The 946,867-nt window shown below is 41.1% G+C and overlaps 1 protein-coding gene across 4 annotated transcripts; it reads left to right on the forward strand.

Annotated features, from left to right (window-relative positions):
• The first annotated feature begins 276,938 nt into the window (after nt 1-276,938).
• TENM4 (teneurin transmembrane protein 4) lies at nt 276,939-878,524 on the forward strand. Of its 4 annotated transcripts, XM_074918363.1 has the most exons (34): nt 276,939-277,215; nt 365,437-365,579; nt 468,244-468,341; nt 522,102-522,390; nt 526,726-526,995; nt 609,383-609,592; nt 659,672-659,924; nt 665,196-665,294; nt 667,367-667,602; nt 692,247-692,417; nt 697,394-697,608; nt 703,161-703,371; nt 721,189-721,290; nt 725,793-725,987; nt 730,264-730,464; nt 749,170-749,355; nt 755,624-755,650; nt 763,317-763,463; nt 778,833-779,049; nt 792,748-792,867; nt 799,635-799,896; nt 805,483-805,750; nt 807,859-808,002; nt 809,023-809,272; nt 811,922-811,942; nt 819,124-819,356; nt 829,331-829,485; nt 833,240-834,117; nt 844,987-845,159; nt 848,936-849,171; nt 855,408-855,704; nt 856,916-858,530; nt 864,834-864,976; nt 874,600-878,524. In XM_074918363.1, the coding sequence occupies exons 4-34, from the start codon at nt 522,168-522,170 to the stop codon at nt 875,356-875,358; spliced, it is 8,517 nt and encodes a 2,838-aa protein (XP_074774464.1). In that variant the 5' UTR covers nt 276,939-277,215; nt 365,437-365,579; nt 468,244-468,341; nt 522,102-522,167; the 3' UTR covers nt 875,359-878,524. The 4 variants fall into 4 exon arrangements, with proteins under 4 accessions (XP_074774464.1, XP_074774473.1, XP_074774482.1 ...); XM_074918372.1 differs by lacking the exon at nt 755,624-755,650; XM_074918381.1 differs by lacking the exons at nt 755,624-755,650; nt 811,922-811,942.
• The last annotated feature ends 68,343 nt before the right edge of the window (nt 878,525-946,867 follow it).

Here is a 946,867-nt window from a genome sequence, read left to right on the forward strand (position 1 = left end):
TGTCATGCTGACTATCATTGTAGTATTTGATCTCATTACACAATAACACAAACCAGTGTCCCAGTGGAATGTTAGGAAGAACAACGTGACAGAACAAAGTCTTAAAATTTATCACTTACGACAACTCCATCAAGGCTGATAGAAATGTGAAAATTTTCCCCAGCGTTCAGGATTGCCACTCTCCCAAAATAAAATTCCACATCTGCCACTCTACTATAAACTCTTCAGAGAGTTCATACACCTTCTCGATGTATGTGCTATGCTAAAAAATTTATGTATTTAATAATACATACAAATTATTTCAAAATCTTCTAGTGAGGCAGAAGTACTTAATTAAAAAGCAGGAAAAAAATATAATAGCAACAAAAAAACCATCAGTGGTTAAGGTCAAAGAATTTCTTGCCTCCATAACAGCACTTACACACTTGTGTTAAAGGGAGTTTTTATCAATGGACAGTGGATTAGTCTCAAAGCAACTGGCAAGGTTGTCTTTGAAATATCACCATTCATGGATTCTAATAAGAAAATTAACAAAGGGCAAATAAAATAAACAGAGATAGTTTTAGTGGAAAGCTTTCTGTGAGCTGCTTCTGTCTTTCTTAATCAACTAAGAATAGGCTGTGATTACAGTAATCATTATGCAATTAATCACTATAATTACTTTTTATTGAAATAATAGTTTAAAAAGCAACTAACATATTTTCTGTTCTTGCTTGACTGGAAGACATTAAGTGCTTGTCAAGAAGTTGCTAAAATTATGTCTTTGTAATTTATTTTTCTTTTTGTCATCTTATTATGTTGTTGGCTTGTTTTTGTTTTTGTTTTTTTACTGCAAAAGTAACAGTGCAAGTTTATGCATGTCTTATACACAGACAATATTCACACAAAGCAGGGGATGTGCAGTTCTCCAGTGGTAATAGGATGCTATTTTTGTGTAGTTGGCATGCCACATGTTTTTATATGGCGTGTACTTACATGTACGTATCTATAGCATGGTGACGATTATAGGTGGTTTTCTATCAATGCAAAAAACAAAACAAAACAAAAACCAAACAGTTAAAAAACACTTCTCATTGTGAAATGTGTTTTACCCTTCCTGGAATTCTTTTTTTCTTTTTTTGTGACTTCAGGCTGATAGTAGCTCTTTGCATCTGAAGGCTGGCCTATGTGTTTATAGCTTCTCCTAAGCTCGATGAGGCTACTCAGCCCTTGCAATTACTTCTTACATTAAGGTTTAATGTGATAAAGACAAGTAAAGATAAGAGCTTGCTTCAGATAGGACTACAGTTTGGAACACTGTATACATATATCCCTGTTTCCATAGCTGTGGTGAGAGGTGTGGAGGCTGGGTTGGACTGGGATTTGGTGTTCATCCTTCACTCCACCTCTTCTCTCTCTGGAAGAGACTCCTCACAGCCCTGAAGGCACAGTTTCCCACTCTTTCTGCCACACTGGCCTCCAATCTGCAGAAATCTCCAAGAAGAGTCATCCAGGAACGCTCTATCTAATCCAGTCCATCAGCCTTCCTGCTTTACACCATCTTAGATCACAGCCCAGGATGCTTGTACTAAAAGGTGTTTAATAAGATCTTTCTTATAGAGTCTCTGCATGGCTGTGAAAAGGTACAATCTTTTTCTCTCTAGTTACACTGCTGTTTTACACCACATTTACTGTTAACATGAAAAAAAGAATGATATATGGTCCCAGACAACTATGTGCACACTGTGGGGACTTCACAGAACTCTACAAAATACATCCAGAACAATATGGAACATACATGGAGATGTATAATTAAGGAAGAAAAGTTTTTCAAGTAGGCAACCAGCAAGCAGTGAATGTCTGAATCCACTGATAATTTAAAACTAGACCTGCCTAGGCAATATCAAGGCTTCCAAAATGCTGAGGCATTCCCATAAATAAGTCATTTTATTTTTCTTACAATGATTCCTAGAGCCCCAACTCCTGGACCATGTCCTGCCTTACCAGGACAGGCCAGCAAGCTGCCGGTGAAAGGACTTAAACACTCTGCGTGATCACAACCGATGCATGATGAAAAACCACAAATCTATGCCTAATCCTGGCTTTTTAGCATGCATTGAGCTGTGTAGGCAGCAGTTAATATGCTAGACTTAACTGACCCCTCCACATCTACAGCTGTGTCTCCCAGTATACATCTGTACAGCTATACATACCTGTATATCTCATAAGTTCCAAACACTGATTCTACCTAATGATTTTAAAATACAGAAGAGGTTAAAAATATAGAAAGTATTTTATACCAACACTTTCTTATAAAAATGTAAGTCTGAAGTATTGATGAAAAGCACAGATTTAGTTGCTGTGAAATTACCCTATTTAAAAGCACTTTCACCCCACATACCTTTTAGAGATGGCTCAGCATTGGCTATTTCTGTTTTCCCAGTCAGGGAGTAAAAAGGCTTCTAAAGAGCACCCTCTGACTCCCCTCTGATGTTGGACTCTCCCAACAAGCGAACACAGAGAAATGGCTGTTAAATAGCAGTTCCTCCCCGTGCTCCCACCTTTCCAAGCATGTCTCCAATTGGCAGCCCAGGAGAAGTGCTCTCAAATATTTATCATTTCCTGCCAGTGTGGGATCCTGCTGGTACAGTTCAAACAAGGAGTGAACCAATGTAACTCCAGTTTACCCTGGAATAGATTTTTACAGGTGATTACTGGAGCACTCAGGCAGTTAGGGGAATTAAACTCGGAGTGAATCTACTCGTGCAGACATAGGCACATTCTTACAGAACATTTTTATTTGGACAGATTAACATTTTCTGACCTCTAGAAAAATTCTGATTCTCCTAAGGGGAATATAATTGCTTTGTCTACATTCAAGTTTTAATAGACAAAAGTTAACATGTCTTAATAGCAGAACTTTTCTCTGTGGATGTCCATGACACAGTTGGTCAAACAAGACCGTTGCATAAAGACATGTCAGTAACTTCTTTTTCCATTTATTTTTTTTTCCAATTTGTTAAAAAATTGTTTTAGGGAATCTTGTTACAGTGTTCACCTCTGAGGTTTGGATAGGGATTGTTTGTTTTGATGAATGAAGAAAACCTCAGGAATTTCATATCTGATTGACCATATGCATGGTGGGTTTTGAGGATATTTTGAACGCTTTTTAAAAGTTTCTATTCTTTCATTTAAAATAAATATAACTTGTCTCTTTTTTATAACTCCAATATAAAATAAATGTTTCTGAGATGGCTACCTTTTTATCAACTATATCAATTCATAAAGTATCTCATGAATTCACAAATAATTTGAACAGTTCTAAACCTAATTTTTTCAATAATAATTTTGGCAAAACACGTGGGTCAGTTTTAGCCAAGTATGATGACTAATTTCCTGCTCTAAGCTTGAAGCTGTTTCCTAAGGAGTTGCAAGGAACACACAGTTCCAGGAATGTTTGATACATAAAAAGAAAATGTGTCTCCATTTTGTTTTCTGCCAGTTACACTGCTGGCTTTCAAATTTAGTTGTCTCTGTAGAGGGGTGTTTTTGATAGTCCTTGATAACAGTTTTATTAACTTGTCATATATAATTTATCCTAATTAAATAAAAAAAAGAAAAAAAAAGATAACAGAACATTTTAGGAAGTTTAGGTCAGCTTAGATTGTCACTAAACTCGGTCAGGTTTCATATACCATTATTATCTGAGTTTTACAAGTTGTGGCAGGAAGCTTTACATTTCCACATTATCTTTACTGTATTTTGGTGAATGGAGCAAAATAGCATATTTAGGTTTTACTGGAGCCAACTGAAGCCAACTGAAGATCTTCCTCTTGGCTACACTACTGAGATTTTTAGCACAAAGTTTTTTGAATCTGTCAGCGCTGTAACACCTCTCTTATTCATGCTGTACAACCCAGATTTGCCCAATTCGGTGGATTATTTCTCCCTGTCCCTACAGCATTGCCCCCTCACTCGTCATTGCTGGCCACCCATATCCCTGCAAAAGCTCACATGGAAAATAAATGTGCTTGTTCTGCAGTGGTGGGAGCAGAGCCCTATTTTCAGAGCAAGGCATGGGACAGTTGTTCCCATTTCACCCCCTTGGAGAAACCCTTTGTCACCCACCACCCAGGTTGGAAGCGATTGCTGGAGTGAATTAAGAGTCAAAGATCACATTTTCCATTGACAAACACAGTCGATACACCTAGTCAACAGGAAAGTGCCAGTTCTGTTTCTGTCTCTGTTTTGTGTTTCTCAAGAGCAAAGATCTGACATTTACCACTTTGGTGCTGTAAAATTTTGGAATTTATCTTCATCGTGACAAAGCAAGAATGCATTTTGCCTTCGAGCCATGTAGGCGAACACCTGTTAACTTTGGGTTTTGGCTTTGAACCAGTGATGAACCTCATAATAAATACCCTCAATCAAAAAGCATCCAGCTCCACCTGGTTTGGACATAAAACCCAGAAGCTTGTCTCAGGTTAAACCAAAACAGATTTAATTGAAATATTTGCAGAGCTTTTGTTTCCCTGCTGCTGAGTTTGGGTTGATTTATAACAGAACCCAAACCCAGGAAGTTTGTATGGCTTCTGGCTGCCTTGAGGGAATTTTTCAAAGATGAAGTAATAATACTTTTCTGGTCTCCAGTAAGTATTTTTAAAATATATTTTAACTGTTGTTTCTCTATCTATTTTTTTCCTTTTTTTTTTTTTTTTTTAAATGTATGGCAACTTAAATAGGCCTTGTAGAGTACCAAAGTAAACCAAGTCCTTTAAAAATTCTTTAGGGTATGGTTCAGTCATTATGAGCTGTTATTTAGGAACACGATTAACATGTCTGGGAATTACAGACACAAGTCCCTGCACGTCAACAAGATAAGAGGAAATATGTCATATTGTCTTTGCAACTTCTTGCACAAATATGCACCCTGGATTTTTGACAGTTTTCTGCAGTATTTTCTTTCGGCTCAATTGGCACCTGCTGATGAAAGGGATCCCTGAGTGACGTTCTCGGATTTCTTTAGATCAGAACAAAACTGACAGTCTTTCAGACTAGGGCAGGGAAAATAGTTTTTCTGCAAAGCTGAGCCACACAAAAGGATGACTTCGACAAAAAGAAATAGGGAAAAATAGAGGAAAATTACGAAGGGCTGAGCATGGCCTGTTTGCAGTGCTATAAAGTCACTAAAACCTTGAAGGTACCTAAAATATTTGATATTCATGCCACTATATCAAAAGGTTCAGACCTCCATTAGGTATTAAAATTTGTCATTTTAAATTGCTTTTTTGCCAGCACTAGCAATATAGATATTGAAATTTCCTCAGAAAGTGCTTATCTCATCAAGAGTAAAATTATAGTATATGAAATACTAATTACAGTATTATGAAGAAAGGTGAACTTTCCAGTGACATTTTATCTATTAGTAGAATACTAATGTTCTTCTTTCTTAAAGCAGAAGAAGCCACACATCATGGTTTCTGTTATTTTCTCTTCAGAATCTCTTTTATATATATGCATTAAAAAGATTATTTTTTGTAAACCTTCTTAAGAATCCATGATTCCACAGAAGCAGCTGAGTTTTGATCACACCTGGATCAAAGTTCATCAGTGGACACTGAGTAATTCTTCATAATGTCTATCCAGTAGGATAATACAAGAAACTTTTCCTAGTGCAATATAGTTTCATATTAAAAAAAAAAAAAAAAAAAATCAGCTATTTCATTTTAAAATTCACATTAGGAAGTTCTGTTAAAATAGAGTAAGAAATTCTTTCTATTAGTTTTATCGTAGTTTATTATCAAGGAATGAACTGATTTAGATGATATGCAAACTTCCAGTTTTTCTAAGGTCAGGTACCTTCCTCCCTTGAAACATTATTAGCTTTGGTAGGCATCTTCATTTAAATATTTGTCTTCTTTTCTATGCGTTCAAACAAAATCAATTAATAGGGAAGCTACACTATTTTTATTTCCAGAACATTTTTTCTGGTTTCATTTAGCATTTTTTGTTTGCTCTGTGTTTGTTCTTGCAGGATGCTCGATACTGTCAAGGGCAGTCAGTCTGGTCTTGTTGAAATGTCATAGTGGGACTATAAAATATTAAATAAGTTTGTATAAGTTTTAGATATCTAATGAAAACCATTTCATTATGTCTCAGCTATACACAGTTCAGTTATGATCTTTGGTCAGGCTGAAAATAACATTTTTAAAAAAGTCTTAATAAATGTTTTATCTGACAAATTTATCTTCTCTTTCCATTCATGTAATAGTATCCTCCAATAGATGAGTTTAGTCACATAATTTTTTCACATATAGCTGTTTGGGTTTTTTCCCGTTTATACACAAAGGCAAGCCTCAAATATCCTGTGTTCGCTGTGTTAAACTCCAGCTAGATGCCTAGCAGAGATTTATTAAATCAGTTACAGGGTTTTGCTTTCGTGGTTGACAGCAAAAAGGCTCAATCTATTCAACCTCAAATACATTTGCATGAGTGCTTATCACTATGGTTCCACGTACAACTTTAGCATTCATTTTTGGTAAATATTTGACCGCTTAGTCTACATGCAGTGCAAACAGAAATGTGCAGACAGAAAAAAAAAAAAAAAAAAAATCAGAATTGATGCACTGTAAAGCCACATTTTTTCACACCCAAAATCTCTTCTTCTCTTGCACAAATTATTCTGACATTTTCTGACCGCTTTTAGTCTCTGTTTTTTGATATACCCCACTCTCCAAAATTTTAGTCTGTGTTCAGTCATTCCTGGAGTTGAGTAGACAAATATCTTGGGCACAGATCTCTCACTTGTGAAATTTATTTGATTGCATATCCCATGAGTTCTAGAGTTCAGTTGCTTCTGATCACGATAGAGCTGCTCAGTGTGGCTTTTAGCTGGGCTAATGATCTACTGCCAAGGGATACAGTGACACAGAGAATTGGAATAATAATCCCTTAATTGATTAGAGTTTTTGTCAGTGAGTAAGCATAGTTAAACAATTTACTTGATGGCTGTAAGGGGGGGATGTTTGCTTTTATCTGTCCGTTTATTTATTTTAAAACTGTGACCCATTGTGTAAGAGGAGAACACAATCAAGTAAGAAACACTCATAAAAACCAATTTATCGGTCTTGTTCTTGTTAACCTGATATGTTATGTTCATACCGATTTCAGTGGGTGGGCTGTGCCTGTCACAGCTGCAAGCCTCAACCCGTGGATAAATCAGACACCATAAATTCCTTTTCTAAGCAGGAAGAATAGGAATTGTGTGCTGTGTGAATGAGCTGCAAGCCTCTAATCATCATTCCGCTGTAGTTCACCTCCACTTTTAGCACCTATTATGCAAAACGGAAATATACTTCACTAAAATATGAGTTTAATTGACAGGATTGTGACCATGAAAGAGTGGAGATCATGAACCCATCATCTTCCCAGGGTTTGACCACACCACCATCCTCCAAGTCACTACACCAGTATTACGATCGTTATTAGCTCCCTCTGATAGATGTCAGGCAGGTGAAACAGGTGCTTGTGCTGCAGGAGAGTCTCCTGCTAAATACAGAACCACTTCTAATAGCTCTGTAAATCAAATGCACTAAGATAATAGTTTTTATCTACAGATCTGAAGGTTGTTTATGGGAGGTGAAGTACTCAAAAGCATATATCATCTTATTTCTCAGAGTAACCCATAGCCAGCAGTTAAATCCTAAGGAGGCATTTTCCCAGAATCCACTTCCTGCAAAGAAACGGCTATCTTGAACAATAAATACTGACTGAATTCTTCACCAGCTAAGCAGTATTTCCAGAGAAGATATGTGGTAAAGGAATAATGCATACTCTCTGTTGTAATGAATGATCATTTTGTATATATGTAAGTAAAAAAGCAATATTATTGACACCTACATTTAGGCCTTTCTGCTGAAATTTGAATCTGGAGACAACACACCAGGTGATGTTTTCATATATGAGATAGGCATTTATCCAGATATCGAACATATTGTTATTACGCAATTTGTCTTACTGTGACTTTGAATTATGTCCATCTGCACATATTTAAAATGAAACGTGGTCAATTGATTAAGTGAAGCAGAGATTGATTTTTAGACTAAAGTGTGATGACAATAAGTGATCTGACTTTCAAAAATTTCAACCTTAAATATGCTAGACGTCTCCAACTTCCACAGAGCTTCAAGAAATCCGTACACGTTTTAAGGTTCAACCATTTGAGGACTATCAGTCATAAAGATGAGGTTTTCTCCAGACACTATTGTTTCCTCTGTTTATCCTGTTTCTCTGCCTGTCTGGATGTCTTTCAGTTGTGGGATCTCAGTGTAGAGTTTGAAGGAATTGGTGACTATTATTCCAAACTAGATTGTCCTTCTAAAATCTGCCTTAACAGTAGTTCCCTACTGAGCAAAGAGTGGTCTCTTTTCTGTTTGGTTTCCATCCCTACTCAACACATGAAAAACGCTGTTTTCTTTATTTTGTTAACAGTCTTTGGGAAAGAATTCAAAAGAAAATGTAAAACTACTAAAATATTATTTCTTATAAAAGATTATCTGCAGAAATAAACCAAGATGCTTTCAGACATGAATATTTTACTTGATAATCCTCTCTCCTTATCTGCTAACATTACCTCCAAGCTGTCTTCTTTTTTCCAATGAATTTATTTTTAATAGATTGAGACATCATAAAATTATTTCTTTTTTTTTTTTTTTTCCTTATAGATCTTGAATCTTTTGCTTTTATTAAAGATTTTTTTAACAGACAGGTACATTAAGAAACATAATTTTGTGAATATTATAGTAAGAATTCTTTCAGCATAGCAGTCTAGAAGCACATGTGAAAAGCTGTAAAAAAATAAAGAGCATGGGCAGCTGTAATTGTTTCCAGTTTCTGTTAAGAAGACCCACGTGTTATGATAGTATATGGAAGAAAGAGCTCCTGATTAAAAGTCAGCTCCTAGTATCTGTCCTGTATAAAACCACAATAAAAGAGAATTCCCTACTCCAAAAGTATTAAGAGAATAGAAGAGAAAAAAAAAAAAAAAAAGAGGGGTTAGACAAATAGTCTTTGAAATGTTCAGTTTACATTTTGGTTTTTAATCTGTGAATAAATGCCCAGGTTTTTTTAGAAATCTTTCGGTGTTATGAGGGTGTACAAGAAGGTGTGTAAGATCTTTGATCCTCAGAGAACAAATACTAAGGGTAATAGGAGAGCTCTTTCTCTCTGGGTCTCTGAACAGAGTCAGGTTTCCTGAAGGGTAAGTCTCTGGGGAATTAGAAAGCAGTTTGGGGTCAGGTTTCCTGAAATGAGGATTGTATTGTCTGACTGCATTTTTTAAGGCCTCAGGTGTGTTTGTGTGCATAACACTTAAGTTATACACAGACAGCATTGCTGACCTCACTGTTCTTAAAACCATCATCCAAAGCATCTACTGGTTGGAAAAAAATATGAAAAGTAGAGAAAAGAACCATTTTGATAGATTACACTTCACTGTGAAAAAAAAAAAAAAAAAAAAAAACAAAAAACAAAAACCACAAAACCAAACCACTGCAATGGGCGTTGCACCTTGAGGATAACACCTGTAACAACAGCTAATGCTGGGCTCCTGCAGCTGGGTGCCAGTCTGTGCTCTCCAGGAATGATTCTTCACTCTGAGCTGCGTTGGAAAAAACGCTTGCAAACAGGCAAATTTTTGAAACCTCAGCAAAGAAAGAGAGAAGAAAGAGAACCTACCAGGATGACTGTTCAATGGAGTATTTACAAAAAAAACTGCCACTAAATCACAAAACACGACAAAGTCCTGGGGTAACGTTAGACTGTGCAGGAATCAGGAAGCCAAGTATATGATTTTTTTTTTTTTTTTTTTTTTTTTAGCTCTGAATGAGCAATTTGAGTGTGAACCTAACTCTAAGTGTGCAGTCCCATTTGCCTCAGTGGGAGTATTCATATGCTTAAATTTAAGCATATGCTAAATATCTTGTACAATTGGGACCCATTTACATCTTTAAGTAGGAGAAGCAGCGTGGGTGATGGAGTAAGTCATTTCTGGAGCTCAGGCAGGGATATACATAAAATTAAAAATATGAAGAACAAATGAGTAAGTGGTGTATTAGAGTAGTAAGTGTCTGCCTGTAAATTGTTAGCAAACTCAAGCCATTAAAAAGAAGTCACGTGTTTCCAAAAAGGCAGTGTGGAGAGTTACTGTTAATGCATGTCATAAACATCTCTAATTATCAACAGACATAAATGCCCTCAATGTTAAAAAAATAAAAACAACAAAATGAGTACGTGGCTATGCATAGATAATTTTCTCATGTCTCACTGTTAGCAGAGATTTTCTTCCTTTGATCCTTGCACAGGAGGCTTGTGTGTGGGTGTCAGAGTTCAGGGACGGTGGGAGGGAGTCAAAAACGAGATAAGGAAACTTCTTACAGCTTTGTGTTGCTGCCCATGTCCCCATGACCAGCTCCCTTTATGGTCACATCCCCTGACAATGATGATACTTCTGTAGCACCTTCATCTGCCAAACCCTCTGAGGGACAACGGGTAGAGACAGAACAGTCTCTGAGGGTAAGGTATCAGGGGAAGAGCGAGGAGGGTCATAGAGTTAGCCCAAGTCATAGCAGAGCACCTACTCAATTGGTTTATAGTTTCTTCCATGTGCCTCTGATCTTACCCATCCCACATTTCAAACTCTGCTGAAAGACCTGTGACAGCACAAGAAAGTATACTTTAGCCCGTTTTTCTGAGATGGACAAATATTTTCAAGTAGCTTGTGATTTTTATGCTCTTTAAGGACCAAAAGTACTTACTTCATCCAGATGTGTTTTCAAAAATTAGTTATCTCTGCAGCCTGTATGGGCAGCTAAAAAGGGGGAGTCAAGTGGCCATTTCCACTAGCCAAACTCTTCCCAGTCCTCTGACTCCAAATAAATCTGAGTTGCAAGGGTCTGAATTCACACACCCCACACCCCCCCAGGCTGAAGTATCGAATGATTACTCTGTGATAAGCTCAGACAGAGGCTCAACGCAGCAGCTCTCAGCCAGGACTAAATCTATCAGCATGGTCACATTCCTCCTGCGGTAAATTTGACCCAGATTCAATTATTTATGAGCAAACAGGCTCACGCCTACAGTTAATAGGAGAAACTGAGCATAAGTGAGGTTTTGTGGACACATATGCAGTTCATTGTCTGTGCATAGATTTTCAGCTGTAATTTAATAATTCAAATTAATATTTGGCCTATCGGCTCTGAAAACTAATTTTTGATTTAGGTTTTCATTGTTCAGATATAATTCTGCTTTTTCTTCTTTCCACTGCTTCACAGAAAATCCACTGATAAAATTTATATTCACAAGTTCTATGTCTTAAAAAACTGGAAGGAAAATTAAGTGCATGCTGGGACACTTACCTATACATAATCACTGAGGGTACATTACTTCCAATTCTTCTGCTTTTCTTGAATTCTCACAGCACAGTCATTTCTCTGTGTACAAGCACACAGTTGGACACAGCAACCAGGAATGTTAAAACCAAACGTATAGTTTTTGTGTGCACATTTTTTATCTCTGCATGCCACAAGTGTTCTGTGATGAAACCACTCATGAATGCACATACATAATTTTATTTATTTCTTTTTGAAATCTATGACATTTTGTATCTGGAGAGCTAGTTCTATTCCATGCTTAGTTACAAGCAAAAAAACATGCAGAAAGAAAAAAAAAAAAAAAAAAAAGAAGATATCAGATATATCAGATAAATAACAGATCCTTTTTTTTCTTTAATTTAAAAGCTGCTCATTGACCAAACACAGAGCACAGAAGGACATGTAAAAAATAAAAAAGCTACAACAAAAGGCATTGTGAATCTATCACTTTTAAGTTGCGCTCATCAGCATGGTATGGGAGTGCCAAGTCTGCACGCAGTCTCAGTGAAGGCACAGATAGGTAGTGTAAGCGATATCCTGTAAGAAAACGATTCTTCTCAAACTACCGCCTGAGCGACTATAAAAAATATGCCCTTGTGTTTCTGGGTAGTAATAGAAGTGCCAGAATCAATTATGTCTGAGAGTTCTCGGACAGTAGGAACAGACCTGTCTGACAGACCAAGGTGCGCTTGCCATGCAGTTAATTGGGTCTAAGATACGTAGCGCAGACAACAGCTCCCTCTGTTATTGCAGGATCCACTTCTCCTCTGGTCCTTCAAGGGGCAACCCCATTACTAGAGATGAAGAATTAGGAGTTACATGCTCAGATTGGATATGCCATATCTACAGGAGCCTCTTGGGTCATTTTTATTTTCAAACATCACACGTAGACATGCACTTGGGATACGCGATGAGGGAGAAACAGGGGGATGTGGGGTACAGGTGCTGCTGCTGAGGAATAGTGGAGCTCCGTGTGGTGAGGTCATTTTGAGGGCTGACTGTATATATCCACACCGAGTGTGCTAAACAACACATCTGCTTATTGAAGCATTTATAAGCTGGCCGTTAACATCGTCTGCAGAGTGTAGGGTGTAATCAACTCCTGCTAGTTTTCCTGAGCAGAGATCTCCACCAGTAGCCCCTCAACGAGGCAGCGAGATATGGTGCTCAAGACCCCTAAGAGTTTGTAGCTTAACTCATACAATCCAGAGAATAGCTTATGGAGAAGAAAAAGAAAGGGAAGGAAGGAAGGAAGGAAGGAAGGAAGGAAGGAAGGAAGGAAGGAAGGAAGGAAGGAAGGAAGGAAGGAAGGAAGGAAGGAAGGAAGGAAGGAAGGAAGGAAGGAAGGAAGGAAGGAAGGAAGGAAGGAAGGAAGGAAGGAAGGAAGGAAAAAAAGAAAAGAAAAGAAAAGAAAAGAAAAGAAAAGAAAAGAAAAGAAAAGAAAAGAAAAGAAAAGAAAAGAAAAGAAAAGAAAAGAAAAGAAAAGAAAAGAAAAGAAAAGAAAAGAAAAGAAAAGAAAAGAAAAGAAAAGAAAAGAAAAGAAGAAAAGAAAACTTTTCCACAACAGGAGTTGTTGTTTGGTGTTTTCTTTTAATACAAACTCCCTTATTAAGGAAGCCTCATAATATCAGAAAGAAATTTAAACAATAGAAGGAGAAAAATGTCTATTTACCATTATGCAAAGAGACTAATGAGGTATTTTATCAAGCTTAAATCTCTTTTCCCTCCTTGTTTTGTTAATTAGTGCCCGAATAAAATGAATTTGCCTTATGACTCAGAAGAATACTCAGATCTGACAAAGTAACAGTTAAATTGTTTTGGTGCAGTATTTCAGTGATTATCAAGAGGACCCTTAGTCATTGATCAACTTGCTTAAGAAAGATGACAAACCCTCTTGTCAATCATTTTGCCAACAATTGAAGCAACAAGGAAAACAATCCTGCTTTGGGCACCTCAGCACAGCTTTGAGGGTGGAGTGGGTGATTTTGTTTTGCTGTAGTACCTGATCCACCTCAGACCTGATGCAGAAATGTGCGTAAGCACCCACGTCAGTAGAACCAATCTTGGGCTGGAATTTTATCATCTGTGTGTTTTGCAAAACTAGGGCTTCCAACAGGGTAGGAAAACCTTTTAATTTCTGTTGGAACCCTATGGAAATCAACACGCCACCAAAATGGGGGCTGAGGACACATTTACACACATTAAAAAGAATAAAAGAAATTATTTAAAAAAAAAAAAAAAAAAAAAAAAAAAGATGCAAAACTCTGTAAGCAACCACTATATGACACACAGGCACAGCACAGCCCACTCCTATGTCAATCACCTTTTGTCTTACGCTGTAGACTTGCAATTCAGAGTTGAGGCAGAGAGGCGGCACCAGAACTTACTGAAGTGGTTAAACAAAATGGAAACAGTATTAAGTCCAGAACAAGGAAGAGTTGCAAGGAAGAGTTGCTTTTATTCAGAAATATTAGGGATTTTTTTTTTTTTTTTTTGTGCAAAGATCTAGAGGGGAAAATGGTCATCCAGAAGGTTGGTGACTTGCATTTGTTACTTTTCTGAGATGGAAGGAATTCATGCCAAAAGCATGTTGTGGGCATGTGAGGTTGGGTGGGATGTCTGCTTCATTCCTGCTCAAGCTGGACTTTAGCCAATCATGAATACAAAGCCCTAGAGCCAGAATCCCAATCTGGCTGCGAAGGAGTTAAGGAGCCACAATTTCATCGTGCTGGTGTGCTTTGTCAGTGCCATTGTACATGAGGGTAAAGAAACTGCTCAGGACTAGCAGGTATTGAAAAGATCTCCACTGAATGCCTAATATTATTAACACTCTCTCGGTTACAGAGGTGGTAGCCAGAATAAATAAAGCTCATGACATGCTTAAATTTCCACAATGAGACAAGTTTAAGTTCATAATATCAAGTTATGCAGTAGCTAAACAAAGTTTCAAACAGAAGCTCTTTTTCAGAGGTTCTCTATTTTTATATAACAAAAAAAAAATGTTTTATCTATGTTATAGGACAGATTTGAAAAAATAAATAAATATGGGAATGATTAACTGCTGAATTTGACAGCCAGAGATCTTACGCATCTGAAGTGACCTTCCAAGAGACTCATACTTAAATTAACCTTAAAATTACATTAAAAATCGGAGAAACACAGTGTTTTGATAACTACTGCAGTATTCTCCTATTACTCTTATTGTTTATTTAATGGCAAATTACAGAACTTAACCAAGATTATGGCTCTACAGTGCCAGATGCTTTCTGTGTATAAGATTGTCGGCATTGCTCTATCATCCAACATAAAATTGGAAACTGCAATTTGGCTAAACATTAAAAGTTTTTAGTTTGGTAGGAAGAAGATCTACAGGCTCAGTGCTTAAAGAAACCTAAATCTGACTGTGTAACCCCATCCTAGCGTGTCAGCAATAGCTAAAAACCTTGTATGAATAGGCTTGTATCTAAAATGTTTTCCATTTCTGTGAATCATCTATAACCCCTTTCTGTATTCTTAATGTCTTCTCTGACTTTCCATCAATTTTGTCAGAAGATCTGATTGGCAATTATTCTTTGCTGCTGGCTATTGTTTGCTGCAGAAATCTCTTAAGGGAAATGGTGACATTATGTCATGTGTATAGTGGCCTAGCTGGTCCTGAAAATATTGTATTCACTAGACAGACATTGAAGAGTCACTCTCTAAAATGCACAATTCAACATGGCTTAAAGTGCATGGTAAGGGTGAATAGTCCTAGACTCACTAAATTCATATCCTTTTGGAAACCAGAAATGTAAGCAGATATGCAGGATCCTTTAATGCTTTTCTTTCTGAGTCTGAGAGACAGAAAGAGTAATATATGTCAGAGGTTTTTTTAATATTAGCCAGATGTGTTAGGCCTTTTTTTAAAAAAAAAAAAAAATTCTACTGATGATTCAAATCTAAAGCTACAAGTTAACTGAAGTTTTATTTTTAAAAAGTAGCTTGTGCCTCTTATTTTCTTTAGAAGTTAAGCACATGCTTAAGTGTTTCAAGAATCATCTTGATCTTGATTGTCAACTCAGAATTGAGATTTAAATTCTCTGGACATAAGATTATCTTCAGCATTTAAGCCATAGAAGGGAACTGACACATTTAGGAAATTTTGGTGTATGTATCAGAAATACTGGCCCCGGGATGGACACATAAAGACTTTATTAAGAGCACCATCCTCTAAAAATTTTAAAAAAAAAACCCACCCAGCAATAAAAAACCCCCAGATGTGTTATCCAGCTTGTCAATGGAATTTAAAATGTCAGATGACTTTGAAAATCTCAATGTATTTACAGTTACTCTTTTCATAAGTGGCTTTTCCATCTAGTTTGATCAGATTCCACTGATGAGTCTTTGCCGGAAAACTCTTTCCTAAGATAAAAACCCATGGAGTTATTGAACATGAAAGGCTATCTTAGGGCCAGTATTATTTAGAAACTTTCTCTCACAGCATAAGATTCAGCATTTTATGTGTAAGTCTGTGTGCATGTAATATATTTATTTATATTTATCTAAAACTAACATCTTTTGCAATATGTAGCCTAAATCTCCCTTTGCTTATGAACTTCTCAGTACTCCTACTTGGGCTACATGTGCTTAGACAAAATATTTCTATTTTTCTAAAATTACTGTGATCATATTAAGAAACCAACCAGCTAATAAAGACAATAAAGATACCCAAATAAATTCTGGTTGGGCTCCTTCTATCTGTATCTGATGTGTCCCATCACATATAATGATGTGCACATGATATGATGTGACAGCTCTTAAGATCAAATGAAACGACACAATGTAATATGACAACAATGTGAAAAAAATACACTACTTTCGGACTGGGTTTTTGCCCTTCATTTTCAATAGGCTGTATGCAACCTAAAATAACCCAAAGTGATGAGATGACCATATACAGCAACTGTTCTAAACACCTACGAAATAATACCGTCTACCATTTTATCAATGCAATTTTCAGGCAGCTCAGATTGAATATTACTTTTGTAAGTAAGAGCTAATTATTGCATTAAGTTGCATGTAACTCCTGTGCAGCTTGAGTGCATTGAGCTCATTATGGTCTTTAACTTGGAGGGATTTTCTTGAGTTTGAGCAGAGGGGCAAAGGTTACAGGACTTGGGCCACTTCCTTGATTCAGAGCCTCTTGACTGAGAGCCACCATCACTACTAAGCATGTTACTGTCAAGTAGTAAGTCATTTGTACTTCCTACTTCCATCACAAACCTCTCTTTTGTTATTTTGTCATTCAAAGGGGTTATGCAAGAGGATTGGTCTCTGTCCCAGAGATAATAAGCAGTACACTCTCACATGACCCTCTGGGACCTCTTTTTTATTTAAAAAAAATTAAAATTTATCTAAAAAAATTTAAAACCAGCTAACACAAAGACTGAAGTTACCCTGTGCCTGAATGAGGACTGCACGTGCATGACATCACCATATTAGAGGTTTTAGAAACATCCAAGATGCATCCAGACATACCTATAGTCTAAATAACAGCACTCAAACATGACTGCATGGCTTTTTTTTTTTTTTTTTTTTTTTACATATATATACATTTCTGTGTTCATTCCACCTGTTCTCTAAGGTGGTTTGACAGACCAGGTTGCTTTCTCCATGGAATAAAATAGACCTGTACACCTCCCTGAGAGCCAAAGCACCTTTAAATCTGAGTTTATTAAATTATCATCGTGTAAAGACATAGCCTTGCAATAAAGCATGGGTTTGAATAACAAGTGGTTTGGAAACAAAAACTGTATGATCTTAATTCACATAAAGATATAACAGGTTATCTACCACACATTACAACTCTTTGTCATGAGCTGGGAATGATATCTAGCTCTCCCCAGGACTAATGCATGCACTGGAACAAACCTCTCTTTTTTTTTTTTTTTTTTCACATTATAAAATCTTTGTTTCCTCTTGGAAGCACAAGAGTTTGACCTCTCCGGTAAATAGGATTAAAGTTCTTAGAACCTTGCAGGCATTTGTTAGTTATTACTCACAGCATCCTACTAGGAAGATAAGAAATTGCTGTTGTTCCATTTTATCTGTTGGGAAAAAATAGAAACACAGAAAAGCTGAAGTATTTACCAAGCCTTTTGTCTGTGTCTCACCTAACACCAGGGGCTCTGGAAAGCAGGTGCTGAAGTTATGTGATTACATCGTACTTGAAGTAAATACTGAAAAACATTATCTTTAAAAAAAAAAAAAAAAAAAAAAGGTAAAGCACTCTTTCATCTTAAATGAGAATTTTATTAATATTCTTAATATTCATTCCACTGTATTATTTCTGAGAATAAATAGGTGCATATTTTATGAACTCTTAGGAAAATCTAAAGTTTAACCTTGGAGAATAAACCTCACAAATGGGTGCAGTCTTTAAATGCTTTGAGCAATGTTTAAGCCCTTAAATATCAGCAACAGTGTTAATATTTCTCTGCCATTGCACACCAGCTGAAAGTTTATCTTGTAATTTTCTATTAGAAGTTTTTCAGATTATTCTTTCTCCCCGAGAGGTTACTTGGCTTTCTGCAGTCATTCATAAAACCCACTCTTCCACTTTGATATAGAGCAAACACACCCCTCACTGCTGCCTGCTAACACTGGTTCTGTGTTCAGATCAGATTCCCTTCACCAATGAGATTCTTTCTTCTTGCCATTTTCTAGTACCTGAATACAGCATCAAACATCCAATGAGAAACATGATATTCTGAAGATGGGATATGAAAACATACAAAGGGAAATAATGCAGAAACTTCCTTTCTCTTGTGATATGGAACATCTTTTTCTCCCTGTCAGATGCCTCACATCTGTCATAGACTATTTGATACGCATGCATTCATCACATACCGTGTCTTAGATCAAATGCCAGGCAGTTCACATCGTCCCAATTCATCACAAAGCCAAAAATGTGTCTCTGCACTGGGGCCAGGAAATACAGGCTAACACACCCAACAAAATATAGCGAAGTCTTTGACACCGCTGTCTGTTTGTGATCCAGAAGCAGGCAGGGGCTTCACAAGTTTCTTGGCATGGAAATCATTCAAAGGAAAATTAACCCAACTACTTAAAGAACAGAAAAATCCTGGTACCTGCGGTCACCTAAGAATTCTTTCACCTTTTCATTCACTTGTTCTTTCTTATAGTTTGTTCACAGCTCAGTTAGCTCTGGGAGAAACACTAACTTTCCTCCTAAATTCTGCTGGAATTCCACATTGGTGGGATTCCCTGGAGTCTCTGTATCTGCATTTCAGACAGGCGTTTCCAGGTACTCACACTATGAACATTTTTTTAACCATTATACAGGTATTTTATATTGCTATTCTCTTTCTTTGAATTAGATAGTCATTGGCAGCAGAAGATAAAAAATCAACCTATGTTTTCTTCAAAAATCTAACAAACTCTCAACAAATTCTGAACTATGTCTATTACCAGGTGAGATTAGGGCAAAAATATTCCAAAGGTCAATGATATTAATTTAAAGGGATTTTACTGGATGTCTTTTTCCCTTAGTGCTCTACGAGCTGGGAAGGGTCAGACTTTGGGAACCAGCTGGGGAGTAGCAAGTGCTCCATGAACTTCACCTGAGATGGGCTTCCCAGCATCTGCCCCACAAAGAGAAGGGAGCCCTGATGGACCTCTGGCCTTGAGGGGATTGTGTGGAGTTTATTGGAGGTTATTACATGTCACAAAGCCAGATACCATTTGATAATAAGCAAGGGAGGAGAGGGCTCAATGAGCGGGGAGGAGACTTGTATTAAACCATTTTTTATCCACCTTTTTTATGCACTGTCTGAATTTCTCTGTTTCTAAACCTCATTGTTCTACTAGGTTTTTCAAATTAAAAAAACAAAAAAACAAAAAAACAAAAACAAAAAAACCCAAACCAACTTAGAGTACTAATGTCTTTGTGGTGCTTTCTGAATGTTCATTTTAAGGAAAACATGTAGCAGATCCTTCTGAGAGCTCTACCTGACTCAAGGTCTTGCTGTCCTGCGCTTTAACACTCCTTTGTCTCAGATAAAATTTATGAAATTCTGCACATATATGGGTAACGCTGGACTGCAGATGTAGCTGTTGAATTCAGTCTGTTACTTCTAGTGAGCTTTAAATCAGCCTCCACATTAAAAAAACAAAACAAAACAAAACAAAAACAACCAACAAAAAGAAAAAAAGCCAAAGCCAAACAAAAAACTCAACAACTGTTAGGTGTTTTCAAGTGGTCTGAAAAATGTGAAGTATGTAAATACCACTGTTATTACTAATGTCTCATGTTTATATTTCAGCACTTGTATAACAAAATGTTCATAGGCTTTAAAAATTGCCTGTACTGGGAGCCATTCATGTGCAAGGTCATTCTATCATCACATCATCTAATTTTATCCATACAAAAGTTAGTCATCAAAGGTAATTATCTACAGCCAACGCAGAGAATGTAGCACCTCCATGGGCAATCCATCCTCCATATCACAGACATCTACCCTCAAAAGGAGTGAATTGCTTGGTATTGATGCCTGTATCTCTTCATTGCATTCACTGGGAATTTAAGCAATTTGGCGATATTAGCTGCCAAAACTTTTTATGAACAAAGTTAAGCAGAATATATAGAAGTTGAAGCAGATGTACTTTCAAGGAGAGACTGGGATTCCACCTCACCTATGTGAGACCTAGTGATTATCAGAAGACCTTAGCATCCACTGAGGGATTTGCCTCATAAAAATGCCCTGTTTGGATTGTTGAAGGCTATAAGCTTCAGAGGGAGCCTTGGTGAAAATAGCCTTCAGAATCTACAAGGAGGGAGGGATGGATTCATGCATGAATACATGGATGCTAAAAGCTGTTATAAAATGGAACAGCTAATTGAGCCTGAAGGCTTTGAGTGTTTAATGGTAATAAACAACACCCAGAAATAGTGCAGTAATTTGAACATGCCAAATTTTGGAGGTTTCTTTGATGTGTGATAGAAAGTAATTTGAATCAGCATGATAGTCTGAATCAAGCAGTGTAAGCCCTACCATAACCCGCTGCGGCTGGCATTCTTCTGGCTTGATGAAAGGCTTCTCAAGGCATTAAGTGAAGTCCATGGGGGGTGGAAACATAAACACAAACAGAAGATACTAAAACGTAAACTCCAGTTTTCCCTTCCCTCTCAGCTCTCTTCTTTCTCCCCAGGACCACTTTGTCATGAGGTGCTTAGCATCATAATATATGGTAAAAAAGAAAACAAAACAAAACAAAACAAAACAAAACAAAACAAAACAAAAAAAGAAAAAACCCACCCAAAAAAAAAAAAAAAAAAAAAACAAAACAACCCAACAACCAAAACAAACAAACCACAAAACATCTTGGAAAGAAAGTTTCTATGATGGAGCACTTGTTAAGTTAATACTCCACTCACTTGTACGAAGCTGGGACAAAAATATTTTAAAATGGGACCAATCTCCTATTTGAACACCATGGGCTTGCCCACATCAATGTAAGTCAGGTTCAGCAGTCTCTGATGAAACAAAGGCTGCGGCTCATCTCTGGAAAGCTGAAGTTGAGGTGGAGGGAAGTCCATCCATCCCTCTGCACACACCTGGTGAGTTTGGCCAGATCAATGCATGACATTGCCCAAAGGCACCTTTCGGGGTGGTTCTTCTTTCCAGAAGTGCAGCTTTTGTCACATGAAATGTTGAGTAGCATCAGATACAGCTGACACTCTACACACAAAGATGATAGCTCAAGTGGAAAGCTTTAGTTGCTGAATGCAGTGTCAGAACAGCTTCATTTTAAAGCCTTCAGATTACACAGAGCCACTGTCTTTAGGGCCTTTAGGGGAAGAATACCAGACAAGTTAGATCACTCTGAAAAATGATCACTAGGGAGTACAATACATAATAATGTATATAAATAAGTGTCACACAAAACTGCCGTAGAAAAATAAGAAACAAAGCTTGCAACATTCTTCCACATAATGGCTTTATAGAAACATTACAACATTACACAGAGCTTGGAGTACAATATGAACCCCTGCAGACTCTGAAATGTGGTAAGCTGTAGGGTACAGGAACCCACAGAGCAGCAAAAGCAAAGGTTTAATAGTATTTTAAATGTTATTACTATACAGAAGGAGAAATCTGCAATATAATCCTTTTCAGAATTCTTTGTGCACAGCAGAATAGGCAGGAGCTCTGATGCTGTCCTCTAAATCCGGCTGTGACCAACCAAAGAACAAATGCTAGAAAGAGCAACAGTTAAGGGAAACCGTTCACAAAGGCAGAGCTTAGGATATCATTGAGGCCTGCACAACTTTCGTTCTCAGCCCTCCTCTTATTGTGGTGTAACGCTGATGCACTCATACGTTTCCATTCTGAGAGCCCCTTCCCTTTTGCAATGAATATATTTTGCTTCAAAAGGGAGAAAGTTGCATGTCTGAATTTCACTCCCATCAGAGGTTCCTGGAAATCCAAAGGAAAGGGCTTGGGTTTCTAAAGTTGTGTGCTGCTAGGTTTAAAAAAAAAAAAAAAAAAAAAAAAAAAGAAAAAAAAAAGTCACTGCAAGACTTAAAATTATTGTAAAATTGCTCAAGTTTCTGTGGAGTTTCATCAGCTGCAATTCAGACAGCGCTAATGCAAGGAAAACACTTTAATGATAGATATTTTCTTCTCTTCTGCCAGACAGATCTGCCTGCTTGGCCCTGTAACCCCCAGGCTTTCTTTGGTATGAGTCAGATGGGAAAAGGGGAGAGAGCTCATCACATGAGAGTGACATGAAAATGCATTTAATGTGCTAACATCCCCTTTCAACATAGTTGTCCTTTTACAACTGACAGATGACCAAAAATGTTCTTTTTTTTTTTTTTAATTTATGCGGCCTTCCAATTTTTTTTCATATTTAAGATTCTTTTCAAATTTCTTTTTGATCACACAAATCTCAAGCTTGAAGAGGGAAAATTCAGATTAATGCAAGGTATTTAACAAGCAAGAAAAGAAAAACAAGACAAAACAGAAATTAAAACACATCTTTGAGAAGACATTTATTTTATTGTCTTGAAACAAATCTTTATCTGTCATAAATCCTGTTATTAGCCAGCTGTTTAGTTAACTGAAATATTGATCAAGCCTGTCACACTTTCTACGTCTGTCCGGAACAAAAGAAGGCGCTGACCCTTTGCAAGAAACTGTAATGACAGCTCTGTAATTTGATAAAAGAAAGATTTAATTTTGTTCCCTGATGTAAACTCTGGGTACTTGGTTTCCCTTTATTTCATATCTTTTTTTTTAATAATGTCAGTCTTCGCCTCCCAAAAGCTTCAAAGTTAGATAAAGAAACACAATATGATTATCACTTTTGCAGAGTATACTTTCTAGATTTTGTTTCTGGTTAGTTGTGGTGAATATGCTCATCGTTGAGAGGCTATTTACTTTTTGTCTCCAATTTCTTATCTTATGAGAAGATGGCCTACAGAAAAATCCCATTGAATTGCTTCTTTCAGACTGGAGCTATAACTTGGCAGCCACTTCCTAGGTCCTTTCTTTCTGTTGGATATCGAAGGGTCCTCCCACCACCACAGGCTGGGTGTTTTTATAATTAAGCATTTCCCAACTTGTAGGGGTTGGGAAGCTCAAAAAGTACCTCCCACAGCTTTTTTTAGCTAGTCACGAGGCCCTGATTCCGGAAAACTTTCCTGTTCTTCAAGTACTTCAGGAGAACCAAATCTCCAGTTTGTTCAACTTCACTTGTAGAGCTTGAATATCCATGGGAGCAGGACTGTGCACCGTGTAGAATAGAAAAGCTCCTCTCTCAAAATTGTGAATAATCAAATAACTAACTTAGGCAATCCTCCTGTAATTATTTTGTTCCATTAAATGTTCTATCCATCAGAAATTAATTGTTGTAATTAACAATAGAAGTATTCTCTCTCTTCTTTCTGTGTCACTGAAATTATCTTCTGTATGCCATTACTTGGCATTGTTAACTGAAATGAAGACTCTGTGTCTTCGCTTGATGAACAAGGCTGTCACCTTCCCTGGATTTATCTGTATTTTTAGTCTGATCAAAAGTAGTCAAATATTTTTCCTCACAACTGAACTACAGCAGTCGTGCTCAGAGGTTACACACTCCTGAAAGTGAACCAATACTTCTACAACAAACTTTAGTTGCCTCTTGAGATAATCTACATTTATGGCTGAAAACATTTTTTGTCCTGAAGCATATTATTAATATATTATTAATATAGCCCAATATTGAAAGGGATATTAGTTTGCCGGTCCACTGTTTGGTATCTGATTGTGATGAATTTTTTGAGGATGTCTCTGAGTTCACTTTAAGGAAAATTTTCAAAATAGCTTAACATTTCACCCAAATCCTGTCACATCTTGGGGAGGGGAGGTTCAGTTTTTTAGAATCTTGAAGTGCTGTTACTTTTCACTTACGCAGGTTGTTTAAGACTGGAGCACCCAGCTGGTCACTAATGAGTGGTTTCTGTCCTCAAATGGATTATCTGAGACCCAAGGAAGTCCCTTTTGTTGTATTTTAGCCTTTCGAGCTTAAGTACCTACAATGCTAATTAATTCCCTCTTAAAATAAGGTGAAATATGAAATCCATTTCACTGAAATTTAGGCTGTAAAAAATTAGGTATGTAGGCTTAACCTCGTGTTCCTTCTGTACTCATTAGAGAGAGATGCTACTTTGAAAACCATCCTAATCTGAGCATTCATGATAATGAATGTGACCATACACTCTGAGGATGCCTCCGTTTTCCTACTGACCATAGGCAGGACCTGAATAACGCCTAACTTTAGAGAGCTAAACCTTGATGAGGTAAATCCCAGCCTTACCGACAAATATTTCCTTATCCAATTCAAGAGACATCAATATAACATTTTTCACATCTAGGAAGTATCTGTGATTCCATGGCAACCTCCTCTGCCAGAATCTGTGGATTGACATCTCATCTGTCTGACGTAGACCCCATTGGAAGAGTTTGCTATTGCCTCTGTAGTATCCTGAGAAGCAGTTTAAAACTCCTTTCATTCACACTGAAGCAAAGCAGGTGTAATTCAGTGAACCAAGAAATAATTCTTTGTGCAAGAGCAGAATTGGGTCTTTTTTAAAGCAAACAACTACTACAACAGGTATATCTGGCATGTCATGTATACATCTTCAAGACATGAACGAAAAGGTTCAGGAGAAAAGGAAAAAGAAGATCTGGCACGTAAAAAAGTGTTGGCCAAGATTATTATCCGCATGTTTCAGTAACTGTTTTTTTAATCTCATTTTTTAGTTAGGTAAATGAATGTTTTGGTCTTACCATTTCTGAGCTTATAACATATTAATAGCCTTTCTTCTAAAAAGTTATTGGTCTCACTGAAATCTCCAAAAATATAGAGGATCTCTGCTTATAACTAGAGGTTGCAAGGCTTGCTGAAGATGATCTTTTTTAAGGTGATGCAGTAAAAGGGTATCTCAACTGCTAATCATCTGTTACAGCTACCAGACTGCTCATACTAGCATTGTGTTCACTCCTTCCCTGTGCCAGTGAAATATTTTTCCCCTCCTTTTCTTTAAATAAACTGAGCTTGGTTACACTTCTTGTGAAGTTCTATCTCACCTTCCTGGAACGTGTCCCCAACCACATAAGCAAATAATTTTCTAGCACAAGTTTTACACATGGGATTATCCTTCCCCCATTACTGCTGTTTCAGCTCTTCTTTGATATATTTTTAAATAAAAGCCCATTTTCTGCTGAGCACAGCCCATCGCTTCAAATGCTGTGGTTCTGAGGAGTTTTAGCAACCATAGATGGTGCTGTGCTGTAATTCTTTGATTATTTTTTTAAGGTAGCTAAAAGATGCATAGAGACCAGCAGGAAAGAATCAGTGGTTATAGTTTTCAGTCCAGAATAATAATAATAATAATAATAATAATAAAAAAAAAAAAAAGAAAAAAAAAAAAAGATTGGATTAGTTCAAAACAAACTCAGTGGGTGTTCAGGTGTACTTCTGAATTCCTAGCTTCTTTTACTCTCTTTCTCTCACTCTCCAATATACATATTTTTATACTTCTGCTTATTTCTTTCCCACAGCTTTTCTCTGACAGCACCACCAACTCTGGCTGTCCTCCTGGTACTTACCGGGTAGTCCATTCTGTGGGTATCTCACAGCTTGCCACCTTCATTTACTTTGTTTATGTGCAGAAAAGGATCTTCACAGAAGCTTTTGTTCATATTTAAGCTTATCAGTGTCTATCTACTTGTTATCTCTACTAATTACACTTTGTGCAATATATGCTTTTGAAGTTCAACTGGAGATAAACTTAAAATCATTAAATGGAGTGTTGATCCAGAACCTGGCCCGAATTTCTCCAGCTAGGAGGCCAGGGTGATTTACCAAATAGGAAGAGCAGAAGCTTACCTGCGCCCTTTGAAATTCAGAGTTGTCTCTATGATATTGAGATGGAAATATCCTGGGAAAGCCACTTCTGAGAGGTCTGGTTTAGTTCAGCTGGAAAGGTCTGGAAGCATCCTGTCACACGGTATTACTTTAAAAAAGAGTGTAATGACTATAAATCATATTTTTTTAAAAAGTTTTCTATTTTTACAAATACCCTCCCGGAAGTTCCCTTTAGATTTGATTTTTGGCCCAAGAGTGGCTCATTACTGTGCCTTAAAACAGTACCTCCATTCCTAGGTGTTGCAAGGAAAAAAAACCCCAACCTGCTCAATACATGTGATTTAAATCAAATCAGTATCAAGGAGGTATGTCGATTCATTAATGACACATCATTATCTTGCAATCAGTGAGCTATACAGTCAGGATCGATTTAGCAATAAAACAAATAAACCACAACACTAGACACTTGTAAAATGCTAACCAATGCCTGTAAATTTTGAGACATCTTCCAGTAATTAATCCCCCAAAGTTGTAATCGTGCCCACATGCACCCATGCACACAACTTCCCCCTGGGCGTAGGGGTTACGAGCAGACAACCCTCTTCTCAGAGTTGTTTCCCCCATTTCCACAGCCCTCCTGTTGGAGATGCGATGGCCGTACCCCTGTGGGTACCCACACCCGTACCTACAGCCCCCCAATCCCCACCCGTGTGCATTGACATCTGCACACACCGCATGTGGTCCTCTCCTTGTTGCCCCTGCACTGCGAGGTAGGAAGGGAACTGTATTCCTTTATCTTTCAATTCTTTTGTTAGGTTGTAGGCAGCATGATCCACTGTTACCAACCCATTCTCGCAAACCTACATGCTCACCCGTAGACTCTTCCACCGCTGTACGTTGCAGCACAATGTCCTTGGGAATCCTCCTAAGTCCTCAGCTGGGCTGCTTTGTGGCAGTGATCTCCACGTGATCATTACCGATTGGTTATTTACTTTTTCATCTTCTGTTAAGTATAATCAAAGAAAGGTACACAGCACTTCCTTAAAAACTCCCTGAAATTCACTCCAAATATCACCCTGTGAGACTTCAGTTTACAAAAAATTTCTTGGTTTAACAAAAAGGGAAAAAAATATCTCAAAACCATTATTTTTTTAATACCAGAATTTCTGAATTGCTTTTCGCTTCCTGCTTGGCTATGTATCTTCATTCTTTTTTCATCTTATAAGCACAAGAAAAGGGCCAAGTAATTTTTTTGAAGGAAGAGCTTAATAAACACCAACTGTACTCCAGAGCAGCTTTATTTTGATTTTAATAAATACCCATTTTGGACATCCCGGAAAATGTCATGGACTATAATAATACTCACATTCTCTTTGCTTGTGAAAGAAAATGTACTGATATGAAAGGCAGAAATACTGTGACTACTATTTTAGTGAATAAAGTCTATATTACACTTCTGTGGTCTTTGTTTTGGCTGCCATCATTAGAATATCTGAGTATTTGTCAGATAGACGGGCAAAGTTCTGTTCCAGGTAAGATAATATTTTAAGGCAACGGTTCTCACAAATTCAATTCTATTTATTATGGAAAGTTTTGATCAAACAGGGAAATCTTTTGATGTGGTCAACAAGTTGTTTGATCCAGTGATGATGTTTCCTGGAAGCTTAGTCAACCTGTCCATCTCCAATGATTTTTTTCTTTGTTTGTCTGCCTGCTATATGACTTATGCTTAAATAGTTAAAAATTATTCCAGCAGTTGCTGAGGCACCTAGAAGGAGAATCTCTAAGGTATTTGCAGCCTTATTTATGAATTGCTTTGATGAGCAGAGTTCAGCGACAGCCAAGGGAGCAACAGATATGTTTATGGCTCATCTTGATACATGGGGGAGGTCAGTAACCAGCTGAGACTGTACATTATTTTCTTCCATTCAGCAATATATGCAATGAAAAACAGCAGTGCAGTGTAGAGGTGAAAAATGCACATGTCACCATAACTACATTCTTCTGTGGGAGAGTGAGGAAAAGATTCTCAGGTGCTGGAAGTGCAAGAAGAAGAAGATAGGATGAATAATATGACACTTAAAAAAAAAAAAAAAAAAAAAAAAAGCTATGTTTTGCAATAGTAAGAAAGTGTTTGTGATACAGAAAAATTCGTTAAAAGACCTTACCTGCAGTTATGAACTTGAGCAGGAGCCTGTGCATAGTCTGGTGCACAAGAGGTCTACTTTGAAATTCTAGAAAATGATTTTTTAGTAAGGCAAGTGATAACTTTTTGATTTCTTTTTATAAATACCCTGGATGGTAAAGTATCAGAAAAGAAGAAAAAGTAGAGTCACAAGGTCCAATGGGTCATAAACTGGTCACGGATGTGTTTTAATTAGGAACTGTGAAGAAAAGCTAAAGACTAGAGCAAAACTAGAGCCAGAACTGCAGGGGAGAAATAACCTCTGAGTTATTTTCAAGATGTAGCTTATATTGACAAAAGGGATCCTGTGCAATAGTGTGCAGAGGACTGGATGCACTGACCAAAGAGATTCCTCCCCACTATATATTCCTACATTTTTCTTCCAAATTTGCACTGCAGGAAAGCCTACCATTTCAGCTGATCTCTTACTAGCAACTTTCTCTGCTGGAAGACTGTGTGGAGGACAGGTTGCATCTCTTATGTGTGTGACAGATTTCAGAGAAAAGCATTTGACTTCTTTGTATTCTTTGGGATCTGCTGCCGTCGAAAATGTATAAATTATCACTGCCCCACAGCTTAGACGCTGTCTCTCTTGCTGTCAATATCTTGCATTTCCAGGCACTAGATACAAAGCAAGGCATGGAAATATAAGCGGTGGAGTGGAGGAAAATACAAGGGAGGACTTAAAGATCTTAAGGCCATCTTTCACCCCAGTTTTTTGACAATTTTCTGGATTACTAATATGTACAGATGTTTAGAAACTCACAATCCCAAGTCTTCCACTGTTTTCCATATATATTTTTGTATTTCACTCTTTTCTATTGAGCTGGGGGTTATTCCCCCTATTTCAAATGCCTCCTGCAGAGCTCTAATTTTTAGCACTCAACTCAAGCTACTCATTCTTTTCTCTCCGTCCTGATTCTAAGTTTAAATGCTGAAATCTGTATGCAATTACTACCCAATTACCTTTACTTGTTAGAAACCTTCTTCCCCCCACCCACTTCCCTTCATTTCTTGTTTTGATTCTTGTTTCTCTACTTTGAGCCAGAGATCATCTCTTTCTCATCATTTCTGAAGAGAATCTCACAAACATGGGACACTATCTATACAGCTATTAGTGAGGATGAAGAGATGAAGCAAAATTTTCCAAAATAATTGTACATTTTATTAGAGCATGCTGTGATCAGCTCAGCTTTTTCAGTCATCTAGAAAAACTTGTCCCCTATGGACCTTTCTGGAGAAACAGAAGAGAAATGGGCATTAGGTCTGCTCCTTTCAAATGCCAACTTCCAGATTCTGCTTATTGCTTTGTTTACTTCATTACTTACTTGGCCACCTCATAGCATATGTATTTGCCTAGGTAGTTATTTGTCTAATAGAAAATCACAGCAGCTCTAGGAAATTTCCCCCCACATTTATATGATAAACATTTACATATGTATTACAAATGAAATCTCTAAATCATGCAAAACAGAAATAATTTTTGGTCTGTTTACACAGTTGGCCATGATACTGCAAACACAATCAGGCTGAAGATCAACTCTAAACCTCCCCAAAATTCAGCTTATGGGAGGGAAAGTATATTAATAAATTCTTTTTATTCCCACATTCATTCAATATAGGACAAAGAAATACATAATTAATATAATTTCTTTTTGAGGGGTTGGAGGATTCTTCTACATGTCCAGGAAATTTACCATAGGGAACCAACTTACATGGAGATGAGACTTTAATAGGGAAATCTTTCTTCTTTTCACATTTTAGGATTTCAGTGGTTATTTGAATTTTTATCACTGAGGAAGAATTTTATTTAACTTTTGTTTTGGTTTGGTGAGTTACATCTACTTGTACCAACATTTCTTAAAAGTTCAGCTAAAAGCTGTTTTCAGCCATGAACCATGAACCATTATAGTGATACCACTATATGATTTGCATAATAGTTGATAGGTATTATCTGATAATCCTATACTTTATTGGTACTCTTTCAGTTTAAGACTATTTAATGCTTGTTTTCCTCTCTATATACAGGATTTCTGAAAAAAAAGATCTGAAATTGCTCAGCATTTCAAATTTTGGAAGCCCTTATTAAGAAAGATATTTTAAACTTATTTTGGGGTCTTCCTCCAAACACTTCTGCCACTGCTAGATCAGTTCACAGAGGTTATGGAAACAAGGCCTAATCTATTCTATGATGAGCTACTCTACAATGAGTTACGAGCAGAATCAGACATAGAATTAAAAGAAATCTTGTTCTTAGTTTCCCCATTTCACCTGTTAAATATTTAATGTAATGTATTGAGAGAAACACTATTCTCATGTTTATCAATAATAGCAGCTAGTTTTGGACAGTTATTAAAATGTAAACTTTTCCCCAAACACTTCATCTGCCACTCTTTAAAGATAAGCCAGCCTCTTTGCTGACATCTTTTGAGATGCACAAATAAGTTCAATGAATGCATCATGCATTTATTATTCCTACATTTATAGCAAGTTCAAGGAAAAAAACATGCTATTAGTTTTACTTCAAAGGGGGCCACTCACCCAAAGAGGCTGAAAACCTTTTTTTTTTTTTTTTTTTTAACAAATCAGAGAGAAAAACACAGGGAGAATGGGCACAGAACAAAACTATAGTGCTCTTAAATTTACTTAAAATTCTCTGACAGAAAACCTCTGATGTTTTTCAGATATTCTTAAAGCACAATACATATCAAATCACTCATACACAATACCGCAGGACGCCCATCACTCCACAGCTGCAGAATTGCCGAACTGCCACACGTTCACAGCAAACCAAGTCAGCACTTCAAACCCTCGAAGCTCACTTGTGTCTCCTTAGACCAATATTTGTGAAATTTTCGATTAATAACTGTGACCAATCATGTGCCATTATGGCATCTTATACTCCAGGAAAATGCAAACCACCTAAGTCCCACACAAGGAAGAAAGGAGTTTGAAAAGTAGGGCTACTGAGAAATGTAACATAATTGAATACCCTTTAAAAGACAAAACTCCTTATAACATTACTTAGGCAGTAATTTTGATTCAAATAATGTCAGTAACATTATTTAAAATCCTTTTAGATAAGAACACCCACCCCCGCACTCATCTCTTCATCAACTGACACCTGTCAAGAAGAAACTGTGGGGGGAAGGACTGCTCTTTAAAAAGAATTTAAATAATGTTAATACATTGCTCAATAATATTTGGCAGACACATTTCTTTTCTTCCTAGCAGCCTTCTTCTTTGACCCCCACATGCTTATGCAATACCCTTGCAGAAGAATCAGGAAAATATAACAATAAATCTGTGTGAATTAATAATCTCATTTTGTTTATTTTGAGGGAGAGAGCACAAGTAGTAAAATAATGTTAAATTATTTAACTTTTCCTGTAAAAACTACAACTGTATGAATAATACAATATATTAGCTATTGTAAAAATGTTGCATTTATCAACATCAAAGTCAGCAACAGTACATACTAGATAGAGCAGAGGTGTCAAACAAGCTTCTCAAAAAGTGTGTCAGTATTTTAACTAATCTATTCATTAATGATGATGAACAGGGATTAAATTCACAGAAAGTTGTACAAAGATTTAAAAAAATAAAAAAACAAAACAGAAAGAAAAAAAAAAAAGACCAACAGGGGTTAGAAGCATAGGCAGAAAACAGCAAACAATGCGATTCACATTCTGGGAGAAGTGATTTACATACAGGAAATAGTCCAGTGAAAGAAAGGAGTAAGAGGAAATATTAAAGTACAGAGAAATTATCTGTTTTCAGTCTCATGGTATTCTACAATACAGCCTTTGCCAAAGGGAAAAAAAAAAAAACAACACTTTTCTTGAAAATATTAGTAAAAAATGTGGCCTTGAATATTCATTTTTTCACATAGAGTAAGAGCAAATCAAGAACAGCGAAGAACAGATAAAGAAATGTGAGGGCCAGGGAAGCCGTTTATGGGGAAAAATTACCGGGGTTACATTCTCATTTAAACTGAGGGACAGATACTCCTGAACACTGATACCTCTCAGAGGTTACTACAGTTTAATTACCTTTGATAATCCAAGCCAGTCCTTAGCTAGCCCTCTATCTTCTTTCAATGATCTGTGCAAGAAGCCAGGGGCGTTCGTGCTTGCCCAGAGCGGGCAGAACGAACTGCTGTGGTGGTATTTCATTATTAGGAAGGGATTACCTCTGGAATTAATACCAGTAATCATGCAGAGGGAAGTACTACCTTCAGCAAAGAACCCAGATGACAAGGTTTGATGACTTTTGGTTGGATAAAATCAGGTGCAATTAATTTCCATCACAAAAGTCACCACCAGTTTTGCTGCACTGCAATCTGTGGTGCATGCTACACTAACGGTGAATTTAGGACCGTCGTAGCAAAATGAATATTTTACGGAGACCTGTTTTGCAGTGGTGGACAGGTGACATGGAGGACCAAACATTCAGAAGGCCTTCTTCCATTAGTGACTTCTAGATACCAACTGATTCACTTAGGATCCTTGACATCTGGCTCTGTTCTAGCTGCCTGAGCCTCTTGACTCCTTTGGGAACATGATTCGGTGAGTTACTGATGGATCAGTAGTATTGACAGCGCTTGCTGGCCAAGGGCTGAGCCCCACACCTAAGAGGATTGCAGGTATGAGGGAATAGTCAAGCAGGTGGTGGAAAGAGAGGCCAAAAGTAGCAGTCAGCATGTGTCTCTCTCCCACCTCTCAATGCCTTTAGATGTGAGTCTCTCACTGTCATCTTATGTAGGCAGCAATACTAAGGCCATAATCAGAATAGAAATGGTTAATTTAATAAACAGAGATAATAAAAAAAAAGAACAGCTATGAGATCTTGGATGTTTCCCATCCCTGGAAACATCCAAGGCCAGGTTGGATGGAGCTCTGAGCAACCTGATCTTGTTGAAGATGTCCCTGCCCACGGCAGCAGGGTTGGACTAGATGACCTTTAAATGTCCCTTCCAACCCAAACCAGTCTGTGATTCTATGATTCCATGATCTTGTGATCAAAATACTGTAGGTTCTTCAGAACTCCCCTTGTGTATTTTATATCCTTTTTTGGACTACTCATTAGGAAATATTAGGAAACTCAGGAGAAGACTACTTAGGTGAATTTTCTTCTCAATGAATAAAAGGATCTTTCTGTGACTTGGGTTGAGGAAGTGAGGTAAACAGATTACCTAGCTCAGGCCTAGAAATGCAACAAAGCTCAGGTAGAACAGTTTATTTTTTGATCTACTTTGTTTTGTGTGTGTATGTAAAGTAAGTAGAAAAAAAAAAAATCCACCTACTTGCAAAGAGAATTCTTCTGTACTTGAAAGAACCTTAAGATTTTCAGATTCATGGTCCAGCAAGCTTTGTACACTATTTTGCCATCACAATTAAATATTCACTTTTGAGGTGTTTACACTTTTCCTTTTTTAAGTCTTAAAAATAGAAAAATTTAAAAATATACACTTTGAGTATATGTTGGTGTTTCAGATTAACCAAAATTTACAGGCAGATGGTACGTGACCTTCCAGACACTGTCCTGGCATGCTGCCTGGGCTGTGTAAGTGACAATATACCTCTGTCCTGTTCAGCATGTTTGGCAAGAGCCATACCACATTCAACTCCTGGCTCTCTCCAGAGCAGGAGCTGCCAACTGAGCAGAAATGTGCCAGGTGTATGGGTATGTGATGTAGAGAAGAATAGTTTACATTTGTACTGCTTTCCTTTCTCATTATCCTCTTTTATGACAATGAATTTATGAGTGGCTATTTCCTATTCCATCAGTCTTTGCCAGGACACTGAAGTATCAAAATTGTAATGACTCATGCAGTCTGGGAAAGATAATGTGAACATACACTACTTTAACTTTATCACTGCTCTGTAATTCAATTGCTTATGTTTTTTTTTTCATTCTCTTTGGTTTTGACCTTCCTGATCTCATAGGAATATAAGCTTACATTGTCCAAATGCAAGTGTCTGAAGTTCTTTCAGTCAGAAAAGATAAGGAAGCTGTTTTTCAGTACTCCTGAGTGACCAGAACTGTTTAGCTTTATGTTCCAATGATTACAGTCCCTTGTGGTGAATAAAGACCCCTGTGCTGGCATCTGTATAAGCACTTAGAGTAAAGTTGCCCCTGTCTCTTGATAGAGAAGATATACAACACAGAAGGGAAATGTGTGCCAAATATTTAGTTTGGGGCTTGACATGGAGAAACCTTGGCATACAAAGAAACTGCCACCACACAAGAGCTAACAGGGATCATGGCTCATCTCCTCAACTCTTTTACCCTAGGTTTCCCATACAAAGAAGAGAGAAAAAGTGGTTTGTCTAGAGGTAAACTAACTTCATGTTGCACCCTATTCCTAATGTTGTTTAAGGGAGCAGTCCTGTTTCTCTACAGTGATTGAAGTGTATTCTAAAGAAGTGACCTTCTCTACAGGAATCTAAAGTTAGGTGAGATAAGCTTCTCCCATGGACTTCAACAGCTTGCTGGTAGCTCTCTGAGGATATGCACTTGCACCTTAGTAAATGTATACAATTCGAGATTAATCATACTACAAATGAATCCATGACATTGTACTCTGAAGTGGAGGTAGATATGTGCATGAACATTGCAGCCTAAAACACTGCAAATCCTTCCATGGTGTTTGGTTATGAAAGAGGGAAAAATATTTAAGCCAAGCATAGATATGCGGAACAGTACAAAAATTTGAACTGCTTGTATCACTTCTCTTAAAGAGATAAAATTGATATTGTCATCATTAATAGAAGCAAAACTCAGGGAAAAAGATTGGAAACCATTGAAGTAGGGCAACCTTTTTACAGTGGAATCAATTAAATACATGCTGCTCTCTTAAAATGCACCACTTCATTTTAAGGAGCTTAAGGTATGAATAACAAGGCCATAAAATGTTAATAACTATAATAACTGTAGCTTCTACGATATTTTTTAACTGTGCAGAACTGTAATGTGACAAGTAACAATAAAAAGAACTTGCAGAAATTACTTAGGTTAGGGAAGGTTGAGAGATTTTACTGAGAGAGCTCTGCTCTTTCACCTCTTTGACCTTGAATGAACAAAGGTCCAGACAAGTTAAGCGATCAGGTAGTATTTTTTCAAGCCACACCTTAGAAATAGCCCTTGGTGTTTTTTCTTTTTTTTTTTTTTTTTTTTTTACTGCTGTTTATATTACTTTAGTGCTTAGAGGCCTTGTCGTGAACTATTGTGCTAAGTATTGAAAAACACAGATTAAAATGACAGCCTCTGTCTCTGAGAGCTTCTATGTAAAGTATAAGGCAAGAGAAAACAACCTCATGCAAAGAGACAGGACAACACAAGGAAGCAATTTCTTTATTGGTCAGTCTGATAAACAATGGCCAATTTCTTCAGGGTTTGTTGTTGTGGTTTTTTGGGTTTTTTGGGTTTTTTTCTCAGCAGCCTCAATGGTAAAGACCTTCATAAGGGATTTGCAAGAAAGTAAAGCTTTGTGGAAGATTTTTGAGGGCTCCTATCAGCCAGACAGGCTTTGTGTTAAGGGTTTCAAAAATGTCTTTTGCATGTCTGGAAGGAGACTAATGAAGACTGGTCACTAAGCAGTAGATCTGAGCTGATCCAGAATGAGGAAAGTCCTTTGGAGGATGTATGGAAAGAACAGAACAGAGGGAACTGGGAATCATCAAAGCCAATGAAGGGTACAAAAATCTTCAGAGGTGCTGCAAATAACTAGCAGGCTAAGGACAACAGCCCAAGCTAGTTTCAGAAATTGAAAAATGTTTAGCATCGCCTCTCTGCTCTGCTGCCTTCAAGGGCATGACTGTAAGGAGGGAGAAACATCTAAGGAAACCATCCCTGCTTCAGTCAAAGTCGTAGGAAATACAGTAGACTCTTTCTGCCTTTGAGAAGTGTCTGTCCATCACAAGGGGAATCACCTGAAAAGTACACGCTGGATGGCCTGTTTCACCCAACTTTATGCACATACTGTCAGTCGTTGCTGAAATCGATAGCCCGATAAAGGGGAGGTGGCTGCAGTTGCCAGCAGGCAGATGCCTGGCTGTATGAAACAACACAGTGGGGCAGACTCTGCATGCACAGGAACACAACCAGCACCAACAGCCTTATTCTGTTCTCTAGCAGGAGGAAAGTCCATTCATTGGAAAAAAAAAATCTTTATGTATATATATGTGCAATGTGGATCTGTTCAGAATGTGGACTCAGTCTGCCTGGTAGCTGCCACTGGATCACCAGCCTCCCACTTGCCCCCTTTACACACACAAACACATACACATATGTGTGTGCGCACACACACACACATTGTTTTCTCCTTTAGCTCCCAAACCCTACAGTCCCTACAGTCTCTCCCGCAGTTGGCCTGGACCCCCAGTCCCTCCAGTAGCCAAGCCCTCCAGCTGTCTCTCTCCCAGTTACACACATACCCCACTAGTTTCTGACCACTTCACCTACTCACCAGCTAGTCTGGCTTGATATGTGCTGGTGATGACACACCACCATGTGCACTTGTGCTTGCTCCAGTTGTTGGTAGTGTAGACACCAGGACCTCCAAAATCAAGAGATGTTCCTGATGATGCTATACCTTGTTCTGCTCTGGGATGCTCCAAATCAATACTTATATACATTTTTTCAGAGGGATACCTAGAAAAGCAATCCATCCATGATTTAATTCTTACTGGCAGTAAGGAAAGTATATAATCTATTATGAAAAAAAAAAAAGGTATATTGCACATTTCACCTGAGAAACGACACGAGAGAAAGAAACTGTTTCTTGCCCCAGAAATGCCAAGACTGCCTCTCCCTTCAGAAAGGAGAACAAGTGCTACACAGAAGGCAGTTTACTGATGCAATCATCCTCCATTCAGAGAATACAGATGAGTAGTTAAAATCCTGCTTGCACCACTCTCCATGAAATGCTGAGTTGCTCTCACAGCGTGCAAGGCACGGCTGTCCAGAAGAACTGGGCAATGGTGCCCTGCCTTCTGCAGGCAGATGTCTCTTCTGGGAAGCAAAAAGAAATGCAAGATATTATTATACTTTCCAGATGCAACAGGAAGCAGTGCTTCTTCTAGTGCCACCTCCAGTATTTATTTATTCTTAGGCAAATGAGTGGTCATAGGAAAAAAGGTACGTCAGCAGAGCCAGGTGTTTTCCACTGCTTATATTCAGTTCTTCCCTTTTAAAAGAGGTTGAGTGAAATTTTTCCTTAGAACAGGAGGGAGGGAGGGAGGGAGGGAGGGAGGAAGGAAGGAAGGAAGGAAGGAAGGAAGGAAGGAAGGAAGGAAGGAAGGAAGGAAGGAAGGAAGGAAGGAAGGGTTTTATTTGGAAAAAAATGCCTTTCCTTTGACTTCTTTGAGCGTTAACTTTCCTATCAAATGTGCTAGCCCAAAGCATTGTTCAAACTTGTCTTTCCCTGCTTCAAAAGTCCAGTGTGTTTGCACAGATTTCCATCGTCTCTCACTTCAGCTCTTGCATTTCCCACTTCACTGGCCTTCTGCCTTCACTTGTGCCATGCCTACGACTGTCATTCACACCAGTTCATGTTCCTTGTCCTCCTTTCAAGTCTCTGAGCAACTCTGCTTTGCCTGTGACCTGTTGGCTATTTGCCATTTAGCTGCAGTTCTTTGCTTAAATCCCTCACTTGTGTGTGTTTTACAGCACACCGAGTGCAGAGGCAGACACGCATTGCACTTATTGACAGGCAGACCAAAACCTGCATGGCCAGGTGGATATGACTCCAAATTTCAATTAATATAGTGCATCTGTTGCTAAGTTCAGACAGGAATAAACTGCCCCCATCTACTGTCTATGGCAAAGTGAGCAGTTTCAAGGCTAGAATCTGTTTTGACCTTACTAAGAGTAGTAAAAAATCGGAGCAAAACCACTGTAGGACAGACCCTGGACCAGTTCTTCTAAATGACCTTTACATGCTTTGCAGCTTAGAGCATGGGCAGAGGTGACCCATGACCATGCTACTCTCTGTAGGACTTAGCAAGTACTTATTGTACTGTGACAAGCGCTGGGATATCACTTTCATGCAGAACACAGGTATATAAAACTCTTACCTTCACCACTTTTGTCCATGTATCTTTTTAAAGTTTTTACTCTGTCATGAATGAGTGCAGGCTAAATATCTAGACAGATAGATTAGATACATGCCAACCCAAAGAGGAGCAATCATCTCTTTCTGTAAGAATTTGTTTGCACAGGAGATCGCAGGAAATTAATTCCAAATTAATTTTTAATGGTTTAACGAAGCAATGTAAATACATATTATTAGGAAATCAATGTGGATATAATTTAGCTTACTTTAAATCACTTTACATCCATATAGTTATGTAATTTGGGTAAGTTTTCCTGTTGTTTTTTTTTGTTTTGTTTTGCTTTTTTTTTTTTTTTTTTTTCTGTAGAGATGAGCCCTGAGCCTTCCAGAATTGTCAGTTCTCTTTGGTACCATGAAAAGCCATGCCCCAAAATCTCAAGAATCCATGTAGTCAGAGATGTTTCCATTGAAAATTCTAGTCAGTGTGTGAAGAGCAAAATCCCCACAAGCTATTTTGGGATGAAAAATGTAAACAGAAAATTTCCAGTTTTCAATAAAAAATTCTGATTTGAGAATGTTTAGGAACTTATTTTTGCTGTACAACCCCTTAAAAGAAAGTGTCTTTTGTCTTTTTTTTTTTTTTTTCTGATTTTTACTTGGCAAAATTGTATATAACAAGAGAAATTTTGTTTAAAATAAATATGTGAAATTTTAAGCCACATACTTTATAAATCAAAATAAAATTAATTAAAAGAAAAAATTCTACCGTCACTATAATTCTTGGGACAACTTATGTCAATGGGTCTGGCCATTTAGAAGGGATTTGAGTATCCATTCTAAGATCTGTATGTAGACAAATTGCAGTATTCAAGTAGCACTGCCTCCAGGCTTCTGGTTTTTAATTTTGTTTCTCATGTGATTATTGCAGAATCAAGTGAAATGGGCACATCTCCTTCCATTGTGATGAAATACCCATTAGTCAAAAGATATCCTGAAGATACGAATCCACATTTCCTGTCTCTGAGTCCAGAGCTTTATTGTTAGGAAAGTGAAATTTCAGAAAATCTAGGGATTAATTTACTAAATGTATTTTTTAAATCTTCAGCTAAAATTTTATTGTTAGGTGACAACAACAGGCAGGACAGCCCCTGCCTCTTATGACACCAAAGGGGGCAAACTGAGAGCACAAATCTGCCATGAAATGATCAGGAAGAGGAAATAGGAGAAGAGCTGGTCCTCTTTATCACCAGTCAAATCCAGCTGTTATGGTAGTCTCTGGTCAGCTGGGAGCCTAGAGACCCCATAACGGATTTAGGAACAGGGCCACCAGCAAATTAAGTTATTACAGAGGGAGGAATTCACGTGACTAATGCAGACACTCAGAGTGTGGGTGTCTGCACCTGCGCTGGTCACGTTAGGCTCGTTTCGTAACATATAGAGATTCCAAGTGTTCATCTCATCACAGACATCCAAAAAAAAGGTCAGAAGAATCACAGCATAGAAATAGGTCTCCCCAGTGTCAAAAAAAGAAAGGAGCTTCAGTGACCAGCTAAGGTGCAGAGACACCCCAGTTAGATACAGACAGAGGACCACAGTCCCAGCCTTCCACCTTCGATCACTCAAACTGAACTGTTCAGTATGTCTGAAGTCTAATTTTATATATATATATATTTTATTTTTTTTTTACAGTTCTTTCTGTCTTCCTTTTAGAAACAAACACCCTGCAACTGTGGTCTGTAAAACATCTCATTAAGCTCCAAGGATAGTGATTTCTTATTCCGAAGTAATTAAGTGAGTTTATACTGTGGAAAAGTTACAGATGGACATTTACTATTTCTTCAATGAGAATAAAAATATGAGCAAGGAAATGTTTCAGATCAGGATGGACTTTAAGAAAGACAAAAACAGTCTCATGCTGAAGGGTCATCTGTTCAAACTTTGCTTAGCACAGGTGAACCATTACTAAGTACTGATTAAAATGAAATCATTTAACATTATTATTCAGTTCTTAATGGCTCTCTCTAAAAACTAACACCACACTGCTGATGACATTACTTGCTAACCTTAACATGCTGCTGTTCTCTTCTGCCCATAAATTAAAAGATCATGCAACAGCTTTGTGGTTGCACCTTGCTTTATGCCATGTGGGCTACAGAAGAGAAATCTCTAAGAAACAGTACATGTTAAATCTGTACACTCCTACAAAGGATCATATTTTCCAACTGGGAAAATCCCATCACTGCCATAGCAGGATAACAATGCTGTGCATATACAGGTCAACTGCACAGTATGTATGCAGTAACTCTGCTGTAGCATTGATACTTTGGCTATTCTGTGAAAAACAAAACAAAACAAAAAAACTGATAAATTGGTGCATAATTACCTTTTCATGGAGTGGCCAGACTGGAGTTATTCAGAAAAAGGACTGTTAGGGAAAGCTGAACAAATTGCCTTGTAGTCTCATATACAGGCAACAACAGATTCTTGTTGTAAAGTTGATTCAAACTATGTAAGAAGTTATTTGGTCTTCCTTAGTTGCTAAAAAACATTAAATGAAAAAAAAGAAAACCAACAAAAAAACCCCCAGCAACTAAAACCTGAGTAACAGTTCCAAATATATGCCAGTTCTGAGAAGCTTTTGTATGCACTATATGATACTTCATTACCAGACATTTAGTAGTTTCTTTTAAGCTCATATCTTTGTTAATTCACCACTGGGAAAAAGAATTCGAAAGGGGAAGAAAAATAAGCTGAACTTCCTGCCCTGTCAGTACCTTTGGTTGGTAGTCAAAGACAAGTAGAGAGGAGAAGGGTAAAAAGATGCTTTTCTGATTGTGTTAGTTCTTTACCAAAATGTAATTAATTGAGTTGTGAATTCAAGATGCGTTTTCTGTCTGAAACATATAATTTTACTTGGATTTATATATACACAGAGCACAATTTTAGAAAGACTCTCTAACAACATCAACAAAATCTTTAATACAAGTACCAACAATCCATCAATTAATGACTTGTTGTGCCTAAGTGGGAACATTGCACTCATGTGGTGTACGTGTCTTACCATTTACCAGGCAAACTGCATAGTTACCACCAATTTCAGAAAAGTTCTAATTAGCCATGTAATCAATTTTCATGGTTTTGCTTTTTAATATCAGCGAACCACTCCTGTCCCCCTGTTTATTCTCTATTGTGTTTCAGAAAATAATATCTGCTTGATAGACATGGGAATTACTGATGCATTCCTGGGGCACATTTAAAGAACAGAGGGAAGAGGGAGTGCCCAAAATTAATTCCTTCAATGGAAAGAAAAGAAAGACGGCAACTTTGTCTGAAACGCACAAAAGCAACAATGAATGAGGTGCTCCGGTTCTGCACTAATATTATCCTCTTTATTTCAAAGTGTCCTCATTCTGAGAAGTGTGTTTTAGCCTGATAAATTCAATCCTATATTTTTTTTTAGTGAACTTTGGTGAAACATTAAGTTTTTAATTCACACAAATTCACTGTTGGCATTGCCTGCTGCATTTCATTTGGTAATATTGTCACCCTTGACTCCCTTCAGAGGACAAATTAAATCTTAAAGGTACTGACTCACCTCCTGCAGGAGAGCGTCTCCTTCCACAAAGAATATATTTCAAACTCCATTTTCCAGAAATGATTTTTGACAATAAAGAAAAAAAAAAATCTCTTTTCAGTATGAAATATCCTCCAAAAAATATGTTGTTACTGCTTGTGCTAAAGAGAGTTTTGCAGCTAGCCAAAGCTGGTGCAGCATCTGAGGCATGTCTGATAAAGCATTCTGCACATTTCTCACCCATGTCCCGCAGGTTGGGATTCAGTTGCTTAAACTTAGTTGTCTAGTATAACTGAAAATTCTCTGGCATAGCCCATTCACTCAGATTGCTGTTCCAGAAGCTGCCCAGTCATATCTAACAGCTCCATGGGATGTTTTGGATACCCTGGCATGTCTAAAATGCCCCTTCAGTATTTAGGCAATTGAATCCTTTCCCCTCTTTCCAATCCAGCACTGTAACAACATCTTTATCAAAATGACAAATTATTAACTGAATGATGAGAAGCACTTATTTACAGAGGATGGGAAGAAGAAACTCTAAAATATGTTAATCTCAATATTTATACACAAGCCCTAAATCCTGGACTGCTGCAGTCCCTCTGTTCACCTCCAAGCTGTTTCCGAGCTTGGAGCACACCCCATGAATATGAAATGAACTAATGTCTTGCTAATTGTTTTTAGCAAGAGAGGCTTGAAATTAGAAAAAAATGTTTGATAAGGATTTTATACCACCATACAGGCAACTTGCAGTCATGCTTTTACCTGTCATATAAAGTTCAAAGAATCAACTATGTTGGAAAGGACCTTGAAGATCATCCAGTCCAACTGTTCACCTCACACTGACAGTTCCCAACTCCACCAGATCCCTCAGCGCTATGTCGACCCGACTCTTCAACCCCTCCAGGGATGGGGACTCCACCACCTCCCTGGGCAGCCCATTCCAACACCCAACAGCCCCTTCTGCAAAGAAATGCTTCCTGACATCTTGTCTAAACTTTCCCTGGTGCAACTTGAGGCCATTCCCTCTTGTCCTATCACTTACTACTTGGTTCAAGAGGCTCATCCCCAGCTCTCTGCACCCTCCTGTCAGGGAGCTGTAGAGGGCGATGAGGTCTCCCCTCAGCCTCCTCTTCTCCAGACTAAACTCCCCCAGTTCCCCCAGCCGCTCCCCAGCAGACCTGTGCTCCAGACCCTGCCCCAGCTCCGTTGCCCTTCTCTGGCCACGCTCGAGTCATTCAATGGCCTTTTTGGGGTGAGGGGCCCAAAAAGTTCACTCTCTTTTTTGTCCCTATCTTATGGTTGTTTGAGTACAAAGTTTCTGAGAAGCGTTTGAGGTTTTATGTGTGCAGATAAATGTAGGCTCTCCGAGTGTCCCCAGTGATTGCCTTTCTTTAAGACTGGGGGTTAAACCAGGAAATTCTGACCTTATAAATTGTATAATACTTGCAGTATTGCAAGAGTATTATATTATCCCATGCTTTGGACCTCAGCTAGAGATCAGGAAGATAAAATTGTCCTTCTGTCCCCATATGCAATGGATTGTATTTGGAACATATTTGCCCTAACCAATATATTGATTACTTGATGACTGAGCATAACCTCAATTTAAAGGTATATTAGCTAACTTTTCACAGCCTGTGATAGAAAGGAAGTCTAGCCTAGCGACAATGAATCTAGAAATTCCTTATGACTGAGGTATATTCAAAGCAGCGAATGGTTTGAATATGTCCATGGATGCTTTTTTCCATGGATGGAAAGGGAAGAAAATCTTTTATGATTATCTTAATTTGTATCCAAATTTGGACAACCAACCAACTATCTTTCATGATACAGTGCTGACAAACTTTGCTTCTGTGGTAAGAGACTTCTTGGTGAAAATTCAGCACTGCCAAATATCTTATGCCAGAAAGTGAAAATGTCAATTTTTTCCTTTTGTTCCACTGCATGAGATTATGCAGAACATGATAAGAAAGATTTGCGATCCTTATTTTATTTTATGTGCATGTGCTCTTTTAAATTATTTGCATGTAATATTTCCATAGCACTTTTATTTTTAACGAATGTCTCCAAAAATAAGCCATTGGGGTTTATATATACAGTTTATTATCTACAAATCACTGGATGAAGGTAGAGTATACAGCTAGAGGAGTCCTTTCTACCTTGCAAAATGTTAAATTAAAATACATAGAGATGGTTACACCTCTGGGAATGTTCTGCAACAGCAGTTTCTCAAAATGCATTAACACTGCAGGAAAACGTACGCAAAGGACCAAGAAAAAAAATCTACAGGCCGAAACACTTTTTATCCAACTGTAATCAACTGGGTAGAGCAAATGCAGGTAAAGAAAATGCTGTATTCATATTACCTAATCACAGAGAGAAGGGCTGGATTTATTTACCTGGACACAGGTGTCTGGTGATACTTTAGCTGTGCAGTTATCCCAGCTGAACTCCTGCCCCTTCTCTATAGGTTTTCCTGTGCCCTTTCTTCCATGTAACTATACAGGGAGGCATCCTCTGCTGGGAATCCCTGTAGCCCAGGCAGTTGATGCAGAGTATGCGGAGGTCAGTGTCTAATGTCTCTTATGTCCTTTCACTGAATGTGGCTGAGAGGCAGGACAGGAGGATGCTGCATTCCAGACCAGGGCGAGGATGTTTTTTTCTGTGGGGGCAACATAGCGGGATGAGGCAAATGGGGTGAGATAGGCAATCACTGGAAGCCAGTGGGGCAAACACACAAGCAGGGGTCAGAGTGATGGAAAGAAGGAGAAGTCTCTTGACCCCGAGCCTGGAGAGGGAAGGTGGGAAGAAAGGAGCCTCTTCTAAGAGAGAGACTGGTTAAGGAGAGGATTTGTTCCAAAACCTTTTACTTTTTTCCTAAGCAAGTTCCGTGACTTCTCTGTTTTACAAAGTTTGAGGATCTCCTTCATATCCTTATAAAACTTATCTCTAGATTTGTCAATCCCTTTTGGTGTTTTCTGGGGCCCTCTTTTTAAGGAGGAGGTGCAGACAGATCAAGGTCCAAGCCCTGGCTGATGCTGGGACTCATCAAAGACACTTTCCAGACCCACAGAGGAAATTGCCCCCTGAAGCAGGAGGTCATAGAGCCACTATAAATATCTCCATTTGCCACTCCACCGTTTCTGCTCCCTGACTCCCCTTCCTTTGCCTGTCAGTTCTGATCTTCTGTGCCTTCCCGTGGCTGCTTGTCCTGTATCCCAAGAAGTCAGGACGGCCTGGAAATGAAGACAAGCAATGAAATTTCTATCACATTTATTCTACAGCCTAACTCATAGTCTTACAACACTCTGAGATGCATTGAATGATTACGTAGAAAGAGGGGTTGTTTCAAGTGAGTCTCTCGGGAGCCACAGATACTCCTGAACCAATCTGGGGTGGTTGCCATAGAGAATCACTAACCTGTCGTTATAGCATAAATAACATTAGAGTCAGGAGAAGGTCATACCAATCCTCTCTCTTTTTGCAAACTATCTTTAAAGTGCCTGGCCAATGTCATGTTTCACCTGCTCACCTAAAAAGCCATTTGCATTTCTCCTCTATCTGCTTATGATGTGGTGTAGTAAATCTGCAAGGTGATGCCATCTCTGTCACACAGCTGGAGTATTGCCCTGTATCCTCACTGTCTCCCCAGACAACCATTCTGTGTAAGTCTTCATTAGTTCTACTCTGAAGCAGTTTACATTTAGCGAATTATGTTACCTTTACTATTTAAATTCTTTATTGGCTCCCTTTTAATACAAACACACAGGCACTGGCTACTGAGCTATGACAATTTCAATAGGATATTTAACCAAAGAAAATATGTATCTACAATAAAGAAGTATTTTTCTTCCATTCTTGATCACTGCAATATCCTTTCAGATTTTCCAATCTATTTTTCTGGTTTTGTTCTAGCATTATATAACTAATATCACTGTCAATGTTGTAAAGTGTTTGCATCTAGAATTATCTCTGCTGGCAGATGCACTTGAAACAGATGCAAACTGTTCCTCAAAAGAACTAAATAACCTCGTCTTTACCCTTTATTTACAAAGGGGAATTGACTTCCTCCAGCCTTTTCTGGCAAAAAGGTTATTTCATCCTTTATTTTCACAGGTCGTATTTGTACAAAACTAAAGTAGTCCCTTAGGACAAAGAGAAGAAGCAGTTCCTGCCTGTCTAAAGCTGGTCATTGAGCAGAAATAGCAGTCAATGAAGCTGATGTCGTTTAGAAACCTGATCTGTTTTAACAACAAAAGGCTGGATTTAATTACAACTAGACCAGGTTTAGCAGTTGGGCTAGGGAGTAAAATTTCATTGCTATTTATAAAAAACCCTACAGCATGATGCGCAAGGCATCGTGCATCCACTTGATGTCAAATGATCTGCACTCTCCAACAGTTGTGGAGGTTTTCATCTTTGTTCCCCTGCAGATAATTGTAGATGAACAGGTGGTACAAAGGGTGGGTTTTTGAGGTTAAAGAGAGACCAGGGAGTGGAGAGAGATAATTTGCAAGGGGCTGAGACTATATTCACAAGATTCACAGTCTGAGGAAATAACCACAGTCAAAAACAGGGAAAGGAAAACCTGTAAAAGCTCCGAAGACTGATGTTCACTGCAGGTCTTTTAATTCTTTGTTTTGCAATTAGAATTCTGTTTCATAAATTAATGATTTCAAAATAGTGATGGTATTTGAAATGGAGGAACAATATTAAACCAGTATAATTTTCAGTTAAATGAAAAGTTTTTCATTTGTCTGAACGTTATTTTCAAAGGAAAAGAATATTACTTGAAAAGAAAGGGTGCATTTTGGTTTGACCTAAAAAGAACGTACAGTAGTTTATATATATATATATATACGCACACATTTATATACATATATATATATAAGAATTATAATATTAATTTATTTTTATGTGGGTATCAAGACAAACAACATCTAATTTCTAAGCTGTGACAAAATGCAAATGTCATGAGCTCACAAGATGGGGGAAGGGACTTGGGAATCCAGTTTGATTGTGTCAGTTTTGGGAAGGCATGAGCTACACTCATAACAATACCCAGTTCTAACCTCTGTATGCCCAGAAATCTACAGGGCCAACTTGTTGAATCCATCGCAACAATACTTCTATTTATCCCTTTGATGGCAAATTGTTGCTGAAATATATGCTTTGACTAAATAGTTATGTACAGCTGGTAACTAATGCATGGTTGTCTGTGGAAGCCTGAACAACGTTTAATGGAGCTTTATTGCTTTTCACAGAGCTCTATTCTTTCCAGCTCTATTGTCCTATATTATCTACTAAGAATATTTTAAATACTTTTGACACTTTTGTTCAAGGAAAGACACATCTGCTGGTCTTTGAGACCTGAGGATTCCTCCTCTCCTGAACTGCTGGATGTGAGGCTGCTGCTCTTCCCCATTTTGGGGTCTAGCCGTGAGCAGGGTTGAATGTGTAACGCCAGTGCTCACAGCTGGTTGTTCAAACCAGCACAAACCGAACCCCACCTTTACCAATATCTGCAGAAATAGGAGCAGCAAAACGTCACATGGCTTTCAATAGCATCGATGGCCCCATCCCATGCTTTCCTCTCTAGCTGATCAGGCTTCAAGTTTCATACCCCATCGTTACTCCATTTCTCCATGCTGGTTCGTCTTCATCCACCTTTTCTTTGCCTTGATCTCTTCATAAATAAACAATCCGCACCTAATTGTTTCTCCCCTTTGGTCCCAGTTTTGCTAAATCTGGAGCCAAATATGGTATTTCTGGTATGGCTACTTACGTAATCTTGGCCCTATCTGCTCTTACTGCTGCTGCTATGTTGGTGCTATGTGTAGCACTCGCAAGACTCTTCTCCTCAAAAGATCCTCAATACCCTTGTCCATGTATTTGTGGGGTGTGGCTGCCTGTCGCCTAACTCCTCTTTAACCATCTATGAAATTCGTCCATTCCCGAAAGCTTTGGCCAACTTCTCACACTGTAGTTTTTTATATCCTGTGGTTTCTTGTGGCATGCCCAGTGACTTTTCTTGATCAGCCTTCAGGCAGAGCCTACTTACCTGGCTTGCATACCTTAACAATTTCTTGCCCCTAAGTTTTTATCACCCACCTTTAAGGCTTAATTAAAAATTTAGCAACCTCCATAGCTACCTTATGTGAGCCTTGGATCAAATCTTTAATGCTACGCCTAACTTTGAAAGATAAATGGGAACCTTTAATATTAAAAGAGCAGAGTGTGCAATTTTTTTGCCACCATCTGGGGACAAATAGTTTTCCCTGCTCAGTAGAAGTAACCTTCCACCTGAAGCAACTCTAGTAATTGGGAATCAGACACCAAGTCCATCTGCTTAATATGTTGATTCTTTGGTTTGACCATCTGGCACTCAGGTAGAGGTGGATTAAAAACATGATCTTTACAATAAAACTGATTCCCCTTGGGTTGAATTCCCCAGGTATCTATAGTATCATTATTTTTACAGCACTTGTGTTTGACTTTCAGGCTAGAAATCCTGATTTAAAGCTGTATAAGCTATCTATGTGTTAGAATACAATGGAAAATGTTTATTTGTGACATTCCATGGCTCTCAAAATAATTGCAACAATTCCATTGTTTTCTGAAGGAACAGGGACAATAACAATATATCAGGAGCTCTTCAGAAATCAGAGGTAATGGAATTAACACTGTGTATTGTCAAGGATGATTCCTTTTTAGTTGACATTACTGTATCTGTATGGGTTCTACTTAATTAACCCATTAATTCAGACATAAGGATACTACTTAATTAAGTACACAGAGTAGTCCCAGAAAGTATTTAGAAAAAATGTTTGCATTCAAAAGTTACACGTTATAAACTCTTATTCTTTCAAAATCAGTTAAATTATTTTTTTTGTGGGTATATATAGTGTTTCCTGGATCAGGATTCAGCAGAGATCAGAATCTATTTCTGGTGTCCACAGAAAAATTGAAAAAGACAACACATTGGGTGAACACTGACATATTGATTTTACTTCTTAATCTCTCGGTGCTGATGACATTACACAGCCCTACACTTTCTAAGTGCAGTCCCCTTTCCCCTTTTGCCCTCCAAAATTGTTAATGTAGTCTTTAATATATTAACAAGGAAGAGGAGCACTACATCATTAAAAGCAAAGTTATTCTTTCTCTTTGGCAAAATATTGTGCTCTGACATTTCTGACAACTGTCCCTTTAAATAAAGTTTTGAAATGCTTTTCTTTGCTTGTATATGTATCAAGTTCCACACATTTGTAATGATTGGATTCTTGCCATAAAAAATAAAAGCCTATAAAATAATTAGGAAGTACACAAGCTAATAATAAACATTAGATTTTTAAATGGGCTTTAATTAAATTATTGTAATCTGATTATATATGTTCAAAGTAACTTTTTAAGAGTCAGCTTTTCCCTAGATGCGGCTGTCCATGGGAAAAAAAAAAAAAAAAAAAAAAAAAAAGCACCATCCTTTGTTTATTATCAGGGACTAAGTACTGCAGAGGAAGAATTTTCTCTTCCTGAAAAAAACATTAACAAAATGCACAAAAAGAAAAAGCCTCTGGAGAGAAGTCTTTCCCAGACTGTTGGTGAAACACAAGTTTAATCAAACAGTGAAAAAGGTGTGGTAGGTTCTGGAGTCCTGCTATTCAGTACTGAAACACAGGTATCTTGATTACAGAGGGAGGGTTATAATGAGTCCAAGAAAATACAGGCAGGAAGAGATCAAATTTGAGATTGAGAGCTGTACAGCTTGTCCAGACTGGGATAAATCAATCTCAGTTGGCTTGTGTTTCTAAGTCTAGACAAAGCCTCTGTGGAAGACAGTAGGGAGTGAATGAAATGCTCAGCTAGATGACCTCAAGCAAGGATGTTAGCTTTTGTACAAACTGTACCAATGGGGACCAGTTTGCTCATACATGAGACAGTCAGAAAAGAAAAAGTGAAGAAGAAAGAGCTGATAAATAAACAGAAAGTGGTGTGAAGGAAGCCTGATTATTAATTAATACTTCAGTGTAAATATTGGACATTTGCAGTGACCTAAATAAGCTCAAATTCAACCAGGAGAAGAAAAAGGGTTGATTTTCTCCTACTATATGTCATATACAGGGGTACCAGCTTTACCAGTGAATTATAGTAGTAAGTGTAAATAAAGAGAAGTCCAGCTGAACTCTACAGACAAGCTGGAATTTGAATTTTTATTGAAAAGTGTTTAAGAAACAAACTCAGCCTAGGTTTTACCGGCTCAAACACAGCCTACATAGAGCTTTTCCTGGGTGGGCACTGAATAGCTGTCCGGATGAACAGTTGATCACTAGACATGGGTACTCACAAGCCTAGCACACTCCAGCAGAATTAGGACACTTGTTGGTTTTGGTACCCTTACATGCTGTACTTCAAAGAGCGTAATCCCAGTTGTCTGTGTCCCTTAAGACTTCTACAGAGCTCAGTGAAATCCCATTAGTTTAAAATGTTTTTTATAGAAGGCAAGTGTGTGACTTCACAATGAAGCCCTAAGATATGTTCACCTGATAGTAAATAACTCTCCCTCCAGCCTTCATAAACCTTTCTGAGCCGAAAAAAATAAAATCCGTGATTAGATGACATAATAAGAACATATATGTTCATATCTCTGCCTCAGTTTCTTTACTCTCTTGAGTGCTCCTGGGTAATAGGTCTGAGAATGGCCAGTATGACCAGGATGGCCCAGTAGGCTGGTATGCCAATGCAATTATATCCATCTTCTCCTCCAAGCTGTGAGTTCTTCCTGCTTTGCTCATACCTCAGTCTCCCTTCTCCATAGCCACTCCTTTCCTGGATTTCCCCCTTAGATAAACCAAACTGTCCAGACTTTGACATTTCCTGCTGCCTTCTTCCTTCTCACCTTATAGTCTTGCATCTTCTGGTTCCCCCCGCTCCCCAAACACACACATACTTTCAGTCTTCGTATTTGCCAAGAATTGTACCAGTGTTGCAGTTTGTTCTGCCATTACTGGAATTTTAGTGTTCAGACTCAGACTCCTTCTCCTGCGGCCCTCACCCATCTCACTGCTCAGTTTACTCCCACCCAGATGAGACTCATTCGAGTTCACCAACACTCTTCCTGACCCTGGAGACACATGGCACTCTAGCAGCTTTCCCACACAGCAAAGTCTTTATCTCCAAACACACAAGCAGAATTCCTAAGTTATTTAGAAACGAGTTATCCAACTCATTGGACTCTTAAACACTCAAAAAAAAAAAAAAAATCTATAAAATGAATGAGGCTTGCAGTATACATGATGGGGCAATGAACTGTCAAGATTTATCAGTGCGTCTTTACAGAGAATCATGTAACTCGCAGCTTTACTATTCCCAAGTATGCTGTTGTCCTGAATCCATGCCACTGAAAACCTTATGCTGTACAACACCATGCTTTCATATAACTCCCTCTATCAGTAGGTATAATGGCTTACTTCCGCAGGTCCTGTAAATCTGCACTGGCTCATTTAATTCAGTGGAGCATCTGAACTGCCTGAAACCGACACTTAAAACATGAGCATACATTTTTAAATGCATACAAAACCACCCTGCAAATTAATTCAGTTCCCTAAGGGATCCCTTCTAGACCAATGTTCCTAAACAGAATTCATTATTTGCAAAATATTTCACAGATCTACACAGACTAACTGTTCTGGTTCACAGTTTAAGATTAATGATTATGACTGTTGTTTTAACTTTTAACTGAGTATGTGTGTACTACAGAACTTGCACACCTTCTCATTTCAATAAAGGAAAAGGAGGAAAGTGCTAGGCATGAAAATTAAGATTTTTCTTTAAAATCACCCTTCTTTCCCTTTCAATAAGATAACTTTGGATTTTTTAAGGAAAGGGAAAGATTATCACTTTAATGTAACTCTTAAACTACTTTTTCTTAAAAAAAACCAAACCAAACCAAACAAACTACAACACACTCTTTTTAATACTCCTAATAAACCTATTCATGTTCTCAGATGAAATAATAAAGGCTGCTAATTTTTTTCACAATGTTCATTTTGTAATCAAAATTCTGCTCTGAAGAATTATCTCAGAGATGCTGCCATGTTTGTGAAATGTAAGCCTCATTGTATTAAGATAAAGGAGGTTCCTATTCATGCCACAGATTGCTCGTCTTTTGAGATATATTTTGTAGTCCATTTAGTCCATTTCCATAGCATGAAAAGAACAGAGGATTGTAATTAAGTGCAGTAGCGTATACAACACTATAATCATAATTGCTAGAATTATATTCACAATTTTCCTCACATGTTTTGCAGATGCATTCTCTTTTATCCACATGCCACGTAGTTCATGTTCCTATTTTGTAGAAGTTGCCATCAATTTGTTGCCACATGTTTTATGTGTCACCGTGTTGGTTTTTTTTTCCTCCTCCTTTGTGGAGGAGAACAAGGGTCTGATTCACTAGAAATGTCCTGCGGATTCCATTGTTTCTCCACTTCTCCAAGCCCTGAGGGGTACCTTTCATTCTGCATCTGGTTTGTCATTTGCTCAGCCATGTACTGGATTATCCACTTGAAAAGAAACTGCACCAATTGTGCGCTCAGCCCATCAGCCTGAAAGTTCAAAAAGTGCGAAGTACTTCTCCCCAGGAACAAACTGCAAAATGTATTTGAGATTGGAGTTTTTATTAATTACAAGTGGCATTTGTAAGCCTCCTGCTGAAGCCTGCCGTAGCGCTGTAAGTGGCATCATTTGTGCCAATTTATAATGTAAAATGCAAGGTCTCCATCCAGCTTTAGTATTAGTTACCGAGTCCTAGGTGGGACTTTGTTATTCAAAATTCGTAATATATCAGGATCAGGGTTTTTTTCTCCTCTTGCTAAAACAAGTCCATGGCAAGTTAGAAATGATGCTATACTCTGGAATATAGGCTTGGTTGTTGCTACTGACTTTCTTGAGGAGGACAAGTAGCAGACCTCAACATCTGTGAAATGATGGAGGGAAGACATGCAATAGACCGAGTGAATCATCAGGTGGCATGCATACCTCACACTGGCATTAGGCCTGGACTAAAAGTCTGCCTCTATCATGCCTCCAAAGAACTGGAAGTTTTCCACCAGATGCCCAGGAGCTTTTGTTAGGTCACAGGGTCAAAGAGACCAGGCTACAGAGACCTTTCTGCACCGTTTCTCTGTTCCCTTCCTCCTACCCAGTATATAAACTGCTCTGGATATTTTATGCAGCTTTCGTTTTCCTCAATTTTGTATTTTTTTTTCTATTTGCAGAATCTCTCTGCCAAGAAATGTGACACTGCCAGGATATCCTCTTGCATCCAGAATAAAATCTTCAAATATATCAGTGGTTACTATTTTGAGGCTTTTCTAATGCATCAGGTTTACTAGATTCAGAGCAGTTGAAGCATCTTGCACAAAAAATGAGACAAGCGTTTCCAGCGACTGACTTCTCCCCAGTCCCTGTATGGCTGATGTAATCCCATTTTCCTAATGTCTTATTCCTATCCTCTCATAGTCCTCTGCAAAAAGAAATCAAAGGTTACATGTGCATCTTTTAATGGACACATACCAGTCTTGCTTTCGCTTCCCCAAGGTATCTTTTGTACGAAGTTAGTTAGAGTTTTGAAGCTTTGTGTGTTCCCTTGCTCTGTTTTTCACTTAAACTTTTGACTGGCAGGCATTTCCTTAGGTACACCTTTTATTCTCTTAAGAAGTAGTTTGTCAAATTCAAAGCAAAATTGGGGTTTCATAGTGCTATTTTATCCTTCAGGAATGCATTCGTGTACCATGTTTATATTCTTTATTTATCATAGCGAAATGCATAAAATATTAAGACTGAAGTAGGATCCTTGAGGGACAGTGAATTGAAAGAGTAGTTTGGGATAGAGAGAGGGAAAGCATCCAAAACCCAGAAATTTCATTTACTTCGTTATTATTACAGCTGAAACACAGCAAACATTTTAACACGGAGCAACAGTGTTTTTGTGTTGAAGTCAGCAGAGCCCCTAATAGAAGATTAGCAGAACTGGTGCTCACCAGAACTGTGTACTTCGAGCGTGCCAGAAACCGACCACATTCCTGGATTCACTGGAAAAAATCCTGGTGGAATCCTGAGGTCTGTGAGTTGCTTCTCCCTGTCATTGGGAGTCCAGCCATGAAATGTGCCTTCAAATCTCAGCATCTCTTAAGATCTCATCATGCGAAGTGCAGCCTGTGTTGAGATACCTACTTTGAAATGATCAAAGGTAATTTGCAAACATATAAAGAGTGGAATAGAATACTCGAGGGACGATAGTGATATTTCTTGTTTCCATATCTTCAGTCTCTTTCAGTCTTAACCCTCATACCTGTCCTCTAAAGCAGAAAAACATTTTCATGCTGAAAACATTTTCATGGCAGAAAATGAGATCTGTTTCCTGCCTATAGCCTCAAGGAAATCAGTACAAAAGATGGCTTACAATTCCTTACTCCCAGACTTATACACAGGTCGCCTCACACCCCTCCTTAACAGAGAACAAACAACACAGTGCTTCTGCACTGTCAGTCCCATCCCCATGCTCTATTCTTAGTGTTTTCTATAATGGAAACCACAATAAAATATCCATTATAGCAGCTTGGAAGTAACCCCATTTAAAATACATTTGCTTCTGTGTCTGCACTGGCTATAGAGATGAAATAGGAATTTATGTGTGGCAATTTTCTGCATCACAATGCTGCTCCTTTAGAGGTTGAAGGTAAACTTTTCTGAAATTACCCAGGTATTTTGTGCTGCCACTGCAAACTTGTGTCTAATTTGCTCTTTACAGTCACCTGTTGACTGGAAGACTGGAAATGTGTTTCAAATGGAAGGGAGGAAGGAAGGAAGGAAGGGAGGAAGGAAGGAAGGAAGGAAGGAAGGAAGGAAGGAAGGAAGGAAGGAAGGAAGGAAGGAAGGAAGGAAGGAAGGAAGGAAGGAAGGAAGGAAGGAAGGAAGGAAGGAAGGAAGGAAGGAAGGAAGGAATTTGGAAAACTCAGTATACTAAATGAGTACACTAAGTCCTCAGAGAAGAAATGTTGTTTACCAGAGGAAAATAGCAAAGCTTATAGTGTCTTTTATTTTTATGTCCTAGACTTTCTTTCCCTGAAAACCAGGAGTTATCCACACAGAAAGATCTGTCTGGCATGAAGCCTCTTTTCTAGGAAAATACTTGTTTCTCTGCAGGTTTTTGGGTGGGTGTTCTTTTTATCCCAGAATGTGAGGTCAGCCAGTCATTAGACTACATTAAATAAAAAGGTGCTTCTGTTGCATTTTGCACTCAGTCAAAGCAAAGAAGAAAGAGGCTGCATTTTCTTTGTGAAAATTCACTAAGTTATTTTTTATTCCACAGTGCAGGATTGTAACCAAGATAGTTTCATAGTATCCATTTCATTTATGAATGTTGAGAAATTTCAAATCTAAAACCATAAAGTTTTGGGTTACTTCATTGAAGTGACCTGTATTTTGACATCACATCAAGCAAAAAAATCCACTTTTACTGGCAGTGTGTGGAGAGGCTGCTTAATGGAAAGAGGTCTGACCTGGGCTTCAGAAGATCTGTATTCATTTTCCCCTTCAGCTACAGACTTGGTGTGATTTCATCTAACAAATACACCAAGATATCACAAAGGTGGAAATATACAGAGAGTTCATAAAATCAAACCCGAATTTGCAAGCGATATATAGATGGTTCCCAATAGACTGCCATAATACATATTTAAATAAAAAATAGAATCTCCAAGGGTGTTTAAGGCTTACAGCCACCCCTTGTTTCCAATAGAAATTTTTTAATTTCATTTTCACTCTGAGATTCCATCTGGGATGAGGAAAAAAAAATACATGCTGTTTTACTTGAAGCTGGGATTCACACAACTGTCAGGAATTTCACTTTCTCTTGAGATGTCTGCAGACTTGGGAGGTTTGGAAGTGCTCCACAGAAGATGCTCAGCTCTTGGAAGACTATCTGAATATCGCTTATTATTTGCTACGTAGTAAGCAAGAGAGACCTTCACGAGATATCTAATAATTCTTACTCACTCCAAGTCTTTGGGCACCCTTTCTTTCTTTGTGGCATCAGTATGCACGTACATATGTGATCTAAACACATGCTTGAAAGTTACATGTAACTTAAAAAAAGTAAATTAAAAGTTATGTGGTTCTTTGAAGAGCCAAGCACCTTCCCCGGATGTCTCACAATTCACATTCACATTAGCCAACAGAATTGTGAGACATCCGAGGAATTGGCTAATGTGATGTAGTGCATCCTCCACTGAGTGATGAGCAAAAATCTAAACACGATAATTAAGTGATGTGTTGGGGAAAACCTAAGCAAGTTCTGAGTTAGGTGGGGAATGCTGGAATAAGTAGTTATATAGAGACAATGTAGGAGGTCAAGGTGCTAACCCTCCATATCAGCACCTTGTGGATGCTATCATGCTGCTTTCAGTTCTAGAATCAGTCTGAGGAGTTCTTCATCGTGCTCATAACACAGAACAAGCATACTCTGAATTTCCACAGCCCTGGAGCTGTAAACTAGATTAGCCCTTTAAGGACATCCATCTTTTCTTAGCCTGGTATGATCCAGGCTCTACAGCCATGTGGAAAAACTTCTTTTTCTCTCTCTCTACTGATAGCCAAACTGGAAGGAAGAGGTATCTATCTGATTCAAAAAACAAATTGGAAAGAGGACAGCTTAGGTAATTAAGAACAAATTAAAAGCAGTAGCCCTGGAAATGAGAGACTGAGAGCATAGACTGTGAGTGGGTACAGGGAGGTAAGGGATCCTGGCATTCTGTGTGAGTCACAGAGGTGTGGGACCCAGGAGAAGGTACAACAACACTGTGAGACCAGGGGTTGGGGAGAAAACTGAGGTCAGATAATAAGGAAGAGGAAATAAGATGGACTGGGAGAAGAAAACTGGTTGGATGACATTAGGACTAATGAGAAGTGTGTGAAAGAAAATCTGGAGTTATTGAGGGGAAAAAAGGATTCAAGAGGAGATACTGAAACTGAATAGAAAAGAAAGAAAGTGGAAGGCTGAGAAATAGGAGGGAGGAAAGAGAATCTCTGGGCTAGAAGTCTAGGAGGAGCACTTGGAAAGTTGGGAACAAGATCCTGGCATTGGCAGAGTCATAATAGATAGGGAGGAATGAACGAAAATTCTGATACTTTCGATCATTCAACCAACCCACTCATCCTAGCAGTGTTGTCTGAACGGGGAATCAGTCAGTGCTTGGTGCTATAAGCCCACGCTGATGGTCTGCACACCCATCAGCAGTTGGTTTACTAGCGAGTTGCTCTTTCCTTTTCACATCCTGCAGACTCCACCAGTGGGAACTCCGCAAGCCACATTCACAGCATAGAGCCTCATGGGGCTTGCACAATGTGTGCCAACCACCCCTCAAAAGATCATCTGCTATTGTGGTTATCCTTTATTTTAGTGACGGGGGTCTGTGAAATGTAACTAAAGCTTCCAATCCTACCAGTGAATCATGTAGGTTTTAATATTATGTCAAGGAATGAGATTTTGGGTTTTATTAATTTCATTCTCGAAAATCTAGTAACTACATGTGAGAATCCTCCCTAAAAACTTAATTATAATAAGATTACAAAAATCAGGCATGCAATAGTTAAATGCACTAGAAACCTTAAATCATCTTATTCTTTTCTCACACTCCACCCTGCACTGGAATACAGCTGGAGTTCATTAATATTTTTTAAGCGCTTAGAATGACAGAAAATCCCATATGGAAATGAACAGAAAAGTTTGGCTAGATAATGTTCAGAAACAAACAAACAAACCAAACCAAAACAAGACTAAAAAAAAAAAAAAGGTGCCACAGACTGCATAAGAGGAAAGAACATACTGTATCATAGCAATTCTGGACCAAGTGAGACCAGGTCATTGAGAAAAATGCTATATGATCACATCATTAAAGACCTGTGTATATATATTTATTTAATGGGACACAAACAACTAAAATTATCTAGAGAGCCTGACATTCTCTTTGTGAATTTTACCCTTTCAGTGGAGCTTGGATGTGAAGGAGGGATAGCTATCTCTGCATGTGATCGTGTGTATATATATATTACAAGTAGCTACTAAATTCAGCATTAATAGTGCTTAAAACTCTGGAGCTTTTTTCCAGTGTTATTTAGGATATATAATCTACTTCAACAACAGCAAATGGTTCCTGTGGCAGTCCTTTCCATCAGCTTTGGTATGGGGAGATGGATACAACAGCACGTAAAGGCACCAAATAGTGAAGAAATTCGTTCTCTTTGTACAGTGCAATCATCTAGGGATACAGCTAAAGGATATTTATCTACAAAACAAGAATTTCCAAAACCCACACTGTATAAATTTTTGTCAGCGTTGCCTTTGCTATAGATTTATATGAATGAACATATTTTAAAAGCACAAATAATACCTTCATATGCAGTACCTCTACCAAGGAATTGTTCCACTTTCTAGTATTTCTTCCCATGAGGTCAAAACGAGAAAATAGAGCATCCATGACAGGTGTTTCTTGTAACGCTTAATTTTACAGCATGAAAGCACTCAGCCTCTAGAGTGTAAGGCCCTCTACAGAATAGATCTGCCACCTGAACAGATGAAATACAGGGTTGGTCTTTTTTCAAAAGATATTTCTGATTAATGTTGACAGATCACTGTGGTGCTGATGATCAATTAGTTAATGTTTGTACAGTACTTTGTAGATGTAAAACTCTTTAAGTACTGAGCATTGCTATTATTACGAGTACACTTCAAGATCCTTAGGTAACTGTTGGGAGTACAGTAGACATGATCTTAATCTATTAATAGCCCTTTATAAGTGCAGTTGTTCACAGGCTGCCAAAACATCGCTACAGTAGTATAATTCTTTTTTCTTTTTTTTCCCTTTTTTTTCCCTTTTTTTTTTTTTTCCCAGATAGCATGGGTGTCATAAATGTTAATAGCAAGGAAGCAAAATTGTTCCTGTCATCTTCTTCCCATTTTTGTACATACAGTATATGAAAGAGTCTGTCTCCTTAAAATGACAGGAGAGAATCACATCCCCCTAAGACTCCAATCATCTGCATAAGGTCTTTAATTTGGGATTTGAGTGCCAGATAATTAGTAGTTGAGGTAGAATCACACTGCTTTGTGAGTCCCATGGCCCAATTAGTAAATCAGATTGTAAAAGGTTACTAGAATGGGCCTTTAATCTTACCAGCATTTTACTGTTACTGCATGTGGTAGGCAGAGCATCCTGTATCAGGGACAGGAAGAAGGAGAAATTCAGTGTCGTAGCAAATAATCTGCTGATGTAAATTGGTACAGCTCCTTATTTACATCTGCCCAGAACTTGGCTCCTGGCCTTATAGACACTCTACATAGTGTCTGCAAATTAGACTCAAGTAGCCGGTAAGGGTAAGTGAAAAACTACCCAGTGAGGACATGTGTGTCTACCAATGAAAGGCAAAATATAATACTCCAAAATCACAGAAGCAACAAGGTTTCCAAGCAGAAGAAGTCAGTGCAAACTCAATTAAGGTCAGGGAAGAAAGAGCAAGAAAACAATTAAAGCAATAAAAATGTATTTTGAGCCATTCTATCTCTTCACATGCAGACATACACGATCACATTCCTACACCCTCAAGCGTGTGCCAGTGTTGGCAGCTTCTGAGACGGGGTTTGTCAAAGGGCTGCATTCGGAGACAAGATGGAGCTGCAGGTAAAGGTCATCACATGCCTGGTTTAAAGCTCCCACTGACCTGAGATGGGGCCAGCAGGAGCTGGAGGGACTTGCTGCTGGTCTTCCCTGGTGGGAGGGGAAGTGACTGTCAGAGGTATCCAGGCTGTCACCCAGGATGGAGAGAGCGGGAGCAGTGTGGGTCAGGAGAGGGGCGCCTCACTGATGCTGCCTACATTGGCACTTCCAGATGTGCAAGAGGTCTCAGAGGGGAAGACAGGCTGGCAGAGGTGGCCCAGCAGCCTTTATTACCCAGAGCATCGCTGCGTGGTCTTGGGCAACCACTTCACCTCTGTTCCCTGCTTGGTCCTTCTGCAAAACAGAGGTGACAGCTCTGCAAAATGCTGCGTGAATAGGAAGTAGTAACAATACTAATTCTGTTTACAGGAATATTTGTTCCTCTTAGTGTTACAGAAGCCTGTTATTAGTCTCCAGCTCTCATTTATTTTGGCTCAATGCTGTCCACACAATCACCAATTCTCATTATGAAAATAATTGCTGCCTGTATCACTGTGTTTTTGTTTGATAATATATTTCATGTTCAGGAGGGCCTATTAAAATTATCTAGTCTGACCTCCCACACAGTGCAAGCATTATATTCTCACCGAGCCATTCTTACAACAAATCTCACAGTGGAGCTATTAAAAATATCAGCATATGTTCATGGGCCAGGATGCCACTGTACCAGACATATAACAAGGGATCGTCCTTTTCCTGAAGAATTTATAATTTAACTGGATCCTGCAGTAGAGTGAAAGGGAAGAAATGTGGCTGTCCTTAAGATTATTAAGGGAACCTGTGGAAAGCCCAGGGAATAAATCTAGCTCCCAGTGTATTGTTTTACCCCCACAGCCATCCTTTGTGTAATGAATAAAAGAAAAATATCTTTTGTTATGGTAATTCTCTGTCACCTCTTTTTTTTTTTTTTAATCAGTGTACTTTTTAAAGATAATATCCAATTTATTTCCCAAGAAAGTAGTCAGACGTCAAGTCCTCTTCCCAACAGCTGAAGTGCTTAAGAACCTCTGCTTTGGTGTCACAGGATTTCTGTCTGTGACATGGTCTGATCTTTCCCAAAATTGCACACCACCCATCACTGTCATTGCCAGCAAAGCAGTCTTATGAAAATGAAAAGTCTCCCATGTTAATTTTCAGAGCCGTGCTCTCAACAGCTTGGTTTCAGCTGGGATAGAGTTAATTTTCTTCCTAGTAGCTGATACAGTGTTGTGGTTTAGGTTTAGGATGAGAATAATATTGATGACACACTGATGTAGCTGTTGCTGAGTAGTGCTTACACTAAGTCAAGGACCTTTCAGCTTCTCGTGCTGCTCTTCCAGAAAGGAGTTTGGGGGTGCACAAGAAGCTGGGAGGGGACACAGCCAGAACAGCTGACCCCAGCTGACCACAGGGTCAGACTATAGGGTGTCATGCTCAGTATATAAACTGGGGGGAAAGCTGGCCAGGGGCTGCTGCTCAGGAACTGGCTGGGCATCGGTTGGTGAGTGGTGAGCAGTTCCATTATGCATCGCTTATTTTGTATATTCTAATTCTAATATTATTAATATTACTATCTTCATCATCACTGTTAACTTTATAATTATTTCCCTTCTTTTTCTGTCCTATCAAACTGTCTTTAAATCAACCCACAAATTTCGCTTTTCTTCCTGATTTTCTCCCCATCCCACCGAGGGAGGAGAAGTGAGCAAACGGCTGTGGTGGTGTTTAGCTGCCTGCCGGGTTAAACCATGACGACCTGCTACACAGGGCATTAGCCTCACAACTCCCACTAGCCCCCACTGCGTTGAGTCAAGAATCAAGTGCATAAAGGATGTCAGGCATTGTACGCTCGCAGTAATCAGATTTGCTGGTCACTTAGCCCCAGCTGCACTTAAAAATGTGTGTTTAGAATAAAAATGTTGGCTAGTGGCAAAGCTGAAATACTTGACAGCAGGTTGTGGGGTTTTTTTAGGCCACATAAAATATACTTTAGATGTCAACGTACAAGGAGAATCGTCCCAAATTGATAACGCGGTGTTGGAATTTAAGTAGGCTTTTACCAGAGCAGATGTTGGTACTGTCACAGCAATTAAACTTTCCAGCTAGGCTTTCCTGTGTATGCGGAGTTATTTATATATTGTTTGCACTGTCCTGAGGCCACAGTCTCTATCAAGCCTCCATTGAGCTGAGTGCCAGATGAGTACAAATAAAGAGACAGTCCCTGCCTTGTTGAGCTTCCAGTCTGCAAAATAATGTCATTACTTCTCGGCTCAGTGTCACAGTTCAAGGAGAAGCACCCTGGCTGGAGGAGAAATAGCTGAAACTGCAGGAGTTGGTCCATCTTCCCCCTTTCACAGAGGAACATAACACATAATAACAGCCGGCTCTTTTCTCTTCACCCTGTGCTCCCTGCTGTCAAACTCTGCTCGCTGCTGTGGCATCTGACAAGCAAACCTTTCCTTCAGCCTCACCTTGTATTTTTTTTACAGGAGCACATTATTAGCAACATAAATTATGGTCTGAGGTCAGTGTTACCGAGCACATGGGACTAAAATGGCGTGCTTTAAAATAAAAAAGTCTGGCAGGTGCACGCGGCTGGCTCTGGGGAATATTTTTGACAAATAAAAGATTTCTTTGCATATAGAAGTTTGGAAGGGAGAAGTATTTACAAATTTCATTCAAGTTTGATGAAGTAGTTTTTAGGAGTAAGAAGTTTTTTAGGAATGTATTTTCTAGATATTCCCACATTTCTTTAAAAAAAATCTATGCTGAAGAAAGAATGATACAGGAAAATGTTAATCAATGTTACAGCAATAAAATAGAGCATTCCACCTGAATTAAAAATAAATATATAAAATTTAACCAAAACAAAGCAAAATATTTGGAGGAAAAATATACATGGAAAATAATATTCTTTAAGCAGCTTTTCGATTTCTTTCAATGACCAAGCCTCAGAAATGCAGCAGTCATGCAGCTCTGTTTATTACTTGAGTTTTAGGGTCATTCTTATTAAAATGACTGGGAAAGAAGTTTCAGGGGAAGGTCATTTGTATTTGGCATTGTGCAGACAAAAATTCCCAATTCCAAAATAATATTGCAGAAGGGGTTAAGGTCTGAGGCTGGGTTTGGCTTGCTCTTCAGATGCAATTCAAACCCCATGGACTTGTGCAGTATATTTAGATTCACAAATACAACAGACAGAGAGCAGCTATATAGATTACTTCAGGCTGATAGTGGGGCTGAAATGAATATTTCTCATCTAGGTTTGAAAGGACTGCACATGTTATAATTAGAGCTGTAAAAAAAAAAAAAAAAAAAAAAAAAAGTAGAGGTCTTCATCTCCTCTAAGTGACATGGCAGCTCTGCTTGTTAGTCGTTTATTAGCTGTGAAGTTACCATTAAAAATTTGCATTGCCTGAGACCATATGGAAACTTCAAAGTTCAAATGACAGTACAGACCTTTTGTTTAGCCCTGGTACACTGACTAGCAAAAGGAGATTTTTTTTTTTTTTTTTTTTTTTTTTAACTAGCCTTTTGCGTAGTTCTATTCAGACATCATGGACTGGGGACTTCGGTACATCAGCAGAGCAGCACAAAGTGGTCATAGGGCAGCAGGGACATTCCTGAATCCTTTTTTTTTTAGGGGTGACAGCACTGATGGTCGTAGGTCATTCTGCTTTCTAACTTCCTCACTTCCCCTGGGCCTTAGATAGCCAAGCAAAAATTACAAACTAGACTGAGCCCCTCAAAATTGTTGTAGGAAAGTTTAATTCTAGCGTTTCCTCTCATTTCTTGTGTTTTCTTGGTAATCCAGAAAAGAATAGCAAGTGTGACCGTGTGGTGAGGTGCTGATCCCAAGCAGTAGGGGTAGAAATTTCTTTTTTATTGATATTTTTACTCTAATTTTCACGTGTAAAGACTGGAGTACAGCACAAAAAGGCAGTAATCTGCTTTCCGGACTCACCCAAGGGCTCTGGCAGCTCTGCAGGGTGTCACCTCCTGGATACTCTCAGTGACTCTTATTAGATTATTTCGGCTAAATACTTTGCAGCATTTAGCTCTCAGTAAGAGCCTTGAACTACTTGTCTCTTAGCTTGCACCTGAGAATCCAGATCTGAAGCACATTATTTTTTCCCAAAACCTATTGTTTGATGCTGGCACAAACAGGTGAGTTAGAAAGGCAGGAGATCAGAATGACACAAAATTACAGGCACCTATTCACTGTGATTTGAATGTTGAGCAGGAAGCTATCTGCAGCTCTGTTAATCTTCTGATATTTTCTTCAAAAAAATTAAGGAATATAAATTTTTACTGAACATCAGGTCTATTTTCTGTATCAGAAATATATGGCACACCAATAGTAAAGTAGAATACCAGACCTCTTGGTTACAGTTAGAGTTCTTTAGCTTGCCATCATGAAAAAGGCATACTTGGTAAAGAGACAGGGTCCCTCAAGGCTGTGCAAAAGCAATCATAAACATTAGCCACAGATGAGAACAGCAGAGATATTCCAGACAAACATTCTGGCTATGATCAGACCACACATGTATTTTCTGATAGTGCAAGAGACTATTTCTGAGAAGCTGTGATTGCAAGATTGCAGCTGGATTTTGCTGACAACATCTTTAGCTTTTTCTCCTTCCTTCTACAATCATTGCTAAATATGAAAAAAAAAAAAAAAAATTACTCCACTGTCCAGAATTTGAGGCATATGAAATGGGAGTATAACGCACTAAGTGAAAAACAACTCTGCAGGAGTTGGAGTCTCTGTTCCGGTAGCATGCTGCTCATTTTCTCCATATATAACAACCCTCCTCCTCTGTCTCTGAAGTATTCATCTATTTTCCTCATGTTTCTCAACATTTATACCAAAAAATTCCAACTGACCTATCAACATCCCAGGGCCCTAAGTCATTGGTAGTCCGTGCTAGTAGGACTTCTACAGGCATGTCAGCGAGAGCTGAGGACTGACAACTGCGTGACAGTTCCTCCTGTGGTCCAAGCCAGCCCAGGAACCGCTCAAACACATTGACTTAGGTCTGTGACTCACTAATGAGTCCCACTGTGGTCTCACTGTTGTTTTTAATGCTTTCAGAGGACTCACCCGTCAAAGCACATTCTGTAATTACACACCTAAGCCAAACCCAGACTTCTGCTGGCTCACATAACACCATCAGAGAGTGCCGTGCTAACGTGATTGAGCCCACTGGGGTAGGAAGAGATTTCCTTCACAGACATATAACTGGGACCAGCTTTCATTCCTCAGTCATTAGTTTTGCAACTGAAAGCAATGCAAAAATCAAGAAATGGTCATTGCTTCATCTTACAGGGCTGCAAGAGCACTTAGCGTGCACCACCTCGCTTGTCTGCAGCCCCTGGCAGAGCACACAACCATCTATTATGTCAGTTAATGGCTGAAATGAGGGCTTGGCTTGATGGGTGTGGGCTAGCTGTGCAAGGCTTTGCCTTCTGATAAGCCCCGTGAGTGTAACTTCAGTGAGGCAGAACAGGATCCACAATAGGAATGGATTTAGTACGTTGGATACGTTGTCAGTCTAATTAGTCCTTACTGTGCCGTGACTTCAGTTTTCATATCAAGGAGCATAAGAGGTATGCACACGTTCCGTGGTTGTCAGAGCCAAAACACAGCTATTTTCCATTCCTCTGCTGCCCTGGTGATCATTTATATTCCCACATTGCTGGGGTATCCCGCAGCAGTCACTGTAAAGAAGTAGGGAGGTTTGCAAACCATAGTTGTCTATTCCCAGGTAGTGGAGTGACTGGAGATACACAACTGGAGACACCAGTTAAAATCCCCATCAGCCGGTACAAACCAGCCTGTTCCAGAATTTTGGAGGGTTTTTGTATTCTTTCTTCTTGATACAGACTCACATGGATGTGTCATAATTTTTAATAGTTTCTGGGCAGTGCTAAACAAAAGAGAATTCTCATATGTAATTATCTTCACTGAAAAAAATATTCAAGAGTTTAAATGCTCTCTTTTGTAAGATCTTTAGAAAATTTACCTTTGCGGATAGGTAATAAAATAGGTAGGCAATATCTTTGAGAAAGATGAGTTTGCCTTTAGGGAAGAAATAGACAATCTGAAAATTCCTCTCTGAAATGTCTCTTTTGTTGAGCAATTGAAGCTGCCATAATTAAGCAGTGTTTTGTTCTCGCACAGGTTTGTTTACATTTGAGAAAATGCAATGGAACAATTAAAATTTAATAATATGGTAAATAAGATCTGAATAATTTATTCAGAGCAAATAAAATGAATGTTGATGATGCCATTTTTTGAGACTAGAAGAAAAAAATTACTTCGAGGACTGTATAGAAATTTTGTTCTTTTGTTTGGAACAAACATGTTTATATTGGATTCATCATCAAAGAAGAAAATACAAGTATTTCTATTTAGGGACAGAAGTACATATAAAGCATGAACTCGTTTGAAATTAGATAAACTTAAATAATATAGAAATTATGAAATGGCAAATACTGATTTTGAAATATCATATGCCAACTTTTTCCTAAAAGTAATTTTATATATGTGTACTCTGTTGTGTAGTTATGCATTTCTTTATACTTTTGCAGTGGAAATAGTAGAGAGCCTGATTTTTTGCTATTAACAGTAATGGGATCTGTACCATTAGCTTCAATAGTGCATGACCAAGACTATTATTATCATTATTTGTTACAAAGGCATCCAGAAGCTCTAAATAAATAAATAAATCAGAATCACATTGTACCTATGTATAAAGGCTTAAAAGTTAACAGCATGCTTTGTTATACAGACTCTACTACCGATTAAAGTCTTTTTTCCACCAGTATCTCTTTAGCTTTTTCTCTGAAATAGGCTTAAATAAGTCAAATGATGCATCTCCCATTCACTTTATAAAATATTTTCTATCTCATAATTACTTACCTACAGAGTCAGTAAAGAAAATTGTGTTTATTTTCCTACAAATTTACTGTTTTTAAATGCAGAAGAATATGCTAAATACAGAGGAATAGTTTTGTGTGATTTGCAGCTCAAATTAGTACACTCAGAAAATATCTTCATAAATGGCTGCTTAACTCTGTAAGTCCTAGATTCTGATGGTTCATGGGTCAAAAACATGAAAGAAAAATTGTTTGACCATTTTTAATACTAAAGAATAACATCAGAGTGCCTTGGTGAAAAGCAACAGGAACAACCCTTCAGAACTTTGCCTAAACCTACCTTCAACATCCAACAGCCCAGTGCTCTAAATTTAAAGCACAGCCATGGGTTGAGAGGATGTCTAGTCCAACAGAGTTATTGCTGCAACTCTAGGGGATCCAACAGCAACAACTACTGAACCCATAAAATGCAGAGTCGAAGACTTACGTGGACCATCTAAGGTTTAACATTTCCTGCAACCTATGGAGGATGCAATGCAGTGTATAACCAGGTCCTGTGTGGTGGCTGGACTGAACTGAAAAGCCGCTTTCAAACAGCACAACAGAACTCTTAAAAACTTTAAAAATTGCTGAGTGGCTGAGTGCATGCAGTGTTTTTTGACGTGAAGGGCTCAGTTTGTCTTCCATGCAACCTGAAGGTTGCATCACTTATTTTAGTAGATTCATATATAATAAGAAAGAAGAAAAACTGAGGCCAGTAGCGTTATTTCAAGCGACCAATAAAAACACTGAGTCTCTCAGACATCTGCTCAAATCTCAGGATTGTTTTTTGTCCTTGCAATAGGCTGCAATATATATTATGTGACAGCCATGGCAACTGACAGACTTATTCATGTAAATAATGAAAGAGAAAATAAAAGAACCAGTCTGATGATACAAAATGATGAAAATGAATAATCGAGACAAATACCCAGGATCAAGATCCAAATGAAAAAGGAGCAAGGAAAAGGAGAAGGGTCTGGAGCACAGGTCTGCTGGGGAGCGGCTGAGGGAACTGGGGGGGTTTAGTCTGGAGAAGAGGAGGCTGAGGGGAGACCTCATCGCCCTCTACAGCTCCCTGACAGGAGGGTGCAGAGAGCTGGGGATGAGCCTCTTGAACCAAGTAACAAGAGGGAATGGTCTCAAATTTCACCAGGGAAGGTTTAGACTAGATATTAGGAAGCATTTCTTTCCAGCAGGGGTTGTTGGGCGTTGGAATGGGCTGCCCAGGGAGGTGGTGGAGTCCCCATCCCTGGAGGGGTTGAAGAGTCGGGTCGACATAGCGCTGAGGGATCTGGTGGAGTTGGGAACTGTCAATGTTGGGTTAATGGTTGGACTGGATGATCTTCAAAATCTTTTCCAACCTAGATGATTCTGTGAGATTCTGATCAGATTTTACACCACCAGCAAGTATTGTTTGGTGTCATCTTCAGCCCCCTGAAGAAATGTCCATTTTAAAGTGACTGCCTTTTTTTGCAAAAGTAACATATTTTGCTGAATGGCATACATGTGTGATTTTGTCTTGCAGTCACTCAACTAAGTGATTCCAGTGGTGTGTTATCGATTCATAATCATGTTAACATGGAGAAACCAGAACTGCTATTGAAAAAAGCAGTCTTGTTCTTTCCATGCCCTGCATCTTCTCCCTTTTTGTCCTAGCACAGTTTTTTAACCCGGCATTAATCTGGAGACAAAATATAAAACAATAAAAATTAACCTGCTTCATGGTTCATCGGATTGCCCAGATGCACAAAAGTTAACGCTGAATATTTTGGTGCAAATTTTCTCTTTGAAATGCCGGGGTTTCAACCCCAAGCCCCAAATTAAGGCTGACATACGGGGGATTCCCACAGCCCTTCACAAAGGGGGGGTGAGTTTCCCTCTAAGCTTCCCTCCAGGGTGCTGCGGCCTGGCAGACAGAGCCATTGGGTAAAGGAGCCCCAGGTCCAGCACTGAGTAACCCAAGGTCAGGTGTCCCACTGAGGGATAAAAGCTGGGACCCCTTGCAGGCAGGGGCAGTGTCTGTGTGTGAGGGGGATGCCCTGTGCAGAGTTCCCTGTTGGGGAAGGACCTCCCGCCTCCCTGGGACTGGGCTCCAGTCAGGTCTGGCTTTTGTAAACACGGGCTGTGTAGAGATTTATAATGTGGCTTCCTTGGTCTTATGTGTTTGGCTTGTTGACTCGGTTGTCTCCCGTCCCTTCTACGAGAGACTGCATTTCACTGTTTATTCCACCCATTGTTGGTTGTTTGGTGGTGTTGTTGGGGTCATTGGGATTGATGACGATTATGTATAATCTGACTGACTTGTTTGTACCCCCAGTGCTCACCCATGTACTGACCTTTTTGTGTCAGAAACAATCTGGTTATTGGTTTATCTTTATGTTGGCTGTGTCCTTTATGCTAGGCCTGATAATTGGCAAAACACTCTTTTAGTCTGACAAATGAGAGACTAGAGCTTGGGTCTTTCCTGAATCTGTTACTGGACTGATACCTGGAAAAGGTGCAAAGGACAAAGACCTTCAGGATAGATCTCAGAACTTGAAGGAAACGCCAATCTGATGAAAAATCTGAACTCCTCTGGTTGGTGTTGAACCAGATCTCCATCATGGTTGTAGAAAGTGAAGAGATCCTTTGATCATGTATTTTCTATTTATGGCAAATTATATTGTCATAATGTAGTGTCTAGATAAAAGCAAATACAGCCTCTTTTTGGCTTGGAGAAGACAGGTTAAAGACTGTTTCTCCACTGGTGAGCCTTAGGTAATTAGGAAAAGAGATAGGAAAGGGAGCAAGCAATAGGGTCTCCATTCCACAGTTCCTCTGGGTGTGGTGTGAAGTAGCTGCTTCTGAACAGGAAAACAAGTGCCATGAACCTGTACTCACTCCTGGCAGAGGTGTGAGGGTTGACATGCCCACTTCTACCATGCCGGAATTAGTGTTTGTTGTGGTTACCCAAAACTATAACTCTGAAACTTGGAAACATGTAATTGTTCTTCAGGCTTCATAAACTGGATGAGAAATGAGCCTTTTTGAAGTACCCAAAATCTTAGAGCCCCCATAACAGCTGAAGTGACCTCACTGTAGTAACTCAGGCCACTTCTATGCTTCACCACAAAACTTAAGGCTTAACCTATAGTACCAAATTCTACAGTGTTGGGCATGTAGTGTGTTAAGTGTCTGTAGCTACTAAAGCTTATTAACTAACTGATGGTTTAATACTGGCTGTAAAGTCCACAGATAATAAGCTCTCCACTAAGTAGACCACATAAAACATTTGTACCTGTAGAACATATCCATTGTAAAGCAAGAAGTCATGTGTACCAACAATAAACAGCAAAACCCCAAGAAAATCTTGCTAAGAAATTAGTTCTCTCTGTAGGTTTCATTTTTCCTCATCCTTCACCACTAAGTCTTGTGCTTTATTCTACAAAAGTTTCCCTTTTTTAGCTCTTTCCTATCAGTGAGCAAAAATGCTTCCTATAGATGAGGAGATATCTTTTTTTTCTCCGTCTGTTGAGGCATTTTCTTTACTGTGCTCTGGAAATTTGCCAAAAGGGAAGGAGATAACACTTCCGAACGCAGGGTGGATGGCAGAAGTAAATCCGACGGAGATGGACTATGGCAGCTGACTGATGATGCAGAGATTTCACAAAAGCTGTTTTGTTTGTTCTTGCTGAATCTGAGATTTTCTTCTTTCATTTGTGTCAAGGAGAACAAGGATAGTTCAAATCACTCGCTGAAGGAAGTGCAGGGTTTTTAAATTACATTAATTTTGTCCTTTTTGTTTTAGCACTCCAGTTTAATGAGGCCAGGGCCCAGCATTACAGGTGGGAATTCACTGGGGAGGTAAGAGTGCTGCACAAGGTATCTGCCTATACTTGCTAGCCAGTTGCGTCTTACAGCTGTGTTTAAATTGCACAGTTAAAGAATGAGGTATTGAGAGAGATGGTCTTTAAAAGCTGCAGTGTTTACTGGTTTTGGCAGCCTTTGAAATGAGCTCACAGGTTCCTTTTTTTCAGGGTAACGAAGATAATCAGGGAGCTGGAGCACCTCTCCTATGAAGACAGGTTGAGGGAGTTGGGGTTGTTGAGTGTAGAGAGGAGAAAGTTCTGGGGAGACCTTAAAGAGGCCTTCCAGTACTTACAGGTGCTACAGAAAAGCTGGGGAGGGACTCGTTATCAGGGAGTGTTGTGGTAAAATGAGAGGCAATGGATTTTAACTGAAAGCAGGCAGATTTAGGTTAGATATAAGGAAGAAAAGTTTTACTGTGAGTTTGAGACACTGGCACAGTTTGCCCAGAGCAGCTGTGGCTGCCCCCTCCCTGGAAGGGTTCAAGGCCAGGTTGGATGGGGCTTTGGGCAACCTGGGCTGGTGGAAGGTGTCCCTGCCCAGGGCAGGGGGGTTGGAACTGGATGATCTTTAAGGTCCCTTCCAAACTAAACCCTTCTAAGTTTCTATGAACTTGCAGGGTTGAAATCTGGAGTCATGAATCACCTTGCTCATATCATACAGGAATAGTGAAAAAGAGATTAATGATTTCAACCTACGTAGTATTTTCTCATGGAAGGCTTGGATTATGCCTTCCAAATCAAACCGGTTGCATGACACTAAACCCAGACTGGTGGTTGCCTCTTTCACATAAAATATTAATTCCAGAGCAATCAGGTTTTGGCCCAAGAGAGGGTTTGATGAATGCCTCAGTGTTTAGTGGGGGATTTCTTAATAATGATGCACTTGCTTTAAAGAACAAATATAGATACTAGCCTGATGCTATGGGATTTATTGTGTGGTGGCTGCTATGATGAGATGATGCTCTTGGTTTCACTGACCTGGGGACCAGATCCACCTCACAATGTCTAGTGGGAGTCAATGGAAAGACCCCCACTCTATCAGAAGTTTCTCGATTAGGCTCCTCCTGCAAAATTACAAGTAGTTTCTCAGAAAAAAGAAAGCAAGCTCTAAAACCAGTTAAGAATGCTCTTAATTCTTTTTTTTTTCTGAAGGCATGCTTTAGGCATTGTGTTGAACAAGTATGTAAAAACAGGCTCTTGTGAATTACAATTGTTATATATTTCCTTTTAAATAAAGACTTGGCTCTTTGCCCTAAATAGCACAAAGGAGGGGGTTTTTTATGACTTTCCATTAAATTACTAGCAGAATGTTAAGTTTAAATATTGGCTTTCTTCCCTAGGGAGAAGACTGATATATTCAACTCTTGGGTGGTGTATCTCAGCTGGTCTTTTTTTTTTTTCCCCCCATTTATGCTATGTTTAATCAAGCTCATTTTTTTTTTTTAGTGCTTAGCTTGGACAAATAGCTATCTCTAACTCTTACTTAGCAATTTATAGGAAGAGGCCCTGCTTTTACTGTCCACTTGCAAATGTTCAGTGAGGTTACTTTTCATCTTGCAGTTATCTTTGCCCTCCATGGTCCTGTTTATATATACCATTGAAATGTCTTCCTAGTTTGCATGTGTTATTTCAACAGAGATCATGTAATTAAATAGTAGAATGATAACTTGAATATATGTTAGTCTAACTAGGTCAGTAACAATGATGGTTTACCAGCACAAGCTGTAAACCTTAATCCTCTGCTAATAGGTACATCATGGAGTTGTGTTAATGGCCCTTTTTACAATTTGGTTATGACAAGCATGCAAATGTAGGCTTGCAAACTGAAGAAGTCAGCCCCTGCTTTCTAGCAGTTCCCACTTTATTACCATAGCTGCAATGACTGCAGTGATTTGACAAACACCAAACTGGCCGCTAAGAAAGAAGGACGAGTATCTGGATAAGAGATGCCATGCTCTTCTCCCAGATCTGCTGTGAAGTTCCTATCCTGTGCAACCCTTTGTCTCCCAGCATCATTCTTGATTGCATCAGGTCTTGTCCTGCTGAAGTCTGTATCCAGCTGAACCCCAAAGAGCATTTCCACAGACCCAAGTCCTTGCTTGATTTAGGTGCTAGTTGCTTTTATCTTATAATTGCGTGATCTTCAATGTGTTTTATATTCTCACTATAAGGCTTGCAGCACTTTCAAATATTTATTCCATATATCTTAACAGGTCTGTGGGAACGGCTCTGAATGATCTGCCAAATCCAGGTGGTGATGAAATAAGAGCAGTGATGGGAATTATAGGATTGGAACCCAAACTTTAGAAATCTACTGCTTGCTGGAAAAGTAAGCAACAAGGGGAAAAAGCAGGCATGATTTTTTTTTATTATTGTAGAGCATGTGATAGAAATGTGGGAATCAGCTCAAAAATGTCAGTGTGGTATAACCTTAACAGGACAAGGAACAGGTAGATTAGTGGCAAAAAAAAGATAGTGTTTATATACCTTTTGCACAATAGGTACATGAAATTTGTGGTAGGCTTTGAAGGTACATGTGCCCTGGTATGTCAAGCCTCTGCCTTGCTTGTAACTCATGAACTGCTGCCTGATCTTTTGCTTTACCTGACTCCAGATAGAAGACTTAGATAAATATTCTCTTTGAAAGTGTGGAAAAAAAAAAACCTATACAAAGCAAATATGTGTCTAGTTTCTATTTTTTCTTATTTTTTTTTACAGAAGTGAAGTTCTTAATAGGTCATTTCTGGAAAAAAAAAAGAAAAAAGAACCAAAAAAAAACCCAACAAAAATGTATAGTAGTAAAAGAAACAACAAGAGTTATTAAACATTAACGTCCCAATTTGAGATTTTACTATCCTGCCTATAACAGAAACATGTTTTAAGGAATGTACATGAATTAATGAACTGCAGCTACAAGAATTGTCCTGTGAGCCCGTTCAGTTTTCACTGTGGAATGAATCTGACTTCCCCGTTGTGGCAGAAAGTGGCCTACTCACCTCTCTGAGCTTTACTTTTACTAATTACACACTGATTTTTACTCTAGCAATATCAGGGACCCCACTGAATTTGGGACCTCTGTTCACTGGGAAGCTTAGAAGAAGATAGCCCTGCTGTGCCATGGAGCTGACAGTAGAAATTGTTAAGTGAAAATATGTGTGGATGAGAAGGAAGCTTAACTTAATCTTATTTGAGGTGATATTTTTATTAACTTGTATGTTGTTTAGAGTAAATAAATTATTTCCTAGAAATGTTAAGGAGAAGTCTACTTTATTAACAGGTGATTCTTTAAGAATACTGCTGCAAATAAAGTACTTCTATGAAACTCTAAATTATCAGAGGCACACAGCTGGATTGAGAAATCTCTCCTGAACTGGATGATCCTAAACCAAGCTGAAATCAGGAAGAATTGGCTCTGAGAAGCATCTTTTGGCAGTCTTCTAACACAACAGAAAGGCTCAGTGTTATCATTTGGGGTTCAAAACCAACCCTTTCAAAAAAATTGTATTATAATACACCAAACTAGTCACAGAATTAGTCTGTGACTGAGATTAATTTAAGTCTTAAATATGCATGAAAGCATATACAAGTGTTAACTTAAGCTCTTTAATTGTAGACTTTTTTCTTCCTCAGACATGCTTTCACAAAAGATGATATGAATCTACCCTTTTATAGTGGGGTTCATCCTCTGGAAAAAAAAAAAAAAAGCATCTGGCAAAAACATCCATGAAAGCTCTTCATAATTGCTTTTTCACCTTGATCAGCTGCTACTAGGGATCACTGCATTCCTTATAGTTTCTAAAGGAAATCACTAAGCTAGTTTCAGATACGCTGATGCAATAGTGAATTTGCCAGTGTTTTTATTCTAATTTTAAACACTTCTTGTTCCAATCAATGCATGATCCACTCCTGATTTTGCTAGGTATGACAGTAGAACGACCCCAGCAACTGAGAATGAGTAAATTTAGTGAGGAAGCTCTCTGGATCGTTGGGTGGGACTTTTTTTCTGACTTCCACCCCCCCTGCCCAAATTTATGTGAGTCTGTTTGGCCAAGGAAGGTGGAGGAAGAACCAGTGGCAATGTAATGTAATAGTAGTATCAATGGACATTTACATCTTGCTTAAAGAACAAGAGAGATATAATGACAGGGATAAAATGGTGTTTACATTTCCCCAGGTGACGGAGCCAGCTACCTCTGGGGAGCATTAGGTTTCATGTTGTGAAGCTAATACACTTTGTTGCAAAGCAGAGCATGTACGATAGTCCCAGCTCACCAGGGTTTCCCCCACTTCACAAAAACAATCAAGATGCTTTGTTCCAAACTTCACTTGAGAAGCTTATTTATTTTGCCACTAGGGAAAATGAGATATGCATCTCATTTAGGAGAACATCCTAGAGACAGCAGCTTGGTCAAATTGATCTTGGGCAGAGCTGGGGGTAATAATAACGCCATAAGTAAGCCTCGCTATGTAAAATGGAGGCAGTCTTCGTTACTGGAGCAGTGTCTACTTATTTAAGCAAATAAAGAATTGGCGAGGTGTGTGTAAGTTTATTTCAGTGAGAAATTTCTAAAGACTAGTGTATAGCTATGTCCTCAATGTCATAGCATCATTCTGAACTGGGATGCTATGGCTGAAGGTAGGTTAGATAACTGAGGTAGGAGAATGGATTATGATATGTCACCATTCAGCCTAACTACTGAATTATTAAAGGTGTTTTGTACTGAGGATTTAAAGATGTGTTGCTTTTCAAGTCACTTTCTGCCCCGGAACTCCTGTGGTCACTCCATTTTTCAGGGTTTGGCATTCTCCTCTGTTAAGTTGCTTCCCCAAAAGCCAGACTTACCCTGCCTTCTTCTCTACAAGCTGTAATCAGCACCAGGTCAAAGCAATTAATTCACTTCAAAGAGCTGTAGCTGCACAGACCCATATGGCTGCTTCCCATGTGACTCTGTAAGCTAATTAGACTTGACTTTATTTTGCCCTCTTTCGTTTTCCTCTACCTGAGGACTCAGTTCTCTGGTGCCACAAACTCTACACCCGTGTGCAACCCCTCTGAAGTCAGCTTCTTGCCACTAGGTAGCTTTCCTGTGTATTCAACCTAATTCTTTCCTATATTTAATTAAATTACATTGTTTTAATTGTTCCTTTTTACATCTCCTTAAACAGCAGGTTTTGGCACAGGTACAAGAAGTTTATAGCTGAGTAAATTTAAAGGAATTACTGTGACCATCTTTGAGGAATGGCCTGTATTTATTAATGCCATTGTCACCAAAATCGGAAATAAACCAGTGTAGCATTAAGTAGGCATTTCTTTATTCATTATGGGGGATCATTCCTCCTAACATGCATGCCCTCGAACAAAGGTTCATCCTTTATATCCCTTAAAGACATAAATATTCATACATTTTTCTAAGAAGTCTCCACCTTTCCACCTATGTAATACATTTACATAATGGGTTGCAAACCTACACTATGCATGCGTAGGGGCCTCGGGTGGCTGTTGATGGTTGTTTGGGGAGTTATCCCCCTACTGCTTTTTCCCTTTTATGGTCACGAGTCTTTTGAAGACAATTTCTTCTCCTTGGATGTTCTCAACTTTGTGGTCTGACCAAGCTGTTCTTGCTTATCCACCTTGTTTGAGCAATTCTGCCAGGATGTATTTATTCTCCAGTTTAGGATATCTTCTCTGTACACTCAGGCCTTGTTAAATTCAAAGTATTTTGTCTGATAAAAGAATTTCTCAATTTTTTCCACCCTTTAAGACTTCCAAAGTAAGATCTTTTTGGGAGTCTCACCTAGATTACATAATTTTGATAATATTGTCAACTTCCAGGCATACACAATTGGGTACAGCATGACCATATAAGCTATAATGGCATGTTTTTCCTATCATTAATTGTTACAGGCCTCAACTTGCAGGTACCAACTGCTTGCAGACATCACCATGTTGTGAAACGGGGTTTAGTGCGGCGAAACCAGGGCAATTCTCCAGAATCCCAAGTGCTCAGGGTCAGTAGGCCAAGTTAGACGGCAATGGGAATTATCCAACATAGAAACAGCTTCTGCTTGGGGCAACCGTGCGTCTAATGCAGTTATTTCTGCATTTCAAGTCTGTTGTGAGCTGCAGATTTCTATCAGCATCGTTGTGTCCGACAAGGATGTAGAGGTGTTCAATCCCCGACTGACACAGCTGCACCTCCAGAAGCACCACTAACAGCCACAGGATTTGCTGGCAAAAATATCCTCCCCCTGGTGTGCTTTGTTTTATCCAGAGGAAGACAATTTTTTTTTATCATCACAGAGTACAACACTGTTGATTAAACATAGCTGGAATGCTTTAATGGTCAATATAACAATTTTACTGACTTGGCAAAGCATTCCTATGGTTGACATATATCAATAAGACAAAGTAATACTTCAGCTGAGCAAATGACATCGACACAGTTAACAGCAAAAAAAGGTGCATTTCATAGCATTTCTACATTTGATTGGAAGAACTGTGTCAGGAAGGTGCTGATTTGTTTTACGAAGGTTGACTTTAGGGTCACTAGCTTAGAGACAGATATTTTAGACATCATGAATTCTAGAATCTGTATTTAATGCCATGACAAAATTAAGATGCCAGTCTTATTATTATTGTATTTCTGGATGGTGCTCAATTTTATGGCGATAGAAACAACTACAAAAATAAGATGTAAATGACTGATTTGACTTGTGTATTGTATACTGTGGTTTAGAAAGCAAAGCTAGAAAATTCTTTTATTTCATCCTCATGACCTCCTACTGCAGGATTGATTCCTAGATTATATTTTTCCAGTCCTTTGTACATTTTAGTTTTAAATGCCATGGTGAAAGGTCACAGTCTGAGAGATTTCTCAGAATATGAAGTTTTCCCTTAGGTCAGTTGAAAAAAACCCGTTTTTTTCTTTGTGTCTGACCTCCTCCCCAAACACTTTTTCTCACTCTTTCTGTCCTCCAGTGGGACACTGAATGCTGCCAAATCCCACTGAAGTCAATGGGCTATCACATGCCTTTTGTAACTTGCCAAAATCAGCCCTTTGCTATTTAAAGACTATGCATTTTGTAGAGTAGATCTGGGTATAAAAAATGCTGACTTGTTTCACTGCTGATTCAAACGACTTGAGGAAAAAAGCCATTTTCAGGCAGAAAAAAATATTTTTGTTTTGACCTGCCACAACACCTTTCACTTCAAGCTCTCTTAACCCTTTTTTAAACTCCTAAAATTATGAACTGAAGTTTGTCAAGGAGCAACTTTTGGAACTGGAAAGTCAAAACATTGTTTTAATGTTGGAGAAGAGTGTGCAAATAAGATTTTTATTATTTTTTTAGAAATTTTTAGCTTGGATGAGGTTAGATGTTAGAAGAAATGTGTAAGAAAGTTTGGAAATATTCTCTGACTTACCTGAATCTGTACATTTCAGACAAAAATATTGCTGGCCACTTTTATAGGTAGCTTTAAGGCTCTAATCCCTTAACAGCATTATAATCTTGGAGGAGTTGGTATTAAATTTTGAATATAAACCAGTCCTGTAGCACTATCGATCTTATATTCAAAAATAAAAGCTGCAGGAGACAGATCCAACAGGACCAATGTTTTCGGTTGTACATTTTCTATCTATTCATTCAAAGTTCCAGGATCAATGGTTTTGGTTTTACCTTTTCTCACTCTTCAGAGCTCTTCTCCCCCCAAAAAACCCTATTGTTTTCTGTAATAGAGGCAGTGGAAACGAAGTGATATAATCTTTGCATTAGGTATGAAATAGTTAACATTCTGAAGCCAGGATCGTCATTTGAATCCCAATATACCTCCCATTTAATCCATCTGCTGAAGAGGGATGTAATATCATCAGTCATCAGGCAGGAGGATTTTAGCTATGCCCATAAAAATACTTGCACGAGTTCCCTTAGCTAAATGTTAATTAAAACACAGGCTTTGCAAGAAGTGGCCTGGGAACTCCAGTGGTTTCTCTAGCTTTGTTATGTCAGGAAAACAACTCTCCCTAAAATAAATACTTAGAAAAGATTGCTGTGTCTCCAAGCCACAGGATAGGTGGTCAGTTGGCCTGATTGTCTTCTTGCTTGTGCCATGAAGAACTCATCTGATTTATTTTCCTTCTGGTTTGGGGACCCTCAGACAAAAAACTTCTCTGATAGTACCTGCCTGCACACCCAAGAGCACTCACCGTGAGGTTTAATTAAGAGACGTGTGTAAAGTCGTCTTGAAATCCTTGGGCAAACAATAGATAAAAATATAAAAATTGAGTTTATACGCATCAAAAATATCATTTTAGACAACTCCTTCTCGGGGATGCTCCTCAGCAATAATGTTTCCTAATTGTTTTCCTTCAGCTGACATAAACTGAATCCAACAAAACTATTATGTACACCCTCTATAAACCAGAAAACAAGAAATTGCACTTGAGTGTTTGATGCCAGAAAGCATGTAACAATCAAAATAGGGGGTTTTTTTGTTCTCAAAAACCTTTTAAATCTGAAACATCTATCTGGAAACTTTCAGGAAATATGGTTGGGTTTTTTCATGGTTGTTCATGAATTTTTATTTCTTCTGTTTATTATTGAAAGAATCCAGAAAGAAGCAAATCTTCTTAGAAGTTTCTATAATAGGTTTAATTTGTTTTCATTTAGTGAGTTAACAAGGTGATTTTGAACAGAATGTTTTCAGGGTCTGTGTGTAATAGCTGGCATAGTTTTCCTCTTTTATACTCTCACATATAGACAGTGTTATAGAAGCCATAATGTATACAGTACAATAATAACACAATGCAAACAGCCTATAAGTCCCAGAACTTAGGGCATTTCCTTGCCCCGCCATTATTTAAAAACAAACGACCTTCTAAATCTTCTAGTGACTCAAAGTCTGATTTTAGAAAAGGGTATGCTACCTTATTAAATATGTACACAGTTAATTATCCCATGCAGAATTTACATAACAGAATAGTGTCACTGCAGCAGATCAAGCCAAATTAGTGAAAAGGAACAGTACCAAACATTCTGCCTTAATGAGTTTTACTCACGACAAGAACAAGTGCTAAGACTTCCCCCCACTCTCGCCCCCATGTATATAATTGACCATAACATTGCATGGTTAATTATTCGAACATTTAATCTCAACATGAAGAAATTCAGAATATATTACCACTTTATTCTGTGATCAGCTTTTATAATTAATATTGAAGGATTAAAATAAGTGATTATAGCTTACATTGCCATAGAGTTTTTGATAGAAACTGTTAAATTATTAGTTTGAGTCACTCAAGTCCCTTCATATGTGACTCCTTTTTATGATTCTTAGAATGTTCTGGTAGTTCATATGTCTTTTTACATGGAAAAAAAATTTCCCTCTCCTGTTCTTTTGCTAATTTAACACTTGCAGTACTTAGTCTCAGATTGCCATAGAATGTAAGCAGAATGTGTATCCTGGGAGATAAACTGTCTGCCTTAGGTTTAGGAGGCCGTGAGTTGAAACGTTAAAGGATTTTCTTTATTAAACATTCTGTGTGTCTGTTTCCCTCTCACTGTAATATGGATGGCTACATTTGCACCACGTAATTATCTTTATTGCCTATAAACAGGCTGTATCTGACTTGAACATTTCAGCTTGGGTTTGTATTATTTTTTTTTTTTTGTCTGGCAAAGAAACAAAACCTATATTAAATTAAGTCCGATTTCCATGAAGTTCTGTGTACATTTAAAGCTTGGTATGTGTTTTGTTTGAACTCTGTGATCCCTGAATAAAATGCTTAATTAACCTCTTTCGCAACATCCGTAATATGTTACCATTAAATTCATGAGGCTGTGTGGGCACCAACTGCTGGCTAATTTACAAGGAAATGTTTGTTTCCACATCCCGAAATGCTCTGTGTAACCTAGTGGATGATCCTAGATGCAGATGTCATTGCTAGTCCTGTTATTGGCATTCACATTTAAAAAAAAAAAAAAAAAATCCCTTTTTTCCTATTTTTTTTCTTTGCATGGATTCAGCACAGGGAGATAAAACGTCTCTTTCACTGTTTTGGGGGGTGGTGGTGGTGGGTGCAACACAGTGATTAACAATGTAAGGCACTTCTACTGTTACCAGACTGGAGATTTCTTCTGCATTAAACCCCTCAATGGATATCCTTGCTGTGCCTTGATGGTTAGCACATAGCCAAAAGCACTTGGAAGAGTTTTCTTATGTGTTACCTCCCCTGAGACGTGCTCAAACGACCTTTTTCAGTGTGCTCCCCCAAACCCTGGCTCTTGCGCTTTCCCAAGGGTGAGAGACATCATGTGTGGCTGTGTAAGGAGCCAAGAGAAAAATGCCCTCTCGTTTTTTCTCTGTTAAGAGAGGAAGGATTTACCATGGAGGTATTTACATAGGAAAATACATGTTTGTTTAGAAATAACGGGCAATCAGGAAAGGCAGAGTTTAAACATATACAGAGGGGAACAGATGCTGTGAAGAAGCTCCGTATGCAGGTCAAGCTGTGTTAACTGGGTACAGGGAAAGTAGGAAAAGGAGTGATTGACGTGGGATGTCTAAGGAGATGTTTCATAAAGCGGTAACCAGTTTCCAACTAAAAACCAAGACTAGCCATGTTTGGGCATTTTTGTGGAATTTATTGCTGCATGGCTTCCCTTCCGCCAGGAAGTGATAAACTCATAAAACTGTAAATCTTAGTGATTAACTCGTTGAATGGGAGGAGAGATGTGTGCAATGGAAAAGAACATAAAATCGGTGCACAAACTTGTTAAAAACGGTTAGGAGGCAGATAGAAATGGTAAGAAACTGAAATCCAAGTGATATCAAAAATCTGAAATCTCAGCTTTTGCAGATTTCCCCTCATTCCTGGATCTCTGACCCATACTACTCTATTCTAGGAAGATCTTCCCTTATCTTTTGGATAAGATTTAAAACTGAGAGCCCAAGCTTTTGACACATCACTGCAAGAAAAGGTCTTTGTGTTATGAACAACTTCCAAACTATTTAACGTTTCCACTGTCATTTTTATTGGTTCCAGGATTGCTCTCTGGCCAGCATTCACAGGGGAAGATGAAGACGCAACAGTTGTGTGCATCCTTTGACCTCTCCGTGACAGAGAGGATGTGTTGCAAAGGGTTAAGGCTACATGTAACAGGGTGCAAAGGCACCATCTGGTTTCTGGCAAATTGGCAGGGATGCCCAGTATAGGTTTCTCATGTCCTTACAGGACAAAGTTTTAAATGCCTGCATGTGAAAGTAAATCAAGGCAGTACTTACCTCAGGGAAGGTGTGAGCAGTGGAGAACCTTTTCTGAATTACCCGAACTTTAATGTCTACTTTTAGAGATATGATTACAAAGAGCCTGTTACTCCAGAGATACTGTTTATTATCTCTCTCACATGTATCAACCCCTGTGGAATAGGGATTACCTATTTTATTGATAATATACTACTAAAACATCATAAAACCAGGCACAAATACTCTTGTGGTACAAAATTGCAGCGTGGCAGCCACAGGTGAAGCAGTTGACCACTGCTTAGTTGTCATCAGTGTAACAACATGCCAGTATTTCTTACAAGTTATTTCAACAGGTGAAAGGAAGATGAAAAAAAAAAAAAAAAAGGGCTTGTTATGCCAGTGTCTTCTGTAGACATTTCACTAAGACCGGTGTTGGATGCACTGTGGGCATCTTCTTAGATCACAGAAGGCTCCAGCTTCACTTTATATGTCTTGCTCCCACCACAGTGCTTAGAGCACAGTCTTTCTTGGATTTTCTCCCATTATCAGGGAGTTATTTCACCCTAAATTTCCCCAGATTGCTACACATCTGTCAACATAGCTTTTTTTTTAATCTATTTGATACCTTGTGACCACATGAAACTTCCCTGACTCCTCCTGCCACCATCTAGCAGCGACAGGGAGCACTGCTGCAGCACTGGCACTGGGTTTGGACCTGAGATGCTGCGTTACACAGCATTTACAAAGCTACATGTTCTCCCTTCCACATGTCTGCAAGCTGCCAGAAGAAATATCCTGATAATACTTGAGAAAGGCTTAGTTTGGGACCAGCTGCAGATTGTCATTTGTTGGTTCTGAGTACAAGGCAAAACAAGAGAGGATTATGCAGCTGAATGAGCAGCAGCGATAAGGGAAATTCAGGATGAAAAATGCCTTATTCCTGGAAAACTGGGCAACATCTGAGGCTGCAGACAGACCATTGTATGAGAATGTCACTGAACAGAGAGAAACAAGTGACAATAACTATCTGGAAGCTGTCTGCTGCCCCTAACTGCTAATACACTCTTCAATTTGGCACAGAAAAATGTTTAGCTACAGTGCTCTGCATGAAGATGTACTGGTATGAAAAAGACACAGGCTTGGGTGTCTTTGCCTGCAGTCTGAACAGGAACAAACAGAGCCCATTTGTGTAGCACAGTGAAGGCTAGTCCAAGAAGCAGTGTGGTGTAAGGACTCTCTGCAACTTGATCTTGCTTTGCTTTTTGAAGAAGAATGGACATGCCGTCACAGGAGAAAGATGAGGTGAGCTTTCCACCGATGATACCCCTCACCCTGCCTACTGCTCGTTCATAAAGCCTCAGCCGAGCACTCTGGCCGCGGAATGAGCTCTTCAACCATCTGCTGAGCATCTGCAGGATGGCGTTTGAGTGTGCATTTCAGCACCTCGGGGCCCGTAGCATATACTTAATATTTGGCGAGAGAGAGAGAGAGTGCTGGTACCTTTCCTGTATTGAGGTTGACAGCTGCATCTATAAAAGTGCCTGGGCAACTGAAGCAGCGATGTGATTTAATCATCTAGGGACGCAATCAGCAACAAGCAGGGACAATTCATGCAGAGGCCTTGACCAACCCTTTAGAAAAACATACCAACCCCAGGGCCTCAAGGAAACTGCCTGATCCTGTCCACCTTGGAAAACCCTTGAGAGATTTCTTAGCTCTCTTTCCTTTTCTTGTGAGCTTTGGCCAGCAATTCTGTTTGGATAGTGTGGCCCAAAGTGGCTTCTGAATAAATAAGGGAATTTTTACTTTCTCTCTACCTTTTACTTGGAGATAACTCATCATTATTTGTTCAAGGTTCTGTTATATTGCAAAGAATTGAGGTGGTTTTTGATGTCCCTGGCTTGCAGATAATGGCTAAAACATGGGAAAACTCATCAAATGAATATCACGTAAAATGAAAAAAAAAAGCTGGCAGAAAATCTATAGAAGTGAAGTACCAAACCATACAGATTCAGGCAGGAATTTAGAACTTAGTCATAAGAAAAGTGAAATGCAGGAGGGACATTAAAATTCAGTAAAAGAGAAATTGGAATGAGTGTCACATGAAACGCTGGCTACTATTATTTTTATGTGAAAGAATATCTGATCCAGAGAGCACACTGGTGTTATTCTTAGGTCTTAATTGTGTTGTATCTCATCTAAAGCATGTGTTACTAGTATTATAACTGCCCAGTCTCAATGGGTGATAGGCTAGCTGGCAGCAGACAGAACTGATATTTCTGGTCTAAAAGGCAGTTGTATTCGCTTTTGTATGTCCAAACTCTTGGTAGTTAGCGTACACACCCTGGCTCTGAGGCACTTGATGATACTTTCATTGTTACAATCCTTAAGCTACACTGTAGTTATTCAGAAAGCAATCACTGTGTTCTGATAAGGCTTAATAATTTAGAATGTATTTTACCTTTGTCTCTCCTCAAAATGCAAGCAGTTGAGACCCTCCTTGGAGCTTGGTTTTATATCATTGGTGAGCACCAACAGTTTTGATCATGAAGATGATAGTTTGAGTCAGGGAGGATCCCAGACACCACCACTCCAAAGCTTTGTCAGAGAACATGGAGGGTGACAACCAACATCCCCAGCGGGGAGCTCAGAAAGGAGGGAGGGATCCTGCTCTGACAGGCTACAAACCAGTGCCAAAAGGCTTTGGAGGGTCCCAGTTGCCCAAAGCAGTAACCTTAGGAGTCATAAGCAAAACTGAAAGCACAGTATTCGAAAGCAAGTCAGCATTAGCCTATATTACCCCCAAAGAGGATTTCCTTGTAGACCGTTTTTGCAAGATTTTTGAAATGGAATCAATTTGCTTCTTATAATACAAACCATATCTTTGTCCAAGCTTTCAGTTGCTGACTCACATGCAGGTTGTGTGTGATAAAACAGAGAGTTGAAGCAGAAAGCCTGCTTTATCTTGTCCAGCTTCCTTCTATACATGTTATTCCTTTATTTCTTTATTTTAAAAGACCCCGTTGAATAAGAAGGTATGGATTTGGGTTTTCTGCTGAATCCTTCTTTCTGCTTTCCTTGCAAGACTTACTTTGGAGCCTGCATTTACTTTTCCCGGTGTGGTACTCCGCAGTGCTGCCCACATCTTGCCCGTACGCAAGGTTCTGCTTGTGCAGTCTGGGGTTGACCACGCAAGGTTTTTCCATGCACAATGGTGGTTTTGTAAGACGACCTCTGTTTTTCTATATTTTATATTCCTCGTCCGTTGACTTCTGCTCACAAGTCTTCTGGCTTCAAGGCTGCCAATAGCAGAGTACTTTCAGCTTTTGGTTGCTATCTCTTCCCATTCTCTAGTTCAAGTAGAAGTAGTTTTGGAAAGATTTCTTAAACACAGTTTATCTTTTTTACTCAAATACCAATACTAGATAATCCACCAAATGTCAGACATAGATTGTGTGACTGACTCCCACAAACTCCCATTTCTCTATGGCCTTTTTCTTTGACAAGAAGCACAGCCACTCTTCATTATTATGTTTAATTATTTTCAATAAGTGATTTCTTATTATTTCTTTTGCTGCCTGGAAGCTTTCCCCCAGCTTTCACCTGGCTCGTGCTTTAAAAGCACAGTATAAGCAAATTTTAACTTTTTGACATGACTGTGAAAACCGTAAGACTCATGAAATGACAAGGCTTGGTAGGATATGTTTTCAGAGATGCACAATATAGGCTGCAAGCATAAAACAGTGAATGGCACAGGGAAGGTAAAACACATTTCAGAGCATCTTATCACATAAAAAAGAAATAAGGAAGCAAACGATGAAATGAAAAGAAGGCAGAGAGCGTGTGGTATAAGGAGCCTATGTAGCCTGTGAAACATACTGCCGGAAAAAAACCACCTCTGGGACTGGATATGAAGCCTGGCTCCCAGGCTGGGTGCATGCTTCAGCCACCTTCTGAGTGTGTACCGACACAAGACTGAGCTGTGAGCACACCTCCCTTCTTTTTGGATACAAAATTTCTGCTTTGGGGCATAATCTTATGCATTAGCTGCTAGAATAAAGGAGTCACACTGTCAGAGACTGCTTACATTTTCCTCAAAACCGGTGTGTGTCTGCTATTGCCAGAGACTGCATTCTGGATATAATGAGTCACTGGTCTGACCCAGAGCAGAAACTCCTTTGTACTGAAAGCGATGTATTTATGTATGATTTCATAATTATTCCTCTTGCTTCCCCTGCAGATCCTGCCTTTGTTTTGACTGTGTCTGTTAAGGTATGCATACAGCCAGGCTTATCCTGACTTGTGGCTCCTCTCACAAGATAACAACATGAGGAGTTTCAGGAATGCACAGATAACAAAAGAACAGTAATATATATGCAGATGTATAGCCAGTTCAAGACTCCTCTCAGACTAATCTCCAATCTTTATTTGTGTCTTTTGCAATCTAAGTTAGGCTTCTGTCTGTCACAAAAAGTAGATGGCACCTGACAAGTCCTCTACTGCCTGCTTTAAACTTTTCAGGACCACAGGCTCAAATCTCTGGGGAGGCTTGTCAAGTCTCAGCAGACTGCCTATGTTTTGGCTTAAAAGTTTATTCTGTGCTGCTCACTCACTGCAAAGAAGAGGAAGAGTCTTCTGTCAACATTTCTTTTCATTATTTTATTTAGTAATTAGCTCTAAAGTATTACACTCACACCCAAATGTTGACATTCTTGCGTTTTAAGCAACAGTTTGCTGTAAAATTCTTTTGAATCTTTTTGTGGAGATTATGGTATATAAATAGACAATGCTATGCCAACACTGAATTGTTTCTTGGGTCATTAAGAGGCAAATGCTCATGTGTTTGGTTAACCCTCTTTAAATTTTTTCTTCGTTAGCTTATATGTCCTTCTGGAAAGTGCTATTATGTCAGAGCATTCAGTGTATAATTGTGTTGAAGGTGTGTGCAGGGCAAATGTTTTACCAAGGACTCAAAAGTAAACTGTGGTCAGAGCTCGAGTGCTTCTTGCAGGTGAAGGAATGAAATGAGGAAAACGAAGGATGATAGAAAAAAGATATAACCATGATAAAGACACAGATAGGTAATGAAAGATAATTCAATACACCATTTTAAAAATAGTTTTTAAAAAGACTACTGCAGTTTCAATGAATAATACAATGAATAATACAGTTTATTCAGGGGATTTGATATTTTAATGATAATTAAACTGGTAGAAGCAGATTTGGATTTGTTGCTGGATTTTTGAGTTTAACTCTTAGTTGAATGTTGAATGGCATTTGGTCAAAGCCATTGTCTATTCCTAATGTTATAGGTGTGTACAGAATTAAAAAAATCAAATAGGAAAAGAGAAGGCCCATGCCCTGAATAGTTTATGGTCTCTGGGTCTGCAGAGTACAGAGAACACATCACAGAACTAGACAGCTGTCAACATCCCCAGCACTATTATCTAGCACACCATGGTCTTATCTTTAAATAGATTTTTCTTTTCATAAGATAAGGCCTGAATTAGAGAACCGACACAGACACTGTTGTGGTTTTATTTTAAAAGAAAAAAACAACAAACCCCAAACCACAAAAGCTGCAGAATTACCAGCTACAGCTGCCAAAATCCACTGGCAAAATAAGGTTAATCCCTGAGTTCAGAGTGGCAGGTTGAATTTCAGGAAAAACAAGCCCTCCTGTGTTCTTTGGCAAAAAAAAACAAAACAAAACAAAACAAAAAAAAAACCAACAACAAAAAAAACCTGCAATGATGTTCAGAATAAACATTCCCAGCAATGTGAAGTGCACGTTCCCTGCCCATGCTAAGTCGGTGAAGCTGCCGGGCAGGCATGTACGGATTCAGCTGAGCATGGAGAATGGACACTGTCATGGTGATGGCTTGGTGTCTGAAAAAAGAACTTTTTCCATTTAAAAGTTAGCCTTTTCATATTGATTTCAGCAGATCTGAGGAATAAATCAGATGAGTTTAGTGGAGGGGAATGAATGACTTTTGAATATATTCTGTTGCTAAGTCTCAGCCAAGACACCTTGTTGCCGTATGCTGGCGCTGACATCCATGTGGCAAGTGCACAGGGAGTGTAAAACGCTCACAGAGAGTAACAACAGCTTTTTACACTTGTTTTGCACCTTTTTAAAATATCTTTACAAAGCCAAGGTAACAAAGAACAAAGTTCAAACTCCACAGGCTGGTTTCATGGTAACTCGTGTTCGAAAAAACAGCCAGGGCACTTCCAGAGTGTAATAGATGATGTTTCTGCATATGCACACACCTTGGTTTAATTGCAGGAAGAGAGAAATTACTGCGTGGCAATTAATGCATCTGAAGAAAGACGAGTTTGCGGCTCATACACACATGCACCAGAAGTGTGTGGAGCCCAAGATACGATTTTATTTCATAGTGCTCTAAAGCATAATGGTACAAAGACAGTGGCTTTCATATCTGGAAGTTCAGCTCAGGTTCTCTCACAGTTTCTGCAGAATTCAGTCTGCTCATGTGTGCAGTAATGCTCAGATACTTGACAGAGCGATAGGTATGCTGGAAGCTTTGATGATACTGAAGTTTGTCAGTGGCACTGGATCAGAGGAACTGCCTGGACCCTGTTGCCTGATGTGCCCAGAGACCATCGGGCGCAGAAGGTGCAGGAAACAGGGTGGCTCAGGGAGTCGGCTCACTGATTTTCAAGCTGTCTTTGGCATGCATTAAAGCAGCCTGGGGACTGTTTTAAACAACTCCAGTTGGGAATAAGCCAAACGCAGTAGTATTCTGGCCAAGTACCGGCACTCTCCTTTCTCCAGGGCCAGACAGGATTGATGGTATATTAGCAGGGTTCATTGACTGCGTGCCAGCAAGGGATGTTATAATGCCAAGAGAAATCTCAGCTGGTGAGATCTGAAGAGCTTCCAGGCTTTGGGCGCTGCTATATGAAGTTTATCTGAAAAACGAGTCCTGAAAGTGTGAGGTTCTGGGTATCATGTTAAAAATGAGAAAAAGACAGCAGAAGCAAAAGAGAGCAAAGGGGAAGCACTTGGAAAGTTCAGTAATAATATACATTGACACTTGAAAAAAAATATTTCCTGAATGAACTAGGAGCTTGTGAAGAACTATGAAGTCACTTTGGAATGACACTGGCTTGGAAAGAAGACCAGTAAGGTCATCCAACAGCCACCCAAGGGACAGAAGAAAACATGATAGCGGAGCTAAGACTACCCAGGTACCGCAGGTCTCCGATAGTCTATTTGCTGCTTTCTGGTTTAATATTTAAAACTAGATCCTCTCTCTGCTCTAGCTCAACCTCAAACTAGAACATGTCAAGCCAGAAAAGCCAGTTCCTCAGAGATCTCAGGATTTTACAATATTCTGGCAGAAAGCAGAAATGTTCTGTCAGAGTGGTCAAGTTTCATCCTTGGATTTTGCAGTATGCTCACTCCTAGAGATCTTAGTTCTTGATAGTCCTTGTTCCTTTCCTAAGTCTTTTTATTGGACGGCTATTATGTCACCTTGCTCCCAAACCAATAAATACCTGACTAGTATCCACTCCAAAGATGCTGATGACAAATTTCTTTGTGTTAGGATTTTATTTTCTTGGATAATTATAAAGGGCGAGAAGGGCAATTGATATTTTGTATATGTAGCAATCATATCTCGTATCAACCCTCATCTTTTAAGTAGACAAACTGTTTTAGTCCCTTCTTATAAAATAGGTTTTCTGTTCTTTGGCTGTCTTACTTTTCTTTACACCTGCATCTATCTTTAGGGAAAGATAAGATTTCAGCAACTAAACCTGCTATTATCTACCTCTGCAGGTACCAATAGGTTACTATTATCTGAGCACTTGTAGCCATGTTGTTGTTATGTAATGTTCCTGGGTTTAATTTTAAATAATAAATTTGCAGAAGTCAAGGGCTCAGAAACACAAATATAGCCTGCAATCAGTCAGGTGTCAACGGACAAGTCCTCTTGTCTCACTGAGACAAATTTCAAACAAGAAAGCATATCCCATTTTTTTTACAAGCGTGGAGGCTTTGCAGCTGTCTGGCAATCCATGAAGTTCTGGCTTAGCTGACAGACAGCTAAAAGTTTATCTTCTCTGACTGTGTAGAGATCAACCATACAGTTTGTGTGCACACAGCAAGTGTGGTGCTTCCTGGAGGCATCCCACTTACTGTGCTGGTTTTAGCAAAGTTAGTTTGCCACATCCAAGAAGCGTAGGAGAAATTTTTGCCTGTATGCACAGTTCAGTAGTGCAAATACTGTAAGTCTGACTCATCCTTAAAGCATAAAATTCACCAAACATTACCATCACTTCTCTGAACACAAATACAGCATCTCTAGACACCTGCAAGCAGCGTGCCCACACGGATACACAAACTTTCTGCTGAAGCCAGAGTTGTCTGAATGAAGAAATGGTTCGAGTAGCCATTCCTGAAGCTTAAATTTGGCAAAATCATTTTCTTCATTTATTTTTCTCTGGCAAATTTCATTACTTGAATCTTTTTCTGTAGTTTGTAAATCTCTCATCACCACCATCATCATCACTACTGTGCTTATTATTATTATTTCAAAAGGCTGTTGCTTACTTCTTACCAACCTTTGATTAATTGCTACAGAGAGCCTGCACCTACGTGAGCTGATGCTCCAACTCTTTCTGGCAATGCCAGCACTGAACAGAGGGCGGATGTTTTAAAAATCTGCAGCATGAAAAAGTAAGGGCTTTGAATCACATTGGCATGTTACATCATCTAAAGGGCCTCTTCAAGGAACAGATTTTTAAGGACTGTGCTAATTAACATTGGCAATCGGCATTAGAAGTAAATAATTCCATTTAATTCTGGATGAGAGCTGTCCTTTAAGAGTACCTTCTGGTGAAGACCATTATTACCGCTGTTATTTCATATATTTTTTTGGCCATTAACACACCTCTTTTCCTAAAACCAGGCAACATTTCAAACAGATGTCCATTGCTTTCCCACATTCTCTTTTAATTATCACTTTCTTTCTCCCTGTACCCAATGGGAGTTAAACTGGGGCCTGGTTCAGCCCCGGAGGATTTAGTAGCTTTATGATATTTTACTGAGTTGTTTCTGGAAGCTTGGTGAAAATTGAAACCTGTGCCTCTGGGGAAAGAGATCTCTGAGAGGCCATCGTTCTCCTTGTGTAATGCAGGAAGCCAAACCTCAGGTTTATGTTAGAGGATTGTTCTCACATTTTGAGGTTTCATTTTCAAGCTCCGTGCTCCACTTTTTCACTTTCTTTGTGTATTGTTTGTCACTGAGTGGGAATGATTTTTAAGCTAGCAGCCAGATCTTGGATTGGGCTGCATGGCTAACCACGTACATTTTATTAGACATGTCCCTAATAGTTTTGCAAACACATAATCCCTGAAGGAATCATCATACCCTGTAAAATGTCCTCCTGTATGTACCTCCTGTCCATTTTCCCTTGTAAATATGTCACTAACAGAGTGTTTCATTAGTATCTTCCAGAAAGATGTTCAATCATGTTTTAAAACTCCCAGACATAAAGAAACAACTTCTTCATTGCTTGCTCTTATGATTCCTCAATCTCCCAAACTTCCACTTTGAGTCAATGCAGATCTAAATTCTCTGTACTGATGTTTTGCAGTTCTCCGGTATTTTGAACTTGTGCAGGAACACGTATGGTCTTCTCTTTACGTTCTATCAGTAGATGGTGCTCCTAACAGAACTGGTCAGGAATTTTTAGTAATTAAGTGGGTACCATTGTCCTTAAAACTGCATGCACTTTCTCTGTTGACTTGACCCATACCTGACAGGCAATTCAATAGTAATGTTACTGCAGGACTTTGTGGCACAACAGTGACGTACCCTTCCAACCCATGACTGCTATGTGACAAACTGATGTTTCAGAATCTTTTGATAAATACCATTCCTATGGTTTTCATAACTTTTAGCCCTTAATCAGAACTATTCTTACACGTAGATGTCAGCTTTCTCTGGCTCCCTGGAAAAGAACCACTGGCAGCAAAATAACTACTGCTCTGTCTTCCTAGAAATAATGATTGAATGAGAACTCTGGAGGTCGTTGGTTGAATTTCCCACCCAGACTGGGACTATCAACAACACCAGATTAAGTCAGCCATGACTTTAGGCAAGTCTAGAAATATCTCCAAGGGTTGGTATTCCATATTCACCCTGGGTAACTACTTTTTTCCCCCCATCCCTTTCAAAAACCTGTAGGCTGTTATTGAATCTCTCTTTTGTCTCATCTCTGTCAGACTAATGAAGCCCAGTTCTCTCAAAATCTCATCATGAGTCACTTTCCCTGGCTAGTAATAATCTTGGCAGATCTCTGCAGCATCCCCTCCAATTTCTCCCCTTTAATTAGGGAGGTCCAAAACTGGACTTATTATTCCAGGTGTGGTTTCACTGGGGATAAGTAAAGGAAGATATTAATTTCTTTTAATTTGGTGCCTTAATGGAGACCATTATGAAGTTTTGCTGTATTTCTGATGCAAATACACTGACTCATGCTCAGCCTAGTGTCCACAACAACTCCTAGGCCTTTTTCAGCATCTTCTATTCATATCTGTTGAATTCTGCCTCCTGTGGTCATGTCACAGCTCAATTATTTAATAGGCACAGTTTTGGTCTTGTGAAGTACAATCTGATAGTTTTTGGTTTTATTAAGGATGTTGCTTCCCTCAACCTTTTCCTGATTTTTTTTCCTGATAGTCTCAGTTCCCTTATAGACAGACCTTCATTTGCTCTTGCATAGCATTAAACAAAAAGACATCAGTCTTCAGATTCAAGGATCTTCATGACCTATCACCTACACGCCGTCTCTTTTTTACCTGGTAGAATTGTCCACTCTCAGCTGTTAAGTGCTATACTTTCAAAAAGACACCTTTGTGCTTTTCACGTGGTGTTTTTCACGAGTGGAAACAGTTTCTTGCAGAGTTTCTGTAAATTCTGTAATACATATTTCTAAGTGCATATACACCCGTCATAAAGATATAAATGTATTTAATATAATAGGAATTTCACGTTGATTACACAAATAGCTCATAAAATTTCTGTGATGCCTGTTGAGGATCTTGGATTGAAAACATTGTGCAGTTCTGGATCTCACTCCTCCTTAGCTCATCAGTCTGTCCATATCTCAGCTTGGTTTCTTGTTTCATCCTGATATGATAAGCACTCTAGTCAGAAGCTGATTACTTTTCTGTGTATCTTTAGACACTGACTAATACAATTTAACCTGCTGCTTGAGCAGGTGTCCAGTCATTATCATCATAATAATGATAATAACAATAAACCTAAACAAGGCTAATTTTAGCAGACACCTGAGCTCAGCTTTCTAAAAATTAGTCATTCACAATTCTAAACATCTAGCTTACAGTCTGCCTGGTTTTCCTTTGTCATATGTAAAACAGGGATAAAGTACTTATCTACTTCCCTGGAGAGTAAATATATTAAATAATGCTCTTATATACCACAATGACAAGTCCTTATAACTAAGAATGCAAATGAGAGAGCCCCTTTCACTTCAAGATATGTAGCCTAGTCCTTTTTTCTTTTGCATTAAGAGAGAAACCTGAACTGCTTCCAACTTTTCCTGCAGCTGGGGTGAAGATGTAGAAATTTACACCTTGCTTAGGGAAGTTAACAAAAACTAACAAATATCATTCCAGGCAGAAAACTGCAGATTTCTATTTTGTGCGAACAAGACAAGTGCAGCACATGTTGCATTTGGATAGAGCAGCATTTTCCTGCTCTATCAAGTTGCATTCCCCGCAGACATATCCTTTGAGAGCAGCGCGTTTCTCCGCTCTGCAGCGATGACGAGCTCCTCCTGATGTGGCCAGGCAGACACAAAGCCCTAATAGCATCTTGCAGCAGGGAGGCACAGCCCCAGACATGCTGAAAGCCTCAAGTCGTCTTCCTACCTCAACTGCCTTTTTCTCCAGAAAAGCCAGATTCCCAGCCGCAATATATATAACACTTTTGAAGCCAGCATGCAGCCTAAAGGGGATAGAGACATGCTAGAAATAGGTTCCGTGAGCAGTCAGGAAAGCTAGAAGGGTGGACATGGGCAACTGATATTTAGTGGAGGTTGTAATAAAATAAGAGCCAAAGATATCTTAATTTTTTTAGACCTATGTTGAGGCTCTGAAGACCTCTGTAAAGTAAATAAGCACTAGAGATGGAAATAAAATTAAAAATTTTGCCTTTAAGAAAATTTTGATATTTCGGTATTTGTTCTCATCTCAAAATCTGAGCTGAAACAAACAAAAAAAAAAAACCTCAACAGAAAGTTTAAAAAACAAATTACAATTTGTAAATGTGTGATTTCCTGCTACATTTTCTTGCCTGTTTTCCGAAGAAAAGTCTTGTGAAGTGAGAAGATCTCTCTGCTCCACGATCCACCTTTCATTCCTCCTCCCCAAAGCAGTTTTGAATCATTTGGCTAACACAGACAAAGGTTTCAGAGACTTTAACTTCCTATAGATTTAATTCAGATTTACAGAAAGAATTTAAATAAACGTCATATTGAGAACATGAACTCAGCAGTCATCTGTTTCTTTGGCATCCCCTTGTTAACTGGACACTGGTCCTCACTATCCAGGCAACAAGTGACTGTTTTAAAATACATTTTACAACGTAGACATAATTAATAATCATGGGTGAAAGCTGAGAGTGTGTATATGTGAGGAAAATATGGAGTAAGGAAGGTATTAAGGTTTTTTTTAGGGTGTTAATTTAAGAAAGGAATATCTAGAAAGTGGTGCTTTTTTGTTCTGTGTCCCATAAGCAGTTTGTTTTCTACTGTCTTTTGCAATCTGCAGATTTGCTTGGCATTACTGAATTAAAACAGTACATCTCACTTTAACTGATCCAAAATGTTTCGTTTTACCTGCATTTGCATTTTAATTTGGGTTGCCCATTGGCTTTGTCTTCCACGCAAGATTAACATAACATCTACCCAACGTACTGCGGTGCTACTTGTCCTCAGTGCGATGGAGGACAGTGCCCCATGGCCAGACACCATCTAGCTCTGCCTTTGAGGTGTAACCCATCCAACCTGCCAGGCCCACAATACTGCAGGTGGACCCAAATTAAGTTGGCCAGACATGGTATGCAGTTCGAAGACCCTCGGACTCAAAATGGTTCATTTTGTCAGTACAAGAGATGAACACGTTCCTCTTTAAGTCAAGTCCTTTCAAATAACAGCAATGTTATGTCTCCTACTGGTTTTTTAATTACAAAAAGCTGTATTTTTATAAAAAGAAAATCAGAAATCCAGCTGTAAACTCTCCCCTAGCCCTAATCAATAGACTGAATCTATTTGGTAGGTGAGTTAACTGAGACTGTAATCATATCCCAATTTCACTTTCATTGACGTAAAGTGAGAGTGACTCCATTAGAATCAATTGAGTTACTTCAGCGTAAAGCACCTTTAAAAGATGTTGGAATTGGGCCCAAAAAGAGCTTACATGCTGCTAACCTAGAAGCTGTTGATAGATCAGTGTTGCAATCGAGGAACCCAGTTTCACAAGCTATTACTTTAACCACTGATCCACAACAGAACTCTCCGGGTCTATTTCCTCTATTATAGTTATGAAGTACATGTATCTAAGCATCTAGCTCCTGTGTAAATAAGATAATTCCTTCTCAATCACACTGTTTAAAGTCCTCTTCTACTTTCTTATTGTAGAAACCTGTTTCACAGATTTTTTTTTTCTTAATCCACCAACCGAAGGACACAAATTTTCTTTTGTGTTATTCGGCAAGTGACATTTGGGAAAGCAGAAGCACAGTGACAATGTCTTGTATGTGCCTGGGAAGTAAGAAGTGATATTACAAAGTAAGTTTTGGAAAGCTAAAAATAACAGCGTAAAGCATGAGGAGGCAGCTGTTTAACATCAATGACCATATTGTAGGTTTTACTATCATCATAGATCAGCAGTGATATTTAAAGGTTTCAAAGGGGAAAATTCTTATTTGGAAATAAGTTGATAATTGTTTATGTTTCAAAACTTCCCACTGAGACAATGGCCATCCACAGTAGGAGTTGAGGGCAACAGGCTTGGTGGCTGCTGGGGTGCCAGAGCACACAGGGATCCACTCAGGGATGGTGAACCAGCGTATCACCAGCCAGGACTCATCCTATCACACCCAGCCAGGCTCAAATGCAACGCAGTGATGACCAGGCAAGTCTCCTAAGCCCTGAAAATAAGCTGTTGATACCTAAACTGCCCATCAGGATCAGTCCTGGGACTGTACTTCACCATAAGCAATGCCTAGCTGTTGCCCAGGAAGATTGCATGAAGACTATGATGAGGACAGAAGAGATTGTTGCATGTCAGGGTTCAGGCCTGGGTGAGGTGGAACAACTGTACACATGCAGCTACAGGGTTTGCTGTCAGTGAGGGATGGGCTTAGGGTTAAGCTTGACCAGGGGACCTTTACCAACTGCACAGGTGATAATAGCTCATACCCAGGCTCAGCTCTGGGCCATTCCAATTCACCCTCTTCAGGGTAAGTCCTCTGCATGCTGTGGGCAGACGGTCTTGAGGCAACATCCGTGGTGTAAATACAACCCTGGCTTTGGTTGTACCTGTGCGCTCAACATGTGTATTGCTCTACCCCAGAAGTTAGGGAACCCTTAAAAAAGGGAAGATCTCCACTCTGATCTCTTCTCCCAAAAGTTGCATTGCCACCAGCAATAATTGTGCAATGCATAGCGTGAGAGCAGCCCAGGGTGTATCTAGCCATGTGCTTGCTCTTTTGAAAAATGCAAGTAATGCCAACTACAACTTGAAAGCAATATCGACATGCTTAATGTTGCTTTATATAAAGATTATTTATCAAACTGATATGAGTATGAACTTTTTTTTCTTACGGAACTGATGTTATAATTTGTCTAGCACAGAACAGGTCCAGAAATAAACCTTCGAAACTCATTTTTATGAACAACTAAAAAACTTGACGTCTACTAGGAATAAATTCGCAGTTTCTGGCAGTCATTGTCACCTCTGGATAAAGCAGCACCTGTGTTATACATGTTTCAGACAGATGAGGAATTACACACGGTATCCAGAATTGTAAACCGGTATTCTGCTTCATTAAAAACTAAACAGTGTGCTCTTCTATGCAGTGTACTCCTGTGGTGGTATACTTGTGGTTAAGCAGGTTGTTTGGGATCTATTAATAAAATAGTTTCAGTTAGAAAGGACCATAAATATCATCCAGTTCTACCTCCCCCGCCGTGGGCAGGGCCACCTTCCACTAGCCCAGGTTGCCCAAAGTCCCATCCAACCTGGCCTTGAACCCTTCCAGGGAGGGGGCAACCTGTGCCAGGGCCTCACCACCCTCACAGACAAGCATTTCTTTCTTATATCTAACTTAAATCTCCCCTCTTTCAGTTTAAAACCATTACCTCTCGTCCTATCCCTACACCCCCTGATGACAAGTCCCTCCCCCCGTTCCCGCAGCCCCTTTCAGCCCTGGGGGGCCTCTCTAAGGTCTCCCCGGAGCCTTCTCTTCTCCAGCTGAACCCCCCCAACTCTCCCAGCCTGTCCTCACAGGGGGGCTCCAGCCCCCCCAGCATCTCCGTGGCCTCCTCTGGCCCCACTGGAGCAGGTCCGTGTCCTTCTGCTGTTGGTGCCCCTGAGCTGGACCCAGCCCTGCAGGGGGGTCTCACAGGAGCAGGGTAGAGGGGGAGAATCCCCTCCCTCGACCTGCTGGGCATAATTCTCTTGATGCAGCCCAGGGTACAGTTGGCTTTCTGAGCTGCCAGGTCACGTCAGGCACCCTTAACTCCCTGCTGCAGAAAACTACATTAACTTCTTTAGGACTGCACGAGAAAGCACTAGGAGCAGATCCCGAAGTGCAGCATTTTCCTCTCTGAAGGCAGGGTCCAAAGTCTGCTGACTGAAGCAACTACTCCGTACTTCATAGTAACCCCTTCAGCTGGCTCCCGATGGTCACAGGTAGATGTTCTGTCATGCAGCCCTCTTCATACTTCCTAAACTGGCAATAGCCATCCATAAAAAATCATTTGGAGTTTTGGGGAGCTTTAAAATACTATATTCCACACTGAGTCTGTTATTATTTCTTCTCATCTGGCTTCAAGGTTTATATGCAGTTAAAACAACCTTTGTCCTTTGCAGGCAACCTATTTTTGCCAGTAATTCACTCTGCTACTCTGACCTTATTTGCTGATGGCATAATTTGTCTTGCAACCCTACATAAATACACTACATCAATAACATTTTCTCAAGGCTATTTTCCCCTGAACCACACAAGAGTAAATTGGTTATTTTTCTTTTCAGCAGAGCAACAGACAACATTATAACTTTCCTTGTAAGCTTCTAATGTAAAGCAGGCATGCAGACAAGGTTTGTTTTGTTTTTATTGCTATTTTTAAGATGAAGACAAGGTGGTAAACTAGAGTTAAAGTTCGGTGGTTTTTTTAAAATCTACAATTGAACATGACCTTTTCCATTCTTGTTCAGTTTGCACAGAGGAATAATTTCCAAAGTAGTGTGGGAAGGAGCAATTAAAGTTAAATGTTAATTTTTAAAAATAAGACCTAGTTTGCCTTCTAGTTTCTGAATTGCCCCTGGAATACAATTCAGGCTCAGCCTCCTGGGAAAAGGCTTTGGAAACAAACCACTGGTGTGGCAAGCAAGAAGTGGAATAATCTCTCATGAAATCAGACTGGTCTTTCTAAATGGCCATGGCTTAAGGTAGCTGCGTTCTCCCTCACAGCTGCATTTGCTATCATTTTCTTTATTGTGTACTGTGGACTCCTACAAAGGGGCCAGATTCTGCACCCCAGTTGGCAAGAGCAGAAGACATTCGAGTTTGTCCTAGTTCAAAGTACTGGTACTTACTACCTCTGTAGAGTAAGGGAACCAGGTGACAGTTTTCTAAGTCACCAACCTCAGTGTCTTCCTAGACTGTTGAGATCTATGTCCAAAACTCCCCATCGGCTATACCACACAGCAGTTTCCACACTAACATTCTCGTTTAAAAAAGTCCTAGGCCTGGGGAGATTTTTCTCCCAGTGTGGTCATACGGCATCAGGACCAGAGCTGCTCACATTTTGCCCCTTCCAAGCTGAGAACATGTGCAGATCTACCATGCTCTCAGTTTGATGTCTGCTTCCACGTGTGCAGCATCTGTAAAATCAAGTCATGCCTGGGATCTACTGCCTGCAGCTGAGAGACCTTGACCTCCAGGTACTCATAATATCTTAAGTTAAGCACATATAAGCTGTAAACTGGAGTATTTAATAAAAGTTCAAAGGATTTTTTTGTTCACAATGAGAGGCAGTCTTCCAAATTAAATCTGGAAGTGCCAGCTAATTTTCTCTGTATCAATAAACACCGTTCATACATTTTGGTGGGCTTAAGGGAACACTCTGATTTTATGACAAGTTCAAACCATAGGAGAAGAGAAGCATGCACTAAATCAGGCCTAAAGTGCAATAGCCAGAGTTGAAGTAAAGTGCATTGTGTCTTATGAAAAAAATCCAGTCCTGGCTTTACAGTTTCTGATGATGGAAACTTCACCACAAAAGTTAGAAAGTGATTCCACGGATTAATCCTCTTCATTATTTTTTCCTTTCTTTCCTGATGAATTTATCTAGGCTCTTCACTATTGGTTTTGATTTGCCTTAGTATTCTCAATTGAAAAGACTTCTATTGAATTCCTGTGGTCCACTGGTCCACGTGGATACTTAGATACACAATCAAGAGACCCTGTAGTTTTCTCCTGGAAAAGATGGAGTACCTCCTGTCCCCCAGGACACCACACTGCTATCCATCCAGGTTTTAGTCATTCCTCCTGCTCCCCTCTCAATCCTTTCCAGGTTTTTAGCATCTCCCTTAATGCACTGAAACCAGAAATGGACAAATTATTCCAGGAATGGTTTCATTATTGTCAAAGGCAGATGTATTATAATCTCATAACTCCTACTCACTATTCCATATTTCTATCCATTATTCCTTTTGACTGCAGTGTCACCTGGGATCTCATTATTAGTTGATTATCCACCATGTCCCTAAGTACTTTTTAGAATCGCTTTTTCCCGGGTTAGCAGACCCATACCATTATCGTAGCTTAACTTCTCTATTCCTAGATACATGGCCCTTGGCCATATTGAAATAGATATTTTTTGACTGAAACCAAACTCTCTGTATTGTTTCTCATTAACCACTTTCCCTCCCCTCTGTCACCAACAGTTTTTTCTCAGTGATAATATAATTTTCCCAGTCATTCTTAAAATTTCCAAATAACATAGAGCTACACAGTCCTCTGATGAACCCAGGGGAAATACAGGTACTCAGGTACAATCCCATATTAGTAATGGTGTTTTCAGTCTTACTTTTTCAGCAATTTTTAATATAATTTGCATATTATAGGTGAGGGGGAGTGTTATTGTTTTCAGAGTTTGTCATTTGAATTTATGAAATAGGATCTCTCATGATACCAGGTTAAATGTCTTGTACAAGCCCAATATATTACATTAAAAATATTCCTCTATCAATCAAACTCATCAAAACCAACATCTAAGTATAATACCAAAATCAATTTTTTACAACATATGCCAATTAGTTGTTTGTTTGGGGTTGTGGGGTTTTTTAATAATTTATTTATTAGTTCAATTCTGTATCCATCATTCAATTACTTTGTATAGGTTCACTGCACTACAATTATTTTTCTGATCTGGATTTACATCTTTCCCTATTATAAAGACCTGTAATTAGAAGATCTGTTCCATTCCAAGAGATATTTTGTTCCTATTTTACTTGACTTCTAAGCTAATGTTTTGATTATATAAAATTGCTACTGTTTTAAAATAAATCTTAAAATAACTCTAAATATACCTAACCAGGGTACTCTACTGGTCCTGTAAGAAAAAGTATTTTCTTTTGTTTGTTCATCGTTTTGTCTTGGAAAAAACACTTTAAAAACTAGTTGCATAAATTAACTCTGAAAAATTACTCTTAAGATTAAAATGAAATAATGAAAGAACTAAAAAACAAAACAAAATATAAATTCTGTAAGATTTTCATATGAGATATTTGTATCTAGGAAAATGTTTGTACCTATGAGAACAGAATTTCTCAAGAAAATAGTGATTAGAACAAATTACTTCCAGAATCCTAAATACCTATATGAATCCATATTCATACCCCATTAACTGAATCTAATTATTGCTAATTCTAAGGAATCCCAAATAAAGAAAAAAATACTTATTACTGAGTTGATCACATTCTGTGATCCGATAATTCTATATTTAACCTAGAAAAAGCTTTTTTTAGAACATCTTGACACTTTATGTCATTACGAATTCCCTGTCCAAACACTGTAATGCCCTATTCCTTCCAACAAGATCTGTTGAGAAACCAGGAGTTTCATTAGTTTCCTCAAGTAGCTGGGACTCTTCATTAAAAATCCCTATTCTCCACACGAAAAAATACATTCAGGATTTGGTTTGGTTCTGGGTTTGTTTTTTTTTTTTTCTAAGCCAATCTTTCTCTTCAAATGTAGTACAGTGAGGGTGGAATTAATTTGACATGACTGTATACATCCCCTCTACAGATGTCTCCATCTGAGATTATTGCCCTGGCTTCCATTTATAGTCAGTGGAGGTACTTCTAGGGCACAATTCATCGGGTTGAGTTCAGATGTCTGTTTTAGGAGGATGAATTACACTTCAGCAGGGTCTGGTTTTATCACTGATAGGAAAGGCAGTCTGGGATTACTGGCTCAAATGGAGCTATACCCACTGCAGATATCTCACATTGGGTGAGGTGTTTTGCAGAATGGTTTATACCAAGACCTGTGGCTACATGTAGTGCTATTTCTCTGGATCTGCTTATCTTGGGAATGTCTTTCTGGCATATAGGAGAAGGAAGGGTAAGCTTACCTACTGAAATCCACTATTAGTTTAATTAACATGGGAAAAAAAAAAAAAAAAGAAAAAAAAAAAAGTTTTCTTGTTAATTTTCTCTAAGTGTACCTAGATAATAAACATATTATTTGGATGGGCAAGACCATAAGGGTACTCATTATTCTTAAAATACCTTTGTGTTGCCCATTTGTTGAAAGGGAGATTGTCATGGTTTAACCCCAGCCAGAAACTTCACCTAGCCGCTCGCTTACTCCTCCCCAGTGAGACGGGGGAACAGGAAGAGTAAAACTCATGGGTTGAGATAAAGAGAGCTTAACAGGTAAAGCAAAACAAGGAATCCATTCAGCACTTCCCATGGGCAGGCAGGTGCTCGGCCATCCCCAGGAAAGCAGGGCTCCATCACGCGTAACGGTGACTTGGGATGACAAACGCCGTCACTCTGAATGTCCCCCCATTCCTCCTTCCCCCAGCTTTATGTGCTGAGCATGATGCCGTCTGGTCTGGGCTATCCCTGGGGTCAGTTGGGGTCAGCTGTCCCAGCTGTGTCCCCTCCCAGCTCCTTGTGCCCCCCCAGCCCACTCGCCGGTGGGGTGGGGTGAGGAGCAGCAAAGGCACAGCTCAGCAGTGACAAAAACATCCCCATGTTATCTACACTGCTTCCAGCACAAATCCAAAACACAGCCCCATACCAGCTACTGTGAAGAAAATTAACTCTACCACAGCAAAATCAGCACAGACATATATTGTAATTAAGAATGAGCCTTAAGGTGGAAAAGAAGATGATTTACACCAAGCCATCTCCCTTTAGCAAGTATATGCTAGAGAATATTAAAAGATAGTGAATGTAGCGTAAGACTGGAAGGTTTCTCACAGCAGAAAAGTCTTACAGGTGGATCGAGTGCCTGGAATTTGAGTTTCAATTTACATTAGAAACAACTAAAATATATTTAACATGGAATTGAATCTATAAATCTAACAATGCTATGACTAAATTGGATTTAAAGTTTATACTCCAGTATAATGAGAAGTGACTGAATGAAGATATTACTAGATTGATTTCTGTGGTGTGTTTATGCTGATTATTTTGGGTGACCATACAATGGTCTCTTATGCAAAGTCCTATTCTTACATGGACAAAACAACTATGGTGTTCGTTAGGAGCAGACCTGCAGGGTTAGTCTCTATTATGCTGTACCTAAACATCTCTTAGTATCTGATTTCTCAGTCTGTGATTTTTTTCCAGGGTGTATATAGTTTATAGATGGAATTATTTTATATTTTTGAGCTAATTTTATATGCTGATACCTGGAAAGTGTACTAGAATGTGAATATGTAGAAATTGCTAATATCACAGAAACTCAGTGGAAGGGAAAAATAGGAACTACTGAGCAGTTCCTATTTACACTGCTATTTACACTTTATACACTGCTTATCGCATCCAGTAAACTTACAGCATTATATAAAATGGAACAGACTGCATATAATCTAAGCAAATTAAAATTCACCCTTTAATTTTCTGGCCATTTACTGGATGTACCAGTTGCTGAAATGCACACTTCTGGAATAACCTAAGACCTATGTTCATCGTTGAAAAACAGTATAGATTTCTGTGTTTTTTTGAATATCCATCATTTTAGATGAAGAGGGAATTAGGACACATTAGCATACAGCATAGCATGTGTTTGTTTCTGCCTGTCATGTTGATTGGTATTTGTCTTCAAGCCCACATGGAGATGGCTTCTCTTTTTGAGCAGAACACAAATGTTTTCTGTTATATTAAATATCATCAGGTGTCCAGGGCTAAACTGAATAGTCAGTTTTATAACTGTCTGTGAGGAACAGGTTTTGGAAGAAAAACAAAGGAATTTCTACTTTCTTTATTTGAGGGTGGGGTGGTTTTTTTTAAAAAAAAAAAAAAAAAAAGTTTTTGTCTTCTTTTTCTTTCTTTTTTATTTTTTTCTCCAATACATATATATTTGAAATTCTACCATAAGGGAAATGTCAGGATTTTCTGAATCGAGATAGAATAACAATAAGCTCCATCCGTTTCTACCGAAGGCAGCTGGTTTATTTCCGTGTAGGCATGGAAAGTGGATCCTCTATTAGCGCAGCATTCATAATACCATTTGAACAGACTTTTGCTAAGTTGATCGTTATACCATATATTGCAAGCCTTCCTTACGGGGAAAGGGGGAAGGGGGGATAAAAAAACCCACAACAGTTTTCTTTTTCGTTCAGTGTAGTATTCGTAATGCCATTTGAACAGACTTTCTCCAAATTGTGCATTGCTTACGTATGTTGCAAGCTTTCCCACTGATGAAAAGAAAAACAGATTATTTTTTACCTTGGTTTTCAAAGTAGTGGGGGCTGTCCTTGAAGCATAAGCCCAACTCCTCTTTTTCTTCATTTATGGATTATTATTCCACATGGGAGAAATTTAAACAAGTCCTGACTGGACTGTAATGCAGGAAAAATTAAACTATGACTCCTATGCTGACTTGTGTAGCATAAGGAAGAAAAGAACACCTGAACACAAAATAGCCAACCTGTTATTCAATAGATTGAATTTTTAACAGATTAATTGCTTTTTGTTCTGACATGGGAGAAGCCATGCAGAAAAGCTATTGTATTTGCACTCTGGGAGAACAGACATAGGGTTCTCTGGTAGGTGATAACTGATGGGTAATATCAGCAGAGAGACTGAAGGGGGATTATAAAATAAATAAAAACCATAAATCAACGAAAAAAAAAAAAAGTTGCATAAACCCCCAATATTTTTCATGTGTCATTCCCCCTCTTGTCACAGCATCACAGGATCATAGGAGGGACAATTGGAAGGGACCTGTGGAAGCCATCTCCAAGCTCAGAGAGGACCATGGCCAGCACTAGACTGGGCCAGCCAGGGCTTTGCTTAACCATTTTAGTTCAGCCCAGATTCAGACATGGGAAAATATTTTGGGGTTCAGGATGGCCACATGGCCTTTTTTCCTCAGGCTGATTAAACATCAATTATAAAAAATATAAAATGTAAAAGCCCTTATGAGAGACATTTACCAGGTTGTGCTGAGTACGAATACACTTTTTTTTTAAGTAGAGGGGAAAAAAAAAGAAAAAAAAAAAAAAAAAGGAGAAACTACTGAATTTCTAGGTAAGAGAAAGGATTGTAGTGGCTGCTTCAGCTGGTATGTGATTAACCTGGTTTATTAATCTCTGCATTATGCTGGCGACTGAGAAGTATTTAGCTCTTATTCAGCACTCCATCAGTAATGATTATATTTTTTTCTGCATAATGGTTTATAAACTTTGTTGCTATGCAGGTATTTTAAGTCAGTGTCATCTAACCAGCTGTAAAATGATGAGGTGTACTGCACAGAATCTATTCCAATTTTGTGCTAATTACTGTGTAATAAGAAACTGAAAAATTACTTTTTAAAGTATTTAGAGTGTTCTCTACAATAGCCGACAGTATTTCCATTCACATTCCACTTATTACTGTGCTTTTCTTAAAATCCAAGATATAAAGTTAAGCTCTTCTGAAATATATCCTTGATTCGATATAGCTAATTATGGGAGATCTTGGAAGTGGTTGAAACTGTAATGGAGTGGTAAGGAGCATAAAGCAAAACACAGAATATTTCAGAGTTCATTTCAAGAGGAGCTCCTCATAAAACCTTATATATATATATATATATGGAAAACTGCCTGTATACCTTTGCCTTTTCTCTCCAATCATAAATCTGAGGCTGTGTAAATTTTAAACCAGTTTTATAATTTAAAAAATATTTTAACAAGGAATAGCAGGGGTAAATGAATTTGCAATGAAAGTAGGTTTTGCATGGATGCAAAAGTGGCATGTTATTACTGATGAAAATGCCAGTTTATTACTGATTGGTGGTCTGTGGGAATAATTTATTGGTTTTCTTTTGAAACTCCTTGTATGCCTGGTGCAGGGCGGGCCTTGTAGATGTTTTACCAGCAGTTCCCATTTTCTTGGTGCATGACTCAGGGAGAAATACTAGCTGTGTGGTACAAGTCAACTGTAGAAAAATAGAGTCTAAGAACATTTTAAGAACCCCAGCTGAGGCAAAAGTGGCTATCATGGGGCCTGTGAAAGGCACTATGGTTATGTTTACTGACACAATTAACACCTTACTTCTAACACAATTCAGTGAGCCACAGATACAACTTGTGCAAAAAAACCCTGCTCCTTCAGTAATTTGCAAATCCCACAAGAATATCATTCTGTCAGCCGCGGCTGCCCTGTTAAACAACCTTCCAAGTAATCAGCTGCAGGAAACCTGAAAGATATATTATGATGCTATGTATTAATTTACCAGGTTCCTTAATAAGCTTTAAATTAACAAAGTTATCAAGCTAGTTAGCATTCAGGGGAAAATTATGTTCTTTGAATCTCTGAAGTTCTGAGACTGGTTAAAATTCTCTCAGATAAAGTAAAATAAGCACAAACGATAGTGAATATTGTACTAGGAGGTACAGTCCAAAAATCTAGAAAGCAGAAACCCGGAGTTAATTGCTTGACCTGAGATTTCTGCAACAGTCTTTAAAAGAGCCAAAAAGGGCTCAATGTTTCTAAAGTTATTAGGAAATTAGACCTACAGAGAGAGCCTTGGTGGGCATTTTCTAAGCAGCTCTGGTGGGCATTTTCTAAGCAGCTCTGGTCTCTGAAATTTATGGTCATTACTGATTTAAACCAGTGCAGCGGTTTCTGAAAATTTCTTCACGGTCAGAGATGCATAGTCTGCTGTTCAGATGCCCTGAAAACATCAGCCTCCGCTTGCTCTTCTACATCCTTTCAGGTGTGGATGCACAGAATTGCAGCTGAGATGTAGACATCTATGTCAGAGGATCTTGGGCTTCTGATCCTCTTTTGATAGCTAAATATAATAGAACTGTTGTTTTTTTCTCCAGTCTTACCTAGGTAAGCCTTTCAAAGGGTTATGAGACCCTGAAGTATTATAGAAATTATGTAAATACCTCGAATAGACAAAAAATACGAGTGTAAAAAGTAAATTTGCTTATAAAGTACACTGTAATCTCTAAATACTCTACATAAACTTTTGTTTGAGAAATGCAAAATAATTTATTACACTTATATATTACTTGTCACTTTGTGTAGCTGCACAGAAACAGAGTTCCACTAAACTTAAAAAAAAAAAAAAAAGAGACGATAATTTTCTGCATTAGTATATAAATATTAAAAACGGGAAAAAAAAAAAAATTGTTTCTTGTTTTATACAGTTAGTAGCTGTGCCTGCTGAGAAAGTGGGTAGTGGGCATGGGGAGAAACCAGCACAGAAGGAGGGAGAGTGAAGGGAAGCTAGAGCTCCTTAGGAGAGCTACTCTCACTTAAGAGCTAACAGTTATGGAATTGCTTTCTTGCATTGAGTAGCAGTGTAATGATATTAAGAAACTGTAAATGTGGAGTAATCTTTCTTGGATTTCTCATATGGGATATTTGCTCTCTTAGTGTCATCTGTGGGCAGACAGCACTACCTCAGTGTTGTTCATCCTGTGCTCTTAGGGGTCTCCTGGGATCTCTGCACTCCTATTAAAGCCCCTGTGAAAGGAAATTAAAAAGCAAGCCTATCGGCACTAGACTTAACTTTACGACGAGGCAACCCATATTCCTGCTGGAAAAATGAGCAAGGTGCTGAAAACTGAAAGATGCTGAAGATCACTTCTCTGGAGAGAAGGGAGTCATCAATAACCTCATTTATTTGCTGCCTTAAACACTCTCTTGTCTCTAGGCACCCTTTAGTTGCATTATGACATGGATCATATTCCTGCTACGCTCTTATTTATTTGTATTAATGATGGCTTAGGATGCTCTGCTTGGTCAGGTTTTCAAAACAGTCTTACAAAGAGAGCTTAAGTTTGATCCTAACCCTGCACCGACAGGCAGCTCCCCTACTAATCCATGTTTTTGTGTGTATTTTATGTCCCCCTGAACAGTCTGTAATGGGCAGTCATTCTCATAACTAATGGGATTCCCAGTTTTGTTTTGGAGGTGCCCTGTTCAATCCCTGGTTGTAACGTGTTTGCTGATTGTTGCACTGGTTCATCTGCCCTTCCCTTCCCTTTTCATCCCATCCCTTTTCCTCTTGTATGCAAATGGCATAGTAATAAAGGATGCTCACGTACTGAAATCCCTAGAGAACATATTTCAGGAAAAGGGGCTGCATTAACACAGCTGCATCATAGATTAAATATAATTGACATTATAAGAGAAAAAAAAATTAAATTGTGTATTTTTAATACTTCACAAATCATTAAACAGATTCTTGTGCATATAACTTCCCCAAAGTGATGAGACTCCTTCTCATGTTATCTTGCTCCCTAAATCAAGCGATACTCAGTAAATAGGACTAGGACTGCTCTTTCTTTCCACCTTCCTGACACAACTCTTTGAACATATTTCTGCTGTTGCCTGAAGTCAACTAAATTCTGTTTCTTCCTGATTCCTAAAGGAACTCAAATCTGGTGGAACAACTCACATTATAACACCATTTCTGTGAAATAACCCAGGGGAGACATTCCTCGAGGTGTCTGAACGACACTGTCCGAGGCGCTCAACATGCTCCACACTGACAATGTGCCCTCAGATCTTGCACCTTGTCAAGCACCAATGAGAATAAGCCTGTCATAACCTGCGTGTGCTATTGAAAAGACTCCCTGACTCTATCAGCCTGCAAGCAGGTGTAAAAGGAGGGGTGAAAGCACGTAAATGACTTATATGTTCGCAAAGAGTTCAAGAACTTTTTTTCGTGCAACAATAACTCCCCAAAATGATATGTAAAGGCCTAGATTCTGCTTTGCGTTTAAATTTGTTGTCCTTCAGAGTAATTTGTATCACCTAAGATACAGCAATAACTGCAAAACTAGCCGTCTTCCATTTAACATTTCTGCCATCTCCATTTAGCAGTGGAGATTCACAGCCATGAAATGAACATCAATCATGCAGCAGTTAGAGTTTAGATTAAAAAAACAATTGTAAAAAAAAAAAAAATCTGCTTTAATAAACCTGGACATCAAAGAGAGGGCCACAGCTATGGTCACAGATACGTGTGGTGAAAGCTGGTTTCTGAGCAGGCTGCCATAAGGATCACGTGCCACGACTTCTGTTGAGCTGGGTCCACGATTTAGGCTGCTACTTTTGGGATTGCATCCCACCAGAAAAGCTGTATCACGGAATTTAAAAACAGAGGCTTTTACACAGACTATTTGTAAAGCAGTAATAGCAGATCAATCTAGGACTTGATTTCAGCATTTCAAAAACATACACACTGGCAGTGTCTAAATGGCACACCACAATGCAGAGCTGGTAATAGACCAGATGCTGCTACTTCTTACCCTTCAGCTATGCTTCTTTAAATTTTATTAGAACATAATAAGCTCAGCTAAAAATATGCTTTAATATGTCTGCATTAGTTAACAGCCTGGTAGGAATTCTAATTATTATTGAGTTTATCATGGAGTACTACAATATGCCCTTTCTTTAAATTTCTAGAGACCACTTAAGCTGCAGATTGTTAGCTGTATAAATATTTGTTGATATTTAAGATGCATAATTCATTTGTTTCCCCCAAAAAAACCTGTGTAGCCTTTTTTGAAATAGTGTTCAAATGCTGCTATTTTAGTGAAAGCTATGCCACTTAGCCGGTTAGGGCTGCCGCAATTCTGGTGGGTAGGTGAAGAGTTGGGAATTTGGAGTTTGAAAGGTAGCTCTGGTAAAGTTTTTTAAAATTATTCTGGGATATGCACTTACGTATTGTTACTTTATCTCTTTTTTAAAAACAAACAAACAAACAAACAACAAACAAACAAACCAAACAACTTGCTGTAAAACATAAGCCATGGGATTTATAAATGACTAAACAATGTAAAACTATCAGTTGCAATGATGGCTCATTGAGGGTTTTTTTCCTCATAAGACACAGCGGTACTCCTGATATTTTCACTTTTTTCCTGTGCAGATGTTGTAGGAATTCACTGAGCCATTATTGACCAGGATTAGATCAGGAACAGAGATACCATCTGAATTTGCATCTGGCTGACAAGGCAGGAATTCTTTTTGTTTTGTGTAGTTCAACGCATTCCACAGAAAAAAAAATGTGGCCGTTAGCGACTATTGCCTTATAATATTTCAATTAAAAATAATAAACATTAACATAACTGCGAATCACTCAGTGTCTTTTGTAATGCTTCTAGAGTTTCTACTTCAGCCTGGATTTATCATTCTGTACTCAGTTTATAAAGATTATTTCAAAATACTGTATATAAGTTGATTTTAAATTTATTCAAGCCCTACCACTCCTTTGACTACTGCTATTACCTTATTCTCCTAACCTTTACATTAGCTGCTGAGTTCCAGTCTTCAGTGTGATCAGTCACTGTGCCCATGTCAGCATCAGCTGGCTTTCTCATGGGGTCCTCTGTGGGTTACCTTTCTTTCTTATACCTGGAAATGTGTAAGATAAAGCCTGTAGAGAGAAGAGATTAAAAAAAAAAACCAAACCAAAAAAACCCTAAAACTCCCCAGGATTTCATCATGCACAGCGGGCTGTATTGCATTTCAATATAGTGTTTTGATATAAATGTTGCTTGCCAGAAATCTGAGTCTTTAATGTAGAAATAATTGTAGTCTAGCTCTGACTTCTTAGCTTATTTGCTATATTATCATATGTTCACTCTCTGATCACTGACCCCAGTGGCCCTTTCCAGCTCAAAAATTATATTTTCACTTCTTTTACATTTTGTCTGTATAAATATCAAACAATGACCTTTTTTTAAAAAAAAAAAATAAATGTTTTAGTGTCTATGTCTTCTGCAAAGAGAAACCTTTGAAAAAAAAAAAAAAAAAAAAGAATAAAAAACCCAAAACTAAAACAAAAGCCCCAAAACTGAGTAGAATTCTTGCTTATTAGCCCTTGAACATGCTAGGTTTCTAATCCTAGCTGTTTACCCTCTCGTGGGCTTTCTCATTTTTTGAGTGAAACTCTTCGTTAACTCCTTCATTAACACTTTCTTGCTGTTTCTCACAGTATTAGCGTAGTTATCTTTCTCCAATTCTACCCTATCAACTTTCTTCTGATAGCAAGATCTGATATCTTGCTCCTTCTATGATAAATAGGAAAATACACAAAAGACAAAAATGAAAAAATTACATGAGTGGGGCTGAATTACCAAAGGGAATGAGAGAAGAAAACATACCACCAAATATTCCTCTAATGAACCTTGTCATTTCCTAATGAAATGAGTTGAAGGAATTTCTCATTAAAAACTGTTTCCTCTATGAATGCACATATGGACGACTATTTAGGGGCAAAAGCTTCTCCTCTGAATCCCACTTTTTATACTCAGTGTTTAACTGCAATGTGTTCAGCTTCCTTACCATGATCCTTGGGTCACAATAACCCCACGCAACACTACTGGCTTGGGGAAGAGTGACTGGAAAGCTGCCTGACGGATAAGGACCTGGAGGTGTTTGTCGACAGCCAGCTGAATATGAGCCGGCAGTGTGCCCAGGGGGCCAAGAAGGCCAATGGCATCCTGGCTTGTGTTGGAAATAGCGTGGCCAGCAGGGACAGGGAAGGGATCTGAGCCCTGTACTCGGCACTGGTGAGGCCGCACCTCAAATACTGGGTTCAGTTTTGGGCCCCTCACTCCAATAAAGACATTGAGGTGCTGGAGCGTTTCCAGAGAAGGGCAACAAGGCTGCTGAAGGGTCTGGAGCACAAGTTTTAGGAGAAACAGCTGGGGGAGCGATTTTGTTTAGCCCAGAGAAAAGGAGGCTGAGGAAACACCCTACCCCTCTCTACAACTACCTGAAAGGAGGTTGCAGAGAGGTGTTGGTCTCTTCTCCCAAGTAACAAGCTGAAGGACTAGAGGAAATGGTCTCAAGTTGTGCCAGGGGAGGTTTAGATTGGATATTAGGAAAAATTTCTTCCCTGAAAGGGTTGTCAAGCATTGGGTGCCCTGAAAAGTTGTTCAGTGTCTCATTCCACGCAGTGGGTTACAAGGGGGGTGAACCTTTTGAATTCTCTGAGACCCTGCGTGCTGGCAGAAGAGCTGGTCTCTGCTCAGCAGAGCCACAGGGAGGGCCAAGTCACCACAGTGACTCAGAGGAACAATTGTACTGGTGACTTCATTAACTGACCACTTTAGTGAACGAATTGAGACAATTTTTCAACAATTAACTGATAACCATCCAGGGAACAAATAAAGGCACTTTGGCAATGAGACTATTTTCCTAATAACCCGTCAGTGACCATCCGATCACAATTCAACTCTCACAAAACTTATGAATATATGTGAGAAAGAGAGAGCAGAAAGAGGAAAGAGAGAAGAGAGGAGGAGGGGATAGGATAAGGGGAAATCACCACTCTTGGATTCCGCATGTTGCAGAGTAACCAGCTTGGTCCGTAGGTGGTGGGTCAACGAAGACACACATGCCTTTATATAGTCTTTCTTATGCATGCATAGTAAGTTGTTCCAGAAGGTTCTCATTTTCTCTGGCTTGTACCTGCACAGTTAGGCAAGTTCCATCTCTGGGGAACCACAAGGAGGGGGAGAGAAATGGCCCACCGTCCCATCTCTGCAGAGCTCGCTCCACTTTTCCCCCATAGGGCATCCCACGCAAGTTGTTTGAGACATCCTCTTTATGAACAGTTTTTTATTTATGAACAGTTTGTGACAGTTCAGTCACCATCCTTGGAGGTATTTTAAAGAGGTGTAGACATGTTACAACATGGTTTAGTGGTGGACTTGGCAGTTCTTGGTTAACAGTTGGAATCAAAGATCTTAAAGGTCTTTTCCAACCTAAATGATTCTATGATTCACCATCACTTACTCGTTTCTTTTGATGTTCAGTTTTAATTCCCCCCACACTGAAGTATTCATTCACTTGATTGGTCATTAGCTACTATTTTCACCACATGGCTGGGCCCTTTCTTTATTCTTCACAACTTTTTTTTTTTTTTTTTTTTTTTTCCTTCTAGTAATCTGTAAGGCTTTATTTTTCATCTCTCATTTTCTTCTACATTTTCTTCTGGGAAATATCATTAAATATAAATTTGCCTCCCACTGTGCTGAGAAATGACAGACTCAAACTTATGCCTGTTTGTCCAGATAAAATCCCACCCTGTCTCTCCAGCTTTTCCTGTGGTTGTGTCTGTAATGGCCACTATTACATGACTAATGTAGTACTACACGTCTCATGGCCAAGATCAACATGGCTAGAGCAGGGTTCTCCATGTTTTCTTGAAGGCTGTTTTGATACCTCCTTTCTTGATTGCTGGAGAATATATTTAAAGTAAATTTGTGTAGTTTTTATCCTCAAACTACATGATGTATGGTCATTAACAGCGCCCCACCCAAAGGGACTACACTTCTCAGAATATGCAAACTCCATAATTTAGCACACCAGAATATTTGCAGTAGACTTCTGAAACAAATAAAGATGTTGGTCTGGAGTAAAAAACCACCGTTTGGCCCAAATGATAAAATAATATTACAGAGAAGAAGAGGTGGAAGGGCAAACGACAGTTTTGGTTGTTTTTTGTTTTGTGGTTTGGGGTTTTTTTTGGGTTTTTTTTGTAGCTTTGAATGTTTTAATTGATGTAAGTTTCAATGAAAGAAGGCAATATTTTCTTCCTTACATAATTTCAGGTGTGTTTACGTTAAAATACGGTGTGCTAATTTATTACTATGTGGACATGAACACCTAATTGTAAAGCCAAGTGGAAGTTTACAACTTGGGAATCAAGTCTTCCTTAGATAGTTTTAAATGAATAGAAAATCTACAAATATATTTATGGTAAAATTTTGCACTGAGTGCTTAATTCCCTTTCCTTCTATGAGGGGCTGGATACAAAATCAACAGAGATGTTATGTCACACATTCTTGCCTGTTGGCATTTTCCAGGAAAAGCAATGTAAAGTTTGAGTTGACCTTGCTTTAATACATTGCAAAAGTATGTGCTTGTCAAAGAAATATGACATCGTACTAATAGTCTCTTTCTGTTAAATTGCAGCCTACGAAATGTTGTGCCCTCATGCAAAACAATTGTGTACTATTCTGTGTCATATGTAGAAAAAAATGAATTTAAGAAACATAAATTTATATTTTACATGTGTACATACACATACAAATGTATAAAATTCACAGTAACACCCTCCAATCTGCCTTCAGAAAAGATCCGCTGAACAATTTTAGCCTTATTTTTCTAACCTATCAACTGTTTCAGAGGGGAGCAAGATAACAGGGCTTCATGCCTTCTGTTCTAAATAGATTTTTTTTTTTTTTTTCTCTCTGATATAGCAGTGGGTTGAGTATGATAATCCCACTTTCAAAACCCAGGCTAAGCCTTCTTCACATTGCATCATGCCACTTGGGTACAGCTATCCAGGTGGCTCTAGTTTCTGGATATCTTCACTGTATTCCTTAATTTGGTGAGCCTCACATGTTGTGGAGCTCACAGAGGTAGTCCAGCAAGAATACTGGATCTCTGGGTATTAACTCAGCAAAGGTAGTTGTAGTCACCAAACCCATGGTCAAGGAAATGTGATTATTTTACTTGACAGTCTCCCAAAAACTCTTTCATATAAATCTAGGAACTGCAGAGCTCAAACCACTAAGACAAATGCAATTTGATTGAATTAATGGAGTTGTTGGGGTGTCAAAGTCTATGCGATATCGCATAACAACCATGTTCTAGCTTAGGACCCACCCTAGGGAGCTCATAAAAAGAAAATGCATTTTAGCTGATGTTGATCAGGACTTAAATTCTCTTGGAAATCCAAAGCAATGTGTAAGATACTAAGACTTATACCTTTCTTCGTGAAATGGATTCCTAATAGAATTAATAGAAAGATAAGGATTGTGGTCTACAAGATATTAACATACTGGAGGAAAGAATGGAATAGCCACAGAGTGACACTTCCCATCCGGACTGGAAACAGCATCACCACTAAAGCCCAAGCAGTCAAAGTCAGATTTATATTCATATATCTTCATACTAAGCAGAATGAACCTTCAGTTAGCAGAGACTATGTTGTGGTTTTGCACACTCTTTCTCAGCCAGGAATTATTTCCACAGGAAAGTGACGTTATTTTTTCTGTAGTTAACAGATGGACAATTGAGATTATTTTTTTTGCTTTTTCTCTTATTGCCTGTTATCACTAATGAAAGCCTCTACTCTTAGAAATCCAGCCTTGATATATTTAATTTATGTATAGCATATTTACATATAGCACCTTTTGCTTATGATGCAGCTCCTGGTAGGAAAGGAATGGACAACAGCATGGCATAGATTATGCTATTCTACCAGTGCTGTTCCATCTTAAATGTAGAGTAGACCACTAGTCTTACACTGAATATTGCAGAAGCAGAGATTTAGAAGAGTTAAGCAACGTGGAAAAACTCAAATAGAGAAGTAGAATTTCTGCCATAGGAATAAATAACACTGAGCAGTGAAATCAAACAAACAAACAAAAAAAAAGACATTTGATTTTTTAATTTGTCATCAGATTAATCAGGCTTAATCCAAGTGAAAAGTTGTTCTTGACAGAAGAAGAATTCTGTTATCAAATGACTGGAGACAAGAAAAGTTGAGCTGCATTTATTGCCAACAAGAATACACAGAAATGATATCTAAAGCAGAAGAATTGTTAAGAAAACCAAATGACAGCATTTTTTTAGGCTTTAAATCACTTAAGCATGATGTCATATAGTAATTAAACTGGAAGGGATCTCTGGAGACCATTTTGTCCAGTGGGCACCACAAAGCAGGGCTATCAAATCAAATTTCTTGAAGTCTTTTCCAGTTGGAAACGGATGGAGATTGCACAACCTCTTCATGCCATCCTCTCTTACGTTTTATTACTTTTCTTATGAATGTTTCTCATAACATATAATCAGAATTCCTGATGCTGTATCTTGTCCTTTGCCATTTGTTGTTCTGCTCTGTATTTCTAAGAGGTGTCTGGTTTCATCCACTTTATACTCTCTGATTAGATAGTTATAAAGAACAGTAAGATCTCCCTGCTAGCTTTCTGTTCTCCAGATTGAGAAAATCCAGTTCTCTCAGCTTCTTCTCATATACCATGTGGGCCAGGCCCCTTGCCATCCTGATTGCTCTTCATTGGCCTAGATACTGTAAATGTCTTTCTTGAATGGGAAAGCCCCAGACTGGACAAGGTTCTCCAGATGTGGTCCCACATGTGCTCAGTAAAGCAGAAGATTCACTTCCCCTGGCCTTCTGTCTGCACTCTTGTTAATACAGTCTGGTATGTGTTTGGCCTTCTTCAACACAAGAGTACAATGCAATTGTGCAAAAAAAACCCAAAATTAAAACATTCACATTTTTGTCCACCAGAATTCCTAGGTCATTTTCTGCAAAGTTTTTTCATGCATAACCGGATCTCCTCCTGCGTTATTGCATGGGATTATTCCATCTCAGCTCCAGGACTGAGCATTTACTTTTTGGTGAACATCATGAAATGCCTTCAAATCCATATCTCCATCCCTTTGAGTTCCCTGTGAATGGCAGTGCTGACCTCGAGCTTATTTAGTCCATCCCCCATCAAACTGTTATCATCCAAAACACTGCTGAGGTGCACTGAGGTGCAGATCATTAACACTGACTAAGCAGATTCAGGACTGATCCCTGAGGAATGACACTAGCAAACAGAAGCTTGTTGCATTTCATCCTGTTGATTACAACTCTTTGACCCTGCAATATCCATTATTATGAGGTTTACATATTCTTCTGTTGCATCTGGTGCTGTCCAGTTCTACAGAAGTTGCTGAACACAAGAGCATTAACCAATGATCCAGTATGATCTTCTAGGAAATTCTTCTCTGTGTGTCATATGATTTAGCGGACTATTCAGTAGACTTTGACCACTGGAACTACATGTTTTCTAATCAAAAGAACATGCAGAACTATTATAAAAACCACAGTAAAATGTTAGAGCAAAGCGCACTCAGGTCTCGTTTGTTTTCTCAAGCTACAGTTAGTGTTTAGATTTGGTTTCTTCTCGCAGAAGTCTGTGAAACTTATTTTCACCATGAAGTTTCAATTTGTGAGTCTTCTTTTTCAAAATACTACAACTAGTCTCTGTCACAATTGAATTAGTGTGATTTGCTGCTCTGCCCCTGCTTGTTATTGCACTGCTGTGCAGCTAGTTCTTGACAAATCAAAGATCCGAGTATGAGTATTGCAAATCAGATTTGGAAAGTGTTTACTTCAGGGAAATTTGTACAGTTAGTATAGTATATTGCACTCCAAGTAATGATTCATTCACTATTCTTAATGATAAAAAATAAAGCTAAGGGTGATATTTTGATATGCTACAATAAAAATGCAAGCATTCTAAAGAAATATTCATGAGCTTTATTGTTTTGTGTAGGAAATGGAAAGACTGCTTTGCTGGGTCATTTTGTCTTTCTCTGGTGCTATAACAGCAGGAAGAAGGATGTCAACTCAAGTATTGTAGTGTCATGATGGAGTGGGTATTTCTTCCCATAGTATCTGCTGCAGAACCATGTGAGGTGGGATTTTTGGTGTTTGGAGTTTGGGGTTTATTTTGGGGTTTGGTTTTTTTTTTTTTTATCCCATGAAAGCAGATTGTTAGCGTTCGAAATGAATTCAAATTTGTTCAGCATCATTGGCATGAATTATTTTCCTGCCATAAAATTTTCACTTCAATTTCATTTAGTAATATTTGTTGTTATTTTTTTATTAGCATGTTTAGGATAGTGGGAGTAGAGAGTATAAGAAGTCTTAGCTAGAGTGTCAGATAAGGGAGATTCTACATTGAGAACAGCTTTTCCAAGATACAGGCCAGATGGTAGCTCTAAGACTTAGAAGCTGAGAGAATTAGCTGGAGCTGTGTCAAGAGAAATAGTTAAAAAAAAAAAAAAAAAAGATACTAGAAAGGAAGCAAGAGAAATTGTCAAATCAAATCAGCACAAGTAACTATTTGTGTTACCTTTCTCATGTCTGCATGAATAGATATATTACTCACATAATAACATAGCAAACAAATCTAAAGCAGAGATGAAGAACAAGGTGAACACACTGAATGTTTGGATACCCCTTTACAAATATAATTCATTCCCTTTATCTGTGAGATGTTGTCAGCCTGTGACATCATAACACAACCCTAAAATTTCCATCAAGTTTGAAGAAGGAATTGAAGCTGTTACTTATCCAAACCTATGGGGTAGGAACCACATATATATCAAAATGCTCAGACAGCACAATGCATTGAAAGGCAAGTTATTTGCTACTCGTGGATCTAGAAACTTCATACCTTGATATGACTGCAGCAGTCTGAAGATTAAACTGTGCCACCTCCATTCTGGAACCAAGGTAGGGGCTGGTGCTATTCCCTTTTCATGTTGCAGTCATCTTAGAATATATTGAAGGATAATAGTGTTAAAATGAAAATACCTTCCAGATTTTTAAACTTTTACTTTTCTTCAGACTTGACATTCTCAACCCCACCCATAGAAGTTAACCAGTATTACCCACAATTAAGTTTCTTGCCCAGATGTACAACGTTAACCACAGAGTTATAGGTTTATAATCTTCAGCAATAGCTAACAGCAGTCAAACCATGACTGTTGTAAGTTAGCTGTCATTGTACTATACAACCACAAAGGAGAAAGATATATTGATCCCCTCATTTCTTACAAAAGTAGTACAAAATACGGCTATAGATATATATAAAAGAATGTTACAGTCCAAGCCAGATCGATCCAAATCAGGTGTATAGCAAACCCTTCTAGTAGCAGGCGTTGGAAACAAGGGGTAGCCTTAGCTGAACACCATTCAAAGCTGGAATATGTCGTTGCTGCCATGATTTGATCTCAAAACTAGTGGCAACTATTTTTCATTCTTAATGCATGTTCTTGCTGGAGGAGACATTCCAGAATAACAAGTTTTACAACAATTTATGGATTGAGAGAGAGCTGAAGGAACCTGTAGGGCTTGTTGAAGCTAACTGTAGCTCTTAGCTAATTGTTTAACGCTGAGGTTCTGCCTAAATTCGCAAGCAAAAAGAACAACAGAGGTTTATATATCTGACTTGTTTTGAATAATGGGAGGACAACAATTTGCAGAGTGGGGGAGTTGGATTCTTTTCATATATAGATGTGTCAAACCTGTAATATTTAGATGATATGTTTCCTATCTATAAAACTAGAAGGGGAAATTCCCTTATTAACAGAAGATTGAGCATTACTAACTGGAAGGGAGCCACAGAATGAATTTTCTGAGCACGATTTTACAAACTCTTCAAGAGAGCCTAACTACTTGCATTCTCAGAAGATAAGAACTGGTGTGTTTTGGAAAACAAACCGTTAGGCTCAGGAGGCAGGAAGAGAGGAAGAATTTTACAGCTGGAGAATGTAAAACCATGCCTCTCTTTTCTGAAAGGTACTGCAGGCTGAGAAAATCCCTCTATACACTGACAAGGTGTGTGAGGAAGTATTTCAGTGAACATTTCTGTTTTCGCTCTGTGTTATCGTGTGTTTCAAGAAAGAACTACCATTCATGAATATTGGGTTTATGATTCACTAGAGAGGTTATGAAAGTCTTTAGAGAACATACCCGTATATTTGCTACTTAATAACTTCAACAAGCAGTTAACGTGTTTTGAGTAGATATAGTAAAAATTCTCAATCAATTTATTTTATAATGAAGTTTAAGAGGTGATTTCATCATGGTCTACAAGCACTTAAGTGAGGAAAGCCATCAGATAGTAATGGTTTTTTAATTTACTGGGAAGTCATAATAAGTTTCAGTGGGTAGAAGCTGATGTTAGATAAACACAGATTAGAAACAAGGTACATCTACTAAATAAAATTAATTAGGCATTGGAAAATCTTTCCTAGGTGTATGATGGATTCCTCACCGCCTGAACTCTAAAAACAGAGACTGGGTACCCTTCAATTAAGTTTGTGATTGTTCAAACAGAAGCCATAAATTTGATATAGGAATTAGTGAGTGAAGTTCTTTGTCTTGTGCTTGCCCAGAGATCAGACAGGTATTTTAATGGTCTGTTCCAACTTTAAATCTAAGAAGACTAGACAAGCGTTGAATGCATTTCTTTACATTATTCAGAAACTCTGTAGATTTTTGCACATAATGAGATTGCAGCAATAGTTTTATGTAAGTTCACCAGTGTAAGACAAAGTGTACCAGACAAAAGGGGTGACATATTTCTACCCTCCTGAGCTTGCTTTCCAGCACAGGTTTCAAGACAGTTATGTGGAAAACTAGAATTAAGTCTGGGTTTTTTTAATGACTCTCCAGAGTGTAAGAGAGATGTATGAGTCTTCACAACACAGAGGATGAATGGAGGAAACCATCAACATCCATTTCCCACTGCCACTTCATTAGTTGCTGGATCTGGACACTGTTGCTGTATCTTAGACTGTAATCCCTGCCATGTTTTCCTTTCACCAATTGAGGGGGAAAAATGTTGTGATTGGAAACTGTAGATTTGACACGGAAAGTAATGATTGAAGTTTTTATTATAAGGCCAGGATCAGTAAGTCTGTATTTTTTCTTCTTCCTTTATTTTCTTATTTTTATCTAATATTTTTTTTAAAAAAATTAAAAGATTCATGAGGTTAGTGATGGAAATGCTGGATGAATACAGACTGAAGACTGAATCAATAGAATTAGAAATCAGAAGCTTTCCTCATTTTTACACTGTCTGGGTGAAAAAGTCTTGTCTTCCTACAAGAATATCCATCAGAATTCATCCTAACCTTTTGGTTTAAGAAAACAGTACATTTTTTAGTATAGCTCAGTTGACACACAAACATTCTGCCCACTTAATTTACTCGCTCCTGATTTGTCTCAAAAAGGATGGAGAGTTTCAGTACTCACCAATCTTCTTTACGTCCATTTTGTAGATACAGGAATTGATGCATCTTTAGAGATGCTATATAAAAAGTTCAAGGACTTAGCCTTTCTCAATAACTGAAAGGCTAATTAAGGTTATTGATTCCAATGAGTCACAAACATTTTAAAAAAGCTCACACATGAACTGGGTTATGTAAAAATGTATAGAACTTCCAACAATTTTATTTCATTGATGCTTAAGTATGCACCTGAAAAACATCTGATGCAATGTTAGAGAGCAATTGAATAACACCAAAGTTTTGCAACTATGGAAATGAATTGAGTTAGAGCTGACAAGAGTGTTCTGTGTCATTTGGTCACCATTTCACATAGTACATCCTCAGCAGTTCAATTTATGTTAAGAAGGGCTGAGATGGAGAACCTGGTGCCATCAACCACAGTGCCCCTTCTGCAAGCAGACTGCGGGAGAAAGGATGAACTGACATCGATATTTGATGTTTCCGCCTAATACTTTCCCATTTTCTAACCATCTTCAGCTGATGGGATGTCCTGAATCTGTTTAGTTTAGTTACTGTATAGTAAATCATAAAAGATACTTTTTCCAAATGCTTCTTCAATGAGCATTTTTCTCATTTCTTGAAGGTATGTGCAGAAGACATGATCTTTTCTGTTTTATGTAAGTTTGGATGTAAGATGGCATTTCTTAAATATAATTGCTAGCAGTCTAGATGGGGAATAACAGTAAGCAAAAGGGGTAATAAGAAGACACATTTTAAGAACTCACATGTGTTCAAAAGGGTTGAACCACCAAGGTCATGTAAAACAGGGAGGGGGAAAATCTTCCCACAGTGACTTATCGATGTGAAGGTAGTTACTGGGGAATAAACACTAGATGTCTTGACATACATGTCCTACTTAACAGCAGTTACTTTTCTGGTCTGTTATGTGAGCTCCCCAGAAAACTGTAACAGAACAAGTCCCCTAAGTGTCTTATTTATCAGAACCATTAGTAAATATGACAAGAAAAATGAATTTAATTGATTTAGCTAAATATTACAATTAAGCCCTCAGTTGCATTGAACTCAACCTCCTTGTTTATCTTAAAAATTGTGAGACAGTTCAATTCCAGTGGTACATTTCTGTGTGCTCAGCGTGGCAGCTGACACTGAAGAGTGTAACCCATGTGCACATGTACACCGTGCCCACTCTGGAAGGGTCTGGATGTAGCAGAGGTAGGATTTTCATATATGATTTTAAGCATCTACTATCTGGGCTAGTTAACCAGACTCCAGTTATAATCAAAGAGGAGAAGCAGTGGATTTTTAGGGTGAAAAACATGTCATCTTAAAGAAGAGGTCTAAAAGAGACAGATGTCTCATACTGTAACAGTGCTATTCACTCTTGTTGACTGGAAAGGGAGCCTAGGGTGACTAGCTCAGATGAAGATGTCTAACCTAGGTGTGATGAATCTCTCTCTAGGGTCTCTGCTGTCCCTCCTTATTAATTGTAGAAGTAAGCCTTCTTCAGACTGAAAACTTTTGGAAATACGCCAATATCTTTATGGCCTTAAACCATTATAAAACTTCGGCCATTTCAAGCATTTGTGAACAGTGACTAAAAAACTTTTGAACTGGAAACCGCACTGCTGTAGCCTCGTCTACTGTTGCCCTACTCAGGAATCCTAAACTGTTTTTCATGAGTTGGATATAATCTCATTTTATAATAACACTCTTTTGTTCTTTTCCTACTTTCAGTGGTTGGGATGCTAAAAAATACAAAGATGCTCAGAGACAGATGTAAAATTGCTGAGATTTTCTAAAATCACAAAAAGCTTCATTTCACTTTCCACAGTATTCATGGCCATCTTTCTTCTAATAATAATATTTGCAAATACTTAAGGTATTTATATGGCTGTTTCTTCCAAGTTAAAAACTTGGCCTCTCTGACTAATTTTGTTGAAAACATAAACCGCAGAGCTTTAGTCTATTTATGGGAATATAATACAGAAAACAGCAACAAAAAATATGGTTATGAATTTAAAAATGTAGGACTTTGAATTTCATTTTGTAAATATGTAGCACATAAGAGAAGAAGCTTGGTTTCTTTCTCCATGCAGCACCAGACAGGTTTCTAACTATTGTAAACCAGAAACTAACTCCCAGTAAATACTTATAATGAATGGATTGGTGTTAACTGACACTAGCAGTGCTAGTTAGTAATACATAACTGAATCGTTACAGTGACCAGGTTCATCACCACACGCAGTTTGTCAGTCCCTCTCTTCTCACACAATCTATACTGCATTCACGAGAAGTTCTGAGCTGCTGACAAGGAGCTCAAGACTTTCTGTTAAAAGCACAGATGAACCCTGGGAATTAATACATGATTTTTCATGTTACTGCATAATAGGCTTTGAACCTTCTTAGCAGAGGTGACTTTATGAGTGTTTTACCATGTTATATGAAACTCCAGGCAGAAAACTTATTTTTCACATAAAGAAACAGCAAGAGCAGAGTGAAGGAGTTTCACAGAGTAGAGGTGCATTCTTCACCCTCCCAAGGACCACATTTCTTTGGATCTCCATGTGGATGTGTGAGTGCAAGTAAGTGCTTATGTTTTAGAGTTCTCCAGTCCCCATTTTCTATAGCATTTTAAAAATCTTCTCTTCCATATAATGTTAGCTCAAGAAGCATCATCCTTAACCTGGCCTTTGATCAGACATAGATATCTCTAAATGTGGGTCACCTAGACAAGTATGCGAGGCATGGTTTGACGTTTCAATGTAGCGATGCTGAAAAAATTGATGCAGTGATGATTCAAGTGCTGAGTGCTGCTTAATACAGCAGCCCTGCTGTTAAAGTGGTATTTTGCAATATAATTGTAATAACTTGAAAGGAATGGATGCTACTGTGAAAGAGCACTGAGAATGCCAGCAAGAGACCAATTTTATGCGGTCCATGTGTTTGAGGTAGGTGTTTGTTTGCAAGAGGATTGACTGAGGATGTCAATTAGTCATAAAATGATACTCTTTGGGGGACAGTTAGAAAAGCTAACAAAAGTTAGTCTCCTAATTCAAATTACTCTCTGGAGGATCCCTTCCCTGAACTGACTGTAATGGAAGCCTGGGGAAATTAGTTGTCCAAGTCTTAAGTTAGCCTTTGTGAATATCCCTCTGTGAGATATATCAACATAATATGTGTAAATACCTATTGTTAGGACCTTTAAACAGTAGCTGCTCCTTGATATTACACTTAATGTAATACATAGGCAAAAATGGATGTAAATATAAATTCATTTTGTAGTACATAGAGTACTGATATTTTGTTTGTGAGTTAAAAAAATTGAAGAGGAATCAAAGTGCAGGTGACCTGAGTCCCTAGAGCAACCTGAATGACAATAGATAGTTCTGTGGAACAAGGGAATTCAAGGCCAGATTTAATTTCATTATATCTACATTAAAGCTCTAATGTGTTTCATGCTGTGTTACTAGTCTATATTTGTTTTCTCCCTCTTCCGTGTCTGTGATTTAATAACAAAATGGATAGGAGAAATTAGGTACCTAAGTGAGAAGGTGCAGGAGAATGATCTATATATATATATGCATGTTGATTTGCCAGGTAATTATTTCAACAGCCTTTCAGTTTCATTAGAGATTCTGGTACAAGCCAGAATGTCACTTATTTTTATGTAAAGGTTATAGGAAGGAAAATGAGAACAGACATCTTTTGCAAGCAGGCCTGATTTATCAAGTATCAGCTGTATCTCCATTGTTGCTCAAAGCTACATTTAAAAGTGTTATACATTGCAGCAACACCTGTAAATCCTGGGTCATCTTGATGCTTGAGATTTTTAACGCCATCCTAGATAAAAAACTATAAAGGTCTGATATGTCTTTAAAACTTATGATAATAATTAAAACTAATAGAACTACAGTGCAGGTGTCAAAGACAGGACAGGCAGTAAATCCAGCACACTCCTCCAAATTAAAACTCTCTGGGAAAGCCTTTCACCAAGTGGCAAACTCAGCATAATGAGGAGTTTTACCATACACTGAGGCAATAGATTTTTGATCAGCGTCATCTTATTTCTTTGAAATGCAGCATTTTCAACACTCTACCCAGTTTCTTCCAGCAAGTAAGTTGTTTGGATTTTTGTGTTTCTTTCTTGGTTCAGGAAGAAGAAACACAGTCTGTACATCATCATGAAAGGCAGGCCAATCTCTGTTCAACAAATGCTTAAAATCTGGAAGGAAAAAAAAAAAAAAAAAAGAAAGTACTTTTTTAGCAAGCATCATCACCGATTCCTTGTGGGAAAGTAAATATGTTGCTTTGCTTTGCATTTTCAGCTCAGCTTTTTTTTTTTTTTTTTTTTTTTCAATAAAGACTTTTCAAAGTGTGAAAATCATTTCTTTTGGTTTAAGATATATCTTTGATGTAGATGTGAAAGTTTGATGTAGTTGTCTAAGGATGTCCTGACTGTATGAGATGCCTTGGCGCTCAGCTGCCTTGCCAAAAGGATGTTTTTCTAGAGGTCCCATGTTGTATGTGCCATATTTGTAGGTTTACTGGATCCTCTTAAATGTCTCGGTTGATTCTAGGTTTTTTTATTAGGGCAAACTTGAGTCAAGCTCTCCAAATGAGATACCTATATATCAGGTGCATGTGCCCACTTGTGAGTGTCTGCTTGTGAGCTATAAAACTAAGCTCCCAACAGAGAGGATATCAGTGGTTTGTTTCAGTTGCCTAAATCCAGTTTTCTCGTACCACTTAACTCACTTAACTGTATCCAGGACATTCTCAGAAGACCTACAGTTTTCCTGAACGGCATCTGGTAGGCAAGCAGAATATGATTGGATATCTCACATCTATCTGTGGCTGGGCATCTGGATCCTGCCTCTAATCAATGCAGTCATGTGATTTTAAAAAACTATTCAGCTCGCCTTAAAATAGATATTTAGGGCATGATATTGAGGCCTGAGCAAGGGAGTGTACTGCCATTTTAGAGGTACCGCAGGCATATCCAGACCATTTACATGATGTTGGGAGATATGATGCAGGATCTCTGAGAAACATGCTCCTTAGGAAGAGCAGCTGAAGGACCTATTATGTTTTTAGTGGCAGAGGACCAGTATGCTAAGGCAAATGGGCTGAGTCTTGACCAGTCATTTGAACTGCCTCTTAGACCCTCTGAAGTCACATGTTGTTGACTTTTTAATTTAAGAAAAGTCTCCATAGAATTTACGTAACCTAACTCTAAACTGAGTTCTAGCTGAAATCACATTTCCAAGCAGCCACTTCTCATGAAAAAATGTTTCTTTTAGCAGTGATATCATGATGCAGACTTATCTATCCATCTTCCCAACCCTGCTTTACCTTGTATTCTTATTGACATGGCAAAACAAGACATCTCCAGTAGACCACTGTCTGTAAGTCCTGAGAATTCAGGACAACATAATAAATAAACATATTCCATACAACAAATCTTAAGGTTTCTTCTGGTTCTGTTGCTTTGACTATTAAAATTCATGAAAAAAGTTATGATTTCATTGCTTAGTTATAACTCAAAACTCACTTTCACACCTTCTTGGACTCCAGTTGGCTACACTGGTTTTTACTTTAAGCTGTTAGTACAAATCTCCACTTTCTCTGAAGGTCAGAGGCACTATTTTAGGAGGTTGGCTTTCTATTCTTTCGTGAATGATTGTCATAGATAATGGAAAATGGCAGCTGGTTTTGTTCTCAGTGGGATGTATCTGTAAGTAATTATTAAGGAAGACTAGAACTTGGTATGGTTGATTGTCTCTTCTTTTAAACCTATAAATAAAAACTGAGAGCAATTAGGGCTAAAGGGCAATCTGGATGTAATTTGTGTGCAATGTCTAACACAGCAGGACTCTAATTCAAATGGTGTTATATGCAATGATATGATATTTCCACAGTTCTGCAATTCCCAGATTTGAGCAAGACTGAAAAATCTCAAATGCTATAAAAAGTTATTGCTAACCAAAATGGATATCTGGGAACGCTTGAACTGCATGGATCTATTCTTTTGTGATATGTGGCACAGGTTCCCACATACAAAGCTGTCCCAAAGCTCTGGCAAACATATTTTTGACACGTCTTTACCCCAAGTAAAAACCCCTCTACTTTAAGACTGCCCCAACTCTAAAATACAGTCGCCTGTGCAAGGTGTAAGGGACAAAAATAGTGTATTCAGAAGTTAATTCTCTTGAGTAAAGCTGTTAGACTGGCAAGAAAAGTAGAACGCAAAGAGATAAGAAACCCTTCAGCAACAGTAGAAACTCTAACAAGAATTATTTATCATAAATAAAAGACATTCAAGATGACATGTCAAAGTACAATAACCACTAGTTGTGCAGGGACTGGGTTACACAATTATGCAATTCAGGTTGAAAACAAATGGTATCTTAAAATGCTCATGGCATGTTAGATACTTAATTCTGAACTACAAAATGCATGACTTTCTAAATTTGAAATGCAGCTGTGTCAATTAGATGCAGCATATAGTAATTACACCTTTTAGTAGTACAACTCCAACTGCAAGAAAAAGATTGTATGAAAATGTAAAGCAGTTGATAAAAAACTTGTGTACATTTGTGGTCTGCAATTTGTCTTCAATTTAAAAGGTAGAATAAAATAAATTTAAAAAAAAAAAAAAAAAAAACCACACCAAAAAAAACCTTACAAGCATACTTGCATGCTTATCTTCTCTGCAATGGCAGAGATTACTCTCTTGTTTCACTCAGCGTTCAGGTGACTTAATACTCTTAACAGTTTGTGTAGCTCATTTTTAAACATATAAAGAAACCCCTAACATTTGGAGGTTGGTAGATGTGGATATGTTATTTTGGTCCAGTAATGAAACTGTACACTTAGATCCTTGTTCAAACTCTCACTTTCTCACCAGAAAGACAAAAGACTTCCAGTAAGTAATTTCGGGTTGCTGAAACCTGTGCTTGTGACTAATTTCTGGAAATGCAGAGGCAGGTCAGTTAGCTCAGCTGCCTCAGCAAAGCTTCAGATGTTCGAATATACAGGATGAGGTATATCCTTAATGTCCTATTTTATTCTATAAGGCCTGTCATAGATTGCCTGATAAAAGCACATCCAAAAAAAGGCTTTAGTGTGTCTTATTCCTTTGGGTTTGTGCTTGATGCGCGCCTTACCCTACAGTCTCAGGGAGGAGAGAGGAATGAGCTATCCTCATTCATTTGAAATCTGTCTTATTTTGTTTTCGTTTTATCTTCCTTTCTTCTTCTCCATCTAAAGATGACTGCCACTACTCCTTGCCTTATGAAGTCCTTTTTGGCTTGAGCATAGTCAACAATTCAGCCTGCAGCACTGCAGTGAGTCTGCTCCACCATTCACAACTGTAACTCCTTCCTTCCTTTCTTTTTTTATCTTCCACATTCCCATCTGTGTGTATGCTTCATCAAGCTCTCACGGCCAAAGTAAGCATCACCTGTTTTATGCAAGGACTGTGAGATTTTTTGCACTTTCTAGTCAGCATAGAAGGGAACTTTATTTTCATCTGAACGAAATACCTCAAATTTCTTAGTACTCATAATTTATTCTATATAATATCTCAAGTTTTCTTAGATAAGGGAATAAAGGTCATGTCTAAGGTGTAATTGAGGCAGTATCTCAGGGAAGACAGAACTGAACTCTTTACTCAGTTCAGGAAGCTGGATCAATATGTATTTTGAAAGATGACATCCATCTAGACATTCATATGAATTCAGTCTTGGGCAAGGACTGAATACTACCCTACTCCTTGGTTCAAAGGTCCTGAACTAGTTTTCTTGGATGTGACTTCAAATGCTAGATTGCTCTGCTTGTTCCAGGTTCCTCCAAGCAGGTCCTCTCATTTTGGTGAGATAATTCTGTGAAGGATTTATTGGGATTGGGTGTCATTTTAGTGTTTGAGCCTTTTATTCCCGTTGTACAAGAAATTTTGCCCTTCTCCAGTTATTTATCCAACTCCTGTGCCCCAGTGTCACCAGGTGTGCATTCCATGATGGTGTTAAAGTCTAGGATTACTGTCCATTGATGATAACACCATGAAGGAGCTGGAGCCATCACCATAAAAAACCAACCAGCCAAACAAACAAACAAAAAAACCCACAAAAAAAACCCAAACCAAGATTAAAAATTACTATCATTGGGACTCATTTTGATGAGTATCACAGATGTCATGTTAGACATCAATGCAAATGCTGAAAGCTAGGTTGCCAGTCTTCCTGGCACAGGGTGTTCAGAGATGAACAACTACAAGGTATAAGTATCCTGATCCTGTTGTGGCAATAAGGTGTTGTGTAGCAGATGCTCCTGCTGTGCACCTGTTTCTGTTTTCCCGCAGCCATTGTACCAATTATTTCCTAGAAACTGTTTAAGCTGTTCTGCTTACCTTTATCAAACCTAAGAATCACAGAGTCATCTAGGTTGAAAAAGACCTTGAAGATCATCCAGTCCAACCGTTAACCCAGCACTGACAGTTCCCAACTCCACCAGATCCCTCAGCGCTGGGTCAGCCCGACTCTTCAACCCCCCCAGGGCAGCCACCACCTCCCTGGGCAGCCCATTCCAACGCCCAACAACCCCTTCTGGAAAGAAATGCTTCCTAATATCCAGTCTAAACCTTCCCTGGTGCAACTTGAGGCCATTCCCTCTTGTCCTGTCGCTTATTACTTGGTTCAAGAGGCTCATCCCCAGCTCTCTGCACCCTCCTTTCAGGTAGAGGGAGATGAGGTCTCCCCTCAGCCTCCTCTTTTCCAGACTAAACCCCCCCCAGTTCCCTCAGCCGCTCCTCACAAGAAACCTGTCAGCTTTAGATCTCTTAGGGCCAGGTGATGGCTGGATCTTTTCAGCAATGTATATGGGGAAAACATATGTGTAACGCCTCCATACCAAGCAACCATAATTATTGCAGGGAATGAAAGCCCTTTCCTTCACTGGAAGTTTGAAGAGTTTGTAGTGTTTGCAATATCAAGAAATCAAAATAGTACCTATAAGTTTTTTGGACTTTATGTATCCCTGGCTAGATTTCTGCTTTCTTTGGCTCTGCAAACTGATACTCTGGCAGCTCCAATGCCTCTTCAATTTTGTTCCGGAAAGGGATGGCGGAAAAATATATCTATACTTCTCTTTCTAACTACTGACTGGCTGATGCTGCTGCTTAGATCTGCCAATGGTGATGATCTGAGGCAGGGCTGGTATGCTGTCTCTAATTTATTTTGGCCATCTGCTTTTCCTACTTCTAATTGGTGCATGTTAAGAGGGAGAATATTCTTAAAGAGCATTCAGACTGAGGATGCTCCTGGACTCACTGAAAGCAGATTGAAATGTAATATTTGTTCTTTGTTGGGCAGATCAGACTGTATCTCAGCAACTATCTCATATTTGGCACGATTTTTTCTTTTACATGTGCTAAAGTTGTTATTGGTATGAAAGATGCATTAGTAAATGTACGAGAAGATATTTTTAAGCAAGTTCTGCAGACTTGTAAAATATTTATGTTGTAACCTCCATGTACTGAATTTCTTTGTAAACATTGAGCTTTATGTGTCCTACTAATGCTTAAGATATGAAAAGTTATTCAAATAGGGGTCTTGAATAGGGGTTTGTGCACTCTTATCCTTCACTCTGAAACATCAGTCTTAAGGTTGGTCTTTTACTTCTTGCGTCATCTCAGTGGAGACCTTGAGAAAGGTGTCTGAAGTCTAATATGCAGTACTTTCCTGATCCTAAAGCCGTGGTTTTGTTCAGGGATAGTAAATTGTATTAAAGCCTGAACTCTCATCTGAGAGCAGAACTTCACAACCATGCAGAATCCTATCTCCTGAATCACCGCCACATCACTGATTGCAGGGATGGGAGACAGCTAAGCATAGCTGAAATAAAAATGGTCGATTTAATTTGTATTTGTTTGTTCTTCTTTCCCCTACACTTTCTGGGTGGGATTCATGTTGTCTGAGTTAACTAGCTGGCAGTGCAGTGTGAACTGACCATCTAAACAACCTGTGTGAAGAGAGGTATCCCCACAGGTGACCTGATTTGGTTTCAGGTGCTTTTCTTTCTCTACCAGCTTCAGAGAAGAGTCTAACAACTAGCTTAAACTAAGTTTTAAGGAGGTAAAGCAGAGCAATACAGATTATATAATTTTTTTTTTCAAATCTTTTTGAGTTATCTAGTGAGATTGCCTTTGGATTTTCAAGCAACACCAGAAAAATCTCTGCATTCAAGTAGATGGACAGAGTGTAGCTTTTATCCATTTTTTTATAATGAATTTTTTTTTATAATATAGATAAAGCACCCTTTTTTGATGAATCAAAATCTACCCACCTCTCAGTAATTTGCTGTGTTATTTTCAAATGTTTTTTCCCCCAATACATATCTTAGTTAAAATGCCTTGTAATAATACCTACAATCTTCTAGTAGATATGAAATTTTGGTAACATACAGTATTTCTTACTAATACTGTACTTGCATTTCTTACTTACAATACTCAAAGAATTACAATTTGGTTTTTTTATATCATTTTACAGGGCCCTGGTAATAGTATATGGATTGTGTTGGAGATAGAGTATCACACAAGTATTGGATGAAATATCTACCTAGCAAACAGCCTTGCTGGTAAGCCGTTTGTATTTTCTTTCTTCTGTTTTGCAATGTTTCATGTCGAGCTATGCAAAGGAATTTTATATCATGTTCAATTAGATGTTTACTGAAAACCAAGGGTATTTTAAATATTTACAGTTCCCTTTCCCATTACCAAATAACTTCAGTATTACTAGATTATGTTTCCACCCTCCCTTGAGAGAAACATTTTCATTTTATATTTTGTGCCATTGTGTATCATGAGGCTTTGTAGCTGTTTTATCTACAGGTGCTCCCTCCTAAGAAATGTCTAAAGTTCAGTTTCATAGGCTTGTGCAAGAGTCAGAAAACCTGATTATTTTTCACCCTTTTTTCTGTTGGGGTTGTGGTGGTTTGGTTTTTTATTTGAGTGGTCTGGTTGTATTCACTGTAAGTGTTGTGGTTTGGGTTTGTTGTTGATGCTAAAGAGTGTTTGTGGGGTTCTAAACATCAGTGTTGTTTTTATTCATAGATGATTAATGTATGTCAGATATTAAAATTATTTAAATAGAGATTATCAAGAAAATCACATATCATTTAGAGGATTAGTTATAAGGTCACTATCCAGGAACACCTGAGCTCTAGTCCTATTATTACCTCTGGTTTATTGTATGACCTTGAGTGAGTCATTTCTGAAGAAGGGGAACTGTGTTTCTGTAAGGGGATACAGTAATGTATGAATTGAATTATTCTTCTGTATATAATTGGAGAGCTCATTAGGTAGCTGTTAAGAATGACTAAAATCCATTAAGCCTCATAAGACTTATTTCTTCCAAAAACCTTAACAAAAATGAAATTATATAAAATACAACTTTAGTTGCTGTTGGAGTTGCTTTAACACTTGCATTTCCAATACTGGCCTCACTGCTAACTGCTACTTCCATCAATTGGGTGTAAAACTTGTACTTGAAACGTTAGGGACTTTGTATCTGACGATGAGGCTAAGCTTTATGGATTTAAAGAAAATAAATCCAAGGTGAAATCACCAGATTTGAATTGCCAGATTGTTGTATAAGCAGGTACAAGTTCTAGTGACTGGTGAAACACAAAGGACATTTTATCTGATGTTAGCCACATTGGCTGAAATACTTGCCACTTTGAAATGTCACTAGTTGAAAGAGAGAAAATGTCTGGGAAATGTATTTGCTCTATATTTTCACATATGACCTGGATATGTACCAGGAGGAAGGGATCAAAAGCTTTACTTGGCAGAAGGGCATTTATTTTCACAGATAGAGTTCAAAACTCAACAGGACAAGTCTCACAGCAACCTCATCTGGTTAGGGTTGTTTCTGAGCTAGGTCCTTTCCAACTTAACTTATTCTAAGGGTCTGTGAGTCTGTGTAGTTGGGTGATATGTATGATGATCAGAAAACTCTTACATGATGTACACACACCAAGGTACTTTACTTAATCTTAAAGAGAAATTACATGATTCAATATCCAATGGATGAGGCCAACTGAACTCTAAAGATGCTGAGGGAAGATGGGGAGCCAGAAAAAAGGAAGAGGGATTTCTTTAGTAAGGTTAGGATCCAACTGTGGGAGATAATTAGGTACCTAATACCATAGGTGTACGTATAATTTGTCCTGTGGTTTTCAGATTGTCTTTTAAATGCTTTTGTTTTACGAGTATGACTTGCTCTCAGAAGTCTGTGTGATCACTGACTGCTTTGATCACTGGAGTGCAGGGATTTTTACATGCTGGGCAAAACTTAAGCTCGCTTGGGGAATCATGACTGATTTTACAGAGGGAACTTTGTGTCCAGTCTCCCTAGCAGGAGGTTATAAAACACCATGGGTGAATATGAGTGAGAAATAATATGTTTCTGTAAAAAAGACAAATGTCATTTTACAGTGTGGATAAAAGTACAGCCTGAAAAATGTGAAATAATCCTGCTCTACTCTGATTTGTATCGGTACAACCTCAGGGAATGTCCATCCTGGGACATTTTAGGAAAGCTATGGACCAGATGGACATAGACCTCAGAGGAGAAACAAGGATGAGCTATGAGAGGTTCATGACTGAGACCTAAGAGAAAGGTGGAAGTGCTTGAGATGCTTTATGGTGAAAAAGGCTTGATGTGCCTTCAAAATACTCGATAAGCTGTTAGAAAAAGAAATACTTCCCTCTCTCCACTGTATTCATACCTGAGAGAGTAAAAGGTAAGGAATTTAAACTGAAATTAATTCAAGGAGGGCAGCAGCAGAAAGCTTAGACATGTTGGGAAAACATAGTGCTGGAATAAACTGCTTGGATGTGTTGTGGAGATGGTTGCTGCAGGGCTTTCAGAATAGGATGAAGAAAGTTCTGTCTGATATAACTCACCCTTGTTGTGATAAAGTTGGGGATTAAGTCATCTCCTGGGGTCTGTCCCACTGTTTTGCCTCTAATTGGCTGCCTCTGGATCTGCAGCACAAATTATCAGATGTAAAATTGCTGTTCTTAAAGGAAAGAATTGTGTGGAAAATGGGGTGGGGGAAAGGGACACTGTGGATAAACTTTGCCTCTATAATGTACATTATAGTGGGCCATCAGTGCAATTTGCACCAGGTAGAATCTGTATTGTCTAAATTAGGAGTAAACTGTGTCAATTTATGTTCAGTGGAAGGTGATTCCCTGACATTTACAATCCTAAATATTTGTCAAACTGCACTATCAGTGTGTTGAAAATATAAAGACAACATCTGATTACCCTATTTACATTCAAATGGTGTGGCTTAGATACCCCATCTGAAATCAACAGCCCCTATATTCCATCCTTTATCGGATTCAACAAATCTACTGATTTAGGTTATAAATTGGTGCTTTTAGTAGCAAATCACTGCCGTATTGGGGATCTGAAGGCTGCTGAACATTCCACAAAATAACTGTAATCAACATACGCAGCAACTGAACTACGTGTGTGGGCATAATATTGTTTGAGATATACAAGAAATTAGTACTGTTGCTGGAAACAAAATTATGATGAACTCGATAAATCAATTACAAGAAGCAGCAGCTCCGTTTCCAAACACTAGGAATCATAACCTCTATAGCAAATAACCGTGTTGTTTATATGCCTTACTGTTAGGTGTATGAATTGACCGATGACACACTTCTCTGTATATCTTAATTGTATAGATATATAGGTAGTTATAGTAGTCCTTTTCTGTGTAACTAGTAGAATCTGAAACCTCTTTGAAAAGGGTTCTTTAGAACCAAGCTCCAGCTTTTCATTATTGTGTTCTTTATCTGTACTTCACCAGCTTGAATAATGCCAATTAGAACTGGTACTGTACAGTCACCTTTTAATTTTCTGTTTCTCATGCCTTAACATGCTCACAAATTTGGGCGTTGACTATTCTGTTGGATTGTTTGAATAATAATAATAATAATAAAAAAAATCAATTTAAGATAAAAATAAATGTTCTTTTTGTCTGCAAAATTTCTGGCCTTAGTACCCTTGATGCTCATCCAGCACAGGTGCTCTACTATGTAATTACTAGAAACAGCTTGAAATAAAACACTGAAATAGGACTAGTAACCTTGAAAATATTAGCATTACCTTAGGTAACAGCAGTTGCAAGATTGCATATGTATCTTGTTCTGGTCTTTCACTGATGACTGAAATGGCAGCAGTAGTACAGACAAAGAAAACAGAAATTCAAATAATCTTTCAGAAAACATTTTCTTGAGTTGCAGATGATTGGAGAGTGGAGTTAAAAGTCAAGATTCACTCTGCAGAAAACACAGCCACATGTTGAAAGCCTTTCAGGACTGCATCCATTGATCAAAAATGCTTTTAGCATTCCCATTTCCTTATGGGTTAAACAATAATAAATATTGAACAGAGAGACTCCAGCTGCAGCTGGAGAATTTTCAATAAATGAAGAGTTAAATACAACCAGGGCAGGGGCTGGGAGCTCTCACCAATACTGGAATACTACAAGCTGGTTGCTATTTTATAGCAGACCTCAGGTCAAGGAGAAGTGATTAATCCTGCTTTTGCTGGAGCAAAAGGTATCGTTTACCCTTGGTAATGTTTAAAAATGCAGTTTTACTTTAGAAAAGTTGCATTCATCATCACTGCTGTTTTTCTGACATGACTGTGTGGACATTTGCTCCCTGGTGATGAACGGCCTCTTTCTCCAGTCCAGAATCACTTGCAGCACTCCATTGTAAATTAAAATTTGCTTGAAATTTGACTTCTTGCAGCTCTGTTGAAGTAACATTGCAGTTGTTTAGATCAATCTGGGAAGCTCTTTCTGGCTTTGGTATTGCATATCCTCGTATTTCCAACTGGTGAAGTGTTCTGCTTGCTGTACACCTACACTAAATTCAAGTGGTGTGTCTTTAGTTGGAATGAGGGAGGAAGATAACAGATACCAGTTAAAGCGACACTGCAAGACCCTGTGAAATATTTCAGTGCAAAGGTGAATATAAATTTTGTTCAGGTAGACAAAGATGGCTGACAGTATCAATGCTGGATTCAAAACTGAGCAGCAATATGGTTTCACTTATTTTTTCAAAGAAATGTTTCTTGTACCTTCTGCCTTTTACCAGCTTCATGTTTAATCACACAAATCCAGCTCATCAAAGGGTTTTAATTCAACTCAAAGAAAACTGGACTTTTGTATATTTCTGTGAAAATTTTTTGCCAAGTGATGGTGAAGTTAACTGTTCTTGGAAATGTGTTATGCATTAAAAAAAAAAAAAAAAAAAAAAAACAAAAAAACCCCAAAACCAAAACCACAACAAAACAACAACAAACCAGCCTGTTGTCAGTTTAAGATGATGAGTGTATGGTACAAATCCAGAATGCTCTTTTTTTTTTCAAAGGTGTGTTTGGATTTGTTTGGGTCGTCTTAAAAAGCAATAGTTCATTCATTTCAAAGCAATAGAGTGGTTAACCAAATACCTTCCAACAGTCTGGGAAGTTATAGGTAAGGTGATAGTCTGTGGATTTCCTGGGTCTTTTAAAAATAAAATAGGTCAGGTTTGCCAGAGTTGCAAGAAATTGAAGTGTTTCTTTAAGGAGAAGTAGCCCAGATTTTGGATCATCGTCTGTTGAGTGTTTTGCCCATTGCAACCCTGTAGGAAGAAAAGTTAACCAAAGGAGAAGTGATTGTGTTACACAGTGGTTCACATCCATGCACATGTTCAGAAGAAACTGACTGCTCAGGATTAATGCAACACTGTGCTGATGCAAGTACCACAGAGCATATTCCACAATTTGGTAACCCGAGAAGTAGAAGATTTTACGCAATTCACACTCCATCTCCTCCTGAAGATTCTCTAAACAGAATGAGGGAGAAAAAACAAAACAAAATAAAAACTGAGTTCTAATACACCTGGGAAAAGCACATGTTCTGAGGTGGTGGACTTAATATAGAAAGCCAGAAGAATGTGCAGAATATTATGAAATAAAGTGAGTTGCCAGTATGTTGTTTTCCTGTGTTGTTTCAAAAATCTGAAGGTATTAGCGAAGATTTTAAGTTAGTTCACAAGCAAGGATGGCTCAACCTCACAAGACATCTGTTTCTGAAACTAAAAAGCCAACAACTGCGGGATTGCACAGTTAGCAATCTTCGCTTAATAGAGATCCATGATTCAAAGAGATATGTGACTTAAAATCTACTAGGGAGTACGAAGCAATTAATAGTTGGAACTTTTTATAGCATCTTTTATCCAAGGATTTCAAAACACTTTACTGGTTTTAATTAGTCCTCACTCCATGCAATATCCACCTGGAATAGAGAAATGTTATTTTTTTCCTTCTGTATATAGAGGAACTTGAGACATGGAGGTTAAACGACTTGACAATGATCATGTAAAAGCAAATAGTAACAATAGGAATAAATCCCAAACCTCCTGCCTTCCAGTCGCATGTTCTACCCACCAGCCAAGTTTCTTTCACATACATTAAACCAAAGACATTTTCTTATCTGTCCTGTAACACGTGTGATTTTGATTACAGGATCAAAACCCAGGCAATTAGAAAGACTTTCATCCTTTCCAGAAAGAAAAGAAAAACAAACAAACAAACAAACAAAAAAACCAAAACAAAAACAAACAAAAAATCAGTAAAAGACCACTTTCAGCTCTCAGAGGTAGAGGAGAAACTGTTCGTATTTACAGCAGGGGGACCTGTGAACGACATAGAAAAAAAGACTCCAGAGGTAAACATGCTGACTTTGGAGATAATGTATAAGGGTTTGTGTTTCTGCCTATCAGGAAGAAAAGTTTTGGGGCATATTTTTGCAGATAGGATAAAATGCAAGGAATGATGCCTGCAGCGTGTTCAGGAATTCAGTCTCAAAAAAAAAATCTTAAGTCTACGAAGGAGAGAGAGTCTCCTGGGAAAAGATAATAGAGAATCCTCTCACCCAGAGTATAGCCCCTGAAGCTGGGAAGTGTTGTACAAGAGACACAGGCATCTGTCTACTCATGCAGACTCTTAAATTCTAGAGTCCTTGGCAAGAAACAGGGAGAAAAGAGGTCAATATGATTAAATTAGCAGATAATGGAGATAATTCTGTTGTTGTGTCTATAATAGCAACTTGACTGAGGATATTGGATCAGATAATATGATTTCTGTCTTGTAGTTTAAGGTACATTTTGAAAATGGTAGGAAGAGAAATAAGCAAAAGAACTAGGTTAACACTAGTAGTCTGGATAAAAGCTGTATTGCTTCCATCTCAGTAACATAATTTCGAAGAATCTGAAGTTTTTATTTCTAGAATTGGTTGCTTGTCAGATGCTGATAATGATTATTGACAAGAGAGAACTCAGTTCAGACCTTACACAGAGAAAACCAGGTGGTTCATGAAAACTTGATTCACTGTTCTTGCTAGACACGTCTCTATGCCTAGCTTTACGTCAAAGCCTGGAAGTGTCAATCCATTGTTTTTCTCCCTGTAACTAACTCTCACTAATTTCACCATAATAACCCACACTGAACGCTAGAGCTGGCCAATAAGTGCAAATATTTTTTACAATTTTTCAGCACCAGAAGAACCTAAGAAGTTTTTTGTTGAGGTACCATGATAATGTTCATTGAAATAGTGCGCTTAGAAAAAATATTGAAACACTTGCATTGATAGAAGTATTCACCATCCAAGTGATCCTGAGCATTTTTATACAGTCAGGGTGTAACGTTACCCAGGCAAAACAAGACAGAACATTCTCATTTCAGAGGTGATGCTGTGAATTAATTCACGAGGGTTTGTTACCAGAATTTATTTGCCAAATGTTCTTTGGAAATAAGCTAAAATACCAAAGGTACACGTTAGGAAATTAGAAACTGCTTGCATTACACTTAGCCACAGAAAGAGATGGCACTGAAGTGATTTCACTGTTCACACTTCACAAAATCTGCTGAACGTAGACTTGACTTTTAAATAAATAACCAGTCTTTGCAGTTCTCATCATGGATTCTAAAAAGGCAGATGCAGCCATTGCAAATGATTTTGCTCGGTGTTACATTTGTCAAAAGCTGTCAGAATATAGTAAAAAGGTGTTTATACAGAGTAATATGCTGCTTGAACTCCTGTATGTCTCCTGACTGGAGATTTTAGGTTGCTGATTTGTAAGAGCAAAAGAGTTCCAAATGGGCTTGTTACTTTCTGGCTTTACTAATTTGTATATGATGCAATTCTACACATTTACATGTCCGCAAATTACAGCCAACACTCAAGGCCTGAAAACGGAATCTAATCAGATAGGAAAAGACCAATCTGGTTCACATTGAACTGCAGTTGTGTAGTTAGATGGTAGGAATTGTGTACAAAATAATCATTATTTTACCCATAATTTTGCAGGCCTTTAAGCATGACTAAAAGAACTTTGCTCAGAAATTATGTTTATGTCAGGACAATCAGGATGGGACAGGGAGGGGAGGATTTTGGTATATGCTAAAACAACAAAGTTTACAAGAGGCTTTCAGAAATTGTGCCTACTATCTTCTACATTGTGTCTCTGATCCACTCGTCAGACTTACCTGACCTTCAGAAAAAAAACAAAACCAGATCAAAGCTGTTGAGTTGTACATAATAGGCCAATTTAAAGTGAATGTTTCAGAAAATATATTACAATTTTTTCATATGCAGTGGGAAATATTGTATTAATCTGGAAAACAGATAAGAAATGTACATCCTACTGGTGAAGCTATTTGCCCTGGTTGCTGCCTAAATGAATACTATAACCAACATAGTAATACAAGTTTTTACACAGTCAAAATTTCTGTGAATATTATTAGCTGAAAATTATTTAAGAAATCTGTAAGCTACTGGCATGCAAACATAGAAAGAAGAAAGAAATTGTCAGGAAGAGTGTACTTACTATTATATTTGGTCAGCTGGTCTATCTACATTCATAAACATTCTAAATAAGGAATGAATTGTGAGAGAAAATGGTACCTTCAAGACCATATGAAAACCAGTCTTCTTTAGTGTGAGAAGTACTGAAGATGTACCAATGCTTGGAAACTAGTCTTTGTTATGTTTTATGGGGTGAATTATAAAAATGAAGATTTAAAAAAATTATTGAAAGATGAACCTCCTAACACAAGTTTTTCTCTTTCAAAATTTGGAGCACAGGGAGAAAATTACATTTGTCTTTTGATAACCTCTATAGACACTGCCTAATTGTCTTAATTTTTCTGAGAAATCCTTGGCCATGTTGCAGGGGCAGAAAGGTTTCAGAAGTGCCTGAAATGCAAATTGCCAGAGATTAGGAGTTTACTGGGGGATGAGTTCAAATATCATGATGGATATGCTCTATCTATTTTTATACCTACACTATAAGTATGGTATGATGGGCACTTATTCTCCATTGTAGAAATTAAGGCTGTCTTTCTTTTGAAACATTCAGCATTTTCTTAATTTCTTGTTGCATTAGAACAACTTGGCAAAGATTACATTCTCTGAGGTTTTCTATTTATAAATAAATTTCAGAGGGAGAATTATTTTCTACTATAAGCACAGGTCAGAATTCCATAACTATGCTTGATCTTAATTTAGTGCTTTGAAATTCAAACCACTGTTAGATATGAAAAATGTAGTGTATCTTCCCAAAATTACAAACTTTATTTCATTGTGCTGGTTTTGACTGGAGTAGAGTTAATTTTCTTCAGAGTATCTAGTATGGGGCTGTGTTCTGGTTTTGTACAGGAAACCGTGTTGATAATTCAGGGATGTTTTTGTTATAACTGAGCAGTGTTTACACAGAGTCAAGGCCTTTTCTGCTCCTCACTCCACGCCAACGGCGAGGAGGCTGGGGCGGCACAAAAATTTGGGAGGAGACACTGGTGAGACAGGTGACCCCAACTGCCCAAAGGAATATCCCAGACCATAAAGCAGGGGGAAGGTTGGCCAGAGGCTACTGCTTGGGAACAGGCTGGGCATCAGTCAGTTGGTGGTGAGCAATTGTTTTGATTTGGATCACCTGTGTTTCTTGGATATTATTTCTCTCTTTGTTATTTTCCTTTTCATTACAAATTATTATTAGCATTATTATTATTGTATTTCAGTTATTAAACTCTTCTTATTCTCAACCCATGAGTTTTCTCACTTTTACACTTCCAGTTCTCACAGGGCAAGGCAGGAGCAAGTAGATGTGTGGTGCTTTAGTTTCTAGTTGGTGTTCATCCACAAGATTTATATACACAATAAACCTTCTGAAGATCTGCAAGCTAATCTTTACAAAGCATAGACATGTTTCATGCTTTGTCTTCTCTCATTGTAATAACATGTGCCTTTTCAATTTCCCATATAGCTAAAATACACTACTTTGTGCAGTGATTGCATTTGAATAAATTGTTTTAAGGTTGATAGTATTTTTTTGCCATTACTCTAGGTCCTTTGACAGAGGATGATGAATGACATTCTTAAAGAGAATTTCATGATGAACAACCTCTTCAGAATTTCTGTTATTGTTTCTTATCTTTAATGGCTGCATCACTGTTCATAGCCTAACTCCCTGTAGGGATGGGATCTGGATATACAAACTTCTTTCCATATTCCTACCTTCCTTTGAAAGAAAATGTGAGTGTACAGCTAGGGAACAAATTTTAAAATTATCTGTTATAATGCAGAGGGCATGGGGACCAAGACTGAAAATTATGTTGTAGACAAAGCCAATGTAACTGAACACAAGAGCCCACCTTCAAGATGACCATTGCCCAATTAAAATGTTTTTTTTAGAATGCAAATGCCCTAAGATTCAGTGCAATCTTCCAATTTGGACTGCTCTTATTTCACTTATTTCATCAAAGCTAATTTTGACAAGTTCTAATCTCTTGCAAAGTCTTGCTGAATGTTCAGTTAAATCTGTCACTGGGGAATCATTAACACCTTAATTGCTAATGATTGCTGTATTGTTGTGAAGCATCACTTCTAGTATCAGTTTAAGTATTCACACACACATACCCTAAAGAAGGAGCAAGCAGTCATTTAGATGATTTATATGTACATTTCCATGTTTTAAAACCAATTGTATTTAACTCTGCTTTAATTTTGGATGCCAAAATGCAGAACTTTTATTAACCAAACTCGCAAAGATATTTATGTTCCCAGTTCCAACAGAAGGCCTTGAAATCCTAGTTCCAGAGAGGGTTCTGTAGTTCCTTCAATGCAAGGAAGAAAAAAAAAAAAAAAAAAAAAAGTAGGTAGTAGATCATACACAAGTGACAGAACTGGTGGCCCGAAAGCAAATCCATTGTAGGAAAATAGAGTTAATGAGGTTCAAGGCTCCTCCATGTGCTATAGAAGTTGGGCCAGACACTTAGGGAACAACTAATACACGTGCACCTGATGTACCTCTGCTTCATATTTCTACAATCACTAGCAAAGAAACAGAAATATGATGGGATGGTAAATTCCTGAGGCCTTCAGCTAAATGACCCTAATGCTTGGAGACATTCAGATTTTTTTACCAAACCTATGACATCCACACACTACTCTCCTGGACTGTAGTATGTTCCCATCAGTCTTAGTCATAATTTATTCATTTCTTGTTTCCTTGAGCATGATAGAAAGATCCCCTGATGTCTGAAGACTGCTGTTGTCCAAAGGAAAACATACCACCCAGTTATGGCAAGAACATGGTCAAATATATCAGCTGGGCAAATAATTACAGCAGATACTCAGCACAGAAACCCATAAGTAATAAACTGAACATAAAATGTCACTTATGATATAGGCTGTTTCTGGGAGGACCAGCTACAAAAGACAAGGCAGCCTTTTCTAGTGGTGTGACTGTATGATACAGCATGGTCCTTCACGTGTTCACTAAACATATCAGCCCATTTATCTCTGCACAGTGTCTGTTTATTCCCTCTTTTGAAGCTTCAGTAGCACATTCAGCTCTAACATGTTTGAAATGTGATGGAAGTATAAGGCATTCTTGATAGAAATAAAAGCATGATTAAAGAGGTGGTGTAGTAACTGTCAGTCACATTTTGTGAAGTCATTATCCTGTTGCAGACCTCTGTTTAAGAAACCTATCTCCTTACCAAAATATACATACACAGTTCTTATTATTGAAAAAAAAAAAAAAAAAAAAAAGTGGGTGTGTGTGTTTTCTCTTCTGATTCTAATTGTGTGTGTGAGCACGTGCACACGCCTGAACACCCATCTTTCTGTCTCACTGGACATGAAACAAATTCTACCAAAAACTTGCCACTGAGTCAGAATTATATTGCGACTGGTTACACATTCTGGTTATTCCAGATGATGGATACAATAAGAAAAAAAAAATTTAAAAACCCTCAACAACTTCAGAAAATATTTCTTAAATAATAGTCATAATTTTAAAAAGGATGTAGAAAGACTATTCAGTCTAGGTATTTCCTTGAACTGATGAAAAGGATATGAAAATAAGCCCATGTGACTAAAATTAAATCAACTGTGTTGAATTCTCTACAATAACAACCTTTAACTGTGGGCACAGTACCAATTCCAAGTCAGCCCCTGTGTTAGCATCTCCACAGTCCTGCCACCCTTTGATAGGATGTTATGTCTATGGATGCTGCCTTAGGAAGGGGTAAGGGCCAAACCTTATCTCCAGGTCAGCGTCTGCAAAAGCTGCACAGAAAATCGTATTTATTTCAACAAAGGCTGTTAACAAGAAATCTGTATTTTACTACCTTTGTTGTTTTTCCAACTTAGATTCTACCAACAATATTATCCAAAAGTAGGACAGAAAGGCAGAAAGGCTGTTTCACTCTTTCCATAGAAGAAAACGTGTCTAGAATACTGAGTTTATCCATCTGCATTTCTCCGAGAGAGAGGACTGCAGAGGGAAATCATATTTTACATATCAATCTCATACAAATTTCAAACCTCCACAAATAGTTGCTCAAAATGACAACACTCTATAAATGTCTGATAGCTAGTAAGTTAAAGCCACTTGTAGCACAAAGTGAAAGGGAGAACTTCACAGTTCCCCTGGTGAATAACACTCTGCCAGGAAGATTCCTTTCTCAACAACTCAAATGTGAATTATTTGAACCACAAAATCACAAATCACAGAATTGCTGAGGTTGGGAGGAATCTCTGGAGATGATATACTCAAAACAGAGACGGATAGAGCAGGTTGCTCAGGGGCTGTGTCCAGTCCAGGTTTGAATATTTCTGAAGCTGGACACTCCACAACTTCTCTGTGCAACCCGTTCCAGTGTTCAACCACTGTCACAATAAAAATAGCATTTTCTTGAGTTTCAATGGGATTGTATATATTTCAGTTTTTGCCTCTCCTCCTGTCACTGGGAGCTAATGAGAAGAGCCTGGCTCCATCTTCTGTACTCCCCTCCTCACCCCAGTCAGGTATTTATACACATTGCTAAGATTCCCCTGAGCCATCTCTTCTACAGGCTGAACAGCCCCAGCTCTTCCAGCCTCTCCTTGCACATCAGATTGTCCAATACCTTAAATACCTTCACTGTCCTTTGCTGGACTCACTCCAGTATATCCTTGTCTCTCTTGTACTGGGAGGCCCAGGCCAGGATGGGCACTCAATATGTGGCTTTACCAGTGCTGAGCAGAGGGGAAGGATCACCTCTCTCAACCTGCTGGTGACACTTCTAATGTAGTCAGGAGTCTGGAAGGGCACACTGCTAGCTCATGGTCAGCTTAGTGTCCGCTGTGACGACCCAGGTTCTTTTCTGGAGACCTGTTTTACAGATGGTTGGCCCAAGACTGTCCTGGTGCGTAGGGTTAGTCACCTTCAGGGGCATGATTAGACGTTTCCTTCCGATGAACTTCATGAGGTTCCTGTCGGCCCAATTCTCCAGCTTGTCTGTGTCCTTCTGGATGGCAAAACAACACTCTGATATATCAGCAACTCTTTCTAGTTTTATACCACCTGGAATCTTGCTAAGGGCACACACTGCCTCATCCAGGTAGTTAATGAAGATGTCGTACAGTGTTGGTCCCAGTATCTACCCCTGGGATACACCACTGGCGTCCAACTAGACTTTGTGCCACTGACCACAACCCTCTGAGTCTGGCCATTTATTCAGTTTTTGATGCATCTCAATGTTCACTTATCTGGGCTATACTTCATTAGTTTTTCCGTGAGGTTTTTACAGGATATAGTGCCAAAAACCTTACTTAAGTCAAAAGAAGCAACAACTACTGCTCTCCCCTCATCCACTGACCCAATTATGTCCTTGTGAATGACTATTAATCTGGTTAAGCAGGATTTCCCTTTCATAAATTGGTGTAGACTACCCCTGATCTCCTTCTTATCCTGGAAATGGAAGTCAATCATCTCAGATATTGCTCCCTACTAACCCATACAGAAGTGATGTGTTATGTAAGGGCAGTGCCACATCACTGGAAGCCATCAGTTTAAATTCTATGACCTAAGCTATCTATACAGGTTTTGGTGTTCAAAATCCTGAAAGCCGTTACACATGCTTAAACACAAGTGTCTTGCTTTGAGGGCAGTGTATTCAGCATCCAAGAGAACGCAGGATCTATAAAAAGAATTTTAAAAAATGGCAATTAGCATGATCACAGACAAGTGGAGATAACTAAACAAGTTATGTTTCCCAGTTTGGAGCTGAGATAACTTCAGTTGGGGTACATCAAATGAATGATTCAGAATGTAAATCAAAGGATTCTTACTTTCCCTTCTAAAAATAAATAAATAAATAAATAAATAAATTATAGGTACTTAGCTAATTTGGATCGAGTTTAAAAAACTTAGTCATCATGGGAGGATCTAATTTATTGGGATTTTTGTGAAGGATTGAATGTAATACCACATAGTAAGTCAGTGAAAATGAGGTTAGTGTCAGTACTAATGTGGGTAAGAAACTGACTGCTGGGATAGTTATAAAAGGTGTGTTGGAAGAGGGATTGTAGACCTAGAGATAACCTAATCTTGGAGTAGGTAGCTAGGGGATTGTTTTAATGAACAAAATGATCACAAGACCAGTCAGGCAATGGACAGAATACTGTGCAGGGCAAATTGGACTATTTTGAAGATGGGAAAAAGGGAAGTGACAGGACATATAATAGTAAAAATTGAGATTCAGGTCTTTAGGAATTTAGAACATAAAGTCCCAATTTAAACTGGATGCTTTTATCTGGAAGTGATAAGAAGAGTTTTGTTTCTGCCAGTCAGTCACAAGACACCCTTCAGTAAGATGTGTAATATGACTATGAAAAATACCAAATGTGACTTTATGATCACACGAAGGAAAGTATTTACACTACTACCATTCAAAAACGTGAACATATTTGCAACAGGTATTCCTGTCCTAGAATATTGTGCATAGTTCCCAGTTAGGATATTCACATTTAATAATTTCCAATGCAAATTGGAATTGATGGAGAAACAGCTATGCAAACAATATGAGGAACAGAGAAAACATTATATTCATTTGGTCTGCCAAAATGAAAGCTGAGAGAGGGCATGGTTTCTATCTACAAATATGTCAAAAGTACCAGGGGAAGATAAGAGAAGATAAATATATTCTGCTTATGAAATAACTTTGACTAAACTTTAAGAAAAAAATAGCTCTTAGAAGAGCTTCCAGACAGAGTAGCAAAACCAAAATACTTAACTCAGTCTTCACTGGTAAACCTCTCTTCCCACACCTCTTGAGTGGATGGACTGTAAGACAGGAGGAGCAAAGTCCCTCCCAATATAAAAGAAGTTTAAGTCTGTGACCACCTGAGGAACCTGAACACACATAAGTCTGTGGGACCTGACAAGATGAAAATTTTTCACAGTAAGGGTGGTGAAACACTGACACATGTTGCCCAGAGAGGTGGTGGATGCCCAGTCCTTGGAAATCCTCAAAGTCAGATTGGGCAGGGCTCTGAGCAATCTGATCTAGCTGAAAATGTCCCTGCTCAGTGCAGGGGGCTGGACTAGAGGACCTTTAACGGTCCCTTCCAACCCATACGATGATTCTATGATTCTATGGACTGTTTTATCTGAGAAGTTGGAGTGGACTGCTAAAGGAATTGTCCATCAGCCTGATAGAGCAGAAATAAATTAATTTGATGATCCAGCCTCATTTCTTATACTTTTGAGGGAAATACTTGACTGAAGATACTATTACTCTTAACAGTTTACTGAAGAGTTTGGCATCCTTTTTGTAAGATGTCCTCTCAGTTGATGTAAGGAATATAGCATGAATGGACTATTCGCTAAACTCATAGGGTAATTCTTGTGAGATAAATATATTCAGAAAGATTTCAGTATTAGTCATCAGTGCTGCTTTACCATCTGCAGGGTCTCTTATAGTCCTGAGCTCTGGGTATGATTTTGAGATCCAGCAGAGGGATAGTTGATGCTGTTGACTCCCCAGGGTTGTGGGCTCCTTTTTCTACTCCTGATGCATTACAGTGCAGCTCATCACACAACAGACACTGATGTGGTAGGGAAAAGGGAGGGGTTGGAGAAGGGAACTGGGGGAAGGTTAGAATATTATTCATAAAAATGACAGGTCTATACTTCTGATCAGAGCTAAGAAAAGTCCTAACTCTCCTATATTTGCACTGGAAGAGATCTTTATATAAGAGTTTATTGGCATATATCAGTGGACAGTCACTCAGGCAGCAAAGCTCTATTAGATCACTTCGTTAATCTCTTTGATAATGCAATATTGTTCCCTGATGTACATTTATTCACCTTTTGTTCAGTCTACTTTTAAATGTCAAGAAATGGGGCTTATATTATTCCCCTTTGGAGATTACTCTAAAGATTAATAGGTCTCACTCTCTTTCTTCGTCTCCTTTTCCCACTTCTCCTCTCAACACTCAGCCATTATTTTCCATTTCTCAAATTTATCCCATAACTCATAGCCATACCCATTATTACACTAAATTAATTCTTACCTTTTTTTTTTTTTTTTTTTAAACTAAAATCTTTCAAATAGCTGTAGGCAGTTATCTTTTTCCTCTCCACATCTCTAGGCATGTTGCTATTCTTAAAAAACAGTGAATAGGCCAGGAATGGAAAGCAGTTATTTGGTGACTATAGATACTGGATATTAGATTATTTTTTTAAGTTACCACATGTAAACTAGCATTGCAAACAAGCGATCACTTACGCAAAATGTGAGAACAGAGATAATTAATTGCTTACAAAGGGGATTTATATGGAAACAATATGAAAAATTGCATTTTGCACATCTTGTGCATGAAAATTGCACATCCGATACAAAACGACTGTCTCTCAGGAATTGTGTCCTGACTTAATCGGCACACATTGCCTCAAATGAAGACTTCCTGAACTTTTACCCCTCCTCTTACTACCTGGTAATTATAGTATTTAAATTGCTTTGCTTCAAAAACTACTGCTGTCACAAATTTCTTATTCCCCTGGAAAGAAATGAAAATCGTTCAGTCTTAGTGAGTAAAATTCAAAAGTGAGCAAGTAGAGAAAATAAACTGCTACAATTTTCCCTAACATGTAGGCAATTTCTAAATATTCTGCAGACACATCGCATTAGCTTCTAATGTTCTTTTCTTTCAAAAACAGAATGGGATGTATCAATGGGTGAAATCAATGAGAGAGTATTTCTTTTGGTTGTTTGTTGAGAGTGAATTTATAATATAGTATCTGATAAGCAGACAACACCTACTGCTGCTTTTTACAGCTACCCTCTTATAAAATTCTGTAGAGTTTCTTTTCTTCTACAGAAATCCCTGCTAACATTCAGGGCCTCAGGTGCTATAAACCATAAATAAGGATGCAATATTCCAGTCTTTTTTTAGGGAGTGAAGGGTTCTTGACTTGTCTTAACTGTCTTCTGTAGAAAGATGATCAGAAGAGCCAAAAGAGCAGAACCAGACTGCTTGTCTATATATACATTTATACATAAATATAGCTGTGTATGTGCTTGTGCATGCATATATATACATATATATAATGTAATATAATATGCATTTTTAAAGTCTGATTCTGTTGATTGTATAGGCCAAATCAGCCTCCTCATTAAATCAATTTCAAAGGGAAATGAATATATTTAAAGAGTGAGACATGTCTAGCATTTCTCATGATGAGCTAAATCCATTCTAACTATACTAAAGTCATCAGAGTTACTGTGGGATGCAGTCATCTCAGTGTTTGCCAGGATTATGAATGTACGGGGCATTTGTGAAGTATTGTTCCTACTAATTACGCTCACTACTTTTCACTTGCAAATACTGGGATACTAAGCTGTTCTCCAGCTCTCAGAGATAACGCTACCACTGGCTTGGATGGGGTTTCTGTGGACGTGTGTGCAGAAATGGTGAAGCTATGTAAGAAAATGAATGTTTAGGAACTGAAACAAGCTTTGAACACTAAGTTTTGAGGAGCATATATATCAGGAGCAAGATTATCTTCCCCTAAAATCTTTTCTTCAAGTTAGTAGGGAAGCAAGAGTCTTTTGTCCTTTACATGCCTTTATTTCCCTTTACCTACCCAGTCAGAAAAAGGTGAAGGGATTACATTGTACAGGGGCCATATTATCATGTTTGCAGTTTGGTGGAGAATGAGTGAAGGCTTTAGTTTGTCAGTTGTTACAGTCTAAGCAGCTTATTGAAATAGGCGTGAGATCTACCAACATTTGCGCTTGGATAAACGTTTCTGGAGAAATCTGGTTTGGTCTTAGTATCTGTTTCTTGTAAAATCTCATTCACCCTGAGAAAACTGCATAGTCTCCTGAAACAGGGATAACACAATGACCGTGACTGAGACATCCTTTGCAGGAATTCTGATACTGTTTAGGAGCAATGTGGCCTAACATTTGAAGGGAGGATTCAGCGTTCAGCATAGCTAGTACTTTGTCTAGTATTGCAGAAAATCAGAAACAGTGTCTGCCTGTCTCCCATGAAGAGCTTACAGATTCAAGGTCAGGGATATGATAGAGAGAGCAAGCAAAGCATAACACAAACAAACAGTTTTTGTCGAGTTGAATGGATATGACTCCTATGTTTAAGTAGAAGTTTAAATGGTTTGTATTAAAAAAAAAAAAACAAAAACAAAAAAACAAAGCAAAACAAATCCAAAATAGAGACAAGTTAGTCAATTGTTGATTTTATTTTTCTAGGGGAGATGCAGCATAAAACCATTTTAGTGTGATTACTTAGAGGAATAAGTTTTATTGTACCTATCTCCTCACTTGTGTCTCCCATAGCCCCCAATCTCCCCAGGCTAATTCCAAACACAGTGATCAATCTAAAGAGGATCTACAGAGAGGGAGAAATAGATACCAAGTCCTAAGCTTCAGTGAAAATTAGTGACTGGATATAGAAAGGAAACTTGAAGAAGATCCTTACCAAAGAAAAGCTCTGGGATTACTTCAGTGATTGTCTGTTACGTGTCCAGTGTGGAGACCCATCCACAAACACGTACCTGAACTAGGCACAACACCTCCTTCCTGCCCCATCAGCATGGAAAGGGAAGGGACTTCTGGTCATGGTGAGAACACACCAAGGACTCTGTGGGGAACCGAAAATCCATCTCCTGCAGTACTCTGAAAGTATAGGGAAGGCAGCTGAGGGGTTGGAGTACTGAGAGTTGCTGGGGACACATTTGTGGGAATACAAGCTTCATTAGTCCCATTGTTCACTGATGAATGTGTAAATCATCACACAGGAGTTAGCGCATAAGAAAAGCCCAAGAAATCTAGTGGCTAGGATCTGATTCTCAGTAAAAATAGATACAAATCTATCTCGGTAATCTTTGAAGTATTAAACTGGGGAATAAAGTTAACAGTCTTTTGAGAAAGAATAACAAAAATATGTCAGCTATTGAGGTCTGTAGGAAGTGACGTAAGGGAACTATCTCATTCTGGACTCGGTTTTATTTTAGGTATGCAAATTAAAAGCTTTCTCTACTGTTGTTTTCCACTGCATTTTCATTTGGAAGCTAAGGAAATATAGGGTAGCTGAACAGACTGTAAGGTGGAAAAAAAAAATTGGTTGGATCACCAGACTCAAAGAGTGGTCATCAGTGGCTCACCATCCAGCCGGCTGACAGTAATGAGTAGATTATCACACATTTCAGTGATGCGACCCATACTCTTCAACATCTTCATCAAAGACCTAGACAGCTATCGAGCACACTTCCAACAAATTTTCAGGTGACTAAATTTGGAGAGTGGCTTGCAACAAATGGCAGAGCTTCCATCCAGAGTGGCCTAGGCAAACTCGAGGAATGATATAACAAAAACATTATGAGATTTGTCAAGGAAAAGTGGAAAGTTCTACACCTATGGCAGAATAATCCTAAGCATCAGCACAGGATGGGAAGAATCTAGCAGAGTAATAGCCCTACTGGAAAGGGTTTGGTGGTTACAGTGGCCTCCAAGGTGGAATATGAGCCACTGAATGCCCTCTGACCAGGAGCAGGGTAGATTGCTTATTGGGCTACTGAAAAGCAAATTGAAGCTATCTTTCTCTTCCCAGCACTGATGAGATTCCACATTGATTAGTACTCAGTCCGACTCAAAAGCAATGTGGAGAGTGGCTACGAAGTTCAACAGAAACCAATGGCACATGGTCGGTCCACAGGTAGCAATATCTGTGTTGGTTTAATCTAGAAAGTAGAGGCAAACAGGTGAACAGATAGCAGCAAGGAGCTACATGAATGGGAGTTTCAGACAAGATCAAGCCAAACTCTTCTTGGAGGTGAAATATGGCAAAACAAGGAGCAATGGTCACATGCTGTGGCTTAAGAGGTTCAGATCAGACATTAGTTTAAAAAAATAATAAAATCGCTGGGAAAGTAGTTGAGCACTGGAGCGGGTTACCCACAGAAGCTGTGGAATCTCCATCCTTGGAGAGCTTCAAGACTCTCCTAGATGAAGTCCCAGGGTGGGCCACACCTAGTGATGGGGACGCTGGTACTTCTTCAAGCAGGAATGTGAAACAGAGAACTCCAGAAGCATCCTTCAGACACCATTTCTATTGAATTCATGTTACTCCAGTGAATACAGTGAATCTCAGTAGAAAAATTAGCCAAGCCAATAATTCCTTTCTAGCTGGAGTTTTCCTTCTGTGAAATTAGATCCTTTCCAGTGTTAATGCATATAAATTACATTATATCTTTGGGTGAAGAAATGAAAGCAAACCACAAAGCTTGTTTTAAAAATTTGGAAATCCTACCTGTGAATATATTAGAACATAAACTACCTCAGCTAAGGTACAAATTGGAAATAAAAAGGACAAGGAAGTGGTAGAGTCTTAATTAAGGACAGTAGTACAGTACTTGGAGAAAAGGGTCATAAGTTCTTCAAAGAAAAATAGTGCACCTCTGACCTGTTCAGATTCCTTGAAAAAGTTAATAAAAGAGTACAGAAAGGTAACCCAATGGACATAACTTACTTTGATATTTCTTTATAAGGAACTCTCAGAGAGAATAAATCTCCACAAGGTAAGGAGCATAGTCTTGCAGTGGATTAAAAATCACTTAAGTGAAGTAAAACATAATGAATGGTTGTGAGGAGAAGGATTCTTGTGTTTCAGTCACCCTGGACCACTTTCATAGGTTCAGGTGATGTGAGGGATGGAACAAGACTCAGAGCAAAATATTAGCCTATGACACTAGGCTGTCCTGATTAGTATAAAGTATCCATGGGTGAAGAGGATCATACGGTGCCCTTAAAAAATATAAATGCATTAACACTCATTGTCTATACTGCAGTAGTCTCTAGTAGCCTTCACTGTTGTTACCTTGCTGAGTAAGACCCTATGAAACGCAACGTAATGTAAACACAGTGGGTTTTGCAAGTAGTTGTCTCCCAAGAGAGGAGTGGCTTCAAGGCAGTAGGTGAAACTCAGCACTAGCAAACTCATCATTTGTTCAGGTTACTCCTGGGCTTTAAGCTGTTCAGGTTTCCACAAAGAAAAGGGATGTGGTGCTTCATTGCTTGGACTGCATGTTGTTTAGTGGCTGGAAACAATACAAAACGGGGTTGACTTGCTACAACTATGATTGGACTGTATTTCACTGCACTTCGGATTGTCTGTGTAAAACCAGGGCAGGAAGAGCACAGTCACAGAAACATCAGTATTATGGGTTGTGCAGTGTTGTTGGTCTTTGTGCTCAGTAGTTACAAGACAAAAATGCTTGTTCATAATACGCATGTCTTAAGAATAATACCTTCCTGAGTAACATTGTTTGGAGAGTGTTCAGGCAGGATTCACTTTGCCTGTTTTCACACAACACAAATAAGTTCTCTGTCTACCTTTTCTATATTTCCACGGGTATATAAACAAAGACAGTTCAAGTCAATCTACTCAAGGTCAGAGGACATCATTCTGCTGACTCTAACAAGTGTCCAGTTCAGTACACAGCATGCAAAAACACATCAGTCATATCAGCCAAAGACACAAAGTTGGACTTCCATAAGACCCAGATGTGAAAAATGTTGCTCATCACTGAAAGACAGATAATGTATTTTCCAGCAAATGTATATCCAAAGTTTTACCAATTCAGAGCAATTTCATTTCTCCAAATAGAGCTCATAAACAGACTAAGAAGAAAATTCAAGTCTGTTTCTACTTCACTCTATTGTTATGTCTCTGAATTGTATTTGAAAATGCTCCCAGTTTCAGACATTTGTTTGACTGGTGGTGGAGAGTGGGAGGTTGGCCATAGTGGATGCATACTGGCAGAGGTTTTTCTTGAAGGACATCATGCAAGAGGTAGCATGGTTGTTAGGTTTTTTCAAAATTACAAGATCCATTTTGTGTCCCCCGTCTGAGCTGACAGAATTGTCTCTGTGATTGATAGATGGCACAGGAATTAGTGTAGGCAGTTCTCATCCAAGATACTGTAGAGAGGAGAAAAGGGAGAGTAGATTAAAAAATTTACTTTTGAATGAATATATTTATTGTACAACTTCAGATTTAGCCAAGGGTAGGGTTTCATAAAAGCCTTGGTTACATTTTAAAAAGTCAAAAACACTTTCCTTGACCTTACTGCCTAATAAGTGACTGAGATGAAAATGGAATGCCAAGGCAGTTCTAATAACATTAACTTGGATCTTGTCTTCAATTCTGCATTCTCCTCTGTTTTCATGTCTTCTGTTCTTCATCCCTTATGTTTTCTCATTCTTTAGGAGGTCAACATCTGCAGATTTCCCCTCTTAAGTTTTCCGGGTGCAGGTAGTCCCGTTGACTTCGATGTGTGAGTCCATGTGTCTGTTTTGTTGTTATTCATCATTCCTGAAGTTCAAGCACTTCTTTCTTCTGTGATCTTTTACTTCTTGATTTCTGTCATCCCATACACAAAGATCTAAGTCACACTGAGCTTTGCTTTGACTTCAGCTGAACATTTTTAGACACAGCTTAATAAACCTGTTTCTACAGCTATTGGCTTCCTGGATAAGTAGAGCAGCCATCTGCCAAGCAATCTTAAATTTTATTTACTGCTCTTTCCTGTTTAAGGTAGTTGCAAGACACATTCTCTATATTCCTGCTTCTCGCATCTCTCCTCTTTTCCTTTATAATGTAAAGAGTCAGAGGTTCAGCTTAACTTTAGATAACTCTTATGCAAATGAAGAAGCAACCCAGTCTTCCTGCAGAGGTTAACTACTTTGCAAAGTCAATGGAAAATAATACATACCTCTGAAATCTTCCATTTGCACTAGGCATCTTCCTCCTTTCATTTTTGGAGAGTTTTCCATTTTTGTACTCGAGGTATACTGCTGTGAAAATCTTGCTGTAAATTTGTACCTGCACAGGCATGATAAAGACAAGGGGGAATCTGTCTGTGTTTATCTGAAGCTTCTGATTTTTCCAGTGACACAGCTCTTTCTATGGGGAAACTCTCCATTCAGAAAGAACAAAGATGAAAACTTACACTCCCAAGACCTCGGCTTGCATCCATGTCAGAGAAAAGCCCATGCTGAACTATCAGGTTCTTTCCTCCACATATAATTAACATGGAAAAATAACACTAAATTATCCCAGCTTTTGAAGAAACTTATTGTGACTGAACACAAGGAAGCGGGGCATTTTTCTGCTGTCAGTGACTGAGAGGTCCCGTTGAACAGAATTTGAGTTATTGATCTACAGATCTTGCCATTCACTAAACATTTTCAGGTATGCAGTTTCCTATTTCCATTTCCCTAAAACTTCTCAGTCTATTGAAACAAAACAAAACAAAACAAAACAAATAAATGTGGTACGTAACTGAAAAATTTAAAACATTTTCTAAGTAAAAGGAATAATTTAGGCCATTTCCAAGGAATAATTTAGGTAATTTCCTAAGTAAGGCTGAGTAAAGATGCAAACAGACAGTGTCAGATTCACCAATAAATGCTTCATGGAACTTGTACCAGGATTAATTTCTTTAAGCGTTCCTGCTTTCCTTTCAAATATTCTGATAAGTATCTTAAACATCAATAAGAATTATAATTTAAATTATAGGGACAGTTTAGGCTAAGTGAACTCAGCTGACATGGGTCACAAATTTTACTTTTCATGGTTAGACTGATTACTCATATAGACATTTATCCCTTTGTGCTGATAGAAAATAATTCTGCTTAGCTGATAGATATTTATTTATAATGTTAGCCAGGATGAGGCAGTACTAGGTAACATTGTAAATGAGCTGTGGATTTTATTTTTTTTTTAAATATAGTTTCTCTTTTTTTTTTTTTTCCCCCTCAGTATTAAAATACAAAGGAAACATAGATGGCATATATCTCAGCTGAGGAACATTCGAGGCTGGATAACTTCACTTCATAACGTGAATAATCTCACAAATATTTCAATATTCACTGGCTGAAGATGAAAATTTTTATTTTAGTTGTAGTACAGTTGCAACAAATCAGGAGGTTAAAAAAGGTTCTTTGTTTGTTCACAATCAAGGAAACTTGATGAAAAAATGAACAACCCTTTATAGCAAGGTACTGCTGCATGACACCTCTTTTCAGTGTAGGATGCTAAAGCTGTTTCACAAGAGGCTTCCTGACTGACGTTTGAGTGGGTGCAACATAAAAAAAGCCTTGCTTTTAACTTATGGGTTGCAGTGTTGTGACAGACTTTGGATGTCTTCACCTCAGAAAGTATCTGGGGAAAAGAGGTATCTTGCTATGTCTCTGGCCTGAAACTCGAGCCAAGATTCAATTCTAGTCTTTAGCTCTGCATTCCCACCACTTCCAACTCAGATCTTCTATGGGATTTAGTGCATAATTTTCATTTGGATTCATAGGTCTTAGTGGAAACAGATTTTTTGACAATTCCTAGGTCTGACATATTTTTTTTTAATGCCTACAAACTTAGCTACTGGCTTTGGCAAGTTGATTTGGAGTGCCCATGATGTCATCTGAAGTGAAATTCTTGAATTTAATGAAGCTTAGTAGCCACCTAGAGTTACTCTATAAGGAGTCCTATGTCTACCGATTTTCTAAATACCTGAAGTTTAGGCAGTACAATGGCTTTCTTCAGCCACTGCAAATCGAAAGCACCAAGTTTTCTACTAATTTAGACACACAAACAAGAAACTTTTAGTAATAGTAGTTATTGGTGATATTGGTGTTGGTAGTAGTAGTACAGTGAGATGAAGAAGAGGAGGTGTTTCTTGTATTTTTCATCATGGCTTAGCTAGTTCTTTTCCAAAATAAACCTCATATCCTTTCAGTCCAGAAGTGAACATCAATTTTAAGTTAGAGATAAAACTGAGATGGGAAAAGAGAAACGTCTTCTATATATCTCTGCTGTTTAATCTGTACGACAGTGCAATCAGGGATGCAATAGGTCAAATAAGAGAAGACAAGATGAAGCATATCTTGGCATCCCAAAGATAGGAAATACTTGCTTGAGAAATGCCAGTCTTGAGTTTTGGTATCTGCCCTCAGAATAGCTTCTGTGTTTTACCTTCAGGAGTCACTGAATGAAATGCAGAATTTGTATATTTAGCGTGTTTCTAAAAATGTCCTTACCACAATCCAGAAACTAAAAATGCCCTTGCCTCAAGCTGTATCTCTCTCATATCTGCATGGCTCACAATCAGCTATAAAATCTTTTTTTAGACATAATGGAACATAGTAAGTAGAGCCTGAAATCTCTAAGCCTCTCATCTGCCTGAAGGCCTGAAGTCAACTTTTCAAGATGGAGCGTGACCTTGATTCTCAATAGACCTTCATCTTTACATAGCATCTTTACATAGCAGTGGCATTTGTTCACCATGATAGTCACTGTGGAGCAAACACAGAAGAGAATATACAGCGTACATTGGAAAGGACCTTCACTCGCATTGCCATCCTGCCCATTTTACGGACTAGAGCACAAGCAGGGTGAACAACAGTGCTAAAATCAACAAGGACATAACTCCTACAGTTGTCACAATTTAAACAGCCACAGGACAACCTGTTTTAAATTAGCACATGACAGATCTTAGAGTAAGTCCAAAATGCAGTGATTGACTCAAAGAAACATACCCAAGCCAGCTTTAAGACAATCCAGGCTTCAGGATAGCAATGGCACCATGAAGCCTACTGTGAGTAACCATGAGTCCCTAGACCTTGGGCAGATTTACCAGCCTGTGCTGTCCTGGGGTCCCACTGCTCTGGTCTGGAACATAAACTCAGCTAGTTCGTTGGGTATATCTAGCCTTTCTGGGCTCCACTGCACATTAAAAACCTGGGAATTCTCCCAGAAATCCTCACTTTAATGAACTCACCCAGGAAAAAAGTGCAGCTAAGAAACCTTTCCACCAGGTGGCAGGAAGTATCAAACACTGGGATGACTTCAGCAGCGGGCATTCTTTTTAACTCTCCCGTTTTCAACTTGTGCAAGACTCCTGTTGTGGTTTTAAACTGTGATCTATACATTTGAACTGAAGATGGCTTTTAGAAGGAGGTAGGGACCCAAACTGGTTAGGACATGTTGATCTCCAAGACAATTGTCTTGTGGATAAAGTTGAAACTTATAGTTATGGAACCTGAAGTCTGAAAGTCCACTACTTTATATTTGATCAAAAAATTCCTTTAATTTCCTGTTTAACACTTGTGTCTGGTTCCTGCGTTCCAGTCAGTGGACAGTCTGGTTATTATATGACAGCAAGAGTGTGGCTATAATATCATGGGGATAGCATTGACGGCGCTTATGGATTGGAAGTGGATGTTCTTTGACAGTAGCTTGGCATCACGCTGTAAAATGCATGTACGAGAAATTAAGAGAGATTATAAATGATTGAATTGCAATTGGCATATGAGTAAGGGTTTTGGCAACAGCAGGAGGGTGATGGGATAAAGATAACTTCTGGCAGTACTCCAGAGAAAGTTCTATGCATAGAAACAGGCTGAAAAGCTGTGAGAGGAAAAAATAACCTCAGAGTCAAGGGCAAATCTTGGAATTTCCATCCCTGAAAGTAAAAAGAAGAATGACAATCACAGATCTAGAGACACTGGACAGCAATAACTCTATCCATATTATGCCTTCAGGCTTTGAAGGATTCAGCAGGAAAAAGTTATGGTGTAGCCAAGAGATGACACAGACAAGACAGGCAGATAAATGGGAAACTGAAGGATAGAAGAATAAGTCAAGGAAGATATAGAAATGGGTGTCATCTGAGGAAAAGTGATGGCCTATATAAGCCTTCTGGGGCCAGAAGCCTATAAGATACTTTAATGGAACTTTGAGGATATATAATCTGGAGCCTTTTCAATAGTTCAATCACATACCAAACCTACATCTTATTATTTCACATTTTTATGAAGGCTTTGTATACCAATAAACTGTAAAGGAGAAACATTCCTGGGCACTGGACTTCAACTGTCCTATTATGGAACAGTTAGATTGGGATCTAAGCACACTCTTGTTCCCTGAAACTGTTTCTGGCCATGGTTCAGGATTTATTATTCATCTGGGACCAGACGCAGTTTGCATACGGCTATTCTCTTTTGGGGGCTGAGAAAACCTAATAACACAAACATGGGCACTTATGATCCAACTGCCTCTGAACCAAGGATCACTCAGACAGATCTAGATGAGTCTTGAGGTCTAACTGGCAATACGTGTATCTCCATAGCTTTTTTGGGGGGACAATAACAACTAGGCTTTAGTCAGCACAAGGAGAATAATAATGGAACTTTAATCTCTTCTTTAAAGTATATAGTTTCATCAGGAGTTACTGTTGTGTATTTATGCATCCCTATGCTTTCCCTAAATAAGTCTTCATGTTTCCCTTAGATCTCAACCTAGAACAGCCACCTATTTTCCCCATCTTGTTCTCCAGAGATTCTTCACCCATCTCTGTCATTAGAAACACAATAAGAGGCAACTCCCCCGAGACCACCATTCAGGATCCTCTGGCTCTAACAAACTCAGGAACATACCCAATTGTTTGTATTTCTCCAACTGTATTTTGCTGATCATTGTTTTCTTCCCATATAACAAGAAACATGTTTATTGCACTAGTACTCAAAATACTCTTTTTTTTTTTTTTTTTTTGTGGCTATGAAATGGCCCACCTTCACTTCACCATGCAATCCATGACAAAATAAGACATTGTTGTCTTGCATATTCCTTTAAGACATTGCTAAAACATAGGATACAACCTGCAGAATTACCACCACCACCATCAAAAAAAAAAAAAAAGAGAAAGGAACAAAACACTTAGAGCTGCCAGAGGCTCCTAAATAAGTCTCACAATTCCAGCTGATCTACTCCTTCTTTCACCCAGCCTCGTCACCCCTGGTAGACTTGGTTTCTCCTTTGTCACCTGGAGCAGCCACTCTGCTTTCTACTCTTTCACAGATTCAGCAGCAAGCTTCAAATCTCTGCTCATGCCTCAGTTCTCTCTCTCCTGCTCCTCCTCACTTATTTATGATTGAAGCGTGTGATTGTATTATTTACAGTAAGTCTGTAAAACGCTTGTGGAAACATTTTCCTGGACAGAATATCGGAACCAAATAATTGCATTTTAAGTACCTCTCAGATTCCTTGTGGGAGATGGAAATCAGCATAAATGTGCAATTTACCTCATCTTCTTATTTCCTTACCTTTGTAATCTGAGACAAGAAAAAAAAAAAAAAAAAAAAAAAAAAAAGAAGTCAAGCTTTTTCTGACTGCAAAACCAGAGGTCACACACCTCTGAATATTAACTGTGTTCTTGCAGGGATCATTTCTGTGGCATTCAACAAGATGCTCAAACTTCATGCCCAAAGTTCATCATTCAATGGTGCTATGATATTTTTCTGCCTCAGAGGACTGAGCCTAAAGCACTGAGATGAGTGGCAATATCTCTGAGTTAAACTTTATTAGTAATAGAAACTATCTGGAGTACCCAATAAGGATAAGCCTCCTGCAAAATGCAGACAAATAGTGAGAACAATAGGAAGGGGAGAAATGATGTGTTGTGGTTGTCAACAGTGAGGCAGGCTATGAAGGCACACTTGAAGACAGCAGTGAAACTTCTCATTCACACCATTTTAGACTCAAAATGTAAAGACAGTGATATTTTCAAAGGGACATTAACTCCAGTGGAAAGTACCTACAGAGAAGAAAAAAAAAAAAGGGAATGGAAAATTTCAGAAGGAAAATGGCAAGGAAATTATGAGTATGGGTCATTCAATGAGGAGGAAGAACCGAAAGCTTGCTCCAAGATGTTATGGGTAGCATAGTCTGTGAAAATATCTCTGTGGGTATAATGATTCCTTGTGAGATGCAGGGCAACAAATCGTAATAATCTTGCTGGCTGATGCAATACCCTGTTAGGGAGAGAATCCAGCATAAGTTGTCCATCAAGTTTACTGTATGTGTGTGAGATTAAATTCTGCAGGCAAATGAAGGGGAATGCTAGGAGTGGGTGGTTGAAAATGTATCTCTGAGCATGAAAAAGGCAGGTTCAATATCTGTGAACATTATTTTGTTAATCTGTTAAAGCAACTCTGGCACGTCAGCACATTAAAACAGGGGCAAAGAAAGCACAATTTTCTTCTTCTATTAAAAAATTCAGTGGCCCTGGCACTGTCATTGCCTCCTGAAAATAAAAGCCCTCCCCAACTCATTTACTGTTACTTGTGCAGTGCATGTGGCAGAGGGAGTAGCTGGCCTTGGCAAATTATAAAACCAAGCTTGCCAAAAATCCCTGTTGAGCTGGTGGACAAAGTCTGATTCTGCTGTTTTCATAAAACTGTCAAGTGCATCTGAGCCATTTCCTCTATAAAAATGAGTTATCTAGCAAAAGACCTCCCTTTTGTCATAATTCCCATATATAAAGTTAGATTTGTTTATAAATGAGTTTGTATGATGTATATTCTACCACAACTGTCTGTACTATTTCTAGGTGCAGTTATTAATGCAGAGCATAAAAAAGCAAGGGTTTATTTTTATATCACAGAGAGTTTCTTCAGGAAAAACATAATCCTGTTCTTTCAAATTAAGCCATTTCTTATAAAGAAGCCACCTTTCTAATATATTTGTTATCATTACTGAAATAAAAAAGATTTAAGTATTATTTATAATTTCCAGAGGTTGGTTTTCATTTGAAATATGAATATTCAGTGTCTTCTACTTGGTTAATAATAAAAATGGCATAATTATAACTAAATTCGCTCTTCATCGTGGCCAGGAAACACAATAAACAAGGAAAAATAATAGAAGTCTAATATTCCTGAAAGTGACTGCTGATTTGAACTGCTGATTTGAATGTGACTTGTTATTAATGCACAAGAAAAATCTTTAAAAATCCTGAAATAATACCTTTTTTATCTAAAAAAAAAAAAAATCAGATAATGCCAGTCTTTTGTAAAGAAAGTGTCCTCTGATTTTTTTTAAAACTGATTTAAAAAAAAGAAAAAAAATCCCATCAAATCTCCAGCTATACCTGTGTGTAAAACCAGTAGCTTTGGAGCTAAGCATCACACGTGTAAAACTAAGTACAACCATCTCCCAGCCTCAAACAACAGTGAAAAAATTTTAAAACAGTGACAATATATATCACTGGTTACTGCATACAGTAGCATAATCTATGCATAATTAATTACTGTGGTCTCTCCATATGCACCAACCACATAGTAGATTTTGAGACAGCTGAAGGTGACTTTAATCTTATTCCTTCTTGAAGTCACAGCCCTGTTGCTATCCAAAGACCCTTCTAGGAATGAAGAAAAGTACAAAATAGAGTGCTGATGGTAGATAGTCCACTTTTTTTCCCATGTTATTAGTCAAAAGGGTAGAAAAAAAGGGAATTTGAGTGCTTTCATGACTCCTCTAAAATGAAGATTATGCTAGTAACTTTTTTATTAACATGATATAAGCCGGGCAGTCAGATTTTTGAGCGCACTTTTCTTCATCTTTTTTTCACTCATCATGTAGCATTTCTTTTATAGAGATGTTTTATGCTACATCAATGTCCAGTTATCGTCACTGTGTACCAAGTCCTTCTGTCCCGAAAGAAGATCTAAATAAGTCATTCTGTATGATTTTCATCTGAGTGATTTGCCTATTTTTCACTGCAGAACTGAGCCCTAAAGTAACAAGTAGAAATGAGTGAATGGAATACAAGCTGAAAGGACCATTAAAAAATAGTATGTGATGTTTGCTGTAATTACAGATACGTGAAAATAGTTACACACCTGTTAGTCATTTTCTGCAAGCATCATCATGGAAAGATCTTAAATTTCTACAAACACCTGAATGAATAAATCGTCGTACATCAAATGGTTGGATACTTTGATCTTATCATCAGTGTTGGTGAAGAATCCCAGGTTCCAGAAAGTGAAGGAACCTGACAAATAACGAGTTGGAGTACTAGTCCTAATTCATCAGCCCAAAATCTTACCTCAAAGCACAAGATCAAATAACCTAATAGCACACAGTACCCTCTGATAGCTTTCCACAACTGTCAACACTTCCCAAGTTTGCAGACTGGGCTTTTAGCTCCAGTCAGTCTTGATTGTGTTTGCCATGAGGGCATCTGTCATATTGAAGTCCCACTGATGCCTCAGTAGTGACAAGATATTAGATTGGTGTTAATCATGAGGCAAAGGCAGCAACCGAAGGAGAAGAGGAAGCAACATTAATCATATGCACAGATAGTCTGCTGAATACAAATGGATGCAAAACCACTCTTAACTTCTTTCCCATATGCTGTCTGCAGTAAAAAAAAATCCCCGCCCAGCTACCTGTAACCATCAGACCTCTCTGGCAGAGTGCATTCAATGCCTTCTGTAAGTCTTTCCACATAGTAGGATGGAATCATGTCATGCTTCAGTGTTGTGTTATGCTGCACAAATATTTCAATAAAATAAAAGCTAACTGTAATAGAAATTCTGGTAGTCGCTGACAAGCACCTGCAACACATCAGAATGAGATAAAACATGAAATCAGCGTGCACCTCAAATGCTTAGGAAGATATGCAAATGGCAGAGAAGGTACAATCAGAGCCATTGCAAAATCACAAGCAGCAGGATGAAAGGACTGGGTTTGTAATCTAGTCATCATGCAATGATTTTCTTCCTGCTGCATAGCTTGTTAATTACAAATCTATCAATTATGATGCTTGAAAAACCCGACCTCCCTAGTACTCAATGAACATTTTCCGAGGCCAAATGTCACTCTTATTTCCTAGCAGAATAAAGAAAATCGTTGTTGCAGGTTGGAAGTTTAATACCTCTCACCAGCACCTTTTTTGGTGTCCTGATAGGAAGAAGGAGTCTTCTCAACACAAGAATTTGACCCGTGTCTACTATTTGCCCTGACAGATCTCTATATAGATTTAATCTAGTTTCATAATCTCTCTGGGAGAAATCCTGAGCCTGTGGAGATTAATGGCAATCTCACTGCCTTAGTTGCCAGCCTGAGATATGGCGATGGCACACAAGGGTATTGTAAAAAGAAATTTGGGCTACACATGTACCTTAATTAACAGAGGCAGAGCTCCGCTGCAGAGACTGCTGCTTTTAGTCATAAGTGAAACTGCTCCTGTATATGTTGCACAGCTCATAAAGTGCTTTGGGGTTTGTAAAGTAAAAGTTTGCATAAATCAATGTATTTTTATTGTGTGGTACAGCCAGAACTACATACTTGCACTCAAAGTCTGGAGTCAAGGAAAATTTGTGTAGGGTCATTTCTTAATTTTCTTATTAAGGCAATGCTCACTTGCTTGTAGCATGATATTTATGGGATGCTTTGACAAAGCAGATCACTATTTTCTTTCCCTATGTCAAGAATCCCATCATTGCTTAGGCATCCTCATATTCAGCAAACAGATGTGCACTTCCCATGAGCTGAGCTCTGAGGTTTGACAGACTGTAGTAAACATCCACTCAGTATGTGCATGGGAATCTTTTTGATAGATGGATGAAGAAAATGGGTAATGCGTATTCAAAAGGGACAGGAAATAGCAATTCTGCAAAGCACTGTAGAGACTTTTTGAGTGTTCCTCCAGCAAACATAGAGTTTACAGCAGATTTTACTAATGATTCTGTGTCTAATTACTGTCTGCTGTAAAATAATTTGGTTTATTCCTAACACTGAGGTCAGGAAGAATTCTCTATGTGTGCAGTGCTTCCGAGTGAAAATTGTATTAAAGAGAAAAAGAAAATACTTTAAAAGCCCTGTGCACACAACTCAGTATCAACCAGTTGGCATTCAGGGGTTTACTGCCTAACAGTTTTTCCCTGGACTTGATTTCACCTGTGTTCTAGAATGCACCTACCAAAGGGGTTATTGACTATGTCATGAATTTTTTTTTTTTTTTTTTTTCATTTTAAATTATTTCAAACTGGCCAATCGGCGTTAGTTAGATTTTGCTGAGATACTCATATCAAACATAAGTTCTCCCACTTCCTCTGTGATGCCCTCCCAAGTCTGTGCTTGTGCATGTGTGTTTTTGTGTGTGTAAGTAATATAGAGAAAAAAGCCAAAACTGTAGTTTCTCCTTCACATACACAACACCCTTCTCCTCAGCTGTCCTCTGCTTTTGACATATTGCTGGGACAGTTCCAAGGAGGCTTGTTTTCTTGTTTTACATTTAAGTAGGATTTTCAGTGAAAGATTTCATGACACTTTACGCATAAGGTGTGTAAGAGTATGGTGCTTCGTTTCTTAAATAAACCGAGGTGAAACAAACTCAAGTACTTTTGCAAGAAAATGTAGTAAATCAGAGACAGAAGCTGGGAATAAAAGAGTGTGTTTCCTCTCCTAACTGTAATTAGGAATAGAAGAAATGTCATTTCTAACACGGGAAGATTCAAATCCTTTGTTTTTTGTCATTGCAGACATGGGAGGGAGGAGGCTAATTATCTAAGGTAATGTGCTGCAACTATATGTTAGTTTAATAACTTCTGGACTCAATGACAGCTCTTCCATGGACTTTAGCCAATGTTAGATCAGACATTTGTTATCAAAGAGAGGATTTACAATTAATGTCTAATAAAGCAGAACATCCACATCCACAATCAGTCCTTCTCATTACAAGTCATTTCTTGTTTTCATCTTTTGATTCAAGGGTGCTGAAGAAAGCAGACTGGTCCTCAAAAATCCTTCCTAACTTTAAATTTCATGATCCACTTCTAAGAGTGGGAAGGAATCGCCTGAAACCACATGAAATCATTTAAAAGAACAATAAATATAACCCTTTCTCTCATTCTTTATTTTGTTTTTGCCTAAGCCAGGGAAAGTAATTTTTGGTTTGATTTGGGGCTTTTTTCTGTAAACTGATCTTTGCAAAAAAAAAAAAAAAAAAAAAGGCTGAACACTGAAAACCCTATACCTTGGTATATAACAGACCAAAGCATACAACATCCAGGGTTATACCACACATCCATTGATGAAGAAAAGTCTCTTTAGTGGCGATACAGAACTGCACAATAGGATAGCAAACACAGCTCCCTACCAGAGTTGCTAGCCAGCATAAACTTAATGGCTAAACCAGAATTTAAATCAACCCCGAACAAGTTTCCTGATAAGAAACAGCATTGCTAAGCCACTTTAAATCTTGTTAATGGACCCTTACTATTTTAAGTTGACTGGATACAGAATTTGCAACCTACTCATCAGGTAAAAGCTGAAAAGAAAAATAGTTCTTTTTGCATGACCAAAGTAAAATCTCATTTGGTTTCTCTTAATCATAATAATTTGGACAACAGCCATGCTCAAGAATTTCTCTTCCCTCTGGGGTAAATTGGTCTCCAGTCAGCAAATGAAGAATTGAACTGCTTTGTTCTTTTTATATGCAAATTTGTACTTGGAAAATCATCAACTAATTTTAGTCTGTTTGGGTTGACATGGTCTCTGTGCCAAAAGTTACATTTGCATTCTAGTTTGGCTTCCTTTTGTCTATCATAAAACTGATAGATATAATATATATGTGTGTTTGTGTGTGCTTGTACTATAAATATATATGTGTGTATTTAACTCTATGCGAACTAATTTTCTTTGGGGTATAGAGATTCCCACCACAGAGAATTCATGCACAAAGTGCTCTAGAATGGGGATTTCACTAACAGCTCTCTAATCTCACCACATCAGCATTAAAACACTTCATTGTTTACAGCTGTGCTCTGCTTTGGGAAAAATCCTTAGTGTCCATGTAAGGAGCAATCCCATTAAACCTCGCTTCCTGTTAAATATGACTAATGAACTTCTCTAACTGTGGAAATTCTGGGTTATATCAATTCTAGGTGGACCTGGATTTGACACAAAGACACTTAAACCCTGGAAAAATTGTTGCAGGCAAGTGAACAGCCCTTTGCTCTTTGGTAGCACACAATAAATACAAACCTTCTCCTTACTGCCTCAAAACTTTGTGGTCTCACTTCAGAACTTCAGAAGTATTCTAACCACCATCCACTCTCTGTACCTCACTGATAACTTAAATATTTCTATGAAACCCTGCTTTTATCATTTAATGATTTATTTATACCAAAATCATCAGGGATTTCTCTCTCTAGCTTCCCTGAAGAGCTTAAAAAAAAAAAAAAAAAACCAAAAAAAAAACACCAAACAAACAAAAACAAAACACAAAAATAGAAGAAAACAAAACAAAGCACCTAAAGGATTTTGGAACTGAACTTGATTCATTATCAGTATTGTTGTCCTTTGGAAAAAAAGAAATCTCCTCTCTGAGGGTTCAGAGCAAGTGACCAGTGTTTCCTTGCTGTCTACCCAGTCGAAAATTACTCTTTATCCTAACAACCAACAACCAAGCACTGGGAAGGCATGCCTGGCTTGATTTTTCTTTAACTCTTATTCTCAGTTGCATTTTTCATCCTAATAGCCTTTTCCAGTGATTTGAATGACGATGGTGAAGAACTGAGTGCTGCCGAGGTGACTGGTGTCATTGCAGAAAGCTGTTGAATATTTTGAGTCATGGCAAAAGCAGCACTGAGAAAAGACTTTGATTAGGCGAGGTAGTTGTGTTGGACTTTTCATTTAACTTGTTTCGGTTTGCTTTTTAATCCCAAACAGGCCATTTGCAGCATTCTTTGGCAAAACATATTGTTTTAAAGGCACAATGCTGAGAACGTGTTTTCAATGAAACGTGAGCTCAGCTGACTGCCACGTTTCAGATGTAATTACAAACTGATATCTCAGCTGCACATCTTCTGAAAGCTGACAAACCTTTCTAATTTCATGAAACCAACATCATCTTATGAAAATATGTGCTGAATGAAGAATTCTACATGGGTTTGACATGAAGTCAGGCAAAACAAAGGTTTTTAAAAGCTTGCTTATTTTCAGTTCCAAAAGTCTAAGAAAACAGAGGGAAAGGATCACGGACCCATGCAGATTAAAACACTGCAAAATATTCACGTGTACTCCTGAAACTAGAAATTTCTGAGCTGTCTAAAACCAACCCCCTGGAGATGATTGATTCAATGTAATGAAACCAAATATTGAGATAATACTATCAACCCTGAGAACATCTCTTCTATTCACTTAAGACAGCATGTTCTAACTTTAATGTGTTTGATCAGGTACCATACCGTGTCCTCTTTACCGCAAGCAGAGAACAGCACAATTTCTGCAGAAGAATCTCATTGGTAGAGATAGTCAGCACCTGCAGGATTCAGATTTCTTCCCTTTGGTGTCCCAATTATATAAAAATTTAGTGTAGACTCACAGAGCATCAGCCTATCACAGGATACTCCGGGAAGATGTTAGCACAGACCACAGAATGATTAAGGTTGAAAGGGACCACTACAGGTTGTTTTGTCCAGTCTCCATGATTCTTTCAGGAATATAGAAGAATATTTCTGTTGCATTCCATACACAGACTGGATAATGTTTAAATACCCCCATTTGGGATTATTAGCTTTTGTAGCTTCCCACCTTTAGCTTGTAACCCACAGTGTCTGTCACAAAGAATTACAATATTTATACATGCTGCATGGCACTCTGTCCTGTCAATCTAAAGTAGGGTTACTGATTCCTTTTGTAATAAAAGAAAGGATCACACACTGAAATCTGGTCTGGATCCAGGCAGATAATTGACTCCGTTTTTCCCTTTTGTGGGGCAGTCATAGGAGGACATCAATGGAGAGGATGCAGGAAGAGGAAAGATAATGATATGTTTAAATGGATGTTTGCTTCAGCATTTTAGTGCTCTCTGTACTTTTTTTAAATGTTGGTTTGTGTATATATACTGTAAACAGAGGTGGCTGGCCCATGGATAGCAACAGTATATTGCATTTTTTGTATTCCAGATATGTGCGAAAGGGAGAGAAATTCATTGATTGAATCTCTGTATTTTAAGTGTTACTATATTTACTAGATAACAAATTAGAGATTTGTTAGACAGCAGGCTAAGTAGCTGTCTGTGAATCATGTATTTATTATGCATGACTCTTTCAGAGTCGTTAGAAGTTGAAAAGAAAGACTCACTAGGATGTGAAAGGGAATTCAGCTTGGAGCTGCTTGGGGACCACAGTGATGTGTCTAAGTAACAGTCACCATTAATAATAGTCCCCAGGTTACAATCCTGGGGCTTGAATATGAAGTTTTCAGAGATATTTGCAAACAGTAGTGTTATTATACAAATGGATAGACCGGGGCACAGAGAGTCTTAACAAAGTTTCCATCTTCAACATCAATGCTATTCGAAATAGGAGAGAACACACTAAATCTGATTTCCATTCCTTTTACTCACCTGCTAGATAGTACAATATATTCACTGTGTGAAACTTCTTGAATGTAATATAATGGTGTCTGGATGCAAAACTCTAGAGCATTTAATTTCCTTCCCTTTCCATTTTGATCTAACAGGTAGTCTCATTTCCTGACTTGAATAATTTTGGGATCCGGCTCACATTGGTGGTTCTCAGCTCCAGAAGTGGCAGCTAGGTACAGGCATTCAACAATTCTGCCATAAAAGTTAGTGAGAAGTAGGAAAGGACATTGTGAGTCCAAGAATATATAGTTTTAGCTAAATGATAATTACTGCCACTGGAACAGAATACTGAAGAAAATTCCAAGAAAGAGCACAGGTTAATCTCCTTTGTCAAAGCAGAAACAATTCAAGCAAAACAATAGCTCATGGTGAATAGGAGAATACGGTAGTCATGCTTCACATCTAGTTTATTTTTCCTAACTAGAAGCCATCAAGTATCTAATTAGTGGATCACTTGGAAGCCAAATAATTTGGTATGATTATTGACTAAAAGTCCTTGTCCTTCTCATGATCCAAGTTACTGTATTTAGGAGACAGATCTAATACTAGGATTTTACAGTGTCAGTATCTTATGAGGAATAATAAATATAAACAAAATGAGAAAACTGTGATGGTTCCCTTCATTGCTGTCTGACCCACAGTAACCCTGAAGCTAAGATCAACTATAGTAAATCTCAGTAATTTACTCTGACCATGGATATATTTCAGCCTAGACCTTTTTCTGTTCAAATTCCATCAAAGTAGCCCATGAAAGCCAAGATACAGCAGTTGACTGTAACAAGACATTTGACCTTTGGCGATAAAGTTCCAGCATGTCTGATGACACTGTTATAGAAGCGGAGAAGGTAGAGTGCTCCATGTACAAACAGTTGCAATAGCACAGGTGCTTATGCTTATTAGGAGTTGAGCTTAAGTGCCCAGTCAACTGACTGTCAGATTTCTTCTACGATCGTTACTAAAAAAGAATGCACAAAGCATGGTAGAGCTTAAAATGTAACCCAGTTTGAATATCAATCAAAAATTGCTTAATGGATAGTTAGCTGAGATATGGGTCTTCAGTGGCTGATAGAAAAAATGTGCTTGTAAGGACAGGATTTGGAGCAAAAGATCTAGATGCACACAATTATATCTTTTAAATACTCTTTATTACCTAAGATGATGCTTTGATAGGTGAGAGGTCAGTGACACTATCAAAAAGTACACAAATTGGTTAATTTGAATTGGTGAATTTACTCAGATTTCTGTAAAGGACGAAGTACTTCCATGCTGAACAATGCAACACATAAAATTGAATTTAAATCTAGTTAATTAATGGATTTGAAATATTTTATTTTAATATGATGGTAGCCTTCGGTGGAATATTTCAGAAAGATAAGGGTTTCCTAGGGGTCAGTTCTTGGCTTAGTGAAGGACGGTCACTGATAAAAATTAAAATGGTAAAAATCATGGTAGCTGCACTTATCGAGAGGCATAAAGTGGGGGACAAGCACCATTCTCAAATCATTCTCAGTTGCCTAATATGTTGAGCTCATAGAAACAGTGTTAATATTCTAGTCTTTGTCTTTATTTTGTCAGAGACAAAGGAAATCATTAGGCCATGGGCTGTGAATATTCCATCTCAAATGACCTGTTGTATTCTGCAGTTTGAGGTGCAATTGTAGGGGGATGGGGGTCACAGTGGATAGTTTGATTATGTTGAGAAGAGTGCTGTCAAAGAAATACTCAGGTGGCGTGGTCTCGCTAAATGCACCATGTGTTCGGCTTTCAGACAAGATTTTGAATACACTAAAAGCAGACACTATTCTAAAAAACGCACTGGGAGTGGAGCAGGGTCTCGGGATAGTATCCAATGCCAGAGTGTGTGAAGTTAGACTAGGTGGTTTTAACTGATCTTATTCAAAGAAAAATATATAGCTAAGAGACCATCAAACACCAAGAACAGAGAAGTATTTCTTTCATTTTTCCTTTTCATCTCTGTACTAAGAGAAAATTGCTTTAAGAGGAGTTTAAATTGAGATATGTGAGTTAGGTTTTTGGTTTGTTTTCAGGCTATTTTCTCTTTTTTGTACAACTGCTGTAATTAAGACTGCTGTCCTGTAGATTACTTCACTCTGATGTCCCCAGTTGTAAGCTTGGAGAGGGCAAGCTGAAGAGCGTGCTGAGATGAAAAGTTAGAGCCACACTCTCTAATTTGATAATACTCTGTCAATGTGGAGTGGGGGTGGTCTATATGCAGAAAGAGGCAAGTTAGGGAAAGGACAGTAGAAAAACAGCAGTGGGCAAGTTCTGGCAATGGTATAAAGATCTGTGAAAGGAGGTACCTATAGATTGTCATAGCTCACATTTCAGAAAACGAGAAATTGAGAGCGACAAATCAAAGTTAACAAAAGGAAGGAGGGTGATACGTTTTATCCATAAACATTTTAAAAAAATATATGCTCAATGCATGCCAAAATAAAAATGCTTGTGTCAGGTTAGAATGAAGGTCCCTCTATCCCAGCAACCTGGCTCTGAGAGTGGCCAGGAGCAGGTATAGGAACAGAGCAAGCTGATACTCTTTCTTGGACACTGACAGGCTCCAGCTCTTCCTGGGAGATTTTATTTCTCTCTGAATGACTTTGTCAGATCTGGAAGCTAAAATTGTCAATTCAAGTGTAAAATGGGGATTTTAAAGTTAAAGGCAAATCTAGCTGTGGAATCTCTATAGAAGCCTCTCCAATACTGCTGCTCCAGTAAAAGCAATCAAATATGCTCTCACAATTTCTATTGAAATCAATTTGATTTATGCACGAGTGTCTGAGGGCAAAATATGCCCCTGTGAAGTTTCTCATCAATATATAAAGCAGGTGCTTTCCCAGAAAAACAACTTTATTTATATCTCTGGGATCCTAGCATAGCCATTTTTGGTTTAATCTTTTCCGAACACTGTTATATTAAAACCTTTTCAGTGGCATCTATGGGATTAATAATATCTGTCATCTGCAAAGACCTTTAGTTTCATTACAGGTGATAAAATATATAGTATTTTCTTGTATGCATATATTTCATTTAATTCAAGGTACCTAAACCATTTTTAAAATAAAACTTAAATGAAAGAATTGCTTCACCCATCAATGAAATGAGCTTTTAGGGGTGAAACACAACAGCTGTTTAACATCACAAAGCAATATCATTGAATAATTTAGTTCACAAATTTGAGAAGAAAGGGTTACTTATTCAGGGGAAACTCCAGATGGAATTTAGGAAGGCAGATTGTCATTCCAAGCCTGTGTTACAATTTTAACCAAAAAAACCCCAGTAATTCCTGCAATACTTTTAGTATTTCGTAATGTTCTGTAAGATGCTAGATAACAACAATATTTTGTCCCTTACAAAATACATCACTACAAGTCTACCATCATAAGACTGGGCAATCCTGTCCCTTTTTAATGCAACTCAGAAGAGTGACACAATTTGCAGCATTTAGAGATATAAGGTTAAATACATTGATCAGATCATAAAATCTATTTAACTCAGATTTTTTTTTTTTTTTCTGCAACAATGGCTAGTATCAGCTGTTTTCATAGCTAATACTTGACATTAAACATATCAACAATGTATAATCTGCAGTCATGGAATAAACTATTAAATAACTTTAATCTTAATTTCCACAAGTTAGCTGTTGACTTACATTTAGTGTATATCCCTTTTCTGTGTTAAATCTCTCTAATGTAACTGTGAATATTTTCATAAACAGTATAATATCACTACAATATGAATGTTTGTGGCTATTGAGCATATTCCATATAATTTTTGTTTATATTACTGATGATCCTGTAGATATGTGCAACATGGGCTGATGAGAACTTCAGTAAGCAATTTCCTTGCATGTAGAATTTGATCCTAGTAGGTCATGGTTCAGCTTGATAAGCCTAAAATGAACTTTAACTGTCTCTGAAATTCAAATGGAAACATACTCCGGAAAATCTGATGTCATCAATTAGTGTGACCAGTTTTAGAGCGCTAAAAGCTTCAGCTAGTTGTACCCAACCTTGCTGCTCTGACAGGGAAGTGCATCTCTTTAATTCCAGAGCTTCCAGTAACCACCTCCATCACCAGAAAGTTACTTAAATAAGAGTCTTAAAAGCCTTGAGGCATAGAAAGTTATTGTGCATTATGGATTCTTACAAGAGATGAGGTTAGCAATGGAGCTTTAAATCAGAGAGAGAAAAAGACGATTTTAGAAAAATGACATGAGAAGTTTCTGAAGTAGGGATCCAAAATAATGCCCAGAAAACTTTAAAGAACTTTAAGTATGTGTGAGCAAGGGAAAAGGAAAGGAGAGGGAAAGAAGTTCATAGTCCTCAAAGGATAAAAGGAAAATGGAAATGTAAACTGACTATTTAGAAAGGTGCATTCAAGGGTGTATTATAGAAATTCTTGTGGTGTTTTGAAATCCCGACTTTTGACACCAGTCTACACATGAATGCACTTGAGATTTTTGTGTGTTATGCAGTGTTGCACCTCATTAGAAAGAATTGGTTTGGGATTTTCTGAATTCCTTGGGCTCCTCACTTCTTTAAACTTGTTGGGAGCTGTGTTGGACTCTTGGACGATTCCACTTCACCCTGTTACAGTTGCGGTCTGGAACTTCTGGGCATCTCCGTAAGATCAGGGTCTGACTCTCTGCAAGATCTACCATGATTTTAAAACATGCTTTCAGGAGAAACTTCCTTCAGTAAATAAAAAAGCTAAATTTAGATTTTAAGGACAACTAACATGCAACGTTAGGTGTTAATATGATCACTTATCTTCTGCTACATAAACAGAGAGAGTAACTTGTAACACAGATTGGTTCCACGCTATACAGAATACCTGAAAGGTACTTCATGCCCCAAAGAGCTTACAGTCCAAGGGAAGCAGCTAGCAGTGAATACAACAGCTGGGGAAGCAGAAGGTAGTCGCAAAATTATAATCAGAGAGATAAACTGATGAGTCATAGCTCATCAGCTCATAATCCAAAACATAAAATGCTATCTAACACTGTCAGTACCAGGCAATTCATCATGTATGCTCTGCATTGTGCTTAAACCCTTGCAAATATGGACAATTGTGGGCTGTGTGAATTTTCATCTACTCCTATTGTTGAGTGAAATTTTAGTCATCAAAGGAAAAGCAAAAAAGGTCTTAAATGTTCTCCCAAGACACAGTGGGGATAGGAAGAACCTGTGCTTGTTGGAACCCAGACCTTTTTATGTTTAAAGGACTGTAACTATCACTTGGTTTTGTCATCAGAACAGAGCATAGAACACTGTTACTAAGTAATTTCAGGAGGATATCCAATGTATTCTGCACTCCTTTGAAGTTTCTGAGAGTTACCCCTAGACAGATCATATCATGTCATTTGCTTCTGGTCTACTGCTAACAAGTTATACAATGGGAAAAATATTCATATCCCAGTAGAGGTGTTGTGGTTTCCTGGATATCACTAAATAAGAAAAAACAAAATAAACTCCTTTCTATAAGAGAACCTAATATAGCTGCCGAGTAGGTGTCTGCTGTACCACAATCTTTTAAACTGGCAAATACATGTAGATTTAGGTATGGAAATGACCCGGTAGAGAAATCCATGAAAGAGGGCCCAGAGGTACTAACAAGAAGTGTGCTGAACTGTCAGAGGTGATGAGATGTCACAGGGAATGGTCAAACTGCCACAGCACTCCCCATGTTCTCAGTCTTGTGGGTGGGAGGTGAACTCTGCTTGAGACACTTTGCTACCAGGTAAAAGGGCTGTTGGTAAAAGGTGAGCAGAGCAGACAGCAGAATCAAGGGGAACAAAAAAAGAATAACAGATTGTTTGTAAAGACCTTGGAGAGGCAGAAACCAAATCCCATATTTCTTGGAAAGAGGGACAGTTAGAGGCCAGGTTGAAATGAGAGGAGGATTGAGACTGATGGGTTGAAGGATGGACATTTGCACATTGTAGTAGTGGACAGAAGGCTTTTTCTCTGCCCGCAAATGTGCACTTACGGAAGTGCCTGTAACAAGTGAGAAGGAGCAAATTCCCTCGGGGGAGGCATCTGGGCCAGCAGACACTGATCCACTTGTTGGCATTCAGAGGAAAGAGTGGATGGTCATTGCTACAGACTTCTGCAGAAGACCGAGACACTCATCTGGCAACCAGACTTGTCTCAGGATGTTCATCTCTTGTTGAGGCTTGAATCTGGGATGTTGCACAGACTGCTGAAATCCACCCAGGCTTAAGATGATTGTCCATTGCTTCTCATACGCTTGGGCTGATACTGGTGACCCTGAATGTATAGAATGACTACGTGCCTCTAGGAGAGAGCATGGGGTCCCAGGACTGTTCTCTTTAGTCATGTAAGTACAAAGGATGAGTTAAGTAGGAGTCACTGTTATCTTTCAGAACAACGCTTGGTTGTACTGCTAGTGTTTCAGGCAGGACCTTAGCTCTGATTACCATAGAATTCTCCCAGAGGAAAAAGGGACTTCTGGGGAGAGATGGAATCCATCAGACAAAGTCAATCAAAAGAATCTTTTCAAGCCAGCTTGCTGACCCCATGAGGAGAGCTTCAAGAGAAATGTATCAGGGGATGATGAGCGCAGACTGATGAGAACTAGAGGTATAGGGAAGTTCAAAGGGACAGCCTGATGACGAGAGTCATCTTTCTCACATTTCACTTTAAAAAAATCGATGATGGATTTGTCTCAAATGGCTGTACAGGGCTATGATCTCACAAATATGGGTGGATAGGTCTTGTGGCTGGAGAACTGAAATGGATGGGTAATGTCTTCCTAAACAGGAGGAAAGGCAAGAAAAAAGTGAAAAGCAGCTTGAATGCATGGAGTACTGCCTTAGAATTTATGACAAGATGATTAGGAGTTTATGAGTAAGGATCAGAGGAGAGACCAACAAGGTTAATATTGTGGAGGACATCCACTCCAGACCACCTGATCAAAAAAGATAGTGGTTAAAGCTTTCTTTAGACAGATAGAAGAAGCACCACTGGTCCTAGTCAACCACTCTGACTTTGCCTAACAGGGTAACCTGAGGTCATTTACAATGTCGGAAGTTTTAGGATAACATCAAGGACATTTTTTTGAGATGAGAGATCAGGGACCTAACTAAGGGAGGCACTCTGCTAGCTATGCATTTCACCAGAAAGAAATAATTCATGCAGGACATGAAGGTTGACATCAGCTTTGGCTGAAAGAACCATATCAAGATAAGTGAACAAGACCAATGTCGGAATCAAAGCTCTGGGCTTGAGAAGAGCAGGTCTGGGTTTGTCTGAGCAACTAGATATCAAGATCCCATGAGACTGCCCTGAATTTCAGAGGGGACCAGGACAACAGCACACACTGCGGGCTGACTGGATAGAAAGCAATTTTGCAGAAACGGACCTGGGGATCCTGGTGGACAACACATTGAGTGTGAGTCAATGGTGTGTTCTTGTAGTGAAAAAAAAATCAATAGCATATTGAGCTGTATTGACAATAATGTTGTCATCAGGTTGGGCGACATTCCCTCTATTCAACACTCACAAGATTCCTTCTGGAGTTGTGTGTCTGGTTTGGGGATCTGCAGCACAAGAAAGACATGGACGTGCTGGAGTGATTCCAGTGGAGGCCACATAGATGTTTAGAGGGTTGGAGGACATGAGATACAAGAAGATCTTGAGAAATGTGTTTGCTCATCTTTAAAAAAAGAAGGTAAACAGGACAACTTAGGAAGGTATATAGGAGACAGAGAGAGACAGAGACTTGCAGATGCACAGCAATCGGACCAGAGCCTATGGAAGCAAGTTGCAACATGGGAAATTATAATTAGATTAGAAAATTTTTTGAACCATGAAGATAGATAGTGAAATATTGGGAAAAGTCTCAGAACCGTTATAGAATCACCAACCTCTGAGATATCTAAAGCTCAGTAAGATCTGAGCAACTTGACCTAACGTCAGAATCTTCTATAATTGCACAAACCTGAACTGAATCTGTCTAGAAATATGGAAACTGACAGAAATACATGAAATTTTCAGTCTGCAAACATTGGCTGCAAGCAATCTCTGGCTGAAGTAAAAGCAATTCAAAAGGTTTTGTTTTTCCACATTGAGTTTGCTGGCATCTTTCTGGTTCAACTATTAACTATGAAAATGTGCTTCAGAAGCGAAAAGGATGCATCGTGCTCTATGTAAACATGAAATATTTTCAAAGCATTTAAAAAGGAATGTGAGCTTACTTAAATAAACCTGTTAAAGATGAAGCTGAAGAGCCTGTATTGCAGTTTCTTGATAGGTCTCTGACAAGAGATTGGATTATGGATGCAACAAAAACACTTAGAAACTGCTACAAGAGACTGAGTTAATTTTCCAAGAAAAAGAAGTGACTCAGTTCAGCAGAAAGCATATGGAGGTTATTGATGATAGCAGCGTAAATGTGGATGAGAATCCGTATTGCTGAGAGCTGAAAGTTCTTGGGAAATGGAGAGACGAGAACAGCACATGGAGCAAATGCTGAGAACCAGCACAAGCTAAGACAGTGTCAGGTGTTTTGAGAAAATGGAGTAAGCTGCAATAGATTCTGCCATGTTTCAAAAGTTTCAAGTGCCATCATTATGTTTGGCTGTGGATAGCACAATGTTAAGCTGTGTCTACCTCCCTGTAAGGGAGGTAGATAGAGCTGTGACACAAGTTGAATCAACTGCGAGAAATCAAATGGGACATTTAAAACTTTTAAGATGGATGGTAATGTAGAAGCCATTCTGTTGATAGGAGCATTCAGCAAACGTTAATGGAAGAGCTACAGATATTAGAAGGGCAAACAAGTTCAATGTGAGTGAAAGCTTATATTCCTTAAAGGCATATGTGTCTTAGCTGTACGTGTAAATAAAAATAGAAAAGATGCAATCTGTAATAGTACCAGTGTAGAGGAAAAACATTTTGGGTTGAAAGTGCATCTTACTGATGTTCTCAATAAAACTATCTTTGTTGAAGATGAGAATTGAGAAGAGTTTTAAAAGGTGTATTCCTGGGAATAGATAAGCTGTTAGCATGATAAATGTAGCTAAAAGAGCCTAATCTTCATGCTCTGTGGAAAGCTGTCCTTATATAAAAAGTGAGAGTTGAAAGAGGAGACACATAGGCTTGTTTGTACTAAGAATGGCAGGGCAAAACTGAAAAGGAAAGGTGCACCTGTTACTGTAGTGGGAGGAAAACCTGTGCCTCACTAAAAGAATTAAATCAATATTAAAAATATTACTCCCGTGTTTGACATGTTATGTTTAGGAGGAGTGTTGGCAGGTGCTCTTAATAAAAAAGACTTAATGTCTGTGTAAATTTAACACTCTCTATGGGACACATGCTTTCCCCAAAATGCCTTTTGGGTTTTCTGAGGTACTCAAGGCATTTTTCTTTAGAAATTTGATCTTCTGAAAGATTGTACTTTATCACCAAGGGCTCCAAGGTGCTTTGGCATGAGTCAGACACATGAACAGCAAGCATAAGGAATATATTAAGGTACATTTATGGCCACCACTTCTATGTCAGCCCTATAGATAGAGGGAACACACCTATTCCTTGAAACAGTGAACATTATAATAGACATTCACAGCTAATCTGAAAACTTTGGGTCAACAGACTGATGTGTATGTGATTCATTGCATCTTAGATTTTGACAAAAGCCCAAAATTAAAGATACACCAGCCATGAAGTAATGACGTAATACCAGACTAAGCTGCCTATTAATACTTCGAAAGATAATCTTCTCAAGAGGCAGTCATTAGCATGTTTTCTTCAATACAGAGTCAAAAAACCCCGTGTGTCAATACCAACAATAAAAAAAGAGTCTTTGGCCTTGATTTATGGAAGTAAAGATGCTCTCAAGGCTTGCTGAATAGGCTGGAAATACAGACTGTGTTATGGGAAACAGATAAGTCGGAGGAGAGAGAATGATGAAACTACACTTTATTGCTTTCTAACTAAAACACCAAAAGAATTAGGCCAACTCCAAAAGAATTAAGCCAACTGAGGCTCTCAGAGCTTGACTAGGAGTGGTTTCTGAACACAGGTCCCACTTTCTCTGTCTCATAAAGTCAGCTTTCTGCTGGAGGGGAGCAGCTGGATGGGCAAGTTGTGGCCAAGAACAAAGTACCACCTGCTGGCAGCTCGACTGTCTGTGAGAAAGCATGGTGGACTCTCACATTCTCTTCACACATGGGCTTTGAACTCTAGGGCAGACAACCCAGGGAAACCCATGACCTGATGCCTCCCATTTCTCATGTGATGTTAAAGACAGCTATTAGTGCAGTAACTACCCAAACAGATGATGATGCGATTCTAACACGAGTAGGGAAGAAAAATGGATCAGGGAATAGGGCAGGAAAATCTGCCTGTGGTGGTCACCTCTTGTACCACTTATTCATTGTCTCTTTAACTACATTTTAAGGCATCTCATCCATTAAGGCAGTTCTGAGACACAGCTATTAGCAAGAGTGATTCCCACACAGCGGATCTTCCAACATTGCATCATGGTGGGCACAGTCAGATACAGTACAACTCATGGCCACACATAGCTTGCAGTGCACAAAACGAGGTCATCTTTTCTTCCTAGGTCATAGAGTTTGTCTTTCCATAATTCCCTGATTCATTTTCCAGCCTAATATCTTGGCTTTTAGTCATCTTGGTCGCACATGTTCCATCTCTGTTTTCATTAGCTCTATTCCAGATGAGACATATTTTAGACCCAAAGGAAAACTAAGCTTATTCACCTACCACATTTATCTTAGGAGTGAACTAGCCATCTAGCTTTTTAAGGATTGTGTGACTAGGAAAAAATACTGTTTGAACAAGTAAGGTATAAAAAAGCCTATAGACCACAGTTGTCAAGACAGTAAATCAAACCCACAGACCACAAGCAATCTGATATATCCCCTTGATCCAAAAGAGTAATTTGAAGATTGATGCTTCCCTATTGCCCCTGGAGCAACTATTTTCCTGGGATTTTGCTGAAAAGATTACAGAGATAGTAGGGAAATTATAAACTACATTTCTCAATGCCACCATATGTAATCCTTCAAGTGCCAAGTGCTCATGTTAGGAGTTTGTTCATCCATTACAAGTCCTCCTCACCCATGTAGGAAAAGGAAGAATCACATACTAATTGTATAAATAAAAAAGAAAGAAAGAAAGAAAAAAAAAAGAAAAGAAAACAAACTCCAACTTTTGCTGTCAGAAATATAGATATCTCCCACCGTGACTGAATCAGTTCCTGTCCCCATTTTCACATGTGCAACAAGAGGTCTGTGGTTAGGGAGGGTAATTGGGTCAGTTCCCCCGAAACATAATTCAAAGAAAACAAGCAGATTATTAACTCTTACACAACCAGAAGGAAGATTATTACTACTGGATTCTTTGTATATAACCCATTCTCTTCTTTCTCCTACCACGGCTCAGCCCCAACTTCTGTATGAGCCCTTCATTTTGCCCTGAAACTAGACTCAGCTTTAGCAAGGCCGTGTCTAGTGTGGTTTTGCTTTATCAATTGAAATGCACTTGAATATATGAAATGTTCAGACATTATCCAAATGTTCTAGACTTCACATAGCATTATAACTACCATGAAATGCAAAAAGAATCTGACAAATCACATCTGACATTCAGCCTGCGGTATCTTAAAGAGTGTCCATCTTTCAAAAAATGATAGAGCATCCACCCATCCTCTCAATTTTGGATCCTTGTAAGTATGTCAAGTTGGACACTCAAAATAGATTTTTTTTTTTTTTCAATGTCTTGGCTAGTGTTTTATATTCTGTATCCAGTTTACTGCAGCTGCAGTAAAAGAGGTCTAATATGCTGGCTTGTCTGAATAGGGCTTGGTTATATAAAGCCATAGATATTGTGCTAGCAAAGGGTTTCTTGATTTCATGAAGAACAGAGTGGCCAAAGAACAGAATGTTTAAATAATGGGTACCAAGAAATGACTGAAGTGCAATGATGAATATACTAGAGCTTTTATGTGTGAGGAGGGAGAAAGGTTGAGCCTGTTCTGTTTTAAGAGCTGTGATATCATGGCTAAAGTATTTAGACCAGAATGAGAAATATTTTGAGAAAGCTTCATAATAGATTTATGTTGCTGAACCAGACAGAAATGAGAGGAGATATCTTTAGATTGTGTTAATTCCACTTTTAAAATCTGCAGAAATTTTGTCATTGATCTAAATGGAATAGAATATGACTGTGTGAAAGAAAATGGCTGAGAACTGCTTTTAAGGAGGTATTGTTTTACAGAAGCAGTGAACAAACAAGACATCCATTACAAGGATTTTAAGTCAGTTTTTATTGTCTAGGAATAGCCAAGAATCTTAGTGCATAAGAAGGAGCTCTTCACTGACTGAGCTTTCCTCCTTCCTGTTCAACTGCTTAACTCCGTACAAGAACCAGAGCAACACCCAAGCAATATTAAGTCACATTTGAAATCCCCGACTCAAAGCTTTTAGTGGGATGAGATAGTAGTGCAAAGGTCTTTTTCTGGCTTTGTGCTCAGGAAATAGCTTTCATTCTTCTCACAGAGGAAGGATTTTGATTTGCTTCTTACACCAAAAAAAATATAGAGTCACAAGTTTACCTAACTTAGACAACTTCTGAGACAAATTTACTATCACAAATGAAATAGATTGTATCTGTACTTCTGTACTTTGAGTATGACCTAGTTTTCAGCCTGGAAATTTACATTGATGAAGTCTACTGGCACGTTGTCCTTGTGTTTCAAAGTTAGGACCTAGGCAAGTTTCAGTGTGTTCTCGTATTTCATACATAAATACTTCCCTTGCAGACATCTAGGGTGTGACGCGGCTCCAGCTTAAAACAAATATACTTGCGTTGCTTCTTGTAAGTATTTATGTATACGTTAGACTTCATTCAGCTCCCATGTAATGATCTTACACTGTCTGTGATATCCTTAAGAGTCTCGCTGGGCTTCCAGCTACTCTTCCAGCAGACGTGACTCTTCCACAAGGTCTCTGTCATGTTCACCAATCCTCACTGTACACTTTGGATGCCCTAGGACATGTCAAATGGCACAAGAAAGCTTGAGCAATCTAATTCAGCTCTATAACTTCACTGAATAGACTGAGTTTAAACACCCAGTATAGCAACAGAAACTCACAAGTCAAGTGTCCTACTCTGCTACTGAATTTTAGTCCTAAAGTTGGATGAGATGAATTCCCTGCTTTGTCTCCAAATTTCCTCTTGTAGGTCAGGTCTGAATTCAGAGCGCATACAAGCCAAAACATTTATAGCTCTGACTAAGGGACATTATCAGGATACCATTACAGAATAACTGAAAGTTCCCAGATGCTACTTTACTGTTTCCTCTTCAGTTAACTGTGGGGATCACAGGCTGATGCCTGAATGTAAAAAGCCAGTCACTATGGCGTCAGAAAGTGGAGGGACAGGGCAGTAATCAAGTAAATCTTATCTAACTTTCTTAGTAATCAGAAGCATATTATTTTTCATTATCTGTCACAGAGATAGACACAACTCCTACTCAATTAAAACAGAAATTCTTGGGCTTCTTCCACGAACTGGAAATCTTCTAGCAACTTGTAAAAGAGATGGTGAATGTGGTTTTGGTTACAGAAATAAACGGGGTTGTTCAAGGGTAAATTTACATGGCAGGAGTCATGGTTTCACCTTGCAAAGGGTTTTGTCTCAGTATGACTTTAAAATATTCGCCATGTACTCAGGGAGGCATGTCACACTTTAACTGTGCTAAAACCACCGTAGGGCTGCTCTTTTCCCTTTTTTTTTTTTTTTTTTTTTTTTTTTTTGGGAGGGGGGGGCGGGGAGGGAAGGACAGGCCCATCAAAAATTCTTTTGATTGGTTTGTTTTTGAAAAGCTGGATCACTTATCCATCCCAATTACCATCACAGCTGATGAGGTATGGGAGAGAAGTGCTTTACCATGGTACAGAAACACAAAAGTATGGCAGAGCTTGGATTGGAGCAAGGCTATAAATTTTGGCCATGAGGCATTTTATATGATAAAGCTATGACTTAATGTTGAAGGCACGTGAAATATTGTCATCAGGACCACAAACAGGTTAAGACATTTCTATACCCTCACACCCTCAGAGCTTCCTCCTCTTCCTTTCATCACTGCTTCCCCACTCCCCACCCTGCTGCATCTGCTGATACAGCTGCATCAGGGGAGCAGTATAAACCACATCCTCTCATGACCCAGGTTAAAAGTAAGCCTCCTTTACTCGAATGGTTTACTGAATACATTTCCAGCCAAGTTATGTCATTATAGGAATGACCATATGGGATCAAACCACCTGTCCCTTTAGCTCTGTATCCTGTCTCTGGCAAGAGACAGTAGGCAACAGCTTAGGAACCTCCTGCTCAAGCAAAATAGTGTTCATTCCCTCTAACATTCCTTTAAGCACAACTGTGGGAATGATAAAACACGGTTTATAGGTGGAAATAGGAACATGCAGAAAGAGGGGAGCAAAAACATCAATCTCTGTATCACAGCTTTAACTATTTGGCAATTTTGGACATACCCAATTCAAAGAAAACAGTTGTGTAAATTGTCTATCCTTGCTGCTATTTATTCCAGATTATTTTCTTATTTGTAAAAATATTTTGTTTATAAATATTAGGGATTATGAAAATTAAGGGCATCCACATGACTTTCTATTCAGATGGACTACAGCCTAGACACTAAATCATACCTATTCTGCAGAAACTCTAGCCAAAATTCCTTCAATTTTTTATGCAAATGTGCTTCACTCCTTGAGAGAGTGTTAAAAACCTTTATGGGAGGGAATTGTATCATTCTTTGAGACATCATAGCCACTTTGAAAATCTTTAACATTTTTCATCAGCCTTGATTTTGAACACCTTCTATTTCTGCATGTTAGAGCAGAAGTTGCAGAAGAACAGAGATGGGAAGAGTTAGGAATACAGTTTTGAAGGTCACTTATTCTCAAGGTTAAGGGTCAAAGAAGAAGCCAGAGCAACGTGAATATTATTAAATCTTCTGCACTGCAAGCAGTCTTCTAAATATGTATATATACGTGCACAGGCCGGCTGCAACCCCAGTGTATTTATCATTCATTACCCACCCATTGGGGACCATTGGGATAGTCTCAGAGAAAAGAAGAACAAGAATTGTAATAAGGCTTCACGACTATGATGCCAGAAGAACAGTACAAGCCTTGCTGAAAGTGCAAATAACAATTAGCTCTTCAATCTCCAGGGAGCCAGGGGGTAAAACCGATAGAATGTCTGAGAAATTCTTCCTGAAGGGATGAAATCCTTCAAAAACCTCCAGGAAATTTCAAGAATGAGACATTTATGTTGTTGATTCCATTTTTAGAGACTGAGAGAAAAGGTTACATTCAGATCCCGGAATGAACATTTTATTAATTTTAGCTGGTAGCATTGCTTTCTTCAAGGTGACACTACTCAAGGTCAAAGTTTTGACTCCTTGGTTGTGTCTGTGAATCTTTCCACAGTAAGTCCTTTATAAGACAACAAGAAAGGGGAAGAAAAAAAAAAGATAAATAAGGAAATACTACTTCAGCTTTGAAAAGGGAAGTCTATTTTGGATTTCCTGTCATTGAAAAGTCAGCAAGTCCATGAAAAGTAAATAATTTCAAATGTGACTCATCAAAAACATATAATACTTTCATTCAACTCTAGCAATTACCATCTTCTGAAAAAGGTAACTTGTAAATGCTGTTCTGAGAATTAATACCTGGGTTGTGTTTCCTTTTCTGACATTGCATGAAGCTGTATGCAAAAATTAATACTTTTTTTTTTTTTTTTTTTTTTTTTCTGGAACAATAGGAATATGTTCCACATACTGCAAGGAGTAGTCCAGATGGAAAGGGGTCTTGCTGTCTCTCCAAAGCAAGAGTTCAAAGCGTGATATCTTGAAGTCATTTTCTAGTGAAGTGAATAAATTCACTTCATGGCACTGGAAATTACTGCCATGGAAAAATTAAAAAGGAATGCACTTAAACTCAAAAAAAAAATTACGAAAGTAAATAGTAGAAATCACTGAAAAATACATTGTTAGAAACAAGCATGAATATAGATAAGCAGACATCACTGACTGTCACTTCAAAATCATGTAGAAAATGTTATCTTTTTTCTTCTGGTGGTTGATACTGAACACGAGAGTAACAAGGCTCTCTTGCTTTGCCTTGCCATGAATAATGCAACTAATATATTTCCTAAGCATACAGAAATATGAATTTGTTCAATAAATAACATAAGTACCAGTGAGAGAGAAATTAAGAGTTAAGCCTCTGAAATGTAAAGCAGCACAGGGACAGCACCTGTTACTAAACTAGCTAACATTTTCTTTCATAGCTCTTCATTATCACGTGTTTGAAACATTGCTGTTTTCACTTGCTTTTCCCTATGCTTGGCATTTGCCTTAAGTGCTTATAGATGTAGATTTGAACAGATTGGTAGCAACAAGAGGATGATACGGTCTGCACTTGGTGTTTTCTTCCAGGCTAAGGCTTTTTTATCAGCAGACACGAATTCTGAAATTTAACTTTGTGAGCCTAACTTCAGTTTCATTTTGCCAGCTCACTAATCAGCACTTTATATAACGTGTTTTCTTATTAGATTTGAAAAATTAAAGCCATGATAAAGGAGGAGACGGGTAGAAGGGAAAGGACAGAAGAATGAAGAATGATCTAGATTAATTCATTTACCTGCATCCAGGAAAAAAGGAAAAAAAGGAAAAAAAAAATATTTAGTTATCATATAAATGAAAAATGGCTTATAAAAACTATTTGATTTACTTGCTGCTTTCCTCTATTAAAAATCACAATAGGATAGCTGAGTTAATGCAGGAAATGCTGTAAATAGAAAGAAATACTCCATTATTCTAATCTTGCTGTGTTGGCCGGTGTTGACTCTTTAAACGCTGAGTGCAATTTGCCTGTTATTTGATAGAAACTAATATCCTTAAGTACTTAGCCGTGTTAGTCAAGATTCACCCTAGAATTGATTTCCTTACAGTTATGTTATAAAATCCTACAAATAAGTTTTTTCTGGAAGAAATGTTGACAGGTCCTTAACTAGGTAGCGTTATTGAATGCCAGTATAATTAGCTGGGCAAATCACACAAAGTGTGCAGACTGTCATTCATTTCTGGCACTACTCATATTATCAGGCCTTATTAATTTTGCACCTGTCTCTTCTGTCTTCTCAGCTGGAGACTAATATTGTAGATATTTTGACTTACACAGCTGATAAATCCAATTGCCATGAGTTGGTATGAAGTGCATTCAAAAAAAAAAAAAAAAAAAGCCACATTGCATCAGGAACTGCTACTTTTCCTAGTATTTCTTTTTCTTATCAACGTTTTCAAAATCCTACTATTTTTGGTAGGAATTAGAACCACAGTCTGTAGATTATTGGTATCAACTTGTTTTGTTTTTTCTATTTTTTTCTTCTTATGGGTGACTTTAGTATAACAATAAGCAGTACTTCTACCGTGAAACAAATTTCCTTCCAGATTCAGAAAATTTCAAGCAGAAGACATTTAATACGTGTTAATTGTGGGTTATTCCACTTGTAGAAAATAGATGAACCTGAAAATAACGAATGTGATATCAACTGAAACAGAGAAGTTACTCATATTACACCAAGGGAAGTAAAGATACTAGATACAGTGTGAGAGATTTGATACCTCTTCAGTTGCTTTGATTTCCTAATTCAATAATTCTACACTCTAAGTATGAATGGAACAAAACAGAAAATAAGAACAGTTTCCCTAAGAATATTTTTTTGTTATCATATAAGTGTTGGGTTTTTTACCACATCCTTCCTGAAGTTAGGCAAAAAGTTTAGGAAGCCAACACACATGACGCAAAAAAAAAAAAAAAAAAAAAAAAAAAATTAAAAAATTACCAAATAGACAGCAAATGGGCTCCAGGAGAGATGCAGGGGAGTTGATTTATCCTGCTTAATGAAATAGGTGACTGCAGCAATATTCATCCCATTAAAGCTTTCAACCTTCCCTGTCTAATTCCCTCACCAGTCAAACCTTTGACTTTGTCCTGTTTACTGTAGCTATCTACGTTTGTCTGGTAGGGTGTTAAAGGCATAGAATGCAATTTTGGCTTCACTCCCTGTGTTCTGTAAACGCTGTATATGCAAGGCTTTGCTTAAACATTGTGTATGTGAGCTACATCTAATCACTTTGTAAAGCCAGACAATTACATCTGCAGTTATTTTAACAATCGTGTTCTGTCAACCCCTCTGGAAACACAGTATAGACTGTAACAAGAGAATGTTAACTTTCTTACAGAAAGTTAAGCTTCCTTACAGAAATCTTTTTTGAAGTGTGTAATCTTTATTAAATTCTTTTGACCAACTTAAAACTGCACAGAAATAATCTCAGTCATTAAGTATTGCGTGTAAAGGGGATTATTCCATCTTTTTGTCTTAAAGTCTTCTGTCTTAATTTTGTCTGAATCTCTTCTAGAGATTTCTATTCCTTGTAGCCCTATTAAATTATATAGGACTCTTTTTTTCATGGCAGAATGAGCTGTATAGACAGTCAGTTGTTCATTGTGCAAATATCCTTCTCCTGAAATGTTTCTCAGTAGGATACCACTTTCCGGATTTTATCTGGGTTTTGTTTTTTTTTTTTTTAATTTCACATTGCTCCCCAAAAAGCCCCACATTAGTAAGGTTCACCAAACACTTCCCATTCTTCTCCTCTCTGCATGGTTGATCACATCCAAATTTGCATCATCAGTCAGCTACAGTGTCTTTCTCTTATCTGTCACAGGAATGTGGCACAGAACTGCAGGATTAATGAATCCTGATTAACTTTGTCTTCATTGATTTGGAAATGTCTAGCAATGGGGTTTCTTTCTTTCTTTCTTTTTTTTTTTTTTTTTCTCTATATGTGGTTATTATGATTGGGTAGAAGAGAGTTACCTTGTCCTTTGATCAGCATTTGTAGATGGTAAATTCTAAATTAAAAAAAAAAAGGGGGGGGATGAGCATCTTACGTTTATTATGTTTTACAGTGAAATATTTTTGCAGTGTCCTCAGTAAGTTCTTGCACACATCTGTATTCCTTTTTTTTTTTTTTTTTAATAAAACACTGTATATTTTAAATCTTTTGACTATTTCTGGTCTATATATATTAGGCGCACCTCTTTTTAGCCAGTAAAGCATCACTTAAATCATCAACAGTGGTTACAAAATAAACTGCTACAAAATAAACTGCTCTTTTTTTTAAAAAAAAAAAAAAAGGTGTCTGAAAGGAGGGGGAAAGGTGTGGGGAAAGATTAACTCTAAGAATGATTCATCTGAGTAAATCTAAACTATTCCCATGTTGAAACTAAATCTCTTGACAGTCCACCTAGACAATAACTATCCATCCATGAAGATTTTAGCTGTCTTCAACACTCTGAATCCAGTATAGGTGCTTTGAGTGATTAAAAAAATGAATGGGGAAGGGACAGAATTAGGGTCTTTTAGTGTGAAGAGTATATTCACCTCCTTCCTGTCCCAAGGTGACCTTCCATTCAGAAAAATGGAAAAAAAAAATAGTGTTAAATATCATCCTACACTATATAGAGTCCTTTGGCTATAGAAAGTGTGGCTTTAATCTACAAAAAGTTTAGGTAGAAGCAAGACTATGTATTCTAAGTAATATATATATTTATTTAGCTAAGAGCTTGTGAAGATCAGAAAACTTACTTCAGTTTAACTAAATCAATTTGAAACTGAGCTAGCCTGATAGTGCAGACAAGATGCATTTAGGTACATTTTAACCCTTCCTCGAATTGCTTTGGCAAAGGTAAGCAAAAAACCTCAACTCAGCAAAACAGATGCTAATCTTGAAGTGCATCTCCATTAGGAGCATTTAAAAACTGACTCCTGTTGGAAAAAAAAAAAAAAAAAAAAGAAAAAAAAAAAAAAAACACCAAACCAAACCAAAACCCAGCGACCAAGTCAATCATTCATAAAAAGTAAAAATAAAAGGGTAGAGCTGTGACACTGGCAAATCATTGCTGTTCACCCTGTTCTATTATCCCTTTCCCTTTACGTTGTCTGTTCAGAGACTTGATTCATGGGCTTTGCTGCTGGAAGGAACTGTTAGATCAGAGGCTATGCACTCGCAGCTCTTCAGCTGCATTACCACAGTTTAACAAATTATCCCCAACTGTAAGACACAGGAACGGTTGTGGGGCATGCTCTTGGCCCACCCTAAAAGTGATGTAATGCATTGAAGCTTAAACTTTAAGTCACATTACCTTGCAGTTGGGACAGATTAGGAACATGCACATGGGCAGTTACCATCCAAAAACACATCTCATCTAAGACAGTGACCTATTAGACTCCCGTAACTCCCTCATGTGCTGAAGCCATAAGCCTTGCTTCCTTTATGATATCAGCCATAAAATTTCAACTAGTTGCTCTTTACTGGGCCCCCAGTAATCTCTCTGAGGCAGGAAGGACAGTCTCAGCTGCAGCTCTGAGCTCAGTGTCACTGCATCCCACACACTAATGAGCTAATTCAGAGCACTGTGGTGTAAACCAGTGTCGGCAAGTTAGGAGAGAGCATGTCAGCTCCTCCTTCCTTCAGTCTGCTTTCTAGTAGCTTCTGAACAGACCGGCTTAACTGAGACAAGTTTGACAGAGAGATAAAGGATAAGCCTTATTTTTAAAAAAAAAAGATTAATGCAAATAAACAGATGTAATGGAGTGATGACCTAAAAATCCCCCTGCTGAGAGGAAGGCTGTGCTTTTAGGTCAACCCCGTGTTAGAAACTAGAAAATCCACTTGGGAGAATATGTTACAAATGATCTGATAAGGAAAGACTCAGCAGAATTTGCATCTTACTACTTCTTAGTGAATATACGGAATCTTATCTCACGCTTGAGATAGAACAAAAATATGAGCGAAACTTCAGTAGTAGTCAGACCTTTACAGTATCTTGCTCCCATTTAGATTTTTTAATAACTAACATGGTGGCAGGTATCACGTTGTGGCTTAATGGCTTGCTGGCTCTCCCTGACCTGACTTAGACGTCACAGTAGCATCCACAGCAGGGAGTGTGCAAGCAACACACTGACCATATTGTGCATGGCTACGTAAAAAGTTCAAAATGCCCGCATCAGTAGGAGCATAGTCTTGATGCATGAGGTCGAACAGAATTTCCAAGTTTTCTGGAAAAATTTTTATTACCATGAGTGCTGTCTAACCTGAGCTACAGGCCCGCCACATCATAGTCATGCCTGTGCCTGGCTGCTAAAGCTTGGATGAGTTGTTCCCCAGAGTGCTCTGTTTTTCTCTGACTTTGCAAGGCTCCACTTCCCGGGTGCTGCCTGGTGATGAATTTGTCATTCATCGCAGATGCTGGAGGCATCCCCCAATAAAACAACCAGCCTCCACAATTACAGGGTACTCCATGAAACATGAGTAGGCATTACAGATTTTGGCTGGACTGTAGCCTAAAAAAAAAAAAAAAAAAAAAAAAAAATATTTAAAAAATCTGCATATGTAATGTTCTTAGAGGAACTTTAATTTTTCTCTCAATGAAATACATGTATATTTTTTTTTCCCAATGAATTTATTAATTTCAAAAGATTGATACCTTGAAATTCTGTACCCCATCTTTTATTTTGGATGATTAGAACATTCTTATTTGTATTGTTTAATATTTTAGTTAGCCTTCCACCCAGCATGAACCAGAACTACAAACGTCACTCACTGCATGTGACTTTTGAGATGGGTATGATGACCCTACTAAAGAACTGAGGCGTTTCTTGGTCCTTACCTTTTTGTTTGCATTATTTTCAGGTGCAGGGTTAAAATATGGCTATTTGGAAAGGAAAAGCATGACTTTGAGAAGAACTGAACATGCTGATAGGAGCATAAGGTCAGGTGGAAACCGCTGCTAGGAGCCTTCAAAATTCAAGTTACTTTAAGTAGGTGATTCTTACTGTATGTGTTAACCTCAGGGGGCAATTGTTGTGGAATACAACTGAAATCAGTAGCATATAATAGGAAAAATATGTTTAGCAAACAGTATGTATCTGAGAAATCAGAGGGTCTATGCATGACCTTCAGACTTCCTCCTTGTGAGTGGGTAGAAGATAAAACATCCTAGTGCACACATAGATGTATTAGCACAGATTTAGTTCAAGGTTGTAGATCAAGGGAAAAAACAGCTTCCATGCATTACTTGCTTGTGTCTCCAAAATTAATCAAGTGTCCGATCTATTAAAGGAAGGGAAGGAAACCACCGTGCGTAATTGGTTATTTTGAAATGTTGCCATTTAATGTGTCTTCGGGCACCTTTTCAAATGCTGAGGAAGAATCCACCAGGCATTGGCAGAATGCACAAACCCCTGTACATTTGATGATGTTGTGTTTTGCATGTCACGTCTGCTTCTAGGCCTCTGGTAGTGATTTTTAGATTGATTTAGAGAGGTCCCTCTTGTAATAAATTGTTTCATTCTGTATTCACAATGGGGGGCGGCTGCTGCTGGCTTTCACAGCACGACGGACAAAACCGTGTATTTAGATGGTGATGTTAGCGGATGTGAGGTTTCTAGATTTCTTGAGATTTGTTGCCAGTCTGGGTCTTGCCTTTCAGAAGGTCTTTTCCTCCTCCTGTCCTAATAGTTATAGTGTGGCACGGTACATAAAATGTCATCAAACAGACTGAGCAAATGGGCTTATACCGAATTTTGAGGGAACCAGGCTCAGTTTTGAAGATGGTATGACTCTGCAGATCACTGCCTCAGTGCCCATTTACATCTGCATCTTTCCTTGATAAGCTTTATAGCCAGTTCAGCAATGCAAGTAGCAAGAATTCTATTAAGAAACACTGCTTCAACAAAGTGGAATTTGAAGATAACCAGAGGCACATTTCTGCAAGGGTTCAGGGATATTTGAATCTCAGAGAGCACAGAATTTTTGTCCCAAACACTGTAACAGCAAGAAAACTTTGAAGTTACCTTGGCCTGGTCAGAAGATAATTTCACCAGAAGACAACATAACTGCAAAACCCATCAAATTTTTTACATCAAAAAACAAGCCTTGAGGATGCCTGGTGACCTAGGGGAGTACACCTTACAGCTCCAGTTCCTGAAGGCTTGAGATTTTCCACTACTTTCCACTCAGCAGCATGAGCTACTGTCCACACAGGGACTTCCCACTTCATCCTCAGGTGCCAAAATTCACTTCAGATGCATTTTCCACTAAAAGCAGATTCACGAGACTTTCACTCTCTTTCTACGAGAGATCAGGTTTGGTGCATAAGCTGTCATACCTCTATCCATGCTAAAAGAAGTACACGCTGAGAAGATGATGAAGGCTGCTCTTTACAGCATTGCAACTAACAGCTGTGCTGGGGTAGGCATCGAAAGTGTAGGGATCTTGAAAATGGCTCTTTGCATCTTGCGGAATTAAACCTTCATCTAGAACTAGCCAGATTCTGACTGCTACATGCTGCAAAGAACTAGATGGGTAAGGAAGGTATTTAAGGCAGAAAAAATAGGCAGCCTGTGGGTTTAAGGCAGGTCAGGGCAGTTAAAAACATATTTCCATTCAGTCTGCAGTTTCCCCGTGTTTCACGCAGATCATACCCATAATAGCAAGGGCTATGAGCTGGTTTTGCAGAGTAAACTTTTTCTGAACCTTGCAAGGAAGAAGCAGTGGGCATGCAGCAACGGGGAGGAACAGAGCTCTGGACTGAGTCACTGTCACGTCCTCAGGAAACTCCTCTAAGAGCTCCTCCATAACCTGGCACTTTAATGAAGCTCTTAGATATGAAGTGAAGGGCTTTTAATATATTTTATAGCTGCACATGCTGATTTCCAACAAAAATAATCTTTGTAAGACTTTTTCCCAAAGATCACAGCATACAGAGATGACTCGTGGCTCAGCTGTGTGTATTTACCTATTCCCCTGCCCTTCTAATTGCAGAACAAGCCTGTGCAGGCACTGAGGGGAAAGAATGATCTTCATATTCTTCATTACTCACTTGTAGCTTCACCTCCCATGAGTTATGACTCATTTTCTCACTCCTGGGACATCTCTCATATAAACCGATCATACAATAATTCACCAGAGGGGTGAAAAATTAACTTGTCTTCTTAATACAGAAGTTAAGAAAATAGGCTAATATTTCATTTTCCTAGAAGAAACCAATGTAATAGGAGCAGGCAGGTCATACTCCGGAGTGCAGCCCAAGTGAAAACATACCTCAACTAAACCGAGAGACTGGTGATAGAAAACTAGGCTGTTTGCTGCATATTCCCAAGTTACCTCCACATTTCTTTTTTATCCTATGTTACTTCTTCCTCCCTTCTTTCCTCATACTTTTAGAAGTTATTTGGCTGTGGCAGCACTGTAAAATGAAGCCTCTTTCCAAGTATGTGTGTATGGAAAATGTAGTCGTTTGGCACTGAAAATATCCCACAAGAGACATCGTTTCTGCAGTGGAGACAGGTGCTCCATATTCCTTTTATTTTTTCTTTCTCTAATGTCTTGCATCATTCACCATGGGAGGGAGATATTCGATTGACCTGCTGTTGCTTTAGGATGACAAATTAATTTCATGTCAGCCTCCAAACAGCCCGTTAACAGTAATCACCTGGGACCACCTCAACTAGCAGAGAAGAGACATTTAACTCTTGACAGAAAAGTAAAAATTTTTGAATCATGTTGCTGAGCCATCCAAGGCCCTGTGGCTCCGTGCTCCACAGTGCCAGGAAGTATGCCTGGCATTTGAACTCATCCCTACCAAAAGTTTGGGTTAGCTTCTGAGCTGATATTTTCCACAAAGGGGAAGTTAAATAATGAGACTTTATTGTAAACTCATACAGCCTTGTCTCTTCCTATTTATTGTACACTCTCCCTGGCGCGATTACATACAGAGAGAAAAGTCTTGCTGCTTCACACCAAGGATTGCTGTGAGAGAGAAAAACACCACTCACCAGTAGAAGCCCATTAAGTTTTCATTAGACCCCCTTGCCCTCTTTTCCATCTTTCTTGTCTCCTGCTTTTCCCATTCTCTTTTACATTCTCACTTATTCCCACCTGGTAATGCTTCATTGCTCTCAAGCCACTGCAAGAACCTTGCTTCACTTCTGTCTTGGCAATCAGTTTGTTGCCCATTTCAAACCACTTTCACGGGCAATGACCACTGGAGGTTATGGTCTGTCATGTCGAACCCTAACTGCTGGACTGGCTTGAGAGGTAGCAGAGTGTAACAGTAAGTTGATGCTGGAAGATGTTTGTGCCTTTGTTTACCTGTGTAGAAAATACAGGTGAAATTAGTGTTTTTACAAACAAAATTGTTGCCCTGCATTCTTTTTAAGGTACGTGCAGGAACTCTTATAGAAAACAAATCCTAGCAAACAATACAGGGTCTTTCTACTGTCATTTTAAATGTAACAGTAATAGGATTGCCCACACAATGCAGGACCCAGAGACCCTTACATGGATTGTGGCCACATCGTGCTGTACAGATGTAACAAAAGACATTGTGGCTGAGAAAGGTGCAGTCACACGTTCAACCCCCATTGTTCTGGGGTTTATTGTACAGCTATCACAGGTATTGTACGGAATATGTGGTGCACATACATCTCCTGGGTAGAGCATAACATCTGTTTGTCAACACAGAGCAATAATGAAATGTCACAGAGACACAAACAGAAGAAAAGCCTCATTCAGCTCAAACTGCAAGGGAAATGTAGGTCAGTGGAATATCATTACTGAAATTGGAATTTATCTGGGACACCAGAGCTAATAAAACTCTTCTTGGACAAGTGCTGTGGCATCACTAATGACCACGAGTTGTCATGACAGTCTCTCCTGCCTCTGTACTCCGAAGATGCCTTTCACCACTGGAAGGGCCCAGTTCAATACAGGGACACATTGACTGGTTCGTTTCCAATTTATTTACTAAATTACAGCTTTGTTTAACCCTCTGGCTGTCTTCCATGCATATGCTGCCCGGACCCGAGCCTTCTTATCTGTATGTTATCTAACAGGATCACAACCGTGCTAGGAATGACCTATATTTGGCTTGTTCTCCAGCATTTAATTTTGAGCAGTAAAAGCTAATTTTCCTTTGTGCTGAAAGAACATATGGGTTCATTGTGAGGGAAAAGAATTGTTTGAGGGCTCTATTGAAGTTGGATATTTTTAAGTGCGTGTAAGATCAAAGCTCTGATATCTCTTGGTGCAGTAATACATGTACCAATATGTAACAGCAAAAGAATCTTTTTCCAAGTCTCCATTCAGAGCATTTTCATTACATTTTAAAGCTGCCTTTGACATTTTTGTGCCATATACAGCTCTTCAATGCAGCATTAGCTGGTGTGAAGTGTGCCAAGCCCATTTAAGCACAGAATGTGTAGATACGGAATGAAACAAGTTTTATCAAGAGACAGCAAACTTCAAAGTTTCCAGAGGCTGAGCTTAGATAAACCTTATTAAAACATGATAACTGTTGAAATAGGGTTCAGACTTTCTCAAGCAGTTTTTGGTAAAACTTGTTTCTCAGAATTCTGAAATACTGGTTAGGGGTATTTCACACATTAATTTGTTCTGTCTGCTTCAAGTCCTGGCTTCAAGTCAATAGAAATGCATCCAAGCTGTCAAGTTTACATCTAGGCTTTGCCAGAGTGTGAAGTTGTTTATATCTAGAGTTCTGGAGCCAGCTGACATCTATACACTTAGGAAAATTAATTCAAATTAATTGGAGGTGTGAACTTAGAGCATCACAGTTCAAGTATCTTAAAACCCCATGTGGAAACTCTTATTCAGATGTAAAGTGTCCTCAGTTCTGAATATAATCTTCCTCCAAGATGAGCTATATCTAAATTCACAACTAAGATCTAATATCATCTTTTAAAGCAGAAACTGTTGACAAGGAAATTTCACAGGTGCACCAAATAAATGATAAACAAACTACTTCAGATTTAGGACTGGTTTGGTTGTCATAAAGTAGTAAAAAACATCTCAAGTCTTTATCCAATCAAGGAGTTTTCAGCTACTCCAAGGGTGATAAAATAAAGGTCATGTTTTATGACTCATTAACGGTCATACTTTTAATCTGAAATGTTTTGAAATAGCAGAGCTGTGTTTTGTGTCTAGTAAATCTGAAATCAATTGATTTTCAGTAGCAAGTTTGGAGTTTTTCTATCTAAATTACTAAAAGATCTAAAACTATAATGAGCAAATAATAATCCCACCATTCCTTCAGTGAAACTGCTATTTCTTTCATATCACAGTCTAGCAGGCCAACTAGTTTATCACCAATTTGGGTTTTTCCTCATGTCATAAACACCTGAGGTGGATCTTTTCTTGTACTTAGTTTTGAATGCTCTCTAGATCACACATTTGGTGGTAACCATAAACTTTTAGCCTGTAGTCTTAGGGTTGTCCCTGGGTTGCAGTCCCAGGGATGCTTTCTATAATGCAGATTTCCTGTCTAGTGCAGCAACTCTCAATGATTGTCTGGGAAAAGGGAGGGAAACAGAAGCTTTTTACCCTTACTCCACCTTTTTTTTTTTTTTTTTCCCCTATTGCATATCTCTCTGTCCAACAGAGTGATCCTCCTGTCACCCACATAAATAAACAAATGCATACATTGAATCAATGAGGAAAAGGGAGGCATCTTAACCCAGTAGCTCTTCCTGGAGTAGCAGATCTCTTGAGTGCACTCCTGGGGCTGTCTGGCTGGGGAGAGAATGCAGTTTAACACCACGTTTTGTGTGATGTCCCTTACATCTTGAATTATTAAATATTATAGGTATTCATACCTTCTCCATGTCACTCCGTATTTCACAGAATTCGATACCAATCTTTCATCTCAATGGCCACTCTTCTAGCAGCCTTCTTCCACCAGCCTTCTTCCAGTTGATGAGCAAAGCACACCACCTCTTTTTACAAGTAACTACCGTGAGAACTGACTGCGGAGTTGAAAACATAGCACCCATTTATACAAACAGGTCTAGAGGAGATCCTGGAAACTACAGGCTGATAAGTCTGACTGCTGTCCCTAATTTGTAATAAAGAATAACAGCAGTGAGCATACAGATAAGTATCACCTCTTGAGAAAGAATTAGTATGGCTTTTGTAAAGGGAAATTCTATCTTAATACATGCTGGAGTTTTACCATGAATTTGTAAACATCTCAATAAAAAGGATACGGTGGTCATAATGTATTCAGATTTTGGAAAAAAAAAAACAAACAAACAAACAAAAAAAAAACCCACCACCTTCGGTAAGTCTTTATGCAAAATGTTATTAAAGAAAGTAAGTTGCTATGGGAATGGAGGAAAGAATTTCTAAAAGCCAAGTAAAGGATAAGAAGCAAAGAGTTATTAGTGACTTTCAGGATGCAGAAGAGTCAGCACTGGGATGTCCCCAGGACTGGTGTAAACATCAGTTTTATTTGACATTGTCATCAATGCCCTTGAGAAAACAAAGAACAGTGACATTTTTATGCTTACAAACGATATTAAGCTCTGTCAGGTAGTCAAATACTGCAGCTTTAGAACCTAACAAAACTGAGCAAAGAGGCTGAAACTTGACAGATGAGCTCCTATGTAAAAAAAAAAAAAAAAAGAAAAGCCACAAAACAACACAACAAAAAACCAAGGTATTGAATGAATCTAGAGAAAATAGTCTGAAACAAAGAAACATGATGCTGAACTCGGAAAAGACAGTTGCAAGAAGGAGATCTTGGAGTCACTATTGATGTTTCCCTGAAATAGTCATTTCAATATGTAGTGACACCCAAAAAAGTCAATAAAATTTTCTGTGTCATCAGGAAGGGGACCAAAGAGAAGACAGTGGGAATTATTTTGTTGCTTTATAAAGACAGTTTGTGTCCACATTGTGAATACTATGTGCAAGTCTTATTTCCCCAGGTCAAGAAGGGTAGTGAATGTGGACTAGAAACAGAAAAGGACAACTAAAATTATCATAGGCATCAAGTGACTGAAGTATGAAGACAGTGGGTAAAAAGTGAATTTAGAAGTGCTGCAATCTATCAATACAGGAGCCAAGGGACACTTAACCAGGGCATGTAGAAGATGGGTTTAGAACAGATAAAAGCCCTTTTTGAGCCCCTGGGCAGCAAATTACTGCAACTTTCTTCATGGGTGGTTGCGGAGGCAGACAGCAGCAGCAGGCTCAAAAAGGGACTGGACAAATTGACAGGAAGTCCATGAACAGATATTTAGGGGAATAAGCGTAGATAAACCATCCAACTTCCCTAGTAGAGCTATTGCAGGTGCCTGGTAAGCACAGGAGAAATGAAATGCCATGAGGGGCCAAGTTTGTGTGCTCTCTCTATTCAGCATCACCTGTCACTCATCACGTTTCTTCATCAAAGACATTTTAAAAAATTAAGTCATCAGAGCATTAAAAGCGGTAAGTATAATTATATGCGTATAGAGTACATACTTGTACAAGAGAGGATGGGTGAGAGGGTCCTCACCTGTACCAGCACATAACCTGTGTAGACACCTCATGAAGTTCACTACCTTTGCACCTCTCCAGCAGCTGAACCACACAGGTACCTACAGGAGTTGGGCAATAACAAAACCTCAATCTGTCACTGTCTGCCTCTTTCTACCCTGTTTGGTTTGTTGTTTTGTTTTGTTTTGTTTTTTCCACATTGGCATCTCATTCTTGTAATGCACACTCTGTTTTGGGCAAAAGATTACTCAGCATAATTAATACTTTAGCAATTTCATCCTTGAGTTCTTCTGGAACTCTTGGGTGAATACCATCTGGTTCTGGTGATGCAATACTGTTAATTTTATTGATTCACTCTTAAAACTTTTCTACTGATCCTCTAATTTGAAACAGATCTTTGAATTTCCCTCTTTTTAAGGAAAATTTCCGGTGTGAGAATCTCCATAAATCAACACTGATCATGGAGAAGATTTCTTTTTTTTTTTTTTTTTTCCTATAGTCCTATCCCCTCTATATGATCTTTCTAATTCTTGATCATCTCTCAATCTTACAAACTCTCTGTCAGATTTCTGTATTCTGCTGCTGGAGAACAAAGTTTTCATTTTTATGTTTTTAGCAATATGTTCTTCAAAAAAAAATTTTTTTTTTCCCTTTTGTCCTGCTGTATTAAGCTTTCATATTTAACTAGTTCTCTTCTGGTTCCCTTTTTTGGAAGGTTTCATTCAGCTTTCTGACGGATATCTTTTCAGTTCAAATAGGGCTTTTTACCTTGCTTCTTTAACCATATAATCTTTGGGGTTTTGGTCTTTTTTTTTTTTTTTTTTCATTTTTTAATCTTTCTAGTCTTTTTGATGGGTTAGCCCTTTCACAACAGTCTCTACAATTCACTCCCAACCACGATGTGAAAGGACAAAAAAAAATCCCACATCCCAAAATAGTGTCTGCAGTTTGACACAGATACATATAAAAAGCTCCCAATTTCAAACAGAACTCATAGGCTGTACAGAAATTCCCTGCTGAGCTTTTAAAATGATTCTCACACTTGCCTTACTATGGAAATCATCTTCTTCCAAGGACCAAAATTAAACAGTAATAGGTTCCCTTTTTAGTTATTTAGATATTTGATGGAGGTGCTGTTTCTATAAATACACACCGCAATTGCTTAAAATTGATTCCATTGCTTATTTAACAACTTTAATTTTCACTGAGTGCAGGGCTTAAAACGCTAGCACATGTCGTGTTCGCCTAGGTCAATTTTAAGAATAACTTGATCTGCTGTATTTGCTTCCTTTTCAGTTTAGCTTTCCTGGTGTAGGTTGAAACCTGCCCTTGAAAGTGTATATGGCTCCCATTAATATCGATGGGAGCCATGTGTGTGCACTGAAGGTCTAAATACTAAATTTACCCCCCTAAGCACTTCCCCCATAATGACTGAGTGTCCTATTACAAAGTCATTCTTTAATTACCATTTTTAGCACAAACTTTTTCCTTTTAATATATTCTAACTGATGATACAATTAATTCTCTGAAGTAAGTGTCATTGCATAGTAATTGGAAATACCATCAGTATTTTCATGCACTTTCAAACTGCTTTACAAATATTTACTTATTTTTTCTCTCATAGCATTTTCTGGACTGCAATGGTGTAGCTAGGTGAATGTTTCCCAATTTTATATTTTAATACTTGCCTACAGCTAGTGCTCCAGAAGTATGGCAGAATACGTAATTTCACATTGCCTGTAACTTTTTCCTGATTGAACTTGGTTTTGCCTCTTTGTGTTTTACAGAGCTACACCGCAGCCACATCTGTGTTTTCATTTTGAATTGGATTCCTTCACAATCATAGACACTGCTTGCAATTAAATGCATAGAACCTGCTGCTTTAATTGAGTTCAGTCCAATTTGTCACTTCAAACTTCAGAAAATTATGTGTAAGGAAAGATTTACTTGCCAGTTTGATTCAGCTAAAGTTGATGGAAAACCTTTTGATCACTCAGCCATTAAACACATTTCGGAGTTGTGCCAAGCTAATTGCTTGAGCTTGCTTGAGTTTATTTGTATTTAAAACAATCTAAGTTGATATTTTCCAGAGCTGTGCAAACCATTATCTTTGCATGCACTTGTGTTTCCTTACTTAAGAGTTTTGGGGGTCTGATTCTGCTCTTACACACCCACTGGTGTAGAACAAGCAAAACTCCATCCTCTTTAGGAAAACAAGGGGGGAAATGGTGCAGTAGCGGGTGCCAACCCAAATTTGTATGTCCATCTGTTAACTGGTTCAACCAGAAAGCGACAGAGCCACAGCAATGTTTATTCATTGCAGAGCACCTGCTTCTGGTTATGACAATAAATCTAAGGGTCCCTCAGCAGCCGAAGTGTAGACATGCCCTTTGGGAACTGGCTGGGCCAGGGTGGAAGCATCCACTGGGAGCACAGCTGTAGATTAATAATAACAAGGCCTCCAGCTTTAGGGGGTCATGATCAGCATTGTTGCTGCTTTGCGTCTAAGAAATACGGTGGGTGTTTTTTTAATCCCTTGATTCCTGGATAAAACCAGAAATAGGAACTGTAAATTGGCTTTGCTTTGGTCTCTTTAAGTGACGGAAAAGCCTATGTTAAATTCAAAGTGCAGGGTACAGAGTCTTCATCTTTAAGACATCATTATAGGTCATGTAATGCCAACTCAGGGATATTTTGTTAAACGGTATAAAATGTTATCTGGCCACAAGTTACGACTCACAAAACTTAATTAATAAAATATTAATTAATTAACAAAAATACTTAAATTGTGTAGATCTTACAAGCAGGATGGTAGTCTGGGCATTAGAGAAATACATATGATAATCTTCCAGTTTGAGACAAAAAGGTGTAAAATGCACATGTGAGAGAAAGAGGTGGAGGGGACAGACATTACTGATCCACATATTTCCATTAGATACATTTCCGAAAATAAGGACTAGAAACTACCATCACTTACCTAAATTTCAAGGGTGGATCTGTTTCTTATCTGGTAGTGGACTACAAGTCTAACAGGAATTAGAATAATTAAACTCTCTCTAGATTCCCTTAAAATACCTAATTTGCACATGCAAAGATTGAGAAAATCATCAGTCTAGTGACACAAGAAATACGGGTCCAGTTCTACTCTTCCTACTAATATTTGTGTGGTTTTTAGCTGATCACGGAATTTCTGTGTCATATAGCCCTCTTATTTGCGGAAGGGAAATAACACTTCTTCCTTACCTTGGAGGTTAGTTCACAGGTTATCAACAGCTCATGGAATATCAAGTGTCTTGATATCTCAAGTATCTTGATAATGCGCAAGGTGATTCAGACTGGTCATGTAAGCACTTTTCACCTCAAAATTCACTTCCCCTGTAAAACTGACAGCAGCAACACAGATTAGGGCTCTGAAGTTCAAGAGGAGATATTGTCTCAACCTGTTTCACTTGTGAAGTTGTTTGCTCTCTAGTAGAAGATAGGCCATCTCATTGTCTTGTTCGTCCGCAGCTGATATGAATGCACATTGATAGACACCTCAGATCTCAGTAATTCAGCAACTGAACTGGCAGTCCTCCCCCTGACCCTTAAAAATTCATCATAAAGATATCATATAAAGAGAAAGATAATTCTTGACAGTGACATTTCTGTGGTTCCCTTCTCCCTTGATGAAGTATGAAGACATTTCATTAGAATTGCAAGTAGTCACCCTTTGGCATAAATATTCTCCAGAGCAATGCTTTCTGTTCAGGGATTGTTGTAGTGGAACAGGCTGATAGAAGCAGCACAGAAACACCCATTTTAGTCAGAGTTCCTTAAATCTGTTAGAAAATTAGCAATATTTTTTAGATCGGACCTTCATACCCAATGGTCTGTGCAGACATCTATTTTCATTTGTTTTTATGGATGTAAAAGCAGATATAACACAAGAATGAATTTTGTATGTTGTTTCAGACTGGCATTTACACTGGGTTCTCATTAAGGTTCTCTTCATATTATTTTACATTACAGTATTTACATTTACAGTCTTGATTTCCTGGGCATGATTTCTTAGGATACACTTGACCTAGAGCATATCACTTAGAAGTGAAGTTTCAAGCATTTAACTGCTATCACCTAAGTTGTCTGAATTATCATAAGCAGAATAAAAAGCCCAAATGCAAGCTCCAAAGGCAATTGTGTTTTGAACCCAGGGAAGCATATGGTAAAATGTTCTTAACAATATTTGCATTTTAACTAAATAAGCAAGTGTTTACTAGGCACAAGAGAAGGAAAATAAAATTCTGGCTGCATCCCAGATTAGCAGTCAGCTCAAATTGGTGAAGAAAAAAAAAAAAAAAAAAAATCTTGGTCTGGAAGACTTGCAAAAGGTAGCCTCTCACAGTATTTTTGCATTCCTCTGAATATTTCCCAATCTCAAAACTGTCCTTGTCAGCATTTCTCAATGTCCTGCTTTGTTTTTTTTTTTTTCCGTTTGTCTTTGTCTTCTGTTATCCCTTATATAAAATCCACAGCAACAAACTAGGAAATTTCTTTTGCTACACAAGTGCATTTACATGCACCTACATGCCTGGACTAGCATAATTTTCCTTTAGACTTTCTTTGGTGCAGCTCTGTCCTTAACCACTGTGGTAAGCCTCTTTTGGTGGGAGAGTTGGGATCTCATCTACTCAGAGTAGATCTAGATAGTCCAAGACTTAAAATGTTGATTTGTCTGCACAATAATCCTACTTTTACAACTGTCATTTTATTTAGGAAGGTTACAACAGGAAGCTTGAATAAAATGGTAGTTTGGAAAAGATCAATTGAGCTCTGTGGAGTCTAAGTGCTTAGTCAGATGAGTTTACTGGCACATCAGCCAATGCACATATCCTGGAGGGCTCCGTGTCTATAAGCAGAAGGACCTTCTCATGGCAGGTCGCATGCTAGAAGAGCAGGGACTGACTTTGGAATGTGGCTTGTTCATCTTCTCCAGCTGTAAATGTAGCTGAAAACTAAATAAGATGGGTCTGTAACTACACAGCCCCTACATGATGATGCAGGAATCTGTCACTGACTGCCCACGGCTGGTGGGAATGTCCTCCAACTCTTTCATTACTTCCTTAAAATCTATATTTTAATTTATGAGGTACTATAGGTTTATTTGTGTGTGTGTACTAGGAGGTATTATATATTGAAGTGGAAGGAAGAGTTCTTCATTTTGTATTACTGTGTTTTTAATCATGTAATGGGCCTCTATAGCAGAGTGCTACCTTCTACAAGAACAATAAAAACTTTTTGATAAAAAGAAAAAGAAAATGCAGGATGAGAGAGCCAGACTAGAGATCTGATATAAAAGATTAGCTCACTTTTCTGGAAAATTTAGCAGGTGTATGTGCATGTGCATAATTGCACAGAGGAGTGTCCATGGATCCTTTCGAGTAAGTATCCTAGAATGTGTTCTGCTCTGCTTTCATGTTTAAGAAGAAGCAAAAATTAAAAATCGTCATTGTCTCCAGGCACTTGGTTCCATTGGCATACTGCCTGAATAACAAACTGGGGATGTGTTGTTCTGTAATCACCCACTTCTGAGTTCTCCAGTGGGACTGGAATCCCATCGGCTATCCAGGAAGTTTTATCTCTTTCCTGTTATCTTGGAATGGGCTGTAGCAATAACTGAGCCTACGCTGGTGCAGATTCCAGTTTCCTCACTCATGGCCTCCTTAGAGAACAAAGACAGCTTTCACAGGAGCTTTCCTACCAGTGGGAGAAGCTTCACGATCACATCGGTCAAAGCTCATATTAATAAATGTTTTTTGTGGAGTCTGTACCTCATACAGACTTCAGTGCATCCCATATACTCCTGGGTGGAAAGCAAGGACCTTAATGCAAGCTCTGAATATTTTTGTTCTTTGAGCTCTAAATAAAACTTCCTTCTTTCTGCTTGAAAAAACATTTTTAACGACTTCTAGATAAGTTTTTCCTGGAGATTCTATTACACAGATAACAACTGCGACACTATAACAGGATGCCAAGATAACAGCCTTTCAAAATAAAACATGTTATTAATCCTAAGGATAGTTGTATGGACAAGGAAAATCCTGACTTCCTCACACTACTCCCTTAGCATCACTAATCCACAATAGAACAGGTAATCCATGCTCTCCAAAATCCATACAGTCTTGTCTGCTGAAAATTCACCATATACTGAAATTATCCTGTGGATGGAAGTTCTAACAGCATAGGACATATAAGGAAAGAAAAGGGAAGAACTCAGCAGTAAGTTTATGTGTTTTGTCTTCTTGGGATCATGTTGGTTAGTGTCATTCACATTTTCAAAGTTCTACTGATTTTTATGTATACATATATCAATTTATGTAAATAATTTATTGCGTATATATATATATAAGAAGGAGGCATGAAAGACCTAATTCCAAGCCGCAAAGGTATTTCATGACCCATCAAGAATGACAGGAATAGAGTTAACTACACTAAGTTGCATCTGTGACTCCTGTAGCTACTCTGTTAATTCACACTTTAAGATTTCTGTATGGAAGTGCTTCCAAAACAGCATCATTTAGGTTTTTCATTTAGCCTCCTCAGAGGGGAGGTTGATGGCATATGTCTGCTTCCCAGATTACTTTTATTCATAAGAAAGCCATGAGCAGGCAGAGTATATAATGGGAGTTGTGTAATGGGAGTTGTGAGGGCTATAAAGTACAACTAAATAAATAAGAATTATTTAAAAAACAGAGGGAAAAAAAAAAAAAGAAACAAAAAATATTAGCCTCATTAATTTCATAACATTCCTGAAATAACTGACAGGAGCAAAGGGACCAGCACTGATGAAGTATTGCCCTGATAAGGAGCCTAAAATGCATGTTGCAGAGAGACCTGGAAACTGAATTTATCACTTTCTTCTTTGCAGTAGGAAGTGTGAAGCTGCTCTCTTTGCACCTGTGCTTAATTACTATAGCCCTAAATGAGGTTACAAGGAATAGGAAAAATATGCCCAAGAGGAGAGTCTGGACTGCAGAAAAGATTAGATGGATAGATTAGAGAGAGAGAGACTGACCTCCTGGATGTGAAATCCAGGGGAAGACACGGATGGAAATCCTGGCCCTTATGAAATCTATGATGTTTAAATGTCAAGGTTTTGATAGCAGTGGGGGCTGCAGTGGGTGTTTTCTGTAGGAAAACACCAGGAGCTGCCACCCTGTTGTCCGGAGACAACTGGCTGCAGGACAGAATCATCACACTCCAAACCTGAACAAATGAGCAATGGTGGTGATGCCTCTGTGATAGCCTACGGAAGAAAGGGTAAAAAATGCTATCCAGTAGCTGTGAGAGAGGGGAGTGAGAAAAACGTGAGAGAAACAACTCTGAAGACACTAAGGTCACTGAAGAAGGTAAGGGGGAGGAGGTACTTCAGGTGCCGGAGAAGTTTCCTTTGTATCCCATGGAGAATATCATGGTGAAGCAGGTTGTCCACCCTGCAGCCTGTGGAGAGCTCAGACTGGAGGAGGTTTCTGGCAGAAACTGTGGCTCATGGAGAAGAGCCCAGCTGGAGCAGGTTTTCTGGCAGGATCTGTGGCCCGTGAGGTACCAACCCATGCAGGAACAGTCTGTTCCTGAAGGGCTGCACCCCGTGGAAGAGACCCACGCTGGAACAGCCCTTGAAGAACTGCAGCCCATGGGAACGACCCATGTTGGAGAAGTTCATGAAGGACTGTATCCCATGGGAGGGACCCCACGCTGGAGCAGGGGAGCAGCATGAGGGAGAAGGAGCAGCAGAGATGAAGTGCTATGGGCTGACTGCAACTCCCATCCCCTGCACTTCTCAAGGGGGAGAAGGTGAAAAAGTCAAGAGGGAAATTGAGCCTGGGAAGAAGGGAACAGTGGGTGGAAAGTAGTTTTAGATCTCTTTTTATTTCTCACTATCCTACTCTGTTATTAATTAACAATACATTAGTTTCCCCAAGTCAAGTCTGTCTTACTGTGAAGGTACATGGTGAGTCATCTCGCTGTCTCTCAACCCATGAGCTTTTCATTGTATTTTCTCCCCCTGTCTTGCTGAGGAGGAGGAGGAGTGAGACAGCAGCTTGATGGGTAGCAAACCAGGGTCAATTCACCACATGAAGTCAGTAAATATCTTGTCGTTTTGTTCCCAGAGGCATGATTTGGTGGCCAGAGAAGGAACAATCTGAAGGACAAATTGTCAATTTGAGTTAGCCCATTGGAAAAACCAGGCAGGTAGGATGTCCCAACCTTCCTGCCCCTCTGAAGAAAGCCTTCATAAAAATAGGGCTGTCCACTCATTGAGACCCTGCCTCCCACATACACCAAGTGATCACAGAGAATGTCTGCACAGATACACATCAAGACTAAGTCCTAAGAGCAGACTTGCAACCCTCCCTTTTGCTCTTGGAAGGGTTATTTCTTCCTGCCTTACCTGGATTTCTGTGGTTCCTCAAAGAGGAAGAATTTGGGTATATTTGAAGGCTTTATTTGCAGTTCCTGTCCTGCAGCAGGTGTCATGGCAAGGCTGAGAGTGCTCCAGAAGGGTTGCACAATTTGGTGAAACTTGAATTTCACTGAAAGACCATTTGGCCTATAACCAGCGGTAGATGCTGGGTGCTGAGGGAAAAGCAAAAGGATAAGGCAAGCATAGAGCTGTCTTTCCTCCAGCTACAAATGATCTGCAGCTCAGGAAATACCTGAGCCAGAGGCAGTTTTTGTACATCTAGCAATCTTCAAGGTTCCCTTTATAGTCAACAGAAATAATGACTCTTTTCTAAGGCCTAATTATCTCACCATAAGGTAGCTATTTGCATTCAGTCAAATGAATCATTCCCTAGGAGGACTTACTTGTTTTCTGCAACTTTAAGGAGGAGAAGGTGAAAACTAGCTCACCTGCAGATGTCTACCCTGCAGATGAGTGAAGTGAGGTAAGATGACTCCGACAGCTGTAGGTGTGCAGTCAGCAGAGTGGAGGTAAAACTTCCTGGGACCTAAAATGTTTACATCTCTGAAGAGATTACAGGATAGCAATCGTTGATGGCCTCTCTGCACAGATGCAGAAAATCAAGGTATATATTATAGCCTTCCTTGACCTAAGGACGTTGGAGGAAAACTGGTAAAAATAGGTATGTATTGTGTAAGGAAAATATATAAAATATTCCTTTCTGTGAAGTAGGTGGAGAATAAGTAGGGGATTGGTAGAGTACCCCCATGAAGAGGACACAACTGTGCTATTCCTTGAACTTTCAGGGAGGCATGATAGGGCTGTGTGTTTTATAATTCATCTGAGAGTTTGTCTGCAGTCAAGGCAGAGGAGAGATCAGACATCTTCAAACTCTTCTGTTCCATTAGTAGTTCCTCTGATCAGCACTAGTGCCCTGCACTCCCCCCCTCCTTCTCTCTCTATACTTTATATGATTTAAAGAGTGAAATTCCTACTTCCTTAGCTCTCAGCTGCGGGGGGGCTTGCTTTCCCAGCCAAAGGATGCACAGTATGGGGGTATGCTTTGCCGATCTTTCCCTTTTGAATGGGTTTTGAGAACCGATGATGTGATTTGAGCAGATTTTCGCTATATGACCCTTCAGGGTCTGTTGTCTGGTGAGTTTTGTATTTGGGTGTTTTGAAAACAAATATTCAGAGCCAGGTGGCTTGTTGCAGAAAAAGATGTTGATATAAAGGAGGAAAAAGAGCAATTATTTTAAAGTTTGCTTTCTCTCCTGTGGCTAATTCACCCAATTATAAGCTGATGACTGTTTGCTTGGTTCAGGAAATGAGTCAATGAAAGGTTTCCTACAGGCAGAAAGCAAAACTTGCACTTACTTTAGATAAAGAAAAACAAGCAAAAATAAAGTCTTTACAGACTGTTCCACCAGCAAAGTCTCAACAGAGAGAAGTCCAGAAAGATCAGCATCGCTATCCTCCACAGATCTCACTTGTAAATAAGCTCTTCAAGTTTGAAAGTATCTTTTTATTGTGTTTGAGAAATGCCTAGGATTCTGGATCCCCAACCCACATATGAACTTTAAGGTAGTTGCTATACAGGAAAAATATGATAACAAATCAAGTATTTGCATTCTTGTTGGACAGCATAAGTGGGATTCAGTTAAATGAAGTGGGACTTTTGTTTGCCTTCAGCTTCTATTGGCAAAGCAAGACTAAATCAGTCAATTAGTCCAGAGGCAAATGCCACACTGGGGTGTGTGAATAGGATGAGTGGCTTTGAGTTGAATGCTTGTTCATATTTTCTTGGCTTCATTCAAACCTTAAAATTCAAAGCCATAAGAAACAGCAAAAATTGAAAAGAATATTTCTCTGGCACAAATTTAAAAGCTGGCCTGTTTTAAAATGAATGCAAGAAAACAATAATTGAAGCCAATACCGAGCTGAGTGGAGAAGGGACCAAATGTGAAGAGGCTGAGAAACAATGTGCTCCCTCATCATGATTTCAGCCACCACCTTTGCTCTCCCCTGCACCATCTCTCACTCTGGAGACTCACAGGTCATCTTAAGTTTGTCTTCGGTCTGTTCACCCCTAGAAGTCATGTGTACAGAATTAAACTCTCATAGTTCATTAAAATACAGCAAGGTGAAGGTAACTGTAATTGTACATAATTGACTTTTTTTTTCTTGTTCCTTAATAGTTGAGATTATGGATATTGTTTCCATAGTTTGCAGTAATGAGGCCTGAACTCTCACTTTTTTTTTTTTTTTTTTTTTAAATAGGGTATAATAAGGCAGCTGCTAGCTGGTTTGTAAAAAAAATACCTTCTAGATGTCTGTGTCTCTACAGAAAATTCCACCTTGCAGCGGAAGTGGGAGGGTTTCTTCTCTTCTAGGCACTCTGCAGCCTAGACCCAAGTTGATCACACTGAAGCATCATAGAAATGATAGTTTAAGCAGGTGAATTTAGTTAAAATTACTTAAAATCTACTGCAAACACCTCAATGTGTCAAGAAGTCATAAGGAAATCCCTATCCTTCCCATAAAGGAAATCCTTTATCCCAGTAAGAAAAGGAACCATAGAAGGTGTTAGCCAGTTGTTGCATCATTATTTCAGGGTCCACCTAGACTAGGCCTGTTGGATAGCTCAAAACACAGATATTTTTGTCGCCTCTAAGTGTAGGCACACCTACATCAGTGTGCCAGTATCTTTTCATTCATCCACCATTGCTATCACAGGGTCCCTGCTCCAGAGCAACATAAGCTGTGGGAGATGTTCCTCTGAGCTCGGTCACTGGCTAATTTAGACAGCTTGGCTTCTTCCTGATGCTTCTCAAGGTCTTTTAAGTGTAAACAAGATCGTTAAACACTTAATTTGACATTTATTACCTTTAAATATTCATAAGAAATTGAATATTAAGGACACACCTACTGCAGAATTCAATCCTGATTGAACGTCTCATTGTGTGCATGTGAAAGCCAAGGCATGAGCACCGGGCAGAGCTGTCGTATGTCTTGTGCAAATCCTTTTCGTTACTAATAGAAATGGATTACTTCTCTTCTGGAAGAGCCGAAGGAGCAGCTGGAGTTCTGTCCTTCTTTAGTGCGATTGTTTTGTGATATCCAGCTAACGCACCTCTCTGACCTAAGGAGTTTGTTTAAATACTACTGAAACCGTAACGTACTTTGTTACGTTGTTGGATTTCCAACACACAGGGGTCTTTTGGCCACCACAGATCCTAAACCACAACATAGTCTGGAATCTGGGCATAGGGAGATGAGTATAAACTGGAGTAGCCCTAAGGCCGCTCTAATTTATGCTGTCAACCAAACTGCTGGAGTACAGATGTGGCATAAAGCCTCATTTGCCTTCAGCCCATCCCCGGGCAAGCTATGCCAAATGCTGTGATGAAATCAGGATGGAATCAAGGTCTCTGTTGAAAGTATCTCTCTGGCTTTACTGCAATATTTTCCATGAGATAGTATTTATCTACTATGTTTTCTTATTATTACTCTTTTAGTGCTCTCATATTATCTATCTGCTTAAGAACTATTCTGCCTTCGTCATAAAACCAGCACTCACATGCCAAATAGATTTTTCATTAAAAATAAAAAATAAAGCTAATGCAAAAGGCTTGTTTCCCTTGGATAGTTGGAAAAAATACATGAAATAATATTACCTAACTTTTTTTTTTTTTTTTTTCCCTGTTGAGCAGGAGATTGTTTAAATGAGTGAGATTATATTCTATAGATTAAGAAACGTAAATTCTTAACAATGGAAAAGAGGTTGGATAAATACTAGAGTGGGCATGTAAACGGAAAATGATTAATCCTGAAAGCTGAATCCCTCAACAACAGAAATCCAGAAATATTCCACTTAAGAGTTGTTTGCTGTAACCAGATTACAGGATTCTCTATAAAATTTCAAAACCTTTTCAAAGAAGCACTTCTGCAAATGAAGCTCTATAGAATCCTTGTAGGGAGGATCTTACAGGCAGCTATTTTGTTTTAGCACATAATTATATGTAATTTTCTAAATATTTTGTTAATTGTTGCAATTCTTAACATATTGCAGTGTGTGCATTCCTTTTCAGTGCTTTCCCATTCACCTTTTAAATAAGACAGAAAAAGTCATGTCTGGGTTCCTCTTTTCAGTAGACTTCTTTTGTACATGATAACTTGCTTCCCTTGCCTTAAAACACCTCAAATTACAAAGCATGTGCATTCTTCGGGAAACACATACACCCCCACATGCAGAGTATATCAGACAAAATTGCTTTAAAATAATCCTATAATTTTTCCTGAGCAATGACAGATATATTTTTTTAAAAAGAAAAACTGTTCCCAGGAGACATTTTGATAAGAGCTTTAAGTTGATTACTTTTTATATCCTGTGTCCTGTTTGGCTGATAAGCTCCCAATCTCCATCCTTTCACATTGTTTTTATCTTCCTGTGCTGAACCCATCTACTCAATGTCATCTCTCAGTTGCTGGCGTGAAGGTGGCGGTGGAGGGAGGGGAGAGAGGAAACATGAGAGTGGCACGGTCCAGCACCAAGTCAGAGATTAGTGGTCAGTCTGCCCACACAGATAACTGCTACACTCTCAGGAATTAAATTTGTTAATCTCCGGAATGCTGTTCATCTTTCATTACTCATATAAGCTATAACAGAGCCTTTGATCTAAATGCAGCGTAGCCAGAAACCTCCTGCATCTTTTGGCTCTGATCTGTGAAATCTGAGTTTTTGGGAGGAATGCCCTCCCCGCTTCCTTTAAACCTGTCTCCTAACACTCTCCTACTCAATTAACAGAGAAATGGGATGGTTTCGTGGTTAAATCATTCTGCTGGAGTTTCAGTGGATTGGATTTGGTGCAAGACCCTTGGCAAATGCTGTCTGCCACTATCAGCAAAAAGGTGATTCTATTGATTGACAGGTGTCTATTCACTACTGATCTCTGCTGGACAGTATCTGAACTGCTTTGTTTGGTAGGGTCACCTCCATCAACTTGGCACTGCCAAAAGCATGGTCTTCCCAAAAGAGGATGGGAGTCCTGTCCTGGGTTACATTCATACCGATATGCTTTGATACAGTGACTTACTTCACTGGTGTTAGAGGACACTGAGATGTTTAGAAGGACCATGTTGCATGAGTACCTTATTAATTTCACCAAGCTTGTTCTTTTTCTGAGCAGAAAAAAAAAAAAAAAAAAAAAAGGAACAAAAAAAAATGGTGATTGACTATGAGATTTTGCTATTTAATCTTTTGTGGATTAGTACACCATCTAGCAAGGTTTCCTTGGAGCACAATTAAAATTTTTTGCTGGTCTGTATTTTGTAAATGTGTGATATGAAAACACTGTGAAATTAAAACACAGGATCTCAAACACCTCTGTCACTCTGAAATACAGTAGTTATGCCGTTATAAATTAGGAGTAGATTATTGACAGAACCAAAATACAGTTCAATTGTGTAGCTAGTAGGAAAGAAAAAAAGAAAAAAAAAACAACAAAAAACTAACCAGTCTCATCATATGTGCACCTATGCCACGAAATCCCTGCAGGTAGAGCTTCACTGACTTCTGAGTGACTCAGAATTTCTTTCAGGGGTTCATGCACCTGATTTTAGCCCCCCCATGGCTGGTTCTGCTTGTTTGAAATGTGCAGTTCACAATACATATGGCAGGATGATGGGGTCAAGGATATGGAGTGATAGGGAGGGGAGAAAATGGAGCACAGAAACTTGAAGGAGTGGAAAAGTAGCAACAGAAAATCTGTGACAGCACCAAACGGACTGAGCTGGTGCCTTTCAACATCGATGCTGAGATAGTCTGAGACTGACCCAGCTCATCAGCTTCTGACACCCACAGGACCCTTCACTCCTGCTTGTGCACTGTCTGTCATCTTTCTGAAGGCCAGCTTTGTCCCCTCTTCCACCAGAGGCAACACCCCCAGTGTGAGAAGGGGCAGGCTACATGACTATGCCTTCAGTACAAATTTATTGAGTAAATTATCACTGCATCCCTCTGAAGTAAAGATGTACTGTGAGACATTAGTCGCATCTGGCTAACTGAAAAGCAGAGGGATTCTGGAATTTGCCCAGACTCACACAATTAGCAAAGAATTAAATCCTCTATGCCATGTTACAAACTGTCCCCTTAATTGTGAGCTACTCTTACCAAAGATTTTCTCTCCACTCTTTGCTGTATAGATAGAATTGCCATTCCTCTAGGAAGAATGAATCTTGATATTTAATTTCATACTTTGAACTATTTACTTTAAAGATCCACTTCTTTGATCATATTCAGCAGCTATAATAAATGGAGGTCCTTGCTAGAACACTGATTCATGGAAAATATATATATGTGCAGTTCCTTACATTTTCCAGTAATATAATCGATATTAATTGTTGTACTATAAAGTAAGATTCATTCTTCACTGTGAACGGGATAGAATATGAGTTTCATTAAATCTTCTCTATTTCAGTGCAATACAACAAAAGCCAAATTAAACTGCAGCTTTGAGAATTTCTGCAGATGGTACAAATGGAATATATAAGAACTTAGTGAAAAAAAAGTCGTTTTAAAAGTGTCAAAACATAATTCAACATGTTTAGATGTCCTTGTAGAATGACAGAGAGAGAAAAAAATATAATCAATTGATTCATGATAGAGACAGAGTTGAGACCATCAGGTTTACACTTGGCTCTGCCACTGTTTTCTCCGAGTGACTTCTGGCCAAGCCATTTAGTTTCACCATGACTCAGTTTCCCAGTTGTAAAACAAGGAGTAGTTGTGTGCCTACAGCACCCAGCTGTTCTGAAGATCATTTCTGCAAAATGCTTGGATAAACGCAGATGCATAAAAGTCCTCTAAGGTTGGCAGTGAGCTTTTTGCAGTTTGCCTGAATCGAGGAGAGACAAGATGATATGAAGAACAGAGGTGTTAAACATCCTTCCTGAGGGCTGATTCCGTTCTGCTTCGTATGTTTATGGCACATTCACATTTGGCAGAATCTAAGGGATGGGGAGGGGGCGTAAATATCTGAAGTATATTCTTTACTTGGGAAGAAAAAAGTTCCCCAATATACAGAACCACTGACTCAGTGTTATGTTACTGAATCAACAGGCTCAAACCATGTATTTAGGATATGCATATTTCTCACCTGTGTTTTTTGGGGGATGCTGTGCTACATCCTAAGACTTTCCCATGTAATAATTCACTAGGAAATTATTGATCTTTTATGAGATAAAGGTAAAGCCCCAGATGGGAAACTAGGGGTTGCTATAACAAAGAAAAGTGCAAGAAAAAAAAAAAAAAAAAAAGCAAGAGAGGTGAATAAAGAAAAGGAGAAGAAAGGCACAAAAATAAAGATGAAGAATATAAAAGCTGTGTTTGTGAAGGTGAAAATGCTTTCAAAATTGGGGTAATTGATAAGATAGGTTTGTTATTTATTTGGGTAATGCTTTATTCTTGGTCTTTACATAAGCCTTTCGTTGGCAACAGCGGATGACTGACGCTCAGTGTCAGCATGGTTAGTGTTAATGTTATGTCACCCTGGTTCACGGAATCCCAGTACAGAAGTATTATTCAGCCTTCCCTAGTAATCAGCTTAAAATTGCTTACAAAGAATAATAAGTTCCATGAGACAAGGAAATGTGTTGAATTCCACCACTGTTTCTAGGCTAGAAGGATTGAGTCAAGCATTCCTGATTGAAATAATATTTTGAATGCTATGACTGGGAAAAAAATCTCAGCTGTGAACATCTTGGAATGATAAAAAAGCCATCAGCCTAGGTTGAGATCCAAAGTACCCACAAATGAGGGCAATGCATCTTAATAGATTAATCTATTCCTTACATTTACAATATCTTGCTAATCTTTTCTCCATATTTACATATGCAATATGTACAAATCAAATAATTTGTATTTGGTAGCATAATTGTCATGCTTCTATTATCAGTTTTGTTTTGAAACAGAAATCAGCTTTTTTTTTTTTTTTCTTTCTGAATTTTCCATTTGCCCTTTTTACATGCCATCCAGGTGGCTACCATGTTGTTTTCCACTTCATGAAGGGGTAGAGCTCAGTAGTCTATTTATGGAAATGACAAACAGTAACGAATAAATCTCTTCCTCCAGCAGCCTCCTTGTTAGACACTGGGAAATTCACTCAATCTCTCTTTCAGTATGTTATAATACATTGGATGATCAGAGGTGAAGCCTAGAGGATTACATCCAGAAAAGATTCAGGCATCTAATACGTACCTTACACTGCATTTTAATGCTGACAACCCTTTGAGCCATCCAGAAATCAAATCAAATGACAAGCTGTCTACGCTGCACAAAGGATAGTGGCACAGGGAAACCTGACTTGGGAAACGGCACCAAACCTGAGCTCTCTCTAGCTGTTTCAGCACCATGCCACGCTCACAGTAATAAGTCTATTTTACACGTATAATGCAGCCAAAAATGCATCGATGTGACTCATAAAACCAGCAAAGAAACTGGAACTGAGGGCTCCTCTCTCCCCCAAGGTGTTCATGTCACTGAGTGACATGCTTTGCCTCTGGCAATCCAAAACTTGCTTTCTTCCTACCTGTTGGTCTGCCTTCAGCAAGGTGATGTAGTACACCTTCAACAGCTTGTCTGTACTCAGGTCTATGAACTGTGTTTCCCACAGGCTGAGAAGGTCATTTAACTCAACTCTCCCACCTGCTGAACCAGGCTGAAGTTAGACATCACCCTTGCTCACCTCCTTGTCTAGAGCCAAAGAAATAACTGAGGTGTTCAAGTGTTGGAGACAATTTTGACACCAAATCTCAAGTCTCATATTTTCTCAGGCCATCAGTGACATGCTCAAGATCCAGGATTAGAAATCTTCCATTAGGCTTTCTTTTTGGCTTATGCAACCCTCTTCTGGTTCAAAGCTATGAATTGTATTATTATGGACTGAACTCCGCCTGGCATTTGTGATTTCTTTTCTGTAAGACTTTTAAGATGGATAGAAGCTTTGAAAGTGAATAGCTAAAAAATAGCACAGTTAGTAGTTCATTCTTCTTAGAAAACTTACATTATTAGTGGTACTTGGGTTTTAATGCTGCTTCTTATGCTAATTATTTTTTTTTTACTTCAGTCCTGGTAGTCACTGAGCTGAAGTACTGAGTGAAACACAAAACGAGAGGAATCCTGATGGAAGAAAGAATATATTCAACTGGGGGAAAAAAAAGGGAGTCAGAAGTTGATCCTTCCATGTGTTGGATGCACTCCAGAATTATCACTGGAAGGAGAATGGGTCACTTCCATTACACACACAGACAATGGAGCTAGAGAAGTGCCTGACTACATACAGTTATGTGGCAAGCTGTGTTGTAGGGAGACTGAGCAAACATTAAACCAAAGCAAAGCTCTGGGAGGTCCTCTTAGAAAAATCCAGTGATAAGAAAATTATTACCAGGAATGAAATACTGACTTTACATTGCTCTTGAAAGCTGGACCAGAAAAGAAGATAGGAGATGTGTTCCTCATATATCAAAAGTTTTAAAAGGGATTACCATTGTGACCTGTAGCTGAATACAGTCTTGTTCTCTAACAGAAAGGTGCAGACTCCTGGAAGGTAACTGAAACAGCAGTAGGCTTGTTATTATTTGAATGAGTAAAGAGTCTTCACAATACTGCCCTTAAAAGAGCATAGTATATAAAGGAACACGTTAAAGATCTGCTCTGAGCCAGATTGGAGTGTGAGGCACTAATCTGTTGTGTTACAACAGCTGAGTTAGGGACAGTCACTGATCAACTCTGTGGAGTCCCAACCTGACCTCAGCTGGTTAATAGACACATTAAAACTGGAGTGGGGACCAACCCCGGTTGGTTCATCGTAAAATGCTTTTCATTGCTTACCTGTAGCAAGACAAATGCAGCTTCCTTCGCTTGGTTTATGAGGGATTTATGATGATAAAAGAAGTATCTGAGGCTGACAAAACTAATAGATCAAAGGTCTAAATTCTTTCTTGCATGAAGATCCAGCTGGCAGAAGGTGAAAGCAAGCTGAGAAGGAAGTTCTAGGGCAGTAGGGAATATTTTGAAACCCTCTTCAAAATTAATGTAATGATTAATCCTTCTTATGACAGCTAGTGATGGCCTCTCAGAAATATTTTTGGGAGCGTGGTCCTATTTTACCCCATTTGCCTTCACACATTCACGTGGACTTCTTATGCTGATTTTATGATAACTGAAAATATTTCCCTCTCCTGCCTGTTCTGAGAATATTTTTATAGAAGTTAAACACACTTAGAAAGAAGTGTGTCTTTAATTAAGTCAGGCTACAGCCACGAGTCTGAAAATTGAATGGTTTTTAAATATTGACATGCAGCAGATCTAACTGAAGTGTTAATATGCTTACATGGGGCTGTGGGTTTAAATGTTGTTCCAGGTATCTATAAGTACTACTGATGCTAGGGACTACATTTCCAAAACAACTAGTTATTTTGAGTGCTCAGATCAAAATACTTCATAAATGCCACTAAGTTTTATCAGGGCCAAGTAGGAGTTCTGAAAAACAGACTCTTCAGGTATCCGAGCCTGACTCCTGAAAACTGAGCCATCCTAGTTCATCAGAGTTTTGAAACTGTAACCTCAAGTAATGCAAATCCTAGTTCTAAAGTCCCACTTTTTATAACTCAGTGAGATGGATCCTTTGTAAGAAAGGCAGGGTGTAGCAAGGATATAGCTAAACTGTTCCACAGTCCTCGAAATATTGTGAGACAGAATTAAACTGAAATCAGCTGTTGGTTCACGGAACCATAGGAAGACATTCAGCCTTGGGGGATTTTTTTTTTTTTTCCCTGTCTGTAGTCACATTAATTTAAGTATCTTATCTAGTCAGAGGAGATAGAGAGAGAAATGTAACTCCATAGGATGGTATCTCAGGTTGGACTGAGTGGTTGTCTGTAAGTAGCTATATCTCTCCATTGGCCAGTTTGGATTAGATCATTTTTCTAATAAATATTTCCAAAGACTTTGGGTCTGTTGCCTTGAGATGCTGCTGGGGAAGTATCATGAGGTACCATGCATAAGTTTTCCCTCCCCTAACTTTAGATATCTACAGTGTAGATGACTGTAAGTAGTTTGACTGGACTCCCTCCAGAGTAAGTCAAGAAAAACAAGGTAAGATTCACCTATCTTATTTCAGAAGTCTGCTTTAAGATTAAGTGACTGCTTCTGGAGGTGTATTTGCTCTGCATGAAGTCAGGGAAGTACAAAGAAAGCCCAGGTTGGCTAACTCAGATGAAGACATCTACACACCAAAGAGGTCTGTGTTTGGGCAAATACTCCTCCTCTGTAAGCATATCTATATTCTTTAGATAACCGACTGCAATAGCTTCCCTACCTTTAAATACAAAAGTTAAATAACTTGTAAACTGTGTTTGTTTTGGTACATCAATAAAGCTGTTATCCCTTGTGTAAATGCTTTATCATGTAATTTTTAAATTCATGCCATTTGTTCAGTAGACTGTAACACATTCTTGTAGTGTCATTACAACCTGTGCCTATACTGAAGTATATGTAAGTACACAATACCCAACACACAGGCCCAGCTCTGGTTTAACATACAGAGTTCTGCATGTCACAGTTTTGTAAAACATGATTTAATCAATGCATTTTTTTTTTGTCCTGATGAGAAATATTCCAAACAAACACCTGTAGATATTTCTTCATTGCTTCCATACCGATTTGAATAAAGCAGTAGAGTTACGTATTTCTTGTACACAGCACCAAGTATAGAACAAGAAAACCGTTGACAGCATCTTCATTCAAAATTGTTTTTCTGAATTTTTCCTACTGCTGTCTCAAGCTCCAGAGGTAAATCAAATATCCATAACATTGATATAAAACCATCTCTAGATGTTCTGCTTGACAAAGTGTCCATGTAAAGCAGGGCATTCACTACCACCACTATTCACCACTATGGTGGAAAACCATAAGAATGCTTTTTAGATGAGCTGTCTTCAGTGTAGTCTATAGAAAATTACTTTGGGGTGAAGTTCTGGCTTCACAAAAATGATCTAACTGTTACTGAGGTCAACGGGATGAAGACTTCATCTTCTCCATCTCTTTCCCTATCTCTGCAAGTGGGGGACCATTAATGACTGTGTTAATTAATGTTTGCTTAGGGCTTTGGACAGGTAGTGTAACACCAAAGTGCTCATTAACAGTGGCAAACATCAGAGCTTGTGTCTCCACTCCTTGCCACCAGAACCACAGCTGCTCTCACTTTTTGTCCATCAACTAATCTCTGCACCATCCTCCAGGTCGTCTGAGTTGTCCAGCAGCAGCATTCCATCTAATAAAATTAATTCTCCTGTGGTAGATATTAATCAAAATCCTCCTGCCACTCTCATTTCAAACTTCAAATACAATTTAATCTGGTTTTGCTTCTTATGCTGTAGGGGAAGAGAGGGATAAGATTAAAGAAAAAAAAATACAACAGAAAAGGGGCATGAGCAAATCAAGTTCTGTGACAGACAGTAATAATTATGGTAGTAAAACGTATTTCTAGATGAACTTCAAGTTCAAACATTAGGCTTTGGCATGAGTATACGCCTCTGCAGCCACGTTCCTGAACTCCTGAGAACAAAGGTGTTTGAAGGAGATGCTCAGGAAGCCCTTCGCCAGACCAACGCTAGCAGGAGCTAGACAACATGCCAGCATTTCCCCCGGTACCTCCATCTCTTTTGATACCACATGAGGTATTTGAGTGGAAAGTGCTGGGGTGGAGATGACACAGTAAAACAGAAATAGGGAGAGCGAGAGCGTGCTAAACTCTAGGGAGTATATAAATATATTATAAAGCTCTGGAACACTCAATAATTAATCCTGAGCAAAAAGTCTCTCTCACTTTCTCTCTTCTTTTTCTTTTTTTCTTTTTCACTGTGGAAAGAACAACACAACAAAGGCTTAGGCATTCCTTCCCCGCACTAAACTCAGTCAATAAAGTAAAAAAGAGTTGAGTTTAACCCTTGCTATACATAAAGTTACCTTATCTGCTATTTGCTCATGTAATTTTTCCCTCTGTTCCCAAACTATCTCCTTGCCTTTGCAGCTTTTTTTAACCCATGACAGGAGACTGACTTGCCTCCTTCTTTCTGGTTTCCCTCACAGTGTGTTGTGCAGGTTTTAATCAGAATTTCTGGAGCAATCCCAAACGCCACTTGTCCTTGTTTCCTCATGCAGTTTAACCTTCTGCAGCAGCTCTCGCTTTCAGCAACGCGTGCCGCAGGTGATGTCTGCATCAGCCTTTTTTGCTGCTGAACAGTCTGGGTTGTCTCATTTTCTGTTCTCCGTCTTGGGCTTTGTTCTCTTCGTTTAACTGTGAGGCGGTAAGGCTGCAGGATGTGTCTTAATGTAACTGCTCCCAAGGCAGATCCAGAGGAGCCGATGCAGTTATGTGACACCGGGAGGTTTGTCAGCCGCGATGGAGCAGCGAGATAACGGCGTGCAGTGTCCCTGGGCTGGCGCTGGCTCGTCTTCTGCTGGTCCATACCGGCTGACAGGAGATGCAGACTTTGGCAATTTGGTTGGGTTTTTAGAGATTTGTCTCTTGGGATGAAATATAGTCACCCCTTCCCAGGAACCGCTGCTTAGGCCTCCTAATTTTCCTCCTGTGTTGTTTCTCAGGTAGCATGTTTGCACACACACGTGTCTGCAGAAAGAGTTGCTGAGAGTTTAATCAAAAGTACAGATAATGGAGCAGGTCTGTTAACTGTCAGCACTTCCTCCTGAAAATAAGCTCCTCTTAATATCAGCAGTGTTTATCATTTCCTTTATATTAGAAAAATGCCCTGAATTGGGTCCCTCTTACGTTAGGCAAAAAGAATAAAACACAACCCTTGACCTTAAAAAAAAAAAGATATTTGCAGGCTGAATAAATAAAAGGAAAAAGAGACAGGAGGAACTGCAGAAATGAGCAGAAAAAGGAATGTTTTCAAATGGCATGTTAGATTTACAGTGCTGGTACCTCTCACTTCTGCTCAGTCTTTGTTGAATGTGACTTTCTTTTGTTTGTTTGTGGGTATATTCTATCGTGTTCTCAGATGATTCAGGATTGAATTTCAGAGATTTCAGAGATTTCAGAGATTCAGGATGAAATTCAGAGTTATTTTAAGACACAATTTTATGATGGTTAATGGAATAGGAGAACTGGACTTCAGTTATTATTCAGTTTTGGCTTCAAGATGGCTATGTCAGTGTTACATTTCCTAAACAAGAGCCTATGCATCTGAAGTGGTTTAAATATAATAACAATTAAAATTAAAATAATTAAAAAATAACAAAACAAAGCAAAAACCCCAAACCAGATTAAAATAAAGAAAATAACAAATAAAATAAAATAAAATAAAATAAAATAAAATAAAATAAAATAAAATAAAATAAAATAAAATAAAATAAAATAAAAATCCCAAGCAGCCTATTATTGCTACTCAACACTTGGAGCAGGAGTTACCACCCTTCTCTTTCATCTCAAATTAGCCTGTCCCATCAGTGATACTGAAATGAATGCCTTTTTATTTTACCCACACAACATGTATTTATACATAAAGCCTAAACATAAATTTATACATAAAGCTTAAAATAACTAAAGATTTTCTTCCATTTAGTGATGTTAATACTGAATATTATCATTACCTTCATTGTCAGGCAATAGAAAAGTAAGTTGAGAATAAGCTGATGCATTAGTTTATTCAAAATTAACCATAGCATAATGGTATTTATTATTACCTGAGATATTTCCATAGATAGTTTTTCTGAAAGAGGATGTAGTGTAATGATCCTTGGTTTTACTTGGTTCACACCCTTTGCCTCAGCTTCCCCATCCATAAAAAATCTCTAATGACTCTTACTTTTTTTTTTTTGCGAAGTGCTTGGAGATTTAGTGACAAGAAGCACTGATAAAAAAGGCGTAATAGGAACAGAGCATAGGACTTAAATTGAAAGAAATTCAGAGAACAAAAAATATTGCCGTTAATTGCCTTACAACAAATCCTTCAGGAAGTAAATGCAGTGTGAAAAAAAAAAAAAAATTAAATCCCTGAGTTGAAAATTCAATCTTAGCAAAAATGGTTATGTCTGACTGAGAGTATTGGGTTTTTTTTCTCAAAATGATAGAATGGTCAGCCCTGTAAAATGTGCAGCATTGGTCAAAAAGTCTTTGCTAAGTCATATAATGATGCAATTAATGTTGCGAGTGGCACCTTGACTCCACTAATCATTCAGGACATGGCAAGAGACAGAAAAACACGGAATTATCATAAGTCAGAAGGAGAGCTGGAGCAATGTGTAATCCTTGGTTTTACCAACATAAGCTCTTTAGGGATTAGGTATTGTTGTTATATTTGTGTCTTGTTAAACTGAGTACCTTGACTGTGCTGAACAAATAATAAAATAAATAAGAACAGCAAGCATCTAAAACACGAAGGGGATCAGAAAGAGTGTGAAAAGTGAAGGTGAGATTGTTTTGTTATTCGGTTACATTTATAGTCTTATGGGAATTCTGAGCTTTTAGGGTTTTCATATATGCAAACTAAAGTGCAGATGTTTGATCTGGGCCACCAAGGATGATTTCCCTAGTCCTGTGTATTCAGCTGAGCAAATGAATGAAATCAATAAGTGTGAATATTTGTCAAATTACATTTGGACCTAATGAGAGAGAAAGATGATCATCATGCTCGAGAGGGAGCAAAGGATGTAGACTCCAAAACATTATGGAAAAAGAAAGAATTCTGTTCTGCTCTGCTTCATACCCAGCCTTTATCACTGCACGATCTGAGTGCTTTCCAGTAGCGCATTAAGCAGTATGACTAACATCTGTCACATCAAGATCTGTTCTCCCTGTCACTTTTTCCATCACCACCACTCTCCTTGAAAAGTGGGAGCATTTGATGTGCAGCAGACAGTTTCATTTTGGTGGATTTTGGGAGGGGAGTTTTGTGTGCCTTCTTTGGGTTTGGTTTTGTTTTGTTTTTTTAATGTGCTGACAGCTGTTTAGGTTGGAGAGTGCAGTGGAGACACATGTGAAACAGAGACGATAAGGTCTTCAGTACTCCTGAAGAGGTTTCTTAACCTCTCACATACTCACGAGTTCCTAAAGGTAGAAGGTTTCTCTGTGGACTTTTAGAGAAAATGGCAGATTTTGAGTCAGATCCAGGACTCTATGGGAGGCTGTTATCCACAGATTGAATCACAGATGTGTTACAAACCTGAAAATCCCATCAGTCGGGCTGTGCAAGGACTCTGGGGAGACTCCAAGGATGGGTCAAACCTAGAGGTTCCAACTCAGCACTCAAGTCCCATACAATCCAGGAAGAGTTTTACTGCAGAAGGAACAGACTGAGGAATTCACAATTTGGCCTTGCTAATGATAACACTGATAAAACTCCAAGGTTTGTAGATATTGATTCTGTTATACTCTGTTCTCCAAAGATGACAGTGCCGATGCTGATTTGAACTGCATTGGCATTCATGAAGTTATTTCTCATTTTAACACTCAGATAACTGGGAGCAGGACCAGGACATCTGGGTTTCAGATTTTCCCTGAAATGTGGTTGCTGGGATTTCTGTTGTTGGTGTTTAAAAAGAACAAAATATATTCAGCCAGACTGTAAAAGAGAAAATAATCAATTCCAGTGACTTTTAAAATTTTTATTTAAAAATCATTAATATCTTCAGTTGGAGATACTCCTCTCTAAGAGATATCACCTATTTGCATTTCACTTGCATTCTCTTAATTTTCTTTTGCAAATCTGTTAGAACTTGTCTGCAGATCCCATTGTAGTCTGTGGACTGGTGCTGAAAATCATTGATCTGTTTAAATTAAGACCTGTATAAAGATTTCACAGGCAAGAGATTCATTGTCACTGTCGTGATTCTGTTGAAAATTTTGCTTTATTTGATCTTCTTATTTTGTCATTTGAACCTTCAGAAATTATTACTTCATGTGAAGACCTGAGCTTTTAGTTATGTATGAAAGGGAAATTTGAAAATTTGACCCCAGTACAGCCTTTTAATAACTCCTTCATATTTTCAGGAGAGTAATTAATGATTTTAAAATATTCAGGGTTAACCATACTGCAGGTATTCAGAGCAGTTACTAGGAGAACGATACAGTTTCCCCTCTCTCCTCCCAGGACTAACAGGAAGGTTTGGGCTGAGTAAGGCAGAAAGAGTAGGTGATGGTATTGGCACAGAAAAAGAGACGTGAACTGGGGGCATCCAGGAGCCCAGGGTATATCCCATAGTTCTGGTCCCCCAGATCCTTCCAGGGCATGTGACTTAACTCATCATTATTACTGGTATCAGGCTTGAAACTGAGAATGTGTTAAGGTGAAGAATGGAAAATTAATTGACATAGTGAATGATGAAGACGCAAACTGAAATGGTGGGAGGAAGAGAGATATATAGTGAGCTGCTACAGTATCAGTGGGCTGGCAGATAGGAGGTTAGAGAAGCACATAATTATTTCTCATTGGGCATTCTGGTTGGAGGGGGAAAGGTGGCTACACCATCTGGCAGCTTTTTGTGATTTAGTCCCAGCTGGTTCTTCTAGTGAGGGCTCCCAACGAGACTAGAAAGCTGGCCTTGTTCACTAGAAACTGTTGTGAGTTGGCTCGTATGCTCAAAGTCAGAAGAGGCTGTTCAAAAAGCAAAATTTTGGAGGCTCTCACAGGAAATTTTATTAACTTTCAGGCCAAATCTCATGACTTTGGCAGTTCAGTTCATCAGTTCTGGAGTTCCTGGAATTGTTAGTCTTCCTGCCCTGGAAAGGCTTAAACACATGTTTGCTGCTATGCATCGAATAAAACCCTACAGACAATATGCCATGTGTAGACTTAAACATGTCTGTGCATCTTTGCAGAGTTGATGTCTTGCACTATAAAGTTTTTAACAGAGGTGCCAAAAGTTCAAATGAGTTCATGTATTTATATGTTTATATGGACAGAATACTGAAAAAAAAATGTATTGTAAAATATATTATTCCATTATTTCAGTTATACTTTTCTAATGTAGTATTTTCCTATCCATGGTTGTGTCTCATTCTTATCACATCAATGTGTTTGAATAAGGGCTCATCCTTTCAAAAAGCAGTAACCAGGTTTCAGTGTGTGGTTAACACTTAACTGTCACCTTTCCAGTTCAGCTCCTGTAACTTCCACTTCAGTTTTAGCCCCCTTTAACTCTGTCCAAGCTGCTGTAAATAAATAAATAAATAAATAAAAATCATCATTGCTTTCTGATATAGACTATCCTCTTTCTTCTCTTTTCATTCTTAAAATCATCTACAGGATCTGGTTGCTTTGCACCAATTTGAAGCACATTGTTCAGGAGCCCACATAGCCCTCCCTGGCAGCATCTCATTTCAGCTCATCTTATTTCATGCGTGCTGCCTCTTGCACCTAGTTTCACTCTCATCTCAGAGCAAGCTTTAAGCATTGCATCTCCCTCTCCTCTTTCATTTGCCTGCTTTCAGGCTCTCTGCTCCTGAGAAGTGATCACCCTCCCTCTTAGCAATCCTCCCTCAGTCACTGTTGATGTGGTAGTAATTCACTAGTGCAAAAGCTGAATATATAAATTGAGGATTAAAAAAATATTAAGAATGGCAGCATAATTAAATCAAACCTGTGACCTCTTGTTTCTGTTACCTTTTCCTCTCCCATTTCTCCAGGACCCACTCAGCCCCTACTCTTGCGTTGCAAGGCAGAATTCAGTATGAGTGCAATAAACGTGTGTGTGTGTATGTGTGTGTGTTGCAGGGGGGCAATCAGGAACACAACAACAAACCCTAAGACCTAGAACCTGGAAAATGATATATAAAGACACTCCTTTTTACAACCTAAGAAATTTATGACAGTGCCTTCTCACTTAGAGCGCCCAAATTCCTGTTGAATAAGAGTCACTGCTTGTCCATCTGTTTGCTTTTTTTTAATTAGTTAGACTGACAAGAAGCTGCCTGCCACATTTTTTTTTGTTGTTGTTGAATTCATTCTATTTAGCATGGATTGGCTGCAAAGCAACTCCCTGCTTCAGTCAGATGGAGAGACCTGGCAGATGGGACATCTTTCAAGGTCATTTTTGCATGTGTCTGTGGGTATATGTGGCCAGAATAACCTTCACTGTGTCACTTTCATTTAAACACTTTTTTTTTTTTTTCCCGCCTTTGGCTGTAATATGTTGAAAAATACTACAATTTAAAAATATTCTGCAAATACAAAGTAATTTTCATAGCCTTGACATCTTTTAAATATGTCATCAAAGTTTATTATGCTAGTAATGAAACCATAAAATGTGATAATTTATGGAAGCAGTGGTGTCAGTGTATGAAATTAAGGAACAAGTGGTGAATGGAATCGACAAGAGAACCAAGTAGTACCAAAGACCCCAAATTTTATCATTTGCAATCCCATCAGGCTCCGCCCTCCAGCTCTGACACAGCAGCAGAAGTTACTCAGTGAAGCTGAGATATCAGCTGGCCTGAGATTGGCCAGTCTGCCCAGAGGATTTCATCTTAGAGTCCTGTCTGTTGATACAATTCTTTCTTTATGCATATTGTTTGTTAAGAGTGTAGTTTTCCGCTTGACTCTACCAAGTTTTTTGTCCTTGGTGAGGAACACTGGGTAGTTTACAACCTTGGATCCTTCCCCATCCTCCTTCAGTGAATGTCCAAACTTCCTTGAACTTCACAGGAACCTCTCAGGGAGTGGCAGAAGAATCCTTTGTATGCCTACAAAATACATGGATGTGATGGTATACATATGTACATGTCTACTCACAGTCCCGTAACGTGTCTGTACATACGTGCTCTACAAGAAAAAAAAAAAGAAAAGATAGTAATTACTTGAAAAATCCATAGCAGGTATAGAAACAGATCACCTTTTCCATCCAGAGCCAACCGTGAAAGAATGCAAATCCCATTCAGTTTATGCGACTGGGCAGAAAGCTGATAGAGTACAATTTATTTTTTTTTTTTTTGAAGTGCGGATGTAGGTAAAAGTTATAAAGATAAAGACTATCATCTTGACTCTTTGAGAGGGAGTCCAGTTCCAGCTGACCTGGAAATCCTGGGGTGATTCTGTATGTCGCCTAGAAGGTCAAAATCTTTTGTGCTATTTTCATCTTGTAAAATAATACCGTGTTTCCTTTTAATGTGGTGGGTTATGTCTGAAACAAATAGCGTTAACATATTTGTTCATTCTTAAAAGTGTTTCCAATGGGTCTACTCAAAGCCTGTTTGCAGTATTTGGAACTACTATAGATTATATACATACAATGTCAGTTCTTTTTTGCTATTCTGTTTTTAAAACATACCCATCACGGTTGAATCTGGTTTTAACAAATCTAAACAAGGAAAGCCAAATCTAATCAAATGAATTACCAAGGATTAACTAAAGTGGATAAGGACTTTTTGCGGGCTCATAATCACTTCTAGTTGCATAATACACCTATTATGCCACACCAAAATAATTTATTCATACTTAGAGAGTTGTATAAGCTTTTGTTTGAGCGTTTTTCTTCTATCCAACAAGAAAAAAGGATCACACATTACTATTCAGTAAAACTTGTTTTTGTCACAATGGATGAATGAATAGAGCAATGGATTATTTTAACATTACTCATAGTCAGTTACAGACCTGAAAAAAGATCTGTGTAGGAGAGAGATAATTTTAGGACATATAAGTAAAAAATTAAATTATATATATATACACATATATCCATACACATGTGCACACACACATATACGCACATAAAATAAATCTTTATTTGTCTTTTTGTCTTCCAAACAAATAGTGAAGAAAAAAAAAAATGTTTACCCAGGAAATATTTCTGATAATACTGAAAACTCCTTACCTACAAACATCCAAAATTGTTGAAAGTAGTTATGTTCGTCAAAGAAAATTTTATCTACAACTGGACTTGTTTTGGATACCTCAGCCTGAAATAACAATGGTGATGTAAAATCTGACAATCTCTGGGCTTTTCTAAAGTTCATTCTAAAAATGCAGCTTGAGATGGCCTTTCTTTTAGACTACACAAACAAGCTGAGTGTAGCAGATAATTAACATATTTCTAATCACCACTGTTTACAGACTAAAGGTGAAAATTATATTATTTGAAAATGTGTTATCTGCTATGGTTAAACAATACATTTTCAAGATGTACTAATCCCTGTCAATGCTAAATGGATGATGATGAAAAAAAAAGTGAGCATCAACACATCAGGTAGTTTTCTGAATAGATGTGTTTTTCTAGTCTGGGCTGAATCATTAAGTATAAACCACTTCGTATCGCAGTAAAAGAAAAAGGAGTAGAATTGTAATTTTTAAAGATGCAAAATAGTTGTGAATGAGAATCAGTACGATCATCTGCTCTGACTTTCCAACAATGGAATATGAAGACAAGGGTCAGTCATCCATCACGTGGTGATCTCCTGAGCACCTCCTCCCTAAGCCTGTGTGACAAGGGAGGACCCCAGCAAGGCACCGGGACGGGCAACGGCCACTGCACACACTCAGGGAGCATCAAAGGTGGAGATGGAAAGAGGCACAAGTCCCTTGGCCTTTGCACAGTGCAGGAGGCTTTCACCTCCTGCAGGGACCCACATGTCGGGGCAGCTATTTTCTTGAATGATTATCTATGTCTGGAGCTCTGGGTCAAGGACTTGGAGGGAATTTTGTCTGGTGTTGGGGAATGGATGGGCTGCCAGAGCTTCAGCAGCAATAAGGACACTCTCAGTTCCTCCCTGCTACATCCTTTAGTGATACAGTTGTCCACAGGGGACCTGACTCCCTGGTAGATCTCCTCCAGTTTTGTGCTATCCCTTAGCATAGCACTTAGCAGTTTCTGTGTCAATTCCTGCGTGCCTTTTGTTTTTCTAATGGATATGCTGTAGCTCAGTCTTAAGTTAAACAGTTTAAGTGATGAAGAACTAACATGAAATCTAGATATACTCTTTGAGGACCCAATCACACTAATGGTTTAGCCTGAATTTGTCTAGTTTCATCTTCCAGACACTGGCTGGTACACTTTGTTTGTTTTTACTTCTTCTAAATTAAAGATCGGTTTACAGTCAGAAAGCTCTTCCTTGTCTTAAGTGCATATAACCCATGACTAGGTCAACTCTCGGTCATCTACAAGTATACTAAATAGATTGGGAAAATGATTTCCCCTTAAAGGCATGTTTCCCTATCTTAGATTATCCTTTTAAGATAATTTTCAAAATCTTTCTTAATTAATATTTTTTTTTCGGAAGTGTGATTGCTGCAAACAGTCCAGAAAAAAAGCTCAGAAGTACTATTGGTAATAGCATTTCTATACTCTAATTTGATGCTTAAGCTCCCAGATATGTTATTTGCATTCTTTGTTACAGCCTCATATGTTTTTTACACTTTTTTTTTTTTTTAGTTGGTTTTCCTGGAAGAAGCCTTAGATCTTGTTTCAGCATAGCATATCCCTGCCTTTTAAGTATGGTCTGTATCCCCGATTCCTAGATGGAGGACCATTTGCCTGAATTGAAATGCACTTTTTATTGAGTCACTCTTAACAAAATACTCATAAGGGTCAGGGTATCTAAGACCCTTCCTCTCTCCCAGTCTGCTGATTTTTATCCATAATGAAACTGAATGAGCGGGAGATGAGTTCTAATGTGGTTTTTTGCAACTTCTTAAATTCATTTCACTATGTTTAAACAAGCGCTAAACTTCATTTCCTCTCCCTAAAATGATGTAATCAGACTGTCAAGTCTATGACTTGTTTTGATGGTAGATAGTTCTTGATTATTATTAGTACAAACGGTTTAATATCCCCCCGAGCCACAGCCAACCTGCATGAAAAGAAATGTTCCCCCGGCTGTGATGTCAGGAAAGCAAACTGAGCTGGCCTCCTCATTGTTAATTTGGAAAAGAAAACAAAAAGACTTGCAGCTGGCCACTAATTTCTCATTTGTACCCCAAGCAATGTTTGAATGTTGCGTTTCTTTTCTCTTTATAAAAGTCTGTGATCTGTTAGAACTCCACTCAAACTTACTTTGAAACATATTTGTCTTTTGAGGAAGGCTTTTTTTCATAATAAAAATATTATCCAGAGGAAGCAGAGTTACATGCATTCGACAAATTTACAAGGTGATACTGTTAACATAGTTTTTACTACCAGAGGTCTTGCCAAGAGCTATACCTTTTCTCCCTGATTATATGATTTCCTCTTTGTTCAGCAGTCTCCAGTCAATTCTTCCTTCTGGCTACTCCACAACCCATTTCCCATGCTGTTGGTCTGCTGCTTGAGCTCCCATTTCAGGCAGTATAAAGCTATGTGCTCAGTACTTTCCCACTCTATGAAGTGACCTACCATGCTGGAACCTGAGTCTAGAGGAATGTAACTCTTTTTCCTCTTCAGTGCATCCTGTTTCTGCACAGCTAGTCTTTTCAGAAAAAAAATCCCATCCTTTGATCACTCTGCAGTCAGTCTTTGCCATAAGGCACAGAGGAAAGCGCTTAGGATGATGCAGCAGTTTCCAGAAGACCAGGATAGACACCATGACTGGTTGGTTATCGCTTAGAGAGTTTTCCCTTCCTTACTGTGTGGCAGAACGTTTCACCAGCACATTCAGGTTTTTCTCTGAGGGGTGCTTGAAGAGAGCGTAGATGCTTGATGGATCTTGTAGGACACAGCAGAAGTATACAGAGGGGTTACGGGCTTGCTGGTTTTAGAGCATCACACATGGAGAAGATCACCACAAGTCTGGAGTAGTGAGGCTTGTGTGTCACTGGTGGAAACATGTCAACAAGTCTGTACTGTCTGGCTGACATGAAACAGAGAGAGGTCTACAGCAGCTCTACTAACTTGGCATGGGGGCTGTTACCTTACCAGACTTCAATTGCTTAATCATTACTCCTTGCTTAGAGGCTGCTTCCATGCAACCCAAACAGCTGGAATGCTTTGATATTAGTGTGGAGATGACTACGTTTTTTTCTCCTATAAAATATTTGTAGAAGACTCTTGCAATTTATTTTTCAGTTCTCACTACTTTTCCATGACTCACCATTTTTTCTCTTTCCTTCCTCATGCATTTTGCTTCATGTCTTTCTTTGGAAAGTACTGTTTTAATACATTACATGCATTATCCAGCACCTTCACGAAGAACAAAAGGAAGGCTAAGTGCTTAAAGAAGGAGAATGCGTACAAAAGGAGCTCAACATATTTCTATCTTCAAATTAAAGCTATTAAAATGTTTCTGTATCCAACACCAACATTCTGTGTTATTTGCAGCAGCTGCACGTCAGAAGAACACTTGAGGGTTTACTTACGGGCTTCCAGAGAACAGCAGATTCTCAAGATCATAAATGCCTTATTTCCATCAACATGGTTTCTCCTGCTCTCAGGGTTTTTCTGAATTGTATAAATAAGTATCAATGTTGAGAAAGGTGTTGTGCATCTTCAGTAGTCATTGACTCTTGTTGAACTAAGAGCCCTTGAGTCCTTGCAGGATCTAGTTACTCACTGATCATTAAGCTGATAACAACTGCCTCTTCTTAGAGTCGGTCATTTTTCTTGTAGTGCTGACCCTCCAGACAAAAAGAAACAAAACAAACCCAACAACAACAACAAAAAATCCAACCCCAAAAAAATAGTCAAAAAACCCCCAAACCCAAACCCGAGAGAAAATAAGGATGATTCATCTCAATGGAAAAAAATATTGTACTAGATTTCCTTCCTGTGACACCTCATTATTCATAATTTAAATATTTGGAGTGCTTTGGATAGGAGTACATAAACAATGGATAATAAGGAGGCAAAAGATGAGAACTGGCATGGCACTTTTTCACTGAGCAGGTCAGAAGTTCAGGTACTGTGCAGCTCACTGTTCATCAGATGCTGAATTCATCTCAATACATAGAAGACAGATGTTCCCATAATGGGCACTAAGACACAAGCCTCTAAAACCTGATCTACAACTATATATACACACATAAATTATATATATATATATATATATATATATATATATATATATATATATATTCAGGGATCTTATCAAAAAGTCATCCCCTTTTCTGCTGAATCCAGTAGCGGAATTTATTCTGCGGCAGGACCAAGTTACATGTTTTTGAGGTGAAAGCATTTCCACCTGTCTGTATTTGTTCTGAAGCTTTGATAGGGAAAGAGGACCTTGTAGTTTTGAAGATCTTTTGCTTTGGAAATACTCAGTCAGAGGGCTTTTACTTGCAATGGAGATAATAAACAAGAATCTGGAGTTGGACTCCCACAATCAACCGAAAATTTCTCAGAGTCCTGTCCAGGCTCATCTCCCAGGAATAGCAAATGTCAGTTTCCAGGCTATTTCATGTCAACTCCCAACTCCTAATTCTTTTTCCATGATTGAAATTAGCTTAAAATGCTCAAAACAGTATATTCTATTCCAAGGGATTGTTCCACTCATTTTCTCTTCATCATTTACCTGTTAGAAATTCTGACATTTTAGGAAAGTTCACTTCTATTTTTTCCCTTCTAATTCCACTTCATTTCTACTCTGTGCAGTGGCTAAATATTCCCTTTCCTCCTCTTTTTCACACATTTTGAACATTTGCCACTGATTAGCATATCTTTGTCCCTCATCAAGATCCTATTGAAACCTCTGCAAAACCTCCCATAAAAGTCACAATGAGCCAACACAGTGCCTTAGTCATCACTTTCCCAAGTTATTCAGAGGTTGTTTCCTCCCGGATCAGCCCTCCTACCTCTTTAATTGTTTGAGTCGATGTCTCTGAAGTGCCTCCAGCTCTTTCTGATAATGAGGTGTTTCAGCTGAACACCTTTCCAGATGTTGTGTCACTGGCACTAGGCACAAAGGAGAAGTTATTACCACCTTATGCAGAAGCATGGTGGTGATTCTGTTCATGCACTCTAGAATAAAGTTTAAATAGGGTTTTTTTGGGGTTGGGTTTTGTTTGGGTTTCTTTTTTCCTGTTATGTATCAATTGCAAATTTATGTCTAATTTACAGGTTAGTAATGAGCAAATTACTTGAGAATATTTTCAGCAGCTGCTACCTGCCATCTGAGGTGGTGATATTTCATTCTAGTGTTGGTTGTTTCCCTTCAAATTGTCACTTGAGCTGCTGTTTTAGAACTGCAGGTTGCCCTCAGCTTTCTGGTCATCGTTTTGAGGATCTGGCTGAAGTACTTAACAGGGTGAAGATTGTCGTTTTCTGCCCCACGGTGATGCTTGTATCTGCTTGTCTGGTTTTTCACAAAGACTTGACCTATTATTTGACCTAGGTGACTAGTACAGATCAACTCTGAAATAAATACTTCATAAATTTTAAGGCCAGAAGGGAACATTATGCTCATCTAATCTGACATTCTACAAGCAAAAGGCCATGGAGTTTGACAGGTATCTCCCATCTTCTGGTTTAGCTGAAATATGTATTCTAGACAGTCTTGTCTCAGAGATTTGCAATGATAGGCAGTCTGCCTTATCTCCAAATGACTAATTGCCCTAACTGTACCAAAAAAAAAAAAAAAAAAAAAAAAAAGAAAAAATTATGCAGCATATCCAGAGTCAATTAATCCAGCTTTAGAGTCCAGTCATTAGATCTTGTTGTTTCTTGATCTTTTAGATTGCTATAATAAATCTTTTACCCATGTAAGCAACTGCACTTGCAAAGAAAATTACAAACTCAGGGGCTTAGATATATTGTCTACAGATGTGTGTTAAGCAATAAAAAGAAGATTTAAACTGAGGAAAAAATAAATATTAAATTGTTGATCTGTTTGTGGAAAATGCATTTTCCCCATAAGAGTATTAAAAAGAGTGGATAAATTGCTCATCATAAATAATTGGAGAAGGCTGACTAATGGCCAAAATTTCCTTTGGCGTCTCTGTTTTCCCCCTCCTCTTGGAAGATATTACTTCAAAACTTGGGAGGGCTGTTGTTCGGTAGGTTTTTTTTTTATTTTGCCCAAGATATAATCTGATTCAGTGATGACTTCCCAATGAAATTGGTTTTGTTCTGAAAAGAAACTGCAAAAGAGGAAAAGAAATCGAATGTTAATTTCTGTTCACATAAGCTAATGGCATCAATGAGAAGTGAATTTGAATAGAAAGTAAATCATAAGTACAGCAGGGGTCTGGTTTTCTGTCACTGTGGAATGTAATTAAAATGGAGCTTTCATCGATATAAATTTGGAGTAATCAGAATTTTCCATCTGTTACTGCATCCATTTCTGAGTGGTTCCAGAGCTGGGGGATCTAGCTTATTCCAAGACAACTGTTTCTTGACTAAAACAAGCTGCCCAAACAGTGGTCATTTCAGTTCAAGTCAAGCAAAAAATATTGCCCTTTGCCTTGAGATGGATTGTCAAAGTAGGTCTTTTCTGCAATAAATGGGGTGAGTGTAGGCTCAGTGCGTTTCCTCATGGTATACAGTTTCATGGTTTGTTCTGGCTCTAGAGACCCCCTTGTATTTTGGCAAACAGCAGAACTGTCAGCCTTCAACCTCCATGCCAGTATCCTGTGCACAGCCTGCCAAAAGGCAAATGATGGCTTGAAGACCAGCAAAGTGATGCAGAGCTGATCCAACTTCGCGATTCCTTTGGGCAGGAGGGAAAATTGCTTTGGGTTCTCATTTGCAATGGCTGAAACACGTGCCCTAAAGCCCCGGGTGGCAGCATAAATACATGCTCCACTGATGAGAATGGTTAATTAGTTAAAAGCCTCCTTCTGTTTTGCGCTGGACAAAGACTCTCTCTTTAAGAGCCCAGAACAGAAATTAAAATATGAACAAGGAGCAGAAGACAAACCCATCAGGAACTCAATGAGAGGCTGAGGATTGCTGGAGAGGCTGGCCATACAAAAGGCATCTAGATCATTCACAGAGCACAAAGATCCAGCTCTAGTACTGTAATTAGATTAGGTGTCTGTGGTTTAGCCACACCTGCTGTGAGCCATTAACAATCCTTAGATAAAGCAACATTAATTCGATCCCATCACGTTTGCCACCTTTCACCAGACTGTGCGATTAGCCTGGGACAAAGCACCTGGAAAGAGGCTTTGATGAAAGCCTGTTATGAAAATTCTTAATGGGTGGGATTTAAACCCAATGGATTATAAGCCTTTATTAACAGCTCACCTGTAAATCCTGATAACTTTCCTTTCTGTGAGTTTCCATTGTAATATTTGCACACCCTGATTATAAATTTTGAAGAAATAGCTTATAACTGTGGTTAAAATGCAGCATTAAAGCAGTTAAACATCCTCCTTATTAGCATTAGAACTATAGTCAAAACACATTATACTTGGCTAATAAATTTATTTTTTATGTAATGGAAATGCCATCAAAGCATAGTTAATCTGAATTGAATTAGATTATAATTGGAGCTCTTGTGCACAAGGAATGAAAATGATTCTTTATTGTTGCAGACTGACAATGCAGCATTTGTTACTCCCTCCTCACTACCCTTCTAAGTGGCAGCTGTAATATTAGTGTGCGCATCTCGTAAGCTGTGCATATAATATTGCTATGTCTCTGAGCATGGAGCTCGGCAGTAGGACAGAGGGAAACGTATTGCTCTGGTTGTAATTCATCACACTTTCACCCCGTTCATTTAGAGGTGCATGTACTTGAGAAACAGTCTTGTGCATAAGCATCGTCGCTTTCTGCCCGCGCTTCTGGCTACACGTGTTAGTGTGGGTGGTGGGAATGTGAGTTCCCAGGACTCAGGGGAAAATGTCAAATCTTCTTTTACAGCATTAAAGAAAAAAGTCGTGGCAGTCAGGTGAAGTCCCCAATCACTGAAAAAAGGGAAATATTGCACCCATTTTTGAAAAGGATAGAAAGGAGGGCCCTGGGAACTTTCATAGAAGCTATGCTAGTGCACACAGAGGACAGGGAGGCGATTCGACACAACCAACATGGCTTCACCAAGGACAAGTCCTGCCTGACCTTCTGTGATGGAGTGACTACATCAGTGGACGAGGGAAGAGCTACTGATATCACCCATCTGGACTTCTGTAAGGCGTTTGACAGGGTCTCCCACAACATCCTTCTCTAAATTAGTGAGATGTGGATTTGATGGGTGGACTATTTGGTGGATAAGGAATTGGTTGAATGGTCACATCCAGAGAGCAGTGGTCAATGGCTCAATGTCCAGATGGAGATCAGTGACAACTGGTGTCCCTCAGGGGTCCATATTGGGACCAGTACAGTTTAATAGCTTCATCAGTGACATAACCAGTGGGATCAAGTGCACCCTCAGCAAGTTTGAAGATGACATCAAGTTGAGTGGGGCAGTTGATGTGCCTGAGGGACAAGATGCCATCCAGAGGGACCTGGACAAGCTCGAGAAGTAGGCTCACGTGAACCTCATGAGGTTCAACAAGGCCAGGTGCAAGGTCTTGCACATGGGTCAGGGCAACCCCCAGTGTCAATACAGGCCAGGGGATGAAGGGATTGAGAGCAGCCCTGCAGAGAAGGATCTGGGGTATTAGTGGATGAAAATCTGGATGTGAACTGGCAATGTGCACTTACAGTCCAGAAAGCCAACTCTGTTCTGCACTGCATCAAAAGAAGCATGGCCAGCAGGTTGAGGGAAGTGATTCTGCCCCTCTACTCTGCTCTCATGAGACCCCACCTGTAGTGCTACATCCAGCTCTGGAGTCCTCAGCACAGGAAAGACCTGTTGGAGCAGGTGCTGAGGTCACAAAAATGATAAGAGGGATGGAACGCCTCTCCTATGAAAAAAGGCTGAAAGAGTTGGGGTTGTTCAGCCTGGAGAAGAGCTTGTAGTGGCCTTTCAGTACTTAAAGGGGTGTTATAGGAAAGACAGGGACAGACTTTTTAGTAGGGCCTGTAGTTATAGGACAAGGGGTAATGGTTTTAAACTAAAAGAGCGTAGATTTAAACTAGATATAAGGAAGAAATTTTTCACAACGAGGAAGGTAAAACACTGTCAGAAGCTACCCCAAGAGGTAGGTGCCCCATCCCTGGAAATATTCAAGGTCAGGTTGGGCAGGGCTCTGAGCAGACTGATCTAGTTGAAGATGTCCCTGCTCATTGCAGGGTGTTGGTCTAGATGGGTTCCTTCCAACCCAAACTATTCTATGATTCTATGATTCTAAAGGCTGAGTGGTAAATGTGCACCGCAGGACTTAACCATACACATCAGACCTACTGATTGCTCACCCTAATAGTTGGAGTAATTTCCCCAAGACTTTATACACACAAATTACCTCTCTAGTGGACAGGACATGATAAAAGGATGCTCATTTCATGGAGGTTTTTGTGTCTTTTCATCATCTGCAGGGCACCAGGGAAGGACCCACACACTATTGTAGTGAGCACAGCTTCACTCTTACGATGCCTAACTGGTAGACTCATGGCAAAGGAGTCATGGAGCAAGGGCAGGATGTGCAGTGGCCTGCTAAGGGGGAATTTTTCACCTAAGAGCATGCGTGTATGGTGAGGACAGATATGTGTCTGTGCTACCAGCCACATGGCCTGTAGTCCTGTGTGGACCCTGGTCTATGACTCCTCTATAGGAGAACTGGTGGCCGCAGCAGGAGGAAATCCGAAGCAAAAAGCGAAGGGTAGGTGTCCCCATTCAGGACACTACCACACTCATCACCATGGTACCTAAGCACGTCGTCAAGGAAACAATGTTAGGACCTTTCTAGCAACAGCTATGTTTAGTGACACTTACACTGTCACTAATATAACTCTTCCCCTGGTGCAGGTATGAGGTCTGGGAAGGAAGGAGTGCAAAACGGCAAGGAGTGATTCTCTTTTTCTCTTTTTTCCTACTTTTTTGGGTTTTTTGGGTTTTTTTTTGGTTTTTTTTTGTTTCCCTAGGCTAAAATAAAACAAACTAGCAAATACACTTTACACACTCATAAAACCAATTGGCACTGTAAACAAAGAGAAAGCGGGATATTAATAAAGTATAACTCAGCTGAGAGCGAAGGGAACATCCCCTGTAAGTCTGTCTTGATTTCTGTCATCTATCCCAAATTTACAATGCGGCAATTTCTAGTTGCTTATAAACCATTAAAATTTGCAGCACAGTAAGCAGCTAATGTAATTTTGCCTGCAAGTGGTATCATATCTTGGATCCGCAGGGAGATGAGCATGCTCGTGTCTTATCATTGCCTTCTGTGGTAGGTAAAAGTGCCCAGTGCTATTGGGCTTAGGCCCAGTGTGAGTTAGTTGAAGTTCATTACTGACAACCTGGGGCTCAGTTCCACTTATCTGCAAATTCTCATTTAGCTTGAATCATCACAGTATCAGAGCATCTTCCAAAAAACACGCTAAGCAATCAGATTAGTACCCAGCACATCTGGTTTTATCTCTCTTCTCTTTTTCTCCCCAAGAGTAGCACAGGGCAAAGAGGCACTTTACTCAGAAAGATGACATTGCTACCAAAAACCAGACTACATCCCAAGCCAGCCTAGCAGAATGTTATTAATGCTTCGAAGTCGAGCACTGAAAAGCATAGAAAATCCAAAATGAAGGTTTCCTGTGAGATGTTTATTGTCTCTTTTACTTAGTATTCGTTAAATACAGAGGTTCTGTTGGTAGGGGAATTTATTTTTTTGACTCCTTATTTCATTTAGTACCATAGGTTGAGGGTGCTTAGATGTTTTTATCTTTATGAATTTATCTTTTATATGTATAAATAACTATAATAAACATTTACACATATCTGTGATTTTCACCTTTTTGTGGCTTATTGACTAGAAGCAAAGAAATTAATTTGCCTATGTTCCTTTCTGAGGTGTTCAGCAGTTTTGTCCCCTTGTCCTTGAGGAAAGTTAATTAACTGATATTTATATCTTTCTGTAAGGCAAGGGAGAGGTGTTAGCTCCCATTTTCCCTTCCAGTGCCTGATGTCTCAAAGCATAATGCCATATAATATGGCCCCGGTTCTACCTTTTCCAGTCCCTGTTTGCTTTTCCCAACACCGATCACAGCCCCGTCAGATCCCTTTCACAGTTTTCTGCTTTATTTCTTTCTAGTTTGGCTTTTTCCCATTCTACATCTTCACTGGTGGCATGGGGTAAAGATCCACATAGTTCCTGACCCCTACCTGGAACAACCGAGAATAATTGTTACAACAGGAACCCTGTAGACCTGTTTTGAAATACTTAGCCAGTTTTCCCAAATGTTGTGTTGCAAATCCAGTCAGTGGTAGGAACTGTGAAAGAAAAGGGCCCGTTTGGCAGAGATTTTTTTTTTTTGAGCAGGACATACTTTGTTATAAACTGGAGCAATCTGCAGAGACCAGTAGCACTGGAGCTGAACATCTGCTCGAAGGTGCTGAATGCCTTTGGTTACTGCTCTTGACTTCAGTTAACGCAGGATTAAACTCTGTCTTCAGCTCCCATGGACATGCTTGAGAAGTGAATTTGCTCAACATCTCACAGGATCTCATCGCAGAGAATCCATTTCCAAATGCTGTGTATTATTTTTTAGAAATGATTTTGCAATGTGTTTAAACACCTCTATTAAATTATTTTCTTCACAAGAAAGTAGTTACTGCTCACTCAGTGGCTGGAATTGATTGTCAAACCAGTTTTGTTTTATTTCATTTTGTTTTCTTAGTAGCCTAACCTACAGAGGAATAAAAAATGGGCAATGATAGAAAAATTAAGATTAAAACAAGGGCCAAATCTTCCTTTTCCAGTTAAGGGCAAAAAAAAAGTTACATGGATTTTAACTGACGTAGAATTGATCTATGGAAAGGTGTGCCACACAAATCCTACCTTGAGCTTGTTCATATATCCACAAGCTGCTCAAAGCAAGAAGAAAGCTCAAAAACTCATGAAAGCCAGTGATCCACATTCTGCCCTCCCGTTCCCAGCAGTTGTCCTGTGTCTGCACCTCTTGCTGTGGGGCTGCAAACTACTGAGCTAGAAAGTTGGTGCTGACAGAGATAGCTTAAATATACTCAAAACCCTTTAAAGTTCAATCAGATGTCTCAAATACATTTCAAGTCCTTCCCCCTGTTAGAAAGATTTGGAGTGAAAGAGTCTTAAGAAAACCTGCATGGTCGCCATGGAGAGTGTGAGAAAGAAAGGTGGACCAGCTCTAGCACTGGCAAGGAAACATGTAGAACTTCGTATTGTACTTTTTCTTTGCTCCTCAGAGCTAAATTTACCCTTGCCTGGTTTCTGGTCCTGTTGAACACTAACAGCAAAGAAACGAAGCCACACACTGTTAGTGGGGATTGCTGAATCATTTTTTGCTCTTGGCCACCACATGAACTATGTCTGTGCCCGGGAGCAGCTTTGGCAGGGAGCTCCATCTCAGCCATGCTCCTGCCCCTGGGGCCTCCTGCAGAGCAGAGCCTATCCAACGCTTGCTTCTGCTCAAATATATTTAACCTCCAGTTGGATATGGGGTCAGACAGAGCTGATCAAGTGATAGCAGCCCTGCACTTGCAGCCATGTGGGGTTGCAGCAAGAGCGATGCTGAGATGGAGTCGTTCAGTGAGTATCAGCAAAACAAGTCTCATACATCACTTTGATAAGTTAGTGGGGGTGGGAAGGTCTGGGAAACCTCAAATCTCTTTGTGGCCTTCACTTTTCAGTGTCTCCATTTAACCGCCCCCACACACTACTACTGTCTGTCTTGTCTAATTTAGAGTGTAAATTCTTCAGGGCAGGGACTGTCTCTCACTGTGTGTTTGCGTGGTGAGGCCCTGATCCTGATTGGCAGCTCTGAGTACACTACAAATCTATTTTAATATAACCCCAAATTGAAAATTCTGTATCTCTGAGCCTGAGGGGATGTGGGACTGTATTCAGGAAAGCAGAAGCTCTGAAAAAATACTGAAAGGTCATTGCAGACAATGTACTGAATATGAACTGTGAACGTGGAGCTAATGGCTAAGACACAAGGCTAATTTTGCTCTTGGTCAAATGCGGGCAAGTTGAACAGGACAATGGAGGCATCAATAACCATGTATAAGGATACTGAGGGAAGTTGAGGCTGACATGTGTCTCCATTTCTTAAGTCTACTCTTCCAAAAAGTTGTTGAGAAAATAGAAAAGATGTCAGAAAGAGATAAAAGATGATTTAAAGGCTGGAAATCTCACCAAACTTTAGTCACTTAAATGAAGCATCCAAGTGAAGGTCATAGTTGCTGTAGCACACTTAAATAGTTACCAGAGAGAGACAGACACCTTCAGGGGATGTTCACATCTGAGGTTAGTTAAACTGCCTTCTGGAGGAGCCTCCACTGATTACAGAGGGATGCTCAGGCAAGTAGGTACAGGTGATTGCCTGAATTTGGTACCATCTCTCCTCCCACCTCAAGCAATAATTTTGATACTGGATGTATTTAGCGTGTTGGAAAGAAGGTTAAGAGGAGATTTGCTGACACTGTGTAAGTACCTCCACAGGAAGACAGTTTTCAATAGGACAGGGCTCTTTCATCTCTCAGACAAAGGTATAACAAGATCCAGTGACTGGAAGTCGAAGACAGACAGATTCAAACTAAAGATAAGGTGCAAATTTTAGCAGCAAGAGTAATGAACCTTGGGAACAATTTACAATGGAAGTGTTAGATTTTCCATGACTTAAAGGCTGTGAATCAAGATGTGATGTCTTTCTAAAAGATATGCTGTAACTTAGCCATTAGTTATGAAGCTACAGAAATTGCTAGGTGGTATGTAGGAGGTTACATTAGACGGTCATAAAAGCACCGCCTAGTGATAAAATGCACTAATCTAAATAATTATATTAAATATTCCACCATAACAAATTGATTTTGCATATACAGCTCAGTGTTACTCAGTGCCTGCACTTTTAGGGCCTGATGCAAGTGGACAAAATACACAGCTTCCTCAGCACCCCAGTAACAGGGATATTTTCATCCCTCCCTATAGGTGGTTCACAGCCTAATCCATCATCTCCCAAACACACCATTTCTCAGTGTAAAGGCTCTGATACTGCTCATTCTTATATATATATATATATATATATATACATACACACACATACACACTTCAGGGGTGCCTTATGGAGTTTAAGAACCACATTTAGGGTCCTGAGAATGGTTTTCAGTACTGAGGTCTCTGGTCTGGAGGAATTGCTTGTTTCCTGGAGATGCTGTAATTCTCCTGGACTGCACTCTCCACTCTTGAGGGAGCGTATGAGGGCAAACACCTTAGAGAGCTGGAGTTAGTGAAACGCTAAAGGTGAGGAACATGATTTCCTGAGCTTTTTTAGTTATAGCTAAAGAAGAAGCATAATCATATTAATTACTTGCAATATTTCCCACTCCTCCACTGCCACAAGACCACTAGCTATAGATGGTTTTCATTGCCCAGGTGGCTGCAGATGAACCTGAAATATCCACTGGAGCTGAGACAAGTTGGTGTTTACTCTAGAGGGTACCTATTCTGGGTACCCTCTCAGTGCTCAGCACTGAAGCTGTCAAAGTATATTTGTCTGTGTTATGGGGGATTAAACTTCATTTTGCAAAGCATGCAGGACAGCTGTCAATCATACATGCCTGAAAGGTGTGCAGGGTATTCAGATCGGAGAAAGCCACAGCCAGCTACAAAATGAGAACAGGATTTCAAGTGCCAGGATATTCTGAATATTCATTACTGCGGTTTGGAGTTTGGTTTTGTTTTTTAAGAAAGTGATGAATTTGAGGAAAATTGAGCAAATAATTGCTGTCTGTGACAGCTGCAATTAATGTGCTAATAAGGTAAGGTTTCTGAAGCCCTTCTTTTCCAGTAACGAAGAAATTTCAGATACTTACCCCATTGCTGCAAGTTGTCAGAGATCATTCTGCAGGAAAAACAGTTATTTGGGGAGCGTGAATACTCTGGAAATGAAAGCTTAACCACAAAGTTTCCTTGCAATTTCTATTATTAATCCAGAAGGATATTATGGCAGGCAGACAGGAAGTTCTTGTGGCTAATTCACTAACCTGGAGACCGGGAGATGTGGGCTTTATCACAGTTTCTTAAACGTATCCTTCTGACCTTGGTGAGTCAACTCAACCTCTTATTGCCCTCAGTTCCTGTGAATAGCACTTGTTTTCCACTACCCTGTTTTGACATCTCTGTATTGTAAGCTCTGTTGTGCTGCCTATCATTGCTAAGAGGCTGTGTAGTACCGAGCCCCAGAGAGTCTCAATCTCAGATGTTGCACATCATATTTATGAAAAATTATAGGAAAGGGTGCTACCATCAATGCAAATGAGAACTTAAACTCTACAACTAGCAGAAAATGTGCTTGGGTTTACAGTCCTAAAAGGAAAGGAGCTTCTCTCCGTGGAGAGAGTGAAAACAGCTAGCAGTCACCATAATTTTCATCCTTATATCACAAAAGTACTTTACAAAGGCTGATAAGTACCATTAACCCCATTTTACTGATGGGTGGGAAACAGCATCATGGAGCAGCAAAGTGAGTTGCTCAAGGCCATACAGTATCTCAGCAGAAGCTATGCAAATAGAAACCAGGTCTCCTGATGCCAAGCCTTATTCCTTGGCCCACACAGCTTCTACACAGGAGACCTGACCTAATTCCAACATCTGTGAAAGCGACATCCTCCTTTGCAACAAGCCTAAGCAGGTATATGGAATGAATGAATGAGCCTGCTTCTCCAGGGCTCACCATTCTTGTGCAATAATTGCTCTGCAGACGTTTTTGTGAGCTTGATAAATGTTTTATTTACATGGAAATGTCTCGGCTAACACCCACAGTAAACACGAGGCGGTAGTCAAAACGTTACTACATCTATTATCACAGAGAGTGGGCTGAAAGATATGCCTGCGTCTGCTGTGAGCAGGCCTTATTTTATTGGTACTGTGGTACTTCACTATTTGCATGAGAGGGGAACCATCCACTTTCACATGATGGTGTCCATGATTTAAGGGCTCCCATCCCCTGAGGCTGCTTATTTATCTATTGTATATTTGAAACCATTTTTAAATGCCGTTTGCAATTAAGCCTCTAAGGAGGATGCTTATCGGTAGGGATGGTTCGCAGTTAATCGGGTGTCCGGGTTTGGCAGCGGTTTGGGAGGTGTTGCAAGTACCTGGCACGACGTCCCTCTTGCAGGCTTTGCTCTGCAGGAAGCACATTTAATCATTACAACAGTGGGCAGTTTGCTGAGAGGCTGTTTCTAGTCCTGGCTTTGCTATCATGTCTAGGTGAGTCATGTAAGGCTGGATCCACCCTGCTCAACTTCAGGTGTTTCACTGAGTAGTTAGTCTGTTCCTTACAACTAACTGATTTCATGCAATTTCAGCCTTCAACGCTTTATTCTTTGACTGCAAGGTGTAAGATTACCAGGTCTCTTTCATTAAATGTAAGGATCATCAGCCTCAAAGTTTCACAAACTGAATATTCACAAACTGAGGTCACTGGGACTTTATTTCTTTGGGATTTCTTCTGTGTTTTGCTTATGCGAAATGGGTATAATGACATTCTATCTAATTCAGTGGAGACCTACAGCACAGAGGAACTGAAGCCTGCATTACTGATCTATTTTTTCTAACTCAGATTTTATAGCCCGATTCATATTAACAACATTTCTGTAGGGCCCAGTAATATCTTATTTAATAATGACTGATACCACATGCTCCAGGAGACCAAAGGACACTTCAGGTGATTAGGACTAAAGGCATAGTGATTTCCTGCATTGGAGACTCCCAGCAAGAAAAAACATTGATGCACAGAAAGCTACTGCCAAAATACAAGTCCATGATGGATGGAAAGTGCTACGGAAATGCTAAGTAAAATATTATCTTTTGATATTACAGCTGCAGTGTAATGTGACTATTTTTTTCTGTAGCTGAAAATGTCATCTTTTTTCTCCTTTTGTCTCATTGCAACTTTCAGGAGGCTATAGGTGATCTGTTGGCTGTGTATCTGTGTGCCTGATATGTACATGTGTAGTACAGGTACTGATTTGCATCAAAGAAAGCAACGGAAGTCTTTTATATTTAATGTAGGAAATATAGAAAGAGACTGCTTTGTCATCAGTCTGAACTCCTTTGGAATTTGGCTTTTCAGGACAATTTATAAACATATTCTCTGAGACTCCCCCCAAAAAAACCCTATTATCAAATACTTAGTGTTGTGATAGCTTGGGGTGGGGACAAGGTGTGGGGATGGTCTAACATGATTTGGAAAAATTCTCTATTAATGAGAAATCATCTAAATGACTCATTCCTAGTCTGTCTCATTTTAGTTGTGGATTTTTTTTTTTCCACTGACTAATACCTATCCATCTCACTCATTCTTGTCTTAGCATTATTAACACACCCAGTAGCTCTGCGGCTGTTTCGCAGAAAATATCTTTGAAAAATTCAAGTGCTTAAGAATGTTTTAATATTTTAATAGTGCAATATTTGAGTACTATTATCTACCTCAATACCAATATGTATGACCCCAGTACTTTGCTTACTAGTTATAAATGTGAGTGATATGGATGAACTTAAATTTGTCAGAAACAGGAGAGTATAAACATAAAGGGACAAAGGGGAGATGAAAAGAAAACATTTGGGTCAATCTTCTCAACATTTTAAGTGGTTGTACACTAATGTAAGATGTGTGGGGAATAAGCCAGAGGAACTAGGAATCTTAATACATAATTAGAATTATGTCTTAATTGGCTTAGCAGAGGTTTGCTAGGCTAATTCACATGACTGGAATATTGATGTAAGAAGGTATGGCTTGTTCAGAGAGGGCAGCAGAAAAGAAAGAAGATGTAGTTTATAGATCAGGGACGTACCGTTGGCTCTGAGAGCGAGAATTCAGTGTGAGATGGACTTGCTGAAGCTGTCTTGCTGAAATAAGAAGGAAGCCATCTGAGTGCTGGGATGGGCTGCTGGTGACCATCAAAGCAGGCAAGTGAGACAAACGTCTTGAACAGATGCTGGACTATTTCAGATGCCAGGGGCTGTTGTCAGTGGGGGATGTTGACACCAAACATCAACCAGGACAGAAGCACAACAGGAAGAGCAAATTCCTGGGTTGCTCTGGAACCTGTCTTTTATCCCCCAAAAATGGGATGGTTGATATGAGAAAAAGCTCTTGTAGGTTCTCTTCTGACCAACAGATAGGAATTGGTTCAGAAAACAAAATAGGAAGACACTGAGGAGAGTGTGAATACCCTGACTCCTGGGTAGACTAGAGAGAACCAGAAAATAAAAAGCAAAGAGGCTTTAAGAAAGGAGAAGTCAATAAATTCAGCTAATTGGTAGAGAAGATCTCATGGGAAGCAGATCTAAGGGGAAAGAATTCCAAAAATCTGACTGAGACAACTCTGGGGCTTGAATTATCATGTGGAAGGTGTAGAAAGCTTAATAAGAGCTTGTCTGATACATTATCATCCCCATTCTATGAAACTTAGGAAAAAATGACCGACAAAGTGGAAGGTAGGTCAAATGAATGGGAAAAAAAATATAAGCACAAGCACACAGGGACAAAGAGAGGACAAAATGTTATGCAAAGTATTTACAGCAATATAAAAGCACATTGGGTAGGTGCATTAGTAATAATAAGAAGAGGAAGGAAAGAGCATGAAGAAATAACCCAGCAAAACATGTTTATTTTTAACTTGAATCAGTTGATTTTTTTCACCATGCGGTCCTGCAAACTGTTGTTCTGGCACAAATGAGCGGTAATGCAAGGGAAAGCAGGATGGCAAAGGGAAAGGAGGAGGAGGAGGGGCTGGGAGCTGCCTAAAGCAGTTCTGTCACTAAATGAAATGTAAGTGTACGACCATTACTCAGTGAACAAAGAAAGAAAATAACTGATGATGGGGCTGAAACATTTAATGCCTTTTTGCTTTAGTCTTCCCTAGAAAGATTAACTGTGATTGGATGACTAACAAAATTAATACCAGGGTTGAAAGAGTGAGAACCAACAATGAAATAAGGAAGGTACGGTAAAAACTTTTTTGCACCAGTTAGAAGTTTTCAAATCAGCAGAGTTTGATATAGCTCCTCGTAGAATATTTAAGAAATCAACAGAAATGATTTGTTAATAGTTATCTTTGATAATTCTGGGACTATGATAAATTCCCAGTGTAAACCCTCTTTGTTGTCTTCAGTAAGGTTTCTGAAAGATTATGAGACATCAACCTTTTAACAAAGCTAGTCTTAGATGAAAGTACAATAGAAATAGATGTGCTAGAAGATGGGGGGTTCTTCTCAGTTAAAAGAAGTTCCACGTGGGGATCATCAGTGGCCATATCTTGGTCTCATTCTGTTCAATATTTCACCGATGACCGGGAGGATGGAATAAACCCCATTTCCTAGTACTGCAGACCACACCAAGCAAGAAGAACTTGCAAACATGTAGAAAAAGTGATAGATTTGTAGAATTCAAACTGATCTTCTTAGATACTCTGAAGTAAGAAAGGCAAATGTGAAGAGCCCACTGGGGAGAAATCAGTTGCACGATTACAGGGGACAGTTCTGCCTGTCTATGTCTGAAGATCATAGCAAATTTGGGCCTAAGCTTGCAACAGTATATTACAGCGAAAAAATATCATATTAGTATGTGTAACCAGACAGATGTACGTCAGGTGCATGAATTACACCTGAATAATACCTTAGCAGAGATAACATGGCCAGTTTGGCACACCATACGTTTCTATAAGAAGCAAAAAAGTCCAGTGAAAGGAAATGAGAATTATAAGATATCACAGAAATGTGTCCACAGAAGGAAGGATAAAGAAGGGAGATTTGTTCAGCCAAGAGAAATGAGAGCCGAGACACAATCTTAAAATTTATTTATGAAAATATTGCTGCAAAGAGGATGTGAATATGTACCATACATGGTCACCACAGACAACACAAAAAACAAAATATCCAGATGAAAAGATCTAGATTAATAAAACTGTCTAAAACTAAGTTTAGATAAACAATGGGAAATGTTCCTAAAGAGGTAAAATATGCTTCTAAGAATAGGCTAAGAAAGCATCTGTGTGGAATGGCATAGGCATGGTTCAGACAGGGGTGGATTAGATAACATCTGATGTCCTCTTACACCTCAATGGTCTATCACACCGTAATTTGTATTGTCTGAGTTTAGAACAAGTCTTCAACCCAATATCTGGATTTCAGAAGAATGATGAAAGGTCACATCCCACCAGACAGTGTGATCTAGTTCACCCTCAGCAAGTCTGCAGACAACACCAAGCTGAGTGGGGCAGTTGACATGCCTGAGGGACAGGATGCCATCCAGAGCGACATGGATAAACTCGACAAGTGGGCCCACATGAACCTCATGAGGTTCAACAAGGCCAAGTACAAGGTCCTGTACATAGTTTGGGGCAATTCCCATTATTAATACAGGCTGGCGGATGAAAGGAATGAGAATAGCCTTATGGAGAAGGACTTTGGGGTGCTGGTGGATGAAAAGCTGGACATGAACTGGCAATGTGCACTCATAGCCCAGCAAGTCAACTGTATCCTGGGCTACATCAAAAGAAGCATGGCCAACAGGTCGAGGGAGGTGATTCTGCCCCTCATGACACCTCACCTGGAGTGCTGTGTCCAGCTCTGTGGTCTTCATCACAGGAAAGGCGTGAAACTGTTGGAGCAGTCCACAGGAGGTCACAAAAATGATCAGAAGGATGGAACACCTTCCCTACAAAGAGAGAGTTGAGGTTGATTAGCCTGGAAAAGCGAAAGCTCTGGAAAGACCTTATTGTGGCCTTTCAATACTTGCAGGATTATAAGAAAATTTGGGATGGACTTTTCAGTAGGGCCTGTTGCCATAGGACAAGGGGAAACGGTTTTAAAGTAAAAGAGGGTAGATTTAGAGTAGATATAAGGAAAAAAAAAAATCATAATGAGGGTGGTGAAACACTGTCAGAGGTTACCCCAAGAGGTGGTAGATGTTCCATCCTTGGAAACAAATATTCTATATTACAGTGTATTTTTCACTTGTTCATCTCTAAGCCCTTTACAAAAGAGACAAGTATTTGGTACAGGCAAAACAGAGAAGCAGTACCCTCTCAAACAAGTAAAACTGGATTAAAGGCTGGACCAAAATGCAAGTCCCTTAAATCCTCGGGTACTTGAAGCTACCACTGCTTCTGCCAGGATAAAGTATATCTCAGAATAATTGCTTGTTGGATTTATCTCAGAGAGGAAACGCTCGTCTAATACATCCTGAGTCTGCAAAACTGACTAGGATGTGGAATGTGTTTTTTGGTACATGCTGCATTCAGGAGGATCCCTGAATAATGTCCAAACCATCCTTCATGAAACACTTGGCAGTCATGGTCCTAAACCTGACAGGAAGCCAAAAAATCTCATAAATTAAGATTTTTTTTTTCCCTATTTTTTTCAATTTAACAACATGGTGTACTCTGCTGATTTGAGCCAAACCACTTGATCTGTTTTTTGATGATAAAGTTTGCCTATCTTTCTAAGTGCAGGACAGGATGGGTGTTTTTTGAGAAGGAGAAGGAGGAATTGTAAAAGTGAATACCTAGGCATTGCACAACAACAAAGCTGGGTTGAAATCCAGAATCATTTGAGCTGGGCAGTAAGAGAGTCTTCTGGCAAATGCATTATGGAATCCTTTTTGTTAGAAAGCACATATGCAACCATTCACAGTGTGTTAACAGGCAGGCATCCACCTATTACATGAGCAACGGTGTGAATTCCACCTACCTCGAGCCAACCTGGCTTGACACCATCTATGAAAACGGAATTGCTGAAAGGACTTTTCCTCCCTGGGTCCATACACGATCCACCTGTCCAGTCTGAAAAAGCCAAGACTTTTTCAAAGACAATATTTATACCTACAAGGGTAACCTCTTGCTATGGTCAGTGGAAAAGGGTGAACTGTTGAAAGTCAGGAGATGCTCAAAGGCAATTACAGCTGGGATGGTCTCAATATTTCCTTATGTGTATACCTGCCATATCTTTGTATATTTGTGATAGCTCTCATCATGAGGAAAGGAAGAGAAGCAAGTGGGTGATGTTATGAAGATACCTATCTTCAGCAAAAGACTGGGGACAGAAAGACCCATCAAACTGCAAAACAATCCATCCTCAGGGAACTTTTAGCCCTTCTTTACCAAAAGGCTTCCACAAAGAAAAAAAAATCTTGAGTCTGAGACAAATATGACCCTCTAAACCATAACGGAATTGGTCTTGTTTAAAGCTCTGTTTTCGACATAGCTGTTGCAGAAGCAGAGTAACACACTGGTCCTGTGGGACTGCTGCAAAACCCAGAAGTTGGCAGCTCTCACAGCACACTGTAAGACTTCTGTTTTTGTTTTTTTTTTTTTTCTGAAGTTTTGGCCTATGATTAATTGGTTTAATTTTGCTTAGCAAAGTTCAATTTATGCTTTACAGGCACCATTAGTGTTTGAGTGTCTGCTTCTGTGGTGATGGATGCCATGTAGAGTTGGGTGGGTTTGGAAATGGTTTTTCTGTCTCCACAAAACTCTTCAGGATTTAAAAAAAAAAATCATACTGAAGTCAAGCCAAGCTCTCTTACGAAGAAGGGGAAAAGAGCATGTACATGTTGTGCCATTAACAATGATTTGATTTTCAGAAAAGTGACTTTGTACATCAAGATCCTCTGGGCCTCCCTGAGGCGAGTCTCTCCCTCACCCTCTGGTGCCCAATCTCTTTATGTGAATAAATATATGTTTATTGCGGCAAGGACTTCAGTGTGCAGATTTCTCATGTCCCAAATTAGTTTTTAACGACAGGACTAAAGAGCTTGTCTTTTTTCTGGCTGAATGAATATTTCATTATTTATACAGTTGCAAGAGGACCTCGGTACTCATCAAGCAGTCGGGTCTTTTGGGGTGACTGACTTTCTGCTTCACAGCCACATAGCTGCAGCCAGAAAGCTTTTTTTTTTTTTTTTTTTAATAAAAGTTTAGGCTGAAGCTGGTGTGGTTTTGTGACTGGAGCCAGTTTCGACAAATTAACATTTTCACATGAAGGACAGAAAAGGAGATTTCATCACAAGGTGCAGGCCAGCAGTTGTGTTGAGCAGCAGGTTCCATGCAAATCCATGCTGAGGATGCTTTTGGTTGTCAAGGTGTTATAATATGGATTATCTGGAAGTACAGTGAACATACACAAAGTTCCTGATAGCTAAATCTAGCTGCCCTGAGGCCCTTGGGAACTGCTGGTCTAGAAAAACCTGAAGTGAATTGGATGTGGCGTGCTACTGATTCAGTCTCAGCCAGCTCTGTAAGCTAAATCCTCTTTACAGAGGAGCAGAGCACTTGGTCTTTAATTGAGAAAAGTAGTTAAGAGATTATCACATCTCATAAATGGCTAGAATCCTCAAGTGGCAAGATGGTCGGGTGAAAATACATTTTGTTTTTAGTACATTGTTGCTGTGCTCCAGGAATAAAATGCAAAGCGCAGGAAGGCACTAATTTCAAGGGGAGCTTTTAGAAAGGATAACCCAGAGCTGCTATTCACACCATTGTTAAATTCTTGTTTCTGTCCAAAACAACATGATCTGAAATGCAGTGGGGTCGGTCATTATTTATCTATTTATTTACTTGTTATGGGATTCTGAAAGCTTGTATTTTTGCACAGAATGATTGACTTAGCACAGTTGACTGCAAAGTTTAGATTGCAGAGTCTTTGCATTGCATTAGCACCTAGAGATGTCAGTTGAGATCAGGACCGTATGTGCATACATGGCTATAGTGACAGGCAAGGCTTGTCTGATGAGCTAATGATTTATTTCAGCCAAAAATGCAAGAGCATGTTGTGATATGACTTTTTAAGATGAGAAAACAGCTAGCCCAAGGTTACACAGAAAGTAACCATGACAAAGAGAAACTGAATCCAGTTTCCTGTAGCTAATTTACGAGATTATTTTTTTCATCTCTGATTAATCGATGAACAGCAAAGCAGTTGGATAGAAAAGCAGAGATTAAATAACTTCCTTTCCTTTCCTTTCCTTTCCTTTCCTTTCCTTTCCTTTCCTTTCCTTTCCTTTCCTTTCCTTTCCTTTCCTTTCCTTTCCTTTCCTTTCCTTTCCTTTCCTTTCCTTTCCTTTCCTTTCCTTTCCTTTCCTTTCCTTTCCTTTCCTTTCCTTTCCTTTCCTTTCCTTTCCTTTCCTTTCCTTTCCTTTCCTTTCCTTTCCTTTCCTTTCCTCTCCTCTCCTCTCCTCTCCTCTCCTCTCCTCTCCTCTCCTCTCCTCTCCTCTCCTCTCCTCGCCTCGCCTCGCCTCGCCTCGCCTCGCCTCGCCTCGCCTCGCCTCGCCTCGCCTCGCCTCGCCTCGCCTCGCCTCGCCTCGCCTTGCCTTTCCCTGCTTTGCCTTGCCTTGCCTTCCCTTGCCTTCCCTTGCCTTCCCTTGCCTTCCCTTGCCTTGCCTTGCCTTGCCTTGCCTTGCCTTGCCTTGCCTTCCCTTCCCTTCCCTTCCCTTCCCTTCCCTTCCCTTCCCTTTGTCAGATTTTTTAGCCCTTTTATTTTTTTTTTGTCCACTAGGCAAACCTGCAGCTGAGAAATGAAGGAAAGGCATATTCAAAATATTTGTGGCTTATTAAAATAATCTGAGATTGTCCCAAGGATATCTTTTCTCAGGACATGATAATAGCAGCCACTTAATTTGATTAAAAATAATTAGAGTCATAAGTGTAAACATGTTTCATATCGTGAGGTGTAGAAAGATCTAAGTACTGTGGTTTAAAATACCAATAGCTGTGCAAATCACGGAGTCTTTCATGGGGTTCATTGAGTCCTTAATCATACAAACTTCCAGGGATTAGAGAGCCATTCAGTCTGGGAAAACAAAGCTGACTCTGAAGGACGGAGATTTCCCTGGTAAACATCTCTAACCTCTCTTTATGAGGTGTGTGAGGAGGTCACTAAACCAAATCAGGAGATACAGACCCGGAGATAGGGTCATACCCAAGGAGTTTAAAGAATTTTAAGATATCTGTTGTGAAGAAAATATACAATAAATCCACGGAAACTCAGCTGAGACCTAAGCCTTTCAGAACAAGTGGTGCAACTCCAGGCAACGAGCATCATGGGATTATGGAAAGAGCCAAGGAATAAAATTGTTGCTGTTGACTTCACTGAGAGGTAGAATTTCATGTTAGAGCTCCCGAGGTTTATTCCCTTTGCAAACAAGTCTCATATCCCTTGGGGTGTCCTGCAGCAGGGAGCTGTCATGTGTTTCAAGGAGAGGAAAGGGCTAACAAAGAAGGATTGTTTGAGAGGATCTGAACTTGAAAGGAGTTGGTGCAAAAGCAGTCTCAGTAGCAAATCTAGGAGTAGAAGAAAGTTGGGCACAGCCAGTATCAGTGCGGGAGGAGCCCCGAGGAAAGAAAGAGACTGAGCCATAGGTCTGTGTCAGGATCTGAGAACACACAAGACAAATGTGAGGAGCCAAGAGCTCACAAGACGGGTGTCAGAGGTAGAAAATTTAACCTGCAGAAATCTAGTGAGTCTGTAAGTGTCATCTGTGTCCCTTATCCCTCTCTGCCCCCCTCCCCATGCATAGACTGTGGCTCAGGTGACAGTATCTACTGCCTATAAAAGGGATAGGTCAAAGATCCAATGAGTCAGGACATGCCAGCTATCCCAAAAAGTTCTCCATGGTTTGCACCTTTATTCCTAGTCCTACTTCATGGCAAAGCCACACCTTTACTAAAGACCCAACTAAGTAGAGCGGCTTTGAGGTTACGGTACAGACCAGTCAAAATACATCCCTGGCCCTGCCATAGGCTTGGTCTAGGACCTTGAGAAGTCTCCTAACCTCTTCAATGCCTCTGTTGACCCATTTATAAATTAAGGACAATAATATTTATCTCTCTGGTGAGGTGATCTCACAAAGTAGAATTCATGAATAGATATCAAGTCTCCTGAGCTCCTTAGAGTACGAGCTTTGTGACAGTCTAATTTCCACTCTGGGTTTTCTGAAGCTTTATGCAGTTGTTCTGTCTGTCCACCTGTTTATCACTCCCCTTACTAAAAAACGAAATCATTGTTGAATTAATCATGTTGGACAAGGGCTAGAAGTCTCCAAGAAAATATAATGAGCTACTGATAAGTTTCGTGAAAATTAATGGGAGAGTAGGAGGAAAAGACTGAAATTAATACCCTGCAAATCTGGGAGCAACCCTCAGCTTAGAAAGGCTGCGACAGGACTTTTTTTCTGCTTGGTCTGACGCTGCACAATCAGCCTGTGTGTAGTGACCAACCAGTTATCACACATATATTTTGGAAACAGCCACAGCATGTGGTGCCTTTAGCCAGCTGGTAATTGCTAGACTTAGAAGAGAGCCTGGAGGCATGGAGGGTACCGAGGGGAAATTATTATCTACAGGATATCTGCAGGCTCTGGAAGTGAGACCTGAGATCATAGGGAAATCAGGAAGGAAGGAAAAAAAAATGGGGCTGTTGTGGTGGTGGAGGGGGGGCCATAGATAGAGCAGAACAGAAACCCGTAGGTTTGCAGGCTTTGTTATAGTTCCCCTACTTGCAGAAATACTTGTTAATTATTATTAGAACATCTATTTTGAATGGCTGATTTCAGAATAGTTTAAAAAATGACAGGAAATGAAACAGAAATGCGAAACAATTTTTTTTTTTTTTTGTGACACCCAACATTTATTTCTGAAAACACTCATTAGGAAGGAAAGCCTCAGAGAGACATTTCAAAAATGTATATTTAGCTTGAAAGCTCAAAATATATGAATAAAATCAGCTTCATCTTTGATACTGACATTCAACAGACAACCCTGAAACCCTGTTATAGCATAAATCTGAAAAACACAATAGCTGCTAGCAGTTTTTAAAGGAATTAAGCCATTGTAGCCATGGAATCAGGTACCGTTCCTGCTTTGGCAAGGAAAGATTCGGGATGTCAAATATTCTGCATGCTGCAACACATCACATGTTCAAGAGATGTTCAGTCAGGAAGGAAAGGTAATTGCCGGCTGCTTTACGACTTTGTACCTCCCTTGGCATGGTGCCAAAAAAGGCCAGCATTGATGTTAGCTTCAAATAAGTCTACATGTCCACCGCTTTATGATAGGAGTGTTTGGCATTAAACCTGAACAGCAGAAGAGATGAAGTTAGATGGTGGTGGTGGTTGGATGGTAAGGTTTAGTTTTCATAAAGATAAATGACTTTTTATGTCCGAGATCACAAATGGAGAAGGATTTTTTTTTGTGTGAGTGGTCTCATTATTTTTTTTTTTCAATTACTATTGCAAGAATGTGTAACTGATTTCTTAACGTGTACAATAGTCACATACCCAAATTGGCAGACAGATGATGACAAGTCAGATCTGTCAAACCAACTGAGCTACGAGGAAGTTTGCTATGAGGGTCAGATATCACAGATTAAATTTAATCTGAATAATCTTGTCTATTAAAAACTGTGTCTCCTATGCTTTGTTCAAACACATCTCTATTCCATGTTCAGATGCAGGTGTAACTCCAAGATAACTTTATGTTTTGTACATCTCTAAGTAAAGAGAAAGGGGAGGGAGAAAGACAGTAGCACAATCACTATCTGTCCATCCTTGGTTTCACTTTGCAGTAAGGAAACTGTCCTTCAGAATACACACTTCATGCTTGTTTAGCCCAGTGTCGTGTCATTGACTGCTACTCGTGCAGTGCATAAATGTTCATTTCTGGGTCAAAAGCCACTCGTAATATTAAGAATTGAGGTTTGGCCAAAACATTTTTTTTTTTTTTTATTTTTTTATTTTTTCTTCATGAAATAAATCAACCAACTTACTACCCGTTTGAAGAGGCAGGTGTAGATGTAACTTATTTTACACTGTTAAATGGACAGACTAGCAGCTTCCTAAAAGATGGCAACTCACTTGTTTTTTACGAAGCAAGGTACTTTATCCATGTCATTTCCAATGACAAGAGTCAACTATATAGGAGAGAAGTGACAGAGAAACAATGACTCTACTACTTATGCATGGGGAAAAAGGAAAGGTTTATGATTCAAATTCAACAGGAATAGGTGCAATATTTTTATGTCTTGAATGTTCCAATACATTGGAGACTTGGGCAACTTGCAAAGTTTCAGTATAATGAAAATGAAGGGAAACTGGAATTTAGCCTGGAAGAGAAGTACCGTGTTCTCTTTTGAGAAGAGTTGCTACTGCCCAGTTCGTCTCCTAAATCTTTTGTAGAATCATAGAATAGTTTGAGTGGAAGGAGCTTTAAAAGTTCATCTAGTTTCAACCCCCCTGCCATGGGCAGGGACACCTTCCACTAGATCATGTTGCTCAGAGCCCCGTCCAACCTGGCCTTGAACCCTTCCAGGGAGGGGGCAGCCACAGCTTCTCTGGGCAACATGTGCCAGGGCCTCACCACCCTCACTGTAAAACATTTCTTCTTAATGTCTAATCTAAATAGTTTAAAACTGTTATCCCTTATCCTATCACCACAGACACTGGTAAAAAGTCTCTCTTCGATCTTCTTATAAGCACTCTACGTGTTGAAAGGCCACTATAAGGTCTCCCTGGAGCCTTCTCTTCTTCAGTCTGAACAACCCCAACTGTCTTAGATCTTCTTCATAAGAGAGGTATTCCAATCCTCTGGCCATTTCCATGGCCCTCCTCTGGACCTGCTCTAACAGGTCCATGTCTGTCTTGTAGTGGGGACCCCAGAGCTGGACACAGTACTCCAGCTGGGGTCTCATGAGGTACAAAGCATTGTCCCCTTTATCCTTCACTAAACCTTTTTTTTTTTTTTTTTTTTTTTTAATTTTGGAAGCCTAACAAAGACTCTGTGAATCCATAAGATACACCTTGGTTCTAGTGCTCCAGATTCCTCTTCCTATAAAGTTCACAGATCTTCCCATCTCTTTAACGTTCTTCATCCTTAAGTTTGCCTGATACTTAGACTATTTATTTCTACTATTTCTCTGCTTCCTTTACCTTTTCAGTCAAATTTTCCCAGGTTCTCCCTCCCAAGGAAATTTATCTGAGAATGCTATGAAAAGAACAGAGACTTTCAGAGAGGTTCTCTTTCAAGAATCTCTCTTCAAAATTTCCACATCCTTCACACATTCAGGAAAATATTAACTTCTAAAATACCCTATATTTTGGTCAAGAACAGGCTCTGCCTTCCAGATCTTCACACAGTGAAGATCTACACAAGGCCTCTATTTGCATGACTAAGTGCAAGGGCAGCTTTTTGCAGCTTTTTTCATTCAGCCCTGCCAAGCAATTCAGCATTGCCATGACCCAGAGGGATCTACATAGGAATTTTTTGACATTGAGTCTCACATCTATAAGCATTTCCGTGCAGAAGAAGGCTGAGGTACACTGTTGGAGTAGTCTGGAAGAGTTTCCCCGTGCTTATTTACTATTTCTTTTGAAGATATATCTTCCAGGACTATCACCCTAAGAAGTTTTCAACATCTACTTTTATTTTAAATTTTAATTAAAAGGAAAGTTGGGGAAACAGGTAAATCAAATAGAAATATAATCCAAGGAGGCAAACTGGAAAATTATACTTTATTGTTTAGGACTGTCTAAAATAGGCCAATGAGTTTATCTTGAAATCTTGTGTGCATAGAATACGTGTGTGTGTTTGTGTACATATGCATGCATATATGTGTACAAATACATAGAAGTCCTTAGGATTTTTACAATTATCTTTTAACAGTATTTTTATGTTATCTTTCAAGGCTGCTTTTCCCTTCCTATATTTAAGCTGAGTTTCTTAAGTTCATGAATCCAAGGCATCCTCAGAAGTGTCTCCATATGAACTTGAGCCAAGTCCTAAGGGAGACTTGCATGGCATTTGCACAACCTGTTGACATTTAGAACAAAAGTCAAGCCCTGAAAACATAACAAAGTTATGGGCTAGCTCTCTTTTCAGTGCCTGCATAAATTAGCAATATTGTCATCCTTGTCATTTAACACTATGACTGCAGCAGCATAGAAATCCATATTAACAGCACTGACCCACTGGTCACTGAACCTTAAGAACGGGGAATAGACTTCACAGTGGGCCGCAGTGACTTTGCTGTAGAAATCTTAGCAGAGCTGCAGCAGCTACCGTGCATTATGGACTTTTCAATCAGAAATCAGTGGCAATGGACAGAAAGAAAAATTACTAGACTGTTTTTCAGTGTAGGAACACATATTTATTCTAAATTTTATTTGTGGTCCAAAATCCTTGTTGAAGTTCTAGATCTCTGCTAGAAGAATGCAGTCTTCTAACAATCTTAACTTTGATATAATACTAATATTGATCATGCTGATTATAGTGGCCAAAGAGATCTTGGCCAAGGCCATCTGCCTTCTTGACAGTGCTCCCTTCCTTCTTGAATTGTCTCACTGAATTCAAAGCAGATGATCTGGCAACCATTCTACTTTAGATAAGGAGCCTGAGATTTTCAGCATCTTTAGTTTAAAAACGTTCTTCTGAAAGAGCTTGGCTCCAGCCCCTTTAGCTGCCCAAATTATATTTATAGTCACACTTGGCATCTACCTGACACAGATCTCAAGGCAGTTTTACAAATTGCTGCTCTTCTCAGTTTACAAGGAAGTTAAGAAGACTTGAGTGCACAGTTGCTCAGTAGCAGTTGTCCAGACTCCTGGTCTGAAGAGTTATGCTCTGAAACTGCAATCTCCCTGCAATGTTGGAAACTGTAGTCTGGAACAAACCTAAACAGCTACCTTGACTCAGTCTGAACAATGCTGTAGCAGGTCTAAGGAAAGAAAGAAAGGTATAAATATAAATGTAAGCTACTGATCCTATGGTTAGAACGTCAGTAAGGATATTTTAATACTGTATATATATGAAGTGTATATATAGTATTAAGGAGATGAGTGTGTTTTATCTTCTGACAATGCATAAAGCTGTCTCAGTGTAATAATAATTCTCAGCTGGGCCTCCCTCTGCATAGATTGCTTACAAATCATTGCAAACATTTGTACAGAGCAAAGCACAAGGCACAGATGAATAGAAAAAAGCTGCAGGAAAAGCTCAGTCCCGAGCAGGGACATCTTTGTAGAGTCCCTTACACATTATGTAAATCCAAAATCCACAAGAACGGTGAAGTCACATTTAGGTTCATAATACTTGTTGCAGCTTGCAGGTCTGATAGAGCTTTACAAAGCTGATGGGCAAATGCAGCATCTCTTCCAAAAACACTTTTCTCCTGTGGATGGGAAAGCATTTGGTATTAAATATTTTAGGTTTCTGTCTAGCAGAGAATATCAAAGAACTGTGAAAGGTTCAGAAAGCATGTATTATTTAACTTTTCTGGATAAGGGAAACTGAAGCTCCGAAGTGCTTTGTCTAAGGACTGAAACTTCACCATGACATCCTCTGTTCAGACTCCTGTGAACACTCCTACTCGTTATAAGGGAGAAAGAGGCCATGGAGGCTACAGTCCTGCTCTGACGGATCATTAACATATACAGACCAGAATAGTTTCCACTTTTTGGTAAACATACGCTATATTATTTTGTATTTCACTTCTACAGAAAACATCGTGTTTTGTTTTTTTGGTGTATTTTTAGGTTTTTAAAATTTTATTTTCTGATCAGCTTAAGGAAGGAATAGCATGTTTGGAAACAAAATTAAGGCTAATGTTTCCTCCCTAATCAGCCTCATGGCCTTGTTCTTTCTCCAGCAGGATGATGGACTGGCTGTAGCCCTGCCAAACCTCTCTGCCCTCAGCCAAATGTGAAAAACCCTGGGAAGCTCCTGGTCCAGTTCTTGCTTTGCCTCAGGTCTCTCCCTCCATCACTGTCCCTGCTCAGGCTCACCCTGTTGCAGGCAGTCACTCTAATGAGATGAATAATAATTAATTTTTCATTCCCTCTGCAAGGGAAGTTGTCATTGAACTGTATTCCCTTTCTGATGTTATTTACATGCCTGTTATTTTTCGTGGTCGAGGCAGAGTAGTAATGACAGGGAATGATTGGAAAATAGGATAGAAACCATTTTAAAAGTTAGAGAGATTTAAATGTAAGTATCATTTCCAGTACCATAGCCTAACTGCAGCGGCATTCATTCCCAGATTAATGCATACAGTGGGAAATAATCACGGATATCAGACATGGACCAAATGTTATTGCAAGTAAAACATTTGTACTGTGATCACTATGCTCTATCATTTAGTTACCTTTCCTTCCTTGAAGTAAGAAAATCAGAATTTCTTTATCAGGAAGAAGAAAGAAAGAAAGAAAGAAAGAAAATCTGTTGTTTCCTATTCATTCAGAGAGCAATCCTTTTAATATACACCTTAAAACATTCTGGCCACATTTTTATCTTTTTATTCCTTTTCATTCCTTTTCATTCCTTTTCATTTTCATTTTCATTTTCCTTACTTTTCTTCTTCTTTTAGTTTTTTGCCTTCATCTTTATTACTTTTTTAATATGAATAAAGAAATACCTATGGAGCTTGTTATCAATTTGATACAACAAGTGGAAGCCTCATTTTCCACATTTCCAAAGGGATTTAAATCTACCCCAAATGCATGAATGGTCACTGCAGACTAACTACATTTCCGTCTTTTGTTTGTCTTCAGTGCAGTTGTACATGGTATAAATTTAGTCATTATTTTTAAATGTGAGCTTATAACCCATATTTTCTGTTTTGCACACTGCCATTGTGCAATTCCTTGAAATTCAGGTGCAAAGCATTTAAGTGGAGGGACAGTGCTTAGATAGATCATCTTCTTCTTTCCCTAATTTTTCCACTTCCACTCAATAGCTTTTCTATGACAACTCCTGTCTGTGTCAGAGATCATCAGGAGGAACTCTGCTTTAATATCTAGGAATATCGTTGTATATTTTGGGTTTAGTCTCTTCAGCTTTCTTCTTCCATCATCAAAACAAGATCTATCCTACTAGTTTAGTTCTCTAATCTTTGTAGAAATGCTGGTGCAGACATAGCCCAGGATGCCTTGGGCTGACCTCAGCTGGGTCACCTTGCATATGTCTCAAGCTGTCATTCTGGTTTATATCACATGGCTTTCTTGATACTTGTACTTGGGTGAAGAAAAGCACTTTGACTTGTTTTTCTGAGCTACGGCAACATAGTAGAGCGTAGCAGGAGCAGATGCATATACTGAAGGAGTTTACTGAATATGAGCCAGCAGTGTGTGCTCGCAGCCCAGAAGGCCAGCTGTGTCCTGGGCTGCGTCATGTGTGGCCAGCGGGCTGAGGGAGGGGATTCTCGCCCTTAACTTTGCTCTTGTGAGACCCCCCCCTGCAGCTCGGGGGCCACCAACATCAGAAGGACACGGACCTGCTCGAGTGGGGCCAGAGGAGGCCACGAAGATGATCAGGGGCTGGAGCACCCCCTGTGAGGACAGGCTGAGAGAGTTGGGATTCTTCAACCTGCAGAAGAGAAGGCTCTTGAGGACACCTTAGAGTGGCCTCCCAGTACTTAAAGGGGCTGCAGGAAAGGGGGGGAGGGACTCTTTATCACAGAGTGTAGTGGTAGGATGAAGGGTAGCAGTTTTAAACTGAAAGAGGGTAGATTTAGATGAGATATAAAGAAAAAATTCTTTCCTGTGAGGGGGGTGAGGCCCTGTCACAGTTGCCCAGAGCAGCTGTGGCTGCCCCCTCCCTAGAAGGGTTCAAGGCCAGGTTGGACGGGGCTTTGGGAAACCTGGGCTAGTGGAAGGTGGCCCTGCCCATGGCAGGGGGGTTGGAACTGGATGAGCTTTAAGGTCCCTTCCAACCTAAACCATTCTGTGATTCTCTAATTCTGAAGACCTGACATCCTCATTATATCTTCATTACACTGCTTTGGGCTACCTCTACTCTAGTCCCATAGAGTAAATGCTTGTTAGTGGCTGGGACATGTTAAGTGGACTTCTGAATCCCATCTTGCCTTTCACTTCTACCTGAAAAGGATCCAGCCTGCTCCAAGGCAACTCTGAGATGCAAACCAAGTAACAGTGAGTGGGGACCATCAACAGACTTGCCTCAGTGACACTGTCCTGATGCAAAGTAAAATGTAGGTCCATACAAGTGCGGCACAGAAAAGTTGTTTCCATTTCATTTCCAGCTTTACTGTGTTATTTGGCAAAGAATCTGGCCAGCTTTGTTCCTCCCATTTGCAACAAGTATCTCTGCTCCTTCAGATCAGTGCCATAATTCAGTTTGTGAGGCAAATGCCACCACTCTCCTCTTAAGAATAAATAAGTAGTGACGTGATGGAATCTCTCCATATTTCCTCTCTCTCCATTTTTCATACAAAAGGTGTATTCGGTGATGTTTTACTGTAGCTGGACTTACAGTTGAAGCACAGAACAAACCTTGCTTCACAGCAGTGTGGGAAATTATGGCAGAGAAGGCAGCATGGTCGGCTAGTCTGCAGCCACTGAGACTGCAGGAAAGCTAGGGAGAATTCATATCCTTTACAAAATCAGGTTATTTGAAGAAACAGGTAGGTAAACAGGAAAGGTTTGTGCATAAAACATAATCGTGGCTCTTTTTTTCTTTTTTTTTTCTTTTTTTTTCTTTTTTTTTTCATTTTCTAATGGATAATAACTTTGTAATAAATGTAGAGCTTTCCTCCCCAGTTGTGCATCCTCTTGTGAAACATGCTTGTGTCTCTTGCAGTGGCTCTGAAAAAAAAACTTTATAGGGTTTAGTACATTGATGGTGAAGTGCTATTAGTTTACAACTCCTCTTATAGGAACACTCATGAGGAGGTGATGACAAGGATGGTATCAGCAAAATGGCAGAGTATCAGGAGGCCACCCATGGGCTTCCTGATAGAAAGTCTCTCGCAAAGACTTTCCCACTACTTGTACTCTTAAAACCTGTGGCAGTCAGTGGGCTTGCAAGGGTGGTGGTCTATTTGGGGCTAGTCCCACAGGGCTAGTGGAGAAAGTAATGAGTATTTATCTAAGGGGAAATATAACACCTTAAACATTAGGAAATGTTCTGCATACTTGAGGGGGATAAAAAAAATGACAGCTGGGGTACACATTTCTACAGACGGTAGCTGGCTTTAGTCATAAACCCACTGACGTTTACAATCTATTAGTAAGGGATAGGTGGGGAAAGCTATCAGTGGTACAGTGCCACACTGGGTATTTTAATGCCTGAAGATGATGCAAGAGGAAAGCAGAGAAGATGTCTTGCAGACAGATTCTTCTCTCCACTAATTCACTCAGTCCCCCACATTCCCTTGACCTATGATCCTGCACAAGCCCCAAAACAAGCCTGATCAGTGCATGGTTATACAGACATCAGAATATTTATTAAACCCCCGCAAAGCACTCCCCAACTGGTGCTGCAGAGTGTAGCTGGGGGGGGGGGGGGGGGGGGGGGGGGCGGGTATGTGCACGTCTGTGCAAAGCTGTGAGCAATCAGGCAGTTCATTCTTCTTTTAAGAAGTGTTACATGTCCAGGCTGTGGCATTCTGGCTCCTTTCAAAACGTGTCAGCTTAAACAATCTCAGTAGCACACATCCCTTTCCTCTAGTCCTATTATTTCGCGTGCTGCAGGAGCTGTTCTGCTCCACCCCACGGTCAGCACTGAGATTTTGATATAAATGAAAGTTACTGAAATGATCTGCGACCACTTCATTATTGCTGCTGTGCTTGGCAATAGGGGTTGGAGCATTTTTGGTACCTATAGAAATATCCTCGGATGGAGGGAGGAAGGTAACAGTCTGGGCTGCCTCCAGCAGAGGGAAGTGGAACACACGCACTTCCCAGCGAGCTCCGTCCTGCTGCTGTGCAGAGCAGCCGGGAAAAATGTGTCTTGTGTTTGCAGAGCTGAAATTCCCTCCTGCCAACACAAACGCCTGACTTAATCCCCTTTGGTTCCTCGCCGCAATGGTCTTACTCTCCATGTTCCCCAGACCAAGAAATGAGGTGTCTCCAAGCTAACTCCCATGGACACAAACACCCACCCCCCCCCGCAACAGGACTTGGGTAGACATTGGATTTTAAGTCCCAAAGTGCTGGGAAACACAGGTGAAGCCAGGGCTCCAAACCTAGTCTTGGTTTTAAGCATAAAGTTTTAATATTATATTCCAGAGACTACTTTAAACGGGGATTGCCTTTCCTCTGAAACTTGTCATCAGGATGACAGAGGGACACCCTTGAAAGCCCAACTTGGGCTTGTACAGGTTGTCCCGGTGCTCCTACATGTGAATCCACGTGCGGATGCACACTCATATTCCTGCACACCAACACACAGCTTGAAGGCTGCCCCAACACATAGTTGTGGGTTTTTTTTCCCCTCTCTTTTTGCTTGTCACGCTCACATCTTTCTGTCACAGGGTTCCTTGTGGGTGTACACAAACACATACACACACACATTCCGACACAACCTGAACAAAAACGCACTCACATCTCACATGGAAAGAAATCATTTGACCACTTCTCCTTGACAGTTATTCACTTTTAAAAGATATTTGACTCTTTCCTTTTAGCTTCTCTGACTTTAGAAAGAGTATAAGCCTGCTGGAGATTAATTTATGGGGAAGGTAATGTCTTTAACCTACACTTCCCTGAACTGCCTTAATACTGTTTTGCAAAGCAACCAGATGACTTTGTCTCTCCCTCACCCCATCTAGAGCCTCAGGGAGGCAAGTTTTGCCTCAAGCTTTCAACCTTTTGATGCACGGATTTTCCACGCTGAGCTACAGTAGGTGGGTAACAAGAAGATCCTATTAAAGTGAAATCAAGTAGCAAAAGGATTGTCAGCTCAGCAAATCAGAAACATATAGTACCTATGCTTCCTTTGCTACATTCCACATTCCTTCCTGCTCATTGCAAGAAAGAAAGAAAGAAAGAAAAAAAAAAAAAAAACACGATGGTGAAGGAAGAGAAAAGAACAACAGAGAGCAATAACAGCACTGGCAACGTCTTGATTTTATATGTAGGAAATTAATCGTTGCTGCTAAAGACACAGCCTCTTTAACGAAGAGGCTGCTGCAATATCATCGCAACAACTAGCAACCCACATGTTTGATTACAACAGGTTGAGCCAGTGCACACTCCCCTGTGCCACACTCAGAGAAAATAAATCAAATGTCTCTACCTGAGGCTCCTTCATTTCCTACGCAGAGATCTACTTTAATGCAGGCTTTCCACTGCGCCTTTCCTTGCCAAGAAGGGGCTGGTGATGGCTTATTTACCTACTTACCTGTCCTTGAGCTATGTGGTTTTTATTTGAATAAATTAAACCGGCTGTTTCAAGTGATGCTTTTAGCCTCTTGAGTCTGGATCTAATTCTCAAAAGAGTTTTTGCTTAAAACCTGTTTTTCAAGTTTTCAACCAAGTATCGACAGCCTGCAGGATGCAGTTCTCTAAAAGGACCTTGGTGCCTATGGGTAAGAAAAAAATACCATCCTATCTGGCTACCTTGCCTGCTTTTGGGTTTCCTATATATTTATCATAGACTGAAAGTGGAATGAGGGCTTACTAAAACAAGGAGACTTGTCTTTTTCTATTAAGTTGCTTTGCTTGTTTCCTGTGTCTGAATACGGCAGCAGATTTTTCAGCTGCTGGGAGTTACTTTAAATCCACTGCTAGCAGATATGTCTATTTTTTAATGCTGTAATATTACTTCTAATATTCTTAAGTGGATACACATGCTTGCTTTGCTTTGTGTGACCAATTCTGTCTTCCTGGATATTGGTGGTAAATACTTGAAAAACTCTCACAGTTATGAAGTTTGATTTTAGTATCGAAAGCAGAGAAAAAAAAAATCCCAATTTCTGGTTTTGGCAAGGGTGGGTGTTTGTCATTCATTTTTCAGGATCTCAACAGCAACAAAATTTTAGGGGCTAAATATGCTCATTTGTGTAATCTGATTTATCTCTGAGACAAGGAATTCTGTGGTTCATTAGAAGAGCTGGCTGTTGTTATGGACATGGGGTGATTTTTTTTTTTTTCCCCCTTGGGTGACTAGGAGGAGAAATTTCAAAACCCGGTGTGAAATAGAAAAACATGCCCTAAAAATATGTGCAAGAATATACGTTTTCTTTTTAATACACTTTAGAAAGTTTTAAAGATATTGACCCGGGCACACTAAAACAATGTGGATTAAATCTGGCAAGCCTCTATAGTGAACAGTTTTTTCTCTGTATTTCAGTGTTGTTTTCTTCTCCATGCTATGCATTATCACTGCATTCAAGCATACTGAGTTTTTACACACGCACGTACATTTGGAGGGGGGAGAGAGGAAAGCATGAGGATCGGAGAGAGCAAAAATACAGAGGTCCCTTTCACTGCTGGAGTTGTCATGCATTCATCAGGGCCAGAGTGCGATAGATGCCATCAGAGCTCCCAGCGATGCTCAGGACAGAAGTACGGAGAAATATCCAAATTGAGGCCCTGCTTCAGAAATGCTGGCTCACTATTTACTGTTGTGAGTAGCTAGAGGTCTTCATACACCATGCTGGGCTCTTCAGCGACTGCAAAATGGTCCCTGACTAGAGATCTTCATGCTTCATCACGAATAAATTCGAGATAGTTCTGTTGCAGGCAAGGACTTTACTCTAGATCTGCTCTGATGCACCTGAAGTCAGAATTTGGACGTAAATAGAAAAGTTATTATTAATATTATTATTACCATCACTGCTATTATCTCTGTGTAAACAAAATACCACATACCATGACGAAACTGCTGCTTTTATCTCTCTTTGTAATGCCCCAAATCCTGTAATCTAATTGTTACACATCCTTGCTCAAAAGAAAGGCTCAAATATTAGCTTAAGGTTGTAATAGCAATTAGCACTGTAGAAGCTTAAGCTATCTGTGTAGATCACAGGGCTTGCTTACCACATATTTTATCAGTAGGTTAGCTTGGGTGCCTTATCATCTGACAATGGAAATCCTGAATTCAGCTGATTTTTTAGGTGTCTGCCTGTCCTGAATGTCTTTGATTTCAGTTTTGGGTGATTTATATGATGGGTTATGTTACGCATTAAACACAGAAGGGGATGTAAGGGGTAAGGGATGGGAAGGAATCGGGAAAAACAAGTGTTCTGGGAGTGGAGTGCTACTAAATAATGCTGAAATGTATTTGGAAGAGGAGTGGCAGTGGCATCTGCTTAACTGATGGTAGGACCGAGCCAGAAGTAGGTTTTTATTCTCCACCGTTGGACCACGGGTTGTAATTCATTCCCGACCATCGCGCCTGCCAGCTGACCGCAGAGGTGAGCAGAGCAGCTCCGCTGCCACTTACACCAGGGAAATGCCCACACTAGAGATTTGGAGACTGGATGCTCTGACTTTGACACTGTGGTAAATTTACTGCATGCCTTTACAAAGAGCATTTTAAATTGAACTTTTGAAATGTAATCCAGTTTGTCTTCTGGCGCCTCTGTTTATCAGCTGTGAGAGGCAATAATAAGGCTTCTTCTGTAGGTTGTTCTCTGCTCATGTCCTGGTTTTCCGCTCTTTCCTTAACCTCTCCCTATTGACAGCCATCTGAAACAAGGTATAGGATTATGGGGACCTTTACTTTTAACCAGAGTGGTTGTTCTTAGGCTCTGAAGATAAAAGAGAAGGCAAGTCCTCACTGGAGAAGCTAAATCCAACCCTGTCCTCCTGCACAGGAGGAACAACAAAGTTGCTCCATTAGCAATTTAAATCACAGATCCCTCCCTCCCAAAATCATACCCTCCGTCCTTCCTTTGCTTCTCCACTTCAGTAAAACTATTTTCTCTTTGACCTCAGCCCTCAGCATGTCTTCATTTCCATTTTTTGTTTATTCTCATACACACACATTCTCTCTACAAAGGTCTCCTCCTCCACTGCCCAGCCAGACGCATGAAGCAAAGATCCAAGAAGTCACTAACAGGTAGCTGAGTTGGCCAGTTTGCACATGCCGACTGTCCAGCTGGCAGCCCGAGCCAAGCAATTAGCTAACGAGCTTATACTGCCGCCTTTCACTGAAATGAGCTGTGCTTTGTCGTTATTTCCCACACCACTGACTTTCATAAAACGTGGGATATTTATATCTTTTAAGCTTTCGTCCCTCTAGAGAACGGGGTGAAATTAGCCACCAGGTTCAGAATATATTGCTGGGTGCAAGATTGACAGATGGGGAGCCAGATGGACAGACAGCACTCCTATAAAAGCCTGATTTCCTTAGGAAAAGAGGCCGTTGGGTCTAAGCACTACCAGTATGGGGTTATAGGATGGGGGAATTATGACCCTCATTAACAGATGTCATGTGTCATGCACTTCTGCAGAGAGATGAGGAGGAAAATCAAGCGAAGTACCTTATTTTGTTTTGAAGATATGAGTTTAAGTACTGTTCTGTCTTTGGTAGATTCATAGCAAACTGGGGTAGCTACTCATTCAAAAGGGAAAGGGAAAGGAAGGCAGATTTGTCACTAGCTCCATTACTCCTTTGTGTATTGTCATTTAAAGGCATTCATGTGGCTTTTCTTAATCCGGCCCAATAGGCTCATGAAACCTTTTCTGATGGTTTTCTTTACCCAGCCCAACAGAATAAATTAAATAGTATATTAAGACTGTAGTGTCTCATTCTGCAAATGACCGAACCCATCCTCTGACCCAGTTGTGCTTTGAAAATGGCTGGATCGGGCATGATCAAGCCTAGCAGGCAACATAGTTTATATCTGGGGATTTCAAACAAGGAAAAAAAGATTGCTTTTAAACCTACTGCCTACTGAATCTCAAACCCACTATTTAAACATCACTTTCTAAAGCTGTAGTCACTAAATATGAAAATGCCACAGCAAAAATTCAACCTCTGCAACCCTCCTCCGGGGTTTAGTAATAGTGTGCAGTAGTAGTTCAGTTTCTGGACTGTTTGGTCCCTGTTAGACTCATGATTGAGTAACAGTCTATAGGATCAACCACTTATTTTATTTAGGCTCTTAGATACAGATGGTAATTTTTGTATCATCCCTCCTTTGTAGCATCCTCTGGCCTCTTGTGAGCTGGCATGTGAGGTGGGGAGTGTAAAGGAAGAGAAAGTTGAAATGCTGCACTCGGGAGGATTATCTTGTGCAATCAATACGAGAGCAAAATCTGTCTCCAGTGGTTTTCAGATTCCCCCCAGGAAAGTGGGGGGGAACCCTTGTTTGAGCCCAAATTCCTGCATGAGGAACTGTTGATCAGCAAGGATACTCTGAGTTGTCCTCATCGCTGTGTTTATCTGAAGTCTGGATGCGTGTTTGCAGATGCTGACTACAGTGCGGGGCAGTCCTGAAATGGCGAAAGTAAAAAGTTTCAGAAAGTAATGTCACTCGCTGAATTTTTTTAAAGAAATAGTGTTACTCACAATTTTATTTAAGTTTGTAGGTTAGCTACGAAAACATTTCATGCTCTTGATGCTATGCATGAAGTCATCACAGCTAAGGGTATTCGGTACAATAAAATAAGCACAGATGCTGCTGGAGCATTTCAGAACAACTTTCACTCCACATTTTCCAGTAATCCGATCTGCCTTGAGTATCAAAAGCTTTGTAATCATCCCTCTTTCTTTTCTTTTCTTTCACTGCAAAAGTTCCTCTTAAAAAAACATCAGGTCCAATCTTCAAAAATACTCACTGACTTCTGAGGGATGTTCTCATGTCTCTAACTTCGAAGTTACTGTAGAAAATTTACTTATATAGGATGGCAATCCAAGTAATCTTATTTTATCTGAAAGTATATAAAGGTCATATCAAAATTTCATTGGAGCTCCAACCTAGGAAAAAGAAGTTGCTTGCTTATGAAATTCTGTTATAAATGAATTTTGCATCTGGTCCTGCAAATGTACACGATTGTTTCTTTGTGACCCCTTGCAATGAATAAAGGCAGGAGATACGAGTTAAGATGTGCAGGATTAGATCCGTTGCTTTTTACATCTTTTTTTTTTTTTTTTTTTTTTTTCCTATGGCATTTTAATGATAAAAGACCAATTTCTGCCCTTGCTTAACCTCCAGCAACCCCACTGATTTCCTTGTTCATTCCAAATTATAATGAATGACTTTACACACTGGAGCCCTTTTATTCTTTCTCTTCCAGATTGAGTGTCTCAGCCCAGACAATGGGCTCCTGCCTACATGAGTGTACGACTGGGATAAAACCCCTGACTTTAGCAGACGTGCTTCACTGTGACTGAGAGCCAAAGCTGGTCTGTGATATACAAACTTTAATGGAGTGTAAGCCAGGGAAGAGCATGCAAGTAAGCACCTTTTTAACTCCTTAGCATAGTTTGTGTTTGTATCAGCCCTGACTCATGGTTTATATACGTAGGGTGTGTATTAAATATCACTGTACTTGCACTACATGTATCTATTTGAGATAATTATGGGTATTGTAGTACTGGTGGGACTTACAGGCTTTAATGCATTTATCCTTACAACATCTGATAAAGTGAGGAAGTGTCTGTATATTATATAGCGGAAACTGAAGCCTAGATCATTTTTTGCTATAGCAGGGAACTGAACCTGGATTTTCCGAGTTGAAAGCTTGCACTCGGGCTGTTGGTCTGTCTTGATATAAACAGTACAAATAGGCACAGAGAATAGTGCTTCTTGTAAATTGGGGATACTGAACTACATGGTCGTGATACAGCAGACATGATAAATTGCTTACTGTTAAATAAAGTGTTTGGGAATTGTCACGTAGCTACGGAGAGGCCACGCTATTATTAATGATGCACAAGGCATATATTTCAGCTTATTCTTCCATATCCATATTGACTCTGAAGTGTAAACAATAATGCAAACTAGATTTTGCCAGTAAACTAACACAATTTATCTGGAGGACAGAGCAGAAAGCAGGAGCAGAGCCCAATTGCTCCTTGTTCGTGTGTGGTGGCATGTCTGCTGATGGAGGCAGTCCAGGCAGAGCACAGAGGAAATGTCGATGCTGTTTACTTGTCTGGTGAGGATTCATTGAGACAGCCTCTTGATTGAGCTCTAAGAGATTAACAAGTGATGGAAATGTGTATCAGAGCCAGTAACTGTACTCAGATCTGCTGTGCCATTACCCCAAGCTCACCTTTTCCCTCTGTAACGATACAATCTCATGCTTACTTTGCCACCTCAGAGGTCAACTATTGGTTCAACACATGGAAAGGAGATGCCTGAAGTGAAGGTATTGGGGAAGTGGGGGCTTTATTCTGCTCTCTCAGAGGTCTTTCTTTAAAGGAGAAAGGTGATGTCTCCAGTACAGACCTGTTCTTTTAGTAAGACCAGACCTGTCTATGAGTGAAATAACTGGCTTTTCATTTCCCAAGAGCATCTAGCATGTAAATAGGATTATTCATATGAATTTTGCTATTGCACAAGCATAAATCTAGAGTGAGCCATCTAAAGTTAGTCGAGATAGGTGGCCTTATTGGAGAATAAGGAAATATTACACAGTTGTCCAAGAGAGAAGATTTCATCAGAAAAATTCTCCTTCACAATGAGATTATGGCTTGAATATAAGTGCAGATTGGCCTTCCAAGTTTTATTTGATTTCAAATATTGTTTGATATGCTACAGTATTTCACTGCAATTTAACAGCAATTCCCATTCACACAGCTATTCTAAATAGGTTCTTATATGTACCTATTACCTTGGTAGCCAGGTTTCTATATCAAATCCTGAACATTTCATTATTATTAAAAATATAAAAGTCATCTATTCCATCCATTTTGTACGGTGAGGTGAGCAAAATTGGATGTGAAGTCACAGTGCAGTAATAGGGTAATTATTGTTTGGAGGTTCTTCTAATATACTTATGGCCAGTTGTATCAAAGATGTATTATATTACAGTTTTTCGTGGCCATTTTATCATGCACTGTGGATTAAGAATTATTCTATCCTATCCCATGGATTAAAAAAAAATACTCTACATTTTTAGAGAGAAAAATGTCTACGAAAAGGCGTAATTTGATCTTCTGGGCAATTTATACTCTTGACATGATCTGTGCCTTCTTGATGAAGATCCTCTTCTTCCTTCATAAGACATCAGTGGAATTTCCAGAGACAAAAGCATCCTCGTTCTACTTCATTAGAATGAATAACTAGTATCTCATTTGAAGTTGGCCACATATGGTACATGAAGCATGTTTACACACTACCAGGGCACTTACTTGAAGAACAAGTGTCTTCCATGAAAGGGGCCTCCTGAAATGCTTTCCTTAGTTTAAAAAAAAAAAAAAAAAAAAAAAAAAAAAAGGACACATTTATGGAGTTAAAATATAAATAATTCATAGGGAAAAGAAAATAATAGGCTTAGGAAAAGGAGAATAGAGAGCTATACACTTACAGGACCTTCCACCTAATTGCCTATAAATAATTGTCTTGTACATATCACCCACAACAGAACATGGTCTCTGACAGCGTTATAAGCCTGGATGTCAGCTGCAGAGCTCAGCTGCTGTTTGTAAATGGTCTTAACTGTGCTCTTGATTTTTCTGTGCTTACTGTATATAGTTTTGTTTTACTGGCACTGTACTGTAAGCATATTCTGCACTATGCAAATATAAGAGCTGAGAAGCATATGGGCCGAATCCTGCAACACTCACTCAGGCAAATGTCCAATTCACTTGATGGGAACTTTTCCTGAGTAAGCACTAGGAGCAGAATCTCAACAACATCGCGATTTCTCAGGTATGACAACAGACACTGGTACTTTGCAAACAAGGAAAAGGGGGGTATAAGACCCAGTACTGTGGGTAGATGCTCAGTTCTGTCCTCCTTAAGCCCTGAGATCCGCTGAGATGCTACAAGAGGCACAGCCAAGATAGAATGAGCCCCTCCAGACTTTAGCATCCTGTTATAAGTCAGCTAATAAAAGGAAAGACCCTTATAAGTGATAACACTTCTCCATCCCCGATCTGGAGTCCACCTCATGATACTGACAGTGGAGACATCTCTCTGAGTCAATGCAGACTGAGCTAAGCTGTAAACATCCTTGGAGTGAGGAGGAAGAGGAGGGAAATCCTGCTTTTTATTAAGAGCCCCTGTGATTTCTGCTCCACCACCCTGCTCAAGATCTTTGGCAGACAGACATAACTCAGGGTGAGAACTTCAGCTCTGCATCTAGCTCTGGTTCAACCCTGCCCTCCATAATACAGAGATGAGGTTTCAACCCTCAGCTGTGCAGCTGGCTAAAAGATCTGTCCCGTATCCTGAACTCTGTGTCCGTTCTGCGCTGACAAGACACATGTCCTTCAGCTCTGAGTCCTACAAAAGCTCACACATATGCTTAACTTCTTATTTAACTCCAGTTTTGTCTACACTGCCCATGACAGTCTGATATGTATCAGAGAAACTGTATTTCTTCAATCTAGCTACCATGGGAACCAGTGCAGCAATGATGCTGTAGTGCAGACTTCAGCACGAGCCCAACGGGGACCCTGGCTACACCCTTGGGGCTGCTAAAGTGAACTGAAGACTGGGATGTGTGTTTTCAGTGCTAATGTCATCCCTAATAGCTTGACTAACATTAACAGTGCTACACATATCTTCCTCTGTCCTGAAGCTTTTCAGCAGTGCCTGACTGGAAACTTGAGCTACAGCCCTTACTCATGTGCCTCATCCTCATCCTCATGTGCCTTAAAACCAAAATGTCTAATTAAAATTGAGGCTTAAAGGTCAAACCCTCCAAACCTGGTTTTTGCAAATCCTTTTTGTACATGGCTTTTCCCCTTGTCTAAAAAAAAAAAAAAAAAAAAAAAGCTATTCTCATCAGGAAATGTTGGCAAAAAGGGTTTAATTACAGAAATCGTTTTGCTCCCTATGGAGAATGCATGAAGAATGGCATATTTCCACATTTGAATTGCACATTCATCAAGAAAAGAGTGATTTCCCCTTAAGAATGTTCTGGAGGAGTAGAAAAGAGCATTGAACCCTGGGGTGTGTATTATTTTATAGTCTCTGAAAGGCAAATGGTTTCACTTCCATTGATTAAAATATATGAGTTTTTCCCTCTGGATTACTCTCTTGGAAGCAGAAAAAAAAAAAAAAAATCTTTAGCAGTGGCTGTCAACTAGTGCAGCACCTCTTGGCAAAGTGCTCACCTAACCGACCAAAGACACTTCTGCTGCTGAACTTCTTCAGCAAGAAACCTTTGACCACAGCAGATGCTGCTACTTTTCTTCCTTGATGAATGGGGACTTTAAGATAGGTGTTTTCATTGTTTTGTTGGAGCAAATGTCAACATGGAAACACAACCTGACATCAGGACTATTAAGTGCTAATTTGAGCGGCAGCTCCAGGACTTGCTCTCCTTGCTCTCCGAGCGCACAAGGTCTAATAGGCTCATGCATTAGTCTTTTCAATCACCTTCTTCTTCCACAGATGTAGCTTCTTTACAAATTCTGCAAAAACACTATTTGGAAGAGAGTTGGACTTAGTTTCCGTTCACAAGGAGCGTTTCTGTTGTGCAAACTGCAGTGGTGCAGGACACTGGCACAGTATGGCAGGCTGGTGAACCTTTATATTTATCTTCATAAAACAGGGTCCAAATTGGTATGCAGCACACTTCTGCGACCACAGTAATTCACCATGAGTTGAAGCAGGGGGATTTTCCTAAGCAAAGTAATTTTTTCCCATTAAATTACTACTGTTCTTTTTTTTTTTTTTTTTTTTTCTTCTTTATTCTAAGAGCATCATTGTCTAGTTCAGTTAACAGAGAAAGGCCAATTACCCAAATGGTGGTAATCTGTTAGGCTTGGATTTACCAACCAGAATTCAAACAAACAGCATTCTACTCCACACTTGGGTTTACTAGTTTTCTTTTAATAATGTTGCTGGAGTTTAAAAAATTAATAAATAAATGTCTGGAGAGAACAGGCGGCTCAAATGTAAGAATTTCAAACCTGCAGGAAAGTACTGCAAACAAGTAAGGAGCACTAAGAACAAGAAAAAGCAAAAGTTATATGCAATTGGAAGTGAAGATGTTCCATTTCCTTTCTAAAATCAAATGCAAACTGCTCATGTGACTGATTTAGTATTGAACAAGAGAGGGAAAATTGCTTCTTGGCATTTAAATGGAAATGTTTCTTGTTCAGAAATTTTGGAAGCTTGCATACTGTATGATTTTTGAAAGGCTTATACAATTACCATTGAATTTGGATGAGGTCTATTCCTAACAATATATATATTTCTCAATTAAACTTTGCCCTTCCAGGGACCTAAATTACCTTTGTCTAGAATCTAGATTCCTGATGTGGAATATATTCCAGAGGCAATAGGGCCAATGCAAATTTATTTCATTTTTAATATATATGACTGAAAAATACAGTGAACAGCAGCAGCTATTTTGCAAAGCAGACCTTTATATCAAGAACTCTGCTGTTTAAGATTATGTTCTGATTTGCTGTGTGTCTTTTTACTCTGATCTCTGGGTTTAGAATAAAACACAATCTTACCTCTTGCTTTCCACAAAGGCTGGAAATTTTAGGACGAGAAAAAAAATAAGGCAGAGCATAGCAGGCTTGCACCTGGCTGATTTAAAGGTATGCCATGAAGAGGACAATTCCCACGTAGCTCAAAGCACTGCATGAAGTACTGCAGTCCATTATGTTCAGCACTCTTCTTACAATGCAGTTTTAGGGCCTAATCCTGTATCACTCCAAGATTTGTGATGCCAACATAAGCCATGTAGAGACTGTTGCTGAAAAGTTTTGTAAGAGGAAATTTTGAGGAGGGACTTGAAAAATGAAAAGTGTGATTGTCTGGTGAATGACCAAATGATAGGCTGAGTGTAAATGGCAACAGTGGATGAATCCTGGCAGGGCTAAGCTATCGAGGACTTACTCGCCCAAGGTCAGACAGCGAAGCAGTAGCAGAGCCTGACACTTAGCAACACCACAACCCTTTTTCCCTTTAGACCGTGTTGAATAGCAGCATTAAATAGCCTTAATTTCCTGTTACTACAGTTTAAAAACAAAACAAAATCTCCACAAACATTTAAAAGGCAGAAACTGGTAGCATTGATCTTCCTCCCAAAGAAGAAGTAGCCTTAAATGATGCAACTGCAGTCTTGCAGGTCTTCTTCCTGAGAATTTGATTTTAATTATCAAACGCCACAATTATGTAAATAATAATAATAATAATAATAATAATAATAATAATAATGATGATGAAATCTCCTGACACCACTGTGGATGACACTCCCTGACCCCAAAAGCAAGACATTATGCAACTAGGGGCAAGGGAGGAACAGAGGTTTCCCCTTCCTCCTCACACATGCTGAAGCTGGAGCCCACCTGACCCCAAAAGGAGAGAGGCTCACCAGGTCCAGGAGATGAAGGCACCATCTGAGGCAGCTCTCCATCCCATCCTTGTCCCCATCCCGATCCGCTCCTCACTCACATGCTGAAGCCAATGCCCATCCCATCTCATCCCCCTGCCTGTTCCATGCCTATGCTTGACCCATGCCCAAGCCCAGCCCATGTCTATCACATTCCAAAGCACATCCTCTCCCCTGCCCATATACCTTCTAATGCTTATGTCCACACCCAGCCCATCTCATCATCATGCCCATCCCTATGTACATGCCCATGTCATGCCCACGACCTTTCCATGCCCCTGACCACCCCCTCTATGTGCCAAGCCCATCCCCTTCCTACACTGCGTCCACATCGACCCTCTCCCCATGCCATGCCTATGTCCATCCCCTCCCCATGCCTACACCATGCCCATCCCTTCCTTATGCCCATGTTATACCCATGCCTTCCTTATGACCATCCGTCCCTTCCACACGTCCATGTTCAACTCCTCCCCATGCCCATGCCGTGCCATGCCCATGCCTATGTCCACCCCTGCCCCATGACTATGCCGTTCCATGTCGTGACCATGCCAATGCCTGTGTCCTCCTCTGTCTCATGCCTATGTGATGCCCATGCCCATGCCCAGTTCCTATGTCCATGACATGCCCATGTCTATCTCCACCCGTGCCGCATGACTACACCATGCCCATGTCATGCTCATGCCCACATCCCCTCTGCCCCATGCTTATGCCATGCCCATGCCTTGCTCCTCCCCATGCCCATACCATGCCCATGTCTACGTCCACCCCTGCCCCATGCCTATGGCATGCCCATGCCACCACCTTCCCAGCTCGCCCCATGCCCATACCATGCCATGCCCGTGCCTATGTCCCCCCATGCCCATGCCATGCCGATGCCCATGTCCAATTCCTCCCCATGCCCACGGCCATACCATGCCCATGCTTATGTCCCCTCCCACCCTATGCCATGCCTATGGCATGCCCACACCCATGTGTCCCATCCTCCCTACCCCATGCCTGTGCCATGACGGTGCCGTGCCCACATCCATGCCCATCTCCTCCCCGTGCCCATCTCCTCCCCATACCCATTCCACCCCATGCCCATTCCCACATCCATGCCATGCCCATCCCCTCCGCACGCCATCCCCACGCCCGGAGCCTAGCCGAGCCGAGCCGAGCCGAGCCGAGCCTAGCCGAGCCGAGCCTAGCCGAGCCGAGCCGCCGGCGGTGCGCAGCAGCCGGCCCATGTGTGTCTGTCATTCCCAGCCCGGGAGCGCCGGCTCCTGCCTCCCATTCATGTAACCTGTGTGTGTCTCTCTTTCTCTCTGTGTGTAACAGAGAGAGGGAGAGAGAGAGCGAGGCAAGGAGAGGAGGAGGAGGAGGGGGGAAGCTTTAAATAAAGCCTTTGGATTGCAGCTGCTTATTTTGGGCAGTCCTACCAGGGACGATTCCTGCCAGGAAAGAAGCTGGACCGGTCCTTCTATTTTTTTGTTTGTTTGTTTGCTTTTAAATTTATTTTGATTTTTATTTTTGGGGGTGGCGGTGGTGTATTGCCGAGCTGCCTGCTGAGATGAGCTCCGGTGCCTGGCTGTAGTTGCCCACTTTGGGATCGCTGGACACATAAGTGGCATTTCGGTGGGGGGACGCCTGCAGACATGGTAAGCTCGGCTTTTTGCTCTGAAAAGTGCATTTGTGCGATCGCCTCCCTCCAGTTTTCCCTTCCCCCTTTCCTCTTCCCACCAAGCAGACAGGCACACGGGCTGGGGCTGGGGAGAAGCTCCCTGAATCCCTGTTTTTTCCTCCCCAACATCCCTCCCTCTGCCCAGCTTGCTTTTCTTCCCCTCGCATCCCAGCCCTGCTGCTCCCTCCGCGCACAGTTTGCAGCAAATTCAGCAGGAGGCAAAGATGCTGCTGGAAGCTCTTGGCTGGGGCGGTGGGGACCAGGCACCCTCAGCCTGGCAAGACCTTGCTCCAGGGTATGTTTGGGGTGGCTTTTCCCATCCAACACCCCCCCCCCCCCCCGAAACCCTTCCCTCTGCACCCCGAGCGGTGCGGCTGTGCTGGGGGGGGGAGGCATCAGTGCAGATTTGGAGGCACTGGAGCAAGGATGCAGCTTTAAGATCAATCGGTGTTATTTATGTAATAGTAAAAGCGGGGGGGGGGGGGGGTGTGTGGAGAAGAAGGGAAAAAAAAAAAAAAAAAGTGCCTCGGTATTTCTCAGCTGCACAAAGCTCCTTTTGCTCTGTCTGAACCCTCCGCCCCGTTCCCATGTCCTGCTGCAGGGTGGGAGTGTGTGTGTGTGTGTGTGGGGGGGGTCTGTTTACATTCGGATCTGTGAGAGACTCAGGGATGGGGAAGGGGTCTCCCATTTTCCACGGGAGGGTGGGTTTGCCTCCAACAAAAATAAGAAAAATGCGCTTGACTGCAACTTGAGGGACAATTCTGTTTCTTAGGCATTAAATGTTAAAGCCCTGCTTCCAGCCGTGCCCTGCCAGTCTTAAAAGCTCTCCCAAATAGTGTGGCGTTTCAGAAAAGATGCTGGAGTGCCTGGGAGAAATGCAGTGGTTCAGACTCGTGCTCACATTCAAAGCAATTTGCTTTCTGAAATACAAATTTTGGCTGCTGAACATAAAATTGGCTGCTGCCAAAGGACATTTATTTCTTGGTAGATGTTTTGATTAATTTTTATATTTTTTTTGTCTTTGTCTAAGTTATCTGGGATATTTTACTTTGAAATAAGTGGTAGTTAAGGCATGTCAAATCTTTAAAAAATAATTAAAAATAAAAGCTTAAAGTATTAATGAAGCAGTATATATTTACTTGTTCTTACCATGACCATGCTTAGAAATTCAGTGTTTACAACCATCTAAGCACATGATTTAAAAAAAACAAAAAACAAAAAACCAAACCCCTCAAAAAAACCCACCAAACATATTTATGCCTTGACTTATGGGATATAGAGTCTGAAATACGTTTTTCATACAGCCAAAACAGAGCTAGCTAAATAGTTATTGACTAGATAGGCAAGACCTTTCTGCGTCTTGAATGCATTTGCTCATGGCTCTTCCAGGAAAGTTCAATTCTTTATGATAAAAAAAAAACCAAACAAACAGCAAAACCCTGAATCAAACCATAAAATCATCTCTCCACCCCATCTTCCTTCTTAACTTTTTGCAGTGCAGTCTGATTTACAGCTGCTTTTTGCTTTTTTTTTTTTTTTTTTTTTTTTTTTTTTTTTCCCCTGAGAAAAGTCCCGTGTGAAGGAAGGGACAGAAAATGAGAAAATGAGAGCAAAGCTCTGAAGTTGCAAGTTGTCTGTGCGCTTTTTATAGGTAAACTTCTGCTGCAGCCTGGCAAGTTGTTAGTGTGCTGCTCCTTGCTCTGGGGCTCAGGAGCTTGGGCAGGGGAACTTGGCAGATCCCAGTCTATCCCAACCCAATTTCTTTCTGCTTCACTGACCCTAATAAAATTGCTTACTAGTAGGGTGGCCCCTCCCCTCCTATGGAAAGTGTTCTGCTCCCAACATGTGCGCCATATGTGCCTGCAAAACCCAAGATTTACCCTGTACGCCCATACTATGCCATCAGCCCGTGTATGCCAGCTGCACGCTGGGGCTGGCAAGGGCAGGGTATCGGCCACCAGCCACCCCAGCATCTCCCTGGTTTGCTGGGGGAGGCTGGGGCTGAGCCAGTGATTTGTATTTAATTTATTTCATTGGCCCCTTCAGAGCCAGGCGCCTCCCACTTAGTGTCTCAGCCTGTAGCACTTTTATAGGCTTGGGTGGAAAAAGCAAGGAGTGTGTGTGTGTGTGTGTGTATATATTTATTTATTTATTTATTTTTTAGTATGGTGTGCGTGTGTGTGTAGGCATAAAGGTAGGAAGACGCGTCTCCGTTGCACTGTTTTGCAGCGAGACAAGCCTTCAAAGCAGCTCGCTTGGCTTTGCCTGTGTGACAAGGCTGTAGGAATTCGCTGGTTTGTGGCCACTGCGAGCTGCCCTTCCCTGCTCAATTCCCAGCTCCCAGCCTGTGCCACGCTGATGGATCAGTCCTTGCTGGTGCGGGCTGTTTTGTGGCCATGAGGATTCCCCGCTGCCATGATCCCTTAAGGATGTGACTCCCAAGCCAGCACATGGGCAAGGAAAATGAGGGTCTGTGGTGGTTTCCAGCAGGTTTGGGGACGGGGAGGGGAGCGTGAGGTCGCGGTGTGTGGCCAGGCGTTTCCCAGGCACGTGGAAATGTTACCTGGGTTGTGCTTCCCCCAGACAGTGAGACCGTTGCTCTGCACTGGACCACTCTGGGAAGGGGGTCTGCACTTTTGCAGAAAATCTGTTTCAGTTTTTCCCCCTTTTACCACTGAAAAATCACCAGAATTGGGAATTGCTGCACTGAGATGTACTGTATCTCTGCAGGGACTCCTGCCTCTGTGCCTCACCCTCCCTTCCCGTACATACGTGCGTGCATGTGTGCACATCCTTACAAGGGGAGATTTTCAGTTTATCTTGTCATTTGTTTGTGTGATTTGGAGAAAAAATGTCATGTTTTGGTGGAGAAAGAGGATCTTCAGTGTGGAAAGAGGTTCTCAGGCTGGTCTTTGGCAGGGGAAGGGGGAAAAGGCGAAGAAAGGTGCACAAGTTAACTTCATAGTTTCCTTTTTTATTCCCAAGAGGTCCTGGTTTAGAAAGGCTTTTCTGGGGAGAATTTATCTTCTCTGATTTTAAAGGATAGGGAAGAATCATTGAGGGAAGAGACTAAAACTACTCGTCTGGTTTTGGTTGGGGAGGGAGGGGAGATATCCCCTCGATGATTTATTTACTACATGGTTGGAAAAAGGGAGACATTGCTCTGGGTTCAGTGGATCTGGGGGAAGGAGTGAGATTTACGCTGAGAAGACTGGGGTTTTGAAGTCCTTGTTGCTTAATTATTTTCCTTGACTCATTTAAATTAGATGCTTTCCTTTTGTTTTGGTGAGGGGATAGTACACTGGCAAGAGAAAGTGTTGTTCTCTTTTGTTTTGCAAAGTGAGGAATTTTTTTTGCTTTTATTTGATTGGTTTCCTGGAGTGCGTAATAACTAAAATGTTATTTCATTCCCTCTACAACATGTGCACTATTCTAATTAAGAGCCCGCTCTGATTATTTTTAACCTGGTCGTTCACCATTTCTCTGCTCAGGAGAATAAAACATTGAGTTCTTGTACTTGAAAATAGTTGGGATGCTTAAGAAAAACTGCCTTTTCCCTGGGAAGGTCATTTCCAGTTCTGTTCGAGCTCCCGCTTCACTGGTTCACTTTCTGACAGAATCACATCCTTGCAAGGAGCAGAACTGTGATCTTACGTAACTTGATGTTTCCAGATCAAAAGTTACAAATATTGCAGTAATACCACAATGAGAGAGATTTGGCAGGAGGAGTGTTGCATGACATATGTGATTTCTTACTAGGGTTTGAAATCAAGGTGGTTTTAAAAATTTATGGGGGGAAAATGAAGAATTAAAAAAGATGAATAAACAGAAACTTGCTCGTTTGATATATTTAACATCACTTTCTCTTTTTATCTTATCTCTGTAGGCACTTGAGTCTTTTATTTTTTCTTTTTTAAAAGCAAACTCTTCTGTGTTTAAGAAATCTGTAATTGTAATATCAAAAAGTGAAGCAGTTTGAAACTCTCTCTCTCTCTGAGATTTGATTCAAAGAAATGGAACTATGTAAATCAATGTCAATTCAGATTTAAAGACTCGCTCTTACCTGCCCTGTTACAACGTCTATCAACGCAGTTTATTGTAACTAAACGCTAAAATATTCTGTTTCTGCTTTGAACCGACAGATTGGCATTGCTGGGCACTTTGACAGAGTAACGTGCACCACTTGCCAGTGAATTGGGTATTCATGGATCCTTGACAAATATGTTTCAGAGAAAATGTCTTGTAATGAAATATTTTTAAAAATATAAATATACATGTATATCCTCTTTGCTGGAGATTAAAAGGAAGAAGAATCATGGAGAAATTTTATATCTTAACTCTATCAGCATAGCTTGAAGAGTGGTGCTGTAGTGTGGCTGTAGGACTTCTATTTTTACTCAGGAATAAACATATGATTTGCATTCCTCTGTGCCATTTCACCATCGCTGCACTGATAGTCCAATACTTTTCCTAGAAATACACTTTTTTTTTTTTTTTTTTTTTGCCAGCTGTCCTGAATCACTCTTCCTGGAACCTCTTTAAAGGCAGAGTTGAAATCTGAATAGGAGGGCACGTTTCCTTGGCTTTGGGGAGTTTCTTACAGAAAGTTCAAATTTCTTGGGAAGTTTGAGGCTTGCTCACTGAAACCCTTATGCTTTTATACCAAATTGCTGTGAATGAAGCTCTTTGTGCTGTAGGGGGATTCAAACTTCATTGCACATTGTCCTGTTGGGTATCAGTAGAAGTGATCTTTTTTTTTTTAAAATGTAAAGATGTCCGTGAAGGCAGCAGACATGAAAATCTATGTTCTTCCAGTGTGTTGGCAGCTGGAAAGAGGAAGATGCACTATGAAACGGAATAGGGCTGATAATTAAATTTCCTATTCCAAGCACAACTTGCTTTCTAGGATGTCCTCCTTAAAAAAGCGAGGTGAAGAGGGAAAAAGAAGAGAGGAGTTGCTGATGGTCAGTTTAGGTGGAGGAGCTTGCTGAACTGCATTTATCAGCCCATTTAAATGGGGATGATTCAAATAGATCTCACCGATATCTCCTCCAGCTTCAGTGAAGTAGGAAAACCACTGCAGTCCAGAATCCTGCTTCGCCTCAGTAACAACCACTAAGGCATTAGTAGCAGATATGGTACCCAGGCAGAAGAACAAACGTGAAAGCAGGACATGTCTCGCTGCCCATTGACTTAGGTTTTAGGTGATTATTCAGTACTGTTTTCTCTTTAAACACTGAGTAGAAGCTGTATCACTTGCCTGCTCATTTGTTTGCACACACCGAGTCTTCAAAGTATTCCGGAGGTTGATCAAACAAGGAAAAGTTAGAAAACAGAAGGATTAAATCTGATTTTACTATTTCAGCCCTGTGTTATGTATGCAATAAGGGCTCGCAGGCTTTGTCTTTTCTTCCACAAACTCCAGTAAGTGCCCCGAAAACCTTAAAATTGCTTAAAACTTTCAGTCTAGGGCTGTGCCTTGTGGGGAATATTGGGTCTGTGTTCTATGCCATGCTGTATGGAGGGAAAGAGAAGCCAAAGTTTGTTTCCTGAGCAGGAGTGTCTTCAAGTACAGTCTGTCCTCATGAAAGCAAAGTCCTGGAGGCCAACAAGTTGTAAACAATCTTGTCCACTTAGATCCCCAGGACTTAAATCACCCAATCTTGTAATTTAATCGAACTCTTAAATTTGATAATGGAAATGTTTCCGTATTCTGCCAGTTCCTTTTGAACTGCCTCTTCGTCCTTGCCTATGTAATGTAATGAAGATTAGGAAAGGAGAGTTTGGTTAGTCAAAACGCCTTCAGAAGTAACTGCCAGAAGTGTTTGGAAAAACTGATGGAGCGTGAGAGGTGCTGGAATTTGCTCCCCGCTTGTTGATACACACGGCATTGGGTGGTTGGGCTTGGTGCAGCCTAGATCCTGTCAGCCGGGAACAAGCAAACGCTGCTATTTCTAGAAGATTGCCCTCTGTGGGACTGGGTTTAAGGTGTGATCAGCTTTTTGGCATTGGCACAGATTTTTTGTGCTAGAAAGCAGAGAACAAACTCAAGAACTGATCTCAGGATGCGTTACTGCAAACCGAGCTGTGATCGGGGGTTACTCACGGGGCTAACGCAAAGTTCACACGGCCTTTAATTGCTGTTGTGGGCGTTTGACACGTAACCAGATCAGACTCTGAGCTATCGAGATGATGATACAGAGGTTGCAACACACTTAACTTCGACACAGTTAGGAAATGTTGGGTTGAAGTGACTTGCCCAACATTGCCCACAGTCTTGAGCATCGTTCGGCTGCCTTAATCTGAAACACATTTGTCCTCATTCCTTGGTGCTCTGCTTAGTCAATACAAACCTTCCAGCTCTGCAGTGGGTGAGACAGGGATGAGAAACCTCATCTTCTACTCCTCATTCTCACTGCTTCGTCTCCACGCTGGCTTGGATAAAACTCTTTTATGTTGTGAATAATGACTGCTTCGTAGTGATGATGTTTGATTAAGGCAACTTTCATTGTGTTTTCTTCTTCACTTCTGGGTCTCCAGTACATACTTTTTAATCTTATTATTGGTCTCTTTGTCTTGTCTTTGTTTTTTGGGGTTTTTTTAAAGTCTTGCAAAAGCTAGTAGTTTTGTCACATTACATCATTTCAGTATTTGTATGTGTCAATGGCTTAAATTAACAGATCATCATTGCTTGGTTTAACAGAGTACTCTGCTCCCCTAAACAGGTCCCTCCCCATCCATCCCTCCCTCCCAGTCTAATCTTCTGATCTCCTACCTCTTCCAGCACTATTCTGTAATCCCATTTTCACCCCTCTAATCCCTGCTCCTGCAGGTCTCTCACCCCACCATCATTCAGCTCCATCCAGCTGGGGACCATGCCGAGCATCCGAGAGCATCTCTGATTTCAATTCTGATACTTGGATGCAGACCTGACACATCCCACAGCAAAAAGCATCTTGTTTTGTCCCACACAGGTGGAAATTCAAGTGATGGAAGCTGACAAATGTGTACAAATGCACCCAGTAGCATGTGGCAACAGTGTTGTTATCAAAAATGTCTAAACTTGGCCAAATTCACACAGATTTACACAAAATTCATTAAAAGAAAACCAGTTCTCTCCGAGGCAAATTTCAAGTCCTCCTCTAAAGTCCTAGAGATCCCAGAGGAGGTTTTAGAGAGAAGGCTGAAGGCATTTTTTTAACATGGGTAAAACAACATATTTTTCCCTAGCCTTGTTCTCAGAATTTGCTGAACTGTTTTGACTGAAATTTTCCAAAAAACTTCAGCCTGAGGCAGACAGCTGGCATGGAAATTTTCAGCCCAAACAATTTGCTTAGTATAGTTATGAGAAACCACGAATGCTGTTTTATTATTAAAGCTGCCTCGCTCTTCCCATAATTGACAGCACTACCAGCTTTGCCTTTCCCTAATAAACAGGTAACTTGAGATTTTGTTACAAACTAATTTTGTGTTTGTGTGTTTTATAGATATCTTTATATATTGGAATTTTATTATAAAACCGACACATGCATTTCAGCATATGTTAGCAGATGATGAAATCTCAAGCTTCCTGGAAACAAAAGTGAATACAATTAATGAGAATCCCACAAAGCTGCATCAAAGCAATACAACATTGCAGGATTTGTAGAATGGGATTAAAACCGAAGAAATCTCAGGAGATTTTGCATTGACAGAGCAATCACACAAATTCCCCTGTATCCCACCTTCGGGTTCATGGTTCTTCTGACAGAAGAATTCTGATTTAATACAACAACATTCTCTTGTAACAGCAACTGTTATTGCAAATCACAGTCAAAAAGCAAGGGGTGGGGAGGGATAACAAAACCCCACCAAACCAAACCAAAAGCGAAAGAGCAGATAATTTTAATTTTTGTGTGATCAGATTTTTCCTTTTATCACCATTGCAGGTGACTGAGGCTGTAGTTTCACATCAGAGCCAACCTCTGGAGCCATTGCCATGGAAGGGCAGGGCTCCTGCTCTCTCCCTCTCCTTCCCTCTCAGATCTTTCCCCACATCCTCTCCTTCCAAAGCATATCTGATCTTCTGATTTAATTAATCAATCCAGGAGAAAACTAGCTATTTTTCCATTTAAAAAAAAAAAAAAATTATTTTTCTGCTCAGTTAGTGACTTCCATTCAGTCAATGTGGTGGCAGCACATGTGAGGGGAAAAGAGAAGGAAGGGGTCCAAACAGATTTTTGGAAGTCGTGAATATTTAGGCTAGTCTCCTGACCCAGGAGATTTTTCCTGGGTAACCAGCTGCTTTCAGCAGTTGTATCATGCTGATATGAAGCCTAATTTTATTAATATTAAAATACAGAGTGCATTTTGTCATTACACTCGTCTATCTTCAGGACAGTCTTTTGGACTGTCCTGCCCAGTAGGCACTTGAAGCAGTTGTCCTCTGTCAATTTGCTGGATTCTTTTTAAACCCAGTGAATAGTTGTGATGGCCACAATATCCTGAAAAAAAAAAAAAAAAAAAGTTTCAAAATTTGGAATCGTGGAGTGAGTGAAAAAGTCTTCCTTTTGTTCTGCTTTATATTGCAATTTGGTAATTTCATTAGGTGACTCGTACTTGGTGGGTTATAGGCATCATGATTCAGTAGAAGTCTGTTCTTCCCAATTTTTGTTCTTTTCCAAGCTGAAAATCCCTTCCCCATCTCTCCTGAAAAAGTTTTTCTATATTCCCAGGAATCTTTGCAGTCCCTTTCTCTGTCTTCGTTAATTCTTCTATATATTTTAGAGGTGGGTCGACCAAAAACGCATGTGGCATTAAGATAGGAAGGCATCATTAGCTTATACAGCACCATCCCAATATATTATTCTCCTTTTGTTGTTTATTTTCCCCCTAACGTATCCCAAGATTTTCCCTGGACATTTGACGGGCACAAGCAAAGAGCCAGTATTTGTAGAGGACATCCCATGGTGATTCCCCAGCCACCTTCCTATGTGGTAACAGCTAATTTAGAGCTCACATTGTGTATGCATTGTTAGAATCAGTTTTCCCTTTATGCATTACTTTGCTTTTATTGACACTGAATTTCATCTGATGTTTTTATCACCCAGCTAGTTATTCAGTATTGTGAGAGTAGGTTGTGGTGTAATGATTGGAGGCTTTGGGAGAGAATCAGGAAGTCGAGCAATGAAAAAGGCTCTCATTTTGACTTTTATTCTTGTCCTGGGGATAATCTGAACAAAAATATAACCAACAAAATGCACTTAATATCAAGTAAGAACAACCAGCCTGCCTGTCTTGTGACATCTGACTGTGAAGTTGTCTGTGGCTCTAATGTTTTTGCTTCTCATCGACAGCATCTGAGTATTTTTTCTCAAGCTTCTTTCTAGAGAGCATTTGCTCTTCCCTCAAACAGCAAATTATGCCACTCACTTCATCCACGCTGGAGCATCTGAGTCCTGAACCAAGGGACAACTTAATGACCATCTTCTCACAGCCTGACATGTTTCTCCTGCATCTCCATCTCCTAAATTTCACTCCTTCCTATCCTAAAATCCATGTTGTGTTCATGATGCCCTGCAAAGACGCCTAGGATTCGGAAACTTTAAATACTCTCCTGTTGTTGCTTTTATCTTGCAAGAAAGTGTGAGCAGACAAAGCCACCTGTCTGTCACTTAAAGCCCTGTTTGTTGATGGGCATTTGGGTCTACCTGAACAGTGCTTGCTTTAGAGCTTGGGTTTTATAGCTTATTATTGCTGGTGCTGTTCGCAATATTACTCGGGATTGGAAGGATGCACAAATGACTCATATAGAAGCTACAAACCATTGCTTACATCTCTGCATACCCCCCATACGCTTTAAAATGTCATCTGTTTGTGGCTCTTTGTGCCAAACACTGCTGATCAGGGGCTCTGGGGAGGAATGTTATTGTACACCTGCATCACTTAGTTTTGTATTATTTTATACCTTCTGCATAATTAATGTTTTGTTGAATTTTATGTATTTATTTATTTTGGCTTTATATGCCTTCTCCTGAGATTATGAGACAGCAAGTGTCTAGTAGAGAAGATGGTAACAGGAAAAAAGGGAGTATCAGAAGCTGATACTAGGGAAGAAAAGTGGGTCTTTTGGGGAGGCAGCACTGGGGGTGAGAAAATGGGAGAGCACCAGGAATAGAGGGACCTGTGCCAGCTCTTTCAGTGCTTGAGCTAGATTGCTGCAGCCAGTGCTCTGTGCAGTGAAGATGGTTTGACTGGTTTTTTTTCCCCTTTTTTTTTTTGCCCCCCCTTTGAGAGCATGGAAGGCTAAAAATTCTGTAACATCTCTGCTGTGCATGAAATAAATAAAAAAAAATTAAAATAATCAGGCTACTTTTTACTTGTCAGTTACTATTTCATTTCCCCACACCCAGCCCCAGCAAAACTGCTGATCAAATGTGTGTGTGTGCGTGCGGGCACATATTCTTTATCTGTGAATGCTCCTGTTTGTTTCTCTCTTCTTCCCGCTGTTCAAATGAAAATACCTTGAGCTAACTTTACACAGACTATATGGTAGCTCACCTTGCATCACATTCCCTTGAATATTTCATGAGGGCCTTTTTTTAAAAAGTGCACTGCTCTCGCAGACTGAGTGTTTGGAAGTGGACATTCTCAGTGACAAAGATTTTTGGAGATAACAAAAGCCGGTCACATCCAATCTTGCTTGAATCCCCAAAGCACTGCAGCACTTTAACCTAAACCAGGGCCAGATCCAAGGATCATTACTGTTAATTCAAAGGCTCCCGTTGGTTTTAATGGGCTCTGGATCAGACTTCTTCACTCCTGCTGTGGAACTGTACTGGCTCCCCCAGTGCAGAAACACGAAATGGCCATGAAAATTGAAGGCTGGTTTGGAAATGGATGTCATTTCAACTGCCGGACTAATTGAGCGTACGAGGCTGGGAGGGTGATAGATTTGGGGTTTTCTTGATCTTTCCAAGTAAGTCAAAGTTCCCATAATGAAAACATGTAGAGTGATGTTTTGTAACTATTTTTATACCTACATCAGACTTGATGTTAGTGGCTTTGAATTATTTAACATTTTTCTTCTTCAGCTGTCCTCTCCAGTGAGTTTCCACTGCAGCCCTGCAAGAGTTGTTGTGTAAGGAACAATGCAGGCTGCCTGGCATTGTCTGCTGAGGGGGGGGGGGATATGTTGCCTGTTTTTGTTTTGTTTTATTTCTTTAATCCTATTTTATCCTTTCTCTTGCTGTTGAGAGGGACATCAGGCCAAAGTATTAAATCATACTGACCAGCGTGGGCTGAAAATGAAGTACATGCCAGCTAAAGACACAAATGGGGAGTTTTCTACTTAAACCACTGAGCGCTAATGTCTGTCACATAGGAGGAGCCAACTATTTAACATTCAGTCCATTCAAAAAACATTATTATGTCCCAACGGTAATTTAAAACCACATCTGTTAGAACCATATGTGGGGGAAGTATACGGGTTTTTTTTTCCCCCTTTTTTTTTTTTTTTTTTTTAAGTCCCAAGTTATTCTGTTTATAGGGTTATCTTCAATGTGGGCCTCTTTCAGAATTTCAGACTGACGGCCATGAAATGTGTGGAACAAAAGAAGTAAATGAATTGAACCCTTATCTTTTTCCCTTTGTAATTAATGTGTGGGCTTTTAATGGATATCTGCAAGTAGACATCCAGCTTTGAAAGGAAACCTTCTATAGATTGGGATCATGCCTCTGTTGTCTATAACCTGGTATTTGTTTTTTTCTGTCTGAGGTACTGGATATTTCATTTTTCTCCTTGCTGTTATTCCAGATTTCCATTAACAATGTATGTAACCTTTGAAAGTAGTTCTTTTGGGCAGTCACAGCATCTAATTCTTACTCGGTGGATTTGCCATTGGATTATTCTGTCCTTAAAAATGGAAGATAAAGTTTGTTTTCAAAGCATTCCATCGTTATTATCTGACCAGTACTAACTGGCATAATGTTGAGATCCTTAAACCTAAATAGCATACCTGACATGGCTAGTGGAAGTTGGCTACACAAAACCCTTAGGTCAAAATACCTGCTATAGGGTATTACAGGGTTTCACCATCCACATTACAGGGTGGTGAAAGTGCTCTGTGTCACCTCTACACAGAGTCCAACGTGCTTTGCCATGTTTTTGCATATCCAAGTCCTGCTTCATCCCAGCTAAAGGTAAAGACCTGAGTAATTGCTTTGAAAGAGGGTGACTGGTGGCAAATAGTTGTACTTCCAGGCTTCAAGCACAGAAGTTAAAGTAGCTCCTTATTCCTTCACTCATGTCACCTGCTCCCTCTGTCTGAGAAGTCTTCAATAAAATCTGGACAAAGCTGAATTGCTGAGGGGATGGCAAGCACTGAATTTCTCTCTGTGCTTGCTGAAACTACCCACTGCTTACTGGTAGGGATCGTTTGCATTACGTTGCCCCTCTTCCGAAAAGTCCAGTTTTGGATGGTGATGGCAGGGAGAGTTGTGCTTCAGTTATGATGGTCAGGCTGTAACACCAAATAGTAGCGTTCAAGCTGTGATCCCCTGTTGTTAACTAACATTGTACATGTTATGTGATGAATTTAGAGCACTCCTGGACCTCAAGCTAATACTCCAAATATCCCCCCATAATAAACAGCAAATAACTGCTCTGCTGAGCCTTTTTGTAAGTGCCAAACGCTTAGCCTTGTGTAGTCTCATAGAAATCTTGGCCCTTGCTTGAAGTAATGGATTTCCCCGTTAAGTGCATCCACATCTGTTTGCAGCATCAGGCTTTCTACTGTTTGTCCTTCACAAATAGGCTGAGTATCTCAAAGAGAAATAATCAGAAAGTAAATAGATAAGCGTGCGAGTTGTATTCATGAAACCACCGTTCATGAGCTACGCATCTTTTCAGTGGCATTTACAGCATGGCATATTGTGCATCTCCCTCCAGCTGTGTTTTAAGCACTGAGAGATGAATTTCCTAGCTAAATAGGGTGTTTGTGATCCTGATGTACAGAGCACCTGACGACCGAAGAGTTAAATATGCAGCTATAAATAGCACGCTTACTTTGATGGGATGCATTGTATTTTAATTTTAGCTCTAATTAAAGTTTGGTTGTAGGCATGAAATATCTCAGTCTTTCAGGAACATGTGTAAATCTCTGAAATTAAGCTGTTTTTTGTTGTCTGAATGTTTTGGCACAGTTGTGCCATTGCATATGAAGTTTTATGAGTAGCAATATAATAAAGATGGTTTTGCATGTCAATGAGCAGCATTTTTTGATTCATTTTGGGTTAATCAAGTGCTGAAGATAAATCGGAATGCATTAATTTGTTCTTGGTTTAAAATGAAACTCCACTGTGTCCTGAAAAACTTGTGCCTTCGTGTAGTGAGTTTGACGTTGAAAAGGTTTTGTGGGGTTGATTGCTTCCAGATAAGTGGGGAAGTAGCTATGCTGAAAAAAAACCCCTTTTAATTTGAATGATGCATGGAAAACGTAGGGAAAAATGAAGAAAGCTACAAGAGATACAATGCGTTTTATGTTTTTGGCATAGTATATTCATATCCCTACTCCTTGTCCCTGTGTGATCCCTGCGCATTTGATGGATGAGAAAGATAATTGTTGATCATTTCACAAAGCTCTGCCAGTAACACATACCAAATATAATTAAAACTCCAACTTTATGCTCTTAAATAACTTTTTCACCAAATATGGCAATTAACCACTTTTCTGTCAGAGCAGGAGGAGGCAAAACTTTTTGTGTCCTATTTTCTAGCCACACATAGTGTGACATGCGGAATTTTTCATTTTCAAAACAGTTCCCCATTTCTGTTAGATCTGTTAGATCATTTCACCTTTGAGGTTTCATGGGAGTCATCCTGGAACTTCAGGAAAAGTGCCACAAATGATTCTTTTTGCTTGTTAGACTTCTTTGCATGGTGGAGTTGGACCAGCTCCAGTAATTCCTGTCTCACTAGGTAACTCACTGCAAGATTCTTGCAGCTGGGACACAAACAAGGGAAGTTTAATGTCATCCATCTCCCATTTTAACTCTATGCCTCTGGTGTAGAATTTAGGCTAATTTCTTGGAGGAAGGTTTTTTAAAACACCTTTTGTCAAGCTGATTCATTCCACCTAAAGTTACCGTTCTTCTGTCTACAATACAGGCAAAAAATCTGATCACGAACACCTTTGATGCAGCTGTGGTCTTACTCAAAAGGAGAGCGGGCATTATCCTTTCCTTTAGTAAGTGAGAATACCCAAGAAAGTATCATTTTGGAAGGGCAACATCCAACCACAGGGATCACCTTTAAGGGAAAACAAGGGGAATGACAGATTGATGTTGGGAGTTAACACCTGACGGACAGTCTCAGCACGGCCTGTCCGTGGCGGTCGCTCCTGGACTGTCCAGAGCCCCATTCCACAGGGACACGCAGCACAATGCACTTTGCTCTCTCCTTGAGCACGAGGGCACGCTCCATTAGCTGACACTTGTTTTTACAGCATATGTGCTAGACAGCTTGGGCAGGAGCTGAACAACCCCCAGCCTGCAGATTGTGTCCCACAGGACAATTTAGCTGATCCTTTTTCTGTCGCTGTTTCCTGGTCATGCAGAGACATCTCTTCCCTGCTGCTTCGTTAAAGGACACGTTCCCAAGCCCTCCTTTACCAGTTCCGTCTGCGTTAGCGCTGGGTGGACTTTGAATTTGAAACGTAAATATAACACATGCCTGAATGTCCTGATTAGACCACCGCGTGTGGTTACACTAACTAGTCATAAAGGAGACAGTTTACCTTAATAAGTGTGTTAAAGAAGGGGACATGGGGACTTCTGATCTCTTTGCAGCTGTTCTGTGATCCAAGAGAAACCACTTGCATTTTTGTCTCGTAACTTATGCATCCGTAGAAAAAGTTTTCTAATAACTTCCGAGTTATTTCCTCTTTGCCAAATCATTTTGGTGTCCTGGCCTCTCTGTCTCCCATTCTCCCTTCCTTTAATGTATCACCACAGTGTTCTGGCAGCACTTGTTTTAGGCTACAGAAATTCAGTCTGTCATTCTTCATACAAAATTATTGAATGGGAATCACATTTGCAGACAAGCTGGGAAGCAGAAAGCTAGCTGACCTGTCTTTTGGGGCATATGGTTTTATTAGGTTCCTACATGTGTTTACTTTGATCTTTTCAGTCCTATCCTAGAAGACGATCCCAGGCCAGATTGTAAAATTGTCAGTTTCTTCAAACACATGCACAAAATCCCTTCTAAATTTGTCAGATCTTCTCAATTACAAATCCATTATTCTGTATGAGACAGCGAATTGTTACTTCAACTTGGAAAAGATTAGCCATTTAGCTGTCAGGAGCTCGCAGGATCCAGCGCTGTCTGTAATGCGCTGTGTTCAGCATAGATGCATTCCCAAATCTACATTGTCCCAAATGTCAGAATTAGAAACAAACTGAATTCTGTATTATACCAAATGAGCTGAATCCTGGGACATTCTGACAATACATGCGTATTCCCTTTCTGCAGATCCCATTTTCATCAGGGATTGGTGGTTTCAGAGCATGCACTTGACCTGTGCTCCAGTATATTGTGGGTTGCCCTTTTTTTGCCTGTGTCATGTCCTTACCTCTCCTGCAGTGCTGTGTCCAGCTCGGGGGCCCCCAGCATAAGAAGGACATGGACCTGCTCAAGTGGGTCCAGAGGAGGCCACGAAGATGATCAGGGGATGGGAGCACCTCCCTTATGAGGACAGGCTGAGCAAGGGGGACAGACTTTTTAGTGGGGTCTGTAGCAACAGGACAAGGGGTAATGGTTTTAAACTAAATGAGGAGAGATTTAGACTAGATGTGAGGAAATAATTCTTTACTGTGAGGGTGGTGAGACACTGGCACAGGTTGCCCAGAGATGTGGTAGATGACCCATCCCTGGAAGCATTCAAGGTCAAGTTGGATGGGGCTCTGAGCATCCTGGTCTAATTGAAGATGTCCCTGCTTATTGTGAGGGGAAAGGACTAGATGGCCTTTAAAGGTCCCTTCCAACACAAACTATTATATGATTTTATCATTCTGTCTTCTAGGAAAGGGAAAAAGACATTAAGAGGGAAAAAAAAAGCAAAACAGACTCCGGTATAAAAACTACCTTATGTTACAGCCCCTGACTATGGAATTTTCCACGTTCTCATCCCAAGTACCGTCTTAAAAGAGAAATAATATTTCAAAATTATGTCAGATCCAACATTGGCAGAGTGTTAGCTATCTACCCAATTAAATCAGTTTAGATGTAGTCTCCTTGTATATGATGTTGATAGGTGGTAAAAATATAGTTAACTTTCCAGCATGTTTTATCAGCAATGACTCAGTGTTTTCTAAACATGAAAACTGGGGTGGAGACAGAAAATGCCAAATGAAGCAGACTAGTTGGAGTGCAAATAGAGAAAAGATCTGCGGTTCTAGATGAAAGCAAGTCCCTTTGTTGCCTTCATTTATCCTCATTGGTTGTATAAAAGGACCATGTGAAGGAAAAAATCAAAACCTAGTTACCTTAACTGTTTGTTCAAGTACCACTCAAGCCCAGGCCCCTTTCTGCTTTTCTGAATGAAGTTGCTGGGAGAAGTATGGGACTGGGAGGTGGAGAAGGACTCTCCAAGTCTAAAAGTTTTCTTTAACTTCAGATTGGTTGGAGCAACCGCTGTACTAAAGCCACAGAAATTGGATAATGTATAAAAGGGCCATGCAGGATGACTCAGATTCATACATATGAAAAGAAGATCAGCTCTTCAAACCAAACCAGAGGGAAGCATAGGGAAGAGAGGATCCTGAAATAAAGTGATAAAGCCTAAATATTTTCAAACCTTGCTCATAACAATTACCATTAGTTTAGACATCCTTTGGGGGAGTCATCCAGAGAAGAGGAAAAGAGTAGGAAACTCTTTTTAGAAAAGGAAAGAAAAGAAACCTCCATCTTTTCTTACAAGTTGCACTGGGAGATACAAAGACGGATGACAAAAACCCCCTGAGGCAAACGTGCCAAATTTTTTTTCAGTATCTGTCCAGTTAAAGCATCTATTTAGTGAGTCTATCCAGAGCAGATGCCACTTTTCCCTTTGATAAAGGGACAGTGCAGGAGCTCTCGATGGGGACTATTACCTTGTGATCGCCAGACAGCTGCTTACTAATAGAAATGAAAGTAACCACTGCAGCCCGACGGGTATCAATTCCCTTTTCTCCTCTTCCTATTTAACTTAGGGTGAATGTAGTGAGGGAAGGTTCGTTGTCAAAACTCATTGTGCCAAGAGTCAGAAAATCCTGTGGGTTAGGTTCCTTTCTCCTTCAGATCTCCGTGACAGGAAGCTTGTGTTGGCCAAGGCCCAGAGATTTCTAGCTAATAAATTATTATGTTGGAGAAACTGCTCACCCTGTAGCCATGCTAATTAGGTTCTTACCAGCAATTCAGGTCAGTTTATATTCTTGACGTTAATGTAGGACAGGCAGGTGGGACCATGTGTTGTAGTTTTTTCTTATTTGCAAAATAAGGCAGTCACAGTTTGTAAGGAAACTCAGGTTAAATTCTAGGTTTGCAAAGTCTCTTTGGGGCAAAACTGGAATACCAGTAGCTCCCTGTTTTTTCTTGTTATTGGCTTTGTATCTTGATGGTCCTAATTAGAAATACTTTATGACTGATAAGATAGCTAGCATCTAGGTAGGAAGGTACCAGAACGACATAGATGTTCTTGGTATATATTTTTCACACCCCAACTACGCTTTGAAAAAGTTCCGTATGATTATTAAAAACTCCAAGGCATATTATTTCCCACTTGAGGAACAGTGACTGAAAGTCAGAGATAAAGGCAGAGGCACTGCCAAATAATATTTTGCAGGAGGACATTGAGTATATTTCAACTCGGAAATAAAAGTCCACAAAAATGTTTTACAGTTAAGGGTGTAGTTTTTAGAGTTGCCACAGTATCCAGTACTGCCAAGGACTTATGATGACAGGAAAACTGCTTTAGTAATCAAACTGTGTAAGAAGAAAACAAGGAGGTTAAAGACCCCTCTGTGAGATGAGTAAGTGTATAATGATTTCAGTATTCCTGTTCCTTGTCTTTAGCTATCTGCAGGTGTCAGCTGACCCCAACACATTAATTGAGAATGGTTTTTATCCTTCATAAATGATACTGGATACAGCCAGATGGATTAGCTAATCCCTATCTGTATCCCTATCTATATTTCTGGTTAAAGTTTTATTCAGAAAGGGAATTGTTTTGGTACAGTGTGTAAGTCTCTCTCTGTAAGTTATTACTGATATATATATATATGTATATACACACTTTCTTACATGTCTTTCCAACTAACTTTTTACAAGATTATGAGACACCATTGCCTAGATTTACATTGCTGCCCATGTTTATCAGTGACCTGGGATAAAAAATATGGCTATTGCCAATATTTTGCAGGTGATCTACAAGCTGGGGGAGTTAGTAATGAAAGAGTAGGAGATACTGACAAAGATCTAGGTATCTTGGTAAGCTAGGTACAGACAAGCAATCTCTAATGTAGTGAAACATAAACTCATGTATCAAAGAAAAGAAAAAGCAAGGCGTAACTGTCGTGGGGGATACTCTATCCAGGCACTCCAAGACTGCAAAACACTTCTATGGCATGATGGAAAATTAGGTAAAAAAGGAGCTTTCAGGCTGATGTGAACCTTTACTCTTGTAGGTGAACTGGGAAGTCTCATGTAGGCATGGTGAAATCACCTCAGTGTTTGTCATGGGTTACTGCTGTTGAAATACTTCTTTAGTCTGGTCTCAGTGATAGAGAAAGGATGCTGTTAAACTAGAGAAAATTTAGAAAACAGATAGAAGAATGATTACATGCTTGGTAACAGATCACACAATGAACAACATGAAAAACTCCAACTGTTTATCTCCTCAAAGTGCAAGTTAAGGACCAATGAAATCGTTTTGACTGCTTACAGAGGCAACAGAAATTCACTGGCAGAGGGCTCTTCTGAATATATGTGACAAAGATGCATCAGGAAGAAATGTCAGGAAGCTGAAGCTAGGCAAAGAGACCTGAAGCAAGCTATGTATTATTTACTATGAAGGGAACGACTTGAGGAGGAATATAATGATTCTCTAGACATGGAATATATTTTGCTTTGTTGTGTTTTTAGTACATACTTTTGTTCAAGCTGGAATTAACTCAGCGACACCCTCCACTCTGTGATACACGAAGGGTCTGACTCGTGATTCCTCTTATCTGTATAACTTCTGAATACACAATATACATTTATTTTGATATTCAGCACCTCATTCTCACAATCTCCCATGTGGATAGCGGTGGTCTTCTTTGCCCTGTTTTAGAAATAGTGACAACTTCATTCCCTGAGCAGAGCTTTGATTTCCAAACCCATTCAGGGTTTGTTTTTTGGTTTTTGTTTTTTTCGTTTTTGCTTATCAAGAGCTTGATCAGAGGTTCCCCACGTCCTATATCTGAATACAATAAAACTGAACATGTAAGAAAGCAGGTTTTCTTATAATCATCTGGATTGTTCGCCATTCTTCACATTTTGTACTAATCTGCATCTGTACAAAATGAATACAAATGGCTTATAATTTGATGCAGTTTACATCCCTATACACCCCGTATTTGACAAGAGAGAGAGAGAATGCAAAGCAACAGAGATTCAAGTGTCTGCTACTGCATCTAGATGGAACTGGATTTTATTAATAGATACAAAAGTGCAACAAATCTTCTAAAAATGGTCAACTCTGGAAATAAAAAAAACCGGTTCTTTTCTGGGTTTGAGTGGAGAGAGTGGAGTGGAGTGGAGAGAGCACAGGTATGAACACATAGCATTATGTTACTGGTTGCTAATGCAAAGAAATCTCAGTACAAGCGATTGGGTCCCATTATCCACCAGATTTCTTTTTTGCAGCCTCAAGTGCCCCTTTAGTTTTCTGGCTTGGCCCAGCCTGTAACACTGCCTTCACGTTATACAGAGATGTGTTTTGCTTTAAGAACAAGATAACAGATCCATTCATTTTGTTACCAAGCAAAGGAAGAAGGAAGAAGGAAAACTCTTCTTTCTTTAATATTACTGTAATGGAAGCTAAGCCTCTGATCTGCTCCTAGCATCACTCCATATTACCTATATGTCTCTTTATGTAAGTCTTTATGATTACATCGAAGTTAAAACAAGGATCACTGAGACATAAGCACTTGGGAATGGTTGTGAGCAACCATGTGGACAGGTCTGGAGGCAGACATGGGTGATGGCTTCTTAAAAGTACTGTGCCTTGATTGGAGTTGCTCATTTATTCATTCCCTCAAACTGCAACCAAACTAAGACAACATCAAACTGAAATTGTTTCGCCCATTAAAGGGTTTCACTAACGGAGATTGTTTAAAACAGATGCAAACCTGATTAATGTGGCCTCTGGATGGAGGAGATCCCTGTTCTTCATTGGTCTTGCGATTTGCAGCCAGTTACACCAGAATAAATCTTAAGAGACAATGCTTGGTCAAAGCCACTTCATAAGGCTCTGGACCCTCTTTTTGTACATCATGTTTAATAGCTTTATGAAGAGCAAGCCAAATGAGAAGATAGTTTTTGGATTGTGGCATCCTTTCGCCACTTGATGATTTTGGCCCATGGTCAAACAAGAAGAGCAAACCTGAATAGGCTGGAGCACAGAGAAAGAAATGAAAGAAATATTCCTGCCCATTTTGTATTTCCAGCTGTTCTCATCTCAGTCCTCCCAATTAGGGCAGAGATCAACGTTTTGTCTTCTGTCTGAAGCTGGGAGAGAGTGGGAGAAGGGCTTTGGCTTTATGGGAATGAGTGGGCTATTTGGGAACTGAGGTGGCGGGGCAAACTCAGTGTCATGAGACCATGTTATTTCACTTCTAGAAAATTGTTGGGCTCTGCAAAATTTAGCAGAGCATTGGTTCATGAGCAGGACTCCAGGTAATGGTAACGTACAAGTGCAGCAGTGTTCAAGGCCTTATTCCTTTTTCTTTTTTTAGTGTTTGGTTTGGCAAGCGATAGCTTTCATTGCAGCTTGAAACCCCTGACAATTGATTATTGAACCAATGATTGTGGCATCGTAAAATACCTACTCCTTGCACAAAGCTTTCCTTATCACACTCCAGGCTTTGCTGACACAGGGCCAACTTTATGTACTTACGCACATTCTTTTAGTTTTTCTTCACTGCATTCCTGCTTTAACAGATAATTCCCAAAGCACTTAAGGAAGTGGAGAATTAATGAAGAATAACACAAAAGTTTCCTCCTTTTCTAAGGGACTCTCACAAATTGGGACCCAAAATGTCTAATATATTGATTTTAGAAACACCCTATTTTTTATAACAGAGTGCCACTGGCAATTTAAAATGAGGATGGTTAATCTGAAAAGCAATTGTTTCTCTCTGATACTTTCAGCCATATTTGTCATTGCTTTTATCTTTGTCATTTTCCTTTGTCCCAAGAATTGATTCTTCCACATGAAATTTAGCCTCTCCTCCCTGTGTAAAATTTCCCATGAGTAAAACTAATAGTAAAGGCTATTACCCAACATATTACCCAAGGCTGAGGTAGTTATTCTGACTGTCTATTTTTATTTAATACCATATATCTTTTTATCTTTACCCATGGGATGGGTTTTCATTCCCATTAGCCCAGTTATGGGCTAGCGTTACTCCACTGACATCACTGGAATTATATGCTCACTTTCAGTGATATTATCAAGTGGCGAATTCCTATACCCTGGAAATTTAGTTTTGATCCATACAGACCCATCCATGTTAAACAATGCAATATAGTCTCTCATGCAGTTACTTATGAGTCTGCTACAGCAAATGAGAAACAGCCTCAGATTCACAGGTGCTCTTTTCATCTCTCAAAGATGATTGAAAAGCGAGTTTCACTGAGCACGTTATCAAGTCACTGACCATCACTGTTCTCTGCAGTCTCTGTCCCCTGTTGGTGGGCAGATTTGTGAGAGATAGAAATATGTCACAATTTCTTTGCAGAGTGACTCTGCCTCGTGAAGACAGAAGACCATCTGGTGGACCCAGTATTGACATTTGGTGAAAGGGAGTCCTTAGATTATAGCTCGATGTTTGTGCTATAATGACCATAAGGGTTAAGGTTAACAAGAAAGGCTTTGTAATATGTGGTAGGTCTGTAGGACCTTCTTACACAGGAAAAATAATTTTATCTATGAAGCTGTTATGAGTTAACCCCAGTAGGCGGCTAACCCCTACTCACTCACTCTCCCCCACTGCCGGGTGGGATGGGGGAGGGAGTCAGAAAAGTGCAAATATTTGTCAGTTGTGATAAGGACATTTTAATAAGTAAAGCAAAAGCCATGCATGCAAGCAAAGCAAAACAAGGAATTCATTCAGCACTTCCCATGGGCAGGCAGGTGCTCGGCCATCCCCAGGAAAGCAGGGCTCCATCACACGTAACAGTGACTTGGGAAGACAAATGCCGTCACTCTGAGTGTCCCCCCATTCCTCCTTCTTCCCCCAGCTTTTATTGGTAAGCACAACATCATATGGTCTGGGATATCCCTGGGGTCAGTTGGGGTCAGCTGTCCCAGCTGTGTCCCCACCAGCCTCCTCACTGGTGGGGTGGGGTGAGGAGCAGCAAAGGCCTTGACTTTGTGTTAACACTGCTCAGCAGTAATGAAAACATCCCTGTGCTATCAGGCAACACTGTTTTGATCACAAATCCAAAACATAGCACCATGCAAGCTACTATGAAGAAAATTAACTCTGTTCCAGCCAAAACCAGTACACACACCCAGAGATTAAATGCGAGAAGGGAATGGAGGCAGGCGTGGGGGCCATACAAAAACCTGACTCTCAAGTTTTTTGGACCATGACCTCGTACAAATATTCATTGTCTTCAGAAGAGCTGTCTGATTTACGTCCAGCTAAAATTTGGCCAAAAATGAATACTGTTGTTACCTTGAATAGTGGAGTTGTTGGGATATCTGTGAACTTCCATTATATGGTATTCTGAGGAACAGAGCAGCACAGTCCTGCTGCACATGATGTTGTAAATTTACCAGACCACTTTATTATCTTAGAAAGTGGGAACTGAATTCTGCTATCATGGTGTCTTAAGCCCCGAGGTGACACTGAAGCTAACACTATTTCACTAAATTTGTGCTGAGCAGAATATATCCCAAAATGTCATATTCAAATCACTCCCAAAATCTCTCAAATACAATGTCGGAACAGCAAAGTAAAGTGCTGGGGCTCATATCCTTAGTAAGGTGTGTCACACATCAGAGAGATGTAAGCAACAGCCGTTGATCCAGAAGCTTGTGCAATATATGTGTGTTTGTGTCACATCAACAGTAAAAGGTCACATTTAATTTTCTCCCAGAAGAGCACCCTCTGAGCCGACACACAGAGATAAAGATACTACTCATTATAGCGGTTGCGATTTTTTTTTTTTACCCAAATAGGTTGTGTGGGAAGGAGATCAGACTCCAGTCCCTTGAGTGTGGAACAATCTATACAGCAGCCCCTCAGCTTGCTGAGCCAGCAGAGCAGCTCCCGTTTGCTTCCTAATTTCAGATAAGAGTTAAACATAAATAATAATAATACCAAAAAGTCAGATTATCTCGCAAGACAGTTTAAGTGCTGTATATAATCTTTGGAAAAAAAAAAAAAAAAAAAAAAAGATAAAACTCCAAACTGAGTGTTTAATTCCCTGGTACTAAATATCCAGAATTGAGTCCTTTTTGCATCTAAATCAAACATGTTAAATGCAAACCAGGGCTTTTTGAAAATATGTGGGATGATGTTGACTTTTTCGGTTTTATTCACCATTTCTATCTCAGGGACAGATCCTGGAGTGGCAGATCCTTGACTAGACCATCTTCTGAAAGAAATTATAATTTCTTATACAAGCTGAGGATCTTGTTGTCTCGTTAGAAAGCATTTCCTGTGATTTTCCTAAATGAGTTGTGCACTTGTCCAATGGTTGGCCATCAGGACTTCCCCAATGTCTGCTCATTCATGCCACTTCCACTTGGCAATACATAATTACGTATCAGATTCCCAGCGTGAATTCTGGAAGGGTTTTGAAAGCGAGATATAAGTGGGAAGAAGAGGAGAGGGGGTAATTAATACAGGATCACTGGCAAAAAAAAAGAGAGCAGATATATAGGAAAGTAGGCAACAGGACCAAAGGAAAGAGAGATGATGCTTTAACAAGCAGGGAACAAATTAGGAGATCTCCAGGATGGGAAGAATATTTCCTTAATTAACAGCGGAAGCTGAGGAAGAAGAGGTAAGAAGATGACGAGTGAAAGAGGAGTCAGAAGAGGGTTCCTGGAAGCTGTGAGGAAAATGTTCAGAATATAGGGGATGACAAACACCTGAGAGGAATGATAGGGATCCAAAACCAGTGGGGTGGGACTGAAGATTGCACTCTAAGAAAGCTGGGGAGCAGGGGAGCCTCAGAGTTTTCCTTCTCCATCACGCAAGTGCTAGGATGTGGTGCTAGTTCCAGCTTTTATTGAGAGCCTTTACATGGTGTGTCACAAGGCACAGCGTTAGACCTGAAGGCCAGGTGACTAACTGCTTGAAAAAATGCAATACTTCCCTGAAATGAGCTGCCTGGGGAATCTCATTGCTTCTGTAAAACAGAATTTGTACATAAAAGACAAGGAAGAATCGTCAGACCCTACATGCGCAGGCCAGAGGTGCTGAGGTGCACAGGCAATGAGAAATGGACCGGTAGGTCTGAGCCACCATCTGTGTCTGTAATGACAGGAAAATAAGATCTTCATGGGGGGTGGTTTTTGTGCTTCTTGTCTGTATAGAGGAAAAAAAAAAACAAACAACAGAGTGTTTTGGGAGACACTGAAGTTTTGCTTCCTCTTGGTCTGCTCCTTGGTCCCCCTTTGGCAAACTTCCATGTGCTCCTCAGGTCTGGAGACCTGAACAAGAATGAAGAAACGCCAGGGCTCATCTTGGAGGTGATGTTCTACCGGGAAGGAGCCAAAAATCTTTGGCCTTTCTTTCCCTAGAAGGCAAAGCAGTTTTTCAGTGGGAATGATGCCAAGTTGGGTGCCAGCGGTGTGGCAGAGCTGTGGCTGTGGCCCTGTGACAGCCTCCTCCTCCACTCCCAGCCTGGAGCACCAGGAGCCCTGCCCAACCCTTGCTGCAGTTTTCTTAGTTAAGTCCTTAAATACAGAATTGTTTATGGACCCAGCACTGCGCTCTCACGCACGTGCATGTGGAAAGCAGAACGGTGGGGTTGTTTTTTTACATATTGCCTCTCTTTTTCACAGCTCTGGGGAACAGGCTTAGGAAAGAGAATGAGCAAGTGAGGAGAATTTTTTCTCTTTCATTGCTGTACGTGGGGGTGATTCCATAAAGCATCATAAAGTATTTTGGATTCAGAGCAGTATGAGAGCAGGTTTCAGTTGCAATATCTTTGTTCCTTTATGTTTGCTTCTGTTCCCTTTCAAATTGAAATGCACTTTTTTTTTTTTTTTATTTTTAAATGTTTTTTTTAAGACGCAGTTTTATTTGAGTTATATATATGCTACGCTTATGGTAACAATCATCTGGTTTGCATTTGCACTTTTAGTATGGATAGATCTGTATGTACTTTCTCTTTCTATTTGCACATATGAAAAATAGTGTTTAAAATTGTAAATTCAATAGATTTGCACTTAGGAGACTTCAGGAAATGAAAACACTATCATGTAGAAAAATTCTGCTTTGAGCTGTTCTCTGTAGTCTGACATCCCATAGTCTGGAATTGACAATCATGTTCACTGTATGAGTGATTAAAGAATAAGCAGTGAAGCCTGGAGAACGAAAAGAAAAACAAAGAAGAAAGATTTTTTTCTTTTTTTTTTGTCCGTGAATGTCCACAGCAATAGAAGGGGATTTTTTTTCAAACCAAAATTTTTGTCAGACTTTTTCCATGAAATGGCAGCTCTTTAAAGCAGGAGGACTGGGGAGGAAAATGTTAGTTCAAGCAATGAGAAGCCGGGAAACTCAGAAGGACCAAATGAAAAGCACCTTCAGTTTATTTCTGGGGATCATGGAGATCACTGCAAAGGAACAATCGAAAGGTATTGTTTCCGTTTTAATAGTTTCTGATAGCAATGCCTCAACTCTCTGAATATAAAACATTTAGGCAGAAGAACAAGTACAGCAAATATAAGTAGGGGGACAACGTGCTCTTTCATTGTGATTAATATCGTGCTGTTGCTTACATGAGCAAAGGTAGTCCATCTTGAAATCAGTATGCAAACGTAGCCTTAATTAGATGTTTTGAAGGTCCAGTTTGCCTGTCCAGGCACCTCTTTTTTTCTGATTGAACTTTCCTAGAAAGTCAAGGGATAATACTAGCAGTTTCATATATTTATGCTCCACAGTGATATCCTAGAAGTGCTAGGTGGTTTTTAACCAGAAAGTAAACAGGGGAACCCAAAGCAAAAATGATGGGTCTGTCAGTTGGCTTACTCATTAACAGTTATAATGTTTTACTTCTGTGAAATGAAGGAAGGAAGGTAATCCTTATTGGTGCATGCTGCCCACGGAATATCTGAAGTCCCTGTCTGTTGCTTCTGATTAGCTCTCTTCACAGATTTCCCATGGGGAATGGTGCTGAAAGCCAAGGGGGAGGTATTGGGGCAGGGGGGCAATACTGGGCAGGGTCACCAAGCCTACTTTAAAATGTATCATCTGGGTGTCTGTAGGGGACAGATGGGATTGAACTGTGATTGCTTTGTGTGCACTTCGTGTTTATCATTAAGTCCTAATGCTTCCTTTCATCACTGAGCTCTGCTAAACCAAGATGTACTAACCTTTCCCTCAACTGCTTACCTGTGTTTAAGGGTATCACTGTAGCTCTTTTTCTCACCTTCCTTTCCAAGCTCTGTAGCCACACTTTTGTGGGGAGAACACCATAAACTTATTTCTCTTCTTTCACTCTTTTTGTATATTCAAAATGAGGGCTGAGGAAAGAACTTGAAGAGGAAAATTAATATATTCCTTCCGTTGAAGCCATGGTGGAAATCAAATCACGCATACAATGTTTAAATTCATTCATATATAAATTTCTTCTGTCTGGTACCTTCAGTTGTCTCATTTATAGGAAGATGCTCTATTCCCTATAGTCCCCAATACTGTACAAACAACGGCGCTAAGACGATAAGTACTGCTTTCCCTTGGTCTGCTAGCCTATCTTCTGTAAGGCTTTTTGTCTGATTTTGGTAAAACAAAAAACCAACCCAGAATTCTCTCTTTTAGGGATGAGGATGATTTTTTCAGTTGTTTTACCATGCACTTATTTTGTGTTTCTGCACAACACAGGATAGAAATAAAATGCACAGAGTTATGCCCTCCACTTTAAAAAAAAAAAAAAAAAAAAAAAGTTACTGGCTCAATTATTGACTTCAGACTTTGAGCAACCCACTAGCCTGACTCTGTGCCTTCTGCAGTGTCTTCTCTGCAGTACGGTGCTGTAAAATACACTGTTTGCTTAAAGAATTTGAGATCACTAGAGAAAAAGCACCACGTGAATGCATCATGTTGTGAGGCAGGGGAATATTTCTGAATGGATAAAATTAGTTGGGAAAAAGAATACCTTAGCAGCTAGACCAGTAAGAAACTAGCAGATCTCTTGCACCACTGACTTGCCTCTTTCATATTGAGTGATGGAAGTTGATAAAGACACAATGAAACAAAAAACACTCGCCCCATGGCTTCTTTTGTTTGGGGAACAATGACTTTCAGATGCAATTAAAGGCAGAGGGCTGGAAATTGTGTGCTTGTACTGTGTTTTCATGGGCATGGAGTTTTGTGTCTCTAGTATACCTCCCTCCACTTAATGAAGTATTCTTTAAAAATATTGTAAAAATGCCTTTTTCATTTTTGTTTTAAAGTAGTCACTAAAAAATGGACTCTCTGGCACATTATTGCTATTATTAATTCACTTCTAATCACATGTATTACAAGGCAAAGCCTGAGAGGAGATTGAAACATGATATAAAAGGTGCTAATTTGATAATGAACAGCAATCCACAGTATGCCTTCTGTGCATTTTTCTCATATAATTCCTCTTGATCCCTTGGAATATCACGTGCCAAATGAAGCAGCTGAGTTAATGTTCATTCCCTGTGTCCTTTCCTTGTGAGATTTTTCTTTTGGTGTTCTCAGAAATTTTAACTGTGGCTGGTTTTGATTCTGTAACACCAAATGTCTCCTGATGTAAGGTGTGGATGGGAATGGCAGTTGTGGCTACGTGCACTGTCCAGCCCATCAGGAGAAAGTTTGGGCCCTGGAGCTTTCTGCAGTATTTGAGAAAATCATGTAGACTATGTATCCTAGGAGGCAACATTTCCACTTTATTTAACTTCACAAGTTAAAGATGAAGGTGGCTGTCAGATGGGGTACTGAAATTCAGTGTCTCCAGCAAATCACCCCTTCATGTTTCAGAAGCACAGAATACTCTGTCCTGCTTTTTCTGTCACTATCTGGCTTCTGGCAAACTGTCAGCACCATCCACATGTGGGTAAAATTTGGAGTCTATAGAATAACTAACAGTCTATAATAACCAACTACTACAAAGTTTAAGTGGAGGCAACCCCAGGAAAAGGTTTTCTCCACTGCATTGAAAGTTCTGTGTTCGTTTCCAGGTTACTTGCACCCCTAGAAATGACTGACATGGGAGAGTCTCCAAAAATGCAAAAATGCACCCTACCCTGTGGATAGGTCTTGAATTAAAAGGTATCAGAAATATGTGTCTTATTGTGGCAAGTTCTTCTTAGGGCACCTCCTGTCTTTAAGTAGCAAGAGAGCTACTTAATTTTTTTACAAATATTTCCTGGTATCTTCAGTCTCTGCTCAGTCATCCATGAGTGGCAACTACTTCTACCATCACTTGGGAGTATGGAGGTAAATTTGGTGGGAAGGCACATCGCTTAGACTAGACTCTTCATCTCACCATCCTGCAAAGCAAATTGGATGAAGCCTTACAGACCAATGGTAGGGATGTGGATGCCCCTCCATAGTTCCCTGTGGTCCCGTTTGCTCATCATTTAATGCGTTATTGGGAGCTTGTCAGGGACTGTGTGGGAATTATTTTGGCATGTATAGGAGGGGCCCTTATTTTTTTGGAAAGAATATTTGAGCTCATGTAAGACTACACAAAATTTAGAAGTATTGGGGAAGGTGATCAAGTTCTTTATCATTAGAATTACAGTTTGTCATTGTGTGTTAGGCTGAGAAGTATGACACTGTGATTTTTCAATGTCTCAAAATCATTGTCAGGGCACTGTGGAGCTTGGAAGGATCAAATCAACTGCATAGAACTCGGACATCCAAACTTACGGATGTTTTATTCAAGCCAGTCAATGGATCCCCTTAAAGGTTCAAAAGCTCTCTGTGTGAGCACCATCCTTTTAATACGTTCATTGTAACAAATCAATGGCAAATGAAAAGGGGCTAAGATGAAGCAGGATGGATGGGGTAGTCTGAGGAGGTGGCAGCAAATTGTGGGAAGTACCATCTTTTGTTCCTGATGGCACTACTTAGTTGTGTAGCAAAGCAAGTGTAAGGAAAAGTCTTGCAAAACAGCCTTGGCATCAAGTTTAATGGCTGAGTTTCCTTTCTAAGGAATGAAACTCCAGGACATCACTAACCCACTGAACATACGCAGTAGGCAATGTAAAACAAAGTATCATAGCAATTTTACTTTGCAGAGCTGCTATCATTTAGTGATATGTGTGAGCCATACTTCCTCCCTAAATGTTGAACATACTACCATTTGTTAAAATCCTGGCCTCAGAGGAGAGTCAGGTCAGAGCTCCCTTTGCCCTCAGGAATGAAAAACATCCCGTCTGTGTAAGTGTCTCCCATTAAATCTATGTGCAAAGTATGCTAACTTGTTTCAAAACCAAATATAAACCCAAATTATTTATGTAGGGTAGAAGTGGAAGCCCAGAAAAATCACTGAATTACATTCTGGAGCATCTATCCCTCCATGGTTATTCAAAAGGTGGAATCAAAGGGAAAACGTGGGCATGACCGTGCTCACTTTTCATCTAACACTTTAGTCTTTCCTTTAGAAAGAATAGATTCACAAATTATAATTCTGACTAGTCTGACATCCTTCTCCATCCTTCAGAGTCTTCTAAAATTTGGGAAAATTTTCTTTTCCAAAAATCCATTTTAACTGCTGAAATATTTTAGCCTGTACTCAGATTGTCCTATATTTCAATAACTACTGCTTTTCTCTCTGCCTTTTAGCCCTTCCATCTCCCAAACTACTCTATGGAAAAGGTCTCTGCTGAAAGTTACCATAGAATCCGAGGGTCATTCAGGTTGGAAGAGATCTCAGGAGATCTCTAGCCGAACCTCCTGCCCACAGCTGGGTCAGCGCTGAATTCAGACTAGATTGCTCGGGGCTTCCTCCAGTTGGGCCTTCTAAATCTCAAAGGATGGACATCCCACAATTTATCCAGGCTTGAATATCTCATATTGGATATTTTTTTTCCTTTCCTCCAGATGGATCCTTCCCTGTCACACACCTCAGCTTGGCTCCATCTTCTTAATAACTTGCTCAGAGGTGCTGTAAGGTTGCTATGAAGTCCCTGCTGAGTATCGGAGCAGAACAAACCCAGCTCTCTCAGCCTTTCCCTGTACATCATGTGCTCCAACCTCCTGACCACCTTGGTGGCCTGTGTTGGACTCCCTGAAGTTTGTCAACAGCCTTCTTTTGTTGGGGGCCCAGCTGGATGCAGTATGCCAGATGTGTGCCGAGTAATGGGAAAAAAGTACTTATCCTGAAATACTCATTTTCCCTTATTCCCTTATTTTTTTTTTTCTGGTTTTAAATCTTTTTATTTTTAGAAAAAAATATAACAATCTTGTAGGCATTTCTCCTACTCTGCGTGTCTGCTGTTATTTGCCTTATTCACATATTACATTCATTTTCTCTGATTTCTCTTGCCATTATTTTTCTTCCTGTTTGGATTTTCACTTTTCTTCCACTGTTTGTCAGATATTTGCCTCTGGTTTTGTTTGTTTTTCGTTTGTTTGTTTGGGGGGTTTTTTAATGTTTCCAAGGCCTTTCTGTACCAACCTCTGTACCCCTGAAACAGCCAGCTTCAGAGTAGTTACAGGAACTGTTAAAGCATGAACCATCCTCTGCCTTCTAACAATCTTACCTTCTAAGTTTAAATATTCTCAGCATCCTTCAACAACCAGCATCCAATTCTCAACATTCTCAATATGTCGAGAATATAAATACTCATTTGTATTTTCCTCTTCAAATCCCTGGGTCTCCCTGGTATCTTGTGGAAGGAGTTCCATGTGGAGCTGGCTATGGAAAATGTCAAGTTTCTTGATGAAAGCAGGAAGCTGTCCAGTTGAGAAGAGAGAATTCCAGCTTTCTACTCAGCAGAAGGCTTGGGGATTGCAGTTCCTAAGCAGACATGGGGGTTTGAAGTACTATGATTTCTCTCCCCCAAAACACTGCCGAAGCAGTCAGGAAAGTAATTAGGCCTAGCATGCTTTAATTACTTTTTCCATTTTTTAATTTTTCTGAACTTCAGGGGTGCTGGCAACCGGCGTAATAAAAGAAAGTAACTTGTTCAGCAACAGATCTTCTTCCATGTGTCCCCTCATGGTATACAGATGAGGAGGTAACCAAATACTTGCTGGGATAGTGCTCATTATTTTGTTCTTAGCTAAATTAAACACATAATATATTTCCAATGTTTAGATTAGCATGATGGTGATAATGGCCTCAGGGTCAGAAGACTATCTCAGTAAACAAGGAGATCCTTGTATTTGTTATCATCTTTACAGATACATTTTTAGAATTGCAGCATCTTAGTGAAAGAAACATCTGCAGATAAGAGATGTGTTTTGATGGTAAAACTGAGTTTTGACCTGTCTTTTCCATGATTTGTTTGATCTCCGGAAGCTTAGCTCAACAGGAGTCAGTGGAAACACACCGGGCAGCAAAATGGCAAAACTCAATGCTGAGTTTTGATTTATGTTTTTGAAGTGAACTTTCCCGTTGTGCATCTGTTCAGCTCTGACAAAAGTAGGCTGAACACACTATTAGTGGCTATCTTCTGGTTCTCTGAAATCATGTCTTATATCTATTATTATCATATTGAACCTATTATTGTTAATTGCTTTTGGGTTCAGTGAAGGACACAGCCTGGAAGGAATCTGTTTACCAGTTTATTATTCTATCACCATATGTTTTCAAATTCCCTGACTCTTTGCTTTCCCGTTGGAAAACAACGATAAAGGAGCTTGCCAAAACTTGAGATCTGCAGCTGAAGATCTCTGAATATTGGTTTGATTTTGCCTATCCTGTTCCTGCTGCCAAGGCAATGATCTAAGTAGGGAGGCAGCACCTTTGCATATGCTCTAAGCATGCTTTTCTTGGAAAGATTCCCAATTACTGGTAGCTTATCCTTCTGCCATTTTGTCTCATCTTCCACCATTTTATCTCACAAAAGACAGAAATGGGAAAGAGAGCACTAAAGGCAAATGTAGGCAGGGAAAGCAAAAAAGGTTAATTAGGGAGTTGGAGAAGTGCATGGGTATTTTTGTTCCTTTTTCTCTTTCAAAGTAGGACACTTGTTGAGCTGTGAAGCTTAACAAGGAGCAAGTGGGGAAAAAAAAGCACCTCTGTTCTTTCGTACCAGTTCTTTCAGTATTCTGCTCGAAGTTTGAGTGGCTGCTGCACTTTACTCTGTTCTTCCTTATTTCTTTGTGCCCCCATTTGTCATCACTAGGGAAAGGGAGGATAAAGACTGAAAGAAAGGATGAAAAGCAGTTGGTGATCACAGGGACAAAACTTCCAGACTGCACCTGCAAGACCAGATTGTAAACACTGGTTTCATCTTCCTCTCCACTTTGGGATAACAAAACACATACACAGAGATGGAGTAAGGTTATGTGCCTGAAAACCCTTTGATTAAGTTTGTAGCATTTCCTAGCCTAAAAACTGGTTCTTCCCTTTCCCTCCTGCTGTTTCAGCACCTTTGGTTCTCGGTGACCAGAACTGCTGCCAACATGCCTGTGATTCTTTTTTTCTTTTTTAAAAAATTTCCTATGAGTAACTTCCCTGTTGTATCCTTACGAGAGGAACTTGGCAGAGATTACAAAAAATGAAGAGTGAGAGTGAAAAAATTTGGTGAAGACATGTTCTGGAAAAATGTTTTGAAAAGCTTTTTTGGTGATAGTAAGGGCAGTAAACTAACCTGAGGCTCAGGCACATGTGGGAACAGGGTCCCTGCTCATTTCTTCCAGGCCCTTTACCTCTCCCCCTGTTCAGCCTCCCACATACACATACTCAATATTCCCCTATTGCTGCAGGAGGATAAGCGAGAGCTGAATTTCCAGCATCTGAATACAGTGCTTGTTTCTTACAGCAGCAATAGAAATTCTTTTCTACCTCCATTATATCTTGTTAGGGAAAGAGACTCAGTCATTACAGATATTAATGCCACACAAAAGCATCTAGGAACCTGTGAAACTAAGAAATACAAGATCCCTCCAAAAGGCAGCTCAATGTCATCACAAACTGTTGCTTTTGCAAAGGCTTCGGGGAGGAAGAGGGATCCTCACGACAAGCAAACTGTATTAATTTCATCCCCCCTCTGTAATCTCACTCCTTTCTATAGTCTGTCCCAAACCTTTTGAACAGATTAGATAGTAGCTCAGATGGTTAAAAAATTGTCTGTTTTCTTTTGAGCTGTTTTTCCAGAGTTTTAGCACTACTGAGTTATTGCCAAAAAAATCAATCCCAGCTCAAATTCTTCTGTATACTTGGACAGTATGTGTAGTAAATTATTGGTCACACTTCTCTGTTTTCAAGCTGTCCTGGTCATGAAGCAGCTGATGATCCTTTGGTCTCTGTTTAATAAATGCATATTGGGAAGAGCATGCTATGTGCTGCATTTATTAGTATTTAGCTCTTCTCCATGAAAAAAATCCAGTTTAGTCTCATTCTGTGTAAATACTCTGCGTCAGAGTCCTGTTGGAATGCAGTCTGTAGCAGAGAGGGGCTGTGTGCTGAAGGCCCCTGGACTGAGCATATTAAAGACAGAGCTGTGGAATTCAAGGGCTCTCTTGTACTTTCCCCATCAGTTTTACATCACTTACATTTCACTGGTTTCAGTGCAACTGTTCATGATTTATGTTACTTAACTGAGAGAAGGATGAGGCCAGTAATTTCTAGTTCTGTACAAAGGAAGAGGCTCCAGTGAAGTGTCCTGAATAGTAAAATAACTTATAGATGGGTACTTGTGAGTAGATAATTTATAAGCAGACACCGTTATGCCTTCCTTATAACTAATCGAAATCTAATACTACTGGTAAAATATGCAAATATCCATTTCCCTCTGAGAAAAACTTAGTTAAGAGTAATGACCATCTTAGCTCATTGGCCAGATCATCTGGTGGCCCCTGAAGTTCATGTAGTGAGGACATGATTCCGCAAGACATACCAGCATGTGCTTTTCAGCAGTAATCTCAGCTGAATTGCTAAGTAGCTCAACTGCTTTGCAGGCTCGAGCAAGATAAATCAAACCATCAGGTGAGGGATTCTGCTAAATCTAAATGTTCAGGATTGCATAAGACATTGAGGAGATAAAAAAAAAAAAGATACTGCAGCAACCTCTGTCTCTGCAGCTCAGTTTGAAACTGGCTGTAGCCTTGCTTTCACTGGAGTTAATTTCTAGTTTTCTTTAGTGTTAACAAGAGGACAGAAAATCCTGCTGACTGTGTCCCATGTAGCCCAGTCTTAAACCACAGACATAAGTGGCAGCCAAGATACCAATAAAAGATGCTTAGTGGGATGGTGTGAGCAAAGGAACTATAATCGTCTCAAGCTTGCTGATATCTCTATACGGCCTAGATAGTATGTTGTACTGAATCCAGAAATATCAGAGTACTACTCAAGCCTTGACAAAGGCTTAAAACTTCCGTGTGATTAAGGTACAATTTCTACTTTACAGATGTTGCATATAAACTAATTGATTTGTCCAGCGGGGAGGAAGACAACCCCAGTGACCACCTCCATATTCCTGACCTATAATTATAAGGACACCACATGCGTTGCAATTAGAGTAGATGATATGCAAAATAGGCCTCTTTACAATGTTCTCCATCTATGTTAGCTTCTTATTGCTGCACTGCCAATACTGCAGGGATTGGTTATTCACAGTCACCAAAACATCTCCCCCCACCTCGCCGCCCCTCCCAAGAAAGCTGCGCTGACACAGTTTAAATATTCAAAATAAATCATGAGTTTCTGTCATGTGGAAACAAAAAACTAATGATACAGTGAAGGGCTACATTTCCATAACTCTGACTCGCATCTACATATTTTCCATTTGAAAGTCAATGGGAACCGTGTGGCTAAGTGCTATGTGACTCTGAAAGACACAAAGGCAGCCTGCCTCCTCCTTGGCAGCCACAGCTCTGTCCTCCTGCAGAGGAATCACCTATGTGATTTGCATCTGATTTCCTTGCTAACCTGCAAGAGAACTGGAGCCAAACAGTAGGAGATACACCAATGGGATCTGAATATTTAGCAGCAGAGGAACGAGGTGTAATTGATTCCCGTCTTGGGCACGTTGATGTAGCTCCTCTTTGCATAGTCAGGAGGGAAATGGAGTTGAGTTGAGGTAATATATTCATCAGCTGTTAGCTTCTCCCCAGAAGGAGACTTCTGGCCCCATAATGTCATCTAAGGAGCTCCAGGTCAACCCTTCACACATGGAAATCCATTTTTCCATCTGTAACAGCTTGGCCAAAAGCACACCTGGACAGTGGCACAATGTTCTCTAAAAACATATGGTTAAATAATAACATGACTGGATGGATTTCCAGTTAATATAGTTGGTTCTGTCCCACTGGAGTTCCTTCACCTCTGTAAGACGTGAACAAGAAGATGATCAAATGGTCCATGTGTAGATAAGCAAACCAAAGCTAGAATTTGGTTCTACTCTCTGTAATATTGTTTTAGGTAATGTCAAGCTGGTTTCTTGAAGGTGCACTCTCAACTTGTTTATATTTTTATTCATTAAAGAAAAATCAATTTCAGACTGTGCATACTTTTGTCCTGATTTCTTTAGTACCATTTGATTAAAAAAAAAAAAAAGTATTTAAAGGGGTTTTTTTAGTTCTTTTCAAAGCTCTTATCAGGAAGGGAGAAATCCATTAAATACTTGCTGCTGTAGCAAAGTCTCACCAGCTACAGACCTTCCCGATCACAAGAGACCATTGGCAAGGGCCACAGTAGTTTTGCAGACTATCTGGTTGCACCAGGAGAAAATAGAAAAAAACCCAAAAAACCCCTGAAACAATGCCAGGATTTCTGAAATGCACAAATAGACAGCAAAAATTATATTTTTAGCTTATTTATTTTAAGAAATGAAGTTTATGTGAGCCCACTGCTTTCTCCAACCGGTTGTGTTTCTCTTTTTCTTTGTGTCCCTGCTACCACTTCTCAGTCCAGAACAGTCCCAAAGGGTGCTCGGGTCCTGCAGTGAAGGTGACCCTCTGGACAACCTAAGCTGGGGGGGTGGGAGGGTGTTTTAGGAAGAGTCACCACTTGCAAGGCAACAGAGTGTAATCTCGAGAGAGAACTGAAACTGTGACTGCAGCTGGAGTCTGCACCTTTCTAGACACATTGGTAATTAATTGCAGGACTCAGCTCCATAGAAAAATGGGTTTCTATCAGTTTCTATTGAAATCAGCTTTTCTGGCCTCAGTCCTGCCTGGTGCTGCAGTGGACCTGGTGGCAGGGTGCAAGCCATCAGGTTTGTGTTAATGCTGTGGCTTTAACTTCTGCAAAACACAAACGTCTGATTACTTCCCAGGGTGTTCTGAGTGATGATGAATTAATTTTTGTTTAAATGTTTTGCGATCCCAGGAGCTACACAGATGGGAAACCTTTTCATTCATAATGTAGGGTCCCTGACTCAGAAAACCATTCTGCCCCATCCATTTACTAATTCAGCATCGTTACAATTTCAAAATCAACATGCATTTATAAAATAACCTGAGTGACAGTCAGCAATCAAGACTTTCAGGTTAGCAATTAGGGAATTATTAGCAATGTGGATTTAGTCATTTAAGTTGTTTGTGGTTATTGTTGGGTTTTTTCTTTTCTTCTTTTTTTTTTTTTTTTTTTTCCCCTATAGTTAATTCAGCAGATGCAGAAACAAGTGTTTAGCCATCAAAAAGGGAATCTGAGGTTCCTGCTTGAAAATCTGCGTAGTGGCTTCAGCTCTTACTGACTGATTAAGCTTTGCTGCTGGAGGACTGCTGGATTAGCATGTCACAGGGCCTCCTCTTCTAAGGCCCCTTATAGGGCCACAAAAGATTAAAAGAAAGCTGACGAGAGGGCAATTTCACTGCATTTAAACCAGTCCACTTTATTCATTATTCAAGTGGCTGTGTTGACCGTGAAATTTTCAAGTAGTGATTTCCTGGGGGGGGAAAAAAAAAAAAAAAAAAAAAAAAATCCTTTTAGCCTTAATACCTTATTTTAACCTTCTATCCTTGTTTCTCTTGATTTTAGAGCATAAATACATGCTTCCTTGCTTCTCTGGGAGTGAAGTGCACCTTACCCTGAAACACTCCTTTAGTGCATTTAGAGATGATCAGAGTACCGTTAATGCTTCCATTATTAATTTTATTTTAGCACTGAAGCCCTTTGCTGGTGAACAAGGGATGTTAAGCAAGCAAGGAAGCTTGCCTTGAGGGGCAGGGGATCTGTATTCTAAGCCGAGGAGGGAGTCCCCAGAGCAGCAAGAACAATATTAATTGGAGACTTGGGATCTGGGTGGGCATAGGTTGGTGGCCTTTGTGGCAAGTCCTTCATTATTAATTAAACCTGCAGCTGGTAGTATTGTCCATGAAGGTGCTCTGCTGCACTCGGGTCCCGCCGTGGGACAGATTACCCAGCACTAGTAAGAAAGATCTGGTGGGGGTTGGTTCCCTTGTGCACAGATGAGATTTTGTAAGCTCTGTCATTGCATGAATGCGGCTTATGTACATTTTTGGCAGTAAAGGGAAGGTTTTACCTTTCGGCAGTGTGTTCAGAGCACCAGAGTTCATCTTTTTGATTAGTGCCGCATATTGCACCATCAAAATGCCCTCCTGAGGCTCAAGGGAGGATGTGCACAGGGAACTATGGGCATGGAGTTGTGCGTCTCTTCTCTTGCACTCCCTTTGAGCTCTGCCAGCTCGTTTCACTTCTTGCTGGGCTGGCAGCAAGCAGTGGGAAGAGTCTGACTTCCGACGTCACCTTTTCCTTTGATAAATTTCTTTCAACCTTTAGAGACATCACCTTCAGGTGAAATGGCCAGTAAAAGCTTGGAAAGATATTTCCATGCTCAGCCCTCATTAGCGTCCAGCAGCTCACCTGTGAATTTAATTAAATTGAATTTCAACTTACAATTGATGAACAATAAAATAGTTGAAGGAAAACACATCTCCTGGGCCGCATCAAGAGAATTGTGGCCAGCAGGTCGAGGGAGGGGATTCTCTCCCTCAGCTCCACTCTTGTGAGATCCCCCTGCAGGGCTGTGTCCAGCTCTGGGGCACCAACAGCAGAAGGACACGGACCTGCTCCAGCGGGGCCAGAGGAGGCCACGGAGATGCTGGGGGGCTGGAGCCCCCCCTGTGAGGGCAGGCTGAGAGAGATGGGGGGTTCAGCTGGAGAAGAGAAGGCTCCGGGGAGACCTTAGAGCGGCCACCCAGGGCTGAAAGGGGCTGCAGGAACGGGGGGAGGGACTCGTCATCAGGGGGTGTAGGGATAGGACGAGGGTAACAGGTTTAAACTGAAAGAGAGTAGATTTATGTTAGATATAAGGCAGAAATTGTTCCCTGTGAGGGGGGTGAGGCCCTGGCACAGGTTGCCCAGAGAAGCTGTGGCTGCCCCCTCCCTGGACGGGTTCAAGGCCAGGTTGGACGGGGCTTTGGGCAACCTGGGCTGGTGGAAGGTGGCCCTGCCCATGGCAGAGGGGCTGGAATTGGATGGTCTTTAAGGTCCCTTCCAACCCAAACCATTCTGTGATTCTATGATATAAAAAGCTACAGGAGCACCATTGATTCAGAAATCCTTGTCATTGTATAGTTCTCATATAAAGACAAAGCAAAGGTGATTATCTGCTGCATGCATTTGAGGTCCATGCAGGTGGAGATGCCCGTGGAGGGCTTCAGAGGGGTGGCTACCCATGACCCCCAGTGCCTGCACATCCTCTGTATAGAGGGATAACTGGGAGAGCGGAAAGCCCCAGCTCCCAACTCCTCCGTGCACCATGAACTCATGGGGCTTCCAAAGTAGGTGATCTCTCATCCTGCTCTAATTCGGCAGTAACACACACATCGCTGCCTGAATCTCAAGGAAACGTGGTGAGGACAGAATGAAATGGGAAAGCACATCCTGAGGTCTGTGAGAATTGAAAGCTTACTGAAATACTCAATTGGGCTGTTGGGCCCACTTCAGAAAGGATGCGTAAGCACACGATTAACTTTAAATGTGTGCTAAAATCCCACGGATATCTTTAAGGCCTTAAAGATGCCCTAACATCCAGAGATTTCCTTTGAAATCGGTATGACTTCCTGAATCAGGACTCAGATGCTTTCTTTATGCAGGCCTAAAGCTGCAAGGTCAAATGCAGCTATTTGCACTTTCCTATTAGAAGCCAAACATTTAAGGGAGAATATTTACTAATAAAACCCAAAATATTAAGAAGACTGTGTGGTTTGGGTCCCTTCTGCATTTTCTGGTTCTGTAGACGTCAGGCTGCAGATCTAATGAAGGTGATTTTATTTTTTTCTCCCACTTTTCTTTATGTATAAAACCTGCCATGGTAGAAAATATAACTTGGGATATGGTAACTGCCTTATTTAACATTTGAATATGGGGAGAGGTTTCTTCCATTTAGAATATTTCCATCTTTCTGCCACCAGCTACAGGTTGCTATCACCGATCTCCAGGAACCGCGTATCTAAGGAGTGCAATATTTATTTCAAAATAAATGTCTACCTTAAACCCATGAGCGCCACAGAGGTGCTCACAAGCTGATGAGATAGCTTCTAGCCTATGAAACAATGGCAAAAAAAGTATTCCAGTTAGTTTGCAGAGGGTTACTTTCTGAACATGAATGCAGATAGACCATTATTCCAGCTGCTTTTGAAGCAGCACAGCCAACTAAAATTATATTTGTAAGCAAGTATTTTGCTTAACTTTATCTAAATGTAACCATGATGGCTATTAAAACTTAAATATGCCACTTTGTGTGTTTACTTTCTTTGATTTTGACTGAACTTGGAAAAGAAAGATGTAATAAATAAACAAAAGCAACCAAAGAACCTTTTCTTTGTGCTCTGTAATCAACTTATTTTTTAGAGTTGAGAAATCTGGCTTTCTAATATTACAGGGAAAGACTGCTTAAATAACTTCTGTGGATATTTTAATGGGAATTTTTGTTCTTTTTATACTTGAAAAAAGTTATTAAAATAATTTAAAAAATGTCAGTGGAGGTTTATTGAAACTGAAAGTTTCCATTTAGCAGACCCGCACAGCAGTGTACAACTATACAGTAGCGACTGTGTCTAACAGTGTCTCCTCTTTTCTCTTTCCCCTTTCACAGGGTGCCCTGTTACAGGAAATTGAAATGAAATTTTGTTATGTATAGTTTTTTTCAGTGTAGGCATGTTGTAAGATGCAAGCAGAGATATGTTCTTTGCTATCTTATTCTCCAGATCTTGTTTACAAGATGGAAACAAAATAATTAGGTGATGAGTCTATCTGTAATCTTCAAAGGGAGAAAATAGGAAAGGTATAAAACCTCTCAGCAATTCTGTGGTTTGGGGAAAAAAAAAAAAAAAATCACACACAAACAAGGGTAAAGCTAAATTCCTTTTAAATCTTTAAAGACATCCTGAGTAGCGTTTCAGACTGCAGCCAGAAATGCTGCAGACCAAAGCTTCATTGGGCTCGTCTTCATAAAACTCAAGATTGAATATAATTCCCTGGGAAGCTCAGGAGACAAGGGCAAAGTAATTCAACAGCGGCACATACATTTTTAGAAGCTTTTTACAGCCCTGGCTATTCTGACCTCTGCAGTGGTCTTGCTGTTTAGGATAGAGGAGGTTTCTTTTTTTTCCCTTTCAGAAAGTTGTTTATGCGACATGCTGTTTTCCTCTGCTCTGGATCATCTTGTTCAAAAGCATTTCCTCTGCCCTGCAGAAACCGTGGGGTTGTGAAGGAAACAAGCTTGCCAAAATCAAGGCCAGCCACTTTCACAGGTCAGTTAAGTGAGTACCATCAGATCACAGAGCGCAGATGTGTCCACACACTCCTTCCGAGGACACAGAAATACTTTGCTGCCGTTATTTCTCATAGACTTATTCCAGTTCAGATTCCAGACAATGCCAGAGCCTCCAAGATGAGTTGCTTTACTCATGGGTAATGGGAGCAGTTTGCTGTCCCCAACATTTTGTGAGCTAAGAAGCAGAAATGGCACAGATATTAAGTGACATGACAGAGGCTCTACTGGACATCACTGAGAGACCATGAAATAAATCCTGCCTCTCAAAGCACGAGCTGCTCAGCACCCTTCCTGCTATACCTGGTGATGGTCACTGCAAGGATGATGGAACTAGTGATGATGGACTAGCCCAGCTCTTCCGAAAGCATTGCAGCCACACCTGGCCTGAGACTTGCTTTAACCCCTCTGCCTGGCTTGACTTATCTTTGCCACACTTCGGGATATGCATGAAGAAGAGGTGCAAGCGCCTGGAGGCAGGGAACCTGTTGTTTTGTGTGGTTAGACTGTAAAGTAGCCTGCATACTTTGGGATACTGTAGCTGAGGCTTTGAAAGATGCCTGTGGCAATTAGTTGTCCAGATGCCATTGAAAGTCAATGAGAACTGGGTGAAATCCTGAGAACGGGTGAGAAGCCAAAAGCTACCATATGCTCATAAGCTTTTATTCCGTCTAGCACAGTGATCAGCACAAAATGGCAGCCAGAGTAAGGCTTAAGATTGTGAATAGCAATTGAGATAAGCATAATAAATACAAAAGCAAGTGCCTTTCTCTAATTCATGTGTAGCAGGCTAATGGCATGATTTTCGGTTCAGAAAGTTATGTGTTAACTCTACACTGAAGCACAGGAATTACCAGCATTACTTTTTTTCCATTGCTTGCTTTGGTGGCAGTAAAGGGAAAAATAATTAAAAAAACCAAACAAGGTGACCATATAAGAACTTGGTTTGTGTTTCATCTTCTCCCTCCTTGGGATCAAGAACCAAATCAAAGTAGAACAGAAGCAGACAATTAATTTCTCTCACTGTCTCTCATGTCCTCCTCAGGTGCAGAATTTGGCTTCCATTTAGATGATCCTAGCATTTATTTCATTATACACCCAGAAGCGTGGAAAATTAAAACATACGCACGTTTAAAAAAAAAAAAAACCAAAACAAAAAAACAGGTAAATCCTGCATTTTCCATGCCTATAAAGCATAGTCCTTCCTATCCTGTTTATTTAGGGAGCACTTTGGAAAAACCCAGATGAGTTTAAGATGAAGAGGGACTACAAGAGATCTTTTTCTCTCCCTTCTCCTTGCACATATGTCCCACAGCAGGGGAGGGATGCTTCAGTGCTCCGTAAACACCTTGCTTTTGTCTTGCATTGTTCCTGTGAGGGGTTGCATCATGCCTTGTAAAAGTGACACCGCTGGAATTGTGCTGTGCAAGTACAAGGGAAAACAAAAACACAACCCCGAGCTTTAACTGCAGCTCTGACAGCAGCTTATTAAACTCGGAGCAGTCATCAGAAAAGTGAGAGCAAGCAGGTGGATGAAAAAAAAAAAAAAAAAAAAAAAAAAAGCTTGTTTCTCACAGCGTGAAGGAAAAGTGTTTTCTACTAAGTGAAAGAAAACAATTCTTGGGTCGGGGGAGGTCCTTTTTTATGGAACTCAAGTTTGGGATGTCACTTGTTAATATGGTCTCTACAATTTAATCTCCATCAAGCTTATCAGCCCAAATATTTGCACATGCTAATTTGTTCAGCTGAGGTCCCTTGATCTGTCATATTCCTGTGAATCATGTTTTCTGTTGGCTCGTTCTTTGGGACAGCTTGCCTCCTTTTGGATTTGTTATTAAAAGATAATATTGACTTAGTTTGCTTTACACCAAGCAACAGCCTTGTCTCCTAAAAGCCTGCCTTGGCTTGTGTGTGAGTGCATGCATGTATGTGTGTGTGTGTGTGAGACAAGATGCTCTCCAAGACATTTCCTGCTGCTCTTAATGACAAGACTAATTAACATCATCTTCCCAGGACTACTTGGTGTCCTGCATCCCACCGGCCCGTCATTTCTGCCAGGATTTCAGCCTAGATTCAAGCATCTGCATGACCTTTGGGACCTCAAGGAGGAGTTTGCTTGCACTTACTCCTCCCTGATATCAGCTTCTGCTGGATAGCACCCAGGGTAACAGGACCCGCAGTGCTGAGCCTCACTGCATCACTGACCCTCAGCAGGGTGACCCACTAGCCAGCAACCTTCTTCTGCAAGGGTCTGCCTCCATATCCATCTCCTCCTGCTCCCAGAAACCACATGCGTTGTGAGTTCTGGGAATGCGTCAGCTGCCTCTTCGTGAGTGCATTCAGCTCTCCTGTCCTGAAAATCCCTCACAGACCACCAGAATTGCTGCTCACTGCCCTATCCAGCTCCAGGACTGGGTGCTCCTGCTCTGACTTCTTTGAACACAGGTGTGCACAAGGCCAGCACCCCAATAAATGAGTAGCAGGAGCTTTCCCTGCCCTTCTCCCCATCATCCGCCTGCCCAGGGCCGAGTGGCCAGGGAAGGTCATGCCTTAGCCGAGGAGCAGCAGTGTCTGCTACTGCCTGCGCTCAGCTCCCGCCCTCACTGCAGACCTTGAAGGCTGTAAATCATAAGGACTGATGAGTAATGATTTTTTTTCTTTCCATTTCTAGGCTTGTGCCGGTGCACTTAACACTTGTTCTCTCTCTCTCTGACATTTCTTTACATTGTGGTGGAAAGCATCAGAGAGGAAAGATTTAAGATTGCCTCTCCCTCTGGAGCTGTGATGATGGACAGTGAGCCCTCCCTCTGTGTAAAATACGTGCATGCACGGCATCCTCCTCTCTACTATTCCCCACTGTTGCTGCCACGTGCTCGGTAATGGGACCAGCTGAACGCAGATGGGGTGCAGATAGAGATGTTGGGAATCTGAAGGATTATAAAAAGATTCTTATTTACCTTTATTTTAAATCTCTCCACTTGCTTTACCAATGACTTTAGATAACACAAGATAAGTTTGGAATTTCTGTGATCTGTTATCGTGTTGGGTTTTTTTTCATTTCATTTCATCCAGTTCTGACCATAGCTTTGAACCCAGTTAATTCCAGCTCTATTTCTTATTGCCTCCTGCTTATATCTGGGAAAATGAAGTGAAATTGTAATCTAGACAAGAGTACGTGGAACTAATTTTTATAAATAACATAGGTCTGGAGAGGGGTTTTATTGGCTGCTTTGTTTTTTATTTTATGTTGACTTTTTTTGGGACACTGAGGAAAGCACTTAGTTCATATGGAGACTTGTGTCACCATCCTCATAACCACATAGAGGAGGACTTCAGTTGTCTCACGGGCTCACTCCCCCTCACGCCCTCCCTTCTTCACCTGGGGAAACTAGTAGTATCCATTGACTTAGAAGACAGTTCAAAGGAATTGCACGACTTTATTCACTTATCAAGAGATGTGATGAAGTTCACACTCCCTTCTCCTCTAAAGCACAGATTCTGAAATTGAGTTGCTCAGGCTGTGTAGGAGTGAATTTCATTAAGCAAGACAGCACAGAAATTCCTCAATAACAGTGAGACCTATCCACTTCCTTCAGCTAAAAAACCACTGATTCAGACAGAGAGCTCACAGAGGTCATATTTACATCTCGCCTAGCAGCTTGCTTTTCCTGGGATACTGCAATATGCTCCCCACTTTGTAGAAATCATCTTCATTCTTCAGCCTCTTTTCCCTTACTCCCAGACTCCGACAGAAAACGAGTCCACAGAACACGAGCACAATTGCTGTGCTTCACTGGATGCAGAAAACAAATAACTTGTCTCCTGCCCCCATTACTTATCCTTGTGTGTTTTTAGCCTACCTCCTATAAAAAGAAGAAGCTAATTTATAATCATGTTTGTCGGGAGTGTTTGTTCACATCTGTCTGTCGGCAAGTTTTATAAATCAATTAGCCCCAGACAGACACACTCTGTAGCTTTCTCTGTTCCCACAGATGTCACTTACTCATCAGCAGAAAAAACACTAGCCTTTGCTGTCTCCTAATTTGGGTGCACGTGAAAAAACAATTAAGTATGTCTTCTGCACATGTGTATCAAAAGTGTTCCAGTTACCTGGCAACCAACTGAAAAACTATGCTGGAAAGCCAAACACCTGAGTACAATACTGTACCCATTTGCATATATGTGCATATCTATGCCTGAAGAGATATATGTGGAGTTATTTTAGTATTAAAGAATAAGGACTTGGGGAATTTCTTAAAATAACTGGGTTAGTTTATTACCATTTCTGCAAATGTGAACTTGGTAAGGTGAGGGAAAATAAATCTGTGTGTGAGATGGGGAGGGATTTTGGGAAGCCACGGGGTGTGCGTAGCAGCCGCAGTGGTGTACTGCAGTCAAAGGGATTTACGGGGAGTGTTGAAGTGACAGGTGAAGTTTATAAGCGTTGTGCAGGAGATAATTGCACTCAGCTGGTGCTTTACAGTCCTACTAACTTCTCTAGTTTGCTTGAAGACTTGTAGCAATATATTCAGTTATTGCTCGGTGCATATGGTCTCGGATTGATCTCTCTGTGGTTGCGAAGCACTTGCTGTATGAAAAGCTTAGGCTGGTCAGTCCTTCAGCTCCATTTGCTCCTGGAAACAAGAGAACAGGAGTGGGCAAGATATGGACAAAAATCTCCATCCATTGTAAGCGGAGAAGAGAAGAAAGAGGATTAGATTAAAACACTGTGTTTCTTGAATGTGGATAAGTGTGTGGTTTGAGATCATGGCAGAGTGGGATGTGTGAGGGAGAGGAGGATAGAGAGAGCAGGTGAGATATGACTGAGAGCAGTTATAGAGAGGTGTGGGTGGAGGAGGAGGAAGAGGGACACGGGGATATGAAGAAAAAGGGGAAGTTGCCCGCTGGTAGGTGTGCATCTTCAGCTTCTGCAAGTCTTGCCCACTGACAGGATTAAAACAGAGTGTGGGATGAGCCCAGGTGAACATCCCCAGACCAAGCAATACAACCAGACTGTGAACGCTGGGCAGTTACAGCACATTGCAGTTGATGGAAAGAAAGAGGTGTAGTGGTCATTCCTCTGTGCTCTTTTATCCAGTTTTCTAAGCCTATTTCCTCACCTTGACTTTACTACTTTATTTCCTGTAGACCAGTGGAGGGGTTAATCTTTAATACCTTGCAGTAATAAAACTGTTTTAATTAGCATTAGCTTGGAATGACAAGACTACAAGTAATTAAGTTACACTGGGATCTAGTTGGAATGAAATTGATACCAGGGGATAGCATAAACATAAATCAGCATTTAAATAAACTGAAATCAGATTGCTGTAATTAAAAGGAAAATCCATTGGCATTAAGACATAAAAATAACAGATACAGATTTAATAAACATGGCAAAGGAGGGGGAGAGAGCCTGGAAAAATGTAAATTGTTCCTCCCCACATACCCACTGTCAAAAAAAGAAAAGAAGTTAAGAGATCACTGTTTGGTTAGTATCAAGGAAATACAATTACGTTGGGATAGGAGAGGAATTAGAAAACAGAGAGAAGATTATGAGTGTCTTTACAGAACACCATTAACATTAACCTGATGCATTGCAAGTGAGTTCTAGTTATAAAAGTAATTACTGGCTACTGAACCCATCTAGAATCTGCAATCAAAGGACAAAGAGAAAAGAATGAGTCGAGGAGAAAGTGATTCCTTCTCCGAAGTTAAGAAAGTCATGTTCGGTCAGGAGCCAGCAGTAGGCTGATGTGTATTTTTTTGTGCTATGGAAAGAGCAAGCCAGCATAGGTCTACCAACTCCTACTGCGTTCTTTAGGTTGCTTACTGCTACAGGACCTGGCATTTTTGTATGGTTAAAAATGATTCAATAGCTTTTTGGATTAAGGGAATCATGTATCTTCTTTAAATGTTGGTAATTAAGATATACTAGATGGAGTGCCCTATTTTTTTTTTTTTATTATTATTTTTTTTTTTTTTCAAGACAATAATCTCCTTTTGGAGAAGATAAAGGATTTGGAGGAATTGATGTAGGAAGGAAGATTAAGAGAACTCTCCATGAAGTGATTCCAGTTCTGTTGTGACCTCTCAGGTAAGAAAGCCCTACCTGAGCTGTGAATAACTCACTGGAAGTGCCCAGGTAGGTTACGATGACAGTCACAACACAGTAAACATTGCTTTATGCTCTGGGTCCTTAGCTCTTCTGCAGACAGGTATTACCTTCGACTGCAGGGTCATCCAAGATGAAGTTGTAAAGGCCAGTGTGGATCAATGCGGACAGGGAATAGAAGTACAGCATTATTTATACACTATGCAGCAGAAAGTGTCAGGCAGGCTTTACAGACAGAGCAAAGATGTGGCTGTGTTTAGAGCTGTGCTGGTTAATGCAAAACTTAGCTCAAGGCTAAGCTTCCTCTCTGGGGTATTTTTAGTGTGCACAGATGGCCTGCACACAATGTGGAAACTCAACCCATCCTGCCCATTTCATACTTATTGGTCATACCTGGGGGATATGGGAAGTCCATGCATCATAGGACTGAAGTATTTAGGAACCTTGAGATCGACCACATCTGGGCTGTACTGCTGATGTGTAGATACGTCCGGCAAGCCTGATGCCTACTGTACGCATTAGCCTTACTGCTAACACATGAGTGGGTCATCCAAGGTACATAGGGAGTGATAGGTGCATCCCAACTAGAGTTACATTACTTGTGCATCCACCAAAGAGTTGAACTGCACTTGTGCAGAAGACATTCTGTTGGGTTTTCCAGATATTATATAGTCATAGAATGGATTGAGTTGGAAGGGACCTATGGAGGTGATTTTATCCAACCATTTTTTTCTAGATCAACCTATTTTTCCAGTCACAATAGTGGGTATTTTGAACCTCAAATAAGCACATCTTTGGATTATATCTGTTTAAAAAAAAAAAAAAAAAAAAAAAAAAGTTGGTTAGAAAAAGAAGGTATGCACCTCTAAATCTTTGAGGTTAAGATAAACAGATTTATTTAAGCTGATGTAAAAGAATATGCACATGCTGCTCTTCTGGGTTGGTGTTAACAGTATAAAGTTAAAGAAGCAGGAGCAATTTCTGACTCAGTGTAAGAACCTGAAGCAGGATTTGTGTCACATAAGTAATGTGGCGTACGCATGTTGTGGGCATCACTGGCTCGGTGATGGTAAGATGGGGTGGAAAAGACAAGAGATCTGTTTTTTAAAATCGAGGCCAGAGAAGGCAGGAATTGTGGAAGAGGGGAAATAAACTCTTTGGCAGTGGCACAACCTCATTTCCTTTTGCTTACTCAAATGTAAAAAATGGTGAAATTAGCAGATTTTTATAAAAGTGAACAATATTCATCCCGTTCTAGTTACTGGGAGTTTTGCCATTAACTTAATGGGACTGAAGTTCCAGTTCCTGTATTTAATCATCAGAAAAATAATTTTTTTGAGTATTAACAGAGCAATTTTGCACCACATATTAGATGTCACTTGCATATCAAAGCTGCTTCTTCCATGATGATCACATTACTTCACCTAGAATAATTGGCATTAATAATAACGTTGTCATTTGCAGGGAAAGTCAGAGAAATTAACAGAATAACTTTTTGGCATAAATCAAGTAGTCATTATTCAACCTTAGTTGACCACAAATTCACCTCCTCAGACTAAATGACTGCTTGTAATACAGACCTGCTAGTTTAGCATCAGAGCATCAGGCCTAAATTGCTCTCTGCAGGTCACTGGATTTTTCTAGCCGTGTTTGTGCCTTTTGATAGAAGGGAACAGAGGAATGGTCTGATGAGGGTCCTTCACTTGTTTTTAAAATGACAACCCATGGAGCCATCAGCTGGCAAATGCTAAGTGGGATGGGGAACTGAATGATTGTACCCTGGTTATGATGACTGTGATCTTGCATCTGCACAACCCCGCCTGGAACCTGTCATGTTTTACAGACGTCGCCAGCTATGAATGTATAATGTGCCATGCTCTGTAGTACAGTCACCTTATGGGTGAAACTCAGCAACTGACTTGACAGCATCCTGCCTCATTACATGAGAAATTTGGACACAGAATGAGAAATTCTCCTGCCAAGTGACAGGCAGTGGGAGAACTCACCTAGGTCAGTTGTAATCACCGAATGTAACATGGGACTGGGACAACTAAATAAATAAATATCATTACACACAGTGAGAGAATGAAGGAGCCGACTCTTTAGTTTCCCACTCTTTTTTCTTTCAAATGGAGCTTGTTTACAGTATGAAATCATCAGAAGGAACCAGAAACGACAGAGGACAGTTCTTCTCTTTCCAATTCACCTTCTGTTCCTTGCTCACCCATTGTGAACCAAGGGATTGACTATCCCCTGCAGTATCCCTGTTCTTCTTCTTCTTTAACAAATGCTTTGTTAAACCAACCATTGTTTTCTTGGAGAATTTCACAGAATCATGGCTTGCAATGATAAAGTTGCAGAATGGATGGAGTTATCTTTTGCTGTGTTTTTCTAGCAGGGAAAATCAGATGAAAGCTTTCTGCTAGGCTACTCCTGGGCACCTGCATCAGAGAGTCATTCACGGCAGCACTGCCATGTTGTCTGGACAGAGCTGCTATCTTTCTCCTTGTGTCAGGAGGTAGTAGCACAAGCTTATCAGTAGCTAGGTGAAAAAATTAAAGGAAAGAGGCAAGAAGCCAGATTTCATAGCAAAACATACAGAGTCCCTAGAAAGCTGGGGACCCAGTTCCTTCCGGATCCTGCTCTTTTTGCAGTATCAACTCCCCGTTTGCCAAATGTCTCTTGCTGTTCATTTTTTAAAAAATTGTTTCTTGAGTCTATCCAAAAATATAGAACAAAGCCACCTACTGAAATCAGTTACATTGACAAAGTGTCAACAATCCTGAAATAGTGTTTTCATCCCCTACCGTGCCAAACAACAGAGTATGTCTAAATACACTGGCAGATCCTGAAGTACACCCTGATGGATAATAAGGACTTGTTGCATGGAAAAGAGAATTTTTTGCTATAGTTGAGACTTGCTCATCTGAGAGTGCTCTGCCTTATAATACATAAATCTAGAAGCTATCAGCAGATCATAACTTTTGAGCAATAATAAAAGTAGGCAAGTGATCCCGTCTGTCACCAGAGCACAAACCATAATTCTAAGCAGCATGAAAAAAATGCATCGAAACCTGTCTATGAAGAAGTGGTTTATTCTGATAGTTACATAAAATATCGCTGAAGGAGGGTGATCATTATACTTCAAGTTCAGGTGAAGTTTCTGGTCAAACTTCGGTTAAGACCTAAATGGAGTGCAATGCAAGAATCTAGTCTGAAGGTCAGATAGGACAAAAATCTTCACAGAAGGAATAACCAACACCCATGTAGTAGAGTCGGTTGGCAGTCTGATAAAACTGGAGATCAGTGGATGGGCTTTGCTATAATAAATAAAATCAACATGTCTTTGCTTTTTCAGCCCTTCCAGTTTGCTTCTTAGTTGTGTTGAGCTTCTTCAGCTAGGTGGGCATCTCTTCCCCTCTCCCCATTTTCCATTCTCAGCCTGAGAGGAGTGATTGCCCTGTCCAGGTCTAGTGAAATAAGCAATGGTATCTCGTTGCATCACATCCCATATCTTTATATAACTCTCTGTGCATGCTGGGAAGAGCAAGAGGACCTCAAAGTATTCTATGTCTCTCACAGGTATGTTGTGAACAACAGCATTGCAAAAATATCTGGTTGTTGATGTCAACCGGCGACGTGATGGTTGCTGGGTGGGAGGTTTTTCTTCAAGGTGTTGGCCATTCGCAGGTTTGCCATCACTTCATGACATTGGTGAACTCGTTTCACTTCAGCACGCGTCAGCTGGTCAATGTATAATATGGGGATAACCATGCTTAAAAGCCTTTTTTAAGTTTCCTGATATTCATGAGGACAAGTGCAATAGGCAAGCTGGATATTACTCAGCTATGGTCTTCTGGTTGCTTATCTCGGGACACTGGATGGATGAAGCATGCTATAGATCCTGTTTGCCTCCTTCCCTGTTGTAAACGAGAATAGCACTGTGGTTTGGCCACTGGCATCTTCCTGGGGATGGCAGAGTTGTCTCTGTTGTCACAGGGTTTTGCTGGAGGGTTACTGAAGCTTTTGGAGAAATCTGTGACAAGGACGCATCTTTTTCTCTCCTTCCTGCTGTCTTGCCCACTGCATGAGTTTAACCACAGGGCACAATGTTTTCTTCCTTGCATCTTGCTGATGTGTGAGAAGTCAGTGCCTTGTTAGAAAACGGCTGAGCAGGCATCAACAGCCTGCACACAGGAAAACAGGCTCAGTGTCATCGCTGCTGTAGAGCGCACACATGCCAGGGAGAGAGAGAAAAAGAGACTCCACACCTTTTGGGAAATCAAATTAAGATTGCGTTGAAATGTGCAAGCTGTTCATTGACACAGTCTGGTTTGGAGGGGTGGGAGAAGAGATTATGGGAGGGACGGAGGGTAGGAAGCAAGAATTAAGAAATGACATGTCAGAAAAGCCAATCCAGTTAAACCACCAAATTCTGTGCCAGGACGGAAAAATTTGAAACCTGCCCTTGCTCAGCTCTTGTAAATCTCTGGCTGTGGAGGCCATGATGGAGGATGAAGTGTTGTGCGGTGCCGGTTCAGAGTTGAATCATTTTCTCCACTTGGACTTTTATGTCCCACTATGTGAAATTAAAAGATTATTTCTTTCTGATTTCAGTTTTCTGGCCTCTTCTCATGGAGAGTCCTTAGCAAGTCCCACCACCAGGTGGATCTGGCTCTAGTCCCAACTCTCAAGAAGTAAATCTCCCCAGCCAGGCCTGCTGACTAGCTCTTGGTTTCTTTTCTGCACGTTGTTTGCTTCTTGATCCGTGCCGTGGGATGGAGCACAATTAAATGAAGAAAAATGAAAACGTGGTGCTATGCCAGACAGTTTTGCTGCTGTCTTGCTGATTATGAAAGATGAGTGTGATTCTGGGCAAACAGACAAGAATGGATAATCATGTGTCCTTGATGTACTCCACCTCAGGCAGCTTCTTCAAAGCTCTGGTCCTTCCTCAGGACCCATCAGAAGAGTGGCAGCAGATGTAAGCAGGAGCTGCCCTTGCCCCTGGGCTTCTTACAGAGTTTGTAACAACTTAAAGTGCATGATGGTTTGTTATTCTTAAATAGGTATTATTTTGATATATATCTTTGTAAAGGATGTAAATCCAACCTGTGCTGAAAGAGCCTGCTGTTACTTTACACAAGGATTTTCCTGTCATAAACCAGTCCTTCTTCTACTGAGCCTAAAGTTTCTCGCTTCCTCAGCAAAACCACAAGCTCTCACATAAGATCTTAGTACTATTATTATCCATTACTATTTGCACATTGGCTTAAAATTTATTCCCACGGCTTTCCTTCTTCAAGGCTTCTGTTTTCTTCCTCTATCCTCACTCCTATTCTACCCCTACATCTATCTCTTGTTTTCCCACCATGTCAGTTCAGAAGGATCTACCACCACTTTTTATCCCCCAAATGCGTCTATTAGTCCATCCCCTGAGATCACTTCATTCAGCAGCTTTCTTCCTCTGACAGTTTTCTCTTCCGGGTCTCTATCTTCCACAACCACATTACATCCTTAATTCTCCATGCTGAGCCCATCACCCAGGCACCCATAAAGCATTGCACCCATGTCCTGACCTCCTGTTTGCCTGGGTTTCTGATCCCTGGTGCCCTGCAACCAGTATCACTTACCTCTCATACTGTCTCTGACACCCATCTTCTTCTGGATGGCTCTTTAGGGAAGATAACAATAAGATAATAAATTTTTTGTGGAGTTATCCCTGACTGACTCATTACAGTGTCTTCTAACATCATTCAAGGTAGAATTATCCTCCAGCTCTGCAGAATTAAGGCTCATCACCTTAATTTTTAAAGTGGAGGCTTTATACAGACCAGATGGAGGACTGTTTGGCCACTACACTGTCTCATGGGGGCTGGATGGGGCCTCTGGGCTGCCCATTGAGATACAGTATCAGACAACACCCATGTGGACTGGGTGCAGTGTGTAAAGATCTTGGGCCTAGAGTACTGTCAGATTTGGAACTAGGTCTGTGGATACTGCCATAGTATCTCCAGTTTATTATCTGGGAGATCAAGAACTTTCCAGCCTTGAAATCTATGAATTCCTTTGCTACAGCAGTTCAAAAACATACAGCGTCTGAACAGGATTATTGCTTCTACTGCTCCTTCAATGCCCACGCTGTTTTATTAATTTTAAAATAACACTTGGAAGCTGAGCCTTCCTTCTAGAAATTTAAATTATTTAATCCAGAGAATTATTTAAGCCCCAACTCATTTCCTGAAAGGTAGGCAACAACCCCTTCAGAGATGGAGAACTGGGGATGCTCAAATGATAGCAAAGGGAGCAGGTATTAAGCTGGTAGTAAATTGAGAATAGGATCTTGAATACTTGTCTGAGAATACTGTCTCAATCTAAAGACTGTCTTTCCTGTCCTTGCAACCCAGAAAAGCCCAGCTCCAGCAGCAAACTACAGCCTGCATGTAATTGTCAGACCAAGTAGTGATTCCAGCCAGATTTCTCTCATAGTTTTGTTGATGATCCCTGTGCTGGTTTGGGGTCTGACCAGAATAAAAGCACATCCTTTTCCTCTTCCCTGAATCTTCACCTGCATGGAAGCAGAATATTTACTGAAACTCAGAACAGGCCAGTCATTTTTCTGCTTTCTCCAGATTGTAATTTTTCATTAATTTTGCCTCTACGTTTTGGTGTTTCATTGTGCCCTATGTCATGGAAGGCTTTTTAACTAGAAATCTGTATAGAAATGACTGCATCCTAAAATACGTTAGAGAGGAACTTAGAAATTCTGTTTCTAGCTAGGGTTTTAGTCTGAAATGAAGAAAACACTGGTGAAGGACCACGTATGGACCAGCTTTCTCATGCGGGGTGACAGCAAGGCTTGCAAGATGCATCGGGCCATCAGTGGGATGCTGCACAGATCCAGCACCTGCCAAGCCTAAATCTTCTGAAAATACAACCACAGCACTCAGTTTTCCTTTCTTCACGAGAGGGGAGAGAGATGGATTTCCTCAGCTATTGGGGCATTAAATGCCCAGTTGGGTTGACTCGATAACGTGGAGCGAACAGGGTCAAAAAAACCTCTTCAGCTTTCAAGTGATGGATTTGTCTGCATCGACGTGAACAAATTCTCCATTGTATTCACCACAAACAGTCTTTTCTTCCCATATCAGCCTGCAAGGGCTTTTTGTTCCAAGGGTTTTTTTCTTCCACCGTAGAACAAACATATTTATTGTCAACAGTGCAGAAAACCCCTGCTTTCCTTATGTCTGAGTTCCCATGTGTCTCTCTTACACTATCCCAGGGCATTGATAGACTGTAGGATCTTGTTCCAGGGCCTTATCTGGTTTTCATTTCAGTAGTCCTTTTTGAGTCTACTCCTATACAGCAACTTACTCGTGTATCTGTCTGACCTTCTGCACCAAAAGCCACTCCGTCCTTTAAGCACCGAAATAGATTTCCCTTCTTTCATCAGCCTGACATGCGAAGCCCCAGAATTTGCCCCTAACCCCAGCCCTGTGGAGTTTGTATTAACATTGCCAGCAAAGGATGTCGAGGCAATGGCTTTCCAGGCCTCAGCAGTGATATTATCAGACCATTAACCTGAGTAAGCTGTATCTCTATACCTGCGTTATTTTGACACCTCTGAGTTACTTTGCACTCTCTCTTGCAGCAGCCAGTTTCCTCTTCGCAGCTTAGTAGCCACTCCACGCACTGATTCCACGTTTGCCTTTTAGGATGTGTAAAGCTTATCTGCTTCTGCTGTGCATGTATTTTTTTTTATTTTCCTGTTTTTGTTTTTTTTTTTTTTTTTTTTTCTGAAAAGCCAGATCTTCAGTTGGTCTAAATGCAGTCGGTGGAACTGCAGTGATTTACAGGAGCTAGCTCCTCAGCCCCCGTTTGGAGAGCTGTTAACCATTTGCTATTCTTCAGAAACAATTAAGTATTCTAGGAAAAATGCAATAGCATAACACTTAGAGCAAACCATGCATTTAACAGAGCGCGTTCCTAGTAATGGGTGAATTTTAATAGGATTGAGAAAAAACATTTCTTCACGTGTCTGGGCATCTTAATTACTGTTTGTAGGTAGGTGGGAAGATTGTCCCTGTGTCTGAGACACTGCTTTGCAACTGATTTCCTGTGTGTCTCTAGGTTAACCACTTGAGTCTATTATATATTTGAATCTAATATAGATTGAGTCTAATATATATTTCCAAATGGGCTCAATTTTTAGAGTTAAAGGTGTCCATATGAAACAACTCCTAACAGAGCTATGCGGTTAGTTTGTTGGTTTTTGGTGTTTTTTTTTTTTTTTATAGCTTAAACAAGAATATGCTAATTATTGCTCACAAGTCAGGAAGCCATTTTAAATCATCTAAATCTCACTCATTTGTGAGATCAGTCAGGTTAATACCCATGTTTAATTTGTGTGTCACGGTTTCTTCTTTCAGTGGATCGGATGGGTTAGGATCCGGATGCCTTGAGTCCTTGATCCTTGATCACCTGAATTGCCTGCTGCTGAGGCATCTTAGCAGTTGCAATATGGAAGAGAGGGATTTAGAGTAGTTGCATATGGATTTGGCCTTCATTTTACACATCGAAAAGGACATGAAACTTCCTTTCTCTCTGCTGGATGATGTAAGCTCATCAACGTACAGCTTGTGTCTTGGTGGGCACTTGTGGACTGTGGAGTAGGACTGGGTTTGCCATGGGCTGTATCGCAGGCATTTTGGTACACAGTGTGAAGGTGTCTTCTCTCACCTCCTGCTGGATGGATTTATATCCCTCTTCACTAGAGACACAAGTCATTCTTGTCATACCAGGAGTGATCTTGGATACATGATGTTAGATCTGAAAGGTGACTCTGTTGTTTGATCTCAGCAGATACATGGTTGATCTGAAAGTCATGGTGTCCCTGCTTAGGCAGGCAGCACTCATCATTTGATGATCAAAAGCAGGAGAGCTGCTCAATCACCAAGTGAAGCTGCAGAGAGATACAGAATTATTACGGAAAGAACTCTCGCTGCAATCCAGCATCTTTCTTTACTGATGCAACATCGTGATGAAAGCACTGCAGCACATACCAGGATACCAGTTAGGATCATTTTGTGGTTCCAGCATCCTTTATGTTAGAGGTCATATCTCTTCCCTCCATCTGCCAGCATGCAGGGAAGGATCATGCCCATCACCACTAGCTGATGAACACACATAAGCCAGCTGCTGATCAGTTCGCCTTAGCTGCTCTTCTTCTTCCTTGCCTATGCTGAAACTTCATGGGGTTGCAAGGCTTCATCTATCCTAAAGCCAGTCACTTTCTTTTTAGTGTCACTAAATGTTTCAACACATGTTGACTGAATTTACAAAGGTTGTGTTTGACAACCGTGGAACAAGAGTATTCTTCTAAATCTGTTATATTTCTGGGATGTGCCTTTTGGCACACAAATATTTTCTCCTGGATCCAGTTGCAAGTACAGGTTAGACAGCCTGTGATCTTCTTTAACATATGTCTACTCATCGTGACTTTCAGATCTGCCAGGTGAAGACAGCATTTTCCAGCCACCCCCCACTCTGAATTTATGAGCTGGCTCAACCAAGGCTGCTGATGAACACCTGAGGGGGTGCGCTCACATCTTTCTGTAGTATTTTAATGTGCCCCAAGTGCAGCAGAGAATATCTGAACCTGAATCCAAACCCTTGGATACTGAGAAAGTGTGAGGGTCTCTCTGTACTGATCTCCAGTATGAGGTGTGGTCTAGATGGCTTTTGGAAGTGTTTTGAATATCGTTGATGTGATGTTAATGGCAGAACTCCCTAAAAGGGTGTCTATTATAGCCACTTCAGAGCACCCTTAACATTTCTGGTACAGTTATATTAGACTGATAAAAAAGCAACTCTATGTAAAAAGCACATTTGGCCAGTCCCTGGGGAAAATTTTCAAGATAAATTTTCCTTCTTACTGAATGTTGCAGCAGTCCAGATGTTTTTTTTCTCAGACAGATGTTGCTTTGCCCAACACCAGGCATCGTCGCTCCTGAGCTGCTATTTTGTGTGTACACAACGTCTGTTCCTGGAGCTGCAAAACCTGCAAGTCAGTGATTTTTTTTTTTCCTTTCACTTTTTGTCATTTATACTTCCTGAACAATTCAAATAACCAAATGGTTTCCTATTTAGGAAGCACGGTAGTTAAATGTTGAATTTTGTTTAAAAACTTCTGGAGGACTGAAGTCTTAGATAATAAATGCTCTTTATTTCATTTTAATGGACTCCTGAGTTCCATGTCATAACTACAGGCTATGCAGCATCGCTATGTGCACACAAATACCCTCCCTTTGGGTTTCAACCTGCCACCTGGCTTCATTTGCTGTTTGCTAACTCTAGTATTGAAAGGGACCATGAAAGCATCCAGAAAGTGTCTCAAATCATCGTCTCTCTCAGTTGTTTCTGGCAAGCTGAAAAACCTCAGGATAATTAGTTTTTCCTAATGTGCAACCTTACCTATGCCTTTCATCATCGGCATTTCCCTTAGAATTTCTGGTTCTCACATCTTTTTGGCATAGAATGTTCTGCTGTTTGTCAATTTGCATTTTATATGTAAGTACTGGACACAGGGTGACTTTATCCAATGACATAATAATACTTTTTGGTCTGTATTTATTTTTAAATTTCTCTGTTGTTCCTTTGGTTTTGCCATGTGAGTAGGCACAGGGTCATAGAAGTAGTCGTTAAAACTCCCAGGCACTTTTTACAAGGTTGAGGCCATCTTTGTGGATACGAAGAGGAATTCTTCACAGGACAGCTCATATCCTGGCCCAATTTGCCCTCTTGAGGGGTTATTTCTTTCCATAGACTCTAGTCCACAAAGCATCAAAGATGGGACATTTCATCAAGTGCCTTGTCTTAGATAGGATGAATCCAGATCTACAGAGTTTAGCTAAACTGAATTTTTGAAATGAATATGGTGTAATGCTTAAATTCTTAAATTAAATGGTGTAATTCTTGTGACATGCATGCAGTCAGACAAAATGAACTATCAACTTCTTCTGACTTTAATTTATGTTTATATGGGATTACCACAGTAATATTTAGACTGTGTTTTCAGACCCTGCTTCTGAAAGGGTAGGCAGATATCTAAACCAGCTAGCGTCAGTGAAAAGAAGACCAGTGCCTGAGTAAGTGCCAGTCAAAACATTTACTGAACAGCCACTCTTGGATGACAAATACCGTTTCTCAGAAGATGAAACTAAAGGGACTGAAAATACTATCAAGAAGCTGACAGCTTCCCCTGCCAGGTCAATACATGACTTCTGGGTGTCCTTGAAGGGATATAAAATCTTAATTCAAGAAAGTTACAGAAATGGTTTACAAATCTACTGCTCCAGCTGCTAGGAGGAAATAAATTAAAAATAGAGGAAGCTTATCAACATAAAAGTCCGTGCCAAGAAATAGTCTCCACACCTGTCTCATACTTCCCAGATTAAAGATGCAGAGCTATGTTGAGTTGTTGTCATGAAGAGGATCAAACCTCAAGAGCAGAAAACTTCCCCTCTGAGAAGTAGTAGAAGGAACGTAATTTTCCTGCTAAATTAACATTGTTACTCAGTAGAAACAGCAGTACTATTTGGAAAAATACGAGAAATGTAAATACTTCATTTTTTTTCTTATCAGATGTATGCATATGTACAGCTTTAATGGTTACATCTAGTTAACAAAGAACATTTTTCTGTAGCTTTTCGGTAAAAAACAAATTCTTGAGGAACATTTATATACCAGTGTCATGTGTTTCTTCAGTTTCTACTTCAGTTATTCACCAATTTTCCAATCTTTAGGGCGACAAGTTCTTTATTATTAGGGTGCCTTTAGTCCCCTTTTTAAAAGTGGATTAGAAACATTCTCTCCATTATTTATGTACATAAATAATTGTGAAAGTTATATTCTGTAGAAAAAGTATCTGTTGATATACAGAAGCCATAAGAACAGAATGGTAAGAGTCTTTTCTATTCCGTTCCAAGCTTTCTGAGTACTCTTTGATAATATTCTTGATTTTATCTGACTTCAAATACTTGAGTTCATGAATGGTTGCTTTCTTCGGATCATGTATGATGTGCAGGTATGTTTCCAAGCAGCAGAAATCTAAGTGAAGGGTTAACGGTCATACAAAAAGAAAATAAAAAAAATTTGCTCTTTCATGGAATATATCCAGCACTGTTTTGAAATTAAAGTTTATCAGCTTGATAAAAAAATTTAAATATATTAGGAGAATGCAAATGGTTGTTACGTAGTGATACTTTAGACAAGCACTTGAAATGGCTGGTTCTGTATATCACTGATCAAAACAGAAAATGAAAGCTAAACCTCAAACATATATATAATGCCTTGAAAAGTGAAAGGAAAAAAAAAAATCAATTGCATAATTTTTTCAAAGAACCCTAAACTTCCAGAAATTACAGAAGAATAAAAGTACATCATGAAGTAATAATATCCGCTTAAGCTCCAGGAAATCTTCTAATAGCGAATTTTCAGGACTAGGCAGCTTGAGCATTGACTTGTATAAATCTTCCTAGTAGCCTCTGGTGCCTCAAATATTTCAAATCTTCTAACACTCCATTGAGCAGGGAAGACTGCCCGATTCCCTCTTGGAAGCCAATAGATTATGATTCTCTTAACCATTATCATTAATTAATCCAGGCAATAAAACACTGCAAACATCTTAGCAGACCAGCTATCTCTTGGCATGCAACTACTAATTTACACTGAACCAGTATGGCTTTATTCCAAGTTTGAGCCACAAATTCTTGCCTTTTGCAATCATTAATTATCATTTATCATATTAAGTGAAGCAGCCTTTTCGTACTGTTTATTGATATCTATACATGTAAGTGTACATATATGTGTGTGTGTACATAAACACATACATAAGCAGATAAATTCAAAGTGGTTTTTGGAATTCTGGTTTGATGATGCACAATTTGGACTGAGATCTCCAAAAAAATGTTTAAGAGTTTTTTACGTGTATTTCTTTGAGCAGCTTCTGATCAAATATTTTCTCATTACGGACTGATACAAAACATTTTTTGTCACCTCTCTCACTTTTTTTCAGTCCTGTTACAGATCCACAGCACCTCATACCTTTTCTAGAACTGGAGCTCTAAGATCAAGGTTAACAGACAAAAATATGATCTTGCATCAGCTGTAGGCATAATACAGAAATGGTATTCATTTAAGAAAGACATGGGCCTGTTGGAGTGGGTCCAGGGGAATGCCACAGAAACAATCAGAGAGATCTTACACGTCCCCTGTGAGGACAGGGTGAGAGAGTTGGGGGGTTCAGCTGGGGAAGAGAAGGCTCCGGGGAGACCTTAGAGCGGCCCCCCAGGGCTGAAAGGGGCTGCAGGAACGGGGGGAGGGACTCGTCATCAGGGGGTGTAGGGATAGGATATGGGGTAGCAGTTTTAAACTGAAAGAGGGGAGATTTAGATGAGATCTGAGGCAGAAATTGTTCCCTGTGAGGGTGGTGAGGCCCTGGCACAGGCTGCCCAGAGAAGCTGTGGCTGCCCCCTCCCTGGAAGCGTTCAAGGCCAGGCTGGACGGGGCTTTGGGCAACCTGGGGTAGTGGAAGGTCCCTTCCAACCCAAACTGTTCTATGATTCTGTGATTATGGGACCTCTGTCACAATTGTGCACAGTGTTTACAGTAGCCCTTGCCATGGCACAGGAATGAATTGTTTTCATGTGAGGACAGAAGCAGAGTGTCTTTCCCTTCTTGCTACCAGGCTTCTAATAAGCAATGAGATGCTGCTGACATGCACGTGTTGTCCAACCAGGGTGGGCTGAATAGCCTTAGATGACCTTTTTGCAGTTCTGCCAGGAAGATCTTTTACTCTGAAGTCCGACAGACCTCAGTCCCTGGGACTTTTTGTTTATTTGTCCACATGAACTGCTTGCTGCAAGTGAAGAGGCGGTAAAGGCTGATGACAAACATTGGCTCTGTTCTCCGTACAAGTAAAAGTTCAGATGGGTTTCCTTTCCTCTAATGTTTGGCATTTAAAAGTTTAACTTTGCAAGTTATTGTTGATTATGTCATCTACTCTTGTTCTGTCCTTGTCCTACAGTTTACGAAGTTGGCCACATTCCAGAGAATGTCCCTTTCTTTATCCTTCAGGCATTAATAATGACCAAGGCACTGCACTTCCTCTTGGAGTCTGATATTTTTATTTTTCTGTCGTGTTGATTAATTTAGAAGATCTGCTCAAAAGTATTACTTCAGATAGTTTGTAGTATTTAGGAATTTATTTCTAAACTCTCTTCTCCTTCAGACAGAGTTGAACATTTGCACACGCCCTCTTAGGAATGCTCTCTTGCCCATATAGCCCTGAAATATTTCCCAAAATGACTTGTAAGTGTGGATCAAAAACTGCCAGGGCCCATATCAATAATTTTACAGTGGGGACAATCACAGGTTAATGCTCATACTTTTGGCACACTTTAATTCATCCAGAGTAGCTGTAGCTTCCGATGACCAAATCTGTGAAGGTACTATCTGAATAGAGTTTTGCTGACTTGATAAAATCTTCTGGCTTTAGTGAGTACACTTTGTGCCAGAATTGTGTTCTGTGACTGCATGCCAATATGTATGCCACCTTTGACCTTTTAAGTCAGATATAGATCTTCATCTTGCAACGGCTCTTAACAATAAACCGATGGGTCTTCTAGCTCAGTTACATCACCCAACAGTCAGGCTTTCAGCCTTGTTTGAAAATCCTTTGCCAGAAAGCATTTCTGATTCTTCTTGGAATATTGCATCACTTCTCAAGTGGTCCCTTATAAAAATGTTCAACATTAAAGGTCAGAGCCTAGACCTTGCTCTGCCTTACTCTGTTGCTTTTGTGCTCATTTATTTGTTTCTTCAATGGTAGATATTCCCAGAAATACACATAGGTAGTATGGAATTGGCCAGGGGAGAATATGCCACCATCCCTTTAATAGTGGCTCTCTTAGACTAGTAAAAGGATGTGGCCAGCACATGCACTTTCAGGGTAGAAAATTTCCTAAGGAACAATTGAAAGCTCTTTTTTTTTTTTTTTTTTTTTTTAAGAAAAGTATGATCACATCTGTTTTTACAGAGAATGAGACATGAAAAACTAGGTTAATGGATACCAAAGATATCCTGAACCCTGGACTATCTTTGCCATGTGGCTTCATCCTTAGTAGTTCATTAGTATGGGGAAGAGCTCCTCACTCACAGCCACAGCTCGTGCTGATCTGCGGTGGCTGAAACTCTTGCTCTGATGTTTATGTGTTGGTCACACAGCGAGACAGCACTACAGATGGTTTGTGGGTTTGGTAACCTGTGTAGTGGGGATAGTCCTGTTTAACAGCCATTTGTGATGACATAAGAAAAATGAAATTGAATGATACAATTCTCTCAGCTAATCCTCATTTTTTAATTTGCCATTCTGTTCCTGGTGTTTTGCTACTTCAGCATTTAAAAGTCCATGGTGCAGCCTGCTTTTTCTTTTTTTTTTTTCTCTCCCCCAGTTTGAGCGGTAAAGCTCTGTGAGGGAAACCTGCTATGTAGACACCATGTTCTGTAGGTGATTAAACAACTTTAATGTGCTCAGTGCCTTTCCCACTCCTCTTTTTACTTGTCACAAGTTGTGAATTTACCACTATTACCTGGGACTAAGGAGAGTCATCAAAGGCAAACAAATTACAAGTTGTTTTCTGCACCAGACGTGTTTCAAGTTTCCTGAGGGCTCTGAGTGTTTGTTTATTTCCCAGAAAGAATTAGATAGTTAATTCCCCAGCATTTCTTGCTGGTCTTTTACACCAGCTTCTTTGATAAATCATTTGGGACATCACATAATCAAGTGTTGCCATAAAACTTTTATACAGATCTATAAACTAGATTACATTGTGCGGGAAATCATTAACCTCCTCTAGTTGAATTGTGCTGTTTGTACTAAAAAGGTGCAGATAAGCATGGGTGCAGGACAGTAGCGCTCACATTTATCCTCTGGCTCAAGAGTTAAATCTACTCGACAGCATCGTCAGAGACAACATCTGGAAAGAAACACGTGGTGATTCTAAATTCTCTGTTGGTTTTGTTGATGGTGGTGGTGTGGTGGGTTTTTAATCTCAGTTTTCTCTGCCAAGCCCTTGTCTTTTATCTGTGACAATGGCAGAGTTGTTATGAATAATTAAAAAATGGTGCATTACTGGTTGGCAACTACTTTAATTTAATATTCCCAGGCTGTCCTGCACTGGCATAGTCAGGGCATGTATTGAATAATATTTTGCTCTACAGTGGATGTTAAAGCCTTCTCACTGATGGGAACATTAAGACTATCTCCAGCAAGTAAATTAAACAGTGTCTGGGAACAGTCCCGGGCACTAGAATACAATCATCTCTTCTGCTGCACTGTTAGAAGCATCTGTGGCGTGGCGTTTGCCTGCGTCAAATAGTGCTCTCCCAAATTATTCCCAAGTCTGGAACTAGAAAAAAGAGAGATCATTCCCACCAGGCTCTTTTTATGCATCTGTGTTGTTTTGAAAGCTAAGAGAGATTACTGGTTTAGACATTTACTGCTCCATGCCAGTTGGCCTCAGTGCTCGTGAACAGCTTATGTGCATTTAAATTACCTCTGTAGGTGTAGCCCAATTTATCACAGCCCCTGTGAGAACAGCATCCTTAGGGCCAGTCCTCGCAACGGACAACAACAAAGCAGAGTTCAGATGTCACCTTTTCCATCAGCATAGACAGGACAAAACCTTGGGCATGTCTTCCCAACCTCATTGCAGAGATTAGTACTGAGCAAGTGGACAAAGAGGGGTTGGAGGGGTCTGGAGCACATGTCGTATGAGGAGCGGCTGAGGGAACTGGGGGGGTTTAGTCTGGAGAAGAGGAGGCTGAGGGGAGACCTCATCGCCCTCTACAGCTCCCTGACAGGAGGGTGCAGAGAGCTGGGGATGAGCCTCTTTAGCCTAGTAGTAAGCGACAGGACAAGAAGGAATGGCCTCAAGTTGCACCAGGGAAGGTTTAGACTGGATATTAGGAAGCATTTCTTTGCAGAAGGGGCTGTTGGGCGTTGGAATGGGCTGCCCAGGGAGGTGGTGGAGTCCCCATCCCTGGAGGGGTTGAAGAGTCGGGCTGACCCAGCGCTGAGGGATCTGGTGTAGCTGGGAACTGTCAGTGTGAGGTGAACATTTGGACTAGATGATCTCCAAGGTCCTTTTCAACCTAGATGATTGTGTGATTCTGTGATTCTGTGGATTCTGCACTATTTTACACCTGGTTTACAGCATTGTTTCTCATTGAATTCTTTGTAATCCATCCCATCTAATTTATCTGATAAATTCTGTCTCCGTCTTTGGGTTTTGCACTGCTATTGATAACTGTAAGAATTTCCCCATCATTTCAATGCAAAGTCTTGACTGATGGAAAACTACAGTTACATCGGTGTTATAAATGTCGAGCGCTCACTCTCGGAAAAAAGTCCTTCCAACATAACATGAAGTTTGTTCAGAAAATGGACATGCCCTCTACCCCTCACAACTGTGACTTCAGTAAATCAAATAACAGTGAAATAAAATCAGTTACACAGTAAAATCAATCAACCATCAAACCACAAATCAAAGAAAGAGCAAAAATGGAAAATTCTTCCTTCTAAAACCTAAGAATTATTGCTAAAGACAGAAGCCATAGCAGCACTTGGAAGTCACAGAACTTTTCTATCAGTCTTGCTTGCTCATGAAATATTACGTGGGACTTTTTTTTTTTTTCAGATGTTGTGATGATGGAGAATAGTATAATGTCTTAAAGAAAGACAGATTATTGCTATGTTGAATCAAGCCGTTAATATTTATGTTCTTCATGAATAATTTCATGTACTCTTTTGAAAACTTTACAAACATTCACCACCCTGTGGAAAGAACAGTTGTTTTCCTCATTTAATATCAGGGAAATGAGGAGAAAGAATATATACCCTGTTCTTTGTCTCAAGATTAGAGTGGAACGGGCTGTCTCCCGGTTCTGCATGCTGAAAGACACTGGTTGAACTTCTTGATAGACGATATAATAACAGTGCAGCACAGTACCCCTTTTGATGTCAGATCTACATAGAAATACTGGCCCATATAAAGTGAAACATTGTTTTGTTTGTATAATAAAATATTTCACAGGTATGACATATTGGTAAGTGCAGAGCAAGGCTGGCAATTTATATCCACATGTGGAATATAAAGATAGGATTGTACATTCATAACTGCAAACAACTGCTGCTGGAATTGTGTTTCCAAGCAGATTGGTTGTTTATCCCCATTCCTGTGCAACTTGTATGGGGAAAGCATCATTCTTTTTTCCTGTGGGTTCTCCTGTAGACCATCCTTATGCAGCACCTAACACAAAAAACTCTTAAATTGCTAAATCTCATTTTTCATATTTATTTTACTAGAAATCTGAACTTTAAATAAAAAAAACCCCTGTCGACTCTTCATTTGATTTATCATTTCTTAATAAAAAAAGAAACAGAGAAAAGTCAATTGTCCCCTTTCCAAATATTTCTTGGGCCCCTGTTGAGAAAGTTTCATTGGCACTGTTATCTGCTCCCCTAGATCATATGGCTTTTGCTGAACTGGGAAATGATTAATCTGAACCCTCAGTTCAATTTTACTCCTAAGAATTTTCATTTTTTAAAAAGGAGGATATTTTGTGTCTGTTTGTCTGATTTCATGATTATGACATGAGGTTGACCACGTGAGGATACTAAACATTTATGGGAGAAGGTTTCAGAAGCACAGTGGTTGATATCTTAGAGGAAATCCTGTCCCTCAAGGGGAAGAGTTGGGATTCATTCTGTCTAATTTTTGGCTTCTAACTGTGGCAATTATGTTAAAAGTTCAGTTGTTCTACACTGCCTTTTTACTCAGTGGACAGAAGCACCCTCATTTGGCAATGGGTCATTTTCATTCTCTGAAAGGATTATGCTTTTAATTTAGCAGCTCAGTTAAGTGTTTAAGGTCAGGGTGAGAGAAATCTGTCCCCCCAAATCCTCAAATGCCAAGCTTTAGCTAGATGCTGAACTATTCATTTTGGTAAATCATGTGGAACCACCTGGAAAGGTCTTCCAATGTGCAGAAGGCCTCTGGAGAATGTTAACCTTATCCCTGGGCTGGAAGAGCTCCACAGCTTTTGAGTTTATGATGATTTTCCTGCTTAGCTGGTGTAGACTGGAGCATTTTCAGGGGATGGAAGAGGATGCTTGTGTACCAGCATATATGTGAATCTTCCTTTCTCTAGTGGATATTAAAACACTATGGGGACTATTTCCACCTGGAAGCTACTCTGTTGTTTCCACCAGGATGCTGTCCCCACTCTGTTCCTGGGATTTTTCAATGCAAATTTGATCCCCTCATAGTTGAGTAGAATAGACTCTTCCTCATTCTGCCAGAAGTACCAGTTTTCCCAGTAGTGGTGCTTCCACTGTTACATCCCTTTTACACACAGGCATTTGCTATTCGGGGACTATGGGGAGGAGTGGATGAAAACTCATAATGCCGCCATCCATCCAGTCTTTCAAAGGTGATTATATTCTCCACAAGGCATAATGCTCTTGCCTTTTTCAATTTTTCTCTAGTGTGCTGAATTGTCAGCAGGGTAAATATTCACCTTTCTTCGTAAATAAGTAGTGGCTTTGTATCAGACCTAGGTCCAGCCACAGACGGGTAAAGCTTTGAATAGCACTGGAACAAACCAGCTGCACAAATGTGAGAAGCTCATGCAATTTCTGCTGGTTAGGATTCACTTTGAGGTTGTTTACCCACCTTAAACGCAAACAGGGAAGGTCTATTATTTGATCAGACCTGACTCTCAAACAGAGATCTCATTTTAGTGGCTTTCAACAACACAGTTGTGTTTTCAAGCTTCGAGAGGGGCAGCAGCTCTTCATTATTACCAAAATGGAAAAAAAAAAAAAAAAAAAAAAAAAAAGGATGCTCATTTCTTTAATGACTGTTGAGAGACAAATTTCCCTTTCTTTGTCATGCCTGGTCAAAGACTGATCCAAAAAGATTCCTCGTATCCCACCATGCTCTGGGAGATCAGTGGGGTGATTTCTGATACTCTGTCTGAACCACATTTTTCTTGAAACTAAGTACCAGAATTCTTATCACAATTAATGAAGAGGAAGGGCACCACTAGCTAGCACAGAGAAGACTAGAGTCACAAACACTAATGCTTCCCTGGTACTACCTTAATTTTGTAATTAATTGTATATAAATCCTCTCCCACCCCAGACCTTTCTTTACACCCTTTCTTTTTCCTCCATTACTAATTCACCTTTGCAGATGAGATCGTGGTCTTTGGGAATAAAATCTCATTTGAATTCAGAAACCAACTTTTAACAGTAACTCAGTACAAGTAGTGAGACAACATCTGATCTGTCCAATCTCTAATCGATTTAATAGGGGCAAGGGCATAGGCAGGCAGGATTTAGGATTTTTTCTTCTTATTTCCACAGAGTCCTTCTGGGTATTTCACAAAGCTGCTAAAGTTCACGTTCTAGGACAAGGTAAAATGTCTTTGAGGCATCGAGTAGCACACATTTAATGAAGATAGAAAGCCAATCACTTAACATCAGATGAGGAACAGCAATTTCCTTCAGTCTGGCACTTTGTGTATTGAACAAAATTGCATGAGAGCTTTGAGCACTAGGAGAGCTGTCAAGCGGCCGTTTGTCTGGGAGCTGGAGCAGTCCCCTTGGAAACAGCTTAAACCTTTTAAATGAAAGCATTACAAAATGTACATCTGTGTGTAATATATTGTCCATAGCCTCAACTGTCAAGGGCCAGGCAACACAGTGTTTATATATATTTTTTCCTGATAGTAATTTTCATGCTTTCACATGTAAACAGAACCTCCTTTAAGACTGCAGAGTACTTGGCTACTCAATAAGCAAATGTCATACAAAACATTTGCCCTTAAAACTGGTTCAGCTGGGTTATCTGACCTTATAACATTTACCTCAGTTTGTGATACTCCCTGGGCCTCTCTATTGCAAATAGAGATTTCTTGTTAGATAAGGCAAAATGAGAAATTTGACAGAGACCCTCTGTACATTATGATGAGAATTAGTGTTTGACGAGGGGAACCTGTTAATAGACACACTTGTTGCCATATGTCATCACCTATATATAATGTTGCTCCACATTTAGAAGCCTGTATTACACCATCATAAGCGATCTGTGAATGCGAACTCTGGGCAAATGTGGGGGGGGTGTTTAATCTTTTTTATAAAGTAATGTGTTTACTTATTGTATTTTTTTTTTTTTGTCAACTATGAAAACAGCAACAGAAAAGCCAGGAAAAAAAAAAAAAAGTATACAAGGATGGTACATATTATAAAATATATTCCCCTGGAACACACTTGGTCTCATGGTCCTATGCTACTGTAAACGAGGGGCAGCTCTTCTGAAATCAGCTGAGTTTTAACAAGTAAAACTGCTTTAAGTGAGAGGAAAATCAAGGCTGTTTTTTTCTAGTCCTCTCTCTCTCTCTTTCTGAGATTTCCTTGATCCTCTCTCCGCTCATCTTCTCCTCCAAAGCCTGCTTGTAACTTGTACTCCCAGCAGCCACTTTCTTTAATGAAAAGTAATGCTGAGCACTGAGCAGATTCCACTTCAGCTTTGACGCTAGGAAGTGGATTTAAAGTATCTGACAGAGCTGCAAACTACAGCTGATTGGGCATTTTGGCAGTTTAAAACTACTGCTTTTCTTTGTTTTTCTTGCCTTTGGCATCTCACTTTTTTTACCCTCACTACTCCTATCTATTGTTTTTAGTCCCCACCAGTATGCCTTATCCTTGACCCTGTCACCATCTTCCCCCAGAAGTATTTGGTAAGAGATATTCTTGGTCTTCAGCGCTAAGACCCTTGCCATACCCTGCTCAGAATTCCTCCCATCAAGCAGGTATTTTGGCCAAAGGGATCATAAATCTATGCAACAAGATCACAAGGCCAACATCAACTGGTGTTTCATCGGAAAGTCTTCTAGAGGGCTTTTGTGCGAGGGCTGCAGGACCCCAGAGCATGACATTGACTATCGCCTTGTACATATTTAAAAATGAGAAAACTGATAGCTGATCAAGCATCTTGATGAAGAGTCTACGGTGGAGATCTCATCTCCTGTTACAAGCACAAGGACATATTTTCTACTGATCTATATTGAATTTGATGTGGAATAGTAAAGGGAAAAGAAAGTTTCTTAAAGAAAAACCCATTCCATCGATCTCCACCAGAATAACTGTAGGAAGTATATGGGGCAGTTACAAAGTTGTGATCTTCATCATGAAATTTCAATTGCTTTAATTGGCCCTAAAAATCCATCCTGCTCTCATTTTCCAGCCAGGCTTTCCTATGGTTTTTCTATGATCACAGGGAAGATGATGCTGGATTTGGGAGAAAATACAATGAGAACTGGTCCAGTAGTTCACAGAAGAACAGGAGAACTGTACTGCTGTTTTCCAAGAGTTTTTGTGATGATAGATGGGATTGTGGTTGCTGTTTTGAAGATATTATTCATGCCATGACAGTGATCCATTGGGATAAAAATAAATCCACAGCAGCAAAATAAACAAGCATAAACCAGGCCTATTGTAAGCAGGTGTGGGAGAAAATAGTAGTTATATGACAACTGGGTAGATTTTAGAAGGTGAAAACATCCTTTGAAAGCTACTAATCACAGCATCTCTCCCTCTGACTGAAGAGGTCCATGAGTCACAATTTATTGGGGTCTGGAAGAATATTCATCAGAGTTAACTCTCGGTGTGCTTTCCTGTTCTTGTACTGTTTTTCTAGAAGTCCATGATGGTCACTTGCCTTGATGAGTCGCTGGTCCAACCCAGTACTGTCATTCATAGGGGAATCACTTGGGCCTCCTGTATCATTAATAGAGAGAAAGAATGTAATCTTCTGGAGGTGGTTCTCATTGCTCAATTATAGAAGAAGCCCAGTGATGAACAGAGCAGGAACACATATCTCTAAGAAAGTTAATGTCTATTACTGGCCTTGTGTCTTGAAAAAGAACTGTTAAGTGGTGGAGCTCTTCAGATGTTGGATGTTGGTAGCTGATGGAGGGCTAGGGCAAAAGAAATGAGGGATGAGCTTCTGAGAGTTGTGATTCTTTCGCTTGTAGATTGTAGATTTTCATGGGTGTAAAACTCTGGTAAGTGATTGTATTCTTTTAGATCCTGCCACAATTCAATGTGGGGAAAAAAAAAAAAAAAGTAAACGAAGGTGGTACAAGATGATGAGTATGATCATTGCTAGAAAATACACCATGTATTTAGTAATTGCATTGAAGCAGCAATGGCAAGCCCTAGCTAGAATCAAACATCACTTTGAGAGACTTAATACTCTGCAAGACACTAAGAGGAAGGGAGATTGCTGACGTGAGCTAGCCAAGGTTACAAGGGACGTCAGTGGCAGAACCAGCAAAATGTCTTCTGACTCCCAGGCCACTGCTCATGGCAGGACACCATTGTGCTACCAAATCAACAAAGACTGTGATTTATTCTTTCTGTGCAGGAATATTTATAATTGAACAGCTGTTGTCAGTCCGCCCAGTCTATTTGAAAATATCTGAAGGAAGGAAAGATCTAGTTCTTCCCTGGGCAATGGTTTACAGTTTTCTGGTTATGACTGGATTAACTGTCTATACTTCTTCCTTTTCTAATTTCACCCCATCACATTTAATTTTCCACCCTTGAGCAACCCTAAATAATTCCTGCATGAACTACTGTTCAGTAATCTAGTAAGACAGTAAAGTGTGCCTTGACATCCTAACCACGATAATAAATATTTAATATAATGCACTCTATGAGGAGCAAAATAAAATTAAATGAAAAGTCAGATAAAATGAGCTTAAATGCAATAAATACCAGTTGCTATTCAGTGCCGAGAAGTTGCGTGTGTATTTGTTTCCTCTCAGTTAGCAGTATTGGCAGACTACTTTTTTGTGGTTTTGAAATGGCAACAGACACCCACTTGCAAGTCTGCTTCATCATGTCTGTTAAAATAATTACTGACATTATTGGCTTTATTGTTTGGCATCACAATTTTTTTTTTATTTTTTTTTTCAGTTAGCTGCAGGAGGTCCAGAAATCTGTGTTGTTTGGTTATTTCTTTTTTTTTTTTCTTTTTTTTTTTTTTTTTCCCCCCTTTCTTTCCTTTCTGGTTTGCCTGAATAAAAATTATCCCGTTTTGCAAAATCTATTTGGAAAACAGAAAGCAGATTTAATCCAATTCTATTTTTAATCTGCAAGGTGGAAACATTGAAATACAAGCAAAAACTATTCTGATGCTTTCATTCTCACTTTCAATTGGGTATAGTATTCTTTATTTATTGTCCCATACCATTATATACTCCTCAGCAGGTGCAGTGCTCCACCCAGAACCACCCATGATTTGCCACTTTGACATTTTCTTTGGGGAAAAGAAATAACTTTTGTCAACTCATCATGTAAAAGGTGAGAAACCATTTCTTGGAAGAGGAAGTTTCTCGTTAGTACATAATGAAACAATGCTAGCTAAAATCCAAATTAATCCAAATTAAGAACTGTACAGTCATGTCTTCAGAGCTTCCTAGAACAATTAATATAGATTACTGAAGGTATCTATACCTTCAGTATAGATAGTCTTCAGTATTCAAGTGTTTTCTCTAATCTTGAATATTCAAGATCAACTGTATTTAGATTTTGTACCTGAGAGAAAAATATTTTCTACAGATATATGCTTTTTTACCAGAATAAATAATGAGCATATCCTGCTTTCCTGTAAAAAAAAATGCAAGTACATTAGTTGGTTTAAATATTCTAAAAGTAAAAGCACTGAAACAACCCTGAGTTTTATGCTTTCTTCTGAAACACTTGCTTGGAAACCGTTGGCTTCTTGTATCAGAAATTTAAACCAAATTGCCTTTTTCTGTGGGATGATATCTCAAGTTTCATGTTGGGTGTCCCAGTTGCACAAAGGTAGGATATAAATGTGCCCCCCTACATGTATCCTTTCCATGGGTCCCACATCTGTCTTAGTCCTGGGGGATGTCACAGCCTTTCTTCTGGTGTCCAGTGATGTTCACTCCTTGAGAAAAAAACAAAGTCTGGAAAAACTTGTCCTTTTAATAAAATTCTCACAGGGCTGACTGACTGCCCACACCACCCGAAATACACTATTAATAGAGAGGTTCTGGAATTTGCTCTCACACAGAAAATTTTGACCTGTTAGTTTCCTGCAGAGTGGTCACTTCTAGTAATAAAATCATTGTTTCTAAGATACCGTCAGTAATTCTACTGTTAATTATTCAAGATGTTCTGACATGCCTTTGGATGCCTTGCACTGTCCTTAATATTGCTTTAAATACACAAAATGAACATCACTGCTTTCACTTGGTTCTATACCTTTCATTTTGAAGGTCAGTCTAGTACAGACTCATATACTGGTCTATATCAGGAATTTTTTTCAAACATGACAGGGTGTCTCACAGTCAAACAGGATTCTTCCAGGCTTTCTGAATGAGAGATGCTTTAATAAAAGGACAATTTTCCCCTGATTATTTCCTTTTGAAATGATGTACTCATTGATAGATGTTCAACCCCATGCGCTGCAGACTGGTTTATATCAGTACAATTATTTGGAGCATAATTAACAGTTATTTTGAAGAGACATGCACAGGAATGGAGTCTCGCTTGCATCCATGTTGGAGCAGCAAAGGCAGTACAGATTATCAATGAAATCAATAGGAACACAGTGGAAGAGGAGGGAACAAACCTGCTGAATAAGGCATTGCTTCTGCCTAGTCATTGTTCATTTTAGCATCACGTAGCAAGTTATTTATCGCTATCACTGCAACTTCTACAAAAACATTTCAGAGGTTAAAAAAAAATATGCAGCTTACCTTGTAAACACAAATTTTTGAGACTAGTGAGGAAACAGGATCCTACTGGCTTATAGAGCTACTTAATACATTGGATCTGATTCCTTCTAAAAAAGTATGGTTGGAAAATGGCAATGGGTAACGGAAGAGCCACATCTAGAAACAGAAAAAAAGCGTTTAAAATGCCATTCCAATGAATTCCATGGAGGATTAGGTACAGAAGTGTAATTAAGGTTTCTGATCTTTATGGAATGTTCCATGTTGTTAAACAAACAATAAAATTCGTAGTTATTCCTCTAATAAAACTTAAAGAGATTTCTCTTGTTGAAATAAACTTAATGTACGGTATCATATGGTGGGCAAGTATCATCATATTTGGCAGGTTTAATGGGATTCAGAGATTATGCCATGGCAGCGTTCAAGCCAGGTTGTAATCAGAATTTCACCTTCAACTCTTAAGTTTGTAATCGATTAATGAAGTTGAAAATTTGTGGAACTGTTGACTGCTGCAGTTATAGTTGTGGTAACCTGTTTGAACGTTTAGTGAAGTAATGCATGGAACACTTGGACACCATTGTGTATACCACAATGAGAGAAATATGTCCTACATAACAAGAGTTTTTATGGCAGTAAATATATGAGAGGGATGGTTTATTTATTTGTGTGGCTTCTATTTTTTTTCATTACCACTATTCGCTGAAATCATGAATAGTTTTATATGTTTGCAATGCCACAGAGATACAATTTGATAATGAATAGCAGAATAGTGAACTACTTTGGATTAAATTGCGAAGGATAAAAGACATCAGTAGGCAGGCCTTGAAATGAAAGAAAATATAAATTCCTTAGACCAGTTATTCAAAAGGTGGATACAGGATATAGTATTCATATAGTACTTTAACTGCCTAGACATCTGCTGGGTAAAACCCACTGTTAAACATGGATCATCAAAAATGCTCCTAAATTACACAGAGGAAAAGCGATAATGTGGAAAAAAAGAGAGCTGAATCTAAAGAAGCTGTTACGCTTTTACATTTTAGTAGTTAGAAAAATTTGAAAGTGTAAACCATGAAGCCAGTCAAAGAGGATTTTTACAATGGTCTACAGTTATCTACAGCTGTTTACATAACTACAGCTAGGTCTGCTGGGGTCTCTCCATTGGCTGTTGAAAAGAAACAAACACTTCCAGGGTGTAGTTTGTTGAACTGGTTTTGATGCTTATTTCAGGGTGGTACTAGTTGTAACCTGAACATGACAATTTTTTAATTCCATTAACTATAGGGTTGCTTAGACTGGATTGTCTACACTACAGATACCAAAAGTTACGTAGGATGGTTGCATTTTTCTTTCCGACCACCATGCAAGGGTAATAAGAGAGTTCCAGGACTGCCTTTTGGCACCTGTACAGTCAGTCACACTGATGGTAAAAAAGATGAGTTTCTTACCAGTGAACAAGAGTGTAGCACTCAGTAGGATCAGAACAAGTCATAAAGGGATAAAAGGACTGAACTTCTCTGATCAATCCCTATCCAAATCTTAGTAAGGGCCTTCCAACTTCTGCCTCAAAATAATAAGCTATGTTTAATTACCAGGAAATAGCGCAAGGAGAATGGGAGTTGTCAGAATTATGTGCTTCAAGTAACAAAATGAAATTTGACCTAGAAAAATGTGGGCTAATAAATCTGAGAGGGAAATAATCTAAAGCACAGTTATTAAGTCAGACAAAGATACCTGGAAAGCAGAAATGTCAACGGAGACCTTGGGGTTTCGGCAGACAGCAAATAATGTATATGCATGCTGGAATGCTGGAGGATGACAAAAAGGGATGGTGTGATTTGCGTCTGTGCGTGCAGAGTGTTCATTCCTTTGTCCACAGGGAGGTGATTTTCTTGCTCTATGGCAGTGATGAGATTGCACCTTGAATCTAGTGATGGATGTTGACAAATTGAAGGGAATTCCGAGAACAGCAGCAAAAATCATTAAGGGGCTGAACAACCTGACATGGTAGGAAAAAGAAAGTCATGCACTCGGAGGATAAAGTGAAAAGATTGTTTCTGTTATCCCAAGGTGACAAAGACAGGCATGATGGGATTATGTTAAACAAACAAAAAAAAAAAAAAAAAAAAAAAAGCGCTATAAAGCAGGAAGAAATTCCTGCTGCATTGTGACTTAAAGAATTTTCTGAAGTATATGGTGGAAGACATTTTCCTAATTAAAAGGGGTTGTCATCATGAAAAAGTTAATCGGAATTTAATTTGTTCTGGCATTTGTTACAAGTAACTTTTTAATTAAAATGAAATTAAATGAAATTTGGCAACCTATATTTTCAGATTGTGCATTTTGTGCATTTGATGACATGGGGTATCCTGCAAGTTTATTGCTAGTTGTGTTACACATCTCATGATGACCTTGCATGAAGTTATTTTTCTGAACCACTGTGGGGAATAAAAATTAACTCCTTGTGATTTTCTGCAAGTAAAGGGTCAACTACTAGACAAGTAGTGGGTCAACACAGAGATTTATGAATTGACTGCAGCCTTTTAGCTGATGCACTACACGTACACACTTTTCTATTCAGAAGAACAGGTTAATATTTATCCTGCCACTGCATAGACTTTTTCGCTGGTGCCCACACTGTTGGAAGCCCAGCATCCTTGTTATTTTGTTGATGATGTAGTGGTGATACAGTCTTCCAAAAAAAGCTTTGGATGTGCAAAACACTTTGTGAATACCAGAAGTCATCATGTATTTCTTGCGACCTCAAGATCAGGGTAGAAATGACTGATTTAGACTACTTTCCCATACGGGTCTATCAGATCCTGAAATTCTATAAATAGTCAATGAGAAAAGTATTCAAGATGCCTAAGTTAGATATCTAAAGAAGGTAGTTTGAGCAAACTCCTCAATATTTACTCATCAAAACAGCATCATTATAAAAAATGAGAAGGAAACAGTGAGCTGTTTGCATTGAAAATAAAGGATAAACCCTGTCACCTGCAATTAGCTCAGATGCTTTTCTAATACATATTTCTAATTGTGTATGGCCATATAGTGTATAGCAGTTAAAGACTACTTGCTGAGGGGTTTCACTAAAAAAAATTAATTTAGTCAATTAACAGTTAAAAATCCTAAATCACTGAGTCACTTTTAAACCTTGTTTGAGTGGCATACTTCATCGGATTCTCTATAGTACAGAAGAATTTGCAGTGGCAAGGGTATGGATTAGTAAGCCTTTTCCAGACATAATTTCAGTTTTCTTGTGATGAGACTTTTTCATCACATTCTGTTCACATTGGACTCCCTTCACAGCTAGAGTGTATGACCAATAATACAGGAATCTCATTTCTTCCGCTGTTTAGCTATGAAAAATTAATGGCAATTAACTTATAACAAGTTGACAGGAAATAGAACCTTAATGATGTTAGAACCTTAAACTATGGAAGCTCCATTTGCTTTTTTATCTCATAATCTGTTAATCTGCTTTAATATTTATGGGTAATGATATTTATATTAATTTCTCATTATTTGCACTGCCTCCCTCTTTCCTCCTCCTTCCCCTTGTTAACTGAATCTGTTTCTTAAAGAATAAACACACTCATTTCTGTTGGCATTTCCCAAATACATGTTCAGCAGAATTGTCAGGGGAATGTCTGCCACACCCCAAATTTTAGGTGTGAGCATCTCAGGAATTTCTTTACCCCACTGTCATATGCAGGGCTGGGATCAGATGTGATGAGGGTGGGAAGGAGGCAAAGGATGAGGATCTGCTTCATGATTGATTTGCAGTCACACTGCAATAACTTGAGCTGCACTGGGCAACGCTCTCAAATGCTTGCCAACTTCCTACACCTCATAGCAAATCTGCTCCTTTACAAAGAGATCTCACAGTAAAAGGACTTTGAGTCAAGCTCATCAAGTTATATCAGTTTTCATGTAAATCTAGTCTACAGTTTCCAGTGTATTGTCCTTATTACCAGGAGGATTTGCTGTAAAAGAGCGTCTCTCACATTCAATAGCTTATATTTTAACTACAAATTTTTTACTTATCCTAAGAGAGGGAACAAGAGGCTGTGCATAGAATGTGCAAAGTAGCTCTGCAGCCAAGCTGAGTAGGACAAATGTAGTGGACCTCTTTCATTAGTTGCGAAGGTCATATCCCATTGACTTCTGTGGCACTGCACCAACATAATTCAAAGCACAATTTGTTCCAGTAAAGTTGGACTTGATCTCCTGTTGCAGTTGTTCTGGCTTTTAAACCTTTTAGTAGTGTGAAGTGAGTGTAAAAGTTTTGCTGGGGTGATTGGTTGTGATTTAAGATTCTTTGTGCATTTACTTTCTGGTTCATAAATTACTATTCAAGGAACGCAACAGAAGAAAGTCTCTTTAATTTCATTCATTTGATCATCGCTTGATTCCCCGCTATGTTAATTTCTAAAGGAATGTTCTCACATGTTCTACATGTCTGAAAATATTTAACTTTTAAAAATTTCTCACATTTTACAGTTTGAAAGGTATTTGAATCTACATCTTGGATCGCTAGGTGCCCTCTGGAAACTAGTTCAGTTTAGCCCTGAAGTTGCATTTCGCATGTAAGACAAATTCACATTCAGGAATAATACAAGAGCAACGTGGCTTTTCATAAGTTTGGCGCAGTTTATCTAATTTTAGATAACTATATCTAAACCGATCTCCCATAGTTTGTTCTACAATAAGTGGGAGGATAGTTCTTTAACCTCCAAAAGGCCAGTTTATGCTGATGAGATTAATTAATCTAACAAGAAGAAGGGCAGTTTGGTGCTCTGGACTCCTGTCTCCCAGGACATATCTCTGCCCCATGTCTCTTTACTGTAGAAGTATAGGAATGCCAGCGCTTTGTCTACTTACATTCAAATGCCATATGGGATTTCTTAACATTAGTTGAAGAGCTAATTAATAGATCTTTTTATGAGACACTAATTCATCCGAATTGTCTTTGCTAGTCACTGCTGAAGAACTATGAGGCTTTGAAGCACACTAAGTAGTCTAAAAAAATCTAGTAACGGTGAGCTCAAACCACTTCGTTGATATCCAGTGCCAGAAAAGCAGCACTGCCTGTTGCTTTCAGATACAGAACGATTGGATTCTTGTAGCTGAACAAGTCCCGTGTGGTTCAGCCCCCATGTTTAAGAGGTAGACCAGCTCCTTTTTGTTGTTGTTGTTGTTGCCACATTAACCTCTAGGAGGTTTTGTTTGGTTCCCAGCCTATTCCCCAGATGACTGTTTTCAAGTAGAAGGGGAGGTAAATCTGACGAGAAAGCAGTAATTCATAGAGCAAATGACAGCTATAAGGAAGTGCTGCAGTGGTGGAAAGATTTCCCCATCAGAAATGTGCAGCCCAGCTCACCTGCTGGAAGTTCGTTGACTTCAATGTGTCTCCTGTAGACCTGACTTTGGCCAAAAGGATTTTCTTAAGCATAAGGCCAGTTGTTATTTCAGTGCTCTCACTCACCAGTAAAGTTGACCCAAATCTTAACAATTGTTACATGAATGAAATCATAATAATTTATTACCCAAGTGCTGTTGTGTGAATGTGCTGCCCGCTGAATGGCATTGTGTACAGCCAGAGGCAGTGGACTTCAAATATAAACAATGCACGTGAATTGCTTGTTTGCATGAGATGATCTTTGGGCAAAGTTACAGAGAAAGGAGAGGAGCACCTCCTTAACAAGGACCAAGGACTTAAAAAACCTTGCCTTTCCCTGTCAGGCCATTCGTTCTAAGGAAAGAAGTAGAGGGCCATAATTCTTCCATGAAACCCAGTAACAGCCTTTTAATAAGCGTCATTAAGTCTTTAGATTGAAATAAGAGGCTATCTACCCTTTTATCCCATATTATATTGCCCAAATTCCTCTTTGCCATCCTCGCTGTGGTTAGGTGAAAGCCCCCTGTTTTCATATTGATCACTAAAAGCACTTTCTCCTTGTACCAGTTCACTGCCTCACTTCTAAATGCAGTTCATCTGATCTCCCTGGCTGCCGCTCATTCAGGGCTACAAAAACTGTAGTTTCAGGCAGGTCTTGGAACCTAATGATCATGTTTCTTACCTCATTCCAGGGGATAACATTAGGATCTTTGTGTAGGTGGGATTCAGAGTAAAAATAAAGCTCACTTTGCTTTCCCATGCATGCCCACACACGTGCACACCGATATATATACACCCCTCTGTCTTCACAAGAGTTATTTGAAGCCAGAACAGTAGACATCTGTGTGTGTTTGTGCCTCTTTCTTTTCAGTAACACACTTTCCAAATGCTAGATGCCGGGGAAGTGTAACTGCGCTGAAATGTTACCCTAGGTACAACCTAAACTCTTCAGAGCTGTGGACTGAGTGGTTCTCAGAGTTATTCTTTTTCACTGGCAAAGAGAAAGTTGCTCTTTGACAAGGAAATTAAGTGTTACAGGTTATTGGTTTAGGGTTTATCAAGAATTTATTTGAAAATGGGCCTTAGCTTGAGTTGCACTGTTTCCCTACAGTTGCTTGCATGTGGCTGTAGATCTTATTTCCACTTGCAATTTTTGTGTTCATGGAATTTGACCAGTGTGAGGCCTAATGGAGTGCCTCAACATCTGTTTTCCCTTCTCTTTTATCCCTGCCAGACCAGCACAAAAAAAAAAAAAAATCCATATTCTAGCTTGAAGGAAAACCATCCACAATGATAAGAACCAACATCTCATGCCAGATAGATTGGAAACTCAGTCCAGCATTTTAGGGGACTGTTCCTGGACTAAAGTGAAGTGACAAGCATAGACCCACATAGAAGTCTGGACTCTGCAAACGCAGGTCCGCAGAGTATCTGCTGTGTTCAAAGCGGTCTGCAACTAAACAAAACAAAACAAAACAAACCAAAACAGACAGAAAACTTGGTTTATTAAATAATTCAACCTTTCCTTAGTCCAGTTCTTACCAGTCTTCAGCAGTGCATGTCCCCATCTTTTTTACATTAATGTTCCCCACTTTAATGTTCCCCAGATTAGTTTTATGACAACACAGGCAGCACTTTCTCTCTTGCGTTCCTTGTGGGCAAGCAAATTTCTATATGTGTTTGATACGATACCTTGGATTAGGTTGTCTGTAAATGAGAACGCTAACTCCTGACCAGGTTTCACCCTCCCTTCTCTTCCCACAGGATTTAATTGATCGGTTTCATCATATGCAGCTTAACCTTATGCAAGAACATGAAATGGCATATGGTTTCCATCCCAGAAAGATAATTGAGTCCCAGGTGATTTCAGTCAAATGGAAAGAAAAAAAATATAGCGGGGTTGTTTTTAGAAGGGACAAGAGAAGTAGGAAGGACGGGAATGATTTTGCCTCTGGTAGCTTTTTGAACTTTGAGCCCTGAAATTTCAGGTTTGATGAATGCATTCAATCCACTTATTATGGGAAAGCTGAAGCAGGTCTCGGGGTTTCCTGATCATGAAATCGATGCCCTAGGTCATCAGTGTGCACAATGCTTCCTACACCAGCAAGCCCAGTCTCTTACTCAGGAAAGAGCTCTCTTGTTCTTTCTGGCCTGATCACAGAAGCACTGTGACTCTCAAACAATGTTTGCATTTAGAGAGATAATATTGTACCTGGCTTCCCTTGACTCCTCTAGGGAGACTAACTCCACAGTACTCCATTGGCCTTTCAGTATGAATTGTTTTACTTGGGGTGCTCTTCCCCATTGTCAAGTTATACTCTACTTTTTTATGTTTGTTCCATCTACTTTATGATTTCCTTTCTGTGACATTGCATCTGGGCTGTATTGGATGATGTATGATAGGAGAAGAGCTGTTACATTTGTACATCAAATCCCATATCCGTAGTCTGCCCTACACAGTCAGAACGTATTTGTAGGCTTTACATCTGATAAAGGTCATCTTCTGAAATGCAGAGGTGCAGAAGAATCTTCCTGAGTCTGAAGACAGATTAGATGCAATGATATTTCCTACAGTTCATTTCTTTTTTAAAAGGAGGAGGCTCAACCTATTCTGCACGGGTTCACCATTGCTTAACCAAAACTGTGAATCACATCAATATGTTGCAGTTGCAGCATGGGAAATTTGGAGAAGGAGCAGGGACAGGTACTGGAAAAGTTCACAGGGAAGAGGATTTAAGAAAATAAATTACAGCATGTTGCAAAACCCCTATATCTTTCCTCTTTTGTCTTTCACCAACTCGAAGAAGGAAGGATGCAGAAAATATTTTTCTTTATCAAGTTTAGATGGGAGACAGAACTCCCAAGTATGTCACTTGCCTACTAGAGGAAGATGACATGAAATATGAAGCTGTCAAGCAGGGAGCAGGACTGATCCAGATCTGACAAGTCTAACATACTGAGCTCAACAGTCTTCACTGCCTCCTCCCGAACCCCATCAGCAAGGGTTACATCTCATGTGTTTATGCAGCACTGAACCATAAATAGCCTCATTTCTCCTATACATTGGTCCCTGACACCAAATGCTGTTGGGTGGTGGATGCTGTGGTCCTGGAGACCCAAGATCAAAGGAGACCTGCTGGATAGCACATCTCCTTCTCTTTGAGCTACACTTCATTTGATGTTTTGCATTCTTATTGCTCTCCCTTGTTCTCACAGGCTGTCCTGCTTTGGGTCCTGGGAAGGAGAATTTTGGAGAGGTCTGTCCTCTTGCTATCAAACGTCACAGGGCCAAGGATGTAGATGCTGTTCTACACCAGGCAGTTGCCCTTAGATCTCTTTGTAAGAGGATCCCTCACCCATTTGCTGGATTTATTTCTGGCTTGGAGACTAAACCCTTTTGAGTCAGGGAATCCTGGCAAATGTTTCAAGCACCTGCCTTGCTTCTGGCGGAATGCTGAGCAGTGCTATGGTTGGGCTTTTGCACAGTGTCTTCCAGGCTCTGAAATCTTGGATCTGTTGAGACGGTTCTCCTGCAGCTCCATGGGATGCTCCTTTTGTCACCAACCATCTGCCAGTTCCTTTGGCTGCGCAGGTATAAAGCATACGTGCCAGCCTGACATCGTGTCAGCATGGAAAATTCCCCAGTAGTGTGTGTTGTGTGCAAACAAAATGCTTCATTCCAAGTATGGAGGAAATTTTCTAACATACTGAGAAAAAAGTACCCAAGCCCCATGGAGAGAGAGAAAAAAACAAGCATTCTGTTTTTTCCCGATATCAAAAGATCGGGTGATAAAGGGAGGGGAAAAATGTAATTTGTGATAGGATCCACACATTAGTCAACAGGCTGTATAAAGGTGGGTTGATAACATCAAAGTCTATGTGTATCAAGCGCAGCCACAGTAGAAACTTGTGGCCAGCAAGTAGAAATTGTGCCAGAGCAAAACTTAATTGACAGTGGCAAAATGGACTGGACCCAGCTGGTCCTTTCAGAGTCCCCAGGAAATATGATCTTCCTCCAGTGAAATGGGTCACAATCATTTCTTGCCAACTGAAGTAAAAGTAGGTGAAAGCCACACTTGAAAGAAACATTTTGTTTCCCCTACTTGCAGTGTGTGATCAACACGCCAATAAAATTATCAGTGTTTTACTTCCTCCATCCTGATGCAGATCTATTGGATTGTATCACTGTGTCTGGACTAACCAAGGTGACAAAGATGACACACAAAGCCATTTCTCTGGTGTGCCTGTAATAATACATGATGTTTGCATAGCAGCTGTGCCCTGTAGGGTCAAGTGCATCCCATTTTGCAGACAAGATCACTTAACTGCAGGGAATTCTGCAGGGACAATAGTAAGCAATGGCCACTGGTTTGTTTTTCACATGCTCAGTTGGTGACTACGCAAGAAAAATGGTATCAGTTGGTATCAGTCTCTCAAGATGAGATTCTTCTTGCCTTTGTGAAGCAGCTGGCAACCATGGCCCATGATGAATATTTTGGCTTTTGTGTGAGTACATGGAAGAGTTGGGGACAGAAACCTGGAAACCCACTTACATGACTTCATCTTCACAGAATTGTCTAGGTTGGAAAAGACCTTGAAGATCATCCAGTCCAACCATTGACCTCATACTGACAGTTCCCAACTCCACCAGATCCCTCAGCGCTATGTCGACCCGACTCTTCAACCCCTCCAGGGATGGGGACTCCCCCCCTGCCCTGGGCAGCCCATTCCAACGCCCAGCAACCCCTGCTGGAAAGAAATGCTTCCTAATATCCAGTCTAAACCTTCCCTGGTGCAATTTGAGGCCATTCCCTCTTGTCCTATCCCTTGTTACTTGGTTCAGGAGATCTTAGGGACATAGAAACCACACAATATCACAGAGGCTGGAAGGGACCTTAGAGATCATCTAGTCCAACCCACACTGCTCAAAGCAAGGTCAGCTACAACAGCTCGGGGTTGTGTCCAGTCAGGTTTTGTATATTGCCAAAGATGGAGACTCCACAGCCTCTCTCGGCAGCTTGTTCCAGTGTTCAAACACCCTCCCCCAGCCCAGAAGCTTTAAAGGCCTCAAATGTTCTCATTTCTCTGCTGTTGATTCACTGATACAAGAGATGCATATGTGTAGAATAATGACCCAAAATCTCCCTTTACAAGGCTTGGTAACCTGTTGGTGCCTTAGTGAGTGAAGTATCCATAAATAATTGAGCTTTCTCCGCTGAAGCAGGGTGACCCTTGGCCTCAGTATTATTAATCTTATTTAATAAAGGATGTTCTGGTGGTACATTCAGGATCAAGAAGAGTTTCGTTAATGCTGGAGGACGGTACTGGTATCATAGCCAATTAATGTGCCTGCTCCTACTAATGTTAAATGGGAATGTCAGCTGCTCATCTGGCATTGTTCCTTCAGCCTTGCATAATCATTTGCGGATATACGCAAGGGTTTCAATAGTTAACATTTCAGCTTTTACAAATCATCAGATTTCTTCAAGAACAATGGATTTGGTAAATCGTAGTCTGCAGCAGAAAACTGGAGGTGGAAAGGAAACAGTATTTAGGTGATGATAAGCAGTGTAGAATGGGCCAAAACCTGTCTGAACCTTTTTGGTTCTATTTCGACCAAAGTTCAGGGACAGGAGAAATGGAAAATGCATCTAAGGAATACTGGTGGATCCAGGCTAGTTTAGGCTTCATGGATTAATAGCTCATATGAAACTGTTTTCAGTGAAATTGCAGGAAGTGGTCTGAGGCCAAAAGGGAATAATGACTCAAGGAGACATAATTTCTAGGGAGGAACTGAGGTCCTGCAGTTCTGCTTTGGAGGCAGCACAAGCCACAGAATGAAATTCCCTGCAGTTTCAAGGTTAGCAGAGAAGCTGGTGGCTGCAGGAGAGAAATCTGAGGAGGGAAAGAGAAAATATGAAACGATCTCCATGTGTATGTGTGTGTGCAGTGTTGTGCCACATAGCCAACACATTTTGTCCTTTAGACAGGGATCTGAGCTGGAAACCCCTTTCGCAAGGTCCTTGCAAGAAAACATAGCAGCTTTCCCATTCAAAGTACTTCATGTTAACCAACAATCTCATGTTAATTCGATGTGAAAAGATTGGGATCTGGGCTTTGAAATGTTTTAATGGTTGCTGTCCTCAGATAATGGACAGGCAGAAGAGGGATGTAGGGAGAGGTTCTGCTCATCTTGACATTCTACCAGATGAGAAGACAGTGATGGCCGTGCACAGCTTGCAGCACTCCCATTGCCACTTCTGATGGTTTTCCATCAATACACTCACATGTGAGAATTATGAACCAGCTGTTCACAAAGTCCAAAGCACACCATTACAAATCAAGCCCACCAAATCAGCAGAGGCACAAAAGTTAGCTCTAGCCTAAGTTTAATCAGCAAATCTCTTTGGAGTCAGTGGAGAGAAGTACCTCCGGAGGGCAATTCAGAGCAGGAATCTGACCGCAAGAGCAGCATTAACCTTTATGACAATTCTCCCTTTGCCAGGAGTCAATGGGATCAATTCGTAGCTGAGCAGAGAAGACTTATGCTGGCTAAGAAGCAGTCCCAGTATCAATAAAACTACTACAGTGTGTTCTCTGTATCACAGAACTACCATATGTCTCCACTTACAGGGATTGAACATGGGGGCTGTGGAGGGAATTGCTTTCCTGGGCAGGTTAATGTAACAAAAAGTGAGCGGCTCTGCCGCCCTTAATCTCCCAAAAGCTCATAGTCTCAGCCCCTCTATGCTTTACTCTGTGCTATGCTTCATTATGGAGTCTTTAAACACCTAAGTTAAAGATAGAGAAAGTAATTTAAAAAGAAAACACAACTTTGGCTCCTTAGTTGGAATTTCAGAGAAGTAAGGTTCCTCTTGAGTTAAACTTATTAGATTTTTGTAAGGGTTGTTTATATAGTATTACAAAGTCCAAGCGCTGTGGAGTAGACACCCAAAATTAATACCCAGTTCTAGAATATTTAATAACGCAAGATAAATTAAGGTATTTAGAATTGTGAGTTTTAAACATTAGGGCATTTTTTCCTTTTTATTTTTCTTCCAAATACAGAACTCCTATTTCTAATTTAGTAACAAAATCTGACAGTTCTGTTCTTATTTTTATAATAATCTTACTCACAGTACTCCAGGAACTGCAGCTTCAAGAAGAAAACATAAATGAATGGTTGGACTATATAAAATTACTTTCATTTAATACCTTGGGTTTGGGAGTTGTTTTGTTTTGTTTTTATCGTCAAGAGGTATCCAATACCAATTTTCTAAGGTATCCAATGCCAATTTTCTTCATTTTAATTATGTCTGGAATATACTGTTCGTTGTAAACAAAACACAGGTATTTAACAGGCAGATTTTAGCTCAGGGATTTGAAACAGTCTAGTGGGCTAAGACACACACTCTATATTTCCATTCATTTACTCACAGAAGTTTGTCAGGACTTGCCAGATACCTTTGAATAATCTGGACTTTTCTTTGTGTTATAATTTTTCTTTTCCTTGTTGAATTAATATTATAAACACATTAATGGAGCAGTTGGCGAAGAGAAGATAAGCTGTTTCTGACAGATGCTTTGCTGCCGTAAATCAGCATAGTGCCACTTACATCAGCGAAGCTACTATTTACCCCAGCTGAACATCTCCTCCTTCAGTTCTAATATTAACTCAGTTAAAAATAGGAGATTTATATTTAAACCTCTGCTTCCTGAAGTGACAGTAGGTGGGCCAACTTGTAACATGATCAACATTTATAACATTATCTCTACTGGAATCCATTTATGTCAGCTCCTAACAATCAAAACATAATGGCTTTTTGGAATTACCATTATTTAATTTTTACACAAAAGCAAGAATAATAATTTAAAAATAAAAAAATTAAAAAGAGCCCTGATATAACATGCATGCATGTGCATAGGCAGCATACAAGGTGAAAATGTTGGCATCCAGGTATGCAACCCATCCCCTGAAGCAGTGCTTTTGGGTGGTGGTGCTGGCGTTACATATGGGAAGTAGCAATGGTGAGAGGGGGATCTCAGAGCCCTGTTGTCAATGCATGACTTGTGATTTAGCTTTATAATAAACTCAGAGACATTTGAGGTGCCCAGAGACTGGCAGAGAAGATGCGGGATATGTAGGAAACCCATTTCTGACTGGATTGCAGCTGAAGGACAGTCAGGATAACTACGGCATCCGTAGTGGGTCTGGACAGTTTTATGAGGACGGCTGAGTTGGGCTGTGTCTTACATCTGCAGTCACAGTTTTTCCGTGTTTTTGATAACACTGATGGGCGTGCTAATTGTGACCTATCAGAAGCTATAGGCCTTTAGCAAGATCGTATACTGGCTCCTTTTCACTGCTGTGCCACGTGTTAACACCTATCAGTGTTGTCACTGAGTGACATTCCCCAAACATGCTTCACAGTAAACTTAAGTGTCTACAAAATTGAGAGTTGTGTTCAAGTCCCCATTAATTAATGAGCTGCTAAAACATTGTTCAAGATATTACCAAACTACACTGAAAATTGTCTGAACAATACGGGTCATGGGACTGAGGCAGTCATTTTTTGATGTATGTTGAAGTAATTGGATTTATCCAGGTGTCAGACACAGGGGTCTCTCTCCTCCAATTTCTTAAAAAAAACCCCTGTAAACCTACAGTATTTTAGTGATCTCTTAAAATAAACAAATATGCTTTATTACCATCATTAAGTGTGAAATCTAGAAAAAAAAATAATAAAAACAGTCGTTGTTAGAAGGTCTGTCACATAGAAAGCATATTTTCTTTTTCTCCAGATTTAAATATGTGTGCATACTAACTTAGGTCCAATTTCATTCCACACAGCTTGAAGCACCTCACATTTAGTGTACAGTTGCCCCTCATCCAGCTTTTGCGATCACATCTAAACTGTGAAGCCAATCATGGATGGTGGCGTGCCCCATATATCTTGGGTAGGAACAAACCTGGACCATGCCATAACTGTGTGCTGGTTGCCCAGGTTCCTGAGGAAATCAAAGCATGGGCATGGTTGTCCTGTAGATATGAAGGAAGATATCCCGTTCTCCATATCATTGCAGACACAGAGACATATATCAGCTGCTGTCTAATGAGATGGTAGCCTGGGGAGAACATGCTTGTGATGTAGGTACTTTCAAGGTCAAGTTGGATGGGGCTCTGAGCAACCTGATCTAGTTGAAGATATTCCTGCCTATGGCAGGGGAGTTGGACTAGATGTCCTCTAAAGGTCCCTTCCAACCCAAAGTATTTTCTGTTTCTACTTTAGTTAAGTGCTCACAGTTAGGGGGAATCTGGGTCGTTGAACTTATGAAGGATCCTACATGGACAATCCTGACAGCTGCCATGCAAACAACCTTTACAAATCCCTGCCGGTCTTTTCTGACACCCAACACCTGGCTCCTTTTCTGTAGTGAGGATGGCTGGACCATTGCAGTGGCGCACTGATTTTTGTGGATGGTGAACACAAAAAGGGGATTGAGAAGAGACCACCCGAGTTATTCTGACACATGACTTGAGTGCTTTCTATTCTTAGACAGATGAGGATCTGAAATATGTAAGTACACTATCATTGTTTTTTTTTAGATTTATTTGTAAAAATGAGAGAAAGAAATAAAACTCTTAATCTATCATGGTGTGGGATTTATAGATTTATCATTTTCTTTTGATGTGTGTTTATATTTAAGTGGAGTTGATAAATCAAGCTATTCCTCATGATATTTTAAAGCATCATTATTTGTCTCTTGATTCCATCCTTGTTTTTCTTTAAAGAAATGAAAAGAGAAAAAAACATTAAATTATATTTGCAGTGTCATTTTAAATTTATTGTCTAATAAATAGTGATCACTTGGAAAATCCATTTTTTTCTCTACTGTTAACAAGAGATTTAACCAAAGTGATTGAATCAAGAGGAGAAATCATCCCATGCTCCTGAAGCTTGAATGAATGACATTGTCAATGTTAATGTGCTGTTCTGGAAGTTCATTTGAAGTATAAGAAATAACCTAAATATAATTTCATGGCAGCTCGTATACTACTTAGCATAATTTATTCTTTACTGCAGAGCCTCCATTCTCAGTGTTTCACCAGCATTTCCAGCTCACCAAATGCCTACCAACACTCACCATTTTACTCTTCCATGCTCCCAGTACAAGCAAAGATAACACTTTTTTTCCCCAACAAATACAAACTGTATGTTGACTTCCAAATTGACAACTATATCTTGACTTCCACCAACGCTTTTGATGAATGAGCGTAACCACCACTGATTTTACAATATCACGTGGGTCTACTACTTCTGACTCATTTAATGATGCTGCATAAGATGCCTTTTTGAACTGTATTATCCCCCATAAAACATTATTTGTCCTTAACAAAAAATAAATAGAACTCGACAGCCACAGAATACTGTACCTCAGTTTTACAAACGAGTGCACATACCAAAGTATTTCAGAGAGAACAAAAGAAAATCAATAGAAATTTGAAATGTTTGTAAAGTGTTACATATACCAAGGCTTTAACTAGCCATAGATAAAGGTTTAGAAACACAATTAACTTTATTTCTACAACTTCAGGTCAGGAGCTCTGTACTTCAAAGTACAGAAGCAATCAACAAGAGCTGTAATGGCCTGACTTGTAACGACAAGGCTAAGAGTCCCATGACATTTCTAGTATTGAAATCCAGCACAGGAGAATGTCTTTACTCAGAGAGCACTCAAAAGTATAGTTTTATGTTTCAAGGATGTACTAATTCTCATTTTGTTTTAAACAATAAGCATATGCTTCTATTCTTCCCTCGGTCCAGGTTATAATTACGGATTTCAGATTGTTGTGTTTATATTGTGATGAGGCTAGCCTAAATTTTCTGACTGTGTTGACTGATTTGGTAGAGATTGGTGTAGCAATACTGTAATTATATCAATCCTCTTTTAATTTTCTTTTGGGGATTCCTAGAGATATTTCAATAAAATAAACTATAGCCTAGGCATCTCCACTATGTTAGAGGGAGAAAACAAGGTTTTTCAGGTCAAATTAAAAGTGTGGTGAGGTAATAGTAGAGTACTCAGAATTCTTTTCAGAAAAAAAAAAAAAAAAAAAAAAAAAATTAAAAGCCTCTGCTTGGTAAAGTGGAAGAGTTGGATGTTTTCTCAGACATGCAGGTATGCAAAGGATGTTGATGATGCCATGAAATATCTGCATATCTCCAGATAGGAGCTTTTGTATCATAATTCATCCAAGCTCCATTAAAATATCGCATTCCTGGAAGAAAAAGCCTGCATATGTATCAGAACTTTCTTAAAAAGAGGAATAAAAACTCGATTGCCACAAATTGTACTTTTTAAGAGACCTGTCAACCTAACCTAGACTTTTTGATAGTTATGGAAACAAGCCAAAATTATATTAAAAATAGATGTGCTGAGGGTAACCCCTGCCAGGTGTATTGCATATACCCTACTGTGTACATGGATATTTATGGATATGTCTATAAAACATATCCAGTCAAGGAAAAAAAAAAAATAATTATGAGAAGGTGTGTCTAATATCTGGTTGTCCATGGCTAGAACACACAGCATTAATACATTGTCCTAACAGATGAAGGTGAAGGATGTAAATAAAGGGTTATTCCTGTCGTGATTTAGTAGTTCAAAGACATTAATCAGTGCTACATATCTGCTGGAAAAGAGTGAATGGGGGATCCATTCATCTTGGTTCCCCCTGGTTACTGTCTGATCGTAAATTGCATCCACGGCTAGCTGTGTGGGCAACCCGGACAACTGGGGGGAATTTGAGTTATCTGAACCATGAGTGTCCTCCCATGTCACCAGGATGGGGATTTACATGTGCAATAGGAATCGGTTTATAACCGTGCAGAAATGCAGAAGAGTAATAAATGGATCTTATCAGTATGTCTGGCCAGTTTTGAGTTCCTGTAGAAACATTGCCACGTAAGGATCTGCTCTGAGGTGCTCAGATATCAGTGTGCTTAGCCTGGTAGACAGAACTCTGTATTGGGAAAGCAAGGTCAGTGCTCCTGGGACAATAGGAGGCATAAAGATTCAATAATAATATAATATTATTCTATCAAATGATGTCTGCAGAACACTTTAAAATCATTATGTGAAGGACAAAGGATGCTATATATGTAGAGGGTAAAGGCTGACATTTCTACAGTGCATTTAATTAACAGAATTCCACGCAAGCCTGGTCTTTGGAAGAAAAATAATCTTTGGTTGCACACCGGGTGCATTGAGCTTCCATAATAAACACCTGTAAAGCATCTGCTGAATCAAGACTATTGTTTTCCTGGTGCCACATGCTCAAAGACCCCAAGGTTGAAAGACCTTCTATGAAAGTGAAATCTGTTTTGCTTAGTATGAGTAGGGGGTTGGTGGAGACAAGAAACAGGAGCAGTAATTGATCATTTTTATTAGCAGTGCTTCTCAAGCTTTTTGAGCTCTTGACATAGCTGTATTTCAGTGAGACAATACGTCTAGGTGGGAATATTTTCCCTGAGCCAGTACAAGCACTGTTCATGGGCAGTGTTGTGGTTCCTTTTGTTAAGGAGTGGTCAAATGAGCACTAATTAGCACATTTTTTATTGGTTCCTACTAAAAAAAATGGACATTTTCTGCGGGCAGTGCTTCAAAGTATGCAGACTGCAAAAATAACACAGCACAAAATAAAGCCACTTGTTTCTCTGTGTCAGGGTTCATCCCTATTGTTACTTTGTGGTTCAAGGAAGGGAGACCATCAAAGAAGAAAGTTCAAAGAAAAACCTGGAAAGAGCATCTTTGTCGTTATCCAAAGGCATCTCTATAGCTGCAGATGTCTTATTGGGACACAGAGTTTTTCTGTTTATATACATCTCAGAGGGAAGAACAAGTCCACCTTCTCTGACAGCTCTTGGAAACAGTGTGAGGAGAGGTCGCCTGAATTTGCTAAAACCCACATTAACTTCAGCTAAACGTTAGCTGAAGTTTCCTTTCTCCACGTCATCACTTTTACAGTGGGGATTTAGCACTCCCTATTCTGCACTAGATACTCTCACGCAGACAAGTGGGATGAGGTTCCTGGCTGGAGGCTTTTCTATCCTTGTAAGTTCCCTTCACGTGTAATGCCGTTGCCGTCGCTGTACGTGAGCAGTGAAGTGAACTGTTATCAGCCACTTCAGAATATCCCTGCTAAGGAGAAGGTTAATCCTTCTGGGTCCCCGACTCAGGTTTCTCCTATCAGCAGTGTGATGGACACCATAGCCAAATCCAAACTGCCTGAGAGGTCAAGGTATGGGCCACGTGGCTTCTCCCATTCTTGAATTTTCCTACTCAAAGTGCACTGTGATTTCCTTCAACCCGAAGCCAGAGGCCATATGGAGAACACCGACATACTCATTGGGATTCTCCTGCCATCTGCTCCCACCTTTCTCATTTCTACTGTCCCATTCCTTTATCCTTGCTTGATTTTCCTACCTGTGGCACGAGTGGGGAAAGTGAATTTTTCTGCTTTTCTCCTTGTTTCTGTACTACAAGAAGGCAGGATTTTAAGTAAGAAATCAACAGTGTGTGTATCACAGCTGAGGTTTGAGAATAAGGGTCCATAATATCCATTATATCTACCCTCTTCTCACAAGTAACTCTGCACTGAGCCAAAATAGCAATTTCAGGCTCTTTAACTCTCACAACAATATGTTTCCTATGTTGTATTTTCTCCTCAGGTTTTACTGAAGTTGGATCTAGGTAGACAGACTGGTCTTCTCTTGGCCACTGCTCTGAAGAGAACTTCACACTGTGTTGTCCTCTCTGTATCTAGATCTGTGCCATTTTTGGTGGCCTCAACTACTATGGCTGCGTGAGATGCTCCTTGAAAAATGTTCATCTGCCCCTTCAAATCCATGCCTGCCTCCCAGGGCACCCTGTTTTAGTAAAATGTTCGCAAACCTGGGGTGAAGGATGTTTGTGTCAAAGGACTGCCCGAGATACAATCTTCCGCTGTGTCAACTTCCATTGCACTTTGGTGGCCTTCGGCTGATAGGAGTGGTTTGAAGTTCCATGCCATTAGAAATAGTTAGGGAAGTTTCTACAGTAAGAAGGCTCGCTGTGGAGCTTGCAAAATATATTTTTTTAAGCGGTTTTCTGAGCACTCTTTTTCCCCACCTGTGTGGCCTAGATAGCACAATCCTCAGTGTATCAGCAGATAAAGCAATTATGTATCTTAAGCTGGTCCTCAAAAATGCACCCAGCCTTGTACAAATACCTTTACCCTTTGCATATAATAAAGATGCAAGACCTTTCCACCTGCCTCTTATCTTCCTGTTGCAGATAGGGCAAAAGGGAAAGAGGCCTGCTGCCATGAGAAGATGAACTCTGAATTTGGTTTGTGATCTGCAGGACAGAAACAGTTAATTCCTCTGAATGAATTCTTTTCAATAGAGATGGCTTTTGAAAACAGAATTTAATGAAATCCAGCATCCTTTTCATAAAATATTTGAAGGAAGTCTTGTTCGATAGCACTTGTCAATCAATCCTTTGCTATTGTTACTTTTTTTTTCCCTTTTTTTCCCCCTGTTTTTTAATTGGCGTCTGTCTGGAAGGACACAAACAAATCCCAAGCTGGTATTTTAACTAGGATGTTGTGGAACTGTTCTCTTTCAATCCTTGAATTTCTCTGCTGATAAAGATAAATAATTTGCAACGTCTGTATTAATTGGTGCAAGGGGCAAAAGCATGAGAAAAGCTTCAAAAAGCATACGCAAACAAAAAATCCTTGAGTATATTGAGAGGATGCTTTTTGAAATCATATTTACCCTATCACTAATAAGTTGTCAAAATGCATGCAAGATTCTGTAAACTCTAAAATCATCAGACAATTTGTTTTCTCTAGAATGAATCAAACTCCAAATAAGCAGATATTTAACCTTTGGACATTTGATGTTCCCTTTCTGTTAAATTGTTATGGTATTACTAGTAGTTTCCAAAGATTTAGTAGAAATGTTCTAGTTATATGCTTATTACTTTTCAGAAATCGGACTTAGAATAGGTATAAATGTCTGTAGCAGTATTTCCTACCGACTTTGCCATTCATTTCCATTTCACTGTACTGTGAAATACTATGCTATTTTACATTTGCTGGTGTTCTTCTAAATCAGTATACTGCATTTATGGTTTAATTATCTGGGACTTCTTATACTTCATCATACTCAGTTAACCTCCTGCCACTACATACCTGGCTTTAGCTGTTGTTTAAAACAATCAGTACACAACTTAAACAGGACTTCATAAAGATTCAGCTTAAGAACATCAAGCAGGCTGTTGTAACAATAGGTGAAAATATGTGTACGTCCAAAGGATTGCTGAGCATCTTCTCTAGCAGCGTAATTATTATGCACAAGAAAACAATTTTCTTACCATCCTGTGCAACACTGTCTTTTATGATGGCTTTTTCTATCAATAGTCATGTGAGATAGAAGGATTAATTTTAAATTCAAGCATTACAGCCTGCTAGATTAATAAACCATATTTATGAAATAATAATAACGCCCTGAATGTGGTTTTTAACTCAGGGGATTGAACACAGATATTGAACAGGTGTCTTTCTTCAGGACCCGAGTAGTGATATATGGCACGCTGCTTGCTGTGCTATTGATGTACAAGGAGACATACTGAAGGATGGGGTCGACGCACAGAAAGCCTCCGTGTTTCTCCTACAATGTTAAGTTGCCTGTCAGAGCACAGAGAGATATTTTGCTGGTAGAATCTTAAGTTCTGAGCTCCACGTTTTCTCTATTTTCCTGGTAGATTCTTAAGTTCTGAGCTCCACGTTTTCTCATCTCCTTTTTCGTGCGTGGAGATGTGAATGAATGTGAAGTCTTCAGAAGGTCTTTAAAAAACACACACAAATGCACGCAAAGGCACAGAAATCAGGAACACAGAAAAGCTTAAAATTTCACCAGGTTTAAGCATGAGCAGGGATGGTTAACTAGGCATCATCAGTCTCTGTTTTGCTTAAGAGGATGAAGAATGTAGAAAATTCTGTGGGAAAAAAATCTGGCTTGAGCCAAAGTTTATGTCAAAATATTAAAAAAAAATAAATAAAATTTTTGGCGTCAGAGTGAAAACTAGAACACCTTTTTTTCTAGCAGTTGCTCACATGTTCAACTATTCGATACCAAGCTGGAATTGAGACTAGCGTGTTCACAGTGGCCCTAACAAATTTCTGCTGATTTTTAGCTTTTTTTATAAAATAAATGGACTATTCCTTTGTGGTTTGAGCAGGAAAACATCTAGGTGAGACCAAGGTTAGTGCATCTTGACTGAGGGTTTCTCTGCATTTCAAAGGTGTGGTGCTTCCATTGTACCAGTGTAGGTGAAGACACGTATCTCTTCCTAGGGGAAATAATTGGCTACCAGAATAAATATGGCTTATGCTGCTGCTGTTATTCCCCTGTTGTAAAGGGAATAAGGTGCAGAGAGTTGTAACACTTTTAAATGGGTTTAATTGAAACCTGGGTTCTGTGTCAGTATAGCCATACAGGTAAACTATCTGCTCTCAAAATTGACCAAAGTATGTAGGTAAAGAAGTGAGGTCTTGGATTGTAAAAAGCCTGAAACAATGGTTCTGCACGATGCAGGAAAGCAATGATGGAATACACAGCCCTGTCATCTCACCAGGGAGCTTCAGCTCCACATCCATTTTATAATAATTTAAAACCACAGCTGTTTAATTGTTTTAGGAAAAATAAAAAAATAATTTAAAAAAAGTGCTAAGTCTTTCAGGAGGCAGGATGAATATTTGGGCTGCAGTGGAACACCACTGTCTCTGGAGGTCTCCTAGCAGACCCCTTGAGAGACTAAGATGCTTTTAGCAAGACAACATATCTTTCATCATGGAAATAAATACAGCTACGTGCCTTTTCTGCTGTTGTTAAGCAGAGTACTACACAGCTATGTCTAAAGGACAAAATGACCTTGGGATTTGATTGGTTGCAAACCATCACAAATCTGAATCTGAATTAACATTTAATTGCATCAAACCACTGGCTGGTCAGGTCTATCAGCAGGTTTGGTTTTATTTCATCAAGCTTCAGACATTAGTACTGCTGGCAGGCAGGGAACAAAGTGAAAGGCACCAGATCCCCAGCACTGCTGGCCACCAGAAAATGAAGAAGACAAACCTGAGACAGTTGAATTTTTAGAATAAAAGATTAAAAAAATGCATTTGATCACCAGGAGCAGCATAAAAAAGAAGAAAAAAATAGAAAAAAGGGGGAAAAAAAAAAAAAAAAGAGAAGGAAACAACAAGGAGAGCAAGACCACTGCTGAAGTGAGAGAGGTTGTAAGGAGATGGTAGTACTGTGAGAGCCTGGTTGTGGGGGCCAAAGGAAAACAGCAGCTGAATTTCTTCCCACATTCTGCAGCTGCTTTTTGATTAATAAATACACAGATGATGCCAAAATAAAGCAATGGAACACCTACTTTCACCGTCTGTGTAACAGGATCTCGTTGGTTAAACCTGTGTTAAGCCTGGCAGTTCACATTCTTGAACTTTTCTCCTAGCCACTGTCTAATCACTGCTCTTTGGAGCCAGCATCTTGCTCCTTCGGTTGCCCACAACCGTCCTTTAGAAGCACCCGTGATTGATCCCTGAGGAAGTGTTATTAATGCTGTGGGAGGGATGTTCAGGCAGAGGCATGTGAGTGCAACCTGGGTGCTCTTAGTTTATATTACTGCCTCTTCATTCTCAAGTAAGAGCAATTTTGTTGGTCTAACTTCCTGTTTTACATGTGTACTAAAATGAAGAAAAGGCCAGTAAAAGAAGAGAATATTGACAAATCAGATACTGCTCCGTCACAGACCAGAAGCAAGTGGACTATTTTGGATCTCATTATTCCAATCACACCTTCCTTTCGCACTGACAAATCAATTCTCAGAGGTGAACTGGCCTGGCCAATCATGAAAATTAGGGTGATTTGGTTGACTTAAAGGGTTGTTTGATGGGACAGACTAAAACCCTGTAACTGAGCCACCTTGAACTCAAGATCTAAATCTTCATTTCATAGATTGGTCTTATTTTATTTCTGTAGAAAAGCTTATGTACAACCAGATTTGCCCTAAAGGTTCAGTAGATCATCGATGAATATAATCTCATGTGGAGTCTGACCAAGATTCCTTAAAAAAGTTGCTTTAGTTAAGTTTTTCCTTTGTTGTTATGAAGCATCTGTCCTAGAACCTGAAATGTTAAAGAATTTTGAATTATTGCATTCACTTGAAGAGGCTACAAGGCATATCTCTGCAAGAGTGCTCCACTTTTCCTGCATCTGCAAAACCCTTGGTGGGTAAACAATCATCAAGAATTGTGCTGGGTGGATTGCAGAGAAGGAATTTAGCTTTAAAAAAGAGCAAGTAAAATTAAACTTACAACTCTGGGAAGAATGCCAATCTTTAGTATTAATAATAATTCCATTGTTTTTAATTCACTTATAATTGCATAAGTTGATTTTTCTTTATTGCTGATAATGAACAAGTATTTAATTGATTTAGCAATTCATTAATATTCTTGATGACAAAACATTTAAAAGAAGATGCAGTGTAGAGAAGGGCTTTAAGGGATTTTGAAGAGGGTTTTTTTTTTACATTGTAGTTGCTGAATGCCAACCAGAACTTACCATCTACAAACCCCCCTTGTTTTTAGAGAAGTTACGCCTTGAAAAATAACTAAAGGTTAATTATTGTGTCTATCCCAACTATAGTAAGTCATAAGCAATATATTAAATTAAAAAGCTTCTATAAAAAAACCCCACAACTCCAAATGACCCAGACAATTAGATCAGCAACCTAATCTAATGGTTTCATAATTTCAAAGATTTTTGAGGTCAGAGAAACCATTAGCTCTTCCACCTTGACCTCCCATTTAATGGGGGTGATGGAATTTCATTCATTCCCGGTTGGAGCCTAGCAACTTCTGCACGGACAACTCTTATCTTCCAGAGACGCCCTGAGCACATTCAGAGATAGAGATCCCACCATGCCTATTGCAACTGGGCTTAAGTGGTTAAGTGCCTTCACTGTTAAGCATCTCTACCTTTTGTGACTTTGTTTAGCTTTACCTTTCGATCCTTGGTTTGTGCCTTTCAATACGGAATAGAGCGTGATCTGCTGTCTGTCTCCTCCTCTTGGATTCATTTGTGCACCCAAATAAATTGTTGTCTTGTCTTTCACAGCTCTTTACTTTTCATTTACCTGGGACAGGGGAAGTTAATTGAACAGTTCCTCTATTGGTTTCAGTCTGCTTCTTATTTTCTAGCACAAATTCTGAGGACTTCATTTTTTTTAGCATTTTTCTTTTTTCTAACATGGGAAAAACTTTTCCCTTTCTCCCAGCATCACTTTCTTCTTTACTAACAGCTGCTATTTAATTTGGAACTCCTGGACAATATTTCTATAAAGTTACAATGAGACCCATCATCGTGACACAGTCACAAACAAAAGCCTGTCATTTAAAAAAAAAAAAAAAATTATATCTGCGGGTCACCTGCTTTGCTCCTACAACTGCTGATAACAAGCAGATGGGAAGGAGCTTACTTTGGCCAACTTTTACCTTCAGCCCAAGTGTTTTTCATTATTGTCTAGCTACTGATCCTATGTGAAAAGAATTCTTTTCTGGTATTTCTGTGTTAGAACCACGAAACCCATGATTTAATAGACATGCTTATAGCACATTATAGGTTACGGGCATCTTCTCAAAGATTTCAAAGCCACATCTTGACAGTTTCATTTTTTTAAAAAGATGCCTTTAATAACTATTTCTTGCTGACTTAAGAAATAAGGGAGGAAAGTGTAACTTCAGAGTGTTGGCAAAATAATATGAATTATCCAAACGTACTTGTAAAGTTGTTTCCAGTTACAGTAGTAGTAACTCGAGACTATTAGCTGATTTCCCCTTTCCCAACTGTTTCTAATTTAAGCAGGTATCTTTTGGAGTTGTTCCACACTGTGTTGTTACTCTAGAGCAAACCAGTTAATTCAACTGTATTTTCTAAAAAAAATTGGAAGAAAAACAAGAAACGATACACAAACCCCATTTATTACTGTAGTAAGTAGGTATGATTCTTCCAGCTCTTTTAGCTAAAGAGCTGAAAGATATAATTAACACAAGTGGAATTAAACAGATTTATAAAAATTTGAATTGGAACATCAAGACCTATGTGTCTTCCAAAACAGAGTTGAAAATCCAGCAGTAACATTTATATATAAGCTATTCTAGGCAGAGATGATCCTTTTTCCTTCTATGCAATATGGCAAAATAAGAGAAAGTAATAAAAGGTATTAATATTTAAATAGATAATAATACATTATTAATAGCATTATAAGTGGCATTAATTAAGACCCTTACATACCTTTTCCCATCCTCTCTCTGTGTTGCTGTCCAGACTAATCATGTAACCTTACTATACCATTCACCTTTGACCAGATGCGTAATTATTATTAATTATTATTCTTACTGCTGACACTGGGAGCATTAAACTTTCCCTTTCGGTGCTGCTTTCAGAGTTGCAAAGATTTTGAAATATTGCAGATCAACCTACGGACCATTGTAAGTTTTTTTCTTTTATTCCCCTCTTTCTCCCTTGAATATTAAATTTCCCCCCCCCCCCTCGTACATTTTCCTGATGTTGATCTTTCCTGATTCTTGTCTTACAACAGCAAGGGTGGATTTATAACCCTGGGAAGGAAAGGTTTCTAGTGACGAGGACACTAAAGACCAGGCACAGATTATCTGCGATGGTTGTGGAGTTTCCATCATTGTGAGAGCAAGTTAAACAAACATCTGTCAGGCATGACCTCCCTGTAGTTAAGCCTGTCTCGGGGCAAGGGGATGGACTAGATGACCTCTGAGTTTTATGGCCCTAAGGTTCTATGAGGGAAGTAAAGTGGGCTGGGTGCACCCCCATGCATGGTTATGACCCGGTCTGTCCTGTCCACATGCTCATGTGCCTTGGACTGCTGTGGAAGTCCAGGGAGCATCCTGATCCTGCCTAAAATACAACATATATCTGACTGGGTCATGGAAGTATATTTGTCTTGACAAAAAGAGGACCAAACAATGATTTTAAGTGATCTTCTGAGACGTTTTGACAGGTTTATTTTTCCTCTTGGTCATCATCGGTTGAATTTATAAAGAGAAATGTTTTGCTGGCATTCAAACTGGTGGCCCGCAAATAGAAACACACCAATCTCCTCCCAGTGTTGTAAATACTCTAAAAGATGCATTCCTTGTCATGGTGAAAGGTGTTCACAATCCTATGCACAGAGAAGGGTGCTATAATGAGGCCCATTTGTTAGTGCCTTTGGGCTAGCAAATATTTTGTGTATTGAAACCATTCCCCTTCTTTTCTCCAAAAGCAACACCTGATCCTGTTGCATGACACGAGTATTTGTGTCTTCCCCATCTTTACACATTCTGTGAGAAGTCATAGCCCTAATAACTAATGAAAATCACTATTCTCTATTGCAAGGTGACTTTTCCCTTATTCTCCCCTTTTGCTGCTTCCATTCTCTGCCCTACAAGAAAGCTTAATGAAGAGACTCTGCCTAAAGAGGTAAAGTTCAACTCCCCATCCCTGGGCTCTCACAACAGAGGCAGGTGTTGCATTATGCAGGCACAGTGTGTTCCTCAGTAATATTATCCTGGGAATTATCTTAGAGAGATTGACCTGTGAATAATAGCCAAGCCTCAGGGTTAGCCTAGCAGTAATTAGCTGCTAGACGTTTTCACTAGCCATATCCTTTCAGGTCAAGAGGCAAACATGAGGACTCACATCCATGCGTCATGGCAAATTACCATTCATTTACGGTGACTTTTGAGCCCCGCCAAATGTAAATTGAATTGTCCTTTCTTTATGATTTTTATTTATATGAAAAATTCCAGGGAATTTAAAATGCAAGATACATAAGCAGTCCAAACTGGATATAGAGTTTGGGACTGTAAAGAAATACTTCAGAAGTTTTCCATCCAGGCAGTTTTGGAGGAATCTGTGATTCACAGATATAGGCTCTGTCTTTATGGCAACTTGAGTTATTCAGTGTTAGCTGTTCTTCAGCAAGCCAACGCATGAGAAAGCTGTCACCCCATCTTCTTGCTCAGAGAGGATATATTAGGAGCACAAGACACTCCTGTTGCAGCAACTCAAGCCGTAATAGCTTGTCTCTCCTAAGATGCACTCCTAGGCTGGGTTCATCCCAGTTGGAGTGATCTAGTAGTAGTAGTTTCTTTCAATCAACAATAAAAGAAGGTGAGGGTAGCTGGCTCATGTGAAGATGTCCTCAGCATTCAAAGTTTAATGAGCTATGAATCCTACCCCACGGGTTGGGTAGTTCATAGTGTCTCCTTTTATATCCCTGGCCTGCCCTCAGTTTCTGTCAAATCTTGCTGGGTTAAACCCTAATTGTGAGTTAACTCTTTGAGTCAGAGCCCTGATGTGATGGGCACCACAGCTCAGTAAACTGGAAATGTCTATAAGAAGCTCAGGAAAAAGAGGTTAAGTGTCAGAGTAAGAATGACGTAGCTCTTTTTGTGTGAGAGAAAACATTTTACCATTATGATGCACAGGCAGTAGAGAACTGTACCTGGTTAACAGCTTTTGAGTAATATAACTTCTTTTTTTTTCTGTCGAGGTCATCAGCATGAAAACGTATTGAAATGAATCCTTAAATGGACATAATCAACTTCAAATCATAACTTGCAAGTATCTTTCTTAATCTGACACTGCAGGAATGCCTTAGACCATGGAGAGGGAATTCATTTGAAAATGCACTTGACTTGTTGTTAGTTATTGATATTCTGTGTTTGATTTTGATTTTGCATGTGGCTTAGCCTGCATGGGGAAAGATCAATACAGTCTGTTTCAGTTTTGTTTATAGTCTGTTTCTCCCTCTGGCTGCCCAAATAGCAGTGGTTAGATTTCAGGGTCTATTCTGGGACATGAATGTCTAAAACCAGGAGGTTTTCATTTGATATTTTTTTTTTTCATCCTGGATTTTATAGAAGGTTTTTTTTCTGAGACGGTATGAAGGGGGTTTCTTAATGAGATGCAAGTTTTGTTTGGAAAAGAAGATGGTAAAGAACACAGAAAACCAGCCTGGATTAGGTGCATCTTATCAAATGTAAATATTCACAGCTGAGACAACCACCACAGACTGTTCTTTTTAGTCAGTGAAGAGAAACAAGCACATCCAGGGTGCAATCTTTTAATTTTAAAAGACACACCTAAAATAAAAACACATAATATATGTCCTAAAAATGTCCGCTTTACTCTGGGGTTAAAAAAAGGAGCTCGGGGTGACAAGTTTGGATGGACACTGGGGATGACTAAAGTTACATGAGTTTCCTTCCTATCTGCATGGGATATCTCTCGATCACTCATGCTGGGATTGTTCCACTGTGCACAAAAGACACCATTCCTGGAGGGAGAAATTAGGGCTGCAGATGAGTCTTCTAGCTACTAGGCTACGACACAAAGTGATGATCCCATTCATGTAGGTATCTTGGCTGACTGCCTGCAAAGGTAAAAAACTTCAGCAAGGAGGAAAAAGACTTCTACACAGCCTGTAAACTGGTTCTGAGATCACTCAGTAGGGAAGAGGTTAGGTCTTGTGTTAACAGAAACCCTTTCTTGCCTCTGCTTGCAGAAGCAAGTTTTGAACCTAGGTCTTCTATTTCTTTTGTGAAAATTCAAGTCAATTTGTTACTGCATAAAAGAGTAGGGAACAGGGTGATGCACCATTGTCCATGTCTTGGGAGAAGAGAGAGAGGGTTACTGAAAGGTTATAGATACTCAGGATGAGGAGGGCTGGCCAACCTGTGAACCTCAAGTTGAGATGAACCAAATAATTTCAGTTCTTAAGCCAGGAATGTGGGCAGAGCCTAAGTGACATACTCTAGTGACATCCTCCACTCTCTTTCTGGAGACAACTGTGACTGTAAATTCTGTGCGTGAACTCGAGGTAACAAAGAAGAAATATAAATATATTTCTAGTGGACTTTTAGACATGACACAGAGGTCCTTGCTGCAGTGGAAAATCCATAGGAGGTTGGAAGAGCAAAGGTTGAAAACGGCTGTTGCAGAGGAAGTGTAAGATGACCGTTTTACTGTAAATTCATCCTTTCTCTGCCAAAAGATAGGATGAATTTGTACTGAGGCTGTGTGAGTCTTAATTTCTTGTTGCTGCTGATGGTATGTCCTGATCTTATGGTTAAATGGCCATATAAATAGAATTGAGTATAACTGAGTAGTTTGTTTGCTGTATAGTGTGGTGTGACATCCACATATTTTAGCAGCTCTCTCCCCCAGAGAGGAAAAAAATGAAAACAGGAAAAACATTGACATGAAAGATCTCAGTGGCTTGGTAGAAACTGTTGGTTTAAGCCTGTTGGCCTAAGGAAATAAAAATGTAAAAGAAAGAAGGAAAACTCCAACCTCCACAAAGGAAAACATGATATTTCGGTCCAAGTAAAATGTTTCAGTTGATTCCACCTCCCTTTTTTTTTTTTTTTTTTTTTTTTTTTTCCCCCTGTTCCATTTTGAGGCTGCTTTGTTAGTGGAAAGAAAAGCAGTAAGAAAGCTCATTCAAGTCAGCCCAAGATATAGTTGCTCCTTTTTGATTTTTTGGGATTCAGCTTTTGAATCAAAAGGGGAAACAAAGCCAGAGTCTTGCAAAACGCCTTTAGTAGCATAAACCAAGGTCTATAACATGCGTTACTGAAGTAAGATCAAGTACTACTGATAGTGTTTGGTATTTGTTTCAATTTTGCAGTCACATACGTTACTTCTTTATTTTAAACTTGAGCCAAAGTGCATCCTCGTGGACAAACTTACGCTGGTTGAAGTGACTGCATAAGTGAGGTTCTCTGTATGGGAATGCTGCCCTGAAAATATTTAGGGAAAACTGGGAAATCAAAAGACAGTGAAGAATGCAATGACAAAAAGCCAGCAGAACAGAAGTGAATAAGGTGTCCACTGTGGAATAAAGTTTGATTATTAAATTCAACTAAATGGTGTAAGACTATATCTTATTGCACATGGATATGGAGAATGCTTGCTGCAGGAGAGCTGTAGTAATAATAATAATTCCCATCAGGAATTTTGTATTCTTGTATGGCATAAGTATTTCCTCCTAATAATAATAATAATAATAATTTAAAATGCAGCCATCAGACACATATCCTGGCTAGATTTTTGTGAAATGAGGTGATTTAATCAAATTCCCATTGAAGCATTGTGTAATTGAGCTTTTGAATCAACTTTTACAATTATGATTTAAAAGACAATTTTAAAAATGTTTTGGCTTTCCAGGGAAAGGAAAGTAGAACTATTTATAATATTTAGCCTTCAGGTAACTTGATTGTTTCTCTGAGTTTCTCTATCTTAATTAGTAAAAAGAAAAAAAATCAATTTTGACCATTTCAGTGAGGAAAAAGGTAAATGAAAGGTTAAACCTTACAAACAGATGTGTGAAAGCTAAGAAGGGAGGAAGAAGGTATGATAGCCTGGAGGTTAAAAAAAGCCTCATTGTAAGCTTCAGTGGTTAAAAAAATTGAATTTTTGTAATTCTTCGGCTATGTTATCAGACAAGGATTATAGTAATCCTCCCAGAAGGTAGATGATCTATAGGTATTTAATGTATTCATGGAAGTTGTGCAGGGTATTGGCAGAATTCAGAGCCTGGAGTGGGGAGTTCCCAAGAGAGCATGGTTGAGACAGAGCGCCTGTTGACTTACAAATCCAGTGTGCAGAAACGTGTTCCAAGCAGCATCTGTGCTAGGCAACTGCGCTGTGTGTATCAACACATGTCAGAAACAGGCCTCTCATTAGTTCCCACCTCAGGCTGTGTTGGATATGAATGGAAATCCATGTCCAAAAGTTGGACACAACTCTCAAGGAAACAGGTGAACAACCCTGATCCTCTCACTGCCAAGCCTGGCAGGAACTTTACTCTGTATGACATTTCTTGTGGCTGGACTCAAACTCCTTTTGCCCTCTGCAGCAGAGCAAAGGCAACTCTTCCACCCTACCACACCATTACAGCCAACCTTGCACCAGTGGAGGAAAAGGTTGCCTACGTTTGTCAGCTCATGGGATAGCGTCTCTTTCTGTTTCTCTGCCATCTCAAGCGTTTTGCCTTTTGGCCCTTTCTGTACATACAATGGGTGGGACTCTGCATCCCGTGGGTAGGAGCCTGGGCTGAGCGTTAGGAGATGGAGGAACTGCTTTTCTTGATCGTAATACAGGTCTTTCCAATCCTGTGGCCTGTTTGACACCCAGCAGTCCCTGATTACTCAAAAGCTCTGAGAACTTAAATATTTAATCTTACCCTGATTTCTAAATTACTATTTAATTGCTTTATTTGTAAGCCAAGAAGCTGAATTCCTCTTCCATATTCTCAATGAGTAACTAATTAAAGAAGCTGTGAGGTTTTCTAGCCAGAAGTTTATCAAGATGACTACACTGAGATTCGTAACTGGGATACAAGTAAACGGTCCTTCTACCATTGATACCGAGAGTGGTGAAGCTGATTCAAACCAGCTGGACCTGGTCTTACAGTTTATTTAACAGTAAACTATCTAAAAATATTGATTTGCACTGTCTGTGCTTCTGCTCTCTGCCTCTGACCCATGGCCTTGTCTTGTGTAAACACACATTCTTTGGTTGGCGAGAGACATAATGATGGTCTGGTTCCATAAGCTGAAATCAGTTTTGTTTAAAAAGCCTCTCCAAGGACAGTTCACCCTCTGATGGTCCTTATAAATCTGACGCTAACAACAACATTGTGACCTGCCCGGCAATGTGGTAATGATGACCAAGAAAGTAAAGGCTCAAACAACACGAAGATAGTTTTAACACAATACCACTTACACACCAAGGGATTTTAAAGTTGAGATTGCAGTATAGACTAACTTCTTCCATGCAATGGACCTGCAGTGGAAGGGGCTGGCTCAGGATGGAGGAACTTAGCTTGACCGTGTTGTGTCTTCTGCAGCCTCACTGGTGTGCCAAAGATAAAAGGATGTTTGTGGAATTTTGAGAGGCCCGTTCCTCTTCAGTTTAAAAAAAAAAAATCCATCTGTGTGAGCCTTGTGAAAGACAATTCTTTTCTCTGAAGAGCATAGAAGGAAAAGAGTCTGATATTTCTAATCATCCCTAAGAATAGAAGTTGCTGTTTTCCAAGGCTGGAAAAAAAATGGTAGGGGATTGCAAATGATCACCAGCAGCTCTCTCAGGAATGGGGAGAGAAAGGAGCATACCATCATGACTTTTTCAAGTGAGTTCAGTTCCCTTTTCCTTCCATAAACAGGTGGCACTTGCTTTTATTGGACAGGGCCAGAAGGGAATTACAGGATGGGTGAGGACTAGACCACAGCCTGATTGTCTCTTGCCCTTCATCCTGGTATCTCTGTAGAAGGGGTGTAAAATGCTCCAGGCCACCTTGTTTGCATTTCAGGCCCGGCTTTCAGTGCTTGCAGAAATAATCTGTCCCTCCAGTTTCTATTAACGAAGGACAGTCTATCAGCTCCCTGCGGGACCTGGTTAACAGACTGCATGTCCCTTTCTACCTGTGAGCCAGAATCTGCTGTTTCTTGATGGAGGGTACCCTGTGATTTGTTTGGGCACACAGAACCTAACAGGTTGGGTAGGAGTCACTGAACAAACCCAGGCACTTCAAAGAGATACACCTTAAAACGGGTCGGATCAGTTGCCTTTTGGAGGTGCCTATTTCCACTGGTTGCAAAGAAAAGCCAAGGGAAACCAGTTTATACTCAGATGTCTAATGTGGAATGATCAGCAGCCTGTTCAAAAACCGAACATGAATATAGGTTGTATTCAGGTTTTTTTTTAAAGGCATGGGTTCAGGGTTTAATGCCTGAAACCATTGCACCTTTCTAAAAAGATCAGCTGGATTAGAAGATAAATTAAAATAATATGTAAAATTCCTGGAAGTGAAGCAAATTTAAGGGGAGTGGCCACTGAGATGAATTCTTGGGTATTAGAAAAGCGGTGAAATTCTGCAACTTTGAGTGGAAATACAGGTGGTTTCATATATGAATTTTAAACCAACCAGTGAAAAGCAGAGCTAACATCCTTGTAGCCTGGTACAGAGACACTGAGATCCTTGTCACTTATTAAAGTTTTATTTTGTTCCCCCACGAACAAGGCAATTAATTATTTAGAATACCAATCAATCAGGGGTTAGATGTACTAATCAAACACATTCCAGCTGCTAAGTATTGCTCACTTAAGACATTGATCAGCTGTAGGATGCTCTGTAGACCATTTAGATGAGTGTTTTCTGGCAATGTGCTTTAAACCCCCTTGAGGTCAAATCTTTGACACCGTCTGCTGGACCATGTGGAAGGTTGAATGCCAGACTGTCTGACAGACTGTAATTATTTTCTGTCCTGATGCCCTTTCTGCAGTCATTAGGGGATCAAATTTCTGAGAAAGCCAGAAAAGTTCCTTGTACTGCAAGCAGCTAATGGCCTGAAAATGAGTCTCTTTTGTTATGTTGATAATTTGCCACTGGATGTTGTTTGAAGCCCAGGATCGATTATTTAGGGCTAGCTCCACTGGTATCTATTGTTGGTCTTGTGTGGCTCTATGCTTTCTTGCCATGAGGAAAGATGTATGGTTGGTACTGCAATGCATTTGGTCTGCTAGTGGTATCTTCAGTTGCTCTGGTAAGGATAGATGTCAATGGGGGGGAGCCCCAGCTGGGTGCTGATCCAGGATTCTCCAGATAGATGCTGAATGAGCATGAGGAAGTCTGGGTTTTCTGTCTTTCAGGACAATGCCCTGACTGTTCGACAAAAAAAAAAAAAAAAAAAAAAAAAAAAAAGAAATTAAGACAACATTTCCCAATAAATAATTAAAGAATGAGACACATTGTTTGCAGTCCTAACATGACTGCAAATTTGGGCTATTGCCTAGCAAGTTACTATACGAATTCCCCTTACGTTGACCCTTGTGGTAATTGGAATTTCAATTATTCATTTTCAATTACAAGCATGGCATGATGATCACAAATGTCATTAAGTATTAAATTACATCTAATGATGGATGGATGGAAGGATAGATAGATAGATGCCTCTCCAGATCTTTTCTTTATTTAATGCCAGTAAATCAAGCCCATGTTTTTTATGGAAGAACTTTTTAAAATACGAAAAAAGATGGTAAAAAGCCGTTTATTTGCAGCAGGTAAAACCTCTTTAATGCACATTACGTGAGTGCAGTGTTAGTTTTCATCATCTGTGTCATTAAGACAAGTGGTGTCCAGTGTGTGTGTACACAAAGGTGGGTACTTTGCAGCGAGTGGCAAGGTAAAGGGGGGGCATTTGCTTCCCACCTTAGAAGTTATCCTGGTGCTCATCATTGGGACCTTTGTTTAACAGCCTGCTCAGTGCTTCCCCATCGTGCATTTGTGTGTAGAGTGAGCTCAATCACACACCGTATTTTAGGAGTTTGGAAGTCTGGGTCGGGAAATTACCGGGGAGAGGATGATGCCATAAATATGCTTGACCTGTGTTAGATGACCTGCATTCACCTGTGTTAGTCCTCGTGGGGACTTTTTTCTCCCATGAGCAAGAAGGTGGTTGAGGACAGAGGTTTTGGGCCAGGTTTGTCCCTGAACCAGCTCTAGAGCTGTAGGGGGTGGTGGGACGCAGAAAACCACAGGAGTGTTCTTGCTTTGAAGCTCATGCAAAGGGGTCACTTACCTCCTGCCTTAGCTACATTTTTTTTATTCTGCCTGTGGTATTCAGTCCACCCCAGCAGGAAAGATCTGCAAAAAGACTCCGAGCAGATGAAAGAGCCCAGAAGTGCTCACAGGAGGTCCAGGATGCTGGTTGCAGCTGGGTTCATGCTGTCTGTCTTGGAAATGTGGACGTGAAGTGCTGGCTTTTGGGGTCACTGAGGCCAGCGAGCTTTGGGACTACTGGAGAGAGGCTTGCAGCTGAAATCCAAGCTGGTTTAGCTTCTGCAGGAGGCGGTGGGTATTGACAGTGCTAAGAAAGATGCAGTGTCAGACTAGGATCACTTGCTTTAGAACTACAGAAATTCCTATTTTACATCCTTGGCATTTTTTTAAAGTAGAGCAGGAATCCCACTTTAGGGAAATCCTGTTTCCATGATATTGCAATGAACTGCTGAGCCATCAGGCACCCAAGTCTAAATAAGGAGCCTCGAACTATTGATTTTAGCATGTGCATGGATGCCAAATTTCTGATCATCTTTTTCTTGTACCTTACTTTCCCCTTTTCGAAAACCAACAATACAATTTATTCACAACGCTGTGGTGATGCTTAATTATCCCGTAACTGTAAGGTACTTTCAAAATGATACTGTGTGGACATAAGTAATGTCTAGAAACTGCTTTGTGTGCCTGACACCGTTACCTTTTATGCAAAACAGAAATGAGACTCGTGATATTGAAATAGGTTGCCCACAGCTTGCATATTGGCAGAGGTATTGTTAGAATAAAGAGGGAACTTAGATCTTTTGCTGAAGTATCCCTTCCCTACCAGCCCTTAGTTTCACTGTCTGATGGGAATGAGACTATTCTTGCTAAATATAGGTATCCAGAATTTACATTTACCACTTTTACTCTTTACCCATGACCTCTGTGCAGTGGTATCTTTTTTTCACAAACGCCACTCTTTTCTGCTGTCCTGGTATTTATTTCTTCTTTTTTTTTTTTTTTTTTTTTTTTCTTCCCCCATTTGCACTGCCATCTTAATCTTTTCCCTCTTCCGACCCACCCCCCTTCCTCTTTTGTACATAGGTGTCTATTCATGTCATGACGTGGAAGCATTCTTTTGCCAGTTACAACCTGTAACCCCACTCGGTTATCAGTCCCTCAGCCTGTCTTCCTTAGGTTTTGTTTACATATTTATCCACTGTCTCCTTTTTCATCCCTCCTCAGAACCTGTTTCCTGCCTTTCCAAAACCCTTCTTGCAGTGCCTGTAGCAGAAGTTGAGGAATCATCCATCACTGTGATCGCGGCTTTGCTCCTGCAAGGCACAGCTTTTGCAGCACTGCCCACAGCATCATGAAGCTGATTAGAGTTGCAGGGCCCCAGTCAGGTTTGTGTTGCTGCCAGCGCTTCCCGGGAATTGCTGCTGTGCAGATTTTGCAGATACAATCTCACCTGAGCTGATGAATAACACTTTAGGAATTTTTTTTTTTTTTTGCTTTTGCTTTTTTTTTTCCCCCCATTGCTCAGGTGAGTGACAATAATACTAGAATGGGCACCCCTTCTTATGCAAAAACCTGGCTTCTTCCCACCTTACAGAATCACAGAATCACAGACGGGTTTGGGTTGGAAGGGACCTTCTAGTCCAACCCCCCTGCCATGGGCAGGGACATCTTCAACCAGATCAGGTTGCTCAGAGCCCCGTCCAACCTGACCTTGAATGTTTCCAGGGATGGGGCATCTACCACCTCTCAGGGGCAGTGTGTTCCAGTGTTTCACCACCCTCATCGTAAAACATTTTTTCCTCTTATCTAGTCTAATCTACTCTCTTTTAGTTCAAAACCATTACCCCTTGTCCTATCACAACAGGCCCTACTACTCCAGGTGGGTCTGACCAGAGCAGAGGGGCAGGACATATCAATATTCATGCTGGGATGTATAATTTCTGCAGCTCTGGTGCCACTGGGTTTTATAATTTTAGTTGCAGCCAAAGCTAAAATTCAAACCTCTTAAACAACTTGAATCTGAGAGAGCTGATTGCAGTTTTTTTCTGAATTTTCCTGATATATTACCTTATTGCTGAGTGTCTGCTAACCTCCACCCCACTTAAAAAAAAAAAAAAAAAAAAAAAGTGGATTCTGATTGCACAAAGTTGAGTGATAATTTCTATACATAATAGATTAATGGCAGTCAAAAAGGCAGGCAAAATATTACAATGTATATTTCCCAGCTATAAAAATACTATTTAAAATATTGTGAAATAATGGTATAATTTTGCATGTGTCCAGTATTAACTTCAGACAGATGCAACAGAAGTAGCAGAGAAATTATTGAATTGGCTATAGCTGAAGAGAGACTTTCTACACAAGAGGAAGAAGGTTGAAACAGTAATTCGGAAAGAAAAGGTGTATGATTAGTTAAACTCCTATAGAAAAAAGTTTTGCACTGAGAAAACGAATGAGGTTTTTCCGTTTAACCTGTCAGGAACCATATTAGCAAAGCAAGACAAATAAGTTATCCAGTGAAATTGTGTGGCAGTAAATTTAAGCCTGATAAATAGATTTTTTTTTTAAACCATACAATATAACAATTAACCTCTGGATCTCGTGTTGGTGGTGATGAATCTAAGTACTGTTAAAGTCTGAGAAAGAGGCAGTGAAAAATCAGAGATTTACATGGAGAACATATTATTTACCCTAAAACAGACAGAATTGTGTGATTCTACTAGAGAAGGGCAGGCCCTGATGAGGCTTGGATGGAGACAGAGGAGACTTGTTGAGACAGCAAGTGAAACCCAGTGGCCAAGCTTAGTTCCCATTCTGTGTGTTGAAGATCAAACGCTACCAGAGGCAGATGTGTCACCACGTCTGTCCCAAGCCCAGGGTGCTCTGCAGTCACCCTGTCCTGTCTCTCCTCCATCAAGTTGGAAAGCAGTGGAGGAGAGCTTCAGAGAACTGAGAGGAAGCTCAAAAATAAGATCCAGGGAGACAGCCTATGCGATGTGGAGGTTAAGGAGTTCACCATCTGCTGTTTATCAAAGGGCAGATTGACAGGGACTTGACTTCAGTATGCAGGCACCAATGCCTAGATAAACTTTTAGACAGGGAGGTCTTCTTAGTCTTGCAAACAAAGGCACAACAAGATTCATTGGCTGGAAGATGAAGTTAAACAAATTCAACCTTGAAGGAATGTGCAGTTTTCTAGCAGTGAGGGTAATTAAGCATTGCAACACCTTACCGGGAGAGGTGGCATACTCATCATTCTGGTTCTTTAAACCAAGATTAGCTATCTTTCAAAAAGGCTTAATCCACCTCCTGGGAATAGTTTTTTTTTCTGTGTGTTAAGGGCTGGTGAGAGATCCCTCTGGCCTTAGAGCCTGTGCATCTTGGAATCATTTTGCAGATGATGAGCTGAGGTACTGAGGGTGAAATTCCACCCCCCTGAAGAGTGATACAGCTCTATTCACGTGCTGCTTAAATCCCTTTCTGTCCTCAAACTAGAAGTGATATTGCACTCCCAGGATGTAGACACCCTGGTTAGTTCTTATCCCAGGAGGTGTTGTTCCAGTCCCAGCTGTCTGCCCTGTCCCTGGAGACTGCCTCCAAGGCAGGTCCCAAGTGGTTATAGGCTATGCCTTAGTATGTGAAAATTGGTAGAAGGTTGTTCAATAAGCTGAGCAACAAACAGAAGCAATTCGACCAGTGGTTTACGCGGGTTTTTGTCATCCCTGCACATGAAGCTGTGACAGTGAGGAAGAGGTCATAGTCTGGGACAGTTTGGATATCAGACTTAGTGCATCCTTTCACCCACCTTGCTGGGTGGACCACATCTTACGTGGCCTTCATTCTCAAAAGCTGGGATTCATCTTGCTTAGGGTTAGATGTCTCCACCTAAGCTGGGCAGCTTGAGCTCTCTTTATTCTTGGTGCTAAGGAAGAGGCACTATAAAAGGAGTGATTGGTCACAGCTGTTGCAGATGTTGCCTTTAAGATGCGGTGAATCATGCCCTAGCAGCACCTCTGTTTCACCAAAGCTTAAAGAGGGAATCTAAGGTAGAAGCTTGGTGGTCTTAATTTGGCCATGTGAACCTTTCGATAATATCTCAACACCTCTGGAAATATAACCTTTACTTTCTGTTTGGTTAGCTAGTTATTATAGATTAACGATAATAATCAACTGTGACCCACATTATTTATTCATTCTCTTGCTATGCTGCCTGCGACTAATTCCTGCCTGGAGAATGAAGCGTTTGGATGCTTAAGATTCTCTGCAAATACTTTGTTTTGGCTTTTGAGAAGGGTCTTAGTGAGGTACAGCTGTGCCAAAACTAGGTCTTCATCTTGGCTGTCTCTACATTATTGCATCATTGTGTGGCACATCCAGTTATCTCCTGAACTTTAAAGGGAATCTGTCATTCATTGTTACCAATTAGATGTCTTTACAATATGACCTGGAAACTGTTTTCCTGACAACTTGGTGTTATTAATAACATGCACTACAGCTGGGGCGTGCCAGTAGTTCAGGAGTCACAGAGCAGCATGACAGTTTAATTTGGTACCTTGATGAGATTTCTGCCTGCAAAGTTGCACAGAATATAAAAGACTCTGCCAGTACGACATTGGTGGGAGCACTTTAAGAGATTTCCAGACTGTCTTTACTTATTTGAAAGCATTCACATGCAGTTATTGTAAAAAAGCATGCATTGCAGATTAGAAAACTGTAAGGGATGATTCTCATTACCCAAATAATTAATAATATTATTTAAGTTTTTTTGATTACTTCACAGACATTTGTTGACTAGTCAAAACAGTTCCATCATGGCAAGTAAGAAGCATTATTTCTTGTGGTTAAATGCCATACATCCCAGCAGTAATGGAGTCCTCTTCATGAAGCTGCAGATTTACAGGCATGTCTTCAGTTTATCAAGTCTAGCATGCAGGGCTGGAGAGCTGTCAGTATACCAAAGCACTGGCTAAAGTGCATGACTGGGGGAAAAGATGTTTCAAATACTACTGTAAGTCACTGTATACAACATATCCCGTATTCAGCAGATAAATCACAGGTTTGTTCTTGCCACTCCAGACTGTTGCTGTGGTGCCAATCCACATTAATCTCAGTGTTTTTGGTGTGGGGAGCCCTGTGGCTGGGTTCTTTACTGTGGTTGTAGTCTGGGACTGCAGACCCACTGTGACGAACACCGGACAAAGCAGAAAGCCAATCTCTGCTTCTTCTAAGTCATTGGGAACTTTCTAAAAGCTAAAAAAAAAAACCACCAAAAAAACAAAAAACAACCAACCAAAAAAAACAACCCACCAAACAACAAAACATTATACAAAACTCCTAACACTGCCTTTTGCATAATGAGATATAATTTCAATCCAGTTAACGACAAAATGAAAGAATGTCTGGCCTGAGCCATTTATGAAGAAGCTGGGAAAAGCTGGACCGTTGCCAGATTCTTCTTTTAACTGTTCAGTATAGAATGTGTCTTAACAGCAAGTCTGTCAGTGTCTGCCCGAGTCTGCAAGAAACTCTGACAGACTCTGCACTGCTCTCCCTTTACTGCCATATATACCAAATTTGAAAACTAATTCAACACAGGGCTTTTTCAGAAGCTCGAGGAGACACAGGTGAACAACTCCATACATCAGTGTTATTAACTGTATCACTACTAGGTGGAGTAGCAGAAATACAGTCATGTATTTCATCTCTGGGTATTATCTAGACATTTCCTATAGCATCGCAAGATAGCCTAGCACCCTAAGAGCTTCCAAAAGTGTCAAAGGAAAGTACTGATGGTAAAGGAGAGTGTCATCATGTATCAGCTTAGAAAGTTTTCTGAAAGTTTGCAGCTTGCGGTATGTCCCAGTAAGCACAGGAGATGAGTGAACAAATGAATGAATGGGCAGATGAGTTCTTTTTTCCTCTCTTTTCTGAATGAAAGCAACTACTGTACTTATTTTCCAGCTGAGAAGTGAAATTAAATTGTCTGGGTACTTGATGGCCCACTGTTTTTAGAAAGCTATTAGGATGCTGCTATCAAGTAGAGGACAGCTTTCTTGACCCTCTTTAGCTGGCTTATCTAGTGGCCCCCTGATGACTTCATCACTGTGCAGAAGGTGGATCACCAGAGGTGACCATGTTTAACAGTGATTTCCTCTTAAGTGGCAATTTAGTGAGTAGGGGAACACACTGGAATGGCTCCTCAATCCGGTGGGGGAGACCTGGGGGAGGAAGGGAACTTTTTCTTGTCTCTAAGGAGTACAGTGATACAATATCTTTTCAGCTACTCCAGCTCATGCTTTGGCCAAGACTGTGAATTAAAATTAAAAATGCTGATGCTAAGAAGTCTACCTGGGATTGGAATATCAAGCAGAAAGGTCCAACTCTTGGAGAGGTTCTGTAGCGAAAATATGGTTTACATTATATTGGCTCTTCATGAAACGTATAGCTCCTAGACCATCATTCTTAGCTCATACCTGCTATGTTGATAGTGGACAAAACTTCACTTTACTAGTGAAGTCAGTCTGTTGGACACGTTAAGGCCAAGTCCTGCCCACTTTTCTCATTAGCCTTCACTCAAGGGAAACCTAATTGATTTTTTTTTTTTTTTTTTTTTACTGAGAGAAGACCTTAGGTATAGATAGCAAAGGAGGTTTAATGCTCAAAGGAGGTTTAATGCTCAAAGCTCATCTTTGGCAACACCACTTTGACCTCAGCTCATTTCAAGATCCCTGTGGTCTGAGCCCCCCACATCCACGCTACCTTCTGCCAGGGGTAGAGTTTCTGATCAAGATGCTTGAGCAAGGGAGAGTAGCCAGGTGGGCACAGGGTTACATACAGCAGCTGACTTTTTGGGTCAGCAACCAGGATACTTGGATGTGGCGTGAGGTGTCTGTTCACACAAAGACCTGGTGTCTGGAGATAGCTGCTTCTCAGGTCATGAATGCATGCCTTGCCAAGGCAGCAACTACTCCGGCACCTTCCTCTGCATGTGAGTCAGGCAGAGGTGAACTGTGATGCTTCAGGGCTGTTTAAGGACATGGTCTTGTGTTTTCAATAGCTGAGCAATGAATGAGACTCAGGTTTGCTCTCCTGGACATCCAACACTTCCTGCCAGAGGTGTTTTCACTCTACTTTCCTTTATTTTACTTTCTGGTCTTTAGTCAATGCTGTTTAAAGGGCATAAAGGTTCACCTTGTGGGGAATGGTGGCAGATAGCAATCATTCATCAGAAAGAATCCCTTTCAGAGACAGAGGGAAGCAGAAACGACAAATGGCAACAAGACCCTCTAGGCAAATTTTTTTGTTAAATACTTCTGGGGGCCCAAGTTCAGATAGGGAGCAAGCAGCCCTTCTCGCATCCTGGCTTTCAGTGTAGTTTGCTCACAAGCCACACATTAGCCTGAATTTTGTGATCGCGGAATGGATGAGTGATTGTCTTCTACGTCCAGCTCTGAACCTTTCACTCAGGATTTCTGAACCGTTATTTGCAAAGAGCAAAGCTGCCCATCAGACAATGTCAGCAAATGAACCAAAAGGAGAACTGGTTTCACTCTGAAGTGAACCTATTGTGTGGGCACTTTAGAGCGTGGTGACAGCGGCTTAAGATGCTCCTTTATTTTTCCTTCTGTAGATTGTTCTTTTTAGAAAGCTAACCCTGCATCCGATTATTTTTTATGATCTGAGAAAAGGCTATGGGAACTGTTTATCTTTTTGTGTTTATATAAGTTCTCTAATCTAAATCTAACCACTCATCCATTCAAAAGCAAAGGAGACTTTTATGGTACTCTGAGAAAGATCCTCTGCTTGTAAATCAGCATATCACCATTGAATTTCAATTAATTTCACCCTTGGCTAAGTAGACTGCAAGGGATCTAGGTAGCTGAGTGATCTGGCCTTTTGGTTTAGTAGATTGTAATATACAAACTTGTACAAAATAAAGGAATGGATATAATTACAGGGCATTACTCTGAGATAACGTATCTGTATATTTTATTTGAGCTCTCCAAGTATCTTGCTCCACAGTACAAATTCTTCTTTCTTCCTCTCTTTTTTTTTTTTTTTTTTTTTTTTTGGTAAAAGTCATTACAGATCCAATTTAAGGAAGGTAATAAAAGCGAAGAAGAAGATTCTTTCCTTATAATTTTATAGGAATGCAGCCTCTGGAGCAGCAGTATTCTTCAAACTCAGATGACTAGCTTGCATTGACACGAGTTGCTTTCACAGTGGAAATATTCTTCAAATGCTTGGCTGCAAAAGAAAATATTCATCAACTTGTTGAAACTATGCCTCCTTGTTGCTGCACAAAATCTAACCATGACTAGCTTTAATTACCCAGAAGTAAAGGGAGGAGCCTTCTTAATACAGGCACTCAAATGCAATTTCCAGTTCTGCTTGGGTTTCCATTCATGAATTGGTTATAGGATCAGGCTTGACAAGAAGTCTGTGAGCTGTGCAGCTGAGTATAAACAGAAATAATAATAAGAGGGGAAAGAAACCTAAGATGATAAAAAAGTCTTGGTCTTATTTGCCACTGGCACACAGCTCTCACAGATGTGTGCAAGGGAACAGTGTGTGCAGGATGATGACTTTAGATGGTTGACATTAAATTTGGAGGCACTTTTTTTCTGCAGGCCAGAGCCCTTTGGCCTCTGTCATGGTTGTTATACCTGCTGCTCTAGTTACCCAGTCCAAGAATATGTGTGAGAGATCATGGTTGTTCACTGAGGTTTCCATTGAGGGGAAGGGCCCTGGGGACTCTGATGTGATGTGGCACTTAACCCTGCCCAAAGCCCATCTCAGAATCCTCTCCTGGCTGGAAATGACAACTTTTCTCTCCTTTTCCCTTTGCAGAAATTAAATCGAGGGGGAAAAGGTCACATTATAACTGAAGTCAAGGGGAAAATTGGTCTTTCTATTCTGTATGACATACACACACACAGGTGCATTAGTCAGTCTACTTCTAAAAATAATAACAACAACAATAATAATGTGCAGGTGAGTTGATCACATTCAGTTGAAATCTGGGTATTTCAATGGCAGTTAATGGTGTGTAGTGGGGCTCATCATGAAAACAGTCTCAAATTTAACATAGGAAGAGGAAGAACCAGAAAAATAAAGAAGACTTTGAGAGTGCATGCTGAGAGGATCTCGGAAGTGGTCCTTCTGCATCAACCCTGACCACAAAAGCAGAAGTCCAGATGTAGTGGTCAATACCAGCATCATTTTGCAGTAAATTCAGAATAAGTGTCAGTAGTTTGAAGTATCTCCCATCACACAGACCCATCTCACTGGGAACAATCTACAGCCCAACATCCCAACTTCACGGAAGTCAAGCAGAGTTTTTTCTGTGACTTAAGAGAAACTAAGATTTTTCTCTGGTCTTCTGACTCCAGCCCTGGGTATATCCAGGAGCCTGGGCTCTGCTGGCCACCAGTGTGCCACATTCAGGACGAGCTTGCTGAGGTCAGGATGACTATGAGCAGCTCCTTTTCCTGTGTACATCCACCTTGCTATCTTCTTGAAAAGGAGAATAGCAAGCCCTTTAATCAGATATAAACCTCTTTTTTTAACTCCACATCCACTCTCCTTTTCCCACTGTTTCCTAAACTTTTCATTGCTAACTCTTCTCCGTTAGTGTACTTACAGCCAGGCCCAGAGTTTCTAACTTTCCCCTTTTCACTATTGTTTTTTGATCAGATGTCCAAGGACCTCCTCACTGGTTTTGCTGCCTGGCAAGAGCTGTCAGAGCCGAGAGAAAGAAAGTCACAAGCAAGAAGGTTAGAGCAGGAACTTGGGATCTGGGAACTTTAGTTCAATTCCCCTCTCCATACTTTTCCGCTGGAACTTTAAACACATCCTTTTCTTTCTCAGCACCTTTTTTTTTATTCCTGATTCGAAGCAAGGAGTACCAGTGATTCCTCTATACACTGGAGCTGAGAGGCAGATAGCTTGTCTAGTAGCAGGGAAGGGAGAAAACGAGAGATGTTTACATGCTATCACATTTGATAAGGTAAATCATACTTTTCTGCTGCTACTGAAGGATGAAAAGAAATGCATTCATGTCTTGTAATGAATAATCAAAGACAGTTCAGTACGTGTTTCTTTCCAACTAACTCTTGAAGCAATGGCGTGGTGGATTTTTAATGACCCAGAGAGGAGGACAATGACCACAAATGCGGGTTGGGACCACAGCCTTATTTATTTATTTATTTTTTTAATTATTCTTATTTCAGCCTCCTTAAACTCCCCCTTTTTTTAAAAAGCTGTTGTTCTCTGCCTTTCAACAGATAGTTCTGTTGTACAGTTATAAATAGCTTTACAGGCTGTTTTTACTTACACACACACACTACGTTCTGCAAAGTGAATGGCAACACTGAAATCAAGAACCATGCTTCTCCAACTCCAAACAAAGGCGCTGCTACTTCTTGGCAGCACCAGAATTTGACCTGGGGGTCCTCTGGAGCAGAGACTACAAAAGATTAACATTTCAGTCTGCTGAGCCCACCAGTGCGGTCTTGCCTTATCTCATAAGCTCTGCTGAAGGAATGAATTACCCTAGTTCATTAAGACTCGTTTTGAATTGTGGTGAGAGGTCACCACATAAGTCACCTCCAGTCTATTTTGCGAATAATATGGATTATGATAAAAGCTGGCTGGGAGGTTGAAGCCCAAGGATTTTGTTTTCTTTATTCTTCAAGGTGGGTAGAATACAGGGTGGGGAAACCCTGATCTGGACATTTCCTAACACCACATAGTAGACTATAGAAAAGTCCTTTTTGTTCTTTTTTTTTTTTAACCCATGAATGGGTGACCTCTTGATCTCTCTGACCCCTTTATTTTTGCCATGAAAGAACTAAAACTAGCTGTGCCCATACAAAATCTTCTTTCGCTTCAGTTTTCTCATGATTAAATTCCCTGCTGTGTTTTTGTTTAAGTGCTCTGATGCTGCCCTTTGGAATTGGGCAGATGTTTGACTCTTTGAAATGGCTTTCTTTTTTTTTTCTTTCTTTTTTTTTTTTTTTTTTAATTTAGCAGTGGCCTACAGTTAAGGCGTGTTCATCCACATCAGGAATAAATGAGAACTGTTTCTGTAGTGACATTCATGTCTCAGCATCTAAAAGTACACTGCAAGTGATACACTGGGATACAGTAATTGATAATTTGCATCAAAACATGCTTTGATGCACAGAACGCTGTACATAATAAAACAAAGACTGTCTCCATATTGGGTAAATTACTGGAAATACATTAATTACAGTTGTAGACCTCTTCAAACCTAACCATGTCAAATGTAGGTAATGGAGGGTAAGGTTGAAGGCAGATGGCATATGATCTACTTTAATAACTTACGTAAAAATGAGTGGAAGCTGTTCATTGGGGAAAATACGTGGAAATAATGTTGAAAAGAATGGATGTGCTTCAAATATTATCAGTTAGCTCTGTACATGCGTAATCCCACTGGCTTTGTGGGAGCTGTGTTAATTCATTACTGTTGAAAGTATGGTCTTTAGGAGAGGAAAGGTAAACTCAGATAATGTTTAGACCTGGTATTGGAAACACGGTTTTATCAGGATTGAACTAAATCCAGATTCCCTTTTATCTGACCCTTTGTCAGGCCTCTGTAGACTATGGTTATTAAAGATGAGCATTCATATAACATTAGCAACTAATTGAGATCAAGACATCATTTTGCTACTTGCTATACAAATAAACTGAATTTTGTCCCAAAGGAAAGATAGGCTTAAGATTTACCAGAAGTCAGTAATACACCAGCTGAGCTAAGTGATCAATGCTCAGGTTTTGCAATGCTGGACTTAGATTTGCTCTGAAATGATGTATGAATCCCACTAGAGCTGGGCATAACTTCCTACATTCTTCACAGAGGAGAACCAAGCCCTGTGGCTGCCTTTCAGAATTGCTCTGCATCACACTACTGAAAGTAATGTCCTGGTGCAGCCCCTGGCTGGATTTGGGGTCCAGGACTGTATACTCCTCTGCCCCATCATTCTCACCCACGTGAGCAAGCCAAGTCCGTATAACTTTAGGTAATGCCTATTACCCAATTTGCTTTCAATTCCATGCACTCAAACACAAGCCAAATAAACCTGAAAGAAATAACATACAATCTATTAAACAGACGTGTAATGGCAACTAAGTTGCACTAAAGGCCACCCCCCTTGGGGACAGTCTGGTTTAATTATCCGCTTGAAAATGTGTCTAAGGTTTCTAGCACAATTTTTTCAACCTTTACTTGAAAAACAAATTTCACCGAAGGACTGATCTTGTTCTGATCCCACAGGACGGTGCTTAGGATAGGTTTCAAAATGTAAATATAGTCCAAATATTTTAACCAAGAAAAAGGAGATTTCGTATAAAAAACCCTCTCATACTCCTGTCTTGGAATGGCTTGCATTCAGGCTGGTTTTCCCATGGGACACCATTACTGACGATATTGAGTGTAGGCAAAGTGAAGCACAAGGAGGGTTCAGATCTTGGCGAACAAGGCATGGACAGCTCCTGTTCACCTTATACCTAGGAAATGATGCCAGCGAGATGTGGCTGTGGGTGAGTGAAACAGAGCTGTAATCTCCTTATTCCTCCCCATACTCTTCAAGAAGAAAGATCATTATCTTTTCCACAGCCCTGGCTTACAGAAGGATGGATTTGAGAGAGGGAGAGGGAGAGGGAGAGGGAGAGGGAGAGGGAGAGGGAGAGAGGCTTAAAAAGTGTCAGCTTTATCCTGGGAATGGCTGCACTGAAGTAAATTATTGCCTAGCAGTGAATTATCATTTTTGTGAGATCTTAAAAACCAACAGCTGTGAAATTGACTTCTAACTGATTTTAATTGAGATGGGCTAAAACTTAAAATATCAGAAATAAAACGTCTGGATGCTGTATTGGGTCTGTCTGAGGTGGAGTTAATTTTCCCCATAGCAGCCCTCATCGTGCTGTGTATTGGTACCTAGAAGGCTGTTGGTACCACACCAGTGTTTGGGCTGCTGCTGAGCAGTGCTCGCACAGCATCAGGGCTGCCTCTCCAGCATCCCCCCTCATCAGTGGGCTGGGGGTGAGCAAGATCTGGGGAGGGGACACAGCCAGGACAGCTGACCCGAACTGACCAAAGGGATATTCCAGACCATGTGATGTCTGCTCAGCAATAACAGCTAAGAGGGAGAAGGAGGAGGGAGGGCATTTGTTCTGATGATGTTTGTATCTGGAGCAACTGCTACGTGCATTGGAGCCCCACTTCCCGGGAAGTGACTGGACTCCTCCTGCTGATGGGAAGTAGACAATAAATCTTGTTTTCCTTTGCTTAAAGCCACAAGTTTTTTTCCATCTTACTTTCTCCATGCCCCGTCCTGCTGAGGCAGTGATAGAGCGGCTTGGTGGGCACCTGCATTGTTCAGGAGTTAGTAAATTGAACCAAAATTTGGATCACATCCTCCATGGAGCTGTAGGTTTCCATGCAAGTACTTTGGTTTGTCATTGCGTTCAAACTGAGTTGGCCATTCTTCCTACCAAAACAGCTCCCCTAGGGATCCAGATGGCTACTGCCACTCTCCGTGAGACACTTTCTGGTTTGGTTTCATAACCAGAACAAATGACGAGAGTGTAATAGAACACAGATGGCAATTCAGAAAATACAAGCAATCTATTAATCTTTGGGGGCTAATATCACAAAGTAAGGAGTGTAACACTACTCCCATTTTAATTGAAAACTCTCTACATAAAGGACAATTAATGAGAAATGAACAATTTGGTGTTTCAGGAGAGATGAAATGATGGAACCTCAGGGTATAGCAAAGATACAAGCATTGGATTTGACTCTCTCCTGTGACAGGTGGGGAATTAGTCATACAGATGTGTGCGGTATCTTATACTCTGTGGTGCTGTTCTGCAAAACAGGCCTAACTTCACCCAACTGTGCTTATTTTTTCCTCCCCCAGCATGCAGTGATGTCAGTGGAAAAACAACAAGGTTGTTAAAACCATTGGAACTGATGCCATGAAGAAAACTGAGTTTTGCAAGTCGATTGCTAGAGCTAGAGCTAACAATGTCATTGCTGTTGTTTTACAACTCACCAGATTTAATAAGCTCCATCTCATACCAAAAGGGGTATAAGTTGACCTCTTTTATGAAAATACCTTGGAAGAAATAGGACACAAAAATGATCGGCTCAGGAACGCTTCTTTTTTAAGTGGTTTGAATGAAGGTTTGGATGCAGGCGCTCCTGAGATTTCATCTCTCTCTCTCAGTTACTATATTTGTTACCAGTCTTTGTAACAATAGGATGGGGCTCATAAGAGCTACTTGTACCAGAACAGTGTGTTGTGGGGATTCATTATTTAGTTTTGATAGATGGAAGAGTTCGGCACACTTCATGTTTTTAAACATCAATAGAATGAACAGTTTTGCCCCAAGTTTTGGCCCTTTTTGTTTTCAGTAAAAATACTGCCTTTGATTCCAAGTAATCAGTACAAAATGCATTGGCCTGGAAACTTTACAGAAATAAACAGTTTTATTGCACTTAATGATTCCTTGCTAGCACTTTGTTCAAGGAGAGCATAAGCTTTTATGAAAACTAAAGACAATTTCCATTAATTTCCTTCTGGTCTACTGTTCTAGAGGAGGTCAAGCAATCTGTTTGGACATCATATGCTCTCAGTTGAGATTTTTCTTTTTCAAGGTGAGGAAAGATGAAAAGCTGTGAGTGCAGGTTATTTTGAATAACGTTTGTTTGGCAGTAGCTGCTGGGTTTTGTTCTTTACAAAGAGATTTCTCTGGGGGAAAAAAAAAAAAAAAAGGCAACCAAATAAAATAACCCTTAATGTACAATAAAAAGTGTTTAGATTGTTGTAAGGTGGGTTTTATTGATTGTGTTACATGTTTGCTACAAGTTTTGGAGAGGTACTTGCATTTCAGTACTGCACTTTCATTGCACTGGCCTTGGTTTGCTATCTCAGATCTATACATTTGTAAGTATGCATGGGAGGAATCTCATTAAAGTGTGATAAGCTGGAAGATGGGTTTGAAGGAGAGCGCAGGCATTATCAAAATGAGGGGAATGTAGGAATGGGGGAAACGCTTTTCAGTTTGGGAAAAGTGCATTGCTTATTATCTTCCTGAAAACCTGCAGCTGCACGGCAATCAAGGCAGTGTGCGGTTTTTGACCGTCCTGTAATATCGACGGAGGCACCTGTAATCAAACAGGGAGAACGCTGCTTTAGGTTAATGTCTCAGGTATGATGTGCCTGGCCTGGCTCATTCCTTCACCTTAATACACAGATGCATGCAGACGACCTAGGAATTGCCACATCAAAATAAATAAAGATATAAAAAAAATAAGCATGGGGCAGGATTCATCTGCATGTTCTACCACGTGAATTTTAGCATCTTGTGAATCAAATCGTGAGCTAGATGGCAAAGCTCCCTTTAAACTCGATCTGTTCAGTGTAGGCAATGGAGTTTAGAGAGCTATTTATTTGACCCTGAGGTAGACACCTGAATTTGTCCAGCCAAATGGCTTTCTCGACTCCACTGGCTGTGCTGATTAGGTCTATTCTGACTGTAATTGGAGTGTAGACAGACACCTGCCTCTTGTGTACAGGTCTCATTTCAGGTGTCTGAATCTGGACCTGAACCCGCCTTTGCTCTACCAGAGCTGAAACAACAAAAGCTACACACTTCAGAAGAAAAAGAAATTATTTATACTTCATGATGGTCCCAGTAGTTTTTCCTGACTCCACCTGGTGGTCAGTGTAGCACCCAAATCATGACGATCAGTAATTTTTAGGACCATTCTAGTTGCTGGTTTATCTGAAAATTAGCTTTTGATGCTGATAACATTTCCTTAGTGCCTTTTCTCACGTTCAGATTACCTGAGATGTATCAGGCTTCCCCACAACATTGGCAGATTTGGCAACAGGATGAGCTGGGACCAGCTGGGTCTGTCCTGGCAATTAGCAGCTAAAATATATGAGCACACTTTGATTGTTGATGGTGATTGCCATTGTTAGCTCTTTCAGTGGCAGTTTTACAATAGACTCAACTATTTTGCTTTGTTTTTTCAATGTTTGTGTGTGTGCATTTGTGCACATACATATGTGTCTTCATCATTATCCACGTTTTCACATGGTGAGGAGAATAGATTGTGAATCATACTTAGAATCATTAGGCTGTTTCTTAAAACCTTATCTCTTTCTCCTGTTCTTTTTATTTGAGGTCTTAAACCCTACCTACAACTTATGTTAAGCAAAAAATGTTACTGTCTGTTGTTTCTGCAGTGCATCTGTTCATTACATCATTAATGCTAGATTTGCACAGGAAGACAATTGACATTTTTCTTATGGTAGGATAGAGTTACTAAAAGACAAGAAACATGGAAAATGTACAGACAACAGAATTTTAGAAAGTTGTTACTTTTAAACTAGTGTAGAGTTGTTATTTGCATTTCTTACTTGACAGCTGCAGTCAGGAACTTTCTAAAACGTGGCTGCTAATACAGACTGCATATTGTTTTACAAAGAAAAAAACCTTATTTGTTCTGTACCCTTCTACAAGTCTCTGCACGGATCAGATGATTTCTTATGCTACGGTGGGAAGGATATGCCAGTCAACAAAAAAATATCTACTGGCCTGACCTGGGCTCATTCCAATAACATCCAGATCAAGGCCCACATTCACTTCACTTGTCTTGAACCACCTTAAAACATGATGAAGCTTTTCAGATGGGTATTTTGACTAGTTGATAAAAAGCTTATTGCCATATTGGATTCATGATTTATGTATCCACAGGTCCCTGTACCACAGCATGGTTAAAAATCAGGTCATCTGATTAAATAAAACTTGGAAGGTTTTGACTAGTGCCTCTCTGTCACCCTAGTACAATGCAGCAAATGTAGGGGAATGACACAGAAGACTTTTAATAACAGATATTGAGCTCCCTTTGCTCTGGCAAGCAAGCAGATGGATGTTCATGTAGCCAGCCTCCGAATACTTCCAAATGCAAAATGGGAGCTTGCATCCCAGAAGCCAGAAAAAGGCTTTATCTTCTTAACATGATTGCTTGTTTTCAGCTAACTGAACAGTTAGATGGAGACAGGAAATTTATAAGAGCTAGCTTGGAAAGAGAAGTGAGGAGTCTATTTTAAGAGCTATTCCATAGAGTAGGCCCCCTTCCCCAAGTAAATACAGCTTTTTCTGAGTTTTATATATAGTAGATAGTCATCTATTGGATATTAATATCAACAAATGTGACTTATCTCCTCAAAAAGGGGATGGAAATGCTCATACGAGCTGCAGGATGCTGTGGGTTGAGGTTTGCTGTAGTCTGTGGATGTCTGTGTTGGGTGCTATTGAGTTGTCAGCATAGCTTGCAGCAGGATCCAGGTTATTTACATGCACTACTTAACGAAGTTGAGCCTGTTAGCTCCAAGTGAGGTCTCATTACCTCAAATGGATTCTTAGTCATCAAGAACCTTTCTCTTCTAGGAATCAAAACATATAAAAGTTAACCAAATGCTCATGGCTGATGCACTCTTGGCTGTGAATACTGGTGTATAAAGCTTTTAGCTGTAACCTGATTCACATCTGCTCTTAGCACTTAAGCTGATGAAAAGTGACAAGCCTGAACCACTGCCACTGACCCAGCCTCTTTTTGTTAAGTAAATGGCAAAATATCATACTAATTTTTGATAACAATCTGTAATTTTCCAACTCTTTGCAGCAATATGCAGACCATTTTCTATGTGTTTCTAAGCGCAAAGGACTGGCTCCAAGGGTCACACTCCAGTTAGTCAAGAAAAAGCACCGGGACTTGTTATGGGGATGTACGCCAGTTCAGAGAAAGTCGTATTTGTTCTCTCCTGGCAGCCAAAAAAAAGCCAAAAATGACCCCTAACCTTTTCCTCTGGCTTGAAATGGTTATCTGTATGATTTACTATCTGATGTTTGAAAAAGTTTGGGTTACTTGAAATATGAACAGGAACAGCCTTCCAACTGCAAGGATAAAAATCTTGCAATGAAATCTGTGCATTCTGCAGCCAACATATGTGCTCAGTGTTCAGAGACGTTCCAGTTGGACATGCTGCAGGGTAGCAGGTCGTTTAAACCCCACAGGGAGGGGATAAACACAGACATATTCACCTGGACTGTGAGTCTGCAAGATCCTCTTTTCTTTTGCTCTTACCTTAATGTTTTTTCTTGGGTATCTCTTGATTTTGGAAACAATTCTTATTTTCATTTCCAAAGGGATGAGTACCCATCACTGTGTGTTATTGTGTGCCTCCTGATGTTCTCTGTTTGTCGCAGAGATGACTCTCCTTTACTGCCATTTGGGAAGCATAAAGCTTCTATATACTCTGGTGCCAGTTCCACTAACAGGTGGAGAAGGCTGTAATTCCCTCCGCATTATGGCATGTTGAGGGTTGATGTGTGCTCTTGGGGTCTGCATTTCCAAGCCAAGCAGAAGCTGTGTCACCATGTAGTGTGCAGCCAAACCCATACTAATAGGCTCGGTGTTAATGGGCTATCTTAGCTCAGAGTTGTAACCTTGCCAACACAGTCACAGTTTCTGACCTGGAGCTGAGCTGAGTCCTGTAGACACAGGAGTGTCATATCCGCTCACAAGATACTGCCCAGACTGATAAACATTGTAAAAGTTAGTGACTGAAAGGTGAAAAAGGATCCCCTTTTACCTGCATCCTCTTTTCCCAATATATACATATGTGCAAAAATTGAAAAAACCCCAAACCAAAACAAACAAAAAAACAAACAAAAAAACAAACAAACAAACAAAAAAACAAACCAAAAACCAGCCATGCTACAGAAGAATATCAAGGAGCAATTTCCAAAGTTAATTATTTTAACTATCTCTCCTGACTTTAAAATTGAAAAGCCCAGGATGCTTCAAGGGAAGCACAGCTACAAATTCATTGTCACTATCAGTTCTAATAGAGACAGATTATGCTACTGGGCCATGAAAACATGGCCTGAGTTCAGATGAAATGATTAAAAATCTAGATTGACAACAAATATTTTTAAGCCACTCATGATATTTGAGGACCTAGTTCATTCTTTTTATATTCTTGGATTTAGGAAGATGGTAGTGGTTTTGTTGGCAATTGGTTGCATGTGGAGTCTGCAAAACTTGCCAAGTTTCAAAATACTCTGCTTGAAATCCTCTGGATTCCTGCAGCAGTGAGTTCCACCAGGGATTCAAGGATCTGGGTTCAAATGACATTTGAGATGAGTACTGGAAATTAGTCTGATGTTCTTTGCTTGGCTGCTAGGTCATACCTCTCTAAAAATCCCTACTGACCATTAAAGCTAACAGGATGGGAAGAGTACAAATGTTGGTTTTGGAGTCTGTGACGTATATTTAGCACTAGCAAGGGAGTTTTTAACTACTGCCATGTGAGTGTGCATCCAACTCTGCGCTGCTGCTGCAAGCACAGACAGCAAATAGAAACAAAGGGGGGGGGGGGGGGGAAGAAAAGGACATATTTGTAAAGCCACTTGGATGCCATAGCTAAATGACACCCTCTGTGATTTAAAGACAGAAAGGCAGGCTTCTTTAACAAAGACGGCAACTTTCTATTCTCTGTCACTGTACCCTGAGCAGTTGAACCTACTGACAAGGCACCTATTTGGATAACGTATTTTATTATCATGTTTTGATTACTTCCTCCCCTAATAACCGTAATATTTCAGTTTCTTAAATACATCCCGATTCTCCAACTGTTTTGCACCATTTTAAATAGCTCCCTCATCTCAAAGATGCTGACATCTCCCAAAGTCTGTGTGCTCTTTAGAAGCCTTCTTTGTCATCATATAACCATATTCTGTATATTTACCTTCGGAAGTCATTCCTCATTAGTGAATCCTTATACATTCCTGTGAGTAAAGTGCTACAACGGTGACCACAGTTAATGAACCCCTGCTGTTTTGACATATCTTAGGCTTCATGAGACTTGTGGTTATGAGTGCAGCAACAGTCCCAGAAAGCTGTGCTCCTCATGATCTTCTGTGGATCATCAGAGCAGGACTGAAAACAGACAATGAAACTTTGACAAATATAGTCTTGGGAGAAGAGACTCCCTTCTTGCAGGAAATCTTTGGAGTTTTTCATCTCTTAACGCATTCACATGTCAAGGATGAATGGATTCCTGCCATAGCTTGAACCAATTATTCACTGATCCAGAAGATAAAGATGCGCAATCAGTAAACTATCATACTCATAGCATGTAAAATGATTGCACTTTAATCTTAGACAAGGAGCACTTTCAGGGTAATCCCAACATGTTTATCATTCCAATTAAAAAATAATGGCAATTTTCATCATGATTAGGGTTTTCCAAATAATCCTTTTTTTTTTATTATTATTGTTATTTTTCCTAAAGCTTTTTTGTTAGCGCCCTAATAGGCAAAGTTTTCCGTTGTGATCTGCCCTGCATCCTGCAGTTCTCAGATCTCAGTGTCACGCAGTCATCTGTTTGCTTGGCCAGCACCAGAAAAGCTGTGAGTGAAACAGAATATTTGCAACAGCAAGGCACGCTGCATAAAAGGGCGGGGAGAGGTGTGCGATGAAAACGCATTTCACATGAAATAATATTACATCAAACCTAAAAATAATATAAAGAGCTTTATTTACCTACTGCTGTGATTCAATTGTTAATGCTGCTACATACATCTCTTACACGAGGACTGTATCTAAGTAAGTGGTCTCAAAGTGCTTTATATAGACATAAGGAATAGCAGTCCATTTAGTATGAGGGGAAGGAGGTGACAGTAAAGTAAAAATAACTAGAAAAGTAGGTGAGTGTCAGAGAATGCACAACTGAGCTCAGCATGCAACCTTGTCCTCCAATACTTGAAAAGTATTTTTGGACCATCTAAAAGTGTTTTGGGAGGAGAAATAAAGCACTGTCCCTTTTCATAGAAAATCTGGGGTGGGGTGCATTTATGGTACACAAAAGCTTGACTTTGTAATGGTGAATATTCTCATGAGTTTGTGTGATATCTGAGATAGTATAATTTTCTCTTAGTGGCTACACCAGCCAGGATAAGGGAAGTCTTCATTTTCCTCATAAAGGGAGGACAGAATCTATCCGACTCTTTACTCTCTTTAAAATAAAAGCCCTAAAAAATGTGAGTTTCATTATGGCTTGTCCATAGGGCCTTAAAGTCAGAGATAAATTGATAAATGTATAAGGCAAGAAAGGATGTGTTCTGGTTGTTTTTATCTGCCTTTTGATAAGTCTTTGGATCAGTCATTCTGGATTGTTAGACATTTCTTTCTCTGAACAACCATGCGGATTACTTCCAAGCACTGCCTGTTAATTGCTTCCTTTTGCTTATTATCTCTGTAAATTCTTGACACCCTCTGGCTGAATGAGGTCCATGACTATATGGCAAATGTCATTCTCCTGTAAGTGCAGAATAACTTCAGAATTATTTGGCTTTATGGCATTAGTTCCAGACTTACACCACTGAAGCAAAGAAGAACTGAGTCCATGGTAAGCCCCATGACAAGATATTGATAAGAGCAGCAACGTCTTTCAGTGCAAACCAGCTCTTAGATCCAAGTCAGTAATAGCTATCTTTCTCTTCAAGCACAATTGCATGGGGCTACATCCTCATATGCATTTATAATTTAAGCATCCTTATATTGACCTTGATTCATTCTAATGATAAAAGCAAATGAAGACCCATGAGGGAGAAAATCAAGGTGTTCGAAGTGTATAGCACAATGCTGGAGATCTCAACGGAGACATCTCCATATGCGATTCCAGGCAGCACTAGAAAACAGCTCTTCGGGTAACCCATCTATGGATAAAAATTAGAACCAAATCTCTCTAATGTTATTTTTTTTTTTCCATAGGCCTTTACACAGTAAGTGTGATATAAGAGACTAATTAAGAAGTAGGAGCATTTTGAAGGTGGAAATATGACATCATGCCATCATGCTCTTTTCAGAGGAATGGTTTCACTGTTGAAAATGCTAGCAATCTTATTGCAAGTCCAAACATATTTGGGATTCTTCGAATCTTGGAGTCAGATAATTAAACAAAGATCTCACCCTTTGTTTAAAAAGGCAGAGTGTCTCAAATTTTGTAGTCATAGAGAACTAGCTTGAAAACATGCCCTAATTCTGGAACAAATTGTTAAGTCCAGGGAAAAAAACTTTAACACTTTTTATTCAAGGTTTTGGGGGGTTTTTTTGTTTTTTTTTTCTTTTCCTTTTTAATGAAACTCCTAATGACACATGAAAATGTATGGACTTGGGAAGACTGTGTTGTGTAAGAAAAGATGGCATTTGTTTGGTCCATAATTGCGATTATAGAACGTGTCAACCCTATTGGATGGCAACACCACCACAAATGGTCTCTTCACCTCCTCCTTAGGTTTTCTCACCCTGTCTTCTCTGCTATCCTGTCAAAATTACAGCAAGTCATCCTTAATGGATAACAACGAAGAAGTTTTGCTTGCTGGATTTCAAACTGACATGGCAGCCTAGCTTCTTTGCTGGATATTTAGCAAGTTATTTGCCTCTCTCTGATTCAGTTTCTTCATCTGTAAAATGGCCTCCTTTCTAAAATGCTTTTGAGTTCTACTGATTGCTGAAAAAGCTGAATATGAAGAGTGGAGCTGACACGTTAGAGAAGGAGGGCAGCCGCTTTGCCAAATAAAAAAGGGAGGGAGTTCTTAAACGTGGCATTAGAAAAATTGAGTGAGCAACAAGCTAGGGAAGGAAAGAAGTTGAAAGCCAAGAAAATGGATGAATGTGAGAGAATTAAATGTGGGGACATTTAGAGGGTGGTAGCTAAGTAACAGGAATCTGTATTGATCAGCTCTGAGGCTACAGAGGGTACATCCACACTGGCAGTTAATAATAAAGGAATCATAGGATCATAACTCTGGAAGGGCCTCAAAAGACCCCCAAGGCAGGATCAGCTGTATCTCTGTCATTTCTGGCACATGTTTCCGTAATTTGTTTTGAAGACTTTGTTTGATGGAAACTCCACAGTCGCCCTAGACTATCTACCTCAGTGTTTTTCTTACCCTCAGAAAGTTCCTGTTAATGTCACATCTGAATCTTCCTTGCTTTATTTTAAAGTAGTTACTTATTCTTCTGGCCTCAGTGGATGTGAAGGAGAAATTACTCTTTTCCCCTCTGTGGCAGCTCAGGATGCATTTCACCACAGTTACAATGCATTCAATTCTGGCAGTTTTCGGGGTCTTTCCTCAAAATGCTGTCTTCTGGAATCTTTCCAGGTGATCCAAACCTTCTTTGAAGTAGAGGGCTCAAAAGCAGATCAAGGTTTTTTTTTCCAAGCCTTCTCCCATGTTGAGATTTGTCAACCATCCAGTTTACTTATATAACAGAAGATACTCAAATGGTATTTTAGGGTCAACTCTTTAGGCAGACATCTTGAATATATTAACATCTTCATTAGCAGGACACAGGTTCCCATACCTCCTGTTGTTTAGGTAGATACAAGATCCACAGAGGTCAATCCACCATCGAGGTCCCAGGATGATCTCCTGTGCAAGCATCGGTTACTCACAGTGCAATGTATGATGTATATCTAGGCTACTGGAACTAGCCATGTAGGCAGAAAATGAATGTCACTTAGGACTGAAGGAATTTAAATCTCCTGGTGTCCTGAATACTGACTATGATAGGTCGGGGAGCAGAGTCAACATATATAATCCTTAAAGATGGACTTTTAGTTAAAAAAACCCCAACCTTTCTTTCTTGCTTGCTTGCTTGCTTGCTTGCTTTTCTTTCTCACTCTTTCTCTCTCTCTTTCTCCCTCTCTTTCTCTTTCTCTCTCTTTCTCTCTTTCTGGACTTCGTGAGCACTTTACTAAAGAAACAGTGCAGGAAGCTGTTGTGGTACTTTCTGCTTTTATGATGCTTATGCAGGACTGCACAGAGCCCTCAAGAACAGGCATGTCCAGAGGAGACCTATTCATACATCCTTCTCATCCATCCCTTTGTTTTTCGAGCCACTGAATTGTGATGTTTAAAGTCATCAATACAACCCAAGTGCCACCCACACCAGCATCTAATACAGAGCAAGCTCACCTGCATTCACTGTGGCTTTAAAGTACTGCATGCTTCATGCTAGCAGGCTGTAACCACAAAGGACCAGTAAAAAAGCTCTTTCTGTCCAACATGAATTAGGACGCTCAGTTAAAAATTCATAGGAAGATTACATAAAACCATATGCTGCCTTTATTTTTCCCCTTTTGCATTAAAAATGTACAGCTGCTCTGCATTAGACATTCCATTAGCCTGCAAGTCTCACAATCTGGACTTTGTAGTTAACGATGGGGGGAGGACTAACTGAGAGGGGAGAAGGGGGACCATGAAAGTGTTTTAGGCACAATATTCAAGGCTTCTTTAAAAAAAGAAGCCTATAAGGTGGATGGACCTTTTAAGTGTGAGAGCAGAAGGTCTGGTGAAGAGGAGCTGTATATTAGAAGAGACCTGTTTTCGAAGTTATTGGCTTGCCCTCAGAACCTCTGAGCAGCATCAGCAATAATTAAAATGATATAACCTGTTTCCTGTGGTCATTTGGGAAGAAAATAAAAAATCTATATTCCAAATGGACTCAGGAAATGTTTAGACTCCTCTAACAGTGTTAAGTCGCAGAGAGTTTTATGGCCACTCCGTTTCTTCTGCAGGAGACCCTTTAATTTAGTTGGAAGTCTTGAAGGGTCCAGTTTTATTATTAGATAATTGACTGTGTTGGGCAGTTAATTGCCTGGGATTGAATATGTGGCCACTTAATGTACTGACAAAGTGAATCATTTCACAATCATCTTTCTATACATTATAATGAGATGCATTCCAAAGAGTCTTCTTGATGATATTGTGTCAATAAGTGTCCTAGAAGGCTGTATAGGAAAGCTTGTGAAGATGCTGCTAGTGTAGCTGTGCACAGTGTGATGACAAGCTCAACACCAGGTAAGCTACCTATAGAGTAGCTAATAATCCACATACTTATCCACACACACCAGGCCTGAGTCTGTCTTTGTTCATGGGAAAAAAGAGGAAAATGGGGAGCCTCTGGATCTGTCAGAAGTCATGGGTCTTATTTACATTGTGAACTCAGCTACGTGTATTCAGGCATTCCAAGTGTCATGTGCCATCCCCGTATGAAAAAAAAAAACCCTCACCAAACACAGCAGATGATCCAAACAGTATTTAAAATATCCTCAGCAGACAAAGGAAATAAGTATTATGTTCATTTATGAATTATGATGGTGATGTTTCATTTCTAACCTGGGCATACTTACTTTTCTTTTTTTTTTTTTTTTTTAAATATTACATTAAATACAAAAATTAGATACAGCACCAGAGTCTGTTCTCTCCCTACATGCTTGATCCCCAAAGGGCTGTCTTGTATTTTCTGCATATGCTTATTTCTTCTTGGTTTTATCCAGTATTAAAAATCACACACATTACACCTTCTTGGACTGATTATAGTTCTTCACACTTACACGAGATAAGAAAACTGAACAAATAAATTTTTTTGCTTTGAGTCACAAATAAAATTTTAATACAAGACATTGTGAAATGTGTGAGGCAGTCACCATCGCTAAGCTGCATGTTTAATTAACCACTGCCTAAGTGCAGGTACTAGGCAACAAGAACACAGGAGCACATTAAAGTGTCTTAATTAAATTATATGCACTATGGCCATACTTAATTGTACACAGGACATGCTTTCTCCTTGTTTTTATTCCTACATGTCTTTGTTTTCTACATCACCAAGTAGATGTAGTACTTTTGAGGTACATTTTATTCACAAGAAAATAGGTTTTTCCCACATTTTTTGGGGGGATGGATAAAATTTAATATGGTGCTTTGTTTTTTCTCTAAGCCTGCTGCAGAATGAGCCTACCGATATAAGGTGTGCTGCTCATCACAGTGAGCAGCAGGTATGAATCCTCCCTTCAGACCATACTCTCTTGAAATTTAAACTGCATATCATGCACCAACACAGCTCTCTGCATTGTCATCTTGGTCTAGGAAATAATTTTATACATGGAGATACGGAATACCTATGAATTTGTGGCTGATGACCAGTTCTTTTGTAGCTTTATACAGTCAGATAGGTTTCTAATAGTTTAACATGTATTTTTTTCAATTAGAGGTGCTGGAATAGACCACTGAAAGAAACACTGTGGATTAAACATATATTAGTAAGGCAGACATTTCACAGTTTGTTCTAATTATAGAGCAGAATAAAAAAGAACTAATATTGAAGGCTGAGACCTTGGTTACAGCCCAGAGCAGATGTCATGGCCAGACATAATCTCTGCTCTCCTAGGGAGCACAGCTGATGTGCTGCAAAACCTCCAGCTACAAGAGCTGTGAAAAAGGACCCTGTTTCTGCAGATTTTAAGGAAGCATCTTGACCTTTGTGTCTTGGGAACACAGCTTTATGTGACTGAATCACTCTGAGTGAGCTGCTGTGTGCCAGAGAGATGCAGCGCAGCCACCCTCCTTCAGGTCAGTGCACTGAACGGGAGAAATGCTGATGGGAAATTTGGGTAAACACTTTGGGTGTTGCAGTAGTGCCTGTTTCTGTCAAGCTTGAACTTGGCCACAGTCTTAGAATTGAGCCTGATAGAGCTGGAATTGATAACACGGGTTTTGGTCAGGTTTTCTCTTCATACTACAGGGAAACCTTTCCTTTGCTGCCAAGGCTCGTTCCTCCCAGTGGGGATCCAGTAGTCTACACCTCAGCTTTGTGTTTGTAGCAGCGGCTTAGACCCTTTGGAGTGACAGAAAAGATAAACAAAAAACTCCATTCTCCGCTGCAAATACAACTTTTAATGCTTCTCAGAGGGCTTCTTAGAAGCCCTTCCAGCAGAGTGGTTTAGGAAATATGATGAATTAACCCTTCTCTGTGCTATCTCATCCCTGGCTTCTCTCCAAGTAACCTCTTGTGCTGGAGTCTGGCTTTGACCAGTTATGGCTTGACTGGCCTCCTTCAGAGACAAGACATCGCCAGCAGTGCAGGGTTGGAAGCGTCTCCACTGGTGACTTCACATGCAATAGCTCGTGGCTCATGGCCCAGACAGAAACGTGTGGGGCCAGGGAGTGTGACAGAGGAGAGCACCGTAAGCCATGGATGCCTGTAGCAAAGGTGTTGGGACATACAGTGATGGAAGGATGTGAGATGGTATCAGATCACCATCATTCTCAGTGCATGAGATTTTACACTCTCCTGTGCTTCTCCTCATACAGACTTTCTTACACTGGTGTTCCGGAGAGTAATGCTGACCTTTTAATCTTTGCAAGTATGGAAGATCTGAAGTAATAATTATTGTAATGGGATCTTCACCCATAGAGTCATCAGTTTCTGTCACGGCCTCGAGATGTCAGAATGGGCAGGGATGATGTGAAAACTCCCCTGAAACCCTCCATCCTTAACAAAGCTTAAAGAAAACTAACATTGTACCAATGTTTTAAAAGGGTAAACGGAACAACCCAGGTAATTATAGTCTTGTCAGATTGACATTGATCCCAGGCAAAATAATGGAATGGCTGATGCGGCTCTCAAATAGTAAAGACATACAGGAGGGTAATGTAATTAATGCCAATCAATGTAGTTTTCTGAAAAAACTATATATCTTGTCAAATCATCCTGATGTCTTTTTTATGAGATTACAAGTTTGGTAGAGAAAGGTAATAGTTTTGATGTAATAGACTTAGACTTCCATAAGGCTTGACTTTGTGCTGCATGACATGTTGATTAAGAAACCAGAATGATACAAGTTCAAAGCAGAACTTATTAAAAGGATAAAACCTGCCTGAGTATGAGGTCTTAAAATGTGTTTGTGAATGGGATCATCAAGCAGGGCTGTTTCCAGTGGGCCAAGCACATACGATTTGCTGAGCCTCTGCTGTTTGATATTTCTAGGAACAACATGGAAGAAGATATGCTCATTACTGATAAAGTTTTCAGATTTCACAGTTTGAGGGAGTGATAAATTATGAATAGGACTGATCACTGATACAGAACAATCTGGACTGCTTGATAGCAGGGTATGAGACAAAAGTAAAGTCAAATGTGTAGGAACAAAGGCCACAGATTGATTCTATTTTCAGAGGCAGTGATTCAGAGATATGTTTGAGGGGTCCTGGTTTATCACTCACTGAAAATTAGTGCCAAAAATAAGTAATGTAGCTTTTGAGGATCTTGAGTAAATATAACTGTATCACCTTTGTGTTTTGTGCTGATGAGACTACTAGGAGAATATTGCATGTGGTATCGACAGGGATGTTAGAAAACTGGGGACAGGTCAGGCAAAATTCCCAAGAGAATTAAGCAATTAAGAAACATGCATATAATGGAAGATTTCAGAATACCATAAATACAGCTTGAGTTAAAGAAGAAAAAAGACTTGATTAGGTCCTTAGATACTTTTGCAGAAAATAAACATTGCAAATGGCTCTTCAATCTGTTGAAAAGTGCTGAGAAATCATCTTGATGCAGCCTCAACCTAGACAGCCTTATCCTTGAAATTAGGCACCGATTTTTCAAGGGTTGCATTGAATCCTGCAAATAACTGGGAATTTAAAAATCAAGATAGGATATCTTCTTAAAAGATAATATCTGGTTCAGAGGTGTTCTGCAGGAATGTAGAATGGTGATTGTGAAGGTCCTTTAAAATCCACGAATCCCTGAGTATCAGCGTATAGCAATTCTGTGTGTTCTTGTCAGAGTCTGTGGCAAAATTCAGATTACCTTCACTGATGAAAGATCCACTCCCTCCTCTATATGTCATTATTTCAGCTCATCCCACCTCTTACAATGAGATCTCTACCATGGCCACCTAATGCGGTAACACATCACTATCACCTTTGCTACTGGAGGAAAAATTGACCCGTTCTAGAAGGTACACCTTTGAAATAGCTCATTTTCCAGAAAGACTGGGAAATCTAACACACTACTATTAAAGCACTGTTGGTTGCTTTTTGCCTTTGAATGCTGGAGCTTCATTTTGGCCTCTGGTAGTTCTCCCTTTGGACCCTCCCTTATTCCCTCCTTTATGGCCCAGCTTCCATTGGGCTGGGCGCTGAACTCCCAGTCTTTGGACTGTACTGTATAGAAAAGCAAGAGAATAAGAATTGATCAGAACTGATGTCTACTGCCTGTATTTAAGAGTGTTTTTTCAGCTGTCTACCAAAGACTGCTCTTCAGAGGATACAGAGAAGACCCTAACTCAGCGTAGGGATGCCTACACCTAATGAACCAGTTAACTATACATATACTCCTACTAATACTGAGAGCTGCTTTGCAGAAGTTTGTGGCTCATAACATATCCTTAAACCCTGATACATTCCTGGGCTTTAGCAGAAAGGCTTTTAACCTTGTACGTAGAGGAAAATAATCACATGGCTGTTGGGAAGGAGCTTCTGAACGAGTTACATCAAGTATTTTTCTATAAGAGCGTTCTTTGCTTCCCACCCTTGATGATTCTCTTTCGGGGAACCTCTGCCCTTATGTATGACTCTGAGTTCAGTAATAATATTTAGCTCTCATGACATCAAGAGTTGCACACTTAATCTCCAAAGCACTTTCTGAGCATTAATTAATTAAGTCTCTCCTTCCTGACATGTGATAAGGATTTGCGATAGTCATCTTCTCACTTAGCAGACACAGAAAGGTTGTGATTTGCCAAAGGTCTCCTTTCTGTCAGAACCAGTGTCAGAACTGTAATTAATATTGTGGGTTCCAGTTCACTGTTCTTTGCTGCAATCCTTCAATGTCTCAGTAGTGTTATTTAGAAAATGAGGTTTGCAAGGAACAAGTATCAAGGTGTTTAGCTGAGGATGAGAAAGTGAAGTCAAGCTCTCCATAGGTCTGATACACATTTTGTCATCTCCTCACGTTATCACTGGCTTTATTTGCCTGGTTCACATATTCCTCAACATATGTCTGGGCTTTGTCTGGGAGATTGCTTGTTAATATGGACCAAACCCAAACCAGAGAGAGCGCTGAAATTAAACAATGTAGGCAAGTTGTAGCTTTTGTGTCTGACTTCACCATTTATTAACTTGAGGAATATTTTAGGCCCCATGTGATTTATTAGCATGAGAAAATAAGGATCGTGATACTAAATAAGCTGGATGGTAGATATAAGAAAGAATGTGCTTTGCTTTTTTTTTTTTTTTTTGTCTGCATGTGCTCTTAAGAACCACGTTGTCCCTCCTTGGTGCCATACTGCTTGCCCCTGTTATGACTTTGAGGCTGGATAGCAGCAGTATGCATGATAGTATCAAAACCCAGGGACAGGTCTGGTAATTTGAGACTCGTTTTCCTTCGTCTGCGAACAGGAGCAGGCTATTATCAGCTTGATCCAGGGCTGCTGTGCGCGCCATGCTGCCCGTCGGCGGCAGGAAGGGATTCCATGTGGATATTTCTCTTCATTTCTGTTTTAACTATCACAAGCGCTCGTTTTGGGTGCTGGTCACCCTTGAAAAAAGCAAAGCTGCCTCTATCAGCTGATCCCAGGGGTCTTTCACTAAGCTGGAAGGTCATGACTCAAATTTCCTCTTTAGCCTGTCTTTCTGTAGACGGGGAAGTCTGGGGAAGGAACATTTGTAATTCTGGTCCTTGTGTCTCTTTCCTGTTGCTAGAGATGATATAGCAGATTCATTGACCTTTTTCATGAAAGAGAAGCTGAGGCTGATATCAGGCGATGTGGGCTGAGGGAGCCTGCTTGCTTGTTTCCTGCAATGGTGGATGTAAAGAGCTGTCCTGCTGCCTCTGCCACATCTCTTTATCTTTACCAACACTCCACAAAACGAGGCAGTTCAATACCTTAGCGCTGAGGTCTTGCCTGCTATCATCACTGCTTTTATCCCCAGGGTTCAAGCTCCTGTCCCTCCCACATTGCTGTTAAATTGCCTTGGAAGCAGAGCCTGGTGTGTAGGGGCAAGGGAGAAGAGGCAGTGTTACACAGCCAGTGAAAAAAAGCTCATTGTGTGTCCATGCAGTTTCACAAGCTCTTTTTGGCCTTTCAGTTGAGTTGTTGTTCTTAAATCTGTTTGTATCCAGGAGCTTGGAGATGGGGTAAGAGTGAAAGAAGCAGTCGATAAAGGTCTCTTCCATTGTCTGGGAGGCCAAAAGGCTATTATCTAGACTGAAGGCTTGACTTTTGACCTCAAAGATACAGGATGTTGTTTTTTTCTGGACAAGCAAGTGATCTTTATGCTTTCTCTACCTACTACCTATGTGAGGGACATATGATAGATATATCTAACCACTTGGACTTGGACTGAGACCATCAATCCATATTGTAGACAACAAAGAGTGGGAAGTAACTAATAAAAAATTCTGGTTACAGTGATCCTGGGATGGATTTGACCTCTGCATCACCTTATAAACCCCAGACTATCATGGTTCCATCCTGCAGTTATTCTAATGAGCTGAAAAAATGGTTTTGGACATACTTTCAGAGTGTTGTTGAGTCATAAATACACTCTAAGTGAGGACTACATAATGTTTTCCTGTTTGTGCATAAAAAATAATGGAGCTGTAAGCCAGTGACCCAGAGGTGAAAGCCTGTGCATTCCATATTGACAATTTATTACACATGCAAAATTTAAGTATATAACTTAATTCCAGCGCAGTTATAGAGCTTCGGTGTGATTCCTCTAATCTCTTTATCAGTTATTTGGATTCTAAGCACTCCCCTTTCAGCTCAGTGGTCTGCGATAGAGCAGCCATCCATGTTTCTTACTACTGCTGGGAGATTCTTGCACCATAATCACCAATGAATGGTCATTCCCACCTGTGTGTCCTAGCAGAGATGGTGCGGTCAGTCTGCCCTGGTGGTTGGACACTCCAGAGATGTCCCTGCAGATCTGGATCACACATACCCTGACTGAGGCCAGACTCCCAGAATTTGCAGTGCTTGAGTCCCTGAGCTATTCCTACGGACATCAGTCATCAGCTTTAAGGGCCAGGTGGAAAACAGTCAATGGCTTAGTTTTATTTGGGTCAGGGGGTAAAGGAAAGCAGAAATTAAGCTGCGGTGTTTCTTCCTGCCACTGTCCGAGCATAAATGTCTGTGCGTAGCTGTAAAGCACACATGCGATAAGCCTAACACTTACAGAACATGTTAGAGTTGCAGTGCTCATGCTGGACTCCTTCCCCCGTGAGTCCTGCACGTGTCTGGTGTTTTCCCCAAGAATTGCTTGTACTGTTTCTCTGGCCTTAGACTATGGAGCATGTGTAAGTCTGGTATTTCCAGGGGGATATGTTTCTTTTCCATGCCTGCGTCACAGAGCTGATTTGTTCAAGCCACATGGAAACGCCTGCCATTTCCAGACCTGAGGCGGGTGAGCGGGGCTGACACACATCAGAAATCTGGGAGAAATGTAAAAATCCTTCACCTTTTTTTTTTTTTTTTTTTTTTCCAGAAGAAAAAACCAAATTACTCCAGCCGTAGCAGAGACAATAGCTAGGAGGCTCTGGCCATTATTCTCTCCCAATCAGCAACACGTTTTTGCTGTGACACTGGGAATAGGAGGGCTTAGAGCTTTCTCTAAGCCACTGGTGCTTGCTATTCTCCTCTGTTCCCTGACAAATTTGTCACACTGCAGGCTGGGAAACATATCCTTGGTGGTACAGTAAGTAAAATTATGCCGCAGGCTTTGGATTGAGGCAACTTTGCCTTCAAGGTTTAGGAAGGAGCATCACAGATGGACTTGGGAGTGGGTTCACTGGACTAACTGAGAACTGGGTCACCTTGCAGTGGAGGCAAGATATCAGATTTAACACACCAGTGGTCTGTTTCTGCATGACAAATAGCGTCTGTTCTTGAACTACAGTAGTAGAACCAAATTAATAACTCTCCAAAAGAGAACCACCTCAAGAGAAAATAAAAATATCCCCAACAACCTATGGTTTGGTAAATAGTTCAAACCATGCCATGTCTCCAAGATAAATATTGCGTTTATTTATCCAAATTCCATTGCATTTCCAACCTTCTGGAACCCTTTCTTCCTTGAAAGAGGGAAGGATAACAAATGAGGAAAGAAACCAGATCTCTCATGAATTAAATACTTACTAGTTTTCTTCTGTGTGGGTTGCAGGTGGTAGACTCTGTAATCATAGACTCCGTTGGGTAACTTCTCGTTGTGGTTGATACAGCATAAGTGTGTGTACCTCAGTGAAAACGATGGCTCCTAGATATTCAGATTTCAGTTTTATATGGTCCAAACACCATTGCTGTAAACAATATTACTTTAGTTGTTGTTAATAAAACACTCTAATGTAATCATTATTTACCTGTCCTGTGTCCTCCCAGCAGCAGCTCTGGGTAGACATGTCTATGCAATTAGAATTAACGCAAACCACTTAAAACTTGAATGCCTAGTTTATTTTCAAATGGGAAGGTCAGCATCATTATCCTTGGTGGATTCAATTACCAAATCCTGCATAATCACAGACTGTGCTTCCTGTCTGCTAATCATGACTTGCTCTGCATACATTATGTGCAAATATAACCAAAACAAGAGATGGCATTTCCATATGTTTTGTGCCTGTAATTACTTCTTACAGGTTGCGTTTAACTTTCTTACTATAATGTAAATTCCTTTTATTGGCTTTGTGTTTTTTTAAAAAAAAACACAAAAGAATAATAAAAACTGGTGGCAAGCAAAAATAGGAAAGCATCTGTATGCAATTAATCCTCCTGCTTCATTTATACCCCACAGAATCTGTGAACGTAAGTCATAACAGTAGAAAAGTTGTTAGAGACGTTGCATTTGGAAACACCTCTCACAAAGAACAGCATGAGTAATTAATGGGTTTGGAATTACTTTGTTGGTTTTGGGTTAGTTTTACTCAAGGAAGAGAATTCTAATAAACTTGTATTCAACATTTTTTTTTTTATTATTGAAGTGTTCACCACTACTGTAAACAAAAACCCTAATGATAAGAACAGGGAGAATTAACACAGAATAAAAAATACAGTCACCTAATTAAATGTAAACATCCTCTAATGACAGAAACTGCATTCTTGTATGGAGAGCTTGATCTATAACCAGTGTGAAATCAACAGGTGTCTTTCCCAGAGCTCTGTCAGTTTTGAGTCAGAGTTGTTTAATATGTGGCTTCTCTGTGCTATATTTAGTGCTCTGGAGAGTTAGAAGCTGGTAATGTTTAATATTCTTGAAAATATAATTTCCCCCACCCACCCTCTTTGGGTATTCGTGTGTATGTACACGCACACACGTGCACAGGCACACTTCGCTGAGCTTGGGACTCTGAAATGTAGAAGTTTGCTTCATTTTCTGCCTTAGATTCTTGTTCCCCCGACATCCTCAGGGCATGTGAACATCCTCCCTTTTGTAACACTGTGGTAATATGCCATCAGGATGGAAAGGATCGTACGTTAATATTAGGGCACAGCAGAACTCAAGTTTTTACCTTGCTATGACAGCTATTGTGAAGCTGCTATCACACCTGGGTTTATTCTTCATTGATGTGTGGAAGACTTATCAACCCACAAACAGCAGGTAAAGCAGCTCCCATGTTGGACCATCACGGAGACGTGCTACTTCAACCACACTCCAGTGGCCGCCTCTCCCCAAAAGGTCCCTGTTCTTTGAGGATTGCTCCGAAGCCACCCAAGAGGACAGGCTGTCTGCCCGTGGGAGATGCAGCACCACAGGCGTGGGCCCAGCCCTGCCGCTGGGTTCCCACCGCAGCAGTCCGGATGCCGTGTCCTCACGTACGACCCGACCTGTGGGGGCAGCTGGTCTTTGAGCTTCCCACCAGAAGACCACTCGTAGAAACAGGCAGTGCTCAGGGTTGCTCTGCTGATTGCCCATCGTAGACAAAGAAATTCTGATCTAAGGACTGAAATGCAGAACCAGAAAGCTTGGGAATGCTCTTCTGACTTGCAGCATGGACGATCGAGGAAATGGTGATGACGCTGTTGTGGATTACAAACTGCAGGCAATGCAGCTGTTAAGTTTAAAAAAACAACTAGTAATATTATTCTGAGAAATTGCTTTTAAGAATTCTTATAAACAGGTTTAGATAATTTTACCTTTTGAAATGCTTAATAGACTTAGGCCAAAAAGTTCAACTCCACTAAAAGGACTAAAACCCCTCAAACAAGGAAGACAAAGAATTTTTATTAAAAGTATTTTAATTTTTTAAACATTTGAATTCACTTTAGGTTTTATTAAATTCTTTCTCTGCATTTATCGCAACAATTTTATTTATCTTTTCCTGAGATGAGGTTGTGAGCCCAAACTAACAACGACTGAATCTCCTCTGGCAAGAGAATTTCACTAGAAGGGAACTACATATGTTTTAAATGTACAAATGAGGGGCAGAGGGTACCAAGTCACAATTAGCAGAATTAAATGAACATCAAAGATGACATTTTATAGGACTTTGCTCCTGCATGTCATCAATATTTGAGCCCTTTTGAGAGCTGAACAGAGGAAAAACTTAGAAATCAATGTGGAATGAAATAGTCCTGATTCTGGGTTTGCTTTCTCTCAGGTTTAGACCAGTACAATTGTACAGACTTCTGTGGTACCACTTCTCATTGCATTAGGGTGATTTAGATGAGGATCAGACTCGTTAGCTATGGGATTTTGCATATTGCAGACAGAAACCATGTTTAGCAACAAGCAACAGATCATGTTCCTTTTCCTTTTAAACTGGAATCATGTGAAACGCGCACCAGGTACTATCACTACAGTGCGTGAAGACTTTAATCGAAACTGAGTTTCCAATATGTCAATAACTTTTCAAGCCCGCAGTAGGAGACCCCCTAAAGCTTTGCAGTCTAAATAATTCCTTGCCTCAAAGAGTTACAGTGAAGAGATTTGGCAGCGCTTGAGAGAGATTAATTCTAGGGTGGGATTTGCCGCCTCCACTTTCAGATTGTTTCAGTGTAGTTTTCTGCATGTGAGCTCCTCAACTACACTCCTGCAGTCAGTGGAGGGGCAAAATAGACAATTTTTAGGTATGATTTCTCTGACCTGTTTTAGATGTCTAGCTTGGGATGTGATGAATCATGCCCCAGAAGCACCTTCCTTTGCTCCAAAGTGAATATCAAAGCACCAGCTCAGATGTGGAGACGTACTTTGTAGATGTCTAAAGATAGGAGAGATGAATCTTGTCAAAACCCACAAAACTTGTAGTCTTCTGAACATTACAGCTGAACTGAGATGGATAATGTCCTTTAAAACCTTTGCTTTAAAATGGTCAGAAACCCTCTCTAAGGAGGGTAGTGTGAGTTCCTGTAGCAAATGAAAGCAAAACAGAGCTTTGCTGCTGGATGACACTCACCTGCACTGTGATTTTACAAGGTGGAGGGGCATGTTAGCAGGTAGCATGTTCGTCATTGTGGGTTTTTTTTCCCCCTAAACTTCTGAACTTCCCAGGAGGGCTCTTTTCAGGGTCTCTGATTCCATTTCTGTGACCCTTGTCTGAAGACAGCTCCCACTTTGTTCAAGATCATTTGTCTTGTCAATGGTTGGGGACATTTCTTACCCTCCCTGCCCTCCTCCTCCTCACCTTGAAGTGCCAGCTTTTGGCTGCTTTCACACTGACTCCTGATGGGATCATCTAATTCAGTCATGACCACAAAGCAGCTGTATTAATATCAGTGAAAAACAGATGTTGGTGCAGTGCCTTGAGAAGGTGAAAAGAATCCCTACAGTTACTTCATGGTGAGATCAGCAAAGCTCTCTTTCTTCTGGTGTCATCCTGCTCCGTCCAGCCCTTGGTGCTCAATGTGGTGTTGAGTGTCTCTCTGGCCTCACTCCTCTCTCTTTCACGGTGGGGTCAGCCCATTCCTTCTCAGCAGGGGGTTACTCTTGATCCGACACTGTTGTGAAAGGAGAGCAGGATGGGGCTAGCTTACAGCATATGTTTTTCTACCGGTGAGCAAGCATCTAAAGAAAATGAGATCACTGTGGGAAGGTTGGATCACGCAACTTCCTTGATGGGGTAAAAAAGGAGGAATTCAGATGCTTTTACAGAGCAGCTTATGAATTAATGAGAGTTCACACCGTGGAATGTAACTAATGCTGCATATAGTTTTATTATGTATAAATCCAAGAGTCATGTCCCCTCTGCAGTTTCTAGGTACCTACCTGCTACCCTTGCCTGCTCAAGGGCACTTCTAGTTAGTCACTCAGTTTCACCCCCAGGGTTTTCTGATTGTGAAAAGATTAATGGCACATGTCCCTTCACCACAGAAATCCTTTGAGCTGCTAAGCCTCAGTTTCCATATATATATCTTTACAAGCTGCCTTATATCTGTGCTTCTTCTCTTTTAATAAAGGCTTTGCACATGATTTTCTTTTAATACACACAATTTGGTGAAATGCTGAATGTTGATAAGCAGCAACAACAAAAGCTGTTGACCAGATCATGCTGAAATTTCGAACTTAATTTCTCACCCTATGCCTACTTTGCATCCTAGCAATGTCATGTATTTAAATATATTCAACCAGACTAATGTACTAGAGGAAGATGTTGATTCACCCTTGCTACCCAACTTAGGGAGGTTGTTACTGCATATATTTATTGATCTGCAGGCTTTACCTGTTTCTCTGACTTCAAGTTCTGGGGCACTTATGATGCGTTTTAAGCTGCACAGATCACAGAGTAATAATTCTACCAAAATCCACTGGCAACATAGGATCTGCTCCATCCACTCATAAACTCTTTGATCACAGGCAGGAGCTGATGACCTTACTGCTGGTCCCGTACATGGTCAGAAATATTTAAGAGATTGGTTTTTGAAGTCTTCTGAGAGATGTGCCTTCATCAGCACAGTGGCAACAAACACAGGGCTTGGGCATTTGCTTCTGCTTCACTAGGGAGGAAAGATGCTACTGGTTGGATAAACCTGCTAGCAAAAACCTGGGGACAGACTTTTTAGCAGTGTCTGTAACAATAGGACAAGGGGTAATGGTTTCAAACTAAAAGAGTGCAGATTCAGGCTAAATATAAGGAAAAAACTTCTTACGATGAGTGTGGTTAAGCAGAGGTTGCCCAGAAAAGCTGCAGATGCCCCATCCCTGGAAACACTCAAGGCCAGGTTACACGGTGCTCTGAGCAACCTGATCTAGTTGAAGATGTTCCTGCTCATTGCAGTGGGGTTGGACTAGATGACTTTAAAAGGTTCCTTCCAACCCAAACCATTCTGTGAGTCTATGAATCTATGAAAATGCAGCAGGTTTCCTCAAGGCTTTGCTTTTGCCATTTATTGGGCTACTTTGAGTGGTTTTATGCCTCTTTTCCCCGGTGATAGATTCCAGATTTTGAGCTCTTCTCTTGACATACATTCCTGGGGTGGGTGGATGAGCAGAACAGAAGCATGGGTTAGTCTTGCTTCATTTGGTTTTCGGCTTGTATACAACTTTCTTATTTTTGTAATTGAGCTATCTTTACCGGTTCTGCTGCTTTCACGACACTACAGGGAAGCTGTTGAATTCCCTTAACATTAATTTGCTTGTGCAAGGAAAAAAAAAAGCAAAAAGATTTCCTGTTTTTTTATGCAAACTGTGCTGTCTTTCTGGTCTGCACCAATTGGAAAGCATTTGCAAATGCTCCTGTCTCAGTTGCTGAAAACTGCCTCCCCATATGTTTTCCTGATTAAGAAATTCAGTCCACCAAATGGCAGAGTTTGCTCAGCTGGAGTTGACTGTTTGGTTGGGATTAATAAGCAGTGTTCCTCTTCCCATACATCTTCCTGTTTAGCATAAAAGAAAACAAATTACTTTGGGGCTTTTTCTGCTTATTTGTTCTTACACACAAAAAAAAAAAAAAAAAAAAAAAAAAAAAAAGTATATTCTGGGAGCTTTTACAGTGCGTCTGCCTCCTAGAAATGCAACATGAAAGCAACTTGCAGGCTGTCTCTGTCGGCCGTCAGTGCCTAACAAGGTCCGTGCCTGGGCAGCACGAGAGCCAGCTGGTTAAGCTGTGAATGCTGAAGGAGAGAGAAATAACTGACTGATCTGGGTTACACAAACTCTTATGGGGATATATTGGTAGATTTTCTTTAACAAAGAGAAGAAGCGGCAAATTTAGTGCTTGGATTGATTGCTCAGGAAGCTGAAAATCCTTCGAGGAGAGGACAAGCACTGCCCAGGCCAAGCAAAGCCATCATTTCTCATGCTGTCTTATATGTGTGCCTATTTCTTTTTTGACTTGTCCCATATGACAGCTTCTTTATGGGCTCCAAAAGTCTGTTGTTCTGACTGTTCAACTTCAGAAATGTCACCGAGTTTGACAAAAGGGTAACACAAGTTTCTAAAAGAGCAATAAATGCCTAGAGCATTTAGGCACTTACACCTGCAGTTGGACATTAAAGGAGCTTATAGCTCTTGAGTGTTCCAAATCCAGCCTAAACTCGACAGGGTTGGGGTGCCTAACCTTAATAGGCCTCCTGTCAGGTTATGAACTTCCCAAAACTCTGTATTTTGGGACAGCTGGCTGGACCAGGTCTACCAACTGTGATTAGTACACGATGAAAGTTTAAAAAAATGATGGTTAGATGATGGATTGATAAATATTTCTGTTTTTTCCCCCCTACTACTTTATCTTAAAGTTCATCCTTTTCAAGTTTTTGTGTAGATCTTTTTATTTTCTGAATACCTTTGGCACATTATTACATGCATGTGTGTATGTGCATGTGTAAATATATAAGCCACATTTTTGTGTCAGGGTCCACTGCTACATTTCAGATTACAGATGATTCATCTTTATAATTCTCTACTTTCTCCTGTTGATAAGGTTCCTGAAGAGATCATTGTATCAAATGAAACTTTCTGAGGTTGGCTTCTGCTCAAAGGCAAATTTTTTCACTCCCAGGTTGAAGAGTAAATTCTTTTCAGGCTTTTTCTCACATGGAATAGCAAGGAAAGAAAATAGTGTTCTGTTGTCTAAATAAGCTACATCTGCTTTATTTTCTGAACAGACTACAGGTACTTGGCTAAATGCTTGGTTAAGTGTGGAGTTTGCAATGAGAACTGAGCCCAGAATCCTTACAGGAAGAAAGATGGGTGACTTCTAAGTAGAGGCTGACCTGAAAGAGCTTTCTCTTCCTGACATCCAGATACCTTTGCACTTTAAAAGACTTTATTTTAGGCTCTGTATTTTTCAGTGGAATCGGCCTCTGGCTGTATAACCATGTTCGATGGGGATTTATTATGGTACAAGAGACAACAGCCTGTAAGCCCTTGCAAAGGGTAGATTTCACCGAATGTGGAGGTGTCTTTCTCTGAAAGCCACTTTAACGGGCCCAAATCATTCACGAAAGCATCTTTGTGAAGCGTCGTGTTTCCAAATGGGCCTAGTGAATGCAATATTACAAAGTGCTGATCTCACACCAGAGCCTACAAAGAGCTGTAGTGGGTAAGGGCAGGAGTTGCCGGCGCGGTCCCGGATCTCAGTCACACGGAGATGCGGGTGCAGGACAGACACGTGGTGCAGCTCCCCTGGACCACCTCCCAGCAATCTGCCATTCTGGGGCTGCTTCAGCCAGAGGTGGTATCTTTGTGTTTAATAGCCCTTGATGGATTTTTCTGCAGCTGTCTGCTCCTATTTCTGGCATGGATTTATGCAAAAGAACAGCAACAGAGAGCAGCCGTACTGTCTCATTATACACTGGCCAGGAGAAACAGAAAATATCTCTCAACCTCCAAAGTTAGAAGGTTTCCAGACTTTTCCATTTCCAGTTCCCATTATAATTCTAGCGTTTAACCAGCCACTTTAGAGCACTCATATTCCTTGCCAAGCAGCCGTGCAAAGCTGCCAGGTTTCATTCTTTTGACTTGAGAAACTTGTGTTTTGTTATGCCTCTTTATTGAAGGTAGTGTTACATGGGTGTTTCCTGATATCAGCTGTGTTCAGGAATCTCTGTTGTACAATCAAAGGGTAATTTCCCCTTAAGAGTTACACTGGTCTTTTGAAGGGCTATAATATTTCCCATTTCATCTGTCTGTAGCCTGTGGCATTCTACAGGGGGAGAAAAAGCAGCAGCAGCAGCAGCAGCAGAGCCAGGTAAATTCTGATATATGGGCTGTTTGGCAGACAGTGTGGGTTTCATGCTGTTGCCCATATGTAGAAAGTGCACAGCGGAGCCCCGCTGAGGCGCTGGTGAATGACCTGGAACTATCTCGCGAAGGATATTTCAATTCAGGACACAGGTGAACAGTATGAATGTTTTCAATGAAGTGCAATACAATCCTCAAACTAGTGCCTTGTTTAACTAAATGAATTTCTGTTTCTCTTCTATCGAGGCAAATCATCTTTCTTTTTGGCCAGCAGCTCCCTCTGCTCCAAAGGCACTAACAATCTTTTTTCTCTTGAATTTTCTACTTGAGTAACACAGATTAATTAAACTTAAGTGTGTAATAACCCAGCATGTTGCCTTTGGCACTAAAGCCACTTAAGAAATTCTTACTCTCATCTTGTTGTTTCTTCCGCAGAGCCTGCCGCCCCGTTTTGTTCTATTGTGTATAGGCCGTGTTGTGTATGCAGTCACTCAAATAATTCAAGTAAAAAGGAAACAACACTTTTAAGTCAACATCATTTAATACACTTCTTTAAATCACAGTCATGCAGATGGTGGTGTTGGCCCAACTCAGCAGAGAGTAGTGGGAATCCAGCAGGACTGAGTGCCTGGGAGTACAAAGCCTTACACCAACTTTTCTGCCAAAGACAAAACGTTGTAGAATGACAACTTTGGAGCAATTATTCTCGGTTTTGATTTAGCTTGAATTTTCCTGCTTCTGCTTCAAGCCTGAGCATGTGCCTAAAAGCTCATTCGTTTTCTCCAAATTTATCTGTTGGACTAATAAAAGATAAAATCTCTCCCCACAAATGTTGCTTCTTTCAAAGCATATTTTTACTTTACTAGAGTGTTTGTTGTTTTTCTCATAATAACTAGAAAAACCTGAAGGCAACATGACTGTGAACTATTCATGTGTGGAATTTTAAGAGCCAGTACTGAGCACCATTAGCACTAGATGAAGATTAATTTCTGGAAGTCTAAACTGAGGATAGTTTAGAAGTGTAAGAAAGATCTTTGGTTCCTGGTGTTGTAAGTGACTAACTTGAGGCAGGCTCGAATCCTGTTTTATGGCAATGAATGCTTCACATTATCAACCCCCTTTGGAAGCATCTCAGCTGGAGCAGCTAAACCCTGAGGCCCTATAAACAACTAAACACTTTTGCAAATCTTGGCTTTCCTTTAGATCCTTCTTCATGACAGCTTTTCCTTTCTGCTGTATTCTGTACCACAGATGCATCTTCTCCCTGCTTCTATTTGCCTTCAGGGAAAAGACTGTCTTTTATCAGGGTTTGTATGGTAGGCACCAATAATGCTGTTTAGAGTCTTTAAACACCACCAGAATGTACATAAATAAAATCAGGAGGAATCGGAACTACGGATTTACAAAACAAAGTCATTTCAGGAATAAGACAAGTTGTAGAAGGAAGACAGCTACCTAATCCAGATGGAGTTGGTGTTTTGGTTTTTTTTTTTTTAAATCATCTGTTATAGCATAAATAAGTGCATTTCCAATGTCTTCTTCAACACCATTTACTTTTGTAGTTAAGACACTTCACTGTTGTTTCTTTACATGACTATTTTTTCTCCCAGAAGAGTTACAGACATAAAAGTTAAAAGACCTGCATAAAAAAACCCTCCAAGATTGACAATATGTTCTGCCTAATTTGTGAATGTCCTCATAGCAGTACAGGCACCTCCATGCTTTCTTCCACTGCTGACAGTTGTGCTTAGGGGAGACTTGACCCCTTAACAGAAGTACAGAAGCATCACAGTCCCACCAGGGATATCTTCTGAAGCCGTCCTTCACTGGATGCTAGAGAAGTCCCAACTATCAACCAGCTGTGGGCCAGCTGTGATAGCAGCACTGTGCTAGAGTTTCATCGTTTTCTTGTTCTCACCCTTCTACCTGCCTGTGTTCATCTCTTAGCTCTTGATTAATAATTTTGTCAGTGGTAGGGTTCTTCACTGGAAGGGTCCTCTTCTTTTTGCAGATGTACTAGGTGGGATTCAGGTGCATAAACATGGGTACCCCCTACCTTTGTAGAAATCCAGCAGTATCTGAGCTTTCCACCTGGAATGACAGCTATGATATAGACATCCACTACCCTCTGGGGTGGCAGATAGAAGCCACACAGGTGATTAGAATCTACCTGGATGGTCTTAACTGGGGACCCCAAGAACATTAGTGGTATAAGTAATAGTTAATAATCATATAATGGAAATATTGTTAAGGGCCTATTTATAATTAGCATTTGTTGTATTTCTACACAGCTTTTTGGCAGTTCCACCATACATAAAATAACACTTGTTTCCTTCCCCACAGGAAGTTGTACAATCTGGAGCAGTCTTTTTTGTTTATGGTAGTGATTGTAGTCTGATAGGCTATTCCAGACATTTAAACTTGCCCACAGGGCATGAGATCTCAAAGGAAGGGTCCTTGTCCTTGTCTTCTTTGTTTGAATAAACGGCTATGATTTTTTACCAAATGGCTTGCTCTGTGTGGGGTCTGACAAGAGAATGGAGCACTGTTTGATGCTCTGTAAGGAGAGATGACCCGAGTGAGAATCCCAGAGGCAAATCTCTCTGATCCTTGGGAGGAATTCCAGGTGGGATCTGCATTTTGTACGGGGTCATGCTAGTTTCCCCAGCAATTCGTACTTGGACAAAGCACCGCCAGTGTTAAGGCCCTCAGGCTGACAAATGGAGGGTTTGTGGAGGAAAAAAAAAAAACACAAGGTCAATTTTTTTGTTGTTTTTATGTGCGGGTTTTCTAAAAGAGGCTTGAGAATGGACAGGGAAGATGAAGGCACCACAAAGGAATGCAAAGTGGATCCTACCATCAGAGCGGCTACATAGCAGAAGATACAGTTTTCAGCTCTGCTCGTAGCTCAGCAGCCGCTGGGTGCACTGATTCAATTTGCAGTGGAAAATGATGCAATTGTTTTACTAGTTCCACAAAGATAGATGTCTGTATTTCATCAGAACAAACATATAAATGAGCAGCAGCTCTATAATCTAACCTTCTTGATGGCACTGGAACTGAACGCATTTGGCTCTGAAGTTATCAGCTTAGCTAAACTGGCAAGGCTCATTTGAACAGAAACGTTGTTAAAAAGGAGAGTTTAATAAGCCAATGGAAAGTTTCTCATTCTTCTTCCTACTCTCCCGTCATAGTAAATCAAATACATATTTTTGACTCCATTTTGCTTTCTGGAGCACATTGCATTTCTTTAGGTTCAGGATGAGCATTGTAAGCCTCCTTGGAGCCAAACACATCTGCATGAGTTGGCCTGAAGACGGTCCCTTGCCGTAACACAGTTCCAGATGTTGCCATTCCCCCTGCTCACAGCGTGGTGTGCACGCTCCATGTAAGATGTGGCTTTGCAGCCTCTTTTTTCTTAACACTTTTTGTTAACCACAGGCCAGCAGGCTGAGAGCCAGCCATCCAGAGAGTTTTAGGAAGCTGAGGTTGGTTTATAAAGCTGATGTATCTAAATATGTGACGTAAAGGGAGGTGGACATAACTTTAATATTTTTTGTGCATCGATACTCAGCGAGAGTTTGTTCTCAAATAAGAACAATCAGTGTCTTTGCACAATGAGAAAACTTTCAACCAGATAAGTACCAGACTTATTTATATGCCCCAACAATCCCCACCAAGGTGAGGTTGTGCCAAACAGCTCCAAAGAAATCAGAGTTCTCATGGAAAATTTTGAGTAAGCATTTCCCTCCAGAAATGGGTATCTTAGAAGACAGTTTATCAAATCAGAGTTACATGATTAGAGAGCACCAGAGGAAAGAGAGGGGCAGGACACATCTTCCCTTATAAAGAGAGAACCGGGCAATGCCGTTGGAGGTCTGCAGCCTATCGCTCCCCAGATAAGTCTACCCACTCCGCATGCTTAGCATGTCTTCTTTGTAACTTGTACCCTTACTGAATGACAACAGATTCTATCAAACAAGGTTTGCATGAGAAACGGGGGCTGTATTTTACTTCTCTCTTATTGCTGCCACTTTTATTAAAGTCTTCAGACAATCACACTGTCTCTGGCTGCGTAGGCAGCTGTCTTACTTCTCTGACATGCCGTGTCTTTTGCAGAAGAGGACTAGTATTAAAATAGGAGCAAACCTCACCATTAGGTATGTGCACATAGCAATTAGGGGACCATAAAGGGGTTCACCGTGCTTTGAGACAGAGGTCATCCAACACTGCTGCACGAGTTACTGATACTATGTGAAATGGGTGGTAAACTGCTTATTTACAACTGCTGTAGTATGTTTAAAGACAGATAATAATCCACGGCAGTAGAATTTTTCCATTAAACAACAAGATTTGCCCGGGAATAAGTTTGGTTATGACAGCTGAGGCAGGGAGAGCAAGGAGGGATTACTCATAAAGCAAGTTTCCTTATGAAGGTGTGCAAGGGCAAGCTCTGAGAAGACAACGTCTCCGGGCACAGCCATCAGGTCTGCACAAACACGAGTTCACGTAACACAGAAACCCATGCACATGCCAGATGTCTGCTTTGTCACTAGTCTTAGCAGAAAAGCCAAGGACTTTGTGAAAAATGACTCTTCCCTGGAGCTATATTTTGAAGTGTTCAGCTCCCCTTGGTTTCCGAATCAATCCCACGTCAGTGCCTAAATAGAAACACACTGACCATAATGTTCAAAGTCACTGATTTCCAATGTGAAGATCATAGCAAGATTTTCAAAGGAGTTAAAGAGCGGTGGGAATTTTTGGCCTGCATTTGTTGGTATATAGTAGCATGTAGTTTCAAGCTTCACAGAAATCAAGTTTGTTTTAAAATTCAGTCCCAAGTGGATGTACTGCTTTAGGATGGAATTTTCAAATATTATAAAAGAAAATTTTTAAAAGGGGGAAAAAAAAAAAGTAAGAACTGATATTCTGAATTGTGTAAGCACCTTCAGAAATGTCTCCAGTGCGGGAGATTTAAATGCAGGAAATGCTGGGAAAGCGCCTCCATCCTCATCAGCAGAGCCTGCAGACAGTGTGGCAGCGTGGGTGCCAACCACTCAAACCACTCTGGGATAAAAGATCAACTGAAATGGGGAGAGTAGGGAGGATGATGTGAAGGGTAAATCTCCGTACAAGAGTTAAGGTTAATTATTGGGGTCATCCTGGCAGATCTCTGTGCCCTGAGAGCCACTTATTAAATAAATACAGAATATTTTCTTCTTTTAAAAGATGGGATGGAGCCCTTTTCACTCAGGAGATCTGGAGGAAGCGTGTCTTGACCTTAACTGACAGCATCTGCTTCTGTTTTGACTGTATTGATGAATAAGGCAACAGCAACGTGGTGGTGTGTAGAGCCCTGGGGAATATTTATAAGGCACATTAGTATGGCAATGCAAACTAAAACAGCTATTGACAAGCATGAAGTTCAGAAGCTGTGATTTTGCCCGTAGCCATGACTGCTCCCCACGCCTTGAAAAAACCCTTGTCAAGACCGATCATTACAACATAAGGAGGCAAGAACAAGGAGCCATTTCCATGAAACAAACCCAGCGGTGTGGGGAAGGACAGAAAAGGGCTTTGGTAACCTTAATGTTAATTCACTGGGAACATACGTAATGGGGAAGAGATGTTTCATGTCTGGATCCCTTCTCATGGGAGAGTTAAGGAAAGAGGTCTTCTGGATTTTTGGCAATCACACATAGGAATTTTCAGATATATTTAAGGATGTAATAGGATGGTACTTACTTTCTGTGCTTTTACTTTTGTAGTTTTTAATAAATGATTTTCTGGAGTATATAGAGAATCATAACTCTTGTATGGAATCTTATACGATGCTTTAAAAATTCCTATAGTAAGGATTTCTTCATTAAAATAGTGGTTAGCATAATTTAGAAACCAGATTACACTTCAGTAGCTTTTAATACAGTAACATTAGGCTTTTAATCAAGACAAAAGTATATCACTGGTCCTTTTATTTAGGAGTCTTTTGTCAGACATACTACAGTCACACATCCTACTTAAAAATGGTCTGGAGCACAAAACAAGGAAAAGAGTGGAGTGTAATTTCTAGATTTGAATATCGCCATTTTTTTCTGAAATAGGGGTTAACGTGTAGTTTTTCTATTCCTCAGTTTCCCCACCTGTAAAATGAAGATAACACTTAACCACACCGCAAGGATGTATTCTCAGTCACGTTTAATTACTTCTGCAGTGATTCATATGAAATTTTCTTCTGCTGAAGCAAAAACCTGTGAGAAATACCACAGCACATTGGAGTGAACCTTTGTGTCTTACAAATTTTGCGAGTTAGCAAGTGAGCAGATATGCCTAAAAGAGTCCCTCTGCTATGCAAAATGTAGAGTGTCAATTGTTTTGGCAAGCATGACTGACTTTTAATTGTTTAGGGTAATTTCCCACTGGCTGTTTGTATATTTTCTCTGGTATTTTTAAAGAAAGAAGATGTCATAATATAAAGAACAAGCTTGAGGGTAAGGCCCTTGGATTCTACTTTCACCACCAGGTTCCTTGTGTGATCCTGGCTAAACCACTTAATCTTTGCATTTTCTTCCTATATTAAAAAAAAAAAAAAAAAAAAAAAAAAAGATTGTAGTCTTTAGGCACCCTGATACAATTTACATTTTACAAAAATATTAACTCTAAAGCAAAAAAAAACCAGGCCTGTCCTTGACCTTACACTTAGATTTTCACTCAGACTTCTGGCTTTTCAGATTTAAGGTACCAGCTGCACTCTTGAATGAAGCAGTGTGATAACTATCAGAGCACAGAGATTTTTGTGATTGTTAATAACATCTTTTCACATTAATGCACAGAAAAGTAAATTGAAATTCATTGTGCCAGATAATTTTCTCATTTTGTGATCTCACTCCCTCATTTTCACTCGTCTTCTTCCTGTGTTTATTTAATCTCTTCTCTGATCCAGACAGTACATACTGTTTGAAGAATTTTTTTTAAAAAATATTTGTCTGTCCAGCATACAGAATAGGAAAATCTTGATTCCACACTGCTCTTCCTGGTAGCGCCTAGCAGATGAAGAATAAAATATAACAATAAATAAATCTTAGAATTTGAAAAAAAAAAAAAAAAAAGTGAGAGGATGACTTTTAAAATTTCTTTATCAGAAAATATTTGCTAACAGCCCAGGGAGAAAGTCAGGTTAGAAAAGGAAATTAAACTTACTAAATTATGAGTTGTCACAGAACTCCTGTTGCTCTCTAACAAAAGATATGGTGTATTCAAGGGCCAGCTTTATCGTTCTTATAACAAAGAATATGAATCTTTTACTATACTGGCACATCTCATGGTACCAGCTATACCAACGCGATAGTATAAGACAATTTTTTAAAGAATGTATCCACCTACTCCAGAAGAGCACTGTTCCATACAACAGTTTATTTTGAAGCACACACCCACTATGCACAATTGTTTCATTAATCCTCTAGAAGATAAATAGCAACCCGGTCTGTCCATTTTCTCTGAAATTCTGTTTGGCAGAAATCAGATCTATTTTTACTCCATATTCAAACAGTGACTGTGCATCATGGCCATAAATTCATGTCCTTTTTTGAGTCAAATTCCCATTGGCTTCAGTAGGAACTGATCAGGACACAAGTGAGGAAGGATTAACAAAGGATTTGTCAGAGATTAGTAATAGATCAGTCCATGTTGGCTAGTAGTTTTGAAAGGTTTAAGTTAGCAAGACTGAGGGAGGGTGGTGGAGAGTGACACTGATAACATGGGCAGCATGCTGTCTGAGCCTATCAACTGTAGCAGATAGTATAATCTTATTCGCTGCAGTAACTAACATAGGGAAAGTTGCTGAGAGATACCACTAAGAAGAGGAACAGAAAAAAAAAATAAATAAAAAAAAAAGCAGCATTACAAATGCATTCCACTGAAATTACAGCAATGCTTAGATATGCCACGCCACACAGGAGCACATCTGTGAGGCGTAGACACATATACAGACACAGAAGAGTCCTCAGCCTAAGACAGGTTACGAGATGGAAGGGAGCAGACACATGAAGGTTGTCTCAAGGTCTGGCAAATAGTGAGTGCGAACTGGAGCCCTCTGTCTCGTAGGCTTGCTCAAGCTAAAGAACTCAGAGTCAAGAAAGCCAGAAGAGCACACCACTGACATCTGTTTTGTCACAAGGACTACAGAATTTCCCTGAGCAGCTTCCTTTCTGAACTACAACATCTTACTTATTTGTAAGATTACTTATTGTGTAATAACTCATTGTGTGGTGAGGAATTTCTCATCCAATGCCAAAACCTGGCATTATTGGTTACTCCATTGGAACTTTTGGCAAGTTCTTAACTGTTCTTACCATTCTATGAGTTTAAATAATTTTAGTCTGAATTTATCTAGCTTCTGCTTTCAGACAGTAAATTTTGTTGTTTCTTCAACAGACACGTGTTTCATTCCACACCATGTATATTTCTTTGTGATACAAGTTAACCCTGTAATGAAGGAACAGACCGTTGAAGTTGTCATGGAAATAGGAATTGCTTATCAAGGACTCTTCCAGTGTTCAGCTCTTTTCTTTGATACTGGAAGGAATTTGTTGATTTAAGTGTGTCTGAGAAATATGAGAAAGTTGAAGGTCTTCTTTAGCTTGTTGTGTGCTGTTTCTTCAGTAAATCAGATTGCCATACCTGCTGCTTCCCGAGAGAGTCAACAATTTCGTAGGTCTAGATTCTTGCAAACTAACTCGTAATTAAATTTCCGTGTCTGGTGTTCATTTTGGCTAGGTCTTCCAGAGCATGTAGCTAATAAGTGTACATTATGTTTGATGCCAGTTTGGGTCCAAGTTGTTCACATGTTAAGTCAGAGATGTAATTCTCTAAATGTGATTATGGAGTTATGTGAAGATGGAGTTTCTTCAGCAGTGGTCAAAACCTTAATCCTATTTTTTCCTTCCCTGCTCAAGTTCTTTCAGCTGACTTGATTTTTATTAAAGTACCTTCAGTTTAGTAAACTACCTTGGGAACTTTCAATATGGATATGCCAAACACAGTCAGTACGGTCCCTCATCTCGTGGTTCTGTAGATGATGAAAACTTGTGGACTCTACTAAAATTAAAATAGACTGATTTAGTGCATTTGGACACCTAGAAGGAGTCGCCTTTCCTGGAGGTGATTTACATTTGCATTTCTTTTTCCTCTCAGAACTATGGAACACGTTTGACGGACTTTATATGAACCCCCTAAGAAACTCTTTGCTTTGGCTGTTATGATGCTTAATCCTTCCCACATTGGGAGTCTATGAATTCTTTACTAGAGGGTACGTGTTGAAGTTTTTTGTATTCTGTCAGGATAATGCAAGCTGACAAGTACACAGGGAGATGATAAATCTAGACTTGAGGTCTTTTTCATGGTAGGTGAAGAATGAGCTAGAGCTGTTTTTGTGGAGAGAAGTAAATCTCAGTGGTAATTTTTTCAAGCATCAGGCAGTGTTGCAGTCATGTGGTTGCCATGAAAAACAGTATAAAAGACTCACGTGTCTTAATAACTCCTTCTCTATAGCTCTCCAAAAATGTACCTGTGGTTCAGTGGTTTAAAGATACGGGTTTATATTAACTGAAAAGTGTTAGGGCCTGCATTTCCTACACGTGTGCCTAATCCCAGGGTTTAAGAGGAATTCAGAGCATCCAGAAACATGCAGGTGAGGTTTTAAGGTAAAATCCTGACAAAAGGGCATTATCAAAGTTTCATTCAACCATATGCTCAGAATTAGCTTCTTGTGGCGTTGACACTTTTAAGAAAGTTGTCATGAAACTTAAGTATCTCCTCTCTTGATTACAGTAACCTCTTCCCTGCCATATCATATACCTCTGTTTTCTGTCCACTCTAGAAATTTCTCCTTACTGTTGTTTGGCTGTAAAACATCTCTCTCCCATTCTCCTTCATCCACCTTTTATCTCTTTTGACAGCTCCCTTTCACACCACCTGATGTTCAAACCTCTTGTGGTGTTCAAAGCCTCTGCCTGCCTCCCCCAATACCTTAAATATTTGTCCTTCTCCAACCTCTCCCTGAAGATCTACTTCTATCGCTGTGCCCATAAGAAATGGATTGAGATCAGCCACAGAGATGGCGAACAGGACCTGCTGATATTTCTGAAGTTGAAGTGACTGACATGCAAAGATTTAGCTTAGATAAACCCCTGCTTTTATGGCTGTGACCTTCTCCACAAAGCTCCCTTGTATTATCTGCTTGAAAAAGTTATGCTTCTGTTTTTCCTATGCAAAAAGTCTCTCAAACTGAGCCACAGGTTTCTTTATCTTTTTCTACCCTGGGAGAAAAACCTCTTTTCACCCCACCAGAATGTGTCCCTGTGAATATCCAAAGCTGAAGCGTTTCAGCTTTGAGCCTTAGCTTCTCCTTGTGGTTGTGACACCAAATGAACAACTTTGCTATGTATGAAAAACATATATATTTGTATCAACCTCAAAAGCCATTGATTTTTCCTTTCACATTTCCTCTCTGTGTCCCATATCCCTAAGACCACATTGTGCTTGCGGAGCCACGCTCGGGAGACTCCACCAGCTATTGTGCTTTCACATCCCGAGTGGAGCTCCCATTGATCTTGTTGGGAGTTTGGTGTGGGATTCCAGCACAGGATGCACAGGAGGAGAGATAAGAGGGCGCCTGATAAGAGTTCACACGTCTGATAAGAATTCTGCAGCTAGACAGGAGAGCAGCATTTTCACCTTAATTATCAGTCACCTTCTTTTGTGGTTCAATGAAGGATGCTCCATTTTAATAGAACATCAACCCAGGCACATAGGAACTGCCTGAAGTCCCACAGAAAATGGGACTGATACCATCTTTAAAATATGCATCTCCCTTCCACTGTGAATTTTAAATAAAACACTGTGCATCCTGAGCAGCACTCAGCAAGCAAGAGAATATTGAAAAACCCAATGTTCAAACACTGTCCTTGGTGATATCTCAGGCAAACTAGTTCAGAGCTGAGCAACAAACCAAGGAGAGTCTTTGGAAGGGATTTACTTTTTCAGTATGCGCCTTAAAAATAAATTCCAATATTTCAGTTTGTATGACAGAAACGTGGAGGTTTTTTCAAAAGGCAGTGGTGATAACAATAGGCTTATTAATACTAAAAACCGAGCTATATAATTATAATAAAACCGTCGAGTCTCATTTCTTTTATATAGATGGCAGTATGCAAATAGGGAGCCATCCGCCTTGATAACTGCAGAAGCTATGAAATCCTTATTTGAAGAATTTCAATCTGGTTTTCCTATAGCATTCAGTACTCAAAGTTAGAAAAGAAGCTTCCCCTTCCCCCCCTTTTCTTTCTCAATATAACAATGCATTTTAAACTGCTCCAAAATTGCAAAGCTATTTCACAGTTTCATAGAGAGGAAATGGCTTGAGGGAACCATTTGCTTTTTTATGCCTGGAACATCAAAATAAAATACCAAATGGGAAAATGAATTCTGTTGTATAAAGGATGGGAGGAAGACAGAAAGGGCTTTGTGGTAGAGTTGGCTGGGGAGCCCGAGTGGGATTGAAGAACCTAGCGAGGGACCTCAGAGGTTTGCTTAGAAATGTTGAGGCTGCCTAAGCATGGCAGGAGGCCTTTGGGGAACCCAGAGCTCCTTGTTCCCTGTTCATCTGGGGACCTGCCCTGCATGGTCCTCATCACAAGAGGAAGGCAGGCTATGTGGGTTACTAGAGATCTCAGTGACGTAAAAATCAGTATATTTATGTGGTCTCTCTGTCTCTACTGTTGGAATATAGGAGATGATAGACAAATCCATTCACTTCCTTATTGTTTTGATACCCCTTTGTGTTTTTCATGAGCGACGAGCTCTGCTTAAAGCAACAAACCATCAGGAAATGCTAAACTTTGTTGAGAATTTTTAAGAGATTCATTGCTCCAGTTAAAAAGTAGCCGATAAACTTTTCTCTTAGTGGCTTCATTGGAAATAAGGATATGTTTAGATGTCTCAAGAATGGGGATGTTCTCAGGAAAGAGAAGATGAAGTCAAAGTGGAAATTAATTTCAGGTTTAATGAAAAGTTTGATGAAGCATTCACTAGTAACCTGTTAATCATGTATTAATCGGTGGGGAAGGCTCAGAGCTTGGCTGTATCTTTGAAATCAACTGCTGCACTTTGGCCAAGTTGAGATTTTAACTGGAAAACAGGCTGTTCTTGTGTTCTCTTGCTTAGACGGAGGCTTCAGTGGAATTTGAATGGTGTTCTTCTCCAGGGTACAGCACATGTAGTTTAACACTCTAATTTTGAGTCTCAACCTGTAGAGTGACCTTGGGCAAAGTAGTTTGTCTTTCTACTCTTGCTTGCTCTTCTGTGCAGATTGCAGAACTCTCCTGCCTCTTAGTACCAAGAATTGTAGTCAAGGGCAATACATGATGTTGAGTACCATGAAGAACATGTTAAGTGCCCTCTCCTGGGCTAGCTGGAGAGAGTTGCTCAAAAGTTTACAGAATTCTTCTCGTGAACATCACCTCTTTATAGCCAAAGCCATCCTGGTCAAGAGAAAGAAGTGTTTCCCCTAAGGTCTAGTACTTCTTACCTGCAGATTTCCAGAGTCCTTGGGTTTATCATTTATCCTAAGGGATAAGATTGATTTACTTTATCACAAGCTCATGGTGCTTTGGGAATGCAGGATAGAATTCTAGAGCTGAAATCTGAATGGCCACTAAAGTGAGAGGGAATTCGGTACATATAACCTCTTAAGTAGCTCTGAAAAGTCATGACTCAGTTTTTTTCCATGTGGCTCCTCATCCAGTAGGGAAAGAAAATACACTTGTACATAACACAGATCTGGAGACATCCATGGAACTTATTTTTGCTTTGAGGGTATAAGCATGGTCCTCATAAGGGTATCTTTGAGGGTATAAGCATGGTCTACAGATTTGCTAGTGACGCTGTACCTACAAACCTGTTTTATGAAGATATACGTGTATACTGGCAAGTGATTTTGACCATTCAGTTTAGGACTAGCTCCCTGAATGCTTTTTTTAATGCTAGTGACAAAAGTGATTTGAGCTGTTGTAAGTACCTCATGGCAACAACTCTTGGTGGTATAGATTAATAACATCAAATCATGCCCTATTTATATATATATATATATAGATACATATTCCTGTTTGTGCATATTTCTGTTCATAGACAACTGCTGCACATATAAAAGCTTATATATATATATATATAATTCTACACATGTGAATACATATTTATATAAATCTATGTCAACATGAATGACATACCCTGTGTTCAGTGCCTTCCCTTGCCATTGGAACGTCCTGCTCAATATCCATGTTTTATAAAAAAGTCCAGTTAGAAAGAAAGTGACTTTTTCACTCATGCACCCAGAAATGTCCTTCAGATGTGCTTGAATTTAGGCCACCAGATCTTCAAAAGCACCAGGCAGTAGCACTATGTACCAGAACAAAATGATTGTCACAGTTTGGTTCCCCTAAACAAAGACCTTCTCACACCATGTAGCTCTAGAAGACAAAGGAAAACAGACAAGTTGTAACTGTTTCCCTGCAACAAACGACACCCTGTCTAAAGAAATATTTTTTTCCTAAGTAAATGAAAAAATCATTACAAAAAAAACCCCAAGTAATACATTTAAATTAAATAGATATTGTTGTAAAGAATTGCATAGATGTAATATGTTACGTAAGATTTCCTGCAAAATTCTTTTGGACTGTAAGTGCACAGGACAAAAAAAAATCTAGAAGTCCATGAAATTTCTCGTAAGGCAGCCCAAATTAAGTATTGTGACTCCTCTTCTTAATGAGTTCTTGAGGAACCTCTATTCAGAAACCCTGACTTAGTTTACCATTTGTCAATACTAAAGCACATCAATGGCTGAGAAGATCAAGACAGGTATATACAGTAGCTAATACAAATATGGCTCCGCTCTGGATTCTTCAGGTAAAAGTATATTTTCCTAATTTTGGACTGCAGCATTGAGAAATAATCTTTCCCACCAGTGGATTGAACCTGAATTCCAAAATCATGAATAGCTGTGGCAGAAATGTTACTAAGGGTCGTGTTTTGAGTGGGCAATTTCTGAGTTTAAAAGTGAAAGAACTGGGAAGAGAAACAGATAAAAGAAGACAGTACATTTTCAAGGAGGAGGAGATCATAGGAGAAAGTGGTTGAGTTTCAGGACTGTGATATCTGAGTTGATTGGAAAAAAAGGAATTGCCAACATACAGCTCATACATATTTTGCTCCAGAAAAATGTGGAAAAATGGAAATAGAAGACTTGCACTGCAGCATGTATCCTGTCTCCACGTTACCAGTGGGAGACTGACCTTGAAATCTGCTCCCACACGGTAAAGGGGATCAATATTGGTTGTTGCATTCAAGGTCAAATGATGTTTTTTGGTTTGGTATCATGATTTCACATAGCTGCAGTTCTTCACAAATATTTAGGGGTACATAATTCCAAGAAGACAGATGTGATGGAGTTAAATAAAGGATCATAACCCACTTCTATAATAGATACTTTTCAGGTTTTTGTCTCCTTCACATCCAGTCCTTCTAAACTACATTCAGATGCTCAAGTTTAGCCGTGTCCCAGACGTGAGCTATTTTACAGGCATATTTTCACTGGCTTATAGAAGACATGACAATTATTTATAATTTCATGGTCTAGTTCAGAAGTGAAACTGGCTGGAGACATTTTTCTACATCCACCAGCTTGCTTTGGTGAAACTCGTTTATCAATAGCAAATTAGAATAACAAAACTTATTGCTCTGGGATTCATCACATATTCAACATCCCGAATGAGTTACCAGATAAAATCAGTGTTAGTGCATTATTCCGTTAAAAAAAAAAAAAAACAACAAACAACAAAAAAAACCCAAACAAGAATGTAAAAAAAAAACGGGTCCATATATCTAGTGAATATTAGCATTTTTTTAATGTAGATTTTGCTAATCTTCCCATCCCTTTTCTCTGCTCCTTCCCTCTCTTTCTCCAAAAGTAAACACATCTAGTTGCCTTAGGAAGAGATGTTGTATCAAATTTACAAAATAAACCAGAGCCAAATTACCTGCTAGGTATGGCTGGGGAAACTATGGAAAACCAGATACCATCACAACTTTCAAGTCTGTATCCAAAATATACGCACTAAGGCAGGTGAGGATTACAGTGCAAACTAGGAATCACAGGTGAGAGAGACACCCTTCATCAAGGCAGCCAAGGAGAATAAAGCCAAGTCTTTATCTAATCTTGCATTTCTGAAACTGAGTAATGCCACTGGCTCATGTTCCTACACCAGTTATACCTTCTTCCAGGCTAGCAGGGAGCAGTACAGAAATACCCAGCTGTATTTTATCTTCTCAGCCCACTCTGGTTGTTCTCCTTCCCTGCTTAAATCTGTATCTGTAGAGGAGCAGTCTGCAGTCTGTGCGGATTTCAGCAGCGCTGCTTTAAAGGTTGTCTCATCACACGGAGGTGAGCATCAAACTCCGCAAGTGGGACGTAAGTGGAATACATCTGTGACCGTATCCCTGCTTGCTCTGAGCGGGTACATGTGGATGAGTTCGTTATCCGTGTTAACCAGGCTGGCTCTTGCAGCTAGTCCTGCCACTCTGCAGTGTCAAATGTGTAGAAGCAGCAATGCAAGCAGCTCAGGAAATGTCTTGTGTCAGTGCTCCTGCCGCAGTCTGGAAATCCCTTCTTAAAGGAAGCAGAGGCAAGTCTTATTAAGCTGACTGCAGAGCCCAGGGAGGAGGAGGAGGAGGAGGAGGAGACCTGGCTGGATGCACTGCAGCAGTTCCCAGGCTGGGCTCCAGGTTGCAGCCCCTGGGTCCTTTGCCCTCTTTGGCTGTTTGACCTGGCTCTGGTCAAACCACTTGAGTCCTTCTCAGTGCATGGTTTTTGTCTGGCTGCTCTTAATGCTCAGGCCAGGCAAAGCAAAGGTCCATCTAGCTTCGTATCTACCTCTGGCAGTACCACTAGTCAGCCCTTGGGGAGGCGTTTGAAAGCAGGGCACAAATGTCATGGTATTTCCAGCCCTTTGCCTGGTCAGATAAAGAATTTTTCAGGGCAGAGACACTATCTTACACTATGCTTCTACAACAGGATCACAGTCAGTTTTGAGGCCAGGTAGCGCTCATGTCATATAAAAGAATTCTAATTAGTGGCTGGTGACTGGCATCAGGAACTGGGCTCACAGCCACGTGTTTGTTCCTGCTGCCTTCAGACAGGACGGGACAGTCATTTCCATGCTGTGGACTGCTTGCTTCTCTGTCCCTATCCCAGGAATTAACGCACACACTGCCAGCAAGGACCCACTGAGGGTCTAAAAGTGTTACAGATGATAAGTGTGTAACAGGAAAGTCAATTATCAGCTAGTAGATCCCGGTGTTACCTTCCAAGGCACAGAATTATAGCCTGCCACTTGCCTTTTGCAGGTCATCTTTCACAGTGTTACAGACCCACATTAAAATGACTTGTGACTAACGACAGAGCGGGGCTTAGTGCCTCTTTATCACCCTGCAGTGAAGGGAAGGTCTTCTCTTTAATATTGCAGAAAACGCCTTGCGATTGAGACTTCAGACGGGCTACAGAAGATTTGCATGGCTGAAAAGAATTGCCTGGTTTATGTTTTGACACAATTCAGCTCACTGTTTGCATTATTCATGGGCCTGACAAAATCTATGTGTTTTTTTTATTTTTTTTTCATTTTACACACACTATAGTAAATGTTTGCTTTGGTCCGTTACCTGCTTGGGCTAACCTTTGCAGCATAAATTCTGTATTAAAACATTCAGAGAACCAGGGGTTTCTATGATGCATTTTTAAAAATAGGTCAGTGGTGCAGCTGCTGTAGGATATGCATTTTAAAAAGCCAAAGAAAAAAATAAATATGATCACAAAAAAGGAAGACACTGTGAAATGCATGCTCGGGGAAACCTCCCCTGGAAGATGGCTTGTCTGTGATGTCTACAACAGTTGCTATGGTGTTTAAAAAAAAAAAAAAAAAAAAAGTACTAGGGACTTATTAGTAGCCTAAAGGACAAGTGTCAAGGGGGTCACATCCTCATTGCTACCCCCTCTGGAGCTGATTTGTTTAGCTGAGATCCAGCAGGAATGGTCCAAAACACAGCTATGGAGCACCAGCATCCAAAGAGTGCCAGGACTGGGGAGCCAGTGCTGGAGCTCAGGCCCTGACCCCTCTCAGTGTAAGAGTGTAGGTATGCCCTGTGATACCTGGGACGAGACTTGCATTCATCTGGGAGATCAGGGTTAGAGCCTGGGCCACATCAGTCTTGGTGCAAGTCAGCATCACCCTATCGACTCAGTGACTCCGTGGCTTTGCACTGGCATCCTCTAAGTGTGAAAGCATCGTCCTATTTAGTGTAGAGCCCTCAGCGAGGGCTCCACATCATAAGTCAGTTACAGCAGTCCTGAAGAAGCCAAGTACTACAAAGTGTTCAACTCTGAGTCACACTTTCTGAGTCACAACTTCCTTCACGCCTGTTTTTTTGTTTTTTTTTTTTTTCTACAGCTAAAGAAATAAATAATCAACATTTCTTGTGCCACCTGTACGTACCAAGAAGTGTTGAAGGCTCTGTTCAGGCATGCTCTCCCCAGCCTGAAGCAAGAAGGAATAAAGCACTGCAGCTGTGTAATGTTTGGGATTCACCTAAAGTTCCAAAAATAGAGGGCAGAAATATTGTGTCAAGCAGACTTAAAGCAGACATATAAAAGACTGCTTAGGGAAAAAAACACAAATGCATATATTTGAGGTTAATTAAAACACCTCCGTTATTTTAGAGATATTAAACATTTTGAAAATTATGTTTTAGAGCAAATTTATAACCTAAGACTTTATTTGCAAGGAAAGCTTGAAAACTTTTTGTTTACGAATTAGAATAACCAACTCATAGAGCAGGTGACCATATAGCACCAGCTTTGGTTGCTGTTTTTTAATTTGATTGTCAGTTATAAGATTATGAATCACAGCTGAAACTGGACTTCTGAAGAAAAATGACCAGATCTTCAAGATTTGGCAAATCTACAAGAATTTATGAAGAACAATCTTTTTTTGGTCTGATGAAGAACTGAAAATTGCTTGATTGGACAAACTGAATATTTCATCCATCATGTACATGAAAAATATTGAATTAATTTTGAGATAGCGGGTACATTTCATTCACCTTACAGTGCACATTAACAAGGCCTTTTTCACAGAATTCATTATCTTGCTGCTAAGTGTTCGTACAGAGTTGCCAAAGTTAGTCAGATTGCTGTATGACACTTCTCCACAAATTTCAATTTGTAAAGATCTTCAGGATCTTCTGAAATGAAAAGCACTCCAGCTATGTAAACTGTTACTAACATTGCTTTCACAAAACTAAAATTGTGTTCTTAAACTGCTTAACAGTGTTCTCTTAATCCCTCGGAGGTATTACTCTTGTTTCTCGACTGAGTACCAAAATAAGAATGATCTTGTCTTCTTTTTTTTTTTTTTTTTCCTGAAATGAAATCATTGTTTTGTATCATCTGGGAAGAATTGAGAGAAAAGAAAAAAAAAAAAAAAAAAAACAAACTGTGCAAAGCCAAATCAATTGCATAGTACAGCATTTACAGGATGGTCTTAATTCAGATCAGTATTGGCAATATGTTATTTAGGAAGTACTTTCTGGACTCACTGGCCTGGGGGATTAAATTTTAAAATCCTATCAATGGGCCATGTAACAGGAATCATGAAGAAAGTGTAGCCATAACAGAACTGAATGCGTGCATGTAATCTGTCTACAATCTGGAGGTATTTTATTTATGTGCCTGCTCTTAAATGTCCAATTAGTGAGTCCCTAGTGATCGAGATTACTGTAATACATGCCCAGCACGTAGTTTATACTGCAATCCCATCCTGCTTGTTAGAGTTCCCAGCCATGAAGGTATCTTCCCCTTCCCTCAGCTTGGTATTCAAAATGTGTGCTCATCTACTTTGATCTGGGAAATGTTGCTCTCCTCATTATAACGCTCTGTTGGCATGAACTGCCTTTTGATGCGGAAAAAAAGTCGTCATTATCAATTAAACATATTAACAATGGATTGATAACGGGTTTTAGCAAGCTGATGGCCTTCCCTTCCCTTCCTTCCATTTTGCTGAACTAAATGCCAGCATGCAATAGACCATCTGGTTACAAGTAAGAGGTGGATGGAGACCATCCCTTCCTTAGCCCTGGAAGACACATCCAGCTCTGAACCAACCCTGCAGTGAATTAGAATATTTTTTGACTGAATGAGGAAGCCTCTTTAAAATGAGCCCAAAGCCAGTTGCTTTTCATCTCAATTTTTCTCTTCATCTCATATCAGAAAAGTATCTCTCTTGACTTGAAGGGGGAACAGAAGGGTCTATCCAACTGCATCTTTATTTTCTCAGAGCAGCATGTTTGCAACCATTTATTTCCAAGCCCAGTGAGATTTGATGACAAGTGTCTCTTAGGCTGATGCTTCCCTCCTAAGTAGGACAAGAGAAGAAGGAAACTTCTTACCTGAGCAATGTCAGGGAGAAGTGGAGGAGGAGTCAAGGCCACACGCAGCCATGAGCAGCCACTGAGATCTGCATGTGCTCACAAGGGTTCAAAAGCAAACAGTTATTTCTATTTCTGTATCCCTCATGCACAAAAGAGGGAGGAAGACCATCTGCCCCAGCCTGATGAAGGAAGAGGAGTGAGGTTTCAACTTGGGAACGATAGAAAGGTGCAGAGGGCTTTCAGGCACTTCAGGAATAGGGGTTAATCCAGTCACCTAGTGCAGTGACTTAAAACATCTAAGGAAGCAAAGAGGGCAGAGAACTTTATTCTGGTATAAGCAAAGTCTGCCATGGGCTCAACCCTGTTGCGACGTGGAGATGGCACCTGAAAATAGGAACTGAGGTTGTACTGTAACCTGCTTGCGAGCAGGTGGGCCACATCTAGGAAAATCCCATGGAAAGATCTAGATCAGGGTTAGACTGAATCCTTTGCCATTTTGGTGGATGCTTTCTGTCATTTCATACTTCTGCAGCACAGCTCAAGAGCGACATCCGTCACACCTCTCCTTCTGCACCAAGAGTTGGCCAAAGGCAGGAAAACAGTGTCGAGTAACCCTCCAATGTTAATCCAGACCTATTATAGTCATCCTTTTGTGTGTTGTGCAAAATAAACTGACTAAATTACTATTTACCATCTTTACCTTGGTCATATGTCAGCTTCCTTCTCCCTAGAAAGCATTCTTTGGTAAGTAGTAAGCTCTCATAATGATTTAAAAAAAAAAAAAAAAAAAAAAAGTACATTTTTTCATATGCATCGCGACTTCCATTGTGAAAGAACAGGAGACTCAATTTGCCTTCAGTCATTTAATAGCATAACTCATTGCAGCACTGAAGTGGGTCAGATAATGTTATCGCTGAACATTGTGATGGGGAGGAAAGTTAGTGCTCTCTTTGTGTCCCACAGCTTTTTAGGAGACAAAAGCAAATCAGCTGAAGAAATAAAATAATATGCTGATGAAAATGTTTTGGTTTGTTTGTTTTTTTTTTTTAGCTGAGGGTCACTACATCTGGCAGATGTTGTAAGGGCTTTTCTTTCTCGAGCAGAGCAGTGAATTTTGTTTGGAGAAAGCCAACTGAATCCAGGTCAATCTGATTAGAACAAATAAAATAGGCTTTGGGTATGCTGGAAAAGAAATTTGCCCCAGCCCTTAGTTGCAAAGGGCACCAAAAAAAAAAAAAAGTCTCAAGCTTGTGCAGGTTAAAGCCTGAAGAACAAGTCTGCAGCCACTTCCAAGTTACTTAAATAACCCAATGTGTTTAAAGTTATTTTGATCTCTGTTTGCGTGGTAAAAGTCTGAAGCCTTCACTGGAGTCACTCAATATTCACAGCAGCGTAACAGGGATCTATAACCTGTCGTGTCTGCAGCATGACAGGATGTAAAACACTATTGCCTGTCCAGCTAAAACAAGGTCAGATTATTAAAATACAAATCAATCTGTTATTTTTTAATGTGTTGCTCACTGTGACTAGCATACATTGGTTACCAAGGGAAGCACATCGTATAAAAGCAAGTGTTGTGTATAAGTCATTTTAGGTAAAGACAGACCATCAGGGATGAGACGGTTAAGAGGTCTGCACTTTTGGGGGGGATGGCAGAAAAATAAAATTTGATTAACCTTTCTAGGAAGAACTGAAGTCAAAATATAATGAGGTAATGAGCTATTTATTAAAAATACTCCTTCGCACTTTCGCAACTTGGTTTATATGACAAATAATAGCCAGCTGATCCTCCTATGCACTTTGCAAAGTGATTATGTAAGTACTGTCCCTGTTTTGTAGGTGGGGAAACAAAGGCAGGAAAAAACAAAAACAAAAGCAACCAAAAAACCCCACATTTTCATGGCAACAGAGGTAATGGGTGCAAGAACTGGAGTCTGTCTGCAGGAATTTCACTTCTCCCTTTGTGTTAGCCGTACATGTACGGGACGTTCTCTTAGTGGTGATTTCTGAGCTCTGGTTTTGTTGCATTCTTTCTTCTCCCTGTCTGAAGTGACCTGATTTTATCTTTCTTAACGTGAAGAGAGAGGCGCAGCAGCCTCTCTCTTGTTTGTGTGCATATGGAGGCTTAGAGAAGCTCTCCAAATGTGGGACATCTGTGGTTGTAACCCTTCCCTGCCCATGAGGCCTTCTTCCAGAAAATACCCAGCTCCATCTGCCTGGCAAATCCATCTAAGGGGTCTGTCAGAAGGGGAAAAAACAAGGAAGGGCAAACTGATGGTGTATAAACTCATCCTACACCAGGGATTTCCCTAGAGGCTCGGAGTTTTGTAAATGCTCAGAAATTAACTCCGTAAGTTCAAGAAAAATCATAGTATCTTTTTCTATCACATCTACAGTCAACCTGTTTTCTCTCTCTCCCTTCATGTGATTATTTCACCCTGAAGAAGGGTTTTCATGATCAAAACCCTGCTGCTTGCTGCTCTTTGTAGCAAGGTGTAAACACCGTGCTGGCAGCTTTAAAGGGTTTGGGAGTCTTTATTCTACAAGTGTGAGGAGTGAGGAAAAGCAAAGGAGGCTGTTATACACTCTTGTCCTGGTGCAAATGAGGAATTTTCACCCAGCCCACATGCATTTAGTTCTTCATAACACCTTTCAGAGAGGGGTTGCACTTCGTGCAGGGATTCACTTACCTATTTGCATGTGCTTTTACCACCTTTTTTGATTACTCTTCATATAGGGAATCATCCAGCTTGATGAAGTGTAAGCTCAAAGGAGTTTCTGGGCATAATGAGCATTATCAACCAGGCCACTTTTGCCAGATATGTTCCCAAATGCCCTTTTGTTCTACCAAGTGTCCTATCAAAAACTGCGGTTTAGTTTAGGAGTCTGCTTGGAGAGAGGCAGCACGGAAGGGAAGGGTGTCAGATACACGTTCCCTGCCAAAGTGCTTTTCAACTTATCTGTGTTGTGGAGCTAATGGGGTAGAGCTCTGGGTTGCTTCAGTTTTAAAGATAGTGCTGGATCTCTTTTCTTAGAACAAGAGCATGAGTGCTTGGGAAGTTGCCATGAGTCCAACCAAGTCTGGGAGTCAAGTGACTCCCAGGTGGCTTTGCTTGGAGCTCCATGTGAAGAAATCCCTAAACAAAACCTGCCAGCCCAGCCCTCATGCAAAGCACAGAAGCCTCAGGTTTTTTCCCCCGTGTTAGTTTGCTGTTGAAAGAGAAACATTAAATGGGTAGCTTGGGGTTTCCCTGAGTTAATCAAGGATTTGGATGGACCTTCAAAAGTCCTGAGTCTTGAAACTGCCTCTCTGCAGCTAAATTTAATGCTTGCAATTAAATTAATGTAGAGTCGGTGCCCCAGTGGTGCAAATGTGGAAGATAACACTGTCATGCAGGTGTAGAACTGGTATTAGAGCAGAACTCAATGTCCTTTATACGAGGCATTAGGCAAATCCTTATTTAAGAGGTTACAGGTTTGAATCTTCAGCCTACAAATAACAAAAATCTTAAAGACTTGGTGTCCAGACCTAAGTTTTTTCCTTCTGATCCTTGCCGTGGGTTGAAATGCATGATCTGCTCCCCATGCTGCAAGCCAGAGAGGGTAACTACGGTGGTCACGCATTTTCATCCTGCCTGTGCAGTGTTTTGTTCTCCGAGGACTGACTGTTCCGGTGATCCAAACAAGAAAAGGAGGTTTTCTGCAGACTCCACTATCTCATCACAAACTAGCCTTAGGGTAAAATTGTAGCCAGGTATAGACTGAAGAGCAATTCAGGTACCTAGACATAGTCATTCACCGCTATATGAGATGCCACAAGGTATTCTGAATGATGTGTGTGAGACGGGCAAGAAGCTGTGGGATACCCCAGGAGACCTCAGACTGGATTAGATACTCCTACTTAGGCAAGTGACTGACTCTCTTGGACACTCACTGTTGAACTTATCAAAGCTAAGTTTTTTTTTTTTTTCTCCACATGTTAATCCCATAGTAGATATATGGCATAAAACCTGACTTTCAGATAGAAGCAGAACTATTTGAGACTTTTAATAGTTTTGGAATAATTTCCTCATTATCTTCAGCCACTGTGGGAAAGATAGGGTGGAGTGCGTGCAGTGATGGTTTTGTGAAGCTGATGGAGGGTGTTGAGTTAACACCCCCCAGCCTTCCCAGACCGCTGTCTGGCACCTCATTCATATTAAGACCTCGGAGCCTGTAAGGTCTGTGATAAACAAAGGGGGTCTTTATTGTGCCTCTGGGTTTCCAGTGGCTTATTAAAGATTGGATTGTTTAAATTTTTCCTTTAAGGGAGAGATATTTCTGTGGATAGGGAGACTCCTGTGTCACTGGACAAGAAAGAACAAGGCTTTCATGTTATTTGTTTAAACCATTAAGTGCTGATGTTTTGCTGTTTGACATGCCATTGTTTCCTGCTCTTTCTAACCAGTCCTGTTTCTCCATTCCTTGTGGTTAATTATTGCTCTCATTCTCTTTCCGTCATGTCTTCTCCCGCTCTGTTACTGGATCCATAGGGGGAAAGTGACTGAGGCAACTAAGCACAGGACCAAGAGGCAGAGGATTAACTGTCCCCGTGGGAAGCTTGAGTTACTAGCTGCCACATATGCACATTTTCATTGCTAACAGTGAAGAAAAAGTTAACAAAGAGCTTGTCACCTAGAGGAGAATACAGGGGAGTAGGCAGAATTTCTGCAAGTAATTCATATTGCCTACCCATGACAGCACAGTGCATGCAGTTCATGTCTAATTATTACTTTTTATTATTCATTATTTGCATTATGGTAACATCCACAGGTACCAGTCAGGACTGCAGCAGCATTGTGAGAGATTCTGCTCCACCACAGACTGGGTCAGCCCTGGAAGTTTTTAACAGTGTAACTATGGCAGCTAAGAATATAAATGTCCTACTAAAATAGCTACTATACGGTTACAAGCCGTTGTATTGCTTCACAGCAGACCCGCCTTCTACTTTTGCATCTTATTCCCCTTCCCACACAGGAAAGATATGATGCAGGTGTAAACATTTTTTTCTGTCGTTTTGAGTATTTATATTCAAATGCAGCTGCAGCAGTTTAATGCTTCTGCAGTTTCAGGCAACATCAGTCCACAAGTAAACGCATGTGAGACAGACCCTGCCCCAGAAGGCATCACATCTCAGTAGGCAACGAGTGGGAAAGGACTCAGAGGCATAAATGGATCATAAATCTGTTGAATGGTAGCCGTGGACAAGGTGCATGTCTCATCCCTGGATCTAGCCCAGCATTTGCCTGCTACAGGAGGAGACAAACTAGTCTTCACTCTTAATTCCACATCAGTATCAATGCAGCTCTACTGAAGTTAATGAAAAGCAGGGGTAATTCTAATTAGGCCCCACCTGTCTAAAGGTCTGGTTTGTTATCTTCAGTTCTCATGAGTTAATGTGACAAGAGCTTCTCAAAAAGTAGCTGGCTGGCACCTTAATTTTGCAACCTGAAAGAGCACTTATAGCCTGATCTTCCTTGAAGAGTGTCTTGGGCATCTTCTTCCCAATCACTAACTAAAACAGAAATAAGAAGGAATTCAGCTCCTGTTAGTTTGATAGAGTTTCTGCCACATTCCTCCAGCAGGCAAGTTGGCTTCAACTTGTGATAAGAGGTTCTTGAGAAGGTGTGAGAATAAACACTCCTGCAGAATTTGCTGCAACTGGGCTGGCAACTTTTTCGTAGAACAGCTTACTTACTCAACACTGGTAGCCTGATCTGTGCAGCATGTGGGCTTTCTTAGTGCTTCATATATCCACAATGCTTTGTGCTTGAGATAAATTCTGCTACTGTCAACCCGGTTCTCAGAATACTTTTAGTTTGGCACCGATGGCATAGCACTTGTTTGCAATAGGTGTAGAAGCATAGGGAAAGACTGAACAAAGCAAACAATCCTATCAATTCCCAGCAAAAATGCTAGGTTGGAACAGTGACCTCTAAGTTTTGCTGAATTTCTGGAATGTTTTTTTTTCAAATACAGTTATGAAAGCAGCAAATGTTGACTTAAAAATTTTTGGTGGCTTTGTGAAATATTTTAATGGATCAGTATGTTTTAAACAACCTGTCTGTAAATTTTGATGTATCGAAGCATATGGATTAGCTTGTTGTATCACTTCCTGATTGATTATGATCTCTATAGTCCTAATCAATAAACTCTGTAGATTTAGGAAGCTATCTGATCCAGATTGTAGTCTAAAGCAGAGATACACACGTCAGAGCTAAAGTGGTATGTTGACTTGGTAGCTGGCAGTGGGTGACAATATAAGTGAGGAAATCTCTGCTGTGGATTTAAAACTGGGAAAGAAATGGGTTGAACTATCACAGAATTACAGAATCACAGAATTGTCTAGGTTGGAAAAGACTTTGAAGATCATCCAGTCCAACCATTAACTCAACATTGACAGTTCCCAACCACACCAGATCCCTCTGTGCTATGTCGACCTGACTCTTCAACCCCTCCAAGGATGGGGACTCCACCACCTCCCTGGGCAGCCCATTCCAACGCCCAACAACCCCTTCTGCAAAGAAATGCTTCCTAATATCCAGTCTAAACATCTAGTCTGTCAGTGCATGGTATGGCTTAGCATTGTGCTAAACTGCTCATGTGGTGAGATGCTTGCATGTGGTGTTTCAAAATACGTCAGGTATGCAAGATAAATACATGCTGCTGAAGTATAAGCAGCTGCAGGACCAAAGAAAGGCAAATAATCGGTGGGAGAATGATTGTCAAAATGTCATAAAAATAAACAAATGTCTGCAAAAGGAACTGGGATCATAATCTTCAGGCTGAAGTGCCAGAGTACTAGAAACCTTTGGAGATGCCAGTATGCCGGTGCTGCTCAGTATTGTAGCTCAGGAAAGCAAAACTTACTTAGAAACCTCAGAGCATAGGATTCATCATAAAAGTGTCCCTGGTCATGGGAAAAAGAGAGAAGTGCTGGAACTGCTTCTGACTAGTAGATGGGCAACAGCATCCTGTATTAGTGGAACTGGAGTGCTGGCTAAGTAGGACTGGAAAACTGTGGGCTAAAGTCCCTGGAAAGATTAATATACGGAGGACATTCACTATAGATAGGAAACAAATCCTTGTATCCTGCTTCCCAGTTAGTGCCCTGTCGCCAGGCAAGACTGACTCTTCTCTCCTCCTTGTTGATTTTGTTAGCAAAGTGGACAATTACTGGTGCATTCACGCCATCTGATTTTAAATGTTAGTTAAATGTTGGTTTTAAATGTTAGTTTATCTTTAAAAGTCTGCATTAACTAAGCAGAGGGTTTAGGTTCCCCTCTTCAGGTGTTTTGTGTTGCATGTAATTAGGTGTCTAAAATATTATGCAGTGTATTACATGAAATCTCGCTTACTCTGTCTGTCAGGGTCACCTTCGACATATGGCCATTTAGCCAGGAAAAAGTGGGGTGAAATCTCCAGTTACTACACATTAAATTGCCCCTTTATGATGTGAGTAACTTCTAGTCTGCTTGTAAAGGTCCTTGGTTGGTGTTTTCTCACTGATGTTCTGGTAACCATTTCTGTGGACGCTGACACTTTCAGGTCTATGACTACAGAAACTGGCACAGCTGACAAGAAAGGAAATACTGTGTGAATACCATTATTTGGGTCTGGAAAACACCCAAATAGCTAGACCTTTGCAGAGACCTGCCTGCTGTTGTGAAGATTACTTTAAAAAAAAAAAAAAAAAAAAAAAAATTGGCTTTCTTCTGACTTCACATTTACTGCCCTAACCATGGGCACAATGGGATGTGGTCCAGTGGGACCACAAGCAGTTGCTCATCTTTCTTTTCGAGAATACATGATGACAATGTCAGCAGAACATCACAAAACTTGTTACACAGATCTAGATCCTTTCAGTGGTGGCCTCCTATAAAAATGGAAGAGGAAGACTGAGATGAGCCATTGCTGTGTTAAAGAGAAGACAGTAACTGATAACTTTACAAAATTTCACCTGTGTTTGATGTCATCTATTGAGTCTGCACTTTGCACAATTGAGTTTTGAACTGATGTCTACTGACTGGTCTGTCTAGAATCACTAGAGTGTGTAAGAGCCCAAATTAAATACCAGGGTGCTAGTAGATCAAAGAACTTCTTATATCAAATTTATTTCTAATATTAGCAGTAATTATGCTTGCTTTCTCTTCCTCGGAGAGTCCGTGTTGTACCACAGGTCAGAGCTGATTTTCATCTCATGCTGATTTAACTCAGAAGTTTTTCTGCTGGATTAGGTGAGGTACAGTACATGTAGGGGGAGAGGTCCGGTATCTCTGAGGGCTACTGTTAAGAAATATTTCTGGATTCCAGACTCATTTGGGGACCTTTATTTTCAAAATAAGCTTCTGAGATCGGCCGTACATAATCTGCATACTCTACAGGCAGACAGGGATCAGCTATTCACTACGGAGCCTGAAATGCCTGAGGCTCTTGTCTCTGCTTATATCCATTAGAGGTAAACCAGGGCTGATTATAGGGAACACCGTACTTCTGATCATGCCAACGAGCATAGCTAGCAAGTGTTCTGGGGGCAGATTCTCATCTCATTTGCATTGGTGCAAATCAAGGGTAACTGAGTTATTCCAGATTGAGAGCGGACGAACTGCCCTAATAGGATTTTCTGTCTCAATAAAGATAATATTGAATTCAGCCAGCGATTCTGTTTTTTTTTTTTTTTTTCACTGTTTTCCTTTGATTTTATGCTGATATACAGTGTTTAGTTTTGGTTCAGAGTGAAGCCCACAGTGTGTGCGAAGAGAAGGTCACTTGGGAAGGAAATACAGTTCAGTCCCAGTTCTGGGAGCACTTGTTTGCGAATAGGGTTTGCAGCAGTTGCTCCTAAAACAGATTGTTTCCAGCAAGTCACGTACCTGCCTGCTGGCCCTAATCAAACGTGAGCTCAGGGGAAGCCAGTAGACCTCATGCGCCATGATCACTCATCACAGAAATGGGTGGAGAGAAAAGCAACCCATGCAGCAGAATGACATTAAGCCGAGAGATAAAAGGCACTCTTTTAAAAAAAAAAAAAAAAACAAGGACCAGCTTGAAAGATGATCTAAAACCAGAAAATTCTTCACATGACCCTTTAAGACAACATAAACCCCTTTTTGTTTCCTGCCTATTTCAGCCTGTTCCTGGTCAAGAACGCCACAGCTAATAATTGTGTCAGAAAACCTTCCTGTCTGAAAATGATCTCTTCCTAATGGATAGATGATTCCATATGGTTTCATATGTCATAGATGGAGAGACAACATATTGGACGACTGGCCACAGCTGGCAGTTCATGTTAGTGCCATATGGATAAATGTGTGAGCTCTACTGCATTGTGTATTTCAAGTAAACCATTTATCTAAACAGGTGCTGACCCACTGGGAATGCTTTTTTTGTGGGCAAACTTGCAGCTTGCAGTGATATAACCCCTCTGCTTTCTCGTCTTTTTTTTTTTTTTTTTTCCTGCAGTTCTGCACTGCACTGTGTAACTCCATTGAGGTGTGTAAAAGCACACCTGGGCAGACCCTTTGTCAGTGAGACCAGAATCTGGCTCTCTGAACTGTATGGATTTTAGAAGACCAGTCTCCGAAAAAACCTCTTTGGGAACCATTCTGTGATATTCACTTCCAATAGATATTACTATATGATATTCAGGGGATTAAAATCACCCCATTTATGAGTCTATATAAACACAGAATCAGACTTTCCACCTCCTTGAGCTACTGTGCTCCGTCCCTGGTTCCAGCTGAAATTTTTGCACTCCCTTTCTCTCCATGCCATAATTGCCTCTTTGTCTAAACATGCTTCATTTTGGAATTCCTCTTGCTTGCATTCCTAATATGTGCGGTTCAAGGTACTTGCTGACTGATTTACGCCGGACTTGTGTGGCTCCCTTGGAAATGGAGCAGAGCACATTCCATCCACCTGCGTAATAAAACCAGACGGTGCAGGGTGGGAGCACTCAAACCGCAGCAGAAATAATCTTCACTTCAGTTTTGACTCAGTTATCTGTCTCTCCATCAACTCTTCTGATTGTCTGTGGTATTAAAATTATGCCTAGGGAGCAAATCTTTAGGAAAAAAAAAAAAAGTCTCTAATTATACTGTTTATGCTGGAGTTCTGTGTCACTGCCAGCACCAAATACTGGCGTGAGGGAAAGTGCCTCCTCTGCATTTCTGGGCAAGTATTTTGATAAGAGCACAGCCCTGTTAATTTGGTTCTAAGTTGTAATATCAGTTGTAATATCAGTTAAACTCTCTGGGCTCCTTATAGAATCACAGAATCACAGACTGGTTTGGGTTGGAAGGGGCCTTTAAAGGTCATCTAGTCCAACCCCCCTGCCATGGGCAGGGACATCTTCCACCAGACCAGGTTGCTCAGAGCCCCGTCCAGCCTGACCTTGAATGTTTCCAGGGATGGGGGATCTACCACCTCTCTGAGCAACCTGTGCCAGTATTTCACCACCCTCATGAAAAATTTCTTCCCTATATCTAGTCTAAATCTACTCTCTTTTAGTTTAATATCATTGCCCCTTGTCCTATCACTACAGGCCCTACTAAAAAGCCTGTCCCCATCTTTCTTATAATCTCCCTTTAAGTACTGAAAGGCCTCAATCAGGTTTCTCCTTCATCTCCTCCCATCTGCTTTATGAGCAGTGAAACTCTCTTGCCTTTATCACAGGAGATAGCATTTTACACAAGTGAGTAAATTAGGTCAGTTTGGGTTTAAACCAATCTACAGCCCAAAGCTCAGATGAGTAATTTCATTAATAAGATATGAGTTGGATTCCCCACTCACAACTGTACCAACCCCATGGTGTGCAAAGGGGCAGAGAGTTAGTTTGGGTAGGAAAATCAGGAATTTTGCAGTGGTTGGAAGAATAAGCTGACAGTCACCCCGTGCTTTTTTCCTGCTCAGCGGTTTCACATCACTAATAGTTCACTCGTGGCTCCTTGAGAAGTGAGAAAACCTAGTAAGCCCCAAGCCTTCAGAAAGAGGATGGTGACACTAATTCTTATCTCCTATCATCTACCTAACTGTACCCCCATCCGAGGTGCGTGTTCCCTCGCTTCAGTTTGTTTGTGCTCGTATATTCAAAACATTAGTTAAGCTTTCATAGCGTAACAGTAATAAGGCAGTTTAAATAGCAAGTTCTCAGCTGTGTTTGGTGCACACTGTGCTGTGAGAGATTAAAAAAGAAAATCAGAAAGTGCGTGACGGAGATTAAGATGATTCTGAATTGCTGTGTATAAGACTGAGTCCCCTTTGTGCCTCTTATCTGCTGTTTGAAGTACCGTTACTTAAGCTCAGTGTTAGGGGGTGGGGGGGAAAGAAAGTCTTTCTGAGAGGATGTGAGAAACCATTTCAAAAGATGACGCCTCTCCAGTAAATAAAGCATAAAAGTTTCAGGTCAGCACTGAAATGGTGGATGAGATGGAGTTGCACCCGAAAGAAAAGTTGTTCATCCAGGAGGCTTTCAAATCTTGTCACTGAGATAAAGAAGATCAAAGTGTTTAAACACGTTGATCCACTACTGAGGAAAATTTAGTGCTGGCAACAGAGAGCAGCTGCAGTATAGCTGGCCTGTCTAGACTCACAGCAGGGGACTAATTGCTCCTATGGATATAGGTTTGCTTTATAAAAACAGGTCCGAAGGAACGTCATTCTCATTCACAGAATGATGGAGATCTATTGATAAGCAGAATGTCGATCTACAGGATGTCTGTGCAGCATTGTCAGGAGGAACGGAGCCACTGGGAGCAGAGCTGCAGCGTGGGCAAGGGGGATGCATGAGGATCCTCGGCTTTTATTCAGCGTCTATTGTACAGAGAAAGATCCCATCAGTTTGCTCAAGATGATAGCATTAGCTTCAAGCCCTCCTTGAGATGTATTAAAAAATTAAATGAGGAAGAGTAGCTCAAAGTCAAAACTTAGTGCTATTTGTACAACATATTGTCCTGGGGGGTAGTGTGGAGAGTGGGACTCGTGCCATCAAAGAATTCCAAATTTTCTATAAAAAACAAATGTTATTTTTATATAAATTATTAACTGGGCAGGGGGTGGAGCATAGTGAGGCTGGTTATAAAGAATAATCCAGTGAACTCTTCCTGGTACCATCACAGCTGTAAAGATACTTAATGACATGTCTGGTGGGGAGGCTGATACGGCTTCTCATTAAACAGGTTCCTTCTTGCACTCCCAGCACTCAACAGAGGGTGAAGGTCTGAAGCAAGGGTTGGTGATGGGGTTTTTCCCATGGCACAGAAGTTGTTTCTGGAAGAGGTGGGTGTGGGATTTTTGCATCTGGATGAGAATATTGGAGGTTTTGAGTTATTCTGTGTAGCTAATACCTGAATGCCCATTTTTTTCTTATTCTGAGGGAAAATGAGAAAACTGCTGCAATTCTGATCCCCAGCATCTTCCTCATAAAAGTACAGCCCTTAGTATCATCGTACGTACTCAGTAAAAAGCAAAGGCAGTGGCTCAGCCACCCCAGTCTTTCCAGTTGAGAAGGAGAGACATTTTGCCTCTGAGAGGAAATTAAATACTCCTGTGCTGAGTCATTACAATACAGTACAATATGCCAATCTAACTCCAGCTGTTCAGCCCTCATTTGGTATTTATAGTTCTTTTGATAACAGCAAATTTCTCTAAGTATGTATGTATGTATGAATGTATATATATGTAGCTACATTTGTGTGTGTTTGTCCAGCTACATAACTAAAGTGTATGCTTTGACCTTTTTTCGTACAACTTCATTCTTGAGACTTTCCAGAAGTATCTAAATTATTCACTCTGGGCTTCCAGAATAGGCAGTGGAGGGAGAGAAGGTCATTCAGAGGCCACAGACCTCTCCTGTCACCACAAATAAAAACCTTTTCATAGCTCTATCCTTGATTGCTCCCTTGCAGTGGGGACCCTCATTAAAGCCATTCAAATGTCAATATGCCACCTAAATGCAGGAGGTGAATTCTTCCATGGTTTCCAGAGAGGGCATCACAGCATGCCTACATTTGCCTCAGCATGATGGTCAGCAGGACAGGCTACTAAGCATGCAGCAATGGGGTAGGTGTAGAGAAAGAACACAGTTATTAATGTATTCTCTGATGCATTAAAGGTTTGTTTTATTAGGAATGTCCTAGGACATCCAACCTGGCCTCTTTTTGCTGGTTTCACAGAATCATCTAGGTTGGAAAGGATCTTGGAGATCATCCAGTCCAACAGTTAACCCAGCACTGACAGTTCCCAACTCCATCAGATCCCTCAGCGCTGGGTCAGCCCGACTCTTCAACCCCTCCAGGGATGGGGACTCCACCACCTCCCTGGGCAGCCCATTCCAACGCCCAACAGCCCCTTCTGCAAAGAAATGCTTCCTAATATCCAGTCTAAACCTTCCCTGGTGCAACTTGAGGCCATTCCCTCTTGTCCTATCACTTACTACTTGGTTCAAGAGGCTCATCCCCAGCTCTCTGCACCCTCCTGTCAGGGAGCTGTAGAGGGCGATGAGGTCTCCCCTCAGCCTCCTCTTCTCCAGACTAAACCCCCCCAGTTCCCCCAGCCGCTCCCCAGCAGACCTGTGCTCCAGACCCTGCCCCAGCTCCGTTGCCCTTCTCTGGCCACGCTCGAGTCATTCAATGGCCTTTTTGGGGTGAGGGGCCCAAAACTGAACCCAGGAACGGAGGGGCGGCCTCACCAGTGCTGAGTACAGGGGTCAGATCCCTTCCCTGTCCCTGCTGGCCACGCCAGTGCTGATTGGTTTGGAAAGGTGCAGGTCTTTCTTAAGTATTGTGTCAGACCTGCCAGCCCAGAAGATGCCTCAGATAGGTGGTGGCGTCTCTCAAGGTCAGAAGCACCCTTGATTAGTCCAGGGAGAATCACTGCCCATTCCTCTTTGGACCCGTCATGTGTTGGGGTGTGATCATACTGAGCTGGAGGTGAAAGCTGTGGCAGAGGCACAGGGACTGGTATGTGAAGTAGTCCCTATGGGGTCCACCTTCAGTGCACCCCTTTCTTGACACCCTTCCCAGCAGTGTTACACCCCCAGGAGGCAAGAAGACAATGGTGAGGAGCACATCCAAGGACAGAACAGTGTCCTTGCCCTCTGTTCGCTTGGTACTGGACTCACTAAGGTAACAACCAGTTGATGTACACCAGTAAATCAATTACAATTTAAGGAATGGGTTCAGCAGCACATTTCAGGCACGATGTGCCCCCAAGCAGTACAGAACTAACACAATCTACCTATTGGTCCACTCCATCAGCTACATAATGTTTTAATTTCTGAGAAAACAGCTTTTTAAAATATGTTAAAAGATTATTTAATATCCATTTCATGTACCATTAATTTGTTACAACAGTTACATTGGGAGCTTTTGCTTTGTACATCTTGTTAATCATTGGTGTCTGGCATTTTTTTATGCTTATTCTACTCTTAAGAAATTTGCAAACACAACTGTTTCAGTGGAGGTTTTTTTTGTGGAGAGTGTGTTATCTGTGGTAAATGGGATAAAAACGTTGCATGGAAGTTGCAATTTTTCTCAATATTTTCAAGGCAGAGTATGTCAAAATTCAGATGTACAAATACCCTACAAAATGGCCAGATAGCATGTATAAGGTGATATCACAGATATGCAGGAGTATTTATAGTCTACTGAGAAACATGAGCTCTACATACCTTAGTCCACAATTGCCAGCCTTTATTAGGGTCAAGTTTTCCATCCTTGAGCTCAGTATCTGTGCTCCTGTAAACTTCTCAATGTCAGCTTACCTACCCACTGGCAAAAAAATAGAGGCAGCAATTACCCTTAGTTGCAAAATGTTTGAAGGGTTTGGGATTATAGATCAGCACTGGATAAAGGGAAAGATTATTGCTTCCATTTAACAGATTTAATGAAAAGTGTATTGATGGTGAGATTATGTTTTATTGTTGGTCAAGTCTGTGCTGAAAGACCTGAAGCCCTTACAGGGCAAAAATTGAGCAACAATTATAGAAACATCTGTTGTGAACTGGGAAACATACTGTGATACTTTTCTAGGCGATACAGAAATTCTTCCTTCTACAAGGTCATTTTTAATATACAGTTCAAATAGGCCAGGAGAAATGTTTTTATTTATTAAATGAAGTCAACAGAAAAAATGTTTTTTCCCACATAAAAAGGAGTAGCTGAAAAAATTATCCGGAAGCCAATGATGACTTTTTTTTTTTTTTCACAGTAGACCAAGAAAATATTTATTTTTGAGATGCTATTGCACAAAAGACATATTTTATTGCTTTGAATTTAGTGATATGGATTATAAGCATTTCAAAGCAAATTTTGTGGTGGGATCCAAAGGAGGGCTTTACGTATGCAGGAGAGCTGGCTTTCTAAAGTGCTTTGCAAGCCTTGATCAGATGGGTATGTTAATTTTAAACTCTGCAAGTATAGGACCAGCTTCACTGTGAGAGAGAAACTATTGCCTTTTGGTGCAATTGCATAGCCCAGCTGAAATCTAAGCTCAATTAATCAAATTCCCACCGCAGAAGCAACTCAATTAAGGTTACTACACTTCAGGCTGATGAAAATGCCCAGTTTCTTTGTTCCAGTTGGTCAAAAGTGGATATTCTGCCCTTGAGTTCTCCTGCCTTAATAAACGAAGTTATTTACTGGGTTTATTATGATGGTCAACTGTTATGTTTTGAACAATGTCATCACTAAAATGCTATTTAGCCTTTGTCAAGGCAACATTACAATTATTGGCTGGAGGGGTAGGTACTCATTTGCACTGAGAAAACATAGCTTGGGGTGAGACTCATTGACTGTTAATTTACGCAATTAAAAACTAGACATCTAAGAGAGTCAAGTTGATAGCTCTTTCAAAACTACTATGTAGGTGTCTAAAGTTAGCTGAGATAAATCAGTGATGACCAAAGCATATACAAGTAAATGAGACTTAGATATGGCACAATTGAAAGTAGGACATGAAAGCAAATTTTTTGCACTAAGTATATCTGGTGATCTTGCAACAAATGAGGAAGAAGAGCTTGGTACACAAAGGGGACAGGACAGTAATGCTTTGATGAACATTAAAATGCAATTCTGCTGAAGCTCAACAGGACACATTCCACATCCTTTACTTGTGCTACCACTTCCCAGAAATCCAATTTTTCATTTGAAATTATTACACACTGAGAAAATTATCTTAATTCTGAAAAGCTTCCACTGTGTAGCCTTTTCCAGCCTGCTCTATAAACTACTTAAAAAACCGCCTCACCCTTCTGAAAAAAAAAAAACAAACAAAAACCCACAACCAAAACAGCAGAGATAAAATACTGCAAAATGACCCCTACGACACAACTGGAACAGATTTGGATGTGCAAAACACTCACTCTACTGGGAGCCATCCTGGCTGATGAGGTTCAAAATTGGCTTGATGTGTGGGCTAAAAAGAAGAGGTGCTTAGGGAAAGAGCAGCTCTCCAGGCTTAACTGTTTCTGTAGATCCTCCCCCAGAGTGGCTCAGCCTGCGCTCACCATCTTGTCCTCCCTTGTTTCCTTTTTATCAAAAAAAGAAGGATGGATATCAAGCCTTAACTCTTTCCCAGCTGAATCAGTGTCAGGATGATGGTCCCTCCAGGAAAATCTCATCGCCAGTTATGGGTTGGTCATGAAGGACATCCTCCTAGATTTCCAAGATCTGCCTTCCCCATGTATTTCCTGCCAAGGGCTGATTGGGTGGATGATGATTATGATAATGATAATAATTTTTTTTTTGATGACAAGCTGTCAGCAGGTATGACAATGAAACATTAGGCCGAAGCCAATAAATGTTTCTACATGGGGTGTCGATTTGGTGTGAAAAGAGAGGATGTGCAGGTCTGCTAAACCTCTGCTAAAAGCATTATTTGGGGATGGAGTGGAATACCCAACACGTCTAACTGCTTTAAAAAATCATTAGATCAGGCCCAGAGGTGGGGAGTAAAGTACTCCTGGCCCGAAATGCACAGTTGGTCTGAACGTCCTTGGTGAGGGCACGTCCATGATCTACCTCCTTCCTTCAGCCTCCCAGCAGCAACCAGGACATCTACGACTGTTCGTGTGCTGTTGAGGATGGCACTAATTACTGCCATCTCAGGGGGGGTGTTTTTTTGCAAAGTGGACACTGTCATTAGGAATTCAGTTGGTGCCACAGTAATTCAGGGGCATCTCACCTACTGTGAGTTAATCGAGGCTGGACCAAAGCAGCACGCTCGCCAGGAAAAGCTCTGCTCTATCAGGGCTCAACACTGCTTAGACCCCTCAGTTGCTTTTTGAATATATGATACATTTGAAAGAAGATACCCGAAAAGCCCCTAAGCAAGCAAACCCCAAAACAATCCAACCATCAAAAGTCTGGATTAAAGAGCACAGGTGGCAAGATATTGTTCTCTCCTTGTGTGTGGTCCCTGATGCAGATGCCTTGTTTTCACAACACTGATAATGAAAGCGTTTTTATTTTTTGGATGCTCTTTAGGGTACGGTGTAATACATCAGAATAAATCATTGCATCGTATGCCTGTTACAAATGAAAGCTGATTCACCAAATGTCAAGGCTGCTCGCTTTGATTAATCAATGAATATTGCCAGTTTTGCCTACAGTTTTGAGGAAAGAAATGGTAGTGAAGGGGGAAATGTTGACTTGATTAAAAAGATATAGAGATAAAGATTCAATAAATTTGTATAAATTTAGAGATTATCTTGTTTCAAATAATGCAAAATGTCCCTTGGATCTGTGCTTTAGTAGAGAAGTTGTATCCCATTCCACACACACCCCCCCACCCCCCCCCGTTTTCACTTACTAAATTAATTCAATAATAATCATATTTGAAAAGTATTAATTTCAACTGTTGTGGAGAAAACTTCTGATCAAATCAAGAGTGTTAGCTTCAAGGCCACCCTTCTTCCTATGAGACAGGAAGTATCTGTGTGATAAATTAACTATGGGTGAATGCTAAGTCTTTAATGAGAAAAACCATGCTCTGTTGAATTCAGCCTTTCATGTGAAAGCTGTTTGGGACCTTACTGAAAAGAATGTGTTAATCAAGAGAAAAGCATAATTACTGTCTTGTCAACAGACACAAATGGGAAAGCCTGGTGAAAATGAGGTTGAAATTAACTCCAAAAAACACACAAAAAAATAGTTTTTTCTGTAAGGTTTTTGGAGAGCTTGCTTTACGCTACACAGTGATTTATGACAATTGGAATCTCACTATTTCTGCAATTAATATTACTGGATGCTTCCTATTCAGAGAAATGTTAATCATAATAATGCAAATGGAAGTATTATTGCAGTTATGCCTCAGAGTTCGTATTTCATATTGAGCCAAAGGTTCAATATTCAGCATCCTTCTCAATGGAGCATTCACACTGTATGGATAGATAAATGTGCACTAAAGGTAAAATAACTGAATTAATATAAACCAGAATAATATGTCTGGCACATAGCTTCCCATTTTCCCATTTTGTTATAAGGTCCTGATTGTTCAGGCTTTTTAAACCAATAATAAATTATTGCAATGCACTGCTAATTACACCTCTCTGACGTTGTGTATAGTATAAATTGCACTAGCGATGGACTTAGATTAAGTTTCTTATGCTTATTTTTAGCAAGTGAAAGGCAGTTCATTTCCAACTAGGCCATGTTTAAAAGTTTAGAGTGAAAAAACTGTGTAATTACTTCCTACTGTAAGGAGAATATTGGGAACAAACATTATGTCCTACATGTCTTTTTGCACTAAATATTTTAATGAGAAAGGCAGAAACAAGACCACATATTAATTTTGATATGTGTTTAAAAAATCATGAGTCTTTAGAAATTTTGCTCCTGAAAATATTTTCTAAATTGTCTTCTTCATGTTTTTACCTCCCTCTTCACTCCCTTTGATCGCTTCTTAGCTCACAATTAGTTCCTTTATGAGTGCTGATGCTCTTGGAAATATTTCTCCCTTCTTTTTCTTTACTTCTTTTTTGTTGTTTTTGGGGGGTTTTTGTTTTGTTTTGGTTTTTTGTTTTCATGCATTTCAATTGGTGAGAGCGGTGGGAGGGGGGAGCCGTAATTGTAATTTTTTAAAAATCCTACTGGCTTTTATTAAAAAACATATAAACTTGAAGACTCTGGGATTTCAGAGCTGATTCAGAAATATGATTAGTATTTCAGAAAATAACCCACGTAAAGTAAGTCTGTATTACAAATGCCTCTCCTAATCCTTTCCTCTGTAGCAAAAAGGTGTTTTGTTTTGTTTTTTTATTATTATTTTCATCCAAAAGAAATGTAACTACAGCATGAAAACTCTTCATGAGGAGGTGGCAGTGGAGGAAGTTGTGCATGTGGTCAGGGTGAGACCCTACTTCTTGGAGAGTTCGGTCGTAGAGCAGTGAATGAAGCTTAAATGTCCATCACATGACATTATTATCCTCTTGATAGGAAAGAAATCCTTAGGCAGGGAACACATTTTAAACTTTGCAGATCTGGGTTCAAATCCAGTACAAGCTTCCTGTATAACATCAATGAAAGCAACTTGGTCCAGGTCTTCAGAAATATCTCAACACCCAGCTAAGTGAGAAGGAGGTGCCCAAATAACTTTCAGGACCAGATGAAACAGATAACACTATATGTCTGAGTCTATATGCTGTGGTTTGGATTAAGCAGTTACATGCTCGGGATACCTGTCCCTCACTTTTTCTGGCATCACTTTACATCTAGTTGGGCTTGGTCTTTCAAAATAGTTTTTAGATCGTGATATAGATATGCACATACAGACATATAAACATAAATTTCTTCTTTTTTTTTTTTTTTTTTTTTAAAAAAAAAAAAAAAAAAAAAAAAAAAAAAAAGAAGGGATGAAATTACTTTCATGGGTCATCCCAGAGATACACGCAGGCAGGCATGGCACTATAACTTCCAGAAGAGATGTGTAAATGCAAAAACAACCGTAACCTCTCAATTTGTAACCATGACTGCTAAAGGAGCAGAGATGACAACCTCCCAGTTCTCTCTGTGCTGAAACTTATTCACAAAAGTGGGAATAATAGCACTCCCCTACCTTGACAGGTAGTTTAAAAATACATATATTAAGAATTAGGAGAAGTATAGATATTATGGTAGTGGGGAACCATAAATGTACCAGAGTGCTGAGAGAAGAGAATGAACAATTCATTTTCACCTCCTTCTCATTTCCAGATCTCCCAGAAAAGCATTCTGGTGAGTGATGGCCTCTTCTGCTTTTGTTTTCCCTCTCATTGAAGTGAACACCAGCAAGAGATGAGACTCACAAAATTAATTCAGATTGGCTTATATAAGGACCCTGTGATGCTGATTAAAAACCATCCACAGGGCCATTAGCAAAGTGAGATAATAAATGAAAATGCGTTGAATAGCATGAGTTTTCTAGTGGGGGAACATCAGGGAGCAGTCTTGAGTCCAGTCTTCTTTAAACATCTTCATTCATTAGCCAGAAGACAGGAAAAGAGTACATGTTAATTAAAATCACAGATGATCCAAATTGGGAGGCACTGCATAAATCAGTGAAGATAAAGAGGTTAGAAACCTTAGGCAGGAAATGACAAAATGAGATGCAGCTTCGAAAAATGCATGTTGGGGAGAAATAATCTGTATGAGGACAGAAAGGAGGGTTGTTCAGGAAGCAGAATTAATGGGAGGAAGCCAACGCATGTGGACCATGGAGTAAAGGGCAATGTAGCAGAGCAGCTATTTAAAAGTGACCTTTGTACCTTTACAGTGGACAGCTTGGATTCAAAATTAATTTACAATTGGAAGATTAAAAGGTCAATATAGTTTTGGACCGTATAGACAGAAACAGGTTGCCAGGTGGAAGCCCACCTCTAAAATAGCACACTACCGCATCATTCAGACTTCTTAATTCTAATTTTTTTTTCCAATTCTGCAAGACCTGGTGCACCACAGTGCCTGTAACATAGATGCATATCAAGCAAAATAGCCTGGGAAAACTGCTGGCCCTGGTAAATGTCTTTTTCAATGAAGCTAAAGACACCCAGTTGCTGCAGCCTCTTCTCCACTCCCCCAGTCCCTATGGACTTTGTCTCCCTGAGACAAGGAGAGGAGCTGAAAGAGGGGGCTTGAGGCTAATCAGCTAATGAGAGGCGTAAAAGAGGAGCCCCAGTGCTGTGATACACTGGCTTTGAACCTCCTGCTTGTAGCATAACAGGCTTGTCACACATGCGTAACAGTTTTAAACTGGGACTCTTCGATATCACAAGCAACTCTGATAAGACAAAATTTATTTACGTGAGTGGAAACAACAAGAAGCATCAGTGTAAGATCTTAGTCATTCCACTTAGACAAGGGTAAAAGATCTGAGGAAGGAAATATTCGGGATAGCCACATAAATAAAAAAATTCTTTCGCTTTCTGAGGCCTGTAAAAATCACACAATAAGAAAGGAAGAACTACCATGTTAATTGAAAACCCTTGAAACTACAATAGAGGAATTGGCAAATTACTCTCTTGGCAAAGGGATGGATGTTTGCACAGTTAGCCAAGGACAGGCATTTAATTCTAAGTGCTGTACAGAAAGCCTTAGTTTGTATTTAACAAATACATTTATTTCCGTGGGATGACTAAGCATATGCTAGCACAGTGCTGATGTGGTATCACACTAGAAACCACTTACGTACAGATGACTGTTTTATGTGCCCTGTCTAACTGTTAGCAGTTGGTTTTAATTCATTTAGGATAACAAATAAGTAAAAAATCACTAAAAATCACAAAACAAAAATCACTAAAACAAAAATATAAAAATCACTAAACAAAACACTAATTTTTTTTTTTTTTTTTTCTGTGTCTTTTTACAGGTAGACTGAGAATAACACATGTCCAGGTTAAAACTGTATCCTGTAAGAAGTATTTGATGGATTATTCCTAGATATTTCTAAGAAGGTAAATACAAAAAGTGAGTATGAATTTCAGCACCTGGGATGTTTTATTTATGTTTTGTTGCTTAAAATGAAATTCTGATATTTGCAATGTTTCTTGTGCAGTAGAGTCATGAGGAATTTCACTAATTTGTTTCGAACATGTCTAATATTGATCTGTGTTTATTTTTATTATCTGATAATAATAATTTACATTACGGTCCTAGTGAATGACTCATTTTTACTGTGCCAGGCACTCTAGAAACATAGACATTCTCTGCATGAAATGACTTGCATCTAAGTACAAATCAAGAAGCCATGGATAGTGACAGACAGATGGAGACCCACGGATGTAATAAGAAAGTGCTGGTCAGTATGACAGGCAATGCTCACAGAGCATCTGCAGCCTAACCCTTGCCAGGGGTTTCTAGATATTACTGCAGAGAGAGGAAGAGAATAACAAGGTTATTTTATAGGTATTTATGGGGAGCAGCATGGAAGAAAATACAAAAGCGTTCATTTGAAAATCCAGCACATGGACTGTGGAAAATGGTTGTGTGTGTTGATTGGATGCTGACAGCCTAGTTTTTGATATAAATGAGGAAGGGGAATCAGTGCTATGTCTGGAAAAATGGCCTTTGCATCCAGGGAATATCATCAGGGCAAATTTACATCTGTGAAAAACAAGAGAAAGGGATTCTGCAGTAATTAAGATGTTCAATGCTAAAGACAGAGAGATTTACCTAGATGGGTAGATAGAGGGGAAAGGCATTATCTTAAGTGTGTTACACAGAACAAATCTGCAAGACTTCAGTGGAGCTAGGAAGTGGCATCTGGGAGAGGAGTATGAGTCGAAGCTGATGTCAAGGTTATGGGCATGTGACAGGATGGTGGCATTGCCCACAGTGATAGAGCACGTTGCTTAGATATTGTGGCTGGGACTCCTCAAATGGTAAGAAAGCAAAGTTGAGACTGTTGAGCACACAGCAAAAGACAAGGAAAGGGTGGAGAAGTAGAACCATAAGTCAAAGAATCACAGAATATTTGAGGTTGGCAGCGACAACTGGAGATGGTCTAGTCCAACCACCTGCTCAAAACAGGCTTTGCTAGAGAAGGTTGCTCAGGGCTTTGTTTTTATTAACTACGTGAGTGTGGACTCCGCAGCCTCTCTGGGGAACTTGTTCCAGTGTTTGACCACCCGCAGTGCAAATAATGTTTTACTAATCTTGAAGTGGAATTTCCCACTAAATTGGTTTGTGTCCATTGCCTCTTGTCCTGTCACTATGAACCACTGAGAAACATCTGGCTCCATCTTTTTTACCTTACCCATCAGGTCTTATGCACATTAATAAAACTCCCGGCTCTCTTCTCCATCCATAGAGATGCACCAGTCCCTTAAGCATCATCATAGCCGTTCATGCAGCTTGTTCCAGTATGTCCATGTCACTCTTGTACTAGGGGACCCAGCACCTGGATGTGTCCCACCAGGGCTGAGCAGAGGGCAAGAAGCCTGTCCCTCAAGCTGCTGGAAATGCTTTTCCTAGTGTAGACCAAGAGGCTGTTGACCTTCTTTGCCTCAAGAGCACATTGCTTCTCATGGTCAACTAGGTGTCTACCAGGACCCCTACCAGGTCCTTTCCTGCCAAGCTGCTTTCCAGAAAGTTGTCCCCAGGCTGTAGTGCAGCCTGGGGTTATTCCTTCACAGGGGCAGGATTTGGCATCTTCCTTTGTTGAACTTCAGGAGGTTTCTGTGGGCTTGTTTCTCCAGCCTGTCCAGGTCCTACTGAACAGCAGTGCAACCCTCTGGTGTAACAGCCACTCCTTCCAGTTTTGTATAACCTAAAACTCGCTGAAGGTGCACTCTGCCTCATCCAAGTCATGAATGAGAGAATTAATGGTACTGGACCCAGTATCAACCCCTGTCTGGACCTTGTGCTGCTGATACTTTGAGCCTGGCAGTTCAGGCAGTTTTCAGTCCACGTCACTGTGCATTTTAGGCCATGCTGCATCAGTTTATCAATAAGGATGTAATGGGAGACTGTCAATGCATTACTAAAGTCAAGATATGCAAATCCACTGCTCCCCCCTGAAATGCCGGGGTTTCAACCCAAGCCCCAAATTAAGGCTGACATATGGGTGATTCCCACAGCCCTTCAAAAAGGGGGGGTGAGTTTCCCTTCAGGCTTCCCTCCAGGGTGCTGCGGCCTGGCAGACAGAGCCATTGGGTAAAGGAGCCCCAGGGGTCCCGCAGTGAGTAACCCAAGGTCAGGTGTCCCACTGAGGGATAAAAGCTGGGACCCCTGGCAGGAGGGGCAGTGTCTGTGTGTGAGGGGGATGCCCTGTGCAGAGTTCCCTGTTGGGGAAGGACCTCCCGCCTCCCTGGGACTGGGCTCCACTCAGGTCTGGCTTTTGTAAACGCGGGCTCTGTAGGGATTCGGTATGTGGCTTCCTTGGTCTTATGTGTTTGGCTGGTTGACCTGGTTGTCTCCCGTCCCTTCTATGGGAGACTGCATTTCACTGTTTATTCCACCTGTTCTTGACTGTGCGGTGTCAGTGTTGGGATCATTGGGATTGATGTTGATTATGTATAACCTGATTGACTTGTTTGTACCCCCAGTGCTCACCTGTGTACTGACCCTTTTGTGTCAAATACAATCTGGTTCTTGGTTTATCTTATGCTGGCTGTGTCCTTTATGCTAGGCCTGATAACTGGCAAAACATCCCCTTATCTGCTGAGCTACTCATCTCCCTGCAGATGATGATGGTTAAGCATGATTTATCCTTCCTAAATCCATACTGACTACTCCAAATAACTTTTTTGTCCTTCATATGCTTAGAAATTATTTCCAGGGTTATTTGTTCTATCATCTTCCCAGGGATCAAGGATGACCAGCCTATAGTTCCCTTGAATCCTTATTTTTGCACTGCCTGAAGACAGGAGTGACACTTGTGTTTTTCCAGTCCTCAGGAAAATTCCTCAGTTGCTGCCAGCTTTCAAAGATAACTGAGAGTGGCCTCACAAGAACATTAAACAAGTATCTCAGCACTTGTGGGTATGTCCTATCAGGTTCCATGGACTCATGCATATGCAATTCGTTCCCTAAACTGGACCCTCTCCACCAAGGATATATCTTCCTTGCTCCAGACTTTTCCACCAGTCTCAGACACCTGGGACTTCTAAGGCTAAGTCTTACCAGTAAAGACCAAGGTGAACAAGACACTGACTACCTTTTCCATGTCCTTTGTCATCATGTCCCCTGCCCCATTCAGCAGAGGGACAGCATTATCCCTAAGTTCATCATCTGCCTAATGTTAAGATTGAAATTATTTTTGTGGGTTAGATTACAGATATTGAGAGTAGTGAGAGAAGAGAAAGGAACCAAAGCATTCTAGTTGGAAGGAGGAATAGTGCAGATTTATCAAAGGAGAAAAAGACAAAGAAATTGAGGTAGCCAAAGGAGGGCAGAACATCAAAAATGAGAGATTGAATACTTGGCTTTTTCAGGCAGCTGATAAAATAGGGGGGAAATGTATGAAAAGCAAGTTCTTAAAATCTGGCAAAGGAGATTGAGGAGGATGAGGAGAGGTGTTGACACAGGTGGCTTCAGTGACATGCAAGAGAAAGTAGAGAAGTCTGTCTCTTGTTCTCTCTTTCCTTGTAGACTAGGGCAACTAGATCCCTGAATTATGCATGGCCATTGTCCAAAGCTAGATGTATGACCGCAGTAATTAATGTCCTTAAGCCCTTAGTTCTCATCTGTGACATGGGATCAAAGTTCCCCTTTTATATTTATCTTCTCTATTCAGCTTTTAAGAGCTTTTCACCTGGAAGGTGTGCATACAGTATCTAGCACTCCAGATGAGGGCTGGGACACCTACAGGCTCCTGATGTATAAAGAAGCAGGACGTGTTCATCTCAGCCTGGGAAGTCTTGACATGAGCAATGGAGGGACAGAATTAAATGCCTGTTAATGATAAAGCTACAACTATGGTAGGGCGAGTTCTAAAATTTATAGCACTGAATATTACGTGATATTTAAATGAAATTGACGTAGAATTATGTTGACTTGCAAGATAGCATGGAGGTGGTTGTTGAACACCAGTGCTTTAATCACCAGTGCTGTACAGACGGACATAAATAATAAGAGGCTGTTCCCAAAGCATGGTAACTCTGCCCGCGGGTTATGTCCACGAGTTTGGTCTTTGGGGAGAAACTACTTGCTGCTATAAGGAATTAATTTGCTTCTTTCCATGATAGCAGTGATCACTATGAATTCGTTGGGAACTCAGAGCCTGTCTTTTATATACATATGATATATATATGCATATCTAACCTAGTAAAATAAAATAGTTTGTTGGGGTTTGGGTTGCTTGGAAGTATTAAGGCTGGTGTGAGCTGAGATGTTGTGTCTGTGGCCAGGATTCAAAGAGTTGAGCCCTGAGAAAGATCTAACTGCAAGATAAAGACTACATCAAAGAAAAAGAAAAGAGAAAAAAAGAGAAAGGTGAAATTGCCAGAAAAATAAGTGTTTTCAAAGTCAGGGTTTCATAGTAAGTGGTAACAGCATAATGAGGTGACAGCCTACAGCAAACTGAGTGGAGTGAGGAAAAGGAGAGAAAAATCTCTAAAATAAAACTCCCCGAATTGCTGGGAGGCACTGAACATGACAAGCTCTCTTTACTAAGAGATGGGGAAGTTCACAGGACTTATGTAGATGCCTTTTTACTGAAGGTGAATTCTTACTTGTCAACATAATCTGTTTTTTTAAAAAAAAAAAAAAAAATTGCTACGCAGTTTCTTAATGTTGATGCATTTAATAACTTTTCTACTGCCAGCTGATCTGATTATCAGTGACAAAAGGTCAGAGGGTCAATAATAGACCCCGAATTAATTATTTTTTGTGGAATCATGGAATTTTTCCCCGGTAATGTCCAACTGGGCAGTGGAATCAGCCATGCCAGCAATCCCAGCTCCATCTCCAGGGGCTGGTCCGTAGCTGCCTCCCAGGTTTGCCATGCTGGCTGGTCCGGTGCTGTCTGCTGGATGGAGCTGACAAAAGGCAATGCACACAGACAATGAGTATGAACAGTACAAATAACAGGGGCTGTTATTTTACTGTCTTGTTAAAAGGAATTGTGATGGTTTGACTCTGGCTAAATGCCAGGTATCCACCAAGTTGCTCTATCACTTCCCCCCCCTTCCCTTTGTTTTCTCAACAGGGTAAAGAGGGGAAAGAAGATAAATGAACCCTTGTGGGTGAAACAAAAGCAGTTTTAATATAAGCAAAGCAAAGCAAAAGTCCGCGCGCGGAAGCAAAAGCAAACAGATTTATTCTCTACTTCCCATGAAGAGGCGATGTCGGGCCTTCTCAGGAAGCAGGGCTCCAATACGCGTAGTAGTTGCCTCGGAGGACCAAGGGTGACCCCACCCCCTTCCTCCTTTCTCCCAGCTTTATACTGAGCAGACGTCATATGGTATGGAATATCCCTTTGGTCGGTTTGGGTCAGCTGTCCTGGCTGTGTCCCCTCCCAAGATCTTGCCCACCCCATCCCACTGGGGAAAATATCAGAAAGAGCCTTGGTGCTGTGTGAGCACCACTCAGCAGCAGCCACAACACCAGGGTGCTATCAACACCCTGCAGCTCCCAGCATAAACCACAGCACCGTGAGGGCTGCTATAGGGGAAAACCGATTCCAGTTCAGCCAGACCCAATACAGGAATAAAATGCCTCGGGGTAGGGTGCATATTTCTCAGGGTGCTTTTCAGCCAACGCCTTTGCTTTGGAGCAGCCAACATTGATCTGGAAACAGTCTGGTTTTTCAGAGTTGCTGCTCACTTGTGGTTCATTGCGGATCAGACTATTTCTACTCAGGTGAGGAAAGATGCCGTTAGCTGGCTGGCGTGAGGTTGCTGGCTGTTGTTGGTTTTCATGCCATTCTGCTGCAACCTGTGCACTCTTTTCCCGTCTAGTTTCCTGTTAAACCCCATAAGGCAAGTCTTACATATTCTGGGATGTTTACAAACACTTTATATGAATAAGTTTTTGGGAAGAAGCTTTTGCAAAAAAAATCCCATTTATCCAGCTAATTAAAAACTGCTAGATAAAGTGTGTATCTTTTCAAAGGACTTAAGCCCCCTGTTTTCTTAGCTTTGATTGACCTGTCACAGCATCTACACGGCATATCTCCTTGTTTACACTACAAATCCAAGATAAGCATCTTTACCAACTATATATTTACAGCATCTAACAGGTTGGGCTAGTGATGCACTTAAAGCCTCCAGGTGCTACAGCTGTAGACAGGGTATATAATAATAGGGAGCTGCTCATTCTCCCACAGGGCATCTTGTTTCAACCCACAGTATAGAAAGACATTAATTTAAAAGGTTCTATTTATTCAAATCAATCTGTCATGCAATGTTAATTAAGCATTAATTGATACTTATTTCTCTGAGGCAGCAGACCATCATTTTTCTGGAATAACCCTTGAAGTTTGGCTCAAGATACTGGAGGAAGGATGAAACAGGCTTGTGACTACTAGAGGCGTTATTTATTTATTTATGTATCCATTTGCTTATTTATTTTTGCTGTCAAGCGCATCAGTCTCCATAATCCTCTTGCTTCCCATTATTTGCCAGAGGAGGAACTGGCAAAACAATAGGAAGGATGTAATTAGCAACTTGGCTGTGGGGTGTGTGGCAGGGTGGGTGTAGAAGCCAGTATGAAATCAGGAGTTTAATATGAGAACTGTTTGTATGTTGTCAGTCAATCGTTTTCTCCCTGTTTAGATTTGTGAGTGAATTGCAGGCGTATTTCTTTGGACACATCAGATTTTGGTTTTCTTTTGCTTTGCTGCAGAAAGCTATTTTCAGCCGAGGTTTTGCTCCTCCTGTTGTGACATGCAGGAGATGTGTATCAGTTCTTTGGAGGGTGTGAGATCACAACAGCAACACCATAACAAAGATGAGAGTGTTTGGAAAAAGAGGTAACTTCATAGCAGTGGAACAGCGTTTAGCTGTGGATGTGGAGTCTCTGGAGGAATCTTTCCCTGCAGATGCTTATTGCTCATCTCCTTGTAGCTTAATAATACACCAAAATATCATCGCATCTTCCTTCTGAAAACCACGTGCTCTTTGGAGACCATTAATGACATTATTTGGAGAGCAGTAATGACACAGGCTTTACCCACAGCCTGCACGGTGCAACACCATTTACACGTACCACCCACCTCCACGAACAGGCTGTTTTGTCCAGATGCTCTAGCATGGTTTTGCTGCTTTCAGGATTTTATGAAGCATCTTTCAGGGTTTCCTTATGTATCTCTGCATGATCTCGCAATGTATATTAGACAGATCTAACAGTGCCACGCATGAGGCCGGTACATCAGTGGTGCTGCAGTCACAGCCTGTGACACTGGTAACTTTTCCCCCCTTGCAGCAGATGTGTAGCTCCAATTAGCACTGTAGCGTTGTCCCAGAGCAAGGCTGAACCCTGCTGTAACGTGGCCAGAGCTCCTCGACACCCCCTAGTTTGCAGCTCCGATGGAGCAGGATGGCCCGTGGTGCCATGTGCCACCCGTGGAGACTCTGCAAGTCCTGGTTTGTCTCCCGCAGCCATGGTACCGAGAGCTGACTTCACTCTGAGCTCCAGTGCAGACTATGCATCCAGAGATTTTCATCCCAGCTTGCTTTTTCTCGTTCGTGTTGGGTGAAGTAAACTCATTTTATTCATGGTAAAGCTTTCAAACACTCCGGCTGTCCCAGGCTAGACTTGATTTAATTTGCAGATCCTAATTAGACATTGACTGATAGGGTGGGGAGGACAGTGGGAAGAGGGAGCAAAATTCGCTTTGGAGCGCATAAGCATCAGTTTCCATTCTTCAGGAGAGCGCAAAATGTTACTGTATGAAAAAGCAGAGCTTTTTCATCTCATTTTAATGCTAATTTTTCCACTGTGTATGACTCTATCCTCAACTCTGCTGCTGGGGAAGTTTGATTTTTTGTGTGTGTGTGTGTGCTTTCTCATTGTGAATAAGAAGCCACTGCGCATCATAAGGCAAAACAAACAGGAAGGCAAGTAGGAGCATTCATCTCTCATGCAACAGGATATCCCAAAACACAGAAGTATGGAAAAATAAATGAAAGTGAGTTATAGGATCTGTCTTCACCTGGTATGAGAAAGCACCCCTGAGTACTGCTGCTGCAAAACTGTTCAGCATGTGTTTAGCTCCTGTGAGGAGTCCTATTAAGCCCAAACCTGAAGGACAGGCTTAAATAAGGAAGATAATTTAAAATACACTTCAACAGGTGAGATCCTTCCCCTAATTCCACTTTGTAATAACATCATAGTATTACCAGTGATAATAATGGACAATCATAAATTTGGTAAGGTTTATATGCCTTTGAAGTGGAGCAGTCACCTTTTTCACTGGATTGCTAAATTAAATCTAGCTTATTTTTTTGCACTGGGTGCCAAGCAGACATGACCCTTATCTGGTCTAGGCGAAGAAGCAAGTTCTTTATTTTATCACTTTTAACCTGTTAGCAGGAATGGACAGTCTGACTCAGCTGAAAATACTGTCCTGAACACTTACTATTAGCAGTATATTAACCTAATGTGGCCTTGCTAAGAAAGATAAGTACATTAGATTTTGATACGGAGATCAGTACCTCTGAATTACAGCTCAGCTCAGAAAAGACAAGTAAGAGTGTGTGGCAGCTTTCACAAAGATCTTCCAAATCTTGATGAAACGGGACTTACAAGTGCCTGTGAGAACAGCAGTCCAAGTATAGAGAATCCACAGGCTGGAGAAATGTTTTTCTGAGCTGGACATTTGACTCGAGGAGATTTGCTCATTCCTGCATGATGGAAAAGATTTGTTTTCTCCAAGGATTGCTAAATAGAAGGTGCTTGTCAGGAGGGGAAAGCGGGTGCCTGCCTAAGGCATGCGCTCAGATCTACAGAACATTCGGTTCTTTTGGGAAAATAAAAATTAGCATGGCCAGCCTCATGCAGAGTTGCTGCCCTGTTGGAGGCAAACACACAATTCACATGCTATCCTCACTTTTCCTCTATTTTTTGCCAGGGCAGTGGCACTTTTACATGTAATTACTGGGCACTAAGGAGTCATTCTTCCAGAAGTCCCATCAAGGACAGAACAGGAGAGCCTCCCTAAGAAGCTTTTTCAACAGGCAAATGAAGAATATTATGCTTATTTTACAGGATCTTAATTCACCATGTGTACAAAGCTGCAGCTGTGCTGGGGCAGTGCTCAGCTGCAGAATTTGCTCCAAGTGATGTTCCCAGTTAGTCAGCCACACTGAGAAGGATGCTGGTGAAATGTCCTTACTCTCTGTAAAATGTGTGCTCTGCAGTCATAGGTGGTGGCCTTGATGAGGCGAAGGGACTTTTTAGCACTTCTCCTACACACTTGCTTACGAAGGAGGCCATCCACGACCCTGAGAGTCTGAGGACTGAGTTTCAAGCTGTCATTTGTCTGGATGATGTTTCTGAGTTTGCTTTATTTCCTATTGAGTTTTGTTTTTTTTTTTTTTTTTTGCATTTTAATGGTGTGACATTTGCCAGGGAAAACATTTGCAGCGATAAATCTCATCAAAAACTCAACCAAAATCTCATCTATTGCTTGACATTAATTTTGATGCTTTCTACTGCAGCTGTCTCCCTGCAGGTTTCATCTTTGTGCTGGGAGACAGGGATTTGCTCATCCTACTCCATTGCTCTCAGAGCAGCCTCTGGGTGTTACGTGATGGGAGGGCACAGAGAAGATTCTGTATTTTTGTAGTTAAATGCAGTGGCATAATTTTCACATTGTTCCCCCTTTTTTGAACCTCTTCTGATCTCTTTAACCAATTCCTTATCATTTCCTTGGTGATCTGTTAGTACACTTGCCCTGCTACCAGAAGCTCAAAAAAATAATGGAATAAATTAATTGACAGGTTTAACAGTGGGACTGTTTTCCCTGTTGGCAATTTCCCTGCTTATTTAGAGAGTCTGCGGCTGCCACCCCTGTTCCAAGTGGCTATTGGAGAGAGGATGTTGTCTTTCTCCTTCCCATTGCACTGGCCAACCATGGCAAAAGCAAAAAGCATGTGTGCAATGACAAAACCAAAAAGCCCATATGCAGTGGCATTGTTTTCTGTTTGGGCAGGAGAATTGTGTAGCTGCAGCATTGAGCTCTCCAGGGAAGAAAGCAAGCCAGGAGATCTGCTGTGGGAGGTCAAAGAGCTGATGGCATCCTAAAAACCATCCTATCAGGCATTATTCTGTTAACTTGGTTTGAAAATTAACTCAGTTAACAAGCCCATGCAATGAGTGTAAAACTGAACATCTTAAAAATGTTAATCTTAAAAATTGAGATTTGCTGACAGTACCTTGGGGCAGCAGACAGGCACCTCTGGGGCAACTTCAAGAGGAATATTCTGCTTTCCACGTTGGCACACTGGGTTCTTCTTCACCAAAATGTGTTAGCTGGACCTGCCGCATGTTGAAAATGAAGCAGTGGAATATTCCAAAGGAGAAAAAGAAAGGCAGCTTGTTTGTTTGTGTCCTTGCTCAGTTTTTTAAAGCCTGTAGTTACATCCAGGGGGAAAACTGAGGGATACAACTGGGACACGTATTGCTTCATGATGGCATGACTTGCTGAAGTGATAAAATGCGTGACGTTTCCTGACACATGCGTATTCTTAGTAGCTGCTGATGAGACAGGATGAGTGGTAGTGCAAATGTTTGCTAACTTGGGGATGACTTCTGATATGGAAGGTATGCAGAGCTGTCTTTGAAGCCTGTAATAGCCAGGCACATATGAAACAGGGGTCAGCAGTGGGTGTTCATTCTCAAGGACCCCTCAAAGACTGCATCTAAAAAAACCAGGAGTACAACCTTAAGGGGATATCGTTGGAACGCTCTCCAAGTCATGGCTGTCTTGGAGTGCCGGAGGTCCATGTGTCTGGGGTTGCAGGAACTCATGTGTTGGCTGTAGCTTTGCAATATTCAGCAGCAGGATATGGATTTGGGAGTTGACTCTGGGCTCCAATATGAAAAAGGGTCTTTTTGTTTCCCCTGAGGTGTTTTTCCATAGTCGTGCCAGAGGAACCATAGTGGAATTGTCAAGTTCATGGCTTTCTGAGACAGCTTGGGCTTCCTGGGAAAACACCCGTGGCTTCTTTTCCTCTTCTTCTTTGTCCATCTCCTTTATTTTCACAGGCTTGCGTCCAAACTCCACGAGTGCATTTTGCATCTTATGTCAGTTACTCCCTGGTGAAAAGAAATGTATTTAGAAAATCATCCAGAGGCTCAGATCAAATACTTCTAAAAATCACTGCACCTCAGCTCACCAAAGCCTGGACCACTTGTGCCTCTGTTATTTTCTTTATGATCTTTACAAGAATTTTCATAAGAAAAGGTAGCTGCTCTTGGGCTAATTACACTTCTCCTCTCTATGTCCGTCTGTTAGATGAGGATGCCAACAGTGAAAGAGAGATAATTGTTCTTTAATTGGGTTCTGCTTCTTCAATGAAGGAGTGGGCAAGGGATGCCTTTTGGTTCCCATGGCCTTCTAGATAAGTTTCCACATAATGCCAATTAAGAGCAAAATAGAGAGTATGCAAAACAGATGACAAGTGCTGCTCACCAGGAATCATTCTTTTGTGACTAAAACAATGGGGCCTTCAACCAAGGGTGCGCTTTTTGCTGCTGTAGTTTCCCTTGATTATTTATTGCATTTTGCATAAGATTTGCTGCCGAATGGATTGACCCTAGAAAAGTTTAAGGTGAATGTGACAGTGGGAGCCTTCCAGTTGTATATGTGTGTGCATATACACTTTTCAAAAGCAGAAAGAAAAGTCAAATTAAGTTATTTTTTAACCCTACAAGTTATTTTGATTTTGTTTTTATTTCAAAGAGAGCTATTGTGTATGGGGAGGGTCAAGGGGGTTTTTTTCTTCTCTTTTTCTGATTTTTTTTTTTTTTCTTTCTCCTTGTTTGTTAGTTTTAAGGGTAATTATTCACCAGGGCCTTTTCAACTGTCAAATGCAACAAAAGGTAATCCGGCCTCTTCTCTTCCCTGCCCCCAAACCCGCTTTTTCCTCCAACAAAAGCAGCCTTTGTTGGGGAGGGTCATCATTTCACAAGGATCCTTCTTCGTCCCACAAGTTAGAAATGTTCTACTTTATATCAAGGCGACCTCTCATGAATGCTGGGAGACTCAGGATGTTGCAGCTGATGCTCTGCCTTGGGTAATGTTACCCATGGACAATTGCCAGCTTGACAAATTAAGCTCTGATAGATACTCTGAATGCTTTATTTTCCTTCAAGCAGGATTTCTAAATTACTACATGAGCTGGTTATCAATTTATCTACAGTACATACCCTGGCATTAATTGCTCTCCATCTAAAGGGTGGTCCTTAACCACTGGCTTGTGTTCACAGCTCCATTTGGTTGGGATGAGGCCTCTGACTTCTCAAATCGTGTTTTATTTTTTTCTTCATGGCTTGCAGCTCCTTGCTGTTGAGGAAGTGCATAGTGGAAAGAGCACTGTTCAATGCTAGGGCATTTTGCAGACAGAATTATGTTCCTTATAAATGGATCAATATATGCCAATCTCCAGCTTCATATAAATATTTGCTTAGATACTAAATTGATCTTGTCCTAGATTTGCCATAATTTAAGTCTATGAAGCTATAATCAAGACTCCTTGATAATAAAAAGAACCCATCAGCAATTATACTCATTCACTTCCCCATATTCAGGGCTATTTCAACATTGCACTGATAAACTCCTGTTTTCAATCAAGTTTGCAGTGTGAAAATCAACACTGCACACCAGTTAATGATGTTGGAGTACTTCGTGTGTGGCATTTTGAAGTTTGTATTAGCATGGAAACACGAGTGATTTCTGAGAGGCTTTTATCTGATATGGAGACTAGACTTTACTAAAAGTACACCTAAAACCTCTCAAAACTCAAACTGAGTATGGTCCTTGTGGATTTGAATGTACTTTTAAGTTTCTGAAGGTTTCCAGTAGCCAAAGTTCTTGGAAACATCTTGCCATCTACTTCTCATCACCATGATAATTTAGCATTTTCAGTATGGAATTATCTGGTAGGTTATATCAGAGATGATTTGCACTAAATGCTGGACTTCCCATCTCCAAATACTTCTGCTGTATATAGAGAAAATGGACAGAAAAGTCTGTCAAGAAAAAGTTATTTTTATTTTGCAAGTCGGGAATGTGGCCTGAGGGAGATTTGTACCCTCACAGTGTCATAGAGGAAACCTTCTAAGGAAACAAATTGAAGCATCCCAAGGTTCATTCTGGTCCACGTTGCAACAGGGAAATTTTATTTAGAGGTTGGGAAAATAATTTTCACAATGAGTTTAGTCAAACACAGGAGGAAACTCCATCCTTGGAGATTTTAAAAACTGGTTTGGGTGAGGCCCTGAGCCACTTATCTAATTCTCCAGTTAGATCCAATTCAACTTCAAATTTGGCCCCGCTGTGAGCAGCAGGTGACTAGACGGCCTCCACAGGTTCCCTCCAACCTAAATTACAATACTCTGAACTTTGGAAATTCACCTTCCTCTCAGCATATTTGTATGTTCATATACATATAGTAAGAACCCAAAGGAAGGCATATTTTAGTAAGTAATAACGAGGACAGGTTTGTAGGTAGATGCTGGTAAGGACATCAGATGACAAGTATCGTGGGTTATGCTAAGTGGAGGAAAGGGCTAAAATCCCTTCACTTCCCCAGTGACTATATGCTTGACCATAAGACAAAGTTTTGTGTCTTCATGGTTTTTCAAGATCTAAATTATTGATATCTTGAAGCACGGTATTTTTGAGGTTAACCCATTGTTGTGGTTTAGCCCTGGTAGGCAGCAAACATTTAAACAACTGCTTGCTCACTCCCCCCAGGTGGGAGGGAGGAGACAACTGGAAGGATAAAGATGCAAAAGCTCATGGCTTGAGGTAAAGACGGTTTAACAGGTAAAGCAAAATGAGAAATTACTTCACTACTTCCTGTCAGCATGCAGATGTTTAGCTGTCCCCACATAAAAGTTACGTTCAAAGACAAGCATTGCACCATACCAACTACTTATGAAAAGGCTTAACCCTATCCCAGCCAAAACCAGTACACCCATCACTGTTTGTTGGTGTTTTGTTGTTTGTTTGTTTTTTTTTTCCCGAGCTAGACTTGGCTTCACTGAGCATATCCTAGTATCTGAAACTACTATCCTCGTTCATGACCATTTAACCGACATGAGAGTGCTTTACACATAGACATGTCAGGTGATCCTCTGAGTCCATCCCAATATCTCAACTTTTGTGGTTGCACCCATTATTAAAATAAACCTGTGCTGGGAGGGCTGTACAACACACACTGAAGAAAGTCACCCTGTTAAGTGCAGAACCACATGTACAAATGCAAGTTTTAGGTAGGTCAGGATATTACAAAAATAATGAACACATTTATATTTAAGTCAAGAGAAAGCCGCTACACTTTAATTTCCATTAAAAATTCCTTGGGGTTTTTATAACCAAACCAAATAAAGTTTGGTTTGATGCCTCATTTGAAATTCTTTCAAACTCTGCTATACCCTTATAGTCTTTTCTAATTCAGAAAAGTATCTGCTCAGGATTTGCTTTTCCTCTCTAAACTGGCATTAGCATCCTCTATGGGTTGGATGAATATGTACTGGAGGGTTCACCTGTCCTCCCAGCCCTTCCATCACTGCTTGAGTATTTCATAGTTCCTAAGGAGCCTGAAGCACCCAAACCCATTAGTAAGCCAAACGCATCATGCTTCCCTGGAGGAAGGCAAATAGAATTAGACCTATTTTACAGATAGGAAAACTGAGGTAATTTTCCAGCTGATGTCTGAAGTTAAGCACCTATCTCTCAGCTTTCAACTCTAAAACGGTCTAACCACTGATGGCCCCACGGTACTTGGCTCTTTACCTTCACTTTTGATATTCAAACATTGAGCTCTTGCCATCCCTCGCTCAGTCCTCAGTTGTGGCTGTCACAATATTTCAGGCTTAATTGTCAGGAGAGCAGAGGCCCCTGGTACATCAAAACACGGCGGATGTGCGGCACCTTCTGAGTCCATTTAATACCTGGCTTTGCATGTAAGCTGAAGGTGACTTTTCTCAGGCTTGTCACCCAAATGCGCTGCAGATAAATGAGCTCTGGCCAGCAAAAAAATAACTCGAGTGGTCTGGAAGCATTTGCTTGCTTGGTCTCCAAAAGGCCTTGCAAACTGTTTTGCTGATAATGTGAACAAATTGCTATTTAGGGTATGGACTCTAAATCAGAGAAAACACATGGAAAAGCACCTAATAAGCAGCACTCATTATCAGATTATCACTGGCTCCAGAGCCTGTGGGCAGAGTCATATTCTGTTTCCTTTATCAGCCCCACCAGTAGCTGGAGCCAACAGTGACATGTGGAGTTATCCCTCAGGATTAATTGCCACCTTTTTATGGCTGATCATTAAAAATAATAATAATTAAAAAAAAAAAATCCCTGATCATATATTTCCATAGAAAAATCAGATGGAATAGCTTTGACTCCAGTTTCTATACCAGCATGCTAAACACAGTCCAGAGATGTTGCCCGTGGGTGAAGTAGCGAATTTTGTACAGCAATTAACAACTGGGGGTATCTCTAGTGGTGCTGCAGAAGCATGGGTGGGTGTCACATCACATCAGCATAGCCATCCTGCCCCGTGCATGCCTGACCTTGCTTTCTCTTGCTTGAGGGTCGGCTCCCAGCAGTCACGCTGGCTCCAGAGATTAGAAACTCAGCTGCACAATAGCAGGTGGAGGGCTTTATTCTTTACTGATGTTAAAAAAAAAAAAAAAAAATCAGTTCCTTTCTGAGTGTTGCTCCCTTCGTGGTCAGCAGTTGTCAGGGTGGGAAGGTGGAAGTGATAAGGGATTGTCATCCCTTGCACGGAGGGTGGTGTGTTCTTTCTCAGAGCAGCTGCGTAGCCCTTGGGAACTGAGCAAGAGGGGATGGATGTGTTCAGGAGCAGGGATGTAATGCCTAGGAGAGCAATGCCAGAGCAGTCCCTTCCAGCAAAACTAGAATTTTTATAACCATTTTTTTCACCAGAATTTAATAACCCTTTTCTGATTAGAAGAAACAATGACTTTCCATTTTCAAAATACAATAAAATAATGAATAGAAGAATTACTGCCTGGAATCACCATGCTTAATCCTATTTGAGGCAGTATTCATCTCACCTAAAAAACCCAAAGTGTATCTTATAAACTTCAGAAAGAAAAAGGCATTTTGAATGGCCAGGTCCTCTCACCATCAGTGAACATATAAAACAGGGCAGCAAAATTGAGCACAAAAGTGTAACTTTCTGTCTGTTTTCTATACATAAGGGGAGTCTAGAGAACTAGCAAGGGGCAGCTGTCTCATGAGATATGGTGGATCTGTTGTAGTTGGGAACTGTCAGTGTGAGGTTAATGGTTGGACTGGATGATCTTCAAGGTCTTTTCCAACCTAGACGATTCTGAGATTAATCCCATTTTCTAAGTCCCCTGGGCTTCCTCCAGATACAGACACCTCCAGAGGACATTCAGGGGTCTTAATGAAGAAACCACTCTCAGGAGCTTCCATTCTGTCTGCACCAGTTAATGGAAGAAAATCCAGGTCAAACTCTCTTCTTACCTAGACACAGCAGCTACGTTGGGTGGGATGAAGCTGAACCCGGAGGTGTTGCCCAGAGATAATGCAGGTGTGAACAGTGCCTTGGCATCTTTATAGAATCATTTAGGTTGGAAAAGATCTTTAAGATCATCAAGTCCAACCATTCTTTGCCTTCCCCAAGACAAAGTCCAACACCTTACACTGTGCAGTCACACAGCCAGCCCTGTAGTAATGTTGTCTCTTGGTTACCATATGGAAAAATAATTTAAAATTAACCTCATGGCTTCTTGATGAGTGTTGCACATTGATTGATTGAAAAAACTATAAGTAAGCGTTTGCTAATGGGTGTATTAATCATAGCAGGACACACAACTTGAGAACATTGAGATAAAGGCCCTATTTCAAATACAGAGAAGGTGAGATCAAAGCTGACTTGTTGTCCTTTCATGCCAAATGGCTTTAAGGGGATGTCATCCAAAGAATGGAGAATCGGTGCAACTCAGCATACATTATCTTAAAAATGAGTCTAAAGCAAACAAAAAGCAGTAAAAATACCAGAATGTGAGAATATGAAAACCTGTCTTTTTCTCACTGTGCTCTTTAAAAGCACAGAGGGATTAAACTTGGTTTTGAAGTCTTGTAGTTTGTACATGTCTGTGTTCATTCCAGGGAAACACATGATCTGGAGGTGTTAAACTGAATATGCTTTTTTCAGTTTAATCAAATAATAAAACACTGGTGTGTTGGTCTTTCCAGACTTTGAGTAACTCCCATGGGCTTGTTGACTGCTTACAAGACCCACCAAAGTTTTGAGACCTGAGAAATTCAGCAGATTTCTAAAAGCACTTGGCGATTCATAGAGACAGAATTTGCCTTGCCTTAGGTTTTAGCTCTTTGTAAAGTGCAGACATTCATATTTTGGCTGGTCACCTTGGACTTCACCTACAGCCAGTGATGGGAAAGAGACTTTCGTGGAGCTCTTTAGCTGATGTATTTTATAGGTGTACATTAAGATAAGATGAATTGGCCCTGTAAAACCCATGTAGATAGCTATACTGCAGACCTTTTAATGCATGTGGAAAATCTGCACCCCTTTCATTATCTGAACTGAGGTCTGATGTTATCATTGTGTCACACAGATTTGCGGGCTCTGTAGTCTACCTTTCTTATGTTGATTACGTATCTTCTAACCAAAATAAATAGCAGTGTCCATATTTAATGTCCAATTACATTGAAGAGTAAAGCTTGTGCCTTTGTTCTTTATCTCAGCATTGCTCTTTAACCTCGCAGGAGGCTCAGTACTAACAACCAGCCCTGTTCCAAATAACTTTAAGCCATAATTGACTCCTGTTTAAGTTTGTGGGAGTTCTTTGTTTCCCGTGGATGGGCTTTGGGGAAGGAGAAAGCTTGAGATGTTGAGGAGTTTGAGGGACTCACATTTTGATGGTTTGAATAAGAAGAGCTGAGAATATTATGGCAAACAATCTATTTCCTGAGGAGGTGGGAGAAAATTTTCCTGAAGAGCTGCCACTTACAAACTATTTTCCTCTCCACAAGATTTAAAAAGAGGCATTTTTAAATAACATAGCACACCTCCTCTTCAGTTGGGAAGCTGAGACGCAGTGTGGGTAAGTGGTTTTGAGAAAGCATTTTCCTGAATCGCTGTTGAAGCTGCAGATAGTACTGAAAGAAAGTCTTAACTCCCAGTAAGAAAATCGCTCTTTTTCTGTTGATCCCTGTGACCAATCACAAAACCAATGCACATTAAGATTTCCAAAACCGCATGTTAAAAAAAAAAAAAAAAAAAAAGCAGCTAGCTGAGCTCTTTTGTAATTCCTTGTAGGTAGTGAAGATTGGATATGAATTTAAATAGCCATTTTGGGGAGTTAGAAAGATAGATGACAGAGTGGATGTGATGATCTGAACTGTGTAATGTTGCGGGTTCACGTTTAAGGGATGGGCTGAACGTTCCATGCTGGGGGCTGAATCCCAGCTTGCGGACGCCTCTCCCCAACAAGTTCAGTATGAATATGATGGCTGCTCCTCCACACCTTGCTAGGAAGTGCTTTAGCAAGAAGATTCCTCCATGGGCTTTACTACTGGACACCGTATGTCTCCTCTGTGGCCACAGCAGAAAATGTGACAGAAGAGGCATAATCCCATGGGTCACATTCAAGTGCTGGGCTAGCTTGGTGTAATATCCTACATGCAGGTCAAGTCATAGCTTTGTTAAACATTTACATATACATGTATCTATATGGAGTAGAGTCTTAAAAATACACACACACACACACCAAAAAACACAAACCTTTTTGGCATTTATACAGATAAGGACATTTTTATTGGCAAATATTTTGCTTGGCACTGATTCAGTGTGTACTAATAGTTTAATAATTTTGGCAGACATGCGAATGAAAAATGTTACTGAACCAGACCCAATTATGCATATAAAATGTAAACAGTTGTGTCTGCTGGGGATAACTGCAGTATGTTGTCAAGCCACGGCTGTAAATTACATATGGTAGATTGCTCTAAATTTGTTTTTGACAAACGACCGTCTGATGAGGTTGTTTCAGGGCCACACAACTGATGGAAGGACATTATCAGCAGAGCGTAATATCGGCATGGCTTTTGTTTCAGCTCTCAGTCCAGCTTTCCAAAGTTTGGCAGCTCTGACATAAGTTTGGGGCTAGTTTTCTGCTGTTCACTTTCAGTAGAGCCTCCACAATATCCTCATGCTGAAGTTATAATGAGTTGATTCCTGATTATAATTATTTCTGGTTCTTCGTGTTAGCCATCAGTGGAATAGCTATTTAGCCTATTTCTCCCTCTGGAAAAATTCCTGTGGCACTGGCAGAAGCTGAAGTTTTATAGCAAAACTTTGAAAGCACAACAAAGCCCTGTCTTACCTCCTTTATGCACCCTTTTTCCTAAGCTGGGTATACATATGCAGTTGAAGCTATTGTTCAGCTCTCGTAACTGAAAAAGCAACTCTGGAACTGGCTAAAAATGCTTTCAGGAAGAATTTGAGTTAAGCCTGGGCTGTGATTAAAGAATCGCCATGCCAAAGGCAGGTGGGGTGGGCACTGGAAAAAGGGGGAAAAAATAATGAAGCTTTTCAGAACATGGCAATGAGGAGACCCCTCCAGCCCAGCACCTGGTGAAACCATCGAGTTTGCCCTCCCACCAGCTTAAATTAGAGTAACAGTGCCACGCAGCAGGGTCCTGTTAAAAGCAGGCAGGGAGGGAAAAGTCAAAGAGCCTTTTCTGATGCATTCAGGTAGAAGAGTATAAAGTAAATAATGAAGCCGAAGGGCAGCGCAGAAGAGCGTGACTTTGCATTCCTTTCGCGCCCGCTGCCACGTCGCTGAAGGATAGCACAGAAAATGAACTGCTGAAGGATGCAGAGAGCTCTGCTCCAGCTTCCCTGAAAGCCAACATCAATGGGGAAAAGAAGTTTGAGCAGCAGCCGTCTGGATCGTAACCCACCACCAATCACTGCCCTTATCAGACTTTTCCAGAGAGCCTATAAACAATGCACACTTCAGTAAATGGCATGTTATAAATATGAGTGAGTAACGGCATTGCGGTGGAAAAGAAAACAGGCTGTTATTTATCACCACCTTTCTACGATCATTGTATTCTCGTAGAAGTAGGTAGTTATTAGGAAAGGTTATTGACAGGGCTTTGTCAAGCTTCGTATATATGAGTAAGCTTAATTTTTAAAGAACAATGGCTTATTTATTCAATAGTTCCTAAAATCACATTTTCACCAAAAATTCCCCAGCTTTGGAAGTGAGTTTACTTCTTTAGTTCCACCGCAACATTTTATTAATTGTTTTTTTCTGATTTATGTAGAGAAAGCAGAGAAGAATGATTGGTATGGTTAACTGGCAAATACATTTTTGGTATTGATCCAATTGGATTTTTATTTGTATTTAATTACGCACATTGTAAAATACATCTGTAATAAGAAATGAAAATTGAATGTGGAATAATAATTATATGGCTCGGAAAATATGGAATTGGCTCACTTGTGTTGAGTTCAATGTTTTCTGAGCCAGATGAGATAAGACAAAAAAAGTTATAGGTTTGAACAAACATGGTCTAACTCTGTGAGTGTTATTGATACAGAATGAGTAATTGTGATAGGCCATGATTAAACTTCAGACAGAGATTCATTAGAGAAGATAGGACCAAGAGGAAAATTCCTCGAACATAAGAAGTTGTTTGGTTAGTGAGGTTGACTTTGGTGCAATCTTCCTCCTCCTCTGTGAAATGACATATAATGACTTCCAGTCTTTCTTGCCTTATGCACTTTCACTTCTGAACTAGGCTAATGAAAAATGAAAAGTAATCATACTATGGGACTTTTCTGAGGTCACGCTCTCTGTTTGCTCTTGTGTTCTGAATCTTTACTACATTGCCAAGAAATCAACCTCAAATGATAATCATACAGGTCAGGGCTGTTGAATCTGATTTCCTGTCAGTTTGGGAACCGATGGGAACTCTCTCTTCATCTTCAGTGCTCAGCCAGGGCATGGAGCAGGAAACTGGCAGTTATTGCAGCTGAAGAATAGGTCTCACAGGACTTCATCCAAAGATGGATGCAGAACTGCCTTGAATATTGCACAGTCCACATGAAGAGTTGGCATCACAAGCGGGTGTCTTGGGGAATCCCACTCTCAGTGGAATTGCGATAAGGAAGAAAGACCAAGTCCATATGCAGTTGCCTACATGTAATTTAAAGAACTTTGAAATTTGCAGTGTGGTAGTTTATTTGTGACTACTTTTTTTTTGGATAAGAGAAAGAATTTCTTAAAGCTGAGTAGTAACTTTTGATGTAGCTTCTTTGCATGCTCATCAATCATGGTTAGCACTGTCCTGGGACCTGCATTGTTTATTCTACCCCAGAGGTGCAAAGATGCTATTCCCACTCACAGCAGAGTGCTTCACAAATGAGCAGGAGTTAGAAAATTCCACACAGCACCAAATCTCATTGGTTATAGTATGAATTGCACTGGCTGGACTAGTGCTATGTATAACTGTCGGCAGGGTGGGAGACAGGTAAGGGCAGAAACCAGTATCACCATAATCACTGTCAACTGCCACTTCATCATTCAGTAATAGATTTTACTTAGATAATCCTTGGACTCTTGACTAGGTTCAGTCCTGGATTTCTTTGTCACTCCTGTGACAAAGAGTTTTCTCAACTCTTCTGCCTTTGCAGAATGGGTTTCACATAAATACTAGTTGGGTTTTTCTAATTGCTTCTCATCAGTAGATAGAGAAGTCCTTCTTGTGATTTAAATTCAGCCCTGTTGTTCTCACCTGCAAAGCTCTGCGTAACTTTGCAGCTTCCTTGTCCTTCAAAATTAATTCCTTTCATTTCTCTTTCCCTGAACAGTTCCTGTCTTTCTTCCTATTGCCTAACCTTCATTTCCAGTGCTGACTTACTCTAAATTTAGATCTCCGTTTCCATTGGGCAGACACCTTTTCTTCCCTGGTACTTACAAGTGTTTATATGGAGCTGTAGGTTCATGAGGGGACATTAATAGTAGATCTCTAAGAGCACGAAAACCTTCGATATTCTTAAACTGGAGAACGAGATTATCATACATTTCCCAGGTAACAACAATGCTAGAGCTTAGAAATCCTGAGAGAGCTGCTTTAACACCAGAATATAAATCAGATATATTTCAATTTAACACATGCAAGGAGTTTATATTCTGTTTTAAATTGTTGAGTAGGACTAGCTGGAGGCTACTGGCTAGTTGTTTTAATATAAAAAATAATGTTTATCTATCTATAGGTAGGTACAAAATTTACAGATTAAAAGGAGGGAAATCCAGTAGAGAAACATATTGAAAGTAATAAGCATTACTCCTTACTTGACAGACAACCTAATTCATTTCTCTGGTCCTCATACATGATGCAGAGATCATTACAGTACTTGTTATCTTCTGGCCTATGGTGGGAGAAAACCTACTATACTAGCTTAGAAATTGCACTGCTTTCCATCTCTGCCATCACAGCAAATTTTGGTAGTTATAACCTGCTAGACTGAGCCGTTTGAATGGGGAACAGTGGCAAAGTCCATCAGGGATTTGCAAATACACGAGGAGTGTCTGATTGCACAGTGACCTGATAGCACAAGGCAAACATCAATAGACTGATCATCAGCAAGAATGATTTACAATAAGGCTGAATCCTGTCCCTTTGAAGAAGATGATATTGTTGTCTAGACTAACTGTCATAAGGACTGTTATACGGTATTTATTATACTGAGTTTTATTTAAAAAGGTCCCTAGAGGTTTTCCATATGAGCAGCTCAGATGTTGTGGACAATGCCATTGTTAGGGGGTGAGCAGGTTTACAAGTAAAAAAGAAATTATAGAGACAGGAATTTTTACCAGACATAGGAACAAATATTTCTTTCACAGAAGAATGCTTATGATTCTTTAAAGTTTACAAAAAATGGACAAATTTAATGACCCTTTAATCCTCATCTGGAAAAGAACAAAAACACACATCCGAGGAGCTGCATAAAACTGAGTTTGTATCAGAAAGATGAAGAGCTGACTCAGGAAACAGAGATCTACCAGTATCTTCATCCATTATACCCAGAAGTTCAGCTCCTCTAATTATAAACATTTAAAATCTCTCTAAGTCTGACTTTAGCTGCCTATTTAATGACAGAGTTATTCATCTGCTGAAAGTTCCTGTTCTGCTCTAAATAGAGTCTCAAGTCTGACCATACCTCAAATATAAACACACAACTTCTTGATGTGTAAATTGGGGGAATGTGAGTCCCACACAACTATCCTGGAGATGAGGTAGACTCAGAAATTTTACGTAATTTTCTGACTTATCCATGATGGGAATTACACTTTAGAAATATTCTTATGTCAGTGTCTGGTGACGTGCTGTAGGATCTGAGGTATTCCCCGACCTCCTTTCTTCCCTCAGATTTTAGTGGGAGCTAGGCAGTCTTAAGAAGCAATTGTGCTGCAGACTTCCATGCTGAAGTCAGTGGGAATTTTTACTGAAAACCTAGCAGACATGCTTTACAGTTGCACCAAAGCCTGGTCATGCTCACCACTGCACAAACCTACAGCATGATACATATCTGACCTTGAAAAATATATAAGATAAATAGGCAAAGGTTTGGATTCAGACATGAAGGCTGTGCATGACTGTAGACAGTAGCACCCCAATGAGAAAAGCAAGTCCTCTGGGCTCTCTGGTAAAATCCTAACCTTAAGTTTGTTCATTAACTTCATTAACTGACCGACTGGAGATTGCATCTTTGGCAGAGCAGGCCCATGTGCCAGGGACACAGAGAGTCTCCCAGATTCAGGGTTGGAAAAGAATTTTCTCCGGGTGATATTGGCAGGGATGACAAAGCTTTCCTTAAAAAGATGGTGGGTGGTCTGCTGAGACATTTTTCACAAGATACTTCCTGCCCTTACAGGGAATTTACAACACTGGCCATGCCCTTAGTCTGCCTCGTTTTTTATCTGTGGCCCAGTGTAGATTTTACCTCTTGTGGTTATAGGTACTGAAGGTCTTAGCATTGTTGTCCTGTCTAGAGGAGTGATTTACGGCTTGTGCTTGGTGTGGGCAAGTGCCTGCGGTGTGGGCAAGGGCTTGGCTTTGTTGCTGAGTAACTCCGTGTTTACATTAGGAGCCTTCCTGCCAAATCAGGCATCTTCAGGGTGGGGTTGCAGCCTCTGATGTGGGCTACGCTGCTCCCCAGGGGAAAGACGGATACATCAACAGAGTGCCTTAATTTAGGTGGGTCTTAGCATTTGATATAATTGCCTGTGACGGTCGGAGCCTAGACATGAAGGCAGTCCTTTCTGGTACTCAGGGTGATAATGATGACCTATGAATGGTGGTGTAGCTTGCTTTTTTTTTTTTTTTTTTTTAATACCCTTTTTTTTTTTCCTGCCTTTGCTAAAGAATAAAACAATAGAGTGTGGAGTATCAGCTCTCTCGTGAGTTTAACCAATTACTGTTTTCCTTCAAGCTATATAAATTGTGTGCATTTAATATTTAGCTATGTCCAGACTGTTTACACTAATTTTCATTTATAAAATGCATCTAGTAACAGAGGTAGAGTGCATTTCTTTTTCTATTTCTCTTTTGAATGAAAGCCTTGAGGGAAGCCCACAGTTTTTGATCATACTCTGCTTTGATGTAAGCAAATGTTTAAGTTATGCTCTGGCAGAAGAATGTCTGAGACTCATGTTCATGAATGATGCAGGATTTGTTCTCCTTCCTTGGTGGCTCTATTTATAGCCATGACTGTTTTTATTTTCTATGCAGTCTTGAAAGAGAAGGTGAGAAGGAAGCAACCCCAAGTCCTTTGTCTAAGCACAGCTAAGTTTTTTCTTGTGCTTTTCTGTGTTTTATATTCTTCCATGCTGTGTTTCATCCATCTATCTATAGACCAGATAAAGGCCCTTTGCCAGACCTGGGCTCCGGGGACCCGAATCTCTACTGCTCTGTATGCCACAGGATCACGTACTCTGCAGCGATGTGGCTGCAAAGTGCTGCCAGAGGAAAACAATGGATATACTTCTGTGTTCCCTTATAGCACGTTCACTTCCCTGACCTATGTGTTGCTGCTGGTTTTGCCAGTGTGTAAATCCAAATCAGCCTACAACTATACACAGAAGGGACCAAATCATAAATTCTGTTTTTTTCCAGCATTTTTAAATTTTTTTTCCCCCCTTTCAGAGCTGCTCTTTGTCCTGTTAGACAGCAACCCAAAGCTGTGTTTGGACCAGAATGGTCAGCAGTGTTAAGGGCTGGGATGTTGTGATAAGATTGCACAGGGTGCTGGCAATGGACAGTCATACTTCAGGGGAGGATGTGCAGCTCTGAGCTGCTGCAGGATAATAGGAAAGGAGGCAGGATTGCTCCAAAGTGAACATCTTTGGTAGGTTCAGTACATTGTTTTTCCAGCATTTGATGGTAAAGCTTCCACTTAGCTCCCAAGGGGAATGAAAACTGCCTATCCCTGGCAGAAACCATGAAATATAGTAGTGTACTAGTAGGGAACTAGCTTCAGTGCACCTGGCTCTTTTGTCAAATAAAACCTCTGCTTTTCCATATCTTTCTGTGATTCAAGATCGCTATAAATGTCCGCACTGATGGTATATTGGACCCTAGGAGGCTGGGATCTGGCCAAGAGATACCTTTAGAAAGGGTGATATATAATGACAAAAGGAGACAAAGTGGGTTGTGCTCAGTTCACACGCAACAGTCAGATCCCCTAATCAAGGCAGAAAGATGTGGAGCTGGATACATCCACAACACGGCTTTTTCTTCAGGATAAGAACAGTAGGAAGTAAACTCTGAACGTAGATGGTGCTTTCAGGGGCACAATAGCGAGATCCAACAAAATGTGGCAATTAGAGGCTTAATTAAAAACAAGTGACTCAGAAATGCAAGTTAGAGAAGAACACAACAATTAAGTTGTATTTAACAGAACAAAAGCTTTGCAAACCCTGCAGTTTGTTTTGCCAGGATGCCATCCTTTTTCTCCAAAGGTGCCAGGCCTGATTCTGTGAGCGATCAGATCTGTGCCTGGGGTTTGTGAGTGAATTTGGTTTTCAACTCCTTTGTGTTTCACCAGTTCCCCTGCTTTTTGCTTTGAGAATCTAGCTTCCAGTGAGGCCAGTCCTCAGATCACGTTCTGTGGCCAGGGAAACATATCTCAGGTGGATGAGAACTGGAGAGAGTCTCAGTGTCTCACAAAGCTTGATGCCTGATGGCCGATTTTAGAGAATTCTCAGTGGAGATCCAGCTGCTAAGAAGGTATTTTGCAGTCTCACAGCCCGGGAGTTTGCTACACAAAAAAAGAAAAAAAAAAAAAAGCCCACGTTTCCTAAGCACAGTGTGTTGTAGCTCTTCACTTTGTTGGCTGTGTTTTAGTACTCTGCATGGTATTTGACGTTTGAAGTCTTCAGTTATCATATTTCCAAATAAAAACTTATGGCCTGACTTACCATTTCCCAAACTTTTGGAGGGTATCCTTCTTGAAAATGGAACCATTTAACCTATGTTGCCACTTTCTGAGATAAATTCCTGACCCCAACCTCTCTGGAGTGTTTCCTTCCCTCCTTCCTTCCTTCCTTCCTTCCTTCCTTCCTTCCTTCCTTCCTTCCTTCCTTCCTTCCTTCCTTCCTTCTTCCTTCCTTCCTTCCCTCCCTCCCTTTCTTCCCTCCCCTCTCTCCCTTCCTCCCTCCCTCCCTTCCTTTCTTTCTTTTCCCATTTCTTTCTTTTACCCTTTCTTTTTGTGCTATTCTTCAAACTTGGGAAAGTTCTTGTCCACTTCATTATTGCTGCTTGGCTATAGTTTAAGGAGGCTATTCCCATGTCAGTGAGCAGCAGTTAGAGTGACATTTATATACCATATACTATTAAATATTGGCAAATACAGCTTTTTAACGGTACCTATTTGCTATTGATTTGCCCAAGGTCAAACTTTAGGGCTGTGGTAGAGTGCGATAGGTCACTTACCTGGGTGACCCTGTCTTTGGAACCCTTACTCAAAGCTCTGGCTGACAAGCTAAGTCAGGTAAAAAAAGAATATATAAAAGCATATAGTGAGCATAGGGTCAGGGAAAGGATTTAAATAGGGCTGTAGGGAAAGAATAGAGACAGGCCTTAAGAAGGACCAAGAAGCCAATCTTGGGTTTCAGAAGAGGGTTTTTACTTTATAAAAGACTGGTATTGGTAGTGAATTGTTTCTTTACTTAAAAAATTAGCACAAAGAAATTATTGCATTTCCACTACTATGGGACTTGCTATTTAAGATGCCATACTGTGAGCCAGCCCCATGGACAACAAGAAGATCGAACCCTTGTTTCTCCTTCCTTCTTCTTTTCTTTTCTCAAAGGCAATACTGATGACTGTTCATCAAGAAATAATAGAGAGCAGAAACCAAAACACAGGCTTCGCAGTAAGCCTTTGAGCCTTGACCACCTCCGAGATTTGTCTTGCCACGTTGCAACTCTATGAGAGTCAACTGCTGTGCTTCCCCTACCCTCTCCCTTGTAATCAGATAAAATACAGTAAGAAAAATGAGTGAATAGAAGAAACCATGTGGGGAGAGAAAGAGAGAGAACATTACATGGGCACTAGAGACATCAAGGCTGTGTACGTCTGTGAAACAGAGTTCTCTAAGCCTCACGATTGTAGCTGCTGCACCATGAGTGTACTCAACAGGGTTCTACTTGAGTTTCAGTTAATGTAATTTTAGAAGCACTTTAAAGTGCTGAAACACATTGGAAATAAATCTAAAGTAACCCAGCGGACTGATTTTTCTTCCACCAGCTTCCATTTAAAAAAATAATATACACAAACATCGTATAACAAGGGACTAGATTCTGTTTCCATTTACATTGGTGGAATGAATGCCATATGATTCTATCAGTAAATAGCATTAGAATTTTCAAGAGTGCCACTCGTAGAACTAGATAGCAAAGAAGTGTATTGGTTTTATTTTTTTTCGTAAATGTTTGGATTTTTTAACACTGTTTCTTTGCAGTTAAATGCAATGATGAAAGCAGCGTGAATACCAAATTAAATTATTTATGTTCACAACCTTCCTAAAGCTGCAAAATTTAATTGCATAAATATAGGACTAATACAAAGGGGAATGAGAGTGCTTGATGTACTTTGTTTTCGGAACATATTCCTGTAGAGATCACCAATCCTCTAATCCTTCCATTCATTTCCATGTCTTGGCGGAAATACCTGGTGGTAGTTCAATACAGAAGTGTGATGGTACTTTGTTAGTGTTTTGAAGAAGGCACACAGAGTTAGGGATTATTATATCAATTTTTGCAAGACCCATGTAACGTGTCTGCTTATCTTTCATTTACTTCACATTAGCTGAAGAAATTACCACTCACTACAGTTTAATCAACTGCTATGGATCGCACTATCAAGCTAAAAATAAATGAAGCTGGATTAATAAAATAGTCAAGGAATATGTCCAAACGCTCAGCTGGTGATTTCTTTTTTCAGTGTTTTTCTTTCTATATTGTTGAAAAAGCAGTGCTGTACTATTGAACTTCTACTGTAAAATACTATCGACCCTTTTTTACCAGTTCCCTCTCCTGTGCTCGTTTATTCTTGTGAAATTATATAAAAATCTATCAGATGGCAATGGTAGGCAACGGCTTTCCATTTCCATTTTCTCTCACCAGCCACATGACTTTGCTCTCCCCCCTGCTCTCTGTTTCCAACAGCTCCCTCCCAGCCCTTCCTGATGACTGGAGACATCTCAAATATGTAATGAAGCTAGCTGGATCATCAGACTGACCTTTGTTGCCCTCTCTTTTTAGCAGTTTAGACGGCAATCTCTCATATCCGTCTTTTCTTCAAATGCTCTCCAGGTCTTCTCAGTAGCACACTAGCAAGCTTGTCGAGGGTGTCTTTAATTGCTCCCACAAATCTGCTCATGCAAGATTTCCACACCACATTTAGATTTTGTTTATGCAACATGCTTCCCACATGCAAACTGCATCCATAGCCAAGTGTGGAGGATGTGGTTGCCATCACTACCTAACTGGAAGTGATTGTGAATCTCTTCAGTGCCTGGCTTGCATCTGAGAAATTGTGTCTTCAGTTCACGTGGCAGAGGCCGATACATCTGATACTGAACTGGGTTTGTCTGTGACCATCTCCAGTCTGCTGTGAGAGCTTTCAAGCAGTTGCAGAACCACTCTGAATATTGGGTTTTGCATTGCTCTCCACGAGACACAACATACAGTCATGATAACTTGATATCTCATCATACAGCAAATAGTTACCAGACATGAACAATTGCTTGGATCCCATTTTGGCATGGCATATGTAAAAAAAGCAAAATCAGAGTATGAGAACATGCGATTTTCAACTCTGTCTCCATCTCACAGCAATCAGTGGAAAGATTTTTAATGCAGATGCAGTCCAGTGATACCTAGAGATGAAACACTTCAAAAGATAGATGGTGAACAAGATAAATTTTCCTTTTACTACAAATAGTTCAGCAGATTACACTGAAATCCACGGGAAGATGGAGTCTACAGAGTACCAGCTGAAGGATAAAACTGCCTCCTCTTTTCCTGGCCAAAGATTATTTTAAAAAATTAACAACCAAGAGTAAATGTCTTCTATTGCTAGGCTGGGAATAGAGTTACAACACATTCACGCTTCCGTAAATGAGATCAAATTTGGCCCTTCTTAATTAATCCTGGGTCATAGTGAGACTTCACAGTTCTTTACTCTGGAAATCGTGAAATAACTTCAAAGAACATATTTTAATTGACAAGTGTATTCATTGCCAGAGAGGGGTATAACATGAAAAGGGGATTAACACCCAGCTGTGCTCTAGAGGAAATTTAAGACACAGACATATAAAGTCTGCATTAATGTTCACAAATGTGAAATTTCATTGTCTTCACTGATGCTAAGCAGTGCACATCTGCCAATTAGAAGTCTCTCCATTCTGGTGTCCTCTCTGTAGTGGTAGGTCTGTTCGCCCAGACTCACTGTTACTATTGAATTACTGCAGTTAGAGCTGCACATCTTCATAGTCAGCAGAGTATTTGCTTCCTCCCTGAGGGTACTACAAAGCTGGAACAAACTGACGGTTTCCAGATCTCCCATGAATATGTCTCACAAAAGCAAGAACGCTGGGATATTCTGAAGCTTAGTGATGTTACTTGGTGTCTCCGATTCTGCTTCCCGTCAAAGCTGCTATGAGAAGCATCTCCTGCCTTCAATCAAGCTATCATCTCGACCGCCCTCCCGGGCCGCCTTCCAACAGCTGTTGCGATAAGTTAAGGATTATTTAGGACCCATTACAAACTTCTGGGGATTGCCATTGAGTAAGGAATCTAGCCCACGCTCCATACAAATAACAGGCAGATGTTTGAGGGGGGAGGAGGCTTGGATAGCAGCTCTGCAGCTCCAGAAGATTTTCCTTACAGAGAATCGATCTTCTAATGCCAAGACTATGAATTCAGACTTTTGTTGTGTTAGTGAATTGCATCCTGGTTGTATGGAGGGTACCCCAGCTTTGTCATATGGGTATGGATCTCCATTAAATGGAAACAGCTTGCTTTTTTTTTTTTTTTTTTTTCCCTTTACAATACCGGGAGGTGGCAAAGTGGACAGGAGCTTGGTCCACATCTGCCTGGTTTGGGGTACTGAGAAACTGAGGCAGACTTCTCCAATCATTGGTACAGATTTGTCTACCTCCACTGTGAATTACCCAGTATAGTAAACCTAAGAAGTGAAAGAGAATCTACCAGGCTATTCCATTCCCAATCCAACAGAAGGCTTCTCATTTATATACAACACTGTGTTTCTATAGTGCTTTGGAAAGCCCAGTTTCAGATATCTGTTTTTTTAAAAAATATTATTTATTTTATTCTACTTCCCCAAGGGATCTGATCATTAGGAAAATATCTCATTACCAGAAATGTCCTTCTTAATCAAATCTTCTTCTGAATTAAATAGTAACACTGATATCCCTTCCTTTTTTGTCTTGATGCTTGAATCCTTCAGATTTCTGTGGATTTTTATAAACGCATTGTCTCCACGGCTTGCCAATCTGCATGCATTCGTTGCAGGTGATGTTTAATAAATCAGCTCTTCTTACCTATTCCTTTTAAGCTTTCTTCCACACACACTCTCTTCAGCATATTGATACACTTCTGGTGATGACCTGGGGATATATGACACACTCTAAGCCTGCTTGTAGCAGAGTCATGTAGAGAGAGACACACCTCGCTGCTGTAGGAGGGACTAGTGAAACTGTAGAGTTAGTGATGTAGCTTGGCTGTGATGTAGGACTGTAATGAAAGGAATAAACTCCATCAGAGTTTATTTTTAAAATGCTGGGAAGTAGCAGAGCAGCTGGAACATCTGCTGAGAACCAAGAGACCTAGGTATACTTTCCCCTTCAGCCTGAAGGTCACATTTCTCATAACAGAAATCATACCCATCAACAAGCAATAGTGCAGGAAGTGTGGAGGTGTGATTGGGAGAGAGAAAGAGAGGAAACAATTCATGGAGAAAAAGAATAACCATGGCCTGGGCTCTGCGCTATGGAGCACATACACAGGCATGAGCAGTCCTTGGTTCCCATCTGCTTTTAAGATTACCTTCTGTTTTACAGGTATGGAAGGTGAAAGCAGAATTTCAGGCAGCCCTTTACAGGTATTGAGCTATGGAGACATAATGAAACCATTTTAATCGTATTAGTAACAGGGTCTGGATTTACATACCCTGCACTGGGACACAACTGAGCTTGACTAGGTCAATGTTTACTGATCTGGGACAGGGCAACAGACCTTCCTGGATGGATATGTCCAACCTCCACTTACCTCAGAGCTTCTAATATGCCATGGTAAGCTCAGAGAGTCTCCTTCACTTGTTTTTCTATTCCCAAAGCAAATCCTAGAATATGTGCACCCTACTCCCCACCTTACGCTAACGGATAAAAAACAGATTTTGTTGCTGCTGTTGTTGTTTTAAGGCAATAAGAAAGCATCTGTAATATTTCTGCTATAATTAAGAAGATATGATCATTAAATTAGCACCCTGCTATCACTCTTTGACATACATTTCGGTGGCTCGGGTCATAACGTAAGGGAATTTTGAAGAACATCACATTGCAGCAGGCATAGATGGATTATCTGCACAGCCTTTTCCAGGCTTTTCTTCAAGGTCCTATTTCTTATCTCCAGCTATGACTCACAGAGCAGTGACACAAACAGCATGGGCTACATGGACCTTCTACTCCACACAAATCCCCCTCTCTGTTTCATGGCCAGCATCCCCAGCCAAGCGTGACAGAACGCATCTGACCCATTTATCAGCCAGCTCGCAAGTGGTTATCACAGCTTGCCAGCCTCAAGCTGCTTGAGTCTTAAAGAAACAAATGCTCCTGGTACACGTCTCACAATTCTGATGTGTATTTCTTCCACCACGCCAGTCTCCTCCTTCATTTCAGCCACCTTTACTCCCTCTTACGGCTCCAACAACAATTTTTCCTCCTGTTTACATTTCAGATCCTGGACCACACCCAAATTTTTAAGCTCCTATGCACCTTCAAGTCCTGTTTGCTTCTTTCATTGTTCTGGAGACTGATTTTCTTAATTTGGGAAGGTAAACTCCATAGTCGCTGTACAAAGTTCACACCCATTGAAGGTTTCTCCTTAGCTCCCCTTGGTGATATGTGTCTCACTATCACTCTGTGCCTCCCAAATGGGAAGTCTCCTTCAGCTTCTGTCTAAACACTCCCCTTAAATGACGTGAAAATAATATTTCCAGCAGGTTTTAGACCCTGCAGGCAGGACCTTCAGACACTGTCCTGGGATAACAATGTTTGATCTTCTCCCCAGGAGAACTGTAGCACATGACCACACCTGGAGGACCTCCACAACCAAGTCACCGTGTGCAGGTGCCTCCCACAGAAGAGGCTTGTCTTTGGTTGGTCTTAAGAGCCAATCTGATCCGAAATATTATTTCACTCTGTGGATCAGGCTGCTTCCAACTTAGAATGTTGCCCAGTCCTCTGCTGTCAAACTGGTGTCTTTGTAGAGAGGTAAAACATGTGTCTGACAATTGTTGTCTAGAGTCTACATATTAAATGAGGCCTTGAAAGCAACACATATAAAAAGAAACGTCCAACAATCCAGCTCTGTTTTATCTAAAAGACAGTTAAAGAAAGAAAATTAGTCAAATTTAGAAGGACCATGTGAAGTCACCACTGAAATATCCCCTTGAGTTCATTGAATCATCTGCATATTTGAATACACAACTAGAAGAAAAGAAGCCAAGACGTGGCAAAGGGAGGGAGGAAGGGATTTTAGCTGTTAAGCCAACAAGCTTGGGATGAATATGTGCTCTCCAGTAGATAATGCTTCCCCTGCAGTGACAGAAAAGCATTAACATCTCAAAGTTGAGACTAGCATAACTGCAAGACTTAGACTAGATCTGGATCAGGAAACAGAGGATCCCAGTTCAGTTCCTGGTTCTGCTGCCAGCTGAGGCATGGAGTGATGCACCGCATGTGTTTGTCACTCAATTTTCTTCCTCTTTACCTCTGCTTCCCCAGCTGTAACTGGAGCTCTGCTTTCCCACACACCATCTGTGGTCATTTCCTAGACTTCTTCACTGAGAAGACATATTTATTTTTAATACCGACAGCTTGAAAAGGCAACTTCTATTACTAATGAGTGCACAGTCCTTTAATTATTCTACCTTTCTGTTTACCTTGGTGTGATATCCATATCCAAGAATGACAAAATTGATAAAAACAAACAGAACCTCCTAAGTAGAAAGGACTTAACCAGATAACAAGCTAGTCCTTTTTGTGTTGATGGATAAGCAGGAGCATGGGTCATTGCTAGGAGGAGCACTGCTTAGCTGCCTGCTCTTTGGCCAAGGCGACAGCACTTGACCTGTCTTGCCCACATCTTCTATTACCTTGTGATTCATGATGAATTCACTTGATGGATGGCACTTCCCAGATGTCAAGAAAAGTCACAGCCCTGGCCTTCAGGAAGAGCCCACCTCTGTGTCAAGCATCCGGAAGATAAACAGCAGCATAAATACTGCTGAGGTAGAGAGCCTTGATCCTGTTAGGTCTCTGCTAAACGGTTTTTCATAGAAAAATGCACAAAGAACCCAGGCTTTCATTTCTTCATTTGTATGCCCCTCTAATATTTGCTTATTCAGCTTTCATACAAAAAAGAGTTATGGGCAATGTATAGATAATTTAAGATAACGTTGGGTATTTGGCTTGGAGACAGGCATTCCAAATCAGGCTACTGAGCTGCTCTGAACAATCATGGCTCTGCATTTCCATCCTATGGCTCGCAGGGAAAGTTTTTGGTGGTTTTTGTTGTCGTTGTTGGGGTTTTTTGGTTTGGTTATGGTTTGTTTTTTGGTTTTTGGTGGTGGTGGTTTGGTTTTTTTGTTTGGGTTTTGGTTGGGTTTTTTGGTTTTTGTTTTTTTTTTTTTGCTTTCCTCTGAGAAGTTTCTTATACTCACGGCTGGCCAGTGTTGGCAAAAAGGCCAATTCTGCAAAGATGGAAGGATTAAAGTGGTCTGTCTCCTGGTGGATTCCACATGCTCCTGGGCTTCAAAATCAATTGTTCATAATGCACCTTATTAAAGTGAAAATTTGAAGTTGAAAGTAGAGAGGGAAGAAGGGGGAGAGAGAGAGAAAACATCTGTTTCAGTGCGTAATGAAATCATAGCTGCAGGCAGGCATGGGTGAGATCAAGGGATGCTTTTAAAATATTAACAAAATTGCAAAACAATCCCTAGAGGTGCTTTAAGAATATTTGATTTGACAACAGCATGATTCCAATTCGCTCTTTGCGAAGAGCTGGGAGAGATAACATTCATGTCCAGTAATCCCCCCAAAATGGCACCTTTCTTTCTTAAACACACCTTCATTATTCTGCGCATTGTTTGTTTATTTGTAGGGCTTCATGTAATAGCTTGAAATCAGAGATTAGGGTCCAGAGGGCAACCCGGCAACATTTCCTCTGTGGCTTGTGTTGCCTTCACTCCTGGACAACCTGTTCTAGATGATATCTGCTCCATCGATGGACTTCTAATGAAAGAAGTTCCACTTCAGTTGCTCTTTTTGCTCTTAAAAAAAAAAAAAAAAAAAGAGGAAGAAAGAAAAATAAATTGAATGCTGAGAAAAACTGCACTGCTCAACAACCTTGGGAGGAAAGGGAAGGAGCAGGGATTTCCTTCAAAAACAAATCCAAGGTCCCAATTATTGTTGCATTCAATCTTGCCAGCTGTGAGACTACCAGCACCTAGCTCCTCCAAGGTCTCTGCAATGCACATAAGACAATGCTAGCGAGGGGTAAAGAGCAGGATATCACACTGATTTCATGGCCTGTGTAATTAACTTGCAATCAAAACAAGAAGCACATTTTTTTTTTTACAAAGGAATTCTGAAAACTACTGTAAATGTGGAGGAACGTATTTCCTTACAGTTTGGCCAGCTGCAGTTTTGTCTCTGTTTATGCTGATAAATGAAATAATACCAGGCAGTTATTGTTTATATTTTTTGAATAACAGCTAAACAACAATTAATAGAGGTTCCTGGCAGTGTTTTGACCTGGGCCAAACAATTTCTGAACACAGCTCAAGCATCAGCATAGGCTAGGGACCAGTCCCAAAATGCAGAAGACTACAGCCACCCTGTTTTGGATACTGGGAGAGTTTATTATATAGATGGAGGCTTCTTCATGCCAGTTGGCCTCAGTACCAAGGAACAGTCCCAGACTGTTATTTACTGTAATAAAATATTTAATTTACTAGTTTAGATATCTCCTTTGTGTCTCCAATTTCAGTTGAGCTGTTCCCAGATTAGACTGGTGAAAATTCTGTTTGAGGACTAATACATTATTAGTATTCCTGTTCAGCAATAAATGTAACCATCAAAGCCATTTAAGGCTGCTGTTGCTGTTTGCTTGTTTCAAAAAAAGAAAAAAAAAAAAAAGGAAAAAGTTTAAATACATTTGTTTCCAAACTTACAAATTACTGAGGCCATTTCTTATATCTTAGGGAAATGCTTTCATTTCAGCCTTAGCCTATATAAAACCCTGGGCCAATTGGAAAGCTTCTATAGTTCTCATACCAGTTAATAAAATGCAGACACAGGCCAGAAAAGGGGTGGGTGGTGTCGGCTAAGGAAGACAAGACAGGCCAGCTACTAATAGTGACATAATTAATATACTGCTTAAACTCTCTCCTGAGGTGTTTCTCCCTCTGCAGTCCTATAGGAGAAAGCATTGGCCTGACCCTGAGCCAAACACTGGGATCCCAACGATTGCCGCTTGCCCTTCCTCATCTCATTTACCTTCCTTCCAAAATCCTGGAGTCAGATGTGTGGTCTACCTGCTTTCCTCCTTCCCCCGTGAAACAGCTTCCCACTCCGATACAGATCAGCTAATTTGAGCTGAAAAGCATGAAGCAAGAGAGCCACAGGCATGTTCGCCTTAAGCCAGGATCTCGATGGTGTCTGCCTGCGATCCTCACGCCCCTTGCCCGTACATTTCTGCAGAGCCCTCCCATTGAGAACAGCTTTGCACCGTAGCATAAAATCAGGGGCTTAAAGCAGTACCGAGCCCAGCTCTCTGCCTGCTTTCCTGCCATTGCTGCAGCAGAGAGGGTGGAAGGGAAGGTGTGGAAGAAGCCTCATGGTTGTCATCTTTGTGCCAACCCAGTTTATGCAGGGTTAATAAATTGAATTATAATGCTGGGATTAACACTAGTGAGGCTCCAGGGCAGGCACATCTATTTATTGCTGCTGACCTTACAGGACCATTAACTTCTAGAAGAAAGGGTGATGTGAAAAACCAGACTGGAAGGGGAATGCTCAATGTCACCACAAGTCCAGCCAGGTCACCTCTGTCACACCCTGGTCTCTGATTTTGGCATCGATGTCACCGTGTGCTTTCAGAGCTGCAGCTGGCAGGCCCTCAGTGGGGCAAGATAACCCCTTGCTGCAACTTCTTGCTCTTTATTTACCAGCCAAGGACATGCCAAAGCAGCCACTGACTGCTGTTAGAGGGGGCTGGGGAGCAGAGCAGAGTCCCTAGACCGTGTTCTACCACCACGACTGGTGCCTTTCCTACATCACTTCATCCCCTTGGCTTCTGAATGTTCTTCCCCCCTCTTCCTTAGAGGCAACTACTTAAGAAACAATCCTCTCCAAATCTAGGCCATGGAGACCTCTGCTTGTTTCCATTAAGCATATAATTACACAGAGAATGTTGTTTGACTCATTGGCTTCGGTCCAAGCCAATGGACTGAACAATGCCAGGGTAGGAGTTAAAACACATGTGAATAAGATTTCCATTTACAGCTCCTTGCTTTGCTGCTTTACTCGTCCCTCCCTACACACATCCTTCCCTGAATTACAATTTGTAGCCTAACAGAAGATCAACTCAGCTGAGAAAGCTCAGCTATGGGCTTCTCCTCCACATTCCTGGATGAGCTGAGGTGTGAGGGAGGCAAAAAGACGCTTAAGATCCCCCCAGTCTGGCTAAAATCTTCACACCCCCTTCATCCAGATGTTGCAACATCTGGGGATGCAGAGCAGGAGTTTTGGTGCGATCCTGACCAGTTCAGCAGGATGACAGGGACATGGGACCTGCTTTTACCCTCAGCACAGCATTGTGTTCTCTCAGAAATCCTCCCTCAGCCCATAGCTTTGGCCAGCAGCAGATCCTGGCTGCCCTATCCCCCGTCCCACCATGGAGCAGTGAACCAGGTTGGACGCCTGGTCAGCAAAAGTGCATTCAATTTATTTTCATTTCTGCAATCATTTGATACCAGATGAGAGTCACAAGATGTTTGTATTATCTCAAGGAAGGAGACATGCATAGGGAAAAATGACCAGCCAAGGTGAGATAGGGAAGGCTCTTTGCTTTAAGCTTTCATCTATGCAAAAGTTTCTCTGCCTCAAAAGACTAGGAGGTGCACAAACTCTGTGATGCCCAGTACCACCCAAAAGCAGTCACAGGAAAAGCCAGTAAAATTCAGTTTCCCATCCCAGGGAAAAGCGGAGAAACAGATTTGAGAGAGGAAGATCATAGAACTGGGGAAAAAAAATAAATCCTTTACTTAATCAGATTCATCCCCAGACTAGAGTCCAATCGACTGACCTACAGATTTGGCTTGTTATAAGATTGCTGTCACCAGGATATCTAAGCGTCTCAATATTATCCCTTCACAGAGCAAATAATTGAATGCTCTTCAGTTTATGTCACGGCACCACATCCCCAGTATCTCTGGGACTGAGCAGCTGAAGATACTGAACCCGCTCTCAGATGAGAGAAGAAGCCAAGGACCATGGATCAGCCCCTGAGAGCAAACCAGATTTTAAAAAGAATTACATATTCCACCTCCTTTCACTTTTAATTACTGTTCGTGGAGTGCATCTGCCAGCAGCAGGACTTTGTGTGCAAGCCCACATAGAGGGGCAAGGGTCGTGTTTATACATCCGCATGTTTCAAGAAAGCTGCGAAGACATCCCAGCCCTTGGCGTCGGCAGGACTGAAATATTTTCATCTGCTTTGGGGATGCAGTAATTGCCATTGCACGAGCTGCGAAGCGTCTGGTGTGTGTCCCCCACCTTTAGCACCATTGTGGGTGTTTGCCTCCAGCCTGATGTGCCTATCAAGGATGGGGAGAGTCGTCTTCTCTTTCATTTCCATTCCCATTAACACAGTTGTATTTTGTGAGGTGTTTGTTTACATGAGTCTTCTCCGTTCATTCCTCTCAGGGGAGCCATTAATTTATCTGCTTTGCTTTCCGTCAACGGGAGTTGACAGAGGGAGTTATGGGTTAACTGCTCTGTTTGGAGCGAGTGGCAGGTGCTGGTATCGCTCAAGCTAAATGAAAATATAAATATCTCTTTACCTACCCAAGAAATCAGCTTAAATGCACAGGCCCCTGTGTTTAGGTTCAACCTGTTTATAAGCCTAATGACCCAACGTGACACTGAACGTGCTTAGTGACAGCTTGAATGGCAGCCTGCCCCAGACCCCAGCTTCATATAATTATGGAACGAAAATTTCAAAAAAGCCTTAATTATAGTAGGCACTGTGCTTATAATGCCAGAAAGGAGCCTAATTTTGGAGAAATACCTGCTCCATCAAACCCAGGCCCCCTGGAAGGTCCTTGGGGGGATCCTTGCAAATCAGAGGCTTCCAAGGTTACAGGCTACATCTGAAAAAAATTGCCAATGTGCTTTCTTATATGTTTCTTCATCGGTTCATTTTGGCTCACTCTGGGAAGGAGATTTCCAAAAGACTCCAATTTCTTAATTTTATTCCTTTTCATCCTCACTGACACTTTTGAAGGCTGAAATATGATGCAGTGCAGCCCATACCATAAATGTGAACGTTAAAAGGTTTTGTACCGGGAGCTGAGCTTATAAAGCCCCATTTTACTCCCCAAGTGAAATGAATGGAAAATACTTCCATGTAATTTAATGGGCTTTGGATCGCATGCACAGTTCACAGAAGCCATTGCTGGTGTAAAACCCAATGCCAGTCACGAGATGACACAACAAATTCACTTCTCACCAGTTAGAAATACAGGGAGAAAAAAGTGTTTTGTGGAATATCTTAAAATAGAGCTTACACACAGCATGATTTACAAAACAAAAAGCTCCAAGGCAATAGGAAAGATCTAATTATTTTTTTTTTACATTCATTTCTCCTATATGGGATACCAGTAATTGCTACTGAAATAAAAGGGAAGAAAAAGAGGAAGAAAATGCTGACTCTATTTGACTGGTTTGCTTTCAACAGTTTTCAACTTTTTTTTTTTTTTTTTTTTTTTTTAAACGGTGTGGTAAAGACATTGCAGAGAGAATAAAGTATTAACAGAAATTCCAATTAAAGACAGAGAAACTTCAGTCTGTAAGCAAGGAGAAATGGATGAGCTGTGGACATGAAGCAGAAGGGTTTCAGCAATGCAGCTTCCACGAAGCAGCAGCAGCAGCTCTCTTGGCTGAAATGAAGTGATATTATCTCTCAGTGTTACAAAATGTACGTCTGACCATGGGTGGTAGGGGATAGAGCAGGAAAAGATGTATTAGAAGGGATATGGGAAACCCCCTGTTCTACTGCTTGAAAAGTGGTTAGAAATACAGATTTAATTTTTTTAGATCAGGCGAGATATTGCATGCCATGACCTAAAATGGATATAGTTCCATCTTACAGTTTAGATGGTAGAAATGCGTTTTCCAATCTGTTTTCCTTCCCACCCCAGCGTATTTCCTTCTTGCCTGAACCAGTGCAATGACTTGTGAAACCCCACTATAAAACCAGATTGATTATAATCGAGCCCAATTAAAGCTGGGGTAGGTTAAAAAATTAAAAAGCTAAGGATTTGGCAGATAAGGGATCTTTTTCTTTCTACTTCCAGACCATTTCCCTGATTTGCTTATGGTGTGGTTTTACAAACAGCTGCATCAGTATCCCCGGGGAGGCAGCACGCAGCAGGGTGGCTGAGCCCTAGCAGGAGGGAACATCTGAAGCCGGGTTTGTCATCAGACACGTTGAAACCTGGAACCATTCCTCCACCAAAGTCGACATTTTCAAACCCAGGAGCCAGAACTTTGGTAAAAACAAACTTATGTTTAAAGGCTTCTTGGCATCCAACAGATGTAAGCGTTGATCCAGCTTCACTTGGGCAATGATATGTACAATGAGACATTTGGCTTCAGGAGCTTATGACCGAGGATGTTGCTGTCTCCTCTGCCTCCATCTGTACCACTTCCTTCTTTACAGATATAATAGTTAGCTAATAAATTAACATTTGTATACTGCTTTAAAAATCACGAGCACTAAATATAGGTTTTTATTAGCTCATATCCTGGCAAAGTATTTCTTTCATATAAATGACTGGTTTAATTGCAATTTTTAAAACGTACAAAATGATTGGAGCTCTGCTATTTATCATTCTTCTCTGCAAAAGTTTGCCAAGGTAGGAAGGAAATTGGGTCAAGAATTTATTGCAAAAAAGCAGATAAGCATTTTACTTTAGGGTTCTTTTATGTCCATGATTCCAGGCCTAATAATCTTTGCAAATCATTAGCATGTCATGGACCAGAATCCATCCTGAAACTGTATGATCTCACCTAATAAGTTTTGTGTGAAACTCCTAGACTCTCTTGGTCATCTTCTTGATAGTGATGTATGTCTCACAGATTATTTATTGAAATGACATGCTTAAAAGCATCAAACAAGACCCTTTACTTGGCTGTGAAACAGCAAAGGATGGCTATATCTGGTTTTCATAAAATGAACCCAAAAGGTTAAATGCCTTGTCCAGGATCACACAATAAATTAACGGTACAGCAAGGCATAAGAGAAACTAGCACTGTTTCCCAGACTCTTGCTTCTCAGCAGTAGACAGAGCTATCTCTTCATCTCTGGAAGGATTGCATGGCCCAAAATGAAGATGGTTTACTCGCTGCTTAAACCCATGGCCTCGATCTCTTAAATTCTCCTGTCTTTTGACCTTGTGCAAGGTCAGAAATGCACACAGTACACTGCAGAGATAGCGGCCTCGTGATAAGCATCTAGCCTTGGTTGTTTGGGTGGGGTTATTTTTTTCATTTTCCAGAAGACAGACTTTCCAGAGATAGAAATTCACCTTACGACTTCAAATGAAACGCTCACGATTCAGAGGTAGCCACTGAATAAGACACTGTGTGTTTTCTCGAATGTGCTCTGCTATGTCTCAGCTAAATGGTGGAGCCTCTTACTGAATTTTGCTTTTTTGTCTTTTACTATTAAATAGTGGAGCCTGTTACTGAGTTTTAGTTTTTTGCCTTTTACATCGTAAGACTTATAAAAGATTGTGTTTGTTGCATCTATTTGAAACAAATAGCAATAATTAACATTTATATAGCACTTTCTGCTTTCTAAGCACTGCGCAAACACTAACTAATTACTCTTGGTTTAGTGTAAATTAATGTAATCCTACTCTGCTTTACAATCTATTTGCATCTTTTGTTGACTGAGAGCTAGTTCAATTACTTCTGATCTTTGGTCTAACTACTCATTAAAGGTATGGCTAAGAAGAGCCATTTATATCTTCGATTGCCTTCTCCCCTCCCCAACTCCTTCATTTGCTTTTCCCTTTTCTTCCCACAATGTCTTTTTGCTGAATATTCCTCAGACTGAATTCCTGAGCATGGCAGCAAAGCTTTCCTTCAGGAGACTAGCGAGCATTTCCACTCATTTTGTTAAATGATACAAAACCGTTCTCTTCATTATAAGAATGACTGAATAAGTCATTCTGTTTTGCCACAGAAAATCACACACAAGATGTTTTTCTATGGCAAATCAAACAATTTATGACTTAGTCACCAAATTAGTGATCTTAGTACCAATAATCCAGAATTTAGTTTCTAGTTTGGGTTTGTATAAACCACCTAATCTCTTACCTAGCACTTTATCTACTGAAAAATGTGAAAAGTATTTGGCTTTCATGAATACTAGCACAGAACTCAAGAACTCCAGCAAACAGGCTTCTGAAGTGCAAAGAGGAGCTGGGGTTTGTGCAGTCTCTGCCACTGACTTTTTTGCATCACCTTGATCAGGTCACGTCCCTTCTGCCTGTCTGTTCTGCCTGTTACATGGGAGAGATGCCAATGGACCTCCTTGAACAGCTAAATCGTTCAGAAATTAAAATCATGCAACAATGTGAATGAAGATCTTTACAGTGTGGTTAATCCAAGTGAATTTAGACTTCTACTCTTCAATGAGTCAATCTAAGGTCCTGCTGGAGTCAATAAAGACAGTAATTTCTAGGTAATAATGTATCTGTGTCTGTAATAGAGGTCTAAAAAAATTTTTTTAATGAATCTTGTCCTAGAAATGACTTTTTTTCTTCACTGATTGCAGAAGGAATCAAGTGTGACTAGTTTGGCTGCAGGTGTTTGCAGGATTGATATTAAAACTTAGGCGAGACAACTTCTACTAACATGGGCAGCCTGTTCACCCCACCACGTAGATTTACAAATGAAGCATAAAATCAGAATCTAAATTTTACCTTCGGAGATTTTACCATGGTGGTAATAAAAACCCCAAAAGTAAATAAAAATAAACCCTGCTGTTATTTTTTTATCCTTGGGCACGTAGAGAAGCAGAGTTTTGCAAGGATAATATAAATGCAATGTTTTATCTTTTCACCTGAGCTACAGCATCACTTATCATTATCTCATGAAGCCCCCTCCTTAACACATCTTGCAGTCCTGCAGCATTTGTACATCCAGAAGAGCGCCTCCACGTCTGTTTTGGAGGTTCATCCCCTCTACGTCAGCACTTAGCTGCCACCCAACAATCAGGTGTAAATTCTCTTCCCAGAGTGTAGTCTGTGTCAAGCAGTGATTTGTGGGTACGTCAGATGGAGTTCTCTTTGTAAGAGGGATAGCATCTGCTTAAAATCTCTTTATTGTTATTCCAAGGAGGTAACCCTTTGTTTAAAAAAAAAAAAAAAAAACACCAAAAACCAAACAAACCAACCTCTAATTATTTTCTATTTCTAATTTACTATTCTTATCTATTTTTCCCTCATAGGCATTTTACCTAAGAAAAATATACTGCCTACTGCATAAGCTTGGTGTGTAATTGAAAGTTAAGCTTTGGACACAGTAGGGGTTATACTGATTAATCAATCCCTAGCATCTTTCAATGCACTCTGATTATCTCACAGAGAAGTCCTAAAATAAGTCCATAGAAAAGCAGAAATCAATTCATGGGCCTTTGCAGTCTTTTTACAGATAATTCATATTTTAATAAATTTAGTTCGAAGTCAGACTCTTTGGGGGATTTTATCAACACAAGAAAACAGACTTGTTTCTTTCACCACTGAAGGAAAGCAAGGACGGATTACCCGGTACCTCAGCATCTGAGACAAGAGCAGGGACAATTTTGCACATGACGCCGTAGTAAGCCAAGGACAGGTTGGGTGTTAATTACTGGAATTAACCTGGACAAGATAGTGCCTTTGCCTGCAGCAGAGGGAAGGAGATACTTTTCCCTGTGCTGTTTGTCCTGCCTGATTAGGTGAGAGCTTCCCTCTGCTGCAGGAAGTTTTCCATCATATTGTTCTGCAGAGCGTCCACATAAATAGTGTTAATAAACAGGCGGGTACAGAAAGCATCAGTTCCTAGAAATGCTTTTTGAGCACATCTTTAAATACTCCAAATTCAGTTGAAACTATGGTATCCCCTGGCCACCCGCTTGCAGTAGCGAATCCCAGTGCAGGCGTAAGCTATTATTCTATCATTTTCACAGCCAAGCCCCCCCAAAAAACCCCAACCTTCAGTTATTGCAAGTTTTACATTACACTTCTCCTTCAATTCAAGCTGCCACCCTGTAGCAGCTCAGATACTGGGCTACATCCAAAGGGTGTAAAACAGTTGTGCTCTGAACTGTGTTTCACATAGGAGGTGTACACCGACATGATACTTTTACGGAGCGATACAGATACATGGCAAGGTTTATGCTTTAAACTTTATCTACCAAGAATTTTCTCTTTCTTAGTTTTCTTGCAGCAAACACAGCCACTCCTGATAGTGTCAATGTTTTTAGAGGCAGGATTAGAGCCTGCTGTGGTGACGGCAGGGAGGAAAGGCAGACATGCCTTCTTTCATAGATGAGTCCCAGCCTTCATTCAGTTCTCTTCTGTGAGAGCAGAAATAATGCATACAAGTGATAAACAAGGGACACCTGAGAGTAGGTATGAGTTCAAAGCCTCGTTCTTATGGGAAGGGCTGTGAGCTCATCAATATCCTCATGGAAGAGCCAAGACCTCTGCACACCAGGCAGCGAGTTTAGAAAAGACAAGTGCTTTTTTCACACAACACATAATCATGTTGTGGGGTCTACCCACAAGATGTTGCAAAGGGCGAAAGCATTTAAATGGGTTTAAACAAACTTTCAAAGGACACGTCCATGAAGGACTGACAAACCCAATGGTCCAGCTAAAAAATTTGCTGAACCCCATTCTTCTGAAAATGTATCAAGGGTAAGGACCAACCTTACTCCTTAAATCCCTGTTCCCAACCACTTTTCCCTTCTGCTCTTCCAAAACACCCACTGCTGGGAGACAGGATACAGGGCTTGATGGTCATTTGGCCTGACCCAGTACAATCATTCTCCTGTGCGTGATTTCAGGAGCTCTTCACAGGATGGTCAACTGGTCAACCCTTAAGACACAACTACATGGTACACAACAGGCATGAAGTTGAGTATAGACAGCTATTTGAGAAGTTAATGTACAATCTTGTAAAAAGTTCTCCTGTGTAAAAGAGAGTTCATCTGGCCTCTGATGCCTCACCAAGTTATGCTTTGTATATTTATATGCAGATATGAGACTTTTTTTCTTCCTGTTTTTCCCAGAAGCTCAAAAAAAGATGCAAACATTGCCTATGACTGCATTGAGTCCACACAGAGGTAATAAGGATATAGAGTTTCCTTGTTCAGTTTACTTGGCAGAGAAGTGGAGATGCAGAGGGAGTGCATCTGTGTGGGTATTCCCTTACCAAATGGTAGGATAAAGAGGTTGAATGACACAAGGTGTGCATGGGAGCTGTCTTGTGAATCTTGCTACATTTTAATATGGGCCACCGTTTTATACTAAAAGTTGCCTGTAGGCCACAGCAGACCACTAAGAATTAGATACAGAGCTTACCCAAGAGTGGGTGCAAACCTTACCGCCCTGAGTGAGTGTATTGGGTCTGTCTGAGGTGGAGTTAATTTTCCCCATAGCAGCCCTCATCGTGCTGTGTATTGGTACCTAGAAGGCTGTTGGTACCACACCAGTGTTTGGGCTGCTGCTGAGCAGTGCTCGCACAGCATCAGGGCTGCCTCTCCAGCATCCCCCCTCATCAGTGGGCTGGGGGTGGGCAAGATCTGGGGAGGGGACACAGCCAGGACAGCTGACCCGAACTGACCAAAGGGATATTCCAGACCATGTGATGTCTGCTCAGCAATAACAGCTAAGAGGGAGAAGGAGGAGGGAGGGCATTTGTTCTGATGATGTTTGTATCTGGAGCAACTGCTACGTGCATTGGAGCCCCACTTCCCGGGAAGTGACTGGACTTCTCCTGCTGATGGGACGTGGACAATAAATCTTTTGTTTTCCTTTGATTCCACGTGCAGCCTTTGCTTTTGCTGTATTAAATTGCCTTCATCTTGATCCACAAGTTTCTCCCATCTTATTTTCTGCCCCTGTCCTGCTGAGGAGGGGAGTGATAGAGCAGCTCAGTGGACACCGGGTGTCCAGCCAAGGTCAGCTCACCACAGTCAGCCTTGTACCAGTGTTTTCTTATTGTCTAGAAAACTAGAGATTTATGAAATAAGTTTTACTGCTTTTCAGAAGACAGAACAGATTCTGATTTTCTTTTCTGGAGAAGCACATTGAGGAAGCCTCTGCCTAGGACTTCCACCTAGGATGTTTGAGACACATTCAAGACTTTGATGCAGATTAACATCTTAAATCTTGGTCTTCTGTATCCCAGGTAAAAGCCCAAATTGGCAGATGGTGGGTGATGGAGGAAAAAACAGATGGTGGATGATGGGGGAAAAGTGGGAGCTCTTTGGTGGCATTCATTCAGTGACTACATGGAATGGAGATGACAGTTCTGCATTTGATGCCACCACTGGGACTCACTCTCACACTCTGGGATTCACTGATACACAGGCTGGTTTCACTGGCACATCACACCCCCAAAACTTGAGTCTTACATAGTGAGCCAGGGAAAATACACAGACTGGACCTAAATTAGTCCATGTTGTCAAGCTGACTCTTCTAGCATTTATTATTTAAATACCTTTATGCATTATCTATTAAATTGAGGTTCTGAAGAAAGCCTACTTTTTCCAAGAATAGCTAAATAGACTAATAAAGAGTGTTTGAATATAAAAATGTTTCCAAAGTGATTTCCATTTTAGGAGAAGCCAGAGTAGGGTTCTGATGACTGCAGCTGCAAACTGCTTATATTATATTATGTTATAAAAAAACCTATTTGAAAGCTTTTTTAACTTTTGGCCCTAAAACCTTCCCCTAGCACAGGCTAAGAGCTGCAACCCATGAGGAAAAACTTAAGGGTTTGCAAACCAGAAATAATTGAGATAATTGCATTCCAGCCCCCTTCATGCTTTCCCACCATACTTCAAATCTCAACTACTGTTTCAAGCTTTTCTGGGCCTCCAACTCATTGCAGTTTTATTTTTATTCACGAGAAGGTCACAAACCACATCTTTTAGACAGGACATTACCAATTGCCTAGCAAGTCTCTTACCAGTAGAAGAAAAGCTTAGTGGTTGAGACCACAAAAGGGAGTTTTTGTTACTTTCTTTGAGTACTGGGTTGAAGCCAAGTAGTATTAACTTGACTCTTCATTCTTCTGTCTTGTGCCTGCTTCTTTCCAAAGCCTTTGCCAAAAATGTGAGACGATGTTATACCTACAGCTTAATTTATTTCCTACAAATACCTCCTGGGATTGGAACCTCTGTTATAAATCTGAAGCTTAAAGTTTAATAAAAAACACAGGAGTCTTTTATGTTATAGAAGAATCTCCCAGAGATCTGGTAAATAGCATCACACTGTTTAAGCCACGGTTGTGTATTTGCTAAGATCAGATCATTGCAGCCTCTGATCACCTGGCAATATAAATTCGATTTGAACCACTTCTAAGTACATGCCTAAATATCTGCTGAATACATCAGAACATTCAACACTACGTTTCTGCTGGCTTTGTGCTTTAGACCAGGTGTGGAATGGCAGGCAATATCACAGACTTTTCTGGACAAACAGAAATGACCAAATAAGATTTTCCAGGTTCAACATTTTGTGCCGTGAGACCCGAATACAGAGCCCCAAACCAGGTATTTGCATCCTCATGGAAGTGTGGTGGGACTGTCACAGTGGATTGAGTTGTATCAGATAAGATGTTAAATGTCAGGTGATGACTTAACTTGGTGTAGGATATTAATAACCACAGCCACAAAGTAATTCAAGCATCTGGACTCACAACATCTTCGGTTGCAGCTTAAGATCCTGAGTTGGAGATAACTTCCTAAGTAACATTGCTGGTTTGACCCTAATATCTGTTGTTTTGGAGAAGATTAATGTATTACATGGTGAAAAACTCTCTCCTCAGACTCTGTGGGTTTTTTTCATCATCCACCATGGGATTTCACTAGTCAGACACAACTGCAATTGTACATGCTCCACAGTCTTTCTGACTGAAAGGCACTACCCAAACATGAAAAAGTATCTTGTTAATAATACCTGAAGTTCATACCACTCTTCTCACACAAAGATTTCAGACATGCATTGGCCAAGATATTTTAAATTAAGTATTCCGCTGTGCTTATGTGACTTGATTCTCAAAAAAAATCCATGGCTCAGTATAAGACTCTGCCTGGGAGATCAAGAGTCTGCTCTTAGTCCTGTTGCTTTCTTCTTGTACCACCTTAAGCAAGTCACTTTGACTTCCCATGCCTCCTCTCTTCCTCTATAAAGTGAAGAAAAGGATACTTGCTCACTACTTACCAGCATTAGGTCTTAGTTAATGATTCGATTTGTGGTGCCCAAAGGACTGAAAATAAAATCCAGCTTGCTATTCAGTATTCTGTGGCTGTGCTCATTCTACAAAGGGCAGCAGCAATAAAAAAATAGGGAAAAAAATTGCCCTAAGCAGTGGAACGAGATCTACTTTAAGAAGATAAAAAGCAGGCCCTGGCCAAGTAAGAACATGTCGTTTTTTGCACAGGCAGTTTTGCAGAGGAAACCCAATGATTATGGGAAGTTGCTTTGCTTCCCCCAGCACAAAGGTGGGCTGAATCAACCCACCGGGACTCGTGCTCACGTTTTCATGGAGACGAGATATTTTACTCTTCTAGCTTTCTCATCACCTGTTTGCCATAACTATATAGGAAACACATAAAGCTATCTCTACCATTTAAACCCTCACATTTTGACAGAAAATTGGATGATATGACATGCTGCCTTCCAGAACAGGCGCTGTCTATCACCTTGCTGCTAATCTCTGTGATTAGTGACCTGCAATGTAAGTCAGCTATCAAAGACCACCTGTCCCTTTTGCTGTAAGCGCCTCCTAGCATATCGCTTTGTGGTGTCACACTCTCTTGTCTGGTTTTTGATTGATGGAAGTTTGTCTTTTGAGCGGTGACTCAGGAAATAAATCATTCCCCTTGCCATTCATTGAGTGCGATTCTGCAGCACAAAGCCGGTGTGGTTAATCAAAGCTCCAAAGAGCAACAAAAAGTAACAGAACTGAGAATGAGGAGGATAGATATAAAGGATAAAACATAATAAAAAGGATTATTGGGGAGCCAACCAAAGCAAAAGCAAAATAAAAAGAGCTGCAAATAAGCATTGTGTTTACTGCACTACTGCACCAGAACCAGAAAACTGATTTTTTTTTGTTCTGCTTCTTGACATATATGCAAGGATGCAAGAAGAGTTCCCACACCTCTGAAATATGTAACTATGTCAAGGAGTCAGATTTTATAGGCTTTAGCATGTGAGTAACCCTTTCTGGGGTCAGGGGGATTTTTCTGAGTTATTTGAATAAGTAAAGCCTGAAGGACACTTCTGTTTCTGAATTGTACTCCAGATCAGCTTGTGGTCCAGCTGGGACTGTACACTCAGAGAGACCTGACAAAAATAAGAATGGCTATTTCCATTAATTGGACTGGAGGAAAAAAAAAAAAAAAAAAAAAGATGAAATTTGATGTGTTATGCAGACAACGGTGAGATGAAAGAATCAAACTGAGCGAGAAACACCACATTATAGGACATGAAAGTCCTTTCCAAAGAGAGATGGTTCAGACCAGAAAGCTTTTATGGAGGGAGAAGGAGTGAAGGGATGGAAAGGACAATATGAGAAGCCTTGGGTTTTTATATCAGGTCCAGCAAGCTTATGGAAGCTTTTAAAATTATGAGGAGCAATCATGAGCGAAAGGTGGAAAGAAACTGGTGGTTGAGTATGTAATTGAGACGAGTGTAATTCTTTGTATTCACCACGTGCCAGAGAAGTCAGGAAAAAGGTGAGGTGTTGATGGCACGGGTGAAATTGTAGAAGTGAAATCAAGACACAAGGAGTAGCAGATAAAAAATAATAATCTATCACAGAAACGCTGTGAGGCAAATTCCCTGACAACACAGCTCCATTGAAGGGAAGGTATCTAAGCCATCTGGTTATTGGGCCATAAAAATGAGATGACAAGAACTGCATGTCCATGGAGAGGTCCTGGAAACTTACTTAAGTCAGTTAAATGCAACAGTTCCTTCTTTCAAAAAAGTAAAAATAAAAATTAAAAAAAATCTTCATTATGTGTTTTGGGGGTGACCTTTCTAGTTAAAGAGTGTCTCCTTACAAGCAGCGAGAGAGAGAGAAAGAAAGGGCTGAGGAGAGTTAAATTTATAGACATGAATGAATTGGGAATTGAAGCAGTGTTCTAGAGGAATGTGTATGTGAATGGTGCAAATTTACAGGGCTATTTTTGATGAACTGTAGGAGGAATTTCAGTTTTTCAGCACCTTTCTTTAAAGAAAAGAAAAACCTTCATCTGGTGGGAATTCAGTCAATTTCCTGATGGGTTTTTTTGACCATTTCCAAAGTTGCAAGGTTACTAATGGTAATTACAGACCCTGTTTGTACCTTGTGGCTCTAACTGTGCAGAAAGGTTTTCTTGGCACGTGTGTCTCTCCCTCTAGAGGGTTTTTTTAATGACTGGCCCTTGGTAGGAATTGCTGCAATACTCATGAGCAGAGAGAAGCCACCTTTCCTTATTTCATTCTTCAGAGTAGAGCAACGGCTTCTTGCTCACATTTTTCTATCTCTGTCCCCCATGAAAATAAACCAGTTTAAGTGTTCATTATTAAAAGGTCTTACTACAGCACCGTTGTGAAAGAGCCTGGTTTAAGGTGCTTTTTTTTAAAAGGCGTAACAAACCTGCACCTTTTGAGGATTTCACATGGAGATGGTATAAAGGAGAAAAACCAATTCAATAACAATTGGAAAAAAAAAAAACAACAAAAAAAAACAGTCACAATTTTTCAAGCCAAGAAAATCTTTGGGTTTTTTAAGGGAGGAAGACAGTACACTGAAAAGCAATCAGATGCTCTGTTCCCTTTACCTCTCTCGAGTGTGAAAGTGCCAATTTATTTGATTCAATACAGCAAAATATCTACCAATATGCTGTAGATCTCTTACATGCTATTACTATGTTAAACTGGCCCTTAGCAGAACACCATTTCCTTCACTATTGCTTCTATATTCAGGCCTTAGCTTTTGCACCTCTCAGGCCCTTACTCTGCAAAATATTTAATGTGTGTAAATTTTGGCTGGTGTGTAATCCCATTTGCATTCACTATATTGAATTTACGCAGTTCATGAATGAATTGAAGTCAGTGAGTTTGGTGGATTTAAACACATGTTTAAAATCAAAGTGGTGCTCAAATCTCTGTGGATGACTTAAGTAAAGCCCAATTATAAGACGCTCTCTCCTTCCCCCTCATCCTCCCATTTGTGTTCGATAGTTTCTATGTGTTTTGCTGACAAATAGAAAGTGTGAACTTGGTCTGCTGCCATCACTGGAATAGATTGAGAGAGAATTAAGTGGATTTTTTTTTTTTTTTTTTTTAAAGTAGTGTCTTAATTTCCGGGAAGAGTGCCACAGAAATCGTACAAGCCATCAGAATTGCGTTCTGTCATTGCACAGCTCATTTTGGAGGTTAAAGGGACAAAACCCAGTGAGCAGTCTTAGCAAAGACAGAATTGCAGAAATAGGAGTGGGACCCTCTTTTTCTTTGCCCAGCTGCAGGTATCTCACAGCCATCCTACAGCTCTTGCTCCCTCCTGCAGTGTCTCTTCAACTCGAGAATTTCCTTAATTACACTTGTGACAGAACGATTGACAAGTGAAGAATTCATAATAAAATGTTGTCTTTAAGATTCTTCATTACTATTATGATTTGTAGGTTATCAGAACCTGTGCTGAGTCTTCCATCCTGCTCAGGCTCATCGCTTTGGGAGCCACAAAGGCTACATTACACCACATCCCTTTAAACCGAGCTCACAGGGCATCCGTCCTCAGCTATTGCACCAGAGCTGTGTTGTGCTGCAACACAGATCCAGGGCACAGCATCTGAAGTAAGGATGGGGTCTAAGACTTAGGGAGGAGTAAGATTTATTAGTATGTTCCAGATTTAACCTTTCAAGAGAGAAATACCAGTAGAATGTGATTCAGTCCCTGCCAGTGCATTTCCATACGTGTTGGATATTGATATGGTATATATGGTGGAGTTGGGAACTGTCAGTGTGAGGTTAATGGTTGGACTGGATGATCTTCAAGGTCTTTTTCAACCTAGACGATTCTGTGATTCTGTATTTGCTATGAAAAAGACTGAGAACTGATAAGTGTTCTTTGATCCTCTCCCTTTCTAAGTACTGCTAGTAAAAAACAATATCCTGGTGTGGCATTTAGAGACTCAGCTTCTGTTCTTTAGCGGTCAGGAGGACTCAGTTCCTGAGAAACTCAGCCTATAATTACAGATTTCAATGTTTGGTTTGTGGGTTTTATCAGTATTTTTCCTCATAAACCAGTTTAGGTATTCAAAAACATATTTTAATGTCTTGCTACAAGTCATTGACTTTTTTTTTTTTTTTTTTTCCTGTGGCTTATGTTGCATTTAATAAACTTAAAGTGAAAAGACAATTTATGAATTATTTTGACAAAATACTTCTATTACATGTTTTATTTCTGGTATCAATTTCCTCTGTGTGCAGATATGTATGCTTGCATACTCATGCATATATACATTGGTTTTCTCACAGCCATAAATCCCAGGCCATGCTGGTTACACGAAGCAGAGCACTACCATTTATTTACACTTTCTCAATTCTGCTTGAGTTCATATATATTTCTTTGAATAGGAAGACACTTTCATCTGATTTCCATCCACATCTCACCCCTTCATTCTTCTTTTCTCCCCCTCCCTTCCCACTTGCATTCTTACACTGTCTCATTCTTTTGTTCGTTCCTTCTAACCTCACGATCTATCAAAACACTTTTAAAACTATAGGACAGCATTTTTCCAAAGTCCTCTGGCTACCCAAATAGAGACTTTTCAGCATGGCCTGATTTCCCAGAGATTAAGTGACGGATGTACTGAATACGTGCCTCCTGGAGGTGTCTGAATCACTTCCCCTAGAAAGAAGACACAGAAAATCACAATGAGTTTCAAATCCCCTAGTACGTGCCCGGTTCAGACAGATGCAGGTTGCTGCGTGTATGCATCCCGCTAGCTGTGGCAATTATTAAATGAGTCACACATAATTGACACTTTCTTTCCATTGGTAATTGTTCTAAGAGGGTTTTCCTGCAGTCCATTAAATAACCTGTCTTTTGTTCAGTGCAAGAATGTACAAAGAAGGCAAATTAGCCTTCAGGTGCCCAAAGGCATGAACCTAGATCCTATTTCTTTTATTCTCTCTTTCAGGTTATTCCAATCTGACCACCAGACGAACGTCATTATTTTAATGTTGAATACTCAGACAAGGGTGCCATGGATGTAAAAGAAAGGAAACCGTATCGATCTCTGACTCGGCGCCGCGACACTGAGCGCCGCTACACCAGCTCTTCCGCCGAGAGTGAGGACAGCAAGGCACCCCAGAAGTCCTACAGCTCCAGCGAGACGCTGAAGGCTTATGATCAAGACTCCAGACTGACCTACAGCAATCGGGTCAAAGACATGGTGCACCAGGAGGCCGATGAATTCTGCCGAGCAGGTGAGTACCTTTCAGCAGATGCTGCCGCAAGCAGTGGGAGTTGATCAGCGGAGAGCTGGGGCTGGGTGGGAGGATGCCTTTGAAGGACTCTGAGTCCAAAAGGAAGATACAAGGGGGGAGAGCATCAAGGAACATCTTCATTGCATTGCACAGATGTGGGATGCGTGCAAACCGAGGTCCCTACGTGGGATATGATGAGTCTGTGTTTATTACTGTCTGCTAAGGCACATTTTCTGTGTCTTAGCCTTTCTGCCTCCAACAGCCCTTTGCCACTTCCCACCATGAGACCAGAGCCCCTGTGCACACACTGCACAGTACTGACATGGTGTGAGTAGTCCCTGTCTGCTCAAGAGCACCTTTCACTGTGTCATGTACCTGCTCTGTCACGGACAAAGTCAACAAGGATGCTGAAGCAGAAGACGATGAGGGGAGAGGGACACTGTCCACAGTGTCCATCTGGGCGACAGCAAAACCCAAGAAGCCTGGAAGAAGGCAGGCAACTGAGCTGCAGATGGGATGAGCTGCCCATGGCATTGTATGTGGCCTGCAGGCTATAGATTTGAGATGGACACATGCTCCGATATTAGAGGGATGGTAAAGAACCACTTTTAAGACTTACAGGAGTCCATTTAGTGAATGTGTAGCTGTGAAGATGTAGAGGTTCAAGGGTCAGCATGGGCTCCACAGTTCTAACAGAGATTCCAGACATCCTCCCTGAAACTGTCTGCCTGAAAGTCAGCGCAGTTACATTTTCACTATTGCTGTTTCCTACATGAGGTAGATTTCTGGCCCCTGCTATAGTCTCATCTTCATTTTTCCATAGAGACAAGAGTGGTTCAGAAACCAAGCAGGGTTTCACATAAATTATTTTTAGAAGTCCATCAAGAAAAGCATAAAATGGCAAAGTGAGTCAAATAGAGTAGGCAGCATTCCAGACAATGAACAGAAAATAGCTGACCCAGGCTGCTCTGAGCGCACCCTCTGCAGTTTGTAGAAGCTGATTCCCCAAAGGGAATGCATATAATTGCACTTGTTTAGCTTGGGGGCTGCTTAATTTCACTCTTCAAAAACCAAACGCTTGTGGTTTTGGTGCAAGACTCATCTTTAAGGCATGCACAAGGAAAATGACTTGCAGCAGTATCTTTGTGCACATGGCTTTGGTGTTTGTATTTGAGGATAACTGCAGCAGCCAATAATTAACAAAAGGGCCAATGGGTGTTGTAAGCAATACTTTGCAATCATAAAAGGAGTTTCCCTCTTAGCAACTCTGAAGTACTTCATCCTCTCTAAGGAATCTACGAAATTATAAAGAAAAGGAAACCTTTTAGGTCATTGAGTTTGCTCACTTCATACAATATATTCACCATGCAGGATAGATGTGAATTAGTACAGGTCAGTGGTTTTCAGCCCGAGGGTCTGTAAGGCCATGAAGGTCCACGGACTTCTCCTAAGAAGCCCACAAAAGATAAATAAGAAAAGCGAGTCTATTGGCAGGGAATATAAATTTGCTGTACACAAGTTCATACTTCCCTAGAAAAATTTTGTAGAGTACTGAGAAATAGTAAAAAAACACTGGTCTAAATGGCTGAAATTAATCGAGAAGTTACAATTAACCATGTCAGGACACCAGTTCTACTTCTGGTACCTCACCTACAGATTTTTCAATTTATAATTCTCTCCCAGTTTATCCTGAGAGTCCCAAAACTGGCCTGAAGAGTGTTAACAATAGCCCCAGACTTCTGTGCCACATTTTTCACTGGCAGAAAGCCATGAATGGACCTCACTTTGTGGTGCTGCTTGGCCTGATGCCAGCTGAAACCAAGCCTTATTAGCCTGCATGACATCAACAAGGCAAAGTGAATTTCTCTCCTGCATTGGTTTGGAAGGCAGAGGAGGGAAACATTTCAAATTGACCAAATAAATTCAGTAAATAAACAAGTCAGCATTTAAATGGTTTTAGCTAGAGTGAGAGTGCCAGCAAACATGCAAGTCAGCACAGGAAAAAATAGACCAGATCTGAATTAAAAAGTCTGAGATATTTATTATCTTCCTTTTATTGACTTGAGTTCTTCCAGCTTAAAAGGCAACAGTGAGCATAGAATATGAAAATCGATGCATCTCCTGCTGTTTATTGCAAATAAATTTGATTTTCAGTTAATTGTAGCAGTCATTTTTCATAATTTATGAGCTGCTGTTACTGGAGAGCATCAGTCATGCTGCACATTGATGTGTCTGATGATGCTGAGTGTGACTTGTTTTAGGGGAACGTGGCGCTCACCATCAGTGACTCAAAAGCACAAGGAAAACCAAAAGATGACGTTTGCCAGTACTCCACGGAGGAGGGTTTAAAAACTATCCTGGCTTTGCATGAAAGTCAAAACTGGAGGAGAAGAGCAAGGTCTCTGGGAAAACACTGCTTCTTTGTGTTTATAACTGAGGTCAAGTTCATTTGCTGCCTCATGCCGTGGAGTGGTAGAGGATGCTCTCTCAGACTGCTTTGCAGTCAGGTTAAATGGATTAATTTGCCACAAGCTTGCATTGTGCTTCCTAAGCAAGGCCCAAGGGTCTGACGGAGGTGTGAACCCCAACTAACCTTATCTGTCCACTCTGCCTGAAAGCTTTACTCTTGTTCGGTCAATTAAAAAGGTGTGAAGTTCCTGAATGCTTTATACAGTTTGAGTGCTATCAGCTGTCGAACTGTAACAAGCTGAACCATTAATTATTTCCTCCTGACGTCAAACAGCTCCTTCTCCAAACTTTACATGGAAGTGTTGTCCAGTGCCATTATTCATCTTGCATTCAAACATCTTCTCACTGTTCACTATGAGCTGCAAAGTCAACCGACTGAAGTGTACTAAAATAGCATCTCCTTGGGGCCAGCTGATCATTCAATGCCTGTGTGCTATGATCCACGACCTTCCCCATACAGCAGGGCTCGGGGGCAAGCCAGGGTGTTTCCACATGTGTGAAATCAGACTCTGGAAAAGCAGAAAACTGATTTTTTCTACCGCATACACATTTTCCACAATGCGATATTTAACATCAATAAATGGAAATGTGAGGAGAGCCATGTGCTTGTGTGGTTTTGAGCAGAGAATCATACACTCAGTTTTGGATACAGCTTTGAGGTCCAGATCTGATGGACAGATTTCAATAGTGGGTAGATACGAACTTCACTGTTCAAAGGTAGGTTTGGGCCTGAACTTTCCTGGTGATCATGCATTCAGATTTATCTTCTTGAAACACGTCTGAGCTGCAGACACCGCTCTAAAACTGAGTCTGTGGACTGTGCATAGATTTGGCAGGTTCTACCTCTCTTTATTGCCGGGGATTTATGTACTGAAATAATGGGAAGAAGCCAGCTAGACTGACTGATCACCGGTGTTGGTATTTAGGGTCTGATGCCTCCTACAGTTATAGATAAAGTTCCTTAATCCATCCGATCAAGGCATAGTGTAGCAGGAGTGAGGGTGTGTTGTGCTGTATAAACACGCAGTGCAGCTAACGGCATTCGCAGGTGGCCAAAATCTTTTAAAGACATTCAGGGTTGAAAAATAAAAGCATGCATTAATAAATGAATGTGAGTTAAAATGGAGCCACTAATTGCCCTCCCCAGCCTCCTAGTGCAACTTTCCAAACAAAGTGTGTTAATATTTGAAGCCTCGTTCACATTGATTCAGTCTGATTTTGAAGCTCTGCAGGTAACTAGGCATGAACTCAAGAGTTATTTTTCAGGTTGCATTTTTCATCAGCTAAACAACTGCATCTGTTTGCAGCCAAATAACCTCTGCTGTGACTGTATCAGAACGAATAGCTAAATTGAGTCAAGGTGTGAGTGGTCAGCAAGGGTAAAGCGAGATCAACAAAGGAAATCTAAACCCCCAGTATGTAATTTCAGGGATTTCAGTGAGCAGAACTCACTCAAATTTCCTATTGAAGTAGAGTTACTGGGTGTATGGTACGACTTTTGATCATTGCATGCCTCATTTTGCTTTTCTCCCAAGAAGATTTGCCTCTCTTTTTGCCTCTCCAAGACTTTCACCATTTCTTCATCCATCGTTGCTTTCAAATTTCATGATTTCAATGAACACATCCGGAGATTTTGTCAGGTTCCAGAAGCAGGAATCCAGCTGCTTTTTGATCTTGATGTGGTCATTTCATCTGACACTAAGCAAGGCCACAAAACAGGGGGAATCTTTGGTGTGATGTTAGGACTCGGGAGCTGCTGTATCCCACTTGAAGAAAGAGGATGAATGGTTCTTCCATTGACTTTTTCTAGATGAAACCATCCCCTATTAAAGAGTAACCAGTAAGAGTTGCTGTGTTTTGTCCCAGGAGCCAACTTCTCTTTGCGAGAGCTGGGTCTTGAAGACGTGACCCCCACCCACGGGACTTTGTACCGGACTGATATCGGGCTGCCTCACTGCGGCTACTCCATCAGCGCCGGCTCGGATGCTGACACAGAGGCAGACGTGGTCATGTCACCCGAGCACCCCGTGAGGCTCTGGGGACGCAACACCAAGTCGGGACGCAGCTCCTGCTTGTCAAGCCGGGCCAACTCTAACCTCACCCTCACCGACACGGAGCATGAGAATACTGAAACCGGTAAGTGATGACAGCACGTGCGATGTCAGCCTTGAGCTATACCTCTTCTTACCACTCCACCTTAATCTTCCTTAGGTTTTGTGTTGGTTTGTTGGTTTTTTTTATCAGACTCAGTGAAAACACTCTTCTAATAGCCCCATGTCGTGGCCTTTTGTACTGTCCTACAGAGTGTTTGTTAATAAACTGCTGGAGAAGGTCCTACTTATTTATCACAGCGACAGAGATCATTAAGTGGCTGTAATACTCTCTCTGCTTTTTGTAGCGACCTTTCAGAGAAAAAGCATTTAAATCTCCCCTCCCCTGGCCGATGCCGCTCTTATCTTTGCTACAGATTTTCGGGGCAGATAATTTCCTTCTTTTCCTCGCTGGTTCCTTGACAGGAGCCGTTTCATTTATGTAAATCAGCTGACTGCTCTCTGAAGGAAAACGATGGTGAAATATTTTTAGAAGCCTTTTTCTTCATGCGAAATAAAAGCTGAAGGTCACAGATTTTTTATCTCTGTAACTTTGTGTTCCCAGCTGTGGGGACTCCTGCATGTGTTTTGTAAGTCTGCGAACCTTTTGGTCAGCAGTTCTGCCAAGCAGTGTAGGAAGGAGAGAGGATTTTGATTCAATTGCAGCTTGACCCAGGAGTTCACACAGCCCTATATGCCTTTGCACCTTTAATTCAATTATGGCACAGCCTGCTTCTTAATATAGCTACTGCGCACAAGTCATCGGGAGCTTGAGCTCAGCGCAGAAAGCTGATGTGAAATGACTGTATCGCTTGTTCTCTTTATGCTTTTTGCCACAGTATTATAGTGACAAATGATGATAACTTTTCCTTGGGAAGCCATGACATGGTGAGACATACACCACCCACATGATTTTATGTTTAACTCCAACAAAATTACAGCAGAAGCTTATTAAGTTTCTGCTCAAAGATAATGATATATTAGGCAAAGTTCAAAGATAAACGGCCTTCTGTTTAAAGGATGTACAGAAGAATATTTTAAAATTACCTTTAAAATATTTTTTTAAGTTTCTTAGTGTAATATCTTAGAAGGTTGCACCCGTTAGGGACAGGCAGACACGCAGTGCCAGCTTATATGGTTTTCCTTCTAAGCCTTGTGTTTTGATGAAAGCCTAGAGAGATCATCAGGGTCCATTAGAGTTTTACACACTCCCGAGAAATCACTAGTAAACAACCAAAACCAAACACCTTGCACTTCCATCCCATTCTCCTGTACCTAGAGCTCTCTCTGGTACTTTCCATGGTGGTGTATGAGCAACTATGATCCTATCCCATACATTTTTCTTTCCACGCCTACTAAGAAAAACAAAGTACAGAATTTGCCTTTTTTGTTGTTTGTTTGTTTCTGTGTCTTAAAAAAGAAGAATTACATTAAGTGCTGGAGGTTTTTTTCACTGGTTTCCATAATGCTATCTCTGCATGTGCAAATGAAACTTTGTACCTACAGATCACTTACAAATGCAATTATATTAGCAACAACACATTAGCAACAGCACATCATAAGATCACAGAATGGTTTGGGTTGGAAGGGACATTAAAGATCATCCAGTTCCAACCCCCCTTCCAGGGAGGCGGCAGCCACAGCTTCTCTGGGCAACCTGTGCCAGGGCCTCACCACTCTCGCAGTAAAAAATTTCTTCCTCATATCTAATCTAAATCTCCCCTCTTTCAGTTTAAAGCCATTACCTCTCGTCCTATCCCTACAACCCCTGATGACGAGTCCCCCCCCCCCGTTCCTGCAGCCCCTTTCAGCCCTGGGGGGCCGCTCTAAGATCTCCCCGGAGCCTTCTCTTCTCCAGCTGAACCCCCCAACTCTCCCAGCCTGTCCTCACAGGGGAGGTGCTCCAGCTCTCTGATCATCCTGCCTTGAAAGGCTTTACTGAAAGTAATGAGGCAGTAGTACTCATGTCAGCATTACCGTAAAAGCCAGCAGAGGAACTCTCTAAGTCTGGTTTTGGAGTTTTAGAAAGACAAAAAGCAAGACAGAGATGGAAAAAAAAAAATGTTAGCAAGACGTTTTGGCTTATATCAGGACAGAGACAACTTCCAATTCCTATTCCCTTAAATTTAATGACACACTAACCATTTGTTTAAGCGTCATTTCATAGCAATTAAAAAGGGAAGACAGAAAAGTGAAGAACATACCTGCAGGTTTTTAAGTGCTTTACAGATGTAGGAGTTTCTTTGGGCCCTAGGCATTCACAGTCCTAGATGTTGAGTGTTTTGAATGAGAAAGGCTGTATCATAATATGCACAAAGTCTGTGTAGCATAAATAAAATCTAGAGCGGTGGTGTCCAGTATGTGATTGTATTATTAATATGGACAAAAAAAAGAGGTGGTGGAACCTGAGAGAAAATATTACGCTCCAAACTCTGCTGTTGGGGAGCTGCAGCTGATGCTTAGAGTTCCCTGGGAAGCGACAGCAGCTAGGTTCGGGTCACAAAAAGTGGTCCAGAGCTGAGAGAAAGACATATCACTTCAACATAGGCAGTATAAACATATCCAAACAAAAGCTGCAAGAAGGACTGAGGAAGAGCCTTAAATGTACCCCAAACTTGGACATTTCCATTTTGTAATTGCTTGGCACAGATAAAGGTGTGAAACACTTTTGCACACAAACCCCTCACAGCCTGAAACCTTCTGTTGGAGCAAATGAAGCCTGAGATCTTCTCAGAAGCTTTGTCTAGCAAAACCAAAGGTTACTCTGTGTTTCCTCCCTCTGCACATAAGATAAGTGTTACGCTGGGCCCTCTGCTGCTAGCTACCACACAGGCTATTTTGAGAAATCCCAGATTTATGGGAGAAATGTTTTCAAGAAGACCTGAAATTTTGCTAATGGCAGCATAAAGTAACATAATGCTATGACTCGGTTTACAGGATACCTTTAGTAGTCAATATTAATTGTTGACAGTATTGATAGAAGTTATAGCCTTTAGCTGAAGTCAATATGGAGCTTTATGAACCTGCCATCAATAGAAGATTTTATGGGGCCCATTAAACCAACTTTTCCAATGAAGGTTAACGTCAGCGATTTTTATGCTGTTCATTATTTATCCAAAATAAATAATCAGAATTTACTTCTGATGTTTGTAAATCCAAAGCTGTCAAAGCATGTTTCTACCAGGACGTTTATTGTGTTCGTCGAAAATGAGAGGTCTGGCTCCCTCAAAAAAGCAGGTTTGCTTTTATTTGAGGAGTGGTGATGCCTTGCAGGGACAGAGACGCTGCTCAGTAGGTGCAGCCACAATCCACCCTTCTGTCTTTAAGGAAACCAATGAAGTGGTCTGGTTCCATAGCATATTACAGTCCATAAATCACTTGCACAGGCAGCTGGCATGGAAAGCCATACATTGCTTTATCTGAACTGTTCCCAGGCTTTCTAGGAGGCTGAATACTTTAACTAGGTTAAGAGGGTTTTTTTTCACTGAAGAATTATTGAGTTATAACCCTGGCATTGCCCTGAGCTTCAGATCCTGCACACCCAAACAGTCCCAGTGGCTTCCCCTCCACTGGGCAGTGCTTTTCACTCCACCTGGACTGTCACTTTGCAGAGTAAGGGGACAGAGGCGACAGCTGAAGTTACTGCACCTTGTCTGGGGATAATGCAATCACTCTGCTGCTCATGCAGCAGGCACTTCATAGAGCTCAAGGGTTATTCTGCAGCATGTCCATCTAAACTGAAATTGTGAATGCCCATGAGCAGTTCAGACCCGTGCACAGGGAGTTTTGGTTCCTGGAAATCCAGCAATGAAATTAGAAGAACCTCTTTCCTACACTAGTTCTCACTGTTTCTCAGCAAGACTGACTCAAGAAAAAGAAGTTCCTGAAGTAGTCATTTGGATCTGAGCCTGGAGTTAACTGGCATTACCTTAGGGAACCCTGAGCAGGTTTTGTACTGAGCCAGCAATTGTTTAATATAGAGAAAAGCACAATGAAGGAGAACAAGGTAATAGTCTTCCAGAAATTGACTTATTTTGCAGCAATTCCGTCACATACTAAAAGCAAAACACTTCTAATCATAAAGATGTCATCATAAAAATACAGTACCACAGAATAATTTATGTCGGGAGGCATCGCTGAAAGTCTCTGGTCCAGGCTCCTGCTTAAAGCGGGGCTAATGTTGAGGTCAGATCAGGTTGCTCAGGGCCATGTTCAGTTACACTCTGAGTATCTCCCAGGATGGAGAGGCCACAACCTCTATGTCCTGCTTCTGGTGCCGACCACTCTTGTTTTGAACAACGCTTCTCCTAAGAGTAGACAGAATGTCCACTGCTACAACTCATGTCCATTGCCTGTCATCCGCTCACTGAGCATCTCCAAGAACAATCTGACTCCATCTTCTGTATATCCCACATAGCTAAAATAGTTAAAAGATTAGATCTCCCTTTAGCCGTCTCTTCTACTAACTCAACAAAGCCACCTAGACCCTCCTCTCCTTGTGAACGGTTTGTAGGCAGTTAGGTGCTGGAGGAGACAGTCAGAGGAATCTAAGGAACTCCAGTGCTAAAAGTTTTTAACTGTAAACTAGACAAATAGCTGCTGAGGATGGTCTAGATTGGATTGCTGCCTCAGTCAGAGTGGCTGTACACACCAGCCTATTGAGCGTCCCTCTTTCTCCAGTTTTAGTAGTTCGTAGCATTGCTGTGCCTTCTTTGACTTCAGGGCCACGCAGGACTGTTCAGGCTGGGCTTAGAGCACCTCAAGCTTTTGTACTGCCTCGGGCACTCTTAACAGACCTAGAGATGGACAGTGTTTGAGTGTAAGCACAAGAAACAGGCTCTGAATATTTCCTTTGGGTCTGTAGGGGAGATTTTACCCAGATGCACTCAAACCATGATGAATCATGCTGGTAGTCCCCGGATAGATCCAAACAGGACAGATGGGTAGAAAACGTGGATATTCCCGTACTTAAACCCTTCTCACACACACACAAAAAAACCCAAAACAAAACCAAACAAACAAACAAAAAAAACCAAAACCAAAACAAACAAACAAAAAAACCACAAAAAAAACCCAAACCCCACAACAACCAAAAAACCCAAAACCAACCAAAAAAAAAACCAAACAACAAAAAAAAAAAACCACACCAAACACAAACAAACCACTTCTTTCTCTACCTTCACTGTGATAATGAGTTTACTGGTTTATTCAGCACAGTTGCTGCAGTATTACTTTAGACAGGGGCCAACTGCATTTTTAAAATTTATCTTTTTGAAAGTGGAGTTGCAGCCCTTTTCTAAAAATAAAAAACCCAAACACAAACAAAACAAGTACAGCTTAACTTTCAGCTATTCCAAAGAAGCTGTGACAACCTAAGGATTCACTTCAGTTTTAATCTGGGTTTAGTGTTAATATCCATCAAGGCATGTAGTTGCTTAAATATGACAAGGAGCAGGAGAGAGGGGGAGTAATTTCCTTCATTAGCAGGACAAGTCAGCAGTGATTAATGCTGTGTACATGTGCGGAGTGGAGCTGATGTTTCTCTCTGTCATCATCTCCTCTTGGGAAGAATGTGGGCAGTATCAAGTGGCCAGAAGGATCTCACAGGCAGGATGAGTCACATCAGATGGCTCAAGACAGTTCAGCTGAGTTGGAGATGCTCAGTTGTGATATATTTGCGTAAAGAAATTCTTGCAGTAGAAGTGTTGCTGAAGTATGGCATTTTCTTATCTAGCAGACTGAGAGATTAGTAGACATGAACTAAAATTCCAGATCTAACCACCCTGGAAGCCATACTGCAGGACCGTTGCTGTCAAATTATGCTGTGCTGCTTCTTTCCATCTTCACAATTCAAAGATATGTAGGAAACATCATCCTGCAAACAATTCTGCGGGCATTTTATGTGTGCAAAAAGGGTGAAAATGTCATTGCCGGGCTCAAATTTCCCATTTAACAATGAACTAGATGCAGGTATGATCAGCCCCAACACTTCCACCACACATCTGTTGGTCACCTTTGTTTAGGAAGAATCTCCAGGTTGCTCTCCAGGTCTGTTTGTCTTTGGCTTCACCTCTGAAATCACCAGTCAGTGCCAAAAGTGGTGTGGTGACTATAGCAGTACAGACACTTACTGGTGACAAGATTAAAAGCACCAATTCATTTTACTTTGCTGGACCCGCATCCTACAGGGAGGAATAATTTTTCTTTTAGTCACTACTGTTCTGGGATGCATTTAAGTGAGCTTTAGAACTGTCACGCCAACAACCAGCCCAATATCCAAACCTGCTCTCCAAGCCTTACCAACCTGACCAGAAAGGCAGTGGATATGTTTACAGTTAACTTTCCCGTGAAATAAATTGCCTTTCTGGAAAATTCTCATAGGCTTTTGTAAAACTGAAGCGTCCTGGCAATCAGGAGCTGGAAAGCTCACATGATAGCTCTGCCTACTCTACCATCACAGACCCAACTCTTAGCTATTTTAATTGACATAATACATGATTTAAAGAGCATTTCTTGCGGTAACCGCCACACTTTCTGCTTCCACACTGCTTAAGCCATTACTGCTGCTGGAAAGAGTGCTTAGGAAACTGCATAGGAAATTAGGACTCAGTAGAATTGAATACTTATAGAAGATATTTAGAAGAACCGGGGATACATTACAGCAGGAAATATTTAAAGACAAGTCTTTCAAACAAGGAACACCAAAGAAATGATATAATTTTGTTTCTCCTGGGTAGTTAAGAAATCAAACTAATGCTTTCACTTATTCAGTGGTGTCTGATACAGACCTGACTGAAGCCTTTGAATATTCCCCCTGCCATTAGCAGTGTTAGATCAGGTCCTAGGTGCATGGTGGCAACTACCTGTTTTTGCTACAGAGTCAGCATGCCAGAGTGGTGTAACTCCCAGTACTCCTGGTTAAATACACCGCAACATAGAATCATGGACTGGTTTGGGTTGGAAAGGACCTTAAAGCTCATCCAGTTCCAACCCCTCTGCCATGGGCAGGGCCACCTTCCACCAGCCCAGGTTGCCCAAAGCCCCGTCCAACCTGGCCTTGAACCCTTCCAGGGAGGGGGCAGCCACAGCTTCTCTGGGCAGCCTGTGCCAGGGCCTCACCCCCCTCACAGGGAACAATTTCTGCCTTAGATCTCATCTAAATCTCCCCTCTTTCAGTTTAAAACCATTACCCCTTGTCCTATCCCTACACCCCTGATAAAGAGTCCCTCCCCATCTTTCCTGTAGCCCCCCTGAAGTACTGGAGGGCCGCTGTCGGTCACATGCTGTTCACCACTAGTTTTCCGGTATACATTTTGGCTTCTTATTAAATCAGAATGCTGTCCGATGATCAAGCCACATGCTTCAGATTTCATCAGCTTTTTCCACATATTTTCTCTTCAGAGCTGGTTTACAAAAGCTAGGGGAGATCTAGTAAAATGGTGATAATTTTTGTATGTTTTTCTTCTTCCCGTTGGCTGTCCAGAGTTCAACTAATGTTGTCTATACTTGCTACCAGAGGCCTTGCCAGGTTCTCCTAAATATCTCTGAACTTCTGCAGAGGAAGGATTGTTACCCAGTCTTCTTTACATTCAACTTCTTGTTTCCCAAATCATGTTGACCCAAATCACTGGCCCAAAACACAATTCAGTATATCAGTACAATTAGTAGTGCCAGAATTACTGAGCAATCTTAGCATTACAAATTATTTGTTAATACCCCAGTTGATAATCCATGGTGACTTTTCTTTTTATTACCATGTTTTGCTGAGTAATTTCCTTTCAGGCTTCATACACTCTATTGTTAATATTGTTACCGTGGTTGCAGCAACATCATCCTTTTCTTTTTCTCCTTTGAATTAAATAATGCATTATAAAATATTTCCAGTAAATGAGTGTGTGCTTCAGACAGGCTTCTTCTGAAAACCGTGTAGGCAAAAATGTGATACTCAGACTGTGGAGAATTCAGAAAGGAGATTTTTTAAAAGAAAAAAAAAAATTCTTCATAATAAATAAATACATAAATAAATAAATAAAGTGCTATGAGCTATACTTTATTAAGCTTCCTTTATGCCTTTTGAGTAGGGGAAGACAAGAATAAATTAGAATTACCTAGTCAAGATCAGGCATCTGCTGGCTGTCATCTTTCACTTGTCTCCTATCAGTTGTAACCTTAATATTAACAAGATGTTTCAGCTTGAAATAAAAATTAGCCAGAACCCTTACCACTAAAGATCCATCATCAGTTGCAGAAGTTAGTGAAGAACTACAGAAACAAGTAGCAGATCCAGAAGGGAATTTTCACTAATCCCCTTCCCTGTTTCAGCTCCTCCAAACTCTTACACTTCTCCTTTCCAGGTAGGATTTGCAATTCCCCATTTTAACAGCACATGGGGGTTGCTTGAATATTGCAACGGACTGAAGCCATCTTACAGAGATACTCAGAGACTTGGTGATCACTTGAAATGTGAAGGTCAGGGGAAGGAATGTGCCTTCAGGCTCTCCAACCATAAAGATACTAATATTCCTATGAAGAATATTAGTCCTAAAAATGAGACTTTAGCCACATGACTATCCCAAATGCTACATTCTCCACTGAAAAATGGCTCCCTTGACGGCTGTTAACATCTTCCTAACTTGTGATCCAACTTTCTACCCAGTGACATTCTTGATGATGGATTCTTCATATTTTCTGTCCTCTTATCTTTTTTGTCCTCTTTCGATACTAGCCCCGAGACACTTCTTGACAGGCACCACCTCACTTCTTCACAAGAGTCTCAGAGAAAGTTTTACCTTGATGAGACAGTAAATTGATGGGGTTTAGGGCAACAGACCCTTAATCTCCCTCCACATTCAACCAACCCCCTGTCCACTGGGTGTAAAACAGCCTTACAAATGAGGATGCCACTGTCTCTCTGGGAAGATTCAACCCACTCGAGAGCTGATTGTCCCCTTGGTAGCACCTTGTTCACCCCAGGGACCACAAAGGGAGCCAGCAGCATGTGTGCTCCCACTGTAGGTACACAGGATTAATCTGAGCTTAATACTTCAATTGCTGCATTAGCGATCAGTATCTTGATTTTGTTCCACAGTGAAGGAATTCCCACTGATTTCTAGGGCTAATCCATCTCATCACTTGGCCTCTTTGCCTCTAAAGGAAAAGAAGTCTTTCCATTTTCTTTTTTTTATTATTTTTATTCCCATATGGTCTATCCTACAGAGAATGTATTTTCTGTATTACGGTAATCTATGTCTGAAAGGATGCTGACATTAAAACCCTTCACAATGTTATTCTGCTGTAATGAACTGCAGTTCAATATAGGTTAGTGTGTAGGTTTCATGTTATTATTATTGTAATGATGGTGAAGCCATTAAGCAGGAAAAAAAGGCCCAAACTCTAGAAACTCATTAATAGCCTTGATATTGGGGGAAACGGCATGTGGGAAAAACATTAACAGGTAAGAATTGACTGTTCTTTTCAATTACGCTGTTAATTTTCGTCCTTTCCTTTGCCACTTTAAACTGCCGTGTCATGGAGATTTTTATTTTTTTTTTAAAGGAAAATAATTGCATTTATTAATATTGCTGGCGAGCTGCCAAGTCTTCGGGAAGTAAATCTGCACATTTTTTACACTGTTTCCGAGTGCCGTAAATAATTTACTTTGGTGTGAAACACCCTAGGGGGAATCAAGCTAGGTTCAGCAGCGTAAGACCTATTGCTCTTTTGACAGCAATACTTCACTTCCAGCCTGGTTTTGGGGTGGGATTTATATGCAATGCCAATGGGGAATGGTTAATGCCATGGGGTGAGGGTTATGGTCAGGACACTGAGGGCCATCAGGGCTGGTGTAGACATCAGTGCTTGGGTCAGGATGGACCTGCAGCTCGGTGGTCACTTGGAGGCAGATTTTGCTTTTAGGGCCAGACACGAGCTCTGTCCTAAGCAAACGATTGAGCCTTCCTGGAACAGATGAAAGAGGAGTAGCATGGAGAAAACCAAAGGATTAGAGAGGACAATAAATCCAAACAAGGAGTGATGGTTGAGGGCTCAAAATGGTCTGATATCTATCTCTGTGGTCAAAGGACCCCTGCCCTGCAGAGTTAAGCCTGCTGATTAAGCGCAGACCAGGAAGCCAAAGCTTATTTTCCCTTTGCCTCTTCCCCTTTTTCTGCTTCATCCTGGATCTGTAGGGGTCACACCAAGCTGCAATGGGTAGGACATGTCAATATGCCAGCCCAGCTTTTGAAAGAGGTACAGCACTGTTTCCTGCACAGAGGAAAGGTGTACCAGGCTTCTTCCCCAATCTGGCTTTTCCAGATGCTCATGTCTGTATTTCTGAATTCCCATTTGGACCACTGCATCTACTTCTAGGTCCAGCACACAGAGAGTTAGTCCAAATCTGGACCAGCCTCCTCCAATGCCCCTGGCTTTGCTTTTTTTTCCGTGAAGATGTATCTCCACCCATAAGCAGAACAAACTGAGAGAAAAGAGCATGTTATTTTTGTTTTACCCATGCCCAGAGGTGCACACTTTCCAAATAAAGGAAAGCACAGCTTCTGCCATGAGAATTTGTTCATTAAAATCTCATTGCTTTATTTCTCAGAGGCCTTTGATTAACTTTTAGCAAAAATGCCATTTTATACAATCCAGGGCAATGATTGAAAATGCAGCACTGCCCTAATTTTGCAGAGGTCTCAGTGTTTCTTTGAACTGTCCCTAAAAAATAATTATACACTCTAAGGCAGGTTGCTGTTTTGTATTGTCCATCCCAGCATGGATCATTTTGAAATATGTATATAAAGAGAAAATAATAATTCGTATATGGTGTTCATGTAGATTAAACACTTTACAAACTTAACTTTGTTATGGCCTGATCAAAAATAAGTCTTTTCCACATGTGACTAAATTATACAGACATTCGGGGAGCAAGACTCAGAGAAGGGCTGCTTTTGGTGGGCACTGGACTTCAGTTCAAGAAATTTAATCCATGGCTCTGCTACAGACAGTGCTTAACCTTGGCTGTATCACTTAATTTCTCTTAAATTATTTATCTCGGTTCCCTCACAGAAAATTAGGATGTTCTTTCTCTTTTCTTTTCTCTACCCCATTTTTAAGTTGTGAATCCAAATATTTTCTATTCAAACATATGGATAGCAGCAAATAAAGCAACTGTACTCTGGTTCTACCTGGTAATGTGTTAAGTGAATTCTCAGTGCTGAAGTGTTTAAAATATTACACAGCACCTCAAATATGCACTGAATATCTTGGGGGCTGAAAAAAAAAGAGCTGCTTTTTGTTGTTGCTGCATCTATTTCCAAGCCGTGGAATAGGGCTGAGCAACTGTGAGAAGGAGAGCATCAAACAAACCGTGAGGCACAAACCATTATACCAAAAGCTCTCCTGGAGATCTGACAAGAGCTTCCTGAGTCCTCTAATGGTCACAGGCACTCAGGGCACTCACTGAAATCAGTGTGAAAGGCTCCGAAATGTGCCCAGGTGGTGGCTTTTTTCTCCCCTTGAGACTCTCTCCGTAGGAGAGACCTTTTCATGCCAAGCAGTGTGAACTGGCAGCCAGCTCAGCCCTCTTCTCATTGATGTATTTAATGACACCCCCCCAAGTGCTACAGGGCTTCCACAACCATCTTCAGTGGTGGCAAACTCTGAAACAAACTACATCAAAATGACAGATTTCTTCTGCACTCAGAAACATGTGTTTTGATTTCTGCCCTGGTTTGGTCGCTTTGTAGTGGAGGAGATAGAAACTTTTTTTCTGAAAAAACCTTGATTTAAGTTAAATACACACTTCTTCTTTTAATAGATAAACTGTATAAACAAAATGGGAACTTATGGCAGGCTCAGCTAAGGTTTAAATTCAGAATAATATGTTAAAGATTTGTGAATCACTCTTAGATAATTTCCAAGCAACTGTGTCTTAACTGCCAAAGTCTTAAGGAAAGTCAGAGTAGTGAACTGGATACAGTTTCTGGGCAAGCACCTAGAGCCGGTCTGCGGAGGTGCCAGATCAGTTCCTGAGAGCAGCTGCTTGTTCTGCAGGTGGAAAGAGATTTTTTTTTTACATCAAGTCATTCAAGTAGTTCAGCTCAATGAGTGTGTACAGAAGTCAGAAATCCACCAGCAGCTGAAAAGGAGGAAAGAGGAAAATCTACATGAATGAAAACAGAGACAAGATGTATTACAGTGACTTCAGGATGCAACTGGTTTAAGAGGTTGGGCACCCTGGTTACCCATTTCCCTACTCTTACAAGGGTTCTCCATCCCCCCACTCATGACCGTGCAACTGCTCATGAAGTCCAGCTCTGCTTTACCCTCCAAAAGTGTGTGATGTAAAGCCTTTCCTGAAGGACAGGGTGTCAGGGCACTGAGCTGTGATTTCACACCGCCCCTGGGATCGCTGCCCTTCCACATAGATCAGTTCGATCCAGGGTAGGGCAGCAGAAATCCCACCCAACAGAAAATCTTCCTGATTTGGGTCAAATAAGGGCCAGTGGCTGAGGGTAGGGTAACAAAACCACCCGGGAGCTATTTAAGACAGCATTTTCAGTGAGGAAGAAGCCTTGCAGAGCTCTCTAAGCACCCCTGTTTCGGTTCCCCAGCGACAGCTAGCGCTGTCTTTGTCAATGCCAACTCGTTTTCTGTGCAAGACTTATTTTCTTCTCATATCTCCAGCAGGTTCAAGTACTTTTATTACACTTGGTTTGGGAGGAGGGGGGTGAAATTATGACTGAATTCCAGTTTCCATTTAAATGCAGCTTGACGTGAATTCCAAATAAATGAAAAACAAAACAAAAAAAAAAATATCCAGCAATCATCTACTGAATAAGAAATCTGTTGTTCACCATTTTGTCTTCCTAAAAAATGTAAAAAGTAGGAATATGAATAAATGCATGCTAAACTATATAATTGCTGAAATAAATATGTATAGATATAGGATATTCTTTGATTTAGCATAAAGAAGCAGCAAATTATACCAATCAGTGAGAATCAACCAGTTTTAAAAGAAAATAACTGAAAAGCACACATGCAAAACAAGATTAAAACTGATTATTTAAATCAAGATTCTCTGTTTGCTGGTTTAAACCATGATTACAATTTAAATCAAGCCACCCTGCCACGAATAGTTTAGGGACAATGATTTGTCCCTCTTATATAACGTGCGGATTTTATAGCCAACAGAGCCTTGTGCTGCTTGTAAGGAACATAGAGGTACTGAGCCTCCTTCTCCAGCCATGTTTTTCATTCGGTTCTAGTTAGGTTTAGGTGTTTGAAATAGGCAAATGACAATCCTCAGTTGAAAGAGTGGGAATCTGGAAACCCACAAAAAAGATCTCCAAGATGTTTTTTCTGTTGGGAACCTTATTAAATGGGCAATTAAATTGAGATTCAATTGCAACCCCAGGCTGAGATGCTGATTCCTCAGTAAGATGGGGGCTGGAAAACCAGCTGTAGTCCCATATTAGAGTATTAAGGGAAATGTCTCACTCTCTCCTAGGTACCACTGCTTTGGATAATTATATTCCACTTAACAAAATTCCCTTTGCACCTGCAGTTGGACGGGGTGTTTCTCCTCCATTAAAATGCTCTGTTCTGCTGCTGTGCTCTACTGAGCAGCTGTTAATGTTCCACCCCAGAGGTGTCTGCAGTTCAGTGATGGGTGAAATGATTAAGGCTAGCAAGGCACTTGATCATTTGAAATGAAAGGTGCTACATAAACATACCCCATTCGTTTTATTAAGGCTCAACAAAGCAAACTTTTCCTGTAGCTGGTTCTATTCCTCCTCGGCTTTTAATACGACAGGTTCCCTCTGGGAGACATGGCAGCTAGATGCAGCACACGTGCGGTTTGCTGGATGTATTCTGCAGCTTTCCCTAAAGAAGCCCATTTCCCAGACTGGTTTGACCCATCGTACGTTGGGGGCAGCTGCTATAAAAGGGGGCTGTGTTTGTAGAAGTCTGAAGGAGTGTTACTCTCGGGCCACTTCTCAGGAGTATGAAGGTGGTGACCTTGGGCATTACAGACACTTGCCCTGGCATCAGGAGAGGAGAAAACTTGGCATGGGATCAGTTAACAAAGAAGAATATGGAAAGGGCTTAGAGGAATGCCACCCGATGGAACTCTAGAGAAAACAAGTCTTTTTGTGCAAATCTGGCTTCAGTCTTTAAGCGTGTTAGGAGTTTGCTTGATAAAGAGAGGGTTACTTACATGTTTGCAAAATGCTGAGTTCTGCACGGCATTGGTTCAAGTGTCTAGATAAAGGCTGACATAGACATTTATGCAAACAGAATATAGATGTATATACTTGTAAATTATATGCCTAAACCAGACTTGTGATACACTTTGTCCCCTCTGAAGTCGCAGTGCCCCTCAGCCCCACCTGAATATTTTTGGCTGTTGACTGTCCAACAGGCGTGGTTCCCCCTGAGGAGAGTCCTTGACATTCCGTCTCCACAGGACCCTCTCCACTGGTATGCTGTCTGCTCTCAAATCGTGACAAATTTGCTTTCTTTGGTCATTTTCTTCCTGTTGGAGCTGTGAATGGAGAAAGCAGAAAGCAGAGATCAGCTCACAAAAACTCCATGGCTCCTGTTAAAGCCGCATGGAATATTTTCATAACTCCCTTGCATGGGGGTCGTGCGCATTTGTGGAGGGGTATCTTCTTTCATATGAGCTGGTAGTAAATACGCTGGTTCCTGTATGAATTTTGGATTAATAACCCTCTTTATACTCCTGTTAGACCCTGGGAATTGTGTGAATTGAAGCAGAGCCCTGGTGAAGCATAGAATCACAGAATGGTTTGGGTTGGAAGGGACCTTAAAGCTCATCCAGTTCCAAGCCCCTGCCACGGGCAGGGCCACCTTCCACTAGCCCAGGTTGCCCAAAGCCCCGTCCAACCTGGCCTTGAACCCTTCCAGGGAGGGGGCAGCCACAGCTTCTCTGGGCAGCCTGTGCCAGGGCCTCACCCCCCTCACAGGGAAGAATTTCTGCCTTAGATCTCATCTAAATCTCCCCTCTTTCAGTTTAAAACCATTACCCCTCATCCTATCACTACATGCCCTTGAGAAAAGCTCCTCTCCAATAGTCCTACCCCTTTAGTGTAAACAGATGAACCAAGTCCTTATTTGGTGAAAAACTAGCAGCATTTTAACAACACCAAAAAAAAAAAAAAAAAAAAAAAAAAAAAAGCAAACATATTTCTACATTAATTGTTGGAAAGACAGTTTCTGGGGTGAAAGGGTAGCTATTGGGGCCATAGGTATTGGACCTCATTATGATACTTTTCAACATTTTAGTGGTTATCTAGTGGAAAACTTAAATTCATGGCTGGTAATGTGTGTGGACATTAAAACTAGATAGAGCAGTAAAACAATACAAATAAAAAGCTGTAAGGACAGGACCTAAACAGGCACAGCACAATGCAGGCAAATGCAATGATCTACAGCTATACAGGAGTGGAAAGCTATTGAATGCAGCAGGGTGACAGCCTGCAGGTCTTGGCTCTGTAAAGAGTCGTGGGGTCAGGGTAAGCAGCCTCCCAGCAGCATCTCTGTGTGATGCTCTTGATGTCTTTCAACTCAGGCCTGGATGTTTTGCTGGAAGGCAAACAAAATGAACAGGATAACTGGGTGAAAGCAGCTGTAATACAGAAGAGTTCAAACTAACTTCTCTCTGTGAACTGCATGATTGTGTAAAAGTTCAGTTTCCAAAGGTATATTCGAGAGGGGATTAGTGCTTTTTCCTCGGGAGGTATTTTACCATCTCAGAACAGAAGCTTGTTTTGGAAACCTTTAGGAAGAGCCGTGGTCTGGACTCTGAAGCAGATGCAGGCCCCGTTCGTTTTTATCTCAGTCGGTGGCACCAGGGGTTTGCATTCCCAGCATCAGATTATGGTTGGTCCCACATGAACACAAAAGGTAAGAGAAGATATTCAGGAAATGTTCCCAAAGACACCCTAGACCCTTGCATCTATTATTGCCCCCGAGCAGTACCCCCAATAGATTCATGTCCCCATAGACAGTGATGAACGGAGTCCTTAACCTTCTTTTAGTTCTTTTCTGCTGAGTGTCTCACTGTAAGTAATGTTTTCCAAACCTTTAACGCTCTCATGAGCCATGCCCTGTTTATCACTGTCCTCCCTGAATTGGACTTGGTTAATTCATTCTTGGCTTTGTCTAAAGTTCTTACAAATACATTTGCGTCCTTCGAGAGAAGAATGTCCACACCATGGTAGAGATGGGGAGAGGTCAATACTTCTCTTCCCCAGCAGACACAGAGAGCAGATAGATTCTGCAGAGGAATTGCTCGGATGCTTTCCTGGAGAAACTACTAAAAAAATCTCTCCCAGAGCTGCTTCACAGATTGATGTCTTATCAATGGTGGCATGTGGGGGTTGAGAGGATGGGAGGGACAGATGGTCCATAAGGTTCCTTTGAGCTACAGCCAGACTCAAAGAAGAAAAAGGAAGATTGGTGAATTTCTGGAAGAGCTTATTTCCTCCTTGGACTTGAACAGGGTGTTGAAATTCATCCAACAGACTCTGTAAAGCCTTTTGGATTCTAAGAAGAAGACATAGATCTCAGTCTCATTACTGCTTATTCGGCTGTAAAACAAGGGCTGTAAGGAAGGAGGGAGACAATAGGGTTTGCTTCCTTCCTGTGTATATGAGCTCCTCTCCAATTGGAAATTTACTGATATGGCTGTTATGAAATAATTATTTCAGCATCATTTCTTTTGGCATAAGTATCTGTCTGATCATTCTGATTCCATGCAGAGAGTTACTTTGAAATTAGTATTTCCGATTAGTTTTCCAGGAATAATTGTATTGGTACCTTTCCAAATCTAGATAAGCCTATGAACAGGATTCCAGAATAGGATGAGGGAAAAAAAAAAAAAAATAACAGATTCTTTATTTGCATGTTTTTTGAAGTACGCAGACATACCTTCAACTTGCAAAAATACTGTCTGAAAACTGGTTAGTGGCTGTTTTCTAGTATTTCTAAGTAAGAGTGTTAGGAATTACAGGGAATTCAGAAGGTCACTAGCAGGGAGTATTTTGAAAATATCCCTGTATTAGGAAAGCTGGTATGGGAAGACCGGGAGTTAGGATTTGTCGAGGTCCTATGCAGCCCTGCAGAGAGTTAGGAAGCGGTCAGTAATTCTCTTCATCATGACATGCCGTAAAAACTCTGAGATGCCAGTTGAAACCATGAGATCCCGGCTCACTTGGGCAAGAGAGAAGAACAGAAGAGCTACTGAAGGGTAGTTGTTAGTGGATGGATACCTGTTGCCCCCATGAAAATGGCATTACATATTCTTCCACACTAGCAAAACCAGGCAGGACCTTGCCCCAGGGTCATTTTTTCTATAACAATTGCATGAAAGGTTTCTGAGGTGGATTAGTGCTGTGCCTGTTTTACACAGCTTCAGGGGGGGAAAAAAAAAAAATAAAAAAAAAAATAATTAAAAAAAAAATCTGTTGCATGACTCAGATTCATCCAGCTTCTTCTCAGCATTTATTGTTTCTTCCCCTCAGATTTTACATTCAGTATCCTTACTCAAATAAGTCTATTTCCTCCCTCCCTTTTTTCACCTTTATTTCTTCCTGATGAGCAATTCAGACAGCAAACTGTTCCTCTCCTTCATTCCTATCAGTGACTCCATTCAAAGTCCTGCCCATGTTCTTATTTTCTTGGCAGAGCTATATTCAGTGAACGCATTTGTTTCTCTAGCTAAAGAACAAAAATATCTGCAAGGAAACTCATTTCCCTTCTGAACTGCTTAGGAGAGTAGTGCTGGGAAGGGAAAGTGCTTTGTCAAGTGTTAGAGGAACAAGAGAGACATCTTCTCCCCCCTGACATCCCCCCTTTATTATTATTGGGAAGACTGTGTTAGTCTCTCACTTCCCCAGGGACTAGAAACATCTTGAAAAGATCTTTCATGCAGGCAGATAACAAACTCACTGCAGAGCTGCATCAGAAAGGGAAAAATTACTTGCTAGTAATGATGTTTATCACAATCCTTCCTCCTTTCCCAGTCCTACAAAGGAAGATATCTCTCATATAAAGGCCAAGTTTGTGCTTTTTTTTTTTTTTTTTGCTTTTTTTTTTTCTCCTGGCAAACTACCTATTGCACAAATTCAGTGCATGTAAGCTTAGCTGATGGAAGTTTTACCCAAAAAGTGGGTTGGAGGAGACAACAGCATGATTTGAGATAGACTCTATCTCAGACACAAAAAAAAAGGGCCAGGGCAGTTCTGCTCAATAAATTGGTATGAGGGCTGTTCCCACAGCAGAGCAGAATCGGTGAAGCCTCGGGCAGGTGCTGGGGGGACTCACATTTCCACTGGACTGAACTCGTCAGAGGAGTATGCTCAGCTTTTCATCCCACCAGGACAGGAAAACACAGTTACGTGGCACTGTCAGTGGCTGCTTTGAAAGAGACTTTTTATTTCATCTGCTCTGCATGGATGTTAAAAATCTCACAGTGCTTTAATGGGAAGGCTGACCCGGGTGTTTTGTGCTAAGGTGTCTTTCTCATCAGCAATGTATAGTTAGCACTAAAGCAACTGGCTACCATCCTCAGTGTTACCAGCATCCACATCCTAGAGTAGTAATTACCTGTTGCTAAAAGTTGAGAGAAGTAAATCTCATGAAAGTGCTGCAAAGTGGCAATGTGCAAGTCTGCAAAGTGATGATGTGCAAGCCTCCAAAGTGTGTGTATGCATGGGCAGCTGCAAGCTGAGGGGGTCTTCTGGGATGCATTTCCAGCCCTGTTAATTATATCTGCCTGATGTTGCATTATCTGTCATTGGCAAGACTGGGACTAGAGCCCAGGGATCTGACGCCCAGCCCCCTGATTCTACCCAAAATACTACTGAGATCTTCAGTGAATAGGAATTGATCCAGCGCTACTGACTCCAGCCCTGTGAAACACTCAAGAAATAATGGCATACACCTCTAACACGGTTAGTCTGCTGAATTTATGAACCTGGGAAAAAAAAAAAAGGTTTCTGGTTTTGATGGTGGATCTAATTTATTAAATTCAGGGGAAAAGTATCCATATACAAGCTGTCTTTTTCACAGATGCAAAAAGAAAAAGTACTCCAAAGTAGCTGCTAATGAAAATAAAAGCACCGTGTTAGTTGCTTAAGGCCCAAGTGACAACCTTAAAGAAGGTATCCGACTAGTAATATTTCACCTAATGTCTCATTATATGATGATCAAAATACCGAGGTCAGTTAAATTTAAGATGATGAAGACCTTGTCAACATGGTGAGAATGAAATGCAGGTTTCCTGGAGATGTTCTCATAAACCAATAAATTGATTTAGGTATATACATGCAAAAAAAAAAAAAAAAAAATCTAACCAGCTGCAGAGAGCAAATTTCTGGAGAATCACAATTCAGTGTTCAGTATCCTCCTGTCTGGATTTCTTAATAAACATCAGAGTGCAATGGCTGGGAAAAAAAAAAAAAAAAAAGGAGCAGGTATACAACATACAAATCCCAAAAGGTCAACTCCTCTGTTTTTCACAGAGAGTTTCCTTTTTCAAGAGGAAGATGTTTCTGCTAGAAATGTACATAAATATATGACTTTTTAATAAGGGCATGTAGCTCATTACCCTCTGCAAATTAACCATATCTAATCATATATTTCCTAAAAAATAAAATAGCACATTGCATCTGTTAGTCTTCATTCAAATACAAACCAAATATGCATGAGTACTGTAGTATAAACTGTTCCATCTGTTTCCATGAATGTATAGTCACGCTGGTCGCCCCCCCACACACAACAGAAGGGTCTTTCGCTCTTAGCATCTGTCTTCACTGAAGAACTGTATTTCAACTGGGAGTAGTCAAGCTGGAGTAAGAGCAGCAGTACTGTAAATTAGCTCTTGAATCCTGGTGTCCGTCTTGCCGTGGTCATCATATGTGTGTGGCGTTAGGAATACTGGGGGGCAAATCTTTTGGGGTTTAGCACTGCTGTAAAACTAAGCTTCACCTTAAATTCTTAAAGAAATGGTAAAAGAAATTGTCTGTGGTTTCTGGGGATACAGAGGGAGTTGTGGGAAGGTGTTGGAGGACAAGCACACTTAGACAATGGTCAGCGTTAGCGGCTGGTGTGTAACACTGCTCTGAGATTCATCCTGTAAATAATTCTGAGCAGGACACTTCAAATTTAATGCATTGCCATGTTTGAATCAAGTGGTTCTTCGTGTGACCCAGAGGAGATTTACAAGTAAATCTGAAGCTGCAGCACAGGTTAGTGTTGTGGGGAAGGCAAGATACTATTTTTAGAAAACACGAATTTGCCGTTCAGCGTGTGACAAGGTCACCACTGTTCTTACTTTCTCTTGCTCTTTCCCTCTGGCCTGCCCATCTCAGCCCCTCACACCTGCATTACTGCGAAATTGTAACCAGCAATGGCTCTCCAAAAATCAGTTCCTACTAACGGATCACAAACCAGTCAAATACAGCCTGTTCTTGTACAGGAAGGGGAAATCAGAGACCATGGAGACTGCACCTATACCAGGGGCTGTGCTGGTACGACTTCACGGAAAAAAGCCAACCTTGTTCCTAGCGTCGTTAGTCACAGTTTCACCTGAATTCCCCTTCTTCCTCATTAGGCTTCAGGATTTGTCTCCGAGCATAACAACTTTGTTTTCGATTTGAGAAAACCAAAGATCCGCTTGAGTTAGTGAGAGCTGTGGCACCCAGTGCCCATGAGATGGCTCTGATGTGACCAGAGTAACTGTCACAACTATTGCTCAGACCAGTTAGTTTTGCTTTGTAGATGTCATATAACATCCTGGGAGGACACTGTGCTCTGCGGTGTATATGTGTGTTGGTCCATTACTCAGAGGTGTGCCAACGTCAGCTGTGCTAAGCAAAGTAGATACATTCAGAGAGTCTCTAGATGCTTCCCTTGGATAACTTTCTACCCTCCAAAACCACAGCTCTTTCTCAGATAAATGGGATCACCCCTGTTTGCTCTAGTTACCATCTTCTTCTACATTTCCAGTAACGTGGCTATCACAGTTGTTACATTTATGACTTATTTCTTGGGCAAACGGGATCATTCTCATGGCTTGGTCTTGGTTCACTGACAGTACATCAAAGCAGACAGAGAAATGGCACCTTCATAAAACATAGCCCGATTCCAAAGTTGTGTCTAGACAGATGCCCTCAGTCATCACACAACTACAAAAATCACGTCCTGAAACAGCAGCGATGGTGGGTGCACCTCAGGGTCTGGTGACCAGCTGGGGGTGGGGGGGTGATGAAGAAAGATGCCGTGGAGAGAGATCTGTCCCAGCTGGTCACTGGTGCCAGCGCTGTCATTTTAATTAGCTGTGTGTGTATATACACATATATAATACACGCTGTACCTCTTTATCACCAGGATGGGTTCACTAAATATATGTCAACTGAAATTACTTTAGAAAGAGCCTCAGCACTAGGCTTCCCACCTGCTTCTCTACAACAGCTGCCCAGGCTCTGTAAAACACATCAGATGAAAGGCACCGCAGAGCTACAGCACGATACTGTGATTACATCTAACAGATGAGCAATCAGATCTGAACTGACCGGGGACTGAGCATCTGAGGCAAGAGGAGAATCCTTTGGGGAGACCGTTACCATGAAAGTAATACAATTCAGTATTTGTACCAGCGACTCTGAAATTCAACAGCAGTCAACCTAGTACTAGCATCCTTTTAAATATCGTCTTTCATTTCTTAGCAAACAGCAATATCCTGTAACAACATTAGGACAGGAAAAGGAGGGGAGCTGCACAGCAACCAAACACACTCACAGGAGGCAGTATGGGCATGTAGGAGCACAAAATGCAAACTCTGGGTGAATTCTGGGTATTCTGCAAAACAAGGACAGTGATATACCGGGCTGAGGTGAATCTTAAGCAAAGGGCAAGTAACAGAAACTATCAGCGAGGTGGCTGGGGGAAGCAGCATTCAGCCAGAGGTCACAACCCTGCTGATACCAGGAGTCCACAATGCTGTTTCCATACTTGGGACCCAGTGAGCTGGAAGACAGTCTAGCAATATGCATGAAAAAAATCCAAGTGGGAGAGCTATCTGAATATCTGTGTGGCGGGCATTTGTTCCATATTCAGGAGAAATGAAAAAAAATAAAATAAAAAAAAAAAAAAAAAAAAAAGAGGAAAGAACAAAACCTGCTTTGACCATTAAAGACAGCTTTAGGGAAAAGGCAGGGTAGAAATAAATGAAAACAGCTGCCCAAGAGTTTGTAAAGCTTTGACTCGGTAGTGGAAAGACATTTAAGCTTTCCTTTAAAAATTTATTTTACTCTATAAGGTTATCTTTTTAATATGCAAAAAGAGCAGCAGGCTATCGATTAGCCTTACGTTGCACTGCACTGATTTCCTGGACAAGCTCAATATCAATAACTCAAAATCTGGGAATAAACCAATAAACATGGACTGCGGCTGCCCTTAACTGTAACCTTCACACTACCTCAGTGGCAAAAGGGAAAAGCAAGCATTGAAGATGATAATGAAAGCTCTTGTTTTAGCGCATATTAATATGCACAGCCATCAAACACTTCCTGCTAGATTTTCATTTCATGAGCAAATTGGATGAGACTTAGGAGATCACAGGGTGAAATGCTGTTTTTGCGATCCGAGTGTCTCACACCTTAATAACCCTTTGCTATGATGGAGGTATGCCACGAATAAAGGTGTTTAAAGGTAGTGGGCTGTGTGTCAGGGGTCTCAAATTCTCCTCTTGCTTAAGCCACTTCTTGTGCCAGCTTGCGCAAATCTCCTTCTCTCTGGACTTTCATTTCCTTCATGGCAATATTGACTCTAACCCTTTTTTTCTAACACCAGCCTCCCCCCTCCCCATATTCTGATGAATATGTTCAAGAAAGAAGAATTTAAACCGAAACGATTGCTAAAATGGCAATTTGGATGGCTATGGCACAAGGGAGCCCAGGGTTCCTGCAAAGTCTATCTGGGTTTCCTCTATCGTAGCGAGGCGGAAGGCAGGGAAAGGATCTGATTGCAGACTCTAAATATATCAGCCAGGTAAACACCGGGGAGGGAGCAGAGGTCTTTAAGCTAAAGGATGATGTTGGCACAAGAACAGATGACTACGAATAGGCCAAAAATAAATTTAGACAGGAAACCAGAAATTTTCAAGCTGTTTAGAGAATGAGTTCTGGAATTCCTTCCCGGTCAGATTAGGCAAGAAATTAACTAGTTTTAAGACAGTTGTAAGCAGGCTTGTATGGGGTGATACCTCTTATATTTGAGGGATAGACTTGGTGACCTTGAACATCCCTCTTAATCCCACATTCCTCTTTCATTTCTGTGTCATCCATCACCTTCAGTGTCCTGTGTAACGTGCCAGGGAGAGCGGTGTCAGACAGGTCACTTGGTCACACTGGCAGCCCCTGTTTTAACACACTGCCAGTTCACAGGGCTGAGAGGCACAGCGGTGGGAACGGATCAAAGAGGAGCCACATTTGAAGTCTTTCTTCCCGTGCGGGAGAGCAGAGGGCTTTTTTAATTGCAAACTACCCCAGACAGAAAGAATGTCTCTGCATTCAGCCTGGGAATACAGGAACAAGTGAATTCAGAAGTAGCTTGAAATTCATCTACCCAAGTACTGTTATCCTTTCAGTTTATGTGTTTTTTGCCTCGCTGCAAATTCGAGCCTTTCAATGAAAAGTCAGAGCCCTGCTGGGCAAAGCGCTGCTCATTTCACATTAAGGAGCAATCCTCATCCTAAAGGAACTGCAAAGCTTGCTGGAGAGAGAGGTTATTGTCCCCACCTCACACATGGGGAACTGCAACAGGGGCTTCGTTAGGGCTTTATATTGCTAAAAATGGCCCCAGCTTGGGTCCTTACAGACTCGATCTTACTTTCAGTTTCTCTGAAAATAAGAGCAATTAAGTATGAAGCCTGACACCAAAATGGTAATGTTTTTTTCAGCAAACATGTTGCTATCCTGCTTCTTACACCTTTTGACTCCTGGACCCAACCTACCACCATGTTTCTCCTTGTGTTTGGTGACTGTTAAAGCCACTTTCAGCCTACTCCAGGACTAAGCAAAGTGAAGGATTTTAATGTGCCTCCGTTAGGCAGAGCTGCCTGGCCATGCACTATGTAGTTTAAGAACTGAGGCAAAAATGTGTTTCTCAGTTTTCCTATCTAATGGGACTTTAATCTGAACACTTACTATTTCTTATTTTTTTCTCTACTATTTCAAGCTATCCAGTCTGTATGTTTTTATCTTACTCCCTTCATCACTGATGCTCTCTGGTTAACAGAATTATTGTCACCTCCGACGACCATTTTGTTCAGCATTGATAGCTTAGTATTTATACCTAGCATTTGCCCTCAAAACTTTTGACATGGGATAAGAGAGCAAAACAATTAAAACATAATATTCTGCTACATGATGATAATTTTCCCTCATTGGTGAACATTAGGAAATGGCATTATTGTAAAGACCCAATTACCTTTTTTATGAGCATTGTATATTTGGAAAGTAATAAAACAGAGTTATAAAAGTCAGATGATTAGGAATCTCAGAGATGCTCTGCATTTTAAGAGGGGGGGGTGGGGGGGTGGAATATTCTTTTAATTGCATCTGAGCACAGCCCAACCAACGATTAGTTACTTTCAAAGCAATAAACATTACCTGGGAAGCAATAAAAGGAAATGCAGGAAAGTTCTTTGATGGATGATTCCCAGAAGACATAAGGCAAAAGAAGGGAATGTGGTTTAGTGGTTAGAATAACAGCCTCATAGTCAGGACTCCTGCCGTCTCATCCAAGCTGTGAAGCTGACTTCCTAGATGTTCTGGAGTTCAACATTTCATTTTATTCGGTGTTAAATTGGGTCTAATAATACCCAAAGAATTGAGGTGAAACTGAATATGCAAGTGTTTGTCAAGGCTTCGAAAGTAAGGATGAAAGAAGTCATTATAAATACAAAGTACGAGTGGCTGAAAAACATGGAAGTTATTTTGCTGAAGTCTGACTATGTAAAATGCCAGCACAAGGGATAGTGGACTAGGCAAGTTCCTGTCATCTACCAGCCAGAGATCAGCTGCTTATTTTTATCAGGGAAAGCACAAACATCTTTAGTTTCAGTTCTTAGAGGATTTAGTGAAGCCTCATCTCATTTCCAGTGATTTCCGTAATGCCATCTTTGGCCCTACAACCTGAACCTATTCAATGCAATCACACGCCCTCCACGCCCTACAAATACCAAGTTCTTTGCTAACATGATCTATCAGGGTGCAGACAGAACAAGAGAGCAGAAAGCACAAAAGAGGGATGTGTACAAGCTCCTAAGACACAGCATCCTTGCAAAGCATCCTAGAAAGCCAAAACCAGAGCAAAAACCACCCATGATTCATGATGGCCCAGGAACTGCACCACAATGATTTTCAAGTTCCAGTTAGAACAATCAGAACGAAAACCTCAAGTAAAAAAAAAAAAAATAAATATATATATATAAATATATATATATATTTTTACATTCCTTTGAAAATTATTGTTACCTTATCCTTCAAGGCTAAAGAGAGGATGCGACACAGTGGTTGTTACTCCATTAGTCATCTCCATTCCTAGAATTGTTTTGGAAGGGGCTGATGAGCACAAATAAGGAAATGAGGATTTAAACACATTAATTGAGTGATGAAGATAAATCTATTGAGAAATATGAAAGAGAGTAAGAGGTGGAAGCAGCCAGAGACAACTCCACCCCTTATGTTGGGTTCTCATGTTCTTGTAAAACCTCAAGTCTGCTTTTTCCAACACAACTAGAAAAATGTGGCCTCTGGCTGCCCTTTCTGAGCACATGGAGGACATTTAAAAGTGCAGAACTGAGTTGCTGGGTCCCCCCAAGAATACACATCCAAAAAGAGGTATGTCTCATCGTTCGCTGGATGCAAAATAAAGGCCTTTAGGGGACCAGTTACTTTCTCATCCATACAAGTCCCTATGCAAACCTGGAAACAAAACTATTTTTAGAGTCTTTGGAACTGACTGTCCTCATTTCCTCTGCTGTAGCCAGATTTTGGGTGGATATCAGACTTTATAAGTATTATTTTTACTTTACATAACTCATTTCACAGATACCAGAACTCACTTAGCATATGAAAAACTTGAGCTGCTTCAGATGGACTTTTTTCCCCCCAAGTCCAGGCTGTGATCTTCAGGGACAAACACTGTCCATAAACTAATTCGATCATTTCCTTCCACAGATATGAACAACCTGCAAGAAAATTAGATTGCATGCCTGCTTGGTTTTCTAGTTTTTCTACTTCTGTGCCAAAACATTCCTTTTCCTTAATTATAAAGAATTTTGACCACATTTATGCCAGAATTAGACCATCTCTTTGTATGTAGCTACCTGATGTTGCAGTGCTTTATTCTGTAGTGCTGCTGCAGCTTTCTGAGTACTTGACATAACGGTGGCTGTACACGAATTGGGATCCAATGCTTGCAGAACCGTAGAGGGAGGAAAGTTCTGTTCAACGCCCCTGAGATGTTGTTTGAGATCATCTGGGTTTGTCCTTTCAGTGTCATCATTTTTCATAAGTACTCACACCACATAAAGCACTTCAACAGTTTTAATGCAAAAACATCCTGGAGCTGTCTGTCCTCCAGTGAAGCCGAGGACCACTGCTCCTCTCCTTTCTGCTTCAGCTAAGTGCCTGTAGTTAGATGGCGTGAATCTGGAGCAAAACCCTGTCGATCTCATTGGGATATAAGCAAGAGCTTAATATTAGGCATAGCTGAAGTCCTCTGCAAGATCAGGACCTCAGAGCATAATGCTACAAGATGCCAAAAACCTTTATGGTTCATTTAATCATCAAGAGCGTAGGATATTCAGCATTTTGCCAAGCTGGCCTCTCCAGCTGTGTTATATTGGTTTTGATTGCTCTTAGTTCACTCATGTTCATGCCCCGTTTCAATTTGATTTGAACAAAAACCAAGCCTCCAAAGGCGCTCTGCTGAGAGCTCCACAATCTACCCGGTTCTGCCTGGAAATGTGGAAAAATATTTTAGCTGCAGTTTTAAAGCACAGAATCGCAATGGTTCCTATTCAACCACAGGTTTTGCGTGTGGGGCATTGATGTCAGAAAACTTGAAGGGAAAGGAAGTACAGAAAATCGGGGAATAGTCGTTTGAGGATAGATCATGGGAAACTTAGAAGCAGAGTGGAGGGGAGAGAAGAATGCACATAGTTTGATGATTTGCTCGTTACAACGACAAAAATCCTATTGACTTTAATAGCACATGATCAGGCTTCCCATGTGTGAAGTTAATATTGGATAGAAAGCAGCCTAGCTTCTGAAGGATTCTTCTGATGCTACCAGCTGGAACCTAAAAAACCCATATAGGAGCAGACTTTTCATTGCCTTGTACTTTAACTAGCTGTATATTAGTAAAAATCAGGTTCAGAGTGGGTATAAAAAGTTCAGTTTGATATAGGAGCATTTTAGTACAATTTTAACTCACGTTGCACCAATATAAATGATTTCTCAGGTTGCAAAGAATCAGAGAACCAAGTCTGCACCTCTTTTATTATTAAGTCAATGGCTCCTGGGATGCCTTGTGCTCTGCCAAATTAGCTGAGGATCTGGCTTGAGGAGTGCAGATTTCAGGGGAGAAAAGGAAGAATTCATAAATTCAGACTTGTTTTGCAGACCCAGGGTGGTGAGGAAGGAAAAAGCATGTAGCAGATTTGCAGTCATTCAGCTTCCATGAGGTTAAGCTACCTTTTGTGGAAACAACACCACGTTTGAATTATTTGCCTCCATAGTCACAGATACTGTGACTTAGTCCAGATTCAGTCTGCATTCTTAAACCTTTGAGCAATTGTTGGCAAGCCCCATCTGAGTGCTGGGATCGCAACTAAACGTTTTTACAAACATCTGCTAGGGCTTTCTGATAATCACTTTTTTTTTTTTTTTTTTTTTTGGTGTGTGTGAGGTTTTTAGAGTCAGAAATCTATTTTTAAAGCTTCAGAAAAATAGCATTCAAATCATGGCATCATCTATAGGAGTTGGTACCTCTCATTGCTTAATTGCAAGAGGCGTTTGAGTCTTGGACATCATCCTGGTTCATACTGTTATTAGGTTGATAGGGGAGCTGTAAACTAGGCTTATTATAACCACATTCTGTGATCCTCTGCATCTGACATTCCTGGATACAACTCAGGAGCAAAAATGCTGGATATTTCTCATGTTCTCCAGTAAAGTCCAGATGACAATAGACAAAATAAGTGAGACCGTAGATGACATTTCCTTATATTGTTTCAGTGTTTTCTTCATTTCTTTCCCACTGAGCATATATTGTTCTTGACTTTTTATCCTAATCTTGAGTACTGTTTATTCTAGACACCGTGTCCAACTCCAGAAGCAGCTGCATTTTAATAGATAACGATTTGTCTCTTTGACACTCTGATGTCACCTTAAAGAGGTTCTTTCAGAGCATTCAGTCATATGTGAAGGGATTTAATGACCCTGTCTTCAACCTGCTCAGGCTCCATATGAGTCAGGATATGACAAGGAATGAAAAATTTTACTTCTGCAAAAGATGTAAAAGACTGTTGGATCCATTCAGTTAATGTAAATAATTTTCCTGTGTCTGCCTGAATGTGATTCCAGTGTACAACCATAAACAGAAGAGAGATTATTGCCCATATGTGGCGTAGAGTCTGTATACTCCCAAGATTATCAAGTAATAATGGTTATTATGAACAAGGTTATGAATTTTTATACACACACACATACTCACAGGCAAATACTCAAAATCCTTTAAAAAGCTTGAATATCTCTAACTCATCAGAGGCTCTTCCCTCATCATTTAGCATTTTCTGGACTGTTAATTTTAATTTTCTCATTCATTTTGTTTAAATTGTTCATTATCTCATCCCTGCCAGAGTAAGTTGAGCCTTGTTGAAAGCATTCACTATGAAGTTGTCTAACATCCGAGGCTCTGAAAAGTTGAAGTGACTTCCAAAACTATGAAGAATTACATTTTCTAAGTTATTTGACATGGCCAAGAGAACCCCACATCCAAACGTCACTGTGAGGATGATGAAGAAATACAGAGAGAAAATTAGCTCCAGGTCTGTACTGGTTTTCAGGTTAGTAAATGCTGTGCTTCAAATGTCTGGACATTTGCATAACTGTATGCAACATGACAGATAAGAATAGTGAAGTAGAGTTTATTTATGGCCTTTTTTCATTATAACAGGGAAAGTGATTTTACTATGTTGTCGAAATTTTTTTTTTTTTTTTTTGGTATTACAAAACTCGCCTCATCTAGAGCATATTGAGAATTCATCATATTATCATATGTAAACTGATAAGTTTGCAAGGCATTTTTCAGTTGTGCTGGAGTTAGGTCCAGGCAAAAAATGAAGTTGGTTTCACACCCAAGACAAAAAAAAAAAAAAAAAAAAAAAATCATTAAATTCAGTCAAAAAATCTCGCAGTTATGGCAAGATCAATGTTTTCTGCTGAGCAGATTTAGGCTGTGTCTGAAGGAGAGAAGAGAAACACGCCGTTCCCAGCCCTCTGCTGATGCTGCAGCACTGAGTCACCTCTGAAAACCCATTCTCACACACATACGATCCTCCCTCACTGCTACAAGACTCATTTTGCTTCACCTCCAGCTTCCAGGTTTCCCAGCCTACACTAAACCTTTCTGTGCTTCAGGTAGGGAAATCCTACACTGCTGTCCCAGCTCCAGCACCCTTTCCCTCTCCTTACTGCATACAGAAGTCTGCACCATGTTTCTAGTTTTAGTCCCCTTATTCCTCATTAGCCCATCATTCAACAACCCTGTCTTGTTGTGCAATATCTTTCCTTCTCCCTAGGTATAAAGAGGAATTTGGCTCCCCTTTTGCCCTTTCCCAGGCAGTGAGGGGATTTATTTCGAGCTAGGTCATGAAAGACGAATCAGGAATTCTTGGTTATTTCCTTGCTTTGCCCCTGAGTCACAGCATGACCCTGGAAAAATCATTTGCATTCATATTTAAATGCACTAAAGCTGCATACAGTGTGGATGAGGGGCTGCAGAGCTGCTCCTACCTGACATGACCCATGTGGCAATAGGAAAAGGAGAGAAGCAGAGTAAAAGCAACTCTTAAATTTCTTCTTCGGCAGCCAGTCTCTCCATGTGCATCTCTCCAGGGTTGGTGCAAGATGCCATGTACGAACAACAGCAAAGTGCTTTGAAATATGCTCAGCCATGCAAATTGATGTGGTCGTTAGCAGCCCCTGCATAGGAATATTCCTCTGCTCTGGCTCCTTTGATCAATAACTTTCGGAGGAAAAAAAAGGACGAAAGGCCAAAAAGCAATTCAGAGGAGGGAAGATAAATAAACCGCTTTTCCTTGTGCCCACACAAGGTGAGGCAGGCAGTGGGGTGCTGGGTGTGTGAGGCAGGTCCTCTTAGCAAACCATGGTGGAGGGTTCACCAGGGGACAACCGAGTGACTGAACAAGGGCTTTGGCATTTTGTCTGCCTCTGACAACACAGCCCAAGGCACAGTGGCTTTTACCATGCCTTAGTGACGAACTCGTGGTTCTCCTGGCAACTGCACAAGGGCTCCTTTTTCCCATCATTTCGCTTTCCCATTTCATCCTATTAAGAGTTCATCTGTAGACAGTCAGGTTTTCTCCCCGGTCCACTGAGAGCAGATTGGGTTGAAATTTCAGTTGCCACTCTTCTCTTCCAAACTCACAGGGTTCCTCCTCTCTCCCCCATCCCCAGCTATATTTTTTGTTGGTTTGTTGCAAACCACTAGTTGAGGTTTGTCAGCAGGGCTGGTTTGGTTAGGCCAGGAGAAGTTAACTTGGGCAGAGAAAGGCTCTCCAGGTCAGCTCAAAGACACAGCAGATGGGAGCATCATGTGAGACTCCGCTTGCATACCAGCAGCAAACCAGCTTCATTTGGGATGATAATACTCAAAAGCTTTTGAGGTAATTTGGTCGCTTCCAGCCCCTGGTTGGCAAGAGGGGGAATGCCGATTGCTCTTGACTGGGGAGTTGACTAAAAGGCAAGGAAACATTAGAAAAATCAATGCACTGTGTTATTCTCATAAAACTAATTTTTTAACGTGTGGCAAATACGAAATATTGCGTCTAGACCTGCTTACACACACACAGTTCTCATAAAAGCACTGTGGACAAACCGTTGTCTTCTGCAGGCTTGCTTTATATTTCCACTCATTTATTCATGACAGACTTTTCCAGACTTAAATCTGTGCCTACGCAATATCCATGCCCTCTCTTCAGTTTTCCTAAATGGGATTTATGGTGGGGAGGTGGAGTGGGTGAAGGGAGAAAGTCGGTATTGGTAGGGATAGATAAGCAGATACACGAGTAAGCAGACATCATGCAAACTTCTGGGATTTTTTTGCTGATAATGAAGTGTGCTGGTCTATCAAACAGGGCACCCCACTTTCTGCAGATGCACAGGGAAGCTCTGGTCCCTCTTACAGCACCGTCCAGAGGGCAGCACCCCGCATCCCTTCAAATTAGGCTGCGTTTTCGGGGACTTCAATCATATCGATGGGAGGCAACCCTAGAAAGATGCTTCCCAGAGCTCCCACTGGACCTCAGCAAAGGTTTGTGCCTTACAGCATGATGGATCAGCCCATAATTTCCTCTAGGAATGACGTTGGTGGGTCCAACATATTCTGTGTCAGAACAAGGACCTCTGGAAGAAGGGGAGCTGTGAAAGTAGAGGTTCTACCCTGGCTGCGTGAAGACCTCTCCTCTTTCCCCTCTCAGCTTGGTGGGTCTGGCACGCTGCGGGCACCATCAGAAACATATAAACAAGGATCAGTCAGGTCAGAAATACCTACGATTGTATTTCTGACAGTGATAACATGGCCAGATGGCAAGCTGGTGGGAAATACTTGGTAGAACAGCTTTCTTGTGCCAACATTTTCATGGAAGTCTGGCAAAGCAGCCATTTGATTCATGCACCCCTTCCCATCTCCGGGTAAATGCAAGGTAGTTTATTCTTGTTTCACGACTGGCTACATAAGGTTTCTGATGATATCCCAGTTTTAAAATGGGCTGCATATATTTCAGAGGATCCCTGGGGAGCAGCTGACACATAGTAACTCCTCACCTAGGACTAACTTTTATGTGCTTCAAAGCCTTTCTCAGCTGCTCCAGACAGGGATTATTATTAGTGCATATTTGGAACTTTATATTAAGCATCCAAGCCCGTCATGCCAGTTATCCCATAAGGTATCTAAGTGCTGAATCAGATACCTTAATACAAAGCCCCATCCTTAACAAGATATTCTGGTTTGAAGCTGGATTCATCTCTGCAGGGACTATTTAACCCCTTCCATAACCTTGTTTACATTTCCAGTTCTCGCTGCAGTGATTCAGGCCTTGAACCTGAGGCAGTGGAGCATCTTTCCCGCTACTCTTCTCTCCTCCTCCTTATTCAGTGGCAATTTAAGTGCCGGTGCTGCTTAGATGGGCAAAACCTGCTGCTTGAATTCTGGATCCTGCCTCTTTACCAGAAATCCAGCTGCGATTTCCTGCCCTGTGACTGGACGGGGATGGCAATGAACAAAATATGGATAGAGAAAGCGACACGGGTCACTTCTCATGTCCTTTAGGCAGATTGGGGCCGGGAGGGCTCCAGTATGGAAGCAGGATGGGGAACATCAACAGACTTCTAAAATCTTGGGGGGGGGGGGTGTGGAAAAAAAAGGCAAAACACAGAAAAACAACACATTTCGATTTTTTTTTTTTTCTTTTTCTTTTTTACACAGACATCAACTAGTTAGTGCTTGTTAATTAAGAAATGATCTCAGCGAAAGCTGCTGCCGCCACTCTAATAAATAATTCATTAACAGGCCATTTCAGTGGGGTGGTTGTTTCCAAGCACTGTGTTTAGCTGTTTGAAGCAACCTTCATATACATAAGGGGGGCAAGCAGTTACGCCTTGGTTATTACCTGACGGTTAATGATGCAGGGGTCTATGAGCTAAGCTGGGAAGCCATGGTTGTGCCCTTTGGGGTTTTTTTTTTGCAGAACTGGATGGTTTCAAGGGAGCGTTAGGGGATTTGTGGGGTTACTATGGTGATTGGTGCCCGATAAAACCACAGATGGATGATGGACGTGTGTTGCAAACACAGACATATAACCTTGCTTCTCTCTACACTTCTAATACTCAAAAGATTGCAATATCACTAGACTATCAATTAGGGTGAAAATACCACTTGTGCTGCTCCCCCAGATTAACAGCCCTTGAAATGTAAACAGCTGAATGCTTTCCACTGCACAATTACCCTGAACCACAATTACTTTTTTTTTTTTTTTTTCCTGCACTACATTTTGTTTGTTAGGGTTTTAAAAATGGCAACACACCGCTTTGATTATAAATTTGTTGGTCTTTCCTTCAGTTCCCGCCTTTGCTCCTTTGCTTGAAGTTTTGTCTTCTTGCTCAGAAGTCAGAGGCTGGACACAGAGATGCTGGATCAAGGCTTTCAGCCCGTGGGATAGAGGGATTCTCTTTGCTCTCATTGAAGGGAGAGGGTGTATCGTTTCCTGCCTTAACAGTGCCGATGTGACCCTAAATGCCAGTCCCTAATTTCCTTGAGTGTTAATTCTATTTCAAATTTAAAACCCCATTTTGGCCCACGTGGGAACCTATTCCATGGATGCAGTGTTTCCACTTCTGGAAATCTACCTTTAAGAATTTCATACCAAGCAGATTATAAGTGTATAGAGGGATGCATATGGATAGCCCACCTGTAGTCTGTAAATAATTCAAATGTTAATTGTTGTGCTTGGCACTTCAGTGATGGCTTTTACTTCAGTAGCACCTCAAGCCCTCAAGCAATTATCAGGATCCCGCTGTGCAGAGTGTGATACACTTGGTTAGAAAGGGCAATCCATAACCCAGAGAGTATGTTCTCTAGTTGCAGAATCCAGCCTTCAGAGAAAGTATCATCAAACAAACAAAAAAAATAGCGAGATTCTTTTATTCCCGTTCATCAAGTCAGTTAGCCGTGATCTAAGTTTTAATAAAAGAGTTGCATTCTGCACATTGCTGGCCTGACGGAGACGTGCTCAATGTCTTGTGCCACAGAAGAAAATTTCCAAAAATGCCCGTATCATTAAATATGTTGTGGCAAGTAAGGACGCTGCCCTTTTCTGATGCTGCAGCTCACAGCACTTCTGGGAGCAGGGAAGATATCTGGGCCATACAGTGTTGACAATCCACGAGGCTCACCTTAGCCTCACTGTTGGTTCTGGAATGGGTTTGGGTTTTTTTGGTCTTTAGCTATTGATGTGACTAAGTGCCTTGTAAAAATGCAGCATCTACCTTTGTCCGTGAAAGAGGAAAGAAAATAAAGTCTTGTGATGAAAACCCGGGACAAGTGAGATTTGTTCCTGGTTCTGCCATTAACTTCAGAGTTGTCCCTCGACGAGGCCTTTGGTGGCACTGTGCCTTGGTTTCCTATCTGGTTTGCACTTGCCTGCTGCAGGAGATGCTGCACAGGCACAGCCAGCCAGACAAAACCTATCAGATGCTGTGGGGATGAGCTCTTAGAGATCCTTCTGCGTTAGGGCTTTTTCTTCTCTTACAGTCAAGTCTAACATGAAAGTGAAAGAGTCACCGCTGGCCTTCACCATATTTTCTTTGTCTACTCATCAGCCTTTCAAGGTCCTCGTTATACCTTTAAAATATGCCGCTGGAATGTGTTCCCCTTTGTCTCGTGTGTGGCTCAGGAGCTCTTCTCATCTAACATGTCTTTATTCCAAGAGGCCAGATTTCCTGGGCTGTATTCTGGGATTTCTAAAGAAAACATGCGGGTCTCTGTAGAGCCTTTTACAGTCCTTTCTAGCCTCATGAAACACACACAGAGGCACTCCCTCTTGTTAGCACCACTGTTACTATCGAATAAAACCTTCCTGCCCACATTTATAAAGGCTATCACTTAATTCTCTAATCAACTTTTACCCTGTAACGCTGCAGCCTTTCTCTGCAGCAGGGAATTATTTATATCTTGTTGTGGGGTGTGTGGTGTTGTTTGGTTTTTGTTTTTGTTTTTTTTCATGCTGGACTGTGCCGTGGTGTTTTCTTAACTCATGAGTGGTTTGCCACTCAAAATAAGACTTAAAAGCATAGCACTGTTACAAAGAGAGGATCAAAGTCTTATCCCAGCATCCTGGTTGGTTTGCCCCTTTCAAAACACTTGAAAACAGAGACAATATGCTGTCGGTGATTTGATCCTACCTACTCTGGGGCTTTGTGGACTTTTCTTGTTCACATATCATATTTCAATGATGCCAGCCCAGCATTTTATTTATAAAGCTATTCAACCACCTTTCTTTAAAGTGTGGGTTTTAATAGGTGCCAGCATCAGATGAGCTGAGCCCAGGCATCCTAGTGATGCCACCGAGTGCAGACACAAATAAAATATAGGTCTTGGTTTAAATATATGTTAAACTATATAATATTTGAGTTCTGTATGAACATTAAGAGAAGTTTTGTCACTGACCTCAGAGGACCAGTGTAGGGTCTTTGGGTCACTACATCTTCTTCCCTATTTCTACATGTAAGTTGTGTGGGAGGTTTGGCGCAGTGAACTTACTTTTCTTAACGGTGTGCAGTGTTTTTCAAACCATATGTTACTAACTTTTCTGAGTCAGAAGAATTAATTTATATTCCGCATAAGAATATTTATTGCACTTCCTAAATTACCTCAGAATCTGTAGATCAATGCTAAGAGAGATATATATGTATACATATATATTTATATATATACACACACTGTTGAGAATATCTCACTGTTAAAAGGTTGCAGCAAGTTGGAGAGGGGAGAAAACACACACACAGTGTGGCATAAAATACATCCACCCCCTCTTTAGACCAGAAAAATCATAACAAGGACATCTTCCCACCAATTTCCATTCTGTCCTGGGATTTTGAGCCTACTTCTTGTGGAGGGTTTCTCATTGCTTCTTCTCTCCTCCTCCCTCCCATCCTAGTTGGCTTTGCATCCTCACCAGCCAAAATTCAGAATTCATCATTACCTGCCTCTAGCTGTGCACTTAACAAGGAATCAAGCACTCAGGAGCACACAGATGAGTTGTCAGCCCATGGCTTTTTCTTTGTTTCTACAGGTTTCAGATCAGGAGGATGTTTCCATTCTGGTTTGCTTTGAAATGAAAATCTGCTCTGTCAGCATCAAGATCAGGCTTTAAATGGATGTTTGTGGTTCAGTGTTGATTGTTGCAACGCCACAAGAGGAAAATGGGTGAACAGCCAGAAATCACCACTTTTAGTCACTGGGTATTTGATAGCTTTGTCCTGACCCACCAAACCTTCTGCATTTGAACCTCCTGTTAGAGGTGGCACTTCCCAAATCTCATGAGCAATTACTCTGAGCAGTCACTATGTAGCAGTGAACTTCAACTCAAGATAAAGAAATTGTGGTGAAATTCACATTTAAGGATGGAAAGGGGAGAAAGGCGAGACCTAACCAATATCAAGGCTAGTAGGACAAGTGGCCACGTCCTCATCTGATGCTGGTCCCTGTGGCTACACTTGTAGTGAGATGAGTTTGTGCCAGGGGAAGAGCATGTCTTTGCAAAACAATTTGGCCACTGTAAGGAAAAGGCACACTGCATCATTTCTGATCAGTGTTTTGTTTCCAAGAGTCATTGCCAGCTGACCAGAGGTAGGTGAGGAGAACTACTGGGGTCATTTTTCTCCCTCCACCCCAGACAGCTTGTATGGCACCTTGGGAAGTGCAGCCCTTGGCTTTAGGGAAGACAAATTGCAGCCTCTCATTCCACAGAAGAAAACTTCTTGAAGCATTGCAGAAAAATAAATAAAAACAGTGTCATGAACCCTGTGGGGGAAAAATAAAATACTTCTCTCAGCCTTCACTATTTGATATAACTGCCATCCTACATTGCACTTTCCTGGCATGCCAGATTACATCGTATAGGAGATGGAGCTTTATGTTAAATTATGCGCTGCAAGGGAAGAGGATCAGAGCAGTGAAGACAGTGGTAGGCGTTATTGGATTTACTTTATTGCCTATTGTATAGATTGGAAGTAACTTAGAAGCTCATAACTCCTCAAACAGAAGAAATTTTGCCACCCACAGGTTGAAAATTCTGGTGGGAAATTTGTTTTTATTTCACAAACAAGTGGTTAAAATGACTGTTGTCTTCGTTGCCAAAGACCAGCACTCAAAGACCTCAAATTTCCTTTAAAAAATCATGGAAGTCACTTTATAATCATGAGACTTTAACATAATGAGAATACAGATTGCCTCTTTCTATTTACCTTGTGATTTTTGAGCTTGCCAAGCATGCATTTTCTGGCTTTCTCCTGTAAACCAACAAAAAAAACCCCTTACAAAGTCAGGCAACTGAGGGAAGTGCCAAAGTTCTAAGAAATCATTGCCTAGACCAAGATTTTCAGCACAGCTGTGAAGTTTACAGCACTGTCTTATCTCGTGCATAAGGAACTGTCCTGGAGCATGAGGACAGTGACAGGGGCACGTAGCAGAGAGGAATCAGCTCCCAGAAATGACTCTTCTGTGTTACAGCTGGCAAATACCAACACGGTGCTAGTTATAAGGTGCCCAGCAAAAGTGGAGAAATGAATCCTTTTAATAGTTGACCATTAGGAAACTGATGGGAGAGGAAGGGAGAAAGTTTGTCTGCCTACCCTAAAACCATGAGCTAAAGCCAATGTTGGATATAGAATACCAAATAAGATTAAAAGGCTCAAATTCCCTTAGTAGGAAAAAACCATGCGTATGTGTGTTTGTGTGTATACATGCAAGCACGCACTTTTTATTTTAAGTGTCTGATTGTATATATTGATTTACATCAAGTGGAGGTTTGGCTCAGTGACTAAGGTTACACATGCCCATCTCTCCTCCGGGTCAGACCCCCTGAATGCCAATTGCTCTTTTCAGTGGTATTTCATATATTAGGAATTACCAGTTTCTCAGCATTAGTGAAGCCAGACTGGCCAGTCTCGTTATCTTGTTCTTACATAGCAGGGCCCAATCCTGCTTCCTATGAGATGAAACCCACCGATGCCAGGAGGCTCAGAGCAGGACCCTGCACGAAGCTGCTGTGCTTCTGTGCAGCTCAAGCTGCCAGGGTATCACACTGTATTTACATTTACAGCTAAAGGTGGATATGAAATTGTACCTTGACATACACATGAAAACCTTTCTGTTTCTGTTAGTTCTGAAGCTCATTGTTTGCATCATGTTTTATTACTGCAAAAAGTTAAGTCTTGTAGACAAGGTGTTTATTCAGTCCTTGACAGTTTGCATTAACAGTTCAGGCAACGCAGGTAGCTCGTATACTGAAGGGATTGCGAAGCCTTGAAGAGAAGACAACCCAACTGCCAAGCACAGAGCCAAGCTGCTGATGTTTTGTGTCTCCTGATCAGATAACTCACGGCTATATTTGATTCTGACTTTCTGTGGATTTTGCGAACAATGAAGAGAAGCAAATTGCAAGCGTGGGCTAGATGGTTTGGTAAACTCCCAGCTTCATCGTTGCAGTCCCATCAGTTTGCTGCGTGACATTTTACTCCTTGGCCAATCTCAAACCAAGGTGCTGAGAGAGGATAATTCAGCTTCATTCTTACAGTATTCAGGAACTTTTCTCTCCGTCACTTGTTTGTTTTGCCTAGGAAAAGACACTGCTTTTCTCATGCTTTCAACGTGAAATATATCGATCATATCCACGTGATCCTGACCCAGACAGCAATGCACAGGCTCAACCCAAGTGTCTGGTAACGGTGAGCTGTGCATTAAACCAGAACATAAAAACAAAACAACAAAAACCCCCACCAGAAACTCCGCTCTACGACAGAGACTCTTAGAGGCTCATGCTGCTTTTGCCATTTAATTTGCTGCAGGATAATGAGAGCCTCCTACGAGGATTTTCACTTTGCAGAGAGGGAGATGCAGACCCTTCAGCACACTCTCCCTTAGTGCATGAGGGGTTTCTCTCCCGTAGCTGTTTCCTTGCCAGCATGGGGTGCAGAGGCTGGCAATTGACCACAGCAAATTGAGACACCACTTTTACCCACGGGTATAGCAGTGTTTATGCCTTTTTTAACTTTTTTTCATGTGAGATAAGCTTATTAGTTTTGTTAGTATGCTAGAAAAATACATTAAAGAGATTTTAAGCGGTTGGAGAAGGGAAAAAGAGGAGTTTGTATTGTTTGTGGCCCTATAAGATTTCATACCCTTTGCAGCCAAGTTTCATTTTCTTCCATGGACGTCTGTAGATCTTGAATTTAGCCCTTTTTATTTTTCTGTGGGCTCGTGACATCTCTCTGGAATGAAAATGAGTGTATTTTCCTACATTGTGACATGTTACAAAGATTGTTCTTTTTCCCTTGGGATTTTGGGTCTTTACTCTGGTGAGTGGCAGGTTTAATTTAAAAAAAAAAAAAAAATCATATTTCTGAGTTACAGTGAAGGACATACATACACATGATCACCTAGACACGGATATAGACGCGGATCAAAGCAATGCCACCAGCTTCTATGCCTCTGCATGTAGAAATAACTCTTTGCAATAAGGGTTAATTCTGGTTAATCTACTTTGTGTTGGACACAAGCAAGAGATCACTAAACAGAAATCTGTGCATGCAGTATACTGAACTATTCTTGCTCTTAGTTTATGCTGAAATTAATCCATTTGATGAGATTTTTTTTCACCAATCATATTTAATATATTACCTCAAATATTCCGTTCCCTTCTGTTTACTTAATGAACTGGTTAACATTATTATTGTTAAAGTCCTTACATTGCATGAGTCATGCAGCTCTCTTCTCTGGTGCTGTTATACGCTTTATACTGAACTTGATTTGCCCGTATGTATCCCCATCTTACGCTAGCACTTTACCAAATATAAATTACATAATCCAACCTCACAGCCACTGTACATCTTGCCTTGCGTGTCACGATAAACTAATCCCTCCCGGTGACTCTAAATCTCTCTATGGATGCAACGAAAACTAGTTCCTAAAGTAGCAACACTAATTTTCTGAAGAAATTCCTTTTAAATCCCAAAAGATGCATGGAAATGCTGATCGCATTTTTATGGTAGATAAACCTCTGCATTTTTCTGTAGCTTCCAATCTCAAATATACTGCACTTACAAAGTGGCATAATCTATGTGCGTGTGCTGGAGGTACAGCAATATAGAAAGTGTTACACTGTTTTTAAATCTATGCCAGTAAAGGATTAAACCCAGGTTTTATACTAAAATCTGAGAAATAGATTTCTCCATAAAACTTGGCACAGACATCTTATGATTTCTCAAAGCCACGTTTTAGCCTAGTCACGGCATTTCCAAATTCTGGCTCTGGTCGGATGTGGATAAAAGATTCTGGGACCCCAGGCTCCTTGCAGACAAACTCGGTGAAGAAATCTGCACTATATTATATACTGAGAAGGGAGCTTTTATTTCAAGTATTTCTTTGAAAGCAACTTTCTGCATGCTGGAGAGAGAAACTCTTCCAGGCTGCTTAATGTAAAAGGGGCAGCCTGTGGTTTTGATGTGAATCTGGGAGCCAGGAGAGCCGAACACTCATTGTCTCTGAAAATGGCTCATGGGGTGGGTCTATGGTGTTGGTCTGAGGTCTGATTCACCGCAGGCTCTGCACCGACTGCACACAGGAGACCATTTGGAGTAAAGCTTCCAACGACTTGCAGTGGCTAGACTGTTTCAAGGATGGCTGCAGTGGGAATATGGATGAGACTTTTAGTCTGGAGAAGAGGAGGCTGAGGGGAGACCTCATCGCCCTCTACAGCTCCCTGACAGGAGGGTGCAGAGAGCTGGGGATGAGCCTCTTTAACCTAGTAATAAGCGACAGGACAAGAGGGAATGGCCTCAAGTTGCACCAGGGAAGGTTTAGACTGGATATTAGGAAGCATTTCTTTGCAGAAGGGGCTGTTGGGCGTTGGAATGGGCTGCCCAGGGAGGTGGTGGAGTCCCCATCCCTGGAGGGGTTGAAGAGTCGGGCTGACCCAGCGCTGAGGGATCTGGTGGAGTTGGGAACTGTCAGTGCTGGGTTAACGGTTGGGCTGGATGATCTTCAAGGTCTTTTCCAACCTAGATGGTTCTGTGATTCTGTGAGACAGTCCATCATCACTGATATGCTGGATATGGGGCAGCCCTCTTGGGCATGCTCTAAGGAGATACAAATTCTTTAAGAACTTGATAAAATCTGTTTAACTGTCCAAGGCCCAAGGAAAGACCACAAGGAGCTAAGAGGAAGTGTGGACCCTTGTAGCAGTGTACCTGGAGCTATCCCAGATGTATGGAGAGAGGAGGAATTCACACTCCTGGCCACCTACATGCAGGATTCAAACACAATCCCTAGCAGTGCTGCCCATACTTTTTAAGATGTTAAGAGCAGTAAGAATGAGATAAAATAATGACGAGACTTGGCTGGCAATGTGGCAAGTGTGGCAAGGAGGTGCAAAGGCGTGGGTATGCTCATGGTGAGCCATGCAGGTCTTCTCTGGAGTGGCCAAGCTGGCTGTCCCAGATGATCACGACAAGCCAAGATACAGGCCAATCCACATCAGTAGGCACCAGGATACAGGCATCCCTCCCCAGAGTGTAACAGAAAGACAGGCCAGTTGCAATCTGGTGTCAACTGAAATAGATATAATTTTGCTCAGGAGTCCAGACATCAGAAACGCTGCATGCTTCCCCTGTCCCCTAAAGTAGGAGCTGCAAGCTGTCCACATCTCTGACAAGCTTGTGTAACATGGGCACCCACCCAACCATCCAAATACTAGCATTTAACAGCTCGCTCTGTCTCACCTGCTTTGCCTGTGCATCATGTTTTATTTTTATAACTAGAATTTACAGTTTCACCCTGCAGCACCCACAAAAGTGCACAACCATATAAGAAGGAATCACATTTACTGCAGCAGTACTAACTTCAGTAAATGGAGACGACAACTGCCTTTCCTCCCCCTGGCTGTCCATCTCCTTACAACGAAAGGAAAGACATCCCCGCTAAAAGAGAAAGTCACACGAACCAACACAAATAGCAGCATCTCACACAAAGAACAGACTCAATCAGCTGGGCAGGGGACTTGGTGGGAGTGACATACCCACCGTGCTGTGCCAATTACAACTCAACCTAACTGCATTGTGATGGAAAATAAACTTTTTTTTTTTTTTTCTTCTTCCTTAGAGCTACTTTGGTAATAGACAATTTCTCTTAATAACAGGGTGAAAGAAAATACTCTAGTGGAAGTGGTGTATAGCAATTGCCTGTGTCCCCATCACTCTGTCTCAGCTGCTGATAAGGTTAGCAAGAGGATTTGATTGCTGTAAGTATCATTTAAAACAGCAGTGTCGCATTCATTTGAGGAGACAGGAGCATGATGCAGCCCCAACAAGAGAAGTAGGCAGAAAGCAATGCGGAAAATAAAGTTTTGCTGGGGTCACCATGACTCTTGTGCACCATACAGTATTTCCTTAAAGAAAAAGGGAGTGCACTTTTTTAATCTTCCTTTACATTTGCTGTCCCCAGGCCCTAATGCTACTACTGCCTTGGCACCTAATGTGGAAATGCATGTGGCTGAATCTCACCCACGGTTTTTGCACCTCCATTTGCAGCACCATTGCAGCATCTCCAAATCCAGTAGCACTCAGTAGGCTACTGCTGTCTGCCTTGATCTGCTACTCTTCTGGTGATTTCTCCATGCTGTTTAGCTCTGTGATGGGATCCTCAGGAATACTCTGGCCTTAGAGAGTATTTTCACTATTTGACCTGCCTAATCAGAACCAGTCTTCAAACTTCATTTTTATTAACTTGAAAAAAAGGAAAAGTTTCAGACAAAGCTGATGGTAAACAGATGCTATTCAGCTAATAGTACTTGGTTCTCTAGGTACTCAAACACAGGGATGGGTCTGAAAAGAACAAAACCTTCCCGGTACTTGTTTTAATGAGTAGGCTTTCTTGCATTTGATCATCTGTTTTCTCAGTGGAAAATGTTAAGAAGGCTTGTGATTAGCCAGAGGCAATTCAATGCCCAATATAATACAGACGTGGGGGAATGAACTGCTGATGCTCCATGGCAAACAGTCTCATTCCCCCTCCCTCCCCATCCTCAACTACTGTTGCAGCTGCAGCCAGCCACTGGATGTACAACCTGGAATCATAAGATCAAAAAAACTGAGAAACAATAACTTCTGTAGCTAAGCAAACCAAGGCAGCTTGCAGAGACTGTCAATCTCCACACTTACAAGCCCCAATCTATTTTCACCACTGTAGGCTGCCAGGTTAATTAAATGGGACTCCTCGTGGTGTCAGGAAGCAAGTCAAGTAGCAAGTGTTTGTAGAAACAAGCTTTAAAGTGAACAGCATATGAGAAAAGGAAGAAATTTCCTGTGCACACATGTTTTTTGTACATTTCTTGGGAGATGTGTTACGCCTGGGCTGCTGCAGAGGTACAGTGGTGTCCTAGTTAGCCCTAGTGCAGGAATGCCTCTGTTCCTCATATCTGGGGATGCTGGGATGAATCTTCATCTCAAAGCGTTTTGTCATCACCGCTACTCCCTGACAAAAATCCTGATCCAGAGAGCTGCTGAACACTTACAGCTTCCATGTTATTCAGGATAAGCCCTAAAAGTCTTCCCATCTTTTTCTTTTTTTTCTTTCTTTTTTTTTTTTTTTTTTTTTTTTTTTTTTATGACTGGCGAACTAACGTTACCATGTTTCCTCCTCTTTTACGACTCATAAAACTCACTCTTCCTTTAATGTAGAAGCAGCAGCATCCTTCTTCTTTGTGCCTGGGAAAAATGCATGATTACCACAATTAAGACAGCAGTGTGACATCTGACCTCTTTATTTTTCACATTATGGTGAGAATGCTGCAGGGTTTTCCTAGACTCGATATCAGGAAAAGAAAAATGACCATTTTCAGCAGTTCCCATTTCCCTCCCCAGTATCTCCTCACCTTGGCTCTTCTAGGAACTCAGAGCACTAAAGATCCCAAGTCACACAAGTAATAGTTGTCTATTGTTACTATTATTAATCACATCAATTTTCTGAACTGCTTGGTTCAATCCAACTGCTAACACTTACCCAGCTTGTGTCATCCACTGATGATATTCCCCCCAAACTAAGGCACATCCATCTTGCCTTGAGTCTTTTTCACACCAGGCTCCTGTGGTTAGAAAAGGGGAAATTAGGTTAAGACATCTTACAAGTCACATCACCCGTTTTGTATATTTAACATGCAAAGCTATGCAAACAGTGGATTAACTGTTGCGTCACTAACAATGCCCAGTAAATTCAGAATGGTGATGGGGAGAAGGCACAGCTATGTTTTCAGACTCCGGGTTAAGCTGCGGGAGTGTCTGTTGCGGGGGGAGGCAAATCTGCTGGCTCAGCTGAGCAGATGAGGTGTGAATGAATCCAATCCACCTCTGTTCATCTTTACTACAGAGTAATTCTGGTGGAACTGCTGTTACCTGAACAGACACTTCTGCACTGCAGAGCTGAACCTGACTTAATAAATCACGATCCCTACAATATCCTTTAACGGTCACTTGTTCATAAAGTAAACAAGTTCTGAGGACACATAGTAAAGGGTCATCTTGATTCTTACCATGTTTAAAGTGAATCCCCTCTACCCCCCCCCCCCCCCCCAACCTCCATTTACGACTTCCCTAGGATAACCTCTTTTCTATATTCCTAATATTTAGACTATTTGTCTGGATATGAATATCCACTCTTCTCATTTACTGCACAGAACCACTTTCTGCTACTAAGCAAAAAGTAAGCAAAATCCATCCTTTCATCTCATATGGAAAAATAAGAATTTAATGGAAAATGATGGCTTTTCTATAGGTTTATGAGAAGTCTTACTCAATTTAGAACAAAAAGAAATCTAATTCTCTGTTGTGTTTTATGTGAGTTCAGAGCTATTCCTGTGAAACCCTTTGGCATAATTCCTGTTCACCCATTTTACGCTTTCCATAAGAGCTGTAATACTGTATATGTGCAAGAAAAAAAAAAAAAAAAAAAAACAACAAAAAAAACACCTCCCCCCAAAAAAAACCCTGGCTGTTTTTAATGCTTCATTCCTTTCAAAATAAGTACAGAGGCTCAGCAAAAATGGCTATCAGACCCCAAGTATCAATGACCATTCTTTATGCTAATCTTTCCATTTCCTGCTATTACCAGTTCCAGGGTCAGCAGTTAAAAAAAAAATAAATATCCTGAACTATTGTAAAATCATCTGTCATTTTATTTTCTCCCCCAAGTCTCTTAAAGAGTGTCTGCAATGAATTACCTCCGTGTCTGAAATGAATTACTACTCCATCCCACACAAACACACCATCATTACCTGCCCCAAGCAAGGTCTGGAACTATATTGCTCTTGTATGTTAAACAATAGTCAAGCAATGGTGAGATGCAATTGATTATGTGAAACGTTAGAAAGCTTTAGTAAATCAGCTTCTCTGAAGTCATCTGGGCTTTAGGTGTAGCTGGTTTTGGTTTAAAAGGTTATTACACTTTTTCTTTCTTTATTTCTTTTCTTGCTCTTTCACTCTTACTTTTTCTTTCATTTTCTAATTTCTTTTTCTTTTCTTGCTCTCTCCCTCTTTCTTTTCCCCTTTGTTTCTTTCACTTTCTTTTAACTTTTTTCTTTATTTTCTTCTTTCTTGCCCCTTTTCCTTTTCCTTTTCCTTTTCCTTTTCCTTTTCCTTTTCCTTTTCCTTTTCCTTTTCCTTTTCCTTTTCCTTTTCCTTTTCCTTTTCCTTTTCCTTTTCTCTTTCTTTCTTTCTTTCTTTCTTTCTTTCTTTCTTTCTTTCTTTCTCTTTCTCCTTCTCCTTCCTTCCTTCCTTCCTTCCTTCCTTCCTTCCTTCCTTCCTTCCTTCCTTCCTTCCTTCCTTCCTTCCTTCCTTCCCTCTCTCTTTCTCTTTCTTTCCTCCTCTCCTTCTTCCCTCTTTAAATTTTTCCTGTTTGAAAATTATCTTGATGATAACACTACAGAAAGGAAATTGGCCAAATGTTTGAGAACCATGCCCTGTCATTCCTGAGACCCAAAGATACCTACTGGCTCACCAAGTCCAGACTCACACTGTAGACAGGAATAAACTCTTTGTCTTGAAGCCAAATCGGTGCCTCACTCCCATCACTTTTACTGGAAACAGTTGCTTCATTCTTCAGATGCTTAGAAACGTTCTTCTCATTTTCAGCCTCAAATTATTCATACCATTTCATACTAATTTACTCCAGTGCCAAAAATCTCTTCTAGCTTGTCTGTTTTTCTCTCTTGCCAGTGTTTACCTGCTTGAAATATTTCATATTCCCTGTCTGCCTTCGTTTGCCTATATTAGGCAAAGATAGTTAGCTTAACAGGTAGTTCTATTCCTTGGGTTTTTGTTTGCTTGTTTTGTTCGATTAGGAGTGCTTTATCGTCATTTACTTTTCTTTGTTTAGGAGCAAATTTACCTAAATCGGAATAAGCAGCCCATCATGGCTTGTCATTCAAGTAACACCACACTGATGAAACTGTATTCTAGAGGTAGTACTCGCCACTACATTGCAATTAAAATACAATTAAAATGCCCCTAACATATTAATTGCAATTAAAATACCCCTTTCCTATAAAACAGACATCCTATTAAGTGTTAAAACAAAGAGCTTGGGAGGAAGACAGACCAGCACGTCTCTTCAAGTTTTAGCACATAGGTGACTAAAGAAGGTTAGGTTCACGTTTACGTCCCATTTAAAACCAACCTTCAATCCAACCAGATTCCCAGCACCACTATACAAGCCATAAACAACATCCATACACTTCCCTTTTTTTTTATCAAAAACCATGTATACTGATGTCAGTGCAATGAGATCCCACAGACGGAGTGTCTGGTACCCTGTACAGAGATCACAGTGGAAATGGGCTTAGTGTGGGATTTTCTGTTAATGCCATGGTGCCCAGGAACTTTGTTTCCCACTGCTTCAACTCTCATTTCATTTCTCTGCTCAGATGTTGCTTCTATTTAGAGGTATCGAGCTAGTTTAGTTTGAGGACAAAATATGCTGGAGCATAGTATAAATAAGAATAATCTCTCCTAGAACTGCTGTATGAGGCACATAAATCATGCCAAGAAGAGGTGAAGGCTGAACTGTGCCGGGGTTATTTCCACTCCAGTATCAGGCAAGGAATGCATGGAAATGAAAGAGGAATGTATAGCAGGGCTGCGTTTCATACTGCAGCACCTTTCTGGACAACACAAATAAGAAAGTCGGTGGGGCTGCTGCATTGTATCAGTATAATGGAGGTCAGGATCCAGAGCAGCAGCACCGTATCTATTATTGGGAAATAACAGATACACACAAAGACATAATCAGGCAGTGCTTTGCCCTGCAGATCTCTTAGTGGTTTCAGCACGTATTCGGATCAAAGGGCAAAACCTGCTTTTCAGATGGTGCCCAGGTAAATGTGTGGGGTGAGAGATTTGAGTCTGATGTGCAGGGAGATGTCTAAGGCAGATTTCAAAAGGCTGTATGATGAACACTGCAGGCGTGGGGGGAAAAAAAAAAAAAAAAAAAAGATTTACAGTGTGGCCCTCTTCTCTATTCTGTGATGTTTCCACGTTCTAGTTGCAGATCTAGTGCAGCTCAAAAAAGAGCTTGCAGAGCTGTTGTCTGTGTCACCTGTTATTTGAACATCTTAAAAGCAAATAGGTGGAGATCGTGGTTCAAAGGCAGAACCAGAATGCTTTACAATTTTTTGTGGGCTTTATCCTCAGCTCCCATGTGCAAGGAAAGGAAGTCATCACCATCTCTGTACCCAAAGCATCCTGTACAGTGAGGTGAGGAGGCTTGACAAGGTTTTGAACAGAAAATTCACTGCTTTGGGGCACTGCTTGAACAACAAATAGAAAGGACTCCCGAAACATCCCAAGACAGCCACCTATCCAGCATCCAGCCATTGATCTGTTTTATGAAAAGAAGGTCATGGCACCAGCAGTGGTGAAAATACAGAATCCTCCCACTAAACCAAAGAAGCTCTTTGCTGAGTTTAGTTGCTTTGCTGTGTGTATTAAAGGAGCAGAGTTGGTGGAGGACAGGATGAGGCTGGCCGTGCATGGTATGAATGTACAGATCTTTTTGCTCACTAGATAGAAACAATAATTATGCCTTAAAACCACAAGCCTGAAACAAAGACTGAACGGTGCAGGCGCTGTGCAGGGTTATCATATTAAGTATCTTCACTGGTGTATTTCTAAGCCAGGGGAAAGCCTTTTATACAGCTGTGGCTGAGCCCTCACTTTATAACTGAACTTTAGATTTCATCAGTGATTTATCAGTGATAAATCGAGTGTCTCCCGAAGAGTTCTGTTAAACCACTAAGCACTAGGAATTGCATCAGATCAGCAAACACGAACAAGAAGCAGAGTCTGTCCACAGAGCGGTGAATTACTTGGCAAGGGCTCAATCGCTTGGGGTGATTCCAGTGTTTTTAACAGCAGAAGAGCAGCAATGCTCTCTGCTTCCAGTCTGCGTGCCCCGTGCGATGCTTAGCACCTTACTCTTTCTGATCGGCCCCCAACACCGCTTCAGTGCCCTTCACCCTGCTACAAAACCTGCCTTCGTTATTTACTGTTTGCAAGAGAAAACCAGCTCTCTGTAAAATAGCCATTGGGGAGTGGGAATTTTTATGGCTGGCTGCAGATTTCTTTTTTATGCTCTTTATCATCCCTATTTATTGTCACCTCTTCACACCGCTCCAGAGTCTCTCTGTTTTTCTCTCTGTTTACTTTAGGTATATTAATCTTGCACTTGAATAAATGTGCATTCACCAAGGGGGTAGTTGCAAACCGGTTTCCTTGGCTGGAGTTTACAGTGATCTGGCCCCTATCCAAAACGTCCGTCCTGGCCCGTTTACAGCATTGTGTGGCCGGCGTTCAGACGCGCTGCAGGGCCCTTAATGCTGTTGGCCATGGCTCTCAGCAGCTCTCATCTCAATAATGCAGCAGAGCGGCGAGTCAAGAGGCCGCCGACACGGCCTGTGAAGATCCTGAGGTTTTTTGGAGGACATGGGCACACAGTCAAACCTCACTGAATCGCTACAGTTTGACAAGTTACCACCGTGCAGCTGAGGCACCGTTATATTAGCTCACTCCCTGTAAAGTAGAGGAATTTAGCATAAGGAAAGAATTGCAAAGCAACATTTTCCATCTCACAGTTAGGAGCTTGCCTCTAGACAGGAGAGGATTTACCAGAGCTAGGCAGATATCACGAATGCATTTTCTGCCCCTCTCAGCATCAGCCAGTGTGCAGTGCACTTTGCATCATACGACACTGTCCCCTCCAGACACACGGGACCTGCACCCACCCTTCTGAGCTACAACGCCTCAGCTGATGGCAGGCTATTAGGCCTCCATAACTCAGCTGCATTTGACTGTGTGTCCTTTCCTAGAGACAGTCCTACAGTCACTGTGGTTTCATTCCCCAAAGCAGTCATTTTTTCTTTATGAATGGCATAAGTCATTAGGGCTGCTGTCCCTCAAGGGGACTCTTGTCCTCATTCCCCTGTGCAAACTTCTGAAGGATGCTCAGAAGGGGAACAGGATGGTTAAGGAAGTCTTTGAGAAGGACAAAGGAGGGTTTGCACTCAAGAAAAAAGCAAAATTTGGAAGAAATGAAGGAGCATCTCAGAGAAGGTGATGGGGAAGCTTCTTTCAAGCTCAGCAAATCACTTTCCCACTGAAGCAAAAGGCTGTGGTTACTCTGATGGCAGCTCTGCGGATATTGAGTTTGGGGCATCCTCACTAAATCTACTTAGAGTACAGTATGGCGATGGTACTTCCAATTGTTTCGTACAACAGCAGTATCCTCAGAATTGTCTGCTGTTTCTACCTTAATCAATAAAGGCCATTAGAAGCTCACTTTTCTGCTAATACTACTCTGAATACATCTTGTTGGGAGGTATTTTTTATGACATTAAAAGACACAGTGCATTGATTTCTCCTGAGACTTACAGCTTAGGGTTTTTTCTCATCCCATCACATAACACATTTTCCTTGCTATGTTTCTAACTACTGGGTCTTAATATTCACAGTCAATGAAACACCTTCCTAAGTTTTTTTATTATTTTTTTTTTTTACAAAGAAATGAAAGCAAATGCCTTTAAAGTATTCATACAGGCATATACACAGCTGATGTGGTGATGTATAGCCATCATAGAGAAAGACACACACACATCTATATAGAAAACACCATTATTCAATTACCGTTCTTTAAAAAAAATGTGTCCTAAATGTTCTGAAAAGCATCCAGCAGAGACTCCTGGAGGGAAGTTCTCTGACTGACTATGTAACGTGTAAAGTAGAGCATGGTACTTTTAAAACCTTTGCCCTCCCATAGCAAGCTGGACAGCATTTTTTGGAGGATGAGTACAGACCTCAGGACTTGAAAAACCTTTGCTGACAAGGCTCTGAGATCTGGAGTTAAGCTGACAGGTTCTTAACTCATTTCTTTCTACTGTGGGATTGACAGACTAGTCCACAAAACAATTTAATATGCTCAGGCAATCTCAGACATAATTTAATTCAAAATCACAGAATCGCAGCATGGATGAGGTTGGAAGAGACCTCTGCAGATCATCTGGTCCAAGGACCCTGCTCAAGCAGGGACACCTAGAGCCAGTTGCCCAGGATCACGTCCAGATGGATTTTGAGTATCTCAAGGATGGAGACTCCATAAACTCTCTGGACAACCTGTTCCAGCACTTGGTCAGTCTCCCAGTAAAAAAAGTGTTGCCTTTCTTAACAGCTTCCATAGCCTATTGTCAGTCTTCTGAGCCCCGGAGTTCTTCACACATGTAAAAATAGCATCAGAGTTGAATTTGAATTCCAGAGAAGACCATAAAAAAGGCATTACGTTAATGATTCTTAAGTCCCTTAGAGTAGGATCTATCTCAGGCAGCTTGACTTAGGCAGAACTGAGACATTAGATCCAAGCTGATCCTCTAGGCAGTTCTGGTATTCAGCAGAAAGAGATCAGTATTTCTAGAGGGTGATTGATGCCACCAAAACAAGTGCCTCGGGGAACAACTCACACTCCAAAGGTGCTACAGGATTTCTGTTCTTATTATTACAGACAGTGCCTTGCTGCCGAGACTAGACAGCTAAAGTCAAGTGCACTGGATGTCTCTCATAACAGAGAGGTGCTCATTCTCTGACTGCTGTTGGAAATGGAGCTGATGTTGGTCACAGAAAGGGAAGATACTCGGGCTTAGGGGACTGCAGAGCTGAACATCTTCTGCTTGCTTCTTTAACAAAGAAACTGGGATCTCTGAATGATGGACCAACAAACCTAATTCTGTTTGCTAGAATGGGAAATAGTGCTATAATAGTGTTATAAAAGGTTATAAATAAGCCATATGTATATGATGGAACAGGTGTAAACATGCTTTTCGAGTCTGCTAGCCTTTTCAGACTATTCAGGAAAAGGAGTATGAATGGACTCTACTTAATATGCCCTTTACTGACTTGGAAAAGCAGTGAAGAGAGAAGGAGCAACACTGGCAGATGGCACAAAAGCAGTGACAGGACTAGAGCAGGCTAAGGAGGAAATCCAGATCCATCTCCCAACGCAAGGGAGTAACCGAACCACTGCTGGGGGAAATGCAGATGGGAAAATCAGAAGTGAAAATACACAGGCTGGAGGGTCAAGCACCTTGCTAGATTCTGGAGGATTTTAGGGGAGAATTGGTTGGTCCCTGTGAACAACAGTTCAGGGAAATCCTGCACTCAGTGCAGAACTACATTTATGAAGATAAATACATTGCCAGAATATTAAAACTGGACTTCAAGAATAATACCACAAATAGCCTGATAGCACACCTGGCCATGGTGGCAGGTAGAAATCAGATTTCAGTGCCGGTCATTATAGGTTTTGAATAAAATAGAGCAGAATAAACCAGTTCTAAATAAATAACTCATTTTATATTTGAAGAAATAAAAGGATTTCAGGGTGGAAGAAGTCTCCTACAGCACAGAAAATGTTAGGAAGAATGCAAAGGCAAGAGAGAGACAGAAAAGAGCAAGGAACAGTTAGTTTAAAGAAAAGGTGAATTAAAAAAGGTATTTCAGGGAAGTATATTACATCCTGAGTACTACAGAGAAGGTAAATTGGCAGCCTTATTTACTCCCACTCATAAAATCAAAACAAGAACCAGCCAGTGCAACTGAAGGGCAGTAAGATTAGAAGTGATAAAAGACATACTTCTAAAGACAATTTAACCTGTAAAATTCACCGCAACATGATATTGTTAAGCTAAATCTTAATCAGATTTGAAAAAGGAACAGATATTTATATGAATAGTGAACATAACCCAGGTCAGGTTAGACAGGAGCTAATAGAAATCCTTCAGACTTTAAGCAAAAAGGCTCAATTTTCTGCCAGAGGTTAGGATGAGCCTTCTTCTATGGGAAGGCTGTTCCATAATTGGTCATGAAAGGTTTCTTACATTTTCCTGTGATGTACCAAAACATATAATATTAGTCACTGTCAGAGAAAGAATACTGGATTATATGGACCATTGATCTGACCCAGCGTGGCAATTTTTATGGTCCTGTGAGCAAAATCCAACGGATTTGCAAGGAGACCTTGCTGAATAACAACTTCAGTTTGAATTTTTTCTTGCCACTACAGAGGCCGTAGAAAGAGCGACTAAATTTCTGGCAGTGACATATCTCTGCAGGCAGGCGTAGTAGCAGTGCAAGTATCTAATGCTTTTATGCCATTTGCTAAGGATTATACGGCAGTAATCTTTCCCATTAACACTTTGTCTCGTTCTGTGTTGAAGATTCCATAATCTTCTCCTTCCCTCCACCCTCTCCAAATGTAGCAAAACAAAAAATAAATACTGGGTGCATGGACCAAAACTTAATAACTGAGATTAATTATCAAAGTAGAAACCTATTCCCTATTAATCTCACATAACTTTTCAAATCAGGCTACCCTCCCAGAAGTTGAATGACATCAGCTGTGGGTTTCTTTCCTTTTCTTTCTTTTTCTTTCTCTCTTTCTTTGCTGCTTTTTTTCCTACCTGTTATTGATTCTCTGCTCCAAGGAAATGCATGTCGCTGTCACTTCCAAGTCCCCCTCTTGCACTGCTGCTCAGTGACCATCTGCAGTGTTAGTGGGGTGTGAGATGAGATACTTATCAATCCATTTTCCTTCCATTTCATGGAGACACCTGTTTGACAGAACAGTGTTTCTGAATGCATCCTCACAAAAAGGCAATAGCCAGCAGGTTTTAATTTTTCCTCCGATTCTAAACTAAGCAAAACTTAGTACTGTACTCTGTTCCCCGCTCAAGAGCAATCAAGCAGTTGTTTGGTGAAAATTGCTTTAGGGATGGTGCGTGCTTGCCTTTTGTTAACAAGGCAGCGCTACCAACTTTCAGAAAAATGTTGCCTATCAGCAGGTATTTTTTCAGTGAGATGGTTCAGAACCAACAAATATTTTTACTTCGTTGTAAACAAACGGACACAGTCTGGGCATCAAGAAGTAAGTAAGAAAACTTCTCCTGGAAAGCTGCATGGATGAAGGAGGATGGATTTGGCCCCGGACACAGCCCTGGGAGCTGGGCTGACTCAGTGGGGTCAAACCACAACCACTGTGAGCCCAAGCCACAGCGACATTAAGCAGGAAATTAATGTGAACTGGAGCTTACACCCTCTTTTACTTTCCACGTGAGCACAGCCACAATGTGTTTATACTGCAACTTGGTAGAGATTCCTTGAAATTATAAGTATTGGAAGTGAACTTAATCCAGCCAATATATTGCTTGCAGCATTTCATTTTTTTTCTAAGTACCAGCTTTGCTTTTACAGGATCTCATAAAAACAAAACAATATGTTGCTCTCTTATAGATAACCTAAGAGCAGCAGTTGGTGAAGTAGCCTCCGTGTCCAGAGCTACATTATATCTTTGATGTCTGGTTCTGCAGCAAAAAATATTTCAGCAGAGCAAGACATAATGAAAGTTTAAGAGCTTGTTAAGGAACTGACTATTACAAAGAGCCACGCTCATTTTGACTCTATTAGAAACACAAGAAAAATAATTTGTCGCTTTCCCGTGAATAGAAGGATCTCAGGGGGAATCTCAGATAAGACATCAACATTGTTGGTGATTACTCAGCCTTTTTTCATTACAGTTTATAAAGCCCTGAGTAAGAAACCAGTTTATACTGGTGTTCCAATCCTGCAAATGTGTCTTTATAAGACCCAGCTGTGGGAAGGACATTTATTTCCACTTTATAGATGAGGCAAGTGAATCATAGGTGACTGGTGACTTCCACAAGTTCACGCTGTAAGGGTTTTGGCACACCGTGGATGATACTATAACAATACCAATAATAATTCTCGTAAACAGAAATCCTGGGTTGCCCTCCTGGGTCACAGCATGGAGATTTTTCCTATTCTTTCTTATCTGCTTCTATTTGGTTTCAGGTTTTTTTTTTCCCTAAACTGAGCATAATGTAGGTGAAAAAAGTCTTCTTTCTTTGGGATCTAAAAACTTTTCAGAAATATACAGCTACTGGATGATGCTCCTATCTGACTGATATTTAATACACTTGTTCTGCTGTAATTGAGAACATAGTCACGCTGGAGGATAAATTCCAGCGATAATATTGCAACAGTTTGAGTGTTTTCTCCATTATGCGTCTTTACAACAGAGATAACCTTTTGCTTATTGAAATATAATTGCATAGGGAGATAGGTGTTTTAAAACAGAATTAACAATACTAGCTGAACGTTTTGTAGGAACTTTCCATAATAACCTGTTTTTATGTCAGCTTCTCTAGAGCACAGTATCACTTGTACTATAAAATTAATTGAAAATCGAAAACTGAACAACAGGAGATCTTTACTTTTCTTATAGCACATTCCTGGAATTATCTGCAGTGTAGAAACTCCATTTAAATGTCAGTGATTTCTTTGTCGGCATTTACCCCACAGCAATATTAGAAAGGGATTCTCTCACACTTTCCTCACCCCATCTCTTGATACAGGAAGATATTGATCTAGCTGTGTGGAACTGTGTATCGATACATGTGTGGATTGATAGATTTTCAGAATGATCATAATAGAGGCAGGATGTGCTGCTGCAGTTATTTATTTGCAGATCTTCAACCAATCCTTTCCCCATCATATTATTAAATTAATTAAAGTATTCATATATTGTTATTACATTTAAACATTGGTGTAAACTTGTTTTACCTTAGTACATTGGAGAGCAGAATGTGACTCTCCATATTCCTCTTCCTCAGGTATGTTTGCACTCTGCTACTGCTAAGTTTCTACAAAAATATATTCAGAGCTGGACATGAAATACCTCTAACCCCTGAGGCTGCCCTCGAGAGTAAACCTGCACGCTGTACTGACAGCAGACCTGCAAGCGCAGCCGCAGGCCTGGCACAAGGCTCCCCTTTGGGTTCGCAGGATGCTGGCATGCTCTCTGCCCTTCACTCGCCAGCGCTTAATTGCAATATAGACACACACATTTGTGTTCAGTACCCGTGAGGAACCTCCCCATAGAGTGTTATCACAGCTCAGAGCAGCACGAGCCAAGGGAACGGAGTGGCTATGTGGTGGAGAGGACTCCGCTCTCTGCCCCCACTTGCCTTCTGGATTTTAGCTGTGACTGTCAGCCAGTGTACCGTGGCATGACTGAGTTGTAACAGCACCCACAAGGTCCACTTCTGAGTTCCCAAAAAAGGTCAGGTCCTGGTGTTTGACATCCTGAAGACCTTTCCTTTCACGGGGAGACCCTTTTTTTTTTAGCATGAGCTCTCTATCATCATTTATCTCAGGCTTTTCTCCAGCCATCCCTTCAGTCAAGGTTCCAGCCACTTTCCTCTCGGTGAGCTGCTCTCCTTGCACTTTGTCCTGCCCTCTCTGCTCACGGTGGTGTTGCCAGCCCCTGCCTCCCAGGCTGCAGTAATTCCTCCTCTTCCTTTAGCAGACATCTTCTCTCTGCTGAGGGCAGCAATTCTGCTGCTGTTTCCTTTGGTAGAGAAGATCCTAAGGGACAGGATAATAGTTAAATGATTATTTTTTTGCCTGATTTTGAGCTGACCCATTTCAGTACTGCATGGATCAGCACCGTCCCACAGAGAGAATCCTTGCTGCAGCCAACAGAGACTGAACCATGATGCAGAAACAGGACCCAGGGAGAGCTCGGCCATGTCTTGGCACAGGGTCTGCTGCTGCTATGAAACCATAAGGTGTAGCTTCACCTTCAGGCTGCTCGTGTGAGCCATCACTCACCACGTGAGTAAGAGGTTTCTCACAGGGTCACTGCTCATTCTGGTCACCGAGGCTATTCGACGAGGATAGGTCCCAATCCTTTGCAGTGGTGGTTTCCTCTCCAGCATTATTCAGGATCAGGAGTTAGCTGTCAGTAGGCTGTTGTGGCAGTTTATTTTCCTTTGAGTCAGGCATCACTAATCAGACCTAGCACTTCCTCCCAGGCTTTATTAAACAGAAATCTCTAATCCAGAAAACATTTCCAATATTAAGACTAATTGAGTGTCATAATGTCAGCCAATGTAAATAAAGCACAAAAGGAAAGAAATAAGCTCTGGGAGTGGAACGTGCTTTATTGAACACACATCTGCTACTCAGACCCACGGCTGTCACTCAGGGAGACATCATCCGGTAAACCTGATCAAACAAATCCCCGCTGAACTGATAAAGCAGAGCAACTCTTCAGGTGGCTTAGCTGTCGCTTGAAAACCAGCTTGCAAGCCTGTGGGCTGACACTTGTGCTGGAAGGCAGCGAGGGTTTGAAGCTCACAGATACAGTCTCCTCTGGATTTCAGAAGGAGCAAGGTCAGATCCTGAGAGCTCTCCTGCTCCCTTGCTTTCCCTTGCAAAGGAAAAGTAGTCTCTTCAGGTTTATTTCTTCACTTCTTAAAAGGGTTGCGTAAAATTCAGGCAAAGTGAGTGATTTCCATCCCTGTGTCAATTCAGTCACTGCAGAGCTGGAGTTTTAAAACTCTGCTAATACGAGTGTTGACTTGTAGTGTGTAAAATATCCTGGGTTTTTTAATTTCCTTTTGGCTACTTGTTTAGCATGAAAAAGAAAAGAGAAAAAAATCTCTCAAGAAGTAAAATTGCTTGAGAAATGTTATTTAGACATTCTTAGTTAAAGAAGCTAGAGCTATATGTATCTTCAATCTGGCTTTTTCTGCCTTTCCTTATCTTAAAAATATCTTATGCGGTACTATAAATAATGAGCAGAAGGGAAAGCGATGCTTCATGCAGGAGGGGGTAAACAGCAGTGGTTGTCCTTAATCATGTTCAAACACAAATCTGGAGAATGAATGAATGTCCCTTCATGCATTTCCAGGCTGAACAGGATAGACTGAGTCCACGGGGATTTGCGTTTCAGACCTTGGTGTCAGTGTGCATTACTGTGGGCTTTGAAAGATGCTCTTAAAATGTTTCTAAATAACCAAACAGAGCAACTCTCTCCAGCGTGATAATCTGTGCTCTTACTACCGCAAGCTTTGGGGGCAGGGGAAGAGGTAAGGGAGCAGAACTCTCTTCCAGCTGTGCCCCAGAAATCCTTTGCAACAGCAAGCAATTAACATCAGGTTTGATCTTTCGCAGTATGGGGAAGGTAGATCACGGTGTAACATCTGCACCTGGTTTGGATGTGCAGTGCCTTGCACATTTTGCATCCAAACAAGACGGACAACAGCTTTTGAAGTCAGTGGCCAAAACAAATGGCGTTAAGGTATTTTGCAGGATTTCTCTGTGTGTGGATGCCGCGGTGCAAAGGCTCGCTGACACAGCTCAGTAGCTAAAGAATGAGGTCAGGCTTTGTTTAAGCAGCCTAGGAAGACCGGTGTCTTTTTTTCCTGTAATGATCAAGAAGCATTAGGCATGTGGCACTAGACTCTGCTGCTGTTGTGCAAACGACACAACTCTTGGGAGAAAAAAAATATCACAAAGATGCAGCACGAGGTATGCTGTAAACTTTAATAAACTCTTCAGAAATCTCCATTTTGCTTGTCTGCCTTTCAGTGATTGCATTTAAACTAATGTTCTAGGGCCCTTTTATGCAAAAGAGCCTTATTCCTAGGATGGCTCTTGCAAAATTCATGGCTGGTACTATTCCATGCCCTTATGACATGACAGTAACATCCATTTGTATCAGTTTGGCACTGTGCAAGTAGGTCACACGATTATGATGAAGTTAAAATGAATTTTGCCTTCCTTTAAACGGTAGTGGAACAGTTACCAACTGATTAAGGAAAACATTAGCAAGTACATTTTAATTGATTTGAATGCATGTGTGTTTTGTATTGGTTTAGTTTGAGGGCATTTTTAAACAAATAGCACTGTCATTGTGAGCCTTAATTAGATAATAAATTAATAGATAAATGGATTAGAAAGTTCAGTATGGCTTTCACAATCACTGCTAGCAGCATAAAAATGAGGTGCTTGGTATTAGCAATGCTAATAAATGGCATAAGGAATGCACTTGGGGAGAATGATGATGTGGCAGCTGAGTGACTGGTGAGGACCATGGTCTTTCCTCTGCCCACACGTATTTTGGAAAACAAAGGTGCTCCTGTGCTTCCTTAGGAAAGATAACGGTGGTGCTGATCTGGAAGGGTAAATATGTCAGCTCCCCAGCGCACCTCAAAGCCTGCAGATTTAATGTGGGATTCATGAAAAATTCAGTAAGCACACAGGACATATTCTAGGGGTTAGGCTGCACGGGGATCAGCTCAGAGATCTGCTAAGGAAAAAGGCTCAGTACGTGCAGAATATATTCGGTAATGGGAAAGCTGTTTAACAGGGAGGGAAGTCTGGATCAGTTAGACTGGATACGAAGTCCATGAGAGTCATTAAGATCTTTCTGAAAAAGCGTGATTTTGTGGATGTTGTGCAGCTTATTTAATTTCATCAAGCAGTAAATCCAGCCATATGGGTCTCAGTGCTGTTCACAGAGGTAGTGACAGTAACTCAGATAACAGACACTGAGTGCTGCAGGTTGGAAAGTGATGCAAATAATCACTGGCATGAGTTCAGGTTGAGTGTCAAACACCTGAAATTAGAAAGTTGGAAGAGCACTTTCAGTGGTATGGATTGAATATTATGCAGCTTGCCTGAAGACGCAGGGTAACCTGGATTTGGGTTTTTTTGGGTTGATTCCCCCTCAGATATAACTGCCTGCTTTATGGATGGCAGTAGCCTGCAGCACTTGCTCACCAGAATTAGAGCAAGTTCTCAGAAAAGTTTTGAAGCCTGAATTATGTTAAAGTCTTTTTTATGATTCTCATCACAGTATCAAAGAACATCAGCTTTCTGCAAAAATCTCTACTGGATGGCCAGTATGTCTGCAGTGTGAATACTGCTGAAATATCTTTAGCACACAGAAGAAAATACTTGGACAGAACTCATTCCTATTTTTTAATACTTCCGATGCAATCTCTTCTGCTGTTCCCCTGAAGCCTGACTTTTTATGCAAGTGATTTTCAAGGCGAGGTGAACTTCTTCAGCAATCAGTCCAGCCTTTGTTAGAAATTAACCATGGTGACAGCAACATCTTTTGGTATACATTTCAGGAGCATTTGGATAGATGTCTTCTTTTATGGTACTATTTAAGTACCTTGTGTACAGCATTCTGTTGCTTTTGTTAATGAGAATTACAGTTCCATCCAACTAAAGGCCAGCCTGATAAAAAGTGAGTGGCGTTCCACCCCCTCAGCCCTCATCACCCTTCCACCCCCTCATCGCTAATAGTCTTATTGTCAGTCTATCTAGAATATAAATGCTCATTCAAAAAATACTGCAATTACTGTACAGCATCTTGCATGGTGTATAGACCTTATCACTTGAGTAATTTAAAGCCTATTAGAGTAAAGTACGTGAAAATAGATGAGGATAGAATCACAGCGGATCTTAGGTATGAAGAGGTAAACAAGATGCAAATAGTCTTTTTCACCTCCAGTTTCAGCGCTGGAGATATTTGTCATCTGTAGGTTGTTTAGTAAGTTTCTAATTAGTATCTTTTCCAAGTCTCTCTCCCGCTCAAAGGGCTCCCATCCAAAGAAAATCTAAACAGGTTGCGAGATAGTAAATACATTCCACTGGGTGTTGCATAAACTCATGCAACCCCTGGTCTTTGCCAGCCCCACGCACGTCTATTGTAAACCTTAAAGTCATGCAGCCATGTACTACAGTGCTGAGGGGAGCCAGTTAAACCACAGTAAAAGAGAAGTCCATTATTAAACTGCTTCTGACAGGTTTGGTGCATGGGCACACCAAGTACAGGTCTTACTGTAAAGACTATGTCAATATATTTATTGACATATTTAGCCTGAGACTCCGAGAACATGAAAAGTCCTGAGCCTTAGGATCCACTGGCAAAATCAGCCTCTTTAGGAAGCAATGCGGGTTTAAGCCAGGCTAAGAAGGAAGGAGAACACAGCTGGCAGGAAGAACGCTGCTACCATAACACAGTCAGGATCTTAAGAAAAGTGGAAATCACAGAATAATAGAATAGTTTGCATTGGAAGGGAACTTTAAAGGTCATCTAGTCCAACCCCCCTGCCATGGGCAGGGACATCTTCAACCAGATCAGGTTGCTCAGAGCCCCGTCCAGCCTGACCTTGAATGTTTCCATGGATGGAGCATCTACCACCTCTCTGGGCAACCTGTGTCAGTGTCTCACCACCCTCATCGTAAAAACTTTCTGTGTTCTGTTTACTGGATTTTATTTCATTTCTTTCTGCTTCAAGTTTGCAGCTAGGATGGTTCTTCATTTAGGCTGACTCTCCAGCATTGTACTGATGCTCCTGTCTTGCACCTTCACTTCCGAGACTGTTGAACTGCTGCCAGTCAAGGAAACTGCAGCTTTCCTTCTTCCTGCTGTCTGCAAACTTTTACATGAAGTAATAGAGTTGGAAGAAAGGTTGAAAGCCAGCATGCAGACATTGGGCTCTTGTCAAAAAGGAGCAAAGCTGAGGGAAACTTTGATCAGAGGTCAGTCTCCAGAATCAAAATGACAGAGGATTAATGGGATTTCTGAAAGGCAACAGAAACAACACTGGACCTCGGGACTAAATTGCTAGCACTGGTTCATGTATAGCCATGACTTATCTTGAAATTTTTCTCTAATTGTGCAAATTGGTTTTTTTGAAATGCCATAAAGAAAATGTTGGGATGGGCATTGTTCTCCTGCCCTTTTCATATATAAGTTCTCCTGCAGGTTGTGTAAATCGGCACGTATAATGTAGCCACATGTTGAGTTTATGAGTGCCACACGTGGCCACAACCTGAAATTTCTCTGAAATTTTCTTCACATGCTCCTGCACTTCCTTCCTCCTGTCCATCCCTGATTTCATAAGGATGACTTGGAGCAATTTCCTGTTCTTGTAAGATCTCACCTTTTTTCTACATACCTTGCTATTTCTACCACTAAAAATCATGTCCTGGGGGAAAGGATCTGCCCTCTGCATTCAGCTGGTGAAACAGCTAGTTTTGTTTAGCAGATTTTTGTTTGCTGTGAATCGCTGCATTGTACCTACTTGTTCCAAACACTGTGGAAAGAAAATGTTTCCCTTCTGAAAAAGAATATTTGTTTGGCCTGGCAGATAGTTTAACGCAAGCTGGTGTTTCAAACTTATTAAAAAGAAAAAAAAAAATAAAAGAGAGAAGGGGAAACAAGCAAACAAAAAAACAAACCAAATACCTCTTCTTGATATTTAAATCTCTGTTCATGCTTTGCAGTTCAATATCCCCTCTACAAGAGATTGACTCAGGACCCTAAATCAAACTCATTATACAAGGCACATATCAAAATCTACATTTGGGTCAGAGAAGTCTGTGTCCAGTTTGAAACACAGAGCACTGAAGCAGAATAAACATGGTTCACCCTGTAGGTCTTTTCCATTCCTAATGTCTCCGATTCTGTGAACCATCAACTAAGTATTCATGTTTGGGCCGTTCATATAATTGTTGCTCTTTCGAATCTTTCCTCTTTGCTCCAGGGATCAACAACATTGTCCAGCTCACTGATCTTAAAGCAGTTTTTGTGCTTCAGGACTTGGCTTACACTGAAGTTCACATATTCCCCACCATGCCAATAGAGCGGTTTCTCTGACGCATGCTTTTTAACCATTTCTCTAGACGTCTCCACTCCTTCAACGGGCCACCACTATTTTGATAGGTTTGGCTGAAGACTAAAAATTCACGTTCTGTGACATAATCGAATTGCAAAACCTTGAGTGTTGGGAATAAATTGGTTTGAGATATTTGAATTAGTCCTTGCATATTTGGAGACTTGAACTAAGCTTGGGATGGATTAGGTGTATCTATTCACACCTGTGAGCTGTTTGCTTTTGTTGCTTCGTCATGACTGAAAAAAAACCCCAAAAGTCTGTATGAGAAAATTCAGAAGTGACCATTCTCTTCAAGCAAGTGGGAAACTTGCTTCACTCCATATTTATACTCAGAAAGCCAAACAATCGCTTAAGAAAGCAATCATTAAAGGGGGTTAAAGTTGTACCTAAACCTGGCCAGGCAGTTAACTTTCCAGCACCCTTTATCCATCTCTGTTACAGTCCTTAGTAGGAATCTGCACTCATTGAACCGTAACTATTTAAACATTCTCCTGCAAACATCCCATTCCCTCGTTTAACCCTAACAGCAGCCCTCACCTGTTCTGCAAATAAACACGGGGCTCAGTTCTCCAAGGGAACCTTCACACTTAATATAATCATTTACCGCGTGGACGTTTGACTCAGGTTTGAATATGCTGGGTGTTGGGAGAGAAGCAGGAAGGGCTTTTCTGTGCAGTTATGCAGTCCTGGCAACTGGTGCTGAGCTGACAATTCTGAAAACTGATGATTTGCATTAATTCACCAAACAGGACAGAGTATGATGAGATAGTGATAGTCTTTTGAGTCCTCATAGAGAGGTGATCATTTCTGCTCATCCTCCCTAGGCACTGGCTTTCAGAAGGAGATCTGGGGGAGATTCAGTCCTACCAGGCTGTAACCTCTTCCATCATGTTGCGTTAACATCCCGTTGTCCCAAACCACCCAACCAAACCCTCCTAGGCACCTCAGGGACATAGTATGGGCACCCAGCCCCCCACTCTCAAAAAGAGCCCTGGGATGTGGGTGTCCTGCCCTGCATATCTCACATTATGTTTTCCCAGAAGGATTAGCTGCCATGTTATTTAGATAAATGAGGCAACACAGGATGATGGCATGGGCTTTTTCGAGTTGAGATGTGGCTAGAAAGGAGAAAGATAAATTTGTAGCTCTTATAAATTAACTTCTAGTTTCTAAGAATAACATAGATAAGGGAGTCTCAATTAGACAGAGCTTAAAATCCCATATAACGAATCTGAGACAGAAGAGATTGCTGTATCTGAAAGAAAAGTCACCACTGTTCTTTAGATAAGCTCCCAGATCTTCAGATGAGAAAAAAATAAATATTGCAAAAAAGTTTTCCCTACTTAACCTTCCCAGACAGACTCACGAGACCCCCGATCTTCGCCATGTTTATTTACCCAAATTGCCTACCACTAAAAAAAAATAAAATGAGGGAGCTCAAACACAGAGATGGTTTCACCAGGAATCATTCTGCTTATTCTTCTAATGTCTTTTTTTTACAAACTAAATTAACAGGTTGCCCTTCTCCACACATTTGGGACAGTTTCAGAAAGGTGTTTCGTCTCGTTTTTTAACAAAAGGGTCCAAGCCAAAAATGTGCGAGTAAGACAATCGCGCCAACAGGCAGAGATGTCTCACCCGAAACAGTCTGCACAATGTCTGCACAAAAACAATGTCTGTTTCTTATCTGTCATGGTAGTCATTTATTTTTATGAATGCTAGCATTCACTCACAAAAATAAAGCAGGGCAGCATTTCATCATGACTCTGTTTCCTCAGAGGTATTTCCTACAAGGTGTTGGATTCACTTTCTATATGATCAACAGTTATAGCTGTGTAATTACCAGCGAGCAGGTACCAGTTCTGAAGGTCACACTGACAGCATACATGTCCCTAGCACAGCTGCTTCTGTTTAACGTTCCTAATAAAGGGAGGGAGACATTTGATTTTGATCAAGGTTTTAAGAAACACCATATCTACAGAGGCCGGACATTTTCCTTCTCACTTCATCAGGAAACTTTTCAAGATGGAAATGCAGGACTGAGCAGTTTATCACTGAGATGACCTGGCTTTGGCAAGCCTTAGATAGGTCACAGGCTTCCCACTGCCACTACAGGGAAGTTTTTTATCCTCAAATATAGCAGACGTTGGTTGGTATCCATCTTCTGGGTTATATTTTGAGTCTGCTGTAGGTTTTTTTGAGTCTTTTTGCAGTTCTTACTGCAAGTTTAAGACAAAAGCATATTTGTTTGTGGAGGAATGGTTTATTTCTTTCCCTTTTTTTTTTTTTTTTAATTTAAACTGCTTCTTTATAAAGGTCACTCAAGTCCAGAGCAAAAGATGATTAATTACTAGCAGCCATAATTTAGAGACAAATTACCCTCCTGACATTTTGGCCATCTAGGATACACCATGTAAAAGCCATCTATCTGAGAGAATGACATGGGTGATTGTAACCTGCAGTCGTGTTGAGCACTGGTGTGCTTCATCTCTCCTGAAGAATGATGTGAGGTTTAATATATTCATAAGAAAGGGTATAAAAATAATGCCTCTTCTCATCCAAAGATGCCAGGGTTTTTTTCCTCTTAATCAGACTGGGCAAAAAGTTATTCTACAGGGATGCACACTGATTTTAGTGGGGTTGTTCACTGAATAAATGTACCTCTGCATGAACACAGCCAACAGGATCAGGGATGCAGTGATTTCCAACTCCTTCTTTCCCCGGGTCTCATTAAATAGTGCCTTATGCTATTAGTAATCCAATTAAAATCAGTAAAATTGGTCCGTGAAGAAAATGACCCTACGTAGTCAGCTCTGCCGAGACACGGTCCACATTTTGCACATGGCAGGCAAAGCTCAGATGTTCACATTTGTCAGAATTTCAGAAATCCACCTCCCTCCTGAGCCCTTTCCCAGCAAAGAACATTGGCACACTTGGAAGGATCTGAATCTCAGCCTGGTCTGTACTTCTCTAGAGACGTGAAAAGCCTCAGGGCTTGTATGCGTCATGCGACGTGCATCAGGGTTTTGTGATGGCAGCACTGGTGCGTCTCTTTAGCCCTTGGCAATCCTAAAGAGCCAAGAATTGCTTTTTAGCTCAGGGACATGCCATGGGAAGGTGGCTACAAGGCAGCATCTCGTTAGTATCCCATATCATTTCCAGAGCTGACCTGTCTGAAGCCAGTTGTGTGTGTCTCCATCTCCTTCTGAGTGTCTCACGGACCATTTCTAAACCTACTCCATCAGTCTTACACTGTAGCTACACGTTTGTGTTGCACTACTTATAGAGATACGTATTTCTTATAGCGAGCTTTTCTACATACAAGTCTTTTCAAAGGCCAGAATTTTTTTTACCACTGTTACAAGAGAGTATCTTTTTTCGAAGGTCAATTATAAAGGTACTCATTCTACTTTATTATTCATAATGGCTTTTGCTCGATTTCTGGCAAGTTCAGATGCTGGGACAATCTTAGAGGCTCGCTATGCTACTGCCAGGTTGTGGTCTAAGAAAGGACAAAAATGGCTGTTGAGAGAGTTCACAGGAGCCTTATATATTAAGGCAAAATAATGGGAAAAAGTTGTCAGACAGGAAGAGTCTGGATATACAAAACGCCTGGCTTAGACATTAATCAATGTGGTATCTTCTTTAACACTTTCCATGCTCTTTCACTGGGGACTAATGTACGATTCTGCTCGACGTTGTGACAGTTAATTAGCATCTGTAGACTTATAAATAGGATTTTACAGAATGGCTGATAAAACTGGTATTATTAATGTTCATTTCACTCTAGTTGTAGTTTCTTTTGAGATGAAGGCAGGTTTTCTTAGAACAGACCTTTCACAAACCACACCTATTCATTACAGATTCCCATTAAACACCAAGGTGTGAGGGGTAGATTGGTTTCATTTGCTTTCTTTTCAGTCTCGATGCCACTCTTTCTAATAACACTAAAGTTTCTTAAGCAAATGGGATGATCAGGTGCCCTGTGGTGGGAATCGAGGGATGTGTTGTGCTCTTATCTGATCCACTGAAGCATTCTGGCCTGGTAGCTTTACTGCCCATCCGTTTTGTCCTTTATGAAGCAAACTTGCTTCTGCCAAACAGTTTGTCAGATAAAACGTGATGTGTAAAACATGAAGCATTGTTCTGCTGGGATAGCTTTGAGGTTGGAATTTTAGTTTCTTCCAATGCCTCCTAAGGCCTTGGTGAACAGGTGGCAGAAGAAGATGCTGTTATTCAGAAAATGTTCTCATCGGTTCTAGGGATTTGCATAATGCAACAGGGATTTGTAAAAAAAACTCATGCTCAAGGGCATGTGCTTATCAAAAGGGAGTAATTCCTGCCGGAAAAGCAGTGTGAGATTTGCGAGATGGATCATTTCTGTATGGATTTTAGTTCTGGCTGCGGTGAAAGAGACTACTGAATTAATGAACAAATGAGATTGGGAAAATGTAATGGTTTGAGAAGTACTGCTCCAAGAACTATCATTCCAGTTCCATCAGTGATGGGTACAGAAATCACTCTTGCAGTCCAGTTTTCCACTACATGGTTTAACAGCCACTTCGTATCACTGAGAAGGATAAAATGGGAAGTGTAGAGAAGATATTCTTTGATCCACCTCTTGGCTGATTCCATAGCATTACAGCAACAGCAAGTAAGAAATAAGAATGGAATACATCGTAAAACCTTCCCTGTTTCTCCAACTGGCCTTTGCCCACAGCAAAAGCAGACCCTGAATTATTTTTATTTTTCAAAAATCAGCAATAATTTTTACAATGGCTGGCCATGCCGGTTTGAAATTATTTTAAATATACCTATTTCTTGAGGAACCGCAGAAGTTAATGACTTAAAGAGTTGTTGTCACAGTTAGGGAAAATCCCTGCCTGTTTGAGCTTTAAACTAGTATTACTGTATAATCAGACACAACTGCTTTCTCTAAATAAAATGTTGCCCCTTCCATTTTCCAACTAGCATTAACAAAAGCAGCAGATATGCCTGTTGCTGTGGAGATTTTGAGTCACGGGCCAATCTCTATTCTTCTACCTGACTTATCCTCACAAGTTACAGCAGCTGAAGGTTTTTTTTCCCCGTGATACATTTTCTGAACATACATATGTTTTACTGAGTAGACCAGATGGAAAATCATTTGCACGTGCTATACTTTCCCATCCTGTGAGTCCAACGGCCAAGTTCATGATCATTATTTCATCAATCCCTTTTCTGTTCATCATATTTTGCTGTGCCGTAGAAAACTCTCCCATCTTTTTGTCTCTTCCCCATATCTTGTAGGCTTTCCCAGCAGCTCCTGGTGGTCTTCCCCTCTCTGTTCACAGCAGATTGAACTTCTAGTGCCGCTGTGCTCTTTGTGTTTTCAGCCTTCAGTTCCCCATTTGTTTGAAGTAGTCCAAATGGCCTCTGCTTCTGTTGCCTGTTTACACGCTCACATGGACAGCACCAGTGATACAGTACAACAAAGGTCGAAAATTAAATCTGTGTACAAGGTATAGGTTGTTCCATGGACACGTTCAGGTTGCTGACCTTCTCTTTTTTTAATCTGTGCTGTTTAACATCTGTGGTAGATTTTCTTACATTTTAAATAATAGGGTTATTTCATGTCATTCACATCAGGTTTTCACATCTTCTTATTCCTGGACGTGAGTGTTCCCCCCACCAGGACAGGGAGGATGTAGAGAAATCTGTTTGCTGCTTTGCTACCTGAAGAGCTTTAAATGATTATAACGGTTACCAATACAGTTATAAAACCTGTATTGTAGTAGAAAACTATTTCTCAAAATGAGCCAGCAAGCATCTGTATGCCATTTGAGAACTTGAAATATCAGCCTACTGGCATATTTTTGTAGGTGTGATAATCTGAGGAGTTAGTCAAGAAAACACTTATAGGCACAGGTAGTATCTTTTATTAGAAGTGATATACTTGGAAAAAGTAGACAAGCTTTCTTCAGATCTGAAATAGAAGCAGCAGACTTCACAGCTAAGTGCAAGTTTAGAAAAATTGCTTAGAGTTTATAACACAGCTTGTACGAGTGTATATATTTTTGCAGGGTAAATGGCATGGAATAATGGCTACCAGAACCCTCTTTTGTGTGTGTGTCAGGACTTTTAATGTTCACACCAGAATGACCACTTTGATTATGAAGTAGCTCTATTGCTCCCAGACTCCAGAGCCTCTGCTTTCATTGACTGGAAGGCCAGAATACTCAAATAGTGCCAGGTGCTGGTTTAGCTACCTCAGGGACATGCATAATAAAAATCACAAGCATGTAACAAAAAGGAAATGTCATGCCTTTTCACATCTATCTTTGCATCAGCTTCAGCATAAAAGAAAACGAAAAGAAAAAGGAAAAAAGGAAAACAAAACAAAACAAACAAACACAAAAAAAACCAGAGGACAGCAGAGTTATTGTGGAACAGCAGACAGATCCAACCAGAACTGCCTTTGAAAAAGCCTTAGATAAGGAAGCCTCCAGGAACCTTCAGACACAAACCAGTTTGTCAACAGCGCCTTTACCTGTCCATTGACATAATCCCAAACAGAAATGAGTTTTACTGCAGCATCTCCAAATGTGTGGTGTTCTCCCATGGGCATGTGGTGGGTCAGTTTATGCCCAAAGGCACAGGGATAGACAGCAGCTTTTTTTCAGCAATAACACTAAAAATACAACTCATTCTTTCTGTACAAAGTCTGTGAGCAGACAACTCCTGACCATTTAAGATATATTTGGAAATAACCCATGTTTACAATTATGAGTTAGCAATTTCAAGCATTGGCTCTTAAGCATAACTGTGTGTGTTTGTTTGATTGATTATATAAACAGACACATACCAAAATCCGCTTGCTCTCTTCACCATGAGCTCTGGGTTCTCTGCATCTATGAGAAAATGAAACTCCGACATAACCAAAGAGTCCTGATCTGCTTGCTGTCTGGGCCTCAACAGCTGATGACTTCAGCATTTCAGTTTAAGTAAAGAAAGGTGAATTTTGGTTCTTTGCCCAAAGGATTGAAGTCTGCTAATTGTGACTTTTACCTATACTCCATCACACATAATTTAGGAGTCTAAGAAACCTGGTGAGATTTGGGATATTTGGTCCCAAACAGATTGGGGACCAATCCAGTCTATACTGAAAAAGACATCTAAATACTGCTTCTCATACTTCCACGAAAGATAAGATTATCTTTTTCCCTGAAGATAAGCAGAGGAAGTTCTAGTCAACCTCTCACAGAATCCCTTCCCACCTTGACAGCACAGGAAGCTTGGGTGTCTCCTATGTTATTTTCCTACATGAGTCTTCCAGTGAAACTAATAGGAAGCCTTTGGGGGCCAGTCTTTCCAGCCAACTTCTGAGGATGGGTGTGTGATGACAACACCCACCCCTTCTGAAATAATAAAGGAATTGGAGCCTTTCCCGGAGGAGTGGGAAGCCTTGATTCTCGGCCCCACTCAGTTTGGGTGGGAGTAGCTACTTGTAGGCCTTTTGAGGATTTAAGAAGGCTTTTCATCTCTGTGTATGTTCCAGCAAGGCTGGACAAGAGACAGGTATCTCTCTCTGATAATACTTTTTGTTAATGATAAAAAAATCAGAGAACCAGCAGGTGAAGTAGGAAGACACTTAATGAGCACAGAAATCTACACCCCTGGGTAGCCCCCTAGAAGTGATGAAGCTTGCTGACCACCCAGGAATTCAGGGATCTCCGCAGCATCGTATACATTCATTTTGCTGTCTCCTGTGATTTTTAATACTTTATGAGCAAAAGACAACTGTTCGTATATAGAACCAAGAAGTCATACATTTTGAAAAGCTTTTGCCGCATCTACACTTTTCAGGTTCATTTTAGTTATTCTTTTGTACCTTGTTCTAATACCATTTTACTTGACACATCAAGGTCAGTTCTTAGAGGATATTGAGCAATTAAATGGCTTAATTACAGTGTCTAAATAAATATACTAAGTGAGGAAACTGAAGGTCTGGGTAATTATCCTAACACAAAAATCCTTGCTTATTTTATCTTTCTTCTCGCTGATAAGCAGTAGCTGTTATGCTTGTTTAAATTTTTAGGGCTTCCTTCCAGTCAGGCTTTGAATTTTTCTAGGTAATTCAGCAAAATGTTTCAGAACTGGTTGGTAAGTGAATTTTCTAAGCATTTTCATAAGGTTGTGATAAAGGGACACTCAAGTAGGAGCAAAGTTTGTACTATTATCTTCACTAATAGGATCACTATACAGGATGTGACATCAGGAGGGAACTACACCGTAAACTGAAGAAACAGCCCAGAGAAATAACATGGCTACTGTATTTTTCTGTACATAGGACAAGAAAACACTGTAATACTGCTGGGAAGTTTCATATGTACAAGATTGTTTGCATGTAATTCTCCTGAGAATTGTAATACAGCTTTGTGGAAAACTGGATTTTAGATTAACCTGGTTTTTGGTTGGTTTTGTTTTTTTTTTTTTTCTTAAATGAAAAGCATCACTTGAAAAATTGTCCAGGAGAGAAAAAGAGCCTCCTCTGTGCATGCAGGTGCTGCGCCATCAAAATTTAAAAGAGTATGGGGAAAACACAGCTCATACGAATGCATGCAGATAGCCAAAAGGTAAAATTAGGGAAAAACTGAAGCCAGAGTTGCTCATTAAAGCGTGGTGGAACTGCTGTAATGTCTGCAGAAGTGCCTTGAGGGCTGTTTAGCAAGAGCTTCTCCACTCTATAGTCATTTGGCGGACACACATGTGGACTGTGTAGCAACCTGATGAAAGGCAGCTGGGTCTGCATGGTGCTTGCAGTTCGAAAAGAATTGTAAGAAAGAGGATAGCTGTATAAAATATTGACTAGTGTACAGAAGGTCAAGCCTGTGAAAGAGGTCAGGCAGGTAATCATCAAAATTAGAGATAAAAGAGACTGCTATGTTACTTAGTCTGTTCACCAGCCGAGTGAGGAGTGTTCAGCGCAGCATAGCATAAACACATCTGAGAGTGGGCGTTGTTAGACCTCTCAGACTGGAACAGGCTGCCCAGCCTAACTGATCAGGAATTTAAAATTAGACTTGTTACCGAAGGGACTCCTATGCCATAGTGAATAACTACCTCAGAGATAGACAAGATAACCAACAAGGGCTGTTTGTAACTCAAAACATAAGGATTCTCTGCTCCTGTTAGCATTTTATCACGATCAAAACTATTACATTTAAAAAAAGGAAAGAAGGGAATATTTAATGGCGAGTACGTGAAACGATGTGTCAGGTGTTAATTTTGGGGCAAACACCTTAGACTGAGAAAAATAAGTACCTATCAGTTGCTCATACTCTTTCAACAGGAAAAAAAATAAAGGGTATTAGTCATCTTGCTTTATTGCATAACTTTGATTACCAGGTAGTATCAGAAAGGGATTTCTCCCTATACCCTAGGGATTATTAACTGCTTTATGGGAGCGCCGCACTGATGGAATTAGCCAGTGATGGGGAAAGGACAGTAAATCAGGTGGACCAGTAGTTTGTTCTGTTCTGGCAAAACCTGCAGCACGTTTTCACACTGGTTCAGGTGCTGTATTTCTAAGCGCTGAATTCTCTTCTAATACTGCTGTCATCTTTCTAAAATTGCTTTTTCTTGAAGATAACCAATTCCTTTAACTATCCTTCAGAAAAACAGACAGAGGCTGGGGGAATGAGAGACAGAGAGACTGTTAAGTGAACGAGACCATGTGTACGTTTTCCCATATTTAGCTCTATAGCTTACAGCCCACACTGCTCTGAATCTTTATCCAAACTATGAGGATATTATTATTTTTTACAAATAATGCTCATGCGCCTTTTATATGTTTTGAATTATCGCTACATTCCCTCTTTCCAGAAAACCTCTTATTTGGGACCTTTCTTTGTATAGTGCCTTGAAGAATTTCAGGTTTTTCATTGAGCAGGGTACTGAACAAAAGTAAAGGTAAAGATTTTTTTTCTTATAGGTAGAATTCAGTAAAGCAATGTTTAAGGTATTCAAATTGCAGCTTTAAAGATCTTAATCAAGGCTTTGGAGAAAAAAAAAAAACCAAACAACACAATAACATCAATGGTGTCTGAAATTTTCTGAAGTCTTGCTATCGCATTTGCAAGTTGGTTTGTTATCTGCTGAAAGACATACAGTCATTTTGGAGGACAAATAATTGTTTCCATTGCAGGACTGGAAATGCCATTCAGTAACCTGAAACTGTCTCCACTGATTTCCTTTCATCCTGTGGGTGACTGTTGCTCTTTACTTGCTAATGTTATTCTAGGTGTGAAATAAATGTAAAGCAAATCAGAATATTTGGTCCGACACCACTTCTTTTTCTGGCAAAATATTGTCATATTCCTGCATTACTTTCTTGGGCAATACCATTCACTGGCAATCTTTCCCAGGAGAGCAAAGCATCACCTACAGAAGCATAGCTGTATTTTGGCTCTTTGCCTTAGCAAGAATTCTGGAAGTTTTCTGGGAAAACGAAACTGAAGTGCAGGGTTATAAGAGGAAACTTTGGATTAGAGCAAAGAGGGCTGCACATCTTTGCAGCTTTTTCACTAAGTATGAGGTTTTCATTTTGACCTCCCTGGAAATGCAGCACTTGTCCTGCCTTTAGACTGTAGCAAAGGGACACTCTCAGCCTCTCACTGCCTGCAGAACATTGTGAACAGCTCTCCTCCACAATAATTACAGCTACTCGAGCACAAACAACTTCCTACTCTTACAGCTTGCACTGCAAGAACACCTAATGGCCAAACAGAAGCTCAAGGTCCTGCTGTTTTGCTATAGCTTCACATGCACACGAGGAGAAGCAGCCCGTGTCTCGAAAAGCCTGCGGAATAAATAGACAAAGAAGATCGAAATTACTAGAATACACGGGACAGGTCAGATTTTTTAATGAGGTGCGCCAGGCCCAGGGTGTGTGCAAGATTCGGATGCATTCCTGGGGCAGCACGAGGTGACTACCAAACGGGAATCCAGTGCAGAAGGATCAGACCAGACAGGTCTGAAGAGTTCTTCCCTAGGTCACACAGCAGGTCTCGCCCAGAGTCCAAGGGAAAGGAATTGCACCCACCATCAACCCGGCCACAGAGACAGCCTCGGGGGCTGTGGGGGCTGGCAGAGTCACAGCACAGTGCTGTGCAGAGGTGCTAGAGTGGGGGGCACCCCTTTAGCACAGCATCATGCCCTGCTGCTTGTGTCCACAGCACCTTAACTGGGGCTCACCATCGCCCTGGTGCAGCCGTCCTGCTTCCCCTTCTGCAGGACCCTCACACCTTCTACTGTTTTCAAGTCCAGGGCCAGCTCACAGAAAGGACTTGCTATGGAAAACAGCCTTTCTTCTTAATCAGATCCCTTTAGAAGCCCATTTAGGAAGAGTCTTGTAGCACTAGATTGTCTTGATCTCTTAGCTGAAGAAAGAGAATGATCTGCTGAACCATGACTCTTAGATGCTGAAGGGAGGCTGTTTGCTTTGTTTGAAATTGTGCACCAGAAAAAAAAAAGGTCTTTCCAAAATTAAAGGAGATTGCCTAGAATGTAAGAAATAACAGTCACTGGCAAATGACTTCTATGCAATTTTAGGGATGCAAGCATCCAACCCTAATGGGGATAAAGAAGGGGATCAGGAGGAAATTGTCCAAGTAAGTGTAAGAAGCTAAACAAGTAAGTTCATTAGCTTTATGCAGTGCAGAAATCCAAAGCTAACAGTAATTTTAATGAAAATAGGAACAGATATAATCTCTTTACACAGGCAACATTCCTCTCACCCCAAATTCCCTCCCCAGAGAGCTTACAGATAGACGGGCTGGATTCTCACTGCAGTATAACTTTGATACCCCTCTGTCACACTCCAGAGGTCTGCAGCCGTATGTTTTCCTTGGACTGTACTTACTCAGGCAGACCATGTTTCTTCCCAAGAGAAGCATAAAATATCATTGCTTCAAAGTTCTCCTTCACTGCAACTTTTATCTCCAGCTGCCTGTATGTTTAATCTCCACTTCCACTGTTACTATACAGCACCTCTGTCTATGAGCGTGAAAGGGAAGTTTTAAGTCTGCACATAGGATGGGGCCTTAGGTATTACGGAGCCAGCTGAAATGCCACTGCCAAAAACGGCTTGGTGGGATTGCTGGGTCTTCAGGGAGGTTCTAGACATTAAGCCCAGGGTTTGTGCCACTTTCACGTGCACACCTGAGATAGGATCACCCAAGGCTCCCTGTATAATCCATGAAGAGAAATTAGACACTCCAACTCAAATTGGGGACAGGATAAGTGTCTTCTGAAAGATAAGGCTGCGCTTCCCCAGGCTGCAGGGAGACTCGATAGGGATGATGCTGCACAACGTCACACTGTCCTTCCATTGCCCCAAACAACTCATGGATTTCTCTTGACAACTGCAACCTTCATTCCTCTCAAGAGATGCTCAGCTGTGATTGCCTAGTTAACAGGGGGAATACACATTTTACACCATAGTTTGCCTCACCATGTTTTATGTACAATGCAAAAGCCATCCTCACCAGCCAGGAAGGTCCCAAAGCGCATTGCTGACCATGAGCTGCACTTACAGATTTTTTTGAGCTTTGGCTATAGGATGAATTAGTTTTGCTCCCTGGTAGATGGGCTCTAATGTCAGGCAATTTTGCTTGGTTTCCAGTGTTCCGCAGTTTTGACTCCTCTGGCATTACTTCAGAAGTTAATTTTAGAAAATTAGTGCCAATCACCCTGCAAGATATTTGTGTAAATGCTATTTGGTGGAGCAGGTGAAAATGTCTTGCAATGGCCCACATATAGTAACTCTTCACTGCTAGGGTAACAGGAATCTGAAAGGGTGCTTTGCCCTGACTGAGCATATCAGGAAAAGTTTTGCAAGGCTAGTGTAAACCTTTTTGTTAGCATTAAGCTTAGAGGAAGCAATTTCTACAAAGCCTACCGTTTGGTGTTCAAATAAAGGAAAATGGACCTTTTGGGAGATTTGCATGTAATCATTTGCAGAGAACTTCATCCTTTATATTGGGTGTTCTGGATCAGATAGAGCATTAGTGTCAGATTGAGAGAGGCCATTTCACGGGCAGCTCATCAGCCTTCCTACTGATTACATTATTCTTTTACAAGTTGGGTTCGAGTAAAGCTGCACAAGCTTTTGTAATGCTGATCCATAATTAGGATTGTTTATACTGTCACTATCAGAAGACATTCTTTCTTTCTTGATCCTTATTTCTTTGATTTTGAAAGAGATACAAGCAATCTCCCATATATTTGGAAATTACATTACCTGTTTGTGCTTTTGAATAACAGCACAATCTCAGCCTTGGAGACTGATGTTTCAGAAAATCGTGTAGCTAACTTACACAATCTGTTTCTACTGTTGTGCCTACAAATGAGCAAGCTGAGTATCCGGCTCAGGCAATTGCCCGTGTAATTTTCAAAAATCTGCCGTATTATTTTCTTGTGTTGGCAAAAAAATTGTAAGTGTGGCTGTGCTGCTCCAGAGTACCCCAAGCCCTGGAGGAACTGCATTTCAGAAGGGAACAATTTCCTCCCTGCTCCTCTCCATCTTGCTCAATGGATAATTGTTTTCTGCTGTTTTGGGTCAGGTTAGTAACCTCAGGAGCGGGGGGAAAGGAGATCTGAGGTCTGGGTAATTTCTTGTCCCTTTCTGCCTTCTGCTTCATTTGAGGAATAATTGGATAGGGCCCAAAGGCTCAGTCTATGACCTGTGCTGGGACAGCGGCAGATAACAGGCATACAGTTGTGCTTTTATATATATCCCAGCATCACATCGTCCCTCACAGAGCTGCCACCATTCTAAACATTTTCCACCCAAAGGAAGGCTGGCCTGTGGTCTGACCTGTATGAACAAGAATGTTCCTGAGTTCCTGCTGACAATGACTTTGTGACTTCCTTGATAGAGAATACACCAGCCTGGCAAATGGAGAAAGAAAAACGTTGCCTGTCTTCACAGCACAGGGGAGCAAAAAACCCACAATTTGGAAGAGTAACTCAAATCACAAAAATCACCCACAAAGCAGGTGAAGTCCATGTAACATGTGTTCTTCATACTCCACTTAAGTCCAAGTGAATTTATTCATTCCTCCTTAACCTCGCATGGCCCTTTTTTCCAATATGCCAGTCTTCATACAGGGCATCTGATTATTTCTCATTTTCGAGGCCCAACTACTCATTTTTTAATTTTGGTGACATGGCAGCTGCCCAGGTTTTTCTTGTTAAGATGATATTCATTTGTCCCCTTTATTTCATTTATTTTCCCCTCTGGCTCCATAGTTATAAATCAAATACACCAAATTAAATTAAATAAAATCAACATAAGTGCAGGTGATATAAGTTCAGGAAATATAAATAACTGAGCAGTTTTTCCAAGGCTGCTTTTTTAATCAATTCTAAACACAAGATATATATACCCTGTTGAACTAAGAATGTTGTGACCACCTATTGTTAAAGAACAGCAATAAATCTGCGCAACAATTCCTGACTCCTATGATTCACTGACATGTTTTGCCAGACAGCTAGTTCAGCTCACTCTTTTTCCAGAGGTGTTTAATGCTGTCCACGGGAAAGGCATGATACGCTGCCATGACAAAAGCGTGGATGCTCTTTGTCCCTTAGGAAAATCCCTTTTTCTCCATCTCTGAGGGAGCGAGGCTCCTGGATACTAAAACAGTCTTTTCCCATGTGACAATCAGGGCTCGTCTTCAAATAATATGTTTCCCTTCACCTTGAAAAGCAAAACGTCAGATATTCTCCCACTCCCCTCCTCAACGCAGCAGGATCTCTGGTGCCCTGAAATACCAGTCAAGCGAATCGCTGCCTTCTATCTATATTCTGCCACCAGGCAGGCAGAGCACTGCCCTCCCCTCCTTGTCCCTGTCAGCCATCCATCCCAGAAGTGCTGCCTGGGATGTGCTGGTGCCCACTGCCTGGCACCTTTCAAATGTGGCTCTTCCTCACAAGAAGATCTCAGCCCTGCAGCACTGCTTCATGCTTGTGGAGTTTTAATCAGTCAGATATGGTGTGGGATGAAATTTCCTGAGTTTGGGATTTATTTATTAATTAATTTTATCAGGCAGAGGTACCCGAGTGTTTCTGTTGTGTATGCAGGTCGTGGTTTTCTCCAGCACAAGACTAGCTACAGTTTTAATACAGATCAGTCAGATTTAGTTTCGATGTCAATAAAAGTCACGCAAAACCACTGTGCAAAGTGAGAGGAAGACAAAAAAAGAGAAGAGCATCTGCTTACGCTCTCTTTCTTTTGACAGGACAATACAGCCAGCCAGCACACTACAGAAAACACTGCTGGCATTTACACAGCCCTCCTGCAAATACACGGCACATACCAGTGCTTTACAGTTTAAAGGCCAGAGCTGTGTTGTGATGTCTTGTTTGTAATGGTGCTACTGCTACTGGTGCACCAGTACCATTGCTAGAAACTTTCATCTTTTACAGGTGTATAAAGGCGAAGCATTTTCAGCAGTATAACTTAATGCAAAAGTTCTTACGTGAGAACTACTGTAGTTGCTGTACTGAGGTAGTCATGAGGACAGAACTTCTGTCCCTCCTTCCCCTGTCCTTCCTGCATGGTGGGAATTCTGCGAATTTAAAATAGTTTGAGTGTGACAAACAGCCTTTGAGAATATTTCAGTGGCTAGAGATACAGTATCCAGATACAGGAAACAATGGCATTTTGACCCAAATTACTTCAGTTCTCCATGTCTCAGTTTCCTTCTCTGTCAGAAGTGTAAGTGTGCTCCCCAGACAATCTGATTTTAGCTGCCAATCTGATAACAGATCCCAACAGATCAGATAACGGTATTTCAAAGCTTACATGCTCAGCGCTTGTAAAGTTCTGGAAGATTCTTCGTTGAAGCTTCATAGAAGAAGGTACCATGGGAAAAAAAAAGGTGATATTAATGGTTTGTTGATTGCAGATAATACCATTCTCAGTAGACTGAACGCTATTAAATCCCGTTGCCTTGTGGTATCAGTTCTGTGAAAAGTCAGCATTTGTACATCCACGCTTTTTCACCTCTTTTGGGACAAATTGTAAACATATGGGTATAATCCACGGAATGTAGTCTATGAAACAATTTACTGTCCTTCATTTAAAAGTATCTCCTTGAGTGCTGTGTATTCCTGGCAGCCCTCTATTCACACTACCATGAATACACCCGCTTTAAATCAGCTCTTGATCTCTGAAGGCCAAATCCTGTGAGACAGAGTAATTCTAGAGACACACAGTATTCTGAAATATTACAGCCAAATGTGTAGCATAAACTGAAGGCATGTTTATTGTTTGTCTTACTTTCCCCTAACTGTTTAGAGTCTGCTCCTGTTGTCTCTTCCCTAAATTTAAAGCGGTTGCCTGAATTTTGCAGAGTTCTTTAGTTAAGTTGGGAAACAGATTCTTTGCGTTAACCTATTTCCAAAGTTTGTGTTTCTTAAGTACTTTCATAAATCTACCACAGACTTGTAACATATCTTCCCAGGTTTTTTTTAATCTCAATCTGAAAAGCTGGCACATAGTTAAAATAGAAGTTTATGTTCTGTTTGCCTCTGAATATGTGCAAGGAACATATCATTCATATAGAGACATTCAACTTCTATTATTCCTGCCCCAAGTCCAAAGAACATAATTTTGACTGTTCACTGCAAGCGGATATATAAGACTGTTACAAATTGATGCCAAGGGGCCCATACTTGGAATCCGTTTTGTTTTTCTTTGAGTTAGCTTCCAAATTGCAAGAGTGCGCATAATGAATGTGTTATCTAGTCCTTCTGTTTTGTATTTTTGAAGGAGAAACAGCACATACCGCAAAGTGACTTGGCCTACTTGCTCAGGTTCCATAGCAACCCAGTATTGCTGCGAATTCATTTTGTACTAATCAATTAGAAATTTTGCTCTGGCAGCTGGAATGAAAGTTTATGGGCCGAATCCTGCTTGTTTTACTTGGACCCGCAGTCGCAGTAAATTCAGCGAGATACTTGTCTGAGAAGGATAAGAACTTGTATCTTTCATCTCGCAGTTTATTTTTTGTGAAAAGGTCAGATTTGATTTTTGGCTTTCTGTCCAAGCAGAGAAAAGGAGGCAATTCTCTTAAAGGACCCACAACTTAACACACCCTTGCCTTAGAAACAGAGTTGCGGACAGGTTAAAAAGGAAGGTCCCGCTCTGCTCCCCGTGCATTTTAACTGCCTGTTGTCAGCAGAGCTGAGCAGCACGCACCTTCCAGCCAGCAGCCTGGAAAATCTCTTGTGGTGTCCACCCCAATATTGCATGCCCAAAAGGGAATTTTCCAGGGAACAGGGTGGTATGTGCTAGCGACCTCAGAGCAGCGCAGCCCGCAGCGCCGTGGTTAGCACGCACAGACCCGAGGGACCCTTCCCCTGTAAAGGTCAGCTCACGCGCTGCTGGAGGTGCCTGTAACGACTGTGAAAGCCCACGGGAACTTCTCATGGGCACTCTGAAAGAGTGCAGTTGATGAAAAATCCAAAGTTTTAATGAAAGAGGTTTTACTCTTGGTTTTGGGTTTGGTTTGGGGTTTTTTTTTCATAATTCTTATTTTATCCTTGCCTAAAACTGCAATACTGAGAGATGGGGAAAGCCCGTACCAAAAAAACCCAACCCGCAACCATGTGGAAATGGCAGAAGGTTTCTGATGTGGGCTGACTAAAGCACTGACATTTTGCTTTTAGGGTTACGATTCCAAATTCAGCTCATTCTATTCCTGCTCTTTATGTCCAGACTACAGAGTTCACGTGCCAGTAAGCCAAGCGTGCTGTCTGACCAAAACACAGGGAGAGCACTGGGGGTCTACTGTCATCTACCACACACATTTTTTTGCCAGGGGTAGCCACACCATTAGCCTACTTTTTATGTGCTTTTACTGGTCTTTGGGCAAATGAGTCAGAGGCTTGAAATAATTTTTTTCATCTAGCTTGTCTCTCTCAATGGCTGGAAAAATGTGTCCTCCGTTTACAAGGTACACTGAAAAACTGTATGGGTCGATAGGAAGACATAGGTTTAACACTTGCTTTCCATTTCATATCACACTAGAATTCAGGCTCCGACTACACAGTATCAAAAATACGCATCATCCTATTTTGTAACAAATGCACAGCAAATCAAAATCATGATTTAAACTTTAATACATGTCAGGGCTCATCAAATCTCCATTGCAACGCAGAGGATGACGCAGAGTAGACTTTGCTCCTTCACGAGCACATCAGAGTTAGAGCTGAACCACCGTTTGCGTGTCAGGGGCTGTGACTGGGAAAGCAATGCTTATCCACTTGCACATGCTCCCTTTTTAGCTGTCTCTCTCCAGCTCCTACCAGTAGTTAACACAATTTATAAGCAATTTATAAGACCTGCATATGCCAGGGAGGTGAAATCCAAGGGCTTACTGTGAGAAAAACTGATGACCAAGGTGGAAAGAAACTCAGCAGAACCAGCTTTGGGGGATTTAAATGTTAAACCCGCTTCACTGTTTTGGGTTTGTGTCCTTTTCTAAAGTGTTCATGTTGTGTTTAGGAAGAACCTATGTTGTGTGCTCTGTTATGTTCAAAATGTGGTGGTTTTTTTTAGAAACAGATCATTCTTTAAGTTTGTTGGTTTTCTTGTGCGGACTGTTATTCTTTTATTTTGATGGATTTTGCATGATAATGTTTCAGTATTTGGGAAAATGTGGGAGATTAATCATTATGACTTTCAGATCAAATGTACCAAAGGGAAAAGCTCATGTTTAAATGCATTGTCCTGTATTTTAACCTATTATATGTCTGTGTTCATATTCCCCATGTTTTTATTGATGTACTGCACATATCTGACCTCCACGTTTGCCTGATAGTTTTTTCACCAGTTTGAGGGTTCTGATTTCCCAGTTGTTTAAAAATTTGATTGGACTAAGACCCTGATAACCATTAATTATTTACCGTATGCTTTTCAAATCGGATCTACTTAACCTCCATATACCTGATCCAATCTCCTTGCAGTCAGGTGAAGCTCGTCCTTCATCAGGCGCAGCTTTATGTAAAATATTATCCAAGAATCTAATTTGCTGCATTTCTCATGATTTAATCAATGAAATGACACTGTACTGAGCTTTGCTTGTGCCCTTATCAGTGTGTGGGTTTGCTGACATAGCAATGCCTGGCTCTGCCCTCCACCTTCTGCCCCTTGTGAGGGAGATTTCATCCTATTTGCCTTATGAACTCGATGAGGGAATGGTTAAACCCAATCCTCAAAAGGATTTTATTCTTTTAACATGAAATCTGAAATAATTTACCTCACAATACGTTGGTCAAAACTCGTACAACGCAGCCTGGTGTTGTCAACACTTGGCCTTGCTGGCAGCACTTCGCAGCACGAAGCGTATCACAGAATCACAGAACCATCTAGGTTGGAAAGGACCTTGAAGGTCATCCAGTCCAACTGTTAACCCACCACTGACCGTTCCCAACTCCACCAGATCCCTCAGCGCTGGCTCAGCCCGACTCTTCAACCCCTCCAGGGATGGGGACTCCACCACCTCCCTGGGCAGCACATTCCAACGCCCAACAGCCCCTTCTGCAAAGAAATGCTTCCTAATATCCAGTCTAAACCTTCCCTGGTGCAACTTGAGGCCATTCCCTCTTGTCCTGTCGCTTATTACTTGGTTCAAGAGGCTCATCCCCAGCTCTCTGCACCCTCCTGTCAGGGAGCTGTAGAGGGCGATGAGGTCTCCCCTCAGCCTCCTCTTCTCCAGACTAAACCCCCCCAGCTCCCTCAGCCGCTCCTCGTATCTCGCCGCAGCGGCTCCCTCCAATGCCAAAATCTTAAAAAAAAAAAAAAACAAACGACGGATCCGAGTTTTACGGGACGGTTACCACCCCAGGGTCAGCGGCGGTGCCCTCAGAGCCGGCGGGCAGATATGTGCAGTCGGCCGCCCCTCAGGGTCCGCAGCCCCGCTGGGGCAGGCGTCAGGGGAGGGAGGCGGGGTGGGGGTGGTATGGAGGGGCGGCCTTCCCTTGTGCCCCAGCTCAACTTTTTTTGTCTCTCTGTCTGTGTTTTGTCTTTTTTTTTTTTTTTTTTTTTTTTTGCGTTCGTTTCGTTTTTCCTCCCCCCTTCTCTCTGTGTGTGTGTGTGTGTGTTTGTGGCCCGCAGGTCCTCCCCTGCGTTGTTCGTCCGCCTCCTCCACCCCCCCCGAGCAGTCCCCCTCCCCTGCCCCCTCGCCGCCGGCCAATGAGGGCCCGGGGCGGTTGCTGGGCAACGGCGCGGCCCAGCCGGCCGCGGACTCTGACTCTGAGGAAGAGTTTGTCCCTAATTCATTCTTAGTTAAAAGTGGCTCTGGAAACCTCTGTGTCGCCGCCAACGGTGAGTGACTCTCTCTACCTACTTCTTCTCGCTCGCCTGACAGCCGTGCGCGGGGATGGAGGTTGGCTGGGGCGCGCGGCTGTGCCCTTCGGGTTGGTTTTGGGAAGGAGGGGTGGTGGTGGTGGTGGTATTGGTGGTGGGGGGGGTGTTTTAAAAATGAAATAAATAAATGAGTTGAGGAGTGGGATCAAAGTGTTGTTGGTGGTGGTGGGGCAATCACCTCCTAAAGGTTGAAGCATGCGGCACTGGAAAAGGTTCGTGCTGGGCTGCTGGGTGTGTTGCTGGGGGGCTGTGGTGAGGGGTGAGCTACCCACTGTGGTACCTGGGCAGAGCTCAGAAACTTCATGTGAGTTGGAGGTTGGAGCCCTCTTCTTTTTTTTTTTTTTTTTTTTTTTGAGGGAATTTTGGGTTTGTTTGGCCTTCTTTTTTTTTTTTTTTTTAACGCCTGGTTGAAAAACTCCCCAAATGAACCCTCATCTCTGTGAGGGCAGCAAGGTGCAGCCTTGGGGGCTGGCAGGGCTGAGAGGAGGGTGCCCAGGTGGGTCCTGAGCAGCTGAGAGTGGCCCCGAGGCTCCTGTCGCTGTCAGAAACTGTCACCAAAAGGCTTCATGGATGGAAAAGGGAATGCCAAAAACTCAGTTTCCTCGTGAGTTGTGACAGTGGCATCTGCACTCTGTGCTCAGCCTCAGAGGCCAGAGGAGGGTGTCTGCGTCCACATCTCCCTCAGAGGCGCTGGGAGATGCTCTCAGGGTAAGTACTTGAGGCAGCAGCAGCACAGCCCCCTGATTCTGGGATGCTCGGAGACTCCCGATGGGAGCTGAGGGTGCTCAGCACTGCCGGAGGGACCGTGCTGCTTAAACAAACTTCAAGAAGAGGAATGAGATTCACAGCGCTCTGCTGCAAAGACAATGAGTCATAAACGGAGAGGTAAAGCTCATTGGCAAAGAAATGTGAAATTTCATCAAGGGTAGTGTAACCTGACGAAGTGCAGATTACAGCAGCGGAATAGCAGTGGCCACTCAGGCCGCTGCCATCCGGCTTGAGTGATAATTGCTTACAGGTCTGATTTATGATGAAGGAGAAGGCATTCAAAGATATCTTGAAAGAGAGAAAGAAAGGTGAGAGAGAGGTTTACTGCAGCTGGCAAGAGCTTAACTCCATTTATGTTAAGCTTCTAGGAAGGTTTCCTAGTATGCTGTTATCTCCAAGTAAGGAGAGAAAGTTTGACATTTAATTTGTGTGTGCCTTCCCCCGCCCCTCTTCCCCAGCTTTCCTCTTCTTTTCTTTTGTTGCATTTGTTATGGTAAAAACAAACTTTCTTTTCAGGGTTTTTCAAAGGAGAAGGTTATCTCGTCTGAATTGTCATCCTAAGGAGAGTAGGGGGAAATACAGTGTCGTATTCATTCAGGAAACTGCTTAAAATTCATATCTTCTGTTCAGCTTCCCCCCTCCCCTCCCACCCTGTAACACACACACACACACATCTGACTCCTTGCAGTTGCAGTACACTGAAATCTGAAATCACGTAGATGACCCTCTTGTTGGAAATAAAGCCAAACTCGCACTTCATCTCATGTTTTCAACATCATTATGTATGTACTTTCTCTTTGTTCATTGACGGAATATATTATGTACACGTACACACACACCCTCCAGGTAAAAAAAAAAAAAAAAAAAAGGAAGAAAGAGAAAGCGAGATTAAAGACCTTAATCTCTTCTTTTACTAATTAGCTGAACAACAGAAAAAGCATTGTTCAAGGTCCATGGTGGGTTGACGACATTATTGTATTATTGATGTGCTGGTGAGTTAGTCAGACTTTAGGCTTTTCAGCTTCCTGCTTATTTATCCTTTTTTTTTTTTTTTTTTTTTTTTTTCTCAGTGCTTTTTGCATCGGCTTGTAGACATACTACATTCCCTGAGGCCTTCTTTGTGTGTAGGATTCAGCAGGTTGGTAATAAATATATCTCACACAAAGACAGGGCGTCTGGGGTCTCATTTGCGTGCTTATTGTAGTTGTTCAGTAATCACAAGTGCAGGTAGTGCCAGCACACTGGTGACCTGTTAGGATCAGCTCAGCGTCACTCTGCTACCAGGAGAAAAACAAAGGAGACTTATTATGCCACCTATCAACCCATAATCTGAGAGTTCACATGAATAAGAAGCGCAGACCATACAAGCCCATCATGTCTAAAACCCAGAGACTCTTCTGACCTCTGTAAATGGATTTAATTGCTTTAGTTCCTTAACGTTCTGTTTCTATGAGGCTTAGTCAGCTTAAACTTTGAATGACAAAGGCAGGTCTTTATGTTCCTTAAATGGTGAAAATTAGCAAAAGCTTATTTTGCTTAGGACTAAGTTTAATACAGTTAGAGCACTCATTCTTGGAGAATAGTAGCTGTCTCAACAGCAGGACAGCCTGAGAATGCTGTCCAAAGGATTTGTGTTGCACTTTTTAATTGATTGTGGCTAGGTTTTCTTTCCACAGCTGTGTAAACTCAGCCCAGAGAAGTCCATCCAAAGTAAGTAACACCCAGGGAACAGCACTGCTGTTACAAATCCCCATGTAAATTGCAAATATAATGCACATGGAACTTAAGAAACATGCTACTTTTTGAAGATACAGTAGGCTATTCTTTATCTAAGTTCCTTTCATTCCAGAAAGGTAATAATGCCCATAATATTATTTCTACACTTCCAGGAAACTGTCCAGCTAAACTTTCAGATGAAGGCTGGAACAAACTAAGTATATAAACATGCAGGGATCTTACAGGGGTTTTAATTTTGTAGTGGATGTATTAAGAGCCATTGTTTGAGGGTTTTTTACTTGTAAGGTAAACTTTAGAACATTAAAAATCCCCAGGTTTTATTGTACTTATACTATCAGCAGGTACTTAATTTTAAGGAAAAAAGATTTTTCAGACTTGGACATTTTCACGTTTGTTTTTATGTATGTCAACTCCAGAAGACTTTTTCTTTTACCTAAAATTACCCAAAATAACTAGGATGTGAATATCTGCATTTCATAGAATCACAGAATGGTTTGGGTTGGAAGGGACCTTTAAAGACTATGCAGTCCCAACCCCCTGCCTCGGGCAGGGCCACCTTCCACCAGCCCAGGTTGCCCAAAGCCCCGTCCAACCTGGCCTTGAACCCTTCCAGGGAGGGGGCAGCCACAGCTGCTCTGGGCAACCTGTGCCAGGGCCTCACCACTCTCGCAGTAAATAATTTCTTCCTTATACCAAATCTAAATTGATCCTCTTTTTTTTTAGTTTAAAACCGATAGTTTAAAACTGTTACCCCTTATCCTGTCACTACAGGACCTGGTAAAAAGTCCCTCCATTTCCTTATAAGCCTCCTTTAAGTATTGAACGGCCATACAGAGCCTTCCTTTGCCAGGCTAAACAACTCCGACTCTCTCAAACATTTCAGGATGTTTTCTTTCAGAAACCTTAAAAATTTCCTGATTTGAGGATTTCCGCACTATTTTAAAAAGCAGGCTGCCTTGGGGTATCTTAGTGGACATTCAGAAACACTAATTAGTTCTTCAGGTTTCTCATCAGTCAGCATATGTATTATACTGGCGTGTAGGTATAGATGTATATGACTGATGAGAAGCCAGAACTGTCTGAAGACATCCAATCTTTAATTCGATTGTTTTAAGAAACTAACAGATGCTGTGTCGGATCAGGACATCGGTCCCTGTAGTCTGTTGACAGTGGTGTGGGAGGAGAAGCACGAGCCAGTGGGGTTGTAGGGATGATGCTGACTGACTGGGAAAGGTTGAGCATCAGCCAAGGAGAGGGATGTAGATGTTCGTGTTTGGCTCAGCAGCAGCAGCTCTCTTCCATTTTAACCAGTAAATAACATGGAAAATAAATATTTTTTAAAAATCGAGTGTCTTTAGGGAATGGTGTTTAGGAAGAGCACATCAGCCTGACCATTGCTGTGCAATTCCCTCAGCATCCACAGCCGTGGCACTTGGGGATGTTAGCAGGTACATCTCTGCTTAGGACAGCTGTGAGGTAGGGAAATGGCTGTCATCCCCATGGGGAGCTGATGTGCAGAGTGGCAAAGAACAGATTTTGAAAAATATATGAAATCTGTGGAAAGCTGGCCTCTAAATTCCTTTGAGCATAATGACCATGTTGCCTTGTAGTCAAAGGCGAAGTGCATGACTTTCTCCAGCTCTTTCATCAGTGAGCAAGCATTCAGTGTGAAGTGTGCTTCTGTCATTTTGTGGGGTCTGGTTGTTTAAGTTGCTCCTATCAGGCAAACAGGAAGGCTGGATGTAGACATTTGAAACGACCTTTGCAGACGGGAGCCACAAAATCCAAAATCACCTCTTGTTTTGGGCATTTTAATATTCTCAAACACAATTTCAGAGACCAGGGCATGGATTTTATTTAATTCTAGCAGAAGTAAGGTGATACCAGGAAGTTGTACTGACTCTCCAGTTCTAGGAATTACAGTGGAACATCTACAAAAATCTCTGTAGGAAGGAATTAATACAGTTTGGAGTCTTATCACCCACTTCTGAATGTATGTACCCCAATTTCTTTGGCTTCTCCCTCAAGTACATCCCCATTCCAACAACTCCTGTTGCTCCCCACTGATTAATCAGTCCTGTTCCTTCTCTGCCACTCAGGGTTTTTACTCACAAAAAAATCAGCAGTGGAGGGTCACGCTGCCAGTCACTCAAAGTGACATGGCTTCTAGAGAGAGAGACAGGAGGTAGGTATGATTCACAGTGTTATTAGACTTTGAATTGCAAGAGGAGTGTTCAGCGTTGTGTGAAGCATGGACAATGCAGCCCTCACCTCAGGCACAGATTGCCTTGTCAGTGGTCGGGAGGAGGGAAAAACGTGTTGAGTACCTACATAAATATTCCGGGGTTAGATCCTAGGACATGAGTGCAGCTTCCACAGGATCTCTGATTTCAGTGAAAAAAAGGCCAAATCAGGATCAGTTTGACCCCAGAAGCTGAAAAAAACTACATGTTGCTTCTACTTAGTGGGATCTGCGTGAACAAGCCACTTGGCCAACAAAATCCATGGTTGGAGTTAATGCAGTTTTGTGTACTGCCTTTGCCTTTTTTTTTTTTTTTTTTTTTTTTTTAGAGTGCTGGACAGTTGGAAGCAGTAAATTCCCCTAAGATCTTCCTTCTCATTTCTAACTAAATTGGACCAGTCTAGACCTCCTGATTTGTAACCTAAAGGATGTGTCCTATTTTCTGTTTAGGATTTTTTTTTATCTTTAATGATCAGCCTTGAGCTGTTGAAGACAATCACCATTTGTAATTTGCCTCCCCTTCCTATCCTTCAGAAAGAGCTTTCTACTTTTTTATTAAATTATTTGGCCCATCTTTATAAAAATAAATCCTTCACAAAAAGGCTGATGAGGACTACTACAGCCTTAGCTGTGTTTTGTCAAATAGTTTAACTCGATATAAATTGTACATTTCTGGCATTGTAGAGTAACTGGCCAGATCATCTGCCTCTACTGCTGCTGTGGCTGGATTTCTTCAGGATCTGAAAGGAAATTATCTTCCAGAAATACAGGGCACTTTCTGCTGAAAGTTTTCAGTCTATCTATGTATGTGTTCAGTGTTTATTTCTTTAGTATTCCTGATGTGTTTGGGGCTGCGTAGTCTGCCACACAGAGACTGCTGTTTCCAGACTCATTCTGCAGCCCAGTGTGACCAGCTGAAAGTCTGAACTGAGCATCAGCCTGCTTTGCGTCAGGCATCACTCCTCTGATCTTCAGGTCCGACTTCAGACACATGAAGTTGTCTGTCCTGTAGGAGTCCTGCTCAAGCACAGGGTTAGGTGTTTACAACACTGGCATGGAAGAGACAGTCAGAGAAATCAAACTGCAGCAGGGAGCCCAAAAGACAGAATATTAAAGCATTTCAAAGAAAGAATCATGTAAGGCTTCTTAGAAGTGGAGAATTTTCAGGGATCTGACAGAGGAGAGCAAAAGAAACTTTGATAATGTAATCTTAATAATTGATATTTTTCTCATCTAATAATTAATAATAAATCCCAATTAAATTCAATTTTCTTTCATGTTAGGCTATTTTTTTTTCCCTTTCAAAAAGGCTTGTGTACGGAGGGTCTATTCTCTTGCTGTATTTTGTCTTTGCTTCTTCACTACTCAAGTAAGCGTGTTAAGTAAGAATAATAATTAATCTCTGCATCCTTTATCAGAGATTTGTGCAGTCCATTAGCAGTCAGCGTTACTTATAATGATAATTTATAATTACAGAAAGGAAACTGAGGAATAGGAAGATACAGCCAATTGTTTTCCAAGTGTATTTTAAAAAAACTTTAAAATAGTCTTTGAATTATTGTGTTCCCTATGAAAACTTTTTAAATACCACCACACTCCCCCACAACATTTCAGAAGTTTATGAAAAAACATCTTAAGGAGAGGAAAGGTTTAAAAAGAAGTTTAGTTTAGCAATAGTTTTAGAAAGATCTTTAATAAAAGAACATTTTTTTAGAACAGGGGTGATGATTAAAAAAAAAAAAAAAAAAGTGGTAGGAGAGGTGCTTGGAAAAAAGTCTTTTGAAAACCAGTTTTACATAATTTTTCGCCAAATTTATACTCTAATTTGGGAACATGTTCAGAGTTCAGCCTGAGAAACCGTGACCTAAATTCCTCCCTTTTCATTTTAGTCAGAAAACTAAACAAGAGACATATTAATCATAAGCTTTCAATTTAGTTAGAGGCATTATAGGCCATCAGGGTCTGAATCATCATGAGGAGTTTCCTCTTTTTCCTCTCATTGTGGAAAGAGCTGTGTCTGACTGTGCATCCATAGGAGCCTGAGAAGTTTGTTTGGAGCCTCAGTCTGGTCATTTTGGCTTGATTTTCACAGTTGTCATCTACTTGAAGTCACTGAAACCATCCAAAAATTCACTGACATATTTGAAAATTCGTCCTTAAATCATTCCTCCAAATTGATCTCTGTTGTAAAGATGACAACAAGGTTCAGGTTTTGAATTCCGAAGCATCAGCCATTGCCTCTTAAAGCCTGGGACATCCGGTTAAAATGTTGTAAACGGGCTCATGTGAGGAGGATCGGGTCATGAATTATTCCTGCTCCTGTTCACTGAGTGGTGGAGCCATCCTGTTGAGTTTTTGTTCCTCCCGTTTCACTTTTCCTACCAGGAGGAAAGAAAGATCGGAAAGATTTCGATGTGCAAGCAGCAGATCTTTCGGAGGACGTGAAGCTCTACATGTGCCCACTTACCTTGTTGTCACTTAAGTTCTTGTCCCGTGGATTCACTTTGCATCCTGAGAGTATTTGTTTAACCTGGCAGTTGTTTGGCTTCGGGATGAGCCAAAGGTGAGAAGCAAATCATTTGCCGTAGGACTAGATTCTTATCGCTGATATCAGCGGGAGGCATTTGGATTAGATTCCTAGCATAACGAGGGTCAAATCTTGACCCAACTGAAATCCTTTTGGCTCAAACGGGGGGAGGTTTGGTCAGGAGTGGATAATATGAATACGCAAAGACTCAGGGGTTTTTTTGGTTTTTTTTGCAAAGAATAAATATCCCAAAGAGAACAAAGCGAAGTTATGATTGTCACGTTCAGTGAAGGGCAGCAATGAAATGAGTCACCTTTCCAGGCCAGCAGGGAACACACTGAATCACTTAAAGCAGATTTATAGCTTTTTAGCTGTGATAAAACCGTATCAGTGTGTATATGAATTTACATAGGAGTAGGTTGTTTTTTTTTTTTTCTTTCTTTTAATGCAAGCCACATTGGAAAGTGTGCACAAAGGAGCCTCACTCTCAGGAAAGACAACTGGAACAAATTATATGCATTCAGACTTGTTAAACTGAATTGGCAGCAGAAATATTCCTGGTAACCTGAGCATTACAGCAGCATTGGTATAGTTAAGGTTATGTCAGCATTTCCATTAGAAACCCCTACTTTCAGAGGTTTATATTTGCAGTAAAAATTCACTGTGGGTTGAAACTTGACAAGCTGTACACGGTCTTCTCATCTGAGATGGATTTTTTTTTTTTTTACCTTTTTCTTTACAAAATTGGGGAGAAAAAATCTGTTTGAAGAGTCAAGCTGCAAGAGCACAAACAAAAATAGCAGCATTCTGGCTTTGATACTTTTCGATGTTAAACCCCCCCGTTTCTTTCTTTATAGTGCAACTATCAAATGTGCAACAAAATCTTGCTCTGAAGAAGGAACTCATCATTACACTATTAAAGGAAATGAAACATTAATTTATGGCCCATTAGATGCTTTTTCACTGCAGGACTGCCAGTGTTTTGGTCTACCTCAGGTTATACTGAAAGATTTGTGACTAGCATGAAACAAAGCCCCCAGAGGAGCAGATTCTGTGTGGAAAAAAATGCTTCTGGGCAGATTTAGAACGAAACGCTGAAGGCAGAGTTGTCCAGAGACTGGAGCAAGTGCTCGGAATTCAGCCTTCTGGTTTCTGCCACAGGCTTTTCAGCTGAAAAACTTAACCTCGGTTTCCTCCATTGTAAACGGAGGATATAGCAAGCCGTTGGCTTCAGTGTCATTCCCAACTATTTCCTCATCTGTATGATATTACTGGAGCCATGGTTTACACTACGGGTATAACAAGTAGACAAGAAGGGATCCATGGCTCCATACTTGCAGACATCAGGTTTCAGAGAGTAGGGTAATCATTGTTCTAAATCTTTTCAGATGTCTGGGTGCACAGCATTGAACCTGTAATTTCTGAGTACGTATCATCTATGAGCTGATGTCCGTATGGCTGAGGATCTGTGTGTGCTCTCAATTCCTGCAGGGTTGTGTGTCCTCTACTCTTTGAAAACTCATAGCTGATGTTCATCAGAACTTTTTCCATTCGCCAGATAAAAGCTGGCGTGGAAGTGCAAAGTATTATAAAATATAGGAAGGAAGTCTGATGCTTATGTACTCATGGCCGTGTTGTGTTATTAGTGTGAAATGGATCTCTCAGTTGGGAACGAGCTCAAACTTTGGGAAGGCTTGTTCTATTAGCTGTTTTCAAATCATATGTCTCCATTTCAAAACGAGGACCTGGGGGCTTTGAACTTTATTTATAAGCTGAAATTTGCTGGCCACTGTGAACCAGTGATTAACTTGTAAGTGAGAAGATGCCAGAAGTCTCGGTCTGACCTATGTGTTCTTTCAAACTAAACATCCAGTAACTGCACAGCCTCAGAAGATGTCTCCCCCCACTTCCTCCTCCATCGTTTCTGTACTTTGCATTATTCACTGTGTTTATTGTAACACGCTATTAATCTCAGCCACAGCTTTCAAACCATCATGTGACCCCAACAAATTCTTCAACTAAACCAGTGATAGCTTTAGGTATTCTGGGTGGAAGCTTTGAGGCTCTGAGTAGAAAGGAAAGGATCGAGTTAAAATATCCGAGGCAGTAACTCAGGAGAAAATGCCTTCTGTGGATACAGCGCAAGTTTTCTGAAAAATTATATTTGGAACACGACATGAGGGGATAGTGCAGCTTCTTGCTGTGTGTCTACGAACCACGGTGTATCCTTTGAAGTTACTTCCCATGTGTACCTGGGTGCAAAGCAGTAGGGTTGTTTTGTTCAAGAGAAGGCAATCCTTAACCATGTGTCTAACAGCAGGACCAAGCCCTTAGTGCCCATGCTTGGTAGTAAAGCTGATGTGATAGACAGTTATGGCACAGAAGAAGCCTTTGATCTTGGAAGGATTTATATGAAAGACTGTCACAGTTCCTTAAGAGTCAATTGGGTTAAGCCTTTGAGGACTACAAGCCCCAGTATACGCATCCCACATAAGAATTAATTTTGCTGGCAGTTTGTAAAACACCAGAATTTGAAGGGTTAAAAGTTTTGTTGATTTTTAATTCCTACCATGTGAGTTGAGACAAAAACCCCAAATACAGATGGGATAGCTTGTATAGTGTTTTAAAGGCATGATTTGCATTAGCTCAAAGTCTGCAACTACCAGGTCGGTATTTAGTAGTAATGCCTGGGGAAACGGGAATCAGAAGACTGGTGACTGGTGACAGTTTGTGACTTTGGCCAAGTGACCTGAATGCTGGTGCCTGACTCTTCCGTAAATAAAATGGAGGATAAGGATCATTGTTCAATTCTTGCAAGCTTTGGAGATTTTGAGATTCTTGAGTGAAATGAGAAAATCTGTTGTTGTGCTCCCACTCCATTCTGCTGATAACTCCACAGCATCACGGGGCTTTACTGCTGGCTTTTAACGTGTGCTCACACCTCCCTAGGTAAGGGATGGTGATGCCGCAAAGTTTAGGCACTCTTTTTCTAATACGTCTTTAAAGTCTGCCCAGACTTTTAGCACAGAAGATTTACTAGATCTTTTTTCTCTTTCCGTGTAATAATTAGGCCAATAAATGGAAGCCTACTCAATGAAAGCCTTTGCCATATAAAAGCAGATAAAGTGTAGTAAAAAGACAAAATGGTTCAAATCATAAGATTGTATGATGGAAGCTGATAAAAATTCAGACATACAATCTATCACATTTCTGCTTCCAAGAGGTCAGCTGACGTTGACATGTCAAAGTAGCATGAAAATATACAGCCCTTCACTAAAGGCAGCAATAGTGGGGCAGAAGACCAGTGACTCTGTGTTACCTGAGCTACTGAAGCCCGAATCTGCCCCCTTTACTCACCAACTGTCTCAAACAGCAAGTAGTCTTATTGGTAAGAGTGGTCAAAATAAGAAGGCTGGACTGGCGCTCTTTAATTGCCTCCTAATCTTTCAGTTCGTAGGACATGGGTATTCCTCGGGAATTAACCCCACAAAATACAGCTGGGGTGTTTGGGATGCCTTTCAAAGTAGCCTAAAAATGACTGTTGTCACTTCTTGTCTTTCTTAGCTGTCCTAACTCAAGATGCCCCGGCAGGGCAATAAATTACTGGACATTTTTACCTGTTGTCTTAAAATATATTGCTCCTTTCTGGATGATCGGAGCTTTTTTCTGTTATCTTAAATTTCAGTAAGTTTTCAGGGTATTTCCATATGTCCTGCCAATTTAGGCTCTTAATCTTGATGCGTTTCGTTCTCTTTCTGTCTAAATAAGACCTGTATTGTAGAGACAAAAAATCTGCGTTTCAGAATTACTGAGGTTAAGCAGGTTATAATTTCAGAATTTTGGACACCTCAGGGTATTAGGCGTTCGATAAATACAACATGCTGCAAATAGGGAAAAGCATTCTGAAACCGTAAGTGGCCATATTTCTTTCCAGCGTTTGGGGGGAAGTGGTGTTGTGGTAGCCAGGCCAGTAAGATGAGAGTCTGTGTCATCATATGCACTATTCAGAATCAGCCAGCCATGACAGCTCAGGAATTGGAGTCCACGTTCTCCCACATGAAGGGAGAATTGAGCTTTGTGACCTGCTTTGGAAAAATTAAAGTAGCGACACATGCCTCATTAGCATAACAGCTATGGGAGTGGGCTTGGGATATCATAAAGCACTGCAAGACCTTGTGCTTCAGTAGGAAAGCTCGCAAGTGTAAAATCGATGCTTTTGATACATTAGGTGGTAATGGAAGAAGCACAGCACAGAAGTGGTATGATCGGATGATTTAGTTATAGCTATAAATCTAGCGGCAGTATCGTGGCAACGTGATAGGACACAGCATTTCATAAGGAGCGCGGCATAAAGATTCATGCATTAGTCAAGTCTTGTGTGGAAGGACGTGTGGGTGGGGATTGCATTACTGATATAAATGACAGAGTGCTTCATCCTGGCAAACACACTGAGTAAAACAAGAATACTTTGTAGTAAATGAGCACTTTAGACAGATGTGCCGATATTTGGATTCCGTATAGGTATTTCTGGGATAAAATCATCCTGGTGAAATGAAAATCAGCATGGATTACTCCAAGTTAAAACTTACACTCACACACTGACCTCTTCCTTGCCTTACCCTGCCTGGCCAAATGTGGAGATTTAGTAAAAATTGTCCAGAGTCCCATTTCAGCAGTAAAACTACTACTACTTGATGGTTGCTCGTGCTACGTTTTAATGTAAATCAACTCTTTTCCTTGCTACTCAGTTTACCTAAATCCTGCCCAAATCACCTTAAACAACTTCTGTCCCTAAAACTGAATGCCTGCAAGAAACTATCACATGGATCTCCGTTCTACCTCAAGCCATATAGTTTCTCATTCAGGCATCTTGCTTTGAAATTCATTCTTCCTCTTCAGTTGCCATCATTTTTGTTGCCCTTCTTTGTACTGCAGTCAGTTTTTCTACACCTCTCTAATCGTGTGGACCAGCTGAGGCTGGTACAGCTTCACGTATGCAATTAGTACCCAGAGAAAGACAGGTCAGGTGAAAACAGAAGGGAGTGACATTACTTCTGGCCATGAACATATGCTTGATTAAGAAAAATATCATTAGTACTAGTACAGAGGAGTAGCAAGTCAGAAGAGATAAAGCAGATTTTAGTGGTTTTGTAGAATGAGTTACAGAAATCCTTACTGTTGCTGCCTGTAACTTTTCTGATACACCAATGAAACTTGAAACAAGAGGTCATCTCAAAGGGTAATAGCTTCCAGCCAAAATGTGCTTCAGTCTACCAGACCACCCATCCTTTCTTTATCAATGAGGTCAAAATAATAGCAGTACTTGACACTTTTACACAGATGGGTAAAATCTATTGTGTCACCACTAGATATTTCCAGAAACCTAACCCATGTAACTGTTTTTAATAGCAGAAGTAGTTATATTGTGTCTTTCCTGTGTATATCTCTAAGCAATTAGGAAACAGTAGGTCTCCTGATACCTCCTCGAATCAGATAAGTGTGATTATCTCCATTTTACTGAGGTCACAAGTGACTAGCCCAAGGTCACCCAGGCATTCTGCGATACCATCACAGCAGGATTCATCTCCCCTTATTCTCCCGTTTCTGTAACAACCACTACACTATGTTCTCTCCCAAAAGCTACACAGAGACACTTAACACAATTGAGCGCTTCGGTGCAATTGATTTCTAACAGTCTGCAACTCACTTCCTAGACCTGATATCACCTGCTGAAAATGGCTTAGTACGGTCAGGAATTTTCCCCAGTTTACAGGCAACCACAATGTTCATGCATGGAATTCATATAAAATACACAAATATGGGCAGACTACATTTGTCTAGATCTGCATAAAATATCCTGTTTGCTAATGGAATGAGAAATAAATTATTTTCAAATATTGATGTGAAATTTGCAAAGGCACCTTCACTCCCTGTTTGAAAACTGAGTCACGTGAATTTCTGAACAGGGAATTTAGTCTTGTGCTGAATACGGTGGTAGCTTCTATTTAAAACAGTTTGCGTTGTCTTCGATTTCTTCTCCATCAAAGCTCTTGAGCGGTTTCTATCAGTGTCAGTCCATGCCAGAAGTTTCTCCAATCCATCTTGGGATAAAACACAAACAGTTCTCCTCTGACTGACCTGTGGGTTGGTTGCTGTCATGTGGAAAGCTGACTAAGCCCTTTAATTTATGGAATGCTACGGAGTCCTCAAAAGATCACCTAAATATTTTACTGCATGTCACTTTTTGTTGGAAACCAGAGCCCGTATTTGCTGTGCCGTCCATTAAGTAGAACCTCTTCAAATTACTTCTGCTTCTAAATGGGAGTTTGCATGTGCCAACTTTTATCTGACAACTTCAAACACGTCTCAGGGCTCTTGCATCTTTTTTACTATTTGTCTCCATCTTGGCTTAGTGTAATATTTATGTGCAGGATTTAGAGGTGGTCTTAAAGCTTTCATTTTTCCTTTTTTTTTTTTTTTTTTTTTTTTTTTTTGGTTTGTTTTTGTTTTTCAAAATTGTTCTTTGCAGGGTGCTGGAAGGGGCTAATATTTAAGGTCCCTTCAAAGAACGTGGATAACTTTCATCTGCTTAGATGCTAAGAGAGTAGGATGTTTGCATGCTACAATGATTGATAAATTATTGTGTACAAGAGGTAATGATAACGTTTGAAGTTTTACAGAATTAATTTCCCTGGAAGTTTTTCAGCACAGCAGCCACGGAAAGCTTGTTTCAGACAGACAGAGGTACTGAAGGAAAGAGAAAGGGTCTTTAGAGGCTGACATAAGTGACTTGCATGGCAGAAAGATAATCCCTGAACACACCTGTGCACTAGAAACACAACATGTGGATTACTTTTGTACTTCATCTGTCACTCTGGCATTCCCTCCATGAACCGCCTGAGTGGTTTCTGCTGGCCCAGCTCAAGTGTCACTGCAGCTTCAGTAGCAGCCGCGTGAGTGCCAGTGGATTTTGGTACTGAACAATGCATGTTTGTTTGTTCATTTTGAGTCTGGGGTCTGAGGTGGAATTTTAATGGTGTGAAAAATGAGGGGAGGAAGGCGAAAATAATAACCTGAGCACTGCAGCACAGCACTCAATGCAATTTCTCAAACTTTGCACTCACATCTGCTGTCCTTTTCACAAGCATCTCCTCGCCCCGTCCCTTATCCCAGTAAAGTGGAATTCTGCTGTTAGTGTTATTCTGCCAGAACGTGGAGCATAAGTGAAGTCTTAAGTGCCTAGTCCTGCAGTTTTAATCCTTCCAGCTAGCCTTTGCACTTACTGAACCGTAGTTTCTCTTGTATTACAAGTTTCCTTGTGTTTTCCATTTTGCACTGTGAGAGTCCAAGGTCTTGCGCTGGGTGACTGCATGTCTATAAGAACATGAGTTTTGTAATTTCAAGAAAATTCTTCTTGACTCTCGGAGTGCTCCATACAAAAGGTGGGAAGTGAGAAAAAGAGGAAAGATTATAAGGATCTGTCTGTGATTTCTGCCACTGCTGTGCATTTTGGAGGAAATGGCTCGCTTGGATGAAGTACTTGTTGCAAAAGCCAAACTTCTGGCAGAAAAAAAGAGCATTACATTGCAACCTGCAAACATTAAAGAGAGGAGGAAGAAGAGTATAGAAAAAGACCTAAGAGCATGGAAGAAAGCTTTGTTTCAAATATATTTGAGTTTCATATTGGCCTGGTGTACTTCCCGTGGCGTTGGAGTGCTGTAAATTGGGAGCGCTCAGGTTGGAAACAGGTCTGAAGCACTGATTTCTGAGCCCAAACAGAGTTGCACTTACTGCCAGAATGGTTTATTCAGAGTGCTGGATGGGAGCCAAAGGAACTGACCGCCCTGTGAGCTGAAACCAGTGCCAGCCAGCTGAAGAATAACATTGCTTTGACTGAAATGGCAACTGTTTGTTTGTTCTTCCAGTGAAAGGGGGGAAAAAAAGCAGCTTTTAGTGCTGGTGGTGACAGAGAACGTTAAAAATTGAAGAGAAAAAATTAAGGTTATTATGTAAGAGGATGAAAGATTAGGGGCAAATTTTTCTCCTTGGTTACACTTCTCTGGTCACTTGGTCTTCGTTGGTTTGTAATTAATAAAAGACAAGCTTGTTCTTCATTAGTTTCAAGAGGCTTTTTTTCCTTCTTCTGCTAAAATAATAAATTATCCTTATTGATAATGATTATAGTATACCAAACCTGCGAGGCAGTGTAGGCGCTGTCACAGCAGCATGGGATAGTTGTGGAGGGTACAAGTCACAGTTTTTCATGTGCTAACAGGAGAATACCTCCCTGAGTAAATCAGCAATTGCATGTGACGTAGGGCTTGATCTCAATGACTTTAGCAGGAGTTTAAGGTGAGCAAAATGTGCAAGCTCAGGTGTTTTCAGGTCCTTTTTTAAGTGACTCATGGAAAGGCTGGCTTTCCCCCCGATGATTTTGTGGGCTGTCACATTGCGAGTTTGGGATGGATGACTTCTTGCTCTGACTCTGTAGCACGCAGCAGCTCCTTACATGCTGCACCGCGGAACCCTTTGAGAGCCAGAACTGCCTCGGCTGGAGAACTTCTTGCTTCACGCTGCCATTTCACACGTGCTGTTTGACTTGGTCTTCTTGCTTATTTATTCTGAGAACTTCTATACCGTTTGGATGCTAATAGCTGGCCCGATCCCATGCAAGAGGCACTGGCAGAGAGCTGGCAGAGTCGTGCTGCAGGAATCGCTGCCTGCTGGATTGTAGCTGCTCCAAGGTCAGGTTGGCACCACCCAGCAACCTCAGCTGGAGCCAAGTTACTGTCTGCCCCCTGTTTGTGCCACACTCATCCTCAGGGAATGTCCACCTTGCCTTTTTCTGGTTGCTATGCAACTGTCAAAACTGCTTTTTTTTTTCCCAAACCTTGTTAGTGTTTCTGGTAAGACAAATAGTTCCAGTTCGGTGATATTATGGTGATACAAGCAGCATTTTTTCCTTGCATGTGTCAGGGCAAGCCCTGCATTTGATTTTGGTATCTCTAGAGATGTTTGGTGCTTTTTTTTGGTATGCCATCGCCTAGAATTTTCTAATTATCCAGTAACTTCAGTCCAACTAAAAGAAGAGTAAAATAAAGTTGCTAGTGGTCTTTATTTTAACAGGTTTAAACATGGGACAGCTACAGACATTCAGACTGAAAAGGAATAAAATACAAAATATTATATTAAAATACGTTTTAATAATGAAAAATATTGAAAGGCTAAGAAATCTAATTACAGATTTAAACTTATTTAAATAGTAATTTTTAAGAAGTCATGTCAATCACATGTTTTGGAGGGGGCCCACCTCTTTCTGGAGGAGGTTTACCCAACTCTTTTGGGTTGGGTAGACAAGGTAAGGGACAACAGCTGGTGAGGGCAAGTCAATTAGCCTCATTATTTGAATGAAACACAGAAAGAGGAACATGTAAGATGGCATTTTTCATTTCCGTCTTCCACAAACTGTTGGAGAGGACGAGCTCCTTATGCAGATATTCTAAAACTTAGTGGTGATTTCAGAAATGGGAGATGGAGTAGGGAAGCAAGAAAGGAGAATAAGTCATCTGGTTCCTTTTTGTCCTTAAATGCCTTGGAAGATTTTAATCTTCACTCTGTATTCCAGGTGTATCACCTGGGTGCTGTCTAACTTATTTGGTCCTTCCAGCCTTCCCATGCTGTCAGCTTCCCTTCTGCCTCCAAGGGGGACTTTGGGCCAACTGCCAGCATACATGACACTCCAGGGTTAAATCCGAGGCACAGGTTGCCTATCAGGAGGTGGTGTGGTTCGTCAGCTGCACAGTCTTCCTCCCTTGGAAATCACGAACTTGCTCCTGCAACACCAGGAGCACCACTTCACACTCCATTAAGGGTTAAATCATATTTCTGTGCAGTGCTGAACCCCATCATGCTATGAAGTGTAGCTTAGCTCTACTCCAGGGGAGTGGAAGGACAAAGATTTGGCCCATTGAATTTATACTGCTTCTTTTTTAGCGATGTGCCAGAAGGAGAGATTCCTCCTTGCGCCAGATGTGCTCTGCTTCAGAATTGCCATTCTGGGTATTTAGAGGGGAGGCAAAATGACAGCCTAAGCACTAGCATTGCTAATACCTCAAACAAATGTTTTTCCGATTAATTAAAATAAATTGGCATAACAAGAAACACAGTGTGCGTCCTCAAAAGTGCAAAGTTGTTTTCTAATGCAGCTTCCTGTTAGAGCAAGTACTTTAATTATCTCTGTTTGTGCTCGAAAGCAAATCTGGATTTTTTTTTTTTTCTTAGAAATCAGCATTGCTTGATTCCCATTGCTGCTTAAAAGGCAGCAGCAGTGTGAAAGGCAGTTTTCCTTAACCATGAAGTGAGTTTTCCCCTATGCACACGGGCTGTTCCCTTCAGCCTCCCTTAGGAGTGACCTAAGCATGGCTCTAGGTAAAGAACTTTAATCTGTGTTTGTACAGAATCACTCTCTTGGTTTGCGTTATTTTATTATTTAAACATAATAAGCTTCAGTAGTTCATGAACAGCACACCGAAAGAGAGAAAGTTGTGATGGTGGAAAAAGCAGCAGGTTTTCCTCATTCAATATAGAGCCTAAAAAAAGAATGAGAAGACTCATTGCAATTGTCAGGCATAAAGTAGTCCCATCACTATCAGTAGGAATGGGGAAAGTCATATTGTTATAGAAGGATTTACTGGCCAATTCCTTACACAAAACAAAACAAGACAAAAATATATTTCTTATTATTAACAGATTCCATATACGGATAAAAATTAATTTACTAATTGCTTTTTTGTGTAGAGCGTTCAGCAAATTGCATGCTACCTCCTTCACCATAAGCAGCACTGTTGCTATATTTTTGAGTTACACCAGGTTGTCCTAATAAACTAGTTGTGGATTATCTTCTTTGATACTGTCACCTGTTGGACTGGATCCATCCTTGAATGGGAAATCTCACAAGAATGCTTGTTGATCTTGCTTGAATTGTCCCTGGTACTTCCTGAACTATCAGTTTTCATTACCAGTCAGTGCTGAGCCAATACTCCAGGACAATATTGGGAGTTCTCTTTAACTGAGACACGAAACCTAAATCTTGACCACTTCTCTGTGGTTCCTTAAAGATCTCTTGTCATCTTTGTAATACTTGAGTATTGACTCCTCTGTCTTAGTTACATTTTAATTTCAGTAATTCTATTCCACCCCTCCAGATTTTCCCTGTCTTTGCAATTGGCTGAAGTAGTTTGTTGATTTTTTTTTTCCCCCCATTTTATTCAAAACTTTTGGTTTACTGTTCAGTGGAGTGAAACATAGTGGACTGGGTTACCCAGGAGATGAGGCTAGAAATTCAGGCGGTCCTTTTTTATCTTAAAACCTACAAATCCATGCAGTGCAGTTTCATGGTCTTAAGCAGCTGCGATGTGTTTCACTGCAGAGGCACTCCAGTGCCAGTGACGTGTCTCCAGTGTCTCTTCACCTGCTGCAGAACAGGGTGGGGAGAGACAGTGAAATAAATTGTCACAGAACAGTCTAAGATCATCATCTCTAACCAAACGCAAAGCAGTGTCATCTTAATGGTTGAAAAGCACCTGGTCACTCTATGCCCGTCACTGCTTTTCACCTAGCCTCCAAAACCTTTCTCTTACCGCAGCTAGGCTGCCTTTAAAATCCTTGCAGATTGTCAGTAGAAGTTAGTGGTTGTACTGTATATTGAGAGAGCAAATGCCTGAATAGGAAAGTTTCTGTTGCATAAAATAAAATCTTTCTAATGCTCTTGATTATGCATCCCAGCTGTCCTTGTTTTGCAAGTCCAATGATTTGAGTTTTTGTAGAAATGTTTGTTTATTGGTTGTTTTTTTTTCCTCTCCGTGCCTCATACACACACCAGGAATTCTTTTTGTATCATAGCTCAGCTTTTATTTCCAGCAAAATAAAAGAAAACAAACCCCAACTAATTGGCTCTTTGTTCTCAATTTTTTGACAAGTGACAAACACTGAGATCAGATTGTAGTGCATATCCTGCAGCGGTCATATGGAGCCTGAGCTGGTGAATCGCAAATTCTCCATAATAGGCTCCCACTTATCTTCCCACTGCCTGTCTTTGGGGTATTTGTGTTTATATGTGCTATGCCCCAAATGCTTCCTCTCCCAGTTAAAGGTGTAACCTATAGCCTACCAACATTATGTGGAAAATAGCATTCGGCATTTAGACTTAGCTTCTATTCTGTGATATTTTTTTTTCCTTTATTTCATAGCTTTTGAGTCATGAAGGGTTTGAACCTTGTTGCTAGGAAATTGGGAGGATTTGGGTAGTACTCCTAAGGCTGAGCTCAGCCCAGAACACCCACCCATGAGACCTGCTGTTGTCTGAGACCTGTATATGACTAAATCAAAATCTGTCCAGTGCTTGCTGTTGTGGAGGGTCATGTTTAGGCCAAAAGCAAAATTCCTATTGTCTTCATTAAGAATGGACAAGGCCCAGAGTTTGGGTAATCAGAGAAAGAAGACATTTCCCTCAGTGAGTTAGGGCAGATTTATTGCTATAATTTTGTCTCTGTCCAGCCATTACTTGTAAAAGTCAATGGACATTTTGCTGCTGGGGAGAACATTGCGTCTGATAGACCATGTAATTAAGAAGTTACTCATTACATTCTGTTTTCATACTCCTTTATGCAGGATAATATGCCCCAGCTATGTTGTTAAAACACTGGAAACTCCGATGCAACCAGAAATGAAATTCCACAAGGGTTTAGTTGAAGTCCTGCCCCATCATGTTATCGACTTTATTATTTATTTATCTTTACCATAAATAGTCTTTATCAGCAAAACACGTTTGTACTAAGATGGCATGATTTTCCCCTTTTTATTTACAAATGCCCTTCTTTCTGCCAGTGGGCAGTTTATATAACCATGTGAATAAACAACAGTGCATCATGTGAATTTAATCTAGAGATCCTTCCCCCTCCACCCCCAGAACCGGAGCCAGCACCAGCTATTCCATAAAAAACCCATGAAGATTATTTTCAGTAAACCTCTGATGACTGAATGGCGGTTCCTGGGCACAGCCAACCCTGGCTTTGCCCGGCACATTGACTTGCATTATCTGTTTGTTTAAGTGAATACCAGGGAAACGGAGAGGAGGCTGGGACTTCGCTTGTCAGTTTTGAGCAAACATCATGCTGAAATTTTAGGCTGCAACTCATCTCAGGAGTTTTCTCGACCTCCACAGTTGCTGCTTGAAGCCACATATTTAGGTGTCAGGTAACCCAGAAAAAAGACCCTCGGAGCCAACTAGGCCTTAGCTGGGTATTTTTTCTGTTAAAGGAGAACTGATGGGGCATGTGTGAGATTTTTCCCCCCTCCTTTATCTACTCCATCTTCTCTAGACTATGCAGAGACTGTAAACCATCACTTGCTGAAGAAATAGCAAGCATGGCCTGCTGATATGTAATTGGCAAGTGTCAAGCAAAGAATATTCCTGGGTTGTTAACTTTTCGTTTTCAGTGTTCAGAACTTTATTCCTTTCTGTTTAGTAAGATTTAGTGTAGAGGCAACAGTCCTGTGTTCTGAAAACTGCCATCAGTCACAGATTTAAGGGGGGAGAGAGTTTCTGACCAGTTCATTGTGGCTGTAGAGGAACGGGAATCTCAGGAATAATGAATGACACAGGTTGGGTGGTTTTTTTTTTTTTTGTGGTGGGGATGCCAGTACCAGAGAAATTATGTCCTCATGGTGCCTTTACTTCTCCAGCTCAGTGACCAGAAAAATACATCTTAAGACCTTCTCGGGCACCAAGAGCAACAGTTAGTGCTTACAGCTTTATTCACTGATGCATTCATTGAACATCAAGAGGAATATGGTCGTTGCAATGGCGAGAGCCATCCGGCTGGCCAGGTGTGTCTCTGTTAGCAGAGCTCTTCTTATCTTTGCAGATCATCTTCTAGATGTCCGTGCCTGTGCTTTAACACCTGTAGGTCAAATTGGGCTGTTGGGGCTGGTAGGCTGTTTGAGCTGGCATTGCTCCAGCCACAGCAGCAGGTCCCTGTCAGTAATTGCTGGGAGATTTGATTATCAGCAATTTATCGATACTCACGCAGTGGCCTTGTGTGAGTTGTCTTGTTGCTGTTAAAGGACACTAGAGGACAAGGTGAGATTTCTTTACACACATAAAAATGCAGAAGGATTCCCAGGTGATATGTAAACAGTACCTAGCAGGCCAGCAGCCTCACTTGAAGAGAGACACCTCACTGGTACAGACACTTTTATACATTTTACTAAAGGTGCTTTTCAGAAGTGCCCAAGTGATGGACGAGCCTAAGGCATGGTAACTTTGGGGAACACTTAGTCTCTAAAATGCATGGACCACTTTTGAAAATGAAGCCTAGCTTGGGCCTAAGGCTTTCTGGAAAATACATCTCCAACGCTTTCAAAAGTATTGACCTCATCATTTATCTCTTGCACTTTCACACACCTCAATATCTCTCTAAACTCAGCCCTGCACCCCATTAAACCTTATAATTTACCACTGTGACAATAACTAGCTTCAGCGCTTTGTACACGCAAACTACAAAGCGCTGCTTGAAAGCAAATGAAAAAGAATGAAGAGCTGTGTCCCGACAAGTATACCTTGTGTCACAAATCACAGCCATAGGGGAGCTGATAATTTACAGGGAGCTGTTTCTGTCAGTTCTGTAACACTGACTATGCCATTGAAAGGGAAGGTTGGCACACAGGAGAGGCTTGCTTGAAGCTATCGCAATGATGAAGTGAAATTTAAAATTACATTAGATGTTTGCTTAAGAAACAGCAGATGAGGCCCTGCGGATTCTCAAATCCTCCTTGCTACACTGTAAAATGAAACCATAACCATTTGTTATTCTTCCACTGGCGTCTAGGAAGCCAAGGCAGAAAGAGATGACCTTTTAATGATGCTTTCCGGCTTTTTAAGGATTTGAATGCGTTGCTATTTTTGGTCCCATACAACGTTCTGGTCATACTACTGTATGAAACTGCCTTTTTTTCACTCGAAAGTTTGAATTATTTTTGTTATTTCATCAATAAGATTTTAAAGGCATTTCAGCACTCCTTCACAGATTCTGCATGAATATATCAAGTCGTTTGAGGTAAGACAGTAAGAGCTTAATATAAAGTCACTCATAGTGGCAAGGGAATTAGTAAATGAATTTGGAAACAGGACCTCTGATCACTCTGAAACTCTTAGCTGATGTGCTGAGCAAGTCGGCCTTCCTTCTTTGAAGGAATATCACTGTTGACATAGCTTATATTGTAAAGTCTAAATTAGGACTCTAAAGGATTTAAATGGTTTAAATACAGGTTTGCAGTTCCCCCAATGATTGCAGTATAGTTTTTCCCATTGCCAGGCTGATTTTAATTAGACTTGGAAATGGAGAGTTCTCAGTAAAATAAGATCCCATGAAGGGCCTTTGTTTTCTGAGTGTTGTGACTAAAAATGGCACATTTTACTCTAAGGTGATGTATAGCCAGCCAGCGTTTTCTAGGTTGTGAACTTTTGACACCAATGAGAATAATTCCTGCCAAACAGAAATCTATTGCTGTTCAGATTCCTTGCATGACTGTATTCATGCAAATGTTCCTCATAGTCCAACATGAAATAGTGTATTATAAACCATTATAACACAGTCATCCTTTTCTCTGAGTTTCAGATCATTAGCATAGGTCCAACAGTACAGAGGACCGATTTCCATGATAAAGAAAGTCCTCTCCCATTTAATCACTTACCACCAAATGAACCATTTAATGCCACATTCAGACGTATTGTTTGAGGATTTCCCAAGGCTCCCGGTGATCCACTTACACTCCCTTATCTGCTTTTTGTCTCTTGTTAACCTGTTTGCTTTTTATAAAGGGGGAGGGGTGCGGGTGGGGGGGTGTTGGGGGGTGGGAAGGAAAAATCAAATCAATTGCAAGAGGCCTGCAGCTGTTTAATTAAACTTTTTCCCCCTTTCAAAAGTTGCTTGAGATTTCTTGGGGCTTCTTCTTAGCGGCGTCTAATCACTATAATTTAACGGATTCTGTAATTACCTTCCTCATATGGAAATGGCTTGATTGCTGCTTCTTTGTCCAATCTATTTCAACTTTAAATGACGGCTGAATTTATTCTAGATGAATGGCTTGTTCAGTGGGAGCCTTGTCGGGGTGGTCTAGATTTATTTGCAGCCTTAAAAGCTTCTAAAACAAGAGCAAAACATAGTTTGAAGTTCACAGAAGAGTGGAGGTGTGAGGCTTCTGTATTTACATACTGAGGACCAGCTCCTCTAACCTTTGCTTTGAGTAGAGCGTATGTGGTACTCATTTGGGAGTATATGGGCAAGCAAATTCTATTCAACATGAATAAAAAGCTGTGGAATATGCCCCAGAAGGTGTATGGAAGCCACTGACACTTTGAATAATGATTCCACACTCTGACAAATTCAGGGATATGGTAACAGTGGTGTTATTGCCAGGAAATAGAGTATTTGACTCCAACTGTATTTAACTCAGTGCTGGCTGTGCCTAAATGGTGTTGTCTGTATTCAGAGAGCCACAGCTGCCATCAGTATGTTCGTGCAGCACTCTCCAGTGGTTCCAGCCTGGTTATGTCTGTACTTAGAACTGAAGCTTTCCTGGGAAATGAGGCTGGGTGTTGAGAACAACCTGCATCCATGCAAGTAAATCTGCTAGCCTTGAAAACAAGGTGACTGCGTGTGCACGGGCCATTGGGCATTGCTTCTGGACTCTGATAGCTCTGGAGTCATGTGTGGCCAAAAGTGTGGCAGAAAATGCTGGTACTGTCATCCAGCCCACTAACAGGAGTGATGTGCCAGCGGCTGTACAGAATCAGACATCGTATTGGTTAAAGCTGGACTGGGTGATGGGTTTCTAACACGTGCTTCTTTCAGTGATATCGAAAGAATAGGAAATTCTTTGGTGAATGCACAAGTGAGTGAGAATTGTCTTCCCCTCTCTGTTATTTGCATATAAGGTAGGAAGGCTACGGCAGAGAACAGACACTCACAAAAGAAAATATGACATAGAACAATCGGTCCCTTCAGCTCCCGTTACAGGATTGCTTCCTGCAGTCCATTTTTATATACTTCGCACTCTTGTTTTTAATGTTCAAAGCAATGAAGTTTCCTTTAAACATAATGTGGAATTAAATAACATTAAAAACACATCTGAAGATGTAGAAAAACGATAGGCCAGGCTTATAAACTAATACATAAAATAATATTTATTTAAACACTGTGCTCCCTAGGACAGCCTCATTTCCTAAGGGTCTCAAGGGGAGAGCAATCATACAGTATAATCTTGTTAATTTAATATACGTCAGCGCAATGCAAACAATAAATACAGAACATTCAGACTAGAAATTGCAGTAACTATATTAAGCAATCACAATTTCAGTTCATTATGACCAACAAGCTTCTTAAGATAAAGATATACTACTTTCTTTAACTCAAACAATATGTCACATTTTTAGTAATAATAATATTTAGCAATCACATAACATGATTCATCTTCATAGTACTTTGAAAATAATAATAATATTTTAATCCCAAAGATGTGCATAATTAAATATTATTAACCTATTGCACAGATGGAAAGATTTATATGGGTTAAATAGCTTGCCTTAGACTACAGGGATAGTCACAGCGAGATGAGGACTCATGCTATCCTGTTTTATGCTTAGACCTTTTTTGACTGGGAATTGTTGAAGAAATCTCTGGGGCCGTTCAGCCCCTTCCATGATTTGTCCCCAAACTCCATACATTTCTGAAGCTGTCCCTATTCTTCACTGTTGGGTTTTTTTCAGCTGCGTAGGCCTATGTATCTTCCTTTTTATGCAGACATAAGTCTTCCTGGAAGACCAATTATTTCTTGACTTTGCATTAAAGTAGCTGTTTAGATAAGAGGAGAGATAATTCCCCTGATTAGTATCTTTGGATTTATTTTTCTTATAACCTTGTAAGAAAAACTAGCCAGATCTCTGTCTCTCTCTCACTCTTTCACCCCTGCATGTCTTGAGATACAAATTCAGGATTAACATTTCTCTTCGTCTTTCTTTTATCAGATGTTTATTCAAGCAAGGGAAACAAAGAGGCATGGTTGTAAGCTCTAGGACACCTACTGAACCTTAGACCTACTCCTGCAGACTTGCAGAAATGATTATGTGGGAGATTATTCTTTATTTGGAGCTCTCTTGGAGTCAATTTTACTTTCTTAATAGCCACACATCCAGTTTTCAGGCACTGCCTAGAATAAGATCATAATGAAAATAGTTGCCTCTTGGTATTCCTAGGAATCCTTTTGACAAAAGGATTAGTCCAAATACTATAATGGATTTACATGGTAAGAAGGTGGATTGCTGAAGGACCAAAGTTTTCTAAAATTCAAGCAGAGCGCATGCGAGTCTTGCAGTTATTTGAAATAAGTCTGGAAAAGGAATGCTGCATTTAAGACCAGCTAGAACACGTTTCAGAATTGCTTATCTCTATTTACTATTTAGATATGGAGTAAGAAGTGAATGAGAAGTATGAAAATGACATTTCAGGTCAAGAAATGCCTATTAAAATGCCAATTAGAAATGCCTCATAAACACGCTTTGTATCTTTCTTTCTGTTTTGTACTTGAACCCAAGTCCTCTCCCATCAAGATTTTCTGACACAGAAAAGCCTGATTTTCAGAGCTGATCAACACCCCTGTTTCTCAGAAATTTCAACAGAAGGTGACTTCTCCTGTTTTTCAGTATAAGAGACCCAGCCTGGGAGAGGCTCAGTCATGTAATTAAACTGGGGTTGTACGTCAGTTTGTGATCTTGTGCCACTGAGCTTTAATAAATATAGTAAATATTTCCTTCACTCAAGAACAAACTGGGCAGGCAGTCACAAAAAATGTTGTGATGGCACTCTTCTAGCTATTGAAGCATTAAGAGAGTTACCTACATCAAAAATATGAAATAAGAATGGTGATTTAGTTTGATGGCTACAAAGAATTGAAAGCCCGCTCAAGATACAGCGAGGCTTTTTCACTCTATTCATCCTTCCATTGGCATTGAGAGCTGCTGGGGACAGTTCCAGAAATATTACCGCTAGCCTGTAGAACTGGACATTTATAGATGGGTTAAAAGACAGCAGAATTAGAGGACTGTGAAATACTGAATTTAGGAGTGGCTGTTAGCAGGTAATAGGATAGAGGAACATTGTGTCTGGCATATGATAGAAAGATGGTACATAAGGTAAAGTTGATGAAATACAGCTGAGGAATAAGATCATGATTTACAGCAGTGTCTATACTATTATTTGAAGTGTTCCCTTCAAAATAAGTTATTTATCTTCCAAAAGTGTGGGAATCTGGCAATGCAGATGTCAGGGCTGGCGGTTGCCTGCGGTTACATGTGCACAGCTTTCATGAACTCTTCAGTGCCTGTGACCAAATGCACCATCTGGGTTTTCCAGTCTATGCTGCTTTGCTTTCCTCACACTCCTTTTTTTCCTTTTCTGTTTTCTTCTAGCTTTCTTTTGTTTGGGCTCCTCAACTCACAGAGAATTCCCTTTTGCCTTCTCAGGGCTTTGTGGCTGATACTGTTTTATCACCATCTCTTCATTAACTCCTTCCACTGGCTTTCCTTTGTTTGCTTTTCAAGCCCCAAAGTATCACTCAAAGCTTAGTCCTTTACCTTGTTCCCTGTAAGCCTTCCCATCTGGCAGTAGTGCCAGCTGCAGTGTAGCTTCTCCTGTCCTTGGATGGCTTCAGGCTACCAGCCCAGGTAACTAAACCACCTCCTTCATATTTTTGCTGAAGAAACATTTCAGCCAGCTGTCTCCAAGTAGGTAGTTTATCCCGTTGTCCAAGTAAAAACCTCATAAACACCGAGTTTATAGGTTGGAAGTCATTTATGTAGTCAAAAAGCACAAGGCGGTTCATGTCATTTTATAAAGCATCTAGTAATGTTTGAGTCTCTCCACCGTCTGTAGAAGGAGCCTAGAGAACCACCTGAGATTAGAGGGCTGGTCTGTAAGTGGCTAACACTTACATAATCATTTGACTATATTAATGTCACCGTGGCTGTTCCTTGGCTTTTCGATTAGTAATCCTTTTACTTAAAATTTAACTAGAAGTTCTGTAGGCCCTCAGCTTTGATTTTTTTGTGACTTGCAGCAGCCCTCGAGGAAGTCCACCCTGCGTACCTTCTCGGTGCTTTGCATGCAAAGGGAACCTGGAGCTCACTCAAGAGCATCGCATCCACATAATCTTGGCAACCTGAGGAACTGAGATTAACTGTAACCACTGTGTGTTCGAGATAAGAGCAAGTATAACCCAGTGTCACCAGGATGGACAAGCCTCTTGCTACCTGGGTAGTTCTGTGGTCCCTATCAGCAAAGTAGTATCTGAGCACCTCACACGAGTATGTTTTATCTTCCCACTAGCTGGCAGAGACAGGACAGTGCTGGCAACAGGACTGCTACCAGGGTAGGCTCTGCGACACGTAATGAGCGGGTCTGATTCTCTCCAGCAGCGAGTGGTTTTATGAATACACAGTGTGAATCTAACTCACATCTGAATTATACCAGCGCGAGTCTGCTGAAGTTAACTGATTTATTCTAGACAAACATTAAGTGTACCACAGATCAGATTCTCCCTCATACAGAATTCATTATTCCATCAAGTTCTCCTCTGGTCAGACCCAGTAATAACTATGCAAGTACTGTAAAATATGGTGCAGTATGTGAAATAGCTCCACAGTGAAAATTGCTGCAGTAACATGCAATTAGTCTGTGCATTGACACTGAATAGCAAAAGGATGTTGAAACAAAATCCAAACACTGCAGGAATGGAGACATTTAACATCTCTGAGAAATACCTTGCAGCAGCACTTGTCAGATTCCTTTTCAGCTGTAGTTTCCTCTGTGCGTGCCTGCTGTACTAGTTTTTTTAAGAAACGCTGTTGCTCAAGGGCCTACCTTTTAACATGTCTTTCAGTGGATGCTAAAAATAATTCTGTCATTGTTAGAGACTTGGAGTGCTGGATCAAAAGTTGATTAAAATATTTAGAGCCACAGAGATAATTTTTTATGTTCTAATATTGCTGGTATACATAGCAGTCCTCAGTATTGAAACTTTTCAAACCTTGCTATGTTCTCAAACACTTTAAGTTTAGATGGAAATCTGAAATTTTCTTCTCAGTTATTACTGTGCAAACTGGTACCTCCCCCAGACAGAGGAGCAGGATTTTGAGATTCTGAGAGCAGCTTCAATGCTATGATTTAGGTGCCTCAGGGCCACCACCGGCTGGTGGAAGAAAAGGTGAAGAAGATCAGTAGGAAAGGAATAGCATCTCAAGGCTTCTGCAGACTGTCTTGGGGTGCCTCGGTAGAATAATTTACCAAATTCCAATCACATACAATTAGGTAGACCCAGTAAGATCAATAAATGGTCAATTCAGCTTCAGATGTTTTACTGTCGATAATATCTGAGGTTCAAACAAGCCGGTTCAGCTCTCACTGTCCAGGTTCTATCAACTGGTTTGTAAAGTTAAACTTGTAAACTGGGCGTGTTTGATGTGAAACTATAAGCACAGTGTTACTTTCTACCTGAACGCTGTTGCAAGTATTCCAAAATAGCAATTTAAAGCAAATCTATGAAAGTATTTCCAATTTCAAGAGAACACAAACACGGAATAGTGTATAGTGCAATACATTTTAATTTTCTCTGCTATGTATTGTATACTTCTTTTTTCTACACCAAATGCATCCGACTGAATTGGTGAGAAATAAAATATTTCCACTTGTGCTAGTGACACGAAGTCATGGCATATCCATGCACTCATTTTGTAAAATTTCTTGCATTTTCTCTGACCAGGAGTCTTCACAGAAAGAACTGGTAATTACACTTGTCACCCTCTCACTTGGCTACAGCTGCAGAGATATAATACAGTAACAGGCTCATGTTTAAAATGGCATTGACTCTACTGTAACTCCCAAAGGTCACCATCATTAAAATCTAGGGCATGAGTTTTACACGTGTCACTAAGATCATGCAGATGAAGAAAATAATCTACAGGGAAAGAGATTTCAGGAGCCTGTATTTCTCCTAGCTTTCAAAGCAGTGGTTATATAATGCCTAAGCTAGTGCGGGCTACAGAAAATAGCAATACAGGAAAAAGAAAGCAAAAAATATGTAAGAAGTCAGTCAAGGCAAATAGCACTTGTAAGGTCAAGGCTGCCTCTGGTCTTCAGTGCCTGGACCTTCTCATGTTTTCCTTCATCCCATAGGATAATATTGAGCATTATTATTCATATGATAATGACCTACACGTAACAGAGAACGGGCAGATGTAGTTGCTAAGCCACTCTTTGTCATATTTAAAAACTCATGGCTGTCAGGCGAAGCCCCCAGTGACTGGGAAAAGGGAAATATCACATTCATTTTTAAACAGGGTCAGAAGAAGGATCCTGGGAACTATTGACCAGTCGGATAGTTCTGTGCCTGGTAAGATCATGGAACCGATCCTCCTGGAAGCTATGTCAAGGCATATGGATGGCAGGGAAGTGATTAGAGACAGCCAGCATGGCTTCACAAAGGGCAAATCCTACCTGACTGATCTGGTGGCCTTCTGTGGTGGAGTGATGGTGTTGGTGGATAACGGAGAGCAGCTGATGTCATCTGTCTTCTGTAATTCCTTTGGCATGGTCCCACACAACATCCTTGGCACTAAACTGGAGAGATGTGGGTTTGATGGTGTGGTGGGCTGACCTTGGCTGGCCATTAGGTGCCTACCAAGCTGCTCTGTCACTCCCCTCAACAGGACAGCGGGGAGAAAATACAATTAAAAGCTCATGGGTAGAGATAAGGACAGGGATATCTCTCAGCAATTGCCATCACAGCAAAACAGGCTCGACTTGGGGAAATCAATTTACTTTATTGCCAGTTTAGCAGAGTATGATAAATTGAAATAAGAACAAATCTAAACCCGCATTTTATGATTCTATGAGAACACCAAAAAAAAAAAGGTGCTTGAACGTGTGTTTATCCAGGCAGTGACATTAGCTCCACGCCAACCTGAGGTTAATGTATGTGCTTGCCAAACTGTACGTAGGATTCAGCACACTTTGCCATCTCAGAGTTACAATCGCTTGTTTCCGTGGCATGTATTGATTCCTGTGCTATGTATTGACTGTCAGATCTCTTTCTTGTCATTTTATATATGTTCTATGCAATATCCAGATAAGATTTCGTAGTGTTTTCCCCTTCCTCCTGCTAAATTCTTCAGTATGCTGCCAACACCTCTGACGCTGCCTGTTTTGTGTCAGCTTACAAGAATGAGTTTAAATCAGTTGCTTTAAATCCATATTGGACTATCTGTTGTTGTTTTTCATGGGTTTTTTGACTGTGTGTGCACCTGTACTGTAGCTGAACAAGAAGTTGTGAAGTTTTCAAATTTTAATGGATTCATAGTAGCTGCTACAGGGGAAAGTATGCACTGTAACTGTGCAGAGAATACAGAACCAGGAATTAAGAAGTATTTTGTTGTTGATTATAAAATGGCAAGGGTGGTGCAGAATTATCTGTGATTACTTAGAGAGAGGGTATGAAGTGGAGGGGGATGGAATACCAAAAGGAAAGTTGTAATTGCTGTAATAGCCTGTAAATGATGAAGCACATAATCTGACTAATAGTCAGGAAATTTTCTTTTAGATCCATCTCTCAGCTTGACCTCACAACAAGCAGGTCAGACAAAAGTCCCAGACTGGCGGGTAAGATACGATCTTGTATGAGTAGAGGGAGAGGTTGACTGCTAAGAACAACCTGATAGAAATTTTGCCACTGATTTAATTATGATCAGGTTTGGGCATAATATGTTACCATGGCAATTGTCTCTTAATTACTGAGTTCTCACAGGGATAGTACAAACGAAAAACAAACAAAAAATCAGCAGAAATGTTTGATCTTTTCTACCACAACTGCAAATGACTGGGTTTGATGTAGAAATGATTGGGAGACATTCTATGACCCAGACCATATGAGTTTCATTTAGATCATCCTCATGGTCCTGGCAGCAAAACTGAGGGAAAAGGAGGAGACAGATAAGAAGAGAATGCCTAAGAATGTAATCATTTACAATTTAGTGAACTAGATCCTGATCTAACTGATATCTTGGCTTCAATGGAATTTGGTTTGGATTTACACTGGTGTAAACAGGATCATATCTGATCCAGATCTGGATCACTGAACCTTATTTGGCCACAAGAAATATATCTGGCATTTCCTGTAATGTGTGGTATATCATGTCACCATAGTATTTGCATCACTTACTACATCACTTGAAACTTAGTCAGCCTGCTTTAGAAAGGCAATTAATAGGGAAAGAGAATTTTTTTTAATGTCATGTTTGATGTCTTTCTTTCAAGGGTAACTTCCAACCTCCATCAGATTGTGGTTTCATTCTAATTTAAAACATTAGATTCAGGGGAAGACAAGGTAATCCATCCCAAAGAAAAAAAATAATCAATGCAAGTAGGTGTAATTAGTAGTACTTTCCTCTCGTAAGTCAATGGTGTAGAAAGAACAGAAAAACCACTGCAGACTACATTTGTTCTTCCTAATGTATTGTGACTCCCTCACAGCTTTTATAATGAAGTTGTTTAGATCTCCTCTAGGAATGATATGTCTTTTTTTTTTTTTTTCTGGTTGAACATACTGACAGGCTTTAATATGCCATGAATAATTTTATCTATCAAGAAAGATCCAGACACACAGACTCATGTGGGCAGCAGGAGTTTTAATTTTCTTATTTGTTGAAAACCAAAATAAACCTGTGATGAAGTGCTTACTTCACACTTCATGTTTTTACTGAGTTTATTACATATATTTATAAGTGTAAATCCTTGGGGATATTCTTTCTAAATCTGAACTTGCTTCCAGTCCCTGAGAGGCTAGGTACAAAGATTTGTGTGCTATATACGTTGTTGACTGCTCCTTTGCATTCATTCTGATTTGCCAAGAGAGCACTCTCTTCTTGACAACTTAGTAACATAAATTAGAAAAAGGAAATAGTAGTAGTAAAAAGATGAGAACATGACTACTCAATGTGTTTAAGTTTCTCCACCAGTCAGGTTTTTTGTTTCATAAACTTGAGCTAGTGGGAGTAGGCATAGCATAAATCAGCATCTGAAATGGAAAAAAAAAAACAAACACAAAAACAAAAAACCACAACACAAAAACAAAAACAAAAAAACCCAACAAAACAAAACAAACCAAAAACCACAGTTCTTTTTGGACTGCTCCTTAGCTGCGTCTTTTCTGGATGTTGATATAGAAGCAAATGTTTGACCAATAATAACACAATTTCACACAGATTTTGTCTGATGATTTTATGTACTTATATTAGTTCATCGCTCTGGATACCTGGCAGTTTTGGAGTACTCCACACACTTTATTTTCTTTCTCCTTTACATGTTGCTGGAGTCCTCTCCTTCCAGTCTTAACTTGTCCAGCCTCGAGTATTGCTTCTGTAAGTTGTATCAGAGCAGTATCTGGGCAGGTCTTCAGAAATGCTTGGGATCAAATGATTAGGGAAAAGCATAAGAACATGGTATGTACAAGCATAGAGTGGCCTTCACATCTATAAGGGAAAAAAAAAAAAAGTGTCCCCCTTGGATTTTTCTATATAAAGAGTGAGAATTCTTCTTCTTGCTGCTCATCAAAGGTCCCTGTGTCTCAAGCTGTGTTTTACCAGAGTGGTGAGGAATCCCATTGGCATAACTCTGACCCTGGCTCAAAATTAAAACCCAGTTGCTTCTGGCACTGAGTTCTGAGCGATAGATACTATCCTGGTATCATACTGCATCATCAAACACTGCTATGCAGCTGCCCCAGCACTGACCCCTTCGGCAGCAATCTCTTTTGCCCAGGTGAGCGTATGTGGGTCAGACAGATCGGGCAGGCTGTACACTTGCACACCACAGCTTAGGGCACAGTGTGTTCCTGTATCAGAAAGTTACAGCATATTAAAGGTTATGAAAGGCTGTTCAGATCACTAGTGACCTGGAGTCTTTGCTAATTTTCCCTCAGAAAACCATCTGGTGTCTTCATTGTGCTGGTCACTGAGTCTCGGGACAGCCTCCCATAGCTCATACAGCTCTAATGGCCAAGTTGCCTTCAACTGCAGATAAACCGTTCAAGCCACAATGCTGTTCCACGTCAACCAAAGCTTTATTTCCGCTTCCGTACCTGTTCATTGGACACTCTTTGTAGGTAGAACTCTTTTTGGAGTCAGCAGAATATTTATCAGTAATTCCAAGTCAGCTAAGAGCTGGAAATACTATTGATACTGGTGCGTGGATCCTTGCCTGATGTGCTAGAGATAGTGGTCTCTAATGAAGGATGCCAGCAAGCGACAGCCAGAGACAGCTTCCGCAGAGGATGAATCAAAGTTTCTTGATTTATTTGGATACAAGTGTTATTAATCTGCCAGTCTTCAATTCTAAATGGCTAATTATCAGACATCAGTGGTGTGATGCAAACTTTTAATTAACATAAATTCTCAGAATCCATTGATTCCCACTGGACTGCAAGAGGGAAGTTTAGAGTGACTACAAACTTTGGTGACAAGGATGCATATAGAGAATACATCCCCTCCATGCAGTTTGGATGACTCCCAGTGTTTCTTCCACAATTTTGACACCTTTCATCATTACGAGAAGGTCATTTGACTAGAAAAGTCTCTCATTGTAAGCTGTATGCTGTCTTCTGTGGATGATCTCATGGAGATCCTGTCTTTTAGAAGAAGGAAGGAAAAGAAGGTTCTTCTAAGTGTCTGAAAGACAATTTAGGTGATGAGTCACTTCACTATAGCTTTTATACCGATTCCTAAAAATAATGGAGCTTCCTCCATTAAGACAGAAAGATGATCGTAACCACTTTTTTTTTTTTTTTCTCCCCATAAAATCTTGAACTCTTCAAGATGAAGGCAGCATTTTACCTGAAGAAGGTACATATACTGTCTGCACATGTAGTGACTTAAAGTAAAGCAGTAATTTTGTCAGGTTTGTTAAAGAATGTTTCGTAATTCTTATAACAATCTATATTTGTCCTCCCAATGCAATCACCTTCTTCTTTAACCGTGTTTCCTAAGAAAATAAGGCCTAAATGACTGTATTGCCTGTCTGCTTGACACCCTGCACATATTTTTTTTAACTGTTGGCCAGTTTCGGCTGTTTGATGGGGGAGCAGAGGTCTCAAATATACCAAACACATACAAGTTTTGTAGAAATTGTTGCCTTTGTGGAAGAAAGAACCAGGAGAATTTTTGCCATTCTTTTTGTCAGCAGCCTGCAGGTCAGCCAAAATATGTGTGCCATAATCTTGGTCAGATATTCTCTGTAGTACTGTGTTTCCTCTCCTTATTCCATTTGAAGGACTCTTGACCTTTGTAGAAAACTGTCTCTTGGCCAGCCTTTCTACCCTGCCACAGCAGCACCATGTTGTATGTGGGTTCTGCAGTTACAGAGGGATTACACAACTGCTGGTCCCCACTGCCTGTTGTGCCTCACATACGGAAATAAAGGCTTATTCAAGGTGCATCCTTGGTCTCAGGAAATATATCTGTCCGAAAGATAATGATCCTGAATGCATGCAATATGTGTCCATCAAGAATGGAATCAAAATGGACCACAGACCTTGAAGAATTCCCATTACTGCCATCCAAAGTGTTTCCTTTTGAAAGCCTGGAACATTTGGGCTCAGTCATCCAATTTTAATTGCCACCACAGAGCCCTGCATGTTTTACTAGTCTGGGTTTTTTTGCTGCTTTTCTGGTGTTAATCTCTGTACGACAGCAAAGCTTTTACCAAATCTTTCAGATCTCACACACACATATTCCTAGCTGGAGGCAGGATTGGCCTAGAGAAATGAAATACATAAGTTCATGTGTACTTAGTCACAAATCTTTGTGCTCGACTTTGTTTTTGTTATTTCAGAGTTCACTATTTTAATGTACAAATCAAGCACAGGCCCTTTCATCATTTCATTATATTTAATTATAGTCGTAATCATCTTAATATGGAGTCCTGTTATCAGATGCTCTTAACTAATTAATGCTGTAAATTACTTGGAGAATCTAGGGTGAAAGTTGCTATGCAATAAAAAATATTATTTATGTTTCTGGCTCTCAGTGTATACCAGATAGATTGTTTGAAAAGCATCATGTCCCAAATAGGGAGAATATCAGTTTACTCCTCCACTAGACACTGCAATTACACAGAAGCTTTTGGGGTTTGTAACTGACAGCTTTACTACCATGGATTTCAAGAAATAGAGAGTGTAAATTCCCTGCTGCCCAGAGTTTTTTTATGAGGTCAGGCCATCTCTTGGCCCAGAAGATCCTGTCAGAGTTGGGTCTATGGGTTCACTTCAGGGAGCAGTCTGGTGCTTTGCCTAGGATTCTTCCAGTAGATAACGGGTTGGATTGGGTAGGAGAGAGGTGCAGAGGAATTTGAGGATCTACTTCCAGCCCCCCTGGTGTATATGGCTTATGATATCTGGTTTTAAGGACCGTTTGGCAGGGCTTGGGGAGTTCAGATTTGGGTGATGGGGGAAGGTCAGGGATGGACCGTTGATAGTTGATAATTGATAGTTCAGAAAGAAAAATTGATAGTTCAGAAGAAAAACTGTAAAAGAGATGAAGACAATCTGGTCCTTCTGTCGATTTTCTTCAAAGCTAACCTTCCCCTGCCTCCCTCTTTCTCTTCTTCTCTGGCTTCATTTATAAATTTTCAGTGTGATGTTTTTTTCTGGCTGCAGTTGCCTGTTCCTCACTGACCATATTCACAAACCTGGATTATTTGTTTTTCTCCAGTGAGGCATCTAATGCTGACTAATCTCAGTGCACCCCCAGCTTCTAAAACTTTCCTTAGGAGCCACATACTGCCCACACCGTGCACAAAACTGCCGCTAACATCAAGAATTACCTTGCAGATCAAGGCGAGTATTGACAATATAGGAGTTTTGCTGCAGATCAAGGGCGGTATATCTCTGTGGGAGTTTCTGCTCATTTCTTTCCAAACGGTTACACTGACAGGGAGGTAGGCTACTAGATTCATGACAGCAAACACAGATCTGTCCCTGTCATGGTTTGATCACTGGAAGTGAAGAATAAAGAAAGTCCTGCCTGGTTTCCACTAGTAAAGTTCCTCTCAAATGTTAAACTGTTTTTTTGCAGAAGATGAGTTGTGAAATTCCAACCTTACTAAAGTCTTTCAGAGTTTTGCAGCTGTCTTCAGAGGAGTCAGGCCTTCATCCTTCGTGCAGCAACTGTCTTGTTCTTTGGCAGGCATGATGGTCTTCCAGTGATGAGTTAAACAATTGTCTCCTGTAATTTGGATATCAATTGGGTAAATATGGAAAGTGCTTTAGGAACCCCTAGGATAAAAGTTAAGTAATCCAAAGTTCTATGCATAAACATATTCTGTGAAATTTAAGCCTTACAGTGAAAAATATCCAGTCACTATTCATTTAAATCACATTATTAAGTAATTGTTCTTCTGCTGCAGAAATGTATTCTTTGAAAGAAGACCCCTCACAGTAGACTGAATAACCTGTGTTATGTTAGCATTCCTGAAACCCTCCAGCCAGTTATTCATCCCACTGTTTAATTTACAGCCTGTGGTTTATGATGGGTCTGTTCCAGACCATACATCATTCAGCTAGGGGGTAGGGGAGGCTCTGGGACTATGAAGGGAAAAAAAAACCCAGTACCTTTATCACACGTAGTACTTGAGTTACAGATAATAAAATATATCTTTATGATTATGTCTTTAATTAAACCAAAAAATTTTGTCACCCGCACAGAGTTGTGCCAGTTGGTGCCTGTGGCAGATAGTAAACTAATTTTAACAAGATTGTCCCTAAAAAAACAAGGCAGTATTTTAATACGACTCCATACTGAACTTGATTTGTTCTGTTTAAAAAGAGTTAGAAGCGGTATAAATCTTATTGAAATGCTTCCAGTATTAAGCCAGTATAAATTGTTTTGCTCAGTGAATAATTACGAATGTTTGAAACCGAAGTTTCATATATAGTTGAAATATATATTGCCAAGATACCTGAAGGTCATATAAAATCCCCTTTCTACACCAACCAGTTGTTCTACTTCTTTGACAATGCACATATGAAATTACTGTTTATTGTTTTGATCACACTGAAGCCCTTGATAATATATAGGTGCGTGCATGCGTGCACCGTCTTCATAAATTGCTGATCCTAATTTCTAGATCATGCCATACTCACATTTTGTTGAACAATTTTATAAGAAAATTATTACTTTATTTTGACATTTTTCCTAGGAAGCTCTCCTAAACTGCTTTGGAGAATGTCAAGAGCACTTACAGAAAGTAATGAAAAGAACCTTAGAAAATTCATCTTTTGTGATAATCTGAGCTTTAAAGTCACACGCTTCATGCCAAAGTGTTATCTGAGTGCATTGTCACTCTCTTGAACAGCCACATGCTAAGGGAATTGTCAGCTAATATTGGGCTTCAGTTAGTGCTAGGACTAAGTATTTCCACAGTACATTATTAAACAAGCTAAGCACCTGGCTTCAGGGGTCGGCACTAATATCGTTGATTCAGGGCTTGATTTTAAATTTTTTTGTGGTGATTTTTTCAAGGTCACAGAGTGGCACAGTGCCATGGGCGTAAATGGGAAATGGTACCTCACTTCTGTTTGTGCCTCTGAAAATCTCCCTGTTGGCGTACTTAGAGCTGTCAGTAACCCAGTGGCAGTTTCACACATGGGCAGTTTGTAGGCTTGTGTCTATCAAGTATGACTTGCAGAAATAGAAGTGCCTCTTTCAAACTTTTTCTGTCTCGTGCACTTGACAATAACTGCTATATAGCCTGCTGCAGTGGTTTTTCTCAGTTTCAGAAGAAAATCCCAATAAAGGGATAAATAATTATTTAAGATAATAAAGAATAATTCTGATTGATGCAACTTTTTTGCAATTTTTTTGGCTGAAAAGCTGGGGCAGTCTTTTTATTCTACAGGAAACCTTTTTATTCATTCATTCATTCATTTATTTATTCATTTTAAATTAACCCATTTTCCAAGATGAAAGTTGATGGGCAGCAAGCATCACTTTAATGTGTGATGCCAGTAAAGGCAATACCTGTTGCCATCCAGGTAGGGGAACAAAAAAGATAAGATCAGGAGTTAAGAAAAGATCAAAATCTTTTAACTATAACATGGTTTTTCTGTCTCTACAGGACTGTATACATTTGTACACACCTGTCTATCTGTAACAAAGCAGAGATATATGAAGGTACATTCAGAATAATAGAGTAAAAATTAACATCAGAACATGTAGAAATGTCTTTATGATCTATTAATATTTAGGACTGTGTGTATTTATAGTTTTGTTGGTGTCTGTTACATGCTAGAGATTTTTATCACAAAAATGCAGAAGAAAAAAAAAAACTAATGTGATAAATGAGGCTAACCATAAATGAGGCTCATTATGAATATTTCCTCTCAGAAGTCTGTTGCCAGAGGGACTGTATTAATTAGTACTGAGATATTTAAGGGTGGAGGTGTTATGAATAGACAGACAAATGTACACACCGAATAAAGTACACTGCTCTTCCATCATGGTACTTTTGTGAACAAAAAGTGCAGCATTGCTGAGGGGTATCTTGACAGATTCATAGTTTTGATTTTCTTTTAGTGGCCTCTTCAAGTGTTAATAAAAATATTAAAGTTTTATGTCTGTTTCAGAATTACTTGGAGTGCAGCCTTCTGCCATTGTGCTTCCGAGAATGTCAAATAGAACCTGAAGGGAAAGGTCATGGAGACCAGCTCTCACAAATCAGATTCCTGTGCCAAAGGGAATAAGGTTTTCCACCTGTGCAGAGAGATTTTACACTTAACTGCACCCATGGTTTTCACCAAAGGAAATCAGTCAGCTTTTGTATGCGCGGTGGATGGGGCGGGGGATGTAGGTATTAATCACTGTGACAGACATCATGTCAGTCACAGCTGTCGGATGGAATTGTCACCAGCTTATGTTGGGCTTTGGAGGTATTTAACAGAAATGGCTTTGTTAGAACTTTGAAGGCACCAAAAAAATTAAATAAATTAAAAGGACGACGGGTGTAAGGAGGGGGTAACAAAGGAAGACCTGACAAACTAGTTCTGTACTGTGCAGTGCCTCTGGTTGGTGGCACCTGGGTGGCAGCATGTACAGAAGTTGATCCAAAGTCATGAAAATATCTGCATTTGCCAGCAGAGACCCAAAATAGTTTATTTCAGTTGCTGCCAACATGAAATTTCCCTATTTCTTTCTCTAGAGTAAATAATTAAAATCATTAGTGCTTGTTGGCATTGTGCTACACCACATCATGTCACATTCCATAAGCACTTTGCTGTGAAATAATGGAATTGTGCGTTTCCAGAGACTGATTCACTCACAAGCCTGGAACATGTACAAACAAAAGAGAAAGGGACAAAACCCTCCTTCAGATGTCTGTGCTGTGCAACTCCCTGGTGGCTCTGGGAATTACATTCTCCTCAGAGGTCGGAATCCAGACCCAAAGCTTGCAAGTTAAAACTGAATACGGTAAATCTTTAAAATGTTTTTTGCAGCATATTAATCTTTCACCCTGACCACTCAGAATGCATACCTGGTCCTGTCAGGCAGTCGAACTGCATGGAAGTTGTATGGCTTTGTGTTTGTGAAAGGATGGTGTTTGGATCACCACTGCTAACAACATTGTAAAAATTATATAAAACAGACTATTTCCTCAGCTACTATAAATAGTCAGCTTTGCTGATTGAGCTGGGGATCTGTCAGTCCTGTTTGTGTACAGCTAAGTCACAGCAGCGCTGCAGTTTAGATAAGATTTTTGAAGGGCGTAAGCAAAATAGAGACTGTTTGTTCATTTTATTTTTAGGGAGAAACAGGCAAAGATCAGATCTATATTTCAAAGCTTTTCCAATATAGGTATATGAAAAAAAAGTGCCAACAATATTTGACAGGACTGCGCTGGCAAAATCCTGAGTTTATTTGCTATTACAGCAGCCAAAGGCACCTTTTGCAGATGTACTTTAATTTGGGGAACTGCTTTACACAAACAATTCAGAAATTTGCCAGTGTAACTATACGAGCTAATCGTGTCTGGTTTGGACCAGGCTGAACTGTGTGGTTTTCTGTTTGTTTATATATTTGTCTCTGTATGTTACTGTATGAAAGAACCACACAACCGACACAGGAGACAGCATATGTAGGGAAACCAGTTAAACTCTCTCTGTACAAAAGAGTTCATCAGTGCCTCAAGTCAATAAACTGCAGACATCAGAGAAATGCACCACATTTCTGTCAAGGAGTAATCGTAGGTGTAATAAAAGTGTTTCTGAAATGTGTGGGGCAGGGAGCAGGAATTCTGAGAGATACTTCAATTTTTCAGGCCTTTTGAGGGAGGGATGGCATCCAGCTGCTTGTGCTGAGCTTGTTCAAGATGGACACCATTGAAAGGAGACACGATTGACTGAGCGTGTCCAGAGAAGGGCAACGGAGCTGGGGCAGGGTCTGGAGCACAGGTCTGCTGGGGAGCGGCTGGGGGAACTGGGGGGGTTTAGTCTGGAGAAGAGGAGGCTGAGGGGAGACCTCATCGCCCTCTACAGCTCCCTGACAGGAGGGTGCAGAGAGCTGGGGATGAGCCTCTTGAACCAAGTAGTAAGCGACAGGACAAGAGGGAATGGCCTCAAGTTGCACCAGGGAAGGTTTAGACTGGATATTAGGAAGCATTTCTTTCCAGCAGGGGTTGTTGGGCGTTGGAATGGGCTGCCCAGGGAGGTGGTGGAGTCCCCATCCCTGGAGGGGTTGAAGAGTCGGGTCGACATAGCGCTGAGGGATCTGGTGGAGTTGGGAACTGTCATTGTTGGGTTAATGATTGGACTGGATCATCTTCAAGGTCTTTTCCAACCTAGACAATTCAGTGATTCTTTGATTCTGACACTTGTAAAGGGTAATCATTCAAGTGGCATAGACATTGCCTAATCCTCAGCCACTGGGTTATCCTCGCTGACTGCGGATGAGTCTTAGGGTTTATATAGCATACATTGCAAAATATAAAACATGGGGAGCTGAACACACCTTTTGACACTTTTCAGAAGTACTGACTTCGTGCATCTCTTAGAAAAGAGAGTGCTGCAGGCTCCCATTTCTTCACAAGGGAGGTTGCAGTTTTAGGCACACGTGTTTAGAAACTTTGGATGAGTGTGATTTGTAGCAATTTAAAATCAGAGCACAGACGAGCCATCCTTCACTCAAGCCAGTGGATTTTCTTGCCTCACGTTAGGGTGGGGCCCCCTGTGGAGATGCAGTGGAGATGGGTTATCCCCAGTCACTTAGCTGGAAGGGAGCACGTGGAAGCCCTCAGTGCTGTCAAAATGGCACAGCAAAGTGCTCTGAGCATCCTCCTGAAAATTAAAAGAGTTGTAATTACAGCTTTTCAGACATGAGAACCCAGACCCGAGGGGCTGAGGGCACTATGAGGATGACTGCAGTATCTCACCAGTGGTGAGGCTCACAGTCCGTTTTTATCTTTGTGGCATTTCTTAGAGGGAAGGAGCTATAACAATGCATGTTATATATAGAAATATATGTTTATTTGTTTCTTTATATGCCTAGGCCAGATAAGCCAGCAGTTCAACAGCTTGAGCCTTCAAAGCTCCCATTGCCTCCCGTGTGTGGTATCAGGGCAGTTAAAGATGTTCCTTTTCAATAAGCCCTGCAGAAAATCCAGTCTCCAGGGCTGCAAGCAAATTTGCTTAGTTGAGCACTGTAGAGGCTACTTTCCCATGTTTCCAGTAACTTATTTAAGAACTTAAATATGTTATTTAAATTTAAGTAACTCATTTACACTCTGCCAGTATTCTGCGTTTTTTTCCACTTTCCTCTGTGTTTAAGGCAATGATTCTTCATAAACTGTCAGAGTCTAAATAGCAATACTCTGCCTTGATTTTATTAGTCTGTGATTCCCTTTTATTAAGTTAAATAATGAACACCACGGGTTAAAAGTCTGCATATCATCCTTTGACAGTGACCCAGACCTTTTTAAAAGCATTACTTGTAGGGCGTTCAATTCAATCAGATGCATACTGATGAAAAAACAACCACCCAGAGCTCTCGTTGACTGTGTACAGCCAAAGCTTGACAGCCTAGCATCAAGAAAAAAATTGATTTCAAACCCGAAAGTCAATATTTTGCTTTTGCAAAGGCACTTTGGCACTTGAGAGGAAAGTTTGCATGTAATGTACACATTTGATGAGGAAAATACAGAGGAGATGGCTTGTTTGGACTTGATTTGGTCCACCTGTTGCTTCCTATAAACAGTTAAAACCAATGAAGTGTTAATCTGTGAAGCCAGAGAGGAGCTTCAACTACTTTTACATGTGCACATACACCATCTAGGCACGCCTGATTTTTGATGAACTCATGTAAACAAATGAAGTTGCTTAAGTATAGGTATAACTTGGAAATGTTTCGGAACGAAATCCTCATAGTTTATAAAGCTGAGACTTGTCAATCTGTAACAAGGTGCCATTTTATCTGCCGTCTGGTTTCTAGGTTCTCCATTTCCACTTGTTACTGGTTACAGTCTGTGTGCAAGATGAAGAATGATTGCTTTTTTTACACATTGTACACTGCTGAGGTCAAGTTTAGATTTCGATAGTTACAGTCTTTTTTCACTGGTCCTGGTATATGTAGCTTTACCAACGATGTCTAAAATATTTCTGGGTAGTGGCTGGAGACATTCACAGAGATACTGTAGGTAGTGTTGTCATGAAAATTCACTACACTTTTTATGTTCTGCAACTCTTTTGGTATCCACTTATTGTAGCACTGGTTATTGCAAATTCAACGTCCAAGTTGCACGTTAAGAGGAACAATTAAAACTACTTACATCTGCATAACCATTTTCTTCTATTAAAAAGTTTCCAATGCTTGTAGGATTTTTCTGAACAAAAGACTGTGCCAAATTTACAATACAGGTGTGCACAGGAGGGGTTTTATTAGTCTTTAACAATCCATAAAACATAGTTGGTTGGATGTCTCTGCATATAGCATTACAAAGTATCAGTGAAATACAAGGCTCAACTTCAAGAAGACTCTGGACCGGAATACTCTCTAGCACCAGGACACACACACTGCTGATTTTAACTGCATGGTGAGGACCGTGCTTTTCTCTGGTGAGAGTCCTGGATGGAACAGCAGCTCCCTGTATATGCTGTTACTTAAAATATAATAGAGAAAAAAAACCCATCAAGGTAGCTTTCCTATTGTTTTGTTACTTAATGGAGATCATACATTAGTTCTCTCATTTCTTTCATGATTCAGTGTCATTTTGTGGCTTAGCATTTTAAAAACCAGCAGCACAAGATGTTACTACAGAAAAAAATATGTATTTCGCAGCATGGTGCAAACACTCGATGGTAGAAGCAGCTTGTCATAAGTCAAATTCAACAGATATGCTTCTTAAAGAGAGCTTCAGTCACTCAAATTGTACCACTAATTCCAGCAGATAAATCATCTGAATACTGGGTGACCTGTTTCACTCCATCTCTATCAAATCCTGTTAGTACGCAGTATTCTGCAGTAAATTCCTGTGGACTGGATTCCTCACTATCGTACCCAACTGTCCCGTGTAGACAGAGCCTGTTGTAGGACATTCCTTGAAGGAGGAAATTGTCCTCTATATTGCAGAGTATCAGTAACAACCCAGGAGAGCTGCCAGTCAGAGAGGGACCTGGGGGGGTGATTGACAGCCGGCTGAACAGGAGCCAGCAGTGTGCCCAGGGGGCCAAGAAGGCCAATGACATCCTGGCTTGTGTCAGCACTGGCGTGGCCAGCAGGGACAGGGAAGGGATCTGAGCCCTGGGCTCGGCACTGGTGAGGCCGCCCCTCGATCCCTGGGTTCAGTTTTGGGCCCCTCACCCCAAAAAGGCCATTGAATGACTCGAGTGTGGCCAGAGAAGGGCAACGGAGCTGGGGCAGGGTCTGGAGCACAGGTCTGCTGGGGAGCGGCTGGGGGAACTGGGGGGGTTTAGTCTGGAGAAGAGGAGGCTGAGGGGAGACCTCATCACCCTCTACAGCTCCCTGACAGGAGGGTGCAGAGAGTTGGGGATGAGCCTCTTGAACCAAGTAATAAGCGATAGGACAAGAGGGAATGGCCTCAAGTTGCACCAGGGAAGGTTTAGACTGGATATTAGGAAGCATTTCTTTCCAGCAGAGGTTGTTGGGCGTTGGAATGGGCTGCCCAGGGAGGTGGTGGAGTCCCCATCCCTGGAGGGGTTGAAGAGTCGGGCTGACCCAGCGCTGAGGGATCTGGGGGAGTTGCGAACGGTCAATGTTGGGTTAATGGTTGAACTGGATGATCTTCAAGGTCCTTTCCAACCTAGACAATTCTGTGATTCTGTGAGATGGAAGTGCTTGGTACAGCAGAGGTGCCATCTTTGCACATTGCTTCAGCTGAGTCCAGATGTTGCACATTCAGCTGAATTCTATGCAAATGGGAAAAAAACATTGTAGCTGATCCTGCCTGTCACCAGAAGCCACCAAGGCACCATCTGAGCACTCTCTCCCATTCTGATTTTTCTCCTCATATTACACCATTATCTGCCAACTTGGGGGTTAAATATTCTGCTTGCTTTTCATTTTGTAGATGCCGTCATTGGCTTTGCCATGTGTCTGACTGGGAGCCTGTTTCTGGCAAGCTGTCTCACTTTTAACAGCAAACTCTGTGCCTTCTACAAGGGTGATGGGGAAGACCCAGTTCAATCTTTCATAGTCCACCTGACCTTAGGTGGCTCATTAGATTAATGAGTGCAGGCACCCCAGCTTCCATACCCAGTGGCACCCAAAGGGACAGGGAGCCTATGAAGGTAATTTCAGCCGCAGGGTGGTGTGAGTGCTGCGAGTGTACATCTGCACCAGATTGAAATGTGGTCCTGGAGCTGAAACAAGGATCTTCGCTCTTTCAGTTGAACGCAGAGTTCATTATTTAAAAAAAATAAAAAAATAAAAAAATTGTTTCCTCTACAACGGGGGGGAATTTTTCTGTGTGTGGGTATAGACATGACTGCCCAAAGTCACACTGCCAAGTTAGTCATCACAGCTACTGTGGAGTTTAAGTTCAAGGGAGCAATGAGTGATTCATTCCACCTGGCACTATATACAGTGAGTAAAGAGAAATATTTCCTGTACCTAACCCAGACACCAGTCAGGCATCAGGCTGTCTGAATATGAGCAGACACACAAATGACAAATGTGTGGAGGAACAGGAGAAGCTGGGAAAAAAAAGATGAGAACGTATTTTTCACTCTGAGGTTAGCACATTTGCCCTGAACACAATCCCAAAACCTAATGAATCAGAAAGTGTAATTGTTACATAGAGTAATTTCAAAACAGTACTACTCATTAAAGGTTAAGGGAAAGAACAGGAACATGGGGTTCAGACCTTTTATTCAAATTTTGTCATATTAGCGCCTCATTGGTAATTTTTTGTGTTTCACATGTATTCAGTTCTTCATTCACAGGATTCTATCAAGGCTCTCTAATATCTGCCAAGTACAGGCTTCATTAACTGAGTTATCTTCCAGCTCTGCTTTATCTGTGGTTATCTAGCCAGTGTCAGTCAATGACATTCTAATGTATAAAAAAAAAAAAAAAAAAAAAAAAAGGCAACACAGAGGCAACTTGATTTCTGTTGGTGCTTTTGGCAGTTAGATTTCCAGTGTTTCATTACATTGGAATACAGACATATTTCATGTTTGACACATTTTGGAGACCCCTGAGAGAAAATGAGGCTCACGGGGGTGCTCATTAAGTTCTGAGCTATTTAGACTTTCTCAGTGCCAGCCTGTCTTCTAGAAATGTTGAACTTTATCTCTGAGACTCTTGTTTCATTGGCATCTGGCATCTAAGACTGGGAGGGTTCCTTTGCTGTTGATAGATCTCTTTTGCTGTCCCTTCAAGGTAAAAATCATCCCATAAACTGTGTTGCTTGACTCTGGAGACTATTAGAAATTTAGAGGGGTGGGGGGGGAGGTGTTTTACAAGGTGTTTGTTTTATTCCTTTGTACTTTGTTAGCTTAGCTGGTCCTGCTGAATACCAGATGTCAGGTTTTTCATTTCAACAAGTGGAGGGGGAATGATAAACTCCATGTCTTTTTGGAAACCAAAGGAGAAAACCGCAAGAAGGAAAATGTTGAAAATTATCTCATTTTGAGTAAGCCAGGATAACTTACAAATAGTCACAGTTAGCCACCTTACAGTTGCATAAGAAAGGTCTTGGGGAACCTAGTACAATTATTGCAGAAGCCACGATGTCCTGCTGCTCTATAAATCTTCTGAATTCCTGTGGTGCTGTTGTCCTAATAAAGGCTTGCTGTTAGATGTAGAAAGCTGTATCTGACCTCCCCTCTATCCCACCTATGTGGGATAAAATTCAGTGCTGCCTAAGCATCTATAAATATACAGCGTTTATGTATAATATATAGCAGGATAATCAGCATCTTCCCACTGTATAAGATTCACACACATACGTGATGTAAGAGAGTCACTGCGGCCAGCATTAAGGTTCTCCTTTCCTGTGGGGAAGTACAACCACACACTTTATATCGCTCAGACATTGTAGAACTAGTTAAAAAGAGCATGTTCAAATAAAGGGACAGTTGCAATTTTAGGAAATCAAGAAGGAATTCACTTTGTGGGCTTCCCTTATCCTTTGCAAATCCTGTAGGATCTTTGGTGACCACAGAGGGTAAGAATCTCACCAGTTTTGTCGCATCAAGAAAATCCTGCACAGCTGCAGTAATTTTCAGTAGGAAGATTTCATAGCTTGTGCTTTCATCTACACCTTTTTTCTAATGTTTCTTAACTTGAGAAGAAGGGGAAAAAAAGGGGTCGTAAGGCAAGGGAAATAGTTGCTAATCCTAGTCAAGGTATATTAAATTTGGTAATGCACAGACGTGACATAAGTGTTCAGAATTTGTATATGAATGAAATTAAAAATATTCTGGGAGGAAAAGCTACCTAAATGTCAGAAAAAAAAAGAAATAGAAGCTATAAAATCCTGTGAAAAATCACATAGACCAGAGTAAGATAGATGTGCTGTCTTTACTTAGCAAAGAAATCACAGAGGGTATGCAAATAGAGAATGAAAATGACACATTTTTACTTGATTCGAAAGCATTATCCATAATAGCATCTGCAATGTGTCTGCAATAATAGGGTGTAAATTGGAATTTACATAACAGATCACTGGAAACAGGCTCTGACTCACAGCCTGAAAATGGTGTCTCCAATAGGGAAAGTCAACTGATAGCAGGAGAACTTCACAAAACACCTATTGCATATTCCAGGATTCACCCATTTGCCCCCCTTTCCTGTTTGTGCAGAGTATTCATCTCAGGCATCTGTTGTAATAAAAACTCAAATAACTGGTCTTGGAGACCTTTGGTATGTTGCTCCTGATTATGCAAGTCATTTTCTCTGGGATGAATTAAGTGCTTGTGCGTGGTGAATAGATTGACAGCCCTAAAAACTGGAAATCCTCTATTTACATTCATCTCCCTCAGCCTGGAATTAATGCCCTGGTTTTGTCTTTGTCTGCAAGCAGACACGTGCCCAAGGCAGCAGGTTTTGGTGTGTACTGTGCCTATCTTCTGCCTCTCCTTCCTGCCTCTCAGCAAAGGGGGCCTAGCCAAGCAGCCGTGGCTGCTGCCCGTTGAGTGGGAAAATGAGGCACCCATTTAACTAAGCCAGCGGTAGGATTCTTCCAGTGTTGTTTTTATTACCTCCATGGCCAGGGCTTCAGTTAAGCGACAGTCCCCAATAATATCCAGCCCGAGGAGAGTCGGATGCCTCGATTCACACGGTGCTGCAGAACTGAGGTCAGACCTGATTCAGTTCTGATATTCCTCATCCGTACAGTCCATGGTCCTTGCTCTGTCCTTCCCTTTAGTTTGCTGGCTGATGTACAGAACTTTTCAGGACTAACGAGTGTTAGATCAGAGTCCAGTATGGCATTATTAATTTTGGATGAGCGTTGCTAAGTGAGACTTCTGAATACTCCATTAGGTTCCTGGGAATAATCTATTTGTCCAAGTGTAGATGACCAGCACGGATCTCTTTTTTTTTGAGCTTGTTATTCTCTATTGTACTGATATACAATAGAGAGAACAGCACTTTTAAGGTGTTCCTCTGACCTTTCTCAGAGGATAGCGTAAAATGGATTGGGAACCTGAAAGCGCTCAGTTCTCCCCATAGAATACATACACCTAGTCCCACGTCTGACCTAACAAAGCCAGAACAGAATTAACGTCACCTTTGCAATTAACACCTCCTATTTTTTTGCTAGACCACCTCAACCACCTAGGGCTTTGGTATAATCAGCCATAGCTAATGGTAAGGTGGTGTGAGTCAGTACAGGGTGAGGAGGGAAGGGATGTGTTATCTCACACATCTTTATGTTTTATCTTACACATCTAAATATCCAAGATGCTACAGAGATATTGTAAATACTTTCCCTGTTCCTCTCCTGAAACCAAGTTCTAATCCAGATTTTAGAAGTGTCATCAAACGTCATGGTGATTTTTCATTCACTGTAATTCAGCACTGTGTACGGTTCATTCAGTTCTGAGCTCTCTAATCAGTGTGTTAAGTGTTAGTTTTCCATGATACAGAAGTCTGTCGGGTAAGTATTAGATTGATACCATATACATTTTCTTTCAGATAAGGCATCAGATAAATGTTGTGCATTAATGACTTACAAGCATAAATCTACTAAAATCAGAAAGTAATGTTTCCTGTATCCCACATCCACTATGCTGAACTGTCAGTCTTCCTCCTGTTCCATCAAATATTTTAGTTTTATTTCATTTCCAGAAGACATGGGAAAAAAAAAAAAATCCTTGATACTAATCAAAAAACTAAAAGTCAGCATTAGGTTAGTCTTTCCTAAATGTTTGCCTTCCTCAGTTTACGTTCCTCAGACTGTTGGCTGACAAATACTTTGAGTTTTACTCAAAGTAGCCATATCACTGATATTTACATCTTTCTTCACTGTGTGTTGTTTCATTTTCCTGACACCTCAGTTTTTATGCCACATGTGTTTTTTTCTCTCGGTTTGAGTACGTCTCTAACAATACAAACTATTGGATTTTGTTAAATTGTATAAATCTGACACAGTTTTATGGCTTTCCCTAAACTCAGTCTATGATTAAATGTATTCTCAGTTTTCTTGTTGACTTAGCTATTGAAAGTTCTCTGGCAAAACAGGCAGAACAAACTTCACTGGGAGCTGTATATCCATCATAAAATTGCTCTAAAGTGTTATCTGTCCAGGCTGGTTGTATTTTTCATGCTTTATCACAAATCAGTGTCACAGACAGATTGCAGTTTGCAACCTGCAGTTGTTCATTGGAGTTAACTTGGCTGTCAGGACAGCCTTTTTGCAGTGCTTTAAGCTTTCATAACTTTTGTGCATGAAACTGAACTATTTTTCTAGCTGGCTTGGGGATCAATGCATGTGTCATTAGAGCATATGGAACGAGGCTGTGTTACCCTTTTGAGTTTGATTTAGGATACGTGGCATCCCGGCCTTCATACTTCTTAGGAGTTCCTGCAGAGAAATGAGTGCAGCATGAAACAACTAAAATCGTGAACCTTAAAAATATTTTACTTCTGTTATAGATCATCCTCCAAATCTTCAAAATCATTCAAGACTTAGAACTCCACCACCTCCAATATCACACGCTCACACCCCAAATCAACATCACGCGGCCTCCATCAATTCCCTGAACAGAGGGAACTTCACTCCACGCAGCAACCCCAGCCCAGCTCCCACAGACCATTCTCTTTCTGGAGAACAACCAGCCAGCGCTCAAGAGCCAGCCCATGCTCAGGACAACTGGTTACTTAACAGTAACATCCCACTGGAGACTAGGTAGGTCATTTTCTTTAGTACTTTACTATGTTCTGACTCTGTGTGCTGCTATGGAAAATACACACATCTGTATAGCTAGCTGTTCAGTGTGTGAACTGGTGTTTGGCTTAAGTATTTTGAGTTGTGTTCATTATTCCTTGTGTCTTTTTATGTGGACTAAGAGAACAGGAAATTGCTCTTCTTTCATAAACTAAAAATACTGCCTTTAACAGCTGCTCATAAGGTTATTTTCCTCATTTAAAATTGGAATCAGGATCACAGATTAAAATGTTCGTCTTCTTTTATTTTCCTTTAATGTTGTTTTTTTTTTTTTTTCTTCATATGTGGTAGGATAAATCAATATCCTATTCAAGAAACTGAAATCCGTCAATATATTGAAAAGATTTAGCCTTCTATCTGTGCCTCATAAAGCAGATACTTTTGTAGTACGTCGTTCAGGAAAGGTTGATCTTGATTTATCTGATGAGGAGAGGTCGGCTACAGCATTTTACTGTCCTACAACACTGCTCCAGCAAGCGTGAAGCATTGGATAGCAGGACATCAGCCAATTAATGATGTTTCCATTTAGCATTTAAATTCTCTTCCACCTATGCAACACACAAAGGGTGTGACAAGGATGCACTGAGTTGTTCCAGTTTCTAGCTTTGTTGAGGTTCTCTGTGGGTTCTGAAAAATGGAGTTGTCATACTCCCTCAGCCTCGGTCCTCCCATCTGATGGCGAGTGCATCTACTTCTTGCTGTCCACCTGAAACTCAGTTATTACGTTCTCCAAAGGTTTTGCGTTGCCATTTCCTTGGCTCCTGGGAAGCCACTGCAGATGCTGCAGTCATTAGCCCTCACACATGATATCTTTTTCAGTCTGGAGAGAAGTCTTTCAGGCCTAATGTGGTGCACTTACTTGGCTGCCTTTTTTCCCTCATTTGTCTTACCTTCTCAAACCATCAAGAAAGATTTTAGACAGCAAAAAACAAACTAACCGAAAACTGAGCCAGGGGCCAAACTTGTCACATCACTGCCTGTGGGAATCTCACTGAGATCAGTGGTAGCTGTGTCTGTATCCTGGAACAAAATGTACCCAGTTTTGCCAGCTTCTGCTAAGAAAATGCTTTTTTAAAAATGAGTGCGTCTGTCGATCTTTTTGAGAATGAGTTATGTCTGCCGGCCCTCTGAAATTTCCAAAACAGACCTCAATATCACATTTTATGGCATTTAAGGATAATTAATTTCTCCGCGACTGCTTGATTAAAAAGACCCAACTAAGAAGCTGGATCCAAAAGATTAAAACAAAATTATACGCAAGTACTGCAAGTGTGATTTGGCAACAGTTGCAGTAATTATATAGCGTTATTAATTCTTGAGCATATATACCCAAGCATTGACTTTTATGTATTATTTCTTTGGGAAAAAATAAAATAAAATAAAATAAAATACTTAGGCCCTACTCCTGCAGTCCTTTTTTGAATAATCCCCTGTAATTCTGGAGGAAGACCCGTGCCTTTTTCTAAACCAAGTGTGAATTCTTTAGCAACCAGATAATATACTGATTTAATAGTACCAAGAGATCCTCACATCCTCACATCTGACTGGAGTCTCTCAGAACCCACTGCCTTACAACTGAGAAGGAATGTCCTTGCTGCTGGATCAGTGGAGGAGTGTCGGAGATAAAAGCTCTCTGCTGAAAACATCCAGCCCCCATTTGTCCAATTCTGGTGACAATGAGAGAGGGAGATGGAGACACAACCCTACCACATCTTAATAAATGCAGGAGTTCATAGACAGAACAATTACCTGGCTAGTCCTGGACTGTTCCTGTTCCTGTTCCCTTGTAAATGTGTACATCCTTAAAGACTGCCCTTATTTCTTCTCCATGAAATCGTTGTGGAAGAAAATTTTTCAAGATCTGAAGCAGATTCTACACGTTGAGTTGGTCATATAGCTGCTGTTAACCACACTGGAAGTTGGAGGTCTACCTACTTGAAGAGGTCTTTTCTGCATCATTTAATGAGTTCACTTGCTTCACAAATCAGGCACATTTCTAATTGATCCTCAGTTTAACCTTTTTATTAATTAGATAGAAACCAGGTCATTTCAAGACTGATGATGTGGCTTTCGACACGCTGGTTGGAATGACAATTTTGCCCAGTGTCTCTTCAGACAACAAACATTTTGGAAAAGAATTTGTATTTTATGTCAAACAGCAAATGAGCAAATATACAAAGCACAACTGACGGGCTTTTTTTTCCTTCACCAGACAACATTAAGAAAACAAAACGTGTTATAATGGTGCCATAATGCAAAGAGGCTGTGCTGCATAGATGATCAGTAAATCTGTGACAAATCTCCACACTAATAGTCTGCTTTACCAACATGCAGAGATCTTCCATTTCCTTCAGTGGAAATTCTGTAGACATAAAAGACCAGGCTTCAGAGCTGTTTAGCAAACTTGGATGACCACTTCTGTCTCCTCCATGAAGTCAACCCTCTGCACTGCAAAGATTTATAGAACCAAAAAAAGACCACCACGTAAGAGAATAAAATGTCCAATACATAAAAAAAAAAAAAAAAAAAAAAAAAGTAATAATCCTGGACAAGAGACATTAATCCAAGAATTAAGGCCTTTGAAGTATAGCATAGAAGATTATAGTAATCTCATGTCAAAAATGGAATTGTATTTCTGTTGAATATCCGGGTTTTTTTAAATCCTATATTAGTCAACAGAGAGAGAAAATGTGAAGAAAAAGCTACGTCTTTTAAACAGGGATTGTCAAAGGCTGTGAAACATGCCTACAGTTACAGATTTTGAGCACCCCAGAGTTTGAAGAGTCTTGATTTTGACTGCCGGGGACTCCAGGGAGTATTCAGAACTGGGAATTTAGGATGGTTTGTCACTGCCTGGAATTTTCCATACTGTAACGCAAAGGCAAGCAGAGATGTGTAGCACAAGTATACACCTGACACGACAAGCAGATCCTGTATCTGAGAACTTTATATGTTGCAAGAGGAAGAGCCCCTCCTCTTCTCGCCCTCCTTTTCATTAGTTTCTCTTTACTCCCTTTTCTCTGTTTCTCCTTTTTCCTCTCTTTTCCTGTCTGCCTCCTTTTTTGTTGCTTTAAAAGCAATATATTATCAAGGTTGTCATGAGAAGATCTTTGCTCAGCAGTCACTCCTGACAGGTAAGTCAGTTCCCCCCATATTTATTCCTCACTCTTCCTTCTGTGGCCTCCTTTCTGTTCCTTTACATTTGACCTTGTGGGAGCAAATAAATGCCAACTAGATGGACGTTCGCTTGACAAACCAAGAGTTTTCAGGAGACTTCCATTCCGAGGAAATTTCATGTGGTAATCATGTAAGGTCAGATTCTGCCACCACAACTGATAATGAGAAGGGAGAGTGTTTTGTAACTAGTCAGCTATTCACAGGTAATCTCCAAGGGAGCAGACTCTGTCCAGCCTTCAGTGAGGACAGTCGTGCATTAGTCACCTCGGTGACCCAGCGACCTCTCTGTTACAAATACATACATTACAAGATTATATAACCCTCCCCTCTTCTGTTTTATTGACAATCCACAACTGAAATTCATGGAACCAATTTGACATGGATTTTAACTACTGATGAACTTTTATTGATTGGTGTGTTGCTAGATGCCTTGCCTCTTACCCATTAAATGCTCAGTGCATGCCCATATGTTGCTTCTTTTTGCATTGAATTCAACATCCAACCTTTCCTGCATTCCCAGGGAATGTGAGGAAGCTGCTAACACTTCGGGATGGATTGATGTCTCAAGTGCAATGGCACACAGCTCATGCATGTCGCTCCACTTTACTCCAAAACTATGAGTAGGAGTCACTTTACTTTCATTCAGATCAAGGAGTAGATCTGTTCTGTCAAAGCAGCCCAGAGGCCCCCAAAAGCAGTGAGTTGAGTGAAACAAGTGCTGGCATTAGCAGCAGGAAGAGGAGGAAGTAGAAATGAAAATTAAGGTTGAGGACATTTTAGAAGAGACAGTATGAAGGTTTGTATAATGTGACAGGGCTGGTTTCTCCTGGTATAGCATGTTACCTGAATCCCATTTCTTTAACAGAGGAGTTCTCGTTTGAGTTCACATCATGTCACTTATATCCTCTAAGCGCTTAATCCTGCATAAGTGATAAAGTGTCACAATGCTTTTATGTTCCTTTTGCTAGGTTTGGCCAGGGAATTTATTCACATTCAGGCTTAGATTCAGTTTTGATGCTGAAAGCAGACATGGGCAAAATCAGGACTGTTTTTTGTTTTAAAAAAGATGGGAAGAATGTTCTTTTGCCAAGGCTTGAGAAACAAGCCTGAAGGTGAGAAAGACACAGTCTGTTCCCAGCTGTGCCTCTGACTTAATTCTTTATGTTCCTGCTATTCTCCTCAAAAAGTACAAAGTAGTTTAGCATACGTAGGTCAAAATGTGACTCATCAAAGTACATGCAAGGGAGGCCAGATACTGCAAAATGCCACTATTGCAAAGCCTAAACCAGGCTTTTTCACGTGCAGGCCCTAAGTATCTTGCCTGGTGCCTGTATTATCCAGATTACAGCTGGTGCTCTGGTGTTGGGATTTGGGTTACAGCATAACCTTTTTCCAGCCTCTATCTGCTTATCACTGAGAGACTTTTATTTGGAATACTCATAACTGAGCCAAACTTGCATTTTTGAAACTTTTAAATAACAAGTTATTGCTCCACAAAGGAAAGCAAATTAATCAAATTGGTAATTAAAAAGTTCTCAAATGCAAAACTGAAATGTAAGCGGAGGAGTGGCAGATTTCCGCTGGAAATCCATGAGGATGTTAGATGGAAGTGTGCTACCAAGGTATTGGCCACAGTGGGATATAGATACTGTGCTGTGCCTTGTCAGAGTAACCGTAACACAGATGCAGGAGTATTACAAGGTTACAGCTGTGCTGGACTGAAATCTAGTCTCTTGGATCCAGCAATTCAGAAGGTTTCATGTGTCACCAGCAATAAATAATGTGAAATGAACAAAGACGTCAACTTTTTTTTATACATGCACGTGGGCGTGTGTGCTTATATGTGTGTAAATGCATATATATAGTGTATATATAGAGAAGTGAACATTCTTAAAAGCTATATATGTATATGTGTAGCATCTTATACATATAAATATATGGTCCATCATTCTAATTCCATGCACAACTGCACTATAATAACCATTGTGGTTTATAAGATCACACTTCATATATGCATGACTCACTGGCTTCATTCATGTTTCCATATGTATGTAGAAACATAGCAAAGCAGACATTCCTAGAGACATTGCAGGACAACCTCATTGAGATGGACATTCTCACCTCCTCCCGACATGACGGTGCTTACAATGATGGGTATGTGACACTTACGTGGTCTTCCTGTTTACTGTACAGTCATTATGATCCTTGCATGAAAGCATTTGGTCATATCAGTGATGTTTAAGGGCAACACCATTGCTGGCCTCTTCCAAGATGGCTTTCAAAAAATGAAGTTCTGGGGCTTGGAGCACTGCGTCCTGTACATATTAATGACAGACTCATTAATATGTTAGTGAGCCACAGCATGCTGTTTGCTTTTTTTTCCCTTGTTGTTTTGAAAGTAATGTCATTAGTAAGAAGTACCTACAGCAATTTTGAGTCCCATGTAAACTAAGATTAATTTAATTTTCATAAAAACCTTAAACCACTATTGTGCTGGCAGCCTGATACTTCCTTGTTAAACTGATACTTTCCACTTACCTTTATCTTACAAGTGTCTGCTCGTGGTGTATGTAAGCCAAGCCTTTGATTTTGACTTAACCACTATTTTGGCATCTTTACCTAACTTTTGATCATTTTCAAGTTCTAAACAGCTTTTAACTTGACACTTAGTGCCAAAACTGTTGATCTTGTGTGGCCGTTTCTAATTTGGTAGCCATCATTAACTGAAGATCTAATTGGTGTACTTGAACACTGCAGGTACCTCTTTGCTCAGAACAGATACATCTGTGTCTAAATAAATACTTTCCAAAACACAGGACAGTATCTGACTCTTTGTTAAAATTAATGGTTTGTTGTAGAGCATTAATAGAAATAATGACCCTTTCTCTAATGCTCAGCAGTCATGCTTACAATACCAGTAGAACCATGGCTGTAACACTACAAACACCTATTTTGGAAAATTATGTGTTACTTTACACTGCACAAATCAGTGGCTTTTCTGCATGGTGATGTTTCTGCATGTGACATTTGCCCCTGTGACTGTGCAAGTGAATTCAAGGGGAAAATAGTCTTCATCTGGTATAATCCACTGGCTTGATTGACTCCCATGGATCCATGCTGACTGCATTTATACTGGCTGCAAATCCAGGCCCGTAAACCATGGCAGAAGGTGCAGACTGCACTGGGGCTGTTTCTCAGTCCTCACAAGCTGGATTTTTGTTTTACATCAGCATGGTGATAGACGATTCAGATCTGTTTCCCAAGTTTCGTTCCCGGAATTTGAATGGCTTTGTACTTCATGATGTCCCACTCAAATTTAAGTTTTTCATTTAAGATTCCCATGGAGAGAACTCCCATTGGGACATTTCATTTCAGGAACTCATGGACTGCAGTGGGTCCTTTTTGTGCTGACTTTCCTGAGTCTCGCACAAGGTCCTCATAGGCTGGCGCTCAGGCTGCGTTTGTAGTAATGGGCAAAATTCGGTGCTTCCCAGTGTGTCACTGGACAGGGAACGCTGTTGTTTTGACAGTAATTCACACTTTTTAAAGGTAGGCATCAAATTAAGGTGTTCTTGACTGCTTTCTGGAAGCAGGTGCCTCTCCCCACTGGCAATACGCAAGACTTGAATTCTGGGCTTTGGTGCTTTTGGCCATGCCGTTGTCTGACACTTAAATTTGCCATGTGGGGACAGTGTGAATATTCCCCTCCGTGACAATTTGGGTGCTATGGAATGGCTTAAGCTCTCTTTCTGCATCTCCATTCACCGATGCCATACAAAAAACGCTCTCATGCAGTGATCAATGAATTGGTAAACACCCTCCTCTCTTTAATCCGACCCACGCTCCTCTTCAGTCTCCGTAGGGCATTTCTGTGGGAGCGTGAGCAGGCCCCCGGTGCTGCCCGTGCCACCAGTCTGTCGTAGCTGTGCTTGGGGTATTCATCTCACTCTGGTGCCAGCTCTTCCACAGAGGGGACTCCTGCCCTTCAAGAGTTCTCTGTGGCATTGTTGGCTTTGTGGTTTTGTTATGTTCTGTTTTCCTTTACTCTGTGTGACTTGCCTTTGATTTTTTATTCTTCTCCTTCGTGCATGCCATCCATGTCCGTAGCCAGCGTTGTGTGGAGCTGCTTTCCTCGTTCCAGCAGCAGTCACCATCCTCCCACCCCACGTCTCCCTCGGCTTCAATTTGTGTGAGGAGTCACTTGCTGTTGGTCTTTCTTCCCTCAGGCACTTCCTGTTCAAACCTGGAGGCACTTCTCCCCTTTTTTGTACAACGTCGCCAGGATATCCCTTGACGTCCAGCACTGTGTACTCACCTCCCCCTAGGCCCCTTCCCAGAAGTACCTTCTCTAGGCCTGCCTTTAACCTGAAGAAACCCTATAAGTACTGTAACTGGAAATGTGCTGCTCTGAGTGCCATTGTCATCTCAGTCACGCTGGTGATCCTGCTGGCGTATTTCATAGGTAAGTTTATTTCTGGTTTTTTGGTGTTTTGTTTTTTTTTCCCATAACACTAATGTTTGGGAAGCAGAGGGTCAAGATCCTGGTACAAAGTGATGAGAAAGTGTTGAAATAAGGCCTCTGTTGACTTAATTGTGGTTGCCGTGCTGTGGTAGGGAGCCTAACACAGGTCATAGGGCCAGGAGAGCTTAGTAAATCATGAGTCATATGTTGTGCTCCCTTCAGTTGCACAGAATGTTTATGTTCTGCAGAGGAAAGTGTACCTGGAGTGAGACAAACCCACCAGGTTTTCTCAAAGCAGCCCATTAAAACAGTCAGTGTATCCCGTGTACCAACCACAGTCACATCCAGGTCCGTGGGAGTTATCTGCTCTTGGCTTTGATGGGACAGGGTCGGAACCAAGATCCTGATACACAAAAATGAGGTTTTAGTCTATTTTTTGGTGGTACATCCTTGCTATTTAACCAATTATATTGAAGTTGATAGGGTGACCGGGAGGATGGAGGACTGAGTTTAGATTGTGGTCCAGCAGGGCCTTTTTTCAGTAGGGGGAGTTGGGGAAATTTGCTGCTTGGGTGCCAAAGCAGTGGATTTTTCTTGAGCAGTGCACGATCTGAATTTCTTTGGTTTATAAGGGTTGTCAGTGTTTATTGCAAAAAAACATTCTCAGTGTTTGTTGCAAAAGTAATTGAACTGTTAGAAGTGAAAATTGTATTTTTCAGCCTGTAAAGCTAGGGTGTTACCATTACTTTTTCTTCAGTTAGATTTGATATTTGTGTTATAAATGTCTTACAAAGGTCCGTTCCTAGACTTCTATTTTAAACTCTCAGTGGTGCAACCTCTAGTTGTCAGAGACTTACAGATGTGATCATGGGTAAAAAAGCCCATTTCTCATGGCACAAATGAGTCTTTTTGATTTCACTGTGACTTCCTGTACACTAATGATCTATAAAAGGTTGTGGTTAGAATTACAAATCTTAGCCTGGATCGAAAGATTTTTGCTTTCATTTCACATGAGTATAATTAGCGCTACCACAAAGGATTGCTTTTACTGTGTTCCTTTTATGTACACTTCTTTAATGACTGATACTTTTCCACTTCTGCCTTGCATCATACTCTGGTCACTTTTATGTCTCCTGTAAGAAGAGCAGGAATGATTAATTAACCAACATTAAATCAGCAGCAGTTTGATGAAATATGCAGTCAATTTTCATCATTTGCTATGTACATTTGGACTCGCCTTTCTCATTTGTCTGGTATTCTCCTTATGCCCTGAACACGGTTCCTTTGGACATTATCTCAGTGTGTCAGAGGAGTATCGTTATAACTCAGAGTAGCAGTGCCTGTTCATTCTGACAGAGTAGGTGTGTGCTGTTTGATAGATTGAGAAGAGTTCGGTTTGCCACTCGGTATTCTCCAACTCCAAAACCTTTTTCAGAGTTCCAAAAAGATCAGGATCCTGTTTAAAATCACAGTTAATGTGGTTAAAAGGTAGGTCCATTGAGTGCTCTCCCATCTTTTTTTTTCTCCCTTCAAGTGAAATCTCTGGCATTTGCCAGACTCCATGGATGGCTGGCAAGGTGCCAGAAATGCTGATCAGGTTGAACTGCTGTAATTATCGGTCATAATTACTAATTTCTAAAGGAACTATCAATTATTAAAAATCAAATTTGATGGTTCAGTTCAGCATAAACATATTTAGCAAAGATTGTCACTACCAGACCCAGTGTTCTAATCAACAAGCAAAAAGGCAGATATTTAATTAGATTTTGATGAAAAATTGTGTTTAATTTCAAGTATAATCAATTATTAATTACTGTAATGAGTAACTCTGGCGGGGTTTACTAATTAACTCATTTAAAAATTATGAATAACCTTTTCATTTGTAATTATTTTCTACATCCTGTCAAGTTGGAGACAAGAATTGTATCACCTAACCCAAAGGAAAAAAAATGAATCAGGGAGTCAAAATGTTTGTCCTTTTACTAAGTTAAGCTGAGATATTTTGCATTTTGATAAAAAAACATGCAGTTCTTAACAGGAACTGGTTTGTTCTTTTAAATAACCTGGTCTGTTTGCAAAACAGATTACTGTTTTTCCTCCGGTTTGTGGGGGGTTTCTCCCTATATTTGCGTAGCTGCATTTTCTTACAGATATCTTTCCTCATTTAAGCAGTATCTTGCTCTTTTCAGTGCCATGGGGACTATTTGAGTGGTAAGGTATAACTTAATCATGAGTAAGAAGGTCTAATCTATATAACAGTTCATGAGTGTTGGGAATTTGGCTACTTTCCAGCTGCTCTTGTTAGTTAAAACAACCATAGAAATTATCTTTTTAATGACCATTTTCATCCTCCAAAGCAAACTGAGGTCATTGGAAAGACTCCCAGTTAAGTGAATGGACTTTGGATTCAGTCCCATGGCAGTGGCTTGGCATTTACTCTATTTTTTCGAACACTGATCAGTTAATGGAAATACTTCAGAGTAATATCCAGGGGTTCAGGATGCTCTTCACAGTATCAGGAACATCACAGTCCTCCGTTTAACTAATATTAAAAACTGCAGGCAGGCCTTACCTACCTGTACAAGTGTGTAGAGCTAGAGACATCAGGAGATACATGAGGGACCCTGCTACTGGCAATACTTTTTGTGTGGCAGATGCTCAGACACAACTGCGATGGGCAACCATCTGAGGCAGGCAGAGCTGCATGGAAACAATGAGGCATTGGGTCATTTCTGAAGTTCTTTGCTGAAGCCAGTTTATTTTTTAAATTCATCTGAAGCACTTGCTAAATCATTTGTTTAAAGCTAAAAGGCAGAGTTTCCATTATTTTATGAAAGTCTTTATGGTATTTAATAGTCTGAGGTTCATTTATCTTGCTGGTTTTTTTTCAAAAGAAGAGAGGAGGCATAAATAGAAGTCCATGGAAGCTGAACGGCTGGTATCATGTGTCAACACTGTGATCAAGCTGAAGGTTTTACAGGGCTGAGTCACTGGTCTGGAGAGATAATGACAAACAAAATATAACAGGGTGTATTAAACACCAGAAGCTGGTTTTCATTTGAATTAACCAGCTTTTGATTGACTTGTTGCCACCTTTTCAAATATTCAGAGACACACACTAAGGCAGTGGCAACAATGCACATCAAAATTTTGCACACACAGAGCTTATGCAAATCTCATGAGCTCCACAGAAGCTTGTCTCATGGGGTGAGAACACCAAAGAGAAAAGCAGTGGCAGATCGGGGCTGTAACATTAAAATGGCAGGAACGGCACTGCTGGAACCACTGAAATGAAAGGCCTCTTTTAAGCAGCTTGTAACTGACCTGCAAATTTGCTGTTCTAGGAGGTTGTGAAGAGACACCACTTCAAAATTAAATCCCCCATTTTAGGACTGTCCATTCAGTTGACAGCTAAACAAGGAAAATTTTCACAGCTTTTGCTGGGATGTGATGGGGTCTGTGTCAGGGAGCTCTGCCTTGGAGGGCTCATTTATAGTGAGAATCTTATGGCAGAGATAATACCATGAGGTATGTTGTTATCCAAGTACTTTGCCAGAAGAGTTTCTGTACCTGGTAGATGCCAGACCTGCTAGCATAGCACCGTGAAGAATCTCTGACATTGCTGTACTGCTTGGAAGGAAGATTTACAGAATCACAGAATCAGCTAGGTTGGAAAAGACCTTGAAGATCATCCAGTCCAATCATTAACCTCACACTGACAGTTTCCAGCTCCACCAGATCCCTCAGCGCTGGGTCAGCCCGACTCTTCAACCCCTCCAGGGATGGGGACTCCACCACCTCCCTGGGCAGCCCATTCCAACGCCCAACAGCCCCTGCTGGAAAGAAATGCTTCCTAATATCTAAAACCATCCCTGTCACAACTTGAGGCCATTCCCACTTGTCCTATCACTTATTGCTTGGTTAAAGAGACTCATCCCCAGCTCTCTGCACCCTCCTGTCAGGGAGCTGTAGAGGGCGATGAGGTCTCCCCTCAGCTTCCTCTTCTCCAGACTAAACCCCCCCAGTTCCCCCAGCCGCTCCCCGTACGACCTGTGCTCCAGACCCTGCACCAGCTCCGTTGCCCTTCTCTGGACACGCTCGAGTCATTCAATGGCCTTTTTGTAGTGAGGGGCCCAAAACTGAACCCAGGAATCGAGGGGCGGCCTCACCAGTGCCGAGCCCAGGGCTCAGATCCCTTCCCTGTCCCTGCTGGCCACGCCAGTGCTGACACAAGCCAGGATGCCATTGGCCTTCTTGGCCCCCTGGGCACACTGCTGGCTCCTGTTCAGCCGGCTGTCAATCACCCCCCAGGTCCCTCTCTGACTGGCAGCTCTCCAGCCACTCCTCCCCAGGCCTGTAGCCCTGCTGGGGGTTGTTGTGGCCCAAGGGCAGCCCCCGGCATTTGCCCTCAGTGAAACTCCCCCAGTTGGGCTCAGCCCATGGCTCCAGCCTGGCCAGGTCTCTCTGCAGAGCCTCCCCACCCTCGAGCAGATCAACACTCCCACCCAACCGGGTGTCACCTGCAAACTGACTGAGGGTGCACTCGATCCCCTCGTCCAGATCATCAATAAAGATGTTAAACAGGAGTGGCCTCAGCACCCAGCCCTGGGGGACACCACTCGTGACCGGCCGCCAGCTGGATTTAACTCCGTTCACCACAACTCTCTGGGCCCGGCCATCCAGACAGTTTCTTACCCAGCAAAGCGTGTGCCCATCCAAGCTGTGAGCAGCCAGTTTCACCAGGAGAATGCTGTGGGAAACGGTGTCAAAGGCCTCGCTAAAGTCAAGGTTAACAACATCCACAGCCTTTCCCTCATCCAATAAGCAGGTCGCCCTGTCATAGGAGGAGATCAGGTTTGTCAGGCAGGACCTGCCTTTCATGAACCCGCTGACTGGGCCTGATCCCCTGGTTGTCCCTCCTGTGTTGTGTGATGGTACTCAGGATGAGCTGCTCCGTCAGCTTCCCGGGCACTGATGTCAAGCTGACAGACCTGTAATTTCCCAAGATCATCCTTCTGACACTTCTTATATATGGGCATCACATTGGCCGATTTCCAATCTGTCGGGACCTCCCCGGTCAGCCAGGACTGCTGGTAAATGATGGAAAGCAGCTGGGCGAGCACCCAGCAAGCTCCTTCAGCACCCTCGGGTGTATCCCGTCCTGTCCCATAGACTGGTGTGTGTCTGTGTGATGCAGCAGGTCACTGACTGTCTCCTCCTGGATTGCAGGGGGGTCGTTCTCCCAGTCTCTGTCTTCTGGCCAAGGAGGCTGGATTCCCTCAGTACAACTGGTCTTGTTATTAAAGACTGAGGCAAAGAAGGCATTAAGCACCTCAGACTTTTCCTCATCACTTGTTACCATGTTTCCTCCTGTGTCGAGCAGGGGATGGAGGCTCTCCCTGGTCTTTCTTTTGCTGCTCACATACTTATAGAGACATTTCTTGTTGTCCTTGATTGCTGAAGTCAGATTAATTCCCAGCTGGGCTTTAGACCTCCTGATTTCCACCCTGCATAGCCTCACAGCATCTTTGTAATCACTGTGAGTGGCTAGGTCCTTCTTCCAAAAGCTGTAAACTCTCCTTTTCTCCCTGAGTTGCAGCCAAAGCTCCCTGTTCAGCCAGGGTGGTCTTCTCTGTCACCGACTTCTCTTAGAGCAGCTGGGGACCGCCTGCTCCTGAGCCATTGAGACTTCCTTTTTAAAGAGCACTCAGCCCTCCTGGGCCCCTATGCCCGTCAGGACCATCTCCCAAGGGATCCTGTCAAGCAGATGCCCAAACAAGACAAAGTCAGCTCTTTGGAAGTCCAGGATGTCAGTTCTGCTGCCCCCTCTCCTGGCCTCCCTAATAGAGAACTCTATTATTTCATAATTGCTGTGCCCTAGTCGTCCTCCAACCGCACATCCTCCACCAGCCCTTCTCTGTTCACAAAGGGGAGATCCAGCAGGGCACCTTCTCTGGTTGGTTCACTCACCAGCTGTGTCAGGAAGTTATCTGTCACTCATTCCAGGAATCTCCAGGACTGGTCCCGCTCTGCTGTGCTGTGTTTCCAGCAGATGTCTGGGAAGTTAAATTCTCCCACAAGAACAAGGGCAAGCGATGTGAGATTTCTCCTAAATGCCTATAGAATATTTCATCCACTTCTCTGTCCTGGGTGGGTGGCCTATAGTAGACTCCCACTACAACATCTGCCCTGTTGGCCTTCCCCTTGATTCTAATGCAGACACTCCACCCTGTCTTCACTGCACTTGTGCTCAAAGCAATCATAACAGTCCCCGACATACAGGACCACCCCACCACCTCTCCTTCCTTGTCTATCCCTCCTAAAGAGCTTGAAGCCATCAGTTGGCACACTCCAGTCATGGAAGACATCCCACCATGTTTCTGTAATAGCCACTACATCATAATTTTCCTGTTTCATCACGGCTTCAAGCTCCTCTTGTTTGTTACCCATGCTGTGTGCATTGGTATACATGCACTTCAGGTGGGCTGGTGTTCTTCCCCCTTTCCCCTTCAAATATAGTTTAAAACTCTGTCAATGAGCCCAGCTAACTCCTGCCCCAAGATCCTTTTCCCTCTCTGGGACAGGTGCATCCCTTCTAATGCCAAAATGTCTGGTGCCCTGTATACCAACCCATGATTGAAAAATCCAAAGCCCTGACGGTAACACCAATCTTGGAGCCACAAGTTCATCTGTTGAGTTCTCCTGTATTCTTCTTCATCCATCCTCCTAATTGAAGGGATGGAGGAGAACAGAATTTGTGCCCCCGACCCCTTAATCAGTTTCCCCAAGGACCTGAAATCTCTCTTCATTGCTTTAGGACTTCTCCTGGTAATGTCGTCGCTACCTACCTGAAAAACTAAGATGTGTAGTAGTCCTTGGGTCTCACTGGAGAAGGGAGTTTTGCGGTGAGGTCCTTGACCTGGTCCCCAGGGAGGCAGCAGACTTCCCTATGAAGTGGGTCTGGTCTGCATATGGGGGCTTCGACACCCCTCAGAATGGAGTCACCCACTACAATGACTCAATTTCTGAGTTTAGAAACAGAAAAGACCTGTTTGATTGTCCAGATCTCCATGCCCAGCAGCTGTTTGGCTAGATCTGTGGAACAGTTTCTAAGTGAATTAGTGATGGAGAATAGTTTCTTTCTTCTGAAACAGAAGGTATTATCCCCTGCCTGATGTAGATTCCAGACTAGATGGAAGTACAATTTGATGTAGTTAGGCACTTGCAATTTTCCTATACTTAGGCATGTGCTGCGGTCGCATTGCATGAACAGCAAGAAAGATGGGCATTTGATTTAGATTAAAGTTAAGGCTGGAAAACATATTATGAAGCCAAAACAGTCATTCATTTGATTGGAGTCAGAGCGCTCTCTACTTTTCAGCTCTGTGTTCGTTTGAACTCTGTACAGATGCAGCTTCACTTAAAGAACAGTGTTGCTTGCTACAGGCAAAATGCTTTGACAGTAAAACTGTGCTAGGTCTATGATGTGTTTATAAAGTGTCTTTCTTTTTATTGTCTAAAAATCACCCTGAAAGCTAACTTTAGCTCGGTTGGTCCATGATTCTTTGATGCTATGTAATAAACCCAATTTAAAGCAGCTCTCCAAAGTTCTTAGCTCTCTAAGTAGTTAGCTATGGATGTATAGTATACCGAGTACCATGGTGTTTACGTGCCACTTGAGATCAATAAGAAAAGCTGCTAATGCTTAATTATTAAACTTGAGCTATATCTATTAATCCTACATTTATACATTGATATTAAGTTTTTTATTCAAGTTAAGCTATAAACCAATTTATTACCCTGTCAACGAGCTTATTTCATTTTCTGCTTTAATATTTTTTTTCTGATCCCAAATTGTTCTATTTTGCTACTGTGGTCATTTGTTCCTTTGATTTACAAGAATCATTCAGTGTTTTCTATTTCCATCTTATCTTAGATAAAATGCAGAAATGGTAGCTAAACAATCTGTTCTAGCAAAGCCTTTACGTTATGAAGACAATCTGTTACCTAAAGAGGAGCTGTGAGGTCCTTTCTTGGTTCTTTCACATCTTCACAAAATCACTGCACACAGTTCACTCTGTAACTTTGGGTCTCATTTAATTAATTTTACCATTAATCTATAAAACTGTCAGAACCAGTCTGAAAGGTGCTATAGTGTTAACAGTAACTTATTTTATGTATTTTAGATGTTTGTGAAACATAACATTTCAGGATACTGGTTGAGAGGGACCATCATCATGACCCAGCACTACCATTTTTATTTTTTACAGGAGAACTTGAACATGTGGCATTTTTCTGTTAACGCTGGCTCTCATTATACCAAATGCATACGAGCATGGTTAGTGCCACTCCCTTACTAAGTCATACAGTTTAAATGGCATCTAGCTGTTTCTTTCATCCCCAGTGTCATTTGGGAAATACAGGCCTTATTCTTCTCATGCACGTACTCCTGTTAAACTGCAACAACTCCATTTACTTTAGCACTGGCTCAAATGCAGGCAGAGTCAATGGCATTGGTCCCAGTGTCTGCAACGGGAGCTGGACCAGCCCTGGGAAAGTTTTTATATATTTCTGACTCTGGAGATTGACCTGACTAAAGGCAGAATATACATCAAGACAGATGTTGACCCTTCAGTCCAATTTTGAATGATCTTCTTGTTCTCTTTGTTGTCGAGCTCCAAATTTTGCCCCTGTAAATTATCTCGGGAAAACTGAGACATGAAAATAGTCTTAGCCCTGTGAAGAGATGCCATCAACATGAGCTTCTGTCTGATCATTCAAAAGTGCACGGAGTTGCAGGAATCTTTTTGCATTGTTTGTTCCGTAGCAGAGAGATGGGAAGGTCGCAGGGCTTTGTGTTAGCTTCACTCCCACTTCACTCTTGTTAAGGAACAACTGAGGGCAGCTGCTGTGTGTAAAGTTTACAAGAGGCTGCTTGAGTAGCACCAAGCTCAGGAAAGCTGCCTGTGGGAATCTGGCGAAAGAAACTTTCTCTGGTCAGATCCACAGTGAAATAGTAAATCACTCAAATGCTTCAGCCCCTTTACTGACATTCCTGTATCTTCCTCTCCACATGCACACACAATCAGTGTTGTTCCAAGCACAGATAGATCCTCAAACTACAGCTCCGTATAGCTACCTTAAGGAATGTTCTGGATACATTTTGACCGAAATGACCAAGAAAAAGTGTTTGGTTGTTAGCATGCTACCTGTACACAAGATACTAATCATCAGAGAAGTGAGAAAGACACAAAATTAAATCAATACGGGCCCTATTTAGTCTTATATTTCCCAGTTTTGTTGACTTTTGTTGCAGGTTTAGGTGCATGGTGGTATGAATATTAACTCAGATCTTATTTTCCGTCACCTGCAAAGTCAGAAAGAGCTGTTTGTATTATTAAAGAATTGCGTGCATCTTTTTCATGGTTTGGATTTTGCGCTGTATGTTTGGATAGCAGCTACGATTAGCTTCATAGTTTAGAGCAAAGGAAGTACAAGTGATTTAACTGAAGCTTTAAAATAAAGGTGCTAAAGGTACAAGATCCCACTTTAAAGCTATTCTTGTGAAGATCAATTCATTCGGGTGGGTGTTAAAAAACTCATCATAGAAACTCCATTAAAGAACGTTCACTGTTTCAACCTAAGTAAGATCTGTAACCTGACAGAGTTAGGAGAACTAGATGATGATGATGTATGTGCTATTGAAAGACAGACAGTGCCAGAAAATAGTACTGGAAAAGGTAAAATGTAGGTATTCCATTTAATGGCAACATGTCCTGAACTCAGGCAAAATTTCTGCCTTACAAAGCAGTTAACACTTCTTCAAAGTCTATACTGGTAAAGAGCATGGTCAAGTACTGCACCTCTTAGGAGCTCATTCAGTGTTTGTTGAAAGCAGGAAGAAGTAGGAAGATTCCCGTAATTTTCATTTAAAACTCGTTTCTTAATGTTCAATCTTAAAAGCCATAAACACTATTAGATCGTGTAGGCTGACCTCTTAGGACACGGAAGACTGGTAAACTCCAGTTACTTACTCTACTATTTTTACATAGGTAAGTCACATACCTACTTCAGTTCACTTTTTCCCAATTTATACATGTAAGGATCTCTTTTTGGCTATAAAAATTACATCAGGATATTGTTACACATCATCTTCTTGTGCTTACTCCTCAAGTAATTTTCACTCTCTGCTTTTTAGTTGCCAGTGTCCCGTTTCATGGACACAACTTGCCATCCATTATCCTAAGTGTATAAGCTGGCCTTTGACACATTTTGTTTGAACCTTAAGCACATTTTGTTTGAATTATTCAAATTTAGTAGCTGTCCAGCTCTTCTGTTCATCTGTTCTGTCCTCATTATTGTATTTTTCACTTGAATAGTCTTTGAGTCATCTGGATTTTTAGTCATCCATGATATTATATTTACTTATGTAACATTGAAGTAAATGTTGGATAATTTCAGGCTGGCTATTAATTGTGGAATTTCACAGGAAATTTTAACATTTGATGGTTATTCACCAGCAGTGATGATTTTAAGGTCTTTCATTTAGTTTTTAAGAACATGTATACGTTGCTTTTTACCACTGGAAAGTTCTTGTTTCTTTAATCAAAAGTCATACCAAATTAAATCAAATGTCTTACTGAACTGTAATCTTGTCAAAAAATGAGTAACTGTTTGTTTCGTAAGATCTGTTTTTCAGAAAAGCAATATGGTTGGCCTGAGTTACCATACATTCACTTTCTTTATTCTCCGTCAGTTGAATTCTGTGTTGTTTTCCATTATTTTGTCTGTAGTACGTGTCAGGCTACCCGATCGAAGTGACTTGCATCCTCTTCTTTTCTCTTCTCAAATATGTGTACAGCATTAACCCCGTTCTAATCTCTCGGTAGCTGGTTCAGTATTAATCAGTGAGTCAGATTCCTCTTCTGCTATCTCATTTACTGGGTACAAGTTAAATGAGCCTGCAGATTTAAAAATGTTTGTCCTTGTATAGATGTAGTTTAATATAATTCTTGGTTATTAATGGACTGGAAAAAAACTTATTTCCTGTGAAGTAATTGCATTATCGTATTTATTTTCAAAAACCAGAACAAAAATTCTTACTGAACACTTTAGCCTGTACTATAACACTATTATCAATTTCCCCCTTTCCATCAAGTAAATAGCTACATTGTTGCTCAGTTTACTAGGTTTCAATACACTTAAAAAATGTTCTATTGTTCTTCGGTGTTTTCAAGCCATGCATTTTTTTCTTCATGTCCTCATCTTCCTTTATGAACTCTCTGCATGGTCTTAGATTTATATAGATTACTCTCTGTTTCCCTATTGTTCTGGGGTTTTATATATTACTCTTTTTAAAAAAAATTCTGCTTATTGTTTTATTTTGACACTGAATGAAGAGGTCCTTTTGTCAAAGTCTGATCGTCTTGCATCATTGTGGGATCACTGGAAGAATGACTTCCATTTAGAAGCAGACCACCAGTATGACCGATTCTTTAACTGGTCGAAAGGAGGTTGGGGCTGTATATCCAGAGGGCTCCATCTGATCTTGGAGTTTGCATCAACATGCCATGAAACCAGCCATCAGTCACATAACATCCCAGTTAGCCCTTTGGATGCCTGATCCTTTCTTAAATTTAACAAACTTTAATACAAGGAGGGGTGAGTTTAATTCCATCTGTTTTTGCTAAATGGTAAGATACGGGCTCTCAGCTTTTATAAGCTTTTATCAGTTGCTTTTAGTGAGTTTTTATAGTTGCTGTAAGGCCCCCGAAAAGAAAATAACAGCATGCTGACACCGAGAGTGCTGGCCTTGCCTTTATGACAGTGGCACAGATGTGCTGCTATAATCTTCATTTCACGGCTTAGATTGACCTTTGCACACAGACGCTGAAAAGGAATCAATTTTACAGATCTTAATATCTACTGGAAGGAGTTCTTCTCAAGTCCATGTTTTTGTTTCATACAAATTAGTGTGAAATAACATAATTTAATTGCAGTTAAGTGGAGACAGAAATAAATGTTTCCCATAATGGGCTTGCTTTCAGTGTTTGTCATACATTTTTGTGGGTAAGTAGTCGTGAGAGTAAGCTCAGTTAGGGATGTCACTGACAGTGAAAAATATTCATCAGTTACAGTTTAGTGTTTCTCTCTTGTCCTTTTATAGCATAAATTAGAAGGTGGCTTCAAAGCCTGATTTGCAGCCAGGTCACACACATTTCTATTGGATATGTGCAATGATGCATTCTCTAAGGTTTTCTACCTGTAGTTAAAGTTGAGCTGTGTAGTAGATATACATCTTTATAGTGTTAAGTGAAGTGGTGTTGTTAAGTATACTACCTAGGTAACATACTAGATGACCTGTAAGATAAAGAACAAAAAATCTAATCCACTCTTTCCCTCTGTGACAAGACTTCAACACCACTGTTTATGCTGAAACTTAAAAGCTCCAAAAGGACCATTTATACAGTTCACTTTGAGATATCAGAGTCTGATGCTCAATAGATAGGTGGTTAGAGGTTGTTGAATCTCTGTGTTTAAATGAAAAACTAATAAACTCTCCCACCATCACCAGCTTTTCCAATCTTCTGCTTTATTTGATTTTATCATACCTTAACTTCCAACCCTCTCCTTATTGCAGTCAAAAGCTTTTGCCTAGAGTGATGATGAGAAAAGCATATGTTAGCTGTTTTCAAATATGGTAGCACATAACACAGCAGCAGCATCGCACCTTGCTCGCCTAGTACAACTGTAGCATCACTTCATTATGCAAAGAGACTCTTTAAAAAGCAAAGCAGAATGAGGCAGTTAGCAGAGATGATGGCTATGCTTACACTAAGTATTTCAAAAGATACTCTAATTGGACTATCAGTGGAGCAGAATCTCATTTAATTATGGCAGAAATGATAATGAAATCAAGTATCAAAAGGGCTTCCTGAGGCTTTCGGTGAAAAAAATCCTACAGTCTAAACATAATGATATCGCAAACATTACCAATCCAAGTGGTCAGTAACAGTTTGTTTATATTAGTATACCTTCTTCAGTCAAGCTGGATCGTGGGCTACTCCAGGTTGTGAAACATGCACGTGGGACCATTCTGGGCATCCAGCTGGTCCAGAATGGGTGCATTTCCATAGTGTTAAACTCTTATGGATGGTCATACCCAAACTATTTGTTGAGAATGATCTCTGGTCCTTGCTAGCTGTACTGTGCACAGGAATTGAGAAGGTATTGGCTGACCAGACCCAAAATCATGTGGTAGAGTCCCTTCTAACAAATCAGTGTTATAGACTATCTAAAGTTACACTGCTTAGTACTGTTTAATTCACTGCTACCAACATAGTGTTTGGGGATGAAGGGACGAGGCAGTGTACTATGTCCCCGAGCAAGCGCTTCGATGCAGTCGTATTTAATAATGAAAGAAAATCATCATGGCCTAAGTAATCACAGGTGAACATACCCTAAATAAACTTGTGAGAGTAAGAGTCTGGATTCCTACTGCCGATGTAGTCATTTACACATGCAAAACTTTGCTGTTGGATCTAGTATTACTTTATATTCGTATTTCAGAAGCACGGAGGTAATGGAGAATCGTGACACTTCTATTAGGGAGAACAAACAATAGTGTGTGCTTTATCTTATCCCTGATCCACCCGGAGTTGGCTGCCACAAAACTAGAAAATCTGAGTTCACACATGCTCAGTAGGGACCTATTTAGAATGCAGTAGCAAAATAGTCTGCACTGAGTGTATGCCTTCCCTTTCCAACCCCCTCCTACTGCTACCAACCGGGCTGCACATATGGCATCCCTAGAAAGCAATTGAACATGCTACAATGCTGGAGTTGCCAGGGTTGAGTGGCAATTTCGGTGCAATTGTTCTGCTCAGCGTTGGGCCAGTGGAAAAAAAAATAGCCTGTGATGAGGGAATTAAAGACTATTACAGAGTACATATGCATACAGGGACTGATCTAAAAATCACACAAGCAATCTTAATTCTGTTCTTTGCTCACTTTTGAGTGCTTGACTTGGCGAACTTTGAGTTTCTTTAGCAAATGCTTTTTTTAGATGTAATTAAATATAGAGATGGCTGTGGGTCTTTTAAGAGAACACTGTGGGTTGCACTTGCCAGCACTTGCCTTAATCTATGTGCTGGATTTAGTTCTAAGTCCAAGGGAACAAATCATCAGGTTGTGTTAAGTTTCGTTATTGCAAGAGCTTTTCACACTGATCTGAACCATTCACTTAGATTTATAGTACCTGAAAGTACTGTGCTGGATTTTGCGCATGGTCTGGGGACAGAAAAAAATTCTAGTGTCATTAATTGTGCTGTGTCACCCACTTTATCAGCTTTCCCAGACTGTACATTTGTATCCATTTGCTGAACTTTTGTACAGGATAAAAAAAAAAAAAAAAAAAAAAAAAAAGAATTTTCCCCTCTCCAAATGAACTGTTGGAACAATCTGCTTGTTTTTCAAGTTTATGTAAAGAAAAGTTAGAAAAATAAATTAAAACCTTCTTAGCCTGCTTTAAACATTCCTATCCATTTGTCATCTGAAGTAGTTAAAACAGTGAGATGCTCCTGAATACATGTGCAGATTAAATTTTCTCAGATCTCTTCAAAAAGTCACCAAGCCAATAGGATTCTGCATTGGAGCTCAGTTATGATGATGCTGATGAGCACTCTGGCCGTGATCTACAAAATGTGGAAATTTGTTCTGAGTTTGAAGCACTTCCAGCATGCTCTTAAAGTCACTAGATTTACTCCAGCTAAGTAAAGCTCAAGTTAAACCTCTGCTTTGCACATCAAGGGATTCTGAGCTTGTAGTTTTGTTATTTTTTTCTTCCATCAACTAGCACAGCCCAACTGGGGCTCCAGTGCTATTAGAATGTGCATGGTGACTAATAACACTAATGCGGTTTTCAGCTGATTTTAGGATTAAACCACAAGCAGTGCTCTCAAATCATTTACTCGTCTTTATAATAAAGTCATATTCGTGTTCAGAAGGATCGATGAGCAGACAGCCATCTGAGAGATCAGCTCACCCATCAAATTTTCCAACAATATTTAGATCATAACCCTTAAACTGGGATACTAGATTTAAACTCTGACCCCACCTCTCTTGTGCTGGGGTGGTAGACGACAGGTGTTGTCTGTGACTTTTACACAGCAAACTGTATTTTTTAGACTTTAAGCAACCTATTATATTAATTTGGGAAAGCAGGTTTTCTGACAATATCTGGTAGAGATAATAAGGAAGGAAATGTGAGAGGTTGTTGATTTACCTATGTAAATTACACCCTTTTAATAAGGATCGCACAGTTTATATGTGTCTAATGAAACGGCATTTGTAAAATTATACTGTCCACAACAGGCTAGCTCAGAATTTGAGGGATTGCAAAGCAAGGTAGGAGGCCCTCCGGTAGGGCTGCCTGTCCTCATTTCTCTAATTGAAGTGAGTACCCCAATGGGAAAACCATTATTTCTAATATTATATACACAAATTAAAACTCCATTTAGAGGTACAGTGGGACCATCTTATAATTGACTTTGATCTTGAAGAAATATCTCTAGTAATATTTATAGTAATATGGTCTCTGCCAGAAAGGGTATCTAGACAGGAAAATATTATTTTACTGAGAAAGGACTGAGCATGTGTAACACCAAATTTACTAGAGCTGTGAGGGCTGAAATAATTTTCTTCAGTGCGGTAAGCTGCCTAATAGCAGCAAAGTGTTGCTGAGGTCCATCTTTTAACTTCCTATTCTACTTTCACAGGGGTGTAGATGGTGAAGGAAATTACAGGTTGTATTTAAGCAGACAGCTCCTTGGATAAGCCACACCATTTTTATGTCTATTTTTTTTCGATAGGTTGACACTTTAAAAAATCCTCCTTAAAATACCCGTAAAAATATTTGAATACACCTATTTAAAACTGCATTTTCTCTTTCCTGAAGGAAATTACGAGCATCCAACAAGCTGCTGTAGCACTGGAGGGGCCAGTGATCATCTATTAGCGGTTTGAATGGACAGGCAATCACTTGAAAGTCTTTGATCCCCAGGGATAATTAGGAAGACATTGAATAGGAAGTGCTGACTCTTTGCATTGAACAACATTGAGTTTAACTGCTTCATTTTATAACATGTCTTTCTAGTCACTTCCTTGAAAGTTTCAAAGAAATGTATTGCTTCAGCTGGAAGCTTTTTCTCTTCCCTATTAAGAGCAATTGGGAACTAAATTAAAATATGAATTGTTCTCCTAAGAAGGAACTAATGCTATTTGGTAGACTATCTGCTTCTATCTTGGAAATCTTTGATACAGCTCTTCAGTCAGGTAGGGTCAAAGAATAACTGGTTTGACAAATGAAAGCAAGTAAATGCACTTGCACCCAGGACTTTAGGTGGTTACCACAATGCTTTGTTTTCCCAAGAGGCAGTTCCCACTCTGGTGGTAAAATTTTAAAAGGTAGGAAGCTCTCCATCATTTGAATTCCTCCTTTGCACATGGTAATTCTGATTGGGGGAAGGAGGAAACCTGGATTATCTCTGAAAGAACTGCTCCTGGTACTTGCCCAGTTTGCTCTCTGAACGTGGAGGAATGGTCAGGGAGCAGGCAGGGTCCCAGGTAGCACAGGGTGTATCCCATAGCACGTGTCTGTCCTGAGCTCTCTGTGAAAGCACCTGCCTCTTACTCTGGGACATCTGAGGTCTGAAAAAAAAAAACAACTGCAAACAAGCATAACACAACTATCTCTCACTTTTATCATCTAAATCCTTCATCCTAATCCCTTCAGCCGGGGATGGGTGAACACGGATTCTCCAGTTCTCAGTACAAAGTACTAACAGCCCAGCCTGTCAGTGTCTTCATCCCCAGGCTGCGAAGGAAGCTTGTAAACCCTTTTTTTCTCATTGAAGGTGAATCACTGAGCAGTCCGGAAGGAGGGCAGATGGGGAATTTACAACAGTGAGCATTACCCTAAATGTCCCTCCTTCTGCCTTTTTTTATTTTTCTTAACTATCGTCCTGTGTCAAATAAATCAACAGGCCAGGAAGCAGAGCTATGGGACCTCCCAGCCACAACCTGAAAGTCTTCACTTAAACAACATGTAATCAAGCTGCCTTTTGGTCTCCGTTCCTTTGTGACCTATTAATTTAACCTTTCTAACTGCACAGCAGCCCCAATCCAGTTGGGTTTTGGAGGGCACTGTGTGCAGGACTCTGTTCCCACATGACTGCAGTCCTGTCCTGGTGTGCAAGCTCACAATCATTTGGGCAGAGGATGATTTCTGAAGTCAGGTTTTCCATTCCTTGAGTAAAAGCATTAAGCCACTGAGGGAAAGCATTTACACATGGGAAATAATTTTAGATGCTGGAAACATCACAGAGTGCTGTTCAGAGTTTTTGGTTGCAAGGCAACTGCCAAAGGCCATGCAAGAACTGGCCTTGCAGGAATCCCTGTCTCCTTGCCCCGCAGTGACAGACTCAGTGACCCTGGTATGTATAAATGATGTGAATTCATGATACTACAAACCATGGGGATCTTTAATCAGGATCCTGGATTTCAACTCCAGCCCTTAGAACCTCTTAGGTATTTGATTATTAAATAACTGCAACACGCAAAGTGTCGCATGCCCTTAGATGAACAACAGCTTGGATCTGTCTGATCCAAGACTTGACCTTACAAACAAGGAGAGCGGGTACAAATCCAGGCTTATTGCTTTTACCCTTTTCCAACACCAGTAGAGCCATAGAACCACTTCAATCCTCATGTCTCACTGCGTTGGCATGTTCTGCTGCGACACAGAACCCTTGTCCACCTCTGAAATGCTACAGCAGTGTAAGAGGAAAACAAACTGGTTGATATCTTTTTTTAATGTTTGTTTTACTCTTTCTATTCTCCTTAATCTTGCATGCCTCTTCCTTGATTTATTGAAGATTGACAAACCAGTGATTATTTCATGCTGAAAGGCTCCTTTTCATAACATTGAATGTCACAAAAATATGATTAATTCTGCAACAGTCAATTCTTCCACTTCTACAGAAATCATGTAATTTCAGTGTAGAGAGAGACAGTTATCCAGATAATTACAGTCAAGTTTATTCTGGAGACAGGAGTGAAAGCAATACATTTACTTGAGTCAAAATTAGCCCTGAGTAATTCAGTGGTGGAATTCAGCTTTTTTTCAATTAGGAGAAAAAGCAAACCTCAGGTCTCATTTTAGCGAGCGTGTTACTATAAGTCTGACTGTCAAACCTGAAGGTTAAAGAGGAATATGTAACCACTACATACCTTAAGCCTGATTCCACAGAAAGAGGGGAGAGCAAAGAAACGAGCTGTATAAATGTCTTCTCAACCACTGACTGAGCTCCAGCTGTTTTTCCTATTCTAAGTCTCTTTTATTTCTTTTCTTAGCTTTCCTTAGCTCTTTCTTAATCTTCTTTTTCTCAGTTCCTCCCATTCTATATTTTTCTCACCTTCCTCCCCTTTCTCGTTTTTATTCCTGTTTGTAATGGCATCAGTGCCTATCAGCTGTTCCTTTTCACGCTGTCTTTTCCCATTTTCTCCTTTGCCCCGTGCCACACTGAGGGGCTTTGGAAAACCATTCTCTGTACCAGGAGTGGCCCTTTGGCTTGTGCTGGCTTTGGCTTTGCTGTCCCCAGTGCAGTGAGGTGCTTGTAGAAGCGGAGTAGTGGAGCCAGACTCTTCTCCACATCAAGCCCAGTGTTAGTACAGCTGAGCTGCAGAGGGGGCAGTGGATGTGCAGGGAAGCCTGGCTTTTCCAAAGCTTATGTACTTCTCTGTGTTATTTATGCAAAACATACTGGCATCCTTAGATAAATATGGAGTCAAATCATGGAGCATTCTTAGCGTGAAGGGACCGGGTAGGTTTTTCAGATGAGAAGCCCCTGGGGCTTTCTGTCGTGTCTGCGTGCCGTTTACTCTCTGCGCTTGCTCTAAAGCCAGGCTGTGCCCCACGCTCATGGTGGTGATGGTTAACTCGTTGTTTTGTTGAGCTTCCATTCTGAGAAACTCTTTATTCCTTGTTCAGGGCAAGATCAGTTGTTAACAGTAAAGCAGTTGTGATTTTATTCATTCCTTAGCTTCTCTAGGAGCTTTGCCTGGGTGAGGAATCACCAGGCCGGCAGCAGGACCTGCAGGACAGAGCTCGGGGAGGACAGGCAGAAGGCAGCAGCAGAGCCCATGAGCCACTGTGAGAATGCATTTAACAAACACTATTGAAGCAGCTGGTGGCTTCAGCCATAGCCTTAATTTTAAGCATCACAATTGATTGGTTTGGTTATTTATTAGACTTAGCTTGCTGCTTTGGGAAAAGCAACAAGCTAATAAAGGGCCAGCACTGTGTTTTTCAATTTTTTGCTGACTGGTGTGGTTTCTGGGGGTCTCATATGCTCCAGTAAGCATGTCTTGTCTTTTCTTCTCCCTGTGATCTATCACAATCATCTGCCTCTCTCCGCTCCTTCACTCCATCAACCTGTCCCAAGAGATGTCCATTTTGTTGACCATGTGAATTATTATCTTTGTTTGTCCTTTTTCATCCTGAATGCTGTACCAGTTTCTTTGTTCTCTGCTCCGCTGAGTAAGTTGTTTTGACTTTAGTGTTTTGCTGTGTCATAAGCAAGTGGCAAGAATACAAAGATACCCAAAAGCCTGGGTTTCTTCAAAACAAACTTGGAAATGGGGTTTCTCTTTATTTGGCTTAATAAGATCAGCTAGTGTTGCTCCACAAACAGCTATGGAATAGGAATAATGGAATACAGGAAGAGAAAATGTGTTAAAATCGAAAGAATCATGATCCTGAATACTTGGTTCCACCAATATGAACTTTACTTGGATGGTTTAAATAGCTTAGCTGATGCTAAACTCTTTGTAAATTTGCTTTGCTAAAGTGAGTCTGAGTCCAGCAAATGAATAGCCACATCACACTGCCGTGGCTGAAATGCTGAACTCAGCAAAGTAATTAAACCCTGAAAGGACTGGAGTTCAGCTTCCTTCTTTTTCCCACCAAGAGGAAGGCCAGAGGTGACTTAAGACTAAGGATAAGGTGGTTTATTCTGCCACAGAAAAAATTGTTACCCATTTAACAAGTTTCGGGGCACTTTTTTACTAAGCACTTAGCTACAGCTAAAAAGTTGTGCAAGTCAAAGATTTGATGTCAAAACACGAGCATAATGGGCCAGAGGCCCCGGATACCTTTGTATCATCTAAGTTGTTGGTGCTGAAACAGCCCAGAGAGGACACATGCAGGGTTTCCACTAAGTGTTGTTTCCATTCCAAGAGAAGGCAGACAGAAGAGTTTTATTAGCCATGGGAAATAAAACTAACGCTTCTGCAAAGAGCACATCATGAGGCTTCCTAGGCAGTGAAAGCTACATGGTATTTTACAAAAGGGTACACTTTAATGATTGTTAATTGCAGTGTGCTCTTTTAATACATGGGGAGCCTTCAATATCTGAATATCTACTCGGCATCATGTTGGGGAGGGAGAGGGAGAAGAACATGGGGCCTTTTAGGAGAACATTTGCTCTTTGTGAGACATGTCTTACATCTAGCTGAGCAGAGGGGGAAAAAAAAAAGCCAGAGAAAATGTCAACAGTGGGTTCCATTGACCTGGAGACTGAGAACATCAGGAATCTCAAACTATTTTTACAGCTTCACTTTGCTTTTAGGAACATTAACACTTCAAAGTATATGACTTTGCCTCTCATCCATGGTTCCAGGGCTTTTCCCTGATTATGGTCTTTTTTTTTTTTTTTTTTTTTTTTTCCACAAGAAGGAACTTTGCATCAGTTTAGCACAGAACAAGGTTTATTTGTGCCGCTCCTAAAACCTTTAAACAACTGTGTGCATCAGCATCCCGCTGACAAGTAGAGACCCAAAACATCCACTGCTGTTACTACGTGACTTTTTAGCATGAGCATGGCAGTTAGTGGGAGCAAACAGAAGAATGAATCTTCCACCAGCTTGCCAGTCAAACATTATTGGTATTTGGAAGATAGTTGTGATAAACAATCAGGTGATTTCCTAATAGCATACCTGCTACCAGACTGTGTTTCCAAAGTAAATCAAAGTCTTTGTTCTGGTTTCAGGAAGGCTTTTGTGTTTACCTGCCTGCAGCAGAAATTTCATGATAGGTGGGAATATTTATAGGTTTTTATTTTGTTCTCAGAAGCATCAAATCAGAAACCCTGAATAGAGCACTAGCTCCAAATTTTGCACTCCATTTTCTGAATTCTTTTTAAACTGCTTAGTAATCAAAATTATTTTCAAATAATTCTCCGTGTTTCTCAGATTTGTGTACTTTTGTATGCCTGGTGTGCATAGATCTCATTTTTATGGGTCATCACTGGAGACCTTCTTACAGCCTTTCAGTACTTAAATGGGAATTATAAGGAAGATGAAGAGAGACTTTTTACCATGGCCTGTAGTGACAGGACAAGGGGTAATGGTTTTAAATGAAAAGAGGGTAGATTTAGATTTGATATAAGGAACTCTTTACTATGAAGGTGGTGAAACACTGGAACAGGTTGTCTGTAGAAGTTGTGGATGCTTTGAAGGTCTTCAAGGTCAGGTTGGACGGGTCTTTGAGCCACCTGGTCTAGTGCAAGATGTCCCTCTCCGTGGCAAGGGGTTGGAACTAGATGATCTTTTAGGTCCCTTCCAACCCAAGCCATTCTGTGATTCTTTGATTCTATGATCTATGTGATGATGGGATCAATGCACACAAGAAGCTTTTTGCTTTAGACAAAATCTATTAACCAAAGACAAAAATTAACATATTAATGCAAGCATTTTATATCTGTGATAACACAATATCTATGTTACAGATAATTCTATCATATTTTCTGTGTTGGGACATTGTAAGATATTTTGCAAATGTTTAGGAATGAATCATGACATGGAATAGTTGATTCACTTGCTCAAGGGGACAGATAACATGCAAAAAACCCATAGCACTTCCAGGATACCCATTCTTTCGTTACACTGAAGCAAGAAGTTCCCTTCATAAGATGTTTCCTCTCAGGTGTTTTGAAATGCATTTTACATTCCTGGAAGAAATGCTCATAGATTTCCCACTACACCCAAAACAATGCTGAGTTCTTTACCATCATTTTCTTGCAGTAAATACTGAACCACAGGCAACGAATTCATCCTAAGGAGAGAAAGGGAAACAATGTCCTTTTGGGGAAACAATAGCCTTTCAGTGTGTTCCTGAGTGTTTGTGTGGCACTTAGACTGTGATATTCAAAAGACAGAGCAAGTCAAATGGTGTAGTGAAAAAAAATTCCACAGGCTCCTTTCCTGCCTGAGCCAGTGATACCCGGTAAAAGCTCATGCAAGTCGTTGTAATATGGAGTCATCTGGTAGGTGGAGTGGGGGTTAAGCATTTAGGGCCAGCAGAGGAATCTGGACTTATGTAGATGAGTACAGTTTTCATTTGGTTTGGAACTCCAAGTTTCCGTGTGGTTAAACATGGGAACTTGCACATGCTCAGAGCGTCTAAGCCCCTGAGCAGTGTAACAGCTCCGGTCCATGGAGAGGTCCAGCCTGGATGGCATTCTCAGACAGCATCCAGTACTAAGTTTAGCACAAAATCTGCTGGCAGAGGGGTGCATGAAATGCCTGTTAGGGCTTGTGAACATGTGAGCATAGGGTAAATTATGTGAATTAACACCCAATTGCATTTTAATGCCCAAACAAGTGAATTGGGTCAGTCTTGTAATCTGTTGTAGTTCTCTTTTTCCTTTCTGTGAAGTAGAAATAATAGATTCCTACCTGATGAGGTTTTATAAGGTTAATAGCTATGAAGTGCCCAGGCACTCTGATGATGAGGGCTGTATAAACACAAAGATATTATGCAAGCACAGCAATGCCAAATGCTTGATGCAAATTCCTTGATCCCAAACTGATTTCCTCTCTTCCCTTGAACAGTTTCTCTGCCAAATAAATACCCTCCTTTCGCATGAAAATACTGGACCCTCTGCCTAAAGTATCCTGGTTGAATTACCACTTGTGTTGGTAGCATTCCTTCTTGGTATGTGTACCTGTATAAAAATGTTTACAGGAGACCTCCTTGCTGTGCTTCCTTGCTGTTTGGGATTTTTAGGAAAGTATTTTCTTTCTTAATGGTTAAGAGTTTGTTAACAAACCCAGTCCCTGCTTACATGGTAAAAGGAGAGTTTTGCTTTCATTATGTTTTGTGATGTTGTAGTAGAGCAAAGACAAGCTTATTCATGTTAGTAAATGGTAGGTGACCTAATTGAGACTGAAGTGGAAAAAAAATCACTGATTTTGCTAAAGTGCCTAAACACGCTGTTTTTGGAGAACTACTCAGATTACTTTCCAATCCTCTTGAAAAGATCGTTCCTGAGGCACAGGTTTAAATAAACTAAACACTTGTCCCTGACATTGTTTGCCAGGCTCAGATGTGTCTTTGTGAATAAAATGAAAACTATAGGCAATGAAAATGCTCTATTTGTTTACTTTCTCTTTTTTGTTTGTTTGGTTTTTTTTTATGATAAATGGCTGTGATGCTAGTGCCGTTGCACAGTTTCTTGGAGAAATTATAGTGTAAAATATCAAGGCATTCCCTTAAAAAAGAAATGTCAAGTGTAGCAAATATCGGATCATTTAACTGTGTAGAGCCTGAAGCTAAAGTGGATGCTGATTGAGTATGAAATGTTTATGTTGGGGATGGAAGAACCGATACGGGAAGGCACATTCTTTTGGTTTATCTTTTCAAGGGGCAAGTATTAGTTGTATAAGCATATGATTTTCCATACACCTCATGCATGTGTTTGCTTTTTAAATATTCTGTCTTGTTCCTTAACTTCACTTGTCTTTATGTAATGCCTTGAAATAGATTCATGTGTACACTGGATGACTGCACAGCACAGAAACCTACAGAGAGCTGTGCCCTCATATCATACAAATCTAAATGGTGCTGCTTGTTTTCAAATCTTGAGGATGTGTCTTTGATCTGAATAGGAGAAGCTGAGTTGTGCTAAGGAGTGCTCAGTCATAGTTGTTCTCATTCCTGGTGCTGAGCACAAAGGCATGTCTGCAAAATGGATCTTAAATTGCCAAGTTTTCACTTGGTCTTATTCAGGAAAAACTGTCAGAGATGTCTATAAGAACTTCTGTGTATAATTGGTGGGTAAAAAAAAAAACAACAAAAAACCAACAAAAACAAAAAGAAAGAACTTATATAATACACTATGAATACAGCAAAACAAACCAGAGTTCAGTTTCCTGGGTTTTACTGGTATGTTGATGAATAATACTCCTTGTATTTCTGTGTTCACCACATTGCCACTCCAGCCTTGGGAGCTTTCTGAAACATTGTCCCTGGTTATTCTCTCACGCAGACCACAAGTCAGGAGTGGTTCTGCTGGAAGAAGCAGAGTGGATTGGTACAGGTGATCCGAAACAAGCTTAAGTATGTGGAAAGACCTAGGGAGTTGGTATGGTAGAAGCAGCAGGGGCTGTCTAATTACATTAATCCTATTCTTGTCCTAAAGCAATGACCACTAATAAGGCAGTGAAGCAAGGATTTAGAAAGTGCCCCTGTAGTTCTGAAACTCTCCCAAACAGAAAAAGATGACTTTTCTCATTGCTCACCACAGCCATGCACCTGTTTGGCCTAAACTGGCACCTGCAGCCGATGGAAGGGCAGATGTATGAAATCACGGAAGACACAGCCAGCAGTTGGCCAGTGCCAACGGACGTCTCCTTATATCCTTCGGGGGGCACAGGGTTAGAGTTACCTGACAGGAAAGGCAAAGGAACCAGTGAAGGTACGGTTGGTGTGTGTCCATGTTGTGAGTCTTCTGTCTGCCTCTGAACTCCAGCCATCCAATCTCATGTTCCATTACCCTCAATGCTGCCATCATCAGGTGCTTTTTTCGGTCTTTCACATCTAGCACTAGTAGTCGTCGGTCTTGTTTCCATATGTTTCTAAGTTTCACACCCTTCTGATGTCCACTAATGTGCTAAAACTGTGTGCAACCCTCACCACACATCTAAGGCATTCTCAAGGCAGAACCCTCTGTGCCATCTCTGACAGGCTACAGAAGGCCATCCTGAAAACCCTGCCTCAAGTGGCTGTTTTCATGGGAAATAAATGTGTCTTGAAAATTAAATTATTTTTGGAGCATTGGATCAATCTTTGTCGACAACAGTACAAAAATGTTTGGGTTTGTCTACTCATTGCCACCTATACCCAATGCTTTGAGGACCAAACTATTTACTAAGAGCTATTACAATGTGACTTTTGGAACTCCAGAGCTGGATATCTCTTTGCCAAAGTAGCCAGTTAAAAGGCCGAGGCTCCACAAAGTATCACAGTGTCAACAGCTTGCAATGTAAACTGAAAATAGAAGCAACCGATGGGTCATCAGTTCAGCAGTGCATTATCTGGCAGCTTTACATCTTACCGTGCTTTGTATCGAGGCAGCACTGCCAAAAGGACCTGTAATCTGTGCAAAGGTGAGGTGCTTTATCCCTCCCAAGACTTAGCTGGAGAAATGAGAAATTCAAATTTTCAGAAAGCTGTTTTGTTTATGTGTCAAGCTTCTTTACAGGACGTTAACAGATTTCAGTAAAATTGGAGCCATTGGCTATTTTTGGTAGTTATTTTGGGGAAGGAAGTTTTGTGGGTAAGAGATAAGAAGTGTGCTACTGTTCTGGCAACTGATTGAACTCAAAAGTTTCCACAGAGTTCCCTAGACTTTGGCTGAGAGCCAATGTTTACATCTTTAATTTAAATTAATTGTAGCATTTTTTTCTTTAAGAGCTTATCTGTCTTTATTAGTCCAAATAAAGGCCATAATTATGTGTGTTCCTTAAAACAGCATATTTACTAGCAACTGATGGCTGACATCAAGTTGCTACAAGGAAAAATCAGCTAAGTAAGTTATTCTCAGCAAACCTTACTAGACAGTACAGCAAGCTGCAAATATCCCTGCTGTTGTATTCAAAAATACTTCATGACAGATCCTTTTTTTTTTTCCCTCTAACTTGCCATATGTTTTCTTTTTGAAATATCTAGTTTTGATCGGTCTGTTTCCTTTTGAAACTCAAAATGAAAATAAATGAATGTATCCAAAGTTGCCGTCCAAATCAAAGACCTCCACTTGATTACTTTTTTTTTTTTAGCCATGCTTACAGTGACATCATTAGAAGTTTTAATTGCTGCCAAAAAGCTCTGCTGAAAGAGAAAATCTGGGTAATACCTTAGTTATGCCATTAGAAGACCCCTCAAGTTAGTGCTTCGTGTAGATCTTAGGAAGCCTGTAGGCTTTAAAGGAGAATATCTTGTCCTGACAAAAAAACACTCCAGGACAACATCTTTATTGCAGGAGCGACACTGCCCAGCATTAAAGTGCATCTCTCTCCCCATCAAGTGACTATACAACTAGTTCTGACCTGGCAGCATTGAATGGCTGCTATTCTAAACCAGAAAGTATGTGATTGACATTTATTAGAAACGGATTGAAATATATTTGAAAGTCTTCTTGATCACAATAAACCAGGCTGGAATGTGTTAGAATATCCTTACAGCTGATCTGAATGAATCATTACCAATGTCTTGCCAGTTCTCAGTAATTCCTTCTCACCTGTGGCTGTGCTCCAGCACAGCGTTTACCTGTGTTTAAGCCCATCCCTGTTTAGCAAAGCACTTAATCACATGCTTACAGTTAAGCATGTAATTAACTGCGATTGAAGTCAGAGAAATGTGTGTTCTTAAGTGTTTTGATGAGTCAGGGTATCTTGCTGTCAAAAATACAGGCAGATTCAGCAAGGCCTGAAATGAAATAGTTCATTTTGATATCCAAATAAATTAGCAATAGTTGCTACAGCAACTAAAAAGTTCAAGGTGTTGTGTGGAAAGAGCGAAGTAATTGACAGCCCAATTAAGAATTCGGACCTGAAGTTGATTTTAAGGAGTCAGATACTCTGATTAAAACCTAATTTCTGATTAGAAGCTGAAATGGCTTTCTTTCATTGTGCTTTCTATATGAAGTATCCAGTCCATAGGGCCTGATCTTACTGTAGGCTAAAACTGATGAAACACAGATGGATTTCAGGGACTGAGCTCAGCCTGGTGAAGAGAGCCTTTCTTTGGACTTCTGCATCAGGATAAATGTCAACTGCTGGCAACACGATACAACAGCTCGTAGGGTATCAGCTTCCTAGACATACAGCTGTCCGCCAAGAGGAGACATAAATTTTGTAATTGCGTGTACAAACAGTTATTTCTGTGAAATTGTCTTTTGCAATCACAGAAGCATTTTGGTCGCATGAGCAGCTGCTGCTCCCTGTACAGGCAGAATACATACCGTGCTCATCTTCTCCAGGCTCTCTCTTGCGCAGCAACATCTATCCTATTAAATTCTCACCTTCCCTGATTCACTCTGATGTACAGTCTTTATTAATGGACAATCAGGGTGCAGATCAAACACTTCAGGTTTTCATATGAATTTCTAAGAACCTATAAAACATGTCAGTAGCTATCAGAAAAATATATCCTTCATTTGAACAAAAACATCTGATGTCTTTTGCTCTTTTCTAACTGAATCTTTTCATCTTACAATAATGGAATTTGAAACTTCGCATGAAAACATGGGAACTGTGTCCCTTAATCCTGACAGTGTGAAAAGTAATTTTTAGTATTCCAAATAAATATTAACAATCCAGCTGATAAAGTAATCCCCTTCGGAATCAAGCTAGTTGATTTTCATTAGACAATTTTATTGTATCATCACAAAATAATTTGGAAAGAATGTCCATTTACCTAAGCTGCTTCTGATTATCTCTATTAATACACATTTTGACTAAAAAAGGATAAAACATTAGCAGATTTTCCCCCTGTATTTAATTGAATGCAATGAACAGAGATAAACTAGGATCTTATAAAATTACCAGGAGCTTTTTTTCTATGAATGTGTGCACACCCTTTGCTTTCTAGACCGTGCTGGGATGGATAAAACTTCTGCCACAAGATAGCACAGAGATGAAACATGCCATCAGGTCCCGCTCCAGCAGCGTACTTAAGCAGTTGCTAACTTAAAATCAGGGGTTAGACTTATTGGAACCAATATTTATGCTAAAAACTTTTACATAATTATAAAAAAAAAAAAAAAAAAAAAAAGAGAGAGAAATTCTCCATCCTACAAAGAAACATCTTCAGAGACTTCTTCTGTTAAGTTAATATGCATGTAATTTCTGTATGGATTTTTAGACACAAATAACAATTGACATCTGTTTCTCCTGAAGAGTTTATCTTGGGATGGTGTATGGAGAAGTTGAAGGCAATATTATAAATAATGCTCTATAATATCATAAGAAATATTATAGTTTGAAACCATAAAATTAAAAGTTGTTCTACCAATCACCTTTTCAACACAACAAGTAAATTCTAAGACTATTTGACTTGAATTCATGATGGGTAGGAAAAGATTTTTTTTGTTTCCCGTTTCCCAAATGTAGGTTCTGGAAGACAAAAACCAAAATCTCACAGTGTGATTTTCCTACAAAACGTTGTATGTACCTGAAAGATTCCTTCTCGTTTTCTTAGAACTGCTTCATCTGTCAAACAGAGCAGCGTGCTGTAATGGCACGGAGATAACGTATTTATTTGAATTTGTGAAAATTAATAATTAGACCCTGTTGGTGACACGATGCTCTCCTTACTAAAGCCAAAATCATTCAGGTGACGCTACTGCATACTTTTCAACTAGAAGTGTCCTTAAATAAAGGCTGTTTGCTGAACAGTTGCCGCCTTCATTCTCTTTCTGCAGTGCAGGTAAAGCTGTGGCCACTGGTTATAGCAAAGGCTGAAAAGACAACATCCTGGCATTTTATTTTTCATTCAGCCCCTCATTCTCTGGGCTTCCTTGGGGTCCAGATTTTTTTGAAGCAGCCACCAGTTTTGAGAACTGTGAGTGTATGAATTTCTAACCTTCAGTTTCTCAGATGTGTTTTCCAGGGATGCCCAGCTCCCTGCTGACTCCCTTGGATGTTGTGGCGTGTACTGATTGGCATCTGGCTCTTCAACCTGGTGGTCACTTTAAGAAACAGGTGCCTCCGTTTGCTTGTCGTCTGAAAGAAGATGGATAATTGTAACACACTTCAAAGATTGTATTGAAACCCAATTAAAACCTCTCATGTTTCTTAGTTTTAGTGAACTTCTTAGTCAAGATTTCCTTCATTTTTTCTCAGTCCTTTTTTTTCTTTAGCTTTTTTTTTGGACTGTTGAACAAATTTCAAATACTGTTAGCACTGTCAAGAATTAATTTAATAGAGAAATATTTTCCTTTCCCCAGTTAGGCATCGTTCATGCTGCTATTCTTCACACTACCATTCCTTTCTGTGACACATCTGCCTCACTCTTACTACACTTCTCTTTCTAATTTAATGATGACTTCTCCATCCGTGAACTTACGCTCGTTTAAAATACAGTGTCGGGTGATTTATTCTTATCTTCAGAATGTAATTACATACTCTCTGATGTTACAATTTAAACAAAAGGCCGTTTTTCTCCAGGTTGCTCTTCCCATGTTCATGTTTTCAAACAAAACAGTTACTGAAGCCAGGAATAACCCTGCCAGTTTTCCTCCCAGAATCATATGGATTGGCTAGACAAAGTACTCTGAAGACCTCAGGACACTAATAGACTGTTTCTCAAGATTAGTGTCAGAGATACCAGTATGATTGGATTATTTTTAGGATCTAAGGCTAATCCAAGCTTTTTGTTCCTGTGTTTTGGCAGGAAAGCCCAGTAGTTTCTTTCCAGACGACAGTTTTATAGACTCTGGAGAAATTGATGTTGGCAGACGAGCCACACAGAAGATCCCTCCTGGTATCTTTTGGAGATCTCAGGTGTTCATCGACCACCCAGTGCATCTGAAATTCAATGTTTCTTTAGGAAAGGCTGCTCTGGTTGGCATCTATGGCAGAAAAGGCCTCCCACCTTCACATACACAGGTAATGAGACTTCATTTCAATTAAATAATCGTTGTCTTAAATTGTACGTTCTCGTGGCTTATTGTTTTATTTCAGATATTTCTGTCAAGAATTTGTTGCATGCTTGCAAGGTATTAAAAGTCATCTGTCCAGAGGAATATAATCAAGTGACAATTGCAAAATTTCCACACGTGAACCTGGTGTGGGCTGGAGGCACAGGAAAAGCAGGCAGCTGCCCAAGGCAGCAAGCTGCCAGAGGAGGAGAAGGGTTTAGTGGGCTGGTGGTCACTGAGGGTATCAGCTGGTGGCTCCTAGCAGCATGAGATAGCACCTTCTCCATCCAGTGTGCCTCGCAGCAGCGGCCGCCACATCAAACGACACCAAAAAGAATAATCTCTTAAGCAGTCTCGTGTATCTCAGGTCTGTCTCTGCCTTTCAGCCTCCGCCTTTCCCCTCTCAGGGTAAGAGCAGCAAGACTCCAGTCGCTCACCCTCAAGGGAGCAGAATTCACTTTTGTCTTCTGTGCTGAAATGCCTTGAGCCACCTCTCCACATTATGCGTGTTGACTGTCAGATTAGACTGAGATCGGTCAGGGCCCAGTGACTGGTGTATAACAACATCAAGCTCTTACAGAAAGGTACCAGCTTACTTAGGCAGGAATCAAGCTATAGTTATTATTTTGTAGGACTAAAATGAAAGCAGTTGCTTTTCTTGACACACCTTGGCAAAAGCCACGTCAAGAAATCACTTTCTGGGAAAAGCTCTGAAGAACCATCCCCTTAAATAAGGATTTTGTACATCATTTTTTGTACTTTCCATTTCAGTTTTTAAGCTGCTCTTAACCAGATTGATTAATACATTAGGGCATAGCTCTCATTGGCAATGCAAAGCATCTTACTCCCACTTGCATCAGCAAGTTATCAAAGTATTAGCAGGTTTATATTAATGTTGTAACTTAGCCTTGCCCTCCACCGTTAACTGAAAAGCCTAGCATCCATCACAACTATTTGAGATTTATAGAAATACCCTGCCCTTATTTTCTTTTTGAGCAAACAAATATGTTTATTACAATCTTTCTGGGTAATAGGGTATTTTCTACATATTAACACACCTGCAACTTATTTGTGTCAAAGAGGTGTCATAAATCTACAGTTTCTCTGCGTACTTTTCTGCAGAATTAAAATATTTCAGTAGGATCAGCAGGTCATAAATTCAGTGACTCAGTAGTGCTGTTATTGCCCATTTTTAATCAGTCTCTTTTTACAGGGAGATTCAAACATTTAGAACTTAAAACTCCTGTATTATTTAAATGGAAACTCAAGTCATGGTCACGTAAAGCTAACTGTAGATCAGAAGCCTGTATTGATTTTACTTGTTTATTGTCATTATTAATTTCTCTTATGGAACAGGAGTTATTGCATGAATAGATTCAATTGCTTAAAGAACAAATTTAAAATTTAACACCTAAACCTCGAGTCTAGTGAAATTAAAGCAAAATCTTGAAGTGTAGCGGGGCACTATACCCAACCGTAGTAATGTTTTAAGCAATTAAGAAGTCCACACCAACTTCACCAGTGATTTTTGTTTCGTTAAACCTCCTTTTTGCTGCGATATTCTCAGTTATTTGTCAGTGTCAGGACCTTTCCATTTCAAACAGCATCGTTGTGTATCAGTTGAAGCCTCAGCTGAGAATGAGATGTTGACTGTTGGATGTGGCACATGTTTGTCGATATTACGTGCTTGAGGAGCCAATGCCCTTGCTCAGAATCCTTGTAAGTGCTGCTTTTTGTGTAGCCACTAATTGAGAGCTTCCAAGTATATAAAAAAAATTATCATCATCTGGACCAAAACATCACAAAAAATGGCCGGAAGGACATTTTTATCCAAACAATAATAATCATGGTACACGAAGAGAAACAAATCACAAACCCCACCCTGTTCTGAAGAAATAACTTCATGAAGCTGTAGATATTGAATCAATATTGATTTGTTATTTGTTAATATTTAATTTAGTTTTTAAATTATCCCTTTCCCTAGCTTTATTATTTCATAAACCCGCTGTCAATTAAAACATTGTTTTCCTGTGTATTTTTATATGATGTTTAATCTCACTATATTGTTTTCCTGTGTATTTTTATATGATGTTTAATCTCACTATAGTTTGTCAGTTTTAGGAGTCATTAAATAGGTAACCTGTTTTCTGTGCTGAAATTGTAAACCTGTCTCTCATAGTTAATACATATTACACAAATCTCAGCTTTTCTTTTGAATAATCCAGAGCATCTGCTGCACCCCATAAATCTACCCAATGAATTTTATATTTCCAAATTTTGTAAGGAATTTCATAAACAAGACTTAGGCAAAATGTGTGCTTAGAGCAGTGAAACAGTCTCCCCCGGACGAATTTAACTATTTTTCCTCAGTTTATCTAGTTGATGGGAGTAGTAAAATTCTAGTTTATAATCAGGTTTTCTTCTGTGTTAGATAATCATATATTTCTTCTGTTTAGATAATCCTTATTCTGTAGTGGGAGCCTTAACATAGTCTATACCTTTTCAGGATCTTTGAACTGATCTCAAGACTGTAGACCCTTTAGCATATATTCCTGAATTTGGTAAAATGTTAAAAGTCATATTTGTCCATGCTAAACCACCAAACTATTCCAGATTCTCTTTGGGAAACTTTCTGTGCCTGTGGTGATCCGTCTTCTGGTCAAGGTTGCCAACAACCAAGGACACTAAAAAGTAGGGAGAAAATGCAAGCTCCAAATTTATGTAGTCTTAGAAATAGAGCCTGCAGAAGCCCGAAATAGTTTACTGTTAACTAAAGGCATTTCTTCTCATTCTTCTCAACAAATCGTAATAAAAGCCACACAATTTTATTATGGTCTATTAGATTTAATCTTCCTAGATCAAATAATTTCTTAAACTCTTTTTAACCTAGGCCAAATTTTGTTAAATCATAAATTTTAGGGATTGGCCATCACATCTTGTGGGAGGCATTTTTTCATTTGTACAATTTGAATTGATTAACATGGTATTTTATCTACAATTTCCTTGCTTGCAATAACTTTAATTGCATATTAAAAAATCTCTGAATGTATTAAAATGCAATAAAGCACAACCCATTTGTGGTTCAATTAATATTTACAACTTGTAACTAGTAACTTTGCAAAGTCATCAACATCCGCAAGCAGCATCTTGCAAATATTTATATAAATAAACTACTTTTGGCAGGAAGCCCCAGGTAAGTGTAACCCAGACGGAGCTCTAACAACAGCAGTTCACTGGAGCTGGGTGCCTTGACATTGCTTTCTTCTCACTAAACTTTAAACATCTACACCTAGTATGTAGCAAGAAATGGATGTTCTAAGGCACAATCCATGAAACATTTCTGAGATGTCGACTTTAGGATGAGGCAGATTGCATGCTAGAAGTGTCTCTGACTGCAATCCAGTGGTTCTAGACAACTAATTCAAGCTGCCACGGAGATGTCAGCACTTGGTGAGATGAACTTTTCCTACTGTGTCTGCAGTTACCTTTTAAAAATCTAAGCAATCTGTTCCATCATGCTCTAAAATAGAAATGGAAATATGTAGGTTTTTCTGTTACTGGTCTTCTTCAGTACACCTGGCCAATGTGTTCCTCAGTCAAGCTCAACTCCACTGAGACATTCCCAGCAACCAGACAGCACCGTGATGTCCTCTGTCACTGCCCTTCTCAGCTGTCAGTCGTGGCCACACTCAGACCCGGTGAGGAATCGGCCTCGGCAATAGCTCGTCCTCAGAGTGGCTACAAATACCTGGCTCACAAAGTGTCATTCAAACCGACCTCTCACTGCTGTCCCCTTAAACTTAAAACCACTAAATCATTATATTTTTTTTCAAAACAGAAACTTACATGTTTTATTATATATTTTAGATTTTATATTTACATTCTATTTCTAGATTTATATTTTTATATTGTATATTTTTATAATTTGTGTTTACATAATATTATTTTTTGAAGCAGAAACTCTATCTCTGACAAAGCTAACTTGGGTAGACACCCAAAAGGAATGCCCTTTGCAGCTGTGCCAGCTTTTACATTCTCAAGACAACACCAAATTTAAGAGATCTATGTACTGAAATAGAGCAAAAATAACCCAAACCCAAGGCCCAAAACTTATTTCATGTAAATAAATAATTAAAAATACAATACTTAAATTATTCTAGGGACAAATTTTGTCATTTCATATGCAAGCTACATCATATATAGCTTATTTCTTCAAAATGTTGTTGGAAATAAACTTTTTTTATTATTATTTTAACTTAACAATGACTGCAGAGGAAAGAACATGTCATCAAGTGCTTATCTTGGTTGTCTTCGAAGACTGTACCAGGCAACTTAATAATATAACAGAAGCACTCAGATTTTGCTACAGTAGAGTCAAAAGGAGTAAGAAGCCTAAATATTGCTGCCACACTCAGCCAACACTCAGCAACCGTTCAGTGCAGCAACATTCTCTAGTACAAAAATAAGTGGTGGTGTTTCTTTCTGCCTTTTTTCTGCTTTCCTGCCAAAAACTACAAGTTTATTTGACCAGCTGGATGAGAGAGGCAAAACCAAGTAAAGTCAGGGAATAGAAAAGCTAAGCTGTGCCTCAACTGCTGGATTCTGCTTGCAAGATGTCCTGTTCACCTAAACACAAGATGAAAGTCAGATTAGATAAGGTTCACTTAACACTTGTCATGTCTGCTAGGCTTGTATCTGACTTTTCCCATTAATATATTACCAGACAAAATACAATTATTGCAGAAAGTCAGTGGAAAGTTATTTAAATAGGGAACTAAAGGTAGTTGCAATACTAGCAGCAAAACCAAAGCAGTTGTTCAGCTGAAGTTACCATGGAAAAAAAAAAAAAAAGAGTTATTTTGAGAAAAGTTCCAAAAGCCACCTCCTAAATGAGACTTTTATATATTATTTTATCTCTTTTCCATCTTCACCTTCTACAATCATTTAACCACTTTTGCTATTGCTTTAAGATAAAACCCTTGCTGGCTAAGCAAAATACTTCTGCAAAACCTCTACCAGAATTTATTTACAAATACTTTTTATCTTTTCCTTGGTGACCCATAGCAATTCTGGCAAACAACCTGGTTAGGCTAGAGATATTTTTCTGTCTATTTTCTGTATTAGCCAAGACACAAGCAAGCTAAAAAATAAGCTTCTTATCGTCATACTTACCGTGCAATTTAGACACGTTTCCCTGCCTATGTTTCTGCAGAATGAGAACACATGAGTTGGGCCAATATGCCCCAAGTCACATTCCAAATGAAGATAATTTCTTTATTCATGTAATTACAGAAAAATACATTCATATACTAGCTATTTCCAAAATGGTTACTTGCAGGTAGTCCAGGAACATACCTGAGTTACCAGAGAAGATCCTGTTTATGATGCTTCTGTAGATGTACTTTTCTAACACTCAATACAAAGTATATCTGTCTCCCTCATAAGACAGACCCAGAACAAGAGGCTAAGCTTAAGGAAGCCTGAAATACACACAAACATCACTCTTTTTTTACATTTCAGTTTGACTTTGTCGAGCTCCTTGATGGAAGACGTCTACTGACACAGGAGGCGAGAAGCTTAGAAGGACCTCAGCGACAACACAGAGCTTTTGTGCCCTTGTCCAGCCATGAGACAGGGTTTATCCAGTATTTAGATTCAGGAATATGGCATTTAGCCTTCTACAACGATGGCAAGGAATCGGAAGTGGTTTCTTTTCTTACTACTGCTATTGGTAAGGATTTCCTGTATTATTCCTAAACTCCTAAATATGCCTGGAGGCCAGGTATTAATGCACATACTCAAATTGCATGGTAGCTTTGTGTGGTTCAGTGAGAATGCTTGTAGAGGATGTATTTAGCATCAGGCTGAATACTGTTAGGCCCTAAATATCTCATAAGTATTTTGTAGGCCTTTTTAGTAATTATATCCGTAACGAGATTCTACGCAGTGCCAAAGATGGATTACAAGCTTGAAATTCCCTGCTTCTTTTTCTTCCTTTGATCTTTTTTTTTTAGTTTTTTTTTTTTTTTCCTTGGTTGGTTGTTTTTTTTCTCTTTGTGGAGCAGAGATGTAGGCATGATTGAAGAGCACACAGCACCACTATGCAACAGTTTTGTGTGACAGACAGTCCTGCCTTTGAGCACGGTCAAAATTACTCAAGTTGAAGTTCAGGCACAGTACTGGGGTTAAAACTCCAATAAGGATCACTGCAAGGATTGGTTGTAGGAGGCACAATAACAGGATTCTTTGTTTCTCCTTGCTAACAGAAAGAAGCTGAGGTTTCTTAAGAAGAACAAATTAACTAAATAAGGTCTCTGAGTTTCTCTGGCAGTAAAGTGCCCTGCCAGTTCAGGACACAGACACCGATTTGTTGCTGTCTAAGGAGGAAAGGATGCTGCCTGTGGGCTGCTGACAGCTTAGCACACTGACTATTCTTCCTCCACCCCGTAAATATCAGAATCTGTTTCTGATTCAATAATATTTAATTTTCAATTTGACTGACCTGCTGAAACTGTTCATATACCTAAATTCATTTGGTTGTAATTTAAAGATTGCTCCATAAAACTAGCACTCAGCTTTCGTCTAGCCACAGTGATTGTTTAATGGACTTTTTTTCTTTGCTGAAAAAACAGACTCATTCCAAAGCTGCCATTAATCCCTCTCCCAGAAGAGGCATTGGTGTTGAGTCTCAGCTGTCTGCAATAGTTACCTAAGAGGTATGGGCTGTAATTTGTCTTGGCAGGTTAATTAAAAGTTTAGGTCTTGTTAAAGAAAAGTCATTAAGATCCCAATATTCCATTTTAGCACTAAAGTTTATCTAATGCAGAAGTGGAAACACTGCTATAATACTCTGTTAAATTTAAAACCTGGAAATGCACGTGTTCAGTCCTGTTCACAGTTAAGCAACACAAGAAATAGTTGCATATTAGATTTTGAAATCAAAGTCTTGCTCTATAGAATGCAGATTTACTTTCATTTAGCTTACTTTAGCAATCTGAGTTTTACTCTGACCACCTTCTGCCCAGAAGAACCTCCAGGTATTCTTCTGAAAGCAACTTTTTTTTTTTCTTCGTCTAAGAATTTCTTCAAATTTCTCATCTCAGGAAAATTGATAAGGCTCTCACAGCAGAAAACACTTTTAAAGCACAGTCACTAGTTGTTGTTTTCAAAGTGATGCTAAGTGTTCTAGCCAGACCTTGACCTCATTACAATAACATAGGGGGGGAAAAACCTCCAAAACAATAAAACATTGTGAGTTTGCCTTTGAACAGCAGGGGAATGATATGGGTGAGAAGCATGTCAGACTGTCTTTAAGGCAATCTTACTTTTCTTGTTTATACGCTGCTGTACCTTCATGACCACATGATAATCAGAACAGGCCATGACCTATAGTCCATGATATATTCTATATATCCCCTGTTGACCTTGTATCATTCTGTGTCTCAGTACTAGGAAGTTTTCTGTTGCTATACAAGAGAGAGCTTTCCCCTATATATGGGAATCACTTTGCCCACTGGCAGCTGTATATCAACACAAAACTGTAGTGTACATGAAAAATAGTTTAGATACAAGCTATGCGCTCTGAAACTCTCTTGAGATAAATACAAAATTTAGATAGGAAGATGTTGCTTCTTGGCTAGCATTTGGCCAGAGAAGTGCAGCACTTTTATAAGTACCATAAAAAATAAAAATGTAATAGCTTTAACAAGTTGGTACCTTTCTTCTTAGTTTAGATTTCAACAGCTTGTTTTAAAAAGAAATCAAGGCAGGTGTTTTGTGTAAATGTACTGTAATGCTTCAGAACCTTTCTAGTGTATTCATGAGGTCTGGCAAGAGATGGTTGCAGATTTTAAGTCTATAAATACTATAGTACCGTAGTGTTATAATTTTTGTCAGTGCCAGAGTAAAGAGGATACAGCAACCTGACACAGTGTTTATGAACCAGGGTGTAAAATTGCAATGCCAAACAAATAAATGAAGTCACACGTAATGGGAGCCTTAGATCTATCTGTGTGGGTTGAGGAACCTGCAGAGGACTCGTGCTGACTGTCAGAGGCAAGCTGCCTTTTAATTTGATTTCTGTGGCAGGAGCACACAGAAAAATCTCCCTTTATTATTGCACTGACACAGGGCTTACAGTGAGAGTGTGTTTGAAAAGTATAGCTGTGATGGAGGAAGAAGTAGGATCCAGTGATCTGGGAAGAGGAACAGCAGCCTGGAACTCCTGAATTCTGATTGATGTGCTAATTCTGACCCAGCCTAGGCTCACACATCATCTGCTCGCCATGTAAAAGTGAGGAGAGTTTCCCCAGAGATGCTGAGAGGGTGATAGAGCTGCTGGGAAAATGCATTGAGCATTAATTAATGGTCATGGATCATCGTAGAAAGCACAAAATTGGTAGTGGTGATCATAATGGTAAGTTCATAAAGCCAAACAGTGCAGTCATTCCTTCAGGCAAACCTCCCCTGCAAGTGAGGACCCACCTGAGTAAAGGACCATAGCTTTTACTTCAGCAATAAAAATGTTGAATGGAAAGGGTGCTCATTTTCCAAGTGTACCTGCTATGTTCCAACAGACCGAACTTTTCTGAGCCAGTAAAATCACTGCAGGCTCTGTATGACAATACCAACTGCAATTACTGTGCAGTGCTTGTCTGGAATGATTTGGCCTCCATTATTCTAGAGAAAACTGGAGAAAACTGGAAAAAAAGCATCTCTATTCCCAGTTTGATAACACAGAGTTAATTTCATAAATTGTGAGGCTGTCCATCATACAGTTTTGGAATCCAATGTAGCTAAATCCACTCAGGAGCATTAGCACTGATTTTGAGGGCAGGAGATGGCAGTTTAGCCTGTTTTCTAAAAGGATGTGGAGTCATCATCACTAAAGAGTTAGGTGGTGTCAAATGTGTGCCTGTTACATGCCACTGCACGTAAGCCTGGGGAGAATACAGCATCATAATGCCTGTCAGAGCTTCTACTTCTGCATAATACAGGCAATTCAGGTGGAGGGAAAAAAAGATTATGCTGGGAAAGTTTTCAGCTTTTAATAGCATCTTTATATCCCATTCCTCCGAATTACAATGCAAGACATTATAAAGGAATGGACAATCAAGGTCTCTCAATAATACATTAACCTTTTTGTAAAAGACATTGGTGGCACTTTCTGAAATTTCTAATAGAAACACTTCTCTGAAAAGCGCCTTGTGGATTCACCCCTGCCTGATAGCGGTGATTTATTCAGAGCAATCTTGTATAAGTGGAGCAAAATAGTAGGCTGAGGAATCAGCTGGAATCATCACATCTGAGACAGAGATGTTGGCCAAAAATCTGCTCAGTAGAAGCAAGAAACATCTGAGAGCCTAAAAACAGCATCTACGGCGTCAGAGAGAAAGTGTCTTCCAGCAGCTGTTACTGCTGAGCTCGGGCAAGCTCAACTGTGCAGGGCCACTGAGAAATCAAAAGGAAAAGCAAAATCAGCTGTCTGTGAGAGGAGAGCATCTCTGTTTACCAGCACGTCACCCAACAAGCAACAGGACACACATGTAGAACACCTGCGATAGGTTTTATCTCTCTTTTATCTTGAGCAAGAGACAACGCTGACGATTAAGAAAAGGACCGTTGTTCCTCCTGCCCCCCCCTGCTATCCGTAAAGAAAACTACTGTAAGTACTTTCTTCATCAAAGTGCAAAGCGAGTCTGTGGTGTTATTTATAAGGGGCTGCCAGCACATACAGCGCTTTGCAATATACATCAAAAGGCAAACTCCCTTCCTGCAATAGCCTAAAATATAACCCACCCACCTCCATCCAGTGCCTAGGACAACGGTTCACACACGAGAAGGATACTGAGAGGAGCACTTCACAGTAGGACCGAGCTCAGAGAGAAGAAATTAGAGGGCACAGAGACAAGCATGGGTCTGGGAACCCTCCTTGTGTGAGAGGTGACAAGAATGACTCTTCCTGAGCTCTGAGTGAAAATGCCTTTGCGTTTAGCTTGTTCTTAGGAAAGGGAGAAGAAAGAGCCTGAGTAACTCAGATTTCCATCCCTTATTTTTGCTGCCCTTGTGTAACCTAACTTAAACTCTACTAATTTCCAATTCGGAGGGGATGCGTAAGTGTGATGCACTTACAGTCTCAAAGCCATTCATGTTACTTGCACTTGCTTTGCTAATGTCTGAAAAAGTCTAAAATGGTTTCATGTAAATATTGAGGAGTTCAGAGACTCTGCAGACTAACATGGGCTGTGAGCTGTTCTGGCTTACACTTTCTTTTAGCTCCTTAATGCCTGAGTTACTTGACTTAAAACTCCCCCATGTACGATTAGATCTTTAGGACTCTGGATGAGGAAATGGGGGTTTATTGTCCCAGCTACCCTCTTCTGAAGTTCTTCTTAGGCTATATACAGAAAAAAAAAGCTCAAAGTTTAGCAAGTATTTTGCTGAATCAGGGCCCTTTAACTGTTGAGACTCCAGCTGTTCCATGGAAGTGCTCAGTTACTACAAGTGTTCTTTCCTATTGCACGAGTGTGATCATCTGAGCCCTTCCCCTGCTTCACAGAGGGACTTTTGATCACTTCCACCTTGTGGTAACCATTTACAGGTAAAAAATTAGTAGTCTGTTCCTTCCCAGACTCAAAACTCTTTTCTTGCTCTGCACAGAAAAAAAAAAATAGTGACATATGAGAACCATGGCAGGGAGGAAAGTCACAACTTCATTTTTGATGTTATTGATCTCCCTCCTGCAAAATAACAGCAGAGCTTTGCATGCTCGACAAATAGTTTTTTGCCTTCAGCTTTGTGTGTCCCATTACAAGCCTTTGCTTGACAGACTCTCTATCAGATCGTCAGTGCCTTTTTTGATTACCCTCTTGTTGCTGCCACCCCTTTTTTTGATGTTTTGTTTCCTACTTTCAGCTCTTACCTAGCTTCTCTGAGCGTGGTAAAGCTTGTAGGTCTCAGTAGGGTAGTATTTAGAAAAGATACAGCCACTCCCACTTAGGAAGGTGGTGGAGTCCCCATCCCTGGAGGGGTTTAAGAGTCGGGTCGACGTAGCGCTGAGGGATCTGGTGTAGTTGGGAACTGTCAGTGTGAGGTTAATGGTTGGACTGGATCATCTTCAAGGTCTTTTCCAACCTAGATGATTCTGTGATTCTGTGATTCAATTCAGGTAGGAGGCAAAAAGAGCATTTATGAGTTCCTGTCAGGCTGTGTTTGGGGTTTTTTTCCCTTGTGGATTTGGTCTCATGAATGATGTAAGGTTGACAGGTCTGCTTGATTGAAAACTTAGGCTTATCCTAAGGTTATGCTGCAGCACTGCAAGATATCTTCCACTAAACATCCAGCTGGCCACAGGACTTAAGGTCCTTTGGTGAGAACTGATTAGTCCATGCAGAAGGATGGCGAGAAGACGGGAGATTGTCATCTCTATCGAAATCCAGCCCAGCCTGATAGGTGGGGTATCACCTGGAGAGCCAGAAATGGGGGGTGACTTCCCTCTGTCTGAGCTTTCTATGAGCTGCAAGAATTCCCCTCTCCAAGCAGGTGTAGTAGTGTGCTCGGTGAGATTTCACTTTTTCATCCAGCCTATGTGTAAATCTAATCTGTTTGCTTTATAGAGCTTAATAAAAAGCAAACATAGACTGAGCCTGGATCTGGAAATGGAAGGAGGGCTGTGTGGAGGTGAAACTTTTCACATTAGTTTGCACTCCCCGTGCCCAGAGGATTTTCATTTACTGTTCTTGGTAAAACAGTGTTGATGTTTTTAGATGGTTAATGATACGGCCCTTAAAACATCAGCTGCAAGAAGTCAAGAGTAGGTTTATCAGTACCCCCATTAATCTTTTTACCTTTCTCCCAAAATTGATGAACAGTCTCATTTCCCAGCGAAGTGAGCAAAGGGGATGAGCATGTCCCAGTGTTGGAGTTTATCTCTCTGTTTGCCTTTTCAGGTGACTCCTAACAGATCAAGCATTGCTCCCAGTTCTTAAATCCCCTCTAGCCTCAGTAATGTTTGTACATGATCCTACGGCACACCGTTCCCTAAATGCTACCTGCAGCTTTCTGCCTGCTTCTGCTGGAGCTGCAGCCTCTTCCAAGAAACCTGAAGTCAGACCAGTTGTTTCAAATCTAGATGTTATTTGTGATGACCTTTTTTCTCTCTGCAAGTGTCTGGAACAATTTTTACATAATAACCCTGCTTCCCAAGCCATAATGGCAGGCAAAATTATTATTTCAGGATTTTTCTTTTGAAGACGTAAGGCATCTCTAATAAAGGGGAAATTAGGGACACATCTCAAAGATAATTAAATAATAAGAAGCCTGTAAAGGTCAGATACTTGGCTGTAAAAACTTCCACAGCTGCTCTTTCCATACAGAGTGTATCTCTTCATTGACGCTCTATGTGTAAAAGCTAGCAGTAGAAAATTGCAGCATGTAAAGCTAGCTTAGCTTTAAAGCAGAGATGGAATAATTTATTTAATGTTACACTTGAGTTTTTTCTTGTTTTTTTATTTTGTATACGTACACTCCTCTTTCAATAGATCTTATGATTGCAAGTGATAATTTGGGCGGGAAAAATAGACAAGCAGACACATATTTTCATTTATGTTGCACAAAAGAAACTAAGCCATGTTTGTAAAGATTGCTTGGATGCTAATAAGTATTCATCTCAGTAGAAGTTAAGACGTCTGAATGTCTTCGATGATCCAGATTTTGTCTGGTTTTGATCATGCTTTAAAGTGGTAGAAAACCGAAGGTAGATTTGTCATTTTGCAAACCTTTGCCTACATCTGTACTTACATGGGCTGGTAGCCTTGAACTTGCTTGTCAGTGTGCTGTTTGCAGGCAGGCAAGTTCTCTTGATCTGACAGAGCTTGTACAAAAGGTTTATTGATTGGGGTAATTACTTTAGTTTTAGGGTCAAGAAAAGGTTTATTTAATATCAAAGTTAAAGCCTTTCTTTCTGTTATTTCTGTCCCTTTTTTTCAGTTCTCTTCTTTTTTTTTTTTTTTTTTTTTTTTTTCAGAACAGCAGAATTCTGCCTTAATAACACGGCATATAGTGCTATCCGAGGGTTTCTGGAGAAATGTGTAAAACAGTGCATATGGTTTTCGTTTTTACACTTTTGTATATAGCTCTTTCCATGCACCCCAGACTGCAGGCTAATGTAAGCACAGCTTGTTTTATTCCTGTGTCGTATTACCGAGCTGCTAGAACAGCTCTGTGCAGACTTTTCTTTCCATGAATGCTCCCCTGCTAAAGCACGGAAATAAGGTTGTGGGAGTTACTCGTCCACTTAGGCAAACAAAAGGAGAACCCTTTCTGTTCTAGAACAACTGACTTTTTAAAGATTTAATTTTCCAAAGGCTGCATTAAAGTGTATGTACTTGCATGCATTTAATTGACCCCAAAAGAGAACAGAAGCCAACGACGTCGGCACCTTGGGAGTTACCAGACCAATCTCTCCTTTTGCACGGGGGCTGAGTGGGATAAGGACGTAGACTTCTGTCGTATGTTGACTTTTTAAATGATAACACCTGCTCTGTGTATTAGATATGTGACTGCTTTCTTCATCTAAGTGCTACAACAGTCTCAGACAAAATTATGTTAAACTGATTTCTAGAGGGCTTGCTGGAGGCTCTGAGAAGGAACGTGATTTGACCAAGTTTGTGCAGTGAGTCTGCTAGAGGCGGAAACAGAGCCATGAGTTCTGATTTTTCTCTCACCCTGGGCAAAGACCACTGAGTGCTCAATGCAGTTGCCTGAGCACAGTCGTGCAGCGGCACCTGAGATGCCCCAGGGAATGGAGGGGTTCTCTACAGGGGGGCAGGTCTGACATAACAGCTAGAAGAGACTCCGGCCCTTCTGTAGCAGTGGCTGGAGACCAGGCGTCGTAATTGAGAGCATGTTCCTAGCACCAGGCGCCTACTTAATTGAACCTCAGACATCAATCATTCCAGCCAGAACATCCTTATTTTTCAGACTGGATATACTTGCTAAAGACTTTATGTAAAAAGCAACTTAATCTTTAATGCACCCCAAATTATACCATTGCCAAGGTTTCACGGCATTTGTTTGACCAAATGAGATCACATTTGAGGTCCTCTCTGTGTGTATGCAAGAATGGTTTCCCTTTTTTCCCCTAGAATACATGAACTTACAACATCATTTAAAAGGAAACTCAAAGCCAGCTTTAGCCTTGCCCTGAGCTACAGGAGCAGAAATTGTAATGTACTGAACATGAAGTAACTTCCCGCTTGCTAGTGCAGCTCCAAAAGTTGAACCCTGAAGGCAGAATAATTGTTGTTTCCTGTATTAGTTTGTAACAATTTATGAGAGTGGGAAGAAAAAAAAAAAAAAATTCTTTGCCATCCCTTGGGCAAATTTGGAATAATAGAGTTTGATCTACTGGAGCAAAATTCAGGTTTAAAAATATTCCAGCTGCAAAAAAGGAAAACTAGGAAGAAAATAAATGTTTGCAAGGTGTCTTTCTCTATCTCCACAGCCTTGTCGTATGTGTGTTACGAGTATGGGACTAAAATGTTATTGTGCATAGAAGCTGCATTGTAGAAGGAAGAAGAAGGCTTCAGCCCGACAGCTACTTTTGGTTAAAATCATTCACTGATTTTTTTTTCCAGCTAACTTCTAAACTGTGATCACATTTCAAGTGTTTTGGAACAGAGGGTTTTTTCATATGGTCAATGTACAATTCCTTAGGAGCTGTATTTCACAGACCCTTTCATGCTTTTAGCGTTGCTTACATTCTCACAGAAGAAAACAGTGTTCCCTGTATATCCCTACGAACAGCAAAAATACATTAGCAGGATTTTCTAAAAGTTGGTGAAGCCAAAGGACATTTTACCATTAACTTAAATGGTAGTATACATAGACAAGTGCCCAAGTGCTTTTGAAATCCCATTACACCTTATGCTTTCAACCGTCTGATAGCTTTCGATTATGAGCATTCTGCACTGGAAAGATTTCTTCTTTAAAAGAAAGCAGCAAGAGAAAGGAATGAATCCGTGAGATAAAGCTCTCTCTCAAAGGGCAAACCAAATTCAGACCAAATGTGGCACAGGCTTCTGAAACGGCCAGGCTTGTTCTCATCTTTATTTACTCCCCAAACTATTCCCACTTGGTCCCTGTTTCTGTAGAACAGAAGTTCAAAAACAGTGCACAAAAAAAGCTGGTTTTGTAGTATTTCCAGCTGGGCCCATGGTCGAATGTACTTGAAATATTATGAGAAAGACTGACATTATTGTGGTGAGAGACATTCGAGTACCTGGACAGATATCTCAAGCCAGGCCTAGAAGCAAAAGTGCAGACGTCTCAAGGGAAAATGTGCTCACATGATGTACCGTCAAATTTGGCAAACTCAGCAGCCTTTGATGGTTTCAGTAAGCAACCCAAACTGATCCTGAATGCTAAACCTTTTGTGCTTTACCATCACCTTTTAAAATCGCCCAGCCTCCAGAGTCACTGCTGGCTGGAGCAGGTATTTGCTGTCAGTACACTGATGGAGATGTGGGGTATCTGCCATTGCAAATGGCTTTTTTAAAAAAGTTCTTACAAAAGAAGACTGGAGGAAGAATAACATGCAATTGGATACTGTGATTACTGTACTTCACTCTGACTTTCCAGAATCAGGAGTGATTTAAGGAGTTGTTTAAAGGACTGCCTGCCTGTTGCCCTTTTCCTAATTTAGCATCCTTATACCTGCATGTGAAGGTTAGAGTTCCACTGGGATATGAGAGCAAAACAGGGTTATATGCACACATCTTTAATTAAAACAGAACTCCCAGCCTTCAGAAAAAGAAAAAAAAAAAATCAAAATCTGGCACAACATCAAGTGGCATTAGCAGTATCAGCATCACACTAGGTGCCCCACAGAAGAGGAAACTGTGAAAGAGCACTCAGAAATAATGACTGAGTTTCCATGATGCTGTCAAGACTTTCACATCCCTGGCTGCCAGGTGTGGATTACTTGAGCTAGAAATGTAAAAGCCTTATAAAATACAAATGAAGCAGAAAAATCGAAATCTCAGCAGGTGAGGATGTACCATAAGAAGGAACCGGTCCTTTCAAACTTCAGCTGAGGAAGGAAGAGGAGGAGCAAGAGAATACCAGACCAAACATTTCTGCATTTCTTTTGTTTCCAGGGTGGGGTTTTTTTCTCTTTTTTTTTTTTTTCTTTTTGGCTCATAGTGTCACGTCCGATGTTTTGAGGTATCTGAAACCTGTTCTATCCCCTCTCACCTCCTAGTCTCCCTTGGCATTGTTATCACAATTACAAGGGCAGGTGACAGTTCTCTAGGCTTAGAATCCTACCTACCCTGCAGTGAAATTCAATCGAGTAGCATTATTTCTTTGAAAAATAAACAAGACTGCAAGCTCTGCAACTGTGAGGTAAATTAAATGTGTTCACAGAGCTTCAGAATCTTCTTTGCCTTTCATGTTATACTGCCTGACTTCCTATTAAAATTATTGCTAACGTAGCCGGGGCAGTGACAGGGAGCATTTTTGTGAAAGAGAGATGTTATTGCAATGAGCTTGTAGGTGACAGCTTTATCCTGGACAATCAGGTCTAGAAGAAAGAATATGTGGCTTGCGAGGGTTACTCTGGTGCAGCAGCAGAGAATAAGGTGAAATAATGTGGTGTCCCTTCACTCTCCCATGGGATGTAATTCACTGCAGCATGAGAGGGCTGCTGTGCACTCCTTATGGCCCTTTTACATTGATGTGGCTCACACAGAGGATTTCAAGGTTAGATATGAACCATGGAATGTCACTACCTGCTGCCCTGCTCCACGTGTGCTCCCTCCCTCACAGCAAAATACCTTCTTTAGTCAAAGGAACATGACTAGGCAGAAAAGAAGTCAGTGGGCAGTCAGGAACAATTTCTGTCTGTGCAACAATAAATGTATGTATTTATTTGAGACAGTAAAAAATTCTCCTCTAAATATTTGTTTTATTCCAGAAATTTGGTTTAATTTACTTACTTTTAAACAAAATGTAATGCATCTGTGTATACAAAGGGTTGACATTTATAAGAAAAGTGTAGAACCTTTTATCACACCAATCAGTATATGTACTGTATCTTCCTGGGTTGCTAGATTTGAAGATGTGGGAATTTATTTCAGGCCCAGCATCTTCATGTGTCTTCTCAGCAGCACAGAGCAAAAGATTTTGAGGCCGTTTCTTATGTAGAGGTGGAGTAGACTACTAGTTGAGGAGACCAAACAGTGAGGTTACCTAAAAAACTCCCTGTTTCTTTCTTTACACCTCACTTCTAATATTTAATATTCTCATTGGCAAAACAAGCTTCATTTTCTTGGAACTTTCATTCCAGAAAGTGAGATTTGCATTGATTCATTAAAGTATAATTATTCTACCTCCATGCTACTTCTGCATGCTTCTGACACCAAACACTGCCAGTTCCAGAATGACTCTTTGAGGTTATCGAATAAAATAGTTACATTTGAATTCATACAGCCACACTGCACTGAATGGCATTTAATCAGTTCTTAGAAAGCAGCCCCGGTGCTTATTAGCTCCCAGGAAAGCTACTGCCTTCAGTTGCCAGCTAGATAACTATTTTTTCTTTGCCAATAGATAGTTGCCTCTAAGTGCCTAGGGAATGATGATGCTTGGTGGCAAGTGTAGGCTATAAAATATTTATCTTTAACACACAATTATGTTACTGCAGCCTCTAATAGGATTTGGTGTCAGGCAAACATCTGCCTTGGCCTCTGGCCCAAAGATATAGAAACAAGCTATTAAGTTGAATGTTGCATAGTAAATAAATAAGGCGGAAATACTGTTAAAGTAGCTATACCGCTGACCAACAAACGTGGTGAGTATATAAAAAAGAAGTCCATCAAGAGTCTAACAATTTGTCTGCCTCCTTAATATGTTTATTGTATTTCATCTGGATAAAGGTAATTCATGTAGGTAATTGTAAGCCAGGCTGACAGATCTTTATAGAGCTCACCACAGTAGAGTTGGCTTTCACAGGGCTTTTTGTCAGCAGCAAAGTGGTCCCCTGAGCAGACCATTAGCCTGGGAGCTTTTTTGCTGTCACATGAGTCAGTTTTTGATATGAAGCAAACGTTGTGTTTGTCTATGCCTCAAGATTACCAGCCTAAAAAAATGGGAATGGCAACAATTAGCAATTTCCTGTTGAACTCGGTGATATCCTTAAATGAAAGATAGTGTAGTGTGAAGTCTGATTATGTGTATGGGCATGATCGTGCCAGTTTATAGCTTCTCTCAGCGTAAGGAGTGATTGTGGTGGGAAAACAAGCAATAGGATAAAGGTTTCAGCCAAGTTTCCCTCAAAATCTGCCAGCTGTGAGACTACTCGTACTGAAAAAAGTCCCTTGAGGCAAATGGCAAAAATCCCAAAGTATCCTCAGCAGCTGTAAGTCAACATGGTGCATGAAGTAAAGTTGTTTTGCTCCAGACCATGATTTTTCATTTGTTTCTTTCTCTGTTTTGATAATTAAAGCTCTTGAGCGGGAAGGACCTTAAAGAGTACTTCAGAAGAAGAGTGTGGCTCTTGGAGAAGTCTAGGCTTTCACATTTAATCAGTGTTTTCGTCCTCTTGTTATGAATCTAGAAGCATTTTTGCACATCGTTCTTCTCCTGAGTGAGCTAGGATGGGCTAGGTTAGGGAATACCTGCTGCCTCAAAGCGTTTCTGTACCATTCTCCAAAATGAGACAGTGTGGATCTGAAGACCGTGTGTCTCATTATGTCATTTACTCCTTCTCTCAGAGGAGATCTGAATGTTTACAAAATTAAGGAAATGACTTGTTTTTTCAGTTGGTTATTGGATTTTGAAGCTGGCAGAACAATTGCTTCCATACTCAAGCCTCTGCAGTCCTCATTAGAAGCCACACCACCTTAAGTTTTGCTGGTCGGTCCCCAGTGTGAGTTGTTTGTTCCTGCTGCCATTGGTTGTTGGAAGGTGGCATGGGAACTGCATTTTCATTGTTCTCTTTGGACACAATAGCAAAACTCTATGAAAGCACCATGCATCATCCATGGGTTGACCCCCCAATTAATAATTTTTGCAATTACCAGCTGGTGTCAGTCAGATCACTTCAGAGATTTGGAAGCCAAGAGGAAACTGTGGGAGTCAGACCGAAAAGAGACAACATATATCTCTTTCTAAAAAAGAATTGTCCATGGTCTCACAGTGAACTATAACAATTAAATAAAACAAAACAAAACTTTTTCGTGATTCTCTAAAGCAGTTCCCATGGCACTATTCATAAAACACCATATGGAATTCTGTATATATTGGAAAATATCCTTATAATTATGTAAACAGCTTGCAGAATAAGCTGTAGAATGGAGACTAGAACCTAGCCATAACTGCAGTGACCTGTTTTTATTTATTGATTGACAGTTTGTCAGCTCTGTAGGAATGTTCACTGTGGACATACTTAAAAGACAGTTGCTTTGTGCCACTAACTTAAGGATTCCCTGAATATGAGTTTACTCTCTTCTACCATCTAAGCCTTCCTAGATAATAATACGGCTAAGTTCTAGCTTCTGAAAATGTGTCCATTTGACTCTTCATTCTTTCTAGGGTTACCCCATTATGACTCCATAATTTCTTACGCCAAGTCACCTGCCTTTTCCTGTTCAGTTTGAAATTTGGGTGGTAGAGCAGTGTGCATGGTTGTGTGTACACGTTAGGTGTGCATTTCAGAAGGGCCAGAAAATCAACTCAGCTGTCCAGCTGGCACAGTCTGTAACCACTGAAATGAAATTCAGTACTGGGATGAAGGCAGAGATGTTTATTGAAAGTTTTAAGTGAGTATGACTTGCTAATGCCTGCAGTCTTCAAAGTAAAATGAACTTCCAACTTGTAATATAAAAATATGAATAGGATCGTGCTCAGTGTTGCACACACAACTCTCAGACTTGTTACTCACAAGCCTGTCACAAGCCTGGCTTCTTGTTATTAGCTCTGGAGTTCATGAGAAAAAAGCAAATTCATTCAATGCTTCCTTTATGGAAATACTTTTTGAGCTGTTTGGGAGAAGCTCTGAGACAAAGATGTACTGCATGAATCTTCATCGCTTTTCAGAGTTGATTCTCAGTGTTGAAGAACTTTTGGGAGTGTGCAGAGACCTTAATTGCCCTAAGTCACACCAGGCAAGTTTGTTTCCTTATCTGCTAAAAAATGCCAAGTGGCACCAGTCACTGAGGGAGAAGAGTTTATTTTCACTTCATCTCATCGCTATCAGGCAGGTTATTCCAGGGCAAAGTGAGCTAGTGTAAAAGAAGAACAGGTTAGAAATGTTGCTTTTGGCTATACTGGAAAAACAAGGAGCATCAGAGAAAGCGATGAAGTAGGATGAAGCAATTTTTAAGGGCCTACTCTAGTAGTAGTAGTATAGGCTATTCAGGCCACAATTAAGAGTTACTGAGGTGCTTCAGTGAAGAAGATACAATGGGTTTCATTCACCTGTTTTTTTTATTGCTTTTGTGTTGGCCACAATATGGTAGGTATGATGCAGTTAGGGCACACTTGCAAAGAGTCTGGGAAATCAAGGATTGAGGAGACAGGGATATATGAAGTGATACGTGTGCACATTGCTGCATTTTTTGCAAAGTAAAATACCAGATCTGTAGATGAACCACAAAACATACATCAATATTTGTTTGATATGCATTCGTGTCGGTCACTGTGGATGGGATCTGGCCGATTAGAGGTGTCTGATGACAATATCTACATTTGAACTAGACAGAGGAGGAAAGAAAGCAGTACTGGAGTAAAGTTTACTCAATAGATTCACCCTAAGATTCAGGAAAGTTTGTTACCTAAACACAGGTATGCTGCCTTTCTGTGGTCACTCTGAACTGCTAGATCTCATTACAGTGAACGAGAATCATTAGTTTTAACCTTCAGTAGACATCTCATTGGTGTACTGAGTACTGCCTGTCTTGTGCTAGGCATCACGGGTACACCAGCTGAGCCACACTATTCATGCAAAATAGTATTTCCAAGGACAAAGATTACCCTTTGTGTGCGTTGTCACACTTCCCAAACAGCTGCCATGCCTGATGCTTTGTTGCTTTTTAGTTGTTGCTTTCATTTTTTACTATTTTGCATAAATATTATTTATTATCTTACATAAACATAACAAGAAAGTTGTATGGATATTTTACTCCTTTTCAAGGACTCAGTTTAGTCCTTTAAAGCAAAACCTTGGAAAAAGCTTCTCAAAAAGCTTTTAATATACTATAAATGTTGTCATAACACTGAGAGTCTGTCCTGCATCAAGCACTGACATAGGTATTCCCTCTGACTTCAAAGGTCAGGCCCAAGTAACCTCTACGCAGTGTTGCTACAGCTTGCAGAGCCCGACCCAGAACGACACCGTGATGGTGAGCTTTCATGAGACAGCTCCCTACTCCTACTCCCAGTTTTGGGGCAGTAGAAAACAGTTCACTTATTTTTTTTTCTCTGCTGCATTAGTATTTTTGCCACCTTTTGAGCTTAACCAACTTGTTGAAGGGTCTGACAGGTGCCAGAACCAGCACAAGAAGAGGGACCTTAGACTTGTACCTAGGGTGAGAGGATTAGGAGGAAAGGACTGACCCTTTCAGCAACAGGAGCTGTTAAATCTCCTCGACCATCTCATTATCTTGTTTCACAGTACTCACACTCTTTATGTTCTTCATATGTATGTGTATGTGCATAAATAAATCACTTTTATTTTCTAAATTCCTGCATATGTTTCTTGAAGACAAGACGGATATAAACATTGTAAAAAAAAAAAAAAAAAAAAAAGCATAGAGAAAAAAATGCATAAAGCAAAATTATTTTCGTATTCAGCAGTGAAATTAAAGCATCGCAAAGTTCTGAAGATTACATACATACAGGCTAATATTAACTTTTCATTTACAGGATAGATGTGTGTTTATACATGCTATTAAGTGAGAGTTAGTATACCTAAATATCAGTATAAATGTACAAGTTGCTCTTTCTTTATCCTAGGAAGCATGGCTGCTATTTGATTGGAATAAAGATGGCAGATCAAGCCCAAAGTGTTGACTGCATGCTGTGATTGTATTTCCGTACGCTGCAAAGTGACTATCTGCTTAACTATAGAGCTTATGTGTTAGAAAACTGACAGCACTTCCTTGTACCTTCCTTGCTGCACGGAGTTGTCTGATTATGAGATGTCTGATGCCAAGATTTAGAACATAAATGCTTGGAGCTGTTTTTATTATTTAAAACTGCTGTTGCCCTTTATGAATGATTAAATTACACCATGTCCTTTAAAATGTCCTTCAGAAAACTCTGTCGTTTGGAGAACACCCATCCAGAAACAGGCTTCCTTTCATTTGTGATTAGAAACTAATCTGCACATCTCTGCTGCAGCTGTTTCTCTTCACTTGCACCGATAGGAAGTTTACAAATATCTTTGCTACCACAAGGCCTCGTGAAGTACGTGAAGTACATCTATGAAAGCGCAGTCATTATTCACATGGCTGAGATTTCCACTCCACTCCATGACAGATGTACCACCGGTGCCCCTCCTCTATAACTGAATCCAGTTTTAATCTGATACGCATCTCCCTCAGAGAAAATGGGAAATAATAGTGTGGAATGAACCATGGTATTCCATCATCTTTGCAGGCCCCACTCACATTTTACTCAGTCTGCACTCACAGTTTAATCAAGAAAATAAAATTATTTTCATTCTCTTGTTGATATGTAATGTTTACCAGCTTGTGTTCTTTTATGAAAGATAATTTTTAGCCCAAATATTCTGAACTGTCTTCAAAATAAAAGTGCCGGATAACATTTTGCTTACCTGTTAACTTTCTTTGAAAAATGAATAGCCAGTGTTTTTGCCAAAGTCAGGGAATTTAAGATGATTAACTAGAAACAGAACGAAGTGTGGAATAGTCCCATTCCTGTTCCACCAAGATACAGTATTAGCCCCAGCACTTGGGGCTGTTTGTATGATATTGCAGAACAAACCAGAAGGCATTTGGTTAGAAATAATCCTTCAACAGGCAGACAGGATGAACTGAGGGCATGTGTTCAGTAACTTCATAGGGGAACATTTCTACTGTAGCTCAGCTCTGTTTGGCACAAATAAATGCCCCAAGTTCACTTACCCGAGTCAACAAAATCGGATCAAAGGTGAGTGTGTTGTCATGAGAACGGTGTATTGCTTCTCCCCAATAAATTCAAAGAGGAAAAACGGTTAGAAAAAATAAGCAGGAAGAAAAGACATTTGGAAGTTTTCGGATGCTGAGTGAGGCCAAAACGTAGTGGGTGCTGAGCAGCTGCAATTTAATCATAGGATTTGCAGTCACTCTGCACTAACGTGTTACAGTTGAACCATCCATTGGTGTAAGTGCATGAGCACCGTGGAGCGGAGCTCAGGCTAATGCTTTCAGCCCCAAGTGCAGCGATTGCTTTGAAGTTTCAGCTGTCTTGCCATCCAGAGACCTTCCCAAACTCAGAGGTGTTTTCTTGCCTAAAAAAAGTATCTGAATTCTCTTTTGTTTTCCAGAATCAGTGGATAATTGTCCCAGTAATTGCTATGGGAATGGAGACTGCGTGTCTGGGACTTGCCATTGCTTCCTTGGCTTTCTGGGCCCCGACTGTGGCAGAGGTAGGAATTTATATTTGATTAACTCTTCCCCTCTCCCCTTCGGTTAATGTTTTTCTTGTGGAAATTATATTCATGCCTGTGCCTTTTGCAAAATACACCTCGCCCAGCTTGGGGACACTGCAGTAGAATGGAAAAGTGTTGGATCTGTGGATTTGTTTGCTACTAGTCATGATTGCCGTGACCTTAGCAACAACACAACCCTCCTAGCTGCACACAGACAGGCAAAACGTTACATGGGGAATTTTCTTTCTGGAAACGACTTTAGAAAACATGATGTATAAATGTGGCATTACTGTTTGTTTAGCAGAGCACTCTATCATTGTGTGGCACGTCCCTATAATGAGACTTTCTTTTAAGACGCAGATGATACAAAAATTAAGTGCCTTTTTCATTGCTGCAGGCCTTGCAAGTCTGCCTGAGGATGAATGATTGCTGACAGCCTGGCTGTGGGGAGTGGGGCAGGGTTACAGTAAGGCTAGGAGTGGAGTTAACAGCAGGGAGAACTGGATGTTCTGGCCAAAAGTGAAAACATTGGCATGACTGAGAAGGAGGCTTACCCCAGCAAACAATGCAATACATTTTTCTGCTCAAGTGATAAGTATTTTTAATAAATGGTTTTGGAAAGATTTTCATTTGACCTGAAATTTGTAGGTTATTTAAACAATTGAAAAACAAACTGAAGTACTTTTAGTGAGAACACGTTTCAGACCGAGAAATCAAAATGTTGCACGTGGGAAATGCCAGAATGCTGTGCATCAACCTTTTCGAGGCCTTTTTTTGGCTCAAACAGTCCAACAAACTAAGTGCAGATTTATAAATCTGGGGAAGGAGGTAGTGTAAAAAGTTAGTGCCCACACAAGGAGCTTTGCTAAGGCAACAGGTCAGGCCTTCACCCCAGCCCATTGCTTCTTTGGAAAGCAGGCTGGCTCCTTCCCAGGAGAGAGAGCTAAACTCTGTCCAACCCCATGTCCTCTCCCCCTCCAGCTGAGCTGGGGTCACATCCCTGTGGCCCAGCCCAGAGATAAGGAGGGCTGCGCACCCCACCTGCAGGGAGCTCTCTGCTGAGGCAGTGTGGTCCAGGCTCAAACCCCAGAGGTGTTTCAGAGTTCACAGCCCAGTAAGATGGATGTGGCAATCTGCATCCCTGAGAGCTGTTATGTCAAACTTCTTGCTGACTCAGGTTACACTTGGTTTGCATTTCCTTACACTTGGTTTGCATTTCCAAAGCTCCTTTTCAGATCTGTAGAGCTGGAGACAAAAAGGAGGGTTTTTTTTTCCATCTCCCATAGCATATTCCTCCTCACACCTCCTAACTTTAGGTAGGGGCAGAAGTTCAGGGTTTGTTCCCTAGAAGGCTCCCTGTAGAGCTTCTCCTTCACTGTGAGTCAGAATATTTAAACTTTTGTTCTGAATCCCCTTTCAAAGGCGCTTACCTCCCATCATGGGTTATATATTGAGCTTCCTCAGGCACTTCAGTTGAGCCACGTGAGTATCTTCCATTTCACGAGAGTGCTTACTCTGGCTGATATGAACACCTTTTATTCGACTCTGTCTTCTGGTTCAGAATCATCTGGGATCAGATCACAGATTAGTCTCTGCCTTTAGGAAGACAGATTAATACCTGGAGCGTCAAACTGATATTTGTGTATGCATTTCCACCTCGTGGGCTTGTTAAATGGATCATCTTGCCACGAGTGTGAGATACAAGGGCCCCAGCCTTGGCTTCCTGTTGGTTTTCAGGGGAATCTAAGATGCTGCTTTTGACCTATAAATCCCTCAGCAGGCAGCAACTGTGGCATGTGTAAGGCTGCTCCAGTATCCGTCTGTAGCCATGTTTCAGTCCCTGTAGCAGTAATCCTTAAATAAGCAGGTCTCTGCCCACGTGAAGATTTCTAGGTCATAGATATCCTGGGTGTTCCTTTGTTTCAATTCAGCCTTGTAATTCAACTCCAAATGAGTGGGAAACTGTGGAGCAGAAAGCTCTTCTGTTTTTAATAATGACTGATTATTAATGTATTATTAACCAATTATTTTAAACCAAGTAAATGAGAACAAATCACCAGTGGTGTATTCCTGCGCCTTTTGAAGGCCTGCTTGAACATGGGAGATGGTGGTTTGAAGTCCTGGATAAAGTAAACAAACAAATGAATGATCTTACTCTCTGTTGCTAAACTTTACAAGGAAAGTGGTGTGCATTTGGATTGTTGCTACCGTAACTAGAGAATTACTATAATTTCAGCTTGTTTGTTGGAATCTAAATGATCGAACAATAATTATGTATTTTTATATATGGAAAAGAGTTACACGAGTGGCAATGGAAAAAATCCAGAAACCTTTTTTGTCTTTATGCATTACAGTATGCTACAAAGGAGGGCTTGTTCTTGCCGTTATTATTTGCAGCAGCACTTTCCAAATTATGCTGAAGGTGTTCTCCATAGAGGGCTCTGTAAAGTAACAGTGTTATTGCAGATGGCCAGTAATTTATCTGATCTTGTACTGAGTGATCAGCTGTCTTGTCAGAAAACATTTAAGTCTTTCTCAGCAACCTCTCACTGGTTAAAGGCAATTATTATTTCTTCTTGTTGAAAAGAGCTGCAGACTATCTTCTTCCACTGCCTTGAAAGAACAGGCTCCATTACCGAGCATTTGAAATTTGAGATGGGGGGGCGGAAAATTCCATCAGCCGAGCTGAAAAGTGAAATTACAGAGTGCGTTTGCTGTGAACCATGTACACAACACAGTGTATCTTAAACAATTTATGTCTTTTATTGTATAGGTAGATATCTCCTTGCAAATGATGCACTTGAAACGCAGCACTGCAATGTGCTTTCTTTAAAGTGAACAGAGGGCTCTTTAGTAATAACAGCTGCCAAATTCCTTTCTTTTCTAAACCTCTTTTATCTTGGTCAGGCAAATATAGTTCACTGCTTATCAAACTGGCTTAACAGTCAGAGCTGGCAATGCTTTGTATTTTATTGAGATTGCTATAATTCTGTAATGCTCAAACCGACTTGACTATAAGGACACGTGGAAACAACACAGGATGCACGTTGTGTGATTACTATCTGTTAGTACCTCTTCCTGCATATAATCGGAGTCAGGAATGAAGCAAAAGAGGTACGTTGTATTCATCACACTCCTAATGCAGCTGAATGAAGCAGCAGACTGGAGTATTCCTTTCACGTTTGTCCTGCTTAAAAATGTTCATAAATTGCCTTTCTGAGGGACAGATGAGAAGCCCAGCTGCTCTCACCTAAGAATGATGTGCAACAGTGAACCAGAGAAATCTGTGTTGAAAATATGTCCTTGCATCTGAGCTTCAGCAAAATAAAATGGAAGGGAAAGGGCTTAAGCAAGAAGTTTCAAGGGATAGTGTACAGGGGAAGGCTATTGTTTCTGAGGGACGGAAACAGCAGCTTCGTTGGAAAAATCAGAACAGAGGACAAAAGTAGCATAAGGTGGCAGGTGTGGAGAATAGAAAAGGAAGAAGGCATCATCAGAGAGGAGCTGAAGGAAGTTTAGAGAGCAGTGATTACCAAAGCTTTGGTCATGGAGGCTGGGATATGGTCCTGGATGATCTCTCCTTCCCTGGGGAGCCTGCTCAGTATCCTTCAGTTCATCCCATCCCCCTCTGCCTGCCATTTTCCAAATTGAGCTCAGAAAACACTTAATCCTGGGATCCATCATGCCACAGCTTGAGCTTTTCATCTTCTTATCCCCTTTATCACAGGGAAGAAACCCTGTATCTGGTTGGCCTTGAGAATCATCCGACTTTGCCAGAGACAAGGACAATTTAAAAATTCTTTATAAACTGATACCAAGATCAGAGGATAGATTTGGAGAACTTTTCTTACTGGGAGCTTGGGAAGACTAGAGGCCAGCTTTGTGTTGTGTCTGATGACAAATGGAGTCCAACAGAGGTGATAACCGAAAAAGGGGGCTGGAGGTTCAGTTGATGGTATGACATGAGCTAAATCAGGCAAACAGTCTCAACGTGGCATTCTGGACTCTGAGCAAGGCGACTGAAACCCATAAAGCTGAGAATTACAGCAGAAAAACAGGGGAGTGATTTGTGTACAGCTAAGGTCCACAGCAGAGGCAGTGTCAAGGAAAAGTATGAAGTCTGGCAGCAGGTCAGGGATAGTGGTAAGCAATCTAAGGTCAATGGTGCTGCTGAAAGAAGACACCAGTCCATTGAAAAGTCAGAATACAAGAAAATTCTGAGTTCGTTAGTGAAAAAAAAAGTATCAGAGACGCAAAGCAAGGAGATAATTCAAACTCAGAAGCACTGTGTGTTTGTTTTAAACAGTCATAGGAGAAGTGGTTACCAGCTGGGTGTCATCCACGTAAAAGAATTGGGTTTGGCAAAGAAAAGAACAACATACCCCACTGAAGACTGCGCATGAAGAATATAAATCCCATGCTGGAGTCTTGTGCTCTTTTTTTGAAGTGAGAGCCGTGTAGAGCTGTGTTGTAATGTGATTTCCATTATCTGTCCCCAGCGTCCTGCCCAGTGCTGTGTAGTGGAAACGGGCAGTACATGAAGGGGAGGTGCTTGTGCCATAGTGGCTGGAAAGGAGCAGAATGTGATGTCCCGACAAACCAGTGCATTGATGTCTCCTGCAACAACCACGGCACGTGCATCATGGGGACCTGTATCTGCAACCCCGGATACAAAGGCGAGAGCTGTGAAGAAGGTATTTGCAAGATACATTCAATTACCCTTTTGCTTTGCTTGTCGTTATGTAATTACATGGATGGAGGCAATTCAGAATAGGACTGGCACTTAAACAGAACAGTAATAGGCACCTTAGAGATACAATAGTTGGATGCAACATAAAAATGATATGTTGTAATAACTTGTCGTTAGCTATCATATTTGTTTAATAATCGGATGAAAAGCCATCAAATACTTCAAACAGACAAATCTAGTTGAAAGACCGGAACATCTAATCATATGTTCAAATGTTCTTATTAAAGCATCGTTTTCATTTACACATCTAAATGTATAATTACTTGTACAGTGCTTTCTTCTCTGCTGTGCTATGCCAAGCGATTTCAGTTGCTTGCATACATAAAATGGTGGCATGTGAGAGAAAGTCCCTGATTCTTGTCAGCTTTAAAAGCTTCGAAATGCTCAGGCCTTTCATTAAATTCTGTTTCAAAACCAATACTATTTCAATGCCTCTTCCACAGCCTTTTCTCACATTAGCACCCAAACATTTTTCATTTACATTTAGATTTGTGGCTCAGAAAGAGGGTGCCTTTTAGCACTTAACCTTTAATCTTACCTTTTTCTGTAGGAATTCACCTGCCACCATAAACCTTTATCCTCCCAAGTCTGTGACTGCTTCTTATTACTAAATGAAAAAGTGGACAGTTTTGTAAGTGTACAAACCTTTCGGACAGTTATAAAAATACATCCAAAAGCGCCTGGCTCAAAGAATGATGTTCAACACTTTTGAAAGCTATTCTCAAAATTCTATGCAGATGACCTGATAAATAATTATGTTTAAATTACACTTCTACAAATACACATGTGAGACCTGTGCACCACCTGATAGATTTAAGACATCCACTTGATGCATGTCTAAGACTCACAATGGCTTCAATTAATTTATGGTTGTCTTCATGTATGCAGGATAAAGATTTATCTGGAATGGCTTTATTTTACGGACAATGAAAATAGACTGAATTGGATTCAGACGTTCACATGGCATCTAATCTAGCAATTCTTTTGATGCATTAAACGTATTGGAGTGGGACATCTCTGACATAAGGTGGCCTCAGTGTCAGTAAACATTAGCGCTGAAGACAGTATCAGCTCTATAACAATAAAGCCATCTCTCGAGAAAGCTTCGTTTTGCCTTAAGAAAGCACAATTCAATGAAGCCATAGGGCATGCAAAACCCAAAGATGGTGACTACTGAAGTATCTTTAAAGTGTCTCCATAGACCTCGTATTTACTAGTTCTTATCTTTACTGGATAAACAGAAATGAAAAGATCCTGATTTTGCCTCTAGTCAGACGTGTTTAATGTGTGTAAATCAGAGTAAGATTTGCCCTTTTTCCAACAGGAACCTTTTTTCCTTGGTCACGTTTAAAGCAGAAAAGCCAGACACTACTCAGTTATTTTATGTTATCACTGTAGTAGGGGACAGTGTCAGTCCCACTAGGTAAAAACTTGAAAAAGAATGAAGAACAAAGAGAACATGATTTTCCTTATGATCCGTTTAGTATGTTTCCAAGTATGCATTTGGTTTTGATATTCAAGGCATAATTTGCATTGTGTTTTGAGGGGGGGAGTAACTCAGAAATATGCCATGTGGGAAATCTTGGGGACATATATATATATATATATATTTAGATCTAGTAAAAAAGTTGATTTATACTATTTTTTAAATTGCTTTTACTTTTTAATTTCTCTTCTAAGAAGGACCATCTGGTATTGATTATTTTTTATTATTTCTCAGTTCTTGTAGCTTCACTACTTAGTCCGTGTTTATAATAGGTTTTCATTCCAGGGTTTCTTCTGTCTTTTCTTTTTCCCCCCATAGAAGTTCAGCAATGTTTATAAAACATCAGCCAACAATCTTACACGAGTTTTTCTTTTCTCCTTCCTTAGTTTATTGGCCCATATTTTATAAGGCATGGGCTAAGCCAGCGAGACATTAAAGGGAGGGGAACAAATTTAAGCAGTGAAAAATGAGAAGTTACTCTTTGGGTACCGAATAAGCCTAATAACTTGTGTGACCAATGAAGCATGCAGCATATTGGGGAAAAGTGTAGAAGAGGCACTAACCTTGCTTGCTGCATGATTTATCTCCCTGGCAAAGGCTCTGCACAAGGCTGAACTATAAATGGGGCATTTTCCAACCAGGAATTAGACCATCTGGGACACTTTCCAAGCAGCAACACAGATATATGCAAAACTCTCTTTTTTTTATTTTCTTTTTCTGAGTATACTAGATTTTGTCAGCTCTGCCCTCCTGCCCCGCTCCCCATCTCTGCTTCTCCCAGAGCTGAGCAGCTAAATTTGTCAAGCAGAACTCCCTAAAAATATGCCATTGTACTCCAAATCCACTAAGCAATTGATTAAGAAGAAAGCAGAAGCCCGTAATCCTGTCCCAGGGCTCTTCCGATGGTGCAGAAAGCCTAAAGAGATACAGCTAGTGAGGCTGAGATTAAAGTAGCCATTGTGTGTGACATTTTCTGAAAGGGCTCATTTCAACATGAAAAATGGCCTTGGGATTATGATAAATGGGGGGTTCTGACATGCACATTCCCCTCCTATAATCGTCTGTGTTGGAGCTGAGATAGCAGATTGTCTGCCTCCTGTGATGGAGCCCCCTGTAAAACTCACCTTTTTCCCAATTGACCTTCAGAGGGGATGATTAATTGCCTGGAGGTAGCCTCTTGTCAGTTAGGCTGTGATCTTTGTTCTCTATGTTCAAACCATCTGCTGAGAACGTACGAGGCTGCTAGTCCGTTTCTTAGTCCTTTGCGTACTTATTACTGCTGAGAAAGAACAGGGCCAGGTCTTCAAGGGTCTCATGCTAAAATTGGCACCCTAGCTCCCAGCTCGCTAACAGTGAAGGAGATTTATAGACTCATCCTTTCCAGCCTCTTACAATTTTTGAGGATTGTTCCAGCTACGAGCAGGGCTCCAGGAATCAAAACAGAAAATGCTCTCACATGCCTTGGGATAGTAATTGCTGAGCCATTACTTGTCAGACTGAGAGGGTTTTGAGAATCCGGGGAATTATCAGAGCAGCTGTTGTGTTTCTTTTTAAGGTTTCTGGATCTTAAACAGGTCATTGGGATTCTTATTAGCTTTTACAGGGGGGGAAAAATGAACCACAAACCTGCTGTGTGTGCAGTGGCCGTGTTGTGCTCTGCTGTTTTAGAGCCAGGAGCTGGACAGCTTTCTCCTTACTGCTTAGCCAGACTGACACTTGTCACTGATCCCCAGGGCACTGCCACACACCGTTTCAAGAGATGGGAAGAATTTCTCTAGGCTGTCCTATAAGCGTTTATATATAAATAGATGATCGACTCCTCCAGTCCTTTTTCGGGAGGGTGTCTGGTGTGTTTCATATTTTTTGATTGCTGAGTGAAATTTCCCCGTAGGCAGAGGAGGTGACAGTTGCCTACAAAACACATAACTCAGGAATCAGGCGGCAGTACATTTGGTCTTTTGGTGCACACTGCTATACCATGCACCTAACTGAATGGTTTCCAAGCTTGTTAAGAAAGTGCCTCTTTGAGGGGGAAAAAAAAAAACAAAAACAAAAAACAAAAACCCAACCAAAAACCAACCAACCCATAACATTTCAAAAAGAGTATTAATTGATCAAAAATAAACCCAGAAGAACACCAATATCAAAAAACACATGATTTTGTTTTAATCCTTACCCCAGAAAATTGTCTAAGATTGTGTTTAACGTGAAATTTATGTCTGTGAAACCGGTATAGATTTCAGCACATTCTTCAATTTAAGCATGTATTTTGCTGAATAAGGACATCAACTTCTGCTGAATCTTTATGTAAAATTCTCTCTCAGAAAACTAGAGCTCAGCTTTGAATTCATTAGTAATAGTAATTTAGGTTATTCTAATAGAATAAATGGAGGCACAGTGTCTGCGCAAGAGAATATTATTCTTATTCTATTCTTAATTGATATTAGACTGTTCTTACCAGAAAGATCATTTATTAGACTAGGCCTGGATAAAAGAATGGATTTAATCGTTAATATTTTTGCTGTTTTTCATGTAAGTGTTTTAGGCATCACTGTCTCTTTGGGACATTATCTTGTGTAAAGCATCTCTTTTGTGCACAACAGGACTTTGCTTTTCTGGTTGGAACCTTGAGATATTATACTATATAAATATGTTTGTGTAGATGACAGTCTTATAGCTTTTTTTCTGAAATTCCCATTTGCTTTCCCTGTTTCCTCTTCCTTCTCACACGTAGTGGACTGCATGGATCCTACCTGCTCAGGACGAGGCGTGTGTGTGCGAGGAGAATGTCACTGTTCGGTTGGCTGGGGAGGAACAAACTGTGAGACCCCAAGAGCCACTTGTCTCGATCAATGCTCTGGTCATGGGACCTTCCTCCCGGATACTGGGCTCTGCAGCTGCGATCCCAACTGGACTGGACACGATTGCTCAATCGGTAACGTCAGCGGTGACTTACTGTTGGTTTTTATTTTATTTAAACTTTGGAAAATATTCAGACTTAGATCTGCAGAAAGAGTACTACAGCTGTGTTCCAGTAAAGCACATGTAGGGCATGACTGGAAGCAGAAATGCCATAGCTCAACTACATAAATAATTCTGCTTCTATTGCTGAGCATAGAGTAATATAATAAATAACCCCATTAAAACCACCTAGGCTTGCTATTGTTCATTATATTGCTATGAATGTAATTGATGGTCTACATATAACTGCTTTTTCTGGTGTTCGTTCTTGATGAATCCCAGTAGACACCAAAGGGTATGTTTTGATTTTTAGGAGATGACTAAATATTCTTTAGGTGGCTGTAAACAAGAAGGAAGAGGCGGCAATCCTTCAGGGCTCCTTTCCCTTCTGAATTTAAAGGCTGTGCTTTTGTAGGCTCAGCTAAAGGAGGATGAGTGTCACGTGAGGTTCATATTGAAAGACTGTAAGCACTGTCCTCTGTCAAATAAAAAGTTAACTGAGTAGAAGTATTTAATAGTACAGGCACCTACCAAGAAGACAGATTTTTATGGTCAGTTTTGTGTAAAGGTCTGGGACTGTGACCTTCCTTCATTCCTCAGCTGTGAATGGGCATCTTGCTCAAAATCTGCATCGGGCATCTGAAATGAAGGCTAAAGATAAACTATTTGGGAATCTTTTCTTCCAAATGCTGTTAGCTTTTAGATGCCACACTGAGAAATGCTATAGTACGTTAAATAGTCAGAACCTATGGAACATTATTCTTTTGGCTTTTGTGCTGTATATTGTGCTCACAAACAAGAGACCACAGCAATAACAGCTTCTTTACTTTGCACAGCTGAGGTGGAACTAGGCCAAAAATCCAGGGCAGCTCAGTATAGACAATGAAATGAAATGAATTTTCAGTAAGTATTTTAAGAGACCAACTTCCAAAGATGGGGCAAACTGAATAAACTGGTACAAGGGATATAAAAAGAAAACCTTTTCGACAATCATCATTTAGGTTAGATGTTAGGAAGCTTGTCAAAAAGTAAAATTGACTGGGCTGAAGAACAAGCAAAAGAGGAGGCCTACTAGCCTGGGGCTAAGACTAGGTTGATGAAAACTTTTCCAGGTGTAGGGAGGGAAGCTGTCCTGCATTGATAGGAGGATAAATTTGGTGTCCGGCTTTTCCTTTCGCCATATTAACACTTCAATTCCATACTCTATGAGTTCATTTATAAGACCACCGTAAGGAGAAAGGTAGTAGTGTATTTCTAGTGATTTTGTAGCATAGTTCATGATTGAGTCATTATTCTGAGTTTATGGGGAGGTTTGGGGATTGCAGGGATGGATTTAGAAAAATGTTCATTTCTACCCGCAAACAGAATTCACTTTCCTTTTGTTAACCTGCAGGGTCATGTACAGATGATTTATAAGCTTTCCTTATACTGCTTTTATAAATGCATCTAGTGCAAACTTTCTTTGGCAGTGTGAGGTTATTTGAGACAAACTTGAGCATCATTCCAAGACCTTTTTCCTCACCGAGCTGCTTGTAACATTCAGGTTATTGTGCCTCATGGCTAAAATCACAGCTAAGGTGATTTGTAAACTATGTCTAACCCGGACCTTTCCACTGAATTGATGACTTGATTTGAAAGACAGATTTACTCACAGGTCCGTGGTACTCTTCTTGCATGATTAAAATAGAGTGAGCAAGCATGTTAGTACACATAACAACACACTGCCCAACCCTGTGGGGTGGAGGTTCTGTAGAAGGGACTAAAGGGGACAGGTTTTTATTGTCCTATAAAACAGGACTGAACAGAACAGAAGAATTAAGTGAAAGAATTAAGTACTTGCATAAATCAACCTCAGTTCAGCAAAGCAGTTTCCGTTAAAGAGACAGTTACAGGCTGTGTTCATCCCAGTGAAATCTGTGGGACTGTGCCTACGTGGGCTAGGGCCAAGGACAGCCCCTTCCATAAACCACATCAAGAAGCAGACCCTGAGAACAGAGCAATCATCTGGAAATACAGAACAAAAAATGTGGAAGCACAGTGTGTTTTTCCACCTCTTAACACCTTGAAGTCAAGAGTAATATTTATCTGAAATCCTGCATGCTGTATCCATTTAGAAGGTATCGGTCAATACGGAAGCAGGTAGGTGGAAGTCTGTGGGCTGTCGTAGGTAGAAAGGAAAACTTAGACTCTCTTTGAACCTTAGACTTAGTCTTTCAGCTAAGTAGGTAGATTTCACCTGCAGGTGAATCACTAGCAGGAATCTTAGAGGAGTACAGATTGCTAGATAAAACCCTTAGGGTTTTTTTCCCAAAATAATATTACAGAGATTTCTGTTTCCTGTTTATATTACCTTTTTTTCATTCCACTTAGCCTGCGTCTTCAGAGACAATCTGTGCAATTCAATTTCTTGCGAATTCTACTCTGCACTGCATTGTAAGAAGGAGTAATGACACAGGGTTCTTTTTTTGCTTTATGTGGGTGCCCATTGCCAATATACCTTGAGATAGGGCTGCTGCCATACTACCTCAGATTTTTCACTCGGGAAAAACGCTTCTTAAACATTGCTTCACCCTTTCATGCAAGGGATCCCGTTTCCCTCAGTATGCACTTATTTTTTGGTAGATTCCCAAATATTAAAAATGTCTTTTAGAGAAAGGTGCAGAGATAAGCCCAGAGATAACCTGTACTGAGCAGTAAAATAGCATTTTGATTTCTCCATGGGAGAACTAAATCCCTTCCCTTTTGCATCTTAGTACTGTTGCATAAGCACATACAAAAAGGTCCTTTATAACTCAGTTCAGCTAAAAAGTCCAAGGCACTACAAGATAATACAAGAAAGATAATTACGGAACCACTCATCCTAACCCCTTTTCTCCAGAGTCTGCCATCACAGATCCTCTGTATCCCAGGCCCTTGGCATGCTATTCCCCTTCACCTCTTAATGAGCAAAGGACTTCATTCCCCAAATTCTGGACACTAATGAAGCCATTATAAGGCAGCTCTCTTAACCTCTTATTGTCTGAGTATAGTGGGAAGAAGGCCTGTGCTGCAATGTGAAACAGAACGTAATACGTGGCATAGTTCACTCTTGACCTATTTAAACTGGACCAAGTATATCTGGCTAATCAAGAGGCACCAAAGCACATACCATAAGACATATTTGCTGAGTGCAGTGAAATGAATAGGTGAGTCGAGTCACGTTATCTGCATTTGGGGAACGCACCATTTCCCACAGAGATCTCACTGATACATCAGTATAATCCCAGGCCCATCAAAACAGTATTATGCTTGGATGCAAAATCATTCTTAAAGTAATTAAGTTATCTAGTGTTGTTCTTCATTCTCCTCCAATTTAAATCAGTGATTTTTACACTGTTCTCTGTTTGGTAGTTGACATCTTGACATGCATGATATTCACTAGAATCATCGGAAAGCTGATTATACAAAGCAGCAATAGAAATTATGTTCCGTCTGTAATAAGTGTACTGACTTTTTCTGGGCCGTTGACAGTGGTTGTACATTGACCTGCATACAGATAAGGATTCCTTCTCAATCACTCATTCGTAATGACTCACTTTCTGCACGGTTGACATCCAGTGCAGTACTTCAGACCCTTAAAATTACACTGGAGAAGAGCAGTAATAGGAACAGTACTTTGTATATGGTGGTCCTAAATTGGCAGTGGAGACATAAAATCATGGGCTGTACATTTAATGGCAAGAGTTGAGAACTGGAAGCTTGGACTCAGTAAAGAAGTTAGAAGTTATGAAGTTTTACTTCACATTTTGAGAAGTCTAAGAGAGCATGCCTGACCAGAGACAGAGGCTGAGCTTGCATGACCACATCTCATGAAATCTGGTAGTTTGTTCCTATTCATAGCTTCTCTCATCACTTCTGCTGCCAACAGTGTTTTCTGAGGATATGTCATTTGGCTTTGTGACTGCCCTTTTTCCCCTCTGTGACAGGGAGGAAGTGTCTCCTCAGTCTGAGAAAGCATTGTATGTGCCCTCTCGCTTCTTGGGAGAGTATCCCACCTACCAGGGCAGTGCAGATGCTACAAGGAACCATCTCAAAGAAAAGAATTAACTGGCTGGGCTGATCCAAAGGGATGCCAAAGTTGAGGACAGGGGTTATGCCCTGAACCTTAATGTCCGCTGGACATTATTCTAAAGCAGAGTGAGTGCCTGCCATCTGGGACAGTTGCAGACCATCCGTCTCCTCATGATTTCCAGCTCCTGGCCACACTTACTGTGACTAGAAATGTTATAAATGTCTTTAGTGGACAAAAAGAAAAGAAAAAAAGGTTTTGGATTCATGCCCGGTTCCATGCCATCCCCTCCTGCTTTTAGGCTTCCCATGACATTACCAATTTAGTGGGATAGTTGTTCTAGAGAGGATAAACCTCTGCAGAGGGCTGTTCAGATTTTAGTGAAGTGAAAATCCTTGAAAGAGAGCTTAATTGATTCCTCATTGATTCAGCTGCCTTCTTATTTGGGTACTTCATGTTACTTTAGAACAGTCTGGGTTTCAGCTTTGGAGAGATCCTCAGTTCTGCCAAATAACTGTAGAAGGCTCAGCAGGCACCATGATCACATACTCCTCAGGAAAGAAGCAATTACAGAACTGTGGCATTTAACATAAAAAAATAGGAAACCGCCTCTTAGCCTGTGTGATCAGCTAAAAACAGCTTAGGAGGGGCTTCAGACTTCCATATGGTAATCACAGGACTCGCAGATACGCCTGGATAAACCTGGCCTCCATGCACAATGGGGAAGTCGCATCGGTATCCATAGGGCTAGCAGAAGACCAGGTATTTACTCACCATTTGTAAAACAGTCCTCCATGGCTTTGCTGGTTTTTGATAGGCTGAGAAACTGAATTTAAAATAAAACTAGCGTGGTGTGTGTATCCACATCTCTGACTGCAGGGAAGCCATATCCTTATGAATTATTGCACAGCACATTGAAGTCAATGGAAAAGCTTCTGTTTACTTTGCAGGAGTATGGGTCAATTCAAGTCCGTTTGTAAACAATGATTAGATTTAAGATTCTGTATCAGCTAATGGTAATGACTGAATTTTTTAGTACCAATTTAGTTGTATAAATTAACAATGGAGAAAGTCTTACAGATAGCACCCAACAGAGTTCCTCACTGCAACGTTGTACAGTTCATTGAAATAGGTGTATTTTCTGTATTCCAATTAGTAGATAAGGAGACCAAGAAGAATGAACTTTTAAAGAGGAAAGCTAGAGCAAATGCACCTTTACCTTCCAATTTTCTTTTCTCATCAGGAATTGTGCAGATTATTGCACACATGCACATACACATACAGACACATAGAAACACAGTTCTTGTATATCTTGCCAGGACACCTCATATCTTATTGGTCAAACAGCAGCAGAGTTAACATAACATGTGTGATAAAAATTGCTTTCCTTGGGCTTATTGGTGTCAGCCTTAAAAAACATGTTAAATTCTTGTCATGCTCGGGGCCACCAAGATAAAAATCCATCCCTGTAAAATGTTCGTACTGCTCTTCCTTTAAACCATCATTTTCATCATTAAGGGGCAAAAATGTCTCTGTAAAAGATGGATATTATATCAGCTGTCATATGATACAGGCTTGTACCTTACTACAGACAAGAGCCTCCTTTAATGCCTAAGAAATCGCTGATTTGTCTTTTTCTTACTTTAAAACACATCAGGAAGAACCAGAGAACTAAACCTCAGGCTACAACAACTGAAATTGTTAAACATCCATATATTTTAGATCTTAACGAATTAAGAAAAAGTTATCTGGCACAGCTGCATAATCAAAAGCCACTTTGCATGTTCTTCCTTCAGCTTGTAACTTGTTCGTCTCGCTAGCCTTGCACTGTAGTGAGAAATGTTAGTCTGGGGCAGTTGAAATTATGGGAGCACAGGGTCTTCAAAGCTCAGCTTCAGAAGAGACCATCAAAATCTGTTCTGGCTTAATACTAAAATTGCAATTCTATTCATGAAGGCCTTAACTCGGTCCTTTAACAGTCATTCCGGGCCAGGAAATGTTTTGTACCAGCAGGGATTTCATCCTCAGCCTTGAAGGATCATAACATGCTGATTTGTGAACTTGTGATCTTCCCCATTTTATTTGTGTGGAGAGAAGCAAGTTTTCTCTCTGAGGGAATAAAGTATGTGCAGGCCAGTGCTGTTACACGAGGCTATCACAGGCTCTGCCTGGCAGATATCTGCTTTGTGAATTGTGAGGGAATAAGTGAATCCAGAGGATCAACAGTGTTAACAAGAACTGCGGCTGTACAAAACATAAAAGTTTTTTTATGTAGTTGGGATTGTGAGTACAGATTTTAGCCTACCCATTGCCAAGATGAACTTATCCTTTAAAGTCCTCTAAGCTTTTTATTAAAAAATGTAATAAAATACTAAAACCAGCCAAAACATTTGAAATAAAAATATTCAGGAAGGCTTTCATTTTAATACCCTTTTACTCCCTTTCTCTTTGTTTATTGAAAATGTGTAGAAGACACTGATGTGGTAGAAAAAAAGATAGTAGTTGACATGGACTGTAGGTTTTTTTGTGGAGAGTCCAGTTCTTCAAAAGTCCAAATAACTTTGTGGTCAGCAGATGAGAAGGACATACTAAAGGGAGGGAACAAACTCCCCATAAGATAGAAAATACGATTTATGTTTCAAATATGGATTCCTACTTACAATCTTATAGTTGAGGAATTGTCTTATCACATTTCCCTGGCCAGCCAAAGATCCATAAAGCTTCTATCAGCTTCGGGATGTGTTTAGGGACTGACTGATTCTCACTTCTCTGTATGGAGCGGTCCATGCAGTCTTGGTCAGATACAGTGACCAAGGGAGAGACTGAAGGAACTGAAAACATGCGTTCTAGCTGTCATTTCAAACTTGGCCAAAACCAGTGGAAATGGTGATATCATCAGTCTGGCTCTGACCATTAGATCACAAAACATTTGGTCTGATTAGGTCATGTCTCAGGCTGAGAATAGTGTGTGTCCAGTGGTGTTACAAGCAACCCCTGGTCTTCACTGACCTTAGGCATACTGTGATGAGTAAAAATTCTTTCTCTCACATCAACTGTGCCAGCATCAATGCAAATTTATGGACCCCTTCAAAGGGCAATGGGTGGACTATTCCATTCCCTATTTGTTTTCTACAACAATCAGGGCTAATTCCCAGCATACCAATTTTAGTTCAGCATTCTTCCCTATCTCCAAATGTGACCTCAGCAGTCACACCATGAGCTCAAAAGTTCTTTTTGTTTTTGGATCAATTATGCTTTGTGTTGCGGAGTTTTGTGGCTAAAAACAGCAGTGATGTACCGGACTCTGTGGGGTTCATGTTAACTCGGCTGATTTGAAGAATGGATGTTTCACAGCACCACAACAAGCTGTTAAATTCCATGGTTAAAACAGGCTACTGTTAAAAGAGCGTGTTTTGAGGATGACTAAGCAATTAGCATGGTTGCTTGTATCACTGAAAACTTTTTAAGTCTCAGGTGGCCAAATTGTGGCTTATTCTCTGACTTTGATTTTGAAAGGAGGAGCCTTAGAACCCTTGCAGTTTCTGGACTTACATAATGCCCACATGGGGGCTGGTCATAATTTAATCCCTTCTCTGAAATAGAACATGTGTCATGACATTGCTGCTTTTTTAAACAATATTAAGTCACTTCTTTGACATCGTAAGAGTAATTCAGCTGTCACTGAGGAACAAACTACTGTCCTGCAAGAGTGATGTGAACTGGTTCCACAAGTTCTCTTGGAGATAAAACCAGTTGATCAAGCCGGCTATTTGAAACATCATAGTCACTGCATGGAATAGGTCATGCTCGTAAAACCGTAAGAATCGGTATATATTTCTGCAGGCTTAGAATTGCTCTATGGCAGTTACACAGCTTTGGAACTGAAGATACATGACATTCAATAAGTTTGGCCAATCAGTCTGTAACCAATTCAGAGAAGACCAGGTAGACATCCCCTTAGTTTTGTAAGTCTAGACCTCTGCTTCTGACTATTCCCTCTTTTAACAAGAATACTGCTGGAATATCAGCAGGGTGGCTACTTGTGCATAGTCAGGCTCTGCCTGTGATCTACCGTGATTCGGCTGGATCAAGACTCTCCTCTCATACCTCATCCATTTGGTTTAGCAAGGGTGGGTGTGGGTTTCATGCCATGGCTTCTCCACTTCCATTCAGTCAAGCTGGAGCTCATCATGATCAGAGTTTCTGCAAAGGTTTATTGGATGTTTTCAGCTTCATCAAATCATGTTTCACTCCAATTTAGAATGGCTGAGATTAAATAATAGGGAAAATAATCTAGGAGTCAGGAAAACAGAATAACATAAAAAAATGACAAAAACAGAATAACGTAAAAAAAAATGACAAAAGCAAAAATAACGTAAGACCAGTGATTGTCGTATAGTGGATTGGTTTCTATTGAAGGACAGAAATCCACAATCAAATAAGTTGTCTGAAGTGGATGCACTGGATTTAGTATAGCTTCTCTGCGCCCTTCCAAGCTGCAAGGTGTTCATACTCTAAAAGCTATGATCACAATTTGCACTAATGAGCACCTTTCTAATGATCTTGACAGATGAAAGGTTGAAAGGGCTTTGCAGAGAGTTTTGCTTCTTTTCTGTAAAGGCGATCCTTCCAGACGGGTGTTGAGGCATATGGACAGAACAGCAGACACAAAACTTTTGGAGCAGCTGCTGTGCAACCCATTGGTGTGACGTGACAGACATCTAACTTCTGGATATGTCAGCTCAGCACGTTTCATACACGTTCTGTGTCTCTTTTTGAAAATAAATAATAACAATAAAAGTTCCTTGATGCAATGTAGTCTAAAGAAAAAGGAAACCGTGTTGGGACTGTCCATATAGTAGTGCCAAGTTCTGAATAAGGGAATCCCAAGCAAATCTAGCTTGTGATTGCTTCAGCACACACATTTGTAAATGCTCTGTTGAATTTATTTTAGACAAAACCAAACTGTACAGAATTGGAAAAGAAATTAGTTTTTTTAAATGACGGTAAGCATGAGCAAAAAGCTTTTCTACACTCAAATTATCTCTTTATGGACACAGAGAGGAAATTAATATTAGTCCAAAGAAGAATCCTTGTTAAGAACTGCATTTAATACATTTGGAATTATTTCTTCTCTAGGAAGTTTTAACTTGCATCCCAGAAAGAATAGAGATCCAATTAAGCATCAAAGAGAAAAACATAATCCTGCACTTTGGGATATTTATTTGTATTCAACAAATCTCAGCTCCAAGACTGAAGTCCATCAATACCTGGCATTTCATGTCCTGCTATTCAACAGCAAGAGACAGTTTAAAATAAAGTTCAGAATAATAAATAAAGGGAAGATTGACACGAGTACAAAAGTAAATCACAGCTATAGAGGAGATGCTTTAGACACAATGTGATGGTCAGTCCCTAGCATTTAAGGCGAGGATGAAAATAGGGTATAAATATTGTAAAAACTAGAGACTGATAAAAGGCAGCAGACCACTTTAATGGAATTTCATCTCACAGAGTTACAGCTTTTCAGACAGGAGCTGGAAAACCTTTATTCAAATATGAAGCAAGCTGAAATTGCATTTAGAAGTGAGATTTTTTTTTTTTAACAGACGTCCCAACTGTACCGCTGTACATTGTGCAGCTGCACAGATTGGGTAAGAGCTATGATCCATTAGAACAGGGACTGCTAATGATGGCTCCTGTTCTTACTGGTACTATTTCTTGCAAGAACTCCCAAAAGTCCCATTGTGCTAGGTGCTGTATATTTACTGAGTAAGAGGTTCAGTCTTGGAGGATGGACGTACATCAGTTGAAGTATATTATTATACCAAACTCATTCATTACTCATTTTAGAGGTGGAAGGTGGGTTCCAGGGCAGTTATGGGACATACCTCCTGGATCTGCTCAGCACCATGTGAGCAGCTACTCTATGGACTCTTCAAGTTAGGCAGCTCTGAGCCACCTAGATTCCTGATCTGAGTCTCCAGAGAGAGAGGAAACCTGGAAGAGGATTTGCAGAAGCTTTTCAGTTAAACACAAAGCTGCTTATGCAAGCAAAGTATTAAATACCGGGAGGAAAATGGGGGAAAGGGCTGAAGTGAGGTTAATCTTTTGTGTCTAGCTGAGGGCCAGAGATGGGTGCTTTCTTTTATTAGGGATTTCCACCAACCCTTCTAGAGATAGAGAGCTAAGTCAGCTCAACTGCTTACTCTCCTCTTCTGTCATGCACATGTTTTATACCTCCTTTGTGCATACCCAGTCTTTTCTGCAAGTGCAGAGTTGTCCTTTCTGCATATGTATTGAAGACCTGTACTCAATCCTTCTTCTGCAGAGCCTAGCAAGAATCAGCATTTAGGCCAACTCAGGTATCCTGCTTAGGGTCACGCTGTAACACAAGATACGCATTCCCTGGTGCAGGCACTCCAGGATGCTCCTCAGGGCTTCAGGTTCAGTAGGGGAAAACTCAGGTGTCTTGAGTCACATTTCAAAACCGTTGCTGAAGGTCAGTGTTCTTCCTGATGAGGGATGATAGTTGGAGCTGGTGGATTAATTTTCAGTCTCTGGAGAGCATCCTTTAATCTTGCTTTCCTCATCCATGGAAAGAAAAGAAATAATTGTTACCTTTCAGATATATTCAGTTTGCTGAGCCGTGTAAAATGCATAGAGATCTTTCAGTGGAGTGGACAGTTGTCTGATTACCAGAAGTTTAATTACACTCATAAAAGCAAACAGGTTTTATATTTATTGACATAAGTAATTATCATTTCTACATTAGTAATATTTATATAAAAGATGTATGTTTTTAAAAATAGGTAAGCAAATTATTTGTATAAAGGCATTAAATTATGCAGACATTGCTTTTAGGACATGATCTCTAAAGGAAAAAACACACGACCTTCAGCTAGTGACACTGACATAAGGTTCACAACCCTTCCCCAGTCGCTGCTGAAACAGGATGGTTTTCAGAGGGTTTCGTGCTACTGGCAAGGACAGAAAATTCACATCTCTGCTTCCAGGTTTTGTCTTGCTCCAGAGTTTGAACCTTTCCTTATAACATCTGTAAAAAGCATCGTTTTAAAAGCTAATGAACTTTATGTCTTCTTCAGTTCCAGCAGAGGTGTTCATATGTCACTACGGAATTATCAAATCACGTAAATGAGAGTTTTATAACACTGCAAAACACATTTCATTATGAAGAATGTATTGAGCACTTCACGGCTCTCTAAATCATGCCAGTCATGAACCTCCTGGCTTTTCCATCCATATCTTCATATTAGATGCTTTTCCCAGATATTCCCCATAATTTGCCTTCTAAAGCAAATGCAGGTTGTGAAAACAAGGCTTAGCTCCTCACCAAACTCAGCCTCTTAGCTCTGTGCAGTGCCTCTCTTCTGTGCTTCCTTTCTAGAAAAATCTAAGGCTGGAAATTGCCTCAGATGAGCCAACTTGAAATGGGAAAATCCCAGTTAAGACAGATTTTTAATTATTAAACTTTCTATTAATATGTTGAAGGTCAGTTGAACTGCCCTAGTTTTCAGGAAGCTCTAAGCAATTTCACCTGATCTTATATTTTAGCACTAAATAAATCCATATTTATTAAAGGATTTAGCAGGCAGGTCAGAAGCAGCTAAATCTCTGATTCTGCATCACATGAATGCTAAAGAAAAATTTTCATCTGCATTGATCTTCTCTAAGCTGGAAAGCTTTAAACTGTTGTCAAGCCAATTTTAGGATTTTGGGGGGATAGGGGTAAACATGTAAAAATGGATTTGCCATAAATGAAGCACAAATTGACATCATTATCTCTTTCCCAACCCAATTCTTTAATGTAATGTGAAAATAACGCAAAATTCTGGATTATGCCACTTCCTGTGTTGGAAGCTACCGTGTCTGTTATATCAATTAAAAAGGACCATGAACAAAGCATTACACTGGTGGCTAGTGTTTGATAGGTTTCTTTTCCCACTTCTTTTCTGAAATATCAAAGGCAACATAGCAGACTTTTTATTCTTAAGGGGACAGATTTGGGTCAGTTTTTAGCAGGATATGCACAAAAAAAAAAAAAAAGGAAAAAAAAAGAAAGAAAGAATCAGGTACAAGGCTTTTATTTGTATGAGTAATTGCTTTAGTATTCTTACTTCTGAAGTGCTGTTAATGCACTGTGACCTCATTACACCTGGCACAGTGCAGATGCAGAACAAAAGGATAATCTTGGCCTCAGATGGCTGAGATTCTTAAGTGAACAACAACACACGGAGATGCTGATAGCGGTAGAATAAAATTACAGTACAATTTTCGTCAGTGCAGTATGGAGAAGTTAAGGCACAACAGCAGCCATTTTGAAGATTTTGGGGAGGTTTCAAGGTGGATTATGATTTTTAAGAGAGCCTTGAGGAATTCTGAAGCAACTTTTACAGACTAGAGGGCCCAGTTATGAGAGGATAATGAGAAAAAGAAGCCTTTTGTGTAGAAGCTAGCCAGCAGACAGTTGAGGCTGGCCTTATGGGCTGGTTCTGTGTGGGGATGAGCAGTGATGGAATAGAGCAGGTCCTGAAACTGAAGATGAATAATTTCTTTTTTGACGATTTGCATGAAAAAATAACCAGAATCCTGTTGGAAGGGCCTTATCATTTTCTAACAAGAACGTTTATGATGCACCTGAAACCCCTGGGTGAACCATCCAAAACTCAATAGTGCCCTGATCACAGTGTGCTCCATAAATTTTCCATGAAAGAAGTTTCAGGTGAATCGTCCTCTGGAGTTACCAGCCTTTCCTCTTTGACCCACAGAGGGCAGCTAGGCTCAATTTAGTTCTTCAGGTAAGAGAGCAACATAAAGTGAGGTGAAATCCAGGCAGTGGAAGACACCAATCCTAGGCAGTAACGTGGCAAAAACACAGATGGAAGAGTAGGAATGAACTTGATTCCTTAGATGAAACCCTGCATCCATGAATGAGTTAACATCCATCAGTTCCCTCTGGTAAGTGCAAGTGTCAGGGAGCAAAATACAGGGTGTTACTGAAGTCCAGGTATTTCCCACAGAGGTGCATGGGCTGATTGTACCTTCTGAGGACAAAAAGCCTCATATTTTCTCTTAGAACTGGGCACCAGATTTGCTCAGAAGATCCCCTTCCTTCAAGGAACTACAGGTGGCTTTGAGAGCTGCGCGGCAAAATGAAGTAAAACACAATGCACCTCTAGGAAAGGATAAGGAACGGCTAAGCTGTCCATACAAACAGTGGAAGAGATTAAAGATGAAAGGAAATATTTAGTCACCTTTTGGGAACAGCTGGTGTGAAAATATTTAACAGGCAGGTCTTTTATGCACAAGCACAGTGTTCTAACTAAGCTTAAATAGGCAGGAACAATATAGTGCAGCTGGCCAGTCTGTGAATACTGTAATAGAATTAAAAGCTTTCCTTCTCATTTGCTCACTCAGCTCAGATGGTAGCTAATCATGTCCTCTAATTTTAACAACAGAATTGGCAAATGTACCCCAAAAAAAAAAAATAAAAAAATGCAGCTTGTAATAAGACCAGAGGTGGCAAATTCTGTCCCTGGGACTAAATGACGAAGAAATGATTCACCTGCCCTTTTCTGTAAATCAGCCTTAGTCGTCTTGAGCTGCCCGAAAAGACCTGTTTTTAAGTGGAAACTTAATCTGAAATCCATTTTGATCATTTCTTTGAGTGCCACCAGAAAAGTAAAAGCTTCTCTGACTATTTAATCACCCATTAGAAACCTGTGAGCATTTAAGAGTGCCATGTTATGAAGGGCCAGGGCATACAGCAGGATGTGTGTTGTAAGGCTATTTAAATTGTATGGTTCCCATCTATCTTTAAACTGGCAGCTAAATGGAAGATTTAGATTTGAGAGTTCCTGGTTCCTGGTTCCCTGTCAGAAATAATTAAACTACATTTTAGGGAGACTGTCGTAAGTAGTTTGCTTGACCAGTGTTTTTCACAGCTGAGGGTCTTTATTACGACTCTTGGGACCTGGGAATCCAAACCACCTTATTACATCCATTATATATGAATTACATTCACAACCTGGAGCTTGCAGTCTCTTGCATGTGTGGATGGTGGTATGGCTGGGGTCTCAGCTGGCTGGGAGGTGGAACCCCCAAAATGTTCCCAGTGTTCCCATTCTGAGTTAGCCTAAGATCTGTTTGGTTTACATCATGCAGTGCGTGTCCCTGGCCCGCATGTGCAAAACTATTCCTTGGCAGCATGTTGTCTGAGAAATATTTCAGTCCAGATATAAATGTCCCAGTGGGTTTTCCATCCCCTTTCATAGGAATGACTCTGCCTTTCAGTGCTTTTTTTTTTTTCCCTCTCTTCACCATTTTTTAATGTCACTCCATTATCCTGGTTTCACACCTTTACATGACTTCAAGAAGGCTTCTGACTGTCACTCCAAATAGCTTCCTTTTGTCTCTGCTTTTTTTAAACTCCACCACCAGCCTGTATATCTGACCTACTATAAGCTGCATTTCCCCGTCTAACCGACAGGACACAAGACTGGATATCAGGACATCTAGGAGGTCCTCTGCCTGTCACAGAGTTCCCATATACTTCTAGACCCATCACTTTACTTCTTTATGCCTTGTTTACTTTATCTGCAAGGTCCTGCACCTGGGTGGAGTCAAGCCCTGGTATCAATACAGACTGAAGGCTGAAGGGATTGAGAGCAGCCCTGCAGAGAAGGACTTGGGGTGCTGGTGGATGAAAAGCTGGACATGAGCCAGCAATGTGCACCTGCAGCCCAGAAAACCAACCGTATCCTGGGCTGCATCAAGAGAAGTGTGGCCAGCAGGTCAAGGGAGGTGATTCTGCCCCTCTACTCCACTCTTGTGAGAACCTCCTGCAGTGCTGCGTCCAGCTCTGGGGCTCTCAGCACAAGAAAGACACGGACCTGTTGGAGCAGATCCAGAGAAGGTCACAAAAATGGCCAGAGAGGTGGAGCACCTCCCCTGTGAGGACAGGCTGGGAGAGTTGGAGTTGTTCAGCCTGGAGAAGAGAAGGCTCCGGGGAGACCTTATAGAGGCCTTCCAAGTACTTAAAGGGGCTACTGGAAAGGTGGGGACAAGCATTTTAGTAGGGCCTGCAGTGATAGGACAAGGGATAATAGTCTTAAACTAAAGGAGAGTAGATTCAGACTAGATATAAGGAAGAACTTTTTTACAATGAGGGGGGTGAAACACTGACACAGGTTGCCCAGAGAGCTGGTAGATGCCCCATCCCTGGAAACATTCAAGGCCAGGTTGAATGGGGTTTTGAGCACCCCTGTCTAGTTTAAGGTGTCCCTGCCCATGGCAGAGGGGTTGAACTAGATGACCTTTAATGGTCCTTTCCAACCCAAACTATTCTATGATTCTGTGATCTGTGAAAACAAGAAATAACATCTTAAAATAACTACTAGTACTCAGTCAGACTCATTAGCATTCTCAACCAAAAATAAAATATTAAGTAAATAATAGTAATGTCCTTAAAATTTTCACATGGACTTTGGAGTCACAGGGGGCTGAGTCCTCCAAGATGCCAATTTTCTTGTCCATCACTGGAGATACTTGTCTCTCTGGGATTTCAGAGCTTCACAGGTGGCAGCAGAGGAGGTATTTGCAGTGCACATCGCTTGCTTGAGGATATCAATGGTATCCCCATTTTAGAGGTGGGACCCTGAAGGTCAAAGCTAGGGAATGGGACATAATGAAGATGTGAAGTAACCGAGCTGGCATTCTCTGGATTGCTTGGCAAAGTGGGAGCAAGGAAAATTATATGCTATTTAGTATTCAGAGGTGTAGAGTTCAACACGTATGAATAAAGAATGTAAAGCAGTCACCAGAGGAGTGGTTTCAGTCCAACACTAGAGTAGCCTTATGGTGAAAGACTGCTGGGAAGCACCAGAGGCTACAACAAAACTTTTCTAGTTTGGGCTTAAATACCAGCAGTCTCAGACTTTGTACTTTCTCAAGGCATTTTTTTCTCAGCTTGCTGAAATTTTAGTACCATAAATCTAGCTTTTTATTTTTTATCTACTGTTTCCTTTATCCTCCCCCAGACTTTGTTCATCAGGTCAGCCAAGGAGAGACAATTTTTTTTTTTTTTTTTTTTTTTTTTTTTCTTAGTGCAGCTTTATTGCTACATTAGCTAACTTGCGGGTCCTGTGTGTTCACATACCATCCTGACCGGCCCACGCTCCGTTGCAGTGCTGTCTGGCAGTTGGGGAAAGGAGTAGAAAACACACACGGCTGCCTCCAGCCCTTTAGCAAGTCGATAATTGCCCATCCCTTATGTTCATAACGGGCACTGTAGTATGATATTACCTCCCTCGCATCTAGGAGCTGTGAAAATCTGTGTCTCGATGCCAGATGCAAAGTAAAAACTTCTGACAGCCACTCAAACGTCCTTCCTCAGCCATGTCTTAAGTGTTTGATAGTTTAATTTCTACTGACTTCCAATAAAGCTTACATTAGATTGTTATATTTCGGCAGCAAGTGGTATGTGCACATCCTCGCTTTAACAAGTGGATCCTTTTGCGAGTTTGACTCTAAAAAGGACAGACAAGTTCCTATCTTAAGCACACTTGAACTCCAAAGTTCTTTCATTAGAGATTTAGATATATAGGACTAAATGTTTGAGAGGATTTGGAGACATCCGAGACACTGCAGCAAAAGGAATTCAACTGGAAACTGTCCCACCACCCTGAGCTGTACAGTAAGCAGGAATTGTGTTCATGTCACATTTGGAAAATGAGGTGTTTTCTAGACGTGTAAAGCATTGCTATTATGACTATCATAGTTACTGCTCTCTAAGGACTCTCTGATCCTTGGAGACAAGAGTCCATTTCCACGTAAGGGGCTGAGGACATTGCAGCTCTCTCCTGCAGCGGTACAAAACTTTCGTCCTGGAGTTGAAGTGGATGTTCCAGCCCCGTATCAGGAGCATGTCAGAAGTCCCTGAGCAGCCCAAGCTCCCTGTTCCTGGCAGTATTAATTAGCAGAAGTCTAAAGGCAACTTAAGTAAGGCTGAATTTCAGTCAGGTGTGATGTTAATGCAGGCTGAGTACTTCTGAATATTTTATGTGCAGCCAGTGACCCAGAGTAAATGTCTTTTATAATACTAGTCGCTCAGCCACCACAAGCCTCGAGGCCTGAATCCTGCACTTAATATGTTCAGAGGCACAAAGAGAGGCACTGGAGACAGGCTGGTGGCTGAGCTATTCCTTCTGGGGTACATAGCTGGGAGAACAGAGAAAGAAGGTGCTCTGCAGAGTACCCTGGTACCCCTTTCTGGGCTTCCAGTCCAGCCCTGCTCAGCATTTCTTCTGTTCTCATCTCTCCACTCTCCCCAGAGGGAACTGTGTGCTTACCTTGTAAAATCTATGAAACGGCTAAGTCAAGCACAAGGCTTGAGTGTGAAACATTTGGAAAAGTTCGATCCAATCTAGAAGCACCAGGCAGAAGTCAGAGAGAAGGGGAAAGACCTGACAGTCTGGAATACAGTCTGAATTGCCTCTCTTCTGTTTGAGGAGAGTTGCAGTCATGGTTTATGAGAGATGGGAAGTGAGCAGTCAGGTGATGATCCTGAAGAAGTAGAAATAGATTCATTTCATTTCAACAACAGTATGACACCACATGGGTATTCAGTTTTATTTTTTTCATTGAAACCAGTCCTGTATAGTAATGGTGGTAACAGGCACTTTAACACCTGACTCATGGGTGCCTGCTCTCCACCAAGTCCCAATTCTTCCAGGCAGTGCATATGAAAACATGAAGTCTCCCAAATTCATGCCCAGGGCATGCCAGGTTTCAGCCCAAAACCTAGAACTGGACAAAAATATTAGGCATATCTGAGTCCTCATGCCCACTAGGGCTCACGGAGGGTGGGAAGGCCAGCACCCCTGAAAAGCCAATGTCCTTTAGCTGTTCTCTTTCTTGGAGGTAAGTACTGAAATATCCAGCCGTGGCTGCATGCTTCCATTAACTTTATGAAGACTTGGGAACAAGCACCATCCTTTTAACTCCAGTGCATGTAGCTCACAAAAAGAGCGTGTTGGTACCTCCAGATGCCTGAGAGGGGATTTTTAATGGGGTGGTGGGAGAACAGGGCCATAGCAGATGTGCAGACTCAGTCGAAACAGAAATATTTTATATTAGTTTTAAAGAGATAAGAGTTTTAATGAATCCCATCCCCAGAACCGTGGCTTAACAAGCCATAGACAGGCTTTGCCAGCACTTAACTGTAGCATCAGTAGTTTATCAGCACATTGTTTCCACACTTAACCAGATTATAATTAAATATGGCTTTTGTTCTGCTTCTTGGAAGAGCCTTCCTCTTCGGATCTGGTGATCACAAAAGCTTGAGGAGTGCAAGAGAATTAGAAAGCAAATAGGAGGATCAATCACAGCAGACCTCTGCAATCCATGTCCATCTCTTTTTTTGTAATATACTTATTAGATTCTTATTGTCAGGAAGGATTAGCGTTATGAGCTCCAGGAATTCCTTTCATTGCCCCGTTAAGGCGAGGTAGTGAAGTGTGGCTGCTTTTCTTAACAATAACACTCTGGATTTTCCCCCTCTCCCTTCTCTCCACCTATATCCCCTCCTCTCTTTTCTCTCCTCTCCCACAGAGATTTGTGCAGCAGACTGCGGAGGACATGGCATTTGTGTCGGAGGCACCTGCCGCTGCGAGGAGGGATGGATGGGCACAGCCTGTGATCAGCGAGCGTGTCACCCACGCTGCAATGAGCACGGGACATGCCGGGATGGCAAGTGTGAATGCAGCCCGGGCTGGAACGGAGAGCACTGCACTATTGGTAGGGAGAAAGAAAAAACGACTACTTTTAAAAGAATAATTGATGATCAGGGAGGAGAAAAGGCGCATGCTTAATTGAATATGTGTGACTTAGTGTAGCATGAGCACCTTTGTTCTTGGATTTCAAGTTCTGACATCATACATTTTCATGTGAAACAAGATAAAATGTCCTTTCATTTGCTGATAACATGGCTATATATATTTTTTATTATCAGAGGTGAAGTACACCTATGTGGTGTTTGATCTCAGAGACAAGCCGTCAAATGTCAGCTGCATGCTTTTAAAAACATCCCCCTTTGCCTCTCTCAAAAGGTCTGCCTGTGGCCTCCAAGACTTCTCTCTACTATGGCGACAGCATTTTCAGAAACATGCATCTGATTTAAAGTTTTCTTCCCTTTTATTTGCTCTGTTGTTGGCACTGCCACTTTCCTTGCCAGTATAAAAAGGAAACTGCAGTCAGATAACTTCTGGCTGGTGTTTAACTGAGTCTTGCTTATCCCTTGTCTGCTCTGCTACCTTTCTAACCATTTCATTTCCCTCTCTCTTTGGTTCTGTATTCCTCATGCACCTGGCACTTACCTCGAGCTCTCGGTGTCATGTCTATTATTAACAAGATGTCACCAATATGCCGAAATCATGCAAAGAGGCGCAGTTCTCACGTTAAGCAATTTGCAGCATCATTAATGAACTGGCTTGGCTTTACCTTCCTCCTTCATCTCACTTGATGCATTTTCCATTCTTCCTTTTTTCTGACTGTCATGCATTCAACCGCTTTAGTCCCCATTCCGTAGTCATGCATTAAAACTCCCCAGATACCATTTATTATACATTAATGGAAAACTAAATTAGCGAATCCAGTTCTGCTCTCGATAATGCCTGTGTGGACCTGAAAAAATTTGGCTGACTTTAGAAGAGTTGTTCCAGAGTTAGAATTCTCCTCCAGTCATTTTGTTTTAATCACCTTATTTTAAAGACAAGAAAATTTACCTCTATGTTATGCCACGATACATATAAATCACAAACTAATACTAGCAATACCTGTGAAAATGTCAGCATAGTTATCTGTGTGGATCATCAGCTTAGTTGTATGTAGACATCACTTTCTTTGCTTGAACACAGGTAAGTTTGCACACAAAAGGCAGACAGAAAATGAAGCCTGATCACAATATTTTAATTTCAGTATTAGGGTAATGGTACAAACCATATATGTGGTGCAATTCTACTTATCATTTATTTATGCTAATATCACCCTACCACATTATGGTCTCCACATGCATCCCCTAATGAAAAATACCTAGCTCTTAAAACTTCCTCTGTCTCATTAGACATTACATTTTGCATTCTTTTCTATGTCCCTAGAAGCTTTCATTTCTTTTCATGAGGAAGGGATTATAAAACCCCCTCTCTTCAGTGACTTTAAAATTAAAAGAGACCAGTCCTGTGTTAATTGGAATCCTGTGTTTCTATATTATTATTTTATAGCCTTGTGTTCAAGCACTTTGTTTTGGAAAGCAACACAGATTCATGAAAGGGTTTTAAAAGCAAAAAAGAAAAAAAGAGTTCAGCAAAAGGCCCCAAATCCAGGGGATGATCTTATATGAAAGTCATTTATGCACGAAAAAAGCGCCTGATTCATACCCTCAGTGCCATTTTATTAGTTCTGCTGCAAAACCAAAATGCCACTAGTTCGGTATATGATATTTCTCCACACAGCTGATATGCCCAGACTGTTTTCGAACAACAAGCTTTTCTCTTTCATGGTAATTAAATTTACCCCATTATTTGTAGTATTCCTCACTCTAAGTATAAAGAACCCTTGTTATCATGGGAAAGGCCAGCACCGCAATGCAGTCAGCATCGAGATTTTACTGGTGCACACGATCGTTTTGTGTGGTGCTACCTTCTTATTGCAGTGCTGCCTTGGCTTAGGAATCATTCTTTAATACTTAGAGTGCTGGAGCAATTCTGTTTCTTTTCACTTCTCCCTCCCCCCTCCTCATCTTTTTGCATGGTGATTTAACAACAAATTCGTCCATAGTCTCATGCCTGTGAAGCTGTAAACAGTATTTCCCACAGAATATTTCATTGATAATTGTGTAGAATGTAAAGGAGATTTGGCAAAGTCATAAATATCCAAGAAAATTGAATAGCTTTAGAAGGAGTAATAAGCTAGTTATATTGGCACAGATGAAAGGACATTGACTTGGAATTACATTAAGTATGTGGAAAGCATTCCCCTTGTCCTTGTGTAATTTCCCTGCATGGCAACTTGTTCTGTTGACAGTAATTCCTTATTTGTCTGTGTCATGGCCCGGTTTGCTTTAGCACTGACAAGCATAAAACCCCATTGCTGAAGTGATGCTTTAACAATATTGCCATGTGTGCAGGTGACATGGTAGAAATGGATGATACAAGTAAAGGACACTTCTTCCATTTCCTGTTGAGCATGTCTGAGAGTAAGAAATCCTTTTGTTTTGTAGGTCGTAGGAGGCTCTTTCTTACGGTGTTCAAGGGAACTCTGATCCCAGTGGATTAATTTTGTTTGCTCATACAAAGACTCGTGTTACCAAATATACTAGCTTGATTGCTCACATTCAGAGATTTCATTAGAGGAACCCCAGTTAATTCCCAACCAGGAAATTGATGCAGAAGCTTGCATTCATCATCTTAATTCAGCAAATTTAGCACATCCACACAAAAGAGTAGAACAGAAAGTTGATTATATAACTGCAGGAATCCTGAAACCCAGCAGAATGGTTCAGTCGATTTAGTCTAATGTCTTAAAGGAAAAAAAAAAAAAAAAAAAAAATGACAACAGCTACAATGCAAAACTCCTGTGATGGGCTCTTCAGAATATTCCAAATTTCCCCCAATTACATTATGACAATTCAACTTTCTTCTGTTCTGGCCCAAATCACATCCAGGGAGCATGGTGGAGCATTTTAGAAGCGTTGAGTTTGAAGATGAAATAAACCCTTTTACTGCAGGTTCTGAAAGGCCAAATTACAAGTCAGCTTTGTGGTAGGCTACTCTATGGAATTGATTCACTGGTGGCACCACAGGAAATTTCCTGGGTTTAATAAACAACTCTTAAAAATTTCCCAGGGCCACAGCAAGCTGGCCTCAATTTTGATACAGTTGATGCTGTGGCCTGGATAGTGCCCCAGGTGCTGTGCATCCACCTCAGAGATGCAAAGGGAGACTTCACTCTGCCTACCTGGGCCTTGCACTGACATGGTATCTGATGTGTGAATCTCTCTGTATAATATTTTACCAGCAACAAGCCTTAATCCCTTGATTCATTAGGGTTGTTTAGACAAATAACGTCAGAGAGGGCTTCCCTGTGTGGTGGAGTCGGGACGTTCATCATCCTTGAACAGTGTGGACACAAACCCTTGAAGTTCAGTTGCTGCACCTGAATACTACAGGGTCTCTAAAGTGCTGAGGGACCAGCAGTTAGCTCTCTGAATGCACAGCAGTCTACCTAGAAAGATTTTCAGATCACTTCAGTGCCTAATTCCCATTCATCTCTGCAAAAGCTACGTGCTTAACTCCTTTTGAAAGTCTGGTCATGACTCGCCCTGGTGATGTATGCAATAACAAGTGCCTGGACAGACAGGCAGACAGCCATCCCACACGGGCTTCTGCTTATGATGCCATCAGGCTGGTTTTTGTTTTACTTAGCAAAACTCTGATTTTTGAGAAATCTGCCCCTTTAAGTTTGCCTTTCATTGGCTTTCTTGCATAAATAATCACACATGTTCTGAATAGCCGGGGTTGTAATGAGTGCCTCTCAGTTTCTGCTGGAGCAGCTGGAATCCAGACATGGCACATTACAGGTGGGTCCTGGTCTCTTTTCCATAACTTTCTAACACATCACTCGTGCCATTGAAATCCATAAAGCAGCTCGGTCCATGCACAGCCCAACATTAAAAAAGCCCAGCAGCGTCTGGTGAAGGCTCTTGCTACCCTCAGCCCAAGAGAGCAGATAGTCATCTCCCTGCAGGGCTCAGGTGTATCTGCAGCAGGACCTGAGCTGTGTTTGACCCTCTGGCACCCACCCTGCCTGGCTGGGATGGGTCCCTTTGTGCAAGAGGAGGCCATGGTTATAGCAGGCAGTGGAAAATATGTGCTTGCTGCTTTATTACGACACAATTTTGAATCAAGCTGAAGGTAATCTGGCCTTAAGTAGTTTGGCAGCGTGTTTGACAGTAAATATTAAGCACAGATGAACTTCAAAGACAGTCTTTTCCCTGCCCCTGTGGCATAAACTTGTGCCATCACTGGTTCAGCAATGAACAGCTACTTTCTCCTCTCCATCAAATTTGTGTGATCCCAGTTTAACTCCAGTGATTTCACTGAGGATCTGTCTACTTCACCCCACAGGGAAGATAAAAGGAGAAAAGATATTTAGAAAATGAAGAAAGAGAGTGTGCTGAGGAAGATGTCCTGCCCAAGGACCTGCCCTCAGCATCTCTCACTTCTCTGTTCCCTCTCTATGAATGAAGAGGAATTCTCATGACCCTTCCCCATGTGTTTCAAACAAATCAAACCATGTTAGCTCAGGCTGGTGAAATGGGAGGACTTTCAAACTGACAGATGCTCACATGAGCTGCCCCCGTAGCAGATCTGAAGGGCCAGTGGCTTCCAGGAGGGTGGTGGTGACATGGAGCTGAGTGTGGTGCCTTTGAGTGCAGAGGACAACTTCTGAGCCCCCACATAGTTCCTCAGCATGTCCCACATGCCCACAGGGTTACTGAAGAAATATCTGTAGAAAATAAGATGGTATTTTAATGCCAGAAGTATAGCATAGGAATGAGGCTGTACAGGTTTAGAGAAGAAAGATTCATGCTGCCATGAAATATTCCCCTAGAAAACCCCCATTGTTTTCCAAATTACCAGATAACATTGGCACATAACTGACATATGCTTGGTGTTGGCAACTGCCTCCATGCCATCATCTGCACAATGGCTGCTGCCCAGGTTTTCAGGTTTTGCTGCTCTGGATGTCAAAATCCAAGGGAGACGTTCCCAGGCTTCAGCCACGGTCCAAGTGGATGGCGATGCCCTGCTCCCTGCATCGCTGCCACTACACTACACTGGGCTCATCAGTTAATCTCCTTCCCAAGCCTCAGAACTGCCCCACACTAGATTAGCACTGATCCTCCCAGCCCTCTCCACTTACTTACGATAGTGCTTCAACAGATCCTTTAGATTCACAGGACGGAAATAAAATTACTCCGATGGCTGCGACCTCCCAGGCGGGCAGTCCATGAGAAAGAACCTGAACCAAAAACCTCTTCAGAAGGGTACCAGCACACAAATGAGAGAGACATTACAGGCAGCTGACATGAGAACAAGGGAAATAAAGTTTAAGCAAGTAATGAAAGGGAGAAATGCAAGACGCGGAGACTCTTATTTATTAATAAAGACCAGCTGCTGTTAGGACAGAGAGTGCCGCCTGCTGGCATGCACAAAGGCCCTCCGAGGCAGGACTCCTGGCTTCTGCTTGTGTCTTTGCCATCAACTTTCTGTTTGACCCCGGAAAATCAATTAGAAGGTGGTTTTCCAAATTAATGTTCCATGGGAATTGGACACGTGACTGGTCCCACTACATCTATAACTTACTTTCTTTTTCTTTAGCCCTCCTTGGAATGAGTATATTAATACTTACCTATCTGGTAGAGCTGCCATGAGGTTAATTTAATATTTGTAAAATAATTTGATCTGGGGCTAGAGGATACTGTGTAAATGCAATGTATTACCATTAAGAAGATCCAGGGAAAAGCCTCTCCCAGTCTGGTAAGGTCACAGAACTGTTCCTCTTTGTGCGGAAAAATATAAGACAATCAGGTGAGGAGGAGAATTTTCAAATGACTCTGGTTTTCCTGATGAAAAGAAAAGCAGTCAGTAAAACAGAGGTAGACCGCTGCAAATTAGCAGAGCATTACAATATTTTGCCATATATATACTTATATATACCTATATATATATAAACACATAAATATATATAAACAACTTTCCTGTTTCTCTTCCTGATCTTAATGAGCAAAGATGACTGGATGCCTAAACACAGCCTTCTTGAGCTCTTTGACTGAGGAGGGCTGTGCTCCACCCTTCTTCCTTTTTTTCTATCCTCATAATCAAGGTTTTTCTTTTCATATCACAGCGAACTCTCCTTTGCCTTTCTAGCACCTGCACAGTCTCGTAGTAAGCCGCAATGCACTTATTCAATCCTACCTTAAATGTCCTGTCTTTTATCTCCCAAGCTCACTATCTGGATAAGGTAGTGAAAGGTATGCTCTTCCTTCCTATTTTTCCTATTGTCTTTGTGTTTCTTTTTAAAAAATGCACCGTGAACATGCTGTGTTGAGGTTGCATCCCTTCCTCATTGTCACCAAAGTGCTCCCTAATGTCTGGAAGGGTGAACTTTCCAGTCATTTTGGTAGGAAATACCTCTGTAAGTGCTGTGATCCTGTGTTAACATCGTATCAGTGTTCCTACCTGTCCCCTTGTCCCTGCCCTCCCCTCCAAATCATCTCTCATCCTCACCCCTCCTACCCAGGTAAGGCAAGTCAGGAGGAAACAAAAGTGTCTGTGAATACAACAGGAGCCCTTGTACAGTGATGTGTTTTATTTAAATGTCTATGATCCATTTTGTAACAAGCAGGTGAGTGCACTTTCTGTGTGGAGTCTTCATGTTTTTTGATCCATGACTGCAGAGTCTTACATGGGAACTTTGAATGATGACTTTTTTTTTTCTTCTTAATGCAAATATGTTATGACCTGAAAGCCTCTGGTTGTCCATAAAATCTATTGGAATTATTGATGTTGCTTTAGTGTACACTACAACAAAATCCCACCCCTATGTTCCTGTTTGTAAATGTAAAGCAAGTCTAGGACCCAGGTCTTTCCTCAATGAAAAAGAAATTGAACTGTTACAGAATAGGCATAATCTGGTATCTTTAAAAAAATCTCAGTTTATTAATCAGAGCAATGAGCTTAGTTAATTTAGGACTTTTAAATAGAAATAGTTCCACAATGCACTTAACTTTCTAAAAATGTTGAAATAGCACACATCGAGTTAAAAACAACAATCTAACAATAAATATGATTGAGTTGGACACGAATACCTTTCTACATGGCTGATTTGACACTAACAGCAACACAGTGCTGACACCACGCAGCATCATATGTTTGCTGGTTAAACAAACCAAAAAATCAGGTTGAACAAATCAGTTTCTTCCATAGCATTACCCTGCTTTTCAGGTTGTGAGCAATCAGAAACAGCAGCTGCAAGAGGCTGATGAAGAAGGACAGATATGCCAAAATATTTGTCCGGTGAACAGTGAAAATGAAATCTCTGCCATATAGGGCTCTTGTGGTGTGACAAGAAACACGGTTGCCCTACTTGACTTCACTTCTCTGCATGAATTTACAATCTAAAGTTTCTTGTTTCCGTTGAGGTTTAAAGGCAGGTTCAGGTACAATCAGGGAAAATAAGGAAAACCTTTGAACAGACAAGCAAATATTAATGATAAGGAAATGTTCACAGTTTAAATAAGACTTGTCTTCAGTGCAATTCAGCAATTAGTAGCTGTCCTTGGACCCCTGTTTATAGATCAGTGGATTGTTGAGTGGTAGTTAGTTTTCTTTCATTGATTAACATCACTAAACATGCTTGACTTTATTTAAACTAGGAGAAAAGAGTTTATTCTCCTTTTTAGATGAAGGAAAGAGGGTCACTTGTTGTGCCCATACGAAAAAATAGTGGTGGCATCCTTAGAGGAACGTATGGGCTGTTACTAGGGAGTGCAATCAGAACCTCCTGTTACTGTTCCACATCACAGTGGCTTGCATTTCAAAACCCCAGGACTCCTCCTTTTCATCTCAACAGGTATTAGAGAAGGTTGGATCAAAGGGTAGCAGATAAGCACCAAGGGAATAAAAAAGATGAGAAATCAAAACCTGCAGAGCCTGGACCCAGGGACCTTCAGTACTGATTTGCCCATTCAGTGGCCCAGGGTTTTTTTACTAAGTCTTCTGTGGTCATCATTTTTCCTCTGGATAGCCTTTTGACTCACCTTTATGGCCAAGAATAAGAACACATTATATTTTGTGAATATTTCAGTGGGTAACAGGTTAAGCAACATATTAAGAATAAAAGATTTTCTCTTACCACGCATGGCGTCTTTTGGAAAGATTAGCAATAGCTGAAACATTAAAAGTACATGTTTCTTACTTGGCTAACTGCATGGTGTGCATTTTTCAAAACTAAATTACTCATGCCCTTTTGGCTTTCTTAATTATTAACCTCTTTCTGGTTGAAATCCTTTCCCAGTAATCCTGTGTTGTCAAGGGTGAGCCTGATTTACTGCTGAATCTTTCCTACAGCTTTACAGTAAATCAGTAAGTCAGAGAAGATGCAGAATTGTTTCTAAATAGGACGGCAAGTTTCAATAGCAAACATCAGCATGATTAAAGCTCTAGCTAGAATTAGAGTGGAGTCTTTCAAACTAAGGCCTAATTAACACCGGTAATACTTAAAATGAAAAGAGGTGCCTACTATTAAAGAGATGCTGATTTTAGAGAGAGCTTCTTCATCCAGAATTCCATTGGAGCTCATGGTACATCAATGTAATTAATTTCTATTGTTGGTTATCAGTTCTTGCTCTTAAATAACCACAGTAACACTAGTGAGGCATATAAACAGCTATTCTAAAATGTAAAGATGCTGAACAACATTTGAATTCAGGGATGGCTGCAAGGTGACTGCTCCTGAAGTCTGAGAAGCAATGAGAACCCAAGGCCTGACCACAGGCATTTGCACAGTTATAAGCAATAGATCTGGCAAGTGACTTTTTAATCTTCATTTTACAGGATGCATCTGATTAAGTGTTTCTTGATTCCCACCCTCACAAAATATCTTGGTGGTAGTTTGAGTTGAGTGTTTTTCAGGACACTTTACCAGGTTTCTCATATTTTGCAGGGATCACCTGATGCTTTTCTCCTCCCCTTCGGTCCTGCAGAACTCCTGCAGGTCACTTACTGATTGTTGTTCTCTCAAGCTCCAGGTGTTTTCATCCTCACATGTTGCATTCAGCCATGTCCTGTTCATTTAAGAGCCCAACCACTGTCTGTCGGGACTTGCTGAAACATCCATCAGTGCTTTCCTACTGACAATGGAGGAAAGATAATAGCCTTATCTTTTAAGTCCAATTTCAAGTGGAAATGAGGCTTGGCTTGAAGAAAGATCCCATTGTACATTGTTTATAATTGGACTAATTAGAGAAGGCCTTAACTGTACAGATCATTAAGAGCAGATTATTTTACCAACAGTCTTCAAATGGCAGGATAATTTCTTACCCTGGTGACAGTCTTCTTTGATACTCTCTTCTTGTCTAGTTCAAAATTAGTCCCCTTTTTATATTGCTTCCCTGGGCTGTACTGTCTCTTGCATGGCAGACCTGACATCTTTGTTTAATGTCTCACAATATCATCACCTTTCAGCAGCACGTTCATGTGCTTCAGTTGGAATCTCACATAAAGGGCCATCTCCCCGCCACCACCTCGGAAAGCCCAAGTCATATATTCAATTCTCTTTGTCACCCAAATACAGTTAGGAAACACAAACAGGAATAATGGCTTGTAAGTGACTATGAGAAATCAGAACTGCAAGGTTATGGTGGTGTAAATCTGTGAGGATTAAGCCATCCCGCTGTGTGGATATTCAGAAGCACTCTGGAGACAAGATGATCTTTTTGCTTTATTCCCCAGCATGGGGGAAAGGAGAGGATAAAGTTTATTTGTATCATCTTTTAGTCAAGTGCTTTGAGGTGCACTGCTTGTGGAATGGGGAATACTGGGCCTTCCTATCTCTGTTGTGTCAGTGATGGTCCAGTCTTTATGCCGTGAAGCAGTTTAGAAATGGTAGCACTTACAGGACCATTCTCCCAAATATATTGGCCTACACATTTATGTTATCTTCTAACTTTCTGAAGGTATGAGTCCGCTGACAGCTGTGTTGTTTTCTGTTAATGGTTTCCTTTCTCATTACTTCTGAAAATTGTCTGTCCTACCAAACCCATGACACAGGAGAGATACAATTTAATCCTCACAGCACTGATACTTTGCTGTACCTTGGAATGTAATGGGTCATAGCTGAAAACTTTTATGTTCAGGAAACTGTGAAGAGTTTATCTCATTAGGAAACAGGTCCCTCTGACTTCTTGGAAAAGATTTATCTCACTAGGAACCAGAGATGCCTCTCCCCTTGGTGGGAAGGGGCAAACTCACTTTGTAGACTTGAAAGATGCCAAGACAGTGAAGTATGAAATTACAGGTGGGAGTTATCCTGCTTTAGGTATCTACAGCACAGATGCTTATATCTCATCTAGTCATCTTGGATTCCCTTAATAGTCAAGAAGAGGAACAGATACTTCGGGAAGGCATAATCTCATGAGATACTCTCTCCTCTCCTGACTGATGCTTTTCCTCTGCTTTCTGAGATACTTGACTTAGTTCCTCTGGGTCCAGATTAAGAAGACTCCGAGGAAATCCTGAAAGTCCATTGAAATACTCTCAAACACATTTCATACGGGCAGTCAATTGCACACAAAATTCAAAGGCATAGGACTGAAAGGGGTCTCCTCTGTTAGAGTCCAGGCTTCTGCTGTCAAGGGTAGCCACATTGTGTAAAACTTGATACACATTTACCGAGTTCTATGGACAGCTGTGAGGCTTCTTCTCCTTAATACTCCTACTGGGAGGCTACTCCAAAACTTTATTCCTTCGATCCTGGAAAATTATTTTTTTTTTTCTTTCTAATTTCCAGACAGAATTTATTCATGCTTGGTTTATGTCCATTTGTTCTTATGCCAGCATTATTCTCTTTAGCTTAAATAGCTGTTTTCCCTTCTCACTGTTCATCTGCTTCATGAATTTGTGAAAAACAATCATAGTCTTTTCAGCCTTCGCTGTGCTAGAGTAGACGAACCAAGCTCTTCTCATTTCCTCAGATGTAGAAGGTGCCTCATCCAAATTATACCAGCTGTTTTCTGCCACTTCAAATTCCCCCTTTCCTAAGCCTGGGAGAGTAGAGCACATGCAGTTCCATATGAGCTCCTAATTTTTACAGTTATATTAGTTTTTACTTATACTTGTTGGACACTTCACATGAGACCTTTGCAGATCATTTGCTTTTGTCACCCTCAGAGCAAGTGATCAATCACTTCAGTATCCTTTCCATTTAATAAAGTTAGACGTTTGCTTTTGTGATCTTTGTTCCAAAGATTATGAAATGCAAAATATAATGGAATATATAAATATAAAATGGAATCCCTCTCAAAATATAAAATGGAATCCCTCTTTTCCCTCTGAATTTTTTTTATATGAAACCTTATAGGCCTGACTTAAACCATTTCCAGGATTCGCATCTGTTCCTACATGCCTTGGAACCAAACCCAGGAGACATTTTGTCTTTGGCTCCCAGTAAGAATCTATCTTCTTCCCACTGAAGAAAATAAGAGTCTGCTCCAGGGATTAAGCACTACTTGTTGGCTTAAAAACCTGGTGGTATCCAATCCCTCTTCTCTCATCCTTCTGCAGTGGTGTCTTCAACTTCTCATCACCCAGCTCTTTTTGGTTCTCACCACACTCCTGTCCAGGTCAACACCACAGCACCTTTGCGAGGAGTTTCCTGCTTGGCGTCTGCAACTGCAGGACAGAAAAGAACTTTTTAGGATGAGTTATAAGAGTTCAAGGAGTAAAAGCATGAGGTATGCTCAGTGATGATGCACCAGTCAAGCTCTAACGGAGCCATGCAGAATACACATAAAGTGAGGTTTCTTCTGAGTTTTTTCATCTAAAGAAACTTAGGCAGATTTATAAAAAGAGGAAAAAAGTCCTGTCTCTACCGTCAGGATGGTCCCATCCGAACTGAATTTGTCTGCTCCGAAGTGGGATTGTCTACCTGGCTAAGTAATTTTAGGAGGTTGTTTTAACAAGTAATACACTTCTTCCTCTCTCATTCTCCAAAGCAGCTGAACGCTTTCAGCTTATACTGAAAGTAAGTAAAAAGAACAAACACATAAATTAGCTCTAGCATGGGGAAAAAATCAGATTAAATGGTTAAAAATTTGGCACTGTTGTAAGTAACTGAAGGCAGGATGTTAAAATGGAGAATTTTAAGAAGCCTTGCCTATAAATAGCTCTTCTGTAGGATAGAAATACTAATATAATGTATAAATATTAAAATACACACACACAAGCATGCTCACACGTACACACGCATGTTATATTCCCCCCCCAGAACACACATTTTAAAACACGGAAATGCAACAAAGACATTTGTAAATGAAAAAATTTTTTTAGGTCTTTTTAAAGGCATTTTCCCTTACTATCTTTGTTCTTTTTTCCATTTGCTCCCTGTAAATCTGTCACTTATTAAAAAAAAAAAAACACCAAAACAAACAAACAAACAAACCCCAAACAAACAAACAAAAAAAACCCAACAAAACAAACCAATCCTAGAAAAGATGTTAAGTTCACCAGAAACAATTCTTTATTTAAAAGGCATTTATTTCTCAACGACCTTTCCCTAGCGTGGGACGCACGATGCCGTGGTGTGGTCTACGTGCTGACTCAGCACTTCTTGGGCAGACCCTCGTGCATCGTGCGGTCAGCCAGACGTTGCATCCACACATCCCTTCCAGTACTCTTCACCATCGTGTTGTGACCCTTTAAGACAGGATAAGTCTGTGTTGTTTGCACAGTTTCACAAACCCGTCTGGCAAAGCCGAGGGCCTGAAGAAATTCAAACTATGTGGCAGGATTGCACAACACACGTATAAATAGAGAGGGCCTTAAAATGGGGCTCAGGAAGACTGAATTGTTTTCCTGGTATCATCAGTCCTGCTGAGTGACCTTGACAGTCACTTCAGTCCCTCGTACTTCAGTTTCCTAAGCTGTAAAATGTGTCTTACATTCCTGATGGCTTCTTGGTAAAGATTTTTGAGCTCTGCAGGTAAAAAGCCCCCAGAATTGTATAAGCTAAGCAGCCTCCCTCACACCACTGCTTACTGTGGAAATTACTCTGTTATTTTCTTGGGGGGAAAGAAAGGGATGGAAGTCTCAGCGGGAGGTCATCTGATGAGAAAATCAAAGCCTAGTGAGCAGATGGGGAGCTTGGTGTTTGTCCCCCCTAAGTTTTATTGCCTATAAAAGAAATGCCTGCCTCTGTGCCAGGTTCTCTCTAGTCACTGGGGAGAAATGGGTGTTCCCAGAGCTCATCAGTATGGGCATCTAACACACACGAGGGGATTTATGCCATGGGACAGTCTGTCTCTGCTGACTACAGAGAACTGAAGGTATCTGCGTTATAGATGAATTGTAACCGGATGAGATGAATCCCACCCAAAATTAATACAGTAATTGGGTGCTCTCCAAATATTTTCTAACACAGGAAATGTCTTCCCTTTCCAGCCAGCTTTGACTGCTTACCAGTCTGAGGTCTTGGTATTGCTAAAAGCCAGCTGCTTTATCCCACAGGGTGTTAGGAACTTTAACCCTACCTGTGATTTTAGTAACCCCAAATCTTGGTCTTACAAAGCAAAGGCTCTGAGAGACTTCAGAGGGCAGGGTGGGTTTTACAACCAGCGAAGCAGGAAAATCTCATTGCCTCCCTGAAGCTCACCATTCCCCCGATCCAATTAGTGAGGCTGTGCTGTGAGGACCTCCTGGGAAACAGCAGCCCACTGAGTGGTCACCACCATCCTCATACCAAACTGGGACAATTCACTCCAGGTGGGAAGACACCAAGTGGGAGTAGAGAAATAAACTGAAGGCAAAGGGAGAAAAAAAAAAAAAAAAAAAAAAAAAAAAAAGCTGTTTAATTAGCCCCTTTCCAGGCTGCGTCGCTTTGTCTTTGCGGTGCAGTTGAATGTGTGGCTGTTTGCCTTGCAGAGGGATGCCCTGGCTTGTGTAACGGCAACGGCAGATGCACTCTGGACATGAACGGCTGGCACTGTGTCTGCCAGCTGGGCTGGCGAGGAGCGGGCTGCGATACTTCCATGGAGACAGCATGCGGCGATGGGAAAGACAACGACGGAGGTAGGACATGAGCACATGTGATATGTCAGGCTTCGCAGAGCCTATAAACCTTGCACAGTGAACAGTCAGCTGGGCTTGATTCTGCAGGGCAGATTGTTTTTTGACAGCTGGTGGAGAACAGACAGCGAAGTCTGCCAGGCTGACTCAGCCAGAGTGGATCTGAATTCAAATAAAATGGATTTGGGCTTGGGGTGCCAGGGCTGAAGAGGGACTTTTGTTTATCCTCAAATCAAGTCCTTATACCAGAGAGCAGGCAGAGGCTATGCACTTGTCCTGTCACTCCACCCCAGCCCAGCCACCCAGCAGTGACACGATGGGACCACCTCGGACACCAAACACCCCGACTGTTCGAACTTTGGCCTCACTGCCTGAGGTTTTCATCAAGGCTCTCTGGTAGGTCACTACTGACTTGGGGTGGATGTTTTGCAGAAACTTAGAGTCTTTGGTGACTGATCCCCATGCCCACAAGCCATCCAATCCCTCTTGAACCATGTTTTATTGATTACAGTTCCATATGTAATGATGTCAGGCATGTGAATAATAGCTCTGTGTAATGCAAACTTAATATTCAGAGTTATCTCATTACAAAGGAAACCCTGGTGCAGTGTGAAGGTTTGAATTAGAGGGCAGGAGATGAGATATTAAATTTAAGGCATAAGGGAGACTGCATAATTTGTTTTGTTGTCACTCAGCAAAAGGCTTTGTAAACCACAAGTCTGGGCCAGGACCCAGACCGTGAAGTGGAGACTGCATTTTGCAAGCCTCTGTTTTATCATATTCACAAGAACAGTACAGTTAAAAAAAAAAATTAAAAATAGCCAAGCCAAGACTGTGATTATCTGCTTCAGAGCAACTGGGATTCTGATTGAATATTTAAAATACTTCTGCACATCTGGCATGGCAAATGGACCAAATTATCCCTTTAGAAAAGACGGAAAAAATTGGAGAACCGTACAAAGAGTACACACTATAAAACAAAGGTTGCTTTTTGCCTCACATGAAATTGAGTATCACTGTACTCGTCTTTCCTATTTACAGCTGACACAGAACAGCAATAAAGTTCATCACATCAGATGTGTAAAAATATGGTAAATAGAGCCAAGGATAATCCCAGTTTCCGTGGAAAACAAAACAAAACAAAACCAAACAAAAACGCTGTGAAGTTTTTAGAAAGAGAGAGAGGGAAGAAGGAGTAATTCAGCCTAATGTACAATGTAGACCACATCGGTATTACATCAAAAAGAGCATGCCCAGACTCTGAGAAGGCTGATGGAACACCATCTCCTCCTATCTCCTGGTTCAAAGTGCTAATGTTGTAACTGGGTTCCCCTCACCTTGAAACGAGCCGTTTGTCGCCTTGCGAGCCTGCAGGACAGCCGATGTGGACGGGAGAGACAATAGGCACCGACATGTTTACAGGTTACTGCACATCAGCTGCTACCTTGCATTTGGTGAACTTGTGTGGAGCAGTGGTGTACACGTCCAGAGCAGAGCAACTGATAGGTTGTAACATGCTGCCTTGTGACAGCTTACTCATGTGTCAGAGCCCGCAAATGAGTGTTGACTTTACTCTTGGTACACCAAAAGAAAAAAAAAAAAATACATGTACCTGGTGTGCGTTACAGTTTACAGATAATCCGTGTCATACGCTGTGCTATTGCCTTGATCTTGCTACAGTACTGCTAAAGACTCTTCTCAGCTGGGAAGTGGAACAGTGGAATACGTTTACCTTCTTGACTTGATTTTTATACATTTTTATGGATCATTTGTATTTGTAGGCTCAAATCTAGAATTTCAACCCCTGAGATGTAGGAGCATCAGCAGTGGTGCAGCATTTCTGCCTTGAAGCCTGAGTTCCTTGTTCAGCACAGGGATTCAAATATAATTACATGGATTCATGAAGAAAGGCTGATTCTGGACCTGTTTCCTAGTTTTTATGATGATTTCTGTAGCAAGGCAGCTGAAGAAGACATTTGTATTAGTCTCTGGAATAATTTAGGTTGGAAGGGACCTCCAGCAGATTTCTAGTTCAACTCCCCACTCAAAGCAGTTCTAATTACATCAGGTTGCTCAAGGCTGTGTCCAGTCAGCTCTCAAACACCTCCAAGGATGGAGGGAGATATCACATCTCTGGGCAACCTGCTGCAATATATCACCATCTTTATAGTAAACTTTTTTCTCCTAATATCTAATCATAATTTTCCATCTTCCAACTTAATGTCTGTTGCCTTTTGTCCAGCACCATCTGAGACATCTAGAGTGCCCCGGCTGGCTTCTGGCTTCCCCTTCACAATAGCTTACATCTCTAGTAGAGCAAATGTATATGCTTTGTGCGTGACAGCTGCCCTTGGATTTCTCATATATCCGAAGGCAACTCAAATGACGCTAAGCACCTGTGTTCAGAAGCACAAATTGTGACCATATTCGATGCAGCCACTTTGTCACCACAAACATTATACCTTGGCAAACTGCTGGGCTTTGAAGAGCACTGAGGAGATGTAGGCCTGAACAGCCTCTTGAAAGAGTGTGTAGTATGTGTATGAGCACTATGGTTTCTCTCTCTTTTGGGATCCTGTAACAGTCTCTGGAGTGATACACACTCAGGGCTGGTTTGTTTTGATTCACCATAAAGGATTTCAGGGCAGTTGCTGAATTTATCTTCGTGTAGACATGAATGTAGGCAACGGAGATGGTAGTCCTTTCATGAAGCTTTAGAACTCAAACATATGAGCTAGTCACTGTGTGTACCATCAGTGGCAAGAAACAGATTTAGGGCATCATCTCTTTGAGCTATTTCAGATATCTGTCACCTCATAGGTACCTACTTTTGGTTGGTCAGTGCTGCCCTTCGAGTCACTTTGTGCTCAGAGCAGCATCTCTTGAAGCTGAGACACCACGGTAGGGCTGTTCACTCTGCGAGGGTTTCACTCTGCCTGAGCTCAGCGGAAGCTGGTTCCCACACTGTGGTATCGGGTATCTGCTAATCATGATCCCTGCAGCCGGAAATTCCTCAGGATAATGGGAGCTGAAGTCAGAATCTTTTTCATCATATCCCAGCCTAATCATACCCTGAGGGAGACGGGTACCAAATTACAGGGTGTGTTTGCCTCTTAAATCTGGAGGCTGTTCAGATAAACAATAACAAGCTAAGCAGAAGTCACTCAGAGAGAGACTCAGTGAAATGTAATCTCCATTCAGGCTAGAAAAAAGGTGTCTGGGAGAGCAGTCCCCTCTCCACACCAAGTGTCATCTGTCAAAGCTAGCACTTAGGTTTCACACCGAGGTCCACTTTATTTACACTTTTAAACACAAAGCCCATCAACTTGAAAGGAGTTGTAGCAAGTAACCGAGAGCAGGTGATCATCCAGTATCAGTCAAGGGAAACCAGTGCAGTGACAGAGCTTTAACAGTCTGGGTAAAAGGCTAGGATTTTGCACATTTGACCTAAGAGGCCACCTGCATCACAACAAATGAGAGGTGTTTCCTTAAAACAAGCTTGAGAAAAGTGGTTCTTGCCTCTCTTTGGCAGAAAATAACCTCTGTAATTGATGGCTGCAAACACTCAGTACCTGAGAGTAGTCCTGTCTAACTCCACACTGAGCTCTTTGTCATGTGCTTGAAGAATAAGAAGTTAGAAGGTTTAAAATACCAAGGAAATTATCTTCTGTGACAAGTCCTAGAAGTGGACTTGATGGCATTTGACAAAGCCTCGAGAAGAGGCTGATATTCCATAGGCTAAATATGGGCTCCGTTGCATTTGTAGACTCCTCTGTTAGGAACAGAGTATTCAGGAAAGATGGAGGGTGAGAGGAGAGGATATTCTTCACAGCCTCACAGATATGCTATTGGGCAGCAAGGCTGTAGTAACCATCTTTGCTCTGGAGAAATCATCTGAGTATATGACTCCCTCCATATTGAGAACCATTTTCCATTTACCTGTCTGGATACACCACACTGTCCTGGAACCATGAGAGAATTACAAACATTAAACTAAATTGCTCTTTTGGTCCAGAAATTCTGTCTAATCGACACAGTAGCTTCACTTGAGGGCCTTTGTTATTGTTTGGGGCTTTTCCAGAGTAGCCAAGTCTTCCAGAAAGGGTAAAAGCTTGCTGTTTCTCTGGGAAGTGGAACTGACCACATCCTTCATAACCTGCTGTGAATATTCCAGTTGCTAAACAGCTGCTGAACTCTGCTCAAAGTGAGTCTACTTTACTTGTGAAAGGCAAGAGTCTTTCTCAGATGAAAAATATGTCTGGAATATAAATGTTCCTAATATTATCTAACGGCTCATATTCATTAGAGGTTGATGTTCAGTTATCTGCTGCCTCTTTCCAATTTAAACACATCCAAATGCTTGTGTTAGTGATTACTGCAGGGTAATTTAAACAGATAGACAGATTAGATAGATTAGATAGATAGATAGATAGATAGATAGATAGATAAACTTCCCAGTTGTATAAAGTTGGCCTATCCTGTTGTATATTGCACACCATTACATGGAAGTACAGCAACTTCATTTTTCTTACATCACCTGGTCAGTGATCTTCCTTTGGGAGTGAAGAAAATAAACCATCCTGTTCTATTTTTCTGCAAGAATTGTAGTAGTGAACCTTCTGCCCCTCACTTTATGTCTCATTTGTGACAGCTACATGCAATGCATTTAGCCTAGCACGAACACAGGGTTCCAATGTACATGTGCCCCATTTCGCCTTTGCAAGCTCAGTCTGTGCTCCACCAGATGCCACCCCAGAGCTAGCAGGTGGAGCAATCCTTATGCTTTCCTTCTCTCTATCCTCCTGGCCCAGAACAACTAAAAGTTGCCTTAGTCTTCCAACCCTGGAGCAGCGAGCAGGTCAGAGCCACCAAGCTACTGCACACAGGATTTTCACCTTTCCTTGCAGCCCTGAGCATTAGTTATTGCTGCCACTAGAAACCAACTCTCACTTCAGGGACAATGTAATTCAGGAATGTGTTCTCTGAGATAAATCAATGCTGTTTAACTGTACCATAGCCCATTGGTGCAACTCCACAGAGTTATGCTTTGTGTCTTGCTTGCCCCATTCAAGGATCTGGTAGTGCTTGTAGTAAGGTGGAGATTTACATAATGCTTCGGGACAGCAGCATTTCAGATTCTTTGGCAAGAGAAATTTTGGCACTGCACACTCTCCTTCTTAACACCCATGTGTCCGCCATCTGTCCACCACATGCCAAATAATGTGTTAGAGAGCTGGCAGGAGCCTGCAGTGCTCTTTACTCTTTACCAGTACACAGGGATACACCTGAAGGTAGCAGCAGAGTTATAAAGGGAGTTGTAAAGAATCCAGGAGAACCCCAGTACATAAACCTTTGTCTTCGCAAACGCTTGAGCTGCAGACAAGGTGATGGGGTACTTTCTGATATTTTCTCTTTCTTTTTGCACACTGTTGTGAACCTTTACTTCGTGCCTGCAAGGCTTTTATAGCACGAGAAGATTGTCTCCTAGGCATGGTGTGGGAGCTGTCTGCTTCCTCAAAACCATAAAAAATGATGCATTAATATGCTAGCTACATTTACGAAGGGAAGTGTTGAGAACTGAACACACCTGGGAAAACAGCCACCATAAATTAGCATTTACCGTCACATATAGATCCAGTCCAACAACAGGGTCATCTTGGAGGAACCACAAAGCACTGCTAAAAAGATGAGAAAGTCTGCTGTACCTGAAAAGATTGGCTAGCTGGTATAATTTGTTATAAATCACCCAGCTTTTCTTCCTCTGTTTTATGATGACTGTTAATCAACCTTTCCTCAAGTAAGAGAAAAAAATAACCGGTTCACATTTTCAGGTTTCAGCTCTTTGCTGATTCTGTATTGGAGAGTGACACTTGGGTATCACAGGCTGACAGGTATTGGCACTGGTGCTGTCAGGAGGGTGGTGTGAACCCGTGCGTTACAGCATCCAGAAGCAGGTGTTGGTTGTGCCGTTACAGAGGATGGTGTGTTGTGAACTGAGGGTCCAGGAGTGGCTGTGGGTTGTCTTGACAGCTTGGGAGAGTTCCTGGTACTTTTGACTCATCCTTAATGAAATGCCTTTGATTAATAGATTCAGAAAGAAACAGGAAGGTGTCCTCTGTGTCAAAAGAAACCTACCGATATCTGCTGAAATGAGGGAAGTTACTCATGGGAAAGAGGCACTTCTGGTGTATAAGATGCAACATGAACCATCTTCAGAAAAGACAGGCTTGGACACACATTTCACAAAGCATTTCTGCACCTGAAGAGATGCTTAAACAGAGTCTGGGCACCAGTGCTCAAAGGAGAAATTCAGGAAAGCTTTACCAGACCTGCTTTAGCACCTGAAGCAAACTTTTACCTCCTCTGGGGCAGAAAGTCCCCTTAAAAATCTAAGATTTTGTCCTGAGTGTGCTCAGTGTGCATAGAGTGCATGGCTACTTTCCCCTTCACCAGGATTTGAGGAACATGCCTGTATCTAAATTGTCTGAGGCCACTTTCCAAGCTGTGCTCAGATGATTGCTTGAATTGCCTTGAATTCAGTCAACAAAATGTGTTAGGTTGAACTTTTCAGCAGGAGCTGAACACTTGCAGCACTTACCAGGAAAGCAAGAGACCTTGGTGACAAGGATATCTCAGCTGCTGAGGGTGTGAACCCATTGCTCCCACCAAAAATTTCTAAGCTCTAAGTCCCTTTGGCTCCTGGAGGAAGCACTTTCAGGTACCGTACTGACCATGGATCAAGTTAAGCAACCTACACTCATTGCCCTCTCTGAACACTAGTCTCTCCTCTGCTGGGAAGGGCCCTCACAAGCCTTGCTCATCTTCATGAATTTCACTCAAAATATAGATTGCTTGTTTCTGCGCTACTTTGCTGGTTGTGCGATATGTAAGTGCCTTTGCTAAAAGCCTGCCTGGAGAAAGGAAGAAACCCTTGAAGCCAGCTATAACAACTGTATTCTCCAGAGCAGTGATGAGCTGGGGGATGCTGGGAACTTGTAGACTCTAAACACATTATTATAGCTCTGGTTTATGCCCAGCTAGTGGTGATTATCATGTGTTTTTCTGTCATTTCCTCCTTCCACTTCCCTTCTTTTTCTTTTTAGATGTTTTTTTTTTTTTAAAGAAGAATGTAGCCCTGGATTAGGATGAAGTTTTTGCAGAGTGTTTCTGTAGGGATTAGCATTGCAGAGCTCTGCTTCTACACTAGAGCCCAAGGAGTCCTGTAATTCAAATACATGATTACTATTACATGTGGCTATATTATTTTGAACTTGCAAACATGTGCTGAGCACTTAGAGAAAGATGTGAGGGCAATTCCTTTCCCAGGCAGCCAGCACTCTAATTCAGCCAGGATACAACCAGCAAGAACCTTATTCAAGCAAAATCAAAACAGAGTAGGTGGGATAGAAAGAGCAAAGAGAACATTAATAGCTAACGTGATCACGGGGGTTGACAATCACATTGCTACTGTTCCTTACGGTTTTGTTTTGTTTCCTTTTGATTCCTTACAGTGGGGCCAAAAGCTACAGCTCTTTTGTTGAATAGGTAAAATTGTTCTCTGTAAAGCGCTGGGGTAAAACCTACTTATCTCCTAAATCCAACTGAACTAAATTGAGCGTCAGTCCTCAGCTCAGGGCAGAACATTATTACTCCTGTAAACCTTCATCAGCACAAGCATTCACGTGAACAATAACTTTGTTTTGTGCAGAAGTACTGAGCCGTTCCTTTAGCCTCTGTTTCACCAGAGTTTAGATTAGATCTAGACAGGTAAAACCTGATTTGCTCAAGGGTAAGACTAACACTTTGTTAGCTTCACCTTTGAGCATCTACTTTTTAAACCCTCCCCATCCAAACGCTCTCAATAATACATTCAAAAGCATCACAGGACATGACAGTGTCCCACAGAAAGTCATAATGATGCCTGGTGAATGGCACAGAAAGGAAGGTGAAGGATAAGAACTGGATGAGGTGAGAGACACAATTATTTGTATAATCAGTGCATTTTATGCTTTCACTGGCAATGGGGTTTTTTTTATAATTTTTCTTTCTGATTTTGCTTTTCCTGGTACAGTTTCTCACAGAGGCTCTTCCCACTGCAGTCAGTACCAAAAAGTCTCATGATCTCTAGCAGGAGCAACCCCTGAGTTTGTCGTGTATGCTTTCCCAGATTTACCCCAACAGCGCTCGTTAGGCTCATCTCCTCCTGACTGCGTGTGTGTCATGGTCCACAGGATGCTCTCTGTGTCCAAACAGCTCCATCCCTACCTGTGGCCTGCCTGTTCCAGCCCGACACTTGACATGCAGCACCTGTCGGAGTCTGCTTAAACAGATAATAACACCTCTGGCTGAAGGCTATTTGCATTCTGTTGTTGATGTCAGCATGACGGGTTTTTGTTGCAGCATCCCTAACTGTAGAAATGCTCAATTATTCAATCTCAGCGAGTGAAGACGCTGCCCATTAAATCAGCCAACACAATTGTGGGGCCATGAAAAGTCACAGCTAATTTGAAATTTTATTAGCTCTCGGCTGATCTTGTTTACTGCAAAAGCAGTCTCTCAAAACCAGCCCTTTGCTTCTGTACAAAACTCTAATCCTTGACACCTTGTTGGCACTGTGTGGTGGTGGATGTGGGACCTGGAAGCTAGAATGCATGAGGCTTGAAAGAGGAACGAGACTGCTGTGGGATTTGTGAGCACTTTGCAGCCAGCAAGTGCAGCAGCAACCCAAAGAGTGCAGGGACAGCAGCCCCATTGCTGCTGGAGAGTAATTATTTTGCAGAATAGTAGTGGCTGTGAATGTGACGATTAGTTTTTGTTCTGGGGAGGGAATATGTCATGCTCATCTCATCGTAGTTTAGAAGGAAGCCAAAAGATCCGCCTCTCCTAATAAGCAGTGGTGTTCAATGGGCACACAGCTTTTCCTATCAGTTAGCAGCTGGCTGCGTGCTTTAGGAACTTAATCCCTTCCTAGCAAAGGAGGCTTACAGGAGCTGAAGAGTCTCAACATGAAGGCCTATGGGCAAGGCAGACAGTCCCAAAATTCCTTTAGTTACTCAACGCCTGCCCCGTCCTGCGTACTTGGGTGGGAAGGAGCATGTCCCATTTAACCAACCACCTGGCAGATGTGGTGCTTACCATATCAGCCTTATATCTGACATAATGCACCTGGAACAGGTTCAGTTTATTTATTGTTTTCTTGAGAAGAAAATTACTTCTGACTTGGATCCTGCTGCTTCTTGTGTGATAAATACCGGAGAGCATGAGAGATGGTGATCCTCCAGCCCAGCTAAAGCTCTGATGGGCGGAGTAAACAAGACACAGCCCTGAATCATAGAATGACAGACTGGTTTGGGTTGGGAGGGACACTAAAGATCATCCAGTTCCAACCCCCCTGCCACGGGCAGGGCCACCTTCCACCAGCCCAGGTTGCCCAAAGCCCCGTCCAACCTGGCCTTGAACCCGTCCAGGGAGGGGGCAGCCACAGCTTCTCTGGGCAGCCTGTGCCAGGGCCTCACCCCCCTCACAGGGAAGGATTTCGTCCTTATATCTAATCTAAATCTACCCTCTTCCAGTTTAAAACCATTACTCCTCGTCCTATCACTACACTCCCTGAGAAATTGTCCCTCCCCAGCTTTCCTGTAGCCCTTTAAGCACTGAAAGGCTGCTAGAAGGTCCCTCCGGAGCCTTCTCTTCTCCAGGCTGACCCCCCCCAACCCTCTCCTCCGCACTGACCCCAGTAGCTCCAGATTTTCAAAACTTCTGCTTGGTTTGGGTGGCTATATTTTTTTGTTATGTTATTTAAACATCATAAAGTGCATGATTTTCAGTAAGTGATGGGTCACAAGCAGTGTTTGAAAGCCAAGTAATTTTAGGTCATCTTAAATTTGGCATCCGGGCAACTATTTGTGGGAGGCAGTAACGATACTGAGTGTCTCCTGAAACTCCTGAGTAAGGTCATCACTCAGATCTGTTGTCATTATCTAATGTAGCTGTCCCAGTTGAGAGTGTTTAAAGTCAGTTAATATCAGGTGTTTTCCAGATGGTATTAAGCAAGTGTCATGCTTGTTAGGCCAAGGTTCTGCTCCAAGAAGGCACAGATAGCTTTAGCATTTAGTTCCTTCCATGAAACAATCCTTGCATGGAGAACAGGCTGAAAATACATTGCAGATACAAATCTTTAATAAGAATTGTGGTTTCACTGTGTTATGCTGGCACTTCAGAGCCCTTTGGGAATGGAACAGATGTTTTGTGAACAAAAAGTAAAAAGACAGTCTCTGCTCCCAGAGAGTTTAAAGTCTAAGGTAGTGTTTGGAAGAGCTCACTAATGGGATTGGTGGATTTGCAGTCTTTAAAATGAGACAGAGCATCTTTCTAAAAACAGTGTTCCAACTCTACCCACCAGATACAAGCCAGATGTAGTAATCCCAAAGTAAAACTAATCTAGTGGTATACAGAGCGCAGATTGTCTGATCGAAGTGGACTTGGTCCCCTAAACAGTAATGTTAGCTGAATAAATCACAGCGGCTTTATTCTCAGTGGCAGAAAATGAAGGTTTTCTGCTGAACCCAGTTCATTGTCCTTCCTGTCTGTCCCTCTCTGAAGGGAATGAGACAGGGCTCACCAGATGACCTCCTATCCAGTCTTACTTATTCTGATTACATGAGTCTTAGTGGAAGATGCAAATCATTGATCACATTATTTACCAGATGTGGCAACGTCTTGCCAATGTCTCCCTTTTCACAAAGGCAGTGATTTGATTCACTAAAATGGTAAAGGGTATTTATTTCATGGCTTTGTACAAAGGAGGTGTGACAAAAGAGTTTTATTTTTGGAAGGACTGCCAAAAGGACACGTGCATCCATATAGGAGGCATCAAATGTCTGAAAGATGTAAAAACTCTCATTACATGGAAATTATAAGTAACATCAGAGATGGCTTAAAATACAGCTCAGTGACAGATCTCCAAATTAATTTGTTAATTGAAAGGTATCTATGATTGAAGCTGTTTCTGAAGGGATCCCTTGGAACTGGATGTTGTATCCAACGCTATTCAGCATTTTCATCATTGTCTTAGAATAAAATCTCTCCTGGTAAAATCTTCAGGTCACCTAAAGCTTGATATGGTGGTAAATAGCATACCCAGATCATTTTGATACAGAGTGATCTGACTCACATCACTACAATGTCACACTCAAGGAAAATGTGTGTTAAGGCAGCAAATTGCAAGATAATACTCCTGGGAACAAAGAAAGCATGTTATACTTACAGGTTGGGAGATTCTTGAAAAGCAATGACTCAGAACAGGATTTAGAGGTCACTGGAGATAATTGTCTCAACATGAGTTCTCAGTACAAGGCCGTTGCTAAAAGGCTACTGTGAACCTTAGAGTATAAAAACTCCAAACTTGGGAAGTGGTCTCTCTTCTGTAGCCAATATTTCTGCCACAGTTCTCTGTCCAGTGTTGGTGCTCACACATAACAGAAGATGTGAAATTACTGGAAAGAGATCAAAGAATGCCACACACACACACACACACACAAATCCAGTGGCTGGAAAATAAACCCGATGATGGGAAGTTTAATCTTCCCGAGCTGTTCAGAGAAAAGGTTTGGAATGGATTGTTGTTCTGTGTGGAGGGACTTGCGCTTGGAAAAGACATCAGAGCATGCAGGGCAGAAGGAGATATTGGTAACCTTGCAGACAAAAGCAACACAAGTTCCAGTGGTGGGGTACTGGAGTTAGACAAATTCAACCTTTAAATAAGATGCGGTTTCCTGGCAGTAATTAAGCATTTGAACAGCTTACCGGAGGAAGTGGTGGACTCACTGTAATCAGCTGTCTTTGATATATGAGATATCTTTCTAAAAGACAGGCTTTAATCCAGTTCTGGGGGGAAAAAAAATGAACAATCTGTGTATATAAGAGGTCAGACAAGCTGATCATAGTAGTCTCTTTGACCTTAAAGCACATGAATTATTGTAATCCCTCTTTCAACCTTGCATGGAGATAATTCATATACACGTTTGGTCTCAGGTCTGAAGTGCCATGGTCACGTTATGGCTATATGTAGAGTAAGGGAGGTGCCACTTTTTATAACCCAAAGTTGTATAAGCATGACCATAGCTGCGAACTTGCTGTGCTCTGGGAGCTACCAGAGTTAAGAATCTACACACAGATCCTGGGTCTCTGTGGCTTGGCTGCTGCAAAACTTGGGGTGCAGAAGGCACTGGTCCCATGGTCATCTCCTTCCGTTACCTCTCTCTGAAGATTTTGCAGAAAGTTCTAAGGAAGGTTCACCTTTATGCTTTATAAATTTCAAAGGTGTTTTGTATTATGACTTCATATTGTTTTGTGGGATCACACCCTGCTATATTTTCCTTTGCTGCTGGTGCTGGCTTCCCACATTATTTTTCTGTTTGTTTATTTGGACCATTAAAGCATAAGTTTTATTTTGCTCTGGTTTTATTTTCTATTAATCCATGCAGCTCCCTGAACACCTTAATCTTCACGGGTAGGGAGCTTCTGGCAAATGTCGCTTTATTCTCACTCTTCTGATGGATCCAGTGAGAGATCTCAGGGCATGAGAAGTCATAGCTGTGTACAGTTTCGTTACATCTTCTTACAATTCACTGCAGGGCACCACTTGGATCGCTTGTAGACTGTACAATAAGAAAACCACAAGAAAACAATATTCAGATGGAGGTGTCCCTGTTTATGATCTGGCTTGTACCTTAAGCCTTGCTGTTCTCCATGGCTCAGACAAAAATGTTCTTTACATTTTCTAAGTGAAAGAAATGCTTCGCCCTGAGACTGCTGTTGCTATTGGAGGGAGTTGAGTAGCTAAACCTCATTTCAGCTCTTGAAGACCTTCGTGACTTTAAGGCAACCTCTCTGGTGTAATTACCCCCAGCTTATTCCGTACAGGCCTGGAACACATTAGTTGAAAGTCATATCTGCAGATGAGGCCTCAGCATTCCCACCTGTACAAAACATTGTCCTCTGCATCTGTTCGTCAAACATTTATCTACCGTTTCCCGAAAAAAAAAAAACACCAAACATTTCCTTGCTATCTTGCAGTTTCAGGTCCCAAAACACATTTCTGATGCCTGGAATAAAGGCAGGGTAATGAAGAGGTATGGTACAGCTGGTTTACTGTCCTCTCAGCAGAGTGTCCGTAGCCTTAGAAAACATTATTAATGTGTGGAAGAAAATGACAACATTTAATCTTGCTTGAAACTCTAGTCGATACAGTAACAATGTTGGTTTGTTAGGGTTTTTTTCTGTCTTTTCCATTTTTTTTTTTTCTCTTGGGTAGCTATGGATGAGCATATTGCATCTATGCAGGTCTTCATTCTGTGAACGGTCTCTCAGATTCTGTCTGAGATTTGACCTTCCAGAATCCTACTGGCCTAATCGTCTGCAGCAAGTCATTTTTTTAATGGGCAAATAAAACGTAATTAGTTCTTTTTCATTATCACTAGTCATCAAGAGAAAAGGCAGATGGGTAGGTTTTGTGCCTGAGCTGATAAATTTTTGTGGCAATTTTGCAAGGAGTTATAAAGATGTAGAGATATCAGAACAGACAGAGGAAAGGATAATGGATGGGATTTTCAAAAGCACTTTTGCTAATCTAACACAGCTCCCATTATCATTAATGGCAGGTACAGAGCACTTGTGAAAATGACTCAGTGTGTGTGTGTGCATGTCTACATGGAGCAGATATTCGTTGCACTTTGACCCACATATAGACGGGAAGCTTTGGGAACAGTGAACAGGCTTTTTGTTCGGTTTTCTCTGTGTGAGTAACCACATGAAATGATGTTGACAGTGATGTTTTATGGCACTAAAATCTTCCAAGAATGGAACAGGTATAACTCAAGAGAATCCAAATCCATGACATGTAAACCAGCATAAGTACTAGAGCAATAATAACAGATCAGATTCTCATCCTATTTATATTACAGTAAACTCAAAGTTATGCCAGTAACATTAGTGTAAGGACTTCTATTTCATACTGGTATAACTGGGATGAAACTGAAGCTCACAATCTGTAATAACGACAAACTCTCTTGGTTTAATTTACTGTTTCTTTGAAATAAAAAATACATTATCCCGACAACTCCAAATCTCATCCCCCTTCAGGAGAGACCTACCTCTCAGGACAGTGTTACTCTCCAAGCACATTCATTTCTTTCCTGAAATCATTAGTAGGATGCTAGTGTAAAGGTGGTTTCTCTGATATATGGAGCTTCCAGCAACTACACTGAGACCAACCACTCATTTCACATAGGTCTTTGAACAGCCATCGCACGGTAACAATTTTCATTCCCTATCAAACTGTCTTGCTTGAACTGATGAGTTGGAAGTGAAGGGCTCCGTATCCCATTATCCCAGAACAAAAACATCCCGTTCCCTTATCTGATTTAAAGATCCATCTCTACTACCTGCTAACAACTTTTATTTCTAAATGTGATGCTTCATCAAACCTCTTCTGAGCTTTTTTTTTTTTTTTTTGTATTTCCTTTCCTGTCACCGCTTTTTACTAAGCTGTTTGCAATGAACAGTGACATCTCAAAATGAACAGGGGTAATGCTGCTGTGGTGGTGGGAGGGGAAGCAGTATTGTCTGTGCATTTGATGACTTGACAGATATGCAAACCCTCATTTTGCTAGAGTACGCCCGGCAAGCTTTTCTCATCTGTGTCCACTGCTTTTATTGTTGTTATTACTAATTTAGCAGTGCTGAAAGTACAAGATTTATATCCCGAGTGTTTAAGGTCATCTGTTACTCTGTGTCTGCATGGAATAAAAGTGACAAAGACCAAAAGAGACCGAACCTTCCCAGCAAAATCTCCCTTACTATCTCATCTATCTAGCCAGAATCTTGAGTGGGTTGCATGTACAGATCTCTCTGTACCCATGGTAGATACCATGGCTTTATTCACTGTTTACTCCTGCTGAAAGCAACTCTGATAGCTTTGGTACGATGCAATGTGCCCATGATTTGTACAGGGAACAGGACCAGTGTACAGAAGTCATTTGTATACTAACAGGAAAAAAAACACCTTTGTGGGCTCTGGAGTTACCGAGATGTGAAGTGGCATACCCCAGAATTAACCTCAAAGACGATATTTTTTTAGGGTCTCATCTCATGTGTATGTGTGTGTTTTCATATATTACATATTCGTGCACATTAATGTTACTTAAATGCATATTTGAGGTTCTTTACTGGGGATTTAAGGGAACATGCCTTATTCTGTGTAGGGGTAAATTCGCATTTCTCTGTTGTGTGCACTGCAAAGAGTTCTTACACCCTGAAGTCTACAACCCTACACATTACCATTGCTCTAAAATCTCCCTTACCCTTCTGCAGATGGCCTGGTGGATTGCATGGACCCAGACTGCTGCTTGCAGCCCCTGTGCCACATCAATGCGCTGTGCCTGGGCTCCCCGGACCCCTTGGATATCATCCAGGAGACACAAGCCCCCGTCTCCCAGCAGAGCTTGCATTCCTTCTACGATCGGATCAAGTTCCTGATCGGCAAGGACAGCACCCACGTCATCCCAGGAGACAATCCTTTTGAAGGAGGGTAAGGGAATTTTGGCTTTGATTCCGTAAGAGGTAAAGCATAAGCCACTTGGCCATTTTAAGACATTGAATGACAGCAAGATGCAGAATATGGAAATTGTCTGAGGGAAGTAGATATCTAATGATATTGTGGCTGATGTAATTCTGCTGACTGTCTCATCTGCAATGTCCTGCCAGGCAGTAAGACATGATGCTTCTCTCCCAGTGCTCATGGGCTGTTGCATCTTTCCTGCCTTCTCTTATTTCAAGGAATAAAAGCCACCCATTCAGCAGGGCTCTTCTAGATCAAGTGACTGACATTTTCCAGAAGTACCTTGTAAACACCAATGGCAGACCTTCTTCCACTGACAGAGCCAAAAGAGAGGGAAACTAGAATGGTATTTGCAGTCTACAGTGTGACTATTGAGACCTCTAAAGCACTGGAGAAAATCTTACAGCCTAGGGAGGGCTATTAGAGTGATTTCCGATATGAACGATCACTTGAATATAGCTTGGTTTTAATACTGAGACATTCTTTATCACTGCAATCATCAAGCAACAGGAACTGGCAAAGAAATATTGTACAGTTCACTTCTGTGACTGCATCTCAGCCATTTGTTTAAGTACATTCCTGGCTGTCGGGGGAGGTCATCCCTTTAAAGCCATGTGCTTATAGCAGGACACCATAATACATATCCTGGGGTGTCAGATTCTTAGATCATTCAGTGTCTGCCCTGAATGTTGCCTTTCAGAGGTGGTGACCCTGAGCCAGGAGGTGGTTCTCAACACTTAGGTTTGGACGCTGTTGAATTCCACCCAGTCATTAACTGTTTACTTTCAGCTTTCCCACACACAGCAGTGAATAGGTTTGCACTAAAAATATACAACTCTGGTGTTTGTGTGAGTATTTTATTTCAGCACTTGCATCTCAGCAGGCCCCTCAGGCCATTCTGGGTCTGACCTAATGCTTTTCCATGAACGGATATTGCCAACATTCCTTGGGTACCATCTCCCATGTATTGCCATCTCCAGTGGTCTGCAGGCTGACCTCAGACATGAACCACTTAGAAGCACACCAGTGTCAAGGAGTTGGCCTGATGTGATAGTTTCCCTGATTTGTCTTGCTGCCAAGCCCTTCAGAGTCCAAGAAAGCTGACAGGAGTGGTTCAGATTAAGGCCAAATACTCATTATGTCACAAACTGTTATACTTTGTCAGCATTCTGAAGATTTCAGGTTGTGGATATGGAGCAGTCCAGACTCTGGACTAAATGTTAGCACAGCGAATGCTCTGCTGTCAGTTGTTGTGATGTGTTGCTGTAAAATCAGGCTTCGGAATATAAAATAGATTATATGCACAATTTCATTTTTCTGATATATTTACAGTTGCAATTCCTCAGCTGAGCTCACAGTCAGAAGCCTTTCCACAGAGGACTCTGGTATCAGGTCCACGTGTATCCATTCTGATAGGCAGAGAGTTCTGTTAGACACGTGTCCATGTTTAACAGACTTTTCCATACAATAAAGAACTCTAGGAGTCTTCATACATGTGTGATTTAAAAATATTGAAACTTCTCTTTAAAGGCTGCTTGCATTCAGCAGCATACAGAGGTGGGGGAAAAATAATGGTAATTTCTCATTTATACAGTGCATTTACTTACTTCTGGGTGTGCCAGCAGAGGACCCACAGAAAGGCTGTGTCATTTGGGGTCACATTAACTCCTACAAGAGCTACACGCGTTCCACAGATCCGATGACAGATCTCTATGTAGGAAGGAATTACTAACCATCTGTAGACGTCCTGCTAAAGAAAGATTTGGGATTCAAAAGGAGCACCTGCTAGCAGAAATGTTTATCTGGCGTATAGATTACTAGAGTGAGGGAATGCAAAGATTCAGATCAATAGGGAGGGTTTTAATGATTGCTTTTCATTAACTGCAGTGGAACTAATAAATGGGGCTCCTTGTTCCGTTTAAGTTAACACAAAGAATTATGCAGAGATAGCAATGATTTATGAGGTTGCCGTTCTTAAAATATCAGCACAGGGTGTGTATCACTAAATATGGTCTACAGATATGTCACCTCAAGCTGTGATTGTATTGCATCTCTCAAGTTAAATATCTTGACTCATCACAAGAGCAGTTTCAAGTAGCAGTGAAGGACCTCAGCAGAAGGCATGTTTTCCCCCGAGACAGCACCACAGCACACAGTCCAGGCTTATCGGTCTGTTGGTTTGCTAAAAATGACATTACTCTTTTGGGATCTTAAAAGACACCAGGCGTTCCTGTTAGTTCTTAAAGATCCTATCGTTCTGGCTAAACTCAACCATTGCAAGTGTTTTCTGCTCACTTGGCTTCTCTTCATAGTTTTGATTGTCTGTTTTCACCACCTAGGTAGCTGAACCTTTAGATAGCTGTCTGTTGTCACCCTGGCAATGGCAGTGCTTCAGCAGTGGTCAGACAGTGACTGCTCTGCGGAGGAGCGTGGGCTGGGACTGTTTGGGACCCAGTTAGTCTGGGCAGGTGAGACTGACTGTGTGGATGTGCCGTTTCTTCAGTAGCGTTCTCGCTGTTGAATCTCCTCCAGTTGCTCTTACGACAGACAGGGGATAATATCCCTCTTATCCATGGAACTGCTCGGTGTCTCCGTGAAGATCACAGCAGCAGCTGGGGGCAAGATGAAGCATTTTCATCTCTCCTTCCGGCTGCTGGCTTAATATCTTGTCCAACAGAAGGGAGGGCGGGAAACTTTTCTGTTCTGATGGAGGGCTCCAGCATCCTGACTCAGGGCAGCCCTCTCCTTCCATTGCTGCTGCTGTGATTCATGAAGCTGTCTCCTTCTTGGTGTAGATCTGACTGTAGATTGCTGGGCATGCAACATCCTACATCTTTCTGTCCTGGCTCCACCATCATCACGGGGCAGGATTGGAGGTGGATCCATGCCACACGCTCTGAGCAGCTCCCCATGAGCAGGCAACACAGAGGTGACGTGGACCTCTGTGTCCTGCGTGTCTGATGTCGTGCAGAGCACACTCTTCATTCAGGTCAGGAACCACAGGCTACCCCTCAGGGCTTTACCAGGTCATGGCTGGCTGATTATCACCCCTGGGGGAACCACAACACATTTGCATGCTGCTATGGCCTGTGCAGAAGTGACAGCAGTGTGAAGGAGATGACTGAACATCCATGCAAGATATTTCCCGGGTTTCAGAAACGCAGCTTAGCTATCCTTTAGAGAGAACAGCAGTGCAGATCACCTAATGGATACAAATAAATGAATGCCTCGTGACAGCTAGCCTTTGAGTGAATTTATTATTGAATTACACTCCAGCTTTTTAAGAACAAGCTGAGCTGACAAGCTCTCTCACCACTGCAGAAGAAAAAGAAAGACAATGATAAATTACCCTGATGGATAAAGGTAAAGACCTTGTCTCCTCCAAAATACCAGCAATTATATATTATTCATGTTTGGGAAGAAAAAATAATTATTGCCCATATTGAAATGAGTGTTTATGATGATAAAGCAAGTAGCTAAATTAAATTCTGAATGCACAGAATGTCTTTTCACATCATTTTGATGAACAGATAACAAGTACTCTTCTGCTACTTGATCGTTCTTGTATTGATTTTGAAACCACTTACTCTTGCTGTTTGCTTTGTATTTTTAAGCCATTCTGAGTTGTCCATCACCATAAGGAGCAGCACAAGATGCAGTGGTGTCAAGTTGTTGACTTTCAAGTAGGACACCTGATATATTTGTTCTCTCTTGAGGGACAGTGTCAGAAAATTGCAAGAACAGGCTAAAGTCCTGATCCACAGAGTCTTTTATGTTAAGTGTTGTCATAGGATTAAAGTACCTCAGAAAACCATGTGCAGAATTGGCATTTTTTGTAAAGAATATTTGAAAAGAAATCAGATTATTTTCAACTAGGTGTGTTTTATACCCCTCCTTTTTTGGGACAGGTTGTATATATCTACTTGCTGCCAGCAATATTAACAATTACATGGGCAGCTAGAAATAACCAGCTGAGTTATAAAAATGAATCAGAGAGCAGGATCTGATATCAGCTGCAAGAATAGTCCCTTAGTGCCCTCAGGTCAGTAGTCTAAGTGCAAAAAGTAGTTAGTTTTCATAGTTTAAAATTCTGATCAGAATTAAATTTGCACATTTCTTTTTCCATTACTGAGTCACAAGGTGTATAAACATGTCACTCCACCTCCTTGTGTCCCTCACTGTCTGCCAGGCTGTACAATGTACCTTACTGATCCAGCTGAGGAGGGTTACACAGGCACCGTTAGATGCTGAGATAGACAGGTATGCTATAAATGTGTGTGTTTTCTATAAATAAATAAATGGATGTTTTTTATTGTCAGAGTTAAACTGCATCGATCCCAAGCCCCATCAAAACCAGAATTGTGAGTATTGATCATGGCCGAAGAACAACTAAGAGAATAGGGGAGGATCAAAATGGCTTTCAAAGCATTTTGGTCATCCATCTGCCTCAGTTTGGAGTAATTTTGAAGAATATTACAATGATATTTCAGTATCCTTGAAGGAAGATGTTCAAAACACCTTCTCTCTTCCTTTCACACATTTCTTCCCACACCTGAGCTCTGGGTTCGCCACAGCAGATCTTCCTGAGGTTTCTTCACAGGGAAACCAGAGTGTTCTGTCTGTTGTGTACTCTTCCCTCAAGAAAAGTGTGATTTTTCATACAGCGAAGCAAGAAACACTCCTTTTCCAGCCAAAGACAAAGCTTGAAGTCAAAAAAAGCCCAAACTCTTCAGGTGTGGCTTTCTGCAGATGATTTCTCCCGAGAGGGCTGGGCCAGCCCGTGGCTCAGGATCCGTCTCTGTTGAGCTGGCACCAAAACGCGGGGGGTGGGATGCACCCACGGAACGTCGGGCACCCCAGGGGCGGTGCAGGAGCTTGGGGAGCACAGCAGCCTCACGCGTTAGGACAGCTTTGAAAGATAAATGCTGCATCTGTTTGAGACTATGTCGTAGATATTAGACACCACCCAGCATTCCCGAGAGCAAGCCCTGATGGCACAGCATGGTACCTCCATTAATGGGAAGGGGGTCGTATGTTTCCGTGTCTTAAACCAAGCTAACACAGCACCTCCTCAAACACTTTCCTCCCAGTGTTACCATCTTCCAAAGACGTCATCCTGCTTTTGTTGCTTTCTGCTTAAATGAACTACTTTTTATCTACAAATCATAGATTTTTTAAATATAGGAGAGTAACAAGGAATTCTCAATGACGTAGTAATCATTCCTTTTAAGCACAAGAAAGCATACTTCTAAAACTTACCTTTTTGGTGTATGGAGCGTATATACTTTTTTTTTTTTCCAAAGTTTGCCTTTTTCTTTTGACTTTAAATTATATAGTATGGCATTATTTCAGCTTAAAGTGATTTTGAATTGAGCATGGCATTATCTTCATATAATAAACTAGCGCAATATATACAGCTACTTACTTCCACTTTGTGGAATTTGTATCCACAGCACTCTGTGAAAGCCAAGTTCCCATCCATTTTTATGTTTCTTTCCATAACATAGATAACGTAATCATAATATAATTGTATTCCCCTTTCACAAGTAGAAGGAAGTCCTGCATACAATCTTTAGAGAAACTGGGGTGCAGTTTTTAACCAATATTAAAAAAAAAAATAAAAATTGGGTATTTATTACCAGGCGCAAACTCTTGAGTAGGATCTTCTTAGCGTGATTTGGGCATGATTCCAGGATCAGGCAAGGCATCTGAAATAAATGCTGCACCACCCTGTACCTGGGATTAAAAGGTCTCAGGTGATACCTCTGTACCCAGGAGCTCTTGGAGTGTGCAGAAAGCAAAACTCAAGCCTTCAAACTCACAAGCAGAAAACCAAAACTCCTAATGAGTTAAATACCTCTTGGATTACACAGGTACTGATGTGTACATTTGGGTTTAGGAGTTTAAACTGTGGTGTAGATGCTAATGCATTCTTTTGGATCTGGCATGCAGATATTTGATTATTATTCAATATTCAAGGGACGTTCCTCTGAAAAAAGAGCAGCCCACATGCCCATTGTTTTACATTGCTTGTTGATGGACATGTCTGGCATGATAGCTATGAGCTGATATAATAACATCACCAGAAACTGCATATCCTGTTCAATGGAGAGATTTGATTACTTCATTACTGCGTAAGGCTTCTTCAAATTAAATACCAGCTCACTGTTGTAATGATTCTCATGTGGGTCACTGGCATGTTCATTCTGCGAAAAGCTGGAGCTTTCTGCCCCAAGCTCATTGCTGCCTCACCTCTGCAGAGGTTTGCTGACCCTGGACCAGATGGGAGAACTTCAGCATCCCTCAGCCAGCTCTGCAAAATCTCCCTTCTCATTTTAAATTGCAGGGGAGGCTCGTGTGAGCTGATCCTGTTGGCTTTGCACTGATGCAGCAAAGTTCTGCCTTGCAAGATCAGGTTTGGGGCAGTCGCCTCTAGCTGTTGGATGCTAACAGCTGAGTCCAAGTATGACTTTCAATCATTTCAATATATCAGGAAGAGTCTGTCCTTTGAGTGTGACATTTACTTGCTAAATTGGTTAAAACCTCCTACATAACAAAGCAGTATTAAAATCCCAATCATAAAATCTTATACATTTTTATTGAACCATTTTTTTTCCTAATTCCTTTGGCTCATTACAAACCTATCAGACAGCTTATATGTAGTTAAAGAACTTTCCCTATGATCATCAAAAAGAGAGCTCATTTTATAATTAACCTCGAAATAATGTATTTTTCCTGCCGTTCTGCTCAATTTTGCTTTCATGGTGTCTCAAATTCAATGGAAGGAATTGCTTTTATTTTGGGTCTTCTGCAGAGCTGAATATGTGGCCACAGCTTACAAAATAAATACCAGATGTAAAATACTATAAAAATACAGAACTGGTAAGTTCTGCAGGGATTCTTTGTGAAGACTTGGCACGAATATTTTATTCATCTCTGAAAGTTATTGCACTATAAAGTCTTTACCTCTCATAGAAATAATGGTTATAGGATCACTGCTGAAAAATTATGAAATGAGCGTAAGTCAATATTAAGTGGAAAAAATTATCTTGCACCTCACAAGCTACTGAACGCTTGACTTAGATTTTACAGACCTAAAAAAACAGGAGTGGGATTCTGTTTCTTTGAGATCTCGTGCAAAGCAAGAGTGTTTCTTTGGTTGTACTGGAATAAAGGAGAGAATCATCAATTTTTAAAGCATTAGTTAGTCAACCACATTGTGAACAAAAGGATTCTTCGCTGAAACTTTGCAGTAAAGCACAGCCTGACTTTATTATGCGTTGCATTTCCTATAAAACTGTTCTAAAATACTTTCGCTTAAATAGTATGTTTGGAGCCAGTTTTATAATTTCAGAGACCAACATCAGTGTCTTTTCCTCTTTATTTCCTATTTGCTGAGCAGCCTTCCTGTATCCCTTATCCTCCCATTTTCCCATTATAGCACAACTGAGAAATCTGGGGATGCAAAAACAGTGAGTCAATGAGGCATAGAGACCCAAGATGTTTTGGATGGCAGAAGTGGCATCTCTTTCCAACAGTGGCCAGATTGCTTGGCAGATCAGAGAAGAAGATTGTGCTTTCATAAAGAGAAAAAGGACACACACTGAGTAGGTGAATAAGGTTCAAATCTTGGGGGAAGTTTTCAAAGCAATGGGTTCCTGAATCTTTCAGGAATGGAGCCAACAGGGAATTGTTTTGAGACCAATGATCATTCGATCGTGGATTTTCTGGAAGTGGTAGGTGGTCCTCAAAAGATAATACACTTTGTGACTGAACTGTCATGAAATAAAAATACCTTCTTTTCCTTTCGGAGGAGCTACAGCTAGCAGTCGCTAATATTGCTAAAAAATATGATGCCAAAGGAGGTTTTTGAGTTTGCAAGCCTTCACGGAGCAGAACGGAGTCAGATGCATGCAATGGGGAACTTGAGAAGCTGGGCGATGGCTGGTCGCAAAGCCAAGCTCTCTTCTGGATATTAAAAATATCAGATAAAGAGGGCCCGCTGTTTTGATACTGTCAGGTTAGACCAGATCTAAAGAGGCAACAAGAATAAAATCTGCATCTAGAGGTGTTATTGTAAATCTCGATTAATAAGTGCTTTCCTCTTGGACTTCAAATACCACCTTCATTAGCCACATTCATAAAGTATCCAAGCATTATGTCACTTTTTCCGTGTCCTTCTTCAGACAGTTGAAGTAATGGGTTTTCATTGAAGCATTTCATTCGGTTGGATTTACTGTATGTTTCATAGAACATCTAAAAGACTGTAGAAGGCTTCTTGCAAATGGTTAACAGCTGAGGGCCATACCCTAATAAGGGATCATCAGCATCTCTTGACTCTTCAGTGATGGGACCTTATAAATAGCTTCACAAAATACATTAAACAAACAGAACGGATGCTGTTTCTCACTGCAAACAACTTAGAATTGACTTTCTTTTATTGAGTCTGGGCAGAGTTCTTACAAACTTTATTCTTCATCACCCACACTTTTTATTCTGGGTTTCCCACTCCATCAGCTGCTCAGAAAATTGAGTGGCAGGATCTGTTGCAAACCAAGTCTGTCAGTGCCACTTTAGCAAGTCGCTGTTTGGGAGTTGGTCGAATGTCAGTGCATTTAGTCCTTTGTCAGATTGACACCAGCATTCTGGTGCTCCCCTTACTGGCAACCTTCTGGGCCGAGCCTAATTAACAACTTGTATCCCAGCTGCCCGACATGCGACAAACCCTTTTAGAAACTCAGTTGTGCTATCTGTGGTAGTGGTGGTGGGGTTTTTCTGGATGTCTAGTCTTTAATTTTCATTTTTTCATATAAGTGTACCTTTCTTGTTTAAAAAGGAACCCTTCAGCAGGATCTTTTCTATTCTGTTTCCTAACAATACCTTAATTCAGGTGGCAGCTAAGATCAGTAGGTAGGTTTCAAGTTTAAGCTTTTCCTACAGCTGAACTGAACTGAGGAAACCAGACAGAGATTGACTCAGTTCAAGAAAAGACTATCACACGTTTTTTCTGCACAGTTAAGAGGCAAGTGGGCAGGGCTTTTTTTACAGACAGCTTTTGAAGGAAATGCTGCCAACAAGAAATGAACTTGAAGGTCTGTGTGTTCTGCTGTTTCCTCTTCTTCTTTCGTCCTTCATCTGCCAGCTCAGGCATTTTCTTTCTGTCCATGTGTTTGAGCATGATGCCCTTAGCTTTAACCTGGCATTCTCCCAATTTTTCTGTCTATCCTAGACTAGACTGCCCTGAGGTTGTTTAACATGAGACAGGTGCACTCAACCCAAAATGGACGAGATACATTTTGCTTCATCCCGTGTCATTATCAAGCAGAAATGTTGCGGTGGCTAAAGCCATGAGATGGTGTTTGTAACAAATGACTGTATTTATAGGCATTTATCAGCAAGGTATGCTCAGAAGCATATCACGGATGATGTGCCATGAGAATGTAAAAATCCCTATGCAAGAGATTAGCAGATTACTGCAATTATCCTCCCAATGTCTCTGTCAGGAGGGGATGTGCCTCGATTGTTATTTTGCAGGTTGAGTACAAAGACACATACAGACCAGCTGACATGACCCGTGTCACACAGAAAGTCTGTAGCAGAGGAAGAAATAGAACTGAGATCACCTAACTTCATTAATAATGCTCTTCCCACTGAGTAATAACTTTCTAGATTTTCACTCTATGGTGCTCTGTTGAAGTTTCATCCAGAGCAGAAGGATAAATCCCAGATATGTATATGTATATATATGTATATATATACACACACACCAATAAAATGTGGAAGTGGTAAATTCATTCAAAGAGATTAAGAGATTTATAGTGGCAAATTAAAATATTATTAATAGATTGGCTAAGGGTGGCTAAGCAATCATGATAACCATCTCCACACACCTGAAACCTTTAAAGGAGAAGGCACAACGAGTTACAGTGGAAGTATTTTGAGGAGCTGCAGAAATTCGTTGGGGTGAGATTTCCCATGGTGCCTATCTGCAGTCGAGGAAAGAATATTCATTTCTTACAGCAAAAGGGGATTTAGGATGCATGGGATTTTCTTTTCCTAATGAAAAATGTTTAGCAGAATGAGTATTTTTGTCTATTTACCAGTGCCAAGTACAGTGTCAGCAGAAAACATCTACAAATAAGAAGTATTAGAATGGCCAACGTCTAAATTATGAGGCACTGGATCAGAGTCAGTATTAAAGACAATTCTTTAATATGCTCCCATAATGTGAAGTGGCTTTGGGGGAATTTACTTTTCTGGCTTCTTCTAAAACTGGTTTTGTCTGCTTGAATTTTGTTGAGAGCCTGTCAAACTTTCTTCCTACCTGAGCAATGGGAACGTAAAGGCATGAGCACACCCCTCCCTATTTTGTCACTGTGGTCCAGATCTTACCAGGAAGACTTAATTTAATTTTCTAAGGAATAAAGTATGACTTCAGAAAGTGATGATGTAAATTGTCTGATACACCATCTGGCATTCTAGATACTATTTCAACAATGACAGTCTTTTAGAGAAGCTTTTATGGACAAATTTAAAAAAAAAAAAAAAAAAAAAAAAAAAAGGAAGGAGAAGTCTAATTAAAGAAGAGGAAAAAGAGGAAAAAAGCAAACTGCTTTTCATGGTAAAACAAGAATCCATACAGCCTCTTGTAAAAGTAGTGGAGGAAACAAAACACAGAATTCAGAAAACAGAGGCAATGGGTGGCATTTGTAAATAATTCAAGGGGAAGATGAGGCTCCAGCTATGAGAAATTCAGTTTTGTTCCACTGCAGAAAACACTGAACTGGCAGGCCCAGACTGATGGAATAAATCTCTTCTATTAACATGAGAGATAATTTTATGTAAATATATTGGGAGACCTTCTAGCAGAGCTGAACGTCTTAGCAGTCCCACTTAACTTGTTTGTGGTGTAATTGCATTTAGACCAAGGTCTTCTGAAGGAAATGGCTGACTAAATTAGCATTAACCAGGTTCCTGGGGGGCTCGGTGCGTTGTGGGTAGTCGATCTTGCCTCCAGAAAGGACATGTTGACACTAGAAAAGCCAGCTGCTTCCAACACACTATGTTAACTGTTTTTCCCAAGTGGGGCAAATTTTGTCGCCCAGGGAAGGAGAAGATTTGAGACTCTAATCAGGCAGAGTCTGGGCTTTGGTTTTCTTCCAGTTTCCATCCCTCCTGCTTTTAACTCAATTTAGATTTGTGCATGTTGCTCTAGATTCTATTTATCACTGTGGTTTGGGAGAGATGTCCCCTTTGTAGGAACATCTTTCCTTATGGCATGTAAATAAAGCTATTGTTATAGTCCTCGGGAGAATGGTGGATGCAGCTGGGCTTGCTGACAAGCTGCTTCTCTGAGAAGAGATGCCAGCATCGTCCGAGTTAGCACGTAGATGTGCTAGCAGAGTTGGAGTGCTGTGAAGCATCGTCTAGAATGGGAACTGAGTCTCTTCCTGGAAGGTGGGAGTTCAAATGCATTTGTTACAGCTGCCAAGGCAAGAGGAAGCTCTTTATTTGTCCATGTTGTGCTGGTGCTTGTTGTTGTAGAAATAGTTGTCAGTGATATGTAACGGACCAGCTGCTTGCTGGTATAAGCACATCCCTCCATTAACATGAGCTGAGGATCTAGGCCAATGTGCTTGCAATATTACTTAGAAGTTTGCAACTGCTTGGACATGTGTTTTGTGTAGGACAGCAGGAGAGACATCTGCAACATGTTGTATTTTTTCCTTTGCTTGCTTTTAACTCTTGGAAGGAAAAAAAACAACAGGTGGAAGTGTTCTTTCTGGGTTCACAAAAAATGTATGATCTTGTCTCTCAAGTATTTTAAGATATCTGTAGTCCCAGTGTTGGCTTGAATATGCTGCCAATAATTCAGAATACCAAGTCCCTCATGCTCAGGTCTTAGTCTTCAAGCAACAGTCTGTAGCAATTCCTTGCCTTTCACAAAATGTGCAGCCATTTGATGAGAAGCGGAGAGAAGACAGTTTCAAACTCTTCCTCAGGTCTCTCTGAAAGATGAAAAAAAAGATGGAGCAGAGTGGAGGGGATCATGGAAAAATCTGGGAAGAGAAGCTCTAGCTTCTGCTCTTAGCTCAGACATGATCAGACACACTCAGTTTGTGCCAAAAGTGCACTACAGTTGGTGGTGACCTGTTGACTTCAGCAATTCCGAGCATTGACATTTCTCTGAGCGTATTCCATGGTATCGTGATCTAACTCTGTGTGTTAGAGAGTGATGTCCATAATACTGTACTGGAATATTATTTAAAATTTGTTGTATATGGGAAGCTGAGTTAGAGCCTTCAGTGTGAGAAGCAATGGAAGGAATATTAAAATGGAATGGAATATTAAAAATATTAGGTCCAAGCTGGGTCCAAGCCTTTTCCAACATAACTTTTAACAAGTCAGTGGTGATATATCAGAGAAAACTCAGTGACAGAAAAATCATTTCCATGATCTCATTTTCCTGTGGCCTGTTCCAAAATTGTATATGAATCTGGTCACATTTTAGATTGCTGACACATTCTGGTAACACTTTGAGAATTTTTGTTGGAGCTCTTCATTTAGATCAGTAGGAGTTTTGTTTAAGACTCCCTGGCAAATGGTCTGTTGTCTGTACTGTGGAATATACAAATAGCGCAGCCCTTCTTAAATAGAAATTATACTTTATCTCTTTGTGTTACAGAGTTTCAGATTTTTAGGTGGACTGTAAGAAGATAATTTGATCTTTCCCTGATGATCCATGTTTATAAAATCATTTTTACAAAATGTTGCGGGTATCATCCTTTGCCTCAGTGAACCAGCAAAGCGACATTTCTCAGTTGAACTGGGTAGATAGCAAGTGCAGCTGAGATGATTTACTCTAACTGAGATCTGTTCCTGCACCTGTAGAAACATTGGCTTTCAATCTCTGCTCTCCAGCAGGACAGCAGTTAGGAAAATCACTCACTGGGTCACGTTAGCACACTGACACCACAATTTGCTGTTGCTGCTCAGAAAAATAGTTACCTTCAGCCAAAAATTGGGTTCAGACACTCTCACAGACATGTGATGCTTTGTCTTTATAGGAAGCTCCGAAGGTAGCAATGTAGTAATGACTTAGAGGTCTGGAAACAGACTTTGGAATAAGAACTTAGAAAATCTGTCTTTGGCTTTACTGCAGATTTTCTGACTGACCTTGGACAACCGAAAATCACTCTGTGCTTTATTTCCTTTCTCTGTAAAATACCTATCTTGCAGTATTAATCAATGTTTGTAAAGATCCTTGAAATCCTTAGATAAAAGAGCACATTACAGAGCATAGAGTAATTGGAATAGATATAGCCTATAAAATAGTGCAATCTACCAAACTTGTAAAGAAAAAGATGGGAAGAAAAAGCCCGGCCTGTTAGCATGCTCAGTCCCCCAAGCAGTTTGTAAGGAACATATCTAAACCTAGGAAATTATTGTGGAAGAAATGAGCCATCAAGCCTTGATCGGGGTTCATCTGTGGGTTTTGTGCCTTGAATATGTTCATGCAGTGCTTGGGTAGGTTTCTGTCCTCTTTGATTTGAAAATGTGCTTTAAGGGCCTGGGCTTTCTCATCCATAGGAATTCCCTGCCACGGAAGGAAAAACCTAAATTTGTCAAAAGCCTTACTATTTCTTATCATTTTTCTTCTTCTTGCAGACATGCGTGTGTGATTCGAGGCCAGGTGATGACGGCAGATGGAACCCCTCTAGTTGGAGTGAACATCAGCTTTGTCAACAATCCTCTTTTTGGATACACAATCAGCAGACAAGATGGCAGGTAGGATGTCTTTATCGGATTTACAGTGTTCAAGCAGCAGTTACAGCATTATTACCGTCAATACTAAAGAGAAACTCCTTCCAAGAGCATGTTTGTTGCTGACGCATTTTGAAGATGTTGCTGCATTATTCTTAGTTGTTATGGGGCAGCATCTGGCTGGTGACCAGTCACCAGTGCTGTCCCTCAGGGTTCAATTCTAGGGCCAGTTCTGTTCAATGTATTTATCAATAATCTGGATGCAGGAGTTGAATGCACCATAGCAAGTCTGCTGTTGATACCAAACTGGGAGGTGCTGTTGACTCTCTTGAGGGATAAGAGGTCTTGCAGAGGGAGATAGATAGATTGGAGGACTGGGCAGTGATTACTGGGATGAAATTTAACAAGTCCAAATTCTGGATTCTGCACCTGGGATGGAGTAATGTTGGGCATAGGTATAAATTGGGAGAGGGGTGGCTGGAGAGCAGCCCTGCAGGAAGGGGTCTGGGGGTGCTGGTTGGCAGCAGGGTCAGTACGAGCCCGCAGTGTGCCCTGGCAGCCAAGAGGGCAAACTGCACCCTGGGGTGCATCAAACACAGGTAACCAGCCGGCCAAAAGCGGTGATTATCCTGCTGTATTCAGCACTGGTGCAGCCTCCCCTGGAGTGCTCTGGGCAGTTCTGGGCCCCACAGTTTAACAAGGATGTGAAGGGCCTTGATTGCATCCAGAGGAGGACAATAAAGCTGGTGACAGGGCTGGAAGGCATGTCCTGTGAGGAGCAGCTAAGGGCTTTGGGCTTGTCTAGTTTGGAGAAAAAAGGAGGCCGAGGGGTGACCTCATTGCTCCCTGCAGCTCACTGAGGAGGGGAAGGGTAGAGGGAGGTTCTGAGCTCTTCTTCCTCGTATCCAGTGGTAGGATGTGTGGGAATGGTTCAAAGCCGTGCCAGGGAAGATTTAAACTGGACATCAGGCAGCATTTCTTTACTGAGAGGTACTCAAACCCTGGAACAGGCTTCCTAGAGAGGTGGTTGATGTCCCAAGCCTGTCAGTGTTTAAGAGGCATTTGGACACTGCCCTTAAGAACATGCTTTGGCTTGGTCAGCCCTGAAGTGGTCAGGCAATCGGACTAGAAGATCATTGTAGGTCCCTTTCAACTGAAACTATTCTGTTCTTATTATTTATTATTATTAACTTTGAGATATCACCTAGAATCTTTAGCCAACAATTGGGCAACGCAGTGTCCATGCATGTAAAGAAAAGATGCCCCCTGCTCCCAACAGCTCTACTCTATCTAATTCACATTAAGAAGTCATTAAGATTACGGTTGTGTTAGAGGCAAGTGCTTAAAATCTGAGCAATCACACTGAACCAAAACAAAAGCATTGCAAATTGGGAAAGTCTTTCATCTTATCTTTTGTCTGTCAGTGCTAATTGGCTCCCTTTCTTTTAAGAACAAAAATGAAACATAAGGGGTTCCAGCTGCACATGCTCTATGTATTGACTACTAACCACTAGCACTTGGGAGAGGATTTATAGATTTTAGCACCTCTCCAATCCACGACTTTCATTAAAGGTTTAACTTGGCCGGAGAAGCTGATAGAATTAGAATGAAAGAGAGGAACATGTGCTAGCAACATGTGCCTAATGCTGCCTTATTGATGCTTAAGGGAGTTTGCACCTACTGTAACACTGCTGGTGACTAGGAGGCTTTCCGAGTGATGCTTCGCCTCTTGGGTGACATGGCAATAAAATCCAGGGATTAAAGAGGCATCCCGGGAAAACTAGTTGTCTTCTTTGGAAAAAAAGTGCCTCTGGAGTTGGTGCCCTTGTATTGCCCATAGCTTAGGCATAACTGCAAAAAGGAGAAAGTCCTGAACATTTATGAACGTTTATGCTCTGAGTATCTCTACCAACCTTACTGAACCTACTTTGCATGAAAGTGAGATCCAAACTGCTGTCTCAAGATCAGATTGCTGTGTATAGACCAGCACAAAATCTGTATCTATTAGAGCAGATAAATATGCCTGCAAAATTCCTGGACAATATTGCCTTCTATAATATTTTTTCTTATCTGTTTCCATGTCCTATATACTATACCAAGCTACTTTGTGTAATCTTTCATTTAGATTACAAGTACCCTGAGGAAGGGACCGTCTCTTTGCTTTGTGCTGTACCTAACACCCGAGGGGCTTTATCTTAAACTGCACCTCTAGGCAGCAAAACCAGTAAGCTGAACAGGGTCAGAGCACAGAGGTGAGCGCTGCTATCCGAGCTCCAGACTTCTCTAATACTTGAGTAACTGTTTCTTTCCCATTTCTGGGTGTTGAAAGGCAAATTCCCCCCTGCTATAAACCTACTTCCACTGGCAGTTCAAGCCAGGGACGTTCCTTTCACACGTCCTTCCCAACCTCCAGCTGAGCAGGGGACCCAGAGCAGAAAGCAATGCAGCTGGAGCATCAGTATGCTCCACCAGTCTTCGGTGGACTGCTGGTTCCTCGGGGCTGGCTGCCAGCCTCCAGAAGTTAAATTAGTTTCAAGGAGCTCAGTGCTACAGTTTGCTGACTCAGCCCCCAACAGATACTCGGCTCCAAATGGTAAAAATGACAGAGATCAGCTGTCTCAGAGCAGGGAATCTGTGACCACGTGGAATTCATCCTGAAGCTGGGATTTCTGTTGGCAGCTGCTGGTGATCAGTCTAACCCCAGACTGCCGTGGTGTCAGCTCTTCTGATTTCACTTTCTTCACCTTCCTCTCAGTCTGATTCTACAGACACCTTGTGCACATCTGGTGCACAACCAACATTCAACAATTTGTTCAGTGGCAGTACTGAGTCTCTGGGATCATAAAAATACCTTCCAAAATTGGCTGAGGCACACATGAAGGTATTTTCTCAAATGAATGGGCACAGCAGTGGATCTGTGGACTCTGGAGGTAATAAATGGGCAAGTGAAAGCCCTTCTCTTAAAGGACACCAAAATCCAGTGACTTCCTCAGTGGTGAGGTCTTCTAAAAATTACCTTGAAGTATTTAAGAGCATTCAGATTAAACTTGTCGGGGCAGAAAATGATGTCAGCCATCCCTTATTTCTAATCCTAGTCTCATTACTGATTTAGTGGGTAGCATTAGATGCATCTCTTAACCTTCCACGGCCAGCCAACCAGCCTGTGAAAGGGCGATAACATTTCCTTGCCTTCCTTACTGACTGTTATAGCATTTATTAAATACTATTTGTAAAGCACTTCCAAAATCATGTAAAGAATTATTGCTATTACCGTTTCTATTATCTGTTTTGATGGTTTTCAGTAATTTTCTGAACAGAGCATGACGTGACTTCTCATCAGCTTGTTCAACGCTGCAGTTTTTGTGGGATTGAGTCACTTTAAGAAGTTGATGCTCTTAAGCAAGAAGTAGTTTCTTCTGAACTACAGGAGCAGTCTGCATCCATTCCCAGTCCATAGCAGTGCACAGTCATATGGGGTCATCTGGACCATCTTCAGTGTCATTCTGCTTCGGAGAAAAATGGGAGCACGCATGCAAGCAGTTACCTTGTTCCAGGGGTTATGAGATAACTGCATAAAGCTCACTGGCTTTATTATTTGGCATATTCACCACAGGAATATCTATTCTTGAAAACGTGCACTGAGTTGCCTTAAATTGATTTAGCAAATCAGTTTACTGATAGCAGGGCAATAACTGTGGTTTTAAAGTAAGGGAGTTTAAAGACAGAACGGCATCAATTTAGCTAGATTGGTTCCTAAGTGGATTTTGTTGCTTCAGGTTTGGGTTTTTGGGTTGGGGTTTGTTTTTGGTTTGTTTTTTTTTTTGACATGACCAAGTTTCAAAATGAGGTTCATAAGTAAAATTTCAATTTTAGAATTATGGTGAACTGAATTTTTCACCCCTGTAAGTGGGTTGACTGTATTCCAGGCCTCTGCAAGTAGGTTTCCCTCCTATTACAGTACTCAGATGAAGCCTCTAATAAGTGAAAACCTGGTCCTATTTAAGTCACATTACTTAGTCTGAACAAAACTTTGATAACTTCAAGGCTTGCATGTGTTTTTAGCCTAATTAGTGGGACACAGATTTTTTTTTTCAGATAACAAGGCATGGAGATAAAAAAACGACTCTCAAACCACTGTAGTATGCATTTTTCTGTAAAGCAAAGTTAGTAGATGGATCAAAGTATCAATACTGGATTATAAACCACACTTTTAAATAAAGCTTTAAATTTGATTAAACTAGTACTTTATGAAGGCTGCAAGTCTTCAATATCCCATGGTTTTAGGCACAGTGTTAATAAAACAGCACTATTTTTTCAGGACTGTGCACATCACATTCAGCAACTTGGTCATGGCTATCTCAGAAGGACCAAATACATGGACTTCAGAGCAAAGAGACGAGAAAGGGTTACACTTTTCTGGGTTGTTTTTTTTTTAAAAAAAAAAACCAAACCTCTCTTTGTGGATAAATAGAGAATTTAATCCTTTGGCCTGTCTCTCCAGAGTCTTTTAAGAAAAACAGAGCAATACGACTGTACAACAAGTATGATTTTTTTAGAGTGATAAAAAAGACATCAGAGATCAGCAGAAAAACCAGAAATAAAATTATCGTGTTCCTTCAATCCCAAGATGGTTTTGCTCTCGTTAAATTTAATTTCACTAAGGGAAGCTGGGAAGAAGGTGTTTTCATTTTGGGTTTTTTCTGTTTGGTTTTGGTTTTAGCTTTTGTTCAGTTCATCAAGGTAACTTCAAAGCTGCGCCCTGTGACTCTGGGGAAACCAGCTCATGAGCAATGGCTCCTGCTAAAAAGTACTGCCTGTCTTTGTTTTCACAGCTGCTAGAGCCTGACATGGAGGTGGTGCTTTCCCTTCGGCATCCTGTTTTGGGGATGCAGGAGAGACAAGGGTGTTTCCCCCCAGCAGGTTACCATCCTTGATTCAGGCTTAATGAAGCCAAGGAGTGAAACGAGTGCTCACAAGGAGTGAAACGGAGGTGCTTCCAAATAAAAATTCTTCCCACTTGCCTAAAAACTTGTTGAGCATCATTTGTACTGTTTGTTTCTTTCGTCCCGTTGCCCCTTTCAGTGCCCGGATTCATGCAGAGCAAGCTTCTCCCTCCTAGCTGAAGGGCTTTGCCAAATGCTAATTGACTGTTAAAAATGTTCTCATCAAAGGACAAATGCTGTGCAGCTTTGCTGGCAGGGGCCAGCAAGTTACTCGTCAGGCTGTTGCAAGCCAGGCTCCATAGGTCTGGGAAGCTGATGGCCCCACTTGAGTGGTAGAATAAACATGTCTTTAGCTTTTTTAAATGCTTTCCACTCCCTCCCATGGATTCAATTTAACATTCTTTCCTGAATAACTTTCTTTTCATAATTATATTTACTAAATGGCACCTCAGTCTTAGCGGCTATTAAAAAAAAAAAAAAAAATGTTTCTCCTGAATGATTGCTTGCCAAAGTTTTTTTTTAGAAGTGGTTCATACCCGTTGTTGCTCCTCTGGGATTTTTGTAGCCAATCTGGAAGCCTCATAATTAATTTAAAAATTAATTTAAAATGCTTTTTTCATCTTCTTTCTTACCTTGTAATTACAAAGTGCATCAAGTCTGTCTTTGGGCTGTAGGAGAGCTTTCAGATCTTAGTTCTCATGTACAGAGAAGGACTTAAGCACATGGCTCTTAAACACATGAGCAGCTCTGCTGAAGCCAGTGAAGCCTATTCAGATGCTTAAATCTGTGTGAGACTGTCCTACACTAGCGCCAAGCATGGAAAGTGAGAAAACTTTCCTTGCCTGAAACACACATTTGGCATTACAGCTGAATAGATACTGAGAAAAAAAAAAAACAAAAAAAAAACCCAACAAATAAGTAGAACCGGGAGATCTTCAGATTGTGTCAAAATTCCTTCCCTTCTCAGTTAACACATCTGTTTTGAGTCTATACATAGTAGATACATCTTAGGTACTTCATAATATCTCCATCTCTGACAAGACCTGAAGTTTAAATACGAACCTAAGAAAAACCCCAAAACCCTATCCCAACATCTTTACATCCAGGGGATGAATATTTTTCTTATCGAGGTAACATCCTTTCACACAGCTCTGGAGGGTTGTTAGCTGACACTAATACAGGCAGAAAAGCCACTTGGCTGGAGGTAGCATAGGGTGAAGTTGCAGACCACAGGCAGCAAGTTATCTGCCCTGCTCTAAATGATTAAGAGTTGAAAAAACCTCTGTGCTGAGCGGCTGCCTGCATGGCATGCATTTCTTCCCTGTGCCTGGTACACGAGGCTCAGTCCGTGACTGGGCTCCACACGTTCCCTGGGTTGCATTAAGTATTAGTCAGGTTAGCAGTGGTGCCAAGACAGTTTATATGGTAGTGTGTCAGAGAAACCACTTTCCAAATAGTTTATTTCATCATGTGAATTGATCCAATCTGTGATTGTGTTTGGATGATAAATACTTTTTAAAAAAAAAAAAAAAAAGAGTACGTATAATCAAATAACACTAGAAAAGCAATAACAAGGATAAACCTTTTTCACAAAAAAAAAAAAAAAAGGGGGGGATGGGTATGTTCTTAATATACATGAGGACAACATGCAAAGACGCTGAGTTTGTACTCCTGCTTCTGCCACTTGCTCTTTGTCAACTGAAGCCTCTTTGGGCTGTAGGTTTTTAGTCTTGTAAAATGTGGCTGATGGTATTTCTTGCAATTATTTTTCTGGAAGTCCTTGCTAGGGAATTGTTACACAGACGGGGTGGTGCTTACACTAACTTTGTATTCCATCTCTTCAAACAGCTTTGATCTCGTTACCATTGGTGGAATCTCCATTATCCTGCACTTTGAGCGGGCTCCCTTCATCACCCAAGAGCACACGCTGTGGTTGCCGTGGGATCGTTTCTTCGTGATGGAAACCATAGTCATGAGGCACGAAGAGAATGAGATCCCAAGCTGTGACCTCAGTAACTTTGCCCGGCCCAACCCTGTGGTTTCCCCATCCCCACTGACAGCTTTTGCAAGTTCCTGCTCGGAGAAGGGTCCTATTGTTCCTGAAATCCAGGTATGAACCATCTGAGCTGAGAAGAAAATAATTCATCTCCTTTCTGTGCTGCTTTTGCCTGCTTTGAGCAACATGAACACAACTATTCCCCTGCTCTCCTAAAAACAAGCGTTCCCTGTTTTTTCAGATGTTTGCCAGGATCTCTTGCTCGCTAGCACACACTTTGCCAGAAGTTTTCTTTTCCCTTATCCCTGAGAGATGGAGGCAAAGCACTTGTGGCCAACAGCAAAAAAACCTACATTGGCTTCACTTTGCTTTCACCTCTTACCTGCAGGTGGGCTGGAAGTCTCGTGTGACCCACAACAAGCCTTCGGGCACCCTTGGGTAGCCCACTGGCATTCAATATGCCCAGCACGAGGCTGACGGACAACTTATGCTCCAAGGCCTTTCTTCTGTTCAGGAGCAAATTTCCCCCACTGGGCATTACGGACCTCAGTGGAGGAGTGTTGAGCATGAACTTTCTCAGGGTTTGAAGGCGTAGCCCTCACTCTGCAAAGCTGCTGAGATGTCAGTCAGACAGCAGGCAAATGGCCAGCCTGCAGAGCACCTGGGCTTTATTGCATTTCATGGTGTTTGGGATAGGTGAGCAATTCAAAGTATTTTGCTGAATGGAAAGATGGGTATTAAAATTGTAATAATTGTCTAAATTAACCGAATTATCCATCTTCCTTAAAAATACTTACTGTGTTAAAATATATGGCTGTAGCAACATTCAAGCTTTCCTTTCCTGGGCATGTTGTTCCCTGGGTTTTAAATGCCAGCATTTGGCATGTCTTGGGTATTGCTTTTAGTGAACAGTAATAGTCTGCCAAGGTAGAAATAATAACAAGTGTGACAACAAATCGTGTGCTTCCTGCTTGCCTCCACCGGGGTTGCGGTAGCGTTGAAGAGGAAAGAAGTCACTTATACCTTCTAATTTTAATACACCAGGTACTAAACGCAGCAACACATAAATCTTGTGGTCTCTCTACCTTTCCCTCTGGACCAAATCCTGTGATCCTTTCTCACACTAATTTCCAATTGTGGTCACCGGGTTTGTCCCACCATAATTCTAACTAAGTCCCATATCTTGTAAAGTCCATCAGATTGAAAATTCTTGGTTCAGTTTTCACATCTCTTTTTTTCTTAAACCAAAAAACGCCATGAAGGGTAATGTTCGGCACTGGCTGGAAAAGAAGTAAACACCTGCTACAGTGCAACTATAATCGTAACCTCACTCATTGTTTGATAGGATACTCATTAGATTGTGTTACCTATTGAACTAAAACATTCTAAAACTCCTCCTCAATAAGAGTGGGTGCCTGTCTATTGTCTGTGAAAGCAGCCAGGGATGTAGATCAGAAGCAATGGTTTGATACAGTTTATTGACTACAGATCACAGAATCACAGAACGGTTTGGGTTGGAAGGGACCATTAAAGGTCATCTAGTCCAACCCCCCCTCCCATGGGCAGAGATATTTCCAACCAGACCAGATTGCTCAGAGCCCCGTCCAACCTGGCCTTGAATGTTTCCAGAGATGGGGCATCTGCCACCTCTCTGGGCAACCTGTGCCAGTGTCTCACCACCCTCACTGTAGATGTTTAGTGCCATTTGAAATGTCCTGCAGATATCCTGCTTGGCATCCAACTGCCAATCCCAAATGATCCCCCTATCAGGGTCCTGCACTATATCTCCCAACCCCTTGTGAATGTCACAGATAACTTGGACATCCCAAATCTCACTAGACACCTGTAGTTACGGAATCTAGTTAAATCCTAAATGGGATTCATTTTGAGATTATGTCACCTAAAGAAGGTGTTCGCACACAGTTGTCTGGATGCGTGCTGGATGTCTGAGCTCCCATTAAAGCTGACAGAAATCTAATCAGTACCATCAGCGGAGCCTACAGATCAATTAAGCTGACCATCTTGAAGGTATCTGGTTCCCATTGACGGTATCGGTTAGATCACCACTGACTATAATTGATGCTTACATGCCTACCTCACATGCACACACTTACACGTCGACATCTGGATTTAGATACCTTAAACTGAAATTGAATCCCACTCTTAAGTTTACCGTGGCAAGAACAACCTTCTAAAGAGCCTGTCTGTGCCCACTGGACATGAAGAGACCTAGAAAAGTAGTTCAGAGGAAACTCCTAGCTTTTAGGTTTCTAAGTTTAATGATGAGCAGTTCTTTTCCCATGTGCCAAATAATTGAACTAAACCCTGTAAAACCGTTTTCCTCCTCAAATATTGACTAATGAGGGCTAACAGAGTTTGTAATGCAGGAATTATACAAAAGAATCTGGTTTTACAGCAGTGTCCTGACTGCACCCAGTTCATAAATTAACTACTTTTCCCTCCTATACTGGATATACATACAATAAAAAATACCCTAGCTGTCAGTTTCTGCAGCTGCATTTTATAATATGCAGTTCTCAGTAGAGAAATGTTAAATATAAAAGGTGTGAGCACATAGCTGGGAGGAGGTGACAAGTGGATAGCAGGGCTGGGAAAGAGATTTTGACAAGTGGGCAGATAGGAACCTCATGAGCTCCAACAAGTAAATGCAGAGTCTCTACCTGGATGCATTCAAAAGACCAAATAATACATTTTAAGTGTTTGACTCAGGTGCCTGAAGACAGACATTTGGTGCCATTTAAGAGGCCCTGAAGTGTTCCTTCAGGCCTCCAGCTGTAGCTTCAGAAAGGCAGAGATCTCAAGGTCCATGTCAGATCTGTCATCCCCTTGCAGAGGTTTTGGATACCACATAACAACTCCAAAGCAGTAGATGCCTGTTGAGGCCAGTTGAGGCCCCTGAATCAGACCCTAAACACTTTTCTTTCCCAAAATTCCTTGTGAGCATCATATTCAAAAAGAAGATTGATTGTCTGCTGGCAGAGTGAACAGTAGCTGTAAGAGAAATGTGTCACCCAGCACACAGAAACAAGATTTTCTACATCGTCTCATGCGAGGAGTAGAAGAACTGTTACTAAAACAAGCATAGATTAACACCCAGGAGCAAAGGGAACACAGCAGTGAAAATTGCTAAATTTTGAAAATCCCTAGTAAACCTGAAGAACCAGCTCTTCTGCCTGACCAGCCTGGTGGCTGGACTGCTTTTAAAGAGCAGGTTATATGGGTTAGGCTGTGGTAAGCATTAAGAGCCCTAGTCTTTCACAAGGACCCCAGACACAGTATATGAATTTATCTGGGCCAAACAGCCATTATCAAATCGAAATAAGGGCACAAACCACCTGTTGTTACTTTTGGTGCATTCATAGTTTCTTAAAACATATTTTTCCTCTCTTCTCTCACCAGCATCCTACTGGGTTATACTCCTCCCACCAATGCCTTACTTTGTTGCTAGTTTATCACTACTTACAAATTACAAATGTGTTTTGGATAATCTGAATTGCCATTTGAACCCTGTCTTCAAGCAGACGCCTTTAAACACAGCCCCCTGTGCTGCTCAGTGCCTTGATACTGCCGTGCTGACCCTTTCTCTGGAGTGGTAGACAGCAGAGACAGATCATGACAGAGAGAAATAATTATTTCTGACAGGGATTTGAACCAGACATTGCAAATAGTACCTCCGTGACAATTATTTCTGCTTGGCTTTTTCCTAGAGGGGTTACATATGAAGACAGATTTGATACAAGGGACCACCTTTACTGCAGCTTGGCTCAGCTGGTCTCTGGTTGAGCCTGCTCCCAGCCCAGCTTGTTGCTGAGCTCATAAAATATATTTTAAAATTCCTGGGTTTTCCCAGTTCTGTCATTTTTCAGCTTCCTAAGCACTGAGATATGTAAATTGAAAAGGCTGCATTAGAGAAAGTAAATATTTATGAGCACAGTGGAACGGTGCTTTAACTTCTGGATGTGTCCGTTTGTCAAGTGCTGCAACACTCAGAGGCTGTGAGTTATTACTTGAAAAAGTGTTGGGCCTTGGATAATAGCTTAGAAAAGGTCTTTTCAGGGGGCAGATTATAAGATTTGTCATTATAGATAACACTAACCAGAAAACCTGTAAGAGATGCGCAACTCATCACGCCAGGGGAGTTTGCTGCTCCCACACAGGAGGAGCTGACTCTAGGAGCCACGTAGCTTGGAGGACTCCAGGGTGGCTGTGATCCCTTCCTGACGGGTGGATCTCCTGACCCACCCGCCTCCCAGCATCCATGCCCTTAATATTACCGAAGCTTATTATTGCTAGGGAAGTATTTTCACAGCTCGTTTAAGGTCCGGCACAGCAAAGTATTTCAGAAGTGGCACAGGAGAGAACAGCACCTGCTGCGACCTTCTGACATGTCCCATTATCAGACACGAGTTTTCCAGCTCACTGCTGAGCTTCTACCCTTCATCTTTCAAACTTTGTCACAGGTTGCCAGCTTGTGCTGAACTTGTCCATGGTGGGTGCTTACCTAAGAGTGAAATTTTCTGGAAAGTGACAACTCATTTTTTCATTTTTTTTCCTCCTAAGACTTAAGAAAGTATTTTGCATGGGAGAATCAGCATGGCATTGGGGATGTACGTTGTATCAGTTTCTGGAAAATTTCCCTGCATTTCTCCAACTGAAAAAAAAAAAAAAAAAAAAAAAAAAGAAATCTTAATATCTGGTTATACTTTAGCAGGTAAATTAGCTGAAAATCCTATATTTACTGAAACTTCTCTGTTCTCAAAGCAGAACAGGGGCAGACAAAACTTTCCTTGATATTTTTCCAGCCTTTTATGAAATTTTGTACTGGAATGGAGACCTGTGAGATAATTGTCCCAGTCAGTCAGAAATACACATACTCATGGCTGGAGGAGAAAAAGAAACAACTCAGAATGCAGAGGAATTTCGAAAAGGAACGGAAGGGAGAGTGCAAGGAAAGGCAAAGGGGTTGATGGTCAGGCCAAGAGCTTCATCACACAGGTAAAAGGAGGGGGAATTTTGAGCAAGGACCAGGAACAAATGTGAGGTCAGAAAATGAGGGCCAGGACATAGGGAGAGAAAAAAAAAAAAAAAAAAAAGGCTAGGTGTATATCTGGCAAAGAGGGTCAAAGATGAGGCAGGAGAGGAGCAGCAGAGATGGGTACATCGGAGGAGGGAGGGTGGAAGCAGAATTCACTAATGACTTGGAGAGAATGGCAGGTTATGATGGGGGCTGCAGAACATCTGTCAGGGCACAGGCCAGTTAGGACTTGATATTTTACTGGGAAAAAGAAGCTAGGAGACAAAAATTAGCAGCCATAGAAACCTACCAAGAGAGAAGACACAAAATGGAAGCTAAACTGATGGGCTGGAGTAATCTCAGACCCCAGGCTCCTTTCATCATGGGTCCTGGTGAGTCCCATTATAAACGTTGACTTAAATGTGATACTTTGTTCTCCTGTCCTCCCATGTAACGGAGATGAAGAAAGAGGGGGACATTCCTTGGCTTCCACAACTAACCCTATAAATTACATATATGATTTCATACTTGGTACCTACTAGGTGTGCTTTTTTAGATGTGTCTACCAGAGCTTTTATAAAGGTGTGTTTGATAAATTACAGCTTCACTGCCTTTTCCTGTCTGCTCACTGCTGATTTAACACCTCCTGGATTGCTTTTCCACAGGCTCTACAGGAGGAGATTAACGTTTCCGGTAGTAAAATAAAAGTGAGTTACCTGAGCAGTCGCACAGCTGGCTACAAATCAGTCCTGAGGATCAGCATGACCCACCCCACCATCCCCTTCAACCTCATGAAAGTCCACCTCATGGTGGCTGTCGAGGGACGCCTCTTCAGAAAGTGGTTTGCAGCTGCTCCAGACCTGTCCTATTATTTCATCTGGGATAAGACAGATGTCTACAGCCAGAAAGTGTATGGGCTTTCAGAAGCCTTCGGTAAGTGGCCCCAGGGCATGTGTCTCTTCTTAGAGGCAGCTCAGTGGCAATGCACAGACCTTGTCCCAGATTGCTGTGGTCCGACTGCTAACACATAAAATGGTTCCTGCTGGTTCTCTGCTGGTTCCCTGGAGAGGATTGGGCCCAGCTGTTCAGACAGCACACATTTCCCCAGCAGATGAATACTTATCTGTTCCCTGGCTCAAGGCCCAGCACGTACACCCTGAGCTGCTACAATGATGTTTGTACAGAAGGAATGAACTGGACTAGAGGCGTTTGGCTACCTCTCACCTATAGCCAAAAGCTGTCAGCATTGCTTTGAAAGAAATCCCTAGAACTGAGCCCTGATCTCCACTCCTCCTCATGCCTGATCTTCAGGACTGCTCTAATCTGAGCTTCCTATTCAAGAACACTATCCCGAACTGGGGCATGATGGTCTTCTCTCTCTTACCTTGTGCTTTCATTTACATCTGCAAAAGACTGTCAGAAGCCGCAAGGCAGAGAATATTAAGGCTCTGCGTACTCAACGTGCCTCATCCCCAGCACCAAGCATTGTGGCCTCTGCCACCCACTCTGCAGGGCAGAAGCTGGAGCCCCAGGAAGCTGTGCTGTGGATGTAGGCAGAGACACACTCCATTTCTCCTCCTGCTGCCATCTCAGGCCTCACCCAGTGAGCCCTGTGCAATGGTGCTGGAGGGAAGGGGGTACTTTGGCTGTAGAGTGAGCAGAGGTGATGCAGCTCTGCAGTGACTGGTCCCCATCTGATTGACAACCAGAAGATAATGTTACAGGTCTTCGATAGAGTCTAGACTAGACCTTTCAGGTTGCCAAGGAAATTATAACAGCCGAACGAGAGAGAGAGCAAATAGAGAAGGATGGTTCACTGACACCTGGTAGCCCAACCTAAGTTTCTTTGGAGAAGCTGTAGGGTGCCTTGTTTGCTAGGAGGAAGAATAGGTGCCTTCCTCTCGCTCAGGCTCAGCTGCCTCGAGCAGGCTGAATGATAAGGCTTGAGCCTGACGCAGTTTGGAGTCCACACTTAGAAACATGTCCTGGTAGCATATCCTGAAAGACTATGTTGACATGCTCTTTAAGGTGTTAGATCAACAGTGGGTCCTGGAGTAGCTTTGCAGCCCCAGAGTACTCAAGCAGGTTTGAGGACATCAACATTCAAGCTTTCAGTGATTCCCACCCCTAGAACAGGGGAAAATATCAAGCCTTCATTTCCTAAATTACATCTTCCTCTGAGACTGTCTGATTCTGCTGTACTTGATGGGGGATCCTGAGTTCTCTCAGTGCCCAGCACTTTTCAAGGAGGCTGGGAGACTTGTAAGATCAGACCTTTATTTTTATCTAGTAAAAAAATAATGAGCTCTGTAATTACTTTTCATTTGTGTAGAACTTACAGTTCCGCTCTGCTTCAGCTGCTAGCACTGAAAAAATCAGGTAGGGCAGAGGAAAAGCAGACCAGTGAAACTGGTCCTGCTTCTGAGAGAACTGTAAAGGAGTCATTATTCTGTCAAAACCATGATTTTCCTTCTACTGACATCATTTTACTCTTAAGCAACTCCAGTGTGTTCAGCAGAGTTACTCCTGAAAGGCTCTGATTAGACAATATGGCAAGTAAACCCTTCTGAATTTAATAATGACCACAAGTCTTGATTTAAGACTGCTGTCTCAGAGGGACTTGCTGCCCCACACCTCATTTGTGTGAGTCTTTCCAGGAAAGGCCATGATTTTTAGCAAGTTCCTGACAGGCAGTCTTTGATCAAAGATTGTAGATAGGAGTAAAATGCTCCCATTTAGAAGTCCAACAGTGGTTTACACTCTCAAATACTTACTTTATTTAATATATGTCTTTAAAACAGTGCCTTTTAAATATCTAGCACATTTGCCCAACATCTGCAACTGTGTTGATTTTTTTAAACGCAGGATGGCCCTTAAAGAGAAAAATATTAGGACTCTGTATTATGATGATGACATTTTAAATGAAATTGGCAGTTGCCTGTAGAAATGCTCTTACCCCTGCTCAGCTGAAACTCTGTGTGCTGACTGTGCGTTTCTGGGTTACTAATCTGAGGGGTCTTTTGTTTCTCTCTTGTTCATAGTTTCAGTGGGTTATGAGTATGAATCCTGTCCTGACTTGATCCTGTGGGAGAAGAGGACAGCTGTGCTTCAGGGTTATGAAATTGATGCTTCCAAACTTGGAGGATGGTCACTGGACAAACACCATGCCCTCAACATACAAAGTGGTAGGTTGTCTGTAACACCTAACAGGAATAATTCAGTGTTGCAAGGCCTAGTTGCTTCTTATCGCTAAGAATTCCAGAAAAGGGAAGGAAAGAAACCTGACTAACACTTGCACTCTCTCACGTATTTTCCTAACAAATTTTTTCTACTAACCTAGATTTAGAAGCAATTTGGTGTGTGTAAATGCTAAAGAAACTGGCCATCCTGAAGTAGTTGAATGTCATCATGTCTTAACTTTGTAGTGTCTTACAAGAAGGATATTAACAAGGAAAATACTCCTAAAATAACAAGGGGAGCCTGTTGAGATTGGACCTATCACTGAGCATAAATCCACCCGGACACATCCTCCAATATTCTAGTGTAGTTACAGAAACGAGAGGCTTCATGGGTCATAACGGAAAATTGAAGGTGCCAGAGTCCTTGAAGGCCACTCAGGACTGCAGCAGGGAGGCTTGAAAGCTGATCAGAACACGTTCCAGAGGTGGAAGCACTGTGTCCCTCTGGGTGATAGCAGTGGTATGGGAGAAAACATCTAATTCAGCCCACATCACTGCTGAAAACAATGCTCTTATAGGGAGCATAAGCAGAGCTCCTCTAAAGCTTTGCAGATGAAACATTACTCTAGAGAATGCACCATGGTCTTCCTGCCCCTTATCTTTCCATGAGCTATGTGATTTCTTTTTTCACCTGGTAGACTGCAAATTACAGGGCAAGGAGGAACAGAAAGGGCAGGTGAAAATTCATGAGACTCTGAAAAGTGTATTTCATTCAAAGGTAGAGGGTATTGTTCTCCCTACATAGTTCTCTCCTGCAGGAAATGTAATGAGTCTATAAAAAATGCTTACTTTGGATAAGGGGCTCCTCATTTGAAACCATCACAGAACAATAGAATGAATGATGATAAACCTCCTTACTACTTGACAAATTCCCTGCCTGGCATCCAGCACTGCCAGTTTGTGTTCCCTTTGGTCTCAGTTTTCCTGTCTCTCTTTAATTTCCTTATTACTGTTTTCTCTCTCTAGGCATCTTGCATAAAGGAAATGGGGAAAACCAGTTTATTTCCCAGCAGCCTCCTGTAATTGGAAGCATTATGGGCAACGGCCGCAGACGTAGCATTTCTTGTCCAAGCTGCAATGGTCTCGCAGATGGGAACAAACTCCTGGCTCCTGTTGCCCTAACATGTGGGTCTGATGGAAGTCTTTATGTTGGAGATTTCAACTACATCCGAAGGATCTTTCCCTCTGGCAATGTCACCAACATACTGGAGCTGAGGTACACTCTGCTGAATGTGGCCATTATAATTATGCCCTTAAGTTCTGCAGAAATCTTATGTAGCAAAAAGGAAAATGAGAAAAACTCTTAAAAAATCCCATGGCTAAACAGAAAAAAAAGCTGTCCAGATTTGCCTCTTCGGCAACTCTGCTGACTTTGATTTACACCAGAGAAACACAGGCCTAACAAGTTCTTCCACAATTGAATCACACACCAAAAATATTGACACATTTCTGTGCTGCTAAATCAAATTGTGTTGATGTCTGCCTTTTCATGTAGTTAGAGACCAGTGGGAATTCTTAAAATGAACAATCAGCCTCTGAGATAACCTAAACTTGGAAGGACACAGCACTGGTGATGATATGTAGAGGTTAATCAGGACAGATGATCATTCATAATTAAGACAGGATGATCATTCTAGGTAGTCACAGACTGGGTTTTTCTAGTTGGGGGGTTTTTTTTTTTTTTGGAGACAAACGTTTTCAGCCCCCCTCAGTTCCCAAGTGAACAGCAGTGTCAGGTTGAACATATAGATGGATCATCTGAAAGTAAGTGAAGTGTTTCCTTTTACTCCCAAATAACAAAGGAAAAAAATAATGAAAATAATTTAGGGAGGATGGGGAAGAAACATCCTTTAAAAACAAGGAAGGAGAGGGGGAACTATAGATTTGTCATAAGTTCTGAGAAAATTAAATAGATTGTGACTGAATCAAAATTTTAAATTGACCTCACTGGAGATATTTTTCCTATTTAGAATTTCCACAACAAATATAATTACCCACTTCAAAGCACCAGGGCCTGATTCTGAACTCTGTGTGGCCAGACAAGCCTCACTCCAGGAGAGTCAGTAGAGTTAAATGAGTGTTTCTGAATGAGTCTTCTCTGCTTGAAGGACCTGACCTAAGGTCCTGAGAGGTCAGTGTGAGGTTCACATTCCCATTTACCTCTCACAAGATCTGACCTGGAATTGAGAATCTTCCAGAAAGTAAGAACCTTCCTGCTCTACTCAGATTTAACATCCTGGCTGCTGAGGAGAAAAATAAGGCTCCATTTCTACAAGGGCTGCCATGTGGAAGCTTACTAGACAGCTTCCTAGAGCAGCAGCATCCCATACACGATTGTTTTGCTCCACAAGGCCACAGGTAAAAACAAAAGAGCTGATCTGCAGCAAAACTGATGGAAGATCCCTTTAGTCCCTCGTTTACAAACACGACACAGTCATCAGTCCTTGCTGAAGGTCTGATTTGGCATGCAGAACTATTGTCATAGTTTGTGGTGTAGGAGAAAAAAAAATAAATCCAGACAGCCATCAAGCTGGCACTTACAGAATAGCTGTCTTGCTATGCTTACGGGGTGACAAGGAAATCAGGAGGAATCACTGAATTAGGAAGCCCACAACGAGATGTTTACAGTCACATCTCAGAGGGCTGGGGCACCTTTTGAGTAAATAATCAAAAACTGATTCTTGCTGTTCTGTTACATGATACACAAGAACATATCTCTCATGTTTGTAAGGTGGGAAGCCAGGATAAATCTTCAGACCTGGTCCATGTTAAAGAATGTAATATTCTTCCAGTGCCAGAAAGTTATTTTAACAACCAAAGGTGAGATTTCCAGAAGAGCCTAGGTGATTTGGGGCCCAAATCCCATTGCAACTGAGTGGGATTAATATCTCATTCCCAGAAGTACAATTTTGAAAACCCGATCCCTGTTTCATTGTCAGTGGAAATACCAGACCCAGCGGAGGTTTTGCAGAGTATTTCCTCATTGGAAAAGAGAAAATTGGAAGCCTTGACAGAGTGGCCTTGCTGGCTTTTGTGTAGAGCCACAGAGTTAAATTTACTCCAGAGTTAAATCTGCTGGAACGATTGCTGCTTCATCTGTGCAAACACTTAGGTTACTGGATCTAATAAACATTTCTTCACTCTGGTGTGCTATAAAGTAAGTGGGTTCAGATGCCGGCTGACTAAAAGCTATGGAGGAAAGCCATTGCTTTTGGACTAAATGAAGTTTGCTTGTGTCTTCTCAAGTCAGCATCTCCTTGGAGATTAACACCCTCACTATATGGCTTTTGGGTTTTGGTTGAGGGGATGTCTGTTGAGTGTAGTGTTCTGTTGTGGAGAGGAAAGCAAATGCCTTGTGGGTTGCAGATAACTGCAGCTGGGTATGTAACTAGACCCCTGAAAAGTGTCCAGCTCAGCGTAATTTCAGTCCTCTGGGCTAGAGTTCACGAGGTTGCGGCAATGAGCTGCCACCCGTAACTGTGCAACTGTTAAGTTACCTTTGTAAATCACAAGGTATTGATTTGACTGAGAGTGAAAAAACTGTAAAGATATCTGCATTTACATATATTTAGCTCAGTACTGCTCTGAGTGATAAAGTCTGCCTGGTCCTATCTCTTACATAAGTGAATAACTCCAAGCAGGTGAGATCACACTTCCTCTGTGATATGTAGTGGTACGTAAGTGAGCTCACTGCCAAGTAATATCCAGTATAAAATATATCAGTGTCATTCCAGCTAAGTCTTTATTTATTATTGCATTGTATGATACAGTTACTGTCGAGTTTTCAATCTGCAAATAATGCATCGAACTGAGCTGCTAACACCTCATTCTTTCTTCTATTCCCTGCTTTCCTGTCTTCTGTCAGAAATAAAGATTTCAGACATAGGTAAGCCAACCAGTGGAGAATTCTTATGCCGCTCCCTGTCTTGTTGCATGTTGTTACACAGTAAGCCACAAGTGCCATTTCCAGATGATTCAATAGCAAATGAAGCTGGCCTGATTAAAACTGGCGTAGGCAATCAGTCATCAGAACTGGGAGCCATTAATCACAGAGCAGAGTCACGCAGACTTCTGCCTGAGCTGTTATAGCTGTAGACAGGGGAAGTACAGACATGAGAAGCAGGGTAACAAGAGGAGGAGGGTGGAAGGAAGACTGGGTGGGAATTAACTGTAAAATGGGGACAGCATCAGGATACGGGTCACTGGAATAGCTATGATGGAAAAATAATTCTCATATGGTGAAATGTCTTCTTTTCGACTTTTGGGGAGTGTAACAGGCATAATGAAGGGCCACCTAGGGAAGTAAGTTTTTGTAACTCTTTTGTCAGTCTGAGCTCTTCATAGAGAACCTTCGGATGTGAGACTCAGATAGAGGGTAGTACGACTCAGAACCTTAGCCAGGAAATACAATAAAAAAGACAAAGAGTAATGACAAGAAAACAAGATGAAAGAGAGACTTCTAAATTGGAGCTTTGTCACTAAGAATATTTGTCACTTGGGTTCACTGGAGTTTCAGTGGGTTTGATCCAATCAGTTGCATTCAGGAAGATGTCAACCTCCTGTCACTGTCTGTGTTTGCAAGGACTTCTCTGGCTCTGACAAGTTTCCCATCCTTCTCCCCGGCTGCTTTCTAAATTAGAAGCTTAGAGTGTGGAGTTGGATTTTTTTGTTGTTATTGTTTTGTTTTCCTTTGCATTTGGGATTGGCGATTTTTCTTGCTACATGCTTTTTATTTACTGTTTCTTTGACTTCATAGAGGGTGTGCAAAACCAGAAATGTTCATTTTATCTGCATGCGAAGAAATGCAATGGAGTAGAAATGCGCTTTTTTTGTCTTATTGCCAGAACATTAATGGAGGGCTGAGCTTCCTCGGTATAATGCCCTGGCCCAAAGTGTCTATTATCAGGGCTGGGAGGTTGGTACACAAGACCTCTGCACTGACTGTCTTCGTCGGGCTGGGTTCCAGCCCCACAGCTCCTCTTTCATATCGTTTGAAGGCAATAGAAAAACTAATTTCTCTTTGGAACAGCCAGGTTGTATCCTTAATGCCCTAGAAATACACGGCCACTAAAGTGCACATGCTTTGACAGTGAAGGGCAGCAGCTGAATACCTGTTACTAGAAGAGTTTTTGATATATGAAGGCAATAACTGAGTGAAGATATACAGACTGGCCACAAATGCTGCAGATGCTACCAGAACCTTACAAAGTTGGCAGGGCTTCAGCCTTTAGGCAATTCCTGAAAACGAAGAAATGAAAGAAAACCAAGACATGCCTGCTTCAGCGCAGTCCAAACTGCACCAGTGAGGGAGGAAGGAGGTGAGGAGCTCTAGATCAAATATTCCCATCTATGACTACATTAAGGGAGTTGTCCATGTGAGTTAGCATCTGTTCTGTGTCATTTGCCATAATACTTCTTGTTAGGAAGCCTCTTTGTTCCTGAGCCACAGGGAAATGAGTGGGTGTAGTCTTAGCTAAAGCTCCAGTGCTTTGAGCTCCAGGAGGTCCTAAGCTTGACACAACTGACAGGAAACACTTGCAGAGGGTGAGATCCACAGGACTGAACGTTAGTGGTTTGGAAAAGCTGAAATCCCTATGCAAAAGCTTCCTCACTTCAGGGAAAGGGATTCCTCCCTGCTATGTAGCCTGTGGTGATCTTGATCTCCAGAGGCTCTGGACCTGCCAGCTAAGAGGCTTGGCTGGAGCACAGCATAGGTAATCTGGGTCTAGCTTTGCAACACCCAAAGTGGCTCTGTGTCTACGTGAGGGATGTTAGCTAAGCCAAAAAGCATCACCAGATTGTGATGCCTCCCAAGTTTCCACCCATCTGTCATTCAATGACAGATTAATAGGAACTTATGCCTGTATATCTCTGTATGGACCTGTCTTGATGGGCTTAGAGAAGCTAATGACTTTTTCCAAGCATGGCAATAATAATTTGCCGTTAATTATCATTATCTTTTCTCTGCAGAAACATGAAGGGTGGTGAGACATTTCTGTCTTACAAATATGCAAAAAGTGGGCACACTTAAATACATTCTTCCTTTCTTGATTCCGTTTGTTTCATTTGTCTCTCAGAGAAACAGATCTACAAGTAGTGGCAAAGAGAGGTATCTCAGAAAACTGCCCTAGGATTAGATCAAAAGTCCTTTGCAGTCCCTGGGTTGGCTTATGGCATTGCTGTGAAGTTTTATTATCCAGCCTGTGACACTAGGAAGAGCTTTGGGCTTTGCACACAAACTGGAAACACTAAAAGGCCAAGTGTAAATTCAGCTCACTGCACTGTGTGGCCTCCTTATGTATTAATCTATTGAATGTCACCCAGGGAAAAAAAGACCAGTACCTCACACAAGCTATAATAAAATCCTCTGTTTGTGAGCTGCAGGGTGCTTAGCATGGAGCCATGGAAACACAGCCCCGCCGAACAAAAAAACCCGCTTGGCTGCAGGAATTTGGTAGTTTTTTAGTCACCAGCAAATGCATGTGGCCAGAAAGGCTCAGAGGGGAAGAGGGCAGCTAGCACAGAAAGTTTTACAGAGGTCGTTTCATGTCCTTAAACAGAGACATCAGATCCAAATAAGCCCCAGGGGTTTATTCAGCTAACTTTCTGATGGTGTGACTGCTCCTGTCTGTTGGCCATACTGGGAGCCAGAGCCATACCGTTACCATTAACAGAAGCTGTCCTTTAGAGAAAGTGGTAAGATACCCTTGCATTTGAGAAACTAAGATGCAGTTCATTTTGTAAAATAAATGTTGAAAATAACTCAGACAATTCATACCCCAAAAGATGCTCTTTCTCCCCACTGCCTGTAAAGAGAGTTAAGGCAGTCAGTTCAGCTGTAAGCATCCACCTTGTAGCCATCTAAAGCTTGGTGAGATGATGGCTTTGAACAGAAGCCAGTGGCAAGGTGCAGCCTGCTGTGCTGCTGCATTATAGGTAACCTGCTGAAATCAGGGACCATCTGCCTTTTCTCATCTTTCTTCCTTAGCAACTGGCTTCCCACTCTGGAGCAGGAGAGTCCTTCCTCAGACTCCTCCAAAACATGGGCTCTGGGCCCAAGGGGATAATACCAACCTTTGCTTAAAGCCCGTGCATCTATTACAGTACTACAGAAGCAATCCACATGAGTCCCATCTATCTGCCTATTCACCCAACTTTTTATCACTTTCATTCCTCGTGCCTGTGTGTAAAGAGTCCTGTAAAGCATAAGCACTTTAAAACAAAGTTGAATATATCTTACCATAGCTGCAGAGCTCCCCAGATGGTGCTGGCACTGTCCTGTTCAAATAATGAGAATGAAAAAAAGGAAAGGGACAAGGCAGATGTATGGGAGAGCCTATATGCAACCCCAAACAACTGGGATCACTGTGAACTTGGAATATTTCCCCATGCTCTCCTGGCATATCCCTGTATCACAAGCGTACAAGGAGGCAATGTCACCTCCATTTCACTTTGTCCTGCAGAACTTCTGCTTATGAAACTGTCCTCATTCCCACTGACTACACCGTCATGCCCACTAAGACCAACTAAAGTGTCTGTTCCTGGCTAGGGACCAGCCCACCCATCCCTGCAACTTTGGCTTCTTGCTTCAGGGACTTAAAATATCAATGCAGTGCTCAGAGTTTCTTCTAAAAAAACCTTAATAGCAGAAGGAACAATCTGAATGGGAAATCAGTTCTTAACCCACAGCCCTTTTCTAGTGGTGGCAATGTCAGTATGGGGTATAAGTATTCTAAAACTCCAAATACTGTAACTGATTAAGTCTTCTGCATAGTAAAAAGTCTTGACTTTTGCTTTGGTCCATTATCTAAGCAATGAGAGGATAAAAGGAAAAAAAAAAAAAAAAATCTCTGCTTCGCCCCAGGCAGATTTATTTCAGTTGTTGTTCGGTTCAGTCCAATTTACCACTTGGATTTGTCTATTGATTGTGGCTTTAAATAAAAAGCAAAGCCCCGGTGTTCCCAGCTCCAGTGCTCATGTATTATCACAGATGAAGGGAAGCAGTTTGAGAGCTTTTTTATTCCTAACGTGTGCTTATTTAACATCTCTCATCCTGAAGGATCTCAAAGTGTTAAACAAAAGCTCCAGTGTATAATGCTGTGCAATTCATGCAAGGGCAGAGAATGACACCTTCCCAATACGGTGTTGAAAATTGTTGGCGGAGGCCAGAGGGGTAAAATCCAGCTTGACCATTTTTCATAGTTTGTATTTTACCTTCCCTGTTCCAAAGCATCCCAGGTTAAATACTCCATTGCCCAAGCCAACCCAGCAGTCTGCCACCCACAAAAGCCCCGTGCATGGAGCGGGGTGTAGGAGGCCATGGTAAGCCATGCTTGCAAAAATAAAGTCTCGCCAATAAAAATGAAATAGCACTTCTATCACTCACACAGAGCCTTGCAGCAGGAAAGATAGTTTGTGTTGGGGGCACCCATACCATTAATAGCATTAGATTTAGAAAGGTAATTGTATGTCTTAGGAATTTCACTATCCTCTCACCAGATGAAATCCAGACCCAAGTGACAAAAGATTTTAAGTGACCCAAGATTATTTCCCTCCCCCGGGTAGTTTAACCAACATAAGTTTCTACCTCTACCCCTTCCAAAGGACATTTCCTAGTAAAGGTGTTTGTGCCTCTACAGCATCCAGCTATGCAGAGGAATAAAAGTTTAACCAGTCAGAGCTAATTTTTTAATGATTGTGAACTTTGAACTCACCCCTACTTTTTTGCAGCATCTGTATTCAGGACCTCATTAATAAAACTAAACTTGGGTTACCAGCAGCTACTCCAAGTATTATATCACGGGTTTTTACTGAGTGTATTTAGGTGGGAAGTACCATTCAGCTTTTCTGCTGGATGCGTGTTTTGCTTTTACCTGGTTCTCTGATCCGTGGTTAAAAGTAACCAGCATTTCAGTGTCCATTCTACGCAAGAGCTGGAATTAGAAAATAGTTTTAAGATCTCTGTCTTCCAAACAAGGTTGTAATAAATAATAAAATTCACCAGAGTGAGGATATGAAATCCAAAAAATAAATTACAGTGATAGTGCTGAGAGAGGGGAGCAGAAATCTCTAGTTCTGCAACCGCTTTTCTCCATCTTTGGGAAAGACATTTGCCTTTGCCCATCTGCAAATGGCCTGCTGTAAGACTCAGTGAAAGCTATCTGTGCTTTCCAGGTGAAGATGCTAAAGAATTGCCAAGTGTCACTAAAAATGTCCTCCTCTTGTCCACCTCTCATGCAAAATAGAGATTATGAACACTCCAAAGCTGACTGACATTCAGCTGGGCTTTGTTAGGACAGTCAGCAGAAAATGCAAGGTCCTGATCAAAATGGATGATGGATTCCCACAGGGAACTTCTTCCACCAGGGTTGAAGCCACTTGCTTAGTGTGAGTGACATGCAGGTAAATGAAATAATACCCTACCAGCCTGCTGTCATTGGAAAGGAATACAGATGTAGACCGAACTGTCAGGCTGGAGCTGTCTTGAAGGTCAGAGCATTTTATTTAGCAAGAATCAGTGTCATTTGTGGAGATGAAATCTGTTCAGACTTTAATAGGATAAATCACAAGGGATATTCCAGAATAAATCAGAAGGGCTTTTTTTTTTTTTTTTTTTTTTTTTTCCCCAAAAAAAAGTATTAAGTAATTTGAATGAAGAATCAACTTACAGCTTTCTAAAGCAGAGAGTAATTCAGTAGTTTTTATGTGTCTGAAGAAAGGGATGATTTCCCTAACATAAAAGTTGAAGGAGAGAGGAAATTTCTCATTATGAGGCATAGAGTCAACTGTGACCAACACTCAGGTTTCTAAGCAGCTTCTCCTGGAACAGTTCCACTAAGTGCAAAATTGTGAACTATGGCCTATACGTTTATTATGAATTCTTGGACCTGATAAATTTGGACAGCTTGAAGGTGTTCTGGAGAGAAGTAGACTTTTTTTCATACTTGTTCTAATTACTACTTAGCCTTTCTTAGAAGGAAGAAGACCTGTATTCAGGCGACAGGTGTTACAATTCAATCTGTTGGATTCAGGATTAGAAGAGATGCAGCTCAATACACACTAGTAGTGAACACTTTATTTTAATTTTTGAAAAAGTCAATAAGTTTAGTATCTAGATTAAACTATAGATGGAATCCTTGAAAGACAATTTTTTTAAACTCATCCGGTTGTTTTTTCTGGCCAGTCCCTTTGAATGCTTTCCATAAAGCGGATGCTAATTTATTAATTTCTTCAGTCTTGGGCTCATTTAGTGGTGCAGTCATGGAGCTAAAAACATTATCTTTCTGTCTGCTCTCTCAGCCACCTTTTCTTATTTTAAAGAAGCAGTGAGTGAATGGGATTTTTAACAGGGGACTGATGTTCAGGTTACTCAGCCCTCCTCCTAGTTCATGTTTTACTTAGGGCAAAACATGTCACTCCAAGGATCATTTTGTTTCTCTATTCATTAAGGTCCAGTTGAATTCAGTGGCAGGACTTCCCCTAATCTCCACGAGGACAGAACAGTACTCTAGAGTCTTTGCTGGAGTCAGCAATAGCACCAGATAAGCCTTGATGTAGTGATCTTGAAGAGTGTATCTTCAAGTGATTTATACTTGGGACTCTACTTTTGGATTTTGTATCGAGATCTTTCTTGGGAGGGCAGATATTTTTTTTTATTTGTGCTTTGTCTTCTGCCCCTAGTGTACTATGCTTTCCCTTCACTTTCTGGCACTGCACTAACACCAGTTTCAGGACTATGTCTGTATCAAGTTAATTAAGCAAACTCAGACCCTGGGACTCAGTCTATAGTAGTTCCTGGCATGATTTTGGCTCAGGCCAGCAAGTCCTTTCCTTTGGTGGCTGCTCTCCATGCCAGAGAGCACCCAGGCACAGCGACTGGTAACAGATAGATCTCAGGATCCTGTGCTGTAACACACCGTGTACTAACATTGTCAAATACAGCACTGCTTCACTTTCCCAGTCTGTCTGCCCTGTGCATTTTTATTCTCTACAGTGCTTGCGCTGCCTGTTTGACTTAAGAAAACAAATCATCCAAAAAAATAATAACGTCATACCCTTGTTTTTCAGCCACAGCCCAGCTCATAAGTATTACTTGACCACAGATCCAATCACCGGCTCCATCTACCTGTCCGACACCAACAGCCGACGTATCTATAAAATCAAGTCAACCACATCAGTGAAAGACATCGTGAAGAATTCAGAGGTCTTGGCTGGAACTGGGGATCAGTGCCTCCCATTCGATGATACCCGCTGCGGAGATGGAGGCAAAGGCACTGATGCTACCCTTACAAATCCCAGGGGTGAGACTGCTTCTTCTCCACAGGCTTTTTTAAAGGGGTCTTTTTGAAAGGGGCTTGTTTAGTCACTCCTGAGATTGGTCTCCTCTCCAATTCAGAAAATGCCTTGGATTTTGAAAGCCTAAGGGCGCATCCTAAGGGCTTGCTTCTGGAAATAAGGGGGGATGTCTCACCCTCAGCCGATACTTCTTGTTGAGGTGACTGGGAGGAGTGCCAGACTAGAGGGGTCTAGTGATGGGTACGTGTCCAAAGGGTAATAGAGTAAATCCACCCATCAATTTTATACCCACTTAGCCACTACTCCTCCATACCAGATAACTTTGGTCCTTTCCAGCCTGGACTGGATTCATTTATGTTCACTTTACTGAGGCTTTCTTGGCATTAAAAAAATTAAAAGCTCTATAAGTATTGCTATATATAAAAAATGGCAACAAAACCAGCATACAGCCCAGAGATACATAAACTGAGGTTTATAGGTTATATATCATGGCACCCAGCTTAAATCCTATGGGAGGTGGGTACTAGTTTTGATATGGGAATGGTCTCATTCAGTGTGACTTCACCTGGTTCCTCCTGATTAGCTTACTTAAATGTGATAAAAGCAGTCAAATCAGAATAAAAGCATCACACAGCCTTCATGACTGTGAACTAAATTGTTCAAAACAGGTTTAGCCAAACATATGCAGTCCCGTGTGTAGCCAAGACTTCAGTCTGGCAGTCTCAAGGTAACAAGCTCTGCATATGGAGGATGTCGCTCCTCCCAGCTGTCCACAAAAAACCACACGGAGGGTGTAGAGATGAGGTGGAAGATACTGTTGGTATACACAACTTCTGCAGTGTTTGTGAAGAGGGGCGAGAAGGAAGCCCATGCAGCAATGCTTTTAGAAATGTGACAATGCTGACAGCACATTGTCAGTGTGAGTTTTCACTGTTAATCATTCTTGCCCAGTTGTTAGGTTTGCAAGGAGTTATTTATAAGTTCATGGCTTCGACATCAATGTGCTGCAGGTTCCCTTTTTCCTTCACTCTGAGAGTGGTAGCTCCCTTCTTCCTCACCACGGCAATTTCCAAGCCTATCCCAACCTCCTTGCAAAGCAACCCCTCAGCCAAACCTGGGGATCCTTTAACAAGTTATTTCACAAAGAGCAGGCAAGATGAAGACAGCTGAGCTGTTGTTTCTATTCCTGGCTAGACTTCTCAGGAAGTTATTTTTCTTGACGTAGAGATGACATTATTATTACTGAATCCAAGAAACCCAAACTGATTTAGTGACCTTTCGTGTCAGCTCTTGTGATGTTTTCTGTTATGTGCTGGCTAGTTGTTTCCTGGCAGGATGCAGAAAAATATACTTTGGGGGACCTGGTTTTTTGCCAAAAAACACTGAAAGCCAAACTGCCACCCTCATAATATTCAAAGGGCCCAGCATGGTTTCCAAGCACTCCAGAGTCCCATGAGGTAACCATTATACTGGGATAAAGTATTGCCAGAGGCATAGGTAGAGAAAGGGAACAGCTACCCGTGGTCAGATTGCAGTGTAGAAATTGTCTCACTGAAATGAGAGGGCTGAGTGAAAAGAAAATTAAGTGACTTGGGCAGAGAGATTTCAGGCAGTCCAGCAGATGAGTCATGAGATCAGGGAATCCAGAAATCTGTAATCCAATTTTCTGCACCACTTTGATGTTCAACCAGTGCAAAAAAAGCTCTCCACAACTTTTGTTGGACATCCATTCTCCCTTGTACAAGATAAGAGGAATATTATTCATTTCCCTACATGGGTGGATGTTGCAAGGTTTAGATGACTTATGTTTCTGCTTTGCTATGGGAAACAGAGCTCTGGAGTTCAAAGCTTTCAGCACTGAAATCCTTCTTGTTGGCAATTCAAGCTCTCGGGAGGCTGCTCTTCCACCTCAATCATATAACGGCAAAATGCATGCATTCATTCCTCACAGCTCTGAAATTTCACAAAATAGAAGTAAATTGAGGGTGAAAGAGGAAATGACATGAAGCAAAATGGCAACAAGAAAATAATAATCCAAAAAGCCCACACTGCCAGCAAAAACTTTGTAAACAGTGTTCCCTGATCTGGTTCTAGCCTGAGTTTGCAAAGTCTGCTGAGACAATAGCTTTGGCAGGTGTGACTCATTTCCCATTCACCTCGATAAATGATTAACGGGGAAAACTCACACTGACAATGTAATGTCAGCATTGTTTATACCTTCACAGTGGTTCACCCTAGCAGAAAAATCCAGCAAATGCTCTTCCTTCATGTGACCGTATTTCATAATAGTTCAAGTAAAGATGATTTCTTATACAAGTAACCGGTAGTCCTCAGGTTACCCTCTGCTTCCCTGTCTTGGCAGGGGAATAAACACTCATAAGTGTATGGTCAGAGGAAATTAGAAAACGATTCTGTAGCTATAGAGATATCAGCTGGCCAGGGAAGGACTTAGAAAGGTCAGTTTTTCAAGAATCACCATTCTTCATGGGGCTCTACTTTTTAAGGACAAAGCTTTTTTTTTTTGACCGAAGGTAATTCCTTCATGCAAATCCTTTGTGTATTTTAAGGACCAATTTGCACTGTTCAAAAATTCTAAGGAAACAAGGTCTTGTCTCCACTTTCATGATGTTTTAATTAGCTGATATTTGCAGTTTACCGGAAAATACAGGGGAATACACTCCTGCCAGATGAATAACAGCGGTTCATAAAGACTGAAGAGTCAATCATGAGGTGATAGCATATATTTTTGCATCTACCTTTAGCCTCTTGGACTAGTCAAGCATCTGCTCTAAGTAGATTTTTTGGCTCTCATTGGAAAGAAACTAGTACCCTGAAGGTGGCCAGTGCACGTGTCCAAGGTAGGATGAACCATGTTCTGGGAGGGTTGATCTTCTCCTGGAGATGATAGCCTGAAGGATGAAGTCCCCACCCCAGATAACAGCCTTCAGTATGGTTCTCCACTTCCTGAGCAGCAGCCTTTTCCCCACAGTTTTGATCACTTCTTCTAGTTCCTACCTCACCTCCCATGAGTTCAGATGGGATAATTTCATAAAATCATAGAATCACAGAATGGTTTGGGTTGGAAGGGACCTTCAAAGCTCATCCAGTTCCACCCCCCTGCCATGGGCAGGGCCACCTTCCACTAGCCCAGGTTGCCCAAAGCCCCGTCCAACCTGGCCTTGAACCCTTCCAGGGAGGGGGCAGCCACAGCTTCTCTGGGCAGCCTGTGCCAGGGCCTCACCACTGCTGTCACAAAAAATACCTCCTTATATCCAATCTAAACCTACCCTCTTTCAGCTCAAAACCGTTATACCTTGTCCTGTTTCTCTGATGTACCTTCTGGATAAAGGTCCTTGTCTCTCTCTTGAAGGAGAGAGAACTCCCTTTAGATGATCAGCTTAGACGAGACATTAGGAGGGATAAAACCTACCCCAGGAATTTCACCCTTCCCCTGTCTTTGGCTTCTCTGATAAAGGTAGGCTGTACAAATACAGGACAGGTAGATCAACAGATGCAGAACTGGTGGCAATTGTTTGGTCAGGGTATTTATCATAGCTATTAGGAACCGGTCTGATGCTTCCAATTCATTTGCCACAGAGCACAGCAAAGCTTTCAGATGCTAATGAATTTCAATATATCCTCACAAATTAAAGTGTTACCACTTTCTAATTATCATCTGCTAATAATGATCCTCTTCTACAAGCAATCTAAAGAAAAATTAAAACTCCAGCTTGTCAGAGCATTTGTTTTCATCTGACTACTCACCAGTGGTTCTCCTCGGGAAAATGTTGTGGCAGAGAAATTACCAAGGAGTCTGCAATTAAGAGAGATTGCAGTGACAAGTCTGACACAATAGGAAGAAGGTTTCAGAAGGGATGGGGTGGACGGGGGACAGGGGGGGCATCTCATTCATTTAGCACCACGAAAACAATGCAAAATGAAGTAATTAATTTGGGGACAGATTGCTTCCTTCACTGTGTCCTGCTGAATGTGTAAACAAAATCTCAGTTGTTCACTAAATGTTCATGAGTTCGACAGAATTAAAAGAAGAAACTCGACCCTCCACAATCTGTTAACATTTTTATTGTCAAATAATGTAAGGGCTGTTTCGGGGAAGACCAGAAGCTGACTGAATGAGATATCTTGTTTCTTACTGTGGCCAGAAAAGACACGTAGGGAGAATGGCAATGACGGAGCGGACTTTCCCTGCTAACACTCCACATTCTAGTCATAGACATTCAGGGAACTTTCTGAAGAGGTTGCACCTGGATCTGTGCTTATATGCCACCACCAATTTGTCTAGAAACTTCCCTGAACACTTGTGGGATATTTTTTTTCCAGACATTGTGTGCTAATAATTTCACTTTTTTTTTTTTTTTTTAGCCACATCATGGAAAAGTGTGGTGGTTTTGAAGTCAGATCATTGTTTTCTGTTCTCTCTGTGCCTTTTCTAATCATTCCTGTCTTCTAACCCCCTCCTTGACCACTGCCAAGCACAAAGCTGATCTCTGCAGAAAACTTTTCACAGGAATTCTGAAATCTTTTTCCTGTGAGCTATTTTACAGCTTGTCATTGCATATGGGTAGTTAGGCTTACTCCTTCCCCTGTGAATTTCTCTGTACTTATTGACATTGATTTTCATCTGCCATTTTATCACTCAGTCATTCAGCATCCAGCCAGACAAAAAAGCTCCAAATTTGGATTCCTTTAGCACCTACTTTTTTACTTAAAAGAGTCTTTTCCCTCCTTTTTTTTTTTTTTTTTTTTTTTCCTAAGTAGAGCTACATGTGCAGTGCAATCACTTTTAGCGGTTCATCTTCTAGAACAAACCCACCGTGTCCCAGTAGCTATTTGCAGCGTAATGTGGTGTCACCTCCTCACGCTACGAGGTCCTGACATTTCAAGCAAATGTCATCTCATCACAACTTTCTATCAGCAAAACTCACTGGTGTGATGCACGTGGTGCTACAAGCCCTTGTTTCCTACGGGATCTCCAACAATCCAAGAGGAGACAGCATGATTTCATAATGTATGTATTTCATATCTCAGAGCTTAAAGTTTGGATCTGCAGCGCTACCTGGGTAGTGGCAGCAGATGTTTTCTCTCACTAACTGTGAGATTGAACTTCGAGCTGTATGCTGAAAATCTTTAATTCCCTTATGTTCCTATGGAAACATGAGAGGAGCCTTCTGCCAAAGCAAGCCAAGGCCTTTGGCTTTACATCCATAACATGTGAATTACCCATCTCTGTGCCCATTTGGAAGAGCCAGCTCCCAGCACTGGAAATGTGCCATTATCAGAAAGGAAATACAGAAAGGTCCAATCTAACCTCTACAATCTGCTGCAAAGAAACCGTGAGATGCTTCTTTCCCTCTCTGCAGAATTCATCCATCCAAAGACACTTGTCTGTAGGAGAGAAGGGCTCCTCTCCATAATTAGATTTGATTCTAAGAAAATCAGCTAAAGTCAGGAAGGGATTGGAGCAGTTGCCGTGTGAGGAGCATGTGCAAATGGGAATTTAGGGCTTTGACAGACAGAAAACTCTGTTACCCTGCAGAACATCATAGGAAATGCAAGGCAATTGAGATTGCTTAGCCTCCGTGAAAGAGGGATAAGCAGAAAAGTGCTCTGTGATAAGAACACATGCACATGCCATTGCCCTGGAGCAGCATGATAAGTGGTAACTTTGCCATCCCACTTTAACTTACTCGGGTGTGCAAGCTTTTTGTCTAAGCTGGAATGCAAAATAAAGTTGTGCTCTATCAACTGATCAGAACTGGCTTGAGAGCCGAAGTACGTACAGGTTATTATTACTGTAACTGGTTAATCAGACCAGCCATCAGACCTCAGCATTGAACACCGTGAGCGACTGTCAGCACACACTGCTGATAAGTCCAATCCAATACATATGGAACTAGCTAAGAGAGAAAATTCTGCCTCATTTAAAATCACATTATCCAGCCTGCCACCCTTCACTGGCTTTTGGCCTGTCACACAGAGTAATGGACAGGTGCCCTGAAAAATACTCATTGTGAACCTAGGAATGGATAAGAGTGTCTTATGTTTGACAAAAGCCAATTAAGATCAACTAAACATTCTATCATGCCTCTTCCAAAAAAGCACATCTACTGTATTGCTTAAAGAGCTTAAAGACAACCTGTTTGTCAAGCAAACACCAACACATATTTAAGAACTTGCCGTTCGGTGGGCAAAATAATTAGAGGAGCCGTAACCTTCAACGGCAGATGCCAGTGACAGGTGACATGTGCCAGTACCCTGGGGCACTCATTGAACAGGGCACCGAATGGGGCACAATGCTGACAGATCTCACAGCAGGTAGAGACAACTTCCCGAGAGCCATGGGTGCCACTGAGATATCGATGCTTATACTGCCAGATCCTTCTGCAAGCTTTTGAGAAAGTGCTAAGGCACAACTGATGTGTTTATATTGTAGAGCGAGGATGAATGGCATTAAGATATGCCACAGGTACCTGCTGCTCCTCTTGGAGGCACTTCTTTCAAGATCCTGCAAAGATCAGTCCTATCTTGGCATGAATTAAACACAGAGATTGGAATGTAGGGCTAGAAGCAATCTTTTGGGTCATTTATTCCTGTCATCCATTATCTCGGCAATCCTGTCATATAATCCCCTCCAAAATTAATGAACTTCATCTTAAACGCAGCAAGTCATTTTTTTTTTCCTTACTCCCCTAGAGGCTGTTCTGAAACCTCACATCTCTGATGGTCAGGTACCCAATCCAGGTCAAAATGATGCCCTTCAGACAAGGAGATGCTGCGAAGAATTAAGGAAAATGCTGTTTTCACCTCCCAGAAAAAATACACAGCTGCCATTCAACTCAGTGATCTGAGCCATCAGTTCCCTGACTCATAATTGACTTCAAATCAACAGGTTGCAACCCTGTCTGCATCCCTTCCTTTACCTCAGCTGAACAGTGTTTGTTCTTTCTCTTCAGCAATGACTTAGTCCTTATCCCTTTCTTGCCATTCCTTCCAGGCTAGATTATCTTCTGTGGAGTTCAGTATGACCAGATATGATACGTTTTTCCACATATCATCCACCTTTGTGGCTTCCAACCTATGCAACAATTACAGTGTTGGCTGAAGGCCACGTTTCTAATTGCCAAAGCAATCGGGGGATTAGTCCCTGCCACAGAAAGTCTAAAATTTTTGATCTGAGAATTTCTGCATCTGTACTTCACAGCATAGCTCACAGTGGATGAAGACTGAGGGTAAATGTTTCAAACAAGGGGATCTGGCTGTAAAACAGCATTTTGGAGAAACACAAGATCTGATTTCTTCTCAGAAACATTCTCAAAGCTTCCTATCTGAAACAGATTTTCCATCATTTCTGTCACCATGATGACAGCCAAAAAAACATGATAGTGAGGATTCATCTCACCGACTTTATCTGTCTACAGTACAAATGTTTCCTTTGGAGATATTTTCTGTAGTCACCTATAGTCAATGGGGAGGAAAAGGTGTTTCTAGAAGGATTCATATAATCTCTTACAGTATCTGCTTTAGGGTGATATGATCACATCCTCGAAGTAGGTATTTCTCTCAACTGATTGGAAAAGCTCCAGGTACTTGCTTGGATGCACAATGCAGGTTTCTGCTTTTTGCCAAGTGATTGCTACCCTGCTAGCAAAAGAAACCGAACAAGAAGATCCTGATATTCATATATTCATATATTCCAAGCCGAATTTTCACTTGCATTAAAAAAAGGTGTTACAGGCTTCTACATTCTTTTACTGTTTCTTTACATTCTTTTAGTGTCTTTAAGACACTCAAATATTATGCTGAGCGGCATTCTGCCACCGTAGGGTAGATGAGATGGATGACTCTATTAGTATCCGTGGAGTTATTTTTAATTTATACTAGCATAAAAGAGAGGTGAATGGGGCCCTTAACTTCTTCTTCCTGCCTTAGTCATGGACTTTCTCTGTGACCTTGTGAAAATTGCTTTATCTGTTATTTTCCCGATACGTAAAATTAGGATGATCACACTCACAGTCTGCTATGAGGTCTAATTAGTAAGTGTAAAGTACCATGAAATCCTCTGATGGAAGATGCAGAGTATAGCTAACTTGGGATAAAGAGGATTAAAGGAGGTTGTGCTAACATAACAAATACTTGAGAAATGATGCTTAGGGGGAAGTAAAATGGCACACATCTGCAGGTGAGGAAACGAGAATCAGCAGTCTGTAACTGTTGTCGGCAGACCTCAAATCCACTGACAGGAGTATGTCTACAAAGGAGGTTTGGATGATGAAATAAATCACCTGGCAGAGTTCAGAAACAGGTGAAATACTCTATAGATTAGTAGGATTATCCTAGGAAAAGCCCTTCCACATTTATCCACCTGGAATTTGATTGTTCTGGTGGATCTTTTGCAGCCTTTTTCATCAACATTTCTGAAAGATTCATCAGTGTAACATTTCCATGTGCATGGTTTCATGCTCATACCACGAGCCGTAACGCCGTGTTGCTGAACATGCAAGACGTGTTTTGAGAAAACCTTTCCCTTTCAGCAGTCCACTGAATGCCATGCCCTTTTCCAGAAGCAAACAGGAGTTTCTAAATTGCATCATGTGTGTGGTGGGTTGACCCTGGCTGGATGCCAGGTGCCCACCAAAGCCACTCTTATCACTCCCCTCCTCAGCTGGACAGGGCAGAGAAAATGTAACAAAAGGCTCATGGGTCGAGATAAGGACAGGGAGATCCCTCATAATTACCATCACAGGCAAAACAAGCTGGACTTGGGGAAAAAAATTAATTTAATGTATTGTAAATCAAATCAGAGTACGATAATGAAAAATAAAAGCAAATCTTTAAACCCACCTTTCCCCCACCCCTTCTTCTTGGGCTTAACTCTACTCCCAATTTTCTCTACCTTCTTCCTGCCAACAGTGCAGGGGGACAAGGGATGGGGGCTGTGGTCAGTTGTCATCTTCTGACACTCCTTCCTCCTCAGGGGAGGACTCCTCACACTCTTCCCCTGCTCCAGCGTGGGGTCCCTCCCACAGCAGACAGTCCTCCATGAACTTCTCCAATGTGAGTCCTTCCCGGGGGCTGCAGCTCTCCATGAACTGCCCCAGCGTGGGTCCCTCTCGGGGGTGCAGCCCTTCAGGCACAGGCTGCTCCAGCGTGGGTCCCCCACGGGGTCACCAGTCCTGCCAGCAAACCTGCTCCAGCGTGGGCTCCTCTCTCCACGGGGCCACAGGTCCTGCCAGGAGCCTGCTCCAGCGTGGGCTCCCCACGGGGTCACAGCCTCCCTCGGGCATCCCCTGCTGCAGCGTGGGCTCCTCCCCGGGCTGCAGGTGGGTCTCTGCTCCCCCGTGGAGCTCCATGGGTGCCGGGCACAGCTGCCTCCCCATGGGCTGCCCCACGGCCTGCAGGGGAACCTCTGCTCTGGGCCTGGAGCACCTCCTGCCCCTCCTCCTGCACTGGCCTGGGGGGCTGCAGGGTTGTTCCTCTCACATATTCTCACTCTTCTCTCTGGCTGAAGTTGCTGGGGTTTTTTTCCCCCCCTTGTTAAATACATTATCCCAGAGGCGCTACCACCGTCACTGATGGGCTCAGCCTTGGCCAGTGGTGGGTCCATCTTGGAGCCGGCTGGCATTGGCTCTGTTGGACATGGGGGAAGCTTCTGTCAGCTTCTCACAGGAGCCACCCCTGTAGCCTCCCTGCTACCAAAATCTTGCCACACAAACCCAATAAAATATGTCAGTTGGAAGTGCTGTCGGTGGAATGGTGCCAGGCCAAAGCTCCTGATAACCAGGTCTCCCACATATCCAACTCTCATACTGTCCTTTCTGAATGCCATAAAATATATTGCTCCCAACGAAACCAGCAGTCTTACTCTTTCATGAGTGTCAAACCAGAGACTGTCTTCTATTAATCTCATAACTGTCAGTTTGCCATTATTTTCTGACTGTCTTTCTTATTTCCTCCTCAGGCATCACCGTGGACAAGTTTGGGCTGATTTACTTTGTAGATGGGACTATGATCAGGCGGATTGATCAGAATGGAATCATCTCAACGGTGTTGGGTTCCAATGACTTGACATCTGCTCGCCCTCTCAGCTGTGATTCTGTCATGGACATTTCTCAGGTAAGACAATGTTTTGGTTGGGCTTTTATAGAATAGAAGCCTATGCCTTCAGCCTATCTGCATGTCTGTGTGCCTCCCCAGGTCTGACAAAGAGGGAAGGGCTCAAGGAAAATTACATCTCTATGTATTTTGCGGTATGAAAATGACTGGGTCAAAAAGAAAGAGCCTATAAAGACTGAAGGAAGGACCTAACTGACCTAATTCAGAGATCTATGGGGAGAGAGATTTTAAAGATGTCCCAACCACAGAAAAGACTTCTTTCGGAACTCTCAGTCAGCTGGGAGACACAGATTCGTAGGAAGCCAGGTTTCATTAGGCTCATTTCTCTAGAAACTAGTTGCTTTAAACTAAAAAGACCAGGCAGCCTTCCTCATTTTAGTAGGGCTATATGCTATGCTCTGTTATAACAACTTAGCTAACCATGGGTTTTTCTCTTTGCTTCCCCCATGCTAATTTGGCCCAGTGCAGTTTTAGACCTGAATCAAATTAACATCTAGGAAATACTGATTGGAGGCTGTGGTGCCAAAATTAGCAACAGCAGGAAAACAAGAATGTTGAATTTCATCAGATTGCAAATTGGTTGCAGCTACCATCATGCTGGGCTTTTAAGTCCAGCTGCCTAAAGGTGGAGAGACAAAAAAAAAAAAAAAAAAAAAAAAAAAGTGGGGGAGAAGAAGAAATCTCAGTTTGATGATTGCCTTACTTCTGGATGTGCAGAAGAAAAATCTGTTACAGCTCAGCACTCAATTTTGTGGGGCACTGGCCAACCTGTCAAATTGTGCCAGTTTAGAGATAGTGTCCTTTGAAACCTTTGTGCCACTTGTTGTTTGCCTGGCTACAGGAATGTTGCCCTCTCCTATGAAAATATAGATCATAGCTGGAGGGCTAAGTACTGTTATTCAGCCACAATAGATGTCAATGGGGTTTCCTTTTTGTAACTACCTAGATAATTTCCGTGCTCCCATATGGAATCTGTTCTTCTTGTTTTTCACTCTAATTTGAAAAGATCATTCTTGCTTCTTTGCAACTGGTTCCCACTGTCTTCAATTTATGAACAAGCTGAAATTATGAGTTTAAAAGCTCTCATGCCTTCTATAGAAGCAAATTTTGCTGGTTAAAGGCCATCTTGTAGTATGTTTCTCATCTTACAGGCTGTTTTTTCTTTATCTGAATTTCAGAGGCAGTTACCACAAGGCCATTGTGGATTCAGGCTTTAAAAATCATTTTCTCACAGGTTATGTGGCTTGTATGTATACTGATGTCATAATTAAACACTTCTGAGATGAGCTAAAATGTATCAGTTGAAGACTCTTTCTTTCCCTTCATAAAATGACAGGAGCCATTTTTAGATTAACCTGTAATGTGATGGACAGATTAACCAGTACTGGTTTGGACAGAAACACCAAAGACAGCTTTAATTTAAAAAAAAACACACACACAGAGGAAAAAAAAAAAAAAAAAAACAAAAACCAAAACACGACAAAAAAATCCCAAACCAAGCAAAGAAAACCCACCTTGGGAAGTAGCTTTTCATCATTTACAGTGGCTAGAAGGGTCTTTTCTGTCAGGTCCCTGAGGCTCCCTGGGACATGAGGACATGAAATATTCAGCTGCCAGTGTTGACAAGGAATGCTTTTTAAGAAATTGAAAACTCCCTTGTCAGTTCAGAATAAACTCCGCTCTTGATGCTAACTCAAGGCTGCAGAGCTTAAAGACCACTGGAAGGGATGGAGGCATGCATTATTAAAGAGGAAACCACAGGCTATAATGTTTTACTACAGGAAGGGTTAAAATAGGCCAGGAGCTGAGAAAAGGAAGGAGATTTTGCAAAAAGAGAGAGAACCAGAGTAGACAGAGCTCAGCACACTGCTTAGCCATGAAAATGAGCTTCACAAGCCCAGCCATTAGAAGGCACAATGAACTAAATATGTTGCATCTGATTCTCTTTAAAAGAAAGAAAGAAAGAAAAAAAAAAAAAAAAAAAAAAAGGAAAGGAAAAAGGATTTAAACATGAATAGAAGCACCAAAAGTAAAGCAGGGCTGTGGCAGAGACATTCAACTACAGGCTTTAGAAATAGGAATCCCCTGTGTGCTTCTAGTTCTTACCCGGTCTCTTCTTGTTCTTGGTTTTAAATAAAATCACAATGAGAGATTGTTTGCTGGACTTGAGCCAGCTGGCATCAACACCTTCTCCTTCCAATAAGGTTGCCACTTTACAGGTGCAAAATACCACCCCAAACCTGGTCACCTCAAATGAATGAGAAGAAGCAGCAGCTGAGATGGATGATGGGAGAGGAAGGTTTGAAACAAAGAAATGGGGAGATCCTGGAACTGCACAGCCTTGAGTGTGCCCAGATCCCAGAGCTCTGCATGACAGCACATCCTGCTGTTGGCTACAGAGAAAAAACACACGGGTGCAGGGAGGATGGCACAAAGTGTCCAGCTTCTCCGTTAACCACTAGATATCAAGTCCATCTGCTCTGACCTAGAGTTGCTTGGCTGACTGAAAGGGAAGCATACGACTAGAATAGCTATGCTTTCTAACTAGTTGAAAAATCTATTTAAAAACCTGGCTGGAGGTGCCCAAGAGCATTTTTCACAGTTGTTCGTTTTCAATCATGCTTTACACCTCTACTATGGGGAGGATGCACCATTTGGAAAACATTTAAGCATTAATTGGTTCCCATCAGCAAAATGTTGACTTTTTTTTTCCGTACATAAACCTGAAGTGAAATAATTTTTAAAAATGCACACCTGACAACTCTTAATAAAATAAAAAAAAATATATTTAGCAAATATTTCTTAGATTTGGCAGCTAAAAGAAACTTGAAAGGACAGTGTATTGCAGAAGTAGAGCTAGAAATATAGACCTTCTAGTGCTCGCTCACTTGTGGTGTTACCAGTCCCTTTTTCAGTTTATTTGTGCATATGGATTATGAGTGTAGAACTGTGACGTGTCACTATTACCTGAACCCATTCTTCCATTATGCTAAAAAAAAAAAAGGGAAAACCACTCTAAAGACACAAGTATTTTATTCCGTGGATTGAAATTGCCTGGATTTCTTGTGAATTGCTATTCTGCATTTTTGCAGCATCGGGCAGAAAATTGGTGGATATAGCTTAGACATACGCACATGCTGACACAGCTGCCAGTTTTGTGTCTATCCCTCCTTGTCATTTACCCAGAGGAGCTCAGCCACTTGTCTGGAAAATCCTTTACTAAAAGGATCATTGTTTGACTGGTTTCATAGCACTTCACACAACAAAATTCTCAGTCCCAGGTCTCTGCTGTCAGGTCCAGGCTCCATCAATTCAAAAAGTATAGGATTATTTGGTAAGGGGAATCTCTGCATCTTCTTGTTTACTCCTATATTAGGAGTAAACATTTACCCTGGGCACTGATGCCCCTTCCCACAGCCCCTGACACCTCACACCACAGTAGAGAAGCAGAGAGAAGCTGTGGTCTAGAGTAAGAGCTGAGGAGGTTCTGCCTCTGCCCATCACCCTGCTCCCTGTGCAGTGTGGGTGTTCACGTGTGTCTGCTTCATGTGACCAGCAGCTAAGCCCCCTCACTCACACCAGGGTTGTGTCCTCTATGGTCACCATACCAAGCAGTCATACTTAGTTGTGTTTCTTTTACCCTTTCTCCCTTTAATCCATGTTGAAACATCCTCACTGCAATTGATTTGTACCAATCACGCAATGAAAAAAAGGTTTTGCTGTAATAATTTCCTTTTGTTGTTTTACCGTTAAGGTTCGTCTAGAATGGCCCACAGATCTGGCAGTCAATCCGATGGATAATTCACTCTACGTCCTCGACAATAACGTTGTGTTGCAGATATCTGAGAACCACCAAGTGCGCATCGTGGCGGGAAGGCCCATGCATTGCCAGGTGCCGGGCATGGATCACTTTCTCCTTAGCAAGGTGGCAATCCACGCCACGCTGGAGTCTGCTACCGCCCTGGCCGTCTCACATAATGGGGTCCTGTACATTGCTGAGACTGATGAGAAAAAGATCAACCGCATCAGGCAGGTGACCACCAATGGAGAGATTTCTCTCGTTGCCGGGGCACCAAGCAGCTGTGACTGCAAGAACGATGCTAACTGTGACTGCTTCTCAGGGGATGATGGCTACGCCAAGGATGCCAAACTCAACGCGCCGTCCTCCCTTGCGGTGTGTGCAGATGGGGAGCTGTATGTTGCTGATCTTGGAAATATCCGAATCCGCTTTATTCGGAAAAACAAACCATTCCTCAACACACAAAATCTATATGAATTATCCTCACCCATAGACCAGGAACTCTACTTGTTTGACACCAGTGGTAAACACCTTTATACTCAGAGCCTTACCACTGGTGATTATCTTTACAATTTTACTTATTCCGGAGATGGAGATATAACCCTGATCACTGACAATAATGGCAACTTAGTCAATATCCGAAGAGATTCCACAGGGATGCCCCTCTGGCTGGTGGTGCCTGATGGCCAAGTCTACTGGGTGACAATTGGTACCAACAGCGCACTCAAGAGTGTAACAACACAGGGGCATGAAGTGGCCATGATGACATACCACGGCAACTCCGGTCTCCTTGCCACTAAAAGCAATGAAAATGGTTGGACAACGTTTTATGAGTAAGTATATTATGAATATTGTTCTGCTGACTTCATTCTGTGTTCTCTGAACCATGCAAGGTTGACAGAATTTAATTCCCTGGACAGAAGTATTGACCAAACAAAATGGCCAGAACAGAGAATATTATATCTCACAGAAACACCAAATACTGGAATTAAGTGCATTAGAGTTTCAATAAGCTCCCTCTACCAAGTCAAGAGTCAGACTGAGTTTCTGCTGAATTTTTCTAAATCAGCTAAGTAATTTGGACACCTGGTTCTCCTTAACTGTAGTGGGGACTGGGGATTTAGGTTGCATGTCAGAGAATTTTTCTTGGCTTTGAAAACCTTGAAAGTGTGAAAGTTCCATCAGATCCTCTTTTTCGCAGCTTTTCACCTACTTCCTCTGCTGCAGTGTCTTTTTTGAGCTTGTTTGAAATGGCTGATGTAGAATGACAACTGACAATGACTAATGACAGCTTGCTTAGAAAACAATTCTGTAATTAATCGACTGCTTGGGTTCTATTGTTGTAATTGGCCTCACTAAGCAGTAAAAATTGTCTCAAGACTGTTCAAGGCAAGCCCAGAAAAAATTTTGAGCAGGGAGAAGACAGGATGCATTGAAAAACCCAGAGATGGCAGTGACTTGAAGATTTGTACTTCTTTTTTGTATTACTGTTAGCAATTCCCTGCTTATAAATACCGTGAGCACAACACACTTCTGATATCAAATAGAAAAAAGATAGTAACTGAATGAAGGACATCTAGAAAGATGGCCTGCAAATTCATCCCTCTGTTGAGAACCTTTTCCCCTCCCTCTTCCTTAGTTTTATTTTTATTTTTCAAGTCTAGCCTCTTTGAAATGCTCCTTTTAGTGCATAATTTCCCATATGGTTTGAATGGTTACGTGGAATTGTTCGGCTACCATAATAATAGACCCATTGTAAGAGTCCAATTTGGCTAGAATAGACAGTTCCCAAGATTACAAAGGAAAAAACTGTAAAAAAAAAAAAAAAAAAAAAAAAAAAGAGAGACTCAGGAAAGGAAACTGGCTAAACCCACATATTCGTGTGTTAGACATGCAGTTGCTTTGGTTCTTTCTTTAAAATGTTCCAGGCCCAGTTTCAAATTTCTTTGCTTAATACTCGCTATTACAGCTCCTGCCTTGAAAAGAACTGATGGAAACTCTGTGATGAATCTTTTGAAAGGTTATTTGCATTCCATCAATGTTCTGCTTGCAATTACTGTAGCAATATTCCACAGTGAATCAAAGTTAATGCCCTTCCATCTCTTACATTGAATTTGCTTGAGGGAGGCTTTAGGGAGGAAAGATAGGGTGCTTTTCTCTATAGGAGTGGAAGCCCGCTATATTGTCAGGACCATTGTGCTAAATCAAGGAGGTATTTTCTTTTTTGCAAAGAACCCAATAGTTCCTGTGCTTGAAAACAGATGTAGCCCTGGACAGTGAAGCAAACTAAACATTACAGCTAATAATGGTCAGATTTATACCTCAAACATAATCTTTTATTTAAAAGTGTGACTGAAAATATAAAGAAGATAAAATGAGACAGAAACTAAAATCCAACTCACTCTCTGGATATATTTATAACAGTGATCCATTATTTCTTGCTATCCAACAAAATAGAGCATTTGTGAAAGTCATAATTCTGGTCCTTTTATGCACTTCAGAAGAGTCATAAGAAAGCTTTTTAGAGCTAAATGGAAGACAGTATTCTCCAGTGGTTAAACTATGGAAACCTTGACTAGAGCAAGTCAGCACTATATGATAGTACAGCATCACTGAAAATAGAATTGGGAATGTGTCTTTAGAGATATCTCATCCAAACCTGTGATCAGCTATCTCTATTTAACTGTTCCTGACAGATTCTGATGCAACTTTATAGAACTACAGGGTAAAAGTCTATATCTGAATTAGTTACCTCAGCCTCCCTTTATAGGCAATGGAGAGAAACAGGCACTTTCAAGGTGAGTTTCTTATGAGTTATGTCAGATATCTGCTTTAGGATGAGATGAGCCATATTCTGAAAGTTTCCCTCCGTAAAGGTAGCCCAAAATGATTAGCTCAGATACAGATGTTTACACTGCAGATGTCTACAATTTGGTCAGATGGATCCTATCAAAGTCATCTAAGTTATTCATAAATATTGCTAGTGATAACAATGTATTTACCTATCTTCTTATTGCTAGAAAGCTTTTTTATATGCTCAGTCTAAATCTTCCTTGCTTGGAGACTGTCACACTTCATCCCTATCCTATCCTATCCTATCCTATCCTATCCTATCCTATCCTATCTTATCCTATCCTATCCTACCCTACCCTACACTACCCTGTCCACTAGGGACTTGGGAAGCAAATCATCTGCTCTTCTTCCAAGCTGTGAAAAGTACATACCAAACGGCTCAAGAACTTGCTCTGTGATAGCTCTCATAAGAAAATCAGCAATAGGGAATCATCCAATGGGGCTGTTTTGGGTGAATTGGCAGAGACTGATTCTACCTAGGGTTGGCATGCATAATCTGGGAGAAAATATAAAATCAGAAGTGCTAAAATGAGGTTCGAAAATAACGGTGAGATGATACTTGGATTGCTTGATAAAGTAGGTTTTGTTTAAATGAGATACATTCTTACACAGTCTAATGCCAGGGTACAGATGTAAATGTCTGAAGAACTGGGCTGAGCATTGACTCTCGGAGGTTGTAATGAGCAAAGCATCAAGGGTGATCCTCAGCATAATTCCATGGCAAATCTGTCTAACTTGTCGCCTGGATGGACAAACAAAATGAATATACTTACTCATCCCACTCTACTTGTAGTGTGTAGTAGGAAGCTGATTTTATCCCGGTACAGCATTGATGAGACTAATCCTGTCAGTTCTGATGTTTGCAGTTTAAGAAGGATAGTGAAAATTGAAGGCTGTGCAGCAAAAAATTTATCTGTGGGGAGAAGGTGCTTTATGCCGGATAACTGAGGAGACTTGATCTATTTATCTTAACATGAAGAAGACTGGGAAGTGTCTAGATCACGGCATGTCAGCACAAAACTCTTAATTTAGCAGAGAAGGGCTGGAGAAGGGTAAGGGGCTGGAAAGCAAAGCTAGACACATTCAAGTTGACAGGAAGGCATGATTTTTTTTAAGGCTGAGATTACCTAACCGGTAGAGAGACCAACCATGAGAAGCAGTATATTCTCCATTTCTTGGTATCTTAGATCATGACTCTGGCTGCCTTTCTTAAGATATATTCTCAGCAGACAGATCTGCATGAGTCAAACACAAACTGCAGGGATGAGTGCAGGCATGGCAGGATGAAATCCGAGTTCTTTGATAGCCAGGAAGCCGAAGAAGATGGTTTAAACCAAATCAGCATTCAATACCTTCAGGTTATTGGTTTCTGTATCAGAACATCAGGAAATTTACATTGTGGAAGTTTAAGTGATTTTAGATCAACCCTGCGATCATGAGAAGCTGGAAGGTGCTCTGAGTCGTTTTCAGTCCTGGTTGAGGGGAAAGGTAAAGCTCTTATTTCTCTTTTGCTTGTGGCCAAGGAAGTAAAGACATCAAATCTGACTCTGAGGAAAAGCTTCACGTTTCTCACAGCACATAATAGTTGTTTATGGGCTAGGCCAGGCTGGACACCACTGTTTAAAAAGTTAAGACTAAACGTAAATTCAGCTGGCAAGTTTACACGGCACCAGTGGCCCCATGAAGATTTACCTTTACCTGACTGTCTGCAGAGGCCCATAAACCAGACACCCAACATAAAAAAGCACTGGTGCTGCAAGAGTGGCAGCACTACATGTGTGCATGTCCAGCATCTCTGGTTCTCCTTCAGTTGTTGCTCTTACTGGGGCATTTCTCAGCCTTTATCAAAAGGCTGCAAGGAGCTGTGACACGTGGGCGCCTTGATGCGACTCTGGAGAGGAGAGAAGGAGGTGGGCTACGTTGACGCAGTACTGGGGGTCTGTCTCCAGAGCACACCAGGGAATCCAGGTCCTCCCACGCTTCAGGCTGGGCTGGCACGTCGGCTCTTCATTTCTGAGGAGAAGGAGACAGGTGCTGTCTTCAGGCGGTGGCAGACTTGCTCACAGCACTTATAGCTCTTTCTTTCACACATCCTACACCAAAGCCTGCTGTAACAATCCTGCTTTATTGGGTTTAGCACTGAGTAAGGTTCAGTATATAATGGTGTGCAGTTGCCTTTTCCTTTGAGAGTGAAACTTAGCTCCCTGCAGTAATTAGCCTGTTCCCAAAGGCCTATCTGGGACTTCTTTGAGGGTTTTAGCATTACGTAGACTTTCTCTGCCTCTGCAGAGGGCTTGACATTCACTGTCAATTAATGCAATGCAGCTCAGCTTGTCCAGTAACTGGATTAAAGACTTACTTGCCTTTCCGTTGAACCTGTGACAGTGGTAATCAGCAGCAAAGGAAGTTGATCTGGAAACTCTGCCAGGGGAATGGCTTCTTCTTGTTCAACTCCTTAAGTCAAAGACAAAGGATGCTGTGTAACTACTTGCTTCTTTGTTGTTGCTGCTTTTTCACTTGACCTGAAAAAATTGCTACCAGCCTTTACAAAGTTTCTTAGCACTTGCTGTTTATCTGCTTCAGAATCCGGAAATTCTCATTAATGTTATTTGTTTAAATCAAGAATACAGCAATTATCTTGATTAGCTCATTGAGATGGTATCACTGTACATTAATTCAATTTCCCCCTGAGCCAAAGTCAAACCTTCTACGCATTATTTAGCCCAGATGACGCTCTTTCGCTTAGGTCCTTTGTGTGCCCAATTAGTTTCAAAGGTCACCTCCTCCCATACGGAATGAAATACTTACACATCACTGCAGCCAAGCCCAGAAACTCAAAACCTTTTCATGGACTACCCAAGAAGTGGCTCACAGCTTCCTGGAGGGCAAAGGGTCTCGTGGAGCCAGATCTTCAGATGGGCAGTAAGGGGAGCTTTGACCCATAATGTAGGATACTGTTTCACAGAGAACCAAACCCTGCCAAACCTCACACACTGTAATGGGCAGAAGGTAGGAGCCAGCTGGACTGAGCAGGCAGGGGGACGTTGGATGGCTTCCCAGTGACCCCCAGGACTCTGCAGAGGTCCTGCCTCAGCAGTGTTTGGTGCCCCAGCCAATGCTGTGGTCTGAGCAACTGGGGTACCAGAACTGGGCATCGTGGTCAGCATCTACCCCAGACACAATCTGCCTTGTAGTTGGCATAAAGGCTCGGCAATTTTTTCTCTCAGTCAAAACCAGAGATAAATAACACATTACCTTTAGAGGAGCAGCCACCTCTTGACTCAGAGAAAAGATAGCTTACTGCATTAATAACATGATATCTCAGGTCATGCGTGGAGTTTTGTGGGATTTGGTGGCACCCTTGGTTTAGGGTAGTTCAAGTGAGGGTCTCTTTCTGCTCCTGCAGCAGGCTGGGATATGAGAAACGGCTTTAGCTTTTACTCCCCTTCTGCTTTTAGCGAGATTTCTTTGCTCCACAATTTCTTCGTGATAAACTAATAAGGTTCTCATCATTGTTCCTCTGAAGAAGTTACAGTGAAACTCTGGTAAGTGCCATGATAAAATAGTACTTCTCCAGTACTCTCACGAAGTTGTGAGGTCATGTTCTGAGCCATTGGCCTGGCCTGAAATGAATGCCTGATGTCCGAGTTTAGTTGAGAACCAAGGGAATTATAAGTATCATAAAATCGAGAGAGAGAGATTTTCCTCTTCTCATTCAGGCAGTCAGAAAATTCTGCAGACAGTGGCTGCAACCTGGCCTTGTGTCATTAGGGAAAGGACTTGCCTTCATACATATTTGAGAAGTATCGGTTTGTCTGTTATAGATTTATTTTTAATGTTGTGTTTAATGTTGTTTAAAAAATCGTGAAGAAGCGAGCTCGTTCGGAGGCAGCGGGTGCATGTCTGTATAATCGCACACAAAATATAGTTTGCAAAGTACATTAGGACACTTTGGCACTAAATGCAATATTATTATAGTGAATTTTTTCCGATCTATTTGACTTGTAGTTTTAAAAGGCTGATGAAATGTGAAAAAGCTGAAATGAGGAAACCCAGAGACTCAGGCAAGGAATTGATTTCTGAATAGACGGTACTTAGGATGCTCTCCTTAATTCCCAAGGCCCAGGTCTCTACACAATGGTAATGTGATAAATGAAAGCTCTGAATGTTTACAAGCTAACAATTAGGCCTCATAAGCACCAAATACCATTTTAATTCTGTGCATTGAACCTTGGCTAAATACATTTCCAATTGGGAATGGATGGCAACAGCTTCCTTTGCTGGCCTAATAATTGTCACTGTAATTGTAAGTGCTGAGTCTTTGCAGCAGGTTTGTATGGGAGGCAGCAGCTGTGTTAGCAGGTGATGAATACATTGCTCGGCATGGCTGCTCTGTGCACTCCCATGTTTCAGTATTTCCTTAATTCTGGTGCTTTCAGAGCATTTGGAGAACACAGAAGTCTTAGGCGATGATGAAAACTGGCCCACCCTTAAATCCCGAGGCTGTGGAAACAAGCCTAGGCAGCTTAGCTGCAAAATGAGGTGACTAGGAGAGATTTATCTTACCGCAAATACCAGGGCACACCTGCAGCTACATAAGAGCCAGTCACTTGGCCTTCCTCTCCAAGCTGACGTGCCCTATAAATGCCTTTACAGGGCTGAAAGCAGAGGTAGAAGGAACTGGCTCATTTAACTCATTAGGCACATTAGCTGGGATGTGCAAGCCTTCAAGCTGATGCATCCTGGGACACCGTGGGTATGTGATAGATGATATCAGGTATGTGCAGTGTGATCTGAAATCAAGGGAAAGGGGGAAAATGCTCCAGTCCTGAGCAAAAGAGATAAAAAAGAACTGCTTGCCAAGAGGAAAACGCTGTGTGTGTCCGTGCTAACTGGCTTCCTTCACCTCCTTTTGCATTGCCACCGCAGTGCTAAAAGGAGTTTTTTGTCTGGACATGAGTGTCTTACACTTCATCTGCCACCAATTAAAAACAAGAAGAGCAATGGGAACAATCTGATTGTGTCGCCTTCTCGCATTTCTTCCTTTTGTAAGGCATGACCTCCTTGCAGCTGCAAATAGGTGAGCTGTCATTCCCAAAGTGAGAGCTGGGAAGGTCCCTGCCTCACTCCTGGGCAGAGGGGGCAGCAGCTCCTGCAAGTGCAGAAAACACAGATGGTCCAGGTTACTCCTAACAGAGACTAATGTGGGGTGACTAAGGAAGTGCCAAAAGTCTAATTTGCATGTGCAGACATCTTAAACCAACTCCAGCACACCATTCTGGGCTGTTCTGGCCCAAAATGAGCCTTGCTTCTCAGGACCCAAACTCCGAAATGGAAGTCCTTGCTCTTGGTGGGCTTGTCTTCTGTAGTGTGAGCTTTCTACAGCTGTAAAAATGTAACTGTGTAAATTATGCATATTGTACTTCTCATTTTGACTTAAAAACGTGTGCACAGACGTCCAGACACCGTCATACACATTCATGCTCTTTTTTTCACGCTGTTCTAACCCATTTTGCACAGGCAGAGGTTGCATGTTTGCCCAGCAGAGAGCTGGATGACCATTCGTCATGGTGCTGGCAGCTGGGTGTCCTGCAATAGAGTTTAACAAACTGGGTGTCTGCTGCTGCTTGGGGTTGTTAAAACTGAGTAACCACAAGTTTTTGAGGCTTTCTTTGGAGCACATAAGTAGGGTTTGCATGAAATACATGTTTTGTGCTGTCTCACCACGGTGCTGTCATTCAGTTACGATAAACCACACGACTCACGGGACATTGACTCAGCACTTAAAGGAAATAGCAATGAACAAGCTCTCTGCCCCCATCCTGGCTTTTGCTCTCCATTTTTCCCTAATCTGCTGACCTTTCCTTCACGCTCACACCTATATTACACCAAACTCACCCCTTGGACTTCAGTGTAGCACATCTAGATTTGTGACATTATTTTTCGGTTAATCAGGCTCCATTTTAGGAGCAACTCATTTAAAAAAAAAAAAAAAATGTAAATAGAGCAATGTAAATAAATCTCACAGTTGCTAAAACCACCAAGTCAGAGGTGTTAAATTCATATCCATCTTCCATAAATTTGTGAGCATTTGGGATCTGAGTCTCCCCTTATGGTTTATATATAGGACAATTGATGCCGAGGTACAAAGAATTTAGGGTGTTACACAACACACCTTTAGTGATAACAGTGTTTTTATTGCTCAAGTTAAAGACTAAATCATGTCCCTTGTGTCCTGTCTCAGCAGATGGGGTAAAGATACTGCCTGTGATGTTTTCAGTTTAAGACTCACATACTGGTTTAGAAGATGTGCAGATGATGGTACAGAAAGCACAGTCAAACCCCATACCATCTCAGTGCAAACAGGACAGCCACAAACATGGAGCAAAGCGCTTGGTACTGAGAACACTTAAGTTCTGGCTCTTGCAAGGAGATTCAGTTTAGATCCAAGCTGTGCTCTGCTAGCTGCTTGGAAAAGCTTTAACTGGCCTCTGCCAGACTCCTGCAATGCAGTCCTGAATTCATCCCTTTCTTTTCTTTTTTTTCTTTTTTTTTTTCTTTCCTTTCTTCTTTTCCATTTCACAAGTGGCTGATCGATCGCCAAGATTTTGGAGGGAAAGGACAAGGCTGCTCCGTCCTCCATGCGTGGATAATCTCATGACTGATAGGCTGACACTGTGGAGGGCCAGATGCTTTCTTCTGCCTTCCTACCTCCCTCTCTGCCCAGTGGGCAAGAAAAGGCTCACGTGATGATGTCGCCAAACCCAAGGGCTGGAGAGACTTGCAATGAGCTCACCCACTTAGTCACTATACACTAAATATTAAACTTGGGCAAAAATCACCTTTTCAAGCAGCCCTTCCTCACGCCAAGTCAGTGCCAGCATACTGTCAGAAACGAAGTACCAGCACTGTGTACAAATCTGAAAAAAAGGGAATGGAAGAGGAGACAAATTTCTTTTTCTGTATGATGCAGAGCTAGTCCAGTGGCTGCTCCTGGGTTTCTCATGGGTTTCAGTTAAAGAGTACTTTTTCTTTCTTTTCTTTACTTTTCTTTTTGTTTGTTTGGGGTTGTTTTTGTTATTAGATGGGGTCTGTTGCCTTACTCTCCAGCTGAGTAATCCTGAAGAGGAGGATAAAGAGCTCCTCAACCATCTGCTCCCTCCAAGGTCTGATCAACTGCATCCAGACCCTCTCTATCACATTTCTCTCACCTGTTCTTAAAAGCATTGGGCAATGGGGTTTCCAGCACTCCATCTGTTCCTCTGCTTGGAGCAACCATGGGCCTGGAAAATGTTCTCCAGCTTCTGATCTGAATCTTCTGTGTTCCCATTCAAGCTGATTAATTTTTGTCACATCCTCAGTAGACATGATGAACAATTAATTACAATTCTCTTCAGAACAACCATTGTCATGGTGGCATCTTCCCACTTCCTTGTTTCCTTTATTCTAAATCAGCTCATTTCTTTTGGCTTTGCCTCTTAGGTCATGTTTTCTCAGCTTGTTATCCTTAATGTATCATTTACATGGCTTTATCATTCCGAGGCATGGTGCCTTTCACTGGTCACTGTGCTTCTTCAGAGGCTCGCCACTGGCTATTGCAGGAGAATGAGTCCTCTCTGCTCACCCACCATTTGCTTTCCATCCCCAAGTGATAAATTTTCTTGACATGAACTTATTATATATCATATAAATCATTCTTAAATGATATATGGGCAGGACTTGAAAAAAGTCCAATGTTGCCACTGATTGCTTTTGCTGGAATTTTTCTACTGTTTCTACCTGACTAGTTAAATATCCCTTCCCTGAAGGTCTGTCTTATCAGAAGGTCCAACACTTCTCCAGAGATAAGCCAGTAGAGCTTTGGGCTGCTCTCTATTTCAGTCTACAGTAGCCTCACTGCAAAGGTCCCTTGCCAACCTTCTGCTCTTAGCTCAGTCTGTGACCCAATGGCACCCAATGCCACAGATGGAAGGCAGGATGGTGTGTTTGGTCCGTTGACTCAGGAGGCATCTAAGCACAGGTGTCTGCTGTTTTTTCTTGAAAAAATATCCCCCCAGCTTGTAAACTGCTGTGGGACCTGCATCTATGTAGCTTATTTCATCTAGGTCCTGGTACACAGGTGTCCACATCACAGAAACCTTCCTTCATGGTGCTTATGTCAACTCCCTCAATAGAAAAGCCAAGGACTCAGTAGGGGTGAAAACTGAACTGGTTTTGTACACTTTTAAATCAGCCCTTCCAGATGGTCCTAGGAACAGTAAACGATAGACGTAGGGGTCCTAGCTGTGCTCAGGGCTCTACACCATATTCACAAAGAACAGTTCTCTACCCAAAGTGGCCAATCTGGCAGGTCTTTGCTGCTACCTTAACATTAGCTTTTAAAATAAGAAACAAATAAATAAATAAAAAAAGAAAAAAAAAATTACTGAAGAGCTTAGGACACAACCAGAGAATATAGTTGGTGGCCTTCAGAAACTCCTGATTCTACTAGACAGGATGCACGGGCCAGTGCTTTTCCATTAAGTCACAGCACAGTGGATGGGAAATAAAGTTAGTCTTGTAAACAAGAAGCATAGTGTAGATGATAAGTATCGGAAAAATGTTGTTAAAATGCAGGCTAATACTTACTCAGTAATTTTCTGTTCTTTGCTTGATTTTCTTCAGCTAAAAGCTGTGATTTTCTTCTCATGAAGCCAAAAAAGTCAAGACAGTCTGACAGAGTGACAATGCATTTTTCTCTGTGAAGAATCTGGGTAAAGACTTAACGACTTGGTCCTTGCTTTATAGGATGATTCCTGTATCCCACTCCTCTGTTGATGCTTTTGACTTCACTCCATCTTCCCTTTCAGGTACGACAGCTTTGGCCGCCTGACCAACGTGACCTTCCCTACTGGCCAAGTGAGCAGCTTCCGCAGCGATACCGACAGCTCCGTGCACGTCCAGGTGGAAACCTCCAGCAAGGACGATGTTACAATAACAACCAATTTGTCGGCATCGGGAGCCTTCTACACCCTGCTCCAAGGTGAGTTGGGCCACTGTCCTTCTCCCAGCCAAGCTGCACACAATGGATTATCCATCAGGAAACAGGCATCGTCTTGATAATCCCAGCACCAAAAATCACCTGCATCCTCTGCGCCCCACAGCTCCCCACATGCTGGTACAGACGCACACTCACACCTACTTAACCACATTCCCCAGCACCATGGTTGCTCTGCAGCTGTTTTCTGCTTCATTCTCATCCAGTCCCCTTGCCGTGCAGTCCCCATGCAGTACACTCCTCCATCATCATTACCATTATTGTTATAACAAAAAGGGTTGCATAAATCTAGCCATGCTTCCAGCTGACCCCTTTGCTTCATTCTTAATGGCTTCTAACTTAACAGTTACTCTCCTGGAACAGGCTTCCAGCTGGTTGCTGGAGATTTCTCTGATTCTTTGTTCACTGGCTGTTCATACATTCACAAGGCAGCATCCAGAAAAATGACCATCCCTGTCCCCAAAAGGTCTGTGTTTGAGCTAAAGGGCTGGTGTGGTGCAGCACAAAGGAGGACAAAGAGGTGGACAGCGAGGGTAGGACCTGTGGGATTGGTGTGTGGCTGTTGGAAATGACCATAGTTCTGCTGGAGATGGTAAGGTGGGGAAGTAGAGGACTGATGAGGTGGAAAAAAAGGTGATGAAGTGGGAAAGAAAAGAGGAATAAATATCAGGAGAGCACTGTGCTGACATACTGGTAGGGGTGGAGGTTATAGTGCACAAACCATGCCAACATGGATCTCCAAGTTCTGAAAGCTGAAGCCTCCTTAGGGTCAGGGTGACCCATCACTCCTGTTTCCTGGGGCTTGGAGGAAGGAAAAGGACCATCAGACTGGGCTTTTTTCACGGCCCAGCTCTCATTCACTCATAGTCTCTGCCTGATGGGAATGGGGTGTCAAACATAATTTCCCCTTGTGAGGAACAAAGTGCTCCAAGTGAGACCAACATGTTCCAGATCACATTTGTTCCCACATCTCTGGGACACACATTTCCCTCCCCCTCCCTATAATAACAGCAAGCTTTCCCAAAACGAAGTGCCTGCTATGCCTGAACACTGCTTTTTCTGCCTTTGGAGAGGGCAACTGAGAGGGTGCCAGCCCCTTCAAGCCATCCTCACTATTCATGTAGGGGAACACAGTGACTTTCTTACTCTTTACTTCAGCCTGCAAAGCAGATCCAACCTACCCCGCCCCATCCCATCCACTCGCATTAAGACGTCTGGCAACTGCACAGACACAAGGTTGGCTTCACCTCAAGAGCCTAATTAAGCAATAGAGCCCGCTGTTGGGGGCCCTTTAGTGAGATAATTGACCATGATGTGATTTATACACCCAGAGCTGAAGGCACAGTTACATAATGGTGCCACGGTCAATTATCTCATTGTACTGCCCTCCAGCACAGGGGCACTCTTGCCTTTAGGACATGCAGTATTACAAACAGCTCAACCATCTTCAGACATATAAAATTACAAAACTGTTTGGGTCTGAAGAAATGCACTTATCTTAAAATGAAGATCTGGATAACGTTGCAGCAGAGGTGGCTTGAGACCTGCTGAGGGTGGCTTTCCCACAGGCGTTAGGGACTGTGAATTCCCAAACTGGGATAGCTGTTTGTTCATGGCAGCACTGTAGAAACTGAAACAAGGGCCACTGGAGTTGCCCAGGGATGTATTGAGCACAGCTAAAATGTGAGTCATCTGTGAGGGGGGTGAGGCCCTGGCACAGGTTGCCCAGAGAAGCTGTGGCTGCCCCCTCCCTGGAAGGGTTCAAGGCCAGGTTGGACGGGGCTTTGGGCAACCTGGGCTAGTGGAAGGGGTCCACTCCATCTGGAAATGAGAAGACATTTCCAGAAGGTTACAGATTCTTGTAGGATGGATTTAGGAGCCTCTACAGCTAACAGGCACCTCAGCACCTCTGTGGGATTTTGTCCTCTGGATTAATGACAAAGTGAGCATTTAATTGAAAGCCAAAATAGGGCACTAGTGCCCTAGAGCCAAAGCAGCATAAAATACAGCATCCAATGGCCCCTGGATTTCATGCAGCCTTTGAGAAATTACTTTCAAAGCCAGGGAAGAGTATTATTTTGGGAAAATGTTGAAAGTGGAGGATTTACATTACCCACATTGTACCACACTGCTGGTAACAATCCACCATAACCCCTCCGTGACGCTATGTGACATGAAGGGAACATCACAATGTCCTGTGAACTTCATGGAGAGCTTCAAGCATTCCTCTGCTTCCTGGTGAAGGACAAAGGGAGGAGGAATATAATAGCTGTATGGAGATATTTCACTGGTTTGATTTAAAGCACATCTCCTGCCACTTCCTCACCAAACCAAGCATCTAAGAACAAAAGCGTGACAACCAGCTGCCCTCCTTCTCCCCATTTGCAGAATCAAGCATGGAGTGGGTTTGATCCTGCTGGAGTCTATGTCAAAAGACCATCAACTTAAGTACACAGTGGTACAGCTAAAATACTCGGATCTACACCGTGGGTCACTGCTGTACATTTATAATGGCAAAATCCAGTGCCACAGCAGTTTCACACCATCACTACTGCGTACAGTAAGTTGAGTTGTGGTCCTGCTGAGATCAGTGTGGCAAGACTCCAGCTGGCTACTACAGGAGCAGGATCAGACTCACAATAAAAAAGCCCAACTGGTGTCAGGTTTCCTTTCCTAATTATACCAAACTGTGCTCTTTGCTGATCTATTTCATCCAGACGAGAGAAGATAATTACGCTGTGACCTTGTTTCCTGCTGAGCTATAGCAGAACAACTAGTGAACAAAACCCAACTTGCCTCAGAATGGAAAAACAATTGACATGCATTTTTAATGGGTGTTTTTATTCACAATTAGGTATTTATGGCAGGCTGGGAGACAGAAATTGTAATATTTTCCAGCTTTTGAGGAGCTTCAGTTAAGGCAGTCTTTGTATAATGTGCTTTTAAAGCCATTCTACACTGAGCAAGTCTCATAATTTCTTACTTTTCATGAGCTCCTCTCTGCCGAGAGCAATGCCAGCTGGAGACTCAAAGGACAGGGTTTCAGCCTGCCTAGTTCCTGAAAGATGTGGAAAGGATATTGTTCTTCTCTTCTACTCCCAAACTCCCAAATCCTGGCCTCAAAACCTGCTGATCTTTCAAGAGCTGGTAAAGGCCAGATGTAGAGAGATGTGTGGGAGCTTAGTGCCTCTCCTTTCTCTCCAGACATGAGGACTTTGGTTGCCTCCTGAAAGCTTCCCAAGTGAAGGGGTTTGGCTGTTGTTTGGGGAACTGGTTAGCATTAACTTGCTGTGCAATTTCCTGTCACTTGTGAGAGGCAGTGAATAAGCTGAAGAAAGTAGGTGGCCCCACTTTTTCATATATTGTAGTGAAATTGGGATCTTTAGGATATAAAAGCATGGCAAGGTTTCAGCCAGACTGTGATTTAAAACTAATATCTCACCACCCAGTGTTTTAGCCTAGAGGAAGAGGTTTGAACCCATGTCCTTTACTAGGCTATTACACAGCTTTTCTGCTGGTGCCTTTTTTAACCTGTGTAAGACTTTTTTGCAATAATTTGAGGTGCAGAACCTCATCAGAATGAAAAAAGAGATTGTCCATCTTTACTTTCACTGATGAAACCAATGTTTTGCTCACTGTGAGTGGGACAGGTGAGTGACAGAGAGCAACCATCAGAAATACTGATGAAGCCTGGGTGAGGGAGCAAACAAAAAGCTGGAGCTATATCACTGGGTTTGAAAAGATCTCTTTTCTGTCTCCAGACCAAGTCCGAAACAGCTACTACATCGGCGCTGATGGCTCTCTCAGGCTGATGCTCGCTAACGGCATGGAGGTGGCCCTGCAGACCGAGCCACATCTGCTGGCTGGCACCGTCAACCCCACGGTGGGGAAGAGGAATGTCACCCTGCCCATCGACAACGGCCTCAATCTTGTGGAGTGGAGACAGAGGAAGGAGCAAGCAAGAGGGCAGGTCACCGTCTTTGGACGTCGGTTGAGGGTGAGTGAGAAGCATGAGAAGTTTTGGACTCCACTTCCCATCTCATCAGTCCCCAGTCTCACGACAGAAAGGGACAAGGCTGATTTGTATTGTCTGCAATAGGGATGAGGCTGCGGGACAGAGAACTAGCTGTTCACCCTCAGTGACACAACCTTTATGACTTGAATATATCCTTATGTCCCCTTACGTGCTGACGTTCTCTTAGCCATCACAGGTAGTATTGCTGATTTGCTTACAAGTCCTCTGCATCACTGGGAATGCGTGACCTCCCATCAGACACGGCAGGTTTAACCATCGTGTCAGGCTGTTTAAGCAAGCAAGGGATGATCATAACTATAAAATACTGCCCCAATTAGTGTGGGTATTTTCCACCTGTGCTGCTGGCAGTAATATACCTGAGCACTGAAAGCTTTCTAAGTATATGAGGACAGGCTGAGAGAGTTGGGGAGTTCAGCTGGAGAAGAGAAGGCTCCGGGGAGACCTTAGAGCGGCCCCCCAGGGCTGAAAGGGGCTGCAGGAACGGGGGGGGGACTCGTCATCAGGGGGAGTAGGGATAGGATGAGGGGGAACAGGTTTAAACTGAAAGAGGGGAGATTTAGATTAGATCTAAGGAAGAAATTGTTCCCTGTGAGGGGGGTGAGGCCCTGGCACAGGTTGCCCAGAGCAGCTGTGGCTGCCCCCTCCCTGGAAGGGTTCAAGGCCAGGTTGGACGGGGCTTTGGGCAACCTGGGCTAGTGGAAGGTGGCCCTGTCTGTGGCAGGGGGATTGGAACTAGATGGTGTTTGACGGTCCCTTCCAACCCAAACTGTTCTGTGATTCTATGATTATTAACTGGACAGCCTCAGAAAAATCTCAAGATTCCTGAAAGCTGCTAATCCACTGAAGCTGTTGAAGAGCTGGGCTCGCAGGGCATTGCATCACAGTTGCCATTGTTCCCCGAAATGAAGTGTTATAAACAGCTCCAGCCTGATGGTGCTGTCTCCTCCAGGAGCATGGTCCTTTCTGTGCTTGAGACTGACATGTTTTGCAAACATTGTTCTGCACAACGCACCACAGACTTGTCAGGGCTGTTTAAAGATCATGCCCAATAAACCTGTAATTCCTCTGCTAACCGCTGGCACGGCTGGTAACTTGTAATAGCGAGTCCTGTGCAATCACCCTGTTCCTTGCAAGTCTCAGAGTCGTGGGCTGATGAGTGGTTCCTGGGAAGCTGCTCAGCACCTGGCAAATTCAGACCTTCTGAGAAAAAAGCTTAGTGTTGTGTAATGCCACCACAGCAAAAGGACTGCAGCTATTTATTCGCACTTAAGCTTTGCAGTAAATATTAATGCTCTGGTTTAAGCATATGTGTTTCCCAGTCCTTGCTGTTTCACCTCTCCCTGTTCCCTGCTGTGTGACTCCTGCCACCTTGGTGTGATTCCTCCCGTCTCTCCTCACTCACACTTGTCAAGTATTGTTCTTCACCCTCCCCAACCCAGCCTCTGTTCTTTTCCCCTTGTGTCAATTCCCTCCTATTTTGTTATCAGGAGAAAAACTGCAAACAGTAGTGAAAGCTGAAGCTGCTCCTTCACTGCAAACTGCAGTATGTCTGCAGATCAGTTGGCATCACCCTTCTTGTTTGGTTTGTCCTGGGGGTTTTATTTTATTTTGGTTTTAATAACCAATGAAATTATCAGACAGGTCCTTTTCTGAAAGGAGAGAGCCTTCTGAAATCTGCAGCTGTGTCACAGCTATTTGGTGTTCAAAGCAGTTTCCAATCATTTAGCCGCAGCTCAGCTGCTCATGTCAGTTTTATCTTCCAAAATTTTAACAGTAGATTCAAACGCAGAATGTGTCTTTGTTTTATATTGTACTGCAGTTGGAAAAACACTTGCAAAATGAGTTTTCAGGCTGGTTACTTGTGTCCCTATAAATCTGCCAGCATTTATTCACATTTTGAGCCTATCAGGGCCCTTCTAGTGAAGCAGAAGAGAATCTTACATGGTGAAAGGACTCATTTATGGCTCTGTTCAGGGCTTCAAAGTAGCTGTGGGTGTACCAGACGCTTTAAGCTGTTTGTCTGTACCTGCATGGCAGCATCTGCACCCCTAAGACATAAACCTGCAAGGTGCTAATTGCCTCCCTGGGGATTGTCCGGCATTTAACATACTCTCTGTGTCATGTTCTCCTCTTCCCTCATACCAGTAATTGCTGCTTTCCCTGGCAAGGGAGAAGCTTAGGCAAGTTAAGTTCAAAATGGTTTTGTTCATTTTGGGAAATGTTATCATTTCTGCCATATGTGCATAAATCACTACTTTCACTCTCCCCACTGCTTCCATGAGACAGCAGCAAAGACACGGTGCTCCATGAGGAAAGATCATGCCCAGACAGGCTGCAGCATCGCTCCAAGAAGCCTTTGAGATGAGGAGAACAGGATCTGGCCACTGTAAAAGAGGGAGTTCCCCTGAAACCAGCATCCTTCCTGCTGCCATCGCGTGCATCCACATTTTATGACTTGTGGCCCTTTGTCCCATGGTTGCCATGTTGCCATGAGCTCAACCAGCTCCCAGGAAAATGAGGCCAGTTTCAGAGATGCCTCCTTGACCCTGCCTAGGAAAGAATAAAATGCATATGTTTACTGCAGGGATAAGGCACAGGGCAGGGACTTCTGCATGGGTGAAGGGAAAGGGGCCAGCTCTGATGCCTTTTTCCCAGTCCCACCAACGCTGACCTGGCTCTGCACTTGGCCAGGCAGCAGGAAAGCAGCAGAAATATGTTAAAGCAGCCCCTTTCCCATCTCCTGTTCCACACACCCCATGGAAAGTTTCGATGCTCTGATCCACCCACCCAGCGGTGAAATAGCTCCACAAATTGGCTGGCTACAAATTCAACCCATCATTGGCCTACAGCAATACAGAATCCATCTGCAGTGAGAGCGTTAGGCAAACTCTGCTCCAAGGAACAGAGAGCTCCTTCTTTGCGTTTGTCTTTTTTTTTTTTTTTTTAAACAAACTTCAGTTTTTAAATAAAGGATGTAAAATAATCTCTGAGAGTGGAGCAAATAGAAACAGCCAAAAGAGACAGAGCTGCTGGCTCAGCTCTTTTATTTATTTAACCATGGAAACTCCCATTGTAACTCACTTTGTTTTTCCCAAGACCTTGGCAGCAGGTTAATGGTGACATCAAGACCTAGTATCCCAGACGGTCCCCAGAACCGACAGGACCAGAGAGGTCTCTTGGGATATGCTGCTAACCATTCCTGGTGTGTTGAGGACAGTCCGGCATCGTCTGCAATTTCTGTAAGGTGTCGAGCTCTGGATATGGCCACTGCAATGGTTTTAGCAATTTGCTGGGGAAATTGCTTTGTAGGCAGCCATTTATCACATGGATATTGTTGGCTCCCGGAGTTCTCATTGCAGAAGTATTGTTTGCCCTCCTCTGCTGAAGGTTGCCAGAGGGTTTTCATGAGACATCTTCCCTTTTTGTGCTCTTGTGCTCCCGGGGAGATCAATGCATGTTGTTTAATTATAATTTAAGGTAAAGGAGCTCCGTAGGAAGCACTGGAGAAATCGGAGATGGTGGCGTGTTTATTCTCATGCTTTTCCAGAGCAGGTTAAGGGATTGAATAAGGTAATGTGGAACATGAGGTCGGGGTTAAATTTAGTCTCTCACACATTATGGAGGGGACATCACTGTGAACCGTGGGTTTAAACTTACCCTGTCTCAATCCTGTGCTCATCACAAGCCTTGTCAAATGTTCTGAGGGGCAAAAGCTTTTTGCAGGAGCTTTTCAGACCCTGTTCCAGGATAAGGACTCCAGGATGTAGGATGTCACCTTATTTAGCTGCTCACCATAAAACACGGTTATTGGAATGAAGCCTGCAGCCCTGTCAGTTCTTCTGCAGAAAATTCACTTCTATTCAAGGCATGCCCTTGAACAAGGATCAAAAAGATTTAGGCCCTGTTCAGAGGCTACCTGGCAGCGTAGGGTTCACTTTGCCCGTCACCTTGAGGGGTGGCTGTTGGCACTGCCACACTTCTCACAGAGGAGACAATTACACCGAGAGAGCACGAGAAAACAAATCATTAAAAAAAAAAAAAAAAAAAATCATGAAAAGGGAGACTGGTTCCAACTAGTCCCACAGAAATTGCTTGCCAGAGCATGGGGAGAGTGGAATGACTTAGGGCACCAGTTATGGGATACAGAGATTTGGACTGAGCTTAAGAGCTATCTTGGGACCTGTTATTTGGTCCTTCCAGCACAGTGAACTGCACTGCTGCTGGTGTATGGATCGGGGAGGCCACTCTGAGCCTGGATCACTGTCCCAGCCCTGGAAGGGCTCTTTCCAGCTCTCTTGGCAGAGTCCAGTAGCAGAAGAAGCTGCAGCTGCCAGGCTGGAGCAGCTCTGTGAATAGATGGAAAGCAGAGATACTATTCCTTCCTTCTTTGCTTTTTTTTTATTTTCGCAAGCAATTGCTACTTCTGTTTCTCTATTTATAGCAGCAAGCACCTATGAGATATCAAATTGCTCTGTTAGTTACATGTGTACATCTGTACTTAGAGTTTTGATACCTTTTTAATTATTTCCCAGCTTGCCTGTTACAGTGAGCTGTTGGCTGATTCCCTCTTTCTCCCACTGCCCATTTACATTCTATTTTACACACATTCAATTGGAGCATTATCTACCTTGCCACACCGTTTCTTTCCTCAAGTCATACCTGCCTTTTATCATTGTTACTCATAAGTTGAAAATAATTTTTGCATTTGCCTCCTCTTACATCATCTTCCCACTTACATCATGGCACCAATTCCTTCTCTCTCAACTAGCTGGCTGTGCACATCCTCAGCTCACTTGCAGGTTTTCTCAGCTGTTCTTTTGTCTCTTCCAACCCCAGCTCCTAAGATGCCTTCTTTTGAATTCAGATTTTGCAGTGTCCCCATTCTCCAGGTTTCAGCACAGACTCCTGCCTACACAGCACAAAAGCACCGCAGTGGTCCTGCCCTTCCCTCTCCTGTCCCTCCAGTCCCTTCTCCGTTGGCTCTATCACATCCTTTCTCTTATTTAGCTCTCAGATACTCCCACATCCCTCAAAAATATAGTGGAAATTCAGTCACACACCCTAAAGTAATGGTCACGATCAAAGCTGGACCAGGGCTGAGAACATTGCTTAGGTCAGGAGTGTCAGCTTTACTCAGAGAAAGAAAAGGCTTTACCTGGGCAAGGAAAAGGAACTTGCAGTAACCTGCAAACCCTGGTTTATTGACTGCAGCTGAAGAGATGCAAAGGGAACTGAAAATCAAGTCAGCTGTCTGGAGTTTGAAATTCATCCGAGAAGAATCTGCACCTTTCTAGGAAAGAGGGGTTCACCAGCTGAAAGAGGTTCAGAACTGGTGGGATGGGGAAAGAGCTGACTTCACTGGCAAGCTCATACTGGGAACGTGGGGAGGTTTTGTCCTTGCTGAGTACTTTGCTACTGTGACGATGTGGCTCTGTAAGTCTCCTTGCACACGCAGCTAAACATGAGTTGTATTATCAGCTCCTTTTTGTATTGCTGTGCACTACAATCCTTGCATCAAAATGTATTTCTGCTCCTACCTTTGAAGTAGATACCTTTGATCTTTGGAAATGCAGAGGCAGTGAAGGTAGCAGGGGTGTAATTATGCAACACCGAATAACCCCAGGACAATGAAGTTAAAATTCCAGCTCTCACAGAAAAGTTCCTGCTCTGTGTAACATCTACAGTGGTCAGGGCCTCCCTATCTCAGGGGAAAGGATTAACCTCCAGTATATTCAATAAACTCAGAGAAAAACTCTTTTTTTCCACCATGTTGACACAACATCCATCTTTCTTTTGACAAGTATTATATTTTGATGTGTGTGGAAGCAAATGTCTATATATCCCAGGTTTGATAAGCAGAGTACCTTGCAAATATTCCTTGCAACAAGTTGTCATTACATCTTCCATAGGTCTATAATCATATCTGCTGTATCAGTCCTAAGCCTAGGTTTGGGGTGAAGGCAATATTCCTTTACCATGGTGGTGTTTCGAAAGTACCCTGTTTTTCTTCCTCTCTCCTCACTGAAGTCAACAGAAACAACGTTAAGACAAACCTTTGTTTTGAAAACCGCCTCTTACCATGGCAATGAACAGCTGGATGTTCTCCATGTGACCTAAAGAGGTGTTCGGTGGAACAAGGCTAGTCTTTGTAACTTACACTGTTTCCAGCTTCCTAACCCTCCATCTCTTTCCTGTAGGTTCACAACAGAAACCTGCTGTCCCTCGACTTTGATCGTGTGACGAGGACAGAGAAAATCTATGATGACCACCGCAAGTTCACGCTCCGCATCCTCTACGACCAGGCAGGGAGGCCCAGTCTCTGGTCACCCAGCAGCAGACTGAACGGGGTCAATGTCACCTATTCCCCAGGAGGACACATTGCAGGGATTCAGAGGGGCACAATGTCGGAAAGGATGGAGTATGATCAGTCTGGCAGAATTACATCCAGGATCTTTGCTGATGGCAAGTCATGGAGCTACACTTACTTGGAGAAGGTAAGAATCCTCTTGTTGCTCAGAGATGGTGCATTGGGGGCAAATGGCCTTTACTCCTTTGACTTCAGTAGAGCTGCACTCCTCCGCATCAGTTGATTTATGTTCCTTATGGTTCATTACTCCTATTCTGCCTACACTAAGGTGCACATAGTAATTTTGATGCCAGACCACCAAAGAGCAGTCAACAAAAGCATAAGAAGTTTCTTCCCAGTCACACTGAGGGCATGTCTTAATGTTATGAAGCTTTGACATTTGATGTTTTTAAGCACAACACTCCTTTGCTGAGCTAACTGCAATATAAAATATCTTCAATCAGTGGAGTGAACAGTAGGAATTCCCAGTAGGATTTTCCATGTGAAAACAACCCATACAGTCTGACATCCTGCCTTCTTCAAGTGGTCCATTCCTGCTTCATGGAAAATCCACGTAATTAAAATTTTGAGGCTTGAATCCAGCCAGACTGTTGTAGCACACTTTGCAGTGTTTTCTGTAGTCTGCACTCCATAGATTGACAAGGGACTTAAATTCTTCTGGATATCACCGTTCATCATTACACTATCCAGTGTCCTATAGAACCATATGCTGCGTACCTGGGGCTGGAATTTTTTATTCCTGAGTTTTGTATAGAGCCTATCCCTACAACAGGTTAAGGAAACTACAATAACATGCCTTTTAAAAAGCAAAAAGTATGACTTGCTCCTTGTATTATACAATATGTGTGGATTGTTTGTTACATGCAAAAAAATATTGCAGAACAAGTAAGCACGCGGGCAGAAGCTTGCAGTAAGAGAGTAATAGAAGATACAGAGACACAATTAATTAATTGGGCATTGGACAGTGTCAGGGGATACTTTTTCAAGCATGGTTTAAGTAGCTCTATCAATTTTATTTATTTAGTCTGTAAAAGCTGTTGGCACGGGGAATTTGAGTAAAGAGAGCTAGCTATAAGGTATTGATTCAAACAACTGAGCATTCTAAACTTAGACCTTCCTCACTGCATTAACTGCTTCTTCCTCTGACCCAGTCCTACTTGGGGATACTCGATGTGCCGTGCAGCTGCATACCTCTCACCATTTAATCCTATGGGTGGAGAGGTTTATCTCACTTGCCCTGCTCTTTGGATTGGAGAATCTTGCAGGTTTTGTGAGAGTTGAGTGTAATTTTGCCTGAAAACCAGGACTATAATTTCTATTTTTCTCCTTCCCATCCAGTCCATGGTGCTGCTCCTTCACAGCCAAAGACAGTACATCTTTGAGTTTGATAAGAACGACCGGTTGTCGTCGGTGACCATGCCCAACGTTGCCCGTCAGACTTTAGAGACCATTCGTTCCATTGGTTACTACAGAAACATCTACCGGCCACCAGAAGGCAATGCCTCAGTAATTCAGGATTTCACAGAGGATGAGCAGCTCCTCAACACTTTGTACCTGGGCACAGGGAGACGTGTCATCTACAAGTATGGAAAGCTGTCCAAGTTAGCTGAGATGCTCTACGACACCACAAAGATCAGTTTCACTTATGACGAAACTGCTGGCATGCTGAAGACCATAAACTTGCAGAATGAAGGGTTCACGTGCACCATCAGATACAGACAGATAGGACCCCTCATTGATCGCCAGATTTTCCGCTTCACTGAAGAAGGCATGGTGAATGCACGCTTTGACTATAATTATGACAACAGCTTTCGGGTGACTAGCATGCAAGCAGTCATCAACGAGACACCTTTACCCATTGATCTCTACAGGTACGATGATGTGTCAGGCAAAACTGAGCAATTTGGTAAATTTGGAGTCATTTACTACGATATCAACCAGATTATCACCACTGCTGTCATGACTCACACTAAACATTTTGATGCCTATGGCAGGATGAAGGAGGTCCAGTATGAGATATTCCGCTCTCTCATGTACTGGATGACTGTGCAGTACGACAACATGGGGAGAGTAGTTAAGAAAGAGCTGAAGGTTGGCCCTTATGCAAACACAACTAGGTACTCATACGAATATGATGCTGACGGCCAGTTGCAGACAGTGTCTATCAATGACAAACCCCTCTGGCGTTACAGCTATGACCTAAATGGGAACCTCCATTTGCTGAGTCCGGGGAATAGTGCCCGCCTTACACCGCTCAGATACGACCTCAGGGATAGGATTACTAGGCTGGGGGATGTGCAGTACAAAATGGATGAAGATGGCTTCCTGAAGCAAAGGGGCAATGATATTTTTGAGTACAATTCAGCTGGCCTGCTCATCAAAGCTTACAATAAAGCTAGTGGGTGGAGCGTGAAATACCGCTATGATGGCCTAGGAAGGAGAGTCTCTAGCAAAACCAGCCATGGCCATCACTTGCAGTTCTTCTACGCAGACCTGACCAACCCAACCAAGGTCACCCATTTATACAACCACTCGAGCTCCGAGATCACCTCCCTCTACTATGACCTCCAAGGCCACCTCTTTGCAATGGAGCTCAGCAGCGGTGATGAATTCTACATAGCCTGCGATAACATTGGCACTCCTTTGGCTGTCTTCAGTGGGACTGGCTTAATGATTAAGCAGATACTGTACACAGCATACGGGGAGATCTATATGGACACCAATCCCAACTTCCAGATCATCATTGGCTACCATGGAGGACTGTATGACCCCCTCACAAAGCTTATCCATATGGGACGGAGAGACTATGATGTGCTAGCGGGTCGGTGGACGAGTCCAGACCATGATATGTGGAAGCACCTGAGTAGCAATAACATAATGCCTTTCAACCTGTATATGTTCAAAAACAATAATCCCATTAGCAACTCTCAGGATATCAAATGTTACATGACAGGTAAGACATTTAAATTAATTAACAGATTCACAAGCTTGCCATCAGTGAATAGGTTTCCTCTCTCTCGGTATCCTGGTCACCATGAGGTTTTCCAGGGTTTAATATAATGGCCACAACCTTTTCTTTGCCAATTGACCCCTCTGTCCAGGGCATGTTTAATTCATTAGCATAGTTGGAGATTGTAATTCCCAAACATGTTTCCTTTTCTCTGCCTTGGTGTTTGTTCTCTTTATTTTATTTCGTTTGTCATTCCCGCAGATATCCCAAATATAGCTACCAATTAACGTCCTGATAACCTTTCTCTTCATAGAGGGGCAGCTGTTTACCCAGTTTTGCCTAGAGATTTATTTGCAACTCAACAAATGGCATGCAGATTTGTTTTAGCAGAATAGCAACAGCAACTTAAACCTTTTATTACAGTCAGCCATTTCAGAGCACAGGCCAAAGCCCAACTAGAACTTAATCTGGCTACTGCCATAAAAGACAATAAAAAATGTTTCTATAAATACATTAGCAACAAAAAGAGGGCTAAGGAGAATCTCTATCCTTTCTTGGATTCAGGGGGAAACATAGTGACAAGGGATGAGGAAAAGGCTGAGGTAATTTATGCTTTCTTTGCCTTGGTCTTTAAAAGTAAGACCAGTTCTTCTCTGGGTACCCAGCCCCCTGAGCTGGAAGACAGTGACAGGGAGTGGAATGAAGCCCCCATAATCCAAGGGGAAATGGTTCGTGACCTGCTACAGCACTTAGACACACACAAGCCTATGGGGCCAGAGGGGATCCACCCAAGGATATTGAGGGAGCTGGCAGAAGTGCTCACCAAGCCACTCTCAACCATTTATCAGCAGCTAACCAGGGAGGTCCCAGTTGACTGCAGATTAGCAAATGTGACACCCATCTACAAGAAGGTCTGGAAGAAGGATGTGGGGAACTACAGGCCTGTCAGTCTGACCTCGATGCCAGGGGAGGTTATGGAGCAGATCATCTCGAGTGCCATCACACAGCACATACAGGACAACCAGGTGATCAGGCCCAGTCATCACGGGCTTATGAAAGGAGGGTCCTGCTTGACAAACCTGATCTCCTTCTATGACAAGGTGACCCATTTAGTGGATGAGGGCAAGGCTGTAGATGTTGTCTACCTAGACATTAGTAAAGTCTTTACACCATTTCCCACAGCATTCTCCTGCAGAAACCGGCAGCTCACAGCTTGGATGGGTGTACTCTTTCGCTGAGTTAAAAACTGGCTGGATGGCCAGGCCCAAAGAGTTGTGGTAAATGGAGTTAAATCCGGCTAGTGGCCGGTCACACAATGATGTTCCCCAGAGCTCAATATTGGGGCCAGTTCTGTTCAATATCTTCATCAATGATCTGGGCAAGGGGACTGAGTGCTCCTCAGTAAGTTTGCTGACGACACCACGTGAGGTGGGAGTGTTGATCTCCTTGAGGGTAGAAAGGCTCTACAGAGGGATCTGGACAGGCTGGATCAATGAGCTGAGACAAATTATATGAGGTTCAACAAGTCTCAGTGCCAGGTCCTGCACTTGGGTCATAACAACCGCATCCATGCTACAGGCTTGGGGAGAAGCAACTGGAAAGCTGCCTGATGGAAAAGGACCTGGGGGTGTTGGTCAGCAGCCACCTGAATATGAGCCAGCAGTGTGCCCAGATGGCCAAGAAGGCCAATGGCATCCTGGCTTGTGTCAGCACTGGCGTGGCCAGCAGGGACAGAGAAGGGATCTGACCCCTGTACTCGGCACTGGTGAGGCCGCCCCTCGATTCCTGGGTTCAGTTTTGGGCCCCTCACTACAAAAAGGCCATTGAAGTGCTGGAGTGTGTCCAAAGAAAGGCAACAAGGCTGGTGAAAGGTCTGGAGCTCAAATCTTACGAGAAGTGAAACTGAGATTGTTTAGCCTGGAGAAAAGGAGACTGAGAGTAGACCTTATCACTCTCTACAGCTACCTGAAAGGAGGTTGGAGTGAGGTGGAGGTTGGTCTCTTCTCCCAAGTAGCAAGTGATAGGACAAGAGGAAATGGTCTCAAGTTGTGCCAGGGGAGGTGTAGATTGGATATCAGGAAAAATTCCTTCCCCAAAAGAGTGTTCAAGCACTGGACCAGGCTGCCCAGAGAAGGGGGTGGGTCACCATCCCTGGAGGTATTTAAAAGATGTGTAGATGTGGTGCTTAGGGCCATGGGTTAGTGGTGGATGTGGCAGTGTTAGGTTAAAGGTTGGGCTTGATGATCTTAAAAGTCTCTTCCCACCTGAATGATTCTATGATTCTACATTAACCATGTAGTTATGTAGTTAAAAGTTAATCTGCCCCACAGAATTAACAATTTCTACTAAGAGTCAATAAAAGCAGGTGCATTATACTTAAAGGCCAGATTTTAGGACATACCTACCCCACGGCTTGACATAACCTCCGAACTACTTCCCCCAGACTTTGTAAAATGGCAGTAACATGAGCCCTATGTATATTTTTTTTATACAGAAAATCATTCTGCAGGTTAAATGTCCTTCCTGTGTTCATACTTTATTCAACACATGTAGTAATGTTCAAGAGGACTGTTTCGGTAGGACTCTTTTCTATATATGTCCCATTGGAAAACCAGGTGACACAATCAGAAATCTCCTTCTTAAGGAGATATAATTAATTTTTAAATGTTCCTGCTGCGTCTATCACAAGTTTCCCATATGAGCAATATTTGGGATGAGATTGGTTTAATAGCAAAAAACTGTTACAAAATAAAAATCCTGGGTTGTTCTATTCCACTTGTTTTTCTAACCATTAGGATTCATGCTTTCTGGTTCTTCTGCAATAATCATAAGTATTAGATTGGGGTTTTTTTAATGAAAAGCTGTTTTCTCCAGAGCTGAGAAGATGATGCCATGAGAGAAGTAAAATATGCCAGAAGATGCAGACTAAGATCCTGTGTGTTGGCCTCTCTCTGATAATTAAGGCTGGCAGGGAATACTTTGAGATAACTTTTCCCATCAGAAAATGCTCGTTTGTCAAAACTGAATTTGTTTATGGGAGAGGGTAGAGCTTGAGAGATTTCTCGGCAGAAATGTTGTAAACAGCTCTCAAAATTGTTGAAATGACAAATTCAAAACTAGCCTAAAATGAAAAATTCCTTTTTGGTTTTCAGCCTTTTCAAGTTAAGTGTAAACTAATGATTGAAAACAGGAAAAGAAAAATTAAGAAGTAAAAACCAGAATGGAAGATCTTGATTTGAAATTGTTGTCTTGTACTGCTCTGGTTTTTGAACAGTTGCTTTGTGACTTATTAACAGATTTTTATTTTCCTGCTCAGGTTAAGACAGGACAAAATTTCCAGTCCTATCTTGGAACAGGCAAACCAGTTTCCCCCCCCCCAGCTCTGACGATAACATCAAGATGTCCAAATCTGATACTTTAATGTTTTATATGCATCAAATAACTTTTTCCACTGTCTTAAAACTTCTATTTTTAGTCCTTCAAGAAGGACCAAATACATTTTTTAAGTTTCTCCCCTCCCAGTGCATGGAAGAAACAGGTCATGTAATGGGATGAGTGCTGTGATGCAAGGCTGCCGCTCTGGCATTTCTGTCTGCTGAAGCTTTCAGACATATCATGGACAGGTCCCATGATGAGTGTGTCCTTGTCATCACAAACAAATCTGCCCAGATTTGGGCACAGGGAACCACTTTCTGTCCCTTCATCCCCACCCTGGGACCACCTGTCCTGAGGGGAGCTCAGGCCACAGGCAAAAAACACACGCTTTGGCTTCCAACGATGAGGTTTCAGAGCTCGTGGGTGCAAATTGGAGGCATGTGGAGGGGAGAGCAGGAGAAACAGGTATTTACGTTTTGAGAGGCCCATTGTTAAACATGAATATTTTAGAGATTGTACACTTCATGGCACAGTGCTTTGCTGCCAGCTTCAGCAATCCTGATGGATTGAACTGACATTTCCATTACATGTGTCTGCATTAAGCACTCTTTTTCTTTGCCCTCAAATGAATTTACTGTGAAATGTGTTGGCAGGGTTACTGTAGCTGAAAAAAACTCTGTGATGTGAAATGTACTTTTCTGTCAAAAAAGTTGTCACTGCCGCTTGGCAAATTAATATTTTCCCCTCTGTTTTCTCAGCTCCACACCTTCCTCCTATGTTTTTTGGGTGTTTTTTGTTTTCTTTTTTTTTTTTTTTTTTGTTCTGGGTATTCCAACACCTCTTCCCAAAAAGAACAAACTCCTGTTTGCAAATGTTTTGAAAGTCAGTTTTCTGAGAAGTAGCAAAAAAAGCCTGTCTTGAATCTTTCCAGACATGTTACATATTTTTCTGCTGTTCAGCATCCCTGCTCTGTATCCTTTTCAACATTTGTGAAGTGCTGGAAAATGGTTCCTGCACCGATGCCGACCTTCACTGTTTTACTTTGTTCTCTTGACCACCTGGCCCACAATATGTACATCAAAGGTCTTCATTTCACATGAGAAGGATTTGGAAGCAGGCTGGCTTAGCGCTAAGCAAAAAAAAATAATCAAATGAGCCTTTTAATTTCTCTCCCTCCCTTCAATCTCTCTGTTTCAAAGACACTCCAAAAACAATCTGTACATTGAGTGAACAGAAGTGTTTTTATTACAGAAATCCTCCCCCTTCCACATGGATTGTCGAAAGGGCTTTTTGGACATCTGCCCAATCTCAACATTTTGGCCTGTAAGAAAACAAGCAACAGATAGTGTGTTTGTTTGGCTCCTGGTTCTCCAGTCATCTGGAAGTGCCTTATTTGCCGCTTGCATCCATAATTTCTCTTCCGACCAGCTCTTCAAAACACTCATTTAGGCTCATGGGGAATAGAGAAAAAATATTCAAAGATGCATATTTGATTATTTAAATTGATCCCTTTTTCAGATTGTTTCAACAACGTTTATTGAGTTTAGCAAAATGAAAATCAAGCCCCTTACACATCCAGCTTGGAAGCAGAGCAATCACCAACACAATCCCAGTCATATCCAAAACACTTAAGACCTCTGGGAGCTGATATTAGTTAAACTTTACCTTCATACCTTTCTTTTTCTTGTAATTGCTATTTGCGTGCCAAATGCACACCATATTGCTCGGGGACTGTAGCAGGTGTGTCCTTCTCTAGAGTTCAGTAAACGCAAACAAGGTGAGATCATCAAATGCTCTGAAGTTAAGGGGGGAAGCGATGCTGATCCCAAGCAGATCTAGGAGTTAGACGGCCTCATCATTATTTCCTCCAGCAGATTTAACATTCAGCTGCTATTCCTAATAGCTGTGCAATCAAAAATCAGGGAAGACTTTGGAGTCTGTACTGTCAAGTGAATACATGAATGATGTTTGGACTAGATGACCTTTAAAGGTCCCTTCCAACCCAAACCATTCTATGATTCTATGATGTCCCAAATGCCTGGGTTTTCCATCATGTCCACTTTACTGCCGGTGGTCCTCCTTTTGCATAGGACAATGGTTTATCATTTGTAGCCAGCAGTTTTCTCATGATTCGTGGACTTCTAAGAGGTTTGTGAAAAGTACCCAGGCAGCGTTGTCTTGTATCTGTATGTTTATTTTCACTATAATGTGCCTTGCAGGTAGTGTGGAGGCTGATTCTAAAGGTCACTATAAAAGATGACATGTGACTTTACACTGGTTTAATATTCAAACTACACCTTCTTATGAAAAATGCCCAGAAACTTGGGACTGAGGTCGAAATGCCATGGAAAAAGCCAAAGATATGTCTAGAGCCTCTTCCATGAGCACCTGCTAAATGACCATGCTGTTCATCCTGGGATGTCCTGGTATTCTGGCTCACATCACTCTAAATTTAGTCTTCAGCCTCCAGGCCCTTTGAGAATCCTCAGAAAGAGAAGTATTGTGGCTGAGATGTTCAGAGCTGACTGTAGGACTGGACAACCCTTCTGATCCAGCCGGAGCAGCTCAGCCTCCATTAGTGTATTGTTGCTCCTGTGCTTCTCCTGCATATCTTAAGGCAGTGCTTGGTTCCTGCTGATGAAGGGCAGGCATGGAGTTGGCTTTGATTTGGACCATTTGGTCATTGCCAACACTTTTGTTTCAGAGCTGGGAAAGTGCAGAATTGGGCTGTGGTTAGAGGTGCAAAGCCCAGCTGTGGCACATGGTTGTTTCAAAGACCATCAAGATTTGTGCTTTTCACATAAAATAAATGTATCATTTTGGCCAGACTGCTGCAGTGCCAGGCACCACAGAGTCCTCCTGTGTGCCTTCTCCTGCGAAATCCTGCTTGAGAGATCAGATAATCTGATTTACGATTCTCTTCCCTTCCAGATGTCAACAGTTGGCTTCTCACCTTCGGGTTCCAGCTACACAACGTCATCCCCGGCTACCCCAAGCCAGACATGGATGCAATGGAGCCGTCCTATGAGCTAATCCACACACAGATGAAAACCCAAGAATGGGACAATAGCAAGGTGATCCATGCAACTCCATACTGTATCTCACACCCTTATCAGCAAGCTATCCAGTTTATTAAAAAAAACCTCTGTCAGCATGTTCTCCCAGATGCTAGTGGGGGAGTGAGGGCAAGTCAGTCCCCATTACAGTAATGAAATCTGACTGAATAATCACATCTTAAGTTCCTTACTGCCACGGTGCTCTTTCCTGGGATATTTTCTGGTGGTGGCTCAATGAAATGGTGTGTTACTGTTTCTTTCTCCCACAAGATGCCACGTTATCCCCTATTGCAGGCTAAGTTCAAGGTCTTTGCATCAAGGATTCTTGGAAGTGAAAAAAAGCAAATCTTGATACAGAACCAGTTTCTACAGAGTTTTTTCTAGAAAGTTATCCAGTCTAGTTTAAAAAGTCTTAAACAAGTCCCAATACTTCCCTAGGAAACTGTTCTGCATTGCAGTGGGTCTCATGAGAAAGAAGTTTTAGACGATAGTTAACTTTTGTTCTACCTGACTGGGTTTAATCCCAAGTCACTGTGTCCTTTTAAATACAGGCCTGCATCACAAGCCATTTTGGTAGATGCTGGCACAAAATTCAATGATGAAATTGGCAAGAAAAAAGCTTTTACAGCCCAATCATTTCCCCCTCTCATCCTGTGGGGAATTTTTCAGCTGAAAGATGGAGGCAGCACTGTTAAAGGTTAGCACACTAGGTCAGGATCCGAGAGCCCTGGGTTACTCCCAGCCCTACTGCTTCTTGGTTGTATGACCTTGGAAAAGTCATTTACCTCTCAGGATACTCTTTCATCTCCTAGCCTGATTTTATTCTGGGGTTGCTTTCATCTGTTTAGTCTGAATCCTCTTTATTCTGAATTCCTGCTTGCTGTTGCTGCGTAGTCAAACATCGCAAGAGCAGCGAGGCACCAATGTGCTTGGGGAGATTAGGATATGCTCTTAACATTTCTGCTAATAAAATGATAACAGGAGGAAGTGGAATTGATTCCAGCTGCCCTCCTAGCCTCTTTATCTATGAGTTCACTGAAATCTCACTGTCCTGCAGCAGATTCTTGAGGTCCTGTACACATATTAACCCAGGAGGTAAAATACAGTGTCACATTTCCCGAACCACAAAAGGTATCGCTCAGAAGTATGAACAAGATACTGTGCATTAATAAAAGAGTCATGTGTCAGCCCATCCTTGCTACTCAGCTTCGTAGCTATGGCGAAGACAAGCTAAAATGTACCAACTTCAACTTCAATAAGAGATTTATATTAAGATGTATCACTTTATAATAGAGGGGGACCAAAAGAACTATGCTTTTCGCTACCATGGCTGAGTTGATGCTTGAAAACCATTATGCCACAGTAACTCGGTTGTGTTTTGGAGCTCAGAGACTCCTTTTTTTGTTTCTCACTTCTTGGATTAAACACTAAAATGCTAATAGAGATGATTTCTGTAATGAGAAATAGCCCCAGGATTTTTCCTCCTCTCTGATGTGACACAGTCTCCCCAGGCAAAGCTGTACAGCAGAAGGCAAAGAGGGAAGGCTTATTCAGAGACTGCACAAAAGATTGTCTCTGAAGTGTTATGTGCAGTAGATAACTCTCATAGAACTGCAGTAGAAAGTATTATTATTGGTGGTATTATTATTATATCATTATTTTATCATTAGTTCATTATTATTATTATTATTATTATTATTATTATACTTATTGAATAGCCAACTAACTTGAGTGACAGCTTGAGATGAAGACTGACATTTGCTCATACAGGCCTCTGAGCTGGAAATAAAACCAAGGAGCGCTCCCTTCCATCCACCCATTTTAGATGAATGTGCCTGAATGAGCAATAAGAATAAAAGAAAATCTCCATGTCCTCTTCAGGTTTTTAAAGCAAGAAGCTGCCGTGAGGACTGTGCAGGGACCTGCTTGGTAAAAGAGGGCTTTATGCAGCCATCGTGCTTCCAGATGAGTCACTTTACACTCAAGTGTTGAAAGTGGAATTTAACCACTGCAGGCTGTTTCATATTCTTCCCCTGTGTTATGACAGCAACAAAACATGAGCATTTTTATTTTAGTCTACAGTTGCAGGATCATGCTGTGATAGCGAGTGGCTCTCAAATGCTACAGAGCAGGATTCCCTTCTTTTTTGTCACACCCAGCATATTGTAGGCATATATTTTCATAAAATAGATTCATTCACATATGATACCTGAACACATGATCTGTTTTCTCCTAAACCTATCCCATGCATCCAACACTGTAGTTCTGTTTACTCCCAACCCTCCCATCCACACATACACGCTCCCAGAAAGAACCCAGCCCTCCTTCCTCCTTTTTGTCTCTGTATTTATTGATGAAGCATGTGGAAGAAAGTATAAACTTTTGAAAATTTCACCTAGCAAATGACAAAATTGAACAAAGTTAAATGGAACCAAGGAAATATTTTCAAATAATAAGACTGATCGAACTGTGAAATGCTCTCCCAGAGCATGTGGAGTAAGCTCCAGGACTTTTGTTATTTAAAAGTAGCCTGGACGATGCACTGGGTGATGCCCATCCTGTTTGCAGTCCAGGGACATTCCCTGAGTGATGTACCACGGGTGTCTCATCTCCCTGTCTCCCGATCCCTGGTTTCTCTGGGTCACGTACCTCCTTGTGAGAGACCAAAGTAATTTTGAGGTAGTCCACTGGCTTTGATGATCAAAGCTGTTGCCCAGCAGATTGAGTCAGTTCTTTTATAAGAGAAGAATGAATAACAGGAACACAAGAGCAAAGCAACTAACTCCACATAAATGCTTGCTTCGTGCCTCTTTGGAGTGCATAACCGGAGGGCCCTAGCATCTCCTTCCAAAACATTGTTGGTACTTGCCTTACAGGGCTGGAAGATGGGAGAGATAACTCTGACGTTGAGCATCCACCAGCTCAGAAACAGCCAGCATGTCATAAACCTCGCACTAACCCCCTGCAGCTCTGGAGTGACATTTAAAAACCAATACTCCATTGTGCAGCACTTTCCCCCCCCCCGCCTCCTCCCTGCAACCATGAGGCTGTCACTAAATTGTTTGTTGAACAAGTTCAGTGTTATTGGCCACCAGGGTACTCTGGGTGACCTCTGGCATATTGTGGAGCTGCTGCACCTGAATCCAATTTCTTTTTTTTCTTTTCTTTTTTTTTTTTTTTTTTCTTTTCCCTTTTGTCTTGTTGAACTGTCAGGTAATTGCTGGAGCCAGAACAACTCTATTTACAGGGAGGGGTGTTTGGGAGTCGGCGCTTATATTGTTAACTACATCATATTACTAACTACCCTTCTCTCCAACCCATGAGCACTGTGCCTCCAGGAAAGGTCCTGTTTTCTGCAGTGCCCATTACAGGCTATGTTGGGGGAGCAACTTTTGGCATCCCTTATGAAGCAGCATTTTGGAGGCAAGGGCTGCTGTGGGATGCTCAGCCAGAGAGTGAGCTGTAGGGCTGTGCTTTCTGGCACAGCTTCTCCCAAGGACAATCTGTTTGAGGGACTGGCTCTGCCAGTGTTCATCATTCAGGGAGGGCATCCTCACATGACAGGCGCTTTGTCCTGGGCTTGGGCCATCATGCTCTCTGCACGTCTGTCCATCAGCCCTTAGTTATGTTTCGCAAAAGTAGTGGCCGGTTTTCACTGGATCTGATGTGGGGAAAGGAGTTGGGGGCTCAAAGTTATTAATCTCTTGAAGCTTTATGAAAATAGATGAGCAAGAGAAGGAGGAAAATCCTCTTATTTCCCCACAGATGGAAATCTGCTTGATGAGCTCAACTTTGTTATCCCTCTGCAGCTGTGTACACTGGCAGGGTGGAGAGGAGACCTGTCCTCTAAGCCCAAGAGTTAGCGCTTGTGTTTCACTCGAGTATTGCTAACCAATCGCCATCTATAGCACTGGGCTTGCTGGCCAATTGCTCACCTCTGTTGTCCCACGTGCATTTGGGGTTGGCAGGCTGCTAAGCAGACACATTGCCTCTCAGCCAAGCAGCGTGCAGTGCGGCCATGCTGATGGGTAGGTGCCCAGCAGGCTGTTGTGGTTGATGGGCTCCTCCATCAGCTGGGAGTGGTGGGGGGACACCCAAATGGAGACTTGTCTTCAGGTGATGGCCAGGTGAAATGAAGGGAAGGGGCTGATTTCTGAAGCATGGTTTTGTTAACAGAGAGCTAGGGGGTAAATTTAAAGGAGTTAATGATGAAGAATATTTCAGAGAAGTCCTAACTTCCAAGCCTTTTAGAAGAGTGACTTTCTGCGTTGTAAGCCATATGGTGGTAAGAGAAACACCTATCTGTGTATAATGGCACAAGGATATAGAGAAACTTGGAAACATGTTCACATATTTCACATCTTGGATCCTTGATGGGAAATTAAAGCTTTCAGTCTCACACTGGAAGGCGGTATTTAAAAACAACAGATGATAGTATCTGGCTATGATATTTCAAATCCTCAAGAGGTGCTGGCAAAATGCAAGAGGCTATTCAGAGATCTCTGTAATGTGCTGTTCTCTTGAGCTCTGTGCAGCAACGAACAAATGATGAAGGTCGTTCTTTTCTCTCCAATGGGTTGTTACTAGATAAAGTGAAATGTCACCTAAGGACATCTGATTAAAAAAGACTGCGAGCAAAAACAAACCCAGCATATTTGTCACTCACATCTAGCAACAAATATTGAAATAAAAGAACTATGAATTCCCTTCTTTATTCCATGAAACTGGTTTTATAGGTACTTTGGTTTACAGTTGCTAAAAGCAGCAGCGTTTTTTAGAGGATACCACATGCCACTGCAGCCTTGGATGGAAATTTTCTGTTTCTCGTCCTTGCCAGTTCATTAAAATGAGTTCTAAGATGAAACAGAAATGGTAATTTCAAAGTCAGGGATACACTGCCTCTTTGAACTACATATAATCTGTTTGCCTCCACCTCCTTTATATTCACAGCACAGCATACAAGCTAGTTGTACTCTGGTTTGCATGAATTTGTTGGGTATTTTTTTTCTGTTGGATGTGTTTGCTTTTCCTTTAAAAAAAGTGCTGTTCCCAAATACACTCTTCTCTCAAAGAAATGCACTCAGAAAGTCATTTCAAAGTCATCCTGAGCTCATTCTCAAAATAACAAAGATGTGTTTAGTTATTGTAATAGCTAAGTGATGGTGATGTTCATCATTACAGCTTTTCACGTGTCTGATCTCATACTTCGCTACGTGACAAAAGATGGGGAGAACCCAGGAGGCCTGTAACTAGTTCCCAGTGGAAAATCCTTTGGATGTGATTTTGTTCTTAATTAAGACACAGAAATTTAGGTCTCTGCCTGTGAACTTGGTATCTAGGCTTTCACTGTAGGCAGTAGATGTCTACAACTAACTCAGCTGCTGGTGCCGTTTGAGATACCCTAGAGTCTTATGGACTTCCCCATGTCTACAGCATGGTTTACCTGCACCCTTCTAGAGCAACAACTGGGGGCCCATCAGGGGTCCCCACAGCATCAAAACTGATGTTCAACACCACCCATGTGGGTGACCTGTCAGTGGGGCCCAAAGGACAGTTCACATGATCAGGTGCTAGGAGCTAGGGTTGAATTCAAGACTAAGACATGCAGATGTAGGTGTCTCCATGGGTGCACACACTGTAGTCTGTCATCACCTACCTCATACAGGCAGTGGAGCTCACTTAAAGGGCTGTCCACCTGCTAGGCATTAAGTTTAGACCAAGCTGAACGCACTGTAGGCTCCATTGACTGTGCTAAGTGGGAGTTTGATTCAGTTGCCCATACAGGGACCAGGTAAGCAAAGTGGCCTCCAGGTGCTACTCTAGAAGGGCAGGTTATCTCTGAGAGCTGCTTCTGTTTCTTACTGCCCTGTGCAGATGCTGAGGGCATTCTGGGGCATCTCAAATCACACTAGACATCCCTGTATGGGCAGTCCTGCAGTCAACAGTGACCATGATGTGCATGAGAAACAGGTGCCTACAGGGCTGGGACAGCCACAGATTGACAGGAAACTGTTGAGTTTCTTTGCCAATGAAGGTGGTTCAAGCCCCCAGCTTCACAAACCTCCCACCCACAGTCTCTAAGTGGGCACATGATTGGAGATTAAGAGATTCCTAATTCTGTGGCTTTGGTCAGACATTTTATCTGTTTTAGACACCAGGAACAGTCCCAGTGACGGTCCTACAACATGAGAAATGCTTTCACAGTAGAGAGGAGGAGATGTCCTGGATGGACACAAAAAGGACACCACAAGGCAGTTGGCCTGGTATCCTATGTGGGTCTCCTTAGGCGGGAAATGAGAGTGCCGCTGCTGTTAGATCATGTGTAATCCCTTAAACCCCCAAGTCCTGCCAGTAACAGGGTGGGTGCTGCTTATTTTCTTTCTAAATGGCATCTAAATGGGCAGTGGAGCTGTGGAAATTGTATGACTTCCTAGAATATCACAAAGGCAGTATGCAACAGGATTAGGGAAAGATCCAGTATCCTATTATTGGGTCATAAACTGTAAAAAAAAAACCAAACTCAATATGCCAAACTTTATAATGAAAATCTGAAAATCAAAGCTATGGAGAATTTGGCTGTAAAATGGAAAATTGAAAATTACCTCATGTCAGAAGGTCCCAGGTCATGGAGCTTGGGGAAGGTATATCATGGCACAGCTGTTGGCTGTGCCAACCAGGCTACCATCCATTCTGAATTAATGGCAATTCCAAGGACACCATCCACCCTTAAACTTTGCTGTACAACTGTTGACCTCACAAGACTCCCTCGTCTCATTTTACAGTATGTCTCTACAATCAAGTAAAAGATGTCTAAGACCAATCCCTGGCCCTGAGGCTAGAGAGAAGTGACCTAGAGAGTTAGGAAACATGTCCTGTAGAAAGCAGTTGGAGGGGTCCAAAACCAAACCAGGAGTTAAAATTATCCAGTGTCATACAGTGCAATGCAATGTCTCACTCTCTATAGTAGAATTTACATTTAAAATTTCATAAAATTGTATTATTTATAAAATATTTTATATTTAGCAGTATGAACGTATGGTGATGAACCATATGTCCCGCTTGTCCAAAGCACAGTAGATTGTCATATCAGTGTCTTATCTTGCAGTGTCAGCAGGTTTTCAGAGCTTGTTGCAAACTCACTTTTCACATTTTCATTCGAAGGAGTGGTGTCTAGACCCCCTGGATTTTTGGGGCAACCTAAGTTGAAGGCACTCTCAGGGGATCTATATGTAATAATTTGTTCAGAACTGAAAAGGCAGTAGAGTTCCTGCAGCTCCTCAAAAATAAGGTGATGAAGACAAAATAGGAGAATGGGGGAGATTTCTGACAGAAATATTTCTCCCATGCCCAGTGCTGTCAGACCTCCCAGAGCTCCCTTCTCCAAGGTGATAATCAGTAGATGATGCAATTAATTCCAGGGACTGCTGTTAAAATGGTCATGTATATAGAGATCATAGAATCACAGACTGGTTTGGGTTGGAAGGGACCTTAAAGCTCATCCAGTTCCACCCCCCTGCCATGGGCAGGGCCACCTTCCACTAGCCCAGGTTGCCCAAAGCCCCGTCCAACCTGGCCTTGAACCCTTCCAGGGAGGGGGCAGCCACAGCTTCTCTGGGCAGCCTGTGCCAGGGCCTCACCCCCCTCACAGGGAAGAATTTCTGCCTTAGATCTCATCTAAATCTCCCCTCTTTCAGTTCAAAGCCATTACCCCTTGTCCTATCACTACATTGTAAAAAGTCTCTCTCCAGCTTTCGTGTAGGCCCCCTTTAGGTGATATATAGATGATATAGATGGTGATATGTAATTGGCCACAGGACATAGCAATGTAACACAGACGACCTGATTTACATCCTTGAGTGAAGAAGCTCGGATCAAATGATGATTCAGCATGAGTAATGAGAGATGCCTTTTCCCGTCACTTGTGAAAGTTACTGAGGCGAGTTGGAAGAGCAATTTGGCAATTGGGTAGTGGGACCCCCTAGAGTCAATCTGTACAAGTCGCACCTGAGAAGGAGTCCTGCCCATTTAAACCTCTTCAGAGAGGAAATAGCTAACCAATGCTGTGCAGTATACACTTATTTAGAACCATCATTGTTTCATGGAGCCTAGAAACCTAATTGCTCCATGTCCATCATCGGTGACATCTACATTAATTACATCCATTTTTTGCATAATTAGAGCACTTGTGCAGTTGGCAGGGGAGCTAGACTGGGCTTCCTGGCAGTCTGTTAATTATATCGCTCTCGAGGCTGTGTGCGAGATCCCCCACAGGCAGTATGGGGAGAACCAGAACAAGCTCCTCTTTCATAGATTACTGGTCCCTGCTCCAACCATGCTGTTAATCAAAAAGGTAAAAGGAGGAGCTACACCAGCCTGCTTGGCACTTTGAATAAAAGTATTGGGTATTTTAATGTTTTACCACCCAAAACATGCTCTTGAACTTGCGTACCTCTTCCCTGACAGTTTTCTCCTTAACAGATCAAAACTACTCATAACCTCTGAGTAAGCTGCAATGCGAAATCCTTTATTTTATTTCTTCAATGCTTTGAGACCCTTCCCTGGAAATGGCCACCATGGAAATGAGAGTTTATTTCCCTTCCCTCACCATGTCACAAGCCTTGGTTGAGATGTCTACACCGAAATGCCTGCGTTGTCTGAATTGTCTTCTGGCACCCAGGGAAGGATGTGAGCCTTTAGCTTCTGGAGGGCTTAAGGCAATATCCTTCACGGATGTTAAATTTCCTCAGAATAATTGGAGTGCAGCAAACTTTTCTTTGTAGCCTATTTTTAATCCCGGATGTCATTACATTATTGAACTGAGCCATTGGCAGTGCCAGGAGAGTTTTGTCATAGCATCCTCTTGCTTTTGTGAAATTTGAGCAAATAATTGTTTGTGAACAGGAGTCTGTAAGAAGCCTGTGCTGCCATGAATTGATGAGAGCATTTCCAAAGACATTTTGTAGTAATGATGAGCTGCTGACTTTCTGTGTGCTTGTTCCATTATATGCTAACAGCAAAAGTGACTTTGTATTGTACCTGACTGCAAATGATCCAGGCTCTTGTCTCTCAGCAGTTTTGATTCAGTATAAGCCAAAACTTGAACATCAGGTGTGGCTGGCCTTAGCTCAGGGAGTCTGGCACATTGTAGAGTGTTTGCAGGAAATAGGAGTAAGATTTAGGGTTTTCCTTGAGTTTTGAACAACCTTCTTTGATCTTTTACAAATATTTCCATGCTTTTTTTCACAGATGATACAGAAGCATTTTATAAAGTATCATGGCCACAAGATGAATGACTTCTTATGTGTAGATGAACACTGAAACATGAAATAATTGTGTGTCCAAAGTAGATGCTCACACCACTGAGGCAAAAAATCCTTTTCCACCTCTGCATCCTTCAACCTGTGAAATTAAATACAGTTCAGTTTATTGTACCAATGAGCATTAGGGGTAATTAACCTGATAACTTGTCTCTTCCATTAAAAATTATTTAAAATCTGAAAAAAGGTGATAAAGGAAAAAGAAATTGAGCTCCTTGTTAGATGTTTCCAGGATGTTCTATTGGTCTCCAGCATGCTACTAATGCCTTTGGGTCATCAGGCTTCTTTCTAATATGTCTTTCTCTTCTTTCTCTCCCCGCTCAGTCCATTTTGGGGGTCCAGTGTGAAGTGCAGAAGCAACTGAAGGCTTTTGTCACTCTTGAACGCTTTGAACGGATCTACAGCTCCAGCATCGCTGGGTGCCGGCAGGTCAAGAAGAACAAGAACTTTGCCTCTGGAGGCTCCATCTTCGGCAAAGGCGTCAAGTTCGCCATGAAAGATGGGCGCGTGGCCACCGACATTATCAGCGTGGCCAACGAGGATGGGCGGAGGATCGCGGCCATCCTGAACAACGCCCATTACCTGGAGAACTTGCACTTCACCATCGACGGGGTGGACACGCACTATTTCATTAAGCAAGGGCCATCGGAGGGTGACCTGTCCATCCTGGGCCTCAGCGGTGGACGGAGGACCCTGGAGAACGGCGTCAACGTGACAGTGTCGCAGATCAACACAGTGCTAAGTGGAAGGACTAGACGTTACACAGACATCCAGCTCCAGTACGGTGCGCTGTGCCTAAACACGCGCTACGGGACCACCTTGGACGAGGAGAAGGCCCGTGTCCTGGAGCTGGCCCGACAGCGCGCTGTCGCTCAAGCTTGGTCCCGGGAACAGCAGAGACTGCGGGATGGGGAGGAGGGTATTCGCTCGTGGACAGAAGGGGAGAAGCAACAAGTGCTAAACACGGGCCGGGTACAGGGCTACGATGGCTATTTTGTGATCTCAGTGGAGCAGTACCCCGAACTCTCAGACAGCGCCAACAACATCCACTTCATGAGACAGAGCGAAATGGGCAGAAGGTGACAGAGAGGGTCGATGCGGTGACTTCTTGCCAAAGACAGCTACTCTTTTGTGGCCACTTACCTGACTGTGTTGTACTCAATCCTTTTTCTAAACTGAACAAGGCGGGGGGGGAGGAAAATAGAAAGAGAAGGAATAATACGGTTGCACTGTAACTCATGCAACATACTTTTTTTTTTTTCCTCTTTAATTTGGCCTTCACATGTTTTTTGCAATGAACAGAAGGTATATTTTGCCGTAGCGTGATCACAGTGAAATTTACTGTCTCTTGTCCTTTTATTTTTGGGTTTTTTCCCCCCCCTTTGTGAGGAATTTGAAGTGGGGAGTCGTCAACGTACGTCCTTAGGTGTGAAGTGCGAAATGGGTGTCTGTGCTAACTTGTGTCATCCTAACCCTTTCTGATTTGGGGCAGGGACAGATAGCCTTCCACCCGAAACACGGGAAGCCCGCGGCATGCTGGAGAGCTCTTCCCGGAAAGAAAGGAGATGGAAGACGACGCTGATTCCGATACTCTGAAAGTGACCGTCCGAATCATGTGCCTCAAAAGAGACCTTACAAGTAGTTTTCACGTTTCACTTGGGACATAAAGTGTTTTTTTGGGGGCTCCTGCTGAGCAGAAGTAGATTATAGAGGCAAAGGAGCTGATTATATTAACTTGCAAGATGATTCTCTTCCTTCCTGAACTGGAATAAAAAAAGAAAAAAAATCAGTCTTTTTTCATTATGAGAGTAGATACTTATTGGGTTTTTTTGTGTGTGCGCAAATCCTGGTTTTAGTTACAAAACCTAGCAAAAGCCAAGAAAGGAACTCCTGCTCTATTGAGAAAAGCTAAAATAAATCCTCTCTCTCATACGTAGAGCTGTTCTATAGGTGGATTTAATGCACCCATGTTGTACATTTGCTAATGGCATAACTTCATTAAATGTATAGTGTTTCAGTACACGAGGCTACGTGTTTAACAGTCCACTGTGCTGTATCTGATAAAACCAGTTAATTTTTAGGAAGCTGATTTAAATTTAAAAGTAGTTATAGTATCCCGGTGACATACCACTGAAAATTAGAGCAAGCCAAACCCTGCTTTTCCTGATTCTGGAGCTTGTATTTATTGGCTGGGAAATGCAGTTTTGAGTAGCATGCTGGCAAGTCGTTTATGACTATGGGAGATAAGTGTCTCCCGGGGACTTTGGCAGCGGGGATTTTAAAATGTTTAATAAGTAGCAACAGCTTGTGTGTTGTGGGACAAGGAGGAGAATATTGGAATCAACCCTCTCACTGTTTCTTACACGAGCTCGAATTAAACGGAGAGCCCAGTTGACTGTTAGCGGTGAAGAAGGGAGAGGTTGAATGGAAGTGCCCACTACAGAGGAGACCAAGTGCTTTAATAAGAAACTGCTGACACAGTTACTCGGCATGCTAATGTAATTTGTATTCACATAACCTCTGTGCTCTGGTATTTGCAAGAGTCCTTGAAATTCAAGGGAACAAGGAGATGAGCTTAGCCTCCTCTTCCCTGCCTGAAACAGTCCTGTGTTAGCAAGGGCCATTCCTGCGGGCAGAGGTGTTACCCCACCTCTCGCTGGAGCTCCGGCTGGAGATGGCCAACCCTGGTCCCAAATAGACGTCTCTAGCACACTGACACCTGCATGTATCCTGACTCCAAGAGCTCTCACCATGTCTCTCTGGGAACATCTCAGTCGTGATTTTTTTTGTTGTTGCTGTTTTGTTCCATCCACTTCATTTTTTGCTTCCTGGTTCTGCAGAGAGATAACGCGAGACGTGCAAATCCATGCCAAGGCTGTTGTTTCCTTACTCGGAGCCCTACAATGCACCCGTGTCCCCAGATCCAGCTCTTCTGCACTCGTGCCACCACCACTGACATCCTCCAACACAGCCTGATACTTCTCTGTAGGCTCCAGCCCCCAAGATAAAGCAGGGACGTGTGCTGGGCACGCACTCCTCGAGCAGCGAAACGTTGGCAGCCCCAGTGCTGTCGTAGTTTCCCTATAGATGCCGGCTGCCAGCTCTGTCTGCCTTGCCTGTCAGTTCCCGGGTGCTTGCCAGGAGGAAGGTGATGGGATGGAAATTCCCCCAACAGACTGTTTCCCCTCCCTAATACCTTGGGCTGCGTGGCCATACCCACCGGTACGGTCCTGATTTTTCTGGTGGTCCCTCCTGCTTGTAGCAACGCTGATGATGCTGGTACTGTGTCCCGGTGCTGTACTCTGAACCACCCTTTGCAGCACGCAACCTTTATTACTTTGGCAGGAGTGAATCGCAGGCAGCTGGTCTAGAAAGGGTATCCAGCTCCAGCAGAGCTGGCTGGGAGGAGATGCGCTGGCCAGGCCAGCTCTGGGCTTTGGCAAGGGTGCAGTTGCTTTGGGCAGCTGCCTGCCAGGGATGGTTAAAAGGCCGTGGCATTAGAGCCTGCCTTGCTGGCATCAAACTCTTGGCAAGCCTTGGTTGGCCCGAGGATGCACTGGTGGGGATTAGGGGCAGTGTTACCCAACCCAGCAGTTGCCACCTACTTGAAGGAGTCAGCGCCCTCTTCCCGGGGCTACCCAGCTCCCTGCTTTCCCTGCCCTGAGTCAAACCAGGGACAAATCCTTCCCAGAACCTCAACCTTGTGATGGCTTTGAGTGTTTCAAACAGCATGTGCGGAGCAAAAAAAGACCTGCAGGAAGCTGGGTCGAAAGGCATAACCCCCTGCTGAAGACCTGCAGTGCAGAGAGCTCGATGTGCATCCCATTTACACTACTCCCCTCCGAGCGGCTCCGGCTCCGAAGAGATGTGGTGCTTCTGTATCCATCCCCATCCATGTGTTAACAATGCTAAGAGGAGTAGCACAAGAGTGAATGGGCCACCTTCCCAGGCAGCCAAGGAGAGGGATTCAAGTGTGAAATATTCCTACTGGAACCCTGCCAGCCTGAGATGGCACCTCTACAGCCTTACACAGACTCTTCAGGTTATTACATGAGCTAATGACTTTGAGGAGCTCACCCATGTTTTCAAGAGTCTTACGGTCCCGCCGCACACATTCGGCATGCCTAGACCCGGGAGCCATCCCGCTCTGCGCCACGGCAAAGGCAGCTCGGGTTGTATTTTTCAGCATCCTCAAGCAGTGGTGGGATGCGACTGCACCCGTCTGCCTGCTGGGTCCATGAGGGTCTTCTCCTGGACCTGCACCCAGCGTGGAAACTATGGACATTATGTCAAAAAAGGGAAAAAAAAAAAATATATATATATATATATGTAAAAGTATATATATGTATGTGTTGCTCTTTATCAAAATCTTTAACCAAAAAAATTAAAAGGGATGGCTGTCTAGTGTTGGGGACACGTTCCTGAATCCTCAGCCTCCGTGAAAGCTTTCCACTTTATCTAGACGGTAAAACAGGAAACAAGCATTTTCAATCCCGAAGCCCTAAATTTCTCCCTTTGGTTAGTGAAAAATGCTTTTTCTACAGGATCTCAAGCGCATTCCCATGGAAGGTGCAGGAATAGGCAGCTCCTCGAGGGACTGCACTCCACTACCCACAAGCATTTCCACTCGACCGATGGCCCCAATCGCCCCTTCCTGGCCTCTGTGTTGCCCCATTTGCCCCCCCATGGGGCTGTGCCGTGGCTGCCCGACCCTTCTCGCTTTGTTTGTGGGCAGGGGCGTAGCAGATCCTTGCTCTGCAAGATTGGGAGGTCCTGGGTGCAAATCCCACAGCACTAACCCCCATATCCCATTGCTCCAGATGCTCTTTCAAAGGCCAGTGGCATGCCAGACCACCTCCAAGCGATAATGCCACTGTTTTCCTAACTCCCCAAAAGAGGACTTACTCCTCCACCAAAAGGAGTTTCCTTTCAAAAAGGAGTTTCCCTTCAAAGTGCAAAGGAGTAGCCTAAATTACTGTGAACTCCTGGGCTTGTCTCCAGTCTGAGGGGTGGTGGGAAGATCATGGCCAAGGCTCACAACCCAGAGGAGAAAGTCCAGCAGTCTGGAGCAGGGGCTGCAGCTCCCATGTGAGCGGTGGGTAAGGACCAACAGCTCAAGCCCTCAATAGCTGGTGCTGGTACCAAAACATTTGAAGGAACAACGGTGATGGGACCAACTTGCTGTGGCATCCAGACCCAAACCAGTGCCATAAGGGCTCTGCAGCTGAAAAACGTCCTGTGTGCTCAGCGCGAGGGGAGAGGAGCAACACTAGTTTGGCACCATGAGAAACAGCGCGGTGTTTGTTTCTTCTGAGTTCTTTATTTTATTTTCTTTTTTTTTTTCCCTTTCAACGGAAGATTGGAACTTGGAAAAATCATTTAGCAGCAGTGACCAGAGGGAATCATGCCGCTCATCATATCTTTGTCATCACAGCTGCTGATCAGAGCCACGATGAAAATGGACCAACTCTAAACAACACCAGGCAAGAGCCGATGAGACAAAGGTCATTAAGAGCCCCGATGCTTGATTCAGGTTTAAAAGACACAGACGATTGGGAGCGGTCCCTGAGACACCATTTGGCCGTAACTTAGAAACAGTGAGAGATTTCTGTAATGTATCTGTAGTTGCTTTATTGAGCGTAGGGATTGGCGTGAGATTCTGCTCAGTCTATTATACAGACAGCATCACCAGAATAAATCAAAACTGTTTAAAAAAAAAAAAAAATCTAATAAAGTACTTTTTCAGCTGTGACTTATAAGTGTCACCGTGATAGATGGCAGTACAATCCATTATGCAAAGACAAGGCTCTTAACATGAAATTTTAGAATTCAATTTTACAATTTACAGAGAGGGCCCCCGTCGTATTTACGGCACAGCAGTCTGTTTTGATTCAATCTCCATGTAATTGAAACCAGGGCCAGGGATCTCAGTTAGTCCTACGGCCGCTTTTTAAATGGGGAGTAGAAATAAGCACCTATCATGTTAATAATGGAGCTAAAAAGATGGCTTTGCTCGTTAAACCTTACTCACTTTATCTCCTCGCTCTGGTGACACTGCCAAAACTGGGAAATATGGGTGCTGTGCCTCCGTGCCGGGGTTTGCTGGGATAAAACCTGGCTCCCATTTGGCCAGCAGCATCCTCCATCCCATTTTTACTTCCATTTTTACTCCTGTTGTTACAGTCCTCCACAGGACAGCAAGTTTTTCAGCATCTTTTTTAATTATAATCACTTTTTTAATTACGATCACTAAATAGTTAGATATTTGAATCCCCCTCCATTATACTGAAGAATTTTCATGAGTTTTATTAAAAAAAAAAAAAAAAAAAACACACAAAAACCCCCCCCAAGCTTTATTGTGGCTTTTTTTTTCATCTCTAGGGTATATTTAAATAAAATTACTTGCGACTGTAGAACAAACTTTAAACAGACACCGCAGGGACATGCAGGGCCCGGATCTTGCTCCCAGATGAAGGGCCATTGCATGTCCCAGGGGCCATTTCCCACGGCGCTTTTCCGTCCTCTGCTACCCAAACCAAGAACAACCCGGCCCACCCGAGGGAAACCTTTTGTGTCTCTTGCCTGCTTTCCTTTAATTACCATAAAACTTCGTGTTCCTGACAAAGTATTACATGGCTCAACTGTTAACTCCCCTCCCAGAGGTCAATGTTTACTGGGCAGGGGAGCATAGAAAACCACAAGTGAAAATTAACTAAAAATATATATACATATATATATATATATATTTTTTTTTTTTTTTTCCTCAGAGCTGGAAACTGTTCAAGCAAACAATAGAACAATAGAACTTTCCAAAAAGAAAATTAAAACTTTTGGACAGTTTGTGGATGTTGTTCAAATAACTAATCAATGAATCACACTTTTCTATTTAAAAAAAAAAAAAAAAAATGTTTATTTTGTGTGAGGACTTCTAATGCAGCTCCAGTCGAGAGGAGGATTTGTATCAAAGCTGCATCTGTAAGCCCAGCACTGAGACTCTTGTCATTACCCTGTGTAATAATTTTCCTGAAGTCTGGAACTAATTTTTTGAGAAATTTTTTTTCTCGACACTTTGTGTTTCTAATACTGTATTCTTGACCATGTAAATACAATCAGGCTGTAAATAAGTGCAGATGTAGATACCTTCTAGAAAAAAAAAAAAAAAAAAAAAGCAAACAGACAGAAGTGACCGTGTGTAGCCTTCGGTGACAAATAAAAGAATATTTTGTGTTTAAATGGTGCTTTTTTTTTTTTTTTTTCTGTGAAAATTTGAATTACTTCATGTCATCTGCTTGGTTCTTACATGGGAGATGGATGTGGCTCAGGAGTTGACCAAAATATCCCTCCACTCCTCGAATTTGCATCTTCAGGAGCATTCCCCACCTGTACACGGGGTGCAGGATGGCCGGTCCCCCCAGGGCTTTGCTGATCTGGAAGTAAATGACAGGGATTTTGAACGTCCTTGAGGTACTGGGGAAGCCCCCATCCTAGCAGAAATGTAAGCAAACCAGGGAAACTACATTGTGCACAAGAAAAATCAAGTAATCACCCCCCAAAAAAGTTAAAAAAAAAAAATCAAGATAGCATTAGATTTTGTGACATGTCCACTGGAGATGTGCATCTGACCCTCGTTCATCCAGAGAGAGAAGAAAAGCCACTGCAGCACTTGCCACAGTGATCCAGGGAAACCCTTATGTGATCCTTGTTACTGCCTGGTCCAGCCCCACTGGTGGCTTGTTCTGATGTTTCAGGAAAAGACTGAGAATAACCAAAAAAACGTGGGCAGATGCGTATTGAGGAAAATATTCTTGCCTGGTCCTTGGAGACAACCTAATGGGAAGATGAAGAGTAGGACCGTGTGGCAGTTACTGGAGGAGGGGCGGGGAGCCCCTCTGCAGCCATCCAGATTTACTGCCTGGGCATGGTTCTGCTTTCCAAAACCAGGTGAAATTGCATCTTTTAGGACAAAAAGTAGAGTCAAGCATTGCTGGGTGCAATTGCCCTCTGCTGAGGGGCAAATAAATGACATCTCTCTTTCTCCTTTGGCACTAAACAGCACCAGAGGGACCGGTTGAGACTTCTCTGTACACATGTTTGACGTTAAGTGAGAAGAGTCCAACTGCTGGTGGACTTTAGTATGTACGAAGCTTTGACCCATTTTTGGCAATTCTCTTCACCAGCCATATGCGTTTCGTTTCAGGGCCAAGTTTCTCAACTTCAGCTTCCAGCCACCAGACCTGGTGCAACTTCTCCAGCCATCCCACAAAGCATATGTCCCCCCTACCACCAGCCAAGTCCCCCGTCTTTGCTGTTCTTTCATTTCCCCAAGCAGGATAAACTCCTTCAGCCTCATGGCACAAAGTTTCAGCTGCTGGATATTTTTAATTTTTCCATTCTCTGGCATGTCTGGCCACCTTTCTTCAGCAGGAGAGTTTCACTTGTGCATAAAGGCAGGGTCTTGCTCCCACACTCATGGGAGATTTTTATCTCCAAGGAATGCATTGGCCCCTTCTTTCTTGCCTTAGAAAGTGCCTATTGAGAAAACAGTGACCTTTAAGTCCTCCCCTGAGCCTCTGGTTTCCTGAGGGTCTGATTTTTCAGCCTTTGCTCTAAAGCAGATGCATTAGTTTGTGTCGGGCTGTTATTCATGTGCATTTTCTTGGGCTGTGCTTAGTCAGAGGGTTCAGATCACTCTGTGACAGTGACCTGCCCTCGCCGGTACCCACCGTCCATCACTTGTCATGCCACCTGCGGTATATCATCGGAAAAGACCCTGCTTTAAATCATTGATAGCTGTACTGAAATGCATTGGACCAAGGACTAAACCCAGAGGGTAGCCAAGGAAACAGCAACATTTTAAGTTGTTGGTGAACCAGGTTTGGCTCTGCCTCATGTGGTCATGCCAGATAAAAACTAATATTTTAATCAAAACACCATGGTGCTTTTGGGAGAGCAGCCCTGCTATGCCAGTTCAATAAGCCAGAGTAGACATCACTTTGTGGTTTTAATAGGGGCTATCGACAGAGGCCTCTGGATTATCTTTCTGAAGACTGCAAGGAGACTCTCCTTGCTTTTAAGCTGGGAGCAAAGAAAAATTTGTCCTCTTCGGCATTGCTCATAGCAAGCAACTAAAGCCTCAACCATAGACCACATCTCATACATACTTGGAAAGTACTTAAACCAAGAATGGTTGATTATATTCAGATGGAAGAAATGGTCACAAGGAGAACACAGTGATATGCCTTCATGGGTCCTCCCCATAGATGCAAGTGCTCCAGCACGATGGCCCTTCCCAGTGCCAAAACCAGGGCCGCTGCCTGGCACAGCTCATCACACAGCCCACCTGAAATATTGGTCCCTCGAGGACTTTTTAGTGTCTTGAGACGGTGTATGTGTCCATGCAGAGATGCGATGCAACAGCCCGGATAGGTAAATACCAGGTGCAGCACTCTCCCATCCCTCCACGGCACAGCATGGAGGAGGCAATGCTGCACCTGAGGGCTGGGGAAAGCCCAGGGTTGCAATCTAATGCTCCAGAAAGATGTAACTTCAAGACACATGGAAGTTGAGCTGCTGCTGAGAGCAGGGACAGAGACTCTTAAAAAAAGAGTGACGTGCTTAAAAAAATTATCTGGTCATTACTGCGTCCCTTTGAAGCAACTGTCAAAACATGACAGTTCTCCTTTGGGCCAGTTGTTTTTACATGGTGACCATTTGCAGAGAAATTTCCAGGGTGAGAGGAGCTCCCTTGAATGCAGCCTGCTGAAACAGTGGCAGCCTGAGCAAGGGAATCACATGAGTTCTTGTGATGTTAGATGTTTTAAAAGCCTTTCTTGGGTTCTGCCTGCAAAATTGTTCCAACCACCAGCCCACTACATAAATCACAAGCACTAGCACCTCATTCTCCTCCACAGTGGTGTTTGTAAAAACACGAGCCTTCCACAGCCCTGCCAGCACATCCTTGTCAGGATTTGCTCAGCAAAGGCTGGGGAAGAATATAGAAACAGGGTAAGCACCGAGTCCTTGCGGTTAATCACCCAGCATGCTCAGGCTTAAAACCAGCTCATCTCCCACTCCCTAAATTTAAAGAAAACAGAAGCACAGCCAAAACACAGCTCTGGGTTTGGACTTTGACCCATCACATTGCTTAGGCCACTTGGGCCGCTCCGAGTCCACCTCCTGAGTCACAGAGCAGAGTTTTTTAACCTCAAGTTCAGGAAATGTTTTCTTACCCTGGGGTTTCTTGAGCGGGGGAAGTCGGCGGCCAGATCATTAGAGCGAGCTTGTTCAGCAAAGCTGGTCCCGCAAGTGAGACGCTGCAAGCCAGAGGGACCTCAAAATGGCTTTGATTTCTGCCTCCAAAAGCAGGAGATGAGAGGGCTCCGTTAGCTCATCATTATGCTGCTATTTTCCATCTGGGAGATACTCACGTCTTCCAGGACTTTTACATAACCAGACCTCATCATCCACCATCAATCTGAGTTTCAAAACCCTCAAGGCCTAAACGTGAAGCTGGAGTGTGACAAGCCTGGCAGAAAAGCATCTTTAACAAGCAGGACTGCTCATCAGCAGCACAGAGATAATGAAGGCAGAGGGTTAATAAGCCACGGCAGGTCACAGGCTGGTGAAAGATTGTGCGAATACAACCCCACGATGCAGCCAGAAAGGCATTCATGAAATCGCTTCTACAAATCCTCCTTCATGTAATCTGTGGTCCCAGATTTTAATGAAAAAGTGTACTAAAAGTGATTTGCAAATGAAGCATGTAAAGAAATAAGGACTTTGCAATAGCTGTGCTTCATACCTGTGCTGTTTCCCATTAGAAAGCTCCTTCAAGCTACAGAAAGTATTACCTCTGGTTTACAAGCAAGACAAGTAAGGCACTGAGGTTAAATGTTTGGCCCGAAATCACATAGTTAGGGTATAAATAATGAAAAAGTCATGACTCAAAGGCCCTGTGCCACACACTCACTGGCGTGACTTCTTCTGGGATGAGTTTTCTTCTCATTGTCTCTCGTTACTTTGCTATCTGAGTCATGGCATTTTTAATTAAAGCTGCTCCCGCACCCCTGTAAGAAAGTAGTATTTAAAGGGGTCTGATTTCAGATTATGAGGATCAAAGAACATCTGGGAATGGTACTGCTGCCCACCGTTGGGCTGGCTAGGTCTCTCAGCACTGAAAGTGAGAAGGGTCTTCTTCACACTAGGGTGGGACTGAAAACACGGGTTTTCAGATTTGCCTCTAGTTTTGGGGGAAGGACTGGCTGATTTTGGTTTCCTACGTGTAATTTTTGCTGTAGGATGGAGCTTCTTTATAAACAGGAGCAAAAGATTCATAATCAACAATAATCTGGAGTTTCTGCTTTTTCAGACAACCTCAGAAGATGCTCGATTAGCACATTGTTTTAGTGCATGGCAGTCCACATCAGTAGGTGGACATGAACCAGACACAGACAAGCTCATAGCAGGAGACACTGGAGCAAAAAGATCAGTAAGGGTCAGTCAGGACTTACCTATTTCTACACCTAAAAAGCTTCTGTATTTATACTGCCCAAGATAATCATCCCTGGGGCAGGAAGAAAGTACACTAAACCTTGGCAACAGTTCAGGAGCAGGTCCCAAGGGTGGCCTGAAGGTCAACTACCTTGAGGTACTTGCTGCTGGGACCTTCAGGACCCAACAGGTGGGTGGCACCAAGGTACGGGAGGTTTTTTCACCTGTAAATACAACCCCTACATTTTATTGTTACCTGGTGGATCTCAGTAACATCTGAGGTTTGGTCCAGGAGCCTAAAAAAGCAGCCCTAAGTGGTTAGTCCCCTTGAGAGTTTATTTTCTGCCCTTCTGGACATGTTCCACACTGGGGTCCTCTTCTGTTTGTAGCATAAGTCCTCGCTTGTGCCAGCTCTGCTTCAGGGCAAATGGTCGGGGCAAGAGGATGCTGCACGCTGCCATCTCTCTGCCTTCACACCTTCAGGCTGCCCCTCCGAAGGCTCACATACCTCTGGAAGTCACACCAGGAAAAGAACACCTCCAGCATTTGGTGAGACAAGCACCAAGGAAGGTCACCTGCACTCCCACAGCTCTGGGAAACTCAGGGTTTCACACCTACCCGACACAAAGGCTCACCAAGCTGCCTGAGCTCGGCGGGCTGCTCAACGCCCACCTCTGAAAAGGAGCTTTATATTCACATAGAAATACATACATATATATATATATATAAAAAAAAAAAAAAAAAAAAAGTGTGTATGTTTAAAAGGAGCAGCCACAAGATGGATTTTCAAGTATTTGTAAGCGTTCAGGAGAATCTTCCACCCCTTCCTGCTCTCCCTCTGCACTCACAAAGACATATTCCCCCCAATCCCTGCTCTCCTCCCTGCAGGTACACTTTGAGCAAGCAAAGCACCGTGTGATTGCTCGGTGCCCTACATCCCCAGGTCTTGTCATCTGGCAGCTTTTCTAAACACGGCTTTCTTCCTCTCAGCAATTCTGTGGGGACCTTGAGAAACGACTGCAGCAAACATGCCCTGGCACTTCAAAGTTGGAGGGCTGACGACTCATGAAATGCACTTTTCTTCTTGTCTTTTTTTTTTCTTTTTTTTTATTCCCCTCACATGTCTAACAATGCCATCTGTGCTGGCACAAGCTCTGTCTCTGGCCGTGAACCTGTGCAAGAGAGTGATCCAGGTCCAAGGATGTTTTTAATATTTTCTGTGATAAAGCAGGGAAAAGCAGACTCTACGAAAACCCTTGGGAAAGTATAAAAAGCAGTCCTGTTTTAACATTTTGCAACATAAAACTACTTAGAGATGGCCAAATTCTTCCACTTAAATTTAGATTTCTAGCTGAAACACGTAGAGGAAGAGTCCACTGCTGCACACTCCTCTACAGCCAACAGAGAACAAGGGATTGAAGTCTGAGGTGGGCTGGTGCCTGGTCGTGCCTTCTGGCCATCTCTCTCTCTGTGGGACTGTCCTCCTCAGGCAGGCACCTCAGGTAAGTGGATGAACTGGCTCTACAATAAGATGAAGTCAGCTGAACTTGATGGGGAAAACCCAACACAACCTTTTAAACTCAGTAATTTTCCTCCTCGTCTTTTATTTTTCCCTCCTGGATTAAGAAATTAAATGCTCCCCAGCCTTGTAGTGAGAAAGACTCATCGAGGAGCTCAGCTCCTAGACAACAGCATAAAATTGCAAAGCCAAAAATGCTTTTCATGAAGGTCCTCATTCAGGAATTTGCTGAAGTATCCATTTCAGCTGGGACTAGAACAAGCATCAGAGTCCCACCAATACTTGCTCGGACACTTATTTCACTGTCTCATACCTGGGTCATTTCTCCAGCTCTGGCTGCTGTCTACCTCTTCACCCTCATCCCAGTGTCTGTGATCTCCCAGTGCCCCATTAACACCCGTTTCACACTTGTCTGTGGATTTCTCAAAGAAATGGAATAGCATGCCATCTCCTTATTTAATGAAACAGCATGCCCATGAATTAGCATGACATCCCCTTATTTAGAAATATTTATTCTCTTCCTTTACAAGACCTTCATCCTTGTGTTTTCAGACCTCATTCTAGTTTGGTTTGCTCCTTTTCACAGTCTCCAGTGGTTTTACACCTTTCTAGGCAAGCAGTGGAGTGCAGTCCAGTTGTGACATCGGTGGACTGGTCAGGCTACATGGTCGTAGAGTCACAACCAGCATCTAAATTAACCACAGCAGCTGCACTCAAAATGCCCTCAGAAAGGCTGACTTGCAGCGCAGCCAGTATTGCTTTTAGATGGCTACTCTGCGAGCTGCCATCCAAATCCCTTAACTGATGAAATGTTAATGTCTGGTAATTTCTAAGACTTATAGTAGAAGAAAGAATCTGGACTAGTTGACCTCCTGCATCTACGTTGATGAGCTGAATTTTAGTCTCCGGGTAGCAGACTTTTCCTGGTGCAGTGGTTGCTCTGCTGGAAAAAGTGGAGGAGAATGGAGGTCAGGTAAAACTGAAGGAGCAAATTTGTACTGCTTCTTGGATGAACAATGGCAAAAAGCTCAGTCCAAACTTTTAGTTTCACACAGAATGATCGGGTCATGTTTTAAAAATTATTCTTCTTTTACTATGTCAATCTTTGTAACCCAAATGCTGTTACGGAATGAGGGTTTCTTTAAATATCCAAAACATTCACTTTCATCAATCCACAAAGGAAAAAAAAAAAAAAAAAGAAGTAATGTTTTGACATTTCCAAAATTTTTCCAGCATCTTTTACTGAATCTATTCAAATGTAACTCAAATTCACAAATCATTCTGGTTGACGTGCACGTTGCTGTGTAAAGCATATTCTTGGTCCAAACACCGTGGTTGCTACCTGCCAGCTTCAGCCCCTGACCTGCAAAAGGAGGCTGGCAGAGTGCATGGCTCTTGCAGGTTCACCTTTGGGACCAGCTCTGCTCCCGGCCCTGGCTCAGCACCACGCGCTGTGAAGCCGAGGGACTTGCTGGGGTACCTCTGGTTGCCGGGTCTGGCTCGGTGGCTGCGCTCTCTGTATGCAATGACACAGGCTTTGAGAGCACAGAAGAAATGTTGGACACCAGCGAGCTTCCCTCCAGGCCAAACCTCCGGGTTTACCGTGATGTTTTCACAGAATCCCAGAACCATCTCGGTTGGAAAAGACCTTGAAGATCATCTAGTCCAACCATGAACCTCACACTGACCATTCTCAACCAGACCACATCCCTAAGCTCTATGTCAACAGTTTTCTTCTAGTATCACTCCTTGGCACTCTGTGGCTGCTCCATACCAAGCCCAAAGACTCAACGGTGGATGTGTTGGTGCTGAGATGGACGATTACCCCTCCAGCACAGACGGGTTGTGCTCCATGGCAAGATCCACTGCAGAGGCTGTGTACCACTGTGCAGCATCCAGTCACGATCGGGGTGTTCAGGCACTGCTGCAATACTGAAGACAACATCAATTGCTCCACCTCGGCTGGGAATCTCTCCCCCAAAGTAAATTCCGTACAAATCACTTGTGGAGGCATGAAAATACACACACCCCCCCAACACTTCTTCCCAACATTTGGAAGGGACATAAAAAAACCAGCTCTTGAGCAATGATCGCCCCTTTCATAACTTCTCTTAAAAGAAAGTCTTTGTTTGTCGGTCTAACTTTTAGTATTTGCTATGCCAATGGATCAAAGTGTCCTGATAATAGCAAAGAAATAAAATCAAAATATATGAAGGCTCTGGATAAATCTCCTTTTTGAAAATAATATAAATGCAAAAAAATAACACAGCTGAAGCCTGCAGAAAATGTCCGGTACTCCAATTATTGGAGATAGACTCTACATAGCCTGTACATTTTTTTTGAATATGAGTTTATTTTGACATGATCTCCACATTTTCAGCTGTCGGGAAGGAGAAAAAAAAATCCTTCCCAGGGCCATTCAAGATAAGCCATGGTTTCCTATCTCTTTTGACTGAAAATACCAATAAACTTCTTCCAGTTATTCCCCATCTTCCTTTGGTCTCTTCTTATTAGTCTTATCATTTTACTGCCTCCTTTGATATATAATCCCTTTATGTTGTGCAATGATAAATCAAAATAAAGTGCACCACTGAGTGATTTTATTGTTATTAAAAGGTCGGCTGTAAGAGGGTCGCATCCTGTCACATATCCTAGAGAATTCATGGGAGGTGCATTAAAAAAAGGAGGCACTGTGCTTCTTGAGTATGTTTAAATGCTTCAACATCCCTTCAAATGAGCTCCGCAATGGATCTTGCAACACAGTGGGGTCCACTTGGGGCCGCAAAAGGCTGCGAGAAACACGTCCCTGCCCTTTGTGGGGCGCTGCAAACGTCACTCCTCGCTCACGGGAACGCTGAATCAGTAACGAGGTCTGCTCCTCCAGAAGACGTTGTGTCTCCAAGTCCTTCAAAGTGATCGGTGTCCATTTTACGGATCAAGAGTGTCCGTTATTCCCACCACAGCTCCCTGCTGCCCCATCCCACTGCCTCGGCAGCCAGAGGATGCTGGGGATTGCTGAGGGAGGGTTGTTTTAGGGACAATAAAACCCTGTGCAGAAGCCTTATCGCCCTCTCTCTCACACAGCAGTGATGTCTGAAATGTGCTCAGAGCATTTATTAAGGACCTGTCAATAAGCTCTTCCTGAAAGTGTTTTTAAGATACATCACCATGCCTTTTCCCATCACTTGCATGAGCGCAACAGCCTGATCCTGCAACAGCTTATTTGGTCAGCATGATGCCCAGAATATCCCCCAGAGTTTCCGATTTTATTCTTCTCTGTGTTGCAGGAGCACTAATCCAAAGCGCTGCCAGGTCAGGGCAGAAGGCGTCAGGCAGCAGCTGAATACAAAGAAAAGGGAAGGTAGGAAAATGTAACACATTTTACATAGTTTCTGATTCCTTTCTCACCCTCTTGCTCATTTTCAGCAAACCAACCTGAACTGGGAACTGCACAAGAGGCAATGTGGAAGTGAATATGGAAAATATATGTTTCTTGACTACTGGGTTAAAAAAAGTGATGAAACACTCCCTCATAGTGGGAACTGGCAAAAAAAAAAAAAAAAAAAAGAAAAAAAAAAAAAGATTTGGATTTCTCCCTCTGCATTTGGAACTTGCTCATTTGGAAAAAAAAAAAAAAAAAAAAAAAAAAAAAAAAGCAAAGAAGAATGAAGTTGCCCATGAATGCAAAATCTTCCTTTTTTTTACCCAGACCAATTCATTCACCAGGGTCTTTAAAAAATAAAAAATTTGCTTTTGGGCTGGGTGGAAGCACAGACCAGAAATCAATAACCAGAAGCAAACACACTGACAGAATTAACTGCTAGAGGACAGGCAGTAACAGGCAAGTCAAAATCCCCAAATCCCTGAGCACGCTGAAGAGTGTGTCACAGCCTCAGACCTCCAGCCCTACTAATCTGGGCAGCAAGAGGTAATCCAGCACCTCTGCTCCTCCGGGCTATGCTGGACACCCAGCAAGCCAGCTGCCAGGCGTGTGTAGATCTAGCAGATCTCCTGCCTTGGACCAGCTTCCAGAAATTACCCAATTTTCAATGATTCTGCCTCATTCTCCTGCCACTAGACGTGGTTCATGGAGCTTCAGGAGTCCAGTTTGCTGCAGAGAGGCCCACAGTGGCCTCCAAAGGGCTGGGACATGATGTGCAAACAATGGAAGAAGAAATTAAGCAGTAAGGTGGCGTATGCCTTGTCCCCACCGGTCATATATTAGCTAAGCACATGGGCTGTTTGCACAAAACAAACACATCACGTGGTATTTGCTCAAAAATGGCTTGGGTGAGCTATTAACGCTTCATTAATATGTGATGAAAGGCAAATTTAGAGAGCTCCCCAAAGTGATTGAGAGCTCCAAGGGGCCAATAAATGAAATGATAATGTAATGTAAATAAGGTTGCGTAATACAAAGACTGGGAATTAGCCTATGATCTAATAAACGCAGCTAGATATTACCAGAAATGCGTTCCCCACCTTCCCCAATTTTGTGCAAAGGTAATATTGCAAGATGTTAAATTGCAAGGACAAAATTTTCCACCTCCATAAAAAGGAGGAGCTGAAATAGAATAAATGCAGCATTCATATAGAGCTAGCAAATACTCCCCCTTTTGTCTTTAGTGAGTTTTTTTACCCCCCCCCCTTTTTTTTTCCCCCCCAGGGCTATTTCTGTTAAAAAAAAAAAAAAAAAAAAAAAAGGGGAGAGGGGGCTGAAAATACACCGGTGTGAGGGAACATCGTTCTGGCATTTCAAAAATTAGTTTTGATGTGTTGCTCTGGATTATTTTGAAACAGCATCAGTGCTCATGTCACTAAATATTTTACAGCTCTGCCACCTGAAATCCCTAGAGGAGTGCCCATGTTGTCCATTAACTCTCTCAGACAGAATTAGCCTAGGCAATATTGTCTGACTTTGGCCAATGACACCAAATGAATTTTAGGCAGAGAGTGGACAGTGAGGATAGGCATCCATTAATAATAATATCTCTCCAACCATTGAAGAGGCCATTAGTGATTGTGCTTATTTTTAGCATACTTGAAAAGGACTGAACGAATCCACCCTCATCCCCGTAAGTACTTCTCTGTCCATTTTCAGGTATTTATTTTGCATCAGGATTTTGTTCCAGCCTTGAGGTCATTGTTCCACCAGCCATCCAGAAGCACGGATAAAGTTTCTTGCACGCTCCAACCCAAAGCTCGCACTGATCCTCTTCAGACCTGTCACATATAGCAGACGTAGCTGCTTCTCCAGCAGGAGTGATCAGAGGAGGTGTCCATCTGTCCACCATTAGGCTCCTGAAGTATCACCATCCATTCCACTAAATTTACTGCTCTCCCACTATAGTCGATCAAGAACCATCGGGCCATAATCCATCTCATCCTAAGACAGATGGCTACATTAGGGCAGATGCCTCACACTCCACAAGTGACTATTTCTCTTTCACTGGCTATAAAGGAAGCCGAAGCTGAGCTCAGATGGTGGGTGTCACCGGCTGCCATAAGTCTCACCCTCACCAACAACTCCTGGAGGTGAACCTTGGCCATGAGCGCTTATCCCGCCCAAGTGAACAGACTGGTGCCACGGCCTCATGGAAGGTGCCTGCGTGGAAGGAAGAACTTGAATTATTCTTCAGCAGTAAATCTATTCACTAAAAATAGTTCTTAGCAAGTAGCTGGGAGAGATTTTCTTGGAGGCTCTGTGAAGAGTCAAGAAAGCATGGAAACTTATGGGTCTTTGGGGGGAAAAGAAATTCCTGGCTTTCCAAAGGGATATTAATGACTAGCAGATGGTTAAGAGACTGGGGAAAATGGGTATTTCGAAGATGCCATAAAATTGAAGGACTCCTACATCAGACTATCCATGGAGTTAAAATATTAGGTATCCCTTTTTCTGTGAATGGGATTCACCAGCACTGATCCGTTCAGGCCAAAACAAGCAGGTTTATATCCCTGCCCCAGCCAAGTCCCTGGCTGCTACTCATGTGAGTCTTTACTGGTCAGGTCAGTGAGCCCATTCCTCCCATTACCACTCTCCTGTAGGTTATTTTTCATAGAAATGCAGTGTGAAGTATGTTTTTCATCACTTCTGGCCCTTTATACGCTCATTCCACATCCCTCTGTGTGCTGGCTAACGTGAGAATGGTAGATACTGTCTGTTTCCAAACCTGGGATGAAAGTCTGAGGGTTCTTCATCTTTCCCTGAGCCAGTTTGGTTAGCTTTATTATTGCTATTGGCACATAAATCAACAGTTATCGCTAGCCAAATGCATAGGATTTGCCACAGCTTCTCTGGGTGGCAAGTCCTAGCAACAACAGCCTGCTACTTATTAAGTCAAATGCACTCAGTTTTATTTCAATTGACAGACGTATGGTTATTTGGCACAAAAACGTGAATTGTATTCCCATGGATGCACGATTAGGTTGAAATATATGTTAGTAAAAAATCTAATTACCTTCACATAGATGCAAACGTCTGCTTCTTTCGTGATGAACCGCAGCTCTTCACATCCTCGTCTGAATGAAGTCCATTCATTTCCTAATCTCTGGGGGTGAAAAAAAAAAAAAAAAAAAAAAGAGAGAGAAAAATGAAAAGGTCCAGAATCATGTCCAAAGTTTAGCAGGGCCAATTGCTGACTAGCAAACATCTGTCCTGTACTCGTGCAAACCCCACCAGCGAAGTTCAGTCTTACAAAGTTTTGGAGAGGAGGAAGGCAGTGCTGCTGGATCCCCAGCTGGAAGTGGTCCATGCTGTACACATGGCTTGGATGCAGAGAGCTGCAGGAATGCCACTGCAGTTTAACACCAACCAGCAGCTCGTGTTTTCATCCATTTTCTGTGCACACACTGCAGGGTTTATAAATCTCCACTTTACATCCAGAATATTCCTGGAAAACAGATTGCTTCTGACAAGGGTTTCTTTTTTATTATTTTATTTTTGAAATATAGATTTTTTTTTTAATACAACATGCTTCCATTGTGTTATATATTGCAGATGACAAACTTCCCAGCTGGTAATTTCCAATCATTTATAACATTGTCGTGAGAGTCCATATTTTTATATCATACCATATATCTGAAATACGTTGGAAAATATAAAATTATATGAAACTGATAATAAATACATCTCAACAGACAGACACACGCATGAGAAAACTTACAGATTTTCTTCTCTGCCATATTATGTCTTTATCTATTCTCCACATATCACTCTCTGAGGTTTTTGCTGGGAGTTTGCCACTGGGAAGCCAGCAAAAGTGAACAGCCTGTGCTGAACAGCCTCTGTTACGTTACAGAAGCTATTCTGTCTTCGGCTCAGAAAATCTCAGGCTTTCATGAAGCAAGTCATAAAAAAAAAATCTCTGATCTTCAGTTGACATTGTCCAGAAAAGAGTAATATACCCAACATGCCCTGGTTAGAGGGGCAGCAAGTGAAAGAATTGGAACACATGATGATATTGGAGCACTTCTAGCAGCTGGGGTAAATTAACCGTGCCCTCACGGACAAGATTTGTGACCCACTGATGAGCCTGCGGTCAGGTTATGCATCTTCTGAAGGCAATCTTGTTCTGTAAAAGTGGCATCATTAGATGGCCATATTTACTAGCTCTTTTAAAAATATTGCAAGCAGGACCGGCTGAACAGCAAGCTTCACTAGTGAGGTACGTGCTTGCAGAAATGAAAGGGAGAAGCATCTTGCTGAGAGCTGTTTATAGCACACACAGGTGCCAAGTCGCGTAGCATCCATCTCCTACGATCCCCTAGCCCCTCACAGACAATAAGGAGCACGTTCTCAAATAAAAGGAAGCCTTAATATTCCCAAAGGAAACTGAAACACTGAGAGATTGTGTAACTGGACCAAGGTCATATAGAAAATCTGTGTCAGAGCATGGCAACTGAACACCAAGTTCATCTAGTTTCACACTCTGTCTACAAAACCTTTCACTCCTCAAAATAAGGGGGAGTCAGGTGAGAGATAGAGCCCCTCCTGAACTCCCTGGGAGAAGCAGAACAGTCCCAGGATCTCACTGCATCTCCAGCTGTAAGGGGCACTTGCCTATGGCAGAGACAGTTTGGATAGAGAACCACGACTCCATCTATCAGACAGACCACAGTGATCCTCACCACCGTTTCAGCATTTGTGTTCCGTCCATTTTGTGAATTGGCAACAGTCAGGAATCGCCAACACACGAGCAGCACAGAAATGGCACCCCAGCATATGAACTCAATTAGCAAATAAAAACCTGGAGAGTTCCTCCACTGCCAGCCAGGACACCCACCACCCAGGTGGGAATCATCCCCCATTGCAAGAGGTTCCACAGACCGAGCTTCACTCTTAACCAGGCTGTTCCCATTGCAAAAGGCAGCAGGGCAGGTGGAAACAAACCCCGTGCGACCCATCACAGGGTCAAGTGGCTGCTCGGGATCAGTGACAGCAGTCACAGCAGAATACACCAGCGTCACCGTGGGGCTCCCCAACATCCACACCAGACTTTGTTTTCTCCACCTGCTGCCACGCCACCCATGAAAATGTCCTAGCTGAGTTTCTTTTCCCCTACATTTTTCTCTTTTTTTGGATGTTGCAAAGAGTTCACAGCAGGAGTCACCAATCTCTGCTTGGGGTGGGAAATAGTTCCAGATGCTCTTGGAAGCACCTTTTATTCACAGCATGCTCCTTGTTACAGTTAAACAGGGAGAAGAGAAATGCACCTCCCTTCCATGAGTGTTTTTGTGGAATGGAAAAAACATTCAGACTCCAGGGCAGGGAGAAAATCTACCAGAGCTTCACTGTTTTCTTGGATTTTACCATGTTCCAGCTGCTCAGATTCCTCTGCCATCAGTTACTGCTGTCTCTTCTTCTGCTGCCACAGGGGAAGATAATAATGTTGAAGTATGAAGTCCCAAAGAGACGCTGTTGTGTGTGGCTTGTTTTAATTCCAATCTGAGAGAACAAAAACAGAAGGTGGGGGGTTTATAATCATGTATTATGCATTTGCTGACAAACTATTTTTGCAAAGAGAAGCAAGGCAGCAAGATCTGATAGTCGCTGGGAAGTTTGAGGGGTCTGCATGGGAACTACCTGACACACACCCAAGGGAGCAGAGCACAGGCTTTTGTTCCATGAGGAGATCGCAAGGCAGGTACCCCAAAACAAGCAATACCCAAAAACGTCAGAAAATCCTGGCTATCGTTCCTGCTGGTGCTTTATTTGTCTTGACTCAAACAATGCCTTCAAACCATGTAAATAATCATTTCCCATTAAAAAGGAAAGATACTAGGGATGCCAAAGCCATTTTGAGTGGCTTTTCTTAAAGTAGCCGAATTTTGCTCCCATTTTATGGAGCTGGCTCAAGGCTCAGACAAGGTTTCCAGCAGCCGTCCAGCAGATGCTGGGCAGCTGCAGGAGCAGAAAGTGCCATCAGGCCCAGTGGCATGCACAGGACACACACCCCATTAGAAGTGTGTGACTGCTTTAGGGAATAAAGAGCCAATTTTTTTTCTCTAAATTACTAAATTACAAGCAAACTCTACTGCACGGAGATCCAAGATCATTTAGGAAAGGACTGGACTACTTAGGAGGTTTCCCCCAAGCCCTGACTTTTTTTTTTCTTTTGGACAGCACATAGCACACAGATCATGTATTGAACTAGAGGGTACCATTGGCATTAACACCAAATCTTCAGCATCGTTGATGCGTCTCAAGGATTAACCACAGCAGCCAGGATCTGCTGAGCTCCTTGCAGCCCTCAGTGTGCCAGTGGCACAGGCACAGGTGGCACAAACTCTTTAAGGAGCAGCAGCAGACGGGGGAGGTTCAGAGGGAACAGCGTGGTTGCAGGATCCTTACTCCCAAGCTTGTGATGTGTGTGGCTCTTCCTCCAGCTCCTGCCTCTGGAATCACACTGTCAAGAAGACATCAAAACTTGGAGATGCTGGGACAAAAAAAAAAAAAAATTCCTACCTTGGAAGAGAATTAAACACACTCTAAGGACCTGGGGGAAAGGTTTTACAGCTGCAGGCACCCACAAACCAGTAACATTTGTGATTTCCAAGCCAGCCTACATGACTGGAGATGGCAGGGTCACAACTGCTTCCATGAAAATCCAGTGCTGCAGCTGCTCTTTCCCTGGACAAAAAAGCCTCCTCATATTCTTTCTACTTAATGCATTAACTTGCAAAGTCCAGGCACAGTCTTCCCCTGAATAGACATGTCATGAGCACTCAGAGAGCTCCATACAGCTCAAACCAAGGCCACTTGGGTTTTTTCCAAAAAATGCCATCATGAATCATGGGATGTTATTGTAATGTAGTTAAGGGTGAAAGTATATTCCTATAAGACTCTACTGTTTGTAAGTAAAGCAGACAATATGTTTGTGAGAGTATGTTACTATAAAATAAACCAAATATGTTGATATAAGATAAACCATATAATATTACTATTGTTTGGTAATTGGCACACAGAGGAAAAGTCCGGTCTAAGATGAGCACAGGTACCTACACAGATGCAGCCCCTGGGCCATATCCCACTTTCAGCTCTGTTGGTAATAAGCCAAGGCAATTTAATGAATTTGATTGAATTTACTCTATGTAACAGAAAAAAATTGGCCCGCTGAATTTTTTTTTAAGCGTATGTGTGTATGTTTATGTGCATTTTAGATGGCTTGATAAATCCACAGCTATCTGGATTTGGAACTAATCTTACCCTGTGTGTAACCAACATGCTGGAAAAAATTACTTTATGGGCAGCAAGAATAATTCTTCTTAGTCATAAATCAAAGCTCTTTAGGAGGGAAAGATGCATCATGGAATTTTTTTGATTCCTCTTACCAGAAAGTCTTACACACATGGCCACATTAAAAGACATTTTCAAATGAAAACTGAAAATAGTTTTAGAAAATAAGACAGCAGAAAGCACATGGGGCTTGGTTTGATACTAAGGAAATATAGGATGAAGGAGAATATTACCAGCTGTGATTCATCTGATGCAAGAGACTTTGCTTTCAAAAATAAGCTCAGTACGGCGGAAGGGTCAAAACTGTACCTGGGATTTAGGATTATGTTATCTGCTGTTCTGCAACATGGTGGCAGAGAGAAAAGTCTCGCTGATAGTGCTGATAGTGGGAATTGGAGACTGAGGATTAAGCAACAGCACAGATAGCAACCAGCTTTCTTCTGTTAGCCTTTCATAGATTGAAAAATAAAAAGGGTGCCTGCCCACGTGAAGCAGACATAAGCTCTATGCCCTGTTGATGAGGGCTGGGTAGGAGACAGATAACTACCAAAAAGGTTGCATTATTATTTAAACCAGGGGGTGAAGAAATGGCCAAAGGCTTCTAAGAGGGGTGTGGGTTGGAGGAAAGTTTCCAAAGCCAGGGAAAAGCCAATCTGAAGAAGAGATAAAGACTTGCCCCAACCCTCTCGGCCTAGACTGTCCAAGAGGACCCTCTCAAATCAAGGGCACTCCTGAACGGTCTCATTAAGGCTTGCAGTTGTGTTGGAGACCCGGTGGTGGTGGGCAGAGTTATGGCCGTTGGTGTCACCTCCTCCAGCTATTGTACCTGCCTCTGTCTTCCCGCTGGGACAGCAAAGCCGCTCGGGGTCCATGTGCTCAGCGAAGAGCTGCTGATGGCACAGAGATTCATGGCAAAGCCAAAGGGGTGGCATCTGCTCCAGTTTAGGAGCTGGCCCTCGCGTGGCTCAGCCATCTCTGTGCATGCAGTGCCATCTCCCCTTACGCATCAGAGCCGCCAGATATAAACCGCGTCCCTCTGAGGATCCACAGGCTTGAAATCTACTCTGAATCAGACTGTTTTCCAAGTATTTGTTCATGGAGCAGAGGATGTGCAGAGAGGAAGGGCTCCACTCTGCAGTTTGGGACAATTTAGCCCAAACAGCACTCTCAGACTCAGGAGATATGCAGACCAGACAAGCAATGGAAAGAATTTTGCAAGGAAACAGTATTCAAAAATTCAAAATTCACTTAGCTATGCACAACTGGTAAAGAAAGTGCTGCAGGCTATCAGTACAACAAGCAAGCGTTACCCTGATCTGAGTGGAAGGGGGTGGACAGGTCACCTCCAGAGGTTCCTTCCAACCTCAATCACTCTACAAATTTGGGTTATAATAATGCTCTGGTTTTTCTAAGGCTCCTTTCACCAATAAACTAGTCCTACACTTCTTTCCAAACGCTAAGTTGCACCACACCCCATCAAGACCCTTTTGTGCATTATAACAACTGCAGAAAGAATTTAAGGTTCTGTTGGGCTGAAGCGACAAATCCAAATCTCACGAGTGACACAGACCCCGCAGAAGAGCTCGGCTCTTGCAACACCCAACCTCGTTACATAACCTCGCTCGTTAAACGCCAGTTGCAATCCCAGGTGTGACTGTGCACTGCTGGCGCATGTGCTCCTCGCTCGCTAAGCTTTGCTCTTCTCACAGCCAGATGAAAAATCCCAGCCAGACCCCGTGATGGGAGACAGATGCAGAGCCACTCCCAACATCCTGCTCTGCCTTACGCGCTGTCTACCACATCACCACCTAAATTGGTTCCAGCATCATCCTCACTGCTGATGAGGTGCAAAGCGGACGAAACACAGCCAGATCTCCCTGTGCCAGCTGGAAGAGGTGAGCTTTGGTATATAGCATCATGCTCAATTCGAACGGGTGCCATCAGTCAAATCTAACGCCAGAAGTTCAAAATACCTCTTTACAACATGGGAATCATTTGGGTCTTGAATTTATGCTCGGTGCTGCGTAACATTACCCATTACCTTTACAGCAGCAGATAGGAATTTCCAGGTTGAGCAAGAAATAGCTTGAACAGATGCCAAAACACCCCAAAGTAACTGGGTAAGAAAGCTGATGTCTGTCCACCCCGTTTGCTGCATGCCAGATCTAAATTCATCCCCCGTCTGCTCTGCTGCACCAGCGCCAACATGGGGTGTGCTGGCCATCAGGGACAAAAGTATTTATGAGTTTGGGGCATGCGTTCAAAAAGTCAAGTGGAAGAAAGAAGATTGTGGGCTCTTCTTCCAAGGAAAGGCAACAGAAGGTACTTTGGGACTGATGTGACTTGGAGCACAGGGCTGGCACTGGATCCTGGGTTAGCGGTGGGATCACAGGGAGAGAGCCCGTGAAGGTCTGCTCTGAGTGAGAAACATCACATGCAGAGAGGAGACAGGGAACAGGCACGGGGGACAGCAGGGAACCCGAGAGGCAGATTTTGGCTGCTTGCAATGGGGCTGCAATGCAGAGGAGGAGCTGGGCCTGGACCAGGGCTTTCTGCCACCTTTTGTCCCTGAGGTAAATGTGGTTGACAACCTCCCCAACTAAGCTGCGTGACAGGGTTGAAGGCCTGTTGGGAATTCATTGGATTTTCTAATTCTTCTGGCACTGAACTGCCGCAGGAGGAGGCTGAGCTGCAAGAAGACACCGTGGGCCAGCGCAGTGCTCAGCCCCAACAGGAGTCAGGGGTGGTATGCTCAGAGCTGTGGTGGCACAGGACCTTATGGAAGAGCATCTCTTACGCTGAGATCAGCCAACAGGAATGTGCATGCAGAAGGTGCAACAGCTGCACTGGACTGAACAACTGGATGAAGTTTTCCGAGGAGGTGGTAAAGCAGAGTAGAGCACACAGGATGTGATTTCAGTGCTGATCGTAAGGACTTGGCCACTTGTGCAGAGGCTGAATTTCTGTTCCAATCCAGTCCCATGCTGTCATGTGTCTTCTCAGAACTATTCACCCATTTGTCATCTGCTCAAGCATCAGCTACTTCAGCTGCTGCACTGCTGGATCCAGCTGTGCTGGGTGAAAGCTTGTATACCTTCCAAAATGGGGCTTGGCCAACCAGGACTGTGAAGAGACAGAAAGGAATTTATGATTAGTTAAGCACACGTGTCAGTCCTGGGGTGCTCAGGAACAGGACGACAGTGTAAGTGACTTTGGAGCACTGCGCTGAGCCAGCACGTACCTCTGTACTGTTTCTTCTGTGCCACCCTCATGGCCAGCCACCCAGCACTGCACAGAAAACCATAAAGTGGTACCTCTGGCTTAGCTGGATGTCAGCGCAGAACAAAATAAATACCCACAGGCCTACTTATTTATTGTGTTATCTGAATTTCTGAACACACACGCACCCCCCAGAAGCAATAATGCAAGGCACAGATTATCTATAATCCACTGACAGCTATTGATCCATGAGGCTATCAACAAACCAGAATGATACATACGTCTTACTCAATGTGCAAACATTTGCCCATGATAGCATTGGCAGCACGAAGACCCAGATAAATTTTGTGAATAACAGTACTCTAAATAAGACATCAAGACTCTTTCTATACATTCTTAAACTGAATTACTGAGGAACAAGGTATTTTCTCTGTAAATTACTTGCTGCTATAATTCATGGATAAAGAAAAAAAGAAATCTGCTGTTTGAGAGCAATAATGGCCCAATCCTTTCCTCTGAGACATCCCTAGATAGAGTCAGCCAGAGCGTCAGGAGAGCTGTTCTGCTGCTAAGCAACAGGCAGACTCCCAGACAGCTGATGATTTTACCAAATAGATGAGTGCCAAAGGTAAAATATGGGCAAAGGCAGAAGTAGATTTCTTCTCCCCCACTTTTTTTCCACACCCAGCAAGTTCATTCAGATTTGACAGTCAGCAGGTGTTGTTTCAGATTCTCATCCACGTCTTCAGGCGAATGGAAACAGAAATCCAGTGTATCCATTCCCGTGCCACTAGCACCTAGACCTAAGGAGAGCTTCTTCACTTGCTGGGAATGAGATGTCTCTTTGCATGCCAAAGTCCAAAATTAGAGGGCAGCCTTGCCAGCTTGCGTGGAGCTGGCATGCTCCAAGGAAGCATTTAAGTCTTTATGCCGGGTTAGATTTTCCTTCCCTTGCCAGCTCAGTTTTTCTACACACAGACAGAGCCTTGTTTGTGAAGGCAGAATGAACGAAGGTGAGACAGCAACAAAACAAATTGACTGCGAGTGTGCATTCACACATGCTTCTGTGTGTGACCTTCGCAGCCATATCTCATGCCAGGGAAGAAAGCTTTAATTCAGGAGATAAAGCACGGTCATAATCTATACAAGTCCATATGCACAGGAGTTGCACAGCTGAAGTTTCTTGTAGCAACTTTAATCTGAGGCTTTTCCTCTCCAAAGTGCAGGAGAAATGAAACTTTCCAGCGAGCACTACAAAATCAATATTCACCTAGACCTAGATCACAGAAAACTCACACTCCATTAATATGTAATGTCCATGAGGAGTATAAAATATTCCTTGAGCAAAAAAATCAGGTACAGGGCTAGGCATCCAGTGCTTCCATCAGTACCTTTGGAAAATGGGATCTTTCCAGACTCTTTTGGGAAGTGAAGGTGCAATTTTAGGAGATATCTGTTTGTGTAATTCAGAGAAGAGCCCGCTCTTTGGGAAATGAGTTCCAATAAATGGGTCATCTGAGGACTTAAACTGAAGCTGGTGGTTACTCTGTGGTTCCCTCCTGACAGCGCACGCCACATCTCCCCACTTCCTCTGCCACTCTGCAATGCAAAAGGGCTCTTTTTTTTCGCGAGGTCAGCGAATATTTTTTAATCCACTGCAGAATCCACCTGAAACATAAAAACTCACCTTTCTCTAGATATTTTCTTTAAGTTAGACAAGTCTCTTTTTGCATGATGGCTTAAACAAATGCTCAAGAGAGGCATAGTGTAAAATAAATGCTAAGTAGGACTCTAAGTAGGAGTCTAAGTAGGACTGCCCAGAGAGTTTTGTTCTGTCTTAGTAGATCCTTCCTTACCGTGGAAATGGTGCAGATAAGTTACTGTTGGATAGTATGGACATGAGAGGAAAGGTGGAGACCTTCTAAGGGCTTAAACCAGAATTGCTATTGAAATAACAAACTAGTCAATGCCATTACATGTCATTTTTCAGTGCTGTGCTACACCCAGAACAAGTTTGGTTCGTTGACTGTCATCACTTGAGGAGAAGGAGACCCATCACACATTTTTGGTTATGTGATCTCCATTTTTATGAGGAGAAAGTTCATTATCACACCTAAGAGAAAGCATCTTATCAAGAAATTGAAAGCCGTTCATGTTGATCTCAGAGCTCCTACACTCAACAAGGAAGCAGAAAACTCTACATTTAGTATCCACCTGTAAAAAACTCGAGAGCACAATACAACCACAAACACCTCCTGAACCAGCACAAAAATTGCCCCCTAATCACAGGGCTCATCATGTTCCCAACTTTGTATCCTCTTCTTTTGTTAAAGAAAGAAGCGTCAGCTCTTCAAAATGAAGGAATTGAGATAACGCTCCCTTCTCAGACTGTGATAACTCACATAAAAAGCCTAAAGAAACAGTTAATAAAATTTTGACATACTTGAGGTCACAGCCAGTAGCGAGAATATTTGAATTTTGTCATTTAAAGAATCTGATGGGAAGGCCATTAGGTCTTCTGTATTACTCAAGTTTCAGATCCCAAACATGTCAAATCTATATTGAGCTTGCTGCCAGACAGCACAGGTCTGGAAGAAGTGCCACTTGCTGGCAAAATTTCTGTTGAACTCTATTTGTTTGAAGTTATTAGCACGAAGGAACAGCAATCTGTAGGGCTACTCAAACAGACTGTTGATATCTTTGTTTTCAGCAGCAATTTCTTCTGACTGTGAAAGAAATGCTGTACTTGATCCCCTCTGCTGAAGACTTCTGGCTAGGAATAGTTCCTCTGCAGTATGTGGGATATTTTCTTCCTTTTAAGTCTCTGTTTCACCTACCCCAAAATATTACTGGGCTTTTCTCGCAGGGATTTGCAAAACTTCATAAACAGGCTCTTTGGATTCTCTCCTCCTGTCTAACTGCTTAGCTCCTGGCAGTCTGTATTTTCTGTTTTCCTGGAGGTAAGTTGGATGTAATCTCTTCTGAGCTTTTGTAGGTTTTCAGAAAGTGGCACTGAATGTCTTGAGACACTCAGAAACACTCCTGTAAGCTCAGACCATTGCAGAGTCCATATCTTAAAAAGAAGTGGGACATGGTAAAATTTGAGTCTGTAAAAACTTGCTGTCCTGAGCTAGAATTTTACCTGAATGAGGGACTTGGTGCAATTCAGTAAATGGTCCTTGACGACACCAAATTGTTTCCTCGCCTGGAAAATGCCCCTCCATTTCTGATTCCATGATTTTACATCCTCAACAAGCCCACCACCACCTTGCCACACACAGAGGACCAGACAGTGCTTAGCAATCTTATCTCCTGCTTAACCACAGAGAAACAGAATGACAAGAGAGAAAGAGGGAAGTAAGGGATCCAGACACTCATGTTCTTCATGTGGCATCTAAAGCAGTCCGTTTCCCAGGGCAGAAAACCTTCCCCATCTGTAATGCTGCAGAAGAGAAGGCAATTGAGATGGTGTTGAGCTGCAAGGGGAATATTGCGTAAATCAGGGCCAACAAGAGGGTTTGTTTTGCAAAGGAATGCTTACATCTCACCTAGGGAACTGTATACGTGATCTGTGACCCTGACTCAGACACTCTACAACTACCCTGGAAGGACAGAGCTTTGGAGAATGACACAACGCATTTGGAAATTCCTGGGTATTGGTATGAGGCAGAGTAAAGGAAATGGGAGTTTATTTTCACTGCAAGAGGCAGCTGGGAGGCAATGATCTAATTGCCACCTTTGGAAATTGTGAAAAAGCTTGAAATTCTTCCTTAGCAAACCGCTGCACACTGGGAAAACATTGCAAGGTAGAAGCGTGCAATGTGAATGATGGTGTCACTTTCACTAGAAGGATAATAAACATATGGACCATATTACTGAGGAGATCTAAGGACAGAAAAAAAGAAAAGAAAAAAAAAAAAAAAAGGCATGAATGAGATCAAGAGGGAACAGGTGAAAAAACCCAATCATGTTGGGACACCAGCAGTTCTCCTTCCTCCAGGGATGGGCCTCACAGCCTTAAATAAATGTTTTGCTCAGCTTTTCAAAAGCATTTCAGAGCTTTCCTGCCAGCTTGAATTTTAAGCATGATTTGTAATGGTGCCTCCCCCATCCACATGTAAGGAAAGAAAAACTCTTGCCAGTGGATTTTGCGTCTAGTGCCAGATGAAAAGAGTGGCTCTTTGCAGGCTGAGGCTGGAGCTGCCCAGAAGATCTGAAGACCAGGTTAGACCCTGCTGACTCCGACTTAGCATTGAAAATTTGGCTTGAGAGATGAAAGGGTAGCCAACTCTTCAGATGTTTGCTTCACAGAGGAGAGCACCATCCACCACAGTGTGCAGGATTACAGACAGGTCTCGGGGGAGCCAAGCAATCAAGAAGAGCTTATTGTGCATCAGGACACCTGGGAATTTGAGAACAGAGGACAGGCAAAGAGAAAAGTTGCTGGTGGAGAAATATCTCCCTAGGAGCCTGGATCAGCAGTGGATTCTGACATGGAGCTCCTGGGACCCTCCACTATGAAATTTAACTCAAGCAGGATCCCTTGGGCGAAGAAGAGCTGGGACTAGTATCATGGGATGCACGTGAAATGCATCTTTCCAACGGCACCAGCACCTACTGCAGGGGACCGAACCCCACACTGCTGCTGGCTGGCTCCCCTCCAGAAACCGGTTGGCTAGTTCTGAGCCTGCTAACAGCCTGCTGATGTGGGAATAAGAAACTAATGAGGCCTTAACTCCTGTATAACTACAGGCCAGGGTTTGGCTCAGAGCATAGCTTGGAGCCTGGCCAGGCTACGCTAGGAAATCACTGCCCACGTTTGGAGGAGGAGGAGGGTAGCAGTGACTGTGTGGCACGGCCAGACTGCTCCGTTCAGCCAGAGAACTCCTCATGGCCAGCTTTGGGCATTGGGGCACCAGCGTCACCCCCTTCATCATCTCTTTACTGCATTAAAACTGCAAGCCTGGTGGTGTCACTTCATATGTTTTTTCTACATTTCTCTCAATTTTTGTCAATTTGCAGCATGGCAATGAAGTAGTAGCAATTTTTAGTTTGCAAGAGGCAACAGAAAAGGAGTTACTACAGAGAGACCAGCAAAGTCCCACTTTTGCACAGAAAGTAAAGCAAAAGGCCTGATTTTGCCCATGAAGCAGCACTTGGCTTGTTCTGCTGAGTGCAAGGAAAGAGCCGGTGCGGTGTGACTGTAATGTGCTGTATCTTTACCATCAATCACATTTTAATGAGAGTAAATTGAAATTCCAGGCACACATTAATAATGAATGGATGAATTAACTCTGAGGAACCATCTGATGATGCTTTCACCAGGCTGTGATATCTACAGGCTAACATCACAATAGGTTACTTTCTGGACATGTATATAGAGAAAACTTTAAACTCAAACATTTGCACCAAGGCCCCGATCAGCAAAGGGACTTATGTGCCTGCATTTCAGTTGAGGTGGAATTTTGGAAGTCACAAAATACAGCGACTCACGGAAAACACATCGACCTGCCCAGGCATCTCAACATTCAGATGCCCCAGAGTCATTGCCATAAATGTTCCTTCAGTGGCTAAATTTTCACCAGCAAGTTTCACCAGAGATATGTTGCCCCTTGTAACTATTAGTACTTGCAACAGCATCCCCAAACCAGGCTTTCTTTTGCCTAAATGCTCAGAAAGACTTGTTATGGACAAGGTAGGGAGAGAAGTCCCAACCTAGCTGAAGAAAAGATGAACTATCACCTCTCCAAGACAGACAGATCTCTGTAGTGTTCATTCAGGTAGCGAGAGCACTTTGTTTTCAAAGGAAGCAATTCGGGGGGTCTAATATCTCCTTTTTGTTGTGAATGATGCCAGGCTCCGGGCAGTCAGAGCAGATATCAAGAGTCTGTTGTCAGGACAAGCATCAGAAATCCCCTAAAACCCATCAGCTGCGTTTCCTGTAAGTGCAACCCACCAATAGCATGACTTAAAATCCTAGTTTAACAAACCTTGGCTTCTTACTCTGGAGATTCCCAGCTCATTTCCCACCATGGCAGCCAAGATAGTGGCTGCTATAGCTGATAAAATCAGTTTGGCTGAATCTGCAAGTATCACAGCGTAGGATGTTTTCTCCATTTTGCCAAGGGATGCTTGTCCATGTGAGGATTTTAGAAAAATCCTTCTTTACAAAGCTCAGGACTCATCTTCTGTTTGACTTAAGCACTGGGATTTTCCAGTGCGACGTTATTAAAGAGGTGTGTTATGCAGCAAAATCTGGGAGACTGGTGGACTTCAGTCATACTTTCATTCCTGAACAGCTGGTTGGCCAAAGCAGCCCCAAAAAACATCTGCTACATCAAAGTGGTTCACTTGAATGCACGTCTCCCTTTTCCCCAATCCTGTTGACCACTTATCCCTGTAAACAGAGAGAGACATTAATGCTTGGGGAAGCTGAAGCAGAAGTTGGCTCTGATTTTTCTCACACCAGAGTTGCACCTCCATGGCTCCCCCAGTCCCCAGGCACCACCGCAGTGCAGTTCCTCTCCTGACACGAGACCTCACTCCATCACAAGATTTGTTCACACTTCATTGCAGCGGAGGGTTTTATGGAGGCCTCTCTACACTTTGCCACTGCTCCTAACTGAGGGGCTCCCCAGGAGCCAAGGTCCTTTCCCACTTAACCTCACCCTCATCTCAGCAGGATGCTGTGCAGGAGAGGTCCCCATCCTCCAGGTGTATTTGCCTCCAAACCCCCACACCCACCCCTTTTAGAGCAGCTCCAAATCCACAGAATCATCTACGTTGGAAAGGGCCTTGAAGATCATCCAGTCCAACCGTTAACCCACCACTGACAGTTCCCAACTCCACCAGATCCCTCAGCGCTGGGTCAGCCCGACTCTTCAACCCCTCCAGGGATGGGGACTCCACCACCTCCCTGGGCAGCCCATTCCAACGCCCAACAGCCCCTTCTGCAAAGAAATGCTTCCTAATATCCAGTCTAAACCTTCCCTGGTGCAATTTGAGGCCATTCCCTCTTGTCCTGTCACTTACTACTAGGTTAAAGAGGCTCATCCCCAGCATTCTGCCCCCTCCTGGCAGGGAGTTGCAGAGGGCGATGAGGTCTCCCCTCAGCCTCCTCTTCTCCAGACTGAACCCCCCCAGTTCCCTCAGCCACTCCCCAGCAGACCTGTGCTCCAGGCCCTTGAGCAGAGGCATGTAACACCACATTTCATACACCGTGCTGCCAACTCTCTTCAACACTCCCCAGTTTTAGGGACAAAACCTGCCTGATGCTGAACAGACAGATCACTGCTGGTTCAGACACGTCGGTCATAAACAGCTCTCTCCTCCAACTCACTGCACAGCTGGAACAAGAAGAGACCAGAATGCTTCTCTGTGTCTTATTTTCCCTTTATCATAACCTTGCCTTTTGGGTCCATCCACCCCCATCCTAATATTCTCAATCCCTTCCTCCCCACCAGCTTTTTTTTTTTTTTTTCCTCCCCAGCAGCCTGTCGACATGCTTCTTGAACTTATTTATAGTCTTATTTATAGCGCGGCTTCAGCCACCTCACTTGTTAACCTATTCCACATGTTTATTCCCTTTTGTGTGAAACAGGGCTGCGCAAGCTCTCCTTTATCCCTCGGGCCTTTTATTTTCAGATGGTGGCCCCAGCTGCCCTGCTCCTCACATGAGACCTGCTTTTTGCTCCAGAGAACAAAAGAGCAGCTCAGAAATGAGAAAAGTCCAGGGTGATGAGAGAGACGTGCCAGCTCTTGCCAACCCTAGCAAAGATGGATACCCAGCGGAAAGCTGGCACATCCTCCACAAGCTGCGTAGCATGTTTTGCTCCTAAGAGCATCCCAATGGGATAAAAGTAAGCTAGGTTCACCTGTATCCAGGAGGGCAGAGACAGTGGGAAGCAGCTCTCACTGGGGATTTATCCTCGGATTACCTTTCACTGAATCCCCAGCACGGTTTGCAAACTCTGTTCTTAACTTTTCCCACCCTTTGTTGGCTCACTCCTGGGTGTGCTGTGATCCAATATCCAAACCCACTTTGAAGCCACCATTTATTTCTGGTGTCCCACAGCTGGCCAGTGCCCCCAGCACATTTTCTCCCACCCCAAATCTCAGGAACCAAAAGCAGCCAGGTTTGGGTGACAGTTCCTACAGCTGCAAGTGCCTGAACCTCCATGTCCAACCAAGGCGAAAGATGATCAATCTCCAGGCACCACCACCCACAAGACCAGCAGCAATTCATGCAACAAGTTGGGCCATTATTTTAAGGAAGCAGTTTTTTACAATGAGGGTGGTGAAACGCTGGCACAAGTTGCCCAGAGAGGTGGTAGATGCCCCATCCCTGGAAGCATTCAAGGTCAGGCTGGACGGGGCTCTGAGCAACCTGGTCTGAAGGTATCCCTGCTCATTGCAGAGGGGTTGGACTAGATGGTCTTTAAAAGTCCCTTCCAACCCAAACCAGTCTATGATTTGCCCATATCACTTAACTTGTCAGGTTGCTAAACCTCCCATATTTCTTCTTCATGGCTGGGGGGCCGGTGGCTGTGTGGCAGGGTTAATTTGCACACAGGACCCCATTAAAAGGCCACCGCGAAGGCACGTCTGTCCTTCCCACCTTGTCTGCAAGCCCAGCTGCAGCCAGGCAGAGCTCTGCTCTGCAGAGCAGCCCCCGGTGTGCCATAAATGTGTGAAATAAGGGCGTTCCTGGGGGACCATTGCAGCCAGTGGTGCAAGCCCAAGGTGCAACGTCAGACACACAAGAGGCCCGTGTTCAGCACTGGGGCAGCTTTAGAGGCAAGCAAACTAATAGAGTGTTGGATCTCTCCTTATTGACTTCTGCTCTTTATGCTCAGTTCTCTCCTCTCCCTGGCTAGCAGCAATAACTTATCCTGGAAAACCCCCTCCAGAGCCTGCCAGCACCCGCTTGCCTCCTTAGCAGCTTTTGCCAGCTCTCTGTATGGGGAACTTTGGTTTTCCTCCCCCTGAATTGCAATGAGTTGGTGTGGCTTTTCCTAGCACATCCTTGGCATTTGCATTCCTCGTGCCCTAACACCACCCCATTGTAAACCCCAGCATCTCGCAGCCAGCCTCTCCTCCCTGACTGCTCCAGCAGCTGCTCTCTTATTTTATTTTATTTTTTTTATCATGCCAGCTTTTGTTCCCTTCAATGCACAACTGTGAAACACCCTGCACTTTTCCAGCCTCATAGCATCCCTTCCCCATTGATTTCAGAGGCCTTTGGAGGAGGCTGTGAGCAATCCCCTGTTTCTCTTCTCTCATTTTCCAAAGAGAAAGGTTTTCAGCAGTGAACTCCACAATCCTGGCATTTCTCACACAAAATGAACAAAAAACTTCTTTCACTCCCCCCAAATAAACAATAAAAGTAATTTTTGCCCACCAGAAAGCATCAAAACAGGCACATGTTCCCTCTGCTTTCTTTTTCACCCCTTTTTTCAGGTCAGATTTAGACAGGAAAAAAACCTCAGGCTGACAGTGATATCTCTAAGGCAATTCCAGAGTCTCCCCTGGGAAGCAGCAGGAGTCTCATTATTTTATATTCTCCCAGACAGAATACTAAATTTGGGGAAAAGCCTGCCCCAGCCTTAGCAATAAGAAAGGAAACTTCCAAATTGCTCCCCAGAGCCCTTGGATTCCTGTTTCATTACCTCGGCGTGAGCAGTCCCAGGCGTCTTTTTTAATCCCTGTTGATCAACAGGGGCAAGGCTCAGCATGTCTCTGGCCAAGAGGCTCGTTCAATATTATGAGCAAGCCTTAATATGAGCACAGGGAAGGGAAAATACGCACTCTGCAAATTCACTTCACCTTTTCTGTTGTAAAACATGCTGTATTTTAATGATTTCTATTTACCAGGAACCTCAGATTAGCTTTAAAGCATTTAGCAGTAATTTTTTTTTTTTTTTCCACTGTGAAACAACAAAAAAACCCACCACAACCCTGAAGGCTTTAAGTCAGAAAGTAGACAAGATTGCAAGGTCTCATTTTTCTGGAAAACCGCTGTGCCGGCAAGGCTAGAAAGAGATCGTTCAGATACAAAGAGGGGAAGAAAAAAATAAAAAATCAGATCCAAATATATCTGCAGATAAATATTTTATGCTCTTTCCGAATAGCTGGGTGGGATCAGCCGAGCACCCGAGAGCCCTGCCTTGTGCAAGGCTGCCACCTCCTGGGGTGGGCAGCCCCAGTGCCAGGGCATCCACCAGAGATTGGGTTGGATTTGGTATTTTAACCCCAGAAATAATCACCTGGTGGGGAGGGAAAATGGGTGCCTCCATCTCCAGCTTTTACAGAGAGTGTTCTAAGGGGTGAGTTCAGAGTTTAAACATGCAGGTGGGGAGCAGAGAGTGTGGACGTGCCTGTTAGCATTAGAAGCAGCAACGTGGGGCACCGGGGCATGCTGCATTTCATCAGGCAAGTTACACGTTTCCCCATTTATTGCAGCTGCTGCTCTTTTATTGCAACGCCCCCCGCATGGCTCCACCAGAGCATTTTCAGTGACATCTGCTTTGTCCCTTCCACCAGAGCCTCTGATGGCACCACAGAGGTGGGTATCAAGGGTACAGCAGGTTTTGCTGGGTGAGCAACGGTCTGTGGGAGGGAAGAGATGAGAGGTGATGCCTTGTTACATGCCAGGAACATGTATCTCGTGTTGTTCTCTGGACACCCTGACTCCAACTACATGGGTCAGAACATCTCTGGGCTGAAGGAGGGGGTTCCATTGTTCACAGAGATGAGACCAGGCTGGGGTCTCTTGCCATGGTCCTGTGCAACTGGCAAGCTCTGTGTCTGGGATGGATGCTGACCTGTTCTAGGAGCATAAAGGCATCAGTTTACTGCAGGAGCAGAGTCCTTGGGAGTGAAGGATACCCAAGTTCAAGACCAGAAGAGGATCCTTCGGTCAACTAGACCCCTCTCCCGTATGTCACAGGCACGTTTCCTTCCCACACATTGTAGATGAAGGTGCTGACAACCTGTGTTAGGAGGTCAAAAGCAACCACATCCCTTCCTGCAAAGGACAAAAAAGCTCATAGGCCCTGAATGGCCCGATAAAGTTGGGAAATGCCTGAATTGCTCACCTGTCGGCTGTTGACTGCTTCCAGACTGTCTTGCACAGTCCCAACCTGAATGAGATGCTGCAAGGAGTCAACCTAGAAGCTGTAGCAGGCGATGACCCCCACATCCTGCAGATAACTTTCTGCCTCCTTCCAAGGAGTTTTACTTACCAGGAGCAGACCCCCGTAATCACTCTGAAACTGCTAGCAGCTCTCTGGGTTTCAGAGGGAAGAATTAAAAACAAATTAGAGGTAATGAGCTCTTAAATTGCTTCTGAATCCAGTGTGTGGCTGAGAGTTTTGGTAGATTTGGATAATCAAATCAAGTAGGGCCCACGGCATGCAGAAGGGTGATATAGATTAAGAATATTTTCAAGCTTCCCCTTGAATATTAGATGTGATGCAACTGCCCTTTCTCACTGAAAACAGTAGTAAGAAACTCACTCAAAGCCAAAGCCAAGAACTAGACTCAGCCTGAAGAAATAGTGCTTCCCCCCATATGAACTGTGCCAGGACGTTAATTGACTTCTGTTATTAGTTACTTCATCTATCCTTCTAGAATAGTTATATAAAGTTATTCGTCTATTATTAGCTACCCCAGTCCTAAATGGTTGCAGAGGATCAGCAGAGAGACAAGGCAGTGGGAACTAAGGAGCTCTTCAGTTCTCTCCATCCTTTCGTGCACAGTAGTACTGCGTTGGTTGTCAAGGCTTACAGGAATGAGTTATAGGACTTGGGACAAATTTTAAGCAGGGGGAAATGTGCTACACACTCTCGTACCATGGATGGGATACCCAGGAATGGGGCTGTGTTTGGCCATCCAGATACACGTCAGCATGGACACCCTGCACCAAAACCCCACAAGTTCAGTTCTGAATGTCAAAGGACGAGGTGGTGGGGCACGTCTTGCTGATAGCAGATGGCTAAAGCTTATCTGTATAAATTCATTTACTAATCAAAATCAACAGTTTATGTGTTTTGGAAGGTGAAAACAGCTGAAATCAGTATTTAGAGGTGGGACAGGATGAACCCTAAGCCACTTAGCACGAACTTGTTTGCAATGTGCTACTAATCCCCTCCTATCCTGCCTTCATTAACCTCGTGTACACTGTACCTGTGGAACTGATAACAGAGCAGTGTTTGGGAAGCAGATTTCAGTCAGCTCGCCCCTTCCCCACCAAGGGAGCTCATCCAACAACATTTTAAAGCAGGCTTTCTACCTCACTGGAAGTTTTTTTGCCCTAAACTTTTAGGGAAATAAAGCAAGTCAAACGCACACCCCACAACCCCCTGGGGAACATGGTCTCTGCCCTCGTCTCCAGCGGTCACCTCTGCACGGTGGCTGGAACGTCCCGCTCTTGGCCAAGCCCTGTCACCCTCATCAGCTTTCCCAGGTCATCCCTGATGGCAGCTCCAGCAAGTTCTATTCCATGAGTGGATTTACCCTCCTTAAAATCATCTCCCAAGCAGAGGAGTCAGGACAGGGCTGGGAGCAGGGAGGGGATGTTTCATGTTTTCAGGCTTCGGTATTTAAGAGGCATTTGGATGCTGCCCTTAGTAACGTGCTTTAACATTTGGCCAGCCCTGAAGCAGTCAGCCAGTTGAACTAGATGATCATTATGGGTCCCTTCCAGTTGAAATAGTCTATTCTATGTCACCTTGCAGCACCCAAGGATGCCTGGGGAATACAGCTCCAAAATTGTGCCTTTTGAAGCCCAAGGCCACCTTGAACCTAAAGTTGCCACACACCCATGCAGCTCAGACATATGTTTCTGTGCAGGATCAGACCTGTGAGTAAAGGGAAACGGTGAGCCCACACCACTCCTTGCTCTCCTGGTCTCATTTGCCCAGCTAGGGTGGGAACAAACATGCCTCTAACAGTTTTTTATATGAAAAAGGAGGGCTGCAGCATCCCTTTACAATCTCACCAGTTTTCCTCTTTCATTAAAATGACCACAATTTGCAGACTTTCTTTCAATCAGTAACAGCCATATAATCATGTTTTTTTCCTTCGCTTGGGAAACAACCTGGGAAATCCCCATGTGACTCAAGCTCCTCCAACCCGCCTTGTCAAACATTCAAAACTGATTTTAAATATCTTGTTACAACAAAGAAGCGCAACATGATTTGGTCATCAGACTGTCTCCTAGGGACACCTCAAAGTGTCCAAGCGACATCAAATGCTGCACCAGACCTTGCTTGGGGCAGGTGTGACTCAATTCCTCCTGCAGCCCATGAGATTTGGGTTGCCATCCCAAGGAAAATGCATGTAAAGCTGCCTTAGCAATGCCAGAGCAAAGAAAAGGAGATTACCTCTAGGACTTAATCTTCCTACTTCATATTTTCCTCTTTTAAAACTAATCTTCCCACTCACTGGAACCAGGGCACCAGGGCTTTATGCTCTCCGCAGCCTGGGTAAGGATTTTATGCATCCAGCTCTCTGGCAGAAGCATGGCACTTTCCCTGTGTGGGCCAGGATTAATATAAAGCAGTTAACTTAACTAGCAACATATGTCTGCATCTTTTTTTCCCACTGCCATTTAATCTCTCTTATCCACTGACCATGCAAGTCTCCTGTAATCACTGCAGAGTAATTATGTGATTATTCCATCCCTCTAAATTACAGCTGCAGCTTGGACCCTAGCAATCGCAGGTGACACAGCAAGGCTGACTTTCTCAACTGTTAGTTAATTACAATTAGACAGAAGAAAAAAAAAAAATCCCAACCACACAATAATAATAATAATAAAACAACCTGCCAGAAAACGCAACTTCTGCTGAGAATTTTCACTCCAATCTTTCTTATCACAAGAAAGATTAGAGTGGGAGCCATTAATAAGATGGCAATTTATGTTAATTTATCAGCACCTAAGCCCAAGAGTCTTAATAAAACTAGCTAAAAGGAAATTTATGATAAACAAAGGCAATTATGTTGTTGCTGTTATTACAGTGGCCTTTCAAATCCTGTTGTGCTGGGTATTATTGTCTTCCTAGCTTGGGCAAGGTGGAGGAGGATGGGGTGTGCAGCAGGAGATCCCACAGAAGGTCAAGGACAATGTAAGATGGAGTCTCCAGGTCCTCATCAGATCCTCTCCTGCAACACCTGAACATCCAGCAAACCACAAGATTTTAAAAACAATTAAATCAGTAAAAATGAGATTTTTACAAAGGAAGGGATGAACTGTAACAAGACCAACCTGCAGTCCCTCGCCTTGCTTTTATGACCCATTCCTGAGCGTGGCTTTCCTCCAGTGTTAGAGTCTTTCTGATGCCATTGAGCTGGGGCTGAGCTCTCCCCTCAAATCAGGGAGGGCAACAAATAAAGACAACAGGAGGTACAGAGGTAGGAGAACATCCCCCAAAAGAAGTCACGGGCCCTTTTTTTTTTTTTTTTTGTCTTTTTTCATAGCATTTGGAATTTCTGATGAGAACTCCTAAAGCGTAAGTGGCTTCACCACTGGTGAAAAAAAATGGTAAAACATTAGACGTTTGCAGGGACTTTTTTGATTGCTTCACTAATTGTGGTTCTAGTGAGAAATGCCCATGAATGTTCTTCCTGAATCTGGCAAGTTTCAGCCAACTCCATAGCGGGCTGAAGTGCCGCGAGCTTCCCTTCCCCTGCACGTTGACGTTCCCAGCCTGGTGGAAGAGGAGTAAGGCAGAAAGTTGGAAAGGTCATGAGTGAAAATGAAAGAGGAAGGAAGATATCTTCCCCAAGGAGCACATTAGGAGGCTACAGGTGAGCTCCATCAGAAGTGGAGAGGAAGTAATTTCAATGCCATGATGATCTAAAATCTACTGATATCAGCGGAGAAACCCCCCAGGACCCCAGATGACGTCTTGACTCTGATGCAGAACCACACGTTCCTCTGCCTGGGTTGAGCTGGGCACACAATGGATGTAAATCTTCATCACCTGCATGATTTGATCCAGCGTTTCTGTCTGGTCTCTGCTTTCTTCCTTTCCATTCAAGCTCATCACCCCGTGCTCAGTATGACTGAACAAAGGTTCTCCATCACAGTTAAATTTATCTATCGGGCACATCGCGCTGTCCAGTCGCTCCTGGGCTCCTTAAGGGCTCACAGAGGAGCAATGAACTCGAAGTGTGGCCCAATCTATAACTGTAATTGATGGCATCAGCAAATTCAGAGCCACATTTGGGACTGAAATACTGTAAGAGGCCATTTTAAGAAAGAAATGGTGTTGGGTCAAATGTTTTATAGTGGTAACGAGCAGAGCCCTGCAGAATAGCAAACATGTCTATATGTACCAATACCCACGGGTGGCTTAGATTTTCCCCACAGTGACTTGAAGAGACAATGTTATGGTTTTGTAAGGTGACATCACAGGGCAATAAAAATAAAAGGAAAGGGAGAAAAAAAAAAAAATCTGGTGATGAATTGCAAAATAAACTGGCTTTCCAGCAACCCAATAAAGGGAGAAGAATATCCTCCATTTCCAGAGGGAAGATGGAGAATGGCAAAGATGCACTTTACAACCCATTCTGCTGGTAGAGACCAGGGGTCTGCTGACATTAATTTTACGCATTCCCTTCTCTTCCCTCAAAAGAAAATCGAGCAAACCACTATGATTTAAGAAATGATAGCCCGACAGACTTTCACTGCAGGCAACCTTCATCAAACATTAGCCTCTTGGCTGCACTGCAGAGCAGTCAGTTTTCAGTATGTTTTAGAAGATCCTTATTTTATCCCTTGCTGTTTATGATCAGAATATTTCATCTATTTTCACAAAAGCCTTCTGCCAAACTCCCTATTCAAGTGAAAATAGCAGGAGTTTCCCAGTCATATTTGGGAAATACTCATTAAAGTTCAGAAGGACTTTGCTATTGGCATCATGTTTTAAAAAGAGATTAGAATTGATTTTGCTAAACCACACTTCAAAAAAATAAGAGAGGAAATGCTTCAGCTATTCTTCTAATCTGGCTTTGTTTGCTCTGTACTAATTTGTAAAGTGTTCATGTCTGAATTCATGTTGAGGACAAGCAAGCGCAGCGGTTAATAATTTCATGTATATACCACATTTGGACTATAGAGTTGAAGGACCTGAGGAAATGGAGGAACATCAAAGTTATCCAACCAGCCAAAGATAACATGACTCACTGGTGTAAATGGGAATGAAAGGCAAGTCTTCTGGTTTGCCAAGACTCCTGTGAGCTGTTGGCAGTGTCTCCACTGGATGTTACAGCCAAAGGAGAGTGCTACACATTCACAAGATGACCGAGAGGTTCAGAAATGCTTCTGGCCTTATAATCAGATAAGTCAGCAGCACAAAACCACCAAACCTCTCTAAAACATTACCGACACCAGGGAATTAAACATTCCCAGGACAGTTGCCAAGTCCTGCTTGTATTTACACTCCGGGAGGATGCCATGTCCATCTTATAGCAGTGACAAAGAGGTGGTAGCATTCATCCAAGCTGTGGGTAACACAGCTTCTGCTCTGACTCAGCCAAAATCTGGGTGCCTTGGTGGCTTCTCTAGACTCTTGTTTTGTTGGATGTTATGTAGCTGAAGCTAATCTCACTTCTGATTTCACCCGGTGAGGAACGACTGCATCAGCTGAAACACAGAAAGCCAGGAGTTATCAAGAATCGAAAATCACCCCAAGAGGGATGACTGGGTTGTGCTCTCTGCTGTAAAGACAATGCAAAAGAGAAATGTTTGCTGAAACAGAGTCTGGGCTCTGGGCTCCTTCTCTTGCCAGGAGCTCCCTTGGTGCAGGGCTACAGACTGATCCTGATTTTGCTCAGAGCAGATGACACAATGCCTCCATGTCTCATGGGACAACTTCAGTGAGAGTTGCTGACACCACTAACCCTGGGACAATGGACGATGGCAGCCATGAATGCAAACACAAAACCCACTGGAAGAGGAACCAAACGTGTCACTCTTTCTGGGGAGATGCCCCAACCACCGCATGGTGAAGGTAGGGATCCTCTAGTCCTCCAGCCCTGCTCAGTGTGAAGTAAAACAGCACAAGCCAGATATACAAGGTCCACATCATCACTCAGCCCCAACTCACAATCACTACCGCTAACACTGGGGATCCTTAGGCCAGGAACAGGTTTGGCATGTTAGGGGAAGTTACGTAGCAAAAATTAAGTTTGTGAAGAACACAGCCACCTGCAGAAAGAGAAGCAACCAAGCAGGACAGGAGGAGGATCTCCATTTTGCATCCAGTTGCCTGCAGGGCAGTAATGCCCTTCAGTGAACACAGCCTGTGGTATTTTAAGTACCTCCAGGAAAAGACACCTCCAGCTAAGTGACTTCTTTAATCAGGCCTAAGCACTGCAACCCTTGTCCTAAGGGCAGGGCCAAGGATGCTGCAAGGGGCTCCATTATCTTTTTGTGCTCAGCTCACGCTGTTCTGTTTAAAAGATTAATGAGACATATATACTCAATCAAGAAGCTATTTCAAAAGCTCTTACTTCCAATCAGTTGTACAGCTCCGTTAGTAGCACCATCTGCCCTTATTTTGGTGGGGAGTTTTAGCAAAATGATTTATGGATATTTATTTCCCAGAGTAGCACTGGCACATCGGTGGACTGAGTATTGATGGTGCTAAAGCCGGATAATCAATGCACATCTAATGGCACACGGAGTGTGCTTAACTGCCCAACAGTAATCTGGGGTTGGAAGGTGCATAGATGAGGATACCTGGGCTTCTTCCTTGAGTGAGGTGTGTGTTTTTGCAGTTGAAGAGCACATACACATTGCCAAGAAGTGAATAACAAGGAGGTGAATAACGTGTGAGCATCTTACCTCCTACAGCGGTAGATAAGTGAAGATCCACAGATGGTGGATCTCAGACAGGCTGAGCTCACCCAGCTGAGATGAAGACAACTTCTCCTACTTAACAAGATATTACCCGATTTCAGGAACTCATAATTTGTGTCTTGTGGGTCTCATCTTGTCCATACCCATGTTCATCCCCCCACGTTAGATCTGGCCCCAGCACAAATCCTTGGGAAATCTTCTTGTTGCCATGTAGCTCAGCATCAAGCCATGGCGGCAAGATGTACAAGGAGACACCACCTGGGAGCAGCAGATTTCTATCCTCTGATTATAAAGGTAAGCTAAAGCAACCATTAACACTTCCACTCTAGACACCTAAAGTTGGGTTACGTGACTTGCAGCCAGAAGACAGGATGCCAAAGGCCATGTCCTGATCTGTCACCAGACTGGGATGCTCAAAGGGAAAGTTTTGGGCCGCTGTTGTGATGGAGGAAGAACCAAGGCACTGACTAAGGCTCCCATCAGGAAGGTAACCTCGTGCCAAACTTGCAGTGGAAAAGTCAAGTTATAGTTGAAACATTTACCTGACTCCAGAAGCCTCCCAGCTGCTTTTTGGGCATCTCTGGACAGTATCACCTTGTTTCTTGTTCTGGAAATAGTCAATATCCTCATAACACAACTGTCTGTTTTTCAGCAGCAAATTAGCTCAGATTGCAATTTGTATTACAGCACTTAGGAAAAAAAAAAAAAAAAAAAAACAAAACAAAAAAACCAACACATTCAGCTCCACTTTAACTGTTTTAACAGCACTCAGTAAGTCTCTCAGGAGCTCCCAGAAGCACTGTGTGTGCTGGCTGCTCTTCTAAGAGGCCCATCCATCTCTGTTCCTCTGCTCATTCCTTTACAGCTCATTTTTTTCTTTACTTTTAGGGCTATTTCTGTGCGTTTCATAACCCTATTCCTCTTACTCAGAATAGCTTGCAAGTGCACTCTGATTCTTCCACAAATCTTACTCAGGAGTTTGTATGTCCCTAATCCTCTGCAACCAGCTGAGCCTCTGCAGTACCACCGTGTCCACCAACTGCAGGGTCTTGAACACCTGGGTCCTTCTCACCAGATTTTGGGGTCCACAGTGCAGACATCTACCTTTGCAGATGTTCTCCACTAGGTTTTCTGCATGGGTTTGGACACAGAGGAACTAAAATCCATGAACAACTACAAATTGTTTGAAGTCTTGTCCACTGAACCAGAAGGTTGTTATCTGTTGGCATTATTGCTGGGGTCCTATGTCTGGCAAACATCAGACTAACATGAGCGATGATGGGATTGATATTAGATTTTCCACTAAAGCTACCCTAAGGCAGAGTGAATAAGCCAAAACTAAGAAATAGTCACTGTCGTATTATGCGTGTGTGGACCATGGCTTCAAGAAGTCCTGATTTATCAGCACAAGTTCTTTCTTGTCTGCACTGCAGTTTGCAGCAAATTTCACATATTGCAAGATTTCCTCTATGCCCACTTCACATTTTTTGGCCTGAATAGTTCATTTTAGGCTCTTCTTTAGGCTACTCCAGGTACACCCACTTAGCCTTCCTGTATTTTTCTGAAGCATTTCAAAGAATACAGCACCTCTGAAGCCAATGTGGTTATCTTCAGATAGCTTGCCATGAACTGCCACAGAGCTTCTGTTGCAACTGAAAATACTGGTTAGGTGTTTCCCTGGTCAGTGCACAATCACACCCACGATGCCTTCCAGTGATGTCTCACCCTCTGCTGTAGCTCCTGTAAATTTATTCCATCTTGGTTATGAAACTGGATAATTCTTTCTGATCAAACATGCATGTATTATACCATTCCCTGTATCAGTTTCAAGTACAGCCTCATCAGATACTCTCAGGAGTATATCTACTATCAGTAGTCATTTTCTTGGTTTATTCTCTACTTCACATCCTACAACTGACACTGGAACTGCAATCTCTGTATTACAGGAGAGATACCAGTCAGTCCCTTTGGTGCTGTGGATATAAGGTATCCAGAGTCAGGTTTTTGCCACAACCTGTGAATTAATACGTAAAATTTCTCATCTGAAGTCCCAGTACCAGACACTCTTGCACAGCGACATTCCAGTCCAGTAAGTCCAAATACATCAGAATTTTTCACTGCGTTCCAAAGGTCACGTAAGAAATACCTTTTTTAACTCCAAACTTTTTACACCAACAGTGCAAAGCAGCAAGCACTTTGGCACTTCACCTCCTTGCTGCGGGAAGGAATAAAGTCTTGTACATTGGGAACCTGGCTCTATTTCATTACACGTTGAACTGCAAAATACTCCCATTATGCCAATGTAACGATTCTTGCATCGGAAACCACAATTAGCTATTCCCTATTTAGCTTCTCCTTGTCACTCATAATTTTATAGACTCCTGTCTCCTTCTCAGTTGTTCACACAGAAACCATGCCATATCTTTCATTATCCTCGCTGTTCTCTTTTCTGCCTTTTCCACTTCCAGTAAATCGGTTTTGAGACAAGAGAAGCGGAACTGCACATGGTATTTCAGAGAGTTTTGCACAACAGCACAATGATATCTTCTGGTTTGATCTGTATTGTTTTCCTAACAGTTCCAAAGATTCAATTTGCCTTTTTTTTTTTTTTTTTTTTTGGACAGCTCTTGTGCACTGAGGTGGTGCTTTCTCTAGAAATTTTTATTACTGTTTCAGCCCTGAGAGGTGACAGCCAGCCCAGAGTCTATCACTGTATATGTACAATTATGACTGGTTTTGTTGTATTCATCATTTTATGATCTCACATTTTTGCAACAATATTGTGGCATGCAAGCTGGAGAGATCTTCTCAAGACAAACATGAGACACAATATAAAAGGAGCTGCAAAACCTTCTCCGCTCTCCAGCTGATGGGTGGACTTTGGAGAGAGGCCTTGCTGCAGACCCTTCTCCAGTTTGCAATATGAAAACCCTTCCCTGGTAACGCTGATGATCAGATGGATCTGCCACCGTTGGGAGCTTGCGGGGAGAGCCTGGTACTCCTGAGCAGTCCCATGTTTTTACTTTGAGAAATCCTGTAGTGTAAGATTACGCTCTGAAAGGTAAAGTCTTAACAGCTGCAGAAGGAGAGCTACCCATGAACATCACAGAGCATCTCCTGTTGTTTGTGTCTCCTGCACCAAGTGTCTGTAGAAATGGGGACCAAGCCCTTTGTACCCTCTTCACCTTCCCTCTTCGCTCCTTTTGCAGCTCACTATTGTTTGTACTCTAGTCCTTTCTCTAATGTCCCTTTTGCTCCTTGCTGTAACCTACACTCAGGTTGTGTACGACCATCTTGATGGGTTCCATAACCTTGTGGCAGATCACTGCTCATTTTTTGAGCTCATGATTGCAACGGGAAATTTGAGCAAAAATTTAGATTCCAAATATCCATTCATTTATTTTTTAAACATTTCCTTGAAATTTCAAACAAATAAATCTGGAGTGATACTTACTTTACCGAAAAAAATCTTTATTAATTTAATTTATAATAAACAATATATCCTTTATCATTATATATCAAATAAAAATTTTGATAGAGCTATTCAGTTCTTTACTTTCCAGTAATGACAAATACACCCCACACATACAATTGTGCTGTATTACTAAAGTGTTTGTATATGTTTTATCTTTAAAAATACTGATAAAATAGATAGGGAAATTACAAACTTGAAAATAAAAAGCATCAATATTGTTGGCTTGCAAAAAAAAGAAAGGTTACATCCTCTCATACTGTCATGCAAATGGAGAAGAAAATCTTCATCATTCAGGAGGAAAGCTTGGGGAAAATGGCACTGTTATATATATATATATATATATTCAGTATAATTCACTATAACAAAACACTGTGAAGTACCAGTAGTAAAGTCTAAAATCTGTGAAAATCATTAATATTATATCGTCTGATATACACTGACATCACTGGGAACATTTATTAGTAAAAAGTAGAAGTGCAGTAGCCATAACATCAAAACAGTTACTCCAAAATTTTCCAGGTTTTATTCTGAAAGTTATGTTCCACATAAAGTGGTTTTTTCTGCATTTCCCCAAATTTTCAAGTTTTCTAGATTAGACTTCAGAAGGTAAAAAAAAAAAGCAGGTGGAGGAGAAACTGCAGAAGTCAGGCTTTTTACAGATTTTTCCGTCTCTACTGGCAATACATGCAGCACTGGGACATCAGTCCAGGTTCTTTGGTGTCTTCAGTCCTGGCTTTCCAAGAACGATCTGACTCATGAAAGTCTTGTTGTTTTTATGCCTAGAATGCCCATTTGGCTTTGCCCACCCTGAGTTTGCCTTGGTTTTAGCCACAGGTGGACTAGCTGTGCTGTGGTGCATCCATATCTATTTAGATAATGTCAGCCATAACGATATGATTTCACTCATGTAATTTTAACCATCAAAAAATCAGACAGATGGCCATAATCAGCTACTTGGGCACCTTCCACAGCGAGCAGAGAAGAAACATTTAGAGGAGGGATCGGTCCCATCTTAAATACTCACAGAGTTTTCTTCAGCCAAGCTAGATCATGAGTATCCTGGTGAATCACTTGACGGCATCTCATATAGCTTCTGCCATCACAGCACAGAGATATCTTTTGAGCACAGAAGCACATCCAGAAGAGCCAAAGTGTGCAGCATTTCAAGATGGGGCTCTGCAATAACATCATCTGCAGCTTGGCACTGGTTTCACGCTGCCCAGCAGTGGTCTGCTGAGGGCTGAAGTATGTCCTCATGGAGAGGACTGTGGCTGCCTTCACACAGGCCGCCTAGACACCAGTAGACAAAAAGGACTTGTTGACCCAAAATGGTGGCCAGCCGATAAGGCACTCCCTAATACTGTGCAAAAAAAAAAAAAAAAACCCTCATCTCTCCATGCATCTTCCTTAATGCAACAAAAAGAAATTTAAAGCAGTTTTACAGTGCTGTTAATTGATCTTCTTTGAGCCAGCTGTGCAAGGTTTTGTAGCAAGTCAGCAAATTCAAACTTATTTGAATTCCTCTGGATAATTTACCAACTGATTTTTGACTGTACATCCTTTAAACCTCCATTATTTTTTATTAGCACACCTTAAATTAAATATATAATTAATTACAGATAAAACCATGGGTCTTTACAACTGGTTTATTGCAAATCAAATTAAAATGTTGTACATCCTTAGACTGTTTCAAAAAAAAAAAAAAAAAAAAAAAAAGACTTGAATGGCTTTTTATTATCTTTATGCTCTCTTAAAACTAATCAAATAAGTATTCCCTCCACTCTCCAAGGTGGAACATCATTACCTGATGTTCTCCTACCAAGATTAAGTGTATTTCAGGAAAATATGCTTCAGTCAACACCAGATTTTGGGCTCAAAAGAGGAGTGACGGGGTGGAATTCACCAGTCTGTTATACATCCATTCACATCTAACAGTTCTTTTGGCCTTAAAATCTACAAATGTAAAACTACCCCTTCTCTTTCCCCTCCCTTCTCTGAATCAGGAGGCAAAATACGGCAATACACACAAGCTAAATCTTCGACTCTAATTACTAGTCTTATGTTTACATAGAAACCAAGTAGTTCAAAGTTTAATATCCAGTAATTAAAGTATTTCCAGATGTGTTCAGTGATCCCACTCTGTTTTTATAGCCTCCAGTTGTCATATATTTTCCTTCAGTGGCTGTATTAGACAAGAAAGTTAATGATTTTATTTTAAATTATGCTTTTTGAACAAAAAATATTCCTGGATGTCAGAGCTGGTGTGGCCAGTATCTTGATAATGAAAGCTCTGATCTGGCAAAACACTTCAAGATGATCCTAACTTTCAATATTTGAATTGCTCCATATTGACTGAAATCTCTAAAAACCCAACAAACAGAGCAGAGAATTCCACAGGTAATGTGAACCACATTGTGGAATTAAAAATGGGGGGAAAAAACTTTTCCTCTAAAATCTGCTAAGGAAAACGTTCTAATTTTCTTTCTTAAACTGTGCTGGTTTCCCCTTTTTTCCCTGACAGGCTATATAATATGACTATTTATCATGTTTGTGTTTTACATCGCTAAGTGAATACTGAGGACTGTTGACTTCCAAACTTACTTTGCAGATGAAACAGAAATAATGGCGTTATCAGCACATGAGTAAAATGTTCTTAGCACTGGAAAAAAAGGTGCGAAGTGAAAATCCACCCTGGCAATGCCTGAGTGCTCCTGCCCATCCCAGCAGGAAAATTACCAATTGAGCAAGCAGCAAAGATGATAGAAGAGGTTTCTCATGCAGAGAGATGTGCTGTAAGCAAGGGAGCACAGCTGTAAAATCATTAGGATGAATAAATTTGTGCACAACGAAAAAAAAAAAAAAAAACAAAAAAATCAAAACCCTACAAACTCTAAAAAGCTTAGAGGCAGCTAACAACTTGACAAACCTTTTTCTTTTCCTGATTGGTTTTGATAGCCCCTAATTAAGGTCCTATCTGGCAACTTTCCATAAAATCAGAAGAGCTTAAGAGAGTCATCTCTCATGTTTTCAGGCTTCTGAGCTATTTCCCTCCACACACACCTACCTCCACCCTCTCAGGAGATTAAACGTAACAGTCCAGACAAGATGAAATGCAGTGCTCCTACAGTTTTATTTGATTTATTAAAAGGAGAGAAGTCACCAAGTGGGAAGAAAATAGGTCAAACGTTCTAGATCCTTATGAAAAGCTAAAAGCGTTGCTCTTGATTTTGAACACTTCTTTCAAACGGGTGCCATGCGTTTTTAAGAATATATTAAGGCATGGGAGGGGGCTGGAGTTGAGGGAGGAAGCCTGAGTTGTTTAAGGATGCTGATGAGTAGAGGGAAAAGCAGAAAGATGACTTTTCGATGGCCAAGTGAGCATCCCACAGCCCAGAGGCACAGCAACGGTGTCATACTCTTGGCCAAGAGGGGAACAGCAGAGCAAAGCATCTCAAGCAGCAGCCGTGCCCACACCTACAAGCCGAAGCTGCAGCTATCTCAGGCTCCTCCATGAAGTTGTATAAAACACTTTCCCAATAAAAGGGAGGTAGGGGACTACTGAACAAGAAAAAGCTATTTTCCCTCTCCTCTGCCTCTCTGGTCTCTGTGGGCCTCAGCCCCACCTCTCTGATTTGTCACCACGTCCCTTCATTCCATTTTTCTCCATAAAAATGTTCAGCTGTCTCATAAACCTCTCTTTGCTCTTTGCTTCAGTGACCTTATTGGTTTTATTACTCCACCTATTACCACGCACTTATTTCCTAAGGAGTACATTCTTTTTCTTCCAGGTATAGACCTTGCTGTTATCAGTCCTGGGATGTCCTGCAGGTAATATTGTCCTCTAATTGACTACCAGTGGAAAATAGCTGGGGACCACAAACAGCTACTGAATGGGTATTTTGTGATTAGCATTAACAGAGCGCCCCTGTTTGACTATGTTCAAGTCAGCTTTCATGCCTGGGAGACAGAGGCAATGACATCTGGTGCTTAGACACTGCAGTCAAACCAGAAAGAAAGTTCAGATGGAAATATGGAGTGATTTTCCTAGGGGTTTCCTGGGAAACCACCTACCTAGGAAATGACCTATGACCTAGGAATACAACAGCTTCTCCAAAACTTGGAGTCTTTAAACCATGAGTTGGTATGTGTTGGTGACTTCAGGAAAGTCACCAAAATTAGATGCAAAAAATCAAATCCCGCAAAAAATGATCATAAGTCCCCTCATGGCACCTTTGTTCTGGATTCGAGCTGGTCCTCCTGGCTCTGGGTGCCTGCGGCAGATGCTCAAGCACAGCCCTTTTGTCTTCGTCTTTCCTCCATGCATAGGACTGCATTCAGCCTCCACATCTTTCCCCTGACTCCCACCCCGCTGAGCCTATCTGCTCCTAGTTTCACTCTTTAGAGGACACAATGAGCAGCAAGAGAAAGGGGAAAAAAAAAAAAAAAAACAACAAACAAACCAAACAAGCATTTGGCACATGAATTTTTTTGATTGTGTCATGTCACTTTTAGAAAGCACTAGACATCCACAATCTTCACAAAATAATTGAAGGCTTTAGAAGATGCTGTCCCCCTGGGCCAGACCTTGTTGGCAAATTAGAGGTCATCAACAGCATCTGTGTCTTCAGATTAGCTTTCTTGCATGTGATAAGGGATAAACTTATCTTCAGAGCCCTATATCCTCTCACAGCTAGTCATAGGTCAATTTTCTCCATGTGTCCCATGAGGAAGCACATCCCTTCCTCTCATGTAGAGTAGGGAAGCAAAACATCCTCAAATTTACGGCGGTGATCTCGCATCTCATAGAACAAGAAAAATAACTTCAGGCTATGTTAGTTCTCACTAGGCAAAGCTTTTGCAAGAACAAAATCCTGTGATAGGGGACAAGACAGTACTGCCTGTCACATTGTCAAGCAACGAAACTGAACCTCCTTTGGAACACAGCAGATTAAACTTCTCAAAATACGGAGTTTCTTCACCATGTGGAAACCATTTTAATTCAAGAGACAGCTCTTTCACCAACTGTGTTCTTACAGTCTGTTAAACTGGACTCATAGCAGCTTGGGCATATCTTTCCTATAAAATTGGGTTTGCCCCATCCATATACATTCCTACAAAGGTATCTCAATCAGTATTATGCTCATTCATGAGGTCATCACATAAAGATTATCTTCACTTTTTTTGGGGGAACAATACAAAGTGAAATATTTTTCCTTTGTAATTTGTTACGTGAACATAAAGCAAATGATGAATTAGATGGGCTAAACCCATAAACCCATCCGGTTACAACGAGTAATAGTTCCTGATGTCATTCACAGCTCAAGGAAGAACGTTTTCTGTGGTATCATTCAGCTGGTGCCAGGGCCATACGTGGGTATATCCACAGCTTCTCTGTGATGATCTCTCAGGGATGTGGCAGATTCTCTTTGATCGGGGCACTGACTGGCTGACATTACTCCGACCTTGCAGTGAACGGGGTGTAAGTATAAAATCAACAGATAACACAAAATGGATATTTTACTCCCAAACTGAAATTATAAATGGAAATTACAGTGCTGTGTGTAAGTCAACATAGAAACCGGGGTTCATGACTTGACACACATATATTCAGACTGGTGACATGAATATCTTTCCAAGAGATGTGCTACAAACTCAAGCAAAAATTACGAATTTGACACAGATGTTAATGGCTGATGTTCTTTGTGCTTTGTTATGCAGAAGGTGGGACTATATAATCATAGTGGTGTCTTTAAAATCTATAAATACAGGGCTCCCCTTGTGATTAAATCGTCACACACCTCCATGAGGAAAAGGAGTTATTGTCTCCCCTTTATGGAGTGGGAAATTAGGCACAGCTTTACACCAGTCATAATTATCTTTTCCACCTATGGGTTCATAATGGCTCACTGTGTGGAAAAACTCCGCTGTGCGAGTAATTCATGAAAATGACCATGACTCATTTTTAACCTATCCCCATGGCACAATAGCCCAAAACGTATAGTTGTAGACGTGCCCTTTCAGATGTCAGCGGGAAGACTCCAGAGATGGGGATGGGAGGACAATTGCAGTCCTGGGGTGTTTCCAGGGGGCTGGAGAAAGCAAGTGGGTGGTTCTGCCTGTGGACCCTGCACTGTACTTTGAGGATGTAGGAGATCGGCTCTCCCCTGAGCTGGGACAGCCATGGGAAGAGGAGCAAGCTCCTGGACTACAAGCCTTGCAGGCTTTCAGCCCAAGTCATGCTGAGAGGAGCAGTCTGAACATAAGGAGCTGCCTCTCATCACCAGAGGGAATTGTGAAGGGATTTTGTGCTTCACACAGCCACTTCTAAAGAGGGGAATGCTAGCTATATAATTTGGATTTCGTATGCCAGACCTCTGCAGAGACTCTGGATTCTCATCAGAAATGCCTCATAGAAAGAAAGCCTGCAGGGAAGGGCTATTTTACTTGCTTTTGAATTTTAATAGCAGACTATTTTGTACTGTTACCAGGCGCCTGGAAAGCATCTGGATTCTCTAGAGAAAAAGATCCCTGGGAGACACATTGCATTTGTTTCTTGTGTAATGTTCTGTATGGGGATGGAGGTTTATAAATGTCAACATGTTCTAGTCCAGGAGTGACCAAAAGTCATTGTAAGCGGGTTTGACTTACCCGTATTAAATAACAGTGTGACTGTAGTCCATTCATCATGGGACAGACATGATTATCAGCATGTTATGGCAAAAAGAAGAGTAGAGAGTTGGTATGAGACAAGAGGTCTTGGGATATCTGGAATAGAGGCATTGAGTTTTTTGTTAGATTTGCGATGGAGAGGACTTCAGATAGGAAGAGATCTAGGGAATTACAGTACTCTTGGGAGTACTCAAGGACTCTTGGGCAGAAGGATTGAGCATTCCCTAACCCTCCTGACCTGGAAAGTCTCAAATGGGAACCTATTTGGGGGCAAGAACAAACTCTCTGAGAACCCTGCCCCTACCTCCTCTTGCTGTGGGAAATATGGTCAGTCTCCAGAGTAGATCTCTCTTTTCTTCTGTGGAGGGTCTCAGCAATGAGAGGACCTAAATTAGAAGGAGCCCAGAGGTTGGGTTCATCTCTGCATGTAGGTGTCTATGTGTAGGTGTCCACATTAGCCACATGTATGAGTTCCTGCTGAAGTACATGAAGAGCTGGTCCGGGCATTTGTGGAGTTGGGAGAGCAACTGAACCATGCAGATGTAGGTGTCTTCTTCCCCGGTCTCTATGGAGTATAGCAACTAGCAGCTCTATTTAGTTGCCCACACATACGTGTTCAGTACATCTGAGATACTCTGGTGTCTACCTGGTCTCCAGTTGCTAATCCAGAAGTGCACATAGATCCTGTGTCAGACCTATCAGCCCTCTTTCAGATGTCCCAGGCACCCATGGCCTCTGTATTGCACTAAGTGCTTCCACCTAGGCAATGCAATGAGCCTTAGAACTCCACTGACTTAATGCAAGTCATGAAGTGGGCATCTAGTCTAAGCCCACCCCCTCCGTCATCAGCGGAGGGAGTGGTGAGATGTTCACCCCATCACCCCATCACTCAGCCACACCACTTTCTGCACTGCATCTTCGCCAACACAGCCAACACAGCATCCTCTCCACTATGACCCATGGTGGCCTCTACCCAGGCTTCACGCAGTTGGTCCACACTTGTCCCCCATCAGACCCAAATGAGTAACTGTCCCAGGGACTTCTATGTCAGTGTGTGAATGACAGCTCTCCTGTTGGATCATGGCCCCAGGGAGTGAGGTAGCTGCTGGGCTTCTAAAGTACCATTTCCTTTTCCTACCAACACCTGCAAAGCAGCAAAAGGCATCAGCCCTCGTATGATCAGGAGTACAAATAGTGAATATGAACAGTAATATTGTGGTCAAACTCTGCATGGCAATACTGACTCTCAGGAGTAAGCGAGCTGGCCTAGCAAAGGGTAAACCTGAGTCTTTAACAATAGCAAAGCTTTTTGGTTTCCACTAAACAGCCTTACTTAATTAATCCTCATCTCCCCCACGGAAGATTATGGACCAGGAGATGGAAGCACAAAAAGGTTGAGTATAATGCGTCAACACACCTTGAAAATTATGGTCAGACTCAGGACTAGATATCTGGACCACTTGACTCCAGGCCAGTTCCTAACGCAACCTCAGCTGCAAGCCTTTTGCCTGGTGGCACAGGAAAAACTGCTCAGCTTCTGGTCTTATGTGAGTTTTGCTGCTAGCTAGAGGACTGCAGCCTCCAGGGTTGTCTAGGCACCTTTTGCCAAAACTGAATTGTAATGTGGCTTATGCAGTTTTGCTTGATTTACTTTGTTCTTCTGATGTGCAAGGATTTAGTGACATGCTTAGCAATACGGTAGCATAAGACACATTGCATAAAATCAAATCACTGCTGGGGCAGATGCTTCCAGATTTAAAAGCTCAATTGGTACCACAGACACGTAGCTGCCTAACTGCAGGCTGTTTCTCCTGAGACAGCCTGTGGGGGCTTCTCAGGACCCCTTTTAGTCCCAAAACTGCAGTAACAAGGCTTAGAAGTCATCCTTTGAACCTCAAGGTGAGTGTTTCAGGTCAGCAGCAGCTGATCTATAACATTCAGGCTGTACCAGTGTCTCTAAAGGTCTGCTTTCAGCTTTGATTCATCAGCAAGCATCACCCTTCTCCCCTCCCTTCGCCACTCTGCCAGCTGTGGACATGGCCAGGGTGACCTAGATACTTGTCACCTCCAGGCTGGATTTTACCTTGATTCACAGTTTCTAAAACAGGACATGAAACAGATGGACAGATCCTAGCTGGCTCACACAGGAACAGCTTCATGCTCTGAGACATGTCAAGCAACGTTCAAGGTCCTCCGGTCCAGCTCCCAAACACAGCCAGGCTCTCCCCATGATCCATCAGCCACCACCTGAGCCATGTCTCCTAGGGACAGGGCAGCCTCTAAATCTGAGGATGAAGCATGTGACATCGGGGGAAGAAGCGTAATCGGTGACTTCAGTGGAATGAGGTATCTCCACAATTGTTTATGAATATTCCGCCTACCTATAGCTGCAGGAGCTTAAGTATCTCTCTCAGTCTGTCTATGCCATGCTCTTGTCCCCTCCCCTGACCTATTCCACAGGATTCAGGTGAACACACTGGGCTGCTCAGGACACACAGCAAACAGTCACTGAGCTCTTCCTTCCCAGGGATGGGATTCATCTCACCCAAGTGTCAGCAATTAGTCTAAGTGACTCATCTAAGCTTTCCCTTCATGGCCAACTAAGAGACACAAGCTTCTCTTGATGTCTCCTAACTCCTATTTTAAATATTCATCTTGGGAAGAGCAGAACCATTTGGGGGAGTTATGTACCTGCCTGTTTTGTCATATGGGGATCCTATACTGCCAGCTTAGTTTGCCTGATACTTAGAAGGCTACAATGAACTGGGAAGCTTCATTCCCTAGAAAACTCCATCTCCACCACCAGGAACAACTAGAGCATGACACCAAAGAAACAGTATCATCTTCTCTCCTTCATCTAGATGTGGACTGGAGACTGGGTGATCAGAAATTGAAATGCTGGTTTATTTTTCCATCATAATGCACTACAACAGCTCTTTAGGACTGTGATCCTGCACGGTTCAAGTCTATAGGAGCAGAGGCCCAAGGACTGACCATGAAAGGCTACCAGTATCTGTTGGTTATCTCTGCCTTTGAGAGTAAAAATTATACTGCATGGAAAACAAAGGAAACAACCACAACCCATAGGAAACGATGTGGAAAGCTTCTCTAGTCACTGACAAAAAGCTTGAAATACATTTTCTAATTTTGCACTATCTGAAAGATTCAAACACTCTCAGTATCTCCTTTGCTCTGGTTTTGACAAGGACAAAATCCTGGACCATGCCCAAGAGCCTCAGGCACCAAAGATTGCTGTTGGGGATTTAGGTTTGAGAATTTTGTAATGAAAATCCTCCTTATGAAATATTGTCCCAGAATCTCCTATGAAACTACAAATAAATCACACAGAATGTCTCCTAAAGTGTCCTGGCCTCTCCTAAGAGTATAGATCATACCCTCCCCACAGAATACCTTTGTACAGATCAGACACCTGGTTCAGTTAATCATTAGACAAGGTCCATGCACTCCTGCAGAGCTCTCTGCTAGACCACAGCCTGAATCAGACCCCTTCATAGCATCCCAGGTACAGAAATCACCCATTCGATTGACTCATGTCAAAAACCCTCGCCTTCTTTTCCTTGTTATCTGCACCTGGTAAAGGTATTCCTGATAACAGAAGCATTTATAATTAAATTATTATTATTTTTTTAAATCTCCCATTCCACCCCTTATCTAACTCTTTCAATTATCTGGCCTATGTTCCACCAAGAAGAATAAATTCCTGATCGCGTCCATGGATCCATCCATCCATCTTTTCTAAAGTATTTATGCTCATGTTTAGATGCCAATTCCCAATTAGCAGAGAAATCCTCCCCACGGGAGCCACCTATCCCTTGGGAGCTCAGCTCTGTGTCTGCAGGTGTTGTATAGGAGCAGGTTGTACTGGCCTGGAGGGTGTTCCAGTTGCCTGCATCTGTGAGCGCTTCTGTTGGATTAAATAAGGTGGCTAGTGTCCATCTTTGGAGAGCACAAGCCTAGTTTAAAACAAAAGGCATCGAGTAGGTGTGAGAGAAATTCTTAAAAAGAGGATGGGGATGATGGAGGTGATGAAGCAGGAAAATGCACAGAAGTAGCTCTACCCAAAAAGTGGAAGTCTTGACTTAATTATTGCATTTTTACATAATCTACCAGATAAATAAGTAGATAAAGAGCGGTTGAAAGTGGTCAGGATGATTTGAGGCACCCAGCAGGCTGTCCCAGCCATGAACTGCCTGGTACAGAAGTAGTACCTGTCCAGAGCAGTCCTTGGTGTGATGTTACGAGACCTCTGCTGTCATCTAGCGACAAAAGGGAAGAAGTAGCCGGTAAAAAAAAAAAAAAAAAAAAAAAAAAAAAAAATCTTGAGATAAAAGAAATGTCAGTGCAGGTTGTGACGGGGGAAGCAGAAAACAGTGTCTTTTGAACACCTGGAGCTCACTAGCAGCAGTGAGGTCTCACCTGTACACGCAGAGCCACTTGAGATGGTTTTTAAGACATTCCCCCCGCCCTGCATTGCAGGACTGCTCTAACTCCTCAAGCACTGCCTACAGCCAACATATCTCAAATGGGTATTTCTCTCCTTCCTTACCACGGAGGTTTCACCATCGAGATTGCCAACACAGGCACTGCTGTGAGCATGCACCTCGGCTATTTTAGATGTCTGCTCCAGGATGGGACATCTTGCTCCCTGGAGGAGCCTATTTGTCTCCGTCGTCTATAAACAACGATGCTCACACGAACAACAGCTCAGATGTAGACACCTGCATGGCAGTGATCTAGAGTTAGGTGAGATGGTTCCTGTCCCCTAACTGGAAAGTGACACTTGCCTGGAGAACAAGTCAGAATTTCTCCTTGAAATCTTGTTATCTGTGTCCTCATTTCTGTTGATATTGCAAGGGAAAAACTCAAACTGGCCATTGCACAAAGCAGCTGACAACGAGGCTGCTTCTGCTTTCACATAGAGCAAGGAGCTCCTCCAGCCTTTTGGGAAGATGTATGGGGACATGTCCCCTGTGGGGACACACCAGAGGCTACAAAGAGCATCACTGGCAGCTGGAAGAGGTTGAAGGCAGCAGAAACTATCCAGAGTGAAATGAGGCATGAGAAAAACAAGAGCTGATGGTGCGTGCACAGAACAAGACATCAGAAGGTCGGAGTTCAAATCCCATGCATGACCTTGACCTTTTGTGTGATTTAGGACAAGTTGTTTCACCAGCGTAGCCCAGTAGCACAACAGGATACTGGTTTCCCATGGGAACTCTCCAAAGGCATTAAAGTTTGATGGTATAAAACACCACAGTGATGCTGGGCACAGTAGCCTCAAGATACTCCAATATCAAAGAAAATCCAGGTTTCACTGACAGAGCTGTTTTCCTTTCCCTGGTTTTTAAATACTAGGGATGCACAGTGGTTAGAAGGGCTTAGTTTTTCTCTTGTCAGCAGGGCTCAAGGAACTGAATCTGAATTTTGCCTTTGTTTGCCTTTCCCCCAAAGTATTCTTTAGCTGTGTTGCAAAAGCGGGTATGAAACACTACCAACACCGTCCTGCTCTGCTGGTAACAGACGCTTGGTTCCTTCTGTATTTCTATGAATCACTTCATTAGGTTCACAGACCTGCCAAAGGATATTTCAGAGTTTTCCTTGTAAGTCTTGAAAATAAAATATTAAGCACAATCAATCATTTCTCTTGACAGCTTCTTTGTCCATGAACTATTTCCATTCATTACAAACCATCTATTTAAAGGGCAGAGTGCGTGGGAGAGAGGTAGGTATTAAAGAAGAAAAAAAGCTCTTTTTTGATCCTAACACTGAAGCATGGTCTAAGTTTCTTTGTTTTCCTGATAGAGTCACATTTTGAGGCACATCCATACCTTGAATAAGGCAGGAGTATTACAGATGCTCAACAAGGTCCCAGCAGCATCTAGGTCACCATGCTAAGGGCAAAGACTCGGCTTTCACAGCAGGTAATTTTTTGCTCACACAATCAGCAAGTGAAGCTCAACAAGAAGCCCTGAAACTACTGAGAAATGCCTTTCTGTGCCTGCTGAGGTCCTGATGTGAGCTCTGAAAGGATGAGTTCTTGTCAGGAGCTTAAACCTCAGGGGGTCTGAAGAACATGAAGTTCCTCAAGCCCAGCCAATGCTGGGGACCACACTGGGCATCAGCAGTGACACAGGTTCATGCATCCAAACAAATTCCACCTGCTACCCCTGAAAGTAGCAGAAAAACAGCTGCCATGCGTATATTATCAGGACAAGTGGGATATTTCTGAGAAGGATTATGCTATCCTGCCAGTAAAGGCAAGGTGAAGGTGAGGGCAGGACCAAGGTCTCAGCTTGCCCTGTTCTTTACGCTCCTCTGCAGCAAGGAGCCACAACATCTCACCGAGAAGGGGTTTTCTTACAGCTGAAGGGATGCTGTGAGAGTCAGCAAGGCACCCCACGTGGCTTTGGAATGGGCTGCAGGGCCCCCCAACCCAAAATGGTTAATGTCTGCATGAAAAAGGGGAAAAACATAGTACATGGTAAACAAAGGCAACATTTCACAGCAGCACACGGTACAGGCAGCTCACCTCAGGTAAATACGCCACAAATTAATAATAAAAAGAACCCTGGTTGCTTGAAGTGGAGGCTGTCATGGAAACCCTGGCAGCAAGTGGCATCGTTTAGGAGTGACAGAAAAAAAGGGCATCGTTTCTTGGGAGGTGGCAGGATTCAGAGATTAAACACACTGAGCAAGGCTGAAGTTTGGGCTTGGGAACTCTTGAGCAGGTTGCCCATCCAGTATGGGACATGTCTCAGGCTTTCAGTGCCTTCCCTGCAAACTGGGGTGGATTTTCCCCTCTTAGACCTGTTGAAATGTTGTAAGCCCTCAGGACAATAAATACCCCTGTGTGTTAGCACTTAGGCTACCACGGGGAGACACACTTTGTAACCAGAAAAGGTGGTAGCTGTGGATATCCGCCAGGAGATCTGACAGCAGAGCATGAAGGAAAAGTGGTGGAAGGACTCTGCACGCACCACCCTCCCTCTGGAACACAGTCCAGAAGGTCATGGCTGGTGCTGCACTCACTCCAGCCCAGCACCCCTCAGTGCTGAAGGCTCAGGGCAGCTCCATGCTCTTCATTTGATCTGAATTAACTACGAGTTTTATCCCCTTCTCACTGAAAGATGAGGAAAACAGGACACTCGTTTTGCTCCGCCAGCTCACCAGCGTGCCAGCACCCTCCTCCTGGCATTCAGTGCTGGGATTTATGTCTTAATTGGCATCACCCAAACCACTCCAGCATGAGGATAGACAACATGATAAACACAAGAACCTGCCCTCCCTTCGGTGCCTTTTCCACCACGCTTCCCCTTCCAGGCAGCCTGTTTTATCACTTTCTCGAAAGGAAAGTGCTGCCGAGTCCCCAAACCTCACAGCAGCAGGGCGCTGGAGATAAGGCAGGGAAAATATTTCACTCGCAAGGAAACTGTGCTCATCTCACGCTAACGTCCCCATCCTCTGGAATCCAAGGCAATAATTACAGCAATTTGTAGATAATTATTTGTTAATTAAAAACAGGCTTGCTGGGTACAGTTACCAATTTCCTCTGCTGGCTGCATAGGCCTGCGCAAGGAGACACTGGGGGATTGCCTCTTTCGTAAAATGGTTTGCTTGTTCAGTTCAGAAAAAAAGACCCCGGTGGGTCATCTCCTCCCTCTCCCCACATCCTGGCAGGTCTGATTCATTCTCCTAAGACATCCCAGAGAGATCCGTGCCTGGCTTTCCCGTGGTGATTTCCAATGAAGGTGACGGCCACATCCCCCCACTGCAGCCTGTTTCCCCAGCTAATTTAATGACCCTGTGCTCTCACAGACTCATTTCCAACTACATTTAAATTAGTAACTCCTAAAGAAGGAGTCATGACCCCAAGCTGAGGTTATGAACCTGAGAGAAGCTCATCTCCATCCCATGTTTATATTAGCAGTAATGAGCGTAGATGGAGTTACAGCTGGGGAACAAATGGAAGCTGCTGGCTTAGATAGTGCTGTTGGGGACAATTATTCTGCTCTAGAGTGGACAGTCTGTAGTTGTTGGTAGCTTCCCAGGCGTGGTTTCCACACCAGCTGTAAGAAGCAGCAATGACAGGATTTCAGATGTTCCCCACTAAGTACTTCATCCACAAGGAGCGTGTCTCAGGATGACGATAGCCTTCAGGATGTGCCAGGATTTTCGATCTTGTGAGTCACAGAATCACAGAATCGTCTAGGTTGGAAAAGCCCTTGCAGCTCCTCCAGCCCAACCATGACCCTCACCCTGACCGCTCCCAACCCCACCAGATCCCTCAGTGCTGGGTCAGCCCGACTCTTCAACCCCTCCAGGGATGGGGATTCCACCACCTCCCTGGGCAGCCCACTCCAACGCTTCCTAATATCTAGTCTAAATATCTAGTCAGAGTCCTCTGTCTCTGTTTCTCCTGTGGAGCTGTGGTGGTTTGACCTTGGCTAAATGCCAGGTACACACTAAGTCGCTCTATCACTTCCCCCCCTTTCCCCTTGTTTTCTCAACAGGGCAAAGAGGGGAAAGAAAATAAGATAGACCAACCCTTGTGGGTAAAACAAAAGCAGTTTTAATATAAGCAAAGCAAAGCAAAGGTCTGCACATGGAAGCAAAAAAAAAGAAAAGAGATTTATTTTCTACTTCCCGTGAAGAGGTGATGTCGGGCCCTCTCAGGAGCAGGGCTCCCATATGTGTAGTGGTTGCCTCAGAGGACCAAGGGTGACCCCCTTCCTCCTTTTTCCCAGCTTTATACTTGAGCAGACATCATATGGTCTGGAATATCCCTTTGGTCAGCTGGCGTCAGCTGTCCTGGCTGTGCCCCCTCCCAAGATCTTTCCCACCCCGTCCCACTGCGGGGGAAAAAATGTCAGAAAGAGCCTTGGTGCTGTGTGAGCACCACTCAGCAGCGGCCACAACATCAGGGTGCTATCAACACCCTGCCAGCCCCCAACACAAAACACAGCACCGTGAGGGCTGCTGTAGGGGAAAACCAATTCCAGCTCAGCCAGACCCAGTATGGGAGCACACCTTCTCCTGGGCCCATCATGACCCACGAACCCACCAATCTGATTCAGGATCTCCCACAGCTCCAGAGAGAGGAGGAACTATTTAGCCCTTGAAGCAGGAAAGTCACATTGCTGCTGATCTACTGCTGGATCGAGCTGTCTCTGAGCAGTCACTTCAGATGTCCCTTCATCTGTGGCACTGTGGATGGAGATCTGAGAGCTGTCTCTGTGGGCTGTAAACTAAAATAGTACCAGAAGCACCAGTATAAACCCTCACAGAAAAGCAAGTCCATGAGGAAGTATGGTGAGAAGAGAAAGTGAGTAACCTCCTCCTCCTCCTGGTTGTAGCCATGGAGTTTGGAGCCGTGGTGACAAGGATGGGACCAAGGAATAACACGGCCACTTCGTCATCATGTGCCCAGAAGCAGATTGTTCCCATCCCCCTTAGCAAAAGAGTGGCATCAATGAAAACAAACCAGTGATAATGGGGAGGGGAAACAAATTAGACTGTCAATATCCTCCTCATGGAAATAATCTCACAGGTTGTTAGTCACACAGGGCTGGCTTCACCCCTCTAATTTTCTCCTGTACGTGGGCTTTCGTGTTCCTCTCATCACCTTAGCGGCTGAGTGCCTGCACCATGTGCAGAGGAATCACAATTAAGCAAAGTGGCTGGGTGTCATGATATATGGGACTACATCTCTGCTTCAGCAGCACAGAAAGCTAGCGAAGAGACGAGATTAAACACTGGGTTAATTAGTACATTTAATTAGCTCCCAGTTATTAAATCCTTTCAGACCCTTAGATAAAACGCTCAAAGTACAAAACATTCCCCAGAAATGCTATTATTTATTCCCCTTCTCTCTCTCCAGATGGGTGCAAGGCTGGGAAGCTCCAGCTTTCCTCCTGCAGCTTCATGCAGGAGCAGAGTCCATCCCAGCCTCAGTGGCCTGGCAGCAGTCCCTGAGATTACCCTTGAATTTTCAAGCCTGTCAATTTGAAAATTCACAGTTCTTCTGAGAGGGGAAGAGGCAGTACCCTGCTAACATGGGCAACAGTAGGAGGAAATGGAATAGTGTTGGAAAAAAGCAGGGAGCAACAGCTCCTCTTCACTCTGAGGGACAAAAGCAGGTTCACAGAGGTTTGTTGTGGACTCAGTCACCCAGCAGCGTGTCCTTTCCGTGTCACCTTCCTCTGTGGTTGCAGCAGACAGGCATGGCAGCCCTGCAGAAAAAAATGAGCAGAAATGAGTGGAGGAACTTCTCATGCAGGCTTTGGAGCATTGCCAGTCACCGTGACAGCTAGACTGAGGGATAGGGAAAGCTCCTCCAGGCTCCTGTTCACAGAGACGCCCGTGTTCGCTTCCCTGACTGATTTACTTGTGGTTTCCATGCTCATCCTAACGATCCATGAATACTCTCTGCTCTGCAGCTGCCAGCCTGCTCCTTCCCCTCATCATCTCCAAGTGCACAGCGGTCCTGTGCTAACACACCGCACAGAGCTGTTAAGATCCACAGGGTCAGCTGAGCTTCAGAGAGCCCATGGCAGCCCTGACAGAGGCTGTTCTGGAAGGGGATTTACTTATGGCAGGGGAATCCAGATTCTGAGATGACGCTGGAGACTTACCCAAAGCATTTATAACTTGGATAACAACAGGGCCCTGAACAACACAGGTGCAATGAGCTCAGGCTCTGGGCAGGCTGGAAAACTGGCTCCTATAGAGTCAAATCTGCATGCTGTTCTCATGGTACTTCACTGGAAAACTGATATTTGAATCTAAGGAAGGGGTTTGAGCATTTTTAACACCAAGCCTTCTCTTCCCTAGCTGTGATGATAGGCAAGGTCTTCAGGTCTTCCTCATGCTGGTGATCTAAACCCATAGGCTGAGAATGAATGGGAACAAAGGGCTACATTGGATGTGGCTTGCTTAAAGGGGTTTGCTTAGGAAAAAACAACAGTACAGGATTAAGCTGAGGGATATTCCTTGTTTCACCATGAAAGATAGCACACAACAATGACTTACACAGTACTTGTTTGTGATTCTAATAATCTTAAATTACTACAAAGGAGAAAGCAAAGGCTGCGATAAGATGCTGTTCCTCAGCAAACCAAGATTTTGAGAACAAAAATGCAGCTTTCTGGAAGACAATGTTTGGGGTTTTTTTGTTGGTTTTTTTCCCCCTGTACAGTTTCAGAAGAAAGGTATTTAATCCTTCTATAAATAAGTATGAAAGTATTTGTTTCTAGAGTCTACAAAATATGTCTGCAACAAAGCAACATGGAGACATTTGGGAATGAAGTTGCTAATTTGATACTCATAAGAAACCATAACCGTAGCTTAGGACTGTATCTCAGAGGACTGGGCTGACCTTTCAGCAACTGATGATAGTTCTAAAACGGCTTCTCATCACTGAAAGCCCAATCTAACATCAGTTAAAATAAATTAAAAGCTATCACTGGCTTCTGCAGATATTGGATTAGACCATATAAAACCCACTTGAATGCTGGGAACCCAAGGAAATTATCATGGTAAATGTAAGTTCTAGTGAAGCCTTACAGGCTTTAAAACATCTCTCTGCAGCCCCATTAAGAACGGGTTTCTAGTTGGCTATTGAATAATTTACCTTCCTTTGTCTTCTGATAGATGATGAGTCCTACTATGATGAATCCTAAGCCCAGCACAAAGCCCAGCATTCCAGCCATCTTCTTGCTCCCAGCAGATCCAGAGCATGTTTCTGTTGGACGAGCAGTTCAGAGAGTAATGGCCCAGGTTACACATTGTTTTCCCCAAAAATATCTTTTCTATTTTCCTGCTGTCCCCATAGAGCTAGAAGCAACTCTTCTCAAGACTTTCTGATCTCCCCATTTCCAGTTGCTTATCCCAAGCCATGGTGACGGGCACTGGCAGGCTGACATGCTCCCCCTGGCAAGCACAGATATCCCCTTGCTTAGGTGTGATTTCCAAAATGACCAGGATCTGGACAGACTCTGTTTAGGAGGAGGTCCTTGCACACAACTTTGTCCATCTCCTCCTGGCCATTTTTGAAACACTTGATCTGCATGTCAGAAGGATAAATCCTTGCTGCAGAACAAACCGGCTAGTTGGGATAGCTCCACGGCTCTGTTTGCATGGGAGAAATAGTCACTCTGCATTTAACTGAAAATGAGAAAGAGATGAAGATTGCTGCCCAATTCTCCTCAGGAATCATTCCTAGCAACAGGACCTAGGGACATCATACAGATTTCTCCTCCAAACGCATTTGTCAAGATACCCTTTGGTCCAGAGCCGCTGCCTTCAACATGACTTGCATTACACGTCTCCCAGCCACATTCACCTTTAATCCTCTTTCTTTCTTCCCTTACTGAAGGACCGTCACAGAAGATGAACTCTGCTTCTACCAGAAACATCTACTAGGAGCATTTCACATCTTCTACCACCTCTCAGGTGAGGCCATTGCTCCAGGAATTGGCAGGAGGGAAGGTGTGTTTGTTAGGCTTGGGAGTCCCGTCCCCTGCTTTTCTGGAGGGTTCCAGCAAGTCACTTCCTTCAGTCTTAGACTCATAATAAAGATGCCAACTGCTCCGGTCCATGGTACTCCTTCTCCTCCTGCCCCTCTGAACTCAGAACTATCTCCCACATCCATTAAGCCTCTATGACATCTAGGTTGCCAAACAAGGAGGTGACAGGGAGAGGTAAATGTGGTCCCAGGCTGGGGAAGTCAAGTTTCCCCATGCCACTCCCCTCTTCTCCTCCCCTCCAAAGAGACACTTCTCTGGTCCATCACACTCTGAGTCCTCCTCCAGTTACAGCAGCAGTATTTCTTCCTTGAAGCCCACAGGTAGCTACGCCACTGCAGCCTTTTCCAGTACTCAGCAATTGCCTGTCCCAGCTCTATGCGGGCCACGTAGGAACCCACCTCACTGTCATAAGAACAGATCTCCTGCCAGTCCCAGATGAACCTGTCCAGGTGCCTCACCTGCTGAGTGCCATTTGTGTAGTCACACTCCTATTTTTGCTGCAGCAGGAAATGCTCTGGGTGGAGACACATGGGACTAGGTCAGGATGGACATCTGGCTGCTTCTTTCCCTTGTCCCTGAATATCCAGGATCTCCGCTCACCTGGAGGGTCTGTATGAAGAGCCATGTGCTCCTCATCCCGATTATCACAGCCAGAGCCATGAATCAGGAGGGTTTAAACCCAGGAATCACCAGAAAGGCCACTGTTGCTCAGCTGAGGGGAAAAAAATTTGAAGAGTGAGACAGACCGCTAACAACCACATCTCAGGTCCGAGGAGAAACTTCTCAGCAAAGCTCTGAGTGGAGGAACTCGAGGACGTTCCTGAATGTTGAGGGGACTGGACAGCCCCTTGCTACAGATCCACTCCACACCAGAACAGGGCAACATCACTGGTACCCAGGCAGGAAAGGGTTCAGTTCCTGCCTTTCACTAGAATCTTTTCTGGAGGAAGATAGAATAAAGGTTCCATCAGTGGACACCACAAATGAGTGCTGTTAGAGCAGAACAGCCAACAGAGCAGCTCAGACACTGCTGTGCAACTCCCAGGGCTCCATCTCTTGGGTGTTCTCTCTAGGCTGGCTCCTTCCTGGCACCCAAGGGTGCTCTCAAAGGACTGTGAATACAGCCTAGCCCCGGCAGAGCAAGCTTAGACAATCTCTGAGCATTGTGTTTACTCACCCATCAACCTGGGCAAAGGGTGGGACCACAAAGCTGGCCTTGTTCTGAAACCTAAAGTCAGCCAGGCCACGTCACATGTTACCCTCTGACAGAAGGACAGGGTGTCCCCTTTTCTTTGTCTGCTGGGAAACAAAGAAAAACTTGAAGGACATGGTAAGAAGCAGTTTTTGCATCTGCTTTGGTTTTGTTTTGAGTGAAGCGTTTAGAAAACAAACCTGGAAGTTGAGATAGAAAGAATGAAATATCTAAACCAGTGATTTTCTTAGGGAAAATCAACTTTATTGGAAGGAATGTGCTACATATTGTATCTCATTTCATTGGAAAGTTACTGCTGTGAAACATAGAAATACAAATTCTTTACTTTAGAATAAAGACAAATGTTCTTCATCTCCAGTTACAAAGACATCACTGAAAAAAAAGGCCAAGACTTTCTAATCACAGTGTCCCCATTCCTACACCTAAGGCACAGCAGGATGTTGACTATCTTGTGCATCTAAGTTTCAAACTAGGACCTGTAAGAACATCAAAGGGTATCCAGTGATACAGTGAGAAGACTCCAAATTCTGGGGAGTCTGTCAGACTGAAGAATTGCATATTATCCACAGGTTAACAAGGATTTATCTGCCTCACTCTCCTTCCTTTTGGGAGGAGGTGCTCACATCCTGCATGCATAGTCCTTTATCTGCCCAGAAAGCACTATGTTGAGCTTCAAGTAGAAGATAAGTTGATCTCCTGGCAATGCACTCAAAAGGATGCTGGACTTTCTGGGGATAATCAGGACTCCAGATCAGAGGTCCATGAACAGTAGGCACTGCTGCTGATAAAAGCCCTCACTGAAAGAGCCCCTGAAATCAGAAAGAGATATCACTGCCGGGAAATACATCTTCAGAGCTCTGAGAAGGAGAGATGGAAAAGATTTCCACATGCCCAGACCCAAGGGGAGACTTTTTCTGTAACAGCATCTCCAGTTCCAAACTATGTGGACAAACCAGGCTCATGTCATCAGACACCAGACAGATGAGAGTCATCTTGGAGGAGGCAAGGTTTGACTTCTTGCTTTGTATCACTCCCACTCTGTTCCTTGCCTTTCTTAGCAGCCCCACTCCTTGGCCAGATCTGGAAGATCTGAGGCTTAAAGGCTCAGAATCAGAAGAGAACAAGTACAGATTGACTTCAAAAGCAGAACTGTGTGGAGCTCTTCCTCCTCCACCTGCCAGAAAGGACCAAGTGAAGGAACAGAGAGATGTAGAGGGCATGGGTGAGGAGGCTTCATATGGAGGCAGTCTGGAGCTAAAGCACCAGGCTGAAACATCCACACAGGAGGCATTTCAGAGCACTTTTCCTGCCAGGTGAAGCCTGGGCATTGCTATATGGATGGTGCCAAGGACATGATGCCCTACAAGCATAACGCCGATTCTCCACTCCCACCCAAAAACTGACAGTGCCTGTTTAGAAGCCCTTTCCCACCAGTGCAGCCCCTACGCCCAGCTGGGAGTAGCGGAGAATCATTATTTATCACCACGCTTTCAACCTCCCTCCCTGCAGACACCCTGACAACGGGCTTCCTGCCTCCCAGCCCAGACTTACATTACTAATCTGATCCACAAACATCACCAGTGCCCTCTGGAGAGCTTTCAGAAGAGCTCTGCTCTGCAGGGAAAGAACCAGAACATAGAGTCAGACACTGCCATGTCTCTGCAGACACCTGAAACAGATCCAAAACACCCAGTTCGTGTACCAGAGAGGGAACAGAGCTATGAGTTAGCTCCGGCACTGAATGGACCCATATGGACTTACTGAAGCAACCTGAGATCTGGGGTCATCTGGGGGCTATGGTTTATGGTAGTGACGTTGCCAAATTGCTGCCAGTGAGGACAGCAACGAGAAGTGAAAGAAGATGGTTAGCTCTGCTGGGAACAAATCATTATTGGAGAACTCTGCGAACACAGTAAGCCCTCTGGCATCTTAAAAAATATTGCTGGAGACTGTGCCTGTCAGCACATGAACACTGCCTGCAGACAGGAGCCTGGAACAGCTCACAGCAATGTCAGTAAGTTTCAGCATCATCAGCCCCAGGTGAGGAACTCAGCAGAAGGGAGTATGGAGCAGATCAGAGTGTGTGGAGCAGCAGCTGATGTAGAGCTGAGCTCCACGGGCAGAAAAGCCATCTGAGAGACCATCAGCTTTGCACTCTGCTAGTGCTTTGTCATTTTCTTCTGGCGACTGATGGACCAAATTCCTGCCCTCTCCAGCGAGAGCATTTGGTCTTTAGAAGGAAGGATATTCAGCCCGATGGGAAAAGTTCAAGTCCAGTCCTATAAATTTGAGGCCAGACTTCCCTGTGTTACTCTGTTACTCCCTTCTTCTCACTGACACACACACACACACACCCCCCCCCCAGCTGACCCTGAAGCAGATCTGTCTGAGGGAAGGACCTTAGACCCTTTCCTGGTGTATTTAGACACTGTCATTGGTGTTACTCCCTACGTATGACATAAATTAATTGTCTATCAGGCCTGAAGATGGTTTTATGAGTCAAATAACCCTGGAAAAATATTCTGGGCAGTATGGGCCAAATGAGAGAGGAAAAACCTATAGCTGAGAGCAGTAATAAATGCACCATCTGTGACAGGGCAGAGAGAACACGTAACGTACGCTGAACAGTCATTACACACCCGTTTAATTCTCACATTAAGCCAGGAGTTCCCTGAACGATAGAGCCCTAATTTCCCACCAATTTACATCCTGTATCTCTGCCTGACACCGCAGCAGTACCTGCTCCTTCCTGCGCTGTGATTCTCTAAGAAACCACCTCACAACACTGTACCAACACACAGCAAAGCTCAATGCTGGCCCTTACAGGAGAGGATGGTGATGGCACTAAAACTAAACGAATTCTGCTCATTCAGGAGCACCAAGAAGTGTGTCCCTGTGTTTCCATCCAGCACTGAGGCAGTAACCTGCATGCGGCCAGGCAGCCTGCCCGATTCTTTGCAGCGGCACAGAGGACAGATATTGGACAAGTTGTCCTCGTTGGCTGAGGATGTACTTCTAGCCCAGTTCTCACATACCCTCCCTGTGGTCTCCTGTCCTTCCTCTGAATATCTTTCTCACCCATCCAGTTAAGTTTTTGCCCCTGCTCTGGAGCTCTAATTCCTCAGCATGGCCTTTCAAGGCAGCTCAGATCTCAAGTCTAGACTGAGAGCCATGGCTGGGGACATTGCTTTATGGGGAGCAAAGGCAGAGGTAGAAGAAGGCCCTGGCAAGCAGCATGGGGACTGTGAGGACAAGGAGCTTTTCATGCACAGATAAAAAGCATCCCAGGGGAAAGTTGAAACCAGGCATCTGGTTTCCTCTTCTCTCTCCCATGAGCCCAGCTTGTTTCTTTTAATGAGGTCTCTGGCCAGCAATTCTTTTCTTACTTGAGACTTTTCAGTGAGGCAGGGATTTGTCTCCCTACAAGCAATGTCAGAACCATAGCTGCCTCTCAGCACCTCCTGACCCTGGGGCATCACGCTGCTGAGGTCTCTTGTTTCACCCACCACACTCCAAAGATCAGTGCACAGAATGAGACAACCTCTGACCACAAGCACAGCAGATATGTTTGGTCACTGCCTTCCTGCAGCATGATTCTGCAGAAAAGCAGCACAGCCTGAGCTACATGGGAAAGTGGCATCTACTTTACCCCTTTTTCATAGAATCACAGAATGGTTTGGGTTGGAAGGGACCTTAAAGATCATCTAGTTCCACCCCCCTACCCTGGGCAGGGCCACCTTCCACTGCCTCAGGTTGCCCAAAGACCAGTCCAACCTGGCCTTGAACCCTTCCAGGGAGGGGGCAGCCACAGCTGCTCTGGGCAACCTGTGCCAGGGCCTCACCCCCCTCACAGGGAAC

The sequence above is a fragment of the Athene noctua genome, chromosome 1 (assembly GCF_965140245.1).
Source record: "Athene noctua chromosome 1, bAthNoc1.hap1.1, whole genome shotgun sequence".
NCBI classification, from domain to species: domain Eukaryota; kingdom Metazoa; phylum Chordata; class Aves; order Strigiformes; family Strigidae; genus Athene; species Athene noctua.

Bases quoted from the DNA above. Each gene is read 5' to 3' on its own strand.
- TENM4 (XM_074918363.1), top strand. From the start codon at position 522,168: ATGGATGTAAAAGAAAGGAAACCGTATCGATCTCTGACTCGGCGCCGC. The intron at 725,988-730,263 runs GTATTTGCAAGA...TCTCACACGTAG, and splicing joins AGGCGAGAGCTGTGAAGAAG to TGGACTGCATGGATCCTACC. The intron at 809,273-811,921 runs GTACACTCTGCT...GTCTTCTGTCAG, and splicing joins ACCAACATACTGGAGCTGAG to AAATAAAGATTTCAGACATA.